Consider the following 1,153,433-nt stretch of genomic DNA (forward strand, 5'->3'; position numbering starts at 1 on the left):
GACTTGGGACGAGTGACTTCTCAAGACTTGGGACAAGAACTTCTGAAGGCTTGGGACAAGTGACTTCCCAAGGCTTGGGACAAGTGACTTCTCAGGACTTGGGACAAGTTACTTCTCAAGGCTTGGGACAAGTGACTTCTCAAGGCTTGGGACAAGTGACTTCTCAAGGCTTGGGACAAGTGACTTCTCAAGGCTTGGGACAAGTGACTTCTCAAGGCTTGAAACAAGTGACTTCTCAAGGCTTGGGACAAGTGACTTCTCAAGGCTTGGGACAAGTGACTTCTCAATTCTTGGGAGTCTGGTCCTGATAGGGATGGGACAGGTGAAATTTAGAACAAAAAAATTTCAAATTTTTCGAAAAATCATAAAACGCTGCAAACCTTCTGAAATGCGCACAAAACCAAAAAAATTCGGAAAATTCGGAAAAAAATTAAAAGTTGAAAATTTTCAAAAATTCTTAGTTTTGTGCGCTTTTTGGACGATTTGCAACGTTTTTCTATTTTTCGAAATTCTTCGAAAAAATTGAAATTTCTCAAAGGGGTACCCCTTTGAGAATTTTCAAAAAATTTCGAAATTTTAAAAAAATTAAAAACGGCTGCAAATGGCGTCAAACGCGAAGAAAACTAAATATTTTCGAAATTTTCAAAACAATTTTGAATTTAGCAAAGACCGGTGAGGCACAGCCCTAAACAAGCAGAGAAGACTTGGAACAAAAACTTCTCAAGACTTGGGACAAGAACTTCTCAAGACTTGGAACGAGTGACTTCTCAAGACTTGGGACGAGTGACTTCTCAAGTCTTGGGACAAGAAATTTTCAAGGCTTGGGACAAGTGACTTCTCAAGGCTTGGGAAAAGTGACTTCTCAAGGCTTGGGACAAGTGACTTCTCAAGGCTTGGGACAAGTGACTTCTCAAGGCTTGGGACAAGTGACTTCTCATGGCTTTGGACAAGTGACTTCTCAAGACTTGGGACAAGAACTTCTCAAGGCTTCGGAAAAGTGACTTCTCAAGGCTTGGGACAAGTGACTTCTCAAGGCTTGGGACAAGTGACTTCTCAAGGCTTGGGCAAGTGTCTTCTCAAGGCTTGGGACAAGTGACTTATCAAGGCTTTTGACAAGTGACTTCTCAAGGCTTGGGACAAGTGACTTCTCAAGGCTTGGGACAAGTGACTTCTCAAGGCTTGGGAGTCTGGTCCTGATAGGGATGGAACAGGTCAAATTTAGAACAAAAAAATTTCAAATTTTTCGATAAATCAAAAAACGCTGCAAACCTTCTGAAATGCGCACAAAACCAAAAAAATTCGGAAAAAAATTAAAAGTTGAAAATTATCAAAAATTCTTAGTTTTGTGCGCTTTTTGGACGATTTGCAACGTTTTTCTATTTTTCGAAATTTTTCGAAAAAATTGAAATTTCTCAAAGGGGTACCCCTTTGAGAATTTTCAAAAAATTTCGAAATTTTAAAAAAATTAAAAACGGCTGCAAATGGCGTGAAACGCGAAGAAAACTAAGTATTTTCGAAATTTTCGAAACAATTTTGAATTTAGCAAAGACGGGTGAGGCACAGCCCTAAACAAGAAGAGAAGACTTGGAACAAGAACTTCTCAAGACTTGGGACAAGAACTTCTCAAGACTTGGAACGAGTGACTTCTCAAGACTTGGGACGAGTGACCTCTCAAGACTTGGGACAAGAACCTCTCAAGGCTGCGGACAAGTGACTTCTCAAGGCTTGGGACAAGTGACTTCTCAATACTTGGGACAAGTGACTTCTCAAGGCTTGGGACAAGTGACTTCTCAAGGCTTGGGACAAGTGACTTCTCAAGGCTTGGGACATGTGACTTCTCAAGGCTTGGGACAAGTGACTTCTCAAGGCTTGGGACAAGTGACTTCTCAAGGCTTGGGACAAGTGACTTCTCAAGGCTTGGGGCAAGTGATTTCTCAAGGCTTGGGACTAGTGACTTCTCAAGGCTTGGGAGTCTGGTCCTGACAGGGATGGGACAGTTCAAATTTAGAACAAAAAAATTTCAAATTTTTCGAAAAATCAAAAAACGCTGCAAACCTTCTGAAATGCGCACAAAACCAAAAAAATTCGGAAAATTCGGAAAAAAATTAAAAGTTGAAAATTTTCAAAAATTCTTAGTTTTGTGCGCTTTTTGGACGATTTGCAACGTTTTTCTATTTTTCGAAATTTTTCGAAAAAATTGAAATTTCTCACAGGGGTACCCCTTTGAGAATTTTCAAAAAATTTCGAAATTTTAAAAAATTAAAAACGGCTGCAAATGGCGTGAAACGCGAAGAAAACTAAGTATTTTCGAAATTTTCGACACAATTTTGAATTTAGCAAAGACGGGTGAGGCACAGCCCTAAACAAGCAGAGAAGACTTGGAACAAGAACTTCTCAAGACATTTGACAAGAACTTCTCAAGACTTGGAACGAGAGACTTCTCAAGGCTTGGGACGAGTGACTTCTCAAGACTTGGGACAAGAACTTCTCAAGGCTTGGGACAAGTGACTTCTCAAGGCTTGGGACAAGTGACTTCTCAAGACTTGGGACAAGTGACTTTTCAAGGCTTGGGACAAGTGACTTCTCAAGGCTTGGGACAAGTGAATTCTCAAGGCTTGGGACATGTGACTTCTCAAGGCTTGTGACAAGTGACTTCTCAAGGCTTGGGACAAGTGACTTCTCAAAGCTTGGGACAAGTGACTTCTCAAGGCTTGGGAAAAGTGACTTCTCAAGGCTTGGGACAAGTGACTTCTCAAGGCTTGGGACAAGTGACTTCTCAAGGCTTGGGACAAGTGACTTCTCAAGGCGTGAGACAAGTGACTTCTCAAGGCTTGGGAGTCTGGTCCTGATAGGGATGGGACAGGTGAAATTTAGAACAAAAAATTTCAAATTTTTCGAAAAATCAAAAAACGCTGCAAACCTTCTGAAATGCGCACATAATTAAAAAAATTTGGAAAATTCGGAAAAAAATTAAAAGTTGAAAATTATCAAAAATTCTTAGTTTTGTGCGCTTTTTGGACGATTTGCAACAATTTTTTATTTTTCGAAATTTTTCGAAAAAATTGAAATTTCTCAAAGGGGTACCCCTTTGAGAATTTTCAAAAAATTTCGAAATTTTAAAAAAATTAAAAACGGCTGCAAATGGCGTGAAACGCGAAGAAAACTAAGTATTTTCGAAATTTTCGAAACAATTTTGAATTTAGCAAAGACGGGTGAGCCACAGCCCTAAACAAGCAGAGAAGACTTGGAACAAGAACTTCTCAAGACTTGGGACAAGAACTTCTGAATACTTGGAACGAGTGACTTCTCAAGACTTGGGACGAGTGACTTCTCAAGACTTGGGACAAGAACTTCTCAAGGCTTCGGACAAGTGACTTCTCAAGGCTTGGGACAAGTGACTTCTCAAGGCTTGGGACAAGTGACTTCTCAAGGCTTGGGACAAGTGACTTCTCAAGGCTTGGGACAAGTGACTTCTCAAGGGTTGGGACAAGTGATTTCTCAAGTCTTGGGACAAGTGACTTCTCAAGGCTTGGGACAAGTGACTTCTCAAGGCTTGGGACAAGTGACTTCTCAAGGCTTGGGACAAGTGACTTCTCAAGGCTTGGGACAAGTGACTTCTCAAGGCTTGGGACAAGTGACTTCTCAAGGCTTGGGGCAAGTGACTTCTCAAGGTTTGGGGCAAGTGACTTCTCAAGGTTTGGGGCAAGTGACTTCTCAAGGCTTGGGACAAGTGCCATCTCAAGCCTTGGGTAAAGTCACTTCTCAAGGTTTGGGACAAGTGACTACTCAAAGCTTGGGACAAGTGACTTCTCAAAGCTTGGGACAAGTGACTTCTCAAGGCTTGGGACAAGTGACTTCTCAAGGCTTGGGACAAGTGACTTCTCAAGGCTTGGGACAAGTGACTTCTCAAGGCTTGAAACAAGTGACTTCTCAAGGCTTGGGACAAGTGACTTCTCAAGGCTTGGGACAAGTGACTTCTCAATTCTTGGGAGTCTGGTCCTGATAGGGATGGGACAGGTGAAATTTAGAACAAAAAAATTTCAAATTTTTCGAAAAATCATAAAACGCTGCAAACCTTCTGAAATGCGCACAAAACCAAAAAAATTCGGAAAATTCGGAAAAAAATTAAAAGTTGAAAATTTTCAAAAATTCTTAGTTTTGTGCGCTTTTTGGACGATTTGCAACGTTTTTCTATTTTTCGAAATTCTTCGAAAAAATTGAAATTTCTCAAAGGGGTACCCCTTTGAGAATTTTCAAAAAATTTCGAAATTTTAAAAAAATTAAAAACGGCTGCAAATGGCGTCAAACGCGAAGAAAACTAAGTATTTTCGAAATTTTCAAAACAATTTTGAATTTAGCAAAGACCGGTGAGGCACAGCCCTAAACAAGCAGAGAAGACTTGGAACAAAAACTTCTCAAGACTTGGGACAAGAACTTCTCAAGACTTGGAACGAGTGACTTCTCAAGACTTGGGACGAGTGACTTCTCAAGTCTTGGGACAAGAAATTTTCAAGGCTTGGGACAAGTGACTTCTCAAGGCTTGGGAAAAGTGACTTCTCAAGGCTTGGGACAAGTGACTTCTCAAGGCTTGGGACAAGTGACTTCTCAAGGCTTGGGACAAGTGACTTCTCAAGGCTTTGGACAAGTGACTTCTCAAGACTTGGGACAAGAACTTCTCAAGGCTTCGGAAAAGTGACTTCTCAAGGCTTGGGACAAGTGACTTCTCAAGGCTTGGGACAAGTGACTTCTCAAGGCTTGGGAGTCTGGTCCTGATAGGGATGGAACAGGTCAAATTTAGAACAAAAAAATTTCAAATTTTTCGATAAATCAAAAAACGCTGCAAACCTTCTGAAATGCGCACAAAACCAAAAAAATTCGGAAAAAAATTAAAAGTTGAAAATTATCAAAAATTCTTAGTTTTGTGCGCTTTTTGGACGATTTGCAACGTTTTCCTATTTTTCGAAATTTTTCGAAAAAATTGAAATTTCTCAAAGGGGTACCCCTTTGAGAATTTTCGAAAAATTTCGAAATTTTAAAAAAATTAAAAACGGCTGCAAATGGCGTGAAACGCGAAGAAAACTAAGTATTTTCGAAATTTTCGAAACAATTTTGAATTTAGCAAAGACGGGTGAGCCACAGCCCTAAACAAGCAGAGAAGACTTGGAACAAGAACTTCTCAAGACTTGGGACAAGAACTTCTGAAGACTTGGAACGAGTGACTTCTCAAGACTTGGGACGAGTGACTTCTCAAGACTTGGGACAAGAACTTCTCAAGGCTTCGGACAAGTGACTTCTCAAGGCTTGGGACAAGTGACTTCTCAAGGCTTTGGACAAGTGACTTCTCAAGGCTTGGGACAAGTGACTTCTCAAGGCTTGGGACAAGTGACTTCTCAAGGGTTGGGACAAGTGATTTCTCAAGTCTTGGGACAAGTGACTTCTCAAGGCTTGGGACAAGTGACTTCTCAAGGCTTGGGACAAGTGACTTCTCAAGGCTTGGGACAAGTGACTTCTCAAGGCTTGGGACAAGTGACTTCTCAAGGCTTGGGACAAGTGACTTCTCAAGGCTTGGGGCAAGTGACTTCTCAAGGTTTGGGGCAAGTGACTTCTCAAGGTTTGGGGCAAGTGACTTCTCAAGGCTTGGGACAAGTGCCATCTCAAGCCTTGGGTAAAGTCACTTCTCAAGGTTTGGGACAAGTGACTACTCAAAGCTTGGGACAAGTGACTTCTCAAAGCTTGGGACAAGTGACTTCTCAAGGCTTGGGACAAGTGACTTCTCAAGGCTTGGGACAAGTGACTTCTCAAGGCTTGGGACAAGTGACTTCTCAAGGCTTGAAACAAGTGACTTCTCAAGGCTTGGGACAAGTGACTTCTCAAGGCTTGGGACAAGTGACTTCTCAATTCTTGGGAGTCTGGTCCTGATAGGGATGGGACAGGTGAAATTTAGAACAAAAAAATTTCAAATTTTTCGAAAAATCATAAAACGCTGCAAACCTTCTGAAATGCGCACAAAACCAAAAAAATTCGGAAAATTCGGAAAAAAATTAAAAGTTGAAAATTTTCAAAAATTCTTAGTTTTGTGCGCTTTTTGGACGATTTGCAACGTTTTTCTATTTTTCGAAATTCTTCGAAAAAATTGAAATTTCTCAAAGGGGTACCCCTTTGAGAATTTTCAAAAAATTTCGAAATTTTAAAAAAATTAAAAACGGCTGCAAATGGCGTCAAACGCGAAGAAAACTAAGTATTTTCGAAATTTTCAAAACAATTTTGAATTTAGCAAAGACCGGTGAGGCACAGCCCTAAACAAGCAGAGAAGACTTGGAACAAAAACTTCTCAAGACTTGGGACAAGAACTTCTCAAGACTTGGAACGAGTGACTTCTCAAGACTTGGGACGAGTGACTTCTCAAGTCTTGGGACAAGAAATTTTCAAGGCTTGGGACAAGTGACTTCTCAAGGCTTGGGAAAAGTGACTTCTCAAGGCTTGGGACAAGTGACTTCTCAAGGCTTGGGACAAGTGACTTCTCAAGGCTTGGGACAAGTGACTTCTCAAGGCTTTGGACAAGTGACTTCTCAAGACTTGGGACAAGAACTTCTCAAGGCTTGGGAAAAGTGACTTCTCAAGGCTTGGGACAAGTGACTTCTCAAGGCTTGGGACAAGTGACTTCTCAAGGCTTGGGACAAGTGACTTCTCAAGGCTTGGGACAAGTGATTTCTCAAGTCTTGGGACAAGTGACTTCTCAAGGCTTGGGACAAGTGACTTCTCAAGGCTTGGGACAAGTGACTTCTCAAGGCTTGGGACAAGTGACTTCTCAAGGCTTGGGACAAGTGACTTCTCAAGGCTTGGGACATGTGACTTCTCAAGGCTTGGGACAAGTGACTTCTCAAGGCTTGGGGCAAGTGACTTCTCAAGGTTTGGGGCAAGTGACTTCTCAAGGCTTGGGACAAGTGCCATCTCAAGCCTTGGGTAAAGTCACTTCTCAAGGTTTGGGACAAGTGACTACTCAAGGCTTGGGACAAGTGACTTCTCAAAGCTTGGGACAAGTGACTTCTCAAGGCTTGGGACAAGTGACTTCTCAAGACTTGGGACAAGTGACTACTCAAGGCTTGGGACAAGTGACTTCTCAAGGCTTGGGACAAGTGACTTCTCAAGGCTTGGGACAAGTGACTTCTCAAGGCTTGGGACAAGTGACTTCTCAAGGTTTGGGACAAGAACTTCTCAAGGCTTCGGACAAGTGACTTCTCAAGGCTTGGGACAAGTGACTTCTCAAGGCTTGGGACAAGTGACTTCTCAAGACTTGGGACAAGTGACTTCTCAAGGCTTGGGACAAGTGACTTCTCAAGGCTAGGGACAAGTGACTTCTCAAGGCTTGGGACAAGAGACTTCTCAAGGCTTGGGACAAGTGACTTCTCAAGGCTTGGGACAATTAAATTCTCAAGGCTTGGGAGTCTGGTCCTGATAGGGATGGGAAAGGTCAAATTTAGAACAAAAAATTTCAAATTTTTCGAAAAATCAAAAAACGCTGCAAACCTTCTGAAATGCGCAAAAAACCAAAAAAATTCGAAAAATTCGGAAAAAAATTAAAAGTTGAAAATTTTCAAAAATTCTTATTTTTGTGCGCTTTTTGGACGATTTGCAACGTTTTTCTATTTTTCGAAATTTTTCGAAAAAATTGAAATTTCTCAAAGGGGTACCCCTTTGAGAATTTTCAAAAATTTTCGAAATTTTAAAAATTTAAAAACGGCTGCAAATGGCGTGAAACGCGAAGAAAACTAAGTATTTTCGAAATTTTCGAAACAATTTTGAATTTAGCAAAGACGGGTGAGGCACAGCCCTAAACAAGCAGAGAAGACTTGGAACAAGAACTTCTCAAGACTTGGGACAAGAACTTCTCAAGACTTGGAACGAGAGACTTCTCAAGACTTGGGACGAGTGACTTCTCAAGACTTGGGACAAGAACTTCTCAAGGCTTGGGACAAGTGACTTCTCAAGGCTTGGGACAAGTGACTTCTCAGGACTTGGGACAAGTGACTTCTCAAGGCTTGGGACAAGTGATTTCTCAAGGCTTGGGACAAGTGACTTCTCAAGGGTTGGGACAAGTGACTTCTCAAGGCTTGGGACAAGAGACTTCTCAAGGCTTGGGACAAGTGACTTCTCAAGGCTTGGGACAAGTGACTTCTCAAAGCTTGGGACATGTGACTTCTCAAGGCTTGGGACAAGTGACTTCTCAAGACTTGGGACAAGTGACTACTCAAGGCTTGGGACAAGTGACTTCTCAAGGCTTGGGACAAGTGACTTCTCAAGGCTTGGGAAAAGTGACTTCTCAAGGCTTTAGACAAGTGACTTCTCAAGGCTTGCGACAAGTGACTTCTCAAGGCTTGGGACAAGAACTTCTCAAGGCTTCGGACAAGTGACTTCTCAAGGCTTGGGACAAGTGACTTCTCAAGGCTTGGGACAAGTGACTTCTCAATGCTTGGGACAAGTGACTTCTCAAGACTTGGAACAAGTGACTTCTCAAGGCTTGGGACAAGTGACTTCTCAATGCTTGGGACAAGTGACTTCTCAAGGCTTGGGACAAGAGACTTCTCAAGGCTTGGGACAAGTGACTTCTCTAGGCTTGGGACAATTAACTTCTCAAGGCTTGGGAGTCTGGTCCTGATAGGGATGGGAAAGGTCAAATTTAGAACAAATAAATTTCAAATTTTTCCAAAAATCAAAAAACGCTGCAAGTGCAACAAGCAGAGAAGATTTGGAACAAGAACTTCTCAAGACTTGGGACAAGAACTTCTCAAGTCTTGGAACGAGTGACTTCTCAAGACTTGGGACGAGTGACTTCTCAAGACTTGGGATAAGAACTTTTCAAAGCTTCGGACAAGTGACTTCTCAAGGCTTGGGACAAGTGACTTCTCAAGGCTTGGGACAAGTGACTTCTCAAGGCTTGGGACAAGTGACTTCTCAAGGCTTGGGACAAGTGACTTATCAAGGCTTGGGACAAGTGACTTCTCAAGGCTTGGGACAAGTGACTTCTCAAGGCTTGGGACAAGTGACTCCTCAAGGCTTGGGACAAGTGACTTCTCAAGGCTTGGGACAAGTGACTTCTCAAGGCTTGGACAAGTGACTTCTCAAGGCTTGGGACAAGTGACTTCTCAAGGCTTGGGACAAGTGACTTCTCAAGGCTTGGGATTAGTGACTTCTCAAGGCTTGGGAGTCTGGTCCTGATAGGGATGGGACAGGTCAAATTTAGAACAAAAAAATTTCAAATTTTTCGAAAAATCAAAAAACGCTGCAAACCTTCTGAAATGCGCACAAAACCAAAAAAATTCGGAAAATTCGGAAAAAAATTAAAAGTTGAAAATTATCAAAAATTCTTAGTTTTGTGCGCTTTTTGGACGATTTGCAACGTTTTTCTATTTTTCGAAATTTTTCGAAAAAATTGAAATTTCTCAAAGGGGTACCCCTTTGAGAATTTTCAAATAATTTCGAAATTTTAAAAAAATTAAAAACGGCTGCAAATGGCGTGAAACGCGAAGAAAACTAAGTATTTTCGAAATTTTCGAAACAATTTTGAATTTAGCAAAGGCGGGTGAGGCACAGCCCTAAACAAGCAGAGAAGACTTGGAACAAGAACTTCTCAAGACTTGGGACAAGAACTTCTCAAGACTTGGAACGAGTGACTTCTCAAGACTTGGGACGAGTGACTTCTCAAGACTTGGGACAAGAACTTTCAAAGCTTCGGACAAGTGACTTCTCAAGGCTTGGGACAAGTGACTTCTCAAGGCTTGGGACAAGTGACTTCTCAAGGCTTGGGAAAAGTGACTTCTCAAGGCTTGGGACAAGTGACTTATCAAGGCTTGGGACAAGTGACTTCTCATGGCTTGGGACAAGTGACTTCTCAAGGCTTGGGACAAGTGACTCCTCAAGGCTTGGGACAAGTGACTTCTCAAGGCTTGGGACAAGTGACTTCTCAAGGCTTGGGACAAGTGACTTCTCAAGGCTTGGGACAAGTGACTTCTCAAGGCTTGGGACAAGTGACTTCTCAGGGCTTGAGACAATTGACTTCTCAAGGCTTGGGACAAGTGACTTCTCAAGGCTTGGGACAAGTGACTTCTCATGGCTTGGGACAAGTGACTTCTCAAGGCTTGGGACAAGTGACTCCTCAAGGCTTGGGACAAGTGACTTCTCAAGGCTTGGGACAAGTGACTTCTCAAGGCTTGGGACAAGTGACTTCTCAAGGCTTGGGATTAGTGACTTCTCAAGGCTTGGGAGACTGGTCCTGATAGGGATGGGACAGGTCAAATTTAGAACAAAAAAATTTCAAATTTTTCGAAAAATCAAAAAACGCTGCAAAACTTCTGAAATGCGCACAAAACCAAAAAAATTCGGAAAATTCGGAAAAAAATTAAAAGTTGAAAATTATCAAAAATTCTTAGTTTTGTGCGCTTTTTGGACGATTTGCAACGTTTTTCTATTTTTCGAAATGTTTCGAAAAAATTGAAATTTCTCAAAGGGGTACCCCTTTGAGAATTTCCAAAAAATTTCGAAATTTTAAAAAAAATAAAAACGGCTGCAAATGACGTGAAACGCGAAGAAAGCTAAGTATTTTCGAAATTTTCAAAAGAATTTTGAATTTAGCAAAGACGGGTGAGGCACAGCCCTAAACAAGCAGAGAAGACTTGGAACAAGAACTTCTCAAGACATGGGACAAGAACTTCTCAAGACTTGGAACGAGTGACTTCTCAAGACTTGGGACGAGTGACTTCTCAAGACTTGGGACAAGAACTTCTCAAGGCTTCGGACAAGTGACTTCTCAAGGCTTGGGACAAGTGACTTCTCAAGACTGGGGACAAGTGACTTCTCAAGGCTTGGGACAAGTGACTTCTCAAGGCTTGGGACAAGTGACTTCTCAAGGCTTGGGACAAGTGACTTCTCAAGGCTTGGGACAAGTGACTTCTCAGGGCTTGAGACAATTGACTTCTCAAGGCTTGGGACAAGTGACTTCTCAAGGCTTGGGACAAGTGACTTCTCATGGCTTGGGACAAGTGACTTCTCAAGGCTTGGGACAAGTGACTCCTCAAGGCTTGGGACAAGTGACTTCTCAAGGCTTGGGACAAGTGACTTCTCAAGGCTTGGGACAAGTGACTTCTCAAGGCTTGGGACAAGTGACTTCTCAAGGCTTGGGATTAGTGACTTCTCAAGGCTTGGGAGACTGGTCCTGATAGGGATGGGACAGGTCAAATTTAGAACAAAAAAATTTCAAATTTTTCGAAAAATCAGAAAACGCTGCAAAACTTCTGAAATGCGCACAAAACCAAAAAAATTCGGAAAATTCGGAAAAAAATTAAAAGTTGAAAATTATCAAAAATTCTTAGTTTTGTGCGCTTTTTGGACGATTTGCAACGTTTTTCTATTTTTCGAAATGTTTCGAAAAAATTAAAATTTCTCAAAGGGGTACCCCTTTGAGAATTTTCAAAAAATTTCGAAATTTTAAAAAAATTAAAAACGGCTGCAAATGGCGTGAAACGCGAAGAAAACTAAGTATTTTCGAAATTTTCGAAACAATTTTGAATTTAGCAAAGGCGGGTGAGGCACAGCCCTAAACAAGCAGAGAAGACTTGGAACAAGAACTTCTCAAGACTTGGGACAAGAACTTCTCAAGACTTGGAACGAGTGACTTCTCAAGACTTGGGACGAGTGACTTCTCAAGACTTGGGACAAGAACTTTCAAAGCTTCGGACAAGTGACTTCTCAAGGCTTGGGACAAGTGACTTCTCAAGGCTTGGGACAAGTGACTTCTCAAGGCTTGGGAAAAGTGACTTCTCAAGGCTTGGGACAAGTGACTTATCAAGGCTTGGGACAAGTGACTTCTCATGGCTTGGGACAAGTGACTTCTCAAGGCTTGGGACAAGTGACTCCTCAAGGCTTGGGACAAGTGACTTCTCAAGGCTTGGGACAAGTGACTTCTCAAGGCTTGGGACAAGTGACTTCTCAAGGCTTGGGACAAGTGACTTCTCAAGGCTTGGGACAAGTGACTTCTCAAGGCTTGGGATTAGTGACTTCTCAAGGCTTGGGAGTCTGGTCCTGATAGGGATGGGACAGGTCAAATTTAGAAGAAAAAAATTTCAAATTTTTCGAAAAATCAAAAAACGCTGCAAAACTTCTGAAATGCGCACAAAACCAAAAAATTCGGAAAATTCGGAAAAAAATTAAAAGTTGAAAATTATCAAAAATTCTTAGTTTTGTGAGCTTTTTGGACGATTTGCAACGTTTTTCTATTTTTCGAAATTTTTCGAAAAAATTGAAATTTCTCAAAGGGGTACCCCTTTGAGAATTTCCAAAAAATTTCGAAATTTTAAAAAAAATAAAAACGGCTGCAAATGACGTGAAACGCGAAGAAAGCTAAGTATTTTCGAAATTTTCAAAAGAATTTTGAATTTAGCAAAGACGGGTGAGGCACAGCCCTAAACAAGCAGAGAAGACTTGGAACAAGAACTTCTCAAGACATGGGACAAGAACTTCTCAAGACTTGGAACGAGTGACTTCTCAAGACTTGGGACGAGTGACTTCTCAAGACTTGGGACAAGAACTTCTCAAGGCTTCGGACAAGTGACTTCTCAAGGCTTGGGACAAGTGACTTCTCAAGACTGGGGACAAGTGACTTCTCAAGGCTTGGGACAAGTGACTTCTCAAGGCTTGGGACAAGTGACTTCTCAAGGCTTGGGACAAGTGACTTCTCAAGGCTTGGGACAAGTGACTTCTCAGGGCTTGAGACAATTGACTTCTCAAGGCTTGGGACAAGTGACTTCTCAAGGCTTGGGACAAGTGACTTCTCATGGCTTGGGACAAGTGACTTCTCAAGGCTTGGGACAAGTGACTCCTCAAGGCTTGGGACAAGTGACTTCTCAAGGCTTGGGACAAGTGACTTCTCAAGGCTTGGGACAAGTGACTTCTCAAGGCTTGGGACAAGTGACTTCTCAAGGCTTGGGATTAGTGACTTCTCAAGGCTTGGGAGACTGGTCCTGATAGGGATGGGACAGGTCAAATTTAGAACAAAAAAATTTCAAATTTTTCGAAAAATCAAAAAACGCTGCAAAACTTCTGAAATGCGCACAAAACCAAAAAAATTCGGAAAATTCGGAAAAAAATTAAAAGTTGAAAATTATCAAAAATTCTTAGTTTTGAGCGCTTTTTGGACGATTTGCAACGTTTTTCTATTTTTCGAAATGTTTCGAAAAAATTGAAATTTCTCAAAGGGGTACCCCTTTGAGAATTTCCAAAAAATTTCGAAATTTTAAAAAAAATAAAAACGGCTGCAAATGACGTGAAACGCGAAGAAAGCTAAGTATTTTCGAAATTTTCAAAAGAATTTTGAATTTAGCAAAGACGGGTGAGGCACAGCCCTAAACAAGCAGAGAAGACTTGGAACAAGAACTTCTCAAGACATGGGACAAGAACTTCTCAAGACTTGGAACGAGTGACTTCTCAAGACTTGGGACGAGTGACTTCTCAAGACTTGGGACAAGAACTTCTCAAGGCTTCGGACAAGTGACTTCTCAAGGCTTGGGACAAGTGACTTCTCAAGACTGGGGACAAGTGACTTCTCAAGGCTTGGGACAAGTGACTTCTCAAGGCTTGGGACAAGTGACTTCTCAAGGCTTGGGACAAGTGACTTCTCAAGGCTTGGGACAAGTGACTTCTCAGGGCTTGAGACAATTGACTTCTCAAGGCTTGGGACAAGTGACTTCTCAAGGCTTGGGACAAGTGACTTCTCATGGCTTGGGACAAGTGACTTCTCAAGGCTTGGGACAAGTGACTCCTCAAGGCTTGGGACAAGTGACTTCTCAAGGCTTGGGACAAGTGACTTCTCAAGGCTTGGACAAGTGACTTCTCAAGGCTTGGGACAAGTGACTTCTCAAGGCTTGGGATTAGTGACTTCTCAAGGCTTGGGAGACTGGTCCTGATAGGGATGGGACAGGTCAAATTTAGAACAAAAAAATTTCAAATTTTTCGAAAAATCAAAAAACGCTGCAAAACTTCTGAAATGCGCACAAAACCAAAAAATTCGGAAAATTCGGAAAAAAATTAAAAGTTGAAAATTATCAAAAATTCTTAGTTTTGTGCGCTTTTTGGACGATTTGCAACGTTTTTCTATTTTTCGAAATGTTTCGAAAAAATTGAAATTTCTCAAAGGGGTACCCCTTTGAGAATTTTCAAAAAATTTCGAAATTTTAAAAAAATTAAAAACGGCTGCAAATGGCGTGAAACGCGAAGAAAACTAAGTATTTTCGAAATTTTCGAAACAATTTTGAATTTAGCAAAGACGGGTGAGGCACAGCCCTAAACAAGCAGAGAAGACTTGGAACCAGAACTTCTCAAGACTTGGGACAAGAACTTCTCAAGACTTGGAACGAGTGACTTCTCAAGACTTGGGACGAGTGACCTCTCAAGACTTGGGACAAGAACCTCTCAAGGCTGCGGACAAGTGACTTCTCAAGGCTTGGGACAAGTGACTTCTCAATACTTGGGACAAGTGAGTTCTCAAGGCTTGGGACAAGTGACTTCTCAAGGCTTGGGACAAATGACTTCTCAAGGCTTGGGACAAGTGACTTCTCAAGGCTTGGGAAAAGTGACTTCTCAAGGCTTGGGACAAGTGACTTCTCAAGGCTTGGGACATGTGACTTCTCAAGGCTTGGGACAAGTGCCTTCTCAAGGCTTGGGACAAGTGACTTCTCAAGGCTTGGGACAAGTGACTTCTCAAGGCTTGGGGCAAGTGATTTCTCAAGGCTTGGGACTAGTGACTTCTCAAGGCTTGGGAGTCTGGTCCTGATAGGGATGGGACAGTTCAAATTTAGAACAAAAAAATTTCAAATTTTTCGAAAAATCAAAAAACGCTGCAAACCTTCTGAAATGCGCACAAAACCAAAAAAATTCGGAAAATTCGGAAAAAAATTAAAAGTTGAAAATTTTCAAAAATTCTTAGTTTTGTGCGCTTTTTGGACGATTTGCAACGTTTTTCTATTTTTCGAAATTTTTCGAAAAAATTGAAATTTCTCAAAGGGGTACCCCTTTGAGAATTTTCAAAAAATTTCGAAATTTTAAAAAAATTAAAAACGGCTGCAAATGGCGTGAAACGCGAAGTAAACTAAGTATTTTCGAAATATTCGAAACAATTTTGAATTTAGCAAAGACGGGTGAGGCACAGAACTAAACAAGCAGAGAAGACTTGGAACAAGAACTTCTCAAGACTTTTGACAAGAACTTCTCAAGACTTGGAACGAGAGACTTCTCAAGGCTTGGGACGAGTGACTTCTCAAGACTTGGGACAAGAACTTCTCAAGGCTTGGGACAAGTGACTTCTCAAGGCTTGGGACAAGTGACTTCTCAAGACTTGGGACAAGTGACTTTTCAAGGCTTGGGACAAGTGCCTTCTCAAGGCTTGGGACAAGTGAATTCTCAAGGCTTGGGACATGTGACTTCTCAAGGCTTGTGACAAGTGACTTCTCAAGGCTTGGGAGTCTGGTCCTGATAGGGATGGGAAAGGTCAAATTTAGAACAAAAAATTTCAAATTTTTCGAAAAATCAAAAAACGCTGCAAACCTTCTGAAATGCGCAAAAAACCAAAAAAATTCGAAAAATTCGGAAAAAAATTAAAAGTTGAAAATTTTCAAAAATTCATAGTTTTGTGCGCTTTTTGGACGATTTGCAACGTTTTTCTATTTTTCGAAATTTTTCGAAAAAATTGAAATTTCTCAAAGGGGTACCCCTTTGAGAATTTTCAAAAAATTTCGAAATTTTAAAAATTTAAAAACGGCTGCAAATGGCGTGAAACGCGAAGAAAACTAAGTATTTTCGAAATTTTCGAAACAATTTTGAATTTAGCAAAGACGGGTGAGGCACAGCCCTAAACAAGCAGAGAAGACTTGGAACAAGAACTTCTCAAGACTTGGGACAAGAACTTCTCAAGACTTGGAACGAGAGACTTCTCAAGACTTGGGACGAGTGACTTCTCAAGACTTGGGACAAGAACTTCTCAAGGCTTGGGACAAGTGACTTCTCAAGGCTTGGGACAAGTGACTTCTCAGGACTTGAGACAAGTGACTTCTCAAGGCTTGGGACAAGTGATTTCTCAAGGCTTGGGACAAGTGACTTCTCAAGGGTTGGGACAAGTGACTTCTCAAGGCTTGGGACAAGTGACTTCTCAAGGCTTGGGACAAGTGACTTCTCAAAGCTTGGGACATGTGACTTCTCAAGGCTTGGGACAAGTGACTTCTCAAGACTTGGGACAAGTGACTACTCAAGGCTTGGGACAAGTGACTTCTCAAGGCTTGGGACAAGTGACTTCTCAAGGCTTGGGAAAAGTGACTTCTCAAGGCTTTAGACAAGTGACTTCTCAAGGCTTGCGACAAGTGACTTCTCAAGGCTTGGGACAAGAACTTCTCAAGGCTTCGGACAAGTGACTTCTCAAGGCTTGGGACAAGTGACTTCTCAAGGCTTGGGACAAGTGACTTCTCAATGCTTGGGACAAGTGACTTCTCAAGACTTGGAACAAGTGACTTCTCAAGGCTTGGGACAAGTGACTTCTCAATGCTTGGGACAAGTGACTTCTCAAGGCTTGGGACAAGAGACTTCTCAAGGCTTGGGACAAGTGACTTCTCTAGGCTTGGGACAATTAACTTCTCAAGGCTTGGGAGTCTGGTCCTGATAGGGATGGGAAAGGTCAAATTTAGAACAAATAAATTTCAAATTTTTCCAAAAATCAAAAAACGCTGCAAGTGCAACAAGCAGAGAAGATTTGGAACAAGAACTTCTCAAGACTTGGGACAAGAACTTCTCAAGACTTGGAACGAGTGACTTCTCAAGACTTGGGACGAGTGACTTCTCAAGACTTGGGACAAGAACTTTTCAAAGCTTCGGACAAGTGACTTCTCAAGGCTTGGGACAAGTGACTTCTCAAGGCTTGGGACAAGTGACTTCTCAAGGCTTGGGACAAGTGACTTCTCAAGGCTTGGGTCAAGTGACTTATCAAGGCTTGGGACAAGTGACTTCTCAAGGCTTGGGACAAGTGACTTCTCAAGGCTTGGGACAAGTGACTCCTCAAGGCTTGGGACAAGTGACTTCTCAAGGCTTGGGACAAGTGACTTCTCAAGGCTTGGACAAGTGACTTCTCAAGGCTTGGGACAAGTGACTTCTCAAGGCTTGGGACAAGTGACTTCTCAAGGCTTGGGATTAGTGACTTCTCAAGGCTTGGGAGTCTGGTCCTGATAGGGATGGGACAGGTCAAATTTAGAACAAAAAAATTTCAAATTTTTCGAAAAATCAAAAAACGCTGCAAACCTTCTGAAATGCGCACAAAACCAAAAAAATTCGGAAAATTCGGAAAAAAATTAAAAGTTGAAAATTATCAAAAATTCTTAGTTTTGTGCGCTTTTTGGACGATTTGCAACGTTTTTCTATTTTTCGAAATTTTTCGAAAAAATTGAAATTTCTCAAAGGGGTACCCCTTTGAGAATTTTCAAATAATTTCGAAATTTTAAAAAAATTAAAAACGGCTGCAAATGGCGTGAAACGCGAAGAAAACTAAGTATTTTCGAAATTTTCGAAACAATTTTGAATTTAGCAAAGGCGGGTGAGGCACAGCCCTAAACAAGCAGAGAAGACTTGGAACAAGAACTTCTCAAGACTTGGGACAAGAACTTCTCAAGACTTGGAACGAGTGACTTCTCAAGACTTGGGACGAGTGACTTCTCAAGACTTGGGACAAGAACTTCTCAAGGCTTCGGACAAGTTACTTCTCAAGGCTTGGGACAAGTGACTTCTCAAGACTGGGGACAAGTGACTTCTCAAGGCTTGGGACAAGTGACTTCTCAAGGCTTGGGACAAGTGACTTCTCAAGGCTTGGGACAAGTAACTTCTCAAGGCTTGGGACAAGTGACTTCTCAGGGCTTGAGACAATTGACTTCTCAAGGCTTGGGACAAGTGACTTCTCAAGGCTTGGGACAAGTGACTTCTCATGGCTTGGGACAAGTGACTTCTCAAGGCTTGGGACAAGTGACTCCTCAAGGCTTGGGACAAGTGACTTCTCAAGGCTTGGGACAAGTGACTTCTCAAGGCTTGGGACAAGTGACTTCTCAAGGCTTGGGACAAGTGACTTCTCAAGGCTTGGGATTAGTGACTTCTCAAGGCTTGGGAGACTGGTCCTGATAGGGATGGGACAGGTCAAATTTAGAACAAAAAAATTTCAAATTTTTCGAAAAATCAAAAAACGCTGCAAAACTTCTGAAATGCGCACAAAACCAAAAAAATTCGGAAAATTCGGAAAAAAATTAAAAATTGAAAATTATCAAAAATTCTTAGTTTTGTGCGCTTTTTGGACGATTTGCAACGTTTTTCTATTTTTCGAAATGTTTCGAAAAAATTGAAATTTCTCAAAGGGGTACCCCTATGAGAATTTTCAAAAAATTTCGAAATTTTAAAAAAATTAAAAACGGCTGCAAATGGCGTGAAACGCGAAGAAAACTAAGTATTTTCGAAATTTTCGAAACTATTTTGAATTTAGCAAAGACCGGTGAGGCACAGCCCTAAACAAGCAGAGAAGACTTGGAACAAGAACTTCTCAAGGCTTGGGACAAGAACTTCTCAAGACTTGGAACGAGTGACTTCTCAAGACTTGGGACGAGTGACTTCTCAAGTCTTGGGACAAGAACTTTTCAAGGCTTGGGACAAGTGACTTCTCAAGGCTTGGGAAAAGTGACTTCTCAAGGCTTGGGACAAGTGACTTCTCAAGGCTTGGGACAAGTGACTTCTCAAGGCTTGGGACAAGTGACTTCTCAAGGCTTTGGACAAGTGACTTCTCAAGACTTGGGACAAGAATTTCTCAAGGCTTCGGACAAGTGACTTCTCAAGGCTTTGGACAAGTGACTTCTCAAGACTTGGGACAAGAACTTCTCAAGGCTTCGGAAAAGTGACTTCTCAAGGCTTGGGACAAGTGACTTCTCAAGGCTTGGGACAAGTGACTTCTCAAGGCTTGGGCAAGTGACTTCTCAAGGCTTGGGACAAGTGACTTATCAAGGCTTTTGACAAGTGACTTCTCAAGGCTTGGGACAAGTGACTTCTCAAGGCTTGGGACAAGTGACTTCTCAAGGCTTGGGAGTCTGGTCCTGATAGGGATGGGACAGGTCAAATTTAGAACAAAAAAATTTCAAATTTTTCGATAAATCAAAAAACGCTGCAAACCTTTTGAAATGCGCACAAAACCAAAAAAATTCGGAAAATTCGGAAAAAAATTAAAAGTTGAAAATTATCAAAAATTCTTAGTTTTGTGCGCTTTTTGGACGATTTGCAACGTTTTTCTATTTTTCGAAATTTTTCGAAAAAATTGAAATTTCTCAAAGGGGTACCCCTTTGAGAATTTTCAAAAAATTTCGAAATTTTAAAAAAATTAAAAACGGCTGCAAATGGCGTGAAACGCGAAGAAAACTAAGTATTTTCGAAATTTTCGAAACAATTTTGAATTTAGCAAAGACGGGTGAGGCACAGCCCTAAACAAGCAGAGAAGACTTGGAACCAGAACTTCTCAAGACTTGGGACAAGAACTTCTCAAGACTTGGAACGAGTGACTTCTCAAGACTTGGGACGAGTGACCTCTCAAGACTTGGGACAAGAACCTCTCAAGGCTGCGGACAAGTGACTTCTCAAGGCTTGGGACAAGTGACTTCTCAATACTTGGGACAAGTGAGTTCTCAAGGCTTGGGACAAGTGACTTCTCAGGGCTTGGGACAAATGACTTCTCAAGGCTTGGGACAAGTGACTTCTCAAGGCTTGGGACAAGTGACTTCTCAAGGCTTGGGACAAGTGACTTCTCAAGGCTTGGGACATGTGACTTCTCAAGGCTTGGGACAAGTGACTTCTCAAGGCTTGGGACAAGTGACTTCTCAAGACTTGGGACAAGTGACTTCTCAAGGCTTGGGGCAAGTGATTTCTCAAGGCTTGGGACTAGTGACTTCTCAAGGCTTGGGAGTCTGGTCCTGATAGGGATGGGACAGTTCAAATTTAGAACAATAAAATTTCAAATTTTTCGAAAAATCAAAAAACGCTGCAAACCTTCTGAAATGCGCACAAAACCAAAAAAATTCGGAAAATTCGGAAAAAAATTAAAAGTTGAAAATTTTCAAAAATTCTTAGTTTTGTGCGCTTTTTGGACGATTTGCAACGTTTTTCTATTTTTCGAAATTTTTCGAAAAAATTGAAATTTCTCAAAGGGGTACCCCCTTTGAGAATTTTCAAAAAATTTCGAAATTTTAAAAAAATTAAAAACGGCTGCAAATGGCGTGAAACGCGAAGTAAACTAAGTATTTTCGAAATATTCGAAACAATTTTGAATTTAGCAAAGACGGGTGAGGCACAGAACTAAACAAGCAGAGAAGACTTGGAACAAGAACTTCTCAAGACTTTTGACAAGAACTTCTCAAGACTTGGAACGAGAGACTTCTCAAGGCTTGGGACGAGTGACTTCTCAAGACTTGGGACAAGAACTTCTCAAGGCTTGGGACAAGTGACTTCTCAAGGCTTGGGACAAGTGACTTCTCAAGACTTGGGACAAGTGACTTTTCAAGGCTTGGGACAAGTGCCTTCTCAAGGCTTGGGACAAGTGAATTCTCAAGGCTTGGGACATGTGACTTCTCAAGGCTTGTGACAAGTGACTTCTCAAGGCTTGGGACAAGTGACTTCTCAAAGCTTGGGACAAGTGACTTCTCAAGGCTTGGGACAAGTGACTTCTCAAGGCTTGGGACAAGTGACTTCTCAAGGCTTGGGACAAGTGACTTCTCAAGGCTTGGGACAAGTGACTTCTCAAGGCGTGAGACAAGTGACTTCTCAAGGCTTGGGAGTCTGGTCCTGATAGGGATGGGACAGGTGAAATTTAGAACAAAAAAATTTCAAATTTTTCGAAAAATCAAAAAACGCTGCGAACCTTCTGAAATGCGCACATAATTAAAAAAAATTGGAAAATTCGGAAAAAAATTAAAAGTTGAAAATTATCAAAAATTCTTAGTTTTGTGCGCTTTTTGGACGATTTGCAACAATTTTTTATTTTTCGAAATTTTTCGAAAAAATTGAAATTTCTCAAAGGGGTACCCCTTTGAGAATTTTCAAAAAATTTCGAAATTTTAAAAAAATTAAAAACGGCTGCAAATGGCGTGAAACGCGAAGAAAACTAAGTATTTTCGAAATTTTCGAAACAATTTTGAATTTAGCAAAGACGGGTGAGCCACAGCCCTAAACAAGCAGAGAAGACTTGGAACAAGAACTTCTCAAGACTTGGGACAAGAACTTCTGAAGACTTGGAACGAGTGACTTCTCAAGACTTGGGACGAGTGACTTCTCAAGACTTGGGACAAGAACTTCTCAAGGCTTCGGACAAGTGACTTCTCAAGGCTTGGGACAAGTGACTTCTCAAGGCTTGGGACAAGTGACTTCTCAAGGCTTGGGACAAGTGACTTCTCAAGGCTTGGGACAAGTGACTTCTCAAGGCTTGGGACAAGTGATTTCTCAAGGCTTGGGACAAGTGACTTCTCAAGGCTTGGGACAAGTGACTTCTCAAGGCTTGGGACAAGTGACTTCTCAAGGCTTGGGACAAGTGACTTCTCAAGGCTTGGGACAAGTGACTTCTCAAGGCTTGGGACAAGTGACTTCTCAAGGCTTGGGGCAAGTGACTTCTCAAGGTTTGGGGCAAGTAACTTCTCAAGGCTTGGGACAAGTGACTTCTCAAGTCTTGGGACAAGTGACTTCTCAAGTCTTGGGACAAGTGACTTCTCAAGGCTTGGGACTAGTGACTTCTCAAGGTTTGGGGCAAGTGACTTCTCAAGGCTTGGGACAAGTGACTTCTCAAGACTTGGGACAAGTGACTTCTCAAGGCTTGGGACAAGTGACTTCTCAAGACTTGGGACAAGTGACTTCTCAAGGCTTGGGACAAGTACTTCTCAATGCTTCGGACAAGTGACTTCTCAAGGCTTGGGACAAGTGACTTCTGAAGGATTGGGACAAGTGACTTCTCAAGTCTTGGGACAAGTGACTTCTCAAGGCTTTTGGCAATTGACTTCTCAAGGCTTGGGGCAAGTGACTTCTCAAAGCTAGGGACACGCACATCACAAGACTTTTGATAAGTGACTTCTCACGACTTGGAACAAATGATTTCTCAAGTCTTGGGACACGCACTTCTCAATACTGGGGACAAGTGACTTCTCAAGGCTTGGGAAAAGTGACTTCTCGAGGCTTGGGACAAGTGACTTCTCAAGTATTGAGAAGTGCGTGTTCCAAGTCTTGAGAAGTCACTTGTTCTAAGCCTTGAGAAGTCACTTGTCCCATGCCTTGATAAGTCACTTGTCCCAAGCCTTGAGAAGTCACTTTTCCCAAGCCTTGAGAAGTCACTTGTCCCTTGCCTTGAGAAGTCACTTGTCCCAAGCCTTGAGAAGTCACTTTTCCCAAGCCTTGAGAAGTCACTTGTCCCAAGCCTTGAGAAGTCACTTGTCCTAAGCCTTTAGAAGTCACTTGTCCCAATTCTTGAGAAGTGCGTGTCCCAAGTCTTGAGAAACCACTTGTTCCTATTCTTGAAAAGTGCTCGTCCCAAGTCTTGAGAAGTGCGTGACCCAAGTGTTCAGAAGTGCGTTTCCCAAGTTTTGATAAGTCACTTTTCCCAAGTCTAGAGAAGTCGCTTGTCCCAAGTCATGAGCACTCACTTGTTCAAAGTTTTGAGAAGTGCTTGTTCCAAGTCTTGAGAAGTCACTTGTCCCATGTCTTGAGAAGTGCGTGTCCGAAGTCTTGAGAAGTGCGTGTCCGAAGTTTTGAGAAGTCACTTGTCCCAAGTCTTGAGAATTAATTTTTCCCAAGTTTTGAGAAGTGCGTTTCCCAAGTCTTTAGAAGTGCGTGTCCCAAGTTTTGAGAAGTCTTTTGTCCGAAGTCTTGAGAAGTCGCTTGTCCCAAGTCTTTAGAAGTCACTTGTTCCAATTCTTGAGTAGTGCGTGTCCCAAGTCTTGAGAAGTCACTTGTCCCAAGTCTTGAGAAGTCACTTGTCCCAAGTCTTGAGAAGTTACTTGTCCCAAGTCTTGAGAATTCACTTTTTCCAAGTCTTGAGAAGTGCATGTCCCAAGTCTTAAGAAGTCACTTGTAAAAAGTCTTGAGAAGTGCGTGTCTCAAGTCTTGAGAAGTGCTTGTCCCAAGTCTTGAGAAGTCACTTGTCCCAAGTCTTGACAAGTCGCTTGTCCCAAGTCTTGAGAAGTGCGTGTCCCAAGTCTTCAGAAGTCACTTGTCCCAAGTCTTGACATTTCTCTTTTCCCAAGTCTTGAGAAGTCACTTGTCCCAAGTCTTGAGAAGTCAGTTTTCCCAAGTCTTGAGAAGTCACTTGTCCCAAATCTTGAAAAATCTCTTGTCAAAACCAGAGAATTGTGAGACACAGAGTCAAGCAAATACTCGGTGAATCAAAGAAATATCAGGCGGAAACGAGTGAGGCAGAGACCGAGTCAAACAGACACTGGGTGTAGCACAAACCTTATCGAGCAGGGACAGGTGATTCACAGTCCGTGTCACGCGGAGACCGGGTGAATCTGAGACGGAGTCAAGGAGACACATGGTTAATCACACACCGTATTAAGCAGACACCGTTTGAAGCGCAGTCCGAGTCCAGCTTAGACTGTGTGAATTAGATAGTGGCAGAGACAGGGTCCGACAGACACTACGTCTAATTGGGATGGGTTAGGTCAAATTTAGAAAGAAATATATTCCAATTATTGAATTTTTCTAAAAATCGAAAAATGCTGCAAATTGTCTTAAAAGCGCACCAATCCAAAAAATTTTCAAATATTCATAGTTTTGTGGGCTTCTTGGACATTTTGCTAAATTTGTGATTTTTTCGAAAACTTTTAAAATTTTTTAAAATGGTTATAAGTGTCATGAAAAGCGAAGATAACTAAACATTTTCGATATTTTCCAAAAAAAAAATTGAATTCGGAATTTTTCAAAAAATTTTAGTTTTGTGCGTTTTATGTTGATTTTCCTACATTTTTGATTTTCTGAGAAATTTGAAATTGTTTTAAAAATTCCCCCCACCCGAACTCTGTCAGAACCGGTGTCTGTAAGACAGTCTCTGCCGCACCCTCTTTGTTACGGACCCGTTCTCTACCGGGAGGTTCTTACTATATATGCAAGTATTTTTGAGTTGATTTTTCGTCTTATTGTGGGTCACCCAGGCCTTTCGAATGTGTATGTTTACTAAGTATCCTGGGCTCTGCACTAGTGCGGAGAGAATTTCACAACAACTTGGGTTGTTTTATTGTTTTCATAGATTTTTATTTATTGCATTTTTAAATGCTTGTTATAATCGAGCAGCGCAGCTAGGTTAACATAAAGCCACAGTTCTCTGGTGTTCAACAGGCACTTGTACAAGAATTAGAGATAGCAAACCCCTCTTCGCGAAGTTCATCAAGTTGAGTAACATAATGTTCTGCGCTCGTTAATGGGGTATAAACTGTATGCCACTCGGTGCCAGCCACGATAAAGTGCTTGTCGTCATGAGTCTTATTAACAAACCGATAGCCAGAGTCGCCCAGTCGATCTCGAGATGTTGCTGTCTGCAGTGTTCGCCACAGCGAGTCTCCTGGTTTCAACGGCTTTGCCTTACCAATCATTCCTACCGGTACGTGGTCTTCTATTTCACTCTCATCTGAGAATTAAAACGATTTAGTGCAATGTGCGTCTTTGAACACTAGTCGTAGGGTGTTCTATGCTAGGCATTTTTTAAAACAGAAAAAGGGTGAATTAGAGTTTGAAATATTAATTACGGCAGTTTTGTTTTAATTTTTTATATTTTACGAGTTTTCTCAGGCCTGGCAAAATTGCTCATTGTTTGTACCGCCTAGTTTTCAAATGACACTAAAAATAATGATGAAATTTATTTAATTGTGACAAACGTGTGAATATTCCAATTGGGAAATTTTATCTAAGTATGTGGCTCTGCTGTGATCTGCTGGGTGGTTGGTTTATCAATTAAACGCTTGCTATGCAACGAAAAGCTGATAGAAACAAATTGATCTACACTGTAAAACACCGGTTATGGTCGCATTGAAGCCGTCCCAGAGACTGAGAAAGGGAGAAATTTGAATTGTGAGTTGTTTAACGGCGCTTTCAGGAGCTGACTATGTAGCGTCGAGTGATCTAATTTAAAGAATTATCCCGGTATTTGCTTGGAGGGGCAGAGGAAAACCACGAAATTATTCAGTTGTTATATGCTATCTTCGAGCTGAGGTTTTGAATCCGGAAACTCTCCAATAGGAAGCAGGAGTTTTAACAAATAGACCGCCTCGTTCCTTGTAGAGAATTTGAGACACACAAAAAAAAAAATATTTCACAGCCTGCATCCATTCTTATGTATAATAAAGGATTTAAATCTGATTATGATTCTTCTGTAACACAAACTGTATGCGTTTATGCAACAACGCTTTTTCGATTTTTAGTTACGGTTAACCAGTAGTGAACATCGGTTAGGTGTTGGAAGAAAACTATGGGTACTTAAGTAGCCCTAGGAAGATTAATAAGTTTTAAGTAATATAAAAATGATAGAAAATTATTCTCTCGGCGAAACCATACCATTTGTATATAAGAACCATTGAAACAAATATAATAAACTTGTCTATCTTTAACTTTTACAGAAACGGAAAATTGAAACAGATTCTAGATTAAACTATTTAATTAATAATGCGAATTTCTTACTATAAAAATATCTGATTTCGTCGTCGTCAACCAATTTGTCATCAAGCAATTTGTCGTCAAAAAATTACGTCATCAACGCTTCATAACAAAGAAATCAAAAAATATCAAGCCAGTCGCATTATCACTATAAGTAACAAATAAAGATAAGCGAAGGGAGATTTACATTGATAAACACAGAAAAACGTATTCAACAAGAACAGAACAGCAGAAGAAAACAAACGAAGACTTGAAAGGGTGGGGTTGGACGTCAAGTATTTTAACCACTATTCGGGGGTTGTTTAGTTTCTTACTCGAGGGTTAAAACACTTGAATGAGACACTAAACTAACCCTTCCGAAGGGGGGTTAGTTTAGTGTCTTACTCAAGAATTTAAAACGCAACCCCCCCCAAAGGGGGTTGGTCAAGTGTTTAAACTCCTCCATTCGGGGGGTTAGTTTAGCTTCTTACTCAAGGGTTAAACCACTTGAATGAGACACTAAACTAACCCCCCGAAGGGGAGTTAGTTTAGCGTGTTACTTAAGATTTCAATTGTTTAACCCTCAATTCGGGGCGGTTAGTTTAGTTTCTTACACAAGGTTGGTGGCGTTTTACAAACTTGACCAACCCTCCCTAGGAGCTCCGAAAGGAGCGCCCTGCTCTAGTAAAAGAAAATGGTGCAATTATAAATTTTATAATAATCATTGTTTGCATTTCCTTTTATATTGTTGACGCAAATTTTATTATTCCGGTATCCGATACTGGTTCGCAACCAGTGAGTGTTGCGATGATCTGTGATTGAGCTTCACGTCATTTCCGAGTTCCCCTCAGCTGTGTTTTAAGTTTCTGCTGTGTGTTAGCAATGTAACCCGACTTTAATTCATAACATTTAGTCTAAGAATTTTTACAAAGAGAGGAGAGTAACAGGTGTGAAGATTATGTGGCAATAAACTAAACAGATTCCCACCCTATTTATTTAAGTTTAATTTTATTATTGTCCTCCTATTTACGCCAGTCTTCCTTCAGACTTTTGTTATCAAAATTCTACGTACATTTGTCATCTCTCCCATGCGTACTACACGTCCCGTCCATATAATCCTCCACTAACTGATCGTCTTATTGAATTTGATAAAGAGTACAAATTATGGAAGTCCTCATTCTAGCATCTTCTTATACTTCCTATTCCTCTGGCCGAAATATTCTCATACACCTTCAATACCGGGGAGCCCAGGGCAGAACGGGGAACTTAATCTTTGGAAGCATGTGGGACAATAATAAAGATAAACACATGGAGGAACCCTGTGTGTATTTATTGTATATTTGAGATTTATAATGATTTATTAGTTTAGTCCTAAGTGTTACAGTTTTTAAATATTAATTTCTTTAAGAATGTGACTTGCCCCATTTTGCCCTGTACCCGGGGTAAGACGGGTATGGTTGATAAATGTTTGAAAATTTGCAACACACAGATTATCTAATAATTATAACGCAGGATATAAAAATTATTTAGTATACAATGTAAAATGACGAAACTTTACACATTTGAAATCTACTTAGGCCTAATGCAGACTGCACACATGCGCACCTCTTCATCATGGTGACTACCAACACCTGCACATGAGTTAGTGACCCATTTCAAGCAAAACGTATACCGGATCCACCCTTCAATAGACATCGCCACATCACAGACACTTATCATTTGATCTTCTTCTCTGGGTACCCCATTCTGCCCTGCCCCATCCTGCCCCGAGAACACTCTTTCAAAATGACATCATGAAAATAAGTAAAAATATTGTGTTTAAGACTTTCAAGAAAACACATTGTAACATGCATCACTTAACAAAGTGGATATGAACAATGAATAGGTCTTACCTTCATTGGAAGTTGAGAAAAATTTCTAAAATGTAATAGCAAAATCCAGCATGGGTGATTATTTCAGAAACCGTAACCACAAAATGGCGCTGACTGATATGACATGACCTTGTGCTGTATGCTGATGGTATTTCACCCGGTCCCGATAGATCACAACGCATTGCAGACAAAGTAAAGCCGATACCCCGTTCTGCCCCATGGCCCCATTCTGCCCTGGTCTCCCCTTCGGCCTGGCATGGAGAACCCCGGGTCAGCTTAATTTGTTTAACAACGTCTTTCATTGCATTTTATTCTTTTGCAGAAATTCGTCGAAAACGTATGGAATGGAGCAACGTCCAGGTTCTCGAATCTGTACCACCTGCCAGGCTTCATAAACGGAAATGTCATTGACGGTGTAAATGTTGTGCATTATGGCGTTGGAAATTGGACTGATATTGTCTCTGGGTTGGGGTTCCTTCCCCAGGGGAACCTTAACGCTAGTGCAGTTATTGACATAAAAGGAATAAGTAAGATCAGACACCCCTATCAAATTGGAGCGTCTCTACAGATCGGAGGTGCAGTCATACCTGTAGAGGGCAGCAGTAGCAACAGATCTGTGGTTATTGGAGACGCAGGATCAAGAGGTAGTGATTTTATTGGTAATGCCACAGGAATAATAGTAAGTACCGATGATTTGGATGAAAATGGTTTCTTAAACGGCACGTGGGGCTACATGCCACTGAGAACAGAATCAATTCAAAGTCATACTGGAAGTGCATTGGTGAAAGTAACGGGGTCTGGAGGTGAAAAACAACAAGTCGTTATACCTGTAGTTAGACCCGTTATACCTACCATTGTTGGCAATGACTCTGGAAGCACACAGGTGCAGAGGCTAACAGTTTTGAATATCCTACAATCCAACTTAATCAACGTTTTGAGCTTCCTGCTACAGACTTCGCCCATAATATCGAACGCTAAAATGCTAGCTGTCGTTGAGACGCTGCATAACAAACTACTTTCGGCACAACTCAACGTCGATTTCATCCTGCCACAGTTGGAACAGCTGATGAGTTTGTCTCTCCTAGAACAACTGGAAATTGTACTCAAATCTTTCATATCTATCGTTGAACCAGATTTTGGTTTTCAACTTCAGTATCTGATAAATTACTTGAAAGAGCCCAAGGTTGCAGATTTAATATTCACTCATCAGATTCCTAACCTTACAGGAGGTATTGACCAGAGTTGGGCACTTCCTTGGGTACTGGCTCCTCCATCATATAACCCAGCAGACGCAAATAGCTTTATGAATAACGCTTTAGGGCAGTTGCTGATACATACTATCAAATCCTCAGACAAGAACGCCATCAAATATAATATATACCTGATTCTGACAACCGTTCCACTCGGTCTTGAACCAAGGACTGTAAGACAGATCCGAAATCTTGCTTCGATACTGTACGCGTTGAATAGCAATATATGGGAAATGATCTCGCAGCAGCTACCAAGCATACCCACCACCAATGTGTACGACGGTTTGAAGGCCTTCCTACAACTGGTCATCAACATTCAGGGTGTACCGCAGCAGGTTACTTTTATCATTAAGAACATAATCCACGCCATTCCTGATACAACAGCAGTTACAACAAAAGTGACACAAATTCCCACACGTGTCACCCTCTTTCCCCAACCTGAAAATTCTCATCCAATCTATCCTCAGCCACAAGACCCATCTAAATCACAATATAAATCTCAACGCCCGCCGGAACCTACAAAACTTCCGTATTCATCACATCAACTTGAACCTCAAAATCATCAACCCGAATTTCCATCACAAAATAAGTCTGAAAATGAACTACAATCTCAACCAAATTATCCACCCCATCAACCCAAACCTCAAAACCAATTTCATTCTCAATATCCACATCAAAATGAATTCTATCAACCCCAGACTAAAACTCCTCTTCCTCAAAATCCACAACAACCGGAAACAGAACATAAGTCTCAACCTCAATATGGAAAATTACAACAGCCTCAACAAACAACAAGACAATCTGAACCTCAACCATCGGCTCAATACCAATCTCAATCACCACTTCCACCATATCAATTAGAACCTCAGAATGCAACACAGCCTGGAATTCAACATCAACCTCTGTATCCACCACATGAAACTGAACTTCAGCGTCAAAATCAGTCACAATCCCTGCCTCAATATGCACTACCACAAGAACCTGAGTCTCAATCGACTCAGATTCCACTAATTAAATCACAATCTCAACCTCAACACCCACCATATCGAACACAGCCTCAACCTCAATCCCAACCCCTTAATGCAACACGACAGGAAATTCAACACCAACCACCTCAGTATACATTACATGCAATTGAACTTCAGAGTCAAAATCAGTCACAACTCCAGCCTCAATATACAATAACACTAGAACCTGAGTCTCAATCGACTCAGATTCCACTAATTAAATCACAATCTCAACCTCAACACCCACCATATCGAACACAGCTTCAACCTCAATCCCAACCCCTTAATGCAACACGACAGGAAATTCAACATCAACCACCTCAGTATACATTACATGCAATTGAACTTCAGAGTCAAAATCAGTCACAACTCCAGCCTCAATATACACTACCACTAGAACCTGAGTCTCAACCGACTCAGCTTCCACTAAATAAATCACAATCTCAACCTCAACACCCACCATATCGAACACAGCCTCAACCTCAATCCCAACCCCTTAATGCAACACGACAGGAAATTCAACATCAACCACCTCAGTATACATTACATGCAATTGAACTTCAGAGTCAAAATCAGTCACAACTCCAGCCTCAATATACACTACCACTAGAACCTGAGTCTCAACCGACTCAGCTTCCACTAAATAAATCAAAATCTCAACCTCAACACCCACCGTATCAAACACAGCCTCAACCTCAATCCCAACCCCTTAATGCAACACGACAGGAAATTCAACATCAATCACCTCAGTATCCACTACATGAAATTGAAACAAAGCGTCAAAACCAGTCACAATCCCGGCCTCAATATGCACTACCACAAGAACCTGAGTCTCAACCGACTCAGCTTCCACTAAATAAATCACAATCTCAACCTCAACACCCACCGTATCAAACACAGCCTCAACCTCAATCCCTACTCCTTAATGCAACACGACAGGAAATTCAACATCAACCACCTCAGTATTCATTACATGCAATTGAACTTCAGAGTCAAAATCAGTCACAACTCCAGCCTCAATATACACTACCACTAGAACCTGAGTCTCAACCGACTCAGCTTCCACTAAATAAATCACAATCTCAACCTCAACACCCACCGTATCAAACACAACCTCAACCTCAATCCCAACCACTGAATTCAACACGACAGGAAATTCAACGTCAACCACCTCAGTATCCACTACATGAAATCGAAACAAAGCGTCAAAATCAGTCACAATCCCGTCCTCAATATGCACTACCACAAGAAACTGAGTCTCAATCGACTCAGCTTCCACTAATTAAATCACAATCTCAACCTCAACACCCACCGTATCAAACACAGCCTCAACCTCAATCCCAACCACTGAATTCAACACGACAGGAAATTCAACGTCAACCACCTCAGTATCCACTACATGAAATCGAAACAAAGCGTCAAAATCAGTCACAATCCCGTCCTCAATATGCACTACCACAAGAACCTGAGTCTCAACCGACTCAGCTTCCACTAAATAAATCACAATCTCAACCTCAACACCCACCGTATCAAACACAGCCTCAACCTCAATCCCAACCCCTTAATGCAACACGACAGGAAATTCAACATCAACCACCTCAGTATACATTACATGCAATTGAACTTCAGAGTCAAAATCAGTCACAACTCCAGCCTCAATATACACTACCACAAGAAACTGAGTCTCAATCGACTCAGATTCCACTAATTAAATCACAATCTCAACCTCAACACCCACCGTATCAAACACAACCTCAACCTCAATCTCAACCCCTTAACGCAACACGACAGGAAATTCAACATCAACCACCTCAGTATACATTACATGCAATTGAACTTCAGAGTCAAAATCAATCACAACCCCAGCCTCAATATGTACTTCCACAAGAATCTAAGCCTCAATCGACTCAGCTTCCACTAATTAAATCACAATCTCAACCTCAACACCCACCGTATCAAACACAGCCTCAACCTCAATCCCAACCACTGAATTCAACACGACAGGAAATCCAACGTCAACCACCTCAGTATCCACTACATGAAATCGAAACAAAGCGTCAAAATCAGTCACAATCCCGTCCTCAATATGCACTACCACAAGAAACTGAGTCTCAATCGACTCAGCTTCCACTAATTAAATCACAATCTCAACCTCAACACCCACCGTATCAAACACAGCCTCAACCTCAATCCCAACCACTGAATTCAACACGACAGGAAATTCAACGTCAACCACCTCAGTATCCACTACATGAAATTGAACTTCAGAGTCAAAACCAGTCACAACTTCAATCTCAATCTGAGTTCCAGCCTCCTCCTCCGTATCTACAACAATCTGAACCCCAACAGCCATCTCAATACCAACCCCAAACACAACCTCAACTTCCACCACATAAGACGGACCCTCAATATGCAACTCGTCAACCTGAACATCAACATCAACATTCACCACATGAAACTGAACCTCAAAGTCAAAACCAATCCCAACCTCAACATCAAGAACCACCGCAACCACAACAATCTGTACTTCAAACACTGCCTCAACCACCATCTCAGTCTCAACATTTAACACAACCGGAATCCGAACCTCATTATTCACCACGTAAACCAGAAATTCAACGTCAAACGGAACCCCAGAATGCAACGAAAACTCAATATCGACCACAAGATTCGATAAATGATTCGGAATCTCAAGGTGAACCCCAACTTCAACACGGAACACAAGCGGAACCTCAGCATGGAACACCATCAACAACTTCAATGAGTACCTTCTTTCCAGTCGATGGAATACTCGACGCTCCGTCCGAAAGAGACCTTCAAAACCCGACAGAACTCCTGCCTTTCTGCTCAGGATATGAAGGATGTCCATCCATAGACAAAATCCATTATCTGTTTAGCAAGAAAAGTGTCACAGAGTTCATACTGAATTTGAACATAAATGTTTCAATGTACCCCAATAAGGCCTCACTTCTTTTGTATATTTTTCAGCGTATTTTATCACAAGTTCAGCTTCAAACTGATGAAGTAACGGCTATTAAACATTACATAAGATATTTGACCACTGAAATGGACACAAGGACTATTGAGGGGCTTAGACAAGGCCGTTTTTCTACTAATGTTACGGACATATTGACCCAGTGCATCGACAAGTCTTTATATTGCATCGTATTGAAAGAAATCAGAACAATTTTGCACAATTCATCTTCTTATTGTTTCCTACAAGACAGAGCTTATAACCCTGCCGTCTATCCGACAAAAGAGGCTTATCTGCAGTCTATTCTTGAAACATTGGTTTCCAGAAATGTTCTCTCAGTAAAGGACTTGACTTATGTTGACCTGTACTTACAATACGTTAAAACACGGCAGCAGCCTTCAATTGTAGTTTCTGGTGATAAACTGTCCGACATTTTGAAATATCTCATTCAACCATCAGATACGGAGGAGCAGAAACTATTTGAAATTCTGACTAACTGGCTTTCAATAGCAAATATCAAGGAGATTTTAAGTAATTATAAAGTTGATTTATCCATATCTGCTGGACAGCTACTGAAATCGATGCTTAAATATGCCCTCAGCCACCCCCAGGTTACGCAAAACCAACAGTTGCGTCAAATTATACAACATTCTGTTTCTAAAATATCTCCCAGCAGCATAGGAATAAATATGGAAGATTTTGGAGGACCCCTTGATGCTCAGACAACGCGACAGGCTGATATAGTGGCACATACAGAAGAAGAAACATGGTCGCCAGTGACATATAAGCAAACTATTGACCTGAATGACGTCTTGAGGGCTGTGGACAAGGACAGGCTAGGTGAATTGGGGGTACAGCAGCTTATAGAATATTTTGCAAAAGAATTCAACACAGACATCCTGATCCAAGGCTTCCAGTTCTGGAAGTATAATACTAAAGGAACATGGCTGAAGGAGCTCTTGAATTATATACTGAACAAAACAGAAGTCAGCCCAAGTTCAAGGGCTCTCCTTTCACGTGTTATTCCTCTGATCCGTACGACTGGAGTTGGAGGTGAAGCACTTGAATACATTAGCTAAGTGTTGTGGTTATCCTAAGTATTGTATTATGCAGCAGCTAATGGAAAATGTAAATGTTAGTTTAAGCAATCAATAAAGGAAATAAAAAGAATTGAATACTCGACCGCCTTTGAATTTGTATTCTTCATCACGATAACCGAGAACTGCAGCGCTTATTAAACTGAAGGCCGCGGATCGATACCAGTCCGAGAAGTAGTACTTAGAATAATGTTATTTAAGTAGTAATGTTTGTTATAATGGCAATCACGTTTTCGTAACAAAAATTATATCTACATTCCTACTAAACTTTAGTCCAAAGACTTGAAAAGGAGAAACTTCTTGCGATAACTATTTGTAGATGAGAAAGTAATATTAAAACTAACACGAATATTATGAAAATATGATGTGAACGACCATCACCCACTCAAAAAGGACCCTGCTTTATGGAGGTATTCGATGTAGGCTTTACGTTTCTTCGAAATCAAATCATTTCGTTAAAGGTATAAGATTAAAGAGTATTGTAAAACTATTTATGTGTTCGTCCTGATTGTCAAATACATGTTATTCTATACTGGCACTCTGCCAATGACTTTAAAGTGTGGCAACGTTAAATATGTGTAAAGACAGTGACAAATAAAAATTCAACCGCGAATAAATTAAAGAGATTCAAAGAATGCTTGCTACTACACAGAATCTTTTGTCTTCCAATCTGCTGTGTAGAAACGTAAACATTAAAACATAAAAGAATTATAACATTGCCTGCTGTTCTCCATGGACATTAAATATGGTTCGTTACGTTGAGGGAAGGACACATTTTATGGGTGTTTGAGAACGGGGTGCTTGGTCTAAGAGAAAGGAAGTGACAGGAGACTGAAGAAAACTGCATAATAAGGAGCTGCATAGTTTACATTCTTCAACAAATATTATTGGGGTGATAAAATAAAGATAGCTGAAATGGGCAGGACACATAGGGAAATTAATAATGCGTACAGAATTATGATGTGGAAGCGTGAAGGAAACCTATTTGGAAAATTAAGGCATCCTTGTGTGAACTTGCCTCTTACTAATGTACCAAGGCGCGCTAGTACCAATGCAAAGTCACTTGCAGCTTGCGAACGTGAATGGAATTATTATCTGCTGTATCTTATAGAAAGATCCTCTTTTCGGGAAGCTTGGGTGAAAACCCCCGCGTTCGATACGGTCACGTGGTACAGAGCAGACCTCGTAAGTATTGGTAAGAGTGTCATACAGCCCAGTAAGTGGTTCAGGGTTCATACACGTCGTGCCACTGCCAAACTACGAACGGAGGCTTCGAGTGAAGGTTGCCCCCACTCCGTTATTGTGATTGGCTGTTGTGTCTCAGCGAAGGTCAAGCTTTATAAGAAAACAAATTAACTAAATTTGTTAATAAGCAAAGGACATAATTTTATAATGCATATGCTTCAGGACTGATAAAGCATTATGAGTATCTGTGCGGGGAATTAATTTGGAATTAGCAAAGTACTACTGAAAACCGTTCCTGTAACTTTTTGTTATATGGCCTTCTGGTTTATTCCACCTTGAAGACTATCAAATATCGAAGTGCTCATCATGTAGAGCATTATACAGAGTGTAACTTAGAGCTCAGACACAAATCAAAGGGTGATTTACATACAAGACAATTAATGAAGCGGCCGTAGAATGTACCGACCTGTCGTTACATCAGCTACCACAGTCTCGAATGTGTGGAGCTTTATCTCAGCCTCAGTAGGGCGGAGCTTAAATACAGAAATTTTAACTACCGATGTAAGATAATAGAACAATGTGCTATAAAACAGTACGCACATTAACGTTTATTATATAAGTATCATGGCATAAGTATAAGTATCCTGTCACCTGCTCTAGGTATAATCAGTAATTTCAACCTTCGCAGCAGACAATTGACTACATGCCTGCGTATTATCCCAAGTTTTAATCGTTTGTAAGACTTGAGGTTCTTACAGCGGTATGAAGATTTCTGTCTTCTGTGTTGTTGCGTTGTGTAGTCTGGTCGATGTTAACCAACGTTTCAGAGGTCATACTGCCTCCGTCATCAGGGCGATGAGTATGAAGATTTGAGTCTTCTGGTTTGTTGCGCTGTGTAGTCTGGTCGATGTTAACCAACGTTTCAGAGGTCATACTGCCTCCGTTGTCAGGGCGATCGCCCTGAAAACGGAGGCAGTATGACCTCTGAAACGTTGGTTAACATCGAAAAGACTACACAGCGCAACAACCCAGAAGTCTCAAATCTTTTAATGTCAGAGTCACGTCAATGTATGTCCAAGTGTTTGGAGGATAGAGACATTTTAATTTTTCGAGATTATACGAAAAGGCAAATATCTCCCGATCTGTAGGAATCTGAGAGACAAAACTTATGTCACTTTGAGGGAACGTATATGTCATCGTCATGTCAGAGTCACGTCAATGTATGTCCAAGGGTTTGGAGGATACAGACATTTCAATTTTTCGAGATTATTCGAAAGTCAATTTTTGAAAAGGCAAATATCTCCCGATCTGTAGGAATCTGAGAGACAAAACTTATGTCACTTTGAGGGAACGTATATGTCATCGTCATGTCAGAGTCACGTCAATGTATGTCCAAGGGTTTGGAGGATAGAGACATTTTAATTTTTCGAGATTATTCGAAAGTCAATTTTAGAAAAGGCAAATATCTCCCGATCTGTAGGAATCTGAGAGACAAAACTTATGTCACGTTGAGGGAACGTATATGTCAACTTCATGTCAGAGTCACGTCAATGTATGTCCAAGGGTTTGGAGGATAGAGACATTTCAATTTTTCGAGATTATTCGAAAGTCAATTTTTGAAAAGGCAAATATCTCCCGATCTGTAGGAATCTGAGAGACAAAACTTATGTCACTTTGAGGGAACGTATATGTCAACTTCATGTCAGAGTCACGTCAATGTATGTCCAAGGGTTTGGAGGATAGAGACATTCTAATTTTTCGAGATTATTAGAAAGCCAATTTTTGAAAAGGCAAATATCTCCCGATCTGTAGGAATCTCAGAGACAAAAATTATGTCACTCTGAGGGAACGTATATGTCATCGGCATTTCATAGTCACGTCAATGTATGTCCAAGGGTTTGGAGGATAGAGACATTTAAATGTTTCGAGATTATTCGAAAGTCAATTTTTCAAAAGGCAAATATCTCCCGATCTGTAGGAATCTGAGAGACAAAACTTTTGTCACTTTGAGGGAACGTATATGTCATCGTCATGTCAGAGTCACGTCAATGTATGTCAAAGGGTTTGGAGGATAGAGACATTTTAACTTTTCGAGATTATTAGAAAGCCAATTTTTGAAAAGGCAAATATCTCCCGATCTGTAGGAATCTGAGAGACAAAACTTATGTCACATTGAGGGAACGTATATGTCAACTTCATGTCAGTGTCACGTCAATATATGTCCAAGGGTTTGGAGGATAGAGACATTTCAATTTTTCGAGATTATTCGAAAGTCAATTTTTGAAAAGGCAAATATCTCCCGATCTGTAGGAATCTGAGAGACAAAACTTATGTCACTTTGAGGGAACGTATATGTCAACTTCATGTCAGAGTCACGTAAATGTATGTCCAAGGGTTTGAAAGATAGAGACATTTAAATTTTTCGAGATTATTCGAAAGCCAATTTTTGAAAAGGCAAATATCTCCCGATCTGTAGGAATCTGAGAGACAACACTTATGTCACTTTGAGGTAACGTAAATATCATCGTCATGTCAGAGTCACGTCAATGTAAGTCATTGGTGTACTTACTTCTTAAAGTGACGGAATAGAAATTTTGAGTGATTAATAATTTTAAAATTAACCATATCGAGCTCAAGGTGCCCTCACATGCGCACGTCATACGACTGCACTGCGCAGGTGCCTCACTAACCTAACCTAACCCAAACCAACCAAAACGGTCTAATCCGGATCAGTGCAAAATAGTTTCCTGCGCACGAATTTTGGAAAAAACCAATGGATGCTCAGAAATTATTGAAATTTTGTATGGACGTCATGCCACAGGTACGTTAATGATATTCATACTCTATTATGTCTTATTGCTTTTTAGAAATTCGCACGAAGGCATCAAATTCGTGAGGTGGAGGATGCGCAAAGTGGGCCACGACCACTTATCAATAATGATATTACGCGCTCACACAATCCCCATATAACACAAATAGTGCTTATATGCGTGTAATACATCATAACACGCCTAAAATTACATAATGTTTCCACAAGAATTATTTCTTGCAAAATTGATGCAGTGTAGATGTTGACGCAAATACGTAGCAGATTCATGAGTAACGATGAACCAATCTAACTCACTAAAAATAAGTATCATGTAACGAAAGAATTGGAATAAACATACGTGAATGATAGTACGTCATTAATTAATATAAATCGCCTCACAAAAAATTGAATATAAATGTCTGGTACATTAATTGCAATGCTTGGTGGGCGCGGAATTCGTAGCGCACGTCAAACTTGTGGTAACATATTGGTGTCCTATGTCAAATGTCAAAAAAATATATCGAAAATATTGCCTCACATTTACTCGAGGACACGACGTACAAACACAAAGACGCAGTCTACCGGAAAAATACGGAACCAACGATATGACGTGCCATCTGTGAAGATTTCAATGGAAAGAAATCAATACTTTCGAATGGCATCGAGGACCAATCAGAAGTCAGTCAGTATAGATTTTGTCTTGGAACAGTCGGCTGGTCCCGGTTGAATACTCTCCATTAAACTACGGTTGGAATTATTTGATTTCGGTCGCTCAGTATCAACGTAACTTTGTGCTCTACAAAAAGAGTTCTTCGGGACCATTAACAAGATTAATTACCACCGTTCAATCACGTATTAACGGGTGCTACATGCAGTGAATCTCAGTGTAAGGATGTCTTCTCCGTGACGTGTGAGAATAGAAACAAGTGAACACCAATCCAACATAACATGCAAGAATATGTGCGGTTCGCCACATTGAGATATACGACTTCAGTGAAAGGACATTTGCATGCCATGTGTACTCAGTAGAGACGTTTGTATGCGTTAGTAACACGTAAATCATATACAGATATCGCGTATGTGCAGAAGCTGGACCAATGTATTTTGAGAACATTTATTCTTTGTAACGATACTGTAGTAATTACATGTAGTGTAATATAAAATCAAATAAAAATTTAATAAATTATTCTTCGTGTAACAACATATATAATTCCACAATGAAATACTCAATAGCATCATATTTAAGTGATAAGTCATTGGTGTATTTTGCAATTACTGAAAGTATGTGTCCAATCAAATATCCTTGTAAAAAAATTTAATTAGGTATGAAAGTGAAGCCCAGAATATAATATACTTCTTAAAGTGACGGAACCGAAATTTTGAGTGATTAATAATTTACAATTAACCATATCGAGCTCAAGGTGCCCTCACATGCGCACGTCATACGACTGCACTGCGCAACAACGTCTGCGCAGGTGCCTCACTAACCTAACCTAACCCAAACCAACCAAAACGGTGTAATCCGGATCAGTGCAAAATAGTTTCCTGCGCACGAATTTTGGAAAAAACCAATGGATGCTCAGAAATTATTGAAGTTTTGTATGGACGTCATGCCACAGGTAAGTTAATGATATTCATACTCTATTATGTCTTATTGCTTTTTAGAAATTCGCACGAAGCCATCAAAGTCGTGAGGTGGAGGATGCGCAAAGTCGGCCACGACCACTTATCAATAATGATATTACGCGCTCACACAATCCCCATATAACACAAATAGTGCTTATATGCGTGTAATACATCATAATAAGTCTAAAATTACATAATGTTTCCACAAGAATTATTTCTTGCAAAATTGATGCAGTGTAGATGTTGACGCAAATACGTAGCAAATTCATGAGTAACGATGACCCAATCTAACTCACTATAAATAAGTATCATATAACGATAGAATTGGAATAAACATACGTGAATGATAGTACTTCATTAATTAATATAAATCGCCTCACAAAAAATTGAATACAAATCTCTGGTACATTAATTGCAATGCTTGGTGGGCGCGGAACTCTTGACGCACGTCAAACTTATGGTAACATATTGGTGTCCTATGTCAAATGTCAAAAAAATACATCGAAAATATTACCTTACATTTACTCGAGGACACGACGTACAAACACAAAGACGCAGTCTACCGGAGAAATACGGAACCAACGATATGACGTGCCATCTGTGAAGACTTCAATGCAAAGAAATCAATACTTTCGAATGGCATCGAGGACCAATCAGAAGTCAGACAGTACAGATTTTGTCTTGGAACAGTCGGCTGGTCCCGGTTGAATACTCTCCATTAAACTACGGTTGGAATTATTTGATTTCGGTCGCTCAGTATCAACGTAACTTTGTGCTCTAGAAATACAGTTCTTCGGGACCATTAACAAGATTAATTACCACCGTTCAATCACGTATTAACGGGTGCTACATGCAGTGAATCTCAGTGTAAGGATGTCTTCTCCGTGACGTGTGAGAATAGAAACATGTGAACACCAATTCAACATAACATGCAAGAATATGTGAGGTTCGCCACATTGAGATATACGACTTCAGTGAAAGGACATTTGCATGCCATGTGTACTCAGTAAAGACGTTTGTACGAGTTAGTAACACGTAAATCATATACAGGTATCGCGTATGTGCAGAAGCTGGACCTATGTAATTTGAGAACATTTATTCTTTATAACGATACCGTAGTAATTACATATAGTGTAATATAAAATTAAATAAATATTTAATAAATTATTCTTCGTGTGACAACATATATACTTCCACAATGAAATATTCAATAGCATCATATTTAAGTGATAAGTCATTGGTGTATTTTGCAATTACTGAAAGTATGTGTCCAATCAAATATCCTTGTAAAAAAATTTAATTAGGTATGAAAGTGAAGCCCAGAATATAATATACTTCTTAAAGTGACGGAACCGAAATTTTGAGTGATTAATAATTTACAATTAACCATATCGAACTCAAGGTGCCCTCACATGCGCACGTCATACGACTGCACTGCGCAACAACGTCAGCGCAGGTGCCTCACTAACCTAACCTAACCTAACCTAACCTAACCCAAACCAACCAAAACGGTGTGATCCGTATCAGTGCAAAATAGTTTCCTGCGCACGAATTTTGGAAAAAACCAATGGATGCTCAGAAATTATTGAAATTTTGTATGGACGTCATGCCACAGGTAAGTTAATGATATTCATACTGTATTATGTCTTATTGCTTTTTAGAAATTCGCACGAAGCCATCAAAGTCTGAGGTGGAGGATGCGCAAAGTCGGCCACGACCACTTAACAATAATGATATTACGCGCTCACACAATCCCCATATAACACAAATAGTGCTTATATGCGTGTAATACATCATAACAAGTCTAAAATTACATAATGTTTCCACAAGAATTATTTTTTGCAAAATTGATGCAGTGTAGATGTTGACGCAAATACGTAGCAGATTCATGAGTAACGATGACCCAATCTAACTCACTATAAATAAGTATCATGTAACGAAAGAATTGGAATAAACATACGTGAATGTTAGTACTTCATTAATTAATATAAATCGCCTCACAAAAAATTGAATACAAATCTCTGGTACATTAATTGCAATGCTTGGTGGGCGCGGAATTCTTGACGCACGTCAAACTTATGGTAACATATTGGTGTCCTATGTCAAATGTCAAAAAAATACATCGAAAATATTACCTTACATTTACTCGAGGACACGACGTACAAACACAAAGACGCAGTCTACCGGAGAAATACGGAACCAACGATATGACGTGCCATCTGTGAAGACTTCAATGCAAAGAAATCAATACTTTCGAATGGCATCGAGGACCAATCAGAAGTCAGACAGTACAGATTTTGTCTTGGAACAGTCGGCTGGTCCCGGTTGAATACTCTCCATTAAACTACGGTTGGAATTATTTGATTTCGGTCGCTCAGTATCAACGTAACTTTGTGCTCTAGAAATACAGTTCTTCGGGACCATTAACAAGATTAATTACCACCGTTCAATCACGTATTAACGGGTGCTACATGCAGTGAATCTCAGTGTAAGGATGTCTTCTCCGTGACGTGTGAGAATAGAAACATGTGAACACCAATTCAACATAACATGCAAGAATATGTGAGGTTCGCCACATTGAGATATACGACTTCAGTGAAAGGACATTTGCATGCCATGTGTACTCAGTAAAGACGTTTGTACGAGTTAGTAACACGTAAATCATATACAGGTATCGCGTATGTGCAGAAGCTGGACCTATGTAATTTGAGAACATTTATTCTTTATAACGATACCGTAGTAATTACATATAGTGTAATATAAAATTAAATAAATATTTAACAAATTATTCTTCGTGTGACAACATATATACTTCCACAATGAAATATTCAATAGCATCATATTTAAGTGATAAGTCATTGGTGTACTTGCAATTACTGAAAGTATGTGTCCAATCAAATATCCTTGTAAAAAAATTTAATTAGGTATGAAAGTGAAGCCCAGAATATAATATACTTCTTAAAGTGACGGAACCGAAATTTTGAGTGATTAATAATTTACAATTAACCATATCGAGCTCAAGGTGCCCTCACATGCGCACGTCATACGACTGCACTGCGCAACAACGTCTGCGCAGGTGCCTCACTAACCTAACCTAACCTAACCTAACCTAACCCAAACCAACCAAAACGGTGTGATCCGTATCAGTGCAAAATAGTTTCCTGAGCACGAATTTTGGAAAAAACCAATGGATGCTCAGAAATTATTGAAATTTTGTATGGACGTCATGCCACAGGTAAGTTAATGATATTCATACTCTATTATGTCTTATTGCTTTTTAGAAATTCGCACGAAGCCATCAAAGTCGTGAGGTGGAGGGTGCGCAAAGTCGGCCACGACCACTTATCAATAATGATATTACGCGCTCACACAATCCCCATATAACACAAATAGTGCTTATATGCGTGTAATACATCATAACAAGTCTAAAATTACATAATGTTTCCACAAGAATTATTTCTTGCAAAATTGATGCAGTGTAGATGTTGACGCAAATACGTAGCAGATTCATGAGTAACGATGACCCAATCTAACTCACTATAAATAAGTATCATGTAACGAAAGAATTGGAATAAACATACGTGAATGTTAGTACTTCATTAATTAATATAAATCGCCTCACAAAAAATTGAATACAAATCTCTGGTACATTAATTGCAATGCTTGGTGGGCGCGGAATTCTTGACGCACGTCAAACTTATGGTAACATATTGGTGTCCTATGTCAAATGTCAAAAAAATACATCGAAAATATTACCTTACATTTACTCGAGGACACGACGTACAAACACAAAGACGCAGTCTACCGGAGAAATACGGAACCAACGATATGACGTGCCATCTGTGAAGACTTCAATGGAAAGAAATCAATAATTTCGAATGGCATCGAGGACCAATCAGAAGTCAGTCAGTACAGATTTTTTCTTGGAACAGTCGGCTGGTCCCGGTTGAATACTCTCCATTAAACTACGGTTGGAATTATTTGATTTCGGTCGCTCAGTATCAACGTAACTTTGTGCTCTAGAAATACAGTTCTTCGGGACCATTAACAAGATTAATTACCACCGTTCAATCACGTATTAACGGGTGCTACATGCAGTGAATCTCAGTGTAAGGATGTCTTCTCCGTGACGTGTGAGAATAGAAACATGTGAACACCAATTCAACATAACATGCAAGAATATGTGAGGTTCGCCACATTGAGATATACGACTTCAGTGAAAGGACATTTGCATGCCATGTGTACTCAGTAAAGACGTTTGTACGAGTTAGTAACACGTAAATCATATACAGGTATCGCGTATGTGCAGAAGCTGGACCTATGTAATTTGAGAACATTTATTCTTTATAACGATACCGTAGTAATTACATATAGTGTAATATAAAATTAAATAAATATTTAACAAATTATTCTTCGTGTGACAACATATATACTTCCACAATGAAATATTCAATAGCATCATATTTAAGTGATAAGTCATTGGTGTACTTGCAATTACTGAAAGTATGTGTCCAATCAAATATCCTTGTAAAAAAATTTAATTAGGTATGAAAGTGAAGCCCAGAATATAATATACTTCTTAAAGTGACGGGACCGAAATTTTGAGTGATTAATAATTTACAATTAACCATATCGAGCTCAAGGTCCCCTCACATGCGCACGTCATACGACTGCACTGCGCAACAACGTCTGCGCAGGTGCCTCACTAACCTAACCTAACCTAACCTAACCTAACCCAAACCAACCAAAACGGTGTAATCCGGATCAGTGCAAAATAGTTTCCTGCGCACGAATTTTGGAAAAAACCAATGGATGCTCAGAAATTATTGAAATTTTGTATGGACGTCATGCCGCAGGTAAGTTAATGATATTCATACTCTATTATGTCTTATTGCTTTTTAGAAATTCGCACGAAGCCATCAAAGTCGTGAGGTGGAGGGTGCGCAAAGTCGGCCACGACCACTTATCAATAATGATATTACGCGCTCACACAATCCCCATATAACACAAATAGTGCTTATATGCGTGTAATACATCATAACAAGTCTAAAATTACATAATGTTTCCACAAGAATTATTTCTTACAAAATTGATGCAGTGTAGATGTTGACGCAAATACGTAGCAGATTCATGAGTAACGATGACCCAATCTAACTCACTATAAATAAGTATCATGTAACGAAAGAATTGGAATAAACATACGTGAATGTTAGTACTTCATTAATTAATATAAATCGCCTCACAAAAAATTGAATACAAATCTCTGGTACATTAATTGCAATGCTTGGTGGGCGCGGAATTCTTGACGCACGTCAAACTTATGGTAACATATTGGTGTCCTATGTCAAATGTCAAAAAAATACATCGAAAATATTACCTTACATTTACTCGAGGACACGACGTACAAACACAAAGACGCAGTCTACCGGAGAAATACGGAACCAACGATATGACGTGCCATCTGTGAAGACTTCAATGGAAAGAAATCAATAATTTCGAATGGCATCGAGGACCAATCAGAAGTCAGTCAGTACAGATTTTTTCTTGGAACAGTCGGCTGGTCCCGGTTGAATACTCTCCATTAAACTACGGTTGGAATTATTTGATTTCGGTCGCTCAGTATCAACGTAACTTTGTGCTCTAGAAATACAGTTCTTCGGGACCATTAACAAGATTAATTACCACCGTTCAATCACGTATTAACGGGTGCTACATGCAGTGAATCTCAGTGTAAGGATGTCTTCTCCGTGACGTGTGAGAATAGAAACATGTGAACACCAATTCAACATAACATGCAAGAATATGTGAGGTTCGCCACATTGAGATATACGACTTCAGTGAAAGGACATTTGCATGCCATGTGTACTCAGTAAAGACGTTTGTACGAGTTAGTAACACGTAAATCATATACAGGTATCGCGTATGTGCAGAAGCTGGACCTATGTAATTTGAGAACATTTATTCTTTATAACGATACCGTAGTAATTACATATAGTGTAATATAAAATTAAATAAATATTTAACAAATTATTCTTCGTGTGACAACATATATACTTCCACAATGAAATATTCAATAGCATCATATTTAAGTGATAAGTCATTGGTGTACTTGCAATTACTGAAAGTATGTGTCCAATCAAATATCCTTGTAAAAAAATTTAATTAGGTATGAAAGTGAAGCCCAGAATATAATATACTTCTTAAAGTGACGGGACCGAAATTTTGAGTGATTAATAATTTACAATTAACCATATCGAGCTCAAGGTCCCCTCACATGCGCACGTCATACGACTGCACTGCGCAACAACGTCTGCGCAGGTGCCTCACTAACCTAACCTAACCTAACCTAACCTAACCCAAACCAACCAAAACGGTGTAATCCGGATCAGTGCAAAATAGTTTCCTGCGCACGAATTTTGGAAAAAACCAATGGATGCTCAGAAATTATTGAAATTTTGTATGGACGTCATGCCGCAGGTAAGTTAATGATATTCATACTCTATTATGTCTTATTGCTTTTTAGAAATTCGCACGAAGCCATCAAAGTCGTGAGGTGGAGGGTGCGCAAAGTCGGCCACGACCACTTATCAATAATGATATTACGCGCTCACACAATCCCCATATAACACAAATAGTGCTTATATGCGTGTAATACATCATAACAAGTCTAAAATTACATAATGTTTCCACAAGAATTATTTCTTACAAAATTGATGCAGTGTAGATGTTGACGCAAATACGTAGCAGATTCATGAGTAACGATGACCCAATCTAACTCACTATAAATAAGTATCATGTAACGAAAGAATTGGAATAAACATACGTGAATGTTAGTACTTCATTAATTAATATAAATCGCCTCACAAAAAATTGAATACAAATCTCTGGTACATTAATTGCAATGCTTGGTGGGCGCGGAATTCTTGACGCACGTCAAACTTATGGTAACATATTGGTGTCCTATGTCAAATGTCAAAAAAATACATCGAAAATATTACCTTACATTTACTCGAGGACACGACGTACAAACACAAAGACGCAGTCTACCGGAGAAATACGGAACCAACGATATGACGTGCCATCTGTGAAGACTTCAATGCAAAGAAATCAATACTTTCGAATGGCATCGAGGACCAATCAGAAGTCAGACAGTACAGATTTTGTCTTGGAACAGTCGGCTGGTCCCGGTTGAATACTCTCCATTAAACTACGGTTGGAATTATTTGATTTCGGTCGCTCAGTATCAACGTAACTTTGTGCTCTAGAAATACAGTTCTTCGGGACCATTAACAAGATTAATTACCACCGTTCAATCACGTATTAACGGGTGCTACACGCAGTGAATCTCAGTGTAAGGATGTCTTCTCCGTGACGTGTGAGAATAGAAACATGTGAACACCAATTCAACATAACATGCAAGAATATGTGAGGTTCGCCACATTGAGATATACGACTTCAGTGAAAGGACATTTGCATGCCATGTGTACTCAGTAAAGACGTTTGTACGAGTTAGTAACACGTAAATCATATACAGGTATCGCGTATGTGCAGAAGCTGGACCTATGTAATTTGAGAACATTTATTCTTTATAACGATACCGTAGTAATTACATATAGTGTAATATAAAATTAAATAAATATTTAACAAATTATTCTTCGTGTGACAACATATATACTTCCACAATGAAATATTCAATAGCATCATATTTAAGTGATAAGTCATTGGTGTACTTGCAATTACTGAAAGTATGTGTCCAATCAAATATCCTTGTAAAAAAATTTAATTAGGTATGAAAGTGAAGCCCAGAATATAATATACTTCTTAAAGTGACGGAACCGAAATTTTGAGTGATTAATAATTTACAATTAACCATATCGAGCTCAAGGTGCCCTCACATGCGCACGTCATACGACTGCACTGCGCAACAACGTCTGCGCAGGTGCCTCACTAACCTAACCTAACCTAACCTAACCTAACCCAAACCAACCAAAACGGTGTAATCCGGATCAGTGCAAAATAGATTCCTGCGCACGAATTTTGGAAAAAACCAATGGATGCTCAGAAATTATTGAAATTTTGTATGGACGTCATGCCACAGGTAAGTTAATGATATTCATACTCTATTATGTCTTATTGCTTTTTAGAAATTCGCACGAAGCCATCAAAGTCGTGAGGTGGAGGGTGCGCAAAGTCGGCCACGACCACTTATCAATAATGATATTACGCGCTCACACAATCCCCATATAACACAAATAGTGCTTATATGCGTGTAATACATCATAACAAGTCTAAAATTACATAAAGTTTCCACAAGAATTATTTCTTGCAAAATTGATGCAGTGTAGATGTTGACGCAAATACGTAGCAGATTCATGAGTAACGATGACCCAATCTAACTTACTATAAATAAGTATCATGTAACGAAAGAATTGGAATAAACATACGTGAATGTTAGTACTTCATTAATTAATATAAATCGCCTCACAAAAAATTGAATACAAATCTCTGGTACATTAATTGCAATGCTTGATGGGCGCGGAATTCTTGACGCACGTCAAACTTACGGTAACATATTGGTGTCCTATGTCAAATGTCAAAAAAATACATCGAAAATATTACCTTACATTTACTCGAGGACACGACGTACAAACACAAAGACGCAGTCTACCGGAGAAATACGGAACCAACGATATGACGTGCCATCTGTGAAGACTTCAATGCAAAGAAATCAATACTTTCGAATGGCATCGAGGACCAATCAGAAGTCAGACAGTACAGATTTTGTCTTGGAACAGTCGGCTGGTCCCGGTTGAATACTCTCCATTAAACTACGGTTGGAATTATTTGATTTCGGTCGCTCAGTATCAACGTAACTTTGTGCTCTACAAATACAGTTCTTCGGGACCATTAACAAGATTAATTACCACCGTTCAATCACGTATTAACGGGTGCTACATGCAGTGAATCTCAGTGTAAGGATGTCTTCTCCGTGACGTGTGAGAATAGAAACATGTGAACACCAATTCAACATAACATGCAAGAATATGTGAGGTTCGCCACATTGAGATATACGACTTCAGTGAAAGGACATTTGCATGCCATGTGTACTCAGTAAAGACGTTTGTACGAGTTAGTAACACGTAAATCATATACAGGTATCGCGTATGTGCAGAAGCTGGACCTATGTAATTTGAGAACATTTATTCTTTATAACGATACCGTAGTAATTACATATAGTGTAATATAAAATTAAATAAATATTTAACAAATTATTCTTCGTGTGACAACATATATACTTCCACAATGAAATATTCAATAGCATCATATTTAAGTGATAAGTCATTGGTGTACTTGCAATTACTGAAAGTATGTGTCCAATCAAATATCCTTGTAAAAAAATTTAATTAGGTATGAAAGTGAAGCCCAGAATATAATATACTTCTTAAAGTGACGGAACCGAAATTTTGAGTGATTAATAATTTACAATTAACCATATCGAGCTCAAGGTGCCCTCACATGCGCACGTCATACGACTGCACTGCGCAACAACGTCTGCGCAGGTGCCTCACTAACCTAACCTAACCTAACCTAACCTAACCCAAACCAACCAAAACGGTGTAATCCGGATCAGTGCAAAATAGTTTCCTGCGCACGAATTTTGGAAAAAACCAATGGATGCTCAGAAATTATTGAAATTTTGTATGGACGTCATGCCACAGGTAAGTTAATGATATTCATACTCTATTATGTCTTATTGCTTTTTAGAAATTCGCACGAAGCCATCAAAGTCGTGAGGTGGAGGGTGCGCAAAGTCGGCCACGACCACTTATCAATAATGATATTACGCGCTCACACAATCCCCATATAACACAAATAGTGCTTATATGCGTGTAATACATCATAACAAGTCTAAAATTACATAATGTTTCCACAAGAATTATTTCTTGCAAAATTGATGCAGTGTAGATGTTGACGCAAATACGTAGCAGATTCATGAGTAACGATGACCCAATCTAACTTACTATAAATAAGTATCATGTAACGAAAGAATTGGAATAAACATACGTGAATGCTAGTACTTCATTAATTAATATAAATCGCCTCACAAAAAATTGAATACAAATCTCTGGTACATTAATTGCAATGCTTGGTGGGCGCGGAATTCTTGACGCACGTCAAACTTATGGTAACATATTGGTGTCCTATGTCAAATGTCAAAAAATACATCGAAAATATTACCTTACATTTACTCGAGGACACGACGTACAAACACAAAGACGCAGTCTACCGGAGAAATACGGAACCAACGATATGACGTGCCATCTGTGAAGACTTCAATGCAAAGAAATCAATACTTTCGAATGGCATCGAGGACCAATCAGAAGTCAGACAGTACAGATTTTGTCTTGGAACAGTCGGCTGGTCCCGGTTGAATACTCTCCATTAAACTACGGTTGGAATTATTTGATTTCGGTCGCTCAGTATCAACGTAACTTTGTGCTCTACAAATACAGTTCTTCGGGACCATTAACAAGATTAATTACCACCGTTCAATCACGTATTAACGGGTGCTACATGCAGTGAATCTCAGTGTAAGGATGTCTTCTCCGTGACGTGTGAGAATAGAAACATGTGAACACCAATTCAACATAACATGCAAGAATATGTGAGGTTCGCCACATTGAGATATACGACTTCAGTGAAAGGACATTTGCATGCCATGTGTACTCAGTAAAGACGTTTGTACGAGTTAGTAACACGTAAATCATATACAGGTATCGCGTATGTGCAGAAGCTGGACCTATGTAATTTGAGAACATTTATTCTTTATAACGATACCGTAGTAATTGCATATAGTGTAATATAAAATTAAATAAATATTTAACAAATTATTCTTCGTGTGACAACATATATACTTCCACAATGAAATATTCAATAGCATCATATTTAAGTGATAAGTCATTGGTGTACTTGCAATTACTGAAAGTATGTGTCCAATCAAATATCCTTGTAAAAAAATTTAATTAGGTATGAAAGTGAAGCCCAGAATATAATATACTTCTTAAAGTGACGGAACCGAAATTTTGAGTGATTAATAATTTACAATTAACCATATCGAGCTCAAGGTGCCCTCACATGCGCACGTCATACGACTGCACTGCGCAACAACGTCTGCGCAGGTGCCTCACTAACCTAACCTAACCTAACCTAACCTAACCCAAACCAACCAAAACGGTGTAATCCGGATCAGTGCAAAATAGTTTCCTGCGCACGAATTTTGGAAAAAACCAATGGATGCTCAGAAATTATTGAAATTTTGTATGGACGTCATGCCACAGGTAAGTTAATGATATTCATACTCTATTATGTCTTATTGCTTTTTAGAAATTCGCACGAAGCCATCAAAGTCGTGAGGTGGAGGGTGCGCAAAGTCGGCCACGACCACTTATCAATAATGATATTACGCGCTCACACAATCCCCATATAACACAAATAGTGCTTATATGCGTGTAATACATCATAATAAGTCTAAAATTACATAATGTTTCCACAAGAATTATTTCTTGCAAAATTGATGCAGTGTAGATGTTGACGCAAATACGTAGCAGATTCATGAGTAACGATGACCCAATCTAACTCACTATAAATAAGTATCATGTAACGAAAGAATTGGAATAAACATACGTGAATGTTAGTACTTCATTAATTAATATAAATCGCCTCACAAAAAATTGAATACAAATCTCTGGTACATTAATTGCAATGCTTGGTGGGCGCGGAATTCTTGACGCACGTCAAACTTATGGTAACATATTGGTGTCCTATGTCAAATGTCAAAAAAATACATCGAAAATATTACCTTACATTTAGCCGAGGACACGACGTACAAACACAAAGACGCAGTCTACCGGAGAAATACGGAACCAACGATATGACGTGCCATCTGTGAAGACTTCAATGCAAAGAAATCAATACTTTCGAATGGCATCGAGGACCAATCAGAAGTCAGACAGTACAGATTTTGTCTTGGAACAGTCGGCTGGTCCCGGTTGAATACTCTCCATTAAACTACGGTTGGAATTATTTGATTTCGGTCGCTCAGTATCAACGTAACTTTGTGCTCTAGAAATACAGTTCTTCGGGACCATTAACAAGATTAATTACCACCGTTCAATCACGTATTAACGGGTGCTACATGCAGTGAATCTCAGTGTAAGGATGTCTTCTCCGTGACGTGTGAGAATAGAAACATGTGAACACCAATTCAACATAACATGCAAGAATATGTGAGGTTCGCCACATTGAGATATACGACTTCAGTGAAAGGACATTTGCATGCCATGTGTACTCAGTAAAGACGTTTGTACGAGTTAGTAACACGTAAATCATATACAGGTATCGCGTATGTGCAGAAGCTGGACCTATGTAATTTGAGAACATTTATTCTTTATAACGATACCGTAGTAATTACATATAGTGTAATATAAAATTAAATAAATATTTAATAAATTATTCTTCGTGTGACAACATATATACTTCCACAATGAAATATTCAATAGCATCATATTTAAGTGATAAGTCATTGGTGTACTTGCAATTACTGAAAGTATGTGTCCAATCAAATATCCTTGTAAAAAAATTTAATTAGGTATGAAAGTGAAGCCCAGAATATAATATACTTCTTAAAGTGACGGAACCGAAATTTTGAGTGATTAATAATTTACAATTAACCATATCGAGCTCAAGGTGCCCTCACATACGCACGTCATACGACTGCACTTCGCAACAACGTCTGCGCAGGTGCCTCACTAACCTAACCTAACCTAACCTAACCTAACCCAAACCAACCAAAACGGTGTAATCCGGATCAGTGCAAAATAGTTTCCTGCGCACGAATTTTGGAAAAAACCAATGGATGCTCAGAAATTATTGAAATTTTGTATGGACGTCATGCCACAGGTAAGTTAATGATATTCATACTCTATTATGTCTTATTGCTTTTTAGAAATTCGCACGAAGCCATCAAAGTCGTGAGGTGGAGGGTGCGCAAAGTCGGCCACGACCACTTATCAATAATGATATTACGCGCTCACACAATCCCCATATAACACAAATAGTGCTTATATGCGTGTAATACATCATAACAAGTCTAAAATTACATAATGTTTCCACAAGAATTATTTCTTGCAAAATTGATGCAGTGTAGATGTTGACGCAAATACGTAGCAGATTCATGAGTAACGATGACCCAATCTAACTCACTATAAATAAGTATCATGTAACGAAAGAATTGGAATAAACATACGTGAATGATAGTACGTCATTAATTAATATAAATCGCCTCACAAAAAACTGAATATAAATCTTTGTTACATTAATTGCAATGCTTGGTGGGCGCGGAATTCGTGGCGCACGTCAAACTTATGGTAACATTGGTGTCCTATGTCAAATGTCAAAAAAATACATCGAAAATATTACCTTACATTTACTCGAGGACACGACGTACAAACACAAAGACGCAGTCTACCGGAGAAATACGGAACCAACGATATGACGTGCCATCTGTGAAGATTTCAATGGAAAGAAATCAATACTTTCGAATGGCATCGAGGACCAATCAGAAGTCAGTCAGTACAGATTTTGTCTTGGAACAGTCTGCTGGTCCCGGTTGAATACTCTCCATTAAACTACGGTTGGAATTATTTGATTTCGGTCGCTCAGTATCAACGTAACTTTGTGCTCTAGAAATACAGTTCTTCGGGACCATTAACAAGATTAATTACCACCGTTCAATCACGTATTAACGGGTGCTACATGCAGTGAATCTCAGTGTAAGGATGTCTTCTCCGTGACGTGTGAGAATAGAAACAAGTGAACACCAATTCAACATAACATGCAAGAATATGTGAGGTTCGCCACATTGAGATATACGACATCAGTGAAAGGACATTTGCATGCCATGATTACTCAGAAAAGACGTTTGTACGAGTTAGTAACACGTAAATCATATACAGATATCGCGTATGTGCAGAAGCTGGACCTATGTAATTTGAGAACATTTATTCTTTATAACGATACCGTAGTAATTACATATAGTGTAATATAAAATTAAATAAATATTTAATAAATTATTCTTCGTGTGACAACATATATACTTCCAAAATGAAATATTCAATAGCATCATATTTAAGTGATAAGTCATTGGTGTACTTGCAATTACTGAAAGTATGTGTCCAATCAAATATCCTTGTAAAAAAATTTAATTAGGTATGAAAGTGAAGCCCAGAATATAATATACTTCTTAAAGTGACGGAACCGAAATTTTGAGTGATTAATAATTTACAATTAACCATATCGAGCTCAAGGTGCCCTCACATGCGCACGTCATACGACTGCACTGCGCAACAACGTCTGCGCAGGTGCCTCACTAACCTAACCTAACCTAACCTAACCTAACCCAAACCAACCAAAACGGTGTGATCCGTATCAGTGCAAAATAGTTTCCTGCGCACGAATTTTGGAAAAAACCAATGGATGCTCAGAAATTATTGAAATTTTGTATGGACGTCATGCCACAGGTAAGTTAATGATATTCATACTCTATTATGTCTTATTGCTTTTTAGAAATTCGCACGAAGCCATCAAAGTCGTGAGGTGGAGGGTGCGCAAAGTCGGCCACGACCACTTATCAATAATGATATTACGCGCTCACACAATCCCCATATAACACAAATAGTGCTTATATGCGTGTAATACATCATAACAAGTCTAAAATTACATAATGTTTCCACAAGAATTATTTCTTGCAAAATTGATGCAGTGTAGATGTTGACGCAAATACGTAGCAGATTCATGAGTAACGATGACCCAATCTAACTCACTATAAATAAGTATCATGTAACGAAAGAATTTGAATAAACATACGTGAATGTTAGTACTTCATTAATTAATATAAATCGCCTCACAAAAAATTGAATACAAATCTCTGGTACATTAATTGCAATGCTTGGTGGGCGCGGAATTCTTGACGCACGTCAAACTTAAGGTAACATATTGGTGTCCTATGTCAAATGTCAAAAAATACATCGAAAATATTACCTTACATTTACTCGAGGACACGACGTACAAACACAAAGACGCAGTCTACCGGAGAAATACGGAACCAACGATATGACGTGCCATCTGTGAAGACTTCAATGCAAAGAAATCAATACTTTCGGATGGCATCGAGGACCAATCAGAAGTCAGACAGTACAGATTTTGTCTTGGAACAGTCGGCTGGTCCCGGTTGAATACTCTCCATTAAACTACGGTTGGAATTATTTGATTTCGGTCGCTCAGTATCAACGTAACTTTGTGCTCTAGAAATACAGTTCTTCGGGACCATTAACAAGATTAATTACCACCGTTCAATCACGTATTAACGGGTGCTACATGCAGTGAATCTCAGTGTAAGGATGTCTTCTCCGTGACGTGTGAGAATAGAAACATGTGAACACCAATTCAACATAACATGCAAGAATATGTGAGGTTCGCCACATTGAGATATACGACTTCAGTGAAAGGACATTTGCATGCCATGTGTACTCAGTAAAGACGTTTGTACGAGTTAGTAACACGTAAATCATATACAGGTATCGCGTATGTGCAGAAGCTGGACCTATGTAATTTGAGAACATTTATTCTTTATAACGATACCGTAGTAATTACATATAGTGTAATATAAAATTAAATAAATATTTAACAAATTATTCTTCGTGTGACAACATATATACTTCCACAATGAAATATTCAATAGCATCATATTTAAGTGATAAGTCATTGGTGTACTTGCAATTACTGAAAGTATGTGTCCAATCAAATATCCTTGTAAAAAATTTAATTAGGTATGAAAGTGAAGCCCAGAATATAATATACTTCTTAAAGTGACGGAACCGAAATTTTGAGTGATTAATAATTTACAATTAACCATATCGAGCTCAAGGTGCCCTCACATGCGCACGTCATACGACTGCACTGCGCAACAACGTCTGCGCAGGTGCCTCACTAACCTAACCTAACCTAACCTAACCTAACCCAAACCAACCAAAACGGTGTAATCCGGATCAGTGCAAAATAGTTTCCTGTGCACGAATTTTGGAAAAAACCAATGGATGCTCAGAAATTATTGAAATTTTGTATGTACGTCATGCCACAGGTAAGTTAATGATATTCATACTCTATTATGTCTTATTGCTTTTTAGAAATTCGCACGAAGCCATCAAAGTCGTGAGGTGGAGGGTGCGCAAAGTCGGCCACGACCACTTATCAATAATGATATTACGCGCTCACACAATCCCCATATAACACAAATAGTGCTTATATGCGTGTAATACATCATAACAAGTCTAAAATTACATAATGTTTCCACAAGAATTATTTCTTGCAAAATTGATGCAGTGTAGATGTTGACGCAAATACGTAGCAGATTCATGAGTAACGATGACCCAATCTAACTCACTATAAATAAGTATCATGTAACGAAAGAATTGGAATAAACATACGTGAATGATAGTACGTCATTAATTAATATAAATCGCCTCACAAAAAACTGAATATAAATCTTTGTTACATTAATTGCAATGCTTGGTGGGCGCGGAATTCGTGGCGCACGTCAAACTTATGGTAACATATTGGTGTCCTATGTCAAATGTCAAAAAAATACATCGAAAATATTACCTTACATTTACTCGAGGACACAACGTACAAACACAAAGACGCAGTCTACCGGAGAAATACGGAACCAACGATATGACGTGCCATCTGTGAAAACTTCAATGGAAAGAAATCAATACTTTCGAATGGCATCGAGGACCAATCAGAAGTCAGTCAGTACAGATTTTGTCTTGGAACAGTCGGCTGGTCCCGGTTGAATACTCTCCATTAAACTACGGTTGGAATTATTTGATTTCGGTCGCTCAGTATCAACGTAACTTTGTGCTCTAGAAATACAGTTCTTCGGGACCATTAACAAGATTAATTACCACCGTTCAATCACGTATTAACGGGTGCTACATGCAGTGAATCTCAATGTAATTATGTCTTCTCCGTGACGTGTGAGAATAGAAACATGTGAACACCAATTCAACATAACATGCAAGAATATGTGAGGTTCGCCACATTGAGATATACGACTTCAGTGAAAGGACATTTGCATGCCATGTGTACTCAGTAAAGACGTTTGTACGAGTTAGTAACACGTAAATCATATACAGGTATCGCGTATGTGCAGAAGCTGGACCTATGTAATTTGAGAACATTTATTCTTTATAACGATACCGTAGTAATTACATATAGTGTAATATAAAATTAAATAAATATTTAACAAATTATTCTTCGTGTGACAACATATATACTTCCACAATGAAATATTCAATAGCATCATATTTAAGTGATAAGTCATTGGTGTACTTGCAATTACTGAAAGTATGTGTCCAATCAAATATCCTTGTAAAAAAATTTAATTAGGTATGAAAGTGAAGCCCAGAATATAATATACTTCTTAAAGTGACGGAACCGAAATTTTGAGTGATTAATAATTTACAATTAACCATATCGAGCTCAAGGTGCCCTCACATGCGCACGTCATACGACTGCACTGCGCAACAACGTCTGCGCAGGTGCCTCACTAACCAAACCTAACCTAACCTAACCTAACCCAAAACAACCAAAACGGTGTAATCCGGATCAGTGCAAAATAGTTTCCTGCGCACGAATTTTGGAAAAAACCAATGGATGCTCAGAAATTATTGAAATTTTGTATGGACGTCATGCCACAGGTAAGTTAATGATATTCATACTCTATTATGTCTTATTGCTTTTTAGAAATTCGCACGAAGCCATCAAAGTCGTGAGGTGGGGGATGCGCAAAGTGAGCCACGACCACTTATCAATAATGATATTACGCGCTCACACAATCCCCATATAACACAAATAGTGCTTATATAAGTGTAATACATAAAAACACGTCTAAAATTAGATAATGTTTCCACAAGAATTATTTCTTGCAAAATTGATGCAGTGTAGATGTTGACGCAAATACGTAGCAGATTCATGCGTAACGATGACACAATCTAACTCACTATAAATAAGTATCATGTAACGAAGGAATTGGAATAACATACGTGAATGATAGTACGTCATTAATTAATATAAATCGCCTTACAAAAAATTGAATATAAATCTCTGGTACATTAATTGCAATGCTTGGTGGGCGCGGAATTCGTGGCGCACGTCAAACTTGTGGTAACATATTGGTGTCCTATGTCAAATGTCAAAAAAATATATCGAAAATATTACCTTACATTTACTCGAGGACACGACGTACAAACACAAAGACGCAGTCTATCGGAGAAATACGGAACCAATGATATGAAGTGCCATCTGTGATGACTTCAATGGAAAGAAAGAAATACTTTCGAATGGCATCGAGGACCAATCAGAAGTCAGTCAGTACAGATTTTGTCTTGGAACAGTCGGCTGGTCCCGGTTGAATACTCTCCATTAAACTACGGTTGGAATTATTTGATTTCGGTCGCTCAGTATCAACGTAACTTTGTGCTCTAGAAATACAGTTCTTCGGGACCATTAACAAGATTAATTACCACCGTTCAATCACGTATTAACGGGTGCTACATGCAGTGAATCTTAGTGTGAGGATGTTTTCTCCGTAACGTGTGAGATTAGAAACAAGTGAACACCAATTCAACATAACATGCAAGAATATGTGAGGTTCGCCACATTGAGATATACGACTTCAGTGAAAGGACATTTGCATGCCATGTGTACTCAGTAAAGACGTTTGTACGCGTTAGTAACACGTAAATCATATACAGATATCGCGTATGTGCAGAAGCTCGACCTACGTATTTTGAGAACATTTATTCTTTATAACGATACTGTAGTAATTACATGTAGTGTAATATAAAATTAAATAAATATTTAATAAATTATTCTTCGTGTGACAACGTATATACTTCCACAATGAAATATTCAATAGCATCATATTTAAGTGATAAGTCATTGGTGTACTTGCAATTACTGAAAGTATGTGTCCAATCAAATATCCTTGTAAAAAAATTTAATTAGGTATGAAAGTGAAGCCCAGAATATAATATACTTCTTAAAGTGACGGAATCGAAATTTTGAGTGATTAATAATTTACAATTAACCACATCGAGCTCAAGGTGCCCTCACCTGCGCACGTCATACGACTGCACTGCGCAACAACGTCTGCGCAGGTGCCTCACTAACTTAACCTAACCTAACCCAAACCAACCAAAACGGTGTAATCCGGATCAGTGCAAAATAGTTTCCTGCGCACGAATTTTGGAAAAAACGAATGGATGCTCAGAAATTATTGAAATTTTGTATGGACGTCATGCCACAGGTAAGTTAATGATATTCATACTCTATTATGTCTTATTGCTTTTTAGAAATTCGCACGAAGCCATCAAAGTCGTGAGGTGGGGGATGCGCAAAGTGAGCCACGACCACTTATCAATAATGATATTACGCGCTCAAACAATCCCCATATAACACAAATAGTGCTTATATGCGTGTAATGCATCATAACACGTCTAAAATTACATAATGTTTACACAAGAATTATTTCTTGCAAAATTGATGCAGTGTAGATGTTGACGCAAATACGTAGCAGATTCATGAGTAACGATGAACCAATCTAACTCACTATAAATAAGTATCATGTAACGAAAGAATTGGAATAAACATACGTGAATGATAGTACGTCATTAATTAATATAAATCGCCTCACAAAAAATTGAATATAAATCTCTGGTACATTAATTGCAATGCTTGGTGGGCGCGGAATTCGTGGCGCACGTCAAACTTGTGGTAACACATTGGTGTCCTATGTCAAATGTCAAAAAAATATATCGAAAATATTACCTTACATTTACTCGAGGACACGACGTACAAACACAAAGACGCAGTCTATCGGAGAAATACGGAACCAAAGATATGACGTGCCATCTGTGATGACCTCAATGGAAAGAAATCAATACTTTCAAATAGCATCGAGGACCAATCAGAAGTCATTCAGTACTGATTCTGTCTTGGAACAGTCGGCTGGTCCCGGTTGAATACTCTCCATTAAACTACAGTTCGAATTATTTGATTTCGGTCGGTCAGTATCAACGTAACTTTGTGCTCTAGAAATAGAGTTCTTCGGGACCATTAACAAGATTAATTACCACCGTTCAATCACGTATTTACAGGTGCTACGTACAGTGAATCTCAGTGTAAGGATGTCTTTTCGGTGACGTGTGAGAATAGAAACAAGTGAAGACCAATTCAACATAACATGCAAGAATATGTGCGGTTCGGCACATTGAGACATACGACTTCAGTGAAAGGACATTTGCATGCCATGTGTGCTCAGTAATTCAAATTAATCCGAAGTACCCTAAAATAAAGAAACTATACACTACATAACCTAACCCAACCTAACCTAACCCAAACTAACCTAACCTAATCCATCCTAACATAACCTAACCCAACCTAACGTAATCTAACCCATCACAATTAAGGCACTGAGTATATATTGCGACCTATACATGACATTGACTCATCCATGATTTCTAAATGTTGTCTGCAATGTCACTCATATCCGTACATTTCTCTATGTATATGCGTGAGAAAATTCTACTACGCATGACCTTTAAAAAGTTTGAGGCCTCTTATTCTCAAACAGTTTGTTTGATCTTGTCGTGGCCTTGCCATGTCCTTGATCCATCCGAGACCTCCTTTTAACATGATATAATCAACCGGGTATTTACGGTTTGGGTGAAAAACGCGTGAAACGATATGACCTTGAAAATTTTAATGACCCGTATCTGGCAAACTATTGGGCCGATCTTCTGATGACTTTCTTATGACCTTGAGCTTTATGTGACCTTATTTTGACAGGAGTAAGATCAAGCAGGAATTTACGGTTTGGCCTAAATACGCGTCAAACCATATGACCTTGAGAATTTTAAAGACCCGTATCTCGCAAACTATTGGGAAGATCTTGGTGTGACTTCCAAATGACCACCTATACGTGCCTTCATATTGACACGATTGTGGTTAACATGGTTTTCACCGTTTGGCAGAAATAAGTGTGCAAAGATATGACCTTGAGAATTTCAAAGACCAATATCTGGGAAACTACTTGGCCGATCTTGTTGAGACTACCATATGACCTTTTCCTATACCTGACTTCATTTTTACATGAGTATGGTCAACCACGTATTCACCGTTTGGCAGAAATAATCGTGAATAGATATGATCTTGAAAAATCCAATCACCGATATCTTGGAAACTACTGGGCCGATCTTGTTGTGACTACCATATGACCTTTTCCTTTACCTGACCTCACCTTGACATAAGTACGGTCAACCACGTATTCACCGTTTGGCATAAATAATCGTGAAAAGACATAACCTTGAGGATTTCAAAGACCAATATCTGGGAAACTACTTGGCCGATCTCGTTGAGACTACCATATGACCTTTTCCTATACCTGACCTCATTTTGACATGAGTATGATCAACCACGTATTCAACGTTTGGCAGAAATAATCGTAAAGATATATGACCTTGAGAATTTCAATGCCAATATCTGGAAAACTAGTGGGCCGATTTTGTCGTCGCTTGCGTATGAATTTGACCTTTATGTGACCTCATTTTGACATGAGTATGGTCAACCACGTATTCACCGTTTTCCAGAAATAATCGGGAAACGATATGACCTTGAGATTTTCAAAGACCAATATCTGGGAAACAAATGGGCCGATCTTGTTGTGACTACCATGTGAGCTTTTCCTTTACCTGACCTCATTTTGACATGAGTGTGGTCAACCACATATTTACCGTTTGGTAGATATAATCGTGAAAATATATGACCTTGATAAATTCAAACACCGATATCTGGGAAACTACTGGGCCGATCTTCTTGTGACTACCACATGACCTTTTTCTATACCTGACCTCATTTTGGCATGAGTATGGTCAACCATTGTCAATATTGATTACTTTTTGTTTTGACGAAAATATCACCGTATTAATCCGCATTCAAGCATTATCATTATTATTGACCATTATTAAATACATATGTTTGGAAACAAATTGTCTTGGACATTATTTCAGCGTATGGAGGTCATTTCCAAAAGACCACGTGCGTGATTTATCCTAAGCAGATCACGTGGTGCTGTTAAGGTGGTGAAAACTATTTGGCTTAGACAAGTTAGTGAACGATAGGTCCCTATAAATCTCATCCTCAAGCAGTTGTACACATCTGCTTTTCAGTCCCAATGTCAGAAAACCGACTTAGGTTACACTAGGTTGGCTGCAACCGTATTTAACGTCAGGGTCCTGGAGTTTGTGATGGAAAACAAATTGGTAGCACTGCAACTTATTCTGATAATGATACAGTTATGTGACAATCACCGAAACTAAAATCCTCCTCCAGCTGTGCCGTTTCCCGTTCCTACATCACCTCCCGCATGGCCGTCGAGACCCTCAGCCTGTGGGCTGTTCTTGAAGATGGTCTGAGCAAACAATTCACTGGAAATTAATCTTCTAAAGCTGCCATCAAAAACACAGTTTCTACTAACTTCTGCGTTGAACGCTCACAATGTTACCTTTTCCAATCTAAAATTTTCTAGATATCAATTACCGCATGCTCGTAACATAACCTGTGTTACTGAAGTTATGGCTATACTTTCTTGAACTTGGCACTAGATGGGGGTAAGTAGTAAACTTAGGGTACAAACCGATGTGTCATTCTATGTCACGAAACATAGTTCTCTTGCGTATCAGAAAACATTTTGTTAACTCCGTCAGCTTTTGGTAGGAGTTACCTCTCACCATTAGTAACTACTACTTTTAACTTATCAACAGCGTTCAGTCACGAACTACGATGCGTCTTACTGACCACCAATTGAAGTGATACGTACGATCCGTAACAATAAAATTTGATCCTGATATCGAAAAATTATTCGAGTAGGAGCAGAGGCAAATATCTCAATAATGGCTGATTTCGTTTAAAAGAATCATTACTAAGTAATATTACATGAACCTGCCTGCAGTTATAAGCGATTTTAACAAATCACCACGAAGTTTCAATAAATTGCGCTAATTAAGAATCCTGTGCCCGCGAGTCGACAAGGACCGGCCACTGAGGCCTGAGGTCTGAAAAAAAGGTTAAGAGCCCCTGCCTTTGGGTCATGACAAACTGCTATTTACATGAATGATACTTCGTCTACGTCGAGACGCAGTAGTTGGGGCTGCAGTTGTTGGGGTTGTCGCGGTTCCAATTTACGCGCCTACCGAAGACGCTGTCGTCGAACCCCTATCACAAGCTTCAGCCAACTCCGCCAGCAACTGTCACAGAACACAACATCGATTACCCTCCTTGACAAGCTGCTGGGATTCTTGGATGGCGAATGAGACCAATCATCATACAATAACTACGGAAAAAGTGTTAATCGAACCCTCAACGACAATATTTGTTAGTCTAAGACCGTGGTTCGGTTCCTACTAAAGGAAGTGTTTACTCGCCGCCACTGTAGGTATATAGGCCTAGCGATGGCCCAATAAGTCCTACAAAGTGTATAAAAAGTTATTTCAGAAGGTTATTCCGAATTGAAACATGCCAGGCAGTCTACAATCCGTGAACGCTGAAGAACCTATTAACCTTACTGAATAAACCACACAGCGTGCAGAATACCGAGAACCAGACATTAATGAGATTAATTACATTAATTTACATTGAATTACCTTCGAGCACGATATACATCTTACTTATCTCGTCCATCAAATACCAAGAATTAAAAATTATATAGGCAGATACATATGTGGTCACACGCGAGCTTTCTGCACTAAAATAATTTCTCAAAAACGTTCAAAATCAAAAGCTTATAACAGTTTTAATTAACTTCGTATTCAGAAAGTCCGAGTTTCGTATTTATGCCCGGGAGTCGGCCGTCCTGAGCTCTTTCTTGGACATACTTGTCTCTGTGAATAATACCAGAATACTTCAAAATAGATGAGCGTCGTTAAATAACCATAGGTATTTACTAAACTTACCGCGGTCAGAACTAGCAGCAGGATCGCTAGATAAGTTGAGGGCCTCATGATGACTTTGAGGAGAGACAGAGACGAATGATTGCGTTGTGCTTAAATTCAGACATTCACAAAAAAATATTCTACAACAAAACAGTCACGTGTATGAAGGACTGAGGAAAAAAAAAAGAAAATAAAGTAAGCTCTGGTGTTAATCGGACCGTAAGCAATTGAAACAATTCGACGGATTTTTTTTCTTTTCTTAAATTAGAAATTAGATGATTAGCCTCATTAAAATACCATGGGTTAACCATTAATCTTGAGAGCCTTGCATAAAATTAATCACTAAATATTAAAGAACAATGTGCCCTTCCTACTCTCAGATCAACATGAACATGGCATCAGTAGCAACAGATACATAATATTATTGAATGATAGTGATTCTGCATAGAAAAAATTATTACGAGAAATTTTAAATTATCGCCGTGACCAACCATTGCCTTCGCCAGCTTCATTATATTTATTGTGGTACTGATTATTTACAGGTTGCAGTGCTCAGCATCCTAGTATTTCTGGTAATGTTTGACTGGGTTTCATGTGGTGTGTTCGGTGCAGTCAGCAAATGCCTCACCTTCACTGGTCTTGTACTAATTACATGCCTTAGCTTTCAAGCACTGGCCTGCTCTCCAAGTGACAAAGAACAGAATAGCAAAACCTCGGGTGCAGTTTTAGTAATCTCTGTAACGCTGTTTGGAGCCAATTTTGGTTCAGACTTCGTTTGTAACATTCTTACTCAAAGAACTCTACATTCCACGCTAGAGTTTTTTGGTCCATTGTCGTGGTACCGTATCTCTTTGTTCTCAGTGGACAGTTGCGCTCACATTAACCCTTTAGCTCGAAAAGTTGGACTCACTGACAACCTGCACTGTCTTCTGACAATATTTCCGTTCTCTCAAGAAGCGCCCGACCATTAGCGTCAATGGAAGAATCCTCGTCACTAGCTCAATGGCGCTCTCTGGTTTACTAAGGCCAGATGTTTGCCTGCCAGTGGCTTCACCTGTTAAGAAAAGTCTGGTTGCGTTTTCAAGGTTAAAGGATGCAGTACAAGTTTACTTCGTAGTTCTCAACAGAGCGTTGTTAACACGTTCTCAAATATTCAGAATTTTTTTTTTATTTCTGTTGTTGTTGTTGTGTGCATTAAATGCTCACTGAAATCTGGCAAACATCATTCTCAAATTGTGTGAGAATAATGCAACACCAAACCACAAAAATTCTAACCTGAGAAACTGGAAGGCTTCCTAATTTCCTCAGTTCCTCCAAGCAAGTTCTAGAACAGTAACTTAAAATTTTTGTGTACATCAGAGCACTATTTTAAGAAATCACTTCTAACAGCAAACTGATCATTTTTTATGCACATGAACACGTGCGCAGACATATGGCAAATTTGCATCATTGGTTTATGTAAAAGGAAGGGTCTGAGACATTCAAAGTCTAATTATGAATTTGACTCTATATAAAAACAGTAATTTTTTAAAAAGTAACCAATAAAATTAAATATATTTAGATTTGTCTGTGCACGTGTCCATGTGCATAAAAATCATCAGTCCTCTGTTAGGAGTGGATTCTCAAAAGAGTGCAATGAAGAACCCAAAAACTCAAGGGCAACTCTTAAGGGCAATGTAAGAAGAAGCTCTAAAAATATAGCAGGTCAGTGGTTTAAATTGTACCTTCATGAAACAAGGCAACAAGTAGAAACAAAATCACCAGATACAAATAATAGCACATATTCAAATTGGGGCTTTATATAACATGGAGTTCCTCTGCTTTTCCTCATTAACTCCCAGTCTGAACTCACACTTTTACGGATGATACTAATATATTTATTTCGCAACCAGAAACCGATTTTCCAAATTTTCATGAATGATGTTTTTTGCTAACCTGAACAAATGGATTAAAGCCAAGAAATTCACAATTAATTATGACAAAATGAATTTCATTAAATTCTGTATTAGTAACTAAAATTGTGTTAATGTAGTTTGCAGGGTATGTGGATAAAACAACTGAAGAATTAGAAACAGCTTGATTTCTTGGCCTACAAATTGACAATAACTTAAATTTGAAAACACACATTCAATACATTATCCCTAAACTAAGCTCAACATGTTTCGCTATGAGCAACTTTAAAGTTTGTCTACTTAGCTTACTTCCATTAATCATGTCATAAGGCAGTGAATGTTTGATTTTATTATGATCATCTGTAGTTGACAACCTAGAAAATTTTAAACCAAACCCAAATATCCACAATATAAGACACAGATATAACATTCATGTGCCAAACACTAACCTTGGTAAATATCAAAAAAGGATTTTACTATACTAGAATTAAGTTATTCAATTATCTTCCCCTGACTATAAATAGTCTGAAAGAAAGTTAAGCCATCACTAAAAGAATACTTCCTATCCCACTCCTACTCCATACAAGAATTTACCTTAACCAACAATTCTCAGCTATTATAAATACATGTAAGCCATAGTGGGTATGCTTTCTTGGGTAATTATTTTTGTGGAAATAATGTAATTGAATGTAAATTACTGTCATAACTATGTAATTTAAGTTTCTATTAGAAACAAGTATTGTATCTGTGCTTGAACATGTTCTTGGACATCCCATTATCAACCCAGATTTTATTGAGACATTTATCATTGTTAATTTCCTGCTCATGTTGATCTGAGTAGGAAGGGCTTATCAAAATCGAAAAAACACATATTTCTTAACATTTAGTGATTAATTTAACCCCAAAGTAAGCAAGGCTATTAAGATTAATGGCTAATCCATGGTATTTTATAGAGTAAACATAACCTTTAACCTATGTAAAGAACAAAATCTACGCATTTTGTTTTATTTGCTTATGGACTGATAAACACTAGACCTTACTTTATTTCACTTCTCTTCTCGATCCTTCATACACGTGTCTGTTTGGTTGTAGAATATTTTTTGATTATGTCTGATTATGATGCAGAATTTTAGCACATAAAATAAGTAGCTGAGGATATAAAAAACTGGTCGTGATCTATTTTGAAGTGTTATTCTGGTATTATTCACAGAGACAAGTATGTCCAAGAAAGAGCTGAGGACGGCATAAATACTAAATTGTGATTGCCTTATGTTAATTTAAATTGGTTTACTAATTTAACTGTTTTGATTCTGAACGATTTTTAATATGAAATATTTTCGGTTTATCCCTTCTCGAGCTACAAGCGAACATATACACTATCAATTAATTACTGCTGGCGATGAGTAACTACAGCACACAGTAAACGTATCAAAACAATTATTGGCATGCATCTAGAAATATAGCATTGACATTGGCTGTGCTGCCATCTGTTCTCAGAGTACAACTACGGCAGTTCTCTGAATGAACACCAGGTGTCAGAACTTCTCGGTGGTCTGCACGCAGTGGGGTTTGATCAATGGGGTTATTAGCTTCTTTTGGAACAGTAATTTTAGACATTTTTAAGTCTTGGACAATGGACAGGACCATCGCTAGGCATCTACCTACATTGGACAACTTGGGCATATATCTTTGCCTCGTGTAAGATTCAAATCCACGATCCCAGTGTTTGAGAAGTCCAAGTCAATAAATATATTATATATATACCACAAAACAAGGCATGGGGCATAGTTCCGAGAAAGTATTCTAATATTAATACTCAATGAATCAGTATTCTTTACTGAATTGATATAGAAAATCCCTTAAGGAAGTAGATACAACGAGAAATTGTTGCAAAAATGACCTCCTATCCGTGGGTACCTGATTTCTGGAAGTGGTACACTTGAATTAGGACATGGCATTCCAGGGTGGAATTCTTGTGCCTCTAAAGGGAATAATACAGGGCAAGTTCAAGCCAAGTCGCTGTAGTTGGTTCCGCGCAACAACACATTCCGAATTCGGACATGGAAACAACTGCCCTGGAGGAAATTAGAAAGAAAGAGTGGCAGTCGACTCCTGAGATTCCAGCGGTGAGGGGTTCTGAAGATACCATGCCGCCAGGTTGTGTCATATGCCTTCTTCAGGTCGAAGAAGACAGCAACAAGGTGCTGGCGTAGAAGAAAAGTATTTGCTATGTTGAATTCCAGGTTCGCCAAGTGGTCAAGGGTGGATCTTGAAATCCACATTGCAGTTTCGGCTCTCCAACACCCAGAGAAGACGATAGTTTACAATGCGCTCTGTTGTCTTGCGCAGGCACATAGTGAGGCTGATTGGCCTGTAACTACTTGCAGGCAGTCTCTGCCTGGTTTCCAACTAGCTTTTCTCCAGGCATCTGGTACTTAGCTCTCTATCCATATTCGATTGAACATGGACTGAAGAATCTTCATGCCTGAGGATGGAAGGTGAGAGAGTGTTTAGTTATGGACCAAAGGATGTGTTGCCACAATGTTCGTCCATACTAAATGTGGTGTTAGGTTATGTTAGGTTAGTTTAGGTTGGGTTAGTTTAGGTTATGTTAGTTTAGATTAGGTTAATTTAAGTTAGTTTAGCTTAGGTTAGTTTAGGCTGGGTTAGTTTAGGTTATGTTATGTTAGGTAAGGAAACACGAGGTGTAAAATTAAGGGCCAATGTTTCTGCGCTGTTCTTAGTAGCTCTAGAACAAATATCATAGTTGTTAGAACTACAGGACTCGGGACTTGACACTGGAAGTTACAAGGAAGATATTTACACTTGATGCCAGTACTTTAAGTACAAGCATGAAGCATGAAAATGACATCGTCTTACTTGTTATGTTCAAGTATCTCATCTATTTGCACGATTTACGGAAATAATCACATACTTGAATAAATACAGAGAAATTTTTTAATATTAGAAATTTTAAAAGGACACAATGATATGAATATAAATATGTACATATGATGCTAAGCAATAATGAATTATTAAATGAAAAACTGATATATTTAGTTTTGGGCACTTTTTTTTGTAATGTGCAAACTATTCTTTCAGCACTCTTTAAAAGAGTCTCAATAAATTTATTATTTTCTCTTATAATCCATCTTGTTACGTTTCAGCCACGATGCAGTCTTCCTTACGTGCCGTGTAGCCACTCACACAATGCACTCGGTCGAAACAACTGTTCCGTCTAGTTTGCGTTCCTCAAGCAACGTCACATTTAACAGCCCAACTCCTGTAAAGTATGTACAACGGAGTTTGTGGGTGGAGAGGGATTACGAGGGGGCACATTCACGTGACTCTCGGTATGAAGGGGGGAAAAAAAATGTAAGATATACATACACATCCAAAACTTGTTTCTAGAAACGGTGCTTTGCTGTACAGTCCGCAGTACTGATTAGTAATGTACACTTTATATACTTATTAATATGAAAGAACAATTGGATGATGCGAGAAGATTTTTTTTTCCTAAGTCGTGCATGCTACTATCCACAATCCATAATCCATACAATATAAAAATTAATTAAACATTTTTCATGAAACTTAAATAACATCAATGAATAATAGAATTAGAATGTTTTATGGGGCAAGGAGACAAAATTGTTTTAAAATATCCTGTGGGAGGGAGGTTGAATCATACTGAACCTGATTATGTTTCGGTAGCTACATCGTATCTAATTCTCTGAATATTGTGTAGATATGGTTTTATACATGTACAGGGACAAAGATTTTAGTTTCCTTTTTTTTTTTCTTTTTTTACGACTGGGTTAAATTTTATGATTAACACAGCTTATAGTTTTAAAAAGTTCAAAAACATCAACCGGTCACCGGATGTTCTATCCGCGTCCCGGTCAACGTCGTCCGTCTTATGCCTCGGGCATGTACAAATAATAAATAAAAATTATAATAAAAAAAAAACTACCATCTGAGAACAAAGACTATCTCTGGAATTCTACATAATAGGCCAGACCATCCAAGTTATGGACAAAATAGTACACACATCGTAGCAAAATCCATAAATATGCTTACAAATACATTTGGATGATTTTTTTTTGGGGGGGAAAAAGAAAAAATAATATGGAAAAAAAAACAAAACTGAGGATTGATTTGGTAATATGAGATCGCAAATACTGCATGTATAATTGGCTATGGGTGCCGCGCATCGCTCTCGCTGTATCCACGTCACTCCGTCTCCCAAGTTCTCCGTTACAAGAAGAACTGGCAAATAATGTCACAAAACAATATTAACGCAACCAGAACATGAGTTATGCCCTACTTGGAGAGTTTACTGGTGAGTATCGACTAGACAATTTCTTCAAGAAGACTAGCAGGATTTAGAAGAAAAAGAAAGCGACTGCGACAAGTCTAAAAAGGAAAGAGAGATCATTTAACGACAACAAAATTTCTTTATAATACACGACTAATAATACCTGATAATGCCAAAATGGAAAAATTTTGTTTCGTTAACGTAATACCAACAACAAACATGGAACTAACTATTCATTGAAAAAATTGCGATCAAGAAAATATATTTATTTTATTACAGATCGAGGGTCTGTAAACCACGTAAACAAACTTAATATAAGCCAGGATACAATTTCACTGAATCTCGGGGAAGCTCGACTGCGATCTGGATATATTTAATGCTAATACGTAATATATTTCACGACAATACTTCTTACGAAGCTGGTCTCTCTTTGTGACCAATACTGTCATGTACGTCGAGGGTTAATCGGCATAGGCGGATGAACGGTTGCTTGATCTGCCCTCTATTTACAAAAGTATTTCCCATTTTGTGTAAATTTGCATGTACAGAAAATGAAATAACTGAACGACATATTTTACGTTTAAACGAGAAGCGTTCTGTGAAATAAAGTGTGATTTCAAAGGCTAGCGCGTTTCATTTTTAAAAAATTTCTGGATGAATTGATCCAAATCACACGTACGATGAGGTCTGATAAGCGAAAGTACATTCTCATACTCGTAAGCTCTGTATCACATTTAAAAAATTTGCTTGGCAAATGGCCGTCGTTATAATTAATTAATTTTTGGCTAGTAGTAATAGCGTAACATGGTAACAGTCTTTTTTTTTTTAACTATGTCATTAATTTATTAATAAGAGTCACAAATTTGTACTCTTACGTAATTAAGAATCAAAAATCGAAAAAATCTTAAATAGATGAAATAACATCACTCGTACTAAGTCCGTTAAGCAATGACAAACAGAAACATTAAAAATCACAATAATTAACACAACTATGATGTATCAACTTTGATGATTGCACTTTTTCAGGGAGACTCGAGCGGGCGCCGTCTCCGTCTCCCTCCGTTTCTCAAACGACAGTTCGCGGAGATTCGTTGTCCTTCTCACCTGGTGATAAAATTTGAAACTTGGTAAACATAAAGAACATTTGAACATTATCTGATACGTGGCTTCTCGTAAGCCTGGAAACATTTTAGAATAATCTTAGCAGCCCACAAACAGATTAGAGCAGCAAAAATTCTGATTCAGTTACGTGGTCCCTCTAGAGCAACATCATTCTGTTTTTCACATAACGTGCGCGATGGTTCTACTCAGCTTTACTGAATACAGCAGACAGAATCCGCGGCTATAGTACGTCAGTCTTGGAACCAAGCGTTTAGTTCACGGCAGGTGGGAAACTGTTAATATTCCCACCTCTCCTCCCTGTCCTCCGTCTTAATTCTCTTGTCAATCACAGCGTCTCTTTCCGGCGGTGGCCTCTTCCCACTTGCCATGTCCCATTCCCCTTCCTTCCTTTCCTCCTCAACAGGGGATCCTCTCCCCTCTTCATCCTCATCCTCCTGTTTAATAAACTTATGTCTCACTTCTACAGACCCTTCCACTTCTGTCACCTCACCATCTGCTTCCTCCTCAGCGTCTTCTCCTTCCTCCAATCTTTCTTCTTCTTCCTCCTGAGGAGATGAAGGTTCTGACTTAGCACTTCCTCTGTCTTCATCACGTTCAGTTGACGCGGGCTGTGTCCGTCGGTCCTCGACAGGAACAGCATCTGACGAAGCGTCACTGCATCGATCATCATAAGGATCGAGAACTGGCGTTGGCTCCACGTGGACCGTTTCCTCATCCGTGGCACTCAGCTTCATGCCGTAGTCATCCGCAGCCGTTGCCTGCATCACGCACACGCCATTGATAATCACCTCCTTGTCACCTCTGCTACCAGCAGGTTTGTCTTTCCCAGTTTCTGTCGCGACAGCCTCCTGCCATTCAGGATTAACCCACTGAGGCGCGGCTGGTTTGCGCCTCGACGACCGTCCTGTTGCGGCAGGAACCACCGACGTTTCCTTCTTCACCGTGGCTGAGGCCGGAGTCTCCCGCAGGCTCGATGCCGAGAGATTAGAATCTTCGCTACCCATGTTGCTGTCAGCATCCTCCTCGTCTTCATAATCCGCAGGCTCTCGCTTCAGCCCCCCCATGCTTAGGTCAAGCCCACTGAACTGCTCCTTAGGGTCACATTCAGCTGTTGGAAGTAGGCCTCTACCGATCAGTGCAGCTAAGTTTGCGTTTGCAGCAAAATAAGGAGGGTAGGGAAGAGGGACGGAACCGAGACCCATGCGCTCTTTCTGTAGTTCTAACAAGCGCTGGTTGAGAAGGAGACGGAACTGAACAGGGTCAAAAGATTGCTGTCCACCATTGGAAGGATCATTGGTACGTGGCGGTGGCAATATCGCAGCGCCTTCTGGTGCCAGACCATGAGGCACCTGCTGTTTCAGTCGCATCCGATGGTTGTGGAACCAGTTGGTGATGGTACGTGAAGAGAGTGCCAGTTCAGAACTGAGAAATTCAATGGTAGCCACATTAGGATAGGAGTCCAAAGCAAACGCAAGCCGAAGAGCCTCCTTCTGCTCTTCAGAGAAGAGGACTCGCTGTTTCTTGGCAGAAGGAGGTCCGGGCCCGGGGCTCGGGCTGTGGTAGAATTCTGAAGTGTCGTTGGAAGATGTGTCGCTGCTGTTGTCAGCTCCGCCGCCGCCGCCGCCGCCGAGACCGCCGCCATGACCGCTGCTACGGCGCCTCTTGTTTGCCTCCCGCCGCTCATTCTTGAGTGCCTGCAGTCGATCGACGTTGTGCGCGTCACTCAACCAGAGCTGCATACGAATGAAAGGTTCACGTCCCTTGATGCTCAGCATGTGCCATGGCTTTGGCTTCGACAACAGCTCGCTCACAGAACCCTGTGAAAGACCCAGCACTGCCTCTCCGAAGATCTGAAATAAGGACGGTCCATCATTTATTGCCAGTATTCATGAATTCTTAGACAGAAACTTACACTCCTTTAGAAAGGAATTACGTCTAAACTGTTAATAACATTTTAAATACTCTGAATATTGTTTGATATTATTTGACGGCACAAATTTGTGAAATGAAAATATTCTTCAAAAAAAAATACACAAGTACTGCAACACACAGAATGAAAAAATTCTTCTCATTCAGTTGTTTTAGACTTCTCATGCGTAACTTTTTGAAATAAAAGAATTAGACTTATTTTTGTTTTGTTTTTTTCAGACGTTGCCTCCGTCATCAGGCAAGAAACAAGGAGGTCGACAAAACACTTGTTTGTCTGAGCCCGTTAAATAAATAAAGCTAGTTCTCATTAATGGGCTCGGTAACTCTTTCTCATTGCCTCCTTCTGCCCTGAAGCTGATGATAGAGCGAGCCTCCGGAGTGTCGTAGACGTATCTCAGGTACAGACAATTGACGGCTTCTAATTAACATCTTTAGAATAAGAGACTCACTGTCACAAAAGCGCAACAGAAGTAACATTTATTGTGACTGCGTTGCGCTACAGCTCAGATAGTTGGTTACTGACTTCCCACTGTGGAGGCCCAGGTTTGTACCCTGGACAGTCCATGTGGGATTTGAGGTGAAGAAACTGGCACTGGAGCAAGTATCTCTCCAAATCCTTACTTTTCCCATCAGTAGCATTCCACTCACTTGTTTCATCTGGGGAATGGACAGTGGCCCAGTTGCGCAGAGACATGGTCTCGCCCCATTGGAGCAATGAGAAACAGATAAAGAAAGACAATTTGGTGATGCGCTTTTGGTTTAGATGTCGAGTTTGAATACTATAATCATACTTTCTGTCCAATATTGTTGGCAAGAAGAGCTTCCTTGATCTTCGTCGTGATGACCTGCGTATCGAGGTCCTGTGTCAGTGCCGCCATCTCATAAACACTGGGCGTCATATGCTGCTGCAACGCGCGCAGAGCCGATGACTGTTGCTGATGATGATGATGGTGGTGGTGTGATGGATGAAGGTTAGAGTGAGATGCCTGATGGGACTGTTGGGACTTTTTAAGATCGGAAGTCGATAAAGATCCTATGGAGTGATGGCCTGGTGGAGTGACCATCAGGGGAGGAGGGGGTGGTTGGGGCACTGAAGGTGGTTGTTGAGGGTGTGGGGGAATAAGTTGCAGGGAAGGAGGCAGAATGGAGCCCTGGTTGTCACCAGAGAGAATTTTGTTTGACACGCCATCGGAGAGCTTCGAAGAGGGCAGCTGTGGTTTGCCAAGCGATGAACAAGCTGTAAATTAAAGAAAAACTCTTAATCCTCCTTACTGTAATAATCGTTAGTCTATTTTTTTTACATTCAATTATTTAACTTTCCTTAATGCCTCACTGATCCTTACTCTATCCAAACTATCAAACGCTCGCTGATAATCTATGAATAGAAGATGTAGAACTTTTCCATAATTTGGGATAAGGTGAAGATATGGTCACGACTCCCCATCCAGTCCTCCGCTGTCCATTAATTTCACCTATGTTGGATAATCGCTGCCGTTTTACTGTTTTAACTTCAGCTTCTCTACCAATTTTTGCGTTAAAATCGCCCAAGATAAGTAACGTATCGTGTCCATTTATATTTTCATTTAATGAGTCCAGCTTATCGTAAAATTTGTCTTTGTCTACCTCTTCTGCGTCCTCAGTAGGTGCATAGGCAAATATAATGGAGATATTATGAAATTTTCCTTTAAGTCTTCTTTTACACGATCGTTCACTGACTGGTGTAAATTCCATCAATTACTCTCTAACTTCTTTACTTATCATGAAACCTGTACCCCTTTGCCCTCTAGTTCCCGCTCCGCTAAACATCACCGCGAAATCCTTCTTATCTATCCTGCTGCTCCCTGGTCATCTTATTTCCTGCAGCGGAATTCATCTGCAATTTCTGACAGTTTGCCAACTTGTAGCATTGTTTGCACATTCCACGTCGCCATTCTCAAATCATTTGCCTTAATTCGTAGCTTAGTTCGTCGTCGTCTTTCATACCTATTCCGAGGCCTATTATCGGGTTTCCGGATTATGAAATGTTTCCCGGGTATCAGGTCGTCAGCCTAATGCCCCAACCTCCAACCTGGAGGACCAGTGGGCTGCTCTTTGTCTGGTCCCTGCCCTTCGACCCTACCAGGAGGTTGTAGAAAGTTATTGAAAGAAAATATTTTTCAGAATTCTCTGCTGCGATATTTTAATAACATAATACAATCTTTCTAAGACAGGTTATAGGTACCTTTGCTAATTTAAATATTTTGAATTTTAGTAAATATTGTTCCTACACTAAAATACAAGGTTGGTTCCTATTGAGCACAAAATATGAAAACGATAATGCATTTTGAACATGAAAATTTTGTAGTCCTTTTCTGACTACAAATGGTTCCCTCAAATGCAATCCTATAGACGGCTACTGTTTGATATGTCACGCGTAAAGACAACTCAGGTCTATGAGCTCTCTCACATTCATCAGAGACGTTGCTTTCTGCTGGCAGTTTATGCACATGACACATGTTTCCCCCCCGACTTAATGGTACCTGCACGTTGTCGTGGTAGTGGAGTACCTCAATGACCCCAAGAGCTACTGGTAGGGCCTCCCTAGCCAGATTGGTCGAGGGGGAGAGGTCAGACTAAGACAGCTACCCTGGTCCTCTAGGTTGTTCGCAAGGCTAACAACCTTGCACCATAAAAAGGAAGATGTTTCGAAACCTCGATCAAAGCCTCGGACAGACGGACCTAACAGAGGACCAAACGGAAGAGGAGAATTGAGGAGGCCATGGACCGAATACGGACCGGAGAGCCATAGAAGAAGAAGAAGAAGATATGTTTTTTCCAAATCGCTGATGACATTTCTCATCCCAGCATTAAGCTCACTTTAGAGCTCTTGTCTGCAGGTCATCACATATATCCTGAGAGGAGACAAAATTATCCATGCACAGTTCATAGTCAACCCCTCCCACTGTTCTAGTGAGAATTTTGCGTCACTTTCACTGTCAGATACGACTTCTTCATCAGAGTCGGTCTTCAGCTCCTGTTCAATTTCTGTTACATCCTTCAAAATTTGTGCCATTATGAAAGAATAAATTATGTTTTGATGAGAAAAATGTATTTTTTCTTCACTAATTCCCACTAACATAACTACGATACTGATGTCAGATTCTGCGTCTGCCACCTTCCAAATACACTCGCCACCTCGTCCCATCACCACCGGCGAGTTACGAAGACTAAATGTGGCAAAATACAAATGTATGACACAGGCCATTTTCTGTAATATTGCTGTGGCGTAATCACCCCTGACTCACCCTTCATCCCCCTCACCACCACTTCAGGACATGAACAAAGTATTTTTTTTATTTTTACGCTCTTAATAAGCTTTTTCGCTTTCATGGAGACGCCAATCTGAAGACTTTGAATAAATGAAACCAGGAATAAATCTGAAGTATAAGAAAGGATGTCATTTAACTGGTACCAGTTTTTGAGAAACACTGACATAAAAAAAATTAAAATATCGATGACGGTCTTTTGGATCGTAACATCCTAAGAACTTGTAAGCAGATACAAAAAGTCCACACTACATTAAAACTCTGAAGTACAAGAGTGACATCTTCATCGCCACGACAACTTCGAATCTCAAAAACAAAAATCATCAATTGTTATTTAAATTTGAATCAAAGATAATGAAAAAAGTTGTTATTCAAATTTTTTGAGCTGTTGTCTCAGAAGTTGTTTAAGAACTCACGAGGTCCACCCGCATAACTGCCGGTCCTCATCAGCTTCTCGGGTGCAATCTTGTATTGGCTGGCCACCAGTTTGTGGACCGCGTTGTCGTCTTCCAGGAACATCTTCATGCGGATGAACGGCTCCCTCCCTTTCTGCGTGAGCATGTGCCACGGCTTCGGTCTTGCAAGCAGATCCGACACGCTGCCTTGCGACAAACCCAGTACAGATTCACCGAACAAACGCTGGCTTATGGAATATTGACTTAGCGACTCCTTAACCTGAGGGAGATAAAAAGGTTTAAATAATACGAATACAAAGTATGTGCGGTATAGTCTCATAAATCGGAACTTAAGCTAGATGTATAGTCAACATTTTAAGTGTGCGCTAGAAGTAAGAGAGAAATTAAAATTACGTTTAAACTTGACACCAAATTTTAATGATATTAAACCTCAGAGACATTCAAGGCAAAATTTGATTTTGTTCCAAACATTTATGGGATTTTTAAAAAAAGATTAAATTTCTTTGTCAGCCGACAGCAGTTACGCGGTTTCTTAATTTTGACCTGATTCCTCTCGTTACACTAACGCACACTTAAAAGTGGTAAGAGACGTATGTAACGTGATTAAAGCACCTTTCTCAGACTGTTGTTGAGCAGGGCTGGTCTTTGGGGTAGTCGACTACGCCGACCACCCTGGGAGCCCGCTGTCTGGGGGTACCAAATCAGTCTTATAAAACAACTCAGTTTAACTCTTAATTATTTGTATTATTAATTTCAGGTACAAATGTATATATGCCATGTGCAGATAAAATATCATATAACAAATCAAAGTACTTAAAAAAAATTGTATAAATTTGAGTTTTAAGAAATGTGTAATTGTCTTAGTACAGGTACTTTTACGACACGACCTGCGGCTCTATTTTGGCAATTTCAAAAATGCAATTTGGTACAAATTCAAATCAAAGAACATTAGTAACAGCAAAAGTTCTGTCCTGAAGAAAATATTTCAAGGAACGGATATGAGATTTGAGGTCCTTCTGGCGGTGAAGATGTCAAATGTGATCCGCTGGATGTGACGTTCCCCAAAGGCCCGTCACCGGATATTCACAGACGACAATCACATACTTATTGTACCGGTTCTGATACTGCGATGGAGAACGCGACGGGAAACAACTCCATTATAATTCCATATTACAATCAAACATGGCAGAAACAAACGATCGTACGACTCAAATCGCTATGCCGATAGATAGATAGATAGATGAAGATAGAGGTAGAATGTTCCTCCGAAACATTGGTATCAACACGTGCATGGACACAGCATTAAAACTCAGAGGACTAACACTGCGATGAGAATCTCAAATCTCATAACATTGATGGTAGAAAATTAAAAAATAAATACAGTCCGTCATGCAAAACAGTAAAATATAGTGGTGCATCGAATGTTTACGTCTTAAATCCTGCACAAATGTCTATAATTTTTTTTTAAAAAAAAATGTTACATATCACATATAAACTACAGGACACAAGCGACGGAAAGTTGTTTTTTGTTCGCAGTTCCATGCAAATTGAAAGAGGCTTCACCGGAGAACCACAATTTGTGGAGAATACCTTCCTCGCCTCTCGACCAAGTGGCAAAATGCAACCTCTGTCTCCTGCGATGATCGGCAAGCTTATGCATCTTGTTAATTTTGTATAGAAACACGCGGATCCAAGTACAGGTTTTCACAGCGGTGAGTGTGAAGATTTCTGTCTTCTGGGTTGTTGCGCTGCGTAGTCTGGTCGATGTTTACTGACATCGACCAGACTACGCAGGGCAACAACCCAGAAGACAGAAATCTTCAAACTTTCTGGACATTATCCACTGTCTCGATTTTTTGTTAAAAACACAAAATTTCAGAGACTGGAATCTGTCTCACCTGAGAACAGAAAAATGGCCAATGACCAAATATTTTATTTTTTTAAAAATAAATTCTGTACACGAAAAAATTTCCACTGAATTTCTACTTAACTTTTACTTACGTTTGATTTGTAATGTTTCAGTCTGAAGTGTTTAAGATAAACAATTCATATTTTTTTGCATTCACCGGCTTATCGCTTGCCTCTACTCGGTAATCTTTGTACGACGAAGCTGATTGCATGTGCAATTTTGTGAAATTTTTTATCATGAAATGTTAAGTAAGCGGTATGGAATTCTGCCCCATTCGAGCACAATCGTGCATTATTTTATAAAGTAAAGCAATCGCATTACATGTCAATGTTGGCAGTTAGGGGAAAGGACGTACAGTGTGTCCACAAAGTCCCTTCAGGGTTTTGAAAAATTGTGGCGGACAAACAAATTGAGCTAGCCACATGCGGTTTGGGGCAGATTACAGTGAAACTCTTGAAGATGGTGCTCCACCTCTTTGGGGTCTGCTGGCACGCACGTACCTAGACAGGACATTTCCAGGAAGATGGATCGGCAGAGACGGTCCAAAGCCTTGGCGTCTACGTTCACCAGACATAACAGCACTGGATTTTTTCCTGTGGGGTTATGTCAAGAGCAATGTGTTCCGAACACCAGTTAATGGACTTGAAGAACTGAAGACCCATATCAGGAATGCGACCTCGGCTATTCCAGCGGACATGTTCCACAGAACATGGCAAGAGCTCGAATATCGTCTGGACGTCTCCGTGCTACCAAGGGAGCCCACATCGAGGTCTACTGACGTCAGTAAAAAACTTTCAGAGTTTCACTGTAATATGCTGCAAACCGCGTGTAGCTAGCTCAATTTGTTTGCCCGCCACAATTTTTCAAAACCAAAAAGGGAATTTATGGACACACTGTATAGCTCCCACTGATTCCAAACCTCACCAATACATGGGAAAGTGCTCAGCAGCTCCTAATGTTTCGAAACCTCAGCAATAGATGGGAGTAAGTGCTCAGCAGCTCCTACTGATTCCAAACCTCACCAATAGATGGGAGTAAGTGGTCAGCAGCACACGTTATTTTATACGTTTCTGACTTCTCGAGACTTGGAGCGCTCCTGAAGATCAAATTCTTCATTAAAAACTTACCTTAATTAGGGATATCAAGAAGAAACTGTCTATTGTATTGTGTAGAGGTTAAGAAAGGGTTTAAAATTCTGGTGCCTGATCGAGGAGGACACTAACCTTCTTGACAATATCCTCTGTATTCAGATTGTTAAACATGTCAAATTGCTGCTGTGTGATAGGTGGGAGAACAGCCTTGAGTGGGCGTTGCGACGGGCTGTGATGTGTCGGCGTGCTCGGTTGTGAGATGAGTGAATTTGTAATGGACGCCATGCGTTGCAGTGGACTTGCAGCGGCGGCTCCGCTGGAAAAGTCGTCGCCTGGCGTCATCGCGGGGGGCAGGATGGAGTTACTCAGTGGGCTGCTCGCACTGCTGCCTGTCGTCTGCTGCTGGGATCCACTCCCTGGGACCACCCCTGATCGGTAAAACAGTACAGGTCAGGTATTTCATTGCCGTCTTCTCGCTCTGATTATTCCGCGAAACCAAAATATCGTCAGCATTTTTAATAGAGAGTTACAGGGATGACTGTGGATAATAGGAATGACGTCCGCACTTCGCGGAATAAATGCCCACGGGGGGGGGGGGGGGGGGGGGACATCATCTCGGCTTATTTACTTGATCTGTATAGAATAAATTCCTTAAATCTCATTTTGACAGCATTTTATGTTAAAAACTTCAAAATTATAGTGAACATGACGCAGAATATAATATTCTGATACATAAATAACGTTAAAAATAAATACGCAGATTCTGAAATTTTTTAAATGCTTTTGGGGGGGGGGGATAATTTTTAAATTACTCACCAAATACAAAGGGTATGAAAGTTATGAGAAATTCTGTGTCAAATGAGGCGGAGACAGATCTACATCCACGTCTTAAGCGGCCCACCCACGTACGAGTTTGGCTCCGATGGAACCCGAGCCGAGCCGGACTCGTACGTGGATGGGCCGCTCTTTTATTGAGATTCAAGCCCACATACGTAACCGTTTAAAACCATCAGCACCAAAGCTACGAAATTGTTTAGGAAATTAAACTATTCACTTGAAACAAACGGAACTATAGTCACAGCACAGTTTATTAATTTCCACAGTACATATGCTCTATCTGTCAAAAAAAAAAATTAAACTGAAATCACGAAAGAAAATATTTTATTTTAATTATTGGAGATGTCCGCCGCGTTCCTCTTCAATTTATTACGTGATATTACACGTGCCAAGTGAACGAAGGTTTCTGTTCACGTAACAGACAGGAAGAGAAATTCTTTTTGGGGTTCTCGTTTCCGTACCTGGCTCGGTCTTTGGCCTGACAAGAGAGAACGCGCTACCGGCGTGCCTTAGGACATCGGCGACGGACTCCATCATGCTAGACTCCTTCTTGCAATCAACCCCCTCCATCAAGAGTTCATTTCCACCCCCGTTAGGCAGCTTTCCAGCATCCTTGCGGTCTTTAGGCAGTGACAGGTCCTGAGCGACCCCGTTGAGTTGTGCATGTTGATGCTGTTGTTGACTCAGAGCCTGCTGCTGCAGAGCCAGAAGACCTGGAAGACCTGGCAAATAACCAACATCTCATATAGAAATATCTTTATTCCATGGGTACGTTTCAGACTAGAGAATTATTATCGTCAAATTAATTTTGTTTCCGCTCTAATACACTAATGGAATGTGGTTTCTTGTCATCTGACGGGCCCTTGTGAAATACTTTCTCAGTTTCAATCTGATCCACAATGCGTACGTAGTTAATTGTAAGTACTGTTTTCTATGACTATTTCAAATAAGAGAAATTTCATTTTTTTAGTATGGCATCCCTGTGTGTTACGTTAATTCAATTTCACGCACTTGCAGTTCGCAGTTTAATCTTCTGAACGACAGAAAATAATGTGTGGACGATACAGACATTTAATTAGTTATAAATTACGTTTTATATGTTGTTGTTCTTTTGTATAATTCACGAAATGCGTTGAGTGCTGTAACTTAAGAGGTTGTGTTCCTTGGACGTGAAAAAAGAAAATACGTAAGAGTAGCCAGATCGGGGCGTCTCTGATAAGTGTTCTTCCGGCTGCAGGACTGACAGAATCCCTGGTGTCTGGTCTTTTACAGGTTAACACGGTCGGACTCACTGAGTTGCATTACAACTTCTTAACTGTTTTAAATATTTTAAAACAAAACATCGTAACTAATTTTAAAGTTTAATTTTATAATTATCTGAAATAACACTGGGAGAATAGATAAGTAATTATCTCAGGGCAATGAATTCAAATGTGTATTTGAACCTGGTAACAGCCACATTTGGCTGAAAAATGTAGTTCGAAAGAATAAACTGTGAGCTGTAAACGTATGAAAGTGACTAACGAGAATCAACAAGAATCAGTAAGAATTTCACGACTTTTTCAGTAATAAGATTGTTTTTCTACTTTTCGGATGCATTATGGCCAACTTTGTTTTATTTATTTCATAATATTAAAGTTTCACTCAATAATTAAGTCAGCCCTAACGCCAAGAAAATGTCGACGTACATCCTAACTGAAGAGAGGTTACGCTGTAAATACATGACAGAACTAACACAAGTTATTTTCGTAATTTTTTTTTTACACATTAACACGAAATATTGTTATTAGAATCACTACATCTATTATTAATACGCAAAATTAATTATCTATTTACTAAATTTTCATGTTGTGATGAGTTAGAAATAAACAATTTACGACTTCATAAAATAAGAATCTGACGTAAACCACGCTTCTTGGTCCAAATATGAAGGAGAGTAATAATATTTTGTTCTTTGCAGTCTTTATTAACAAAATACGGTAAACCTTTCAGTCCTAGGGAGAAATTCTATTGCTCTAAAAGCCCACGTAAATCCAAATTCATACTAAAGAGTTGGTGCTGATGGTCTTGGTTCCACAGTTTGAGACTCGTTTATAACATGGATGTCCGTAAAGCATTTTTCATTATCGCTGAATTTTGACCTCAGCATCAGTTCGAGTTTCAGTGTTGAAGGAACCATATTTCACACTAAGACGCAAACGATCATAAACCGAACAATTGAGCACATTACGTGCCTGTGTACGGGTTCATATGGGAAACCAAAAAAAAAAAAAAACTTTTAAAATTTGTAGAATGCTAGAAAAGAAACAAAACTGTTCGATATATATCGTATATCCAAGTACATATCATCGATGTGCACGGCAACCACTTATATTAATTTTGGAAATTGCCTGGCTTCACGGCTCCACGTGTCAAAAACGCGTAAGGGTCGTGAAGGCATACGCGTAGAAATTCAGTTTTGCATTTCGACAACAAATCTTAAAATGAAAATGCTCTTCAGTACCTGTGGGTAGGAGGCTATGTGGTCGCCATCATCGTTCTGAGCATAAGAACAAAAATATCTGCCCCTGACAGGAACTGAAACGCAGTCTTCCAGCACATAGCCACTCACCTCGCTAACTGCGATGTCCAAAATCAGGGTGAAGACACCATTTTCCCTCACCGTCTTCATCAAAGAGATCTGATTTTCGTAATTAATAAAATTAAAGATCACGCGGTCTCGGTGGCTTACCTGGAAGTCCTGCTGCACTGCCGACAGTGGGACAGGAGGATACGGAGTTGAGTTTGGCCAACTCCCGATGGTAAGCGTCTAGAGCCATTCTTATTTCGTCCTGGGTTCGATCCATAGGCCCGCCGCCACCGGCACTGAAGAAATGTGGGAAAAGCAGGCTACATCAACAAACGTAAGTGCTGTTCTCGGTACTCAGCAAATCAGCGTAAAATTAGAAATAAATCCGATTTTGGAAGGAACTACAGTTGTGATCTAGAAGATACCAACACTGACCTTTCGTCGTAGATCAAAACAAGTCCATATTTAGAAGAATTTAGACTTTCTTTAAATATTAGGGAAGATGTGCAAGGCATTATAATTTGAGCATGTTTAACCTAAAAAAATTCATCGTATTGTACAGGCTGTTCAATGAAAAAATAATGATTTTAGTGGCCAAGAAATTCTTTCAAATATCCATTAAATTATAAACCTGTATTTTTCTCTTAAATTTACAAGTCCTGTCTTCTGTTAAGGTTTTCATATTAGCCTACAAGCGCCATATACCCTAATTTCAAGGAGCAAAATCTTTCGTGAGATGCTGAAAGCGTTTCGACTGGCCAAAACATTTGCCACCTTTTATGAAATCTAAAGCTTTGTTACTGTGTTCACAAGAACCTGTGACTGTACCCTGTTCTGAGGTAGGTAAGTCCAGTGCACATCCTTAGATCTGATTTAAGATTGATTTTAACCAGGGCTTAACATTCTGAAAGAAGGAAAATAAAAAGTCTTACTTGGGTTGTTAAGAGTTCGTTGCGTGCTGGTGTTTCTTATGTTGAGCGCTGTATAAGATTTCTCGCGATTTTAATTCCATAACCTTGTAACGCGTGTTGTGAATTGTACGTCATTAAAGACGAAGAACGATGGGTAAATTCAACTTGCAAAATTTTCTCGACACCCCACCCCCCCACTGGGATTAGGCTAATACTTTTCACAAAGTAATACAGGTAAACCTCGATTTACGACGGGGATGCTTTCCTGGACGAACCGGCGTAAATTGAAGCGGCGTAAATCGAGGTTTACCTGTATTTTCATATTAAGATGCTGTATTTGTTTCTTACATGCACAATGCGTGTTATATGACCTGCCCACCCCATCTACCTTGATCTGATCCTAATGACCTTTGGTACAGGGTACAAACTGTGATAATGTAACTCTCAATGGCCTTTCAACTAAATGATGCTAAAATACGAATTTTTGAGACCTGATCCCTCAACTTGTTCCTTTGAAGCTTCTGTTGAATTGAATAATTAATAAGAAAGCTGTATGACTGAGAGGTGGGAGGGGCTTACCTTGGGAAGTGTTCGCGAGGCCCCCTCATGGAATCTTCCATGCGGCGACCCATCAGCTTGGCAAGCTCTTCCTGATAGATTCGTACTACCTTCTCCTGGGGGATATCATCATTTTCGTACTTCTTCAGTCGCCGGTTCTGAGAATTATCCTTACCCAAGGGTGAAGGGCACTGGAACAATGTCGTTGCATGTAATAAGGACCAGTGCAATACACTAAATTAGTATACGTATTAAAAATTAGAATGGCAGATCGGACATAGCTATGAATACTGCAAACTAGATCAATGCAGTAGAGTCCTGCTTAAGAAGTTGACAGTCGCTCAGCTGGTCACTGAATTTTATGGAACCAAAAGGTTCTTTTAACCGTGTGCATCTTGATTTCTTTTGAGTCGGACAAATCTCATCCACTCCCTCTCACCCAACTACATTAAAATTCATGTTAATATTATCCTCCCATCTACGTCTAGATCTTCCAACTGTGTCTTCTCCCTTCGCTTCATGGACCAAAGTTTCGTATATATTTCCTATGTCTCTCAATTTTGTACACCCAGAAATGAAGACACATCTGAATTCGAAACTGTGCTAGATCCGATTATTTTACAATTTCTGCAGTCACAGAATATCGAACTCACATAAACTGTTTTTATCTGAGTATGTAGCATATCACCATAACATTACACATAAAATAGATTACGGTTTCCGGTTCTAATTCAGTCACTATCACGAAAGCATCCTCTAAAAAGGTTGTATATGAACCGATTTATAAAAATGTTCCGCAAGACGAAACTTCAGTACTTTAAAATATTGTCCTTATTCCATAAAATTCGTGAAACGAGTTGTTGGTAGTGCTGAAGACAGGCATGTAAATTACCAAGACACGATGTCCTCCGAAGGCACGTAGCTCATATTTAATATAAGTTAATTTATGTAATAACTCTATCCATGAGTAAATGAAGGGACAGACAGACAGACAGACAGACAGACACATGGATCTCGGTAACGAGTTCCATAATTAAGCATTTCCGTTAACTACTTACAGTGCAAAACACACCAACAAATTTTACCTACTATGAAGTATATGGTATTTATCAATTTTAATCTAGACCGGAATTGATGTGACTGTACTTAATTTCGTACAATCAGTGTCTTGTATGCTCAATTCACGTGAAACCTAAATATAAGACACAGTACCCAAATGGTATAATCACTGCGTTCGTACGAAACTCTTGAAATAAACTTTTACTGTATACTGTATCCACCACATCAGTGACACGAGAACAAACTGAAGTTAAGGAAATCAAAATCTTAAGAAACTGAAATTATTTTTAACTAACCAACTGTCTGGCAGCAAAAGGTTACGACGCCTCTAACACGAAAGTCTTCAATTATATACGATTCTTATATATCTTCTTCCATGTTTCATCCTCACAAACTACTTATCTACGAATCATCTCTCGATGTCATCGTATCGTCTCCTTATTTGTCCTCAAATTGATCATTTCCCTAAACGTTTCTACACTAAAATCCCAACCTAGGCACATCTCATGAATTCACTATTTTAAGAATACTGGCTGACTGAAAGTTAGTTCCTGCTTAAGCAATATCCTTAACTGCTTACGTTCAAACAGTGCCCTGAGAACTTCGCTTTGAAACACTTGCCACTTAACAGTCTGAGAGAGATTATAATTCATACTAATTCAAAGTAACTGGCAAAATTACTTTGTGCAGGCCAACATCCTGATCTACAGGGTTTTGTGTCGCGAGCAACACCAGACATTTCCATAATCCGTTCTGCCGCTGTTCGTATTCGCTAGGCGGGTGTCGTATCTCACCTGTCCTTGGTGCGGAGATTTGCTGTCATTACTGTGGCTGTCCTCCACCTGAGTCTTCATCATATGACTGGCTTCGTTCAGGATGTGTGCTATCCTCTCTTCTGTCATGTTGTCGCCATCGCCTCGGGCGAAAGCTGGAATACCCGTGTCTTTTCCTACAAACATCACTACAATGTTACAGCCAAGATAGGCTTCACGTCCTGCGTCTTCCGGGAGAGGATATCGTCTATTCAGAATAATTGAATCAGTCATTGCAGTAACTAAGACATGGCTTTAGATAAGTTATGTCCGCAGAGCGTGTTCGATGGAACCTCTGCTCGGGGGACGTTTCTAACTTACAAATTACATCAACGTTTTTATTCTGTGACTCCCACACTGTGGCAAAGTAACATTTTGTTGAGATGCAACGTAATTAAAGTGACTTCAGAAATCGTGACGTGTTTCCGATTCCAGAATTTCTGTCTGTTGTATTTTTATACAGTTTAATTACAGTTGATCCACAAATAATCAATTTAATCGTATATTCACACTTCATTGTGTGCATATTTTACTTCAGAAAATAGCACACTTTGAAAGCGAATATAATTAAATTACTGTCTCCTTAAATTTTAACTCCAATGACTAATTCAACCAACAAGTAAATACTATTCCATGCAAAATAAAAGTTAGATGTGATTTTGAGTTTTAAACTCGTACTAATCGTTGACCATAATTCATTTGCCACAAAACACTATCATCACATTTATCAGCGCACAATATCACCGCTTCAATCAACTCATGCGACCGGAAAACAGAATAAATATTTCATATAGAAATGCTATACACCGAGCTTATATTTTCTAGCAATAATTTGTGACAATGAAACTTCTTTCCTATGTTCATATAACAAATATGCAGGAGAAAACATGTCATAAAAATACATATTATTATCTGTATTACCTTGTGCCCTACATACGCAATTGAAAACACGTGAGACGCTAATGAGATGATAATAAAGCATTAGCTGTATGTGTGTTTAATTATCTAATTTACGTAAATCAATAACATTTACTTTAATTTCAATAAGGCAGCTTGTAAGTTAACCACAAACCTATCTGACCAGGGATATTATTAAAAATATAATGAGAAAATTGTAATAAAGACCTAGTTCCGGTCAGAACTCATGATCTACCTTCCAAATGAACACTCCTTTAGTTCGACAAATCACATATTGTTTCTCTTACATTAAGGTAATGCGAGCTATACAACACAGCAATAAAATTCAATTTATTTTATGTGTTAGCGTGCTGAGAGCCTGAAAGCTGTTTAGTCACATGATCGAACATATTTTACTACTTGTAACTAGCATAAACATGTTACAGGTTACTGGGCCAATTTTATTTTTGAGTAAAATATAAGCCTGGTATGGAAATTCTGGTACAGATATGACATTAAATTTGTCGCACATAACCTCGAAATTTCGCACAGTAGCCATGTTTGTAATTATCATGGGTCTATTCTCAGACATTAGTTCAGGACAGTATGTCGAGTGGCGCTACCGTAGCGTCTACTTAACAAGTTCGTCCGTCCGCCATTTTGTTAATACTGACTAGGAAATGAAAATGTACGAGGTTGGGGTGGCTTCCAATAACATAATATTCATACCAAATTTCGTAAAAATCGGTAACTTTTTTTTTGGTTGGGGGGGGGGGGGGTAGAACTTAAAAATGGGACACACACAGAGAGCGCTGTGGCATCATAACCCTACATTCTCTTTATTCGGAAAGGAAAATAAACTGAAAACGATCCAAAATTAATTCCAAGTTGTAACCAGAAACTGCCCAGATGAGCGCCGAAGCAGTGCACACTTTAACAAAGCTGAAAGTAAAAATGAATATCGAAACAGTTAAAAAAAAATTGTTCCCGTAGTCAGACAACAGTTCAAGCGATAGGAATCGCTGCTAGGTATACAACCCGTACAGCACGTGAATCGAGCGGGACAGCGCCAAGTTCAGGCGGAGCCGAGTTCACCTGCTTTTCTCACGAATTACCTTAACAATTGTCTGCGGGCACAATATGTATATCAAAATCATAACTTTTAAAAACTCGAATCAAACACTAATTAAAAAGTTTTACCTGCAACACACTCGACGGATGAAAATAATGGGAGAAAAAAAAAACATAGTATCAAATCATTCAAACTAGAGACAAAAAGTCATTTCACCCCCTTTTATTGGACCTCAGAGAATTTGTAATATAAGTTGGTTACATAATTATTATCGTAACCAACTCCGTTCTCAAACGGTGGCATTGCCTTTTTATACGGTTGGTTCACTTAGGAGAGTTTGCGTGTTACTCAACATATGGATCGCATGCAGAAGGGATCGAAACTTTCGCTCTTTGTTTTTTAATTCTAGACGATAAGAATCTCGTTTTCTACGAAACGAGTTCTGGAGTGAGGGACATGGTTTATTATCCCCCTCGCATAATTTAATGGATCTTGCATGCGATATTAGACCTTATTGACTGGTAGGTATATTATTGGCGTTACTAAGCAACGCACTGGAGGAACAATACTCTCTGGCACATCTGTCTTTATGGTCGAATGTGCGTGTTGAAGAGGAAAGTAACAGATGGGAAGTTAAACACGTTCAAATGTCTCCTCTGTACGTATTTACAGCAAACAGCGGGAGAATTACTACAGACTTCAAAAACTAATCGTCATTACAGAGAAATATTAATTTTTTTTTTTCCTTAGAACGTTAAAATCAAGGATTAAACTACTACTACGAAGTCAGAGAAATATCTACAGAAATATCATTTTAATCTACGAGAGCTTGATTAACAATTTCATATGAAAATTTCACCAATTAAAACAAAGTTACGTCTTTTTTTTAAAAGGAAAATATCCATTCCGCTGTAAAATCATTATTAGGGTTTCTACTGAAAAATAAGTCTCAAGCGGGACGTGGTATTATGACGCTGATAGTATCAACATAAAATAAATGGTATCAACGAACACGTTTTCGCCCGTAGTGATTAGCGCCGGCGACTGTGAAATGCCATTTATGAATCGATGGACAGTAATCGACACGGATTGTATTCGCTTCAATGTTCCCCGTGGTCTCTGGCGTGTACGATTTCATGTAATTGCAGTTATTTTCCTGGCAACAAGCACTTGCGAGAATATATTTTCCCATTACAACAGACTGTCTATCCTCCATCGCGGACATTAATCCGTTCCAGGAAGAGAGACGCAGGTTGTGAGGCAAATACGATGACGTCTACTTATCTCGATTTCGTCACCAGACGTCGTTTTATGTAAAGCAGAATCAAATGACGTTCTACAGAAATCAGCAGAATTGAGGCAATAATCCAAAAATAACACACAATATCTGATTTACCAGCTCAGAGAAAATTGTTTTACTAAGATGCTAGGATTTCTACGAGTGCAAATTAGTCATACTATATAAATATATATATATATATATATTTATATATATGGATGTCTGCCATACGTAGCACATCGTAAATATAGCTAAAAAAAATGCGTTAAACTTCTATCTTTAAAGACCACACGAATATGTGTATTCATATTTTCAAAACACAAATACAAACGTGTTTCTTAATAAAATGCTATTTAACGACGCTGTAAAAAAGATCAGTTGAATAATAAAATGACTAGTGAACACTGGATGGGAACGAATATGGAAGGAAGCGGTCGTGGCTGAACATAATGAGAAAATCCACAAAATGCCTCAGTCAGGTTACAGGACTCCGGGTGGAAATCTAGAGCCGGAATACGAAGCAGGAGTGCTAACCACTCGGCCGTGACGTCAGCTAATTATGAAGGGTAACCGGTCTTTAACGAGTAGGGTCCCAACTGACAGGTAGTTTACAAATCCATCACACAGCAGGTTAGCACTGTAATAAGTCGCCCGCTTTGTATTCCATATTCCAGAGATGGCCTATGTGGTTCGAATCTCGACTGGAGTACTGATTATATAGTTGAGAGGTCCTCGTTAGTTCGTATGGGCGAAGACCGGACATTTCCCTGAAACAGGCATTCTTTCCAGCTGATTGTTCACATGAGTAAAGTTCTATTTAAATAGCTTTTACAGTTGACGCGGTGTGTTTAAAAAGACCGAGTCCACATGACGGTTCCCAAGTATAAACAGTCTGCAACTACAAATTTCACAGCGTTCTGTAGTATAATGACGACATGAATTTTAAAGGAAAAATGATGTTAGCATCTTTCGTCTGTCGGTTTTGTCTTAGACTAGCTCAGAAGTTTTAATTCTCGAAAAGGCGCAAATATTTTATGACTTCTAAGATAAAGATACAGATTCATTTCACCGCCTACTGTAAAATTACAAAATTTATAACAGGACAGAATGCTGCGTCCAAACGAGATATCTCGTGTTTATCACTGAAAAGATTAATCAGTCTGTGAATTTAAAGTCGACGAAAGACATTTTGCGCCCTGATTACATCACGCCACACACAAATATTTCGTTTCGTCAAAGAGGACGTTTCACAGCTGAAACTGCATTAGATTGTTTGAATGGAGAGGAATAATTCTGTGGTCGTTTGTTCCAGTTGGCGTCTTTACGAAATGCTGGTGCGGACAGAAGCGACGCCGACGTTCGTTATAGGAGGCGTTGGAACCGAGGGAGATTAGTGACTGCAGAGGGCGGTCAGTTCAGGAGGCCAGGTCAAGACAGGAGGGGTCCAGATCTAATCCCCTCCTGTTGGATTGCAGAATAGAGGTCCGGGGGAGGGGGGGCGGGAGAGAACCTCAACTTGCAAGTTGGACCTCTCAGTAAGAGAGAGGAAGGGCCTTAGGTCAAAGTGTGGCCGCCTGGGGGAGGGGATGGGAGGCCGGGTGCTCCTAGGGTCACTGCTAGTTCATTAATTATTCCCACTTAGAAAGCCATTAGGGCGCAGTCGTTCATAGCGGTGGCCAAGCTAACATGGATGTAGCGCGCAAATTATAACAAGTGTGTCGTGTTGGACTGTGGCATAATGGCCGGATGTAGCCTACACTCACTTGTCTTCACATTACAATAAGCGTGATCTCACAACAGATCTTTATTACTCTTTCATGAAATGAACGCACAAGGAAGAGGTCATATCTGTTCGCATTCTAACTCCAATTATCAGAGTCCTTCTTGAGACGCCGCCACCAGACACAACTCCTAGCCAGAAGAACCCAATCCACAACTTACCACTCAATTAATTTTAATATCTACTTCCGTAATCTACCACCAGCTGGCCTCTCTTCCCTTCACGTTTTTCGACTAAAATTTTGAACGCATTTCCAATTCTTCTACCCGTTCTGCATACCCTGCCCATCCAACCCTCTTAGATTTGTTGACTCTAATAATAGGCTTACTTGTCCAAAACTTATCAACAGCGTCTTTCAATGAACAACAAATAATATACTATCTTTGCCGACAACAAAATGTGTAGTAACTGTTGAGAGTGTAGGTTGATTTGTGGTTCTGGCACTGTTCATTACATGAGCCAATAAGAAGTTTGTATCTGAGATAAATATTAAGACCAAGGGAATGTAAAATCACAAAGAACGCATTTGGAAATATGCGTATTCTAGACGAAAGTCCAATATTTGTTGCCCAAAACAGAGCGATATTCATAAAGAGTTTAACGAAATTTGATCTATTAATGTCTAAAAAATAAATCAGGAACAGGCAGAAGGGTAGATCACCAATACGAAATCTTCGGAATCCTGTTTAATATTATGAACACGAAACCATTTATCACCATCTTTGGATAAAATTGTAAGAAACAGTTTCTGTGCTCAAGGCCCGGATCATTAAGGCGTGGATGAGGCGTGAAGGTGGCGCTCCACTCACCTTTGTTTCTAAATGGATGTGAGTGACTTAAGTCGCTTTGTGCCAAGGGGGTGAATTGATCGGTAAGAGACTGAGTGGACGCCAGATAACATCTTAACTTCCTGAGCTAAAAGGGGCAATCACAGTTAAGTGTTACCGTCAGCCGCCAAGTGCAAAATCCTTACTTCCACGTTTTAAACTTTTGAGTACATTTACATGAACACCGAAAAGGAACACAGTGAGAATAAAATTATATTTTTCAATTTAATGTTAATTGCATTTATGCTTGTAAATATACGTTCACAAACTTTGTTCCTACAGTAAAGATGCAACCTATAATAACCTACAGAGTAATCTCCTTAGTTCTATCAAGTACCGTGGACCCTTGTCGAAACCTGGCATTCCTGTGGGCCTCATAAATGGTTATAATCCTTAATAATCAAAGGATTGTGCCTGTTACACGATTCATGGCTATAAAGTAAGTTTCGATGCGTACATAACCTCAATATCAAACAGTCGGCGTTTTAATTAGGTCCACAAATCACGAGTTACTATATTTACTTACAATTCGCCATTGATCGTGAAGCAGAGCTTTGGTGTTCAAACACTTCTAAGTGTGTTCTGCGCACGTGCTCTGTGATGATGGCACAATAGCGTGACGGACGGTGGGTCAGACCCCACGCCGCTTTGTAATTAGTTGCACACAGCGTTTAACGAGACCTGGACAATCACGTGCGATTCGAGAAGCAGGTACCTTGCTTGCCTTGTGAGACAGCAGTCGCTGATTTTGGTGCTAACACAGACCTCTTTAATCGACAGGTAGGTATCAACACAGTCATTGCAATCCCCGATTTGCTGAGACAATAAGGTTCATGTAACTCCTCACATAAATCAGAGTTCAGACCGTAACCAATACCACACAAATCCCATATACTTACAATCTATTTTATAAAATACATTTTAATATTATCCTCTCTACTACGCTCAGGTTTCCCAATCTCTTTCTTCCTTTCACATTTCGTGATTACAATTTCTTTATTTATTTATTTAGTGTTCTGTCTGACGACAGGTCCATATGAACAGGATCCTTCCATCCTTTTCTCGGACTGGGACCTGTTCATATACGTTCTTGGCAGATGATCCAGAAGTGGTTTGCCATTGCCTTCTTCTGTGTGTAAATGGAGTAATTGTTGGGATGCCACGGAGGAAAACTCCGTGTTGCCTAGACCACGGCCTTGCACAACACAAGTTATAAATTCGGGCACCGCCGGGAATCGAACCCGAGACCCCAGGATTACAAGGCCAGCGTTCTATCCGCTAGACCACTACAATTAACGTAACATTATTATTGGCGAGGAAGATTGGAAAATGAATTGGATCTAAAGAAATAATCAAAGCATGTTATGAATTATAACACATACTCTAGCATCCCTCTTTCCAGGCTATGAACGAGATATCTCTTCTGCTCTGTTTGTCTTGTGTTTTGACATCACTGGAACGAACGTGTTCTTACGCCTATTAACTCATGCTAACCACTCGTGGCTTTTCGAAAACAGATATTAAACATTGCCACGCAAACATACTAACAGACGAAGGGTTTCTTCGAAAGAAAATCAGCATGACAATTGTTAAACCAGCCTCAAAATTTGACATAAACATAAATAAACAGCCGATGGAAATTAATATCGAGTGTAGCCCTAGAGAAAATATCGACTGTTAAAAACTCCCTTCGCTACACAAACAATGCACCCAGTGTTGCGAGGAATTAAGATTCATTTTTGATTATTTCCAGCGCAGAATTCCCACTGACAATGTCCCAAAACCCCAAGACACTTCCTCGTACCCATTCAGCTTCCCTGTGCTGTTTGAAGTAAACATTAACAGGAGAATCGCTCCCCGCCCTCATACCAGGCACCAAGCAGAGCGAAACTTGGTTATAAATCCAGCCAAACAGAGAAAATGCCCTTTTCCATACAGAAACGATATAATATACCAGAGGCATAGGCATTCCACTGCCTGTCTGATTCTACACCGCCTTGTTCAGTATTTGCGCAATACTCATGGGAAATCTAGAACAATCAGTTTATTATGTATACATCTACATGAACCGACGTCTTCTTTCTTTCCCCCCACGCCCCACCCCCCAACTTCTGTCTGCCCCGTTCCCTCACATTCGCCACGCTCTCTTGATATTTTTATAAGCTCTGCATGCGGATGAAATTACTCACAATTAAGCAACAACCCATAGCATGGGCTGGCTTAGTCTAACAGCACCACAGACTTGCGGTGATTACAATGTTTCGAAACCAAAGAAGACCTCACACAATGTGATTATATTCTCTTTGCAATATAACTGCGCTGCGGATTATTTAGAGAAGCTGTTATCACATTAGTTCTTGTACCCGTGGGACGAATACAAGAACTGCCGGTGATCCATAACTGGGAAAGCTGTGGCCTCATATTAAAAATTAAAGGCACGTAAACATATTTGTTAGGATCGCGTTAAATTTCTTACATAATTATTATTATTATTGTCCTTATATTTCTTAAGATAATTGTTTATTTAATATTAATATTATTAATAAATATTAATTTTCTTTATGTATTTTATACGTCTCGGTGCAAATTTTTTTTTATAGTTTTATTCCTGAAATTTGAAATTAAAATGTAAAATTTGTCATTCATCTCGCTTAAACATAAAATAAAATTGAGTACAATTTGACGTCTTCACAGCGATGAGTCTGAAGATGGCGGTCTTCTGGTTTGTAACGCCGTGTAGCCTGGTAGAAGTTTATCGACGTTTCAGAGGTGCTTGCTGCCTCCGTCATCAGGGTGATGATCGATCTCTGAAACGTTGATAAACTTCTACCAGACTTCTAGGCGCTACAACCCAGAAGAAGGCCATCTGAAAATAATAAAAATAATCACCTGGGTATTGTCTTAAGGTAGGCCCCGACCGCTTCCTTCCACATCCATATTTATTCATTAGTAACTAGCTATCATTAGCCGATTTTCAATCTGAACTACTGACAGCGTCGTTAAACAAACCACATACAAATAAATATTTGAATTAATTAATTAATTAATAAAGACATTATCGAAGTACTAAATATGATTTAGTCACACTTTGGCTTTTTAATTCTGGCTCTTAACACCTGTAGAGTGCGCTACAGTGGCGTACCTATCATCTTTTCAATTTAAGAAATTAAAAAAAACAGAGGCTCCAATTTATTACACAGACTCATAATTCGTACTTTTCGCCAAATATTCTCAGGCTGACCAAACCAAGCAAGGTACGATCGGAGAGAAGTGAGAAATGCTTACAAAATTTTGCCCTGTAAGTCTCGAAGGACGTGATCTGCGAAATGCAGACATACACGGGTGGGCGGCGACGGGGTACAGGACACGAAGTCTTCCGTCCGGGAAATGAATCAAGAAGGAAACTTTTCATCGGACAACGGACAAACAGAAGTGCGGGTACACAGCATCAAAATTCCACCACTCTCTACGCCCGATTTGAATGAATTTATCAAATTACACAACCAACTTGGTATCTAAGAACTATCATATTAGCGGCAGGCTTTATAATGGTTTGTGTTTGTACAGTATTATAGCAGGGCGTGTTGTGAAATATCTGTGATAATACGACGCTTATCATAACGCGCCGAATTTTGATTCTTAAAAAAAATTGAGTTTTCGTCGGGGTATATAAACCAAAGAGACGTGTGATGGTACGAGGAATTTAAGAGCCTCTACCACAGACAAACGACGTTTCACAAAGAAATTACTGGTTGCATAACTCCACTGGTGTAAAGCCGGGTTATGGATGCTGATGAAGAGGGCCTCCATTTTAGCACTTCCCGTTTTCATAATAGTACGAATCTGAGTTTCTATGGTCCTAAGTGGTAAAGTGATGATGAATTTGTCAGTTTCTCTGCCTGCTTCATGTTGCCCTGAGCGACTACAGGGACCGGCCAGCTATCAGCAAAGAGAAATATTTCCACGCGACTGAGAACCAACTTTTTTTTTCAACTCTCCCGCCCTCCCACCTTCCAAACCGAAATAAAAAAAAATACAACAAAAGAATGAAATATCAACCGGAACTATCATACAGCCCAAGCGTGCAGAAATTAAGGGGCGAAGCAATTAAAAAATAAATTAGACCTCGAATTCGCCCCGATTCATTTGAATAAGAGCTATCTTTTTTCTCTTCTGTTTCAACGTCCCTTTTCTGTGCCGATGCTTTGGCTCTTTTATGTTTAACCCCCCCCCCCTCTCTCTTTACTGCCCTACATCATCGTATCTGCTTCACCCTTTCCTTCATCCTCTGCGAACTTCACCTTCTCTCGCCTGATAAGCCGAAGATAACGCCATGCGTGTTTCTACTGTTTCCACAAACCAAGTCACGGTGCTGAACAGATTATATAGACCCTATTACTCGTGATAGTTATCTGGTGTGTATAATATTATAACCAAGCAACAGGAAATAGTTCGGAATAAAGATGAATGATCAATAAAGGCAAATAGATTATTACGTCAATACACAGGCGTGTATAACTGGTACACCGTCTACTGGACACACACATCACTCCTGGTAATAACAGGACTGGAATGGTGTAATCTACCGGAATACACACACGCGTTCTTTCCAAACTCTGAATTATTAATAAAATATTACGTGAGTTATCTCAATAAGCCAGGTTCAATTTTCAAATTGTACAAATCACGTGAACTCAAAAGTAATCTTTAGGCACCGTTTCTTTTTCTTTCGCGCAGCCGCCATGTTGCCATTTAACATTTTTCAAAGAATTATTTGTACCATAGTTTTGTATTTTTCAATATCATAATTCACTGCGTGGCCCTATTCCAAGTGGCGCTAGTGTCGACCTCACCTCACGAGTTCGTTAGACCGCCATGTTGGTACTACCGATTATTAAAATTGGAAAGTATTCCCCCAATGGAATAAAGTCCATACCGAATTTCATCCGAATCCGTCAAACGATTCTCGAGTTGAATCACGTGGGTGGACAGACAGACGGACGGGCACACAGAGACATGACCAGCCCTACATGCGTTCATTTTATGCGCGTATGCAAAGAACTCCCTCATTTTCTGTTCTTAATCCTGTGAAGCCGAAACTTATCCAAAAAATGTTTCATAATTTAGTCCGTATATAGCCACGGTCGTCTAGCGGTTAGAACGCTCGCCTTGTAATCCTGGGGTCTCGGGTTCGATTCCCGACGATGCCCGAATTTATAACTTGTGTTGGGCAAGGCCGTGGTCTAGGCAACACGGAGTTTTCCTCCGGGGGCTTCCCCGGTTTCTCCGTGGCATCCCATTCACACACAGAAGAAGGCAATGGCAAACCACTTCTGGATCATCTGCCAAGAACGTATATGAACAGGTCCCAGTCCGAGAAAACGATGGAAGGATCCTGTTCATATGGACCTGTCGTCAGACAGAACACTAAATGATAAAATAAAATAATTTAGTCCGTACCGCAAAGGAAACACCACACTTCACCGTTACGAAGATCAACTGATTAATGACGGTGAGCGAAATAAAACTTAATAAAGATTAAGAGTTACTGACTTAAGAAGAAAGTGGGACATATGGTTAGCACTGGGCTTTATAATTAATAACTGATTCAAATAAATGGGTCCTATAACATTTTAAAAATAACAGCGCGCAGAAATTTCCAGCGTATCTGCACTGTTAACAAATAATAACTCTTTATTGGTAGGTACTTGTTTAATCTGGTTACTTTCGATTGCTCGCAAGAATTCTTGCGGTCGAGATTTCACCTTGAAACAAAATGAAACGGTTCTGTGTGGGACTTAACAAGCATTTTGAAGTTCAGCAGCTACATCAACGTCGTGGTAAACATTCATCTCACGTTTAAACAAATGACTAAGCTTACAGTATTACACTGGAAAATCTGCTGTATATCACTAATGATGCGTAGACTATGGTCAGTAAATATCCATGAGCACGGTCTCCTCAGTATTACATTGAATGTCTACGAACTAAACTATCCAAGTTCGATTCTATGCAAGATCATTAATTATTTTTTCTATCACCACGTTCAGACCCTTCTGGTAACCACCCAGACTCTTATATAATAGACTTCGGTGGCAAAATGGCTCACATGTCATCTCCAAAGAAGGCAGTGGCAACCCCTAACATCTTCACGAGTTGATTGTAGGACCCACGAGTCAGAACACATGTCCTGTCTGTCATCTAATTGAATAGCAATGTCCTACTTGGAGTATAAAACTATTTTAAAATTTTACTCCCTTACAAGTCTTCAGAGAAACGAATTCTGAAAGCGTGCCAATTTGATGACGGTTCATCTTGACAGCATAATTATCACGAATTATATTTTCTTTTCTCCCTCGCTCAAAAGTCAAAAAAAAAAAAAAAAAAAAATACAAAGCGTAAATGATTTCTATACTCCTCAACCTCCCACACAGAATTGAAATGAATAATAAAAAATAAAACCCTTCTTCCTGCCTTGTCATTCGTTTCCACGTCTATAAATGCAGATTTCATTTATAGCAGGGACCTACGACGACGAGAAAACAAAAGACTATGCCTTTTATTTTTAAAACTGAAATAATACGAACGGCGTTTGGGGTAAGCAACGAATACAGACAAGGATCGCAATTGTTTTTCGGAGCAGCGGCCATGTCATGCGATAGCCCGCTAGAGTTCAGTTTCTTCTTTGCCGGATATGACATCTTATTTGCGTGATTTCTTCTTTGTAATTCAAATGAAATACAGACAACAACTAATCTCTTATCGGTGTTCACTCAAGGTTCGGTCCTTATCGTCATCCTCTTCCTATTGTTTGTAAATACAAGGTTCTTCGAAACTTCTACAGCCATGGAGATGTGGTTAAATTAGAACAGGAAATATATCACGTAAGATAGTGGCGAAGGTTCGGTACAGTCATGTAAAAAAAAAAAAAATCAGACTACGTGATTGACACTTCTAAATTAATCCCATATGATGTAATGGCATAAATTTTGCAAATTTTGGGATTTCAAAATTTCTGTCTGGTAACACTGGCTACGTACAAGGTTGATTCGGCGTCACCATCACCAAAGCCCACCAGAGAGCACCTCAGTCAGACGCACTTACCCACAACTTGTCTAAAATTAACTTAAATATTATATTCCTTAATTATTCTGTCTTCCACCTGATCGACTTTCAAGGAGATTTCTGTCTTCTGGGTTGTTGCTCTGTGTAGTCTGGTCGATGTTAACCGACGTTTCAGAGGTCATACTGCCTCCGTCATCAGGGCGATGAGTATGAAGATTTCTGTCTTCTGGGTTGTTGCTCTGTGTAGTCTGGTCGATGTTAACCGACGTTTCAGAGGTCATACTGCCTCCGTCATCAGGGCGATGAGTATGAAGATTTCTGTCTTCTGGGTTGTTGCTCTGTGTAGTCTGGTCGATGTTAACCGACGTTTCAGAGGTCATACTGCCTCCGTCATAAGGGCGATGAGTATGAAGATTTCTGTCTTCTGGGTTGTTGCGCTGTGTAGTCTGGTCGATGTTAACCGACGTTTCAGAGGTCATACTGCCTCCGTCATCAGGGCGATGAGTATGAAGATTTCTGTCTTCTGGGTTGTTGCGCTGTGTAGTCTGGTCGATGTTAACCGACGTTTCAGAGGTCATACTGCCTCCGTCATCAGGGCGATGAGTATGAAGATTTCTGTCTTCTGGGTTGTTGCGCTGTGTAGTCTGGTCGATGTTAACCGACGTTTCAGAGGTCATACTGCCTCCGTCATCAGGGCGATGAGTATGAAGATTTCTGTCTTCTGGGTAGTTGCGCTGTGTAGTCTGGTCGATGTTAACCGACGTTTCAGAGGTCATACTGCCTCCGTCATCAGGGCGATGAGTATGAAGATTTCTGTCTTCTGGGTTGTTGCTCTGTGTAGTCTGGTCGATGTTAACCGACGTTTCAGAGGTCATACTGCCTCCGTCATCAGGGCGATGAGTATGAAGATTTCTGTCTTCTGGGTTGTTGCTCTGTGTAGTCTGGTCGATGTTAACCGACGTTTCAGAGGTCATACTGCCTCCGTCATCAGGGCGATGAGTATGAAGATTTCTGTCTTCTGGGTTGTTGCGCTGTGTAGTCTGGTCGATGTTAACCGACGTTTCAGAGGTCATACTGCCTCCGTCATAAGGGCGATGAGTATGAAGATTTCTGTCTTCTGGGTTGTTGCGCTGTGTAGTCTGGTCGATGTTAACCGACGTTTCAGAGGTCATACTGCCTCCGTCATCAGGGCGATGAGTATGAAGATTTCTGTCTTCTGGGTTGTTGCGCTGTGTAGTCTGGTTGATGTTAGCCAACGTTTCAGAGGTCATACTGCTTCCGTCATCAGGGCGATGAAGATTTCTGTCTTCTGGGTTGTTGCTCTGTGTAGTCTGGTCGATGTTAACCGACGTTTCAGAGGTCATACTGCCTCCGTCATCAGGGCGATGAGTATGAAGATTTCTGTCTTCTGGGTTGTTGCGCTGTGTAGTCTGGTCGATGTTAACCGACGTTTCAGAGGTCATACTACCTCCATCATAAGGGCGATGAGTATGAAGATTTCTGTCTTCTGGGTTGTTGCGCTGTGTAGTCTGGTCGATGTTAACCGACGTTTCAGAGGTCATACTGCCTCCGTCATCAGGGCGATGAGTATGAAGATTTCTGTCTTCTGGGTTGTTGCGCTGTGTAGTCTGGTAGATGTTTATCAACGTTTCGGAGGTCATACTGCTTCCGTCATCAGGGCAGTGAGTATGAAGATTTCTGTCTTCTGGGTTGTTGCTCTGTGTAGTCTGGTCGATGTTAACCGACGTTTCAGAGGTCATACTGCCTCCGTCATCAGGGCGATGAGTATGAAGATTTCTGTCTTCTGGGTTGTTGCGCCGTGTAGTCTGGTCGATGTTAACCGACGTTTCAGAGGTCATACTGCCTCCGTCATCAGGGCGATGAGTATGAAGATTTCTGTCTTCTGGGTTGTTGCGCTGTGTACTCTGGTTGATGTTAGCCAACGTTTCAGAGGTCATACTGCTTCCGTCATCAGGGCGATGAAGATTTCTGTCTTCTGGGTTGTTGCTCTGTGTAGTCTGGTCGATGTTAACCGACGTTTCAGAGGTCATACTGCCTCCGTCATCAGGGCGATGAGTATGAAGATTTCTGTCTTCTGGGTTGTTGCGCTGTGTAGTCTGGTCGATGTTAACCGACGTTTCAGAGGCCATACTGCCTCCGTCATCAGGGCGATGAGTATGAAGATTTCTGTCTTCTGGGTTGTTGCGCCGTGTAGTCTGGTCGATGTTAACCGACGTTTCAGAGGTCATACTGCCTCCATCATAAGGGCGATGAAGACTTGACTTTCAAGACTTTTCCAGATCAGAATATACAGACCTTCAGCTCTTGTTCTGAATTATATCATATCCCCACTTAGTTACTTGTCCTAACATTCGATAATTGACTTATCCATGATACATAAATAAAAATTACTTCTTGTAAGACTTTGTTAAGATATAATTCTACATCGAAGTCTTGGTTCTAGTTGGAAGTCCCAAAAAAAAAGGATTTTCCTAATCTGTACTGTTACTCTGTACAGATTCAATAGCTTACAAAATTACTATATTTTATTGGTACAATTAAAATGGCGTCATCCTGCTTTTCAAATTTGCTTTTCGGGGCGTGACAAGGAGCTGAGACAAAGGCCCCTCACTCGTACCACATGAACAACGATACTTCGGTTCTCGATCAGAGAATTTGACGTGGGGTTCAAATCTTTATTAGAGACCACCGTTTATTGTGGTATCAGCCAAGTTTCAGGTAACAGATGTGCTGCTTCGTTAGGGCTAACGCACATTTCATGGAGCAGAGATGGATAAACAATTTTAGACCGACAATTATCAGCTTAAAACCGAGTCTCACTTAAAATAAACCGAGATCGAACCGGAGTATCCGTGGTGAGAGACCAGCGCCTAGTCGCCTAAGATACAGTACAAGCTTACACCTCTGTTAAACAGAGCATCGTTAAACAGCATACTGCTAACGGATACTCAATTTGAGATTTCTTTTCCCCATATTTAAAAAACCACTAAATGACATCAAATGATCGTGGGAAATAAGAATAATTAACTTCTGTAAGGACACGCACATGAGAACGACACAAAACCCTCGGAGTTAAGAGAAGTCGATACCAAACTAATTATCGAAAGACGTTAATTCCTTCATCCTGTCATTGTTACGTCATCTAACAATAGTGCGCGCGCATTGCCCTATTATAATTTGGTTTACAGAGAAAATATAATTATAGGAAAAAAAAATCTCAGAAACAATGAAATAATCTGGCTTCGGAATTATGTTTGATGGGAAAATGACCTCCGCGAAGTTGACACGGCATGTGAGCGTAAGGTCAATGCCCCGTAACGTACACTTTTTAATGATACATATGTCATTATCATCGGGGTTTTTTTTTCTTCTGAGCTCCATGAGCAATATTGTGTCATTCACATCAGAATTGTAACTTCCTTCCGTTACCAGTCTACAGGGTGACGAGAAAAGTAACACCACAGTTTCACAACTACCTTAATTGGCCGTGATTTTAGACTTACGATATAATAAAGTCCGTTCGTGTGTACCCCCACATTTATTTGCAAACAAAATTACTATTTAAGAAACCTGATACTACAGACGACCACACATTAGGACATTTTTAAATTTATAACTTGTGTTGGGCAAGGCCGTGGTCTAGGCAACACGGAGTTTTCCTCCGTGGCATCCCAACAAATACTCCATTCACACACAGAAGAAGGCAATGGCAAACCACTTCTGGATCATCTGCCAAGAACGTATATGAACAGGTCCCAGTCCGAGAAAAGGATGGAAGGATCCTGTTCATATGGACCTCTCGTCAGACAGAACACTAAATAAATAATAAAAAAATAAATAATAATACTAACATGGCGGACGTTCAAATTTTTGAAAGTGAACTACTTGCTGTCCAATAACGAAACCTGAAAAAAAAAAATATAGAAAAAATACGCAACTTGTAACAAGTTTATTTCTCTTTGAAACGTAGAACAAGAGCATTTAGATATGTTTTCTGCTTGATGGTGGTAACTAACGAACCATTTGGATATAGGCACGTAAAAGTCCGTACCAAAACATAATGAACATCCCCACAAATTCCACAAAGTGAACTATGACTCATGCCCGACAAATTTAAGTTGGTCAGAATTTCTATGAATGCAAATTACGCTCACATTATGAATCACTTACCTCGACATATTGAACTTAGAAACATCTGACGGGAAGCTTCTGTCACAAAACAAGACCAAAATCTCTAATCTTATGACTGTCCCATAGTTCTTATCGTTCGGCAAAACATTTTTTCTCATGCTTTTGTTACATTTCTGGAGACTAAATGATGGAAACAGGTCTGCTGTAATATCGCTCAGCCCGGCTTCTCTCTCGTGATACCTTTCATTTTATGAGATTAAAATACTAGTAACGGCGAAGTTAGGTGATCACAGTGGACACTCGGTGAATCCAGAAAACATTCCCGTCGAACTCGTTTACAACAGGGGTGTGTGTAGAGCTCTGTCTTGCTGGCAGAATGAGTCACGAAGATAATTTATTGAAAGAATAAGACGTAGCCAGATTTCTCTAACCTCAGCTCTCACCCAGTGTCGTAAAAGCGTACTGGTTCATCTGCGTCACCTTATATGGAAAAGAAACACTGTAAAAATTCTGTACTTCAATGAAAATAAAAGTTTTTAAAACTGGGGTGAACTTTGCGGTCCACCTTCACACTAACTCGGTCATTATGATGAGGTTCATCGCTTTCGAAATGTGATTACCTTCCGAGATGGCTTAGCGCAATATAACAATGTCACTTAGTGCTGCAAACTTAATTAACGGCTTCCCGACGTGTAAAATTAAGGCCACCCATGGGTAACTTCAATCCCAGCCCGTTCTACGTAGCCGACCACGAAATAAAACACACAGATCCTTCGGCCCATGGCTCTAAGAATGAGGACGTTCAGTAAAACGCTGTAAACGAATGGAACTTTGTTTTATTAAGTTCACCGAGAACATTGCAACTAAACAGATATAATGCAGAACAAACGAGCTCATTATAACCACAAGACGTGACGCAATTTAGGGTTCCGGAGGATTACATGACTCTTGGACCTGCCACGACACCAGTTTCAAATTATTCATCAGTGATCGTCATCAAACCAAACGTTTCGTGTCGTTATTTTCAATTGTGCGTGTTTTTTGTACGGTGTTGTGGTGGGACTGACTGTTTATTTTGCTGTTCACAAGCCCCAGTTGGCAATGCAGCAGATAGACGCCCTAGTCATACTTGGCCCTTCACCAAGAAATGAGTCGAACACATTTTTAAACCCTGAAGGAACTTACAATATGGAGAGAGAAACCAAAAAAACAACCAATGTTAAACGATACTGCAATGTTTATTCCATAACGACACGCAGATCTGTAAAAAGATATCTTTCTCTAAGACGATAAAAGTAACAGTCATAATGGCGAGTCCTGTGATAGTAATAAGACCAAAGACTTTGATGGCGACTGAACGCAAAAAAAAAAAGTCCTCCGGCCCTGATGATGCAGGCAAAGGCTAATTAACTATCTCACTCCACGAGCTAAATCCTTCTCGAAATGCTGATAGCTGCTTAGCTGATCAAGAAATTCCCCGTCAGCGTTTTGTGGGACCAGAAAATTCATTGCCTTCTTCACAAAATCCCGCCATTGGACCTTGCCCTGAGAAAGTGATTTCAGTGAATATCCTCTCTCTACTTCTTTAAGACCTATTTTAATATTATTCTGTCACGTACGTCCAGGTCTTCCAAGTGGCTTCATCCCTTCAGGCTTTTCAACCAACACTTTGTACTCATTTCTCGTTTCCCACATGCGCGCTACAGTATTTGGAGAAGATTACAAATTATGGGTCACCTCATTAAGAAGTTTTCTCCATCCTCCTGTCATTTTATCTCTCTCTGGTCCAAACATTCTACTCCACATTCTGATACCACTATAAATATGGGATACTAAGTTTCACAACCGTAAATAATCACGGGTAATCATCACAAGGCTTATCGCCCGAAAAAATAGCAATTAGTCCAAAAGAGGACACGTTGCTCCACCCAAAACACTTGAAACTATCCTACATTCTGTTAAATGTTCGGAACATCACTCGGCAGATAACACATCACTGTAAAACCAACGAAAATTAACATGGAAATAATCATTAAATTTTATTTACGTAGCTTATAAATGTATTTGGAATTAAGATTAAAAAAAAACTCGATTTTTTTAATTCCTAGCTACTTCAAAAGTGAAAACAAAATTGACGCCCACAAGCGTTTGTCATTTGGAGAATGGTAACTGAGGTAAAATAATACAACTACTGTTTTCTTGTAGCGAGAATAAGTTATAAATTGTACCAACTGAAGTCACGAGGAATATCAGTGTGAAAAATTAAAATTAAACTCAAAATATAACGGCTACATGCTGTTCCGATTTGCAAAGTCGATGAAAGAATGGTAAAATAAGTAGGTAAAGTTGATTTTCATTTCGTAGAAAATATCAAAACTTTTCCTCTCAAAGCGAAACTTTCTTCGCCAATTTCAAGACACTTTATAAAACTGGCTTAACGATAACTTAACCAACTGATCTATGAAGTATAGGGGTAACCCTTTATAAACACAACTCCCAGTCTGCATTACGATCGCACGTCAGAACTGAATTTTAACAATCCTTCTAATATGGGTTTCAAATGTTTTCCAAATAGGCCTACTCTTCTGCGACTTTTAAACCCTCACTAGACTACGTCAATCTATGGAGCCCATATTTTGAATACCGTGTTCAGAAAGCACGCCACCCGGCTCCTCTCCTGAGCCAGTTTAATCCAGTCCATATTTCTACAAGTTGTTTTCATTAATATCCATTTTAATATTATGCCCCATACCTCCCTGTGTCTTCTACACTAGGGATAATTATTTTTGAATCAATTTGTAGCGCGCAATGACACTTTAACACTTTGACAACAGTTCAGCAAGGTCACGTTTAAAAATGTATCCCACGAGTTTGTATGCCAACATCGAGAAAAAAATCTGTAATATTTTTCAGAACCAACATTTATGTTTAAGAAGATACAAATTAAGAGCGTCCAGCTGGAGGGGGGAGGGGGGGGGCATCTTCCCCAAGACCTTGTTATTCAGAAAGTACCACACTGAGTCGACCTTCTATAACATGAGTTCCAAGTCTGTCTGAAGCCAGCTCAGAAAGCAAGGTTATACCAGCCGGGCGGTGATTTGCGGAGTTAACATCCATGTTATTTCTGAGACGTGACTAAGGTAGGGAGGTTGGACGAATGGAATACAAACAGATATGTAATTTATTTTAAAGAATAAAAAAAAGAAGGATGATGAAAACGAAGGCTGGGTATGTAAATCTGTGACAGCAGAAACCCATGTCAACACTCCATCACCATGTCAACGCTAAAGACACTACCCGATGCAAAAATCCGCGGCAAACTCTAAAATTAGAACGTGCCTTTCTGGCAAGGCGTATAATTGAAGTAGAGATTTATGTTAATGATGGTCGATCCTATTCTATGATGCACCACATTATCGTACGGGCTTAGAAATGGTATAACCTAAAATCAGCACAGAACTTGAACAAACACGCAAGTGATAATTTAAAACACAAAGAAATTCATCGTTAATGAGCCCTAACGTTCGTCACCGTCACCATAAAATTCGATATCTCGATCGCATTGTTCGATTTATATGCACCATACGACCCTATCACGTAGCGACCTCAGGATCATTTTACCTGCAGTTCAGTTTGTTTCTTTTAATAAATACAGAAGGTATGAAAATCATTTTAAAACTCACGTTATAAGATTCGAGTGCGCATGTACAATGTATCCTGCTTCAAAAAACTTCCGCTAATACACACTGAATTATCACAGCGCCTCCAGCGTTTGTAGTTCAAGAACTGGTGGTCAGAATTACATTCATTATTGCTTATTAGAGAAAAATCCTTTCGCTAAAGAGAGAGAGAAAGTTCGGCTGTGATAATTAACCTTAAAGACCTGCCAATACTCAGAATTATGTAATAAGTGAACTGGAAACGGTTAATATAATTAAGGCACAACAAACAACGAAGATATTTTCCGAAAACTTCTGTGTGTGTGTGTATCAGAGGAACACGCGCCTGTAATGCCATTTTCAAACGAGTATTAGAATCATTAGCCACTGGCTGGTGCGTGTGGTTAAAACTGAAATTCTGATTTTCCTAGTACAAGTGTTATCTCGCTACATGAAGCAGCATCTCTCTTGACAAGCCGACAGTAGCTCAGGTGATTAACAAATTTCCCCTCCCCCCCCCTTTAATGACAACGCTCATTACAATGTTCACAACAGTCAGCCACTGGACCATATACAAATTCAGATAGATCCAGTCCACTCCCTCTCATTTCTTTATTATTATACCTAATTATCTTTCAAGGTTTACAGACTATATGTTTGTATATATTTTGCATATCCCCTACACATGCTCAATTTCTCGTACATGTCACCCCCTTTTTGCTTTGATCATAGTAACATTAGGCCTTTGTTGAGTACGTGAACATTATAATTGCGTAAAGTTTTCTAATCCCTGCCACTTACCCTCTTTAAACAGTTCTATTCAGCACCCTGTCCTCGGACACTGTCATCACGTTCTTCCCTCAAAGTAACACAGAAGTCTCACATCCATAAAGGACTCGTTTCTCGTAGTCTGTTCCCACGTTCAGGTTTCGTAACAGAGTAAACCTAATTAAAATTATTCTGCCTAGAAGGCTCTCTTCTTTAGCGCCGTTTACTCTTAAGAAATTTACTATATTATCAGAGGTCGACTCATCGCCCTGATGATGGAGGCAGCAGGGACCTCTGAAACGTCGGTAGACTACACGGCGCTACAACCCAGAAGACAGTCATCTTCATTCTCACTGCCGTGAGAACCTCAGATCCTATTTATTCTGCCGACTTTTTATTTTGGACAGACGTCACCGTTTGGGACCAGCTTTCAGTTCTCCCCATCAGGGAGACGCCGTCCGTCCTGTCAGTGTGAAGTGTCTCGGGTGAGTTCCTTCCAAAGGCTTTGTGACTTACCGCCTCTTAAGAAAACCGCCCCATTAGAGTCTACATTATAGATAATGGTGAGTCGCAGATGGACAGGCACGTGCGCTCTTTAATACGGCATCGAAGAGGCCAGTTCCTCTTAAGTATAAACAATATGGCGTCAATATTTCATGAAGCAGATCTACCTCTCATATATATATTCTACAATAAGTTTATAGATTTTTTTCTATATTTCCGTAGTCATTTATTTTATTTTATTTATTTGTAGTGTTCTGTCTGACGACAGGTCCATATGAACAGGATCCTTCCATCCTTTTCTCGGACTGGGACCTGTTCATATACGTTCTTGGCAGATGATCCAGAAGTGGTTTGCCATTGCCTTCTTCTGTGTGTGAATGGAGTAATTGTTGGGATGCCACGGAGGAAAACTCCGTGTTGCCTAGACCACGGCCTTGCCCAACACAAGTTATAAATTCGGGCACCGCCGGGAATCGAACCCGAGACCCCCAGGATTACAAGGCCAAGGCAATAATAATCTAAGTAACGCGTTATCGTAAAACAAACAGGACTTACTAATATCTCAAGTGAATTAACAAAAGTGAGTTATAAAAGAATAAAATAAGGGAATAATAAAAAAAATACCTCGGATACTAAAAGAAATTAGTGGCTATATGTCTATGACGCATCAAAAACCAGGCTAATGGCGGACGATCAAAGTTCATTATGTTTCTGATGATCATATTTTCTATTTAAAGAATACTTCATTAGAGACAATTACGAATCTCTATGTCCGTACCGTAGACAATTCGAAGCTGTTACGTGTCTCGTAATCACGTAAGGAGGTTCGCAAATTTTACGTTCTCCTTCTCCCAAAGTCCCTCCGTTAAAGGCATTACAATAAAACAGATCACTGATCACTGTCATGTTTACTTTTTCCATTTGACACTTCAAGGCTCGTTTTGATTAGCAAATTCGAAAGCAGTTAAATTTATTTGCAATGGTGGTACGTCTTCCTAATGAAATGAAACTTATTGAACGATCAATATATTTTATTTATTTTTCTACGTGTTCGCTAGAAAGACGCAGAAATTCGCATATCAGCTTCTCTATATCCGTCCGTCTGTCTGTCCGAATATAAGACTCGAGACCCGATGAACGGAGTTTCATGATATTTTATATTGGTGAGTAAAATATGTCTGCGCATTCCAATTTTGGTCTAAATCGGGTAACAATAACGATAATTTTTCATGACGACTGCACTCGTTTCTGCGATAGACTAGCTGAATTATCACAACGAAAAGAATTTCCAACAAAACTTATGTCCTATACGTTTTTTCTTTTCGAGATAATTAAACAGGAGGTAGTTTTTGGTGTCCAATGTTTCGTAACTCCTTGACCTTTGGATTGAGTTTTGTCAAATTCCATTTTGAAGGTATATTTCATAATTGTTTACTTTAGATTGTGACCAATTAGCATAAATCTGACTACAATAACAAGTAATGTAGACCTTCGAATGTTTGTACCTTTCAGATTCAGTGAATTCAAGCCCTTATCTCTTCAGATACATACGTTCAAGTATTAATTTCCAGAATCCATACCTGTACGAGAAAAAATACAAGGCTATATTTTGATTTATTCCTTAAAATTCAGAAATGGAAGTGATGGGAGATTTTCCAAGTAACTAAGGGTCCATATATCTTTTTTTTTTTTTTTTGGTATGGATGGAAACACAGTAAACATGAAAGGTGAATAGCATTACATCACGACCGTTGCAAATCGCAGGTTGAGTATAACGTTGTTGAAATTATAAAACAGTTATGAAATATTCGCAAGAACCCCGGAAAACTAAACTCACGTTCAACATCAAGAAAGAATATATCAGTATTTAATAAATTACGATGCATGTATAAACTCTAAGACAGATATTTTATGAATTTGTACATACACAATCAAAACTAGTAATCAGGAGATCCACAGCTTGCGCTGTCAATCAGAAAATAATTGGGCGAACAAATCAATGAGGATGACGTAGGCAGGGTGAGGGGGACACGAGAGATGCGTAAAAAAATTTTGTTTGAAAATCTGCAGGGAACAGAACGCTCGGAGGACCTATGTGTAAATGGGGATAACATTAATACGAACCTTACGAAAACTCGGTTTGGGTGTGCGATTTCTTGACTACCTGAGGGTACTATTTGCCTCTTAATGACTCTTCGACGAAGATAATTATCTGGTGATTTACATACACACGTCAAATTTAAATATATCACGACACGTTCTGGTGTCAGTGTGAGAACAGCTTAAATATTACGCGTTCATTACAAATTTGTTAAGTCTGAAACAAGCCGAAAACTTCGACAATCTGAACTTTACCAATTAAAACTGCGTTAAAATTACAAGCCTGATTTAAGTCTACTATATGTCTTCGTGTTTTTGTTTTTTCGTTTGTGTAAAAGAGCAAAGAGAAGTATTGGATGGGAACCAAAATAAAAAATAAAAATATATTAAGTTGAAAGGAAGAAATGTCTAACCCAGAACAATCTAAATCGATAACCATTAATTAAAGCTTTCCTCACAGCCAGCCTTCAGGTCTAATCCTTAACGTTTGAAATATCTTTTGAAACGATGCCACGAACATTCTGTTCAAAATATATTGATTAAGAGAGATGAAAGTCATACGAGTTATTTAAACCTTGTTTTCAGGCCTGTCGACTTACATTCCTCCCAATTTCAATTAAGGAGCCAAAAATAACCATGGATACAAGAGATCTTCGCGTGAAGTGACGAAAATTTGCGGGCCTTGTAATAACCTAGATAAAAAATTTCAACAACAGAAGCGAGGCACTGTGCCTACAGGAAAATACGCCGTTTGTATGTTACTTTCATTATTTATACGCCGCTGTATCAACTGTTGGAAACATAATACCCTTAACACGTTCGGTCAGGGTTCGAACCGGCTTCCTCCCAGAAGGAATTACTTAATTTGATAAGTCACCGAGCCTTTCGTGTTCTACTGTTTAGCCATTTGAAATTAGCAAAAATAATTAATTTTATAAATAATTACTTTATTGTTCCATCTACATCGAGGTCTAACCAAGTCCGCTTTCCCCTACAGATTTTCCGATCAAGATATTGCAAAGAATTTCTCATCCCTCTCATGTCTGCAACATCCCCCACCCATCCGACACAAATCATCATTATCATCACGTTTGTGCCGTGGACGACTTCAAAAAGCCACCAGATATCGCGAGCTGCACTCATAGGCGTTTCACGAGTCACAATTCATCAACAGAATACAAAAAAAAAAAAAAAAATTATACATCATCAGCATATTAAGGAGTAATTTTAAGGTACCATCGGGGTGTGTTTGTTACAGAAACTATAATCAAGTCACTTTTAATGACTCACTTCAGCGAACGTGAGGAAATTCTTTCGTTATGTTTCACAAAGAACTATTTCCATCTCTCTAATAATAGTACGCTGGCCTGTAGGCAAATTAAAGCAACCTTCTTTGCAGTTAATTATGACTATAATTATGCTTACGTCATTCATAAATCCAGTTTATTATATTTAAAGCAACTTCAAAATATAATTCACCTATGGAAAAAAATCCATTATTTGCACAGTTTTTAAATAGTCTGTACCAAAATATTCAATTCGCTTATTTATTATGATAATATTATGAATTTATAATCTTGTTCACTCATACTTATAATATGGATGTTCGTCTTTAGAAATGTCCTGCTGGTTTTAACTTACGTGCACAGTGAAAGAACTGTAAGAAATTAACCTGGAAATGAGAGCAAATACGTAACTTTGGTTCCAGGAAGACATGTAATGAGTGGGCTTACCTTTCTTCGGGATCAGTGACTTGAGGAGTAGGACCGCGTTCTCGTCGCACGCCCACGCGTGCATCTTCCGGTAGCTGTCTCGCCCTTTCTCCGTCAGCTTGTCCCAAGGCTTCGGTTTGGACAACAACTCGGAGACGGTGCCTTGTGAGAGTCCGAGAACGTATTTCGCGAACAATCTCTGGCCAATGTTATTTATGGACAAGAGTTCGCGTACCCTCCTCGATATGTGCAGTGTGTCCAGATTTTGCGTCGAGTATTTGTCCATGTTGTACCTCAACATCTCCTGCAATCTCGCTTCCATTGGATCTCCTTTCGGGATCAACGACTCGCCTAATCGTCCTACCATCACACCACCCGGAGTCATTGGTCCACCGTCTTCCGAGAAACGAAAAGGACTTCGAGGATCGTCGAACCTAAAAGGACTTTTCATACTATCGTCGTTTCTAAGGAAACTGAGTCCTGCGGCCACGCTAACTGGGGTGCTAGTCGGGGGCGGTGGGATCACATTATTGTTACTAGAACTCACACTGGACAGTAAGTGGCTGGTGCTGTTACACAACGCACTGGCGGCCGATATTGAGGAAGACGCATCCTCGGGAGGTGTCTTCGGGTTCCCGTTCATGAGGTGGTGATGGAGAGCGACGCCATTGTCGCCTACTGAAGATAACGTCGTCGTTGTCGTGGTGATCGCTGACGGGGACGATACTGCAGTCGTCGTGTTCACTAACGACAGTGACGTGGGCGATGACGTACAAGCGAACGACGGGGTAGCGGAAGAAGGCGGTGAGTTGTGCGGGGATGTCGAACCTTCAGGCTTGATGATGTCTGCAGACGGCGGTGGCTGGTGGGTGGAGTTAGGGGTTGCTGGAGACGACTGATGGGCATCTGTTGGCGAGTGCATACTTAGTTGTTGTTGCTGCTGGTGCTGAGCGGAAGATATGGCCGCCGCGTGGCTCTGACTCAGAATTGTCCTTTCCAGAGACCGTCGCCAATTGGCAACGATCTCTTCGCCAAGGAAAGATCCGAAAGTCTCCACGTTTTGTAGTGGGGGTGGGAAAAGCATTGCCGATGGAGGGACGGAAGGTGGCGGTGGTGGGGGTGGAGGAGGCGGTGGGGGCGGCGGTGGTACTGTCGAGGAATGCTCCAGGGAGTGGTTTGATAGCGGAAGATGAGCAGGATGGGACGCTGGAGGAGGTTGGTGAGCGGAGTCGTGCACCAGATTATGTGACGTCGTAGTTGGGGTCGTGGTTGTACTGGAGTTACCTGGAAAAACACGGAGGGAGGAGATCTGTACTGCGCTGAAGATGCTCTCAGAGTAATCTTAAATTTCGACATCAAAAGGGAAATCACCGTTATTTATATCGACACGTAATGTCAGCTTTGCATCATACTGTGACGTGTTTACTAGTCACCTACGATGTTACGAAAGACGGGTAAGGCCTGTACTCCGTATGACTTCGTAATGCATTGGGGTATACAATGATGTGTAGTATTCTCTGCAGAAGGAACCAACGATAACAGATCTATCAGACTAAGACAACACAAAACTACACACATAAATATTTAATAAACTTAAATCCTTGAACTAGAAGAAAGCTTTTCATGAATTTTATTAAAATTATATTTAGGGGCGAAAGTATTTATGAAATGTTTTGCAGATTGGAAAATGCAAAAGACAGTCTGAAGTTAACCCAAGCTACAGTACGCGACTGTAATCTTGAGACTTGCAAGGAATGCAGGAAGTCAGAAGCGTTAAAGGCTTCGTCACCCCTGCAAAGTCTCAAGATTACAGTCGCGAACTATACATAAGAAGGTGTCATGGCGCCCCACCGCAACAGAGTAGCAGGAAGGGCAGTCATTTTAAAGATGGCGAATTGATTGAATACCTGACTGCATAAGTGGAACATAAGACAGATTGATCATACGTTCAAGGAAGTCTGATACAAAACCGATGATCGTTGCTTATTAAATTTTGCTGGAGTTTAATCCAACGTACACTGGTGAGTTTTACACGGGCCAGTCTGCGTTTGTAACATTTGAAAAATAAAATGTATACTCTGTAGGTCTGTACAGCAGAGTGTAACCTCGAAGAAAATATAACAGTGACAGGTCGATAAGAACAGCTAACTGATAAAACAACGTTATAGATTTCACTGCCCATTAAACTCCGAAAGTGCGATTACATTTCCGCTGACTGAACCACAAGCAAACTATCTCACCTTTAGTTTTAGTAGGTCAAAGTCCGGTTCAGAGAGTAGTAATAATTGTTTTGCTCTGTACTGTCCATTATCACCAAATAAAGGCAGGAACTGAATAATTGAATAAAAATTTTCTTGGATATTATCCATCGTCTAGTAAATATAAAACGTAAAAAACGACGTTTCGGAGATGGGACTCTACTCTCCGGAGATAGGGATTAGCTCTTATCTAGTGGGCCCAACTGTGTAGGAACCTGAAGACGGAGATAGAGTCCCATCTCCGAAACGTCGTTTTTTTACGTTTTATATTTACTAGACGATGGATAATATCAAAGAAAATTTTTATTCAATTGACTCTTCACCATCGTCAAGAAGTTTTGGATTTGAGGAACTGAATAGTTCAGTATCATAATATCCTCACGTGCTTTTAAGAAATATATCAGAGCTTTCGTATCGGCCAGAATAACACAGCACCAAAGTCCGCGAGTGACTGATATCAGACATAATGCATAAGCTACAACCCGTATAATTAAGTTTCTTTCGAACTTCTGAATATGATGGTTCCTACCTAAAATTCTGCTATTTATTCAATTTCCCCCGGTGTTCACCAGGAGTGGAACGGTCGAGTGCGGCACATGAAACCAGTTTCGTACAGCCCTGGATTCGCATTACAAGTAATTTCTGCACTAAACCCCCTCCCCCCTTCCCTGTCACCTTAGATCGAAACATTGTTAGTGCTTGGCAGCCATTTTATAATAAGGTATGCAGCCAAAGCTGAATTTACATCAACAGCTGTACTCCTTATTTCCACGTGTCGCTCACGATGAAAACGCGGTGGGCGATCAGCTGTTTGGAAATAACTAAGCAATTGGCGGACGGAAGATCACGAACAGGCCAACTGTAGCTATTATAATTCGACGTCTGTACAAACATCTAAACAGTGCGCCTCAGTTCAGCAGTTCCCCGATAAACACGTTCATTTTTATATTTCGGAAAACAAAAGAATATCGCTTAAAATTGTGACAAAGTTGGTAGGGACAGAATCTATGCTCGGCGAGAGAAACAGTGCATTGGTACAGTTAGCCACGACATTAAGAAAATGCCAAGTAAATTCCCTTCGCATGCATGATGACTTTTCAAAATGCACCATTTTTAAGAAAGAGTACCAAAACAAATAAAGTTATTTAAATTTATTTTTAGCTATTTTTATCAGAGGCATCGTTTCTTGACGTATTCAAGGTTAAACATAATTTTTTTTAAAAAAATAATTTTTCTTACGATAATTTCATTACAAATTTCGAATTTTAAAGAATGTACCATAAAAACTACTTTTTGTATTTTAACTTCAAAAAGATTGCTGTCTTCTGCCTCTATCACCAAGACGACGAGTCTCACTCACTGAACTGATGATGGAGGCAGCAAGTACCTCCGAAACGTCGTTAAACTTCTACCAGAATACACGGCGCTACAACCTAGAAGACAGCCATCTTAGTTAAAGATGGCTGTCTTGCCATATAGTCTGATAGAGGTTCACAGACGTTTCAGAGGTGCTTGCTGCTTCCATAATCAGGGTAATGTCTACCAGACTAGAGGGTGCAGTACCCCAGAGGACAACCATCGTAATGAAATATTGTGTTTTTAGAAAAGAAAGAAAATTAAGAGTTCTTTTATATTTTATTTAAAATGTATTGCAGAACATGTGTGAAACAACTTCATTCTATGACGTCATATGGAGTTATACTATTCGTGATTTATAACCGTACACATCCTTGATATTTAGAGCGATACTTAAACTAATCTTCTTACGCTACGACGTAAGAAAATGAAAGACACAGAAGTCTGAGGCCTCTACGTTTGAATCGAAATCATAAAAAAAATCATAACACACGTAAAGACGAACGAACAACATTAGCCAATTGTTTTAGAGACATGGAACGACTAGGGATCGAATCATACGAAGAAGAAATGAAGTAACATGCAAATACAAGAACACTACTCATCTTAGAACATGGAGTGAGAAGGCTAAGGCTAACACTTATAATGCGTACACTATTTTAAGATTTGTACTTGTTGCTATTGTAGGGTGGAATTTTATACACCGAAGGGATATGAACCAAAGCTAATCGACCTGATCCTACATACGAGAAGGACGTACATTAAACTCTGTTGAAGTATATACAACTATCGATAAGTATCGACTACTGTCGACACACAGAACATCACGCATCGAAACAAAAGCATTTGTACAAAAACGTCAACCCTGAAGATGAAGTCAATTTGCATGTTGTGTGTTTGTGACACAGAAATGAAGGGATTTAGACTTGGCCCTTTTTTTTATGAACGAAAAATATAACGTAGTAAATCGTAGAACAAGTACCACTTCAATCTTAATCATTTAAAAGTTTGAATTATTTGCTGTTACCAAGAAGGGCACATGTAGCAAAGGAAAATACAACGCAAAATGTTTTGTAAATAAAACTGGGGTCTACGAGACAATCAGACATACGATAAAACAGACGTCACATCATCGGAAGGAGAACGGGGTGTGTAAAGTATAAGGATCAAGGTTATAAATCATACATTAAAACATTCACTGTAAAAATTAGGAGGTTAACACAACATCAAACATATACAGGCGAAAATTAACTAAGCAAACAAAACAATATAATACCACAGCCCAAAACTTAAAATGAACTTAGGCACTCACGTAAGCAGTAAACTCTACATTACACATAATGACTAAGGGAATATAAAAATAATTTGATACTTAATAATTTTAAAATAAGAACCGGTTTCCAATCAGCTGACAATGTGATTCAGCACTTAAAATTATATTAGGTAATTCAACTCTTTTTTTAATTAGTGTGCTATTAAAGTACCACATTTATATTTGTATTAAAATACAAATGTAAATATACCTCAGTAAAAATTACGTAAAAATAAAAATTCAGGAATATCGCGTCGACGAATGAATCAGACATTTTGAAAAAAAAAGACATTATTCCGTTTTTGGCTAAGATTAATTAAGAACGCCTTCGTATACCACGCAGATAGCGGGTATCAATGCACGCAGGGCTACTCAATGTTAGTCAGCTGACACGACGTTTCTAATGTGAATTGATGCTCGTGACACCTGGCGGATGTGAGCTCAAAGTTACATTCTGGCCATGTTCTTACTTGGTTTTTAAACACAAGTATTCTAGCAACAATACACTCGCGCACTGGAGGACATTTGACCTTCAAATGTTGGCAACGCACGTTATTTTTACACTGCTCAAGACTTATTTGGGACCAGTACTTTAAAAATGTGAGACATCTGTCGTTTGGTGTCACATATTCCAGACAAAGTCAAAAATATTTATGATTAAATATCAGCGTGACCTGAATATAACGGGAAATTATGAAGAAAAACTCTGAGGTTTGTTTCAGATATTCAGACAATGTTCAAATTATTGATTTGCAGCTAAAACACTGAAACTTTATACAATATAATACATAATAAAAGTAAATTACGACGAACTTGAAGTATTAAAAAGAGACAAAGATGTTTGCGATACAAAATATTACGATTAACTGTTACAAGTTCTGTTGTTATAATTAGGGCAGTATTGTAAGAGATAAAGTTTAATAATGGATAGATTGTAAAAATTACGTAATAAAATTATTAATTTAAGCTGTTACATAATAGATATCTTTAAAGAAAGGGTCTTATTCCAGAATTTTCAAAAAAAAATTCTTTTGAATACCAGTGGACATAAAATGTTATTACGAATCGAGCCAATTAACGTACGACTTGCCATGATGTGCTAGGTTACATATATATATATATATATATATATGGTATAAATGATCTCGGAAGTTCATGGAAACTGAAGATTTTGCAGTAAGGTACTTTTAAAAATGACTGATTCAAATATTTTAATATAAATGAAATGAGATTCTGGTTCAAGTTCAGTGACGGAAAATATTAGAACAATCTCTAGCTTAAAAACATAACGCAAAATATTTACGAATGTCAAGTTCGTAAATACAACACGAAATACTAAAATAATCTTTGGATCATAAAGAAATAAAAACACGTGCTCTCTGTCGGGAATATCGGGCAATGGACTTCAAGATTCGCCCACTTACCGATGTAGGCCGATTGGTAACGATGTCTGTCTAGCTGACAGACATCTGGAGGTTCACGGACAATACAAAAAGGCCATCACTAGAGCCAGACACGTTCAGAAAGTTTCTTTTTTCAGCCAATCACTGGCCTACAATTCGATTCCCTGGGTGGTTTCGACCCCCAAAAGTCTTTCTAAACATATTTTATCCTTCCGATATGGAATTTAATTACGAACTGTAAAATAGCCGAGAAATTTATGCTGTTACCTTGGAGATCAACTGCAGCTTTAAGAGCGACGTTCTCTGCTTGCTGCAGAACTTTTGTCCTCTCCAGGAGCAGCATCTCCAGAGATTTGCTGGTTTCTCCCGAAGGACCTCCTACTCCTGGACCAATAGACGGGAACTCGATACTGCGTAGTATGCTGGAAAACACATCAAACCCCTTGTTAATGCCTCACAGAATAAGCACGGAATGGAAAAATAAATCTCTTCATCGTAAGATTCGGGTTCCGTCCACCTTAATGGCGACAATCTCTCTAACGGGACGGTAAAACGAGCTGATTTCGGTAGACCTGCTCCAAACACGACTCCGAAGAACCTCGTAGACCCGTCGTAACTCGTACCATTGTTTGTAATCTTCCTGTAAACCCATACAATGGGAATATAATTCATGGCGACCCTACACAAAGCGTATATCAACAAGTAGAAGCATTGCCTTCTTCAGTTCTAGGTACTGAACACCTTCGAATATACCATAAACTGTAAATATATTTCTTAACACTTGCATTATACTCTAAACCAAAATTAGTTTGGAAGAGACCTCTGGGGAGACCTAGACGTAGATGGTAGGATAATCTCAGGCGGGATCTATGGGAGATAGGAGTTGAAGGAGACTGGATTTTGTTGGCCCATGACAGGGTCCGGTGGAGGGCTTTGGTTAATTCGGTGATGAACCTTCGGGTTCGGTAAACCATCTGGTTGGTTGGGTCCACTATTTGGGAAGCCTGAGGGGAAGAGACCGCTGGGGAGACCTAGACGTAGATGGGAGGATAATCTCAGGCGGGATCTATGGGAGATAGGAGTTGAAGGAGACTGGATTTTGTTGGCCCAGGACAGGGTCCGGTGGAGGGCTTTGGTTAATTCGGTGATGAACCTTCGGGTTCGGTAAGCCATCTAGTTAGTTAGTTAGTTAGTTAGCCGAGCAATTCATTTCGAATAGGCTTATGTTGAAATATTCCTCCTCTTAACAATAACATCGTATTATTAGCACTATTATTCTAAAATCCTGTTATGTCTGTATGTTGATATGGACCAGCAAACAGATCAGTGATGATAGACGAGCAGAAATAATTCCAAAACATAAACAGATGAAAAATATAATAAATTTTTATCTAAACAGGATTTCGGCTCAGATGGGTAATAGGAGTAATAAGATACCTTCCCGATCCCCTCCCCTTACCATTTCCAGGATGTTAGAATGGGAAGAGTTCGATGAATCACGTAATAATAAAATACATATGACAAAACTTGACTTCCTTCACTATTTTAAAATACTGTCCAGTCAGCCTTTATGCACCTCACGTGACATGTAAATCAAACTGAACATCACATGTATAAACCTAAAACCTGATAGTTGCTAACTACACATCACCCCACAGAGTATCGGGTAACACGCAAAGTGATGGAATGTTTCCAACAGGAAGTTACAACTCTTTCATCCATCCCTTTGTTAAGAAATATAATGTCATTATTCAGCAAATCCTGTTGATTTTACACAATTCAATCAGTGAATCAACGTAATGTACAGTTAAATATTTAGAAAAGGGGATTTTATTTGAATGAATATATCATATTTCTTTTCGTAATAATTGAGATACAATATACTTTTAGGATTCTATTTCTCTTTTACTTAAAACAACAAATACAGTACTGTTTATATAATATTCTGAAGGCACAATAATATAATTCAAATAAATCCTGATCAGCTCGTTATTTATGTACGTACTGATTCAGAAAGCCAAGTGGCCAATAACAGAGTCGTCACGGGCACAGTGAGAGACACGGAATAAAAGTTGACAGTGGAACCAGGGTTCCGGAGAATCTGACGTAAATACGCCTCTGTAATGTAATGTAATAATTCTTGTATAAGATAAGTACTTGTGATATTCTAAAAAGTTTTTACCAGCACAAAATTATCTACTCTACGACGCACTTCTTCTACAAGCGATTCACAGCTCAGCTGTTTCCGCAATAACGAAATCGAATTGTTGACGGCAACAACAATGGGGAGTAGATGACGTTTCCTAGGTAACAACAATGCCGAGTAAACGCGACGTTTCCTAGGTAACAACAATGGGGAGTAAGCAGATGACAACAATTAGTTTCTTAGGTAAAGGAGTAAAGCACTGTTATGCACGCAGGAGTTCATATAAAAGCTGTCCATTGTTGTCGGTCCATATTTACACATTGTTGGTATGGATCTTTCACATTTTTGTTACGCCTTTTTCCCAAATGACCCTTCCGTCATTTACGTCGAAAAAGAACGACAGATAAGTAGCTCAACCACTATCACAATAATTCTTTACTATCAGTGTGCTACGTCAACAGCCAGTAGCCCAATTACAGATATCAATAACAATAATATACTGTCGATCAAATCGTACAATAAACAAATTACATCAGGTAAAAGCCGTTCCACTGATCAGCAAATTCTGTATAGTAAATGGATCTCGACGCTCATAATGCAGTTATCGTACGCAAATAACATTGTCTTACTGGACATTACTCCTTAACTTTCTAAAACCTACAACACCAATGTGACGGATCGTCCTCCGCCATAAAGCCATAACCCATGATAACATGAGATGCCTGATAACGTCATTCCTAATGATCGCAACATCGCCAGTGGACGGACGTTCACGAAATCTATGATTTACTTTTCGTGAATGTCGTCAAAGTGGCAGCCCTGGTTTATTATAAGTTCCAAAAGTACGTATATGCGCTATATATATATATATATATATAATATTACAAAGAATATCCAGTATAATGATATCTGACAAGTCAGAAGTACCACATTATGGGCTGAGATACTGGGATTCGTCCTCTGTCCAGTGGATAATGGGAATTCATTCGATGCATATACAAGAGCGGATGTATGTTTCGTTGAGCAGAATTCGCTAGGTAACATCCAGTTTCATCTGTACTGCTCCCCCAGTATTGTGAGGGTGATTAAGTCGAGAAGAGTGAGATGGGCGGGACATGTAGCGCGCATGGATGGGACAAGAGGTGTGCACCGGGTACTGGTTGGGAAGCCTGAAGGGAAGAGACCGCTGGGGAGACCTAGACGTAGATGGGAGGATAATCTCAGGCGGGATCTATTGGAGATAGGAGTTGAAGGAGACAGGATTTTGTTGGCCCAGGACAGGGTCTGGTGGAGGGCTTTGGTTAATTCGGTGATGAACCTTTGTGTTCGCTAAGCCATCTGGTTGGTTGGGTCCACTATTTGGGAAGCCTGAGGGGAAGAGACCGCTGGGGAGACCTAGACGTAGATGGGAGGATAATCTCAGGCGGGATCTATGGGAGATAGGAGTTGAAGGAAACTGGATTTTGTTGGCCCAGGACAGGGTCCGGTGGAGGGCTTTGGTTAATTCGGTGATGAACCTTCGGGTTCGGTAAGCCATCTAGTTAGTTAGTTAGTTAACATCCAGTTTCATAGAATGTTAGTTAAAACCGTCCATACAGCGTCGCTGTATATCAAAGAAAAGTGACGAGAGAATCAAATAGCTCGTTACACGTACTTACACTCGTCTCGTTCGTTTGTTTGTATGTTTGCTTTTGGGATGAAACTCGGGGAAGTATCCCGAAACGCCTTCTGCGCGTCCTTACTGACCTGAGCTCCCTCTTGACGTCATCGTAGTCCCTCTGAGCATCGAGACGTGCCTCGAGACGAGCGATGTGCTGTCGTTTGTGGTCCAGCTGTTCATCCAGCCTCGCGATTTGACCCGAAGAAGTCTCTTGGAGTTTGGTGATGCTCGCCTGCAGCCTCTGAACTTCTTCAACCATCTGCGAGATCTGCAAGAAACAAAAACCTTCATGACCTGGTCGTCCGAGCCAACTAACCTTGTGAAAAATACACAGCTTGCATCGGTCGTGTAAGAGCTCTGTGGTGAATATCCTCCTTGAGGAGCTCATCTAATCAAGAAATTCTCCGGCTATTATAGGTCTTGAAGGTTCATTACCGTTTAACATGAGTCCGCTAATGGACCCTGTCCCAAAACAGTTGAAAAACGTCCAAAGGCTAACCCGGGATAAAGAGATGACACTTCAAATGTGGGTACAATCTAAAACGATCTGTATAAAACTATTAATTTAAGATTAATTTTAATATTATACTCCCGTGAACCCCTAGTATATTCTAATAGTCATTTCCCTTCAAGTTTTTTCCGATTACAGGTTCGAATGCATTTCACATCACTCATGCGTGCTACATGCCCGGAAAATCTCATTCTCATTGATTTTGTTTCCCCACTAATATCTTATTAGTTATGAAGTTCTCAATTTGGCCAACGCAATTTCGCCCGTCCATTACTTTCTGTACCAGAAAACTATCGGATTTCTGACATCTTCTATTACGGAACTAATTGCCGACTATTTTAAGGTAACGATTTCAACGTCTCGACGTGCCGAGTTCGCAGCTAGAATGCTGACCATTGCAGTCCGTATTAAGTAGACCCAATACGAACTGAAGCACGGCGAAGTATAACATTTTATAATGTTTACCCTGATTCTGAATTTCCTCCTGTCGCTTATTTGCAGATATGGAAGAAACTTTTGAGCGTCTCTGATGAATAACTTCCAGAAAGAATGATAAGGGATCCAGCAACAACGAAGAATTAGCAGATGCGTCATTTTTCTTGAAGACATAAAATAACCCCTGCAGACATTACGCGTAATGTGGATATAATAAAAGCTTCTTTGGAGGAGGGGATGGGGCGGGGGGGGGGGGTCCTCTAAACCTTCGTCCGACTCTGTTCGAGGAAGTACACTTGTACTCACTGACTTCACTCTAATTAAGAAACAACCTAACGACACTTTCATGCAAATGTTTTTCAAACTCCTCCCAGCACACAACAGCGGTAAAGTAAGTCACATTTTCATTTCTGCCCCTCCTTCCTCGAAACTAAACAAATTACCATTATATTCCATATCGTGCATCCACCCCTAGAGACGCATAAACATGGCTCGGAGAAACGTCATCACCTACGCCTTTTCTCTCCCTAAGACTGTATCTTCATTTCTGTTATAATAACGTCGAGTACCTGAAACCTCCGACAGTTAAGTGAAGATTATTTGAAGATGGATAAAGTATATCTGCATGGCAACTATAAGTTTACAAGTAGCCAATCTGAAATTCAAAGCGAACTACGTGAACCAGGGTCCTTCTTGAAAACATGGCACTTTTTCACCTAATAAAAATATTCCATTCGTTGACGGGACCTAAACATTCATTAAAGTGTTCATAACGGCCGTTCACTGCATCTTATCCTGACGCAGTAGAATCCAGGCCACACATTCTATTGCTTTAAGAGTCATTATAATAGACTATCAGCCCGTTCTGGGTTCAATACACTGTTTTCGAGGGCGACAAATTTTTTTATTCCTTGTGGATAATGATTAAATATTTTTAAATCAATTTTGCCTTTTTAAATATTCTATATATTTTCTCTGTGCCATCCAATTGTGTCCTTTGTTGCTAATATGTACAAATCGATTCTGATTTCATAATTCATTGTCTTATATAAACAGGTACCATTTTAATATATGTACATCTCCCAAATGATCATCCCTTTCATACTTTTAAAACTTGCATTTTACGTATATCTAGTCGGTCACAGGTGTACTACATGCCACGCCAATCTCACCTTCCATGACCTCAGCACCATAAAAAATAATAACAAATTACGAAGCAAGCAAGGAATTTCTTCGCATTAAATTGAAAAATCTTTAAACATCATCATCACCGTAAATATTATGGACCTTTTACCTGTATCATTTCCGATGATCATTCATCTCCTAAAGGGTCTTCCTTGTTCTAATTTTCCTTTGAGCGTAGCCCAAATTTTAACATTTGTTCTTCAGAGCGTTCATACCCCATATGTTTAATAAGAAGTCTGCACAAAATTCAAGTGTCCATCTGTGACAGAGCCAGTATCTTCAGAATGTAAGATTTTTAACCAGCATCACTACCCAACCTCGGGCTTCGCTTCAGAACCATCCACTGCATCCTGTTATCCAATGCTGTGCAACAGTCCTGTCGGATTCGTGAATTAAAATACGTCAGACATTCAAACCAATACCACGACGGTCTTAACAAAATCAAACATCTACAATTGTGGTATCTTCGCGGTGGAAGCCGAACCGGGAACACCAGAAGACTTCAACGTTACCGTCAAAGCAAGAAGCAAAGTTCCGGGAACGTAATTCCTGAATATGGACAAACAATGACGAAACCGAACGAGAATTACGCAAAAAAAAAATCGTGTTAATATTTCACAGAAGACCACGCCGCTAAATCTAAATGTCTGAAAGCAACACTTTTTTCCCTCATTTTATATTATTCCTCCTCTCTCCCCACCCTTAAAAACAACAAAAAACCTTCCCCATATCGTTCGCCTTAGGAGAACTACGAATTGCTGTACATTCAGTGACAGTTTTGTATCGGAAGTGGATAGAGAGCAGCACTTTTGTTCCAGATGAGAAACAGAGTAAGAGAGAGAGAGAGAGAGAGAGAGAGAGAGAGACGCATTAAAAAGAGTAAGAGGGACGACTGCCACGACGGTGGCGCCGCGACGCGCATGCAATGACCGATAAAACGCTGGTGCTGCTACTGCGGCCAAAATCCGAACGAACGAAGCTATAAGCCTTATTTCTATAACGAGTCATGCATTACTCACCCTCTTTATACATGCGAGAATGAGACGGAGAAAGAATGAGATAGCAAAAGGATACATTTTTGCATCCATTCTCCACAATATCTCTGAAACCCATAGCAAATGAACGATCTATTCCATAGAATGAGGCAGGAGAGAATCCGTAAGCCACGAACATACAAAAAAACCCGGAGAATGTTACATATATACACTATAGCTGTAAGGCCGGATAAAAACGATATGGCTATTGAGCCTGAAGGCACGGATAGGAAACAGAAAGGAAAGGCTGGGATGGTAAAGAGGAGGGGGTGGAGGAAATTTTGCAAATGGAACAGATTTTGAACGTCAAACTCAACCTCTCACACTCGTCCGCCTCCTCTCCTTCTCGCCCCTTCTTCTCCAACCTCCGAAAAACCCCTTTACCCCCACCCACCATCTACCCAAACGTTCGCTCTTTTTTTTTTGTATTATTTTCACCCACTGGACAAAATCACTCATTTTCTTCTCTCATACCTCTTTTGCACAGCCCTATCACACTCTTCCTCTATGGCAAATCGGTATACTTCAACCCCTTTCCTCCCTTACACCGTTCATCTCACCCCCGCTTCATCCCTTCAGCAGCAGCAGCAGCATCCCCCTGACAGTACAAAGTTCCTCTAGACTAGTACGTCACAGATGAGTTTTTGTTTGGTTGGATTCTGACAAATATATATATAGATATAGATATAATGTATATTCATCTAAGAACGTTCGCCGTGAGATGTTTTTGGCGGATGGTTCCTGCCCAATTTCCACTCTTTTTGGACATCGGAAAAGAATCTCACTGTGACCTTCGAATATCTGAATTAAGACAAGAAACATATAGTGTTGCTAATAAGCAAAGTTGATCACAAAGACGTTTTCGTGTACCATGACCAAGTTAAATTTCTTTTGAATCAAATCCTCTCCTGTATCCACCCCCATATTTTAAAAGAAGTCAGAATTTTTCAAGTCACATTTCGTTAGAATCTAGGAATTCAACTTATTCTGCGTCCTCTGTAAGAAACAAGTCCCTGACTCATTTAAACATCTCACGAATCAAAATGTCTACATGTTTCATAACATTACGGTCAGAATGCTGTTTAAGACAAACTATTGCAGACGTATTTTTTTGCCCGAGAGACCACCGCTCGTGAGTGATCTCTGGTGTTAACTGCCCAATTTCAGATGATAATTAGAGGTCTTAAGTCCTTCGCCAATGTCACAAATTATCTATCACCCCAATGCGTAGTAAACTTTTACACAACTCCATTCGTCCCTCCACCCCCTTGGTTCCTTCATAGGCCTTCGTTGAAAGATAGTCTAAGTCTCTGCTCTGAAGTAGCCCGAAGGATCATTGCCCTTTATACAGAAGCCACCATTGGACCCTATCCTGAATCAATTTAATCCCTTTCGTATCAACCTTTCATTTCACTACGATCCACCGTCTACTAACGTTATCACCTAGTTGTCAAAAGCAATGTCCTCCCTTCAAGTGGGCCCACGTTTCACTGCAACTACACACAATCATAAAACTACAGATGTCTTATGAAACCGCAATACATAGGCCGATTAAAATCCATTCCTTAAAAATTAAATAAAATAATACACATACAAATTGAAACCATATAGTGTAAACCCTTAGATGGTTTATCCCAGTTCCTCTAATGTCGAGAAATATTTTGTGTCCTTTTATAAATGTATATCACGTAATGGAGTTTAAAATTCGGTCTTAAACATGTTCTCTGATGTATAAAGTGTATTCAATACCGGAGACAGGACCGTCCAATCGCACAACACTTCCTCGATGTGTAATTATTCAGATACGTGAAATACGCCAAGAAATATTCTTAGTCATGAAAACAGGATCAGATCCTCGCATTCTGTAGCTTTCGAATCGATAGGAAACGACATTCAGTTAGTTATCTACTATTAAATTTCCTAACGGGCACAAATAAGACGCGGAAACCTATTGACGGATGCACATAAACCTAGCAGCCTCATAACTCAGACTTTTAATGCAGGTTCTTGAAAAACAGATTATTTATTATTTTAATTTCTTCCAGTTAAGCAGAAATTATAACAGTATGATACGAATTATTTACTGGTTATGTAAACAAAACAGGCACTGGGTTATTAGAATATTTAACAGCCTCAAGAGGGGCCAAAGCCAACCACCACTGACGTGCTGAAATGTATCTCACGCACTAATCTTCTCTCGCTGCGTTAGTATACGTAAAATAATGCGTATTTTAATAGTGTTTACTAACGAGTTGTAACACTTGCTTCAAGATCCTAGACTCAAACTTGAAGACCAAGTGAAGACACTTCACAGACGACAACAGCAGTAATCCACGTCCGGGAGGATACGACGAAACTGGATAAGTTCGGCCTGTGATCCATTCGTCACACATCTTCGTAAATGCCGTCAAAACCTTCGAAATTCAGTCCGCGAAGTCAGTAAATTTCATGCTGGTGGTAGTCAGTACTTATCCTCTTTTCCCAGTTCCGTTTACATTGTCCGTCTAGTGATCGTTCCTCTCGTCTTGAAACGAGACCAAACAGCGCAAAATGTAAACCAAGTTTATGACAGCTCAGTTCACACTGCAGTGCGATAAAGCTACTGATAAACTCGGAGAAACATGGGAGGGAAAAGTCGTGGGTATAATCCTCAAATCTGTCTGCAGGAACTGAGGAAGACCACGAAAAACCACTTCAGGATAGCCGGTCCCTGGGCCAAGATTCAAATGAAGCACATCTAAAATTCGATTAAAATATCTTTTCGCTATGCTAACCCGCTCGGTACAAATGCAGTGGCAGATTTTTCTGGGTACTTTTTGGATACTCCCAATAACCTCTGTTACCACGTTGTTTCACTTGTGTTGAAGATGTATTATGGGGTTTCAGAGGCGATGGTGAGAACATTTGGTTTTACTTGAATGACTCAGTCTAAGACAGAAAACAATTTATCTGAATTCGAATTAGCCGTATGGAGGCGTACAGGCCGAGACAACGGAAAATGGTGTTCATATCAGTCGATTCCCCTTGCTTTTAAATCACTTTTAACCTACGTAACGTAGAAGGGAGGATATTATTAAAAATGATCTCGAAACAAAAAGGTTGTGAGGATATTGAGTGGATGCAAGTGGCTCAGGATCGTTACAGGCTCTTGTGAACTAAACTGATCTCCTCAATAAAATAGGCCCTAACCTCCCACTCCTCCGTCCTCACAGCCTCATTTGTTGGAATGAGGTTTCGTCACTCGTAAGCCACATTGTTCTATCGTCAAGTTGGTTAACTCAATCATTTGAGTGACTTCATGACTGAAATGTTTTCATTACAGTGTAAACCGAGCTTAAAACTTTTCAAGAGAAGATTAACCATTCGCGCAAAAAGGAGGGAAAAAAAGTGAAATTCAACCTTGTCAAAACCAACACATCGACAGGGTTTCAAAACCGCGGTATCCTCTTTAAATGTAAAGGGACGAGAAATGGATAACTCTTTTTTATTTCGTAAAAATTGTTACCCAACTTTTATATAACGGAGGAAACTTCAGAAACTTATTTTCTTAACACTGATACACGTTATTTTACTAAAATTAATAATTACTAAACTGAAGAAAATCATTGCCACCTCTTTCAAATAGTCCGCTTTACAAAGGACGTTCCATGAACTGGGCACAAACGAGGAGTTTCCAGCTCCAGGACTGTGTCCACAACGACGGCCGATTCTGTCCTCAGAGCGTATTTCTTGCGTACAAACGAGATCACCCACAATAGCGCACGGCGTTACAACTCTATACATAACCTGGACATTTACTAACCTGCGTGGTGGTGAATTTCTTAGTTTCTTAAGCGCCTGATTCATCTACCAACACCGTATTTAAAATTAAAATCTTACAGACGCCTTCTTTCGTGAGCGACAGTGAGGGGGGTGTCGTTTTAGAAAAAATAAATAAATTTTGTGGGATATGACGTTTTGACGGCGATGAGTCACGTTTCAGAGGTCTTTGCTCCCTTACGATCCGCCCTGATGATGGAGGCGGCAAGGACCTCTGAAACGTCGGTAAACTTCTACCAGACTACACGGCGCAATAACCCAGAAGACAGCCATCTTCAAGAAATCAATTAGCAATAATTATCCAACTCCATAAAGCAGAGTCCCTTTGGGGACGTGACATTTGCGCGACTTCTTTTTAAAAAAAAATTCTTACTTTTTAACTTAAAAGGTCATTAAAATCCATTTCACTCCCCCACAACAGACGAATTTAAAATCCATTTTAATATTATGTTCCCATCTGCGCCTAGCTATCCCAATTAACAATAACTACATTTTATTACGTACAAGTAACTTTATATGACATAAACGTCGTTTTCCTCATCAGAGAAATTTTTGAAGAGAAAGTTCTCTCTGCGGTCAGCGTCATGTGCTTCGCAGAGGGGTTGGGGGGAGGAGTGATAGCGCGGCCTTGACTTAATTATTAGCTTGGGGCAAGGATTAGGAAGGGCAACATGAATCCCATACATTCCGTGAACAAATTCATACAGCAACAAACAGTGAGCTCAGCGGTCAGTCTGATTATGTTCCTCCGACGGCGTGTTATTTGTGAGAAGTCCGACCAGACCACCGTTCAGTTTAATAACTATGAACAGTATCGGTTGGAGGGGGGGGGGGGTTGTCAGCTTCCGAGAACTCGATAATCTAGAACCCCGGGCTTGGCTAACCGATCAACAAGGTGCTGCCTCCTTTAACTGTGGCTCCCTCGATAGCAGAAGGCAACATCACTAGCGACGACTGTCAGCTGTTTTAAGAACTGAAGATGGCACACACTTACATTTCGAGGTTCCGTCCAATCACTTTACGTTACGAAATACTTCTTCCCCTTAAGAAGAAATGAAGTATTCGAGGAACATTTAAATGTTCGTTTACTTTAACGGCCACTGAACGGGTCACGTTTTAGGTTGAAGACCTAAATTAAGTGTAACCGGTTCTACAGTCATTCGAGTTATGTATATAAAACCAGACGTAACTCCTTCATACAAATGCTTTATTCCAGATGTTTTCTGATTCATGAACAAATAATTATCTCGCAATTCGACGTTACTTAATCTAAGCAGTTGAAAAAAAAAATTCTAAACAACAGAAATCAATCTTCCAACACTAATGGTTGTTCACTCGCTGTATTACATCTAACGATACCTTCTTCATTTAATTTTCTGAACGTATGAGTAGTGGTTTATTTAAAAAAAATGTAACACAGACCTAAGACACATTCACCATAGGTTTTTCTGTAACTCCCTTTATTGACGAATAAACTAAGCAAAAATACTTAAACATGGTCCCTTCGGAACAAGCAACGATTTAAAATAAAATCAAAGCATATAAAATATTGTCTGTATCTCCCGGCTAACAGTAAAATTTTTTAAACAAAATTTAATCCTCGCCCGAACTAAAACACAGCGACAGAGTACTTACAGTACACAGCTGGACACTTCGATTTCGCGGACTGAATTCTTGGAGCAGACAGACTTTGAGTCTGAGTAAACTCAGCCTCTGTTGGCATGCATATGGTAACAGGACATTTATAAGAGTTACAGTAACCACCCATGGTTTCAGTTTTCTGGCTCCAGCATGGTAGAAGTGGGTAGTGCTATATGTTCCCCTCCCTCTACACCCCTCTTTAGTCAGTAGCAAGGAATAAATCGATACGGGACTTAGCGTATCTGTCTAATTGTCAGTAGCAAGCGCGAGCAAGAACCTCGACGGGTAGAGATGGAGCCATAGAGCTTAATCACTCCCCCCCTTTCTCCACTACACCCCTCCTCAACCCCTTTCCTCCTCCCTAGGTTTCCAACTAGCCTTCCGTCCTCAATAATCAATAATTATACTCAAATAAAGAGGAATAAGGAGAGATGGATGGGTGGGAGAGAGATGATGAGAATTAGACACAGAGAGACAGAACCGAAAGGAGACGAATACGGCGTCGGCTGGAGCAGGAGTAGCGGCGAGAAACTAAATACATGGTACAGTCTGTGACTCTAAGCAAGTGGTACTCATTAGCTGATTATGTGATTCGACTCGGTCAGAGCATCGGCGAGACGGTTTGATAAGCGAGGGGGACTACTACGTCACTATACGACCTTTATCAGAAAGAAAGATGACGACTCAGGAGGATTTGGGACTACCAGAGATCTCTGTAACAACTTTTGCTTTGTTCTGACTCAGCTCGGTCCAACACGCAGCTGGCAGAATGATGAGGCCCCAGCGAAGGGACTGCAGACAGTCAAAAGATTCTTGTTATAGTCATTATACTTCGATGTGTCGTACAAAAACAAATAACACGTTAAAGGGTAGAACGTATCTACGTCCCGAGTTCAAGTCCAACGCGGTATATAGTTCATAAGACGTACGTCTAATCTCTCATCAGCTTTCATAATATCTTACGTTCCATCGGCCACACCAACTTAAGTCCTTTGTCTCGTATTATCTAATGTCCCATCTCTCGTGTTGTCTTACGTCCAATTTCATAAAATCTTACGTGTTCTACCTCTCGTATCATATCGCATCGCATTTTATGCTATCCTACACTCCATTTCTCATAGAATCTTACATTCAGTATCTCATTATATCTTACGTCCAATCGCTCACAATACGTTTCATAATTGTCGTTTCATATTTCATACTGTCTTATGCTTCATAAAGTGAAACACTCGCTCTGATATCATTCACTGCAATGTTTCTGATATTAGTCCAGAATGCCCAATGTATCAGTTTACTACGCCTATACTAAATAAACGTGCCCTATTTTATGTAGAGTAACAACTTTTAAATTACGTAATTTTTTCAGTCTCCTATCTGTTTTCTCATTTACGAACATTCTCCTCAGCATATGATTGTCAGACACCCTCAATTTGTTGTCTTTTTCTGCTGTACGAGACTGAATATAACATCTAAATATAACAGAAGATAAAATCTAGTTTCATATAATTTAATATTTTTCTCGGATAGGATAAGGCCTATCCCTTATTTGTCCAACTTTTGGTTATAATAAAGCGAGAATCCCGAAACAAACGGTTGAGGTCATTTCTAAAGATTCTGTGGGTATTTCAGCATTAATACCGAAGCATTGTCACCCAAGACTGGTCCTGGGACTGAGACCTGAAATCCTAAATATGACAGTATTACACAAAATTTACGAAATCAAATTAAAATTGATAAGTGTGAGGTTTATCGTTGTTGGTATGGACCTTGTCTTACCTTGTGAGATAAGAGGTTCTCAAGGCGGGGAGTTAAAAATAGCTGTCTTTTGGTTGTTGCGCCGTGTGGTCTGATAGAAACTTCCATCGAAACACAACTAAGTAATTTGGAAAGAACGAATTTTGGAGGTGTAATCATTAAACATGGCGTGGAGAAAATACCACTGTACCATTTAAACTACAGTCCCTCACGTGCTTTGGCACAAATATTAAATCGGATTCTGTCCTGTGACATTCGAGTCAACGTTAACTTCGTTGCTAGGCCGCTACTCAGTTGCCCAAAAGGAGTTCAGGTGCGAATAAGTTGTATTCACGAACAGAATGTGTGTTCATCCTCGAAAGTTACTTCGCGTCGAGAATTCTAGGAATGCGTATCCTAACAAATGGAGTACAAGAAACAAATGGTAACAAAATTTCGAGGCACAGGAAATGTTTATCTGTGACAAAACGGTTGAAATTACGGTCTTAACGATTTGAAACAGTACATCAGACGCAGAAACGAATTCAATATTGCCATTGGCTTAGTCGTTTTGTGCGCCAAAGGGTTGACGTGTGGTAGTTTAGAGTTACATTTAAAAGGAACACTTGTATTTAGATTACTTTTGGATAGAACTTGTTTAATTTTTTGACAGTCGCAAAATAACCTGTACAAGTGAGTCAACTTTAAATCAATCATTTGGCTGTAGGCTATAAACATGACATCACCGCTGTTCCAAAATTCCGATTCATTTCCTACGATTTATAAACTGACTGATATTTTCAGTGGATTTCTTCAGTATCTCCAGGCAAGTTCTTTGAAAAAAGCCACGAAAACTTCGTCCTTCCTAATTCTCCGTATGTAACTAACCACAAAATGAATTCGTTGCCACTTCACCTCCATAGTCGAAGCACCATTTTTTACAACTCAATAACTGAACATCACCCCTAAAACATTCCACCGAGCAAACTAATGCTAATGGTAGGTAATACTCCAGCACTGTATTCGTAATTACATCCTCAGGTCCTTCGTGGTTCTACTCAATCTTCGAGATAGATTCGACAGATTACTTTCAGATCCCTACTTGTTCACCCACGATTCATGAACTTGTCTCTATCTCATACGACGCTACATAACCTATGCAATCGAGAAAGGCGTCGGTACGGTGGGCAGAAAAGTTTGTGAGAGAGGGAAAGAGATGGGAATAGGACCTTCAGTGCAGCCGCACTGAAACAGATGCTGGGGTGAAGTACCCGTACCCTTGACAGGGCTGGAGCCATGCAAAGTAGTTGAAAACTTCTAGTCGTAGGTACACTTGACATTTCTTGTAATTAGGACAATGTAGCTAGACAGAAGAGATCAAAACCAAATAAGCTGTTCAATCTGTTTTTTTTAAACATTGCTAACAAGACACAAGGTGTTCTCTGAGGAATTGAAAGTTCTTCAGCTGATTAGTAGCTTCTGTTATGAAGCTTATGGAACCACCAATGTCGTCACAAATCCCTGCCAATGAACCCTATCTTAAAACAAATTAATACAGGTCTCATCTTCGAAAAATTAAGATTCATGTTAATGACACACTTTTATCCACACGTATTTGTCTAAAGTTTAGAACCAAAATGTTTTATGCATTACCGAGTATCGTATCAAGCTTTAACCCTGAAGATGGAGGCAACATATTTATCCTCGACGATTATAATCAACTAGCAAGACTACTCATAAGAACGCTCTCAATATGTTCACTGTCAGCTCCAGACACCTAAAACCCCTTATATTTAGGGTATACATTTATTTATTTTCCCCATCTGTTGACATAATCACCCAAACTAATAATTAATCTCGTCCTTCATGTGTTTTTTTCAATGATCCTGTTACATAATCCCTTTTTGGTCCCAAATATTCTCCTAGGAAATTTAAAGGAATATTAATAAAAAAAATCACCTATTACTTGTAATCGTTATTAAGTCTTAGAAAATATTTACGTAAGATTATTAACGGGGAGACTAGTCCGAGACACGGTCGGTCACAGCCACACAAAATAATTTCTTTTCCCAAAACCGTGATCTAACTACAAAGAACAAACGTCCTTCAGAAGTTAATTGAGCTCAGCATTTTATGAAAACAAAAGGTTTATTACTGCATTCAAAATACTCTGAATCCCAAACTCAAGTCAGCTGAATCCAATCAACATTCTCAATTCTTATTCCTTCAACACTGATCTTAATATTACATTAAAATTAACTTTAACGTATTCTAAACCGTCTTTTCCTTTCAGTTCCTCCGAAATAAATTTTGTATGTATTTCTTATGTCTCCTATGCGTGATAATGTTCGGTTCATGTCACCCCCCCTGACCTGTGACCTTCCTGTTAACATATGACAAAGAGCAAAGTTCTTAATTTCGCTTTTTATCCACTATTTCGTCTTTCTTAGATCAAAATATCCTGAAAATCTGTTCTTCTCCTCGCTTGACAGACAAAGTTTTACACCCGCGTAACATAACATGAGAATATATTTTAATATTTACGTTCTTCGGTCGGTAACGGGAAGATGAAATATTTTTTGAATAAACATACGACACGGAGCATACAATTCTAGGCGATTCTTTATTTTAATTCACTTCTTAGCAAGACCAAAATCAAGATCTCGCCTCGTCTTTTTCTCAAACACATTTCCAACATTCCTCTCGTCCTCTATTCTATCTTTTAACCAGACTTTACCGTCTATCTGACCAGCCATTCATTCCCTATTATGTAGATATATTATTTTTATCGAGGAATGAGACGGCGATATAAAAAACGTTACTTATGGAAGGGAATGAGTGGGGGGGGGGGGGGGTGGAGATACAGTGGCAAGTACCGGTCACCTCGCAGTTGCTTTGGCTGCATTTCGTTACGATAAATCGATTGTAGATAATCAATAACCATTTATCTTGCGGCGTATAAGCCATTGATCATCGGCAAAAGAGAAGAGGATATAGACCTCAGTCCCTTGCTATATAATATATAAGGGGGTGTTAGTAGTGGACATACAAATTATTAATACGCTGCAACACAATTGGGGATTAATTTCTAGGAGTTCTTTACAGAGTCCCGTATTCTTTTTACTTTGAATTTTCTTAAATATCCATTACACCACGAAGTAATGTGTCAGTCGGCAAGAGAATTTTAAAGCCACGGCGTCAAATACGCACAGACACACAGTTATGTTGTCTTCAGTCATAAAAATATCTCACCCGATTCCGTATTTAATGTAATAATCGCGGAATTGTCCGCCCTCTAAAACAATTACATTTATAGAAAGTGTACAAGTAAGAAGGGCATATGTCAAAGAAAAATAATCCATCACGTGGGCTATTAGAAGATAAAGAAACCATGGTAACGGGATTCAGGTACGTGAATGTTATTAACTGTGTCTCGGAAAACGGTGTTATTCGGTTTCTCTGAAACATTATAAACTGATTTTCGTACTTTTCCTGGTTCTGCTGTTCCAAAATTGGTATTTTATCTTCTTTTTTTTGGGTGGGGGGTTGTATGAGTGCTGTTAATAGTGACCGATTTGATATAATATGGATTTCTGATGACCATGTTTGACTCGTTCATTTCCACTTTATTTTTGCTAATTAGCGAAAAACAGTATGATTCTAAATTATTTAAGTATCCTTATTTTGCTACCTTTTTCAACATCAATGGTCTTTGATATATCGATATATATTCCACAGCGTTTAATACGTATATTTTAAGTTTAGTGTTTAATATTTTGTCTTCTTATAATTGCATTTAATATCGCCAAGAACAAAATAATATGAGTGAAACTTATGACGACCGAATGCAATCTGGACATCTCCAAAAAAAGCACAGACATCAGAGAAATAAAGTATTTAATTCAATAAACAACATCACTGTTATAACAATACTTAAAAGGTGTAATCCGCACGGAGCTGCTACATAGACAGGCGTCCATACTGTAATGAATGCGTAATAAAATTATATTTATACACGGGACGATTAATGTAGAATAAGATACTACCCCACCAAGTGAATGTTTCTATTTAGGCTGTAACATAGTCAGGAGTAAAGTTTTTCACAATGACGAATTAATCGATTCTCATACAATATCAACTACTGGTGTTCACTAACGATCGAACGGTAAAGTATCTGGTCCTGTTCTGTGTCGAAGTACACGACACGCCTGTCAGGATCCGATAACCTAAAGGATATGATATGGGAGACACATTTTGGTGAGAAAAACGACTGAGAAGCGAATGAGAATATGGGAGAATAATATTAAAATGAATTTCACGGAAACTAATTGTGACGACGTAACTTCAGCACCTGTTACAGGAATTTTTACAGTTAGTTCGAAGCACATACAACTGTAAAGAGACTCTGTCATGACCGAAACTCAAATCGTGTACCTCCTGAATGCAATTCAGACATGAGTTACTCATCTTTCTACGGATATAGGAACCTGGATGTAAGTCTGCAGGCAATGACCGTGTTCAATGGGTTATCAAACTGTTACCATCTGCTGAAAATGAGGATGAACGGTCCGATCGAAGGTTTTTGCAACCGAGAGAAGGTTAAATTGAAAGGAAACTGCTAATTTGATGTAAGATTATTATAAAGGTAAATCCGTTAGAGAATTAGATTAGAGGAACATATTGTTATCAGATTTGAACCACTATATCTGAAGAAGAATTTATCCACGTTTTTGTCCTATAGGGAAAGGGAGATTCCTATTTAAAAACGAAAGATAAAATGAGTCTCTCTACAGGTCGTTAGTTTATCAGACTGAAAGCTACCATCTTCATATTTATTGTTAAATATCCTCACAGACTAATCTGGAGTCTTCTGAATATAGATCTAATTCCAGTTGATGAAACTTCACGAATAATTAGAATTAATACAGGGGAAAAAACGTGACAATATATGTTTTCAATAAAATTATCAAACACCTAATTGTTCAGACCAGAAATGGCTGGTGTTTAAACTCGAGAAACATGGAAAGGGTTAACTTATACTCTTTCCTCTAACTAAGAAGTAAGCATGAAGGGGCATGTAGCACGCATACGAAGAACAAGGAATCCATATATTTTTTGTAAAAAAAATATCAATAAAATAAACGACTTAAGATGAGAAAATAATATTAAAATGAATCTTAGTGAATAGACTATGTTGGACTGAGTTGTCTTAGGACATGATCCATTGATGAAATTTTGTGATAATGACGAACCACACCATTAAATTTCCGGGGCATATCGATAACTATCGACTGTCTGCCGAAAGTTCTGTGCAGTGCAGACATAACATAATCATCGCACTGTCGTCGGTCGACGGGTTTTAAACTCGGAGATCCCGGTTCGATCCCAGAGCAATCCGTGTCTGTGTTGATGTGAACAGCGCGGAGGTGGGGCTCCCTTTATTTCTTGGAGTAAGCCATACGCCAGTATTTCTCAACATTATCTTGAACGAGGAATTTGTTCAGCCTTTGACCAAAGAAGCTATGCGCACCCAATCTCAGCTACCACGTCCGAATAATGGTACATGAACTACGAAAGAAAAATACTTACAAAAATAAACAGACAGATCAGAAAAGGTTAACACTTTTATTCGTCATCAGCAACGGTTAAACCTAGTGGTTTGTTCCGATCTCATGTAATCGTATACACAAATAGAACTGGTACGTCCAGCTTTTCCTCGGTCATAATTTTTCTTATGGTTTTTAAATATCACTGACAATAAAACACGTCAGATTTTATTTAATTTTCACCTACATAAATAAAGTAAGACGTAATTTCTTATATATTTAGTAAGAAGCAACGAATAATTATTATTTTAAATACTTTTTACCTCCTTAATGTGAAGAGTGTTTTTTTATATTATACTCTTCCGAAATCCGCTTAATCTTAAGAGCGTGGAATAACTGAACAGTAGGCAACCTGTACATCGCGGCAAAGGGCACTTATCCGAAGTCTCTGACTAATAAATAGAATGACGAGACCGCATTGCAACAAGTTCCGTTGAACAAATAGTTCCGATTCTCGCCTTGGTTGGGTTACACCAAACTAATTAAACTCTGACTTGAAACTATACTTTGGTTAGAAAATCAGCAGATATGATCCTTGTGCTTTTAACCAAATAATTTCACTATTACTCGTCAAAATAAGTCACTTATTGTGATGGTTAACGCACTCTTTGTTAAAGGGACATTAATTTTCCACCTCAGTTTTCTAAAATTTGATAAACAAGCACGGAATTGCAGATTCCAAAGATTTTTTATTTCTCATAAGGACGTAATAACTCAATGTCCAACTTAAATGCGACCTATAATATAATTATGGATAACATACATGTGTGTGCCCTTTATATTATGGCAAAGAAAATATAAAATAATACGGTACTGAAAATTCTGATAAATTAAATGCTGGTCGGCGGTAGAGGAGACAAGAAAAGCATATAGAAAATTTATCAGGATACTCTATTCGAAAAATCATTTGAAAGACCAAGAAACAAATGGAAGGATAACATTAAGATTGGTCACATTGAGGATGGCAGGTGAATGGGATTAGCTCAGAAATGCATTCAATGGTTCCGCTTTGGTGTTCGCGACTACGAGATGAAATAAGTTCTTTCGTGACAGACACATCTGTTATGAACTACGTAGCCTTGAACTTGCAACAGTCAGCAAGCCACCGAACTTCTATTGAGCATAACAAATTCTTCTGATGACTTGATGCTTAATTTATAAAAAAAAATGATGGAACAGGAAATACGTATTATTTCGAAAAGGAGGAACGTGGTTGAAAAAAGGGTTTCTTAACCATAAATTACCCATACAAAACGCGTTTAACAAAACTGTATGCTATTTAACAGGCTCCTTGAGAGACACCTGGATCCGGTTTGAATTACTAGAAACATTTCTTTTCGGCGTTTCGTTTCGCCCTCCTCCTTCCTCTGCCCCGTCATTCTATTGTTATTACACAAGACCAAAAACCATACACAATTCCTATTTATTTTATAATTTAATCTATCTCTTTTCTTTTCTGATCACTGATGTGATTTATATCTTATTATTACCAGTAGCATTATTTATTATCATTCGTCTCGTTCTTAACTTCTCTCCCGTCATGGAACACTGCACACATGTTCTATTCCTTTGTGCTCAGCACACACACACACAGGAATATCAACCGAACAGTAGTTAGGTGATTTGGCAGTAGTTATACCGGGTGTTTCATAAACGTAATTACAATTATAAATAATAAGCCAACCAGTGCCCTTATTGCCTTACTCCATTTGCACATAAATAAATAAATAAATCTGATAAAAATGTACGCTAAAATAATATATAGAAATTGTATTTAAGTTATTATTGATTTGAATCTTTATATAATTATATACACCTGAAGATAGTTCTTTTAGGAACTGAAACATGTCGTGAAACATGAAAAATGATGGTCTAATGTAAATCGAATATTTCGATAAAGAACATCGTTTAATATTTTAAATATCTTAAATGTTAACTATTGTAATATTTTAATATTTAATAAGAATTATTGTGATTAGACGGACAAGATTTAATTTATATTTATTATATCAAAATATGACGCAACTTTACCATCTCACAACCAAGATATATCAGAATAACTGAATATGTTAAAATAAGTTTTTTTCATTCAGCAACTGAAAATTATTCAAGCGCTCAACAAATTCCTTGCTGATGTGAAACACGAAGGATATTCATAGAGGTCATAACAAAAGTCATACGTTGAGGCATCTTCATCTAGTTCACGTACTTTTAAAGTATTTCACTAAGAACTGCTTTAATATCGTCGTCTGATCTACACGTTCCAGAAAGTGATTTATTTTCATACAAATATTTTACGCGCATTTATTGGTTCCACCGAAGTACTAAGAGTTCCAGTCGACGGATCAATCTCGATCTGATTAACCTATCGATATCAGTTCTACGAGAAGAGTGCAGACTTTGAATGTCTTCGTCGCTGTTGGTCTTATGGGCAGTGACGCCCTGTGGACTTGCAGGTAGGCACCCAACTACACAGGTCCTCGCTGTGTCAACCCAGAATTTTCCACAATTCCTCGCTGCTGTGACCCTCCCAAGCCCAAACATTTCCATCAACACTCTGCAAAACACAATATGTACTACTCGTCATTAAATTACCCTTGTATCTAGAAACTTTACAGACCGCAATGACCAAGCTCACAGTTCTTTTACAACCCAAACCCAAACCGAGCCCTCGTTTTGCCATTGTTCATAAGTTCACTGGGCCAAGCCGCTTCAAGTTTCTTTCCAATCTATTAAAATGAGACACATGGGTAAAACTACCATAAACTTGTTCTACCTGCAAACATTTATTTGCCGGAGGATGGCAGGACGTAAACAGCAAAGATTCTAAGTTCTTAAAGACACGACACTTCAATATACCCTGACGTGAGATACTTGTATCCGTCTCGTGCTCTGGAATTTTTTTTAAATATTATACATGCGCTCTGTTCCTGGAGTCGGGCATTTGAATTTAAACTCTTTATTATTTGGTAACAGTAGTCGAAACATCAACACTGTTATGTCATTTCAGTTCTCTGGACTACGAGTATTTGTCTCACTTACGATATTTAAAAACGTGCAAAAGAAATATTTTACATGAAATCTGATAATTGGTTACCTGTAAATAGTATATGATGAGCGCCGTTGGACAGCAAAATAATCAATAAGTAAATAATAATTAACCCCAATTAAATTAAGCACTTAACAAAACAATCCATGGAGATTATCTACAATTTAAATTGTATATTTTTAAGTTGACTAAAAATATTATTTCACAGTCAGCTGATCATTGGAGAAATTAGACGAATCGGCGAATGAAATGTCTAAATTCTTTAAGTATTCCACAAGGCAGCTGTTCGCATTGGAAAACAATTTCCTGAAACTGCTAACAATTATATACGACGTCATTAATACGCAAGGTCAATTAACCGTATACGAAATCGATAAAGCCAGACGGTGGGGGCCAGAAAGAAATACGAAGCAACTGTAAACCAAGCTGTTTTATGGTCCTAAAGCGACTACTAAGATTATGCAGCGTGGGAGACGACTGAATGATGAATTCGCAAGCAATCTGGAAGGAAACGGTCGCGGTCTACTGCAATAGACACGCCTGTATTTTTCATAGATGATGACAGGGAAAAATCATTAGCTAACTCTGGCAAGAGAAGTTTCAGTCTCAACACCAAAGACACTATCCTGAGCCAGTTTCATCCACTCCAACCCTTCATCCCATCTCTTATCATCCAATCAGGATCTGATGAGACACTTCAACGCCAACCACGGAATCTCGTTGACAGTAAATCTTGAAGGTATGTAAAGGACCTTCCCGGATGCACACTTCACTACTGGCCAGCAGCCCCCTAGATTCCCCTAAATTGAGTGTCATAGTCTTATCCTAGTACATTGGATGCAATCACACAATATAAAATAATAATGTGCAGATTATCAGAAATTCGACTTCTTTTTCAGTACTGAAGCTCTTTGGAAACGGACCGCAGAGGGAACCTTTCCCTCTGTCCCCCCCCCCCCCCTGGAAACCTTCCTGCGTGACGTCACACGACACGGTACCGCCATTACACGGTTACGTCTGACTCCAATCCTCTTAATTGTAATCAGTGTCCCCAAAGTCCTATTATTTTATACACAAGCCGCTAGCTACAGCATTGAGTTTCGATTGTAATGCTACACTCGGATTCTGGCTTTAGCGGAAAATACCTACGAAATTAAGATTACAGAAAGAGGCTCTCGGTGGCAGAGTTGGGAATATCCTCTGACTCTAATGGATTTTTTACATTTTTTCACCCCTTTCATCTGTTTATCCGAACAAAGCGACCAAAATCCACGTGTTCGCTTCGTACGAGTCTCAAAAAAATAAGCTAATTTTACCCGTTCACGAGAAATCTCAATTACAAACTCCAACTCTTTAAGCACAGATTCAATGTCTTCGGTAATCTCTCGACAGTTAATATCAACTTTTGGCGACTTGAACACATCAAAAACTAGTCAAAGGTTAATACGGCGAGACTCGACAGTGACAGTGGATGGTTTTAATCATCGGAATAACGTGGTTAAACACCCAGTAGTAATTCCAGAGATAGGAGTAAGGAATCTTAGCTGTTCCAGCAGTTTCGTCTCCCACACACAAGTTACTGACTGTAAGAGACTGGCTATCCTGACCGAGGAATCTCGCGATTTTCCTCAGTCTGTCCAGGTAAATGCTGGGATAGTATCTTACCCAAACTTACGCCACGATCCCTTCCTTCCATATTCCTTCCTTATTAATCACCTTACGATTCTACGTTAACAGCCCGAGTTACTGACTACGTAGTGAAATAAACCACATCAATTTCATCTGGAAGTAAGAATTTGGAAAATGTTACTAAACGTCTGTATTTCATTCATACTGGCCTGCCATTTGACGGTATATGGAATACGCAGTTGATAGATAAAAGTCTCAAATAAAAACTTTAATTCTATGGAACAGGTCGTTCTTGAGAAGCTTACTGTCGTTCATCTAGTCAAGAAATTCTGCGCCTTCTACAGAACCAATACGATTAAGAGACCTTTGGTTAAAGACCGATTATTCACCTGCCATTTTATAAATTACTGTTTCATTTCGCAAGGAAAATACAACTCACTTATAATAACAAAATATCCTGGAGATTTAGTTTTAATGTCAGTCGACAGAGCGTTTAACAGTTTTGGCATGGAGACATGTTCGATAAAATGAATTTATTCCTGTATAATTAGTTAGAGATGAAATAACTGAGCGTTGTTACAGTAACGTGATTGGAAAGCGATTCTGTTAAAATTACGCACGTAATTGCATACACTGGTCGTATCACGTCTCGCAAACTGTTCAGAAATATTTAGTCTCCAATTTACGTCGTACAATTATTGGTTTGTCATGCACATGGAAGGTTGATTCCAGTTGCCGAATTGAGAGAGAGAAGGGGGGGATAAAGAGAGAAGGGGTAACAAAGAGAATTCTTTTTTAACGTAAGCTTGTACATTAGTATGACTGAAATTGTAATAGAGGCTTTACGGCCCCAGGAGAACGATAAGGCATGGCAAGCTATTACAGTGTGATAAGAATTGAATAAATCTAATGGCGCCTCTGTTATATAAAATACTGGAATATTGTCATATTGTGTTTGGTAAACTCATAGTTTATAATAGGTGGGTCGTATGAAAGGAGTATGCACAGTGAACTGTAGCGGGGAAGAGGGGGGTATCTGCTGTAAAATATAACAGAGAGAGAGAGAGAGAGAGAGAGACGCTCTGCAGTGTTTGATCTGTTGGGAATTTTTATGGCACAGAAATGGGTAATATATTTCTCAAGTGATTTAGACTACAAAGTGTATACAGTGCCCTCACCCACAAAGTAAACATAAAAAAGGCTCTTTTATCAGTTATCACTGGTGATTTCTTCGTAATAATTCTTATAAAGCTACTTCCTTGTGTACTAATCACGCTGAGATTTCTTTGTTAAGGTTCCTGGAAATTTACTGTCCCCGATAATAAAGGCCTAAGTCTAAATATATAAAACATGGCGACGTATAACGAACAACAGAGCAACCGAAATGTTTTAATGAAGAGATGGCAGAGCTCATATAAGACCAGACACTGATAAAATTAGAAGAGAAGGGTTATTTTTTAAACAGCGACGCTTAGAATGTCCACAAAGTCTGAGATGAGTGAGACATGTAACACGCATGGACAGATAAGAAACTGGCATAACGCGCTGGTTTCGAAATGCCAAGGCAAAGGACCACTTGGAAGATCTATTCTTAAATTGTGGGTGATAGTCTGTTAAAAATGATGTGAAATAAACAGGGTGCAGGCTGGATTAATCTGGCTAAGATGATGACCCTTGGGGGGTTTAATAAAATATGGGGAATTTCTTGACACCAGAGACATCTAAATTTATGTTCTGTTATTATCGTTATGAGCGATGGAAAAATGTAGTTTTACGCTTGTAGAACAAGAATTTTTAATCAACTTGTAAGATAAAATATGTATACATTTGGAGGTTATGTACGGCGGACAACATCCCTACACAAGTTCTTTGTCTCAACAGCGAATTCTGTTTAAAATATGAATAATATGTTATCTCCTGAAATTTGATTATATGCAATATGCAAGCATAAGAACAAATGTTAGGTTAGTAACAATACAGAAATTGGGGGGCGGATGTACTGACGGCCGGAAACGAGATAAATCCTACGGGACAATTACCTATACTTTTCTTTAAGATACTGAGGGAAGAGATGGCTGTTTAGCTCCTAACAGCCTCAGAAACCAAAAATCTACTTACAATTTTCTGTCATTACTGCAGAATTTCTGTCCATCCAACCATCTACGTAGCCAAAGACCGGTTGTGGACATACGTCGAGATGCAAGCCAAGTGCTGCCTCTGGTGGGGGGACTGGGGAGTTGATATTAGTCACAACTCACTTGACAGGGAAATGACGAATACTGGACACCTCAACTGCCTAATCCCACACCGCACGGAGGTTATAGTCAAAAATGGAATTTAAATGTGTGCAACTTGTCTATAAGAAACACTGCATAACGTAGTACTTCATAAATAATAGTTTACACTGAAGCAAATGTTTTTTTATGTCTAGTTAACTAGACTAGACTAGTTAATTACCACTACACAATTATAAATATTTAACAACGTTGCATGTATCGATACTTATAGTGTCACCACAAGGTCGTCGTTGCATTGTTTCGATTTTAATATGAAACCAAAATCAAATCATCAATTTTGTACAAACACTTCTTCGTATAAAAAATTTACACTTGTCAAAATATATATTTCGTTAAGAGATACTAAAACTTTTATTTAAAACATCTTCGATACGGTAAGTATTTAAATGTATGAAAGGGAAAAACAATTTCTTCCTTCAAGAAGTGTGAATTGTGTTCAAACAGCTGATTACATCTGTATAAATCGTTGAGGCAAACGAGTTCAAACTATTTAAGAGATATCTCCTTTCAAGGTTAAACAATTTCTATGAAATGTACACGTAGCGAAGAAATTCCGTTGAGTTTGTCAGAATTTGAACTTTAACCTTTATGAATGATTGGGGATTCCCCACATAGTAACCTTCAAACGCAGAAACGCGAGTGCCTATCCACGATGTCCAATGTTAATCGAATTTGTATCGAGTAGAGAAATTTTAGTAGAATTCCCCCCCAACATAATATTTCATAAGATGATATAGTTGCGTCATATTGTGAAATTTAATTAATTATTCGGTTTTTGTCCGTCTAATCACAAGTCATATTTAAAATTTACAATTAAGATAATTAAAATATCATTTGATGTTCCTCATCGAACAATCGATTTACAATTGGAACATCCAATCGATTGTTCGATGAGGAACATAAAATTATATTTTAATTATCTTAATTGTAAATTTTAAATATGAACTGTGATTAGACGGACAAAAACCGAATAATAATATTTCATGAAAATTCGTACAGAAGTTCTCGAATTGTTACGCGTGGGTAGAAGGACAGACATCGCGAAGGAGTTCAAATTATTTTGCAAGTTTTAGTTACGAATACGAGCAAAGACAATCCTAATATTCCGATATTAGATTTGCAATATCAAGACAGAATAAGAACTTAATACGGCAGATGAGACATTTGAAGAATACGTGTACTCCAAATTGAAAAATAGTTCTCCGTTCTCGTTTCGGCCAAAGATTGAACAACGCGAGTATTGCATTATTATTATTACTGATCTACTGTCCTTGTTACTTAAGCACTGTCGGACTTCCTCCTACTGACTGTCTGTCTGCTCAGCTTGAGTGACCACCGATGCAGTGCGTGGTTGTCGATTGGGTCCAATCATCTCGGTTATTTCGTTATTTAATCTATTCACCGGTTCGTCACCCTCCAATAATTCGTATAACGAACACCCTAAAAATCTTCCATGTTTCATTTTCAGTCTGCTTATCCAACTTTATCCTCAAATAAACATGACAATTCAGAAATAACAATACCGATGCTCATGACGAGAAGAATAATGAATAAAAATAGAGAAACATGTAACTGGAATACTGAGATACTGTCAGAATTACAAGCCACACAAAGCCTCTGGTAAATTGGCAAATTCTCTGTCATTACTTTAGCGGATTATAATATATATTCAGGTAGAATTAAAGATAGGGAAACCGTGGTCTTGAACGTTCTTCACGAGGCAAGGAACCTTACAAATATATCCTTCCTCATCCAAGAATTACGCTTTCAAAACCTGTACCGTTTTGAGGAAAAAATTATTTTTTTTTTGAATGGAAACTCGCAGATTCTTTTTGGTCTAACAGTTTCTCTCTTTCCTATTGGTTCAATTTGTAGGCTACATTTTCGACTCCTTTCATCGTCCATTCCTGTGATGTGTGAATGCTTGTCATTTTTTCTGTCAAACTATGTATTTAGGTGCAATTTTTTAACATCTGTATTTTATATCTGGTTCTCAGGCGCGCTCATTCGTATGTGTGTGTGTGTGCATGCCTAGTGATAATGATTTCAAAATCATCAACTCTACTTATTTTATGCACATGAAATAAAAACGTATTCAAGTATTATCGGTATCGTCTTGTTAGTATGAATGTCACTATCTACGTAGTTAACAAAGGAGACTTGATCCATTATAATATAGTTCATTAGTATTTTTGTTCTAGTATATTCTCCTTGGGATTTCATATATTTCATCTTATATTTAAATTATAAGTAATTATTACCTTACAGTTCACTAATATCCATCTGTAATTCGCTAATTCATTCTGTGCTTTTGTAAAATTACTTTGTCTTCCCCATTAGTGGGCAATTTTCTTTCTGAAAACTTATGGCCACTCTGCCCAGCCCTGCCGTCAATATCGATACATCGAAGAATACAAGAAACATAGAGTGATCATTTACTGATCTCTCCTCTTTTGTCCGTACGTATTTCAGGGTCTTCATAAGGGTGTCTGGAAATACCTTTTAGTCACAGTATCCCGAATTTCACTCGTCTTACTGCCAGAGGATTTCTCATAATCCAAAAATACAATATGTGTTGGCAACTTACATTCTCTTCTTTATCGACAAAAAAAATATTCGTAGATGGCTGTCTTCTGACTTATTGCGCCGTGTCGTCTGGTAGAAGTTTACCAACGTCTCAGAGGTCCTTGCTGCCTCCATCATCAGGACGAAGAGTAACCAGAGTACACGCAGAAGACAGTCATCTTCGTACTCAACGCCGTGAAAACTTCAGATCCTACTTTGAAAAAAAATATTCTTCAAAATAAACTCAAAGTGCTGACATTCCATCAATAAGGCTGTGGAGTAAAGCTCCACGGATTCTAAACCTCGCTCTTGATAGCGACGGGTAGCTGGCTTCAAGCTTCGGCCGTTTTGTCCCTGCTAATTCGATTACAGGCTCAGGGAATCAAAATTCGGCCCACCAAACAGACAGCTCCTGTCCTATATCCTAGGCTGAGGTTCTGGTAATCCTTATTAAAACAAGTCCTACCACTCCTTACTAGGTATATACTCGTAAGGCCTCTGTTTGCACAGAACAAGGCAGGAGAACGCTTGCAAAATGCCATGTCCAGAGCGGAATTTGAACCCGCGACCCCCTGGTGTTTAATCAGCGTGACTACAGACTATAATATTGTACTGTAGAGTAATGCTCAGTTCAATATCAACTCGCAAATATGTTTGGGAAAACGATCCAACTACGGCCTACAAGATGTCCACGTGACGTGGTTTACTTGTGAAGTGCTTAATTACGATCTGATTAATGCAAACTCTCTGGCCTACTCAGAATGTTGTCAACTATAATAAACGCTGATCTTGGAGTTACTATGAGGCTAAATTGCTACTTGGAGACGGTAATTCTCACAAAAAAAATGTAGTGACGTTACTCGTCTTAGTTTCTAAACTATACCAAAACAACGTGTTATAGCTAAGAACTGCTAACATTATAGAATGAGCGTCTTTAATACAAGCAGTCACTGTCCACAGAATTTAGGAACATCGCGGTATCAGAATAGATCAATTTCTGATTAAAAACATAATATTAATAATTAATAATTCAGAAAACGAAAACCTCTGTACAAGAAAAATTACAGACAACGACAGATTCTCATGAAGTGGTTTTAACAGCGCAAATTTCTATGGTCATACTAGTGCCGAGGTTAAAGATCTAACTAACTAACTAGATGGCTTACCGAACCCGAAGGTTCATCACCGAATTAACCAAAGCCCTCCACCGGTCCCTGTCCTGGGCCAACAATATCCAGTTTCCTTCAACTCCTATCTCCCATAGATCCCGCCTGAGATTATCCTCCCATCTACGTCTAGGTCTCCCCAGAGGTCTCTTCCCCTCAGGCTTCCCAAATAGTGGACCCAACCAACCAGATGGCTTACGGAACCCGAAGGTTCATCACCGAATTAACCAAAGCCCTCCACCGGACCCTGTCCTGGGCCAACAAAATCCAGTCTCCTTCAACTCCTATCTCCCGTAAATCCCGCCTGAGATTATCCTCCCATCTACGTCTAGGTCTCCCCAGAGGTCTCTTCCCCTCAGGCTTCCCAAATAGTGGACCCAACCAACTAGATGGCTTACCGAACCCGAAGGTTCATCACCGAATTAACCAAAGCCCTCCACCGGACCCTGTCCTGGGCCAACAAAATCCAGTTTCCTTCAACTCCTATCTCCCATAGATCCCGCCTGAGATTATCCTCCCATCTACGTCTAGGTCTCCCCAGCGGTCTCTTTCCTTCAGGTGGTTAAGGATCAGTAGAAGCAAAAACTATCTCCTCCCCCAAGCGCCTACATGGCGTGTAGCGTTACCATGCTTTAAACTTTTGTTACAGTGTAAAGACAAAATAATACGAAACTCATACAAAATTTCAATCCAAGAACATCGGAAAGTGCAATCTTTAGAGTAAACTGACGTCCAAAAAGTGTTCTTCACGCAACATCACGCAGATCCGAGTTCACTGCGACGCAGTTGTGAGTTCCGATAATTATCTTCGTCACTGTTGCATTAATGTGATATTGGTTTTCAGATTCAAAGCACACCACAGTAAAATCACAAACTTCTATTACATTAGGCAAGTTTAAAAACTGTGTGGGCGTGAACAAAACATATTTTTAGCCCTAACGTAAAAAAATGCAGTTTGACTTTCAAAACGAACATTGCTCATGTAGAATCAGACTTTATTCTTATGTTCAAAATTTTTAACGTTCGCGTGGGAAAAAATGGCAGCCGAACTCTGACATCAAATGTTTCCTGTCCCACGCTAATTCTCTTTGAAACTAAGCATTATTTTTTATTGTCTCTATGAGTAATCGACATTCATAAACGATCATCATTAACTGTAAAAAGTGAAATCATATTTTACCTAAATATCTCCCGTGTTTGCGTAATTATAGCCAAATTTCCGTGTTTATTTTTTTTTATATACTGAACCCCTTACGACCTTAAACAAGGAAAGAAGATGACGTTCCAGGAATTAAAGCGAGAAGCCGAGAATAGGGACAACTGGAGAGCTTTTTTTGGGCAGAGCAATGGACCTGTCGTAAGACAGAACACTTAATAATAACTGAATCCCTTAGCACAACAAATCAAATACCAATCACTTCAGTTAAGAATCGCAAGAGAACTGATAAAGTTTACTTCATTGCCGGTAGATGTCACCTCTTTCAACGCCCACGTACATTTCACGGTATTTTACTTTTGAAACAGACGTCATCCCTTTCATTTTGTAATCTCTTTGTAGCATATTTGGTAAAGTCTGGTTTTGTTCTTACGTACACAAGTGATAGGGCTCTACCGCTGTATTTGTAAGAGACTTTAAAACTTAAGTATTTCACTCTATCCCTTTCCGTCTTCGTCTGTTAACCAACATCCATTTCTTCTTCTCCTTCTTCCAGATGGTAGACTTGTGAGGGGGGGGAGAGAACGTTGGGAAGACTTGGCGAAGAGAAACTTCTTGCTAATTGCAGTAATTAAGATGGCTGACTTGTGCGAGTCAATAGATGGATGGCTGGATCCAATTGCTGAACTAAGCAACACGAAGGAAAAATGACAGATGCAAACAACTGAAACGTATTAGACCAGTTTTTTTTAAGTCTTATTTGAAACAGATGATGAAGAAATAGGAACGGTACCTAAAAACGACAGATGTTTAGGATTTATGATTTAAGCCAAATACATATAAAATGTTCACAGAGCAAATACCTTATAAGTAAATTTCAAGGCCTCTTTGATACGGTCATAGCTGGGAGTTGACTGTCTATATCTTTGCCTGTTTAAAGGTTTATTTTAAAAAGATGACACTCTCGTGTTTCTTACGATGTATATTAATTACCAAATAATTTTAAACCATACGTGATAATGGCTTTGTTTTACATATTGAAGAAAATAATGTCTCGTCTGTTCTCTCTTCAACGTTTCGTAAGAAAAGTTCTATGATTCACTCCAATAAACACATTTTTAATGTCTCAGTTATATAGAACAGTGGTATTCAATCTGGGGTACGCGTACTCCCGGGGGTACGCGAAGACATCTTAGGGGGTACGTTAAATTTTAAAAAAAAAAAATTTTATGATAAACACTGAATAATCAGTAATGTAATTTATTTAATTTATTTTAAATGTAGATTATATACTGCGTATAATTTGAATTATACACCAACAACTTTGAGGGTACAAAGTTGAAGAGAAATTATATCTGGGGGTACGCGAAGACATCTTAAGGGGCACGTTAAATTTAAAAAAAAAATATATTATTTTATGATAAACACTGAATAATCAGTAATGTAATTTATTTAATTTATTTTATATGTAGATTATATACTATGTATATAACTTGAATTATACAAAAACAACTTTGGGGGGTACAAAGTTGAAGAGAAATTATATCTGGGGGTACGCGAACAAAAAAAGGTTGAATACCACTGGCCTAGACTACATAGAAAATAATGAGCTGTATCATTATTTGAGTCCTGAATTAAAGAAACTATGTAACTATAATTTAACTTGCCGATGTATTTACTACACTCGAAAATATTAAAAAAAATTCTGTCTTTAATATCGTGAAACGAAACAATGCAAAAGGATCTTAAGAGAGTTAGTACATTCTTTAACTTTTAACGTGGTGGTTAACTGTTCATATTTTAAAGAAAAAACTAAAAAGAATGTTACAAAGCGATAAAGGAACTAATCTATCTTCATGCTTCGGGGAATACGTTTTATAATGTTCACTGTGTGTGAGTGTGTTTTGCCTCTGCGCACAGCATTTATCCAAGGGAGAAACAGTCGAATAACTTAGCTTCTAAGCTTAATATTACAAGTGTAACTTAGAGTAACGCAGGCGAGTTGGAAAGATAATATTAAAACAGACCGAAAAGAAGTACGATGGGAGGGACTGGACTAATCTAGTTTGGATATAGCGTTGAATCCGAAATAATACGATTAGTAACGCTTGAAATTAGAGAGAATGTGAGAAGAAACTGTCGTGGCCTATTCTAAGACAGGCACAAAATCACGACATTTGAAAATAAACACAAAAAACTGAAACCATGACAAATTGGCAAGAAAATTAGGAAAAAAATTAAGACACTTTGCCATTTCTGTGATAAGACACACTGAAATTCCTTCCCCATTCGTTTAAATTCAGAACAAGAATGGAAATTATCATCCGTGCTACGGACTACGTTATACATATTAGAAGTACTAAAAACTACCGAGTGGTGCAAGCACTTACAAAGTTTACCATTCTGCAATCTAGCGACATTACTGACAACTTTTAGACCTCGGAGAGCGAAAGCGGACATGCACATCAAATTGAATTTTGTATTATGTAGAGTTATCTTAATCCTGTATATTGTCTTTCCGTCGTGTATTTACACAAGGGCTGGTTCGACGTCTGCGTTTTGGTTCAGTACAAGTTAAAATCAACTCTGCTGTGATTTCACGGGGTAAATATGTGAAATCAGCACGAATATGACCACACACATCCATGCAAAGCCAAGGTTAGAAACTGGTGGAGCTATAAGTCCACTTTCCTACGCCTTCGTGGCGTTGTGTTTAATTAAACACAGGGATAACTTTTCCTTTACTTGTGCTGATATAAGATTAATTTTACTTAATTACTGTCAGTCGCGTGACGTTCATTCGGAAGATCAACACATCAAACCCTGGGCTCGGTTATCCTACCTGACGCCTCTGATAGTTCTCTCCCCAGCAACGAGCCCGTAAAGACCTCTCCCTTGACGGTGCCATGGTCTCCTTCTCGTAATCTCGTCTCTCCATGGCACCCAGTGAACTACACGAAACGCGATCCACTGCCAACTTCACGCATGCGCACTACAGACATCGTGTACTACGGATATTCAATCAAGTTCAATCACTGAGGACATTTCCGTCAATCATATAGAGATTGGATAATAGGCGAGACTGCTAGATCACAAGAAATGCTTGCCTATTGTGTACTACGCCCCAGTCAATACTCTTTAAATCAACTCTCGTCTTCATTTCCTGTTGAAATTACAGAACGAACTCGCTGATAGCTTGGTAAAAGTAAACTGACTGGCTACGGGTTTTTACGACCGAGGTTTGGATTCCAACAGAGACGTCACAATCACAACGGGTCGCAGAACTTTCTACGTGTAAAATGGCGCCACAGAACGTGAATCTAACCTCTTACTATCTGGTGCCGAGGTTAACACTTCTCACGCTGTGTACGAGGAAGCTTCTTAAAAAGCTCTGTTTCATCTGGTTTCATTGCGGTCAATGAGATAAACGAAAATAAACACACCACGCCATCTACTGACAGTTAAAGTAGATTTTAAACAGTAGGAATTAAAGGATAATACCACGAAAACATTAAATATTAGAAAAAGCTTCATTAAGCTTGGAAATAAAGCCATTCTGGCGTAGTGCGATGCTTAGAAACAGGGTAACTTCACCTGAGCGCAGAGATATAATTATTTTGTTAGCACAATGAAATTCACAGGAACCGAATTTCGGTGGCTAAACTGATTGGAGAAACATAAAGTCCTAAGAAAAGAATTTAAACCTATGTAAGGCCAATATCAAGTTGACAGCAATCCTACTTCGTATTCAGGAGGTCATGGGGTTCGAATCTGAAGCCACAGACCAATTATCCTGAATGTCGTTGCTTGTGGCTTTCCTCTCGGCGAGAGCTAGGATAGTACCGAACACAGACCATATTTTTTTTTTTTCAGACGTATCAACAACAAACATCTTACTATTCAGTTTCATGCACGATTTAATATGTATTCTACGTAGTTAAAGAAAGTAATTAACAAACAGGAAAATTATGGAAACATAAACGCTGTATAACACTGCAGTTGATACAGCGCTGATAAGTAATCAGCTAAACGACTCGACGTAATAATAATTAAATTCTATCATTAGTGTGCTGCAGAATCAGTCAAAAGTTAATAATAAAAATACAGAGAATATGGAAAATGAAAGCAAAATTAATCCCAAATAATTATAGGAGCAACTGGAACTGTCTCCAAGTCACTCAGAAAATATTTGGCCAACATCCCGGGCGAACATAAAATCAGGGAACTGCAGAAAACTGCCATTTTAGGATTTTCATACATCATTCGAAAGACGCTGTCGTAATTAATACAGCCATCCCTCACAATAAACTGTGTAATACATGTAACATATATTAAAACAAAATGTATTTCAGAAATAGCTTCTGCACTCTGTACCTCAGGGGCAATGTTTGTCTCGAGTACATACAAGTAAACACCCTATAAAGTGGTAGATATATGGAATAATAATAATGTCATTTGACGGTCTTAACAGTGAATAATTTGATGTAGTATGCTCGTAACTGATTCAGCATTTTTGTATATTTATAGAATATGATAATTTTCGTTGGTACAATTCTATTTATTGTCTCAGAAATTTAATTTTTTACAACTTCGAAAGTGTGACGAGGACAATCCGTTCAGTTTCTTAATATGACGTCAGAATAAATACTACTGCCGTGGGGATTACAAGCCAGCACTGGACGCGACGTAACTTCCGAATACACTGTTGTTTATCTTCGATATTAACGAAACTAATTCGGTCCAGAGTTCACTGATCACAACAGACAGCTTCTTTCGTGTGTAAGAATTTCGCGAAAGGTCGTCGCGAGGCATATCTATATGGAAGCATTTTTAAAATCACTCACTCCAACCAGAACGCATTTCCTGTCATCGATAACCTTCCAATCAGAGGCTATCATGACCAATACCAGATGGACGATGAATGGGTCTGGAGCTTTCTTCATCACTATAAAGATAGCCTCCGGGCATCTTACTGACGTACACATGCGACGTCACACCAAAATATTATCCCTATCTCCATGTTGAAGCGGTTCCCTTGAAAGGCTGACAGTCACTCAGTCATACAAAATAAAAATTGCCAATTACAGTACAATTGTAATGTTCGTTACCGCCTTCACAAAAGTCCGTCACCGGATGCTACTCCATCCAGTCCCAACACTCATACACTGCTTCTCGTTTACTGACTAAAAATGAGTACGCACTTCTCAGTCCCATGCGTGCTACATAATTCGTCCATCATCAATCTACTCTTGATTAGAAAGTTTTTTCAAACGCAGTTTATCTCAGAAAATATCTGGATTCACGAATAATGAAACAATTTCAAACTCTGCCACTAAACAGCGAATAACTCGTAAGATTTGAGGTTTTCACAGCGGTGAGTATAAAGATTTGTCATATTCATCGCCCTGATGATGGAGGCAGTATGACCTCTGAAACGTTGGCTAACATCGACCAGACTACACAGCGCAACAACCCAGAAGACGGAAATATTCATCGCCCTGATGATGGAGGCAGTATGACCTCTGAAACGTTGGTTAACATCGACCAGACTACACAGCGCAACAACCCAGAACACAGAAATCTTCATACTCATCGCCCTGATGATGGAGGCAGTATGACCTCTGAAACGTTGGTTAACATCGACCAGACTACACAGCGCAACAACCCAGAAGACAGAAATCTTCATACTCATCGCCCTGATGACGGAGGCAGTATGACCTCTGAAACGTTGGTTAACATCGACCAGACTACATAGCGCAACAACCCAGAAGACAGAAATCTTCATACTCATCGCCCTGATGACGGAGGCAGTATGACCTCTGAAACGTTGGTAAACATCTACCAGACTACACAGCGCAACAACCCAGAAGACAGAAATCTTCATACTCTGATGACGGAGGCAGCATGACCTCTGAAACGTTGGTTAACATCGACCAGACTATACAGCGCAACAACCCAGAAGACAGAAATCTTCATAGTCTGATGACGGAGGCAGTATGACCTCTGAAACGTTGGTTAACATCGACCAGACTACATAGCGCAACAACCCAGAAGACAGAAATCTTCATACTCATCGCCCTGATGACGGAGGCAGTATGACCTCTGAAACGTTGGTAAACATCTACCAGACTACACAGCGCAACAACCCAGAAGACAGAAATCTTCATACTCTGATGACGGAGGCAGCATGACCTCTGAAACGTTGGTTAACATCGACCAGACTATACAGCGCAACAACCCAGAAGACAGAAATCTTCATAGTCTGATGACGGAGGCAGTATGACCTCTGAAACGTTGGTTAACATCGACCAGACTACATAGCGCAACAACCCAGAAGACAGAAATCTTCATACTCATCGCCCTGATGACGGAGGCAGTATGACCTCTGAAACGTTGGTAAACATCTACCAGACTACACAGCGCAACAACCCAGAAGACAGAAATCTTCATACTCTGATGACGGAGGCAGCATGACCTCTGAAACGTTGGTTAACATCGACCAGACTACACAGCGCAACAACCCATAAGACGGAAATCTTCATCGCCCTGATGACGGAGGCAGTATGACCTCTGAAACGTTGGTTAACATCGACCAGACTACACAGCGCAACAACCCTGAAGACAGAAATCTTCAGCGAATAACTCACTTATGTGGCCTATAGTCAGGTCTGTAAGGCGCCAAGTGGTTTTACGATACGATTAGCTGGGTTTGAGGACACATGAATACAGAATTATAATGGAGGAAACCCTTGGAAATATTCCACTTGTGTGTGGGAGGTGGACAAATCTTTTGGGTTCTTCAACCAGAAAACTAATTAGTCGACAAAAATAATTTAAAAAAAGACATCCTGATGAAGACAGTCACAAAACAGATAAATCGTCTATAGCCTACATAAAATAGAACTTGGTTTTGTTACTAGATTTTCAGATCGCACTCCCCACTAGACGAGACTGGTGACGTAGAGGGGCAAAGTCTTCAAGAGACACCGCTCGAGTCAGTCAGACCCACGATGTGTGCGTTTCCCTTTGATTCTACCAACACCCAACTTCCTCCAGCTCCCTTCCGTCTTTCTAACATCCCCCTTGTCTCACTCAGCATCCTCCTTCCCCCTCTTCCTCCCCTTTCAACTTCCTCCCTCTATAATACGTACATAAAGCATTTCATTGATAACTCACCCCCACCACGAAACAGCCGACAAACAAAACCGGCCATTCAAATGAACAACACACATCTAAAATTTGAAGCTGAGAGTGAGAAATGTACGCAGTCAAAGACATAAGCGTACTAAGTATGTAAACAGGACAATCTTTTGCCTTGGTCTCGTAAAGAACAGAAATGACACGTCTAAGGATCCGCTAACACTGTCTGCGGGAAAATGTCTCAGTTACCAGAACCCTGTTCACCGTCAGCGTCACCCTGAATACGTGATACGCGATCCAAAGTGGGTTGCGACATGCATTATATTCAAGTACCAACAAAACTCTTTTTCCAATTTAATTCAATGTCTTAAAACTTTTCGGCACGAAAATCAAACACATAATATTTTTAAAACCTTGGTTCCTCTCTCTAAGTAAAAATATCGATGACTTATTACAAAGAACATCCGTTAGACTATAGCCTATGGTTAGTAAAATAGTTGTGTACGAAAACTGAATTCGTAAGATATAAAGAAAATGTATAACAAGAAAGTGTCTTTCTGCTGAAAATCATAGCATGCAAAGGGCTTCTGAATTTTGACGTCCACAATCTTATCCTATTAAATAAGTGTTAAAACACTCATCATCAAAGCAGAGCATTTTGGAGTTACGATGATGGAAAACTGTAGGATGTCTCACACTCCCCAAAAATTTATACTTTACACAATTTCCTACAGTGGACTGTCCAGGAGATAAGAGATTATGATGTCGCGTCCAACATTCAGCAGAGCCAAGGCCTCTTAACCAGATCGGAATAATTTCTAAAATCTTAAGAACGTATCGAAATAAGCCACACATCTCTGACACAAAGTATTCCACCATACAAATATCACGCTCATGTTATAATGATAAAAATTGTTGCTGTTTTTAGTTTTTATTGAAAAAAATGAACCAATGTAAACTACAAATTCTTCGAATATCCAGCTACCACGAGCTCGCAATAAATGGTGCTGACTAACGTCCCTCACACTTCAGAAGTTCAAACAACCGCCATTTTGGCATTACTGACGTCGAAGTGTTATATCAAGATGGTAATCTCCAACGCCACTCTGCATTAAAAGAGTTGTTCTAGTCGATTAATGTTTTCTTTTAAGATGCAAAATAAATGATAAACCTATTTCTGTACACTGTGAGCTCCACGGGCCGGCCTATCAAGAGGTGGATAACAGTGGGCAGTTCAAGCTGCCTTTACCTCAGGTACCTATTGGGTAGAAGGCTACGTCTCCAACCTAGACACGAACAGCTTGTCTATCGTAAATGCAGGCATGGGACACAATATTCAAAGAAAGTATCTCGTTGCTAGGAGACACACTGATTCAAATTTCTGCGACGGGACAAAATGCTGTTCCCTCCTGAGTATTTTAGATGAATTTGGTTGTTGTTGAATTCTTCATGAAGCAGTATCAGTCATGTGACCATATAACGTTGAACGATGTATGGTACAATTATCATGGATGAGGTTGTAACCTATTTTAACGTACCATCCCTGGTGGACCACAGTAAAGGCACCAAAACCCTGACAAGATTCAAACCGAGTACTTTAAAAATAAAATTCGGATGCAATAGCACGCTGTCGATTGGAATATTACAGCACTGGTCATGAAATGGTCAAACTGAAACAATCCCAGGAGCTAAAATCGGTCGGAACTTGAAGGCTCTATATAGCACTTGGCTTAAGAGTGCGCGCAGTTGTCGGCAGACACAAGAACAGCTTTAATGATTCAAACGACGTGGTGGGTTGTGGGTCGTCAGCCCCTCGAACTGACTGAACACAAAAAGTAAGTGTTCGGATTTGTAGCATATCGAAAAGTGAACCTGTTTTTCTTTGTTAAAATCTTCCCCTCGCCTCCCCCAACCCCAAGTCTACGAAAATAAAAAAAACGAAGATGTTCTAAATATATATATAACCCCCCTCCCCCTCCAACTCAATCCGGAATTCGTCACAAGGCGAGTGCCGTCGCTAAGACAGTATCATTCTGTAGTGTCTAGCGGCTGATTCTAGTTTAAAATATGACACACAATACAAAATGTATGTCTCGTAAAGATACAATCAAATGCTAATTTATGTCTTCCTGTTCCAAGGTCTAATTTGTTTGTCACAAACTGATTATTAACAAGATGGCGCACTTTAAAGCAGTAGAACCTTGATTACATCTCTCATTAAAGCAGTTGTAAAATATCGTCCATTATCACGACTGAGTTGTCTTCAGACATTGCGTTATTAATTTCTTAATTATTATAACTGCAGATGATTCCTTGCGTTATTGTGCATTCTTTGTGCGATGTGAATGAAATGAAATAGAGCCGGTTATGTCTGTCCGCACGATTCAATTCGATAACAGCTACGTAGATGGATACAGACGAAATTTAGTATGGATATTATTCCGTAACTTCAATAAATTCAATCTTGAATTACTGAAGTTCGACACAATTAACACGTATACCTAATGTAAGAGTTCGTATGCCCTTAATTAATTACAAAGGATTTTAGAATAGGATTCACTAATTCTCGTTCATAATATCTTCTTACGTTTCGAATACAGCAATTTCTCGCTGTTTCTATGTATTTATTTTATGATGCTATATCAGTTCCAGATTTTATGCAGCATAGAATGCAATGTTCATTTCCAGATATTTGTAAGCAGACGTAACCTACAGTAGATTATTGGATTTTCTGGGAGGTACTGAGAAGAATAACGTAAAACATCAATCACAGGAGATGATTCACAGATGTTAATTGAACCGGAAACATCTTGATTTCTGAATACGACAGATTCCTTAAATTTATGGTATCTCAGGCGCTTAAAATGAAGTTATTTTATGTTATTCTACTATAAATATTCTTGCTTACTTCTACATAGGATTTCTTTTCAGGATTTCCGTATGAGTTGACCAAGAATAACTACAACGGATAGTAACACCAACTGCGGTGGTTACTTCAGAGTAATTTGCTTACGTGAAAAAAAATATGATATAGGTTGTTTCGAAGTTTAGACCATATATTCTAATATTATAACAACAAAACTGACCAGCAACTTTCTTCACGTCATTACCGCAATCATCAATCAAAATAAACCAGAAATAAAACCCCGAGAAGTCTTTCGAAGGACAGTAAGAGAAAGTCATAGGGTGACACTTTAATTGGAGGAGAGAGGGAGGAATCCCTTTCTTAAAAGATTCCCAGGCTTCACCCGTTGGTCCTTCTGGCAAGGTTAGTATGAAACTGCTGCTAAGAAGTAGTAGCTTTGGACGGCGAAATTTTTATTTGGAAACGACAAGAAATTTGGTGGACTTCGACCAAGGCGTCATTTAGAGGTTACATGAACAGCAAAGAGTAATATTATGGAATTTGAGAAACATCGCAGTATTACCACAAACGCGCAGGGAAATCAGGAGAGGTAACTCACTCTCTCTCTCATCCGAGTTGGCCGGTCGTAGGAGATCATTATTTAAGAAGTTCTTACCGCAAAGAAAACACAGCTCGTCTCCATTAAAAAGATCAGGTGATTAATATTTTTATAAGTAAATACTCAGCGCTTATTCTGAGAATAACATGAAATAAATGCAGAGTTGTAAACTGTTCTTTAAAGAGTTTGGAAACCCAAAACACATAAGAATACCCTCGACGCGTCACTGCATTCGAACTTAAACTAATTTATTAGGTATTTTTACGCTTCTGAAAGCTGATTGGTTCGTGTTTTGAACAGGCAGACTTTAAATAATATGCGAAGGACTTGATATGGACTATCTCAAAGTTCCACTCAGGCACTTGCCTTACAGGTTTCGCGAAATAAAAGTCCTCTGCAGATTTAGTGTCCCGACCGATAATCGAACAGGGAACTTCCCGAATAAAAACAGCAACTCTTATAACTTCAGAAAACTTTCTCGGTGGTTTACAATTTTATGGCCTCGAAGCAATCGTGCAGATGACTTATCTGCAAAGCACTTACAACTTATAAAATAAAACATCAGCTGTTGAGAAGTGCTATCAGAATCCCGCAAGACTAAAAGTGCATCGGTAAACGGCATGTGTGTGTATTGGCTATAAACATTTCACTATTCAGATACTTTGCATTTTAAAAACTATGTTTCGTTGCGTTTTAAACTTTCCACTGATAATTACAATACAAGAGCTGGTTGCATATACACGAAATTAGGTGACAAACTCTCTCACCGACATATTGACAAACCATTGATTGCTTTTCTACAGCTTCGAAACACAAAACTTCACATTAAAATCACGGAAAATTTGATTTTCTGAATGTTAAGACACCAGTTGTAGATTATGTTACGACGTTTCGGGAGTTTTAAGATAACTGTCAGTGATGTCCATGATAAATATCCTGTCTTATAAACACACACTGATTATTTGCCGTGAACTTAAATTCATGCATTCATGGATGTGTGAATGTAATTCTGAATTAGTGTTGGATGTCCTCCCTTACCTTAATGGGGTGAGAATGTTTCTCCCTTGACTCACGGTGCATATAATACTTAACGACTCTTACCTGAAACAAAAGAAATAAAGTAAATTAAGATTCCTTCCTCAATTTAACATTTTTAAGTTATTACAGTTGATACATCGTCGTTACACAACCAATTAACTATACGCTTATTATTATTTAGTGTTCTGTCTGACGACAGGTCCATATGAACAGGATCCTTCCATCCTTTTCTCGGACTGGGACCTGTTCATATACGTTCTTGGCAGATGATCCAGAAGTGGTTTGCCATTGCCTTCTTCTGTGTGTGAATGGAGTAATTGTTGGGATGCCACGGAGGAAAACTCCGTGTTGCCTAGACCACGGCCTTGCCCAACACAAGTTATAAATTCGGGCACCGCCGGGAATTGAACCCGAGACCCCAGGATTACAAGGCCAGCGTTCCAACCGCTAGACCACCGTGGCCATCATTTATTTATTTAGTGTTCTGTCTAACGATAGGTCCATATGAACAGGATCCTTCCATCCTTTTCTCGGACTGGGACCTGTTCATATACGTTCTTGGCAGATGATCCAGAAGTGGTTTGCCATTGCCTTCTTCTGTGTGTGAATGGAGTAATTGTTGGGATGCCACGGAGGAAAACTCCGTGTTGCCTAGACCACGGCCTTGCCCAACACAAGTTATAAATTCGGGTACCGCCGGGAATCGAACCCGAGACCCTAGGATTACAAGGCCAGCGTTCTAATCGCTAGACAAATTATAAAACAGGTTCTGAAAGGAATTACAACTCGTACTGTATTTGAAGCACAAATATAAAAAAATGTATTATCAGGTGTTAAGTTATCAAACATGACCTTCAAGGTTTGTTCCCCCCACAATGTCTGGAATTTTTAACCTGCAATAAAGTTTCATATAACACTGATAAATTTGTTGATACAACAAATATGGTAGTTACCACCTTAAAAGGAAATAAATCTTACACTGTAGTTGTGATATCATGTTTAGCACAAAATGGCTTAAAAGTGTAGCGCATTTGTCATTTTACGTAAAAGCTCGAATTTGACACTCGAAGTAATCTTTAAGACAACTTCAGTTTCTTCACTGAGTATCGAACCCAGGTCTCGTTTGTATTTTCTTCCTGGATGACTAAAATATGTTTTGAAAATCACGTTCTTGAGTACTGACAGAGCATTCTCTTTTCTTTCCGCTACAGAACAGATCCGTCTCGGGAGTCCGGTCAACAGACCATATGTTGCGTTTGGGGGGCAGCGGGGGGGGGGGGGAGAGACAGATCACACAGAGTGGTGTCAGACTGGGAGCGCTCTAGAGACTGTCGTTCATCGCGACGCCGAACTCAAGGACCGCCTTCCTCCTCATCAAAGGCTTTTCCTAGCTTCTACAGACCATTCCGAGTACTTGAGGCATGAGGGTACACCACACATCGCGATGCTATTAACTTGGTTGTTCTATAGAAATAAATGATGAGTTGAAAAGATGAACAGACACGTCATAATTATTACTTTGGAGCGTCTAACAAAAGCAGGTTTACTTTGAATTCCTGCGTAACGTCATACCTCGAAAATCAAACATCGTTTTATATCTCAATGACAAATGAGAAGAAGGTTTTAGAACAAAATTTTTCACCAGCAGTCTTACAATTTTGGTAGCTAAGAAGTAAAACATGCCTTTAAAATTTCTGTACGACAACAAAATACTTTAGCCTCTGCTGTTCCAGTATTAGACTCATACTAATTTATACACCGATGTGTTCAGACTGAGGAGAATTATGGGTCCAACTTGAGAAAAAAACACAACAAACGTTTATTCCAATTCTTGGTCAATCAATGTGACGTCTTCCCTTAGGAAGGCAACGAGTACATACATCAAGGAGATACTGAGGAAGACCTTTAAAACGTTGACAAATTACGTTTTGTAATACACGTAACGGTCAACATGTTGACAGAACATAACTTGTTTCTTACTTTCAGAGACAATCATAAATATTTGCTTGAAAATAAAGTGTTCAGAAAAGTATTTGGGCCTAAGAAGGATGATTATATAAGCAATTTATATTAAACACTGGTGACGAGAAACTTTGTGATTTATATAGGTCACATATTATGGTTAGGATACTTAAATACAGGTGGCTGAGATGTGTCCGGTGTGTAGGTGAAATGGAACAAACGATGAACCAGATTTTGGTGGAAGGAATCTCTTGGAAGACAGACAAGAGGTGGGATAATGATAAGACGAATTCTACGAAAGTGGACAGTGACAGTGAACTGACTCAAAATCGTGACCAATGGAGCGCGGTGTTGAACCTTCAGGTCTGTACTGTAACAACGGTAATTAATTAGTAACACAACGTAACAGACTGGAAATAACCTATGAACTTACTGTAGCAGGGGATTGCTCATTCATTCTTTCAGAAATGAATAATGTTTTCGAATTGATGAGTAGCGTATAAGTCGAGATTATCTTTGTTTCGATATTTATCGCCAGCGAGACTCTCTGAGAGCTCTGGTGTCTCGCCTGGCTGTCTAGTATTGATGAAAAACATAAGGTTTCTCAAGCCCTTATTTTTAACGCTGGTGCCACCGTGAGGAACTTCGTCTTCCCCCAAAAAGGAACACCGTGTCCATATTTCTTTTCACTTGGTCATAAAATCAGGGTTGGTAGGGTTTCCAATGAAGAGTGTTCTTGAGGCATTAAAAGAAGGAATAAACAGACAACTGTGGAGAATTTGTTGAACATAAGAAGGTGACTGGAACACAACAAGAGGGCGGGAAACATTGCACAGTGAGGAACATCGTCATTTGTACCGTTCACAGAATAATAATTACAAGATTGATCAAATCAATCAGGAAATGAAGGGCAGAGGGGTTAAGACCAATTGGGAGACGAAAAGACAGATGGGAGAAGAGGATAATATTAAGACAGATCTCAAGGACACTGGGTGTCAGGATGTGAGAGTTTGGGTTCCATCAAGTACCCTCTTGGACCAAGTTAGTTGACCTTGGAAAAGATATCACTAAGATGTAAGAAAGCTAGGTTCTCCGAAACGTCTGTAAACCAGCCCATCACAAGACGGTGTCATCAACGAAGAATCTTTCAGCTTCTTGGGTGTTCTTTGCATTGATGGCCTATTAGAATAGATCTGTGTTGTTTTGAAATAATTGACTGCCTTCTGCCGCGTTGTATGGCTGTTTAAAAGTGGGTCGGAGCCCTAAAATTGCTGGACAGCCCTGAAATAATAGTGAATAGCAGCTGTTCTCGGCCTTTGGTCTTCTGAGAACACCCTCTGAATCACTACTGGAAGTCGAGGGCCCCCTAAGCCATTTTTACGATTTCTACCTCGAAATAACACACAAAAAGTACACAACAAACATATTCACAAACGAAAAAATGTACAAAAATTGATATTTTAATTTTAATAGGATGGTTGTTGCTGAATCTAAGCGACTGGGTTCTCGATATTCAGTTTTATCTGTGAGAGATGAATTCTGAGGTCAGATTCTACATTTATTAACCTGTTTCTGAATTTATTTTAGCAAGTACATTAGAGCCGAGAAAGATTTTTTTTTTCCAAAAATACATTGTGGGGAATAAATGGGGTTTCGAGGCCTCATTTGACAATAATTCGTAACACAACACGCATTGGGGATGCTGATTGTGTTCTGAACCTGAACACGTGAAACTCATCGATAAATATTCAACATCGTATTTGCGAGATTTAGCTTTCTTTTGAATGACATCACTTTCTTTTGAGCTCGACCCACCTTCGTCGACGTCTTAAGTGTTTTTCCCCCTCTTAAGTTTACCACAAATCTATTTATTCACAACGTACTGTCATGGAGCACACGTTTGGTAACGAACTCAGACCTTATTTATACACACTGCACGTAAGGGCCATCATTGCACAATCTGTACTTTTCCCACTGCTCTGCAAGTTACTCAACAGATCAACGCACTACGTTTCTGGGTCTTTCTCGTAAGACGATCTACCTCATACTGGAAAAGTCGCGAGACGACTCGAACTATCTGGAAGTTTCGAAGCCTCCTTAGTCACTCTTATCACAACCAGATGGTACTTGCTCTGCTCCCACGATGTACCAAATGCGATTTTAAATCCCGTTTTAAAATTTTCAGTTTCAGATTTTTTCTCTTTTACGCGTAAATACTTTATTAGTTTACTGGTAAAAATAGTGGCATTTCCTAAACCGTCGCGGGGCCCCAGGAGTCCGAGGCCCACAGTTTAATAACCGCTGTTCTAGACTGTTTAATGTAATGCCACAGATATTCGGACTTCATGGAACAATCACCAATTGCAATAAAAATCATCCTCGGCTGATACAACGTAATTTTATGACCTACGAAACATTTCTTCAGCCTTGAAAAGTTGGCTACCAGCTGCTGTCAGTCAGACTGGAGTTGCGTGTGCCTCTTAACGTTTCACGGACGCCTGCCAGGCTTTGACCCTCGCTGATACGAACAGCCATTAAAGCGATAAGTGCGGCAAGGTAAGTTAAAGTGAGGTAAGTTAGAACGTGTTACGCTTCGCTTCAAGACGGCGTGTAGGAAAAGTGGCGCGTTCTTGGCCCCGACAATACAAAGAGGAGAGTGTAGAGTAGTATGTAGGGTTTGCGGTTTTCACAGCGGTGAGTATGAAGATTTCCGTCTTCTGGGTTGTTGCGCTGTGTAGTCTGATCGATGTTTACCAACGTTTGAGAGGTCATACTGTCTCCGTCATCAGGGTGATGAGTATGAAGATTTCCGTCTTCTGGGTTGTTGCGCTGTGTAGTCTGATCGATGTTTACCAACGTTTCGGAGGTCATACTGCCTCCATCATCAGAGTATGAAGATTTCTGTCTTCTGGGTTGTTGCGCCGTGTAGTCTGGTCGATGTTTACCGACGTTTCGGAGGTCATACTGCCTCCGTCGTCAGAGAATGAAGATTTCTGTCTTCTGGGTTGTTGCGCTGTGTAGTCTGGTCGATGTTTACCAACGTTTCGGAGGTCATACTGCCTCCGTCATCAGGGCGATGAGTATGAAGATTTCTCTCTTCTGGGTTTTTGCACTGTGTACTCTGGTCGATGTTTACCAACGTTTCGGAGGTCATACTTCCTCCGTCATCAGGGCGGTGAGTATGAAGATTTCCGTCTTCTGGGTTGTTGCGCTGTGTAGTCTGGTCGATGTTTACCAACGTTTCGGAGGTCATACTTCCTCCATCATCAAGGCGGTGAGTATGAAGATTTCCGTCTTCTGGGTTGTTGCGCTGTGTAGTCTGGTCGATGTTTACCAACGTTTCGGAGGTCATACTTCCTCCATCATCAGGGCGGTGAGTATGAAGATTTCCGTCTTCTGGGTTGTTGCGCTGTGTAGTATGGTCGATGTTTACCAACGTTTCGGAGGTCATACTGCCTCCATCATCAGGGCGATATTCATCGCCCTGATGACGGAGGCAGTATGACCTCTGAAACGCTGGTTAACATCGACCAGACTACACAGCGCAACAACCTAGAAGACGGAAATCTGTAGAATAGTACCTTCACGCTTTACCTCCGGTTCGCAACTGAGGCGTTCTAGACGCCGAGAGGGCGCTGTGCTCACACGAGGAACACATTCCTTTCATGCATCTCAGTCGCTGACTTCATTTCCAGTCATCTGAAATGTTGCGTGGTGCACAAAGGTGTCCAGGTAACCCGGAGTTGAAGTTCCAGTCACGAAACTTCAACTGAACATGTTCCTTAGCACTGCCAGAGTCCCGAGAACGAATCTCGACAAAAAGGTACACATCCCGACTGAGTACTTGCGTGGTCTTCCACAGTCCCTCCAGAAAAATGCTAATCCAGAACTCTCAACAGGATACGACCACTTGTAAACCCCTTCCAAACGCCTTGTTTACAGTAGTTCTGACACTCGATAATCCAAGAATCGATTACTTTTCATTGGTCTCGGAATTTCACGGAGATCAACACCAGGTTCCGGCAGCTGTGACCTACTGAACGAGGTTCGGAATTTATGATGTACCTATAGAAGAATCTTTAGCAAAATATTTCAGGATCCGTTTCTATGGAACAACTGCTTCAGGAATTCTTAATACGACTGCCTGTAGAATCATGCAAAATGACAGAGACGTTTTTGCAACATGGCATTCCGCATGAAATTGCATAACAATTCTGCATCATCATTCAGCAAAATGCCAATCACCGACGCCTACCTTGAAACAATGTTAAGTGCACTGTGTAATTTAAGTATTGGAGCGAGGTATTTGAGTCATGAGGCCATGCAGTCTTGTAGGCGATCATCAGCATTTCGGAGGAACATGTCGTCTACGTCGTCATGGTAGAAGTGGACAGAGAGAAGAATCCACAATTTCACAGCCGTAAAATACTGCTCATGAAATTTACTGTGAAAATGTAGGAAAATACTAAATAGATCCTTACAGTTCAGTCATATTAAAACGTGTTTCGCATGGCGATATTTTAAGGACCTTGTAGATCAATATCTGAAGGTTTGGGGTTTTTCAATACAACAGATTCCCCTCCCCTTCTATTCCCCCTCATTCGTCCTCTTTAATTATATATCGGCTCATTATAAGATATGATACAACATTCAAGGAAAAAAAAAATATTATTCTCTCCTTAAACAAAACTAAGATATTCCCGCTAGGCCAACTATAATCATTTAAAGAGCGACACTGGAGTCTATATCTTCGTCTCTTCTCTATCTGAGACGAAACAACTTAGAATAATGAGGAGCTTCAGACATCTCTCCGAACTGCGTATTGCATGGCTACGGTTGATCGAAGTCATTAAGATGCTGTGGTCCATATACAAAAATCATTCGACGGGAGAAAAACACCTTTCATTTTCACAGCTCCTCGCAATAATATTCATTACTTTCCATTTCAATATACCTGCCCCTGATTGGCTGTTAATTTTATAAAGAGGAATCAACTGAACATCACCATAGTTTGAAGCAAAGCTTATAAAACTTTTCATATCTCACAACACACTACAAACAGTTTATTCAAAAATGATTTTCCAACGGGAAAGTTTATAAGCCATCAAATGCTAGGATAACTGTGAACTATTTAAGGTAAAAAGTATAAGGAACGTAAAGTATTTCACATTTAGATGGAGATATTATAGAAACCAATTCAGTCATGTTAGTCGACCTCAGTGCCGACAATCGACTCTTTCCATCTATTACCAGGTCCTCCGGAGTGGTCTCTTCCCGTCAGATTTCTCGCTCAAAATGTTGTACGTATGTTTTGTCTCCCCGCGTGGGTGCTACATATCTCGCCAATTTCATTCTCCCTCATTTTATAACCTTGGTAATATAGTGAACAGTACAAATTACGGAGCTCCTCAATATACAATTTTAGATCCAAATATTGTCCTCAGTACCCGGTTGTCAAACCATAAATCGAAGTCTTATCCTCAATATTAATATAACAATAAAAATATTAATAATGAAGACCATATATTTTGAGTCACATTGACTGCGTCCACTCTTCCACATCTTATTCACTTAAGACCTATTTTAATATTATCACACCGGACACGCCAAAATATTATACGTAATCTCTTCATTTCAGGTTCCCAATACAATTCCGTTTGAACGTCTCCCTAGCGTGTTACATGCATCGCCCATCTGATCCTACCTTCTTCGACTACAAAGTTTAAAACTTACTAAGCTCCCCCTCGTGTATTTTTCTCCAACCTACGGTCATTTCACCTCGGTTATTAGGCACAGAGAACAGGAATGCGACGTTGCAAAATAAAAACAAAATATTACGAAATAATTCACCTCGAAATTTACGTAGCCTTGGAAACAGTCAGTGCGGTAATATAATAAATTCGCTAAAATAAACTCCAGGGAAGAATGTCTTCATGAAGTTAACAGTCGGTCAGCTAGTCAAAAGATTCCCTTCTCATATGGAATCCGAACGTTTGCCACTCACAAAAGCCGGTCATTAGACCGTATACAAAGGCAGGCGAATCCACCGACCAGTAGACCGTACACAAAGCTAGGTGAATCCAGTAAACACGCAATATTTCTTCAAGCTACATTTAATATTTTTCTCTCAACTCCGACTAGGTCTCGCAAACTCGCCCTTTCCTTCGGGCTCAAGTTACTTCAAACAAAAGCGCGAAAACCGGATATGATCATAATCACCGCGGTTTTACTTCCTTTGACATCGTCTGAACCGAAAAATTTGGATTTGATCCATTTCTTCAGCGGTGTTCGAAGGTTCTTTCGAAACTTCGACTCCAATTTTGTCCTACATCGTCCAGTCGCGTGTTCATTGGCGGTTGAATTACCAACATTCCTGGTTGTGTTCGAGACACATCTCAGCTGCAGACCGAGAATCCTAACCAAGACAGTCCGTGAGTTTCCACAGATCATCCAGGAAAGTTCTGGAATAGGCCCCGACCACTTCGTTCTACATTATTTCATTTTCATCCACGATTCGCAGCATTGTAAATTGGAAAACCTTCATAAGGTAATCACTAATATACATCTATTGTAGTTATTAAATATGGAGTAAGTTTCTTACATTATCATTCCCCATTATATCCAGTGATGTCATAGAAATGAAGTCTGATTTGCGTGTGGTTTGCAACGAATTAAAATACTTTTAGTTAACTAACGTTACTTGTAAAATGTATATTTAACAAGGCGGAAAACCCTAGTTTCGAATTATATAAAACAAGAGACAAAACCATCGGGTAAGAAAATGTTTGTACAACAAAAGCAATCATTAAATAAATGAATGATTGGCCCTGTGGAGTAGATTTCCAAAAACGAAAATCGAATCGGCCGTTCCACACACTTACAGACAATCACTGGAATCGTTAATTTTTACCGGAAAAACTTAATTATTTTTGGACTAATCCTAGAAGTCGGATTTACAATAATTTCATTAGCACACGGTCAGATACATTTTAAATTAGGTCACAAAGTCACTCAGTTGGTATCAAATTAAGGTGATAATTGCTCGCCCTATTAGAGAACGGGCGTTCGACACAGACAGACAGACAGACGGACTACAGGTAAAATTTTTCCCTTAAGGAACAGATGAGTGTCAGTTCTTAAAAGAAAAATCTGCTGTCAAGCAAACGAACACACACTCATCAGCACTGCGAGCCAGAATCGAAACAGATAACCACAATAAGATCTTCCAAATTCCTCCATTTTGAATAATATAGTCCCCTTATAGATGAACAGAGCAGGTGCACAGAGCTTCTGTATTCTTGTATGGGACAAAGTCCAACAGAAACAAAACCCTGAAATTATAACTAATCGAGTAGAAAGATAAATTTGTAAATGTCATCACTACCGTATAAATAAAACATTCACCCAGATTTCACCGGATGCCAAGTGCCCTTGTCAAAGGATTAAAACCGCAAAGAACAAAAGTCCTGCTGAAATATCTGAGCGATGTCTCACAGCCTTCTAACAAAGAGTTACCCATAGCAGGCAACAAAGTCAAATTTCATGGAGAATTCTGTATCTTCAAGATGGAACGTACAAGTTCACCGACGATTCAGAACTGCCTCCATCACTGCCTTGATAATGGGTGCGGTAATCACCTCCGAAACGTCGGCTAACATGCAGCAGACTACGCTATGTAAAATCCCAAGGGGTTGTTATCTTTTACTCGCCATGAGAACCTGAAAATTCACGTTCGTGCGTTGACCTTGAACTTAATAAATGTTTGTAAAGTGTTTGTTGCAATTATAAATCATTATCGATGGAAAAACTTAACGTGTACGTGTTCCAACGTTAACAAAAGACATATTGTCTGTGATGACTTGCGCGACTTTGAGTTCTGACTAACTAACTAACTACCTCTCTGTTAAGAGAATCCGAAGGTTCAACAACGCAACTGACTTCGGAACATTAAAACATACGAACCAATAATTTAGTCAACCTTCCGTCTATAAGGATATGAAACTGTATCTCTTTGCCCAATGAAATAACAGAGACTGACGGTGTCTGAAAAACGTGCAGAGAATTTTTGGATTCAGGAACGAGAAATTACAGAATACGAATGAAATGATATATTGACGAGTCGAATTATTAATACTCTTCGCCAGACGAAGAGTTGTGACACACATGTGATAACAAATTTAAACATGATTTTAATCGAAAAATTGTTAAGGGAAGAGGTCACTTAGGACGGATGATAATATCGATATTAACATCAATTTTTTGATAGCTATCTGAGAACAGTGTCCCGTAGCGGGATTATGTGAAGAGTGTAATATAAATTAGCGTTTCGCACAAAAGTGTAAAACTTCTGGTGAAGTATAAATTTTTTTAAAGAAATCCCCCCACAATGCAGTCAGCGATTTCGCTGATGGGCCACTGCAAACAGTCTGGAGGGCCAGTCCAATGAGCTTAACATCCCCAGAACCTATTTTACTCGATGTAATAGTCCGTCATCAGACTACAGAATACACGGCAACGTCGGCAGGCCATAATGTACCAGCTGAAACAGCTTCTCTCGGCCCCCCCCCCCCGCCCAACCCCCTGCATCTGGCAAGCGGATGACAAGCGCCTCAGTGCTTTACTTGGTGTTCGCAATAATTTTAAAACTGGCACCGAAATGTGTGTTGCTCGTTGTAAGAGGACTCGGTGATTCCTCACTGGGTACTAAGCGTGGTGATGAAGTCATCGGTAATCGACAGCAATGAATGAGGGAATCATCTGATGGCGACAAGGGGGGGGGGGGGGTACATCAGTGTCGGCTGTAGCAACCACGACACATGGCTGCAGCCGCGGACAGCGTGTTTAACAAATACGTCTCACAATTCAAGGTTACAAAGCATTGAAGTTCATTCTTCGCGGCTGGATATGCCTTCCTGTCCCCTGGTTGCATTTTTTTAATTTATATATATATATATAAAATGAAACCACGAGCTGAAGTATTTTGTACAAATTCTAATGCAAGTTACAAATCATCCTTAAAAAAGCTTAAATACTAATTCATACGTGTATGTAACCAAAACTCAACGAGAGGGAGACTTTGTTGGAAATCTGTCGGTCGCTCAGCTGACCAATAACTTTCACACATTTGGAAGAAAGGTAAATTTCTATACCGTGTTGGGCAAGGCCGTGGTCTAGGCAACACGGAGTTTTCCTCCGTGGCATCCCAACAATTACTCCATTCACACACAGAAGAAGGCAATGGCAAACCACTTCTGGATCATCTGCCAAGAACGTATATGAACAGGTCCGAGTCCGAGAAAAGGATCGAAGGATCCTGTTCATATGGACCTGTCGTCAGACAGAACACTAAATAAATAAATAAAAAGCCTATTTACAAGAATACACGTCTCCAACTTTACAGGATCCATGCGAATCCAGTCTACATCCTCACACACAATTTATTTGAGATAAATTTTTATATTATCCTATAATATACGGTAGATTTACCAAATGGTCCCTGCCCTACAGATTTTTTAACAAAATTCTGTCTGTATATTCACTTCAATAATTCATTGTTCATTCCCACCCATTTTATCCACCTTGATTAGATCACCTTAAAACACGTGTTACTTGTTGAAGACTGTTATAAAGTTAAGCCATCACGTTTTTCTTCTATGCTACTGTTATTTCTCCTCTCTCAGGTCCAAATATTCCTACTGAGCGAAATCTACCCAAACTCCCCGTCAATGCTTATATTCGTGTTGTGAGACAAGACCAAAATTCAAAGAAAATAAACATTCAAACTGTTACACACACACACATATATATAACAAAACACACTGAAAACGTCCATGCAGTAAGAATCGAAAATAAAAATCAGTACGGGACCACACAGAAACAAAATACATTACAGAAGAAGCGATGTCACTCAGCAGTGATTTCGCCATCCCTTTGTCTGGAAGGATTTTAAAAAATGTCAAGGAATCCATCCAATTACGTAATGGATTTATACTTCTAACTGAAATGCTTTTAATTTGCTAAAGAATCAGCTGAAGATGTCTACCCCCTCAATCGTAAAGGTGCCTTCCACTTGCTCTGGACGTATATATATATATATATATATAAATATATATATAAAATGATCTATTTTCCGACAAGCAACGTTTTGTCTTTGGATTCATTTCAGAGACAGAACACTCCTTTCTCTTCCTTCTACGGAATTGAATGTTTTGACAGACCTGCACAAACAGGAAGTATGGCAGTGTTACAAATCCCAGATATTTGGAAACTGAATTTTTCTAAGGATTCAAATTATCACATACGCCATCGCGGATAACTGTTAACGGCGAATTGTAAACAAGAGTACCTAAATATGACGTATCATTAATTTCTGTCTTAAACACACATGTTTAATCATGTTGGGAACAGCTTAAATTAGATTCGTAGACTAGCTTTAGCATTGCACAATGTAACATAAATAAGGAACATAACATATCCTCTGAAGCCTGTTGCTTCACTAGCCCGTAAATCCGAGGAGCATAATATTAGGAATTTTATGGACATAACAAACAACCTTAAACATTAATGTACCCGTCTTTTGTTTTTTATCCATAATCCATTTCCAAGATTCCAAACAAATAACTACTTTGCTGCATGAAGCACATAGTAAATAGTAAATGACGTCACACTGCTATCAACAGGCGTATAAAATTGAGCATATTATACAATGAAAACACGTTCTGCTAATGAATACGCCATGTTTGCACTGAACAGAAATGGCGAGAATATCGGCCTAGCAACAACGATGACCTTGAATCGAGTGTCAGGAAGGAGGTTACAAGAGTCTATTACACGGAAGGTAAAGGATCTAGTGGCTATTGCTGTCAGGGACCGAAAATCAAACGTGGAAACATGCCACTGTGTACCGTTAGCTAATACTGGTTGACTCCGGTGCTGTCGTAACCAGTAACTGGCATTGAGTATGATTCTCGAGGTACTCCCACATCACTGACGTAAATTTTCATTAAAATCATTAATCTAAAACTTTCTTGCAACTCTACCGGTGTAGCTGTCGTCATCCCTGACTTGTACACTCGGAATATCCTTCGTCGATGTATCAGCTGGGAAATCGCCTATGTTCTTGAAGATTTATCTTGATTTTCCACAGTTCTTGCTTTAAAAACATTGGCTGTCAATACGTCATCGTTTGTCGTTTCTGTTATTATTTCCAGGAACACGTTTAGATTAGTGTCTTAAAATTGGCCGACGACAGATTCTTTCCACATCCTTCCCAACTCAAGTCCACCGTTCAACCAAAGTTTCGTCAAACAAATAACAAGTTACTTTGCTCCTAACGTAAGTAGGCCCACTTATAAAAGTATTTAAAGAATTAACTCGATTTGTGCCATAAATATTTGTGGAAACACATCTTCTTTTGTCTTGAGGCATAATACTTTCCGTTCTTTGTCACCCAAAACCATTATGACTTCAAGCAAGACTATCAGACAAGCTGAAAGTCGAATATCGGACGCCTCTGTAAAAAAAAATACAGGTTTTAGAGTGCATAGACCTACGAAGGTAAAAAGAACTGACAAATCCATGTTCAAACACTGAAGAGTGGGGGACAGGGGGTGATAGGTGTTCTGCGAAACAATAGAATGAAGATAAGAGTAATCATTGTACTAGGGTCAAATGTTATACCATTATTTCAATGGCCAACTGAAACTATAATCCTATTTGTGACTAAAAATTCTGCATTCGGTTTACACTTGAAACAATTCACTTTCTGTTAATGCATACCACAACTCTTGAAAAGTAATCATCATCATCATCAACATCATCATTCTAATGACGTGTTACGAAATAGAATTTCTACAAATCTCCATCTCCGCTGGGTAAGAACTGATCAAAACTCAGTCAAAAACGCACATGTTATTAGTTACAACCCGAAATCGGGTACCGCCTTTGTTTCAACGTGGTTCTACAGTTCTTCAAGAACCAAGGCCGTCTCCTTACGGAAGTTATCGAAACCGTGTATTTCGAAAGTTGATAGGAATCCTTGGCTGGGCTATCGGCCCGTCGTCACAAGGACTCTATCTATACATTACAGCAAACACAGAGGCCTCAAGTTGGATACGACCCAATTATCATAGTACCCAAGCCGTCAAGATCCCAACAATTAATCTACTGTGATTGGCACAGGTCGTTCTTATAAGTAACAGAGAAAAAGAAACTAGTATTCTGTAGGAACAACTACAAATAGTCATAAAAGAAATTTTTCTTAGAAACACGAGTTTATGGAAGATTCCAAGTATTTATTGCGGGGCACAAAAACAATTACGTATTCCCACACAAGCCTCAGAGAAACCCGAAAGAAAAGATCTAACAAGGAACTAACTAAGATAGAAGAAGATCATTTTTACAAATGAAAAGCAATCTTTTGTGAAACTTTGATTTACTAATAAATTAAAACTGAACAATTTAATGAAGACACAGTTATTAATAAAACCTAATCTAACAGCAACACTTTTATACTAAGCGACGTGTGGTAAGACCTATTTATTTATTTTATTTATTTATTGTTCTGTCTGCCGACAGGTCCATATGAACAGGATCCTTCCATCCTTTTCTCGGACTGGGACCTGTTCATATACGTTCTTGGCAGATGATCCAGAAGTGGTTTGCCATTGCCTTCTTCTGTGTGTGAATGCAGTAATTGTTGGGATGCCACGGAGGAAAACTCCGTGTTGCCTAGACCACGGCCTTGCCCAACACAAGTTATAAATTCGGGCACCACCGGGAATCGAACCCTAGACCCCCAGGATTACAAGGCCAGCGTTCTAACCGCTAGACCACCGTGGCTTTAACTAACAACTAGCAGTAACAAATTTCAGGTTTTCACTGCAACATACATACAAAATAATTTTTTTATTTTTTTTATTTTTTAGTTCATATAAGACGTAAGACGTTTCAATACTCCAGTACAGTTTATGGACACTTTCGGTAATTGTTTTACGTCAACGGAAATAAAAGATTGTCATAAACGTAGTCTTACCTTCCTTCCCTTATTTCAATACAAGATTTATAATACATTTCCCATTCTGATTATCATATAAAACCCATCAATACACTCTGTGAACAAAATGCAGAGTTATGGAATGTTAAAGCAGATGGAGTATATAGTTACTTACGTCTTCTGTTTAAGACGATGACATTTGAGGAATTAATATTCTTGTAGACTTTACAGTCGTTTAGGTTTTGAAATAATGGTTAAACCCTGAGGATGGAGGCTACATGTACCTTCTACAAGACCTACAGTCTCGATGGCCAAGATCGAAATTTTCTCGCCGTGAGAACTTAGAAATTTTAAGACACTTTTAACTGAGTTAAGCACAACTCAAATGTAAAATTGAGTCTGCAGATCTTAGCACTGAGCAGCTTATCTGTAGCGACGGTGGCCACCATATTTATTGAGTTTCCGAAAAGTTGGAATCGACATCAGCTCTCGAGGAACCTGAGTCCTCCACGTGAGATTTTTGTTCCTAGACGAAAGGTGTGTCAGCGTTATAAAACCAGCCACCACTCCTTCCTTTACAACCTTCACCGATTCACGGGAGAGTCTTCAATTAGCGTAACCATAAACGCAACATACCGAACGAGTTACCTCAGCGGTAAAGCGACTGACATTTTGAATCGGATAACATTTCGAAGGTTTTGCTCAGTATCTTCATAACAGACACAACATCTGTGATGCGTTACATTAAAATAAACATTAATTTAATTTCTGAAAATATCTTGAAAGAAAATTAACATTACGGACGAGAATATGCAACTTTGAGGTGGTAAATTTAAGTGCATTTAATTAACTCATGTCTCCCGTCTAGATATTAATGTAAATTAAATTTAAATACATTAATAGTCTTATACTATAACTAATCGTGTGACGAATGTACTGTCTATCGAGTAATAACAATAGACTCTGAGGTTAGAGACTTACGGTAAGTTCCTTTAAAAATTTCCTTAAAATAAAGTTAATCAAAATGTCACTAGATAACCTAATTATCTTTGAATATAAGCCTAAATGTCCTATTTAGAGCTTCATCGCGGTCTGTGAAATTAAATACAGCATTCACGAAAAAGTTCATCTGTAGGTTTAAATAACGTGAACTGTAAAATTAGAGTAAAAAAAAATTAATTAAAATCAAGGTACCCCTGCAAAACATAACGCACATCTACTAAATCAAATTTGGAATTAGTCGGTCACGTAGTTCAGGCACTGTTATTGGCCCACGGATGTGTAACAATCCAACAGGTGGTTTTCGATTATTTCCGAACAAATTACGTCTTATTGTTTGCACATTTACGTCTGCTGTTCAAACAAATGTTTGTCCCATTATTATCAAATCCTACTTTGTCAAGAAAATTGTTATTCATATTAATCTTGATGGAGTTCAATCCGATGAAACATCCCATCTGAACGCGGCCATGTTACAAATGAAACTCATTTATCCGGTTATTTAATAAGTAGTAGACTGGCCTATTAATAGCTAACAATAGTATCATTAAAACTTTGTAAGGAAAGGCCTGTTATAACACAGCGAATACCTTAACTCATTTGTCAAAACATCAGCCTTCGAAGTAGCAAAACCATCTATTTTGAGACGATGACAGTAATAAAAATATCGAAACACATTCACAAGGCTGAAACACGTCTGACTTGTATTCGAGAGATACCCAGTTCGAATCTCAGTCGTATCTCCGCCTAACATAACAGATTATCTCATATAGGGACAATACAGAATGATTCTACAGTCCTTGTGCACGAACGCTGGGAGGGATTTTTAAATCACTTAGCACTTCCAAAACTTATTATTCTTACAAGGGCACAAAGGACTTAGAATCATCCCCTATTTTTAAATATATCACAGTTATTATTATTATTTTTTAGTGTTCTGTCTGACGACAGGTCCATATGAACAGGATCCTTCCATCCTTTTCTCGGACTGGGACCTGTTCATATACGTTCTTGGCAGATGATCCAGAAGTGGTTTGCCATTGCCTTCTTCTGTGTGTGAATGGAGTAATTGTTGGGATACCACGGAGGAAAACTCCGTGTTGCCTAGACCACGGCCTTGCCCAACACAATTCTTACAATTCGATGCTACAGCCTATAACTTCCAGCAGTTGATTAAGTTTAATTAAACAGCTTAAGGATTAAGTCTTTAAGCCAAGTGGTAACTATAACTGTTTCAAAAATCAATGAATTTTAATTTTGTATTAATGTGTTTCGTTTTGTTTTTTTATTGCAAACGTGGATTATTACGTTAAACAGCGTTCCCCATATGATCTTCGTAATAGTAAAGTGTTTTGTTTTCTTCGCGGTACGGAATGAATTTATTAAATATTACTCATACGAATTCAGCTTAAAATGATTAATCAGTCCTCTACCTTTGCAATTCATTTCACGTTACGCAACTTCTGTAGTTGATATAACGTGTCTAAGTAGCACACGAAACAATAATCTATATAACAATTAATAACAGCTTTGGTAAGCGGCGTACGAGGGAATGCGAAAACGTGTAAAATTGACTGAAAAGTGGTGGAAATAATTTGGGGGGGGAGCAACTGATTCATCCCTCTAAGCAATCAGGCATCACGTTCAGAGCGGCTGGATACAATTACACCTCGCTACGGAACACACATGAATACTACAATAGGCTCTACTATTACTACAGTGGCGTGTCAACCTGGTGTCGCGTGACGACTTTCTTCGGGAACTTTCCTTACTATGCAGACGTCAAAAGCGACGTGCTGACTGCTTTAACTCAAACCCACTCAAACTTCAACACCATGCTTTATGTCTCGTTTAACGTTCTTGTTTGATGTAGTAACGAACGTAAATAACAATATTATAACTTGATTTACTAGGAAATATAAATTATGACATTTAAGGCCCTCAGAAATAATTATTATAGGCTATAGAGACCGTTCAAGAAATATAAAAGCAGAATTATTGAAGGAGATAAACCGAACAAAAAGTTTTCTACGCCTTCAAGGTCGATCAATGGCCACATTATCTCCGACGATTCAGTTCCACGCACCCGCTGAAGAACGAGGTACGTGGGTCCATCCACAGTCAGTCTGGACATGACGGGATTCAAACCTCGGTCGTCCACCCAAAATCCATCTACACATATGCACAATATAGTCGCTCAATGTATTACATAACATACATGGGTTTGCTTTTGTAGTAATTTACAAAAATGTGTCAAATATCTGACTCCTATTTAAGGCAACCCTATTCTATGATATCCTCATTCAAAAATATTTAATTACTTGTACAACAGAATGTGGCCCAGATGTTAGTAACGCAAAACAGAAAGACAACTTTAATATTATAACTTTGACAGTAAAAATACTAAATTGTACGTCGGTGAATTTGAGCATAAAAAATAAGCAACATGAACATAAGTAGTAGAAGCTGTGATACATTGATCTGGAACAGAGTTATACAAATATTTAACTAACTAAATGAATATGGTTCGTCAGAAGCTGATAGTTGTTGAGGTGGTCGAAATTCTGACCAAAAGATGTATAGGAATCTACTCAAGTTCTTAAGTTACTTTATAACTGGCATATATCTGATAAAATGTTGTTAAACAAGCCAAGAAGTAACTGTAATAGACCAACATACATAATTCGTCAACGTTCAGGAAGAAACAGGGATTAATATCACTCCTTTGGTATAAATGTCTTTGTTATTTATAGTGATTAGGCAGTCTGGAAGACGCACTAGAAAACTGATTTAAAAAAGAAAAGGTATGCACAGAGGACGAAGGGGGAAGGGTGAGAAGGAAAAGCGACAGGTCCCGTTACCAGAAGCAAGGGAACTGGACACGCGAACAGCTCTGGGCTACCCAAGTCAATAAACGTAGTCACATCTCAGGACTGGCCAAGGACTGCAGTTAAACTAACAATACAACCTGTTTAGGCAGTCTGTCGCAGAAGCGACTTCAACTGTCACGTAATGCGAAGATTCGCTGTACGAATTAGTAAATACCGGAATAATATTTCGTTATTGGAGACAAGGTTTACAATCAGTAACACCACAATATACACTAGAAGCCCGGGACATTCAAGTCTTATTTATTTATTCATGGTATATTTAACGACGCTAGAGCAGGGTTAGCTCAGTCAGTATAGCGACTAGCTACGTTCCGGACGACTGGGGTTTGATTCTCGACGGGGGCAGAGGATTTTTCCTCTAACCTCTACATCCAGACTGGCTCTGGGGCCCACCAATGGGTACCAGGATCATTTCCCGTGAAAAAAAACCTGTCACGATAGCCAGTATCCTGGCTCGGATTTGAACCTGTGACCTCCCGAGACGAGTTACAAATAATACAGAGTTCAGAAAACACCAACAGTATTTTAAGGTGCACGAATTGGTACCAGAAAAAAAATTTGAGATTTTTAATGTGAAATTTTATTTTAAATACACATTAGTTGTTCAAATTTTAAGAACGCAAGTAACTCAGCCTATTTAATTTGTTTAGACAACACGCACTGCGACACTGTCGAAGAAGTTGCCTAGTTATACTAGATGTCTGCCGAGCTGCATACACAACTTGTTGTCATGCGACACTCCTGATACTTAGGCAACACTTCAGCCTGTTTCGACAGCCCATCTCGCCTACGACCTGACGACAAACAGGGCGTTGCCTTGCGGTTTTAATTCCACGCAAGTTTAGCGGATTCAATCAAGTGTAATCCTCTCCGTTCAGTTTCTTCGACAGCAAACCATTCAGTCATTTAAATGAAGGGTCTATAGTTCTTCTGAAGTGTCCTCATTTGTATCTAGCACGGTGTAGCCCGTTCTTGAACTCAGGAATCGAATTTCCTAAGCTGGAATTCACTCAAGTCGTACTTAGAATTCGCGTTTCCTTGTCACGAGTCTGTTTGGCAGCGGCGATAAGCAATCCAGATTTCATAACACTGCCACAGCGGAGGCCACTGACTGAATCCATCCCCAATACCAGGGCAATTTTGTACCTTGAGTATAGTAACCAAATAAAACTATGAATCAGCGTTTGGGGTCATTTTTCAATTCAAATATTCCTTGAAAGCAGAGCACAGACTCCGGGCACTTATCTCATACAACACCAAAAGCGTACCATAAAGATTTCAGCACGTATTAGGTTTGATTTTTGTTTGACAATGAATAAAAAATATACTTTACATACCCCCACACGGAGTACACGTACTCCGGTTCGGAACATCTAATATAGAGAGGGCGTGATTAATGTCACAGAGAGACAGAAACTGTTTCTTTATCTTCTGATGGCGTCTTAAATGCAAAAATGCTCCAAGGAAACAACACACATCGAGGGGACACGTTTTCACTTCAATTGTCACGCATGAAGACTGGCGATTTCGTTGTTTTACTCAGGCACATCAGACTGACCACTTACGTTATGGCTCAGTCATGGCTGGAAGACCCGGGTTCAATTTATGTTGAGGACACGTTGTCCCCTTTCCCAGACCATTCAGATCGAATGTGAGGTCCGTCAGGACTCTAGAGAGGCTCCCGGGGGTACGCGGAGACATCTTAGGGGGTACGTGAAATTAAAAAAAAAATTATGATAAACACTGAATAATCAGTAATGTAATTTAATTTATTTATTTTAGATGTAGATTATATACTATGTATAACTTGAATTATACACCAACAACTTTGGGGGTACAAAGTTGAAGAGAAATTATATCTGGGGGTATTTTATTATTTAGTGTTCTGTCTGATGACAGGTCCATATGAACAGGATCCTTCCATCCTTTTCTCGGACTGGGACCTGTTCATATACGTTCTTGGCAGATGATCCAGAAGTGGTTTGCCATTGCCTTCTTCTGTGTGTGAATGGAGTAATTGTTGGGATGCCACGGAGAAACCGAGGAAGCCCCCGGAGGAAAACTCCGTGATGCCTAGACCACGGCCTTGCCCAACACAAGTTATAAATTCGGGCACTGCCGGGAATCGAACCCGAGACCCCAGGATTACAAACGCGAAGAAAAAAGGTTGAATACCACTGATCTAGAAGAAGGCGTGGATTTATAGACCTACAACGACTCCTGCGTGTTGTGCCGATTAACTAGGCTAAGCTTAGGAAAAACTTAACTTTCATCTTTCACTACGTTTATTTATTGGTCTTGAAGGCAACGTAGCGTTGAATTACCAAAGACGAGCCCAAATGTAGGAACAAGACTGTACGTGGTACGGGAGTCGGAACACATCACATGTAAAGCTCATTAGAAATCGCGTGTCTTCTAGAACGAAATACGAACCTGTGTTTCTGACCCTAAAAGTCTGTCCTGAGGGGGGGGAGAGGATGCCTCTGAAGAAGACCTTAACGGAAGTAATAAGCCAGCGGTTTATTTCCCCCAATCGTTTATTGGGCGATCCAGTTATTCCTTCACCAGAGTCTTCCCTCCCGCCCTGGAAACGTAGTTCTGTTGCCCCAGACAACAAACGCCTACACTACGTCGAGAATCATGACATTAACATTGGCCTTTGATCGCCTTGTTCTTCTAGGGCCATTGAAGCGTGTGAGACGAGACTGTGGGTGACCGAGGGGGCGGTCAAGTGGTGGTGTGCCGAAGGGGGAACCACAGTTTCGCGGGGAAACTCTGTCTGCCCCTACTGTCCGCCGCGGCCACCTACACCACCGCTAAGCGAGCCGACCGGAGAGAACGGGGAGTTGGGGGGAGGGGGGGGAAGCCACACGACGCCAGCCCCCCCCCCCCCAACCCCCGACGACGAGAGGACAGAACATGTGTGAAGACACGCAGACAATCCACAGTCACGGTTTATACCACAGGTGTCTTTTCTGTTTGAAACTGATACTCAAATACTTGCACCTACCGTAGGATAATAACGTGGAGTTACCATTTAAATAAAATGAAATAATAATTCTGTTTCACTTACAAAGTGTCACTTGAAATTGGCACCCTACGGAAAGAGATCAATCTAATTAGGTTAGTCCTTCGATAGTTTCTGAAGAAGATTGTTAAAGAAGGTGGTTGTGTTATATTTCGCTTGTGAATCAGATAATTTCTATGTTCCTCTGTTTCCCGTGACGAATGTTAAAATAAGTCAAGATTATTTACTGATGTTGCTTCGTAAGATTTGTATTGTTTCGTCTGGTAATGAAACTGAGTTGTTAACAATTCAGTACGAAACTCAGTGATTCAGTGTACTTGCAGAGTAGTTAATAGTTATTCAAATTGCAATGTTATTGTTATTTAACTAAAAAAACTGATTACCGCTGCCCAAAATTTTAGTTATTGCATTTACAACGCGCCGGTTAAATCCACTTCGGACTTTCACAGACAGTTTTTTTAGTAAACTTTAAATCAAAAGTAAAATCATTTAAATGTGCGATGTGAAGCATTGAACTGATTTTAGTGAAAATACAGTATATTCAAATAAAGTAATGTCGCCTGTCGGATTTCCCATACTCTGTGCATTACCTCTGTATGTTTGCCTAATTTTGTACCCTGCAGATGAACTCAGAGGTTTCACCGTCTGTCGCGGGCCTGGCAACGTGATTTTAACCGACTTAATATTCCATGCGTTAAGCTCACTGTAATTAAACGTATTGTTTCAAATCCTAATTAAGAAACGTGTTTTAGACACTGTGTTATTAGTCAAGGAGCTAAGTTTGGCTGAGTGGAGTATGTCGGCTATTAACAACATCGTGAGTCGTCACTCGATCTGGGTGATTCAGTGACTTGAATCACTGAACTGATTCACTTCTATCTGCTCTGTTGACTAAGATGAATCGGCTGTAGTAGCCTTCGAGTGACTATTCTCGTTCGTCCTAGGCCACTGAGACGCATTTTTAACAACTATTTAAGTTGATTTTCATCTCCTAGGTCCAGTTCTCAGAACCACAGAACAGCAATGCCATATGTAAACTTCTTTATATATACATTAATTAATAATTAATAAATGTGACAAGGATATAGAAGGAAGTGGGAATGGCATAATTTCACGTACTGTAACGGCGGGACTGAGGAAAGCCACGGAAAATCAGATTAATCGGCCTTTGTGACTTTCCGAATATAAAGTATACCATATCTTTGCCTTTTTGCTGAAGACATCGTGGTGGTCTGGTCATGATATCTAAGGAATCCCACCGCCTGTCTGAGATTATAGGAACTAGGGCTTGAAAAGAGAAGAGGAAGAAAACTATTAATCGAATCATTAATCATTCCCATGCTACATACGATTACCTCTTAGAAACACTACCCATTCAAGTCTTTATTATTTCGTGTTTCAGATAATCAGTAAAAGAAATTTCCCCGCCATCTATTAACATCTAAAGGTAACTATTCGTGGCTTTTCATAAGCATATCATGCGGGAAAAGGTTTAAAAAATGAAGACATTTCGCAACTTGTGTTTTGATGACTAGTGAACGTGGGGCCCTATCTTAATACCAGCACAAGACAGGTTCATTCAACTCGTACACGCGCTTAATGATGTATCCGACCACGGTAGCTCCATCTCAGTCTCTTCTGACAGGAGTGGATGTCAGTAATAAAGACAGAAGTGTTGCCATGTCAACAGCAGTCCATGGTTTCATTAAAGTTTCCTTCTTTTACCATGCATTCAACATAACGTCACCTCGAACATGATCATTGGCACGAACATACATCATCCTGTTCTGACACCCCCGTTTCTCCACCTTAAAAAAAATGTTTTTCATCCGGTCACGTCTATAATTTTTCTTAATTCCAAGTTTAACTGTCATTTTGGTATTGGCACCAACAAAATTTTATAAAATTCAATATTTTACACATTTAATACGCTACAAATACAATTACGCTTGTAGCACAGAAATGAAAACGCAATTATATTATAAACAAAACAACGCGAAATAAATTCCCCGAAGAATATTCTGGTCCCAAACGCGATCTCATTCGTCCCTTCGCTCCCTGCAAAAATCTGAACTGATCCGGGAATCTACTTTGATGAATCGCGTGGATAGCAAATGAGAGAAAACACGAAGGAAGGGAGGGAGGGGAATGGAGGGGAGGGGATATCTCATGTGAATATAGGCAACCGGTTCAACCTGCCTCTACCGCTGTTTGATTCTCCTGATGATCCCTCTACGAAGCCAGAGGAAGACTTGTAGAGCTCAGGGAAAAAAAAAAAAAAAAAAAAAAAGTAGCTCACCCTCCAGTCCACCCTCTCACCCCCCGATTTCTCCATACATCCAGCAGTAAGAGAAGGAAACTGGGCAAGTGAACAGAAAGCCACAATATTGGTCTCTATATATAGTTATAGGCCTTATACACACATAGTTACTAATAACGGTTGTATTGATCCTCAAAGTGAAACGATGCCTGGTGCAGTTGCTTACTTGCCTTTCGCCGTCTACCCCTCTCTCTCTCTCACTGTATGTTGCTTCTCCTAGTGCCACGCTGAAGGAAGTGGAGTGGTCATTCCACGTTACTTCAACTGAAGTCACGAACCGTCTCCTCGCGGATACTTGAATTCAAAAACTGGCATTCAAATTACGTGTTACAAGCGAAGAACGATGCCTTGCGTCCTGTCGCGCCGTGTAGTCAGGTATAAAAGTTTACCGACGTTTCAGAGAGCCATGAATCACCTCTGAAACGTCGGTAAACTTTTCTACCTGACTACAAGGCGCGACAACCTAAAAGACTCCCACCGCTATAAGAACCCGTCATTTCATTGAACACTGACGTGGTACCTCGAATTATCAGACCTCGTACGATATGGCCTTAAATATCTCAATTATACAAATAAAATGTGTAATTAAATGTCATTATCACACAACGATATTTAAATTTACCCCAGTTAGGTTATGTTTTCCTAAAAAAAAATTACCTTATTTAAATATCAAAACTTTTCAAATAAGCCTATATAACCATTACAAATTTTAGCTCACGTGACTTAATACTGCTAATTTTGCTGAGAAGTACGCACTGACGCCATGTTGATGTAGTTGACGTCAGAGATGCAACTACCTGCACGGAGATGTCTCCAACGGTATGATGTTCAAATCGTGTTCCACGAGAATCGGTCTGTTAATGTGTATCAATTAACTGCTTAAGTGTAAATAAATAGATAGACAGACATATTGTCCGTCGGAACTAGCAGAAATTTGTCTCGAGCTTCATCTGCGCAGGCGCACAACCGTTCTAATAACGTTACAGAAACATCAGTTGACTCCCAGTTCTCCACTAATATTCTAGTTCTCTTGTGTTTTGTCTCATTCCTGTACTTCGTAATTAAGAAAGAATTTAGTCAATTAATCGGGTCACGTGTAATACTCATAATATCAGTTATAATACAGGCTGCTCCAAAAGTGTGGGCATTTTTATTAGGAGGCAATGTTTTTAGGACAGCATTCAGAATGACGGCACTGTTTCAAGGTCGAATAATTCTCCGCTTAGACGGACTGTGACGGTGTTTCAAAAATGAATCTTCGTCTTCCAAACATCAAAGTGTTTTCTGCTAACAGAACGAAAGTAACCGTAGTGTGAGAGAGCAGATTTAAGATAAACATATAAATGACAAATAAATGATTATTTATAAGATGAAAAAGGTGTAGCAGGCTACTATTAAATATTGTTACTTTGCGGGGGGAGGGGAGAATGACATTCTGAAGTTTACAAACATCTATGGGGCGAGAAATATTAACACGTCTTTAAGAACAGGTTACAACAAACAGGCAATTTTAACGTGGATTACGGAGTTGTGGGTTTTGATGCTGTGTAGTCTTGTAGGTGGTTACAAACGTTTGGGAGGAACATTCGCGATTGAAGTACATATTCAAAATCCATCGCCACAAACCATCTTCATCGCCGTGTGAACCTAGAATCTCAACTAATTTTAATTTTCGACAAAAATACAACTTTTTCTTTTAATAGTACAGGAGCTACTACAGTTTTCAAAATCGCGAGACGACAACAACACATGACAAGTTCTGCCGGTCACAAAGTCAACTCAGTCTCTCGGATTCTGGGTTCGAGGCACATTCTGGCTCAAAACACGGTGCAAGACATAAACAGTGAAAGAAGAAATGCCTACAAAAGTTAAGGGAAAACATCACATCAGCATATATTTGTCATATTGAGAATATAAATTGATTTTTTTTTCTTTTTTCGAGGGGGGGAGGTGATTCTCTACAAAAACAATTCGCGTCTAATAACACCATCAACGATGAAGGGGGCATTAATATATTCAGTAAGAATTTTTACACATTTTTTAAACTCTATCCGAAATATAAAACGGTAAGACAGGCATCTGCCAAACCCCCTCTCCCTGAGCTGCTTAGGTAACAGGGACTCAAAGACACGGAAGGGGTTGGGGGGGGGGGTCCTTGGTGCCCGAGGGCATACGGTCAGTGATCCCCGGGAAATTAAATATATGTTGTTAAAAACTAATTTTAATGTTACTCTCATTTCTCGATCGTTAAAGTGTAATCTTTTCATGATTATCAAACGCCGTTCAAATTTTTGCGTCCCTCAAATAACGAACTACTTACATATGAATAAAAAAACAACAAGTATAAAAATTATTCATAAAAATGTTCCCAAGAGATCGTCATTTAACCCTGAGTCACTTACACACAGTTAACACACACATGATCTGTTCCTTCACGATCTATTTTAATATTATACTCATAGCCACAACGAAATCTCATAAATTATGTATTCCTCATTTCCTTCAAGCGTGAAACATACCCGAACCATCTTAGAATTAATTTTAATAGGAACAGGCGGGAGACCTAATTGTGATATAAAGCAAAGAGTAATCCTTTGGCATCTTCTTTCTCTGTGTTTTGCATGCTAGGTCGGAATGCTAACCTTCAAAGAGCGAAACAAGGATCCAGTCGCGTATTCACACACCACCTGTTTCGCCCAGAATGTTGCGTGGAAACTAATTGGCATTCTCTTTGCGCGACCAAACACAATGTTCCAGCGGCTTCTCGTCTTTATTGTAACAAGACTTTCAGTTGTTTCCGGGTCTATAAACTCCTCGTTTCACAAAAGTCATACAGAGTAATAATACTAATGTACCATAATTCGTAATGACGACTGATGCCAGCATGTTCTTTACTTAAGTTTTAAGTCACACTTTTTTGAGATGTATGTTTCTCCAGAGTTGCAACTGCATATAGAATAACCATAAACGTAAAGCAGATATCGAAGAAGAACTTTGAATAACAAAATTTTATCATACTGGGTGAAATGGTAACTCGCTATCTAATTCTGTTGGTAGATGAGCCTGACAGAAGAACGTATTCCCACATAATTGCTCTCATAAAGGAAAGACAAAATCGATCTGTTTTCAAACACACACGGAATTTTTAAAAACCTTTTGACTGAGAACATGGAGGATTCAAATCATTTACGACAACTAAAAACCGCCCTGTCTTCTTCCTACGTCTGTGCCGATAGTATTCATTGGTAATAAAACTCAGGAATATGGGTAGATCGCCGAATTAGGATTCCTGAGGGAACAAAGCTTAAATATTGTCTGTCAGTCTGACGGTAAACACTGATACAGTCTTAAAATTAAATTTTATGTTCATTCCTCTCGTTTGTTCACCCCTGAATCCCTTACATTAGGGGAGGGATAGAAGATGCTAGGGACAATCCTGGGTCAGGACAAGGAAGAACTTTAACCGTGATAATGATGGTGAACTGACTAGATTAATCACGAATAAGTTTTGGCCTTGTCAGAGAACTTTTGTCTTGTTACGAATATTTAAAGTGAGCGTAATTCAGTAACAACAGGAAAAATGTGAATCAGAGTTCAATACAAATGTAAAAATTGCGTACTGACAAATAGGAAGGGACAAGAATGTTAAATCTGTTCCACCAAGACCGAGAGACAAAAACAGAGAAAAATATACCAGACTTTAAAGAAAATTGGTTATAACTTGTTCAGAGACCGTAAATTACAGAATCCCTAAAATTATTTTATCTAAAATCAACTGGGATAAATACTGTGAGCTGGTAAGTATAATTACTAGTCGAAACGACAATAATTCCACATCCAGATCACACAGTGACCACCGAGCATTCTCGAAATGTTTTTTGAATGCTGGACTGGGATAAGAACCACGGGTTTCTTAAAGTAGAATCCTGACAAAGTTATCAGGGAACACAAAGCAAAGGATTGAGGTCCTCCGCTCTACGAAGGACATGAAGGTAAAATGTAATAAACTGAAGGTTTTCTCGGCAGACAATTTTATTGTGTCCTAGTGTTCACAAGCTTTTACTGCATGAGACGAGGTTCGACGGGAGACAATCACAGAAGTGATACTGTGGGTGGATATAAGTACGCATGGGGGAGATCAAAAACTCATGTAAAATTTTTGTCGGAAACCCAGAAGATAAGAGAACACTTCGGAGATGATAGGATAATATTAAAAGTGGTCTTAAAGAAACTGGGTGGGGATAAAGTCCAGTGGTGGGCTCTTGTGACTGCGGTAATGAGCCTTGCGGCTTCATAACATTTAGCAGTTGAGTGACAGCTTTTGAAGACGGATTCTGGTCCGCTGAGTTGGTGTAACAAAACGTAGTCTTGGTTAATTGATTTATATGGACACGACAAAGGTGAAGTCCTGGCTACGTTGGTGGGCTTCCGACTTTTGTCCACGTTTGTTCTGGTTGCACTGTCTCCAGGTTGTGCAAACAAGAGGCGATGGCGATCAGTCATTAACGGAGTCCTGCTTTTGGGGGCTGGAAGGAGAACCGACAGTTTCCACGCCAGCAGACATTCTGGTAGCTATGCAGCCGCCTGGTGGCTGGACGATTGGTTATAGATAATGACGACAAGGAAGACGGGAGAAGACGGGGACAGAGGAGAGGGAGGGGGGTCTTCTGTGCCGCTAACAGCAAGAATGATCTAACGGAATGATTTTGGTCACCAAATGCCCCACCTAACATTTATTTTTTGTGTTTCGTATGATTTTAGATGTAAGTGCGATTATTTTCTCAAACTACTGCGTTGTTTTCTTTGTGGTATGGACTAAATTCTAAAATATTGTTTACACGAGCTTCGGATTCAGACTATTATTAATGGACTCGCTCAGACTTGCAAAGAAAGTCCTGGGCTCGAATTATAAGAATGAATATAATGAATCATCACCGACCCAATGAAAGTGTTAATTTTGTGCGATGTAATGTCCCTTAAGCGTTTCTTTAACTAGAAAATTAAAACATATAAAATTATAATTTCCCTCTTCCTACACACAGCTGTGGATTCTATAATCTTGAATGTACTCAACGTTCAACTTTTGAACTGCAAAGAAACATATTCTGACTTTTTATGCAAGAATTATGAAGAATCAATACAAGTTCAATGTACTTTATACTTCCAGTAATACATTACTTGGCGTAAAAACAAATTACTTATGTAAAATAAACATAATTAAGTGCTCACAATTATAATAATATTGGCATTTAGTCTAGGCCAGTGTTATTCAACCTTTTTTGTTCGCGTACACCCCAGATATAATTTCTCTTCAACTTTGTACCCCCAAAGTTGTTGGTGTATAATTCAAGTTATATACATAGTATATAATCTACATCTAAAATAAATTAAATAAATTACATTACTGATTATTCAGTGTTTATAATAAAATAATATATAGTTTTTTTTTTAAATTTCACGTGCCCCCTAAGATGTCTTCGCGTACCCCCGGTCCTCTACTGTCGAAATTGTTAAGTACAGCGTCTGACTTTATCGACAGCAATTTGGCACGTGTCATAAAAGTAATGCAACCCAAATGAACGGGTTAACCTACAGCTGGAGAAATACGCCGATGAGTTGAATATCCCGGCCAGGAATAAGAGCAACCCGCATTACTGTAGGCCTATCATTATCTTTAGGCCTTTTTGAAGGCGTCTCTTTGTCCAGAAACATAACGTGATGTAATATCGAGGGTCGCCTGTATACGACGTACTGTAAAAAATAATTAATATGAGGCAGGCAGGTGTGGGACGTTTTCGAACGAGCAGAAAATCCGACAAGTCCCTCCCAGTCGCTCACTGTTCAACGCTGCAGACACTAAGCTATGCAATACGAAGACGAAGAACCGAACTTCGCATGTCTCCCTAATCACTTTTAAAGTTGTCTTTTTGTTCAATCGCTGTATAAACTCTCTTTAATCTTCGTTCGAGGAAATAAAGTGGGGGGAAAAAGTTGAATTGCCACATGGAGGAAAGTTTTCCGAACCAGAAGGAATGTTGTAATGAGAGCCATATGTTCAGGGCAGGAATCGCTTATGGGTCAAGGTCAAACCACATCAGTGCGTTGGCTTTTGGTGAAGGGAATGCTAAAATGTTTCAAGATCATCATTTAAGGAATGAAACTTTTAGCTTCTTCAAATATGCGATGTTCTCGTTCGGCATCCTTTACTTAATCGCTGATGGAACCTGTGTCTATCTCTTCACACTCAAGGCTTGTTGAGCGCTGGTTTTACCGAGAGAGGACAATAATCTTATTCTCCTTCACCTCTCCCGACTTCTTAGCCATTTTCGGTTCTCCTTCTTTCAACTTCTCTGTCGTCATCTTCCTGTATTTCTCACCGCACCTTCTCATCATCTCCTTCAAATCCCATTCTTTAACATTCTTCATCAGCAGTCATGAGAATGTTTGAGTCTACGACATTGGAATTTACAAAGAAATGGACAACATTTCTTAATAAGGAGCTTCATAATTTATACATGTCTAAATGTTAACACGGTTATAATACTGAGAAAAAGATGGACGGGGAATACAGCACGCATGAAAGAGATAGAAAAACAACAACTTTAAATCTAAAAGCCTAAAATTAAGAAAACCGTCTTCTGGGTTGTTGCGCCGTGTAGTCTGGTAGAAGTTTACAGACGTTTCAGAGGCTTGCCTTCATAATCAGGTCGATAATCGGGGCCTTTACTATCGCCCTGAAGATGGAGGTATCTGGAACGTCTGTGAACGTCTATAAGACTACACGGCGCAACAACCCAGAAGTCAGCCATCATCACGCTCATCGCCTTGAGAACCTAAAATCTCACTGAAGGCAAAACATCACTTGAGAGACCTAAGCGAAGACAGGATAATATTAAAAATGATATTAAACAATAGTGTGTGAGGATATAGACTGGATTCGTCTGGCTCAGGAAAGGATAAATTGGCTGACATTTGTAAACACGATGACGTGGCTGAGAGATGCACACAAGGCGGGAATTCTAGCTGACAGACATCAGCTTCTTGAGGGCCTCCGTGGAACTAGTCTGAGTCGCTGGTGGGAGCGGCTCACAAGTGGGGATAAAATCCACATTGCAGCCAAGGTGGTTAGGGGGCCAAGAGAATCATTTCAAACTAAACAAACAAATTCTTAGTATTTATAGCAATTACGAAAAGTGTGAGGTTCGTATTCAGACTTCAAACCAGATATCGCTGTACCATATTCGGGCATTCCTTTCGATTCTTTTTTCAAAACTTAACACAACTCATACAGCGCCCCCCAAAACTGTCCCCCAGGTCATAAGTTCTCATTACATTTGCTATTAACAAACGCTTCAAATAAAAACAATACAACATTTTAGAATAAGAATGTCTGATCCTGGAGCCCAGTGGAACTTCGGTTCGAGTCTCAGCCGTAACATTGGCTGTCCTGATTTCTACTTACTTAATTCTCATCAGTCCCTTCGGGCAAACATCAGAATGAATTCTTAAAATAGGTCACGGCCGATATATTTTCCATTCGTTCCACTTGTCTAAAACAATTTTCCCATCTCATTCGATACTAAATAAAATCATCACTTTATGTTTTCCTAAAATAGCGTAAGAACTTATAAACAGTACTTCTGACGTCCGACATCAAAATCATTGCGCGCGACATTGTGAAAAAAAAATGTTTTTGGTGAAAGTCGCTAAATATCGGTCTCCGGTGGTGATGTTAAAAGATAAAAAAAAAACAATTTCTTGTAGCAGTTTCCTTCGCGAGAAGCTAGCAGCAGCTCATCTGGTCTAGAAACGTTCCACTACTTATGAAATCTGAAGGCGCATTACAAGAGTTCGCCACTGCACCTTGTCCACGCCCTGTTCTTTTGAGTTATTCTTGACTTATATCTACGATTTCCTCTAAAGCCAAGATTATTATTGTTGTTATTGTTAACTTACAATCCGGTTGGCAGGGAGAATGATTCCCGATAGGAGAGGAAACTGAAAAACTTTGTCTTCCACACCGCGTGCAGACCGACCCACGGGCCACACACACACACACACTAAAAGTACTTTAACGGGTTGGAGGGGAGGCCAAGTGGCCACCTGACCTCTTTCTTCTACGCATTTCCGAGGTAAAGAATATTATACCTCCATTTCCCCAAACATCTTCATCGCATGGTGAAATTTAAATATTATTATTATTATTGAGATGGTAAAGTTGCGTCATATTGTGATATAAAGAACATCATTTAATATTTTAAATATTTTAAATGTTAATTATTGTAATATTTTAATATTTAATAAGAATTTATTGTGATTAGACGGACAAGATTAAACAATATATAATTATTATTATTATTAATATTATTATTATTTATTTCGCTGTTATGCAACGCACTAAAATAAAGAATTTTATTGTTATTATTACTATTATTTATTAATTCCATTGCTGGCCAGTCGCCTGCAAGACAGTCAAAGAATTGCTCAAGTCCTTACATGGATTATTAAAGAAAGAATTTGCAATATCGCGGCTATAACATTGTAAGGAAGAAAGCGGCTTCCTTGGGGTTTGAACCCTGTCTGTGAGATACGAAATGCACATAATATTTACGAATGCCAAGTTACGTACGCCGTCGGTCTTCTGGGTTGCACACGGCGTTTCAAGCCAGAATTCCAAAACAGACACACTTAGATTTTCTTCCTATACTACGCGATAATCCATTCTTACCCTAAGATTCCGAGTGGGGTGGGATATTGTAATGTAGGGGGTTGAAGTAAGGGAGGAATAAGGGTAGTGAGCTACCGCATAGCAACGCCTGACGTAAATATCAATCTATAGGACAACGTAGCCGATAGTCCTCTCCTTATTACTAACTTCACTGAGCAGAGTCCTTCTACAGAAGCCGACAGAAGAAATTCCTCGGCCACTCAGAAATCATTGCGATATAATGTTTTTAACACCGACTCCTTTCGTATCGTCCCCAATGTATAACAAGAATCAAATGGCACTTAAAGAATGTGGAACGAGTGTTTGTGGTGTATCAGATCATCTCAAGGCCTCAGAAAATTGAATAACTATCCATGAACAGGTTGGAATTTGAATCCAAGATCTTCGTATGAGAACAGTACATAGCGCAACGTGACTGGCTGGAAATTTTCATAACTAGTTAAATTAGTAACAAAGTAAAATAGCTTTATAAAGCTGTTTCACTGGCTCAGCTAGTGAAAAAGGTCTCAGCCTCTTACAGAACACGATGTTTCATTGCAGTGTACACAGGAGAGAGTCAACGGCCCCTGTACGTAAAGTGATGATTCTAGGCCACCCCCCCCCCCCACCCCGGATGCTAAGATCCGTTTTAATATCTTTCGAGGCTTATTTGTATTTGAGTTGTTTGGCTCTTACATGCCCCTTCTCCCCGCAGAAACCCTCGGTTATGGCGTTCTAAAGAATCAGTCCAAAGTCCGAGGATCTGCAATATTTCGTAATTTGTCTCGGCGTTTGTAAGCCACACATACACAGTCTGTAAATAAAGACATCTTAAAGGTCTCAAAATTATTCAGTTTTGTTATAAATTTTAAGATTCTGAGCATTTCTTTAATTCGTTTTGGACTAAATTATTCCCCAAATACGCCTTTGAATCCCAAACGCGGCAATTAACTTTCACACGAGTTTAAAGCAATTACAAAAACCTTGGGTCTCTCTGACATGTGTCACATGTCACACTAATTGCATAACTGACTTAAGTAACTCGTTATTTAATTCACTGTTGTTTCGTCCGTCTTAAATAACTCCCTGAGTCGCTGATAGTTGTTCGGCTACTCACGAATTCCCGTCTTAAATGGAACCCGGAGTTAGAAAAGTGCACGTGTCGAAAATTTAGAAATTCACCCGAGCCCGAACCCGCAGTTTATGTTACCCGACCACCACATAAGCCCGAATCCCTGTTATCGCAGCCCGAATGAAGCCTGAGTCATTTACAATCTACCCTCATCTATTATCTACTTATTAATAATTACTGTCTACGCCAGTAATCCTTGAATAAATTATTTAAAGATACTCTAAAAAAAATTCTGAATATTTTGGCTTTTGGGGAATGTTATAAAGATTTCGGTTGAAACGTTTTTACGTTGTTATCTCGACGGACGGAGGCAGCTACGAAAATCCCCGAGAAAATCAAGTCGATTGGATTTTTCTTTTTCCGGAGCCCGGCTGTGTCACGAGCATAAGACGAGCTCGTAACCTTTTCTTTGTGGACCGAGAAAGCCCGAAATATTGTGTATAATGTTTGATTGTCATCATGTGAACCAGGCCCTGACCCGAATATAATCCGAGTTACAAGGTCCCAGGGCCCTGTAGACTTGTAACCGGATGTTCATTGCCGTGTTCACAACAGCCTGTCATTGAACGCTATGCGGAGACAATTAAGCAAAGTCTAGTACTGCTCTAAGATAAATTTTAACATCACCTTCTTGTTGTTCAAGACCTAAATAGTTTCTGCCCTTCGTGGGGCAAAGACCACTCTCGAATCAAATCAGTTTCATTTCTATTTTCTAGGCAATTGGACGACCGACTAGACGACGTAATGAATAAAGCATCAACATGTATTATACTACCATTGTTTCGTTATTTAACAACGCCGTTTCAACTACTGAGGTCTAAAGCGGGAAGCAAAAGTGTTGTTACAAAGAACGGATTACTGCCTACTCTTTCCTCTCTCTCTCCTCCCCCCCCCCCCCCCACTGACACCCAAAACACACAATTTTAGTTCAAAATATTTATCTTTCTCGTATGTTCTTGACATATAATGCATGTCGTCTTTAAAAATGACGTAACATTAATTCATATTATTCCGGGTAGATCGAAGCACAGATTACCCGTTGTTAAGATTACAAAGGGCTTCTTTTTACCTCTCAAAAGCAGACAGTCAGCCAGAAAGCACGGGGAGGGAATCCTGTAGGCTCTAATCATAAAAAAAGCGCTACCCGGTGATGCATTCTACCGGAACAAACCGAATCTGCGGGTTTTCGAAAGCGAAATGTTGCGAGCTCCATGAGCTGAGCCTTAATGGCAGAATACCATTATTAATAATGACTGGGAAATATCAGCTCTGTAAAGTGCGTTTGGAAATACAGCAGAAGCCGTCGATCTCCCTTATTTTACAGGAGAGAGTTAGGGGGGGAGGACTCTGTGGGATAAAAGAGAAGGGATGTGATATAACCGAACCACCGCACACCGCTCAAAAGAGGTTGGAGATGGACAGACAGTCAGACTTTACGTAGTAGCTAGCTTCTACGTTTTTACGTGTGCACGAAAATGTACACAGCGTAACAGACGCACGTCCCTCAGTCCTACATATCGTGGTAATCCAGCGTACCGTTAATTGCTGGCTTGGCCCCGACAGACTTTCTATGACGTCACCAGCGTCCATGAGCTAGGCGTTAGACGTTTCGATATCCGATCCCTAACCGCGCAGCAAATCCATTTTAACTACCATCAACAAGGACAGTCCTTAAGACACTGACAGTCGCTCAGCTGACTAAGAAATTCCACACCATTTATGGAACACGAAGATTCATTATCGACAACAGCCAGACACTCTGGACTCTACCCTGGCTCAATTATTCTTCAGCTTTATACGAATTAAGTCCTCTGGCCTGATAGAATTCATAATTAGTTCAGAGAACTATGAATCTTTTGGTATGATTTAATCGGGACATGGGCCATTGCAAAACCCCTACTTACACAGGCCAATACAACATACAAGTGTAGCAGGAAAAATTAGTGCCTTGACTGGATTCGAATAAAAGACTCCAGAGTCTGAACAGTCTAATACGACGCATACCTTACAATTTTAATATTATCATCCCATCTACGCCTACGTCTTGAAAGTGGTCTCTTCTCTTACGATGTACCGACTAAAATTCTGCATTTATTTATAATCTCCCAGTGACTAGAAACAAAAATATCATCTAACAGACTTACGTTAATACAATGAAGAAACCACATGTTATTCAGATAGAAAAGTGTACAATCTTACGTTCGTTTCAAAAGGACAATGAAAGTTTTTCGTTTTTAAACTGCACAAAAATATTTCAGGATACGAGAGCTGGCAGAAACTTCTAACGAAAGCCTCCTACTTCGTTAGACACAAATCACACAAGACCACTTTAAAGTGTGATAACGAAACTGCTACTGGACAGAGCCTTATTTCTTGACCAAGTCCCGGCGATAAGTGTCAACACGCCAAAACATTCAATCGTAGTCTGATTAACTTTGTAAAAGAAAATTTGCCACTGTTACATCGACGAGATCAGTTTATAACACGCTGTAATAAAAGTTTTACATGCCACGTTACAATAAATCACAAGTTTCGTTGGCGCAGCAAAACTATTTCGCTTCACCGCCATGTTAGAATTATATTAATAATAAAAATTCCCATGACAAAACATTTATATTTAAAGCATCGAACACTGTACGAAATTTCAAGACCCTACCTAATGTGCTCTACTCGCGACTTCGCACGGCGCCCATGTTTGTAGTGACGAAGATAGGAAGTTGAAAAATCAAAGATGGGGTCTGCATTTATGGTGTAGGCTACGTGTAGGAGAATCGAGAAGTTTTAGACTGTGGGTTTTCTCGGTTATGACAACATTCACCCACGTAGAGCTTGCAGTGTTTTGGAGAAAATGGTTTGGTCCATCTCTCAAAGTACACACTGAATATGGTAGCAGCATGTTCCTCGAAACGCTGAAACCACCTTCACGGGGTCAAAACCCAAAAAAACAATAAGCTAGAGTTAAAACAGTGGTTCGTAATATATAATTATGTACAGACGGACAGACACACGCAGTTAATGTCTCGCAAAAGTAACTCAGCTTCCTCGGTCAGGTTATATTTTCGCTCGTCACGTGCTTTTTTATGTTGTTAATTCGGATCCTGAACAATAAATAGAACAGGAAGGTACAATGTATTGTAACGTATAAGCAGTGATCAAATCCCCACGCCAAACGACGTGTCTCTACTCGTGGATTTCAAATATGCCTACCCGCCCGAGAACTTACATCTATACCCAGTTCTACCAACTTCGGCGTGTGTCCTTTTGTATCCGTGGTTTTAAATTGCGTAAAACAATTATAGAAATAAAGTAAATCTACATTTTCTGAGGACACAGCTGTTAGCAGCATGAGAAATAAGTCTTCAGGCTTCCACACGAACATTCTAAAGCGTCCTTTTCTAACGCTTTTTAAAATTGTACGTCAAATCCATTTATGTGCAAGTTCAAGGCACGTGTTACCACCTGTCGCTTTGTCCCTAACCTCCAGTTTCCCCGTGAAGCCTTGGTATTGCCAAAAGAGACGTAACTCCTGAGGTTGTTGATAAGTCGCTGTAGTGTAACGGTCTCATGTTCGTAAATAGTTTTAAACTTAATCTGTAGACACACACAAACAAGCTGTCAGCTGATAGGTCTCGCAGACCGGAAATCGGAAAGACCAGTTCCTGAGAGATACATTTCCTTTTCCCTTGTTTTCGTTCAACTGAACTCCGGTCTTAGCGTTGGACTACGTACGAACAGTTACGTTGGCATCTTGATATCCGATGTGAATGTCTCTTATAACATGGCGGTGCTGCGTAGTTACTAAGCAAATCTCGCCTTTCCTAAGTCTGGCGATGGACTAAAATACAGTTTATGGACGTAAGACACAAACTACGCTCATATGGTTACGCATTCATACATAGACACTTATATTCTTACAATCATGGAAATTTTAAAATTACGTGGCATGATTATACTACATTTAAATGCACCGAAATTTTGAGAAAAAAAATTTAGAAACACTGAATGTACCTAAGAATGCAGTCCCTTTGTTCTCAAACACCCTGGTCCTAGCTCTGAAGCTTATTTCAGAGGGAGATACACCACAGTTATAATACTTGCACCTGTGAAGTTGAGTGTGTAGTCGAGCGAAACACTTGCATTGTCTAGTTTCCGCGTGCCCACCCCCTGTTTTATAAAACCGTTGCGACTTACGAATGTCCCAGACTTTAGTTGCATTTCGATCAAGATGGTCACTCATAAGCTGATTCCGATGTTCAAAGCCATAATTGGAGGCCAAATCTATTCTCACATTTAGAATACTTTTGTGCGAAATTATTTACATATTTACGTAAAATTACATACTCATACACAGGTCCCATATTATATTAATTCACATTCGTATAAATGCGGATAGGAAGCCCGGAAAGGTAAATGTGGACAACTGATGGGATAAACGAGTTCAGCCTATTTATAAGACATACACGATACAGTATTGAAATAAACTGGACACACGGTTTTTGTCATGAAGACGGTCGCTAAAAGATTTCGAACTGCAGCAAATGAACATCGACACCTGTGCAAGACGGAAATAAAAAAACGTATGAAATATGCAAGTACTCCAAGATGGAGTACACCTTTCACCTACAAACTCTGTTATTCGTTTCGCTACGGTAGAATTCTCGTGACTTTTTTGAAGGTTTAAGAAAGGCTTAGGCAGTATATTCTGGTGGGAAAAATTAAAATTAAGGACTGTTATCACACATATCTCTACGTTTGAGTGTTCTGTAATGGTAGAAATATATCCTGCCCTATAGCACACACTATAAAAACAAAACAAGTTGGGAAATGTATGCACGTCCTAACGATTCTGTCATTTTCATTAGAGTGTGACCTTCGTCAATAGCCGGCGAACACCTCGGTTGGGGATTCCCCCAAGAAGGAATTCACAGGGTGGGGATTCTAATCTTCCCATCTGATTCGATGGGTCGCTGAGGAATTTGAACATCAACCACTTCCTGAAGAAACTGTTCGTAACACTTCCGCCTTAGTTTCGAGAGGCTAAGCCGTGTGACGACACGAAAAGTCTTTATATGATATCAGAATCACACGCTACTGACAAACAATGTGGCTATATCTCTTTCTCGCGTAATTTATATTATGAAATTAGGTTACGTATCACATTTTACCTTCCTGTATTCACTCATTCGTCTCCATATTTTAAAATGAACGCTACTGACATTCTGAGAAATTTCTTAGAAGCATATACATCGAACTCAATCAATGTCCATGATACAGGAACATAATTTATTCTGATGTGCCAACTTACATTTTTCAGCGTCGGTGTCATTCATAACGACCAGTTCTCACAATCACTTACCTGAAATAGAAAATAATAGCAAATGTTAATAACAGGCTTAAATATAGGTAAATAAATCGCGAAACTGTTCCAAACCAGCCAAGGTCACGTCCTTCATCAGTACCACAAAACACATGCAAATTCCAACGAAAGCTGCTTAAGAATCTAAATGGTACAAAGTTTCAGTCCTCGGGAGGTCCTGGCTTTAGTCATCACGCGATGACAGTCTCTCCTGATACATTTTTCGTGTTTTTAATCAATACCTCCGCATTAACTAAGGAACAGTGCTTAAAACAAATGTTGTGCGCTAGTTTCCACATCCTTCCAAATTCTTCATTTATAATGAACAAACCATTCCATGCAGTATTGCATACACAGTTTAAAAAGCATCATTAAACAATCAATAAACACAGGTATGAGTGAATGAAGGGATGGATTTTCAAAATCTTCTAAGGAACAAGAATAATGTTATATGGTCTGAGTTCATTCATAGGAGTTTAATGATATTTCATCAACTACTGAAGTTATTTAATATCTAACAAGATTAGATGTACGTCACGTATGATTTATTGGAGAACGAGGAAGTTGTTAAGGCGCATTTCAAGGTGTTGTTCAGATGTTCTACAAAGACTGGGGGGACACAACAAAGACCTATGATAATTATATATTAGATCATTTATCTGCGGGTGAAACACGAATAGCTACCTGCATGGAGCAAAGTCTTTCGTGACATTCATGTTATTCGTTGGGTTGAGTGCCCAAGCTTTAAACTCATTTGACCCTTTGAATCCGTGTTTACGTCATTAAAATAAGGAAAGAATGTTTATAATAATATAAATTTAATCGGTTTAATGATTTCATTAACTTCTAACAAAATCTGTGATGTGTCAATCAAATTTTCACTTGGATACATCTGACAGGAAGTTTACAAACCGCGGACCTAACATTTTTAAATATTTCTCCGGGAAATCAAAATGTTTATAAGAGTTTGTAGCTCCGAGAACCTAACCTATCCCCGCCAGCCGGCTCAGCGCAATGAGAGCCGAAATACTTACTTTCGAGTAAACCTACCGTGTGCCAGGTGTATGATAATCAAAGAATCATTGACGAGAAACGCAATTTAACTTAGAGGACGAAGCACTTATCAACTAGCCTGCTCCTGCCAGTGGCTAAGTCACACACTTAATGCAGTTAATGCTGAAAGCTTTGTTTTTTTAGTTACACAGGCCTGTACAGACAAGACATTTGCAACAAGAAACAAAAACAAAAGAGAGATACAAAATGTCGCACTTCCAAAAATGTACCGTTAATATATAACAATCATAAACTTTACTTTAAATGAAGATAAGCAACAAGGAAATAAATATATATAAAATTATAAATATTTTTTGTTTAAATCTTGTCAGTCTAATCACAATAAAATTCCTATTAAATATTAAAATATCAGTGATGTTCTAATGTAAATCGAACATTTCGATAGAGAACATAATTTTAATATATTTTAAGTATTTAAATGTTAATTATGGAAATATTTTAATATTTAATAGGAATTTTATTGTGATTAGACTGACAAGATTTAAACAAGAAATATATATTTATCACAATATGACGCAACTTTATCATCTCAAAAATTATAAATGTAATGCAGGTGTTTGGAAACAAATTACGACAGCAAAGAAAGGATGAATTAAAATTAAAGAATGAAGAAGTTGATTGATTAAGAACTTCGAAATGCATTCTACGCGATTTTATATATAACTGAATTTCTAATATTTATACTACATTACTGGAAACACAAATATGAAGTTTCAAACTCTACCACGATTCAAATATATGGACGCGAAAGAGGCCCATTTTATATGACCAACTCGTTGTACGACGATAAAAGCTATCTGGGACCAGGTGTCATGAGTTCGATTATCAGCTTCGAGTATAAAGCGATTATTGGACCAATACGGACAAAAATTAACTCACTATGAAAGACCCTCTTATTATATATAAAATCCGTCGTGTAGTTTCGGATATGAGTCACATGTACGTAAAGACAAGACAGGGATTATTCCTTCATTTTATGAAATTCGTTCATAAAACGCATATAAACTTAAAATTATATCGAAATGAGTGCAGATCGTTAAATCTTCTTAAGCTGTAAACATTTCTTAGATTGACTGAGTGTAAAAACGCCAATTACTTACGTTTACATCGTGGAAACTGGGACGCGAGAGAATTAAAACATAAAATGCCTGCTTCAGGCCGCCTTACAACGTTGCATTTGTCTCCGTTTCTCCTAAAGCGTTATTTTTTTGTAATACACGAAAGTCCGTTAGATTGCATTCACTAAAACCAAACAAATGCAATTTAAAGAGGAGTGGGCTCAGTAGTAATAGAAGCAAACCTGCCATGGTCTTTGTTCTAATTACATATGTAAGGTAAAATATATTCAAGTGTCGCCACCACCGGAAACAGCAGTAACGCAAAAACTAGAAAAGTCCATCACTATAGTCTGTTTCCATCCAACCATGACACACAAATACACACAGACAGTCTCTACTGATGCCACCATGACGTATCGAGATTGAAAGTTAACACACCAAAGCAACGTATTTCTAAGTTCAGTGACAACTGTAAAGTTTCCATTGTCTTGTATGTTGTAATGCAAGGAAACATAACTTTCCGGAGGTTAGGAGCTGCAAGGCTCCCCTGTTCTTGTACCCTGTTAGATGAAAACGAACGGTCATAAGGTCCGAAAACACACCTTGCAATTTGCAGAGTTCTAGGAGTACACAGTTTCTTAAACGGAACGTTTTCCATCAAACGCGAATGAGTTTTGGACGCTTCTGCGCATGTACTGTCACGTGCCCTCGTGAGCCAATCAGATTCAGTCACCTGCTGTACGCTCGCTCGGACAGTTGTGCTGTTCGTGTCAAATGTGAATACGATGAAGGAGACGCATTTTAAACTAAACAAAGCTTCATAATTTGTATGCTTTCAAAAAATATCATGGCAATAAAATCAAGGAGACAGCGCATACAGAACGCATGGGAAAAGATTATAAATTTATACAAAATTTTGTTCGAAAAACCTGCAAGTAAAAAACAAACACTTTGGAAACCTAGGCAGAGATAAGAAAAAAATATTATAATAAATAAATGAGGTATAATGTATTCATTTTATCGAGTGTAGGGTTGAGTGTAAGGCTGTTGTGAATACGTTAATGAACATTCGGGATGCATAAAAGGCAGGATATCTATGGAAACCTGCAAGCACAATAATGGTATAAGATGACTAATCGAGTTGTATAAATTTTAAAATCAGGACAGTTTAAAATTAGATCATGGAAACAAAGTGTTCGGAAAGGGTTTCTTAGGCATACAGAGCACGTGTTATATTACAGACACAATTAATAAATGACATATTTTGTTGAAGAAATACAAGTAAAATTACAGAAATAAATTTGTTGATTGGTTGACGTCAGTGGAAATGGCAGAGAGCCACATCATGTTTCTATAAATAAAAACAAAGTGCAACAAAGAACGGATACACGCACACGCAAGAGTAGGATCAAATGCGTGAAGAACTGAGTCATTCTTTTAAGGAGTCTGCCAAGTTCTGCGACCGCTGAAGAAATCGAGAATAACATGACAGAGGGACAGAGGGCGATTGAGTACCGCGGTTTATAAAGCCCATCCAATTCCAGGACCGTTCAGCCGTTCAGCTGTTCGACTGCGTTGCCTTTAGAAACGGAGGACGTCGTTTGGTTAGCTCTGAACATTCCCGGCCGACTCATTCGAGAACATGTTACGTTCACAGCAAAATATCAAACTCCGGGGTGTAAAGTCCATCTTTAGAAGCTGACAGTCGCTTAGTTGGGTAAGATATTCTGCGTCTTTGCAAAACCCGGACCTACTCCGAAACAGTCCAATCTATTTCGCATCTTATGTAGTGTCGAAAGAGATGAATTGATTTGATTAGATTCTTGGTTAAATTTCACGACATTTTCATGTCAAATATTTAAAACAATGGACTGAAAGAACGTCTAATAAGAGCTGGAAAGAATGCGGATGAAGCAGTGTTACCATTTATCAGCATTTGTCTGGAGAGAATGAAAAAAAAACTTAAAACTTTCAGTACAGACGATCTCCTTGGCCGAAAATTGAACTCCGGGCCTCCAGGACAACTGTCAAGATACGAATAGCGTATGGCAAACCATATTGAATAAACAAGTTCATTTAAAATGCAGATAGGAGGTCCAGCGATTCAACGAAATGAACCAATACTTTACATTTTATAATCGATGTAATATTATTTGATTCAGAAACATTGGCCAAAAGATCTGAATTACTTCTGGGGTCAAAATTTGCCTCTTCATGATTCAATCTACATATTTTAGTCATTTCGTAGGTAAAAACATATAGGTTACCACCCATACAACTTAACAAAAGGACGTATTTTGTTGGTAAATAAAACTCAGAATATAAATGGTTAATATAATATCTATTACGGGCAGGTAGAGATGTTTGCGTAGAAAAGGATCACGTAACTTTTGTCTAAATAACGTTTATTACACAGGTGATGTAGATGGAAATTAGGAGTAAGAACATTTTACTAAAGTTTTACAATGTATTAATCCAACCGTAGCCTACGTATAAAAACTGTAATTGCAGAAAATATCTCTTTATATCCACGCTCAAGACAGAGGTCAGACACAATTATGAAACACCTTAAATCTATTACAGATTAAATTTCCATAAACAAAAGAAATATTAGGTAGGATTTGAGATTATCTTGAGGGTGAGTCTTAAGATGGCTATCTTCTGGGTTGTTGCAACGTGTAGTCTGGTAGAAGTTTACCAAAATTTCAGAGGTCCTTACCGCCTCCATCATTAGGACACTTATTATCCTGACGATGGATGCAGAAATGAACTCTGAAATTTTGGTAAACTTCTAACAGATTACACGGCACTATAACCCACAAAGACATCCATATTCAGAAAATATTAAATTTAAAAAGTATTAGTTATGACAAAAATGTTAGCCCTAATACATTAATATCCTGGAGCATTAAAACCAACAGAAGCGAGGTCTCCTGTGTATATAGAGTAACATCTCATCTGATTTCCAACGTCTGAAGACCATGGGAATTCACAGATAAACAGAAGTGAAGACAATCCGGCGGAATGACAATATAATCAACACCTTCCCTGATATATAGCAACACAAATAACCTCCAGACATGCTGCACAGAAGATAATTTTAGGAAGAAATAACTAGGCACTTATCTACAGGTGGATAAGATACCAAGTAGAATATGATATTTCAAGCGGCTTACAAAGCTTCGTTTAGCTCGAAGGCCAACGGGTGTCTGTAGCAGGTAAATGCGTGGTAATGCAAAATATGAGCTGATGAAAACAAGGGAATTGGATTTGTGAAACACTTCTGCTACGCAGATGGGGAATCTGTTGTCTCGCCACTCCTTTACCACATCCGAATTAAAGACCGAGCTATCATGGAATTCTACCACAGACAATGCGATTGTTTGTGAAGTAGGCAAGCCTTCTCTGCAGACTGGTAAAATATCATACGATGAGCAGGTGATTATTCGTATTCATAAATTGTCAAATCCGAACCTCAAAACCACAGATATTTGTCAATTAAATGATCAATTTTGAACAATTTTCGTATATCCTATAAGAAACTACGTTCTGATAATATGCAATAGCAAAGCAAATTACGAAATTAAAGCTTAACTTAACAGTTCTGATGCACTTTCTCCAAGCTGGGCGAAGGTGAACGGATCGCTAAAACAGAATTTGGTCAAAAACAGTCCAACGGTATTCGAGTTATATGACACAGGACAAAAATATATTTTATACAATTACCTCGAGAAAAATTGACGGAGAAAGTTTACTGGACATGAAATATATGTTTCGTGTTTCTTTACGACTTCGTTTCAAATATTTCTTTCTCCGATAATAGCGAGTTGCGAGTTCGAGGTACGTCTACCCACGCCCTCAGATCTTCATACAAAGTGACCAATACAACTGACCAACTGTAACACAAATTGGAGATTATACATAAAACGCAGTGAAACTATCTAATACGAAATTTTATAAAAATCCATTCCGCGGTCTTCGAGTTGTTACACGCGGACAGATATACCAAAAACAGACGCATTTTTAATTTTTTTATTGCGAATGCGTGTGGAAAGATCATTTTGTGACACTTGCTAATTATTATTAGAATGATTAAATACAGGAGAATCGGTCGCAAGACTGTGGATTAGATTGAATATAATATTAAAATAGATATTAAAGAAACGGGTTGTATTCAACTGGCTCTTGTTAGGATGCAGTGAAGACTGGCTTTCACACAAGCAGGGCATAAATATTTTGACCAGCTGAGCGACTACCAGTATTTCAAGAAAAAAACCTGCATCACCGTCACACAGATTAACTAACCGCTAACGTACGATCCGACTATGACCTGAGTTTTCGCCAGCTGCTCGAACCTGTTGCACGGTCCTGGAGACGGTGTTTTACAGGGAAGTATGACGACGCCTGAACCACGATAAGACGAAGCTGGTAACTGTTATATCTTTTGGGTGAAGCTCTCTGTCGTTTAGTTCGTCTCAAAGATTAAAGTGTACTAAAACTATTCTTTTAGCTTCATTTTCTGTGTTTGTGCGAAATTCTGTCTCCTCTGCGGAGAGAACACTGACTAGTGAAATGACGTTTTCAGGGTGGTGAAGATATTCTGACGGTGTTGGAATCTACCTATAGATTCACATGGCGTTATAACCCAGAAGTCCAACAGGGTGCTGATGTGCTGATGAGAACATTTGGACCTAAGAGTAAGGAAGTAACGGGATTATGGGTAAAATTAACGCCTTCATGATCTGAAAGTCCACTCTTCACCGGATGATATTAGACTAAATCGAACAAGGATGAGAATCAAAGGACATGTAGAACGAATTACAGAGACTAGAACCATAAACACAATTGTATTTATAAAATCCGAAGAGACAGCATCACTAGAGATACCCCGCCGAGGAGGAGGGGGCTATAAGACAATATTAAAACGAATCTTAAGGAAGCAAAGTGTGGGGATGTTGTTCAAAGTAAGATCCGGTGACAGGCCTCTGTGATTACGGTAATGAACTTTGGGATTCTTTGACTAAGTGCGCGACTGTCAATTTCGCGAGATGGACTTCGTTCGGTGGCGGTAAGTTATGATTATGCAATCTTCTTCTGAGAGCATTATCACACAGAATGATGACGTCAGCTTGATCCAGTACAATCAAGACGCATTAGTTCGTTCAAATATCTAGTGTCAATTGTGGTCGGGTTGTTAAACGCTGAGTACATACAGACTATGTTGTAATAAAAAGATGATAATGATGATGATGATGATGATGATGATGATGATATGTACGAGCTATAAAACCTTAACAAGGCATTCTCTCCCGATGAGTTGTATTAGTTTTAAACCCCTCATTATCACTTTTACGCATAAGTGGCGTAGGACGTATATTTATACTTGAGATTTAATGTTTAAAATATAGGGAATTCGGTTTACGTACAGCAGCGAACAAACATTTTCACGAAATTCAAAACACTTCCGTGAAATTCACGACTAGAACATCGATATACACACAATATTAAGTATCACAACAATTACTGAACTTTTTTCAGCACAACGACATTATTTCCTTACTTAAACAGATCAAAATATGAAAATATAAAGCACAGCAGACGAGAAGGTCTCGTTGGTTTTGGAACTAATTTCACACCTCGTGTCACAGAGCACGGAAATGAATTCACAGTAACCTCACCTAGTTCAATCCACCTCCAGTCTTCACAATATCTTTTCATTAGAATGCCATTCTTTCAATTTCTAGATCTTCCAACTTTCCACTTTCCACAAAGATTCTATGTGCATTCCTTATCTCCCTTCAAAATCTGGTATAAAATTTCAGCATAATTACGAATGCTTAAGCAAGAAAATTTGTTCCTTTTAGGAATACTGTAATTAACTCTATGAAGCAGAGTCCTTCTTGAGAAGCTGACAGTGGCTAAAGTAGTCAAGAAATTTCTCGCCTTGTGAGAGAGTCACAGGTGATAATCCAGTCGACGCACCAGAAATGCGATAACAGGATGGCTCAGAACTTTTGGTCTGCGAAGTTCGTTTAGAGCGCTGTAGCTCTCATGGACCCATATGTAGGTCCGTGGTCTGGCGCCAGAAACAATGAAAAAGGGTGTAGCATGCAATACAGCGAAGAATGTCTTGTTGATAGTGGATGAACGTTCATTTACAGCCAATAGCAAACCGTGACTCCTTCTACAAACAAATTACTTCATACAAGAGTGACGTAATGCGACAGTTCTTGGATTACGAAAACAATTAAGAATAATACGTTTAAGGATGCGAATGATTATTACAAACTCTTCACAGTCCTAATATACTTCTACAAGGGTCCCTGAAGGAGAACAAATCTCTCTAAGGCGTGTGAATTATCGTGATGAGATGTTTCTATGCCAGACAAGTTATGAGAATTAAACTGCATTTTACGAGGCGACATATTTCGGTCACGAAAACAAATACAAGTCTAATTACCTGGATTATTCACTGAGAATTTAATTTCAAGGAATTCGACTTACAGAATTAAGGATTAATTAGGCAATTCAATGACGTTCTTTCAACTCTGTAAGTTATGTTCTCGGCGCTCGATAAAAAGGGCTTAAGTTAACATAAATTCTATTTAACATAAGCCCTTTTTGCCGAAAGGAATGTTACGGGTTTCTATGAGATGGTATAGAATCATCAATAGTTAGTGGATACGAATTCGGAAGGTGACGGTCACGGTTCATTTCTTTGTATTATACCAGCCTTTGACTGTAGGGCATGATAAAAACTACGAAAATTCTCAGTCACTGTAGCCAAAATACTTGTAGAATGGTTCTGGTAAACCAACCAGCGGAGGACGTAAATGAATGATAAATACTAGACAGACAGACAGACAGAAATAAAGAAAGAAAACTAGATAAAACGAAAGGCAAAGAAGAAAAACAGAAATGCAAGGAGATCAAAAGAGCTTAGTGTTTTTTAAATTATGTATAAAATTAAGTACGTGTCACGCTTAGACGAAGCTGTTTATTTGTCAGTAATTAAGTCAGAGTAACAGCTAATGATGAAAACAATGACATAAAGAAACTTCACAGAATGTACTGATAACAAATGTGTGTTAACGTGATTGAAACAGATATAAATACAAGAGCTGAACACGTAACATGTCTATGCAAGAACATAAAATGCATAAGTACAGCGGAACCTGACATGAAACATACATGCGCGTGTGAATAGTCAGATGAATTTGGAGAGGCCTCGAATATATGAATAAGATTAAAGTTGCTGAATATACGATAAAAGGACAGATTTCTGGGATGACTGCTATGAACCATGTAATTTCATCACGAGGAATTTGCCAAAGAATTGACTAAATATCAGTTACTCACTAAAGACACTGTGCAATGGATTATAAACAGTAAGAAAACTATATTTTAAACAAATTATAACTTCTTATTTATTTTTAAAAAAAGGTTAGGTTCTTCTGTTTATTTCTAACAGTGACTAATATACTGAGTTTATCTATCGCGTTCGCTTAGTGTTCGGTACAGCCTCGTTCAGTTTTAATCGGGTCCTTAAAACACTTCATTGGTTTTAGAATGCAGTATCGAAAAAGTTGAACATTTTTCTACCCAGTTCTTAACAACTCGAAATCCTAAATTAGTAATAGTCCCCATTGGTCATTTCCTTCGTTTGCAAGTCACTTTGGACACCAGATGCTAGAATGTTTAATTTTCCAAATGCTGCAGCTTTCAGTAGAAATTATGAAGGATGTTACAAAGGAAACGAAGACAAACGCCAAGAGGTAAAGAAAAGGAAGACATTCCTTGCTGAATTTAAAACCGCATTTTCCACTAAAATAACATAAAAGGCGGACAAATATTAACATTTCGGGCAGGATTCGAACATGGCACCCAGGAAGGGGGTTTAATAATAATAAGAAGTAATATGAAGCTAAGCAGAAAGTTGGATGGCTGTGATGTTAATAAACAGTTCATCCGCGGATATTAAATGGTCATATAATCATGAAATATAATCATTGTAAAAACAATAACATCATAATATATGTACTAAATCATTTGAAAATGTTTACAAGTTAAAAAAAGATCGTGTGGGAGTAACAATAACAAATACAGATGAGGTTGCTGTTGAAATTAGCAAAAAAAAAAAAAATTACCCTCTATAAATGCATGTTATTATTGAGTTAAAGAACTGTAATGACCCCGTCTACTTTTCAAAACAGTGAAGATCAACGCATATGAAACAATAATTACAGAAATTTCAGAATCCGTACAAGACGTGGGACAAACATACATTATTTGTACTTGTTAATAATTTCAAATATACGAGGCTACGAGCTAAGAAGGGTAAAACATTAAGTACGTGCAGAATTTTGGTGGGGAAACCGCTGTAAAATGTAACCTGTAAGACGGACGAGGACCTAGGATACCACTCACGGAAGTATTCTGTGACGGTGGGCGGTGGATCAACCTCTGGTATTGGCGCATGAAGTGAATCTTCGAATTATATTACCAGGCACTAATCGTAACTTGGCATTAGGCCTGATTTCTAGGCGTAGAAATATTTTTAACTACGTCACCTTCAAATACTGGCTCCTACATTCCGTATGAAGAAGACATAATTATCATAACAGATCCCGTAGAAACCGAGGTGTTTGACGACGTCATATCTGATAAACAGCGTAAGCGATCTTTGGAAATTTTCTCGTATTACCAAAGATGGTGAAGGGGAGAGTATTTCTTTGCAGAGATTTTTTGGCCCACCAATGTAGAGGACTGCAGACTGGGGTCGTTTTGTTTCAATGCCTGTCAAATGGACGACGATGATAATGAGGTATGTCACAACTCCTCTTTGGCACAACCGCCCAATTGCAAGTTGTGCGGGAAATTAACTGGTGATTTGTAATTTGAAGGAAAGCATCCATGCGACGGATAATTTTCAAGTAATATTTTTTACACAGTTGATAAATGCAACATGACAATTATCCATCCTCCCACTCAAAAGAAAATACATTCAGGAGTGATTCTAGATAATAAAATATCTGAAGACGTCATGAGTTTCAGTTACTTGAGCTGTGATGCAAACAACGATACCAACATAAAACTGAACATTTTTCAGCTGTAACACGTTATTTTAACTCTAAAGTTAACCTAAGTAAAATTTAGAGAGCAATAACCATGCCTACACTTCTGTACGAAAGCGAAAATTTGACGCTTACAGAACAATAAACGAGATGACTGAACGTCAGAAATTAGTATTCCTCTGAAAGGTCGCTTGGATTCAAAACGATATATCGTAAATGTAACGAGGATATCAGAGAAAAATTGGAAGCAGGATATATGAAAACGAGGGCAAAAACTGTCAAAATTTGTGGTTGGAACATTCGAAATCGAGAGCAAAACCTTTGAACTGGAAGGCAGAATACACCAAGGTGCAAATGACGGAGGAAAAGTTTTAAGTCTTGAAACTGGAGATAATTATTTATATTTATACTTCGGAAAACTATTACCGAGCTACGCCTGACTCTCAGTCCATTCTTCAATTCGTTAAGTTGCAAATATCAAACATTACATATATCTTCGTGAAGAACTGCACGAATAAACATTATATCATGGGTAGTAACCTCATTTTAACTTTTTAAGTTCCAATCGTAGCCAATACCAACTTAATAACAGTGTGAAATTATGAAGTAAGGAAACAGTGGCTCTTTCCAACCTGTTCTTTTGGAATTGTGTGTCGCTCTCTAGGATATACGTAGACATAATACAACTTTAATTAAAATATTTGTATAAATATTTAGGGCAGATGACTTGCCCAGTCACTATCACTTTGACACGTGACTTTCAAATGCTTAGATTGTATAATATATATATATATTCTTCAATCCCCGATTTACGATCATAATTCTAATTCCTTTGATGAAAAATGTCCTTAAACCTAATAACTCGTGAAACGAAAGTTAAGTTCCAATTAATTTCAATGAAAAAAATTCACCTCTTTCCGATTCCCCCCCCCCCCCCCCCCGAAAGAAAATCATCCAACATTTCTCCCACATATATTAGAATATTATACAATCGTAAAAAAAAGTCTTAATTTTTATGATAGTGTAGTATATTTGCGTCATATTGTGAATTAGGTTAATATTTTAATATTTTCCGTCAAATCACAATTTTAATAAGATAATAAAATATAAAATATTTAAAATATCATTTCACGTTCCGCATCGAATGATCCAATTTGTAAATTGGATCATTCGATGCGGAACGTGAAATAATATTTTAAATATTTTATATTTTATTATCTTATTAAAATTGTGATTTGACGGAAAATATTAAAATATTAAGATAGTTATTCTGTATTTAACACTGTAAGGAATTACTGAAGTGTTAAAGTAGACGTTCACATTGTATAGCAGTTACTGTAATTACACCATAAACGACAGAACCTACAAATTCTTACGCGTTTGTTACTTACAGTCGGTCCTTGGACCAAGGTTGGTTATTTCCTGTACCGAAAATAATTTTCGTAAATTGAAGATAGGCGTACTGATATTAGAAGTGGCGCAGAAACTGACAGTGTCTAATCTGCTAGATCCCAAACAACAACAAAAAATTTCAACTGACAGCTATTCTTGGAAAATCCGTCAATGTCATTAGGCTACACGCATGCCATATGTTCAGATCCTTCAGTTCAACAACCCGTTATTTCCTTCAGAGATCAGCGGAACAGTTTTTAACATTAATATCTATACAGTGCTTTGCTAAGTATCAATTTCTAACTTTCTATCGGTTGTATCTGCGGAGATGCTGAATCACTGGTTGTAGACTGTTTATATACCGGAAGACCTCCAGAGAGGCCTTGCTGCTGTGGGTCACTGACGGCTGAACGTTGCGAGATATGATTCGGTATAATTTACACACACAACAAATACATGTGCGTTGTTAAACACCGTCGTGTCAACTGTACAGGTTATTGAGCGTCGTGTTAGGAAGAAGGATTATTATGCTGGTGGTGAAGATTAGAAATAGTGCGAAATATCTCATTCGAGTGCAGCTGGGATTTAGAACGTTTTTTGTCTATGCAGCTCACATTGCCGAAACATTAGAACCGCTGACATAAACCAGAATCCATTCTTCTGAGAGCCATGGAAAGACCTTTTTTTTTTTAAAAAAAAACATGACTTTGTCTTCAACTGTGTCTCAGAAAAATGTAGGTAACAAAGGAGTTCAGTTTTACCCCAAACAAAAGTGATTCTTCACGAGGATAATTTTACAAAATACAGCAAAATATAATTATTTTCTTTAACACGGCAACCCACGCCTTCCAAGTCAGCTAAAATCCACTGGCCTGGGGGAACGGAGTAAAATCATGAACACTCCAGTGAAGACAGCTGGTATTACATCCTAGATTGACTGATTCTTAGGTTATTTAAAGACGCTGTTTTAGTTTTATCAGTTTAGAGACCTGCATCTTTGCATCTTCCAGCGTGAAGCGGGCAATGATGGTTAGAACGCTTTGTGCTGGACCGACAATTTCCCTTCTCAACCTTATCTCATCCCAATTATAAGACTCAATAACGTGGAAACATCTTCTGGTGATGAACTTTGTATTTCAAAGGATTTCCTCTTAATTTAACACGGTTCATGTAAGCTCATTCGGCTTTTCAAATAATATTTATTTACGGATTATCATTTCTCATCTCCTTATACTTTCTCATAGTCTATTTCAAGTTTCATAAAATAAAAACTCACACAGTATACATTTAATAGCAGGCTATGTGTAACACGAGAAGCGTCACTTATCTTTCTGGCAGGGTTCTGTGTCAGAGGAACAGAATGGAATGGATCTCTCTCTCTGTCTCTCTTATTCTGAACAGTCAGACTGGCAGAGGGACGAACGAATAGGTTAAGCTGTGAGTTATTAGCAAAGCAGCTGGTGGACACTCCAACTGAGCTGCAGTAATTGCGTGTTGCGATACGGATTATTATTAAGCAAATTATAACTTCACGTTGGCGCACCAAACTTAAAAGGTGTTCGTCGAATCGTTTAAACGATGAGAACATAACCTAAAAAAAAATAAACTATGCTAAGGAACTACAAGTATATAAACAGAGGCTGTTAGAATATCATCAAGCAAGCCGTGTGTTTATTATCTCCAGAATTAAATTACTAGCTCCTCCAGTTCTTACTATTGTCTGTTTTATGGCTGCAACTTAACTTCTATCTCATCAACAGCCAGTCTTTAAGAGCCGTGGAAATTACGAATATTGGCAAAATATTCATTTAATAGCACAGACGTAAAATAACTTATTCTAAAAAGTAAGCGACTAACATAAGACCATGTTCTTCGTAATTTACAAAGAATAAAGTTTTTTTTTCCCCCTTCGTTCTAAAATTGCATACGTCATAGGAGCGAGGAGATCGTTGATCAGTGATCGCGGGGTCAAATACGCCTTTAGGATGGATGTTTTTTCAACATTTTGGTGTTGTCTGTACGCAGCTCAGATAGTAAAGATCTTAACTATGGGATGAATATCCGAGGTTCGATTCTAGGTTTGGGCAGGGCTTGTGTCACGTCCGTACACATTCTCGTAGTCAATGGTTTCGGGGTGTCAAACTGACAGCTTTCTCTCCCAGCTGGCGCCGAGATTAAGAATACGTTGAACTTTATCTCCGTCACAAATGTCGCCGTGGTTAAGCACTGAAAAGTTTACCTTTTTCGGTCTGCAGAAAATGCCATAACAGCAGTGCATTGAAATCTCTCAACAGTAACTATGGGTGAATTAGACTAATGCCTGAAGGAGAGAGGACAGCAAAGAACTGAGAACGTGTATAAAGATGTCCACGTGTTGGTGATTTTACACCACCCAGCTCGATAAAAATGCGAGGGAATTTTTTGAATACCATAATTACCAATTAGCCACTTTAGGTGCGGAATAACGGAAAGGCAAAGCATCAGACGACGACGTATTCGTTCAACTGAAATACCGTCACTCTGAACTTTCGCGGAAGCCTCAGTGCATCACCACAACCAAGAAGAGTTTCTTTCCTGTACCGCAGAAGTGTATACCTTCAGATTTATGCCCTGATGCCCCGAATGGAGCATCAGGGCTCCAGAACACCGAGCTAATGACCTCGTTACTTTCACCATTACCTTTAACGTCTACCGTCAGGTAGATAATTGTTTTATTACATTTCTTCTCGGTTTATTTAAAGACACTTTCGTCTGCTAAGATCGTGTGACGACGGGGAATGACAGGAATATTGGTGAATAATGAATTGGAATGCATGTGCACGGAAATGGTCGTGGTATAAATTGAGGCACTGTAGCGTTATTCGCCTGGAGGTACTGAGTAAAATAATAAAAATCTCCATCAGGACAGGCTGTCTCCGACCCGAAACACGAGACGCCCCGAAAATGTAGCACGAGCGACAAGCAACCTAAAGGGACGATGGGTAGGATTTGGTGACGTCAGGCCCTACGCCTAACAAAAATTTTGAGTTACATTCACAAGAAGGTCTCTCTTTACGCGACACAAACCGTGAGAAATGAATACGACGAATGGCTCACAAAAACCCATAAACTTATTGCAAATGTTTCAAAATATACTTCAGCGAAATTCACAGCCATCGTTAGTAACAATCCAGTGTACCGAACACCTAAGAACATTGAATGCCAAACTAAAAAAACTACATGGAGCTAGACGTCCTCTCGCCCTTACGTCCTGAAGACGCGGTATTTAATTAATCATTGGCTAACCTTTGTTAGCCTATCCCGCACCGCGTATATTGGATGTCTATCACGAATCCTAAGGTTCTATCATTAATGTTCTTCAGTCTCACAGAAGAAATGTCAGGATTTTAATTTACCTAAAAACAGACTCAAACAATTTCCCTTTGTTTTCTCTCTCAAGCAGTTTTCATTATAATCTTTAAACTTAAACATGACGTAAAATAATCCAAGAAAGAATATGTCTGTTTTCTGGGTCGTTGCGACGTGTAGTCTGGTAGAAATTTGCCGACGTTTCAGAAGTTCTTCCAGCCTCCACCATCGCCCTGATGATGGAGCCAGCAAGGACCCAGAAGACAGTCATATTCAGACTCACCGCCGTCAAAAATCTCAAGTCCTACAAGGTAACCATACGTATCTTTAATCCATTCGATTTAAGAAATGAATCGGTTAAGAAATGTTGAGTGTTATTACCACGTCACGCAATGTACATAACATGTAGTTGCATTTTCTAATGATTAATCAATCAGACTGGAGCATTTCATAATTCCATTCCCCAGGTGGAAGGTAATTTCTGAATGCCACCTTATGAAATATGAGGGGAAACTGGCAGTTAACATCTTTCGTCATATTGAACGTAACCATGGACTAATGAAGGCTACAACCTGTAATAAGGGATACGAAATGACGGCGAAATCGTGACAGAGAGGGATTTCATTGGACCAGAAACGCCAAGATTCATTATCTTCCAGCTATGTCGCCATTTTATTTCTAAAAGTCAGTAAAAATATTTCGTGAGGAGATATTAACTGTGGAGAAAGGTATTCTGAACAATTAGTCCCATAATAAAACGTAACTTTAATCCATAAACGTGGTTTATTTAAGAGCGAAGATTTTTTTATGCTCGGAAAAAAATTTCGTGAAAATCCATCCATTGGTTCAAACTTTATTCAGGGTTGGAACACACGGAAACAATATTTTACTGCTTCTAAAAAATAAACGTGTGCCATAAACAGGTTCCTAAGGAGAGTAGTGACGTGCAGTTTTCTGTGCATGTGAGGTGTTTCTCAGTCCGTCACTTGACTCAAGAACTAACCGATTTTTGATAGTCCTGAAGCAAATTCAGTCGTATATTGTGACTCCTACCTCCTGACAGCGAAGATGTTTTTCACCGACCCACGTACAAAATCAAACAAAATACTCTATTCAGGACAGCCCTTCTTGAATTGCTGAAAAACCTACAGCCTTTTATGAATCATAAAGAGTCCGCCACTGGTTTCTATTCTGAGCCAGTTCAACCCAGTCCTTTGGCTCACATACTTTTATTTACATAATTAGTCACTTTCTGTTTCCAGAAGTCAAACCACTTCAACCAAACTAGCAATATCTGGGCGTAGTTAAATATAGGTCTACCAATCACGACAGAGACGTCTGTTCACAAAATTTGGAGTTTCTTGCTCAAATTCGGGACACGCAGGTACTAAAAGTCTGTTCACCTCTCCGTACAAACTTATATTTCGTCTAAGCTTGACTTAACGCGTAATAATTCGTGACAGTAAAGCTGGAACATTTTCGGGACAGGTGTGAATTGCTAGTGATTGATGGTTTATCTCGTTCTACCCACAAGCTACCCCGGATTCTGATGAAACAAGTTCGCCGATATTATAGATCAAGAGTTAGGTCCATCTATTTCTAGATCTTGGCATGCAGCTCTACCACATGAACAGGGGTGTACAACCTCTCCTATGTTTTCAGCGCTGCAAACTTGAGATGACTTTCTCAAGTCACAGATTTGTAAAGAATGATGGTAAAACTCCTTATGTGAAAGATAAATAGATGCCTTAAGCGAGAGTACAGTCCGAGATTCCACTGTTTTAGCAACGATCATTATCAGTAAGACTGTGGCTTACACAGATGAGTACTGAGGTTCACGTATGGGCCGAATTTATCCTGAAGATAACAGACTCGGGAAGCCATGACCGATATTGGAAAGGCAGTTAAGAGAAAACATCTAACCCTCCCACATGAAACACATTTCTGCCCCGGGGTTAAAGGATCGCATTGTCTTAACAATAAAACTACCTGAAAGAACTAGAGAAATAATAGCACGTATACTTATAGAATCGTCGTGTATGTCTGTCTGTCCACCTTAACCATTCCCATGGGGCAGAGTCCTTCATTTAATAAGCTAATAGTCGTTCAAATGATGAAGAAATTAGCCTTTCTATATAACCCTAAGGTTTTATACAGTTTTAAAATATCCCTCTTAATATTTTGTTAATTCATGCGTAAATCTCTCAAATGACATTCTTCCTCCAGGTTTTCCGACTAAATCTTTGTATGCAACTCAGTTCTGCATGCTAAATTCCCTGTCCATAGAATTTTCATTCAATTTATGGCACTGATAACATCTGGTCGAAAGCTTAAATTATAAATTTCATCATTATTCAAATTTTCCGACCTCCTGTATCTGTCAACACCGATAATATTTAAGCCAATAGAAAATGCGTACGATCACCAAAAATTCTAACTGCAGAAACATGAACGCCACAATCTTTTTGAAATATTCCACATTAATTTCACGGTATGTAGCAAACGTTTTCGAAAGGTCTGTAGTTCATTCACTGAAACCAACGCTCTCTCTTTCACATCAAAACTTATTTATAGCTTATTGATTTATAATGAACGCCGTGACTGGCTGGAAATCGTAATCTGCATTCAATTTCAAAGTAAGAAGCAAAGACAAGCAGGAAAGTGTCTCTAGACCAGAAGGGACCCCGTGTTTTTGCGTTCTTCCTTACAACTGGTGATTTCTTGCTTCTGTGACGATATTTGTAGTGATCAGGAAAGAGGAAAGCGGCTTACAGTACTTATAACTGGGGACGGTGTGCACAGAAATGAGGACAAAGTCGATATATATTACACGGAGCTGTGATCCAATACAAGGAAAACATACGATATGAAAGGAAATCATAGTACGAGAAAATTCAAAACAGCGTTCCGGACAAATGAAAAATCATCACTGACGTCTTACGTCACACATGAACAACAGAGGCTTTTTCAGTTCAAAATTCAAGCTGTGGCGCCCGTGTCTTGTACTGACGTTCATATTTCTACGAACCATTTTAAAGATATCTTTCGAATAATCGTCAAGAAAATTCTTAAAAATCCCTAAACAAGAAAAGAATAGATCTCAGAGACGAAATTTCAACCCGGAACATCCCAGATACGAACCAGCCACCGCCAAGTTCCAGCCTTACTCAAAGGTCGTAATATAGAAGGCACTGGATTAAGATTTAAGAAGATTCTTACATTATTTAACAACATTGGACGTTGTTCTTGGTCGGATAAGATACTCTGAACTGTAAAGAACTTTAAAGAGTTGTCGTCGATAACTACAACGCACAAATAGAAACTGAGAAAAACCATCAGACAGGACAGAACGTATTGCAGCCGAGGTTAGAAGCAGTTACCTCTAGATTACATCATCGCTCGGTCAGAATAAATGATACTGCAGGTGAAGACTGTGGTATATTTCAGAATACGTAGTGGAATGTATCCGACAGGAATAGAGAACCGCTATCAGAGGTTACCAGTTCGAATCTTATTTTAGAGGATTCTCATGGTGGTCCTTAACTTTCTCGACGAGTACTCCTGTTGTGAGTTGTGAATTACCATAAAACAGGTAATGGCTTTTTCCTTCTGATACTTGAATTAGGTCAGTATTTCTTATGGACCTGCAGCTTACAAAATTGAAAAATGTGGTTATGCCAGTAACTAAATAAATAAATTCTTACAACTCAGAAAAATCTATCCTGGGTTTCGGTTCAAAATGCTCTGATGTAAATTAATTTTTCCCTGCGATATTAAAAAATACCCCCGTATCGAATTATCAGGCGTTTATATGTGGTACTTATGGTTGCGTTTATGTGAAACGTCCTGTAATTGTAATCTTAAAATGAGAGAACGTTTTTTATAACAACGAAACCCTACGATGAATGTGAAAACAATTTTTTTTTCAAACAGTTCTATACGTAACATTGGTGGATGCCTTTTCTAACATGGTATTTCGCTGCCTCAAGACAACAGGTGGAATTGAAGCCAGTGTAAAAAGTAATTTTCAGACGTACACCTGTTCTTCAAATAGACAACAGAACTCCTCTTCGGCAAAGAAACTGAGGGGAAAAGACAAGCAGACATAGGAAAAAGTCTCATGAGGGGAGTCTTAATTATTACAACATTAGAAGCATATATCTGGAGACAGGGAAGATAAAAGATGGCATTAACTACATACGCGATCGACAGGATCAATGGATTGTATTCAGTCGGCAAAGATATTCAACACGTTTATGGAAACAAAAAGGTTCTGTCGTAACCGCGTTCACATAACTGAGCACTAAAATTTATTTTGGGGCCAACTAATTTCAGTGCACATATTCATACGCTTTTAGGAATCCTGTCTTAATTTGGGTCTCTCCAAATGCCCCCCCCCCCCTCCGGCCTTGTACAATAGCGTAATTTTTTTCCCCTGGTGAGTGTTTATTTTCCGAAATTGGTTTTCCTTTTTTGTTTGAATTATTTTAAATTTTCCTTTAGATACATAATATTTCGTTTGTGTTTTTCTCGTTTGATCTCGTGATACTCAAACTACTGAACGTGAACATTACTTTAAAAGTCCCTTCATGTTATTGGTCATATTCCAGAGTCATTGACTGCTACACGGATAACCATCGTTTTATAACATTTTATTGGAGGGGTCTTTTCATTTATTCTTTAATATTTTCCGTATAACTTATTTCTATAAAATAAATCAAATCATATTTCTCAACCTCATCTTTCATCGATTACCCCTTTCTTAAGTGTAATCGTCTCTTCATCGTCATCTTCAACTTTTGTGTACAATTCTCGTTACTAACACGCGTGTTATGTGTACAGCCCATCTCAGAACCGTAGATATACTCGCCGTGATAATATTTTGGGGTGAACAGTACAAAATTGCCACGCTCCTACTTGTGTAAAAAAACAAATTCCCTTATTTATTCCTGTCTCTTAGGACCACGCAATTTCTCTGACGAGACGAAAACCAAAGACGTACGCTATTATTCTGATCGAAATTTACCTGCAGCTCGCAAAGTCACTTCTGAATAGGCGTTCAATAATCCAGGTGCAGTGATTCCAAGCATTTCGTAATCTTTACTTTTGGGTGAGAGATTTTTTTTTTTATTTCCCGAGAATCGCGTGCGTCTTTGAGCTCGGACGTCTCCAGGGATGGCGGAAGTCGCGTCGCGTGTTCCGCGACCACAGTATTACCCACAATCCTCTACTAACGCGACACTCAGTACTACAACGGCACAAAGTACATGTGTTCTCTTGTCGTAATTCACACGCGTGTTGTGTCAGTAACTGAATTTCACTTGCAGAGAAGTCGTTCCCGACCTCTTCTGATTCACTGACCGGTAAAACAGGAGTTTATTATTCCACAGGACGGTATCCTACGTGTCTCACGCTGAACAATAGCCTATAAAGAACAGCGTACACGTCTAATTGCTGTTAATAGAATGTTTAAAATGCTTGTTTACTGTATACGGTACAAATTAACATCCTGATGTGACGTCATAACCATATACTAAACATTCACAATTAAACCATCATCGCCTATGCAAAAATCTGTCATCAGAAATCTCTCACACTAAATGATATTCTACCCTGACGATGGAAACAGCATGGTTCTCCGAAACTCTTGCATCTACCGACGAGTCTGCATGGTCTTGTAATGGTCTGGTTTCCAGTGAAGGAAGTTCTAATGCGTGATCAACAGGAATGTTCAATATCTCAGAATTAATTCTGATATCAAGTGTTGATCCGTAGACCTAGTACGAGGTAACAGGACGGGTTCAGACACGTCCTGGCTCCCCTGTATAGTGGGTACAAAGTTGACAGCAACTCTCGAATTACTAATGTCGTGATCACGAATTGGTGGGGCTTTAACATCACGGTCCCCATACGCCTTCGAAGTATGTTGCATGGACTCACAGATTGATTTGGTTGGTCAGATGGCCGATTCGCTGATTAATTTGTTGGCTACTTCATTAATTAGTGACATATTACAGAACGTCTTTCTGGGTTTCCGTCTGTTACAACACGTGACGTCATAAATATGGAAAAAATTAAATAAATGTGTGAGATAAATCTAAATATTCCGTGACCAACTCTCAGACTGGAAATCCAACTCCAATATTCGATTCAAGGGCCAACAGGATACAATATGAAGGAAGGCCCCACACAGTCAATAAAGGAATACCGAGCATTAATAAATTACAGATACCGGTAACATGAGTCTCATTTAGAGCAAATTCTTTCTATGTTTATACACAATATTTACGGTATGTAGGACATAAATGCTATTTAGGAAAAGTTTCAACTACTTTCAAATGACACAGAAACGGCAGGGAGATCATTTTATTTTCGTATACATCGTTAAACACTAAGTTATTCAGAGCAGAAGCGAGAATATAATTGTAGCATAAAACGCGTTATACGAATTTCCAAACTAAAACTGAACGTATAAAAAAGAGAACCGGTTCATTTTTGTCAAAAACTCAGCAAAATCTACTTCATGAGAAAAATATCTTCGCCACTCGACGAATTTGAATGCAGTTACGGAGCTATGCCTAGCGTGGAAAAGGATTTTATGAAAATTATTATTTAAAAGCATTGGCCATCTACGGGCTATGAATGTAACGATAAACATGTCGGTGGTTCAAATAAAACAACTAATAAAATATAATATATGGAAGAACAAATTATATATATATATATATATATCCTACATTTATAGCTTATATTTTAAACGTTGATTTTTAATATTCAAAAGCATTCACCTATGAAACTCAAAAATAAGCAAGCTATACTATAACTCAAATAATTAAGAAACTCGGACACAGTAGCAGATTCGTGATGGAATGCAGGTATTCCCTTTGTGTCACTAATGCACTGAGAAGCTGAATTCCTGACGAGAGTAAAGTAACATATGCAATATAAGTTGAAAAGCGGCATAATGATTCGCGGCGAGGTGTAACACGCGTGGACAAAGGAACATGTACTCTGACCCCGAGAGATTAGGAGACGTCATTATTACAAGGCAGGGCCAAACGGTATAAACAAACAGAGCGGCTCCTAAGATGGGGAGGTACAACTGAGTCTCGGCGAGCTTCCAGATGCGAAACCATCCGTAGTTATGCAAAACTCCACCAGATGTCGTGAACTGAATATTACATACGGATGTTGTACAAAAAGGACGTATTAAGAGACCTTGTAGAGTTAATTATTTGAAATAACTAGACCGAGGTAAAATGATTTTATATGAAAATAATTAGAGAAGAATTATCCTGCAGTTGACGGGAAAACATTTGTCTGATGAAAAGGAATTAGCCAGAAGATAACGGAATTTGCATAATGAGGCTTCATAATTTGTAGGCATACTCTACAAAATATTATATGGTTATTAGATGCGTAGAATACTCAGTAACCATAACCTAACCAAACCTAACTAAACCAAACCTAACCTAACCTAACTAAACCAAACCAAACCTAACATAACATAACCTAACATAACCATAACCTAACCTAACTAAACCAAACCTAACATAACCTAAACTAACATAACATAATCTAACCATAACCTAACCTAACCTAACTAAACCAAACCTAACATAACCTAAACTAACATAACATAATCTAACCATAACCAAACCTAACTAAACCAAACCTAACCTAACCTAACTAAACCAAACCTAACATAACCTAACCTAACCTAACATAACCTAACATAACCATAACCTAACCTAACCTAACTAAACCAAACCTAACATAACCTAAACTAACATAACCTAACCTAACTAAACCAAACCTAACTAAACCAAACATAACATAACCTAACCTAACTTTTACGGAGGTGGTTTTTTACACTCACCTCTTTTTCTTTTGCGGCCAGCTCAACTTCCAAGCTGGAGCGAGAGATGATGTCCATTGTGTTTTGCTCCATATCAACCCCGCCGCCCCCGGGGGGCTTATTGCCTCCCCCACCTTTGCCTTCAACCAACTGCAGGTTCTGGTTTGCCGTTGCCAACTGCTCCTTCAACGCGCTGACTTCCTTCTCTGCCAATGTCGCGCGCTGCAACAAACAAAACCAATTGTAACAAAGCAAAACAACAACAAAAAAAGGAAGAATATATTAATAAAACATTTGAAAATGCGAGACAGCACACAAAAATTATATAAACATAAATGAGGGAAAATTTGAAGCAGTATTACAAACAGAAGGTGAACTTCTTGTGTCGAAGAAACAATCGGTCAATCATTTGAGTTCAGTTCTCCTCACGGGGGACTTTGATCGTCCAGCACTCGGTTTTTGCGGAGCTCACAGCCTAACATAACTATCTCAAAAGCGTTATTTTCTGACTTTGGTCTTGTGACTGAAAACCTACCCTTCTCTAATCTCATTTATAACTGTACTGTCTCAATTACATCCAGCGTCAACCATGCTAACCTATTTTTCACAATTTTTCTTACTTTGTCCTATGTATACGTCCCTGACCCTCCCAAATTTCTTATCCCAACATCTTTTTCGCTTCGATTCGATGCACCATATTTACCAATTGGTCAAATGATTTACCGCAACATCGCCGGCATATTTGTCCAAGAATCACTCTACGAAAGGAAAGGCGTTTCTAGAATTCCAAGCCGGGCATAATGAAATATTTTAGAAAAAATAAATTGTAAGACAGGTAAATTCTTAAATAAATCACTTCAAAGAGTTCACTTACGGGCGACAAAGATGGAAACCATAAGACGAGTGCAACCAGGAAAGCTTGGTTGAATATCTTATTCGAAAATCTAAATAATGGTCAAACCTAACCTAACCTAACAGCGATCTCATTTATTACCACATACCAACATACATTTTCCATGACTCAGATTCGATTTTTACTTAGCGAAATTAAAAACAATGACCGTACAGATACACTGCTTAATTATAGGGAAGCTTGACTGAACTGTATGTTATGAAGTCAAACGGTTCGTTGCTATCTTCTTGAGTGGCGAGAGACTGCTGGTTTCTGAGGAAGAACACGGCTCCATGGAAGAAGGAAGTAATGGCTCGTTGATAATCACGTGATTAATTAACTACGTAACTCCGAGGTAGCGAAGCCCGACAATTAGACACGATCTTGAGCCAGTTCTATCAACGTATAATCCTCATTACCCATGCCCTAACATCCAACTTAATGTTATCTTCCCATCTTCTTCTTAGTCTTCCAACTGACCATTTTCCACTACGTTTTCATATCAAAATTCTGTGTGTACTCTTTATTTCCTGATTTACATAAGGTCATGGGCTCCTTGACATTAAAAGGTGATTTTTATGGTTGTTTAACAGCAAATTCATCGCTATGTATTATAGTAGTTGAAATTTCTCACGTATTTAAATTGGGACAAGCCTTGTTAGTTCAAACTTCCTATTTATTATTTTAATTTTGGTGGCAACACAGTCTATTTCCTTGACTACACGAAATTTGTTTTAGTTGAGAAACGGATTTCAATCATAAAGCCAGTTTCGAATCCAACTGTACACGGCGCAATCCCTTGCTTTCAATTTGCATCGCTTTCGAGGAGGTGTCACACGATCTAACACAAACAATGTTCATTCAAATACATGATGCAACTATCGAGAAAATACTAACTGGGTATCTGGATTTCCAAGTATTAGTACATACGCCAACGAACGTACATAAATAGGCTTCCTACAGACTTCATTAACTCAATACATGGAGAATTTGCAAAGCTATCGCAGCAAGGCGTAAGCAAAATAAATGTTTGGTGCATGAGTATAAAGGGGTTGAATACTAGAAAGGGTTGGAGAGAAGGCGATGTGATGGCGGTACGGTACAGGGAATGTTGATGCTAGAGTAAGGGAATTAGACAGGAGAAGAACAGAGATGAAGGAGGGGACCGAATATCTGTAGCTCGGTACTGATGCTCTGTGCTAGCGGTAACTGTTAGCTCTAGCCAGACAGAGAATTTGTGAAATTGAAGCGTTTGGACGCCTGAGATAATATGGCTCGACGCAATAATCCCTTCTACCCATTTGCTTAGCTTCAGCCAATAGGATGTGAGTGAGACAGTGAATGTGTGTGTGTGTTGATGATGATGATTCTAGTCGCAAGGCTTGCTGGATAGTGACTGTATCTCCCTCTGACACGTAGACTGTGTGTGTGTGTGTGTGTGTGGAGAGAGATGGAGGTGGTCTGGAATTAGAGAGAGAGAGACACTTTGAGCAGGGGTGGGGTAAGAGATGTCCTCACCAATATTCTGTTGGTACAGATATTTGGTGGCAATGCCAGTTATTATACTCTGCTCATCCCATACACGTTATCACTTCATTACACTTAAGCCGTCATTGCTGAGCTTGGTAGCCGATAGTTCGGTGGCAGGGTCACTCGTACGTTGTCTTGATCTTCTGGAGCGTTCAAAGAAAACGCCATGAAGACGCATTCTTAATCTTGGTACTACATGGAAGTGACTGATCACCTTAAAGCTCCGTCTGCTTTACTCCAGGGAAATTTAAGGTGCAAAAATTATAAGAGGAACCTGACCTGGCGAACAACCAAGTCCGTGTCGATTCTCAGAAACATCTATGTCAATTTCAGTGTCTCGTACAGGATTTTCTAACAATTTCTCTGACTTTATCATGATTTTCACAATGTGATGAGTATTTTAATGTATTTGTTCTTGATTTTTTAACGATATTTTCCATAATTCAGATTGAAAAGCGTAGAATTATAGAATTATTAACGAAGTGGTTGTGGCCTAATTCAAGATGTTCCAAAAATTTGCTTATCCAGATTGAAAAAAAAAAATTACGAGGAATTTAAGAGAACAGCTGGTCTCCGGGAACGAGTTTAGTCGGACACACGTGTTGTAATGTTTGTTCTAATGACAATATTACGTGTAGGTGGTGTCTTACACCATCACGAGACCACATCGTGGAATTGTTGCAAAAAAAAAAAAAAGTAGTATTTCCTCGACTTTAAGACGCATTTTTTCACATTTTAATATTTCTGAAATTGGGGTGCGACTTAATTTTTATGGCGTCTGAGAATCGATACAGAGTAATTTATTTTCTGAAAACCTATTACTAAATCGATTGCATTTTAAAATAGACGTAATACGGTACGTGTCGAAATATTCAGTTCTGTTTAAATCCTGACAGAAATGACTAACATGCATACAAACCTAGACACATATCAAGGGTAACTGGTTAAACATTTATCTTAGCGAAAATACGTTTAAAACAAGATTTTTATAAGATCATTTAGCCTAAATGCATTTTAGTTGTTATTGCATCGTAAGACAAATCGATACGACATTTTGGAACAGTCTGTAGGAGTGCATTGTCCTGTATAAATTGCCCTCAAACAAACAACGATGACTTCATGCAGAAAACGGTTACAAATTCGAAATCATTTCTATAATACCCTGAAACTCAGAAAAGAATTGTCACTCTGAAAGCCCAGCAACCACCATTGTTAAATACAATTCCGTTACCCACAAATTATATGGACTGATGAATTTGAAAATCAGGCTACCAACTAATAGGACATTTTAATTGGTGCAATTTTACGTAAAATCAAACAAATACCAACGTTACTGAATGACTTTGTAGTCTGACTACGCACCGCATTCAAGTATTGTTGAGAGTGACGTCACAATAGACAGCTCAATCATTTACGCAACATTCATTCAAGGGGGGGTCATTAAACTTCCATACAAAATCATTTTTAAATTTAATGCTAAGTCAGTGGTAACTTAATTTTGGTTACACAATGGATGTAACAGGCTCATAACATACATGTAAGTTTCTTTTATTTGTCATGATTGTGTTTGTAACAAACAGCAGAAAGTATACATGTAGCTTTGGATAACAATGGTAACAATCGAATCCTCAGAATATTATTAGCAATGCATTCAACTATTTCCGACAATACGTAATGCACATGATCATAATGCCATCGGCTACATGAATCAGTTCGCTTGGATAGCTTTTACATTGTAACTGCTTCGCGTTGCTACTCAAAGGTAATACATTTTCGGGTTAACGAATGGCTTTCGGAACTAAGCATACAGCTTGTAGTACTTTGTTGCAATCCAAATAATTCCTCATCAATACGACGAAATTATTGGCACTGTCACGTGATTTATTAACCTTCAGAGTGTACTGTAGACATTCTGACGTGGTATGCAACTCAGAGACGCCTTCCGCTTTGTTGTATAATCCTCTTTCCACACGCAAGGAAACACGGTTTTACTCAGGCAGTTGGACACTGTTCTCGTTGCGAAACTGAAATTAATAGTGCGCGAAATAGCAATGAAACAAGCACATCATTATACCCTGGTTCAAAGTTCATCTTCATCTCTGAAACAGCTCTTGGTAGATACGGTCGTGTGTTCGTCTCGTCTACCAATAACAGTTAAATCAGTAGACGAATTTTCACGAAATTTGGTATGAACGTCAGGCTATTAGAGACCCCCCCCCTAGTCTTCTTCCTAACACAAATACAAACGAAGTCTCTGCTCGGAGACAGATGTCCCTTCTTCAGCTGTTTCTCAGTGTCTGGTACAACAGATGGGGCAGCATCCTAATTTAGTCCGCGGGCGATTCGTAGCAAAATTATTGTCGACTGAACATTTACAAAGATCTTACCATACCAGGCGACATAACATATATAGTTGAGAAAATGTCATTAAATAATAGAAAAAGAATGGATACTGAAAATTAAAATTAAAATTAAACTAAACTTTTGCCAGTTGTTTAACAGATGAAACTATAGCAACAGCGATGCTGGATAATGACTAAAAAAGTGACACAGAGTTACCAGAATCAGTTATGTGACTGTCAGATGTTCTGTCAAGAAAATAACATCTGTAACATTTCATTTTAAACCTTTGAACCTCGTCTAAATAATATTTTAGAATTCAGTCCGTACCGCAAAGAAAACACTTCACCATTACGAAGATCAGATGGCAAACGATGTTTAAACAAATAATCTCCGTCTGCAATGAGAATCATACGAAAACCCATAAATACAAAATGAGTTCCTGATTTCTGACATAGAGTTACGACAAGGCCCCAAAAGAGTTAATTCACTCGTCTTGAACCTGGGACTGGCTTACAGCTGACTGCAAGACTTTGATGAGCTCATACAAAACCTAAAAGTCCCATTTCGTTGAAAAGTACAAACCACATATTTATTTCCCCCCCCTTCTATGTCTTAATTTGAGGTTTTTGGGGTGGAGGATAGCTGGTATATGCGTGACGACGTAATTTACAACGTTCCTTCATCTAAAACGAGGATGAAGTCATATGATTGACAATATTTTCGGGGGTGGGGAGGGGGGGGGGTAGTCCAGAAACAGCCATTTTACAGAAATACGACCGCAGTTTGATTTGTGACGACATGGCCGTTTCGCAGCAAGATGCCTGGTACTTGTTAAAGGTGATATTTGCAATAAAACGTATCACAAAACTTGACGTGTTTTATATACACTAGTGATGGTATGGAATATTAAAGAGTTATGTGTTTCTTCTACATTTCTTTTGTGAGCATGCATTTCTCACTTCATCTCGTGATGTCTTCGTCTTCTTAGGTGATCTCGTGGAATGTCAGTGTCGGATTTAGGTTCTGAAAAGTTCACAGCAGAACAACTTTCGTATACCAATATCAAACAAGTTGAATAGATTGTACTGTTAGTACAGAGGACTCAGGACCACTACACTGACCAGTCTATTTTCCCTTTCGTATTTTCCCAACTCCAAATTCTGCGTCCAGGAATGATAATTCATACTTTATAAAGGTTCATTTTCGTGTCTCGGCCACTACTGATAAAATAACACCGATTCATTTCGTATGAAAAAATGTTACCTAAGATGTCCGTTAAATTATTCCCTGATTGTTTCGTCTTTAATACGATAAATCCTCTTATAGCCCGCGGAATCTCACTGCTCAAATACATATCGTCTAGGTGAAACTTCAAGTTCTGACGGCGACGTGTACAGAGTTGACTGTCTTCTGGAGTGTTACGCCGTATACTCTGGTAGATACTGACAGAAGTTTGAGAGAAACATACTGCCTCCATCATCAGATCGTCCTGATGATGGAGGTCAATATCTATCAGACTAGTCAATACTAGACAATGCTTACCACATTCTATAACTATACATTTCGTAAAGGGTTATTATCATAACAGAGACAAATTCTATACACGTGACATTTGCAAGAGATTGAGACGTTCTCTTGTGATTTTTCAGGTCATATTTTGAAGATATCTTCTGCTTAGCAATCCTTTAAAGTCCACGAAGTTTAAGTCTGTTACGAAAGTCCCGAATTTTAGGTAAGGCACGTTAAATCCACCACTGACTACCGCGAGATGTGTAGGCTACATGTGAATATATATGGTTTATATATGTTACTACCATATACACTTTGAAGTCCTGCTTTCTGGCTTCTGCGAGCAATGTAGTCTAACACCGCCAGTGTGTGAGTGAGAGGGGGGGCCAAGGAGAAAACCACAAGCCATTAAAAACGGATGGAAAACAACCGGAAGTATTTGTCGTAAATCATCGTTTAGATGGCACCACAGGCATTCACATCCTTCAAAATGGCTGGCCGACACATCATTTCGCGTTTTTTCCCCTTCCTTCCCTTTTTTATTCTTACTCACACTCCCTGTTCCTCCATATCTTCTGCTGTATATATTTTTATGACGAAAGCGAATAGTCAAATTCATTACATTAGTGCCAAAGAAAAGATCTACTTATAGATTCCTTTCACTGTCATAAATTCAAAAAAAGTTCTAACCCTTCCGACTATCACAGAAAGCAACATGAAAAGAACGTGGGTCCCGTTTTGCAAGCGTACCAACACTAAAAAATATAAATTACACAAAAATGGGCCATCACTGACAAACGTATGGCAGGACAGATGTTGCTTCTTTGTTACACGTCCTGGGTATCGAAACTGGGACGACGCTCCACGTTAAAATGGACGTTCTTGCCCACCAGACACACTGGCTCCTGCACCTATGCGTGGAGCTGAGTCTCTCCTGAGAATACGACAGTCGCGCAGCTGTTCAAGGAACACTCCGTCCGGATGTTCGTCACTTTTCCCTCGGCTATATCGTGACTCACTTTAATAAGCCCACACCGTCACATCATTTTATTTTGAGGACCATTTTAATATTATCCCCCATCATATATCACGCTTGTTACATGAAATCGTCTTTAACCGTTTGGTCGCAGTAGTGTCTGAAAAAGAACAAACTACAAATGTCGAAGCTCTTGGGTAATTTCACAGTATTTCTGTTCCTCAACTTCTCTTAGGTCAAAATATACGCGGGGAAAATCATTATTAAAACAGAGCCGGGTTGAACTAGAGGGAGTTTCGAATGTGCTTAATTCTTTTAACAGCGTTCACTGTGTGTACAACATATACTTTAACGATGAACAGCTTTGCATTTTTTCAACAGATTATTTTAGGGTTTCGTATGTTTCTCGGAATAAACAGCGATTATTTCCCTAAACATCATTAATCAACTGTTAATTGTAATGGAGATGTATTGAGTTTTCTTTGGGGTAGGAAGTGAATTTTTAAATATTTAAATGACGTCCTTACTTCAAAGGGTTAAACCACTCTTAAGTATCTTAGAATGTAACCATAGCACTGGCTGAACAGTGTTCTGAAAATCTTAACGTGTTTTGGATAACGTAGTGTTTTATTTCTTACTTAACCAGTGGTTCCTAACCCGCTCGTCTTCTGAACTATAATTCCAACACCACCTTCTTTCTGTCTAAATATTTACTTTATCTTAGGATTTTACCAGTAGGTAAATTAAACCTGACTTGTACCAGGAAGGTGTCGTCACAGTAGGCCTAAAATTTCAACCCACATCCCTGCATATTTAACCAGTCGAGGCGACAAAATCTTTGTAATGAAGACCACGCGATAATATTAAAAAGTGCAATGAAATATAGCAAGAAGTTATAGGAATAACCTGACACAGACTTTTCTTAAAATGCTTCAATATAGATATTGAAGATTAATAATAAGCTACAGCCTACAATTTAATGACACACCTCCTTTTCCCGAATACATTTGATTTGACCGACATAACCTCATAATTTCACATCGTTAACATGTTTATATCTATTGGTAAAAAGAAAAAGGCTTCGTGCAGATTATATTGAATATTTTTGTATAATTTTGCACAAAATTTCATATGCGTAACTCCAATAGCTCATTAAGTTACAGCCATTAAACCAAAAGTTAACTGAAGATATTTCGCGATATTGCTATTTTACAATCAGCATAAAACACAAAATGTCAGGGTCACTCCCACTTGCACAAATTTCGCAATGTCGTCGTGTTGGCATTACTAGTATTGGGAAATCGACAAATGCGAAGATGCCTCTAGTGATACGAAGTTCGTACCAAGTTTTATAAATTTACGTCATCGGCTCGAAATTTTTATGATGGACAAACAAATATTATGCTATCATAAATCTGTTTTTTCTCAAATACATTTTTTTTTAAAAAAAAAACTGACAAACATCACAAAGTTTTATTTCAATTTCTCAACGGCTAATACGAGCTACCTCATTCCATTCTTCTACACTAATTCCTAAGCTATTATAAACGCCTTCTCAAAACGAGCCACTGCATGATGAACTCTGTTTTAGTCGATTAATACGTCAATGAAAAATTTTTGGAAATTCAATAACAATCATCACGGTGATGAGACAGGTTCAATGTTCCTCCAAATGACCAGATATAACAAAAAAAAATGACTCTGTGACTGCGTTCAACAAATTGAAAGTAATTATCTTCAACAGTGACAGATGACTACATTTATGTGAACTTTTGTTTCTGATGTTCGACTGTTTTCTTGTCTTCTCCCCCCTACGTCATAGTTGTCCGACGTAAATCTTATTCTTTAATGACGCAATAAATATAAGCATATTAACTAATTATGTTAAATACGGGAAGGAAAAATAATTTAGAATGAACGACCAAAAAATATAAGCAGACGAATGATAAATTGTTGTTAATAATAAAAAGTAACATCAAAGTGGGAAGGATGTTATTAAATTACTATAAATTTTAAATGTAATTTGTAAAAAAACAAAGAATATTTACTGATCTGTTATTAAAGTTTTTTGCTTTGATTTTGCGAATTATTTGGCGGGTGTTACGTTCTTCTGCACTGTGTTTATAACCCAGTGGTCCGCAGGGCGTTGCCGGTTCGAACACTATAACAGCGTACTTGCAGTGTACATTTAATTACAACCCCACGTAGAGGACATATGCATAGGATAAATGTCTCCACCAGCAGATAGAGCGATGTGACACACCCTGTATCATTGGGAAATAAATCTTACATCTGTCAACTTATATTATTACTTCTTACGCTCTCATGTTAAAACTTTAATTTGAATTATCAGCATCGATGATTGTGGCGTATTTTCGAATTTGCCACAATGTAAGGAATTTAATTTCAATATCGTATATAAATATGTGTATGATTGTCGGTATTAATTATATTTGTAGCCCTTTGTTTGTGATGTCCAGTTGCAAACAGACGGTAAACCGGTCCGTGGCATCTGACTGCTGATTTGTTGATCAGTGAATCAGAAAATGTTTAGAACCGCTGTCCGAGAGTCCTCTTGTCACGTCCCACACATGATAATTCCTGCGTCCTTAATTCATTTGAACACTCTAACCGAATGACTGGTGCATGGACCTTGTATATAGGCTATTAAAATAATGACGTCATATGCTACGGGTTTTTTTCTCCCTAAAACAATAATTTATTTAATGAAATGACTGACTTGCTAAAGGCGAACCATATCCCAACAGAGAACACACAAATTGACAGAGTGGCTAAATTATAGCTCGTTAAATGTTTGAGCACTGTATAATAACGTATCTTATTTCATTACCGGAACTTTAATGTATATTTCTGGGCATGATGTCACCGACCGGTGTGTGAGAAAGTTCTCTGGGATTAACATCTGTCTCTGTACTTACAGTGTATAGAAAGAACGAACTTGTAAAGAAATCGATTATTGACACGCGACTAAAAACGAATTTTAAAACACATTCGATTATTGATAGACGACAATATAATAAAATCGATTCACTCTTTTCTAGAAACAAAGGTCTATTAAATTCTGTTCTTCGAGGACGGTAAGCAACAAAATTTTGTGATTGTTTATGTGTTGTTATTAGGTTAGTAGTCGAAAAATAAGTTTACAGCTCTTTCAACAGTAAAATACACTAAAAGACTGGTTTGTAGTAAACGTTTCTGGGCCGTACTTAGAGGGATAGTTGTGGGCTTCACCAACGTACCCTGAAATTACGATATCCACTTATTTTGACGACTTACATAGAAATAATTTTCAACCGTGAAACTCCTCTGAACTGTACATTAGTTACTACGTAAACACAAAATACGATAATTCTGCTAAACTAAACATAGGAACATTTGTTGATAAAGTGGCCACAATTCATGATAATTTGTACGTAAAATATATCGCAGTCTAACTTAATTTATTTTCAAACCGTGCCTAAAAATTTAAAACTGATACACTATTCGTAGGATATCTGACCACAAAAGTATAATAAATGTTAAGAATACTGAGTTTTCGTGAAGACATCGTGCATATTTGGACTACTTCACAAATCATTCTCCCTCCATAAAAATTCCTAAACCTCTGTAGCCAATCTGATAGGTTACATACAGGCCTACTAAATCCATAAAACTCTGAAAGCAGATATACAACAGCACAGAAGAACATGTGTCAATAATAACACACATTAACTTCTGTTCCCATTTCAACCATCACCATGATACAAAATAGTCTCACAAGAGTGCAGCACAAGAGAAAAGGTGACAACCCTCCGCCATATTGAAAATGCAATAACCATCTAAACAGTATATTCGCTGACGACAATGGTAAACACATACTCTGAACAAAGTAAAGTTAATATGAAGTTTTTTTCTACGCAACTTATTAGTGACATTTTAAAAATGTCATTCAGAATTAATGACTCACAATTCCAGGAGTAACAAATCCACTATACACAGTTTTGCCGTGTTTCACAGAATGACAGGTGGTTACAAAATTTCTTCTACTGTAGAAACCAAATGCTGACTACTTTAACCGTAAAACTTCGCCACTATCTTCAGTTACTTTGCAGTTGAATAAACTAATATATTTCCATTTACAGTAAGGTGTTCCAAGCGATATTTTACTACGAAACTTTTACAACAAAGACCTTGTTCCCCCCAGTGAGACGTTTACTCCAATTCGTCTGATTTAAACACTTCAACCGGTATTAGATTTTCTTCAGGCCCACTGCCACAAATATATTTCTTATACTAGCTCATTTTGACATGAATCAGTTCTCATGTAGTGGTTTGACAATTGTTACATTCTGTAACCTACGTATGTCTCTCAAAGTTTATAAAAGAACTGAAACTGTTTGATTTTATAAAATATGTTATGAGATGATAATGTTGCGTCATATTGTGATAAACATATATTTGTTTAAATCTTGTCAGTCTGATCACAATAAAATTCCCATTAAATATTAAAATATTACTATAATTAACATTTAAATATTTAAAATATATTAAAATGATGTTCTCTATCGAAATGTTCGATTTACATTAGAACATTCACTTTTTACACGACATGTTTCAGTTCTAAAAGAACCATCTTCAGGTGTATAAAATTATATAAACTTAAATATAATTTCTTAAATGCATTTTAATATATTTTAAATATTTAAATGTTAATTATAGTAATATTTTAATATTTAATAGGAATTTTATTGTGATCAGACTGACAAGATTTAAACAAAAAAAATATGTTATCTTAAAAATTGATCCGAAGGTTTAAAAAGACATAAATAAAGATAGAAATATCCTGTAGAGACAAAGAAACGTGAAATTTCTCTAATTTAATTTAAATGATAGAAACAAAAACATTTTATTCTCAGCAAACTCCCCGAATCTGCTAAATCCCGGGAATTAACCGAATGTACAGCAAGGAGGCCTAAACGTTTATATGTGGTGAAGTTATAAGATTTATAGTAAAAAAATTTGTCACATCCTGGAGTATGTGAATAACGTCTGTAATTTTTTCTCTACAATAAAAATATCCCAAAAATCGAATAAAATTTTGCAAAATTTCCATAGATTTTTATGTTTAACATAGTCGCATTACAGAAGCCAAGTAGAGGATAGCTCTCACCGGAAGAGGTGCAGAAAACCTTTACCCTCTACGAAATATGTACATGATGAACTTGGTTTCTGCTGTGAAGGCAATACCTTCTGATAAACCTACGATATGTAACCGCTTTCCTTGTGCTGCACTGTACCGCTGTAATCGATGTGGAATCAATTGATATTTCTCGATCCTTCAATTCGTTCCAAGCGAAAACGAAAACTGAAAAGTAAAAAAGATAAATAATATTAAGTGTTTTTTTTTAAAAAAATACAACATATACGGTAAACATTGAAGATAGTTGCACCCTTAAATTTCCCCAGTTCGCTTGTCAATCAATGTACGAAACTGATTGATTGACTCTGTTATTATGTGATGAATGACTTTCAATACAACATGTTTTAAAACGAATTCCGTGTAGCTCATACCCTGAAAACACAACTTAAAAACATTCATAAGTGTACGTATAAATATGGCCGATTTATGTAGCACGTAGCCTAAAACGCGGGGTGGCAAAGAGCTGCTTCGACATCGCAGTTCCTTCTACCCCCTCCCCCCGCCAGGGAGGAAGCCCTGCTCAAAAAAGCTACTATACTAATTAGCTATCTCGAGTATGTTTGTATATTGATTAAACAAGCTTGACTCTGATTTTAAATAAGTTTTTTTTTTCGTGGGGCTTATAGATTGTGAATATGGTAGTAATTGCATCCTGAAAGACATCAAAATATCATTCAACCTTCTACTCAAGTTTGTTCCGTCCCTTCCTGTCACCATCCTTAACATCTTCCTCAAGTTCTCTTCATTTTTTTTATTTTATAAATTCCGGTGCTGAATTTAACCCAAGCAGTAATCAGTCTTATCACAGAATCGCTTGCTATCCAGTGGAATAAAATACAAGAACGATTCGTAGGCCTACGAGATTAATCTTAAGAAATATTTCGTCTTAAGATTATTTTAAGATCTGTGACTACAGTGACCGATTGAATGATAATATCGTGTCGGACATTCCACTGTGTGGTGAACAGGCGTATTTGATATAGACATAATCGACGTTTCGGAATACTCTCGATAATCCAGTCTGCAGATGAATAGTTGTCAGTACACAACGGATTTCTTGTTACAATTATTATTATTTTAAAACCAGGAGCTCTCCGTTAGTGTACTAGCCTAGTGTTGAAAAGAAGTCATATCCTGTCAGCTCTTCAAATAAAATATCTGTCAATACGACGACAACCAGTCTCCTGAAGTCGGAACCAAAGCCAAGTCAAGAAACTTCGTGTAATTTCTATAAAATGCAGTGTCCAGCGCATTACTAATATAATATCGTCTTTATTAAAGTTATTCAGTACGCTGACGTAGTGGTCTGAAGTTTTCACGGCGAATAAGTATAATTAATTCTTCTGGGACTCAACTACCTGACACAGCCGGTAGGCCGACAAGAATTCGTTACGGTCAACTGGTGTTTGGAAGTCATCCGATTCAAATTTACCGGCTATACCAAAGTGATTTCACCATTTCATTCAAAGACATAAAACTGAGAGCAGAACACACAAATCAATCGATCACAATATTAATATTAATTCATTAGCCTACTTTTTAAATTACGTCATTTTACGTCGCTGTTTTAAAACTAAATTAATAACAGTTATGTTATAGTTTGTACAAAACGTCACCAGAATATTACCAATGGCCCATTAATTATCGTATTCAAATATAAAATAAAATATAAACTTCTTGCGTTAAGCATGTCCTTTTTTTAATTTTCAAAATATTACCTCAACAAAAGCTGTATGTTTTTTTTTCCAAAGACGTATAAAGACGTATAAATATTGAGGGCCCTACATAAAATTTCATTATTGTCATTCCTACCTCAGAAGTTCGCAAGGTAGGCAAATTGATATCACTGACGATTGGAAATTAAGAAGTACAAAGCTGGAGTGGACTCTGGCGACATACAAAGGACCAACTTCACTCACATCTCAGTAGATGTTTCAGTGAGAGTCTGAAGCAGCCATTTCTCTTACAAACACGTCACAGTTTAACAGTGACTGAGGTTCGCTTCTCGTCTCGATGAACAATCCCTTATCAACACTGTACCAGCACGACGCGAATGAAGACTATTTTAAACCGGAATAATTCTGTCACGAATGGAAATCAGTGGGGTAAAATATTTATGCAACACGCAGTACATGCTCAGGACATGATTGAATGGCAGAGTCTCCTTGCAAAACCCCGTCATACGTAATTGAACCTTAACAACACTGTGATTATCCATAACAACCACATGTCATTCTGCTTCTCTGTAAGATGATTTTAGAATGATGTATCGAGTACTGAGGTTAAGATGAACAAATGAACCTGTCACTACAAGGAGCGGCTTCAAGCTTCAGCGTAACGAAGAATATCCACGAATGAGCTAATCCAGCATCCAGGGCAGCAGATAAGGGGAGGAATGGCGATCCTTATCTTAAAAAGATGAAACGTTACGAGATGTTACATGTGACCTTGGGCTCTGATGGATTCGTTGGCGTCACGTAAATAAAGAGAAATTGACATACGTCCTGGAATGTCAGAAGTCTCTGTAGAAACATATGGTGGACCTTAGAAATGCTGGTACGAGATTTTTAGATGGAAATCATCAAGGCATTAGACCACTTAACAAAACGGGAACATGAAAATATGCGACTGAAAATATTTGTAACGGTGTTAAAAACAGGTTTCTCTGAATTTTAAAATACTTCTTGGGATAAACAATGTTGGAGTGTCTGCTACACGGATCACTTGAACTTTGTGTTAGATCTCCGATTTTGTGCATTACTTTAATTCAATACCTTTGCGTTTCGTAATGCTGTCTGTCAGCGGCTTCGTGTTCCGTCTGTTAATTTCATTAATACAAAAAGTGACTCATTCAGGCAAGGGAGAAAGGAGCGTCAAACATGAAAGAGATTAAGAGGAACCCTCGATCTGTCCTGGATAAGAACTGAAACGTGGGTTTCACGATTCGGAGTCTGTAATCACAAAACACAAGTGAGAATTTCCAAGGGCACGCAGACACGGGAAAGGGTAACAAGACAGTGGAAAAGAGAAGACGACGTTGCTGGTGGTACGCAATGAAACAATAGTCAGGCGAATTGCAAACAGAAACAGAAGATAAAAGATCTCAGATTCAAAGACATTGTTCCCCTTTGTTGTTAAATAAGAGGGTTTATAGTCAAGAGATAAAAAAAATTTCAATATCGACATGTCAGAGTTCGATTAACGTTACCGAAGTTCGTATTCCGAGTTGTAAAGTAATTTGGACTTGTAAATACATCTCACTCCAGCCCCGAAGATGTAGACAGTATTTTTCTCCGAAACACTGGTGTTTTCCTGGAAGTCCATACCGGAAGACCAACATCGACATCTTCAACGACGTGAGGACCTCAGATATTTAATAAATTTTGTCTCAAATACGAGACAGTGGTGAAATTCCACACCGTTTTATAATGTGTGAGAGTAAAATTAGGCGTGAGACGCAAAAACATTTGATTCGGAAAACATAAAGCAAGAGACCACCTGGGGTACACAGGATAATATTAAAATGGATGTTAAAGAAACAAGGTACGATAATATGCATTAGAATGAATTGGTTAAAGGTCCAATGGCGGGGTCTTGTAGACAGGGTAACTAATATCCTTATTGAAATATCTTTGACTAAGCAACTATGAGGTCACAGGCAACTTTAAGGGACTCCGAGTCACTATGGGAGTAAGAGAGTGCCGGGAGCAAGGAAATGCGACTAATTCAGACGTAAACTTTTGATTTCAATAAATAAATATCGATTGAATGTGAGAGAAGCCGAGTTGAACATAAAATAGGTGTAACGCCAATTAACCCTCTGACCACGGGCAGGTTTCTCGTAACTTCAGCAACTCTGACACGCCAGTAACTGACTATTATAAAGAGTAAGGGACTTCAGAACTTATGGAAGAATAGAATTGTAATTTGCAACTGACATTAATAATTCCCAGCAATCTATTGTGAGAAGTCTCTTTCATGTCTGAAATAATCGCAGTCTGGTACGTTACTCAGACTTAATTTCCGATTACATAAGCGTCTACTCTACCTGTTTAATCCGGTCTACCCCAGGCACAAGATAATTATTCACTTGGTCAAGGAATTCCAACCCTTTACGGATCCCGACGACTCGTACAAAAGCCCTTAGCAGTTCAGCCCCGTCGACATCTTAATTTCAGTATTACCTTTCCTAGATACTTTCTTCGTCGTCATTAATAGAACGAATTAAATGATTACCGGGGATTCTTCCTGTGGGTTTAGCGTAATGCTGACGTCCACCTAGTGTCGAGGTTAACAACGCGTGGAGCTATCCTCAAATCCCCTCCACACGTCTTCATATCCCTGTGATTAATTAAGCAAATTATCAACTTCGATTCCCACCTACTGTTAGGTTTTATAAATAAGATGTTAACTTGAGTTTTAAAACGAAATTTTTTATGTGTATTTCTTGTGTCCTACCGCTATTTCCGGATACTCAGAACGCTGATTTGTCACGTTCTTCAACTTTCTCTGGACGTATTGAGAAGATCCAATTGCAGACTTACGTCCTCTGCCTCTCCAGCTGCCAGATCAATTTTCTCAAAACAAGTCGCATGATCTCTGTTAAGCAGTGCCATTAATAATCTATTTCCTCTTCTCTTTGACTGTACTAATAATAATTACGATGACAAAGGCTTTATGGTTGACAGTGGCGCAGTGTTGCGGAGAAAAGGAGAATAAAGCGAAGGATGATGGTCGGATGGGCGAAGGTGGTGTGTGGAAAAGGAGAAGAGATGAAGCATTGGTTTTGCTGCTCTCTGTTGATAATCAGTAGAACTAGAGACATAGGAAGGAAGAGGATGTTAATTTGAACTTCGTTTTCGATATCGAAAGGATTCGTTCGTTTGGAACTAGAATTGGATGGTATGAGGTTTGAAACTAGAAGAGAAAGGCGGGGGGTGGGGGGTAAAAGTGGTTTACAGATCGAAAGGGAATAGCTAGGCTATCTGAAAAGCACGAGGGGTGGAGACGTTGAGCAAAGCATCACGATGGGTGAGGGGAGTACTAATTAGTTATCAAAGGGGTTTTCCTGGTTGGTGGCGCTGTCGTCAGAGGCTTCAGGGAATCTGAGGTCCTAGTTAACGTACAGTCAGGCCCAAAACGGAATAAACACCTTGTAACGAGAAGATTCAGGTCAATGTTACTGCAGACAGACTTGGAAGACGAAATGCTACTGGTTGATAATGATAACATAGCCTGTTCACATCTTTTTATAGCTGGATGAACAACCCTTCAATGCTCATCTCTCTTCATCCAGCATCTCTGCTGATAGAAGACCCAACAGTTTCATTATTACGTAGAAAAACAATACCTTCTCATCTCCATGTCGGGAATAACAGCGGAGGGATATTTACCCCATCGTAGCTCCACCTGGCTCAATCCCCGTGGCTATTAAGGCTACACCATATTACAGTGCCGTTTGGCAATATATTTTGATTTTTAATTCCGCGGTCGACAGGTCGTCTTGCGCCCTACGCCATATTGTAGGATGTATAACCGTGCCAGTGCAAGAACGATGCATGTGTCCTTGTATTTTCATGTTTACCTGCGTTATGCAAATAGAATAAAAAGTACAGATTTGTGCAGTCAACAACGTCTTTGTTAGCAGAGTGAGAAACAGAGAAATTGAAGGAATTAATAACGAATCAAGGAAACAGAGAGAGAAATGCGTAAAAAACGAAACAAAGAATAAAGAAAAAATAAGATAAGTAGGGAGAAAGGAGTGGCGACAGAAAGGAGGAAATTAAACAAAAATATAAAAGACAGGGATAATGTAACCAACAAGACAGATAAACAGACGAAAGGAAAGGAAGAAATAGAAAAACAATTAGAGAAGAGGAAAGACTGTGAATGGAGGAATGGACAATCAAAACAATGCACGTAGCCATAAAACAGTATGATAATGAACACGACAGATTTGCTCTGAACCTATTAACAAATAACTAACACATCACTTCTAGGTCTACGCTAAAACCATGGTTAACATCTAACTACGTGTCCACAGTACAGAGTAGCCCTAAATGTACACACCGAGTTATAATCTGAATGAACTTTGCTGATACCCTATAGTGTTTAAGCCGTTTGTTTATGTCCGAAATTGTACAGTACCGAGCAGTGAATATTAATCAACGAATACTACATTCGATCATCTGGAAACCCATAAAAGGTCAGAAAAGCGTTTGGGGCCAAAGTCTGAGCGGAGAGGGACGCATTTTTAAACCTCGTCGAAAAATTTCGCAAAAACACGATCCAAAATGCGGTGTTAAACTTTGAGATAAAATTGCGAGAGGTCGAAGTTATACACATCGTAAAATAATTGGCTTGCGACGCTGATGTGAATGAGATGTTTATACCTCGTATTTCAGGTGAAATAAGGCATTAAACTTGGTTGGTGCATTCATGGACAGTTTGTATTCAAGAACGAACAAGTTTTATAATTAATAAAGGTACTTAGTAACGTGCCTGAAGTGTCTGTCATTATAAGTATGATACGTATTAAATTAATTAAATTAACATATGCTATTTCATTCTGTGCATTTATACGTATATAATTTGTGATACAAGTAACATATAAAATTGATTACTGGCGCACTGTTGTGTTCATGAATAGTTTAAGACATGTCACCTGCAAGGACTCGCTAACAACGGCAAGCATTACTTAAACGACAATATTCGCCCTCCACGTTACATGATTTCTGTCTGACATACAGCGAGAGAGAGGCAGGGACCAAGAAGGAAACGCTGGGTGTACCGATTAGAAAATACCGTATCTACACAAAACAGTATCATAATATGTGTTGTTTATTGCAATGAGTACGGAACAGATCAGATACTAAAGCCATTGTTACACGTATCATCTAGATCTTCCGCCGTAAATGGTTTCAGTATAAATACAGAGGGGGTTGCAATAATGACTTCTGGGCTGTGGGGAATTTTAAAAAACTTTACATTCTTTTCCATCCTTCTTTCTCCTTTATTGTTTGTTACTTTTCTGGTTTATACACTTTTTTTCCGTATAGAAGGGTAGGAGGTGAATCTATCCCAAAAAATCTGCCTTAATACAATGGAATCCACCCATGTTATAAACAAGTTCCTTTCTCAACCCCCCACCCCATAAGTTTTTGTAAAAAAAAAAATTGTACAGCCACGATAAAGGTTATTTAAACGCCTAACGTACATTATCTGTCTATTGTAACTGAGACAGTTCGTTCACCAAGGACAAGTGTTATTGGGACGCGTAAGTTTGCCGACATATTTTGATTTGTATTCTACGCAAAGTATTACTAGTAAGACAAAATCAAGGAAGTTCAGATTGGTAAGGCACGTAGGATGCACAGGGAGGTGGCGAGACTTTCGTAAATATTTCAACCGGGAAAAGTTTAAGGGAACACAGGACTTGGCAATATCTATTTTCAGGCACAGATGGGAGAATAATATTAAAAAGTGTCTTGAGTTAACGCGAGTGTGCGGATGTGAAATGGATTTTAGTGGCTAAGGATAGGACCCGATGGTGGGTACTGTAAACAGAATAATTCTGTGAAGACGTGTCGGTGGATACCAACGTTTAAAAGGAACATACCACCTCCATTTTCAGGGCTTCCGTGATCTGAAGATGGAGGTGGTATATTTCTACAAAACGTTATCAAGCTCTAAGTCCATACATCGTCACAACCCATAAGAACAATTACAGTGTAATAAATATAAAAAGGATGATAACTGTTTGACCAGATGAACTACTATCAACGTTTCCACGGAGTTAATTAAATGAGAAAATATGTGTGAGTCCGTCTGTCCAAAAGGTGTTAGACGGCACAAATACAAAAGATTTAAGCAGCGAATTAGTGGAGACGCGAACCAAATCTGTGATTGAATGTCCACAAATTTCATCACAGATAAAACCTGCAGTTCGAGACAATTCTTAAAATTTTGTCTCCAGAAATTGTACAGAAAATATGTATTCGTCTGTACTTTATATATAAACAGACACACATATGTGCTGCTTGAAGTCTTTGACCGGGAGCCGTGCAAGTCTTGTTGACTCAAATCCTGATCATGCCACGATATTTAATAAAGTTTTTTCTGTGGATTCTTATAACCGTATCGTCCTGATCAAAGCATTCAATCTACGAGCACAAACACATTTACTATTACTGAGAAATGAGTCGGCACAGGCCATTTAGTTAGAACTAGAAGACGTCCAAGGCCTAACACTTGCATTCAAAACAACACATCATCTAATCAGTCTCCAGCAATTAAAACACGAACACCGGATGGTCAGAACGCTCCCACCAACACACCCCTCTTTCCTTCTCGCCCCCTACTTCGCTGCAACTTCCGTTTCCGGAACCTTCCAGTGCATTCACTTTGCCTCCAAACCGGCTTGCTCTAGAAGGGAAAATGAAACCGACGAGGGGCGACCATGGGGAGGGGAATTAGGGAGGGGGGGGGGTAAAGGCAATTCCCGCCACAGCAGGACAGACGCATAACATCACCATAAGAAGGGTCTGAAACACCACAAGAGCTGATCGGAAAACAAACGAAAGCCATGCTGTTGTTGAAGAAGAAATGTGGCCTTCCATGTCCGTACAAATTACGAAAAATTTAAAACAACGAACCTTCGGACTCCTTGAAACACGAAGACGTTCTTGATCAGCTGAGTGAGTAGAACTTGTCAAGAAGGACTATCCTACATGAGTTTAGTGGCTATTATATTCATATTCTGAAATATTCTGACACTCAAAACGTGTTGACTTGTCTCCATGAAATTCACAACATATCCCTTGCTTCGGCTGATAAATATGGTTATGCCAGTACACTCTTTCCATGTACATACGTCAAAACACCAAAGGAAAATCATGAAATAATTGGGGCGTGGATGTGGTGTTACGCACAATTTTATTACGTTTCCGAATGGTCAACTTCGAGCTTCAGATGTCTAATTGCCAGACGAAATGAAGTCTTTTAGTGATTAACCAACTTAGTAACTAATGCGATAGGCTGAATGATTAACTGACTGTCAATAACTGAACAAGTGGTTGGCTAATCGACTACTTCCTCGAAAATCCCTTTGTTCTTATGGAACACGAGTGTTCATAACCATCGTCACAAAAGCACGTTATTGGACCCTCTCCTGAGACATTTAATCCCTCAAAGCCCAATGGTAACTATACGTACACCTGTTCCTGGGTTTACCTGGACGCATGGGGGAGGTAAGAAATGCAATCAAAATTTTAGTTCGGAAATCTGAAAGGTTCACAGCTAACAACCTATTTTATAATGCAGCCCCCCCCCTTCTGCACTCACTTTGTAAACGTTTATTTATTGACTCTGGATAGTTGAAGGAAAAATTCTCGAATATCACTAGCAGAATTTCAACTCGTGCCGGTTACAACACAAAGTTCCCAAAATATGAACGAAAATGCCAAGGCAGAAACACAATAACGTTTGTTGAACAAGTACAACACAAGTACAACACACCAGCTTGGTGTGGAGGCATTACCTTAATATTCAGAGGCATAAATTTCATACGAATGTCAGTCATCTACATAAGCAAACACAGGAAGAAACCTATTAAATTTCGTTTGCCAATAAAATGAGCGAACATCCGAAGACACACAAAATGCGACCAGACGTGGCAACTTACAGGCAGGAAACCCCTTAATATGCAATCGACACCCGATGTCTAGCGCTCTAAAAATAAAACAGCCTTATGTCCCCCAACGAACGAACAAATTAGTGGCTGTGTCATGTGTGCCTAGAGGAACTGAGTAAAGCCACGAAAATCTTTATTATATCCGGTGTCATACACTCACATGTTACGAAAATATCAATTATTTTATTTTAATCCGTCTGATCACAATATAATTTTATTTAAAATTTCTTATAATTAAGATAATAAAATATCATTCATGTTCCTTATCGATTGATCGATTTACATTTCGGAACATTTACACAACATGTTTCAGTTTTTATAAAACCATCATCAGGTGTAAAATATATCTAAGAGCTTAAAACTCAATTATGATTTCTGTAGTTTTTTGGTGATGTTTCATTACATTTGTTTTTCCATATTTGGGCGAAGGTGTTGTTTTTCTTAAATGTTATTAGATGTACATATCGGCCTGTAAGTAAATGATTGAAAGAAACACTAAAGAATTTGAAAGAATTTATAGAATTATAGAGAATAAAATGCAAAATATATAAATTATAGTTAGAAAATATCAATATAAAAATAAATATAAAACATACCAAAGATGTAGGAGTGAGTGTCCCGATATGTCCAGAAGTAAATGTTCCGAAATGTAAATCGATCAATCGATAAGGAACATGAATGATATTTTATTATCTTAATTATAAGAAATTTAAATAAAATTATATTGTGATCAGAAGGATTAAAATAATTAATTGATATAATATTCACAATATGACGCAATTACACTATCTTATGAAAATATGTTAAGTATTTAAATTTTCAATTTGTGTTTAAAGAAACACTAAAATGACATGGATAATCTGTCACTTATTGTAAACATTACACACGTGTGTCAACTGAATTAAAGGACTTGCAGGTGATTCTCAATAAAAGTGTTCCGAAGGAAAAGAGTTCCTCGAATCTGTGAAAGAAAATTTTCCATCAAGTCTCCCATCCCGCCAGGGCTGGAAACTAAGAAGACAGGAAATATTATTTTTCCCTCCCACCACATCGAAGTAACGCGACAACTTTCACACACTGCGGGGGAGTGAACTCTCACTTATTACTTTAACGTACACAAATAATGCTTATATTTCTTTTACTATGTATTTATAAATATCTGTAAAATGTATATATGTTCAGAACTTCCCCGAAAACATTAAACTAAACCATTTCATCATCATTATTATTGGCTGTGCTCCGTATAAACGATATAGTTTAACGACATCCTCCTTCTGCTACCCGCGACACATGTGTGTTGTTATCAAGTATCCGGCCAGCGTCACATGTTCGTTCGTTCCGACTACGGTCTATACAAATGGGCTTTAATACAGGTATGTATTGTCAAAGTGGATTTATTAACGGGCTTCAAAGTGGTTATTACAGAACAGTTGACAGTCAATGTCATCTGAGAAAAATACACATATTTCCTGTAGTAAAAGATCCAAGTAGTATTATTTCTATCAAAATACAAGCACATTTTACGTGTGCAATGGATACGCGGTTCAAATCTCGTTCACGTTACCGATTATTCCGGGGACTGTCCGTGTTCTTTCTGTGTCTGTCCGGGTTAAGTCTACCGTAAAATATACTACGAACATTTTCTACTAAATTCTTATATAGCCTGTTCATAATTCACCAGATTCCCAACTAATTCCAACTAAATAAAGCCTTCGGTTAAAAGATCATCGTTTGATAACCTAATATGCACGATGGACTGGGAAGAATCTTACACAGATCCAAGCGCAAATACCCCAGAACGTAAGTAAATTGTAGGTAGAATAACAGTTTAGGCTACTACACGGTCAAGAGGAAAGAACAGAGGAGAGTTAACATGCGAAGTATCTAAATCCTCGGACATTCTCCAGCGCACAAGATTCCCAATTTCAAACAAATGACAACAGAACACGAGCTACTTATATTATGACATCTATCTTCAGCTTAGCCTGGGAATCAGATTCGAACCCAGCACTTTGAGTCAATTATAAATATCTGTAAGGAACCTGTTGATTATCTACGAATGAAGACATATTTTTCTGACCACTGTAAATAAATTCTATGTCACACAAAGAATATAAAGGAAGAAGAAAATAACATTAACAAGAAAGAAAGAAAGAAACAATCAAATAAAAATTGAAAAATATCAGGGCTGATTTACAGTCAATTTCACATAAACTATTCAAACAAAAAGATAGAAATCTTATGAGCAGCAGATAAAATAGTAGAGGGTCGGCCTCGTTTCAACTGGTTCAGGACATGGGCCTGTGACTAGCTGTTGTAATGCAAGTGGTTCAGGACATGGGCCTGTAACTAGCTGTTGTAATGCAAGTGGTTCAGGACATGGGCCTGTGACTAGCTGTTGTAATGCAAGTGGTTCAGGACATGGGCCTGTGACTAGCTGTTGTAATGCAAGTGGTTCAGGACATGGGCCTGTGACTGGCCGTTGTAATGTAAGTGGCTCAGGACATGGGCTTGTGACTGACCGTTGTAATGTAAGTGGTTCAGGACATGGGCCTGTAACTAGCTGTTGTAATGTAACTGGTTCAGGACATGGGCCTGTGTCTGGCTGTTGTAAAATAAGTGGTTCAGGACATGGGCCTGTAACTAGCTGTTGTAATGTAAGTGGTTCAGGACATGGGCCTGTGACTGACTGTTGTAAAATAAGTGGTTCAGGACATGGGCCTGTAACTAGCTGTTGTAATGTAAGTGGTTCAGGACATGGGCCTGTGTCTGGCTGTTGTAAAATAAGTGGTTCAGGACATGGGCCTGTAACTAGCTGTTGTAATGTAAGTGGTTCAGGACATGGGCCTGTGACTGACTGTTGTAATGTAACTGGTTCAGGACATGGGCCTGTGACTGGCTGTTGTAATGTAAGTGGTTCAGGACATGGGCCTGTGACTGACCGTTGTAATGTAACTGGTTCAGGACATGGGCCTGTGACTGGCTGTTGTAATGTAACTGGTTCAGGACATGGGCCTTTGACTGGCCGTTGTAATGTAAGTGGTTCAGGACATGGGCCAGTGACCGGCTGTTGTCAACACCACCAGGTTCAAAGTCTACTGGTAATATTTTACAAGTCGAGTAACTAGTGACTTTACAAGACAGATCCTATACTACGATACGTCTACTCGGTAGACAGATGTATTTTGTCTCTGCAATTCTCGGTACAGTTCTTGCTTTCAAACGTCATTAATCCAATGCACACACGCGGAGGAAATTTCATGAGAAAATACCGCAAAAACTCCCGATCAACTTATATTGTTTATAATAAAAAAAGATGTGACTTTAAACGTGGGTACAGCCTACAGACACATGACAAAGCTTGCACAAGTTTTCGTGACGTCATCATTCTATTTTGACGTCATGATACAGGATGAGAAGGAGCTGGATCAACATGTGAATGTGATACTCGTGTGAAGCTGGGCTGTCCCGTAGCGGTCTGCCAACTCTCTCGACTTTCATCTTCTCATGAGGAGGACCTGTTACAGGCTAACAATAACCAATCGATAGGAACGTCAGCAGAGCTTCGACTGTCTTTATTTTTCTTTCGTCCATTACTTTCTTTCTGTTTCTTTCCTTCTCATCTTCTGATTCCGACAGCGAATCGGTCCCTTCAGTTATGTTGTGAGTTTGTGGCTGCTTCTGCGGAGCGTCTTATGGTACCAATCTGGCGGATGCAGTTTGTTTGAATTGCCCCGTGCCTTTGCCTCAAGCTTATCAAATAGCCAGACGGAAGTTACGCATTTGTAACATGTTTATGTAACGACACGGTATCAGCTGAACAGCTCATCAGATGAGTGGGTACGATTAACTGGAAAATTTATACAGCAAGAGAAAATCTTCATTATACAAAAAGTAGAGATCCATATATTTTCCAATTAATTAATTAATCATCCTGTCAATCGACACTACAGAATCGGTGCTACAGACAGCGTCGTTAAATAAACACAGATCAAATAAATAAATAAATAAGAAAACAAATTTTGATGAACAATTTCTTTTCGCATTGTAATATGCTAGCGCCAAAGTTGTTCAAAGAGATTTTGGCGTTATTGCAACTTCCACAAGTCTCTTGCAGCATAAACACAAAAGAATGTTAAAAGTGTAAAATAAAACTACAGAGTTAATTTTCGGTAATCAGGAAGTTAAAATGGAAGTTAATTCTCTGATGCAGTTCTGTCTTCCAGAAATTCAATATGGACTACGCGGTCCGCGGGATGTTAGACATTCTGCCTGCAATGATGTACCAAACGATATTACGTAGTACAAAAGTTTCACCAGAATGCAAGACACAAATCATACAGAATTTTGGTCAAAAATCATTTGGGATGAGACTGAGAGACCTTGATGTAAATACGATAATATTAAAACGAATCTTTGGAACATTTTTCAAGACATAAACCTGTTTAGATTGGCACAGGTTAGTTCGAATAGCGAGATTTTGGTGGCAATACAATGAAAGTTCAGGGCCTATAAAAACGATGTATTTCTGATGAACCAACTAAGTGAAAAACCAGTGTCATGACCATGGAGTAGAAGGATGATGTGCTGCGGGCAGTGAACCTATGTCAACCAGTGGTACCTAAGTTCAGTTTTCAGGATTTGTATTATTCTTCTTACTTCAACCCTACAAATCAGAGGGGAAGTAATATATTTTTATTGTAATAAACCCACGTGGCCTCTGTACAGGCCCGAGAAAAGGACAAATAGTTTGCAAGAAACAGGCATTTAAATTGTATTCTACGGTGAATTTTTCAAAACTTCCAGGTAGAGTCTGTGCAGCTGAATAGAAAATTAGCCACGTGATGGACTACTCAACTGATAAAATAACTGAGGAACGAACTGATTAACAGACTAACTAACAGTCTATCTAGGATTTCAGGTTCTGATGGTAGCGAGTATGAAGATGACCGTCTTCTGGGTTGTAACTCGAAGACTCTTCACCGTAATGACAGAGGCATCAATTACCTCCGAAACGTCGGAAAACTTTTACCACACTACACGGCATAACAACTCAGATGACAACTAACTAAATGACTATTGACCGAGTGACTAATGAGGTAACTAGATGACTAGCTAGACTCGTGGTATGGTTTTTACCGAGCGACATACGATGATGCATCTAAAATATGAAGTCTATGTACTTATGAAAAACAAAGTTTCGTCACCGTTACAACAAAAGCGTAAATCCTATCCTCAAACAGTTCGATCATATTCAAACGTTCACAAAATATTTATCCGAGATCTGTACAAAAAAAAATCTTTGCATTTTCATCTCGGTCTCCTGAGTGGATTCTTCGTTTTAGGGTCTCAGTTAAAAATGTTGCAGGCTATCCCTACAGGTCCTCACTTCCTGCGGTCATTACTTCTTTTCCAGGGAAGGGCGTACCCAACCAAAGACGAAAACATCCATCGTAGGTCCACCACAATCAAGCACATGCACGACACTTACACTAATATAATTCTTCTGAGGTTCGCCACAGAACATCGGTGTCGCTTTATTCGAAATTAGTGTAATTACGATCAATAGATTCAATTACAGTCCTGCTTTAATTAAGGACCATTTGAATAAAAATTTCCTTGGATATTATCCATCGTCTAGTAAAATATAAAATATAATATTTTACTAGACGATGGATAATATCCAAGGAAATTTTTATTCAAATGACTCTTCACCATCGTAAAGAAGTTTTAGGTTTAACTAAGGACCTTTCTCACAGAGGCACTGCAAAATGGTGTCTTCAAAAGCGAAATATACGGTGTGTAATATTTACACTTACCGCTAGATGGATCTGCTGGTAATACAGTTAGATACATACAAATAAGACAATATCCCATTTCTTCTTCATTCCGTGTACAGACACGATGTTCACAATTATCGTTGTCCATAGCCGACGTCATAATGATGATGACTTGAATGACAGAACCAACACATCGTTCTCACAGACAAGAACACTAGTACAGATTTATTTTAAACTGGATCAAATGTTGCAAGCAGCTTGACACTGAGTCCTCACTCACTAATCAACAGTCAGACCCCCGTCCTATCCCATCCTTTCAATTCTACGAACTCTCGCATTTGTTCACTATCAAACCCACATCCTCCTATAGTCTCGACGTACTCAACTTCACTTCAACTATGTCCAACCAGAAGGCTTGAATTCTATTCCATCACGAGAAATGATTGGCTCTTTGGTTGTTATTTCAGACACACGTGAGGAACTCTTGACAACAGATCAGCAAAACCTGCACGGTTAAGACATTATATAGCACACACTCAAAGCAAACAATATTATATACCCCAACCGGGTTTAAAACCCGCAGCCCTTGAAGTCTGTGACATTACGCACACTCACAAAAGTCGATCAAAATTATATTAATTTAGACTGAAATTATCTTTTAAACTACCAAGTTTTTGAGTTATATTTAAAAATATTCGATGTTAATAGACACATAAATGCGATGTATTTAATCATTGTAATAAATATTTTGACAATCTGTATTCACTTTTCAATTTGATTCGGTATTTTCTTGTATCTTAAATATTAAAAATATTTAATCGATGAGAAATGTTCAAATTACGCACTGTTCTTGGGCTGTGTAGTGAATATGGAATGGAACATCACAGATGCGTGTAATTATTAATGTGGATGTTACACTACTAACCTATGTACAGACTATAGATTTAATTATTCGGAGAAAAGAAGAAGTCAAAAAACTCTTTTAAATGAAATATCCTTATTTTTATATAGTACTAAAATTTTTCATACAAATTTTTAAATATTCAAAATACAAAGCTCGTCAAAATAACAGCTTATTTAAAATTAAGTTCACAATTCCGACAAACCTCACCAAATCAGACCACAATACGTACAAAAGCAGAACAATCATCAGATTAAAAATCAACTAAATGTACAGCCCTTCTCAGCAACTGAAACTTGGACAAAGAACTATCCCAAAATAAATCTCATCTTTAACAGCTTCACCAGGCTAGACAAAGTTTTGATGCAGCCAATATAAGAATTCCGCCACTGGGCGCCATTCAGAGTTGGCGCACTCCACCCAACATCCATTTTAATATTATGCCAACATTTAAAAAGAAATTCATTATTCAACGCTTAATTTTCAGAGCAGTTTACGAGAATCGTCAACTTTCCCGGGTCCCGTGTCGTACAAAGACAATGTTCTGATCAGATCACGACAGCCTTAAAACTTGACAAAGAGACAGATTGAATCAGAAATGGGAGCATGGGAGAAAACGGGAAGTATTTTGTCCGTGAGCTGTCATGTCGAAATATTTACACAATCGCGTTGCAGCCTAGAATGCAAATCCCATCGTTTGTGAAACTAGGAAAATGTAATTCATTCTGGTATAACGTCACGTGTATAAATAAAACTGATCTCAAACAATTAAATGCGATATTTTTATTATTTTTGCGTAGACCGACAACATTGCAACTAAGATCTGATCGAAATTTCTCAAAGATTTTTAATTGTCAAATTGACGATAATGTGGTCTCTCGTAATAAAATCTTTTTTATGTCATACTTTTTTGTTTGCTAAACCACGAAAATTAAACTTCTTAGACACATCTAAAGCGTAACGTACTGTACTCTGCAGAGTGCAAAGACCACGCGGAGTTGAGAAGACTAGGAAATGCGATAGGGTTGCGAACTCTGTAAACTTGTACACTTAAAACAATAAACAATGGAAGCCCGTTTCCTACAACATCTCCAAATACAACACCAACTTCTTTATCAGTCTGTACTTCGAAGCCTGTCGCATTCAAGAGAATATTGACATCAACATGTAGACTAACACAGTAAAAAAAAAAAAAAATTAAAACATAACCTTCTACTACCACCATTCAAAATACAAGATTTATAAACACAGACGCCCTAAATTTCACACGAGGAGAAACGCTGGGGTGGGGGAACTGAAGTACGACATACTCTAAATGAAACGTACATAACTACTAGTTAACAGCCGATGTACAGAACCGTGTTTGGCTCATGGTACCTGGATAGTTTTAACTCCAGTTTAAATAATTTACAACACCCAAACACCCCCTCAGACTACTTGATCGAAAATTCGACACCAGAAATGCGTTCTGTCAATTCGGACTGAAAAAAAAAACCAGCTAACTCAACACGTATGGTTGATAACTGATAGATCAAACACGAACGGCAGTAACATGTATTACTAGGTCAGCATCCAACTATTTATACAGGGTGGTCTCCAATAACATAAGTGGTCATATCGGTAGTGGAGACCCGGACTCGGTTAAACCACTGCATAAAAAGTACAACATCACTTTTCGATTGTCAGCTTGGATAATATTTTTTCGATCTAAGCAGGATAAAGCAATCGAATGATGGTTAAAACTGATTAATAACAAGTTTAATGATCTGTAAATCCACGTAAGAATATTCTGAAACAGTAGATAAGCATCATGATAGCAAAGATACCGTAAGAGATCAGTTTTTTTAATAACCGATCACACCATTTATCATACCCTGGGTCGAGTACAAACTTTTTCGTGTTACGCACGACATAACTCGTTTAGAAGCACTGTCGATTTATTTTGTATTTGAAAATATGGAAGAAAAACGTGTCTGGCCAGAGCAAATGACAACGTGTGGTTATCCAACAATATAAATTGTACGTTACCACGAAAATAAGCAAAACAAAACACAGGTTACATTTAAAAAAGTCACACTTTTCTGAACCTCAGTTGCAATCATTTGCCTCCAGAGTGAACTACTGTGCACTGGCTGTCAGCGACCAGAACACCCACAGGCTCTGGTAATGAGATCTCTGGAACAATGTGCAAATGAAATAATGACTGATGATACGTGTGATCGACCTGTCTGTCCGGACTTGACAGAAGGGTTGGTTGGCTCCGGAGGTAGAAATGGTTTATAGGTAGGGGGGGATACAGGTGTTTCCGACTGACATAATGACAGCATTTCAATGTGTCACCTCATCGCATGAACGCGGTGGCCTTCCTATTCATCCATACAGGGACCAACACCTGCCAAATCATCACGTTTCCCCCCTCCCTCCCTCAGTTCATACATTTGTAATTATATAAAAAAAATACAGGATATACACGGCTATGACATCATCTCTGGCTAAACCCCGATTAGCACAACAAATAAAAATCACAATTTAGAGTTTCTGTGTTTCAACATGGCATTAACAGGCTTACTGCGACTTACGACGCACGTGTAAGGAGCGTCTTTTGACAGCCTGAACCAAACTGCGTGTTTCAAGGTCATATAAACCAGGTCCGTGAAGACAGCTCAGAACTTGCAGTGTAGCAAAGCTATAAATGCTGTACTGTTGACTTCTAGCCGCGTAGTAACGGAGTTGACGTAATTCCATGACCTTGAAACGTGGAATTTGGTGACGCCAACGTTAAAAGATCAAAATTGCATAAATTAAGATATTAAATTCGGGGTATATTTGGTGTCAATCAGCTAAGGATATTTCTAATTTCAATCTCCTACCTATACGCCAATAGAAATAACTATGAAATTGTGTCTGTCACCCAAAAGCGAAAGAAACAGATTGAGAATGATAGAAGACATGTACCATGAGCATGGGAAAATTGCACAATGAAAATCTTCAGAATATCTACACATTACATTCAATGGATCCCTAAGACAGTCAGATGACAACAGGACGTAGAAAAAGTAATAATAATAATAATAATAATACAATACATATTATTATGAGCCGGGATAGTGACTAGCTACGGGCTGGACGACCGGGGTTCGATCCCCGACGGGGGCAGAGGATTTTTCCTCTAGCCTCTGGGGCCCACCCAGCCTCCTCTACAATGGGTACCGAGGTCCTTTCCCGGGGGTAAAGCCGGCCGGGGGCGTGATGCTGACCACTCACCCCCATCTAGTGCCGAGGTCAAGGAAGAGAGAAGCTATACCTCCACTCACCCCAAACGCCTACATGGCGTATAGTGGGACAAACTTTACTTTTACAATTCATACTATTATATAAATTTCACATAATACAAACAAAGGGTTCACGTAAATTAAAGTCTATTCGTGACCTAATAAGCCTACTATCAGGGTAATCCGACTTTACTGAGACTCATGGTAGCTTATCGGAACTTCAGATAGTATTTTATAATTTGAAACGGTTGTCTGCTACAGGTTTCGTGGTTTTACTTAACAGATCCACATCAACGCAGGAATAATAACTTCAAATATGCTATGACCACTTCATCATTCATAATCACCCTCCCATTGGACACAAGGACCTACGTAACCTCGCATTTCAGATCGTCGTTACACAAACAATTGAAATGAATTATATAATACAACGTGATATCTTTGTTACGTGCGTATTAATAGCATTATTATTTTTCAGTGTTGAACTTAACAATATCCTCATCACTGACGCAGTCGGAGTAACCTAACCTTTGCTGATAAAAAGAACGAAAGAATAGGTTTAAATCGAATGGAGACATAAGATTCATTGTGCGTGTCTTCACCACAGCACGCCACGTGTGACACGACACGGCCCTTACCTGCCCTACAGACCACCAGTGCCCTAATGACACCCCCGCCCGGGACCTGCCCACATGCATTCATCACCACACAGACTACAATAGCTCGTATCTTGAATATAGGACAAAAAATATTGAAGAATGAACGAACACATATTATGTATATTTCTTTTTATACGTTTTGGAATATATGATGATTGGGGAAGTCTGTAGTGGTAGGAGGAGATCCACACTGTCCATTCATGCATTCGAAAGCGAACATAAAAAAGAACAAACACTGTACAGTCTTGGTTTATTATCATGTTGACATTTGAGAAATACTAAAAACACCAGTTAGGTTCTGGAACAAAAATGATTTATAAGATGGTAAAGTTGCGTCATATTGTGATATAACAAGTATATATTAAATCTTGTCCGTCTAATCACAATAAATTCTTATTAAATATTAAAATATTACAATAATTAACATTTAAAATATTAATATTAATTTAATGTCGTGAAACATGAAAAATGATGGTCTAATGTAAATCTAATATTTCGATAAAGAACATCATTTAATATTTTAAATATTTTAAAAATGATTTAATTTCTGGTTTATAAAACGACGCGTTATCAACTGCGTGTCTTCTGGATACGCGGTGTCGAATGACAGGATAATTGTGAATTATGAATCTTAATAAATGTTGAAGAAAAAGGTTGAGGACTGTTTTGAGGAATCGAACTATCTGCAAGAATTTGCTTTGAGGAAAATTTGAAAAACCAGGAAAAACATCAGTAAGGATTATTAATATTCGAGTCGCGATTCCTTCGAAAGAGTGATAACCACTCGCCCCCAAGGTCAGCAGAATATACGAGGAATATACAACAGTATTATAATCCAGAGCATATTTCGATTGTAAGAAATTATAGAAAATGAATTACAACGCGTAATTAGACCCGGAAGAATTCATCGTTTAAATTTGTTTGATGTATTCTGAGATGGCAGTTGCAATTTGGAATCAGGTACGGTAAAAACAAAGTTGAATATTTTATTCTTGGTGCAAAAGTTACGTTTTAGTAATTAGAGCTCTTATAAATACGATGTTCTACTTCAATACATGAATCATAAAAGTAATAACTTTGTAATTTTAACTGGGTCACTTTTTATATCTGTCTTACAAAAAATTTCCCGTTTTACTATCATTTATGACATATTACCAGTGTCGAAAACATTTACTTGCAAACGTAAATTATACATAATGATATGTTTTTCTTTATCATGGTATTACCTATACGCGCACATCAGCCCTATTTAGAAGAAGAGACGATAAAACAAAGCCAACACACCCTGCGCGCACACACACAAAAAAACCATAAGTTGCATGCATTAATCCGATGGTCATTCACACTCCCAGAATCCCTATGCAACTGACTTCACAGCGTTGTGATGGAAACGAACACAATGACAGGATTGTTTCCTTTTTGTTGTCAAGGCAACAAGTCTCCCCGCAACAGCGGCCTAACAATACAATAACTGTGCAGACAGCTGCTGGAAACTGAAAGTTAAGAACCACCCCTTTGCACCCTGCGTGATAACTGCGTGAGTGGGCCCAGAAGCCAACCTGAACGCATATCAGAACTTCAACAACTGCATCTGATGACGTGTTCATGCTCTCAGGAACGTCGGAATATCAATTACAGATTATCAAATTAGTTTCTTCGGGACATTTTATTTTCCACGGCAGAAACGGAAATTAAAATCGACATCATTCACAATATTTATCATGTTTTAATTCCAACAGCCCTTGCCAGAGAGGAGACACAACTTTAAAGACAATGTGAGCTTCAAGATGAACAAATGACATCCGGACGTTTTATCGACACCGCCACTGTCTCATGCACGAATTATAGAAATTGATTCTATTGGCCAGAGTCTATTAAAATGTTAAGAGTTGCACGGAACCCGAAGGCTCCTAAGTATGTTCACAACAGCCAGTCACTGGACCCTACACTGAGTCTTCTGAAGCCATTTCACGCCTACAAATTCTTTCTTTATGACCCATTTTAATATTATCCTCTCATACAGACTACGCAAGCGTACTCAAAGCGGCATGTATTCATTCATCTCACGGTTTTTGAAAATTTTTTTTGTAAGTTCTCGTCGTACTTCATGCGAGCTACACGTCTCGCCCACCTCAACTTAATTAATTTAATCTCCCTAATAATAGGCCTATTTGGTGAAGAGTACAAGTTATGAAGTTCCTTCTGACGTAATTTTCCCCGTATTCAGTTGTAAGTCTAATATTAAATATCTTCCTCATATGAATTCAATATTTTCCCCTTACGATAAGAGACCAAGGTTCAGCCGTTTAAAATTTTAAATGAGTTAATCATAGGACAGTAAATCAACAGAACAAATTAAATTAATGTTTGATTATGGCCGTCTTCTGGATTTTTGCGTCATGTATTCTCTTATAAGTTTATAGATGCTTCAGAAGTGATTTCTGCCTCCATCGTCAGGGCTATTTACTCTGTAACGTCGTTATACGTCTACCAGACTGCACTCCGTAACCGTCCAGAAGACAGCCATTATCATATTTGCCAACGTAAGAACCTGAAATCGCACAAATCAGTGTTTATTTGGAACTTCCTGCAGCGTTCGGACGCCACTTGTGTCCAATCCAAATTTCGTCGTATTTACGCGTCCAATTTGTCATCGTGAACCTCTAGCATTTTTCGAGCGGTCAAGTTACTGGCTCTGCCCTGAAACCGACAGCGATAACCGATGCACGGATCAACGTTTTACATGAATCTGTTGACATCTATGAAAAGCGTATTTAATCATCTACACAATTAACCTGTAAGGAGAAATACCAGGCTATAAATCAACTAATTTCAACCATTCCATCACCCAATAAATCAAACAAGATTGATTGAATGCCCTTTACATGTCATTCGACATTTAATTGAGCTCTTGGTCGACGTTAACGAACGGCATCCTAATAATAAGGGCAATCCGCGAGCCAGAGGACGGGATTCGATTCCCTGTGGGAACAAACACTCTCTCTTCGTCATCGTGTGTCCAGCGCTGGGGCCCAAAACACGATCCCAGGGGCAAATCTCACTGCCATCCAGTGTTGAGTTTAAAAATACGTGGAGTTTTACCTCCACTATCTTACAGATATTATAATACGGCGTTTAAACACACGGACAGTTTTGTATTTAATATAATCTATAACAGCGGTTTGCTACGAGTCTAACAATTAATAGAACCACAGTTAAGACAAACATCTAATCGTGTAGGGAGAATAACTGATAACCCTGTTTCATATTCCAGAGTATTTGGTTTCACATCCCGGCCTAGGAATCGGTCATCATACAAGTTTTTGGTGTTTTTTTTCTAAATAATTGCTTTGGTAACTATCTGCGTGGAATTGATTCCCTATTGAGAATCTTGCAGTCTCTAACATTGCTCGGTTTTCATTTAACTCAAACGCTTTGCCTTCATATGAGCCTCTAACCGCACTGTATCCTAAACCAGAAGGGGTGGGGGGTAAATTTGGTGGGTTGTTAAAAGACAGTCATCCGATAAATCAGTAAAATGTTTTAGGTCACTTTTGCTTTTCAGTGACTAATTTTGGAATAGACCATGAAGTTCACAGTCTGGCATAATGTATGCCCCACCTTGGTCTATTGGTTACACCCAAGTAAAGTGTCTCTCTTGCACACATTCGTATGTAGGCATGTGTGTCACTATGATGTACGCCCTATGGACAATATTTTCTGTCACTGTCTATACTAACCCAACACCTTCACCACAACCCACCAGTTTCATCACATACACTCTGACCTAAAAGTTTATACAAAGTCAAATGACAAGTAACAACATAACACAGATTTATTTCGATAACACATCGATCACGTATTTTATCAGAAACATTATGATAACCTATGTTTTACTTAGTTTCTTCACGAGTACTGGTAACAATTCACAAGACAGTCAAATAACAAGTAAGTATTATTTATATGAATCACACGACTCAACCTGTAATAAGTTACGTAACTTTTACCACTGATAATATTTTTCTTACCAGGGGTAAAGTTCCACTCACCGCCATTCTTAAAATCTGATTGGTCATCTTCTTGGCTAAATCTTCCTAGTTTACCGTTAAACTTCCCAACCATACTCAATTATATCCTGAAGATAAAAGAGATATTTTCCTCTGTAACGTTGGTAAAAATGTACAAGATCACACGACGTCACAATGTGAAATAAGCTTAAATATTTTTATATCTTCATTTCGTGTGTTGTATTTTATCATATTTTAATCCAGACATGCAAGAAATAATAGCAATGCAATGCCATAGTTACATGCGAATATTACACATTTAAAAACGCAAACAGGATATACAACGCGAGTTTGGGCACTGAACTGAAACACCAAAACACGTTCTTCGAAGATAAGAATCGACTGTGACAATGAGTTCGCAACCCACCTTAACTTTCACTTCTGTAAACAGCTCGTATCTGGACGGTTCACAAAATTCTCATACGCAGGTTGAAAACCTGGTTCTATATCTTACATAATAGCGATTACCTTAAGGTGTCTCAGTTGAAACCATTTAAGGGAATAAAATATAAAATTTCAGGCTTACTAACTACACAAAATTTATTACATGTAATGTATGAATCACATATACGTCGTATTCTGACCCCGGAAAAATTTTGGTTGTTTTAACGTAATAAAATCAAGAAGGGTAGTATGTGATGAGATTAGAAACGCGTACCAAATTTTAATCAGAAAACTTTAAGGCAGGGGTTCTCATCATTTTTCGCTGGCGTACCACTAATTCTAATTTAACACATTAAATGTACCACTGACCAAATGCGTTCAGGGAAAAACTTATTTATGTCAATATTAATTTTTAATTTTCTTACATAGTTCGCGTACCACTCAACATTGGCTCGCGTACCATCAGTGACAATCTGAGAAACTATTAGCTTCCGAAAAAAACTCTGTTCCATAGAGTTGTAAGAAAAAGGTTCTATTAACACTTTTGGATAGACGCATTTCGACGAGATCTTAATTATGAATAACAATTATTTCACGATAATATTCAATTCCGGGTTAATATAAAGTATAAAACGTAGTAGATTATAAGAAACACAGTGATTTTCGGCCGACAGAGGGCAGTGCAAATCCGCTGAGTATTTTTGGAACTGAAACGTGCGGACGGACAAATGAACACGACATCCAAACAATGGACCTTGCAACTAGCAGAAACGTCTGCAAAGGATACGTGTAAAAGATATACTTTACTACGGTCGTGTGATTTCGTTAGATTTTTCAAGACGTCTTCTTTCCTTCAATAGCTTCAATCGATACTGCGCGGCCATAACGAACTATGAATTAATAATTAAACTTTTTAGTGATCCATTACTGTGTATAATTTAAATCGAGTAAAAGATATTCCCGCTAAGGTACATTTTACCAGGTTTAAACACGTGGAATTTTTTGCAGTCACCACGTTTTTAGATGTCAAAACTTCAATAACTTTTCGCCCTAAAAATTAAGGTCTAACTCCAAACGTTATTTATCACCTTCGGACCGAAAAACCACGTACAGATTTTTCGTGACAAAGACTTATTTTACATTACACAAAAAATATTTCAACAAAAACTTAACAATGTTCGAAGATTTACTTTTATTAACTCACAACATTTCAGGACCCTACATTAAATGGCTATTCCTGTTACACCCACCTCAGATGTTCGCACATTTGTCATCATTGAATTATCGATGATTGGGTGTTGGGAAATTAAAACATCGGAATGATTTGGTGGCCTCTGGTGTCATGATATTTAACGAAAAATTCTATTAGATGTACGTCACTAGGGGGGACACACGGGTACAGGAATATAACGATGCCGTTAAGCCTATGAAATAAGGAACGTAACATTTAACCTGATTTGTGTGAATAACTGGGCTTTGTCACTCTTTCTAGCCTTGTGGTAGACATTTTGCAGACTGATAGTGTTTGTTCCTCATTACGTAACGCGAAGGGAACTTCATTAAACACGTTAAGAATATCATGTCGCCGCTGGTCGCCTTAATGACCTACCTTCCTTCCTCAACATGTCTGTACGATGGTGCCAAGAACCAGATAAAACCAGGGTCTCTACAGGCTTAAAATTATTAGTCCGTAATATTTATATTAATATTATTCCATCTATTCACCACTTTATAGGATATTTACTTCCATGTACCCGAGACAAACCTTGCCCCTGAGGTACATAGTGCAGCAGCTATTTCCGAAATACATTTTGTTTTTAATATATGTTACATGTATTATATAGTTTTATTGTGAGGGATGATGTATTATGTACCTAGAATCGCAGTTTATTTAAATTCTCTGATGTTGTCTTCGCCCCGGGATGTTGGCCAAATATTTTCTGAGTGACTTTGGCTGAGATACAAAGTATTGTAAGAATTTTTCATGGTTTTACTCAGTCCCTCCAGTCACATTCCACGATAGTACCTTAAATTCGGCTACAACCGTTTCCTTCCATATCCTTTCAAATCAATCAGTCTTTAAAAACCACACATGAACTTTAAAATTAAATTAAATCGATGCATGAGATTGTAAATGCATATACGAATTTGTTAAGAAATCGTGCAAGTTTTTGCTTACATTGCGGGGGAGGAGGGGATTTTTAAGCACGCGTGAGGTAACGTGTAATTACGTAGAACACAATCAGCAACTTTGAACGGAACCCACACAAGCAAATGTCTCTGTGAATTTCATGCGGATGTCCACAGGCAAATACCTCGTCATTAGTATGAAAGATTCGTACACAATCATTATTATGCTCTAGAAGCAATGGAGAAAAAAACTTGCTTGTATGCAGTTCTAACTGCCATCACAGCACAGGCACGGAAAGAGTATTTCGATATTCGCATACGGTATTATTTTTAGACACTTTAATCTCAAACACATAGCATGGAGTCGCAGGAAAACCACAAAAGATTATGGAAGAGCACGAACCATCTCTTATAAGACCCGCTGGCCAGGGGTGGTGAACAAGTTGCCTACAAGGAAGGGCGATCGGACTGTCGGGATTTGACATCCAACCATGTTATCATTCAGTGTTCTGTCTGACGACAGGTCCATATGAACAGGATCCTTCCATCCTTTTCTCGGACTGGGACCTGTTCATATACGTTCTTGGCAGATGATCCAGAAGTGGTTTGCCATTGCCTTCTTCTGTGTGTGAATGGAGTAATTGTTGGGATGCCACGGAGGAAAAGTCCGTGTTGCCTAGACCACGGCCTCGCCCAACACAAGTTATAAATTCGGGCACCGCCGGGAATAGAACCCGAGACCCCAGGATTACAAGGCCAGCGTTCTGACCGCTAGACCACCGTGGCTATTCCAACCATGTGCGGAATAAAATAATGATTCTTGTTTAACATGGCTCAGCTACTATTTCCTACATTTCAAATTTATTATTTCATTAAAATGTTATAATACTATATCATATTAGTTTGGAGTTGTTATAAAATTTTAAAATTATGTTTCTTCGTGAGGATATGAAACCCGGTCTCGTATTTACAGGAAGGATCAGAAAACGTTGAGACCATCACGAACTCATGATCTTATTCGAACTGAGTGGAGCAAAGTATCAGAGACATTTAAAAATATTACAAGGGATTCCATACTTGCAGCTTTATGCATAAGAGAGTAAGACAAGATAATGTAGAATATCATTCTATTTTCTTCCTGTTAATAAAAACTCTATTTCAACATTAGACATATTCAATAAAAAATAACTTTTTTAAAAAATCCGTAAGTGGGGGTATATTAAACTGAGGAATAATAAGGAATGGTTAGTAATGTCAGTTATGTTCCTATTGCTTATAATGTAAACATGTTACTATAAAATATGTTTTGCATGACGTCATTATATATCGTTAATTCAAGCAGGGTAAGTCCATATGCTATATAAAATTCGTACTTACTCTAGTACTCAATGTGGGATAACTTGGAATAGTTTTACACTCTCGCATTCATACAGCATACTTGTATTTCTTCATTAAAATGTATCTCCAATGTCAGCCCATTGTCAGATATTGTTTTATAATAATTATTTTGAAAACATGATTTTAAGGCAGTTAAGTAGTATTTTGCAAATAGAAGCAACACTTGTTTGCGCAATGAGAAATTATATTTTCCGACTGTTACAGTAAATGGTACTCTCTCTCTCTCTGCCATTTCTTAAGCCAGTGGTATCTATTAATGGTTTCACGCGAGAATGAGATGAAATTTAAAAGAAACAAAGAAATACTTGTTTTGAGGTAGTCCTGTTCGTAACACGTCATTAAGTTTATAATATTTGGATGGATGATAAGAAGTGTAAAAACATAATCAAAATATTATGTAAAAAGTTAATGAAGTTTGGAACAATAAAATTATACATGAACTCATTTACATTTAATGGCGATATTAAATCTACTGTTGAGACGTTGACCTTACAAGTGACGAAACATTTGCGCATTAAGACAGTCCGTGAGAAGGATGTCAACTAGGATTTCCAAATGCATGGAACCTGACCACTTCACTTTCTTGTTCAGACTTTCGAGTCAAACAGCTGAAGAACGCAAAGCGATAGAGGACAGTCACTGAGCGGTTTGTAGTTTCGATAATAATTCAGATAAGTAAAACATTTCTCGTTACGTAATTCGAAAGTTCCCTATCGCCACAGAAGCCCGCCCACCGGACTTTATACTAAACCAGTTCAGTCCACTTCGAATCTTTACATTGGACTAAATTTTAAAAATAAATTTTAACGTTTAACTGTCATAGACCTTGTCATGAAATTCGTGACTGTGGAAGAATACGTCGCCTTTTGGCAAAGGCCTTTTTATTTCACGTTCAACATTTCAGTACAGTACCATTCCTTACAAGCCTTCCAGATAGACTACTAATGAACATTCGATATAAACATATCACTTGAACTTTTTGTAATAATTTCATTTGAATTCTTTTACGTTAGCGTCAGTAAGGTAAGGCGAAGACAGCAAAGAACTTGACAAACTTCAAGTAAGGAAAGGTTAAGAACCGGTTAGCTTGTAAGTTGGGGTGTGGAGGGGGTGGGGTTTGCTGGGGCAGGTGACTCAGTATATATGCATATTAACGCAAAGGAGTGACACTCGCTGTTTCTCTCCAAGCTAGCACGGTTAAAACAATCTAGCTGCCAGTCAGCTGATAACTCCACCGACACGCCACGTAATCTACGTTCATGGAATCAAGACTCTGTCCGTTTAAGGCACAGGAAGGTTAAATAAAGTCACCGTTCTTGACAAAATATTTAGTAAAATAGGAGCTGCAGTGGTTAACTGTCTCACATTATTATGCTCGCTGTTCGTGTTGGAGATTTATATAAATCGATTTATTATATTTAACGATTATGTCCGAACGTTGGCGGTTTTTTAAAAAAAGAGACTATAGTAAAGAAATTTATACTTATTTTAAATAAAATTTGTTATGAAAGTAATGTCAATGCAGGTCATTCATACAGCATAATATAATTCATAAATGTAAACTGATCCAAAGGTCAGTCGGTTGGATCCTGGTTTCTCGATTCACAGACAAGGTTATTATTTTATTTATTTAGTGTTCTGTCTGACGACAGGTCCATATGAACAGGATCCTTCCATCCTTTTCTCGGACTGGGACCTGTTCCTATACGTTCTTGGCAGATGATCCAGAAGTGGTTTGCCATTGCCTTCTTCTGTGTGTGAATGGAGTAATTGTTGGGATGCCACGGAGGAAAACTCCGTGTTGCCTAGACCACGGCCTTGCCCAACACAAGTTATAAATTCGGGCACCGCCGGGAATCGAACCCGAGACCCCAGGATTACAAGGCCAGCGTTCTAACCGCTAGACCACCGTGGCGGCAGACCAGGTTAGGACGATTTAAAATGAGATTCGTGATGGACAAAAGTGGCGAACGAGGTGTTTGATAGCCCTGACCAAGCAGAACATTATCACAGCCTCGAGGTCCTGTATCAGGGGCTTCAAATCTGATCCAGCATTCGACTTCTCTCGATGCCAAGTTGGGACACGTGTTTTCTTTTAAAGTAAACTCTTCACAGGGCCACTGGTGCGTAGTTCTGAGATCGGAATATAACAATGACCATGGAAAAGAACCTGACATTAACGTGATAATGAAACTAAGAATAAAAACGCTTTTTAAAAATAGATGATAACAACATGGTGAAAGCCCGAATATATTTTCATTGTTCTGCCAACAGCTTGAGTGTCTAATTTTAAAAAGAAACTAACCTAACCTAACCTAACTTGCTCGTCTGAGTAATTAAGCTTGTGAAGAAACGTTATGCCTGCCGCGTTCACAAGATCCAGCCACTGGGCCTTACCTTGAATTAGTCGATCAGTGACCCATTTTAATATTATCCTCCTATTTATGTCTATGTATCTCAAGTAATGCTTTTCATTTAGATCTTCAGCCTAGTTGTGTGCATTATCATCTCCCATGCGCGCTACATGCCCCACCCCTCTCATCCTCTTTAATTAAAACACCACAATATTAACCTGTGAAAAGTAAAAATTATGAAGATCCACGGTGCATAATTGTCTCGCAAATATTCTCCAAAGCAGTAGTTAATTGATCTACACAAGAAATACAGGCAGAATAGCACAGCGGTGATCTTGTGAATTGAATTGTGATAGTATACAGTTTGAATCTAGATCAGAACACCATCGTTTCTCAGTTCTTTGAGGCAGATTCCGGGAAGAGTTCTTGAAACAGACTACGACCACTTCCTTTCCAACTTACGTTTTCCCGATCTCGTTCTGCACCACGAAACTGGTCACAAGAACCCCTGCGTCCTCGTAAGATAACTGGAAAACAGTCAACCCTCAACATGGCGTTCGGCGATACGCGATCCATTGATTGATTCCAGCCCATAACTGACTTAAAACACTGCGATAACTGTTGGATGTGGTTAGCAGCCCAGAGCGCGGAATACCCTACTTCAACTGCAGTCAATATTTAGACTGTTTAATGACTCACTGTTGTAACAACGAACCGATATTGTCGATAGATATCCATTAATGATGTAATGTTTCAGTGTGCGTTGTGACGTCAGAATTGGCGAGCGTCAGTACCTTGAGATGGGCATTTGTTTCATAAACCTGACGCTCTTAAAGGTTTAACACGAAAGGTTTGTCCAAAATTGCCTCTTTCTTCCACGATTTATTTTCACATGGCATTTCAAGACTTGCCTACCAATGGTTGATAGTTGCAACTGATTCTACCTCACAAGTTTTCACGGCCGCCATGTTGGTAAGGAAATTTGAAAGTACAGACGTGTAGAGGCCTGAAGTGTCATGATATATTCGTGTTCCTGTTTTTGTAATAAGTTTCCGCGTCTGATGGGAATCTATTCGTTACTTTATTTCAGTAATTTTGTCGATAATGAAGGTAGGTAAGTCAATCGTTAAACACGAAGCAAGGCGGTTTCCAAAAATCGCAATCTAAAATATAAGCATGTCAGGGTTTTTGTATGGGAAATTACCAACAATCAACGAAGCTGATTAAACTTTAGACTAAAAACCATATTGTAGGCTTCTTATGTACTAAGAGGGCTCAAGATAAATACATGAAAATTAGTTACTTTTTACGCAGTTTCAAATACCGAAGCTCTGAGCTGGCAAGCTCTTGGTTCAACATCTCACATTCAAATTCCAGTAAAATGTTTTGAGTTCGCAGAGAGCACAAGGCAGAAATGCATACAAAATTTCAGGCGGACAATCCGAACCTTGGCGTGAAATAATAACATTAGAATGGATCTTAAATAAATCGGATCTGTGTGGACTAAAACAGATGAGGACGGGACCCAAAGGTGATGATTTTGTGAGCACTGCAACGAACGTCCGTGTTCCATAAAAGTCGGGGGATTCCTAACTATGAACTTTTCAAGAAATAATCCTGTCGTCTGGTGTTCGCTTGTTAATTATTCCAAGCCTCAATTTATTTAACCCACGCATTATTTTGGACTGTTGAGAGTTTAATAAAATCTTTAAAAATCATTACGTTCCGAAGAAAAGGTCTCATTTCGTCATTAGAAAGAGAGTGGTCCATGCCCGCGGATCGGGAAGAGTACGATCTACAGGATAAAACATAACAGGTGCCTCTCTCTGTACCTGACGATGGAAGAAAATTAATCCTTCGAAACGCAGTGATTTTTAGGGCACTTTAAAAACTCTCAACAGGTTGTGGATAAAGTCCAGAATTCTTTGTAATATGTACCTAATACTATCGTCTTATAGCCTTGGATGGTATAATATATACTCATAATATAATAGCCAATGTCCGTCACTCTTGACTTTACAATCCAGAGGAGGCTGTGGTGGCGACTACGGTGGGGTCTGGCCGAGTCTGGAGTCAGGTTGACGTTCTTGTATTTGTGCCTTTGGCAGGAATCAGGTTTGAGTAGCCGTGAAGATGTCACAATTAATTTACTTCACAAAGGCATTTTATAAATTTTGAGCTTTCAATGTGATTTTCAAAAATAATACTGCAACGAACTGTAAGCTTATATTAGTATTGCGTAAAATAACAAAGGTTAATTCCCGTCAACTTTGACGGGTCATACTACGCTAGTAAGTGAACAATAAACTGGAAATGTCGTGGAAGGAAGCAGATATAAGTGGGGGAAACGAATTTGTGTGGAGGTGCTGAGGAAAACCACGAATAATTAAAGGAAAATAACAGGTCTCCGTGTTAAGAAATAAACTCAAGGCCTCCCGACTAACTATTCGACCGCGACGTTCGGGGAATATCTTACGGAATTGATAATAATAATGATAATACGACCAAAATAAGTGTCTAGAATACTTGTTTGGTTGAAAACGAATCCCACAGTGGGCAAAATGACTGAAGGAACAGTTTTTTCTTTTAAGATCGTGTTTTCAGATTATAATTCTGACTGTTTTAATATAATTCGCTGATAATGTAGTGGCTGTCTCCCACGTATCTGGTATTAAAATGTGCAGAATGTGGTCTGAGCTTCGGGGTAAAAACAGTGTCAGAAATCTTAAATCAATGACGTGGAAAATATTACCGATGCTTAGGACATTCTTGTTTTAGGTCAATAGTACAGAGACAAGGGGGGGGGGGGGGAACAGGATCCGATGCGCAATACTGTAAATTCGATATTGCATTCTGCAAACGCATATTATTCTGACTGTCGTCATCACAATGCGAGTTAGGCAATTGGTTAATGCAATCAAATTTTCAACGCGGCCCAACATTAATTGAATCTACTGCAATGGTATGGCATGTTTCCAAGTTAATGTTTTGGAAAATTCTAATAGTAAGCTTAGGATGTATCATTCTGTCAGTGAAAATTTACAATCTCATACGAAGTTTGGTCCTAGGCCTGTAACACCAAAATAATATTATTAACGATGGTACAAATCAGTCGAAGACAACAGATAATGCTGGGTCTACATGTTAGTCGTTAATCTAGACACAGCTTTCTAAAACGTATTATCAGAACCTGTCAGACACGAGTTAATCAGTGAACCGTGGTAATGGACTCATTACATCAGTAAATTCCGCTGCTTGAAGAGAAAATATAATACCGCATTCATACATAAGAACTTCAATCACAGAGAGTCATTAAACAGTCCACGGTTTCCTACACGGGCCTAGCATACGCTCATCCCACCTCTAAATTTGGGTCCATGGAGTCAAGAAACATTGAAAAATTGTGGTCCTCGTACAATTACAGACAGAAATAATACGACAACCGAACGCTGAGATAAACTGCAGTCTTAAATGGTTTAATCTCGTGTAAAAAGTATATAAAACATTTAGGTAAGTTTGTAACTAAATCTGTCCAGCTATACGCCATCAGGCGCTTGGGAGGAGAGCCTAAATAGCTCCTTCTCGTTCTAGACCTCGGCACTAGATGGGGGTGAGTGTTCAGCGTCACGCCTCGGCCGCGTTTCACATCCAGTTCCGAATGAACAGGAGGCTGGGTGGACCACAGAGCTGGTCTGAAAGCAAGGGTTAGAAGAAAAAAATGTATCCAGCCGGGTATCGAATCCTGTCAATCCACTCCGATTTTTATTTGGCAGATCACGTGTGATATCGATTGTGGTCTGATAGACGGTTAACGACGTTATGAAGGAACGTAACGCCTCCATCCTCAGTACCGCTTCAACGTTCAGAACAACACAAGATATGTGGAAGACATACTTAAGCATTTATGTTTTCCAAACTCTGAGCTACTTGTCACTATGTCAATTATTTTTCTGACAAGCGGCTTTGTTCTCAGTCTTCCAAAGGGTGATTTCGGTGAGATTCCTCCATAAAATTTATAGCACGTATTTTGTTTCACCCGAAAGAATGTGGCATATAAGTTAAGCCCCTCGTTTCCAAAGTATCTCGACTTGTGGGTAGCTTCGACGTTACAACTAGCATATTTAAAGCAGTGAGTCTATCAGCGGGAATTGTGGTAACATAAGTAGGCTTAGAAATAAATTACTAACCTGTGTAATCATTCATTTATACAGTTTTGCTATCCTCGCCATTTTGGCTAAAGAATTTGAAGGACCAAAAACTCGCATGTTCTTAGACAATACAAGCTTTATTATTTATTTAGTGTTCTGTCAGACGACAGGTCCATATGAACAGGATCCTTCCATCCTTTTCTCGGACTGGGACCTGTTCATATACGTTCTTGGCAGATGATCCAGAAGTGGTTTGCCATTGCCTTCTTCTGTGTGTGAATGGAATAATTGTTGGGATGCCACGGAGGAAAACTCCGTGTTGCCTAGACCACGGCCTTGCCCAACACAAGTTATAAATTCGGGCACCGCTGGGAATCGAACCCGAGACAAAGGCCAGCGTTCTAACCGCTAGACCACCGTGGCTTTGTTGCATGTCGATTTTAAATCAAAACCTGTCATCAATTCAAGATCTGTCACGTGAAACAAAGTTGGATATGGGATTCGATTCTTGTGATCTAACTCTTAAAGACTAACAAATATCCCTGTAGGTGGGGGTTGGCTGTTCGTGGTGCAAGGAAGACTCACAGATGCTAAGCGTTTTGCACCTAAAACCATTTGTCTGTCTTCACTCGCGTGTTTCGTATCTTGAGCATCAAATGAGAAAAATTACCATCACATAAACAACGCAGACCTGCGCTGTGTAATCACGTAAAAAAAACCTCCTTCCCCTCCCAGGTGCATCCTGACACAGTCCGACATCAGAATCCGTGTGAGTTTGCCCGGATATTATCGTGAGCAGTACGACTGTTCACACAACAGACAAGTCTCAGTGGGGGGGGGGAGGGGACAAGATTTGAGTTTTAGTGAAGGGCGGAGGTTACACACTCCACGCCCCCGACCGGCCCCCTGATGCAGTACGCTCCGCCCCTCAACTGTAATTCGACTCCGCCAAACTCCAGTAGTTGCATCTCATGAACTCCTCTCGTTCTACACAAACTATTCGGGCCGTATTGTAACTAGATCTTCACACTGCCTGTTGCTAACCCACCTGCCTGATCTGGTCCCGCCTACCACAAAAATGTCTCCGCCCACTTTGCTCTGTCACATTCCTTTGTTTTTTTTAATATTTATTGGCTTAGAGAGTTCCATGACTTTAAAAATTAAAGTTTGTGATTGATTGAGTGTGTGAATTTGCATGCAAGGAAAAGACAGTTCTTAAAGACGTTTTGTAACCTTCACTGCTGAAACAAACAAACAAACTGACACACATAGGACCTTTTGTAAACAGAAACGAGGGACCAAACTCAATAATGAAAACGTTTCCAGGTCTACCAACTTCTGTAACATTAAAACACTGTAAGAACACGCAGGCTGATTACTGTGGTTGTATGTCACAGGTAATTTCATCTTAAATTACCCACAATATTATTTAAAAAAGCTTCAAGACATATTTAAACACAACCAGACACAATTTATGAGCAATACATGCATGGTGGAAAACACGAAATGCGTAAACCTAGCAAGAGATAACTTCGGAAAATATTATTACGTTTAATCAATCACCAGTTCCTAGTGAAGTTGATGTTATGGCCCATATTACAGTTTCATAACCTGAATTAAGTCCCCACCTGTCGTGTGCAGTGACTTTAGACTTGAAGAGGACTTCAACTTTTTAAGCGACGAATTTACAAGAATTCCCCCCCTGTAACTCGACAGATTTCAGTCGCCAGCTCATATTTTAATGATATTTCTATTTTTTTTTTTTTAAAGTTACGAACAAGTTTGGGAACTTGATGTTAATAGCCAGTTCAACTTAAGACTTTTAAGAATAATTCTGTAATATTTCGGTGCAAAAACTTCGCTACGAGAATCTAAAATCTCACATGAAATATATTTGAAATTGAGTGTTTATAATTACTGTGTATTTTCACTGCAAATAAAATGTGTAGCCTACAATATAAGAAAACGTACTTCCGGTCTTAAAGCTAATGTGTACAATTTTAACTCACTGTCAATAACAGGAATCAGCATCCAAGTCACTACTAAACAGCCTCCATATTCCGTATCTAATTATATACAACGTGATCCTTGTTCGGAAGCTCTTCTCGGTTGGTTTAGAAATTTTACAACACTACTAAAATGCAAACACAAAGAAATAGAATTATTATTCTTCTCCGTGTTGTCGAGTTTTTTCTAAACTTGGTAGACGCCCTGTTTGGGGGATCAGATAATGGAATTTCCTTCGAGGGTTTATTATGAAAAAACAGCATTCGAGATATCGATCACAGTGTTCGGGCGATTCGAGACCGTGGCTAATTTGACACCCTCATTTATATTCACTTAACGTTAAATCATAAGACTTAATTGGATGTAAAAACAGCCCACACACAAATTCATGGGAGACGTGTTACCTATTTTCGTCTGTTTTTAATTATTTTCTTCGATATTTTAGTAAAAAAAAAAGTACTTCACGATACCTCAAATACCCTGTTTAGTAAGAAACAACAGCTCGTTTTAATCCTCTACCTGAACCTAAACGCATTTGTAAATACTTCACTTTCTGTTGAAAATAAATTCTCCTTCGTAACAAACCTATTTTGTTCGGAAGAGTTTAAAACACTCGGCGTTTTAACTTTCCTTTGTCTGAAGCCTGACGCCTGCACACAGGATGTCAGATAATGAGACAATGGCCCATATAGTAAAGTCACTGATGAGAGTCTCCCTGTTGCTACAGGCACTGAATGACTTTCGGGGAACATCTGCATTCCCCTCCCTCTCCTCTCTGTCCCGCCGCCCTTGTACACTCCAAACACATGGAGTTGAGAAAGTCACAACACATGGTAGTTTGTGTTTTCTCTCTCTCCTGAGCAGAATTTCAATTCAAGAACTCACAGTCCAGAAAAGTCACTCGAAACCTGGACAGCGAAGAGACTACGTCACAAAACTCTGATTACAGTTTGTTTATATTTGTTTAAATCTTGTCAGTCTAATTACAATAAAACTCCTATTAAATATTAAAACATTAAAATATTACTATAATTAACATTTAAATATTTAAAATATATTAAATGATGTTCTCTATCGAAATGTTCGATTTACATTAGATCGTACATTTCATTTAATATATTTTAAATATTTAAATGTTAATTATAGTAATATTTTAATATTTAATAGGAATTTTATTGTTATTAGACTGACAAGATTTAAACAAATATATATTTATCACAATATGACGCAACTTTATCATCTTATCATCTCTGATTACAGTGTTTAACGATGATGAATTCTCAGGAAACAAGTCTCTTAAAGTACCCGGTTTGAATCTCGTAAATCCTGACTAAATACGTTCCTGGTAGTCTTTTTTAACGAAAGAGAAATATTTCAACTTTGCTACTAAGAATCACTAAATGCGATCACTAATTATAAATGTTACAGAGAAACGAATATGTACCACGTCGATATTAAAACAAATGCGTCGAGTTTTAGCCTCTAAACACTCAGAAAAAATAACTATCTACTAGACTAAACACGGCTAGGTTACTGCGAAGTTACTTGGAACAATTTACAGAAGACGTATCATTGAATTGACTTCCATACAGTTCAGGATTATTTCATCAACTTAAGCCTATATTCATATACAAATATAATTTAGGCCAAAAAATTTTTTTTTGTAGGTCTATGGTAGGTTTCGAAGTATTTCGAAGAGTAGATTACAGCAAGGGTATTAATCTTCGGCAAGGCCATGAGACGGGGGCAACGTGACCATGTCATATCATATCACAAAAAGGGGTACCTGATATCAGAAAACACGTCAGTATTTGGCGATACCTGTGTCTGCTAGCAACTGTCCGGCTTAATTAAGAACCGAGACGCGTCCTATTGATAAACACGTGGACGTACGCATGCTATCGGCAAGAACAGATATTAAACAACCTGGCACTGAGAAATTACCGAAGAAACATAAGTTTCAAGTTTCTCGCTAACTATCGATTTTGTTAGAAAAAGTTTTTCATAATACGTGAACCTGCCGTCAGTACTAAGCCTGATTCGGCAGCATTTAAATAAACTGTAATGGGATCTCAGTAAATTGACCTCGTTCATAATCTCACCGTAATAAGGGTGATTGTGACCCAAGGGTTGAGAACCCACGCATAAAACACTTCACTACATAGTCATATATTTAACGTACACGACGTTTCGGAGTATGTTCTACTCCAGTTTTCAAGCGCGTTATTGTGCTGGCACACATTTATTATTATCCGAAGTTAACTGCTGGACCGCTGTAGTCTGTGACGACAACCAGGCACCTGATCACGAAAGTAAAGCCAACTTCCAGAGCATCGAGTCATATTTCCTTAAGATCCATTCTAATATTATCCTCCAATCTATGCGTAAGTCTCTCAAGTACTTTCCCTTAAAGTTTTCAAACCAAAATTCTGTAAACATTTCTCCATAACCTCATCCTCCTTCATTTAATCACAAGAATAATAATCTATTTATTTATTAATTAAAGTATTCAAATTATTGAGCTCCTCATTATGTAATCGTTTATACTCTCCTGTTACCATCTCTCTCTTTGATTCGAATATTAGCCTGTCCTCATAATTGTGTTCTTAAAAGCCCTGAGTACATTTTTTTCCCTTAATGTAAAATACCAAATTTGACGTCTACAAAAATGAACGGGAATGGATTAACTAGTTATGTCAAGCATAACAGCGGTGTAATGAGAACGGATATGCAGCATTGGAATCATGTTTTGTATTCAAGAATGTGTAATGAGCGAAGATTATGAAGGCTAAAAATTTGTTACAATATCTTAGGATAGTTTTTTGTAACTGCAGATGTACAAATAATACCCAACGAAGACGCTACTAAGTACAATGCAATATTCGTTAAGCACTGGCGTTGGTGTTTTATATTACATGGTTCGGTAGTTTTCGTTATCAAACAGGTTAGCTTGTGCCTAGATAAAAAATGTATTTAAGAACTGCAGATAAGTCTCGTATTTACGTTGGTAAGTGGGTTCAAATACAAAACAAGCAACTCTTATAGTTTGCGATTTATTATTATTATACTGGAATACTTTGTCTGAGCATTGCGGGTCCCAAATTATCGTTGGCTCGATCTATAGACATTCGGTAGGACTCCTTGGATGAGGGATCGGCCTTAGTCTAATACAAATTTTTCAAAAGTCTACTTCACAGATTAATTTTCAGTAGGTTTACATGTAAAAAACACATTTGGACGTAAGAGGGATAGAATAAATGAGGGAGGAAGCGTATTATTGCACGACAAGGATTTTACAGGCCACCTGGTGTTGACAGAATTGTGTTATCCAGAGGATTGGAATAGGCTGAGTGTGCGGATAAGGACAGAGGGGGTACCAGAGGGTAAAGACTGGGGAATTTTAATGGATAAAGAAGAAAGTTACTATGGAAGCTAGGAGAATACAAGATTGGACCCGTTCACGACGATGTCTGATGGTGGATTTTTGCATTAATGTTGATGAGGCTTCGGGTTCTTATATATGAGAGTCAACTTGTTTGGCTGACAGTGTACGGAGATTCCTGTTTCGGAAGAAAAATGCGAATATGTAGAAAAAAGTGAACTCGCAGGTCGTTTGCGTGTTCATATCAAGGAAAACAGTCTGATTCGAGTTAAAATAATCAAAACTTTACATTTCCTTCCTCAGGTACACCTAATACCAATTACAGACAGTCGTTCGGAAGCACATTACATCCGAATAAGTTACAGAATGTCGACCCGAAAATATCATCAACTTCATCTTATTGATAAGCAGGATTAAGATACGAGAAAATGTGACTTTCCGTCATGTTTATTACGCCTTTTAACTTTAAAGTATACGCCACTAGTGGCACAGCTGGAGACGCTGTTAGAAAATGTTTCCACCACAGTTCCATCAAACTAAGTACAAATTCCTGTTACAAAGAATTTCAAAGAATTCGTGCTATAATTTACTGGCTAGAATACAGGACGAACCTGTTTGTGTGAAAAATACATAAATGTTCCTAAAGTCGTCGTTCCTTCATTAGGATGCTCTAACCATTAGTGGAAGTATGACGTCCTTTACAATGGGAACCTATAGGCTGCCCCTAACCCAGGGCATCATCTTTCAGGGTTTATGATGACCCGAAAATGGATGGAGCCTTTCCACATAACCTTACCCGTTCCTTATGGCACACACGTGTGAGAGTGAATCTGCTAGGCATCGTATTTATGAAACTTAGACCTCTGTTGTTAATTTTAAAAATCTCCATATATTAGTATGCATATGTTTCCATGGCTACATATAATTTCTATTCCTGAAAAACCATAAATACCTACTTTACTTCAAGTTTTGGAAAACTGTGGATCATGTTTCTTTCACTGATACATAAGAACAAGTACATACAAGAAGAGAAAGTAATTATAATCGAGATATCTAGTGTACATCGTAGAACAGTCAAAATAAATTACACAGTTACAAAGACCTCCTGACCCCTGTACATATAAAAATAACAAAAGAACTCACAATATTAACCTATCTTAAATTTCTTAAATATTATTATATAATATATAATACTTTATTCGAGAGTTATCTCCGATACAAAGAAAGTGATCGAACAAATATCGATTTTATCAGGTCGATAACTGGGGTAAGATTTTAGGTCATCAGTACGAAGACCTCAAGGTTAAATCTGCTATGGGTGCGGATGTTTGTTCGTGCTTAGGTTTATCCAAGGCTACGTTTTCTTTCTTATTTTCTTTGTCAGAGGTTTCATGGAGGAGGTTAAATCTCGGGATTTACAGTCATTTCAATGTGAAATGATGAAAACATCAAGAGGTCTCTGTAAGTATGCTCAGGATCGCGACTGAGAATCGAAGGCGATACCTCCAGTATACGAATTCCCACATGAGACAACTTTACTTTGTCATCGTAAAAGGTTCTATACAGGGCAGATTCTTTGCTCTGAAGAAGGCATACTCGATAACTCTGACGAACACAGTATTAAACCTTCAGATATCTTGACCAGCTGACCGACTAATAGATTCTCAAGACGTATTCTGCTCCATGGAGTTAGTTGTGTGGAAAGCGTCACGGTTATCTAGATACGAATCCAAAAATAATAGCACACTCAAGGTAAAAGAGTTTCGAGCCAAGAGATGCAATATTTTTTTTTTAAACAAGCTCAGCTGTGTGATAATTCATGCCCAGAATATTCTGACGTGTAACCGAAGACACTCAGTGGGAAAGGCACTTAGAAAAACACACGGGGCTAAGAAATCTTTATACGTGGTTAACACCTCTCGTGGCGACGATTACACCATTTGTACTAACAAAAGGCCCAAATGATGGGACAGGATTTCGTAAGACATAGTCGTCCTGTTTAGGATTCTGCGTTTCTCTTCACAACCTGTAAGTTAAATACTCAAAATCTGGCAGAAAGAACCTCGATTTCTGGCAAGGTATTGAAGCCAATGTTCCGTACAAGACGCGAATAATCGGGTTTGTATGTCTCTGCGCCCCCCTTGCTGGTAAACCAACTGGTGGGTCCAATGTCGACTTCTGTAACGATTAGAAGCACTGCTTAAGAAAGAGGCCATAATTATTTCATAGCAATGAGAGCGACTTATACGGAGAATTTATAAGTTTTATGGATGACGTAAGCACACGGTGAGTAATCAGTGGCTACAGCTGTCCCGTCGATAATGATTGACTCATCATAGCAAGAACGAACTCGATCGCCGGTCACAATATCCAATGCGAAACAACTTCGTCTGGTAAGTAAAAAAATGATCGACTTCTCAGGCGGCACAGTGGTAATGTGGCAATCACACTGACCAGATATCGGGAGCACCTGGTATGGACTCCTGCAGGAAGGTGTTCAAGATCTTTGAGGCCACTGACAGGATAGATTTCGTATTCATTTAAATACGCGTTTCAAGCACAGTGTAGTATGAATTACGTACGATGAGAAAGGAAGTGGTCGTGGTATATTTTTAAGGTAGGCCCCTACTGTCCCATAAATTATTCTGAAGGTCGTTCAAGAGTTTCTGTGCCCGGAGCCGAAGTAAGGACTTCAGTAATAAGATACGAAAGTGTTGATCTCACAACGAAATTTGATAATTAAAAAATCTACCACACTGTAGGTTACCTCAACAAGAATTTCAGAATCGAAGAAGACTTAGCTCATCCACTTGATCAAAAGAGTCACTCTGGCGTCGATTCATGTTCCAGGTTTTCTAAACGTGGACCGCCTGTGACTACAACGGTAAAAAAATTTTAACACCCCTGTCTGGGATCAAATACCAGGTGTTATACGGTTCCAAGGGTATCTTCAACACATCTTTTGATTTCGAAATATGAACACCTAGATTTGCTTTGTGGACGAATTCAATAGCAACTTCAATCAGGCAACCAATACATAGCGCCGATGGGGCGATTTGTGGACAAGCTGAAATACCAAGACGACACGTGAGGCGTTTTATCTTTATGACTTTACAGATATTCTGTCTGCATCAGCCATTTCCAAGATCTGCTATTGCAAGAACACAATTTACATGTCGTAAAAATATGAAGAAGAAACTAGTGAAGTGTTACGTATGGAGCAGAGACTTGGACACTCAGGAAGAAGGAACAGAAATACCTGGAGAGTTTCGAAATGTGGTGTTGGAGAAGAATAGAGAAGATCAGGTGGACGGATCGAGTGACCAACGAAGAAGTATTGAGGAGAGTCAACGAGCAAAGATTACACGAAGGAAAGCTAACTGGCTGGGACATGTTATGAGAAGGAATGGGTTACTGAGTGATATCATCGAAGGCCAGGTTGAAGGAAAGCGAGGACTGGGAAGAAGATTGATACAGCTAACCGACGACCTTAAACAAGGAAAGAAGATGACGTTCCAGGAATTAAAGCGAGAAGCCGAGAATAGGGACAACTGGAGAGCTCTTTTTGGGCAGAGCAATGGACCTGTCGTAAGACAGAACACTTAATAATAAATAAAAATTCAATAAAGGGAGTGGTGCAAATATGGGAATAAAACACAAATACAGATTTAGATTCCAAAAGCTATCACCTCTCGTGTCAGAAAAGTGACGTAAAAATCTGCAACGCATGGGTATTCCGACTACCCAGGTTAACCCTTCACAGAATGCAAAACTGGATTCTTGCGTAAACTACATCAGATTCATTCAAATCCCCGACAGGCTACATGCCAACGTGAAAATTATTGAATGTAGTAAAATTTAAATCTGAAAGTTAGGAAACAGTTTCACTGTAGAGTTTGGCATGAAAACATCTTCTGAAGAAAATTCAAATCTCGCTAATCCAAACAAAATACTTCTTCCTTCGGAAATTGACAGTCACTCAACTGGTCAGGTAACTCTTCGCATTTAAAGGAACTGTAATGTTCATTGCTGCGTTTAAAAATCCAGCAACTGAACCATATCCAGAGATACTAAAATTCAGTCCACACGCCCAACCCTCTTTTATTAACACAATTCCATTTTATGTGGGTCACCAGCTTCTGACAACTGTTTCAATATTAACCCGCATCTACGTAGATTTATAGAACTATACCAATCTTTGAGGTTTTCCAAAAAAAAAAAAAAAAAAAAATTCATACGTATTTCTTATTTCCCCCCACGTGTGTGTTAAATGCCCAGCCCAATTGTTCACACTATTATTATAACCCACTTGAAGGGTAAAGCTTCTGGGTTGATGGGCCGCGCAGTCTGCTGGTCGTAAGCCAAAGCTGGGAGGAATACGCCGACTGAATCTTCCTACCTGTTAGTCTGAGGCACTGCAGTTTGGGGGAGATTGTGTACGAGTGAGAAACTAGACAAATAGTCAAAATACGAAGTCAATCACCGTGAAAACCTCAAATCCTATAAGTTATAAAACTGCTCATTAAGCATTTTCCCTGATCTTCCCTTCCGTCTTCTTTCTGAAGTCCAAATATTGTCATTGGCATTTCGTTCTCAGAGTAAATTAATGTTCTTTTTCATTCTCCTTTGAAGTGAAGACCGAGTTGGAAGTCGGTAGGTTCTCTGAAATTACCGATGACTATAAATCATCTTTTCTGGCAACTTCAAAATTGCAGAATACCAAAAGTGAAGTTACAAATGAAATAATTATCATTCTTCCAGATGACGCTTTAGAGTAACGACACCGGTTTGGTTTCGAACATTTTTACCCCGTCCATCTTCACGGAGATATCAATAAAGTGTCGTTATATACGAAAGACTCACGCCAAAGGCTTTCAGTTCTGTTCCAGTCTCGACGTCAGACAACTGCTTCAACAAATGATCAGAGAGGCTTTTAAAACAAAGATTTTGAACCGAAGTAAGTGATGAGTTGCAGTCAATTCTCCTCGTGATAAATTCACTTAGAAGACAACCAACTCGAAAAGCTGAACCGAATCAGAGGCAGTGTGGAATTGTTACAGTTCTCAATTCCACGGCACTACTCGACTAATTCCGGCAGACATAAACAACACTAGACAGTGTTAGTGTTAGTGTTAGTGTATATTTAGATCCTAGAAAGAAGTGACTCTCAATCTCCCGATGATGCGTGAGCCATTAATCTTGCTGTCGCAAATGATGTATCCTATTTTTGTTATAGAAATGGTTTCATTACAGTTCAAAACCATGCAGAGAAAAAAAAAACAGTCTAATATTCAAGCACACCTTCTTCATCTGTGTTCATCAAAATCGGAGAACTGACAATTAATTTACATTCACTTAACTGTTTAATTTAATATTCTGAAGTCTAAGCTCATAAAATATTTACAAATTTAGTTGTTACCTCAAAGAAAACACAACCGTGAACATTACGAAGATCAACTGGATAATGCTCTTTAAGAGAATAATCGATGTTTACTCTCATAATAACACGAAGCCCGTAAATACACTTCGTGGCCAAAAACTGAATGTTAAAGCAGATGGTGTAGATACAGACAAGTTCTACGAGTCTGTAAGAGATAAAAGTTTGTTATATTTGTTCAATTTCTATTCGGAGACGCTGATCCGCATTTTTTGGGATGGTGGAGGCTTTGGAATAGGCTGATCCCCCATCTATATCGTATCCGATAGACTGATTACTTCAGACTTGAGATATTTCCGAGTTGGAAGTAGCGAAACGGTATAATCCATATGGAGAAACACAGAATGAAATAAATATGATATAATGAAAATACACAGTGGTCAGTTTGTTCAGCAAAAATTTTGTCGGTCTTAAAGCCCCTTTCAGTCGAGTCTCTGATAGGTTAGTCCAATTTACAGGACACAGTACGTGCCTCGTACAATAACTGTGAAGCTACAAGACCATCTTGAAAGACTGCAAACAGAAATTAATACATTCTGTTTCCAGTCAAAACTTTTACAACCGAAAATTTGGTGAATAAATGACTTGTATTGCAGACATACAGAGTCTGACTCTAGGCTAAGACATCTTATATCCACAGACTGATATTCAGTACCGAGAAAGCCCCTTAAAAGACGACACAACCACTTTCCTTCCATCTCGCACGTGAGATCCTCAAGATGGCGAATATGTCGAATATGACACAGTTTACGTGCTTAGTAAAGTTTCGGAGTAATAAATTACTTAAACCGCGAAGAAGGTGATTAAATATTCCGCCGAAACACTGGTAATAACCTACATTACAATATGGCGTTCAACATTTCTCTTTAATTTTAAGCCTACAAGCATTCTTTGATATAATTCCAAACAAAGTAACCACACAGGTTGACATATCGTTGTCAAATAACTTACAAAGCAGTCAAACGTCAAAATCAACAATCTGAGAAAATATCACAAGGTTGCGGAGATAATATTAAAATGGACTTGGGGGGGTGGATTGATTGTGGAAATGCAAAATGAACTAAACTAGCCGATTATGGATTATGAAGGTGAGCCTGTGGTTGAGTAGGGTTGAATGTCAAGGTTCTCTGACAGTTGAGTGGTTATGACACCAAACACTTAAATTACCCCACTACATTCCAACAGCGACCCATCTCTGTACAAGCCAGCAGCCTGAGGAATTCTCGTCCCAGAAACCGTACGGACAGACAGACGCTAATACGCAGCGCTACAGAGTCTTATAGTTTTGGTTATTGATTTCTGCTAAGTTCGAACGCAAATTATTGATGAAGTTTTTTCTGTATCTCTGTCTCTCTCTTTAAACTTGTTATTTATCGGTTTTTTATGGACATCTGTTCTTCAGTCACTCATTAGGTTCCTCATGACGAAAGAGTTGAAGAGAAAAGTATTAATAAAGAATTAAATAAATCAATTTTCAAAAATAAGACTATTACGTGACGACAATTCTTAGAAATCAGTTCATTTCCTTTACGAATGGGTGACTTGTTATGAAGGAAATTCCGATGTTTCAGGTCAAAATAAATCTTAAACGTCATAGTAATTGAGATAACGGATTTCGACAGCCACAAACAGGACCATATGACGAAATTTTCTATGAGAGGTTAGTAAAAGAGGAGAGAGCTTGAAGCTAACCATCATCTCTACCTAACGCTGATCACAGTAATGCATGGACCCTTATATGTAGATAGTCAGTTGCTTAGTTACGCATCAGAGACAACTTTATCTACTGGGCTTCATTAACAACAAGGAATAGCTTATTACAAGAAAATGTTCTTAGACAGAGTCTACACTTTCCAGTGACCATATGAAACAGCGTTGTGTAATAAACACGCGATTGCTATGTTATGTTTATTGTGATGTAACCTATCGGTAAGAAATATCAACAACATCAGAATAATATAATGCAACACATACATATTGTAAAAGTGAATTAGAAATCAAATTTCTAACACCGTAAAGATAAAGTTGTCCCACGGTTAAATATGCCACGCTAAGAAGACGTAAGAAAGAGTTAATGTAAAACTCAACACATTCTTAATGTCGGCGATAAAGTTAATTGTTTAATATTGGACAATGTCATGACGTTTCGGGGGTTAGTTTTTCTCCCGTCTTCAGGTAATTAAAGAAAAATGACCGCTTTATGGTTTTCAGATTCGTACATGATTTTGGATTAAAAATTTGCCCAGACAATCGAAGAACCACGAAGCGCACGTCATTATTCTCACAGACACGCCCACTGCTGAATATTTAATCACCAAAAAAACAAGGTAACAATCCGTCAGATATACCTACGAGGCGGTGGTTCTGGTCAGATAAATATCTCTCTATTTAATTTAGAATCTTCATTTGTCTGGAAAAAAATAAATTCTACACAGCAAACAGTATTCCTATATATGCATATTTTCTACAGAAACATTAGAATGAAGGGCTTTTATTTCTAAATTCTACATGCTAGTGTTTCCTCTCTGCATTCTTAACGATTTTCCTCCATTCTACATACGTAAAGGTCGGATATCCTTTTTAATTCCTGTCCAATTAACAAGGGAGGGTTCTGTTTCAAAATACAAGCAGTACGTACACATATCTGTTCAATAATTATAACAGTCGAACTCATGTTTCAGTGTACATCTTGTAGGAACGGAGCCACGCTGTTTAAATGACCAGAAATTAACGAAAAGTAAAAGCGAAATACAAAACTGTACGTAACAGAAGATGGTAGTTTGAAACCACAATACACGTTACAAACATTTACCGGTCATTTTAATATAAATACACCACATCCTTGTGTCTGGGTTTCAAAAGATAGTAAGTATCACGCGTAGACATCAAATCATACTTTTTTTTAAATTAAAAACGATAATAATTTTAAAAATTTTCATAAAAGTATGACTGATGCATAATTTAAATACGTGGTAATGTCGATGTTTCAGAAACAATAATAACAAATAAAAATTATTTCTTGAAGAGATAAAGGTAGATCCAGTTCGGTGAATGCCAACCACCAATAAGTTCCTGATTAATGTCCTATTTAGAAATGCGAATATAAAACATTCTATAATTCTAATGCTGTTTTATATGGGAGTGAAAGTTGATACAAACACCGTCAGAGACGGACAGACATAGAGGCTATTCCGAAACTGATGCAGAACAAAATATTTGTACCTGAGAGATGTGGAAGTAATTCCTGGAACGACAAACGAGCTGATTTCAAGCAGTGCATCAGAAACGGCAATGGAACGCGGCTTCCAGAAATAATTGCTGGAAATGGTTTCGTCGTTTTGTGCATGAAGGAGTTCATGTGTTGAATTTTGAGTTGCGTTTTAAATGGAACACGCTGTATAAAGGTGTGGTTGCCTCTAGTGACATAACGATCACACCACGTTTGATGAAAATCCTCCAAATGATTCAAACGTCATTGTGGGGAGGAGACAAACACAATTACATAATTAAATCACGCCGAAAAACTTGGTTATAAAATAAAACGTGTTTTTATGCGATAATCACATTTTTTATCACTCATCTTTCTTTATGTTGATTCCTTCATTAAGATAATGTAAAGGAAAAAAAAATATGGCGACGACGCGAAGTATCATAATTTTATGACTGATTTAACTGTTGTAATCTGATGCCAATAAAATCTCTTAGTTTACCTAGCAGCCTATACTATGACGTTCAGTATGATCCTTCTGAACACTAAAATTCCCCACACCAGTGGCGTTATTTGTTTCTGCATTCGAGCAGTGTTAAGTACACGGTTTTAATGAGAATCACCCATCAGGCTCGTCAGTGTTAAGTAAATAAACAGAGCAAAACGTGCCGAACTACACTGCACTGGCTGATTTATTTAGAGCACGGAGCATCAGAACAGTCGAATGACTCAGAAAATGAAAAACGATGACATCTGCACAAGGAAGGTCCAGGCCGCTAGCCAATTGACAGCCCTAACGACCTGGCGGTCCCATCACCTGCAGCCAATAGGTTGGCTCGCGTGGTCCGCAGACCACATCCATCTTTCTTTACTCACTAAAACTTTCTCAGCCGCATGTCACGAAACGTCGGATTCATCCTTCATCACGGATCCTTTAAAAATGCTATCACAGCATTTGCCTGGACGTACTGAGAAAACCCACGAAAATGATTACACTCAGTCTCCGAGCAGACAACTGAACCCGTAACCTTTCCTATAAGAAAGGTGACTAACAAAAACCACGAAATAAGCTCAGCTTTAGCTCAATGATGCATTGCTTTCTTTACGTGCTGTACTATATCCTTGATTGAGTATTTATTTAATACGCCGCGTCTGTTTAGACAAGTGGTTTTAACTTTTCTGATTCACAGACTGATGAAACAGCAATCAGCTTGCCAAGGACCGGTACAAAATGTCTCCCACTGCATAGCATAAGTACACCTACTAGTAAACAAACAAGAGTTTTATTACAACGCCTAAACACGTTTATAAAAATCCACACCCTTATGAAGCATTAAAATCATAGACCACACTGAACACTACCCACTACAAAGTACACAGGAGGGAACACTCCCACATCGTCAGACCTGAGGATAGAGGAAGTGTGTTCTTCCGAAATGTTACGGCGTTACAACCCAGAAGAATATCAAAATCTACACCGCCGTGATAATCTCAAATCTCGAACGATATTCATGTATTAAAAGGAGACACATGTAAGAAAGACGAATATATACAATCCCTAAGCTAGGATATTCCGTGTCGCGGTTAGAACCGGGTCCCTTCGGTTACAAGCCATAAGCGTAAGGATACAAAATTCGGTCATATTTTTGGAACAAGGTTCAAGAATATCGCTAATATTACCCCCCCCCCCCCCTAACAAATCAGTAGGTAGAATACGATTTGTGTAAATTAGTGCCTAGTGGAAGTCCCTAATCGTGGAACGTTAATTATGACAGAAGGTTAATGATCTTAGTGTAAGAGATCAAATTCCACACTAATCCAAAACAGAAACTAAAATTTTACTTGCACGTATGCTAATCTTTGTGCTTAATTTCAACGTGAACATTTATAAAAAAAAATTACAGTAAAAAAAATGTTACTTTTAATGACGTCTGTTAACGGCCGGTTACCGTTGGGTATCGCCTCGTGGTATTCACTTGTCTGTCACAGTCGGAAACACGAAACGTCAGTCTGCTGTTGATTGGATTCGTGACGAGTAGTTCGCTCCTAATATCTCTGATCACGACCGTATTTTAATATATCATACAAACATAATGGTCCAGCTGTTAGAACGCTGGCCTTGTAATCCTGGGAATCTCGGGTTCGATTCCCGGCGGTGCCCGAATTTATAACTTGTGTTGGGCAAGGCCGTGGTCTAGGCAACAAGGAGGTTTCCTCCGGGGGCTTCCCCGGTTTCTCCGTGGCATCCCGACAGTTACTCCATTCACACACAGAAGAAGGCAATGGCAAACCACTTCTGGATCATCTGCCAAGAACGTATATGAACAGGTCCCAGTCCGAGAAAAGGATGGAAGGATCCTGTTCATATGGACCTGTCGTCAGACAGGACACTAAATAATAATAAGATGAGGTGGTCTAGCGGTTAGAACGCTGGCCTTGTAATCCTGGGGTCTCGGGTTCGATTCCCGGCGGTGCCCGAATTTATAACTTGTGTTGGGCAAGGCCGTGGTCTAGGCAACACGGAGGTTTCCTCCGGGGGCTTCCCCGGTTTCTCCGTGGCAACCCATTCACACACAGAAGAAGGCAATGGCAAACCACTTCTGGATCATCTGCCAAGAACGTATATGAACAGGTCCCAGTCTGAGAAAAGGCTGGAAGGATCCTGTTCATATGGACCTGTCGTCAGACAGAACACTAAATAAATAAAATATATCGTACAATAAAGACAATATCTGTAATAAATACACTATTTGTTACGACCTACAGTCAGTCAAGGACGAAAAAATGAGGAAAGCAGAACTTGTCAAAAAGTGTCAGCAAATCCGGTCAAATTAACTCGGCAATAAAACGGAGGAGGGTGAGAACGAACTTCACAGAAACTAGGTTAAAGAATGCTGAAAAAGGGAAAGCCTGCGGGGGAGGGAAGGGGAGGGAGGCTTGGTGAAGGGGACAAGAATGGGGGAGAAAAGTTTCTTTTGCCAAGAAAAACTTTTTCATGTCTACAGACGGGACATTCCATGCGCCTGCTCTACTGGAGAGAGGGTGGAACAAAGCGCGGGGGATGAAGTATAGAGGGGGTTGCGTTTTTCCAGCCTGCATTGTGCTGCCATCCAACGCCGGTATTTATAAACTACGCAGAAATGAGTTTTGATTCAGTTCGTTTGGCTGAAGAACTTCTTAATTCCCAAAGTTGTTACAGATTATTTTTCAAGAGTTGTACTACAAGCAGATCTACGAAAAGTCACACGTCCACGGGTCCACGTTCAGTTCCATCCGAGTTTAGATATCTTCTTCGGAATCAGGAATTGCATTACTCAAGCCCTGTATCGAAATCTGTATCACAGATTCTACCAATTCTTCTCACAGAATAACGCAGCTGAGATTTCGTCTCGACGAGAAGGGTAGCTTTTTTGCAAACCTATTAAGAAATACATTTTCTTACGCTGATTCACAAATCAATTATGATAGCGAAAAGATATAAATTGCCAAGTGCTAATCAAATCCCAGATGAAATGATCAAAGCAGAAGGAAAGAATATTACGTTCTGAGAACCACAAACTCATTAATTATGTTCTGAGCAAGGTAAATGCCACAGCAATAGAACAAATATATTATTGTAGGTACTTATAAGAAAAATGATAAAACTGACTGTAGTAATTACCGAAGTACGTCTCTGCTGTCGACTACATATAACACTACCTTCCGTCAAGTCTAACGTCATAACTCGCCTTAATTATTCGAGATTTTCAATGTGCAACCTCGAAACAGTCGATCGATTACTAATCAACTATTCTCAATTTGCCAGACAGTAAGGAAACGTATGATTCAGTTATGAGTGAAGTATTACATAACAATCACACCGAATTCGGTACGACAATAAGATTAATTACGTTAATCCCGCGTGTTAAATGACACTTATATTAAAGTCCATAGAGACTGATGTATTTCCAATTCATAACACTATAAAACAAGGAGCTGCTTTATCATCGTTACTTTTCAAGATAGCTTTAGAATATGTTCAAGTCTCGTCTCCCGACTATTGGACAAAATAATTATTCAAGTACAAAGGTAACCAATGAATCATTAAATAAAGTGTAATGTTCATATATTTTGGAACGACAATAACATGAACTTACGGGGAAGGCAAGATAAGGTCATAGGGGGTGGATGCTTAAACATTTTTCTTGGGAAACCTGAAGAAAAATGAAGATTCCGATACGTGTGTGAGGATAATATTAAAACGAACATAGGGAAACAAAGGTGAGAGGTTGTGGACTGACGCAATTGGACCGGGGTAGAAACCCATGGCAGGCTACTGTAAAGAACAGTAATAAACCTTAGCGTTCCATGAAAGAAGGAAATTTTATTGAGTACAGCTTCTCGAGAACGGCTCCACTACATGGATTTAGTTATTAGGTTGGTTAATAAATACTGGGTCCCTTATTACTGAATCTTTCATTAATTTCCAGAGCAGAGATGTCATTTCTGTATTATCCTCTTGCCTACACCCAGATGTCCTAATGTTCTTTCCTCGTTCGACTGAAGTTTTGGTTGTTTTTTATCTCGCCTTGCCTGCTACATGTCCCGCCAATCTAATTCTCCTTCCAATATTAATCCGAAACAATAATAAAACACAAGACATTTTTATTTCTGAGAACATTTCGTGAATAGCACGGTATTTCCGATCCGTCTTCACACCCCGCCGGGGGGAAATTCATCAAGCATCAGTTTGTAGCACTGTCTTTCGAAATTCTAACAACACTTGTGCAGCCATCCGGCGAAATTCAAGCCTCTTTACGCAATTTGTGAGATTTCTCTGTTGGCAACACCTGCTGCTGTTAAGAATACAGTCACGTGACGGACACTATGGTACACATCAGTTTGCGTAAGAACGTTCAGGAAGAAAGGCGACATCTATTTTTTCCTTTATACGTAACCCAGTGGTTTTTCTCGACGACTTTGGAGACCTACGGCGATGGCCGTTAAACTGGCATTGGATTAAAGACTACAAAATTACTGAACAACAGATGTAAGAAATATTGTACGAATTTATAAGTTCCCCCGTGCATGTTACATATGCCGGTATCCCATTAACTCCCATACGTCCCTTATTATTATGATGCCTAATATAAGTATTATTTTCATCATCAACGATAATACAATTATCAGTCGTTAGGTGAATATGTAATGAGCTCAAATGTTAAAATCCCTTCTTGAACAATTTTACGGCGGCTGTGAAGTGACACTACCCAGAAAATCCAAGTTCCGGGTCAGAGATGAAGCCGATGAGCTCTTGTCAGTCGTCGAATAACGAACGACAGGCAATCAGAGACGGTCTTTTCTGGGTTTAAACCCCAGACATGTGAGCTGATAAAAGCAAACAGCCCAAGCCATACCCCAAGGTCATGAATTGATATGAATTCCATGAAATACAGAGAGAGAGAGAGAGAGAGAACAATATTCATATCTCAACTCACCTCGTCAGAGACGGATTGCGCAAGAATTATTTGCAGCCAGTCTCGCACGTGGCTGATATTTTACTTAAAGAGGTAATCCGTTAAATACGTCTACTGATACGACTTCAAATGGTAGAATGATTTTTAACGATGCATTTTCAACCAACCAGGCCTAAATTAAAAAGTGGCAAATGGTACGAGGCAGTGATTCGAGCCTGGAAAAGGCTATTATTGTTCTGTTTGAAGGCATTATCCCAGAAATCTCAGCAGCGATAACGCCTTCGGGGTGGATATTCGAACCCGGTACTTCCAGAATATTAATCATAAATGCAAAAAACTTAAACTCGACGATTGATGAATTAAGAAGGCTATGGTAGCGTAGCATTTACCTGGAAAACAAGTTAGAAAATGTATGCATTTCGTAAAGAATCAGTGCGTTCGATAGATTATAAACATTGCATATCGAAACAGTGACGTCAGAGCTGTCTAGGGGTTCTGGGCGCCTGTCTCTATGGGTAATGACGTCATACAGGAGGATTCCCCACATGGTTGCGCGGCTGGCTGAAGATTCCAATCTCAGTCACTTCCGAAAGGACAAACGCATGTTGGGCATTACATAAAGTGCCATATTATCGATCCCGTGGCGTTAATCAAAACTTGAATGCGTAAACAATTCTCAGTACCACCAAATGAACTTTCATCAGGGGTATCGGTCCTGAAAGACAGGGTACGCGACGGTCACGTCTGTTTCACCCCACAGTGAACGTGAAATGTGTATACTGAGAGAGCAGAATAAGATTTCCTTGTACTAATCCCTCTGACACTCTACAACGCCCGCCCAGACAATAGTTCCTATAAACATTCACGGTCTGCTGGCTATAATAACTACATTCGCGTATTAATAAACACATACACTTACTCTGTAATGCTTACCATTTAGACTGTAACGAATATACTGGAGTATTCAAAACCCAGAACAAAAGAAAACCAACAAATGACAGAATATGGGAGAAAAAAAGCAGAATTATGTAACAGATATTAGAGAAGCAACGGAGATGTAATCATTTGAAACATATAGACGAAGGCCTCGGCTAGGTTCGAGACTCAATCCTAATAAAACACTATTTTAATTACAACTCATAAGATGGTAAAGTTGCGTCATATTGTGATATAATAAGTATATATTAAATTTTGTCCGTCTAATCACAATAATTCTTATTAAATATTAAAATATTACAATAATTAACATTTAAAATATTAAACGATGTTCTTTATCGAAATATTCGATTTACATTAGACCATCATTTTTCATGTTTCACGACATGTTTCAGTTCCTAAAAGAACCATCCTCAGGTGTATATAATTATATAAAGCTTCAAAACGATAAATAATTCAAATACAATTTTCATACATTATGCTATCGTACATTTTTATCATATTTTTACCAGATGTCAAACGATGTTCTTTTTCAGATTTTTATTCCATTTTTAATAACACACTCGATGTTGTTCTGTATATATACATCATGCTCAATGTGACTTTAGTGTGGGTGAACGTTTTGTTGTTTTTGTATCAGTCTGTAATGTTGTATAGGAGTTACATCTGTCTGGAAGTATTGCCGTGTTTTGACTAACTCGTAATGTACTCGTAAACTACGCTAGAAGTATTCTAATATCGGCCAGTGCATTCAGTAAACACTACGTACAAAATCCCAAACAGCACTGATGCAGGTACTCAGTTCTTGGTGTTCAAATGAACATTCTGTACTCGATATTCAGAAGTATGTATTAAAATGCGTTTGTTAATATCACAAAGCCCGTATCACCGACGAAACAATGATTAGGATTGTGTCGTGCACCTTGAGTGTGTTTCACAAGGTCAGACATTTAATCGTACTTTCAGTGCGTCGTAAAAGCCTCAGAGGAAGGAATGGGGCATGACAACGCACCTGTCCGCTTGGCACAGCTGTTACAGCAAAGTATTAACTGAACACGGTAATCCACGAGCGAAGACGATACCCCACCCACCGGATAAAACTTCCTGTGGCTAGTTCCTTTTTACAAAACTTAAAATAGCCCTTAGAAGGCAAACGATTTCACGCATCAGAAGTAACTTAACACATTTATGTGATCAACTCGCAGGTGATTACAAAAATTCATGGGGGTAGTGACGTGTTCAATGTCTGAGGTTTCGGGTTCTGACGGCGAAAAATATCGGTTGTTGCATGCGCTATGATCCACAGAGGACACTAGTCTCCCAAACGCTACAGCGAATTCGTTTGGAGAACCGGATGACAGCTGTTAATACAACGGAAACATGCCTCGGACAAGATTCAAACCGGGGAACGAAACATTTGCTCGGAATTAAGATCTTAGACCGGTTGGCCACTGTAATCAATGCAAGAACTGTTCGTTAAAATGAAACGTTTGTGTCTATAAGGAAAGCGAGACAAATCTGAACGTTGATACTGATGGTGGGTTTGCAAGACAGCAGAAATAATGCTGTTTGGTTGGAGGGGGTAGTTGTGAGGTATGGTTAAAAGGAGGAGAGAACTGGAGGGTGAGATAAAAAGAGACAGAGAAATGAAGAGGGTGTGTAAGGGGTAACTACGAATGATGGTTGCTTTGCTTGGTTCATCTAGACTGACGCCGGCCGGCATAACACAGTATTATTGATTAACTCCTTTCGTCTAACCTCCTCTTCTATACGTCAGCTCCCTCCTTTCGAATCCCTCCCTCCCCCGTTTTCAATGGTCAGCATCAAGCAGACATACAGGGGGAGAAAAGAAGTTCTCGGAATGTTTATTCATCGAGCTCTCTAAAATAATGCAAGATCACAGGCTGGTGTCCATACCGGTTACGTGGCCGGCACGAACCTGTTTGCCTAACAAAAGAACGTCCATTTCTTTAGAATAAATGTCAATGATTCTGCAAGAGCGTCATACACGAAGGAGACACGGAGAGTTAGTCGAAGTGGATTTTAGAAGTACAGATCTCAGAAACAGAAATTACACATATTCTACGAGAATCAGACTGTACCAAAGCCCTATTTTTTGTCAATTTCACTTTGTCACTTTCAGGGAGGTCAAGGCACTAATTTTTTTTTAAAAAAAATACTTAAAACAAACAGCCTTGGAGTAATTCAACTGTTTACTTTCGTCACAATATTAAGAATATAATATATTCGCGTTGAGCTATTTTTAATTATTTATTTCAACGCCATGCAGTGGTCGCTTTATGAATTTCATCGCTGCCAAGCTACGAAAGATAAGCGAATATAAACCGCATCTGAATTACGAAACCTATTACGATCGCCTAGCGACCAGACCAGTGGCAGAGAGAAAAGGATAACCCTGTATTAAAATTATGTTATAAACAACGCGGACGTAATTTCCTACTCTGCAGCAGTGGACAGAATTCGTTCAGAATCCTCTTACATCATAAATATATCAGGATCAATACAGTGATTCACACTTTTTGTATTGTGAAACATCAGCCGATCTATAAACGTAATCAGAAAGGCATTTGTTCCCATTTTAACTGTAAAATAATCTTAAAAACGTGCAATTTCCAACGTAAAACTGCCTTGAATATCTTAAAACCTTCATATAAACGGAAGACTACTGCCTTGTCATGACAAGTTCGTTTATTGGATATAGAAACAAAACACTAAGATTATTTGTAGACCAGATTAAATAAACTTCAATATGATTACATAGTCTGCGTTACAATTATATGCTAGGCTCCTCTAAGCATGTCAATGAACCTTAGGGTTCTATAAAACTGAGGAAAAATTTCTTGTTCAATTACGTGACTATCATATTCTCAAGAGGAATTCTGTTCTATGGCGACTTGAAAAATTTAGCAGACCTGATTTCTAAAACAAATAAAAATAAAAATTAAATTATTCCAATTGTAAATCGATTATTCGATATGGAACAAAGAATGATATTTTAATTATTTTAATTATCTTATTTTAAATACATTGTGATTTGACGGAATAACCAAAATAATTTAATTTTAATTTAATAAATCACAATATGACGCAACTACACTATTTTACAAATAAAAATGTTTATTTTACCAGGAACCCGCTATAAATATGAAGGAAACTAAAAAAAATTAACAAACTGGAGACAAGTTAATCACATCACATCTAAAATATCGTAATTTCTATCCAAAGTCCACTTATTTCGTCTACAATTTATATACAAACAAGTACCAAAGAAATTAAAAAATGAAATCTCCATTACATCGGATTTTTTTTTTCCGCTCGGACCATAAGCCATTCTTGCACCAATTTATTCCATGGCCGATGTATCGTAATATTTACATTGTACCGGATACGCAAATCGATCTGATCATTAACAACACATGTTATCGTTATTGGCCATGCACAGAGAACTTCATCTCCAACATTCATCCGACCAATGAATCTTTCTATAAATTCGTAAACGTAAAGTTTCTCATGACTCATAAGCTTAACGTCATTCAGATCTATCATTCTTCCGAAGATATAATTAGTTTGCAGAGCCTCTGACCACACAAATCGATCAGACATCGATGTTCTCGTTTGATGTCTTACATCGAAAAAGTTGCCCGGTTAAATGCGTCAAAGTATTGTCACTACTCAAAAGAAAATCTAAATTAATCAAAAACAAATAGAAGGCACCATTTTCATTATCTTTGAGGTAAACTAAAACGGGTTTCAATTTTTTATTTCCATCGTTTGTGTATGTGAGTGAGAGAGTGATTTACAGTACTTCCGTTCTACTTAAGAGAATCACTTAAGCCAACTTCGTTATCAATCAGCGTTCCGATAATGTACATTCTGGTTGCATATACCAAAGGGAATCGCTTGACGAACCAAATAACCAAACATAATTAAAAATTCATACGCAATACATTCGTAAATTTCCAAAAATTTCCAAAATATGTGCCTAAAATAGTGCGCCTACAGACGATGTCTGTAAAATTACTTAAGTTGTAGGCGTTAGATTTTCAGACCAACACATTTCCCTCAGACGATAAAGCTACCAAAATCACTCGACAGATTCCCTACGTCAACACGAAACGGAAGATGTGAGTTATAAAGATAGGCAACAGCTTAAGTGATCGAATGATCATCATGTCAAAAGGAGGAATGCAACAGATCTAGAGAAAATAAATAGAGACAGAGAAATGTTAACACGAAAGCAATAGCCTAATTAATTTATTTATTACAAAATTCAAAATATATTATCGATGCTCATAGCCGGGATATATCGATATTACAATACAGAAGTGCGTTACTATCGATATTTTTAAACGGACACACACAGAGACAGACTGCGGATATTATAAAAGTAACGCGTGATGTTTTTAGGGCCCTAATTAATTATGTGGTTTGGAATCCGACGCCAGTGCACGTGAAGGCAGCACTGTCGGGTTAATATAGTGCCAGTCCTCAGTTGAATAATTTACAGTTAGCAGTATGTTGCATCCCCCCCCCCCCCAAAAAAAAAACTGTTTTTAACTGTCTCCTATCTGCCGCGACCCGATAGATAGTTAATTTTGGTGACCTTCTACGAGAGCCCAAAATACCAAACCAGAAAGAGATGAAGCGAAATTGTCGTGAATATTCTTTCTGTCGCAATACTCCACGAACGTGTTATATGAATCTGGGATACAGGACAACTTGCTTCGCGTTTTGGTGATGGGATCTCTTATTGGTGGTCTCAGCGACTAATTCTCGATTTATTTATTTAGTGTTCTGTCTGACGACAGGTCCATATGAACAGGATCCTTCCATCCTTTTCTCGGACTGGGACCTGTTCATATACGTTCTTGGCAGATGATCCAGAAGTGGTTTGCCATTGCCTTCGTCTGTGTGTGAATGGAGTAATTGTTGGGATGCCACGGAGGAAAACTCCGTGTTGCCTAGACCACGGCCTTGCCCAACACAAGTTATAAATTCGGGCATCGCCGGGAATCGAACCCGAGACCCCAGAATTACAGGGCCAGCGTTCTAACCGCTAGACCACCGTGGTTAACTTAAAAGTTCTCTCTTATTTTCTCCTTACCACAGACGATCGTATGAAAATAACGTGTATAGTCAAGATGCAGCCTGGGAACCTGATATTCTCTCAGGTAAAATGCATAAATTTGTTCATATCAACGTCTCAACTTATACTGTTCACTTTCTGTGTGCAATGACTGGCCATGTGTAATCACACTAGGTTCGAATCCCGCTGGAGGCATACGTGTTTTTGATACGGTTGTCCTGCCTTCGTAAAGATCCAGTGCAAGGGGTCCTGGTACATTCACTCTAAATAACCAACTAACTCCATGGCGTAGCTGGTAAAGAATTTCTTCTTAATTTACAGAACTCAGCGGCTAATTCCATGTTCACGAAAACTCGCCAGTGGACCTGATTCAGATTAATCCATCCCACGCTCTATCTTATTTAAAATCCATTTTAATATTATACTTCCATCAACGCTTATGCCTCCTAAGTTCTCTCCTCCTTTCAGATTCACGGCCGAAACTTCTCTTCCGGTAGGTTTTTTTTACATCGTTTCCATGTCCCGTCAATGCCGTCCATCTTGATCTGATTTCCCTAATAATAACTGTTAAAGAGTGAAAATTACCAAGTTCTTCTGTTCTGAGTTTCCCCTTATAGATCCTCAGTTCCCTGTAATCAAACACTTACAGTCTTTCTTCCGAGAATATTAACTAAGGACTCCCAGACATAATGAATAAACATTCGCGGGCAGCCTACAAGGGGTGATCCTCCATCTTGGGGGTTGGGCGTGGGCCTAACAACCTGTTGCAAACCAGAAGGAAGGATACCACAAGGAAGACCCACATGTAAGTACGATCTTAGAGAAATAGGATGGGGTGGTATGGATTGGATTCATCTGGCTCAGAATAGGGACCAGTGGCAGGCTCTTGTGAGCACATTAATGAATCTTCGAGTTCCATAAAATGTTTGGAATGTCTTGAGTTCCTGGGTGACTATTGGCCTCTCAGAAAGATCTCAGTTTCATGGAGAAAGGAATTATTATTCGTGACAACTGAAACAATCACTATTTCATAGCAAACAAATTCGTAAATTACCTTTTAGTGCCTACTTAATTTGTCCTCAACACAGACCTAACTACATTCTGTACCTGATTTATGGCGTTTAATGGTCTGACCTAAACGGAGGTGATGATGAGGACACGACATTTCGTGGTCGGTTGCTACAACCCTCAGAATGCGTGAATGCGGAAGGACACATCAAGGTCTCATGCATAGTTTTAGGTACGGTGATTATGGCACCTTCTTAATTTTAATACGATATAAAAACGTTCAATTTTATAATTTAAATAAACAAAAGACGTTCGAACGTGCCAGTAGTAATACGATTTGTAAATTACTAACGTCACAGACAGTACTGTTTTACTTGTCTGTGGATTAGAACGGGTTGAAAAAGGCTGGTAATTACAAGACAGCATGTTTAGGAATAAGCAACTATGCTTAATAATTCACAGTTCATGATGATGATGATATAGGCACTACTTAGTAAGCACAAGTCAACTTAAGAGAACAGGTTCACAGGTTGGGCGATGTGTTCACTTCACAGCCTCCTGAATACACACCATACCAATGAAGACCAACTGCAAGGACACGTATCCTTCCAAAGCACAGCCTCAGCGTTAGGTTAGGTTAGGTTAGGTTAGGTTAGGTTAGGTTAGGTTAGGTTAGGTTAGCAAATCCTGGTTGTGTTTCAGGTGAAAAGGAATCTACTGTATAAGGATGCGGCAGCATGTAAGGATCGGCCAACAAGCTAGAATCTGTAGAAAATCACCCAAGCCTTCCAGCTTCAAGAACCAGACATAAAAGATACACGGTTTCCACAAAATACATGTACGACCATACGCATAATGCTAAGGCACATACATTCGAGAGACCCGACGTTCTATACCTACAGGCCCTATATTCGAACTATCGGTGACTCATTCCAAACAGAAATGCAGTGAAATATACTTTCATAGGAGTGGAGAAGAACATGATATACATTTTAGAATTTAAAAGACAGAGCACTTTCTATAAGGTATCGTTGAACGGGCTTTCATGAAATTTGGTGTGGTCATTATACCAATGTAAGCAACTCCAAACTCGTTTAATTTTTTTATATCAGTAATGGCAACATGTGAGGTGAGACAATGTTCATCTTTGATAACGTTATTACACAGAGTTGTAATCTATCGGTTGATATATTAATTAACCGTGCTGCCATCTATCGGTGACATTTAAAACGGTTAATACCGCCATCTATCAGCAGCCATGCGAACTACGCGTCTTCTGCAGTAGCGATGTGTCGATCGTATTGCCACCTGTCAGTGACTGTATGAACTATACGTGCTACCATCTATAATTGGCCATATGAACTATCTTATATCAAATTTATCGGAATTGGCGTGCATAACAACTCTGGAACTTTAGTGTACACATTTTAAATATTGTCTTCGTATTCCCGAACACATCTACATTTTTATTTAGGTTTGAAATGGAAATGTTTTGTGTTTCTCATATTCCACACGTGCGCTGCAAGTCCCGTTAATCTCATCAATATAATAATATTTTGTTAATATTATTAAAAATGAATTGGAAACGAAATGGACTATGCTTGCCATCTGATTTGAGATGCTGACAGCACTGTTAAATAAAAGATGAATAAATAATAATGATCTGTTTCGGAACTCGTTTGCTACAGATTGTAGTGTCGCTAGTGTGCACAGGGAAGGCGAAGACATCTGTCGGAGGAACGACCTGACCCAGCCTAACCAGTACAGTAAACGACTACGTACCGATGTTTGCATAACGTTTTGTTTAATGATGCATTCCACTTCACGCGAAGGCCAATTCGGTGATTGCTGTCGTTTCAGGAGCTCTCTGCATCAAGGTTATTCTGCATAAGGCGTAAGGGGAAAGAGTCAAGAATCAGACAATTTGGAGTGATAACAGCAGTGAACCTAAAAGAAGTGTTAAAACATTTCTAAGGGATGCTTCACTGGACGATTAGCGATACTGTTATAAAACCGACTGTGGCGGTTGAGTGCTTCAAATTTGGGGCCCACAAGTCGGTTATTTTCGTGGTTTTCCTTAATCTAATAAAAATCTCTCTCCTCACCTCCCCCACCTCATCAAACGCAACAACCCTGTAATTTCTCATTCGACACCACATGACATTAAGTACATGGCAAAATGTCATAAGCAAACAAACAACTACATTCCATGGATTGTGACCAAGCGTCAATAATTCTTTTGGCTACATTTCTGAAGTGGATAAGTTAATGAAGTTTTTGATTTGTCTACAAAACTTCAATACAAAAACAATGAGAGTGTAGGGGGATGTTTATTTTTCTGATCTGCGCCCGTGTTGGCAAAACAGCGAAGTGACTAAGTGCTAACGGAATGTACTAATGTCTTCTGAGAATAATCTGCGAAAATAATTTTAGTATCGACTGCTTCAATTTGAATTGGATGATGAGAAATATGGTCTGTCTAGGCAGCAAACAGAGGGAAATGGCAGAGTTTTTGGGATATTTTAAGACACTTTCCCTCCTTTATTAGAGAAGTGTACACAGGTTATGTGACTCGAGTAAATCTAATGGCCGACAGTGCAATCTTTCACTAAATTAAACGGACCAGAAAATACATGAAACTAGAAGGCAGGGCTGGGACTGGAGGAACCAAAAGTCCCCAAAAGAATTAAACCAAAATATGTACGCGTTTATGACAACTACAGGGTGTTTCTGAACCAGCGGTCCACGGATCGATGCTGAATCACAGCTTATTTCATCTGAGACTTGAGGCTCTCACAGCGCATTGGCGGACGGACGTCTGCTAAATTATTATGCGTCCTTTGAACGATGTGTATGAAATGAACGCGTATGGGGCTGGTCATGTCTGTCTGTCCGCATGATTCAATTCGAGAACGGCTTGACGTATTTAGATGAAATTTGGTACTGATGTCGTGCCATTGGAGACTACTCTAACATTGTACTTTAAAATTTAACGTAATCGGTAATAACAAAATGGCGGACTAACAAACTGTGAGGTAGCATCGACACTAGCGCCACTTGTAATGTGGTTAAACAGTGAATTATCGGAAAATAACAACACAACGGCTAAAAGAAAGATTTCGATTCTACAAGGCTTATAGAACATTTTAATACGTCACGATTTTTATAGTTGGAAAATAAATTTGACTAAATAAGATAAATGACGCAGTCTTGTATTAATAATTCAGAATCTGCAAAGAACGCACGTGTGTGTGTGTATTCCGGTGTGGATAACGCCATTCCAGTATTCTTTTATATTTGGCTGCGTAATTTGGCTAACAACGCAGTATCTTAGACTGTAATGCCAACTTAATTAATACTAGTTAGTTGATTAGTAAATACGTATAATGAAACACAGAGTCGGTTCTTGGCAAACAAAACTGCAGTTCCATCGGTCAGTAAATCAGAAAAGTTTGAAACCAACTCTGACAATCAAATTAACTAAACCAACTGTTCAGGTAGCCTAAGATGGCGTCTAGAACGCAGTCTTCTAACGTTGAAGCAATCGTTGCACACAGATGTCATTTAAGAAGTGTTATCTTCATTAGCAACTAACTCTGCCTTGTAGGATTTGAGGTTTCCACGGCGGTGAGACTGAAGACGGCTGTCTCCTGGGTTGTTTACCGACGTTTCAGAGGTCCTTACTGCCTCCATCATCAGGACGATTAGTGAAAGGTCAGTAAATTCTACCAGACCTCATGGCGCTACAACCCAGAAGACACCCATCTTCAAAAAAATCTATCTTTTAATAAGTTCATTTCCACAGATAAAATAAGATAAGTCACGTAAGAGTCCTGACTGTAAGGTTCATTGTGCAAAAAGGATTCTGAATATTGTCTATTTTTAATCGTCCGGCTAATATCTTGCCATACTGAAATTCTGCATGGCCACAGTAAGAATTATAACAACTTAATGAATAACTGCAACTATGAATGAACCTAATTAACGGCAGAGACTGAATAAAGTCATTAAATTATCTGTTCTTGCATCTATAATATAACAGACCACGCAGAGAACATAGACGCAAATTTGCGGTTAATATTAAAACGGATATTAAATAAAAATAACGTATGGACTGAATTCAGCTGTCTCAGGACACGGGTCAGTGGTGACATCTTGTGAAAACGGTAAAGAACTGACGGGTTTCGTAATAAACAACATCGTAGTAAGATCTGAGGTTTTCCGGGCGGTGAGTACGTAGATGTCTGTCTTCCGGGTTGTTGCAGAGTGTAGTCTGGTAGACGTTTACCTAAGTTTCAGAGGTGGGAGGAAAGGACCTCTGAAACGTTGGTAAACTTCTAACAGATTACACGGCGTAACAACCCAGAAGAAAAAATCTTGATTACCGTTTCTCGAGAAAGATTATGCATTTTTCACGGAATTAATTACTTAAATATATAAATAATTAAGATAAGACTTAAAGAATGATTTCAGTACAGACAACCTTAAGTGATAGTAAAACCGATTCTGTATTATCACCTTGGCACAGACGGATAGACTAACTTAAGACAAATCAGATAAAATCTAAGTGAATGCTAATATATAAACTCGTGTAACTTATAAAAACATACAAAAAATATGATAGTCTTCCGTCTGTCGTTAATAATTTCGTAATTTTTATGTTCTTCGTGAAAAGCTTGTAAACCATTCCTTATAAGTCTTTGAATTTTATACACAAGCCTATGCACAAAACAATAACTACAGTAAAGTATCAATTATCCCAAATAAGCGGGAGCGAAAAACAAAAATATTGGATAATAAAAAGGGTTAATATCAAATCAATTTATAACTCAATTTACAATATTATTAAATGACGAAGAAAATTCAATATGTTAAAGCAACTAAGTAGATAAAATATACAGGATGTGTGTTGGGGGGGGGGGGGAGTGTGATTCATTCCGCTGCGTGCTGAGGTGATAACAAGGAGCTTTTCGACACCGCACGTCGGATAAAATTGAATGTATATCGGATAAACTAAGGTCAGATAATCTGGATTATACTGTACATACTTTTAAAGAAAATTCAGATAAGAGAAAGGTTATTGGCCACAAAACAGTTTCATTACTCCGGGAACAACGTTACCAGATGTAATTTTAAAACAGTCTCCGATTACTTGAGAGATGCATAACAATTAATGCAACTAGAATAATGAAATATTTCGATGTTTCTATTTTCACACCTTTCAATAACATTCCCCTGCCTTTCAAGTATTATAAAATTAATCGGTGTAGCTTTCACTAATATGTAGATAACCTCGTTCTGACCCAAACAGCGCATGCACGAACAAATGCATTTCAACATTTACCCCTCTGTTGTACTCTGTGTCCAAGACTTGTGACCTTAAAATCCAATAAGACGTAAGTATTCCATCCACATTCTGGCATGACCGTCAAATTGTTTGATTTACGGAGGGTTGGTAAACTAGTCTCCTGTATGAGGAGTCCGTCCATTTTAAAAGCAATGCCTTGTATTTAGTACAGTACGTTGGCCGACAAAAGACTACATAACAGTGGGACAACAAACAACAAATAACTGTATGTTTCCAAATACACGATGTCGTGTGTAAAAAAGATGAACCTAACCTAACATAACCCTTGAAATTTTAATTTTCTTATCACTAAAATGTGATTAAATTCAAATAAATATACACGAATAACAATATTATTTTAAGGCTGTCTACTTTTACTGAGAGTAAACGTAGAGTAGTTAATACAAAAGCCAGAATTTTTGATCTTACATCAGTAGAAAGGATCGTATTCCAAAGTTGACAGACCATGATTCCATTTGATTCAGAGCCTAAATAATGAAGTTGGATTAGCATAAAATTACTTAATCGAAGGAAGAGTCATAATTCCTTCTTTTGAAATTTCCTCAACGTCACGTCCCGACCTAAGAAACTTAAGACTTGGATACACCTGGAGAACGGTGTCCTTAGATCCAAAAATATTATAACCATTTTGTTCTCTAACACCGCCAACGTGTGTTATTTTTTTAAAGTGACCGAGTTTTACATCCATACAAAACGACAGATAACATTATAGTAACTTACATCTCCGTTTTTAATACCAGACTAGAAAAACTCTACGAAGGAAATCTCACAAAGCAGCAAAGATGGAACGGGACACGAAGGAGAACAGATGACACCAACAAAGAAAATTATAAAAAAAATAACTTAATATTGTTCACCAAGAAACGTAATTTTAAAACAATCGTCCTGTACACAAATTTAACTCAAAATCCTATTAACACGTTAATCAATATAAAATTGTAGCCATAGCACAAAACGAAATTAAGATAAGTCTTCCTGATTAACATTACTTATATATCGTATATTTAAACTGACTACCTGCTTAGAAGAAAACGTTGGATGGCCAACAGCTGAAATATATTCAGATACTAAAAGACAACAAAACAAATTATGTATAACTTCTTCATATACTTTACTTCGCATATTAATAAAGTTATTAATAAAATTACATAAATAGCACGAAAAGTTTAAAATGCCATATTTTCATGTACGTAGTCTCTGACTGTTTTAAGTTACCAGCACGCAACAGAATATTTAATGAAAATCAAGCAGTTACTCAATGCATATTACGTATCTCAAATATCCATTACTCTTTCCACAATAGTCTGATCCAAGCTATCATATTTATGATTTTCTTTTAATAATATACCAACACTTACGCGTAGTAAGATTTCCCGACTAAATTCTTGCGTGTATTTATCATTTCCACATACGTATTGCATTCACAGCCCACATTATGACCCCCGACCTCTCAATAACTATTCTAGTTTACGTAATATTGCATGGAAACAAAAATTCTGTGAGACAATAAGAGGAAACTGATTTATATCATGTCCAATGTGCATTTATCAATATAATAAACCGACCTTCCCTTCCTAATAATATAACCCAATAACACAAAAAAGATCTTTTATTTTCCTATCTTTTTTTGTATTTATCACTGTGGACAATCAATAGCCCATGTACATTGTGAAAATGAATGGCGCGTGAATATTGTGGAGGACAAGGTTTAGTCTACCCACAACTACTCTCTCTCTCTCTCTCTCTTCAATAATAATAATAATAATAACAACAACAACAACAGGGATAATATCGTGACCAGGTTATGTATTGGTAACTGTCGTTGACAGGCAACGAATCCAGCCTTATATAGATGAGTAATCGTTTGTTTATCTCGACGAAGAGAAATCGATTCTTTCCAACGTACACACACAAAGAAAAATATGAACAGGAAGTATGCATTAAAGGCGGAAAAATAAAGTAGCCCATGAAAAGACTTTTTAAAATACTATGACTGGAGTTAATATTACCTACAACTCGAAATAAGTTAATCCAGGCTCAATTTACAGGTATATTGTGTATTTCACAGGAATGCAGAAGGTACTATTTGAGATCTGAGGTTGGCAGGATGGTAAAGGCGTTCGTTTGGTTTTGTAAGCTGATATCAGGCTTTGAGACTTTCGCGGCGAGTACAATCAATAGAATCTTCTCGGGCAATCAGCCGCGTCAACTGGTTACCGTAGTAAACCGACGTTTCGGGAACCAAGTCTGTCCCCATCATCAAGGTTCTGAACCCTGATGATGGGGGACAGACTTGGTTCCCGAAACGTCGGTTTACTACGGTATCCAGTTGACGCGGCTGATTGCCCGAGAAGATTTTATTGATAGAAGGCGTCAAAACCCAGTAGAACAACAAGGCACAGACATTGGAACCGTAAATTAGAGACGGGCAACCCCGTACGAGGTGTTTATGATCGCAAGAACATGGAAAAACGGATGCCAACCTAACCTCTTTCACGAAAGATTTCAGGAAAATAGGAATATTCCTGCCGTTCTAATAATTAAAGGAGCGAGCACCTCTGAAACGTCGATAAACTTCTATGAGACTACTCCGGGCAACAACCTAGAAGCCAGCCATCTTCATTCTCGTTTAACATTCAGACAGCTCCTGGTCTGTCTGTCTGTCTGTCTGTCCGGAAACGGGTTATCGTGACTGATGGGGGTGGAAGAGATTATTTTCGTCATTCCCCGCAGACAAACGCTGAAACAGAACCTTAAAATGTGTTCTGACTGCTCGTTTCCTTCCTCATGTGAACAAGTCAATAATTAGATCCATCCTGTCAATTTGTAGCTTATTCAGCGTCGTTTAAATATGCAGTAAACATTTTAACCGCGTAATAAATTCCAAAATTCTGGACTTCCGAGTAGTTGCATGACGGGAGAGGCAAATTAACGGGCCCACCAACCGTTATTCCTCAAACATCGTTCTTTCGACTTTTAATCTTTATCGGTAATTCGATTAGAATTTCGTTATGTTGAGGAATGGAGGCGTGTGTGTGTGGGGGGGGGGGGGGGAGGGGGTCTGAATGTAGAGCTCATCAATTTTTCAAAGCATACATGTACACTTGGCGAACCTTTATACACGCATGCACACACACACCATACCTATTCGATTCGATAATCGTTAATAAAGAAGCAAGGAACAGGATGTCTCTGTCTGAAGTTCTCTCGCACCAAAATTTCTCCCACATTTCTTTCCATTCGTCAAACATAAATTTTTTTTTTAAAAAAAAAGAGGATATTTTTTTCTCAGTGTCTCAATATTTCTTAATTTTGTTACAAATTCTTCAACAGTTCTTTCGAGTATCGACGTAAACAAGTCAATAACCCAGTCCCAACAACTGATCGAATGAAATGGCAACCCTGGAAAATGGTAGCTATAATCGCTGAAATCGAGTTATCATATCAACAATCGATTTATTTCAAAGAGTCTTATCTTTTGGAAACAGACAAGTAACCGCTTCGAAAATTCGTAAAGTAACTTCTTCTCTGTGCTTAATTATTAACTTCAGAATTATCAACAAAGGCCGAGGGTGACACTTAAAATCAGATAACCAAAACAAAATGGCTCCTTAGAATTAAATCTGAAGTATAGCTCTCTTACTCCAAATTAAAAAAAAAATATTTAAGTTTCAAAAATCAGCATTTAGAAATGGGAGCGATCAGAAATGCACACAAAAATTTAGTAAAAAAAAAAAAACTTGGAGGAAAGAGACCACTTGTGAGACCTAGATGTAGACGGTAGAACAATATTAAAAACAACGTAAGGATATAGTCTGGGTTGAACGGGATAGGGAAAGAGAACAGTGTGAACATGGCAATGAACTTTCGAGTTCGATAAAAGAAGGGAAAATTCTTAACAACCTCAGCAACTGTCAGCTTCTCAAGAAGATATCTCCATGGGGTTAGTTACAGCTAAGTAACGGGTGTTTCTAATAACAATTATGTAATGTCACTCGAATGAAAGAAGTGTGGTTCAACGCTGTAACCTCTCAGGAACCGATAAACGCAAATGTCTGAGGGTCGTGTCATCGTGACACCAAGACCAGACCCCAACTCTCTTTCTCTCTCTCTCTCTCTCTCTCTCTTCCTTGAAAACCGACTAGTTAACTGACATTCAGTCTCCCTGTGATTCATCTCAATCCAATTGTCATCACCAAATCGTGTTCCTCAAATAAACGACGATGTTTTATGTTACACTTTAACCACAGAAATTTTTGTGTAAGAAAGTTTTTTTATTTAGTTAACAAGCAGATATATATATATTTCATTGAATTACCTTGACATTAACTTTGAGGGCGAAGCTCTAATTTCGGAAGATTCTCAAATTCATCATTTGCATAGTCTCTTAGGTACAAATATTTTTATTAATGTTATTTTCGAATTTATATTACAGGATAAAATACGTGGCTGTGTTGTATAATCTATAAGGGGGGGGGAAACTAAAAGTTGATTCGACATGAATTAATTTTAAAATCAGTCTTCAGACAATTATCGTATAAAATAACAATAACACGAAAATCGATGATATTTGAAGAGATTAAAATCTCGAAATGATTGTCATTGCTTAGTTTGAAACATTCTTATCGCACTGTCTGCCCTTCAAATCATCAGCATTTAAAAATAATTTCGATAGTTTCTTTGTAAGGTTTGAAAAGCGGTTTCTTGCCCTGAAAACAGAGCACAAATTACGTGTGTTCTTAAACAACGTGTTCAGGAAAACGTTTCGGTCTACAGACACAACACAGAACCAAGGACATATCGAATTATTTAAATTTCTGTCAGTGGCGGATTTCGGTATTTGAAGTGTTCGATCTTCGGAGTGTTCCACCAGAGATTCATTTTGAATGACTCCTTGGTGTAGGCTAACACACAGCATATTTGGATCTGAAATGGACTGATTGGTACGCAAACACGTGACGCTGTACAGGCCTATTCTGTGTTTCAATAATCATTACGTGAACAGTACTCCTACCCTACAGCATAAACACGTTGAAATTTCAACGTGAGTGCCAGGTCGGCAGTTACGACAGATAATTTGTGAGATTCCTTTCGCCTTTCCTGCGAAAATACAGGTGTAGTGACTTAAAATAGACCACGACCGCATCTTTCAACAGCGAAGTATTAATCTAGCCTTATGGATCACAACTCTTGATGAGCTAATAATTGCTGGGCCAATAAATACATTCGTCGTGCTATAAATTCCGCTTTGTTTCCATAGGAATGAGACATTATAACCCGGAATTCAGAAATGTGCGCACTGTATGCGATTGTAAACACGGACAAAGTTAAACAAGATTAGGCAGTTACAGGAGGACAACGAAGGAAACAAATGCCACCCATTGAAAGCTACGTACAGATGGCGTGTGTATAAACGCGCATATACACATTATACACATGACTGTAGTCATCATCGAACGGAATATTGACTCATTACAATGAAAATGTACAATAAAAAGTGAAATGGACAACCTCCAATCCATTTCTATTCATTAGAAGGCGTGTACAGGTGTCACAAACACACACTAGCCATTCCTAGAGCCCCAGTATATATTAAGTTTACGACAAAACACTTCTCTAGCCACGCCGATTACAAATTACAACTTCCCTTTGACAGATACGTCGATTCCTAAAGTCAATATATCGATAATCGAAAGAAAACATGGTTGAAAATGGCGTTCGGTGCGAATTTGTCGTCTAAGAACAATACACGAGTGATATTTTCAGGTCCTCACGGCTGTGAGTAAGACGATGACTGACTTAAGGGTCGTTGTACCATGTGTCCTTGTAGAAGTTAAACGACGTTTCAGAGGTCCGATGTAAGTCTATCAGAATACACGGTGGACAACCATCTTGTAGGATCGTACTGATCAAAGTTACTGGACACGGGTTGTAATTACGTCAGAGGACAGTAGAACCTATATTAAATGAACCACAGCAAATTACATGTTAATTTTAATTTTTTTAAATAAAGAATGATATAATTTTTATGTGGTGTTGTTTAGAAGCGTATAGTAGATTTGATAGACGCAGTAAGAGGTTCTGAGAAGAAGCCAATGACTCTATTTTTCCTTCAAATGTTTACAGTCTAAGCTAACAAGCATTATAAGACAGAAATTATACAAATTTGTGATCCATTTCAATGCAAAAATGCCATTATCACGAAAATATAATATTCAAAAAGGCCTAACATCACTGTTCATATCGTCAACTTGCCTGTAATTGTTAACACAGCGTAAAATAATTATGTATAATATATATAGGATCTATTTCCCAAAATATTTACTCTGTCAAGTTACCGCCTCACAAGTTCTCACGGTCGCCATGTTGGTACCGTTTATGGTAGAAAATTAAGACACAGGAATGTGGAGCGGCTTGTAGTGGGCATGATTTTCGTACCAAGTTCAATTAAAATAATTTAACTATTTAATAATATCGTGGTAGGGGGTTACGAAAAGAACACGTCGCGTTGATAATTATGGCCACGGATCAAACCTAACATTTTCGCGTCACGCCCTCCAGAACACTCATTTAAATGCATTCTCTGGTTAAGCAAAGTAGCTTTCGCGTCTGACTCTCACAATTCTCAAAGTCCGTGGATCGAATTCCGAGACATACAAACACACAAATCATTTCCAACGGTGCAAATACTCCGTATATAATTTTGAACTACACTAAAATGTGATTTTCATCATAGACCGTTCCTCCTCTGGTGGGCAGATCATTCAAATAGGGCAATATCTTAGACAGGAGTCGTGTTTTCGAATTCCGCCCAGGGAATTTCCGTGACGCTTTGTGTTGTCCTGTGATGGGCCGATCCTTCATCCAAGGGTACCAACGTTTGTCGAAAATATTAGATTCATTATGTTGGACAGGCCAAGGCGCCTAAGCCATGAAATTGGAAAAGAAATTCTTATTACGGATACATCAGTCGGTATTACAGAACTCTACTAACCTTGGTGAAAGATTATAGAAGTTAAATCGACTATTTAACCGAGAAATTAATTTAATGACTGATTAAAATATTTGGTAATGAAACAGGCATTCGACTAACGAACCAATCAATCAATTAATCAACAATTTAACTGACGAACTCATTAATTAAGTAATGCAGAAATCAATATAGTGACGAGCCAACGTAGTAACCACGAAATAAACCCAATGAACTAAGAAATCAAGTAACAAACTAACAGAGAATTAAACCAAGCAAAGAGCATCGGGTAAGACTACTTCAAATGAAGTCGCAGATAGAAGAAGAAGAATAATAAATACATCAGACTAAATTTGTAGCAAAAAATATATGAAATATAACTCACAGAAGTATTATTTTTAACATCAGACAGATACAAAATGTTATTTCAAGGATGCTACTTAAGCTATTATAACAAAGTCAACTTACGTAGGCTACGTGACATTTTCAAATATTTTATAGAACGCGACGAAAACGTTTGTGAAACTAAAATAAATAATATAGTTCGGTTGGCAGTCCGCCTGCACAACAATTTTTTTTTATTACGGACTCAATGTTTCGACCTTAACTGGTCATCTTCGGGTGGCTTTTTTTTTTTAAAAAAAAGTTTTTGAAGCTACTGGATATGACTGCTAAATCGTAAACATATTTTCTGTTACGGACTTCAATAAGTGATGGACTGTGTCTTAATGAGATAACCTGAGGAGGACATTGGAAAATCAGTCCATCATAATACGGTGTCATAACCTAAAAATTGAAACATCGTAACTTGCCACTGCCATCACAGAAGGAACAGTAAAGACGATAAAATATCTCATTCCTTCTCATTTGTGGTCTTTAAACGTCTTACAATTTAACCACCATCAATAGACTTAAGACGATAAAAATAGAGCAGCTGACGGTACAGCGGCAAGGTTTTGAACACAGGACCGCTCGCACGACGAGCTCCCTCGTAATAGACATGGAGATCTTAAGTACGGGCCTATATACATAAAACAAATGAAAAATACAACTTGATTGAACTGCCACCTACCGATAATTTGTGGGAAACAAATAGCATTACATTTATTTTTAATGTGCAATTGTTTTCACTTACTCTGTCCAAACGGGGTAGAACTTAGAAAAACTTCTGTCGTACGAAATGTCACAAGAAAACCAGACGAAACTAGTAGAAAATTCCGAACTTAATGTTTACGAAGTGTATAAATCTAATTAAAACAAAGGAATTCGTAAGAGGAATTAGACATCGCGTTCTGATACGTAAGTATCAGAATTAAACAAGTTTTAACAAATCTTGTTCCATGTAAAGACAAAAATGGTAGTTTCAGTGACAATTCTGCCATCTGCCGTCCTACTTTGTTGCTTTTCATATTTCTGTCTAATAAATTTGATGTGGTTTATACGTGACACTGATTACGAAACTACACCTAATACCAAGTACTTAAGTCTTATCATTTGCATTCCATTTCATTTTTAGTCTCAGGAAAATGATTAACAATTTGTGAATTATTAATAACTGCATAGCTTATACTAAGATTCTCATTTTAATGACTACGGATCTACTGATAAGCAAATTGATACAAACATTTTTTTTGCAACAACAAATACACAGGGTAAATAATTTATTAATGAATTAATAGACTGTACTCCTATAAATGGTTCGTCCAATGCGCTTTCAATTACGATATTATGGATTGAAGATAGGCCTAAATTAAGAATTGTGTATTTTTAAAAGTTGCTGGCACAGAATCATGCAATATTCTTCTCTCGTGTTTGTCCCACGCCTCGCAACAGTTCCGTATTAATACACAGACTTATTTAAATATATCATCGCTAACTTTATAGTAAATGCAAAGAGTTCGACGGTAACCTCGATGCACGTCATAACAGGGAATCGACTGTATATTCTCTTAAAACAACGCCATATTCTAACAATATGTCTCAATCTAAAAATAAATTATAAACCAGCTGAAACATCCCGTCCTATTGCAGTACACCGCGGATAAGGTAATAATCTGACTTCATTTGTAAAGGCACAGTGGCCTATTTTAAAGAAATATTCACAGCGTATTCTTAATTCTGTATTCAGATACGTACCGATGCAAACAAACGATAAATTTTAGTAACGACATGTCCTGAACGTAAATGTTTTAAGTTTAAACGTAACATTTTTAATTTACAGCGTTTTTAGTGTAATATATTAATATTATTTCTATAAATTACAATTTCACGTACTGGTTTACAACCAACGAGTTTCGATTGTTAGTTAAAAATATCGACTACATTCGCCATGGCCTCTGAACGTGTCAAAAACTTATTTTTTTCGAATTCTAGATGACAACCTGCCATTGTTAACAATGGACAGTATTCTGTTCTACATTTCTTGTAAAAACACGTAATAATTTCATTCTGAAAGACACCTGGAAATAAATAATGTGTCAAACAAGTTTTTGATTTACTTCTATGACATCGAAGGAATCTTGTTGGTGAAGTTGAAGGTTTCGTCTTGATTGCCAGCTTAATTTTTGTAATAACAGACAATGGTGTTGGATGACATGTAGAAAAAACAGTATTCCCTAATAGAAGTCTAATGACCTATAACGTACAGGCTTAATGTAACAAAGGAAACAAGTAAAAATATATATATTTCCCGCAGACACTTGGCTGCAGCTGTGGCAAATGTCGATTGTCGGTTCCGTGGTTCACAACGCGAGCGGCTGTACAATGAACTAAAAAAATTACGTAAAATGTCCTAAATATCCCATATTCTTTACGTTTCCTTACGATATTAATTACTAATTACGAAATATATCTTAAAAAATTAATTAATTTAAAGTACAATGAATTTTGAAAAACAGGAAACGCAAAGAATTTATTTTTAATTTAAAAAAAAATGTGTTCACACAGATAACAAGTCAACCTGAGAATTCAGACTGCTTAATAATTAACTGAATTTCGTAGAGATAACTGGGAAAAAAAATATAGTATGTCTAACTTCAGCGTGTTTAGCTAACATTACAAAATATTATATTACACCAAGAAACTAGTCGCATTATTATAGTAAGAAAAATAGAAAAGTAATTTTCTAATTGAACCCGTAATGCATGATAATTAGCTTGAAAACAGTGGGAACATAAATGATGGTAATTGTTTTCAATTTTTCAGGTCAAATTTATAAAATAATGGCAGTGTTGTCCTCGACACGACATGTAGTCATCGGATTTCTTACACAATGTTCGTAATTTTCGTTTAAATACAAATATCATATCATTATTAAGTTTAAATAATCTTGTATTTAAGTATCTATGCATTTGTAACATTACGTAAAAAAAAACAGTGATTAGGGCACGCGGTATTGATCACTTTGTATATTACGTCGACCCGCGTATCAGTTAAGTTTAAAACAAAAACAAAAACGAAACGAAGTTCGCAACAAGGAGGAACGGACAAGCATTGCGAGTGGTAATTTCCGACATTACGAAACGACAAACCTTCTGTATTTCGTAAACGTATAAAAGTCTACTCAGCTTTCGATCAAGAAAGCTTACTGACAACTGACGTCAAAATAACACTCCCACAAGACCCCTGGCGTAGTTTCGTCATGATAAACGGAACCCAATTTATAAATCCATGACAATTACATAGCAAATAAGCGAAATTTTCGCAACGTCAAAATTTTTAAAATACTACTAATTCCCGTTAATATTTAAGAAGCTTAGTAATTTACTGAAGAAAATCAAATTCATGGTACGCCCTGTAACGTAACGTGGAGAAATCACTGTTAAAATATTTTAATTGTATCATTAAAAGTACGCGTCTATTACAATCGATCCTGAAGATGGTTTCAAAAATGGATGCATTAACACTGCGTTTCACGGAATGAACTGTCTTCTTGGTATAAATTTTGGATTTCATCTAATTCAAACGTTAATATATTTCATAAATGATACAAAAATCTCTTCTTCTTCTTTTCAAACACAGCATTTAAATAATATTTTTTTTTTTTACAATTTTTAAAATTAAATTTCACTTTCACACGTTTCTGTTTTACGTAACTAAATCCGACGTCAACCCTTGCTTTCCTCGAGCTGTTCAAAATTCTTCAGACATTTGACAACTTGTTAGCACGAATCGTGGGATCGAATCCAGCTCGGGACACGGAAATATGCCTGAGTTTCTGTATGTTGCTATGTGCAGAGGACTTCAATGGGTCACGACGCTTTTCAAAGGAGTTCTGGCAAATATGTTAACAATTCGTACCTTCAGAAATAAATTCTGATTCCGTAAATGTAAGAATACGTACTTTGGTTATGTAAAATGCGATAAAACAGTTTCAAATATTTGAGATGAAACAGTAACAACGATTAAATTTTAAACATTCAATCTCTCATTATTGTTTTCTTTTCGAAACGCCAACGACAAGAATGTCTTCAGAACTATATCAATATTCTTTACGTAAAGTCTCTAGCATAAACTCTGGTTGCGAAATCGATGGGTCGAATTGTTTCACATCGACGTAACAGTCGCAACTTGATTACACTTACGAAATGTTATCGATACTTGTAACTACGCAGAATTCTAAACGTACAACAAATGTTACGCGGCTGTTCGACTTTCTTGCTACGAATGCACAAAACAATAAACATTCATTTGCACAGCCATCTTCTCAATACCAAAACAAGCGAGGTACAGTTCCGAAATAATTTATTTGTTATTCATACTGCATAATTTATTGCAACACTAAAGCCTTAGAAAACGTTCTACTATAAATCACGATTCGTGTTCCTATGAAAATCATTTCTCCATTCCGCTCTTAATACGTGAAATTACGAGACATAAATACTAATCATATAACTGACAAACAAACAAAACAAACTTTCTGGTAATTGCATCGGAATTATCAAAGCACGTAACCCATTGTCATATAGCATTCTCAATTGTTCACTGTAACATTTTCCTCAGAATTGTTTTCAAACACTTATAATTTACGTTTCCTCAAAGTAAGAAACCATGTTTAGAATCCGCGAAAACAAATGACAAATCCATTGTTGTCTACATCCTGACGTTCAGCGTTTTAGGTAAATCGACGAGACAGTGACATTTTTAAAACTGAACAGTTTCCAACAATGAAACGTAATGAATTTACTATTTCATCACGAACTTATAAACTTTCAGGCATAATCAAATTATTTCTACAAGTTCCCTGTATCACCCATAAAAATTACTCGCACGCTCATCGTACGTCGAAAACGAATTCTGTAATGGCGTGTTACATTTCACGAATTAGACTCACACAAAAATCTAGTAGTTAATGAAATTAAATATGCAGTATCGAGGTATAATAAAGTTTTACGAAAACATTGACAAGCGAGGGGACTCCTAAGAACCTTTTCTATTCCAGAACATTCTGCGACACACGACGGACGCGGAGGGAGAGGCAATGGACGAACTCCTTTGTGCGAGGATTGTATTAAGCATCACCACCAATCAATAACGGAAATTACCAGCGTTTGCATGAGTCATCATTTAAAAAAAAACACAGTTAATCACTGATAGAAATCTGCATGCAAGGAAAACATTCTTCAGTCCACTACCATTTCAGTTCCATTGTTCTAAAACATCGCAAAATTTTTACTGAGAGACCGTTACCATTTGAATTAACACGACGTAGCGACGTAAAACTTTTCTCCGAAACTTTGAAATTCAAGGCGAAACGACGTCTTGAAGAACGTAAAATAACTGCTTAACAATTGAAAGTCGTATACTCTCTGTTATTACGACGATAAACACAAATCGGCGTGGAAGGAAACACGATTTTAATAAAGGACATCACAAAATACGCTAATGGCTAAAAATTGCTTACTTTGAAGAGTCAAGACACGGGATTATCAACCTTATTAACGAAGGCTTACCTGCTGCCAGAATTGAGCCAATAAGTAGATCCTTTCCTTCTTAAAAAGCCAGTCCATGGATTGCATTGCTTGGATGTCCATGTTTCACGGCTCCTACGACCTCGAAATCGAAGCCGATGTGACCACCGGGAGAAACTGTCTCTCGACACTTCTATCAACGGGAACTCGGCCACCACTTCATCTGCAATGGCGAACAACGGGCTTCATCCACACGGCAAACAACACAGCACACACAGAATTACCGCTAACCACCAACAAAGCCCAGTATCTAATTTAGTGAGACTATTAACAGAGTAAAAAACTGTGTTTTGAAAAAAAAAAACTTTTACGTCTAATAAATATTATAAACTTTCACAACAATTATTTTATAATTATTAATTGATTTTCGTATTAATTAGCCACTATATAACCCTATTTTAACTCTATAATACCCGAGACATGAACAGGCTATTATTAAATATTGAATTTCGTAACAATAATCTTCACTTTTAATTCTTCTCGTTGGTTTATCGGATCACAGTTCTCTTTTGTTCTGTGTCAAACACTTCTTGGCAAGTCCATCGTTTCAGGTTCGTTCACATGTTCGTCGTCTTGTAGAATAAAACAATTATTATAATAATATAAAAGGATGATGAAAGAGTTCCCTGACAAAACTCTCAGTTGTTCTTGTGTAACGTCCTCAGGATTCTACAGCGAAACCACAAACTATTTCGTTCAGGGAACCGATCACAGAACAACGCGAAACAAACAACAGATCACATCGCACTCCCCACGTAAAAACATTCAATCCATTATTTTTCTTAGAATATTCTCGTTTCTCTTTTTGTGCTGAGAATTACGTGTGTAGTTCGGCTGTCGGAACGAGACGTAGACACGCAAAGGACAGGATCCTTCGTCTCTCTTACAAGAGATAATTCTCTGTTCTGTACGCGTCTCTGTTAAACGACAATGAAATTCGATTTAAAACAAAGCTGTTTGCTAGCCAAATCTGTACAGCGTAACTTCCAAAACGCTAAATGTGTTTTCGACATGACGTCTGCAACAATGACTACTTTCTGAAAACTTTTGTTACGGTTCCTGGTGGGGGGGGGGGGGGGGGTTACACAGGCTATAAGAACGTTAAAGGGTTATTTCTTAAGAAAGATGTCTCCCCTCATAAACCAGACAACTAAGAGTCGCTATTTATAAATTGACACACGCGGACAGGCAGACGTTCATCTACACCACAGACACTACACCACGATCTTTAATGATTCCTGGAAAATGTTCGGGAAAATATCAAAGAACTAACCCAGTCTCAGTCTCTGAATCCACTTCCAACGAATACAATTTTCATTTTTTTCCCCCTACAAAATTCATGTTCCATAAAACAAAACCTTCGTCGATGCGATAAAAATCGATATTATTTCGATTTATTTTAAAATAACATTTCTATTATCGTCACGAAAAATAATAAACCGTCTTTATATCTACGTCACACTGTCTTCGACGGTTCGTCCCGTCAAGTAGCACTTCGTTTCTGTTTTGTTTTTAATTTTAAAACAATTCAACACATCACGGAAAACATCTCGAAGTCGAACAATCGAACTGTCAATAATTGCATTCCTACATAGAATATCTGAACGGATACGTAGGATAAGTTAACCGTATCACATCTGTTCGAGCTACAAATTCCAAAATCTGCAACATCAGCTGTCTTAAATCCTGCAAGCAATTTGCTGACGAGTTAGTGGACCCCGACATCCGACCATCCACTCTGCTGTTATCTGGCACCGAGAAGCGAGAACTTCGTGAGGATGTTTTCCCCACAGCTAGTGACGTCCACTTATCACCTTGTCACAAGTATATCGCCGCTTCAGATTCCGTCCAGACAGCTCTGTGTCGGATCAGAACACCACAGCACCTGACACTCCACGTAGCTTACGTACCTCCCGGCAGTCGACATCATATTCCCCGTCGGCGACATATCTCCCTGCAGACGACGATGAAGGCGTACAGATGTCACCAAAAATAGCCTCAGAAACAATAATCACTGATGCCATTATCACGAGAGTGACATTTCACTTTCCTTCGCAGTTTTGTTTTCTAAGTAGTTGCCTGCAGTTGTCCGCAGAGACACATAATACACTTCACCCCTACGTTTCTGAAGGTAAAGAATTCGGTACAGCTCCTGTGTTTACGATTCTGATATACAGAGTACCCCGTGACAGAAGGGCCTCTTAATTCAAACATGACGAGTATCCCATATTACACTTGTACACACGTGACGTCAAAAATATATCCTCGCCCACGTGTGCTAACGTGAGTACAGTCCTCCACGACCGCTCAGCACAAATCCCTCCCTCAGACTGACTGACATGTAGTCTCCCAGCTACGGCGCGCACAACCAAGTCGTGGGGGGACCCAGCGGTGAGGGGGGGGGCGCGAGAGAGGCCAGCACACAGAAGAAGAAGACAGAGAGCCCCCCCAATGTATTCAAGGGACAAATCCTTCAGCAGAAGCGGCAAGTTCCTCTCTCTCCTTGCCACTGCTCCGCCTTTTCCAAGAGGCTTGCTGTACAGAGCTGCCACCTTGCGGCCGAGAAAGGAAGCTTACCACCACAGTCGGAGACCCCAAAGCCTACGCCGCACGCGGGACCCAACCAATAACCTACCAAAAAGGACAGACTGGTATCAAAGGGGAGAGGAGGAGGGAAAGTGAGAGGTGGGGAAGAGATCAAAGAGGTAAGAGGGAGGGGAGACACACAACGGACAGTAGGAAGAAAATCGAACGATAGCGCAGGGCCACTTCAGTATTGTATGTTACGCGCATAGTTTTTCTGTTCCCTTCAATCTCCAAAACCCTTGTATGTCTTTTTATACCCCTTTCTCAGTTCACTCTCTCTTTCCGACACAAGGCACTACCTCGTTCCTCCTCCTCCCTCCGCCGTTCTCGTCGGGCAGGCGCATTGATGCGTGGGAGGGAACAGGGGGGGAAAAGTGTTGACCACCTCATGTGTGTTGTATGTGTGCATGGCCTGGCCCCACCGCCGACTGCCGGCTTTGGCGGGCGGTGAGCAACTTACCAGCCGGCAAAACCAACCAACTTCCCTCCCCGACGTGGCTCTCTGAACGTTCGCGGTAGATGCGGGCCCCATCGGCCGAGGATTCTACGTCGCCCCGCGCGCGCGGCTAGAAACCAAATTATACAACAATGAACAATCGACGCGAGGTGCTACGTTGGGTGGCCGTGGCGGAGGTGACTGCTGGACTGAACCTGAGACTTGGGAGGCGGGCAGGCGCCTTCAATACCACCCGCGGTGCACCACAGCCTAACGTGAGTTACAATCAGTATCTGCTGTCATGTAACTTGCATAGAACACTTTCCCGCGATTATTACGAAAAGATGCTCTTGAACAGAAGCCAACTGCTGGGGGGTTTGGGGGAGGGGGGTTCAGATTAAAATTGACTCATGTCCTGATTTTACGCCCTAACTTAATTCACGCAACAAAATAATTGTTTTAATCATACTTATTTGTACTTATTCGATATTACAACATTCTGAAATACGTGAAGATAATGACGAATTAATATCACGTGGTAACATTCAGATAGAACATAAAACTACGTTTAAATTTTATATTCATGAATATAAAGGACCTTAACGCGTCTAGGATTTCATTTCGGCAAAGGGTGTTTCGAAAAAGTAATTACGAAAAGTTATATCGTATTATACACAGCAAATTCTCAAATCAACTGATTTCTGATTGATGTTAAGCCAGTCTCGTCGATATAAAGTGTGTTTTCAAAGTAAACTGTTTGAATGAAAAGCGATATATGTCACGCATCGCAGCTATTTTAAGAGACATTTTAACCACACGATGCCTCTCAATTTGACCCTGGTCTGAAGGACACTTTTGCTACACGTTACCCAGCATTTCGTCTGCCATCATCAGGTGGCACTCATGTGTTGCTAGAAAGAACGCAGTGACTTAAGGCAATTTACAGTTCGACCCACGTCACTGTGAGCCTCTATTGGGCTGCAAAGTCTTCGCGTTCAACTGGATAAGAACAAGTACATCCATTCTGAGGGATTATATTCAGTGAAGCTTTAAATTAGATTCATGATGAAGGGAAACCAAATATGTGTACATTCTCTAGATCTGTTTCTGCTTACACTGAAGAATTAGTTTTAAATCACACATATATTATGTTCTCGGGGGATTTTCAGACCGGAACGCGTGTGATACAGAGCTCTGATTATTCTGAATTTATAAATGCGCTCTAACATACAACAAAGCTCTGTTATAGCCCAGGAAGATGCCTCAAACGATTGCCTTAACAAATAATGTTTCTTTTGTACCTAAATTGCGTTATGAATTTACGTATTTAAGTTCCTAGAAGCTCTTCAGAAAGATTTGAAACCATAAACGATCCTGACTAGATTTAAGAAAATACATGAACACGTCGAAATATAAAGTGTTAGGTTTTGGGAAATGAGAAGAAGTGTTATTAACTCGAATTGTATAAAATACACGACACAAAAATGTTTATGGTTTTGAAAATTCTGGAGAAGTTGATGAATTTATAGCGTGTGTGGTTATGTAGGATGGTTTTAGCTCTAGTCTATCAAGTGGCTTGGCCACTATTTATAAGCAGAAAATAAATTGGGCTTAGCGATCAGAAAACTTCGCGTCCATAACAAGAATCTGGCTTCGAATCTCTCAAATAAATGAAACCAAAACGTGAGGGATTTCTGAAGATTCTCTGCTTGTTTCTTCTTTCATTGACATGAATTCTGAGTAATATTCGTAACTGATAACTCATTATTAATATATCTACGTAATGTTAAAAGATTTTTTTATCTTTACACAAGGGTCCACGGTTTTCTTGGAATAATATCGAGAGATCAATACTCGGATGTTTTTACGCTGATTGCAGGTCATAGTTACGTAATTCTTGACTAATTCCAGTAGGGGAAAATGTAAGAGTGGGATAAATGCCTAAGTTAATATACAAAATTAAAAAAATTAGTTGATAGAATTCGAATTTTTAACGTTTAAAAACACTTAGTTTTCTATGCCATCTCCGACGTTTCGGGGGTGGGTGGAGGGGGGTGGATTAACCCGTAAATACGTCATTGTGATTTAACAACAAAAATAGTTTATAACCTGAACACTTCTTGTGGGGATGACATGGAATACAAACAGAATTATGCAGTTAAAGTATCTTGTAAAACGGTCACTTACACGAAAGAGAATGAAGCTGTAAGATAACATTAAGGTGGATGTTACTGAAACATATAGTGAGGCTTGAAACGTGGATATAAATGTGATTCAGTGATGTGGAATATCTGAGACACTCATTTCAGTAACTTTATTTAATTGTGTAAAAGCTGATCAAACTCCTTGCGAAAGGCACAGCCTTTTACGAAACCTCAGGAAAAGCACACAAAGCCAGCTCGTACAAACAAATAATTTGTTGAAGATGGCTATCTTCTGGGTTTTAGCGCCGTGTAGACTGGTAGAAGTTAACCGACGTTTCAGAGGTCCTTGCTACCTCCATCATCAGGACAAGCATCAACCCAGAAGACATCATTTTCCATTCTAGTCGCCGTGAGAACCTCAAATCTCACTCGATAAAGATTTATTCGCCAACCGAAAGTCTAAAAAACATCGTTTTTGTTGTGATTATTAACACTTAACCCGACATTAATTAGGAACATCGACTGAATATCAGTGACGTTAGATCTCCAAATAAAAGCTATGTGAAAATTGCAGTAATATTCTTTTATTATCAGTCTGCTTTATCCTGCTCATTTATCGCATTTAAACCATTCTTACTTTCCTTCACATGGACATTCAAAGGCCGACAACAGAAAATAGTTTACAAGCCGCTGTCACCAATGAAAGCAGTAAAATTGAACAAAGTTAGTTGATGCAAATAAACTTTTTGTATGTCTACTCGCCAGATCGCAAAATCAATTCGCCTCAGCTTAACTTGAGACAGCGCGTATGTATATGAATAGACTTACCAATCATTGTCTGTCCGGACACACAACTTATTCTTTTAATATTGAATAAAAATTTACTTGGATATTATCCAGCGTCTAGTAAATATAAAACGTAAAAAACGACGTTTCGGAGATGGGACTCTATCTCCGTCTTCAGGTTCCTACACAGTTGGGCCCACTAGATAGAGCTAATCCCTATCTCCGGAATTAATTCCCATCTCCGAAACGTCGTTTTTTAAGTTTTATATTTACTAGACGATGGATAATATCCAAGTAAATTTTTATTCAATTGACTCTTCACCATCGTCAAGAAGTTTTAGATTTGATATTCTTTTAATAGTCTTGTTTCCGGTTAGAAATGTCACTTACTGTTGAAAATATAAACATCAGAACCTGAATAATTCCAAATTTCTTTTTGCAACATTACTTAAAGTTACCTAGAAAATAATGAAACAGGTTTCATTCTTCTATTTTATCCTCAGAACTCATTTGTTTTAATTAAAACAAATCATTGCACTACATTTCCGTTTGCGATAATATTTAAAAGAACTTCATATATAATCAAAGCGGTTGTTAAATGTTGGTGATGAGCTGAAACATTTTAATGCTAATTACATATGTTCGCAGAACTTGTAATGAGTACTGCTGGAATATGCAAGGTGTTAACTAGCAGGCAATGCAGGTGCAAGTACTTTAAACAGCTCTCAGAATATCTTGGTGCAACCTGTTTGCCAGTAACATGCAGTTCAACCACAACGCGTAAAATATTCTTTCAAAAACCATAAAGTCGTGTTGTTCTATTTTGAGCTGAAATGCTGTTCTTATATTCTTATGTTCGTATATTTCTATTCAGCGCAAATGGGAGAGATAAGTGTCTATACAAAATGTTAGACGAAAGACCTAAAATAGATTTAGACGTACGTGAGAGAATAATAATAAAATGGATCTTGAAAATATTTCAGATTACTGAGTGGACTAAACTGGCTAAGGATAAGGTTAAATGGCGCGATCTAGGGAACACGGCAATGACAATTCGAGTTTTGTAAAAAAAGGAGACAATTTCTTAACCAGGTGGGAGATTATCAGCTTCTGGTTCATGTAGTTTCTTATATGTACACCAACAGACCCACGACGTAAACAATTTTAACATGAAGAAATATCACGAGAAATCTCCCTTTGCTTACACAGTCAGTCATTAATGATACAACGGACAATCACAGACTGTAATTCAGAACGAGATATTTCGTTCATATCACGGAGAGGTATAATGACTGAAATTATCAATATCTGTTCCTATTAATTAACCCATATTTCACTCAACCAAAACCAGAATTCTTTCCATTCACTATTTCTTAAGGAATTTATTAATTAATATGTAATTAAATGGGATGTAGAGGTTATGGTCCCTGTGTTCGGCACTTATTGGACAAAGTACTAGCCTCTAGAAACCGAGGTAATTAAAATTAAATAAACTGCTTTTTACAATCGGGATTGTGTTTAATCCTTCATATGCGGGTTTCCGTATACAAACCTCCTTGTGTTAATATATTTTCTTTGTAGAATAGCCAACATTTTTGTTGCTGAAAAGTCACAAATAGCTAGCTTTTGATGTTCAGACGTGACTGAAGAACTTTCTTTCGCGTATCTTTTTATGTAGACACCAAATGAACCACATGGGGCAGTCGTATAAACGAGTTATATCGTAAATATCATGTAAAGTGTTAATTTAAAAAGGTGGAAATTACAACAAAAGAATAGTTTAGTTAAGAAGTCTCTACACTTCCAATAAAAGTCGTATTTTGCATAAAACTGGGCATGAGATATAAACATATCTTGTGGCATATTAACCCTCTAAAGCCCAATGGTAACCATATTTTAATCTGCTTTTATAATCAATAACTTCTCCTTCTGTGTTTATGTTTTCAATTATTCTCGCTGTAAAAAGCGACTACTTTCTTAAATATCATCAACCACTTTATCTTTGCAACGGTGAAGTGATTTGTTTTCTTTGCGGTACGGACTGAATTCTATATTATTTAGACGAGCTTCGGTTTTAAATGGTTAATGTCTATAATACTTCGAATACGTAGCCTATAATACTGTAATACAATAGTTTACACATACCGTAATAGGCCTGTATATAATCGTAATATCATAATAATCGCAATACGGAAAATTAAAGTATAAATGCAGGCTATGTTAGGCTGAAGATCCTTTGTAGTGAGAGATATTATTATAGGCCAATAATAATAAAATAAAATCACTAAATTATTAATCATATGTTGAAATATAAGCCTGTTATAAAGTTTAATACAGAAAGTCTCTTATTCATCTCAGTATTTTCAAAACCTCATGTTAAATAGACGTACAAAACAGGCGTGCTAAGCGCTCATAATTGGTAGAAAATTTATAATTTAAATATTCTGATTTCACGTCATCGTACAGAGTAGGTTATGGAAACACTCTTTATTTCATTCGGAAGGTACCAGGTTTGAATCTCATATAGGTTACCGGCTATCGTAAGTTATGAGAATGTTCTCCGTCTTTCCAGACCAACAGCCTAATGGAATAAAAACCTTAAAAATACATCGTGATTGGGTCCTTCAGTTGTTTATCAATTGAAATAGACGTCTACGATACTTGTACCTGAAGTAGCATAGCTATTCCAGTCGCATTTATTGTTATTTAACAACGCTTCAAACAACTTACATTAGTAAGACTTGAGGTTCTCACAGCGGTGAGTATGAGCCTAATAGCATTAGATGATAGTACGAATAGTGAATGACAGATTTAAAAAACGTAGAAGGAATTGGTCGTGGCTTAATTTAAGGTACTATCCCTGCATGTGCTTGGAAGAACTGAAGAAAATCACGAAAAATCTTAGTCAGTGCACCACTTTAATACGAAGAATACCACAGAAAGAACAGATGTATCTGAGATGCAGAGTAAAGAACTATCTTATTGTCTCGGTTCTTCAAAGGAATTCCTAACATTATTGTAGTCTGATAACAATTCTTATCGAATTTAAAAGCAAACCTCTGAGGAATGTTACAACCTAAACTTTCTTGCAAAGTTTAAAAATAAACGGTCGAATCGATTGTCATTATCACAAGACATCGAGAGCCAGGTCAATGTATTTCACGTCTTCTGCTTTAGAATACACTTTAATAATATTATAGGTGATGTTTCTTGTGTGGATGGTTCACGAATTCTCGTTTTACATCGCGTAAAGAGCATTTTACCACAGCTATAAGGATGTAGTTAACTAACTTAAAAACTAGTGACTCCGTTCAGTAACTAACCAGAACATCACAGTTACACTTAGTTTCGTGCTGAACATTACCACCGTACTCCTCCCTTGACGTTGCGTGTTTAATGACGTCACTGACAATGTGGCCGGGAGGATGACCCAGCTTTGGGGTAGGACCAGTCCTCAGTAGTGGGGACCCAGAACGGTGATACAAACCCCAATTTTTTTTTAATTTCGCACGTGGATTAACTGTAATCATGACATCTGTTCAATTTAATATCGCATAAAGGCACCAGTTCTTACAACGTACATAAATATATCAAAACTTGCTAGTAACAATTACATAATTAGATCTTGTAGACTAGTACGATGTACGACGCACTTAATGCTCTATTACTGGCCCACAAAATTAAAGAAATTCTGATCTAAAGAACACAATAGGCATGCAAATGTCTCCTTCACCATCCGCTTGTTGTGTACCCCTGGTAATAGACTTCGTGTTATGAAACGTGTACATTTCCTACGACAACGGGCAGAAATTTCTGACATGTAATTGTTTTTCTTTTCTTAACTTCCAGTAGTCTTTAAATGTTTGTAACATTCTCCACATTCCGTCAGTGTGTTATTAATTAATTAATTACAAAAAGGAACACCAGTAAGGTAATCAATCCCACATTTAGTTATGTCTCCTGCAATAGATTTAATGTAAAACTTCAGGTTATGCCGTGATGACTGATAGCCAGTCTTACAGCGTCAATGCCTATACACTTTTCCCTCTTCGTTTACGACGTCGTATCAACTTCTGAAGCCATCGAATATCAAATGAGGTATGGTAGACTTATTGTGAATAATAAATAAGGTATAAATGTGATATAAATTAGTCATAATGGATGCTAATGCACTGTGATGGATTGAAAGAATCAATAGTAATCCCAGTTAGAATATTAGGTAACCGGCCGGGATTAGAACCGTGTACTTCTAGATTCAGCTGAATTATTGATGTGATAATGCGACAAGTCAGAGAGTGTTATTCTAACCGAGATATTCTGTAATTTTCCTCAGTTCCTTCAGGAGCAATCTATATAAATGAATATATTATAACAATTTTGTAGCATGTGTCCTCGTTAAACGTAAGAATTGAAAAAAAAAATAGAACTATTATATTAAATCATGAGATGCCGAGATCGCAAATGAAAACAATTTGAAGACATTTAAGTATCCCTTTTCTCGTCTTACGGCCCTTCGAATCTTTGGTTTTACAAACGAGCGTAAGACCCTGGAACGTCGATCTATACGTCGTTACTCTGAATGCAAGAAAATTGAGCTGTCAAGGGGTTTCTTTTCGTGATTCCCGCAGTTAAGCTGTCGTGCTCAGTGACAGTGTTTTGTCACTACGTTGCAACCATCAAATGACACGGTACGCGCACAACTGTCAACACGACATGGCTATTTCGCAGCGTCATATAAAATAATGCTGATATAGTTCAGCTTTGTTATCCTCCATCTCCACACACACCCCCCCCCCCCCCCCCCCCGTATCCACAAGGGTCCTGCATGGGATACGAAGTCTTTGTAACTTTACTCTGGATTTCTGTTCTTCAGAATGCGCGTTCGAGATGGGTTTACGATTAAATTACGCTACGAACATCGACATTACCGTAAATGCCCGAAGACGATATTGTATGAGATATGTATAAAAGATTGGAGAGCAACGACTCGACATTTTATCCCATATTTTAACAGATTTAATATTATTAAAATGTATTTTCGACCTAGACACACACTTTACCCTCTTTTAAAGCAGGTCCTCTAGTCAAAATACAGTCTTTACGTAGGCCTAAATCGTTAAATTATAATTTTCGGATGCACATTCTCTTAGCTTATGCCAATTTTAACATAATACCACATTTTAATTGCTGAAATAACTCAGATAATTAACTTTTACTTTTATCTCAAACATATGCCCGATAGCATAAGTTGTATAAGATATCAACAGATGAATTTTCTTCGTAGGAGAATAAAAATTTAATTCAAATCATGGGAACCTGTTCCTTGCGGACAACCAGAGCTCCTGGTTCCAGTTTGACGATTATATGACTGCCCGTTCCTTCAGCAGCCGTCATCAGATTGTATCATTCATGGTCACAACAGAATCGTGCGACGTCAAACCACGAATATCGGAGCCCAGGGGAGTGAAGACAGCTCAGAACTCGCAACGTAGCAAAATTAGCAACGCCGTGTTCATAAGAGCCCGTCACTGGTTTCTGTCTTGAGGTTTAGAAGACGGAGACTCGACGAAGATTCGAGTCGCAGAGCTGCCTGGCGGTGAGATGGGCCACTGAGTCACATTTACTGATGTGATTGAACGCTAATGCACTCTGTATGACTACTAGGCCTCACTATGCAGCTGAGTCAGCGAATTTCGAAACAGCTGCAGTAGTGTTTAATACGAAACTATGCAACTGGCCGTGACCTGATAATAGGACGGATAATTTTGTACGTGTAAGAAAATCAACAGGCTGTCACTGATTTCGCCTTACTTGTATCACGATATTTATCAACACATTCAATGTGAAGGGGATATTAACAAATACTAAGTCATGAGATGGTAAAGTTGCGTCATATTGTGATATAATAAATATATATATATATTAAATCTTGTCCGTCTAATCACAATAAATTCTTATTAAATATTAAAATATTACAATAATTAACATTTAAAATATTTAAAATATCAAATGATATTCTTTATCGAAATATTCAATGATGGTCTAATGTAAATCGAATATTTCGATAAAGAACATCATTTAATATTTTAAATGTTAATTGTAATATTTTAATATTTAATAAGAATTTATTGTGATTAGACGGACAAGATTTAATATATAAATACTAAGTCAACAAAGTACATAATTTCCACTCCCAGATAAATCACTATTATTATTTTTCAAATTATTAGTTCCAAGATAAGTCAGTATGAAATTTAAAAAAATGCTTATTATTTTGTTTAAAAATTGTGTATAATTCTGTCTGATTTTGGAAAGGACAAAATTCTATTTCGGCATATACAGACAAAACAATAATTTTTTCATATGTTTTGTGTATCATAAGACGTGGTTACTTACTTTACTGGAAGAACATAATTACTATAACATGAAGCCGAAATACTCACTAAAACATGTGGACTTACAAAGCAGTTTGTGACACGTTACTACATAACGAGGAATTTCACGATTATGTATCTAGTACTTTTATTCTTGTGATAATTAAATCAAGATGACTATGATGGGGTGAGCATGTAGCTAGGACTGTGAGAAGGGAATGCATGCGACCTACAGAATTTTGGCGAGGAAATTTTTAGGTAACGGAAAACCGATAAACCCAAAATAAAATATGAAGATAATATTAAGATGGATTGTAGGCAAGGGACGTTTTAGGACTGAAGATGAAATTAAAATAAATTAATTTGTCGAATTCGATAGTTGAATTTCAAACACTTTCTATGCGTTATTTTTTTTAACTGTGTTACTTAATTCAGGCATATTTGTTTTAGGTTATTTAACGACGCTAATATAAAAATATAATAAAGATATGTGGTCAAACGAGATGAGAGTATATCAATTAACTGGAGATAATTGAAACGAAGCGATTTTAATGTATTTATGAAGCTCGTCTATATTGACTGGGGAAAATAATGAACACTATAACCTGTTAAAATCGAAGACAGTGACTTCGAAACAAAAATGAGACGCACTGCGGATACTTTAACCTCCTCAGCGGTGATAAACCTTGCTTTATGTCTGGGAATTGTAGTTAAGAACTCCTTACAACCCCTGCAGACAACAAAGAACACGCGATTAACCGTTTGCCAACTGACAGTAATTACCATTTTAAGCTCGGAATACTCCTTAGAATTAAGTCTGCTGTTATCAGTCCAACACTACTGAACCATATGTCCCCTGACATAAGTCGTAAATATGATTATTGAATGATTTCCTTCAATTTTCTCAGTACCGCTCGAGTAAATGTATCGAACGTGTCATATCGAGATAGTTTCAAGTACAATTCCAGGTCACTGGGAATGATCCACTGAAAATGTTCAACCCTTTCGCTCAAATACACGCACGTACGCACATGTGCAGTGAGTAAAACTGAAATACTAAGATCTTCCCTGTCTTTGTGTTGTATATACGTCTATTAGCCTGGGGGTGCTCACAGGAGAGAACACTTCCCTTCCGTACTGTGAGCTCTGCATATCTTGCTGGCCACAGCACCTCCCCAGTTCTTTCAACGAACCCTTCTGCTTTCTCTCGCTCACCTACTAATTCCCATACATTACAGCGCCCTTCTGTATTTAGACTATCCAACAAACCATACCTCTCAAACACCCTAAAATTTTAACCCCTTCCTTTTCAATCCCCCCCCGCCCCTCTATTTAAAAAAAAACCTGTACAGTACACAAGTACTTCAATATACTCTTCCTGAAAACATTTATCCTGTAGGCATTCAATGTATTTAAACGTCTACAACGTTTTCTTTTTAAATAACTCTTAAAAGTCCTGTCTCATTTCTAGAAGATTAGAAATCAGTGGCTGAACACAGGACATCCAGGACTCGATTCCCGACATGGGATTTCTGACATTTCTCGTCCCCTTCAGAGAGGCGCTGCTGTCCGATCCAGACTCCCACCAACATGGCTACGGAGCGTACTCTTCCTGCGATAAAGGCGGTCAAATCGTGAAACTAAACATTCACATCTATTTGGTGCCGAGATTAAAAATGTTTGGAGCTTATTAATACGTCATCTCAACGTCTTTATGACGCTGTGACTTCTCAGCTTTGTATTTAGTGGGTCAAAACGATACCTGAACTAGCTCCAAGACGGTCCTTTTTTTTAGAAGGCGATAGCAGTTTATGTAGTCAAGAAATCTGTATGTTCGTAACAGTGTTGACAACATTTCGTCAGTGGACAATATTCTGTGTCAGATGAATTCAATCCGCAACTAAGACATTCTATTTTTAACCCTTTAAACTCATTAGGTGATTTACAATCAGTAGCAACAAATTTCGTAAGATTCTTACTATTCTTTCTTAAAGAACGTTAACCAATTCAGCTTTTCGACAGAGAAGTGTTGTCTTGCTTGTGGGATGGACTGAAGGCGAATATTATTCAGACGAGCTTTGGTTTAAAAGGAGTTCAGGTCCATTTTAAAATTATTCTACCACATACTACAATATATGAGATTTGAGGTTTTCACGGTAGCGAAAATTTCGATGTTCATCTTTCGGGTAGAAACTCCGTGTTACCCAGGACACCAACAATTCCCTTCAGATTTTTCGATAAAAGTTCTTCAGATCTGTGCCCATGCGTAGCCCAACGTTTGCCCAGTTCCACTGTGACACTAATCACATTACGAGACGAGCAACTAAAGATTATGAAGGTCCTCATTATGTAATTGTCTCTGTTTGAGAATTTAAGAAAATAGTTTATGTCTCTCGTTTAAAATATTTTACGATTTCGATGACCTTGCAAATCCGTCAGTCCGTCCGTCCAAGAATTGTTATATATTTCTTCAACAGCCTATGTTTTTGGTATAGACAGTCTAACAGGTAAACTCGATAAACCGTTTCGTCTATCGTACGTACCCGAACTAGGAATATATTTACATGTCGAATTCTACTCTGCCCTAACACCGAGGTACTCCTTTTTACTCCCTTGAGAGTCTGAACCCTTTCAGGCCCTCCGTTCTTTTACGGAAATTAAGCAGCATTTCAGTTGCGTCTAAGTTGGTCAACGTAAATATTACAAGAGGACAGTCTGAAGAAAGGAAGGAAGGAAGGAAAGAAAGAAAGAAGAGAAAGTAAGCAAAGATGGGAATAGTGAAAGGAAAGGGTGATAGAGATATTTGGTCCTGGTGCGTTAGAACAAGCTAGGAAATGTACGCATAGCATGGCGGGCTCGCTCTGTTAGTTCCTACAAATTACTTCACATGCAAATTCCTTCTGAAGAATGAGTTTACTTGAATGATCTGTTACGATTGTGGCAATTATATTTAACATTTACTTTTAATTTTCAGAATACTTTTCGAATCGACAAATATTTAGTGAGTTATGCTCGACACATGCGCAGAAACGAGTGGATTTCAGGAAATCGTTAGGTGTTGTCAGATTTTAACCAAACCTGGAATATGCCGACAAAATTTAATTGGTCTGTATCTGATGCCTCCAGGTACGATCAAAAATGACCTTCCTGGACTCCCTCCTCCCCATAGCAAGAGTGTACAATCTATTTCTAATGTAGGGGTCACTCATATGGTAGATTCATTACTCACAGTGTAGAGTAATTAGAAGAGGGAACATTTTAGTAGAACTCCACAAAAGTTTTTTTTTAGTTGTTGCAAGTGAACAGATAACAGACATGGCGAAGTTGATCAGTGCACTACTTTGTTAACTTATGTTATTAGCGTTTCGTAAGTAAGCCTCTGTAGAACTGAGTCAAACATGTGTAAAATCGATTTCTAGCCCAGCGTGAGAGTCTAGGTATTTTGGAATTGAAATAAAATCAAAATTGTTCTGGTTGACTGTGATATGCAGGAAATATCGATGTCAAACGTCAATGCCTTGACTGATGAAATGGGAGATGTGTCCTGTCACATGGGTAGTGTAATCATTCCACATCGTCTGCCCGAAATTACGTTGCTGTGGTTGAGAGACGAATGTTTGTAGACATGGACTCATGTTATATTTAGCACTATGTGGGGATGAATAACGCAGGAAATTTCTTTGTGTGTTATTCATCGCTTGCATGCTATGCACGAGGTATCTCGCTCAGCCTTACATTTGTACACTAACAAAACAAAGTTTTGTGACTAAAAATGCGAATATAAGGATTTGAAGACACTCACTAGCAGACAGTTTCGTGTTTTGGGATTGGAAATTTATACATAAGATGAACTCTAGGGTAGACATTACTGAAAATTGCTTCTGTAGGAGAAATGTTATGCTTACGTTCATAAATTTTGCAGTAGAATCTAAAATTTGCGTAGACATCATCACCATAGTATTGATTCAGGGTAGACGGTAACTATGCAACACTTGTACTGTATTATAGGCCATTCTTGACAGGTGCATGGAGTCCGAGTTTAATTTATTCTTAATATTAAAAATCCACACACCTTGCTGACATCTAACTGAAAAAAATTTATGAACTAACAGTAACAAAGCCTCTCTATTGAACACGATTCTGAGCCGTTTTGAACATTTGCCGCCACCCCCCCCCCCCCAAACATGCATTTCAATATAAGGTTTGACCTCTCATCTATTTAAAGTTTACCGAGTAGCTTTGGGTAGAGATAAATTAAAATCTTCAAGCTCCGGCCGCTTTAACTTTACAGATAAAGCAGCTGTTTATCACTGGATAAGAGGCTGGGTGGCTACATGAATGCCTCATCTCCATCTTAATGTAAAGTCTTGCTGCAATAATTTAAGTGGTTCAAACGTAAGAAGTACTGAATTCAAATAAACTCGAAGTTTACCCAGATTTAAACCCAGAACAACCGAAATTCGTTATAAATAAGAAATTTATTAGTAAATAGACAGCCATTCTTGTAGAGTACGTTTTATAAACTGTAGCTTATTGTAAATTTTAGTTATCACTGCTGTAATAGAGTGTCAACGGGAAATCTTGAAAAATAAAGAATGTAATTAGTAACCTAACGAAAACTAATGCAATCACATTTTCATCGAAACACTTATTCTTCAAAACGGGCAACGTCATTAAGACTAAAACTAAGTATGTGTCCAAATGAATGTTCGAATATGATAGATAAAGATGTCCCTGTGTCTAAGCAATACATCGTGAAAACATTTGGCGAAGTTGTTAACTTTGGTACGAGATGCCTAGTTCGTAGAGGTTTACCACCGGTTAAACAGCGGTATTACCCACTGGACAGGAGACTGGGTATACCACAACGTCGGTCTGGTTGCGGTGGCTAAGAGAAACGTCGCCTCCCCACTGAATCGAACCCCGGTACCCAGATGCAGAGGGACGAACCTGATATGCTGTTTACGTGAATTTACTGCTGTTCGAATGTGGTGACTCTCCCATCTTTTCGAAACTCTAGCAGGGGCATGAGTTTTTGAAGTAATGTTTACTTTTCACCGCAAGACACAATGCCCGTTAAACCATAATCGTTTCAATCCGTCTTTTGTGCCAAAGTATTGGCAGAGAGTTATCCTTACCAGTTAAAATAACTCGCTAGTAACGCGTTTGATGTCTCCTACGTGACCTGATACTATGCTCCTCGTATTAAAATAAGAATTCACCCTTTCCGGCCTTATGGCAGGGGTGTCCATGTCTTACGAAATGGCACGACTTGGGGGAATTTTCAGATGCGGAGAATACGAATATACTAAATGAGCAGCTAGGGACAACTGAGAATGGGCGGTTCCCCGTCTTGTGGTTTGACGAATGGCTAACAGACATTCATTTCAAGTTCTTCTATTTTAATAACTGTTTCGCTTGGAAAATAAATATTACGACGAGGAACTTTGTGTTTAAAAACAAGCCACTTAGAATTGTGACATCTAGAAGGCTGTGATAAGCTCAACATAAGTAGGATCAGGAGAACAGGAGATATATAAGAGATTTTGGAAAACAACAATTTGAAAGAAAGCGAGAAAACAGCATTAAGATAAATGGGTTATGAGGATTTTTGGTGGATTTAAGTGCGTAAGGATAGTGTCCAAGGCGGTTTTTGAACTCTTAGGCACTGTTATCTGACAGGTAAGACAGACAATCCTGTTTTAAGTAACACAAAACAATATTTTACGAATTACTTTGAATGATTATCAGAATACAGTCCTGTTGCGAGCTCTTAAGTGAAATTTATTGACGAACTGAGTGATCAGTATGTTATCAAGAAAATATCTTGCAGTTTATATCAACCGCGTCAACTTATTAAAAGTAAGTTTCTTCTCTTAACCAGAAGATTCTATTTAGTTACCACGTCGCAAAAGCTTCTAGTTATTTGTTGTCAATTTCTGTGATTAAGAAACAAAGTGTTAATAATAAATTTCTTAGAAAAGTTATTAAACACGTGAAGAACAGAGACCCACGTACACGCCTCCCCGTTACAAATGCGACGGGAAAAATGAGACATTCATATGTTAACTTCTAGCAGGTGGCCCGCCTGGGAGATGAGAATTGATATTTAGATTATTCAACCACGCTTTTTCAATTAAAGAGTTTAAACAGCATCTACTGGGAAGCAGACAAGGATTTGGAAAGACTGAGGGAAAATCCTCACTAATGTTATTCAAGAATCGTACGGGGTATAGACAGAACGCATGTTGAGTACGGAAATGGAATATTTGTTATACGATGGGGTGAGACTGTGTCCCTGTGTCCATTTCCCAGATGACACAGAGTAAATATGGATCAGCGGTGGAATGATACTGACAGCCGAAAATGGAACGACTCTCGGATAATAACCTCCGCGGTGAGAATCCGGCAACTCCAGATCTAGGACACGGCCAAAATGGTAAGATAATATTAAAACGAACGCTAGGATGTGAAGTGGACCAAAATGTTTCAGAATAACATCTAAAGGTGTACGGGCGAGTCGTTATGGTTACTTTTGGGCAACCCTGCTCCCTGGAGGCACCTAGAAACCCTTTAGTATATTAATATAAATCCGTACTTGTACGGTGTGTAAGAAGAAACGGACTTTTCCTTTAATAGACGGGGAGGGTACAAAACGTGCTCTGTGCCGACATCCGAGTACTGGGGACGATGGTCCTTGAGGCCTACATTTCAGTCAACAACAAAGAAACGGATCTGTGTCATAATATTACAAATTATATCACGCAGCAGGACTAATAATTTATAATTTTGTATCACCGAACTCATTACTAAACATGGAAGCAAGCTGTATGACTCTCAGGCCAGACTTTCGCTGTTAAATATTTTTTAACTTTGGCTGTAGAACATCGCGGGGAAGATTAGAAGAATAATTTGTAATATGAGAAATTTCAGACACTACATTACATCATTTTAGGTTCCTACACGTCAGTCGCTTTAAGAAAATTCGATGATTATATTAAGTAGCATATAACGCGCCTCTTTAAAACTCTATTTCAGTACCTTAGTATCAAAATAACCTGTCACAAACGAGTCTCCGGAAACCAAGAGGTAATGTTAAAAACAAGGCATATCATACGATAATCCAGTCGAGTTATTCATAGCAATATAATCTTAATAGCGTAAGTAAAATAAATTGTACCACCAAGTTTAAGTTACTTTTTTTGTTTTAACTGTTAGTAGATGTTTAATGTTTTGACAGCATCCAGCGCGGCTAGTCGAGATGTGTGACCGTGGCGTTCATAATTAGATGAAGCATCTCTCACAGTAATGGAAGCCAAACAGAAGTTCTTCTTAGTACAAATGCTTGTCAGAAGGATTGAATAACGTGGTGTCTGATAAGCTCAATTACATGATAAAAGTTGGCGATAATAATGAGCACCGAGTAGCCGTATTCTTGCTTACTCAGCGGTTAGTTCCGGTTTCGAATCACGAACTCGAAACTCTTGTCCTGACTGATGCCAGGGAAAGTACCTTACAACAGGCCACGACAGTTCCCCTTCATTATTAACTCATCACTCGAAGTCCGTCATTAAATACCGACAGTGAGTGGCCGCTTTCTGTACGCGGATGTCGAGACAAAAGTGTTTTGCCTCTGTCAGGAATGGAACCCAGATCTTCTAGCCCGTAGCCAGTCGCTATTTTCTGATGAACGTAGAGAATACCTAATAATTGTATAACATATAGGAATGTCGAAAGTTTAACCTGTCGATAATGACATTGATGATAATTATTAATAATAGGTCGAGACTTAAAACAAGTTTCGGGTTTTAATTCAAGGGTTACCACTACTTTGTATTCAAATGAGATAAGTTGCTATCAAAATGAGGTCGCTATCTCCCTACCGAATCCACTGGTTAAAAAGTAGGGTTGTAGGCTAACGGTATGAAAAATAAGTACTGTTGTTAATGCAAGGTTCTGGGACAACGGCTTTATTCCATTTCTCCGGTTGGTATTCATACTGACGGTCCTATAAGTGCACTACAAACCGTGCTCCTTACCTGTCCTCTCCCCTCCCCCACCGATTCTTACTTTATTTGAAATATAAATCGAAGTGACATTCAACACCTGGCAATGTAATTATGTCAAAGTGCTATGGGATGATTGATCAGGCTACAAGGAATAACAAAGCAGCAGATGAAGAGCACAGTAGGAGGAAAGCAGAGACGCCATACGGACTGATTGGTTAACATATCCACACGCAAGGCGTTAACACTAGTTACACACTTCCTGTTATACGTCCACATTATTTTTACAAAGTTCATAAAATTGACGTATAATCAGGAGACAATTTTTTTTTTGTCTGTCTGTCTAAATGTTTATTGCCTGAAACTCTTTAAGGACTTTATTTTTTTTATCGCAGTAGTATGTTATAAATACAGACCCAATAAGAACCAGAAAATTTTATTGAAAATTTTGACGGTATAATGTAATTTATTTCAACGAAATATTTTATGTCTCGAACTAGGTACCGAACTCCCGATGAGAATCCGAAGGGTCAACATCGCTAAAGCTTCAGTCACCAAACAGCTTCAAGGTCACCGAAAAATCTTTCAATGTTGCAACACAAAGAGTGGGGGTCCACGCGAATGAAGACAATTCAGAACTCGCAGCGTAGCAGAGCTAACAACGCTGTAATGGTGACTCGACACCGCGCAGTTCTTCCGTGACCTTGAAGCATGCAATTCAGTGACGAGTACTTTAATACCAGAACCAGTCGCGGTAATCGATCCTGAGGCAGTTCCATCCACCATCCTCATAACATATTTTCCTGAAATTTTCAATTTATTTTTGTTCACTTTCCATGAGCTTCGTAAACAATATGTAGTGTTGCTTCTCATAGTGAGCAGACGAGCATCTTACATCAACAGCTGTGAATGTACGAAGACAAATGACGGATACAAAACTTACATAACACTTTCACAAACTGTTTATACTCTATTGGAAAGTAGAAATCATCTTTCAAATCCAGATTATTAAAGTCTCTCAGTCCTTTGCCGGAGTAGCAAAAATTATGTTCCGGACCAATGTTGGGCCGAGATAAGACAACTGCAACAAAGGAAAAATAAATAAATAAAATTTTGTATTTTTTCCTCTGGGCTGTGTTTCGGGAGCTGTCTCTGCTCCCGTCTTCAGATGAAAATACCTATTCCATTGGGTACGATAGAACGGGCTAATCCCAGTCCCTGAATGATGGACCAGATACAGAAAAATTACAATACAGAATATAACGTACCATTGACAGAACCATTTCAAAAAAAAATTGTCCTAAAGGACACTCGTACTTTAAAAAAAGAGAAACTCAGATGTTGACCTCGGTCGGTATCCGTTCAATATTTGTAAAATGTCATTTTAGTCTGATTCCAACTGCTTTCAGATTCAAAACAAATGTGTTCCTAGTGGACAGTCATGTGTAAAACAATATGGATTTTATGTGGATATGGTAGGAACCACATGGAGTGAGTCAATGAGGCTTGCAACATTTGAAGGGGTCTGTGCCCCAGACCTGGAGATACGGTACAATGCTCCCAAGAGCTCGTTTATTGCATGTGGCCTTTAAATGAGTGCGTTTACTGTCTCCGTCATGTTAAAAATATTTACGACTGGCAGGATGGAAATCGGGCACACCGAACTTCGCGTTGAAGCAGTTTCTGACCGGCACTCTCAATGATGATATCTCAACACTTTCCATGACATGAACGAGATATATCTACCTGAGATTGATTTCCCCTACCCTATATAAACTTTATACGTGACACATGTAAAATACAGGCTTGTACAGTTTAGCGAAAAGTTATTAACCACGTGAAATTTCATACGGAGTTAAATAACAAACACAAATAATTCTTATTTTACTGATAAATAATTACAAACACGGCTGCAGTTCGAGAGTTCGATATTATATCGAAGAAATTCAACGAAGCCTGTTCGAAATCTGCCCTAAAGGAATTTACACTTACAAATAAATTTATCGTTTTATCACTACAATATTAATTTTTGTGTTCCTGCTAGCCTCATCTCCTAGCTTAAAATAGACTCTTCGTTGAATATCTTGTTTTCCATCTGTTACTTAGAACTACAGGCCTTACTCGCATTTGTTTGCAGAGGACAACAGGACATAGAAAGGTTCGGAATACATCGACGCATGGATATATTTTACGTCTCGGTGTTTATCTGCACGAGTTACAGCAATTAACAAAGCCAGATGCAATCCTATTAGATGTAAAGACCATTTTCAAACGCGTTTGTATTTTTCATCCATCACTAGTTTATATGTTTCTTTACTGTAGATACAAATTTGATGTTCAAGGAACTGATAAATTGTCTGTGACTAGACTAATGTGCCGAATTTTGGGCTACCCCTGTCAAGAGTAGAGATGTAAGACTTGAGGTTCTCACAGCGGTGAGTATGAAGATTTCCGTCTTCTGGGTTGTTGCGCTGTGTAGTCTGTTCGATGTTTACCAACGTTTCAGAGGTCATACTGCCTCCGTCATCAGGGCGATGAATATGACCTCTGAAACGTTGGTTAACATCGACCAGACTACACAGCGCAACAACCCAGAAGACGGAAATCTTCATACTCTGATGACAGAGGCAGTATGACCTCTGAAACGTTGGTTGACATCGACCAGATTACATAGCGCAACAACCCAGAAGACGGAAATCTTCAAGAGCAGAGATATTATACCGTATAGAGACGCGTAGTTTCGTTATTGTAATTTAGGTACGAATGTGTATAAACCATGCTGCAAAATATTTAAAAAAACAAACAAACTAATGCACTGATATGTGCCTACACAGTTTAATTATGTCACGCACATGTGGCACTAATGTTTCCTTCACGTGTTTATAAATTTTGATAGAGCTCGTAATTATGTGTCAGTCCCTTAAAAGTGTAACACATTTTTAAATAGATTTTTCGAAATATCAAGCCATGTTGCTTCACTTAAATAGGTAACTGTTGGAATACACTAGAATTTGTAAGGGGAGAATTCATAGCTGTAAATAGTCAATTTTAAATATTGTTTCTTAACTGCAGGACGCCTTTCCAGAAGATAGAAATGAAATAAGAAATATCTTCAAACCAAATAAATTTCTGCTAACACCTTATCGCGGTCAACGAGTCACCGTCAACCTCTGACACAGTCTTTCTAATTGCTGACCTCCGACATTAAGACATTAAGGCGGTTAACTGATATATTTTAATAAATCTATTACCGAAAGTACCAAAACAGAGACGGAGAGACACTAGACAGAACACAACTAAAAGACGAGAAACGAAAATTTCAATTAAAAATTATTTTATTCATCACTAAGAAAACATTTTTATCGCTCTCTTTATATTGACAAATATCGAACTCAGTCAAAATATCACATTGTCTTCCTATTAGTTTAACGAACGGGGAATATTTTCACGCTCGAATGTACTTAAACTTCCAAGACAATGTTAGGAACGACATGCCATTGTATCCTGTCCATGAGCAAGGATCAAACCTTGTCTCCTTGACTTACTGTCTTCACCCTCTGATTGCAGAAATTTTCCATATCATTATCCTACTTAAAGACGTCGTAAAACTTCTAGTCGTAACGCCAATTAGTTTATGACACAGTAAATTGCAGATTCACATAATGCCCGGGTCGGTGTACAAACTTTAACCATTATGTAAGAGTGGCTAACAGATTACAAAAGACGATTCCATTGCTAAATAAACAATATCCACATAATTGAAAGGAAATTTTGTAATATTCACTGGAGATATCCATAGTGACTTATGCCACTCTTTCTGTGTTACCGTTTATAGGCCCATAAACTTTTAGCGTCTTCAGAAAAATGCCTGAAGGTATTTCAAGAATTTTAAAGTCAGTTTATTCTTAACCTTTTACATTACGATAGTCCTTCTCTATAGAAATATAGTTTTATAATAGGGCGGTCTTCTATCGCCAAGACAGCTGATCAAATACAATAAAATCCTCACTAGTTAGATGGCCATGAAAATGCCGTGAGGCACGAAGCTCGAATGTTTCTGTGTTGAATTCCTGGCACAGGCGACAGATATATTGTGAATTCAAATGAGAAACGCACGCAAAATTATTTTCAGATAACGTGAAGCGAAGAGACCACGTGGGTCGTTAGTAATAATAATAATAATTATTTGAAAGCGCAGATTGACAGTGTGGGCTACAAGATGGTTTTGTGACCACTGTGTTTATTTCTGCTTTAGGATATGCAATCAGGATGGTTTAAGTAAAAGGATTGGATTTTAATGGGACACTCAGCTTCTGGTCTAAGGGGATGATGTTAATTTATTAAGTGAAAATTTAAAATTATAAAGTAAGACACAGAAGATATATTAGATATTAGTACGAAATGTCTAGCAGTAAATGTAGAACAAATTAAGTAGCTCTATAATATATATATTCATGTTTTATCACCATACTACGGGGTGAAATTATTATATAAAAATATTTAACAAATACTGTCTGCTTCTTCAGGTAGATGACAAATGCTTACCAAATTTTGGTTGGGAAACCTGAAGGGAAGAGATCTCCCGGAAGAACTAGGCGTGGATGGAAAATTAATTTTAATATTAATCTTATGGAAATAGGGTTAGAGAGATTGGCGGTTCTGGGTAGGGATCTATGGTGGGCTTTTGTGAAATCGGTAATGAGCCTTGGAGTTCATTAAGGAGAGACACTTTAGACTAGCTGAACGACTGCCAGTGCTTACAAGTGTTACTTAGGAAATGTTGCTGAACTGAAATAATGGTTTGAAAACCCAGATATCCGTATTAATAATATCTATACAAATAAAAATTATAAGCTTTCGTCTGTAACAAAATTTTATCTTGAATTTACTTTAACAATACTTCCACAACACGAAATTTTTTTGTCGACCAAATTATAAACACAATCAAAAGCTAACTGATGATAGCAAAATTTGTTAAACAACATTTTGCCGTGTAGCGTGATGACATAGAATTTTCAGGCACATACGAGTGCAATTAAGCATGCATCAAAATAAAAAAATCATTAAACTTGGCTTTATATAATACATAGGGTTCACCTAAATAATTACGGCAAGTCTTAAATTTGTTGGTGCCCTTATAGACTACATGTACTTTCATAATTCAGTTGCGGTGAAACACTTGTATGATATTAAAAGTTTATGATAAGATACAATCACACACAAACACGACGACGTAACACCATACGTCTGCAAGAAAGGCGAGCGTGATGTTCTATTTTTGAAACAAAACATCGCGTTACCAGCAAATATATATAGTCTAATTGAAAAGTGTCACAATGCTATTACTAGACCTGGTACGACACTTATGGAAAGTAATAGGTGAGAATAAGTTATTTAAAAAGCCACAACTGATTATGACCCATAAGCCAACTTATGAAATAACTCATACCAGAACTCAATTAAAAGTAAAGTAATTTAATATAAACTTAAGCGGTGACATTGCTAAAGGACCAAACACGATATTTGTAAAGCTATCGTTACTCGATTATCGAACTCTCGTTTTTGCAAACGGTAGGTGAAGCTGGTAAAAGTATGGACGAGGCTTTGAGAGGCTGATTAGTCAGAATCACACACTAGGGCCATAAGAATCCAATCTCATCTTCACATCCTATTTGTCCTGGTGACATCTAGGAGGCTATGCTGAGCTGGGAAAGCAGATAAGATGAAGAAACACAAGAATTTTGGTGAGGAAACCTCTGTCAAAACTGCCATTATTAAGATCAAGAAAGTCCTACAGGATTATATTAAAACGGGCCTCGCGTAAATGTTTTATGAGAAACGAAAGTTTGAGAAACTGGCGTCCAGTGGCGAGTTGCGGCGTTTGGGTGGAGTTGAACCCCCCAAATTCTGCTCCAATCGATTTCTCAGTCGGGGTGAGTGACGTCTCAAGACACTACTTTAAATATCAAACTGCAACTCCCAAAATAAAGTATTTCGTACATCAAAGACTCTGTTCAGATCTGAGGTTCTCACGACGATAGCAAGACGATTGTTATACCCTGAATGTAGAGGCGATACGTTCCTCCAAAACGCTGGTAACTACGTGGCATCACATCCCCAGAAGCTGCAATTGACAGTAGTTCTACTGTACGAATTTCATATTACAAGTTGGACGTAAAAGGAACATGGACACACAATGTACTTCCGAAACATAGATCCACATGCATTATTGTCTTGTTTTTACAGCGTTTAACTTTGTATGTACCACTGTTCTAACCCCTATTCATTTCATTACTTAAAGCTTTTGAATGTACCTGGGTATGTACACACAAGGAAATTGTTTGCTTAATGCTATCCTTATTGTTTCTTGAAGCCACCGCCGACTGGCCTCTGGAGTACTCACATACAGGCTTACATACCTTGAATCCTTAAAGCCTTCCAGCATTTCATCCGTTTGCTTAAGGTTTATTTACTAAAACAAGAGATCTCTGGCTATTTTTCTATCGTTTAGTTGTGGTAAAGTCGTGTTGAATATTACTGCATTCTGTCGGTCAAACGTTTTATCGTTCCATTAGTTTCTTTGTTGAACAGATTTGGCCGCTGTAAACAGAGGGTTGGACACCCATCACTTAGCACTGACCCATCTTCTTAGTTTGTTACTAATTTTCTTGGGAAAAGCTTGCTGTGTTTCTCATAAAATGTATGTGCTTTCTTTATATCAGATTTGTTAGTTTTCAATTAAGCTGTTACGACATACTTTGTCTGGATTTAACATTACTGCGCAGATATATGTCTAAACAGTTTCAGAGATTAATGTATGTGTTACCGGCAAACTATGAAATCCGGCAATGTATAGAATACCTAAAATCAGTAGGAAAAGTATGAAATTCAGGCATTCTATGGAATGCACAGGCATTTTATAAAATGCCTAGAACTTTTACGCAATGTATGAAATTAACAGTTTATTTTATAATTTGCCTAAGTATTCTATAGAATACCTAGGAATTTTATAAAATGCCTCAGATTCTTTAGGCAAAGCATATAACAAAGAAGTTTCTATAATTAGATTTATACAGTTTTATTTTATCTTTTATATTTGCAAAAACTTAATATAAAACAATTTTTTTTAATTCTCAAAACTTTTGTTATGTTCAGATTCAGTAACTTGGCGTTTTCGCGACTATCTTGCACAACCTCCATCTTGACATCTTAACCAATCGACTTTGATTAATTTTAATTTACACAACCGAACAATATTAACATTACGAATTATTCCATATTTTTCCTACTGACTTTAGGCAATCTATACATTGCCGGTAACATATATATAATACCTGCAGACCCTCGCTCATAGCGACTAGTGAATGTCAGTCACTTTATTCAGTTGCATGAATTTTTATTATAGACAAAATTTAGTAATTTTAATGAAACTTAGTTTCAGCATCTATACAACCTTGTACATCTGAGTCTGGATACAAAATTAATACCATTCAATATAGTCCACGATATTTAAGTTCATCATCAAGATGTCCAATAAGTGGGAAGTACATCGACCAGTTTCGGCCTCAGTCGCTTGAATAATCGCTCATGTCCCCCCCCCCCCATTTCGCAATAAGTTTTCATCGCCATATTTCATTTATGAGGTCTTTAATCTTCTGTCAACGCGGCGAGCATATTTTTTTGCCTGTGGTCCAAAACGTTTGTCAGTGCTATTTTGGTCCTTGGTTCGTCTAAACATCTTAGTTTTTCAAGGTCATCGTCCCCAGACAACTCAAGTGTCACAATCGCCACTCATAGAGTAAAAATTCACGTTTTTGACAAATCAAATATCTTCTTGCATTTCACAAATTCGAAATTTAGAAGAAATGGGACAGATCTTTTACGGTCTGCGTGGATTTCCAAAGTTCTTCGTAAACTGTAAAACTGAAATCTCTTCTGTGTTATTCTGATTCGGCTTCAAGGAATTATAACAGTTGTGATTTGAAAGGGAAAATATTTCCCTCCAGGGTCTCGCCATGATTATAGAGGCAGCAAGCACCTCTGAAACGTCGGTAAACTTCTTTCAGACAACACGGTAGAGCAACCCAGTACACAGGCAGCTTCATATTCGCAGTCGTGACAGTCTAAATCCCCATCCAGAATGAAGATTTGATCTCAGGACCTCTTGCATTGAACGCATCACCGAGCTGTCTGTTTGTCTATTCATGCAACGAACGTGGAGTTCTCATAAAATAAATATTTAGTATAGAAGTAATTACATTTCAGTATTTTTAACCCCTGCTTTTCTTCATTTCATCTCCTCCTTAAAAAGCTCCACCCCCCCCCCCCCTTTCTCTAAAATTCTATTATGTATCAACTCTTTTCGCCATCCAAACAATTCACCACAAGCTTAAATAAACGCTACTTAGAACAGGGAGAAAGAAACCTCAGTGGTCAGTCCAATTTAACACCGCTCAATTGCAAGAAGGGCACATGTGGCATTTTCACGACACGACAATAGTTTCAAGAAGGTAGGCTACCAGCAGTTTCTTTCTCAAGAATATTATTTAGACCATTATCGCTTAGTTCATTACCGTGTTTAAAATAAACCGTCCTTAGCCGGTTTAATCCAGCCTGCCCCCTTAAATATCATTCTTTTCACATATCTTTAAACATTGTCCTTCCAACTATACGCAGGTTTCCAAGCTACTGACGTATTACTGAAATATTGAACGAATTCCCATGTATGCTACATACGCCGCCCATCTCATGTTCCTTGATTTATATATGGAAAGTACACATTATAAAACTCCTCAAAGTGCAAATATCTCCCTGTTTAGCTTGGTTCTTCGCCTTTAGATTCAAATGACCTTCTGTCCTCACGCTCTGCCCAGAAACGTCCTCAGTTTACCCACGGTTTTATTCGATGGTAATTATCCAAAGAATCACAGAACTTTTACAGACATTCAACATTTTAATTTCATGAAACCTTGCGTAATTCAAAGAGTTCAAGACTAATAAAAGAAACTCTTTTGTCAGTTCTTTACAGGCGTCTCAGAGAAATATGGACAACGGGTCTAGACTTTTGAAGGCGATGAATTGTGTTCTGTACTGCGACGCCGTGTATTAAAATGTCTTATAGGCAGTTTAAAACAAACTTAAGAACATAATAATTTGTACCCCCTACGAAACCGAACGTAGTGTATAAACACTGCAAACTGAAAAGAGACCTACGTGAATGCACGTAATCGAATATCGCTGATGACTTAACATTTCTACTTCTTCTCAGGAAGATCCACGTTTTGCCATTGTTTTCTTCAGTCATTTCAGGCAAATATTTACATAACATAAAATAAGCCACGAACACTGTAATTTTAGTTACCGAATGCCATGAAATATGAAGCCCCTGTCGCCAAACGTCGTGACGACATTAGACAGCGATGAGAACTTTTTGCTTACTAAGTGACATATTTGAGATTTCAAATACATACTTTGATTATTCTACGGATTGAAATAATCTTCTGTTGGTTATAGCCAACATTAATTTCATAAAATATTTTTATTTCACGTAAAATTTTATCTTGGAACTTTGGAGGTGAGAGACAATTAGAAATGTTTCGGAGTAAGTAAGAAATAATACTAAAATGGACTATGAAGAAATGCGACGTAGACGTGTAGAAATCGATCCAACTGCCCAAGGACAATTTTCAGTAGTCAAATCGTGTTAAAATAAAAATAACCTTCGGGGTTCTACATAATATGGGTGACTTGTTAACCAGATGAGAGACCACCGGCTTCTCAAGTATTCTGCTTCATGAAGTCAGTCTGATATATTGATGACATTAACTTAAATTCATCTGTTTTGCTAATTTACAGCCAACAGACGAGGAACCCAATGAAAACTTGCGTAAACATAAATTAGCAAACCACATTTTGTTTCAAATTTTTATCCGTTCTATAAGTAATTGTTATGAGCTTTGACTCTGTCCAATGTTGGTCTTTCCTGAAAGCAAGCTTCTGGTACACGTAAATTTATTTATTTATTTAACGACGTTCTCAGCGTCAGATGAGAGGCCGACAGCGGGCAATGAATTGGATAGGATATGGAAGGAATCGGTACTGACCCAATTTAATGTAGTATCTATGCATTTGCCTATCACTAACAACCTCAGTCAGAACAGCTGGTCTCCGGACCTAGATTTGAATCCGGGGACTCCCAAATACGAAGAAGGAAGCTAACCACTCGACCACTACCTTCGGTCTGATGCATGTAAAGATTATATTAAAATAAGAGTCTTTATGAGAAGCATCTTATTTTAATTAGGCTGATAATCTTGGTAGTAATTAATTTCATTAATTTTATTCTTGGATGTAGAATGCCATTGATGTTAAATTCGCCATTTAGATATAATCCTGAGCCAGTTGCGTTCACCTCCATTTCTTACAACCTATGTCATTAATATCCATATTAATGCAAAAATGTCATTCCATTTTCGGTCTTGCATAAACTCGTCTTCAAAAAGATTTCCTCGCCGAAATTTTGTGTGCTCTCCTTACACCCTCTGTCTATCAACAACCAGAACCGAAGCCCCGCGGTTAGTATGCTAACAACACCAGGATAACTTTAGCCAATAAACCACAAAGTTCCTAAACTGATTAGTCCTTTTTATGGCGTCAAATATGTCCTTCAACACTTCGTTCTAAAAACACGTGTAATTTTTGTTCTCGCGTCAAAGTAGAGACCATATTTGACACATCCTTATCTCTGTTGTTGTGGGGGGCATGCGATATGAAAAAGCTTTGAGCCGAATGATAGTAATCATTTCCATAATTTGTTTCCTCTCGTAATTTCATAACGAACCCAATTTTCTCTCTCGTTCAACTGCAGTAACCTCACCAGCCATTTTCAGTTCGTCTCGCGTCTTGAACCGTTACATCAAGCTTTATTTAGAACATGACTACCACCGCCATTATTTTAAGCTACATGTATCATAATCAGTTTAAACAACTACACTTACTTTAAAAACAGTCACTACACTGTTACCTCGAATAGTATTAACACTGATTTAAAGCAGATAAAATTATTTTCGCGGGCCTTTGCGTAAATCTTAATATTAGTTGTGACTCTGCTAATTCGACGTCTTGATCACTCGTTCCTGTTGATCCTAGACACGTTTTGGATTCTCGCCAAATGCTTCAAAACGTATTTGTTTTGGATTATGTTACTTTGCAATGCTTACGTAACCTATTCAATTTCACTTCAAGGCATTTTACGGCACTTAAAGTAGACTTTAAGACCACGTAATGTGAAAATGTTTCAAACTAAAGTCGCGTAAGGAAGATAATTGACGTAATATATTATTAATAATTCAGGATTTGTAAGGAATACGACTTTCCAGTTTTATTATTAATAATGATATTTAATTTCGCTATTCATCATAATTTGTGTTGGGCAAGGTCGTGGTCTAGGCAACACGGAGTTTTCCTCCGTGGCATCCCAACAATTACTCCATTCACACACAGAAGAAGGCAATGGCAAACCACTTCTGGATCATCTGCCAAGAACGTATATGAACAGGTCCCAGTCCGAGAAAAGGATGGAAGGATCCTGTTCATATGGACCTGTCGTCAGACAGAACACTAAATAATAATAAGATGAGGTGGTCTAGCGGTTAGAACGCTGGCCTTGTAATCCTGGGGTCTCGGGTTCGATTCCCGGCGGTGCCCGAATTTATAACTTGTGTTGGGCAAGGCCGTGGTCTAGGCAACACGGAGTTTTCCTCCGGGGGCTTCCCCGGTTTCTCCGTGGCATCCCAACAATTACTCCATTCACACACAGAAGAAGGCAATGGCAAACCACTTCTGGATCATCTGCCAAGAACGTATATGAACAGGTCCCAGTCCGAGAAAAGGATGGAAGGATCCTGTTCATATGGACCTGTCGTCAGACAGAACACTAATAATAATAATAATAATTCATCATATACTTCACCGCGATTCGCGTTCGATGAATAGCAAGCCTAGGGCTATATGAAGGAAGTTCGGGGTTTTACTCTGATACTTCAAAGAGTAACGTGTACGGTCTGTTGAGACTGAGCCATAAGAGTCGAAGAACATGGTAGCATAACCAATATATTCCCTAAATAGGAGATCAGCTCATAGCATTGTTACCATCTTTCAGAAATCAAAGCAGAGAAATCCAATGGCATTACTGATTTTTAGCGTAATGTCGCAAGGAATCAAATTCTCAAGCAACTGACTTATTTTTTGATAAATGTTTTTTGAGAGTAATGATATACGTGGTTACTAATTCCTCGTGCAATAAGTAATAACAATATGGCGCAGGTACGAACTTGTTAAATGAAAGCAGCATTTGCACGATTTAATTCAGGGATTTGAGAGCTACTCAGTTTGATTTTGGGCAATTGTTTTGTTGAACATAAACCAACTAAGGTGGTCATGGGAAAAAATCTACATTTAATACTTAAAGTTTCCTTTCATGGCGGTAACTAATGGGTTGCTGGGTACAAAACTGTATATTATGACTGATAATAAACGTGACTGTAAATGATGTGCGACTGTCAACTCTACAACTAGTCAATACACAGAGTGATAGTGCAAATGTTGGAGGTCACAGCTGACGCACTTAAATTAGCAAAAATTTGTACTTCAGAAATTCGTTCTTCCCCGCAACGACGACGAATTTACGACGATGATAATAATAATCTGCGAAACATGAAATTGCAAAAAAAAAAAATTAAGGATATCTGAGTAGGATTCAGTCCTATGATTGGTTGCTTACAAGTTCAAATTAATGCTAAGCATAAGATAAATTGCACTTTAGTATTGGATTATAAGCTGGCATTGGTTTAACATCATTAATAACAGAATATTTGTAGGGACGGAAATCCCCGCAATAGGGAAGTAGGCTTTAAGAGTAATACTTAGAGATCTTTCTTCTAGAAAATAAGATAAGTATTTAAATTTCGAAATGAAGTGTGCAAACGCGATTACCCTTATCATGTTTAACACAAGAGAAGTGATTTTTCGCATTCATCTGTGATGGTAGCCTAGACATCTCTTTTCTCTGCTTTATGTTAGGATAGGTTAGGTTAGGTTAGGTTAGGTTAGGTTAGGTTAGGCTCAGTCGGCTGAGGTTACGATGTGTTAAGTTAGGTTAGGTTAGGTTAGGCTCAGTCGGCTGAGGTTACGATGTGTTAGGTTAGGTTAGGCTCAGTCGGCTAAGGTTACGATGTGTTGTGTTAGGTTAGGTTAGGTTAGGTTAGGCTCAGTCGGCTGAGGTTACGATGTGTTAGGTTAGGTTAGGCTCAGTCGGCTAAGGTTACGATGTGTTAGGTTAGGTTAGGTTAGGCTCAGTCGGTTGAGGTTACGATGTGTTAGGTTAGGTTAGGTTATCTCAAGTCATTCAAAGATTTTGTCGTCCGTGAAGGCAAAATGACGACTGAGTTGGAATCCATTGTCCAGCTGGGTATCCTCCGATGTGACATAAGCCTGTTTTGCTTCCAGAAGAGAGTGAAATATTTAGTATTGTGTTAGAGACTTCGGGGTTTGTGGAGGGGGGAAGTTACCAGTATTATGCTATGTAACTGCATGGCTGTGTTTTCAAATATGCATCGCTGGACATGGGTAGAGCTACAGTCTGCCCACGTTAATACAAATGAGAAATGATATTAGGTCCACATCTAAATGAAAAGGTACGCTGCGGAGGGGTAGCAGGTAGGCAGCCCTCTTCTGCTGTAGTATATTGAGCTGATGTGTGCGTAGGTAAAGTCTGAAATCATATATCGCACAATACAGAAAACTTGCTCTTACCTGCTACTACAAAACCGGACCACACCTCTCATATTGTAATTCCGTATGCATCAAGTCACTTTTTATTTCTAGTAGTGGTTAGAACGGGGGAGGATGTTTGGTTTCCATTCTAAAACAAATATTTCAACTGAATCTACATCGCTAACTGGTAGACAACTATAAAGCCTTGATAAGGAAATAGAAATCAACAGCTATTTTATTTTTCAATTGTCTGCTAAATATATTAGTATAGGAACACGAATATTACGAAAGCTTTGCTTCAGACTGGCTGTTACGTGTGCCTGTAAAATAAGTTGCATTATTGAGTAGGTTAGTTAATTAAAATTGCCTATTTTCCAGACTTATTCTGAATAAAATTCCGGTATCTTTTCTGCAATTAAAGAAATTTAAAATATATATTCATTAATTTTAAGAAATAATGAAAGTCTTTTTATCCGAAATTTCTACAAGTACTTAATTCTAACGTAAGAAGATAAGTAGAAAATAAGGAAAATATTATTATAATTTCTGACTAAATAATTACCCACACGAGTTGGGTACATACAAATATGTAGTAAATTTCCAAAAAATCACCCTTCTTGTTATTGAATATTTTCCAGAGACAAAAATTTCCCCATTCCATCATACTGAAACGACGTTTATTGATCTGTAAGTCATTCTTGCACCGCTGGCCTCCATGTCTGGTGATCATTTAAGATGCAATTTTGCACTGTTATTTCTTGTTTTGTATGGTTACGAAATTTAATCTCTTACTCCATGAGTAGAGAGATTTTGGTTTCTACAGAATGCTAAGAATATTATTTTTACTTTAGATGATGCACAGAAATATTGCAGAAGACTGTGTAATGGGAATATTTATAATTCCCTACTGTCTAGAATTATTAGAGAAATTTAATAATCCAGCCTGTGTGGATGGCTTCTGTAGGTCTGTATCTAAGCATTATAAAACGAAGCTATTCCAGCGGGGAGATATTATGAACAAATGCCACAACACCAAAAGACTGTCATGGGTTCGAGTCCCGGTTAGAACACATTCCTAGTTCGGGAACTAATCACGATAGAAGACTGGCGCTGGAAACAAAAGAGATTGTTTTGGTAATGAGGTTACAAGAGCAAGGATCACAAACCCGGAACCTGCCCAGTGCTCATATATCGGCGAAGATCAGGACCAATTCCTTCCCGAAATATTCAAAGATACGTATCAGGACCGTGATAACCTTTTGATCAATAAACACTGATATGACATGTGAGCATTTGTCGAATGTTCACGCAGTAACACCGCCGGTGATCTGCTAATATCTTAATAGTTCTTTTACGTACAACGAATTTCGTTAGGTTGTAATTAGCAGTTACTGTGGTCTATTTCTTTCACATCTGTAAACGTCTGCTAAAGTGTTACTCTTTATGACGATCTGTGCAGTTCCTTAACCTGCTTTAAAGATTGTGAAGTGACAAGACTTGCAATAAAATTCCGGATTAATTACTTCCGTATTCGTATTAGAATGTACAGACCTCAGTAGGAATGAAACGTCTATGAGAAGTGTTCTCTAAGAAACGCTAGGTTTAATAAATAACCGTTCCACTTTCAACTCTGAAGAATTCAATTTGTATTGCAGATTTAATATTGGCTACATACTTTTCCATTTTGTGGTCTTGAGGAATTCAGGAGTACGTAACAGGTTGAGAATGCTACGGATTTAGTAAAAGGAGAACCTGAATTTATATTTCAATACCTTTCAGGCTATAATTTATTCCTTAGGACACGGTTAAAGATCTTGGTGTATAGTCTAGAGTGACTTTATATGATTCTTCTTCTTAATTAGCAGGCTTTTATAAACACGGTAATGAACATTAGGGTTCTGTAATTACATAAGGTGTCTTAAACTTCTGAGTGAGTATCAGTTCCTCAAGAGGAACTAGGCTCCATGGAGTTACTTGTTCATTGACGTTATTACCCACCTGAGGGCATGGCCTCGTTCGAGGAAAAGCCTTCGAGACCCTTATAAATAAATCTGCAATACCCATCGAATGGGAGATAAGAACAAAACAGATATCCTTATAAATATGACAACGTAAAACAAAAACATATGCGCATCAAAGGGTTTCAAACAAGGGCCTGCAACTCTAGAGCGGCCCGAGACTCTTGGCACAGTAGATCACGCGCTGAAGAGCGTAGCTAACTAACTACCTAACTAATTCCATCGAGCAGAGGCCTTCTTAGGATACTGAAACAGTCCAGATATTTCAAGACTTTTTATTGAAACCCAAGGCTCTTTACTGTGTTCGAACACGCCATGAGACCGTAATCTGAGCCAGTTGAATCCAGCTCACACCCTCTCACACAATATTTATTTAAAATATGTTTTATGTTCTGTAGCTTTCTACTCTTAGATCTCTCAAGATGTTCCATCCTTCCATATTTTATTTAATTTCTCACGGTTCTGTCATGCATTCTACATGACCTGTCACTGAGTTACCTCTGATCACTCTAATAATATTTAACGAAAATCACAAGTTATGAAGGTACTAATCATCTTTCTAATTCTTATCTCTTGGGTCCAAATACTATCTTCAGCGTTTTTGTTCTCGTATACCCAAGAGCTATGTTCCTTCTTCATTGTGAATTACTACGAAGTTTAACATCTGAACGAAACAAATCGTAAAATTATTTGATAATTTTAATCTTCGTGTTTTTGGATAGGATAGAAATAGAATAATCTGCATGGCAGAAATTCATTATACTTTTTATAAGGACGAAAGAGAAACGAAGCTCAACTTCAACACACAGCTGATAAGACTTTCAGTCGAATTTAATTTAGCGTATAGTAGGCGTGGTGAATGGAGACTCACAGCATAATGAGTTCTACAAAATTAAAGCTACATTGAACTGTTACTTACAAGACGATGGCGAAGAGGAGGGGGTTGAGAAGAGGGGAGGGAAAGGAGTTGTTTATTTATTTATTTATACACACGAGGAACTATTTTAAGTAAGACACCACCACCCGAAGCCACGAACTGCCAAACGAGAAGAATCATTTCTACACTCGCCCGTATCTCGATACTAGTCGACACGTAGTGAGATGACGCAGATGCAACGTTATTCCCATTAGCAACTTCTCCTGCTGTTAAGCTTGAACTGCTAACGGATAAATTACTCTGATTAAAAGTGTGATTAAAGAATTAAGTTATGAGGTCCCTTAGTCGCTGCGGCAAATGGAAGGACACAACTGAAATCTACAAAACGAATTTCGATTAATAAAAAGAAGGATCACATCTGACTGTAGTCTATCTTCCAATTGGCCAACAAACTGAGGAAATGATCACGTAATTGAAATAATAAAAAGTAACTGCCTGATTGCCACGGTGGTGGTCTAGCGGTTAGAACGCTGGCCTTGTAATCCTGGGGTCTCGGGTTCGATTCCCGGCGGTGCCCGAATTTATAACTTGTGTTGGGCAAGGCCGTGGTCTAGGCAACACGGAGTTTTCCTCCGTGGCATCCCAACAATTACTCCATTCACACACAGAAGAAGGCAATGGCAAATCACTTCTGGATCATCTGCCAAGAACGTATATGAACAGGTCCCAGTCCGAGAAAAGGATGGAAGGATCCTGTTCATATGGACCTGTCGTCAGACAGAACACTAAATAATAATAAGATGAGGTGGTCTAGCGGTTAGAACGCTGGCCTTGTAATCCTGGGGTCTCGGGTTCGATTCCCGGCGGTGCCCGAATTTATAACTTGTGTTGGGCAAGGCCGTGGTCTAGGCAACACGGAGTTTTCCTCCGTGGCATCCCAACAATTACTCCATTCACACACAGAAGAAGGCAATGGCAAATCACTTCTGGATCATCTGTCAAGAACGTATATGAACAGGTCCCAGTCCGAGAAAAGGATGGAAGGATCCTGTTCATATGGACCTGTCGTCAGACAGAACACTAAATAATAATAAGATGAGGTGGTCTAGCGGTTAGAACGCTGGCCTTGTAATCCTGGGGTCTCGGGTTCGATTCCCGGCGGTGCCCGAATTTATAACTTGTGTTGGGCAAGGCCGTGGTCTAGGCAACACGGAGTTTTCCTCCGTGGCATCCCAACAATTACTCCATTCACACACAGAAGAAGGCAATGGCAAACCACTTCTGGATCATCTGCCAAGAACGTATATGAACAGGTCCCAGTCCGAGAAAAGGATGGAAGGATCCTGTTCATATGGACCTGTCGTCAGACAGAACACTAAATAAATAATAATAATAACCGCCTGATTAAATAGGTAACTAAGGAATTAGCGTACAATTTAACACTTGTTACAACATACTGAGTGACTAATATTAACTAACTGATTGAAAGAAAGCTTACTATGAAGATAAGAAACGAAATACGTTAACATGTACGTATATAATTACTTAAACATTTGTAAAACTAGGAAATTTGTGAATTCTAAAATCAACTAATTACAACAAGACTGGAGACAAACATTCCTAAAGGATCGAAACCATGAATTTTATATTTCCTCACGTCTAATTTTGTTCCTTCATCTGTCTGACGAATTGTTACTTCCATAGGTTTATTTTAGTTTCATACAAGAGTGTCATGCAGCAATCCAACGTAAGTTCTGCATGCTACACGTCTTTTTAATCTTTAATGAAACTTCTAACAAACCAACGCAGTAACATAAATAGAGGAGCAGACTTTGGAGTGAGAAAATATAAAATTCATGGTTTAGCTCCTTCAATACCATTCCGTCTACAACCTGCTTCATCTGGTTTTCATTTATTCACTTTAAAGTTCTAAAATTCATCGATTTATTAGGATAATTAAATAAAGGAGAATAAGTTTTTGTGAGATATGTAGCACGCATGGCTAATACGAGGTCTGCATAGAGAAACTTGTCGTAAAACTTGAAGAATAGAGAACACTAGGGAGCCCTGGGAGTAAATTCAAGCGACTTTTAAGTAAATCTTGAAGAAACAAGACTTAGAAAATGTAGAGCTTATGAAAAAAATTAGAAATTTATGAAAAAATTTGTTGAACAAACTTATAGTGACGAGACCACTTTAATACACGTGATAAGACAACAGGCCCATTAAAATGTACCCCAGAGGAATAGGCTTGCGTTGAGGTGCGATTGGTTTCAGCTGGCGTAAATGCGTCTACATGACTTGCTGTTTCGACCACGATAACAAACTTTCGGAATTCATAAAAACAGAAGAGAAGATATTTACTGACAGGCTTTCACTCACAGTCTTCTAAGACATGAGAAACATGTTGCCGCCTTTTTATTTCAACCCTGAAGATGAAAATAGAATGTTCCTCTGTAATTCTGGTGTAGAACCTCAAGATAAACCAAAACAACACTGGGAATTACATCGCCTACTTCAATTCTGACTGTCATTTAGTAAATGTGGGTTTAAGATGTCAGGTGCAAAGCTTCTAAACCGAGTTCTCACATAAGGAAACACGTATCTGGAAACTGTAGGAGGGAACTGTGAATGTTTTCTTATTGACGATGTAATAAATAAAACGTCTCAGAGCGGGTGGTCATGCTTTGTTTGCTACGTCACGGATCTGTAAGTAATAGAATTAATTATAAGGGTAATATTAATTGCAACCGGATGTGGCTCCATCGTCTGTCGGCAGTAGGCTATAACAGTATCGCAGTGGGCTCACTGAACCGTACGTTATTAAGGAATAGGTGGCCAACTAGCTACACGACCGTGGAAAGGAGGCAATGCACGTCGCCTGGGAAGACGAACGTCCGATCCAGCCTGCAATTCGACCTGAAAACAAGAGTTTCTCACTGCGTTGTTCTAATTCTGGCTTACCACGGCGTAAGATGGCATGAATTGGGAACCTCTTATTTATTTTTGGCGTCTGCTTCAAGCCACGTGTGTGCATACGTATATTTCGTAAGTCTTTAACTTTTTCGTTGTAACAGAATTATATTTTATTCTGCAAATAAATATGTTCAATACAGTACAGGCCTGATGATGGCTAGACAGCAACCGAAACATCTGGTCTTAGTCCAAACAACAAGATAAACATTTGACATTAACTAAAATGTGCAAGGTGGAAAAGGCATTTTTTAAGGAATGTCGATGTATCAAAAATACTAAACTAATAAATTAGTAACATGCCAGAACTGACCCTAAAACACGCTCCAGAGAATCAAAAAGTGCCAGGTTGAGCTGATCCCCGACGGATCAACGTCTTCGCAGAGTTTCGTTATAATCAGTCAACTTGTCCAAAACTTAAAAGAGAACACACAAACACACAGCTTGATATCACAACCCTATTCCCCCCCTTATGAAAGGAAAGTAGGCCAAACTTTAGCTTCGAGCAGCTCTTTGCTTTGTCTAACTTGTTCCGCCTATGACAAATAACACCAGCAGGTGACATGACCACCGTTAAACAACTCATCCATCAATAGAATCAATTTTGTAAAAAAAATAATGACGTTACTTCGACATAACCCGACAGACTTAATTGCTACCTGACGTTTTTAAAAGTTTGTAACTGTTCTGTCAGCCTTTGAACGATTTATGAACCCACATAGGCTAATGCATGTGTAGTAAAATTGTATTTCTGTACATTTCTTTTAACTGCTTTGCTATCGTCGGTAAAAGCAATTTATAAAACAGGAAAAACACATTTAACCTATGACTATTCAATATTCGAGCAGTGCAGACTTACTTACAAACCGCCACGTTAAACAGTTCCTTAAGTTCTTCCTTAATATCCATTTCATTACATTTTTATTTTCAATTATCATGCTACTAAAAGATAAATTCAAGGTTTACATGCGTCATGTTTGTGTTTTTGATTAAAATATATAATAAAATACAGGTCAATACACAAAACTTTATTAGGATGTTAAAAATTTAAAATTTAAATGTTAAAATTTTAAATTTTAAATTTGCGCTATTCATCTCTATAAGGATGTTACATTTGAGCGCTTTCATTCATTTTCCACAACATGTTTCGATGTAATACATCATGTTCAGGTGTTGTTGTTTAAAACTATTTTATATTTCAATGCATGCCTTTCAACAATTCATTATTGTAAGATGTGTTCCGCTGGTCTTTCCTAACATCCTAATAAAGTTTTGTGTATTGACCTGTATTTTATTATATATTTTAAAAGATAAATATTAAAATCTGGAATGACAAATGAAGAAATCTTAAGCGATACGCAGTTTTTGCAACAAAGTGATTGCAGCGAACACAAGATGGGGGATGTCGTATGTGTGCGTTAACATATGTCGTCTTTAAAACTGCTGGATCAAATCTAGTTACGTTTTGTAAGTGTTTGTAAGCGAATTTGATTTCTATGACAGTCACTTAAAGAACACTTTTCATATGAAATCCGAACTGTAGTTCACAGATATTCAATTATTTCCCTTGCACGGAAACAGACATACGCCAAATCCAACGATTTGATAGCTCTGAAATAATTGTAACACTTTACAATGATTAATTCTCCCCGCATCATAGCTTACAAAAAAGAAACCGGATGTAGCCATGATGAATTAACAAGACTGTACCTCGCTACGACCAATGGGCATCATACGATGGCCACGTGTTGATTACCACGGATCGCTGAAGATTAACACGTCCATAACACGCTAGCCTCCAATATGGCGGACAAAGTTCTAGATAATGAACTAATGAAAGACTATTACAGCTCTGTTTATATTTAACCTATAGTATAACGCTACACGGTGACTATTAACACTTGTCATATTGCCTCATAATAGATGTTAACCATTAACTAAAGGTTAAGATAAAATAAAATAGTCGAAACTAATAACGAAATTTTATTCTTTCTGTGTTGGTTGTTTATTTAAAGACTATTTTTTAATATAATATTTCGATAATATCTTACAACCAAGTATAGGACCTATTTGGTGATTTCTTTATCATTAATACAGAGGAGCTGAAGTCTGTCGGTCATTGAAATAGTTGGTTAATAAGTCAGCCGGTTGGTGAGTCAGTGACTGGTTACTTTTTGCTACAATTAAGTAACAGGCATGATAGATAAGTAACATTAAACGAATGGAAACAGCCAAGCAATACGGACAATAAGAAATGTACGTATACAACATAAGTGATGAACAACCACTACTAACATGGAACATGTTACGTATAGGCCTATGTACCTTTGAATATACATGACTGCCTATTTAACCATTCTGTATCATCCACATAGATTATTCAGAAATGAATGAGAAACGACAGGATAATTTCCGATGGCAATTTCGGTCATATCAAAAGAACATATAAATGACCTTGAACTCTTTAATATGTTATAATAACAATACATGAGGTCTTCATCAGGTAATTCACAGAGTAAAGAGGTTGAAGGGTGAGTTCCTATGGCGTTGAGTTTCAAGATGGATGTATTCTGATATGAGACAGTATGTACCACTGAAACGTCGGTAAACGTCTACCAGATTACATGGCACAACAACCCAGGTTACATTCCATTTCTTTTCAGTTCCAGTCTGATATTAATTCTTCATCCACTAATAGAAATAAAACTAAATCTATCTCTTCCATGTCAAAATCTTCTCTTCTTAATAAACAACCTCAAATAAAATAAACCGAAGATGTGTTATTCCAGGAGGGACTGAAGACAGGAATGTAATTTCTAAAAGAAAAACAGTTTCCAAGCCAAGCTTCTAAATTGACATCTCCAGGAATGAGATTCAATAACCAATATACCACGATGATAATATGTTACTAAGAATTGAATTCTCGAAAAAGTAGCTTCTCGTAACCCTTTATTTCTAAATCATATCTTAAACGGAACAATGTTTAACAAGAGAGTGCGCGAAAACTGTGACTGTTACTGAGGTATCATCAGTAAACAGACGCGTAACAAACTCTTGGCCTGCAATAATCATCATGAGATTATCAGGAGCAAATTCTAGCAAGCGTTACGATAAATAATTTGCACGCCCTGGTGGGTATCATCTGAAGTATGATGCACAATTACTCCATGATCGCCAGAGATTATAATATATATATATATATATATATATATATATATATATATATATCTCTTGAATAAGTATATTCATAAACACATCACACATAAAGAACTGATAAAATATTGTTCAGGGAGAAATACATTTTTCGCTAACGTTCTTTGTTTATATAATTAATTAAATAGTTTAAAAAAATTAAAATATATCAGATCTACAGCATGGTAAGTCTGTTGTACCTGATCAAAGAACCGCTACGTAGCATTGAAACACTTCCGCTATTTACAGATAAGAGCACCACGGTTGGCGATTTCTAGAATCTAAGGAACGAGTGTGCAGAAGTTATTAACCGCTGAGTAAAACAGCTAACAAAGACCAGGTATGAATTCAAGTGACAGCAAAGATTAGTAGTAAGACGTACATATGATTACGGTCCAACACCATCCACACACGCATTTTAAAATATCTTTGTAATAACGTCTGCTTTATTGCTCGTAGATTTTTGAATGACAGCGTCCTTTTACAACGAAGTTACTTGTATTATACACAAAACAAATTCAAATTGTTCACACACAATTAATCCAATATGCAAATTTGGAAATATTTATTGTATGGGTAAAAGATTCCGAGTAAATACTTCAAAATATGGCGAAGTTCAAATATTTGGGAACTAAGATAAGTAACCAAAAGTGAAATCCTGGAATATTTGATACCACCCAAGTATCTGTCTTCCCATCTAAATATAGGCCTAGAACAGTAAAGTTTTGTTTTGTATGGGTGCAAAACTTGGTACGTAACCCTAATAGAACAACACCTATTAAAGTGTCTGAAAACAGGTTGCTCAGGAGAATGTTAGGGCAAGAAGGAGTTATGAAGGAAATTAGAAATGTTTATAGAATTTTGGCTGGGAAGCATGAAGTGAGAAGACCACTCGGAAGGTATAGTTGTAGATCTGAGGATAATATTAAAATTATTAAAGAAATAGAGTAGGATGTTGCTCAGAATTTGGGCCGGTGGCCCGAGTGTTCTAAACACGGTAATAAGTTTTCGGGTTCCATGGAAGGCGGGTTGTTTCATGACTAGGTAAGCGATTATCAGTTTATCGAAAAGGACTCTGGTCCATGGAATTATTCATTGTAAGGTACTTAGGACACCCCTAGTTCAAGAAAGAAATCCATATGTAACGATAACATAATAATAATAATTCAGTTCATAATAATATTAATAACATAATGATACGTTAAAATAAATAAATGCTATGAATGTACGAAACATAACAAAACTTACTGAGAATACATGGTTATTATCATAAGTTGATATAATTGCGTCATATTGTGAATTAAAATTTAATTATTCGTGGTTTTTTCCGTCTAATCACAATTGTATATAAATAAAATTTATACATAAGATATTAAAATATCATTTACACATTTGGTACATCTTTTTACTACATGTTTCGGTTACATTGAACCATGTAGTAAAAAGATGTACCAAATATGTAAATGATATTTTAATATCTTATGTATAATTTTATTTATATACAATTGTGATTAGACAAAAAAAAAACACGAATAATTAAAGGTTATTATCATACTGTTTTTTAACTTTTCATACATAAAAATTAAAGAAATTTTACCCCGATTCCATGACTATGTGGCAAATTGTATGACCTTCATGTGTTTCGAGTTCCTGTACACGAATTGGCCTTAACGTCTTGTAAAGAAATAGCCCCTCGCAATTCTAATCCCCACCTTCTTTTGTCTTTGTACGGGGTTCTGGATAACAATAATTTCCTGTCTTCTTCTTATTCTTCTTCCATCCTCCATTCCTTCTTACACTGGCTCTCACACTTGCCTCGTCTCTTCTGCTATTAGTGAGTGAGAGAGAGAGAGACAGATTGCAAGGCCAGTCTATTGCCCATCTATAGCTGCCTGTAGTCGTTCTAATCGCCTAGCAGCTGTTCCTTCACCTCACGATAATTACAAGAATTATTCAAAAAATCAGTCAGGCAAAAAGAAACATGCCAACTTGTACGTATTATAGACAGACAGTCGACTTTACATCAGGAAACTTCGCCAGGGTATCTGAAAGATGGTACCTGTTTTCCTTCAATGCCACCACATGACTACAGATACAATTGAATGACTCCAGTAAGTGGCCGAGGGAGTGGTGGGACACCTAAAATGTTCCCGCACATCCTGACGATTATTATTATTATTATTATTATCCAGGCAGAAGAGTACCGATAAATGGTACATTAACATGTTGCAAATGGTGAAAATATTCTACAATCCACATATGTGGTGTTTTTAAAGAAATAACTTTAGTTTAATGTCTGCTTTTAAATTTAAATATATTTTATTAATGACCACCTATAAAATTTCAATACTAATTAAGATTATCACGTAACAGTTCTATTAATAATTGCCGATGGCGCATGATACTACCCGATACTCAATATAAGATGCTTTTAGGTTTATTTATCAATTCAAAAAAGTATGTAGGGCCCCAGAACTAACGTGAAAATTGTTACGCGCATGTGACGATATCGGTCAGAGTAAAATACGTGTCGTGGGCGTCTGTTCTATTGTATCAAAACTTACTGACGTCGACTGGGATCACAGAGATGGAGTAAGTTAATTGTAATCAGTCTCTGAAAGGACGACAAGAATGTCATACCTCCAGCACGTCCATTTTTTATCTAAGAAAACAACATTTCATAACAAAGTCTTCGAAAAACACGGATAAATTATGGGGAGGTACTCGGTTTGAGTCTTGGTTACGAAATGAGCGTTTGTACATGATATAATGTTTTCCTGTGATGATAATGATCTTCATTGAAGATGACTTATCACGTAAGTAATTAACAGTTTAACTTGAAAACGAAGTAACTGACTGTTTAATTAAATAATAATGTAAATAATCAAGTAATCAAATAGCTAACCACGTAATCCAATGGACCAGCGTCTTTCTTAAAAAGGTAAAGATATTTTTAGCCGTTTATGCAAACAGAATGTTCAGTAACTTGGTCATAAGAATCCGCGAATATTCACAGTCCTAAGTCAACTGTATCCAGACCATAACGTCACAACGAGTTTAGTTCAAACCCATGTAGATTTACAAGTAATTTTCGGAAGAAGAACTTTCACTTCGGAATTTTAAAAAAAAAATATGTCCTCTCTCGTAGGTACTAACATTCTCGTCAGAACTCCTATAGCGTGTATCAGAAGTAAGCATTTTTAGAAATATTTTCTGTCAGAGGCGGTTTTGAGTGCAGGGCGTAAGATCTCTAACACAAGCAGATATGAAATTAAAAGCAAGGTTACTGTAATTATGGATGAGTCTTATACGCCCTTTTCAGCATATAATCTCACGCGCGTCCCATATAAAGTCGACATGATTCCCGACGTTTCCGTATAACACTTAACACACAGAAAACGACTTTTTAACAGAATGCAGACAAGAAATCTTTCAAAAATAGGGCAAAATTAAAATATTTTGGAGCAAAACTATCAAATTAGAACGTGACGAAGATTACAGTAAAAGAAATTCCTGTAATTTATTTTATTTCAACACTAGCGTAATATATGACCAGTTAAAGTTGACGGAAATAAAACTTTCTGTGTTTCACATTAATACAATTTATTGCAGTAATATTGCTTAAAATCGCACTGAAAGTAAACCACTGCGAATTTCGCCATAAACTAAAATAAATATGAAAACATTTTCACGACGATTAAAGCAAGATTTCTGCTGAACGCACCGACAAAAATCCGATCTCCTGACTCCAGACTCCGCCAGACCCCACCTAAGTCCTCAGTTTAACTTCTCGCTAGCACAGTCGACAACGTCAGATATTTAATTTCAATTATTTTTCCAAGGGCGCATTTTTCGAATCAAACGTGAAGGACATTGGCTACTTTTTAGGACAACGCGACTTATTTAACGACGCTGTCAGAAGATCAGATTATGTAGAGTCGAAAAACAAACTAATTACTAGGTAATGAATTGAAAATGACGCGAGAGAAAGAAGTTGTGCCTTACTGAAGGAGTGCCAGTCCTGATAGTAGTTCTCCAGACCGAGAGTCGAACTGGGTAGGACAGAATAGGAGATTCCATGACCTCACTGCTGTATGGAGGGGTGTATGAAGATGACTATCGTCTGGGATGTTGCGACGTGTAGTCTGGTAGAAGTTTACGACCATGATGATGGAGGCAATAAAAACCTCTGAAACGTCGGTAAAGTTGCACTAGGCTACACGGCGCAAGATCCTAATAGACAGTAATTTTTAAAAGGGGTAAACTTTCGATCGCGAAATTCGGTCAGAGAATGCTTTTCACCATTCAACTCAAATTCATTTGTTTTTCGTGTTCTCTTTAAATTTATAAATACTTAAATATAAAAAATATATAATTTAGCCTACCCATTTTAGCTTTCTTTTGGATGGAATTGAGACAGTTCCTTCTCAGAGAGGAATTTTATTATTTGAAAAGGTTATCTGAGTTCTGTTCTGTGTGTAATGTCCTAATTGTAAGTAATGAGTAAATTTTTACAATATTATTTGCTTAGGGTCGTCTGTAATTGAAGAAAACTCGGCCACATTAGACAAAAACACCTTACATAATGTCTGTATCATTATACACAGTGGAATCCAAAAGTAGAATTCTTTGAGAGAAGTGGACATACGAGTGTTATTTTTTTTATGAATGGGGAAGCTTTGTGTTATAGCGAAAGTACTGCTGTGTTCATAACACTAGAAACATTACAATTCGAAACACAAAAAAGTGTAAAAATTTGTGGTTATGCTCTGAGAAGATAAAAGGTACCAGCTTTAAAAAATGACACTGAATCACAAAAGAATGTCTTTCGAACAGAGTCCACTGATAAACAGCTCCTTTGCATCGAGGACAAGTTATCATGTTACTCATGTATGCGTTATTGAACAACTAGGGCGAAGATCTGATGATACTCACAGTAACAGAAAGAAATCAGAATAACGGGAAGGCTTTTGTTTGGAAGTGCTTGAGATTAATGTCACAAGCAATACAGCTCAGGTATTAATCGTCGTTCGAGGATGACAGAATCCTCAGAGGAGTTCGAAGAATTAACTACGATTAAAATTTCGCACGGCCCAGCAACAAGGGAGGATTTACTTTTACGTGTGTGTGAAACCATGAAGGAACTTGAGGTACCCTGGACAAAATTAAAAAGATGATAACAGAGGTGGGGCGGCGCGAAACAGACAGAAAAAATCCTAGATTTTACACAGAACTTCACTACGTCATCCACCAACAGCCAGCCACTTTGTGGTAACACTTTGAATTTTAAACCTGTTATTAAACTTGTATTGTCGATTGCGAACTACATCCGACTTCATGGACTTTTAATCATAGTCAGTTCAAATTTTTTTTAGTCGTAGATCGATACTCAATATGTGGACGTCTTGTAAGTCCGATGGGTGGAGCTTGGAGCGGTGTTGAAATGATTTTTGGCTTTGAGGCTAAAAACACAAATGTTTATGACTGAGAAAGGTAAACGTATGGCTGACGTTAGTGATGAAAAGTGGCTTTGGTATTTCGCATTGCTACGTCAGTCACCATGACTTAAACGCCAAACTTGAAAGGGTAGAAAAGAAACTGAATTGTGTTGAGTTTGAGGTTGTCAAGAGTTTTTGAAATGAATGTCTTTGGCAAAGGTGTTTCTTTTGGACATTATCCGTAGTCTGCCTTAGAAGTATTAAAAATCTTAAAACCTTAGAAGTCTATGCGATTGGACGGATGAACATTCCTTCGTCTTTAGGTAAAAATGGCGATACACCTACTCTATTATTTCCGATATAAAAGAGGTATTTTCAGTCTGTAGAAAATGAGTACTGGCCTCTGGCAGGTACGTATATATGAGGACTTTATTAGCGAGAGATATTGTATAAGTTCTGTTGTTAAAACTGTAGGGACTGTCTGAGTAACAATAAGAGTTTTGAAAAAATTGGTTATGACTGCGTCTAATAAAAGCAGCAAACAAAAAATTAAAATAGGTCAAAAGTGGACAAATAAGAAACTGACTAATGATTATACCCTGAAGTAAAATTCTATGAACTAGTAGTTTACACATTTGATCTAATTCTTAGAAAAATTACAAGCAGTCATAGTCGTAAGACGTGATGAAGCAATGAAGAATATTGGCGATATTTCTTTACGTAGAAATTACATTTAATGCCTTTCGAAGACATTGATGGCACACTGGAGGGTGAGAAATTTCCAGAAGCCAAAACAAATTTCAAATCAGTTGGATAATGAAAACCTGCGTCATTTTTCTTCCTGTGATTTATTTAATAAGTCTGGATCACTCTGATTTCCCTTTCAAAGTGTCCACGCAGTAGCAATGATTAGTTTCGTGTATGAGAATTTTAAAATGAGATTAGATTTCTTTGGTGTCTGAACCAATTTTGGGTTGAAGTGAGTAGTGTTCTAGAAAAACTTAAACTTGAATTGTTTCGATTTCACTTTGACTCAGTTTTGCAGGAAGCTCAAATTGTCTCTTATGCTATTTTACCATTGTCCTGGTTTCTGGGTTACGCACCTTAGACCGAAATTTGAAAGGTGCGCTTGGTAGAACACATAAATAGGATTGTACACGTATGAAACAAAGCAAACGGAAATTACGTACAAGTCTCACACTATATGTGATGTTAACCTGCATTTGAAAAAGATTGGAATCAAATGTTAATTCTCTTATGGAGCAGAGGTAGGCCCACGTCTCACATCTCCAGGGAAGTTTATGGTATTTTTCCGTTTGTGTTGGCTACTCTATAGACACAATAGAATACCCTCTTCGCAAATTGTAACTTTCAATGTGGCCGGCCTGATACGAATGTTGATCATTCCTACACATGACAAAGAGAGGAAACTCACGTGTTGGATGCGGGCTACATCCTGAAGGGATGTGTACTGGCATGACACTGCAATCGGCACTTCTGGCTGGCATCTTAATCGGCAGCGACCACCTGTCGCCTTCACCTCTGACGTCGGACTAAGCCAAGTGACATTCCTTTTCTCTTGGGAAGTTAGCAGCGAGTGACCTGAGGAGTAAATGAAGTGGTTCGTCAGCGAAGATTACCTCTGTTCTGAAGGAACATGGCCGATGGTACCATCCAGCCATTGGACATACATTTTCAATCTATTTTACATCCTCAATGATGATCTTCTGGGTTGACAAACCCCGATATAGCGCTCTTGTATGTACTGATCCCTCGTATTGCGCCCACGAAAGCCTGGATGCTGAAATTCCCGAGGTAAATTACAAGGGAGTCCCCCCGGTAAAGCGCCTTCTTTGCCAATACATGTGGCAATACAAATGTACCGTTACGCACTATAATTAAATCCGATACAGTGCCATAATTTCTTTCTACAGGATATACACAGAGCTCCCAGGTACATTCAGGTGTATAAATACTAGACATCAAGATTTATTATACAGATACAATATCCCCTAAATCTAACAAGGCCTATTACTATCAAGTTAATACATGTTTATTTCAATATTGAAAACTTTAAGCGGTGTTGAAATAGAAGACACGTCATATTCACTACGTTATACATTAAGAATCAATTAACGAGGGCACGGATATTAATCAAACTGTTATAGAAGTTTTCCTCCTGTACGTAACTGAAATTCAAGTAATCATAATTAACTTAGCTACGTACAGTCTTCAAGAGCTTGTAATGCAATGTAATGTCTCATTTTCTTTAAAAAGCAAAATACAAAATCTGAAAGAAGACGTATGGAAACAGTAAACTCCCAACTGAGGTATATTGTATTATATTACATAATGTGTAAGAATTCAAATAAATGTTGCATACAACAAATCTAAGATCGAGTGGGTGGTAAGAGACGTGTGAATCATGAAATCCAAACAGAGGGGAGCTGAAAGTAATTTCATACATGTTATAAGAGTCCTATGAATCAAATTCAATAGTATCGCTAGACAACGCCACTATTATTAAAACGTGCAGCAGAGAGAGAAAATTTCAACAGGTTATTTTAAACTCAATAAAATTTTCTCGGGTTATCAGGGGCGTCAGGTGGTAAAAGGATGCAACCGACGATTCAGGGACCAGCTCTGTCCCCATCATCAGATTAAACCGTCGGTTGCATCGTCTAACCATCTGACGCGCCTGATAACCCGAGAAATTTTTTATTGAGTTACGTCGCAGTGAAAGCTTCAAATCGGGTTATATTAACGCTTCAAATTTAGAGTGCAGACCTGCTTCGAGTTTGATTCCATCATCATCAGAGCGAAGCATCTGGGTTCCACACTTGGTTTCCCTCTAAAACCTGTACTGCAATCGGAAGTCTTTAAAAAATAAATACCACCTAAATCCAACCAAAACTAATTTTTACAGGAAGATTTGGCACAGCTACAACGTGAGCTAGTCTTACCCAGTACAAATTCGGGTAGTAGAACTGCAATCCTGGTTGATTGGTCTTATTCCTTCAAGATAAACAGGTAGAAAGTGCTTTAAAATTGGCCACAGCCACTTCTTCTGAAACTCTTATACAGATTTATCTTCAAATATCATCCTGTCATATCACATTCAATGTTAAATTTCCCAGCAGTCAATTCTCTGACGCAAAAACTAAGAAATCAATTCGGCAAACTTGTAATCGCTATAACGATCAGGAAATTTTCAATATATTATAGCCCATGAAAGTTCGTTACCGTATACACAAAAGCGCGCCACTAGACGCTATCCTTATTCGAAATCTTACAACATATTTCCTTAAGATCAGTTTTAATATTATCCTGTCACCTACGATTACGTCCCAAAAGTAGATCCATCCCACTCAGTTTTCACGACTTAAAATATTCTCTTTAACCACGTCACTCCAGGTTACCAAACTCTGAACTTTTCAATTCTTTAAAACTGGTGCATCAAAATAGCAGCAGTGCCAAATGAAGGGGGAAAAGAACACTAATTAATGTGTCGGTGTTTTAATAAGTAGCCTTTATATTTTGTTAACGTTTTTTTATATAGCTTAGACTACGACAACGACGGATCACATGAAAACTTTACTTAAGTTTAAATTTGATGGCAATAAATAATGAACCATTTGTACGTTGGTGTGAGGACAGTAAATATACTTTAACACTTCACATAAACATGCTTTTATATATCATCGATTAAAATATGGCGACGATGCGAAAGCGTTGGATTATATTAGACAATTTAAACAGTAATAATTTATACTCCTACTCCAGTATTGTCAGGGCGATTAAGTCGAGAAGAATGAGATGGGCCGGGAATGTAGCGCGCATGGATGGGGCAAGAGGTGTGCACCGGGTATCGGTTAAGAAGCCTGAGGGGAAGAAACTTCTAGGGAGACCTAGACGTAGATGGGAGGATAATGTCAGGCGGGATCTATGGGAGATAGGAGTTGAAGGAGACTGGATTTTGTTGGCCCAGGACAGGGTCCGGTGGAGGGCTTTGGTTAATTCGGTGATGAACCTTCGGGTTCGGTAAGCCATCTGGTTGGTTGGGTCCACTATTTGGGAAGCCTGAGGGGAAGAGACCTCTGGGGAGACCTAGACGTAGATGGGAGGATAATCTCAGGCGGGATCTACGGAAGATAGGAGTTGAAGGAGACTGGATTTTGTTGGCCCAGGACAGGGTCCGGTGGAGGGCTTTGGTTAATTCGGTGATGAACCTTCGGGTTCGGTAAGCCATCTGGTTGGTTGGGTCCACTATTTGGGAAGCCTGAGGGGAAGAGACCTCTGGGGAGACCTAGACGTAGATGGGAGGATAATCTCAGGCGGGATTTATGGGAGATAGGAGTTGAAGGGGATTGGATTTTGTTGGCCCAGGACAGGAACTGGTGGAGGGCTTTGGTTAATTCGGTGATGAACCTTCGGGTTCCGTAAGCCATCTAGTTAGTTAGTTAGTAATTTATACTAATGAAAATTACTACAGAAATATCAGAAGACTAAATTACATAACTGTCAGAGTTTTGTTTCCGCTACCCTTATAACATAAACTAATGCATTTGCAGTGCTCATTACAGACTAGCTCCGAACTCATCATCCGAACGCACAATTGCCAGCGTTTCCCAATCTGAAGATGCCTTCCAACCTTTGACTACGGAGCGCCCACCTGTCACACCAGAGGGCAAGGGGTCTTTCATGCAATGTTGTGTTACAGCTCTGTCTGCAGTGCTGAAAACCTTACTTTAAAAACCTTGACTTTTATAGCAGCATTGAAAACAGAGTCTTTTATAGCAATGGCTGTACTTCCAAACAACAGCAGATGTTAGAAAGCCGTGTACTATATAACCTGTCTTCATTCATGTGGTCTACTAACATGTCCACAAACATGTGGTTTTTCGTACCATTTAACACAATGAAATTTACCCTGGAATTCAGAAACGCCCATAGGTCAGCGTACAATGAAATTCAAGGCATTTCGGAAAATTTGCTTTATGTTTTACTAAAGAAACAATAATGTGGGGAGGTACAACTGTTTTGTGAAGGCCCCTTTAGAAATAGGCAGCAGTTAGTCATCTGCTTCTCAAGAACTTTTGTTTTCAAATATAGATTTTTAAACAAATACACACAGACAGACGTTCATGTCTTGATCAGGTCACCTCATTTCCTTTGCCTCGTGGAATCTATGAGGCAGCTATGTTTTGGAAATGTAATATGTGATCATCTGTGATGTTACCGATGTTGAATCTCTGAATTCTGCTGGGACAAAGTTAGTTTTTGAAGAATTTGCAGAGGGAGGTACGTTGTACGTATTTTGTTGAATGGTATTTCTATCACAGGCTGAGACGCTATTACTGCAACATTTGCACTCCTAGTGACCGTCATTGGAGTTACTTCACTTATTCCACGCGCCATTAAATCATTTTTGAAGTTCTTCCGGTAGATTAAGTTCCATTTTTGCTCACAGTTTACTTTTATATAAACAAATATTTGAAAGACTTCAGATAATTCGTATTCATCCTAAACATAACAGTAAATTAGCATCTTGAGCACTTCCTCAGTCCTTAAAAATTCGTGACTGAAAATTGGTCCAATCTGTCCAGCTGTTAAATTAAAACGTTTCCCATACGAACTTATTACTGTTGTTCTTAATTGCTCTAATTACATTTGATGTGGCCTGCTGTAACCTGTAGACATACCAGCAGAATACAATGTCAGTGTTTCGAGTAAGGCATAAAAATACAGCACCGTAAGGTGGGCCAGTGATAACATTAAAGACATGTGGTGATTAGTGTCTAATCGCTAGTAATATATGGCACTGAGAGACGCGGTTACTTTTAATTCTGTTTCAAGAACATAATCCTCAGTTTGTGTTGTAAGTAATGTTTAAACAATTTAACCAAAATTCGTATTTATAAGTACTTAAGTCCATGAACCTGTCTGTTCCTGATATCAGGTCTCCTTACTAAGGAAGTTTCAGCCTCGTCTGATTGACACAACTCAAACTGGTTAACTCATGGAAACCCCAGAGTCAATATTAAACGAAGTGTGATTATATTTTTAGAAACTTACTGCTTATTAAAAGTAAGAGTGAGAAAAAGTTGATGAGGTGAAAATTTGAACCAAAGAGAGAGAAGAATTTTACATAACGAGGAGTTTAGAAATATTTGTAATCTTCACAAAATATTATACATCACGATGATAAAAGCAAGTAGGATGAGACATGTGGGACACGTAGCACGCACAGGGAAATTGATACGAAATTTTAGACAGAAAATCTAATGGGAAAATACAACTAAAGATATCTAGGCTTAAATGGAATAATAATATTACATTTATGTTAAATATATACTGTGAGAATTTAGACTGGATTTAACGGGACAAGGAAAATATCAAATGACTAGAATGTTGTGAACACGGTAATGAACCTTCGGGTTACATAAAAGGTGGGAAATTTCTTGATAACCTGAGAGATCATTAGCTTTTGAAGAAGGACACATCTCCACGGAATCAGGTAGGTTCATAAATAAATGGTTATTTTTATGTGTACTGAAAAATGAGTGGAAGAATGTGGTGAAATATTTTTGGTAAAACCAAATGTATATTGACTACAAATAGGCTATAGGAACTATTATATAATAAATTCAGGGAATGAACAATTTTTTTCGAAGTGTGAAGCAGGTATCGGGTAATTTTATGTGTCATTTGAACAACGTAACAGCTAATGGTAATGTAAAGTCTTCCAAAACAAAAGAAGTTACACTTCCACAATAATCTATAATCTTCCTCAAATAACCCTACCATAGACAAAGAATTTAAAGAACATGGTGCAGTTTAAGAGGCATGACGTCACCAGGACGGAACAAACAGAAAGTTGGCTTCACACTCTGTAAACATTGTAAGATACTATCAAGAGAATGGTTATTAAAATGCAAACCACGGTCTAATTTATACAGCGCGATCAAATGAGAAAAATGTTAATTCTAACTATTATTGTCTAGTAGTAAATTTTCAAAAATGTTTAAAAAAAGTGTAATTTTGTGTAGCGACGTTTCGGGGGGGGGGGGGGCGTGCAGAGTTCAACGAGAGCGTAATTATTTTTGGTTGAATTGTCTGTACTCAGAAACCTACACTCTCGACAAAGATACCTATAATATATTTAACCTTTTTTCCAGTAAACTATTTGTTTATATATAAGACATACTCCGGCATGGGTTTAAGCCTGCAATATAGTCTTTATGGCTCAGACGTTTCGGACCGTTGCTGCTCCAATGCAAACTTCTGTCTCCATGTTACATCCTCCGTTTTGCCTCGTAACTGGTCTGTACTTAAGCATCATATTTGGAATTCGAGTTTCCTTTATTAAACCCGCAGTCCTCGAGTAAATAAGACTCCATAGTCTTGAATAAATATATTACAGCCTATCTACCATCCGTCATACGTGATTCAAACTCGAAACATGGCAAATTAGAAAAATAAGATATACAGAGAAAGTTTTTAAATTCATTTGTTTTCTAGACTTTCGTATTTTGTGGTGATTTAATTACTGCCTACGCATGTAAGAAGTGTCATTTTTGTACAAATCATTTTGTTTACAATGCCTTTGATTCTTGAATACAATATCTTTACTTAGATACAGTTTATAGTTTAGATGCGTCATGTTTGTGTTTAAAATTCAAATATATATTTATTATTCAAGTCTATACACAAACTTTTAAATGTTGATGTTAAAATTTAAAATTAATATTAATATTTTGCGCTATTCATCGTTATCTCGATGTTACAATATTGCGCTTTATACTACTACATGTTTCAATGTCATAGCATCATCTTCAGGGTTTTTATCTTTAAAACTACTCTATATTTATTAATGCAAGCTTTTCATTGATTGTAGATTGTAGATTACTGTTGTGGGTGTTCCTTTGATCTTCTTATTATTTTGCATATTATTTTGCATATTATGTTAGTTGTTCATTATTCTGTGAAACAATTTATTAACATTTGAGTTATTAATATTATTTATATGAAAATGAGTTTGGATATTGTCATAAAAATAAAGCGCAATATTGTAACATCGAGATAACGATGAATAGCGCAAAATATTAATATTAATTTTAAATTTTAACATCAACATTTAAAAGTTTGTGTATAGACTTGAATAATAAATATATATTAGATACAGTTGTTATAAAATGAGGAAATAATTGTATGGCAATGTTGTCACCTCATTATCACCTCATGTTTAAAGTGGTCGTTTTTCAATAGACTTCCCCATCATAACTCTGCGTGCATTTTACTGTAAGAATAGTAGGTGTGTGATAAGTTTAAATCGAGAAATGTATCGTTATACATTATCAAAAGCTAAGTGATTAGAGGTATGTAATTTTTCTAAGCAGTATTTTCACAGACAAAAAAATTAGGTACTTCCCACATACACACGCACTCACGCACACAAAAGACAACTCAAAAAAATCATTATATCCTATAATTAACGTTTAGTTTTAAAATCTTGTTTGAATTTTAGTAATGACTCTCTGTCTCTCAGGTTCAGATCTTTAGTTGAGCATTGACGTAGTGTTTGAGGAGGGAAACCGAAGGCTGTGAGAACAATGAAATAAGATGCGTCCAGAGACAGAGAGAAACAAATAAAATATTTCATACATAAAATTATACGGGCTAGTTCCATCTGTCGACACCTGCTTCGTGCGCTGTATTTCAAAAAGCGAACTCCTCCTTCCCCTCCCCTCTCTATAGTTCCTCAAGGTATCTATTGTGTGTGTATGTGTATTTATTCCACCTGCCCGCATGAATACATTTTATTACCAATCCATCAAGGGCAGGAAAATTAAAGCTGTATATATATATCTGAAGGAAACGTTTCCCTGTCATTGTACCACTGCTCATGTGTAAAATTTCCCTCTCTTTCTAACGAGTTCCTGTGGACGGTTTGATGATTTATTAATGAATATATTCTAAAAAAGCAGGTGACATGACCGATTGTTCGATCTCATCTCGCAATACGTTATTTCGATTTAAGTAATGGCAGGATGTTTTCGGGTTAGGGGAGGGGAGAGAGGGAATTATAACGTCCATTTTCCTTCTGGTGTGGAAAATAATGAACATTTTAGGAATGATACAATCATTTTGTAATACTTTTCTGTATACATTTTTCACTAGTCTGTTGTGGATTTCAACTACGTCGATTTTAAACTAAACTGTCTTCACTTAGAAACCAGTCAAATGCCTAGTCAGAATTGAAATCCCTAGAATACGACCCAGATAACACCAATGATTTTTATTAAGTGTCAACATCAAGATAACTGTTCATGCAGAATTTGTTCGTGTTTTGTGACACAAAAGTTCATTATTTATCTCTAATTTTTATCTAGTTATTGTTATCAATACGAAATTTGAATGTAGATACTTACGGCCACTAAGATGTCTGATATCATCCAAATTCAACATAATTTGTAAATTTTTCGAAGACACATTACACCACATCAGGTATAAGTTTGAAAAGCAATATAATAATGCCGTGTTCCGGATTACGTTGATTCAGACATTTACCCTTTCTATATGTAACAAACCTTCGCGTGTTTCGTAGACGTGCACTACAAGTGAACAAAAGACCTCTTTAAAAGCTACCCCAGAAATGTGCGGAAACTCTTCTTTGAGATCAGTCTAAAACCTAATTACAGGAACATTTGTGACTGTACATTTAAACACAAGTTTCTTTTGAATGTCAATTAACTTCTCTCAATTTTTTTGTTAATAATAAGAGTTTATTAACAATTTAAAATCTTCTACCCCAAGTAAAAAGTAATTTCACTGTTACATGTTCGTGTCGTAAATGTTCAATTATGTCCAAAAGATTATATAATCATTTAGTTTGCAACTCTTCTTAGCGCAGACACTCCGAAAGACCTGTTTTGTTTAATACATTTTTTTCAGAAGCCAAGATAAATGTTATAATCGTACCTTGAAATAATATAATCAATTTACTTATCTTATTTAAAAATGAATACAGGGCAAGGTAAACTCTCGGGTAACATATAGCCACGTGATTATTGCTGGAAAGGATGGTAATTACTTAATAACAACATTTTTGAGCTCAGTGTGAAAACATAAATACAAAATTCTATTCATGTCGTTCGTCAAACATCTGCGGGTAGCAGCAGGTACTACTCATTCCGTCGCAATCCGCCTTCGAAATTCTTTAATTAATTACTTAATGTTTTTAAAAATTACACACTTCACAACGTCGTCTCTAACACAATTTTTATTCATTTGGAAAAACTTTCACAACAAGAGTTACATGGTAAATAATAAAGTGAAGTATAACAATGAATTCAGGTACAACATCTTTAAAAAAAACGCAGTAATTGTTTTCCGAACCATCCATCGTACTCCATATGTAAAAATAAATATTAGCACACTATCCCAATCTAGGGGGGTTTTGAGTCACATACAAGCCAATGAGAATGAACGTATGAGTAGACAAGAGTTTGGCCATAAGAATTTCATCTCCGACTTGATTGTTTTAGAACAATTTATATCTCATAAACGCAAACAAAACAAAGACCAATGGTGTCAGTGGATCAGTAAACTTGCATAAGAAGACCCTGATAGTTTTTTAATCCGTTTAATTTAATAATATTCGATATTATAGCCAATGTTCTCTATTCTTCTAAATGTTGTAGAATTTGAAAGTGGAACTTCTTTGATAATTTTTTTAGTGAACCTCATACGACCTGAGACCACATGCAACCAGGTCCACGAAACTATTTCTTAATTTGTTACTAATTACTACAAGTTAATTAATTCTCTTTATTCCGAAGGCTTGAAAAAATTGTGATTCATATCTCGTCTGTCGCTGTAAGTACAAAGGACGTGCGACCTATTTACTTAAAAACCTTAAAGTAAACTTCAAGTTTTTCAGGTAAAAAAATGTTTCAGATACAAGTTATTTCGGGATCAAATATAAAATAATACGTAATTCTAAAGTAATTTCTGCACATTTAAACAAATGTATTTGGTATTTATGAATAAACATTGTTAATAAAAGATAAAACTTGTTATTTGTTTTAAGAATAGTACCAGGTTTTTCCTGGTTCTTGAGTCAAACGGGAAAATATTCTTGGCTTGCGGGGGTACCAAGTTAGGGCACCTTCGAATAAACAGTATGTATAAGGCAAAGTATAAATTTGTTCCTGTGTCTAAGCACTGCGCCATGAAGGCGTATGGGGGAGTGGAGGGGACGCTGAGATCATGGTCTCCTCGTATGAGAATGGTCAGATTAAATCTTCCTGGGCCTTACCCCCGGAATTCAGTGCATAAATGAATACATAGGGTCCCAGATCCAGTCCGAAAGCAGTTATAAAAAAATCCCATTAGTAATCTGACGTCACCAGTGGTCATTATACATATTAATAGTTAATTAGTGATGCATCACTTTGGTTTGGAAAGAGTGCTGCAATGTCCTTGCACAAAACTGTACGTGTGTCCCGACAACCTTCTGGCTATTGTCAGCAAACAAGACGAGAACAGTTGGAGCGTAGACTAATAATGGCGCTCGGGCATCCTCTCAAGTAGTTGGGTTAGACATATACATCACTCGGTCTCTCTCACTCAATGTAATAATACGGTAAATAAAACAGAATTAATTTAATTTGGCGACGTGTCCAACTTATATATATCCTGTAGTTACGTTAGGTGAAATGAAACTGCTGTAGAACAGCAAAATGAACCTTATTGAAGAACGGAAATAGATCAGATAAAACATTCTTCTGTCTAATCACTTAAAAGTTACAACTTATGGAACTGAAATTTTACGTGCTGTTTCATGTTTCCGTCAAAGTTGGTCCCTCACTCTAACGGAAGAAGAGAATATTTTGATCTAACAGAGAAGTATAAACGGAAATTGATAACATAACTGTGTTTGTATACGTAGAAACCTTGCAGATAGGGCTGATCACTCATGCAAGGAGTTTTATCAATTTCCAAAAAAATAGATCAATCACAAACCTCCAAGAGAGATGAAAACGCAGACACTGCAAATGCGGGACAAATTCGAATGAAGAAAAAGAATTTACACTTTTCTGAACAGATTACATTTGTGAACCGAACGAAATACACGGACTAATGGTAAATGTTGTAGTTCTCTTTGCTTTTCTGTCATCATTTTTTCCTCTACGTTACAATTTCTCAGCACAAGACAGATAAGATAGGACGAAAGAAAAGATACATTAATTTGTATCTGCAGTAAATGAACAACTTAAAATTCTAAAAAAAGAAAGGAACTAATTTAACGCTGTGATGTTATACGCGGAGGTTAGGTTCATAATTGCAAGTACCAAAATTTCTTCATTGGCATACACCTGAGCATCAGTCATCTTCACATCTCTTTTATCCCTTGGCTCCATTTTAATATTATCATTCCCATCTTTAGATTAGACTTCCAAACTCGCCCATATCTATTAATTTCTTGTTTTCCCGCATCCAAAGTTTTCCTCCAGATCTCCTACATCCCAATTCCACCAGCCTCTCTCCGTCGTTCGAGAGTCTGATAGCTCAATTATTCCGGTGTGTACTTTTTTATGGTCAGATCCGTACCACTGTTCTACCTTGAACATCCCAAGTTGTGTCAGTCCTGATGTCTCGAACACGCATGACTCCACGCTCGAGTCGTAGGGGGTTTGAGTTAGGGGAGGAGTAGGGGGTTTGCAGGAACGGGGCAAATACAATAAACACAAGTTCCAAATTATATGATTTCCATTAGGTTAATTGTTGAAATTAAGGCTACCGAAGCGTTATAAGGGAGCCAGTGGCTAGATATAAAGGGAATGAATGTTGCAAGGTAAGATAACTGCTCTTGCATGATTTTCTTTCGGGCTTCCCAGTAATTGCATTAGTAGCAAAGAGTGTGCAGTGTGGGGAGATGGGAGCTGAAATACAAAATGAGAGAAAACTGAAGAAAATTGAATATTCTTTGCACAATGTTACGTTCCAGGGATGTTAAAGTAAGAATTATCCAGCTACGACGTAAATTTATCAGACTCATGTGTTCTGAAGTAGATAAATATGAAATCAATGCTGACTCCTATTCGAAGTCTTGAAAAAAATGTTGTGGTCACAAGATGTTTTTTTCCAGATAAAACAAACGAAGATAATTTTGGATCGTATTGTGTCTTGTAAATGGCTATCAATATTCGAAGGGACGAACAGCATTCGACATAAAATCACAGGGCGTTAAAACCCAGAAAAACACAATTCTAATTTTTATCATCGTGAAATTATCATCTGCATGAAGGTAAAGTTGCCTCTACGAAAAACCATAAAACAAAAATTAGGGTGGAGCTAGAAATCTAATTAGCTTCAAGTTCGGCACTAAATCAAGGCAAGTGGGTAGCTTCATGCTCCGACTGCTTTATCCCCTGTATCTGTTATGTATCTCAGAGTCTGTTTAAACGCAGTGGCAATGAGGAGAAAAATCAATGTCCTTCCTCAGAATCGAACCTCGGATGGATCAAAGGCATCTCAGTGGCTTCGGCTAATTGAATCCGTCTTTATTAAAGTAATTATTCGGTTTTGTCCGTCTAATCACAATTATATATAAAATTTACAAATAAGATAATTAAAATATCATTTTATGTTCCACATCGAATAATCGATTTACATTTATTACATGATATTTTAATTAACTTATTTGTAAATTTTAAATATAATTGTGATTAGACGGACAAAACGGAATAATTAATTTAATATTTGATTCACAATATGACGCAATTATACTATCTTATGAATCCGTCTGTTAGACTAATTAAGAAAAATAAATAAATAACTGGTATAACAACACCAGAGACTAAAAACGTAATAAGTCTTACAACACTTCAATCGCATTTCTTCATGAAGGGTTAATATTATGCCCAAATTTTATATTTTGAAGCCCACATTTTCCTACATGTGGAATCAGAATTACAATTGAGATTTTGCGCATTGTAAAATTGTCGGTAGATATAAAAGTTTCAAAGAAATATATTTTATCCATCTTCAGGGCTAGAAAATCAGACTTTCTCCATCTGTAGCCCTGAAGATGGAGACAGTATGTTTCTCTGAAACGTTAGCTTCTACCTACGAATACACTTGGCGCCAAACCACAAAATAACAACACAAAAATTAATTTTATTTAGAAAATTTTAGCGGACCACCAACTGTTTTAGCATTCCGTTAATTTACTTCGGTAATAAAAGGGATATAAAATGTGTCTAGGTCATGGGTATATTTTATACGCTTGACGTAAAATAGTTTAATATGAATTCTCAACTCTTCTGCAAGAAATTAATTCAGGTTACCAAAATCCTTAGCCACCATCTCCAGTGATAGAATCATGAAGTGGCCGTGCCAAATGTCTTACGACACAGTGGAAGACGACATCATCATATGAATCTCCCCTTTCCCCCGAAATAGGCATTTAAGTACCAAATATCCCTTTAATATCGAATATTTTTCCCACTGGTCTACTTCCGCGAAGAATGTTAATGATTTAAGATGATGGGCATCCTCGCCATAAAGACGTCGTTCAATGCAAATGGCGGTGCTCTATTCGAAGACATGCTAACGATCTTCTCAAAGTGGACCATATGACCTTCGTCCTTAAAGGGGAAGCCCTATTCTTTAATAGAAGATGATATTACAATGTCACGACAGATCTTGAATTCAGACTGCATTTCATATAAATCAAACACATAAAAAGTCTCATTTTCAAAATTTATTTCGGGGTAAGCTTTCAGGTTGTCACGGAGACGATTATGATTTTAATCTGGGTGGTTGCGTTTTCCGCCCTGATGATGGCGGTAGCAAGCACATCTGAGAAGTCGATAATCTTTTACGAGGCCACGCGGCGCAAGGACTCAGCAGGCGGCCATCTTTATATTTCGCAAACGTTTTTCATTTAAATACATCGCAAAGGTTCAGCCTTGAATCTATAAATTATCTTGTCTAATTTTTTTCACACATTAAGTAGATTATTTATATAGCGATGGTTAGTTCTCGTGTTGTTTAACGATAAATTATTGACCGTCAAATTATATAAGAAAAAAAAATTCGTGGATTATATTAAACTAATACAGTCATTTACGTGGTAATACTGATACAAATAATCAATACCTCATTCAGGTTAGTCGACGATCCAGCTGGGATTAATACAAGGTAAACCAGAATAAATGTCAGACTCGCGTTACATCAGCAGACATTCCCCGTAAGTCTGAAGAACCTGGACACTTAATTAAATACGACCTTGCCGTAATGAACCGTGCAACTGGATGTGCGTAAGTTCTAAATTTTAAGTTTACTTTCTTTTCTTTTCAGATGGCTGGAAACCTCGGTGCTTTTACTGCGACAGGAGAAAACAAGCGAACACTTGTTGTGACGCGCACAAACACAATGACAAGAATTATTCCATCACTAACGGCAGAGACTGAAAGGACTTAACTGCAGTGCACATATTATTAACATAGTTACATTGTAATTAGTTTAAAATGAACACTCTATTTATGCAATTAAACATAAAAATTTTCACTTCAAAGCTGACGATGTGTTTGTTTACTTATTTATTCAAAGGTTATATATCAATTAACGAAGAACATGTGATAGTAGAGAATTTAAAACACTATCCTGGGGGAACTGAAGAAATCTCGTTCAGAAGAAAACTTTCTAAAGAGATCTTATTACAAAACAGTAATATGTTTTATCACATTTACAAAACAAAAAAGGCCTCTTTTAACACGATTAAAAACCTTCATCTCCTAAAGACAATATAATTCATGGGCTTTGCTACAAGAAAATAGAACGATACACGAGATTCGGCCTTATAGATTATTCCCAAGATGACATTTCTAAGCTACCAATTCATCAAACTGAAATTTTACATGTAATGTAACCCATACAAACAAAACCAAGGACACCCTTTCTGAAGGAACTTACATTTATTATTTTAATATTTTCTTTTTTATTCTTATTCTTTGGTTATTCTCTTTCTCGGATCTTAAGAAGAAATAAGACGATATAACATATCGCCCATTTTTCTTCCCAGCATCCTTTTTATTTATCTCTTTCAGTGTGACTGCACTAAAGCCTGACTAGCATTGTATTGTACGGGTGTCGGCTAGAACGGCGAGGGTGTGAAGGGAGGGGGAGGATCTCGGACCTAATTCCACAAAGTGAATATAAATATTGCATTGTCTCACATTTATAATAGCAAAGCACATTTTCAGATCTTGGCTTTGGAAAAAAAACACATCCATATATACGCACAAAACAATTGTCTATGAGAGACCATTACTTACACGATTATTTGATGTAAGAAAATTTATATTAGAATCATTATTGACCTTCTGCAGGATATAAAATGTATTTAAGACACTAGAAATTTTATTTAAAAGCTAATAGTCGCTTATCTGGTCAAAAATTCCCTAGCCTGTTACGAGACTCAACTGCTCGGTATAGAGATTAGAAAAATAGGCCACTACATCATATCCAGAGCCAATGTAGTCCGCACCGTCAAATCAAAATTATCTCAGATCTGTTTTAATATTATCCTGTCACTTATACCTAGGTCCATACAAGTAAGTAACATACAACGTGAATAACAAGTACTATTCTACTTAGTGGGAACTGATTTTGGGTTACATATCTTAGACTTATTCTCTCAGAATACACCAGAACCATGAATTTCCATCCCGAACTGCACGCGTCTTGAGCTAGTAGATATGGCGTTCGTTTCTACCAGTAATATTGCGTCACAGGTTGGAGGATAAGAAGAAGATGAACACGTAGAAGGAACAGAGAAATAAGAAAAATGTTTTAAAAGCCTATAATTAAGATTCATTATAGTTCCTTTCCTTGATCTAAAAGACATAAAATAGTACATGGAAACAGTTCTCAGAAAGGGAATTTGGATTTAAAGATGAAACGAGTCTGTACACTTCCTTTAGATGTTTCATGATGAGAAGAAAGCTATAAAAACTTATAAATGTCAGGATTCCGTATATGTCACGTTCTTTAAAAATAGTGTCAAGACAATTAGAAAAATACAAGTCAGATTTAGAGGGAGTACAGGAGATTACATGGGAAAAAGTTGGAACTGAACCAGGGGGCGATTATCTATTTATCTGTGGTAATGCTCAATATCACTTATTGAAAGACTTTTGTACATAAGGAGATGATACCAGGAGTTAAGAAGAAGGAGAATACTAAGAGGCCATTGGTTTGATGTTTGGTATCACTGAATTTGCATGTACCGACCAATAATAATTACGATGATACAGAGAAACAGAACGTTATTGGATTACGTTCATAAACACCGCATTCCGAAGAGCAGAGTCATCTTTGAAGAGAAAGTGTATTTCATACAATTGCTAAGATGAAGGATCTCAGGAAGAATTCATTTTTGAAGTCAATCATCATCTGAAGCACACTCTTTCAAAATCCGCCAACCACGAACGTTGGCTGAAATATTAACGCTTTGTAATCCTGTCCGGGGGGGGGGGGGGTAAATGCTACGAATTACAGGCAGAACTGCCTTTATCTGAAAGATTTTCGTGGTTTTTCTCTGTCATTCCAGATAAATTCCACTATAACATACTCAGACAGGCCAAATTGTTTTTTTACAAAATTCTTTTAATTTCTTCTAATACGATCATAAACTTATATCAAAATTAAGTTTTCTCTGAAACTGATTCATTGTCGTTAAATTATCTACAACCAATCCGTCAATTCCGACGAAATTTCATAGCCAAAATGCTTCCATTTCATATTCCTTAAAACATTTTACATTCTCAGTATTTTCCAAACTTATTTCCTTACCCCACAATTAATAGATCCACACGCACGTTACTTCATAAATAGTGCACGAATCGCATTCTAGATTTCACCTAGTTCGAATCTCGGTTGCTTAGCAACAAATATCCAAGTACCTTATTCCATTTTGGAATCACGTGTTTTTCAACACTACATCAGTTAACCATAATCCCTAATGGCAATTTCGTTCTTATCTAAAATAAACCTGTCCAGAAATTATCATGTGTAATTATGGTGTTAGAAGACTTTAATGAAAATTATTTAAGTAAGACTTTTAAATATTCGTTATCAATATAAATTAAAACACTGTAATGCTCCTTTTAGGGCTATAATTAGGTCTTAACTCGTTTGTAAACTTTCTCAATTTGAACAAACTCTACAAAGATACGATAATTATAAAAAATTCTTTATACACTCATGTCAACAAACTACCTGGGGAGAGGTATTACATGTTAGAACGCACGTAGAAAACTGTCTAACGATGTTGTTTTGTGTAGTCTGAAGATCGCTCTAATTATGAAAGCCTTAATCACTTCTGAAACATCAATCAATTTATACTAGACTACACGGTGCAATATCCTATAAAACCGTGAGAACATGAGATTTTAACAAGTTTGAATACAAACTTCAGAATAGTACAACAGCAATTATAAAAAAAGGTTCCAAAACAATCATCATCAGCATCAGATAGGAGTCACAGAAACAGGAATTTGTTACCGCGTTCCGTTCTCGTAACAATAATTCTGTAGTCAGTTTCGAAATCATTCTGACATTTGAGCACACGTAATCATTTTCACAGGCAGCAAATTCCCTCTTCTGTTTCACCGTGCCCCTTCTCTCCAAACCTTGATCAATAATTAAAAAGAAAATTCTCCCACGACCTCGGTAATTTTCTATTACGTAATTTACATTGCGTGCAAGTAATTAAATTCAATTCTATGAGCTCTGTACAGAGCTGATCATGAGATAAATTCAAGACCTTCTCCGCTTAAAAGCAAATGTAGTTTACACTTCAAAATATCTGAATTCGTCATTTAAGACTTACTGCCAGCTAATCTTAAAAAGAGAGGTAATTTATCATTTAATGTTAAAGAAAGAACCACGGTACCTTAGTCTAATTGAAAAAAAGTAATTCCAGGAAAAAATTAGGACGCTGATGATAATTCTGAGTGCGTTGATCTACAAGTAAGAACATACATAATTAAAAATAAATAATTCTAAGTGTAGCTGTTAATTTCTGTGTGCAATATTCGCTATTCTACGACCCGGCATTTAGATAGTCTCGAAATAAAGGCACTTTATTTATATTTATACATATTTCGGCTATGGTAAAATTATCTACAGGCTTATAACCTCAATTTTTCGCACTCCACCTAAATTAATAATTTATGAACTATGAAAATGACACAAAAACTTATATTACATATCTTGCTCGAATGGCTCATTAATTGTTATTACTAAAACAACAGATTTCGAGTAGCCGCCATGTTTTTTATAAATTTCAGAAGAAATTACATTAACAACGACTGCGTATTTTTCAAGCTTTGTTATCCCATACTAATTGAGGAATAACTCGGTGTGTTAAACGGCTCTAGTGCCTTTCGCAACGCAGAAGTTTTCAGGACCGCCATGTTAGTAAATAAATATATATGAAAGTGGCATGATTTCTGTCAAGACTTCATAAGAAAATCTTCAATTTCTTTAAAAAATTGCTCGGAGTATCACGGACACAGATAAGATGAACTCATATCCAAAATTTTCCTTATAAAATCGGGATAAAATGGAGACTGAAACACTTTGATTTTTGTTCTAGGCTATTATGTAAAGTACAGATTATAACGAAATATTTTATTATTGTAACCTATGTAACGAAACAGAGAAATATTTGATTGTATTTTACAAGTTATTTATAAGTTCCCCCACTATTAATTGGTAAGTTAGTATATATTATTTAACGATTCTATTTAAATATAGAGCCGGGATAGCTCAGTCAGTATAGTGACTAGCTACGGGCTGGACGGCCGGGGTTCGATCCCCGACGGGGGCAGAGGATTTTTCCTCTAGCCTCTGCGTCCAGACCGGCTCTGGGGCCCACCCAGCCTCCTCTACAATGGGTACCGGGGACCTTTCCCGGGGGCAAAGCCGGCCGGGGCGTGATGCTGACCACTCACCCCCATCTAGTGCCGAGGTCAAGGAAGAGAGGAGCTATACCTCCACTCACCCCAAACGCCTACATGGCGTGTAGTGGGACAAACTTTACTTTTTTATTTAAATATAGAAGTTATTTAACGTTAGATTAAATAGTGGACGATAATGATCGATAAACTTCAAACGACTGGTGAGTGATCGATCTCGGTATGCCTGTTACAATACAGAATTTATTACTTATCTTTAGTGACTGAGTGCAAGAAATTCTTGCAAGAATCGGTAGGTATCGTAGACAAGGGAAGAAGGAATAATATAAAATACCCTTTTTTGGGGGGGGGGGGGGGGACTTGCGGAAAGAAATTCGTGAGAAATATGAGTCATTGACAGAATAATAGCAGAATGAATCTTACAGAAACAAGTTTTGAAGATATGAGCTGTTTGAATTTACCTGAGGCAAAGGTTCAATGTCAGTATTTTGGGGTGACACATATGAACCTTCAGCTTATATAACAGAATAAACTATAATCTACTAAACAACAAGGTTAACTTTGAAGTGCAAAATATGTTTACTGGGTCTGGTTAAAATAGTCTGCAATAATATTTCAAATATCGAACACAAGTCTGCTACAAACACTGTTAATGTAAACAGGCAGATACTGTGTAGAAATATCTGTTCAGATTCGTAGGAAAGAACAGGGCTACATATATATGTCTATTTACACACAATGGAATAATTTTAAACCTGTTTATCGCCTCTAACATCTCGTTGTTCGTGTAAGAGGGAACTATAAATTATGTGGTTTCACGTAAAGTAATCTATTCACGTAGGTTATAACAGGAGGTGTTGTGTCGTTCCTGCAATTTGCCTTTCACCAGAAGACATTGCTTCAACCGTATCTGTGAGCCTGGTGCAAGCCTGAACCAGAGATATACAATCTATGGCTCGAGAACCAAATGCAACACTTCCTGTATGTTTATATCTAACAACGTTGCAACAATTTTGGTATCATGACATAGAAAGTATTAAGCTCCTGTCCCCTTACGTTAGCTTCAGAGCTTAAGTTAAAAAACGAGAATTTGCACTGGCACAAATATTATTTTAACAATTAAATACGTACAAACAACCCAGGTAAGTACGCGAAGTTTTAAGTTAAAATATTCTGAACAACAAACGAGGCTTTCATAGATCCGAATTAAAAACGGTTATATGAAACACAATTTTAGTGCACCAACAAGAATCCAGAGATACAAATATAGTGTATTAATGAACTATTCGGGAAATTTTCGATAAATTATCCATGTATTTGTATGAAGTAATTTGTCACTTCATAACAGAAACCTGTCGTATATTAAGACAATAATATTTACATGTTACAGAAATGAAGATGCATAACTTGTGATAATATTAAAGGTGTATTTACGTTGACTCCCTTCTATTTTCTACAAGCAGATGTTGTTATACTCTTAAGGAAATGTGGATCGTCAGTATTAACGAGTCATATAGTGTACAGGTTTTTCCAATCACCCAATCTGTCCATGCTTGTGTTTGGTAGCGTGTGGACCGCAGCGGAAAAAGATGTCTAAAGAAACCTATCAGATTTTCTAAATTAAAATGCTGGCTTACATTAAGTTTACTCCGTCTCATCTTGTTATCGGTTAGTTAATTTACACTGTAAATAACAACGAAACGAGTTTAATAATCTGACAGCTCCATGGTAAAGTGTCTTAAATTTAATTTGTTGAAAATGAAATTTCACATTGCGGTCTACAGATTCTGAGGATTCACCTTTATCACAGAAGCATGTCACTGAACATAACATTAAGAACATTTCAAACCTTAAGAGACTACATTTTTCACAGGTCTATTAAAATTTAGACGTATCAAAATCTCTGCGAACTGCCTACTAAAATAGCTCAATCCGTCCGTAAGCATGTAACAAGAACTCGAAGACCGTTGCACGGATTTTCATGAAATTTGGTATTGGTGAATCTTACTGAAAATCTTCTATTTGAACAGAAAACCTGTTGGGTATAACCCCCCTTAAGAAAAGTTATTTGATCGAAAGGAATAATAAGGAAATGAAATATGGATTTTGTGTTCACTAATATTTTTCCGCGTGTCTTTGAGGTTTTGGCGTAATAAAACAGAAGTGACAATTATACTGTGTCGTCTCGTAACTCGTCAATCTTTGGCCTGATTTTGGTCAAATTATGTAGCCTATTGGAAATACTATCACGTCAGACCGACCTGTTTTACGGACTGCATAAGACAACATCATGAGTTATAATTCACGAATTAAGAATCTAGACGTAAGAGAAAAGCGAATGTAAAATAAACAGTACTATCGTAAATTGTTGTGTTTCCAACTGACGTATAGGTTTCATGATAGACCAATTCCCACTTAGTTCTGCAACAAGATTTGTTACGCATTTCCTGTTTTCCTATGAGAATTCCTTCTACACGCCCTGTCCATCCACCTGCCTTGGCTTAATCACACTAAACTAAGTCTATTTAAAACAATTTGTCTCAACAAAAGAAAATTGTCATTGTTTGTGAAACACGAATAATTATTGCCATGATCATCCATCCATCTGTGTCTTGGTCTCTGGACTGTTTTCTTCCCCATACTATGTAAGACTAGTAACAATATTGTATCTGTTCTCATTTATACTTGCTCTGTGTTATATCCATCTCATTGCTCCAGATTTCCTTAATAATACCTGGCGATGAGTATAATTATAGACACTTCTACGTATCCTAGTTAGGCCGTTTATAAAACGTCATGTTAAAATATCTCTCGTTGGCCAAAATATTTTCCTCAGAAATTCAATCATCCTAAGAATATCAAATTATAAAACTACCTATTATGTAGTCTACTTCATTCGTCTAATACGTCCCCCCCCCTCCTGTAGCTGTTAAGGAACTTTTACAGAGCCAATACGACAGAGAATCAGTCTTGAATACTCACTCGTTCAATTGCTTCTTCGTTATAAGTACGGTGTTAATTTACGTCATGACACTCTTAGATAATATCGTCTCTCGCATTTTTAATTAAGAATTACGCAGAATGCAAACATTCTAAATATGACCCAAGGCTATTCTTTCGTCATCTTGGGCTTTCAATTACATTTCCATTGTTTCTCTCATTGTATCAATCTCTTCTGTATCACAGTAAACCGGTTCAGCTTTTAGACATGCGACCGAATGACATGACCTAGTTTCATTTACAAATCTCCTGTCACACTGATGCAGTTAAAGAAATCTCACGAATTAAGTTTTCTTCAATAATACTTTATCCTCAAATGCTATTAATTATAAGGAATTTGATACAGAAACTGGGACACAGAGTGCGTCTTTCGTCAGAGAAGCAGAACGCGATATTTTGCGTGACTTCCGATTGTCATACGGATGATGAATACGTTTTAACTTACTCCGCCAGAGGCAACTTCTAGGTGCTGTTCCCATGTTTCTTGATAACGTTTTATTTGTATGGAGCGTTTCAGCTCGGCGACTAGCGTGTCTACTATACGGAATACCACATTAACAGTCTTATTATTCTACAGGCTGATTCAAAAGTTTCCATACATAGGGAAAATGGTCACTTTTTAAACAGCCTGTCACTTTATTCTCAAAACATGGTTGTCATTCCTTTGAAAACACACTCATGGTGAACTCGCTTTAACAAATCTCGTGTTATGCGCGTGATTCCTTTTCGAATGCGTTCCTTTAGGTGATTTCCCTATATATGGAGACTTTTGTATCACCCTGTATATAGACAAAGCGTGCTTAGAGTGATGACCTCCCGAGGTGTAATGCAAGGGTAAACACCCTTTTATAACACGCGTGCTGATTTATAAACACCAGGACACTTTAAAGAACGAAAGAAAATTATATAGATATTTTTATGTTGAAGGTTGCATTTTTATTCATATGATTTCAATAGACATCAATTGTGATTTGGGTTATTATTATTTAGTGTTCTGTCTGACGACAGGTCCATATGAACAGGATCCTTCCATCCTTTTCTCGGACTGGGACCTGTTCATATACGTTCTTGGCAGATGATCCAGAAGTGGTTTGCCATTGCCTTCTTCTGTGTGTGAATGGAGTAATTGTTGGGATGCCACGGAGAAACCGGGGAAGCTCCCGGAGGAAAACTCCGTGTTGCCAGACAAATTTCGGGGCGGTACCTTTAAACAGGCAATTAACGTCTCCTTTCGAGTCCTTTACTGATCACATTTTTCGGGTTATCGCCTCTTTTCATTCGGAGCTATGTGACTTATGCAGGTAAATTAATCAATTATTGATCAGCGTGAAGTGAGGCGTTCTTTGCATGTGTCCAAATTACTGAAATGAAGTGAGGTACATTCGTGGCCCGATTAAAGCTTCGAGATTGACCAAGTTTCTTTGAAAACGAAGTGTTTTTGAGAACGTGTTGATATAAGAGAAAGGGGGGTAACAGATATATGAAACCTGACCAATGAGAGAGACGATAAATTCACAATGTATATTAGTCGGAATATCTGAATGGAAGATGACACTTGAGAGAACTTAGCATAGATGGAAGGATAATATTAGAACGGATTTGGAAGAAAAATGTTAGGAATTACACATAATTTACCTGACTCATGACAGTGTACAGTGGCGGAACTTGCAAGTACGGCAAAGACGTTTCGGGGATAAATTTCCAAGAAACAGCCAGACCGCTTTATGAAACACGAAACAGACTGACAGACTACATACAAAATCTTAAAATGCGTAGTTTATTTCACCGCTGAGCACTTCCCGTTATACAACGCATAATTTTTTAAACATACGCGACGTTTCAGGAGCAGAAAATCGTAAGCTATTTCCTTAACATAACTCTGATTTCTATAGTTGAAGGAAAACATATTTAATAAACATAATTACCTACGTATTCACCCCCGTTATAACATAACTTAGTTTGTTCCTAGATTCTGACTTGTAAGTGGTTTACTATATTGTTCACACTACAATGTACGAACCTTTGCTGCGTGGAATATTAGCGCTAGATAAATTACTACCAATGGGGAGGGAGGAAAGGGTGAAAGTTCGAACGATAACACATCCCTATCCATAAAGCACAGCTGAAAACAATAACCTCACCCAACCCCTTACCAATCTCCTACTAAACCTCTCCTCCCTCCATCTATATAGCTAATGGAGCGGATATTTACCATTCCGATTCTGTAAGATACAATAAGACGATTTCAAAGGTTAGAATACACACTCACACAACCTGGAATCTATTATAATAGGGGCTAATTGGCAAACAATGTAGCATTCACTTACATGTTTGCTATTCAAGGAAAGCGTACTTTACTGCCTTATATAAGGGGGCGCTACTAGCAGGCACTGTCTTCGTCAGCCATGCATAATAGAAGGTAGGGGAGGGTCTATTAGAATATCCAGCAGCCTGATCAAATACGAGACTTGTAACGTGGAAGTTCTGTAGACAGAACGGGTCTACTGATCGCATGTTAGACACGTTTAATGTGTTTCTAAGGTATTCTTAGAGTTCTTCATCATTACCACTTTATTCGTATTTTTCAAGAGAAACAACCACTGTCTCCATTACATTCTCCCTCTTTATGTTCATTATCACTTTGTCCATCGTAAATATTATAACCAACTCCTCTTTCTTCATTACCAACATTTCTTCTTCATTATTATCATCATCATCATCATTATTCTCAATGTATTATTTTCAGTGATAAGCTACAAAATATCTTTCTGATTAATCACAATCTTTAACGATAACTAAACGTAACTAAACTTACTCTTTGTTTGCTCTAGCAGTCATTCTGAAAACTTCACAATAATAACATCTTAACGTCCACCAAGATCACCATAATTATTCTGATGCCATTTCTCATTATGTGATAGAAATGTAGAAACAAAAAGGCGATTTGTAAGACATCACAAAAATTTTCGTAAGATAAAATATATTTTATTCTTTTTATAAATTAATTTAAAATGTATTTAAATACCAGAAGAAATAAATAAAAATAAATAAATAAGAATTCACGGACAATTTACGACTTTACTATTAGAAAATTATATATTATTTTAATCATAATCTCTTTAAGTGAAAGAAATTAAATTTAAAATTTCTGAATTCAAGTTTACAATTTTATGTCGAAAGTATAGACATTAGAACTTTTATGTTTTTTTTTGTATATTCTTATAAATAAACTGTCCAGAATATAAACTTTTATAACCGCAATAACTTACATTATTAAAAACCACGTTATTATTTTGCCATAAGAATAGTTTAAGAATAAATCCGTGAACTGGCCAGTTCTGAGGCCTGGCTCGTCTGAAGTTTAACTGCAGTGTGTGGATGTTTCTCCCAAACACTCAGTTTCCTTGGGAAAAGCAACAGTAACTTCACAGTAATCACAGGCAACAAACCAGGATTACCCTTAGACGGATCCAATGAGCAGTAACTTCTGATAGACTCAACGGGAAACTCTCCCTTCTCGTTCACAACTAAAGCTTCTTTTCCAGCTCTCCTGGGCACATTGGCACCTCACCAGTAAAAGAAGCACACACACACAATTCCTTCGTCCACTTCCAATTTATCCCATCGTCCCTAACACGTACCGACGTTCAAGTCTTGGAAAACTACAGACAAATGTTATTACCTTAACAGCGTCTAGTTGTTCAGACAAATAAAGAATGGATGATAGCAGACTATTCTCCTGAATCGAAGATCTTCTTCGAAAACACAATTTTGAAAACTGTGCACGTAGCGCGTAAGGAAACTGGGGTATAATATTAAAATGGATCTATAGGAAATTGAAGCCACGGTGGTCTAGCGGCTAGAACGCTGGCCTTGTAATCCTGGGGGTCTCGGGTTCGATTCCCGGCCCTGCCCGAATTTATAACTTGTGTTGGGCAAGGCCGTGGTCTAGGCAACACGGAGTTTTCCTCCGTGGCATCCCAACAATTACTCCATTCACACACAGAAGAAGGCAATGACAAACCACTTCTGGATCATCTGCCAAGAACGTATATGAACAGTTCCCAGTCCGAGAAAAGGATGGAAGGATCCTGTTCATATGGACCTGTCCTCAGACAGAACATTAAATAAATAAAATAGGAAATTGGCAGTGGACTGAATTTGTATGGATCTGGGTATGGAACAGTAGCGGGCCTCGTATGAATGTTAATAAACTTTCGAGCTACAAGGAATTTATTGATCATCAGAGTGACCATTAACTTCACAACGAGGTCTTTGAATCATGGAGATTATTAAGTTATATTTACTGAACATGTAAAAAAAAACGTTCTAGGAAGAAAATATAATGTCTTTATGCCCTCATTCACGTGCGTCAACATATACGATGAAGCTAGCAAGAATTACAAATTAATAATCACAGTCACGGTTTATTGATACATTTTTGTAAATAATTCTCGCTATGATATTCGCACTATCGTGTACTTGTCAGTTATAACCTCAAAGTTTCGCACCATCGTTATGTTTGTAACTGTAAACATATTGGCTCAAATAATATTTTAATTATATTTGTAATTATGTTAAAGATCTATCTTCATATTCAATTTCAGATGACTAGCAAAATGAGTTCTATAGTCACCGCCATCAAACAGAAACATTTTGTATGGCCTAGTTTTACTGTTTAACAAAAAAACCTGTAGATTCTTGAAGTGACACTAGTGCTGTCTGGATCCTGAAGTATTAGTGTCAGTAGGGGAGAAAATCAAGAAGTGAGTGAACTTTAGTGACATACCGTTCGTACAAGTTCTCAAAAAAGTCTTTTCGTGAGCTCAAAAGTTATCGAACTGGTCCGCCAGCTGAACCCACTCCACGGTTCGTCTTAATAAGGACTTAAAAAATACATTAAACATAAGAATTTCTATTCCTAAGCGTTCTGTAGTGCCACAAATAACTCTAACCTCATCCTTCTTCATACACCCTGGACCAAAAAGTGATCAACTTCTTTCTAATATTCCAATGAGAGACCAAGTTTCACACCCATATCCCTTCGCTATTGTATCCGTTTATGTAACTTCATAGAGAACAGCTTGTCTTGAAAGCTAACAGTTGCTCAGATTTTCAAGAAACCAAATTGTTCATTACCGCGTTCATTCGATACTGTCATTTCTCCCTATCTTGAGCCAGTTGAAACTACTCACACCCACATCCATCTAATATTATCCTCTGTCTGCGTTTATGTCTCCCGAATGACATCCTCTCTTCAGCTTTTAAGAATAGTGTCGGATACATTTGGCTTCTGCCCCGATGTCAGCTGTATCAACTGACGGATCGGACATCTCTGAGGAGCACGTGTCTTGTGCTCAAGTGAGGAAGTACTCAAGACTGGCAATCGTGCAGTACAACAGTTTTTTAAACACTGAATTATTTTTGCCAAGGTTGGTGTACCTACGCTAATTATTCTTGGATGCTATCGATGAGTGAAGGGACAACGCACTACTTTCAAAGCGTGTGTAAACAAAGACAAGTGTTTGTTAACGTAGAATATTATTTATTTCAGGTTTACAGAACTCGGGGCAATGAAAAGATGGCGTTTTCTTTCATGCACTATTTCCTTTCGAAAATACATATAAAAAATAAAGAGGATGAGAATCTTCAAAGAAATAATAAATGAAAGAAAGAAATACAATTTTGATGAGCGTCAGAGTTGAGATACATAGAAAAAGCTTCTTGTTCTGCAGAAGACCACGCCACTTGGATACTGAACAATAACAGGACATTCCACCCTGAAGCTAGCAAGTCAGTCTTTGGTTTAGAGCAGAGGTGATGACCCTTGACATTACTGAAGACAGACGTACAGACATGCACAAGAGAGGGGGACAAAATTGTATTTTAGGGGTGACAAAATCCTTTACTTTCCTCCCTGGAAGAACATTTTAGACAGCATAGAAACGTAAAGTCGATGTATTTTAAACAGTTATCAATCATATATCGATAAATAAGTAAGAAACCTTTATGACAACAATTTTCCTTCTAAAATTTTTACAATCTAGTCATACATTTTTTGAGCATAATTCATACCAACTTCAATTGCGTTCTGTGTCTCAGGTGTGACACCAAAGTTTCGGGCTATGGTAATGCATGATATTAATATTATGTTCTTTGAAAATCTATTAACTGGTTAAAAACTTACTATGAGATACATACACATGGACAAGCAAAATAAAGTGTAACTTGGTAAAAGAAATAACTGTGGTATATAGAATATCTGTGATTACAGAGAATAATATATACTCGTAGTCCTGACGTAATTCATTTTCGGTAGTCATGTGAGTGAGGACGCAAGAATTAATATACAGATGTCGGCTATAATAAAACTGAAATTTGTGTTTCCTCCATCTTAAATTCCGAATAAGAAGGGCCTACAGATTATGAGTTATTCTTCCAATTTTTAAATTAGAAGCAGACATTCTAACAATTGTCTGAATAGGGTAAGTTACAGTCTACTTCCCAGTAGAAGGGTTGTGGTCATCCTTGTACACTAGTTCAACTAAAGGTAGATAGAACTGATTCATTATTACTCACGTTTAAAATGAAAGCCGAGAATTCGAGGAAGAGACAGTGCACGACAGACATCCTTCGTGGAGTGTCCAGTTCTCATAATAAATCGGTTTCTGTGCCAGCTGGAACATATGAAGGCAGAATGATTTTTATCAGAACACGATTTCGTATTAGTAACCTTTGCTCTGTACTGTATCGTTTGCTATTACAATATTAGAGACATGATTTCGTTAGCTGCTTAAAATATTGTGAAACCGAACGTGTAACTTCAGATTTCATTTTACGAAACAAAACCTGTTCTAATTAACATTAACACTTTACGTGTTTACGTACTTCCATAAAGTTACTAATCCTTAGTCTAAAATCTGAAGGCAAAGACAGGACAGATTTTAAATGTACATAGCGGGAAAAAGCAGTGTCAAGTCGACGTATATCGTAAGGAGCATCGGAGAGGATAAAATGTGTGTAATACAATTCTAATAGCCATCCTACTACCACCAAGATCTGCACCGGCGGCGGCTCCAGGCGGGCTCGCGCCTATCACGAATACATATCACGAACAGACCTGAGTTCGAGAGGGTGGAATACATTCTTTAAACATTAGCGATTTAGCTTTGCCATAAGGTATTAGAGATTCTGCCAGCATTATCCTGTGACCAGTAAAACGAACCTTAGGGCCTCAGAAGAGGCTTGAATTTCCTTGACCACCTGAGCGATTATTAATTCATAAAACGACATATCTACGCGGTTACTTAAATGAATTAACTGTTTACAGTCGGAGGAACCAAATCATGTTCACTCTGCTTTCGTCACGTGACTCACTGACTGCAGGATAAAACGTTAAATGACTTGCACCGCTGATATCATCAGCCTCCGAGGCATCTTGCCATTTAAGACAAAAATTTAACTTCTGTGAAACCTTCTACGTCGTTGTAACTGATGCACTGTTTGAATTTGGTAAGGAAGTAATTTAAACTGTTTTGTAAATCACAAATGACTGTATTGTGCCCTCACGTTTCTACCTCGAGTTTCACATCCCTGAGAGAAACGATATCTCATCAGCTTGGGAGCACACTCCTCCCCGCATCCAGGCACACAACCACTTTGGTCATAAGATGTCCACTTCAATTTTTTTTAAGTTGACGTCCATTCTTCTGGTTTGTATTTTTGTTGCCCCAAGCCATCATTAGTACAGGAGACAGTGATAAGTATGGAGCCTCTCCACTGCAATTGAATGGTACAGCCTTTTGTATCGTGGTGATTAATTGCAGCTGTCTTCAAGATGAAAATTCACCGATTTCTTTTATTCACAGAAAAGAGTTTTCTACTTTTATGAAATAACATGTTACGCAAATTGATAACAAACAAAACTTCATTTTACGAAACATCTAGACTCGTAACAGGAATACGTAATATAAAAAAATCGACTTATAAGAGTAGCAAATATCAATTTCTTGCAGGCTCGTGAATTTCCATCACCGCCACTTCAGTCTGTATGTCTGAGCGTAAGAAGAGAAATGATTATTTATTAGGGCCTAATAATTCGGAGATTAATTGCGATCTTAATGCAAGAATTCTCCGGCTATCTGATATGCTGAAAACAAGTGACCACATTTCACCTCATTCTACTATCAAAACGATCCCGTATTTGCACTGTTTCTGTATTCCACTGCGCTGAATTGGACATTATTTTTCTGCTGTTTAGTACGATGACTTGAACTGCACCTTATTAATTCCTTGAATATACAAACAAACCCTTTAGAATCAATTGAATAAAAATTTTCTTGGATATTATCCATCGTCTAGTAAATATAAAACGTAAAAAACGTAAAACGACGTTTCGGAGATGGGACTCTATCTCCGTCTTCAGGTTCTAACACAGTTGGGCCCACTAGATAGAGCTAATCCCTATCTCCGGACAAAGTAAAAAGTGAAAGTCCCAGAATAAAAAGGCATAACCACACCATCCATCCGTGAGACTTTCACTTTTTACTTTGTCTGGAGATAGGGATTAGCTCTATCTAGTGGACCCAACTGTGTAGGAACCTGAAGACGGAGATAGAGTCCCATCTCCGAAACGTCGTTTTACGTTTTATATTTACTAGACGATGGATAATATCCAAGAAAATTTTTATTCAACTGACTCTTCACCATCGTCAAGAAGTTTTAGATCTGATAAACCCTTTAGAAGTTCATAAAATTACGATCGATTATTATTTTCTCAATAGAAGGATCATCTACGGACTTGAGCTACCTGAATTTAGTTCGTAACTTAAATCCCATAAGTTTAAGGCACAATTTGATATTATTTCATGAGAGCCTAGATTTCTCAAGGTACCTCATCGCTTCATGATTTTAGCCCAAAAGTTCTCTCCCCGAGTACTCCTCACTGCACGATGGCCTCATGTGCTGAATGAACCAAGACTCATATATTATTGTCAGATGGTCTTTTAAATATTCCCTAAAATTTCTGTTCCTTCAAGATTTTATCACAATTTTCATCTCCCTAAACATTCCAAAGATTCCACCAAGGATAATGCGAAAACATGCAGTCTCCAGTGGCCAAAATCTGAGTTGAATGGACTGGACGGATATTTTCTGAAGATGATTACACCGAAGACAACAAAAACTGAAAGAGAAGTAGAACTTTGTAGAAATTATGAATATAAAAGCCACTCTGCTACAGAAATGCTGACACGGACAACAGTAAGAGTAGACCAGTGTGACGAGAGTTTAGTTTGAACTCACACACAGCGTTGCTTTGATCTGAATTGGAACTCTGAAAAGAAGGCTAAATGTTCTTATGACTAACATAAATTTATTTCGTGTCCAGCTAGGTTACTAAATGGCTTCTGGTTAGATGTAGCTCAACGACAGAGGACCTTCTTCGATAAACTCGTGATTTCTCAACTGATCAAGACATTTATTTTCAGTAAACAGGGGTATTTAATACATAAACGTGCAAGTTGAAGAGCCACACAGGATTTCTGTTAACTACATCACGGGTTACAAGACGATACAGCCAAAAAATACAGATAACAGAAGAGAAAATTAAACGCTTCAAATATAAATAAAATTGAATATTACCAAAACAACGTGATATAACACACATAAAAATTAGGACTATCTTTAAAGGGCGTAACGATAAGAACATGAAGTGTTACGTAGATTAGGTTTATTTGTGATATTCCAAAGAGTTTAAACGCAAAAAGACAATCAATATGTAATTATAATGCAAAAACGACATACGGTTCTGTAAAACTAATGATAGAATGAAGATTTCCGTCTTCTGGGTTGTTGCGCTGTGCAGTCTGGTCGATGTTAACCAACGTTTCAGAGGTCATACTGCCTCCGTCATCAGGGCGATGAGTATGAAGATTTCTGTCTTCTGGGTTGTTGCGCTGTGTAGTCTGGTTGATGTTAACCAACGTTTCAGAGGTCATACTGCCTCCGTCATCAGGGCGATGAGTATGAAGATTTCTGTCTTCTGGGTTGTTGCGCTGTGTAGTCTGGTCGATGTTAACCAACGTTTCAGAGGTCATACTGCCTCCGTCATCAGGGCGATGAATATGATCGCCCTGATGACGGAGGCAGTATGACCTCCGAAACGTTGGTTAACATCAACCAGAGTACAACAGCGCAACAACCCAGAAGACATAAATCTTCATCGCCCTGATGACGGAGGCAGTATGACCTCCGAAACTTTGGTAAACATCGACCAGACTACACAGCGCAACAACCCAGAAGACGGAAATCTTCGTACTCATCGCCCTGATGACGGAGGCAGTATGACCTCTGAAACGTTGGTTAACATCGACCAGACTACACAGCGCAACAACCCAGAAGACGGAAATCTTCATACTCACCGCTGTGAGAACCTCAAGTCTTACATAATGATAGAATGTACAAATTGTTTTATCTTCGAGGAATGTAAATAGATCGCTCAGTTCACGGCAAAGTAAGGCAGTAGGTTACTATTAAGGATCGAAGTGTAGAAATCGTTGCAAATGCGGGAATGGTAAAATTGAAAAAGCATGTCGTGCTTACTTTCGGAGGCCATATGACGCATAGGTTAGGATTTCAAATTGTCGTGATCCCCTCCAGACTGTTTTAAATACAGCATTTACTTTTCAGTTGATTAATAAGATATCTACACCGCAGTAAAGCACCAAGACAGGTGCAGACTAACAGCTTGAAAAGGAATCATTCAGCAAGGATATACGTGTAGATGTATCAATGGAAAAGTATCAGTGTACGCGGATTTTATCTGTCATATCATCAGCGTAAACTTAGTCTGTGTGTCCGTGTTCACAGAAATCCGTGTAAACTAAGGGCCAAAATTTACAAACGTAAGCCGTCAAGTAGGAATTTTCACGAATCTGGGTCTGCAATTCGTAATTCAGATAGAACTACACCACAGAAACTGGCCCGTTGTAGCGAGTGTAGACATAATGAGGGTTATGATCACCTACAGACATTCAGTTCAAATGGAAAAATGTTTGAAAGAACTCTATTAAACGCCGGTGTTGTATGTTCAGAATTGCTATATTTTATTTCAGAGCATTCGGAGTAGATTCTAGACCCTCGGGTTCTATGATTTTCCTCAGTGACTCCACGCAAATGCTAGGCTGGGACACGACAGCTTACTTCAACATCTTTTATAATGAGTCATTCACATGGAACCTGATTTATAACGTTGCGTAAGGCGTACGGCTGATGAAGGGTGGTCACGTCAAATTAGAAATAAAGCAACACTTAAGTGTACGAAAGAGAGATTATAGGTCCAACGTATAACTGCGCATTTGATATAGCATCGAAGAATAAACTGGGGATATATAAAAGAAATCAATGCGCTTCCGATGCCATATACAGCGATTCGACTAGTCGCATCAGTTGATATGGATTGATAAGTGATTAGGCAGACAGACGGCGTGTCAGAGACACGAAAGAAGGCAGGCAGCCCGCAACACACCGGCTCGTGTATAAACAGAAATATTGCATTAAATTCTCGTCGTGGTTTCAGAACTGCGGAGGCTTTGAACGGACAAGTGCAGGAGACCCGGACTGGACCCGACGAAGGGCGAGGGGTACCACAGAGTACACATCCGTGTCATACTGATGAGCCCTCATATTTCGTCCAGGATTTTCAAAAAAAGAACACTGCTTTTCGGGGCGAAGAGGGAGGGCGGTGAATTGAGAGAATGTGGAAAGGGGAGGGGGGGGGGGGAGTTCAGATCATGTGAACGCCGCCATTAAAAACGAAGCTAAAGTCACACACGCATCACAATAACGTATCATTTGCCTATTATAATATTTTCGCAGAAAAATTATATTTCTCCGTCCTCTTTGACTAACCTGATCACCAATTAATTTACCCCAACATTCTGATACTCAATCAGTACATCTGGTCTTGATAACTTAGACGCTTCACCGATGTTCGGTAATATTTCGGTAATGCAGCCTACTGTTTGTTTCTACCGAAACCACACAGGCTTACAGTGATAAGCATTAACTATACGTGAAATACGTCTTCCTTTTCCTGGCAAACGACACGCATTGATATTACCTCGTTCATTTCTTATAATTATATTTTCGTGAAAGTAACTTTAAATAAACCTTAATAGATTTTCCCCCGTATCTTTACTAAATTACTTTTCTTCTCTATAGATCGTCTGAACAACTATCAGTTTCTCGTAAAGAACCTTGTTCTATTTTTATAAGTTAGATTAGCCAATAAACGGACTGCAAAACGACGGCTTCATAGAGGAAAAATCTGGTTTAATGCTTCGATGAAAAATAGTAATTATATAAAACAAAAGGTTCGTTCAGATTGCGAAACAGTAGAATCCTATCCGTGTTCTGCAGGGACTACAATGCCACGCCACTGTTGAAGAGTTCTTCAACGACTTTCTGTTGAGGCTGCTCCTCTGGGAGTCTTTCTCTCCCCCCTACCGCCCCGGGTTAAATCAGCGTAGCGTCATTAACAAACACTCTTGACAAGGAAAGGTCGCCCGTTCGCTCCAAGTACAGCGCTTCTCTCCTGTTACAGTAGGAGTTCAATTAATCGATCAGTATCACCACGGCTAATGGCGTTGTAATGTCCTTCAGACGTAAGAGGCCCGAACCTACCGGCGAGTAGGATTCAAGTTCACCGCAAATAGTGCCAGTGGTTATCCAAAGTATTTTTTATGGCTTGACTGTGACAGGTAAGTGTCCTACACTCATTCAGTGGACCCAGGTTAATTAAAACTTTGTACCCCTTACTTCTCTCTGAAGTATCTCCACTAGAATGTTACAAACATTTTGAAACACATAAAGCCACGTTTTAAGTTCTAAAAGTGTTCAACAAATTTAAACCTTTAGGGACGAAGCTGTCTAAATAATATTTAAGAATCCAGTCTGTACCGCAAAGAAAACACGACGCTTCACAACTAAAATGATCAATTGATAAATATTGTTTAAGGAAATAATTTCTGTTTGCGGTGATAATCATACGAAATCCATAAATACAAAATTTATTTATTTATTTATTTATTAAAAGACCGGATGGTACATCTAGTTCCCACAGGATTTTAAATGATTAATATACACGGACTACGTAATATTTTGTGTCGTCTGTGTAAGTTGCTTGTGGAGTGACTGGTTATTAACCGAAGTACCGGGTTTGAATCAAGGAAGTTTCCTCTTGACCTCGGTATCGGCCCTGAATTTCATTAAGACCATTAAAGTGTTCCTAGCGTGAAACTGGCTGCTTAATTCCGCGCAATATCGAGAACAAAAATCTCCGAAAATTCACCTCCATTTTCAGTCAATCCTCTTCGTGGCGTCGTCTTTAAATCATCTCTTTTCTTTACACAGTGATATTTATCTAAAATGGCACGTGTTTTCAAATTTTAGTACATTTCACAATGTTCTGAACTTCTTCAGGAGCAGTGGAATGCCACACGCATGACAATTACCGGAACTGGTTGAACAGCCCCCCACCTCAAATCTGCTACATCGTTTGATATCTGGTAAAAATCTGATAAAAATGTACGCTAGCATAATATATGAAAATTGTATTTGAATTATTTATCGTTTTGAAGCTTTATATAATTATATACACCTGAGGATGATTCTTTTAGGAACTGAAACATGTCGTGAAACATGAAAAATGATGGTCTAATGTAAATCGAATATTTCGATAAAGAACATCATTTAATATTTTAAATATTTTAAATGTTAATTATTGTAATATTTTAATATTTAATAAGAATTTATTGTGATTAGACGGACAAGATTTAATATAATATAATATAACAGTTAAAAAGTTTAATTATACCTTAATTTGTTAAGAGTCTGTGTTTAAGGTCAATTTTGGGAGCCAGTTTTGTTAGGGCATTCTACAGAGTAGTAAATTGAATCCATCAGAAATCTGGGGTCCAACATTAATAAGGCAAAGCCGTTGAAACATTTCACTTCCTTCACGTTTTCGTACCGAGGTAAACGTATTTGCGCATGGACAATTACACAAATAGATGACACAAGACCAAAACAACGTGACTGGGTCTCTACGAGGCTGTCCGTCATTAGTAAAGAATGGGGCCATCTATATTGGACCCCTGGAGGGTGAGTCTCAACTGACGTAGATGAATCTACGAGTAGTATAGCAACGCAGCTACTTTGTAATTATGGCGTTCGACAGTATTCGGCGTGCACAGCATTGATGTCTATGATGCAATCAATCACTTAGAAAATTGGTAATTATATTTTTTTGTGTAAAAAAGAAATATAACAACAGGTTGCTAATTTCCTTTCTCTATACAGATAGACTCATTTAAGTTACATTAAATTAAGAACTGTCTGTTCCAGTCTCCTCTTGGAACTCATATGATAAAATTATTGTCCAAACTTCGGCAAATTAGTAGGATGGCATATAAAACTGGCTGATTCAATCCCGCCTGAAGGCATGGACAAATATGTGCATCCGCTTGTTTTATCGCCACATTTAAATACAACGTGTTTATCTCCAAACACGTCTTGAGCATATCAGCTGAGCGAGTTATATCTTACTTTGTATTCTGAAGGACCCGGAACCAATATGTCTATCAGTCAGGAGACCAGCCACAATAACTAGGGATTTAGTATTTTTTTATCAGTTCTTCTATCCAAATGCCAGAGAGTGTCTTGAAACAGGTCTCAATAGAAAATGGCAGTCTTCTGGGTTGATGGGCCGTGTAGTCTGACAGTTTACCAATGCTTTAGAAGTGTTTGATCCCTCCATCAACAGGGCTCTGACGATAGTGACAGAAATATTACCACTTCAGCTAAGCCATTCGTTTACGTTCTACGCTGAAAAGGCTATTTTGGGAAAAGGCACGCGTTTCACTCCACGAAAGATATCTTTATTTATTCTAATTTCGTGCAGACCAATTATTCACGAGCTGGAAGAATACAGCATTTTTTTTTCTCAGAGGATCGGTACTCTGTTCGCCTCACATTGAACAGCTTAAGTGTCAAACTTTAGTGATTATAAGCGCCTCTAAAAGCGTCTTCGTATCGAAGTGATTAAAATAGTAAAATATATCAAAAGTGGCTTCGTTAAGTCTGAGAAATCTAGAGGCCGATCCCAATATTATGTGCTCCTTCCCCACTTGATCGGCCACACCATTGAACGCAGAAAATCAGATTAATTGCGGACAAACTATCTAGTACTAAAAGGAAACAAAACAAATATTTTATTAAAAAGTATTAATATTTATATACAACGAAATGCTATGTAAAATTTGTGGACCAGCATCGGAGACATTTCTGGGGACGCTGCTTGAGAAATGTTTAGGAACGGTGATATTATATACATTTACAATGCCATTCTTACGAATTATGGTAATGAAACATTTTTCACGACCTCTTATAGGAGTGCTAAGGTAAAACTCCTGCGCCTCGGGCAGGAGACGTATCAGAGTCATGACATTTAACAAAATCCCAAGGAAGAATCATTCGTTTTGGGTCATTTAAAGTTACAGTTATCCAGCAGGGGGAAATGTCGTCCGCTGGACATGAGCTGAAACCTGTTCTCCAGGGCACGGTCTTCACCCCCAGAACAGGAGTCAGAAAAGCAATACAGTATCTTCTAAAAGGTCAGTTGTGCTTGATAGGGTGGCAGAAGGATTCATCGTAGGCTCCGAACACAGAGTTTAAACGTGTGGACAATTTTAAAGCTCGTCATCTGTACTCACAGTCATTAGGAGAAAGCATTGGCAATTATGTGCTTAAAATTACGTGGTTTTATTCTTCGCCATATATTAACTGGGGTCTTACAATCAAGTATGATAAGACAACTGTGTTATGTAATACACGTGGGGAAGACGATAATGGTGTACAATATTTTGTAGGAAAACCTAGGCTGAGAAAAGAGGATAATATTAAAATGGATGTTAAACAGGATGTATGGATGCCATTTGGATTTAACTGGATTAAGATCCGGTGGTGGTATCTTGTGAAAACGTCACCGAACACTTGAGATATACACTTGCAGATTTGAAGTTAAAATTAAAATTTATATTAAACACGGTGTGTAGTCGAGAACTAAATTTAATGTCTCAGGATATGGTCCAGTGGCAAAATTTTGTGATAAATGTTATGAAAATTACTGTTTTATAAACAGTGGGACATTTCTTGGCTAGCTCAATAACTATTACATTCTTCGGGAGGAATCTTTCTTGATACAAGTTACATCACAGGAAGGCGTCAGAAGGGAGACGGATGGACGATGTGTGACAACGTCTCATTTGTCCTCATGATCTGTGACTCAAAGTCATTTTAGCGTCCTTTATTAAGGGTTTGTATACACAGGTTTTTGTGCCAGAATTACGTCCTACAAGTCTGAAATAACCATATGACTAGAATAAGATTCCATTCTAACATTTTGAACTGGACACGATATATTATTTCCTAGTCTGCACTAACTCCACGAAGTAGATTGCCCCTCGAAGAACTGATAAAAGAAATCCTTGTCCTTGAAATCCAATTGTTCCTTACCACGTTCACAGAACCTCGCCAACTGACCATTCAGAGCCAGTTTAATCGGGCCGTACCTTCACATCCTTCATTCTGATCTTTCCCCGAGGTTATTTCACCTTCTGTTTCCCACGATCTAATTTTATATGCCTTTCATTCCTTCGTTATCTATTTCTCCCACGCGTGCTCTGTGTGTTCTTCTCATCTCAACGTTCTACCGTAATTGTGATTAAAATTATTTTATTTAATTTGTTATAATCAGGAAAATTTCTTTTGGCCCGACTTCAAAGTGTTAAACCCGAGACCTCGAAGACTGTACTTAAAATTTTTGGTGCTTGTAATAAGCAGGCCTTAACTGATACGTTTCGTTTACTTATTCAATTACGTATTTCAATGAAAATACTGTAATTATAAAAAAAAAACACAACATTAATTAAATTCTTGCCATTTTTATTTATTTCATTTAAAAATGAACACCGAACAACGAAATACAAGCACGTAATAAATTACTTTGTATGCGTAGAGTGGACAGTTCTCTCAACAAAATTGAAATAAAAATGGAAAGAACACCGAAGAAAACACACCTTCTTTCTGATTAACATAGTTAAGACAATTTATTATTTTTATTTTAAATTTCTAGAGACTTTGAAGTGCCGTATTTGTAAACAACATTCTACAAAAATATTAGAGAAAAGACAAACCCAGTCATAAAGGAATAAAAACGTACATATGCGTATATAAACAGACCGACGTAAGGTATATAATTTTCCCTCAACTGTGCGGGAGGGAAATTTACATAACCAACCGAAAGGTAAAGAGAAAATGCAAGAGAAAAAAAAATAAAAAAGAGGCGTGGAGGAAGTGGTCACGACGTTACACAATGCGAGAAAATGCAATTTTAATTATTTCATTACCAAAGCAGTACGACCGCCATCGCCGCGGAAAAGGCCCAGAGAGTCCTCTCAGTGGCCGGAGAAACAGAATGCGATGTTCTGTCTTCGTCTGCAAGAGCACGACGTGTTTGAAACAACCATCACTGCGGAAACCTTATTACTGCAAAGCAACAAATGTCGATCCTACGGAGAATTTGCACAATTCCGCTCAAGTTGCACCAGATTTAATTTATTAGATTGCTTTTAGAAAGATGTTACGTATGGTTACGAAGCGTGGTCGCCTGTCCAGAAGTCAGGAGCAGGACTAAAGCTTTCAAAACAAAAGACTACAAAAAAAAACAACAACAACTTAGTTTACTGTGGGATTTGAACTCCAAAAAGCAGGACAATACGTTCTGAGATATAACATTTGTAAATAACTGCACAGGACAGGGTCCTACCTTAGAAGGTCACAGTCGTTCAACTGCTCAAGAAAAGCCAGCCCGATGGTACATTACCACTGTCATAAGAGCTCGTGATTGAGTACTTTTCTGAGCCAGCTGAATCCAGTCCACATTCCCTGAAAGCATTCCCTAGGCCTCCCAAATATTCTATTTCGTTGAGGTTTGTCGATTAAAATATCTTAGGCCTTTTTATTGTTCATGTAACTGTCAATATATCTCTCTCTCTTACTACGTCATTCAATCACCGCAAATGTCTTGAACTGAGTACCCTAGCAAGCAGCATATATGTAAAACTATGATAGACTGGGTAACAAGAACTGATTACAGAATTTTGGTTGGGAAACATGCCGAAAAACCACCTATTGATGATCTGGGACAAAAAGGTGAAAAGATATCACCAGGGAATTGTGTCATCAATTCTGTAACTTTAAACTACCTCGAATATGAGGTCGTACAAGTCAGAGACGTAACAGAACAAATCTTGCAGGCGCCAAAACTTCAGTCGGGACAGCAGGTCTTTGAGCCGAGATCCAAACCAAGGACAACCCGATTACAAAACTGAAGCCACTGCTCAATACATTTAATGAAACACAAGGAAGAATAATTTATGTCGGTATTGCGTGTAAGCCTGGTATCTTTATAATGCTGATTATTAGCTTTGACGACAATAAAATTTATGACTATATTATACACAATGTACAATCTGTAATGCTGATTAGCTTTGTCAACAACAGTTTCGTTCCTCAAAGAAATCAACTTCTGATTGCGAGCGAACGCAGAGCTGCAAAATCTCAGGTATACGAGCACGTGGAAAACATACGGTGATCGAAGAGTCACGTAACACATTCCTAACACATGTTCTGTTTGTCAAAATATAATATTTATTAAACGTTGGAAAATTCCACCTCGTTCAGCGATACAATAGCACTCACTCTTTCCGTGTTTTATGCAACCCGGTAAAGAGTATCTGTAGTGACGTATAAATTCCACAGCTGAAGATTTTGTTTAAATTCTTACAATGTTTTGCACTGAAGAATGGTCAAATACATCCCTAAAATAATATAAATTAAGGTAAAATTACCATGCGCTTAAAGACCTCGACATAAACTCATATACTATTTTAAAGTATGAGGCCAGCTTCGCGCTGTGGCCGTTTTACTCTTGACACTTCCTGGACGTGAGGCTGGGAGGTCATGCTAAAGAAGGGGTTCTGAATGTGACGAAGATAAATATCCCTGTCCATCCCGGGATTCAACTTCTGTTGTCCTGACTGTAGGTAGTGACTCAAAACCTCAGATACTACGTGTAAGTAGTGAGTTTACCGATTCAACTGTCCATGCTCATACAACTTGAGAGTATATTTATGTTTTTTAAAAAGAATAGTATAGACATCACCAAGAGACAGGGTGTGTCTGGAATTTTGGTCTGAAATATCTCTAGACAGAAGAGACGCACTTATAACTGTGAAGAAATACAGACGAAGGAATAAACATTTCCGCAGGACGAGGTAAAGATGAATAGAATTTTTAAATAAAATAAAAAAGACTCACACGTGATTCCAGTAAGTAATTGTTTTTATTTGGATTGATAAGCCTGTCTTGATGTCGTCTCATCTAAACGAAATGGAAGGACTGTCTTTTATTATTTTGTTATAAATATTGCGAACTGAAACTCAGGGAAATTTGAACCACCTCTCAGTTGAAATTATATCATATACGGAATTCTGTAAAATGAAATTATGTCACAAAAGTGTTTTCGAACCGGCTACAGGAGTGTCACATTACAGCTACTAGTTTCGAAACATCTTGCAGGTCAGTGACCAGTGGCGACCTTTCGCGAAAACAGTAATGCGTCTCCGAATAGCATAAAAGGCGTGAGATTTCCCTACCAGTTTACTAACTATCAGCTTCTTAAAAAGGACTCTGCTCCATAGGATTAGAAAGTTTGTTTAATTTCAGTGTAAGACACAAAATCCAGAGACGTTTAAAATTATGTTATACTCGTATTTTTTTGGTAATTTAATTTCAAAATGTCTAATTTAATACATCTTAATAACAAAGTATCGGTGGACTATTGTGTCAAAAATACGCATATTTTTTAACGTGGAACCTTAGGGATTTTTCACTAAACGTAAGGGAGAATTATAGTATAATCGAGTCATTTGGCACACTTACTAATGTTAAAGTACATGGAGATTTTTGAAGGTTTTGCTACTGTTACACTAATCATTTAGAGCTAATAAACGTACGTATGTGTCACTCACAAAATAGCACAGCACTAAACTGATACAAATCTAATACGTCACAGCTTAAAACACTAACGAAGGCTAAAGAGGTATGTTATGCCATTAAACTATGTAACTAACTAACTAACTAGATGGTTTAAGGAACTCGAAGGTTCATCAACGATTTAACCAAAGCCTTCCATTTAACTATATAAATTTTATAAATTAACTTTGAATGATTCATCAGCTTAGTATTTATCACTGTCACCACATTTATATTTTACGATGTTCTAAAGACAAAATGTCCTTATAAGTCTATTACCAGACTCATCTGAGTAATCTATTCAAAACCCTATGTTGGCTTATTTAAAACGCCAACTAAATACATCAGACTACATAGCGTCGACGTCAGGATGACAGCAAAATGGTAAACCTGGAATGAAGTCGAAGAGGGAGTTGTTTATTTTAAGATATAAACCTGGAATTTGCCCGGAAAAAGTATAAAAAAAAACTTCATTCAGGATAGGTTGTCTCTGGGTCGAGATTTGAATCCTGTACCTTCCGAAATTTTATCAGGAGTGCCAACAACCGCGATGTATAATGTGATCCCTTCGACCACATAGAGTTTATGGTGTTAAAAGTGTATCGAAAGGGGGCGACGTTCTTGGTGTTCGTATCGTTTGCGAGGGCAACAGACACGTCCGATGGACGGACGGACGGACAGACTGACACATGCAGGTCGCTAATAGAAGTGAATTCGTCGGGAGGAAACGTAGACCGCTCCCAAGCACATTTGAGCAACGCTCGCTGAATACAATGCTCCGAATGTAATTTTCTAAAATGTCCAACGACCACCATCAGCGGTGTCTGAGCACCGCGAGTGTCCACCCCTAATTAAAAGCCGAACTTCTCATTTCATTCTGCCCCTTATTGTCTCTTTTAACTCTGCCAGCATAGTTTCGTTTAAAACGTCTGTAGAGCTATATTATATTCATGAAGGGTGAACACCCACGCTACAAAAAATAAAGCCTTGTGTTTACGGACAGAAAATAATTAGTCTAATGTAATAGTTCCCAGACTTTATTTCTGCCTCATATAATCTACAATTTTACTTTTATGCTATTTATTCTCACTAAAATTCTATACAGTAACAACCATATATTTGTTTTTATAAGGATCCGAATGCTGGACATCGAGGAACAAAAGTGATAAGAATATGGACAATATAAATTTGTTCCTCAGACTAGTCACAGAGTAGGGTATGATATGGATAAATAAATAAATAAATAATAAAAAAATTTGAGGACAAGGAATAGCAGGTATCTAGAAAAAAGCAGGAATTACCAAGTGAAATAGCTAGAATAGTTGATACGAATGTCTAAAAATCGAATATCGACGATTCTGTACGAAAGTAAGGAGGAGGGCAGAAAATTCCGGGGACATCTGCCACAAGAGAGTTTGGATTCTCGTAACCGGAGCATAGCAAGAGATTGCATTCGCCCGGAAAAAAAAAGACTTCTGAGAACTTATCATAATATTTATTTATGTGTCTTCCTTACAAACTTTTAAGGTAAGTGACGGATTCTTATGAAACGAATTTATTAAGTGGAACTGATGCTAACGACATTAATGTATTACTTTAAACCTCTGTTAGGTCCAAATATTCTACTCTGTGCTTTGTTTAAATACCCTCAGTCCATTTTCTTTCAATACAATAACAGATCATGTTTCACAAGTTTCATTTTCTTTTTTTAAGTTTTCCAAATATGAGTGAGAAAGCGGAACGTTCAGAAGTTCTGAATTTAATCTGTTCTTAATTTCATCAGAGATAAATTTCTAATGTCTTACGCAGTTAACTTTAGATATCCTGTTAAATCACAGGAAGTTAACATCTCGATAACGTATTTCGTGCTACATAGCCCTTGCTGTGGTCACACATAAACACAATATGTCTAGAAAGTATTTGTTGTGTAGCCAGACTGCTATAACCACTACACTTCCGATGTTACGATGCCCCTAGCAACAAGCTACACGGCAGCACTTCTAATTAGAAGCTAATGACACGAACAAAAGATGATTATTATTCCTTTTAATAGCAGCTGCTATCTAATGTGTCGTGACTATATGTCCCACGTCATAACATTCTATAAAAAAAAAGATTTTTACACTGGATTATTTATAGACGTAATTGTTCAGATGTAAAGTCTCTTTTGTGCAACATAGTATGGTTTGTCGCCTTGCTATAATACCACATGATTATTTATAACACTATTAATCTGCTAGATTCGTAATATGTGTCCTGGAACTGTACACCGCAGAGAGATTCAAAGAAAATTCCATCTGTTATCAGCTGTGGTTGCTAGACTATTTCCTGCTTGTCTTTTGAATTTGCTTACACGGGATGTTTGCAGATGTAAAGCTTCTATTTGATTTATTCTTTTGTCTCGAAAGTTAGGCAACATAGGTAGCTGTTAGGATGGTGCAATTGAACATAAAGAAATTCTGAGATTCTCAGTTATTCCAGGAATATAATGAAATGTCTGGAAATATCAATGAAAATCCCGTCTATTTTTAAAGCCTGTTTCAGAGTTCGGCGAACAGAACATACACTGAGAGTCAGTGCTTTATTACATCAACGTAAATAAATATTTGAAACATATATTAATTACGTGTAGCTCCTTGTAATAAACATTTGTGCTGATAGTAAACATTGAATGTGATAATAAAATACAATTGATCTAGAAGAGGATAACTTTCTGATAATTAATGGACATCTGACAAAGGATTGCATTTGAGTTTATATCGAGTATATACATGAAGATGGTTCATTGAAAACCGAAACATGTCGTGAAAAAGATGATGCTCTAGGTGTAAATCGAATATTTCGCTGGCCTTGTAATCCTGGGGTCTCGGGTTCGATTCCCGGCGGTGCCCGAATTTATAACTTGTGTTGGGTAAGGCCGTGGTCTAGGCAACACGGAGTTTTCCCCCGGGGGCTTCCCCGGTTTCTCCGTGGCATCCCAACAATTACGCCATTCACACACAGAAGAAGGCAATGGCAAACCACTTCTGGAACATCTGCCAAGAACGTATATGAACAGGTCCCAGTCCGAGAAAAGGATGGAAGGATCCTGTTCATATGGACCTGTCGTCAGACAGAACACTAAATATATATAAATAATAATCAAGCTATTAGTGGCTTTTACTTGGCACACCTTTGAAATAGAAGACACGTGTATTTATTTGTATTTATACTTATTAAAATTCCTCAACGAATCCTATTTGTTATATTCCTCGCAAAATGATACGCCATCGTTAACACAAGGGACAATTAAATATAATATAGAGCCGCTAAACGAACTTCTATTGACGAGAAGTCGAATTCCTTTGAAAAAAACCAGGTTATTTACTAAAACAAAGAAGATACGACAAAGTTCACACTTCTAGACACTGCTTCTTAAGGCACAGACTTCCAAACATGTCCAATTTTAAACTGAGTCATCAGCAATAGAAAACAGCTGAGTAGACCGAGGCGCAAAGGAGAATGAGATGATACACAGTTAAGTTCACATATCCCAATATAAACCCACAAGGGTTATATTGGGATCCGCGGCTCTCGCCCTATTGCGGTGGGTATATATTATTAATAGACTTGTATATGACACGGCACTTTGCTCCGTAGTAACGACATGATGCAAAAGAAAAGACGTGTAGAGTGCCTAATCACAAACAACAGAAACTGAAAGTGTTGAATATATTTATTTGAGTTTATTTTTACAGGAGAAACAGGTTATTTTCAAAAACTTGATTATCAAATAACGTTCAGTTCAGAATCTCTTATATTTTTTTTCCGTGTTGTTAACTAACATCTATGTGGCGTCTTGCCATAAGGGAAAGGCAGCTTGAGGGATCAACCTGGACAGGTAATGACCACACGTCTCTCTTTTGGGGAGTCTGACTCTAGTTTATAATGGGATAAAATTAATTCTTAATTCCTTGGGTAGAAAATGTTCTAAAGTTATAAAATTGTCGTATTTATTCTGAAGAGAGATCCAGAAGATTCTTTTAGAACAATTCCAAAATCTGCAGTTTTTCGTGCTGATTCTGAAATTATAAGAGTTTTATACCAATTCCAAAATTTAGAAGTTATCTGTACCGATCCCAGAGTCATAATATTTTAAAAACGATTCTAAATTTGAAAATTGTCGAACTGATTTAAAAATTAAGAAATTTTAAGTAAAAGAATTCACGAGGCTTCTTTATAGATCTGAGAAGCAAAACTTGCACGTTTTTACTTAATTTCACAGACGAGGTCTCTGCAAACATCACATCAGTGACGACTGATGTGTGTAAAATACTCGCCAAATACTTTCTGTGTGATGTCGATTGAAAATAGCAAGCAATGCCCGTCGATGCATGTGTGTGGAATGAAACGTGCAGATGTTCGGATCTCCGTGGCTTTAAAACAGACTGCAATACCGACATGTGTGCTTCGTGAGATGTGTGGCGCCTCAAGTTGGGAGGTCCTGTGTTTGTTTCAGCTGTATTCTAAGGAGATTCAGGTCCACTCTTCATAACTTTGTATCGCGAACCAAGGCAAGAGGATTGCAGAACAAGTGGTTTACCACTTTAAAGTAACTGTACAAATATAATCAGTGCAACACTTCTATTCCAAAAGTAGGATACCGAGTCTTATACCATACGAAACATGGGGTAAACAATCTAAATACCATTTCACGGCCTCTTAAGTCTGTTGATATGCTGTTAAGTAAATTGATGGGCGAACAGACACAACAGACCGGTAACCCTGTCGACATCTCTTTCCGGGATCCTCTTATTAAATAATATAATGACAATCGCTCTTAAAAGTGTCACAATTCCATTAACCAATGCTTGTATTGTTTACACTGTGCATGCCATGTTACCTGCCCAGCTAAATCTCCTAGCTCTTTAGAAACCACAATAATCCACGTATGACAGTTTACCATATCCAATTTATTTTTAATTTTAAAACAGTTCCAGTGGCTCGCTACACTGAAACGATATTTTCAAAATGTTAGACTCAATCGGACACTGGAACCATTTTCAAGTCAATTTTTTTAAACATATAATAATCTACAAGGATAATATTTATTAATAATTTTCTTTCAACGCTTGTATGCATCAATCTATCTACACAAATCTTTCTTTATTTCTTTCTTGGGTGAGAGTTCAGGTTCTAAAGGCGCCGAGTATGAAGATGAAATTTTTGCTGGGGCGTATCGCCGTGTAGCCAAGGAGACGTTTATAGACTTATGGGAGGTCCTTGCTGCCTCTATACGTAACACAGATGATGAAGGCAGCAAGCATCCCTGAAACGTCCGTACACTTCTACCAGATTACACATAACAACATCCCAGACAACATACATCTTCTTCCTTAGTAAGATTATTTGTGTTTTTGTTTGTTTCAATTTGAAGATGTCGGACTGTCTAAGACAGAGGACCTTAGCTCAGTCAGTAGTGATTGTGGTTCAACAAAATCGACTTTGAAGCTTATTTCTTAATTTCCTGGTTATCGTCGTCAGAGAATAATATAGCGTCGTTTAATAACCGTAATAATAATAGACAGAGTCCTCCGTGAGTAAACAATGTCCTCTTACGCACATAAAAAGCAGGGGAACCTAATTTTAAGGACTCTATTCTCGGGGACACAGCGCATGCGTCGATCACCACATGACGTAGAGAACGTGGCACACGAGCTACAAGTTGGGAACCTTTTAATGTGGAATCTGTGACACGGGCTGGACGTCGGTTGACACTCAGATTTTTAAAGTTCCCGACTCATCCCCTCCCCTCAAGTTGGAAGTGAACAATTTCTCAGAAGGGAAGAAATAGATTAACGTCGGAAGAAAAACAGTTTGCTCTTCTGTGTGAGACGCCGTTCGTCACTGGGGGTAATGTATAAAAATATTGTCATGAACGAAAATGGAATATATATATTTATGAAACGCCGGAAATATATAATTATAATCTGGATTTATTCTGTAGGCCTACTTCATTTTTCATTTCCCAAGTTCATATTCAAATGAAAATTAAAATAAAAGCCAAATAATAATAAACTAAAGAAATAAAGAGTGAAGGGAGATAAATAAAGAATGCGAGATAAATAGAAACATAAGCACTATGAAATTTTCTGGGTTGGCCAGCCTGATGACTATTTTGCATCTAGTAGCAGTTAAATTTTCGGATTTCATAAACATAATATATATTTTTTTTTAAAGTAATTAGCAATTGCTCTTCTGCACATTCTTACACTGGATCTTTGATGGATTTGGGCCACGTTTTGTTATTAAATCAGTTTTTGAGGATAGTCATTTTAAAGCAAAATTACATTTTATGTTCGCGTTGGCAAAGAAATCCTGCATTACAGACATTTACCGTTCACTTCCTAAGAACTTCAGATACAATGGAAGGCAGTTTTGAAAACATTGCCAGAAAAGAAGCCTGGTACAGTAGGGATACTTTGAGAACATCCCGTTGGAAGGCAGAAATTCGTTCCGATACATGGAACTGAAATACACGTCGACGTATGGTATTGTGCGAGGCTGAATATGCCGGTTTTGTCTTATTTAACGATGAACGTTCAACTATATACGTTATAGAGTGTAGAAGGGAAGAGGCCTATTTCAAAACCGAGATCTTTGGAATGCAGATCATGACACAGTGACCTTCGGTGTGATGAAGAAAGGGCTTGAACCTTAACACGAAGCATATGGATGTAGGGATTGAGAGACAAGGAGTACTCAGCATCCCTTCTTCGTATTCGGAAGGTTCAAGATTCAAACTTTCCCCAAAACACCGACTAAGCTGACTCAGTCTTTTCGTTACGTCTTCATGGAGTAGTGCTTAAGAACATGGACCGGCGTGTCCTTACTTAGTCGGCAGGTTCAGTCAAAGTTTTGGAGTATAAACAGAACATTAGCGATCGGAATGCTGTACCCCTGCTTTGTCGTCACCCACATCCAAGACTGTTAGACGACAAGGCACAAACAGACGGACAGACGGATGGACGGACGAAGAATCTTCAAAGAGTTATTTTTCTGTTTTAAAATAGTTCCCATCCAAGCTGCGAGCCAGAGGATTTTTCACACACACACACACCTGGCAGTATAGAAGGCCTACGAGCTTGATTGGGAATTGGGTCCATCTAAAAGTGGAGCGTGCACTGCCGTACATTCATGTTCAAAACATCTCAAACACTCCTTTCAAACAGAAGCATCAGCAGCGGGAGGTCGGTATTTAAAGATAGACTTCAGAGCGGTGAGACGACGTAAAAACAACCTCTCCTAATTGTCTGTCGTTGAGTGCTACAACGATTCATGTACTTAGATCACTGAACGAATTCAAAAACATTCCACACGCAAACCGAAGATAAAAAAATAAAATATTTTAAAAAAATGTTGTAGACTTTCTGGTTGTCTGTGTACATACAGAGTAGAATCATACGTTGAATTATAAGAAAAGTTATGATTTGATATTTTCACGGCGGTGAGTCCGAAGATGGATGTATTCTGGTTAACAGCGCCTTGTAGTCTGGTAGATGTCCACCAACGCTCCAGAGGCCGATGCTGCCTCCATCATCAAGGCGATAATGGTGGTAAACTTCTAAAATGCACACTCTAGGAGAGTCCATTTGTTATCAATTATGCCCAAACCGAATCTAACCCAAGCTTCTGTAAATCGCAAAGTAAATAATTTCGCTGGACATCACGTTGTAGTCGACGGCAGAATTGTTTATAAACCACTTCCCGTGAAGTGTCATTAGACATTTGTTGCCTTGTAATAGTCAGTGGCGTTTGTTTAAAACACGAGGTCTGGTCAATGGTGGTTATTCTACGGTATGAACTGCGTATACGTTAGAAGAATGTCTTCAGTTTAGCTAATATTAGCGAGCAGAAACATCAGAGTACTCTGACCAAGAACTATTTAATTAATAATTTCTTCGTTCGCTTTTAATAGGTGTCGCTTAGGCGCCAGTAACCGGTTTTATAGCGGATAGTGCGGAGTGTTCACAGCTATGACGTTATTAGCAAATATTTAACGCGTGAAGCGATCACTACGTGGCACCACTGTGGTAAGTAATAAAAAGGAGAATGTATGGCCAGAAAATTTCATTTTAAGAAAACCTTTGGTAGTAATTAATATTTTATATCTTCTTCTGTTATTTATACATTTATTCAGAAGCATATAAATTAAAAAATAAATACTACAAGTTGTGAAAAAACTTGCCACATAGTCAGGATTCCACAGCCCTAAGTAAAAGGAAACGGCTGTTATAAATGTAAACTAAAATACATATTTTATTCCAGTTTATTTAACAACGCTGTCAGTAACTCAGATATACAACGTCGAATGAAAGGATTAATAAATATGGAATTAGAACGGATGTTGAAGGAAGCGGTCGGAGCCCACTTTAAGGCATTATCCCGGCATTTACCTGGAGGGACTGAGGATAGCCAGTCTTTGAGATAAATCTCACCCTTACCGTCGTCGCCGAGTTTGAAAGAAGAGTAACCTACTCATCTGTCACCAGCGACGTTTCTTAATGACCAATTGATCCTTAGAATACTTAAGGATGCTTTTTAAACTGCAGACGTTTCGTAATTCGAATTGCAGTTAAAAGATTATCGTGACTGTGGACAGGTTAGGATCTGGAAAGACGTGGTTGCTGTTTATTTTAAGGAAATCTTCCCGTATTTGACCGGAGAGACTCGCTAAATTAAGGAAAATCGTGTCCAGGATAGTTTTTAACTCAGTCAGGATTAGAGCCAGATACCTCAAGAATACAAGTTTTAAGTGTTACCGCTAATGTAACCTGCTAGATTTTAAAGTGAATGAATGTGTTAGTGTTTTCCTTGATTTTCAGATATACGTACGCGGAGAAAAACGTATTTGATTACCGATATTTTGATAAAGTTTGGTATATCGTTGCTTAAAATAGGCCACGAGAGGTTCTTTCCAGTTGAAAATAATAGAAAATAGTTGTGAATCCTAATTAATATGGCTTGCTATAGTAAGAAAATTGTAATGACAGAAATAAAGAACTTCAGTTAATGAGAAATTTGAGAAAAGACAATCGAAGTCAGAATTAGCCATAGATTGTGGGTTAGGAATCGGCGTAGAGTACACTGCCATAACGTCCATGGAGAACTGAGGAAAACCACGAAAACACTGGAGTCAAGATTTCGAATCGGATAACCTACTCATAAATGATGTCAAAACAATTATGTCTAAAGGAAAATTGTTGAATTCATTTCTGGACAATGTGATGGTCTGGGCATACAGCATGCATGACAAAGATGAGAAACATGCTGAATTAATAATCTTAGTCTGGCAACATAAAAGCTGAGAAACTGCATAGAAGACCTAGGTCTATGTGGGAGGATAATATTAAAATGAATGTCAAATGATAATGTGGAGTACATCTGGCGTAAAGCAGGGACCGACAGAAGGCTGTTGTGAGAACGGTAATGAGTCTTTTGATTCCATAATAGGCGGTAAATTTACCAGGTAAGCTACTATCTTCTTCTCAAGAAGAACCGTGTTCCACGGATGTTTTAATGATCCACTAAAGGGTATTATTTTTGAGTCATCCTGCAGTTTGAAAGGCAAGCGATTCATACTGTTAAACATCCATATATATGTGTGTGTGTGTACACACTTCTGTTTATAAGATTATACATCGCAGCACAAAACATTTCAAAACAAATATGTAAAATATGTTACTGCGACAAAGTTTAAACACATCGGTCCTGAGAGCAATGCAAATAAATTTGCAAATACGCGTAAGGCTATGAGATCACTGTTAAGATTTAGTGTTGCGTCTTTGGTTGTAGCTTATTCGTGACATATGTTATGTTCCTTGCAAGAAGTTCAAGACCAGAGAGAGAGAGAGAGAGAGAGGTTGTGGGGGGGGGGGGAACACACCAGAAGGAATACGAGAGTACTTATAGGAAGAATAATAATCCCCGTTAGGTCCTTCTACCATCACAGACACTCAGAGCATGCAGTCATAAGTTAGAAACGTCTCGCGAATGAATGTTTTTACTCCGATATACCATTCGACCTATCATAATCACCCCTACGACGTCAACAGCGAAATATGTTCCTCACGTGACACATTCGTACACACGCACACACACACACAATTCCGTAAGTTACGAACGGGTTTGCATACCAAAACATCGTTTGTAAGCGTCCTGTTCATAACTGGGATCTCGATTCGCTATAGTCACAATGTTATAAATGTTGCTAGGTTTTGATGTAACCCACAATACTCTGTTTAACCGACAACAAAAGAGAAATGTATGTAATTCAAGGAATAAAACGAACCAGAAACACAAATTGAACAAGAAATTCTATTTGAACGTCTTCCTTGTTGGAAGTTGCGTTTATTGAGAAAACTAGGTTTGTAAGACTTGAGGTTCTCACAGCGGTGAGTATGAAGATTTCCGTCTTCTGGGTTGTTGCGCTGTGTAGTCTAGTTGATGTTAACCAACGTTTCAGAGGTCATATTGCCTCCGTCACCCTGATGACGGAGGCAGTATGACCTCTGAAACGTTGGTTAACATCGACCAGACTATACAGCGCAACAACCCAGAAGACAGAAATCTTCATAGTCTGATGACGGAGGCAGTATGACCTCTGAAACGTTGGTAAACATCTACCAGACTACACAGCGCAACAACCCAGAAGACAGAAATCTTCATAGTCTGATGACGGAGGCAGTATGACCTCTGAAACGTTGGTAAACATCTACCAGACTACACAGCGCAACAACCTAGTAGACAGAAATCTTCAAAACGAGGTTTGATTGGGTGACGACTAGATAAAGAATTTTCTACTGATACCGAACAGAACTTCTGGACATTTCCAAAGCCTTTAGGTGTGTATGGTTTTGTTTCTTCTGATGAACTTCAATACGTTTCTAGGAAATTATGAATCCAGTAACCATCTTTTCTTTCGTAAACATCCTTCCAACATGTGAGAACATTTAACAAAGCGATGCAGTGTTCATGTTGCTTCTCAGACTGCCGCAATCAACCGAAAGACCTTTTCCATTTGCTTCGATACGAGTGTTCCTTAGGGTCTCTCAGCTCGTACAGAAGCAGAGACCAGTAACTAAACTTTTATGACCAAATTATTTAAATGTTAAGGAAGGTAATAATTTCTTCCGTATGTTCGTGTATCGCGTAAATTTGGGATTTAATTCAGTGTCTATTTTTGTGGACACGTCTCCGGATTGGCGCTCTGATCAAATATTACCCAAAAAAAAATCGTCATCTTAATTTAAGATGTTGTAGTTGAGCTCCTGCATTTGTTGGTACTAAGTTTGAAAGACAATGCAAAAGAATCTTTACTTTTTCCGAGTGACGTCCTAGGGAATTAGGTTGAGATATGGATGGAAGTTCTCAGGATTGAGTCCAGTGGCTAACATAGCACCATCGGTGTTAAAAAATCGAGTCATGCTAAAGTGAATTTGTTTAATTCTACAAGGGAGATTTATTGTCGACTGTCAGTTGTTTAGGAAAACTAAAACATTTGCTTGGTGTTCATTTGAAGATACACGTTTATATATACAGACAGACAGGACCGACATATTACAGTTTATTTAATACGTTTTTGTAACGTACAAATAAGAATTAGAGCTTTAACCAATGGACTTAAGCCCTTGTTAATGTAAGAGCGATACTCTCGACGAAGAACAAGTATTGAGAGTGTACGCTCCAGTAGGCTACCAGCCTTGCATCCAATAGATAGCACCATCGCCGTGCTCACAGAAAATTAATACTTTGCCGTACTGTACTATGCATATTGCCGTTATCTCAAATTAAAACGAACTCATACCCCTGAAGTGCATCCCCCCACCCCCAAGCAGCTCCTTATACTTCCTACCCATTACCATATATCACATCTGGAGTACGAAAAGAGAACGAGAAAAATATATTTACTGCCAGGGATGGCCATAAAAATGAGGCTTCTACAATGTTTATATTCTAGTATCATCGTTACGTCTCAAAGTAATCTGTCTGTACACATTATAAGGCTGACTAGAATATCTGCGGATAAGAGGGAACAAGAAATGGGGGTAGGAGAAAAATACGTAATGTTTAACTTCACCAAATATCATTAGGCTCATCAAATACAAAAAAATAATTAGATTGGCGAGGCACGTAGCATGCACCACATTGACGAAATTCATGCCTGCGTACAAAATTCTAGTAGAATAATATGATCGAAGAAGACAATTTGCGAGACATAGGAGTAGATGGGGGAACATGATTTGGATAACAGGGAAATAGGTACTCACTGTCTCAATTTTAAGTTATTGAATGATACCATTTTAACCGTAAAAGTTAAATAAGTGTCATTCTGTGGGAATGATTACGAATGACCAACAGGAAAGTATCTGGAAGGAGGCTATAGAGCAGTGGTATTCAACCTGGGGTACGAAAAGACATCTTAGGGGGTACGTGAAATTTAAAAAAAATATATTATTTTATGATAAACACTGAATAATCAGTAATGTAATTTATTCAATTTATTTTAGATGTAGATTATATACTATGTATAACTTTAATTATACACCAACAACTTTGGGGGTACAAAGTTGAAGAGAAATTATATCTGGGGGTACGCGAACAAAAAAGATTGAATTCCACTGCTATAGAGGACTTTCCCAAGACTTAAGCATTTGTCTGGAGAGACAGAAGAACTCGTAACACACCTGACCCCTTGTCCTGGGGCCGAGAAACAATCCCAGGACCATGTATGTACAATGCATGAGTAATCATTCGGTCTAATAAGGATTCTTGAATAACAAACAGATCACTTGCGAGACAAAGAGGAATGAATTCTGTCTTGGGAACAAATTCTCCTTCAAGATCTTTAAAATATTTCAAGAATTGTGCCACCAACATTGTACAGCCCTGGATATACGTACATAAGAAAAATGGCTAGCAATTCCGCATATAGAATCTATGTTTTCTCTTTTAATGTTTAATTACTTTTAACACCCGTAGCTTTTACGTCATAGTTGTGGCGGGTTGCCTATTTCTGAGTGGGGATGGGGAGGGAATGGAAATATGTAGAACTCTCCCCCTTGTCTCTCTCGTACGAAAATCCCTATCATCCATATTTTCCTAATTCCTTTTCCTCGAAGTGTAAAATGTCCTCTTATTCCTACCGTGCGGCTGGCTCCCTTTTCATCTTCCCAATGATATAACTCGCAGATTCCATATCCACTCCCCAGTGCCCATTATCAACTTCTGAAATGAATTTGGTACACACACACACATAGAGAGAAGTCGCCATATTTTGACAAATGAAATTTTCGCGGCGGTGAAGATGCAGATAATGTGGGATTTTGTGGTTTTCACGGCGGTGAGTTCGAAGATGGCTGTCTTCTGGTTTGCACAGCGCCGTGTAGACTGGTTACTCATCGTCCTGATGATGGAGGCAGCAAAGACCTCTGAAACGTTTGTAAATTTCTACCAGACTACAAGCCACTACAACCCAGAAGACAGCCATCTTCATGTCCACGTTGGTCTTGACGATTCTGAGAAACATACCACCTCCATCTTCAGAGCAAGCTTCGGTTTTAAGTATGCTGTATCCGATATTTAGCCACAGAAGTGTAAATTCATCCTCTACCAATGTTAATTTAATCTGATCGTCAGTTTTTTCTAATGGTTTGACTTCCATTAAACGTTAAACGTTTCTTAATCTTATCCAAAGTGAATTCCTTAGACGACTGTTAGGACAACATGAACAGATGTTGAAAAATTCTATGCCTCGAGCAGGGTTTAAAAACCGCGATAAAAGTGTTTAGTCGATATAAGACAACGAAACAGACTTGAGTAGGTGAAACGGTTGGACAATTTTTACACAGCTGTGACCTTATCGGGCTTACAGCAAAGACTCTTATTCTATCCAATTTATTTATGAATTATTACTATCAGGGAAGGGTTGAATCTGTGTCTAATACCATATTTTATACGATACACTTGTAGTTTAAAGTAAATACGAGTTAGTAGACCACTGTCTGATAACTGCCATACAGTAGACTCCTTTCTCACTTTATGCTGGCTCTTATAATCCACATACCTACATAATAGCACAAGTTCCAATTCAAAATCGTAAATAATATTTACTATTCGTGTCATCTTAAAACTAATCTGAAACTTTATAGCGACAGAGTTCTGCTGAAACGAACTATGTAGTCCACGAAATTATCACCTCGAAAACGCGTAATTCGTTTTCTGACAGCCAGAAATCCGTTCAGCGTAAAACAATTTAACCGGAGAATGAAAATTTTCATACTTTCTTTGAAACAGTTGGATATCAAAATTCGAAAAAAATATTGTCGGAAGTGTTCCCACGAAGGCGGGCTTAATGTGTTCCTATATCATAACCATTATTTAAATAGGATAAAACCATTCCTTTATACCACACCATGGAAATACACCATAGCTGAATGGTGATAAGGCTTCACGCATTATTAAACTGTTCACTTAGTTTTCCGTCAGTGGTAGATTTCATATTCTAGCCTCTTTACCATCTGAATACAGTAGCGTCATAGTAGTATCTGTCTCTTTCGGAAATCAAACCCAGGTCGCCCAACCTGTAGCCAAAAACCTCATTCTAAACTATTTTGAGTCATGGAATAATATAATAACTGATTCCCCATTCTTTGGGAGCTGATAATCGCTTAGAAGGTTAAGAAATTTCTCGTTTTTGACGAAATTCGAATGTTTATTACCTTGTCCACAAGAGACCGCCACTGGCCCATATCCTGAGCTATATGAATCCAGTCTGCAACGTCATAATCCATTTCTTTAAGATTTATTTTAATATTATCTTCCCATCTGCGTCTAGGTTAACTACAACGTATCTGACCTCAGGGTCTTCCAACTAAAACTGTACACTTATTTCTTAATGGAAATCATGCATGCTACACGTCCTACACCTCTCAATCTTCTTAATTATAATATTCGAACAACATTTGATCGAAAGAAAAATGAAGAACTTTATTATGTCATATCTTCCATTCTCCTATCTCCTTTCGAACACATTAATCAATGCTGTTTTGTAATGTAAGAGACGAAGTTTAAAACCGATACAAAACAACAGATAGAATTAAAGGAGGCTTTTAGACAGACGTGAGACGGCACGAAAGATGGATAAAAGACATCATCATCGGTGTATGCATTGTATAAAATTTTTAGTGTACTTTTTAATCGTCCATCTTGAGGTAATCTTAGTCTCTAGTAAACAAAATTTCACCCGTTACTATCATGAACCGTAAAATCAAAAAAATATTTTTATTCAATATTAAACTTCTGATTATAAGTTTAAATTGAATTCAGCTGAATTGTATTCAATAGACCATCGCAAAAGTGAAGGAGATGGAAAATATTTCCCTGAAAGAAATCTTTGCTGACATACGTAAATATGAATAAAATTAGTGCAATGGTTCTGAAGTTAGTAGGACACGACCAATATGAAGAATTCTTTTTTGGGAGAGGGTGGGGGGGGGGGGGGAGGATGACAGACTATAAATTGAACCAAAAGTATATCGAGAGAAAAATACAAAATATTACCAGCTTAATTTTATCACCAGAATATTTTCACTCTACTTATAACGACTTCAACGTCCCAGGAGAAATATTTGCACATTTATGTGTCATCAATATTTCTTCTGCGTATGACAGAAAACATAAATGTCTGTATTGTCTGTTACTTCTCTGTGACATTATATCTCGCCCCCCAACTAACTGCACGTTACTGAAATCTTTTCAATTCCACTTTCGTCAACCCCTAACAAAAAAAAAAAAAAAAACATCTCGGTTTTTTTAAGTCTACCATTAAGCTTAATGATTATTGGTTGTTTTTCAACACTTTGTTGGAATTTAGGCTTACAACTAAGTGTGTGTATGTAAAGAGGGTGGAGTCTGGGGGTTGTGGGGTGAAACGAAATAGGCGCGAAAAAGACACAAGAGATATAATAAATAAATAGAAGAGAAAGCAAGATAAAAGATGTAAATTATAACGTCTTATGTCTGAAGAGAGTACAAGATAGGGGAGTGGGGGGTGGAAATAATGTTAAAATGGGAAACAGTAGTGTAGTAATATATATTTCTGTAGCGAGAAATGGCGGAATAAACCCCCTTCTTCTGTTCTTCGTATAAGAAGAGGAAGGCAGTCGAAGAGATATGGACTTATTCTGCAAGGAAAGCCCATCGTGGGAAAAGTTCCCATAGATTTGTACATGTGCTTCTTCTGGGACGAAATGGAAAGATGACATTCATTTTCTTTGTCCTATTTTTGTATTTTCTTTATTTTTCTGCACGAATAAATTATCGTGATGCTCTTCGTTCTAAACATACAAAAGACAACGGGAGAAAAATTTTAAAAAGTGTTTTTGGAGAGCTTTTTCTTTTGGAAGAAATATCGTTAGGAAAGGGGGGGGGGGGTGGTTGGGGGAGGTGACGTTTGGGGCAGAGGAAAAGTAGAATAAATGCGTGCGATGTGTGTGCTGTGGAGAGTTTGCGTCAAGTAAGCACACAGCTTAAGGGAAATGTTTGGTGAAAATTGGCGTAAAGATTTAACATCGAGAGTAGCAACGAGTCGAGGAGACTACGAAAGGGGTGCCTTTATTTTTAAGGGAAGGTTGAACAAAAGACGAAGAAATATGTGCCTGATATGCAAGTACAAGACACAAAACGACATTTACGTAAAAAAAGGAAATTGATGTTTCTATTACAGATTTCAAGATTTTAGTTTCCCAACTTTGCGCTCCAACTTTATCTTAATCGTGTGTTTGTACTTAATTAGCCGAAATTACTTATTATTTATTTATTTAGTGTTCTGTCTGACGACAGGTCCATATGAACGGGATCCTTCCATCCTTTTCTCGGACTGGGACCTGTTCATATACGTTCTTGGCAGATGATCCAGAAGTGGTTTGCCATTGCCTTCTTCTGTGTGTGAATGGAGTAATTGTTGGGATGCCACGGAGGAAAACTCCGTGTTGCCTAGACCACGGCCTTGCCCAACACAAGTTATAAATTCGGGCACCGCCGGGAATCGAACCCGAGACCCCAGGATTAAAATGCCAGCGTTCTAACCGCTAGACCATCGTGGCGGTCGAAATTACTTATTAATGTATAAATTACGTTTTGAGAAATTCATATAAAGTTTCAGTGGAAAACCTTCGACCAATTAGACCAATTGAGAGAACAGATGTGAGGATAATATTAAACTGAAATAGTGTAAACTGGATTACACTGGCAAAAGGTATTGTCCAGTGGCGAACTTTATAAATGCGGCGATAGAAATCTGATTTTCGTTAAATGCCAGGAATATCTTCACCAGTTCAGCTGTTATAAGCTTCGAAGAGACTTGAATATAGCACGATTTTCCACTGAGGTGAAGGTTTAAATCCTAGAGACGATTTTGATGGTTATTGGCCTACAGAAATCATTGAACACTTGTTGAAAATACAGCATACATGAAACTGGAATGTAGAGTATCAATTTTAAAAGTATAATTTTTACATTTACTTGGATTACCTTAAATCTGAAATAAAATGCAATCGATTTGCTGTGTCTGAGATTTTGAAGAGAGAGACAGTTACGTCTATAAAAAATGCCACACATCAACAAGAAACAAAATTAGTACTGAGTCTAAATAATCATTACGCCTATTTATGATTGCAGATATTCCGAGATCGATTTTCCAATCAGGATGCAGGAGGGATGTTTCTAAATCGGCCATTCCAGGATAGTCCCTACATCGCACCATCTTCATAATGATACGTCATCTGTCTCAGGAGGAACCACCGAAAACTGTGAACCGTGCAGCAACGGAACAAGCCACGTGACTTACAGAATACGAGTAATAATCTCCTTTGATTTTATTTTCATCTCAGAGTGTCTATTTCTCTTATATAGATCAGGAATAGTCAAATCTTGGAAAATGTTTGACAAGATTCATAAGACTCAAGATCTCAACGTCTTGGTCGATGTTAATATTGCTTCGTATTCCAAAAGTCATTGGTTTAGATCTTGGAGGGGAGACCGATTATCCTGTTAGACGATTCCTGTAATCTCGCTCAATTCTTCTAGTAAATATTTGGATACGACGACAAAGTATAAGTCTATAGTTCTCAGTTACGCAGTTAACAAATCATTGCTACTTATTTACAGATTTTCTGTGGCTATAATGTGAGCAGCTCAGAGTATGGCGTCGAATGATAAGATGATTGATAAGTATTGAATAGGCAAGGATATGGAAGGAAACGGTAGCAGCCTAATTTAAGGTAGTAACTAAGGTTTGGTTTTTGTGGTACGACAGTCCGTCTTCAGGTCGAGATGCGAGATAAATCGATGTTGAGCCAACAAAGAAATAGACATCAGCACCAAACGCGACACCAAACTACACAAACGTACATGGCACAGGCGGGACTCGAACACTCGATCGTCTGACGTGAGATGACGCGGCCTCTAGAAACGGTTTTGGAAAACCTAATCTTTCTTGACTTGAACTGCATAAGGAGATTCAGTAGATTCCGGTTAACCGGGCCATCGGTTAGTCGGGGTAGCAGTTTATTTGGGACAAATCTTAAAGAACAAACCTTTTTTAACTCTTTTACGCGGAACTTTCTCATAATTGTGGCAGCAGCTTAATTAGGGTCAAAGTGTTCTAGTCCCGATGTGTCCCAATTAACCGGACAAACGAATTTTAGTTCCTTGCGTACGATGGCTGGGGATCCCTGTGTTTCGTAAAGAAGCTATTCGATATTAGGACGGAACCAATCTAGGAGAGAGCGCGTTGGGTGTGTGGATGGGGTGAGTTGATCGGGCAAGGGTGCCAAGGGTAGTGGAGAGGGGTAGGGGGCGTATCTTGACGCCACGGCGCCGGACCGAGGCGTCGTGACGGGCGTCGACCACCAGAAAAATCGAACGTATAGAGAATGAGAGAGCGAACGCAAAAGGAAGGAATAAAAAAAGGGCGGACTGATAGCGGGACTGCACAAAAAGGGAGAACGGACGAAACCGAATGAACGGCAGGATCGGTTTTTTACTCTCTCTCTCTCTCATCAAATCGGTGATCGCCAATACTGGGAGTTGGATCGGCGCAGCAACGACCAATAGAGGGCGCCTGGCGTCCTGGGCGGGTGGAGACAGCGTCGATGCGTTCGATCACTGATAGGCTAGCTACTGGGGCGTCCGGGTGGGGTGCAATGGGGTTAACGAGCGAGAACACACCTATTTTTTTTTTCTAAAAAAAATACGAATTAAAATGCATTGGCTATTCTGAAGATAGAACACGGGGTCCGTGTGTTGTCACTTTTGAAAAATCTGACCCACTATTCAGATCAATCATATGTTCGCTTTTCGGTAAGATATTTTACGCACTTCGCTATGATCCTCAAGTTTTAAAAGTTGGCTATATACACAATGGAAACTGGATAGTTGATTCGGAAGTAACTATATGGACAAAGAAGTGGTCTGTGGGAGAAATAGACGAAGGAGAAAGGAGTAAAGAAAGATACAGATGGAAAGAATAAAAAAATACCGAGACTCAGAGGCTATTAAACTTTCTCTAACAACAAACGACAAGTTACTTCTGATGATGGTAAATCCTGACAGAATGACAAACAAAACCTGTTCTGGCAACCTAGTCACAGAGAGAAAACGCGTGCCGTCTTGATATCCGATTTAGTATGATGAAAATGTAGTGCAGAAGGTATCGATCTGTTGGTCAGGCGCTAAGCACGTTCATCTAATTCTTAAGCCGCCAAATTGAGTAAACTGTGTGCCTACAAACCTCTGGCCGCCTGTTAACACTGGCGTAGATAACAACAAAGGTTCGCCATAAAACATGCGAGTATCACCAGGTGGATAAATGTCTATTTCCTTCCGGTTCAATGTCGGACAGAATCATAGAGTCACGACGAGTTTAAAATTAATTTTACTTACGGAGATGTACAGAATCCTTCCACAGATGGAGTTTGTTTTGTTGTTGTATTTATCATAACGAATTAATCTGTAATTCGTTAATTACTTTCGTCCGCATGATAGCGATACATTCTGACAATTAGAGACTTTGAGAAAATGTATAGGGTACTTTACATGAAAGCGATCCTTTGTATAAATGGTAGGCATACATCAGAATGGATGCGATAGTTAATGTAGCGAATTAAACACCCCATAGAAAGGAACCTTCAGCCGATTTGGAATCCTCGAATAAGAATAAACCTGATGATATTTCACAAAACAAGAAACGCTTATTTTAAAAGATATAAAATAAATACTTATAAAAGAAAGGAGCAGAACATTCTGAAAGGATAAATCATGAGAGAATCCTAGAATTACGAAGCACGTAAAGCTGGAAAGAAAATAACCCGATAAAAGACGTGAAAATGGAATAATGTGGCGAGCTAAGTAGCGTCCAGGCGACATCCATGTGATTCGACGCATAGAGTGGCTTAATCGTGTTCGACTTAGCCTACATATCGATCGTACAAGGAAACAGCTTCCGTTTTAAAAGATGGCCCCCGTGTCCTCAATGTGGCAAACAAGCGACAGACATACGTAAAGTGGTTGATGGTGAACGGCCAACTTATTTCTCCGAGTTACCTTCCTTCCTGGGTACGGAGAACGGAACCATTAAATACATGGCCTTGATCGAATTCTTCGCTGTCAGCTTCTAAACTGGGACCTACTGTCAGCTTTAAATTGTTTATCGGGAAAGTCTTGGATATTATCACTGATAATTTTATACTGTGGCATAGCACAGTGACCTGCAAACCCGGCCCAGTAGTGCAGAAGACGTATTCAATGATTTAAAGACTTGGGTCATTTCTAAGACTCAGCGAATAGGGCAAAGAATGTTCCCCTTTATACTGCAGCAACGCGTTACAGACATCCGAGAAGAAAAAGTGGGATCTGGGTCTGAGATTATACCTGAATAAGAATGCGGTTTGTGTGGTAAAATTGTAAGGGTTTAGACCACGGCAGGAGATTAAAACCAGTGGTCTGTATCACGCTTCGGCCACTCTGTCCCATGATCGTGAGGTAGGTATCATCATTATTATCATCATCATCATCGGAGCTACAACAGAAAAGCCTTGGTCTACTACAGGGCATATCGCTGGCTCTCAAATACGTTTTTAAACTTATTAGACGGGAATCAGCCCTCGTAAGGCCTTTACCTACAAAGAATAAAACAGCAGAGAAGGAAGACGACACACATCTCTGCCTTCAGTTGGATTCGAATATGCGATTCCAAAGTACAACCGATCAAAAACCATGATTTTAATATCGAGGCCAATATGATCAGATTATTGATAAAGAATAGAAGCTAGGAGGAACCCATAACTTTCCTTTAAGGTGAAATTTTACTATTGTTTTAGAGAACCGGTTGTCAAATAAAATGAACTTCAATACCAGTGTTAATGTAAGACGTAATATTACGTCATGATACGGGAACCAGTGAAGAAGTTTGGCGGAATACGTACAGCATGACCAGAGATGGGAAATGAGACAAGTCGGAAAACCTAAACAGAAGAGACTGATTCAAAGGCAGGCTTTGATGAGAGGATAATATTAAAACAAATTCTAAAGCAATACGAACTGAGGTGATGGATTGAAATTAAATATCTCAGGATAAAGGCGCAATAGTTTGCTTTTGTAAACTCGATAATGAACATTCGGGTTCCATTAAAGGAGAGAATTCATTGATCAGCTGACAGAATAAAAACTTTAAAAGGAACCAACACACCGTTTACTCCAAATCATTAATTTAATAACAGGTTAAACGGAATAGTAGGTTTGTACAGCGCAACTGCATTTCAGCAGTGAAGGGATGGACGTGCGTAGGTTTAAGGGTGTCTGAAACCCCCTCCCCCCTCACAGTCATGTGAGGCCAAGGGAGAGGCGATGATCCAGAGAACGAAAGTAAGGAAGAGAGAGAGAGAGAGAAGGTAAGATACTCCAGGAAAGAGTACGAAGAGATAGGAAAAAAAAGAGACCTAGAATAAAAGTTTATAGCGTGATCTTCCCCAAGACGGCTAGAAGTTAAAAAGACGACCCATTCTCGCTCGCCGACGAAAAACAAACGCCTTCACCCCCTCACCCCTCACTCACCCTCGCAAAACCCTCACACCCCTTACATTCAAGGCAGCAGAGGTTAGGGTGTGGTCGCCGCTCTCTACCTGTGACTCTGACCTCGTAGAGGTCAATGCTTGGTCCCTTATGACACTATGTGCTCCTTGCTGCTTACTCGGCGTAACTTTAAAGCAGCTGTTACAAACTTTTGATCCAAGACGGGCCACGGGTTGTCTTCTCCTTGTACTAAAGAACTGCATCGACAGGTGGTGGCTGCATCCCTGCCCTGAACAACCGCGTAACATGACCAAGTTTCAGATAAAAGGTCAGACCTTACTTTAAGACCGACTCATATAATTTTCAACGATGACCCTCGTGAATATATAACGCGTAGCCGTGACCCTGTATAGATTTTGGAAAACGTGGGTGAGGAATGCGTTGTCGAGATTGGAACCAAACACAGACCTACAGCTTACACTTATTTGGTTTCGGACGAATTGTGGGATTTTTAACGACGTTATATAAACTGCGAATGTTATTTAGTATTGGATAACACGAAGGGAATGATTGAGTTGTGTTACTGTGAATATTAAGTAAGCGGCCGTGGCCTGATTTGACGTGTTACGTCGGCGTACAAAATGAATGAATGAGAGTGACCAGCTGTTGTCCTGGTCGAGACAAGAACCAGCTCGTAATTCTTCGGGTTTGATGGATCATAGATTTGTCTTGATGCCGTCAATGGGGTTGTTACAATGAATCATTCAATAAATTGAAACAAATTGAAGTAGATCTGACTAAAGATTCTCTTCACTGTAGTACCTGACGTAAAACGAGACTACTTCAGCAAACTTTTCAGGAACTTGGAATTAAATGCTGTAGGAAAATTGTACGCATAATTTAATTCGGGTTTAATTGAAAAAAATTTCTTAAATAAATTATAACATATAATAATTCAATAATAATAATAATAATAATAATAATAAGTCACTCAAAACATATTTGGTCTACATCCCAGGCGAACACGACATCAGGGAACTTCAGAAAATTTCCATTTTAGAATTTTCATAGATCATTCGAAAGACGCTGTCGTAAAATATATAGTCATCCCTCACAATACATATTAAAAACAAAATGTATTTCGGAAATAGCTGCTGCACTATGTTCTTCGGGGGCAAGGTTTGTCTCGGGTACATGGAAGTAAATACCCTATAAAGTGGTAGATATATGGAATAATAATAATGTGGGTTGAGGTGGATTAGACAATAAATGCATACAGAATTTTGGTGGTGAAACAGTCACTCTGTAGACTGAGAAATGAGGAACGATGAGGTATCTATGTTTTATACTAACCGAATCAATTAATATCAATATGAAAATAATAATAATTAACACATTGTTCAATTGAATTAGATAAATAATAGTTTCTGAGAGTTACATTCCGAATCCAATTAAATGCAATGAGGTTTGAATCCTGAAATTTTATATCATTGCTATCGCCTATTAGAACACTAATACACAACGCGCTGGTTACTAATAAACACAAAAAGATGCTTTTATAAAAGAGACAAATGCGATTACACATCTTCGAGTTAATTCTACTTGATCTCTAGTGATTCGCCCACACGTGTCATAAAATACAGGCCTAGTTCTGTCGTCGGCTAAATCAAACAGGAAATACCATATAACAATCGTGCAATGATATTTCCACGAAATGATTAAAACTTGTCTATAAATTAACCTCGTTTCACCCGACGATACGAAGTCGCCAGTTCACTGTGTCTCACTCTTTTGTTCTCAGAGACACCGACGATTTGAAAGAACCGCGTTCCTTATTCCGCTGAAGAGTCTAGACTCTAGAATGTTGAGACTTGCGCGGAGCACCGCCAACATTCTAGACTTTCACACCCACTCAGCAAAGTCGCGTCACTGCCGCAAAGAAAACACCACGGCCAGCCCTTGATTTCCAACGAGCAAGCTGGCTCAGTCGGTAACGCATCTAACTACTATTCGGGAGGTATCGGGCGTCGACGGTGATTGCCAGGGTGGTTTATCCTATTCCAAGCTCATTCTGACATACTTCGTCGCCAATCAACCACTGCAGTTAATACGGCGTCGTTGAATATCCTAATATCAGGGCTGAAGGGAAAGGATTACTCCAGTCTGAAGAACGGATACGTTCAAAATTAATTCCCTCTGGTCTTTATGTTCATGCGTTGCATGTTAACCAGCAGTAGAGATACTAAAATGCTGTCTGCGAACCTGCCGTGCGTAACATATTGACATGTGAGGTCTAAATTCACTCGTGAGACAGGTGAGAAACGCATTTTTTTAGTGTTCTGTCTGACGACAGGTCCATATGAACAGGATCCTTCCATCCTTTTCTCGGACTGGGACCTGTTCATATACGTTCTTGGCAGATGATCCAGAAGTGGTTTGCCATTGCCTTCTTCTGTGTGAATGGAGTAATTGTTGGGATGCCACGGAGGAAAACTCCGTGTTGCCTAGACCACGGCCTTGCCCAACACAAGTTATAAATTCGGGCACCGCCGGGAATCGAAACCGAGACCCCAGGATTACAAGGCCAGCGTTCTAACCGCTAGACCACCTCATCTTATTATTATTTAGTGTTCTGTCTGACGACAGGTCCATATGAACAGGATCCTTCCATCCTTTTCTCGGACTGGGACATGTTCATATACTTTCTTGGCAGATGATCCAGAAGTGGTTTGCCATTGCCTTCTTCTGTGTGTGAATGGAGTAATTGTTGGGATGCCACGGAGAAACCGGGGAAGCCCCCGGAGGAAAACTCCGTGTTGCCTAGACCACGGCCTTGCCCAACACAAGTTATAAATTCGGGCACCGCCGGGAATCGAACCCGAGACGCATGCAATTTTTTTTTGAAACCCTGAAGGAAAGGGACCACTTGGAAGACAAACGCGAAGATAGAAGGACAATGTTAAGAAAGGATCATAGTGAAGTAGTAAGTTCAGAACACGGAGGGGTTTTGTGTCGAAGGTAATGAACGACTATTGGCTCCCAGAAGAAAGGCTGTTTCATGCACTGAAATTTAGTGACGTAAGAAAGTATTTTCTTTTCGCTTGAAGATACTGAGGAAAAATTGGTAAGGGACCTCAGAATTCAGGCGAGATTCGAACAGGAGATCCACTGAATACAAATCAAGGTCCGAAGTGCTACACCCTGACAAGCGGAATATTAATTGTCTTACAAAACCGAATCTGAAAAATACCGTCTGGAGGTGGGGGAGGGGTATGTGTCCCTAGACTGACCTTATGAACCGGAGCGGATTATCGCTGCCAGGAAGCCGACAGACCTGACAGTGTTTTGTCGTGGCTATAAGGAAACGAGGGGAAGTGGTCGGACAGAGGAATGGAATGAGGAAGGGCAACAGAAGATGCTTGCCTGCGCTGTGGCTTCGGATCAATAAGTCCCCAAAAGCTAAACAAGTGAACAACATTTACCGCATTGCTACCTTGTACCACCGTCGTGGTCCATCGTTCTCTATCTCAGCCCTGCTTTATTATTAACCTTTGCTGACACAAAGCACAATTCTGGATCTCTTCAATTTGTTTGCATTAAGAAATGTTAAAGAATATTAAATCAAATCTAAAAGTTCGTGACGATGGTGAGTTATTTGAATAAAAATTTCATTGGGTATTTTCCATCGTCTAGTAAAACAATAAAATAGAAGACGACGTTTCGGAGATGAGGCTCTATCCCCACGGATGGATGGTGTGGTGATCTTATATTCAGGGACTTTCACTATTTACTTTCTCCGGAGATAGGAATTAGCCCTATCTATTGGGCCCAACAGAGTAGGTACCTGAAGACGGAGATAGAGCCCCATCTCCGAAACGTCGTTTTATATTTTATTGTTTTACTAGACGATGGAAAACATCCAACAAGTGGTTAAATGAGTGTTCCATACTTTTAGATATTTTCTTAAATGTGGGTCCACGACGCCTAATGGGGACTGAGTTTTGTCTGAATAACTTACAAGCAACTCCAAAAATGTATGAATATGAGCTCAGTAAGTTAGTGACAACCGGAAGACAGTTCGATTTCTGGAACATCCTCATGGTTACAGATCTGAATCAAACATTCGGCTGTTAAAACGAAGCACAGTTTCTAAACGCTCCGACGGTGGAGGGATTATGTTGTTTTTTTCTCCAGAAACGTTAAAATTTACTTACAAGTCAACATATCGAAACGACCCAGACGACCAATATCGATATCATTACCGGAGTGAGAAACTCAGATCACGTAAATCGATTTCTTCAGCGTATTATTCGGGATCTCTCGCATTTATTCGTTCCTTGTTCTAATGTTTCGCAACTGAAATTTATCCCGTCGCTTTATAAATTTATTCTAACAATCACGTTTTGTTATTCGTGCATCTTAGTTGTACTTACCATCTACTTTAAGGTCTTGCTTTTCCACATTTTCATACAACGTCCGTACAAACGTTAAATCAAAAGCTGAAGTTTATCCCATTACATAAAGACGTAATATTATTACGTTGGTGGTAACTGGACAGCCTCAAGCCGCGGTCGATTTACTGTCAGAGTCTGCAGAAAACGTCCCTTCCTCCCTTCACCATCCGGGAATAGAACCACGTCCAACCAAACCCACAGCCAGTCACTCACTGACTTCGCTGTTCTTATGTACAATATTTTCCACAGTTTAAATCCATTCGATCTCGCAACTTTTCCACCGAATCAGCCGTGGGTTAAACATAATCTGAAATTAATTCCTGATTCTTTCAACGGAGTAACGAAGACTAAGTTTTCACTGCGATGCTAATTTTCGAATGTCACTTACGTCACTCACTCGTTTAAGAACACGACTCCGTGCTGATCCATTCCGTGCACTGTTCCGGGGCTGTGACTCACTTAATCACTATGGAAACGCCATCATAGTTATCGCAATAAGCAAACCGCTGTTCAAATGCATCACTGGCACATGTCAAATGCTACTTTCATGGTTCGACGCCATTCGTCTATGTAGGAAGTAAGCATGTTCCTGACACAGTGAACACTTTCATATAAGAAAACGGATAACCACTGGAGAGGAGATTAGGTTGTAACATCCGTTCTTGGTAGTTCATGATAAGCTAAACATTAAATCAGACAAATAGTAGGTATCTAAACAGAATTTATCTTAGAATTCGGATTTATATTTGGCTTTCGACTTGTACCAATTTCTCACCCCGTCATTGACTTTCGAACGAATTTCCTCTCTCGATTTAAAAAAAGTAATCTTCCTTTTACTTTGCAAAATAAAATTGCCACTTGGACTTATTTCAATACTCAAAATTAATCGTGACCATCTTTTCTCAGGTCTTCCAATTCCTCTTTTTCTACGCTTGTAATAAAATTCGATATTCAAAAATTTTACATCTGACTGGTTTTTGCATTGTAATCTTCATTTCTCAGTATCCTTCATTACAACATGGTCTAGTATAGTTGTTCCTTAATTACTTCATCGTGTCATCTTCCCCATCTTGACGCACCCACGAGTGGCCTGAGAAATGTAATTTCTTGGGTTTCCAGTCCATTCATATATTTATTTATCAGTTTCTAGGTTTCAGATGCATACATAAATGTTAGTAGAGCTATTATTTTTTTAAATCTCAATGGAATCTTTCGTGACTTAAGTTTCCGAAAGCAATAACCCATTTTATCGGTTCAAATCGTACAATAATTGCATGCGTTTTCTAACCTCCTTCTAAATGGGTATGAACTTCCATAATATTTCGTATTGTATCCCACATTTGTGTTTGATAATGAATATTTTACTCCAGAATTAAATTCTAATTAGGCATAGGTTTGAAAATCGTGTAAATTCATCAAACAAATTTTAATTTAGAACTCGTATTATTGAAACGTTCCAAGTGACGCGAGAGACGAAACATTTTCATTCATTTTACGTAGACCTAATCCGTGCTGAGACAGAATACGTCAGCCGTCAGACGAGTAGATTAAAAAGGTGTCCTGAATATCGCCAATGATCTGGTGTTTTCGGACTACACAGAAGTACTATAATATTTTACTTTATGGGATGGCAAAACATGGTCCGCGATGAAACCTAGATGCTGTTAATAATACAGTCCTTTACGAATGTTTGCTTTCTCAAAGTCCTATAAAGTATTGAGCTGAACAAACAAATAAAATAAAATAAATATATAAGACTAGGTACCCAGATGTTACGCAATGTAGTGTGTAGTATTGAATACCTACGACAAACTAACATCGACGTCACGTTATTAGCAAAAATTTCTTCTTATTCGAGATGTTCCGGGCTGAAATCTTATCCCGGAGACCGTCCATCTTGGCAAAGGTTTTCTGTTGGCGTCCGGGGAAGAACCGAAAATTATGCCCTGACCGCTTAATTCCACATTCTTTCCAATTCATTAATCATCACATCATTCGACGTGTCAGTCACTGAAAGCTGTTTTAAATAAACAAGAAACAAACAAAGGGGAAACACTAAAAACTCTTCGAGAGAAGAAAATGGTGCATCTGGAAAATGTGTGTATTGGAGCACACCATTGCACCATTTGTTTCTTTTGGATACAGCCTTAATTACTTAGCATGTGTCTGCTGCAACAGCTGTTTTAAAACCTAGTGTTTATTGAGTAACTCGCCCATGGTTCACTCTTATCCCACGTTTAAGGCGAGCGATAGCTGACAAGATGCCTGTACGTACCAGGAATCATTATAAAGTCATGGCAATCTGACCATGGCAGGCAGTAACAATAGCAATGCATGATGGGACACGGAGCATTAATTGTCGCACGCACTCACACACACAAACACATTCATCACAGTAAAAGGACAGCGTGAGGGAAATCTTATCGTGATGAGCTCATTTTTTTCTACTGTTGATTATCTGCGACAGGGCAAGATGGCGAAAGACAGAACACACGAAGATCGAACGATATATTATAATTCATTCCTTTGAAGCTCGAAATTTATTTAAATAAAACTATGTTTTTACTCCGGAGCTAAATATTTCAGCTATCACAGCAAAGAAATCCAAACGCCTCTCCATTACACAGCTCAAATGGTTAATACTGTTTGGAAAAATAATCTCTGTTTAGTCTAAGAATCATACGAAATTCATAAATATACTCTGTAGGTAAAATACAGAGATACTGAATGACACAACAGGTAGTAGATTCTTATCGCTAGGTTTTAAAGAGTCAAGCACATTTAATACCAAGTAAATTATTTTATATACAATTGTCAAATATTAGCTAACTTCGTCAACGGATAAAGAACTGCATGGTGCCATTAGGCCATTCTTATTCTCTGAAGATTAGTATATATATAAAAAACTCTAATATTTCAGAAACGAGATTGGCCAGCCTCTGAATTCCAAAGTAAAACTAAATTTGGTGGAAAATATTATACAAAAAACGTATGTGCAGAGTAATTAATTAAAAATAACGTTACCGATAAGCTAAGAATAAAAAAACTTACTATACATTTTATAAAGTTTTCATGTATAAATTCTAGAAAATTAAACCGAAAGATATATTTTTTACAGCGTTCTAAAAATGTCACCACTGAACCCAATTCTGGGCCAGCTAAATTTTTTGGGGTTTTCTGATAAAATTATATATTTCGGTAAAATTTCAGGTTATCACGGCAGAGATTATCAGGATGTCTGCCTTCTGGAATGTTGCGTCACGGCGGTCAGTATTAATATCTGCTAAAGAGCGAGTTAAGTATTACGAATCTGTTATTGCAGCTTGCAACCAAATAATCTCCTCGGCATTTATTTCACTGGGAGTAAGATTCAAAAATGTCACGAGACTGTGAAAGTTTACGTCGACTTTTAATCGCATAAACATATTCTACGAAACGAATTATGCGAACCATTTTGTAGAAGAAGGGAGAGGATAGCTAGACACAAATAGTATCTTTCTGTGTTATGTAATCACTTGATTCCGTGTGGCGAGCCTACATACGTGACATACCATTCCTAATGGGTAAATTCTTCACGAAATGTATTCGGGCTCAAGGGTGCCTTCCTCTGGAAGATGAGATGAGGATATATAATTATTATTACGTTAAGCTTCATTTATGTCATGAAGCACATTTAGCCCTAATGTTCTTATTGTGTTTATTTTAGGAGAAACGGCGGTGAAGATTCATTATGTTTCACAGAAATACTCATCTTCTGAAGCGTTATAACTCTCAACTTCATTTAACTCGGATGAGTGTTAACTGTCGTCTTCTCAAACAAACTGATTTAATTTATAATAATTTTCTGCATGAGAACATAAATTTATTAGAAGGCAACGTTCTGCAATTTATGCATCGAATTATTTATTACACTGACCTACTTTCGTCAGACTTCTTCTAATCAGAGATGTAATTAACTGTCAGAGAGATGTGTCCATCTTTAGGGTTCAGAGTACCGAATATTATTTGGAAACTTATTACCGAATAACTAGTGTCTCGGATTGCTTCTGTCAATCTGTCTGTCCGCTAATATACGTGACTACAGTTCTGATAAACGTTGATTTAAGTTTGTCTTCACAAAATCGAAGCTCAGGGTTATCTTGTTTCACATAGAGAAAGTTAAATTATTTATTTATTTATTTATTATTAACTGTAAATGGGTTTTTACCCGGTGGCAGTATGTTCTTAAATCGGAATGAAAAATAGTGAATATTAATACAATAAATTTCACACCAAACATAATATTTAAAACAGTAGCTTGGGATGTATTATCAGCTTCATACTAACATATGACGTGAATGTTGGTCGGGTATCAAATACTATCCTGTCATTAGCACAAGAACCGTAATAAATAAGCAAGTCTGAAATATAAGCCAGGTACAGTTACTGAAATACAGTAACTAATGTTAAATTGAGGTCATCAGGGTTATGAATCACAGGTAGACACAAATGTTTAGGAGAAACATGCTGTCTTCATCTTCAGGGCTGAAGAAGGATTATCTGCTTACGAGTCCGCACGACGTCATAAACCAGAAGAACAATATATTTACTGTGACTAATGTTCTCATCTAAGGAGTATGATTGTAACATTAGAAGAAATAAAAGTTTTGTTGAACGGTTGTATTTGGTTTTTATTCGAGGGAAACAAAAATTCCTTCCAGTTTCATGTAATTATTATATTGCAATGCCACGAAATTGCGGTTAAAAGCCAGGCTGTACTCTACACGCCCAAAGTAAACATGCAAACATGTTCATATTCCAGACCGGACTCGTGTTGGAACAATTACAGTTATTTCTAGACATTTTTGCAATTACTTAGAGTTTTTTTAGACCTGCTGGTCACACAAGGACCCTTCTGCAATGGAGTGTGTTTGTCAATTATGTAGGAATCGACGCTATAAACGATGGTTCTTATCAGTGGTGCAGGACCTTTTTTTTAAAAAAAATAATATTAAATATGTAAACAGAATCCCCAGCTTTTAAAACCCCAAAGTTTAATTAATATTAAAATATATAATAAAATTCAGGTCAATACACAAAACAATACTTTATTTAGATGTTAACATTTAAATTTTAACATCTAAATAAAGTATTGTTTTGTGTATTGACCTGAATTTTATTATATATTTTAATCAAAAAACACAAACACGACGCATGTAAACCTTAAATTTAATTAATATATTCATTAACACCGTCGTCCCACCAGATCTTTGGCCACATTAATTTACACTCAATCTCCACCCCCCATGTTTCTATGACCAATTTAACGTCATCCTACCATCTCTATCTAGGTCTAGTAAGCTATCTATTTTTAAAATTTCTTAGCCTCTACCTGGAGACGTTGATCCAGCATAAACTCAATATTTAGTTTGACAGTGTCCAGGCTGAACAACCGGGGTTCTATTCCCGCTAGCAAAATATCCTACTATCAGTCTAAATTACAATAGATACTGAGGCTCTTTCTGTGGATAAAGTGGACGGAGCGTGACGCTGACCATTCGTCCGTACCCAAGGACAATTTTACATTTGTTTCGGATGGGATTTAGGTCGTCCATTACCCAACCACAAACCAGAAGCAGAAGACATTGTGCTTTCACGGGTATTTCAATAGCCCCAAAGATTACTCTGTTAAGTTGACTATCACTGGGATATAGAAATATGGTCATACTCTAGGCAGCAAAGTTAAAATCACAGTCCATTTCCGTGCCAATACACAAGTCATTTCCGCTAAAGGATGTACAAAGTGCAATAACATCTTTTTTCGTTAACATTACAACTTGGGTTAAATGATAACATTTAATTACTTGTAATAATAAGCAGAAAGAATAATTTTTCATTTTTATACTGAAATGCTATTATCCATAACGACCGGCACATTTTCATACCGCAAGCTTGCTTTTAATTGAATGGATTTTATCAGAATGAAGATAGTTTTGAAAGCTGTGGCCATCTATTCTATATCGTGACGTCTCAAAAATCAGGATATTCTTGTGAAATGTGGGTCAAATAATTAACTGCCTTGTTAATTAACTATGTGTTTAACAATACTAACCTAACCTAATAAAACTTTTGAGAATAAAAAAATGTCTAATATTAAGTTTTCGAAAATATAAAAGATAAAATAAGAATTTATAAATCGTGTTATAGAAACTTCTTTGTTATATAATTTACTTAAAGAATCTGGGGCATTTTATAAAATTCCTAGGTATTCTGTAGAATACCTAGGTAAAGTATAAAATAAACTGTTAATTTTTATTTTATAAAATGCCCTGGGCATTCCACAGAATGCCTGAATTTCATATTTTGCCTACTGACTTTAGGCATTCTATACATTGCCAGGTTTAATAGTTTTACATTACAAGACGTCAAAACCAGAGGACCATAATACAAATTTTCAACACCATGAAAATTTAAATTTCATACGCTTAGCCAAATCCAATTGACTACTACATATCATTACTATTATATAAGCACACGTAACTAACTTACAGTTCATAATAACGTGAATAAACCAGCAATTCAATCAATGAGGCGACAAAATTATGTGAAAAGTCCCTTATACAAATTATAAACGAGATTGCATCACAATATAAATGATCGACAGAAGCGTGTTGTAACAAATCCGAACGGTACGAGTGACCGGGGGTCCTTTCCCGGGGGTAAAGCCGGCCGGGGCGTGATGCTGACCACTCACCCCCATCTAGTGCCGAGGTCAAGGAAGAGAGGATCTATACCTCCACTCCCCCCAAACGCCTACATGGCGTATAGTGGGACAAACTTTACTTTACTTACGAGTGACATTAACCCTCAGACTCGTTTCTAAGACACGTTACTTTTACAAAAAAACTGTAATAAAATAAATAATTTGGACAGGAACAACTCGTAAAAAAACAAGATATTTGAACTATAACAATGACGTTCTATCACTTACCTAAAGACTATAAAACACAGGAGAAGAAGCTGAAATTTGTTATTGAGAGGATCGCACCGGAAATGTATTTCGACTTATCACTTGCTGGAATGGCTTGACTTTAAACATGTCATGTCCATTGGGTCCTGAGGATCTTTTACTGAGGTGAAGCGAGTGGAGCTTGAACCTAGTCATTCACTCCTATATAGTGAGTAACTTAAGAATTCATTGAACGTTACTTGCAACACCCCTACACAAATCTACAGAGCGAAACATTTACGTGTTACATACACTTTGTAGATTTCTATTATTAGAAAAGTAGAAGAACGTGTTTTAATCTAAATAACGTTTAATCGCGAACATCCGTCCGTCTAATTATCCAGGCTTTAGACTACCAAATAATAAAACATGTTTGGTGTCTAAATATCTTGTGAAAGTCTATGAAAATACTATATCTTGAATTGTTTTGTTTATTGTATACCTCAAATTCATTCTAATCTGTAAACCTATCCACATTTTGACAGAAAAATGTACTCATAAATCATCAGCGATATAATTTACTGGTACAATATTTTATTTTCCGTCTATACACAAACTTAAAATAATGTTGTTTAAAATTACTTAAAATTATAACATTCTCAGTAGATACTGCATCTTGTTACATTTTTTGTATCGACGACATGTTTCAATGTGTATTACATCATCATCATCAGGTCGATCAATTGTAATAAATTTTAAAAACTTCCTATGTCAATATCCAAAATCACGATTTGAAAATTAATTTTACAGATATAAAACATCCAAGCACAACCTCCAAACTTAAAGGAAGAGACAAAAACTTAAAATCAAACAAAGCAATATACGCAACGCAAGATGTACAACAGTTTTTAAAATTGATCGACCTGATGATGATGTATACACATTGAAACATGTCGTCGATACAAAAAATGTAACAAGATGCAGTATCTACTGAGAATGTTATAATTTTAAGTAATTTTAAACAACATTATTTTAAGTTTGTGTATAGACGGAAAATAAAAATATTGTATCAATAAAACACAAACATGACGCAATTAAGATATAAAATAATTTACTGGGTTTAAGTGAGAAGAGAAGCGGATATGTGAAATGTGAAATCGGAATCTAGGACACCGTGGAATAACACATGTAAACCCTTTCTTTTCTCACAACCGACACACTGTAACTCGAATGAAGATTCAAATCTTGTTCGTTGCATATAATTTACGTATTATTAAATTATTTCGCATTAAGTGAATAATCATGTTAGATGTGGGAGGAAGCTGTTGTGGATGGACGAACCGGGTTCAATTCCCGGGAAAGATATGAATTATATTCTCACTGCCACAGACAGACACGCTCTGAGGCTGACAGATCGGCCCCAAAGTAGTTCCTCCGCTGTTAAAGCAATCGCGATTTAGATATATTTTAAATATTCAGCAAGGACGGCGGTGAAACCTGCTTGATTGATGGTCAGACCATCAGCAACGACAAACATTCGCATAATGAGTTGCATTCGGACGGAAGATCAAAGCGTTCTAGGGCTGAGCCACGCAGAAGTGCACGTCTTGCCTGAATTGCTCTGATCTATTAAGCCATTAAAACACAGATAGGCTCACTTAGTTCGAACTACTAATGCACACACACACACACGAAGCTCGTAATAACGAATTTCGTTCCAACTAGTCTGTCGAATTTTGATTGACGATTCAAAGTTAATGGACATAGAAGTTGGAACATGAAACCAGTCATTTTAATTAGTAATTAGTCTCTCAGAAGCGGGCCGGCTATTAATTAAGTTATGCTATGGGCTTCTATTATATAGATCTACGTCTTCGTTTTCGTTATGCTTTTTATATTAATTCTACCGCCCGCTTCGACTCGCCCTTAGTATCTTTCTTACATTACAAAAGGAATATTAATTTTTATTATTGTAGTTACATTAAGCATGAATCTTGCCATTGTCTTCCATTTTTATTTCGAGTGGTAGCGGCCTTGCCAGTATGGTTTGCTGTAATTAGGTAATGACCGAACGGAAGCTAATTGTAGAGGCAGTAGGCGGACTATTACATGTCGTGAGAGGGCGTGCGCAGCTATCGAGACGATCGGCTGCACTACTTCGAACCAAAAGTGACGTATGTACACAATTCTTCTACAACAGTGGATTTTAGATCGCCCATGCAATGAGATTGTGCTCTGGCACCGATGGGTTTTTACGAGAAATCTCACTTGATACTGTATTCTTAAAACGTCCGCCAGTCTGCCTCTTTCAATTTCCTAGAATTTTTCTAGAGAAAGGGAGGAAAATTTCTAGAAAGATTTGGTTAAACGGTTAACGTAACCAAGTACTTCTAGATGTGTTACCGCCGAGCAAATGTGTTTTATGTGATCCTTCATTTATTTAACGCCGCTTTCGTAACTTCGTGTACTAAAATTCGATTCTTCAACTTAATAATCGAAACTTGAGCGTTACTGTATCATATTCGAGAGGTCTGTATTTAAAATCTCGGCCCCGAACACCGTTCATCCTGAGTTTTCCTCTAGCTTTTCTCAGTCTCTACACGTAAATACTGGTATAGAACCTTAATTAATCCATAACCGCTTCCTTTCAAATCATTTTCAATCCATAATTAACTATTCACATCATAGACGCTGTACTGTCGAATTTTAAAAAAAAAGGATCTTTAAAAATAATAATAAATACAACTGCACACTCTTAATAACACCCCAAAGTGCACGTTACAAAGAACGCAAGTTCAACGCAGACAACGAATTGGAGGACATTTTTCATCTTTTCAGCTCACAAGCAAGTACCAACTGCTGAAGGAATATTCTGTTTCGTGAAGTTAGAGGGGAAAAAAATTTGTCTGACTTCAAAACAAGGAAAATTCATATGCGTCCCACTCACACCAAATATTTGTGTCACTTAAATAATAATAATAATAATAATAATAACTGAATTTGTTGTTATCGGCTTTATCCAGCGTCTGTATTAAACCCTGCAAACTGAACATTACAACTTTTACAAAAATGGAGAAGAGTGGGTCTATTAGGAAGATGATGGTAGCTCAGCTAGTCAAGGAATTTAAGATCGTTTATGAAACAAGGGCATTTGCCATGTCCAAACGATTCCCCCAATGGGTCTTCCCCACACAGTCCCACAGTACGCAAGAGTTACGAATATCCCTGTGACGTATGCTGCCTGAGAAGTCACGTGTTCTAATACAAGCTGACCGAAAAATGTCGTGCTCGTTGTAATTTGATGTGAACTTAATTGGCAATACTTTATAACACTGGAAGTTATTATATCAAATAAATTAATAACAATATCACGAACAGCGGAGAATCGTAAAGAATCACAGACACGTAAGAAATCCCTTTGTAATAAATGCATGCGCCCAACGTCACCTGCCTACAAGGCAGCCTGCGTCGAAGGCATTTACTTAACAGTCACGTACAGTATTTATCTAAGATACATTTTAATGTAATCCTGCCATCTGCAGCATATTTTATGTCATAAAACATTTTCCGACAGAAGTTAAATAATTAAGAATCAACCATCAACATCAACATCTCTCACAAGCAACCATAACAACCTTACTATTCCTCATTCAGAGTTATATAACCTATAAAGCTGATACACCAATGTTAAACATATAAAAACCTTTGTAATAAAGTGACAAATATATATAAAACTTGTCACAGCACATAAGACTAAAGCAATGAAACTGATTGTACAGTTCCGGGCCCCCTTTAAAATTAATAGATGTCTGTCTAGCCAAGAAATTACCCAATTTTATGGAACCCCAAGATTTACTAACTTCGCCACAATGTCCTGGTATTGTATCACAACTCGAGTCGGTCCAATTGAGTTCACATCCTCAAATCCCATTCCTCTCACGTCAATTTAACTTTTATCGTCCATCTACTACTTCCAGAAGCTGGAAGACTTTGCGGAGTCCAGAATAAACTTATTAAATGATTTTCGCATTTAAATCATGCGTGCCACACTTTTTGACCACCCTGTTATCCTCAATTTAATCACCTCACAAACAAGAGTTGTTAAATATGTAATATTGCGTAAGTTATTATTATTTAATTTTATTTATGCGTATGTTATTTCTTCTGTCTTCGTTAAACATTCTACTCACTCTGTGTCTTTGTTCTGAAACACGCCTCAATCTGCAGTCTCTTTCCAGAGTGGAGTTCAAGGCTTCATTCGTGCATAAAAGAGAAATATTATATCGGTTTCAAAATCTGTGATGCAAAATTGCTTAATTAATTTCTGCCTTCCTCTTACTTTCAGCCAGCATGTTTCTGGACCAAAAAATATGTTACATTACATTACATATTCTTAAAATAACTTAAAAAAATTTACAGATTAATTTGTGTAAATGTATTATGCAAATATAGTAATGTATTTCACTAATTAATCAACTACCTGAAGGTTAAAATTATTTGTGCGTTAAAAGTTCGAATTCTGTGCAAGGAAACACGACTCTAAAATCTCCTGTTTACTACAATAAGGGCTTAAGTCAATGCAAATTACGTTTCAATTAAGGGCATCTTACGGATTACCAGAAAATTATTCTGTCGTTAAGACAGAGCTCAAGGGGGAGAGTGTGGCCTGTTGCTTTAATTTAGAGAGTTACACCCGTCTTGTACGCAGACGATGATGCATGCTTTGTACAGTCGGTCAGTCTGTTAGCAATTAACTTGTCTTCTTGCCCGTGACGAATCAGCGATAGTGGCATAAGCTGCCTCTCTCTCTGACATCAGTGACAATTCCTTCTCTTCAGCAGACTAAATCTGGCGCAATAAATCTATCAAGTGACCACGTGCGTCGTTAATTAATGCTATGATATCCCAGCGCAGGTGTAATTTAACTAGAACCTGTGTTTGAGATTTTCCTCAATGGCAGTAACAAACCAAAATAACATTCACCGAAAATTATGAACGCGTTAGTATCAGGGAAATGCTTGAAATATTCGGTATCCTATTTCAGAAAAGTAAAAATTAAAATACAGAAAATTATTATATTACTTTTTGTTTTATATGGGTGTAAAATTTTGTCTCCCGCCGTAAGGTTGACATATCTTCAACTTCTTACAAATGTAGAAAAGAAAAATTGCGTAATTAATAGTTTTATAAATTGATCTCTTTAACAACACATGGAGCAGATCAGAAGTTTTTGCAAAATATTAATTAAAATATATGAAAGGAAAAACACGCTGGAACGACGTAGGTGTAATTCGGAGGATAATATTAAAATTGTTTTTAAACAATTTGCGGGTGAGATTGTGAATTGGATTCAGCTGGCGCACGGTAATATCTAGTGTCTGGCTGTCATGTTTCGTAAAATATAGGACATTTCTGTTACCAGCTGTAAACCTAAAAATTTATCCTTGTAAATCTTAAAATAAAATATCTTTTTGTGTAATGCCGATACGGTATGTTTACACAACCATAATTATTAAATTTATATTATAATAAATTTCGATCGGCCACTAGATGTCTCGAATAATGTTCTGTATCATCACTAAATTTCGTAGCTAATTATTTTATAATTATCAATGTCTTGTGGTGACATTTCCTTCGAGTGATGAATTGTCTATGTTTACGGATTAATCGATATTTTGTTTTTGTTAAATTTAATGTCCACCTCTGTACTGCATTTATATTAGGCTTCTAATTTCCTCGCTGTCTTCGGTCTACAAATAACAGCGTAGTGGGCTCGAATCCCGGTCCTCATATTTCCGTGATCACCGTCTGCTGAACCCCAAGACTAGTGTTATTCAGTTAAGAAGACCTCTACAAGAGAACAGGGTAACACAGATTCTTTCTACAGGTATAATATTTTTTTCATTCATTTACATACTAACTGCATTAATTACACGGGAGGTTTGAGCAATTCTGTGCCACGAGTCATTTTAAAATTAATTCACGTACGTCCACCATTTAAAAATAATAAAAATAAAATATCTTCCATTAAAATTACAAATGTTTGTTGTGTTGTTCAAGTTTCTTTTCCATGGGGTAAGATAATTCTTTTCCTTTGGCTTCATTCGGGATATGGGACACATATTCTGAGAACCCCTGGTCAAAGTAACAGGTGTCTGGCCGAATTTTAACCCCCCCTTCACGTCCAGGATTATGATACACGACAATATTTTATTCTAATTGTCTCTTATGTTCAGTTACTTAAGTCTTATAACCACATAAGTTATTTGGCGTTGATAATAACGGGTGGGAATGAACAACGAAGAACATTTTTGCATTAACACTCCTTTACAATAAATACAAACATTCATTGACTGGACTTCGATCTTGGTTCACTCAGGACACAGAATGATGAGCAAATCTCAAAAGATCTCCTGATCGTATTGTCAGAACTGTGATAAAACAGCTCATCTCTGTGGAAAGTTTCAGGAAACTGCCTTCTTTTCAAAGGGAATTAATATACGCAACGATGCAAGTGAAAAAGAATACCGTTGTGTATAAGACCTCAAAAAAGAAATACCACAGACCCGTAATAAAGATCACCAATTTTGCCTTATGACGCAAGCAATACCCCACCTGTCCCCCCCCCCTTCCATAACATTTCAATGGTTCTAGTCGCTGATGCGAATAATAAACAGTCATCCACACACAAAAAAAAAGATAACGTTTGTACGAAATGAAAATTACGTAGGCTTGAAGCGGATATGGGGTTGTTGTGCTTCAATTGTCTCACAATTTAGGATCGTTGTTACATAGTTACATGTATATCATCAGGATGTCAGTCACTTATTTTTTTTTTTTGTTCAGTTTCCATCAATTGAATAGAAGAATGAAGAAAAACGAGCAAATAGCCATAATCATATGTAGCAAGACAGTTACACACAATGATCCAAACAATGAAATAATACATTTTTCCTTTTGTAGGTTGGGGTAAACTCCATGCCGAGACGCACAATACCAACTTCACCTTAATTGATTCAAAACATGTGACTTAAAGGACCAGAACTAGCTCATAATTCACTAAATTTACGTAAATTACCTTCCTCACAATTTTTTTTTCTAGAGACGTGGACGTAAGGATTTGACAATATTGCAGGTTCCTTTGTTATAGCGATGTTACAGGTTTAAAGAAAAGTGGTTTTATTTTCAAATAACGGAGGCAGTGGGAATCTGGACACTAACATGAGAGACTATCATACCAACCAATATAATCGTCATGAGGTATAGATTATATATAAAATCCTGTAAGATGACTGATCAAACACGTTCGTTTTATTTACATCAGAACATTCTTAACAAGTCGGTCCCGGTATTGCTAATATCTTCATTAATTTCTTAATGAAGTTTCGTTTTATGTGAGAACATCACACAATGATGAGCTTCACAATTCGATAGTATCGCTTAGCCTAAAATTAGTAGGGCGATTAAATCAAAGAGTATGAAATCGACAGTACGAACTTGGAACAAATGAGAAACCTATTTCTCGGAGCACTTGTAGAGGAGAGACCTTTCGGGAGACCCCTATGTAGATGGATTTTAAAAAAGAAATGGATCTCACAGAAACAGGTCTAATGTACGAGTCTGTGTACTGGATTTGATTGGCTCAGTACAGGCTTCAAAGACGATATTTTTTGTTCACGGTAAATACCTAGGTTAAGTTCGGAGGATAATATTAAAGTGGATTTTGGAAAAATATGTTTAGAAGTCTGGGAGTGGCTTCGAATTACGTAAAAGCGCGGAATTTATTGACCAGCCGAGAATTCTGAGTGGAGACTACGTATATATTATTATGAGCTACCTACTCTGTAGCAAGTGGTTATTAAATTCCGTAACGTGGGGCATAAAAGGATCTCGTGGCTGGCTTAACGATGTGGCTCCATCATTCCTCTCATTGGTAAGCTTGGGATATATCACGACTGAGTACCAGCGCATAGATTTAGTAATTGATCTTGGATTATTTCATTCAATTAAATTGTGATACAAAAATATATCGAGGATTCACATTCATAAATTTTCGTTTGTTTTGTAGTTCATTTTATAATACTGTATAAAATTCATAGGTTGCAAATCATAAAATTTGCTGTTTGGTTAATTGTACAAATAAAATAAGCTCCTTGGCCTATTTGAATTTAGCCCAGAACTTTAAAAGAGACAATAAAAATCATATACTCCATCCAGTAACTACAGCTTAGGTTCGAACCTAAATTTTCCGGATAGGAGGTCGGATACACACACGCCAAGCTGTTATAATATATGAATATCTTGTTTCACTTCTTTGATATTTTCAACATAAGCTACAAACACGTATATAAATTACAACTATAAGCAAAAGTTACGTATAAATTTATATAAATAACAACTGAAGGGCAATTTTAGGTACTGTCACCCTCACAGACAACTGGAACATCAACTAAAGTTACAAATATACTCACTTAAATGATTACTTCGAAGTTATTACTAAGGCAGATGTTGCAATCCTGCTGCACTCTACAGCCCGCAAAATAAAACATTAGTCTAGAGATCGAAACAAATGTTTGTCACAAATTTGTTGTTAGGGATCACGACAAATGTTTTTTTGTGACAATACAAGTAAAATACGATAATATGCAGCGGTGTTTTAACATCCAAACACCTACTAAAGGTGTGTGTATTTACATGCGTGTCACTGAGCTTTACATAAAGCAATTTCAGTTTCTGGCCCACATTCCTCATTCTGTAACGAAAGTTTGGTTTTCTACCGTCTTCCTCCCTTGAAACATTTCAACACATTAATTATTCAATATTCAATTATTTATGAATCCTGTACAGAACATCACACCACAGAAACCACGCGATATTCTGAGATGTGTCACTTAACTGAAACTTTACTGGTAACAGACATTCTAAAAAAATATGCAATTTTTTTAAATTAAAGTCTTTGCATAATTGCATAAACGAACACTGCAGCCGAGCGACTTTACATGTAATTATCGGCTTGATGGCTCTAACTAATGTACAATTAGGGTTACATATTGTTACATGTAATTCCTTATGGCGATCCTAAAAATACTGCCTAAAAACTGGAAATCAGTTTTCAAAGAGAATTATTGTATTTATGGTATATTTAAGTGTGTTTAGCGTGGAACGATAGGTTACCCAATTACCCTTTGAAGCCGAAGCTCGTCTTCATAATATTTACGAATCCAGACCGTACCGCGAAGAAAACACTTCACTTAAACATTAGAAGTCGAATCAGGCGGTACCACATAAGATTTAACATCCCGGTCAAAGCCTTAATAACGAAGCTGAAATTTCGCGGAACGAAGCATCATGGTACGATAAAGTACTATTCCTGTCAAGAGGGACTTAGAAAACCCACGATGAACATCGGTGAGGACACCCTGTCTCTGGGTCAAGATTTGAAGCCGGAACCCCAATAACATAGCGCAGGGGTTCCAACCGACAAACCAAGAATCCCTGTATAAAAATGATACATAATTAAATTTGTCATAAAAGTTATCCTGTGTTCCATCACATTTATCCTCAGTTGATGCATTGACGTGCATATTCAAAATAGTAATACCACAACAAATTCCCCTTACGACGTCCAGTTACTAACAAATTCTACCCTCCACTCTACACGGTTCCTACGCGGCGGAAAAAGGTGTTTCCAGAGATTAGTGTATAATCGCCTGTTCATTCCTTCCATCTAACCTTCTCAAAATTTCATTTTCTTTTCATTCTCTTGAATATACTTTGAAAGAACCTCCTGGCATTCCGAGTTACAAATCACATGTACAGTTTACGTAGATTAGGTCGTTTCAAAGAAATCGGCCACAGTCCGTGGTCCTGTGTAAGATTGCGGACAGAGACCAAGGCCCAAAGTTTGAGGACACGTTCACCTTCGTCGGCTGGCCGCTACTACGTATTTAATATATTTGTTGCTACTCTAAATATCTCGAGACCTCTCCTTCACCTACAGTGTTAAAAAGTAACCTTCAGTGGCGACATCGGACACACGGCTTGGGCAATCAGCAATGTCATCAACATTATTTTGCTCAAATTCATAAACAACCCAATAAAATCATAAAATCTGCAAAGAGTTACGTCTTTTAATTCTTGAAACAGGTAATATTACTCTTAAATATCTTAAATAAAAATATCTCGGGTTTTTTTATATTTTCCTCAGCTCTCCGCCACACGTTTTTCGGTTTGTGACCCAAATGGATAGAAGTAGATCTTAAATTTGGATCAGTAAATTACAACAGCAAAGGGAAAATTTCCCTTTTGTAAAAGTCACTAATCCTATTTGCGACAATGCTTCTGCAGATCCTGACTCCACGGACATCTCAGTCTTTTGATTACCTCTGCGGGGGTAATGAATGTGATTGAAGAATGACCTTTGTTTACTGAAGAGGTCATGAGGTGAATAATAAAAGGTCATGAGAAATACTACGTACGAGAAGCTGTCATTTTAGGGCTCTTGGGAATTTGAACAGAGACGTTATTTAAAAATTCTTCTGCAGCTGTTTTATTATTGCAATAATCCCGTTTTGAATTATCTATTGCAACTTGAAAATTGCCATAATTTTGTACCACGCTGTTCACTCAAACGAACGGAACACACGACAACCAGCACTCGAATTGAGACCGAGGCCAAATGAGTTCTCACACATTCAGTTATGTGAAAACTCTAAGGACCTATTGTATTGTGGACTACGTGAACATCTGAGTACGATATTAATCAGCGTCACATACACTGAGTCAGTTTGTAGTACGTCATTTGTGTTCGACATCACCTTGGTTAGATGCCCGAAGACTGGGCTATGAAACGTCTGTTTAATAGAATTTACCTCTAACATTGTTTTCTCAAAAATGTAGTTATGAAAAGATAAAATCTGTAAGGCACGAACTAACATTTATATCCAACATAGCTGACTGATGGATCTATAATATTACATAGCTTTTTATAAACAAGTTCTTCACCGTCCGAAATAAAATCAAAAATATGTTACTGTTCTGCGTCTTTGTTCTAACCCCAGTTGGTTTTCCTATTCTATTCATAGCCTATTATCCTGAAACAATAATTTTGTACCATTAAAATCATTCAGTAGTCCAATTCACTTCGTACGTTTGAAATATTCTGGAGATTTGTGGGCTCAGTGGAAAACATGCTCGTGGGACAGAATCCCCTGTAGTCAGAACAAAATTTTTTCTATAACTCTATATATGATTCATTACTATATTTTAAAAGTGTTGTATGTTTCATGACAGAATATTCAATCGTTCTTGCGACACACATAGACTTAGGAATGTAAAAATATATATAAAGATATTTAAGCTAACCAGGGGACAGCCTAGGGTAGGGCGAGTGATGTGTGACCGAGTTACAAAGGAAGGACCAGACACAAAACACCTCACGCTTCATGTCCATGAAATTGCGAACAAAAGGACGAACTCCATAGAGAGGTGATGACTGTTCCAGGGCAGGATATGGAGGCAGTAGGGTCCGTCCACAAACCTAAAGACATTGATTGAGCTGTTCAGAGTAAATTCCTATCAATCTAAGCAGCAGATACACACCTTGCTTGGTCTGTCCGTGAGTTAGTCAGCTGGGAAACAAGGGCTCCCCTTTGCTTGTGATTGATTGGTGGAGAACCGACGCTAGGGGTCACGGAAGGACTGCTCAAGACAGAGCTTCCCACCAGTAGCTGTGGCACAGTGACAAATCACTTCCATCTCGTCTTCTTCCTTAAACAACAACAACAAAAGCTTGTGTTACTATACAGAGACGTCACATGAGCGTAGCAGAGGCAAAAGTGTTTTCAAACACTAATCTCCCTCGATGAGACTAAAATTAAATATTAAGGTTTCTGAAGACGGTGTATTATTACAATGACAAATTATCCATAGTCATAATTAAAAACGACGTTTCGGGCACTTAAATCTGTCTCCGTCTTCCGGTAAAATCTACGCTCTTGGGCCCAAAAAGTGAGTAGCTACATTTTACCTAGAGGAAGAAGACAAATTCCGATCTCCGAAACGTCGCTTTTGAATAGAATTAATATAATTATTTTTTGTGTTCTAATTTATAATACAGTGTGTTACCTTACAATTGCAGGCTCACGCAGAAAAGTCTGATGGTCTAATGTAAATCGAATATTTCGATAAAGAACATCATTTAATATTTTAAATATTTTAAATGTTAATTATTGTAATATTTTAATATTTAATAAGAATTTATTGTGATTAGACGGACAAGATTTAAATAATATATATTTATTATATCACAATATGACGCAACTTTACCATCTCATGTACGAAACAGCAACTCAGGAATCACGACCGCCCTCATGCGTTCATTTTATACATTCCTTGTAACGAACGTGTAAGAACTATAATCCGCGTCAAATCTATTACATTTCAGTAGGAAACGTTTCATGGCTTTAACAATTCCACTTCTCCCCCTATCCAGGGCGCAAAAATTTTGTTATTGCGATCCGTCAGGGGTACTCTTAGCATAGTTTGTCAACACCTGCCAGAACCAGCCACAGATATGTCGTTTCGAATCCCACTGACTCCACTTCACAAAGGTCAAAACGTTAAAAACAGAAACATGAATTATTTGGTTGCAGCGTTCAATGTTATAGGAGGGTCAGTGTAACTGAGTGTGGAATTTGCTAGAATAAAACAGAAATCTCTTCAGGGTCGACCTCTCCGACCAACCAATCGAGTGGATTAATAAAGGAACTCAGTAATAAGCGTTGGTTTGAGGCCCAGTCTTTCAGAACAAAAATAAAGGTAAGAAAATAACCTTAAAACAAAAATTCCATCGCAGCGAAACAAAGTGATTTCTGACAAATACCTAAAGAAAGATAGTTTTTTGTTGTTCGTTTCTTAGTCTATTCCAGGATGCTTCTGAAGACGCTAAGGAGTATCACAGACAAGCAGGATAAATGCCCTCACGCCCTTGCTTCGATCCCGAAACATCTCTAATACGGAGAATGAAAGCCATCTGGCGATGGAGGGATGAATCATTCTCTCAGTGACGAAGTTATGTAAAATCTATTTACTTTCAGTCGAGTCGCTGCGATTATAAACATTTGACATACAAATTTTAAGGGACGAATCATGTTGCGCGTTGCAGAATGATTCTTCATTATAATTTCAATGTGTTTAAGAATCCACTACTTGTTTCGACTTTAAAAAATCATCTTCAGGAGATTTTTTAAGTGTTCGAGACTAATTGTTGTTGACTTCACCATGCAACCTTACGTTGAAAAGCCAAAAACAGGAAATGTGTATTCAAATTAGCAGTCGTATGTGTTAGTTTCGATCACTTGAAGGAATCCATTTGAAGTCGACCAATTAAGGCTGAGACCTGCAATGGATTCTATTTTCTATTGAAACTATAATCAAGAATTGTTTTGTACACGGACTGTCAGCGTAACGTTTGATATTTAACCTAAGGTATGTAGGAGGAAGTAATTACTTGTTTTAAGATAGGTTACTATCATATAATTTACTTCATGAGATTGAACAACTCTGCCTTATACCTCAGGAAACGGCGTCTCTGGACGACCGAATTCTAGGTCCACAGATAAAGTCCTTGATTAATACTGGGTCACAGAAAAGCGTAGGATGGATTCTCAGTCCACCAAATTCTTTTGTGCGAACCGAAAACATTTTTTAATACTCGTAGGATCCTGTGCAACAAAAAGGTACCTAATGCCTAAGTTTCATTTTCAATTTTTAGTGAATTGTTCTTACAAATAACAAACCGCTGTATCTGTTAAAGAATATTATTGAATGATGTGTGAAAATGTTTGCGGACAGTCAGTAGTATTTTCAATAAATTACCACGACTTTTTGACAAAACTATCCTCATTTGTAATCCGTCAGCCAGCGAGTATGATAAAAAATAAAAATGCGATCTCCGGTTTCAGAATTTTAACGCCCCTGCTCTAGAACCAATCTAAAGAGTCTCTCTACTTAGGACTTTGGGTTTCAAATCCGGCACGGTCACTATGACCTCAACAGCAAATCTTAGGAAGTATGACTTAAAACAGAAAATCTTAAGAAATATGACTGAAAACAGCAAATCTTAGGAAGTATGATTGAAAACAGCAAATCTTAGAAAGTATGATTGAAAACAGCAAATCTTAGGAAGTATGACTGAAAACAGCAAATCTTAGGAAGTATGACTGAAAACAGCAAATCTTAGGAAGTATGACTGAAAACAGCAAATCTTAGGAAGTATGACTGAAAACAGCAAATCTTAGGAAGTATGACTGAAAACAGCAAATCTTAGAAAGTATGATTGAAAACAGCAAATCTTAGGAAGTATGACTGAAAACAGCAAATCTTAGGAAATATGACTGAAAACAGCAAATCTTAGGAAGTATGACTGAAAACAGCAAATCTTAGGAAGTATGACTGAAAACAGCAAATCTTAGGAAGTATGACTGAAAACAGCAAATCTTAGGAAGTATGACTGAAAACAGCAAATCTTAGGAAGTATGACCTCAACAGCAAATCCTAGGAAGTATGACTGAAAACAGCAAATCTTAGGAAGTATGATTGAAAACAGAAAATCTTAGGAAGTATGACTGAAAACAGCAAATCTTAGGAAGTATGACTGAAAACAGCAAATCTTAGGAAGTATGACTGAAAACAGCAAATCTTAGGAAGTATGACTGAAAACAGCAAATCTTAGGAAATATGACTGAAAACAGCAATCAATTTGTTGCATGCTTCTGTCCTCACCGGATGTCAATAACTACTGCCTCTACTGAAACAATGAGGTTCTCACATGAATTTCTGAATCGATTTCTTACAAGGTAATAATTTTACAGTGTACCCCAGTTGTTCGGTTGGCAAAACACTGGACATGAGGAATCTCGCTTGGTTTGTCACGAAAACTGATGTCTCCTCGCCTTACACCGCCTTGCACCGAACGCTAAGATGTCAGCCATCTTGACTGCCCCCCAGCTGTTAGCATATTGCATTGTTAATTACTACTTTGTGATCGGGGCTGAAGATAATAGCTCGGCTTGGTCGCGCTCCGAGTGTGTGTAGTCTTACTCGTGACACGCACAGATAATGGAGTACACGTCTCTCCAAAGTTAACACCACCAGTCCTCTCACTTCCGGTTTACAATGACTTCAATGAGACCCCGAGTAACTGTAATGGGACAAATGATTATAGTGATCAATGTCTGTTCATCCAAATGTGTCGTCTGCGAAACGAACTAAGTGGGGTTTGTTGAAATTTATTTCTTGGGAAACTACAGAAATTAAACCATCAATTAACTGGACGTAAACTTCACAAAACAGGTGGTTAAAAATTCATCATGAATATGAAACATAAGATATAATGACCTACCAGTTGAGGCTTGTAAATTTTTCAGTTTTAAAGTGATGGAATTTGAAGTTTTAAAAGTCTACTTAAATAAAATAAAAAATAATTTCCGTCTGATTGGAAAACCACATTTATCTATGCAATATATAATAAGAAGATAAAACAGGAAATTATTGACACAAATACCGAAGTCATCACTTATATTGCCTTTTGAAAGGAGTGCAGATAAAATTGGTAAGACGAGACGTTACAAAAATTAATCAGTATAAACCAAGTGTTACACTCGACCTCAGATTTCTTGGTTTTACCGTTTTCCCCACTCAACCTTAATGCAAAATGCAAGCTATCATATTGTGTTCAATGACTTGAAACAGAGATTGATGGAATGGTAAAAGGTCTGGACATGCCAGAATATGAGGCACTTACTTACACTGTGACTGTACTGTTTCCATTTTCACAATGTTCGAGAAAGCATTACGTGATCCGCGCAACTGAATTTTTCGCAACAATACATTCATTTGTCTTTCACGATGACTGCTGTTGCCGCCTAGCGGAGGGAAATTGTTTCCTTGATTACGTGAACAGGTTAAGAAACATTTTTAATCTTAACTGATTTTAATTTAAAAACAAGATACAATTAGCATTATTTTACAACATGAATAAAGACATATTTGTATGTGTAAAAATCGAGAAAGTTAAGTTTGTAATATTTAATATTCTCCAGAATTTATGAATACAAATGGATCTATGACTGTTTCTTGTGGGGTCATGGAAATGAGTAGTCATATGTTTTTTAAGTGTACACAAATAGAAGTCTAAACCTCTCAAGAATCGTGTGTATTTCTACTTTGAAATAAAATATAATTTTGATTATTCTTACGTCCGGTTACATTATTATAATTTCTGCTAGTAAATTATAGATGTAATTGTTTTCGTATCATGCACATACCAATATTTCTTCTTTTATTCTGTAATTGCATACTTGAAAGTTCTGTGGCACGTAGGAAAACGAGGGAATGTTCTATCAAGCCCCCAACTTAAAGTTCACACACAACACATGTGACGTGGGGCCTCAGTAGGTTTTCACAGATGTGATGTCAAACTCTTAGGCAATGGCCAGAGACGAGCTCTCCATCAGCTGTGAGTCAGGGAGAAGGCCACGGTAGCTCTGCTTAAGACATCGGCGTGTTTCGATTCGGGCATACGTGTAGACGAAGGTGACTATTCTGAGATGTTACTCCGAGTTGTCTGCTAGACTGGCGATGATGATGGAATCAGCAAAGACTTGGCAACTTAAGATTTATGCCTAGTTAAATTTCTGATTTAAATTTGGAATGTGTCTCGAAGTGAAGTGTGTTCAAATGATAATAACTCTTTTGTGTATAGCTCACGCAAGGGCTCATAGACCCTCCCCTCGTCATGTGCCCCCAGTTTCTAGACTAATGTAACTGCATTCAAGAACGAGGACAATAGCATACTACAATGCACAAAAATCTAATTTAATGTACAATTTAATTGAAGTCCACTTCCGCGGTTGCTGTAATATCGACAGAGTCATGTCTTCATTCTAATAAACTCATGAGAAGGCGTACCATACCGTCGACCAAATTTCAGGATATCTGCAAGACATCAATAAACTTCGAGTACACCGCTCATAAATTCCTTAATAATATTTTAAATTCGGTTATTTATAGAACAAGGCGCATTAAAGTATAACAAAACACAACAACTTTCTCTTCACATTTGGCATTCGACATTTGTCCATTTCATGCGAACAGCATTATTATCCTTTTATATAGACTACTGACAGGACCCCTCAATCTTCGCTTCATGTCCTAACGGTACATCATAGTGGGCTTTCCCTTAAATTCATAAAATAATTAATGGTTGTACCTAACCACATAACTTATGTTTATAAAATTATATAAAAAGTTAGATTACTATGGATCATTTAACTGTCTCAGCTAACACAATACAAGCCTACCAACGAGAAAAGGCTTAAAAAAACATAGAACGCTGACATAGTGGTCGTTCAAAAGACGGATTAAATGAAAATAATATTCTAATATCCACATGTGAATTGCACTAATCAGCTTTTCAGTGTTTACGAGATGCTAAATTTAATATCACACAAAACAGACTTGTTATTAGTGTGATAAAACCAAGGAGAATGTGATTGGCGGGGCATATGACGTCTAAAATGTTATTCGGAAATACTAAAGTAAAGAGATCATTTCGGAGACATATTCAGATTCGAGGATAATATTAAAATGGCTGTTAAATAAATAGCGAAATGGGGACCACTGGCGTCCTAGAATCGTCTGGGACTTTTCACACCTCGTGGAGACACAGAGTTAGTCTTTTCTGTAACGACAAAAACTTAAGCTATTTAGACAATCAAGCCATTAATCGTGTATACAAATAGCAGGTCCATGCCTTTCGTACAAATGAACGTGTGTATGCTGCAGAATTGGAAAAAGAAATAAAGGAATATGAAATAAAAGACACGAATAAAGGGGCGGAGATGAAACAGGCCCGAAGTTGTGGAAAGTGCAAAATGTATCTCGTTTGTCTCTCCAATGCATCCATTGTCTGTCTCAAGCTCAGAGCAATAATTCAAAGGACACCTGAACAATTGGTAAACCCTCGAGAGCGTCTCTACTGCCTAATCAGGCAATACTGCCTAAGCCCAATCTACACGTTCCAGTCGCTTGAGGCAGATATACAACAAATTAAGACTTTGTTTTTAGGATTCATGACATTTGTGTCATTACAGGTCTATGCATTTAGAATACTTAGAAGGGTAGCTGATTACAAATTGGGTATTAATGACATAGGATATGAGAGCGCGAACTAGATTAGTCTGGTACAGGATAAGGTCCAGTGATGAGTAAGCTAAGAATCTGGAAGAACTTTGTATAAAGCCAACACACACACGTGACATTTTCGATTCCACCGAACACCACGTATGAGTTTTGCAGCCAGCCTTGAAATTTTCGAATTTATGTTTCTATAAATATGAATAATTACTGGCATCTGAACTTCAGGTATGCTTCTGGTATGTTCGCAAGGTAGAAGTTTACTGACGTTTCACGGACATGGCACCGATGACAGTGGCAATAAGCACCTCTGAAACATACCAGACTACACGATCAACAATCCAGGAGGCTGTAAATCTTCAATGTACAATTTTATGGACAAACTTTGCAGAAAATCTACAAAATCTTCATACCTTCAGTAAGTTCACATCGTGACAAGATCATGATGAAGATCTCTTTGAACACGTTTGCCTTCACGAAGCTTTTGAATGCTCTAAAAGGTGATTGAATTATATAAATGATACAGTAAAGTGTTTTTGAGAAACTACAAATTTAAACATTTCCTCCGCCACTATGCATGTAATCACAATTAAAAATATAATAATTTAATAGCGTAAGATAAGTTCTTCCTTCACACAATTACGCTCAATTTCATTAACATTTTAATTTAATATAATCCTCCCACCTACTCCTAGATCTCCCGAGTAACAACTTTTTCTAAAAGTTTTATCAACTAAATCTGGGTAAGCATTTCTCATGTCCCCCAGGACATGACACTGTTTTAAACCTCGTACTTGTGCCAAAGAATTATGATCTAAAATTCACAACCTCCTTTCTACTTTCCATCCCTTTTCTATACGCCCTTGGACGTGCCACGCAACTGAACATAGCCATCAACAGGTGGATGTGACAACCCTAAAGCCCGATGTTTTCCTGGGTAATGTCAATTTTTATGTAAGTGGCCTAGGGGGGGTGGAGAGGGGTACATAATCTCAGAAGTTTAGAAGCAAATCTGTTCCTTCCCCACTTTTCTGTACAATATTTCTCCCATTTTTACGGAGGCGTAGTTCTTTATTCATGCAAGGGATGAATTCTGACCTCTATTGATAGAACTAAACGATGGGGAAACACGTGCGGCAAAAACACATCAAAGGAAAGCTCTTTCTCCCTTTCTACAGAAAGAGATAAAAAAGTTAACCTCGTCTTCTCCCTTATATTTCTCCTCTCCCTAACGCAAGTTTAGAAGGGGTCAGTTGTATTTCTGATCTTTATGCAGCAAAACGTCAATACGTGCGGTCAAATCCGAGCAAAAGTATCAGTTACTTCGCATGCACAGGCCGGACGCCTCAGAGGGGGTTGATACTGCCCTTGTTCTGAGGTCGAAGCTTTTAGAACCTTCAACACTTGTCAGGTACGCCCTTTCTAAAAGAAGAGGGGAACGCTTTGGCGGGCAGGATCAATGGAAATGCTAAATACACACAGCAGACTGAAAGGTAAGACCCAGAATACTATATTTGTGAACTATGAATGAAAGAGTAGAATATGTCCACAGATATTTTTGGTGATATTAAACTCCGACATTTATAAATAAGGAATCTGGTATTATATTAAGGTGTGATCTGTAAATTACGTGTATTCGCCATATAAAGTACTCTGATAATAAAATTGTTGATACAGCACGATGATGATAAAAAATTCAACTGAATTATTATTTAATCTAAAACTTCTTGACGATGGTGAAGAGTCAATTGAATAAAAATTTACTTGGATATTATCCATCGTCTAGTAAATATAAAACGTAAAACGATGTTTCGGAGATGGGACTCTATCTCCGTCTTCAGGTTCCTACACAGTTGGGCCCACTAGATAGAGCTAATCCCTATCTCCGAAACGTCGTTTTACGTTTTATATTTACTAGAAGATGGATAATATCCAAGTAAATTTTTATACAATTGAATTATTATTGTTGTTTTGATACTGGCATGAGATTTGATTCAAGTAAAACCAAGAATATATCGTTCACTCCTAAGACGAGCAGTTTTTATTTTAGGAGGTCATTAGTTCAGTGTATTTTCGTTACAAATTATGTAACAGTCTCGTGTGATGTCCCCTAATGTGTTCAAAATCAAGATTTTCAATTCTACTGCAAGCTTTACTTTTCACCAGCATATTAACTAAATGTTTTCCACGAGGTATGAATATGCCGGCTTTGATTCTGTACATTACATCTTCCTTCTCCGCTCCTGAGAGTACTTTGGTTTTTTACAGTGCTCTCGTTCGTTCCTAAACTGAGCAGACCTCTGCTGTCTCGAACTCAATTATAAATACAGACTCCTCTAAACTGTAAATAATCAAGAAATAAATAAACCAACATCATCAATAAAACACGTAATACACCCTTAAAACAAACTAAATCCCAAATATCACTGGCACGTGACCTACCACATGTCAACTCACAGTGTCGCCACCTACTGAAAAAAACATTCAATTCCTATTATTAAATTCTGTTCGCTTGAGATGTGAATGAAAATGCCAGATATTTTTACGAAACTGCGAGACAATGCAGACCAAAGCTGCGACCGAATATACCCCTGAGATGTTTGTCTGAGGAGGCTGGAGACGTATGTAATGATGGCGAGCGATGTTTTGGCTAATCTTTTAGCTTAGTCCATTTAGAACGTGTCTGCATTCATTAGGGAGCTAGAACTGAATAGGAGGTTTAAATTAACAGTCCTATTTTTAACAGGGAAGTTCGTCCATATAAGGACAGCGGCTTCCAATTGTTTTGCATACAAAAGCACATCCCTTCAACTCATTTCTGTTTTGTCATTATTTTTGTTTGTTTGTAAATGCAGAAGTGAGTTCCCGTGAAAAAGAGGGAGAAAAAATGTTTTTTTTTTGAATTAAAAAACATAACAGAAAAAGAATAGTAATTGTTCACCCATCCGATGATGTTCTACTGTTATATTTTAACAAATTCACAATGTCCACAACAATACCTAACTTCCCCTCACTTCTTTCAACCCCTTATCCTGTCTCACCCTCTTCTGTTGAGGTCCTACATAAAGCAATTGTTCCTCTTTCAGCCCAAGCAGGCAAGGAGAGGATATGTACCCCACATTGTTGTCTGTTCCGGTCAATGCCCATCAATTCTACACTGCCTTAACATCCAGCTCGCCTCGGAGATGTATGCACGACTGTTTTAAGCGCTCTCATCTCTTCTAAAAATAATTTCATCATCATTTCCTTCTTTTAATAGTACCCTAACTTTTCACACTTCAAATCCGTCCCCATCATAATAACCACACACCTCTCTGGTTAGTATTTTCAGAATGAGACAGCGATGTAAAATGAGGAAGAATTTATTAGAGAGACATAAGAGTGGGAGAGACAGGAGATTCACCTTGGAAGTTGGAACTGATGTGTTTGATCGAAACATCACAAATTCGTCAACATTAGACGAGGATTATCATCAAAAACCGTAGTTATACATCCATCTATAAACGCAGCAGGTGTACAGTAATTTGTTATTATGTGGCCAAAACATCTCAGTAGTTTGCATGTTTCCACCCACATAAATTGCATCTAATCGAAGATATTATTAATTATTTTCCACACAACCTCTTCGGCACTAATGCTAATTTATTGCAAACACAAATGCATCTTGAGATTTTCACTGTTTTTATTGTCTCACAAATGTAAAATATCGTTATATAATATATAATTATATTTATTATTATTTTATTTAGTGTTCTGTCTGACGACAGGTCCATATGAACAGGATCCTTCCATCCTTTTCTCGGACTGGGACCTGTTCATATACGTTCTTGGCAGATGATCCAGAAGTGGTTTGCCATTGCCTTCTTCTGTGTGTGAATGGAGTAATTGTTGGGATGCCACGGAGGAAAACTCCGTGCTGCCTAGACCACGGCCTTGCCCAACACAAGTTATAAATTCGGGCACCGCCCGGAATCGAACCCGAGACCCCAGGATTACAAGGCCAGCGTTCTATCCGCTAGACCACCTCATCTTATTATTATTTAGTGTTCTGTCTGACGGCAGGTCCATATGAACAGGATCCTTCCATCCTTTTCTCGGACTGGGACCTGTTCATATACGTTCTTGGCAGATGATCCAGAAGTGGTTTGCCATTGCCTTCTTCTGTGTGTGAATGGAGTAATTGTTGGGATGCCACGGAGGAAAACTCCATGTTGCCTAGACCACGGCCTTGCCCAACACAAGTTATAAATTCGGGCACCGCCGGGAATCGAACCCAAGACCCCCAGGATTACAAGGCCAGCGTTCTAACAGCTAGACCACCGTGGTTAACTATAATTATATAAATTATTTGTAAATAATTAATTAATATATAATTATTAACAGTAACAGTTGTGTTAAATTAAAGCACTAGAGAAGGAATTTGGGAAACATTTTTAAAATATTAGTGCAAAGATAAGGAGATTCTGTTTTTAAACATCCACAACATACAACAGAGTTCACATTCCCGGCAGTAAGCGCAATTCTAAGACCCATCCAACGGGCCGAGGGGGATCCCAAGAACCATATTAACGCGGTATTGTTTAAAATGCATGGAACTTTATCTCCAAGCTCCTATACGCCCTCATGACGTCATTCTTAAGCTTGTCTTTATAAACTGTATCAACATTTGTCTCTTAACCGAGTTCCAGTCAAATCTCCGAGATCATCCCTGCGCTCTGTTTTACTTGGCACCACTGAAAAGGCTGTTATGAAACAAGTTCTGAAGTCATACGACGTCCATGTAGCAGCCTCACTGACTGTGCGACGGCTTACTTTATGACCGATAATCTGCTTTACTTTACTTTTTACTCAAGGAACATGTGGAGGTTTGTTAGAGGAACAAGGCGAGTGGCTTCAGCATTTTGGTACCGCCATGACGATGAAACAGGGCCGATGGCAGAATGTTATGCAATCCCACCACCCACCGTCGAAGAGGGGGGGGGGTAAAGGGATGGGGTAATAAAGAAAGAAAGGCAGCCAATATCGTTTTATATTTTTTTACGTCACAGGGTTTGAAATGAGGTGAGGTTGGTAATACTGGCTGGAATAGGATATGCAGAGGGGATGGGTTCTGATGAGAAGAGGGAATTTTTAATTTCGCATTATCCACTAGAATAACATCACAAACAAGGTGGTTACGTACACAAACTTCGTTTAACTACAAAAATTTCCCTTCCCCACTATCGTTTTCGTGATGGTGTACGCCTAACTCTTTCCAATATGTCTACCAGATCCTTGGTTTCCATCCTCAATAATACTAATAATAACATTAATAATAATAATGATGTCAGAATAATAATAACAGTACCAATTATAGCGAATGTGGAAAATGAAAGCAAAAGTAATCCCAATAATTATAGGAGTAACTGGAACTGTCTCCAAGTCACTCAGAAAATATTTGGCCAACATCCCGGGCGAACACGACATCAGGGAACTGCAGAAAACTGCCATTTTAGGATCTTCATACATCATTCGAAAGACGCTGTCGTAAAATATATAGCCATCTCTCACAATAAAACTATATAATACATGTAACACATATTAAAAACAAAATTTATTTCGGAAATAGCTTCTGCACTATGTACCTCAGAGGCAAGGTCTGTCTCGGGTACACAGATATTAATACCCTATAAAGTGACCAGTTTCTTTGTGCACTGAATCGATAAATACCGCTCGATCGAGCGCTCATTTCCAAATGACGATGCTCCACTAAAACTTTGCACAAATACCACTGTTGCACGTATAGTTATAGCTTGTAAAGCAAACATATTACCTAGGATGGCTGTCTTCCGGGTAGTTGCTCCCTGACAATGGAGGTAGCAAGGACCTCTGAAACGCTGTTAAAACTTCTACCAGATTACGCGGCGGAACCACCCCGAAGACAGCCACCTTCGGACCCCGCCGTGAAAACCTCAAATCCTACACTCAGTACCTACTTGAAACAAGGGATCAAAATTGAATCACTAACTAATATGTTAATAATATTTCTGATGAGAGAAAAAAAACCAAAGCTGATTGAACCCACGACCTTCTGTCAACACCGCGTGGGAGAGCTTTGTGTCAAACGAACGCGTTCACACGACATGCTCATCAGAGGAACGATTGGTGGCGGCAATGACCACTTTGCAGACAAGGTAAAGGCCATTTGGGGTCGCCACTGAGTGACCTGCGTGTAACCAGCCTACTTCCATGGGGTCAACTCACACCTCCCAACGACTTCTTTTAGAAGAGACGTGCATAGTCCCTCAGGATAGAAGTGTGTTACACAAGAACTGTTACTTTCTTATATGTGAAAAGACAAAATAGGAGTGGTGGAACTTTCACAACAAAATCCTTTCTTGTTTACTGGTTTCCAAAATGAAAAATATCCGAAAAAATACATGCCTAAAAGTGGCATGCTGAAGTTAACGTTAAAGACACAAAAACACAAAATAACTCCATATTATATACCATTTAGTAAAGATTTATTTGATGAAAATGTCCTGTTGCCTTTCGCAATGGTTCAAAATTCGATGCTAACATCAGCACGCTAACAACGTTTCACATTTTAATAATTTACACATCGAATATTAATTTTGACAATTTCCTTTTATTTACGTCTTTCAATGATTAGCTCTGCAACAATTTCCTAATTATCGGTTTTCTGCCATCGTGCTATTTCTTTATCCTCACTAAATATCCTCTTCTTATCACTATCGATTCAAATTCCAAGTTACAAGGCGCCATGTTATACATTTTTCCTCTAATATCTTATTATTTCATCTCGCTTAGATCCAAATATCGATGGATCGATGTTCACTAGTCGCAGTTTTCTATAAGGTGTCTACGAAGCATGGAAACTGTTTGAAAATTTTTACAGACCTAGCCCTCGTTCGCCTTAGAAGCCAGTATGGATGCGATAGCTAGTTCGAGTGTATCTGAACTGTGAAAAGTTTAAGCCTTCCATCCATTTCCTTCTTGCTGTCAGAGAGGCAGGAACTCTCGTTCTTTAAGTGCGTACCTAAATCACTGGATAGAATGGTTTTAAGTTTGAGAGACTGGGGTAGGGATACGGGAGGAGGAGGAGGAAAAGTTGCAACTCATAATATTTCAAGTTTTGACTCCGGGGATATAATGTATAACGTAAAAGAGAATCCTGATTATGTGTATGTGGACCGATACTTCTGGAATGTATGAGCTCCGCTAAACTCTTAGAAGTTTTGTGATAAAATACTTCGGCGCATTCCATTGGAATTTTGTTCGTCGTGGAACTGGGGAGCTGAAAAGAACTTCCCTTCACGGTACCACACGCGTTTAGTATCGTGTCAGTTAATCCGTAAATGTCTATCTGCCAGTGGTTTTTCTCTCACTGAATAAGACTTTTAATTTTTGGGATGAGAAATGAAAGGAATGATGGGAACTTTAGAACAACAAACGTTCATTTATGTTCCGTCTGTTTCTTTGTGTTTCCATAAAATAAATGCAATAAGCTAATTCAAAGCTTTACCTTATTTACTGATGCACAGTCAGAACCATATTTAAGCACTGAGGGAATCTAACCTGTACCAGAACCGTCGGTAGGACCGAATGTTGATAAAAGATAACCAGAATTATTCATGTAAGTACAGGAAAGAAAAAAAACCATGAACACCCATGAGAAATTTTTTACGTAATTAATTATTTTTCTGAGTAGACGATGTGCATTATATATATAGCTTCATCAACATTTCGAACTGAATATTTCTTACTTACTTCTTAGTGTCGTTTCCACATATTTAAATATTAAAAAAATTTAAATTAATGCTATATACAGTTATAACAACTTTATAATTGATTTTATTTTCGTTTCATGGACATTAGGATCAATTTCTTTACTGATTTACAGGATGCAGTAGAATTTATCCGCTCATAAAATAATTTAAATTTTAAGTTGTTATAGAACGTAACAATAATTCCTGTTGCAGTAACAGGTAAGTATTACCCAAAGAACAATTCACGATACAAATAGTGCAATTGTGTAACGTGTATCAAGGTGCAGTCTAGTTCCAATTGGAATTGGTGCATCGGCAAAGATTTGATTCTTATCTAAATACATTACGCGTTAAAGTGTAGTGGAGTCACATATAAATCTCTACACTGCTGAATTCAGCTCGGATTATTTCACTTGGTTTTCAGCTTATCACAAATGCTGAAGATTCTGGATAACACAGGAGACGTAACGAGTTAAACGCCTGTAAACTTCTACCAGACTATACGGCGCAACACTCCAGAAGACGGCCATCTTCAAACATAAAAGTTTCTTTTTTGAAATTACCGTATCACATGTATAGAAACAGATCAAAGGACTGAGGCGAGTTTTTAAAATGAGCTTATTTATTAAATATGGACATTTTTATGTCGACTTAAAAAGGCAGTCGATTCTTGTGTAGACAAAACTCAAATATTCTACGGAACTTGAAAACACGTTTCTGAAAATCCAGCTCCATAAGAATGTCTATCTATTTGAAATATACGATCCATGAGACCAGCAATTAGTTGGCAATAAAATCTTCCTCCTTTTTTCCAATCACAACAGCAAAAGAAAAGAAACATTTTATGTCCGTCACGCACTATCAAATTATTTCTGCTACAGAACAGATCAGGGGGGAATTCTACGAATTAAAAAACAACAACGGAGAACTGAAGCAGCTAACAACGTCATCAAAGCTGGTCTGGTATCTACACAGAAGTCTGTCACGTGACTGTATTGTCCCTTATGTAGATATTTAAGCACCTGCGACCCAAATTAATTTAAAAGACTCTGCCTGAAGTGGCCAGTTAAAAAATCCGCACAATGAGAGGGATGTAGCGATAACTATTTAAAATGTCAATTACTCATCACTCTTACGACAAATAGAAATTATATATTATCATCAAATCCACAAGAGAGTGCGTTTAGTGAACAAGATTTTCCTGTCATATTTTAGTGACAACTGAAAATATAATTTAACCAGCCACGAGCCCACAACGATGTTACCCAGTACAGACGCCATCTCAAATCACGAGTCTACATTAAAATTTAATTTTTGTAAAGTTGAACAGGGTTACTTTCGAATAATAAAATAAAACAAATTAAATATATTAGTGCTTGATTTATTATAAAATCGCGCTTCACTGATATAATTTAGCTCTATAAGCACAGGCAAAGGCCTCTACGTCATTAAATACGTGAAGTGAAAAAGAATTACAAACTCAAGGCAAAAATTCGGACATGTGTTATTTTGAAAAATATGCAGGTATCTATTATATACATTTATATCACTTTCACCGTCAGGTGTAAAGAACAGTTGTAAATTATCTCTCGATATTTCGAGTTAACTTAATAAAAACACGGTATTTGAATTAATATGACATATTTAAATTTATAAGTATCCCACACTGTCTTTGAAACAATAAAATCATAATTTATTAATATCATAAAATACATTATTTGGGTTCATTTATGCTGTTTCAAATCACGCACGTCTTATGCTCCAAACCGACAAATAGAAATGACATACAATTTTGTCCGCATTATGATGGCTAAAATTTCTAGAGCAAAGGACCACACAAAAATTTAGCCTACATCAGAGAATTTTGCGTAAGAATACAATACAACACTTTTATTCCACTTGTTCAATTTTATCAGTCTAATCACATAATTTACAGACCGATACAAAAACCACTGCAAAACGTTTCACCCACACAAGATCATGTTAAGCGCGACATTCATTACGAAACGACCTTGAATACGATATTAAAATACAATAGGTCTGGAAGAGGAAAACTTTCTGATATTTGATGGACATCTGACGAAGGATTGCATATAGGATATTACATTTGAGTTTATATGGATTATACACCTGAAGATGGTTCATTTAGAACCGAAACATGTATGTATAAAAGATGATGCTCTAATGAAAATCGAACATTTCGATAGAGAGCATCATTTTAATATATTTTAAATATTTAAATGTTAATTGTAATATTTTAATATTTTAATATTTAATAATAATATTTTATTGTGATTAGACTGATAAAATTGAACAAGTATATATTCAACACAATATGACGCAACATTATCATCTCACTTTTATTCCAGTTTCTTAATCTTTTAATACTGTTTCTTCGTTTTCCTCTTTCATCATATTTCTTCTACATCGACTGTCAACAAATTCCACTTACTATCGCATTGCGATTCTCATTTTTTTTAGTATCCGACATAATGTGGCTGAAAATGCGAACCCTTTTACTTGAACAAGCTCTCTCTTAGCAACCTCCCCTCCTTTCCGCCCCCGCCCCTCGATACACACCCCTCTCCTGCTCCCATAATGTTTTCCCCAACTTGATTTATTTTATTACTCCATAGCTGCGTTAATGTTTATTTCTCTAAATTACAAGAAAGGGTGCGCTCTTGTAGTTGTTCAGTCATAGCGTTTTACAGCGTATCTTGATTCTTACGGTGTTCATCCCTTAAAAATACTAAGCCACTCTTAGTCACGTGAGGACAATTCAGTCGTATTATCACATGAACGACAAAAAAAAAATTGACGGAAATTTCACGAAATACAAAATCTTGCCTACGTTATGGGTTAGGAGATTAGCACATGTGCCAGTAGGAGCCTCGTATCTTGTAAAAAATATTCTGACGCAAGAAGGAGCCATGTAAATTACAGGCCTGCAGGTGTTAGTTCTGACGACACGGTGAGTCCTGAGCTACAAGGCAGTCCCAGATAAAGACGATATGTTTAGTAACGGCAAGGGATGATATTCCAGTTTGAGGTCGAGTATAGTATTACCTCTTCGCAGTAAACAAATAAGGTCTCGAAATGCTAGAAAGGGCCACGGACCTCGGAGAAACCTCTGTTGTCCACAAAACAACAAAGAAGTCAATACTTCTAACGGTTAAGTTAATAATTAATTTAATTTGATCGAAATTTGGATTTAGTGGGAGTACAGGAGATGATATAAAGGAGACACAGAACTAGCAGACTACATTATAAATATTATACCATATTATACACTATTCTATAGAAAGAGAAGTGCTGATCACCACTTAGGGTTAGCCTTTTTCGTACCGAAGGTAAATCACATCAGCGTTTGGGGTTATAGAGATAACACTATTATATTTTCCTGAACGTGCATCCACAAACTAAGGACAAAAGTGACGACAGCTTTTACGAGGATCTAGATCGTTGTTTTCAATACATTTATCAAGTACGGCGTGGGCAGTTCCAAAGCTCAGGCGGCTAGCAGCTCCGTATTGTCTCGTACACAACGTGGGGGTTGGTGAGTATGAACATTTCCACGAAGACAATCTCATCCCATCGCAATAACAAGTATAAAAATAATTTCATTCAGAGATTTCAGTGCTAAGATAGAAGGACAGAAGATATTTTAAAACGACGTATTGTAATCAATAGTTTGCATAAAAAGTATCAACGTTTTTTCTGTTAGAGTGTTAAAGTCAAACACTTAGAACATTCAAATGTTTCGAGTACAATATTTACGCATTGCAAGTATACAACGTTCTTGTCTGTGTAAACAATGAAGATTCATTGAACATAACTTCCACATAATGACAAATAAACGCAGAAAATCAATAGATTCCAGTAAGAAGTTAAATTATACGCACACTCAATTCATGTATTGTCATTAGGAATTAAAATCTAAACCATAAGATAACTCAACAAACACTACGTTCATAAAGAAATTAATAGGTAAATTCTTTAAGCCAGGGTAGTACAACTGGCGGCCCGTGCCAACTTGTAATCCGGCCCGCGAAAATATTTGTTAATTTGTTACTAGTTGGTACAAACCCATATATTTTCTTCACTCTCAAGGATTTTTAAAAAATAATTGTGATTCTAATCTCATCTGCTGCTTTACGTACGAATGTCACATGTCGGTACGCGTTACCTGACGATGTGTTAGGATCAACCCTTCGTTTAGCAACAAAAAAAAAAATAAAAGTTGATATTCCGTCACTGGATAACAGAAATTCGATTTTACACAAAGGATAGGGCATTTATTGAGTAATTGAACAAATATTGCCCACTTAAAAATAATCCACTCCGCAGAATTAATTACTGTACCCAGAAATGAGATGTAATTCCAAGACGTTCACGTCGAATGCTTATCTTTACATATATTCTACATTAAGAATGGGGAATTACATACGTGAATAGATATTTTTCAATTACAGACATTAAACTGTGATAGGTTTACTTTTCCGTCTAAATAGTTTTTAGGCCAATTAGAAAACAAACGTTTCAAATTGTGTCTATTAGTTTTTAAATGTCTGTATATACTTTTATCTGTCTGTCCATCGTTGTGTCCGCCTGGAAGAAAGGTAAACTTGCTGAACGTATTTTCATGAAATTTGGTATCGGAAGGACATTACAATCTTAGTTCATACCGGACAGTAGTAACGCACTCTATGCATGCACATTTGCGCCGGCCAGAATTATTGTGTTGTGCGTACAATTCCTAAACTTTAGTTTTTTAAGAATACTTTTAAATCCCATTTAATTGTATTTGATCATACATTTTAATTAGGAAAGGATTCTGAAGGAGACAGTTGGTGTCTATTTTAAGATCTCGTCTCCGCCTGGTAAGACAGGAAAACAAAGAAAACTTGAAAAAGAATAATATATTAACTCGTCCGAGATTCGAACCGGGTGATTCTCTAAATGTTTGTTACAAAGAAATGGTTGTGATGTGAAGTGCAGGATTCACAACGTAAAACCTCTCCTACCTCCATGTCGACCCTCACCTTATAGTGGTGGGACCGCATAATTTTAGGCTCTACTTCTGGATTGGAAAAGAGACGAGCCCAGAACTCAAAGTTCAAGTAGCGAATGACCGGGATAACCGAATATACGACTGAACTATAAGTTGACTTAACGTTTTTCTGGTATTGGAACTTTAAGGTTCGACAACATTAATGCAAACACTAGCCAGTTATAACAACTGCTAGTTTGACTGACTTGTGTTGAGAACGAAGGACTCGCGACAGGATTTCCGTGCTTCAACACCTCTGTATTTAAATCCAGTGACATCTTCTACTGAGTCACTGGCAACTTGTTCTCGATTGCTTAGAAACACAGTCCTTAGCTTACGTTCCGCATTGGAAATGGGACCAAGTTCATTTGGGGTTCTCACTGCGGTCCGGACCAAATGTTTAAAGTTCATGACGGTGCTCTGATACGTCATTCGACAATTCAGGAACCACGGCGTCCTCGTGATCGGAAGATTTCTCTGTAAGATGGATGATTCTTGAGAGGACCAGGGTATACCATGAGGTTCATCCCTACAAGACTATCAAAACGATAGCAGCTTGGAATATCAACAAAGTTGAAGAGAAAAATAAGTTCACCAAATAGAAGAATTTGCCAACTTAAACTGATCATAATACTCAGGAATATATTAATTCTTATGAAAACACGATAATTAATATAAAATACTATACTTTTTTCCATATACCCTGCTTTTCTCTCAAGACTTCTAATAACGTCAAACCTTCATGGTTATGAGGTATATTAGCCCATCATCACTGTTAGGATACCTGTTACATAACCGATTATTAGAGTAAGATATTAAAATACTTTTACTGGGTCTTGAAATGTGTAGTATATCATATTCAACTTATTTCTAGACGTGTATGCATCTAACATTGCAAAATGCGCCCACTACATTAGACACTATGTCTGTCCGCATTTAACATGTCCAGGACCCATTAGACGTATTTTAATACAATTTGATATAGTAAAGCTGTAATTTGTCGAAACTTCCACTGAAATTGGCCAACGGACACTCTGCGTGCGGAAGTGGGGAGTCCCCGAGGGAATCCTGCGTGATGGCGTCATTACCTTGCCAGGAAATCCATCTACGCAAAGGTCTCTGACCCCAGAAAACTCTGACGTCACTGGTTGCATTTGCGGAGATCATGTTTTGACGGAATAAACACTTTTCAAAGTGCTTACGTTCCTAAAAGTTTGTCTTCAAGATTTAAAAATGTTGAGACAGTAACAGATCGCGGTAATGAAATCACTTTGTAGGTTTAAATTAAGGAAGACGGCTGTCTTATGGTTTGAAGCATCGTGTGGACTGGTAGAAGTTTCAGGTGTCTTTATTGCCTCCATCAGTTAAGATAGCTATCTTTGAAGACGTCAAATCCAACTTAAATTAAGGAAGTGGATGACTTTGACTGTAGACGGGGAAAAAAGCATGTAGGAAATATAATCATCAAACATGGGCAATTCTAATTCATTGTTCACAGCAGCAATTTTTTACGTTTCAAGTACCCAACATTTTCTCTTATCAGCTTCATGTTTCTTATTTTACAGGAACCAAAATAAATATTAAGTGTACTAAATTTTGTTGTTTATAGATGCGAAGTTTATTTCATAAAATAAACAAGTACAAGGATTGGATTAAACTAACTAAAGACAGAGTCAAGTGATAGTTTAATGTGAAAATGTAAATAAATAATTAAGTTTTTTAAAAATTGGGGGGATATATGAACCAAATTGTCAACTGTCAGTTTCTCAAGATTAGAATCTTGAAGTTATATGAAAAAGAAATTTTGACTTCCTTTTCATAAAGTATCTTAATTGGTACGTATAGCATAGGCTTACTAAATATATAGCTGTTTTAATCAGGACTCAGGATTAAAACAATATAAGGAACTGAATTACTGAAATGCATGAACAAACAAACTGAAATTGATCACTTGCCGAGTGTTGCTTTACCGATCTTATTGTAATAAACATTAGGTGTAGGGACACGCTAAACTATTTGCGCTGTAAGACGCGTGTAGTTGGCAGAAAAATTGTCGCCTTGACTTCTATTAATATAATTAACATTACCAACCTAACGGTAATGTAGAGAAGAAGTGATGTGATTTATGAACATAGGCTGGTAGCTTCCCACGTTTTGCTGAATGTAATGATGTATGAATGTCTACATTTTGTATGCCTCAACCTACGATTACAATTATTTTTCAGCTGTAGTCTCGTGAATGAAATTTAACTTTTGAATATATCAAAATGAACCAAAGTGTTTTAAGGTTGAGAAGAGAAAGTGATTAAATAAAAAACTGAAATTTTTAAAATGAGCTTCAGGGGGAATGTAAAACTACCTACTGACTAACCAATCATCTATCTAACTACATAACTAATTATTTATCGTAAAATTTGAGGTTTTCACAGCGGTGAGTATGCAGATTTCTGTCTTCTGGGTTGTTGAGCCGTCTGGTAGATGTCCACCAACGTTTCAGAGGACCTTGCCGCCTGCATCATCAGGGCGATGAATTCAATGCGTGCGTAATTCGCCGACTGTCATATTTGTTCATAATTAGCCCGCTTTTTGATTTATTTAACAACGCTTTATCAACGGTAGTGGTTTGATACCGGCGGCTGAAGACGTTTTCGGTGGAAGGAAGGTTCAAGTCATTACGTCAGAATTTGTCAGGAGCGATTAGGAGGCATCAGATACGTAAACCGGTTAGCTCCCGAATACGAAGCAAAGTCTCTACGATTTATTCCTCGTTTTCCGTCACCCTTCTCCCAACTTTACTCTTTTCTCAGTTCTGTCTTTATACATCTTTCTGCTTCAATTTATTCTTCTTCTCTCTTCTTTTTCTCTGCATGTACAATTGTTATGCCTCATGCTGGCAAAAACCTTTTATGGACCCCTACAAATAATCACCATTTGAACTGTAACAATATGCTTTGAATATCTGGGGCCTTGTGGATCTGAATATAAAGGCCATCGTATTTATCTGAATAAATATTTTCTAGTAACTGGTCTGTCCATCCTCCACATTTTTCTCACTAATCACATAATTACCTCAAACCCAGAATACTTTCTTTCTTCCCCAGGTTAGTCTGCAAAACACTTTAAACACAATTACAGATCCGGATAAAGTAATGCCTTTTGGTTATAGCCTGTAAGTACATATTATTGGAAGGATGGAGTAAAGAGATGTAGAGGGTGGGAGAATGGAAGAAATGGGGTGGCTCTCGGGGAGCTTAAAGAGGTAATACAAGGGTGCGGCAAGGCAATGGAGGGAACGAGTAAAAAAAGGGTTAAAATTAAGAGCACAGACAGGGGGGTGCAAAGAGGGTGGGTGTTAAGAGAGTGAGGGGGGAATGTAGCAATAGCCTGAGCAGCCATATTGTTTGAGGACAGTACATACCACGTCTTGCATCGTTGGGTGTGGTTGAACCAAAGGAATTCTTGTGATGTAATTTAAAAAAACCAAGGGGAGACTTTTAGCGGAAAATAAATTCGCTTGAAATGAAGTGCCTATCACAGTAACCCACTACAAAGCCAAACAGAAAGATGCAGCCGGATGATTTAGGCAAAACGACGAAGAAGCACACATTTGATACAAAAATGCATACAAAATTTTGGCCAGGAAACCTAAATTCAAGCGACCATTCTGGATACATATGGTGTTAAAGAATTAGGGTGTTACGGTCGGGCTGGATTCAAAATGGCTCAGAAATCTGTACAGTGGCGCTCCACAGTGGTTAGCGTTAGCTCAACATTTACGTATTTACATGCGATCGGTAATGGAACAATTTCATTTCTGTTTCGAGGTTAATCAAGGAAGATGTGACGGGTGGCCCATATAGTGCACTAAACCTTAAGGGAGAAATGTCTTTATGTGAAGAGCCAATATATTATTAAAATGGTTACTAAGGAGACGGAGTCCTCTGATTTGGACTTGAGTCATGTGACTCAGAATAGGATGCGGTGGCGATCTCGTGTGAACAAGGCAAAGATACTCGAAATTTCTTGGGCAACCAGAATTTTTCAATAAATTCAGTACGCTGTGAAGTTATTCTTAAAAGAAACAGGTTACAAAGTGGCACTTGTAAGGAATTTGACACGTCAGAAAAATTATGGAAACACTGGTACAGAATCTACAGAAACAAAACAATTTTGAAACCATTTAACGCCGAATTATTTACAAAAACGAGGAATTGGAAGGAACAGTCGTGATCTGTTTCAAATTACTATTAAATTTAGAGTGATTGAAGAAAAGCATACTTGTGTCCCGGCCGAGTTTCGCGTCAGACATCCCCTAATTGAAAAGCAGGAGTGGAAACATCTTCTGACTCAACAGGAATGGAATTTCACTGTTAATTATATTGATAAGTCAATTTTTTAAAGAGCCTTTGGAGTTGGAAGAATCCGCCAAAGACATATATTATTGCCGCGAGTTAAAAATCTGCTTTTGAACAATCACGTAAGAAAAATTTGTACCACGTTTTATTCAGTTACAGACGGAAGGACACAAAGAGGAAAACAAAGAGAAGAAAAACCGGTTGGTATACGAATTGTCTTCCGCAGTGATAAATGAGGGACTAGAATTGTAGAATCAGCACATAAATCTTCGATAACATCGATAAAAAACGATAGATCGATCAATTAATCGAACACGAATTGTCTTTGGAAGCAGAACGCGCCGTGTTGCACCTACGAAACATAAAGAATTAGACAAATTATTACTTGCAAAAAAGAAGGAATACTGGAAGCATTAACAGCCAAGACTAAGAAAAGAAGTTGAAGATGATACCTTCATACTACGTAGATGCCGACCTCTGAAACGTAGGTAAACTTGTAGCAGACTACACGGAGCTACAACCCAGAAGACATCCCATCTTCAGACTCACCTCCTCGATAACCCCAAATTCTACTTCGTTTCTTAACTTTTCGGTTTTATAATAAAAGGGGGAATTTCCTGACCAGTAGAACGACTATAATCTTCTAAAGAAGGATTCGATTTCATGAAATTGTTCACTTAAATAGTGTCCCTGTTCTCTTAAACAGAATTTATTTTTGTATGTGATAACATTAGTATTTCTAAACGTGTTACATAGACCACCACCACATGAATCAGTGTGTTTACATGTGTGATGGCAAAGGTACCACTGACATTGAGCAGAACTGTACACCATAACAGGTAAACTTACCCCATAGGCTCGCCAGCTAAGATGAGTGTCCAAAGTGATGGATGTTCTATGTCAAACTTGACCGACAGGTGGCAACATAAATACACCTCCTCCAACAGAGCGAGACGGACAACATCCACTGTTCTGCAGGGCCTCAGAATGTCCTCAGCTTTCTTAAAAGGAGTGTTCGTCTACCGTCTAAGCCTCATTAACTGGTCTCTTACTATCCGCATTTTATATCTCCTAATTTCATTATTTTGATTTCCTTCTTCCTTTCTGATTCCTTCTCTTAAAATTTCATCTATCGAGAACTCTCAGTCCGCACAAATCACACACAATCTCTATCTGTTACCATCTGTCGTTTATTGAACGAACTACTGGGCAGTTTTACTCTAAGAGTATGATAAGACGATGGGGTAAAACCACCCACGATGCTAGTTTTGGAAATGTAGTTTCGCGTTGACGAGGATCACTGAATAAAATGTCAAGCATTCGCGTGAAATCACTGAGCAAGTCTGAAATCTCTCGCGCATACAGACAGTCTAATGGACACTGGTCCTCCATGTGCTGTCCTAGCTTACAGAAACTTCCGGGTCAAACCTGGTTTTAAGCCGGTCGTCTTGACTGACGTCCTTCGACAGCAAGGGTTTAAAATACATTTACAAATAACAAATCGATTCAAATTATCAGTTTTACGTCCATTATCTGCTCACTTTTACCCCTTAACCCTTCCCACGTAATTTTTCTTTCAAAGAAACTTATTTTGTTCATATGTTTCCATGGTAACGTTAATAAATTAGCTTCATGTATTCATAATACGTAGAGAGTATTTTTTTTCACTAAACGTTGTTAAACTTCTACAAGATTACACGGAACTACAACCTAAAAGACAGCAATTTTCGTAATCACTTCCGTAAGAACATCAAATCCTACGTCACATTTATCTTATAAAATTTTATATTATGTTTCCACAGTGTATAAAATCCAAAAGTTTTCGAAAATAACCCTCAGCCTTCAGGGTAAAACCCAATCAAACAAAATTACCACAATTTTAGCTTGTTTGTATAAGGCCGAGGTTCGCGAGAAGCCTTAGTCCGCTCTTGCTGTAACCGTGCGATATATTTGTAGTAGCGGTGCCTTGACACATTCACCTGCAAGAGCACGGGTCACAAGGCGACGGTCAGCTGTGGACACACTTCATTGACCCTAAGCATCGAAGCCTGTTGGGACCGATGTCCAAATGTGAATACATCATCACCTCTTACGGCAAACAAGCTTGTATTACGAGTTTACAGCGAATACAGTTGGAAAGTCACACAGTCCCTCTCCTACCTAATAACCTGAAGATAATAAATACATATAGGATATTTATTAAGCCAGCGATTTCAAGTTATCGGTCGCGACCAGCGAAGGAATGTGTGGGACTTGCGGGTGACCTCCGTGGGTCAGCGTTGGAGTAAATGATTAGGGTGTGTTATATTTTGTAAAAACATCTTCCTCGAAAATAACATGTTTAGAAAGATAATATTTTTTCTTGCAAAATATCTGACAATAGCGATCTTAATCGACTGCTACTTCTGTCAGTGAGTCGTCGTCACTTGAACAAGCGATTAAAAATACCACAGATTAATTTATAATTAAGCGTTCTGTTTTGTATGGGTGTAAAAATTCGACTTTTACTCTGATGACAGAACAAAGCGAGGATGAATACGAAAAAGGATGCTGCAGGGCGATGAAAAACATAATATGTCGTCTCATAATTTGTACACTTCGTTCATTGCTTTAACAACGATTTTTTTAAAAAAAGGCGTAATATGTGAAAGAGGAAATACATACAAAATTTTGATTTGAAGCCATATTGGAAGCTAAGGTGACATTAAGACTCTAAGTAACTCAACTGATTCATTGCAAACATTAACCAATATTGATAACCATTATAAATATTTCGATTCTATAACAAAAGTCCATCTTATCATTTCTGTAACACGTCTCGAGTGTAGGAGGAACATTGAATGCCAGATAATTCCTTACGCAGCTAAAACAAGATTCAGTACACGAGTACAGGTTAATGATAATATGTAAGCATAGCTAATGATATCCAACACAGTTTGTTGTCTCGAAGGATAATGTTACCGATGCGTGATTGATGGATTGGATATTTTCTTGTGGTGATCATTTAATAAGTTGTCATAACCCACAAGGAAATAAAGACGCTATGAGAATGATTTAATGGCCACCCCTTAAGGTCTATTTTAAATTTATTCTTCGATTATTTACGCGGATTTCAACTACTATAGAAACATTTTTAATGTTGTGATGGATAATATCTAGTCTGATGCTTGACTATCTCAGGACTGAAACCTAAATTGGTGTTACGTTAAAAGGCAATGACCTGTCCGGATATTGAACCCAAGGCATCGTGTAGAGTCAACTTGAAATTCAAGTCTCTTTTTTTTAATAACATTGAACTGTGCTGCCATCTTACCAAATATTGTTGTGATGAAACGAGATGAAATATTACCTTAAGTTGCTTTTACTCCCAAAACTTGTTTCTTTGCTGGCTGAAACTGATGAAATCGTCAAGTACGAGATATCTGGCTTATCGCAATAATAGGCAGACAACAAAGGAAATACAGAAATGTAATATTTTTAAAACTTCTTAAAATAAATCTTGATGACAGGTTTTTTAAGATCAGGTTACGTTCTTACGTACAGCTAGTGATGTTACTATGGCAACTATTTATATTTACAACCTGAATTGCAACAATTTTTGCTCTCAGGAAGCAGTCTGAATGCTGTATTATTTCATATGCAGGGCAGGAATGTCATATGGCCCTTCCGTCTTCACGACAAAAGTGTATTACGTACTACTTAGGCTCATGCTTCAAAATTATTTAAGTGTAAATCGGCTGAAGACGATTGTACTCAAACAACAAGGAATTTGTTCTTTCGTGTTATAGATTTTGTTTCGTAAAATAATTCCCGCAGGGGACAGAATGACTAATAATGTTGTTTTAGCGGAGTTTAAGACGCATGGTGAATGATTTCAGGATTAATAATTGATCAACTGTAATATTTATTCGCTGTTGTTAGCACAACAAACAAAACAAAATCAAAATAAAATATTGCGAGAGTATAAAATAAATTTGAATATTACCTTAACTTCCTCATTAGAACAAACACTTTCTACACACATTAGAAAATCTGCCAAAACGTGATTTATGTACTGAAAACTGTCGTGTTGGTGTGTGGAGTGAACTGAGATGTGCCCTGTAGCTGCGATCTCAGGTAACAATTTGTTAATCCTTTAGCGGAGATAAGTGAGAAGATTGAAAATTTTATAAGTGGGATACTTCATACACTTTCTCGTTATGACTGATACTGTGACTAGATTTTATCTATTTTTATGAGGTATAAATATGAAAGCATGAACATGGTCACATTTGATAAATACTACACTCTTAGTAATGTTGAGCTGCAAGCAGTTTCATACATTTATGAACAGCGATGAGATGACTGAGGCTTAATTGTGCGTCTGTTATGAAAGTTCGGAACATTTGCATACAATACGTCGATAGAACAACATGAGAAGAACATGTCTAATTTAAAATCTTTGATAAATTCCCTTCAAGAAGATAAAATAATGACCAAGACCTCGACAAATAAACCTACGTATCTTTCTGTTCTGTAAGGGAGATCAAGAGGACAATGGTATCGGGACGGATCATAAAGATGGTGATGACGAGATTAAAGTTTCATCAATGACTTAAGCAAAGAACAGGCCTATCAAAGTTCAGTAATGAAACTGCGTTTTGCTCCACAACTTTGAAATGCAGACGATAGTTACTTAAAAACTGCTAGTTGTAAATTACTCATAATTTTTATGCGTACTTTGCCAGATGTGCATGAAATGAACGCATAGAAGACTGGACATGTTTTTGTGTCCGAATGATTCGAATACCGCTGGACGGATTTAGGTTAAATTTAATATGGACGTTATGCCATCGAGTGCTGCCCTAAAATCATATTGTTCAAGTTCACACAATCGGTAATACCAAAACAGGGGACGGACAAACTTGTGAGGTGGGATAGACACTAACGCTACCTGCAAAAGGGCCACGTAATTCAGGAAAGAAAAAAATTGACTATCAGAATTCGAACCTACGACCAGGTGCGTATGAGTCCAGTACCCTACGACATAACTAAAGCACCTTATGACAAGTCACTATTGATTTGAGGCAGTTTAAGGGAAGGCTATTTGTATAGTCTTAAACTAAAGTTTCGTAAATGAGATAAGTGACGTAACTTTTTATTAATAATTCAAAATTTGCATACAACGCGTGTGTTTACAAACTACACCTTTCTAAACTAGTTCCACCATGCCTGAAAGCTTGTTTTTCTAATATGAAATAACAGCATCTAAGTGTAGTGTTTAAACTGAGGATATTTACGCCAAGGAAAGAGAATATAACAAGGGAAGTGAGAAAATTACATAATGGGTAGCATCAATATATGTACTTTTCCTCATGTATTATGCATGTGATGGAGGGTGAGATTGGATGGGCATGTAGTACGTGCAGACAAAATTGCAGTCGGAAAAACTGAAAGAAAGAGATACTTTCAAGATCTAGTTGTAGATGAGAAAATTATAAATTAATCTTAAAGTGTAGTGTATAAGAGTGTTGACTGGACGATATCGAGACAGGAATATAAGCGGGTTATTATGATCTTCGTGTCAGGTAAGAGGTGGGGAATTCTTCAGTCACCTGAGCAACTATCAGTTTCTAAAGGTTTACCCGGTTTCATGGAGTTAGTTAGTTGGTTATCTAGTAATTTCAGTAAATTCCTGAAAATTCTTGTCTGATACGTTATTTCTAAAAATGGATGAAAGTTACAGGCCAACATTTCTACTTAGTTAGACGCATAGACTTTAATCATTTTGAAATTATGGAGGAGATCTGAAATTAAATATAAGACAATAGATGTATCTAATGATTTTGGCATAAATTAGTCGATTTTAAGCAGGCTAAGTCACATATTGCCGTAAATATGTGATTATGAAGCCACGTTACTATGTCAGCAAGTATTTAGTTTAAAAAACTTTTTGATATTTATATTCCAAGGTACTATTTAGACCAGTGTTCTGAAGCTTATTTTACCGTGGCACACCCTACTTCATGACGGCACACAACAAAATTTTCCCTAACGGAAAGTTCGTACGAAACTATATCCAGTCATAAATGTCTTATCTAAATGTACACCCTTGCCCTATAAGAATGCAGACATATGAGAACAAAACATAACACATGTTGGTTAAGAAATATAACAAACTGTCTTTTTCTAACTATAACGTGCAAATATAAAATATATAAATATACAAAGACGCACCAGTTGTTAAATACTGATTTAATTACCTCTATCACTTATAGTAAATAAACATTAGTATTCTGAATTGTTTGACTGTTGAAGTAAACTTTATAACACCTCAAATCCTATTTTTTGTGAATTCTTGTGTTTCTTAGTTCACGAAAGATACATGTGGTATCAATTGATACTTGCTGCTTAAAGTTTAATTATATTTCTTACCACATTTGTTTATAACTTGAATTAAGGCTGTAATTGTAATGCAACAGTTAAACAATAAATCATGTACCATGACAAAACTAACTCCCTGGTAGCAGAACCCTCAGCTCTAATACCAAAAGCCCGCCACCGGACACGATCCTGAGCCAACTCCATCCATTTGTCATCCTCACAAATCATCTCCCTAACATTCATATTGATTTATCTTCCCATCTCCTTCTTGGTCTGCCCAGTGGTCGTTTTCCAGAAGGATTCCCTACCAAAATTCTGTATCAACTCCTTACCTCCTCTATTGACTCCACTTTCCTGATTTATACACGAACCTAACAGGTACCTTATTTGGGAACATCATCTTTGACATAGAACCTTCTTACATTCACAATTATTCATTTATCCTAAAAGAAATTTTATTTAATGTTATTCCTCGTTTTGTACCTTTCTGGTTTGAAATATCAAGCAAGTGGTTTGACCCTGTCAAGAGGTCACCCAGCAACTGGAATCGCTGACCTTAAATGGGACCAGCTACTCGTTCCAGCCAGCATCTCCATCTGCTTGCAACACGACAGACCACCATAAGCATAAGCACAACGCAGGACCGACTCCTTCAAAGCAGGAGAAGAAAGTTTAATATTGCTGATACGAAAGCCAGCCATTGGACAAGATTTTGAGCCTGTACCATTCTCCTCCTATCCCAAAGACCTGTTTCCCTAAAGTTCATCTGAATATTATCTCCCAATTTTCTTTCCAGGTCTGTCAATTAACCGATTTCCAAACAGTTTCCCCACCAAAATTTTGCACATATTTTTATACATCGTCTAGTAAATATAAAACGTAAAACGACGTTTCGGAGATGGGACTCTATCTCCGTCTTCAGGTTCCTACACAGTTGGGCCCACTAGATAGAGCTGAACCTGAAGACGGAGATAGAGTCCCATCTCCGAAACGTCGTTTTACGTTTTATATTTACTAGACGATGGATAATATCCAAGGAAATTTTTATTCAATTGACTCTTCACCATCGTCAAGAAGTTTTAGATTTGATGTACATTTTTATACCTTGCCACGCTCTTCTGAGGTATTTATCAGCTATGCAGTTTAGCCTTAACTTTCCACGTTCCACCCATTTTCGTTCAAAATCATTTGTGTCCAAATACATGCAATTTAGCCTTTACATAAAAAAATAATAAAAATGTTTCGTAAAAATCACTGTTTGTAAAAGTTGTATTAACATCTTTTATAGTCGGAAAGTAAGCAGAATAATACTTTCTTAAACGTAATATCACAGAATTTCCGAAATATCACTTCCTGTCTTGATAGATGTGAACTGATTAATCAGCCGCTCTGCTTTCGTTACAGGTAGATTCGGTTACAAACTTAGGTATTATTTTAATGTTTTCATTTTAATTAAATAAATCTTAAAAATTCAACATAGTCACAATTTATACCAGCAGAAGTGATGCATATACTATGAGGCGTCTGATAATAGGATGAATAATGAACAACAATTTAGAAAGGATATGGAAGGAAGTGATAGCTGCTAATTCTAACGTGTGGAGAATTTGTCAGTCATGGATTATCGCATGTATATTGCAGAAAATAAGAAATGTTTGCAAAAAATTTTAATTTTAAAAATGTTATAATATGCTTTACAGCGTGTATATGCTAAGAAGTACGTTTGAAAAGTGACGTAAAATTTAGATTTTCTTTAAAGATATTTACTGGGGATAAACAACTTTTATGCATTAAAAATATAGTTCCAATACAAAATACCAATATAAATAAAAGTTAAATCTGAAAAAAAATGTTTATAATCGGCGTCTCTGCAAAATTCACAAAGAGACCACTCATATTCTGTATGACTGTACTATAAACACAATATTTATTCTTTGTGTACAAACAGTCCAATTCTGTTCCGCTATTATAGAGGCTGTCTAAGTTAGAAGTGTGTTCTAAATGAGACCTCAAATTTCTGTCTAATTACAACTTCTATCGATAGCAATCATAATCTTCATTGTCATGAAACATCGCTAGACAGCACAACTATTTGGCTGTTCGGTAAACCATATCGCCTCACTCTCTCCTTCTCCCACAATTATTGTTTCACACGCGAATATATTATCCATTCTTGATTATGTATTTCTGTCATATATTTTTCGTACAAATGCCTTTATAAAGAAGGGGAAGGAAAGATTACGACACATGAAGAATGCCACTAGTAATTATTATGCAAGTATATACAAGCATTTTTAATTAAAAAATATTCTTAGCCACCTGGCGGATGGTCACTGAAGCAAAGCATTCAAATTGTCTCTTTCTTCTATACAAATTCTTTACGTTTTAATTTTATAATTATAGACATTTTATGTCATTTCTCTGATTATTTACCTGGTACGTAATGTAGTAATAATCTTGTAGGAGGGCAGCGACTTGTCATGTGGTTTAGTATCTGTTACATTTCAAATTTTGACCATTAATATACATATTCATATTTAACAACTGGATAACTGTCCATCTCTGTTACACAGACAAAATTATAGGTGGATATTAACCACCCCATTATGTAAATAACATTATGACAGGATGTGATGACAAATATTCTGCCATTCTGTTAGTGCAAATAATTGTTATGTCTTATGTCCGTAATAACGTCGTAAATTGTATTTTAATATTGTGTAAACCATCGTTATTGTTGTATGTCTATGTAAAGATGGTTATATTTGATGTAATTAGTCGGCTAGTTACTTATTAGTGGATTTAGAGACGCTTCAACAACATTATTATTAAGTGTTATTTTTTCTTTGTTTAATCACCTGGAAATAAAGAGGCTATAGTTTACATGTGTGTGAGCTCGCCTTAATCATAAAAGTGCAATATTAAATCTAGGTTATACTCTGTCTACACAGAGAAGTGAGTAAACGGTCAATTCAACTAATTTAAAACGTGGGCTCTGACCTATAACAAGAAATACTGCTTATTTCAGACAATTTTAGTCACCCTGAAGTGGCAAGTACTTATAAGAAAAATGCTATTGACATTTTATATTACCTCGTAGACTAAGTCACCGAGATTAATATATTTAAAATTGATTCACAATACGTCATACAGCTAATTAATTAATCAAATGATATATTTAAGGCTAATATAATTAATCAATTACTAAATTTTGAACACAACTTTTATTACTCGAAGTTAAAGGGTAATTAATCATTACAGTTATAAGTTTAATTTCTGATTCTATGAAAATTTAAGAAGACGTAGATAATAATTTCAGGAAGCAGCCGCATTCCTAGTTAGGCACTCATTGTGTCATTGCATCGTCCCTCAAAGCACTCGCTGCTCTCACTTGAACCGAGACAATGGAACCGATGACCTCTTTGTCCTTAAAGTAACACTGTACTCAATTAACAAACAAAGCACAAGATTCTTGCCGACAATAAGTAACACGTATGAGATTCTGCCCTAGGAGTGAGGACCACCAAATGTAATACCGAGGAAAGAAGACAATAAAAAGTCTAAATAATCAGATAAATTTATTTAAAAGAAATGAGGACGTTCATAATAGCCTATAAAATTAATTAAAATTAATGTAACAAGGAAGCAGTTTCATAACGGTATATTCACTTCTTCTCGAAATAAAGATCATACCTGGTAAATGTGAGACATAAGTAACCTGGTAACTGTCTGGAGTTTACTGCTATGACCTAAATGTGAATCTTATTCAAATGCGATTCACCGATCACATTCAGACACGAAATATAACTCCAGCTTCTTCGGTTTTCTAATTCATTTTATATATAATGATTTTAGACGTGGTGCGTTATTATTATAACGCTGCACAGTTAACAGTAAAGGCCAACCAGACTATTATATTTTATGAATGTTATCATAAATACATTTCTGTTAAATAGAACGTAAAGATCGGACTTTTAAATAAGAAACACGAAATATTGATTGCAGTACCTTGAAAGTTAAGGCAAAATTAAGATAACATTAATATGGATGTTGTAAAAACCGTAATGGAATGGAATGATCTGAAACGGTGTCAAACGGCGTCCAGGTTTAAAGTATTCGACTACTATGTCTGAGTTCTCAGTGAAAATAATGCCATTATTTTTCCTGAATTATTGTCAACGTAGAATAATCCTTATGTGTTACAATGCAGCCCTACATGGGATTTGGCAAGGTAGATTTTCTTTGATACTAGGAATTGTATAAACTGTATGTAAGTTGACACAGCAACCAATCGAATTTGCCTTTTTTTTTAATATAACAAATCGGAGAGAAAATTATTTTAACACGAGATGTACAGAGAAGAATTCTATACGCATTTATGTATACCAGCTTAGTACTAATATAGTAATATAGTAATCTTCATTTATCAACCAAGAAGGTTGGTAAGCGTAATTTACAAATTGTATTTCCACCATTCAGACTGAAAATATATATCAAAAAAAATGTACACCCGCTCAAATAATTAATTAGTGGCATTTTCATACGACTTACTTTCAAGGACAAATTAACTCTTTAGAAGTTGCATTTCGTAAAATTAATATAGGCTATAATGTAGCCCTGGAGTTGTCTTAACCCACAACTAGTTCCAAAGAAATTATAATAGTAATCATCAGTAATCAAACTGACATCCTTTTGCAATAAACTCGAAATATGGTGTTATATTTGTTTCGTAATGAAAGACTAGACCTAGTATCCGTGACTTGGGAAAAACACGCAACGGGAAATTCCATCAGGCAGCCCATGTCAGCTGACGTAGGGCCACATCGCTGTTTCATCTACTTTTGATTGCGGTAGGAATCCAGTTTTTACAACGCACATAAGCTACAAGTCAGACAATGAGGTTCCCAAATAATGACCCAAAGTTCCAAAGAAACGGTTTAATGACCATGTCTAATATCAATAATGTCCTTCAATAAAAACAATTCATATTATCTGTAATATAACATCACGACAAAAGCCAGTTATGATTCTGCTGTACCACATTCTGGTGTGTTCAGTCAACATCACTTCCACGTACCAAAAAAAGGTTAGGTCCCACTTCTCACAAAAGTTTTGAAGCTTAAACACATGTCAATGTTTGTATTTGAACTGTATGTTTCGATTAGAAACTAATCATCATAAGATTCACTAGAACACCCAGTAGCAAACACGTCCTAACACATAAAAAACACAACATACGACAGATAATTGAAATATTACAACGCTTAGATTCTATCTAATAAATATCTATTAACATAATAATTAATATAATATAATATATTAAAGATTCTGATGAACACTACACACAATTCCAATTATTTAAGTTGGTTGCGCAGTGACTCAGGTAAAAATAATAAACTTGATAATAATCGAAATCCACAATCGAAATATGTACTTCAGAGGACACTTAGAATCTGTGTTAAAGGTGGGTGTTAAGCAATACATGATGTATGAAAGTGGCGATAACTTATCAATAGAAGTAAAAGCCAGTTACTAGTTATTATCATAGGAGAAGAAGGAGGAAGAACTTGGGTTCGAAATCGAGACTCGACTGTCTCTGCCTTAACACCAGGATTTACGAACCACAGCACTAAAGTAACTATATCTCTGTTAGTGCTATTTTCTTCTGTACACATTCCGTCTTATCGCTACAGTTCCACTAAACCGTTCAAGTAGGGAAGCGAAATATATTTGAATTTTATTACACCATTCCCTGTAATGTTACATATGTTAAGTGTGTAATCTCGCTCAATATATTTCTTTCATGAAACCAGCAAACGCAGGCATGGCAAAGAGCCTTGAATCAGTCGACGTGATGGAGTAATTAGTTGTGTGACGTCAGAACACGTCTCTGAGGATCGTCATGTTTATATGTCGGAGAAAACAAGGCTTTATCCGTAAAGTTCGCCACGTTTAACACAGAATAACTAACGCACCGAAGTGATTTACATCAAAGAGAATAGCTCAGTCGGTAAAGTGACTGGGCACAGAGTGACAGAGTTCGATTCCCGACAGGAACAGTAAGTTTCCTTTCCTCCGACTCAATCTATTACCGCTTGTAACTTTACCTCCATTTCCCCACACATCTTAATGACGTAGTTTACGGGAAAAAAGTCAGCGTTGCCACAAGTCAGTAAGCGACTCCATAATGCATGACCCTTCTCGACAATCTACAGAGTTCTCAGATTCCTGTTAAATTCCCCGCCTCTTACAGAACCCAAAATTTGATTACCGTGTAACGGAGAAAAAAAACCCGCTACTGAGCCAGTTGAATCCAATCCACATATTCATATAGTATTTTATGTGATACATTTTACTATTATCCTGGAGTCCAGGGCCATATAAAACCAACATTCTCTTCCTCTGAAGGGTTCTTTCTGGAATGTTGTAGACTTATGTATTTCTGTTCTATCCTACACGTGCTGTATGCACCGCCAATCACACTCTCCTTAATGCAACCATCATAGCAATGGTTGGCAAGGATTATAATTTTGTTAAGTTCTTCGTCGATTAATTATTCCTGTTTGGTAAATCATGTATCTTAGAATTTATTTGAACCACAGGAATATTACAATAAATCCAAAGACGCACCTGTAAAAGTACGGGAAATTTACTGGTTCCAATCGGGATCTTGAAACACCAAAACTGACAAGATGCATACAAAATTTTAATCGGGAAACCAGGAGGGAAGAGACAATTCGGGAGACCTTGGGAGAGGTAGGAGGTCATGACGGTGTCCACTGGCTGGTAATTTGAACACGGCAAACGAACCTTCAAGTCCCTTGAAAGATTTAGAATTTCCCAAGTCGCTGACAGAATATGAGCTTCTGGAGACCGACGATCCTCCACGGACTTACAGTAGTGGCTGTTAAACACTTTCTGTCACACGAACATTCAGCCACCTTACCGAAACTCTCAAAACTGATTCGTAGAAACAGAACTTAAGAACAATACGAAATATTTCTCTCAAAAGATAATTTTTAATTTTCATGTACAATTTCGTTTCAATTACTGTGATGTAACAGGAAATCCTTATTGCAGCCGAGGTTCAAACTGTATATCATTACCACAGCAGACAGCGGTTGTGACTCCATTTTAATTACGCCAATAAACGTAAAAAAAAAAATAAAAGAGACACGATTCTCAAGCTCAGTTTGTTTTAAAAAAAAGAAAACAATTGACAAAAATGTCATCTTCGTGTTATTCTCGGTTTCTTCCATCTGACACAACTCAGCCGATACAAATTCTAGCCACTTTCGTCTTCAGTATTAATGTGTTGTTATCATTACGGGACTTCCAGAGGGCTGGTTAATCTAGTAGGAACGGGCAGATGTTAGCCTGACTTCAATGATCGCTAAAATGACATCACGAACAGCAGGAAACCAACAAGGTCATCCACATCACATCACTTCCTTTAACTTGCATTAGCTAATGTAGCCAGAGTGTGTCTTTGTTTCTCTCTTCACACCAAGAGCGAATTCTCCTCATCACTTTAGAACCCTCGTATGTCTCTCTCTAGTTAATTGTTGCCGTCATATCAACTTTCAGCATCTAATATCACGAGGTACAGCAGTGGCCATAGTAATTATAAACACTGTCTCTTTGAAACCTTCAGACACTCTTCTAAATGGCTTGGATAAAATGTTCCTTGCAAATTCCTTAGTTCGTAGTTGTTTTGATGAGGTTCATAAAGGTTTGGCTAAAGTTTCGTTCTTCTAACATTTACAGTTACACTTTTGTTCTTGTATTTATACCACGTGGAAACTGCAGAGTACAAAGACGGACCGACAAAAGGCAAATCTCCCCCACAAATGGTTACAGAAAGTAATGTCAAAATATAACCGGGCCTATTACTTGTTCGTATGAACAGGTATATTCATAATACAGCAACTTTAGTTGTCATTATAAAGGATAACACACAATGAACATTTCTACTCTTAGAATTCTTCTTTCAACGTCTGTAGTATCTCGACCTCCAAATTTCTGACGGAAACACTGAATGGACTGAGTAACTCCACGGAGCAGAGCCTTGCTTGAGAAGGTGACAGTCATACCAACAGTCAATAAATTTCCCGTCTTCTACAGAATCCGAAAGTTATCTTATTCAGAATATCCCACCACTGATGTCCTCGTGTCAAGTGAGAAAAATCTCATCCACTAGCTCACACCATATTTGTCTGAGATCAATTTTAGTAATATCCTTCAATATACTCATCCCTTACTGTCAGAGATTAAACGTTAACCCACACACATACATAAAGGTAAAATAGAGAGGTTGAAAGACTGAAATAAAATCAGCAAATCTTTTCCATCACAACTTGGCCTATCGCACACTAAAGGCTTCATAGAAGAAAATAAAGTAATACCGGCCTAATTATTTAACACAAACCTTAAACGAAAAATTATCTGTTTTCAAAATTGTAATTGTTTCTATCTGCGGTAAAATACACAACCACGTAAATATAATATAACGCTCTAAAAAAATTGCGTTATCTGCAAAGTAAAACCACGCATTTAATAATTTATTTATTTATGAATAAACCTAAAAATTCGGCACAATTCCCCAATTCTCAATTTATAAAAAAGAATAATCTTAGCATAATTAACTTAAAAATGAATCAGTTAAAATGTCACCAGTGGTGATTTGTTTCCTTCACTGCTTATTTTATCTTACAGTTTCATGATACGGTAGACCGACTCTCGTCTGTAAAGACTCAAATCACCATAATAATAATAATAATAATAATAATAATAATAAGAAAATCTCCATTAAAATGATACAGGATTCAAGACTCACATCCTGTTTCTTGAACACAAAACTCGTTAAGCACACAAAATATGTATTGTCGTTTGTGTTTGAACTGGAAATTCTCAAAGTCAGACGCGGTAAGACAAATTTCTCGGAAATTAGTTCAAAAGTACGTCTGTGCGGGGGAGGGGGGGGAGAATCCGTGATTTCACACCTGTGGCCTGAGAACTTCATCCGGCTGACTAGAATTCATTAATCTGCCAACGTAAATTAAACTCATTTACAGGCATGTTCGCATACACAGCATTTTAATGGATGCATCTTTCCGCTGACCAAGTCCGTATTGGCCGGGGTTTTAACTGATCTTAATTTAAAATTATAGACGAATATTTAAGACTACGTTTTATTAATACCCTCAGGTGCTCTCATTAGTGGGTATAGGAAGCGGCGATCCCGGGGGATAGAAATTTGGAGGCCTGGTTATCCAGGTTGGGGGTTGGGCATGGGGTTTACAGCCCTATTCCAAAAAAAACCCAACTAATTGTACATTTTTTTATTATTAGTGTTCTGTCTGACGACAGGTCCACATGAACAGGATCCTTCCATCCTTTTCTCGGACTGGGACCTGTTCATATACGTTCTTGGCAGATGATCCAGAAGTGGTTTGCCATTGCCTTCTTCTGTGTGTCAATGGAGTAATTGTTGGGATGCCACGGAGGAAAACTCCGTGTTGCCTAGACCACGGCCTTGCCCAACACAAGTTATAAATCTGAGCACCACCGGGAATTGAACCCGAGACCCCAGGATTACAAGGCCAGCGTTCTAACCGCTAGACCACCGTGGCGGTATATTAATTGTACATAAACCTAAATAAGTCAAAGCCCTACAAAGGGCTATAGTGCCACAGAGTAATGGTGGTAGTAATACTAGATGTTTTCTTAATACTTTGTGCATTTATGATTTATATTTCGTAAGTAAATCCACTGAATTTGAACTTTAATTGCAAAAATGACAAACTTGCTGATAATCCCATGTTGAGACAGTATTTTTATTGAGAACACTGTAATGCTGTCCACTAAAACAGTCCTAACAATATATAAAATCATGCATTCAGACGAGACTGTTTACACTTGAAAAAAGAAAAACTCTTGGTGATAAGTGTATTTTCAAGTGTAAACAGTTTTGTTAGAAAGCATGATTCTATATATCAATACACTGCACGGTATGGAAGGTTTCAAGCCCTAACGAATTGTGACAAAACCATTCATAAAGTCGTCTTTGTCCAATATAGGCCCAATATTTAGTTCTCGGTAAGAAAGACTTCGACCAAAAAAAGACTTCAGCCCTCTTTACCGAGCACCACGATATAAAATAAGTCTGTGACTAAATTTTCCTCAGGTTCCCAGTCTCTGCTCTGGTTGCTGAACAACAACAAATAACCTGTTCCTTACAGTTCTTAAAATTATCAACACACAACACTTCCATTGCCTGCCAACCGTTTAATTCATAAAAAAATAACTGTGTAGAATCACGGCGGTAAACAATAGAAATTATGAGAGCGAAAAGTAGGCACGAAGCTAGCCACTCTCTTCCATCTAATGCCGAGTTTAAGAATGCGTGGAGTTATACCGTCACTCCCCCATACGTCTGCATGTCGTGGTGTTTATTTAAATGCCAGATACTTCACCGTCAAAGGACATTTGCATTAGTTAAACAAACGGTGGTTCACAAAATATAAATTCTATAACAAAACTAAAATTATTATTTTAATACAGAATTATTATATTGGATATTATATCGTACAGGTGTGGACTCTTATGTCGTATGTTAAGGAAAAGCATAGATTCATTATTTGTAGGATCTGAGGTTTCATGAGAGACTAATTTGGAAATGTCTTGTGTTCTTGATGTAGCGCCGTGTAGTCTCGTAGACTCAATCAACAAGACCACATGATAGAGACGGCAAATACCACTGAAACGTCGGACAAATTCTACCAGACTACACGGCGCTACAATCCAGAAGAAATCCATCTTCTTATTGATAGGATGTTGAAATTAAGAAGGATAAGATGGACGGAGCATGCAGCACTCACGACAGAGGTAACAAATGCATACAAAGCTTTGGTGGGAAAACTTGAATAGAGCACACTGTTTGGCAGACCTAGATTTAGATTGAAGGATAATATTAAAGTATATCTTGAAATTTGGTGTAAAATTCTGAATCGGTTTCAAGTTTCTCAGGATATGGTTTAATAGTACAGTTTTATGAACGCGGTGATGGAATTTGTTCACTGGCTGAGCGATTTTCAATTGCTCAAAATAAACTTTGTTACATGGAAATAGTGTAAATGCGAAACATGTATTTACATTTGAAACAGATAAGAATAAATAACATTAAAAAATCAACAACACCGTCAGTATAAGTTCTTTAACTTGCTTAAAAATATCCGACCAATAAAGAGTTATTATTTATTTATATTGGCAAATTCCTTGGATATATTCCCGCCATATTCGCAAATTGAGAACCACAGCGAATTAGAATCGATATCACTCATAACGAAATGTGTTTTTGAAACACAAATTTTTATTGAAAACAAGAGATTTATTTATAAATGCAACTGAATAAGGACGCGAGCCGTGTTAGTAAACATTGTGGTTTTCGCTTGAGTTCATCTCTGCAATGGGACGCAGTGACGCGTGGCTAAAGCGTTTACAGGAACGATCAAACAAATTTCTGGGGCGATTTTCTGGAACGAAACGGCAGCCATCACCATTTGCTATGATTAAGTAACGTTTGATTTTGAAAAAGACCATCAGAGACTGAAGCATTGAATTCAATTTGTTTTAGTTTATTTTGATGTTTCAATACTTTTGAGATTATTTATTTCGTTCGTCATTGTGCGTCGGTGTTTATTAAAGGTAATTATCAATTTTGTATTTGCAGATCTTATAGGAGTTAACAATGTATTTTAACTAAACATTAAGACTCCCTTATTCCGATAATAATGAACTCATTCAGCATCGCGAAATTTTTAAGAAACTTTATTTGTGACTTGTATATTTAAGTTTATCTTTCTTTATCACCACACTGCTTCAAACATTCTGTTGTAAAATACACTGTAAAAACGGTCTGTCATTGGATGTTTCAGCGATTCTACGTGTTATAACACACAGATTTCGAAATTGTCTTTTATAATAAAATATGATATTCGCGCAGATCTCATAAAATACACTATCTACAAATAGTTGACGACTAATGTATTTTGGTAATGCAATAATTTTATAAACTTCAATTTACCTTATAGTTTATTCATTCGGGATAATACGTAAATTGTCGTCATTTTGAATAGTTCTACTTCGGAATACTTCTGTTTGAAATTATATATACGTTACAGACTACTATTATTATGAAGATTTCTATCTTTTGGGTCGTTGCGCTGTGTAGTATGGTAGATGTTTACCAACGTTTCAGGGGTCATACTGTTTCCGTCATCAGGACGATGAATTCATCATCATCAGCGTGAATGTTTCCTTACATTCTGCAAAAATAGCCGAATTTAGCTGCTTAAGATAAGTAACGTTAACAAGCTTCTTCTGATCGTCCGAACACTAAAGTAATTCGTTCAAGACCTCAAGTCTTGGCGAAAGATAATCCTTTCAGTCATCGTAAAATAATCAAAGAAAAATGAAACAAAACGCAATGTGTATTGTGGCTTTGTGGGCTCTAATATCGTTTAGGCTTCTGTATGGTTATTAGTAGTTCTAAAGAACGTACGGCCTTCATCTTTAGGGTATACGTTAAGGAAGTTAAAGGCGATGTATTTCTTTAAAACTCTTGTAACCGCCTATAACACCACGAGGAATTACAAACGAAAATGTCTCGATACACATTTTGACACCTGAGGAAACCTTAAATCTCGAAAAAACATGTCAAATCTCAGGAAACTTGGCAAACACTAAAGTAGTGTCAATAGAAGCCATAGATTCTATATAAATTATAAAACGTCCGCCACTGGACAAGATCCTGTGCCAGTTTCATCCACTTCTCATAACTCGCCTAGCTCAGCGATATCATAGGGCCATAAGAAAAGATTGACAAATTATTTTATGTTATTTTTATTAATAATCATAAAGAAACTTAAATCAGTTGTTCAATACATTATTAGCAAATAAAGTAGCTCAATGGTTTCTTCACAAGCCGTTCATTAAGAAAAAATATCGACAGATACACGCTAATGATTCAAACAAGTAACGTATTGTGATGAGAACAGTACCACGCCTAAGAAGCTTCATATCAAAACATGAGATCAAATAGCTTAATTTTGCATGGTTTGGTGAAAAGGCTGTTGTTGCAATGTGATACGTAAGGAGGTGGGCGTGACAGAAAATAGGTCAATTTATTTCACAAGTGTCGCCTCTAAGAGCTGAGACGTTCATTTGACTCAGTTTTAAAGACAATAAATATCCTTCCTCAGCACTGCAGGAAATATCAAACTACATATTGAAGTGGGCAAAACGTCCTTAGAGAAATTAATTTCTGTATGAGGACAACGCACAATTCTGAATATCTACAACAGGAAAAGAATATTAGCGTATGTGATATCATGTGATGAAGTCCGACTTGCGTCATCTTGTTTAAGGACGCTGCACTGATAAATAATATAAATTAAAAACCAAGATAGACTACTTTTATTAGACGCAAGTAAGATTGGTTTATGAGGACAAAAACAGAAAAAATAATATAGGCGTGTTTGTTCATACCTTTTCAGCAAAATTAGAGACAAAATTATAAAATAATTATATAAGGTAAGTTATTCGAAGGTATGATGAAGTACAAACACGTAAAACCAGAACAACAAACTAAAATTACATTCACATAAAAATTAAGAGCAAATTAAATTCTGATTCTAATTTGTTCCATGAACTTCAGAATATTCTGTCCTCTCGTCTGCGAAAAAAGAAAACTGTAAGGTTAAAGTACAAATTAAATAATAATTTTACGTTTCATATTTAATGAGGCATTTAGCCCTGAAGGAATAAGATAATAGACTGAAGAGGAAGGACACTTACAAAATAATATAAATTATCGCATAATGAACGTCTTCATAATTTGTAATATATTATCCTCAAACATTAATACGACTGCATATATAATTAAAGACTTTCGGGAAGACATATAGAAGACGGGAAATACGTACAAAATTTTAATTTGGAAGATACCACTTGAAATATCTCATCGTGGATTAAGAGAGATACCTAAGGAAACGAGGTATATAATGAATTAAAATCGTTCAAGATTTTGCCCATTGGTGGGCTGTAGTGTACACTTAATCAACATCTGGCTCCCATAGGCGAGAAATTTCTGTACCAAGTGAGAGACTATTAGTTTCTAAAAAGAAAAATTGCTCCATGGAGTTAATATTGACTGGCGAGATTATGAAGAACCAAATATAGGACTTCAAGGTCGAGGGAACCGTAGTTTGTTTTAAATAATGAATGTAGCATTCGCTCGCAAGGTGTGGGGCAAAAGACCTTGAAAATACGTAGTCCGTCCCAAACACATGATCGTAAGTGGTAATCAGTGACGCAACCTTCTGTTCGATTCTAATTTAGAAATAATTCTTATTTGGTTCAGAACTGAATGTGACCATGTGCTCACCAGTTCATCCAGCGACTGAAAGTAACTTATCATCAGAAGTGAAGTTTATGTAACATAAGCAGCTCACAAATAACAAAAATAAACAGGCAACTTGTAACAGACTGCTGTTAGTAGGAGCTGCCAGTCGGGTTTGAAAATCGAACACAGCCACTTTGAAATATCACCTGACATAAACTACGTATTGGGTGCAAGAACATTAAATACGCCCTGATGATGGAAGCAGCAAGAACCTCTAACTACACGGCGCAACAAACCCGGATAGCAGCCATCATCGCCCTGATGACGGAGGCAGTATGACCTCCGAAACGTTGGTAAACATCTACCAGACTTCACAGCGCAACAACCCAGAAGACAGAAATCTTCATACTCATCGCCCTGATGATGGAGGCAGTAAGACCTCTGAAACGTTGGTAAACATCTACCAGACTACACAGCGCAATAACCCAGAAGACGGATATCTTCATACTCATCGCCCTGATGATGGAGGCAGTATTACCTCTGAAACGTTGGTTAACATCGACCAGACTACACAGCGCAACAACCCAGAAGACAGAAATCTTCATACTCTGATGACGGAGGCAGTATGACCTCTGAAACGTTGGTAAACATCGACCAGACTACACAGCGCAACAACCCAGAAGACAGAAATCTTCATACTCTGATGACGGAGGCAGTATGACCTCTGAAACGTTGGTTAACATCGACCAGACTACACAGGGCAATAACCCAGAAGACAGAAATCTTCATACTCTGATGACAGAGGCAGTATGACCTCTGAAACGTTGGTTAACATCAACCAGACTACACAGCGCAACAACCCAGAAGACGGATATCTTCATACTCATCGCCCTGATGACGGAGGCAGTATGACCTCTGAAACGTCGGTAAACTTCTACCAGACTACACAGCGCAAAAACCCAGAAGACAGAAATCTTCATACTCTGATGACAGAGGCAGTATGACCTCTGAAACGTTGGTTAACATCAACCAGACTACACAGCGCAACAACCCAGAAGACAGAAATCTTCATACTCTGATGACAGAGGCAGTATGACCTCTGAAACGTTGGTTTACATCGACCAGACTACACGGCGCAATAACCCAGAAGACAGAAATCTTCATCGCCCTGATGACGGAGGCAGTATGACCTCCGAAACGTTGGTAAACATCGACCAGACTACACAGCGCAACAACCCAGAAGACAGAAATCTTCATGAAACATGATCTTTTATTGTGGTAACATCAATGTATTCGCTGACAAATTACATGTTTCAAGGTCACAGGAAAATTCTAAAACGTTGCGACATGAACGGCAAAGATAAGACGAATGAAGACAACTCGTAACTCGCAGCGTTGCAGAGCTCCTCATTATGAACGTGTCCCCGTTCCTTTACTTTCTAATCATTTGGTCCAGCCTCCTCTGTTCTTCACTTAGCAGTGAAAACATTTTCATACCCACACAGAACAAGGCTCAAAATATAGATAAATGGAACAACACTAATTTGTGTTTATTTAACGACACTGTATTAACGATATATGCTATATATTTGATCTGCCAGTTTTAGGATTTGAAACGAACAGATTTTTGGGACAGCAACACGACAATCCTTTTCCGCGACAATAACCACGCAACCTTAGGAGGGCCACTCCACTCGTCATCAAATATTAACAATAATTCAATCATTAACACTTCCATTATAATTAAATAGCGGAAAACATTGCATGTGAGGCTCTGTGACTAGCTTCGTACGTAACATTGCCACGCGACGTATATTTCGTATCAATTATGCGAACGCTAAGGAGTGTTCCAATGATGACATCACGTTCTCGGTATGTCCCGTAGGTAAGTCACTTTGCTGTATGTGGGTCTTCCCTGTGGACGTCCTTGTGTACCATTCAACAGCAACTCATTATAGATTTATTCCTAAAGTCTGTTCTACATAAAACTGGTCTGAGTTGTATAACTTCCCTTCAGGTTTTCAGACTAAAATCTTGTGCGCATTTCTCATTTCCCAATGCTACAAGCCCCAACGTTTTGACTCTATTATGATGTTAAAATTGTGCCAAAATTGACGTTACGATTTAAAATATATCAGGTTTTAAGATCTGGCCGTGTATAAGATATTAAATAAAACCCGCGTATATGCAAAAAACACTCTCAACAAAAGTGTGTTTAACTAGTCACATATCAGAAAGCGTTGTTAATTCATGCGTTTGAAATCCATAACAAATTTCTCACCTTATTTCTTCCGCGTATCTTCTTGGATAATCCGTGCACATGTGATCTCGGACGAACTATTCTTGGCAACAGATTGGCATTGAAAGATGAAGATTTCTTTGCTCGAGGGAATGATTTAACGACATGGGAAGTGACTATTCCGTGGGTCTTCCTGCAAACTTCACCTTTCGCTGTTTGCGTCAGTATAAAAACCCACGAAACTATTAACCGATTTCTGCTCAGATGATAATGCAGAACACCAATGAAAATAAATGACACCTGAAACATATTCAAAATCAATAAATTCTGTCTTGAATGCCATAGTTCGTGTTACCAAACGTAGGTCCGTGAGGTTTCCTACAAAAACAGGCAATCAGTTGCTTAGAATGTCCCATTAAACGGGGAGAGATTTAATGTTAAATGCTGCCTCTGAAACGTCCAAGAATACGCGAAAAGATTACTTCTTTAAAAGCAGAATGGTATCTCAATCAATTTGACACATTAAGGAAAAAAAAATACTAGCATCTAACTACTTAAAAATTTATTTAGCGTATTAAATTTATTCATTTACAGTTTATTTAACGACGTTTTTCAGTAATTCAGAGGATGATAGCGAATAATGAATTGGAAAGGATGTGCAAGGAAAATGTCGTCTCCTTCTTTAAAACACGATTCCGGAATTTGCCTGATGTGACTGACGAAAATCACGAAAATTCTCAGTCAGGATAGCCGGTCTCCGAACAGATATGGTGAACTAAAACGGACATTTTTTTAAATATCGTAGTGAACGCAAGAAAGAGAGGTAGGGAGAGAAACTAAAGAAGGGAAGTGTTAAATGGAGAATAGAAACATAGAAAAAGGAAGATTTAGGAAATGATCATAAAAGAAAGAGAAGGAAAACGAAAGGAACAAAGAAGTAATGAGAGACGCAGGTGACGAGGAGGCAGCTAGAAGTAATCTTCATTACGAATTGGGTAAAACTCCTAGACAAGGAGAGAACAAAGAATTAAAAGGAGCAAGAGACCATGAACTCGGATTTAGGGCGTTTGAAATTCATTGAAGAAAAGTCTTACAAGGTGTTCACTTCACCATTACATGGTTCGGCATTACATTATCAAAGTTTGAAATAATACTGAACACAAGGAAATAAATCGTGCGCGTTCATATTTGGCTGTAATAGTGACAGATGAAAACACATCATAATTCCTCTTCATTACGTTTATTTTATAAATTAGCTGCGGGGAATCCCGAAGTTGACATGATTGACTATTTCCGTTAAGTCTGCGTTACGTCACCGCCACTACCTTGATGTCTACTACGCTTAATAACAAAGAACATCACAACTAATTTATTCTATTAGTGCTCGATTACTAAACAGTAACAGAGCGACACTTAATTCACCTAGAAATTTCTTGAAATACGAAACAATTCATTATTTTTATGTATCGTGCTTAACGAGACAAATATTACGAATGTATTCTGCGCTTACAAATATAGTTGATCGAAAACGTAGGACAGAAATAATGAAATTACATTTTTGTTATCAAAGAGACGTGATTTATCCCAGAAATCCGAAGTTACACACCGAATTATGGAAATTGAACAGTCGGAGGCCAAAAGGAAGAATTTTTCAAAATAACTTTTCCTGCTATTACATACTTGATCCTGATTTCCATTCACTGGATACACAGTTCAACTGATACAGTTTAAAATAGGCTAAACAATACAGAAAGTTACAGAATTCATTTCTTTATCGTACATTAAACCAATTTCTGCTTCGTATTCAGGAGTTCCCGCGTTCATATCACAGTACAAAGACCATCAAAATATACAAATTTTTAGTGGTTTTATTAATCTCTCCAAGCACATTTTTGGATAGTACTTCAAACTGGATCACAACAAATTCCTTCCATATTATTTCCAATGAAACAAATCATTGTTTCATTCGGCGACATAGAGTCTTTGCCACTGACAGCGTCTTTAATGAAATAAAAATATTTCGAGAAATTACATAAAGCTCCACAAGAGTTTCATATAAACTGGAGGTTCTAATAAACCGATTCAAATAAACTTTAATAGAAAACTTTTTTTGTTAATTCCATGTATGAAATTTGATTTAAATATTTTCAGATATCAGAATTAAGCACTATATATTAATAGTATTAAATTCTTACAAATAATTTATTACGTTTATAATAGGTACTGTATTGTCGTACGTGTAAATGTTCAATGATGTTATCAGATTGCTGATAAATTCTCAGGCAGATAAAAAAAGGAAATCTTTCCATATTCTGAAGCACAACAACTTGAAGATACTCTCTGAAGTGTAGGTAAAGCTCCCTGAGTGTTTCAGTAATATATTAAAATTTAATTCGGTGCAGAATTAGTCCCACATATTTCAATTTTCTTAATATACATTAAATCCGCTAAATATCTTATTAGAAATTAGCAAAGTCAAAATCATTTAAATATCACAGCGTTAACAATACGTAATTCCTACTTCAAATTTAGCAACTCTGGACTTTAATATAAGATTTTTTTGAGGGGGATAGTATAATTATCAGAATATACAGTGATTAATTCTCTAAAGATATCCAACTGATGATTTTAATCAAGACTCCTTGTGTTTAGAAACAAAAACTGAATTTCAGAAATTATTTAGATGAACTTTGCGCTTGAAGGAGTAATGTAGTAAACATTTAAAATAATTTATTTGTTCTGAGGTCTCTAAACCCATTAATTTCGTACGTGGACTTATTTAAGAATAATGCGTCCGACTGTTGAACCCAGTCCTCCCCTCCGCTGATGACAAAAGACGTAAATTACACGTGTGGAATTTGCGTCACACACCGCACACTGCGCCAGAAATATAGAATTACCCAGCAGTATCACGCATTGTGATGCAGTCCCGCCATGCCTCTTCATCCAACCAACTGTTCAAGTTCATGCGAAATGGAACTTTAATTGAAGAAAGACCGATTGGGCGGGGTGAACGCGTACGGCCATCGGAATGCGTGGCATTACCAACACAGAGCGCTATCTCTCTTTGTCTCTCGGTACTACACACGCGCATTGTGTAAAATTCCATATTTAACCCCGCGACTTCAAGTTTTGTGCAGAGCATCACACACAACACGTTCGTATTTAAAGACGTTGTACCAAATGTAGAAGATGAATCATATCAGAGGAACTTTATATTCAGAATTGGATGGAATAGGATACTAATTCCTTCTTCATAAGCTGATAGTAGTTAATATGGCTAATAAATTAAGAGCCTTTTAAGGAACCCGAATGTTCATCACCGGACTGTGACTTGATGCAGTTGAATCGTGTGGACACCTTCACATTCTACATTTGAATACTGGATGGTAAAGAGAGCTCAGGTCGACGTGTAGTGAAATGGAGAAAGGTGGGGAGGATACTTTCTGAGTTGCTGTTTCATGTGGTGAAAACTGTGCTCTCCTAACTCTGTTTATTTTCTCAAAAAAAATGTTTAAAATGTACGAGCTCTTTCTCGAACACCCTGTATTATTAGAAGCTCTTCCTAAATACGTCTAGCTTTACAAAGAAAATAAACGAATATGGAAAAGATTGATGATATTGACGAAAGACACTTCATGTTGAGCTGCCGTGTACAGTGCCACCAACACCATAATATGTCAAGGGTCAGATATAACAAGTCACTTACGTGTAAATGTTAAGTGAGTGTAGAAAAAGCTAAACAAACACAGCACTTGAATTCCTTCTGGCATACCTGATTATTTGCAAGTTTAATATCAAAGCAGGAACATTGACCACGGTATATTCTTTCCAGAAATACATAGAGCCTATTAACATAGGTATAGGTGAATTATTATACTTAATTACGCAACACGCCATGAAGACTTATGGTTGAACGTACGCACTTTTAATTAACGGTATCGTAAGGGGGAGGGTGGAGTAGCGTGTTTCACGCTCTGTCTGCTTTAACATTACAATAAACTCTCGAAAAAAAAATTTCTCTACAAATATTACTACTGTGAACGTTAGTTACAGACTGGCAATTTGTAATTTATTTGGTGAACGGGGTACAGATATTTACGACACAATCAGATCTACATAAAACATGAATTTATCAACAATTTTCATCGAATTTAAATACCCACTTTGAACTCGATATTTCTGATAAATATCGATTATCATTTATCATATTATTTCCGAAAATGTTCTCCTTCATAATAGTAAAATTACGGACATATTTTAGGGTACATTAAATACGTTTTCTTGTCGTTAATTACACAAATCATCATCCAATAATAACACAATAAATGATTTCAAGACTGATCTATTATTCAGACATTACAACTCCCATTATTAAAGCAACCAGCAACAGAATGAGGTAACCTCAAACAATGGTCAGACAGTTATATAACTGACCACTTTAGTTCCAGTTCTCTCCAGAAAGCAGCACAGTAGCGAGTGGAATGTCCGTCATGCCGCGGGGGAACACACACACACACACAATAGTTTTATGCACTATACCAACTTTAAGTTTAAACCGAAACTTAATTTAACTAACTCCCCTTTCTCCGCGCCCTCTGCCGCCACATTACAGTAGTATTTCAGCTCGCTACGATTAAGTTATTTATGTTTTTGGTCAACCCCGCGTTCTACCCCTCTCCTCACTTCGCTCTGGATTCAGTCAGAATGGACAATGCTGGTCTTCAAGGAGATCGAGTTATGGTGTAATTATTGTTGCCTACGCCACGTACAAATACAGAACAATACAATGCTATTTACTTTAGAATGTTAATTAGAATTTTTTTAAAAGAGGAACGGTTTCGAGGCAAACTGAGAGAGGCAAGAGGCAAGGGAGATGAGGTCAGAGTTGTAAGCTATGGAAATTGTCTTACGCAAAGTACAATGTGTCCCTATGGAGTTCTAAAACCCGTCTATTCACTGTTGTTCCTTTAGAGGGAGACTTTAGTTATAAAAAAATAGCAAGTAACCTCGGTAAATTGAAACTTCTTGTACAAGCAACTAGCCCCATGAAGGTAGAAGGTGGGTAAATGGAGATATTTCTCATATCAAGTAAGAAAATGTTTAATATGAGCATGTTTTTAGATTTGGTTCAGTTGAAATAACAAATTATTTAAAAAAAACCTACAATTAAGACTAACGTTAAAATAATGTTTTAAATTATTTTGTTTATATTCGGGATAATATTTTCTTTCCGAAATGAACTACCATGGACATCTTAAAGTTCGATAGAGAATTTTAGAAGACTACTTGAATAAGTCAAATGAAACCAACTTCAACCAAGAATTTAACAGCGTATAAATAAAAAAATAAACGAAGAAATAACATTTTCTAATAAGTAGCAGCTCTTATACTCCAAGGCTTCGAACAGAATTACCTAGAAATATATAGAAACACATCTACGTTTGAAATAACTCACAAATTTAAAATTCGCTACAAATTACGATGTAAATAACTGACAGAAACGAGGAGTAAAATTCAATTTAAATACGAACACATTCCAGAAGTCGTTGTTAAAACTGTGTTGATCCTGTCTTCTATGAACACGATGACAGTTAAGGATTTTAAACAATTTTATCCACTGTTTTGCATTATTTCGAGGCATAATCCTGTACTTTGAAGAGAAAATATAAGATGGGAGTAACTTAAAATGAAATGCTATGGTAAACATTTGGAACTGGGAGAGAGAGACTGAGAGAGAGGTAATTACCTTCAAAATGTAGGCTACATTTTAATATTATTTTTTCAGTGACTCTCATCAAGCAGTTATCAGAGTACGGATTTTATTCTACCTCAAAATTCCTATGACCTACAGACAGCAATTGTCTGAAGTGTGAACCTCAAAATATTCCTTACATGTTAAGTTCTTTATTGTTTTATGTTTGCCTCGATTCTTAGTTCACAGTATTAATTAAATGTTTCAGAATTAAAATTTTTGTCTGGAAACCCGAAAGGGACAGACCGCCAGAAAGGATTATTTAAAACTGGAAATTAAATGGAAATTGCGTGTGAATTGGGTTCAGCTGGCTCAGGATAGAGTACAGTGGCGGGCTGTTGTGAACCCGGTGATGGAATTTCGATTTACATAAAAGCAGAAACTTTCTCTTTATGTATAGGCTTTTATAACTTACGTAGGCCGATGTCCGCGATAAATCCTTTATAAGAAATTTCTTAAACTCCGTAAAAAATGTCAGGTTTGCGAGGTAGTATGACTTTAGACTTTGTTTTCTCGGTTGTTACCCTGTGGTTTTCTGCTTGTATAGGCTGAACAAACGTTTCGGAGGAACATGCCGCCTCAATTTCCAACGTTATCTTAAAAAAGTTGGTATAGAACCAGGAGTGCACAAGGCTCGAAAAACCAAACGACCACAATCTAAGTGAAGCTCAGTGTAATATCCATGTACATTAAGTTAGAAAGACGGACAAAATTAAAATTTTTGAATATGGAGGCAGAAAATTCTTCCGAAATGTTGGTATGTCATCGTAGCAAAATACGTAGGAGCTTCGATGACCATTTGAAACACACGTCTATGGCCAGCCAGCCTAGAAACGGGAAGGTAGGAGAAGAAACAATGCAGTAATGTGACTTATCCCCCCCTTGATCTTCCTATTTTACCTCCCCTCTTACTGTGACGCAACTTTGGGTCGAAGATATTTTGTGTCCAGTATGCGTAACTTGTGTTGGGCAAGGCCGTGGTCTAGGCAACACGGAGTTTTCCTCCGGGGGCTTCCCCGGTTTCTCCGTGGCATCCCAACAATTACTCCATTCACACACAGAAGAAGGCAATGGCAAACCACTTCTGGATCATCTGCCAAGAACGTATATGAACAGGTCCCAGTCCGAGAAAAGGATGGAAGGATCCTGTTCATATGGACCTGTCGTCAGACAGAACACTAAATAATAATAAGATGAGGTGGTCTAGCGGTTAGAACGCTGGCCTTGTAATCCTGGTGCCTCGGGTTCGATTCCCGGCGGTGCCCGAATTTATAACTTGTGTTGGGCAAGGCCGTGGTCTAGGCAAGACGGAGTTTTCCTCCGTGGCATCCCAACAATTACTCTATTCACACACAGAAGAAGGCAATGGCAAACCACTTCTGGATCATCTGCCAAGAACGTATATGAACAGGTCCCAGTCCGAGAAAAGGATGGAAGGATCCTGTTCATTTGGACCTGTCGTCAGACAGAACACTATAAAAAAAATGCGTACGAGTCCACACGGAGTTACATCTCACAAGATCAACATCGATAAAATGATATTCGATCCACAATTTTTAAAACACAGACATTCAGTACTAAGTTCAATGGACAATTATCGAGTTCTGAAGGTGGAATCGTAGGGAAATATCGACGTGTTTCAATACGTGCCCCGTGTGAATTCGTTTCAAAAGCTACGCGCAAAAGGACGCTTAGCTCATACGAGAAAATGAACAGAGCACTAACCACTGTGCTAACACGTATCATCAGCGGCGTGTTACAGAAGCTAACGAAAGTGAGAACCCGGTTAAGCACCTAGTATGTGTACATATAAGCACAGTTCTACAACACGCAATAAAGAACCCTGTATAAATTATCATAAGTTTGCATTATTACGGTATTATATTCTGCACTCTCATGATAATTAGTAATGAATAATCCACGGGATTTTTCCCCACACTCTCTTCATACAACGTCGCTTGCTTTTTTATACTTTTTTATTTTTTTGTGTGGTTGAACCGTGGAACGAGCGTTAGCCGGTCTTGTTAATCCACAAATTAATCACCAAACCTAATTACATGAAGTAGCACTGTATAGTTTATGCCGTTAAACTTGTTACACAAGACCACCTCCCTTCACAGACCGTGTAACGGTTGTACATGTTCGTCACAATGAAGGCACGATGTAACCCAGCAGACTCGGTCCACAGCCCAAGAGCGCCTGTGTAAGAGGTACCCGGTTCATATCTCAGAAGGGCTAACAAGCTATCTCGAATGAGGTTCTTCGTGTGAGTTCTGAGACAAATGATAGGTTAGTTAAGACATTCAAATAGAACATGGCTACCTCCTGTTTAATCCTTCCTCACAATCTTGAACTTCAATCGATAATATACAGAACAACCAATATATTACAGAAGGCTTCATTTATGCTTACATATGTAGCTGAATAAAAGATGAATATGTTTATACTTTTGTCTTGACTCTTAAATAACCAGATGATATTACAATAGCCTGAGAAGAATATCGGATCAGATAGGTAACTTCTCTTTAGAAGACTATTTCCGAATTATAACAGTTGTAGAATACTTTTATTTGCTAAGTAATTAAACGCGCACATTTCCAGTTATCCATGTCCTAGGTTTCAGCCTCGCTTACGTGGGCCTTGTGCCGCTTGGTCGCTGGGACCGTGGGTTCGAATCCCACTCAAGCCATGGATGTTTGTCTGCGTTTTTCTGTGTTGTGCTGTCCTGTGTACAGGTACAGGCCTTGCGACGGGCCGATCCCTCGTCCAAGGAGTCCTACCGAATGTCTATAGATCAAAGCCAACGAAAAGTTGGGACCCTCAGTGCTCAGGCACTTGAAGAACGTGTTGTCAAAATATCAAAGTTAAGTACACGTGAAATACAAAGAACCAATATGATCAATTTTAGACTTTGTAAGAAAGCTGTATTTACCACCAATATTAGTAAGCGTTATGAAAAACACACAATGGCATTTAATTTCTTGACAGGCTCAGGTGTTGTGGATTACCGATTTTATCCGTATTTATTCGTAATTCAGTCTTGTACAGTACTGACACAATGATACAATTTCAGAGGTAATTATTGTATACCAACCCACTAGCTCACAGTGAGGCAAAAGTAATTGGCGAATGTGTTGATATATATCTTTGTTTGAGTATTATTAACAGCAGCTTATATTTCTTTCTCTGAGAGCAGTAGCTACACGTTTTCTGTTGCAGAGGGAAAAAAAACATACTCATTTAACTAATTACAGAGTGTTAAAATACCAAATTTGTCACGGCACTCCATTAATTTTTTCAGTAATAACGTACAGTCGTGGAAAAAATAAAATTGAACTCATTGCATAATCAGAACGATGTCATTAAATGCCTGAAATTTTTCTTTCCTTGTTTCTCTCATCTTCTTTTATTCGTAGGTGTCGAGGTTTTTATGTATTCGTTTTTTGATCTATTTGGACAATGGTAGGGCTCCTTGGATGAGTGATCAGCCCGACGCAAGGCCTCTACTTATACAAACACAGAAAGACTCGGACAGACATCCACGCTTTGAGTGGGACCCAAACTCACGGTCCCAGCGCACGAGGTCCATGCCTCAGACCGCGTGGCCACTGAGGTCGGCAAATGCCTCAAATGAAATATAAAATTCACATATTTTAGATTCAGAAATTTTACCCTTACCAACTTATGGATAGTGCCTATTTATATGTTAAGGTATAGATGGGCCCGCACATTAAGCCCACGTAAATTTTATGGTATATAACGTCCAGGAAATTTTATAGCTTAAGCGGTTAATTATTCATGTTTTGTCACGTTTAATCGAATAACTGTTTAAGCGAAATTTAATGCAGTTATCAACCCATTAGTTTAAGCATGTATGTCATTCTGTCCGATAATATCAGGGCAGATTTCGACGAAACTCTGCATGATAAGACATATTCCCGCATTAAATTTTGTCGAGTCAATTTTATTTTGGTTAGTTTAGTTCTATTTAAGCTCCATTTTACATAAGGGCCCAAGAAACATTTGGTGGTTTGCATGTTTTACAGATTACGACAAAATGTGGTAATGAAGGAAAATTGTACGAATTATTCCTTTAGTACTGTGTATGTGAGTTTCATTTAGTTTAATTCAGTTCGAGGCTCACATATGTAAAATACTTAATTACAACTTAAGTAAGAGGAGCTTTAATGCACTCCACCGTCCCCGAAGGTTAGCATGGCTGACGTTCTAAGATTCTTTATTTATTCCCTGTCAATCAGTCTATCTGTTTTCTAATTGGGAAGCAATCTGTTATACCCTGCAAAGCAAAGCAAATTTAAATAAAATAACACGTTAACATTTCATAATGTTATGAGGTTCATGTTGCCTGTAGATTATTATTATTTAGTGTTCTGTCTGACGACAGGTCCATATGAACAGGATCCTTCCATCCTTTTCTCGGACTGGGACCTGTTCATATACGTTCTTGGCAGTTGATCCAGAAGTGGTTTGCCATTGCCTTCTTCTGTGTGTGAATGGAGTAATTGTTTGGATGCCACGGAGAAACCGGGGAAGCCCCCGGAGGAAAACTCCGTGTTGCCTAGATCTAGATTGTGAATTATTAATGTATCTTTCTGTGTGAATATATTTACAAATCTAACATGGAGTCCACATTTCCTATCCTTCTGCTTATAAGAATAAGAAGACTTCAGTTTGTATCATTTCCTCAAAATGTGTTCCGCCACAGAATACCTTTTCATACAACTTGTTCAGCTCTTGTTTAAATTTTGCTGCCTTAATATTTTTCACAAATTTATATTTTTATACACAACGTTATATAATATCCATTTACGAGTATAATTTCGAATCGTATTTGTCTGAAACATTGGCAATTTATTACAACTGCATAACACTTTGCTAATGTGTTATATTTTTCTATGAACTCTAATGCATAATAAAATAAAATAATAAGGTTGAAAATCATAATAAACTATACCATAAACACATTAACGCATAAACTCTGTAGGTCTATTCACGCACGCACGAACACACACATACTGTAATAATAATACACACTACGGTGTTCCGTAAAATATATTTTAGCTCAACACCCTTCTCTCTCATCCATCAAGAACATTTACGTAGCCAGTGGTTAGTACACCTACTTAATAGTCTGGAGGACCTGCGCTCTAATATCTGCCAGAAGATCGACTATCCTGTCTATGGTTTGCCGTGGTCTTCCTCCGTCCCTTTAGGGGAACGCGGATTACTGTCTCAAATTAAGCCATGATGACTCCGTTTTATATAATTTCAAATTAATTATTCATTAATAATCTTATCATTCAACGCTCTGTCTGAATTACTGATAACATCTTTAATAGATATCAATACCTGTCTAAATGGACCAAGGTAATCCATGAGAAATCTCAGTCGTATAGTCGGAATACAATCAAACAGACAATCGAATACTGGACCTCCGACAATAAAGCAAGAAAGTAGATCGATGCACTCAAAAGTACGATATCTCCCATGTTTACAATATACTGATGACGACGATACTACGCGTCTCTGTTACGCATAAAATAGTTTAAATAAAACATCACGCAATTCAAAACCTTGAAACTATTACGATAAGAATATCTAAAATTACGTAAGCTTTGACGTTTTCACAGCTGTGAGACCAAATATGGCTGCCTTCTGGTTTGTATCGCCGAGTAATCTGGTAGAAGTCCTTGCTGCCTCCATAATCGGGGCAATTCGCCCTGATGATGGACAAAAATGAACTAAAATTTAAGTTCTGCAGCAAGAGATGAATACGCATAAGAATGCGTGTCCTTACGACAGGGCACGCAATTGTTCAAGGTTTCGACACAGCAGGAAAACGGTAGCACTGGACGCAACCCGACGACCTGCTTGTTGCAAAAGCCAGGTCAACTTCGGGACTGGAATACATCTCATGTTTATGGCATGTTCTGGGCGGAAGGGTTACGTCATCTTTATCATGTATAGCTTGTCTCATTTAGGCAGATCTCTGTTGTGCGCTGTTTGGAGTAAGATTTTTCTTTGACGTGAAAGTAGAAATGGCTGCATACGAAGCGTCATTTTATTTGCATCAGCTACCTGAACCAGCGACCGACACCTGGTGTCACAGACTACTGAATCGTTAATGGAGATTTCTGCACTCTCTGGCTCGAGTATACAATGCGCAGCCCAGTTCACCTGTGACGCGCGGTAGAAAATAACAAGATTTTTCATCCATGTCTGCAGTACAAATTATTATTAAATTATATGCTTTCTTTTTAAAAAGTTCACAGCATAATATATAGATTGTTCGTGTGTCCGTCTGGCAGCACGTACGTTCCATATCAAAGCTATTTATACATTTATCTACCAAATTTGGTACCGGGAGTCTGTATGAAAAATTGTCGATCAAATTTCATATTTATAAAGCTCAGTATGGCCCATTAATGAGGCACTTTGCAACAGATACACAATTTTCTTAAGATATTATTATTTTAATCCTTTTAAAACGTAATAAAATATGTTCACAAAGCATATGTTATATTTTAATTCAAGAGTTTTAGTATAATCGCTAAATAAAGAATGATTTTTTTAAAAGTGAAACCAATTAATAATATACACATAGGCAAAGTAGGTAACTTATTAACGTTCCTAATAATTAGTTCTCATTAAATAAGAAACACGCTGTATTAATGATAAAAAATCAAGTCTGATATTTGTTGCAAACTACCCCTGTTTCTCCTACCTTCGACACCACCCAACCACCTATAAGGCTACTTGGCGACACAATTGAGAGAATTATAATCGACATATTTACCCTCGCAGTGAGAAATTCACATCTCAAACAGGACTAAAATAGCAGCTATGTTTTCATAATAGAACAAAACTTTTAGGTTTATGTTAAGACTCCTGATTAGCATCAATGAAATCTCTTTCCAAGCCAGGATCTCTGAAATAGGAGTGGAAACCCTTACTTTGTCGTTTAAGAGGAAACAGTATAAATCAGGTGAAGTTTCAACCCACAATGGATTCTAAATAAATACAGCAAATTTAGATTCTGCAATAATTTACAAACACTCTGCCTACAGTAAGTTCACAGCGTCCTCCATCCCTTCCTTACAGACGTAAAGGATAAAAAAAAAAGGCACCAGCGAAATTTCGACTACTACAATATTTTATCCCGCGTTGGCTTCCAGGCTCTAGCAACGAAATGCTAACGAAGGGAGAAAAATAATCGACTATCGTCACTGAATTAGCTACAATTAGTGGTATGGAATGAGAGAGGTTTTGCGGTGTGGAAAGGGAAAGGGGAAGGTTTTCGTGTGGTAAGATGTGTAAAACGGCTTAGGAAATTTATGTACTTTCACGTTACATTGGGTAACAAGAAAAAGTGGTCCTTCTGACTAAATGCAGAAGAATTAAATAACAAATTGTAATATTTGAGCTCTCTGTAGAGTAGTTTAATATTGAAACAGTAGCGTGTTTCACTTAGGGAATGTTTCGAAAGAAATTAACTAATATCATTATATTTTTATTGCATAAATTTTTAAATGAATTTTGTTTCTATGAGAGATGGTCCCTTCATAACTCAGCACTTCGCTGACAGTAGCATCGAAAAACACGATTATTAATGAATATTAAAGATTTGAAAGGAAAGGACAGTGGTCTAGTTTTAAGTGCTATATCGACAGTTTTCGTGGACGGACCAAGCTAAACCAGAAAATACTTTAATAAGTATAAAAGGTCTCCGGGTCGAGATTTGAACCAAGAACCTCCAGAGTATGAGGAATATATACTAACCACTTAACCACAACGTACAGTAACACCCAAATAACAGGCAGCAGGAAGACATCAACGTGTTCTTGAGGAAATAGGTGTGTAATTGGATATAACTAACAGACTAGAATCGAATGGATATTTTTATGAAAATATTTATTGAACATAGAATAAATAATAAGCTTCTATGTAATTATTGTGTTAATAATTTTTTTTACTTTAAGTTAGTAGGAAATCCCCAGTCACGATCTTGTCAAATTTTCAATATTATTCCAACCAGCGACCATTCTGTCATTTGTTTCACTTGGCTGTCAGCTGAAATGGATGTTCGTCGTCACAATTGCACCGGTATTTCCATCTCTTACTTAATGACAACAACAAAAAAAGAATAATTCTCTCGACCAGAAATGGAATGTCACACGTAATGCTTTCGATTGCAACAGAATTAGAAACGAATGAAACAGATATTAAGTTAACGTGACGGAACCATATATTGTCACATCATCACGGAAATTCGGCCAAGCATCTCCGTACTTTCTGTTGATGAACGCTACGTTTTTTTTTTTGATATCGTTTCATTTTATTCTACAGGATGTTTCAAGAACGAGATAAATCATGCGACGTGATATCACAACCTTAATCTTTCCATTTTTCTGTACGAGCAAGTTTCTTGCCACCATGAACCAGTTCTGAGAGTCAGACTTACGTGCTAATAAAAGGTTGTTCCTATCTGTGAAACATTAACAACATATTTAGTGCTTTGTACTTGAAGAAATCTTGGTTAGGTTAAAACATATCGTAGAAAATATTTCATAAAAGCATTTCCTTCTTAATAAAGTTGTGTAGATAATTTTATCGAGTGTGCAACGCTAAAATTCAGCCCTGAATACCACCATTGACACAAAGTATAATTCACAAGATAAGAAAGAAACACATCTGGTTCGAACTACGGTCTCATAAACACTGAATGGGCCTATGATTACGTTTTCTTTCACATATCACGAGAAACAATCAGCAATGACAAACTACCTTTAATTCCAGTATAAAAGTTCATCACTTGGAACTTGGAGAATATAAAAAATGTTGCTCAGCCTTTCTGCTGTGAATATGTCGTTAACCCTTTTTTGCTCCCCCCCCAACCCCCCCCCCCTACAGGGTTTCTTACCTGCGTGCGTGTTCCTCCGCTATTGTGTCTCTATAGCGAAATTAAGAATTTCAAGGAAATGATTATTATAAAGATGTCACACATGCATACCCGTTCCGTTCACCGCCTCCCAACTTTTACGTCGTAAAGACAAATTAGTGGAATTTCTTTCTCACGTTAGTGTACGTATCCTCTTAATTCTCTTTACACTTATTAATTGTAAAAATATAAGAATCTTCGACTATTATCATATGATTTATATCATCTCCCAGTACTTCGAGTTGATTCCAATGACGTTATAACAGACTGTGGGGTACATAATTACGTCACAGCCTTTGAATAACAACTGACTTATTATTAAGTGTCACAGAATTCCGAATAAGCAATGATTAGACTTCTAGAAAATAAAAATTACCCCCTGTTATTTTAATTTTCTGTAGGCGTACACATTTAAACAATGTCATTGTTTATCACTTCATTCCAAATCGAAATTCAATCTTGATCCGTGGAATAATTTTTGGAATTTAAATACGCACACCGACAAACATAATAATTTGAGAGAGAGACACGTGCGTAACGAATAACCAATAACATCTTAGCATTGTAACTGATATTCTTCGTGGTTTTACCCAGTTCCTGCAGTTCTGGTCAGGTAGAGGGACGGCTGATTATGTCTTCATCCATTCGCCACAACATAGGAAGTATATTTACGTAAACAAACATCAACAACTTTTTTTGAATAGGAAAACATTGCTTTCTGCTTAGGGTAAACATCTGCTACTGTAATATTTTGCTGGCATCAGACTTATAAAAATATCATACATGCACAAACACAGCTTACGGGACCACGAGCTTGGTCTAGTACATATAAAAGTATGGTAGTTCTGTGTTAAAAAAAAGGTAACAATATTTCTTTCCTGGTTTAAAAGTCTACTGTTTATATTGTTTAGACTCAACGTTATAATTCTGAATGAAGTTTTGAATATGTCATGTTTGAGATAAAATCGAAATAAAATAAGAGACAGAGAGAGAGAAACGCCATTTGCTTCGAATCCAATTTGATATACAGATAAAATACAGGCGAAAAACAGAGTAAAAATTCCATTACCATCAAAGGCAAAGAGGATTTTGCGTTTGCCTGTTTCCATGATGTCCCAGTGGGTTCAGGTAATCTTGACCGTCATAGCAACATTATTTCAGTTAATTATTGCGTACGCAGAGACATGAAAACTAGAGTTTACATCCTCTTCATGCATAATTATTGCCAACATCTGATACGAAACTGGTTCTATTATTATTTTTTTATTAAACAAAAACAAAACAAAACACATATGTCCAGCGTTCCATAACGATTCATATCCTGAAAGATGATTACTATTTTACTTCCAAGTGGATTCGACTACGCAACATGCGACAACAATGGCTCCGAGGATCATCACACACTGCCTAATCCATTATTATTTAGTGTTCTGTCTGACGACAGGTCCATATGAACAGGATCCTTCCATCCTTTTCTAGGACTGGGACCTGTTCATATACGTTCTTGGCAGATGATCCAGAAGTGGTTTGCCATTGCCTTCTTCTGTGTGTGAATGGAGTAATTGTTGGGATGCCACGGAGAAACCGGGGAAGCCCCCGGAGGAAAACTCCCGTGTTGCCTAGACCAGGGCCTTGCCCAATACAAGTTATAAATTCGGGTATCGCCGGGAATCGAACCCGAGACCCCAGGATTACAAGGCCAGCGTTCTAACCGCTAGACCATTTTAAAATGTGACAATAACTTTTACGAAAGTTTTGCTACACGTTTTAAACACGATCTCATTGAGATCTTTATACGTCACTGGCCTTGATGTTAATTTCTTACGTATACAAATTCATTTGCTGCACAGCTAATCGCGCTAATGCACTGCATAATGGACTGATAATAATATGTTTTATATTTCTTTAAATATTATCCATATGGATAGTTACAACAATATTTGCATGTCTAAAAATATCTACATTTATACCATGTACTACTTAATTAATTTCATTAGATCTAAGCTTCATGCATGTTTGTGTAACACTGAACCGATATAAACAAAACTTGCGTCCATCTGCTATCATTGCAAATCGAAAAAAAATGTACGGATATGAAATCCGTAGGGATTTTTCCAAATATTATAAGGTTGGTGAAACTGGTGAACTTATTAACGAGCCTTCGGTTTGAAAGCGAGTCTGAGATTTCTTTAATATTAGCGACTATCAGCTTTTCAACAAGGATTTTATTTTATATATATTGCAGTTTCCAAAATTAAACAGAAACCACCAGATAGACGCGTCATTTATTTATTATATTAATTTACAAAAGAACAGGAAGATGCCTGAGAAAACTCTGGTACTTGGTTCTTTAACAGAAACACGAGTTCTTATCGATTTACACTTTAACACATAACAGAAAATTATCTGATTTAAATTATGCAGTGCTAAAGTTACTTTTCGTTTCTAGGGAAATCCACACGTATTTTACCTGTTCCTGGATCAGAATTAAAATCCAGTGATCTTTATCTGGCCACTTTGGAGAATAATTGGATTAGGCAGTGTAAATTTTGTGTTGTCAAGACAATAGCTCTGTTCCCTAAGAAGTATGTGTGTGAAAAATGACTGTCACATATCATATTTTTAGTGTAGTGTAGTGTAATTACAATGCGATGCAGAAACCCTGAGTATACACAACAATCATTACGTTGACCATTCCATTAGTATTCATGTTTAAGAGTTGTAAGTTACTTTTGCCATGATATTATTGTCTTGAGGTCTCGAAGAAACGTATGAACGTACGACATTTTTGAAATTAAATACACACACACTGAAATTCGATAATCAAGAATGTAAAACAATTGACAAGTTGTAGCTTATTAACTTGGGATTATGGTGTCACAAAATGTATCTTACACACTCAATATTTTATATTTTTTAAAATATTTATTTTACATTCTGCCTTGCAACTGAGTTTAATCTCCTTCACCTGGGTTAGGTTAGGCTACGTATTTAGAATTCAAAACTTGCATGATTATCGGAATCAGTCCCGAGTTTGATGATAGCACACCTTACGAATGCAAGTGAGACGTGAAACCGCTGTAATAACCCGCCAAACAAATCACAGTCTAAAAATGTTTGTAATATAAAACACAGCGCACGTGGGCTTTAGGTCAGTATTTGGAAATGAATCAGATAGAATCTCAATTTTTTTTTTGACTGTGAAAGTCCATGATGAATAGTCCTTTAAAATATATCTATCTACATTTCGTTACCATTAAATGTCATCGATGTCAATAAATGATAGAAAATACCTAGGAAATCGATACATACACGTAAAATCGATTTTAAGTCACTAAATTACGAACGCAGAGAGGGTGTGACAGGTGGACGGAGAAAATTACATGACTGAAACTTAATAAGTGGTACGCTTCATTTAATATCCACGGTGGTCTAGCGGTTAGAAAGCTGGCCTTGTAATCCTGGGGTCTCGTGTTCGATTCCCGGCGGTGCCCGAATTTATAACTTGTGTTGGGCAAGGCCGTGGTCTAGGCAACACGGAGTTTTCCTCCGGGGGCTTCCCCGGTTTCTCCGTGGCATCCCAACAATTACTCCATTCACACACAGAAGAAGGCAATGGCAAACCACTTCTGGATCATCTGCCAAGAACGTATATGAACAGGTCCCAGTCCGAGAAAAGGATGGAAGGATCCTGTTCATATGGACCTATCGTCAGACAGAACACTTAAAAAAAACTTCATTTAATATCATTGAGTGATCAAATCAATTATATCATACATATAAAATTGTAGTCTGAAAACCTGAAGGTAAGCAGATCACTTGGAAGATCTAGCCGTAGATGGCACTGGATTAAACTGGCTTATTTTAATGTTAAATAAACTCAGTAACTAACCCTTCGGTTCTTGACGGACTAAGCTACTGTCAGCTATTTTTTAAAAAATAATGCTTCGTAGCGGGTATACGTATACATAAAGCAGTTATGGTTGTTAAGCCGCTGTTGCGCTAAAATGAAGTGCTTCTTCGGGTAACGGATTGTGAGGATGGGTGTAACTGCTGATACAAGGAACGAGAGGTGTCAGCTGAAGTGCAGAAGAGCTGGCAAGTGAAGAAAGGGAGGGGAAGGGGAGAAGAAGAACGGTTTTAATCTCATTAACTAATTATTTACAGAATGACGAGCACTTAATTGCAATACTTCACCGTTTAAACTGATGAGGTACAGACCCACAGCTCAGGTTCAAACTTCGTCGAACGGTGACAAAACTAACGCCTCGATTGTACCCCTAAGTGCCTTCCTATTCTCTGAAATTTCTACAGTAGATTTGTTAAATTGTATCTGAATAGAATTCGAAGAATACGTAAGAACTAAGGTCTACATTCCAGGATCTTAAGAGATGTTACAAGGAGTGCTTAAAATCGTAGAAGTAATTTGAAACTCACGGTAACCTAACCTTCGATCTCATAATGACAAATGTCTGTCTATGCAAGGCGAATAGAGGACGTGGAGTTAAGCCTCTATGCAATTTCGCCATTCCGGAGCAGATGCACGGTTTGACCCGCGCATGATGGCGAAGGAAAAAATAATTAATATTAATGTCTTCTGGGTTGTTACGCCGTGTAGTATGGTAGAAGTTTACCGACGTTTCAGAGGTACTTGCTGCCTCCATCATCAGGGCGATGACACACGAAACTGCAAGGTCCTCTGAAACGTCGATAAATCTCTATCAGACTGTAGCCTATATATAATACCTTCATGGCCTACGTCTTTATTATATTATAAATATACTCCGCGGAACAAACACAATTCCTAATTGAGCCTATTTCACAGGATCCATTTTTAATATTATCCTGATTCAAAAGCCTACACCTCTGATTAGGTAATTTTCCTTCAGGTCTCTCAGGTAACTACTATCTACATGTCCGACCCATCCAATCCAAGTGCCTGGTCCCGGAAAGTTCTATGAGGACAAAAAATCTCCCATATCCGAGTGATAACGAGATTCTGAATTAAAATATAATAAATCATCTAAGCTTTTACTCTCACCGACCCTTGTTTCGGTCCTGTGGTACGGGGAAAAGTAAAAGGCATCCTTAATTTTGACAAAGAAACGTCTTAGAAAACATTAATCTGCAAGACCTAGAAGCAGGTGGAAGGATTATATTAAACAATTAATTGTAAACTTGGTTTTGAGGATGTTTGGGCTTCTGACTCAGGATAGAACAGTGTAAACCTTTCTACTTTTGTACTCACGAACCTTCGGAATTTATTAAGAGACGCTTAGATGGCCTAACCTATGCGGAATTCATGTTTCAATTATACATCAGACGATGACGGAAGGAAAGAGAAAATTATAACGTCGAAGAATGAGATTCAGAATAAGATGACAGTTTCGACACTCCGTCTTTCTGCCCGACTGACTCTCACACGACATGCAACGTTTGCCCACGCTGCAAGTTCTTCCCAGGACGCGGCTGCTGAACTCAGTTAATAATGAGAACAATGCTGAGAGCGAGAGACCTACAAGTTACAGTGTCGGAGCAGCCGATAACAGCCCAGACAACTTGGCCTATTTGCGAAACATTAACCCTCTCCACGATTACTTCTATTCAAAGAAATAATATTATGTCCATTTTACTACATAGTAAAACAATTTCTACTGTTGAAAAAACTCTTGGTGATGGATTTAATTACTGAGAGGACCCGGGTTTAAGTATCGGCACGGAGATAGGGTATCCTAAGATGTTTACAGGAAAATTCCTAGATGATGTCTTAAATTAAACCACGGAAAATGTCATTTCCTCCCAAATACTTAAATCCAAATCATCATATTCTTCGGCGATACTTAAGTCTGATCAACTGAAGACGTCGTTAAATTAACTACAAATTTAAGCACGATAACAACTCTGCATGGTCGCCTGACGAAGGACGTAGAAACGGATATTTGAAATGAGCGTAGGTCTCTATTACGTTCTACTGATAAATATCGTAAACCAGACTTATTATTTAAGCTCAGATATGATAAACCGAAGTTCAGACAATGAAAACTGCTCACGGTTGCATGTGGTTGAACAATTTCATTTCAGGTTAGCTTCAAAGTAATCATTTGTGCAGGGTAATAACTGATATTAATTATATAATTAGGCTATCCTCACTTGCACCCACACAAACACTTTTGTTAGAAACAAAACTTTCCTTTTTCTTTCATCAAGATAAATTATAATGAATTTGAACAAAATTACTTTTAAAATGTGATTATTATCGACGACTGGTACTACCTCTTACATGTACCTTCCAGATAAGTCCCATACTTCTTGGCTATTCAACTCAGAAAGGCCAGGTCCCACGCCCCTCCACAACGACGGCGACGCAGTGACCGTGGTCACGTCTGTCAGCATCGGCTACGTTCTTCTTATCGTAAACGTAGAGTAAATATGTCCCTGTGTCTAAGCACCACAAAATGGGTGAAGGAATGAAAATTAACTTTCGCACCAGATGCAGGCGAGTGTTTGCATTTGCGCTCCGGTAGATTTATCCGGAGAATAAATTCAGGTACTCGTTAACTCAGAAGGCGAAGAGAAAATTCCCTGTTCATAGCTGATTAACGTATATACAATGCTCACCTCTAACCTCTAAAATTTGTTCTTCAAAGAAATTATCTTTCTTCTTTTCGTTGTCAGTCTAAGACCTGCCTCAGGTTCCCCTTCCTGGAGGACAGATCTCTGCGCTGTCCTTCCTTCGCCGCCACATTCCGAATCTAATATTTAAAACCCCTTAAAACTCGTTTCCATATCTAATCTTATTATGTTGAGTTCTCTGTTTATCTAAAACCATCTCTCTCATCTGTGTTGAAACAGACATAATTTCTGTAAAACTTTAATTAACTTCTATTTTGCGATTAGTTCTTATAAATGCTCTATTAGTAGCTTATATTCACACAGTCAAATTCGCGCAACATTCTACCTGTAATGTAATCATATTCGTATGTAATTTTATGTTAAAGTTACAGAAATGTTTCATCAGTCATTCTTTTTCTGTCATGAAAACAAAGAATATCATGATCACGCGTGGATAATTTAATGATTGTACTCTTTTGTCATTTGATTTATTGTAAATCGCTTTCTGTACCTATCGCCAGCACGCAAGAGTAACTTGCTGAACCTTGTTGTGTAAACGGCAACTCTCATAAAATATAACTCAGCTTCTGCTAGTGAAGATGTTTGAACCTACAACATGTCAACTAATGATTATTATTCCTTAAAGTCATCAGACAAAGCCAACTCGTACGACAGCCAAGTTGTTATTTCGAATTTACTAAAAAGTCAAGTATTTAACAGTTTTTAGATATCTACAATAACATGAATGTTGTTTCCAAGTGAAAAGAGCACCTCACCAAATACAGCGAGTTATGAAGATGACATTGCTTTAATTATGTGGTATCCGTACAGAATTTCAGTGAAACCAGTTTCGAAGAACAAACCATAGTTGGCAGTTCGCCACTGGGGTCGCTGTACAAGATGCACAGAGATTCTGATTAGCCCAAACTTCTCTCCCTCTTCCTTCTGAAGAACCAGCTGAATTTGTCTTCCTAGGTACAACTACTAGTATTTCCTTCTTCTATTCATTGATTTTGATTCAGTCAGGCAAAACATGGATTGTCCTCGTTCTCGCCTTTCCTCTGTGTGTGTGTGTGTGTGTGTGTGTGTGCTCTCCTCCACTCCTTTGCATCCAGAACAACCTCTCCAGCAATTCCTTAGACTCACATCGTCGGTTCCGTTGTAGGAATTTCCTACTGAGCTCCTCGCATTACAGACTCCAATCAGAACGCAAGAGTGGAATATACTGATCTACACGTATCGTCATTTAACGTGTCATAAATGCAAGGTTAAACAACTCTGCGTACGGAGAGGACGATAAATGAATATCAACTTACGACAGGGTAAACAGTGAAAGTAAATCTAAGCATGGGACGGAAAATAAACTTGAGCATGGGACACACAACGACGTTTCGATTTGGATAATTCAATGAATTATACGAAATTTAAAACGCCTCCGATAAATGTAGATTCTTTCTTAATTCTTCAAGACAAACGATGGGACAGTTGTCTTGTAACATCTCATGACCGCCTCCATATAAGTTATTTCTAATATACATTCCAGGACCATTCTATTATTCGATAGTAATCAAAGAATTAAGTGTCTATAAATTTATAAAACAGCCAGTGAATCTCTTTGCCTTAGCTTGAGTAGTTGTCACACGAAATAGGCCTTTGTGATTCAATCAAAACAATTAATAAAAAAAATTCTATTCCAGGAGTCTTGACGTCTCATTCTTAATTATTAACTTGAGGAATTTGGTTTTCTGTTTGTGTAATTTTCAGTCCCCAATGTTTTCATAGCCCATCACCTCCATTTTGTAGTGCAACTTTCTTAATATTATAGAACAAAGTTAATTTAAATTATTAACCGTATTTAACATATGAAATTTTATTCAGGCGAAAGTTTCGTAACAAAATATCGATCTAGGTCCTCGCTGGGTAGGTTATGCGTTCTTGGGCACGTGATCAAAAAGCTTAAAGATTTGAATTCTTCACAGTTCCTATTTAGTGAACATATGACGTGGCATCCGTGGCTAGATGTTAATTCAGAAAAAACTAAGTACATGTTAGTATCTCGTCATCAGAAGACAGGTGGGCAAAATTATCTTAGGGTAGCTAATAAGTCCTTTGAAAGGGTTACAAAGTTCAAATATCTGGGAACAAAAATAACAAATCAAAATGCTACTCGTGAGGAAGTTAGGAGGAGACTAAATTCCGGAAATGCTTGCTACTTCTCAGTCCAAAATATTTTGTCTTCCCGTCTGATTTCTAAGAACCTGAAAATTAAAGTATACAAAACAATAATCTTGCCTGTTGTTGGTCTCTCACTCAGAGGGAGGAACACAGATTGCAGGTGTTTGAGAATCGGGTGTTGAGGAGGATATTTGGGTCTAAGAGGGAAGACGATGGGGCGTAGAGAAAACTGCATAATGATGAGCTTAAAAATCTGTACTCCTCCCCCAATATTGTCAGGGTGATTAAGTCGAGAAGAATGAGATGGGCTGGGCATGTAGCGCGCATGGATGGGACAAGAGGTGTGCACCGGTTACTGGTTGGGAAACCTGAAGGGAAGAGACCGCTGGGGAGACCTAGACGTAGATGGGAGGATAATCTCAGGCGGGATCTATGGGAGATTGGAGTTGAAGGAGACTGGATTTTGTTGGCCCAGGACAGGGTCCGGTGGAGGGCTTTGGTTAATTCGGTGATGAACCTTCGGGTTCGGTAAGCCATCTGGTTAGTTAGTTAGTTAGTTATGACGTGGCATCCATTTCCTACAACGTATGCGGTAACGACAAACATTTTCTGCTTCTGAGAAACATTGATATATATAGCATCTAAACGTTTTTAATGAAAAAAGTAAACTTCTTATAGATGTAGGCCTAAATTTTAAAATCTTATTAATTGTGCTCAGGAACACACGACAATTAACAAAACAAAGCTTTTAAAACTAACAAACAAATCCTGTACAAGAAATTCATTTGTGTGGAAAAATTCAGCTATTATCCGTCTTCAGTTAAATACATACAGTTTTACTTAATAACCACGACATAATTTTTTTCTGTGGCGCTCGACAAAGATATGTAATGAAAAGTTTGCCAACTCGTGTGTACAGCAATGCAGTCACTTGTGGTTAGCTTTCAACTGAGTGTATTGAAACTCAGAGAAATAATTAATGTACAGAATCCATTTCCGACAAAGCGTATGGAGAAGACAGTCCTTCCATTTGGAATAGTAAAATGAGGCAGCTTATGTATACCTGGATTAGGACGACTAAAACCTGGCAGTAGGTTCTGGAGTCGAAGAGAAGACAATCCTTTCGAGGGATGAAAACTCGAGAAATTTTTATGCATGTCTAGATGCAACAAGATAGCAGTCCTGCTACTAACCTAACCCATCAAGAGGGTTCTAACATGCCATGCAGAAACTTCACTTAGTTACCGATTTATATCATGGAATACCCCGGCTTATGTTGGGGCCAGTTTGACTAATCCTGGGATCAGAACGAGCCAATAGGCCCAAAACTTGTAGATAATAATTTATATATTATTTGTTTATTTATTTGGTGTTCTGTCTGACGACAGGTCCATATGAACAGGATCCTTCCATCCTTTTCTCGGACTGGGACCTGTTCATATACGTTCTTGGCAGATGATCCAGAAGTGGTTTGCCATTGCCTTCTTCTGTGTGTGAATGGAGTAATTGTTGGGATGCCACGGAGGAAAACTCCGTGTTGCCTAGACCACGGCCTTGCCCAACACAAGTTATAAATTCGGGCACGACCGGGAATCGAACCCGAGACCCCAGGATTACAAGACCAGCAAGTATTGGTGTATGTGGAATTGAAGAGCTGGCTGTATTAATTGAATGAAGCTATACAGACAAATAAGATTAATTTCAAATCATACCATGTTAATTTGACTTTAGGTACTACTCTAACCAGACTTTATTTCTGGCATAAACTACTACGTATTGCTACTATGAAACAAGTAGTTTTGTAGTCGAGAGACTACCATCACTTGTGACTGAATGCATTCCTGTCTATGGCGCTAAGTGGCGTAGTAGAGCGATTTGTGATTGACATTCGAAGATTGCAGCTTCGTATTCGGGAGATCCCAGGTTAAATTTTTAACCCGAAAACTGACAACTCTGATTACGACTTTTTGTGGTTTTCCTCTGTCCCTGAAGGCAAATGCCGGGATACTAAGTTCCATTAAGCCAAATCTTTTCCAATTTTATTATTTTATTCATTATTTTTCCTGTCATTCGAGAGTGTACAATCTGGCTTATTGACAGCGTCGTAATTAAACAAAAGAAATGAACTCGTATGTCGCGAACGGAAATGTAAGTCACTTAATGACCGTTTTTACTTAGCAAATTCAGCCATGAGTGTCGAGAATGTTAGTTGCAGGTGAAAAGAACTTCACTGATTATTTCTTCATACTGTCTTCTTTTCTTTATTATTTTTACCATTTCCCGTCATGCCTTGCTTGAAACACTCAGTCATTCGCCCACAAACGAAAAGGTCTTCTCACGGAATGGTGAACACATAATGACATCTGGCGGTAGCCGCGCGTAACAATCCACTGGAAGTCGCGTCATATGTCATCTTCCCATTGTTAGCAGCCATAGACCTTGAACAGTCGTTTTTATTAGTTGGGCGTTACGGATTTATTTATTATATTTAGTTGTGTCATATTCGTTTTCTGACACGACAAAATAGGTAAAAATCATGTCCGTACTTGGTAATCACGGCACTGAGTTTCGTTACGTTCTGTCGCTCGCCTTGTTCGCTTGAAAGCTCGCCAGCCATTTTGTAGTTTGTTATTATTATGTCATTAAAGACAGCTTTCGGTGTGTTGTAATCATGGTACTTCCGTTTGGATTTCAGCATGGAAACAAAACAAAAATGGAGGCTCATTTCAAAATTAAATGTTTTAAAATTTGAGAAAGTAAGGATTCCCGAAACGTCTGCAATACACATTCTCCATCTTCAGGGTAAGACAAAATGGAGATTAGCAATGAGTCCCTCTGAAAGCCTGACATCTTCTGAAATATGTGTAGATTACTCTGATGGAAAACAAATATGAAATTTTGAAATCGATATTTTTTTAAAAGTATTTCTACGTAGATTCATCCGAAACAAAACTCTGAGAGTGTCACTACTGATTGGTGAAGTTGTAAAGTTCTAAGTACGCCACATTTTTGTCCTGTATCACTTTCAAAGCATAAAGATATTTTCTGCTCATCCTGTATATGTCGTGAAACAATTCCGACGCGTTCTTCATGGTTCGTTCTTCGACGTCTGCGAAAGGCCAATAATTTTATGTGTGCAGGGTTTAGGAGACTAACTGAGGATTTCCTGAATCTGTTATAGTCGGCTGGGGATCCCCCACAAACTCATTTCAGCGCAAATATCCACGTAGGACTTCATGTAAAACGTCATTTATCGTCGTCACATTTTAACCGAAAAGAAAATTTCACGAAATTCAAGTCGAGTTGTAACATGCGTATAGTCAGACGGACAGACAGATATTCTGAAGCGAATAGGCATATTTTTACGTATAAATATTTAAAAAAAGAACGGACCTTATGAATTAAAAAGGACACATTAGGGTGCATCAATGTAAGAAGACGAGGTGGGGTAGAAGTGTCCGAACAGGAAATACGAGATATTCACCAGCGGCCAAGGGGACAGGAAGGGACAAGTGTTTCCGGCGGAAGGAGCAGTCTGCCATTAATCCGAATATCCCCAAAACAAGAAAAAATTACCAAAATAATTCCTGAAGTCTCGGGAAGCATAGTGTTACAGCAACTGTTAAACAACATACCCCTCGTATGGATTGAGAAATTGGGAGATTACATCTTAAATAAAAATTAAATTAGTTAGAAATCAAATTACTGTACAGAAATGGTAACTTCGGGCCAATCCGAGATGAGATATCAGTAGGACGGGAACAAGTCATTTAGCTGGTTGATAGGTAGGGGGGGCGTGGAGGAAATGAAAACACGAAAAAAAAGGCTGGTTAGATAATTACGTGTAACAGAACAGTTGAAAAGGTTTTGAATTTCTTACAACGGAGAATATGAAAATGGCTGTCACTTGGCTATAACGCCGTGTCGACGGTAGAAGTTTATGATGATGAAGGCAGCTAGCACCTCTGAAACGTCGGTAAACTATCATACCTCACGGAGTTGCAACTCGTGAAAACAAAAAGATAATATTGAAATTGACCCTAAATGTGTTATGAAGATAAATGCATTAAATAGTCCTACAATTAATAAAATTGGAGCGAAAGATATTAAATTTTCCTGAATATAATATGCATTTGCAAGTATCCTCTTTGTTTTTAAATAAGACTACTTTCGTGGATTAGGTACCGAAACAATGATTAAACATAAGCAAACGGTAAAGATTAAAAGAATTCTATTCCCTATGATTACATTGGCTTAGTTTTTCAGAAGGTTGACAAATTTTAATTTATTTGCATAGTAAATGATCTACGTCTAATCAGAGCAACCAACCTTATAAAATTTAAGTTACATTTTCAAGTTTTGGCGTAGGAGTATTCATCTCCATCATTCCTCTCGACACTTTGCTCTTCAAAGTACATTAAACACAACTACTTGAAGCAAATTCATTAAACATGTCATTTAAGTTTCACGAAAAAGCACACCACTCTAGGTCCGGTGATTCAAATTTAACCACTGACCCACTACGTTGTAAATGTGCGAACCGTGACCAAATATGGAGACACTTGTTCCATAATTTCATTAATTGTCAACTCAATAACGAGTCCGTTAATGAAGAGGTTTTCTGAACATTTAAACAATGCTTTAACTTCGAAGTCATGAAAAGTAAGGGAATGCTTTTTCAGTCTTGTGCCCTGCAATTATATTGGAGGTGAACGAAATGTATTACGATTTCGTAGCATTTAAAGCCGAGAACTTCACTCAACTGGTTAAGGTTCGTACCCCAGTCAAGAATTTCTTTGCTAGGAGTGTCGAATTTTTGGTTTCATTTCCTACGACAAAGATGTTGAAACAGTTGTTTTGATATTAGAATCGATTGGCAACCGAGACTAGTGCATTTAGGGTTGAAAACATTAATAGTAAAGACATTATTATATCTACGTCCGTTTGTCCGCATGTAACAGCGAAGAAATTAAGGTTCGATTTACATTAATTTTGGCCTTAAAGTTTACAAGGAACTGAAACATGTCGTGAAACATGAAAAATGATGGTCTAATGTAAATCGAATATTTCGATAAAGAACATCATTTAATATTTTAAATATTTTAAATGTTAATTATTGTAATATTTTAATATTTAATAAGATTTATTGTGATTAGACGGAAAAGATTTAATAATATATATTTACAATGAATTTAATCGAGCTGTTTTGATTTTAATTTAGTTTCATCTGTTTACCTCTGTGGCTACGTACCTTTTACCTATATTCTGTAATTTTGGTCCCAAAATACATTTTTGAACACATCTCCTTAAGTTACCTTCACATGAGATAAATATGTCTCCAATATGCAGGTTTTCATAAAACACGGTTCACGCATTGCCCTCTTTTACACACACACACACACACCAATCTAGCTTGTTTATATAACACATATTAGTGACCAGACTACGGGCTAGAAGACAGGAGTTCGATTCCCAGCAAAGATAGAAATTCTCCTATTCGCCACCGCGTCCTAACTGAATCTGGAGCTACCGGCGACTTTCTCCGCTGAAGCAAAGCGGGCGGAGTGTGAACCTAACCACTCACTCCTATTCAGTGCAGCGGTTAAAAATACGTACCTCCACAACACCTACGTCTGAATGGAGTGGTGCTTAGTTAAGGATTACCAGGGACAATTTTAAATTTAATATTAAGTGTGCGCCGTGAGAATTCCTACTATTTGCGGTTGTCTGCTCGATTTACAATTCATGGGAAACAATTTCGTAGATAGCGAACAGAAGCCATGAATAAACAAGTAACCTTTTTAATAACATCCCCATACATTCTTGACCATACTTACTAGAAGTTATTTAAAATTCTTTACTCTATATAAGACATTTATTAACAAATTAAACAACAAAATTTTACGTAAATTGTTTGTAATATGAGATTTTCCTTCTACAAGCACGTCTGTTCATCTCTCAGTGCAGACTACGAAGTAATCAACCATCTTTATTCAATGATACACCAAAAACAAAATAAGGAACCTCCTTTTAAGTTACAGGAGATAAAAACTGCTATAAGTGACACATCAAGAAGATATATCAGTAGAAGTACATTAGCTCGGTCTGTTTCGGATTCCTCATCGAAAACAAAACCAAGTGATAAAATGTTATTATTCAGTACAAAGCCAATAATTCCCTCTTTAATAACAACAAAATGTAATGTACTGAAAGGGCAAGGAATCAAGAGAGTTGTGTCGTACACAACGCACATAAAACTTTAACTAGGTTGCTACATTATCTATAATTTATTTCTAAAACCTCGAACTAGCTGCCTGCAATAGAAACTAAGTATCGTATAAATTAAAAGATACACAACTCATAAGAGACAGTAAACCGTCTTCCTTCTTTCTTTCAAGTTTTTCTCGTGCAAGGCTAGCGGGAATCTTGAAAATGACAAAAGATTTTCCCATATTTATATCCTATTTTCCGCGGCGAAATACGCGGAACTCCTGAAGTGTCAAAGTTGGACTGCGACAAAGCACACAGTTTATCCCCTAAATCATCCTACTTTTCAAAGCACTGTGTATGTGTATGTAAATTGCGTGCTGGAAGATTTCATTTCGTTCTCTCGTTTTAAAATTAGACAGGAGGCCATTTCAAATGGAAACTACCTCCTTACAGCTTGATTGTGATCTGGAGCTCAGGCCCATAATTCATTAAGGGGAAAGAGGGGAAGACTGTGAAAATGCTTATTTTTAAATGAAAAATGCCTTCTAAAACCGAAAATTAACAACGTAATAACGTTGCTACTCTTTACAATAGACTGATAATAAGTTTCGCTTTGGTAATTTCGTGCTCATTATAACATGACGTCACGCAAAAAAAATTTGGTTTAATGTTATATAAATGCTTATAATGAATAAAATGCTTAGCAGGAAGAAATTTAAGAAAACTGCTGTATTGAAATAAAACCCTCATTTATCGAAATATGTACACGGTTCTTGGACATGAGAGAATAAATATGTTAAATCCTATCCAATAAGACCGACTATAAAATTCTACGATATAAAATTATCTCTAATATAATAAAATTGTCTAAAATGAAAATGGAAAGAAATTTATCAGAAAATCGCCTGATTCAGTCTTTATTTTTATTCATACATCTTTGATCTGTATTGTTCTAATTGTGGTTTATCTAATAAGCCCTAATATTCCGGTGGCAAATAGAAATGACAAAGCTTTACTGTTCACTAAATATGTGCAGAATACTTTAATGGATAAAGAGAGGAAGAAACAAAGAAGGTAAACAAAGTTTTCTCGGGCAATCAGCCGTTTAAATATAGAGATACGGAGACTGTCTTTGTCTGTGTCTTATCCTGATGAAGGCAGAGAGAGACAGAAGTCGAAACGCTGGGTTGTACAAATCCATACTGATATGGCTGATGCTCAGAAGAATTCATTGCACTGAGCCGCTCTGAAAACTTCAGTTGAACACAAGAGAAAACACGATGTTTAATAAGAGTGTGTCTTTCGCAAATGACACAAAACACTTACTGCAACGTTAAATGACTGTACTTGGTCCACAGATTGTACTTCTGGGTTTCGCATAATACTCAGAATGAACTATGACTGTTGCCTCAAAAAACAGAACCAACTTTTGGAGACGCGGGAGGTAGAACATTAATTTTTAAACACTACTTAGAACAGAGCGGTCCAAGTTTTTTTTATTTTCCTTGGACCAAGAATATATTTTCCGATGGGTCCAAAGGCTTTTTTTAAATTTAATGATCAGTTTTCATTATATTTCATTTTACTTATTAAAAAATGACAAATTCCCATAGTATATGCTAAAATATAAATCTTACTGAAATGTGCAAAACTAATTATATAGATGCAAATTATTTTAGATATGCTCCTCCAACAGCTTATATGGAAACAGTATGTACCTGGAAAACTTTCATTTTACGGTAGATTTCAAAAAGACTTTTCTTTAAATCCTTCGGAAAAAATAAAATAAACATTTTATTAACAGGTAACAAATTAAGAAATAATTTTACGAGACTGGTTACAAGTTCTCTCCGGCCGCATATGGCCTGTGGGTCACCAGTTGTACTACGCCAACTTGGAAAATTCAAACATTTTCTAGTCATGTAGGCATCTGTCCGATGTGTTGCACAGAAAATGGTCTACATAAGCAAATACAGAATGCATAAGCAAATATGTTGACAAACAGTCACTAACGTCTGACATGAGGCGGTCCTCTAACGAGAGATTTCGAGGTAGATTTAACAAAAATTAAGTTGTATAGTCTAAAAAATTTCTTAATATTTATAAAGGCCAATTACGTGCGTGTGTTTGTGTGTTTAGAGGTGCATAGTCTGTAGACTGGCTAAGAAATGTTACGTCTTTTAATGTAACCGTAGAGTTTAGTATTAACCGCTTGGCACTATACTGAATCCAGTCCAAACCACCAGATCCTATTTGCATAAGATCCATTTTAATACAATTCCCTGTTGTACGCTTAGATCTCCGAAAATAGAAGAATGGACCAAAACAGTAGGTAGATCCTCCTCAAATCACGATCTTTAATTAAGATAGTTCTGCTATTATTCTGTGCCTGCTTGTCACCTTTCTTCGCGTGCTACGTGACCAGCTCATCTCATCTTCCTTGATTTCATCACTCTAATGATATTTAGTGAAGTGTATGAATTATGAATTTCCTCTTTACGTTCGTGTACGTAAACTTACATAAAATATCTCGGATTAGAGAAACACACGATTTAGCGATTAAGAGTTTGCAGAATTAGCATCGTAAATTATCAATCCGCGATGCGTCATAAGAATTAGCTTAATGTGTGCGATATTCTTTTATGAGATCATTCGGTTTCATACAAAGGGGCAGATGCTGGGAGGACGCAGAGCGAGATTAATACCATGTAGAATTAAGATGGATGAGCCGTGGATAAACATTAAAACAAAAGACTGCTAGAGGGCGCCAGGTGATGATGAACAGCCAGACAGAGATAGAGATAAGAATTTGAAAACAAAAGAAACAGTATAATGAGGATAGGACACAGAGCAATGTTAAGGTCACCACTTTTATCCGTTATTTTCCTGCTAATTCCTGTTCGGTCATTAGTACATCTCTTGGGATTTATGCAGTAAACCCTTCTCGAATCCGCGTTGGTCGAACATAATTCTGTATGGGGTTAAAGAGTATACGGGAACTGAGACGGAGAAAATTAAAAGAATTATAAATCCGCTGTAATAATATTTGTTTAAAAATAAATTAATATATTATAATAATGTATAATAGGATAAGTATAAACATTAAAGCTTCATATTTAGGTGAATTAGACGTTAAAATAAAATATCTACGGAGATTCAGACCAAATATTTCTGTACTCATACCACAGCGGAACTCAGAACTTAATTTTTTCATCTAGTGTCAAACCTTACAACTTTTCCTTTCCTCCATTATCACTTTTAAATTTACGTTTTGATTCCATAATGCCGTCTAAGGGCAAAATCGTAATGAGAAAACCGCTGGTTACATGCAGTTTAAGAGCCAAAGACAATAGAGGAAGAAATCCTGAGAAGACAGCTGAGCGTAATATTTACAGAATATTTCTGTCTTCTCGGTTGTTTCGCTGTGTAGTCTGATCGATGATACCCAACGATTCAGAGGTCATACTGCCTCCATCATCAGGGCTGATATTCACATAGTTTCTTCACCGAAACGTAGGTATCTACCTACAAGTCCTCATGTCTTTAGAACCCAGAAGAACAACATATTTACAACCGTGAGAACATCAGATCTCAGAAGAGACCTCAAATCAATTCGAACCTACGAACAGGATTATTGAAGTTGCAAATGAAGGGTACAACACATTTATTTTATAGGTGAAACTCAAGAGGACTATGGGATTATTGAGGTAGTAAAAACCTGAACATGGACATCGAATGGGTGAAATATGAAATGTTTGTCGAAATTTGCAGAGGAATATGTTCGAAACTGGCGACATAGAAGGGACAGGAGAAAGTGGAGGGATAATATTGGAACGGGAAATAATAAAAACACTCTAAAAAATATTGAGTGCGAACGTGCGCAAAGACGAGCTTCGTACTCCAGGTATTGAATCCCCTTTTTGTTACCTGTAAGTTGGTAATAAACTGAAATAATTAGTTAGCAGTTCAGACGGTGTCGATTAGTAAATTAATTAGTTATTTCTTTACTCCGCCTTGAGCATTAAGTATGCGTTGCTTTAACCAAGAAAAAATGTTAATTAGTAATATAATTAACTATATTTACACTCGGTAAGTTAGCTGTTGAAATCCTAAAATGAAAATTATTGTATCATGTTGAATAAACTGAAAAAAAATCGACGAAAATATCTCAAACCAAGATATTCGACACACCGCATGATAACCTAACACAAAAGACCATGAATCACTACAGAGGACGTTCGTCTTATGCGAAAACTCTTACTTTCCTTGGAACAGTATCTTCTTGGTAGTAGTTTCAGGCTGAATCTTAAGAGGCCAAACTGACAGACTGCATTCAGAAGTGCAACTACAACTTTCCAGCATCTGCAGACGTTTTAACACAGCACAGTACCTCATTACTCACGGTATATACGTACATGGACAACATGGCAGAACACAATGGTAGAGGATCGCCTGTGGCGTCTCTCGTACAGACAGGCCTCTCGGTGTGGGCCTTCCGTACATAGTTGCGGGAAGTTCAGAGGCTTCATGTTCTGTGTTTTGGTGGACGATATATCGACCATTTGCGGGTGGGGGGGGGGGGAGCGGGGGGTAAAGACTGTGCAGATAGCAAGGTTAGGTTATGGAAAAAGACCATCAAATAATATGTAAGGGCAAGGGGGAGGAGTTAGGCAGTCCCGTACATGGGCATGGTTTATAGGGAACTCAACAAAGGACTGAAAAATGGCGAAGTATCGGTTGCTACTCCTATATTCTACACAATAAAGGCTTAAGGGTTGATGTTCAAACGAGTAGATATTAAAGGGTAGGAAGGATATTTCATATGTCTGTGTATGATAATATGTGCTACAGGGGATGAAACATCGCCAAGGTGGTGAGTTAAAAGGGTTGGTTTAATGCAGGGTAGGTTTACATTCCAGAAACTGTTCAAATCAATGAACTCCAACGTTTTGTAGGCGGAAATAATATCATTTACAAAACATGTATTGATAAACCCTACTCTTTCAAACCAGTGTCGAAATTTATTGATCAATAAAAAGTGTTTGATTAAATTATCATTTTTAAAAAATATATTATCTCCGTTTTGTGGTCTAGCTACTACAGATAATCACAATTATTTCTGATTCCGTTTTCTCTCGGATTTAAGATTCACAGATTACATTTTCGGTAAGATACACGAATAAAGTTTTGTTAAGTGATGATATATGAAAGTGAATGTTGGCCAAGAGACATACAAAAATTACAAACAGCGGAAATGTGATTTTTAAGATCTGTGAAGGGATGTACAAAATTGGACAAAATCAGGAATGAAAACACAAAAAAATAATTAGGAGTAGTTTCAATTAATTAAAGTATGAAAAGACACGAACAAGATTGGCTGGAACATGTAGAAAGGATGGAAGAACGAATACAGAAAAAGGCCCTTTTGTATAGACCCGAAGGAAGAAGCATCCCGGAAGACCAGGAAAAAGATGGATTTCATAGAAGCCGGAAGAGACTATCGGCCTAATCCGTAAATTGGAGAAGAAAAATAATAATAATAACACATTTTCGAGAACCTGGCGTCAGAACCTAACACTATTCTAGCTACTCAGTTTTGTAGCTGCCAAAACACTACGTTATTTCCTTATGCGATGTGTTTGATGCTCGTAATAAAATGTAAAATACCCTTTACTGTGCCCTGTAGTTCAATACTTTTCTCGATACAACCAACCTAGTAACATAAATTTTTACAAAAATTAATATTCGAATTTTACGAAAAGGTATCTTAAGAAGAGTTAAGTTTAAGTCGCTAGTGTCTTTTTTACCATCTGAAGATCGTATGTCCTCTATTTTGGTTCTATTGATGACAGGAAAATAAAAATTAAAAAAAGTAAGGTGATCTATGGTGGCACGACATTTGTAAAAATTTTCATGAAAAGTCTTTAGATGAAAAGTTGTTAGACAGACCGATGAAAACATAAGAATACATTCCCTTGCAATAAAAAACGAAGGCTAAAACAGAAAATTATGTTTTCACACAAAAACTTTGTACGAATTTAAAGTGGGTGACGGACTTTATGTGAACAAATATATTCAGCTGTTTGATACTTTCGACCTGTTCCCTCACGACCTATATCACCAACGCCATCAATTTCGAAGCTTAAGACTGATTAGCAAGTTATGCTGTCTAGCCACAAGCAGTAAGATAAGGAATGCAACACGCACATGTGCACTACCTGGGGAAGACGTGTATCATCGAACTTTATAATATGGATCGATCTCTGAAAAATACTGAAACTGTATCTGTCTTCGAGGCGCCCAGCTTTTTTCTAAAGATACGTAACAATTATGACTATTGTCACCAAGGGAAATAAATCCCGATTTTCTCTGATTATGAACAAAGATTAAGAACAGAAAGCATTCCTCGAAGTTTTAAAGTTAGACGATAAATAAATCCAAAATAATTTATAGATCGCGTCGCATGTACTGACAACGTGTTTTTTTTAAACACACATCCTGGGTAACCCCAACCCCCCCCCCAACTAAATTACAAAGAACTCGCTCCTCTGTGGGTCTGTAAGAAACAGCTGATTACCGAATGAGGAGATGAAATACCTTAAAAATACTTACACCTCATGTTTATTAAGTACGAGGAGATTTTTGTTACCAGGATTTAAAATGGCGTTGTGACTCTGGAACAACAGAAGGAATCCACCAACGGACGGTGTGCAAACTCTCTTTTCTGAGTTCGGAGTACCCGCAGGGATAACACAGCCACCACCGTCACCGCACCTCTACTACTGGTGCTGCCAAGATTACAGCTACTGTATTAAAATATTACAACTACTACCATATCAACAACATTTACAACAAACTTAAAGTTAAATTTGTTACTGTGTTTAATTAAGGACGACTAAGTGAATTCACAGGTTCGAAGCAGTTTTAATTTTAACGCTAAATCAAGGAGAATGATCAAATCTAGGCTTTGGGCGTCGTATCTCACGGGAAAGAGACCCCGGCTTCTATTATAAAAGAGACAGACTGAGCCTCGAAACAGTGACAGCACTGGATTGAACTGGCTCGGGTTCTCGTACGGTATCATGTTTTGTTATTAGCGGTGTTGGCCTTCTCAGGTGTCCTGATTCAATGTTTGGAACTTTTTATATTGCACGTAAGAAGTTACTTCCAGAGTTTAACAGTTACTCACATTTTTATACCCAAACTATTTAGTGTTGTTCCACTATTAGTTATAGCCCAACATTTCCCCGGATGAAATTTATGTATTTTGTCAAAGAAAGGTGGTTTAAATTAGAAAATATGCCGACAATTTAGAAAAATAATACATTTCGGATTTTGTCCGGGGAACAGACATATAAGTCCTCGATCCGAAGGCGAAGTTGCAAATTTACAAAAATTGAGTTTTTAATATTCTTTCTCTCAGGTAAAAATGAATTGCTTCACAAGCTGTGTGCAAGGCCTACTTTTGGCTAAGCAAAAATTACCACAGGACAACTCGTATTTTTGTTTGACAACCGAAAGTTTCTTTGACTATCCCTAAAAACTTCACGTTTTTTTTACAGATTCGCAACTTTGCTTTCAGATAATTTTCACAGGGTCCTGATAACAACACATGGTCGAATTCCCTCGTGAGTCTGTGGCTATCCAACAGCGAAGTTCAGTGACGGTTGAGATGGTGTGGTGGCCGCGCGTTTGTCAGCTGTTTTGTCTTGGTTAAGTTGGCACGGCGCGTCACGAAAAACACTCATTATTTCACTCGCATTTTCTCCTTCTGACCCGACTTCCTCTCCCCTTTTATCCATGTCCTGATTTTTACTGTCTTAATTTACCCAAGCCATGAACGATCCAAAAGTACAGGCTGTTCAAATTAAAACGTATTCTCTCATTAAACTACCGAGCACAGAATAATAAAATTTGTAGCTATTTGGTAAAAATCACTTAATATTTTATCTTGTTTGTCTGTAGCAGTATCAACTGCAGAGGGCATTTAACTTCGACTGTAGCTTATTCTTTTCTGGCATTTGTCCTCTTGGAAACAAATAATTTATGATGTAGCTTCGACCTGTAATTTAAAACTTCCAAATTTACTGTGCTACTCTGCTCAACACATAGATTTCCTTCCTTCACGTAGAGCCGCTACTAATTTACACCTTTAACATATAACAATAGCAGAATTTATAATAATTAAATACTTCCATTCAAGCAATTAAGCGTACGGAAGGGGTGTAGTTCGATTCTCGGCTAGGCACTGGCTACCCTCGTTGAGGTTATCCGTGGTTGAATTCTGACCCTGGAGTCAGGAGCAAACCGGAATTTCTTTCCCGTCTTAGAAGCAATAGGGAGGGATGAGTGTCCAATGCAGCAGGCTGTAGTGGAAGGAAACAATATTTATGGCGGCACTGAAAGACGTTTCGCACACATGTTTCGTGTTCCTGAGCATTAATTGCGCCCCCCCTCCCCCGAACACTGTCACAGTATCGGTGCCGGAAGGGTTGCGGGTCTGGAGCTTCCAGATTACATTGATCCAGTACACAGACACGCGCCTTTGTTTAAAGTTCCACAACGACTATTTATCATCCATCACATTTAAAATACTAACACCTAATAATGTTTCACTAATTTCATCTTAATTCTCCTTTCTATTCAACGTCATCGATTGTCCATCATCGAAAATATTGATTCATATAAAATCCCTGATTACATATAAAATTCCTTATCATTTATTTTCCTATGATCGCTACTAACAACTCTGTCCTGAACACTTTTCTTCTATAATTTGTTTACTTACTTCTTTCGGGCATTTGTATCGCTAAAATCATGTTCAAATTTCTTTTAACTTTAAATTTGACTTGCCTATGTATTAACATTTCTAAAGATTTTTTATTAACCTGTGGAAATTAATAGAATGCATATCCGTAAATGGTTATTTCTTGCATAATTACACTGAATATATTCAAATATTGTATTTGACCACAATCTCTGGCGAATCTTAAGCAGGAGCCGCACATCTGTCAATGTGGGGAAGGGCTCGTGAATTATGTAAGACACACCTGTATAAACGCATACAAAATTTTTGTCAGAAAACCTAGAAGAAAGAGGTAACTTGCGAGACCATGAATTTGATCAGGATATAAGTGAAAAGGATCTTACAGAAATATCATAGATCTAGATTTAGCTATCTCAGGGTACAGTGCAGGAATCCTTTGAACACATCAATGATCTTCAGACACCTACCATAAAATAGGGTAATTACCTGGCATTATGAACAAACATTAGCTTTTCGTATTCTGCTGAAATTAGCATCTTTATATTTTAATATTTTCAAGTGCAATTTCAAATCCTCATTTTTTCATGTTGCAGACTGATAGCAACATACCAGTACTTACATCTGCCTTAAGCATTCTAAGTTGTTTAAAATTTATATAACAGATCGGTCTAACATTCTGTTGTTGCATGACGCATTGAAACAACGACGCTGGAATGTATACCGCGGGAGATATCCTATAATACCTCCTACACTAATGAAGTTCATTACATAGAATATAATGACTATTTAGTGTACACGTCGTAAATGGAAAATGGGGCAGAAAATTAATGGACATTTTGTACGAAACGGTGAACACCCGTGTGTGGTTATAGTTGCCTCCCCCCCCCCATAAACCTCCCACCTCACCTCTCTTCATCCGACGATGTTTAAACTCTGTGGCTGTTTAGGGATTGTTCTTTTTATCAATGTGGACACCCCCACCACCCAGGGCAAGTGGACACTTGAAATCTTCCTGTTCATGGGTAATGCCTCTTTTTGTGTCGTCGGGAAAGAACTGGGAGTTTCGGGGTGGGGTAATCTGTCTGCTGTATTTTGTTAGCTACTGTAAATGAGACTGCGGACCGAACAGAAACATGCATATTCTAAAATACAACAGAAAGCTGAATGTGGGTAGGTACGAAAAGGGTGATAGCACGGGTCATAACCTAAGCTAGTTACCAGAAATGGACGTAGAAAGAGGTTTAGTGGGAGTTAGGAGATTTTTTTTTTTTGTAAAACATCGAGGCCGTGTGTACACGCATGGGATGTGACGTCACGAAGCATGACCAATTGAAATTGCTGTTGTCCAGTGATGGTGTTTTTCGCTTTACTTTTATTGTTTAGATTATTTACTTGTTTACCTAACACGGGAGAAGCTAACAGTATAATTTCATGTTGCTGCTGTTTTATGAAGAGACGTTTCGGCAAGCGGAAACAATAAATGTAGGTAAAACCTAAATTTGCTTAGCATTATAAAAAATATGGTCCATAAATTTAAAAAAAAAACATGTATCTTATAACGGAACCGACACATAGAATATAGATAAGTGCTTGAATTTCAAGACACAAAACGTTATTAGGCCGATTTAAGTTGAGGACATTTCCATCACGTGTACGCTAATATAAGCCACTATTCTGAAATAAATAAATTTTAAATCGAGTACGGGTTTCAGTCACGTAGCCATTAAAACGTAATAATATGAGTGAGGCATGTAGAACACAAGGGAATATACCATGTGGTGGACATAGGAGTAAATATACTGAAAAAATATTGAAAAAAGAGTCTTTAACAGATAAGGTTGAAAGGTGTGGACTGAATTTAGCTCCTAGAGGATAGGTACCAGTTGTGGGCTCTTATGAGCACAAGAACAAACCTTTGCTTTTCATAAAAGACGAAAAAATATTTGGCTACACATGTAAATTAACTTTTCAAGAATGATTCTGCTCCATGGAGTCAGAAATCTAAACGTATGGAAAAACAAAAGAAACTCTTGTGACGTAATTTGAAATAAATTTAAATTGTATAAAAATAAGCAAACTATAGACTGAGAATGAGCCTATAGGTTCAAATTATTCATACAATTGCATCAGTCTCTTGATGCACATCACAGTTTAATAAAGAGAGACATAAATATATCAGTGATTCCGAGTTCTGATTTAAATAAAATTGGGAATTTTCCACTCCATTCCCGCTTGTTCAGTTGATACACTGAAATTTCATTGCTCAAGTCCAGACTTCGTTAATGACGTTTCAAGTTTTATATAGAAAAAAAAAATTCCTCCATCCCACCAAATATTTCGTAGTCTGTTCTTCACGTTCTCAATGCCATTGAATAGTTCTTTACAGAAAGCTTTAGCGGCTCGTAAAGCCTAAAAGGGAAACACGTGAGATAATATTTCAATAATGTGGTTTGGTGGCGTTCCCCCTTCTGCGCACCGCCTACAGTTACACATCCGTTCCCATATGCACAAGTTTTTAAATACAAAACGTTCCAGGATTTGAAACTAAAAAGAAAAGAAAAGAAAAGAAAAGGACCTCATAAAAAGGCGTATTCGAATCGGTTCGATTTACGAAGCACAAACTTCTGAAGGTCGTTCGTGAAGAGACATTTTCAAAATAAGAATGTTTTCTAATATGAAAAAAGAATACAAGACATAACAACGAATTGTGAGATGAGGATTAATACCTCAACATCAAACTAAGAGTGACACAAGTCGCTTTCAAATGAATACACCACATCACCATTTCGACAGACGTAGAAGACTCTAACATTCAATTGCTAAAATATAAGTAGGAATTTTTAAGTCAACGATAAATTAATCTCTTACTGAGCCACACAGCTATATATTTTTTTTAGTGATAATTATTGCATTTCAAGACAAAAGGATCAGTTTTGACATCTTACTTCAGTATCCCCAAATTTCTTGAATGTGTACGTCATTTTTATTTATGTTTTGTAGAAAGTAAATGTCTAGTATATGAATTTATTCCTAGGAGAATCGGTCTAAGGTTGATGAGAAGATGATTTTGAATAAACTTAAAACACTTCTTATAGTTGAGTAGATTTTTATATAAATTTCAAACGAGTCAGAGGAAATGTTTACCATCCACTTTTTAAATTATCTTATTTTCTCCTTTCAAGGCAAGGAATTCAACTAAGAAACGTGATTACAGGATTCTTGTGTAAATATAAAAGTTTAATGCAAAATCAATATTTATATTTTTACGTTTACAACAGTGGAAAGAGCCCAACAGTCTGTAATATCGTTCTCAAATAAGCAATCCGTTCTTGGGTGAGAGTCACAAATGTTAACATTTTTCGTTAAGCATTGTAACGTTCAGTTACTAACAAGTCAAAACGGCTGCCTTCTGGGTTACTGGGTCATGCAGTCTGGTATAAATTTACCGACTGTTCAAAGGTGCTTGCTGCCTTCATTATCAGCGATTATAGATTAAAAAACCCTAATGATTAAAGCCCTAATCATGGGGACAGCAAGCATCTCTGAAACGTCGGTAATTTTCTTTGAAATCAGACATCTTGTTTCTTGTGTCTTGGATTATTTAACGAAGCTTTTCGAATAACAAAGACTATGAATGGTGAATTTGTAAGGAAGTATAAAAAAAGTAATTAACGTGCAAATATTAAAATATAATCACAACTTTTAAATGGAAATATTAAAGTAAAAAAACTTAGAAACTGAGTAGACATAAATTTACACCTGCGGTCATCCGAATACAAAATAAACTCCATATACTACAACGCAGTAATCTATGCTTCAAGAGAGGGTCTAGGTGCGTTAAGGTTTAGTCAGTATGTATTACAATTACCTTTAATGAGTCAAAAGTGTGTCAGTTAGTATATTATAACTTTTTTAAAAAAAGAAGCACTTGGAATCAGGATTGGTTTAAATCGATTCTGCATTAGACAGTTTTCCTACTCATCTCGGTAGATTCTGTAGCTTCCAACTCTTGTTTTCTCTTCACCTAGGTATTATATACGTAGAATACCTAGGAATTTTATAAAATGCCTCAGATTCTTTAGGCAAAGTATATAACAAAGAAGTTTCTATAATACGATTTATACAGTTTTATTTTATCTTTTATATTTGCAAAAACTTAATATAAAACAATTTTTTTTTAATTCTCAAAACTTTTGTTATGTTCAGATTCAGTAGCTTAGTGTTTTCGCTACTATCTTGCACAACCTCCATCTTGACAGCTTACCCAATCGAATTTGATTAATTTTAAATTACACAACCGAACAATATTAACATTACGAATTATTCCATACTTTTCCTACTGACTTTAGGCAATCTATACATTGCCTGCACAGATTAGACCCATAATATTTGATACCTATAACAGCTAATAAAATTTGAAAACCTTAATGGCTTACACATAAAATATACTTTCCACCACTTGCGCCATAATATATTTCTGTTCAAGCAATTTGTTACAAAACATTTTAATAGCTAGTAGTTACATTAATTATATTTTTCGACAAAATAAAATAAGGATAATTTCTCGCTGTGTCAAATCCACTTTTGAACATATAGGTCACTTTTGAATACAAAACTTTAAAAAATTCATCTCAAGCTCAACAGATACAAATTTACGTACAGGTAGCAGATGGATTGATTACCACTGTTAAAAAAAAAGGAACAGAAAAGGAAGATGTAGAAAAAGTCGACCATAATGGGTTTGGTTCCTGCCTTTGTCGGCGTGCGCTGAGATACGTGGGTCTAATGAGTTCAGTGCTTTATCTCCTGTGACTGCAAGTATTAGTAAATCGGCGACCAACCAGAAAACATCGGCTCTAACACCCCGACCACTGAGGACGAGTACCAACATCAGCCTATTACCCATCGTAATTATTTAACGTTACACCCTAAAATCGTCTGTATCCATGGCAGACCAGCGCATCACAAGTCGACCTCAGACTATTATTCTGTCATGTTGCCAACTCGTTCATGCCCTTCCGGAAGTCGGGACTGGTGTAAAACACATTGGAATGAAATGCAGAGGTACCAATCGTTAGAGGAGCTTCGTACTGCAATAAGTTAGGTTAAATACAATTAACATCACATTTTGTAACTTGTTTTCTATATTTCTCCAAAAGCTCTTTAGGGTTAAGACCTTCGACTCAAAGAACATTATTTTATTTCTCTATATAATTCCGTCACTTTCAAGTGCAGGAATGTATAACTCGCCATTGAGAGCTCATAATAAAGAATTCTTCGATCACTGCCCCTCGAAAGCGCCAAAATTTATTTGTATTCCTCAATTAAAACGAGGAACAATTTACGTAACATTCAAAATACAAGCATTATATTACAAAGGCAGTGAGCTGATCGTCCCACCATTTAGAAATTAATTTTACCGTACTCAACTTGGCCAAATCATGACTCGTGTTCCCGTGGCAAAAATGTAGTTCCTTCGATTAACTTTGTGAAGTCTGTGAATCGGTCCCTTTACACGCAAAAATACGGACTGAAAAAAAAAACACTCCGAATTTGGAGACCGGAATAAAATTGCACACAAAATATACAAATTTATGGATAATCCAAAGGCCGTACCTGATCATCCAAAACTTACATCACCAAAAATCAGTAATTTCTAGTTAAATTTAATATCCATGTCACCAACCCACATTAGTTTGGTTCGTTATAAGTTTTCGTTTACAGTTAAATTGTTGGAAATATGAAAAATACAGAATTTCGAACGTGGAGTCTGAAATGATACACAGCATCTAGAACAATAAAATAAAGAATAAATTAATTCACATCCAATAATCAAGGTTAAAGCTCTTCAAAGTTGCTACGACTTAATTGGAAACTTCGTTTCTTCAATATTACAAAAATTTCAATCCAACTTACATACGCAGTAATGTAATAGTCTTTTAAACGAGAAAATGTACAGTCTTTGATTATATTGGGATAGTCGTTCAACTGATATAGAAAGTTTGTGGAAGTCATAGGCTTATTACCATCTTAACAAGATCCCACCACAAAACATTACTCTGATTGGACAGAAGTCTCCTCTTCCAATATGTTTTGTCACCCCCCCCCCAACTCAACCGTGTACCACCTGTTCTGTATAAGGCTTCCAGAAACACAAAACCAACACACATTCACCCTGAAGATGGCTACTGTAATGTTTACCGAAACGATGAATACGCGGTTCAACCGAAAACCGAGGTCACACATTAAACTCGGGCTGCAAAAAACTTCAGTACAAGAACTCTAATATTTACTTACGATTTTAAACAATTTCAAAATGTCGAGGTCGTGTGGTTAACACTCCTCCCGCGTATAAGCGGGTAGTAAATATGAACTTGTTCAATAATTTCCCTGTACAAAGGACATGTGTCCTGCTTTGGCCTGCCTTAATGATAGAATTTAATTATGATGTTTCGTATGACAGGAACGCTAATTAGATCAACTGTCGTTCTGATGTAAATTGAAATATATAGCCTCTGTGGCAATGAATTCTCCTTCCTACGCGGTTACCACCTGCCATATGAAGACCTCATGGCGACCTACAGGTCCCAAAGAGATTTATTCTTGTGTATCAAATATCTATGGATTTGTATTATCTAACGCTCTCAAATATATATTTATTATTCAAGTCTATACACAAACTTTTAAATTGTTGATGTTAAAATTTAAAATTAATATTAATATTCTGCGCCATTCATCGTTATCTCAGAATATTAATATTAATTTTAAATTTTAACATCAACAATTTAAAAGTTTGTGTATAGACTTGAATAATAAATATATATTTGAATTTTAAACACAAACATGACGCATCTAAACTATATATCTAACGCTCTGTTTCGAAACTATTGTCTCAGAAACATAGGCGACAAAGATTTATTTTGTGGCGGAAAATATCTGCTTTAATTCTGGTAAACAATCTTTAAAACATACTGAATTTACGAAACAAAATATAGCTACTAACACGTCTGCCCACACACACACACGCAGTTAATCTGCGAGTGTGGGTGACGTCACAGAAAAAGAAGTACAGTATTTGGAACCAAAAACTTGGCAATGACAGCTCAGACTACAAAGAGTAACATCTCATCGTGTATTTTAATTACGTAAAATATTAATTTACAGTAACATCCATTTATCCGTACATACTTAAACTATACGTGCGCAGTTAACTTCACAGAAGTCACTATAACAAAGTTTAAAGGTGCCATAATCTTAATCGTTAAAAGATTAACTTTCATAATGAGTTATAAACAACATTAACAAAAATATTAAGATAGAATGATTTCCCATGCATTATTAAATAATTTAATGGAAATATAATAGCTATTTTACTGATTTATTATTCCGTAGTATAATATATTTGAAGGAAAATTGAGGCAGTTAGTTTACTGTCAGCTGACTTTAAATTTAAGTGACGAAAGATTATATCGCGAAACCGTTGGTTGCAACATTCAGCCAACAGATGGTACGGAAGTAATCTAAATCATTTATTTCTATCTGTGACTTCATCTGAGCGTGAGGTAGCTGGTCGTTCAACACATGTCACGAGATATTGAATCTTGCTTATCATTAGGCGAATAATGACGGATGTACATCGAGGCAAGTCTCTTTCAGTTTCAACTAATAATTTGACAGAGAAACCTGAATTTTTTGTAACGTAAAAGTGTTTTCTTTTTGTAAAGTGAAACAAAAGCATGTACCTTATCGATGAAGACGTTTCCTGAACTGGGCCAGCGGTTTAAAAACCGGTCCGTAACTTAATTTCTGACGCCTGCGTGTTTCAGTGTTAGGTACTGAACATTTGGGATGACAACCATTTTCTAATTTTGTTTTCTTTTACTGAACACACAGTCCATGAGATTTTAAATTTTCACAGAGTGTGTTCTCTTGAATGTGCAGTCTTGTAAGTTACCAAAGTTTCAGAAGAACGTATCATCATCACCTTCAGTGTAGACGTTTGAAGTCGACAATCAGAAGACTTAAATCGACAAATATTTTGCGTTCAATATTAGTTTATATTTATTTTTGTATCTTCCCTTCTGCAGTGTTTAATTATGTGATTTACCTGACACGAATCGAAGCCAGTTCCATCAACTTTCATCCTCAAAACCTGTCTCCTTAAAGGCCGATCCAAGTGTTACCCATCCACTTGCGTCTTCGTCTTTCAAGCAGCAGGTATTTCCAAAATATTCCTCCGACAGACTTCTGCAGCAAAATTATTCTTTGTCTATTTCAAGCTACACGCCCAGTCCATCGCATCCTCCTAGACTTCACCGCCATAACAACGCAACGTGATCACATAAGTCACAGAAATTCTTGTTCTGTAACATTCTAAATTTATAAAATACTAGATCTCCTTCTGCACAACACTTTAGGTCTTTCCTCGATTAGGAAAACATGTTTGTCACACTCAGGTATGTTTATGCAAACTAGTACCACTGCTGTGTTTTCCCTATCAAACGTCACAGTTTTGAACTTTAAACTCTGGGATTGGAAGGTCAAATCAAATGTATTTATGACAAGGACAAGACGTTAGCGAGAGAGAACAAGTTCTCATCCAGGAGTCTGGTTGGTGATGAAGATTTTATGGCTTCTCAGGGCAATATGTGATTTTCCCAGCCAGCAACTTGCCTGCAGTCATGATGATCGTTATTTTCTATCATAAAACGACGGAATAGCCGACCACACGAGACAAAGGAAGGAAAAAGTCAAATCAAGATCAAGGTAATCAAAGCAGTTAAAGTATGTGTAAAGGGAAACAAATTAGGAAAAGAAACAATGTGAAAATGCAGACCTAAGTCTTCCTTTCACAGACAGATATAATAATCTTATTCCGCTTTCAATCCAACGACTAGGAATTCTACAAACATTTATTCTTTCTCGTGGGGTGATAAATAATAATACATTTTCGTAAATCGTACGTAAATTCAAAAATTGTATCATATATTTCCGTGAGATGTTCCTAAACATATCGGAAACAACCATCGTATGTTTTAGGAAAATTCAGGGGAAAGGAGGGCCGAGTGACAGTGTTTGGAAGCAAGGTGCTAAGTAGAATATTTGAAGCGAGTGACACAGACACTTAACGATGAGCTACACTAAATACAGTATTAACAACGTAAACAAACGAAGAAAGATCACGTGGGTGAAGCACGCGATGTGGCGCTCTCAATTAGTCTTCCGAATGATTAAGACGAAGTCAACAAAACTTGGTTTTCGGTTTTATTTTGCGCTTTGTGTTTTCTTTGAAGTACGTAGAAGAAGGCACCAAAGTTCGCCTCAAATATTCTTCATATTTTTGTGAACTAAAATGATACAGAAGTCATGTCTCTGAGAGCACAGAGCATACGGAGAAACAAATTCTGCACGCAGGAAGCCACCAGGACAAGTGGTGAGTGAGGTTTGTTCGAGATCGTGAGTACACAGTCCTACATAACACTGCACAAAAAGTAAGCTTATTAATAACGGGGCATTTGGGGGGGGGATATTTATAGAATAATCTCACAAACTATGGAGGGCTTCTTCTCAAAACATGATTTTTGCAATTTCCCCATTAATTTTCGGGCTGTCTCAGCTTCACAAATCATTTTAATTGGAGGACCTGAAGGGAAGAGATCATTTGAGTGATCTAGGCGTAGACGGAATATAATATTAAAAACAACTTGAAGAAACAGAATGTGAGAATGTAGGCATGGATTCATATCGTTCAGTTTAGGGTCTTTTGGATGGATCTTATGAAGGTGGTAATGAACCTATGGGTTGTATAAATGAGGAGGAATTTCTTGAAAGGAATATGTTGAGTCAGTTTTTAGCAAGGACAACCAGATGTTTTTCTTTCGTGAAAACTATTCAAATAAATATATCTTAATGCAAAATTATCCAGTTTGTATAATCCTGAAAATTAAATTGAGTTAATTGTTTTTCTGGTCACCCCTAGAGAATCTCAACAAGTAACCCCGAGGGGCCATTCGGACAGTACCCCTGTTTGTGTGGCGAGTAGCAAACAGCTGACGGTCAAATTTCCTGCCCTTTGCAATGCTGTTGGTCCTCTATGACGTCACAAACGTTAACATCACCACCCCCATCCCAATTTTTGTACCCTTTGTGATGACATTTCTCCTCTCCTCATGTTCCTCTTGTTTGTTTCTACCTCGTTTTCTTTTTTTTTTTCGCCTGTCCTCTGGTTGTTGATCTCACATCCCTGTCTCCACTTCCTTCATGTCCCCTCTTGCGTAAAGTTGGATCTTGCTTTTATGTACGAATTCTGTTGTGTTGTCATCATCAACATGTCCTTCCGTACAAAATTAGAAAACAGTGTTGAGAGAACAGCGAACGTGGGGGGGAAGGGGGCAATGGAACACGTAAAATGGTCAGAGAGACTGTTAAGTCAAAAGTGGCCTCTCCGGTGTATGACGATGTCGGAATTTAACTTTATTTTCAGTTTGTCTCTTAGGACGGATAAAGAAGGACACGTCCTCTTTATATCCTTCTGTAGTACGTGCGTGTATAATTATTCGCTCCCAGTGTTTCCTCATGTGTCAGAAGCACGCAGTGTCCCACTGCTTCCTACATTAAGACCCCCCCCCCCCCGTCTTATGAGAGGATCATAAGAGAGATCCATCTCATTAGTTTACGAGCAGTCGTGTGTTAAGAAGAAGTGTGGAATTTTTATTACTCCTAGCTGTATGAAATGTAAATAACAAGAATCCATTGCCTCGTAATGAAAAGTGAAACACCAGAAATAGCGGTTACAACACCGAAATTAATTAACAAATATTCGAGGTCAGTGACCTTGACAACTAATCTCGCAAAGCTGTAGGAACACAAATATCTATAAGCCTATGGTCCTCAGCTAAGAAATCCCCCACCTACTGTGGACCTGTAGGTTTATTACTGTCTTCACAAGAGCCCGCCATCGGCCCTCGTCTGGACAGATAAATCTAAAACACACCCTCACGCTCCATTTATTTGTATAAGATATAATTTAGTTACATCCTCTTGTCTATGCTGAGGTCTCCTGAGTGGTTCATGTTATTAAGGAAGCTTCACGCCCATGAAAAACAACAGGCAAAATTATACTTCAGTATATATTTATTTATTATTTCAGTCTATACACAAACTTAATTTTAATTTTTAAATGTTGTTTTAATTTTAATTTTAATTTTAACAACAACATTTAAAAAATTAAAATTAAGTTTGTGTATAGACTGAAATAATAAATAAATAAATATATACTGAATTTCAACACAAACATGACGCATCTAAACTACAAAAATTATACTTGTATTTAGGTAAGATACGGGAAAATTAACTACTTTTAATTGGTAGCAAGTATTTCCAAAAATTGATACGCAGGAAACTTTTCGTTTAAGGTCTGCAAATTTTATTTTCTACGTTATTATTTTTGCCAAATATTTTAATCTTGCTGCAATTCTAAGGATTAGCCGTCGTGTATTTAAATTTGAAGCCTAAGAAATTCCATGAGAAACTGGCGGTTATTCACAGTCCGCGTCATTTATCTTGGCTGCTTATAGAAGGGGCAGCGGAGAGGGTGGCTAGTTTCGTAAGCTGTGCGCATGCGCTGCTCAGTAGCGCTGTCCACAATAACATTTCTACATTGTACGTACTGTATGAAAGGAGAGCATGGGTAACAATGGAGCGAAGACCACCGCGCATAATTTTATTTGGTGATTACTATCTGCTTTGCAGTCTCGTTGCACGAATCAGGCCGAAATTTGCAGAGCCAAAATAAGTATTTTGGAGTGAAGGCGCCATGGACAGTGACGCGAATAATACCAGGAGCTGGAACGACTAAATGGTAGTGCAAGATAAGAATAAGTCCATTTTGAAGCTTACATTTCGAAGAAGAAGGAAACAAGTGACACCATTTCCAGTCTTGTAACTGTCGCCCTGTTCTTTGTGTCGTAATAAGAAGATAAAAAACTGGACATGATCACAATTTACATCGACACAACTTATCTATAACATGCACTAGGTAGAATGTTAAGGTAACAAAAATATCAATTCGGCTTAGTAATATTATTAGCTCACAGAACATAAATAGGCTATGAAAACTTTTACACGACAATTTCAAGTCTTCAACCGCTTGTTTATTTTTCTGTCCATACAAACCACTTTCAATGGAGCTCATTTAATGGTATCAGCTCATGCTACATCTGTACTGCTTTTGACTTTACAGCGCATTAAAAATAATATGGAAATGAACACAAAAAAGAAGAGACGCAGAGAAAAATTCTTATAACAGCCAACAATTCTCAGTTGTGTTGCTTTTTATTGTAACCTTGCCATTATTCATCAGATCTAACCATGGCGTCTCTAAAATGACGTACTGCGGTAGCTGCATCCACTAAACCCGAAATAAATACAACATATAAAAAAAATCAGCTTTACTTAAAAAAAAAATATATAATAAAATAAAATGACAAAAAGATTCCTCTGCCATATAGATTATCGTTGTTTTTGATGGAGAATAATGTTATAGCTATACCATTTGGAACTACTTCCATACAGACAGAGAGAGAAAGGATTACTCTGTGTAGTAAATACCAATAAATGTCCCACACCAAAAGGTATAATAACAGTTAGTTTAGAGACGAAGAGAGAACCGAAGTTCTTCGACAATCCTATAACAGCAGCTGTCAGCCGAAGGAAGGCGGGTCGCACACAGCACGGGGCACGCGGAATGTCTTCCAGTTCTACGTATTTTTAACAGCGATGTATATCCAAAGCGACGACAAAGCTTGGACAGACACAACAAATCTGCATCAAAAATAATGTGAAAATATATGCCAAAGTTTCGGAGAGAAATAGTGCTTCCATCATCAAGCCTGAAGATACTGACAGTATTTTGTGCATATGCCTACAAATGTACACGGCTCTAGAACTTATAAAAATAATACCTTCATCGTAAGCAGGATGTTAATTACATTTTAAGATAAAACAAAATGGAAGGTACTGAGTGATTTTATAATGAGGCGTTAAAAGTTCGAATAAGAGTGGTTACAGAACTGTAAATTATATAAAAGGTCGGTCCGATTTAAATTATCATGGACGTAACTTGAAGGCGACGGAGGAAACTGCAAGTTAGCTCATGCAGTAGTTGGACAGAAGTGAACTAATTTAAATTCGACTTGAACTGAACCCCTTTCTTCCAGGTGAAAGTAGACATATTTTTTTATAATGTTACTTTTATGTCTTTAAAAAATTATGGCATCTACTCACTGTCAATTATAAATATAATGAACCACTAAAATTGATTATGTTACTATTATATTTTAATATCTTAGCAATAAAGAATATAAAAATATTTTATTGCTATTAAGATGTCTGTAAATTTCAGCTTTGAACAACAGCAATGCAATCTAATATATGAAGCGAATTTTTTTACCCTACAAAGTGCAAAGTTTGTCTAATTAATGTTTAAATATTCGACAAATAACTTCAGGAAAATACACTCTATCGCAGCTACAGATATTGATTTTTAATGATGTTAATAACAAGTTTGATGATCATTCTGAGAACCAAACACGTAAGTCCATTAAGACACTCCATTGGCAACATTCTGAACTTAAAGGCAAACTATACACAAAGTTTCCACGATCACATAAAATGTCAATAGACTATAACCTGCTCATTTATATGCACTTTTTATATTATTTAGTGTTCTGTCTGACGACAGGTCCATATGAACAGGATCCTTCCATCCTTTTCTCGGACTGGGACCTGTTCATATACGTTCTTGGCAGATGATCCAGAAGTGGTTTGCCATTGCCTTCTTCTGTGTGTGAATGGAGTAATTGTTGGGATGCCACGGGGAAACCGGGGAAGCCCCCGGAGGAAAACTCGTTATTGCCTAGACCACGGCCTTGCCCAACACAAGTTATAAATTCGGGCACCGCCTGGAATCGAACCCGAGACCCCAGGATTACAAGGCCAGCGTTCTAACCGCTAGACCACCGTGGCGGTATTTATCTGTACTTATGCATCAATAAATGTCTATTTTGTTTTCCCTGACCAGTCTACTTTTAATACGAGTCTAAGTGAAATAGATAAAAGAAATTGGTATCAGTGATAAGATACGAGAATACTAAAGTTCGTTACCACAAGCTAATTCCCGGAGACAGGCTGTCCTGAGTGAGGGTTTTCATGGTTTTACTTAGTCTCCCCAAACAAATTCCAGGCATATTACCCGGATTTAGTCCATGACCGCTACATTCCACTCCCTTTCCTATTCGTTGATCACTATCTCTTCTCATTAGACGCCAATTGACCTGAGCTACTGAAAATCTGCCGTCAAATTAAACATAAATAAATAACAGCAAATTTTAAATTTATGCTCGCCATGTCTCGGAATAAAGTCGACTCATATGAGCGGGCAACTATATTTTCAAGATCTTCCGATGAAAATAAACCAAGACACTCAGAAACTTTTTACGCCATTTTAATTTCTCAGATACTTTTATCCACCAAGGAGTTAATTTAGTTTAATAGGAATAAATATATTTGCTATGTGGATTCTTCTTCCTTGCAGTGTATATTATGAGTACGCATAACTTGAAGACAGGTGTACCTAAGTTTTAGTAACTCTTTCTTTTAAAATTTATTTATTTATTTATTATTATTCATAACTTGTGACTGTTAATACTTCCTATTGCGACATTAATAAACACGTATTTTGCCATAAATGAATTTTACTGATAAAATCTTAACTTTGCGTCCACATTAAAAAATTGGATTTAAAACATTGCTGGCTCTTGATATAAACTATTAGTTTAGCGTACAGATAAATATTCATTAACACTAAAATATATTTTTCACGACAGTTTTCCTCAAAATAAGGAGGGTTTGGTAAAGTTCAACAGCGAATACTTATATGTGACAGGCCGCCAGACCGTCAAGACTGGAGGAGTACAAAATAAAAGTTTTACCATGCTACACAACAACGGCCTAAAAATATTATTGAAATATCTTAACACTATGGTGCAATTATTGGACGATTGAATAACAAAAGCATTTCCGCAGGATCTAACTTCTAGATCGGGATCTGGCACTGACTGGATTTCCCCTTTTTGCCAAAAGAGAGCACAAATTCCCTGCCCCTGTTGAATACAATTCTGCGTGCGTCCAGTCTTGAGACAGAGGAGCACATTTTGTTCAGTTATTTATCCCTTTAAGGACCAATTTCCCGCAGCGAATTAATACAAGAGCCATAATATTATATCTGACCGCGTCTCTAACATGGCAAGGTCGCTAGTTGCTGTAGAACCGAGGAATGGCAAATGGCTGAACCCAAGAACCAGATCGCTTCATATAGTGTGACACAACTAAGTAACCAAGGAACCAATAATTAAGTAACTAAGGTTCTGAGTAAGTAAGGAGCTGAGTATCTAAGAAACAAAGGGAATAAGAAGGAATTACGTAACTAAGTAACCAACTGAGAAATAAAGTAACCAAATCAATTATTGAAAAACTAAGTAACTAAGAATCAAAGTAACCAAGGAACTATTATGATTTATTATTTTTATTTGTAGTGTTCTGTCTGCCGACAGGTCCATATGAACAGGATCCTTCCATCCTTTTCTCGGACTGGGACCTGTTCATATACGTTCTTGGCAGATGATCCAGAAGTGGTTTGCCATTGCCTTCTTCTGTGTGTGAATGGAGTAATTGTTGGGATGCCACAGAGGAAAACTCCGTGTTGCCTAGACCACGGCCTTGCCCAACACAAGTTATAAATTCGGGCACCGCCGGGAATCGAACCCGAGACCCCAGGATTACAAGGCCAGCGTTCTAACCGCTAGACCATCTAGAAAATGTAAACAGGATTTTGCTGTCTGGTTTTAATTTCTTACTTTATTTAATGACGCTTTGTAAAAAGCATTGTTTATGAGACTTGGGATAATGAGACGAGAGAAATTTATGAATTGGAAAAACTGAGAATGGTTTCCACCTTTATGATACGAGAGCTGTCTCAAAACCTTCCCTGCAAAGAGAAACCTCAGTCAGGAGAGCTAAAATCAGTGCCGAGATATCAACCTCGGACCTCAGGATTAAGAATCAGGTGTACTTACAACCTGAGAGTGATATTCGATTAGACACATATTGAAGGATAATATTCAAAATGCTTATGAATAACATTTTTTTGGAGAATGTGATATGGATTTAGCAGAGTTTACAGAGGGTCTAACTATAGGATTTTGTAATACTTAGGTTAAACAAGAAATATACTGATTAGCAACATTAATATAAAACACTCAAACAGGATTCTGCTATATGCATCTTTGGTTTCTAATAGAAAGTAGTCTAAATGACACGTGAGTGCTTTCTTGGCTCAACTTACCTAATCATGCCTTCTTTTCCTCCGTCTTTTAATACGTGGAATGAAGTTACTTGATATTTATTTTCATCGTAAGCAAAGTACAATTTAGTTCAGTTCCGTTTTTCTGGACGAAGGACAAACAACATACGCTGCACAGAGAGATTATAATACATAAATTCTGGATCACTTGAGTCGTTTTAATACGCAATAGTACCGATAATATTACAAGCGGATTCGATCATAAAACTTATTTGCATTGCCACAATGAAATGGAGTCGAAACATCAATAACACAATCGGAATCATGTACAAACTGACTGCCTAATCTCATAGAATCACGGCTTCGTAAATGAAACATCCATTTTAATGAATGTGCTGATATTTTAACTGCGTATGTTCTTAAAAAAAATTGAAAAATAAGTGAGCGCAGTCCATGAGACATGTATGACTTTAAGCACCAGGCGATCTAAGCATCGCTTATTAATTAATTTTAAAGGTGGGAGAAAAACTGCATTATCGAAATTTTCTGGAATATATTTAAGGGAAAATAAGTTTAAATCGAATAAATGAGGCATTCAGTGACTTTTTGGACAGTATTTGCGTATTTATATGCACTGGCTCTGATTTTTTGAGGTGCTTTCATTAATTTATTTGTTTAAAGATTATTTAATTTATCAATAAAGCACCACTCGCTTTTTTCAGATATTATCTACAACTATTTTTCGTAAATATACGCAAATCAGAATTCATAACAATTTCGTAAGTATAATGATTTTAACTCTTTTCCCACGCCGTTGTATTCTTTTTACAATTCAATATGATGGATGAATTTTTATGAAAATCCCAGTTTTTAATCACCAACAAGCGGGAGCAAATATTGCCTATTTAATATTTTTTTACGTACTATTAAGTCGAAAACGGTACAAAATACTAACTTCTTTATACAGACTCGTACTTGACAAGCTGACAGTTAGTCAGCTGGTTCAAAACTATCCTGTTTTTGCGGAACCCGTTCCCTGAACTGAGTGAGGGAAGATAAAATATTGGTAAAGTTTTCTAATTAGAAGATAGAAATACGACTCTGACCCAGGGGTACATGTAACCCCAGGGCGGTATGAGATATATACATACACGAATAAAACACGAATTAAATAACGTTTGTCTTAAATGAAAAATATTTTTAAGTCTGATACGCTATTGCAGGCAAAGATGCTGAAGCCATGAATATGAAGACTGTATGTTACTCCGAAACGTCGGTACCAATCAAAAATCTGCACGATGTCAAAATTCAGAACAATATCGTTATCCTTACCGCCTTCAGTACTCACACGATTACAAGGAATTTGATAATCCCTTTTGGAAAGGAAATCGTGGTGGCGCTTCGACTTAAAAGGTTAAGAAAATCTGAGTTCTAAGTCTGTAATTTAATTCTAAAGAGTTTTAAGGACAGTAGAACACTTAAAATTATTCATTGTCAGGACCTTTTCCATATTCTTTTAAACCCACGACGTTTCAGAGGCTAGTTCTGTCTCCGAAACGTCGTGGGTTTTAAAGAATATACGATGCAAAAGGTCCTGACAATGAATAATTCAAGGACTGTAATTTTGAATACATTGAAATAGAGTGACAGGTTTCACCAGGTAAACCTACGTGTAACGTAAGTTTATCGAATCAAATTAACGATAATGGAAGGACCTCAATTACATTTATAACAAAGTTATTGTTATTATTAAGTTTAATTCGGATACATGTGTATCTTATTATATCTTTACAGCCGATCTGTCATTGTAACTTGTAACATTAAATGTTGCTTTGTGAATGTGATTAGGCAGAAAAGTTGTGCAGCCCGATAACTGGTATGTTACTTGTAATCTGCTCCCCCCCTCCCCCCCCCCCCCCCGGCCAGACCGTTTTCTGTCTGCTGTCATCTTATTAAAAAGCTGTTTTCGATATATTTATACGCGACATAATTTTGATTCGCGTTTTCTGAAACAACTATGCACGCTAAGAATATTGCAATAACAGGACGGAGACACTTGATTAGGCTAATTCAAAACCACCAATGCGGATCTAAGAAATTTATTTTTATTAATAAACTAAGAATAATTTTTGTCAGTTCCAGAAATTCTTTCTGGTTATGAATGTCACATTAAAAATAATTTCTAAAATTCTTTTAAAAGGAAGAATTAACCATATCACGATCTTCCATTATGTTCTTAATGTTTCTGTGTTTCTAACCGATCGAGTCCCGTGGATTTAAATCTGTTTATGGTTGTCATAACAACGTGATATCTCCTAAACAGGACCAGCCTATTCATTAGAAATGCTGGTAAATTCATCTTTGGTGCAACAAAACAGTTGAATATCTTTTGCAAATGATCTAAAAACTGTCTAGATATTTGCAATGCGCTGTGAAACAACGAGACATCGATTTATGCGTACACCTGGAGTTTAGACAATACTTTCCATGACGTTACGTAAGAGGCATATCTATTAAACCAGTAGATTCCTTTAAAAACCTGGTGAATGATGGAACTATATAACCATGGCCGCGTAGACTTGTCGCTAAATGTCAACGTTTATGATAAACATGCTGTTTCCATCTTTAGTCCTGAAAATGGAGGCAGTATTTTTAACCGAAACACTGATACCTGCGATTTAACACGGCGCCAGAGCCCAGAACAACATCGTCCAGTAACGATTTACAGTATGCTGACACAGTAAGATTATAATTTTAAAACCTTTACCTTACTAAGAACAATGGACCTTACACTTTATCACCTAGACCTCTTATTAAATAATCTCATAGCAGCATAATTATATAAATATTTAAGGAGACACATCTCTTATAAACCAATTGAATTTATTAATACTGTAAAAATGGAGAACAGAGACAAGAATTTCTCAGACAGGTAAGTAGAACCACAAACACGTGTAGGATAACAACGAGCAATGTCTTACTTTCCGACCCACGACAGTAATTATTTTAAAAAATATTTAATTTGAATCCGTTATTCCTATTGATCCTCTGGGTTGTCATGCCAACGTTTCAGAGAAGCGTATGACCTCCATCTTCAAGACCACAACTAACATCTTCACAGCCTTGAGAAGTTAAAATTTGAGATTAAAATTTTCATTTTTAAAACTGTGTAAAAATATTTTTTATAGGAGACTCAAAATGCTGAGATAGACGCGTGGCTAGAAGTGTTATTCATCCCAATCTCCTATCGTTTCCTTCCCTTTTAAATGTAACACTTACCTTCTTTAAAGTTATGTGAGACAGAACTCTTAAATTAATTAAGTAATTTTCTGTACAATCTTCTGGTATTAGAACCTCTGCATTACAAGGATTAACCAATAGAATTGTAACAAATATTTATGTCCATTACCTTAATCATGTTTAAAAATACATAAAATCGTAATAATATCAATTCAAAAGGAGCAACTGAAGTTTAATTTTATTACACTTTTATCATCCACTGACATTTTAAACCACGATTAAATTTAAAATTTAATTTACACTTCCTCTACTAGGTTTTTCTTCTTTTTTACCAGCGAATGAACAAGCTAAGAAGGAAATGCCAATAATTGTGGATGTCCCTTCTGATTCCACAACTCTAACTCTCTTTCCCCCCCTCACTCATTCTATCGTACGAACTTCTGCAACTCCCTTTCAATTTTTTGTATCGCCCACAGAAACTGAACTCCTAGTAATTTTATTTGCAGTTTAAATATGGCAGTAAATTATCGTGCGTGTCCTGGAGACAAACGGAAATATGCATTGATTTCTCCCGCCCATTTTTTTATCTTCCCTTCATTAACTCCGTTCGCTTATTCATGTAATTATAGTTGTCTTTTGTCTAATCACAGAAGCCTGAGGACAGAAGTCCATAGTCGTAACAGACTGTAAGTACCCCATTCGTAAAAAATGAAGTTTCAAGCGGAGGCTTTCTACTTGAAAGCGGTTACAGAAATATTTAACTCAAATTTTTCATCAGTACTTCAGAAGAGTTCCATTCAAATTGTAGATTAACTAGATTACCGTAAATGTTATTCACCTGATTCCGTGGAAATTTTGGTTAAGAACAACGTTTAGCAAGCAATGTTTTTGTAGTCGGTAGTATTTCGGTTCGTATGGCCAATGTTATCAAGCATTCAGTCCCCTCTGCTGTATCAGATATTCAAACAACGATCTCACCATTCCTTTAAAAAATTAATTCTCGCAAATCAACTCTTTCACGACGCACTGCAGTGTTACCCCTTCCCTTCCACTCAACCCTACTGCTAACCAGGCCTTGATCCCTTCGGATATCGGAAAACATAAGTACTAAAATGAACCATGTAACCCAGGGTGGTCCAACCTTTTTCCTCGTTCGGGCCAGAATATTTATCCTGTTGGACCCAAGGGCCGAGAAACCCCTATTTTTACACTGTCGATATCTTTAATAATACTTATTTAGAAAAGACAAATTACCATTGCGTATGCTGAAATATAAATTTTATTTAAATGAGCACAAACTACTATAGATTTGTATATTATTTTAAATTTGCTCCTGCAACAGCTTGTAACTCTCACAATTTTTACCTGAAAAACTTACAAAAATTATTAGAATTCCGCTACTTTAACAGCTTGTATCTGATACAATAACAATTTATTCGAGCAAAACGTACATCTTACGCCTATAAAGTCAATGGCTTTAGTGAGAGCACTTAGCAGAATGTTCTTTTAGCAGTGACGGAATATCAACTTCGAAAAAAAAATGGGTTTGCACTAACTAGTAACAAATTAACAAATACTTTCGCGGGCCGAATCCGGCCCGCGGACCGCCAGTTTTACCACTCTGATGTAACCAATGAAAACCTTTTATTAAGTGAGCTGCAATAATAAAGCGATTCAGAGAATCCCTGTATTTTCAGCACATTTTCATCTTATTCTTTTCAAATGTTTTTAGATTAAATCTTTAATAATTAATACAAGGAATATATTCACCAAACTACAACAAAAAAACAATAAACAATGTCAATTTATCTAAATAAACTCAGTTAGTACAATGATTTAAGTTAATGTCTTAAGCTAATTTTATAATCCATATCTGCATTCATATGTGGCTGAAATCAAATCGTGAAAATTATTTTAACTTAGTTCGTTCTTGCTGGAAGAATTCTGGCTGTTCCAATAATTCCTTGTCCCCCCCCCCCCCTCGTACCCTTCCACACACCTCTTCTTTACTTCTCTCTAAGATTACTTCCATAACTCAATTTGAAGCCGATCTTATTTCGTCGTGTGTTTTTTTAATTACTCATTCCAACACTTTGGAAGCATTCAGACCCCCTTCTTTTTTGACTAATTTGATTTTATTATTAGATAGTCCATAAAGTACGCCGGCCTGGAGTACTGTGTCCATAATCGAAGGTTGAAAATCTAGCGAGAAAAGTTAAAAATAAGAAATAAAAATGTCAGGGAAAGGAAATATAAAATTAATAAAACAAAGAGAAGGATTGAGTTTAGACTTCGAATTCATAAGACATTCGAGAACTTACCCCATTTCCTCCCTTAACTTCTACCTTTTTTTAAAAAATAAACTCTGTATTATAAGATATCAACAAAGACTGTTGAAAATGTTCCAAGTTTTTAGAAATTAATTAATTTCTTTCTTTTGCGAGTGTATATAGGATACAAATGTTTGATAAATTATAAATGCCCCCGAATGGGGGACGTGGAACTGTTTAAAACAAATATTCAATTACAGTATTTCTTTTCCCATACGAATAAAAATTAATTATCAATTTTAAGATAAAGAAACAACGTGGTTATAAGAAGTAACAAAGATTTTCCCTCAAGCTTCAATTCTTGAAACCATTTTTGTGTAATAACTTATAACAGACTTCTTCCGGGTGTGAAAATTTATTGCAGAAGCGAGCATGAACTACAAAGTATTTTAAACCTATCATCTTCAATCAGAAACGGGTAACTTCTTACATCTACAAGCCGTAGGTCTAATTATATGGCACGATTAATGTTGTGGGAGAATACATATTATTATTTTAACTGCACGATCATCTGTACTTTTATAACGTCCGTCCATCCATAACACACTCTTCTATCTCCGAAGTAACCAACATTCGTCGAAGTTATGTAAAAATTCCGTGTTTGCAATGCCCAGTACCGTATTAATATTGCCATTTCTTTTTTAAAAATAAAAGTTACAATAATTACAAGCGTCTGAAAACAGTAAAATAATCGAATCTGAGAAGAACGATATACTAAGATGAGAAAATCTCGATATTACGTAACTAGACACTTCACGATTTACAAGTCTTGCCTCTATTGAGGTATCTGGGATGGTCTGCCCGTGTTGCTAGAATAAAGGAGACGAGAAATGCCTACAGAATTTTCGTGAAATATGAGTTGGCCGCTCGTTTGTTAGTCTGAAAAGCTACATTAACATCTTTAAGCATCCCGTCATCCACATTGGATTTACTTAGTTTACTACCATGCTTTGACATGAGCAGTCATACTGGAAAACGGTATACTATTCTTCCGTCATGAATACCATGAAATTTAAATTATCTCCTGGCACTTTTAAACATTTATATCCGAATCATATATCACAACTCTTTTGAGAACATTAAAATGATGAACATCCCTGGGACATATTTACATAAAAATGCTTAAATATGTCATTAACAGTTTCTGTTATGGCATAATAGTGTCATTTGTCTTGTACAATGTGAAGACACTCGCTATTTCATTTTTAACAATTTCCTGTTTTCAAATATTATTCACGCACTCACCCCTTCACTGTCTACACTTACGCTGACCTTTACCTTCTTAGACAAAGCGTGGCGTGTGTTGGAAACTGGGCGGGTTTTGTTCAGCTTATCAGCTTAATTTTTTACAAGTTTCTTAATTTTATCCTGTCCTGTGTGCGCTGTCTTACTCACGCGCGCGTGTGTGCGTGTACCAATGCTGTTAACGCGTATTAAGAAAGGTTTTATAGAGGAGGTTTCGTGGATGGAAGGCAGTTGGAACTAGCACAGAATCGCGCACATTTATTTAATCTTTGCTTATTCAACGACGCTGTCAGTAGCCAGAACAGCCGGTTTTGCGTTCCGAGATTTGATCCTGGGACTTTTCGGATATGGCGTCGGAATAATAAATAATCGTCAGTCTCACAACAGGATCCAGTTCACTGCTACGGTTAGCTAGGCCTATTAACTGTGTCGAAACCTTGATTCTGTTCACACAGTTTTATTTGGCTAATTAGTTAAAATGGAAATCCAGTTAAGTGTCTGACCTGAGATTTTAAATGTGCGTAATACTTGAATTTTAACTTTTTAAAGCAATGTACGTATCATGTTGCTTCGGTTTCCCTTAGGAAGCCCCCAAGAAATTCGAGATTACCGACTCTGTGGCCCCTGCCCGGGAACTACAACGTCGAAAGAAAATATCCTGTGGCGTGCTGATTTAAAGAATGTATGGAGCTTTGCCTTCACTCCTCAACACACATAAAGACGGCAGACCAATAACCTCAAAGCATATTCGTTCTGAATTTTATAAATTAAAACTTTCGATCTGTCCTGTTCGGTCAATAAGATTCACTCCTTGTCCCTGGCTAGTAACGAACACGCTGTTCCCCGCTTCAGGACTGACCTGACGGCGTACGCGGCTTCTAGATGGCAGTTCTTGAGTCAAGCTACAACAACGTGCTGATGGCAATACATTCCTGATGTTTCAGATCGTTTTAAATGCTAAAAAAAAGTCCACATCCTTTTCTCATTTCATAAGTTCGTGTGTATTCGACATTATATTCAGTTCCTTTCGTGAACAGGCTGGACCTCCTACCTGGACCCTGCTTTCCTCAGCCCCTCACCACCAAAACAAATTCCGCGGTTAGAGACTTCAGTGTCTCCTCAGTCAGGGGTCCCTGTTTCTTCGTACATCCTAAAGCATTTTGCTGCTGTTCGCTGGTTGAGGTTCGACCACTTCTCACGTGTGTACCCCCGAGATGGTGAGCGAAAGATGGACTCCTTTCGTAGCCAGTTTTCACTGTGGTGATAGATAAGATTCTTAACACAAGCGTATTCGTGTGAAACATCTCACCCAATGCCACAGAATTATTACGTGTAATACGGACATAATACTGCCAGGTTGTAACCCAACTTAGTAAAATTTTTAAACATAATGTGACAAGTAAATACTTCCAGTTCGTCATTATTTAACTTGCATTTAAACGAAGGTGTCACAGAAAACAGATTAACCATGCTTAACTGTAAATAGCCTTAAAATCACACAATGAAGGAAGATAACATTTAAGATGGATACAACTAAAAATGAAGAACTTAGTTTTAAGGGATGTATCCTGTTGTGTATGCATAATTAGGTTTACACTACGTCTACACAAGAATTTTGTAATGTATTTGCTCTACTAAAGCACGTAACGTACTTAAGACTCAGTCTATTACGAGGTGAAGTCAACGACAGAAAATATGTATACAACTTAAAGAGAATCAACTGAAGATGACCAATTAGAGTCGAAACATGTAGTGGATTCTTAATAAACACTGAAAATATAATCAAGAATTTCTGTGTAGACAGACTGTCAACCTAACGAAGAATTTAAGTAATGGAATGCAGTCTACAGTGAAGATGGAGATGACACGTTCGCTGGGTAGTGCATAGAAACTACGAGGTGTCAGAACCCAGAACACACAATTCACAATTTTACCGCCATGAGAATCTCAAATCTTTTGATGATTGTTAGTCTTCGACTAATGTTATGTTAAGTGTTATTACGCATTCGTCAGTAGTAACGATAAAGCTGAATTTGAGAAATACCTGCGTAAAGAATTTTAGAGGGAAAACCGCTAGGTAAGAAATCGCTTGGTAAAGCCTAAGAGAATACGGGATAATAATATTAAAATGGTTCTTAGAAAGAAAGCGGCAGTCTGAAGAGTGGGTCGGGATTGAACTGACTCAGAACAGAGTCCGGTGTCTGGCTTCATGAACACTTTGATGAACTGTCCGGCTCCTGAAGAATAGGTAAATGTTCGAATGAATTCCGTGACTGAGAACCGTTGATTCAGTCAAAGGCGCATATAAAGTACGGCCCCAACTGACTGCTACAAGAAGTAAGACGTAAACATGTGGCGTAGATCATAAACATGCTGTTCCTTTGTTTTCTAAAGAGGCTAGAGTGAAATGACTTTCTACAAGAACTACGTCCAACTAACCGGTAACCCTTGACCCAAAGATTCAACACTGAAACATGGCACTCCGTCCCATTATCACAACGTGTTCTACTAAGATCTATCCCAATGTTATCTTCACCATCAACTTCACTGTCTTCCAAGCAATCGCTTTCCAAGAGATTCTAAATGAAAATTATGTATACGATTCAATGTTCCTCCTCATATCCCGTCCACCACAGACTCCTGAGAGTCGCTGCCCTAACAACAGCATCAACCACTAAGCTCCTAATGTGATATCCTGCATTTATTAAACAATCCTTTAAGATTATAACAGCGGTCAAGATTTACATACTGATCTTCTGAGCAGTGATGCTGTGTGGACTTGTAAGTGGGCCTGAAGACGGAGACAGTTTGTTCCTCGGAAGCGAACAAGTCCACACGGCGTTAAAATCCATGAGACCGACATCGACGACTTTACCCCTTGGTTTAAAACCAAGTACTCGTTCAACATGGTTGTAATTTGTTGGTAAAATACCTATCACGAATGGTTGTAACAATTTGTACTTCTCCTTGTCATTTCCCTCTTTCGTACTCGCTTTTCTTACACCTTTATATTCGTCCACTCCATTAGCTTCACCCTGTCTTCTTTCGAATTCTGCTATTATATTTAAGAACTGCATTTCAAGTTATTCAGAGAGAGTAATATCTAACAAAACACTGGCCCGAGTAACATCTGTTTGAGCCGGTCTTCCAGTTCTGTAGCCAACAGTGGGCAAAGGTCCTCTAAGACGCGAAACCGACATCTTGGAGCGAGAGAAAGAGAGAGATAGAGATAGAGAGAAACAAGCGAGCAGAGACGACGCTACGGGGCTGCCACCGGTCGAGCCACGGCGACCAATTTGTAACCTCGTTGTCACCTTCCTTTGACAGGAGCAGTAAATACGAACCAGCCAACATTGTAAATCAAGCCACGGTCCCCCCCCCCCCGCGCCGCCGCCTTGAATACATACAACACTGGCTAAACCAGCAAATAAGCTAAAGCCACACACATGCATGAAGCATGTGCAAGAACATGTCGGAGGCGACTTACATGGCCCCACCATTGATAGGCTTTCCGCAACACAGCAGTTGTTTCAAGCAGTTTTATTGCGTCTCTAATGTAATCCGTGAAGTATTTAGCTTTGTTTTCTCCTGAGAACTTCGTTTTCAAACGCGGTGTTAGGCTTCCACAGTCTTTCTGCACAGAGAACTCAATAAAAGATTAAGTGATTAAACGACTATTTCAAAACAACCTCAAATGTACGATGTGTGGATTATTAGAAAGGCTACATTCCTAATATATCTGCCTCGATCTGTAATAAAGTTTTGAATATGAGAAAAACTAGAAATATATAAGCATCACAAATGAACCACAAACGAATCATAATAACACTATACTACATGAATTCATGGCTTAACACTGTCACGGAGGTATTTTCAACACTTGTCACAATAATTCCCGTTATATTCACAGTATTTCGAAGAATCTTCCAGCCTTATAAGAAATTTAGTTCAGTCTCTGACGTCTGACTCAGATAAAAGTATAAGACATATTGATAGATATTAATTAGAAGATCCATAAACAACTTTAACGTCACTTAGTATAGATTTTAATTCAGGTATAATTATTTATTTAAAACAAATACGTACTAAAGCAAAAGGTTTTACAAATCCGCTGCAAATAATCGATTATGACAGGATTCAGGGTTAAATTGCTTGCAACATGACAATTCCAGCGACAATGATAAAATATATTAATATACAGATACATGATTTGTGATACGAAGGACACTAAAATGTGTGTAAAACAAGAAAAATGTTCATATTTAATAACGTGATAACAATTATTATATTTTCGTATTGAAGTGAAACGAACGCTAAAAATAAAAAAAAACCCCACTAATATTGAAGTCAGTCAGCGGAAATTATACACTTAACATTAATAATAATGTACCTACATGACTGGATGAAATTAAAATTAAGTTACCTGATGAGCCTGAAAGAATAAATGTATCACCAGACCCTACTTGTTCAGCTGTATTAGAATTTTCCAACGTTTACGAAACTTAAATTTTCTTTTTTATGTTTACAAGAAGCTGTCACTAGACCATAATTCTGAAACAATTGCATTCAGTCTACAGCTTCATAGCAAATCCATTTTTAAAATAATATTCAATAAAACATTTTTTTCTAAAATAGGACGTTTCGGCTAAGCGAAATCTGAGAACAAGACGGCGCCAGTTTTGGAGAGGTTTCAGGACCACAGTATCCTCTTGTAATTTCAGAGGTGAGCTTCATCAGGCCACTGTCACGCCAAGGAACCAAGACTATCCATCCTTACAGCAAAGAATAAGATTAAAGGATTCTAACCTCGGTAGTGTTGGGTGGAGGAGGAAGGCAGGGCACCAGACACCTGGTTTGCGGTACTCCAAATGGAACAGACTTGGGGGGACAAACGAAGGAGACATTAATATATTACCACAACAAATTTCCCTCTGCTCCGGTAACTTTCATTTCCAGTTTTGTTCATTATTTCTTTGATCAGATTCTGCGTTTTCAAAGATATGGCGTGCAAGTCACAGATAAAATATAGTAGCCATATAAAATATACGATTAACTACTAAAAGCAAAATACACAAATCATTCTTTTTGTAATCCAGTGAGGGTTTTAAGTTTTTCAACCCATGTTGAGTTATATGCAATTGCTACAGAACAACATTTTATAAAATATAAATATCAGATATATTATTTATATTATGCAACGTGATATTTAACACCGTTAGGAAACGTTTAATTGTTATTTATTACATAATCTACGATTTCCAAGTCACTATTCAGGAATTAAATATACTAAATTGCTAAAACCATACTTCCTACCACATCGTTAAATCTGTCTATAATATTCGCGCTGACAACTAATATATTATTATGCATGAAATTACAGATAGAGGTCGAATGTAACGTAAATGGTAACTGTAATATTTGATCAATTTGGCTACAATAATAGAGCAGTAATGTTAGCTAAGACTATGGGGCACATATTCTGATAGTCGGCACAGCTGATAATGTGTCCAGTTCGTTACCGTGGTCACAGGGGCTCAGCACTGGGCCCTCTTATGAGCTAGTTGAATTCCTTATGATCTGGGTTTCGGCGTCGTGTGAAGTCGTCGGTATACACCAACGTTTTGGAGGAACATACAGTCTACCGTCTCCATCTTCAGCCCTAAGGATGGAGACAGTTTATTTTCCAAAACGTTGGCCTCTACCAGCGAGTCTACAAAACGCCATAACCAAGGATAACAACAAAATCATCCTAACCGCAGTGAAAACTTCAAACGTGACAAAGCTGAATTCAGTCCACAACATGTAATTTACATCTTTAAGAAATTTTTATATTACTGTTCAAGTATTTACGACGATGTCTCATAAAATTGTGTATTCTGCCCGGTTTTCCCGTATAAAATATTTGCATTTCGTGTCTCCCCATGACTGCTACAAAGTCGCTAATTTTGTCCTCCATCATACCAGCAATATTTGGCGAAGATTACAAATTTTGAAGTTCCTCATTATTAATCTTCTCCGCACTGCTGTTATTTTCTCTCTCAGGTCCAGATGTCCTCCTCAACATCTTTTTCTAGGCCACACTCAAACTAAGACTGAGTATTAATATCAAGGGTCAATTTCTGCAACTTCACTACAAAGTTCAAAAGTTTAATAAATACGTGGAATTCAGAGGAATATTTAAACCCAGCAGCGACAGAATATGTATGAGATGCTTCTGAAGGCCCTGTTTGTTGTTTCGCGGCATAAGAGGTGAGCTAATGACAAAAGCATCATTTTGGTGTTTATGTACCGATCCGTTACTGTTGATGCAGTTATCAGTTCTCACAAAAACCACACGATTACCTGCGTATTTGGTGATAATTTTCTGAAATCATTCTAATATTCTAATCCATGATTTGTTCCTTTCTCTCGCTTTATCGTTTTATTTGCTAATAATTTGTTATATTTCTTACTAGGAACCGCTTCATCTTTGTTGAAAACAGCGTCCCAGTAAAGTATTTGTCCTTCATTTCGTGAGAATTGTAAATATTTATACTTTAGTAGACAGTCTTAATACTATTATCTGCATCTCCTTCCTGTTTGTGGTTTACAGTTTCTTTCAATGACTCTTGCCTCTATTAGACCCTAAAGTACGTGGGACAGTCGTGAGATGTCGAGATGTTTCTCGTGTTTCTTTCAGATCTTGTATGCCTAATATCTGCCTCCCATTAACACGTCTTCTATTAATCGCCATCTATCCCTTTGTCTCAACACTTGAAACTTAATTTTAGCCCCGAAGATTTCTGTCTTCTGGGTTGTAGCACCGTGTGGTCTGGTAGAAGTTTACCTACGTCTCAGAGGTCCTTGCTCCCTACATAATTATCGTCGTGATGAGACAAGGTTCATATTGTTTAAATCGGTCACTTATGTGATAAACTGAAATTCCTTTTCTTGTACTGTACCCGGCAAATATTGACATGGTGGTGGATTTTACATAACAGAACCAAGCTTAAAATCAATTTGAAGTGTCAGACAATAAAAAAAAAGCTTGTGATCTGGTGGGGGTCTTGTCACAGTGGATAAATTTTCAGAATGTCGAGGGCCTCGTAAAGAATATATTACTGCCACATGCCTTGAGATTGGCTATGCATTTGTTTACTGTAAAAGCTGGTTCAGATAATTTATGTTTATGTGACTTTAGTTAAGATAGAGGAGAAAACAAAGGGAAACGCATGGCTACACGTCTTCAAAATTATTTAAAGACAAAAATTGTTTTCCTCTCTATTCATTGTGGGTGGGTAGAATGCTGTGGTGGGATGCTAACACAATGGTGGGTAAGAGCGGAAAGTTACGGATCGAAATAAATTACATGCCCCGTGTTAAACTGGTACTCATGCCGAGACCAACTTAAAATGACAAATCTATGCTCTCTCAAAAGGCTAAACTCACAAGAATATCGAGTACCTAATATTTCGTACGAAACTTTTTTTTTTTACTGAAATGTTTCGACGTAATCATTAATGGCATAATGTTTTCCGAAACGCTAAGTACTTTGCTTGATGCGTCGAGAAAATGTATTCCTGACCGAATTTACAAGTGTAGTAATAGTGAACAAATCGATCCATGTCCATCGCTAGAAAATCTTATGCGATTTAATGCATAAAGCGATCTATTTGACATCTGTAAGCCTTGTCATATCCGGTATCGCAGACAGACCTTTGGTCGTCATGATATTGCGAACGAGAGTCTATCAAATTTAAATGTCTTCAAGATTAAAACTCTGGTTTGTCAAGAACATTAAAAGGCACATTCTCGGTCTCTGGAAACTGAAGGAAATGGTTTGCGAAGTTATTGTCTCTTCCAAGGATAAGACTATGTAGCCTTCTCCACAGCTGGAGATCTAAATAAATTAATGCACGTGGACAGTCGCTGTTTTCAAAGAATTGAATTGCAAGATTGTTAGTGGATTACCTACGTATTTAACCATTCTCAATCACAACTGAGTGACAATGTTTTAGTCTACGTAATATGTAATAATGAGATATGTGAAAGATAAACAATCTCATTACTTCATCTCCTTTAATTTTAAGAAAATCTTGGTGATGAAGAAACACTTGCTGTTACATGCATTCGTATTTGTAAAGGATGTACAAAGCAGACCTGCATTTAAAAAATACGAACCAAATAATTCTGTCGTCTTAATTTTTAATATTCCGACTGGACTGTTTTCGATCAAGTAGCCTTTGCTCCCAGGAAACACAACCTGACCTTTCAACTCTACCTTGGTGCCCAGTATTTTCTGCGCATAGCAACTACTAAAATAATGCATTCTTGAAACTGCATGCAGTCTGAAGAAATCTATGGTACTAAATACGCTTTACTGCATTTTTAGATAATTTTTTTACGAATTTACGATGGGCCAATCCGCTGAACTTTTAAGCTCCGTAGTGTTGTACTTTATATTCTTGAAAAAAAATACATTATCTTCCAAAGAAAATAATTTCTTCAATTTATTATATATTTTTAGACGTTACAAGTCAAGCTTTTCTTTTGGGATTTGTTCTTAATTTAGGACTGCACAGATAAGTTATATACAACTATCGATTATAAAGATTTACATTGCAAAATAGGTTTCAATATATTTTGAACAAAAAAGCTTCATCTATAAAGTTAAGCATTGCTCGAGCATATATTTCATAGTTAAGGTATCCCTGCTGAGACATAGGAAGCCCCCTATAGTTCACACAAATATTAGACTTCTTGTTCTGCCCATTACAACACAATATATAGGAACTAACTCATTCAATAGGTATCTGGAATAGGATGCAATAAATAAAGAATGATTTTCTCAATATAATTACCACATGTTAATTAGACCATAAATAATACCCCACACTTTATACGAACAGCCCAACAGTATCCCGGTGCGTGATTGGCAATCATTTTGTAAAGCTTCTTCGTGTAAGATTGAGGTTAGCATTTGTGGTAGTCTTTGGCTGTAAGTATTCGTAAACTAAATTGGACGAAGGAAGAAAGAAATATTGACTACCCGTTAAAAAAAATTCCCGTAACACAAAAGCACGTATACATTCGATATTTTATTAGTAACAGAAAGATTTCATGAATTATTTTATAAATTACCAGGTGACGAATTTTATTAACCGGTTCTGACGTAAAAACACTTATTATATGTGTCAAAACATTTTGTATTTTAACGATAAATTCAAAATAAATCGCCGTACTCCTTAGGCAGACTTTGAACTTCAGCTATACATCACGCACACCTTACATGCACACCGAAACTGTCTCTATGTGTTACTTGTTTCAGATCTCAGATCATGTTAAGATTTTGTGGAAATTCGATTTGTTAAAGTCTTATTACGACTATGATTTTTACATGAACGACTAATCAGGTAACTCTATATTCGGTTACGCTCAGCGATGAGAATAAGTTTTGCTTTGTCACACGGACTGTTACTTCTAATGAAAGTGAAATGTCTCTATTCTGTTTTTCGGTTCTAAGCTGTAACGTACTTAGTTTTCTTCTATAACAGGGAAGCAAAACAAATTCGTGGATATCGGATTATAACTTAAAATCTAAAATTTTATTATTATTAAAATTTTCGTGATCCACAAACACAATCTGCCTCTTTTCCCGATTTTCTAATATTTATTTTTATTTGGTTGAGTTCTCCACACTGTGATCTGTGGCCGCCTAACACCAGGTTTTCGCGGGCATAGCCCTCAAATAGCTAGTTCTATTAACACTACTTATTTATTATACCTATTACTTATTACTACTGTACCTTCCCTACCAAATCCAATTTCAATTTCCTAATTTTACTCGACCATTTATATCGATCCTCACATAATAAAAATAGTAACCTCCTAAAATTGTGAAAAGTTAGCTTTATTTTATCACAGATATGAATTAAAATTGCATAGTCTAATACAAAAATGAATATTTCTGGATTGTTAAAAAAACAAATTGTCTGCGATAACAATGTTAAGTCTATATAAACTAAATGTTTTGAATATTACTTGTTACTTTGTCCACTTATAAAATAATATTTTAAACAAATATAAAGTCCAGCGTGTAACGCCTTTATTAAAAGGGAATTTAATTTGGCCACGTAATTTTTCACACTTATAAAGCCCAAAATTCTATTACATTGTATTAATATTCCTACCATTAATCCCGCCCCCCACACTCAAGCCAATAAAACCCGATACACGCCATCACACCCTCTTTTTTAAAAATATTTTTAACGTAGTATTATCCTAACACATGTGCAAAGACTACTCAGATTTTCCTTCTAAAATTTTATATGCTTTTTCTCATATTATTCTGTGTTGCTATGCCCCGTCCGTTCCAACGCCGCTGATTTAACAATTAAAAACAGTGGATTCCGGTTAACTGGGACACATCGGTACTAGAACACTTTGGCCCAATTAAGCGGATTCCCCGATTATGCGAAGTTCTACGTAAAAGAGTTAAGAAGGTGTGTTCTTTAAGATTTGTCCCAAATAAACGTCTGCCCAGATTAAACGGTGGCCAAATTAACCGGAATCCACTGTACATCAATTTTACATAGACCCAGGAAGCAGACATGAATCAGCAGCGATGTTTATGACAGTCAAGTTATAATAAGATGCTAAATAAAGGACGTGGACAATGGAACTGAAAATAAATACCGTGTAAAGGAAGAAGAGAGAATAAGATGGAAGAGGGCCAGAGTAATTTGGAAACAAGACGAGGGAGGTGGGAACAAATAACTTGGTAGTTTAAAGAATTGCATAAACCGAACGAGATTTCAGGTTACAAAGAACGATGATGTGGAAATAATGAAAATGTGAAAAACTTGAGATAAAGTAGTGACAAATGATGAATCAGGAAATTGAAATCAAACACCTAGAAGAAGTGTGCACCGGGTATTGGTTGGGAAGCCTGAGGGGAAGAGACTGCTGGGGAGACCTAGACGTAGATGGGAGGATAATCTCAGGCGGGATCTATGGGAGATAGGAGTTGAAGGAGACTGGATTTTGTTGGCCCAGGACAGGGTCCGGTGGAGGGCTTTGGTTAATTCGGTGATGAACCTTCGTGTTCCATAAGACATCTGGTTGGTTGGGTCCACTATTTGGGAAGCCTGAGGGGAAGAGACTGCTGGGGAGACCTAGACGTAGATGGGAGGATAATCTCAGGCGGGATCTATGGGAGATAGGAGTTGAAGGAGGCTGGATTTTGTTGGCCCAGGACAGGGTCTGGTGGAGGGCTTTGGTTAATTCGGTGATGAACCTTCGGGTTCCGTAAGCCATCTAGTTGGTTGGGTCCACTATTTGGGAAGCCTGAGGGGAAGAGACCGCTGGGGAGACCTAGACGTAGATGGGAGGATAATCTCAGGCGGTATCTATGGGAGATAGGAGTTAAAGGAGACTGGATTTTGTTGGCCCAGGACAGGGTCTGGTTAACTCAGTGATGAACCTTCGGGTTCTGTAAGTCATCTAGTTAGTTAGTTAGTGACAAATGATAATGATGAAAACAGTACACTGATGTAAATGTTGTTTTAGCGGGTATCAAATTAAAATTTTGTTTCTGAAAGATGGCATTTTCTCAAGTCTCACAGTTACAAGATAAAGAAAGAAAATGACAGATTACAGTGCAAGGTTTCATTCAGAAAGCACGCGATGGTCCAGCATCTTATTACGAGCCACCCTTCACCCCTGAGCCACTACTCATCTGTAAATAACAAATAAAAAATTGATACATCGATGCAACTAAAATTCGGATTACAACAACAACAACAAAAAACTCAAAATAACCGAGTTGAAAATAAAAACGAAACTTCTCTCTATAAAATACTATAAATCTCTTGCAAGCCAAAATAGAAGATCTCTTATACAATTTTTTAACGTCAATAGAGCAACCACGATGTAAAGGAAGGTTCTAGCCTATATATACTATTGAAGCAATATTTCTTCTCCGAGGTCTTTCCGCTCGCAGGCTGCGTGCCCAATCAGAAATTACTGGACATGGCACCCAGCATGGGGCAGTTTGTGAGAGGAAGAAAAATATCTGAGAGAAGATACCAAAACGAAGAGGAGAGGAATTCTGCCATCATCTCAGAGTGATTCAATGTTAGTTCCTTTATTCGTGACTGCCCCCTCCCCCCCCCCCCCCACACAAGCCAACAAGGACACAGTAGCCATACATCTTTTAAAATGTGTCTGTTTTGTACGACACGCTAAGTTTTCATCATCGGAATACTAGGCAGTACATAAATATTGCAACTGTACCAAATATATAGGCATTCTACTTTATTTTCCAACAAGCATTTTTAGCTACTTAAATACATGGGTACAGGGTTTGAGTCCCGCTAGGAGCATTTATGTTGTCAGGTGATGTTGTCCTGTCCTCAGCCACGCAGTCCTATTGTCTATAACATTATTTTTTAAATTCAAGAATATTGAAAGACACGTCAGTATTTTTGGTATCATCGTAACACAGCCTACAGGTCTCATGGGTAATGTTAAGACTCAGAGATTAAGCTAGTTTAATAAAAGAAATCGAGCTTAATGCCAACTAAGAATTCAATGGAAAATTTCCTCACTCGTTACAGTGTAAAATACAAGCTACTGTTAATGTTATGTATTCAATAGTTTTATTGAGCATAAATTCAGATTTCGGGGTCGAGCCGAGTCGAATGTTGGGAATTATTCAACGTTTCAGCAACCAATGCAGTTGCAATCTTCAGGGTGATTTTACACACTGAACTCCAACCGTGAAAACCTAAGCATTATTTTAATTACGGCATCACGACTTAAGCACGAAACAAATGAACATCAGACGAGACCTATATACAAGAAATAAAAGCTTTTTGTACGCACAGAAATTCAGCATCTGAATTTTCCGGATGAACGTACAGAGGCCTTCACTGGCTTATGTAAGTGCATACAAGCCACAAAGAAAAGTACATCTAATTTCAAAATACACTGATATTTTAACAACGTTTTCAAATTATACAAACAGTAATGCACCATCATATATGTGATTAAATCAATTACATAGGTGGACTGGGCATGTAGCGCGCATGGATTAGACGAGAAATACGTTCAGAATTTGGGTTAGAAAGCTTGGAAGGAAAGATAAAATCTCAGAAGACCTATGCGTAGATGGGATGACAATATTAAAGTGAACCTGAGGGGAATAGGTTTGGACAGTGTGGATTTTATTATTCTGGCTCAGTATAAAGATAAGTGGCTGACTTTTATGAACACGGTAATGAACTTTCGGATTCTATAAAAAAAGTAGAAACGTCTTGACTGACTAAGCTTAGTATCAGATTCTCAAGAAAGACAGTGGAATGTGTTAGTTTAACTCAATTACGTAGGTAACAGAATGAGAAAGAGTACTTTGAGAAGCTGACTCTCTCTCAGCTGGTTAGTAAACTTCCGAGACTTCGAAGCAGTCTTTAAGACATTTGGTAGAGTGTGTTGCAAGGGACATGAGTCAACTGCAGAGGAAGGCAGAGCGGCCAAAGTCACGCTTCGATTATAATTCACACCGGATGATGGACGGACGGACCATGTACACCTCAGACCGCGTTGCCACTGTCTTGAAATCAACTATTACTGAGCTCTTACACATTTGTTCATGGCCAAATTCTTCATACATTTATAATATCTGTGTTGTGTGCTTCGTTTTAAATTTATTAATTTAATTATATTACTTACTGAATAAATCTGTTAATTACGACAAGAAAGATAAACTTACTACTACTTAATACGCCACTGCTCTTGCTGAGCAATGAAGTAGTACAGCAACCACTGTTAAATACGTCTCAAAATAAGTCGCTTTTAGGTGTCGTCCTGAAGAAATTGACCTTGCTGTTTTAATATAACTTTTACACTGCTATTATACATATATACAAAAAAGTCATCACAATATCAGATTATAACAATTAATTACTTAGCATCACAAAATGAAAAATCCCGCGCTTTTGCCATGAGTTATTTTGAAATGCATTTAAAATTACGTTGAGAATAGACACACACATATATATATATATATATATATATATATATATATATATATATATATAACAGACTCAAATGAGTGACCCTAATGTTGTTCCACCTTACAATTTGCACAGTCGCCATTTCGGTATTTTTAATTAAAGAGAGAGTTAGCAATATCAAAATTGTGCATCACCACCGTCTGTTCTATAAAAATTCGATCAATATATATATATATATATATATAGTAAGAATCAAGGAGAAAGAGATAAGATGGACATGCAACACGCATGAGGAAATGAAATGTTTTTACAAAATTTGGTTGGGAAGTCTGAGGGAGGATAATATTAAAATGGATAATAGGAACATGAGATTGAAGAGGCTGGGTTTCGTTCATGACTCTGAGGATAGAGGCTAGATGCGTCCTCTTGTAAACAAGGTAAAGACCCTTAGGGCTTCATTTGTTTATTACCTGGTACCTAATTTGTAACAGACAGAAAGGGGGCGCATATTAAACACACATTACCTTATACAGTTACTTCAGAATTGTTTAAATTTAAAGATAAGGCTTCTGCTCTTACGTTACTAACCCATAGCACATAACACTAAAGAACGTATGTTCGAAATTCACTGCTTAGAGCAGTACTTAAGCCAGTAAGTAGGCCTAGTTGCTACCTGTCGTATGTCTTTTGATCAATCTCGCCTGGTTGTTGTTCTCCTGTTTCTCGCCTCACGCTGTGAAAACCTTATTGAAAAGAAGAGAGACCTCAGGAAGAAAGAAAGATTCGACATTGAAGGCAGAACTGCTTTTCAGATCCCCAGTCTGCACAATCCGATGAACTCTTGTCTGTTTCGACATTACGTATACACCAAACTTTCATATAAATAGTAAGAAATTAAGGTAAAGTATCAGCGACTGTAATTGAGAACCAATATTGATAATCTCTTACAAGAAACATTTTGATTTTTTATCTTCAACATTTTCATGAACAAGTTTTGAAACTTTCGTACATCCACCAGTTTTTATTACAGCAAATGTATGAATTGGTCTGGCACAAATTCAAAATTATCTTTATTTAACCTTACTTTCGAGGTCGCCACGGTGGTTTAGCGGTCAGAACACTAGCCTTGCAAGCCTGGGGTCCCGGGTTCAATTCCCGGTGGTGCTCAAATTTATAACTTGTGTTGGCCAAGGCCGTGGTCTAGGCATCAAGGAGTTTTCCTCCGGGGGCTTCCCCGGTTTCTCCGTGGCATCCCAACAATTACTCCACTCACACACAGAAGAAGGCAATGGCAAACCACTTCTGATCATCTCTGCCAAGAATGTATATATGTATGAGCAGGTCCCTGACAACCTGAAGAGGTTGGAAGGATCCTGTTCATAATATATGAACCTGTCGTCAGACAGAACACTACAAATAAAAAATAAAATAACTTTCGAGGTACGTAACAGTAATGTGAAAATTGATTAGATTATCGGCACAGTCAATTAATTAAAATCGATAAATATATTCACTGAAGAAATAAAATTGTGTAGTCTTATACAAGAAATTCAATCGTTCCGATTTTAACTTAAATTGAATAACAATTAACGAGTACTAATAAAGACATAGCCTCATTAATAAGAGAAACAGTTTTATTACGTAAATCACACTTATTTCTAATTCCTAAGAAAATTCATTTCAGTATCTTAACAAGTCGAATAATTGTACTTGCTGTTGAAATGTGCCACATTTTCACACGGTGAGTCCAGTAATGTACTGGCCACGCATACATTCACCTGTAATAACCCGAATTTAAAGTTCATTTCCCAACTATTGTTAGACACTTACTATTGCAACTTTGTACAATAGCTTTTGAATGCAGTCACATTTAAATAATGTTTTAATCTTATTTGCGTCCTAGATATTGAACAGAAAAGAATAGCTTGAATTATCTCTTACACACACGCCTCTATACGCTAAACTATCAACACAGACTGAGTTCTAATTACCCTACTAATTAATATAACACATGAGTATAACAGTCTTTTAAATTTTAACATCGCTGAAACATATGTTTATACTCTTGCTTTATTCCGAAACAGTGCAGTTCATATCGAATTATCATATTATTTATTTAAGATATATTTTAGAATCATTTTCTCCATTTAGCTATCATTGTTTTCTAAGAATTTATATGTCGTATTTTATAAAATTGCCTTCAAGATGTGATATACACTCCCGTTAATGTGGCATAATTAATATATTTTACCTCTAAACTAAGTAGATAGAAAATTTCTGGAAGAAGATTGCTGTGTACTGAGATGTACCGACGTTTCAGAGGTGCTTACTGAATCTATCATTAAGAAAGTAGATACCTCTGAAACTTAGATTAACTTGTATCAAATTACACGACGCGGTATCCCGCAAGACAGGCATCTTCACATCCGTCATGTGATCTCAAAGTCTAGAAACTGCGACATCAGATGTCGTTTTCTACGTTAGGTTCATTATTAGCGTTAAGGATGGCGAAGAAAGTTAAGAAAGTTTGAGGCAGCAGTTATAACCGTTCACGGATAATAATCTTAGCGTAACGACAGTTTTATTCGTAATTAAGATATTAGAAATCTCGAAGCAGTGGCTGTTCAATTGTTTGAGATTCGGCAGTGCGATGTATTAAACACACACAGATGCTCGACCTCTTTCTGAATGGACCTAACTTTAAATGGGTGATATATCATATGGACCTATTAACAGGAACATAATCCGAGAGAGATGAGAAGAAATTGCCTTTGGGATTTATTGGAACACGCAGCAAATACAAATGGATGACGTGACGAACACCGATACCCCCTCACAAGGGCAAGAAAAATAATACGTTCCTGCAGGTGATTCAAAAGCATCGTGTAATAAATATTCACGGCATCTCGAATCAATTGATTCACCGGCCATTTACACCACTTCAGACCAGAGGCTAAGTTAGGCAATTAAGGAAGCAATGAATATATCTGGTGCAATTTATAGTAGAGTGGGCCTTATGGTGATCAGAGATATATGAACTCTCTGCTAGTTAGTGATCATTATCCAGACTGTTACGTATCTTCTGTAGAAGAAATATATCTCATGAATATAACAACGTCTTTCTGAGATTTTTTATCTTAATTTAATATGTCTTAATTTTAATGCATTGGTTCTCCGTGATATTAATGTTAGCTGACAAATATTCTCCATTACATTTGTGCATTTTAAGGTTCCGAAAGACTGGATACTCAAGGCTTTAATGCAAGGCACAGGTTTACGTAATTTACTCTGGTGCAGTTTGCACCAGAGTAAAATTATTCCTGTGACACAGCACGGAAGTAAGATTACGAAAAGAGTAGTGGAGCTACAGCTCAGACATTCTAAATCAAAATGAATGGTCTAGCTTCACGCTTCGGCCGTCTTACTCTCTGGATGGACAAATCTCTGGACTGGACACAGTGGCAAGGACGAGAAAGGTCCTCGCAGTTGGAGTTTCGGTAGCCGGGCCATATTTTGTCTACGTCACTAACTTACTGGTAGAAGGAAAACAAAATCAAACCAAAAACATTACCGACTAAGATCTGAGACAGCGAGTTACAAAGTACTGCGGCTGGGAAATAATGTTTGTGGTATGGTTAGTATACGCATCCTTATCTGCTACCACAGACGCCCTCTGATATCCGTGCCTTCTACTTCTAACGGACGCGAAACTCACACATTCGTTCCGACTACCGTTAACTAAACACTTTCTGGCAGATGTATCACGACTCATAGTACACTCAGAATATTCATTTTGTTAAGTTATTTCAAGGTAAAAGCCACAGACTTTCACAGAACTTCCGTGTAACAGGCATACCAAATACTGTCGTGCAGTCAATAAATCATTTATGCTTTCGTCTGGTGACATTTCACAGCAATATAAGTTACTATAACGTATTCGTCAATGGGTTAACATCAACATTAATATTAGTTAATATGTTTATAACATAACACAACATGAATTATACACGTCTGGTTACAGTCATCACACAAAAATATTTCACTTCGTTTCCAACTAATTTTAATTTCCGTCAAAATTTATCGTTAAATAAGTAATATATTTTCAATCGTCGAAACCATACAGAATATTAAAAAACACTACACTAACTAGCACTAGTATTTTCACGAATAAAATTATTATTACGTACGTTGTTCAACGTCTTAGGTTTTAAAATACGACGTTTTAGAAAGTGGGCCTGGTTCCTTCATCATGTATAATCAGTGAGAAACTTTTTTATCCTTAGAACTTTTTTAAATTTCTCATGTTATCATGCGTTCTACATGTCCAATACATCTCATTATCTTCGACTGAAATTAAATTACTATGTATTTCCATGTGTTATTTATGATACATACCAATCCATAATCATTTCAGTGTCATATAAGCCCTTAACTTTAATATCACAATTAATAAATACAATTGACGTTAGGTTACAAGACACAAAGAGAATTTTGAGCCAATTCCAAGTTTTATATCAGACAGCACTTACTAAATCAAAGTCGTATACAATTCTAATAACTTTAATCTTCCATGTTTCCTCTCCCACATATTTTTGAATTGTAACAAGCAGTAATATGACATTTCAAAAATGGATTTTGGCGACGTAGGTTTCCTACAAGGAAACTACTCTGCTGTGGTTACGGAAGTTTTCGTTGTAGACACGGGATTGTCTTAACATTTCGTGTTCAAAGTGCGATAGATCACTTTCCCCCTCAGATCAACTAGTTCTCGTATAACAAGATCAAAAGTAAATTCTACGTCACATTGGCATGAGTATTTATGCACCAAATAATACAAATACGTATTTACAAGCACAAATAAGAAACTCTGTATTACGAAACCACGGACACATTAATTTCAAACGTGAGTTATACGGAACCATATGATTCAAAATTCACGTACAGATTGACTGAGCAATGGCGGACAACCGACAATAGGTGATTCTTTAGCGAGTGGTTTCGGCGTGGGAATGGACCCTTTACAGTAAGAATTTCATGTTACAAAGTGTTAATTTTGTTATAATAATCAAATCGGAGACGACGTGTCTGGTGATGTGTGTGTCATGGACAGGACAAGTGAGAATGCTTATAAATTTAGCCAGGAATTGAGAGAAAGTGACCATTTGGGAGATCAAAACCCAGGCCGGAAGTACGTATTAAGACGATCTTAAAGAAGTGTGAACGGGATTAATCAGGCGACATAAGATTCTTGTTATATTTTATTCAAAAAGTCGGAATTTATGTTACTTATGCACGTAGTTCATACCCCCAAAGTTTCTTTGAGACACTCTTGCATCTAGAACACTTTGAGTGTTCACGTAGGAAGGAGAAATGGGGTGTTCACATGAGGGGACAGTTAGAAGGATGATCTGCTGAAACTTGAGTCCTCTATATACTAAATGTGGACGAGACGAACACATTTCAAACCTTGACAGATAGTAATGTTTATGAGTAAGACTCTGGAAGTCGAGGTGAGAGGCGGGTCTCATGTGGTCGGACAGAAACGGAAATACACAGCGTCTCCTCTCAACCGACAACCTCTCAAATGTCTCCCAGACATTAATGGAATTGTATACATTATACCCATAACATTAACATTCCTGAATTGTACATACATAATCCTTTCTTTTGGTCAGAAAACTTGATATCAAGAGACCACTTTGGAGACACAGATGGCTGAATAATACTAAGAAGGATTTTTAAGAAAATGGGTGTAGAGGGTGAACTACATTTATCTGGTTAAGAATATACTACAGGCAACTCTCGGTTTACGAACATTCGCTATAAAGTCACAATTCATTCAAAATTTCTTAAATTCGCCAATAAATAGAGTTCCTTATGAAACTAAATGCCAAACGTGCAGTGAACATAATTGTATGATTTAATATAAATAAACTTTAAAAAAATATATTTACCACAATAATTATCAGAAAATTATTATATGATAATTATACTGAACTGTTCTTGGTTAATAAAACTAATCTAGAAAGTACAAAAATATTTGTTTACATGCCACGTCGCGTAGAATGTTTTCTAGTGGGAAAGAAATCGGTGATTCCATCTATTATAATATAATAGGATCATCACTTGCGATGTTTAGTACATGGTTTTAATGTTTTAAAATGGCTGCTAACGTATCGTAAAAGCTCAGGAATGCAAGATACACACAACGAACAAAAACGCATAGCGAACAACGTCTTAGAACGGAACTTGTTCGTAAACCGAGAGTTGCCTGTACTCAATGATAATCTCTCGTGAGCACTATACTAGATTTTCAGGTGTAAATAAAGGAGAAATTTATCGATTTATTGAAAATCTAAGCGAGTGTTAGCTTCTCAGGAAGGAATCTGTGCTTCAAACATTTAGTAGTTGATACGTCCATTATTTTATTTGCGAAGAGGTGTTGATGAACATCAGTCAAATATATTTCAGTTCTAATTCTTTAAGGAAATCAGTCTTAGTTCAGTTTATTCGAAACATAATATGTATCAGTTTAAACCATTTCTCCGTGGTTTCTCATGCAGTTACCTTGCTTTCATGTAGTGACTAAACAGAAGGAAGTTTCTCTGTGAAGTCTAAATGATTCAAGAGCAAGACGATTTCGCCTGTTTAATATCGTACTATGAACAAGAGCTGTTGACATTGAAGACGAAGCAAGTCAGAATGAAATAAAGAGGAGACAGGAGATTGATATGGCAGCTACTTACACACATATTAACAAGGAGTAAGTGAGTAAGTAAGTAAGTGAATGAGGAGGACGTCCTCGCCAGCCAGCAACCATGCGATCAGCCAGTGGCGGATCTGCGTCTAACTGGGCGGATTCATTCGGTCCCCGGTTTTGGCGTTTACGTATTTTAAAAAAAAAAAAAATTTCTATGTACAGACTATCAGAGATTATATATCTGATTATAAAATTTCCACTACATACTTAATTAAGCTTACATTAAATTTACCAGATGTTATCTTAAATATTCGCACAATTGCTACGTTAGAAAATGTTAAAATAGAATGATTTTGTAGAAGTTTAAATAGTTTTATGAAGGATCACCGGAACTTGAGGATTATTAATCATCCTCTAGTCCAAGAGCAATTCTGTTTGTGAGCTAGCAAGCAGAAATATTCATTATAAATACACACGACATATCAGCAATCCATAGTCGCCATTTTTCTACAGAGTGTAAGAATGTCTGCGAAAAACAAAATAGCTTCTGTCGACAACAAAATTTTAATACCTGCTTTGTTGGATATGAAGCATAAGTTTACAGACTTAGTTCATGGAGTTCAGTTGACACAAATAGTCCACCAACGTTTTATATTACAGAACATTCCTCATCAGAATTCCACTATTGTTATCTAATTTCTACCAGTTTAAATTCAATACTTTAAAAAAATGTAAACATAAAATTACATTTTATACAAATTTACTACAACCAGCATAAGTGGATTTAGTTGAGCTGGAAACTACTGCAGACAAAAAATTGTTTAATCTCTTCCTAAAATGAGATATTGCGAAATGTAATCTGGTAGATATTGACCGGCGTTTCGGTAAAGCTTACTGCCTCGGTCACCGCTATGATGATAGTTGGCGACAATACGACCCTTAGAAATGTCGGTCAATATCTACCAGACTGTACGACTCAATATTCCAAAAAAAATAACCATCCAAATAATCATCGCAGTGAGTTAACAAATATTTCAGGTCCTTCCGAAGATCTGTTGTCGTACAACATTTCAGGTAAAGACGCTGGTTCGCGAGCAGCCCTGTTATTATTAATAGTAGTAAGTTACAAAGATACAGCTAACTGACGACCTTAAACAAGGAAAGAAAATGAAGTTTCAGGAATTAAAACGAGAAGCTGAGAATAGCGAAAACTGGCGAACTCTTTTTGGGCAGAGCAATGGACCTGTCGTCAGACAGAACACTAAATAATAATAAGATGAGGTGGTCTAGCGGTTAGAACGCTGGCCTTGTAATCCTGGGGTCTCGGGTTCGATTCCCGGCGGTGCCCGAATTTATAACTTGTGTTGGGCAAGGCCGTGGTCTAGGCAACACGGAGTTTTCCTCCGGGGGCTTCCCCGGTTTCTCCGTGGCATCCCAACAATTACTCCATTCACACACAGAAGAAGGCAATGGCAAACCACTTCTGGATCATCTGCCAAGACCGTATATGAACAGGTCCCAGTCCGAGAAAAGGATGGAAGGATCCTGTTCATATGGACCTGTCGTCAGACAGAACACTAAATAAAAAAAGTTACAAAGTGCATATAAAAGAATGTTTTCTAGTGACTTAATTAATTCTGACAACAGGTCAGAAACCGAGTGTATTGATGGAGAAGATACAAACGAAAGGGCAAACTTACACAACGAGAGGCTTCATACTTTTTAAAAGTTTATGGAATTACTAGGATGATTAAAAGTCGTCATGAGATGGACACGTAGCACGCATGTACAAACCAAGAAACCGGAAGAAGACCGTGCCATTCTGGGCCTTTGCATTATTACGAGGTGCGATCGGAAAGTTTCAAGACTGTGTCAATAGCGGGCGAACCGGATGTAGTACGAGCTTCTGCCTTTAGGGGGTGCGGCCTACATTCATAGTGAATCAGTGTGCCAGCCGGCGTCATCGAATTAGCATTTGTTTCTTAGTTACGGGCGTTTTGGTAGTGCATTACACCGACCCTCCTGCGATTTCGGAATGGCGTGTGCATCAAATTTTGCCAAAGACTCGCCAAAACGGCTACGGAAACCTATGAAATGCTAAAGCAAGCATTTGGGGAGTCCGCAATGGGTCGTGCACAAACTTTTGTGTGGCATTCACGTTTTAAAAATGGCCGAACCTCTGTCGATGATGACGAGCGTTCTGGACGACCATCTTCGAGCACAACGCCCGAAAATGTTACGAAGATCGACGTCGTACCATCAACGACTTGTGCGACATTGTTGGGATAGGCTATGGGACCTGTCAGCTGATTCTAAAGGAAGAACTCCACATGCGACGCATCCTGTCTGAGGACCAGAAGCAGAATCGACTGACTTCTCGTTTGTCAGGAGCTCAAAGATCTTGCAAGAACCGACCCCAACTTCCTTTCTAAGCTCCGTGTGACTTCTTCCTCTTCCCAAAGATGAAAATTCAGCTAAAGGGAAGGAGATTTGAGACGATAGAAGAGATTCAGGCAGAATCGCAGATGGTGCTTGACAGGCTGACAAAGAAAGATTTCCAGGGATGCTTCCAGGCTTGGCAGCGGCGCTGGGATCGTTGTGTTCACTCCCAGGGGAACTACTTCGAGGGTGATGGATGAATTTAATACCTGAGATAAGTGTACGGGTTTTTATAGGCGGAGTCTAGAAACGTTCCGATCGCACCTCGTACATAAACCGCCACTGTACAACAGTTAGGCCAAGGCAACAAATACGTCGACATTGGACACATTTGAGTCCAAATTTCCTGCTTCATCCTTCATCCTTCCACTGTCTCCCAATCTATGTTACAAGTTAGTCAACTTAATGTTTTCTACCCCACCCCGCCGTCAGCTACTATGCCACTGGCCAACAGCCACTTCCCATCAGGGCGTCTCTCGGCTCGCATTAAGGCGAGTGGGAAGACTTGTCATAGCTAATACAAGCGTGATGTAAATTAGACGACGCCGAGGTATGGAACTTGGTGACACTTGCAGAACCAGCGACTTACATCAGAATGTTAGACAGAGAGAGAGAGAGAGACAACTAATAATATATGATAAGGCTTTCCCAGTGAAATATCACCTATATGGCGATGTCTTCTGCGTCAAAAAATTTCCCCATCAATTCATCAAAAACTCCTGAAGAATGACCAATTTTGTTGGAGAACATTTTCAAATATGGAGCGGGTTTCATATATGGTAAGATGTCAGAGGCATGCACTTCTTAATTGACGATCTAATGAATATAACTTTTTTTTATAAATTGCGACACTGTAAATAATTTTTAATAAATAATTATAAAACTTCCTGGCAGTCTTTTGATCATGGGGTCCACTAGCACAGTTTCTAACAGCCTATTATAATTTTTTTAGATCAGGCTATAAATATCCGCTTACTCGCCATATTTGTAATTGTTAGAAACAATTTCACACGAATGCTTTGATGAGTTGTTGCTTATCACCATCAAACCGTAAGATAAAGACTCGATAAATGTTCCGCCTTTGTTTTACAATATACAGGAAAATGTCTTAGAAATATTTATTTATTACGGTGATCTATTATTCTACCATATAGATTTCAGAACCCACACGTCTGTGACATTAATTTCATCCACAGCTCAGAACTTTGCACGACCACAATTTTAGTATTATTTATAGCAGAAAATTATAATGTAATAAACTGGATCAAAGTATATATTGGTTTGGGGAGGAGACATGATACAATGCAGTCTGTATAATCCATTAAAAAATAATGCCCGATGATAGACGGGACTGTTCAGTATTTACAGTCTCCTAATATTTCCCACGCACATGTCGAAATCTCCCCAAACACAGGGAGAAGTCGACATTTTGCTTCCATTTCTTTTTTTTGTTAATTGCACTGTTTCCCTTAAACTTACCTGCTTTATTATTGTAGTACAAATAAAACATACCTCCATGGATAATATATGAAAATTTCTGTTTTTAATTTTCAAAAAATATTCCTGAAGCCTAGAGTTTTTTCTTAAGGTGTCGAGATATCCCTAAATTACCCAATGATGAAGCGGATGTTGGAAGACGAATAGATTACATCCTTCTTTCACACTGTACAATGACGTAGAAGTTTAGCGACGTTTCAGAGGTGAGTGTGGTCAACTTCTATGAGACTACACAACATCCCATAAGACTGTCTTCTCCATACTCGACGACGTCAGAACCTGCAATCTCACACACACTCAAAAAAAAAACCTTTGTAAATGTTAGGTATGACAGTGATAATTGGCATAACGACAGTACAGTACGCAACAAAAGCCTATAGCACGAGCTGTGTGTCTTGGCAAACGAGCAGAAGCTATCAGGACACAAATGACAGGAAATAGAACAGGCTGTTGTAATCTCGCGCCAGCCGCCACACGATTACGACGGATGTTAAAAGGAAGTGAACTCCATTAATATTATCATCCTTCACGTCTCTCTCTCTCTCAGTACTTCCATTACATGCCATTTAACGACCTGAAAGCGACGGAACCATCAATAATTCACACCTATGAGCAAGTTATGCAGATCACCTCTCTGCCACTTCATATTCAGCTGAAGAACATCCAGTGTCATGAGAAACGTAATAAGACGATTGTGGATGGAGCGAGGGTTTGGTCTGCAAGGATGAACTGATGACTGGTTCTTAGTTTAACAACTCGGTATTAAATGATAATGTTTTTGGGGAAATTTTAGGTTCTCACGGAGGCGAATATGAAGATGGTTGTCTTCTGGGATGTTACGCCGTGAACTTTCGTAGAGGTTTACCGGCGTTCAAGAGGTGCGTGCTGCCCCCATCATCACTGACTACGGATATAGCAGGAATTAAATAAGTAATTGGTGTGTTTATGTGTCTGTTAGAAGTTAGATAAAACATATTCTTAGAAATAATTTCACGCCTGCTATACCATTTTGTTTAAACACACGAACAAGTGAGTGAAATGCATAAATAAGATGTCAGAACTTATAATTGAGATCGTTAGATACTGTACACTAGGAATATTAATCTCAGTATTTACTAAGGACTACTTGAAAAAAATACGTGACTCTTAACATGGGTGGACATGGCTTGAGCATAAGACACATTTTTCATTTCTCTGCTTCCGACAAGCACACAGATACGTGAATTTCATGTCAAACATTCCCACTTTATTTGATTGAGATATACAAGTCGCAACCAACAACTATTTGAAGTTAATTTTAAATAAAAATAATAATAATTACGACATTTATGGCCTCAAAATGTGTATAATTCGAGAAATAAGTCGGGAGACAAACCACACACAACAACAATTTTAAAAAATGTAAAAAAACTGAGTGGAACGCACCGTCAAAAGCACTACAGCAACAACAAAAATTGTGGTCAATATATTCAAATACACACCAAGTATTTGAAGGAACGTTATACTTAAAACAAAAATTGCTCATAAATTTAGCTCAAAACAATTCTGAATTTTAGTAAATATTACACTGTATAATACAGAAACAAAAATAAACGTCATTATTAAATATTACTAACGTACTTATGACTAGAAAAGACTAATGAAGGCGACTTTTAATGATCATTAAATTAACACTTCATAAGTTACAATTTCTCTGTTTGTAGTTACATTAACAGTTACACAACAGAATGAATAATATAATTTTCTGTTTAAAATTACCTTTCATTTGTTTAGCACGTAACAGTCCAAAGTAACATCATCAGTCAAAGATCTTTAAACCCATTAAACAAGTAGATATTCCTACATTCATATTATGAAATTCTTATAAATTAACACAATTAAGAGAATCCTATGAATGTACAGACAGACATGAAGCTGCGTGTAACAAACAAACTATTACTAATATGTAATACGGTTAATTGTGGCTGAAACAGGAATAAGTGATTGATTTACAATGCTTGCTCTAGCGTGCACGTGCTGAACACGTGTATCCCCCGCCCAGAAAGGCTTCACTATAGCTTGGCGGTGTAACTGATCATTGTGTGGCGATCATGATGACGCAAGATGCATTGAGGGTGTTGTCGTCACACAACAGGGGTGTTGTCCCCCATACGTTGACTGAACACAGACTCATACGTCGGTCAGGTAGATCACTGTTGTTACCCCCACCCAATAATTTAATGCTTTGGGCTTGGCGTGATGTATGCTTACACAAACAATGTTTAGAGTGTTCTCCATCAACACAATCATTGCTTTGTAAAACACGTCTTATTAATTTTACCATGAACCTTAGTTCTCTAATCTACGAAGTTGTATAACAAGCTATACGTTTATATGAGCATACAAAATTCAGTTTAGGAATACAACTTTGCGTAAATGCGTCAATTAACAAGCCATTTGTTATAGATTAATACTACCGCACAAAAAAAAAACATAATTTATAAAGTGAAACACTTTAACGAAGAAAAAATCAAGTTGGTTATTTTCATATACGGAATTAATACTGACAAAAGAATCATACCATAAAAGAGACGTGGAAAAGAGGACTGGAAATGTTGATAAATGGGGGGCGAAGGGTGGGAGAGTATATTTTTTCGAAGGTGTATGCCCTGCATATAACAACATAGTACCACAACTATTAATAAAGAATACGAGATTTTGAGGAACGACAATAAATATAAGTCAGAGTTATTTCTGTTTAGAACATCAATTGCATCATATGTAAGGTTTATTGAACATTCTGTGACCTTCAAATTAAATATGCCACTAAAAGTATTTTAATTTATTTTATGGAGAATCAACGTTGTGGTGAAATAAGTAGTTTACATTGAGAATGAGAGTAACATCAGATAAATAAAACCTAATTAATTAGATTTCATATTCATAAAAAATGTCTAATGTGACAAACTTACAAAGTATAATAATTTATTTAGAATATGACACTTCTTTCGTTTTGAGATCTTCTAAGTCTGTCCAGCTCTTGGAGTCACAAGCTGTTTTTTATATGCTTATTACATCAGCAATGTTGAATTAAAACATTCATTTTTGTTTCTGTTATAAAAAGTTTAATATTGATTAATATTGCAACATGTTTTGAGTTCCAATATGAGTGCAATTTTTCTTTAAGAATAACATATCATCTTAAGCACAAGGTCAGAGTTCCAACATTTGGGGGAATGTGGCAAATATATCGATAAGGGGTGACGAAAACATACTCACGTCCATGGGGCGAGTATTTGTAAGTGTTGTATTGTGCCGAACATTACGATGCTCTCCGTTCGTCTTAGTGCTCTGCAGACTTTTTTTATAAAAACAATGTTGAAAGACGGCGAAGTTGCTACTAAGTAACCGAAGTTTGAAGTTATTAAAACACGAAGTCCGTACATGACGAATTAATCAATTGAATTAAATGTTGTACTAAGACAGATCTAAGTACCAGTCAAATACTTTATCTGAAAATAAATTTGTCACGGGCTCATTTTAGAGCAAAATGAAATTTTATACTGAAAATTTCTAGTAGTTAAAACCATTTTAGAGAAAATTAGCAACGTCTCCCTGACAGAATCATTCAGGGGACAGTAGAAGTCCTAAGCTGTTTCTGAAGTTCCAGTTCTATAATTAGAGTGAGTCTTGAAGATACAGTTTTATAAGAAAAGTAAAATTTACCTTCATGTGGGAAGTGGCTCTTAACGTATATAAGAAAAGTAAGTCACAATGTATAAGTCGTACAAAATAAGGGAGTCTGGAATATTTAGTTACATTAAGAAAAATGAGTCTTGTAAGGAAAGTTTGAATCATGTAAGGAAAGTGAATCTTAAAGTTTGACTATCATTAGGAAAGCAAGTCTTAATATTTCAGTTCTTAAGGAAAGTAATCCTTAATGTATTGCGTCTGATTCCACTTCAGGTCCTTGCGTAATTTACTAAATTAATTGAATATCTTCAAACACACAAATCGAACTGTCTTTGAGGTTTGATAACGGTACATAATAAAAGAATTGCATAAATTACAATGAATAAATCTTTCTTTCCTTACGTTCTTCCGATTGGAATTAAGACGTTATTATAATCCACTGACTGTACTCCTGAATTCATGTCTAGTGTAAATGTTTTCAAGCGTCTATTTGCAAGCAATATAGTGACCAGTAAGTGGACCATAAAGGAACTGAGTGTAGTGGTAAACTGTGTTTTTAGTAATGCTGAACATCGCTAGTCTGAACACATTATACTTTGATGTCCAATAACCAAAAGCGAAATACTAGTCATACAGGCTAAATGTACTTTTATTTAGTTGTTTATGGCTTTTTTGAGTCGTAAATTTTTCCAACCTATACATTTAAATGCTATTATAATTTATATTTAAAACGTGTGTTTATTTTTCTAGATTTAAAAGGTATTATCCTATTCAGGATACTTAGAACACACCAATGAATCTTCAGTTTCCATAACGGGGGACTTTCGTGAACAACTGAGTAAAACCACGCGCATTTCGTTTATATTTTCCGGTACAAAATGAAAGGAAGAACTTAAGATAACATTAAGATACATGTCATAATACTCTAATTTTAGGTTCTCACGGTGGCGAATATAAAGACAGCTGTGTTCCGGGTTGTTGCGCCACTACTCATGGCCCCCGATGATGGAGGCAGTAGGAATCTCTGGAACGTCGATAAATTTCCAGTGGACTACACGGCGTTACAACCCAGAAGACAACCATCGTCTGACACGGGAAATATTCTACTCACGGCTAGAATTATACCCGATTCCATGTCGGATATCTTACCGCTGTGCCAACATAGTCGGAGTATTATTCTATTTAATGATACTTCCTTAGCTCTGTCGACTGCAAATCGATGAATTGTGTTCTGTTGTTATTTTAGTTTTATTAAACTACGTTTTCATTAGGTCAGACTACAAAGTGTCAAATGTTACGATGAGAAATAAATTAGAAAGGATATGAAATATAATTTACGGTACTATAATCACAATATCCTAGATTAAAAATACACGAAATCATCGGTCACAGGATAGCGAGTCTATTGGCCGAGACCCGAACCTTGAGATATCTGGACTTCCAATCAGGACTTCTAACGTCGTATAGTGGTTCAATCCGTAAAATGTTTTTCACGAGCCACCTTCATATTCTGTGAAGGTAATATTAACCCAAGTCTACTTCTTATTGATTCAACATTTTCACAGAAAAGAGTAAAACCTTCTAAGTTACTAAAACGAGATAGTAGAGAAGGTGGCATGACGTAATATCCTTTAATTCATTGATTCACAAAGGCCTGCAAATCTATGTCACTTATAATTTACAATCAGATGAGGGGAGTTTTCTAAGTTATGGCTTACATTACATCTGTTATTCAGGGCGGGAGTTGTACGTAAATCATTAAGGAAAGGTCCATTCAAATGTCTAAAGCAACGAACTAAAAGGATATCGGATGAAAATTGAATTCAATACGCTTAATTACGACAATACTTAAATCATTTGAATGTGACTGCTCGTGACAATAGGACGTTGTTGCTCTCATAAGCTTTAATAAGCCAAGTACAAAAAGACACAAAACAATGGTAACACTGAAGTGAAAACAGAATATTCAACAATAATATTTTATTTATATTTTAAATTGTAACAATTTTAAGGTGTTAACTAGAAAGTTGCAGCAGACGTAATTATGGCTTATCTTAGGGATCTTTCTACATTTCAATCCATTCTTATCAATCCAGATTGAAAACAACTATCATATCTGTAAAAAAAATGCCTGGCTACAGAAACTATGAAGATATTACAGACTAACTACATTAAGGTAACAAATAAGCCACTATCTTAATATCTGATACCTAGTTTAATATTTCTACAGTTACTTAGGTTTGCATCTGCTGTAAATAAACATCAGTATCAGTAAGATGGTAAAATTGCGTCATATTGTGATATAATAAGTATATATTAAATCTTGTCCGTCTAATCACAATAATTCTTAATAAATATTAAAATATTACAATAATTAACATTTTAAAATATTAAATGATGTTCTTTATCGAAATATTCGATTTACATTAGACCATCATTTTTCATGGTGATAGTCTAATGTAAATCGAATATTTCGATAAACAACATCATTTAATATTTTAAATATTTTAAAATGTTAATTATTGTAATATTTTAATATTTAATAAGAATTATTGTGATTAGACGGACAAGATTTAATATATACTTATCAGTAACAGTAATGAAAATGAAATCCTAAAAATGTCATAATTGGAATTTATTCCGGTCTATTCACAAAACGGTGGTAAGCAGAGAAAATGGCCTTGGAGAAGATGCGCTGGATTCCTGCATTACGCGGTCACAGCTGATCTGAACTTTTGCAACGACCAGTTACTTAAAAACCATGCAAGGTTGTTCGAGTTTCAATAATGTTACTTTGTTTTCCATTCCTTCGCTGTAACATCTATTTAACATTAAGAACTTTTAAACACAAGTGCCCCCCCCCCCCATAAAAGCAAAGATCATTAGACGGTCCAATAAATTCGGACAATCTCTCGAGTAAAAACGTTAAAAGAAACCAGTCGATTGTAATTTTATTGGAGAATGATCCATCTATACAACGCGGTCAGTTTTTTATGTGAACGCAAACTGATCGTTAAAATAAAGCAAAGCGTAGAGATAAAACAGGATTACAGGCGCAGGCCTCCCATGGGCAATATTGTCTTCAGCGAACCGTACCTAAGCGCCATTACTACATTTCTCCAATACAAGGTATAGACCTAATGATCAAACGTCTTGTAAGAACTGATCTCAAACCATTACATCAAAGACAATGTTACACGACGTGGGTTTTGCGCAACTATTTAACAACTTCTGTTCCTTCCCTTCATAAGGCTCAATTATGTTTATGTATTTTAACGTGATACAAAATTTGCCAGGCTCCTGGAATCTGCAATAAATTTAATCATCGTATTACTATAATTTCTTTTCAATTGAAATCCTCTGAATATTATATATTTGTATCTCAAAGACGAAGAACGTACCTAAACACATTCTGAACGTATATTTACGTACATAATATATCCTACATTCTGCTCCTACCATAATTTTCAAATAAATGTTCATGCATAATTTATATCAATAAATGAAAGCGTGAATTATAAAAAAATTAAAACTACTGCGACATTAGTTTGTTTCACAAGGGAAGAACCACTAATTTTCTCTGAGTAATGTAATTCTATCAAACCAATAAACATACATCGTATGTTCCCTCCGATTTTAAGAATGCGAAGTTTATCAGATTATATTTCTTACTGGCCCCAGGCCAGTTTATGATCAAAATGTTAGAAAGAGACACTTGGTAAGTGGCAGGAGCAGAACATAAACGTTCATGCAAATTAAGTCAGTTTCTGTACTTACTGAGTAACCAGAAACTTTTAACATCTTGGGAGATTTTAATGTGCTTAATAATGTTAGGCGACATACCATTATAGTTTCATTCTCATCTCGAATAGACTATGGGAAGACAGACCTCCTGAATGAGACAAATATTTCGTAGGTGTACCAAGCAACACATTGCTGAGGTATTCCAATAATTACTTAAATCTAGGTTATAAACTTTCAAATGAACAGTAACTTCACGTTTCGTAATAATTCATTTTCGTTCTCCCTAATAATCCTATTCCTTGGAGAATATTACAACCATCCGGTAAACAGAAAATTCACTGATTGAGCTATGCTGAAAATTCATTGTAAGTTATATACATGTCTAATAATTACTATTCATCAGCCATTTCACAAGAAAATATATATAGTTTAAATTTATTTTTCACTCAGTAATTAGACATTGAAGACATATTAAACATGTCTCCATACAAAACTTAGATATCCTGTATAGGATAACGCTGTGATTATTACCAGCCTTTAGATAAACATCTGTGTTTATATTATTTAAGACAATTAGTTTGGTATTAAGAATGAGGGTCTTCATACCGCATTTAACGAAAATTCGTAAGGTAGTGCCAATATTATTAAAGTTCCTAGCTGGACAACGGGACGAAATATCGTCCTGTTCGGAAAACAAAACAGACCTCAAAACGTGAAACAAAGAATCTGTTCATGTAATTTTTCGCTTATACTCCAAAAATCACTACAACATCGCAACTTGTTTATGAGAGTCGCCTACTCTCTAATGGAGCATCTGCGTTCCTTAGCAAAAACAGGGAAAAAATAAATGGTGTAAGAGTAATGTCGGGACGTGATCAGGCAACATGTAACACAACCCTCGTCCTCCCCCTCGGCACTTCGCTCTTTCATCAGGCCTGCCAATGGTACAAAGTGTGAGCAAAACGACTTCTTTATTGTACAAGTTATACACAGAAACACAGAAAGTCTCGTCAGTTTCGTATTACCAATACGATTATGGAATGAAGTACATTCGAGTATACTTGAAACGTAGTCAAGGTGATGGCAAAAATAATCAAATCCATTCTAAGGCGTAGAAAGTATTGTTTATAGTCTCTTCACAGAACCTGATTAAAGTGCCGATGACATGTCATAGGGTAAATTTAACAAATTAGTAACGAGTTTCCCGGTATTGTTTCAGGTAACTGGATATATTGTTGACGCCTGTAATTAATTTAAAACTATATAATTAAACAAAATCTAAAAGGATCTATCAATGGTGCTTTACATATAAAATTTCTGTTCTTATCGACTTGATCTATCGTTCAAAATTCGAAACCGAACACACTACATTTCAGGAGATGTCTCTGCTCAAAGGTTTGGATAATATTACGTGTTATGCTGGGTATGATCGGACCCAACAGAACAGAGAATTCGTTCTAAAATATCGAATAAAGTTTCACGTTCAGTAAAACAACAATACTGAATATGTTATTGAATAATAATTTCGGTTGCCGATTTCTGATAAGTTATTCTGGCCTGTAAACGAAATAATAACCAGAAATATTCGTAATTTAAATAATATTTTTAAATTTACAAAATAAAACATAAGAAATTTATCATCGTGTTCGAGTAGTTATCTCTCCCAGAGACCGGCTGTCCTGACTGGAATTTCCCTCGAGGCAAATGCTAAAATATACCTTCAAGCTGGACAACGACCACTTCCTTCCACGTCCTTTCAGATTCATTATTAATTAATCATAATATTATTCAATACCGTATAGTCTAAGCTACTAACAGTTTCGTTAAATAAATTAGAATTAGAAAGACAATAAAACAAGTTTTAATTCTGCTCTCCGCTCTAGGATAATCCTCACAGTAGCAATGGATACAACAGATCAGACATCAGGGTTTGAGTCTTGTTTGAGACACAAATCGTAGTCTGAACGTACGTACGTATGATTTGAGCCACCGGCCAAGGAACCTTGGAAGTTGCCCAAACAATTTATTACTTAAGACAGCAAAGAGCTTAATCCACGTAAACATTAGAAGATAACATGAAATAATAATCATAACAACAATAATAATTAAAACCTAATGGTAACTAACGCTTTCTGAAAATTATTATGTACCGGGACTCCGAAGTTAACACTAAAACCATTTTACACTGATGTGCTAGATATTTACCACATGGAAGAACGAAAAAATGTTTTAATATTAAGAATGTCCCTGGAGTACAGATTTTTTGAAACCACAACGCTGCTGAGCACATCCTTATTTTTCTTGAAACCGAAAATCCATTACAGTATTAACAAAATCCCAGTTCTGGAACTTATCCTAAGCTTCTTGAATGAATCGTCCGATTTACACAAGTCCCATTTTGATATCATCCTTTCACTACGTCTTACAAACGGGATCTTCCTCTCAGGTCTTCCACAGACACATAGTGTATACCCCGACAATTTCATACTGGGAATACTTGAAGAATAAACATTATGAACTTTCTTATTATATTCTGACTTTATTCCTCTGTTTCTTATCCATTCCTTGTCCCTAGTATTTTCCTCTGTGTTTTGTTCCCAAACACCGTGAACATATGTTTTCTCCTATAACACGTTCAAGGCTTCACAAACGTATAAAACATGTAAAATATTATTCCATGCCTTATAATATTTTATGCATAAATTTATGTGACATTAGGCCAAAATAATTGTTGTTAACATTCAATAGGTTAAATATTATCGCGTTAAATAACCCAGGCATAAATAGTGCGCTTACGAGGTAATATCTTTTTTTTATATTTTGACTATTACGTACTGCAAAACTCATGTTGTCTCCGACTAAAATAAACTTAAGACGAAATTAAGAACTATTTCTTTCGGCGCTAGAATAAGGGTTGTTATATAAGAGAAAAAATTCCGGTCTGATCACTTCATTACGTGACAAGATCCAATAATAAGAAAGAAGCTTTAGAAGTCCGTTACTAGGCTACGAAGCAAAGATCCGACATTCGTGCGCGGCGGATTACAAAGAAATACAACAGGTGTTGAACTCCCCCCAGGCATAATTCGTGTTTCTATACCTCGGATATGAATAGCAGCTATCACTAATCGATTCGAAACAAAATCTATTTCCTCCGTTCTGTCTACAATGCAACAAAATAAATTTGCTCTATAATTGAATATAAACTTGAAATATAAAGACAAACAGTCATCTAATTGTACGATATGTGAAACCAAATTGTGTTTGATGTAAGTTATTGGAAAAATAGTTTTTTCTCTCACAAAATATATGACAGTCGCTAGTACAATGAGATTTTAAAAGCAAGGACACTGCCTAAGACTTTGTGCCTCCCTCCGTTAAGACTATACCTCCCCCCCTCCAAATCGAACGTCAATCCTAAACACGCCAGTCCTCTTCACGAAACACACGGTTATGCAATTATTTTCCAAGGTACAAAGACATTTTCACGGGAATTCGAACCCAGGATAGTATTACGGCTTTGAGAACTTTGTTCCTGTAATCTCTTACCAGTTACAAAAACCATTCTTACTGGGACTCAAACCCTGGTCAGTTTTCCGAGAGTTGATCTTTGTTTGTGAAACATTCAAGTCGAAACAAGCAAATTTTGTCTTACGTATTTGTTCTTTTGTTCTTTGTTTCCAAGTTACCGGTACCATCCTCGCCGGTGATCAAACCCGGGACAGTTCTTTTCGGGATGTGGCCTTTCATTCTGTATTATTGTAACCGAAACACGCAATTTGCTTTTCGAACTATTCTTATATTGGGTTTAATTTCCGAGATACGAAAAACAAAATTTTACTGGGACTCGAAACTAGGACACATTTTTCGCTATTGCGGTCTTTCTTGTTACATTTTCCTTGCCGAAACAAACGATTACAGTCTTCACGCCTTGATTCAATAGTGTTTGGTGTTCCTAGCTGCAGAAGCAGCCCTCACCGGGACTAGAAATAAGGACACTTCCTGGAGTTATAATCTTTCAGAAACATCTTATTTTCTGGGCATAAGAATACTAAGCTAGGGGCATATTGGTGAAACCCTTCTCAAGTCTCGCCCATTTAAATATTTACTCTGAGAGATCAATTAACACGCACTCAACACCAAACAGGCTCACAGGATTAAATGCTTAATGCAATATAAATATAAATTTACCAACAACAGAAGAAAAAAACACCAGTTGTGTTACGAACACCATACGAAACAAAAGACAATAAAAGTGCGCATTGCAACGTTACCTTGACATCCGTTGTAACCAGCAGTCTGTTCGGCAGGTGTCAAACCCTCACTGAAATAAATGCAAAAAGGGCTTATGTTAGTAGCTGTAATATTCCCGTATACAGACATCAATCGACGTGGTTTAAAATTAACATTTCAGGGGTAAACATTACGTAATTTGTACATAACATAGACGTACATAGCGAAGTTCCCAACTGAGTGGCGTAAGTTTACCTACGTATTTTCCTGCAGTAACCCTTCCATCACCCTAAATGAGTGTGTACATAACTTTCTGCAGTGTAAGATCTCCTGTCCCTAACGAAAGACAATTTAAGCGAGACCAAATCGTACAGAATGCATTTGGACACTAATCCTAACGAGAACTCACTCTTCATTTGAAATTACTTCACTACAGTTTTTAAGTGTCTAATTATGAAGTCATTAGTACTTTGAGGAAGGCTTGTACTTTATTTAACAGAGCCGTAGGACCAGAATTCTCAACATGGCAGTCGGCCTTGACATTCGACTCGCAAAACTGCAGAACAGCCTAACGCAATGGATGTGCCTTTATGTGACTAAGCACGTGGTTGGGTAATTCGCAGTCTTCTTATAAAGATGCACAAACAACACTTATTGTTTATTAAGAAATGTTTGGCACATGCAGCCGTTCGTATTGTGTTAAATACACAAAATTGTATTCAAACACGAAAAAATCACACAGTCAACAGAAATGTTTACTCTTCGCCTTTATTTTTATAATCGAATTATCCTCAAGAAACACGAAAAGTGTGCACAGTATGAGATGAAACTTTTTATATCAATATATAAACTTAAAACGAAAATTACTGAAAAAAAATCAGTAATTCAGTTAAAAAGTTTATAACATAACACCTGATGATGGCTATATATAGCCGAAACATGTCGTAAATGTTCCACATGTAAATCGAGTACTCGATACGGAACGTAAAATGATATTTTAATCTTTTAATTATCTTATATTGTGATTGACGGCCAATTTTAATATATTTTTAATACTATTTATGAAGTTAGTTATAGTTTATCGTGTATTTAGACTGGACTCATTTTATTTACATGTTATGAAGGTTACACGTATGTTAAATCTGTTTTGTGCTTACGTAAAGAAATTTCAATATCTTTTATAAATACCGTAGGCCTAATTCACTTCGCCATCTTGTTAGAATGACTTATAAGTCACACTGTTGATTGCGACCTTCAAAAAGACGTGGATTTCGATGCACTAATGAGTCGGGAAAGCCATGATTACCACAGTATGGGTTTCCCTATTGTCTGCTAGGGATTTTCCCGACCACTTTTAGTTCATCATCGTTCAAACGTGTCACAAATAGTGCATGCAAGAAAAGTTCTTACGTCAGTGAATGCGTCTAATTGTCTGCATATAAATGCATTTTCTTCCTTGCTGAGCGATGCTATTTTCTTCTGCACAAAACAACAAAGGACTCCTACCAATACAAATTTTGTCTGCGTAGGTGTGACTGACAAAAACGACCGAGATTTAGTTCAGTATAACCCAATACGTTATTTTTCTTTTCATAAAATGATCTGAGGTGTAATAAAGTAGGCTGTTGAATGAGTCTGTATCCTTTATTCTTAAACAAAAGTGAGAACATAATGTAAGCTTTTTAATTCTAGTGTGTGAAGATTACAAACTGCTTAAAAACTTAGGCATATATTACAAGACAATATTAAAATGACCCCTAAGGAAAATGAATCTCGGCTGAGGGGAAAAGAGACTGGATTATACTGGCGCAAGATAGAATAACTTGGCAGGGTGCTATAAAATTTTAAGATTTAATAAAAAGAAGCATTTCTTAAACAGAGGTGACTCGTTTTAAGGATTCTACCCCATTGACATGGGTTAAGTATTATTTGATATGAATCCTAATGAAAAGATGAATCCTATATTTACTTTACCCTGAAGATGAAGGCGATACGTTCCTTTGAAACGTTGGTAACCACATACTATAAGGCGCCACAAATCATTTTAAAACGAAATTAAATTTTTATCTAAAATCACAAATGTATGAAGCTCCTCCGAAAAATCATATTTATTACGTCATACCCCTTCATCAAAATTCCACTTTTTTCTATACGACAGCAAAATTATAATTTTATACAAACTTATTTATATATTCCGATGTAAAAATATGTGACAAGAAAAAGATTCCAAACACGTTAAATCAGATAACATTTTTTTCCCGTTTCAGTGTTAACTCGTTTGTACTGTACTATATTGCGTGCATCTAACACCAGATAAGGGAGAAAATGTGAGATGGATCAGGAGACTATTTATACATAGTTTTTCGTTGACTCGTCACTGCAGAAAGTCACAGAATATTTTCAAAACAAACTATTTTCAAAGCAAAATTGTAGGTTTTAATATTATAAACAGAAAGTGGTGGGTTCCAATATTCCAATCACCTGCGAATTATCAATCGACTAAAGCCTTCTACTACCATATTTTACACTGTTACAGCCAGAAATATGTTTATGGACACAAACTGTATACAATAAATTCAAATGTAACAAAAATCCAAAATCGTTTGCAGTACGTTAGGTTTTTAAGTGTCTTTCTGGTCAATATGGAATACCAAATTATTAAGTACTTCACAATTTTAAGATCTGCCCTTCACATAGTAAACCTACTGTACAGGCGAATAATTGAATTGGTAGGCCATGCAGAGCGCAAGGGGAAAATAAACGCCCTAAGATGTTGTTTGGATTACGTAATTTAAGGAGACTACGTAATAATCCTAATAAAATATTTGATAAATTATCAAAATGGATCTAGGATCAAATTTCTGAAGTTCTGACCGAGACTGAACTTTTACAGTGTAATGGCCTATTTCAGAGGTGAGGATTTATTTTGCGGATTCTTAGTCCTTTAACTACTACGATTGCGTAAGAGATTTTTACAAAACAGCAACAAAATATTTGTCAAGATAAACAAAATCAAAGTTTCAAATTGCGTCTCTAAATTGATTTTAAGTCATAAAGAATCTTTCTATCCGGTTAATACAGCACTAACAAGCAACATGATTAGGCATATTAATAATAATTTATGTTCCTAATACGTTCGTTATTTTCTAATAATTACCAAGGAATTTGACTGAAAAAGAGGTAATTTTATCGTAATCTGGTTTGACCTGGTTTTATACCCACATCAAGAATCACGCAGCTGGACAAATGGTGGGAACCTTCTTAGCATCAAGAAATTCAAGACCAGAATGCTTACTTAATGACTTCCTTTTATTCACACCGGCTTCAAATCAGAGGTACTTCAAAATATTGTTTCAAATTAGCTGCCCATAATATCTGCTTTCTAAAATAAAATTACATCATTAATAATTTAAGTCATTCGGAGCTACAAAAGAACTATGTAATGTCATTAACCCTAACGTTGTGTATTCGGATGACATTCTAGTACAATATACCCTATTTAACTTTCAACATTTATTGCCACAAAAAATACACAAAGAAGCCAGTCAACGCTCAGTGGAGAAAGTCAGACTTTAAAGTCAAGTCACCGAATTTAATTGTATTAGTATGCTACTATAAATCGCATATCCTGTGTATTAGAAAACATTGATGAACAGGTAGAGAAATAGCCAACAGCATTGATCGAATACATAATTTGACTTTTCCCTCTTCTTACGTCCTTCATCCCAGCTACTTCTTTAGGCAGGTTCCGGGTACGAACGTATAACTTAAGGTCCCATACCTCAGAATGTATAAGCTCCCGACGTGCCTAATCCCACCTGAACAGTGTTAAATACAAACTTATGTTTCTCAGTCTTATCCCATCAAAAGTCATAAAACCTTATCTTTTATTACGAGCTTAACATATACATATATATCATATGTAATTAATAATATTAAACAAAAAATAAATTATCTTCTCAAAATCTTAATCGACTAAAAATGAAAGAATTTTAGCAACGTCTGAACAAGAATTTGTATTAAAAAAAATATTTTTTGTCCACTCACGTTAGCGTGAAAAATTTTCAGCAAATCCAAAAATGCTCTCAGTGTAGCTTCCGTCTTATCTGTGAACTTAAATATATTACCATCCTACAACATTGTCAATCAACTCGAAAGTTATTAAAATCCTTCTGCCTTTTCCACGAATCCACAAGTTTCACGAGCAGCCTGGTATCTTGTGAACGAGCCCATACCAAATCTTAGGGATTAACGGAATTCGCTTCAAACGACTGCCGTTAGTATGTAGACAGTTGAATCTTGAAAGCAATAAAATTTACAAATGAAAATGCAAAATTCTTTATCAAGCTACCATAATGGTATTTCTACTCTACTTGATACTGAAACCTTGTCTGGTGTACACTTCAAAGTGTTTTGAATAATTAAAATATATATTCAAGTAATAATTTAAAACGAATTCGTACAACTTTACAGTACAGTCAGGCTACCACGTATTAGGTATAACCTAGATCATTTTAAATAACCATTCATAAACCTTATCTCTCAGTAAATTCTTGTGATGTTTATATTCAATGTCCCCAACAACATACATGGTGATTTCTTCTTAAGAAAAATATTCACGTATTTTGAAGATTTTCAAAAAAAAAAAAAAATTAATGAGGAGATTCATATTTTGCGTAACCCGTTCCGGAACTCACACATTTTCTGAGCTTCTGAATTCTGAATGCTTCTAGATCATCCACATAGATTTCACAAAGCAGCTAAAAATATAAAACGGAGGTGTATACACTTACAACGCCATTTTTCTCTTCTATATACTGAATCATTTCTTTCTCGGAAATTCTTTGAAAGAACAGCGCAGTTTCTGAAAGAGGTCATTGACTTTTTCTGTATTAAAATTTATCCCATACGTTCAGTATGTATGATGCATGTCGAGATTTCATTGAAGTTTAATTTCAATGAAAGTGAGTGATTATAAAATAATCATCTTCTGATAAACTGATACGACATTATGAAATAAATTAGCCAGTAGTAATAGCATACAAACTAAGACAGGCAGAATAAATAACGGGATTGTAAATAATATCTAGTTTGATGGCAAGCGGTTATCTTGATTTCTATTAAAACCACATTCTCCAATCCGCATATAACATGAACTCAAGTCATGAAAGAGATATATCAAGTTAATGATTGTATTTTATTAGCATGGTTGAAAGTCCACGTCCTATGCTTGCCTATAGATTAGACAGCTAGTAGGAACTGGCAAATGTCCGATCTTTACACGCTACAGAAAATAGCAAATCCTGCTTACATTACAACAACATGACTGCTTATATGTTGTGCACAACTTTTATTACAAGAAATTCATATATAATATTCGTGTTAGAATACGTTTAAAGTTTATTTATGACAGAAAATTAATTAGTAGTCATACAAAAGCAAGATGCTTCTCGTTGTACGATGCCTCTAAAAACCTTCATGTATGCGGTAAACGTGATGACGCAATAAGACTGTTTCCTTATAAAATAAGCAAAGGAACAAATACATGCAACACTATACCGATACATGCCAAGTCACGGGACATTTTGTTATGGCCTAAGGCACGATTCACTGTCAACTTCAGCGGCTGAGGTACGCTAACTGTTATGTCGAACCATCTGACAAACGTACGATTCAGGAAGCAAGCATTCTTAAATGACCTAACATTTGATTCATACGGTTATCTAAATTTGCAGGAACACACAACATGGCTAAAAAATACAGAAAGTCATTGCTCTAACAAGGAAGTAAGGCTTCATAATTTACAGGGCGATCAAATCAAGAATTTTGAGATGGACTGAGAATATAGCAAGTATGGAATAACTTAGAAATGCACGCAAAAATTTTGGCCAAGGCATCTGAAGTAAAATATCACTTGTGACATATACTCTCAGATATGAACACAATATCAAAATATATATTGTATAAGTATGACTTTTGTAAACACGTTAATAAATTCAAAAATGTAATTAGAGACGGGGTTAACAATTCAGAGAACTGATTTAAATACAGGCCGGATTACAGACTATACTAAATGAGGGTTTCATAGTTTACCTAAGTGCCTAAAGTTTTAAACAAATTAAGACCTGATAATACTACTGCATGCATTCGCCAGATTTTGGCCTCTGACAAAGACCAGGGAATCCTCCTACAGATGTCTTCACGCAAGAATCCCACAGCCTTTGACATTTTTAGATGGCAGGGGGATTCACCACATACGCGCACAAAAAATCAGGTTGATCGCAGGAAAAGTGGTAGATATTTCTGTCCGGTTTTACGCGAAATTGCGAAGTTTCGTCAAGTTTTTCTTGCAGAAGTTCGCAGTACCAAATTTAATAAACACCCGTTCAGCCGTTCGCGAGATATTTCATGATTACAGACAGACGGACCAGCAAATCTTTTTGAATAAGCTCTCCACAGACCTACAATCCAGCCTAACAAGGCCAATATTACAATATTCCACGTTCTAATCGTTCATATTCATGTTTTCATTAGTCTCGAAGTCACATAACTTCTGTAGTTGATATACATCGTTAAATAGCCTTAGAATAAAAACATGACAATAAGGATTCGACAAATGTGCCAAACATGGTATTTTCTCTGTGCAAGACATTCGAAGGGGTCAGACATGTTCGCGAGGTTTGGTTCTGTGTCAGTCTGCTTGGTTGAGGCCGTGTTAATTGTCCAATCATTACGTTGCTTGTATTTTGTTTCAAGTATAAATACAGGTTGTCCCAAAAAGTGTATGCACATTTCGCATGTTTATAACGAATATAAAAACTAGAGGCAGATTAATGGTATTTTTTGCAGTGATTGTGTCAGCCTAAAACAAGATTGTGGAATGAAGTGTATATATATTTTTTTGGACATTCTATATAATAAAACAGAGTTTGATAAGAAACGGAGCCTACTTTTTGGTTCTCTATCAGGGTTCCAAAAAAAAATGTAAGTTTTTGTGAACCGTATTAAGAAGCTGAGTTTATGTGTGTGTGTTTGTTATGGACATGGCGAAGATGTGAAATTCTTGAGGAAATGCCATGGGCCCTATGGAACGAAAAATAATGTATGTTTGATTAAGTTCATACCTGAATTTTTATTAATTTTGTAGTATAACGTATGATTTCTTGTTTGATAGCGGTGTTGGGCACTTTGAGATAAATTCTTTTATAATCATTCGCTTCATATCTTGTTTTTTTTTAAATAAAATAAATGAAGAAATCACGATAATCTAGACGTGGGGCGTTCTTCGTTGAATGGCGTAACAGTGAGCTGACAGCAGAGCGAACATGTCGAGACCTCAAGGTGAAACAAGCAATCGATTGGAGAGCCCACAGACATTTAATGAGGTGGTTCGGCCTCGTGTTTTACTGCGCACTTCCCTATTTTTAAAAGTGAGTTAACCTCAATTAAACCAATAAATCTAGACTTGTCCACGTCCATCATCCCAAATCCGTCTTATTGATGTGCTGAAGAAGCTAAACCATGCCTCGTGATAGCGGCGAATATTCTGACGAGCTTAATGATTTATTTCCTTACTTAAAGATTACCCTACTATGCACTACATTTATCTCTTAGGACCACTGGCCTTACATCTAAGGCCCAGTTTTATTTGAACAGTCTAAAATAAATATTAGTCGCTTTTCAACAGCAGATATTATACATCACTATTGGAATATTGAAATAAGAATGTTTATTTAAGTACAAAGCTTAATGCATAGGTTTAAGGCAAATGTTTAAAAGCGAAAATATATCAGGAAGTCAGCACAAACGGCAATATTTCGCATTATATTCTGGAGGAATCCGGTTCGAGCGTCTGCTGAAGATCGACTACCATGTCTTTCCTCAGTCACTCCAGTAATTCAACCACACCCGCTCATAAATTTGTCCTTTCCAACTCAAGGTATTCATGATCAGTGTTTGATCTCAGTCAAACCTAATGATACAATGTGGTAACAACAGAAGAAGTGTCGTGTAGTCTGGTAGAAGTTTACCGACGTTTTAGTGGTGCTTGCTGCCATGATTGCACCTCTGAAACGTCGGTAAACTTCTACCATACTGCACGGTTCAACAACCCGGAACACAGCCATCTTCATACTCTACGCCGTGAGAACCTAAAATATTCCACAGCCTTCTCGCCATATGATCTCGGCTAATTAACTGCTGGAGCAGCCATTGGTATTCCTTAACTATAAACACCGAAAGCTCGCTGCCGTACTAACAAAATCTCACCTTCTTAATCAAGTTAAATCCATACCAAACACTCTCACTCCATTAGACTAAGATAAATTTAACACTTATATTCTTATTTATCTCCAGTTCTCTGAAATGGTCTCGTCCCGTGAAGTTTTGACCTTAATTCATTCATGCATTTATCGCAACACCGTGTTCCAAGTCTCCGTCATATGATTAGTCTAAAATGTTAGGCGAATCAAATTATAAAGCCGTTCATTAAGAAACATTAGTTATTTCCGATGTTACTTTCTATTTATCAGGTATGATTTCTCAGTAGTCTCTACTCGGATATTTAATTCATTCTATACGCTTTCCTCGGATTGAGAGACCACAGCACCGTAAAAAATAAAAAGATACAATTACAGTTATAGAAAAAAAACTATGATTAATGATTCTGGGTAGCGGCTACCAGAACTGAGAAAAACCTAGAAGATACAAGAAAGCAGAACGCCATGAAAACATTGAGTTCAACATTGTATATATATTGTAACACCAGCTGGTTGTATATGATACAAGAATCATAGTACAGCTCTACGAAGATTAAAAATTAATCGGCGAATTAAACAGGATGAGAGTGTAGTGCAACGAGAAAAACTCCTCACTGATGTCATCACCGGCTCTGGCTTGCACAGAAGGCCAAATGTCACTATCAGGCAGACAGTATAAAGTGTGTACTGGACCTCACGAGGCAGCAGATGGCTGGCTGAATGCCTCATAGGCGCCAATGAGTGACATCCATACGATGGTTTTATATGCGGTTAAGCAACACAGTTTAAACAAATCATCACTAGTTGAATACGCCCCTCTCTTTAATATTCTGACGTAATTATTTGTGATGTCATCATACCGGACATGACAGGATATAGCTAGATCTTCAATAATCATCACAATCTTCCAGCTTCTCCGTTCTCATTTCTTCTTCCTAATTGTTACTCTTTTATTAGTGACAAGTATGACATGATAATACCATACAACCATTCATAAAACTCTGACTTGGTATAGTGCATATAAAATAGCTTGGCTTCCTGTTTTTTATAGTTACAATTGTCTGGCAGACTAAAACTCAGCAGCACGCCGTAACCACACGTCGTCGAATGATTCACTTACTTATGATTACTAAAAGAGTAAAACGTAATTGGTATGTAAACTACTCAATAAAATTAACAAATATTATTCAGTGCAAATTCAAAATTAATTCTGTAACCGACTCCACAAACATACGATAATATACCTTGGACAGGGGATCGGCCCATCGCACGGCCTCTGCCCAGCCCACAGAACAACAGAACACAATTAAACTTAAACACACAAAATGAAGTTGTGATCAAAAACATTTTCTACAGCAATTAATTCAACAGATTAAAAGTGTGTGTCGGTATCCTTGGACGAATCTTAAGTTCGATCTGTATTTTACAATCACCCGCTCGGCACAGAAAATTAGAATCAACACACGTGATTTTTGTTTCCTATGGTGTCATCGGCCTGATCCACTATCTAAGGTATCCTATCACTTGTCTTAATGAATAATCAGATGTTCTCTACAATAAGCGTTTTAATGCAAATGGGATTGTATCTGGCTACGCGATGCAGACAAACATTTCACCGCATTAACGCGATATAACGCGGTAATCATTTTATCTTCCGCGCTTGGCGTATCTGAAGCTCGTGTATAAAGCACACGTGAAAAACTAAGTGTATGAGAAAGTAACGAGAGAAATAGATAATGGAATAATTTAAACATCTAATCTTTCCTCCACTCGTTTTGTCGAAACTTCTAATATTCTGGAACGAAATCCGGCAGACATCATGAGAGTCTTAACATAATCTATTGAAGTTAGTGAAGTGTTTGGCCACCCCTGAATCTAGCTTCTTTTGGTTTGCAAGATTGCCGACAGCGTGTGGCACAGTTTTCTAACACACTGACCTACTCGCAGATTTACGTAACTGTGGGGAGTTTGCCTCGGTTGGGACCCAAGACGATCACCTTCCCTTTCAAGGCGTTTAAACATTTTGAGGCTCTGGAGTATCAGAAAGGAGACCAGAAATAAGTCCAACGCAAGCGAGCTTTTAGGTTCTCATGGCGACGAGTATAAACGTGACAAAGATCTACACTAAACCAAATAAGACCTGTCGAATCATAACTTATGCGTTTTGTCGTAATATTCAGTTTTCTGGGGAGTTTATTTTAATTTGTATTTGAATTTCTTTAAGACCTAATCAATGATCCAAACATATGTTTTCTATCCGCCCCAGTTTAATTTTCAATTATCGATATTATAAACAATAAAAAAAGACTTTTTAAGCTCGGTACGATCAATCAAATATCTCAGGGAAACTTCACATGTCATCCTATCATCAAGACTACCAACATTACCGTGTTGTGGGGTGAGAATAAGACAAACGAAATCTGTAAAAATAAGGGAATCTCACTAAGGTTAATTTTTATGAACGTGGGAAGTAATCATATAGCCGAATGGTCAATTATCTCATTCTTATTTATTTACAAAAAAAAATTTAAAAAAATAATATGGAAAGCGAAAGAAATAATTGGGTTCGATGACTGTAACCCGACAAGTAAAACTTCAGATTTGAAACTAATACATTTACATATTTCGTATAAAGCATTTTGTTGATGTGAAATATCCATTCTCAGTGGTGGATTCGATTAGACGACATCTGTGTTTGTGTGGCCTTGACAATACGGTCGTCGTGACATGCAAATTAATGAACTAACTAACCGATGGATTAAACCAAATACCGACAGGAAGTAAGTAAGAACAGGAAATCTGAATATTAGAAGTTCTAGGAACCCGTCGTGCAGAGAATGACCCGAGGACCACAATTTGCACATCGTTGAGTTATAAACTGTAGCGGTGGTTATGCATTTGGGGCTAGAACAGACCGTGTAAGCGCCAATCACGTGCTGGCTGAGTGACGAACAAACACTTATTTACGCTACCAGAATACTCAAGTAGGAACAAGAGTAGGCAGTTGAATGGTTACAAGTGGTGACGTCCTGGTGACCATTCTACCAGTTTGACTACGTTTATAATTGTTTCGGTCTGCACAGAGAGGTGCAAGAACTGGGGAAGAATTAGACCCTGGAGCGGTTTGGGCAGCAGAGGTTCTTCTGCAGCAACATGCTTCATGTGCGTGACCTCAAACGGACATGAATATGGTCACTCATATTCCTACAGATCGGCAGATATATTCCTTTCAAAAAATAACTATCCAATGAACTTGAAAATTTAAAAGCCCCCAATTACGAAAACCCACCGACAGTTATTGTCGAGACCGTGATATGACGATGACCTGTTTGTGACCTCAAACTGACATGAGTATTTTTTTACAGGTTATTACATATAGGCAGAAATATGCGTTAGGAAAAGTGACTGCCCAATGGCCTTGAAATTTTCAAAGACCTCTACTCGCTTAACCCACGAACTGATATTGTCGTGACCTTCACATGACACTGACCTGTCTGTGACCTCAAACTAACATTAATATTGTCACTCACATTCCTGATCGGTAGAAATATTCGGTTTAAGAAATGACCTTCGAATGACCTTGAGAAATTTAACTGCCTAAATTCGGAAAACCCATGGACTGATGTTGTCTATACCATGATATGACAATGACCTGTCCGTGACCTCAAGCCGACGTTGAGTATTGTCACTGAGATTCCTACAGATGGGCAGAAATATGTCTTTGAAAAATTGACTTTCGAATGACCTTGAGAAATTTAAAAGCCCCTATTTGGAAAACCCACGTGACTCATATTGTCGTGACTATGACATGACGTTGGCGTGTGAGTGTCCCCAAACGGATATGAATATGGTTACTCAGTTCCCTACAGATCGGCAGAATTATGCCTTTGAAAAACTGACTTTCGAAACAGTCACACGGCGACCAGTGTTTACCCGACCTTGGTGTAGCTGAATAGGAGAAATGGCCTGCACTGTACAGTTTGGCCATATCCGAGTACAGTGACAAAAATTAAAGATAAACTGTGGATAGAAGTCTGTGAAGCTCTACTGCCAAACTCGAGCCAACTTTACGAAAAAAAGAAAGTGTCTGAATAATTTCTTTGGATACATACACAGGTCCTCATATAACTTGTGAAATTGGGCTTTCAACAATCTTTGACTTAAAAGTGGAGGGAACCAAAAATTTATTTCTACACTTAGCCCTTGATTTCACCGTCCGTGCAACCAGAATAATTGGTCGCGGTAGTTTTACCGCTGCGACAGAAAAACCTCTCGTGCGCGCTAGCCCTTAACCGCACAAATTGAAATAGTCACATAAAAATAACTCCTTTTGCAGAAACGAATAAAATTTAACAATTTTATTAGAACACATTCTCAAGGACGCACAGATTCTTCAAAGGAAACAAAGCTGTTATGAAATGAGAATATTTTAGGTCTTTTATTTAACGATGCTCTTTAAATTTATCTGGCGCTGCATTACAAATGCATGACGTGTTGGGGAGAGTGTGGCAGCGAGAGGTAATCGACTTTTTCAAGGCCATAAAATATTCCTGGGTAGACTGAATAAAACCGCGAAAACCTCAGTAAGGATAACTTATATCTTGGTTGATATTCATAGGAAATACTTCCCGAATGCGAGACTCCACACTGCATTATCGCAAATAGTAATAATCTACGCTAGATGTCCAAATCATCGCATATTTCTTGATTTGACTACCGTAACTGTGCCGTGGCGTTCTATAAGTTACGCTGTCCCTCAGTGTGACAGTCTACGTTTCTCGGTCACATCTCCCTGATGGTGGAGGCAGCAATAACCTCTGAAACGTTTGTAAACATCTACCATACTACACAGCGCAACAACCCAGAAGACAGAAATCTTCATACTCTGATGACGGAGGAAGTATGACCTCTGAAACGTAGGTAAACATCTACCAGACTACACAGCGCAACAACCTAGAAGACAGAAATCTTCATACTCTGATGACGGAGGCAGTATGACCTCTGAAACGTAGGTAAACATCTACCATACTACACAGCGCAACAACCCAGAAGACAGAAATCTTCATACTCTGATGACGGAGGCAGTATGACCTCTGAAACGTAGGTAAACATCTACCAGACTACACAGCGCAACAACCCAGAAGACAGAAATCTTCATACTCTGATGACGGAGGCAGTATGACCTCTGAAACGTCGGTAAATATCTACCATACTACACAGCGCAACAACCCAGAAGACAAGACCGCCGTGAAAACCTCAAATCCTACTACAAATTATGAAGTTCTTAATTGCTAATCATCCTGTTCTCAAACACCGTCAATCTACGTTCTTCACCCACAAATACAACCAAGTCTTACACCCATACAAGAACAGAAGACTACAATTTTGGTTTTATACTTCTCTATCATATATATAAAGTACCTAAGGAGGTTGAAATATGTGATCGTAGATGACGTTAAGGTAATAGGCCTATTCAAAAAACTGTTCAGAGAGACTTCACAAACTTCAGATTCGATCCCATTAACTAAGTCTACATGGTTACAGTAATTCATAGCTGTTAACAACTTCCGTGAATGTTGAACAGATCAAACCGCGGAAAGCAAAGCTTTTCTGGTGTTAACGAGTCATTATGACACTTATGCTTTCAAAACTTAGATTTACGTCTGTTGATGAAACCCCTCAGGGGCATCCTCCCCCTGCCCCCGCTTCCAACACCCGGTCATCAATGATGATGTGCTGCAGGAGTCGGTGTGCTTTGATGTCTCAGCGTCTTTGACTTACACTGAAGGAAAGCAAGAGGCCTTCTGGCTGGCTTGCCCTAATATTGGTATTTCGCGGGGCCATATAAAGCAAGATAGAGTAATGTGTTCCTATAGGCAGGAAACCAAGAATGCGGGCTCTTAACCAAAGGCCGGGCTTTTAGTTCGGTTGCCAGGAAGGGACATTCCATTGACGTGAGAGCATGGCAATCGCGCAGTGAGATTCCGAGGACAGCTCCAGTGATACACTGAAATGTGTGTGACAGACAAAGAAACAGTGAAACCAATTTTGTCACAAGAAATGCGTATTTTATCTGGTGACTAGCGTGGACAATCTGGTTACCCGCCAGGAGGACCTGTGTTCGAGACCACGTCACTATACGCTGTTTTACTGTAACAAGTTTCCTTGAGATCATTTCCGATCACGACTTGCTTTTAAAGCTGTAAAGTCACTCAGCTGGTCAATAGATGTCTTACCTTTAAGAAACCTGAAGGTTCATTATAGCGATCAAAAAAGCCCGTTCTTGGATCAAGTCCAGTTTAATAATAAAATTGATGTCGTATTTTTAACATTCGGTTCCATGTAATCCTGGGGTCTCGGGTTCGATTCCCGGCGGTGCCCGAATTTATAACTTGTGTTGGGCAAGGCCGTGGTCTAGGCAACACGGAGTTTTCCTCCGTGGCATCCCAACAATTACTCCATTCACACACAGAAGAAGGCAATGGCAAACCACTTCTGGATCATCTGCCAAGAACGTATATGAACAGGTCCCAGTCCGAGAAGAGAAAAGGATGGAAGGATCGTGTTCATATGGACCTGTCGTCAGACAGAACACTAAATAAATAATAAAAAATAAATTGTATATCTCTCTGTGCTAGTTTGACAACTTCTGTCCCCCCCCCCATCAGTTTACCTAAAGGGGGAGAAATTATTACGTTAAAATAAAGAATTAGGAATGTAGTTCACATGCCACTATGCGTGCTACATTTCCCACACGTCTCATTCTCCTCTATAATCCTAATAATAGTTAGTCGAGGGTTATAAAAAGTCCTTCGTCACTCTCAGGTTCAAATATTTTCCTCAGGACTCTATTATTACATAACTACCTTCAAATATCATTTCATAAGTAAATCTACAAATTCCATGTTATTCTGGTATCCAACCAAGTCTGAGGATTCTTATAAACACAAACGTTAAGATGCTTAATAAGACTCAAACGTTTAAAATTGACCTAAAAATTATTAATCATAATTACGGTACGTAAATTACATATTTCAAAATGCAGCTTATGTGAACAAGTGTGAGTACAGACAGTAAAAGTAGGTTTAATCAACTTAGCTTACTTTCAAACTTCAATAGCGCCATTAAACAACCTGAAAGCAAACCATCACAGCTAGACAAACAGTACAAACTATCACGCTCCTCTTCATGTAATTTTCTCTTTTTCCTTGCTACTTTAGCTTTCTCAAGTCCATATATTCTCATCAGTATTTCGTCTTAAAATTAGTAAAACCACGGGTCCTGTAATAAAGACGAGACATAGAGCACTCTTACTTCAAGTTGTCGAATGAAGCCACGTCCTCCCCCCCTCCAACCAATACTGTATACAAGACATTAGTTCCCAGCTACAACTGTAATGATTATTACAGCTCGCCTTCATGGCGTCTACACGTTCCGTGGCCATGATTGGAGCAGAGAAATACGACAAACAGTCCATCCAGGACCATGGGACTTCGTCCAACACATTTCTAATAAAGCGTATTTGGCAGTTGTGTTCGTAAATCGGATGTTACGATGTTTCGTTTGTTTTGACGGTAACCCGCGGCGTAAAACGGAACTCCTACGAACGAGTTAACTCGTTACAGTATCACTATTGTATGTGTACGTCTTCAGATATTCAACGACGTCATGTCGATTGCTGGTGTTATTTAGAATGTGAGAAGGTGACATGGTAATTTTTTATAATAAACACAAAGCACGAGTCATTGCAGAATACAAACAAAAGACGCAGTTAGCGCGCAGAACGATTGAAAGTCAATGAGTTAAGAAGACATTACGACACAAGAAGAAAAATGTTAATGTAAATATAAACAGGAAATTGTTGTACAAGGCTGATGGCACATTCATAATATAACCAATTAATAAATTAACCAATCCATCGGAACAGATTTCTTCAGAAACTGATAAAAATTATCGAAAAAATTTCCACCTTTCATGAATGTGGAAGGTTCCTTATCGTTTCACTAAAAGTCCGCCACTGGGCACATTTCTGAGACATTTGAATTCATCCCCATTTCTTTAATAACCATTTCAATATTATCTTCGCATCTGAGCCTAGGTCTCGCAAGTGGCCTTTTCCTTTGAGGCTTCCCGGATAAATTATTGAATTAATTTTTAAGTTTCCCCACCATATCATTACACATAATTTGTTAATTTATGTAATTATGTGGCCAGAACTTGTATCTGACTACATCCAAGAACCCCTGATGATAGTTAATACGTAGAAGTCCGAAACATATTTAGTGTTTTTAAGAAAGTTCAATAAATAACAAAGGAATAGATTTGTCCAGAGTTTTAAATTATCAGTAAAAAGTAAAGTAAAAATGTAAAGTAGTGTCCCTACTCGCCATGTAGGTCGCTTGGGGGGAGATCAGAGTACCTGCATACAAGAAAAATACTTAATGTTTTGTCTAGCTGTGAAATTAGATCTCTTATTCTGAGAGAAGAATACAGGATAATTGACAACTGTTTGGAAATAAAACACGCCCACAAATATCTGCTCTTGAGAAGAAAGATGTACGAATTAGGTTGTTATGTATCAAGAAACTTTGGGACTTATATAGGTTACTTTGTGTTGTTGGGTTGGTGAAATCAAGGAGATTACGATAGTCTGGTTATGTAGTTAGGATAGGAGATACTTGAAAATTTTAGTAAAAATACCTATTTTAAACGCCGAGTTTTTAATACCGGGAAGTAGATAGTAGGAGAACATGAAGTTGGATCACAGAGAGATCGTAGTTGATGAAGATTAAGGTAGACAGAACTGATTCAGGACAGCGTCCAGTGGCGTACTTTCTCATTAGCTTCGTGAGTTTAAGGTTCTCCATCACAGCGTTACTTGTAAACATTTGATAACATATACATGATGGTACAATATGTACTTACAGAGTTTAAACTCAAATTTATCTGCAACGAATTATTAAAATATGAAGAGACTTTGCTGACACACTGTATTCCTCAAGCCATTTGTTTGTCACTTGTTTTGTTAGCTTTCGTACAGTATCGAACAGCGGTTATTTATAATCTAAAAGTACATTGAAACATCTGCAAACCCAGAAATTGTACCAAGAGCGTTTCAGGCTTAGTTTGACGTCAAAGTTGGACCGGAAAGACAAAAATCTCAAACCTCGTCAACAAATTTTGTAGGAAGGGGTCAATTTTGGACTATTGCCCCCAAAGCGACAGCCCTTCACAGACCAATGATTAAAACCAATGTTCAAGAAACCTCGTCATTTAGGTGAAATAAAACACTGAAATTGGTGGGTAAATTTTGGACGAGACTGCACACGGAACACCACTACAACGGTGAGGAAATTCAGTACGTTTTGAGACATTATTTGAAATCGTACATGAACACTGTGCCTCGTAAGCTACATCAGACTTCGCAGTAAAAACAAACATAGAAATTGCGCTTTAGTCTGGCCGTTGGTGTTACTGTCAACGAAAACTTCAGTTCCACAAGTGGCGATAATAGCGAGGAATTAGTTAAGACACGCCAGTACGACTCATTCATGCGGCTGGCCTACCCCATTCATGTGTCACAAGTAGTTCCATCTTGTTACAATTCTGACACTACAAACACTTTTTTTCTCTGGTTTTCGGGTCAATCAAAGAACGTTAAGAGTTTGGACAGCGAAGTACATTGATGCACTAAATCTGTCCGTTTATCCGTCTGTCAGAACGTTCATCCTCACTCTGTCCTCTTGCAAAACATGCAGAATAAATATTTCTCTTCTGTTGAAGATAAAACCATTGACTTGTTGACGGGGGAGTCCTGAGAGGAAAATTACTTTACATCGCATTTCTTACAGCTATTATCCGTCTAATATACACGAAGTACAGGAATAAAGTTATGAGCCGGGATAGCTCAGTCAGTATAGTGACTAGCTACGGGCTGGACGACCGGGGTTCGATCCCCGACGGGGGCAGAGGATTTTTCCTCTAGCCTCTGCGTCCAGACCGGCTCTGGGGCGCACCCAGCCTCCTCTACAATGGGTACCGGGGTCCTTTCCCGGGGGTAAGGCCGGCCGGGGCGTGATGCTGACCACTCACCCCCATCTAGTGCCGAGGTCAAGGAAGAGAGGAGCTATACCACCACTCACCCCAAGCGCCTACATGGCGTATAGTGGGACAAACTTTACTTTACTTTACAGGAATAAAGTTATCCCTGAGCAGCATGCCATCAAGACGAGAGAGAGAGTTCAAGCAAATCTATGTGCCTTTTTTTTAATCTTGGCACCAGACGGAGGTTAGCGGTCAGTGTCATGCTCTGATCGTTTAACCACTAGGGGAAAGGTCCCCGATACCCATTGGGTAGGATCTAGCCCTTCTGCTTTTATGACAAGGCAGGGTCCTTGACTAAGGACCCTGCCTTGGGCGGTGTTAGAACCCTGAAGAATCACTTAACTGGCCGAGGTAATTTCAATGACTGGACAAGTCTACTCCATGTACCTCTTCATTTTCCTACCAATCCTTCTTCTTTGCACATACTGCTCTTTTAGGAAAATTAAAAATTGTACTCAATAAGACTCAGCACGTAGCCTGTCTAAGAACTCTGTGGGACTTCCCAAACACTGTACAGTGGCATTGCCGAAGTTAAGTGGTACCCAGAGCTAGATTCTGCTCATCCAGACACAAACATCTGGCTACAATATATTGCCGCTGCATTCCAGTAGATAAATTTTTATATCATCGGAAAAAAAAATTACTGTCCAACACGTTGTAGCGGCAGCGATCAAGACCTGTGATTTTGAAGTTCCTGGTTCAGATACCGGTCTGGAATTTTCTTCATTTCTCACACCAATGAACTATCATAAAAATAAGGATTGTATAAAATATTTACAACAAGGAATTAGGTTCAGATATATAACACGAGGCACAATTACGAATAAGCTCAGAAATGAAGTCAAACCGGATTATCTTAAAACAGTTTTATGATACTGACTGCCTATATATATCTTCCACAAAATCCCATCGACTGGGATTCCGACGTTCAGACCTCTCAAATGGGCAACAACAATTTTAAAGTCCCTTATAAACAAAGCACAGACCTCCATATAATATGTTCTGAGTGATTTGACACATTTACCTATTAAATATTTACTTATTTATTTGCTACAGTAAATTTTAATAATAACAGGTTTTACTTTGTTTTCGGTAAATATTTGACGGCGAACATAATATACAGTTTAATGTTGTCTCTCCGGTTTAAAAAATTAAGTATATATACATACTGGTTGGCGAGCTTTGTTGACAATGTATTATTGATGTGGCCGTCCAGTGACCCCTTCCCTCGTGTTCAAGCACCCCCTCGTAGTGCCATGTATCAATCTGTGAGCCGAGAGCTCAGCATGACCCGTGATTGCGTGGGGTCCTAAGGACACGTAGGAGCACAGAAGCCGAGACCGACTACGATGGCCACACGGTAGTTGAGAACGGAAACCGGACAGCTGGTCCCCTCCCACAGCTTTCTGACCAATGATAAACGGTAATGAGTAGGACTCAATTTTCTGTGGTGCCCGGTTCATAATCTAGACCAGGGGTGGCCAACCCAAATGATCTTTCGGGCCACTTTGGAAATGCATCATAACTCCGCGGGCCACATATAAAATTATATATCCCCATATTAGATTTAGATACACTATAGACATTTTTTTGGAGTGAAAAATTGAAACATAATGAGTTATTATTATTGTGTTTACTATTATTCTTACATGTAAACATAGATAATATAATAATAATGATACTAAGCGTACATTGTAAAGAAATATATAGCACTAAAAATTAAATATAGAAAATATATAAATATGAATGAAATAAAAATAATGAAATGAATATATGGATGCACAAATAATGTATTTTTTTTAATACATTGGTTTTCACTACTTTGGCCATTATAAAATAAATATATTTTGTAAAAGTGTGATGAATCTCGCGGGCCGGAAAAATGTTCAAGGCGGGCCACATGTGGCCCGCGGGTTGATCACCCCTGATCTAGACGAAGGACGCCTATACAAGACTGACTGCTACTCACAAAGAAGTCTCGGGTTCTGTGCCTGGTCAGTTCGTGAGGAATTTGCTGTGAAGTAGCAGGAACCTCTGTTCTACCTGACCAATGCTCCGAACACATACATTATCATCAGGAGCTGGTACGATAGGACCTAATAGGTCTCTTCTCGTCAAAGGGGACCCAGATTCACTTCAGTCATATTATTATTATTCTATCTATTCACCACTTTATAGGGTATTTACTTCTATGAACCAGATAGGTACGTATAGTGCAGCAGCTAATTCCGAAATACATTTTGTTTTTAATATGTGTTAAATGTATTATATAGTTTTATTGTTAGAGATGCCTACATATTTTACGACAGCGTCTTTCAAATAATGTATGATTATTATTATTATTATAAATAATTGAATTAACATCATCGTCGAATTATCTCAGTAAAAAAATGACTGGCTACAGACTGGACGACCATAGTTCGATCCACGAAAGGGGGAGAGGATTTTTAACTTTATTTTAATTTACTTTAATTACATTATCCACAGCAAATGAATTTGATTGATGGAAATTAAATGTACGAAAATCTTACAATAAATAGTAATAAATCTAGATACGTAAAAAGTAACTGTTTATTAAATTTATTGTACTGGTTCTATATAAAACACAAGTTCATTGCTTGTAATGGGATACTCATTTGACAACTTATGTTCTATAGAGCGGATAATTTTTGTCAGAAACATTTTTAAACTCAACACAGCAAGATGTACTTTGACTACGTTTCATGTTTCCACGGAGATTCTTTGGGATGATTATTGTGGAATAAAATAACATACGTTTGTATGCCATATTTTTGTTGAGATTAGTGTTTTAAATCCAAACACTTTTCGATTCCCGTTGAGTGTTTAGTGCACAGTGTGTTACAAGTTTTGTGCCGAACATAATTTATTAGTGCAGAACTAAGAGTAATGTAGTTTTGGTAGCCGGTGTACAAGGGGACCGCCATTATTGGTTGTACGTCGACGAAATTCGTCAGAATTAAAAGAAAACAGGAACACGTTTACTGAAATGAATAATAATCGCGGAATCGCTAGACAGTTACCAATAAATTCAATTCGTATAGTTGCAGGATAAACAACTGCAACATTTACGTCAAACACAGCATTTGATTTGCGAAATTGTGTGCAGTAAAGTATTTTCATATTCTGTTTCTAAACTCGGAACACAAAAAGTGATAGTGGAACCACGGTTCCGGAGAATTTGACGTAAATACGTCTATACGGAAAGGAAGTTTATATATTGTTTCCTAGGTAACAACAATGCTGAGTAAACAGATGAGGTTTCCTAAGTAACATAACAATGAAGTTACACTTTTTCGTTTCCCTTTTTCGTAACACTTTTTCGTAACACATTTTTTCCGAATAACACTGACCCTAAAATATAGACGTATTTACGTCAAACACAGCATTTGATTTGCGAAATTGTGTGCAGTAAAGTATGTTTATATTCTGTTTCTAAACTCGGAACACACAAAAAAAAACAGCACAGCTCATTGCAAGCAGTTTTCTTGAAACAATCGAATTGCAAGGATGTCTTTTTCCCAAGTGCAACGCATGCTCAGATTATACGAGTAGAATATCAAATGACAGGTTATTGACAAAATGGAAAGGATTTGGAACGAAGCAGTTGTAACTTAATTAGGTTCAGGCGCTTATATGTAGGGACAGAGATTGCTTCCAGCACGAGATTTGAACTTGAGACGTCCCACAGACTAAGCAGAATTGCTAACTACGTCCGTGGCATTCGACTGATTCGGTGTTAAAGTTTCACAGCCATATAAGACATAGAAATTATACTTTAAGTTCTAAATTTCATTTGCGATCTCGCATTTTACATTGCATCCAACGAATGCAAGTACGTAAACTTTAAAATTATTAATGAAACAACAATTTATCAAACGAAGAATGGAGATGCGATTCAGGGGGCTTGGTCGTTGTGTAACGTACCGGTCACTGTCTGAAGGTGGTGTGAGCCGAGTGTACCGCAGTGCATTATGGAGGCTGCGTGTCTTAGCACATATTAAAGTAAATGATCGCCTTATCCTCCCCGGGACGTAGCGCAATGGGAGTCGCCGAACCAGTATTTAAAACATGTGGCAGTGCGTATACCACTCCTGGTCCACGGCGGTGCTCATGCTAGAAGGACCTGTATCGGTAAATACATTAGCGTCCGTACGTAAATCATTCTACGGACAACTAGACTACATTCCAAAGAAACTGAAGCCATAAAATGTACATTTTCACAGACGTTTCATGTATTATCTTAGTAAGTGAGTATTTTATTGTCTCGCTCCAGAATTTTTCTAAGCTTTTAATAAAAACTATTGCAAATCCACTAGGTAAGTCACCCCTCCCCCAAAGTTATCTGTCCTGAAAATATATAGTGGCAGGTGGTGGAATTTTCTGGTACATATAACGACCCAGTAGAAGGAGTACTAGGTCGTGGGGAGCGAGAAAACAGTTGATTTCCATGTAGCAGCAGAGTTCGTGAAGGCATGGAAAGTATGAAGTGTTCTGCATGCGTGTGCCGACTGAGAGACGGGAGACCGCGACAACACGATCAAGTCACCTCATTTGTAGCGGTTCCTGGCGGGAGCCGGGAAGTGGTTGTTACGTTCAACTTCATCAGTGAACGCACTGTAGAAAAGTTATGCAACAATGTAAGAAGCCCTGCCGTGAATAGGACTATGGAAGAAGAATGGTCGGAGAAGTGTAATAAACGAAATGATAAGAAGAAAATTAAAATTTCAGTCGAAACGGAGGGGAGGAAGTTCACAATGCTGATTGAGAGAACATGAATTTGTAAAGGAGGACGAAATGTAAACGACGAATAATTCAATTCAATTCAATTCAAATATTTAAGTGCTTAACAACAGCCAAAAAGGCCAATAACAGCCAAGCACTAAACCAGAGAACAGGATAAAATATAATAAGTAATTAATTTATTTCAATAATAATAAAAGTAAAACGAAGAAATGAAACTAAATATATAAATGTACCATATTAATAATAATTCGATTCATTTATTGAATCATATTTCACAAATAAATGGGCTAAATACGATACCTAAGTAATATAATTCAATTTAATAATTCTAAATTAATAATAATAATAATTGAAATACAGAGAATATGGAAAGTGAGAGTACAACTAATCCCAAATAATTATAGGAGCAACTGGAACTGTCTCCAAGTCACTCAGAAAATATTTGGCCAACATCCCGGGCGAACACGACATCAGGGAACTGCAGAAGACTGCCATTTTAGGATCTTCATACATAATTCGAAAGACGCTGTCGTAAAATATATAGTCATCCCTCACAATAAACTGTGTAATACATGTAACATATATTAAAACAAAATGTATTTCAGAAATAGCTTCTGCACTCTGTACCTCAGGGGCAAGGTCTGTCTCGGGTACATAGAAGTAAATATCCTATAAAATGGCGAATAGGTGGAATGATGATGATGATGAAAACAAAACAGAATCATAAAAGGGCGCATTAAGAATGAAACTCGCAGTAGAAATCGCTCATGGTCTGGCCATGCCTCCCGAAAACACCGTAGCATCGTACCCCACCGGTTTACAACAGAAACAAACAGAGGCCGAGCCGAGCCTGTACTAATCACACACATACATTTGTGTCAAAAGCTACGAAATGCGTAAATATATCAAATAGGACAAAACCCACCCAACAAGATATCACATATCCAAACTGCGGAAATCGATCTTATTTCCCGAAGAAAACTTGCTCCGAATTAAACAACGTATAGCTACAAGATTTAACTCCCTGGGAGGGCCGACTGTGTCTATGAACTGACATATTTCATTATAAGGACCTAGTCTATATATGCCCTGTACAAAGTGGGGTTCCATATTCTTCTTTAGAAACATAAAATACTACCGAGCGGCATTAACAAATTTTAAGACGTAGTGTCAGTGGCGTTGCTAAGGCCTGTCGCCTTTGTAACTACCTGTAGCAGCATGACCCCTTTAGAGCAGTGGTATTCAACCTTTTTTGTTCGCGTTTCTCTTCAACTTTGTACCCCCAAAGTTGTCGGTATATAATTCAAGTTATACATAGTATATAATCTTAAATTGCGTTACTGATTATTCAGAGTTTATCATAAAATAATTTTTTTTTAAAAATTTCACGTACCCCCCAAGATGTCTTCTCTTACCCCCAGATATAATTTCTCTTCAACTTTGTACCCCCAAAGTTGTTGGTATATAATTCAAGTTATACATAGTATATAATCTTAAATAGCATTACTGATTATTCAGTGTTTATCAGAAAATAATATATTTTTTTAAATTTCACGTACCCCCCTAAGATGTCTTCGCGTACCCCACGTTGACCACTGCTTTAGAGAATGATAGTCTCTCACCTGGTTAAATAATTATCCGCATTTCATTCAACCAAAACTTTCATTGCGGTTTAAAAATAATAACCTAAGCTCGTTAAATCAAGTCCTCACAGCCATGATATTCTTTCGCAGCACAAAATATTATACTTTAGCTTACTTTATTACTCCTAAGTTTTTTATTCTGTTTTCTCCACAAAATCTTTGTATGCAATTCTCATATCTCTAAATCGTACACGACATAATTTTTTACTTGATCAAAACAGATAATATCGATGGGATTTATTTAAATAAGAATAAAAATAATGGAGATCCTCACTATGCAGTATCACCAGCGTCCTATCCCGTTCGTCATCTTTTGTCCATCTTTTCTCAGCACTCAACACCCTCAAACCGCCGATCCTTTCTCTAACGCGGGTTTTACACTCTGCAATAAAGCTGTAGAATTATACCATTAATGGACCTGGTACACAACTTTCCATCACCCAAATACAAGAACATTACCACTTGTCACTCGCCTTTCCGTAGTGACGAGTTAAAGAATGCGTGGATCTGTCCCTCCACTCCTAAATACACCCTCACTGTTTTACGAACAACATCGGCTTCATCTTTCCACTTCTTTGAGGGGAAAGGAAAACAAGACGCCTACGCGATACTGCCGTGTTAATCTGCTCCGAGTACATCGTGGAAGAGTAGCTTCTGTCTTTCACCCCACGACTGTCATCCGAAAACAGAGTAGTGTGCTAAGTTTGTTGTTGTCACAGTTTTGAAAGTCTACTGGGGAAGACGTATCGGGGAAGCAGACACAGACGTCCGTCGTCTCAAAATATAAAAGACCGTGCTATGAAAATGTGTGTTTATGTGTACGTGCTTGCGCGGGAACCAACCAAGAGGCACAGTAGATCTCTCAGCGGGGCGCCACTTAGCTGCCTCACAAACAAATCATCATGTGGAAAGAAGCAGTGATCATCGTAGATCCGCGGTCCCCTTACCCAGTGAGTGAGAGCGAGGGAGACTGTCGTTTTAGTTTTTACGAAGCATGATTTTATCTTTAACAGTAACTCTACAAATAATCATAGTTGGAAAAGAATATTTACTATCTGCATCCATTCGATAAATTAAAGACAAAAAAAGGTTGAAAATAAACAAGTCCCTTGTTAAATCAAATTACAGCCCGAAATGGTTACAACAGTTACAGTACCAAACCATCAAATGTTTTTTTTACCAAATTTTAGTTATGTTGTCACGATATAGGGTTTGAAACTTTTTCTTCGCGTCAGAGAAATATACAGTTCGAACCTCGGCGGCAGAATTTTTACAGTTTTGTCAAGATACTTCAGGATATCCTTCAGATTTGACTGCAAAGAAAGACAAGACTTTCGACCTGACACTTTTTCCAACAGCTTATAACCGCCATGTCTTAACATTCAATTCGACACTTAACAGTCATGACTGTGCCATAAGCGAAGAATTCAATCACCGGCTTTTCTCCGTCAAGATACGGGTTCGCTCCTAGAGCAGCCCATATGGTATGAAATATATCAGTAATAATTACCACTTCACCGATCCTCCATATTTACTTTGTATCGCAGCGGTTGGACAATGGTCCCTTTAGTGACAGCATTTCCGTTCATAGTCTAACCTCCCCCCCCCCACAGCCATCGTAATAACAACAAAGAAGATAAATCAAGTTGAAATAAGTTTTACGGAGATCCATCAGAAATGTTTGCCCAACCGCTTGGAGGTTGGGTTGGGTTGGGTTGGGTTAGGTTGGGTTAGGTTGGGTTAGGTTTGGTTGGGTTGGGTCGGGTTGGGTCGGGTTAGGTCGGGTCGGGTTGGGTCGGGTCGGGTCGGGTCGGGTCGGGTCGGGTCGGGTCGGGTCGGGTCAGGTCGGGTCAGGTTGGGTCAGGTTGGGTCAGGTTGGGTCAGGTTGGGTCAGGTTGGGTCAGGTTGGGTCAGGTTGGGTCAGGTTGGGTCAGGTTGGGTCAGGTTGGGTCAGGTTGGGTCAGGTTGGGTCAGGTTGGGTCAGGTTGGGTCAGGTTGGGTTAGGTTGGGTTAGGTTGGGTTAGGTTGGGTTAGGTTGGGTTAGGTTGGGTTGGGTTGGGTTGGGTTGGGTTGGGTTGGGTTGGGTTGGGTTGGGTTGGGTTGGGTTTGGTTTGGTTTGGTTTGGGTTGGGTTGGGTTGGGTTAGGTTAGGTTAGGTTAGATTGTTAGGTAACGTTTAACTGAATTAATAACTGCATCAAATACCGAACGAAAAATAATTTCCGCGATGCAACTAATTCCGTAGCATCAAAAAACCCTGGCGAATAAGAAATAGGTACCGAAAACTATCCACTGCCGTTGTCACGTCAGCCTACGAAATTGTATCTTTTTCCTATGCGTTAATTTGTTTCTCTGGAGCACCTGCCGACTAATTACGAATCCGTGATGCTGATTCACAAGCACTAGGCTCCATCTGATATCCCAGACTAGTTGAATTTCAGCAGAACATAACTCAAGTACCCTCTTTACCCCGCCACAGACTTTTCTTCGGAATTCCATGCATACCGCAGTCAGGACCCTGATGTACTGCTGACCTACAGTCCAGAAGAGAAGGGAATTGTGTAGTCGGAGGAGTGACAATACATGGACCGCTTATTTGTCGAGAGCCAAAGGACCTTTTGGCGTGGTTAACAGCACGTACGTCTTCGCCCTTAATCCCTTTGAGATCACATTGGTTTACAACAAAATGCGTCCTCATGTGAGTGATTAATTCAAGCACGTCCTTCTCTTAATTCACTTCTGTTCCATTCATATCTTGAACAGAACATACACGGCAACAGCGAAAACAAAAATAATGTACCAGTAACAAATATAAAGCGAATGTAAGTGTATTTCGTGACTCAAAACAATTTCGTATTTATTTATTTATTAACAATAAGTGTATTCTAGAGGTAAATTTAGATCATCAGTATCATTATTAGGCTTATATATATATATATATATATATATATATTACACCTGAAGGAAGGTTTTACTAAATTAAAATATATTAAATTTGTTGTCAAAATTACCTTAAGCATTTCAGTTATGTAAATTAAAATAAAATAATATTTTTGTTTTTGTGTTTGTTCTGAGTTATGCTAACAACAAAATTCTTCATTTGGTACATTATTTTATTTATTTAGTGTTCTGTCTGACGACAGGTCCATATGAACAGGATCCTTCCAACCTTTTCTCGGACTGGGACCTGTTCATATACGTTCTTGGCAGATGATCCAGAAGTGGTTTGCCATTGCCTTCTTCTGTGTGTGAATGGAGTAATTGTTCGGATGCCACGGAGAAACCGGGGAAGCCCCCGGAGGAAAACTCCGTGTTGCCTAGACCACGGCCTTGCCCAACACAAGTTATAAATTCGGGCACCGCCGGGAATCGAACCCGAGACCCCCAGGATTACAAGGCCAGCGTTACATGACGGGAAATATTTAAAAGTTTCAGATTGTTCCAAGACGATGATTAGCAAAACTGTTTAAACAATAATATTACAGAGATAATGACGCAGGCTTATATTTTTTGAACCAGATATAAAACATCGAAACTGATTATGGTCATGTATGGACTGAAATATATCTATTTGTGTATTAAATAAATACGTACGTTTTATTGTTACATTACAGGACTCGACTTCAAATTTCATCAACGCCATTAAATAGTTTCGGAGATGACATATGTCGACTGATACAAACCTCGCATTTCGTATTCTACATGTGCTTAGCGCAGGGGGCTAATGAATCAACTACAGCAGTTTCTTTCTTTCTTTCTTTCTTTCTTTCTTTTTTCATCGAAATAAAACAACATAATTTAGGAAAGAGATAATAAACCCACAATCATCATCCCACTAACATCTGAGTTGGGATTTTGCGAATTCTTTTTCTACGCAATAAATATCAAGAATAAAGGTATAAACCTGGTTAAAAAAATAAACTAGCGATGAAGGAGACCAAATGACAGTGTGTATGGAGAGAGAGAGAGAGAGAGACGGCTGAGGGCGGTGATGGCAGGTACAAATAGTTTTACGAGCGAAATACAAGTTTTCAGTTAAAAGATTTCAGTCAAGATGCACATAATGGATGGATGACAAGAATGACACAATGTCTCGTAAAAGTAAAATAAACACATAACGAAACCGCGGGCTGGTTCTCTACTGGAAAATGCGTAAAAGTACAGTCACGGCTTCTAAACGCGACTGCATCCAGCGTCTTCACGATGGCAAGATCAAGAAGAATGTGACGAGTTCGGCATTGCCTGTGGTTGAGATGAGTAGCTGAGAGCTCAGTAGCAGGTTCAAGGATAATATTAAAACGGATCTGAAGTAAACTGAATATAAGGATGCTAACTGTGATGAATTGTCCAAGGATCGTGTCCAGTGGGAAGTTTAATTCTTGCGGGAGTTGAACGTTCATTACTATATTTTCAGTCAGATGATTCGTTGCTTCATGATTCAGATATTTTACACCAGATATCGTGGTAAGCGTCAGAGTCTATAGAAATAAGTGCTGTTGGAATTCTATAAATCGACGTCCTCAGATGGCCAAGAAGAGACAGGGACCAGTTTTATCGACTGGGCACGACAGAGCACGTTTTTACCTGAGGACGGAGACAGATTCCAGTCTCCGAAACGTCGTGTTGTTTTTTTTAACAGAAAGTGAAGTCAATGAATAATGTACAGAAAGATAGTTGTTTTAAGAAATTTTCAGTCTTATATGTACCCGAAAGGTTAAATATCGTATCATGTTTATAACAACCCAGTAATGGAAAGTATTCTGAACCCATTGTACACTCTCACACCTTATCATGAAGACCCTTTTTAATATTATCTTTCTATCTAGGCTTAGAACACCGAGTATTCAATTTATCCGACCTAGATATTACATGCATTAATCAGCTACCTCGTAAGGCACGAATCACACGTCACATCCTCCACGAACTAACGATTATGTTAATATTCGGTGAAGAATAATTTAGGCTACGCTGATCTCCGTCCATTGAATCAAAAATGCATCAATTATATTGAGGTTACATGTTTCGAAATACAAGTGTCTTCAGGCCATTACACGTTTTACATCAGTTACTAGGTGTAATTAATTGATACATAAATCTTACACATAACTGTAAATTATTTTGCAAAGCCACGTTCTTACGATGTAATTTGGTCTGTTTGTAATTACTAAATGTCTGTTGTATTTGACTACCAAAAGTATAAAATTTACTATAATTACGTCATATTTTAACTTGTTATCCCAGCTATCATGGGTCTTCTCAAAGTGTAACTTTACCCATTCTCCTCTTACTTTCTGGGCATCAGATTTAAGTATTCGTCTAAGTACTTAATTCTCAAACATCCGCGATCTATGTTCCTCCCTTGTTTCAACAGAATAAATTTTACATCCACATAAAACAACAAGAAAATTATATTGATATTGAAATTAACCTAACATAACCTCACTATTCCACTACTCTAATCTCTGTCTAATGAGCATTTCTTAAGGACGTATGGGGGGGAGGACCGAAAGTAAAATCTTTTCAATTTTCGACATTAACGCTGTTTCATGCAACAACCCTTTAAACTCACAGGAAGAAACTTCGAAACGAGAGTAGATGGAATTCAATTAAGTTCTGGGTGCGAAGCTAAGTGCAGAAATAGGGACATCCCTGCCCAGGACTTAGCCAAAACATTTCAAGACTCTGTTCTGACGTCGTTCAGAAATCCTGAAACTATAATTATTAAAAAGTAAGAAGAATTCGTATTTGTAGAACGGGATTTCGATTCTCGGTATGGGCAGAAATTTTTATTATCGCCACTAATTTCAGGCCGGTTTGGGTCCCCAATGAGTAGCAGGGGCTGTTTCCCAAAGAGTGAAACTTCCGGGGTGTGAACATGTTTATTTACAGCCCCTAACCCGTCGTAGACTTGTCCACAGAATTTTAAGGGTCTGTGATCAACTTGAAATCAAGTCTATTATTAAGTACGCTGCTTAACATGCTTTATTAACACAATAAGTGCTTTAAAATCCGCTGTAAGTGAGTAAGCCTCTGTGTATCTGTCCTTAAAGCTGATGCCAGAGTCTACCGCGGTACTGAAACTGTTTGTACAAGCGGCAGGTTCTCTTTCAACTTGTCAAGTTGCTAGAAGGCAGGTAGTAAAATCTGTTAGAGATCTCCACTAGTGAGTGAAGCACAGGTCACAGGAACTCCTTTACAATTGTGTTTATCCACCACAATGCCAAATTTAGTATCGATTATATAACAATAGAAAAGGTTTATTGAATTTTTGGACTCTGTCCATCGTCCACGGTTAAAAAGAATAAGACGTCTCGAAAATCGAACAAACCCGAGTGTATCAAACCATCGTCAGAACCCTACAGAATTCAACAACAGAAAAATTACTACTATCCTAGAGAACAGCTGATCAGAGTATTTAAATATTACAATCAGAAACTTGTTATTGACAGAAATAATCTTCAACGTAAACGAAACAATGCGAACAATAAATACATGAAAGTAATAAAATTATCCACTAGTGGTTACGTTAATATACAGGGTGTGTGGGAAGTAAGTAGACATTAAATAATCGCTATATTATATATATATAGAGGTTATAACCATTTATCAATGCCTACTTACTTCCTACCCACCCTGTATTTAAAATATTGGGTTATAGCACTGCAATGTTATGTTGCTGTGACGTCGTCGTTGTTGGTGTGTTATGTCTTTCGCGTTCTGTTCCGGAGTGACATTCTGAGGATGTCTGTTTTCAGTCGAAACATGTATAGTTCATTAATGACGAACACCTGACAAATAATGAAAACTGTGTGTAAACATGACAGTGATATTGAGGGGTCTGATGGACAACGAGTTAAACTGAATGAACATCTAAGGAGGTAAAACCAAACAATTTATGGGCAAATGGCAGCCTTCATATAAAAGGGTGTTTAATAAAATATGAGAATAAAACTCGAAGGAGGTAGAGAAGGAATGGACAATGAAACAAAGCCAAATAGAAGAAAAAATAACACAATAATGAAAGCAGAAATAATTAACGAAATAAAGTGAAAAAATTCCTCCACTACAACTGCCCAAATACAACTCAATTTATCTACAACACTTTAAAAATGTAGTAGGACTGTGACAAATCTAACCTACAGAAAAATAAAAAAAAATATATCTCACTGGGCAACAAACATACCTAAACCAATGCCGGCAGGTTACACTTAAAGCAGTAATTTTTCGTTCAATTCCGTACTGGAAATTGGCCGAATACATGATCATAACGTGCTTTCCTGAACAGCGAATTTACGTTCTCTGGATGAGACACGTTTTTTACTCGTTGTTACAAAGACAACAGATGTTCTTCCAACTAGCAAATTCTCCAACTTCAAATTGCTTAAAACATAGCTGACGCAGTGGAAATAATCAAGATCAAAGTGTTTCCAATAATCTATTGTAAGACTTAAAGATAAATAGTACATTCTTGAGGCGAACAACAAGTTCATAGAAGAAGCCTTTTCGTGTAAAACAGACTTACGGCTATAGTTGAAAATGCATTGCGTTCTAGGTCGTCTATACAAAGCATACGAGTTTTATATGGATTAGAGGACCTAAAACTTTAGATCGAAGACAAAACCTAGATTCTTGTATCAATTAGAATGTATTTTGTTTTATACATCGGGAAACACAGAAACGTAACAAGTGCTGCCAACTTGGGGACTGACATTAAGAAGAAACTGGCACACTTAACCTCAACAGCTATATATTACTCCTGCCAACCACTGAAATAATTTACGTACATCGAAATGAGTTCGCAGACCGCAGTTTGAGAAATACTAACAAAAAACAAATAACTTAATCTTATTCTTCTGCCAGGCTTAACTGCCTCTATGTATTTGAATTCCCAGTTTCAAAAATGTTTCGGAAACAAGTTTGTCTATTTAAATTTCCCTAATTTTATTTGAATGTTGGACTTCCAAAATTTTTGTTTCAAATTTTATATTTTACGTTTAATTCCTTACTCTTAATAAAAAGACACAGATTAAGGGTTCCTCAGAAAGAGGGGAGGAGAAGAATATTTCGACCTAAGATGGTTGAAATAACAGTATAGATAACATTTCATAAATGAAGCTTCAAATTTGAATTATTCATTTAATATCATTGGACCGAAACATAGTTGGAATTATAATGTTATTAATAAATATTTTAAAATAGAGTGTGAAAATGTAGATTGATCTCAGCTGGCTTAAGAGAGAGCTTAACATCTGTTTTTAATAACATGATGAATATTCCTGTTCACGTAACGTTGGAATACTTATTGACAATTAGCGTGATCGACACAAAGAAGTCTGAGATGTCGAAACCATCGTTAAAAAAATAAATAAATTAGTTAACTCGAATATTCGGATATAGGGAAGCAACATATGTCACTTTTCAACTGCAGCAGTCGATAGGAGGAACGTTCAGTTATTCACTGCGGAATGTATCGAACTCTTTGTGGTCATGTTAAGAGTGCTTGGACCAATCGATCACAGAGATTAGTCTGCTCTTGGCTAAACAATGGGTGTTGCATTCTGTCGACCCCAACAGGAGATATATGGCACGGGTAGCACAAAGTCCTTCGTCCTGTGTGCGTAAGTGGAACAAGTGAATATTAGGCTAAATCTTAACACATAGAAATCTTACACAGAGCAAATACCGCGTAGAGAAGCTGGTAGTCGTTTAGCTAGTAAAGAAATTCCTGAGATTTAATTAAAATCGTAGGCAGATACAGCCTATCTTGAGCCAGTTAAATCCAATCGATATTCAACCCAGCTGCATAGGAAGGACACATTCTAAAATGTTACGTAGCTATGGAAGTTATCAAAACATTGATTTATACAAGATGGCGATCATGTTAATAAACATGTGTTTATAAATTATAGACTTTAAACAAACGATATTATTAAACATCGTAATAGCGGTTTCGAATCCCGTTTGATGTACCGGAATGTGTGTACCCTTTCTGATATGTTTTCATAAGCAGGTAGATGTTTTGTGACAAGCCGATTTGCCGGCCAGAAATCACATTCAATATCTAAAGGGTTCAAAGCCCTTGATATCAAGTCCATGACAGCTGAAGAATAAGCTATTTACAACATTGGACAAGGATATCGAAGCCGGGCTTCCGGGCTTTAACGACATGTGAATTTGCAGCTACATGCCAAAGTTTTGAACCATACTGCCTCCATCTTCAGGACTAAAAACTGTATAAGCCTACTTGCCTAACTTCAGCCCTGCAGATGAAGACAGTTCTTTTCCCCTAAAAGCTGGTATCTACCTTCAGATCTACACGGCGTTCCAACACAGAAGACCAACATTCACATCATCATCGCTTCTGATACCTCAAATCTTGTGGAGAGCTGACGTCAATTAATTGTATTAAATTTGTAAGATCAGATTTTTACGGCGATAGATTGTGATTTTTTAGATTGCGACGCAGTGTTGTATTTTGTGTGTTCTATTAGTCATCATCATCTCCATGGTTTATCCTATTATAGACTGTTCCGTCTCCAAGGAATTTTCTGTTCGAGTAAATAGGATACAGTACTCAAGAGTTAAAATTGGTCATTCCAACGTTTTCGTGAGCGGCCTTTGCCTTGTTTACCTTTAGGTTTGTATTTATACAGTTTTTAATTGAGATTAACATTTGTATATGCGTCTTAAGAAGATAAAGTACACCCTGGCAATGACGTGTGTATTTCTTTCGAGAACAGTTTCAAACAGTGCTATCGAAATTTCAACATCTGTAAATGGGGACCAATTCCCTACCGATATATCGTCCAAGACTTAATTAATTACAATAAAGTTATTCTTTGTTTTGTGCGCACAAAATAAACAAGGTAAACTTGGCCAAATGTTGGTACTGTATCTGGTGTTAAAATCTTTAATTGTTCTTGTATCTGTGACCTAGGTGAATTTCATGGGACCACAATCATGCTGTTGGCGGCTCTGGTTAATGGTTAATACTGTGGTGGAATGAGGGCTGTCGTTTCTCCTGTTCAATCTTCTTATAAAACTGCATTGAAATTTATTTATTAAATACGAGCCTTATTTTTGTTTCGTTCTTATATTTAACTTTCAGAACACAGAACCTCAGCTAAATTAACGCTGGATACCAAGATTATGACGTGTGTATCTTTGGCTACAAACGCGCTTTTGAATCAATTTGAGTCTCAGTTTGAAATAAATAACAGAGTTCCAAGTAATATGATCACTCCGTGTGAAGGTAATATGAGCGCAAGGCAGCCATCTTGGTGGTCACGACTGTGAGAATCTCAAGTCTTACCCAATACGAGCAGAGTTTATCACAGGTCTTTAACATTTATGACCGTAATAAGAACTTCAATTGATTCACTGATGTAGATTCTTTATATTTAGTAAATGATTTGCGATTTAAGGAAGACAATATTTTTAGCGTAGACATATTACGAAACATCAAAGAGAAGAAACATGTAAAATATGTTTGGTTTTCTTCTTTTATTGGGTAAATAAACTAGCGATAATTTGTGCTTGCATAACATTTCACCTTGCATAACATTGACGCGTGTTCCACGAGTAAGTGATTCATAAAGTAATTTTATAAGCGATATTCAGAGTCCCCATAGCTAGGAATAATATAAACATAATGACAGGGTAGTCTTTTTTATTGTTGACAATCCAAATGTAATTTTGTAGACATGTCACTGTTACTGCGAAATAGCTAAGGATCTTAGGTAGGTAACGTCTTGTCTCCATCCCTTTATCTAAACCAGAAGTCTGTTTTTTTTAAATGTGACCTTAACTGTGCTCATGTTTGCCCCATTTACTCTATGATAACTAACTAACTAACTAGATGGCTTACCGAACCCGAAGGTTCATCACCGAATTAACCAAAGCCCTCCACCGGACCATGTCCTGGGCCAACAAAATCCAGTTTCCTTCAACTCCTATCTCCCATAGATCCCGCCTGAGATTATCCTCCCATCTACGTCTAGGTCTCCCCAGCGGTCTCTTCCCTTCAGGTTTCCCAACCAGTACCCGGTGCACACCTCTTGTCCCATCCATGCGCGCTACATGTCCCGCCCATCTCACTCTTCTCGACTTAATCACCCTCACAATACTGGGGGAGCAGTACAGATGTTTAAGCTCGTCATTGTGCAGTTTTCTCCACGCCCCATCGTCTTCCCTCTTAGGCCCAAATATCCTCCTCAACACCCGATTCTCAAACACCTGCAATCTGTGTTCCTCCCTCTGAGTGAGGGACCATGTTTCGCACCCATACAAAACAACAGGCAAGATTATTGTTTTGTATACTTTAATTTTCAGGTTCTTAGAAATCAGACGGGAAGACAAAATATTTTGGACTGAGAAGTAGCAAGCATTTCCGGAATTTAGTCTCCTCCTAACTTCCTCACAAGTATCATTTTGATTTGTTATTGTTGTTCCCAAATATTTGATGGTGAGGTTACAAATCCCATCATTGGTTGGAGCTGCATACTCAGCCTAGTCTTCAACTCTGCAAGTACTCGCACTTGATTAGGGTATCCCAGAGGAAGAAACACGTAATAAATGACTTTCTAAACGTTGGAAGCGCCTCTGATATTTCGTTGCTAAAGACACATTAAAGGAACAAGCAAAATATTCCATTCGTTCGTAATCAAAAGTCCACCTGCGAGATGAAACACAATGCCCACGTTCGGCCTTTGAAGTAAAGAAGACGATGAATTTGTGGAAGTTAAATCTTTCCGAGACCCGACATTTCAGTTCATCACTCACAGCAATTAGCCATCAAAGGTTTTAACTTCAGGGTTGCACATGGCGAAAGGCGGTTTATCTAGAAGCATCTAACCTTTCGCGTGGTCCACAAGCGTCCGTCATTTGTCATCATGAAGTTAACTCACACCCTGACCTTCTTTCTCATAGCATCAGATACAGACAGAAGCGTAGGACGATGACAAAGAATGCTATATGCAAATTTAAATCCATAAATTACTTGTATTAATAAAAGATATAACAATGCCATTTTCTGTGACCTTAATCATTTATTTGTTTTATCTCATGTTAGAAATAGTCAACAATACATCAAAATCGGTAATGGTCTTCTGGGTTAAAAAGCAGTGTGCCTTCTATATCAGTGGTATTCAACCTTTTTTGTTCGCGTACCCCCAGATATAATTTCTCTTGCAACTTTGTACCCCCAAAGTTGTTGGTGTATAATTCAAATTATACATAGAATATAATCTACATCTAAAATAAGTTAAATAAATTACATTACTGATTATTCAGTCTTTATCATAAAATAATATATATATATTTTTTTTTAAATTTCACGTACCCCCCAAGATGTCTTCTCGTACCCCCAGATATAATTTCTCTTCAACTTTGTACCCCCAAAATTGTTGGCGTATAATTCAAATTATACATAGAATATAATCTACATCTAAAATAAGTTAAATAAATTACATTACTGATTATTCAGTCTTTATCATAAAATAATATATATATATATTTTTTTAAATTTCACGTACCCCCCAAGATGTCTTCTCGTACCCCCAGATATAATTTCTCTTCAACTTTGTACCCCCAAAATTGTTGGCGTATAATTCAAATTATACGTAGTATATAATCTACATCTAAAATAAATTAAATAAATTACATCACTGATTATTCAGTGTTTATCATAAAAGAATATATATATTTTTTTTAAAATTTCACTTACCCCCCAAGATGTCTTCTCGTACCCCCAGATATAATTTCTCTTCAACTTTGTACCCCCAAAGTTGTTGGCGTATAATTCAAGTTATACATAGTATATAATCTACATCTAAATTAAATTAAATAAATTACATTACTGATTATTCAGTTTTTATCATAAAATAATATATATATATATATATTTTAAATTTTACGTACCCCTTAAGATGTCTTCGCGTACCCCAGGTTGAATACCACTGTTCTAGATGGTTACCAACGTCTAGAAAAAACGTTTCACGATGTACATTACCACCGCGAGAACCTCCAATCAAAGAGCGTGACTTGCTTTGATCTGTTTGTAGTTTATTTAACGACGCTGTATGTAGTTCAGATGTTGTGATTACCAGCGGGATTGTCATCTTGTCCACCGCGTCCAGACCGAATGTCCAGTTGTTACTAAGAATTGTTCCTTTTAAGTAAAATAGCCGAATCATGAAGCTGTTTACTCAACTGCAGCTAATTTCAATGTTAAGAACGCGTGGATATTTACCTTCACTGACCCCCATATTATTTCTATACTGTACTGTGCTTACTTATGAAAAACTTCACCACACACATTTCCACCTGAACGTCTTTAGTTGTCATATTGAAATATTCTACCTTTGTCTGACGAAACAAAATACATATGAGATTTTAGTCATATAATGATAACGTTAAACTTGTTCTTAAAAATGAACAGGATACAGAAATTTCGTGTTTCGTAAGAGTCGAGGAATTTCTTTACTAGCCGAGAAAATATTAACTTTGTATTAGATATCTGTCTTCTGATTAAATAATATCTTACTCGGCCATGGACCGCATTAGACTATAAAGGGCTGTCTTGTAGAATTATCATAATGATCAAGATATTTCACTGCACCTGTCAAACCATCTAATAATGACCGACATATATCACGAGTGACTTCCGTATTGGAAAGATTTCTGTCCCCAGCCGAGCTCTTTTTTAGTCATTGTGCCCGCTAAGACCCCCTGAGAGGTGGGTGATTACGGAACATCACGTGATGACTGATGGACAAGAAACACATTACAGGGTACCGTTTATAAATCACGTGTTCGAGGTAAGACATCAACAGATGCTTTAGAACAAGAAGGAAATTTGACGTAGAATTTCTTACAGGCTAAAAGTCTATTTCTTCGTTTTATATCTACTATTAGGTAAGGAAATATTTTTTCAATCAGATATCTAGCTCTGTATATTAATTCGTTCACATATTATAATATTAAAATTAATTAATTTGTATGCCTATCCCTTTTTCCTTCTGTCGTTCTGTTTTATTTATTTTTATTCTCTTTATTTCCTTCCTTATCCATGCCCGACCTTCTAATTTTCATTTCGTTTACAGAAACAAATTAAATGCGAAAACGATCTTGAACGATCTGACTTAAGAATCGAAACAGGGACTGTGTGGGTGGATAGGTGGACCACATGGCCATACTCTAGTGACAATTTCGCCGAGACGTATTCTGCTTGTAAAGTTATTTACTGCACAACGGTAATCAATTCATGGGAGGGGTAAGAATTTGTTTGGCCACGGTTGTGCACAGACCCACATCGAGCCGCGTGCAATATCCTCTGCAATGAAGATTGCTTGCTGACTTATTGGTTGCAGCACCACGTAGTCTGATAGGATAGCAATCGCCTTGATGACGGAGGAAGGAAAGGGGACCTCTGAAACGTCGGTATAGATCTACCAGACTACAGGTCGCAAGGACCTAGCAGGCAGCCATCTTGATACCCGTTGCTGTGAGGAAGTGTACAAATTTACCTCTATTCTAGTTATCCGCGTTCCACTCTGAGATGAAATTACATTTTGCTATGTCTAATTCACAGCACCGACTCAGAACTCAAAAATTGTATTTACATGTTGACTGATTCGTTTATTATTCGACGATGTTGGTTCGAATAAGACTACGTCATAAATGTTACAACGTCGAATGTGACTGATTATCGTTAAAGGTGAACGTGTAAGGATTAGAAAAGTTTTTGACTGTGAGTTTTAAGCTACTACACCATCGTTTCTCTCGGGAGGTGCAGGAAGTCCGAGTTCAGCAAACTGGATGATACAATCGAATAGCGTAATGTCAAAACTAAATTTCATCTAAATCCGCCCAGAGGTTCTCCAGTTACATCACGTCGACGTAAACCCAGCCCAAGATTCCTGCTTCGCTCACGCTATAACGTGAAGAACACCTAAGAATTCCAAGCACTATGGGCTAAGTCGTCCGCACGGAGTCAAAACACTGACGTCCGTGTATTGAAAACGCATTGCATCCCTTCAATATAACTTTATGACCGAGAGTAATACCGAATTGCTAGCTAGTCGCCTTCTCCTCTCGGTTTTATTTTCATCTCATTTCTACTTTTCATTCTTCTTATTTCCGCAGCTGTAGAGCTAGCATAAGACTTAAATAAGATCTCTTGTTCTTCCCGTCTCTCTGTGTGGGCCGCATTCACCTAGGGTGGGCTGTCCCCCCTCCCCCAATATAATAGCGCTATTAGGGTGTCTGAGATTACAGGGCGGCATCGGATAAAGAAAGCCTCCCTCACCGCGACTGTTCGATACAAGAGCTGAACTAATAGGCCCGAGCCAGTGACGTGCCATAGGGAGGTTACCTGATTCAGCACGGGCTCGTGGTCTCACGGTGATAAACCAATATCACTCCTCAACAGACGTTCCGAATACATTCGACTCCACGTGCATTACACTTTAAACCGCACTCCTGCTTTCAATTCGGGGTCCAGGGTTCGAATCTCAGGCCCGGATATCCTAATCGACGCAGTTGCCCCAGCCTTCCCAGCTGTGATAGTCTTAAATAGACCATGACCGTGTCCTTTCATAATTTACATTCATAACTTTGGACGATATACGTATATCTTAAAGATTAATACAGTAATGATTTTCTGATTTTATACATTTGAATTTGAAGAACTTTGATTCAAATACACCGCCGAAGTTAAAAAAAAATAATTTAACACGAAGCGGTTTTTTCGATTTTAATGCGAAGCCGATACATTCTCCTTTACAAAGTGACCACTAATATAAGTTATGATGTTAGAACAGCGTCTTTAGATAACAAACGACATTTCTTTCACGGTATCAGGAAGACAGAATCAACGAACATATTCTTAACGTAGTAAAATAAATGTAAAAATAATCTTTTCATAACATTTTCAAAGTACAGGCAAACTCACGGACAGAAATTTTCGAGAGCACGGTAAGTTAATATCTGTAAACGAAGAAACAGTAAATATTTTTTTTGTAAATCAGCAGCCAATGAAGCATTTTCAATCTGGCTCATTACAAAAGCACATTCTACGCGCTTTAATTATGTAAATGATTATGAAATAAATCAATTTCAAAAGCACATTACAAACCGAACGGAGATCTAAAGCCTTGTCTGAGTATTAAGACGCTGGATTGTGTTGTAAAATCTAAAGAAGCCCGCATGACTTGTGAATAGCAAGTGAGAAGCAAGCCACTTGTTTGCTTGCCACGGTGGGTAGTCATTCTTAATGGCTTCGGACGTATTCCATCTTCAAGGACTATCAATCACTGAGGACAGTTGATTTCAATAGTCAATGCCACGACAGGTTCCTGGATAAACAGATGTACGTATTGGCATACCGTGCAGCTACGTCCTTGATACACACTTACTGCCTTTTATGGAATCCACTTACATTTCACGTTACATCGGGCATATTGTTTTGACTGCTTTCCGGGTTAAAGAAACGTCAGAACCAATAGAAGGGCATTCATGAAATATGCCATGCTTATTATGCCAAGGAATAGTCCTGTACCTCCGTCCAATCAATCTCTTCTCTCAGCAATACGAACATTAAAAAATAATTTTATTTTTTTTAATATTTTTAAATTTTACAAATTCACACTTTATTGCTTTACGATCCCTCTTAATATTAACCTAACATAAATGCTTAGTCCTACCAAGTGAATTCTTTTCTTCAGGTTTTTCACTCCAAACTTTGGTATGCATTTCTATTATCCTGTAAGAACACTTCCTGGTTTAATCGTCCTAACACAATTTTCGAACATTGACTAATCTCGGTAAAAGCCAGTCAGAAATCCGGAACTACACGTATAGATAAATAAATATGCTTGGTGATCAGTATAGATTATTGTAACTCGATGACCTTTGGAACCGACTTCAAGCTCGATACCATTAGGGTCGAAATCAAATAGCTGCAAGTGTTAACAACAAATTACTTGAAGACGGAAGTACAAATAAGACTCGAAACATAAATCACAAAGGCCTACATAAAACAACGGGCAATGCGGAGTGTGACTGTGACATGTGTAATTTTCGCATGAGGTAAGAAGAGACTGCGAAATTCGAGGTAGTCATTGAGACACAGAAAAGTAAGACAACGAAGTTTTTATGGTATCAGTACTTCTGGTCAGAGATTACAAGAGCAGGACGTTCCAGAACAAATTGAAGTCTTGAATATCTTCCAGTAAAAATGATATACAGGGTGATTCTAAAAGGACTTTAAAACTTTGAAAGTGTATAGAAATTTAATCAGAAAGCTTACAGAATCGGTTGAGGTGTCATTTTGTAGCCAACCAAATCAAGTTTATGTAACTGGAAGAATGTCATTCAGAAGTAAGCTAACTGCATTACAGATGGTCAGTCACTAAATTCTGAAGATAGATGCTTGTCACGTAACATCGCACAAGGACCTTATCTCCGATACAGTACTTGTGTGGCTTAAAAGAAGCCTGTTTCACGCGTACACGTCCTATGTAAGAATTTCCAAAGCGTCAGACTGATATTGTAAGTGTATTTGGTTGGAATTCTTGTCGGAGTCAGGCTGTCCTACGGAAGATATCATGGTTTTCCTAAGCCACTGCTGGAAAAATCGTTAAAATATACGATAACAGCTTTTTCTGACGTCTCGTGACCTCAGTAGTGTCGTCAAACAGCGAATACAGCCAAAAGCATTGTTTACTTTTACTGAAAGAAACCACTGAATTTAATATCCAGTTACGTCTAAATGTTTTCAATCGTCTCTTCTCCACAGTCTTTCCAACCAAAATTTTGTACCGATTTTTGGTATCTCCCTTAAGCAGTACACGCCACAGATATACGTACACACATTGCAGCCAAACCCCACCGGGGTCTGAAACAGGCCAACAGGCACATCCACTAGAAACACTAAATAACACCTTTCAACGCCCGGTCATAAGCCTGATCGCCTGTTTCTAATATGGTATTTATGTAACTTAACATAGCATAACGCACACTAGTTACAGGGCTAGCGGGCTAGGTTTTTTGCGAAAAGAGTATATTTAATACACAAGTTGTGGTTATTTGTATGAATAATTTCCATAGTGAATTTCATTAGGCTGTCTCCAATAGTAGATTAATTATCACAATCAGACGAAACGTTATTAAACATATGATTTATGCAGTTGACATTCTGTTGTTTCACGTTCAACAACAACTTAACTTTAACAGAAGTTCCAGCATCAGTCCCGTTTTCCAATTCCCGCACTATATGTATATACAGAATGGTCCTGAAATGTCTGTCCAAACTCTGGGAGTACGTTATACTAAATCTAAGGATGAAAAAAAGGACGTTTCGACAAATGTCCTGAAATGCTTCCCGTCTGAGTTATAGCCCTTAAAATCTGCACATCGGAGGAAGTGTATGACTTGATCTCCTTGAGAAACGACACAGAGATTGCAGCTTCATCTCATGGGCTACCAAACACGTAAACATATCCCCATATCCCATAGGAGATACCGATAACTAGCAGTACTAGTGCTCACTTGGTACCGAGATCATGAATCATCATTCGAACGCTGAGATGGCAGATATCCATTACACGTATGGACGAGCGAATGGGAATATTAGGAGAATCTTATCAGCAACGACGATGTCCAGCCAAGGACACATTCACATGCATCCATCGGCGTCTTGTAGACACAGGAAACTTTTCGTCTGTTACCTCTGATCGTGGATGGGGAGGGGGGGAAGGCAGGTTTGCTCGGAAGACCCGAAGTTGAAGAATAGGTGTTTGATATGACCTCGAGAGACCCGGAAATTTCGTCAAAACAGGTAACCACATTAGGAGGTGTTTAGCATCAGAGTGTATTGAGAGATTTTTTGGGATCGGTTTCTCTATCAATGTCACGTCCAGCGAGCAAAGGCCCTCTCGCAAGCTGATTACCCTCAACGAGCCCTATTTTTTGAATGGTATCTGCAGTAGTGCATTCCACATAATTTTAATCAGTTTGTACTTTTCACGGATTGAAGCAAAATTTTCACGAGAAGAAATTGAGAACCTTCATCACAACCATCAATTGGCAAATAAAAATCCGCATGCCACCTCCCAGTTACGGAATAAGCAGCAGTTAACTTTGAACGTCTGAGTCGGCATCATAAGAGATTATTCAATTGGGCCGGGTTGTCTGCCACCCAGGCTCAATAGTTGTATTTACACGAATTTTCTAGAAATAGGGTTACGTGCACTACTAGACTACGTTCCGCTGGAGACGCATCGTCAAATGTGGTTTATGCATGATGGAATTGCTCAAGACTCTCTTAACACAAGGTACCCTAGCCGTTCGATTGGTAGAAGACTAACAACCGCATGGCCTGCACGCTCTCCGGACCTCAGCCTTGTTGATATCTCAAACATCTAGTTTATAAAACAACATTTTCCAATGTAAAAGTTCTACGCGACCGTATTGTTGTTGTTTGTCGCACAATTAGAAATACTCAAGGAATTTTTGTGCACATTCCGTAAAAGATGCATAATAAGGAGTAATATGAACATTATTTTATTGATCAGAAGAGAAATTTGTACAAGAAATATGAACATATCGAAAAACGCTAACATAATCAAAAAATAACCAAACAATTAATTTTATAAGTATAACATGAAAATAAACACAATAACACTGCATTCGTTTGTCATATCCCCCGTGGGTAATGCACGTATTGCCTATAAATCCTACCAGATTTCACGCCCCTAAATATTAAAATATCATCATATTTTGTATTAAAACACTGGTCATTCGTAAGAGACACAGACATATTATCCTAACAGTTTTATGAGTAGATTAAATATAAGATATTCGTAATTAAATCGAAACCGTGTTTCATAAATGACAAATGTAAATATTCAGTATGTCAACGTTCGTAAAGATTCCGTGGGGGTTATAATAAACACAAATTTTCATTAATTTTAAATGTCTTATTTCCAATAAGTTAAACAGCATTATAAACACACGAACACACATTTCCCTGCTAAGAAAGTCTGACTAACCTTCTTATATTTTATTAACCCTTCACTTTAATTTCCATCACCTTCATTAAACTTGTAATTTTCGGGAGTGACGTCGGGATGACGTATAATAATAACAATTACAAGAAAAGGTTCATCACCACCACCGCCGCCGCCGCCAGGCGACGTTAGAACATCATACAAGGAGTTAAAACGACGCTCCTGCCGCTAACAAACTAATTACTATCAATCTCACAGCTTATAATGCACCTTTCACAACTGACTTTAAAGATTTCTTCGCCTCGGGCATTCAGCTGCTTGGCAGTACGCCTGTCTGCTTCCTTATGGTTCATCGTTTATGTGTATGTACGAGGAGTGAGGTGAGGTGAGGTGAGGGAGGAGAGGAGTGATTGTATATTAATTACCCATCCATCAAAATGGCTGACATCTTTCTTCCACCCCTCATTACCCCTTCTTACCCTCGACAGCAAACTTACCCCTTCGCCAAAAACCTTGCCGCAAGGTGAACCTTATCTCTCTGGATACATTCTTTCCTTATCTAGAATCAACCCCCTTCCCCCTCAAAAACTACCCCCTCTTCTACTCTTTAGTCGTATCCAAGAACCGCACTTAGTGTTTGCTGCAGAATTTTATAACAATTGACGAAGTTTTGGGTAGTGTTTTAGAAAGGATATTGGCCCTAGCTAATGGAGGTCATGTTTCTTGCTACAAAACTTCGCCTTGTAGCACTAAACACAATACAGTCTGATCATTAGCAACGCTGTAGTTAAATGAGATGACTGCTTAAAAGGAAACCAGAATTAATAGCCATGATGTACTCACAACAAAGCTTTCTTTCTAAAATACATGCAGATATAAGTAGTTACGGACACGTCGCGTGTGGAGGCCTGTGCTTATAAAGCACGTCCATTTTAGCTTAGGCCCCGGTGCCTCTACACAGGATTACTTAAAGACAACTCTCTCGTTCTTTCAGTGATTTAATGCAGGCAATGGAACTTATCTATTTGACGTTTTATGCATTTGGGGCTGTCTGAAAGAAAAATAAATGCATTGGACACAGGGCTTTTGAGAACCCGTCAATTGGTAACTGTTCGTGAAAATTCCCCGTATTTTATAGAACTTGAAGGATCATTACAGCAACTGAACTCCATCCTAAACTATTTTATACAAGAATCCAGTCCAAACGTTTTCCATCTACGCCAAGATAACCCAAGCGGTGCCTTTCCCGCAAATTCCCGAATAAATGCTCTAATTAATTTATCATTTCATCTACACTTTCTACATGTCCCGCCCATCATACCTTCCTTTATCTAACAAGATAAAAATAAACCTACTAAGTTCCTTCATTTGCTAAACATTTTGCCTTGTTTTAATTTATCTGAGTTAAATGTTTCCTTTTCAATGTAAACGCCTCTATATATCTCACTAACTGAGTTAATATTACGGGATTAATCCTCAATACTGATATTCCCTGTTTTTAATTAAATCCCTAAACACGAACGTGAACCAATTCAGTCTCTGCCAATTCCTTACAGATTATTCAAGACCAGTTTCAACATCGTCTAGTGGTCAGAACACTAGCCTTGTAATCCTGGGGTCCCGGGTTCAATTCCCGGTGGTGCTCAGATTTATAACTTGTGTTGGGCAAGGCCGTGGTCTAGGCAACACGGAGTTTTCCTCCGTGGCATCCCAACAATTACTCCATTCACACACAGAAGAAGGCAATGGCAAACCACTTCTGGATCATCTGCCAAGAACGTATATGAACAGGTCCCAGTCCGAGAAAAGGATGGAAGGATCCCGTTCATATGGACCTGTCGTCAGACAGAACACTAATAATAATAATAACTTCAGAGTATTATTTAGTTTCGGAAGTGATTTATTTTCCCCAGGGTGTCCAACAAAAATGCTGTATGTATTTCTTAGTTCTTAATTTGTGCCAAATGCGCGATTAATTATCTGCTCCATTATTTAATAATTCTAACAAAATTAGGGGAGGGGGGTTAGAATATAATTGGTAAAACTCATCATCGTATAATAATTCCATTCCATTTACACTTCAAGCGGCAATAAAATTTAAATTTCCATTATAACTTCCCTTTCAATTTGTCCTCAAGGAAGATTCAGCTGTTGCCTTGTAAGCAGGACGTAAGCATACAATCTGCTGTCATGTCCGTTTCATTTGAGACAGCAGCTTATCGACACTGCATTCATGACGTTAAACCCGGGCCATAAGGCAAACACACGAATCGACGTCCAATAAACCCGATAGACTGGTTAGGTTAATGACAGCCACTCACCTACCCAAAATTCCTGTAACTGTCTCAGTCAAATTATAACAGTACTTAATTAACTATAGGCCTTAAAAGCTATAACCTTACAAAGTGCGTTGTTAATGAAACAAATATAATGAAACGATGACATTTTACAGGTGGCAGCTTCTACCAGACTACAAAGCACAACGATCCTGAAGGAAACCACTTTTTTCTCGATATTTTCAAATGTAGTGCCATCTTTTGAGTTATAAAGTGTATATATCCATATTCCGAGGAACAGAATTTCTTCTCTGAAACTCAGTTATCGTCCTGCGTGTCTGTCTGTCTGTCGCAACAGGTATTGGTTGAGAAGCCTGAGGGGAAGAGACCGCTGGAAAGATCTAGACGTAGATGGGAGGATAATCTAAGACGAGAGATAGGAGTTGAAGGAGACTGGATTTTGTTGGCCCATGACAGGGTCCGGTGGAGGGCTTTGGTTAATTCGGTGATGAACCTTCGGGTTCGGTAAGCCATCTAGTTGGTTGGGTCCACTATTTGGGAAGCCTGAGGGGAAGAGACCTCTGGGGAGACCTAGACGTAGATGGGAGGATAATCTCAGGCGGGATCTATGGGAGACAGGAGTTGAAGGAGACTGGATTTTGTTGGCCCAGGACAGGGTCCGGTGGAGGGCTTTGGTTAATTCGGTGATGAACCTCCGGGTTCGGTAAGCCATCTCGTTAGTTAGTTAGTTAGTGTCTTTCTATCAGTTTCCATATTAAATTACGGATTCATTACTTACTTTATAGAGTCGAGTCCTTCCCTAGAAGCTAATAGTAACTCAGCCTTTTAAGGAATCTACAAAATATTAAGGAACCCAAAGGTTTATTACCGTGCTGACAAGTGCCCGCCACTGGTTCCTATCCTAAGCCAAATGCGGATTCCCTTATTACAGACATTAATTACGTAGTCTGATTGAAACATTGTGTCGTTTGCTAATATCGAATTTTGTGATGACTTTAATGTATTTTTGGGTTCCATATAAGTAAGTATCTTTCATACCAGCTGATTATCGATGACTCGAGACGGACAGTGTCACAGAGTTATAGTCCAATGAACCGGAAGGAATATTTCACTTCGAATAAATTAAACGCTGAAAGTGAATGTTAATAAACGGAACGCACAGTGCCTTTGCAAACTGTTTCATTCACAGTCATTCTACAATACGGAGTTTATTGATAGACTTCGAACCATTAACAACCACAACTACCATCTTTTATTGGTACCTGCCACAATTACTTGTGAATTCGCCAGTCATTATTCCATTGTGTCATAACTTGAAGTAACTACCAGTGGCTAGAAGCTTTTATCAGTTAACTTCCTCCAAGATTCAATTTTACATTACTTACACAATACATGAATATCGACATTATAAACCCATGTAACCATGAGATTTTAAAGAATTATCGAGGCAAAAATTATCCGACCACAATAATTTGCCCACAGTGTATAACTTCAGAACATTGTGTGTAAATAAAGACTCGTCATCGTGGGAAAGCTGTGTCTTCTGTTGTAAATAAAACTCGAAAAGACATCCTCTCTTCAGACCAAAGCATCACGAAGGACGATAATATATTTAAATGATGACAGTACAGAAAATAGAAGGAACACAAGCAGGCTAATGTGATGAACGATGACTTTATCCTGTGTGACAGAGGTGTCGAATCATCATGACTGACAATACATTCAAATTCTAATTTTCGAAGCCGTGGCTACCTGTTTTTGCTGAGGGGGAGTCTGTGAAGGGCCTTCAATGCTATTACAGCGCACTTAAAAACGTAGCTGTGGTGTGAGGTAGGAATCCCCTTAACGGAAGCCTGCATTTTAAACTATTACACTGTTAAAGTGCTGGAACACTAACGATTACTCGTTTATTATACAGTACAAAAGTCTAGTCCCCACCGTAATGACTTATGATTTCATTATCTCACGGAGACGCTGTTCTTGTGTGGCAGAAATCCTACGTTATTTAACAATACATTATAATTACTGATGGTGACTTGAATATGACTTAGAAGTGGTTGTGGCCTGTTTTAATTCACTGAAGGAGCAAGGGTAGTGACGAGTATTTCAGTGTCTGGTTTAGACATCAGGCTGAAGTCCAGAAAGATATTAAAACACAGGAATACAATTACTCCATTCACACACAGAAGAAGGCAATGGCAAACCACTTCTGGATCATCTGCCAAGAACGTATATGAACAGGTCCCAGTCCGAGAAAAGGATGGAAGGATTCTGTTCATATGGACCTGTCGTCAGACAGAACACTAAATAAATAAAAAAAACAGTTTGCAGGATCGTCACAAAACAGAGCCAATCACGGTCATACCTACATGACCTTTCCCAAAATGGTTAATACCGTCCGCTGTAATTGATTGGGGCTGATGAATGTAACTGAAAATTGAAATAAGCATAAATGATAATAAATAAATGAAGTATAAAGTTTGTCCCACTATACGCCATGTAGGCGTTTGGGGTGAGAGGAGGTATAGCTCCTCTCTTCCTTGACCTCGGCACTAGGTGGTGATGAGTGGTCAGCATCACGCCCCGGGTACTTTACCTCGGAGGAATGAATCACGATACCCTCTGTACAGGGGGTTGGGTGGGCCCCATAGCCGGTTAGGACTTAGTGACGAAGAGAAAAATCCCGTTCTACCTTGAATAGACACCCTATAGTTGAGCTCGTAACCTATTTGCTACCTTACAATTAGTTTTTACACGAGCTAATTGATTAAACAAGTTTAAAAATAAAAAAAACTACACTTGTAACGTTTAAACAAGGAGCTGAGTTTGTCTTATAGGTTATCTTGTTCATTTTTCACTGCAGTTTATTAAGACCCTTGTTGTAGCAGTGATTATCGGGTCTGAGTGGACCACTGCAGAAGATAAAAACAAAACATGGTCAAAAGCACATGCCCCACCGTGGTACAAGACAACTAATTTCAGCCGATAAGTCCAACTAGATAACCAGCGGTTTTCTGAGAGTGTCACCGTTGAACTTCGACGCGTACCACTACATTACACAAGGATATAACAGGACAAACTCCACCCTAAAATTTGGGGATGATTTTAAAAAGATCAGAAAGAAAACCGAGGACTTTATCGATAGTTTGAAGTCACTAAGTGACCATTAATGACTCAATGATCTCATTTAGCATCTATTAAAGTGCTATGGTGTGTTGTTAGTTAACAACGCTGTATCATCTGATCAGGTTAAATTAGATACGGTGGGATAATTTTGAAAAAGGTACAGATAGAAAAGCAGTGGAAAGAAAAATGGCCAATTTTAAATGTTACTAGCTTATGATAAAGGAATCTGAACATAGTTAAGTCATAAGATGGTAATGTTGCGTCATATTGTGATATAATAAGTATATATTAAATCTTGTCCGTCTAATCACAATAAATTCTTATTAAATATTAAAATATTACAATAATTAACATTTAAAATCGTTTATGGTTTTGAAGCTTTATATAATTATATACACCTGAGGATGGTTCTTTTAGGAACTTAAACATGTCGTGAAACATGAAAAATGATGGTCTAATGTAAATCGAATATTTCGATAAAGAACATCATTTAATATTTTAAATGTTAATTATTGTAATATTTTAATATTTAATAAGAATTATTGTGATTAGACGGACAAGATTTAATATATACTTATATAGTTAAGTCAGTTATTCATTTGTTTAATCTTCCATTTATTCTACATGTCCTCTCAATATATAGTTTTAGACAAACGTAAATAATATTAGAGAATTAAAATCATGACCAGTAGGTTGCAAAGTGTTGTACACAAAACGGTAGCTGTTTTCAAAAGCCAACAGCTTGGCTTTGACGACACCTCGGGACAGAAAAGTCAAACGTATCTTTTCTCTATCCTCGATGTGATAGAGGCGAAACGAAAGAGAGAAACTGTGTTGTTACGTGGTGTCAGGTTATAAGAATCATTTGTTACTGCCATCGCCAGTGTATCTCAAGCAGCGTCTGACACCCATCTACCTACGACCCGTGGTAAGCGGCAACACATATGGTCATGATTCAAAATCGATTTAACACGTACGGTGTAGGAAAGAATGACCATTGCAAAGAAGATAAGGAAAGCTGAGGTAGGCAAAGCCAAGAACGGCAATTGACAGGCTTACGATGTTTAACCCCGTCCATGATCTGATATAAACGAACCGATCGCTGTTAGATGGAAGCACTGTATTTCCAAAGTAACTTTTAAGTGTGAGCATAGTAAAACCACAATTAGTTAATTCAAGTTTTAATTAAGGAGGTTATGAACCTTCGGATTCTACAGAAAGACATTTCAGTCAGCTGATTAACTACGAACTGAGACTCTGAACACACTGTACCGTAAGATTTGGTCAGTACAGGCGGAGTACTGCAAGTTTCTATTTGAGCAATACTCGAGATGGGACAGGCTACGTTCAAAATTCTGCACGTAGGTCGTATAAATGTGAACGTAGAAAGTACAAGTTTGTTCTCGCGCGTGTGTGAGTATGTATGTAAGATCAAGACGGAGCCCTTCAGTGGATATAACTGACGGCGAAACATTGAACATTGAACATTACTGAAACTTGAGGTCTCTAGAGGCTTCAAGCCAATGTCGATTTCTTTTAAAAAAACTTCTATTTCCTTAAACGCTACTTCCTGGGATAGACGTACGGGAAAGGAAAATCAAAACCCTGCTTCTCCTTACAAAACCAACTAGATGGGAACGAGAGACATACCTTGGTGCAGAAGGATGCTTTCTGATGACATCAGCGGTGGCGAATACGGTCTGGAAGTGAGATCCTGCAAATGCGGAAATACAGTGTTATTACTTTCCCCCAAACAATGCACAATAATGCTAAGGTATTTTAATAACACCGTACTTTCTCGATTTTAAGACGAATTTTTTCACATTTTTAAAATGTATTAAATTGGAGTCCGTCTTACATTTGACGACGTTTAAAAATCGACATAGCTCGTTTTCTTCCTGAAAATCTATTACCTATTCAAGGGTGCGTCTTAAAATCGAGGGAATACAACAACAACAATAATAATAATAATAGCTGACAGATGTAATTAAGAAGGAAGCGGAGATGACCTTGAAATGCCAGGATCTTCTCATTGAAATACAGCGAATGTGGAAAATGAAAGCAAAATTAATCCCAATAATTATAGGAGCAACTGGAATTGTCTCCAAGTCACTCAGAAAATATTTGGCCAACATTCCGGGCGAACACGACATCAGGTAACTTCAGAAAACTGCAATTTTAGGATCTTCATACATCATTCGAAAGACGCTGTCGTAAAATATATAGTCATCCCTCACAATAAAACCATATAATACATGTAACACATATAAAAAACAAAATGTATTTGCACTATGTACCTCAGGGGCAAGGTTTGTCTCGGATACATAGAAGTAAGTATCCCATAACGTGGTGAATAGATGAGACGATAATTCAATTCATTTATAATATTAATAATAATAATAAATGTCTCTGCTGTATCATATTAAAACACACTGCTTTCATAATCCTTCAATTTTAGTGTTCTGATAAATTACTAATAGCGTCACTATAAAACACCTTCAACATCAATTACGACGGTCATGAATCTGCGATTTCTTAAGAGCATGAAATTATGACATTGCTGCTGGAATTGCACATTTTGTTTTATTGACTGTACTAGCTACTGTGAGGCTGCAACCTCTCATACGTACACAGTTCAGCTACTGTGCCTTTGTGCTCTCTTTCCGCAAGTCATCGTCGTTAGTTTAAGTCACCTACTGAACAAGCAGCACACTCTGGGGTCTTCAGTACTCGGCGGCCTAGACGGACGTCCAAAGTCGAGGACCGTGGGTTCCACATCGTTGGCAGCACTGATACCGGCCCGCGATTTTCTCAGTCACATTGATGTCAGTAGCGATCTTAATCATCTAATTGCGGTTCATTTGATGACGTTGTCAGTGGCTCAGAATACATAACATTGGATGATCAATGATTAAGTAATTAGGAAGGACTTGCAAGGAAGCTACAAAGCCTGATGTAAGGTATTATTCCGGAATCTGTCCGGAGGATTTAAAAAAAGACGGAACCATTTGTTGATAACTTATCTCTAGATTGAGCTTTGAACCACGTATTTTTCGAACACGAAGCAGAAGTGATAATTAATTCTATCATGAAGAAGGAAAGATGTGTTTGGATACATAAGGCAAAATGTAATACTTTTACTATTTAATAAGTGTTACAGCAAAATCTTTGTCGAAATGAAACTGTGAGTGAAGACACACAGAAGAAACTGATAAATGATAAATGAAAGAATAAGCAACTTATTCCAAGTCTGAATGTTTCTCACGATGATGCGTTGTAATATGATAAATTATTCTTTTGAACTTAGTCCATCGATTAAATTATAAAATATGAAGCTACTAAGATTCGAAGATCGATTCTTCTTCCATCTTCAGGTCATCTGAGGCTTTCTAAAGCTGGAGGACCAACAGATAAGCTTTCTGTCCTCTTATCCCTGCTTTATCTGAAGACCTGAAGATGGAAGCAGTAACGTGCTTCCGAAACGATATCGTTTTACAGTTTAGATGACTGGCAAAATCCCAAAGAAACATTTTATATATTATAACGCTAATTAATAAATATCATAGTGCATAAGAACTAATTCTGAAAATCCGCACTTGTAAGGGACGCAGACAGACAGAAAACCGGCCGAATATTTTGTTACTTAATAGTTACAGGTTCTTGACTGATCCATCATTGCGTTCTTGAAACTCGAACAGCGTCGTTAAATAATGTAATCTGTCGTGTAAGACAGAAATTATACCTGGCCGAATGAAAGATTTCCAATATATTTTAGCGCTCTCCAAAAACCAAACATCACTGAAAATTCGCTGAGAGATTTAGATGATGCCAGCCTATTACGCGTTCAGTTCGTGCATTCAGCGCAAGGCAAATGAATGCTTAGAAAGATTAGAATTGACAGTGTGATTCTTCTCCTAAATAAACGTGGGCGGTTGTAAACTTTGCAATAAAACTCAAGTAAGAGGAAAACCATCAGTACAATTAGTGGCCAATATACAGAAGAAGTTCAGACAATGCACGCAACATAACGTAGGAAGAACTTTGGTCGTGGCTGGACATTAAACGTAAAGTGTATCGATAAATCATAATTAAGATGGCAGCTCTGACCAAGCCACCACAACTACCAACATTTGCCGACCACAAAATAAAAAGCAAGGGAAAAGAGCGAACGAATTGTTCATTTCGGCCACTTCCGATATGTATGACGGAGTTAGTCTTCGTTAGCTGCGGTACTCCGTGCCAACAGAGTGGAAGGCCTCATATATCTTTATCATAAATCTATATAACGCAGCGCTTATGGGGTTCCACATCGAATGCTCTTACAGGACATAAAAGTACAACATTGGACCGTGTTTCTACAATCCACTGATCACGTGAACATAAATATTATTTGATTTCCTTCGCAGGGAAGCGAAGATGATCAGGTTGGCTCAAACGGAGAATGAACCCGTACCTTTAGTTAAATGGTTAGTGTCTCTGTCGAGGCATACAGCTATCTTTGTAACAAATTAGGAAATATAGGCTAAGCCCAGTATAACAATCACGGCGTGCCCTAAAGTGTGAGGCCTCTTACCTTTGCGAACGGCGCAAATGAAGTTAGAACTGTGAGGGGGTAATGACCTTTTGGAGGGCGTGGTGTCTGGAGCCCAGCTGGTTGGGCGTGACGTCATAACAGAGGATCCTTCCATGTGGTAGGGCGTCTGGGGGCTGATATTCCCCATGTAAACACGGTAAACAAAGCGGGATTTGACCGTGGTAACAAAGGCAGCCTCTGGATTTCACAACTAGTCACTTCTGCTCGCATGAGAATCATAAACGTCTTCTTCCAAACCACTCGTTATTCCTATACGATTTTAAACCAAAATTGGATTTATAATTTTAAGGATATCCATATGCGAAGATGATAATTGCCTTCTGGGATAATCTCGATCATCCATCATCCAGTTGTCACATTCTGACGGACTTGGAGAAGCTAATAGGCGTATTTTTGTCTAATGTGATTGCAAACGTGCCTAAGAATGTCATATATTAAGCGTACGCCATCGAAAGCGGTGCCACCTGGCAGCAACGAATTACAATTCCTTCCATGCAACTGAACAAACGATACATCTCTGTGTCTTAAGCAGTCGTAATGCTTCGTCTTAACCTCACAAATGAGGGGTACCATTTACCCGTTATCCTTGTCAAAATCAGACATCCTAAGGAATTAAATTCTGTAGCTTTGGCTTTTGACTGATACTCTGTCAGTATTTGGGATTATGTATCGAAATATTTCTGTTGTCATTCTTTAGTAAGCAGTTTAATAGTCAAAGTTGCTCTTATTTCAGAATCGATCCAAATATTCTGTTGCAAGAGACTGAGAAACGTGAGTTAAAAGCAAAGCGACTTAGTCATATTGAATGATACATGACAACCGCTTCTTTATACGAATACAAATTTCCATATCTGAACATCTCTTGAGTTCGGAAAAGGTCGTATTGCCTCATTGCAGTCTCGAAACACATCCTCCGGAGACCAAAATGTTTAACGAGTGGATGCTGGAAACAAAGAACGAATTGTGAAATGCACAAATCTCGGCCTCTCTCGTACGTAACGTCGCCCTCATAACATCTGACATCCAAGAAAAGATTCTTTCTTCCTACTCAGTATTCTCCCTACCTCCCCCTCCTCCCGGCCTGCTGTCTTCTTTTTGTATGAAAAGAAAAGGTCACAGTATCACGCAGTGGGTCACCAAAAGGATTCACGGTAAATTAGTAATTAGGTATTATTGCCTGTATCGAAATCCGTTGCCTTCATGGACAAACCCAATTCCTTTCGATTCCACTGACCACATAACATTTCACGGTCCATTGGCAGGACGGTCGTACCCTGAATGAAGCCAAATTGGGAGTTAAACACAGCACTGTAAGATTGTAACACAAATATATTCGAAGCAACAAACTACAACATGAGCTAACGTAAAAAATTAAAATAAGTTTTACTTCAAAAATTATTTTTACAGTACCAAAGAAACGAGTTCAGAGGTTCTCAGGGATGCGGGTTCTTGAGCCGCGAAGTCTGGTAGGAGTTTGCCGACGTTTCAGTAATAGGTAAACATAGTTACAGACGGACAAATAAAATACCACCAGTAAATCTTTTTGCCTTTAAATAAATCTGAATATATTTTGACACGTGAATAAATTTTAATATAATACATTTATGTTTTCATGCTCTGTAAATTAAAATCTCAAAGAACGGGACTCGATTTATATGCAATTATTGGTTTTATACGCGGAAATGTAGCCATAAAATTCAGATGGGTTATATTGGGCAACAAACCTTGAAATTTTCTGTCCAACAAACCCCATCTTGTAGATATTTATTCCGGCTAATGTTACCGTACCAATTTGGAAATACAGATTGTTATTCCGCAAGTCATTGTCACTCATAGTCAGGGTACAACAGAGAACCACCTTGAGAAATCAGGAAATAAATGTGCCAAGAACAGGATTACATATATCAACATCTCCAATTATATCAAAGAATATATTCCGTAAATATCACATGACTGTTTTACCCTTATTTTCAACAAGATTTTATCCAGTCGATGTTTACTACGAAACTAACGCGTGTGACGTATTTTTAACACACAAAAACCGGAAACCGATGCCCTCTTAAGACCGGAATACGTATCAAAGAAACGTCCGAAAGACTTTCGTATGTTTTGGTATTAAATTTTTTATCTGTTAACAAAAATAAGAAATATAGACGAGAGTAGTTGAAAAACTTGCAAGATTCTCCGTTCTTCTCTTCAGAAATTAGTCGTCCTATTCCTTGCAATCTTAAGGTCGATTGTTTACTTCCTGGTTTCCGGTGCCAACAAAACTTGGTACTGGCGTGAGGGATTAACGCTTGGGGTATATCACGGGAGGGATGTGTTCCTAGTGAAACAAGTTCAAGTATGTATGTAGCAAATGAATTCCTCGTCTCGTCTCCCCATGCTGAAATAGAATACAACCGTAGTCAGACAAATAAATTTCTCTGCTCCCTCCCCCCCCAACACGGACGTAAAAGGAACGTTAAATTTTCTCCTTGATAAATGTCTTGAAAGTAGAAACAATTTCGCTCTTATATATATATACATATTACAGGTTATTTATTTAAACAGAAGCAAGTCCCATTATCACTTAGATCAGGAAACACGTTATATAATTTTACCAAGGAAGTATAAATGAAAACACTCTGGGATTAACCAAGAGAATATATAAACAAGGACAGTTCAAGAAAATAAAATTTATAATGTATTCCTTCATGCCATTCTTTCCTTTTAAGTACCAGATATCATACAGAGATTTCATCTTAATTTACGGTATCAATTATGTGTATGCTGTCTCTGAAAAATTTTATGAATATAAATCTACTTTCTTAAGAAACAGTGGAAGAAGTTTCAATATGTCCGCTGTGATCTTCTTCAGAAATAAGAAACTGGGATTCAAAAGACCGTCAATTTCGTATTTTATTGTGACAATTTAAAACGCAAGTACATATTAACTTTTATTTAATAAAGTATGTGTTTTCTGCAACTTAAAATTGGTCTATCTTTCATAGTGAAATTTAAAAGAAAAATCTGGAAACGTATGAGGATGTTTCCTGTTCGTAAAATTTAGGTACAAAATTTAAGTTTTTATGTTACTATTAAACATTCAAGATATTAATTGAATAAAAATTTTCTTGGATATTATCCATCGTCTAGTAAATATAAAACGTAAAACGACGTTTCGGAGATGGGACTCTATCTCCGTCTTCAGGTTCCTACACAGTTGGGCCCACTAGATAGAGCTAATCCCTATCTCCGGTCCGGAGGAACCTGAAGACGGAGATAGAGTCCCATCTCCGAAACGTCGTTTTACGTTTTATATTTACTAGACGATGGATAATATCCAAGGAAATTTTTATTCAATTGACTCTTCACCATCGTCAAGAAATTTTAGATCTGATATTCAAGACATTAGCTATAATTGAATGACTTACTTTTGACCTAACTGTATGGAGGAGATATCTTTCTGTGAAAGGTCCGCTTGTGAGAAAATTTCTTTCCTTTCATGTTCACAAAAACCAGTCATAGGACAGTATCATGAGCTAGATAAACCCTTAGACGCACACCTTTGTTTTATTCATTTTAATATTGTCATATTATCAACATCGTGTAGCTACTTGAGATTTAATATTTCCATATCAAAATTTCGTTCTGTTTATTTGATGACAAAACATCCTATAATGTTTGCTACCAGGCAGAATCAGTTTATTCTCTTGGCAGGCCAAATGAATGGGTGAATTACTACACCGCGGAGTAATCGCTGGCATTGATAATGTTTATCAACAGTAGTGTTTCACAATGCGTAGAAGTATAAACTACAAGATGTGCAGGTCCATCAACGTGTAAAACTCTCCCTAACTTCCGCCGTGGCCCGTCACACTAACGTCAAGGTCACCTTTGTTGATAGGCCGCTACTCGCGTCAGCTGCGCAAGATCTATGCAGATGCGAGCAGAACGTGAGTTGATTCGCATTGAAATCGTTCGTTGCTTGTCCGTGAAGCATTTAACGATTCGTGCCCTGACGACAAAGTACACAATGAGACAACGATACACCGACTGATTACATAATTTCAGTACACGCAGCGCCTGTCTGTAACAAATGCTAATCGGGCGACAAAATGGCTGACGTTTCAGCTGTATCGATTTCAAGCAGTGCATCAGCTGGAACAATAGGACACGGCTGAAGGAATTCAATATTCAATATTGGTTTCGTCGTTCTGTGCGTGAAGGAGTTCTTGCGTATCAGTTAGGATTGCGTTTTAAATGGAACACACTGTATTCTCGCTTTTACCCTTAAATAGAATCGGAATCAATGCAAGTGTGCCTAAAAATTAAAATCTTAATTAGGTCTACTCGTTTAATTAGACAATTTTTTAAGATCAGAGCCACTGAGAAACTTGATGAATTTGGATTTTATACTTTGTTCTGAAGAGGATCACGATGAATGCACTCTTAATTCAATTCAATTTATGTATTAGTGTCCATGACAACAGCCAAACAAGGCCAATTTGAGTCAGGCACAATTATAGCAATCAATAACTATGGTACAATACATGGATGACATACAAGATAAAATAATATTAATAATAAATATAATTAAGAAGGAAGCGGAGATGACCTTGAAATGCCAGGATCTTCTCATTGAAATACAGCGAATGTGGAAAATGAAAGCAAAATTAATCCCAATAATTATAGGAGCAACTGGAACTGTCTCCAAGTCACTCAGAAAATATTTGGCCAACATTCCGGGCAAACACAAAATCAGGGAACTTAAAAAAACTGCAATTTTAGGATCTTCATACATCATTCGAAAGACGCTGTCGTAATTAATACAGCCATCCCTCACAATAAACTGTGTAATACATGTAACATATATTAAAAAACAAAATGTATTTCAGAAATAGCTTCTGCACTCTGTACCTCAGGGGCAAGGTTTGTCTCGGGTACATAGAAGTAAATATCCTATAAAATGGCGAATAGGTGGAATTATTATTATGATGATAATAATAATAATAATCGTTGTTGCTGTTATAAGGTTTGCAGTTACCCAGATGTCTTTGTGGACCGATAAAACGGGTTTTATTTTATAAATTTGGTCCCATACATCGAAATTTGTTTTGTTAAAACGAGCGAGCTCTTCTCCGATCAATTTACCTTACGATTTCTTCCTTCGGAGTTTACCGACGTTTCAGAGATACTTGCTGCAACCGTATATAAAACTTTGGTAAATTTCTATCAGACTACACAACACAACATCCAAGAATACATTCATCATCATCTTATTCGCTGCAGTCAAAATCTAAAATCTTACCTAACATACCTCTCGATGCTGCAGAACCTCAGCTGTTGATAAAGAGTCGTTAAATAGCAGAGTAGACAAAGAAAAATAATAAAGGACTAAGAGAATGCAGTTCTTCCATTTGTTGTGGCTCTGACAACACTTTTGAGATCTCTGGAGATAATCTGTTCATCCTCGGAACGGTGTATGTACGTACATGACTGAGGCGTATTTCCTGGCATCCTGCGAGCTTCAAATGTTAAACAAAGAGAACACAAAAGGGTCAAAACAGAAGTCAGAACGGTTATTGTTATACGCAAAACGAAAAGATGAATGCTATAAACGTTATGAAATGTAAACCATACAAAGTAGCGGAGGTTACCTAGACTCGTGGACTGTGCATTAATTATTTATTTTAACTGCACACGAGTTATGACCGCAAAGTGACCACTACTTGCTACACATTCAGAGTGGAGAAGCTGTAAATACAGAGCTCAGTCATCTCACCATGACTGACAGCCTCTCCGCTTTGAGCTACGAGTACACTGAACTGGTTCTGGACTAATTTCAACTGTATGAATTGTCAACTGTGTACAAAGAGTAGGTAAGTTAAACTAAACAAAGAAATGAATTTATTTCCTAATGGTTGCAAATGGATTCTGTAAGTTTTCAGTTTAGACATTTCTCCTGACAGAATTCCACCAGAGCCAGGTCCAGCACAACTACTGCTCTCAAAACTCCATTCTTTTTCCCCACATGAAACTCGAATTGCCTTCAACACAAACACAATACATATTTCATCTATCCAACCACCAATTTATCGATAACTAATTTTGTGACATTTTACGATGCTGAATTTTGGGGGTCATTTTCAAGTCAGTGGGACGACTAATTCTGTTTCACTTAATGATATCGCATAAACTTAAGAGGTTGCATTCATGTTTCTTACTGACACGAGTCCAAGGTTTAAGCAAGAATACACTAAATGAAGTCTTCTTGGGGAATCAACCGCGTCTGATGGTAGCAAAACACCGACGTTTCGACAACGGTCTCGGTGCTTATCATCAGGAAAGTGATATCTGCAGAGCCCAATTTATTGAAGAAATCATGAAAATTTATAAAAATAGCTATTAAATTATACTTAATATTAAAAAAGTTTCCCATATTAGTCAATAATTTTCTTCAATGCATCAGTCATTACTAAGATATTTAAAAACTTTTTATTGCTTGAGTATTCAGTACCAGGTTCAGTTTCTACTGTAAAGATTGTTCTCAGATGTTCATCAATATGAAGCGTCTTATTTCTTTATTTTCAGATATTATTTCAGCTGAAGAGTTGCTCACAGTGATAGGTATTGCTAAACATTAATGACATTAACAACATGTATATCATCAAAATCGAGTAACAGTATTTTATAACACAAAATATGGGCGCTGGCCGTACGGAACACGTGGGTATGACTAGGGTTAAGAACCTCCTCCTCTTAATCTTCCAACTCGTTTATTTTCCTCCAAAAACAAAAATGTACTGTCATTCCTTATTTCCATAATCTTTGCTGCGTGTCCCACTCAGATCACGGTCTGCGATTTGATTACTCGGTTAATATTTAGTGAGAAGCACAAAGCAGTTCCTCTTCATATAGATAGCTTCCGTCCTCCTCCCGACCCTTCATCTTTCCTAGATCCAAATAATCTCGACACTGTCAATTTACGTTCCTTTGAACGACCCAGACTTCCGTTTGTTGTAAGCCGCTAACTTCTGAGGGATTAAGCCTTGAATAAATTAGATTCATTCTAAACTGAGTTTTGAAATATTTTTATAACTACATGTGAAAAATATTACTTTTAACTTTATGATCTTTCACGAGACTCGAAAAGAGCATTATGGCGGCAAGGCAAAACTGTTTGTGAAATAATGGAATATGGCGGTATATGAGCGGAAAATTTACTTTGTATATGTGGCATTTTATAACACATTTGGATTGAAAATGAATCCTTCGGAAAAACATGTAATGTAGTAATAAGAAGTATGTTTAATACTTGTTATTATTTACAATACAGCACTGATAACCACATCTAAGTTAATGTAAACTTAAATTTAAAATTGTTACGTTCATCTCTGAAAAAAATATAAGTTTGTTCAACAATTAACAAATTTTAGGGAGTTATAAATGAAATCAGATGATACAGTAAGTTCAGGGAAGAACTTATACCACCTAATTTTCTTAAGATACTTCATTGTGCACAGAGGGGACATCACGAACTACAAACTATGACGAAATATAAGAGTTATCTTCAACAAACTGAAAGCGAAATATAAATTCCGCGCTGCCGCCATATTGTGTGGCATTCTAAAGTATATCTTAAGATGTGGTGAGTCCTTGTCGAAGATTCATTACCATTTAAAAATTTTACCAGACCTAATGTTCAACGTTAATACAAAGTTTAATAAAAACACAAGGCTATCTTTTCCTATAAAGCAAGGCAAGTAAGCTAATGAAAGAATTAACTTATTATTCCCAGGAAGAACGTATTATTTTATCATGTAAGAGACAGTGCTAACCGCATTCAGGTCAGGGGTCATTCGCCTGCTACTCCAGCTAGGCCTATTTGTTTTCCAGACGTTTCCTTGGCAAGAATAACAATTATTCTGACTAGTTTCTTTGTGTTCTTACAGAATTCAAACCTTAGTAAACCAAGCAAGTTCGCGTCTTAAGAATCCTTTTGTGCATACCAACGTTGTAATGTATTTCACTGAAACGATATACAACTGGTTATTACGTATCGGGGGTCGAACCTTTGACAGGTGGTTCAGGTGACAGAAGTGCAACGCTTAAATTAGAGAAGAACATGAAAGTAACATCTCTGAACTTCTGAACTTCCCATGTTTCTTCAGAAGCTCATATTTATGCAACATAGTAAACCTAATTTGCCTCAATGTCATAAGGTCACCTAATATCAGTCCACGCTATTAGTTCGCTGTGATTTCCACGGTCGGGTAAACACTGAGACAGGCAGACACTCGAAGGAATGACGATAAAGTCATAAATTATCGTGGTAGTAGTAGAAACTTACTAATTACTGGTTCGGTATAATTGCTATTCGTTTTGCCTTTCTGCAATCTTCAGTGGCTGGGATCCCCAGACGTAAATTTTTGCAAATGCTGAAGAACTTATACTTGTTAGTTCTACATAACATAAACGAGATGTCGTGAAGAGGCGACAACAGCCAGATGTTCTGAGAAGGAGATATTGTTCTGCATTCTGCATAGAATTCTGTGAGGTGAGGGCTTCTACGGGGGTGTACGACCGCTCATTCAACAACTGAATTTGCCTGATTTCTATAAAAATAAAAGCTTTGCAATAGGACTTAAGAAAACTGAAAAATTATTATATTTTCAGTCCTTTATAAGTTCGAATTTCCTTCGCAGCGTCGTATAAAAAATGAGAAATAAGTCTCATATTTTAATGTACTATTGATAATATCTGGATGCGAATCTGTGAAGTTAGTATTGTACTGTAATATGAATTATTTCAATGACATACACATAGAATATTTCAATATAAAAGTGTCCATGAGCTATCTAACATTAAACGAGTAACATAACTTCATAGGAAACTTTATACATTCATTCTACGAAAGTAAAGACTTAAATCTGCTTAAATTTGTCTCCATAAAACATGACTGAACTGTATTTGTACCTGATTCCAGTTAATTACAATCACATTCAGCAACAGAATAATACATCAAATCTAAAACTTCTTGACGATGGTGAAGAGTCAATTGAATAAAAATTTCCTTGGATATTATCCATCGTCTAGTAAATATAAAACGTAAAACGACGTTTCGGAGATGGGACTCTATCTCCGTCTTCAGGTTCCTACACAGTTGGGCCCACTAGATAGAGCTAATCCCTATCTCCGGAGATACGAGGCGCGTCCCAAAAGTAAGTTTCCCACTCGTCCCACAGCTAGCAAACCTTATATTGCGCGAAGCGACTGTGCGTACGTGATAGAGCAATGACGTAGCATGGCGCATGCACTAACGGTACTTCCCGCGTTCTCACAGTAGCATCGTTGCAGCTGTTGAAGATGGAGGTTCTTATTCCAGCTCCCGCCGACTGTGAAGTGCGGTCAGTGATAGCGCTAGGCCGCACACGGCTCGACGGACAGCAAGTCTCCTGCAGGAGTTCAGCTGGGAGGTGTTTAATCATTCACCCTACAGCCCGGACCTCGCTCCCAGTGATTTCCATCTTTTCCTACACCTCAAGAAATTCCTGTCCGGTCAGCGTCAGCGTTTTGAGAATGACAGAGAGGCGGAGATGGTTGTCACACAGTGGTTCCAATCCCAGGCGGCAGACTTCTACGACGCAGGTATTCAAAAGTTGGTCCCACGGTATGACAAATGTCTCAATTCCGGTGGCGAATATGTTGAAAAATAGCTGGACACTTGCTGTATCTGTTGCAATAAATATTTCCATGAAATTGTGTTTTGTTTCTGTAAACGGCCCCAGGGAAACTTACTTTGTGGACGAGCCTCGTATAATCCAAGGAAATTTTTATTCAATTAACAGAATAATACATTCGTTTTGCGTGCGTATGTGTGTGTAGACTCATTAGTAATTTTAGTATTTTATTACTCGGATCGAACACCTAGATGTCTTCCCTTCGTCCGCTCTATTTGTCCCCACTGGCACCACTGAAGAAGAATTCCTGGATAATAAACAAGGAGTACTTGAGTTGAAACACGCAGAAATTACGATGGTATTCGCAATCCTAGACAGATATCAGAAGTAATCTTTGGTATGATGCAAGTCAAAACTGATCCATGAAATACTTAATTACAGGGTACTACTGTATGAAGACGTGTAATCGAAATGATAATATTCTACATCAGAATAACCCAGGACTTTATAGACGTACGAACAATCCAACAATTCCCATTCTCCGACTGTAAGAACGTGTAGAGTGTTAATATTGTCACTTTACTTATCAATCATTTTCATAACTTTCAACTATGAAACTGTCATAAACAAGGAGTCGTATACGAAGAATTTATGCCGCCTAATTTCTTGTAAATCCTTCCTTAAATTTGGTGAGGCTAGCAACAAGTACAAAGTCGTAACTAAAATTACATTTGTGTAATTTGCACTACTAGGCCTTTAGGTATCAACAGCGTTATACCGCGTGTGCCAGTTATAACCCTGACGTTTGTGTAACTCTGAGGATCTTAAGGTAATAGGATATGAGTGCGTGGAATGGTTTCACGTGGCTAACTACAGCCACCTTTAGTCAGCTGTTGTCTAAATGGTTTTGAAAGTGAGCAAGAGTCTTTGACCAGCTGGTCAAATATTAGCTGCTCAAGAAGAATTTCGCTCCATGAATGTAATTAATAGGTAAGCTTATTTATTATCCATCCTCAGCTGGTTCACTAGTAATCATCGTCATTATCAAACCGCAATGTAAATGTAGATTTTCAGTAGGGAAAATCGAAATATGTCATCTTTAGCTTGAAGTTCAACCATACTATATTTATCAATCTAGTTATATTTTATTCTTTTATACACTGTTATTATTCCCTAATATAGTATTAACCCAAAAAAGAATTCTTTGTTGTATTTTTATAGCATTTATTATTTTTTTAGTTTACATTATATAAAAGAATTGGCCTTAAAAGAAACGACATATTTTCCGAAATATACCACAATATAAAATTCAGTAAAAATACACTAAGTGACGTTTGTGTCGCTCCCTGGTGTTCGCTCCAGATTTTATGAAAATACGTAAATTTTTGCAACTGCAAATGGGCTCAACAGACGCACGGCACAATTATACCATCATCAAAACATGAAAAAATAAATTTAAATCTTTATTCTAGTAACAAATTTGTTTACAGACTAATCATTCGCTTTAATACGACACTTGTCTACTTCATTCTACGAAATACCTCTTCAACCCCGCCCTGTTACAACACTACAGTGTAATATGGGGGCAGAAGCTGCTCATTGAAACTACCCCTGTTTAATCACACCCGTACCTCACCCTTCGACCTGGTCAGTATTTGTCCGGTCTACCACTCTCTCACACACATTCCATTATCATCACGTGACTCGTCTGGCACGAGATGGGGAAACCCCTCTGCGCCACTTCTAAAACCAAACATTGGTACAGCACAGATAATAATGTGGCCACAACGACCAAGGTCTCTATACGGTTTCCAACCATAAACCTCCTCACATTTCTTTATCATGAATACAGGATTTTATACGGGAAACTTCAGGGGTAAATTAGGTAAATTAATGTGACGGTATTGACTGAATTCAACCGGCTCAGAATAGAATCCAGTGCCGGCTTTTTTAACATTTCAATGAATTTTCGGGTTTCATAACACGAAATATTTTGACAAGTTAAATGAATCATCAGAACACATTTATATATTTTACCACTAAATAATCTCGCCTTTCACAAAAAAATATATACAATATATAAAATCACGACAGATCAATCACAAGGTATTAAACGACAAGATTTTACTGAATATTTTCAATAATTCGAATATTTATGATATCTTATTGAATATCAATATTATGCACAAATACATGCATGGTTGTGCAGTGACTTATTTACAAAAAATTTAACAAGCCTGATGACGGTTAGATTCTAATCGAAACACTTTGAGAAGAAAAAAATGCATCGGTGATGAACTTCCGAAAACATGATTAAATAGCGTAATGATTAGATTCAAATGACACAGGTGTGTGAAATGACGGTGACTGAACAGAACAAATGCAGTGAACACAAGGGAACGTCACGCTTGAAGATTTACCTATCATAGGTAACCAGCGCAATTCTGTCAAATCTGACCCAGAAATTAATTTGGCACTGAATATTTTAAAAATATCTCTGAGGTATTAAATGAGTAACTTTATTTATGGTCTTATTCGGGAGGTCCTGAGTTCAATTCTTCCATCACAGTTATCTTGCAATTTTACTCTATATACAGAGTTACCTAAACGTCTTTTTTAACAAATTAACCACGGCTACATTTGAAACCTCTCGTTTGTTTTATTATCTTAATATTTCTTTCTGATATTTATCTCATTTTCTTGTCTTTGTCTCACTACATTTTCCATATATCATGAACAGAACAGTGGTAGCTGGGAACAGAGAAGCGTGGACCTTAATACCGTATACATAAATGTTATTTCGGTTCAATAAATATGAATGTTCACTAATGCCTTGAAATGCTAAATCCTCCCTCATGCGGCCGGTCATCCTACAGTACGTTCAGGGAAGACAATCATTAGTTGTCCTTCTGACAGACAGTCCGAGCTGAACAGAGGAAAGACGAGATGATGCGAGAGACGTCCATTTATCATAGCAGCTCGCCATACTAAGCCTTAGCGTCGTGCCAACCTGCCGCTAGCCCCTCAGCGCCACGCCAAGTGGTGGACAAATGTATCAAAAATAGCTTGACACTTTAACGTTTGAAACAAGTTATCAAATCTTGATTTATTTATAGACGAAGCGATAAGGCCCCCCCCCCCGAATAGAAAGTAACAAACTACGATCACGAGATTAAATGGTGTCATGACCCAGGAATTCAAAATGCTAATTATTCTAAAGGTTTTAAGTTTTTATTCCATAAATACCATTATTTATTTGTATATTTTACTTTCCGGCTTATTTAATGGCCAATGCTCAGAAATCTTTTAGCAATTGTAACTCAAATAATTTCAATAAACAGCTTCATTAAATTAATTTAAAGCAAACGCACACAACGACAATAGTTCTCTTTAGTTTATCCCTCTGAAGCCCAGCGGTTACTATACGTATCTGCTGTTTTAACATTTAGCAACTCTGTAATTAGCTTTAAAAATGTATTTACGTATTCTGTACGATTTTCGCTTTAAACAGGGATTATTTTCCGAATGGTATTTGAAGTGTTGTATTTTCTTTGCGGTACGACCTAATTTTTTAAAAAAATATTATTTAGACTATATGCGTCTTCAAAGTGTTAACGGAGGCGAGATAAGTTGTAACAAGTAGTGGTAACGGAAGGGGTGGTTAGGATGAATATCGGATTAAATATTTTGAACTGGGAGAGGAACAAGGGAGGAAGAAAGGGGTGAGAAGAGGAAGTGGAGGGGATGGGAGAGAAATGCGGAAAAAATTAGAAACGATTATAAAGGCACAAAATAGAAAAAGGAAAGGTTGGACGTTTGAATAAATAATTTCTTCTTTGGATTTTAACGGACGTTTACATTAGTTTTACGATAAAACGTTTAACTATATGATTTATTTTATTCATCTATCATATTTTTAGAATAAACAAAGCAAATGGATAAACTATTGTTTTATATATCTTTAAACACATTCTCTATCACTTAGAGGGAGCAGAAGTAATGTAGTAATGTTGTGTCTCAGTAACCGAATCACACACATGTTCGAATAGTTCACTATTCGCTGGATGACCAAAGAGGAAATTACATAGAAATGAAAATCAAATGGCGGCCGCAGAATTTTTGGCACCCCTGTTTGTATTTTGAAGATCCTGGGTTCAAATCTCGGACAGGGGACCCGCTAGTGTCTCAGAGGTTTTGTAGTTTCCTACAGTCCCTCAAGGCAAGTCCCTTTAATCAGACCACTATCGCTTTCAGTCACATCCTTTCTAATTCATTATCAATTAATCATTCTACAATTCGACATTAAAATCTCTTACATACTGACAGCGACTTTAAATGAACAACAAATAAATAATTTAATAGAAATTTAACTTTCGATTACGAAACTGTCTACGTCATAACGATGGATCATATTAGATACACGCCCTCTGACAATAATTAAATAATGAAACACGTTTTTATTTAATTTGATTAACAGCATAGATTTCATTTCATTGTGTTCTTTTCTAGATTATTTTACGATTCCCCTATCCCACGTCTCCATTACCTCTTCATGACCTTGTTTTTAGGGTCAATCTGGTCACGCCCTTTACACTATCGCAACATACATTTTTAACCATTGTTGTAGGCCGTAGTCAATTGGGGGGAGGTTACAGGGAACCGACAACTTATTTTTAGGAAATGACGTGGCCTTCATAACGACCAACATACATTAATCCTGAAGAAGGCAACAGCAATATTAGTCGAAACTTTAAAAAAATTCAACAGCGGACACGGCTTATCCCGAAAATAAAATTAAAACATTAAATTCCCCGTGTAACTTACAAGCGCCTTGTTTTAAAAACTTGAAATCAAAATTTCTTCAAAATATTATTTTGGGATTCATCAGGATAATCTGGTTTCCATAAGTGCACTGTTTAGACAGATAGCAGCAAGGTGCAAAGTTCAGACAGGTTAACCTAACCTAAAAATCGCTAGTTCTACTTGAATGTCCTCCCGTTTCGTAAGCATAAACGCTGTAACTCACTTAGGTTTCAGCTGAATTTTTTAATATGGTTTATTCAGCAGAAACTAGATAATTTCAGTACATATTTCAGAAGTTTCCATACGGAAGTTACTGAAATAGAACCACGATAATTTATTTTGTTCATGAATAAGTCCATGCATATTTTCTTAAGGACAGATGTTTTAATTTTTACACCTGATTAGCAACGTCATCGACACATTTTCAACTGAAATAACATGCATAGTCACAGGAGTATCACAGCAAAGATTCTGATTATCGTACATTAAATTCATGATAGCACCACGAATATTAATTTCCTAAGAAATAGAATTTTTTCCTTATTTTCATACATTAATATTTGGTTTCCATTGATTGTAACATTTGCCTAGTTCATAGGGAAAACGTGACACAGGATGGAAGGGATCACACAGTGTTCTTCGCTGAAGCTAGTACCTGAGAAAAACCTAACAAGGGCGAGGTACGAATATTTTCGTTAATTTTCATGTTTTGGGGAAGAATGTAGTGGGCACTTTTGCCTTGAGAGAATGTACATACACAAGATTTCGTTACGTTTTGTCGTCAGGAATATGTAATCAGCAAGTTGTCATAATAAATAATCAGTTTCATTATTTCAGTAGAGTTAATTTTAGTAAAAAAAATATAAAACCTGGCGAAAACTGTAGATTTCGTTGGTGCAATATAAATTACATATGGTATGGAAATTGATTACCACGGACGGTAATAAAAGTAGGGGAATGGTTGAAATCTGAGTGCGTGTTTACTCGTTCCAGCCCAGGGTGTTAGCGCTCGCCAGCACGATCCACGCCCTACAGGTTGTCATTTGTCACCTGTTTCATCACATTCACGCAACGAGCATTAGTCACATATATATTCTGGCCCAGAGTCTGTGTTGCGAATTTAAAATAAAAATAGCTTCGAGCAAACAAATACAATGTCCTCGCCAGACTACAAATTAATCGACAACTTCAATAAAGTTAACTGTATATGAGAACATAAAATTATTCCCTTTCGGCAGACAAAATACAATTTTTCAGGCTATTTGGCTAATCACCGCTAACGACAGAACAGTAATCAGGGCTACACATTTTCACAGCGGTTCTTCAATAAGTGGACACAGATTACTTAATTTAGCCGACTCCAAATTGCAGTTCATTAAACAGTAACACAGCCCTAACAGAACCGGAAGGTTCAACACCGCTAATACAAAAATACGCCATTTGACAGGATCCACAGTCCATTTTTAAAACTCCCATCCTTATCGCCTGTCCTTCTAACACCCGTCTTGACATTATTTTACCGAATGTCGTGATCCAATGAGTAATATCCTTCTCCGATTTCGGTAAGTCTTGGGTTCGAATCTCTATTAACGAACCAGTTATCTTACTCGGAGATTACGTGGTATTCCCCAGTCTCTTAAATAAAATACTGAAATAGTAACTTAAAAAGGCGACAACCGCTTCCTACCACATCCTATCTAATCCATCATTCAAAATCATACTCACAATTAACGCTTTATAGTAAATTCACTTACAAATCTCCGTTAAATAACACAAAAATTGTTCTATCTGACAATCAATCAGTTTGTCTCAAACTTAAGAGTGATTTCTTTCGAAAAGAATTTACCACTAAAACTATGTATGAACTTTATATATTTATTTATTTTTCTTCCTAGCCGCATATAGTCCACTACAGTGCACGTGAGGTCCCATATGTCAGAAAGCTACGTGCTGCGTAAATTGTAAATCATCTTCTATCCTCAACAAACTTGGCTTCTCTCAGATATCCACTGTCAGAGATAATAATTAATAAATGCATATGGCTTTATTGTAGCGTATTTCTTGTGTCAGTATATCTTACTAGTAGAATCCTGTTTATAGAACGTCACTACAAAGACACCATTTACAAGCCAAGTGTACATGGTAGGATAATATTAAAATTAATCTTCAAGACCTTTATTCGAGATGGGAGTTAAGTGCCAGCTACTCAACCACAATTTCCGATGCTCCAACTAATTACAAAGGTCGCTTAACGTAATACAAGTTCACAGAATTAACAGAAACACTAAATTTTTTTTAAACAAGTTATATTTCATGTATGGGCCCTTTTTAACCTCAATTCTAACTACATTTTTTCAAAATTTCTTTTCCCATACTTTCTAAGATAAATACGTCCATTTAGGTCAAGTTTTATGTTATATTTTTTATAATTAACATCATCTCTAGATTTAATTATATCATTTTTGTACAATATTCCGATCGGTTATTTTTTTTGTGTTTAGTACTCGACTGTTCTAGTCCGCAACAGGCTCATAACATAGCAACGCGTAGCTTAAGTTTTCTCATTTTTAATTACAATATACTCTAGTTGACAGGCCAAATTATTCGCTAGGAGTTCGATGTCTCTGTTGGAACTTCGTTTCGCATTCTGTCCGCAGGAGACACGAGCTTCCACAGCGAACGAATGTTTCCAGACATGCATCATTTAGCAGTTACACCCATCGCTCTCATCGTCCGTACTCATTCAAATTTATGCCTCCGGAAATAATATCATGCAGACGGCGACATCGGTGTAAAACGACTATCAACCCATAGCAGCAGTTTTTTAAATTAAGCACATCAAAAATTATACCAGGGAGAATTTTATACAGAGACTTAAAACCGTACTTTCGTTCAATTTATGAAGCACAATTTTCTCCTGTGAACTGTGTTTTGATTCGTCCGTTATTTAACAAAGTTCTACGTCAGTATGAGATATTGACACCGAACCTTACTGTCGATATATTTACGCTCCAGACTCCGTGGTTTAAACGTCGCCAAGGAGACAAATTATCCCGAGAATTTTTGTGGTGTCCTTCAACTTGTAAACGTAAATTCTTGGATTCTGGACCTAACTTAAGTTATCTTAATTTCCAGCACGGAATAAAAGCATAAGAATGTTTTGCTAGTCAAGAGAACAAGTTGCAAGGAGCTCAGCAGATTAAGTAGTTGATTAGGAATACGTATGCATTTAAGCACAGAATTCCTGCGACAAACCCTAAGCATTATAGTTAAAATAGGCGATTTGCGAATCGTTTGGTCTCTAAAGTTAATTCTGTTGACACATTCCGGCGATAAGGAGGTGGTAAACAGTTTAGTCATGTAAAGTGTCTGATGGCTACCTGGTTGAACCGATTACTCGTTGTTGACAACACGGTCCACCAAATCATATCACAACTTTATTAGTAACTTAAATTTAAAAAAAAAGACTTTCTATTACACCAGAAGTTGGGAACAATATTTCTACAATGAATTTTCGGTCGACATAACCTTACCCATGATAATACGGTGCACCACGAAAAGGTGAGGATTGGCGTTGAGGTATACAAGTCGTTGCATTGTACATCCTGAGCTTGATATCCCAGCTAGTTTATTATGTTATGTGACATATTTATAGAGCTAACCGGCTCAAACTTGATACAACGAAATTTACCGACCATCGTATACTTATTCTCCTTTTACAAACGTAGATATAATCCTAAAACAGACTATGACTGTGTCCTTCGAAATGCATACCTACTGAAGATTTACTTCCCAATTTCCGTCGGATTTGCCTGAATATACCGTCTTAAGGACCTGTGGTTTGAACATGAATCAGCACGTACAGCCTTAATTCGTTTGGCGATTCCATCGATATCAAAACTTCTCTCTTTGCGAATGACGTCATTGACATAAGATTTATCTGAGTGTGACATCTGCGTCGGCTGAATGCCTGACGCACGTCTTGCTTAATGATTACGTCATCAACGAGGAATCCCCAAATAGATGAGAGGTTGGCTTTGGATTCCCCACCCATTCGCTTCTGAGCGCAGAAACGCGGATTTTCATGTCATATTCGATTGTTTCCAATATCGGAATGTGAAGACAAACTTTAGAAGGCGTCCCTTACATTCAATTTAATAGAGTCTTATTCAGGGATTATCGAGTGTTCACATACGGACAGACCGACGGACAGATAGGCTGATAGACACAAGATTTGAACGAGTCAAAGAAGTGAGTATTGCAATTAAAGGAAAATAAATAAAAGTAGATAGAACTACGTTCGAAAAGGATAGACAAAATCTGCTACAAACGGAAAGAAATTCAATGTTTAGCCAATTGGTGGTACGTTCTTCGCCTGGGGCACGGCGTCCAACAGCACCCAAATGGGTAAATCTGGCAAAGCACTGTGTCCGCTGGTCACTTAAGTGGCTTCATCTGAGACCGTCGGTCAATATTCTCCTTGTATTAGACCCTACGCTGTGCTAATAATGTTCGTGGTGGCAGAAGAGCCTTCACAGAACTGTTGCGTGCACCGTGGAAGAGTTGGTTAACTGGATTCGACAGTTTGGACAGTTGGAGAGTGACCACTGAAGCAGCGACGGGCAAACAGAACAAGACAAACAGCAGAACCTCAGTTAGGGGTCTGGAGAATCAAGGAGATGTGCAGCGCTGGAACGGATGATAACAGGTATGAATATTTTGAATTGTCCTTGCCACAAAGTAACTGACAGGCTAGATGACTAAATGACCAACCAAATGACTGTTTGGCTTCTTGAACGACCAACCGACTAATTAACCAACCATCCGACAAGCTAACCTACTAATTAACTAATCAACTCATTAGTTAACTAGTTAGATAAGTGGATTAAATTAATGCCTCAAAACCTTATACTTTATATGGATAATAAAACAAATAAGTAGGTAGCCAAATAATTACCCTGCTCCTGTACTAGGGACTCTCACGGAAAGTTGACAGGTGCTCAACATGTCAGGAAATTGTCTCTTCTTATACAACATAAAGTCTATTACCCTGTTCACAACATCCCCCTGTCTCACTTTCCCCAGAAAAATTGAAATCCAGTCCACAGCCTTATATCACGCTTATTTCATACAACGATAAACACTAATCTGTTATCAACGTTTCGGACTCCAGAGAAGGCTTTCTTCGACCGTCAGATGAATTCACACAAAATGATGTACGTATGTTACATGTCCGGTCAATCATACATACAATATAACGTGAGAGGTACACACAACGTAAATCTAACCTAAAAAGTATTTTCTAGAATCTTCTTTTACAAGAACTGGTTCTAGAACAAGTGTTCAGAGGTAGCAACGCTGAAAAGCTAAATTTCCCTGCGCCAAGCAATCCGGGCTCCGAGTGTTTGTGTGCAGACAATATGTGGCTTACCACGGAGCTAACCAAGCAATCACCTTCTAGTGGCCAGCGAGGAACAAGGTCCAACTTGAGAAATAACTTTGATCTAGTTTGCCGACTGTCAAACTCACACTTTGCTTTGAGACAGTGGGCTTCTAATACATTTTCTGAGAAGGGTGTGAGATAATTAACAAATCTGTAGGCTTATATGATCAATTTGTTGCGATTGCCAGTTTGTTTCGGTGATATGCATGACTGATGATAAATTATATTGATCCTTAATGTAAATCCATTCTAATATAAGATAATTATTTCAGAATTATTTGCCATTGTGGTTTGGAGTATCAACTTTCTAATATATTGTTCGACTGTTCAACCAGTAAAATATATCGGACCTACGCGAAGATATAAAATTCGGGAGGAGTACTCTTTGGGAAGCCTCCTATTAAGCCCCGAGGTTTACTAACATTTTTACAAGAGCCCGTCATCGGTCCTTCATAGTCCAAAATAAACGTGTAACATTTCATAACATACTTTTTAAGGGGACGGGAGAGATTTTAGTCTGACATCCAGCTCCATAGCTAAAGGACCGCGCCTTGTCGGTTATCCGAGATCCCTTATCAGATAAATCTGCAACCTCAGGACCGCCCTGCCATGAAGACAAGAGACCTATTTAACATGGTATCTATTATAAAGAATCGACAGCTAACAAAATCTTACATGGAAATAACGCCTGCATTGAAAATGAAGTTAGCCATTTACAGCAGAGGAATTATATTTCGAATGGCATATCAACGAATATGTAGATACAGGGGAATATTCACCCACCTGGTAGCCCGAGAAGAATTCATTAAGCTCAGAAGCCGTGGAAGTCTCAGACCATAAAATTATAATTCAATTTTCTGGGCATGTACCACGTACGGTAAAAATGGAAACTTTACACAAATTTTTGTTGGAAAAACCTGAAGAAAACATTTTCGAGATACCGGAGTTAATGTGCGGATAATATTAAAGTGGGTGTCAAAGAAATTATGTAAGAGGGGTATGGATTAAATTCATCTGACTCGGAATAAGATCCAGTGAACTAGCGCTGTAAACACGAAAATTCGCTTTCAAGTTTCATAAAGGCGGCAAATTTCTCGAATAGCTGAGCGACTACCAACTCCTCCGAGAGTTAGACATTTTTGTCGGTCCAAGAGCCAGAGGACACCGAGTATCGTGTGAGCTATTAATTTACGTCTGTCGGACTAGTGACCGCTACGCCAACTACAAGCCCCTATATCCACGTACGATCTCTGGCGTCTTCTTAACACAATACAGAGAACCAGTCCAAGACAGGTGGGGGGTCCAGTGGCTTGCAGTGTAAATACCGTGCCATAAATTCAGGTTTGACGCAATCATAATTGAACAAAGTGGGGTTCTTACTCGATACCCGTCCTTTTCCGTTTAATCAGTAGCAGTTTTGATTTATACAGAGACCCCCTAATGTGACTGTCTGATGTTGGATGGGTTTGCAAGCCGGGGCAAAGTTACTTCATAGACTATCGACTGACTGCAGAGTTTTCGGGCACAATAGGGGTGAGGGGGGGAGGGGGGGGGTTGAGGAGTTTATGATCTTTCACAGGTCCGTTCTATACACGTGCAGAGAGAACTGAAAAGGTGTTAAATCGCTTACCGCACAATCTAGAGAGTGTAGTGCCAAGTTAAAAAAGACACTTGCGCTTTGGAGCGCGGGTTTGATTCTCGCTTGTAACATGTGCCCTTATCTCTCTGTATTTCTGGTCGGGATGACGAACATATATAACATTTTCCTGGAAACGGAGTTCTGGTTCTACGGCCGCATTTGTTGAAAAAGTCAACATTAAGAGTGATGATTCAATTCATTTACTTATTTTAACGTACTGACTCAACAGCTACAGGAGTCAATAACAATAAACTCTACTACGACTCAAGACGATCGCTCGATACGATTATTCTACAAACAAAATTCAAAATATAAACTTCTCTGAAAAAAAAAAACGTCAGGAGAATATTTCGAATAAATCACTACACAACTAATTTTTGGAATCAATACAAACTATTATTCTTTATCGGGTATTTAGTTAGACATTTCGGGCCATTAAATTGACGTCCTTTATGTTCGCCTCAGACGATGAAACATCTACACTACTTCAAAAGGCCGGTGGCCTAAACACGACACAAAGCAATTATAAAAGCAAGATGAAAACGGAGAAATTATTCTTGAAATGAAACAGTAAAGCCGTAGTTAAATATCCTCGACCTTTTGTTCCTTAAACAATTCAACAACGACACTAAACTTCAACAAAAGATAATACAGCTACAAATATCTGCAGCACGAATTTTTCATTTATTTCATGTCGGCTTCTTTATTATCCTTTCTTTAAAAAAAAATATTCCATCTTTTATTTCATATTATGATCAATTCGTCGCTCATTTATTGTTTCACATCTTCTCGGCACGCATTCGACTACTCTTTCAGTTTTAATTTTATAAAAAAAAAATATATAGAAACATTAAATAATGTATTTACATTAGGGAACTGGTAAAGTCCATATTTATTACTGCTGAAGCTGAAGAGAATCCATTAAAGCTGAGACTAGCCTACTAATAAAAGTACCTCCCGATGCCGGTCTTCCTTTGCAAGGTCCTGACCAGAAGGTAATCTGTACTTAATGCAACAAGGAGTTATAATCAGCTACTGTTAAGATAAAGGTAAATTTGTACCTGTACTTAATTAAGCTCTACGCCATGAAGACGAATATGGTACTGGAGGTATAGATCTATGTATTCGTGACATTGGTAAGTAGTCAGTTGTACGCTCCGGCTGATTTATCCCCTATGAGGGAAACCCCAGTGCTCACTGGATAGGAGGCTGTTGGTGACAAAAAGACAAATTCCTGCTGATGTTAGGAGCTGTGTTTAAGCTAATTAAGCCCAAATAGCTCAGCAATGAGAATCTACATGTAAATTAACAATACGAATCAGCAAACAGAACCAAGATGTAAGATGATGATGTCCAGATAATTCTGCAATGAGAATCTGGTTAGAAATTGAGAATAAAACTCAGCTTTTAGGACCTGAATGTGAGCTGATGATGCCCAAATGACTCCCAGAGGCACATTCTCCATCAAAGGTGTCAATCGATTCGTCAGGAATTCGAGGCAATTATCAACAGTTAATCATAAGATAGTGTAATTGCGTCATATTGTGAATATTATATCAATTATTTATTTTAATCCGTCTGATCACAATATAATTTTATTTAAAATTTCTTATAATTAAGATAATAAAATATCATTCATGTTCCTTATCGATTGATCGATTTACATTTCGGAACATTTACACAACATGTTTCGGTTTTTATAAAACCATCATCAGGTGTAAAATATATCTAAGAGCTTAAAACTCAATTATGATTTCTGTAGTTTTTTGGTGATGTTTCATTACATTTGTTTTTCCCATATTTGGGCGAAGGTGTTGTTTTTCTTAAATGTTATTAGATGTACATATCGGCCAAAGATGTAGGAGTGAGTGTCCCGATATGTCCAGAAGTACTAGTGTCTTCGAATAGGTGTTGGTCAATATCGATCGATCAATCGATAAGGAACATGAATGATATTTTATTATCTTAATTATAAGAAATTTTAAATAAAATTATATTGTGATCAGACGGATTAAAATAAATAATCAACAGTTAATCGTTGTTCCAACGTGAAATGTCCGATCACCTGAACTCTGATCATTTGTGATTTAATTTTCAGACCAAACTGTAACCAGTACTGCCATCTATAGCATTACGCAAAGGTAGTAATCTGTTAGCACAACTTCAAACGCCAATACTCAGCTACGGTTGGACACAGGATTAATGTTGTTTTGCGTTGTTTGTTCGAAATCAATTCACCAATTACCCCTGACCTATGTCAGAACGTTTTTAAAATATGTCGCGTATATTGTTGTGCACACGGAATTTTCTCTCGGTTATTTTGGTTGGAAGTAATGAACAGTAAATAAATTAAAAGCAGAAAAGTTTATTCGAATTCAAACGACACAGCCTATTCTCCATAAGCGTTATTTGCTTAAGTGACTGACCTCGAGGTAAATTTACTATAGATAAAAATATATTGTTGCAAAGCCAACTGCACGACTTGTAGAGTGTATAAAAATCTCAATTACTCTTTCCTTATACCCTGTTAAATATTCACTACGTCAAAACGATTAGATTTCTCTAAGATTATTATGTGTTCATAATCATAATAGTAATAATCTTTTTCCGTAGGTAAAACTTACTTACTTACTTACTTTGATGACCCGTTCTTCAAGTTCCTGAGCACTGCGGGTCCCAACTTTTCGTTGGCTTTGATCTATGGACATTTTGGTAGGACTCCGTGGACGAGGGATCGGCCCGTCGCAAGGCCTCTACCTGTACACAGGACAGCACAACACGGACAAACATCCATGGCTTGAATGGGATTCGAACCCACGGTCCCAGCGACCAAGCGGCACGCTGTAGGTAAAACTGTATTTTAAATATTGTTTAGATGTTTAATTCTCTAAACGGTTAAATTTATAATTGTTTAAATTTATTTTCATTTATTCCCACCTGACGGCAGCCAAATACCTTTCTTTGTGAAGCAGACATGGGTTTAACCTGCCATAGGTCAGTGTTTCCCCGATTACCAATGCCAGCACGTAGTTCAACATACGTGAACGAGAGAGAGAGAGAACGTGCGGATGCTGCGGGCAGCTCCAGGGATCACTATTATCCCCCGATTACTGGTATCAGCACTTAGCCAAGTGCTACCTGTCTTACCGACTGCTACTGTTCTAACGTTACTACCCATTGGGAAAATGTCCGATCATATCTCTCAGAGATGCTGGATACAGCAGTCTTTGTTAAAGCTCTCTGTCGTTCAGCCAGTGAAGAAATTTCCCGTCTCCTATGGAAGCCTGAGGTTTATGACTGTGCTTAAAAATACGTCTTCGATTATACACTGAGTTTCACTACGAAGTTTCTACTTACATCCTAAGTCTGGTTATATTATTTAAATTATTTAACATATGCGTCCTCTCATATTGTAAGACATAAATGGTGTATCGGTGTATAAATGATACGGTGGTACATGAAGATACTAAACAAATCTTTCTTGTATCACGAAAACCTTACTTACAAGCGGCTTACAGCAAGAAACAATAGTTTTTCCTCTATTTACAACCCGAATATTCGAATCAGATTACTTCGATTTTAAATATAATACGGCAAATTCCTCTATTATCGAAGTATATACGAATCACTGCATTACGATTCTACGCTCGCACAAAACTAGACCATGTGCTGACTGGGATTTAATATGCATTATACACTGGAAAGGACTCGAAAAGCAAGTTAAATCTTAAATCTTGTTTAAAATAACCGAAACGTGAACCTCATAGCTCTTTAATAAAATACGTTGAAAAACCGTACGAATAACTTGTTCGGTTTCACTGTGCCCAAATATTAATAATTTAGCGCACAAATAATTGATGGCAATAAAAAATAACTTGTACGTCGCTTCAAAAAAATGTTCTAAATCCGCAGACGTAGACCAACCATGATAACGTATCTAATTCACTAGCTATAATTACATCCTTTGTTCACAATTTTCTTACAGAACAACATCGAAAACTATTACATTTTCAAATCGAATATCATAAATTTTTCCATATGAGCTACATCGCGTATGTAGTTCCAGTTTCAAGATGAAGTAATCGAATTCAAAATCAAGAAGTCAAAGCACATAGGCCATAAATTGCTTTCATGTTTCTATAGAAATCCCCCCCCCTTGCGTGATCTCATATATCTACTATAATCTTCATACATTTCCGTGTCCTGTTGTATTATTGGTAATTGCTGATTAGTGAGCGTCCGCGAGGGCTTGATCAAAGCCCCATATTTCTGTTAATGATAATATATTAATGTTATTACACACGCTATAGTAGCGACACTGGTGGGCCTTTGAGAAAACAAAGGAACGAAACGCAATGGCATGAGAGATTCAGAGAAGTACAGGGGGGACAGAGGAAAATGAGAGGGTGTAGAGAATTGAATGAGAGACGATTGGAAAATTCCATCATGAGTGTTAGTATCACTCAATTTTCATGATCATTATCATCGTGGGTAACTTCATGATATCTGAGTAACTGACACGAACAATGTACTGGCCTAAAGCTTGATCAGAGAGGTTAGTCATGCGCGCACTGACACGGGATCCAATGCATTTAATTACATGACATTGCAGGTAGAATGACAGTAACTGGAAGTGGCTTTATTGTGACAGAAATCTCGAATCGGAGACAGCGATTCCGACTGAGTATTTAGCGATTTCATACAGTTCTTTCTTTTCGGACATTTTTAAAATGTATCGCAGCCTGTTTCCCTCCAGTTTACAGTTCATAACTACATTACCACAACCCAGGACATCTAAAGAAATATCAATTTAAAATAAATGTTTAAATTTTGCTCAAAATGATGTGTCGGAAAACGAAATGTAATAAAAATGTTAAACATAATTTTATTTTTTGTCTGTAGAAATGCAAAATAACCTTATCGGGCATGAGACGAGGAAAGTAGTTTTGGTTTATTGGTTAAGATATGGGTTGAGGGGAAGGGTAACGGTACCAAAATTGGTCAAGAACCACAGACAACAGACCCTAAGCCTCGAAACATTCGAGCAAGGGTGTCCAGTGTAGTTTTATACTGTAAAAATGTTTCCTACTTTTTTATTTAGTGTTCTGTCTGAAGACAGGTCCATATGAACAGGATCCTTCCATCCTTTTCTCGGACTGGGACCTGTTCATATACGTTCTTGGCAGATGATCCAGAAGTGGTTTGCCGTTGCCTTCTTCTGTGTGTGAATGGAGTAATTGTTGGGATGCCACGGAGGAAAACTCCGTGTTGCCTAGACCACGGCCTTGCCCAACACAAGTTATAAATTCGAGCACCGCCGGGAATCGAACCCTACTTATCAATAGGGATTTTACTTGAGAGGAACGCGATTCAAATCCAGGCAAGAATCAGCGTTTAGGTTTTCCGTCGTTTCACTCAATCCCTTCGACCAACTCACGGTTTATATCTTAATCAGGCCACGACCGCTGATCAATCATCTTTCGACGAAGTTAAGAATACTTGTATATATACCTCCATGTCATTAACGCAATGGCGTGGTGTTTAAGAAAACAGAAACATCTGCTTTTACCTTGTAGGCCTACTTTTTACTTCCTAGGAGTCTACCTTACGATGCCTGTGTTTCCTCGTAACCAAACCAAATTTAAAGAAGTCAAATGTCCTAAAGAAAACTGGTCCTACACTTACCCGATTGTGAGACGCCAATCCGATGCGTCTTTAACCATTTTACGTATCTTTTATAATGAACCGAGAATCCTTCATTACTTACAAAGTTAAATACAACACACAAAAGAAAATAAAACAAATTACTGACTCCGAAACTCAAAGAGCGTCTTGTAACATAAATACTCGGTATAAACATGAATTTCTACGCTTTTGAACCTATAAACGCTACAAAATTTTCTTCGGTTATGATTTGCTGAAATTATTATGTTTCTTATGAGCTATAATGTAAGTCGTTCGCAGTGCCAATCACAATAATTATCTGATCATTACTGACGTAGAGATAAGTCGCTTCTACCTAAATCTAAACAAGTCTGCGATATCAGCGCGATCATTTTGTGAAAGCCATAAAATGTAAGCAGCTGACTCGTTCCGTAGGCCAGGATGAATAAAACAAATGTTTACAGTCCCACAGCCTGTAAATAAATTACTTTTCTTCTGGTGTGAAGAATTATTTCTTTTCTTATCTTAGACCACCGCCGCCTTTGTTCCTGTCTTTTGTCAGTTTCATTTCCCTATCTACTTCTCTCCTTTCTAGTGTACAATTTTGTATTAGACAAAGAATTCATAATAATTAAAAATATGGCACAAACATAGTTTATAGGTAGGTAAACATTATCGCTCAAAACACGTCATTACAAACAACTAGCAGATGGCTGTCTTCTTGGTTGTTTCGCCGTGTAGACTACTAGAAGTTTACCGACGTTCCAGAGGTCCCTACTGCCTCCATCATCGTGGCCATAAGTAAACTTCTACCAGCCATCTTCAGACTCACCACCGTGAAAACCTGAAGAACTTCTGCATATTTTCAAAAAATCTATCTAGGATTTCTCCAGAAGCTCTACAGCGTTTCTCCAGGAATTTTAAAACTCTTCTCAAGGACATCTACAGAACCTCTACATGACGTATGAAGCACTTCCCTAGGATTTCTCCAGGATTAATCCAGAATTTCTCCAGCAATTTTCCGTGATATATATACGTAAACCAGATACCCACGATAGGAATTCTCCATGAAAATACAGAACCATTTCTAAAACCTAAAAATTTAACTAAACTAACCTAACAAAATATAACCTAATGTGACCCTCCAAGACTTCTACACGATTTCTCCAGGAATTCTCCACGATTTCTCCAGCAATTCTCCATGACAAGGAAATTTCTGTATAATTTCTCCAGGACTTCTCCAACACTAATCTAGGACTCCTCCACGATTTCTATCGGAATTTTCCTGTAATTGTATAGGATTTTCCAGCACTTCTCCAGGACATCTCGACTACCACAAGATGAACACGATAGAAATTCTCCAAGACAAATCAACCCATCGTAAAACAACCTTATATAACCTACCCTTAACTTACATGACTTAACTAAGCCTAACCTAAATTAACCTAAACAAACCTAACCTAACCTAACCCAACTTAACTCAATCCGCAACCTAATTCAATGTAACTTATACCAATCAAACATAAACTAATCCAAAATAACCGACCCGCATAACATCAAACCCACCACAGTTTAAGGACTTCCAAATGACCTTCCAGGACTTATCCAGAATTTCTCCAGGACTTCTTCAGGATTTCTCCAACAATTCTCCATGACAAAAAAATTTCCTCATAACATCTCCAGGACTTCTCCGACACTAATCTAGGACTTTTCTATGATTAATCCGGGAATGTTCCTGGAATTCTCCAGGATTTTCCAGCACTTCTCCAGAACATCCCCACGACCACCCGATGAACACGATTGAAATTCTCCATGACAACACAACCCAAATCGACGATGGTAAATTTCTCCGAGATTGCATGTCTCAAAAACCAAAAATATGCCATCTTCATTCTTTCCCATGTGAGAACACAGATCTCACCTAGTAACATATTCAACATTATAATTAACATTGTGATCAGAATGATTTTAAATCTGACTACCTGCTTCAACTGAAGTAGCAAGACATTGAGACTAATATGTAGGCATATATAAGTCTTTTCTTTTCTCTGTGAAACCCTTTCACCATCTCATTTATTATCTACTTTCCTCTTTCATCCTATTTGCAATGTGCTTTGCCATATAACTCGACGGTCGTATGAAACATGGATGCTATTTGTTTTTACATTCATTTAAGAAACTGTTAGTAACAGAATACATCCGTTTTCTCTAATCTATACTTATAAAAGTGATTGTTACATTATTCCACCCGGAGGCTCACCTGTGCAAGTGGTAAAAGAATCATGACCGTCCTATGATTGCACGTATTACTCTCAATTCTCCTTTTTGCAATCCTTTTTATTGTTCAAAGCGTATGTTATAACTAAACTTTAATTGAACCTGTAATTGATCATGTTTGTAATAGAGAAAGTTATCAACGTTTTTATTTATGTTAAAAAACTAAAACGCTCTCGGTGGAAAAACGTAGCTGGTGACTTATGTTGCTGGAAAATAACGCAAACAAGCTACACTAAACGAAAATTGAAAACAATCATGCATAGATCTGTGTAATAAATGGGAAGGTTCTGCGCTATGTGCCACATTACATAAGGAAATAGCTTTCGAATCGTAGCGGCTTGCGAGCTTTATAAAATATAATGGGATTTCGAGTTTTCTCGGTTGTTCAATGACTATATATGTGCAAATTAAAATATATAAATATTTAAAATAACCGTCAATCACAATAAAATTTAAAGATTAAAAGATTTAAAATATCATATTATGTTCCCTATCGAGTACTCGATTTACATATGGAACTTACATATGTAAATATGTAAATCGAGTACTCGATAGGGAACATAATATGATATTTTAAATCTTTTAATCTTTAAATTTTATTGTGATATTTATATATTTTAATACTATTCACAATATGACGCATCTACAATACCTTATATATGTGCAGTCTTTACGAAGTTCCGAAGATCTATAATATATCAAAATTCAAAGCCGAAGGAGACAGTGTAGACCAGCAAATCACGACTAATATGCTTATAGCCCACCTATATACACCGCTCCATCAATCATAAAAGCTATCAAAAACAAAAATAACAAGAAATAAGAAAATAAAAGCTTTGCTTCAAAATGTTTACATATAATAGTGCCTTAATGTCAAAGAAATGACATAACTGTAGACCTACACAAACATTATTTTAAGAAGCGTAATTAATATCGGTTACCAAGGCTACAGAACACGAAAAATCGGACGTTTCCGCTGGAGTTTATTTAAAATGAAGTAAAGCATGAGGCCAGGTCAATAGAACCAACTCGGCGAAGAAGTACACCATTAGGTTACAAGTCTTTACTTTCTAAAATTATATTTACATTACGAAATATTTTGTAATGTCAGTTAAATAAAACCCATCTGATAAAGAACATTTGAGCCCACAAGCCTAAACACTGATGGGCCTATCTTCCTGTCACTTGTAACTAATAGGACAGCCCCCAATTTCAATAGACTTTCCACATCACTATGTAACATATTTTGCTCATTCTTGGCAAAAGTTAGGCAGAATGACTACACGAAGAAAGAACAGTTTATTTTTGTCTGTCCGCAACTTTAATTTTCTGAACTGTTGAATTCAATAAAACGTGATGTTGAGTGATCTACGTTAATATTTGCAGTGACTAAATTTTGGTTCTTGTCAGTCACAGATAATTAACGTCACTTAAAACATATACGAGACTACAACTTGCTTATCATATTACTACAATTAAATATAAAACTTTGTCAATTTCTCACTAAGGACTCAATTCAGAGAAAGTACCTAATAAAAGCAACTAAAATTGTAATTAAGACGTACACCTTTCTTTCTGATATTTAACGAAATAAAATTAAAATAATTTCTGAATCAAAGTAGCACAATAGCTGAAATTTCTCCCTACAATGTAACTTATTATTGGAAACTTGGTTTTCATTATGTCTCCGATTTTTTTACAATCACACATCTGAGTAGCAACTGATTTTCATACTTAATGTAACTCTTACTGAAACTTACTGAAAGTTAATGGTAGGATAAACAAATTTATAAAATCGCAAAGATCATATTTCGAAAAAATGTTTACTCCAAGTCGAAAACATCATTATTCTCTTGCTCGTAAAACAGACACAGATTCTGCCATTTTCAATAATTACCTGATACAGCAACTTAAGTGACAGCAATTGAATGTCTGAAAGGCAGAACGTTTCTCTTGCAGCTATTAATGTTCTGAAAAATATATTTGATCACTTGTAGTAGCTAATATTCGACTAGAACAAGAAACAGCCTTTAAAATATGAAGCCATATTAGTTAACCAACAGGTCACCTCGAATTGCATGCCGTCATGGATTTGGAAAACAACAGCTTCGTCAATTTAGTGACTGAATTACAAGGCAGATTAAACTTCCCTTGTACACTTCCCGGGACCAAACTGTGCGTTTCGCCTCTGTATATAGAATAGAAACACAAAGTGCACAGTGTACTTCAAATACATTACTAATACAGGAACTGAGACAGCGAGATATAAAGTATTTCATTTGGGAAACAATGAGAAGATAAAGTTGCGTCATATTGTGATAAATATATATTTGTTTAAATCTTGTCGGTCTAATCACAATAAAATTCCTATTAAATATTAAAATATTACTATAATTAACATTTAAATATTTAAAATATATTAAATGATGTTCTCTAACGAAATGTTCGATTTACATTAGATCATCACTTTTTTACACGACATGTTTCAGTTCTAAAAGAACCATCTTCAGGTGTATAAAATTATATAAACTTAAATATAATCTCTTAAATGCAACTTTTAGTCGGATGTTTATCAGATTTCAAATGATGTTTTCTTCCAGATTTTATTGTATTTTTAATATCGTATTCGAAGTTGTTCTGTATATGTACGTCGTGCTTAACATGATTTTGTGTGGGTGAACGTTTTGTTGTTGTTTTTGTATCATCCTGTAAAGTAAATAACAATGTTTGTAGAATGGACAGTACATACTTCATCTCCTACCTTCCTAACCCCTCACTTTTTTACTTGTAACAGACGTCGAACGCACAGGTACTCCCCGACTACTGTAAAGAGCTAGCCGTTAATCCTTTAAGCGATATCAGCCCTTGTTGCTCTAAGCTCAGGAAATTGGTACGAGGCTCGGTCCGCTAATCAAGGAAGACCAGTAGCTACAGGTAACAAGGTAGCAGGGGTTCCATATGCCAATTGGAATTTCATAACAAAAAAGAAAGCTGTAGGTGGGCATTTGCCCTCTCATCTGAAATCTGCCCGCTCCTTGCTTTCTTTCAACACGGCAATCAACGTATAGATAGCATGAGTGGGTACGGAGTGGTAATTGAACCGCAAGAGTGAGGCCGCCACTGAATTAAGAGAAGTTAATATTAATGGAAATATATTATACAGATCAAGGATGTCCAGGTGGTCGCTCATAGACCGATGGTCGAATAAAGGATTAATTATGTTCGATAGAGCGTTATTACTTTGTAGAAGTAGGTGTCCTCGAGGCGAAGCCAAGGATGTCCTCGTCACCTCTACTCGAATTCAAAAATGACAACAAGAATTCAATTTAATCTGATCGAAATTAATTGACAAATTGAAACACAGATAAGGGACAGGTGGTTTGATACCTTTCAGTAAGCAGAAATGCATTAAAATGTCCTGATCTACGTAAGATAGAAATCCAAAATTACATTTAATAACATATGAAAGAATATATTATTATTAGGTCTTATTTAATAATGATGATAATTATGTTCAAGCCACATACAAACTCTAACATAAGCACCAGACCATAAAAGACAAGGATAATTCTTTTAGGCAAAGACTCACAAACTTTGTGCTCGAGGAACTAGACGAATTTCTAAATTCATTTTGAAGAAATAATGCAGCTTTTCTTCAGTATAACCCGAAAATTAACCAATAAGTATCTCAAAACAAACGAATGAATATTAAAACGCTTTATATACCCAAGAACAAGACTAAACTTAAAATAAATTACTTTTGACAGTGGAAAAGGCAAAGATTATTATAGATAAGAAACCTATCGGGTGAAATAGACGTAAAGATGATGACATGAATTACCAACAAGAGAATCAAAACAAACGGAATGAAAGAATATAAGTAAAAAAAAAGTCGAAACTTGGCGCCAGTCGAGAAAAAATTGAGGAATTGCGGGGAAGGAAAGAGGTATTATAATCCGGTATTAGCAAATCAGAAGCCACATTACGTCTCATGACTATTACTGAATGTCAGAGATCATATTGCGAATGTCGGTAAACGTATACTTGAAAGAAAACTACTCAGAATGAAAATGGCTTATGTTCACCAAACGTATCCCTCATCTCAATGTAGAAATAAAATGAAAACGTATTACCAGTGCTGAACTTGTGTTTCCATTAATAAACATTACCGATAATTCCAAGGTAATGAGACTAAAGTTTGGTAGTGATAACAAGGAAACCAGTTAGAAAAATATTTCAAATACAGTACGATAATACATTGATCCACATCTAGTCTACTGTCATAATATTAAATTAATTATTCGGTTGTTGTCCGTCTAATCACAATTATATTTAAAATTTACAAATAAGATAATTAAAATATCATTTTATGTTTCACATCGAATAATCGATTTACATTTGGAACATTTTTGCAACATTGCAGTTTACCGTCTCTTAATATCGGACACACAACACATCAATTACAACCCGATATAAACATCCAAGTACAACCTCCAAAACAAAAAGAAGAGACAAACTTAAAATTAAATAAATTAAAATAATCAATAAACGCAACGCAAAATGTACTACAGTTTTTAAAATATATTAAAATTGATAGACCTGATGATGATGTGATACACATTGAAACATGTCGTCGATACAAAAAATGTAACAAGATACAGTGTCTACTGAGAATGTTATAATTTTAGATAATTTTAAACAACATTATTTTAAGTTTGTGTATAGACGGAAAATAAAAATATTGTATCAACATGTTTCGGTTTCATCGAACCATCTTCAGGTGTAAAATTATATCAACAAACTTAAAACTCAATTACAATTTCTGTTGTGTAGCTTTTTGGTGATGTTTTCTGGTGATGTTCATATCCAGATTGAGTTTTAAGTTTGTTGATATAATTTTACCCCTGAAGATGGTTCGATGAAACCGAAACATGTTGTAAAAATGTTCCAAATGTAAATCGATTATTCGATGTGGAACATAAAATGATATTTTAATTATCTTATTTGTAAATTTTAAATATAATTGTGATTAGACGGACAAAAACCGAATAATTAATTTAATATTTGATTCACAATATGACGCAATTATACAATCTTGTCATAATTTTACTGGCTAGATTGCACATAGTTGCTCGGCTTGTCAAGATATTCCCGATCATCTATAAAACCCAATAGTTAATTACAACCCTACTTTACAGCGACTCTGTTGCATCCACTTCACACCCTTACATTCCATTTTTACCCCTTTGAAGCTGAAGCTCGTCTAAATAACATAAATCAGTTCGTACCGCAAAAAAAACGAAATAGATTGATTAATGCTGTTTAGGTAAATAATCGATGTTCATTATGAGAATTATTCGAAACGTATAAACACAAAATGCGAAGTTACTAAGTGTTAAAATAGCTTATAAATATAAGTTACCACCAAATTTTAAATCCATAATATTTTAATCATAATATACTGGTATTTATTTTTATTATACGTTAACATATTTCGAGTGTTGCTGTTTCGAAATAATCGCGGAAGTAAATCTTTAGCCACGATCGTTTGTTTTTAAATATAGGAAATAAAATTAATGCAAATAATGAGCAGAAGGAAACAAAAGAAAACAAATTACTAATGTAAAAAAGCAGGAAACAAACACACGCAAGTAATAACTAGTCAGAATTTTGTATAGCAGTGAGACTCTGAATTTAACAGTGTATACCACGCAGAGTAACATTCATTTGTCTCATGATTCTCTAACGCACATATACAGCCTGTGTTCGTAAATAATAGAAAATGGTAAATAAACCTATAATAATAATGGTGACAGATAACAACAGAAACCATAATAAAATACGTATTATTTATTGTTACAAATGTATTAACTTCTTCATTTGCAGGACCTAAGCAGAAATAGGCTCACAAAATGTTCTAAGTAAAGAGGTGCAGCATACTTACTTCAACACTACCTTCCGACTAATTTTATATCTAAACTTTTAATCAACTCCAAATTATAGGCTGCCCACAAGCACAGCCAAAAAATATAGATTTAATTTTTATGTAAAACACGAAGACGTGAAATAAGCATTGTTTAAGATCATCAAATCCTGGGAAGAAATTCCTTTGAACTACAATGATAACTTAATATAGTAAGCAATAAGCCTATTCAAAATTCTTGTTCTTTTATGGACTTCAGAAACATTACCCTCTGGACATTATTTGGACAATTACATCAAGTCGGAAGAGCAGATCGGGACATGGGAAAGATAAGAAATGCATTACAGCACCTTTGACTGAAAACGTCAAATTAATAAACCACTTTACGAGACCATGATTTTGATAGGAGGATAATATTAACATGCATCTGAGGGTAATCGGTTGTGAACATATACAATGGACCAGAAAAGTGTGTGTAGTAGCCGACTGTTATGCACACTGTGACGAAAATTCTGTTTCTGTGGAAAGAGAAAAATTCTTTTGACCAACGAACGAATCTGCTGCATAACATTTAGACAAATTTGACATGTACGGCGAATGAAAGAAAAACAGAAACTTCTTACCGATTTTTTGTTAAATATATCCTGCTTTGATCTAACAAAACCACAATTCATTCGGGGAAACAGCTCAGTGTTACTGAATCGGTCTATTCAATGAATATAACTTGATTCCTACATAAGCCCTCGTAACGAAAATGCCAAAGTTACTTTAACCCATCGTTATCATTTGATCTCTTTCAAAAACCCCAGATATTTTATCAGTACCAGTATGTAATCCATTTATTTCAGATACATTCTTCATGTATTCATCTAATGATTAAATTTTTAAATCTGTGTATCATACGCCATTGTTTCACGTTGTTACAGTACAGAAGAGAGATCATACGCACACAGATGAAAACGAAAACAGAAAATCATATAAAAGGAAATACAACACAGAGCATAAAAAAGTCGGGTGGATATCGAAAGGGTAAGTTAGAGAAACGTACCATAAAATCGACTGACTGGATGTAATGTGTATGACTAGAGTCAGACTGAAAAAAAAAAAAATATATATATATAGAAGGATCGCTTAAGGGTTTAATTATACAAGCAAAACCTTTTAGAAGTAGCTCTAATACACGGCAGCTGACGAACACAAAGACAGGTACAGACACATCATAAAAACAGGAGACAAGGTACTAATAATAACAATGTCAGCAATGTATTACACATCCTGCAGAACACTGGGAAGGAAAATGCAACAAGTACAGTTAGAGAACTGGTATGTACCTACATGCAGAGCTGAGCTATTTACCAGCTCTATTAGAACACACAAAATTAGGCGACAAATGTATTCTTCAAATGCTAAACGGGAGTGAAAAGAAGTCTGGCGATCTTGGTGGCCGCGCTCTATAACCAACTCGCAGTGTCTGACCACACGAAAGTGGGAATTACAAGATTGAAGCCAGCTCTAGACACAATGTCCGTAAGCATTCATCTGTACTATCCTATACAATTATATAGGTTTGGCAAATTAACTGATTCGACACAGAATATTTTTTTAATAGTTAGAAGAAGGAAAAGAAGAAAATTGTTTCTTTATTGGTTTAAACAGTTTAATACCTTACCTTAACACAGTTTTAAGTTCCATACAGCTGACCGTTCCTTGAAAAATTAACAGTCACTCAGCTTGTGAAAAAATTCCTAACCTACTGAGTAACCCGAATTTACGTTAGTGTTCTGAGCCAGTTGATTTAACACCTTCCAAATCTATGAATTTAAAATCTTCCCATTGCGATCTCATCTTCCGTGATACCATCACCAATTGAATGGAAGGTATTCCTACTTCAGAAACTAGCAGTCGCTCAAATGACCAAGAAATTCCTTCTATTTTATTAAATTCAAACCTTACTAATAAATCCGGCCACTGCTCACTATCATTAGACAGGCAAATCAAACCCACATTGCCACACCCTATTTAGAAGTGGCTGCATTCATATTATAATTTCATCAAAGCCTAATTCTCCCATGTCGCATTCTTCTCGAATTCATTACCACTCCCACGCGTGCTACATGTTCCAGCCGTCAAAACCTCCTTCATTTAATCACCCTATTATGTCATGAAGAATAGAAATTGCTTTTAAATTAATTTTCTTAGCCTTTCAAGGCTTGAAAGTGTGACAAATTTCAAATATTTGGAAACAACAGTGACAAATCAAAATTATATTCATGACGAAGTTAGGAGGAGACTAAATTCTGGAAATTCTTGCCACTTCTCAGTTCAAAATACTTTGTCTTCACGTCTGATTTCTAAGAACCTGAAGATTAAAATATACAAAACAATAATTTTTCCTCTTGTTTCGAATGGGTGCGAAACATGGCCGAATACAAAATATATATAAATATGAAATGAATTAAATTTAAGTAAAACATATGATTAATTTTTATGAATAAATTCCTTATTCTTTTGTGTTTTCCTGAAAAAAAAATGTCTGAAATAAGTAATATTGTTCCGAAGTTTTCCATCTCGTCAATTGTGGGTGACAGTTTCGGAATTGTTTTACATTTTACTACGCGTTATTGTCGTCATCTGTTTCTTTTGTTGAAACCCGGAACAGTCTGCTCGATTTGCGATTGTCTGCCACAGACGACATTTGTCAAAACTTTTTATATGGGGGGGGAGGGGGGGGGTAAAAATAAAAGTTTTCCACAGACAGAGACAAACATTGCAATAATAGCTGAGGATACATATTTTATAATTCGTTGCGAAGCCAAACCCAATTTTCAACTTCTACATGTATCCCCGGAAAAATATCTAATCAGGAAAAGCAATCCGACGTCCTGACAATGACAGATACTCAACATCAGAACACTCTCCCGAATTACTTGGGAACTCTATCTGTTATGCAAGTTGATAATACATAATTCACAAACTGTTCTTATGAATAAGCATTGCTTTCCACGATCACTACTCTTTTCAGCATTACAGAAAACAAAGAAACAATTGTTATGTCTTCCTCTACGACAATGATTCCGAACGATTTCAGGGGATCAGTAAAACATCAGCAGTGGGATTATCTTTGAAAAATACACTGTCTCTCTCTAATTGCACTGTACAAATAAAAGCCTACAAAGCAAATTATTACTACTACGTCCAAAAGTTTACTTACAATATAAAAATTAACGCCTTTACGTGACATTAAAATCGAAAAAACTTCGTAATCACCCAACTTGACCTTCCGTAGCTAAAGAAGACGAACGATCACGTAAGAAATCATTTAAAATGTCAGGTATTACGACACCCAGAGATCTCGATTTCGTAGTGTCCCCCACCAAGTTTTGAAGTTGCAGAGACTGACTCTAAAACTACGTTTTATCTCACTTACCATTCCACCGGTGGCACCATTGAATTCTGCCAAAGAAAGACAGGATAAAAGAATAGTCCTGATAAGGTTCAACACAAAACTGTTTAGTCGCTAACAAAAATAAAACGATATTAGTTATAACATTTTTTGTGACTGTTGTAATATACAGGTTTAATGTACACATAAACAGTATTTCCTGACAAGTGCAAGGAAAGCCAATGGCCGACAGTGGTCCGCGGTATACCAGTTGAAAAACTATGCTGTATAATGATCTAAAATAAGTATTCAAAGGGCTATATTTAAAACAAAACAACTTAGCATAGCCAGGCATTTCCATTACCTTATAATAAGCCACTAATTTTTCCTTTCTAAATTGTAAAAATTAATGACCTATCTTAACATAATATTCTAAAACAATCAAACAATTGTGTATTTTATGAAATAAATTTTTTAAAAAAACCCACCGTAGTTCAGTTTAAGGAGACTTTAACAGTGAAAATGAGATTAGAAGTTAACTGCAATTGTGGAGAAATACCTACAGTCCACGACTGTAATCTTGAGACTTGAGGGGTGAAGGGGGAACGAGGAAAGATGGCGTCTGCCTTTAAGCTACGGACTTCCTGCATTCCTTGCAAGTCTCAAGATTACAGTCGTGAACTTATATAAAATTTCGTTTATTTACATTTGTGGTTTGTTTAATAACATCCTCAGTAGATTAGATTATAGAATAAATTAATGAATTTGAAAAAAAAAATTGAAATGAAGCGGTCGTGGTTTGATTTAATGTATTATTTCTGCATTTGTCAGAGACGAACAGAGGAAAACCACGGATAGCCGATCTCCGAGTTGAGATTTCAAACTGAGACCTTCGTCACAGGTAGCAGCAGTGACTTCGCTCGGCAATGACATCAGTTGTGACTATGCGTCTCACGAACAGGAAACCTAGCGAGGTCATATCTATGAGAATTAACATTTTAAAAACAATGAGAAGTACTGTCTGATCGGAATATGAAATTTAGCCAAAGGACGTCGATAAACTCATACCCGGAACATATTAGGAGATTAAGAACTAGAAATTCAGGTTAATTAGAGATACAGGATATCAAAAATGATAAACCAATACAAAGAGACAATGCCGTTAACTATAGGACAGACAAGGTAAATACAAAAATGTAAGATTTGAGGTTTTCACAGCGGTGAGTATGAAGATTTCCGTCAACTTATGTGATATCGACTATTCGATGGAAATCTTTTGTTCGTAAAGTGCCATAACATGAACTCGACGTAACTGTAGGCTGACGTAGTGTCAACAGCTCATCGCTCAATGGCATGTATACACCGACGGTTGAGACGGGGCGTGGGTGTTTTAAACGAATTCGTTTTATGACCCTAGCAACACATGGAACCGGGCTGGTGGGTGGGGTAGTGTAACATGTCATATACCTTCCTGCACCAACCCCGAAGTTATTTTGCCTCACACTCTTGTCTCTTTTCCAAGTCACGTCCACAATCCGTTACAGATATTTCCAAGCACGTCTCTACGTTACGCCCTCGGGTCAAGTCATAAACCATTACATTCTCGACACACATGCAATACCGACTTAAGTGTCTCTCACATGTCACGTGTCACATACGTATCGATTTCTCGTTTTTAGGTTTCTTCAAAATCCCTTGGACGAGTAACTTTTTTTTCCCTGCAGGGCGGATGCTGGACCTAACTGTAACTTCTATGTAGTGGTTACCCACAAGAAACTATAAAGTTTAGCACGTCGTGGTATGTTGAAGGCAGCGAGGACCTCTGAAACGTCCATAAACTTCTACCAGACTATACGGGTCTACAACCCAGAAGACTGCCATCTTTGCATAAACCGCCGTGAAAACCTCGGATCCAAACTATAACATTTATTTGTACCAAATATTTGGAAATTACATTAAAAATTTAATAATGTATTCATAAATATTGCAAGATCATATTATATTCGGCGAATGCTTGGCATAATTGATTTCAGTGTTTCTGCATATGTGAAATCGTAAATGTTAACAAAACCACGTTTTTCACGTTGTTTTATGTGACAGTCAAACATCATCTCTCGACCTAGAGTAAAACATGATTATTATTGCCATAGAATGAGAATGTTTCTGTGGAACTGTGGTCGATTACGTGCCCTTTGTTCATCCCTCAGATGATACATAAATGTGGGGCAGCGGTGGAATGTTATCGACAGTAGAAAACCCAAGAACGTAGAAAAATACCTGTCCCATTGACAGTTTGACAGCCCGCATCAGGTCCCAAATGAACTTATATAGGCACTATCCCGAGACGACGGGGTAAAAAGCCTGCTGCTAACCGCCTGAGCTATGGCACGACCAAGCAAAATTAAACATAGTTTGAGACCGTTTGAGAGTGAAATATCTGGACTGATTAGCCACGAAGAATCAAAGCGATCCAGACAATTATGTTATGAAGACCTCATAATTTTCAGTTTTTTGCCAAAAAATTATTAAGCTTATATATCGAGATCTGATACGAATATTATACCACTTACTTGTAGCCCCTGCGACCGTACGAACTTGAGGTTGAGAACGAAACGAAACTTCCAATTAACAAAGTCTATACAATTTCTTCCAAAATTACGAAACCTTCGTTAATGTAATGTTTTGTAGAATGTTGGCAACGCGCTGTCTACGTGTAGCTCCTTTTCGGAAGCGATAACTAAGTATCGCTGTAGATAAGACTGTAAAATTTTCTATAGAATTATCTTGGATGGTATGCATTACGTACACATTACGTAGAAATATTATTCAAAAGTTAACAGTTACAAACGTGGCGACGGAACAAACCACAGAGCTTGGGAATTATGAATATAAAAGTGTCACTAAAATATTAATTTATACTTATTACTTCCCTTATCATATGTGAAATATTGATAACAGACCGACGTAAACAATTTACTTTCCCACATATGGTTTGTGAATGTCAACTGGACAATTTCGCTCATACGCTAATTGGTCACCATTGGACATAAACGAATTCTTACCTCGTCAGAGCTACGCTGTAGCACTTCTGGTTCTTCAAAGAATTTTAACAGAGTTCGAGGCCCTGTCTCTTGAGTGGTTAGTACTTGGACAGCTTTAGATTCCTAGCACGAGACTGTCAATTATCAGTGACGATAACTTTTCTGACAGTGGTCAGACAAGGTGTAAAATGTCCATGCGACAAAAAGTTGTTATATAAAAATGACACCAAATCAAATCAGGAACTAATACTATTCAGGTAACAAGTCGTTGAATGACGAAAAACTTTTACACCTGTGGGGAGCTAGGTACCTAACGAAACTAAGTAACTAGCTAACTCACACAAAAGTAGAAATCGAAAGTTTAATACCAAAGTCCGCCAATGGACACAATTCTGAAACACTCCATCCACTTCCTGTCTTCTGCGTCTAGGACACCTGGCTCTTATGTGGTCTTTTAAGTGACCACTTCCAAAAATATTTAATAACCAGAATTCCGCATTCAATTCTTCTTTCTCTCATTCGACCTACTTGTTTACGCATTTTTAATCTCCTTTATTTTACTGTACTAACAGCGTATATGAGGAGAAGAAATCACATAATTTTTCCTTGTGCATTTTATTTAATTCCCGTCTGTCTTTAATTCAATAATTTTTACCAGTGAAGTATCGAGACACGAATTTGGCTGTGAGCATGAAATCGCGTTTCATCGCAGAATTTAGTGATTAGGAATTTAAACAGAACAATAACAATCACTTATTAGATCAACATCTTTCATTATGTCCGTTGACTTCTTGTGCTCACCCTAATTAAGAGAAATATCCTCTTTTGAGGTTTCCCAAAAATTCCTAATCTCTTTTGATGAAGGTTTATTGTTTTATATCTCTTTAGTCTTATAGTCTTCGAAAGCGAACACTTACAAAGTCGTGTCATACACATTCTTTCCTCTTAGGAGTATTTAGTGCTTAGTGTTTGCATCTTTGTCTCATTGCTTTATGATTCTTTTTCGTAATATTCTTATCTTCTCAAAGTCTCTCAGGAACCTGTCTTCGGAATCTATATTTCATCATAATTTCACATCCACAAAAACTGCCTGAATTGTCCACTGTGAAATAGCATAATATCGTTGATACTTTACGCGTTTTACTATGAACATTCACTGAATCACACAATATAAACTTTTGTTATAATATTAACCTCAATATCATTACTACATTAACATAAGTATGTCATCTTAGGGTCATAACATTTCCTGCATTTTTATATTATTAATTTAATAGTAGTCGAACCCAATATTATTCTCGGGTATTTCATATTTTCGAATCTTTTCGAAACATGTGTCAGGTGTAATTGTGGCACATTTTTACGTCGTGAAACACACACACACGTACAGGTCTCCTTGCCGAACATTCGGAAGCCTTATGGCACTGTAGCACCGAAGCAGGTCTATTGAGTTCTTGCAAGCATTAAGAACGATTACTGAACATATTGAAAAGCGCGGCCCGGTTCTTACTGTGGCGAGACTAATTTCGTTACGTTCCGACTGTGACCTGAGAAAGTATGGAGATTTAAAAATTACAAAGAAGAAAGAAATATTCCTCCTTCCACATCTTGTTTTACATTTCATTTCATTCTTCTCCCCATCATCCGGTTCTTTCTTTGGAGAACATGTCAACCCATGTTCTCATATTATCTTTTTATTGGCGTACATCTGGATTATCACGATTTGATTGGTTGTTTCAGTCTTAAAAATTTGAAAGCATTGTAAATGTTCTGCTATTTTATTTCGTAGAACAATGTTGTAGGTTATAGGAAATTCCTATGTAAATGGAGCAGTAGGATTGGTGCTGTTTGCTTATAAACAGCAAAACCCATCCGGCATGCTGTCCTACAGGCTTCATACGCTGACGGTATATGACCTTATCGTAAACTTATCTCATTCATTATACGGCCTACTTTAAAACAAAATACTATTCATAAGATAGTGTAGTTGCGTCATATTGTGATTTATTAAATTAAAATTAAATTATTTGGTTATTCCGTCAAATAACAATGTATTTAAAATAAGATAATTAAAATAATTAAAATATCATTCTGTGTTCCATATCGAATAATCGATTTACAATTAATTTAATATAATTTTACACCTGATGATGGTTTAATAAAACCGAAACAAGTTGTAACTGTTCCAATTGTAAATCGATTATTCGATATGGAACACAGAATTATATTTTAATTATTTTAATTATCTTATTTTAAATACATTGTTATTTGACGGAATAACCAAATAATTTAATTTTAAAATACTATTCCCTAAATACCTGAGAGCAGTTGCAGTAACTTATTAACAATGCTACATCAACTACAAACTTTATTAGAACTTTTATTTCGACGTTAATTTAAAAACGTTTATTAAAAATGTACTTTATGTGACGTAAAATGTTAGAATGAATTTGACTGAAGCATTGGATAATAAATGTGTAATTATTAGACTAGTTCAGTGGTCCCCAACGCGGTGCCCGCGGGTGCCATGGCGCCCGCCAAGGCTTCTTTGGGTGCCCGCGTTGTTACGGAAAGAGGTTATACTGATCAATGAAGGCCGTTCAACCATGAACATTATAAAATCAAAGCACTGATCTCGACTTACTGACGCCCAAATTGACGATCATTTGCGAGCAGCAACATCACCCTACACTCCCAAATTTGAAAAACTGGCCGATGAAATGCAGCGCCAAACATTACGCTAACTTCCCACTTGATTAATAATAATTGTACTTATAATAGTACGTATTTTTGATTGCGTGGTTTCTTGTATCATTAAACATCGTGTTGTTTTGTGTATTATTTGGTGTCCGTAACTTATTTGTCCAGAGAAAAGAAAATTTGGCTTTGTTAATTGGTTGGTGCCCGCCACGATCTCATAAACTCTCAAATGTGCCCGTACCACTGGACTAGTTCTTAGTATTAGCCTCAACATCTGAGCTAAAAATGTTTATGGCAGGTAAACTTCATAATTTCTTCCTTAACGCATACTTATATACGTATGAAATTCTTCTTTATTTGATTTATATATCAGAATTTAAGTTCAGGACTTAGAACCGCGTGATTATAGCTTTTTAATAAAAATAATGTTTTGACTAACAATTTCTTTGTCTCCCTTTTTCGTCTTTACATTATTTTGTACTAGGGTTTCTGCCTAACAAGACGGAATAATTAACGATACAGGAACATTTCAGTACTGCTCTCTTTGAAAATCTGTTTCTCGGAAATCCTTCGATTAGTTAAACATTTAAGATACTGGGGCAGATACACACATGGGAACGATTTTATTAGACAGCTAACTTTTCTTTCAAAACAAGGAAATTTCGGTACTCGAATTACGAATCTCAATAGAAATTCCCACGTTGTCACCGACACAACTATCAAGCTATTATTCATCAGACTTCAGAAAGGAGTCGAATTATTATTAATCCAAGTTCCGTGGCGAAAGATTCACAGTGATTCGTTTGTACTTCGAAAATTATAACGGTCTCTCATCATCTTACTGCCCTGAATGCTAAATAGAGGATCTGGAAAGAATGCAATTTCTTTAATATTGCTCTGGGGCGACATCGTGTTTTGTATCATTCCTCACCCTCCCCCCCCCCCCCGTACCAAAATGTCCCTGCCCTTCTGTTCTTTTCATTAATGTTCCTTTTCGTCCGTATGCAAAGTAGATTTTGTACGTTTCGCCTCTAGTACAGAACCTGTTGTGAGGGGTAGGAATAATCAATCGTTGGTACGAAGGGGTTCTGATACAACAGCACAAACCGGTCGTCATGGATGTATTTTTCTCAGCATCATTCCATATGCAAATCTAAAATCCTTTTGATTTTCAACTGTAGAGACACATAGGTATTGGTCTACCATTTCTCTTCATTCAATTTACCTTTCGTATGTATGATCTACATATGCATTATCCTTTAGTGCCTTGATTTACATTGGTATATATATTTCATTCTTGAGCAGGTCACTTCTTATAAGCTTTGAGTTATAAAAAGAATTACAACGAAGATTTCGAACCCAAAGGTACAGGACAAATAAGACAAAGGAAAAATTTGAGTTTTTTTTTACCACGTGAAATTGAAGAATTGGTTCTCAGATCTTTATCAGTTGGATTAGAAGAAGGGGAGATTTATTGTCCTTTCAATTCAGTGAGAGTAAGGAAACCTTAGTTAACGAGGGATTATAAGAAAATTTATTCGGATATGTTAATAAATGCGTGTTGTTAAATGCGTTCAGGGAGTAAGAACATGTAGTTGGATCGTTCGAAGGGTACAATTGCTCCTCTGAAGGCCAACGTTGCTTCATGAATGAACGTCTGTGACGACCTGCCAGCTGTCAGATATTCGAAGCAGAAATGAATAAGCTGACTGTCTTCTCTGTTTCTGCGCAGCGATAATCGCCATGATGATGGAGGCAGAAATTACCTCTGAAACGTCGTCGGCAGATTACACTGCTGAACAACCCAGAAGACAGACATCTTCACATTCGCCTCCGTGATAACCAAAAATCTCACCCAGAATTATGGTAGTTAAAAGCGTTACTAAAAATCTTAATATTTACGTCTCGAGCTAATGAACATTTTTCATGAACCTACCAAAGTACATACAAATATGAAAAAAAAATATTCTTGGTTATTTAACAACGCTATTTCCTTTGGAAAGTTCGTTTAATTTCTTATGGGAGGATGACTATAATTGAAAATGGCGGAAGGAAACGGCAGTGACCTGGAGGGCCTCAGGAAAATCATGGAACCCCAGAATCGGGCCCGGGCCACCAGAATAAGCTCGCAAATTACACATTATTTTCGTATTGAGTTACATTTTGCCATAAATAAAATCCTTTTCCTTTCTCTGTGTCTGTTACAACGGTGTAATGAAGACATTCCGGATGTTTTAAACACGATGACAACTTTCGGGCTCCATAAGATGTGGGACGTTTATGAGCAACTGTTATCATCCCAAGGACATACTGATATACATACCAAGTAAATGCATTTAAAGATTTTTCCTCCATTTTAAGTCTGATATGACGTTAAAACAGAGGTAGAAATGAAAATCTACTACACATTAAATTGTATTTCGTATTTGCTGAGTACAAAGTCAATTATGTCTCAGGTACATTATCGCATTTATTTAGGTCTATCGGCAATGTGGTTCCTTCCACGTGGGTCCAACAGCACTCTGCAGATCAGATCATTTGCAATGTGTCAGATGATCTCCCTAATGTCTTCATGAGGTCTACAGAATTAATATTATTCACCCTGTAAGAGTTATTAAATTTATTAATGTGAATTATTTACTAATATATAATTTGTCTATTTAGTAATCTGTTACATCCACTCAGATATTTTATAAAAATAAATAGATTTACTCTTATGGACATGCCCCTAAACCAAATTCAGGAGCAAAGTATAATATAACAATTTCTTTAAAACAATTTCTTTAAAACGTAAGTATCTGAGAACAACAACAAACAGTGATAAGGTTTGTGACGAAAAAAGGTGAATAAGATTTAGAAATGCCTGCCAAATAAAACAGTGTTTCAAAACTGTTAAAATCCCCTCAGAATAAAAAAAGGAACTCTAATCTTGCCTGTTCTGCTGTATGAGTACAAACACTGACTCCTGATTTTAGCAAAGATTGCAGATGTTATAAAATTTTCTGGGGGCAATCAGCAGCGTCAATGCCGAGTCATATGCAATGGTTCGGAGACTATCTCTGTCTCCTTCATCAGGGTGACATTCGTGCGCCGAGAAACTTTTAAGTCTTACAAGAATAAAGAGTACAGACATTCAGAAATAAAGTATTCAGGAATGAGAAAGACTTATTCTTTAAACCCGTTAAATCACAACTGCCTTGTGCTAAGTTAGTGAAATTTTGAAATATTGCTGTGGACTGGGCGAGGTTGTAATAGGGGAAACAGAAATGGAATAACGAAAAGGAGAAAGTAAAATGATTCTTCGCAATATATATTCTTCGCAAGACCTTTTGATTCACAAACCATAACATAAAATGAAAAGAAAAGTTACTTTATTTTCCAAGATGGATTACCACGAGTCGTAACCCAACCTTAAGTGTCGTTAGTGTCCCGCTCACTTCCAAAGTTCGCACGATCGTCATGTTGGTATTATTGATCACAGGAAATTAAAAAAGTACAACGGTCGGATGGGTTGTGGTAGCTCGGTGTTCGTATTTTAAGAAATATCCGTCATTTGGTACAAGAAATATTGAGAAAGCATGTGGACATGACGAAAGTAGGGCAAAGCCCACCAAAATAAGCAAACAGCGCGACCTTAAAAACTTACCATTGCAAAAATCATGTCAAAGACAGAAATATCTCATTTGACAGGGAAAACATTGAGATGATAAAGTTGCGTCATATTGTGATAAATATATATTTGTTTAAATCTAGTCAGTCTAATCACAATAAAATTCCTAACAAATATTAAAATATTATCATAATTAACATTTAAATATTTAAAAATATATTAAATGATATTCTCTATCGAACATTTCGATAGATAATATCATTTAATATATTTTTAAATATTTAAATGTTAATTATGATAATATTTTAATATTTAATAGGAATTTTATTGTGATTAGATAAACAAATTAAACAAGGGAAAACATTGTCTGTCGGCAATTTTTATTAACGAAGTAAGGAATCACTGGATGATACGCGTGTTCGAGATATAAAAGATAATAAATATGCAAGTTACATAACACAGAAGAATAAAACATTTCACAGAGCACCAAATGGAAACCATGAACACACCAGACATACGATAATTTAAACGAATTTATAAATTATCTTGGAAAGTTCTACTTCTTCTTCGTAATAAAATAAAATGACAGAAATGGTTAAATATTAAACATAAATACACAGAAAATAAAATAAAAATTATACGGAGCATAACGCTTGAAGAACTGTATCACAATTAAGAATAAAAATAATTTTACACCTATAAATATACTCAAAAACTTAATTGAAAGCAATAATGTCATTATAATCAACATCGGAATTTATATGAAAATAATAAAGAATAAAATTTTGCAATATTATGCAGACCTGTGGGACTTCAATCTGGATTTCCCTTGAGATTCCGACTAATTAAGTCTACCGAAGATGAATGTCGAAACAGGGTGCTGAGTGCACGTACACAATAAGCATTAGTTATGTTTAATAAGGATTAATCTCTTGTTTATATTCCTTATGTTTCCTCCTCCCACCACACTCCTACATAAATTCCAGTAAGAGAATGCCTCGCTTGTTGTCAATAACATTGAATGGAAATCACATAAAACACTTCGTTGTTTTTCCAATAGAAGTTCACACAAACCTCTCTGTCTCTGTCTAGCATGCATTCAGTTGGCAGACCCTTTCTCTCATTCTCTCATTCTCTCATTCTACTTCGTCTTATTCCATTTCATATCTTCGGTGATGACTATGGGAATAAAGCGAATGCTTTGACAGAGAGCGAGTTTAAGAGCAAGGTATTCACACACACAGCAGTCCAGCCAGCGGACCTGTGGGCAGACTCAGTTGTCGTGAAATGAATTCTTGATATGCATATATTTAAATCTGGATATCTAGTTCCGACACTGTTTTTTCAGTACCCACACATTCTCAGTGTAAAACTAGCATAAAGACTATATGATACAGTTCATCTCATTTAAACTCAAAATTAAATTAATATAACTCAATGCACAAGACTTCTCACTGAGGATGTGGTAAGCTTGCCAAATAAATTGTATGTCTTTTATGGAAACGAAATTTTCATTATCATGTTGGACCCAATTCTGAGACGGATCAATCCAGTCCACACCACGACATTGTTTCTCCTCAATTTTAATATTATCCCGTCTACTACTCGTGAAGCTGTTTATTCCTTTCAGGTTTCCAAATTCAATCCTGGTATACATTTCGTATATTTTCTTGTGTGTGATATATATTCCGTTTATTCAATACTCCTTTATTTCGTCTTTCCAATGATAGTAGTCTCTGAAGAAAACAACGTCCTTACATTTCAAGCAGTCCTATCGTTTCTAGTAGTGGTAAAATAGGTACGATATGAGTATAATGTAACTTTTAGTGATCAGCAAATAGGGTTAACAGAAAGCTATGTACTGTAATTTAAAACAATCTGTTACGTCTCACCAGCTGCTCAAAAACCAGTGTAAAATGTCTTTTGAAATCAAAATGGTATTAAAATTGGTCAAAATACAATGTGTTTGACTATCTGGATATTATTTTGATAGTCCTGGTGTGGGCTGACACAAGACGAATTAATAAACATCATATTATACTTAAAATGAAGTTCCTACCTTTGTTCTGCATTCTCCTTCAATGCCACTGTTAACAGGCTTTCTAGAACAATGGGTCCACCTTACAGTCACAAATACACACGCTTAATTCTACTTTTAAGTTATAAACACTGCACATAATAACAAAAATTCGTGTAATAGAAGTATTGTCATCACACACGTTTATCCACAAGCGTATCACACTGCTTATTTCAAGCCGAACACTTTATATGTCGTAAGACAAAATCACAACATGGCCACGCGTTCTCTATCAACTCTTTCCAGGGACAAGAAATGTGCGATCACTGTCCTTTCTAGCAATGAATGATGGGTAATCGAGGAAAACACGTGGTGGGTGGGGGCTTTGGTTCTTCGATTTGCCATACCACGGCACTGATGGAGCTAGCTTACAGTGCAACTACGTAAATCAAGACGCGTTGACTATTCGTAGTAGGTTAAGGATTTCACTTTCAGGGGTGCTATATGGAAATCCTAACATATTCTATTAAAGAAAACTGACAGAAATTTTGACATAAGACAGTATTATATATTTGGATGAAATTTAATTATAAAACCGACCTGTACATATTTCTAAGAAGACTTTAAAAACTGATAAGGAATACTTCTCGTTTTAAATAGGTCTTCAGAAGGTCTACACAGTGAACCAATTTTTATGGTCTAATTGTATAATTTTCAGGAAGTAAAGAGGCCTATGGAAATTTTATTTCTATGTAAGGATTTTGTTAAAAACGTGATGAATATTACGTATAGTAAGAAATTATGGAGCGATGATGCAGGCTGTGGGTGAAATTTTGTGAGCACTGCAATGAACAGAGCGTAATTTATTTTACGATGGCTTATGATAACGAGCATAACCAAGGTCCATTGTCCCTGAACCAGAGACTGAGAATATCTGTCCAACTGGCCTCCATAGTAGGAGTATGTCTATCCATATTTCTTCTGAGGACGGAAACATTTACGTATTTTAAAATAATTTGAAGAAACTTAAATATATTAACAGTGCCCAGAATATTAACCATGTTGACTGCTTTCATGAATCTATGCGCTCCGTAAACGGCGAGGAACTACATAGCAAACGGAGACATTAGCTTCTCAAGAAGGACTTTGCATAATTATTTATACCTTAATCCCGTAAATAACAATTTCCTCCCCTGTTTAATGGGACAGAGTTCTGAAATACTCGTTTACCCGTTTAATGTAACGCGGAATTTAGCACACTATGGAGCCTATTATAAATTTTTACTGCCGCGTTCAAATGTGTTGCTATTGTATAGTTTCTCAGACAATACATCTGTGATTCATGTCTCTGCAAAAGCGTTTTAAACATGTTCACTCTTGCCGTTTCAATGGTAATTTACGTAATGATGGATGATGGGATTTCTCGACATGTTTACTTTAATGGATGCATCATGTGTCTGAATATCACATATGCATAAGATAAGAGGCTGGAAACGTAAAAGTGTGGGCAAATTCAAATAGCACGCAGAATGTAAATGACTTCGATTACCAATGAAATTATGAGAAACTTGAAGTACTGAATGTTGAATTATTTCTATTCAATCTACTGCCAAAGCCAGTATGTCTACGTTCATTTTTTTAAAAATCACTACCTCTTAGTCCGAGTGGTTTGTATCTAAGTATTTGCTTTAGAATTGTAGTTTACTTTATTCTGTATCTGTCGTGTAACTGATTCGCTTGGTACTAATTAATTCATCTGCTCGTATTTAAAAAAAATTAATCTCATAATTTAGGTAAACGTACCATACAAGTAAAGATCGAAACTTCATTTCTAGGCGTGGAAGTACCTGGACGGGGAATCCCTAGGGTACTGTGGTTTCCGTTACCGCTGTTAACTCGGTTTTCAAGGTTGCGTGGAGAATCCCCCAGCCAACTGCACTACCACGTGTGGGAACACTCAGTAATGACGTCATCACCCTGTCAGACAGGCATCAGACGCCTCGCCCAAGAGAAGGCCCTAGATCTGTTCACAATGGTCAAAAGTCAATTTCTGCGCTGACAGGCAAGAATTGGAACTCAGAGATGCTTCTTGTATTTTATCACGTAATCTATCTCAGTTGTTAATAAGACTTGTTATGTGAGGACGACGCTGAATAACGCATTCTGAAGAATAAGCAAAATGCATTTACCTCAACTGGCGGTGATAACCACGAAACTACAATCTTACTGACGATAATAATAGATTTTAAAGTTAATAGTAACAAGAGGTAGTCAATTTACAATACGTAGGTATTAATCACACGTGCACTACAAATTCAGACTGTGTTAGAAGTTACAATGATTAAAACTTGAAGGATGATCAGATATTGACCACAATTTAAGATAATTATGAACCCCAGAACACAATACGAACTAGAATGTAGTTCAGCAAGGAGAAGAAGTTACTTATCAGCATTTTTAAAATTCCCCCCCAAAGAAATTAATATATCCACAAAGAACAGACATTGGTAATCATTCTAAAAATCTTCTTAATTGAAGTTAAACACGTAAATAGACCCAAAGTTATTTTGTTAAAATAGGCTGCGTATTAAGGCTGAACCGAGTCAGCTGCATCGAGTCCAGACCCTACACGATTAATTTTAATATTATATCCCCATCTGTTCCTAGGTCTCAGAAGTGGTTTTATCCCTCACCCAACTACAGAATTTAAAAAGTCGTCCTATCAATACTGGAGATGCGTCATCAATGTAGCTGGTGACAATATTAACAGACGGATGGTTGGATAGTCTTTGCTCTCATAAAATCAAATTTGCATACGAAAGCCAGCAGCTTTTGTGCTGAGAGCTACGCAGTTTAAAACGAAAGCAGGTTTCTTTAAGGGTCGAAATTGCTATGAGACGGTTTTGAGATGTTATTGAACAATACCCCAGTTCATACAAACAAGTTTTTCTTTTTTCTCTCCCTGTCCTGTTCTTCTATTATTCTTTACGATCATAATTTGCATTTGCTTCGCTTTCAATTTTTACTCACGCATTACTTGTTCGATCTCACAGTCTGTGGTGCATATTTATTGGGTAAAAATAATAACACAAAAAAAAAATTCGTAATTCTTTTCTATCGTCAGTCATTCTTTGCATTCTTAATCCGAGGAGACGTAACGACTGATCGAGTCTAAGTTACCGATACGACAGTATGAATATTGTGACCTATGAGATGGATTTAAATTTTATATCTTACGTTGACCCTGAATACATAAGGGAAGACGTTAAATTTCATGGTGGCAGTGTCAATTTCTAACTAACTAGTCGGTAGACATGGAACTTTCCTGCTACGTTGCGCCGTGTAGTTTTTCAATGACACTACTTTGCAAAACGCAGTCATTTTAACACATTTCTTATCTCCTTCTTTTTATATAAATATCCTCATAGATTTCACAATCCTAAGAATAACAGTTCAATTATATAAATCAGAACATTCGTTTCTGTACCTATTACTAAAAAAATATATTGACCAATAAACAGTAAGAAATCACAGAAGGAAGTCTTTGAAAATTTTGTATAGGCCTACTCGAAACTTAATTAAATTTTTCAGTCTTTATTTCCTTAGGAGTCTAACTAACCCGTGAAAGAACAATTATAACCAACCTAAAAGACAAATGCTTAACCTCAAAGCAAAAATTTCCTCCTTCACGAATTCCTAGTGTACGTCAAATTCTTCGTAACTGAAATGTAATATTCGTTATGAGCAAGACTGTACTTGACCATAAGTGATGTGCTACCACGGAGAGTAACAGGCAACATCGCTAGATACACAATCGCATTACAGTCATATAAATACATTCATTGAGTCGAATAAAGGTTTAGACTCGAAACAGGGGACCACCCACCTTACAAGACGGGTCTGTCTGTCTGTCATTGCTAGCTGGAACAATGTTGTCGAAGCTACTGTTTCAGATAAACGCATAGCCTCTGCTCCTAACATTTATCATATTCCATCCATCCGTACCGTCGATTAAAAAATATATCACTGTGTGAATGTGTCATAAAGAAACAACAAATGTGTACTGTATTTTGGTAAAGAAGCATCTTGCTTAATAAATTCTTTTCAGGCTAGCAGCCGTGTGCCCTGAGGACGAGGACAAAGATGGTTCTTGAAACTTTGGTGATTTCTTCATTAAGCCACCTTAACACGGCTCTCAAGCCAAGGTGGTTTAGTGGTTAGAACGCTGGCCTTGTAATCCTGGGTCTCGGGTTCGATTCCCGGCGGTGCCCGAATTTATAACTTGTGTTGGGCAAGGCCGTGGTCTAGGCAACACGGAGTTTTCCTCCGTGGCATCCCAACAATTACTCCATTCACACACAGAAGAAGGCAATGGCAAACCACTTCTGGATCATCTGCTAAGAACGTATATGAACAGGTCCCAGTCCGAGAAAAGGATGGTAGGATCCTGTTCATATGGACCTGCCATCAGAGAGAACACTAAATAATAATAAGATGAGGTGGTCTAGCGGTTAGAACGCTGGCCTTGTAATCCTGGGGTCTAGGGTTCGATTCCCGGCGGTGCCCGAATTTATAACTTGTGTTGGGCAAGGCCGTGGTCTAGGCAACACGGAGTTTTCCTCCGTGGCATCCCAACAATTACTCCATTCACACACAGAAGAAGGCAATGGCAAACCACTTCTGGATCATCTGCCAAGAACGTATATGAACAGGTCCCAGTCCGAGAAAAGGATGGAAGGATCCTGTTCATATGGACCTGTCGTCAGACAGAACACTAAATAATAATAATAATAAATAATAACACGGCTGGTAGCCCGAGAAGAATTTGTTATACTTATTCGCCGTGATCATACAAAAGTAACCTGTCTGATTTATTTATTATTTACAGATTCGTTTCCAACTGCAGTAATTACACAGTGAAAAGGCAACTTACGAATCATGACGTGTGTGTATGCATCGCCCACGTGAAGGTATTACCCCGGAATTTTCTGTGGGAAATGAAAATTACGTCAAAAATACTCAGTAAGTGTAACCCTTATGAAGGCCGATGCTTCAACACAAAATGGAAGGAAAGAAACCAGGAGAGATAAAGTCTCCTAGAATAAGATCATAAAAGGCGTTTACTTTGAAGACTGAGAATTAATTACAGAAATAATATTAAAAGGAGTTGTACCAAATATACAGACTGATTCACAGATTCAGAAGTGATCATGAATTGAAACAGGACACAAAGACCACTCCGTATGAGCTAATTATAACAATGATTAAAATATAAGAACTATAATTAATTATATTATTTATTTTTAACTCGTAAGATGGATAGAACATGCAACACTTAGAAAGAAACTGATAATTTCATATAAATCTTACGTAAAAAGTATAAAGGAAAGAAACTGTTTGAAAGACTTAGGCGTAGATGTGAAGATAATATTAAAATAGATCTTAGATAAACATTATGTAAAGCTACAGAACGGATTAAAAGGTTTGCTTTGGTGAATACAATTTTATTAGAGCATTTGTTGATCAACTTAGCAACATAAAAAGTTTCTGTAAACTATCTGTACAACGGAAAAACTTGAGGTTGTTATGAATTTTTAACCGGAGCAGTACGGGCAGGGAGTCGTTGAGACAAGCATAATAGTACATATCAAAAGTTATCTAAATCCGTGAATCGACCTGATTAATAAAGCTTGTGGCTGCCGAATGGATAAGACTTTCAATTGTGTTTTCACCGCGTACATCAAACGCGAAGAACTCGTCAGTTGAACCAACTACAAGATAAAACCACAAAACCTGGCCTTAATGTGCTAGCAGTTTCTTACCGGACTATTCATGATGTACGCGGTCAGCTGTTAGACTGTCTTTTGTGTTGGCGACAGTTTTACACGGCGTAATGTCTGAAGATTTTATCCGTGGTTGTCTCTTTTTGAAGTGAGGCCGTCTCTTGGCTGGGGCTACTTTTCAAACGCCTTCTTCATGTCAAACAGCGACAGAGAACAATTGGCGGCTTAAGGTTTTTTTCGTTTCATTTTGCACTCCATCAACTGTCCACGAGTTCCAGATTTATAGCTGTTTGCATCACATACCATTTACTGTTACAATCTTCTGAAATTATAGAGTAATATTTGCGTTGTCACTATGCAGTCCTTTAAAAATCTTCCCAAGTTCATGACATACCGTGCAAGATAAGTGGACATAACAAAGTAATAATTGAATATATATGATATTAAAATGGAGTTTTAAGAAGTAGATATGAAGGTGTAAAATATATTAAAATTGTCCGTCAATCACAATAAAGTAATATAAGTTAATTAAATGGTTAAAATATTATCCTTTGTTCCGTATCGAGTACTCGATTTACATATGGAACATTCTCGACATGTTTCGGCTTTCATAGAGCCGTCATCAGGTGTATGTTATAAACTCTTAATTCAATTACTAATTTTTAATTTTCTTATCATTTCTTCGTTTTTTTTTTGTATCAAATTATTTGATGTGTTATATATCATTGATGCAATCGTATTGTCGGAGTGATGTTAATGCTGCGTATATTGGTCAGAGAAGTAATATCGAATTTGTAAGAGGAGAGATCAGAAGTACATCGTATCGGAGCGAGGTTGGTTATTGACTGACATATTATATTTTAATACTATTTTTAAATAAAATTACAATATGACGCACCTACAATATCTTATAAATGAAGGTGTAAGTTGGATTAATCTGGATCAAATTTGGTTCAATGGCGAGGATAATGTGAGCATAGTAATGAATCTTTGGGTAACCCCCCCCCCCCAAAAAAAAGTTTTTTTTGGCGTACTGTAAATATAAGATTCTCAAGAAGGAATTTACTCCATGGAGTTTCTTGCATAGACCTAAATTGCAAATCCATTAAGTGGAATAAAATCTTCATTATTTATTAAATAGGATTTGAGGTTCTCACGGAGGAGAGCACAAAGATGGCTGTCTTCTGTAGTCTGGTAGAAGTTTACCGCAGTTTCAGAGGTCCCTGCTGCCTTTATCATCAGGGCGATGAATACATGGTGCTACAACCCGTCTTTACGTATTGATTCTTTTGTTATTTAACGACAGATCTCAGTTGCGTAATTTATGTTATTTGACATCGAAGGATAGGCTGAATGTTGCATTTGAAGGATCTGAAAAGGAAGTGGTCGTGGCCTACTTTAAGTTATGCCGACAGTGTCTCGAGAAACTAGGCAATCTCGATAAAAGTTTTTCTTATACAATATAAAATCAATGTTTGGTTTTGACTATGAATGTTTAAGATAAATTAAGAACCATTCACCAATCACTCTATGAAGAGGAGTCAAAAGTATTTGGAAAAAGTTCAATTCTATGAAGAAAGAGAATTCAGGCAGGGAAATATGAACAGGGACAAATTTATAGGCTGAAGGACTGAGGTTCTATTTCCGGCAGAAGTAAAGATTTCTGCAGACCGTTTCCGGGTCCACCCAGCCTCCTATTCGATTTGTAAAGCCCCAAGGTTAAAAAGGATGGGGCTTGAAGTCTCCAAGCAGTACCTACGTCAAAAACGAGTAGATCAATGACTGAATCCCCACGACGTGGTTCTTAACATTCACCATTTACATTCTATTAGTTATAATGCAATAGACTTTTTAATTTTAGTGGCATCTTATATTATGCAAAATAATAGATTTTAAGAAAGTCGAATAGCGAAGATTTCTTCTAATGAATGTTAATTCATCCTCAACATAAATTTTTATTTACGTTTGGTCAATAAAATCGACATTCATTTCTTTAATAAAAATTTCTTTGCTATCTAATTTTGTTAACAGATGTGTTACGATCAAGTGTTCCTTGTTACGTTTGCAAAATATACGCACATTATTTACATTTATTGAGTTTTTTGTTGTGAGAAGCCATGCTATCCTATATTATGGAAAACAGAATACACTACAGCCCACTTAAAAAAATTATCGGAAGTATGAATCAAAATTAAGTTTTACTAACTCTTTCAAACAAAGGTTTCATATTTTCAGGCTCCAACTTACACCAAATACTATTAAGGTTATCAAATCAAATATGATTAGACATGAGGCAAATGGAACTTGAGAGACGAAAATGATGTTGTTGAAGAAATGTCAACGAGTGTGATCACTTCAGAAACCTAGGAGAAGATGAAAGGTTAATATTAAAACCTAAGTATAAAAGAAACATTGCGTGAGTTGGATTGAGCTAGCTAAGATAGTCAGGCGGCGAAATGTTATGAGCAAGTTGATGAACAGTCTGGTGAGATCAACTGGACCAGCTGAGTATCAACTTTCCATGTAAGACCTTGGACTAATGATTTATTAGTTAGTTATGTGTGTTATCTTTTCCATAGAATGAAGAACGTAGACTAACGAATTGTCTATAGGCTAATGTGCCGATCCCTCACAAGAGAATTAATTTATTTCCTTGAATCCTTGTTTACCGGAGGTTACATCATCTGCCGTAGCTAAACTGACTGGTCTTAAGCATTACAAATCGAAACGAAGTTTCTAAGTAAATGAGTAAGCTCGGCTTAATACGTACGAAATCACGTTTCTACTCCGCGTCCTGTCAGTGGATTAATCACCTGTTTCAAACGTCTCAGTGAATTCACGGACCAGCAGCAATGAATCCTGCATGAATATTCATTTGAACCGTACGTCCGGTGATCCAGACCGACGAAGACCCACACACACGAGCTTTTGGCACTACAAAGCAATTAGAAGGCAACTTACGTGTTTTGTGTGCATTGAGTTAGTAGCGGTGGTGGGACATGATCAAAGAAACTGAAGCTAATCGAAATAAGCCAAGATTCGGTCCGTAACACGAAGAAGTATAACATTTCACCATTACAAAGATTAGAAGGTTGGTGCTATTTAAGGAAATAATCTCTGTGGATTTTGAGAAAAACAGGAAACCTACAAATATACGCTGCGACCAAAACGCAGAGTTATGAATGTTAAAGAATTTTGTAAATATAGTTTATCTCTGGGGTTTAAAAGGTTAAGAGTCATTGATAGCTGATACAGGCTCTGGTAAAGTCGCAGAATTGGGCGCTGAATAGAAGTCCACAGTAGGAGACTCAGAACCAATTGTCTACTCAGACAAATATTATTGTCATTAAATCTATTCACTATTTTACCTTTCACGTGAGGTACATAGCCTAGCAGATATTTCTGAAATACATTTTGTTTTCTAAAACGTGTTGCATGCATTAAACAGATTTAGCGTGAGGCATTATATATTATTATAATTGCGATGAAGTAAGATTATATTTCTGTGGAATTGATTCGCCAAAAGACGCCTTTACCATTCCCAAGGTAAGCAGCGGTGGAATTATACTGATATGGGAGAATCGAAAGGCGTGAGAAGAATCTTGTCTCAGTGGCCACTTTGTCCACATGGACTGACGTGGGAGGAATTCTGGACCTCGGCGGTGGAAAGCCAGCAACTAACCGCCTTAGCTATAACACGGCCTTGATCAGAGGATTGTGATAATTGTCATTTCACATTCGCACAACTGTGAATAATCACGTCTCGAGGTAGAGACAGGTAAAATATAAACTTATCGGAAAAGTTATTTTCATCGGCCACAGTGATTGGAAATTGTGTTCCAGCGATAGCTTCTTCCTATACTCCCTCTTTAAAATCGTGTTCTGCTCCGAATATTCTCGAAAGTTTCATTAGGCCTGTTAGTTTTTCTCTCCTGACGAGCTGAATAAACAGCTCATTAAATGAGGTTCAGCTATAAACTTATGCGTTTATTGCACCAATTTAATACTGAGAACAAGAGTGACTTCCAAATATTACTTTTAATTGCCTTTAGATTTCTAAATGCACCGTATGTTGACTATAAATCAAAGTGGCTTTGGACACATTCAAGTCTGTAAAAATAAATACAAGATTTGTCATTTCACATTGGAGTGGTAAAATGATTCAGATAGTCTAGAAACATCAGCAATAAATTTGTATAAATTGGGTGGGAAAACCTCTTTAGGAGAAACCACCTAGAAAACAAAACGAGCTAAAAATTGGACTAAAGTGGCTCAGAATCGTCTGTAATAGGAGAGGATTTTAGATTGTAGGTTCTCAAGGCTGTGAAGATGTGGATTTTATTCTTCTGCAATGTGTGATATTGTCTTGTCGACGGTTCACAATGTTTCGGAGGATATTTCAACCTCCATCTTCAGGGTGAAAATAGAACACGTTCCTCCGAAACGTCCGCAACCATCAGAAACTGCTCACGGTGTCACAACGGATAACAAGATTAATACCTGGTTATAAAGAATCGGTTGACATAAAATTTGTGAATATTTAATTGGAAATATGTGGAACTAAGAGTTACTTGTCTGCGTTAATGTATTATCACGAGGATGGTGGAGAATTATAAAAAGTATAATGCATGACAGGGACTGTCAACTCTTCAAACGATCACTTGAACTATCAACGTAAATATAACTCAGTTTTCAATATTTTGAATAGTTTATGTTTCAAATGAGCTCGGACTTGTAATTTTTTTTATAATTTATTATTAAAATATTAAATTATACGTGCTTCGGGGATCAGGCTGTCACATGGATTATACCTTCACAGGACAACACAAGAATTAACCGAACAGGATTTGAACGAGACAACAGTGTAGTCGATAAGTCGCGCCTTGTTCCGCGTAGCCACTGCCAGTATAAAATTATATGGAGCAATTTTTAGGAGCTGGTAGTCGCTCGGGTGATATATAAATTTCCTATATTTTACGTACCTCAATTTTCTGCGTACTGCAGTGCTGAGAAAGTAAGCTACTAGACGCTCTAACATGACACATAAGTGCATTCCGCACCCTCACAGATTATTTCTTTAATATCCGTGTACACACTTTAATACCTAGTGGTAATTATGTGTCCCACCTGCTTTAAAAATCATACAATCTGCATTTTGTATTTATGGATTTCGTATGATTCTCGCTGTCAATCAACATTAACCAACTCATATTTCTAATGGTAAACTGTTCTGTTTTCTTTTAGGTACGGACTGAATCCTTAAATATTATTGTACGAGCTGACTTCAAAGAGTTTAAAAGTGTCCACTGATTATTTCTAGGTCTTCTAAATCGTATTTCTTCCTCAAATCTAATCTCTTTTCTTTCGACTTCCTTACCAACATTTTGTAGGCATAAGCATTTCTTACTTCTCCCATAGGCATGCATGCTGCATGTCTCGCCCATTACATAATTATTCACTTTAATGCAGTAATAGTACGTGGTAAAGATTAAACATTACGAAGCATGTTAGATGTTCGGTCTTGGCACTTAAAATATTAATGCATGCAAATAGACTTATTTACGTATGTCATATACACCTGTTTCTCTGCTGATTGCAACTGCCATTTTATAACTGCGCTGTATAATAATAAATGATTTGGCCAATCTATGACATTTTGATTGCAAGCGTGGCGAAGGGAAATTTTAGAAAACGGAACATTGCCAGTTGACGAAAATAAAGCTGGTTTTCTAGACTGGCGACGCAGATTTTAAAAATTCGATTAATTTATAGCTGTATAAAGGTGATTCACAACGGTGAACGTTTAACTTTAGAACGGATATGTGCCAAAAGTTTCAATTTTATAGCCACTAGGTTTAAGAATGTAGTCTCAGCCCAATATAAGTCCTTAGTGTTTTTGTGTTCGTATACCTGTTTCCAACCTTTCAGTTGTTCATAATTCTGTCTTTAATGTTGCTAGTTCCGGAGGTTTCTTATTTATTGTCGACCTTGTGAGAACCATGTTATTCTTACACATTACATTATACCAGAACTAGTTCATTAAATTTGTTTTAAATTTTAAAACAGTTGAATTCACACGCTGGGCGGGAACGATATTTTGTGTTGGGCGAAATCCAGCATAAGAATGACTTAAAAATAAATCAAAAAGCAGCAATTTAAGTCTGTCGTGATCAAACACAGCAGGAGACGAGGAAGAGTTAAAATACGGGAATATAAACAGGAACACACAGGAAGCTACTTACGTCTTGTTTAATGTTTTAATACACATCTCGTATTATACGAGATTTGACAAAATTTATTTAATAGGCTAATGTTGCAGTTCGTGATGGACGAACTACTACTAGAGCAGTCTTTTGGGAACTGTTCGGTTTTCCCCTATTAATAATAATCATCCCACCACTGCTCCGTTCTCATATATCACAGCTCCATGATGTGTAATAGCCGTAACCAGGCCGCTTTCAGTCTCAAGTTAGGAGTTTCATCTCTGACCTGGTTCTTGGCCGATATCGAAAGGTTCCGGAAGAATTGTTTTCATAACAAGAATGGAGAGTCACTGAAAGTTTAGACCTAGTCCAGTACGGGCGACACAGAAGTTTAAGTTAGATTCTGTGCTATGTCATGTCCCCTATTAGCGTCTGAGAATTCATTTATCGCTAACACAAGTCTTCTGTTGATAGACCCAATCAAGATTAATGACACAACTCTTCGTGGAACAATAAATTTTGGTACTGATTAAAATATTAACCTTTCGAAGTCGAAGCTCGTCTGAATATCTATACAGTATTTAAGAATGTGGTCTGTACTTATAAAAAACTTTACCATTAAAAAATCAATTTATTAACGCTATTTTAATGAACTAATCACCGTTTATTCCAAGAATTATAAAAACAAAATGCAGTTATTGATTGCTAAATGAGTTGTTAAATTTTATTACAACTGAGCGTTAAAGTGTTTCACAGTAGATATCTAAATATTACAACAATTTCGTCAAGGAACATAAAAATAGGCTTGTGTTGCCTAACGCTAGTAGAACGGGTGTCGTTGTCTTCAAAATATGCAAATGTAATTTTAAGGCCTTCGTAGGAACAGTTCTTAGGATTCGCTCATAAAGAAACATGCAGATAAATACGTACAAACACACAAATCGATATAATACATAGCAGTCGTAAAATAATTCAGTGTTCATTTTGTCACTATTTTTTCGTGTTAGGACATCGCTCAGTAGTAGAATAAACAATTGAAATTATTTCCTTGTGTGGTCGTCATGGAAGTACAAAACGAAAGTTACCAGATGAATTTAGTTGGTAATAATGAACTATAGATTAAAATTAAAATTAAAAATATATTTTGTCCTTCTGGGTCAGTACGACTGAACTGAATATGTTAATATTTAAGTTTTGTGTCAGAGAAAAAAGTTTTATGATTTATATCTGGTTCGAATGTCAGCCCGAAGACAGAATTACCTGAGTTCGTCTGTTGTTTTACTCAGCCTCTCCAAGCAAATACTGGCCGACGGCATGTCCTTTACAATTTATTATTAATATTAATTTTTACATTCGACTCTATTTAACCAGTCAAATAGTAACCCTTTAAAGCTGAACTAAATATAAATCTTCAAATTTCAATCCCCAGAATTCTGACATTCGCCAAATTCCACAACAATTTTTCGTAAAAGCCCTGATTCAAAATCATACAAAAGTTTTTGTTTTGACGATTTGAAGCCAAAACAGAGAAAGAGAGAGAGAGTTAGACGAGCAGATAAATGAGCAGTGGATCCAGAAAGATCGTTTGATCATTACCATTATCATTATCATCATTACTTCTGTTGAACAAAATTATATTCTCCATTTTTCTTTAATTAGGCCTACTACGTAGCGTTCGTTCCAATAATCGTTACTCATAATGCCAACGTAATCAGGGACTGTTAGTAAAATATCCCTCCGTAAAAGATATTTCTTATTCCACACAGTCATTAAATCTTACACAAATGTAGCACAGCGAATAATTTACTATAGGTTAGATATGCAAATAACGGTATTAAAATGACGTCCATTTCGTATATAATGCGATTAACTTAATACTTTAGACGAATTTCCCGTGTTATAAAAGTAACTAAATATCAGATCGGTGTCTTATTTTTTAAACGACATGTAGGACAATATTCAGTTCCTTAAGACCCATAATATAGAATTATGAGAGGTAAAGAAACATGTTCACACCGCCTTCTTTCCACCCACGCCTATGTTTATTACGTTATAACTTGTTTGATATCAGTAATTTCCATCCGTCATCGATTGTGAGTGCCATTAAAACACTTCTTTTTTTACAGAACCGAGAAGTAATTTTTTATAGCAGGTCACATGTAATGTCATGAAAATGAACTACGCATAACTCGGCTACCTGTTATGTGATACGGTGGAGAGAACCCTTAATTTAGCCATGGCAGCAGAAGGGAGGCCGACAGGGTGAACAAAAATAAACATGTAGGGTCTATCGATCAATGCTGCTAAAAGGAAACGAGTAATGGAAACAATCTCCATTCGTGTTGCAGATTTCAGATAAACAACGTTTGTGCTTAAGAAAGAGTCGTGCACATTTAGTGTCAAGTTAAAATTATTCATTAACTATAATGACAAAATTATCCGCGTTTTAGTCGTAATCGTTAAAATGTTTCGTTATTTTTTAAAGATCTAACAACACACAAAATCTGAGAGTGTTAAAAATGCTTAATCTAAAACTTCTTGACGATGGTGAAGAGTCAATTGAATAATTTTTTTGGATATTATCCATCGTCTAGTAAATATAAAACGTAAAACGACGTTTCGGACATGGGACTCTATCTCCGTCTTCAGGTTCCTACACAGTTGGGCCCACTAGATAGAGCTAATCCCCATCTCCGAAACGTCGTTTTACGTTTTATATTTACTAGACGATGGATAATATCCAAAAATTTTATTCAATAAAAATGCTTATTTAAAATTCTTCCATCCTTCTAGGACCTTCAACTAGCCCACCAAAATTCTGTAAGCATTTCTTGTCTGCTCCATCAACGCCCCCAGATTCCCTCTTACTTTCAATGTTTACAGGTTTAACTTTGTATATGTTTCTCATCTCTTCAGTGCGTGTAATGCCACGCCAATAACATCCTCCATTGTTTGATCGTCTTAACACTTATTGGTGGAGAGTATAAACAAAATTAAGATCTTCATTATGTACTTTTTCCATCTTTATTTTATATCAATGGTCCAAACACTGTTGTCAAAACCCCATTCCAAAACACCTTCAACAAATGTTCTTTCCTCAATGCGAGATCCTTAGTTTTACAAATGTACTATAACACAACTGATGAAATTATAATTGTTCATACTTTCATCTGTACTTTTTATAAAGGACCTTTTTTTAGCTGAATAATAAAAGATGGTAAAGTTGCGTCATATTGTGATAAAATAAATTATTTAAATCTTGTCCGTCTAATCACAATAAATTCTTATTAAATATTAAAATATTACAATAATTAACATTTAAAATATTTAAATATTAAATGATGTTCTTTATCGAAATATTCGATTCACATTAGGAACTGAAACATGTCGTGAAAAATGATGGTCTAATGTAAATCGAATATTTCGATAAAGAACATCATTTAATATTTAAATATTTTAAATGTTAATTATTGTGATATTTTAATATTTAATAAGACTTTATTGTGATTAGACGGACAATATTTAAATAATTTAAATAATTGAATAATAGAAGTAATTCTCTAAATTTTATTTATGATATATATAAGAAATTTTTGATTTTCAATTATTTGGAAATTACGATGTATATAACAATAACAGTTGCGTAAATAATACTTTGGGTAAAATTTTTATAACCACGCCCAAGTAAAAATATGCATTCTTCCTAAATAGCATCAAAAATCCTTTAACAAATGCATGCATCTCCGTGAAATCGTGTATACATGAATAACACCATAATAACATAGTCTGAACATACTGTACAAGAGTTAAAGCTTCATTACGTTATGAAAATGCATGTCGGGATCGATCAACATTATTATTACGAAGTATCACGAAACTCCTGCTCTCGTAGTCTCTCACATGTTTCTTCAAGAGTCCGCTGTTAATTTGCATTAGTAACACTTGCAGTCGCTATAAATACATAAAACATGATTGATACGAATAAACTGTGTGAGAAACGACTATTATCTATAAAAAGATTAAACCAAAACACATTACATTTGACGTTGGAACTTTTTTGTAGGCATAAATAGAATCTGTCAACATGCATCAACAGATCATGACGCAGCACGTGAAAGTGTGACGTACAAGGGTTTACGTTAATTTATTAACCCCTTTAACTTGAGAGACCTGGCATAGCTTGGAGAATGATATTAAGATCGATATAACAGCAATAATGATGAAGGGGTGGACTGAATTAATCTGGCTCGAAATAAGAACCAATGGCGGACTCATCTGAGCACGATTAAGGAAATTTTGGCTTCATAAATACAGGGAATTAGTTTAAATTTAGACGATGTATTAGCTTGTAAAGAAGGACAGAGTTCAGCTGTTAGGTTATTTTAAGACCTGCAGAATTTTATATATTGTCTGATGACATGAAGGGATGATTTTGTAAGATGATACGACGTGAAAGTGTGCTGATTCTGTCGTCACAAATTTAAATTTTCTGGTCAGAAATTAATCCGGAGGAGATGAAATCACTATAAAACCAACAGAATACTAAGTCAGCATCCGGGGTTGGACCAGGAAGACTCCTGACTTGACTTCAGTCACTAAACCGCTGATACAGATTAGATCGATTTCGTAGTAATAAGGGGTACTTGTAACCTACAAACCAATCAAACTAGTGGCAGTTTACATTTTTTCCACCTCGAGATATGACGAAAATGTTCCTGAATCGAGAAGAATTGGGGAGGAAAATGTTTTGGAAAGTATATAGTATTGTTCAAAATGTACCACGTAAAATTATGAAAATCTCTAATAACCTTCATCATTGAACAGTCGAGTGTACTTTTTTTTATAAGCTAACGTAGCATTACGATGTTCTTTTTATGGGTTTTTGTGCCGTGTATACTCGTCGGTGAATGCCCTCATTTTGGAGAAACACAGACCTGCTGTATCAATCTTCAGGACTAATTGCTTTTCGCTTCTTGAATTTCAGCCCTGTAGATGGAGGCAGTGCGTTTAGGCGAAACATTGACACCTACCTACGAGTCTACACGGAATCAAAACCCAGCAGAAGAACGTATCATCCTCAAGCCGTTAATACCTTAAATTTCATAGAACATTATGGCTTTGCTAAAACCAATATTTTAGTCCTTCAAAACAATAAATTATAGAAATGGTTGGTATTGACATAGTACCAGCAGAGGTCACTCGATTTTTATACATTTTAATTTGTTACCATTAATATCAGCATACCTACAATGCGAACACACTGTGGTGATAGAGGGGACAATTAATATTAAGTTTTGTAAATTTAAGAGGATAAAATTTCCTTCAAGACTGATTCAAATTTCTATGATGGGAATTTTTTTGCAGAATATAAAAGGCAATTGATACGATGGTAGGGAAAAGTCTGTATTGCGGATTTCCCTTTAATTGTTGTAATAAATGAAAAAATAATATGTTAGAGTACATCATAAACCCCACCTAAAATATTATGATAATTATTTTTTACGTTAACATAAACAAATACAGCGACCGATCAAAATTTTCTGATTACATCCGACATATTTAACGTAATTTTTAATTAGTATTACATTACATTATGCATATAAATAAATCACTAGATTGATTAATAATTAGTTATTTTCCATGCTATATTTATAATGTGCTCAGAATAATACGACAGATAGTAGGCATCATTAACTTCTTCTCAGAAATTCTTGTTCTTATTTACGTGAGCTACTGGATAGCAGTGAAAATCCGTTTTATTTAGAAGGCTCTCAACTGCCATGCACCTTAATGCAGGCAACAAAAGATACGAAGGTCAAATGTATATTTAACCACTTAATTCTCCAGTATCACTCACCCCCAGTCTAGCGATATGTATTAATACGAACAGAAATAGCTCGCACGTTCGAAAAAGAGTAGAGGGAAATGAGGTCAATTTATAGCTAACAACTCGCCAGTTACGATAATAGAACACGACCGACAATAGTAAGGGGAGTGTATTATTTTTAAGTACGTTCTTCGTAAACCGACGCTATTACAATTGTTGATAAGGATATTAGTGGTTCTAATAATATAACTGTTACGCACGTCAGCGTCACATTTAAAATATCACTTATAAAAAATAAGAATGTGAAAAGGCCGTATAGTTTATGAGATATGTAACAGGCCTACTGTGGCTTATCAGAAATACGTATAACATTCATATTCTAAAACAATTAATTTTCAAGTTTAGATCTTGGCACTGAAATGCAGTGGTAGAATTATAATAAATATTTGTTTTAAACACAAGATCTTTTATTTTATTTTTGTTGCCTTATCCCCTTTTTGAAATGTAAATATTGCGTTACGTTTTATAATGTTCGCTTATTTTATAAATCAATGATAATATTTATTTTTCACTGCAAATTCTTTTCGATGAGTTTTATTTTATTTTGAATGAAACCCACACCTTATTTTATGGACAGTACAGACTGATCCAAAGTGTTGTTTCCACTGTCTCAGAATTCTCTTTTTAGCATTAGGCCTAACTGAATTAACTGTGGCGTGTAATAACTGAGATCGATTTCTCGACGTGATAATATTTCTGCAGCCAGTATTTAAGGTTCATGATAGTACCTATGCATAATATTACAGTATTCCTACTTAATTAAATTAATACATCATTACAAAAAATACGTGTGGCTTAATAATACATTAGAAATAAAGCCAATAATTAATAGAAGCTTCTGTTATACTGTTGGTAATACAGCACACTGTACTTTTAACTGTGTAGGACTCCTTGGACGAGTGATCATCCTGTCTCGAAGCCTTTACCGATAGAGGATAGCACAACACAAACAAGTAATGACTTAAGAATTCCAGCGACCACGGTCCACGTAACAGACAACACGGCCACTGTGACCGGCAATAATAATAAAGTCAATCAGAAAATATTTGGCCAACATCCCGGGCTAACATTACATTAAGGAACTCCAAAAAACCACCATTCTAGGTACATAACGCATCATTCGAAAGACGCTCATGTAAAATATATAATAACTAGAGCAGAGCGCTCCTTTCGGAGCTCCTCGGGGGGTTGGTTGCGTTTTAAAATCTTGAGTAGGACACTAAATTAGTTTAGTGTCTTACTCAAGTCATTTGTTTACTCGGCGTTGTTGTGTTGGTACAGCAATGCCGAGTAAACAAATATAACGTAACATTGTTTGATGACGTCTTTTTTGACGACAAATTGGTTGACAACGACGAAATCACAAATTTTTATAGTAGATTTTTATAGTAGATATCTCACACGACATCTGTATAATGCATGTAATACATATTTAGAAATAAAATGTATTTCAAAAAATAGCTGCTGTACTATGTATTATACCTTAGAGCAGAGATTCTCAACCTTTTTCGCTGGCGTATCACTAATTATAATTTAACACATTAAATGTACCACTAACCAAATGCGTTCACGGAAACAATTTATGATAATATTATTTTTTTTAATTTTCTTACTTAGTTAGCTTACCACTCGACATTGGCTCGCGTACCATAGGTTGAGAAATGAGCGTTACAAGCAAGGTTTGTCTCTAAATACCCTGCAAAATGGTGAATAGATGAAATAATAATAGTCACAATAATATTAATAATAATTTTCTTACGGAAGATTAGCTAAGCGATAACGCTTCTAACCAATTCGCGGTCTGAACTTCAGATGTTCTTAACGAAGTAATTGAGTCTTGGCGACTGTCGGAGAAGGACCTTCATCTAGGCCTGATCACTTGCGTTCACACCCACCTTGCTTCACCGTACATTGAAGGCATCACTATACGACCTCTTCAGTCTACATGGCATTGCTAAACAAACTATCTACCATACAAGAAAGTTTCAGAAAGAAGTCTTTGTTGATGTCCGGGTCTTTCATTCTACTGCATTTCGCTTCAATGATTTGTGTGTCCCATTGTCAAAAATGCTATGGTCACTAAATAATAGGAACCAAAATTCATGAAGCAAACTTCTTCGCGAGGAGACACTGTCTCCCTGCTTTTTAAATAATATCCCCGTCTTATATAATTCATACTGTCTAGTTTTTGATGTTGATGGTTACTTTGTGATATGTGAAATGACTGACATTTCCCGTATTTTATGTAATTCTGAAGTCTGAGAAATTTTAGAAACGTTGTAAGCATTGTATTGAAAAGAGGAAAATTACGTACAGAAATAAGATACGTACAGCTGTTGTGTTATTATTTTGTCTAAACGTACAATAAAATTATATTTAATTACGTTTAGTGATATATTTTCATTTTTGTTCTGTAGAATTAATATATAGCCACGGTGGTCTAGCGGTTAGAACGCTGGCCTTGTAATCCTGGGGGTCTCGGGTTCGATTCCCGGCGGTGCCCGAATTTATAACTTGTGTTGGGCAAGGCCGTGGTCTAGGCAACACGCAGTTTTCCTCCGTGGCATCCCAACAATTACTCCATTCACACACAGAAGAAGGCAATGGCAAACCACTTCTGGATCATCTGCCAAGAACGTATATGAACAGGTCCCAGTCCGAGAAAAGGATGGAAGGATCCTGTTCATATGGACCTGTCGTCAGACAGAACACTAAACAAAAACAGAATTAATATTTTAAGGAAATTAATTTGCACATCGTGGCTTCTTGAGACACTACATAAATAAGGAAGACTATCTAATTTATTGTTTGATTTTCTATAGTGTATGTGCCGTCAATGCCTGTACTGCACATTATAGTCTACTGAAATCCTTCGCTAGAAGTCGTAAGGTATTGAAACTTAGCTTGGTATTATTTCCGAACGACACAATACATGAACACGAATGTCCAGTTCCTGGAGACCCTCGGCATAACAACACGCGGTTAGTGGTATTCCTTAGTCATCACGTCCCATCCATCTGCATTATTTTGTCGCCATCTGTTTCCCTGGAATTCAAATTCGTGTTCATTATAATAAATACGAGGCGAGACGAAAGTGCATGTAGGCGTTGGATACATGGAAGAAGGGATGGAAATAAATATGGAAAAGATAAGTCACGACAATACACAGCACAAAACTTAACATTTTTCTTTGGTTTTTCTGGACATTTCGACAGCAGATGGAACGTAATGATGTGAAATTATTATTAGTGTTCAAGGAATTTTTGTCACAGTCATTGCTTGTTGCATTTTCCTCCCTCTTACCGTTCAACTTGAAAGTCATTATGGCGATAGAAAAAAATCAAATGGACAGAAACACAATGAGAACCAGGCGACTCAATCATTAGACCATACACGAGCAAAGTGATGACGCAAGTCAGCTTTGTGACAACTGCCACTTTGACTATAGTATATTCAGGATGTGTATGAACAGACGAGAAAGCAGGTCTGAGCGCGGTTCACAATACGTGTTTTTCATCCTCCTTAGCACTGTGAGCCTATACGTTCATATTTAAAATGCCGTTGTGTCACTGTGAACTGCGCAAGCAACTTGACCGTCATTGTTTCTCGTCTATCTACTTCCGCTCCATACACATCCTGAACAGAGTTTAGTTAGTTCTCATAGAGACACATAATTGTCTTCGGGCGAGTTCAGTAGACCAGTTGTCAACCTCTCATGTTTTCAGAAGAGTGCATATTATGCAGGGATCAAAATTTTCAACAGTCTACCATCAAATCTCACAAGTCTTGTAAATAAGAAGAAGCAATTTAAACTAGAGACGTCCTCTTGTTGAAGCGTCACATCAGGGGAAATTAGAAGCAAAACGTCATAATCTCGGCTGTAGATGGAGAAGGATAATCATATTTCCACTGGCTATAAAATGGATGTGCCTCAGAAACGTCGGATCACAGAGTTGTTCGTCCAGTAAAATTAATTCCGGTCATCCAGAGCTTTGGGTAGGTGTCTTATTGACCGAGCCATCGTCGCTCATATCAAAGATCCTGTTCTTCTTCGGCTTTTAGGGTTTATAACCTCCGACAAGTTCCATTTCAGTTGTTACTTCTGAATCCTTTCACGTATCTGATATGTTTCTCTGGATGGGAGATCGGCAAGTCCCAAGGCACAAAAGAAAAACGCGCAGACATCCATGTTTCGAGCGGATTCGAACCCGTGATTTCTGTGTTTAAGCGGCCTAAGACCACTCACTCCGTGGACCGCAAACCGATGTCTTAACAGAGATATTGCCTAACTTATATTTTAATCATTCTGTACATCTTTATGTGACAGAGTGCGGTATAATTCAAAGAAAACTCTGGGACCGTCAAAACTGACGCAGAACGGGGGCAGAGGAAGAGAAGTGAAGGTCTTGTAAGTTACGGCACATTACAGAAGAACCGACCATGTGCAGAGTAGAATAGAAAAAAACAAGAAAGAAAATTTCTTATGGAGAGAAAAAGGGCTAATTATCAAACAAATTGGTTTCACTATGAACATAAGCCTAAATAGGATAAAATGCATTCTCAGTTTACTTTATCAACGCAGACTACGAGAACGGAGAGATGAATGCCATATAACCGAAGGTTATATTAATTCGGGGAACGTAGGTAGTCCAAATGCCATAAAAGTCTATGAACTACACCAAATAAATACATTAACAGTTATGTGTGAAAAAATTATACATATATATTCTAGTGATTATGTCCTGTACATTAATTAATTAATTAAATTAACAGAGAAATTAAGAGTAGAGTATTCAAGAAGTAAGCAATTTTCCTGCCTAAAAACTTAAGACCACAATATAAAAAAATTATTAATATTTACCTAAATTTTTATCTGTTGTTTTATTTTGTCTATCACACTAAGTGAAGAACATAGCCATAGATTAAAGATATCTGAGAACAAAGCGCTGAAAACAATATACTGGGATACTTCAAGTTCCTGAGCATCTGCGGGTCCCAACTTTTCGTTAGCTCGATCTATAGACAATTCGGTAGGACTCCTTGGACGAGGGATCGGCCCGTCGCAAGGCCTCTACCTGTACACAGGACAGCACAACACAGAAAAACGCGGACAAACATCGATGTCTTGAGTGGGAATCAAACCCACGGTCCCAGCGACCAAGCGGCACAAGGCTCACGCCTCAGACCGCGGCCACTACGTACCCCGAAAACAATATAACAACATAAAAGATAAAAATAAATAATGAGGTTCTTCATACTTTGAACTCTTCACTAATAATTATTCTGAAGATCGAACCAAGGATGACACGACAGTAAAACATGCATATGCCAAAAATATTTTAGACGATAAACCTTAGAGAAAAGGACCACTCTCAGACCTAATATAATATTAAAATAGTTCTTAAATTAATAGGGTGTAAGGATGTGTAATAGATTCAGCTATCTCAGGATAACGAACACTAGATTTCGATAAAATCAGGGAACATTTTAGCGAGATTAACAACTATAAGTTTACAGAGTACCTCGCATCATGAAGCTAATTTTGTTTCAAAGGAGTTCAAATTAACAAAAATTATTTCCGTTTTCGGAACCACTGATCTAACCGGAAATGACGTGAGTAAAGTACAGATTTGGTTGACGGGCTGTTGGTTTGTCCTTCATTCTCCCTGATACAAGACGCCCTATCCACGAATGCGTTTAGCTTACAATCAACGGCACAGTTTACAAGAAGGAAAGAAAATTATGACACAAGAATTAAGACGAACAATTCGAAGAAAACGAAAGGAACTTGGTTAAAGGGTTGGGTGGTTACGGAAAGGCGAGGGGGAAAGGATGACTTGGGATGAGGGGGGAAGGAAAAATAAATTATTATTTGACTGTAAAAGAACATCTGCTTCTGATGGGTGGACTAAAAAATCGTGACAAGTTAGTCAGTGAGTTTTGTGGCTTGGCGCATCCATGTTGTGATGACTCCCCGATGCGATGGTCTCTCTCTCTCTCTCTCTCTCTCTCTCTTGAAGCCATTAAACTGCTAGCCCACTCACTATGAAACCAAACAACTTATCTCACAAAGACATCACACTTACAAACTACTTCATTACTCACAAATCTAGTATTTTATAAGGAATTTTATCTTTTAGCGATATTTAAAATCGCGTGTTCTTCGTTATCCTAAACCTGAGACATGTTTCATGACGTATTCTGTAAATGCAGAAGTCTTACAAAGGCTTAGTCTTATATCTAGAGAGTATTATACCCTGTTTGAACAATATTTAGAAAGTCTCTAGAATTAGTGGTGGTCACACTTCAGATCTGGTTCTAGAGACGCATTACCAGGGATAGGAGTACAAATTTAAGAACAGCACAGCCCTAAGAATATTAAATATCAGAAATAGAGGAGATTTATTGCTAGTTTAAAGAAACATCTTATTTTTCCAGATTATTTGCATTTTTACAATCAAAACAAAGCTATTATATTATAAAACATCAATAATAAAGGTTAAATTGTATCCAACAACATTGAAATGGCCTATTACGACATCTTCATCAGTACTTTTAGTAGGGCATCTCCCGGATTTTAAGACGTTATTGACTGTAAGACGAAACCTTGACTCAGTAATGGATTGTCACGGGAAAAATACATATATCACAATAGGAATTGTCAATATCCACACATAAAACTCCTTGTAATAGTCTTTCGGAATCTTCCCTCTTACTATTCGTTGCTTCTCGAGACATGAAGATTTTTCATATGCTTTAGCCATACCATGTCATTTTTCGACATCGATTCTTCGACGCCGTCAATTGTAAGACAAACCCCGATTTCAGAAATTTTAAAATGTTGAAAAAAACCCGTCTTAAAATCCGCTAAATGCGATATAGGCCTATAACACAACTTTCCTGTTCATATAAGTGTGAATGTTTTAATATTTTATGTAAATATGATACGTTATGTTGCATAAAATATCTAGTTACATATATAAAACAAGTCTGACGATGGCTTACAGTACATATCAAACCATAAGTTTCAATACTGGCGTTTTATAATATAATAAGTCGTCTTTTACTGTACACATAAAAAATGTAGAGTCCATATTTTTCGTCTGAACTGAGGTGTTCTAAATGAACTGAAGCATAAATTATAATTGATGCAATTAAAATCATACGTATGCAGGATTTGAGATTTTCACGGCGGTGAGTTTGAAGATGGCTGTCTTCTGGGTTATCGCGCCGTGTAGTCTGGTAGACGTTTACTGACGTTTCAGAGGTCCTTGCAGCCTCCAACATCAAGACGATGAATGCATAAGACAGCTATCTTCATACGCATGTAGCCAATAACATTTAATATTGCTAGACTCACTTTTGATTTTAAAGTACTTTAAATCCAGTAATGGATAAATACTTTCTTAAGACAAAGATAATCTACTAGCTTAGCTTAAGTGACGTATTAGGGACGAACTCTGGTGAAACGCTTCAGAGGCAGTGGTTGTCTTGGATGAAATAATGTGTGTGTCATTTTCATTTTCTCTGAGTTAATGAAGGATAATCCTTTCAATATTTCCCCACAGCCCATTAAAGGTTGTCTTCGATCAGATGATTATATCTTCCGCAGTTGATACAGCATCGTTAAAAAATTAGGAATAAGAAACACGGAGATTTATACTTTAAGAAATTGGGCAAAGTTTACTGCTATAGTTGGTATTAATCTACCGTAGATCATTTTGAAAAACGCTTCGTTTGGCTTCAGATATCTGTCCGCCTGTCGCATATAACAACTCCATAACAACTGAACGGATTTCCATTAAAATTAATATCTGGGGACTTCAATTGTGATTAGTCGACACATTTAAATTTTGTTTAAAATCGGATAACAATAACTGGAACTATAAACGAAGACCTAGGACAAGATTTCCTTATCGTAATTCGTAAGCAATTTCCGAGCAAAAGAAGATTTCAAATAATAGCCTCAGAGGGAAAATGAAACAGACATTTTATGTCGACTGCACAAATCGAGAACCTTTGGCCTGACATGCTATTTACAAGATACAATCGAATATTAGAATTCAGAAATATAATACGCTACAATTGTTACGTTATGCTTCCTAACTTGTTTTTTAGTATAATGAATAAGATACTTTACACAGACAGGTGATGCTTTGGACAAGCAGAGGGGTTAGGAGGATCTTGCAGCAAAGTATCTGTTTTACCAGAGGGCTAGAGGGACCATAGGTTCATTATTCGCTTTTAAAATCAGGATTCGAATATTTAAGCACACGCCAACTGAAGACATGGAAGGTCTAGAAGTATGCTATGAAGGAATATAATTATTTCGTATTTAAGCGTCAAATTTTTGGAAGATTAACTTATAGTTGAGGGTACTTGAAATTAGTATAACACTATGAAAAAATGGAAGAATAACAGAATAATGAAGTAAACTGTGTAATGAATATCCTCACAACTTGTTACCTTCAAGAGGTATGATAAAGGTGATTAAAGCAATGGCTAAGCAATGGCTAAGCAATGGGCGAGTTATGCAGCACGCATATCTGGGGGAGATGACAAATGCGTAATTCTACGAAGTTTAATGTGTCTGTGTAACTTGATGGAAAGGTATAACTTGGGATACCCAGGAGTCAAAGACAGGACAATGTTAAATACAGTGTATAAAGAAGTGGATAGGATTCAGGTGGCACAGAGTAAGGCTTTCTGCAAACACAGCAATGAACCTTCTGGTTCCATAAAAGTGGGTCAGGTAAGCTCAGCTGGAAGACAGGGCCCTTTGGAAACTCAAAAAGGACTGCTCTCAAATTAAAATAAGAATAGATTACAGTGTAAAATAAAACTAATAATAGGTTAAAACATATTTATTAGAAATGTTTCGTGAAGCTGGATGTAGAAAAAGAATATTAATAATTCGTATGAGAATTGCAGCTCGAGAAGACATTACTGTAAACACGCAGTGTGACTTTTTTACATGATTTGAGGAAATAGTTTTGGCTTTGGGAATAGTTTCCAATTCTTAAGAAATTAAAGTCGAAATTACTAGTTTCGTTGTGCTCAGCCGGTCAAGTAACTCACTGAATTGCCGTGTTCACTTGGCCTTGTCTTTAGTAAGAAGGCAAACAAAGGGAGCTCATATCGATTCAGTACACACAAAATTACATTTTTTAAATTTCAATTTATTTATTTGTGTTTAACCTTATTGCACTGACAGATTTCAAAATTGAAATACCAGCATTTTTCATGATTATATGAACGTAACCAAAAACGTACTCTGTTCTGTTTCGTCACTAACAGGATTCATCACAATAAAAATATGAAAAATCGCCGAGTACACATACATGTCGTACGCCTATACAAGTTTTCGAAAATTTCTTTGTAATTAAATTACTCAACATCATTACGAGTTAACATTTGTATTATTGCTCTTGGTGTTTATTTATTGGCTACAAAAATGATTCTATTTACATAAATCCCTTACAGATCTCGAAATTCAATCGTGAATCTTAAAACCTGAGGTGGGGGGTGGCTAGGAATAAAATTAGTGACGGAAATCAATTTAGATTTTGACAGCGAGAATCACGAATTATTTTTTGTTTAGATTTCACATTCTATCTATAGCTGGAAATTTCACGACATAGAGTCTTGAGGTATGTATGTTCTTCGCACTTCAATCTCCTTGCATATTCGCAGCCTGTTGAGGGTACAAAGTGTAGTCATGGGTAATGAGTTTAAAATTGAGATTGACAGCTTCCCCGCCTCCTCAAGTCGTGATCTGACGATTTTCCTTAATAATACAATCGATTCAAATGTAAAATGGTAGTTCGTCTCTTTAATGTTCTTGTGGTGATGCTGGAAATTTCATCTTTCTTTTATACGCGCTAAGTTTGTATTAACCTCGCCACCAGCCTTGGCTAACGTTAATAATCCCTAGAGGTCAATTCCACGTAGGGTCACGATTATCATCGTCTCATTGCAACAGGAATGGTGTACATTATCTAAACATAAATTAAAGTGAGATGCTAATTTCAGTGAAGCAAAATGGTGAACCAAACCACAAATCTATCCTGATGAAGGCAATAAATGCTTAGAGAAGCAGAACTTGGGACCATATCCTGAGTAAATTAAATTCAGTGTTTGTTTCAATATTCATCTCTGCCTGTTGCTTTATTGAGTATGGGACTTAGTTTCTAAGAAAACAGAGCTAGGCGCTGAGAACAAATACGCATGTAGCAGACGAGAATTTCACATAAAATTTTAGCCGTGTTGTATCACAGTGAAATGAATGCTTCTGTGAATGTTCTGTGCGACCCCAGACACAAGCAGCCCTCTTTTCAGTTTTAAAACCGTGTGAAAACAACCAGGTTCAGTCGAATACAAATAATAATTTGCTCCATGCTCACTGTGAACGTCATGACGCGCCTCAATGCGATGCCATTAATCAGGTGCCAATCACTACCCCTCCTGCTCAAATTTAACCCTTCAATTTTAATTTCGACAACTCCTCCCCACGTAAAAGACAAGGGCTTGAGACCTGTGTAGGGAAACTGTCGCTCCACTGTAATTTATTCTGTGCGTGTTCCTTACCTGAATGGGTGAACTCTTTGTCCCATTCTAAATCACAACCTAACGGTCTCCTTTTTAAGAACCACTGACTCATAATTAATTTAAAGGAACTTATGCCACCAGCCATAGCTAGTTTCAATATTCCGGAACTGTGAGGGCAGTTTTAAGCAATTCTTGAAATCTAGATGCCATAAAACATCTCAATAAATATGTATACAATATATAACACTGAGGTAAATATTGGGACCTAAGGGGGTTGAAGTGAAAAAATGTCGGAGAAAACTGAAAATCGAGGAGGTTCATAATTTGTGCAATTCAACAAATATTATTACTATAATGAGATCGAGAAAATGAGATGGGCGGGACATGTATCACGCGTAACGTGGACGAGAATATTTTTCAAACTCTTGGTTGGAAAGTTTGAAGTGAACGTATCAATCGGAAATTGTAGGCACAGCATGGGAGAATAATATTAAAAAGGATCTTAGAATGGGCTGAGATCACATGGACAACTTACACCTTGCTCAGGATAGGAAATTATGTCGGGCTCATTTGAATACGAAATTAAAACTTTTAGTTACTTAGAAGGCAGGGTAGTTCTTGACGAACTAAAATTATCAGTTTTCTTCGTTCTATTAATCTTAGTGATCGACCATTACATGTTTCCATCTTGCTATCGTGTCATGACGACTCTAACCACAAATTCTATACCGACGACAGAAAAATGGGTTTGGAATGTTGAACTACTGAATGTGTGGAGCCTACTGTAAGTTTCTATCTCGACATTTATGAATAGAGACTGAATAAAATAAATACAATATAATTAAGCTCTCTTTAGAGACTGAAGGAGGAGACGTCCTGATAAGGTAGCATGAGTGTTAACACCAGAGACTGTTCAGTATCTCCCAGGATTTCTTCATCTCTTTACTAATGCAGATAGATCATAAAACTGTTAGCATAACTTTAATGACAACATGCTTATCACTGCAGTTGCATCTGTGACAAAGGCCACGCCTTGACTCCCACGGGCGTTGCAAGAAACGACTTCTCGAAACATCGGGCAGCGCCTCGTTTTGGACAAGACCCGTCCACTGGATGCCGTTAAAGCTTGCATTCAACACAAATTAACCAGGTGTTACAACCTTCATGACCTAAACAGAAGACATAGAAAAATCTCCCCTAGTTCTTCTCATCTGTAACACTTAATTTACATGTTTGTAGTAGCCTTATGCATATAATCCACTGGCTTATATGCATACATAAAAATACATCGTTGTATGAAATGAAAATAAAAAAGACTGCATAGAAAAAGGGTGATAGATACAAAAGGTGAATCACAAAAACCAAAGGGGGTTGAATTTTATAAGTAGACCTTCGTGGGGTGATGTGTCCTCTTGTGTTATGGATTCCGATAGATATCTCGCCTTTAAATAAAAGGAGATCTGTAAGCAATCAGAATACGACACAGAACGTATGAAAATGTTAGCGGTGTTTTTCAGTTTTTGTTGTATATCCCTTCAGTTTTTCTAGGCCCCCCTTTTCCTAACGCTTAGATTCTTACATAAGTGACTGCCGAACGCGCATGTGTACTCCTTTACTGTAATGTAATCTATGGAGTTGAAAGAGCGAAAAGATAAAAGACTAGCTTTATTATTCGTACCTATGGGAACATTGATATGTTCGCCTGTATACATAAGCCTATGTGTGTGTGAACACATGTTAAGTGTACTGCATTAAAGGCACAAAATGTATCATACACTTTGAAGATCTTTGCGGATACAGCGTTAACTTATTAACTAATCTAAATAAACGTGGGATTTATATAGAGACACATTTTAAGTACACCTGCTCCTTAATATCAACATGTGTGTCATGCTCGATGGTCGCCCAGAACGTAAATTATTAACATTGAATCTTTGGACCCATTCTGAAATATTTTCTTCTAAATTTAAAAGTTTATGAACTGTCAGTTTTCCATAAATTTCACAAGTGTGCACCATTTCCAACGACAGAAATCCATTCAGAGCTGTTAAAAATACCGCAGTGCGATGACTACACAAATTAAAATGGAAATCGACTAGCAGCAAACGAGGGAAACTTCATATAATTTACTCACACGTTATGTTTTGTAGAGCTGCCAACATCACTTTGATGAACGCTAAAATTGACCTTATTTTGTTACAGTCCCTCATTGTGCAGTGAGAAAATTAACTATATTTTATTATCCTAAAGCCTTCACAGTGAATTGCGTGTCCTATAAATATAAAAACACTGCAGTGGAACATTACATATTTATGCGTCCCTTGCACGGAACATATAAAGCTAATGGATAATGAAACTAATTTTTTTTTTTTTGGGGGGGGAGATATTTACACTAAAATTTTCAGCTGATTTATTTTACGCTCGTATAAGGCAATCGTAAGAGACTTTACACGAAGCGTTAATAAACTATGTAAAATACAATTTATTGTGTAAGGAGCAAAATGTAAATATCCCCCTGATTTTAATTTATCAACAGGCAATGAAGACGTATGGGGAGTGAAGTTACAGCTTCATGGGTCCATCATCACGGTGTTAGTTAAGGCGAGTGACAAACTTCTCGCTCTGGTCGCTACTGTAAACTACAGCCAGTTTCTAGACCATGATTTGTGTTTTGCTATGCAAGGCAGACGATCGTCAGAAACCCCACTGTTATTTTACAGATCTGCTTCTTAAAAAGTAGAGAACAGACAGCTCACGATGTGACCTGGTTTGTTCTAGCACGTACTTCCTGCAATTCGGTTTATTGCAGTCACAATATTGTACTTATCCGACAGATCGTAAAATCGATATCTCGTTGAATTAAAACATGCGAATACAAAATTACCTTTCCTCCTTTCCTCTTCGGGATTGTTACGGAATTATTTCCTGAAGCACCACAACACATACAATATGTCGGTACCATGATAAATGGATATAAGACCAAAATATGACAGCTGTTCCGACCTACATTTTACGTTACGTGTAATTTAGCAAAAAAAACTGTTCACGAGTAAATTGTTTAACATATTTTTATATATTTTTGGAAGAGTGAACGAACTTTTGAAGGTGTTCTGACGACACTGAAGATGGCCATGTTATTCATCAGGGTTTTTACACCGTAGGCAGATATCAACGTTTCGGAGAAACATATTGTCTCCTTTTTCAGGGTTAAAAATAGAAACTTCAACTCTTCATCACAGCACAGGTGAAAAATATAAATATACATTTATAAAAATTTTAACGAGTACCTGCTTCTCGTTTTAACACATATTAATTATTTTACAGACATAAAAAAGCATTCTCTTGACATTATGAAGCGGGTCCCTGAATTCTTAACCTTACTCTAGAACCTTGAACAAAGAAATAATCAGGTACAATGGTGGCTGCGTCATACTGTTGGAAATAAATCACCAATCAGAGTGTGCGTGAATCATTCTGCGTGGAATATGCAAATCTCGGGCTTTCCTTCTTTACACATGCGTACATTACTTCAGGAAAGTGATACCCCAGCACAGAGATTCTTATCGATGTTTTCCCGTGGGCTGGATTGGTCTGATCTCACACGGAACAGGGTTAACCAGTCGAAGAAACACAGAATGTCTCTCTACATCTGCACAAAACGTCGATATTACAGGCGCCGACTAACCGACTGGAGAATTATCAATCATGTGTTTTCACTTCACGGACTCTTCAACATCGAATAATACGTGAATGAAAGGATGTGAAACGAAGTGGTCGTAGATTATCTTAAGGTACTATCCCAGTATGTTTTTGGGGAAAAGAGGAAAATCTTGTAAGACCTCGTTCATGATCGTCGGATTCTGGGCTAAAGTTCGAAGCCGACAATTCTGGAACGGGAAACAAGGCTGTCAAAAGACACCGAATTGTTCAGTAGTTTAAATACAGACCTACAAAATCTCGTGAAATTTGGTACGTTCTCCTTCTGTGCATTTTGAAACACCTTGTTATCTATGGAGTAAACACTGCGCTTTTACGAGTTTTTAAGTCGGAAAAGTGACACTAAGACGTTTAAAATATGTGTTAGAAGATTACGTGGTGAACAATTTTAAATAAACACATTTTATTAATATATTCTTCTAAACAAATTAAAAGTCATTGTGAAAATTGTGCGTAATAAATAGAAATTTTAATCGTTCAGGACTATCAAATATGGCCACATATGACCAATATTTCCTATTGTTCAACCCTTACTGTGGAATGATCGATATTCGCGTCTATTATTTTTGAATCAGCTCACCATATGGAAATGTATCCTATGGTTGAAGACTCTTTTGCATGGGAAGGATGAATGTTCTTTGGCAGTGGCGGGGAGAGAATGAAGAACATACATTGAGTCATTTGCTTTGTCTTCCTGGCTGTTTCTGTCTGTTGTGTATTGGGGGACACTTATCTGGTTTGTCCTCTTCCGTTCCTTATCAGAACGAATGAAGCCTCTACACCAAAATTCCTCACATATGCAAAGATGTGTTAACGCCTGGTGTGGCAATTTCGCAACCAGAATTCACATACTCGAAACGTCAAATTGACTCACAGTTCCTTTAAAATATTTTTGCTGGTTTTTATTCAACGAAATGCTTTTATGTTGGTATATTTCTATTTTAATAGAAGCGACAAATTTCTAGCAAATTAATCTCAAGGTCCCTAATGAAAACAAAAAGTCAAGATATTCCCTGTCTTAACTTTGTTTACATTTCTCCGCCACTGATCCTTATTCCTAGGCGGATGAATTCAGTCCAAATTCTCATACTCGTTTTTAAGATCCATTTTAATATTATTCTCCCATCCACATGTAATATTCACCGAGTGCAACGCAGGTTTCATTATCCGCCTGCCACTACTACAGATTCCAAAATACTTTGAGTAGGAGTTGTTCTTGACGACTCTGGCGAAAGCTGATGTTACACTGAAATGGTAGCAGAATGCTCAAGGCCACGTGTTCTCCCTCCTCCAGCAACGCAACTGACCTTATCAACTCTCAATCTGTGGACATTAGAACTCACCTCCCTTAGCGTTAAACGACAAAAATTTTGAAAGCATTTCTCACATTTCATTATATATTTGATTTAGCAACAGTAATAACTTAATAATTATTGAACAGTACAAACAATGAAGATTCTCATTAATAAAATTTAACGATGGGCCAAGTTTTTACCACTGACGTGTCCAAATACACCAAATAAATACATACAGGAACATCTAATACTACTAAAGAGATATCACGTGCGTGCCTTGAAGGGATTAAGGGAAAATCTTTTGTCTTTTCAAAATGCCTTTGGTTGCAATAAATAAAACTTTAATATTATTTCTTTTCTACAAGAGAAATAAACGTCCTATTATCATATGCCGAAAAATTATGAATTGGGAGGTTGATCCAATATGGAAGAGATAGACGGAATAAGTAGCAGGCATTAGCGATAAAATAAGATAATTTTTTTATTTTTCATTAGTAAGTAGAATAACCAATTTAAGAGACTTTGGCACTCACGGGGATATATTAAGAAAAATGTTCTAAAATAAAAACTGGATTAAACTGGCTTACTTTAAAATCCATTCTAAGCTTCTGCGATTATCAGCATTGTGAAGAATTTCAGGTTCTCATGGCAGCGAGTATGAAGAGTTGTAACAGCTTGTAGGCTTGTAGAAGTTTACCGACGTTTCAGAGGTCCTTTCTGCCTCTATCATCAGGGTACAACTTAGAAGACAGCCATCTTCATAATCGCCACCACGAGAACCTCAAATCTCCTCATTTGTAGAATAACCAAAACTTGCCCACATTTTAGGGACAAATAATTCCCCATATATTTCGCTTTCAAAAAATACATTGACGTGCACTTAAAATCACTTTTCCATTGTCGTTTCAAACAGCACATGTAAATTGTCTCATAAAATATGTGCATGAGAATATCTGTAAAACAGCTACACCCCGGAGCGTTACATAATCAGCTGTGCCAAAAGTAATAAAATGTGAGCAGGCAAACTATCTTGGAGGGGGGGAGGTTGAGGTCTGCCCCTCCCATACTGGTTTTCACTGCTCTGACACTTTTCATGGATCCATATGGCCCGAGATTTGCGTTTGGTACAGACTCCAAACTTCGTGTCGCCGTCCCAGCTAGCATTTTGCGTCACACCTCAATACGAAACTTTAAGGGAAATAAGACGGAAACAGAATTATACTAGCCGTCACAAAATTTGCTTGCTTCAAGGTCACCCGAGATTGTAAGTGGACAGTACAACGTTCTGACTTTGTTTCGCTGGAAGTTCTGAACTGCGTGGACTCCGTTGTACGAGTTGAGAGTTTGTATGATTTTTCTGTGACCTTGACGCATACAATTTGATGACGGCTACTGCATTTTCCAGTGATTGAGATTAGCTCATTCTAAGAAACCCCACAAAGCAGTTTCCCTCCCCCTTCAAAACACCCAACCTCGAGACGTTGTGTAACTTAATAATATCAGACAATGTACAAAATCCAAAAACCCAGCAATCCAGATAATAATATTTTATCATATTATTACAATATATTACTCTTCCAAGAACCTTTCTAACCTGATATTTTGCTGTGAATAAATTGAATAACTTCATGCATCAGAGTCCTCTTTCGGAAGTTGACAATCGTTCAGCTGTTCAGGGAATTATCCGCCTTTTACGGAGACTAAAATTCCATTGCTGTGTTCTCACTGGTCCTTTTAATAAATTAAAAAGACCCAGTCTGCAACTTCCAAACCTGTTTAATAAAACCTATTTTAATATCATCCTCTCGTGTAGGGCTACGTCCTTCATATTTTCTCTTTATTTTAGGTTTATGGACCGAAATTTTGTGTGTGTGTGTGTGTGTTTTATTCCTCATGAACGCTACATATTCTACCAATCTATCACCGATGATTTAATCTCACTAATAATATTTGGTGAATTGTACAAATTATGTATTTCTTATTTATGGATTTTTTTCAGTCTTGTGAACTGTAATGAGATTTTAAGGATATATATTAAATAAAGATACTAGGCCTGCTTATAATGTACGTTGCTTTATGAAAATAAGAGAGTTAATTTCATATTCATATAAAAAATTATACAATTGTAATTATATATACCTTCGTATTAATGCTCTTAATGAAGTCGAAAGGAACATAAGCTTAGTACTTGCAAACTTAACAGCAACAAAGAGACTTATTAAATTACTATATCATGTGAAATAAATCTAAATTAATATGTCAAAGAAGTCAATTCTTTCTGTCTTTCAGATGTCTTTACAAGCCTACTTATTTATTTTGTAACAAAAATTATTTATTATGTCCCTGGTTGGCAATTGACTATTTTATTTCTTTCTTTGTACGTAGTCATAAAATAATTTACTTTTCTATACCATTTGTAGTCGCGTTGGATTGTGGGAAATATATTTCACCTTCTCGTAATAATGTCCATGTGTGTAACACACGAAGGATGAACAAAATATCTGCAACAAATGCTTGAATTAAGATAACTTATATCACTTTATGTACGAGTGAATGAAATTTACATGTAGCATGAGATGCATACGCAACTTTTTCTAGAGGTCGAGAAATGAACACAAGAGGAATTGAAAAAAGTGTCTTGAGACCATGTCCCACAGTCATAAAGGAGACTAGGGGGGAGGAGTGAGACAATATGTCAAGCAGCGAATAGGGTCGCTTACAGATTAACATGCAAGACTTAGCTAAAAGAAGGCTTCGAGCTATAATCATATACATATCGATTATGCATATATTATAATCTTATCAATGTTTAAAAACTTGTCTTGGGTTATTTACTTATGCAGGACTTATGAGCGGTATGGTTTATAGTAGGTTGGGGAGACTTCAAGAGATCGTAATTTTATTTTCACATGAATCTGTGTACAGTCCCGTTTCAAAAAAGCAGCTGCTAAAGTAACCATTTTTAACTAAGTCCAAAGTCGTCAAAAGATACGCGTTCTAGTCTACAGGTTTAATTTTTGGCTACAATTAAAGTAATAAATAAAACATCAGGAAGACGATAGTGGATTATAGGGATGGAAATTAAAATAAGTAAAATTATGGAACACGGAACACACTGTATAAAAATTACGAACGAACATTGTTTCATATTCTGAAATTGGATGCTCCATAACAGGACGCAAACAGAATCTGATCAGAATTATAAGAATCAATTTGAAAAAAAATAAGAAAATAAATTATGGATTACTACAGCACAAAAATTTAATCTGTAACGCATAAAAAAGATAAATTCATAAAAATAAAGGTACTATCATATGATAACGTTGTCTGTAACTCCTTTGATAAGAGATATTAAAAGTGTCCTTGTTGATTTCAGTTTGCGTAACAAAGTAAACTGTATTATGAAGCTGATGAACACATATTCCTCAATTCAACAACAATTTTATTGAGAAACTGGTAGTCGCTCAGCTATTTAACGAAATTTTCACATTTTCGACATCACAGTGTTCATTACCTTATTCATAGAAGCCCTGCACGTAAGAATCATAAGCGGTCTTCAGAAAGCAAATATGGCGGTGGAAATATTTCAATTCAATTTATAATCAGATCTGAAACATGAATATTACATTGCAAATAGATTTTATATTTCCGTTAGCTTAGGTAGGACCTGTATTTGTCACACACTACGTTCTGAAACTGACTGTACTTCAATTGATCCGGTTTGATTATTGTTTGTTGTGATCGAAACCTGAACCTTTATAATACAAATTGGAAGGGAACACAGTAATTTTTATTCTGAACTCCACGTGTGATATTAATAGAGAGAAAGGTTAGACAAACAATATGTCAGTATAATAACAGGCATTCACATTAAAACAAAATGAATTAAGACTGATGAGTTAATGTAGACCTATAGGTTATTAAATAGAGCACCTAACTTACTTCATAAAATTGACAATGTCAAATATAACTTATACTTTAAAAGTCAACGGTTGTCACAGTAATTCAGAACGTCATCATTAAAATACATACGGTGGGTTCCACAACAAATCGATTAATCGAACCCCTGTGTCGACGTATTTGTTAATAACGTATTACATTCTCTTATCTCTGAGGCTTAGAAACTGAAAGGTGGTGGATGATCGATTTATCTTGGGCCGAATTACGCACTTGGATAATTACACTCCAATTAAGTCCGAATTGAGTTACAGCTGCCACAGAGGATTAAGTCAGACGTGGGGTCGGAACCAATGCATTCCTAAGTTCTGCACAATAAAGGCCCAAAGTTTTATGCCAAAAGAGGAACCCACATCACGGATTGGTGGGACGTCCAAGGCCCATTAGGAATCGAGTAATATCGATCGTCACTTCACCGAATTTCACTGCCCGTGACAAATTGAAGAAAGAACATTATTCATGTGTAACACGTAACTTCTGCATCTAAATAACAACTCCATTTTCCAAAATAAGGATAGTAAATTATTTATTCATGTAGAGAGATATAAAATTTTCGTCTACAAGTCTCAAGGGAAATGATAATTCGGCGAACCTAGGCTCAGATGTGAGCATAATATTAAAAACAATTTTACAAATATGAATAAATTTAGTCTACCTTACGTTAGGGTCCAATTACAGGCTTTTGAAAAGAAGATGTAAACTTCACGTTTCCATAAATAACGAGGCTAAGACCTTTTCTAGACAGGCCCAAATGTACGGAGTTAATTATTTACAAATGAATTCCAAATATCGCTCGGAAAATATTCAAACAATAACATTCTTCACATAAAAGCATTCGTGTACCCATTATTATAGGAGCAGAGTATATCTACTAACAGCCATTTTCTCGAACTGTTTCACAAGGTTTTATAGCCCAGATAACATAAAGTCGTGTTCCAATGGCCTCATTTGCAAGATTATAGTCATATTTTATTACTGAACGCATGAAAAGTCAAAACAACCCGTTTTCCGTTTTATCAGGCTTGCATGTAACTTTGACAGTTTTCAATTTACTGACCCTAATTTCTTCTAACAAGACAAACAGCTTTGCTAGCTTGTTGATTTTTCGACCGTAGTGATAATTATTCTTCGTAGTGTGTCACGTATTTTGAAATTCAACGCGGCCAGCAACCAGGTTACAGAATAATTCAAAACACACAAGTTCAGATTGGCGCCAGAATCTCTTTCTCATACCGGGAATACGTTGTGCGTTGTCCACTGTCTAAGACGTGTCTATAATATACGAAGTTTCGCGAATTTACTTCCGTCACCATTACACTGACAGGTTCCATCTTTCCGATGATAACAGATGATTTCAGGCAAAGTCAATACGTAAAGACAACTTTCTGCTGAATATATCGATATTTTTTAATAAGAATTCAATTACATTAGGTCACTTATGTTTAAAGAAGATTCAGTCTAAAAAATAACAATAAATATGTCTTTAAAATGACAATGAAATCACCTGTTCAGAGCCAAATCCAGAAATGTCGTATCTGTCAAATGCAGGCCAGATAATGATAAATGTGAAATATAACACTGATGTAATGAATCAGTCATTATTACAGAAATTAAGAACAACACAGAAGTTTATTAAATCTACGAACTTGCTAATTGGTTATGTCACAACTTTGCATTTTCGAAATCTGGATAAATTAAAATCACCAAATACATTTTTTATTACAATATTACAATATTATAATATTAATATGATATAGAGGTGGTGTTTATAAAGTTTTTAATTTGCCATCATATCAATTTGTTTATTTCTTGTTTTACAACGCTTCGGCAGGAAAACAATTTTGAAGCTCTGTGAAATAAATATTATTCTCACGTTTAATTTAAAATATCTGTAATTTAACGTATTTTTATTTAATATAAATATATCGTGGGATACGATAAGATTTAAAAATGAGTATTTCTTGTGTTATCCTTTCTCTTTCAGGTCTTTTAACGTTTTGGACTGGACAAATAATTTTAGTCTTGAACGTTCTCAAAGTTTGGAACTGACACCAGTACAAAGGTCGGTTTGACTACAGACCCTGGATTGTAAGGGCTTAACACACAATCCGTGTGCTCGATTAATACTGGAGACAGAGGACAGCATGAGCCCTAATTAACGCCACTTACACTGTTCGACCTTCAGTGTCCCATCCATCGAGTTTATACTGTAATAATCACACCTCGCGCCCCGAGAGTCTAAACCTCTGAGCCAGGCCGCAGTTTGTCAAGTGGCCACAACCTCTCTCCCCCCCACAGCGCGATTGAAGCGGTTACTGACCACGCTTCAAGTTTTCCCCTTTCCCAAACCCTCGACATCAACATCGTTCCACTTTATAGGAAGAGACGTTGTAAGGAACAGGACGCCGATCTGTGCAATGAAGTCTGTTCGGGCTATCAGCTGTGTCAGCATCGAATGAGGTCCTAACGTTTCGCAGACTTCCTCTCCCTCTATTATAAATCATTAACGACGTCAAAATTCTTTTAGAACATAACCTAACATTTGTTTGAAAAACTTCCTCGACCTGAACATTACCAGAAAAATGTTCCGCCAAAACACGAAACTATCATCAAAGTTTGAGAGACTCTGAGACGACACCCCCACATCCATCACCTCTGTTTTTACCAGGTTTTTGTCAGTCACTTTCAATGAATAACAGAGCAGTACAGTGACTACAACCCACATAATACCAAATATATTATTTTTTAATTCCTTATCATCTATTCATGCTACTTCATGCGAGTGTCTGTGAAGTTGTCTTCTAATCTCTTGCTTTATTTAACGACGTTGTTACCACCTCAGACTCCTTAGCTTCTAGTGATGGAATAACTAATGAATAATGAATTGGACGAGATATGGATTGAAACGAGGTATAATGCTGGAATTCGCTCTGGAGGGACTGAGAAATACTACGAAATCTTCTATCAGGATAGCCGGTCCTGGACCGAGATTTTAAGCCGATATCTCCCGAATTCGAAGCAGGGGTCATAGCCACTCGACAGCGATATTAATTTTAAAGAAGGACGGGTCAAGATAGACGACATTTTTTAAAATTATATTCCAAATTGCAAAAAAAAAATCTACTTGATATCGTCACAAATATCAGGACTTTTAATATGTGTAGAAGATTAACTGTGGTTGATATGAAGACGTGTTAATCTTTACAGCAGGTGGCATAGTACAAAGAGTTACTGCTCTCTTAAGTACATTTAAATATGTGAACTAATAGACCATCCAGTAATGAGATACTTTGCTTCTGTAAGACACAAGAAAGCACAGAGAAAATTATTACAGGATAAAGACAAAGCACAAAGAACTGGAAAGAAAGTCTGGGAGTGGAAAACGAGATGAAGGGAAGGAGTGACTCTCAGCAGCCCTGGGAGTGGCTTCTTCTTGATGGATTAGTCCCTAATGCAAGTCTGATCAGAAAAGTAATCAATAATACTATACTGCTCCATTCAGCCAGATTCTTTCCAGTCACCTCCTACTGACAGCTTATCATTATAATCGTATTAGAACCAGATATTGCTCGAGGGAGGGGAAAAATATTGGCTACAATTCCTGACGGAGACTCAGAAACAGCTGAAGAATATACACGGCAAGGAAATGGTACACAATACCAAATATGATACGTGGAGGAGTTAGAGTATCAATTTATCAAACCCAGACAATGGTTACTGTCGTCGGACTTTCCTGAGGAGAAACACAAACCTAAGTTTATTTGCTTATAAAAGACCGGATCGCTGCTAGCATAAAACAAGAGAAAGTGTGCATTATCTATTGGTACGGCAAATTTGCTTTCCATCTTTGAAAGCCCTTAAAATGTTCGCTTGATTTACTAACAGATTACAGGAAAAAAAAATTCAATTTTTTTATAACATTAATAATTTAATAAGAGCAAAAAAAATGGCTTTTCTCAACGATAGTTGTAATTTGTAGCATTTAAAGAGTTTATGTTGACCATAACTTCATTTATGTCAAAATATATTAAACATTCCATGTCTTGGGTTATTCTGTAGTAATTAAAAATATCTAAAATCTTTTTTTAGCGTCAAAACATAGCTTGAAATTTGCAGATTTAATAAAATAAATACATCATATAAACTACTCATTAAAGTAATAATCCAGATATTTTTAAAGCAGGCCTATCGTGATTAGACTCCCCGCTGCCAATGATAAACCTTCCATTCCAAACAAATTGGTGTACTTAATGACTCATTCATTATATAATTGTTGACTGACACTAATTATATTCTACATCATTCTTCATTTAATCTATGGTTTGAGGGATAATTGGAATATTTAAATACAAGGCGGCTGAATCAGCTGGAAGGAATACGGATTTTTTTGTTTTCCAACACGTTTAAACCGGATCTGTGCTCCACACAGCTTCTATCGAATGAGTACAAGGGACAAGACAGTCGGAGCGTGAAGATGCCACACACCCCCATCTTGAGCACAGAACTTTATCTCTACACCATAGATTCTGAGGCTTAAACTTGAGACAGCGAAACAGGAATGTGTTCTAATTTAGAGCAAATTTCTGAAGTTTCAGATATTATATTGGTCCTGAGACCTTTCAATGAGTTTTCGACATTCACTGTTTTGTAATGAACCTTCGGGTTTTATAAAAGACCTGTTTCGCCAGTAACTATCAGCTACTCAAGAAAGATTTTCCGCTGTTAAATGTAATATGAACAAAGCGCGTTACTGGAATATGAATTGAATTCAGCTGGCCCAGGACAGTTTCAGTGGAGTTAGTCTGTTGTTCAGGACTTCATAAGTTGAGCGGATCATTTGCTTAATTACAGCCTCTGAAATATCCTGAAGAACGGATGGAACGACGAAGGATACAACTTAAAAATGTCGATTAAACATTTATGCCCGTAACGGGGTTCAAATCAGCTACCTCGTGGTTGTGAGTCGCAAGGCCACGTGCGCCTTTGGACTTACTACGTTGAATGACTGCATCATCAGATGACTCATGACTGGGGTATATTTTTGACGAATTTTATACCAAATTAAAAACCGTTGAAGCAGTCTTTATGCTAAAACACCAAACGTTGAAGAATTTGAGGACGTAGATTGAGAGTTCCATGCTGTCTTAACCTTGCCACTAGATGAACTCACGCTACGACCGCTCTGCCCTCTGGGAACAGGTCTCGATATCTACTGGGTAAGAGGCCGGACATATTGACGATTAAAACGCAAGTCCCTGCTTTGCCGGGGAACGAACCGAAGTCCTTCAACTTTACAAAATCATTTTAATGACTGAGACATCCGACTCTGATTAGTCCAATCTGCTAATTAGGATATAAACTGTGTTGTGAGATTTAATGGCATTTTCATTTAACAAAATGTATTGTGGTTACTTTAATTTTTGTCGGCTGTACAAATAGGTTAGGAAGGAAAATCTGTTTAAAACCGTAATACCTAACGATCATTAAGGAAACACGTCTGTATACATGCGAAAAGATTGACTACGTAGCATCAATCAGTAATGATTCTTGGTGCGTCTAACGATCGAAGAAATCAGTGGATAGGCGGGCAGGCAATTGGGCGTGTTGTTAGTCTGGTATAGCCTAACAAAGTTGGTAATCAGGCTGGCCACATAATGAATGGCGAGGAATGAACTCACTTCGCTCCTTAATGAATGAGGGGCATATGTATATTCGCTTTTCTTCCTCAATATTTGAATGTTTGCTTTTGTGGTGCTACACATTAAACAATCATTGCTTGCTTCATAAAAATAAAGTTATTACATTGTTTAAAACATACGTGCAGCAAACATTTTTATTTAATAAATGCGGACTGATTTAGCATCGATTCAATCGTAAAATAATGAAATAAATACGATTTTATACTCTGTTACAGTCCACTACAAGTCAGGATATTATTAAAAAGTATATTCTCAAGATTTTAATTGGATTAAAATGATTCAGAATAGGATCGAGAGCACGATATTTGCAGTAATCGATCAAGATCTATAACAGGAACAAACTATAAACTGTTAAACAACTCTGGAGTTACTTATTTAACAGTTATTTAACATTTAATAATCAGGCACATATAGTCGTTATACTTTAACAGTCTTCCTGATAATTCTATGAATTTATTAATTTTCCAAAATAAAATGAACAGTCAGACTTATCAAGTACACCGCGCTCTATGATTGTCACGCGTTGAACATTCAGCTTCGTAATACATTAAATCTCAGTTCTGTGTTTTAAGGGCAACTCTGCAACTGTTATTAAAGAAACTCAAAACATATTCAAATGTACTTCAGTTCAGAAATTAACCTTGATCGAATAACTCTGATTCTGTGTAAGCTAAACTGAGTCGGACCTGAAAAGCTACCATTCGCTCAGCTGGTCAAGAAATTCACTCACAATCTATTTGTCCAACATTCTTGAATCCTTTAAGTTCTGAGCATCTCATCTTGGAAGACTCGATTATTCTAATAAAATTTAGTGAATAAATAATTTTGTAATTTTATCAATTCTCCTTTTAGGTCCAAATTTTTTATCCATGAAAGCAGATAATATTGTTATATTACGTATTTTAATATTTAGATACCTAGAAGACGATACATAATTTAATGACAGTAAACTTTTAATTTATTTCTGAATGCAATTGAGATTTGTTATTGTCGATTCCAGTATTCAACATTTACGAAACTGTCGATGTATTTATAATCTACCTTTACGTTTTTCAGTTTGATGTTGATATATGAACACCACTTTAGTTTCTCTGTATTTACTTTTATACCACCTCGTTATTTTTATACAGATTAATTTATTTATTTCTAATGACTCGACAGCCATACTTCATATTTACAGTTGTACGTAATAAGAGTATGAGCCGGGATAGCTCAGTCAGTATAGTGACTAGCTACGGGCTGGACGACCGGGGTTCGATCCCCGACGGGGGCAGAGGATTTTTCCTCTAGCCTCTGCGTCCAGACCGGCTCTGGGGCCCACCCAGCCTCCTCTACAATGGGTACCGGGATCCTTTCCCGGGGGTAAAGCCGGCCGGGGCGTGATGCTGACCACTCACCCCCATCTAGTGCCGAGGTCAAGGAAGAGAGGAGCTATACCTCCTCTCACCCCAAACGCCTAGATGGCGTATAGTGGGACAAACTTTACTTTTACGTAATAAGAGTGCACAATACTATTTCATTAATTAAAATTTTACAGCTTCAATTTGAGTTATGATATCGATAACAGTCTTGAACATTGTTTAATTTTTATGCTGTTATCTTTCATTTGTTATATAAATTACCCAAATATGTGTTGTACATTCTTGGAATTAACAATTATGAGACTATCTAATCTTATATTTATTAATACAATTTAGGTCTGACTAACTTGGAATTTAAAAAAACTTTACATTAAAATATATTCATCAACACGTATAATGTGAGCCATTTGCAATTACATGACTACAATTGTTTTTAAACAAAATTAAGTCGTGAAACGTTTGATTTAAAATATAACTACAAATGTGTTAATATTGGTTATTGGGTTAATAGTCACAGAGATTTCTTTTTAATGACACTTTCCCGTCCTATATGACTTTTTGAAACATTTTATTATATGTTTTCCTATTGGATTATTAACATCAGCCGTCCTTTAGGACGTATGAATGATACAGGTGTTTTGGTGATCAGTTTATTAAAAGCCAGTTCCCGATTTTTGATCGATATTTTCTTAAAAGAGAACTGTACCTAACAAATTAAAAATTTTATTCCAGTTTTAGACTATACATTGCACTGCATCTTAACTTGTTATATTACCATTATTTCTTTTCTTAGTAAAACGGAAAAAGCTTTCATAAAAAGTGATATCACACACGTAATACATATAGAAACTTCCTATTTCATGCACTGAAGTACGAGTAACTTTACAAAATTTCTTAAATATGTAAGCAATATCAGGGTTACGATGTCACGTGGTGATAATTCCTTTTAATACATCTTTTGTCTGTTAAACCGTATTCAGAACTATGAGAAACACAAGAAAATAGGCAGATTCTGTGTAAGAGAGAATAAATTACAATTATCATAAATGGGTTTTTTAAAAATAATTTCTACGTGGCCATGCGCGTGTTTCCTAGAGTAAAAAAAAATCTGGATCATTTTTCTCGAAGCTGATGTAGTAAGGTCGAGGACACTTGCAACGTGATTACGCCGGCAAACGAATCAGTAATTTCTTGTCCCTAGTCGAGATCCATAAGTCTTGAAAACGCAAGCCAAGACTGGTAATGGGTTCATATTAAGCCATCAAGTGCAGGTGTAAGTAGCTCACGATGAAGTTTGGTAGTAAATTCTGGGAACCAGACACGCGCAAGTCACAGAAGTGTGTTCAAAAGAAGTTAAGCAGACGTCTGCATAGGTCCCTACAGAACAGCTTATTTCTTTGATTTCACTTTCCGACATTCAAAATTTGAAACATATAATTTAGTATATGTCTTTAACCATGAAGATGGAGGTGGTATATCCTTCCAAAACTCTGTTATACAACCAAAATATTAAGAGCCTCTAAAATTTATAAAACCACCATGTTCATTCCATAGACCCAATATAATTTTTTTTATAACTACACATTAGCCTTCAATTCAATTCAATTCAATTCATTTATTTGTTTGTCAACAGCGAGAAGCCAATAACAGGCAAATACTGATAATATATGCAAAATAATAATAAACGTAATAATTAAAAATATTACAAATACAAAAAACAAACAGATTAACTAAATATATAAATGTATCATATTAAATATAAGAACCAAATACAGACAATCACAAAATAAAAACAATATTATATAAAAAGATAAATAAATTAAAAAAATATAAGTAAAATCAAATAATCTACCTAGGTATATACTTATATAAATGTAAAACGCTAATGAAATACAAGGAACAAAATGATAGGAAGAATTAGACTGAAAACAAGTAACCAAGTTAGATAATAGTAGTAATAATATTATTAATAAGGCTGTGAAGGGAGATTAAAATAGTATGGACACTGAAGTCTAGCTGTGAGTGCGAAATAATCCTGTAGGAAGCCTTTCCTCCAGAGAAATGTGGACATAGTCGCATTTAAATCTAACCATCACACTGTATAGAAGTGATTCGGGATGAATGTTAGTTTGATTTCACACAGGGGTGGAGGGTGGGTGGGTAAGTGGGAGGGGTTGCTCCACCATCAGTGGGTTGCTTCCCCCCTCAAGCTTGAGTCGAGTTCTGTAATTATAATCACATTATTGTTCTAGGTACGCAGGAGGGGGGGGGGCACAAGGCTGTCTCTTTTATGCCTAATCAATTTTGTTTTCAAAACATGCCATTGGATATAACACAGCTTCTCTCCCATTTTTTCCTTTGGGGTCTGTTGCGTGGATGTACACGTAATGCTCGTGGCCTCAACACAGTGATAGATGATTTTTGTACACATAATAAAGAATTGCTCTTTCCTAATGGCTGAAAATCCTATAATGCAAGCCAGAGCTACGCTGCTGTTATGTAACTTAATGATTTCGTATTTATTTTCATGACAGATATTTATGATTTTGTAGTTGTACGTAAAAAGCAATGTTAGAGGAACACAATGTGGTTACGTTATAGAGGAAACTTTGATTTCGGGAATTTTGAAGGTTAATCTGTTCGTTACGTATTTAACCATTTCCAAGTCACGTACGAAATAAATAGTTTAACCCTTCTGATCTAAACGTATTCGGAGGTTTAAGAAAAAAAAAATATGAACAAACCAAGAAAGATCGAAATAAAAATTAAACGTATTTGGGAAATATAGGCCTCCATGTTGGAGTTCATCTACAGATCAACATCATCTCTTAGCAGTCAAGGTTATCAGGCCACTGTTTAACCAGTGTTTTATACAAAATATGTAAAATTAACGCGTTATAGATTCTAAACCAGCGTTTCTCAACTTATGATACGCGAGCCGATGTTGAGTGGTATGCGAACTACGTAAGAAAATCAAAAAGATAACATTAACATGAATACGTTTTCCCTGGACGAATTTGGTTAGTTGTGCATTTAATTTGTTAAATTAGAATTAGTGGTACGCCAGCGAAAAAGGGCGAGAATCCCTGTTCTAAACTAATAGAATTTATTATTATCCTGGTCGCCTTCATTTTGTAAATATTGATTTATTCTCAAGGTAAAACTTGCAAAAGACAACCTGTTGGCTGGTCTAATCGCCTGTGTGTCTGTTCACACAAAATAACTTGAGAACTGCTGAACGGATTTTTAATAAATTTGATATTGCGATGTTTTACTAGAATTTGTTGAAATTTCTATACACACTTAAACTCAGACAAAAAATAAAAAAAAAAACAGAATGTTAAGACACAAATGATGTGATCACCTAGAACGGAGATCGATTCTTATTTACGGGAGCGAAAAATGTTTGCAATAAAATTTATAAATAAAATGTAATCAGACATTTCATTATCAATACATTTTTTTCTGTAAGTCTTTGTGTTTTCAGAATAATTTACTTAAATATAATTTAGGATTCACGAACTGAAAATCTGGAGGCAAAAGAGAGACACATTTTCTAACTTATTTGTGCGTAGGTCGTACACCTCATCACTTTCCGGTACTTCAGACTTTACTTCAGGAAATAAATCAGAACTTTTTCTCCGGACAGAATCTCGGATTTGACTTTTGTGCAGCCTTCAACCACGAGGACACCAACATCGCCTTCGACTTTCTGCATTTTCCTACCCCCCTCTCGACATCATCCAACTAATCATCGCTAAATAGCCTACGTTGGTAGAAAAGAGTCGTTAAATGAATTACGGACATCGGCGTGTGAAACCGATTACCTAGTCTAAGAGTACATGGTTCTATACATTTACGCCAATTATGACCTGGTAATTTACCCCAAAAATCACACTTTTAAATAGCTCATGATTGCAATGTAGCCTTAAGGATGCAAAAATATTAGAAATTACTTACATAATTCATAATAATTTGAACTTAATTCGACTTTCACGTGAGATTATTCAAAAAAAATATCTCAACTTATTAAGTTATTTTAGTATTCTTTACGATATCCTTCAGAAATGCATTAAACCTTACGTTCACGTGAGCAATTAGAATATCTGTCAAAAGAGATGTGCCTGGTTTATAATTTGCTTCAAACGTTTATGAATGCCCCGGGCTGATATCAGGAAAAAAAAACAATTAGGACTACAAAATTCCCACGCTCTCGTTGTATACGTCACTTGCATTACATAATAGTCTTAGTCAATTTTAAAGACTCAGGTGATTGTAACAGGTGGAAAACTTTAAATATAGCTTCGTCAACGTCACGCCGGTTAAAGTTGTTAAATAAATGATAAAGCTCATTTATCAAAACGCTCCATGAAATCTTTTATATATTTGTCTCTTAAGGTGCCTTATATCAGACTGCACACGACCCATACAATAAGCTAATACTATATAAGCTGATCGAGAAATTACTATCATTTTTACAGAAGCTGAATTTTCACTATCTTGTTCTCAACAGACTATACTCGTAAATGGTCCTTGTCCTAAACCAGACGAATCCATTTTTCGTCTTCACATTTTATTAATTTAATATTAATTTTGTTGCTATTATGCCTTCCTTATATTTAGATGATTAGCAACAGTTCAAGGATCAAAATTGATATCTTCCCTTCTTGTTTCCACAATTTTCAGATGTTATATGTTTCTCACATGTCCACTGCTAGATACTTATTGTTATTATTATTATTATTACCTTTATAAATGAATTGAATTATTCATTTATTTTTTCTGTTTGTGAGTGATTGATTGAGGCAGCACACTGATAATAAATAATTTATCTATATTATTGTTATTATTATTATTGCCGTGGTCTAGGTAACACGGAGATTTCCGCCGTGGCATCCCAACAATTACTCCATTCACACACAGAAGAAGGCAATGGCAAACCACTTCTGGATCATCTGCCAAGAACGTATATGAACAGGTCCCAGTCCGAGAAGAGAAAAGGATGGAAGGATCCTGTTCATATGGACCTGTCGTCAGACAAAACACTAAATAATAATAAGATGAGGTGGTCTAGCGGTTAGAACGCTGGCCTTGTAATCCTGGGGTCTCGGGTTCGATTCCCGGCGGTGCCCGGATTTATAACTTGTGTTGGGCAAGGCCGTGGTCTAGGCAACACGGAGTTTTCCTCCGTGGCATCCCAACAATTACTCCATTCACACACAGAAGAAGGCAATGGCAAACCACTTCTGGATCATCTGCCAAGAACGTATATGAACAGGTCCCAGTCCGAGAAAAGGATGAAAGGATCCTGTTCATATGGACCTGTCGTCAGACAGGACACTAAATAAATAAATATCATTGTTTGCCTGTTATTGGCTTCTTGCTGTTGGTAAACACTTAAATAAATGAATTGAATTGAATTGTTACTACTACTTCAGGAAAGTTGTATTTATGAGCACAAACAGTTTAGAGCAGAAGTCTTAACCTCACAGGAACTAAGAAAATAATCGTAAAACGCAACTTGGTAGAACACGTGGTGAATGGGTTCAAGCCGGTTTTTTCCCCCAAAGCCCAAACAACACGTCGAGTCACTATCTCAATTTCTAGACAGTGCACAGCTATACGCCGTTAAATGTTCACCAGTAATTAGCCTCAGCGTTGAAGGAAAAAGAATTAATTCCTTTGAACGAACCACATCCAAACATAATCAATCATTTTTCCTTGGCCAGGTTCAAGAAAAGAAATGTGAATTCTTTTGGGATTGGCTGTGATACAGAAAGTTTCTACCATTGACAATGGTCACTGGCTCGTTGTCAGCTTTTGGTGTTTCATGATGACGTCGTATTGGGTGAGAAGTAAAAAACCACAAAATATGCGCTAATAGATACTAGTAAGGATGATAAAGTTGCGTCATATTGTAATAAATATATATTTGTTTAAATCTTGTCAGTCTAATCACAATAAAATTCCTAACAAATATTAAAATATTACCATAATTGACATTTAAATATTTAAAATATATTAAATAATATTCTCTATCGAAATGTTCGATTTACATTAGAACATCACTTTTTACACGACATGTTTCAGTTCTAAAAGAATCATCTTCAGGTGTATAAAATTATATAAACTTAAACTTAAATATAATTTCTTAAATGCAACTTTTAGTCAGATGTTTATCAGATTTCAAACGATGTTTTCTTTCACATTTAATTGTATTTTTTTTAAATATCGTATTCGAAGTTGTTCTGTATGTACGTCGTGCTCAACATGATTTTGTGTGGGTGAACGTTTTGTTGTTGTTTGTTTTTGTATCATCCAGAAATGAAGTTGTGGAGGAGTTACGTCCGTCTGGAAGTATTGCCGTGGTCTTGTCACCAGATCATAGGGCGAAAAAATTATATAACAAATACTTTAAAATTGTTACGAATTTCAGACCTCTGGAAACAAATCTAACAAATCAAAATTCCATCCACGAAGAAATAAAGAACAGACCAAATTCTTGGAATGTCTGATACAACGCATTTCAGTATCTTTTGTCTTCCCGTCTTGTATCTTGAATATTAAAGTACGTAACACTATAAATTTACCTTCTATTTTGTATGGTTGTGAAACCTGGTCTTTCACGTTAAGCTATGTAGACGTTCGAAGATATTTGAGTAAAATATTTGAAACTAAGAGGAATGAAGTGACAACAGGCTGGAGAAGAATTCATAATGAAGAGCTCCATAGTTTGACAGTCAAAATAGGAAGACGCCTCTCGGAAGACCTAGGTGTAGACGGGAGGACTATGGATGTTATGGTAATAGTGTCGACTGCATTTACCTGGTTCATAACAGAGACCGGTGACTGACTCTATTGGTCACCGTAATAAACCTTCGTGTTCCATTAAATGTGATAAATTTCTTGACTAACTGAGCACGCCATTGGTTTCTGAAGAAGGACTCTGTTACATAAAGTTACAATTATTAGCCAGAACATCTAACAGTTCTGTAATGAAACAAGTAATGTTCAAATTCTCTCCTTTACGTACAATTCCGACCGGGTCTATCTGCCTTTATCCTCATGTTCTACGTTTCTTAGATCAATATCAACGTTATTCTTGCATCACTTTCATAGTCCTGGAAGTAAAAATCTAAGAGAAATTTGTCCTTTCTCTATCGAGCGGGTGACTTACATTTCTACTCAACCTGTACCTGATGTTGATGCTGGCGTGGATGTTGGTAGAGGGCCCTAGTTTAATACAATACCTAGTTATGACTACACGATTTTTCACATCCTCTCGCTGCCCCCCTCCCTCCCCCACCCTTGTACCCTGTTAAGTGCATGAATTAGTTATAACAGTAGCGACCAGTGACCAAATAACACAGACTGACGTTCGAGCAACCATCTTCTCGAATGAAAAGGACAAATCATTAAATAGGATTTGATAAAAGACAGATTTAAACTGGATAAAGACGCGATTGAAGTTGGAAGTGGGAGTACAAATAAAAGATGGTTAAAAAAAAGAATACTAGATGTTGAATAAAAGTAAACGGTGGTGACTTGGCAGAAATTATTGTAGTATCTATTGAAAAATGGAGGGAGGAACTCAGGAACACACCTACGCGATACGACGTGGCAGCGGGCAAAATAACAACACAAATAAATTCGTGACAATTCGGTAATGAATTTTGACTGTGTTGTGAGAAGTTAGTTCTATAATTCGGTCACAGCAGTCGCTCGGAGAGACGGAGAAGAGACGCGAAACGATTTATGATAGTTTGTAACTTATCGTAAGAGGAAACAATGTTTTTGTCAATATACAAATTCCACTATTGTGGGATATTTTGTCGAATAACGTGACATTCATCTGTGAGTGAGCATTTTTCACTTCAGAAATTACTGATTTGCTGGACGTCGATGTTGAAATTCATTGACATCTTCATGGGTTATAAGCCATGTGAAAATAACTAGTTCCATACACATACGACTGGTGCACAGAGAAGTCAAAAGTATTTTTCTACCTGAAGAACAACAAGTCTTACACAACGTTCCAATCTAACATTTGATTTTCTCTTAATCAAGCTCACACTTCTATAGATTAGTAGATTGCGTGAATATATTACTAAAATTCACGACATTTGTTTAAAACATTTTTCAGTATACCTTCCTGGTTGTAACGCCGGATTGGGGTGGTACACACACGGTACGACAAACCAAAATATCAGCACTGACATTTTTACAGTCGCGAGAACATCAAATCTCATATTTTCCTGTATGGTCAATATTTATCTAAACGCAGGTTAAGTTATTCCTGACTTCTTGATATTGATATTAACTTTGCAGCAACGGATTAACAACTGAAAAAAAATTAACGTAATAGAAAGTAGTAAATAGATTTGAAGGGAACGTTTTGTGAAATATGTGTAGTCCATTTTAATTACGCCATTTAGTATTGTTTAATTATAAGTAAGAAAATTTTCACAATATAGTGCAGGTATTTGATGCAAGAAAATAGTTCTTACCTCGCATCACGTTCTTTGGACTCAATGATAACAAACAACTGCTAAACTGCGAACTTATCCAGAACACCAATTCCTGCTTTATACTCAGGACAGTTCTCGACTTTACACATGCAGTCAAATGCTGGGACAATAGATTCAATGTAGGTCACCACCGCTGTCTTCCTCACGCTTCTAAATTAAATATTCATAATCATACTCTAATTTGATTTCCATAAACTCAGAATTTGATAAAATGCAATACAATTCATCACTTAACATGAGCATTCATTTGATGTGTATGATAAAACGTCGTCAAACAAACCAAGATACCAAACGCAGAGGTGAAATTGTTATAACTCCTGCTTCGTATCCCAAAGGCTTCTGCTTCAAATCTCGGCCCGTAGACCGGTTATTCTGACTGAGATATGTTCTGAGTTGTTCCATCTAAATACTAAAATAATATCTTGAATTAGACCTCTATCGATACTTTTCACATCCGTTCCAATACTTTTTTCATTAATAATCCTATCATCGACGCTAGAGTCTGAGTTAATTCAGCATCGTTAAAGAAACAACAAACAAAAGCCTAGGATCAGTCTAAATAAAGCCCTCGTAGAGAGAGATATATTTATCAATTATAAACAATTGTGTTGCGTTGTGTGGTGTTGCAAAGGTGTTGCTAGGAGCCGTAATAGAATGATTTGACAGAAAATAATTCACAAAGGAATACAATCCTGTCCCTGTTTTTTTTTTCCCAACAAGGTGACTTGTGACAAAATCTTATTTTAAAAACAGCACCGCTGACAAATGAACTGTTTATATAAATCTTAAGCTTTGTTGTCATTCCCCTCAAATTATTTTTTTTTTATAATAATAATTCCTTCCTAGGCGGTGTTAACATTGTCAGGTTCGTATAATAATGCCTGTATCCTGTTTGCTTTGCAGACGAGACATCTGTTCCAAGGTGGCTGCATTTCTGTCTTAACACAGTCAGCTTCCTTTCCACACGTCACGTCAAAACAAGATAGCGCTGGAGCCCGATACGGACCAGTGTCTCCATTATAGTAAGTTTCCTAACTTCATTAAGACAAGAGATAAAATTTAATGTGTAGGCGATCAAAACATTGCAAGAAGTCACAGAAAACAAAGTTTCTAAACCCCCAGCGGATACTGAACCCCATTTCCAGTGTATAAACGAGGTCCTTCTGTCAATAATAAACTGTAAAAACATCACATTCGGCCCTTTATATTTAAAAATATTTTTGAAACAATCCAGCCGCATTTGGAAATAACTTGGTAGATTCGCACACACGTTGAAAGGCCTGGGACGACACAAATACTATCTTTTTTTACAAAACGAAAGTTATTTTAATGATGAAATGAATATATTAACGCATGTCACAACCAAGTTTCCTAAGATTAATCTTAATGTTATCCTTGCAGCCTCCTTTTCGAATCTCTAATCAAACATTTTCTAACATGTGTCCCAATAAAAATTCTTTATTTATACCTGTGCTCTTGAATCCAACTACAGTCCCAGCCAAAAAATGCCTACTTAATTTGACAACTCTGATATTATCACGTGATATAAACTACAAAGTCCTTTCTCAGATAATATTATAAACACTTTTTATTTTACCCCTATCAGATCAAAATATTTTCTTGATCAATCTGTATTAAAATACTATTAAATTACGCTCTTTGCACAGTGCAAATGTTGAATTAATTTAAAAGCACGTATACACGTAAGGACTTTCCAGGCACGGGGTATAATTTTACAATGCAGTTACCATGGACCCCACATTGCATACTGTACAAAATCAAATTAAAAACCAGTTTCAATTGCCTCGTGTAACAAAACCAATGAGCACATCCTCAGTTAATATTTATTCCGAGAAGTGATTTAATGCGTCACACGTCTGAACCTGGGATTCCCCCACCGACCTTCGACCAATAATTATTAAACACCATTACGTCACTCGTCGTCTGTCGGAATGTCGGTCGCTTCCTTAAAATAAAACGAGAAAGAAAAAAAAATATATACGAAATAATTAAAAACTTAAAATAGTAAGAATAATTAAGCAATTAATTTGGAGTTTTAATTATTCCTCCCTCTCAGCGCTGACTACTCCCACTTTGAACTCGTTTTCTGTCTGGAAAGTTCTTTGCAGGGATTTATCTCTGTTCCTTATCGCACTTCCTTTCCGAATAATTCACCTGTCTTAACATTTCAAGCAGAACAGTCGAATAACCGTCCATCCAACAGACACAGAGCGCACAGGAGTCAGGAAATTAACAGCTTAAGTCACATTTACGACTGTGACAATGCTCATGTGAATAAATGAAAAAAAGTGGGGACAAATCTGGGTTAACATTTTTATAGAAGACTGTTTAAAGACGGCTTATATGTGCACATTATACAACACCTGAAGATGAAGGAAACAGTTACCTTCAAAGCTATGGTAACCACCTAAAAGAACATAAGGCATCTTAACCCAGAGGACTATAGTCCTACCGGTGAATAATTTTAATCAATTAATTCAAGCGGACCTTTCCAAACAAGCTACATACCCAGCCCATCGTAGCCTCTGATACTTCTCTAAGACCTACCAGATTCACTAAGTTGGTTTGATTTTGCTGTTTATAAATGTGCTTTCACGAAAGAATATTATAATATTTATAGAAATAACTTGCTCATTAATAACAAATAAATATGAATAGTTTAAATCACGAATAATAATTATTTTTAGTGTGTATGATAATAAGCAGTATTAATGGTACATGTGATTTTAACAGAATATTAATCGTGTTTAGATGAAACAAAATTTTACGCCAAGCATTTTGCATCTCAGTTTTAAGCACGCTGGCCTCCATAATGTTTCGTTCTGTCGATTTTTCAAACAGTGCAATCTAGTGGAATGCAGCCACAATTACGTAGCAGCAAATAACCATTGAAACTCGCTCTGCAGGGAGAAATTTAACGTTCCATGATATCAAGATCTGTAAGCATTTACACAGATGAGTTCCAGGAATCTCTTGTATTTTTTTTGCCAGATTTTAATCATTTGTACAACAAGGAATTCTTTTATTCTTACACTCTCTTTTAATTAATTCATCCTTTCGTTTAATCGTTAAATATGTTATTCTTTATGAAAAATTGTAGCATGTGTGCATTGTTCTAGAAACCATCTGCATAAACGCTCTCAACTTTGTCTTTCTTTAACACGAAATAAGATTTGTGGATGAATCCTGTCCAAATTTCTATAATTTATTTAAAGGTTATCCTTTCTAATTTTTGTTTGTACAGAATTGCTCATAATTAAATAAACAATTTGAAATAACTGAAATTTTATTTATTTATTTATTTTTTATTTTCAGAAATAAGGCAGGGGCTTGAAAAAATTATAACGAATGGCTACACAGCCCAGTAACGTGCCGAAATTGTCGAATTGTTATTTCAAAACAATTGCTCAATTCCACTGACGTAGAGAATATTTCGCACGAACGTTGTTAACAAGAATTCCAGCGAATACATCGTGAAAAACACCTAGAATTCTCCAGCGCTTTTCTCCAGGTGACAAATTACTCGTCATTCGTTACTTTATTAACAAAACCACAGCTACTTTATAAGGGCATACTCGAGAGAAGCTTATTGTAGTTCAGCTGGTCAGGAAGTTTCACGTGTTTAATGGAAGACGACAGGGCATTACCTCCCTATACAAAACCCTTATTTTAAGGTCGCCAAATCAATCCAAACCCTCACACTTCCTTCAAGTGTCATTTTTTGACATCACATCTACTACTAGTTCTCCCAAGTGGTCCCTTTCCTTCAGTTCTGACTAACATTATGTATGACTTATTTGCGTCCCTCGTATGTGTTGCGTCCATCTGAGGCCATTCATCTTAATTTGATCTTCGTAATAATATCATATGAAGACCGCTGACTGTGAGGTACTTTACTTATCTTAAAACTTCGTAAACACACTGTACTTTGCTATTATGGTCAAGTTAGTCTTTTTTCAAAAAAAATCACTTTTTGAAAGATTTATTAATAACGAAGTTATATGCTAATGTTTAGAAATTAATTAACATTCAGAGAGCATATGTAATTATATTGTTGCATAGAAATATGTATGTCAGGACGACAATTTGCGGGACCACTAAAAACTTAAACCATTTTTGCTGTTGTAAGGAGTTCAAAGTTTCGTCTCCTACTCTTTACTCCCACCGTTAAGTCTATCTTCATCTCGACGTTTCTGGCTTTACCGAGTCCTGTTGCTCGCTTCCCATCAACTCTTGAGTTCCCCCCTCGTCCTCGGACTTTCAGCAGTATTATATGCAAATTGATTTCAAACGTGTTGCTTTTTAATTATTTGTGATGTCCCACACCGCACGGACTCGTCACTTGTTAAACTAATTTCTATATGTGATAAACATTAACGACGTTCCTGAGGAACGTTCTGTAGAGTCAACGTGACTGAAAGTAGTGACGTACCGATTTTTACGAATTGTCATCGGTTCGTGTTGATATAAAAGCGTTACGTATCCAAGACAGGTTTTAACAATGTTGTTCTGCAATTTGCATGGGATGTAAATCTTATCACTCACCCAAACAGCGAGCAACTTTGTTTTCTGATTCTAACGGGGCTTCTTATAACGTTGAATAACGTTTATAAAATCACGGTTCACTCTACGGAAACTGTAAGACGTTAGGTAACGCTGGTGTGTAACTTCTTCAAACGCCAATAACTCGAGACCTATATAAGATACATGATGTTTACTTTATTCTATAATGCGTATTTTAAACATTGATGAAATAATTACCCAAATCATGTAATAACTATACCCTCGTTCCTTAACTTCAATCGCTTGCCACGTCTAAAGCGTAAGAGTTAGATCGGGACATATTGCGAGTTAAATACGTAAATAAATACGAGCTTTTCAAATTTGCAAACAGATTTCAGCTAACTCTTACGGTTTAGGAGTTATGGCCATTTATTTGGTAACAAAGAACGGTTCTAGAGTCAGTGTGTTGAGTACATGACGCAACACAGATAAGCTATCGGCGTATGACGTCACGTATAGATAAGATATAAAGTTATACATTAATGTGTAAATAAAATTTTATTTAGTACAAATATACTTCCTACAGTTAAACGTTATTCAACGTTAACTAGGGAACCGTGGTTCCACTGTCAATTATTTTGCTCTCTGTGGACCATTTGTTTGGTTATTTAACTTTAAGATATGAAAAACAAGTAGGCCTACATTTTAATTAAATTGTTATAAATTTACATTTTAAACTGTTACATAAAAAAACTCAGTAATATTATTATCCTGATCGCGGTAAATTTTTCAACTATCAGAGGATTAGTTATTATTTCAATTGTTATTATATCTGTTCTGATTGTAACAAAAGGAATCAGTCTGAGTATCCATAATTATTTTCATGAGATTTTTTTATTCTTTCTAAATTTATGACGAATTACAGTTGCAAAAGCTTTGTGTATTACTACGAATTAGTTCCGACTGATGATTTCAGTGAGTTTATATCGGAGGACGGGATGAGACGAATGAAACTAGCAAATAATCGTGTCCAGTGGCGGTCTCTGGCGTTGTCGGTGTCAAACTTCGTGTTCTGCCACCCACTACCGTAGTGACTCCTGTTTGTGTGGAACGCCACACTAACACTGCCCATTCGCTCGCCTTTACCTTGTTACAGAAATCACTGAACCTTCACAATTACGTCATAGAATTCCTTCCTGCCTCCATTTTTTATATTTCACTTTTAACTCCTTCCTTCGTTGTTTCTTTTTCTTTGCTTAACGAATAATCTTAATATCAAATGTTCAGCCATTCTAACAAAAGCTCAGGCAGTTCTGCGGGCTAGCTGGTCAGTCAACAATAATCTCTCAGTCTACTCTGTGTGGGCCAACAACCACTGATTTGTGGTAATTTTTCTAAAACAACATAGGCTGATCGCCTGTGGGCTGTTCAAGAACATCGTTATGAAGTGAGAAACGAACCGGATGTTTGGACGGACGGTAATTACCATACTCCGTAATCATTTCCTGAAATCACTAAAATTATTATTACGTGTAAAAAAAACACAAAGGAAAGGAGACGTTAAATTAATTACAGATATATCATTCAAGGAGACTTGGCTTGGCGATATGAATTCAATTGTTTTGACATAATGTAACCTTGAATGACGATGTTTTTTTCTGTTACTCGCTTCTCACTGTGACGACATCCCAATTCTTTACGTAACTTGTCATGATTCCCTTCAACCAGCTAAACAAAAGATTTTGAACGAGAACTAAGAACCATAAATTCCACTGCGTACATAATATTTAAATGAGCGATAAACTTATGACATCCTTGAAGATGTCTGACTTGTGGATTGTAGCGCCGTGTAGTTAGTAGTAGAAGTTTACCATCACCCTGATAATGCAGACAGCAAGTGCCTCTCAAACGTTTGTGAATTACTACCAGGCTGAACTGTATTGGCTCCAGAAACCATTTTCCAGGTTATAACTAATTTATATTTTACATCGAGTGTTATCAGGCGTTCATTTTTGTGTTCAGCGAAAAAGCAGGAGAATAACTTAGCTGGGTTGTAAAGAGTGTTAACTGCACCGCGGATACTTAAGTCCCAATTTCCTGTAAGGCCTTGGATTTGCTTGAAGTTACTGTGAGAACGGTTTCTTGCAATATTTTTAGTATTAAAATAAACTGCACGTATTTGTAAACAGTATTATCGAAAATTAGCAAATATTAATAATATACCATTTTTGCCTTAGATGGTACCACCAATTTTTAACTGTCGCTACAAAAATAAAATGATACTTGTTCAGATACATAAGGAATTTTCCACCTTGCTTAATCTATGAAAGCTCCTTGAGCCAGATTTAAAAGCTTCTTACCTGATCCGTCACTTCGCTGGTCAAAGAGTGAATATAGTTTTGTTTCGTACTGCATTTCCATCTCTGAAACACAAAATGAGGACATCATGTTTGTTAGCGGTGAGAACACAATAGCGCTAAATAAACGTTTGATTTTATTTTGAATAAGAAAAAGAAGAATATTCTGCCGATTATGATGATTATGCAATACAAAGAAAAATAAAATGACGAGGTGAAAGAAATTTAAGCATGCAAATATATTTAATTGGTAGCAGAAATATATATTTCTTTCTTCAATTTGTCACTTACTTCCAGACATGTATCATACTACTTCGACATTTAGACTTTTACATTTCGCAGTGGTCTTCAGGTACACGTAAACCGCACTACAAAAATAATAATATAAATCTTTGATTTAATCCTAAATTCAGTGGTAGTCCTAAGTAAAATTTACACAGCAAAATTGTGCTAGAGAATTATTAAATTAAGAAACTGATTTGAGGCTTTCACGAGGGTGAGTGTGAAGATGGCTTGTTTCCGGGTTTTATCACCGTGTAGTCTGGTAAAAGTTCACCAACGTTTCAGAGGTCTTTGCTACCTCCATCATCAGGGCTATAAAACAACTTAATTCAAGCATGCCATGTACTAATTATCTACCTCGAATGTGCAAGATGGCTTATTAAGAAACAATTACGGCTCTAATTCGATAATATCAACCACTACACTACATTGACTAGAGAATTTCAATAGAGTGTCTCAGTATCTCCAAAAATTCAGGTGTAGAAATTTAAACCCTTTAAAACACAGTGATAATTACATGTACCATCCACTACCATATTTAGTAATTATTTGTTTTACCAGCATAGGGCGGTGAGTAAGATTCTCATAATCATCAGAGATTATTTGTATAAACAACATTAACGTAATACGTAACATAATCTTTGCAAGCGTGTAGATTTTCCTTTGAGGAGTAAACAGAAATTTTAAAAATGATTTTAAATGACCGCCCGACTTCAAAACATGAAACAGGTCAGAATTTTTCTTTCTCAAATTATTCAAATTTCAGCATATTTTATCATTCTGTAATAATATTCGAAGACAAACAGCTTCTGCATTGAGTTCAGTGTCTTTAAATAACCTACGTTCCAAACGATCAGCCAAGTTATGTTGAAATTCTTGTGGTCTTTAGTACTAGAGGCAGTTTAGCTCGAGTGGTGTCATTTTGAAGCAGGAAAACTGGCTGATTTTACGCCGTGAATTCGTATTTAAAGTCAAAATAAAAGGTAAGTGACTATCAATTCTCTTTTTACTTATCTTCTCCATCTTTTATCTTCTCTTATCTCTTCAGTCGTCTGTCTCTTATTCAGATAATAAAATTCACATTAAATAATAATAAAATTTTAATCTGATCTCGCAGTTCTGCAGACTTCACATATAAATATTGAAATTTTGTTTAAAACCGGCGTTCCGATACGCGAAAACACTTAAGAGAAGGTAAGCGAAGATTTAGTTCTTATGTGCTGCCTTGTTACACTTTTAAATTAATTGTGTAAAGTAAGACTTTCCCATCATTCTTGACGGATAATTTTCCACTGCACATTCCTAGAGGAATACGGAAGTAGATCCTGAAGCCAACCTTCCACCCACATTTAGTGCGGAGTTTATGAACGTGTGGAGCCTTCCATCCACGTACCCAAGATGACTTTACGGTATTGTGCTGTTGTCCAGAGAGAGAAACATATAAGACAAAACTGTGAACAGACAATAGCTTTATTTGTCTGTTTGCATGGTTTAATTTTCAGGCAGACTTTCTTACAAATTAATACCGGAATTCTTATTAATATAGAGGTATGAGGTGAATAAATATAAAGCAACCTCAGAGTGTCTTAACGTAGACTATAAATTAATAAAATTACACAATTAACAAGTCCAACTCTTTATAAATATCCAGGGAAGACTAAAGGAAATGTGTGTCTCATCCACATGGAAAGAACAATTCCCCACGAACCCTGGACTTCAGGGTCGTTTTTGAAAATTTTCACAGATGGTTAAGAAATTTTCCATCAATTATAAAACTCAATAATTCACACTAAACCTCTACTGGACTTAACCTGAACTAGCTGAATCCAATTTATATCGCATTTCTGCTATAATTAAAACCACAAAATGTCCTATGCTACTGTTGAGACCCAACGCGTAATCCGCTTTCTTCAAGCATGTGGATTATCCTATCTTCGAAGTGTATCTTGATTTTCCTCAGCCGATTAACATATAAACCTTGAAAAGTATACCTCTGACGGATTTTTCTATCTAGTAACCTTCAGTTCAACATGCATAATCATCTGATATCTCAATTAATGCAAAATACCCAAAAGAACTTGAAAATGTGTTGTGAAATAAAATGAGTCTAGAAAAAAATCATAGTTAAATACGCACACATGCGTGTTATGACGCGTAGATTTGTTAAATTTTAGTAAAAATACTAAAATTTGTAGTCATTTAACATGCAAGGTAAAATCCTCACGCTGCAACTTTCTTAAGCATCCACACCATTAACGTCTTTAAATAAAGATTTCTGTCTTCTGGGTTGTTGCGCTGTGTAGTCTGGTCGATGTTTACCAACGTTTCAGAGGTCATACTGCCTCCGTCATCAGAGTATGAAGATTTCTGTCTTCTGGGTTGTTGCGCTGTGTAGTCTGGTAGATGTTTACCAACGTTTCAGAGGTCATGCTGCCTCCGATCGCCCTGATGACGGAGGCAGCATTACATCTGAAACGTCGGTAGAGAAGACAGAAATCTTCACACTCACAGCCGTGAAAATCTCAAATCCTACGTCTTTAAATAACATGGATTAAAACTTTCTGTAATTAGGAGGTAGCAATTTAAGACAATAGTTGTTATATTAATTATTTGGTTTCGTAATTTAAATAACGATGGACGCTATTAAATAAATGCAACCATAACAATAAGACTCTGTAAGAACATCCGTGGGATACATTGATGTAAAACCATCATCATTTGTATACAGCGCATGTAATTAACAGCATTCTGAGTTAATGGTTAATGCAGTACGTGGTTCACAGGACATCTTGTTTCCGGAACTGTCTAGAAGCTGACGGATGGACGGCGGATAAGACATTCTTACAAGGATATAAAGAGTTGGCCATCACTTGTTTCTGTAACAGCTTTCACAGTTATCAATTATTCATGCGCAATTTCTATGAGACGCAGAATAAGCCCAGCGTGGGTCATGGGCTCCTTGTTTCATTTTGACTTCTTATCTGAAGTAATTATTAAAACTACGCGTTTTTGATTATCTTCTGATCAGATAATGTCGGTGTATAACGGTCGTGGTGTTATTCACAGAATCTAGAGGCATCTGTTGACGCAGTCAGGCAACATTTCCTGTGAACCTAACCTAACCTGCCTGCTTCCTTCTTTCACATTATCGCCTTTCTGACTGCCTAATCTCTTCCCACAGTTAACACACAAAGTCAGTGGTATTGCAGTCCGGTACTTCTCAATGGATTCTGAGGACTAGACTGTCACATGGCTCGCTTTAGCAGATCATAGCTTATCGCTGAATCAAAATGGTTGAGATAGCGACAACCAGCGGTCTTAGTTAAACATTCTGGCCCATATGTTATCTCAGACTTAATTTTTGGCCCCGGAGTGTATAAAATATAAACAAGTAAAAATACTCTTTATCACATACAGAGCAGGTAATTGACTTCTGCTTACTTAAGCATTGATTCCTTTGTCACTTTTTATTTTATAAATACTTTTTTAAAGTTATTTTCTTGTCATCTCAGAAGGGCTTAAATGGGCATCGGAATGAAAGTTGTGAATCTATGAAACATTTTGTATGTGTTACCAATTACGGGTATGGCGACAAAGCGCATCTTTAATGATAAGCCTATGTCTGGAAAACTGAATAACCTATAATATGCACAAATACAAATGATGCATATATTGATCAATAAATTTTATGATCAAATAAGAATTATTGTAAGGTTTTCACAGCAATGAGTATGAAGATTTCTGTCTTCTGGGTTCCTGCGCTGTGTAGTCTGGTCGATGTTAACCAACGTTTCAGAGGTCATACTGCCTCCGTCATCAGAGTATGAAGATTTCTGTCTTCTGGGTTGTTGCGCTGTGTAGTCTGGTCGATGTTAACCAACGTTTTGGAGGTCATACTGCCTCCATCATCAGGGCGATGAGTATGAAGATTTCTGTCTTCTGGGTTGTTGCGCTGTGGTGTCTGGTCGATATTAACCAACGTTTCAGAGGTCATACTGCCTCCATCATCAGGGCGATGAGTATGAAGATTTCTGTCTTCTGGGTTGTTGCGCTGTGTAGTCTGGTCGATGTTAACCAACGTTTCAGAGGTCATACTGCCTCCGTCATCAGGGCGATGAGTATGAAGATTTCTGTCTTCTGGGTTGTTGCGCTGTGTAGTCTGGTCGATGTTTACCAACGTTTCAGAGGTCATACTGCCTCCGTCATCAGGGCGATGAGTATGAAGATTTCTGTCTTCTGGGTTGTTGCGCTGTGTAGTCTGGTCGATGTTAACCAACGTTTCAGAGGTCATACTGCCTCCGTCATCAGGGCGATGAGTATGAAGATTTCTGTCTTCTGGGTTGTTGCGCTGTGTAGTCTGGTCGATGTTTACCAACGTTTCAGAGGTCATACTGCCTCCGTCATCAGGGCGATGAGTATGAAGATTTCTGTCTTCTGGGTTGTTGCGCTGTGTAGTCTGGTCGATGTTTACCAACGTTTCAGAGGTCATACTGCCTCCGTCATCAGGGCGATGAGTATGAAGATTTCTGTCTTCTGGGTTGTTGCGCTGTGTAGTCTGGTCGATGTTTACCAACGTTTCAGAGGTCATACTGCCTCCGTCATCAGGGCGATGAGTATGAAGATTTCTGTCTTCTGGGTTGTTGCGCTGTGTAGTCTGGTCGATGTTAACCAACGTTTCAGAGGTCATACTGCCTCCGTCATCAGGGCGATGAGTATGAAGATTTCTGTCTTCTGGGTTGTTGCGCTGTGTAGTCTGGTCGATGTTTACCAACGTTTCAGAGGTCATACTGCCTCCGTCATCAGGGCGATGAGTATGAAGATTTCTGTCTTCTGGGTTGTTGCGCTGTGTAGTCTGGTCGATGTTAACCAACGTTTCAGAGGTCATACTGCCTCCGTCATCAGGGCGATGAGTATGAAGATTTCTGTCTTCTGGGTTGTTGCGCTGTGTAGTCTGGTCGATGTTTACCAACGTTTCAGAGGTCATACTGCCTCCGTCATCAGGGCGATGAGTATGAAGATTTCTGTCTTCTGGGTTGTTGCGCTGTGTAGTCTGGTAGAAGTTTACCAACGTTTCAGAGGTCATACTGCCTCCGTCATCAGGGCGATGAGTATGAAGATTTCTGTCTTCTGGGTTGTTGCGCTGTGTAGTCTGGTCGATGTTTACCAACGTTTCAGAGGTCATACTGCCTCCGTCATCAGGGCGATGAGTATGAAGATTTCTGTCTTCTGGGTTGTTGCGCTGTGTAGTCTGGTCGATGTTAACCAACGTTTCAGAGGTCATACTGCCTCCGTCATCAGGGCGATGAGTATGAAGATTTCTGTCTTCTGGGTTGTTGCGCTGTGTAGTCTGGTCGATGTTTACCAACGTTTCAGAGGTCATACTGCCTCCGTCATCAGGGCGATGAGTATGAAGATTTCTGTCTTCTGGGTTGTTGCGCTGTGTAGTCTGGTAGAAGTTTACCGATGTTTCAGAGGACCTCGCTGCCTCCATTGTCAGGACGATAATAAATGTTCGGCGACTATAAAGTCGGGTAATATATTGTTCTCAGTTACTTCGCCAGATGGTCGAATGTTCTACCTTGTTAGTACTCCTGCCATTAGTCAGTTTTTAGAAATACTTTTAAAGGAGATAAAAGGAGGGCGAAAACCACAGATAAAAGGATAAATGAGGTTAAAGAATGGAAATTTGAAACAAATTATTCCTGTTTAACTTCAACAGGATTTTACATTTAACATGTAAAATGTAGTTTAACGCTATATTAATATGGCTGTTCTGGGTCCGCGGACCACATGTTAAAGACATAATTCGAGCGAGATTCAAGGACGGAATGACACTGTCCCTTAAGTCTGTTCGGCACAAGAATTATCATGGAGTATCGCAGAGCATGCTGGGAGCCCGAAAGACACAAGCTCGGCTAGGACATCACGGTCCCCGAAGACTAAATCATCGGTAAAGATGGCTACCGTACGACGTCCGCGCAAATGCGTCGTCACTGGAATGGAGTGGAGAGGTAGACGGGACGGGCGAAGACAGAAAGAGACTGATGGGTTTGATCTTAACCTAATGAAATCTGTTTTCGTCGTTTCGTGGCGACTGTTGGTGTGTCAGCCATTTGCAGCTAGCGGATACAGCCTTCAGTGCTAAAGTGTCTTACAGGTGATGTATTTATAAGCCGGTAATGCAGGCTTCTGCAGCGTTTACCAGTTTACGAAAAATGTGGCAGGCTATAAGCTCGGTTGAAGTTCAAATAATTCGAGGACTGTGACGTCTGAGAATAGCATTCGGGGGAGGGGGAATTTGGCTATGAACCTTACATAGAAGGCGAATAATTTCTTGTCTAACTGAGAGTGCCCGCCAGGATCCAAAAGAGGAATCTACACTTTTGAAACCGTCTTCCTACACTGAGACAGCCAGCGAACTGCCTGTCAGCTCTTCCACGTTTGCGAAACTTTACACTTACTCCGTGAGGCAAAGACTTTAATTATAAGCTAATAGTTCCTCAGTTGGTAAAGAAATTTGCCGCTCCTTATAGAACCACAAAGGATTATTTCTCTACTCACAAGATCCCGCTACAGTTTTCCACCCTGTTTCTTAAAACCATTTCAATAATATCTTCTCATCTATTTAGCTACTCCAGTTATTCTGTTTCCCTTCAGTTTAAAACGTGTAGATATCCCATAGGTCGATGCGTATTAGATATGTCGGCTAGTAGATCCTCCTTATATCGATCGCTTTAATAACAGTCCTAATTGATGAAGAATACAAATTATTAAGAATCTAAACCTGGCTGTCTTCTGGGTGCAGAGCCGTGAAGTCTTTTAAAGTTTACCATCGTTTCAGGGGTTCTCGGTGTCTTCATCATCAGGACGATGAAAATGATGATGGAGGCAGGAAGTCCCTCCGAAAAGTTGGTAACCTTTAAAAGACTTAACGACACTACGACCCACACGACATCTTCATATTCGCCGTCGTGAAATCATATGTGAAATCATCCAACCTTACAGTCTTCTAAAAATAAATCTTATTCTCAGCACTTTTATGTCGATCTATCGATCCACAGGCAAGCTACGCGGAACTAGTCTGCAAGACTTTATGTCGTGTGACATGAGTCACTTTTGCCGACAAGAATCTGACGGTTTTCCCTGTTTGATCCTTTTCCTTTACTCTGTCATCATCCATTAGCCGGCCTGGGAACCAGCGAACGAACGATGGCTTTGCTACACTCAGGGATTAGGGCTTTCAATAATGCATGGCATCATGCCGGAGCAACGTAGCGTCGTGGCTGGAGGTGGGTGGCTACTGCTAATGTTTGCGATGATGTGAGAAATGCAGAGAGGGAACTCGGTATTGCTTAAATTAAATCTTACATTTCGTGAAAAGACCCGCAGGAAATTGGACCTGAGTCTGGGGCTGGGGTTGGATGTGTCCAAGACATTCAACACGACCTGCAGAATTGGCTGACAGTCACTGACGTCGGAAGGCAGAATTGTTAAGGAATGAGAGATGGATATAGGCGAATGCGACTTGAAACAGAAAGGCTATAAAGAAAGGCTCGAAAAAGGAAAAGAGGAGTTCAGGAACATGAGATAGGAAGACTCCAAGGAATAACACAGAGCATAAAGGCGAAAACAAGCGATCTTTGAAGGCAACCAGAGATGGGTTAATCATGGTACGATGGCGAAGACGTGGGATAAGGACAGTGGATGAATCGAGAATCGGAAGATGTCACTGACGTTAACGTACATACAGGAAGGCGCAGACGGAATGTTGGAGACAGTAGAAAGCAGATTTATGAAGTAATTGCTGTGAAGTTTCAGGGAAAATAATGGAAAAGATAGTAGTCGAAATAGTTCGAAACCCTGTTGAAGACATCAAAGACTGTAGGACAAATACTGAGAAAATCGCTATTATCATCATCTTCTTATATTTAATCCTGGTTTATGTATATGACCTGTCGCAGTTTGCTATCCCTGATACTTCCTTCTGCACAACAGTAATTTACGAATAAGGCGTCAAAGACGGAGGGTACAAATATCATACGAAGCAACGCCAGGACCACAATCCGAATCAATGAGCGAACTAAGACCGAAATATAAGAAAAGAATAGATACGTTTCAGCAGAGGAATTGCACCGAAGACAGAGTAAGGAGAGCGGCTAATAAAGAAAGTGTAATAACAAATATTGTTAAGATATCAGCAGGTCTACAACGTCGATGGAAAATAGGTTACCGAAAATGCATTTTAATTGGAAGGGACACAGACAGGAATCTTGTTTCGTTTGTCTGTTGATGAAGTGTGCGTATGTTAACTATTAAATCCGGCAATGTATAAAATGCCTAAAGTCATTAGGCAAAATATGAAATTCAGGCATTCTATGGAATGCCTAGGCATTTTATAAAATGCCTGGAAATTTAGGCAATGTATGAAAGTAAGAGTTTTGTTTATACTTTGCCTAGGTATTCTATAGAATACCTAGGAATTTTATAAAATGCCATAGATTCATTGGGCAAAGCATATAACAAAGAAGTTTCTATAACACGATTAATTAATTTTTATTTTAACTTTTATATTTGCAAAAGATTAATATAAAACAAATTTTTTAATTCTCAAAATTTATGTTATGTTCAGATTCAGTAACTTGGCGTTTTCGCGACTATCTTGCACAACCTCCATCTTGACAGCTTACCCAATCGACTTTGATTAATTTTAAATTACACAACCGAACAATATTAACATTACGAATTATTCCATACTTTTCCTACTGACTTTAGGCATTCTATACATTGCCGGATTTCATAGTTTGCCGGTAACATACATACTGTATGGCGAGGTAGTACCGGCAACGCTCACAGCAGGGTGATAGCGCCACGGGTTTACAAAAGTTGGTGTCTTTGCTTCTCTTACGCGTAACTACAGTCCGCACTTTCATTTTTTTTTTTTTTTGTGATTTTAACACTACTTTAAGAAGCAACAGGTGGGTTTCCTCTGTTGGTGCAAAGGGGACGAGAAACAGAGATCCGTTCCAGAAATGTTTTTCTCCTCTTTTTTAACGTAGTCTAAGGGGTTTTTCTTCTGGTGAAAGGCAAAGCCATGAAGAAAAGCGATGGATTGAGTCTGGTAGGTTCACTGCTCCATTGGGAATTCTTCTCCACCTTCCTCGTCCTTTCTCTCTCTCTTTCTTTTCCCCTCCCCCTATAAATATTCTTTTCCGATCACTGGAGTTAGTCTGCTTTGAGCCTTCGTCTCCCTCTTCTGTCCAGGAGTTCCTAAATCGATAGCACCCCCAACCCCCTGAACCCCCAACCCTGGCACTACCACAGCGAACGCCGACTGAGACCAACATAAAGCCAATCGAGAGATTCAACAGGTGGAATTTTGACGTCACGAACCAATACTGTTTATCCTATCTCTTTTATCGCCCACCCGTTAACGACATAAAGTGAAAAATTGGCTGCTGAATTTGTGATTTATTGGACTGGCTTTAAAAGCGAATGGTAAAAAAGAACTGCGATTCAAACAGAAAAGGGGAAACACTTGTGGCTGGAGAAAAGCACTGAAGTCAGAACGAAGGTCCCGCAGTTGAATCCGGACGTCGGTATTTTTTCCCAGTAAGCTTATTCTTCATTAGTTTAGGTTGGGTTAGGTTAGGTCAGGGTGGTTTTAGGTTATTATTATTATTATTTTAGTGTCCTGTCTGACGACAGGTCCATATGAACAGGATCCTTCCATCCTTTCCTTTTCTCGGACTGGGACCTCTTCATATACGTTCTTGTCAGATGATCCAGAAGTGGTTTGCCATTGCCTTCTTCTGTGTGTGAATGGGATGCCACGGAGAAACCGGGGAAGCCCCGGAGGTAAACTCCGTGTTTCCTAGACCACGGCCTTGCCCAACACAAGTTGTAAATTCGGGCACCGCCGGGAATCGAACCCGAGACTCCAGGATTACAAGGCCAGCGTACCAACCGCTAGACCACCGTGGCGGTCGGTTTTAGGTTAGGGTAACCTAAATTTGATTAGGTTATTACAGGTAAGATCATGTTAGGTTACGTAAATCCAGGTTCAAAGAAAGACATTTAGTGACCTAGCTTATGTGAAACGTTAATGATTTTTGGTGTAGAATGGATTGTCTGGATATAGACCATAGATAATGGTTTGCTGAAAATCGAGAAAAAGGCCTGTCTCAACCTGTTGAATGACGGAGTTTAATCAAGAAAAGCCTTAAGATCTGGAGTTTGTACCCCATAAACATTGGCGATTTTCAAAATTTTTTATTTCGTCTTAACAAAATACTACCATCTTAATTTAAACAGAGTAAGTGAATTAAGAATTTAATAGTCAATGAGTGTTGAAGTGATAGATCTGGCTTACACGGACCACCCATTTATTTAAGATTCCTACTTCCGCCTTTATCTGCTATCTTCTTATTTTCGTATTAAAATGATGTACGCATGCGTGTTATATGTCCAACCAGTCTTATCCTTAAAAACTTGATCAATTTAATAACAGGTCTATTAAAAAAGAACAGCTACAAATTATGAAGATGTTTACTCACCTGATCAATTAAACTAGTTAATTAGCCTCCTACATAGGGTATATCAATCAGCATATATTTAGTAATTACGTAAATGATATATAGCTCCTGTATCAAGTTAAAACATGAAATATCCTATATCAAGATTAAGACAGAAAAGTGTGATTCCAGTTGGAATGTGCAAGAAATATGTGACTTCATACGATTCGCAATCGAAATTAAGCCAGGACATACACAGCCAGGATTCCGATGACAACTCTTAAAGTGCGACGTACACACTTCTGAGTTGTTGCCTACGGCCTATGTAAACGGTGTCGTAGGGGCATTGAAGTCATCTCAAGAGACATGCCTTGTAAAAGTAGGAACAACCGCGTAACATGTTAATTAAAACCCATGAGAAGGTTTACAACAGTTAGAGTAACGACACGCATCGTGGACCCAAAGAGCCGGACGTCCTGGTGTTCCGTTCCACCCGTGGCGTCTGCTCGCAAAGCAGCGAACTCCATTGCTCCTTGTATAATCTTTCAGCACACACGGGTCCATCCACGGGAAGATCGGAAATTGCCAATCGTCGCCCTCTGATCGCTTTAACATTTTATATCAAGCGGGTCCCTTGTACTCGCTGCATCTTGCCTCCTCAAGGTAGACATGAGAGCAGGACTCCAACTTGGGACTTGGTCGTGGGGGTAACATCTCGTTAACCTACAAGAGTTATTTAATCCAACAGAAGACCTTGGACTTCAACAGCTCTTTGACATTACCTAAACGGAGGAAGACGGTATAAAAGGTGTTTAACCTAACCTAACCTAACCTAACCTAACGTAACCGAACATGCACTTAACTGCGCCATTACAACACGCAACGAGTTTGAAGCCCTTGAAATAACATTTGCGAAAGAGTTGGAACATCGACGCCGAGCATCACTACACCATCTAATGACGCAAAAGACACCGCAGATGTATATAGACGTCACTTACGACAAGAGTAGAAAAGCGACACCGGGCGTCGAGACGCCTTTCGTCACGACGTCATCAGACCCAGAATTGTGACTCGAACAATTTGGATAACATTATCTACAACTTTAGCAAACCGACGCCTGGCGTCGCGACGCCGAAAGTTGCGACGCCCTATCATGGCGCCAATGTAATCGGAAATGAATTTAAATACCACTGCTGACGAAGTTAGAAAACCGACGCCTGGCGTTGCGACGCCATTCGCCGTCACCCCAGTTGAAGAGCACCTCCCTTGGTATAACATTAGGCACAATGATATAAAATCGACGCCGTCAGTAACGAAGTTCTTGAAGGACGAAGTTCTAACGAAGACGCCAACCTAATCTAACCTAACCTAACTTAACCTAACCTAACCTAACCTAACCTAACCTAACCTAACCTAACGTAACCGAACATGCACATAACTGCGCCATTACAACACGCAATGAGTTTGAAGCCCTTGAAATAACATTTGCGAAATAATTGGAACATCAACCGAGCATCACTACACCATCTAATGACGCAAAAGACACCGCAGATGTATATAGACGTCACTTACGACAAGAGTAGAAAAGCGACGCCGGGCGTCGCGACGCCTTTCGTCACGACGTCATCAGACCCAGCAATGTGACTCGAACGATTTGGATAACATTATCTACAACTTTAGCAAACCGACGCCTGGCGTCGCGACGCCATAAGTTGCGACGCCCTATCATGGCGCCAATGTTATCGGAATGAATTTAAATACAACTGCTGACGAAGTTAGAAAACCGACGCCTGGCGTCGCGACGCCATTCGCCGTCACCCCAGTTCAAGACCACCTCCCTTGGTAAAACGTTGGCCACGATGATATAAAATCGACGCCGTCAGTAACGAAGTTCTTGAAGGACGAAGTTCTAACGAAGACGCCAACCTACCCTAACCTAACTTAACCTAACCTAACCTAACCTAACCTCACCTAACCTAACCTAACCTAACCTAACCTAACCTAACCTAACGTAACCGAACATGCACTTAACTGCGCCATTACAACACGCAACGAGTTTGAAGCCCTTGAAATAACATTTGCGAAAGAGTTGGAACATCGACGCCGAGCATCACTACACCATCTAATGACAAAAGACACCGCAGGTGTATATAGACGTCACTTACGACAAGAGTAGAAAAGCGACGCCGGGCGTCGAGACGCCTTTCGTCACGACGTCATCAGACCCAGCAATGTGACTCGAACGATTTGGATAACATTATCTACAACTTTAGCAAACCGACGCCTGGCGTCGCGACGCCGAAAATTGCGACGCCCTATCATGGCGCCAATGTTATCGGAAATGAATTTAAATACCACGGCTGACGAAGTTAGAAAACCGACGCCTAGCGTCGCGACGCCATTTGCCGTCACCCCAGTTGAAGAGCACCTCCCTTGGTATAACGTTGGGCACAATGATATAAAATCGACGCCGTCAGTAACGAAGTTCTTGAAGGACGAAGTTCTAACGAAGACGCCAACCTAATCTAACCTAACCTAACTTAACCTAACCTAACCTAACCTAACCTAACCTAACCTAACCTAACCTAACCTAACGTAACCGAACATGCACATAACTGCGCCATTACAACACGCAACGAGTTTGAAGCCCTTGAAATAACATTTGCGAAATAATTGGAACATCAACCGAGCATCACTACACCATCTAATGACGCAAAAGACACCGCAGATGTATATAGACGTCACTTACGACAAGAGTAGAAAAGCGACGCCGGGCGTCGCGACGCCTTTCGTCACGACGTCATCAGACCCAGCAATGTGACTCGAACGATTTGGATAACATTATCTACAACTTTAGCAAACCGACGCCTGGCGTCGCGACGCCATAAGTTGCGACGCCCTATCATGGCGCCAATGTTATCGGAGATGAATTTAAATACCACTGCTGACGAAGTTAGAAAACCGACGCCTGGCGTCGCGACGCCATTCGCCGTCACCCCAGTTCAAGACCACCTCCCTTGGTAAAACGTTGGCCACGATGATATAAAATCGACGCCGTCAGTAACGAAGTTCTTGAAGGACAAAGTGTTAACGAAGACGCCAACCTAACCTAACCTAACCTAACCTAACCTAACTTAAGAACAAAGTTATTAAAGTATTACGTCTAGGAACACGTAACAACGAGTATAGAAGATTATTATTTATTTATTTAGTATTCTGTCTGACGACAGGTCCATATGAACAGGATCCTTCTATCCTTTTCTCGGACTGGGACCTGTTCATATACGTTCTTGGCAGATGATCCAGAAGTGGTTTGCCATTGCCTTCTTCTGTGTGTGAATGGAGTAATTGTTGGGATGCCACGGAGAAACCGGGGAAGTCCCCGGAGGAAAACTCCGTGTTGCCTAGACCACGGTCTTGCCCAACACAAGTTATAAATCCGGGTACCGCCGGGAATCGAACCCGAGACCCCTGGATTACAAGGCCAGCGTTCCAACCGCTAGACCATTGAAAATATTAAATTCTGTACCAAAACCTATGACTTATTGTACCATTTTCTTTGGCTGTATATATACATATTTGATGATATGAATAATCGCGTTCTAACTTAAGACTTCGTGTCACAGAATGGATTTCTCGCATGATAATTACAATCGGAATATGAAAGTCTGTGTGAAATGTTTAATAACAATGAATGTGTACTTACTCGTGTCTTATGACTAGACTTGAAATGGCAGTGATGAAATATCTTGTAAGCGAAAGAACGGGTAGAAAATGAGATAATGGCCCCAAGATCCGTTTGAAAGTCATGTAGGAAGAAACATTATGACCCATTAATAAACAGTGTTAATTTCTGACGAGAAAAACATGCAACAATTCTTTATTCTCGTCTTATGAAGGAAGTTTAAGCAGTAAACGATATATACTCGAAAACTAACGAGAATCGAGATTCGTTAACACGATAAGAAGTTTGTGAGAACGTAAACTCAACTTCTTATAATAATTAGAATAAAAGATTGCTCCAGAACAATAATGAGCGGAAGACAAAGGTGTATATACATGTAGTTAATGTTGTAACCGATGAGAAAATGTACAATATACTTGCGAATGGAGTCTTTTACAGGTGCTAATGATTGTTTCAAGATTCGTGTTGTTGCCTTGGTGACAGGACAATGGCGAGAATTGCGCAGTGGAGCGTGCGCACATGTATGAGCCCATTGCATACGGATGGATAAATCTGATGAAAACAAGTCATTCAGGACGTGATTCGACTAAGTCACAATGCAATAACGTTGCAGGAATTAACAGTTTGGCCAACTTAAACTCTTCTTCTGAATGTCTACTATTCACTATGGAGAAGTACTTCTATTTGGAGATCGCATGTTTTTGAAACGCCTTCTTTAACATATTTTATTCCTTGCTGTCAAAAAAGCTAAGTGATATAACTAACCAAGGGAATAAATGCAATACTTATTAAACTTGAATTTTATAATTTTTAAGGCCGTTCAACACAAGAGTTACACTATATTAACATCATTCATAAGCCTAGACGAAAATATAATAATATTGAATGGATCTTAAAGTCCTATGAACTGTATTTAACTCGCTTGATCTGTGAATATGGCAATGAACCGAGTTCAATGAAAGACGAAGATTTTCCTACAGAGTGAGAATGTCCCTTAAAATAGCAAGTGATTCCAGCAGCCCACCCTATCGAAAACTGGAAAAAGATATTTTCATCTACCGCAGCATACATTGACGTAAATGTTTATTTATTGGTTCGTATTGTCTTCTCACGCTGGCCTTGTAATCCTGGGGTCTCGGGTTCGATTCCCGGCGGTGCCCGAATTTATAACTTGTGTTGGGCAAGGCCGTGGTCTAGGCAACAAGGAGTTTTCCTCCGGGGGCTTCCCCGGTTTCTCCGTGGCATCCCAACAATTACTCCATTCACACACAGAAGAAGGCAATGGCAAACCACTTCTGGATCATCTGCCAAGAACGTATATGAACAGGTCCCAGTCCGAGAAAAGGATGGAAGGATTCTGTTCATATGGACCTGTCGTCAGACAGAACACTACAAATAAAAAAAATTGTCTTCTCAGCGGTACTAACAGCATCCGTTTTGTTTCTACGGCCTTAGATATCTTAGATGCAAATAATAACCGGTATGGTATCAGGAATAAATCGAAGTGTGGAGTCATAATTGTTTTCCGAAGGGTAACGATGCTTTTTTCGGTATTCGTGATGAAAACATAACGTAACAGGAACAATATCTTAAAAACTATGACTACTGAATTATTAGTTGGCTTCAGATAGTAATAAAGGCAGAACCTGTAATGGCCAGTGCTAGCCGAAATGACGCTCGGTGTAGAAGTTATCATCGCATCCATTCATGTCTGTGTCAATTTCGTAACTGGGTCCAGTTGCTTAGGCAATTAGATTATTTGCGCACTTGTCAGAAAATACAGGAACGTGATCGAGAATTTTGGATAGCTAACTAAGGAGGTAATCGTGGTTAATTTTAAATTGGTGGTGTAGCGGACAAAAACATGGGCCTGCGGTTGAAGTGAATGTCGGTACATTCCCACAAATCCTTAACTACGAGATACTATTTTTCTATAATCTCGTTAAACACTTCCTTCGAGATGATTCTTCAGTGTAAGTGCACTGACTCCTCAACGTTAGGAATCTACGCATTTATTTACTGTGACGAGTACTCCATAGAGAAGGTTCCAGTTCCTACATTAATGAACAGTATTACGTATGTTGTAGTTCACTTAGACACGAGCAGCGTTCCTAGACTTCTGTCAGTCGACGTTGTCCATACGGAGATTTTCACGAAAACTTTTAACACGGATTTAATTTTTGGCACAGCAAATGAAGACACCAGACATCAGAGTTTTGTCAATATCTGTCGACCTAGTCGTTTATTTGCCTATTTAATAACTCCTAAAATATTTACGGCACAGAAAATTTAAGCACCCGTCTTATAGCCAGTACACATTTTTCCTACCCCAAGTCTTATGAGTTTAGATCCAATGGAAGAAATATTCTACAGCTGAAACTACGTTATTAAATAATCTTTATTTTATCGTTGTTATTCACGGAGTCCCCAATATATTTAAACAGAAATTATGTCATTATTTTACAAATTTTACAAGTATTATGTCTTTGATAGAACAGATTTTTGGAACATACGTTAAATTAAATGCAAAATCAAACTAATGACGTTCATTTGGACAAGGGATACCGCAATATATTTTAATACAATACTGAAATGTGTTCCACAAAACTATAACTCCAACTTGTATTTTTACAGAGACGTGGAACTTTGTCTGTTAGTGTAAGTGTCTTCGTGAACAAACTGTCGAGGAGAACATTTGGACCCCCAGAGAGAGGAAGTAACTTTAGAAATGAAATATACAAGATCTGGTAGAAAAACTCCAACGAAAAAGTTAATTTTCGAGTTGTATGTATAGATTGGTGAATAATATTAAAACAGATCAAACAAACAGTGTTTTTAGAACGTTATCTGGATTAAAATCGCTTGGGATAAAGTATAATACTACTTTTGTAACACGGTAACAAACGGTTGTATTTTACATAACAGAGAAGTTCTTAGCAAGTTAAATAACTCTCAGATAATCTAAAAATATCCAGTATCAATGCATCAGCTAAGCTGATACATGAAACAAAATACAACAGACTGTGAATTACGTATCATGATCCACTTTTGTCCTAAAATCTTAATTTGGAGGGCAACGTTTCGTCACAGTGAAAGGGCATTTCTGTTGATGAGGTAGCAGATTGGGAGATGCGAACTACAAACTAATAAGAAAAAGAAAAGAATTTAAATGCAGATAATGAATCTTGCAGATATAAAGTGTTACAATGATAAAGAATAGAGTGCACTACCGTACTGCGTTAAGGCGAGCACCGGGTGTGGGGGAGAAACCGGATGTTCATGGGTAAGTGACCTTTCGTGTGGGAAATCTCTTTCTTTCAAAACAATGCTCTACATATTATCTTCCTTACTTTGGCCGTCAAACCTCTCATCGAGCTAAGTTCACTACTTGTTAAATTACTGTGCAGTTAACGTCTAAGTGGAGGTGATTCTGAATCAGTTTTCACATTAACCGCATAATTATAACGCTTATCATCATCAGTATTATGATTTAAATTATTGGTCTGTTACTGTTACAACTACTTACTGTTTCTTACACATTTCCTCCCAGCATTTCTACTGTCTCCTTATTATCCTCATTTGTGTCTCCTTTAAAGTTCATCATCCGTTGTTTACTCTGCATTTAATTAATTTTTATTCTAACAGTGTCTAATGATGATCATTTCCTAATTCCACAGAATTTATAGAATATATTTCGTTTATATTAAGCTCATCTCTCTCAAATTCCGGGATCAGCCTGAATATACATATTTTCTTACCGAATTTATAACTTGTGTTGGGCAAGGCCGTGATCTAGGCAACACGGAGTTTTCCTCCGGGGGCTTCCCCGGTTTCTCCGTGGCATCCCAACAATTACTCCATTCACACACAGAAGAAGGCAATGGCAAAACACTTCTGGATCATCTGCCAAGAACGTATATGAACAGGTCCCAGTCCGAGAAAAGGATGGAAGGATCCCGTTCATATGGACCTGTCGTCAGACAGAACACTAAATAATAATAAGATGAGGTGGTCTAGCGGTTAGAACGCTGGTCTTGTAATCCTGGGGTCTCGGGTTCGATTCCCGGCGGTGCCCGAATTTATAACTTGTGTTGGGCAAGGCCGTGGTCTAGGCAACACGGAGTTTTCCTCCGTGGCATCCCAACAATTACTCCATTCACACACAGAAGAAGGCAATGGCAAACCACTTCTGGATCATCTGCCAAGAACGTATATGAACAGGTCCCAGTCCGAGAAAAGGATGGAAGGATCCTGTTCATATGGACCTGTCGTCAGACAGAACACTAAATAATAAAATAAAAATAGTGTTACGGTCTATAATTCGCAGATTTTTACCGTAATGCACCCTATTCGTTTCTGGCATTTGATTTGGCCCGGGGACCTTAAGAGATGCGTAGCAGGATATTTCAATCAAGAATAAGAAGATGTCGAAAATAAATTCACTGTCAAAAACAAGGCAGAACTACATTAAAGCAGCTGTTCGCGTCGCTCATACTAGACGCGATCTCTACAGCACCTTACAAATTCATTGGTGCATGCAAAGAGAGATGACGATGCTGGCAGTTATAATGCTTTATTTCGTCTGGCTGAGGCAAGGTTCCTATCTGCAGCTAATGACACCTGACCAAAAGATTACTGATGATGGTTCACGTTCTGCCCTTGACATTTCCCCCATCCTTCTGTTCTTTCACTCATTTGACTTGATTCAAAGCATCCAGAATTGACGCTACCTACCGCAGTACGTCACATGTGTTTGTATCAAGACGAAATAGCTCTGAATACCATAACACAAAAGACAGAGAAAAACACAGGAATTAAATATGCCACCACTGTAACAGATTTTAATACTTTTTCAGCAATTATTAGCTTTGTAAGACTCATTGTTTTATAAGTTAATATGAACTGTAGCCACGGTATTCTAGCGGTTAGAAAGCTGGCCTTGTAATCCTGGGGTCTCGGGTTCGATTCCCGGCGGTGCCCGAATTTATAACTTGTGTTGGGCAAGGCCGTGGTCTAGGCAACACGGAGTTTTACTCCGGGGGCTTCCCCGGTTTCTCCGTGGCATCCCAACAATTACTCCATTCACACACAGAAGAAGGCAATGGCAAACCACTTCTGGATCATCTGCCAAGAACGTATATGAACAGGTCCCAGTCCGAGAAAAGGATGGAAGGATCCTGTTCATATGGACCTGTCGTCAGAGAGAACACTAAATAAATAATAAATAAATAATGAACTGTAACGTGCCATAGGTCCTACTTCAAGGGCAGACATCTTATGTGCGTCAAGGCATTAGCGAATTTGTTTCTCAACACAATACAGCCTAGTAGACGTACAGCAAGCTAAGAATTCGTCAAGTATACCATGAGAAAACAGGAGTGATAAGAATACAAACTAAATTTTTATTGAAACATCTGACAGATACGAGCGCAGATGGTAGGATAATAATATTAAAATGTATCTGAAAGAAATAGATTGTAATGGTACGTAATAAATTAACAACTATCAGGAAAGGGTTCGATGGGGTAATGTTAAGGAAGTTAAATGAACATTCTGTCAGGTATTGATAACCACACGCTGGTCCTTTAAGCTGAACGCGTGCAGATCCAACTACATTTAAAATTTGTATCTTAATTGCGTCATGTTTGTGTTGAATCAATAAATATATTTATTTTTCCAGGCTATACACAAACTTATTTTAAATAATGGTGTTAAAATATTATAACATTTACAGTATAAATACATCTAAATACAAACACCAAATCATTATAAAGACAGAAAATCTACAAACATAATAAAAGATCAATAAATGCAATGCACCGAAATGTATAATAGTTTTAAAATAGTATAAATTGATAAACCTAAAGATGATGTCATAAAACATCGAAACATGTCGTTCATAAATAAAAGCGCTGAATAATGTAATATCGTATTAAGATAAAAGAGCGCCATAAATATAACATAACACAATTTATACTGTAAATGTTATAATATTTTAACAACATTATTTTAAATAAGTTTGTGTATAGACTCGAAAAATAAATATATATATATTTAAAATATCGTCTCCAGATGGTTGAGTGTTGCCAAATTACGTTTAGAGCAAGTTCACTCACCCGCAGGAAAACACCTCTGTCTCGTTACTTCTATAAGAATTATTGTAAGTTAAGAAACACTTATTAAGTAACACATTAATTATATTCCCCACCAAATATGATTATAGTAACCAAATAAATGAGTGTGAGATAAGGGAGACCCGTAGGAGGCGTAGGGAAGATGACAGATACCGAAATTTAATCCGAAAAAAGTAATTTAAAATTTAAACTTAACGTATGGTTGTAGTTCCATCCATTTCCGGCAGGTGTAGAAATGTTTCTGTTCCTCAGCGCGTCCTGATCTGCTGTGCGGGCCATCCAATCTCCTGGGGCAAAGCTACCGACGGGTGGAAATTATCACGTATTTCTATGTAGCGCTAAGATAACGATTGCGTGGCGCTATACCTCCACGCCCTCACAAGTCTTCACATCGTGGAGATTTTTATCTTTGCTTGTGCTATGAGTTTGGATACGAATTCACTTGTAGACATGTAATCAGTTCAGGGAAACGTATCGGCGGTAGAGAGGATGAACACAATCAATCACTTAGCACGGCGAGGAATTTACCTCAGGATGATTTTATCAAACATTCCTGCGGTGTTACCACAAGCCGAGGTAAAGGCCCGGAAGCTGCCCTCGTCCTCCGCTTCATCAAGCGACCGGAATGCCGGAGAGAGGAAACTGCTGGCTCCCACTCCCTCAATTGTAAACCTGAATCCGTTCAATCTTCCAGCCTGTTAAACACGGCAGCTAGGTATCGGGAGGAGCAGAATCCCCTCTTCGAAAGTGTTTGTTAAAGCTAATGATGCTGGTTACTATCTCTATTAGAAACGATTGAAATGTAGCAACCAATATGTTACTTTGTCTGTCACATTTTCCCTCTGTTACAGTACGTTGTCTTCAGACGGCGTGTTTAACAGCGAAAGAGTTAACAGTACCACAACACGTTTAATGTAAAACGTATTAAAGATACAGAGCAGTGAATTTTAAATGCAAATAATTATCTTTATATATTATCCGATGACGTCGTGCTTAACTAAGCTAACGGTAGCTGTGTTGGACAACAGAATCACGAAAGTACGGTGTTTATAAAAGCCCTCGTTACGTTTTTACTTAAAATCAAGTGATTTTTGCCTAAAATCTGTACATAATCATACCTTAACAGTTTTAATTTTAAACTCCTGATATATAATATGTATCTCAACAGTTTTAAAATTCGCAATACTGAATTAGTCATGAAACTAAATCTAGCTAAGTCTGAGGAATTCACTCCACGAAAGATTTTTCTACTATCCTAGCCGTGTTTTCATTTTATACCATGTCGAAGCAGGTAAATTTACGATACGTAACCTTAGCATTTGGCACATCACAGACAGGAACAAAGAATACCACTCACTTCAGAAGATTTTATTTTCCAATCTCTTCTCAAAATAAATGTCACAATACTAGGAAGATCACCAAATTTTTCGTTTTGCTGAAAGTCTGCCGGATACACATTGTATAAAGAACTACGCTTATAAATATTTTACGTTCTTCATTAATCTACATATTATCCGTTCTATATTACTCCACAGCCATTTTGTGATTATAAATCTTGATAGTAAACGCATTATTATAGTAATGTACGTTTCAGCGTTTGTGTTAAGAACAGCGGAGGTGGTCATGTTATTTGTCGAAACATTTTGCTTGTGATATAAAGACACAACAATTACTCCATTCACACACAGAAGAAGGCAATGGCAAACCACTTCTGGATCATCTGCCAAGAACGTATATGAACAGGTCCCAGTCCGAGAAAAGGATGGAAGGATCCTGTTCATATGGACCTGTCCTCAGACAGAACACTAAAAAAAAAAAAAAGTCTATGGGTGTGAAATTTGGTAGGCGTTTGAGAACAAGTTGCTTAGGAGTATACACGGACATAAGATAAAAAAGTTACAAAATAATGGAGAAAATTATACAGTCTGGATTTTACTATCCAACCTAAAATCCCAGGAATAATTAAATGCGGAAGGAATAGATGAGAGATTGGTGGAACATGTAGCACTTATGGGGGACAATTTACACAAACGCCCCGTGGTCAACGTTTCGGGGGAATGTTCCTTTTCCATCTTTACGGCGAAGTCCAATTCGCGTCTACCTTCACACCGAAGGTAGAAGCGGTACGTTCTTGTGAACCACTGATAAGTACCCACAAGTCAACAAGACGTCACAACTAGAACAGCAATAAACACCTTTACCACCGCGAGAATATCAAATTTCGGACAAGTTAACACAGCATTTCTTGACAAAACACAACACTCGTGTCCAGGGGTAGAAGGACACATTAAAATATTGAAAGGGCCTTACAGAAATAACCTTCGAGGATCTGACATGCCTTCAGCAGCCCTTCGATAGACACAAATGACACGATTTTGTAGTGAAAAATCTTCTGGAGCAGAGACAGGAACAAATTTTTTACCATCTATTGCTCAAGGATTAAGTCGAGAAGAATGAGATTGGCTGGACATATAGCGAGCGTTGATGGGATAAGCGGTGTGCACCGGGTATTGGTTGGGAAGCCTGAGCGGAAGAGGCCGCTGGGGAGACCTAGACGTAGATGGGAGGATAATCTCAGGCGGGATCTATGGGAGATAGGAGTTGAAGGAGACTGGATTTTGTTGGCCCAGGACAGGGTCCGGTGGAGGGCTTTGGTTAATTCGGTGATGAACCTTCGGGTTCCGTAAGCCATCTGGTTGGTTGGGTCCACTATTTGGGAAGCCTGAGGGGAAGAGACCTCTGGGGAGACCTAGACGTAGATGGGAGGATAACCTCAGGCGGGATCTATGGGAGATAGGAGTTGAAGGATACTGGATTTTGTTGGCCCAGGACAGGGTCCGGTGGAGGGCTTTGGTTAATTCGGTGATGAACCTGCGGGTTCGGTAAGCCATCTGGTTGGTTGGGTCCACTATTTGGGAAGCCTAAGGGGAAGAGACCGCTGGGGAGACCTAGACGTAGATGGGAGGATAATTTCAGGCGGGATCTATGGGAGATAGGAGTTGAAGGAAACTGGATTTTGTTGGCCCAGGACAGGGTCCGGTGGAGGGCATTTGTTAATTCGGTGATGAACCTTCAGGTTCGGTAAGCCATCTAGTTAGTTAGTTATTGTTCAAGGAAGTTTTTCTCATCGCAGTTCTTAAATTCCAAGGAACAGAACCAAGATATCCTCAGGGTATATCGAGCTCTTCTCGACGTTAAACAATGTACCGTAACAGAAGGACGTGGCGGTATAAAGGTTAATTCTTGATTTTCAACTATTGTTCCTGTTGCCATGACAACTGGCAGAGTCACAGCAATGTTATTTCTCAACTACGGTGGCAACGACGACACCACTCTACAATCAAATTGCGAACATATTTATTTGACGTCTGTCCTCTGCTATGTTCCAGCTAGCTGTTTCCAGTTTCCAGTAGTACCAGAAGCAAGTTTCATTAATTGAAGATCGCACTGCCGGAAAATTACAACCTTACCCCTCCCAGCAGACCGACCGAAGCCAAGTTGTTGCTGCTTTCTGCTGGCTGGTTTGTCTGCTACGAAGAGCATCTACCAGGGGTGCACTAATGAAAAGTCCCGCCCCATGTTCTCTTACTCCTTATTCGAAACTAACCCTCCTCCCATCAACCCCTTGTACGAGCCTACCCAACCCCCAGTACCACCCACCGTCTATATGTATATAACCCCCTTCCACCTTATTTCTTAACCAACTACCCCAAATACTGTACCCAGCATCCACTCCTTCCCATGTACCCACGGCAGACATCAACCCCATTCACGCTCGCCCCCATATTATCCTCCAACTCCACGCCATTTTACTTCTGTAATTTTAGTTCTATACTTTAAGACGTATCTATATGTTACACAGACTTTACACATACATACTTATATCCACACAGTTTGCCCTCTCATCCATTTACCTCCTTCCTTCCCCTTCTAAGTTCCTCTTACTTCCCTGAAATGAAATTAAGTGAAGACAAGCATTTTAACAGCAGTTTGTGTCTATGCACACGAATTTTAATACGTACTGGATATTATGCAGACTATGTTTTGCCAACGATTTCCCCAAGTACGCCTTGATCAAGCCGTCTTTAGAAGCCATAATTCCTTGAACGTCCCGTATTTTACTATTTCAAAATGTTCACAGCGCTACAAGTCCATCTGGGTCTGTAATCATTTGCAGCTCTGAATATGGAACAAAGATGAAACGCCATTCTTTGCTATTAATTTCACGAGGTTCATTATGCAACCTGAGATGTGTGGATGAACGATGTTACATATGATACTTTTCATAAACAACATTTCTAGGTGAACGGCTATTTCATAAACAAATGTAGGTCTATTAAATTTAGGCCCAATTCACTTAGGTAAGGCGATTGGTACCTGGAGAATCAGAATGTAACCTAAAGTATTACATCTTCTTTGCACGATGTGTATGAATGAATGCATACAGGGATGGTCATGTCTGTCTGACCGTCCGTAAACAATATTCAAATCGATAACCGCTGGATGGGTTTCGATGAAATTTGGTACTGACGTTATGCCACTGGGGAATGCCATAATATCACACTTTTCAATCCTCTACAATCTTTAATACCAACATTGTGGTCGAACAAACTTGTGGGGATGACACTAGTCGAAACACATCTGAATAATAGTCAAGTATTAAGTCCGTACCGCAAAGAAAACACGATAATTTACCATTAAAACAGTCTGACGCTGTGTAAGGCAAATTTCTGTTTATAGTGAGAATCATACATAACACAAATGTACAAAATTAAGATTTATTGATTGTTGGAGCCAGTGAAACATATTTTCCCATTGGTCTTTAAAGAATTATATAATGTTCGTCCAGTAGTATTGTATGGGTGTTGCAAGAGACTAATGAACGCAGAATTCAAGTTTATGAAATGAGGTTCTTGAGATATGAAGTTACTTTACAAGCGGCTAATCGAACAGATAAATATAAGAACAACGTTAAAAAATTTTAACTTAAAAAGCAGACGGTGTAAGACAACTGAATTCATAACACTCAAATATGGGAAGTATAAAAGATATAATATTAGTGTATAAACCGAAATAATAAGGGATCTAGAAGACCTCTAAAGATATGGAAAGAATGGTTATCAAATATGGAGTCAGAACAGGTCAAGAGAATTTGCTAATCAGCGACGCTGGAGAAGGAGGTTAAAGAAGAAACTGATAGTCGCTCAACTATTCAGAAATTCCCTGCCTTTCACGGACCACAAAATTTAATTTTCGTGGTCACAGGATTCCGCCGTCGGATCATGTCATAATTCGATAGAATTTTATTTAAACCTGCTCACATCTCAGAAGTGTTTTATTCTTTCCCAGTTTTCTGACTGTCCGTTCAATAAATATGCAGTCAACCAACCTGGAAATGAGCTACATCTTGGTGATATGGGACCCATTCGACGTGGAAGATGATTTGATTTCACATTAGTGCAACAGCGATCTACGTTATGTGGTGTGATGGGCGACTATGGAATTCTGGCGTACCCCAAAGAGTACCATTTCAAATCTTGTTGATAATAAGAGAACAGAGATCCCTCACGCTGAAAGATGTTGCGTAGTGATATGAAAATTTTGGTGTCAGAAAATGATGCAAGTGAGCGAGAATCTCAGCTCCGTTCTTAAAAATAAAGAGGAAATGATACGCCCTGAAGCCATTTTAATTTTCGAGAGATCGCCTCAGCTAATACGAAAAGAGACATTTCCTACAACTCTGCATCAAAAACTTTCTTCCGCCTTCTTTCTTCTCGTCCCTAAAATCTTGCTTCATTCCTCTTTCAACTTCGCAGGCAATAGGCAAAGTAGCGATATCCATCTCAGGTTAACCAACACGAAATTTCCTCGTTAACTTACGTCAAGATTTAATAATAAAGAAAATTAAAACGCTGCTTAATTTATTTGTACAATTACTTAATGGCAATTTGTACAATTACATCTCCATCTCAAGTTGAAAATGGTATTTTCAACAATTTGGTTGAATCTGTGGCTATCTATCCATCGTTATGAAGACCAGGTTAATGAGATTTTGTGATTTCTGGAAGCTATTGAAACAGAAATCCCATAACCCGTAGAAAAAGCGAGTAAACTTGCCTCGTGTGACCTCAGACTTGCGTAAGCACAAGGGGTCAGGAGAAAAGGAGAAGTAGGTGATCTGAACCCACTTAATTAAAACAAACAAACAAACAAAACACAAATAAATAAAGGAACAAGTACACATAAGTTGGATTATTAACAATTTGAATCCGAGGCTTGTCCAAATAATGTTTAAGAATTCATCCGTACCGCAAAGAAAACACAACACACCACCATTAAAATAATCAAGTGGTTGATGATGTTTAAGAATATAATCCACGTTTACACTGGTAATTATACGAAATCCGTAAATATGAAACAAATAATTATTGATAAATGATTTCTATATTTACCATTGGCTTTAAAGGGTTAAACTATATCAAAGGATCAAGAAAATAAATATGAAATATAAAAATAACTAATCGTATAATGACGAAACACAGCAAAAATAAGAGACTAAAATGTAATTAAAATTAATGAGTATAAACCATCATACCAAAAGCAGGTCTGAAATATGTTAGGACTGCTGAGGCCTGGGTACTGAAAGTAGAATGATGTTTCTACAGTGTGCTATATTTATAATTAATCGTATGTAAATCTTTCAGGTCGGTGTTAATTGAGAAATCTTATAATTGATCTGAATTTTAGAAATTTTACTACAAACCTCAAATACAAAAGTTTCTGATTATTATACACACGGAAATATATATATATATATAAAAAAAAACTTATAGTCCGTTAACAGCTTTGACATTATAGTCCAGTTTCAATCCATAGGCTTTCAGAAGTAAACACATTAGAAAGGTAAAAGCCACTAAGCCACTGTCAATGAGACCCGGAAACTCGATATTCTGTTTGAACTTATTCAAAGTGTTCAAGACATGTCTCCCAGAATAAAAAGTATCATATTGGAGACGTATCCCCAGGCTACTTATAAACCTTAAGTAACAAAAAGAAACTACAAGTGCCTACTGGAGTGTGTTGTAAGGAACTTTGAACCCTAGGGCTAAATAGAGGTCAATATTTCTAAAAGCACGGTATCATGAAATGTACAGGAGATGGAGGAGATCCTATATTATAAACCACCTTTCAACCTAATTGGAAAGTTTAATTTTCTGCATTACGGGAGAAGACGAAGACAAGACGAGGGAATGTACGTTTATAACTAATATCCCTCAACATCTACCATAAGATCTTACCTATAGTGGAATATCTGGGAACTTCATTCTGTAACTTAACAAGATGGTTTCAAGAGAAATGTAGTTCTATAGTAATGTGTCTATTCTATCATTTTACGCCCATAAACCTCTATAGCTCTTTCGTATATTGCTTGCTCGTCAGGTAATGTGACTGAAGTATAATACGGCCCAGCAGTGTGACCAAAATACGTTGCTGAAAAGTCCCTGCATTACACGGTAGTCGACGTTGGAGTGGTGGATGTAAGGGTTCTCAAGAATTGTGCTACATTTTCTACTGATATAAGAAGGACTAGGACATACGTTAAAATATCTGAGAGGAGAAAAGAATGTTATCCAGGGTTTTAAAATGTGAAATCAGTTCTATGTTTGGTTACAATCGGGCACGAATGACGTGATGAAGACTTATTTTACGTTTTTGCTCGCAGAAGTGGTTGAGAGGGGAAACACCGCCCTGGAAATGATCTGCTATTCGCAAAGGTAAAATTCTCGCTACGCTATGCGTGCGTTTCCTAAGTTCCTATTTTATACAAATTCTAGGACTGCGAGTATAAAAAAACGAAATTATAAACTAATTGAGAAAGTCAGTAACTATATATATATTTTGGACTTGATATATTTAAACGGAATTAATTAAGAATATTCAGGTTTAATTAAATAAATTTCAACATTTCTGTGGCAAATTTAATGAAACACCTTACAAAGAAAATGAAGGAGACTGCTAAAATGCTACAAAGTAATGGCTTTACCAAAATTGATGTAATAGCCAATAGAAGAAATAAAATATTTTAAAACAATCCGGCACAAAAAGAGTTGATACGTTACTAAAGCAAAATTAAGAACAGTTACACCGTGTTAGAAGAACGTAAACCGTTAGAGACCAGGAAAAAACCCTACTCGTCTAAACACGAGTAATTGGACGGCTGTTAAAGAGACTCCTTTCTGACAAGACGTAGAGGCTGGAACAGGGAATTTGTTGGCCTAAGGTTGAAACCAAGGAGAGGAAGAAAATTTTACAGACCAGAACGTGGGAAACGCAAGTGAAACGACGTCCTAAAGAAATATCACGAGCTGTAAGATAACTGACTATATCAGAAAATGAGAGATGAAATTCCAAATAAAACAGTTGTCAACAGAAAGAATGTGTACGCAATTTTAAGAATATTTAGAAAAAGAACATTCGTTAGAACGTGATACACATAGGTCTACCTTAAAGGCCGGAACTAAAAGGAAAAAGGCGTTAGAAGAAGGCCTATTAATGATCAAAGAACTACTATTCTGAATAAAGTCCATGGTGGGAACAGCGTAAGGCTGCAATCCACGACGCTGACAGTCATCAATATAATTATTTCAGTCATAGAAAAACAGAGGTCCTGCAGTTTCGACAAGTAGAAATATCAGCAACAGCGAAAATTCCGTCCGTCCTACCGTATCGACCAATTGGAGCGACGTAGAAAAATAGTAGCTGTCCACAAACACATTTCCTGTTGGACAGACGCCCAAGGAAATTATTTATTTTCCAAATTGAATGCCTTGATGATGGAGGTACTACACCCATCTGAAACGTATGTCAATATCTACCAAATTACAAGGCGTAACGTTGAAAAAAAAACATTGAGAACATGAAACCTCACTCAAAAGTCATTTTACTATATTATAGACATAAGATTCACACGGAGCTTGTTTCTACGTTGATAGACTAATATGTATTTAACGCTGATTACCAAACGTTACTTAGCGTCAGATATGTTGGTTTTCCACTGCGTATGACAAAATAGAAATTTAAGGGAATAATAGTTTATAATCTGTTTCAATCTGAAGAATTTGGGATTCCAACGTTTCGGAGATACTTGATGCCTCCATCATCAGGACCCATAAGACAGGCATCTGCTTTCTCTTTTAGTTTATTACTCAAAATCTTCATCTGGGAGGACTGAGTAAAACTGTTAAAAATTTCGTGGAAGAATAATCATCCCGGCCAATATTCGATTGCAGTTTGCTTGTAATATCAGTAAATCGATTACTTCCGGAGACCAGCTACTCACTAAACGGTGAAAAGGGAGAATGGCATTACTGCAAAATATACAAGAACATTTATTCAATTATCTTACTTTAATTTGTATGAATACAAACAATAACATTGTCATTAAAAATAAGTAACTGGATAATCGTGACTTAGCCGTCAAGGTCGTGAACATTGGGATTGGGGGTTCGAATCCCGCTCAATGTAAATTTACACGCGTCATTATGTTTATGTTGTCCTGTGTTAGTACAGGCCTTACGACGGAATAGTCACTCGTCCAATGAGTCCTACCAAAGGTCTAAACAACTTAATAAAACTCCCATTTGTGACTTCCAAGTTCTTTCAAGTACTGAAAAGCAACGGTATAAGCAAGGAAGTAAATTAGCTCAATATATATTCATGAAACACGATCTCAAAAATGTTTTAAAGCAGTCCTTACCTAACTGCTTACACGAAGGCCACGTGGAGGACTTCACATTCACTTACAGTGCGCTCTAAGTTACCGGAACAGCCCTGTTAGCTTTGCTACGCTGCGATTTCTGAGTTGTCTTCAATCTCCTGGGCTCCGACGTTAGCATTGCAACGTTTTAAGATTTTGGTGTGACCTTGACGTACGCAATTTGGTGTAACTACTGTATAAAAAATAAAATAAAGTCAGAAAAAGGAAACGCAAAACTCGGTCTGCCCTACTACCTTCAAGTAAGTCTACTTTTATTATTGGTATTTCGGATGTGACGCTGCTCACTAGAGCGAAACGTCACAGAAGTAATGTCATTCCCTGTACGCAGTGTCTAAGAGAACTGGCGGTAATAGAGATGTAATCCATTGTAAAGGCTCCTGGCGCTGCGACTTGATAGGCTGTGGGGTGTCGTCGGCTGAAATGGAAGATGTTGCCTCGAGGCTGGGCGCGAGACTGTGACGTCATTCCTAACTACAACGACGGTGAGAGTGGTGGTGCACGTCGAATGTGAGACACACGACGGATATGGTCTACGAACTCTTCACGTGCCGCCTGGTGACGGACAAAACCAATTGTATGAAAGGGCAAGTATTTTTTTTTTTTTACAGATGACTTCAATTACTTCAGGCAACCCGCGTTTGGTATAGCAACTATTGGAGAGTTCTTTTCACCTAATATTCTTACAGTGATTAAATGAAGTAACATGGGTTAGGAGCGGCATGTAGCGCACACGATGAAACAAGAAATGTTACAGAATATTAGTTTCGAAATATCACCACATAAGCAAACCAGACGTAACGATAATAATAAAGAAGGATTTTAGAAAATCACATTTCGAAAAATGTTGATAAGGATTGAATTGACTCGTGGTAACGGAGAGACGCCTCCGGCTTTCATAAATATTTTCTTCTGTATCAATTCTTACCCTTATTTGATTGAATTTTATTCCGCATCTTATATTTTGTGGTATCGTATCTAGAAAATTCGGCTATGGAAGGAGAGAACCGAAATAAGAAAACAAACTAGAGCGAGGATTAAATCTAGAAACACTAGAACATAAAATGGGATACATGACATTCTAAGCTATTCGCCATTTAAATAGAATTCGTCATGAGAGAGAACAGGTCAGTTTTAGGCCCAATGCATGCTCGGGTAGTTTAATTACAAGCCTAGCGCGGGACGGGTAGAGGGTTATTATGGGGGAGGGGGGGAGGTCTCTGTAGTAGTTGATGTCATCGTGTCCTGAGCAGCCGACGTGTAGGATGGGAGGGAGGGGGTGAATTTTGTACGACGAACATAGGAAGAGAGTCCCACTAAACTGAAACCATGCTACAATGACTTTGTTAATTCGTGTGTTAAGTTCGCTTCACCTAACATCATGCACCCTTCACCCTTCTCTTTCTACGGGGAAGGGGTTGAGGGTGAGTCGTATATCCCACCCCCTTGGAGTCCTCTCAGCCTGCTATCTGTGCCCAAAACGAAAACTTTGTATGTGTGTAACCCTTCCACATGCACTATATAAACTCACTTGCAAGCGGATAATAGGAATGGAGCTGATGCAATCCTTCTACCCCCACCCCTCAGCGTCCTATGCAAAAATCTAACCACAATTTCAGTACATCACCCTTCACCATACCCACCCCAACTACAACTTCAGAGTCAAATGTTAGTGTTGTGGAAACAAACGACAGAAAAACGATGATATGTGAAGGCAGAGGTTGACACTATCAGACATTCTGAAGTGACACATCCCCTCTGCCACAAAACCCTTGTGAAATTCTACCCTCTCCTGTACACATGTTTTGTCTACAACATATTAAACGTTCTTCTGTAAAATTCCCTTTAAAATCTAATATTTTTAATATCAAATGATTAAAAAATATTGAAAAAAAATATGCATGAGATTTGTTTTATTTATAGCAGTTAAGATTTTAAGCTTTGGTCTTTTTGGGTTGCAGTAACGTGTAGAGTTGTAAGTAGATACAAACGTTTCAGAGGGACATGCTGCCTTCATCTGAAAATGGCACGTACCTTAAAAAGTCCGCACGCCCTCAGAACTCAGAATACCAACATCGACACATTACGAGCTCTGATGATAGTTTGTTACAGTGAACAAGAATATTTTTTTCTTTTGAACTATCGTGATAGTGTTTCGCAAATTGGGGGCCGCAGTGGCCCACTCTAGCCATGGATGTCTGTCCGCGTTTTTCTGTGTTGTGCTGTACAGGTAGAGGCCTTGCGACGGCCCGATCCCTCGTCCAAGGAGTCCTACCGAATGTCTATAGATCAAGCCAGTGCTCAGGAACTTGAAGAACCGGTCGTTCCCCGTATCCCGGTATCCCAGGGTTCGTGTTTCGGATTACGTCAAATCTTTTCACAAATAGATCCTTCAAATAATATTTTATAGCACATGTCACGTATGGAATGCAATGGCAATCTTTTAACTATGTCGTGTTATGAAACTTGTTAATGGACACAGAAAAATTTGGCATCCATTCATCAGCTGTTGTTCACTTTCTCATGCTCAAGGAACACCCGATAAGATCAAATGTTAACAAGCCTATATCATATGCTTAAAATATTGTTTTAAGATGGATATTACGCAGATATATTTTATTGGTGGAGAATGCACGTCGACCAACTTTACAAAAAAGATGGCTACTCCGATTGTCACAAAACAGTCTCTTCTTTACATTACGTCTACGTTTCCATCTACCGCTACAGTTGTTTGCTACAATTTGGACTTTCAGTTGATTAGGCCGTCTCTTTGCACTTTGCCGACTTCTTTAAATGGGAAGGGTGAATCGTATATTTTCAACTAACTTCTTACAAATCTTTTCTTTTTTAAAGCAAATTGACAATTCTAAGCACGACACTCGGAAATCACTGCTTAAGAGGCCAAAGATTTGGCGTAAAAAAACGAATTATCGTGAAGGGAGAAAGAAATCGCGGTCGGGGACTTCAGAAATTCGTTTCCCTTCCCAATTGAAATGCACAAGGGAGAAAATTCCCGGCAATCGGGAACGGAAAGATGGTTAAGAGGGGGTGAGGAGGAGGGCGGAGTTTGGAGAGAGATAGCGAAGAATAAAATTGGAGTGTATCTGAGCAATAGAAACGGGGGTTAAAAGCAGATACCTCGGAGAACTTAAGGGGGGGGGGGGGGAAACGAGAAAAAGAAAAATGCGAAGAAGAGACATTTTTCCGCATGGTTTGTCAATTGCTTTCCGGACAATCCAAATTGGTTTCTTTTACATTCACTTGTCACAGCTCGGCTTCCTTTTGAAGGAAAGAGGGGAAGACAGAGTGGTACTCCATGAGGACAGACTGAGTGCTGTATAAGATGCAAATCACGATCCGAAAATTGGGTGTGCTGACTGAAAATTTCCGCGGTTTTTCCTCAATCCCTCCATGTACAACAATATCATAAATTAATCCACGACCTCTTCTATATATTTTCGAATTAATTATTAATCATATATATTTATTTATATAATCAGCGTCTTAAAATAGGCCACAGTTTCAACATGAGACTCAAATTCGAGCTTACATCTGAAGAATATATTCGAACACGGCCGGTTTCTTGGCTGTCTAATGACGCATTGTCAACTAACTATCTGCGGAGTGTTCTTGAGAAGCTAACAGTTTCTCAGCAGGCAAAAATAATTCATGCCGTTTCCGGTACCCGGAAGTTTCATTACCGTGTTCACTACGGCCCACCGCTCGGGCCCGCACGTGTTCTGAGACATCTTACTCCGGTGAAGAGCCTCACAGTTCTATCCTATTTGTTTAAACCCATTTTAAAATATTAGGTCTTCTACGAGGTTACTACCCGTCAGGTTTTCACAGTAAATCTTTGAATGCATTTCCATATTAACATGCGTGCTACATGTTCATCACTGGATTCTACTCTGATCCAAATAAATGCAGTCTAGGCTCTGACAAATATTTTATGAAGCATTTCCATAACAACGAAATGGTATAATTACATATGAGACGTTAACTTAAATGCATGTTTTAATTACTTCAATTCTAAATAAGTATTCAGTGTCCTCTACTATTACCTTAAAAACACTAGGATTTTCGGATATTTGTTGCTATCACCTGAGCGATTTAAATTTGATCTGAAATTATTCTCCCCTTTGGCTGCGAACCTGTCGTAAAAATTCTGCTCTGCAGAGATCTGATAAATATGTAGAGACAGAGGAGTGTGCAACAGTTGTGTGGGCCTGCGTAACATGGGAAATTAGCAGGCATTAAACATATATCTTTCTTAAAAATTTAGTTGAAATATTCAAGAAAAGTGAACAACTGATAACCCTGGGGCAGATTTTAAGTAAATATCAAATGCTACTAATCTTCGGAAAGTAAGAGCGTGGACTGGGGTGAATTTGGCTCAAAATCAGACAAATGGCTTTTTTGTGAACGCGGTAATTAAATTTCGGGTTTTAAAGCTGAGCAGTCTGTTTCCAGGTAAGCGACAGTTAGCTTTACATAAAACCTCTGGTCATAATGATAGCTGATTACTATGTAACATATTTATATAAAATTAATTACTGTTACTTCAATGGGCTATATTTCATAGCTTCTTACAAGCGAAATAAAAATTGGCTCTAATTTGCCTCATTTATCGTCAGCATACTACCACTCCAATTTATAGAAGGTAAAAGAGTGAAACAGCTGTAGAAAAAAATGAGAGCGAGAGAGAGGGAGAGAGAGTGAGAGAGAGACGAACAGAGCTATAGGGAAAATGGGATGAAGTATTGGCAATAGTGGGAGAGGCACAAAGCGAGCCGAAACTGGGGAAATGCACCGCTGCGTTTAGGAACGATAGGAATTTCAGCGGAAGAGCCACCTGTTGGCTTCATTTCACATTCCCCTCTGCCTTCATCGGTTCTGTTCTGCATTTTAAACCTATATTTTTTAAATATCAGATTTCAGTTTTATTAGAAACATGAAACTTGACATCTATTCTTGCTTGTTATTATCGTAAAACGTCTCTAAAAATCGTACACAAACGTTCAAGGTTGTGACGGATTGTATGTACCTCCTTTATGTTAGACTAGCCGGAAGACACATGGGGAAAACATTCTTTGAAGGATATTTTTTTTGCAAAGCAGATACTTGATTTTCCAGTTTTGTAGTGTTGAAATAAATGACACACAAAGGATTGAGACAAACACGATGGTTGTGTATCCGGGTCAAAACACCTGTTATGGAATGTCTACGAATATAAACTGGTTAAACACCTTATTTACAAAAGCACTTCAGTAAGAATTTAATCCAGTCCTCTGGCTACCTCAACGAGACGGCTTAACATCTAAGGTTCTGTCCTTTCCTTTTAACATGAAGAAGGAAGAAGAACCAGCTTACGAAACGTTTTATTTCTTTTTGTAATTTAAACCAAGACAAAGTACAGAGAAATGCACATTATTTTACAGAATTCAATCCATCTAGGCCCTGACTCCGTTTAACAGTCTTCGTATGCCCACAAACGGAAGCTAGAAACAAATTGAAGGTGTCTGAGAAAGGAAGTTAAAATTACGCAAGGAGGAGCTTCATAATTTGTAATATTCTTCACACATTCACAAAGCCCTGAAGCTAATATGGTTGACAAATAAAATGCGTCAACATTTGGTCGGAAAACCCTACGAGAAGAGATAACATTAGAGACCTAGTCATAAATAAGATGTAATATTAAAGTAGATTCTAAACAATTATAATCGGTTAAAATATATAATAAAATTCAGGTCAATACACAAAACTTTATTTAGATGTTAAAATTTAAAATTTAAATGTTAAAATTTAAAATTTTAAATTTGCGCCATTCATCACTATAGGGATGTTACAGTAGAGCGCTTTCATTCACTTCACAACATGTTTCGATGTAATACATCATCTTCAGGTGTTGTCTTTTAAAACTATTTTATATTATAATGCATGTCTGTCTAGAACGGACAGTCAACCCGAGCAGACGTGATACACCACACAACACGACTTATGAATAATCAAAACAAACATAAAATGCGTAAAACGGGAGGATCAGCGGAACACATGCTACAATAATGAAAAAACGGACGAATATAAAGACAGACATGCATTATAATATAAAATAGTTTTAAAAGACAACACCTGAAGATGATGTATTACATCGAAACATGTTGTGAAGTGAATGAAAGCGCTCTATTGTAACATCCCTATAGTGATGAATGGCGCAAATTTAAAATTTAAAATTTTAACATTTAAATTTTAAATTTTAACATCTAAATAAAGTTTTGTGTATTGACCTGAATTTTATTATATATTTTAATCATAAAACACAAACATGACGCATGTAAACCTTAAAATTATAATCGGATAAATGCTTCAGATTACTGACTGCGTGACTATCAGCTTTTATAGAATTATTTTTCTGCTCAAAAGTATAAATTTACCATTATACACGCAAAATATATTTAATAAAAAAAAGTAATTAAATAAGCGAACAATATAATAATGAGGCCACGTATATTTCACTTGCAAACTTTTCCATCATAAACGAAGTTATTTAAATATCGACGAGTCTGTCTCTTATTCCAGAAGTAACTGGTTAGAATACTGATATTATGCATGAGTGTAAGTTAGGATACCTCAGTAATTGAATGACCACGGACTGGATGGCAGGGGTTTGATTCCAGCAGCGTCAATTTTCTTTTCATTGCCTCAAAACGTTCTAGCCTGAATCTGGGTGCCTTCTATTTAATGTTTACCGAGCTAAGGAGTCCGGACCACTCATCTCTATCGAGTGTCGGCGTTAAGAACGTAAGCCTTCAATGTGTTGAGCTGAGATACATTAAAATTTATCTTAGTAAGGGGATTGCGTTATTTTTACCCGAAATTTCAGTTATATTGTAGCTAGTTCTGGACACTTAAGTGGTTAATAGGAATCCTGTCTTTAATACGTGAATACACAGACAAAAACGGGGGGGAAATAAAAGCAACGTTTCCAACCTATCTTCTCAATCTGTTGTTTCTTCATACAGACACGTTTTGTGAGTAACAAATAAGTGCCCAAGGCAATCACTTCGCCGCCAATATGCGCTCACGATGCGTTTTTCATTCTTGTAAAAGGAATCTCACAAAACGGGGTGGGAATTTTCCAAAGATGTTAGCTGCAGAATTGAACAGTTTTCAGTGGGAGGCTGGGAAGAATGAAGATGTAAGATGAGATGGGTGAGAATATTTGAATATGCCTTAGGCGGTAAGCACTTTGAATGGAAATATCAAACATTTCTAGCAATATGATACGTCATATGTGCTAGGAATATTGCTTTAGGTCTGAAAGCAAGATAACGAGAAATAGTTTATTGGGAACTGTAAGCAGCAGTTGGGACATGACGCAGATACAATATCCATTCAGGATCTGAAATACTTGTCCCACAGAGACTTACAAAATTCTTGTGGGTTTATTTCAATATAATCTGCGGAAAGTATAGAATTAATTGTTTTGTGTCTTACAGTTTAAAATTAATATCAAGATTGCAAATTCTGTGATGCTATTGATATCAAGAAATTTTAATAAATTGGAGAGATGGCTGTGTTCTGGTTCGTAGTGCAGTCTCGTAGAAGTTTACCGACGTCTCAGGGGTTCTTGCTGTCTCCATCATCACGGTAACAATGGACGGAACAAGCACTTCTGAAACGTCGGAAAAGGTCTACCAGACTACACGGTGCTACAGCCCAGAAGATAGACATCTGCATGCTCGCCGCCGTTAGAACCTAAACCAGCACATGAAGATGACAAATTATGATCGAAACATGTACTGGATTCTTAATAAACCTTGATACTGCATTCAAGAGTTACTGTGTAAACAGACTGCCAACCTAACATAGTAGTATATTCAGCTCAAAATACGTAATATTCTCTTTATATTTCTAAAATGCTAAAAGTTAAAATACAGGCTTAGTTTATGATAAGCACAGACAAACATGAAATTCGGTTCCCCCTAAGGGAACGACTGAGGATATATGAGGACGAATCAGTGTGTAAAACATTTGGATAGATGAAGTAACGGGAGAGATGTATGGGGTACGACTTAGAATAAGTGGCAAGCTTAAAGGAGAAATGAAGGAATTACGTCATAAATTATAATGGTAATAGATAATGTCTTGGGACATGTTGACGCAGGTGAGAGGTTAGAATATGTTTCAAAATAAACATAACGTGAAATATTGGAATTTTGTGTTCAGGTAGGTTTTAACTTCTCTGTCAAAACTGTTAAAAACTTCGACCACTCTCAAATTTATACGAGGACTTCCTAACCTCCAGAGGCATTCATCCTGAAGATCGCAACTGAATATTTGCGAAAACGTTAGAAAATCTTCAAAATTCGACGTGAGTTTTCCCTAAAGCTGAACATCAGATGTGAAGCCCTAAATACTAGAACTTCAATAGTACGTTCCTGCCTCAGAGGAACCAATGCCTCTTTATTACAAAGATAAGTTTGTTAATGCTGTTTAGGACAATAACAGCTGTTTATTCAGAGACGTCCAACACCATAAATACAGTGTGGAAAAATAAAAAGTTGCTAAATGTCAATTCAAGTGGTATACACTTTCATAATTTAGCTTAAATAGCTAAGTAGGAAAAATTGAATACGTGAGAAAGGATTATGTTAAACAGATAAATCTTCTTCGCATTTGTAAAACTGATGGGCTTAATACAGAACATTGACGTCGAGGCCAGTAGCGACGCCTAGCGAGAGTTCAAGAACTGTGGCGAAAACTGAAAATAAAGATAAAAGCAGATAAACAAACGACAGGTGAAGAGTCAGTAAACATTCGTCAAAGGAAGACGCATCAAACAATGAAAGCCAAATTTTTACAACCCAAACGCATCAGGACACCCTCCAGTAAGAAAAAAGAGCTCTCTTAGACCTTCCCGTCTTCTGCTTCTGGTGAACTACAAAGAAACGTGTTCCACAAATCTGCCTAATCTCAAAAATGCTCCAAACTTTAAAACTGTGTGATATTGACAGCGCTACTGATATAAGATCGCTCATGACCTGTATCCATATAAGACGTTTGCACTTCATATGGTCCTGTCCTAGGGACATTTTTGTTTCAAGCAAGAAAGGGAACAATTTAAATCCATTAGAAACATTTACAAGAAAACACGCACAAAGGCTGTTCCTGCCACGTGACATAAATCATTCGTATAACGATAATGAATTTGAAGAGAGAAACGATTGTAATTCAGGGCTAAAATCTTCCAGCTAATGGCCGAAAGCTTTCGGCGTTCTCACCGAACAGCGAAGATATAGCTCCAGTAGCTGATACAGAACAGTACGAAAAACAACCGATTTCTTTTACGCTTTACTTCAGAGTAGGAAAGACGTGAATGGTATTAGGCAGGCACAGAACACATTCCGCGAAGAAGCTTATCCGTCCATTGGACCGAAAGAAGGACTTTTGCCGATTTTTAGTATTACCAAACCCATAAACGCTGGTTTTATGGACTCTGTGACTTTTGGTACTACTGATGTGGTTTGGTCTTCTGGATAAGCTCACAGGGAGTTTCATAAACTACTGACACACTGACAGAAAATCATACAATGATTGAAGGAACGTATTTGCATATCATTTTGTTTCGACACGGAGACTGGCTGTACTGACTCGAGTTCTTTCCCGATTTTGTGCAGTCCCTCCAGACAAAGTACAGAATAGTACCATAAATTACACGGCAAACGCTTTCCTTCATACATCTTCCAATTTATTACTTGAAGATTTCTGTCTTCTGGGTTGTTGCGCTGTGTAGTCTGGTCGATGTTAACCAACGTTTCAGAGGTCATACTGCCTCCGTCATCAGGGCGATGAGTATGAAGACTTCTGTCTTCTGGGTTGTTGCGCTGTGTAGTCTGGTCGATGTTAACCAACGTTTCAGAGGTCATACTGCCTCCGTCATCAGGGCGATGACGCCCTGATGACGGAGGCAGTATGACCTCTGAAACGTTGGTTAACATCGACCAGACTACACAGCGCAACAACCCAGAAGACAGAAATCTTCATATTCACCGCTGTGAGAACCTCAAGTCTTACAATTTATTACTTATTAACCATTTGACTTCGTAACGTCTCAATTATATATTTTAATTAGTCATAAATAAATAAATAAAATGACTATGCTTTTGTGTTTATCTGATGGATTCGATAGTCTATATGTTGTGCTAGACATCGAATCCATCAGATAAACACAAAAGCATAGTCATTTTATTTATTTATTTATGACTAATTAAAATATATAATTTTCGTGTTCAATCTGAACCGATCAGTGCTTGGAGTGACATTTTGCCATTTACATGACGTAACAACTGAACACAGCCAATGGCCAGAAGGTTTAAGCAGAGTTCGGTTTCGGGTCGCTACGAATGTTGAGATCTCATCACTGATCCATATCCTCAGCCGGTTGAATCCAATCAACTTCCTCACACTCTTGTATCCCTATATGTCGGTATGTTTCTAATGTAAACGTTCTTTTTATATGCCACTATTACGAATTAGGTTTGGTAGTTTCTTTGTAACACTTCATTATAATATTATACGTCAATATATGCCAAGGTCTTCTAAGTAAAAAGTAAAAAAAAGTAAAGTTTGTCCCACTATACGCCATGTAGGCGTTTGCGGTGAGTGGAGGTATAGCTCCTCTCTTCCTTGACCTCAGCACTAGATGGGGGTGAGTGGTCAGCATCACGCCCCGGCCGGCTTTACCCCCCGGGAAAGGACCCCCGGTACCCATTGTAGAGGAGGCTGGGTGGGCCCCAGAGCCGGTCTGGACGCAGAGGCTAGAGGAAAAATCCTCTGCCCCTGTCGGGGATCGAACCCCGGCTGTCCAGCCCGTAGCTAGTCACTATACTGACTGAGCTATCCCGGCTCAAGGTCTTCTAAGTGGTCTTCTAAGTGGTTTTTTCTATTTAGTTACGCAGCCAAACCTCTATTTGTTAGATAGGCGTACTTAATGCGTGCTACATGTCTTGCTTATTTCATTCACTTTTATTTAAACAAATATTAGGTGAAAGGCAAGATTTATTAAGCCCTTTGTTACACAGTTTTCTGCATCAAAGAGTTACATAATTTCTTCAGGTTAAAATGTAACAACAGTGACATAATTAACTGTGACAGCGACAAGACTGGAAGATCACCTAAATAAGATCAACACATATTTAATATATTTGTTTGATCTTGTCAGTCTAAACACGATAAAATTCTATTAAATATTAAAATATTAAAATATTGCTATAATTGAGTTTAATTTTATATAATTTATACACCTGAAGATGGTTCATATAGAACTGAAACATGTCGTGTAAAATATGATGTTCTAATTGTAAATCGAACATTTCGATAGAGAACATTATTTTAATATATTTTAAATATTTAAATGTTAATTATAGCAATATTTTAATATTTAATAGAATTTTATTGTGATTAGACTTACAAGATTAAAGAAATATATATTTATCGCAATATGACGCAACTATATCATCTCACATATTTAATAGTCAAAGAAATTTGCACCGTTTCACCAAATTTCTCACTAAAAGTGTTGACTGTCTGAAGCACCTTGTGGCCAAATGCACAGCCTTTTCACCCAGCAGGGCTTAGACTACAACCTGTTTTATTGTTTGGAAATGACAGGCGTCTTCGTGCTTTGATGCAGGGGACATGAAAGGTTCTCTTATGGCTAGACCAATACTCATTGCCTGCCTCGGCAGAGAGGGTGGCAGATACCCGAACATCAGGACGCCGTAAAACACGAATAAGAAAAGGGACATACAGAAAAGTAGTACGTTCATGCACTCTGATGGCGACAGGAAGTATCTTCTGTGAGAAAGACGCCTTCTTCCAGAAGATCACGAAACGAAATTGCAGAACTTGCCTGCGTGCTGCAGAGAATGGACAAATAGAGTTACATCTAAAAATTATCGACTATCGATTGCACGGATCGACTCGATTCCCGGCAGAGACTTTGGTTTCTCTCCATCGCGAGCGATCGACTTTAGGACCCAGACTAATCATTTTGCCACGTGGCGAGGCAAAGAAGAACTATGGTAAAGTATTTGATTATTACTGACTTCCAGTAATATGAATATCGACTGTCGTATATTACGTTTAACACTTATAACCACAAAGTCTCGCGTCGTCGCCATGTTTGTAATTCTTAACACACGATTTGGTTCTAATGTTCCACAGACAGACGGACTTAACACCTTTCCTTACGATATAGAGGAAGATTACATAGTGGTAGGAATAACATGTTTATTACAACCGCAATCAGAATTAATACAATAGAATAATGTAAACACAATATTGAATCAAAACAAAAAGTGTTTCAAGAATTTCATGTATTCCCACAACCATCAGTTCTCCCTCCCCCTCTCACCCTTTTGTGAGTAGGAAATGACGACTCACTGACGTTTTTCAGAAGTAGGGTACGGGTTAGGCTGAACAGCACCTTTGTTTGGGCCAATCGAGAGTTGGTTAACACGAAACAAGTTGCCCTTCTTCACGTGGGTGGGCTATCAAAGGACCATTATACAAACACTGCCATGTCCTCCTTGTGTCTGGAGACAAGCGAGGGGATTGGAGAATATTCTGGGAGGCCATGTGTGCGATCCAGACATTTAAGGAACATCCTGACTCAAGATCAATCAGTGGCGTGCAAACAGCTAGTCACTTCTTACCAGAGTCCAAAAATTTCTCTTAAAGCGATTAAATGCAAAGTTTAAAAAGAGAACCTCATTTTAGACTGGAATACGCAATAACTAAACAACTTATTAACTAACGAAGTAACTAAATGCTACACTTTTTTCTGAAATGTTGATAATCATTTAGGTAATCAAGACATTTCCCGTTCATAAAATCATGTGTACAGAAGAGCCCGCAACTGACCTCTAAAATTAACCTAATCAATTCAATCCAGTTTCTCTACCACAGGCCAATCTGTGAATTCGTTTCATCTCCTCAGGTTTACTATTTAAAACGCAGTCAACATTCTCATCCACCTAATGCGTGCTACGTGTTCAGCATGCTTCCAGTTTTAATTATCGTAACACTCTTAAATAAAGATTATGAGTTCTTATACTCCACATGCTGAGACAGCTTTCTCCATCCTCCTACAACTGCCTTTCTCAGAAAGGATTAACCTCCTCGCCACATTGCTCTCAGACATTTCCTGTGTATTTTCTTTGCTTGGGGTGAGAAATATTTTCCAAGTACTGTTACAATTTTGTGTATTTTAATATATGAATTTCAGACAGCAGAAGTGACTTTTTATAAATGGTAATTAGCCTATAAATACAATAACTTTAAACTAAAACTGTTCCCGGTAATCAATTAGGCACCGCTTCTTCAATATGTATTGAGGAGTAGAGAAATGTCTCCACAAACTATTGACCTCGATTCTAGATAGAGGCAAGTGGACTGTACCCATTATATAGAAGACTAAGTAGAACCTAAAGACGGTTTACAAGCTAAAATTAATTCTTCTTCTGCCGAGAATCGAACTCCGGCCATTAAAATCGTAACCTAATAATTATATCGTACAACCTCACGGGCTCCCATACAGATTAATACAGAAGGGTGTGAACCAAGGAAGGTATTTTATAACCTCAACTCAGCATTACAACGATTAACTAACTAACCAGATGACTTACCGAACCCGAAAGTTCATCACCGAATTAACCAAAGCCCTGTCCTGGGCCAACAAAATCCAGTCTCCTTCAACTCCTATCTCCCATAGATCCCGCCTGAGATTATCCTCCCATCTACGTCTAGGTCTCCCCAGAGGTCTCTTCCCCTCAGGCTTCCCAAATAGTGGACCCAACCAACCAGATGGCTTATGAAACCCGAAGGTTCATCACCGAATTAACCAAAGCCCTGTCCTGGGCCAACAAAATCCAGTCTCCTTCAACTCCTATCTCCCATAGATCCCGCCTGAGATTATCTTCCCATCTACGTCTAGGTCTCCCCAGAGGTCTCTTCCCCTCAGGCTTCCCAAATAGTGGACCCAACCAACTAGATGGCTTATGAAACCCGAAGGTTCATCACCGAATTAACCAACGCCCTCCACCGGACCCTGTCCTGGGCCAACAAAATCCAGTCTCCTTCAACTCCTATCTCCCATAGATCCCGCCTGAGATTATCCTCCCATCTACGTCTAGGTCTCCCCAGAGGTCTCTTCCCCTCAGGCTTCCCAAATAGTGGACCCAACCAACCAGATGGCTTATGAAACCCGAAGGTTCATCACCGAATTAACCAAAGCCCTGTCCTGGGCCAACAAAATCCAGTCTCCTTCAACTCCTATCTCCCATAGATCCCGCCTGAGATTATCTTCCCATCTACGTCTAGGTCTCCCCAGAGGTCTCTTCCCCTCAGGCTTCCCAAATAGTGGACCCAACCAACTAGATGGCTTATGAAACCCGAAGGTTCATCACCGAATTAACCAAAGCCCTGTCCTGGACCAACAAAATCCAGTCTCCTTTAACTCCTATCTCCCATAGATACCGCCTGAGATTATCCTTCCATCTACGTCTAGGTCTCCCCAGCGGTTTTCCCCCTCAGGCCTGAGCATATTTTTTGTAACAACGCAGATTTTTACGGTGAAAGGTTGTGAGCCTCACGCCGAACCCCCATGCTGTAGGTCCACCCATCATCGGCTGTCCGCAACTGCTTATTCAATGTATTCGCAGCTAACGTCTATAACTGGAGGCTGTTCCTCCATCCGCAACCTGAGGACGTACCATGCCGTGATGACGGAACCACCAAACATGGCCGATATAACAAAACATTAACCTAAGAGTGATACGCCACTGGACACGAGAATGCCAGACGGAACATGTGTAGACTGTGTCAAGGAAAAGTAAGGGGAGCTTCTGCCTCTGACGACGACTAGCTGACAGGGTCTGGTGGTCACGTAGACGATGAACCATTTTAGAAGTCCATCGACAGACGTAACTCTTGTGGACGAACTTCGGGAGGTTTGCATGTGAGGTTTTTATAATGCTAAATGACCCGTCCATTTCATATTCCTTGATTTGAACACCCTAATAATATACGACAAATTTGTTTTCTCAAAATATGTTACTAGATTGATCGAATTAAAGATAATGAAATGGATGGGACACTCAGCTCCAATAGGGAGATGAGAAATAATTTTACTTAGTCGGAAACCCTGAAATAAAAAGACCACTTGTGAGACCTAAATATTTGCTGAATAAAGATAAATATTACAATATTTTTAAGTAGAAAAAAAATGGTGTTGGCTGGATTCATCTTGTGATGGGTTAGTATGATTTACGCACTGAATTTACAGGCAACACAGAAGATAAAAATGTCCTGAACAGCTAACACACTATCAGCTTCTAAAGCTAAAATTTCATACTCAGTTTCAATGAGACCAGCCAGCACAAATTACATAATTTTCATTTGAATTTATCATCATGCTCTGAGGTCCTCCAGTTGTAGAACTTTCCAAGGTGTTGCCTGTTCCCATATTGTTCTGTAACCCAAGTATCTCAGCTTCTTGCCGCTTATTGGCATCATTATATCCCGGTTTTATGTGTGTCTTTGCTCTATTATCAGTATATTTTCCAGCTATTCCTACTACCCTCGTTCTTATGTTCCAACATCCGACAGACATTGTGTGGTGCCTAATCTGAACCTGACTGAAAGATTCCATCCTTCAAATATTGCCAGACTCATTCACATGTAATATTTCAGAAATTGAATTAAATGGACCATACAAAATGAAATAAATATGAAAGTGAAGTGCAAAGTTAAAATATTTTAAAGAGCCTGATACGTTTAAGGTAATTCCGGATTCATATGAACAAGTTAGTCACTATGTTGTGGACACGCCGATTAAATGTTCAGGGATTAGTAGCTGCGAATGACAGCTGACAAATGACAATTTCAGCGGGGAATCAGACCAGTATGAAGTGTAATGTAAAAGCTGTCTGACACGAACCAATTTAGAGTCAAGTGGGAAATAAATTTCTGCAAAATAATCACTTCATTATGAACAGCGCCGTATTATTTTATACGCTAAATCCACATTGCAAAAATTACAGCAATTTTTTAAAAATTAATTTGACGTTTTTAAGTTTTTAAACCACTATCACTTCAAAATATACCCTCACTCCAATGAATTTGGAAGTAAACATCATCAGAAGTTACACAACAACAGTAATTAAGTTTTAGTTTATAAGATTATAATTTTTAACTTTTAACTTTACACCTGAAGATGGTTCAATGTAATTGAAACATGTAGTAAAAAGTTGTACCAAATATATAAATGATATTTTAATATCTTATGTATAATTTTATTTATATACAATTGTGATTAGACGGAAAAAAAAACACGAATAATTGTAGAAAGACGTTAAAATTTAACTTATAAATTTATCGTAAATCATACATAGATGACACAGCCTGTTAATTACCGGCATAATCTGAGCCACATGCAGCGAGAGACATTTAATTTCCTAATTTACTCACGTGCTCTAAGAAACAACACGAGAATCTGACGTGTTCGTGGCAAATTATAAGTGCGTTGCTGGTAGACGCGATAACAACCTTTAATTTTGAACAGTGTAACACTGGAATTAACTGGCCAGTAATATGATCAATTCTTATCGGGGTACGAGCAGTGCGAGGTGTTCGAAAGACGTAGTCCTCTTAACTACCCTGAGGAAGAAAACGAAGATGGTTCTCGAAACGTTGGTGTTTCCTCCATCCAAACACGTGAGACGGCTAGTAGCCCGAGAAGAATTCATTGTACTTAGTCGCCGTGAAATCGTCAGGTCATACATGGCCAATAGTGATTTGCGGGGATTAACATTTCTATCGTAAGTCGACATTTGGAAACTTTATCACATATTACGAGGTGGTGGTGGTTTTGTATCTGACAGAAGTGATTAGGCAGATTAGAAGCCTATATGTTGTTCCTGAGAAACCAAAAAGCAGAGAACACACAACACCCCACGGTCTTCCTTAATGGGGTGGGTTCTGCTATACATTATAGTTTATCATACGAGAGCTTATTAAGCTGATAAATCTTACGAGAGTCGGAGAGAAAAAATATATATAGGAAGAGGGTGAGAGACTCAGAAGAGGGAAGAGGGGAAAAGAAAACATAACACATGAGAAACCGAATAAAGTAAGTGCATATGCAGGAGAGTGAGAATATATTTTTCGGAATACGTTCAAATCATGTGCATAATACAGGGATGAATAAGACTCCCTTTTGCTCGCAAGATATTCCATTTATCCACCAATGCTGAGGTAGTTGGATAGCGAGTATAAACCATAAGCACCAGAAATTGACATAAATATGTAATGCAGGATTCAACAGCCATTTTGACAAATTTATAAGATGAAATATTCACGACGAAACAACTGAACACGTGTTTACAGTATTCGTCTACAAAAATTTATGCCAACAGATACATAAATGTAGCTAAACAAATCCAATAAACAATTAGTGAGATACCGCGGTAAAAGCATGTCCCTGAAACGGGTATAAGAGAGCATAGTCATCACGGCATCCTGGGCCAGAGGTATTACCATTGCCATTATAGGAACATTACATATCATTCGAAAGACGATCATGTAAAATATATAATAATGCTTCAAGCGAAATATGTTCAACGCATTAAAAAATGCATTTCATAAATAACTGCTGAACTATGTACCTCAGGAGCATGGTTTGTCTCGGGTACATAGAAGTAACTATCCAGTAACATGGTAAATACATGGAATAATAAAAATAATAATTTAATAAAAAACTGTATAACAAATTCCCCAATCTGTCTGCTAATTACATATATATTTTATAGGAACGTGCTCCAGAATTACATATTTCTGTCCACGTCTCTGCAGGTCGGATTCTTGTGTCATACACACACACAAAATTGTTGTGATCTCTGTGGACGAGACATCAGATTGTCTCTAGAGGACTAGCTACCCCTGGTGACAGACAACCCTCCCAGCAGCAGAGGGGCTGCTGTAACGTTGTGCAGATGGCTCGCATCAATAACTAATATTTATTGCCAGATGCTGCTGGTAGCTTTGGTCCAAATGGGAGAGACGTAACTACAAGGTGAACGAGAAAACACCTCAACTATATCCTGGTTCCCAGGCAACAGATACAGGCGTCAAACAGGATAAGGTGTTATTACTACTTCAGACAATTAAATACAAATGCACAGTTAAACACCATGACAAATTTATATGGGAGAATGAAGGTACAGCTCCACACATTTTTAATATTCTAGCTACATGGAGGGAACCGAGCTGATTCTATAAAATAAGATATTCTGACTTAATTTTAGTGGGTATGGCCGACTTTAAAGTAAAGTATACTCAAATTATGACTTTATACACATCATCTCGGTCATTTAAGGAAACGGTGATGGAAAACGCGCCCCGAACGTCACAAAATGTATTCTCTTCCGTTAGTTTGGAATTTAATACTTCTCGTCTGAATGTTTAATATTTTTAGCATCATGTTTGTGAACAAATTCAGACTACGACAAATTTTTAATGTGTTTCTAATATTCTAATATCGGCACCCGTTTTACTTTTCCCCTTATACGTAGATAAATGTCTAACTGGTATCAAATTGCAAGGCGTTTCTTAGATAGATAAGAAGATGACGTTAGAATATCCTACATCGCCTAGTGTCTGCGACTACCTAGAGAGCTTTTTCATTGAGTAGTGGATAATATTCTTAATCATTATTCGATAGAGAATCAAGTTATGCTATGACAGATGAACTACATCACACAACCGATTTAAGAAATACAAAACTACGAAGGAAGAGAGAGAGAAAGCAAGAGACGGAAATATCGAGAAACCCGAATATAAACAAAAAGTCAAAATAAAACAGAGCTTTCCTGATAGTTTCGAAAGAACAGTGGCGCCTTCCCAATTATTATATCCTACGAAGTTCTTTTTTCTGCGAGGGGTCGGAGGAGTGGTTCTTGAAGGGTTTGCTTCTGTGAACTGAAAAGAACCAGTGAAGACAGGAAGATAATCCTTTAAAAGAAAAAGAAAACTTTCACTGTTCTATTTAATATTCCCATGGACATGGAGAAATTCTTTAAATTCTTATGGATATAACAGTACAGCGTTATTTTACTAATTAAGTAGCTATATTAACAAAAATATACTACCTTTGGCCCTATGAATGGTTTTGTAGAAAACTGGTTTTACTTTGAAACAGCGTTTAGCAACCGTACAAAGAGAAATAATAAATATTTATTTGTATTTTATTCATCCATAACTCATAAACTAATATATATAAAATGAGAAATGCATAAAAATCTAGTTTGGAAAACCTCAAACGAAGAGTCCAATACGGATGTTTCAGCGTAGATGGAAAGATTATCTTAAAATTAAAATTATATGACAAGGGTGCTAGGATGCAGACTGGATTAAAGTGGCTCAGGATATTGTCCAGAGCATTGTGAATACAGTGATGAACGTTCAGTTTTCATAAAATCTTTGTAGTTTCTTAACTACCCGTTGCGTGTACACGCTTCAAAAGAGACACTATACATTATAAAGTTGGGTAATTAGACTACTTTCATACGACATGGTAGGTTTTAGTGCCTCAACAATCACAGAGTTAGATGACTGAATACTGAACCGATATTAATAATATATAATTTTTTAGTAACATAACGCATACTTTTAAATTTATTCCCAAACTCTAGATTTCTTATATGGCAGGTTTGCTGGAACTGAATTGGTAAATTATGTTATCAATTAAGCCAAGAGTTTGTATACATTTTACTTAATGGTTAATTCCAGGGTCATATAGTGATTATTCCTTAGCCATATAATTACACAGTGCCAAATTATATGGCAAGGTTATTAAGATTAGTGAATGGGGAATAATTTAGATAAAAGTGGACACAATTTCTGCTTCTGGGGTCGAATCATTGTTCTGAATATTTCTAAATAAAATAGCATCTCTTTCGACAAAGCCTAGTCACCAAACACAGAGGAATTAGGCTCACAGCGTAAATGAAATGGAGTGTGTACCACATTAAACACATCCCAACAGCCTTCTGAAAGGGAAATCTCTGTGTGTTAAGCTAAACACAACTCCTTGTTTCTGTTCTCCATACGTTTTGGAGTACCAGGCGAAGCGGATTCCCACGTACAGCTACTCCAGAGGATTTATCCTTAATTTTAAACAGCGTTCACTCTCCTCCTACTCCTCACCACTCTTGCAGCCATTTTGAGTTCCACCTCCCGTATAATTATATGGGGTCATTTATTTTCATTCGTGCACTTAAAACGATGGTAAGCTATTTCATGGCTTTGGGGATAAGGTTAGTCCACCCTGAGCAATGTCGAGGAAACTTTCAGTATCCTTGATTGTTACCACACTGTATAGACTGAAATATGTTACAAAAAGTCTCACTTGTCCGACAGATGTATCACAAATCTCATGTACAAAGATCTGATGAAATAGGGGCAAGGTAATAGTAAGTGATACCCCCATCTGTTTCACAGAAGATTGAACTTTTCGATGCTGAGGCCTCACTGTTCAAACTGCGTCCTACTGCAGAACCAAGAGACAACATTAATAATAACTGTGGTATAGGGAGTTTCTTGAGAAACTAACAGATGTTCAACTAATCAAGGAATTTATCACTTTTCATCAAACCCGAAGAATATTCAGTGTTAAAAATACTCCATTACTGGATCTTATCATGAGGGAGTAGTATGCAGTCCACAAATCGATACTCTGTTTTAAGCTTAATTTTAATATGAGCCTCCCATATATATAGGTCTGCCAAGTAGTTTCAGCCTGTGAGGTTATCCGATTAAAATTTCTTGTGCATCTCTCACCTTCCTCTTAAGTAAAACACGTTCCGAAAATCTTATTTCCTTTCGTTTACCAATATTAATTACAGTAAATAAAGTGTAATAATTATGAACCTCTTTAACGTGTCACCTTATCCATACTCAACTTGTTACTTCCTAGGTCGAAATATTTCTTTTCCCCAGCAATTTATTCCTTAAAACTCTCAGTCTACGTTCTCGCCTCAGAGACAGAAAGAGACAGACCAAATTTCACGTGAGTGTGGAAGAACACGTTAAACTTGATCGGTTATTCATATATTCAATTACCAAGTTCCTTCAATATTTTAAATGACATACAAATTAACAAGTTTATTGTTTTGTAAAATGAGGAAATGTAATAGCATTCCGTGCGAAGGGGCCTGGTACGTATAAGCTAACATCAAACGTTACGCCACGAGAGATAGAAAAGCCATGTAGCTAGCATAACTTATTAGCCAGGTTTATGCTGTGTTTTATCCCGAGGAGAGCAATTCTTCCAGTTAATCATCATTAAATAACAGCAACATACATGACATTATATATGAGTAGCTAAGGTATATAAAACGAATAAAATATCCTATCCCAGCTAATTTCATCCGTTAGGTATTGTACATTGCAATTATGCACTATAAATCCCATAGGCACGAACCTAAGTTAACTTCTCCATGGTAACACTGGAATTGTCAGACTAAATTTCCCCGTTCTTTATTTACAGGCCAGTGGTTTTAAAGTTGTCTCTGATATATGACTCACAATTCAACGAGGAGAATGGAAATTAGGATTAAATGGGTTTACATTCCTAAAACACCTTTAACTGTAGAAGCTCCAAATATTTATTTTTCACCATACACTGTATATAAATAATACCTTTATGATTTACAATCAATTACTGACACGTGTTAGTGGTTGTAATTGGTTTTTTAATAAAACGCAGAAAAAGAAATATCCTCAATTTCTGATACTACAAAACATTCAGAGAAGGATTATTAATTATACTCGCTGAAAAAATATTTTAAGTTACCTTTCACTTAAATTGGGTCCAACTGGTTTATTATTCGGTTATTAATGACGTCGTTTCAATGAGATGGAAAAATAATAAAGAAACTTTTGTGGGGACCGAATAAAGCGACGTAGAACACTCAATGATTAGGCTGTATAAGGTAACATGACTCCGAGGCACAAACCCGAAACCTCTTGAATACAAATCAGTCGGATTTGTCGTTTCATACTGACACGCGACAAGATACCAAGTGGTTCCGGTACGTGAAGGTGATTCTTCACATTCTATTACGAAATGTGAATTATTGCAAAATAATTGTGCTTTAAAACAACACTTTACAGTACTTCGTTCATGCCACTTAATTGTAGTATATATGAGTGTATTATAATAAAATAAATAGGCGGTGAATATGTATTTTACGTACAAGTTCCAACAGAACAGTCAAGACTATCTGGCTGACTGACTGACTGACTGACTGGTTAGTTGCAATCCGGGTTGTAAGAAATTACGTTTTCAGAAACGTAGGTCTATTTTAAAGGGCTTCTAATCATTCTCCACTACAGAGAATAGAACATTATACTATCCATGATGTGTTTCTATGCAGTTCCCTCGAAAACATGCTCTTTTATCCATCAATATATTGTGTTTCCACGTTTTTATCAGTTTTTCTCCCGTATATTATTTACATATTACTAACGCCGAAGCAGCTCCTGAAATGCCACAACTGCAGTTACTTGCGAAACAAGAATACGACACTAAAATTTTGGGCAGAAAGTAAAAAAATATTCATCCCACTGTAGAATAAAATATCTACTTTTGTCTTCACTGGAACTTTGTAAAAAAAACAGTTTACGAATTACACAGTGACGGTGTATTATTTACAGCAAATATTCAATAATTTATCAAAGATAAAAGCTGTGTAGATTTACTTTCAGACAGCCTCTAGTATATTTTGTCCCACTTACTGTGGGTAATTTAGTTTTTTCTCAGGATAAAATACGTAACTTTTTCATGGGAAACGTTTCGAATATAAAGCCAGATTATTCTAAGCCCACAAGCATCAGTGAAATGAACACCACAAAGCCACAGGCACAAAGATTACTATCATTCAGGATAATTCGAATATTGTGTATAAGAGTGGCGGGGGTGTTATAAACCACAGTATAATTCAGCAGAATCGCGTTAGATCCGACAACAACACATCAGCGAACCAACGACATTCATAAGCGTATCATTGTAGAGGTGTGATTTTAAGGGTCCTTCGCCCCTAATGAATATACCACCACTCTGACATGGTCTGTCTCTCTCGTACTCTCTTTTCGTCCCTCAAACTCATTCATACACGAAGCACAACACAAGCATAATCAATGAGCTTTTCACTAATTCAGAATCTCGTCAAGCGAGTTGAGTTAACCTCGCTAGCTTCATAGTCCGGCGGCAGCTAACTCACTCTGACCCCACATTGCAATGCGAACATGACGAGTTTTGTGCTGATGTTGTTTTAGGGCTGTAGCGATTGAAGTGTTGGGAAAAGTCAACTGCTCTGTTATAATGAATCTGAACAAGTCAATAAAATACTGTATACGTCATAAAATGGTAGAGATATCCACACATTGTGTATTATGGTACTCAAACGCGAGGTGCCGCACAGCTAATGGGACTCAACACTGTTAAATTCCCGTAATAAAACCACCTTCTTTCATGCAATACGGTAATAAAGCACGTTTAATTCTTTTCCTTCTATTAAACACTCCCCTTACTGTTTTCATTCACATATCAAGACACTTAGTCATTCATACAATTCAGTAACTTCATGTTTTTAGGTTAGATTAGGTTAGGATCGATACGTAGAAGGATGACGACACAAAAAATGTGTACAGAATTTTTCTTAAGGAACTACGATCATTGAGAAGACTGATATTGGCAAGAATACGTTTCAAGGAACATAGTGTGATATGTAGAGTGGATTCAGCTGGCTCAGGACTGGTTGTAGGAGGAGCGGGTTTTTGTAAGCACCAGAAACCACCCAAGTGAATAGAAAAAATGGCGTCCCTTAAAAAAAGTTTTTTGATATGAAAACTGTAAGCCATTACATAATTTTATCAACTGGCTATCATCCAGTAGGTTTCCCTATCAAAATTCTGCCAGTACTTCATACGACTGTTATGGTGGCTTCACAACCATCTCACTGTAGCCTCATTCACAGGCCCGTTCTACCGGTGTCAGGTCATCTGAGCAAAAACCGAAAATTTTGGAACAATTCCTGCAGTTCAGTGGCTAAAACCCAATGTTCGGTGTTACTGCTTAAGTGAAGTATTTAAACTAATGTGACTTAACTCTTAGGATCTGAGGTGCCCTGAACATTTTTGTGGTTATCGTGTGACAGAAGACAGGCATCTCTCGAAAACGACCTTGTTCTCACCGTAAGCCATTGCCGAGTGCTTTAGACGTCTGCTTCGTACTTCGGAGGTCACAGGATTGATCTCGGCCCGAAGTCCAGCTAATCTAACTCAGATTTTTCGTGGTTTTACTCATCCGCCCTATAAAAATTAATATATATTGCCGTCAATTGACCACAAACACTTTCTTTCAGACACTTTAATATTCAGTAAACATATCTTACAACGCTACATAGTCTGAACTACTGGCAAGATCCTTAAATAAAGAAAATTACTAAATAAATAAACTCCCGCGTCTATTTGCATTCTCTCTTTTGACATAGATCTAAGAGATGGGATCATATGTTGTTGTTTCGTTGGCTATCTAACGACATTATATCAGCTGCAGACGTTACATAATATAAAGTGTTTCGAGAGAAACAGGCAAGATGGACTGAAACCGCCCGGAAATAAATATATAGCTAGGTGAAATATATTTTATGTAATATTTTATCGTAATGTAATCCCTGCTTCTTTAAATTTAACATAACAAAAAGTAGCTTACAAAGCAAACAATTTTCATTTATGTGAATCAACAGACACTTAACAAATAAATGCATATTTAAAATATTCCATCTTGATCCTTTATGACATCGGAACAAATGGGTCATAAACCATCTTCATAACAGATTATTAATATTATAATACTGTATGCCTCTTTGGGGAGAACATTTCAGATGACCACGATATTACAACCGAGGTAAATTTGAACCGATATGGATATAAATCATTTTTGCCGCAAAAGGTATTTTGAAATTGATTTCAAAACATTTTATCCCTTTCTGTACGTGCACATGTAACATTCCAGAATACAGACAAAAAAATTAAAAAAAAAGAAAAGAGTCCTGCAGGCATACAGAATAATCCCACCTCCACCCCTCGCATTCCTGAGCCCACTACAAATCCAAAATGACTCCCCAAACACTTCACACCACTTCAAAATATCGTTTCATCCGTAGCCCTTCCCCCGCCACGATTTTTTCTCTTTGTCTAACCCCCTCATTGCTGTGTGTGGTAATTATACCCTCCCAAAAACACGGTTGGCGCTGCTGCTCTGTTTCAACAAGCCTCCACGTTATCACCACCCTCAATCATTGGCATCTCGACATGCCATTGACACACAGAGTAAATGCTTTAAAACCACTTGCCCCGAACTCACTCGCACAATTGAACAATGATACAGGATGGACCAAGAAATGCTGCCTCGGCTTTATTGAAACAAAGGGAAATTAATCAGGGAATGTTCACTGCACGATGATTGCGTTGAAACGGAAAACACTTAACAATATACAGCTGAAGTATAAAACAAAGATGAAAAATCCATAAAAGTAACTTATGGACATTCATTCAGAATTATTTATCCTTAATATGATTACAAATATTAACTTCACCAACAATTTTTGTTCTGATCGGATATCATAATTAAAATTATACATAAAAATATCTTCTGTTTGTTTAGTTTTTTTATTTTAATCACATGTGGCGTGTCATGTGTGTGTTACCACAGACACTGCGTACGGCGGCAGTAAAGAACATTTACTAAATAAGTCCCATATATTTAAATTACACAACATTTTGTAATATTCGGTAAACACAAGACATCAAAACTACGAATGTTACGAAACTGCTTTCTTACTCTGCGTCAGGAGAAAGCAATTTGAAGTAGAATTATGGAGTTATGGATAGCAACGAAAAAAATATTCAAGAAATTACTTGTTCGTTGCCGATCGTGGGGGATTTCTGGTTCATGTTCCTAGTCTATCATTTTAAGCAGACCGAGGAACGTCACTCTTCAGAGGATATTTTTTATAAAGAAAGTCTTATTAAAATTTACCCTTCACTTAATACACAGATCTGTAATCTATGAAATTTTGCCTCCACGCCCTCATAACTTGTCACGTTATCACAAGCGAAACTTCAGCTTCATGACATCATTTAATGACTGACAATATCCTAACGTAAAAAAATTACGCCTTAAAACACATAACTTACTCCATAAAGTTGAGTCCTTCTTGAGAAGCTAACATTTCACTCAGCTATATAAGAAATTCCCCGCCTTTCATGGAAATACAAGGTTCATTGTCGTGCTCACAAAAGCCCGGAAACAGATCAGTACCCAGAGCCAGATAAATCCAAATCAAACCTGAATTTCTGCTTCCCTAGGATACATTTAATAAATATCCCCTCAAATACAAGTCTTCCGTGTGGTCTCAAAGCCTTGGGTTTTTAAATTAATTTTTGTATGCATTTTCCAGTTCCCCGTTCTCACTACCTGCATCCACCAAAGCAGTTTTTCACTCACTGTCATCCTGTACCATTCTCGCATCCCATCATGCCTCACAATGTACGGATAGGCATAATAGTCTATTAGCCCGGTATCATTGTGTCCGATCCAGAGGCCAATAATCTCCTAATAAGTGGTTCCTCGTCATTACAAGAGAGCTTATTGTAAATATATCACGGCCCTTTCAACCAATCAAAAACTTTACTTTTCCTTTCTGTGGGTTTGATTTCCGAGTATAATTTGTATTTGGCCTAATGGACATGATCCATGTGGTTCAATTGCTGGTCACTTTACACAAGCTGCACATCGCGTCATCAACATGGCCACCAGGCGCACAATGTAAATTACTCTGTACGTGTGAACAGAATCTTTAGCAATTTCGAAAACAGAGCTTTGTAAGTACGACTGTCTTGACAGAACAAATTCAGTTCATTTATTTATTCTTAGTGTGCTGTATCAACATCCAGAATCCACGGGGAAGTTGTTCGTAATTATAATGTACTCAGTCTTAGCAGCATTGTCATGTTGACTTGGATTATTAAACTTTGTTTATTCACTTTCGATGGCTAAAAAAATGTATGTACCTGCAGAAACGGTACATATCGCATTATTATTGTTAATTTCGGTTCATGTTTTACATTGAATTTCATGTATTTGGAACTCTGTAAAGAACAGAACAAAACTGTAATTTTATTTAAAAATTAAAGCTGTCCTGTGAAATGACACGTGTCCTGTAGAAAAGAGTCTTTTTAAATGGCAGGTAGAATTTTTACCAGTCCTTATTCTAAGAAAAATAACAATATAAGTGGGATTTTTATTACTGCTGACATTAAAACCAGCTCGAAAATTACAGCCTTCTGGGATATTGCAAAGTGTAGCCTCGTAGAAATTTACATACGTTTCAGAGGAGTTGACTGACTCCATCATCAGGGCGATGAGTCCCTGATATAAAAAGAAGTAGGTACCTCTAAAACTTTGGTCAACATACAGTAGATTACAAGGCGCAATATTACAGAATGACTTTTATCTTCATACTCACTGCCACGAGAACCTCAAACCTCGCCTAAAATCAGCCTAATTAACACTTTCACACTCATTAAATTTCTTTAATTTCTCATGCGAAATTAACACGTTTACTACTATTTACGGCGTAGTTTTTTGTAAGTTACGTTAGTATATAAAACAATTTCGACGTAAAACAGATATTTAGTATTTATTTTCTTGTAAACTATGCACCTCATATTTTGTCTTTCAGAAATACATGTTGTGACTTGTAAGAATAAATAAACAGCATATGAGTTGTTACATTTCCGAGCGGTATATGTGGTAAATCGAAAAACAGTTTTCAATATGTTTAAGCCCCATTTGTGTCACATGTTTTTGAAAGCCTTAAACTAAAATAATTTAATGAAATTCTATTATTATTTGTTACTTTTCCCTTTTTATATCTCACCGACGTTAATCTCTAAATCAGAGTTAAATCATTTCCAACAAATAACATAAATAAATTAATTTCATAATATAAATGTCATATTAAAACATCCAGTAGGTAAAGCTGTTTGCCAAGAATACATCTTTATAGCCGTAATGGTTCTCGAAAAGGTAAAAGTATCCACTTTGTATTTGAAATATAACGAGTGAAATTGAAGTGTTTCAAATTTCACGATAATATAATTCAACATCCTCTGTACAACTGACATTTCCACATTGACAAAACAGCTCTACAATTAATTTGTAAAAGGAAATGCTTCCCGGTTTACGAGCCTCCGGTAGCTTGTCGATTGTCGTAACTGGCTACGTGTCGGGGTCAGATAGCTGACCAGCGCGAACCGAGGGCTGTATACTTCCAAGCACCAGCTACATTTCAGGGTGTCATTATTAGCGAGAGAGAGATATCCTATTTTCAATTGACGTGTAGAATTTTGACAGGCTTGCCCATACACTGTTACACTGTTTCATGTAACCAATCTAGTCAAGAGGTACACAGCAGCTCTGATGATTGTTGTGGTGACCCGTTGTGATCATGACAAGTGGATGGGACATCTGATGATGTGCTGTGTTTTATTGGCACACGTAAATATTACCTTTTTTGTGGAGGAGGGGGACGATTTCACGTTTACCACCCACATAATTGTACTGTACATATAACACAGGACACAAATTATAGAGTTACAATGAGCTGTTCTTTTGCTTTTATTATCAGTGGTGCTGACAAGTCCAGTAAAAGCAGTACTGTATTTTACCTAATACTACTTCAGGTATCATCGATACAAAATCCTTCTAAATTTTACTGGGTGTTAATTATGCTATCATTACCATAGAATGATTTTGTTATATTAATTGGAGTAACTGTTTCAATATGTTATAATTGTTAATACAAGTACCAGAAGGAAACATCAGTACTTAGTACTTATAGAATAGTCAGTAAAATGTATTCTTGGATAAAATAAATATGGTGGAATGTACAACGAAATCATAACACAGTTTAATTAAATGCGATGAATCACTTGAAAAAATCTAAACCGTATACAGTTTATGTGGTAATAATTTTAACAAATGCAAACAATACAATTGTGATTAGACGGAAAAAACACGAATAATTAAATTTTAATTCACAATATGACGCAATTATATCAACAAATGCAAACGAGTTACACAGTGAAATTAGGAGAAGAATAAATTACTTAAATACTTATTTTATTTATTTAAAAAACTTTTGCCCCGTACTTTTTCCAAAATTATGAAGATTGGGAAACACGAAACAATAATTTTGATAATTATTTGTTATATCTGTAAGAAACTGCCTGTTATTCTGACAGCAAACGTAAATTACAGGTTTTATACAAATTTCCTATCGCTTCTGGACACAGAATAGAAAGACCTTCTGTTTCTTGGACCAGGAAGAAAACCTTTTTGTGTCTTAAATGATAAAAGCAAACAATTAATCGCCATTTATCCCTGTAACGCCACTGACCATTAACCTACTAGTTCATCATTGAACAGTTCAAATTAACTGAAGAGGTTTCAGTGCGTGGTTAAATCCAAGCTAATAACTATAATCTACTGGACTGAGAGTAAAGCTTATGGACAGACTGGAGCCTTACCGCACAGCGTCACATGGCAACATGATCTGCATTGCACATTGATTCTCTGATATCAGTGATTTGTGGAAGGCAGATAGGTAACAGCCCATATAGAAAAAGGACAGACGGCCCATATGCATATATAGCGGCGTGGTGTGGCAGGATAGGGGTGTGGGCAGGAGATGTATGATAGTGTGTCAGCTGTCAAGTGGTGAAGTGTTAAATCGTGTGTCAATAACAGGACAATCATACGCGTTACCGCACCAATAGCATCCAGCCAACTACGAGTGCATCCACTGTGAGTCCACTGCTTATCGCAAAGGGTGACCAAACAAGAACAGTTCTGTCACGAGACTGCCATTAACATTCTGTGTCAAAATGCTCAGTTACGCGATGAAAATTTAGTCCATCGTGGAATTTACTTTTCAGACCGAAAACATTCAAACATCGTCAGCGAACATTCCCATTGCCTTATTATTTTGAAGTTAGGCCTACATTTAATTTGTGAATAATAAATTAAAAATATTAAAGCGTATTAAATCGTGTTAAGCCTATGTCTTATGTACATTCTACATACTGCATAGTTCTAACTACGTAAACATCGTTGTTAATGAAACAAGATTTTCTTACTGCTAATAATAAGGTCGAAGGTTCCATAGGCGATGAAAATATCGATATTGTTTTTCTGGGTCGTGACGCCTTATATATTATAGTAGAAAATAAATATAATATACAACCAGTGAGAAGCATTAGTAAGAGTTTGTTAAACATGTTTGATAAAACATATCATTTAATTATTTTAACGTCTAGAACTTCAGACAAGTAGGGGGTAGTGGCCTATTCGTCCGCGTCTGGGAAATGGCTTACTTTAGGCTACGTTCGCTTTGTGGTGAAGGTGACACTAATGGACGATTAAGTATTCGCCCGTGAACACCCCTGGGATACAGAGGCACTTCTGCAGCGAAGCGTAGGAAATGCTACACTACGCTACACTAGGCCGCACTAGGCTGTGTCCCACTGTCTCCAGGCAATACGGAGCTACACTGCATGCAGACATCGAGCGATCGGAAGCCCTGGCTGTCCAGTTTATGCTCGTGAATTAGGGAATTGATGTCTGCCTGCCCCTGCTTACTAGATCAAACTACAATGATACACGATTGTCTCAAGCATGTCTGGCATGTCTGATGAGACGATATCGAGGCTTAACTCACATCTCAGACAAGTCACACTGCCACAAGATGCAGCTTCGACTAATCTGTCATCGTACGATGGGGCTTCTGGGTGTCGAGTTTTCCTTATTGATGCTTTCTTACGCGGTCAGCTACAAACTCAGATTGTTTTGCGAAGTTTCGCTTTAACGGCGATGCGGTATACAGATCATCTCGTGTACATAATTTTTTCCCAGAAGATCAGAAAAGCGACGATTGTACTGATTATTTCAGGTGTAGTGTTTCTATATAAATCATATCGAAAACAATTAAATGCAACTTATTTTAATCCACCAGTGATTCATGATTTGCTTTCTGCGTGATTCGATGATCATCATCATCATTTCACTGACTGTTGAGATTATTCAGCATCTAAAGAGTAATCAGAACGATTACGAATAGGAATTGATTAATAAAAGAAAAATAGATTGAAAATTGGTAGTTATACTTTGAGTTATTACCGCCACGTTAACCCACTCGATCTTGCCTTCGTACTGTGTTGTTCATGGATAAACAATTGTTTATGACCTCTGCCTAAACCTAAGGTAAGTGTAATCGCTGGTCTTTGTTTTCTTATCTGCAAAGAAAAACTAATATACGTAAAAAGACTAGTCTATGAATTTTATTCAAAATTGAGAAAGACTGCCATCTAATTGTGCGGAAGCCAAACCAATAATGTACGCATGAGAGACGCCGAACGCAGTTTAACATAACTGCATGTAGTTTGACTTTTCTGCTTAAAATATACGATAGAACTTCCTATATTATAAAATGTCTAAAAATTAAAAATATACGCAGTGATAAATTATATCGGTTGTCCTAGGAAAAGACTGCCTCGACTGTCGTCGGGAATAGCAGTCAATCTACATGAAGTCTCCGAAACAATGTGACGTACAGTGTCTTCAAATTATGCCAATTTTTTAAACTGCGATAAAATGTAATATTTATTTCTTTACAGTTAACCTGACAGTAATGATCAATTTCGAGGCGTAATGTTTCGAAAAAAAGATATGAATTTTATTTCCTCGTTTTGTCAGTGGATGCCTCCAGAGATCATAAACGGGACAATTTCTATCGTAATTCTACACGCGCATTCTTGAGCAGCATTTTGAAATTAAGTTCTTTCGAATTAACTAAAGGAAGGTTTCATCATGCCAAAGTTTTTCACAGTAGTTGCATTAGCACTGTTATGATATCTAGCTAAGACATTTCCCATTATTATCTAAAATTACGAAATAGAAAAATTCTAAAATTTTACAATTTATATGTCATTAATTTTAATCCCAGAATTTCAATTTTCAACTATCCTAGCACAGTGTCATAACAAAAAGGAAGATACTTTTGAAAGCATGATTGCGAAAACTATGTCCACATGTATACGGAAAATATGATATAATTTTAGCCGAGTCCTACATTATATTAACCACAGAAATGGTTCTCGATACCAGACGAATTATTAAAGGAAGAAGCTCAGGTTATTATCTATTAAGCCATTTAAATGTACTCTGCGTAGTGTTTATCACAGAGATTATGAAATGACTGTCAACAGATCAGAAACACTCCTGGTATTTACACTATCGTACGTCAATCAATAATACGTCGGTCAATTGTATGTGTAGGATCGACGTAAATTTGGTCCAAAATCTTCTTTAATTTACATAATTTGATAAATAAAATATTTGCTTGATTAACGTTGTGTCGATTTTTTTAATAACCAAAACTCCTTTCGGAACTATGTTATCCTATGTGTGCATGCGAATATTTTGTTTCGGTTTAAGGTAAAGAATTCACCCTTTCATTTTGTACTTCGCATTCACCAGTGTTTTAATTCGCATGTGATGTTTCGGAGGTATAAAATGAACAGCACCAAATGCGAGCGCTATTAATGTTTGAACGACCATTGTTTCGCTAATAAGAAATTTCACATGTAATTAATCATGCATATGCTTTTAAAAATCCGCGTTTCAATTTCATCATTGAAATGCCAAATCCTACACACGCTCCCAAGAACGCATCCCGTACAGAAACAATGGCAGTCATTGGGAGCGTATTGTGCGTGACTGAGTGAGTGATCACATGATCTCTTGTTGTGTGTGTGTGTCCGGTTGTGCAACTACCCCTGGCAAGCAGGCATCCCAACTAACACCATGTGCAAAGTGCATATTATTCTGGGCGGCACGTCGAATTACACGCCTTATTCGCTCCTTCATGCACCGAGTTGCATGTGGCTTCAACACGTTTCGATGCTGATACACTGTGCGTGACGTATATTATTATCGATACAAATACGCATAGTGTACCCAGGGGCGAACAAAACAATACAGATATCAGGGACATGACGAGTTACCACCAGCAAGACACTATAGGAAGAAACTATCACATCTAATTTTCTTAATATGTTGGTAAGATAACAAGAACTACAAAGTACAAATTTTTAGATTGAATTTTGAATGCATTTGTATTGTTTGTGTTATGCAATCCCGCACAACGATAATTTCACACATCTGCACGTATTCTAACTGGTGACATTCCTGGGGCAAGCGAGCTGGAAAAACACTTATTTTCCCCCGTTATTCCACGCATACCTTTATTTCTGAACGTGATTGTAATCCATTTCAATGTTTTTACAAAAGCTGTATTAAGTGAAACAAGCAACCGCCTGTTAGTCGGTTAATGCACGGCATACATTGCACTGGCGTTGTATTTCCGTACTAAACGCTTGGAATGAGACGAGCAAAAGGGACTTAAACAGGCTGTGCGGGAGTGCATAAGAAACACATTGTAAGGTGTTAAAAATTAACTCTGTGTGCGTGTGTCTATTATACATTTTTCAAACTACATGAAGCCGGAAAACATTTGGAACTTATTGCTGAGAGGAAAACGAAGAATACGTGTTAGTTCCGTAAAAATGGTGTTACAAGCGTGGCACATAACTTAAACATTAAGCCTCAAACAGAATCTCAACAAGCGGAGAACGTATTGGTGCAAAGACGAAGGTTTTGTTAGTAAGTATGAGGAACATTTTATTAACCTGTCTGTAGCAAACAAGAAATAAATTGTGGTAATTTATACTTACATTTATAGACAATGAAAAGGACTGGATTCCTGTTAATTTTTTATAGAACTATCACCACGGCTTCCTAAATCAAGCAGTTATAAAATAATTTCTGTACTTCTTCATATACTAACTAACTAACTAGATGGCTTACCGAACCCGAAGGTTCATCACCGAATTAACCAAAGCCCTCCACCGGACCCTGTCCTGGGCCAACAAAATCCAGTCTCCTTCAACTCCTATCTCCCACAGATCCCGCCTGAGATTATCCTCCCATCTACGTCTAGGTCTCCCCAGCGGTCTCTTCCCCTCAGGCTTCACAAATAGTGGACCCAACCAACCAGATGGCTTACGGAACCCGAAGGTTCATCACCGAATTAACCAAAGCCCTCCACCGGACCCTGTCCTGGGCCAACAAAATCCAGTCTCCTTCACTCCTATCTCCCAAAGATCCCACCCGACATTATCCTCCCATCTACGTCTAGGTCTCCCCAGAGGTCTCTTCCCTTCAGGTTTCCCAACCAGTACCCGGTGCTCACCTCTTGTCCCATCCATGAGCGCTACATGCCCAACCCATCTCATTCTTCTCGATCTGAGAAGTAGCAAGCATTTCCGGAATTTAGTCTCCTCCTAACTTCCTCACGAGTATCATTTTGATTTGTTATTTTTGTTCCCAGATATTTAAACTATGTTACACTTTCAAAGGACTTATTAGCTACCCTAAGATAATTTTGCCCGCCTGTCTTCTGATGACGAGATACTAACATGTACTTAGTTTTTTCTGAATTTATTTCTAGCCCCACCTGTCTACTAGCCTCTAGTAAAACTTCTGCGTTCCTCTTTATTGTATTCATATCGTCCCCCAATAAATTAACATCATCAGCAAATGCCAACAGCTGATGTGTCCCGTTCAATTGCAAACCCTCCTGCCTATCTTGGACATTCCTGATGGCGTATTCTAGCACGAAGTTAAATAGCAGGGGATACAAAGCATCTCCTTATTTTAGACCATTCTTGATGAAGAATGACTCAGATATTTCTTCATATACACAACGCCATTTATATTTCAAACCCTTCGATGTTTTCAATTCAGCTGTCCCTTTGCTGTGAGAACGCGTTTCTCTTCAAATTAATAAACATGCAAAAACTTGGTTTGCGTAATATCCTTTACTGACTTTTTGGCATTCGGCTTAATCCCCTAAACTGCGCTACCGAGTAATATGCTTAAATGCCGCGTGTCACGTTATGGCGCTGTTGTCCTCGAAAGAAACAGACAGACGAAATTACGGTACGAATACGCGGTGGATTATTTATTTCCGTGTATAAAATTTCCAATAAATGTGAATTTTATTACATTTTAGAAAATGTTGACCCGTTCTCTTATTAAATATACACTGGCGATTTCAAGTCCGATATTCAAGTATTCTGTTTTAAACATGTAGGCCACTTACACTGTGAATCATTTTTGATGTAGGCCGAAACTTACCAGTTTCTTTAAAACACCAAGAAATCATAACAGAGGGGTCTTTTCTCTTTCTGAGCAAGATACTTGTATGATGTTGGTCAGATGAGATATTTTCAGTTTTAAATTAAGAATCTGTTACGATGTAGACCAGAATTTTCGAGCAAGATAACGAAATATTTGGTTCCTAAATTCCGGGAATTATACTTGGCATACAAAAAAATGACGATCACCAATTATAAGTCAGTGAATTATGTTCGACTTAAACCTCCATTTGCATTAATCAACATAACCAATTACAATGTACTATGACGACTTCATTAATGTTACTGGAAAATATATTAGCGTTTCAATGATATGGAACAGATGTTGGATATAACATTACGTAGGTGATATCGTGAGTAAATGAATGCTTCGCCTTGTACTTTCATTTAATTTCAATTTAAGTATTTTTTTAACGGAGTCTCACAGTACTTAGGCCTGCATATAAGCATGTAATGGGTTTTACTGCAATAACTAAAATTAGATCAGTCAATAATTATTAGAAAACTGATATTTTTTTTTACAAAATATCGTGAAATAAAATCTACAAATAAATGTTAATATAACACAGAGATTCTAATTTTCCGTAAAAATATTCCGACGTTTCGGGATGATATAAAACATGATCAACCATGATTTTATGGTGTAGAATTTTAAATTAAAGTTTTGTTTAGAAGAAATAATGTCATGTTATTTAGAACATAAATAACTCATAAACATGATATAATATTACATGAATATCGCCGTATGTCTATTATAATTAACAAGAACGTTCATAATTGAAATTTAGAACTGTGGAATGGACGAATATCAAATGTAAGGCAATGAACACCGCAAAGGGGATGTTCTGTGGCACAAACTATATGAAGCTGTATCAAAGAAAACATGACTAACAGTGCACATACGATAAGTTTATATGCCTTACGCATATGGCTACATTCTCACGCAAAATCCTAAGGATTCATTACAATATTATCCCCCCAGTTAATCTTAGGTCTCTCAATTGGTCTATCCTTTTACATTTTTCGACAGAAATTACACGCTTCTTACTATGTGCCCCCTCCTATATCACAGCCATAAAAACACGCAGAGAAACATACAAATTGCAAACCTCGTCACTATACACCATCCACCAGCCTTTTGTTTCGTATTCCCTCTTTATTCCAAATATTGTCCTCAGTTCTCCGTTCGCAAAACCCCTCAGTATCCTGTCTCTTAAATTTATCAAGAACACTGCTGACTTACGTAGTACAGTATTTAAACCGTTCACATGGTTTCGTCACAACGCAATTACAACTGTATTAAATAATATAAGCCTTGTGAAGGAAGACAACATGGAAGGTGTATATTTACTCTATAAACTGTGGTCTGCGTACTGGCGGACAAATTCTGTCTGCTCTCCATGACACTTAATTTACATTTTAAAATAAACTGTAAAACATTGCTAATGACGTGTATGAAACCATTAACTATGTAGGATTTGAGGTTTTCACAGCGGCGAGTCTGAAGATGGCTGTCTTCTGAGTTGTTGCGCCGACGTTTCAGAGATCCTTGCTGCCTCCATCATCAGAGTAATCTACCATTCTACACGGCGCAACAACCCAGAAGACAGCCATCTTTAAATAATTAACTGTTCATGTCACGTATCGTTCAAGAAGTCAGTGCCTCACCACATACTAAAAGTTGACAATAAAAAATATTATAAAACAAATACGGTATAATACAAATATTTTCATTAAAATTCCTTAATATTCTTCAGAGATTTTTGAGGAATCTGATACTATTTTATTACCACACGACCTAATTTCTAGACCATTCTTCGCTACTGGTAAAGGTAAAGAAAATCTAAAACTTCTTGACGATGGTGAAGATTCAATTGAATAAAATTTTTCTTGGATATTATCCATCGTCTAGTAAATATAAAACGTAAAACGACGTTTCGGAGATGGGACTCTATCTCCGTCTTCAGGTTCCTACTCAGTTGGGCCCACCGGACCGGAGATAGGGATTAGCTCTATCTAGTGGGCCCAACTGTATAGGAACCTGAAGACGGAGATAGAGTCCCATCTCCGAAACGTCGTTTTACGTTTTATATTTACTAGACGATGGATAATATCCAAGAAAAATTTTATTCAAAGGTAAAGAAGTTCTATTCCTTCCTATTACATCATTGTCAGTTGACAGGGTGTGAGGACGCTGGGGTAGAGGCGTGGTGGTACATGAGCTCCGATCCCAAAACGTTATAACGTTTGTGGATCATCCAGAGCGCTCATAACTTTTTCTATGCTGCGTCTGCGGTTTCAACATCCATCCAACTAGGATTCATAAAATGTTTCATCTGTAAATGAATTTCTCGATAAAGCTGGTCGGCATCTTTGTGACTGTTGGTTGGCGGTTTGCCTTTGATACGCTGGAGGTCAGCGAACCGTTAGATTTAACTCTGGCGTTTGTTGATTGTGTGGCTACTGTGGGGTGATTATAAAGCTTCTTTACAGCCTCACCAAGAACTCATGGGAAAGACATGTTAACTGCGATTCCTGTGCAGTATAAACAAAGAACGCGCGTTTTCCGATGTTCATTATTTTACTTTACTATCACGATATTTGATTACGTCACAAAAAACTTCACGACACGAGCCAAGAGACGTAAAACCCACAGGAGATTTTAGGATTTCACTGCTCTGAAGATGTCAAGAATGACATTCCAGGTTGTGACGTGGTATAGAGTTGTAGGTAATTACCGAAATTTTTGAAGAAAGGGCCTACTGTCTCCATCCTCAACCCTGAAGATGGATACGGTATATTTCTCCGAAACGTTAGTGTCTACCTTCAGGACTACATAGAGAAAGAATGTATTTATCCTAAATGTTAGTATCTACCTGCAACCTCGAACAACATAACATAAAATAATCCAGTCCACATCTTCACAACTTCGCTGTCCGAGATACATTTCTACATTACCTAAAGTCACCCTTTACAAGAATTAACCAATAATTCCACAAGAGAGACCAAGTTTAAGAAACATGTGAGGTATGTCACAGAATATTACTGACACATTCATCTGTGGATTCAAGCTTTCCGATGTTGAAAAGATCAACGGCAGATGTCACATCCTTAGAAAGAATATGGAATGATTCTGTGACAGGCAGGTTTATGAAGCAAGTCACTACCTTGTAATTACCAAGTCTAGGCAGGTTCTTGTTATTAATTAAAAAAACTGCTTCCTATTCATACACTTCTCGCCCCCTCTTCCTTCCTCGCTCATTTATTGCTTCTCTCTCGTTCTTACTCACTTTCCACCCCCATCCCCAATTTCCTTCCTACGGGTCTGTCCCAAAGTATAAAAACGCAGGTAAAATTTTAAAAATTGTAACTAAAAAAATAATAATTTTTTTAGTTACATCTGTCTGTCGATGTCAGACAATACAGATATTTGCAGATTTTTATAATGGCACGAAACTTGGTTCCCGCCCTTGAGAAAAGAAAACACATTACGAATCATTAAATCCGAAAGTTAAAGAGAGTTATTTTCACATAAAGACAAAAAATAACGAAGTAATTACACATATCTTAGTATTAACAGTTTACAAAGGTCATTTTATATTATTTTTCCCTCTAAACTTAGGCATACAAAGTATTCCATCCCCACTATATTTCCTAATATCGAAATATTTGAATATGCAAATTGGATTGCATATCTTTTGAGTGTCAACCTATGGCAAGAATTGCTAAATATTATCAAGCGCATTAAGCTCAGCTGACTCAGAAATAAACAGAAGTATTCCATTCAATGATTCTTGTCAATACAGCAATAAAGGCCACGAAGGCTGAGAAATTTTGAAGTAGGTGAGCTACTGTTAACTTTCCATTAATACTTTTGCTCTGCGAAGGTTAATATCAACCTGCAAGGTGGATGTGTTCTAGGCGGATTATTTAATGTACTGGCATTATATAAATACTCTTAAATGTTAAATCATTAATACTATTATTACAAATCATCATCACAGGTATCATTACTCTGAGAGTTTCCTTCTTATTCAGAAGTATGCAGGCCTAGTTGTGATTCTAGAGAAAATCTTGTATGTATTTCTCACTTGAAAAATAAAGTATAGACACACGTAATTTTTTAAAACGTATGAGGGTAATTTTATTCTTCCACTAATTCAAACAGAATACACTTTAAAAGCTTAGTTTAGCTTTTAAGATACTTCACACAAATTCTACCAACAGTTGTAATCCGTCATAACGCGAATTAAGAAAAAGTCTGTATAACCAAAGATGTACTTGTTTTTTACAGATACATTTCGCGATCTTCCTAAGTCTCACATTCCTGAAGGTAAACTGGGAGCTTTCGACCAAATCAGAGTGGACGGAGGTGATTCGCCGACAAGAATTAAGACAATTTGATTCATCCCTCGAGTTACAAATACTGAAAAAAGGTAGCAAATACACAACCTTTATTGTTACACAAAAAAAGTACTAGAAACGCGTACACTATAATAATATTTACAAATAATTTTCTTAAGGTGAGGTGTAAAATTTCACCAATCAGATTATTTTACACTGGAGTAGCTTCTTCATCACGAAAAGTTGAATAAAACATGGGCACAGTACAACTCACACGCTACACGAGAGCACAAGAAAAGTGTTGTTTTAATTCATTTATAAATTATTAATTCACTACTAAAGTCAGACGGTCGTAAGCACAACAAATTTATACTGAGACAGGAACAAAGTTGGAAATGACATAAACATGAGCAAGGACACGTGCATATTTTAACAAAGGACACTTCTGCTGAAGAAATATTTTTTATCTTTCTTTTGATTAGTTTTACAAAGACAAAGTTATGGTATCACAAGGTCCGTGAGCCTCTTCCCTCCAATAATATTTGAACTAACAGACGGGTCTTTGTATAAAATTGGTGCGAACAGTAAGCACCAGAGACCACTACAACTTTGTTTGTGTTTTGTTTCCTGCTATCAGTAATATAAAAACGTCGGTAATGCATCAGATACGAGCGATACAAGGGTTACCCACTGACATATTTTGTGATAATACGAGGTGCGATCGGAAAGTTTCAAGACTGCGCGTATAAAAACCCGTACACTTATCTCAGGTATTAAATTCATCCATCACCCTCGAAGTAGTTCCCCTGGGAGTGAACACAACGATCCCAGCGCCGCTGCCAAGCCTGGAAGCATCCCTGGAAATCTTTCTTTGTCAGCCTGTCAAGCACCATCTGCGATTCTGCCTGAAGCTCTTCTATCGTCTCAAATCTCCTTCCCTTTAGCTGAATTTTCATCTTTGGGAAGAGGAAGAAGTCACACGGAGCTAAGGAGGGTGCGGGATGACGGCTATGGTGTTTGAGGCCAAAAACTGCGGAACTGATTTCCAGGAATGCTTCCAGGCTTGGCAGCGGCGCTGGGATCGTTGTGTTCACTCCCAGGGGAACTACTTCGAGGGTGATGGATGAATTTAATACCTGAGATAAGTGTACGGGTTTTTATACGCGCAGTCTGGAAACCTTCCGATCGCACCTCGTACATCTCGGATAAATAAGCAACTTTTGTTAACTTTTTGTAGGACGTTAAATATCAACGCTGAAGGTAATGAAGAAATGTACCTTAAGCTGCTTCCAGAACCTCTAGTCTTTACACGGATAGGGCCGATAAGAAAAGGTTATTGACGAGTTGTTAGATTAAAACACACCTCAGTTTTCTACCTGGATTCACGATTTCGGTCACGTGACTGACCTCCGTTGTAAAGCAAACAAATGAGACTCATTTCTGCAATATTTCGCCTCTTCTCCTTTCACACTGCTTCTCCCATCCCACTCTTTCCACATTTTTAAAAATCATCTGTCCTTCTCTTCCTCTGTGTGTGTGTACGCCTTCTTTATTCATTTTCTTCATCCCAAATTACTTTTCCCCGAGTCAAATTAACAAATGGAAGTGTACGTATTTCTGCGTTGTAAGCTACAGTTAGTGAAATTACTGATATAATAATGTAGGCTAACTGAAAAATAGTTTGTAATTAGAAATATTCTGAACATAATTGCAAAAAACACACACAGAAGGGAAGGAAAATGAGATATGGTCCATATGGGATTGCACAAACCTTAGTGGTTGTCAAAATGTTTCTTTTTCAGTGTCCCCCCGCCCCCCGGGCAGAACTATTTCAGTTATTTTTTGTTACGCATTCCATAAACACTTAAAAATAAAATATCTTTGTGCTCTGTGTGATACTATAAGGCACGAAAGATTTATCACTGTCGTGTAGTAAATACATAAAATTATTTGTGGTTACATTACGCTAAGTGAGTGGCATTTCGTACGCACTTAATACGAAACATAATTTAAGCTTTACTGTAAACAAAATAATTAGAACAACTTTCTTACACACTACATTTCATACATTCCATTTTACAAAATTCACGTTAGGCGTAAAACATGTTTGTTTTTCTTTTTTAACGAAAACCCAACACTGGTCTCTGTACATCGCTCTCACAACAATAAGCATTTCGCACCGTGAAAACTTTCCATTGTTTATTATTATTATCATTTAGTGTTCTGTCTGACGACAGGTCCATATGAACAGGATCCTTCCATCCTTTTCTCGGACTGGGACCTGTTCATATACGTTCTTGGCAGATGATCCAGAAGTAGTTTGCCATTGCCTTCTTCTGTGTGTGAATGGGATCCCACGGAGAAACCGGGGAAGCCCCCGGAGGAAAACTCCGTGTTGCCTAGACCACGGCCTTGCCCAACACAAGTTATAAATTCGGGCACCGCCGGGAATCGAACCCGAGACCCTCAGGATTACAAGGCCAGCGTTCTAACAGCTAGACCACCAAAAGATAATTGTGGTAAAAGAGTTCAATCTATATCAGAGACATGTCCTATATAATATTTAATTATATAATTATACATTTATTGCTACAAAAATTTCAAGTATATTGCTAACTTTTCGCGTACAAGACCAATGCCAATAACGTATAATAAAATCACAAGCAATGCATTTGGAAAATATGTATAGGTCTTCTCCTAGCTTAAGAACACTATTATACTTGTTTAATTGTTGGGTTGAGAGGTGTAAAATTGTCAGTGTAATCCATTTAGCGTGAATTACATGCTACATGTAATGGCAATTATGTAATGATTTCCAAAATATTTAGGGAGCTCGGCCTTCTGGCAAAGATAGACTGAAAAGAATTTTAAGTAAATTCTATCCGCAAGTTGAGTTCCAACCTCAAAGAAAATACAACGAATACCCATTACACTGATAAATTGGTTTGTGCTGCTTAGGAAAAATAATTTTTTCTTTCTTATTTTGAGAATCATACGAAATTATGTTAGTAATATACACAATAGGCCCAGCAAATCTAATGAAATTAATCTGTCCTGAGACATGTATCTAACGTATTGTGTTCAGCTTATGAAACTATGAAGAACCAGGACCTAACAAGAATGAAATTAAATTAAGAAATATTACACTAAATAAAAAAAATTTGTAATGCTGAAAGCGAATATTATATGAAGTTTAAAACCTCGATCCTTAAGCTGATAATGATAGATGATATAGTTTATTCAGTATTGAAGACAGATAGTGTTGTTTTGTGATCATTCCATTAATCATAAAGTTTATTTATTTTATATTTTTCTCACACTCTTTTAAAATATAGTGACATTACATCCGGAATCCTCGGGATGAGAAAAGTTTGTTCTGTCTCGGCCATTGAAGAACTGCGTATGCAGAATAATAAATACGTGAAAGAAACACGAAGATAAAAGCTAGAAAAGAAGATTATGGATTAGTTACGTAACTGGAAGATGGAAAGAGAAGTAGCATCTTAAGAGTGAGATTGAAAATGACCAATTCGTGTAGAGAACGCATGAACTAGCCTAATAACCGAGTATCAGAAAGAAATGGAGCGGGGAAAGTGGTGATAAAAGAAAGGCGAAAGTAATGTAAGAGAGAGAGAGAGAAAGTAGAGAGGATATTGAACTGCGGAGGGCAGTTTGACCGACATAACTTGCAATCTGCTAGACAGATATGGCTGCTGGCCGCGCAGGGATACAACTGTCCGCGTCATTCGAACGTTTGGGAAAACTTCCAAGACGTTCTAGACTGTTCTCACCGCATTCACACATCGATTAGCACCGACGTTTCGGATTACACTGCGGGATCCACTTCCAGTACAGAGTATCGAGCATACAGTTGAACCGAAACGTCTGAAAAAAAAACTCGTGAAGGAATACAATGAAGGAAAAGTACGAGATGTTTGATAGGTCGTAAATCACTCATCGATACTATACTAAGTGTAGTTTTTATTTAGTGGCAAATCAGGTCAAAGAATATTTATGAACGATTACCTGAAAAAGACCGAGATACAAAAACGTGTGAGTTGATAAATTTTCTCAATGGGTGTAATGTTTAAATTTGTAAAGTAGTATGCAGATTTGATGAACACACTATAACGTTCTCGCATTCCTTTTAACTCACAGACCAGTGAGTATAACAGACTTGCATTACACCGCGGATGTCGGAGGGACGGCTTCAAAACCCGCGTTGTAGTGAAAATAACATAACAGTTTTGGGGGCATGATGACACCCACTGTATAATAAGGCTCTGTTTCATTTACATTGATCTTTCTAAGACAAATTCATTCAAGTAGGCTACGATTATAATACAATTTTTAATATTTTATGTCTCAAGAGAACATACATTTGTAAATAAGCTTGTTACGTTAAAATTGTTATTCATAAGATGAAGGGAAACATCCAGTTAATTAATTCAGGCAACTACTTAAAATATTCATAATAACATTTCCCTTAAGGCACAGAAATATTCTCATCTGGAAGAGAATAACTGCGTTCAAATACTACTTTTCTGAGAATAAAGAAAAACAAATTAAGTTAAATTGCTGCATTAATGTAACAAGTGCATTTTCCTCTATTAAATTAACCACAGAGAAATCACCACACTTTTCTACCACAAAGATCAATTGATTAATGCTGTTTAACAAAAGGTTTAGATAGTTAAAGCAGGTGGTACATATAGTTACCACCGAGCTGTAAAGGTTTAACACAGGCTCCGAAGGACGTAAGCCAGTATCAGATCATTTACAGACTCTGGTGGTTTTCTGAGCCTACTTTATCGATTGTTATGCTTACGTCATCGCCTAAGTGCCTCCCCTTCTAATAGCAACACAAATGGATTTTCATAAAGCTTGGCGTGAACGTAATCCTCTAATCCAGACGACGCACAACTTTTAAAACTTTTGATTTCCTTCCGTCAATATTATAAACATCTTATCCGTGTGCACTTCTGAGGTGGGTGAGACGTAATGCCACATCATAGGCCTATTGGACCATGTCATTAAGTGTACTTAAAGATGTTAAGAAAGTCAAATTTTTGAGAAAAGGGTTTAAAGAAACCGTCAAGATTATTACAAAAATTTAAAGATTACCTAAGCTAATCAGGTATCATTTTATCTGTTTATGAATACTGTTTAGTTTTTATGCAGAATTTTCAATACTTTCCGCAGAAACTAATTAAACCGATTGTAATAAAAATGCATGTCAGATAAAACAATTAATAACCTGCGCATTTTACACATGGAAGAAAGGCATCTATTATAATATATGTTAATGTTATGTTACGTTTATATTATTTCTTAAACTTATGTCACAAGAATTTGATATAATGTTTAAGGTGCATAATTCATCGCAAAATAAAGTTTTTATTTTTAGTGTTCTGTCTGACGACAGGTCCATATGAACAGGATCCTTCCATCCTTTCCTCGGACTGGGACCTGTTCATATACGTTCTTGGCAGATGATCCAGAAGTGGTTTGCCATTGCCTTCTTCTGTGTGTGAATGGAGTAATTGTTGGGATGACACGGAGGAAAACTCCGTGTTGCCTAGACCACGGCCTTGCCCAACACAAGTTATAAATTCGGGCACCGCCGGGAATCGAAGTAGATATATCAAATTAAGAATATAAGTATTAAAACCCAGAAAGAAATTAGCGTGTCGTGAAACACATGGGAGAGATAAGGAATTCATATATAATTTTGGTCGGAACATTTAAAGGAAAGATACAGCAAGAGATAAATAGTGTCAGATGAAAGGATAACATTGTTTCTAGACGGGTATGAAGAAATTAGAATATGGAATTAATTCAGCTGTTTCATAACGCGGCATTTTGTGAACACGTTGACGAACTTTCGATTTCTGCAAACGGCCTGGAACTTATTGACTATCTGAGCGACTACTAGCTTCTCAAGGACAACTGTTCTCTGTGAAATTAGTTGGCAATAAATCAAACATTAAAAAATACAAGAAGTTTCAGGAATTGTATGCATTTTCTACTTTTCTGCCTCACGAATGTTTCTGCTGGAATAATGGACGTCTTCCCTCCCAGGTTCCACCACGCAATGTCTTCGCCACGTCGTCAGACTACGCCATAGCTTTCCCTGTTCCCACATTGAAGCTATTGGGGCACGGGACTGCTGGTCTCTGTCCCAACATAAAAAGCTCTCCTTTTTTAATACCCAGCCAGGGATTCATTCCGTTCCATGGGGGAGGACTTAGTGGTCCAGTCGATGGAAGCCAATATAAGGAAAAGGATTCTTGTTGCCAGTGACCACAGACCACACATGTTATGATTCTGTACTTAAATGTTTCGTAAAATGGAAACCGCGACCCACGGAAGACTCGTGCTGGTTCTGCAGCGAATTTTTAAACTTAAAGTGTCTGCTAATAATTCTAAGACAATAACTGATTAGCTCGAAGAAGCAGATTCTTTCTGTCATTGTGCTGGCCAAGAAACTAATTGGAACTTAAGATTCCATTACCGTAATTATTAGAGTAAGCCACTGGATCTTATCATGATCCTTAATAAATCCAGATTATTCTTGGTATATTACTTCTTTAGGATCCTTTTTAATATTATATTTCTATCCATACTTACGCCTCCCAAGTAATTTATTCTCATCATGCATTCCGACAGAAATGTTAACCTCGTGCATGAGCGTTCAAGAAATAAATGTGACCCAAAACTTTTTATTTACGATGGAGATGGCTGCTTATTGTGAACCGTTCATTGGCTTTGAGTGGATCCATGCGTCATCGGCTTAATCACGACTAAAACCAATAAGGACATTTAGTGACAGATTTTCATGCTATGAACGGTGCGTCGCTGATGTCAAATCGTCCAATATTTTTAGATTCTGTATTGAGAACTGTTAGAAAATTGAATAATGATGAGCTTCACTACCTGTAATCCTCACCTGACATCGTCAGGGTGATTAAATCGAGGAAGATTAGGTGGGTGGGGGAATGCAGCACGCAAGGGGGAGGAGACAGGAATCGATGGAGAGAACTCGATGCAGCTGGCTCAGGATAAGAGTTCGGTGGCGGGATTTTGTGAAAGCGGGGATGAGCCTTAGGGTTCCGTGAAGAAAGTGGGCTATTGTTTGACAAGCTGAGTATACATACAATCGACTTTCCTTATAATTTCCTGCGCCATGGAGTGAATAAGTTGAGAACTGGTATGATGGCATTTTAACCTCATGTGTTGTATCGAAATAAATGCCTGAGGGCACAGAATGTATATTTTCACAGTACTTTTGGAGAACTGAAAAAATATCATTCCGATATCTAGAAATATTTTGGTTTTATAATGCATTATAAATGTACGTTTTAAAGGTATATATATATATATATATATATATATATATATATATATATATATACCGTTTGTGTAAACAATATTATTAATTCAGAAATATTAAATCTTTTGAAACCATAAAATTCACTACTATAAAGACTAGTAACATTGTTTTTAGAACAGAATTTTTATTATAAATTTGATAAAGGTTTATTTGAATGTCATGTAAAAGTAGTGTGTCTGAAAAGGAAATTTAACACGATATTTTACTATTACAAAATGTTAATTCTGAACTACTCCATATAGACCACAGGTATGCTACACTGGCCTAATAAATCTGCAACAAACTTGAGAAGTGCGTATACTGGACGAACGTTACACGTCCACAAAGGTTCATTTGATATAGCTGCAACACATCGTATTATGGTTTGAAATCTTTTCGGAATTAGGAGAGGCGTTGAAGCATCCTTGACACAGGTACTGAGGTGTCTGAATGTCTATAGGGCATACCAGTGCATAGTTAATACGTTCACATATCATGTACCAGCTTCAGGTATCTTTAATGCATACAATGTTCATTACATTACGTTGCAAAACGTTGTTGATATACAAAGGGTATTTGGTTACACTCCTCTTCCCATTTTGGTCGATTGTTAGCTGGCCAGTTCTGGTGTGCCACAGGAAGCAGACACACACACATCCACTATAATTCTCAACACACAGGGTTTTAAATCGGATTATCAACCAATATGATACCTGCACCGTCGTTCCAAACACATTATAGACATAAAGTACCATGGAGTCTCCGAAGTGTTCCGACAACACTGCAGAGAGAACATAGTTTTAGTTACCCTGACCCCTGCCAACTTATACAACACGCAAGTCCGAAACTTATAACGTAAGAGTATAGATAAAATTACCCAATTACCGTCATCCATTTCTCCCTCATTTTCTATCCTTCACTCCTCTGTTTCCCAATCTTCGCTCCCAATATCAACCAAAAATGTCCTTTTCACTACCCACTAGAAATATGTACATATAGTCCGAACACAATTAACTTCATGAATTGTTTCGAAAAACTTATTTTAACTGTACGTAGACCTAACTCTTATATATCGTTCTTTAAGTCTGGGTAACTTAGTTGTAAAGTTAGTAACTATGGATTAGCGACAAGGCTTCGATTCCCGCCAGGGGCCGAAATTTATTAATTTTTTACAATGGCATCCAGATGATATTGGGGGTCGGTAAAGGCATCCTATCCCATATAAACTCACCCGTGGTGAAATTTTACAAATTTTTACGACAACGTACCTTTACTTAATAAAAAATTGACTGGCGACGCGCGCTATTTGAATCATTCGTCTTGCATAAAACGTATTGGCAGGCAAAGCCACGATTTGAAGTGATTCTTTATATATCCAACCTCATACCAGAGTTATTCCTAGCAAGTAAGTCACTTATCTTGTCAAACAATTCCCTGTTTCGTATGAAATCCGTAAAAATTAACCACACTAATTTTATATCCGTTATGTGAAGAGTAGACATTATAAAGCTCCTAATTAACACATTTTGGAACAACTAAATGAAATTGAACATGAATACTGAATGAGGTCACGGATTTACAACAGATTTAAACAATTCATACAGAATCGTTAAATTCATTAATGAAGAACTCGATGTTCTTTATAGAGGAATATCTCTGTCTCTGGATACAGATTGATCCACCAGCTTGCGTATGTTTCGAGTGTAGAAGACATAAGTGGCTGTAACCTGCTGCAGGCGACCACCAAGCGAACATCGTCCGATGTCCATCCGCCGATACAAAACAGGAGTAGTGGTGTTGGGGATATTTTGAAAGCTTATTTCTTGGTTGCCCATCCCCCCAAATCAATCAGGAACTAATGAAAGTCCGTGGTATAGAAGGAAGGGCACTCTAACACACACTGGCCAAGTTTTATGTCAGCTTCTAATGCTACTTTGTGAGCCTGCAAGTGCACTTTCCCCACTCGGCTGTCTTCTAACGCAATGACCACTGAGAACCCGCTGTTTTCTCACGAGAAGGTCCTCTGAGCTCACGGGCACCAAAATAATTCTTTTCCTTAGTAATCACACACCAAATAAATGAAGACAAAACTGACATTGCCTTTACGCCTGTATCGTGGAAAGTATTAATTAACTCCGCTGCTCCTAGAGCAATTAATAATTTTTAAATCCTGTGAAGTACATTCAGGAATTAGCGTTTACTCCGCAAACAACTATTAATATATGGTATCTTGTAACAGTTACAATTTCTTTAAAATTATAACAGTACATTTAAGCACGTAAATAAAAAGGTTTTATGACTACATAAGTTTCATACAAAAGAATTTTAAAAATTGGAATATAATACAATAAATAAAATATATCATCGTTAAAGGTAATTTAAAATCTAAACATCTTCCTACTCCTAACGTCACGAATTTAGAATAGAGGAATCATATTATTCTAAAACTCACATAAACTTAATATCTGAGCACCAAAATCTTGTCTTATTCTTAAAGATGACGAACAGCCAAAATACGAGTATGCAGTTTTCATTGACCTGAATGATTAATACTTGGGTAAGATGGTTATGGAATAAAGATATTGAAGAGGCTATAAGGAATAAACAACAGGCATATGAACAAAATTAAGAAACCAAGAAAAATTATGAAACAAAAGAAATATTTCAAAACAGAAAGCACGAAAAATGCACCAGGAATCATGAGATAGATTTATAATTATAATACAAAATTATGTTTATGGAAGATAAAAGATAGATTGGAAAGATATCAAGCATTTAATACAACAGAAAGAGATGCAGCTAGGATAACTTTCATGAAAGAAAAGAGTGGATAGAACATTATAAACCTTTGAAACTATACAATTAGAGGATAATTAACAAGACAGAACAGTTGATGTAATAACCTTAATAGAACTAGAGAAGGCTTTAAAGAACTCTAAAACAGAGAGGCACCTAGGGTAGATGGCTTACCAGTAGAACTGCTCAAATATGAACGAATATTACTGAAATCCCGCTTATCATATTCGTTAAACATGTTTTTGGAAAAGAAGAATTTCCACGGAATGGTTCTCAGTTTTCAAAAAAGGCGACAGAAATAAATATGATAATTAGAGGTATAAGTTTACTAAACACCACTTACAAAATTTATCCACATATTATAAATTCTAAAATAAAAAATATGCATTAAGCGTTTCTAACAGAAGAACAAAGCTCTTTTCAAGCAGGTAAATCCTGTTTAGATAATATTTTTACATCAAAACATATAACAGAAAGTTGTCGAGACTTTAACTTAGAGATTTCCTTGACATTTGAGGTCTTCGAAAAATCATTCTATCGTGTGAACCGCCCTGAGTTAAGGGACACACTTTTAAAAGGAAGATGTCCACAGCATTTGATTAAAGTAGTACAAAGTCTATAAACTGATACAAAAATTGTTATCGATATGAATGAAAGAATGACATAGGAATTTAAAATAAATAGTGGACTTAAACAGGGATGTAATCTCTCCTAGATTTTATTTAAAAGATATTTACACGACATTATACAAGAGTATAAAAAGAGAGAGGAGACAGTTAATAAGTAAATAAATGCAGGAAAGTTATTGAAGATGCTGCTATTTGCGTAATGTGGTTTTAATATTTGATAAGGAAGAGACCAACGTTTGATCTAAGTAAAATTAGCAAAGGGTATAACATGAAAAAATAAACTTAATTATAACATCATAGCACTGCCAAGAACTGTGAGTGATATCTGATCACTTAGCGGACTAACTGAAATTACAAGAACGTAGTTCACAGAGCGCCGAGTCTCTAAACTTCTCGTGATACCACGACAGTACATCCGGCCGATATCAGTGATAGCAAACTGCTCACTGCCTGTATCATCATCCTTGCCGTAAGGTTATAAAGCTTTAGTACCCAGCGGGAGGCGCTGCTAATCCTCGTATTGGTTGCTTATTGGCTACGGAGAAGGGTAACGCATCACATGTGCTGGTCCATCCCTCTGTTAGGTCAATGCCAGCCTGTTCTTCTGAATCCGGTCCCCGTCCACAGACGACAGAAAAAGATATGACACGATGTTGTATTAATATTTACAAAAGTAACGTTAAACTAGTTTCAAAACGAACTGAAATCGGAAATGGCACGACGAGGAACTTCATACATCGCTCAAGCAAAAGAGATTCAGGGTTGGTGAAAAGAATAATGATGGATGGTATGATATCCTAGGGACGTATATCAGGTGATGGGATGGGGTACACGTAATTTGTTTCTTTGAAAACTCCGTGGAAAACGGCCATTTTGAATGCAAGACGGAGGTCAAATAATAATAATATAAACATGAACGTTTGGGAGGTAGGTTCAACTCGACGATGTTAAATCTTTGATATATGCAAATCACAGCAATAGATAGATGGCTGGATTTATTTCGAAGTGGCAGCAACTTTCGGAAAAACCTACGGAGTAAAGATTCTTTTACTAGAGTGATATTTTCTGCATCTGAATTGGGAGATTTCTCTATACGCCTTTTATAAAATTCATGTCAACATCTGCGATGTATTTGCAACCGCGTAGTATAATCAGCAGAAATCATCTCTGCATTTCTTTGACACCTACAACAACAGACATTATCTGAAACTAAAACAGACGGTTGGGCACTTAGAAAGCAACAAGTCGTCGTAAGGTAAGGATTTCGATCACGAGGTTTCAGTGTTTAAGCTGTTGAATGCAGCGTGCGTGGCCACCCTCAGTGGCTAACTTCAGTTTTATAGGACGACTGCACGCAGAAAGCTGCATTATACATTTCAGCATTAGAAATAATACTGTCGTCGTCAGAGGCAAGTTGCTGAAGGAAATGGTTGGGAGTTACACAAATGTCGAACTGCTACTCCTCCCCTAATGAATGTACGGGCAGGAGAAAACCTATAAATGATTCCTGTGTGTATTGGGCCTACTTTTGTTCCAAGCAGAGTCCATGTTGCGGGGGGGGGGGGGGGGGGGATCGAAGCAGGGGGTCCAGAATGCTTCTCTTGGAAGTTGCGGATTTCGTAACGGGTGTTAGTGCAGAAAATTGTCAAGAACCCAGATTCGTTTTTGTATTTTAAACTTTGCTTACAGTATATCAAATCTAAAACTTCTTGACGATGGTGAAGAGTCAATTGAATAAATTTTTTTTTGTGGATATTATCCATCGTCTAGTAAATATAAAACGTAAAAACGACGTTTCGGAGATGGGACTCTATCTCCGTCTTCAGGTTCCTACTCAGTTGGGCCCACTAGATAGAGCTAATCCCTATCTCCGGACAGTACTTAGTCAATGCCCAGATTTTTGAGGTGAGAGAATATGTCATTAGGGTCAAATTCCTTGTCTGCTCTTACATCAGCTCGTACATTCATTTTAGAAACTGTGGATCATGATGAACATGTACAACAGATTTGGATGCCTATTGGGTTGGATTCTTCGGTTATTTAACAAAGCTTAGATCATACAGCATCAATGATAAGGAACAATATGAACTTGAAGTGATGCGGTCGGCAACAGTTGAGGTTAGTCTTAAGGTACTATAACAGCACTGGCCTTCAGGGACTGAGAAACATTACGAGGGTTTAATCAGACTAGGCATAAAGCGGTCATAACCTGTTCTTAAGTTTATATTCGGCTATTTTAATGTTGGAACTGATTACCAAAACAGCTGATGATTGACCGACTTTGACATGATACAGAGAGCAAAGCGGACATTACGCAGTCAGTATAGAGAACTTTCAGTACACAACCAGGACAACCAAGAAAGAACATGGTTAACTGTTTTCATGACACATGATTCCCTCTGAAAGTTGACTACTCTCTCATTCTGTAAATAAATTACCATCGCTGATGGAACTCAAATGTTCACTATCGCATTTAGCCCAAAACTGGATCCAGTCTTAGTTTCATTAAGTTCATACCCTCATACGACTAACATTTTAATATTATCTTCTGATATGTAACTACCTGGTACACCGCTAACAAAAGCCTGTTTTAAAATACACGGGGAAAGCTATTGTTACTGATAAGGCTGCGAGCATTAACCTCTATATGATAAGACCACAAAGATTAGTCCAAAAAATTACATCATCATGATTTTTCAAAACTTTTGAAATTTAAGAATGCAATTGGTGGATCTCCACATCTTCGCCTCCGGTCCCCTTCGCGACGCACGAGGCTAATGCAAAGTTGTCATCTCATGGATGAACTGAAGTACGGACGGACAGATCCGAGCCACCCCGTTGTCCGGTCACATCTGCATTGCTGATTATTACCTGGTCCCTAGTAATGACAGTCGCAACAGCAAACATGCATCAGACTACAAGGAAGTCACATGAAAATCGCTCATTACATTTCTCCTTTCTCCTTCCCCCAGAACCACATCTCTACGTCATTCCGTTTTCCCTTGTATTAACAAAGCTACGAAGAGGACCAGGGTCGTTTATCAACATGTCCGTGTGTAACCCTGATGGCTCGCGACTTATGGCACAGTGATGTCATAAATTGACGGTATTTTACTTACTGGCTTACCTCAGTCCTTAAATTAGACCACGAGTACTTCCTACGATAATCTTTCCAGGTCATGATTTATTAATCATCTAATCATTCAACGCCACACAGTTTGAGTTATTGACAGCGTCATTAAATAAACGATAATGTATAAATAAATTCACAAAATCATCTCTTCACAAAAGTAAATTGTTCCTGCTGACACAAAATCTAAAAGAGTGCAGTTTTGGACGTTGCGCTGAGCAGTCTGTAAGACGTTTACCGACGTTTCAGAGGAGCTTGCTGTCTCCATCATCAGGGAGATGACGGAGACAGCAAGGACCACTGAAATGTCAGTAAACTTCCACCACATAACAAGGCGCTATTACCCAAGAGATAAACATCTTCAAACACGTGATATCTTCATCATTTTCTAATCTGCACAGCAACTAACCACCTGGTACCAACAGGCCTAGTTCTCTAAATAAAAGTTACTGTTCAATTCTCCTAAATTGCTTTAAAATGTATAAAAATATGGTCTTTTTGTCATAACTGTTGTAAGAGACATTGTTTTCTATGCTGTTTCTTATGGAATTCCTAATGATAACCAGTCTTCTCGCTGAGATTAGAACCAGTGACTCCAGAATGCGACGTCGGGTCTCGAAACACCTCTTCATGCGGTGACTAGAATTTTCAAGATCTCTGGGTTTGATACCGTCCCGTGTAACTTCTATGTCGAATCCTTTTGAAATGAGATGAGAGACGAAAGACGATGAGTGTAATCCAAACGCCGTACCCCCATATCCGTTCAGATATCTAATCAGGGCAGGGTCTCGTTATATAGGAAATCAGGCCGTAGAGTTGAGCAATTTCACAGTATGCTAAAAGGACACACGTACCTTCAAATATCTAGTCATATACTAAGAAAGTTACCACACTGAATCCTAAAGAAACTGAATGGAGACTTCATTCAGCTATTACCCTTCACTTTAAGTAAGTTCTTCATACAGCAAAGTCATCATTTACTATCAAAACTGGGTTAAAATATATCCAATGTTATTATTACTTAGTGTTCTGTCTGACGACAGGTCCATATGAAAAGGATCCTTCCATCCTTTTCTCGGACTGGGACCTGTTCATATACGTTCTTGGCAGATGATCCAGAAGTGGTTTGCCATTGCCTTCTTCTGTGTGTCAATGGAGTAATTGTTGGGATGCCACGGAGAAACCGGGGAAGCCCCCGGAGGAAAACTCCGTGTTGCCTAGACCACGGCCTTGCCCAACACAAGTTATAAATTCGGGCACCGCCGGGAATCGAACCCGGGACCCCAGGATTACAAGGCCAGTGTTCTAACCGCTAGACCACCGTGGCGGCTATATCCTATGTACAAACATTTATTTTGTTTATGGTCTGATACATACCTAATACGTGTGTAACCATGGGTAATATTAGTTATTAATGTACAGTATCCTACATGTTAAACAGGTTTACAAAATAAATATTATTATTTTATATAACGATATTGATTTTGCAGGATTTAAAATACACAGTAAACAACGGTTTGGAAATATCTCGGAATATAAGTAGCCTTTCTGGTAGAGGACCATAACAACGTGAGGTAAGGTTCTTGAATAAATTGGAGAAGAATAATTTCTGGAGATGTCTATCGTAATTATTAATGCTATTCACTTTAAAAACCGTTTAAATTCTTAACCACTCAAACATCAGAACATATAAAAATGACAATAAATTTGCTAGCGTTTTATATGGGGATTACTAGAAGCGTTTTAAAATCTAGTTTTCAGGAAAAAATGTTGGCGTAACTTAATGAAAATTATCACAAAAAGACAATTTTTGTAGTTTGTAAGGATTAACTTGTATCTTCATGACAATAAAATTGTTTTGTGGGTAATTCATATTAGCTTAAGAAGCAGCTACACTGCGGGGAGGGGGGACGTTAGAGAAACATATAAGATTTGCATTTCAAGACTGAGGAAAATCTGGGCGACAGATTGTGAGGAGAGTAGGTGGATGGATCTGACCAAGGAAAGTATCTAGCGTCATGATTAGATCGCGGCTTATTTAACCTTTGGATTATAATACTAAAAAGTTAAATATCTGAGAAATATTTATGAAATTTTAATGCCGTCCTCGCATATCCTTTCTATTCAAAATTTCCGCTGTCATGTTTATAATTTCAAATTATATTAATATAGGTTATTAATACCTGTTACAGTGACCATTAGCTCTGCAGTATTACTCTTAAGAGGCAAACATTACTAAACTTAATTTACAAAAATTTCTTCCAATTCATTTGTTTTCTTCAGTGCACATCCAGACGCTATGAATTCCAGTCTATCGAGTTATGTAATCCTTAATGTACTGGAAAATAACAGAGCTATCTGGCCCGTTTGATAGTACTTCCGAGCAGAAGTAATCGAATTGAAATTTGAACTGCAAAGCGGGTTATCTGAAGGGGCAAGTTTCTAATGTAGGATATCTATCTGAGGGTTTTTCTTGCTTTCCTTAGTTACTCAAGGTCATTCAGTCATTTTATCTCTACCAGTTAGACGGAAATTACTTCAGCTGATAATTCAGCATCGTTAAGTAATCGACAAATGAAAACAGCTGTCCAGCTATACGCTATGTAGGCGCTTCCGGGGAGAATGGGGTATAGCTCCTACTCATTCTTAACGTCGGCACTAGATGGGGTGAGTGGTCTGCGTCACGCCCCGGCCGAGCTTCAACCTCGGGAAAGGACCCCGGCACCCATTAGATAGGAGGCTGGGTGGTCCCTAGTGCCTATCTGGACGCATAGTCTAGAGGAAAAATTCTTTGCCTTCGTCCGATGTCAGTCACTACATCGACTGTGCTACCCCGGCTCCCAATCTACAAAATGACCAAAAATTATTTACATTAGATTGTCATATCAATAAAATTTATTAGTTTTGTAAAATAAATGTTTAATGAAAATGTTAACATCTATTATTTCGGAAACTACGCACTGTAACCAAAATGATCAGGATTTATCTTGGTTCTGATGTTATGAATCCGCAAGATTTTGTAGGATTCACTAGGTGGGGGACCAGCCCATCACAATGCGTCTCTCTAAACGACAAAATACAACACATGTAAACGTGAATATACGTCAATCACTAGAATAAAATTCTAAACCAAAGGTCAGTTGATCGAGCGGTCCAGGACAGTACGTTCAATGGGCAGCAGGGCCATTGTAATCGGCTTTAACATTTCTATTAAACGCTAATAGAATTAAACCTAATAAGCGGTCGCTGTACTGTACATATCTCACTATAGCACGCAGGTAGAGCCAAAGTATGGGAACATTGGAATGAAAGGAGATTGGACGATATTTTCCCCTTCCAGACCTCTGCATTTCAACTCCCCAAAACTCTCAAATTTTATTGCCAACTGAACGAAGAAACTTCCCGCCACATTTGCTCTTGGGAATGGTCTTCCACTCATCTTCAGGCGGAAAGTTTTGGGGATCACGAAGTGAGAGAGACGATGAAGGCAGAATTCCATACGCTCCTTGTAACAACAGATCGCAGTTCAATAAGTTCGTTTATTGTCCGTTTCGCTCTTAATGTACTCCGCGACTAATCCAGTAGTGCGCCCTCCTACAAAAGCAGATTCTAATGCTCGTTCCTGAAACCTGGACTCCTTCCAAAAGACATGAAGAAGGCTGCATATTTTGTTTATTAAACGAAATACTTCGTTTTGGAGGAGTGGCCTAACGGGGAAGTAACTACATTTAGCTTTTAATAACTCAAATTTTGTAATTCCAAGGAGCAGTGTTCTTCTAAACAAGTTCTATATATAGTAGATTAATCGCTCAAGAAATTCCGATCTCTCTTAAAACTCAGAGGCTCATTAAGATGCTCACAATAGCTCGCAATTTGAACCTAGCTTGAGACAAGTGAATGCAGTCCACATGGATACGCCCTGTTTCTTTAAGGTTAATTTTGATATAATTAACCGTCTACGCTCAGATGCCAAAATTTGTACCTTTCCTGCATGTTTCCCTACTAAATGTTTTAATTTCAATCACCACCATGCGTACTACATGTCCCGCCATCTCATGCTCCTTCATTTGACGACTATAATAATCTAACATTTATAGTCAGCAGACGAGAAATTTAAATATTCTTAAATGAAGGGCAACCAAAATTCCCCGAATTTAATATATTCCTGGTTTAATTATTTATTTACAATTAGATTTGTCTGCATTTTTCTACACTATAGGAAACAAATTGCCACAACTTGGATCATACTTGTAATAAAATTCAACAGTTCTTATGAACTCTTGAGTTTTTCAGTGAGGAAAATATGAATTGTAATCTCTTTGGTAACCGAATTCTGAACTACACATCGTCAGAGCCCAGGAGATGACAATCGAAACCAGTAAGGGTCTATTAATCATGACGCGTTAATAAACGTGTCATATATTAATAAAGTATGCGTATATTTTTCATTCCATAATACGGACAGGATTTGTAGCACGCACAGGGTACGTAAGAAACAATATACTATACTATACCAGTTCCCATTGGTCAGCGCGAAACAAAGTAACGAACGGGCCACAAGTAAAACCATGCAACTACCTGCCAGTTTCCCATCAGCGAGAGTTCAACGAAGAATCGGTGTTAACCAGCAGCCCTGAGGATGACAGCAAAGATTGTCCTCGAAACGTTGACAGAAGATATGGTTTAGAGCCTTTCATCAAATTCAGTCGCCGCGAAAGCTTCTCTTTATACATTAGAAATACTATACTTTAACAATTTTAGCAGGAAAAATCTAGCCACATAATTGACGATAATATTAAAATGTATCTTAAACAAGTAGGGTGTTAGGCTGTAGACCGGCTTTCCTGAAAAGATTAATGAACCTTCACCTTCCATAAAATTCTAGAAACGTTTGACAAGCTGGGACTCTACGAGATCTTGGATGAGTGTTATCTTAGGCACTTATTTTTAAATTGTATTTGGTATCATTTCCAAACTGATACATCGTCGATCAGTCATATTATTCTTACAAATCAATTAAATCAGCAAAGATTTATATTACAATTTTTTTCACTAAATCAGTAATAAATTTTGTACTCTTAGCGCGAATACTTCAATAGTTTTCTATTTTATTTCAAAATATTTTATTACTCCAACATATTTTTGTTATTTGTAACACGGCGAATATTAAATTTTCATCGCGTGTTAGTGTCAACACCTCGCATTAATGTACACTTAAAATTTTGATCTGGAGTAGGTTTAAGTACGTATTGGAAGTAAAGACTTGGCACTTGATTTCATGTACGCGATGTCGAGAGTTATCTCAATATGTGAGCAACACATTTTCGTCGCGAAGGAGACATCTAGCTTAACACATTATGGGGCAGCTGCCAGAAGATAAGTCATTCCAGGAACTGCAACTTTTGTGGGAACATCTCTCTCTTTTTTATGATAGTATTAGATCAAACTCACTACAGTGTCTCCCTCCGCCGGGAACTTCGAGAGTTACTGCCGTTCCTTGTGTGGCGAGATGATACAACATGCAGTAAAATATAAACTAAACATGTTGTAATACTTTAATGAGTCGTAATATTTTCTGCGATAGGTCTGACCTACAGCTACCAGAACAGGGTCCATTAGTCTGTTTTGATGGCATCTGTCGCAAACTGCACTAGGCGTACAACCGATCAATTTATATAAAAGTGCTATTCGCTTGGTTTTATCAGAGTTATTAATTTAATGGAAAAAGGGGTTTACTACATAAATCGGACGTGAGGAGTTAATTATCTTCGTGATCTCATTCTTCTTTAGCTCAGACTAATTCGAAGGAAAAAGTCCTTTGGAAGCTAATAGTTCTCTTAGTTGAACAAGAAATTCTTCACCGTCTGTAGAACCCAATGGTTCATTACCGTGTACACAAAATCCCGTCATAATAACCTTTATTATACTTTCGTCTTTCTCTCCTACGTCATCATCCTCTTTTTTTTTTAATCATCGTCATGTTCTTTCTCCTTATTCCCCTACGTTTTCAACTTTACCATCGTCTTCAGCTACTTCTGTCAAGGACAGACCGAGACTGTGCCGGAGAACTGCTAATTTATAGCGAGACTGCAGCAGACCTCCGGAGACTGTGGCTTCAGCTGTTCGCGTTGCTCGTAAAACCGTCCACACTTACGCAGAACTTGACGGAAAACGATTAGTATGGGAGCACCGCACAGAAAAAGAACTCAGCAAATTTCCGTCTAAAAAGAAATCTGCTTCAACAGTACATTTCAGTTGTAAAATACACGCCTGATCTCCATTGCTTACAAAAATTATATTAACTATTGACAGATGGTGACACTTTTTTTCATCACTCTTCTGAATCAGAAGTAAATCCCATGGCAGCAAAGCTAGTTCTGAACGACATATCTCGTGCGTAGGCTGAAGGCGAAAGACCAGAACTTAGAATCAGGGCCACGAACCTCCAGTATGCAATTCAGACACTCATTTGGTAGGTAATTGACCTCTGCAGAACATTATACCAAAATGCCTGTTAACGGTTGGCTGCTAAGGTAATGGTCACACGGAGCATTAGTTTACCCATCTCCGAATTAACCTGACGTAATGCGTTACGTAAGAGGAACTTCAGTCGGTGTGTCTGTACCGTTGAAGAAGGGAATATAAACTTATATAAAAAATGAAATCACTTTGAAAAAATTTCATACTTGAACTTTGTAATTTTTTGTGTTACTCTTTTTTGAAGTACAGAAATCTACAGCGCACGTCAAGAATAACGGGGCCACAACTCAGGGAAACGAATTTTACAGCGAATCATTTTGAAGTTTCTGTATTGGACGCACAAAAGAATAGAATCTTTTAAGGACGTAACCGATATCTAGCGAATGAGCACAAAACTATAGATATGGCCATGTTATTATGATATTAAAGGACAATTCGGCTTCTGTATAATGCCATAAAACATTTTCCTCTCTAAATTTCTTTTAGTTTGAACTCTAAAATTCTAGTTGTACAGCATTGCAATGCAGAGTAATGATTGCTTATAGGTTGGAAAAACGCATATCGTTCAAAACGCAGAATTTAACGAGTTCTCTTCCACATGTCACGCTTAAGTTTTGTCTATTCGTGGTTCTTAACCGACGTTTCGCTGAACTAAGACAGGGCAACGGCTTAATTTTTGTCGACTGGTGAATTTTATATTTATCTGTCAATTATTACATAAAAATAATAATTTAAAAATATCTTTCCTAATTTTACTTTTCCTTTCAACGATTGAATAATTTACATTGAACATTACTATCACTTTTGTAGAGTGTCACTAGACAGGGAATAAGTGAGTTAAGATTATTTATTTCCTTCATATCTCAAGTATAATTTTGTGATCGTAAACTTTCATCTTTTTACTCTGGTGAATTAATCTTAATTTCGAAAGTTCAATACGGGTCATTATAATGTCTCTTCAGTTTTAGTTAACTGCATATTGTAATAAATACGTTTGGAAGTACCAGTAATATTATACTTTATACAATATTATTTCAACTCCACAGGTTTTTTTTTCGTTTAATCAGAGAATGTTAAGGACCACGACTTTTACGATGATCCATTTAAGACAAATTTTATAGAATTTCTTTAAGAATTATGTTCAAAGAAAGAGTTCAGATAAAATTAGATCTAGTATACTTTTATTCGGACGCCTAATATAAAATGTTATATAAGACATATCAGATCTGAGAATCAAATTTGTTGACTGGTGAACAACCACAAGTTTCACAGCTGTGCAAAATTTCATAGAAATCAATTTTTCCTTCATTATCAGTTCGTGTCTATATTCTAAGATCAAGGCAAGGAGCGGAACGCGAGCTGTGTCTGCAACGACTATAAAGTGGCCGGTTTATTTATTCTTCTCGTGGTTTAATTTTATAGGTACCACTCTGTGAGTCGTAACCTATAAAAGCCTCCGTTCCCTCTAGTCGGAACAGAATGTCCCAGTCAGTAGTCTATAGGCGGATATAATCAAACGGACTGTTCCTGGAAATGTGTGAGTTATCTGAAGAGTGAAAACACAGAACGTTTATCAACATGATCTGTTCTTCTTAAGAACTTCTGTTACTTTAAAAGATGTTACCGCGTGCTGATCGTTTCTCCAGCTATTCTAAAATCTAACAGCGCAAGGAAAAGTACATTTCTATTCGTTAAACTAAGTACAAGAACTGCCAAAACTCTTAGAAATCTCACAGATATAAGAAATGCTTTTAATAACTTGGACAAAACTATTGCAGACAGGGCATGTTTCAATTTAGAGACTTTTTAGCAGTACCTGATTAAATGTTGAACTGTAAGTTGATGGAGAAATTTAATTTAACCAGTATATCTCACCTTCCCGACCTCATGACAAGGTCATCGTATCCCCCCCCCCCCCCCGATTTAATTACCGTTATAATATTTCGAGAACAGCACAAATGAAATCTTCTTGCTATAAAATTTAATCCATCCTTCAAACCTTGCATACTACAAGGTATAGAGAGTAACTACCACACGTCGTTGAAGTTCACAGGCCAAGAAGACGCAACCAGTTCTCGCCGTAGACCAACAACGGCTATCAGGCCAATGGGCGCGGAAGCTGAGTATTAATACACCAACTCCTGTGTAATTAACGTCCAGTGAGGTCTTACACAAGTATGGTTTTGTAAAGTACATACCTTCTAAGCTCTGTAGAAAACCATAGTCTTTTAAGTTGTATTATATGAATTAATCTGTTGTTTTGTATGGGTGCGAAACATGGTCTCTCACTCAGAGGGAGGAACACAGATTGCAGGTGTTTAAGGATTTTTGATCTACGAGAGAAGACGATGGGTTCTGGAAAAAACTACATAATGATGAGCTTAAAAATCTACTCCTCCCCCGGTATTGTCAGGGTGATTAAGTCGAGAAGAATGAGGTGGGCTGGGCATGTAGCGCGCATGGATGGTACAAGAGGTGTGTACCGGGTACTGGTTGAGAAGCCTGAGGGGAAGAGACATCTGGGGAGACCTAGACGTAGATGGGAGGATAATCTCAGGCGGGATCTACGGGAGATAGGAGTTGAAGGAGACTGGATTTTGTTGGCCCAGGACAGGGCTTTGGTTAATTTGGTGATGAACCTTCTGGTTTGGTAAGCCATCTGGTTGGTTAGTTAGTTAGTTAGTTATATGAATTAATTTGTTTTACCACTGATGATGACCTCTTGAGGTCAAAACGCGTTTGGCGTTAGATTCCTTTCAATTGTAAACAGTTGTTTGTATTGAATGATTTTATGAACCCATCCGTTGAATCTGACTTTGAATCTATGGTCAAATTCCGGGTGTTCACGCTTACAGTTAAGGGAAATGTTTCACACCAATAACAACTCTTAAAATTATATTTTATTTTGTAATTGTTTGGTTTTGGATAGAGACGGGAGGTCAGGAGATTCTGAGATTCTGAACCGAACGGCAACAAGTTTTCCCAGAATTCCACAGCAGTTAAGATCCGTGCACGCAATTACAGCCTTTTCGCTGCCGGTACAATCAAAAGAGAGACTGAATCTCTATCGGAGGCTGGCATCGGTCCCATCACGCACTACGTCATCCGCTCTGCGATATGAGGGCAGGGGGACCAACAATCCGACTTGTAAAACAGCTTAGAGTGGTGTTGTAACAGACATGACCACATTAAACCACTGACTGAATTCAACTCTAGTCAAGTAAATACCTGAAAAATTCTGATAAATTAAACAAATATCACAAAAGGAACATTGTTTATAATCTCATATATGGTGGCAGTGTTTATTTTTGATTTATTTAACAAAGCTTTCGACAGCCTGACTTTTAACAAAATTCTAGGCTAGTTTTACTCTAAGATGTAATTTCTTTCTCTTATTCTGTTTTCCAAGTTGTCGTTTTCCATTACTACGTATCCTTATCAAACTTGCCATGTATTTCTTGTCTCCACGTTCTAGTTATAATCTAACCTCCTAGATTTTACTATTGTAGCATTGCTAGGTAGTCTGTGAAAATTTAATGGTAGAGTAAACAATAATATTAAAACAGATCTTAGGGAGATAAAATGAGAGGGCATTACCAGTGCCTGGTACTTTTCAATACGGTAAGAAACCTTCTGGTTTCTTAACAAGCGGACAATTCTTTGAGTAAACGAGACGCGATCGAGTTCCAACGAGTAGGTTTTGGAAGAGACGAAATTCTTTGGTACCGAAGTCATCAAATGAATCCACAGAAAGTAGCTCAAGATAGGAGATCCACCTTTTTTATACGCTTGACAAATACCATACTGACTGCCAAGGGACTTAACCAAAACGAGTTGACAAATCAGCGTTCGACCTCTTGAAATAACGTAACCAAGAAAAAGAAATTTTTATCCTACAATCCTAGATTGGAACTAGGGGCTTCACGAATGATCAGAGCTGTCTAGGTCGCCACTTGTCACTGAAATGCTACAGTTAGTCCTTATTTGAACCGCCAGGATGAGTCATTAACCCCTGTCAGCTGTTACGTCACGTGAGCTAGTGTCTCAGTGCCTTGAGCATGAATGCAACACAGCTGTCCCACATCTTGACGCTACGCTCAGTAAAATTCAATTCTACTTCGCTTTTACATTAAGACATTTTTTTTCTTGAACGAAACTTCTTCATACATACTAGTAGTAATTTAATTTGGGACAGATTTCCGTCGGAAATTGGTTGTAACCGCTTTTTTCATCAGTAAGAAAAACATTTAAAGTGGTTTTGTTTGTAACGCAGATAGTAAAAATTGGTCTGTTTCTAATAGAAAGCCTCAGATTCCAACGATAGCTACATGGAAGATTTAGAGAGGCCCATAAGATGAGAGGTAAAATTATTTAATGTTGTTAAAATAATAAATTATAATTTGATTATATAAGCTGAGTAAAGCCAAAAAAAAATTGATAAAAATTAGGTATCGTACAAATAAAACCATTCGTTTCGACTATATTATATATCAGAGGTTCCCAAAGTGTGGGGCGCGCCCCCCTGGGAGGGCGAGAGTGATGTTCTGTGGGGCGAGAGAGATTTTCTGGGGGGGGGGGGTGTTGTTTGTATGAAAAACGTTTTTAGCGAAATATGGAGAAATATTTTTAAACATCCTTTGCTTGGTTGAGGCAGTTTAGTTGTCTTACAGTGCTGTACACTCATAGCTAAATTTAAAGTCAAATCTGTTTGCTTGCACTTGTTCTGGAAGGGGGTCGAAAGGTATAAAAGTTTGGAAACCTCTGTTATACGTGTTTAAGTAACTGACTCCATGGGATAGAATTCTTCTAGACAAGATCATAGTCACTCAGCTGATTATGAAATTAGTCGCCTTTTATAAAGAGTGAATGTTTAAATGAATCCTCTGCCTAACCTCTCACTCCGACATGAAATGTAATAATTTCGTTCCATGTAGCCTATGTCTTGAAATTAATAGCTTTCCTGTCAAAGTTTTGAACGCATTTATAATCTCCCCTTGCGTACTACGTGTCCAACCCATCAAACCCAGCCTGATTTCATCTTCAGTTGCAAATTTCTTCCGAGGCCTTAAACGAAGTAATCTTAGATACTTAAGTAATGAAAATTGACTAATAATTTTATTTCAAAACATAATTATCCTTCTATCAATATTATAAATTTATTTTAGCTGATAAAAAATTTCAATGATAATAATTCTCCTAATTTGTATTAACTTATTAACCGAATTAGTTACGATTATAATCTTTGAGAATGCAATAGGCCGGACAATTACCACCCGTTGGGGCGAAGACAAATTCAGAGAAATGAGATGATACCACAACAGGTACGAAAATGTACATGTGAAAATAATATAAATAAATAAGACAACGAATTGATTGCTGAAGCCTGGAGGGATTTTAAACAGCGAAGGCGGTCTCTTGTGAACACGGTATTGAACCGGTGGGTTCCACAGAATGAGGGATATATCTAGACCACCTGCGCGACCATCAGCTTCTCAAAAAATACCTCGTGAAGTTAGTTATAACGCTTCACAAGCCACCAGTCGATCGACAGACCACACGGATTTCTCTCATGAACCAGCTTCAGTAATTGAGCCACCATTGGGAGTGAGCCTATCCGTTTGATCTGAGTCAGTCGGTTGATCATCATCATGTGGGCTGTCTATTTAAACCGTCCGAGAGATTCCTCCCTCTTCCCAAGTGGTTCCTTGTTAAAAAGAACTTGGGTCATTTCCTTCAATAAACTCAATAGCCCTCTAGTATATAGGAGTTTACATGTCATTCTGACAACAAATCACGACTCCCTTATCATCAGAGATTTGTTGTTTGGTAGCAAAAATATCCTTCGAGTGAAGAGTGACGAGGAATTGTGGAATCATAAAATAACACGGAATCACATAGGATTTATTTGGCAGAAAACTACGTCTTCAAGTTAGATGTAGCTTATAATTAGAAATATTTTCGTAAACGTGTTTGTTGCCACTGAAATATTTCTTTACTGCTCGATCCTATTAATATTATTTATTTGGATTCTTTCATGTCCTGTATCATATTCGGAGGTTAGGTTATCACATGTGGAATTAGAGTGATTATGAGGAAAATAAGTGAAATACAAACCTTTGAGCCGACGAGACTATCCAAGATTCAGGATGGAACGCAGAAAGACGAACTGTGAATAGCAGGTTTATAAACCGAGCGAAAAGAAAAATTATAATTCTGAATTGTTCGAGAAAAAATAAAGGGCAGTGGCCCTTTTATTAGAATATCCTACAATTTTTAAGAATATCACAATAAAGCGGAAATACAGATTGTCCACAAGCAGGAATCGAAACGGGTACCTCCAGAATGCAAAACAAGCTGAAATGTTCGAAACAGTTACCTAGTTAATAAGACGAAGTGGCCGTGCCCTGTTAAATTTATCTACTAAAGTCGACTCTTGATGGGATTGAAATCAATCCAAGTGAGTATCAAGCATCAGCTGATTCTTGAAGCGTCTTATGATCCTAAGGATGGCTTTCGATTCACTTGAGAGCATTCCCAGTTCCCTCTTCTGACTCACCTAATCACTTCTCATTCAAAGCTATTGTGTGTAATATCTGCACCTGACACAGCGTCATCTACCGGTTACTTGCCACCTACGAGATACTTCGTTCAAAACCATTTGTCCTTGCAAACTCGGGTTATTTAGCGTTTGAGGTCTGTGAAACCAACGTCTCGGTTCTAAAACTTCTTGACGATGGTGAAGAGTCAATTGAATAAAAATTTCCTTGGATATTATCCATCGTCTAGTAAATATAAAACGTAAAACGACGTTTCGGAGATGAGATAGGGATTAGCTCTATCTAGTGGGCCCAACTGTGTAGGAACCTGAAGACGGAGATAGAGTCTCATCTCCGAAACGTCGTTTTACGTTTTATATTTACTAGACGATGGATAATATCCAAGTAAATTTTTATTCAATCAACGTCTCGGTGTTTACAGGTAATTATTCCTCGTTCTTAAACAAAAGATATTATAAGTTACCATTAAAATTTACGTATAAATAAATAATTTATTTAAACAAGCAACATGACTCAGGTAAACAGAATCAGCCACATAATATTGTAGCACATGTTCATCCAGACAAAGATGGCTGCCCTCTGGGATGTCGTGTCGTGTTATGTAACAGGTTCTAACTGATGTTTCGAATGCGTTTAATGCCTCCATCATCAGAGAGATTATGATGGAAGCAGGATGCTCCTCAGTTCAGTCTCTTATAATTGTTGAGTTACGAAAAATAACGTTACTTATTACTCTAAATTATCCATACGGTGTGATGCAATTAATAGTTTAAAAATACAAAGTCAAAGTCGTCAGACGTCGAGACACGTAGTTGCTTGATGTCGTTTGAACGTGGCATACGAACGTTCTACTTCTGCAGATTACGTGCTATTTTAAATACGTGACCATAAATTCACACTAATCTATCGTGGTTCACAGATCGAACACGTTATAACTCACCGCATTTAATCTATAAATTAACTTTTATTCGTGCTTCATGAGTTCTTTTGATTCAAAATCCATTCTAAAATCTTCAGACATCTCACAGGATTGCTTTCACACTGCATAAAACCATACAAGGTCCTCTAACCATGTGAAACCGAAAGATACACCTTGTGGGCAAACCACGCAGTTATTAAATGTTAATAAAGGTGGTACATATACTTACCACAAAGTTTGAAAAGGCTGGGGATGGTTTTTTTATTGCAGAACGTGATTATGTAATATGGTTACACGCCGAACTATTAATTTTGAAGAACTATTATTGACACGATAGTCTGAAAGGCACTGTACGTACCATGAATCAGATGAGCCATCTACCCCCATCTCACTTTTCTTCCAATAATATAAATCAATGGATGGATGAGGAGGTAGAATTGGTTGATAAAAAAGGCAAGACGGAAGTGGGGAAATTTTTTTTTTAAAGCGGGGGAGAGAGAGAATGTGGGTTCGAATGGTGAGTTGTGGGGGTGTAAAGTGACAGGGCGGGGGAGAGAAGAAGGGTGTAAAAATAAGGGATATCTATGGCTTTATTGAGGGCCCATAGCTTTTCCAAGTCAGATAGTCAGCCAATGTCAGACGATGTGGAACTGACGTGCGTGTTTTTTCTCGGAAACAGTGGATTACTTAATGATGTTGTACGAACCACAGAGTTCTGGGGTCTAATGGGGCGAGGTAATGATTGTGTACATTAACAGAACGGTGGCCTTGGCCTACTTTATTCGTTTTCAAGGTTACAAGAAAGTTCAACCCCCAGTGAGCACTGTTGACGAGGCCTGAAATAAAAGTCAAACCATTTTCGGGGACGTTTCGGTGTTTGACAAGGTTCATAGTTAGACACAATACGTTTGACAGGTTAGTGGAACAGAGCATCATTATTTTAAAATTCGACTTCTCAGTTGGCTGAAAAATGAGGTCTGCCATCGCAACTATCAATAAATGTAAATTAATAATTGTATGGTATAATAATTAATTTCTGTGCATAGCTTTAACTAGTTTTTATTCATCTACGTAAAATTTGTCGGGTGTCATGTTAGAGTTTTACGCCCTTCCGGTTGTAATTTCTAACTAACTGTAAAAGTGGTCCATCTATCAATACAAATTCATTTGTGACATCCAAAAAACGGTCACACGTCTATAAACAAACTGTTAAATATTTTTGGATGTGGAATACAAACAAGTAATCGTTACCAAATTGCAAGCTTCAAGGCCAAGAAATGATCTTCCCCTGCGTCCCCAAAATACAGCTGTTAATAAACAGCACAGCGTTGCCAGTTTTGCTACGGTGCTATTGCTAACCTGTGTTCGTTCGCCTGGGTCCATCTGTTGCAACGTTGTACGGTTTCTCTGTGACCTTGAAGCATACAATTTTGGTGACGGTTACTTCCGTGTATTTTTTTTAAAATATTCTACGAGAAGATGACCCTATAAGAATTTTATTAGATCTAATTTCACACAACTTTCTGAACCCGATTAAATGACAATGGGAAAGATCACATTTGACACGTTCGCATTGTCGCCATATTTGTATTTATGGTTGTAGGAATATATAATGTGCAAAAGTGTAATGGTCTGACGACTTAACGCTTATGATTTGTGTTTGGAAGCTGCTTGGTTTCGTGTCATATCTACAGATTTATAAAAATAATACAAGCATGTCATGTTCCTCCAGAAACACACCACATGTAACATTGTCCCTAGTATAAAAAAAATCGTCTAATAAAACCAACTGTTCCAGATGCAGAAGCGATAAAGGCGATGTCTGTGTGTTATGGTAGCTAATTTGAGCCTCTATTAACGATCATCTTCACTCAATGTGGGCTCCACTCCCCTCCCCTCCTCATTCTTACGATTTCCTTTTTGTTCAGTTCGTTCTCTTTTTAAACTGTGAAGCTGTCCTGCCATGTCATAGCGTGAGTAATGTCTTCCTGTACAAATCCATCTTACTAACACGAGGCTTGTCCATATCACGGATTACACGATGGTCTCTACTGGATCGTCTGTCCCCCGGAACCCTTCCACTATTTCCAACCAGTAATTATTTTTAATTAAAAATAGCTTAAATTCGACTGAATAATTTCATTGCCACATAATACAATTTTTTTTTATAATTGACAAATTAAATAGGTCGTTATTTTTTTAGATTAGTTTACAGCAAGGTTCATCAATTCATGTATATTTTATGATGAATGAGCTATATTTCAAAAAGAGACAGAAATGTTAGAACATGCCACAGTTGACTTGGATACGTAATTTTTTTTGTGGTTCTAAATATCTTTCTAATCTGCGTAAAATTCGACCAGTTAACAACAGCTAATAAGAAACTCCTTCCTTTAATTTTATTATCTGAATTTAACCAAACGTAATAAGAATACGAAGAGGCAATATTTACACATCAAAATTAATATTATAGACCTATATCTTATAAAGTGGAATTCATTAAAAATTAATTATTTCAACACTAAATTCATAGTGTTATTAGTGTCAGTAGGATTATTTCAAGTTTCCAAGAACTATAAGTTACATAACAACGCAGGTTTGATTCTTAATAAAATGGATTTGATGATATAGAGCAAACTATTGATTATGATATTAAGCAATAACAGATTTGTTTGAAGATAAACACGAACGTATTAAGGTGTGCTACGTGAACTATTTACTTAATCAAGCAATCAACTTAATTTCCCACGTGATTTCCTATCGCGGGCTTCATACAATTTAAAATCACATTTCCGAAACATAAAAACTAGGCATATAATCATAATTATAAATATGTTGTTTAGATTTCACATTAAATTATAGATAATAAATAATAACACGCCACGGTGGTCTAGCGGTTAGAACGCTGGCCCTGTAATCCTGGGGTCTCGGGTTCGATTCCCGACGGTGCCCGAATTTATAACTTGTGTTGGGCAAGGCCGTGGTCTAGGCAACACGGAGTTTTCCTCCGGGGGCTTCCCCGGTTTCTCCGTGGCTTCCCAACAATTACTCCATTCACACACAGAAGAAGGCAATGGCAAACCACTTCTGGATAATCTGCCAAGAACGTATATGAACAGGTCCCAGTCCGAGAAAAGGATGGAAGGATCCTGTTCATATGGACCTGTCGTCAGATAGAACACTAAATACAATAAATAAATAATAAATAATAGTAAAATTAGCTCTTGCATAAGAGCTGAGTTCCTGTAAAAGAATTGTTACATTGAAATCAGAAAGAAGTTACATTACAGGATGGAAATGTCTACCGTGGTCTGTATTCCCAAACTAAACACCAAGCCTTGGAGATGTGTGTGGGAGTGGAGGTTACCTGCAAAACCGACTAAAATATAATTACGTAGACAACATCCAGTACCGCTGAAATAAACTGCGAGAAATCTTAGAAAGAGATCGCACGTTCTAATTCTACCAGTGGCCTCACATAAAAAATGAAAGTCGTGAAATTGTATGTTATCATATATTCTTTTAGCATAATACAACACTACACTACTACATTTGCTAACTGCATATGTATCGCTATTATTTAGCTTACAACACGGACAGGGGTTTAAATTCTTTTAAACCGAGACATGGAAAAGTGAAGTGATTTCATAACACTGAATGTAATGAATAAACAGTCACCGAGTAAGCGAAGGGAGAAGAACGTTTTCATCATCTGAGCAACTGTCAGCTTTTCAACAAAAAAACGTGCACGAACGAATTAGTGTTCCTTGTCGTTCTACACTGATCTCGGAGTAGACGTCATTTCTGACTAACTGAAGACGTTTTGAACCAGACGGGATAGAGCAAACACATCGCCTCCGGGCACGAGGAATTATATTCTTTCCCTGTTTTAAGCCTGACTTCAATTTCCATCTGTCTTCATCAATATAATAATTACCACTCTCTTCCTCCCTCCCTCCCTCCTTTGTTTATCTCTCACTTTTCTAGTATCACGTCCCTCCCTTCTTCCATTCCCTCATTTTATCTACCGCGAGAATCAGTGACGGGGCTTGATGTTTCACTATGACGATTTTTCAACTATTTATAATGCAAGTGTAATGAATTCTTTGGCAAGATCAAAAGAAGAAAAGTGATTTCGGAAGGAGGATGGGAAGAAACAAACAGTGTAAGGGGAAGGAATATGAATAGGGGGAGAATTGTAGGGGTTTGAGAGGAAGAAAATTACGTTTCGCGGCACGAAAATCCGTGTAATCAATTATTGGTCTCCTTTTTATATCCAAGTGCATTCTTTTCCTTCTCTTTTCAGTTTAGAAATGAAAGGACCATGTATAACTACTGTTTCAGACGCGACTATAACCTTCTATAATGACAGAGACGTTAGCAAAGATTTTCTCTTGGTGTTATTTATTGTACACTAACACAATTGAGCTAATTGTTTGGTTACGTTTCGAAAAATACACAATAATTTCTCATTCTCGTCTACCACTTCGATTAAAATTGTTGTGTTCGATGTATATCATATTTCATAGCATTATTTTGATTCTACCGGTCAGTGTGACCACGTAATCTGGTGCGCGGGCCTTGTGCGCTTTAACTCTAGATTTTCGAAAGATATTTTATAAAAAAAAAATCTTTGCACCTGAGAAATTAAAGTTTTTAAGAGAGAGATTCTAAGCTTCGAAAAAATAATAGTAGTAATAATAACTATAATAATGTTTAAACAACACATGCAGGTTGTATGAAGACTTAACAAGAGTGTGTAGTTAACTGCAAAATATTTGGAAATTAAAGGCGAATCATTTAAAACTTGGAGACGTACAAAGCTTGCGCTACCTAATTTAACAACACGAAACTGCTTACTAAATCCTTCAGTCAGATAAAAACCCGAGTGTTGAAACTTTGCATATCGGAGGGTGAGATATTAAAATACCGAGGCCATATTAAGACTAAGCCTGAGGAAACTTCTCTCTATAACAAATGACAACGTAATAATACTTTTCCCTTTAATGATGCAGGAGCCTATTATATTCATACATTCTACTAATACTGTCATGAAAAATTGAATATACTTAGAGTTTCGGTTTATTTTCCTTTTTTTTATACAGCCATTTTGATTTTTTCAGTGCTACATTTTCCTCTCGTAAGCGAGCGAACACCGAGAGATATCGCAGGAGAGTTGTCTTCTCCTCTTTCGGCGCATATATATATATGGCCTTACACACAATAAAAAAGTTTAAATTAAATCTGATTTGAAACAAAGAAGTAAAAAAATCATAATTAAAGCGTCAGTCTTCCAAGTCAACCATGTGGATGTAATACTGCAGAAAGAGAATCACAAGCCGAATGATTTCCCCTTGGTTTTTTGAACAACGGAATTTCATAAATGTATAAAATGTATACTTTGTATCACCATATACAGCGTGTTCATAAAGCTTTTCACACTTTGCTGTCGTCACAAATTCATGTTGCGGTGACACCCTACGATTGTAAACTACACGCAACCACTTAGTCTACATTTTATCTTTAGAGTAAACAAATATACACACACCTGAAGATGGTTCATCTAAGAACCGAAACATGTAGTGAGAAAGTGATGTTCCAAATGTAAATTGAATGTTTCGATAAGGAGCATCACATGGTATTTTAATTATCTTAATTTTAAATTTTAAATTGTGATTAGACGGACAAGATTAATTAATTAAATAAATATACGGAAAGCTGCTAGTGTCCCATTCCACTACTGAAAAAAACACAAATTAATAAAATTGCCGAAGTTTCGGAGAAACACACTGTGTGCATCTTCAGGGCTGAAGTGGCGATGCTGGGAAGTGGAAGGTTTTGCACAGAGTTGGAGGAAAAGATGGCTGAGGAATCGAGCCAATCAGAGACGATGTCCACTCCCTGAGCCTTTTCCCCTGTCCACTTAACAGCATCGCCACATCAGCCCTGAAGATGGAGACAGTATATGTATCCGAAACATTCGCGTGTACCGACGAGTCTACACGGCGCCAAAACCCAGAATAACGTCATCATTCTTACCGCCGTGAAAACACCAAATCTCACAAACAAATTCTCTTTCCTTGGTGCGGGGTTGAAAATTTAATGTTTTCTCTGTTGATAAAATGTTCCTGACATTTGCAAGCCTGAAATGCCCCCGACTCACAAAAGATCACTGTTTCAAAATATTCTCAGCCGGTTGAACCCAGTCCACATTCTCACTCTTTATTAATCTTTCATCTTTTTCCATCTGTAACTAGGTCTTCCTTGTTGTATCTAGTGTAGACGTTTCCCAAATAAAACTGCACACGAATTTATCTCTTTTTCCGACACGTAGTGTACACTTCCTATTCATCTAACAATCTTATTGCATCTATTGACTTCTGGGATGTTCCACCGTGCAGAGTGGTAGAAGTTAACTGACGTTTCAGAAGTGTTTACCGCCACCATCATCATGGCGATTATTTACTGCAACATCCCAAGAGACAGTACAGCCACCACCATCTCAAGATGGTACTTAATGGCCTATCATTGGTTTCTCAATTTCCTCTTGACAATCACCATTCCAAGATTGCTACACACTCATCTATCACCGCTGGAAAATGTACTCGATAACCCTAAACAAGCAGCACATTATCTCACCCTCTGTACTAAGTTACGGCCATTAGTTTGATCCGGTACTTGGCTGGTCTCTCAGCAGAGACAATTTGTAGTTTATATTTTTACTTATATCGAAGCATTACGACACCGCGTTGTAGAGAACGTGTAGCATAATTAGTTACTTAGCTACCTGGTGTAGATGACTGTCTTCTGGGTTGTAGTGCTGTGTAGTCTGGTAAAAGTTTACCAACGTTTCAGAAGTCCTTGCTGCCTCCATCATCAGAACGATGAGTCACGTCTGAGACGTTGACAAACGTCTACCAGACTACAAGGCAATACATCCCAGAAGACATCTTCATTTTAATAACGCGTATAGCATAAAGTATTTGTGAAAAAAAGTAATAAATCAGAATTGCTTTCAGGAGCAAATTATGTAGATTAATTTCGGGAAATTTCGCCTTATCGTCTGTTACTTAAACGAGATGCAAGGGTGTACTCTTTAGAGTACACAGGAATTCCAAAATCTTTCTTCACGTCACATCATTTGTTGTTTGATCAACCTAACCTTGCTTCGCCGATAACGAAGTATCAATAGAACTCTAGATCTACATAACTTTTCGGTTCGACTATAATTTCAGGTTTCATTAATTTGTAAATGAAGTTACATGACAGAGAATATGAAATGCTACAACTGCATAAAACGCAACACTTGTAGCCAAAGTAATTGTTATGAATAAAGTATAGCATAGATTTCCACTGTTACAACAATATATTCAAGTGATTATTTTGTCTACCATTGTTTCGACAATGTGTTCCGACAATGACACCTGTTCAGCGGGTTGTCTAGCTCCTAGCATAACCGGAGCAGCAGACAGACAGACAGACAGACAGGCATGGACAAAGCCATATACTGTTCTTCGTCACGTCAGAGTGTGTTAAACGCTTATAAATGTAAAGATCAAAATTTATAGAGCTATAGTTTTAGCTACGGGTTGTTATGGGTTTGAAATTTGGTGTCTTACAATAATATTGAATTACACAAATTAAGGGTCTTTAAGAAGTTTGCTGAGGACAATATTTTGACTATGAAGAAACGAGTTAACAGGCTGGATAACTGTGTTACATGCTTTATAATGTGTAATTTTCACCAGTTATTAAGGCCATAGCGGAAAATGAGAGGGGTATCATACACGGGGAAAAGAGAAATGAATACAAAGTTTAAGTCGGAAAGGCCGAAGGGTCAAAGCCACATCGAGCACTTAGGTGTAAATTGAAAATTTAAATTAAAATGTACCTTGAACGAAGAAGTTTGGACAGAATCTATGTAGCTAAGGATAGGGATCAGTGGCGGGCTCTTGTGGACGCGATAACAAACTTCTCGCTTCCATAAAAGTCGTCTAACTTCATGACGTGATGAGCAACTATTAGCTTTGCAAGAAGCACAATGTTTCATGGAGTCGGTTGAAAAGTACAGAATTTCAGGCAGGAAACCAATCTGTGAGTCCAAGAGATTCCGAACTGCTGGGAAGATACAGGGGAAATTCTTTCAGTATGAAAATGGTAGAACAATGGTAGATTGACAATTGGTGACGACCACTATAATTTAGATTAATATGCAAAGAGTAAAATTAGCTTATTAAGTCCTGTAAATTATAAGTCTTTGAAGCCTCACCACAGAGACTGAGGATTTGATGGAATGTATTTTTGGCAGTTCTTAAGAAAACTTCCGTTGTCTATGAGAAATGTCACACTTACTGCTTAGATCTCGAATAAATCAGAGTGGATTGAGATATACGTTTCAATTCCCATAACTCACAAACAAAGTAGTAACACACTGTATATGGAACAAAGAATGTGTACAAGCATGCTGTAGAAAAGGGGTAGGCGATTCGCGGCGCGAAATGAGAATGTAAAAGTGTAAAAAGAATACAAAAATATGAGTTAGGGTGGCGGAGATTAAGAGGGGGTGAGACAGAAGACTGGAATGGGTGGGAATGAGGTTGACCGATGGCTGTCGACAAGGGGTTGTCAAATTATTTACCCAAGAAAGCACAAAGGATGTTAGTTACACTATTTCCACTGGCTGCGGTATGAACACTACGTCGTATCTGAAAATGTGATCCGTGGAAAAAGATAAAATCTCTGCGAAGCAATACGTTCAATAAAACGTAATTTTTTTAAAATAATAACACGTGCAATTCGAAACAGAAAATGAAGCAGAATTTACAGTTAGTTATTTCTGTTAAAAATTAACACTAAATTGTAAAAAAATAACAATTGTAATTGAAAAATGACGTAATCATAAATCGTAAAAACTGTGAAATATTCCTGACACACCCGGTAGTGTAGCCGCAGTGATTTAGCGCCATTGGGTGCGATCAGTTCTCTTCACCCCCTCAAAATCTATTCCTCACAGAAAACGATAACCCATCCTGATGGCAACCTTCAATCTTTTCACCTGTTCTTCAAATAAACGCTTTCAAGGAGGTTTCTTTGCAAGAATTCTGTATGAATTTGATGTTTCTCTCTTCCTGCTCACACGTCCATCTTATCTTAAGTCTCCACAATCTCACTGTCGCCTTCAAATGGCTCTATTCGTAAATCGTGTTGTCTCAACCTTCTGATCATATAACAAAACTGCAATAAATTGTTTTATGTATCTATAACTTCAGTATAAAATGCGCTGTCTTGATAGTTTTCTAACTGAATAATAACAAGCTTTTCGAGAAATTTAATAGTGGAACCCATTTATTTTTGCTATGCTGTGTACTGATAACAGGTTTTCTTACGTTCAGAAAGCCTCGTCTCTTATCTATTACATAAACAGAGTGTTCTGTGACTTTATGCCAATATTTAAAAATCCTGTTCGCAAAATTTTATAAATAAGGGTCCGATTCTTAATGGTTATGGAGCTATGGAAATTTTAAATGCACATGATTGACGTTGTATGAAAATAAGGAAGATAGCTGTCTTCTGGATTGTAGCACGGTGTAATGTGGCAGGAGTTTAAGAACGTTTCAGAGGTCCTTGCTACCTTCATCATCAGGGTTGTGATTAGCCTAGACTCCACGGCGTTACAAATAAGAGGACAGCCATCTTCGGGCTCATCGGCGCGAAAACCTCAAATCCTACTTCGTATCATCATGACGTGGCATTTCCATATTTCAGTGGGAACATAATGCAGTGTCTTAATTACTAGTTTCCTGACATATGGATTCACAGTGTTGGTACACATAATTGGACACCGCGGTCACCGGATCTCATCCCGCTAGATGTGCGGGCTTTACGTGAAAAAAACATGGCGAATGTACGCAACGTGGATACATGAGAATTAGTTCAGGGATTTTTTTTATGTTTAAGACACAAAAGTAACGTTGGAGTTCTTCGTACGGATAGGCCTAGAAGTTACCTAGTTAAATAAGTCGGCACTTGTGTCCAAGTTGACGAGTGTCGTTTTAAACTGTCCAACGAAAGAGAACAGTTTTCTCCTGACAGCAACCACCAAAACTCCAGTTCCTTTGTGTACGCTGCCCTACAAATTCCAAATGGGCACGTGTTCTATGCCTACATTGCACTGGCCCATTGCTTGATGTGGTTTTTGTAAATACTTTTTACTCGTTTTCCTAACTCGTCTTTCCCTCGCTTGAATTTTACACAACCAGAAAAACAACATGCAGAACTGAACTGACCTGTATATAGTCCCTGCAAGCTAGACAGCCAGAGAAGCAAGACCATTGTGGTGTGTTGCAAGCACTGTAGAACCAGCCTGCGGTATAGACTGCACCGCAAAACATCCACGAGACAAACCCTTCCCCCTCCTCCGCCCTCTCAGACTTCACGAAAGCATCAACACAACAATGTTCTATAAAAGCCCCTGCTAATTCGCCACAAGCATTGAAAGAAAAGAGTAGAAACTCCATTTTTGCAGAGGAAAGCTAGGAAAAAATAAGAGAGGAAGTCGGTATCTTTCAAGGGTTCAACAATTTATGGATAAAAAGTTTTAGTCTCTTATTTTCGAGAGGCTAGAATTAGGTTCTGTTGTACAGACTTCCGTCTGTTTGCTTAAGTACGCTGACCACAATGTCAAGCCTTTTAAAACGATAAGACAAAGGACAGAGAAATAAGGAAACCGCATTTGTTATCCGAACACGAGCTGCAGTGCAAGTACTTGGTGTTATTCTGCGAAGTTCCTACCTGGTGAGCAGGTGAGTCATGTTAGTTATCCTTTTTGCCACCAGAAAACAGTGCGGGGAAAAGGGGAAATTTTAAGAACAGTGCACACGGGAAGGAGAATAAAACTGAGGAAAGGAAGAGCGAACTGACTTTCAAATATCATTCTCTCATATTTTCAATGTGTCACTGGACGAAAGAAACCATAACTCGTAAAGTATTCTGGCCGTCAAAACTACTGGAAAACAGTCTATTGGAAGATCAAGAATAGAAAGGAATATAATACCTAATATGGTTCTTAATTAGATTTTCAAGATTAGGTACTATATGAGTAAAGTAAATCTGTCCCACTATACGCCATGTAGGCGTTTGAGGGGAGAGGGAGTATAGCTCCTACTAATTCTTGACCTCGGCACTAGATGGGGGTGAGTGGTCAGCATCACGCCCCGGCCGGCTTTACCCCCCTGAAAGGACCCCGGTACCCATTGTAGAGGAGACTCGGTGGGCCCCAGAGGTTAGAGGAAAAATCCTCTGCCCCCGTCGGGGATCGAACCCCGGTAGAGTAATATTAAGTAGAGAAATCTTAAGGTAAATACCGCGTTTGAGACTTAGACGTACATTGGTGGATATTATTAAAATGTATAAAAAAAGATTAGTATATTATGGGTTTTATTGGACAAGGGCCACTTGTGGTCTTTAGTAAATAGTCTAATTAAACTTTTAGGCTCATAACAGGCTGAGACATTGTTTGTCAGATGAGCGACAGTCATATTCTCAAGAAAGACTCCGTTTCGTTGAGAACATACAGATAAGCAGTAACCTGGCATTACTTGACTGCTACTTATATTGTAACTGAGTAGAAATTTATTTGAAAACGTCCATTCTAAGAACCTGTCGGCTAATTTCTTTCTGCTTTGGAACTATGAAAATACCTGCCCTCATTTGCACCAACAAATATAACATAAGTTCATGAAATCGGTAAGTTCTTAACTTTATTGTCAATATAAGTCATAGTCGCAAAGATAATTTTAGTTAACCTCAATCCTGAGAAAGGTAACGTAAACTATATGGACATTCTCCATTTACAACTTCCGATATCTTCCAAAAGGTGACACGCAAAGAAACGCAATATGTGATACAATTTTTGTTGTGAGATGGTATACAAATTTGAACTGTAAGAAAGAGTTATAGTTCAGTACCAGACGAAAGTTTACGAAAGGCCGTGTTTTATTTTATTTTAATGGACATAAAATCATGACGGACTCCATAAAAAATAAGCCAATTTCGTAACAATAAAGAACGTATTTATTTTGACTAAAATCTGAAAGAAATATTATTTTCTGTTTTTTTTACTTCCTACCGTATAGAAAAACAAAATAAATTACATTTAGGTTGTTATAAGACTTTCATATTCTTCATATTTATGATAATTCTTAACAAGCTCAGTGTGTAAGTAATTTAAAGTCATACAATTGAAACTACTTACGCATTTTTGAACATTCACATAAGAATTTGGTAGTGAATACCGCACAGCTTACATATAAGAGAGATCTTTTAAGTTTGGACCAGTTGTTAAAAAAAAGTGTGAAAATAAAAATTATTATACCTGCATTTATTCATAGAATGTAGTGCAGATTTTATAATTGTCACACAGAAACGTAATATGATTTACTAGTTAAGATTTTTACAAGAATATTTTAGGAAACAACCCTTGGGTGGAGTAATCCTTATGAATTTTGTAATATGTCAACCCAGTCTGTCTTTTCTGGTGCCAACAGAATCACGTACTGTTTATAAATTCAATTGTATGACAGTGTCCTGAAAAGTCCAAGTAGCCATAAGCCCAGTCGTCAACTTCTGCACCAACATTGCAGTCTCGTCTCACATTTATCCTGCGAGGTCCCTCATTCTAACGAAATAATTAGAGTTACAAACGAAACCATTAATGTATAAAGGGATATGAGATTTTTGTACAGGACACGGGGTCCTGGAAATGTAAGAGAAGGGGTGAGAGTAGGGGGTTAAAAGTGAGTACGAGGGGTTTTTTCCTCTACACACGAATATATATATATATATATATATATATATATATATATATGGAGAGAGAGAGAGAGAGAGAGAGAAGAGAAGAAAAGATAATTTTGTTTTTACTTGTATACGTAATTACAGAGGATGCCGAAATATAACGCACCCCCTTCCAACCTAACCCACCCCTCTCCCCCACACAAAACCCAACATACGAGTTACAACAACGACGTGCTTTTTCAAATTAAATCAAAATACACGTGAGGGGTGTCCGGTGTGTTCCATGTGTGAACCTTACATACTACATGATGGTGATTACAACACGGCGGTGTGTCGGAGGGGGTGTGTGTGTGTAGATACCTTTTTTTTTATATATAAGCAAGTCCACGTACCCTACGTGGTCTGGGCTTGTAATACCGACGGACGTATATACGTTGTGTGGCAGACAAGGGAAATTGCAATTAGCACCGCTGTAAACCTAACAGTGTTTAAAAACAAGACTGCATAACATACCTAACATAACCACACATTACTACAGGCGTGCGAAAAATATAAAAGAGCTCGTAACAGTTTTTTCATTGCAATTTCATCTCTTTTGACACATTTCTTATTTCTTCTATTTCGGCCATATTTTATCCTTCACGCAGATTACAATCCAATGTGCAGGAATTCGTAAATGGGAACTAGACAAGACGGGTTTCTAGACCTGAGGAGCCCTAAATAATTCGCTGGTAGTGACACGTCACCATCAACTTAGAGCAAACCCATGTATAGGCTGAGAAATTACGGACGAATCAGTCCAATGGATATCTCATAACGCGGAATCAGAAACTAACAGAGTACCGAAACGACCCTTGGATATGGAGGAAATACAAGGAATCGAAACAGCACAAATGAGACTTTTACTCAGATTTAAAGCAGTAACTCCAAGAGACGAACAGCAAAATGTCAACACGCTGAACTCATTCAAGTGTTTACAAACCGACAGATGACATTTAGGAAAATCAAGTGAAATAGAAAAATTATTTCACCGGATGTCACACTAGACTATCAGGTAGGGATTTCGAGTAAGTCGGGATTCAGGGATATTTTTAGAAGCTTCAGATCTTATTTAATTAGCCTAAACCTTTCAAGGAATAAAAAAAAAGACTATTGACGAGAAGAAATCATGTTAACTACCAGCACTACTGGCATGAATTTTGTAGCAACACTTAAAATATAACGCAACTCTCACTTGGAGTCCATATCTCTTCAACGTAAGACGTCCGTTAAAAGCTTAACATCTGGGTGAAAGGTTAGATTGGAGGCGCCACTACGCACTGATGTTCGCCTCACGTTGGCACACAAAAAATAAAAAAAACATTGATAATCTTCTGGGTTTTAGCTCCTCCATCTTCAGAGCAACCGCCCTGATGATGGAGGCAGCAGGTACCTCTCTGAAACGTCAGTAAACTTCTACCAGACTACGTGGCGATACGACCCAGAAGACAGCCATCTTCTCTGGTATAGTTTGTAGTAGTATACAAAATATTAAATTCACACACGGCATTTAAAATGTCTAAAATAAATTTCCCGCTACATTTGAAACAAACAACAAAATCCAATGTCGAAGTGATCTCGGTGTAGTGTAACTTACGTAAGATTCAACTGTTCGCCGTCTGTCGAACTCCGATTTCCGAAATGGCGAGTCATGAAAAATGTCAAATGCAAAATATTTTTCTTCTTGAGGGACAGCCCTGGGAAAATTGTGGGTAATTTTATATTTTGAAAAATAGGCACACTGGCGTCTGAAAACCTAACACATCGGCGCATTTTTCTCAGGGACTTAGAGAACTTAGTAAAATCTAGAAACAAATTCCTCTCGCATAGAAAACCCAGGAAAAATTAAGAAATTATTTATTTTTCTTAGATTACACATAGAGGTGTGCATAAATTTTCACAACGGTGTGCAGTAGAAAAATTGGTAAATACGAAAAATATCACTGTTGGACAGGCAACACCGGACCAATTACTGATTTTTCTATTATGTAATTTGGGCAAAGAAGTTTTGAAGAAACTTTGCAATGGTACGTTCACCCAAACGGAATATCGTAAAAGAATGTTAAATTCAAAAGATAACATTAAATAATTTATTGCAAAAATGAGTAACAGACTTGTCCAAAAAGTATAAAACATATTTCTCGAAATGGAACATGAACTAAAAGTTGTATGCAACAAACATATTTCCTTTCGGAAAGACAATCTTGGGAAAGTGATTGACTTATACAATCACAGAATAAAATATCATTGAGTGATGAGTTGTAAAATTATACGTATGAAGTTCAGAATTACGACTCCAAATCCTATGTTTTATTGTAGCACAGACTTGAGTCGGTGATTCACAGCCATATGATGTGACTTCTTCAGAGAGAGAACCACGTAAATGTCACTTCGCGACTCTGTCCTCGAAGGTACATTATCCGCCATTTCAAATTTGAACATTCGGAACACGGAAAACGACTTCTGATTGTCTAATGCAGGCGAAATGTTCCACTCATTCCCCCTTCTGACCTGGTAAATCGACGTCATCATCTGTACCTTAACCATTTCTTGTCTTCGCTGAAGATGAGTGATGTTACTCACGACTAAGACAGTTCGGTTTTCTCTGACCCAGACGTACGTACTTACAACCCTGGGGACTAAACGTAAAGTATTTCTTGACAGAAAAAACCATTAGACGTTTAAAAACGGCTGTCTGCTAGGGTTTTGCGCCTTTTAGGATGGCAGAAGTTAACCGACGTTTCGGAGGTGCTTGTTTCCGCCATCATCAGCGATGAATACAGACACCTCTGCTCAGAAGGAAATATATTTGCCTGCCACACATCGGCTGCATGTCCTCTCGAAGTTTACGTTTACACGGAGCGTTACTTTAGTTTGAAATCCGGCAACCGATACAAGATATCCCAATTGGAGATACAAACGCGGTAAAACTAGTCGCGTTTTATGTTTACAAAATTAGTCATGTGTGTGTCAAGACATTGGAACTTCGTAGAGACAAAGTAACACACAATTTCACAAGTTACAAAGATTTTAAATTGAACAAACTTCGGGAAAATGTTTTATTTAACCTATTAATGATGCTCAGCACAGGGGTTGGAGGGGTGACATTTTAGCTGTGCCCCCCCCCACCCTCCCGCGACGTTCCAGTAAAAGCATTACTCTTCGTAATGTGCAATGCATCTCGAAGAATTCCCAGGTCTTGTTTTCATAATTTTCATCTCTCTTTTTGAGTTTCTGCCTCCCATTCTATTAATTAGACGATATATTGGCTGACATCACTGCAATATAGCAGAGACACATCCCTAAGGAGGCACCGAGAGGGGATGCAACCCTCAACACACGCACACAAAGGTTTTTTTTTGTTTAGTTTTTTACGCTAAATAATTCGTGTGTCCGGGTTTTAAGGGTCCATACGGACTACTGTGAAGAGACAGAAGGGGGCGGGGGGTGGGGGTGCTGTTGGGTGGCTGACTGGATGGATGGAGAAACAGGACTAGAAGTATGGAGACAAGAGAGACGGAGAGGGAGGTGAATTAAGGGAAGTATTAAATAATTTTTCATGTCCGTTTGTTTTTTTAAGGGGAAAATAGGTCTACGGTTGCTGGGATCCGCATAAAGGGAGATACAGAACTGGAGATGGAGGAAACGAAGGGGTCGGGGGGGGGGGGGGATTGCTTGATGTGCAATGTCGTTCGCGGCGTTGAAATTTTAATTCATTTTCTCCTCATTTCATTGCTACCTTTTCCTGCTGTCCTCTGCTTATATATATATATATATATATTTCCTTTCCTCCGCCTCTTCACGTACTGTGCTTTCTTCTCTTCACTTTTATCAATACAGCCAGCTGAATATGTTTCAACCCCCCCATCAGTTCAAAACCGCCCCTTTTTAAACGCATTGAATGTGGCACTTAAGACGTTCTTGACTTCAGACGCGCAGATCATGATCACTTGAAAATTATAACTTGTTTTCCATATCCGCAAAAAATCTTTAATATTCATTCATTTCTGTCTCCCCCTTCGTCCTCCTCCTTTCCCCCCAGTTTAATTTCTTATTTTGTTCTATGTCCCACTACTTGCCATTTCGTTTAAAAAAATTCTCGTGCCTGATTAAGCTACGTCGTGTATCCTCCCCCACATTTCTTTATATCTTACTTCGGTTATATATAAACTTCAAGAATAAAGGAAAAAATACAGTAAAATATTCATAAATATCGAATTAGTCTGCTCCATCGAGAATTCTTCATATATAGCCTACTAGTAAAAAACATATTTCCTTCTGAATAGCAAAGACAAGAAATATTCTTTGCTGTGTATTCGTGTATCTCTCGAATTGCTAATTCTAGTTCACACGCTTCCCGTAATGGAGCACTGCGAATACACTTATCAAAATATGAAACATATTTAATTAAAGAATGGACGTTACTCCTCCACAACTTCATTTCTGGTATGTTTCAAAATTAAATTATCAATATATTATTTTATTTTCTATTTCTAATTTATTAATATTCATTTCGTCTTTGTATTATTTACTTTACAGGATGATACAAAAACAACAACAAAACGTTCACCCACACAAAATCATGTTAAGCACGACGTACATACAGAACAAATTCGAATACGATATTAAAAATAAAATACAATAAAATCTGGAAGAAAACATCATTTGAAATCTGATAAACATCTGACTAAAAGTTGCATTTAAGAAATTATATTTAAGTTTAAGTTTATATAATTTTATACACCTGAAGATGGTTCTTTTAGAACTGAAACATGTCGTGTAAAAAGTGATGATCTAATGTAAATCGAACATTTCGATAGAGAACATCATTTAATATATTTTAAATATTTAAATGTTAATTATAGTAATATTTTAATATTTAATAGAAATTTTATTGTGATTAGACTGACAAGATTTAAACAAATTAAACAAAGAATGGAAACTTAAAACTTCGTAAAATTGTACTTACTTCTCAGACGTTGGTGGGAAATTTCTGAAAAGAAAAGATAATTATTATTAATTATTTATTCCAGAGGATAATTGGTTTATATGGCATGATAATATTAAAATGAAGTTTTTAAAACGAGAACATGGGCGTGTTAGACTGGATTCTAAAGGCTTTCGATATTTTTCAGTTCCGGAAATCAAATGATATCCAGGAACTGTATTGAAATATAACATCAATAAACATTTCAATATAGTTTGTTTCAATCTTTGATTATCCTTATTTTGATTGTATTTCATTATAAACACTATAAACTCTTCATATGACAGCTCACGGGAGAAACTCTTGAGACTTCACAAGTGACAGGCTTATCAAACCAGAGTTCATCCCAAGGGTCGGCCTACAATGAATGCAATTAAAATAAAATAATTCGAAATGTGAGTGTGAATCACATCAATAAACCTTATCACCTTATCTTGGTTCAGAAAATGAAACTTATAATTTCATTTTACGCCCGAGTTGTTGCAATGTTTGAAATTTACTGTCTGAGATTAGATATAAAAACATTTGTAAGAGAAAAGGGGTGTGGGAGTTTTAGTGTAGTTGAAGTATTCGATAGTAGCAACGAACTGTATTTTTTTTTTAAAAAAATAACTAATCCTTATCTCCCAGCTTCTACATAGCAGCTGATACTACAGATTACAAAAGATCAGGCCAATATAAACTTCCCATCCATTTCCATGTTCAATCAAAACAGAAAATAAAACCTTGGCATTATTATATATATATGCCTATCTCTCTCAAAAACCTAAATATTCCAATATAAATCTCCAGGAAACAAGACTACGAGACAAGAGGGAAGTGTTTCGAGGGTTAAAAGCTGTCATCCCAAGCCATAGGCCTAAAGCTTGACGTCAAAAGTCTTTCTGTGTTCAAAAGCTAGGTTCATCACTGACGGCAGAAGAGACGACACAGAGGAATTCGAAAATCTAACCCCTCGCTTGCCTCTGATATCCTTCAACAATCTCGTCAGTTCTCTTAAAACTCGCCACCACCACCACCACCACCAACCCCTCTCTTCCCATCAAAGCTTCTCTCGTCTCTAGCTCGAGGTGGAAGCTTCGTCAATAATAATCAAATCTATTGATAATTATTCCGTTGCCAAGGCAACGCTCATGCATGACGCGTCCTCTACGACACGAAGTGACAACAATTAGTATAAATTAGAAGAGGGATGTTTCTGCTTGGTGATGATTGTGACTACACGCGTAGTATGTGTCTGAAAGATTGATATTCTAACACCACCAGATCCACACGTACTTCAGCGAACCGATGTTTGAAACCTGATCCACGTCCTAAGTACACAGCGCTAGAGAATTTTAAAATTTATTTATAAACATCTTTGTGTCACATTAACATGAAAATTCAGACGATTATAAACAAACTGGCAAACTTTAAATTCTTTAAGAAGACAACGAATATTTTTGTAGGGTACACAAAGGGTCTGGTATTAGAATATTGAAGTTCAAAATTACTAATAACAAAACTGGTCTTTGAAAACGATTCTGAACCCTTTTAATCCATACTTAATTTTCACAACCTTGTTCATCTTATAGTAATATCTTTGACTGTAAACAAAATATATTGTATAAGACGGAAACTCTAACTTTTATATAACCCATGTATCTGCTTCATGGTCTTCCAAGTGGGCGTCTTCTATTACGTTTCTCATATACATCTTACTGCAGTCTCATAGATTTTACTTCCCTAACAATTCTAGGCGAACTGCGTTAATCACAAATTCCTTTCGCAAGTTTTATCCTAAATTTCTCGTTTACGTCATATTTCTTAGATCTCAAAAAAATTAGAACTACTTGTTTCTAAAAACTTTTAATGTATGTTACTCAACGTGAGATAATCACGACTGACAAGCGCACAGATTTTAATTACTACAATTATTATTTCGCAACCTGGAATGTGAAACTACTCTTTAAGGGCAAAATAAATAATTTATCTCAAAGTATCGGAGTACATTTCACTACTCGAAACGTCATTACCAGAATCTGTCTCGATCTGGTACAGTCAGCAGCACACAAGAAAGTCACGAAGGTAGTTCTTATGTTAAACATTTCTAAAACCGGATCTGATCTAAACATTACTGGTATGGTGGAATTCTGAATTATTAATAAAAGATTTGGGCAATTATCTAACCTAGACAACTTTAGTTTCAAATGACACAGATGACATTGTCGATTCTAAAGAGTCCTGACAATGATTTATTAAGATTTATGTCTTCTGGGTTATTGCGCTGTGTAGTCTGGTAGATGTTAACCAACGTTTCAGAGGTCATACTGTAGGCAGTATGACCTCTGAAACGTTGGTTAACATCTACCAGACTACACAGGGCAACAAACCAGAAGACATAAATCTTCATACTCTGATGACGGAGGCAGTATGACCTCTGAAACGTTGGTAAACATCGACCAGACTACGCAGCTTAACAACCCAGAAGACAGAAATCTTCATACTCTGATGACGGAGGCAGTATGACCTCTGAAACGTTGATAAACATCTACCAGACTACACAGCGCAACAACCCAGAAGACAGAAATCTTCATACTCATCGCCCTGATGATGGAGGCAGTATGACCTCAGAAACGTTGGTAAACATCTACCAGACTACACAGCGCAACAACCCAGAAGACAGAAATCTTCATACTCATCGCCCTGATGACGGAGGCAGTATGACCTCTGAAACGTTGGTTAACATCTACCAGACTACACAGCGCAACAACCCAGAAGACAGAAATCTTCATACTCACCGCTGTGAAAACCTAAAATCTTACAATGGTTTATTACAATCTGGATTGCTGAGTTTATGGACTTTGTCCATCGCCTGGTATTCTAAAGACACGTTACGTTTCAAAACCCGGATCTGTCTCCGCATTTGGGTGTAAGAAAGAGATATTCTGTTGGGTCCTTTAGAAAGAGCTAACCTCAAAAACGGGCCATCTGTCTTCAGACACTGTATTCTCTAAGTATTTTTGTTCAGAAACGTCAGTTCTTAGTTCGGTACAAGAAGAGAATTAAACTACAACAAATATCTGTGTAATTTGAAACCGGAGTTTTTAAAGTCAAGAAGGCCTAAAGCAGCTAGGCACTTAACCACAACTAAGAAAACATAAACGAGACATGAATATGTAGGGGGACATGGAGGTAGATCCTAGCACTGAACGCTTATGAGTGGATAAAGAAACATCAAGGTTACCATTGGAGACTGAAAATTGAGTTGGCCACAGAGCCTTGTTTAATGGAGTTGGTTGTAGTGCTAATTGCTAAAGCTTAGGTTGGTTTAAACCGTAATTAGTATCCGTCCTTATGAAGTAATACGTTATAAAATGCTAACATTAAACCTAACAAAATATGAATTATAAAATGCTTAAACACGCAAAATATTATGTGTATAATATAAAATATAACACAGAACTTGTTTCTTTTGTTAACAATCCTTCTTCAGTACGGTATTAATCTAACGGAGTACGAAAAAATTCTTACTTGACTGGTACATGGTAAATATAAGACTATAAATTCAATTAGTTTATTCCAATTTATTTCATGGAAGTTCATATACAGCAAACAAGACGACCTGAAATTTAAAAAAAAGTTAGTCAAATAACTGAACGGTATACGTAACATCACACTTTTAATTTATGAGAATTCTGTACAAATTTTTTATTCGCTAAGCCACTTCCAGGGATTGAAAAATGTCCTCAGACAGAGGCACGGTATTACTTCAAAAGATATTACCACTATTATCCCTGTTATTCATTCCACGATAACAAAGAACTGAATTCTCGAAAAACCACCATAAAAGAGGAGAGAGAAAAATCCCGGATTTTTATCTTTCTTATTCTACACACACAAATTAAATTTCATCTCCCCACCAACTTCAGAGAAAACTCTTGAGTTTTCCTGCGTATCAGATGTGCAAGCATTTCCTTTCGGGCTAGCTTTCCCGAGCAGCATCAATATCCAACAATAATTCATTGATGACTTAATTTAAAGTTACCATGACGACAAGTTTTCAATATTCCGCGCGTACCACTTGCTTCCACAGTGTTCTGCTTAAGATCAAGTACACTGCCTAATCACAATTGTATTATTCTTCACACTGAATAAATATATAATAGATTAATGAAACATTTCCCGTATTAAGTATACTAGCCAATTACAGGCAAACACAGAAATAAAAACCAATATTGTTACAAAAAGAAAAACATGCAAGAAAACACTATAATTAAAAGGGCTAAATAATATGCAATAGCAAAATACACTCTTTGATAAAGATGCCAATGCTCTTACAGACTGCAGTGGCAGCAGATAATAATAATAATAATATTTGGCCATCCCGGGCGAACACAGAAAACCGTCATTCTAGGAACATCATAAATTATTCGAAAGACGCTGGCACAAAATAAAATTATATACTATATGTACCGTGCCACGGTGGTCTAGCGGTCAGAACGCTGGCCTTGTAATCCTGGGGTCTCGGGTTCGATTCTCGGCGGTGCCCGAATTTATAACTTGTGTTGGGCAAGGCCGTGGTCTAGGCAACACAGAGTTTTCCTCCGTGGCATCCCAACAATTACTCCATTCACACACAGAAGAAGGCAATGGCAAACCACTTATGGATCATCTGCCAGGAACGTATATGAACAGGTCCCAGTCCGAGAAAAGGATGGAAGGATCCTGTTCATCTGTCGTCAGACAGAACACTAAATAATAATAATAATAATAATACATGTAGAACTTGCTAAAAACAATATGTATCCCGGAAATAGCTGCTGCCCTATGTACCTTAGGGACAAGGTCTGTCTCGAGTACATGAAAGTACACACCCCATAAAGTGGTGAATAGATGGGATAATATTAATAATAATAACAATTCGCGGCTCTGCAATCCTTATAAGATGTTGTCTGCTTCAGATATGGGAGGTTTCCTGAGCCTTATAGACATTTGGTACGACTCCTTGGACGAGGGTTACGCCCTTCTCAAGAAGACCTCTACCTACAGAGAATAGTACGCGACAGAAGGATGAGGACGAATTTATATGCCTTGAATGTGATTCAAACTCATGGTCTCAGTGTTTAATCGATCGAGGTTCACGATCAAGATTGCACGATTGTAATCTGTAATAATACTATTATATCCCCGCTAAAATAATGAGGAGATGGTTTGACTACCTTGTACAAATTACGTCTTTGTTCTCAGCATTCGCTTGGGGTATTTCAATTATAGGCCTATATTCTATCAACGATCACTTTCACAGCAAATCATAGTTTCATATCATCAATCTTAAACAATCAAATTCACAGAAGTTTGTATCAGACACCTGCCACGTGTTTATACCCTGTTAACAAGGGGATGGGAAAGTGTGTACCAAATTAAATATTTCTTTCAGCTGATAAAGGTAATGGACCTTAGGGTTCCGTAGTAGACAGCAAATTTCCTGATCAGCTGAAATTCTTTTCTATACAGTCAGCTTCTTGTTTAACGACCGAACGTCATAATAATGTAATCAGCAAAACTGCTTTGAATTTGAGACGTCTCTGTTTCAAATCTCGGCCCGGATACTGATTTTTATGACTGAAAATGTTTGTGGTTTTTCATGATTTATCCAGAAAAATAAGGGGAAATGATACTTAAAATACTTTTCGACCTCTGACCAATTCCGTGGAGCAGAATTTTTTTCACATATCTCGGTCTGCTAATAAATTATCTTGTGTTCTGTTGAACCCAGTTGTTCACAAGTGGTTTATATCTAAAGTAAGATAAGTACAGTGAAAATTGTCTTATCTTCATTACTTAACATTAATGTATATTGAGTTTTCCGTTAGGTCGTCGTCGTATTTCAAGTTCTGCCGACAGTCCATTGTAAAATTATGTCCGGATATTATTGGAATGTTAACATTCCTACTGCAGTATTTATGCTGTGTTCTATTAATTTTGTGCAAAAGGCATGGCTTGCTAAGTAAAAATCTTATCATGTATGTTTGTTAAGGATTTAATTTTAAACTTGTACTATAGGATGTTAAAAATTTGTGAGATCCAGAAGGCGGAAACCTGAAGATATGGAGACAGATTTTGAAACAGTTCTAAATGGTGATGTTGGTTTAATTGCAGTGTTTCACGAATAGTCTTTTAATTTTATATAAATTTTAAACGAGAAAATTATTTTGTAACGTAGAACCAAGAGGACAACTGAATTGACTTTCTTACCTTCCAAATCTGTTCTTGAAGATTTTTGAACTCATCTTTGAAATTTTGAACATAAACAGTAATACAGACTGAATGGAACATCAGCTCGTGTCGTAAGAAATGGAGTCGTGAAAATTGTGCCAGAATTAAAAAGGGCACAACTTTTTATGACCAAACTGCATTATTGATTCCAAAAAAAATTTAAAGAAATGACACACGACACATCCTGTTTTATTGTAATTTGATTCATGCCCATCTTTCTGCGTGCATCAAAGCTCCTGTATCAACTGATAGTGCTTACGTTACGTCACCATAGTCTCTATACTATCCATAACAAAACCAAGATGGGGTTGTGCGAAATTGTGAGCTGAGACCTACAATAACGCCCCTGTTAAACAGAATATCGAAGTGCTGTCAGGTTATAGACAAAAAAACTAATTTTCTTAAGATATTTTTTTGAAGACTGTAAAAAAAAATCAGGCCGATTTTGTGTGGTACATCGATCACAAACAGACACGAAAATTTAAATTTGCTTTACACGATAACCATTGCAGAAACGGTGATAATATGATAATTTGAGGTTAGTCCTGTATCTTATAAATGTCAAATATTACATTTACGCCTACTAGTGAAAATGATGCATATATAAATGGAGCACCAGATTGTATAATTATTAATTAATGATTGCTGCAAATTTTCGCCATATTGTCTGTAGCGTGTATAGAAAAGTTGGCTTCATAATTTCATCCCAAAACATATTTTCCTCTCTATTCTGCCTCTTATCATACGAACATATTCCCTTCGAAGACTTCAAACATTTTAATATATGGGTAAATCGACTTATTCTCTTTTATGAAATACTTTTCCAATTGTCTATTTATTCCTTGCCATTCCATACTTTATCTCAATGTTGCAGGGGATTTTTCAGTAATTCTGCATTTTGTTTTTTTTTGTGCAGTCATTTCTTTCTGCTGTAAATTCCTCTTTATAGAAAAAACTTTTTCTATTTCTCTCTTTCAACCCTCATGAAATCTCAGACCGCAACCTTGATATCGCAGAATTAACAAATCTAAACACCCATTAATGCTACAGACCTCGTTAATAATAAATCTTAATCGTATATTTTTCTAATTCCAGATTTTATAAAATAGTCTATATCAATTTCTACTTACAGCTTAAAACTTGGCGAGAACTACCATAGCTCTATGTTTCTGAGTATTGGTAACACATTTAAACGCTGCCTGCATGATATATGACTTGCATTCGCTGCTTCGTTTAATCTAGGATTCAGATGTTTAATGAAAAGAAAAATTATTCGTGATTTCAGCAACAAAAATTTTTGTTATAGAAAGATACCACCGTGGAAGAAAGCACCACATCAGTTTAAGAGTATGGCCAATTTTTACTTCAATCTGAAATCAACACAGTTTGCAAACGAGTTCTTTACGATTTCATAAGCCTACATCTTATTGGCAAATATGCTATTTTGTTTCTGTAGCATATATTTTACTGGAAAAATTACAGTTCCTTTCCTCATATTATTGTAAAATTCGTAATCTCACGGATTTAAAGACGTGCATGTTAGCCAACTGAATCAGTTGAACTTCCCTGCATCAATGATCTTCTTTATTTATGTTATTGTTACTTTTCGTTTAGCCTAATATTACTTATAAGAACTATACTAAATAAGCATTGCATACCAGTAAAATCACGTTAACGTTCTTCATACTTTGACAAAATATGTTTAAATTATGAAAATAGATTATTATTATTTAAAATTTAAGAATCTTTTTCAGTAACAGAAAGAAAAATAAATTAACATCAACAATCAGAGCAATTTCGTTGCAGGTTCATTACGAACAAATATATTCTGGCAAAAATATTTACACAACCTAAGTCTTTCCTTTATATTTCGTAAAATATTCTAAACATCAAAACATGTAAATGAAGCCTTAGACCTTGATTAGAGCCAGATATTGTCATAAATGTGTTTACGCCTAAGAATCAGTAACATATTAAATTTTTTTGCACGACAGACAGACAGACACAGGCGAGACCATAAAGTGTTTTTCACTTACGCGAAAAAAAAAAATCTAAAAACTAAAATGCCATAACTGAAGTTAGTGTTGGTGAAATTGTTTAGAATGGAGAAATATTTTGTGCACACGGAAATAAAAAAAGAACGAGTCATAGAGGGCAGAGGGTCTTGAAAATGTATTCAACTGGCAGCTTCTCAAGAGAGTCACTTCTTCGTGGAGTCACTTAATATTGATGTGTGGGTTTCAAGTGGGGAAAATATAACACAAAGACACGTCTTCGAAAGGAGATTCCAATGGATTTTCTTGGAACCATGAGGATCAGCTTCTGTAGAACTGTCGAAAGAAATTGTTTATCCGTCGATTAGACAGTGTGACGGGACCAGTACAGCCATCTCTCGCCCTCCTCTCCAAGTTGCTACACGAGATAAATATTCACGACTTATTATGTGGAGACTACACCTCGCGAGCTGAAGCAAGCGTCCGGGGTTGGTGAGGGGGAAGGGAGTAGTGACGACAGAGAAATTTGCATTTGAGACTGCTACCGACGAAAATTTCAATATTTAATATTGAACTCTGCCAAAAGGGATGTGTTTTAGGCTTGAAATCTGCGATGAAATTTTGAAACTGCGAAGAGAAAATGAGATGTCAATTTACTCGGAGATCTGAAATTGCAGAATTATGCTAATCACAATGTATCGTGATATGCATATTTTTAATTATTAATATCTGTATTATATGAAAAAGCTCTTAGAGGCTAGATGCAAAATCAAAATTCTCATCCCTTTTATTGATTAACAAGTCATCACATTCAAGCCCTCAAGCAGACAAAAGAACTTGAAGTTAGCACAGTTTTGTCTAAACAGAAAGAGTCTATAAAATTTTTTGTCTGTGAATTTTAATGCGTTTTAAATTATAGTCATGGAGAAGACATCAAATTCCATATCCGCACTAAAAAAGACTCAAAATTTAGAAACAAATCCTTTTTGAAGGATTTGAAAATCTTCCTTTCTCATAACAAAATACGCGAATATTTTTAATTCCGTATAAAAATAAACTGTCGTCAATTTGGCTAGCTAACGTAACTCCATGGAGCAGTATGTTTCTTGAGAAGCCGATGGCCACTAAACTGGCAAATTAATTTCCGGCATTTATAAACCTCAGATCCTACTTTAGTTTAGGACAGGAAAACTTTTTATTTGTGGGTTAATAAAATAAAACACTTGACTCAGGCTGATTAAATAAAAACGACAGAGGGATAATTGTAAAACAAAAATATGGTAAATTAATCTTCGGTTTCAGCTATTCAATGAGATAAACCCTACAGAGTAACACAAACGCACAACTAAATCGGAATACTTCGTAAAGGAACATACTAACCCAACTGTCAGGATACACGTAACCATTACCCTGGTTTAAGATACAAGCAAACTTAACGAACTATATATTAGCCACACCCATTATTTATAGAAACCTAATTATCGTATTTACTACTCTAAAATCCTAAACAAATCAGTGCTATAATTTTAAAAGTAATATGAAAATTAAAAAATCGTAGTCTAAAGAAATATGTCTGTGTTTACACCAGAGAGGCTGTCAGAATAAATATTTTAGTCAGTTGATACACATTAAGATATTAGATTTCATAAGAATTTTAAAACTTCCACAGCCATTACACATTAGCCTATTGATGGACATACAATTAAATATGTAGTCTTACATACTGCACTTTAATCACGTAATTCATCACAGTTACATTTATTACGAAATCAAAATTAATTCTAAACCACTTTAGTCAACCTGACCAAAGTAACATGTAGGAGTATTATGTGTACATAATATCTTATGCAGATTAAGTACACTTAACAGGAACTGTTGTGTATTGTAAATGTAGAAGACAAACATTACCCTTCTTTACGGCCGATTTAGTCCGAAACATGTCTGGTATTAAAGTCATTTGAATGTAATACTTTAATTATATGTTACATTTGGATTGTGTAATGTGAATTAGTAAACAAGTGTTTTTCATTGCAAGTCACAGATCTAACGCGTTTTATCCCATATTGAAAGAAATCTCATAAACTTCCGTGCCTACTGTCTTGAATCGCAGTCGTGAAATTTTGGGTTCTATCTATGGTCGAATTCCGTTTAAAATGATTGAGATTTCCGTGATTTTCCTCGATTTCTTCAGGCACGCGAATAGCAACTGCGACATTAACACAGAGAGACTGAGGACAACAACGAAAACATGCATCTTTCCGGGACTCGAACAGTGTAACAAGTCCGATGGAGTCATGTCTGACGCACTTTCACACTTAAACCAATATTTGTTTGGCATAATCTGGGACCCAGACGCAATATTTTAGCGCAGATGAATGCAGCAAGTAGCTGATTGTAGTCGTCTGTCGTCTCCCTCCGCCTGCGATACCGGAAGGATGTCATCTTCTGGAGACGCCAAGCCAAAATGGCAGGAGCAAACGGAAGGAAATTACAGACTAAGGATCGGGTTTCTATTCCCACGTCTCTCGTTCTTTTGCTCGCCCTCACTCCGACAACTTTCCCATTCGTATCAACCCCAGCGCAGAAGTCAGAAGCGACTCCAATAGATGCTTGATACGAGATAAGGTCACACAGAAGCTTCTATCGTTTCAGGTTATATTCGTTCTGGAAACACTGGGCCAGGCTCTTGTTTACGCTCAAGGCACTTTGAAACAATAATTTATGGAAAGAATACAAGACATGTTTCTTTCAGACATTACATGGCAAAGAAATCTGGGGCGACGTATTAAAGTATGCAATTTCTGTGTGAAATTTCTATTACTACACATTCCGATGCCGACACAGTGGCCGCTTAGTCGCTGGGACCGTGGGTTCGAATCCCACTCAAGCCATGGATGTCTGTGTTGTGCTGTCCTTTTTACAGATAGAGGCCTTCCGACGGGTCGACCACTCGTCCAAGGAGTCCTACCGACTTTCTAATAGATCAAAGCCAATGAAAGTTGAGACCCGCAGATGCTCAAGGCACTGATGAACAGGTCGCCTAGGTATGCTAAGTAAGTAAGTACATATTCCGATCCCATTAAATGCTTAAGATACCACTTCAAAGTTTACCCCCTTCACCCTGTGAATAATGTGAATAATTCATAATAAAATATAAATATATTTGGTACTGTATTTATAGGTGTCTTTATGTTGTACAGCTATAAGAAATCACATGTCTAGTTCCAGTTGTTCATTAGTTATTTTCAGATACAGACAAGTAAAGACCTCTCGCAACGTTTTACTCAACAAAGATTACAGTTGTACCAAAAACAACATTTTAGGATCATAAAATGAGTGACGCTCCTATATCTCAAGTTCGATAGGCAGCCATATTAGCAATAATAAACGACAAGACGTACTTACTTTTCACGATGTTCAAACCGAGTTTAATAAGAATTCGTTAATTACTTCAAGAGATTTTTACATACTAAGTACATTGCAATTACAAAAGTTATCAGGATTATCCTCAGGACCTCAGTGTTTCATATATTCTCATGCACAGTGAATGTATCTACGCCCATGTTTTTATAACACCTGCAGTCGATATAGCAACGTTAAAATACAATTACGTAACCGAACTGTTATCAGCACAAGAATTAGTTAAGTATGCACTTTGCAGTTGGGCTTAAGAAAGTGATACTAAGATAGAAATTAAAAAAAATTTCTTTCTAGGAATGAAAATTACTAATTTGCTGGAATTTCGAGAGAAACTTAACTGCCAGTAGACCTATTCCATTTACGAAGAAATAAAAACATTCCAAACAGAAGCAGTTACAGAATTTACGTTCAAATGTCGCGGATGAATACATTTAAAAAAGTACCTCGTATTGGAAGAAAGCAAACGGTCACCGTAACATGGCGACGGTTATAATAACACGTACATTAGTGAATATTATAATATAAGCCTCAAAATTCCATAACTACAGAAAATAATCACTAACAAACACTGCTTATTATACAAACTTTTTCGTAGACGTCATCGAAAAATTAAAAGGGTTTCTGAATGTTCTCATGTCTCAATCTTTATCAACATATTATATGCCTGGTTTAATTTCACGGAGATTATGTTATTTCAAAATTCTTACCAAATAAAAATTATTAATTCTAAATCGTATTTTATACCGCCATCATATGAGACCTACACATCTTAACAGCTGACTACTTTTTTTAACGACACATCGGCTGTGACCATATTAACCCTTGAAGTACTCGTATAGAATTACAGGTGAGTGGTTAACGTAACAGCACGCATGGTCGTCGTAACATCATATAATTTCATTACTGATACAACTGATGTTTACATATTAGTTTTGAAACTAAGAAATATATACGCATGTCATAAGAAATAAAAAACGTTTTGTTATTACTCGATATTTTCGAATTGGTTGATAGAAGATTCAGTCCCTCGTTCTTTGGATATTCCCCAAGCTCTGTTCCTCACAGCCAATACTTTTGTCAGAACACGATGCTACACGAAAAAAGAAGAAATTGTCACTTCCAATTTGCGCGACACAGCTCCCCAAAAGGACACCGAATTGAAGTCGAAAGAAACGACGAGCAAAATAAAAAAGTGACGCCAATGCATCGCTGTCACGTCGTACTGCCTAATCATAAAACAATAAATTAATTATTTCGCCAATATCAGGGTAAGAAGACATATCTAAATCCAAAAATTACAAAAAAAAAATAATTATGCTTTACACAGAATGCACAACTTGAAATGAAACCCAATAATCACACACTATTATACAAGAATTAATGATAAGCAGGCCCAACCCTAGATAAACACTATCTCTTAGTGTCCCCCCGTGAAATTCGAGTCAAGTTTACCCTGGTTGTTAGGCCGCTGGTCACTCCATTTGAGCAGCGTAAACAAATCACATCCTTACGCATGAATTTTTATGAATTCCACCAAAGTAATTTGAGACGTGCTCTCAAAAGCTCGTACTTATGGCCCTAGCTGTATCAAATTAAAACTATAAATGCTCGCCTTCCATGTAGTTAACATGCATTTGTCTCTTGATGTCAATATAATAAATTTTTTAAATTAACTGAATATATTTCGCTGAGTTGGTCAGAAAATTAACAATTATTTTATGTAACCCAAATTTATACAGTCGTGATCAAAATATCTGCCACGAGACCGTACTGGGCTACACTCTATTATTTTAAACTGACTTTTGGTATTAAGCCTCTGAATTTAAATGGGGAACGATTTCTTTCTTAAATAGGACTATTATAATAGTTGTCTTCTGGACTATAGTGTCGCGTAGTCTGGTAGACGTTTACCAATGTTTCGGAGTCCTTGCTGCCTCCGTCATCAGGGCGATATATTTATCTTCATACCTTGTCTGATTTCTTCCCTTCCCCTTAGAATTTATTCCAAGACCTGCCTAATTGTAGGAGCTATCTAGCGTCAATATTTATAATTTGGGAAAGTTACATAAATATAAAAAAGCATTCTGTTAAATATACATGTACTGAAATGTTTTTCTAGATCTCCCAAGTGGTCTTTCAAGTTCAAGTGTTATTACTAAAGTCGTATTAGCATTTTACATCTTCTCCATGCATTCATATCCAAAATTAAAAAGTTACAGATCTTACCAACAAAATTTATATCCAGTGCCTATTTATAATGCGTATGAATACATGGGCCTATAGGCCTACATTTCTAAGAGAATTACAGCTCCTATAGGAAGAATGCTTGTAAACCAGAGGGCAAAATCTGAGTTGAAGTGACAGATTTTTTTGCGGATTATGAACACAGTTTTATATCATGGGAAAAAGGGGGTTGAAATATACGCCGTCATATTTGTAACCAGCTTACAGAGAGAATGAAAGCCAAGAAATTCTTTGCCGATTACAGAAAATAAAATGTTGTCTGCTAAAATGGGATGGGACCGATAAGGTAATAGCGGTGGACCATAGATGGTTTAAATAATGTATTCACTGGACAACTCTGAAATAGGGAAAGAGAAGACAATATACAAGCAGCCCACTTAAGGGAACTTCTAAATTAATTAAATGAAGGGACATGAATCGAATTGAAAACAATAGGAAAGTTCACAAGAAGATTTCTGTCTTTTGGGTTGTTCCGCCGTGTAATCTGGTAGAAGAGGTCCTTGCTGCCTCCATCATCAGAGCGATGAGTCATTCGCAGCTAACCTCTACACCTGGAGTTTGTTCCTCTATCCGCAATATGAGGGCGCAAAATTCCGATGACGTACTAAATAGGTCTACATATTTTATATGAAATCTATGTTTTACTAAGGGCAAAAAGAAACCTTTGAAGATGGCCTATAATGGTCGAAATATTTAGCGAGATAAATTAGATACAAGGTGTTGATAGTAAAATGTATATCTCATGGTTTGTCACCTCAGTGCATTAACTCTAGTACACGAGACACGAACAAGTTTTGTGACAGACATACAAAACTGCTTCTCAGCTAACCAAATATATACGTTCTACTGAGAACCAGATTACAATACAACTGACTTGGAATAACTGATAAAATGGCATTGGGCGAAAGATTGGTTTTGTAGTAGACCTCAAGGCTTTCTCAACAAACCATTCTGTAGAGGACCAAGTTGTACAACAGCAGTACATGACAGGTCCAGAATCATAAGTGCATAATATTTACTGTTTTTTTTAGCCCAAACATAATCGGCATTACCAGTAGCAACATTCTTCTGGCAATATCATGTCCAGATGATTATCAATGATGGCGCATACAGGGCGGTTCGTGGTACAGTCTTTGACGTCTAACAAGAAGTCGTAATGGACACAATCTAATATTTAATGGCGGTTATTAGGACTTGAGAAATAACACGTGATGTCCTAACAGAATATTGTTTTGTAAAAGTACATAAAGTGTACCCACAAGGGTAAGGCCTAAAACGAACTACAATGCACTAAGCAGGCAAGATATTTCCATCAAAATTCTACGCAAACTACTGGTATGAGATACGTGGTACTTTACCATCAGTGATCTGTAGCTGATGAACAAACTCTCTTCAGAGGAACTGGAAACGTTGCCTGTTATATGAAATGAATATACTGATATATGAAACTTCCGACGAATTTATTTCTCGATCTGGTGGTATGTGCCCGCAACTCAATCTAAGCCAAGTTCAGTGGCGTTAATTACTGATGTTTGCTTAAATTCTAAGGCTTTCTTAATTTTTTTCGCACTTATAAGCACTTTAATACAGAAACTCATACCGAATTCGTCAAAAACGTATACATAACAACAACACATGAAACTGAATATACGAATAAAACTGAAAACCAAAATCAGGAACAAATTTTTGATATAATTATGAAAGTAAATCATTATAATTAAACTCATATTTCAAAACATCTAGGAATAACAGTAAAAAATAGAAATGAAGTTTACGATAAAATCACGTAAATAAATTCTGTCATCTCGCCTTTTCCAAAAAAAACAAAAAAAAAAAAACACTGGGGATCAGATTATACAAAAATGGGACCAAGCCTATACGATACTCCAGTTGTAAGACAGAACTCAGTTTGTGATTGTCTGCTTATGATGCTAGAATCTTCTCAGTGGCTACCTAGATAGCATGACATTCCTTCATATAAGCAAACGTAATATTAGGGTTACGTATAAAAACCTTGTCTGTCAAGTCGTGTTTCAATTTCATTTTCGTCATGTTATGACGAATGTCCAAAAATCTCTAGCCCACCCGGGTGCAATCTCGCTGTATCCTATAATGACAGCGAGAGAGAAATCGAGTGAAGAGGAGTGGGGGGGGGGGCAAGGAATGAAGAACAAATGAAAGAGAGAAAATTGTGACGTGGAAAGAGAATGAAGAAATAGAGAAAATCCACACGCCATCGTCATAAGCAACTCGAAATGACTGGTCACTTTTTTTAATTACAGACATCTATCATGAGTGTGTCAGTATGGCTGACGTCAGATCGATCTTCTTCTGTTCTCGTGACGTCACGAAAACGCCCGGTAGCAGTCTATTATTACAGTTACCGATATCACGGTCAGCCTTGTCCTTCCCCTTGTACGGCTCTGCACAAGATATTGTACACTCTTTCCAGCATTAACCTCCTCTTCCTCACAAACGCCAACTAGGGAACTGTCAATTTTTTAAAAAAAAAATCTGCGTAGGTTGGCCTGTGGATAACATGTTCGTTATCAGTTACCTTGACAATGATAAATTGTGGAAAACATTTTTTGCACTCTCGGTTGTTGGGTGTTTGGACTTTTTACAAAACGTTTGGTAATTTCTCTTATTTTTACCCACCTTACAACACAGGACATTATGAACTTTCAAGGAAGGTTGGTTTTCACTGACAAGGCTATGCTGATTACTTTCGTGGCCCTGTTCTTGGACCAGTGATGACGTTAGCAGTAGGCAGATTTGATAGACAAGGAAATAGTTCGTATTTCTCCCGCACGGGGCTTCTGGAGTGGGTGGTTCTGAATTTGGTTTGATGTTTCTTTAATTCAAATTTTTAAGTTTGCCGTAGTCTTGACATCCAAATGCCATCTCATAATTTGTACTGTTAATCTAATAAAATCTCCCGTTGACATAATCTCAACCCAGGTGCTTATAAACTGTGTTTCATCTGACCTAGTTTATCCAGGGATTGAAATGAACTCATTCTAACGGACGCCATACAGAATTGTCCTTACCTCTCACCTCACCTGAAGACGAGAAAAGATTCAGTCCTCGAAACGTTGTGTAATATTATAACATAAGACAATGGACAATGTCTAAAAATCGAAGAGTCCAGACTGTGTTATACCATCGTCATTTCTGAACTTTTAAATTAAAACTGTTTATGTATTGTTTCGTAGAACACAGGTGTTACGTGAATAAATCTTAAATTATGGGTTTTAAAGTGAAGTATTTCGACAATAATTGTGTCAAGGAAATCTTAGAAAGAAAGATGAATGTTAAAAATTTAAAAAAAAAATATTGTCGTCAAAATTGCCAACCTAGGTATTAATCCCACCAATTCAGGGACTACGTCTTTTCAAATGGTATTTGTATTGTCAATTTTAAGAGCGCATAATATGTAGTTCTCGTATTATATATATTTATATAATATTTTACTCTGTCCAGCCTTTAAATTACAAACAGAATGAAGTATATGTGTGAATCTTCATGGAAACGGAATTAGTAATTTTCGAATTGCATTCTGAAGATAACTTAATGATAAATCGTGAAGGAATCTATCCGTTCCTTGGTCTACCTTCACCTCAAACCCACCCTTCCCTCCCCGTCCTCTACAGCTATCAGTGGACGTCCAATCAATGCAATCTTGTATGACAGAGTGGCGAATTGCATGTTAGGTTAAAACGAAACTATAATGATAAAAAATAAAGAGACGAGAACGCGTTACGAAAATTGGAAAAGGGAGAGAGACCGTCTGGTGATCAAAGAGAGAAATGAGAAGGGTGAGGAAAGGAAGAGACGAGATAGTTCGTAGACCTATTTGTTTGTGACGAAGATCAGCGTATTAGCAATTCAGCGATGAGACGAATCAGTATGGATTGGGGCTTCCCGCTTTGGACGTCGCATAACAGAACTTCAGTCATCAGGGTGTTTCTTATACCAAGGCGGCGGCCCGTCTGAGAGCGTCTTTACAGTGACCGAAATAACTGAATTAAAACATTTTCCTGGCCACAGCAGCACAAGTTCTTAAAAGATTTTCGTGGTCACATTCGCGAACCCAAAATAATTAACTAACTAACTAGATGGCTTACCGAACCCGAAGGTTCATCACCAAATTAACCAAAGCCCTCCACCAGACCCTGTCCTGGGCCAACAAAATTCAGTCTCCTTCAACTCCTATCTCCCATCTCCCATAGATCCTGCCTGAGATTATCCTCCCATCTACGTCTAGGTCTCCCCAGCGGTCTCTTCCCCTCAGGCTTCCCAAATAGTGGACCCAACCAACCAGATGGCTTACGGAACCCGAAGGTTCATCACCGAATTAACCAAAGCCCTCCACCGGACCCTGTCCTGGGCCAACAAAATCCAGTCTCCTTCAACTCCTATCTCCCATAGATCCTGCCTGAGATTATCCTCCCATCTACGTCTAGGTCTCCCCAGCGGTCTCTTCCCCTCAGGCTTCCCAAATAGTGGACCCAACCAACCAGATGGCTTACGGAACCCGAAGGTTCATCACCGAATTAACCAAAGCCCTCCACCGGACCCTGTCCTGGGCCAACAAAATCCAGTGTCCTTCAACTCCTATCTCCCATAGATCCCGCCTGAGATTATCCTCCCATCTACGTCTAGGTCTCCCCAGATGTCTCTTCCCCTCAGGCTTCCCAACCAGTACCCGGTGCACACCTCTTGTCCCATCCATGCGCGCTACATGCCCAGCCTATCTCATTCTTCTCGAAGTAACAAATCTGTTATCACATCCGTGAATATCAGTGTGGCTTAGTCGTGATTATTGCAAAATAAATGCCTTGATAACGTTCAATTTTATTTTTGTCCTCGAGTATTCGCGTCTGCAAAGCTTGTCGAAAGAGATATTCTTTTGATATTCGACGCAGTTTTTCCCCGAAAGCCGAAGTTATATAGTCAATTTTAAAGGAAATTCTATACTGCAAAATATATGGTTAGAAGAGATGAGGTTGATTATAACTTTTAAATATTCCAATATAATAGATTCTTACTAAGATATAATAAAAATCGTCTGTTTCATACCTTAATTAAGTTTACATTACTCTTCTAAAGCAAGAAGAGATAATGTTTAAAGCTTCATGACACCCGCCTTCCCAAATTAAGATTTTAACAACACATTAATACGACATCGTAACATCTTATTTGCATAAACCTATTTAACCTGTTTAAAAACTGGAAAACAACGTATTCCTGATGATTCCAAATTAATGTCTGAAAACAAATATAATACAACTACCAAGCATACTTAAAATTAACTCCATGGGCAGAGCATTTATTGAGATGTTGACAGTTGTTCACCTGTCCAAGAAGGGACCTTCTTTCACAAAACCCGAAGCTCTATTTTCGTGTCGTAACCTGTCCCGAACAATCTCAATTCAATGCACTTTTTCTTTGTGTTATATTTTAATACTGACGTCCAATCTACAAAGAGATTTTTCAAGCTGTCTGTTTCGACGTCGAAAATAGTCGCTTCTGAACAAATTTACAGACACAATATAATTCAAGCCAGAATTTACTTTAAAATTTACAAACAAACAAAAAAATAATGTGGTATCAATTACTTTACTCGTTTGTTAGATACTTTTTCACCCCGATGTGTAACCAATCAGTATACTAAAATATTCAAATCAATTATTCTGAACAAACAAGGCAAGATGAAATTATATCGTAGATAAAATACGAGATATTTTAGAAGCAGATAACAAATTGCCAGTCATAGGTCACTATCTCTGCTACTGATCTCGAAGACTGAAATAATATAACCGTGACTTATTTGCATATTCTGAAATTGGTTGCTAAACAATGCGTGTCCCACCAGTAGGCGCTGTACAATAGAAGGACTTGGAGCTCCCGCCCAACAGGCACCCCCCCCCCCCCGCCCCTGGCCGTCGGGCTGCAGGAGATGCAGATAGATAAGTTCAACCAATCTCCGTTCAATACCCCCAAGCCTTTCAAGGCGGCGAACAATGCTGATAGCTGCTAATCAAGTCAGTACGCGCTGCTACCGTGTGATGCACTAAAATGACTCATTGACTCTTGGAAAGAAATCAAACAATAAGGAACATTCAGAATATACAGCATTGAAAATACGAACGGATATGAAGTGGCGATATGACAGGTGTGTAACACAGAAGCTGAGAAAAAGACGACGAATATTATAATCTGAAATGGTGAAACAATATATACATAAAATATCAGGGAACGCAATGGGAAGAAGCCATTGGGATAAATTTATTTAAATAAACGAATAAAATAAAAAAGATTCTTAAATAAATGCTCCATAATTGGGAATAATATTTTTACAAAGGCTGTCCTAGGTGAGATAATCTCAACACATTAAGAGTAGTCGATAATGAGGCGTATTTAAGGGTCTAAAGGATCATATTTGTTAGTAGTAATAATTTACAAAGGAGGCGTGCCTTTAATATGCATCAAATCAAATTTGAGTTATAGTCAACACAATGCAATATTTCGTCATATTGCGAATTTTTATTTTATTGTATTTTTTTCATAAAGAAAATACCTGTTTCATTAAAATATATTATGTGCACTTGCAAAAGAGATATAGCGCAAATAAATAAAACCTGTCTTAATTGGCGCTAGTGTTGCATGTAAAAGATGACGGTAAAATCTAAGGTAGTAAACAGACTGTCATAAATACGATCTCATAAAGACCAAAATCCCTTAACAGCAACATCATTGCAACGGTTATAAGAACAGACATTTATGAATATTATCCCAGAAGGCTCAAAATCCCTCTACAACAGAAAATGGTCACCAACCAAATAAACAAGCCAACGCTTACTTATTACACACGCAAAGTTTTTCGTCTTACATGCTGGTAAAGACTTTAAATACATTTCTCATCTCCTCAATGTGTGGGATCATAACATACTAAGCCCTTGTTTTCGTCACCGTAATAAAATTAAGTGAAAACTACACAAATTATCAAGATTATTATTGCACACAAGACCCTAGATTTCAAGTTAAGAGGATGAGGAATGAAACGAAACCTAACCCAACCCAACCCAACCTAACCTAACCTAACCTAACCTAACCTAACCTAACCTAACCCAACCCAACCCAACCTAACCTAACTTAACCTAACCTAACCTAACCTAACCTAACCCAACCCAACCCAACCTAACCTAACCTAACCTAACCTAACCTAACCCAACCCAACCCAACCTAACCTAACCTAAACTAACCTAACCCAATTTTATGTTTTATTTCATGTTCGCTTTAGATCGCAGAAGAAATATTTAAACGTGTGCTGGTGTCAATGAAAACATTCGAATAACGTAGTTACCGTTCACGTAGTTGTTATTTCTTATTATTGTTCTCTTTAAACAGCAGATGATTGAAATGAATTTGAACTGGCTTCAACACTAGTCAAAGTTTAACTGTGGTTAATAAATCGAAGTTCAGCGTAACTAACCAAAATTCCACTCAAGAAAAAATTAATTAATTAATAAATTAATTCGGTTAATTCTTGCTTTCATTACAGTTTATCACTTTTCATCTTGTCGTCTCCTATTTAAGAACCCAAAGCTTAAAACATACAAATCTGTAACTGTCTTTATGTATGGCGTAAAATTCATCCTCTTATGTAGGACAAAATTATTGATTCAGGTTATTTGAGAACATATTTGAAGCCAAAAAACACAAAACACAGGAACATAAAAGAAATTAAAATGACTGTCTTCTAAGATGTTGCTCTGTGTAGTCTGATAGAAATTGACCGACGTTTCAGAGGTGTTTATAGTCTAATGATGGAGCCAGAAACATCTGTGAAACATCGGTAAATTCCTAAGAGACTGCATGGCGCAAACATCCCAGAAGACAGTCATATTCACAATAGACGCCGTGAAAACCTGAAATCTCACCTAGAAAAATACTTAATGTGAAGGTTCAGTCAACAAGTATGACCAGCATGATCAAATCAGAGGAAGAAATATTCATGATTTGCGAATGAGGGAGATGGGAACATTTTGGATTGTGTTATTTTAGTTTAAAACACTGAAGAGAAGATTCTCTTCAAAATACAAAGGTGTGAAGATGTCGATTGGATTCGACTGGCTCAGGTTATGGTTCAGTGATGGGGGTCTTGTGAACACAGTACTGACTCCCCGGGTTCCGTCAATTGGAATAATTTTTCGACCAGCTGAGAGACATCGGATTCTCTTACATGGAGTTAGTTAACTATTTAAGAGATATTCATGAACCAGATAACACGGCAGACACCTGAATGGATGTGGTACTAAATCCACGCATTGGCACGAATCCTGCTGTCTTGTAACAATATCTTCCAATCATTCATATATTATAGTAATAGAATAAACATTTGAGTAGTGACGCGCCCTGACCGATATTGACCGAGAAACACACCCACATATGTACTGATCCTCGTACAGTAGCCATTATATGACCCATTGTGCCTTGACTCGACCGCTCCCATAAGGCTTTGTGTCCTTCTGACAGCATGAGTGATGCAAGGTTGCCTAGGACAAACGCCTGCCTGCCTGTACACTAGATCTTAACGACACATTGTTCTTAGAGTACTTCTTCGAATGATGATTTGCAGTTCAAATTCGGCTCTGTGTGTGTCCAGTATTAGGGAACAATTACAAATAGAAGCAAAGAACGTGAAATGTTTGTTATTCACTGTAGAAATATTTTCATCACTTTTAAAATGAGAATAAAAATATTTTAAGTCAAACAATAACTTTATCAGTTTTTTTTAAAAAAAAAACTGGTATATGAAACGCGGTTTCTTATTTTTAGTAAAGAAAATTACATGAAAACAAAGAGATCAAGAAAATAATTGCACTAAAGAATAATAAAGCACTTAAGCAGTTTTCCATATTACTTAAAAATAATCTTCGTGACTTTAACAGGTCACGTGTTATTACGGTACAAAAGTATACGATTTTATGATTCCCTTCGAATGTAATTAGCAAGATGAGACAACAAATAACATAATATTTTAAGGGAAATCTTTTTACTTGGAAGACTCAGAACGATAACATTAAGATAGAACTCTGAGAAAAAAGATTGTGGGGAAGTTCAGGTTTGTGCCCAGTCGATGAATATGGCATCAGTGGCGTTGATCATTTGCGTTCTACTACCTGAATGTTAATCACTTAACTTCCGTTATATATGAAGTAAAAATAAGGATTTTGAAATGGCGTTGAGAAAGATCCTTGGCCATTTCAAATATATTTCATGGAGAGATTGTGGAAATCGCAAGAAACATTTGACGATAGCATTTCATGGCCGTAAATTAAAGTTATTAAGCCTACTTGAACCTATATAAGTCAGGCGCGCTACCGCGGTGGTATCATCTCTGTGTGAATGAGGCGTGTCTTTGAAGTGTACAGCTAATTGCAATTAAAGTTAAATGCACACTTGTAAGTAATGACTGACCGCGGTTATTAAATCTCTAGGAGCTGCACCGAGAACTAGAACTTAGAAAGGTAAGAACTAGGGGCCTGACACGTACAATGTATTTAGATTCAAGAATACACTACATGAGATATTATTAAAAGCAGACACTAGTGCAAAGTAAACTCTCTTAAAAAATTACGCTGGACTTAGTAGGCTCCCCTCTGCTGTCTTACCACACTTATCGAGGTGAAGTGTAGTGTGATATTAACACAACAACTAGTGAATGTAAGTGGTGTTAAGCAGTGCAGTTTTCATATGAGAAATAACTCTTTACCACTCCATCGGCCTTCAGTATTTTATTACAAAATACGATAAAAAAATTCATTAGAAAACGGTTTTGTAATTCGATACAAATGCATTTAGAGATATCATATGTAGGCCTATACATACAAGCATGCATCCATGAATGTTTAACATTGCCAATATAGTCTTAAAAATGATTTCCACTATTAACATACAATGTTTTAGGTTCGTATTTGTTTGTAACATTTAATTCACTTTTATACGTCCCAGGTAATTTCCTTTATAAAAACGTGAATTTTCCCTTATCCATTTGATCTACAATCATAATTAAGATGTCTCACTCAAACACTTTTTTTTTTTTTTTTTACTACGTAAACGAACAACCCTGACCTCAAAACGTTCTCAGATTCAATCCTAAATAAAAGATAAGAACAAAAATCTTTGTCGTGATCACACAGATTAATAAAATGCTTGAACCCGATAGTGGTCTTATACCAACTCGTATGTTTTCCTTTTAGTATCAGCGGCTAGACGGCTAATCATTTCACTGTTTCTCCATACTTAACCACAACCGCCCCACGGGGTGCGCGATAGCACTAAAAGACAGCACAGTATCATACCCTGGGTTCTAAGTTACAGGCTCATCTCTGACCCGAAACTTGGCCGATCTAGGAGTGAAGTCAGTTCGGTTTATTTTTATTTCTTGCTGTAACACGAGTTATTATCAAAAACTTCAATATCTGTTATTGTCTGTAAATTTTTTTTTTAGTTCATACCCGCACAATTTCAGAAAAAGTTTCAACACTTAGTTTTAATTGTTAAGCAACTATTTATAAATTTGCTTGTTTATTTTAACACTCCTGATATGATGTTCTGGTTTAGATTAACAGGCTAGAAGGATAAAGAAAAATCATGAAGACTACTATATAGGTAGCCACACCCTGCTAATAATTCAAATGGGATTCTTGTATAACCATGAAACTGCGAATGGATTTTGTTACAAAGATAAAACGCTCTCTTAATTTTACCACATTCATTTTGTTTTAATACATGATTTTCTGAGTAAAGACTTCAATAATAATTTTCTTCGTATTCTGCACTGAAATGAAACATTATGTCATAAATCCTTTAATGGAGAAAAATATGTAGTATAACGTATAACGTTTTACAACAACCTGATGAAGATTTTGTGTGTAGGTAGCTTCAAAGAACATTGCAGTTTTGTAGAGAAAAACTTCAATAAACAAGACAAAAAAATTAATCGTGTGCTCTTACCCTTAATTTTGATTTTTTTTACACTAACTGCTTTTATAGAAATTTACCTTTAACATAACCTGTAAACAACCCCTCTTGAATCCACCGCCTTTTATCCGCCATATTCTCCAGAGGGAAACAGGGTTTCGAAGCCATATGAAATAAATAAAAGAGTCATATTAACAAACTGAAAACCACCAGCAATTTCGCTAGTTTGAAATGTATTCGAAGGGAGTTACCACGTTTTCACTTAACACAAAAATATCCTTTGATCTTTTTTTTTAATTTCTCTTTAAAAAGCAAAAAAAAGAAAATAATATTCAGCTCGATGGAACACGTGCTCAAGTTTCCCCTTTCTTTTCCTATGACATTTTTTTAATTTCTGATCTTTGAAAATACTCTTCTCTCGTCATGGTTCTTTCCATTTTTTAAATCACTCTCTAAAACGCAACGTTACGGAAATCATAGTGCATCATTATATACCTGTAATGTCAAATCTTTTGGTGGCGGTGTCTTTATATTTTGGAGAAAAAAAAATTATGTGTACGTATGTACAAAGTAAACGAACCCCATTAATTTGTTCCCCTTCAAGGGGTACGTATAGGTTTCGCATGCAGAGATGAGTGTATTGATTTTTTGTAAATTTTAATTACTGCAGTTATGAAGTAGAAAAGAAAGTTCTCTTAAAAGAATAATTCTGGTTAGATCACATTAAAAATCATGAATTCGGGACATGTGAAAGACAGGTTCGTTATTAAGTATATTAATGCCAAATGCAGTAATTGCGCTTTTTCTATCAAAATTAATTAAGGATTTTGTAAATAGCGCCGAAACCATATTTATTTATTTTAGAACTTATCTTTAACGTGTTTTCTAATCAAAGTATCATATCCTGATTACAAATGCACTCATCAGGCGCCTGCATACAAAAAAAAGTCTGCGAAGATTCTGATTTTCAGTTTATGCATCAGTGTATTAAGTTAAATGACAATCGCTAGACCGCAAACGTCCGACATAAACGCCCAAGCCACGAAATAGATTTAAATAAAATTCGGTTTTTAAACTCCACAGTAAAAATATGCTGTGCACTAAATTTTTGACGTTCTCCATCAGACATTACTCACATTTTCATGAAAAATAATAATTTTGTCTCTAAAATCGCTTTATATGCAACAAATGGGTTCATAACACAAAATATAAATCTCATTAAAGCGATTAAATTTTATGTGAAATATTATTTACAATATCTATATATTTAACAAAATAAATACAAGAAATAGTTTCTTTCTTTCTGCAATATAAAAATTGATGCTTAAATATATCAACATCAAATTCTTATCCGCGATAAATGAAATTAAACACGGAAGAAATTCAAAAATAACACACTGAAATAGTCACTTATTTTCATGACAATTCGAAATGAAAATTATTATTAAATTTTTCATAACTGCTGTATTTCGCAACGGATCACTAAACAAAGACAGATGGGAACATCTGAGAAACAAAGAAATCAGAATATGTAGTACGTTCGTTTTCATAAAACAATGAATATGTTTGAAGTGAGTGGAATAGTGACAAATAGACACCCCCCCCCATATACTTCAAGTCTTACAACCTAACACAACATTTTTTAAACACTAAGTCCATACCCAGACGTAGAAAGGTTTCCAATAGGAATTTTTGGATAAACTTAATAAATCAACTTGATAATAACAATACCATTGGTTGTCAAGTTGCTGAACTGCCATTGCAAATATATCTTCTCTGGAGTATAACCCTCGTATTATTCAACAAAACAGACTATTCTGTATTAACTGAAACCGAAGCATGGAGAGGACAGAATATTGATGGTAAGGATACTGACTAAATTCCATTCATTCACACAACTACAACCGACAGACCTACAGCAAAAGCTTTATTTTCTTATGTGGAAGATCATTGATTGTCCCTTGATGAGGTATACTTATTGTTTGGTAAAACTGAAAGCAGAAAATAGTAGAAAGGGAAAGACAGTTATCAGCTAAGGAATTAACCACTGCGGTAACCATGAACAATTTTTAAGTTCGGAATTTCTGCTTTAAACATATGTGATTACCTTCGACTTAAAGTGACGGAAGCAAACGGAACATTTGACATACATAAGAAACTTATGCATTATAATTAATTCACGTAATTTTTCTGTATTTAATTTTCTCTTCATGTTCTCAGATTCTTTTAACATCAGTTCCCATTCTGAACATCGTTCACGTTCAAATGCGCCCCCATCCACTTGTTTTTATGTGGTCAGATGCACGTCTTATAGTCTTTTATGTCAAAGTCCTGTTTTACACGAACAAGTTACCGTAGCATTAAAAAAAAACAGGAATAGTTGAAGCAGAAACGTCTACACTTACACATAACGAAATCCACATTTTAAATTGCGTCAGATACAAAATTTTTAAAAACGTCGAAATTATTTTCCAACCTTTCTGTTTGCAGAAAAAGAAACAAAAATGATATAAATATATATCAATTTAAAAACCTTTGTTTTGAAAATATAAAATACAAAACCTCGAAGGATTTAAAAAGTAGAAAATCTCATATATATAACAATACATATTCGAATTTCTTTATCAGCTGCAACATCACCAGCATCTCACGGCATATGATAAGACATATTTTTCTGACGCATTTATGCTACTTATTTACATACGTCATTCACCATAAGTGGTTTTAAAAATGTCCCTTCTTCTCTATAAATCTTTAATTTTTCGCGTTATTATTGAACATTCTGCCATCTCTTGAGAATTTTAACAACTTTCATCCCACCAATTGAATGAGTTTTAATTTGCACAATAAAACAAATATTTTCTTGTTAAAATCCATCACGGAGGGGTTTAAGAAATGAGTCACATCTGAATCGTCAATGTGAGCGATGTGTGACCTGGTGAGAAGGACGCTCAGCCAGGAGTATAGTAGCACAACCACGCCATCTGTGACAGGCTTCTGATTTATTAACGTGCATTCGTAACGCATCATTAATTATCTGACATTGTAATGCGAGCAGTAACTGGATCGTACGTATTTTATTGCTGAAAATGTTTTTAACTGCCATTAATTTATTTACAATTAGTCTATGTTTCCGTTTAATGTGCTGTGTTCTTTTTGTAACAAAATTCTCTTCAATTCCTTCATTGCAATAAACAAAATTTCACACAATGATAGGCAGTTACTGCATATGAGACAACTAACCATTTCTGTGGTGATGAAGAGAAATACTGGTCTGTCTGGTCTGCATTTATTTGATGTGTCTGAACGCGGATAAAAGAAATATTCCGACATTTCTCAGCAGACAAAGTGAAATGTTTGTTTTAGCACAAAGAGTGCGCGGAGAGTGATATTAGGCCTGACTTGAAAAAAACAAACATGAGATAGTTTTCTGATGATGCGAGTTTAACTGTGTTACAGGCAGAAACGACTTACGTTTCTCCATATACACCGTGGTTCTCACACTTCGTTGTTAAATTTTATTGATTATAAGAGAAGAATTCAATAATAATAACATTATACTGGGGTGTGTTGCCGTAGGATTAACTTTTTATGTTATCAGCAGTGTTTATGAAAGAAACTATCTTTTTATGCCTTATTATTTTGTTTAATAAGTGCTTCGGGCTCACAAATCCATCTTCATATACCAATTACCAGCACGGTAATAATAAAGTCCACTAACCAAATTTATTCATCGATCTCTCATTTTAAATATAACTTTTTAACCACAAATACAAATATTAGAGATTTTTGCCGTGGTCACATTAAAATAGTTTTGCTAATAATTACAAATACCCAACACCGAGTTTTAGGTTTGTAAAACATAATATTAATATTTTATTAACAGAATTGAAACAAACAGTGTGGTACAATCTATGTAGTTTTAAGATTCAGTGAGACAAGTTAGAATTTACCAGCAGGGTAATTTACATGTCATAATAAACTGAATACTAAGTCATGAAGAGAGATTTTGTTGTGTAAAGACGGTTAATAGTAACATATAATTTCAGCACGTTACATATAAAGTCATCGCTATTCTTTGAAATGTCTTTACCGTTGATAAAAACAATTCTCCATGTACCTTCTAATCTGAAATAAATTATTACGTGGGCTGTGTGTTACGAACGAAAGCAAAGGTAAGTGTGGCTTAAAATCTCTAACACAAAAAAGGGATATTGCAGAGACAGGAAATAAGATAGTTCTAAATGTTGCCTAATGGCAAAATCACTTATAAACAAAAACATTTTGCCAAACGGCATCATTATTTAGAATGTAAGGATTACGGGAATCACAGAACACACACATTAGTAATTGTAAATCGGCCTCAGTTACAAAGATTATAATGAGACTGAGTAACAGAAAAGAAAACATAACAAAAAGTTACATAACATCTAAAAAAACATACTTTTAAATCAGTATCATAAACCAGAATACTCTTGTGCTCTATAATTTACAGCACTGTAAAGCAAACACATTCTGCTTGCGTCATTCTGTACTACTAGTAAATAATATATATTGATATTTCCGTTAAGTTTAGGAAACTTATGAAATCAGTTTCTGCCATCAAAACAGCCCAATAAAACAGCAGAATGACGTTTCCTTCTGGAGCGAAAGATAAATTTATGTTCGTCTCTCTAATCGACTCAACAGAATTAGTTCTGGAGACATCAGTTGCGGGCCAGAGGCGTTGCATGTTCATTATTGGAGAGTTATGTCCTGTGGGACAGAACGGGAAGGATTCCCGTGTCAGACCGTAAAGGATTAAAGTATGGATTAAGTGAGTGTCATTCGAACTGCAGATTGAAGAGCGAGGGAGGATCTCAGAGAAAGTGAAGTTGCAACAAAGCCACGAGAGCATACACTAGTAGCATTACGAAAGAGTATAAATATCCAGAGTTAGAGACGCCAATGAGAAAATAGTAAAGACAGCTTTCCGGTGTCCGACGATAATTGCTTCGTTCCTTTCACATGTAGGAAGGGTTGAATTCGAGGGATCGGAAAGGAGGAATCGGGCCCACTGTTCACTGTAACGACTTAGACTACATTATTCCTCAGCATCAACCACGATTATGACTTTTAACGAACTGTAGCTACTGACAGAACTCTACTGCAAAAGTTGAAGTTTTGTTTTGTGGTCTAGCGGTTAGAACGCTGGCCTTGTAATCCTGGGGTGTCGGGTTCAATTCCCGGTGGTGCTCAGATTTATAACTTGTGTTGGGCAAGGCCGTGGTCTAGGCAACACGGAGTTTTCCTCCGGGGGCTTCCCCGGTTTCTCCGTGGCATCCCAACAATTACTCCATTCACACACAGAAGAAGGCAATGGCAAACCACGTCTGGATCATCTGCCAAGAACGTATATGAACAGGTTCCAGTCCGAGAAAAGGATGGAAGGATCCTGTTCATATGGACCTGTCGTCAGACAGAACACTAAATAAATAAAACTAAGGTTGCTTAGCCTGTTATTAATATAAATGTGACTGTTGAGATACAATCTCAAGAAATTTTTAAGTGTAACAGTAAAAATGTTAAATGTTTTTATTGTTTAAATTTATAAAATTAAAGTAAATGATGTCTTAAGACTACTTTTTCTGTTATTTATCGATTCCGGAAGACTATGTTCCTTCCGGATTTTTGTTCATTGGATACTGACACAATGTTTAAGCCCTCCTACATATTGGAAACAGCATATTTGATGTTCTGTTTTCAATGTATTATCAGCGACTGTTCCCGGTTGTTTCTGCATTACACTGTGCAATCAAGTAAACTGTGTCCTGTAACCATCAACGTCCAACTTTTATCAGCCCCTTCACCTCAGAATACACTAAAATTTAGACAATTAAAAATTATTTATTTATTTATTTTTCATAATCAACGTTTTAGGTCTCACAGAAACTTCTCCTCCTACAAGGAGATTTTCAATTTTCAGTTAGACTAGTGATTAATGCCAATGATTGGTGCTAGATGGCTCGAATTCAATCCCAAGTTATACGTAAACTCTGACTTTGTATTGGATAGTCGAAAAATATTAAATTAATTTATTATTACGAGGAATGAAAGCGGAATATATGGACGGCTAACTTAAAGGAAGCAATTATCATTTCTGGAATCCGTAAAAATTTTCCACTTTTGTGTAAAACATAGTTCAATTTTGTTCCAATATAAGAAACTCCATGGAAAGATCTATTCTTTATAAAGTCATAATTGTACCTCCCTCTTATGGAACTCAAGTTTCATTAGCGCTTTCACAAAATCTCTCCAGTTTAACCTACCCTGGGCTTGTCCAATCCGACACCTGCGTGATAGGACTGATGATACCCATAAAGTATCTGAATCAGGGCTGACCAAAATGAGTCCGAGTCTGAAAAACCTAGATCTCATTAATATCCTGTGTTCAGGAGGTGGAGTTAATTACTGACAAATGTTTGTGACGTGGGTAGTACGCCGATGTTGTCTTCCTAGGGGAGAACAACGTCCGATGGATTTCAGTTAAGCCTCGTAGTCATCTGATAAGAGATTGCAAGACCAGTAGCTGCTGGATGCCTAGTTTTATCCCCCGAAGTAGGCCCACGACCTAAACCCTATTAGCCCGAAACTTATTTAGTAACAGACTGAGCAGTGGAGACAGTGAATCCGATCTGATGGCGGAGTAAGCTTTAATTATGAACCGAACATAACCTAACAATAACGCAGTTGGGGGAGCTGATGGAGAAACCGTATTTAACAGTGTCTCTGTTACAGACACAAATAATTGTTATTTAACACTGTAGTGTGGGATGATTGCTCAGCAGTAAAGGATTCTGGGGTACAGAAATTTGTTCCATTTTTGTCGATAAACGTCCCCGTGCTCATAGTCTTAGACTGTTCAGGCAGGGGGATCGTAGTACTGAATTCTGTTCACGTCACGCATGGACCATTCCCGATGAGAGTACAGGCATACCTCGGAGATATTGCGGGTTCGATTCCAGACCACCGCAATAAAGAGAGTCACACAAATGTTTTGGTTACCCAGTGCATATAAAAGTTATGTTTACACTATATTATAGTCTATTAAGTGTGCAATAGCATTATGTCTAAAAAAAACAATGCGAGAATTACCAAAATGTGACACAGAGACACGAAGTGAGCACGTGCTGTTGGAAAAATGGCGCCGATAGACTTGCTCGACACCAGGGTTGCCACAAACTTTCAAATTATAAAAAAAACGCAATATATGCGAAACGCGATAAAGAAAAACGCAATAAAACGAGGTATTCCTGCACAATTTTTCGTAAACCCTGACACCCATCACAAGTTGGTAAACCAGAAAGCTGGGTAGGAACAACTCATTTTGTAAATAATTAGGTTTGTCTGAAATCACAAGACATGAGTGAAGAGAAATGTATTCTTTTGTTTATTACATTCACTTATTTTCGTGATAAAGGAATTTTCTTTAAGAAAGTTTCTTATTTGCTCACTCAGTCAAACAGTTCACTGCCTTTTATGTAACTGAAACTTTCGTTACAGTGGCTCTCCTGAGCCGAATCTAATCCACAATACATTCGCATCCAATTCTAATCCACAATATTATTATTCTAATATCCGCTTTTATATTGTCCCCCAATGTAAGCCTAGGCGGTCACCTTGATGACTTCTGATCAAAATTGTAGGTTGACATCTAATCTCTCACATACCTGCTACATGTTTCTCCTACCTCATCCTTCTTGATTTCGTCACCCTAGGAACTTATCATGAGTACACATTATATATCTTATCATTTAATTGTCATTATTTTTCTGTTTACTTCATGTTTTATTTATTATTTATTTATTTAGTGTTCTGTCTGACGACAGGTCCATATGAAGACGATCCTTCCATCCTTTTCTCGGACTGGGACCTGTTCATATACGTTCTTGGCAGATGATCCAGAAGTGGTTTGCCATTGCCTTCTTCTGTGTGAGTGTGAATGGAGTAATTGTTGGGATGCCACGGAGAAACCGGGGAAGCCCCCGGAGGAAAACTCCGTGTTGCCTAGACCACGGCCTTGTCCAACACAAGTTATAAATTCGGGCACCGCCGGGAATCGAACCCGAGACCCCCAGGATTACAAGGCCAGCGTTCTAACCGCTAGACCACCTCATCTTATTATTATTTAGTGTTCTGTCTGACGACACGTCCATATGAACAGGATCCTTCCATCCTTTTCTCGGACTAGGACCTGTTCATATACGTTCTTGGCAGATGATCCAGAAGTGGTTTGCCATTGCCTTCTTCTGTGTGTGAATGGAGTAATTGTTAGGATGCCACGGAGGAAAACTCCGTGTTGCCTAGACCACGGCCTTGCCCAACACAAGTTATAAATTCGGGCACCGCCGGGAATCGAACCCGAGACCCCAGGATTACAAGGCCAGCGTTCTATCACGTCTAAATAATCTAAGCGCTTTGTTTTGAGCCTGCTTTTATGATAGAAAGATGGTCGACGTTTCGTATAGCACAGTCATTTTTAACTAGCTACATCTACAAGAGGGACGAAAACTTAGAAGGAAATTACTCACGCTATAAAGCATAAGCAAATAGAATCACCACATGATTGGAAAATATGGAATGGCGTACCATAATACTGAAAACAAGGATCAACTGAGGTTAAGAGATCTGTTTAGCTAACCAGCTCGCGATCTGTGCCCGTGTAATGACCAATGCGCCAGTGTCAAATGGAGTCAATATGCTTTAGCAACGCCAGTGACAAAATCGTGTATGAATGAACGAACGGACGGACAGACGGACGGAACTGTTGTGTGTTCGTTCAATTTCAAATCTCCTGAAATAGTAATGACGTTACTCCATTACGATGTGGCCTATATTTCAGTTAATTTCAGCTCCGAATCTGACATACAGTCTGTTCAATAACCACGTTACCATGTAAATAATTTCGTGAGTCCAGAAACGATTAAACAGTAACACTATTTAAAACACACTGCGAATTCCTGCTAAAAAAAGAAAGGTAAGCCATTTTCGTGACGCCTAACGGAGAGGAGCCTTCACGTAAGTTTTTGTAAAACACTTTTGAACGTAAAAAAATATTGTGTCTGAATTTGAGGTTTCCTGTGTATTTTAAATTTAAATTAGAATATTCAAGGAGAGCCTTTCTCAAACGGTGCAGCGTGGCATTTTTGATACAAAAATATTTTTTAAAAAAAATTTAAGTCTCACAACCATTCAAAAGTGTCTTAAAATTATATTCTGGTATGTTTTAAAGCTTACGTGTCAAGACTAGTTAGAGAAAGACATAGTTTCTGCAACCGGCGGTAGCAAATATTTCCAGAGTTTAAAGTGCCAATATTTTCGTCATAAATATCATTGCCGCAGTTGACATTTGCATTCGAATACTATGCAAGAAATATTATCTGACGTCATAAATCTACCTTACGTTTCTGATATGTTTTTGTACTCTTCTTACGTCTGGCAATGTTTATAACAAACATTCTTGTTTTTGTCCTTTTATTCATACGTAATCCCACCCCCTCAAAATCTAACCGCAACAAATGACGAAAAATTATGAACCCCACAGTCAGAATAGAATAAATTCGCACGAAGTTATTGATAATATTAAAAATGAAACAAAGAATATTAACAACTGTGATACCCTGTGGTATAACAGAACTAATACTTAATGTGTTAGAAGTGAATGAATTTCTTTCATTGATCCTCTGAAACTCCGAATAAAACCATAACAGGAAGGCCAATGTTCCTAAACGACGTATGTCGAATAATGTATGATACGATTGAAAGAAACTTCAGTGATTCAAAAACCAAATCACAACGCTATATGTGACACAATGCTTTACGATATTACTGATGTACAAGATGCAACTACTTAAGAATTTTAATCCTGGGCGTATCCGAAAGACGTCATATGAGAAGAAGAATAATTCCATCTCTGAGGGCCACTGAACTTACATTCCCCGATAGGACAACTTAATACTTTATTTAGAAATGTATCCGAACACTACTGTATTACCACTTCGCAGATCCGAAAGATATTTTCATCATTAACATGAGACAGCGTCTCGGGACGCAAGGACGTAAGGAGAGGGGGGGGGATGATGACGTTAACATCGGTCGACCTTTTTCATTTCGAAACGCTACATTTGAATCCCACGAAATACCAAGAAAAGAAATAACAAAAAAACAAGGCAAAATAATGTAAGATAGGGGCGAGGAGGTTATTTTTTATAAGAGAAACGCGCATACATTTTCCTCCTGTACTAATCATATTTCTCAAGACATAATCATCATCCATATTACTGTCGCCAATGGTAGAATATTTTTTAACACGCGAAGAAAATTCCATTATCCTTTAACCACGCTTGGTAATGGATGGTATTTCATTCCTTACACTTAGAAGTTGTGTCTATGCACTGTTGTAATGCGGTTATATCTTGCCTTTCTACAACTTACGTCCATGTATATACAGGCTGAAACGAAATTCGCGCACAGGCTCACCACGACGCCATTTCTTTTTAGAAAAAAAAAACAAGTCGAAAATTTTATACGAACTAAGTGCTCCTTCAGGTGTCCCCACAGGAATAATTCCGTCGGTGTTAGGTCCGGCGTCCGAGGAGGTCATACTGTCGGTCCTCCACTTCCGCTGCACTTTCAGTACGTATATGTCTCGTTCAAACACCGCCGGACAACTTCCCCATAGTGCGCTTGATCTCCGTCGTGCTGAAACCACAATCTCTGCCTCACAGCTAGAAGCACATTTAAGCAGCCCCGTAGAGCAGATTCCAGAAAATCAGCCTTCCAGGTGGCAGGTAGGAGTCAATGAAAATGTCCCCGGTGATACCAGCTCAAGCCCTGACGATGAATCGGACTTTATCCCAAGTATGCGGTTACCATGAGGATTATCGAGTGCACATGCGTCGTATGGCCACAGAATATTATTAAAAAATACGTCGTCCGTAGCGTCTTGATATCGTAGCCGTTCGCAAAATTTCATCCGTAGAGGACGATCATCTGGAAACAGATGTTCGCTACGCTAGTAACGGTACGGATGCAATTTCTCGTCATGAAGACTTCGAGGACCCTCGGTTGGGACAATTCCGATCCTCGTGCGATGTCGCGTGATCTTCTCCACGGGTCACGTTCTACAGCTGCAAATATGACATCTTCATTTGTTGGTGTCCGTACTGTCAGAAGGCGACCTGCGTTAGGTGTTACACGCCCTGTCTAACGGAGACGCTGCTCCGGTCGTCGAAATACATCCGCGTCTGGATGACGTCGACCATGATAACGTAGCCCGTATTCCCGTGCGGAAATACCAGCTCGGCCATTACAGGAACCGAGGGTGCGTATTCCATGATCGTTCGGTCGCAACTGAGCTCCGCTGTGCACGGTCTTAAGGACGGCCAACAACGCGCTTTACGTAACGTCTTGACAAACTATACTACTGAGAAGTGTGTGTACCCCATTCGATGGTGACGTTTATCTTAAAAGCCGAGTGTCTCAGGACGTATGTTGAGTAACATTTCGACTTTTTAATTAACGAATCACACTATAGAAAGATCTTACTCGAATTTTGTTTCATCCTGTACATTGCTTTCATATCCCTGTCTCTGTCTTCCTTTAAAATCTACTACTCTGTATTACCATTTGGCGATAAGGTTGCTTGCATTTGAATAATACAAAAAGCCACAGAAATGCAAATGTGAGAAACAGAAAAATACGCAGGTTACTTAAGAAGAAAGGATGACAATAAGTAGGATTGTTTGATTTGTTTCAGGGGATCGGAAGACTTGCTACGTGCAACGGAGTAGTACAGTAGGGTTCTTTTTACGTGTCCACTCAACACGAGAATGATAGGGCATAATGGCATAAGGCACCGGAGAACGATGAGTATAGTTGATATGTAGACGCTGACTGTAGACAAGATTAGTGAGTGTGGCCACCGCACGAGCCCTCAAACATACATTTCAATGCTAAAAATAATTTTCTGAAATGTCTTTTATTACTGTCGTCACATTTCTCTGAAAATATTCAAGTAAATCAACATTTGACTTTACAAAGAACACTGCGTTTTCTGGACCTTAAACATTTCCACAAGAGAACAAATTAGATGAGTAAACCGGATATTCCAAGACTCGAATTTTATCCTTAGTAAAATATATTTTGTATGTTATGAGAAGGCGTATTTTTATAATGCACTGTCCACTTATTCCACAAAATATTTTTTTTAAAAAATGCGCTCCATTAGAGAGTTAAAAACCTTCAGCAGAGTGATTGGCTGTCAAAAAGAGCAGGTCGGCACTGGATTGACCTTTGCCTATGACATTGCCGCCTTCCAAGGTCTCCAGTACTCTAGACCTCTTCCATTGGTGATTGGGGTGTTCCGTTTATTAGTCTTATTGAATATCCAAGTATCATCACTAGTCGCTGTGTTACCAAATGCTCGAGTTCTTCCAATATTCTTAATTTTGTATCTAAGGAAATGTAATTTTTTTTACTGAAATAGTAAAACACCTATAACCACAGAATACACTAAATCCTCACCATTGTCACGTGATACAACACGCGTCAACTCTCTGGTGTTTTACAAATTCACGAACAAAGGCGTCACTCAGTCACTTGACTTATTTAATCACAAGACCACATGTGTTGCCATCAGAAGCAAACGAGGTGTTGGAATCGAGAGCGCAGAGTGGAGGCCTCGTCAGTCCGTCATATCGGATATTCCGCGTTGTTCTTTCCGCTAGCTGTAAACCCGGCCATTCTTCTCCCTGTCCTTGTGTCTCTCACACCCTCCTCAATCTTCATCTTTGTGCTCGGTGTGAAATTTTCAATATACGATGAAGGAACAGCAGTAAGACGAACGGAACTCTCGGCAACTGTACGATATTGTGTACATATTAAACGTAATAAAGTCTGCTTCCCTCTGCCGCTGTTCAACAAGCATCACAGGGTGCTTTCTTGGGCCCTAAGTTACTTTATACACAACAGGGGTGTCCAATTACCTCACATAAATTCCTACCCGCCATCCCTAACTAACTAACCAGATGGCTTATGGAACACGAAAGTTCATCACCGAATTAACCAAAGCCCTGTCCTGGGTCAACAAAATTCAGTCTCCTTCAACTCCTATCTCCCATAGATCCCGCCTGAGATTATCCTCCCATCTACGTCTAGGTCTCCCCAGAGGTCTCTTCCCCTCAGGCTTCCCAAATAGTGGACCCAACCAACCAGATGGCTTACGGAACTCGAAGGTTCATCACCGAATTAACGAAAGCCCTCCACGGGACATTGTCTTGGTGCACCAAAATCCAGTCTCCTTCAGCTACTATCTCCCGCCTGATATCCTCCCATCTACGTCTAGGTCTCCCCAGCGGTCTCTACCTCTCAGGCTTCCCAACCATTACCTGGTGCACACCTCTTGTCCCATCTATGCGCGCTACATGCCCCACCAATCTCATTCTTCTCGTCTTAATCACCCTAACAATACTTGGGGAGGTGTACAAATTTTTAAGCTCGTCATTATGTAGTTTTTTTCCAGAACCCATCGTCTTCTCTCGTAGGTCAAAAATCCTTAAAAACCTGCAATCTGTTTTCCTCTCTCGGAGTGAGAGACCATGTTTCGCACCCATATCAAACAACAGGCAAAATTATTGTTTTGTATATTTTAATTTCACCCGCCATCCCAACTAATAATTATAGTCGTGAAATTACAGATATATTAATACTTTCCTCTTGTATCTTTCCTTTATAAAAGTTTTACGTGAGATATTTTGTGGTGGGGGTTAAGAGGTTTTCGATCTATGCTCAAACTTCAGCCTGGAGAACTATTTGTTGCCTGATATCCGTGACGAGGAATGTATTCAGGTTTGTGAGGAATCAGTTTACAAAGTGGCCGAATGGAAAATCAAGAATGAGGTTGGAGGATAAAATGAGGATCAATTTCTAGACAGGAAAATGATTATGATTGTTTCCGATAGGGGAATTTCATACTAGCGGTGCCAAATATTTGTCTTATACTATCAGATTTTAAACTTATTTAATATATTCTCTCTCACACCGAATTTTTACCCGAAATATCAGAGAATATTCAAATATTGAATTAGTTACATTTTAGGTTTCTGTAGAATTCAAATATTAAGAGAACTGTGATGATAATTAGTGCTGATATACAACGCAAACATTAATGCCTTAGACAGGATTAGAACAGGCGACAGTGGTTTCGAACGTAAAACTTCAACGCCGATCTTAAATTTCATCAAAATGTTCTTCGCTATTTAATCACTTACAACGAAATAAATGACCAAATGTACCCTTTACACGAAACGTACAATTCAACGCAACTGCTACCAATGACAGAAGAGTGTTCTCAATACTTGGCCACTTTACTCTAATTTAAATCCACTCATTATATTCTGAATCCATAACAAATATCCTCCCATTTTCGCCTATGTTTTCAGCGGAAATTTTCAAAAAGGTTTCCCATAAAATATTTCATACATTTACTTCAATCCATTAGAACTAAATGTTTCTAATTATTTTAATGTCAATCACTTATAATTTATACCATTTCTTAAAATACACAACGTCACAACCGTACAAAACAAAAGGTTGAATGTTTGTTTAAAAATCTGAATTTTTCATCTTCTCTTTCAGATACACACACACACAAGAGAGAGAAATGAAATATTTTAGTGGAAAATTAGAACGAAAGATATTTCGAAATTATTTAGTTATAATAGAAATTTATATAAAAATAATATTGAAATTGATCTTAATTGACAGATAATGAACTGGTTCCAATTACCCCCAAGACAAAACCTGAAGGCGTGCACATGTATATATCATAATCAATTTTCAAATTCTTTAAAATGTGGGTATTTCTTTACCAGTTGAGTAATTCTACGCTCTAGAAGAATGACTCTACACCATAAAGTTATTCATATAATTTAAATTCATAAATCATATAAAAAGAAGACAATATTCCAGTTCATTAAAAGTAGGAATTAAGCCTTAAAAAGTGTTATGATTTCACAAATTGTTGGACAACCCTGAAGGACAAACCCGCCACTGCTGCTCCAACAGAAGTAACTTCAGACTTACTTTAAGTAGCGGCGTGTACGCCGATGTCTTGTGTATTTGTCATAGAACGTCTTCATCCCCAGAATTCTCGTCTTTTGAAGTTGAATCGCTGCTAGTGGTCGTACTTGCATCACAAACCTTACAGCCTCTCGCTGCATTCAACAAATAAACGGCTTAAGTCCCAGAGCTTAATTTTAGCTAACAAAGTAATGCCAATCACACTAGCTGTGTGGAGAGATACAGAATCATAATGTACCTACACGTAAGAAATATCTGAGGACGTATCGAAATTTGTATGTCCTGGAAAGACTCTAACAGAAAATTATGTTAATTGTTAATTTAGGAGAATAATAAATTGTAATTCTGCTTTTTATTAGTCGGTTCAAAACATTTATCACCTCGAATAATATTCAAAATTCTGGTGATAACAATATAAAAGACCACAATTTTGTAAGTTATTATGCGTTATTTTTACGACGTGCAGAGCTAGAACGCATTATGGAGTGGTCGTGTCTGTCCGTCCGTGTGACCAGTCGATTTAACAAGAGCAACACTGGATGGATTTGGATAAAATTTGGTGTGGAAATCGTGCTATTCTACACGACTTCAAAATCGTAACTTAGAATATCCTACGAGTTGTGAGGCAGATGTCGAGGTGCTGCGATCTGGTAGCTAAAGTGGGAATTGTTGAACAAGGCAAATTTAATAGCTCTTAATGCACGTTGCAAGAGCCACGGTGGTCTAGCGGTTAGAACGCTGGCCTTGTAATCCTAGGGTCTCGGGTTCGATTCCTGGCGGTGCCCGAATTTATAACTTGTGTTGGGCAAGGCCGTGGTCTAGGCAACACGGAGTTTTCCTCCGTGGCATCCCAACAATTACTCCATTCACACACAGAAGAAGGCAATGGCAAACCACTTCTGGATCATCTGCCAAGAACGTATATGAACAGGTCCCAGTCCGAGAAAAGGATGGAAGGATCCTGTTCATATGGACCTGTCGTCAGACAGAACACTAAATAAATAATAAATGCACGTTACATAGAATACATAGCGTATGTCGTGAGCTTGTTTCGTATTTTGAAAATAAAATACTCAGAAAATAGGTATCTCTGACAATGACGAAATAAAGTGAGCAGTTCAGGATATTAGAAAACGTCATTTAAACAGGTTGTCTGGTAATAATAAGACATCGAAATGTGGAAGGCTACGTTGGGCTTTGTGTGTGGACATTATAATAGAGAAACTAACAAAGACTTTTGTTAACAAATGCTCTTGAGAAATTGATAAGGAGACGGCAAAATAACATCAAGATTACTTTGATGGAGACTGATTATGAGGATGGAATATGGGTTAAACTACCTTCGGATCGTGTCCGATGGCAGGCTATGTCATTAGCGCTGTTGAACCTTCAGCTTTAGTGTTAGTTAATACACTAATGGAAGCGAAACGAACTTGACGTAACTCAGAGTAATAAGCTTTACCAGAATCGAACAGATAACACTGCATCTCAGTGACTTATTGCTTAAGCAAGGGGCTTTGTCTGTTTAAACTGAAGGATACGTAATAATTAAACAGTACACGGTTATAAACACCAGAACATTGTAAAATAAAATATGCAACACTAAAGTAGCAGACTGAGCAACCATGGGCCATATAATGTACGTATCTTTGGCATTAATTAATCCAGATTGTGCAAATAGGAAAAATCAGTTGTAAAAATACAACAATTACAAAAATTTTGTATTATTAGAAATAAGGACGTAAATGTAATATGTACCACATAAAAAAACAAAATGGTATGCTGCGATTAAGGATCAAATTATTATCGCTAATAGGCGAGATGTATTAGTGAATAATAAATAAAAAAAGATGGTATGATTTACATGGAAATCTCATTAGACAGCCCTACAATGAGAAAAATTAATAGCCGGTAAACTCGACAAAATAATTGTTATAAAATTGTAGAGAACGGATAAATTGATAAAAATGTACTTAATTATCAACAGAAATAATCCCAACTACATTGTTACGTCTCCGTGTCTGTGCTAGAGAAATGCATTTACTGTATCCTTGATAAAATTCTGTAAACCATAAATGGCTAGCCAGATTAAAAAAAAAAGAATTTGATGTTGAAACTATTTAAAAAAATAATACGTTAATTAAGCAGTAAAACCTTTTACAAAATGTTTGCTAATAGTATAAGTGTATTAAAATCAGTACGTAGCGATGGGTTGGACATGTAATGTCAGCAGGAAATGCTATTAAAATTCGTTTTAAAATTAACTTGTCTAATTTGAAGGAAATAACAGGTTATTGTTTACATAATCCAAGATATTAAAAAACTGATGTTTACTGAAACCGTGAAAAGATATTTTCAGTTCTTCTGCACAAAAATAATATTAACTAAATTCTTTTTGCATTTGTTCATTTAATTAATAAGAAATAAAATATAATATTTAATTATATAAAACATAATGAAACAGTTCTAAACTTCTTACAGACAATCTTCTAATCACAAATATTATAAATATAATTCACAAAAACATTTGTTCTTATATCACGCTTTAAATTTTTAAAAATAATACTAACAGAGCATTCCATTTTTCGACAGTCCTTAAAATAAAGTGAACTGATATAATTAAAGTCCTTAAATCTAATTTATAGCTTTACCTCGTAATAAAGATTACTAAACATCTGGAAGGAAAATTATAATTATTAATATACAGTTAATAAATTTAGATCATAGAAATTTAATTTTGTAACATCGCCTTTACGTTAAATTTTTGTCGTAAAGCAGTATATATATATATATATATATATATATATATATTAAATAGTTTCCATTGTGAGTGCAGGTCGTTTTTTATTTTATATAAACTGTGTCTGTCGCTTAGAAACTACACCAGAAGTTTGTAAAGCCGGGGAATGAACCAGAGAAAGCAAGAGTCATTTAAAACTTCACACTTAATCCTTGGCTAAGCATATAATGTTTATTATATTTCGTAGAAACTTGCGTTACATGAATAAATGTATCAAATAAAATCTGTAAATATTAATTAAACATTTCATTTATTTATGAGGCAGATGTCGAAAATTAATCGGATCAGTCTGGCACACAAGCAGTAACAGCTACGTTCTGGAAAATTCATCTGCATGGCTAACGAACCATATTTATGTAGGACTTGAAGTTTTCACGGCGGTGAGTCTGAAGATGTCTGTCTTCTGGGTTGTTGCGCCTTGTAGTCTGGTCGATGTTAACCAACGTTTCAGAGGTTATACTGCCTCCGTCATCAGAGTATGAAGATTTCTGTCTTCTGGGTTGTTGCGCTGTGTAGTCTGGTCGATGTTTACCAACGTTTCAGAGGTCATACTGCCTCCATCATCAGGGCGATGAGTATGAAGATTTCTGTCTTCTGGGTTGTTGCGCTGTGTAGTCTGGTCGATGTTTACCAACGTTTCAGAGGTCATACTGCCTCCATCATCAGGGCGATGAGTATGAAGATTTCTGTCTTCTGGGTTGTTGCGCTGTGTAGTCTGGTCGATGTTTACCAACGTTTCAGAGGTCATACTGCCTCCGTCATCAGAGTATGAAGATTTCTGTCTTCTGGGTTGTTGCGCTGTGTAGTCTGGTCGATGTTAACCAACGTTTCAGAGGTCATACTGCCTCCGTCATCAGAGTATGAAGATTTCTGTCTTCTGGGTTGTTGCGCTGTGTAGTCTGGTCGATGTTTACCAACGTTTCAGAGGTCATACTGCCTCCGTCATCAGAGTATGAAGATGTCTGTCTTCTGGGTTGTTGCGCCGTGTAGTCTGGTAGCAGATTACCGACGTTCATCGCACTGATGATGGAGGCAGCAAGGGCCATGTTAGATTGGTAAACAGCTACCAGACTACACGGTGCAACAACCCAGAAGACAGCAATTTTCGAAACATATTTAGGTTATATTTAAAAATCATTGTAACATATTATACTATTATTGACAAAAAAAAATGTTCTTTTGGCAGCTTTCTGTGTAGAATCGCCGAAGAATTTGTATTTTGCTTTCAGTTTCGGGGGCTCTATCAGCACGCATAACATTTCCGGTAGCACGTTTTACGTCGATCAATCTGAGCCTCACTGATGGAAATGCCATATTCCATTTATCATCTCAGAGCGAACAGAATCTTACCACCAAGTCTTCTCTCGAAGTCTGTCGCTTTGTGTTATAGGAAATATGGAGATAGCAATCTTATAATATACACACACAGAACAAGTTGGATGATCTCTTCCTATTCCACTCCTCCCCCTCCCTTCTACCCCCGCAACCATCAAAACTACCCCCTTGCTCCTTTGTCACGCTCCTTTCATTTCACTCCTCCCCCTCACCCCCTGCTACAACCCTTCGTCCTACGTATAACTCATAACCAATCCATTCCTATACAGACAGAAAATCAAGACTCTTCTTACTTGTATGGTAATTATAACTTAAAAATATCATGCAAAAGTGATACACAGTTCATCCACCTTGAAAGTATTGCGTTTTATCTAAATTTCAATAACCACAACTGTCAGTAGCCCCAGGTTATACGCACGACGAGTTTCAACTAGGATATGACAATATTCAGATGAATATTATAGTCAATGTATTCAAAAACTGATATAAAACTGCAAATACAAATATCTTTATTCGAGCAAGCTCTAAGGCAAACTTCCTTTTGTTTAAAATGAGGTGATGTATGGTAAGTTAAGGTAATGTGTGATAAAGCAATGCATAAGAAAATAAAGAAATCAGAGTAAAGCAAAGCACAGTTAAGTAAAAATTTAATAGTCCTTAACTACGTTCGAGGCCGTGCATTACAATGAGGTCAAGGGTTACCGTTACACCCGACAAGCATTTAACCGGACGCTGGATAGGCCCCAGTCGGAGCTCGAGTTATTTACAAGCCTTTTCGATGACGTCAGTGCAACCCAGGCTTCGAATTCCGAAAAGTTATTCTTCCATATCTCGGCCTGGAGGCCGGCTATACAGACCAAAGTTTTCGTGATTTTCCTCACTCCCTTAAGATAAGGGGTATAGACTGTTATCACTCATTTTAATGCGAATTCATTATTTACAATTATCATAACTTCTGATGCGATATAATTTAGGCACTTTATAAAGCTTGTTTAAACAAACAAGCGATAAAATCCTGAACAGAAATCAGAAGGAATATAAATGCCCGTTGGGAATGCGTGTAGATTTATTTGTTCCCTCGTAAGGTGGTGCTTCATATTGGCCCATGGCAGAGGACTTCTCCTCTAGCCTCTGCGTCCAGACCTGCTCTAGGTCCCACCCAGACTCAGATCCAATATGTACCGGGGTTCTTTCCCACGCGGGGATAAAACGCGGCCGGGGCATGACGCTGACCACTCACCCCTATCTAGTGCCGAGGCTAAGAATTAGTAGGAGCCTAAAATTCGTATAGCGCGAATTATTTTATTTACACTAAAAATGTCGTATTTTTATTCCTACTATTTTTACTTACTTTCATGGCCTGGTATCTCTCTTACGCGTCTCAGAACAATGCAATCAGTTTCAACCCCCCCGAACCCTATCCAGCATCAGTTTCTCAGTAAGAACAAAGGTAGTTCCAGATGCCACTCTTCCTCTCAAAGTACGCTGAAACGATTAGCCGTTACAGATTTCTTCTCTGAAAATCGCCTCGTTCTTTTATACTCGCCATCTCCTTTCCTTTTCGAATGATTTGGATTTTATCGCTCTTTGGAAAAGGCCTCTTTACAGCCGCCCCTCCCTCCACCGCCCTTCCCGTCGTCAGTGAGCGTTCTCCAGGAAGGACTCCGACTTGGCGGTCGTTTTAATGCCGTTCCAGGCCATTTGTACGTTTGTTGCTTCATTTTCCGTCCCTTCTCCTCCCCCCTTCACAACCCCTTTCCCAGTTCACTCTGGCTTCATTATGGTTCCCATATCCAAACAGCCGGATGTATTTCTTCTTTCTACCAAACGATTGTTTTAAATCCACGAAACGCACGTGACGTCAACGATTTTCGATGTATAATTACAGTTTCTAACAACACGCGGCAGATTCCTTGATACGCTGATTGTCCCTAAACTGGTCAGGAAGTGTGCGTAAGTTAAATAGCCGTGTTCATAAAATCCCGCCGTTGAGATATGACATCCTGTGTCCCCTCTCAGAGCCTCTATCCTTGTTATTCGCTCCGAGCATGTCATCTACATTGATATGACCACACAATCTCGAAGATTCCTGCATATATCCTCATTCTTCACTACACTCGGAGTTTAATATTATCCACGTTTCCACAAAATACTCTTTCTTAAAACTATAATATTCTCCTCAGTACTTTGTTGCGATAGACACAGTACTTTCAAGTAAAATAATAATAAATTGAAAGATGAATTAGGGATAACATGGAAGAATCCAGTCGAAGTTACATTTTTTTAACTACGAGAAAGCAAAAGGCTGTTAATCATTTTGGCCACTTTCGAACCCGAGACATTTCGAATAGCCTGAAGGAATGCTAACCAATACACGACAGCGTCTCTTTTATCATTAGAAATGAACGGATGATTATTTACAGCTTCGAGTGAGATGTGGTATTATGGCTGGGAAAACAACCCGTTGAAATTCAATAGAAAAATCTATTTCTTATTTTCATTCGTTTGACAGAAGAACTTGTTGAATCATTCCTTCCAGCGCCATTACTGAGACCTTTGTCACTCGTGTATAACCTACACACACATGCAGCCATAAACTATATCCCATTATATGTATCTATGTATACACATATATTAAAATTTCACTTAGGATCTGACGATGGTCACGGACAGATTCGTCAGCGAAACACATTCATGAGAAACTGTTACTTTCAAGCTGTGCTAAGGTTCTTGGTAAAATAAAGTAGATCAGCAATGAGTAATGTTACACTAGGCTTCCCTAATCATATGTCCAGCCGATTCTAGCCTCTTATATTTCATTAGGATACCTGAACAAAAAACAGAATTCTTTGCTACGTAATAAATCATACTAAAGTATTTACTTCTGATAGTCCAGTTGTTGTCCTTAACACACGGGGTTCATATATCTCTAATTTACATCTTTTTATCTCACCTGTCCTTAAAGTAAAGAGGATAAGTTTCATGCACACAGATAAATCTAAAAATAAGTACATTTTATGTATCCTCCAGTTAAAAGTTCAAATAGCAAATGGGATATAAACAAAACTTAAAGAAAGTATTTAGAATTTCTGTATTAGTACTGTACACGGCATAACTTTTACCGCAAATCTTAATTTAAAAGCTTCTAAAGAACGAAGTTGATGTTGAATGATGCTTAGACAATTCCTCCATCACAGAAAACACAATGCTTCTCCATTACGAAGATCAATATGTTAATACAACGTAGGGAATTGACTACTGACAGCTGCCAAGGTAGTATTAAACCAATACAATATTTGAGACGTACGTACGTACAGTTACAACCGTGCTTTAAAGATTAACTAAACTTCTGCAATAGCATAATCGACATACGTATGTTACGTAATCCAGATTACAAACTACCAATTTCCGTCCTATTACATAACATCCTATAGACTGAAAACAGGGTAGGAGAAGTGGAAAGAGAGTGATGAGAAGGTTAACAGAGCAAGCGTACTGTTTGTCTCATGCCATTAGGAGTAAGGAAGCTTTTTCTGTATCTGCTGAAACACGGCTTCCTCTTTCCTGCGTTAGCTCGTTCCTTTCACTCCGCCGAAGAACAAGGGACGATTCCGAAAGGAACACGCCCCTCTTTAGATCTACCTAAACCTATACATAACAAACCAACATCAGCAGACACCATTCTGCCCCTTGCTTGCGATCTAACCCCATTTTACCTCGACGAAATACTCGTGCAAGAAAGTCTAGCGAACACCAACCGCAGAGAGTTAGTTGGACCTTTCCAAAGAAGCCACCACAACCAAGAATATTATACGCTTATGACTTGTAACCCACAGGACAAATCCACAGTTATTATATATCAATTCCTTAAATCCCAGTGGTAAATATATGTACCACTTGATTTAAAAATTAATAATTCTGCAAACTTAATCGATTTCATGTGATTCGCAGAGTTAAACAGCAATTTTTTCCTCTAACAACATCAAACAACTCATCTTTGTAATGGTAAAGTATCGTGTTTTCTTTGCGGTAAGTGCTGAATCATGAAATATTATCATGACGAACTTTGGCTTCAAATAGATAAATTTAGTAGGTGGCATTTTCTACTCATCCCGTATGATGGGGGCTTGACCAGGGTGAAAGGAGCAAATTTATATAGAAATAACCAAATACTTAACTATAACGAGCAAGGTCCTCTTTGAAATATTTATAATCAATCCAGTTCGGACCTCAAAGAAAACACGCCACATTTTTACCAGAAAGATAAACTGGTTAATGATGCTTAACGAAATATTTTTGTCTATGTATGGCGGTAACGTCGAACGAATAATTTCGGATACAATTTCATACGCAGCTGACAACACAGATTTTAGCGTTCTTTTCGTAAATGTGTAAAACATTGACAATGCCTCACTGATTCTTAAAATTCCTTCAGTCCAAGGAGACAGTAGTATGATATTAAAATTGTGGGAAGATGTAATATGACTAAGTAAAACGGATTTTACAGGTTTTGAGTTGTGTCTTCCTGGTGGAGATTGGTATTGTATTAATACGCTCTGAATGTGTTGCTGTGGGCTTATTCGTAGTAGGTCGTCACGTTGAAGACATGGCGTTGTCTTTGCGATGTTACGGTCTTAAACACATGGAGTCTGAAGAAGGAAGTTAGAAATGAATGAAGCCGGAGGTAGACAAAGAATGTTAAGAAGATAAATATAACTGTGTTAAAGTAAACTGTTAGTTAGAAGTCAATATATTTATTCGGGTAGTAATGCAGGAGAAACCCATCTTATATAAAGATATATAAATATCTGCATGCATATAGCTAGGCTGAGAGTCATTTTTCTTCTGAAAAGAACAAGGAGACATAATAGTCAATCGATATATCGAAATAATAATCATTCTCTTCAACATCTCAATCATACCTCTCATCCCATCACGTTCCCCTTTAGCCGTGAACATCCCTTATTCTTCTGCATGGCTAAGCCACAACAGATGTCGATTCTTTTTCGTATTCCATTAGCTTCTCTCTCTCTTTTTATCCACTCCTTGCGTCCCTCACTTTCCTGCCATTTGAGTATTGGAAAGCAATAGGAAATGCATCATTCTCCCTGTATCTGTGAAACATCGGTTCTCTTCAGAAGACTTAACTATTGCTAGCATCAGAAAACTGTGGTTAGGAGTGGAAGCTGCTTAAAGGAGCTCGGATGAATACTTCAAAGGAAAGAGTCAATATATTTTGAAGAAAAGAGAATGAGTTACCAACATACAAAACACAGCCTCAATCAAACTGAAACAATAGAGGTGGAGTATTAATTCATCGTTCTTCATTTAAAGAGTACATTTCAGTTTCAAAAATAAAATATTATTATTATATTTGAAAGTAAAAATCAAATTAAATTTAACCTTATATTTGTGCTATTTTGGAAACATTCGAAAAGTGAACGACACAAAATTACAAAATGTTTGTACGCATATATATATATATCTGTGTGTGTGTGTGTGTGAGAGAGAGAGAGAGAGAGAGAGAGAGTATTAATTACATATATAAGGCCTAACTGTCACAAATTTTGAAGTAAATATTCGAAAGGTGTAGAACTCGTACGATGGCTTAAAATAGACAATTTACATCACGTAACTGAGCATCAAGCTCTGCGCAGATGCCCCATCAAACTAACCTAACTAACGCAAATCAACCCAACAGGGGTATTCTGCGTCAGCTGAACATGGAGGCCAGAGCACAAATTTTCGAAATAGACCATGGAACGTCGGAAATTGTTGAAATTTTGTATGGACGTCGTGCCACATGTAAGTAATAAAAATTCATACTCTCTCTTGTAACAAAACTTGTAATATATTCATAGGAAGGAATCAAATTCGCGAGGTGGATAAAACACGTAAACGGCCAACATCAACAATATCCGACTATATCAAGGAGATATACACCCGATATATGTTAAAATAAAATTTTAACATGCGTATTTATAAACTATCAAGAGTAAGATGAACACAAATTTCATTATAAAACCACAATTGCAAAAAGACAAAGTTACGTGAAACAATTGCGTTGCGAGGTCCATAATTAGGCAACCAATATAAAATTTTTGAAGTATAAAGTTATGGTAGTGACTCAAATACAGGATTGTTCTATAATTCTCAATTATTTTAGTGTAACCTGTAGAAACATCTAACGTTCTGTGTCAGTAATTCTCTAACAGTCGGTACTAATGACTGAACAAATCGTTATGACATTGGACATTATAGAGTATCTGAGATAAATCTGATACACAATACGTTTCGATATTTCTCTGTACTCCAGTTTGCAGGCGACTGTTTGCCATTTCACTGTCGTACAAAATCCGATATAGTATTGGCATAAATCTGAATAGGTTAAACGGTAGCACAGTCAAGTATCGAACCGCGCACCTCTCGAACAAAAAAAAAACATACATATGTACATTACACGCACGGACGAAACTTTGTGATATGTTGCTGATTAGATAATACAGAACTGTGAGTCTGTACTCATTTTTCCACAACATTTCAGACGCCAGGCAAAGCCTAAAACGGGAATCGTACTCGGCACGTCTAGTCAGAAACGTCGAATCTGTCTGCGCTACTGACCGCGATTTGCTGGCATCCACTTGATAATTTTCACGCCGCGTTTCTTCTGTCTGCGAAACAAAATTTTTCTTTTATAGGAACTGACATCAGATATAATAAAATATGACAGACATAATTTGTGTTTGAAAGGAGATTTGAAGTGCTGTCTTTAAGATTATTTTCGCTTTGTTCTCAAGTTCCCTCGCTCAAAAGTGCCATAACATATTATCAGCTTGTCAAATAATGAAACATGGAAGATTAATTGTGTAACACTCATCGAAATGTAACGACTCAGAGAAGAAGAACAAAGGAAAGATGGAAATAAAATAAAAAGAAGAACAGATATAGGAGTATTTAGGAAGGAACATTCATCAATGTCAGATGTCAAGATGAAATACTTGCAGTTTTGTGAGGACAGCAGCAACAAATGCACTGATGTGGCCTGGTTCTCGTTTTATACAAGCCAGTACGACGCCAATATCAACATTCTCACTGAGATTAGTTACCCGTTTATCATGCATAATAGTCGAAATTATTAGATCATTTTGACATGTGGTGTCAATATTTTATCACTGTGCTTAAAATGTTCTTACCCGTAACGATGGAAAATGGACGATGTGTTATGCTAGTTTCGTATAGTCTGTTTGAGTTCTCTTGATGATTCTTCAATTACTATACTTCCATTTCCTATGTTTTAAGTCCATGAATTAGGAAACAAATCAAACATGAAGTAGTTTCGCAACTTCCTGTTCGCGTTACAAGATAGATGATGGAAAGATAAAATAACCCATATTCTGCTCTTAACCTATTCCAGAATAAAATTTAGATTTGTTACTGTTGTTCCTAGACAACTCAGCCTTGTAAAAATTTCTGTCGAATAATTAGCAACATTAGTTTGTAAAATTTTCTCACGACGAAAATTTTATTAAGACAGCCCGATTGGAATAAACTACATGAAAGATCGACGATTAGATTGAATTATAATATTAAACAGTATTTTAAAGAAACAGAACCTTACAGTGTTGATAGAATTAAAAGGTCACTGGTTTAAGACCTATTTACGTTTTATTTCAAGCATGCCAATCAGTCTTTGGGTTCCAAAAGTGGCAGGCAGTGTCTTGACTATATGAGAGTCTTTTTGTGTGTTTGTGACTTATCTGCATATTGAATTTAACACGTGTTACTGTTCTGGTTCATAAAGAAGGAGGAAGTTGGTAAACATTTTCGATATCACGAGTATATAACGAGAAACTTAATCAGTTACACTGGTCACATAGTGTTGTGAGGACAGTGAAATATAGGGAGCTATAAAGGGGTCAGAATATGGCCACTGTAATGGGCACAAGAAATGTATACAGAACTTTAGTATGACACCTTTTGGAAAGTCGCGAAGGAGATAGAATGATGGCAACTGATTATATACCACTTTAACGATAACGAAGTTCTGAGCATAAGCTGCAATATCCCCAATTTTAACGCCTTAAGTTAAGACACTAAGGTGGGGGGGGGGGGGTAACGTCAAACAAGTTAAGTAAAGAGCAAAATACAATTATTGAATCTCTCGGAGGGAACCAATCTACGGTTCCATTAAATCCATCAAAATATCATTTTGTTACCCAACAAAGAAGGCAAATGTTTAATTTTAATAGTTTTAGGGAGCTCTGAGCCTTTAGGGAAAAAAAAAATAGCGAACTTCTCCTTTAAGGTCCAAAGAACATATAATTTTGAACTCGAAATTCAGTGCTAACTCACTGTACACGGTTTCGTAATTATCTGTTGAAAATGTATCATCAACGGTTCGGGGTCTATTTAACACTTTCCATAGATGCTGCAAGTATGCAGGCAGTGGGGTAAGATTTTGCCAGAAAGAAAATTGTAAAATGCTATTCGTTCGGGTAGCCTTCTTCCTGGTGACGGGGGGTTAATAACTGGCTCAGTCACTCCAGTGGGGCAAGGAGTGGGATTCTCATAACTCCTACCTAAAACAGCAGCTAAATGACCGATCTGTTTATGGTGTGGACTTAATTCCATCTAGAAGACTTAATAAAATATTATACGCCAAACCCTTATGAAAAAGGTGGAAGGAATTTTTTTTTAAGTTTTACCCCAGGAGAGATTTTTACACTCATACGAGCTGTTTCCATAGCAAACTGACATGAGAAGGGTGTGAGGTCGACAGAGGGGTGTTCACAAGATATAATGGATGACTCCTAAGGGTGGAAACACGGGGCACCGATAGTGACCCCCACTGCACGTCTGACAACTCGTAAAAAGAATCCAGAAGTCAAGGGTTGCTAGACGTTACGTAGGGGTGGCAGAATCTGTTTCAAATCACTTATCCTGTACGGAGGTGTATAACTGACTTTAGTAATCGATAATGGACTAACCAAAATAGAGGCAAGATTTGCTTATGAAAACGAAGTTTCGTAACAGATGAAGGTAAAGTGAATGAATAGGATTTGAGGTCTTCACGGCGGTGAGTCTGAAGATGGATGTATTCTGGGTTGTTGCGCCGTGTAGTCTGGTTGAAGTTTATCGACGTTTCAGAGGCCCTTGCTTTCTCCATCATCAAAGATCATCCTGATAATGGAGGGAGAAATTACCTCTAATACGTCGGCAAACTTCAACCAGACTACACCGCGCAACAACCCAGAAGACAACCATCTTTATAGTCGCTGCCAAGACAAACCTAAAATCTCATTATTTTGGTCGCTAAACTGAAGTGTAGAGAAATTTTCGGAAAAATAGGCTTGGTTTCGACTGGCTCTGGTGATCGTATAAATATATGGCGCATTGTGATGGTTACTCAGCAAAAGTTACTTTGAAATCGAAATAGGAGAAAAGTATGCGAAAAATGTAATTAAATATTCATAATTATTCATACATTATACGGGCCATGTTTGATCCACGCGGAATAAAATCATGTTAGCGCTATATATTTTTATCTTGAACAATTTATAATGAATTTAATAACAATGTTTAAAATTGCCTTTTTGGATTAAAGCTGCAGTTATGGCCACCATGTTATGCACTATCCTTACGTATTTCGAACAAATGAACGTACAAGCTACAAGCAAACTGGGGTACAGTCGTCTCTGTTATTGTCAATAAAATATTTTCACCCTGAGATTCTTAATGACTTCATTTACGCCAAAATTTATTATAATTTTAAAAGCAATTAATAATTGTAAAATTTCTAGAGATTGTTACTCAGGCATGTCTTGAATGTCTGTTAAATATTATAAAAAATTAAAGAAGGAGTTTCTGCGAACGAGTTACAGCGTTTATAGCTTTCAAAAGTTTACCGGTCACGCTCAATTGCTATTCGTACATTCAGCAAATACGTGAACGAAAGCGAAAATATTTTAACCACATTAAAATGAATATTCGTTATACTGTGTATCAAATTTAAAAGATTTTTCTCTCTGGTTTAGATTGTAATTTGATGACAGTTTTATGAGTGTATTCTTTTTAAGTCTCCATTAAACAAACATGCCTTCTGGGGTACCAATTACATTTGAAACACTATTAACTACGACACTAGACAAAATGTATCCTGCACAAATGTGTAATATTAAACCAAATACCATTTATTAATAATTAGCAATTCATTACTAATATGACGGTACGCCTGTGGCAATTATTTTATGGAGGTAAGTTTTGTAGAATGATGAAATCGTGTTTACCTTGAACAAGTTGAAACAATTTTTGTTGAGCCAGGAAATGAACAACGCCAATACATCCACGCCACTAATTATTACTTAGGACAGAGCCTACAACTCTACTATGACGTAACAGGTTCAAAGTCGATTGGAGCCTAAGAATAATATATGTCTGAAAAGTTTAATATGAGAAATACAATACATTATAATGAGACACGTCATTACGATAGTGAACTCAAGAATCTTACGACGGGTTGACAGTGTAGTTATCACTGAAACGTCGTGGAAGTGTGAAGTCCTCTATTAAGATAAATCCTAGATAGATAATTTTGGTGGATGGGAAGTTAATGGAACTGATTTTAATCATGTCAAATATTTGGGTATTTACTGCTACGAATGTATGACAATTAATGAAATGCAAAGTGCCTTAACGCGATCACCTTTACTTAAATATTTGTGGACAAAATCATTCACTGTTTCATTCGCGACATCTGAAAATATGGAAAAATAAATGAATAAAGGTCAGAAAATAATAGAAGACAGCAATTTTCAGACTAGCCGATGTGAAAACCTCAAATCCTACACAGAGAATAATATTTGAGAAAAGAAAATCTTTTCTTGCCTGACTCTATATGGAAGAAAGCATTTAAGACAGATTCTGAGCCCTTCTGAGGCCTCTGTAGCTTGTCGTAATTCCAGATGCCAAAACAGAAGAGGTCAGTGGAAAAATAAAGATAGTCGCGAATCGCAGGGCATTACACACTTTTTGTAGTGTCAAAAAATACACCACCCGTCATCTTAATGATTTTGTCATCATCAAACCTAACTTTTTCCCTCATTTACTAAAAAAAAAAATTCTATCTCTTTTCTTTGCTCTTTCCTACCTTCGTCCTCAGCTCAAGTTCCTTCAAATGCTGTGTTAGCATCACATTAATTGGAAACGAAAGAAACAGAATGAATTTCATTCGTTAAACAAGTCAAATATTTGCAATAAAACCATTCATACTTAATAATGATAATTGCTTATCTTTTCTTATATGTTCATAGCTTTCCATTTAATTGGATATCAAATTAATAAATTAAGAGTATACACACTAGGTGTAAAATCACATTTGATCCTTTTAGTTGACATAATTATCAGTTCTTACATTTAAAAATTTCTCATATTCTCAAAAAATCGATTTTGAATAAACAAGCCTGATACGAAGACACGGTTTGTCTCAACTAAATCGATAACTTAAATAAATAAATCCGATTTTCCAATGAGAATGCAACAGCTGCATGACGTCATATTGTAAGTTAGTCCTCTAAGTCAGGGGTTCTCACTCATTTTCGCTGGCGTACCACTAATTATAAGTTAGCACATTAAATGTACCACTAACCAAATGCGTTCAGGGAAAACTTATTTATGTTAATATCTTCTTTTGATTTTCTTACTTAGTTTGCGTACCACCAGTGGTAAGCTTACCATAGGTTGAGAAACGCCGCTGTTATCGAAAAAAAGACGTGTTATCCAAATAAAATAGGTGTGCACCATTAAAATATTGTTTGTATTGTCTATTTCTCATTTCTGCTGCTAAATTCGGAGGATAAATTTTGTTCCCAACACTATGAGGTAACCAAACTGAGAAACTATCTCCATGGCACAGAGCCCTTGAGAATCTAACAGTGCAGTTAGTCAAGAAATTCCCCTCTTCTTATGGAAGTCGAAGGTTTTCCATCGTATTCAAAAGGGTCTGCTGTCGGCGGTCCAAATCCTGAACCAAATACATCTATTACCCTTCTACGCCTCAGTCTTTGGAGTGGACTCTTCAACGCAAGTTTACCAACCAAAATTTTGTATGCATTTCTCATACCTTACAGCAGTGTATCTAAGCAAACTTATTTTAAGGCGCTTAAGTAATCAAGAAGCTCCTGTTTTAAGTAACTCCACATTCTCAGATGTAAGCCACTGGACAATCCCGTCATATACACAAACAAACCAACCAACTAACTCGACAGAACAGGGTCCTTCTTAAGAACTGTATCAAATTTTACAAGATAAATTCTAATATTTTTTTCCCATGTACGTCAAATTCTGGCAAGTAATTCTTACACATTGTGGTCTTCTTAGCTGTGGCACAATTAAGACCACAATTTATAATCATATAGCCGTATACACATCAGATCTGCAAGAGATTTCTTCCTTTCGAGTTCATCATCAATATTTAATATGCATCTCTTGTGTTTCCGCGTATTTTAGACGTCACGCCCGTTTCAGATTCTTTCATTTCATAAACTCAAAAAAATTCAACAACGTAATGGAGTACACGTAAAGTGGCTGGCTACGAGATGAACGACCAGAGTTTGATTCTGAATAAGGACAAAAAAATATCTTTACGCCATCGCGTCCTGATTTATTCTGCGGTCCACCCAGCTTCCTAGAGCGGACAGATTGCGATACTAACCAGTCACGTCCATCTTGTTAAAAAGCATCCTCACTGCTAAACACGACGTTATGATTATTAATATATAATTAAGCACAGTGATAGCTTTAATTATAACTTATTTAATATGATACGTTGGTTATTTGTATGACTGAGGTTTTAGAATGTTTATAACCAGCCTGCAAGCAGCACAACTTCTGAAACAAATTTTAAATTCAAATAAAATTGAATTGTATCAAAACTGCCCCTATATGTGGATCTCGTCTCCTCAATCAACGAGAAAATCTTTACTAACAAATTCAATAGAATTGCTCACAATTGACGACTTCCTAATATAGCCTCTTCAGTTTTCTTCTCCCTTCCACCAGTGAACCGTATCATCGGGTTCCTCGCTTGGAAAGGTACTTGAAGCTCGGATATTTCAATGTGATGCATGCTTACGCGGCTGTAAGTTCAGAAGGGAGTCGATGTTCTGATTGGAAGAATTGAAAAAAAATAATATCAGCTTTGCTTGGAAAATGGGTATTACACAAGGGGAGTGTTAGTGAGTTGCTGGTCTTAATAGAGGAGTAACGAAATGCCCTAATTGGTCTCTTCAAAACCTCCAACTCGCTTGCTCTAACAAATCACGATTGACTCGGTATAAGCAGGAATACGGATAAGAAGTAAAATGCCAGGAGGCCAGTATTTGGCCCGAAGCAAACATCAACATTTCAGCGTCTAGTATGTGACGAGGTTCAATTTATTACACCAAAGTTGGGAATTGTCTGTTTTCTGAGGTGCGTTATGCATACACAGATATCTTAAGGTAATTCTTCAATAAAATGGTTGTCTTTAGAGATAAGCTTATTTTAAATTAAATAAATAACAGAATGCCAACAGGAATTTTAGGGACCTACAGAAATGCTGCTCAATCTCATGATTTGCTGGTTGAGGAATACTGGAAACTTTCACAAAATTTTACTTAGCTGTTAGAAAGTGTTATATTTCCGGACTTTTCGGGAGCCTAACATTTTCTCCGGGGTTCTTCCTTCGCACTTATGTGTCATCACGTGATAGTCCAGATAACATATCAAAAATGACGTTAGTGTTGCTACCATCTGAGGAGTTCAAGTTACAGAAAAGTTAATTATTAAGAATTAAAATACGAAGTTTTATTAATTTCCAACACCATGCCCCTCGTAGATACTAAATTTGACGAAAATCGACAAATTTCTTAAATGTTTCCTGACAAGGAGTCGCAGATACTAACAAACACACATGCATTATGATACTACAAGTTTATACACCCCTGTATTTAACTTGTGCAATTGGAAGGCGTGGTTAAGTTTCTCTACGTATTTAACCAAAAGGCGTATAGAGGGCCATGAAGTTAAGCTCCACATATACTAGACAATCATAACGACTGGTACATCCAGAAAAAGAGCCACAGGTACGTATGGAAAAGTACGAGGTGCGATCGGAAAGTTTCAAGACTGTGTCAATAGCGGGCGAACCGGATGTAGTACGAGCTTCTGCCTTTAGGGGGTGCGGCCTACATTCATAGTGAATCAGTGTGCCAGCCGGCATCATCGAATTAGTATTTGTTTCTTAGTTACGGGCGTTTTGGTAGTGCATTACACCGACCCTCCTGCAGTTTTTGGCCTCAAACACCATGGCCGTCATCTCGCACCCTCCTTATTCGCCGTGTGACTTCTTCCTCTTCCCAAAGATGAAAATTCAGCTAAAGGGAAGGAGATTTGAGACGATAGAAGAGATTCAGGCAGAATCGCAAATGGTGCTTGACAGGCTGACAAAGAAAGATTTCCAGGGATGCTTCCAGGCTTGGCAGCGGCGCTGGGATCGTTGTGTTCACTCCCAGGGGAACTACTTCGAGGGTGATGGATGAATTTAATACCTGAGATAAGTGTACGGGTTTTTATAGGCGCAGTCTTGAAACTTTCCGATCGCACCTCGTATGCTACAAACGAAGTGGCTTTGCTTGTAAAATCTGCATATGAAATGTGTAATTACATGTGACAATCTGAGTCAAAGACCCACGGTTTTCGGAAGACCATTTCTGAGCGGTACTTGAAAATCACTGCATGAACCTGTGAACTCCGTGTGACAATGTTGATTTAATGGTACCGTACCATACTCAATGCGAACTCTATAGAGTCAGAGCCTGGAGGCTGAGCTCAATGGGTTCAATTGTTTCGTTCTCTTTCTGTAACACTTCTCAGCAACGTCATTATTTTCAAGTGACGTGAAGCTAATGATATGAGACCTGGAGAAGTTTTCTGTCGTTCTGACGACTACACATACGTTATATTTCGGAATGGGTAGGATTTTAAAGGCTGCTTTGAGCGCCCCAAAAACAGCAAACACGACGGCTGGCTTCCATTAATGGCAACCTCTTGACTGGAGCAAACGTTAATATCAAAATATAATTTCGTGGTTTTCCTCAGTCTTAACTGCTGCGATGCTATCGGGCTTCTCAAAACTTATACATAGAAGTGCAATGAAATCAAGGACGGGAGATGAGTTGGACGTGTAGCACGTTTAGGAAAAATGTGAATTTTATAAATTTTTGGTCAGGACGCATAAAGAGAAGAGACAACGTGTAAGTCCTAGGGGTAGATGGTGGGATATTATTAAAATTGATGTGAAATAACTGAGGTATAAAACCGAGGACTGCGTTAAAATGGTTCAGAGTGGAATCAATGGCGACCTGAATACATCAATGAAACATCGGGTTCTTCGTGCCTTCAGTGGGGGGGGGGGGGGGGTAATTTTTGACCAGGCTTAGAGCTATCAATTTTCTGTGGGCCATATCTTAAGTTACACTTGTTGCAAATGAGACTCTAGTCTTGAAGAGTATTTTAAATTCCAAGGTTTAAAGAATTCACGTGGAAACATTTTGCACGCTGGTAAGGACTGTACATTTCTAGTATTTTTCTACTTTATCTGGTGAGACTTAAGGTTCTCAGGACGGTTAAGATGTCCATTTTAATTGTTTATTTTAACCGTCTAATCACAATAAAATATTTTATTAAATATTAAAATATTATTGCTATAATTAACATTTAATATTTAAAATATTGTAAATCGAACATTTCGATAGAAAGAGCATCATTTTAATATATATTTTAATATATTTTAAATATTTTAAATATTAAATGTTAATTGTAGTAATAATATTTTAATATTTAATAAAATATTTTATTGTGATTATACGGTTAAAATAAACAATTATAATCATCACAATATGACGCAACATTATCATCTCATGTTCATTTTGGTCTTCTGGCTAGCGGCGTAGTGTGTACTTGTAGTTGGGAGCATACCGTAGCACACTGTGTTACTCGAAAAACAGTAATTTAACTTAAATACGATCGTTTCTTCGTGGCCCAACGACGCAGTTATAATGCAACCGAAGTTTCAGTTATGGAGACGGTTATCTACTTGTTGCACAGATGAGATGTTTCACTGTTGCTTAAAACTGGTTTTTCATGGGCGACGCCAATTTGTAATTGAGAAACGAAGGTCTTAGTGAACGCTAGATTTTCGTTTTTAAAAATAATCATACTTTTGCTGCAGGGTGGATCTTAGCGTCGGGGAACACCCACATCGGACATGCAGGCAAGACAGGTAGAGGGTATGAGATGGATTGAAATAAAAGAAAACAAATGAGAAGAGAATTGAAGTGATGTCTCTCATTATTTTTCTGAGGCTGCTGCAGCAACCCTCGAGGCAGTGGACACACGACCAACTAAATACCAGGTAGAGACAAAGGAATAGAGATTCTTTCTTTCTTTCATTCTCTTCAGGAGTGACAGTGTGTCTGCAAATTTTTTTCTTTAAAATACAAATTATGATTTTAGAGCATCTACATGACTTCTGGATGTTGTGTGACACTAATGGAATGTCAACATACACAGATAGAATTGCCTGTGGTAATACGTCCCTCAGTTCTGAAGCACTTTCTGTCAGCAAAGCTCATTGATTTAAAAAGCTTTTCAGTTGGAAAACCCGAAGTCTGCTTTCACCACAAGGCAGTAGCATTTTCTTTGGACAGTGTCCGTTGCCTGAATAAAATAAAGTTCAAAGGTACGCTATAAATGCAGAGGATATATTTCACAAATATTTCTTTTCTCTACGTAACTTATTGATTACGATGTTTATTTATAGCTGATGTAATTCTTTCAAGGGGACAATAAAAACTATCTTTATAATATTATTATATTGATATCTTTAAGCACATTTTTTAAGAATTAAACATTGGGCCTGTTAAATACTAAGCTAAGTTTGCATGACTTGAGGTTCTCACAGCGGTGAGTATGAAGATTTCCGTCTTCTGGGTTATTGCGCTGTGTAGTCTGGTCGATGCTAACCAACGTTTCAGAGGTCATACTGCCTCCGTCATCAGGGCGATGAGTATGAAGATTTCTGTCTTCTGGGTTGTTGCCCTGTGTAGTCTGGTAGATGTTAACCAACGTTTCAGAGGTCATACTGCCTCCGTCATCAGAGTATGAAGATTTCCGTCTTCTGGGTTGTTGCGCTGTGTAGTCTGGTCGATGTTTACCAACGTTTCAGAGGTCATACTGCCTCCGTCATCAGAGTATGAAGATTTACGTCTTCTGGGTTGTAGTCTGGTCTGATGACGGAGGCAGTATGACCTCTGAAACGTTGGTTAACATCGACCAGACTACACAGCCCAACAACCCAGAAGACAGGAATCTTCATACTCATCGCCCTGATGACGGAGGCAGTATGACCTCTTAAACGTTGGTAAACATCGACCAGACTATATCAGCGCAACAACGCAGAAGACAGAACTCTTCATATTAAGAATCGCCCTGATGACGGAGGAAGTATGACCTCTGAAACGTTGGTTAACATCGACCAGACTACACAGCGCAACAACCCAGAAGACAGAAATCTTCATACTCATCGCCCTGATGATGGAGGCAGTATGACCTCAGAAACGTTGGTTAACATCGACCAGACTACACAGCGCAACAACCCAGAACACGGAAATCTTAAGCTAAGTTTAATATTGCAGCTCTATTTAGTAACATTAAAAGTGTAACCTCCCTCTTTTAAAACCTGTATTAGATATGAAGATGACTTGTCTTCTTGTTTGTAGCGCTGTGTAGTCTGGTAAAATTTTACCGATGTTTCAGGGTTGCTTTCTGCACCCATCATCAGGGATATGGTAATGAAGCGATAAGTAAACCGCAAAGAATTAGTTATTTACTCGTAATCCTGATGATGGAATCAGCAAGGATCTCTGAAACGTCGGTAAGCATCTACGAGACTGCACAGTACTACAACCAAAAAGACAGCCATCTTCATACTCGCCGAAGTGTAAACGTAAAGTCCTACTTGAATTAACCTTCACGTGATCAGATGTTAGGTTATCTGTTCGATTTACACTAATTAAAATTAAGCTCGGTAGGCGACAACTAACGCTTTCACTCATCCCCAAATATCACTGAAATTCCATAATTAGTCTCGGAGATAAAACATACGGACGGATGGACAGACACCATATTATAAAAATGATATTATTGCCCATAAATGTATCTAATGGTTTGTGATTTAATATCCGGCCTTATATAAAGTCATGTTAAGAGTATGATCATTTTCATTACGAAATAAAGCGAAACGGGAATTTCTTTTTTCTCAGGTCAGTTTTATGTTTGAAGCTGATTACGTTCCAACTGTTTTAACGACCAGCAAATCTTCATTTTACATGTATGAGCTTCGTATGATTCTCAGCACAAACTCGGATTATTTCCTTAAACAGCATTAACCATCTGATCTTTGTAATGGTGATGAGTTGTGTTTTCTTTGAGGTACGGAATGGATTTTTAAATACTATTTGCAAGACCTTCGGTTTCATACGGCTATCTTGACAAATTTTTCTTGGTTTTCCTCTACCTTTAAGCAGATACTGAGATTTCGACTGTTTAGTTTGGACCTTCTTCATCGTCTGATGTTAGAACGAGCTAATCCAAATTAATGAACCAGTGATTAGGGATCTAAGGGTCTCCAAAGAGTGTGTGTTCTCTTCACTACACTTTAAGTCGAGGACATATCGAGTTCTCGAAACGTTGGGTGTTTTACAACATCTGAAGCGTGGACAAAGTCCAAAATATCCAACATCTCAAATTCTATTACACAACCCTCATGATGTTGTCTCCCAAGTTGCAAGTTGCTACTGCAAGTTTCTCATGCGGTCCTTCTTATACAAATTCATCAAATTCTTTACTGCGGAGGCCAGTAAATTACTTACATAACCTTCAAAATTATTGTTTCAACATTCAGTAATAACAAAACAAGAATTCCACCGTCTTTTTTATCAAGTTCTCACTACGTATCACCCTAAAAACTTTTCTATTTTTATATTCTTATCGGACGGACGAACGGGCACCGCCTGAGAACCTTCTATCAATTAGATGTAATTTTCCCTTTGTTTCTACTCCTTTGTAAGTCTCTACGCAGTTTCAAAGTTGCAAACTTGTTGACAATTTTTTCTTTTACTCGTCCTGACGACGGATGTAGGCATAATAACTAATAAATAAGACATTAAATCACTGAAGTAAAGTCTGAAAACCGGGAAATGGGGGCATCGAATGCCATAATGAAAACCGAATACACAGAATCGATATAATCTGAAAAGAAACACCAAGGATAAAAAGTGAGGGGTGAGGAGTGAGATAAAGACAGTATACAAAGAAAAAGAAAATATGGATGAGTTGAGTTGGGGTGGGGTGGGGGGTGGGGGGTGAGAGTAGAATGAACAGTTGAGAGGAAAGCAGAACGAACGATACCAGACTTGAGCTGTACTTACAGCTGCAAGGCAATCCTGAAAATTAAAACCATGAAAAATTCAATGGCAGTTGGGCATATTTTCGTTCGTTTGCTGATTCGAGAAGCGAAAGAAAGTGACACCAAACTACAACAAAAACTCAGCCGCCTCCCCCCCTCACACCCCATTTCTTTATCATCATCCCTTTCAAACATTCCCACTCATACAAAGAGACAAAACACATGGAGGCACGGATATTCAATTCGTGTTTACAAACAAGGAGGGTGATAAGTTTTTAGGGGTATTAATTCATCTACTTAAGACTCGATGCTGCGATTTTTCTGTTTATTCTTACTGAATCATGTTGCCTACCTAGTTGAAAGAATCACATTCTAAATTAACTGCACGATAAGGAAACTCTTCACATGCTCTTGAACCAGATTACTCATTACAGTATTAACAAAAGCCCGGTACTGAACGCTATTCTTCACACGATTAATTAATTAAAGCAGTAGCCTATTATCCTCGTTTCTGGGACTTTGTCTCCTAAGCGTACGCTTCCCAACGGAATTTTTGACTGAAATCTTATTTATAAGAAAAAATCGTTTTATTTTAAACAGTCTAGGACAATTTTACTTACCATTTAATTACATAAAGCAAGGCATGCCGATTAAAGCAGATGCGTTACATTTCAAAGGTTTCATAGTAAGCATGTATGGAAGTAAATTTTATATTTAAACACAAGAGTAATAATTCCCAATGATTTTTCTTCCAGCATTAAGAAGACTTGAAAGTTTCCAAGATAAAAACGTGGGGTGGAAGGAGAAACATGAGAGGGGGGGATGGAAATTATGAATGCTTAAGATGGAAGAAAAATACTTGGACCTAACTTCTTTTTTTTGCCATCGATTCATCTGGCTAATGGATCCGTTCTATGTGACTGTCATATTTCTCTTTATTTATTTCTTTTTGTTTTTTATCTTTGCGAAATGAATAATCTGGACTCATTTCGGAAATGAGATGCCGTTGAACGATAAGGCTTTCTTCATAGCAACTTCTCCTGATTCAGTTAAAATAAAAGTGGAATTTTCCTCGTGACGACTGGTAACATGTCTCTGCCTCACATCGTACTCTAACCTGTAATTACTACCAGCAGATTCCCATTTACTTCATTATAATACGACTACTCAGGTCAATCAATTTATGTGGCAACAGTATCCAACAATTTAAATTATACATATCAACATTATAATTAATTTATATTTTCTGGAAGATTAGTTTTCCATGAATTCGCGGAACTAGTTTCGCGTTTGTGAACAGCCTGGTAACCGAATTACGGCAGGATTCGAACCCTTGCATCCATGCACCCACGACCATAATTTCGAGCATCAATAAACCTGTGGGATATTGAGAATTTTTATTTAAACTGAGTATTCACAGGTGTGACAAAAGTAGGGTAGATTTGCTTTAAACAATTTTAAAAGAATTTCTGTAATAAAATAATACTTATCATTTAAAAATATTGATGCCTGATGGTGGTGTATATCTATGAAATAATACTGAAAGCGGTTAGCAACATTATTAATGCAGGTATATTACAAATTGTTTTGCGAAATTAATAGAGAATATATGGAGAGCATATTCGTGTTTGACAACGACAAAGATTCCTGGTGGTTTATCTGTACTTCACTGAAATCATGAATTAAGTACCACACAAGTACTCAAGTTTGAAGTGAAGGAACAAAATATGATAAGAGACGTCTGATAATCTGATATTTCTACAGATCTCATCGATTTCAAACGCGAAGTTACACGGTCGATTAAAATGTATCGTAATGTGGTGACTAGTTCGTGGGTCGTCCTTTAATTGCCTATAGGAGAGAGGGACTCGCCCTGGGTTCGTTCTTTGTCTAATGGTATTAGGGTACCCGAAACTGAAAAAAGAAGTCAGCTGCCAAGAACTGTAACATAATCCTGTTTTGCTGTCAATGTTTGTTGGATATTGCAGGAGGTACTCACTTCTCTCCAGACATTTGGGTAAAGTGGTGAACCTATCTTGCCTTTTGAATTCATACATTGTTCATGACGATATTCCATGATGCTGCATGTGCCATCGCTACTGTAACCTTTAACCTAAGTTATCCCACTCTGTCTGCTTCGTACGTTTTATCTTTTTATAAGAAAGGAATATGAAAGAGAGGAGATGGCAGCGAAGGAGGTGGGGGGGGGCAGAAATAAGTTTAATAGTCATGACCGAAGACGATACTTCTGATGCGAGCTAGAAAAGAACACTTACATTTTTTCGTCTGTGTGCGCTTTTTTATTCAGTTTCTTTTCTGGAGGTATTCTAAATTTAAATATGCGAGTAGACGCCATCGTCTAACGTAACCTATAAGATATTCGCCCGCTGTTCCCGTATTCCTCCATATACGATTCCTTAATGCGTTTTATAGCCATAATGCACAGCGAAGTACAGTAACTTCTTTATAAAATATGTACGCGATGGAAATGTGTCAGCTTTCGTAAATAAGTTCCCGAAGATGATAACGTCTCTTTCTTCGAAACTTAACAATCTTCCGTACGAGTTTATCTTCAGGTATTTGTCGTCACAGAAGTTAGCACTTTCAACAGCAAATTTACTTCGTATATTTAGCTTTGTTTTCCCCTTCCAGTTTAAAATTATATGATGAGCTAATCAAAAGCACGATAATTCCAGGGATCGATAAAGCGATTAGCAGAAGTAATTTTAAAGAAGTTGAAGTGGACTGAAACTATCCTTAGATATTATTCAAACACACACGAACTTATGAGAACGGGGAACACAAACGAATTGTGTAGAAGAGAAATCTTATTTGAGAATAGTGTGACGCAAATTTAAGTTTATCGTAAATGTCAAACGGACATTGGACTATATTGGGCTGAAAGCTTATATTGTTTCATCTGCGAACAATATGTCTCTGGCAAAGATGGAAATGCAAAGGTGGTTAGCCTAAACTACCTCAAATGAGAGAGAAATCTTGAAACAGCTAAGGAGAAAAATTAAGAAATACAGATATAATCAAAAGTATAAAAATGTCCGTGTCTTGAAAAAGCTGAGGATAACAGCAAATTCTTGTCTGTGCTATAGGCAACGTTGAACATCTTAGCATCTGTAGCTTGTAAAATGTACGTGATCACCACAGCCATTTTCACGAATTTTTTATGTCTGCCATGGTTATACTAAGAATTCGCACGTAATATTGTCTTAAATAAATATAAAATATTCACACAGAAGTATCTGTCGTATTCACGACATTTATAGAATTAACAAAATGTCTAAAATCTATGGACCCATTACAATAATGTGTAATAATCAATCATTACGATCATAGACGTTGAAAAATCGTAAATAAAACGTATAAATAAATTTTATAAAAATATAAGCATACTCATGAGAGAAACGTTTATGGAAAATAATATTTCGAAAGGCCAACGTCTGAAGAATTTACAATAAATTTGGATGTTTATAAAGTCAGATATTAACTTATATTTGAGTAATTATTAACTAATTTAACTGAGCCATTCAACAATTTATCTGATCATTTATGAAATAATTATGTGCACAAAAATTAATTTATCCACCGATGTACATTGATTATTTGTTTGTCGATTCATTCATGCACTTACGCTATATTAATTTATGTACGTGTTTCCTACGTGTTCTTCGTTCCACGCAAACATCGCCAAATGTCCAAATGAAAACGAGGGTACAAGACGGCCTTGCTGCCTGAGCTACATTTTCCCCCCCAGCCTCGAATTCTGGGGAGTCATTATTCTACCTCTCTATATCTTCTCTTCTTCAGAGGGCGCTGCGTTTCGCTGTCAGTCGCCCTCTCTAGGGGTAACACGCATGTCGCAGTCAGCGAAGGATGGAAGAGCTATGGAATAAACAACATATTGCTTGGCCCGGAAAATGAATTATAAACAAAGAATCGGACTATCGCTCTCTTATCCTGTGCTGTCTAATCGGAAACATAATTTGCATTCCTAGTACGTCTTAAAATTTGATTTGTTTCGAGTAGTGACATGTTTCTTCCTCCGTCAGAGAACAGAGAGCCTTTTTACAATTAATTTACCAAATTCCCCATGGAAGCGTTGAATAAAACCACAAAACCCAAATCTATAACAAGATCTAATGAAAAATCATCTACTGTACCATCAAAATATAGTGTGTGGCACAAATATGCATATTTCATGTGAGATTTCAGGTTCTCAAGGCGACAAGTATATAAATGACTCTTCTGCCTGTAGCCACGTACAAACCGACTGACGTTTAAGAGAACTTTATTACTTCCATCATCAGGACACTCATCGCCCTGATGATGGAAACAATGAAGAGCATCTCTGAAACGTCGACAATTTCACGAAACATCCCCGAAGGCAGCCATCTTCCTGAGCTCTTTCATGTCAGGCTGACCAAGATAGCAACTTTCAAAGCTGGTCAGTTAGTTATAGGTATAATATATGTACCTGTGATTATTTCCGTCAACAAGATATATTTTGGCTACGTATAACTTCTGATTATGAAAAAATAAATATTTATGTGCGCAGCAAATGACGAAGACGAAAGAGGTCTTCTACATCGAGAAAAAACACGTGCGTGTTGTAGGGTAACCTCCATATTCGTACACTTGTTTTATTGCCTTGATTAGACAGTCTAGTGCGACGCTGGGGAGAAAAAGACTGTTCAATAGCGAGAAGAGCGAGTTGTTCTCCAGGCACACATCGGAGACTGAGGCCTCGACTTCCTCATTTATACCCCCCCTCCCCCCAACCCTAATCTTTCCTCCTGCTGAATCCACCCTGAGACTGCTACATTGTTTATAGCTACATTTGATTTGTCGTATTCAACGACGCACTGTCTGATGAGACGAACAATAAGTTCTGGAATAAACATAGAGAATATTACATTCTTTAAATCAAAACCATGTCAATAGTAGAAAATTTAAAAAAAAATTGCATCATTTGATATCCAATTTTTCATGCAAAACGAAACTAAATATATCTATATTACGGGCGATAACAATTCATTTGTTTTAAATCTTACTTTCAACACTAATGTCGCATCCACCTCATTAAGTTATATATAAACACAAAGCTTATATTATTTATGAAAAAATGTAAAATAATTAATGAACTGAAGTGTCCTGTAGTGTCATAATCCTCATACTTATTGATTCTCACGTCACTCGAATTGATGAAAGCTAAAATCTCATTTCAGACGGTTTATCCTTCGTCATATATGAGCCGGGATAGCTCAGTCAGTATAGTGACTAGCTACGGGCTGGACGACCGGGATTCGATCCCCGATGGGGGCAGGATTTTTCCTCTAGCCTCTGCGTCCAGACCGGCTCTGGGGCCCACCCAGCCTCCTCTACAATGGGTACCGTGGTCCTTTCCCGGGGGTAAAGCCGGCCGGGGCGTGATGCTGACCACTCACCCCCATCTAGTGCCGAGGTCAAGGAAGAGAGGAGCTATACCTCCTCTCACCCTAAACGCCTACATGGCGTATAGTGGGACAAACTTTACTTTTTACTTTTTATCCTTCGTCATATATTAATGTCCTGTGCTTTTAGCCTTTTAGAGAAAGTCGATGTTTGAGCTACAGTCCACGACTGTAATCTTGAGATTTGAAAGGAATACAGTAAGTTCTCCTCACCACGCAAAGTCTCAAGATTACAGTCGTGGACTGTATATGCGGATTATTATACTTATGCTTGGACATATATTTACAGTCGATAATAATAAAATTTAATTTGAGAGCCAGTTATAATTTCTCCTGCAACAGTTTAATTAAAATTCGTTAAAACATGTCTGAAAAAATTTGTTAATTACTTAATGATCTGAAGGACAAACACGTCCTTTCCATACATGTTATTGATAACTTTTCCTGCTTAGAGCTCATATAAAGTAAGTATATATTAAAAAAATTACTGACTGCATGATCACGTTGTACACATAATTATCAATATACCAAAAATTAAATTGTTTTTTCTTAACGAGTCATTTCCATCTGGAATAAATACAGTGCGTTCACTGACAAAGTTGAACGCAGCTGCCACTTCCCGGCTTCAGGTAGGAAATGCTTGAAAAGAGACAAGTTGATTTTATTGTAAAAATGAAGCGATATCTGATTCATATCGGAAAAAAATTATAGCGCTTGGCGGTGAGACATGCAGTTCCAGCCGGAAGTCGGAAAGAGACAGTTGCTTTCAACTTTACCTTTGTATATAAGCATTGACTTTGTCAGGAACGCAAGAATAATTCCTGTTAAGTATTAAGTGCGTCATGATAAGCGTTATCTAACCTTCTTCAATGGTCTCCTCATCTGTAGTAAACGGACTCAAATGAAAATGTGAATCCAAGGGAATAAATTTCCCTTTTTCTATTGTTTGATTGTGACAGATAATAAACGTGACGTACCAACTAAAAATATAACAGACATACGTGGACCTGAAAACACACGCAGTGGCTAAATTTGTTAACATTCGTAGTTTTTTATGTATGAAGAAAGAAACACAGTTTTAGCCCGGCAATATTCCTACAAAGGGATCGTGTACACAAGGGAGCAACGTATGTTGTTTCCCGCCCAGAAGATGACGATACGACATATTTGTCCCTAGGGACGCTGCATGCTGCCTTGTACCCATAAGTGCCTGCTACATCGCCAAACAGCTCCTGAGGGCGCCCTACAGAGGTGTGCCTCCTGGTGGAGAGTAAAGGAAACACAATGCAATTGATAGCTCGGAAGACGAAAGAGAGAGGACACACGACAGAATAAAACAAATGACGCAGTGGATATATGAATTATTTAACTTTTATCTAATAAACAAAAAAATTGAACAATAATCCCACCTTCAAATAAACACTTACTCGCACTTTCAATATGATTGCATAACTAATATTTAAAAAGTTGTCAGTGGAACCACGGCACCACGGAATTTGACGTAAATACGTCTATACGGAAAGGAAGTTTATATTTTGGCTTTATTCTAAATATTTCCTTTATACATGCTTTACAATTGAGTAAAGTTTGATTAAGACATTGCTTTATCAACTTGAATTAGTTACGCTTAAGATGGGTCTGTGGTAGCTGAATGTAATGTAAAGTAATGTAAGGTAAGGTAAGGTAAGGTAAGGTAAGGTAATGTAATGTTTTATAGGTAACAACAATGCCGAGTAAACAGATGACGTTTCCTAGGTAACATAACAATGCAGTTACACTTTTTCGTTTCCCTTTTTCGTTATATTTTTGCCGAATGACACTGACCCTAAAATATAGACGTATTTACGTCAAAAAGCTACTGAATTACAAAAGAAAGAAATGTATATGCAAACAAAGGAGAAAACAAAAGAAAATATAAGGACATTGCGAAGGAGAGATAAAAGAATGAAAGTAACAAAGAAAAACAAATAAATAAATATAAAGTAAGAAGGAAAGAAAGAGAAAGGTAAGAATAAAAGACACGGATTAGAAGGAGAATGAAACTAAAAGGTGATGTGAACTTCTTTTAGTCTGCTGCAAGATAAATCTAACGTCACGTGGCCAAATGTAAGAACACTTGTTACCACAGACAATATGGACCTACAGTTTCATCAGTACACAGCTAATGCCACAGTGTTAATGAAGATTGTTTACAGACCCATTCATTGGTTTGAGTAATCCGATGACATACCGTAGGGGGCACATCGCGTTGAACGGACGGACGGACGGACGGACAGTGTCTGGACCACCACGACGCCTTGTGGCATGATGAGCGCATGTGTGTGTGTGTGGAACAGCGGTACGAATATCAGTACTGGATGTTGCTGTGTGGTTTGTATGGATCACGGTTTGGTTTGCGCGCCATTATAAGCCGTCCCTGTATGACGCCTGACGCCGCGACGTCTCTCACTACAACCATTCGCCTATTCAAATAGACCTCCAATACAATGGGTTCACGCTGTCTGATGCTCACTCGTAAGCTAGGAATTGTTTCAAACATTTTAAGTTCAAATTTTTACTCTAGTCACTATATTCATACATGAATCCATTTTGGATGTATCTGTTCTTTGATCTAACAGCATATCTTCTTCTACGTGACGTATAATTCCAGAAAAGTGTCATTATTCTATTAAATTACATCGTCTGCAGGGCCTTCCTTACACAGACGCTTGTCTCAAAGTTTTGAATAATTTGTAGTTTCTATCAGGATCAATTTCATTAAGAATTTTAAAAATACAAAGAATGATCAGTTTTGGGGTTATACTGTAATTATAATGCTATGGTTAAATATTTAATTTTCAATTTTTTCCACTTTCAAGTGATTGGCGATTATTACACTGTCGTCTTTTATTATAATTTAAATTAAATTTGCCTTTGGTCTGAAGATAACCCACAACTCCTCCAGTAATAAACCATAGGACAAAGCTCAATGCAATGACAATTAGTAACTCAAAGGCTTTGATAGATGCAATTTCATAAACGTAGTGCATTTCTTATATATTGAATTTAAATTGTGTGCATGTATGTTCGCTTATAGCTCGAGAACGGATAAACCACTTGCTCCACGGGACAACGAACATATTTTAATAATGTCAGTACTCTAAAGAGAATAAACAGAACTGTTTTATGTTCATTTGTATACTTAATATCTAAAAGTATTTATCATACTTCGATTATATTATGTCTTTCGGAAGGGCGTTTTATTTAACACTCTACAAAGAGTTTAATGTTTATCTGTCAGACAAATTTAATCTCTACATTACACAAACCTCAATCAAATACGAGCTGTATCGAATGACACAAAAATAACTTAACGTGTAGAAAGTGCGTACATATTAAAACTATAGAGCTCATTATGACCTGTGACTTGTATTTGAAGATTGTTTCTATTTGGAGAATGTTTAATTGCAATGACAAGCAATTAAAAATAATTTTGTGACTCTGGTGTAAATAGTAATGCAAAAATTAATTTCTGTCTCTAACTCAACGGATCTATTGGAAATCATTCGATTTTCTTTCTATTGAAGAAAAAGAAACATTGTTACGAATTTTTGTAATAACTCTTCTTAATAATTTAATTTTTATTATCAAGAAACTGGAAGTTAATTTATTCAGTATAAAAGACGATAGTAAGGAGACATTTAAAAGTAAATGCAGCATACTGTTGTGGCAGACAAGTCAAGGGAATGTTTTATAGAATTTTAAATCACTATTAGTACACATTTATTAATATAAAGATTAAATGAATTTTAAAAATTCCGATAAATTATGTGCACCAACCATCCTAATCAACTAAGAAGAACGCATTTTGAATTTGTATCTTAATTGCGTCATGTTTGTGTTATATCAATACATATATTTATTTTTCCAGTCTATACACAAAATTATTTTAAAACAAGTTTTGTGTATAGACTGGAAAAATAAATATATGCATTTTGAAATTGTAGTCAATCACTCCCACTATTTAAAAGACAATCCAAATGCAATTCCATTGTACCTAGGCTGGAACAGACAAGAAATGTAGAGAAAATTTAGATGGGGAAACCTCTTGATAAACGGCTATTTAGAAGACCGAGAAGAAAAATTGGTTAAAACGTAAAGATAATTCTTATGGGAATTTGTACTGAGGATGGCACTTGCAAATGGCTCTATGCCTTGTCTAATGACGTATTTCTTACCATCAGTTTCTAATTTCGTGTTCTTCGAGCAGAGAATTAGTAACCTAATTAGTTAATTCGTTAATACGATAGTTTGCAAGTTAATTCTTTTATTGAGTAGCTAGTTTATTAATCTGACAATGTGTTGTTAGCTAAATATTTGGCTGGTTAATCACTCATCTCTTAGTATTTAACTGAGTACGTTCCTAGTCAATTATTTCATTATTCATATTCTTAGGCATTTATTGTACCCGGCAATAGTTGTAAAAATGTCTGAGGAAGACAGGGGCTGGGTATTCCTAACGACTTTCCAGTAACTGATGTATGAATAAGATTAAAGCCCTGGTGAACTAATGGTCCCTAACGACCTACATTCGAATGTATGGGATAATTTACTTCAGAGATACAGCTCACCTGAAGTAAAGTAATTCAGTTTCGTAGCAACCATTTTATATTAGGCTTCGAGAATCTCAAAAACTCATCAGATTACCAACAGTCGCATCCCTTATTCAATGTTTTATCTTATATTGCGTTATATTGCGTATAGGCATTCTCGTTGTTAAAGTTTTATTTACATGTCAATCTGCTGATTTATAATAAATTATTATTGGTGTAACACTGTGCTATTTCTTCATTCTGACAAAGGTGATACTCCCTCATGTACATAAGAATGTTCGAGTTTTGAAGGTTCATTGCCGTGTTCAAGAGAACTAACCGTGGTACGTATCCTGAGTCAGAAGTTTAGTTTGTCCCACTATACGCCATGTAGGCGTTTGGGGTGGGAGGAGGTATAGCTCCTCTCTTCCTTGACCTCGGCACTAGATGGGGGTGAGTGGTCAGCATCACGCCCCGGCCGGCTTTACCCCCGGGAAAGGACCCCGGTACCCATTGTAGAGGAGGCTGGGTGGGCCCCAGAGCCGGTCTGGACGCAGAGGCTAGAGGAAAAATCCTCTGCCCCCGTCGGGGATCGAACCCCGGTCGTCCAGCCCGCCTGAGTCAGAAGAGTAATAGCATTATTCTACGTAATATAATCTCCTAAAACATGTATTTTACCTGTTTAAATTGTGAATTGCTTGTATTAAAGTTAAATATTAAATAAAAAATAATTTTTATATTGAACAGTGAGCTCTCAATATAATTCTAAAATGTTTCATTGTGCTGTGAGTTCAACTGTACTGGTACCTTACAGAGGGGTTTGGGGGAACTGTAATGTGAATATCGAAATGGTGTCAACACCTGTCAACAATTGCACTGTGGTTTTGTTGGTTAACCCAGCAGCCCCATTGTGTATTCTCCGCGTACAATCATGCTTAAGCCTCACTCTGTGCTGTATTTACCCTCCCACCGCCACCCTATTGCAATATGGGCAGGGTTGAAGTCAGGGGACGAAAACTCTTTTAAAATCTATTGTAATGACAGTCACATAAGTAACTATGGAAACAGGACTGTATAGGTGGACATACTGACGAACAATTAAAACCACTTTCTAACATTTATCAATTTTGATTTAGTTTTTCTTTCGAAGTACAATAAAATATATACTTTCTAAATTAAGAGCGATACGGACACCACATCCTGATATAAATACGAGCGTATTATCAGAATGTTCTGTCTTCTCTGGCTTAAGGCTGCTTTGATATTTACAATAGAATAACAGTTAAAATACAATAAACACCTGTTGAACATTTCGACTAGCTGACTAAGTCTTTAACTTATTTCCCACATCTACATAAAATAAATGCAAATAGGGATATTTCAAAATATGTATTTCAAAAATGTCTCAAGACTTCCACATAGGGTACTAAACCTCATACGCAAAGTCCTAGTTAAAACGTACTTACCAGTTGTTATCAAATGCACGTAACACGTGTGGTCTTCAAAATATTGCATTTTACTTCACGATACCTCCTAGGTCCATAGAAGTTTTATATTTCTCACAGTTTTATTCCCAGACATTACACTATAACACTGCAATGGGAACTGCCTTCGAAGGCATAAAATTCATACCAAGATCTACGAAGTTCACTAAATTTGTTTCTATTCTATCGAAGAATGAAACAGAATCAAAAGAGAGACGGGTGTATACAACAGTTAGATAATAGTGTCTTTAGAAAGATAAATAATTAAAAAAATATAATAATTTCGATACTTCGTCTCAAATCATAGGAAGAATTATAACAACCCCATGATTAACTGAGTGAAATATTTTAAAATACTAAATAATCACACTTTACAAAACCAATATAATTCGCATAGGAAAATATCTATTGAATTATTATACGACTTGTGGACCAAGTACCTATTATTTTGGTTTTCGAGTTCCTCGTAACAATAGAAAAATATTCTATGGAATTCTAATTGATTTTTCAATTACTTGTCTAGTTTAAGTTAAGAAAACTCCATCTTAGTATTTATGTTGTGCTTGGCTGGTCTTCCCTTCATTACGTAGTTTATAAAATTTTCTCCTTCGTCATAGTATGACGTCAGTGTTATGTGATACGCACTACTATTATAGTAGGCCTATTAATTAAGGCTCTGACCGGCGTAGTGTCACAGGCCCTTCCGGGTTTCCCTTTACACCACCGCAGAGTTTCGCTGCTTTGGCTCACAGACACAGATGCAAATTCAGCAATACAAATATCACATAAGCTACAAAACACATACTATTCATTATTATATTGCTATGAGAGCATCTGCGTACAAGTATTGCTTTTTCGAGATTATCACATTTAATGATATTCAGTGACAGTTCATCATTGTCAAACAAAATTTTGCGCCATAAAGTGGGCAGACAACAAACTATCTAATCTAATCACAAACGTTGGTGATTGATTCTATTTCAAGTGACTTAAAAAGTGATAGTGGAACCACGGTTCCGGAGAATTTGACGTAAATACGTCTATACGGAAAGGAATTTTATATATTGTTTCCTAGGTAACAACAATGCTGAGTAAACAGATGAGGTTTCCTAAGTAAAATAACAATGAAGTTACACTTTTTCGTTTCCCTTTTTCGTAACAATTTTTCGTAACACTTTTTTGCCGAATAACACTGACCCTAAAATATAGACGTATTTACGTCAAAAAGACCAAGCCCTGTTGCCTTATTTACTCGAGGTACATGTAACTTTGTGGAAAGGTACAACATATTAAATAAATTGTAAGTATTTCAAAGAATTTTTGGAGTAGCAAACAAAGAAGTTCATCGACACAGTAATTCTTAGTGTTAAGAAATTATGTCGAAAATTACATACGTCATGGATCATTTGAAACAACTCAGAAGATGATGAGATGGTAAAGTTGCTTCATATTGTGATATAATAAATATATATTATTTAAATCTTGTCCGTCTAATCACAATAAATTCTTATTAAATATTAAAATATTACAATAATTAACATTTAAAATATTTAAAATATTAATGATGTTCTTTATCGAAATATTCGATTTACATTAGATGTAAATAAATTCTTATTAAATATTAAAATATTACAATAATTAACATTTAAAATATTTAAAATATTAATGATGTTCTTTATCGAAATATTCGATTTACATTAGATGTAAATAAATTCTTATTAAATATTAAAATATTACAATAATTAACATTTAAAATATTTAAAATATTAATGATGTTCTTTATCGAAATATTCGATTTACATTAGATGTAAATAAATTCTTATTAAATATTAAAATATTACAATAATTAACATTTAAAATATTTAAAATATTAATGATGTTCTTTATCGAAATATTCGATTTACATCTAATGTATCATCATTAATATTTTAAATATTTTAAATGTTAATTATTGTAATATTTTAATATTTAATAAGAATTTATTGTGATTAGACGGACAAGATTTAAATAATATATATTCAGAAGATGATGTATATAATTCCAAACGAACTGTATTATAACAAAGTCTTCCAGGTATTTTAAATGTGCCTATATATATATATATATATATTGCTGGAAGAGGTAAGAACGAATGAACTTTGAACACTAGAGTCTAAGAAACAGATAAAAAAAATTGTTCCATAAAGACCTTCGACGAACAATTTAATTAAGATCTGCGATGACAAATAATATTAAAAGACAAAAGAAGAACAAAAGAACCCCATTCATTGCACAATGAAAAGAAATAAGAGAGAACAAATGTAAAAAGGAGCACTGACAACGGAGACGAGATGCAGGAAACTAGAGACAACATGGCGACGAGCCGCAAAAATTAGCTTGTAATGAAAAGGAGTCCAGCGGAGGCAGGATGTGAAATCAAATAGAACACCAGTGGATGACATAAAAAGAGCAGAAATTAAAAAGGAAGGAAACCCTGAAATAAGAAAAGAATGAGATGTATAATTGAAATAATATTAATGTGAACTGCCCCCGTTGGGAATAAAATGAAGACAATAAAATTATAAAGGTACATCTTACTTGAAGCTTTGAACTTCATGAAACGGAATGAATATAACGCAGATATCGTCAATTCTTCTGGCGTCGAAAGTGAGAAGAAAAGTTTTTTTGTGATCATTTACCAACTATTTCCAAAATTCGTCTTAAGTTTAAGTCTCACAGATGTGACACAATGAGACTACAAAGACCAGAATCTAAAATTAATATCTACGATTTTAATTTCTATTCTGCAAACTTTAAAACTGTGTTTAAGCAAGCTAATTCCGACAGCTTTATTAGATATCAGAATTTAATATGATGAAGAATTGCCTTAATATTTCACTTCTGGTCTCCAATGTTTACCGTGACAATAAGTTCGGTGATTCTACATCAGAAATTAATAAATAAGGGAAAAGTGAAAAATCTTTTTTTTTTGTGACATGGCATAAAAATGTAAGAGAGATGTCAGAGAGGACAGAAAAATGTCAACAACATGAAAAGACAATCACGTAAATGACACGAATAGGAAAGACAAGAGTTAAAAGAGAGAACGAATGTGAGGACAGCGACGAAGGAGAAAAAAGTAATTAACTCCAAGGAATAATTAACGGCAAAGAATAAACTCTAGAGGGGTGGCGTGGCGGAGGACGGGTGCTGTCCTCTGGTATAGATTCACTCAAACATTTCACCATCATCCTTATTAGCAATCAGAAGGAAACAGGACGACAACGGATGTCTACAGGAGTGACTGGAAGGGCAGACAGTATTTCATGCAAGAGGTCATGGGTAGAAGGGGACAGGAAATCGACTAGACAATGAAGACGTATAAGCGGTGTGTCATTTCACGAGGTTTGTGTAAATACGAATGGAGCGACGACCCTTCCCGCCCCAAAAACTTCTTCACAATCCACTTGTCCCACTACTTGCTTGCCTGAATGCCTCCCACCCCCCCAACCCACCGCCTCTCTGGAACAGCTTCCAGTTCAAGAACATTTTAATTAATAGTGGCGTTCCTCCTTCTTCCACTTCTATAGATAGATTTCTCATAATTATTCTTATTGATGTCCTCTTTTCATTCTTTCTTTTGTACATCTCGGAGAAGACACAACGGGGCCGGTAAACAAGGAAGTAGGCGTGTGATAAATGAGCAAAGGGGTTAATTTAGACTCAATAAAACACCGGTGGTAATTTGTAGAAGGTGTTGATACGCTGAAGTTTGACACTTCAGGAAACAAAACCAGACTGAAAGCGTCAAACTGAAACGAATGGCTATGCTGTACATGTTGCATAAATCAAGCGGAAATTATCCATTGACTGGGATTGCTGTCACATTCTATAACTCGTCGACAATTTGAGGAAAGACTCGGGAGCCTCCGACTGAGATGTTGGATGTCTTCTGTCATCGCTGGTTTTGTCTTCTTTTAACATCCGGAGCGACGTCATAATTCAATAGTTCATCAAGTCATAATTCTTATACCACTCGATATAAGAGAGGGTGTAGCTCATACACTTTCTTGACTTTAGCAGTAGATGGGGTAAGTGGCCAGCGTCACGCCAGGGCCATACTTTACCCCCCAGAAACGGACTCACTGTACTCAGAGAAGTGGGTGGACCTCAGAGCCGGTCTGGACTCTAAGACTAGAAGAAATTTTCCGGGAGACAGGTCATATATTAGCATGGCGATAGAATCAGCTGGGTGGGACACGTAAGACGCTTGGAAGGGATAAGAGATATACACAACATTTTAGTCTAAAAGAAAGATATCACTTGAGAGACCTAGTAGTAGATGGGAGAAAAACATTAAATTGGGATATCAGTGTGGTTTCTGAGATATTTTATTTTCTAACTTTCGTGAGTACGATAATGATCTGAGTACCTTAATAAACGGTAAATTTCTGAACCAAATGTATGAAAATTACCTTTCCAAAAATGACTGTTCTCCCTGAAGTTCAGAGCTCGCGTGGTATAAATTATTTCTACTAGTAGTTGAACATTGCGCAACGGTAGTCAAAGTTATACATTATGGGTGCCTTTATCCCAAATGCACAGAAGAAAATACAAAGTATTTCAACACCTGTGTTTCTACCGTCTCTCTGTCCGACACCTGACGACCGCTTTCATTAACTCAGAACAGCGGCCTTAAGTATTCAGGTGTTGATATTTGTAGAAAAAATTCTTAATATATTTCTCAGTAATAAGTGTAGACTGCCAGACAGACGGTTTTATTACCGGAGAAGATTTCACTTGTATCCATCTCATCCCCAACTTAATCAATGTTGAATATAAGACGAATAGTATCTACACCAGAACCGACACTAAAAGCAATTAAATTATGCAAGTCACTTGCCAGCGCAAATTTTGGATTGCGCTAATTTCGAACCACATCTACAGTACAGTAGTGAGGGGGGGGGGGTCGGAGAGAGGGGAGGAGAAGAAACGAAATTGCTCTTAATACAACGGGAGGAGATGAAGGTGAACTTGAGTCACAAAATTGGTCTAACAAGACGTCAAAATTGTAGCGAAATCTAGTCCCTATGCCAACCACACCAGGCAGTCAGTCAAATTCGTCGACACAGTTCACAGTTCCTGAGGCTCACCCAAACGATCAGCACAGTGTACTTACTGGTAGGACACACATAAGAACACGTATTTTAAAATAACTTTTATCGCACCGTGAAATTCCAGGCGGTGTTGCCTAATTTAGATCTATATGTCACTCACGAAGTCCTGTGAACTGCAAAATTAAAAGCCAAATCTGTTCTGAAACCCTATCTAAATGCTTAAGAAAATTTTTAATGATCTTTATAAGTAGCAATTAACGCCATGATAGCAATATCATGCGACTTACATGGCTTGTGGCTGGACAATTTTAATTTTACTTTATTTCTCGCTTATTCCCTCGCATTGACCTTAATTTTATCACCATAAAACATTTGTTGAAGGGTAGAAATTATAAAACTCCGCAAATAAAACTGGTTCTGCCCTGTTACATCTTCTCTTAGATCCATATATTTTTCTCAGCTCTTGGGTCTCAAACACCAGTATCTGTATTATACTTCTGAAGTCAGAAACTGTGTTTAAGACGACAGGTAAAATTATAAATGCAAAATAAATTAATTCCGTTCGGGCTGCAGAGGATGGATGCTGTTTGACGGAGACGTGACAGCGATGCTACAATATCCGAGAGCCTTTGCTGCCATCAAGAGACTGATTTTCTACTGTGATAGCGTCGAGAAATGCGTGTATATACAGCACTTACCTCCCCACCCCAAACACTATACACTTCTACTCCCGATGTTCTGAATCTTGAATGTTTCATCAAGGCTTCTGTAATTGGAAGGATTAAATTCCTCAAACTCCCTGACCGACAGTCCGACCAGCGAACCAACCCTGGAGGGAGTTCCAGAATGGCTCAGGGGTGAACGCGAGATGCATTCAGGAAGTGGGGTACGGGGAAAACTATCAAACATTTAAAAACATTGACTCGTTCACCTAGGTTATATAATATAAGATACATGATATTCATAGTTAGGAATGGTCGACTTGCATACACCGGTAGTATACAAGAGTAAAGCCTGAAATTGTTCAAGACATGTCCAGCTCTCCAGATCTCCGATAGCCATAAATATTATAATGGTATTTACCGTGCGGAGAAGATTAATTAATTGTCCAAATTCCTATAAAAAGACGCTCAAAAACTTGCCCAAAGTCCCTTAAATGTGTCCGAAAAGTTTCTACCTTCTCTCCCTTAATTAAACCAATTTATCTTCATGTAACATCAAGTGGTTTATTATGCAATTATTTAAGAACGTAACGTGGAGTTTTTATCATCTATAGTGAATTACGTCGCACGAATAGGCCTTTATAATAAAAATGAACTTCGTCAATTTTATGTACGTGCTATAAAAAGGTGTACGAATCATCCATACACGGTAATAACAATTGAATGACAGAGAAATTATGCAATGCATATGCCAAAACATTTGAAACTTCGTCATTCTGGCGATGAACTGCGCAAACATAATTGGTCTCATGAAGATTATGATACTCTATGAAAGCGAAATTTGGAAGCTGTGGCGTCATAAAGCAGGATATTAGCTGCTGACACAGAATTATTAAAATAAACTACAGAACTATGAAACATAAAAGTAATTTTACAAAGGCTCAAAATTTAATATTAAGAAAAAAATCTCCATTCATATGGAAACAATTTTTTTCAACACATTTCCATCTCATTCTCAGTCTTCCAAGTAAACGTTTTCCAAGAGATTCCCCATCTGTCATTTTTATACAGTGGAACCTCGATATAAAGCGGGTTTCGGGGAACAGCTTCAGTACCCGCGTTATATGTGAAACATGTAAAACGTATATAATCGTATTTGGGGACATGATCATAGCCGCGGTATATCGAGGTACCACTGTACTTCAATTTCTTCATCAGAAACTTAGGTAAGAATTAAAAATAATGGTTTTAGAGCACAATAAAATTGACGTACGAAATGCGATAATCGAGGAATGTTTTGTTCTATGACAACGAAACAGATTTCGATATTCTTCATCAACTACCGATTTTTCAACTTAAGGCCCATCACTGTGCAGACCAGTGGCCTGCCACCTTTTCAGGTATAATCCGAACGTCAAGCTGAAGGAGAAGCTTTGACGTATAGCATGAGATTTGTACCATAAACACGTGACGTTCTCGAGGTCTGCAATAGTAAAATTATAAGCTTCACTACACTCACGCGGGATTCGGTTGTGTTAAAGTGATGCAAGGAACCACTTGCTTAACTGAAACAAAATTTAACTTCAAAGGTCGTGATTTCTTCAGTTTAAACCATACGATATGAAGGGATACAACTACATACGTACGCTTTTATATACGTCCGAGTGTTGGACGATATCGGGAGATCAAATTAATTAATTTTAATTTTACACAGTACAAGAGGCATACATTTCCTGGATTTGTCGCCCGATTCAGAATTATGGATCTTGGATCGTAGAAAATATAGGCAGAGATAAATACACAATAAATGTATTTGAGTACTCTATACAGTGATATGTGGCCGCCCAACACCAGGTTTTCGCAATCACATTCCTTAAATAAAATAGTATTAAAGTATATTAAAATTGTCGGAGCTCCGATACGATGTACTTCTGATCTCTCCTCTTACAAATTCGATATTACTTCTCTGACCAATATACGCAGCATTAACATCACTCCGACAATACGATTACATCAATGTTATATAACACAACAATAAATGTTGATACAATGAAAAACGAAGAAATGATAAGAAAATTAAAAAATAAAAAATTAGTAATTGAATTAAGAGTTTATAACATACACCTGATGACGGCTCTATGAAAGCCGAAACATGTCGAGAATGTTCCATATGTAAATCGAGTACTCGATACGGAATAAAGAATAATATTTTAACCATTTAATTATCTTATATTACTTTATTGTGATTGACGAACAATTTTAATATATTTTAATACTATTTTTAAATAAAATCACAATATGACGCACCTACAATATATTCCTTAAATAGTTAGTTCGATCAGAACTACTTTTTTACTACAACTATTCCTTAAAACTACTATACAGTATTACCGTGCCTTCTATCCCAGTTACAGTTCTAAATTCCTAATTTTGCTCTGTCTTTTGAATTTCATTTTCTACAGGAAATCTCCTACATTCCAGACGCCCATATACTTCGTACAACTTATAATTGAAAAAGAAATTGCTTGAACATTTGGACGAAATTCCTTAGAATCGAACCCGTAAGCTGCTTCATGAAACGTAGGGTAGATCTTGTGAGTGTCGTTAGACAAGAAATCGGAAAAATAATGCTCCATTCAACCGTCAACAGAGATAAACCTCGATCCACTTTCGCGATAACCGAAATCAAATTTCTGATTCCACTGTGTTTCGACGACGTATCCCACACGAATGGACAGATGACGGATTTATATCACTTAATTGTAAGACATCTATCTGCCTGCAAAGATATTCCCCATGTGAAATAATTAAGGAGGAATTTTAAAATGCTCACACATTTTAAAAACTGTGCTTTGAGGTTTTGCTACGTTAATTTGCTTTTAAATTTTAATTAAACGTATCGCAGATAGGAATTTATCGGTGATGAACATTAACAATACTGATGCACTCAGTCATCAAGACCGTTGTTAAAAAATAATTAGCTGATCGACAGTGGGATGTGATTATTATCACTTTCGATTTCCTTAATCACGTGACATACAAAAAGAAATTATACAGTCACAAATTCTATTGAAGTCAAGAATATGAAAAATGATTATTTTTCGATTTTCATTTTATAGATGTGTAATATAGTCTCTTGTTTTGAAGATAAGACGTATTACGAGTGTTTTCAAAATAAGCGCTCAAGAATATATTTGGGAGTCAGATTGGCGCAGACAGTGACCAATATATAATATAACCTAAAAAGGACGTGGTTTGTATCAGTCACTTAATGTTGATGGGATACTGAAATCAGTCTAAGTGTACGCTGTTGTGGGTTGGACGTGTACGGCGGATGGCGTCCATAAGCAAAGTCACAAAGAATTCTGGAGACGAGACTTCCTGGGAAACGGCCATGTGGAAAATCAAAAAGGAGATTGAAGAATAGCTTTTCCATGGAAATAAGTTCGGAGTGTTGGAAGTGAACAGAACTGGCTGGCGGGAAAATGGTATTAACAGCACCGAAAAATGAGTTCATCTATGCGACAGTCAATAATCATGACGTTTAATGAGATCTGTATATTATTTAGCGTTGTATTATTCTTTGTACGACAAACGACTTTCAGTAAACATAAAATTTCGATTTGGGCCCCAAAGCAAGTCAAGAGAGAACCGAAACCACACAAAATTAAATTCCGTTGTAACTTCTGTAGTCAAAACTTCATTCCAGTATTACGTTCTATTGAAATTGAGATCAAAATTATAATTACATGGGAAAAAAGAGCACCTTATTACCAGCCGCTGTTTCACTAAGGTGAACGTATCAATAAGATTCATAAAAACAAGACGAATTACAAATCATTCCCCACTTGTGTCATTTTTGCTCTGAAGAGCCGCTGCCCGTATAACACACATGTGGAGTGATTGCATGTATTGATAAGGAACATTTAAAAATCATCCATGACAAATTACACCAGTCTGTACCATGTATGTGGGTCTGCATATGCAGATATAGAGGTGTTCATGATATCAGAAATATCTACATATGCGTGCCAGGATGTGTGTACTATATGGGCCTAAAATACTGAACACGATATCGCTGAGATCTCAGACGTCAAAATGACGAGAACGCACTATTCCGATTTACCTGCAGGATCTGCGTGGACCCCACATTCTTACACAATTATTTGCTCAGAACAGTCTCAGACATCAGCCTATGCAAAATGTATTATATTTTCATTTCAAATAGTAAAAGCATGTAATTTTGGTACATGCTGAAAAGTGAACGAAAAAGGATTTTTATCATGTATCATTTGAGGTTATCACAGCGGTGAGTATGAAGATTTCTGTCTTGTGCCATGTAATACGGTAGATGTTTACCAACGTTTAGTAGGTCATACTGTCTCCGTCATCAGGGCGATGAATGAGCCAATACCAACCAATCAACCAAAATGCTAACTAAGGGTGGAGTCCTGCGCGAGTGCAAGACATGGTCCCTTAGCTTAGGTACCAAAATTCCTACTTAAGAAACGCATTGCAAGAAATGATAAACAGAGGCTTAATATTAAACGGGATTTGCTTAAGCTAACCGGGGTTTTGTTGTGGCGGGAGCCCCGACTGTTCAAACTATGGTCTTTATTGCTGATGGGAGGTTATCCCGTCAAGCAATTTTCCCAAAGTAATTTGGTTGTTTGGTTCTCTGGGGTTTTAACCCAAAGGGGATGGGGTCGTTTCGGCTGAAGGTCTCTGCGACTTGGGGGGATCACTTCAGATGAGGGCCTCCTCGATTGGGGTAGCGGGCAGTGCCCCTCTAGAATTATACCCTGGCATTTATCTTACAACTGAGGAAAATCACGGAAAACCTCAGTCAGGTTAGCCGAATGGTCAGACCTAAACGTACATAACTTAAACTAACAAAACTTTACGAATACTAACTTAAACTAAACCAACATAAACGAACCTAACCTAACATGACCTAACCTAAACTAACATAATCAAACCTAACCCAATCAAACCTAACTCAAATAGCCCCATTTTTGGAATGTTATTACCCAGACTTAGGTATAAAGTTAATCTATACTTTGCTTCAAAATAACATAATGGTTGTCACACAGATTAATACGGTTAGGTAGATATAAGCGTGAGAATAATGTTCTTGAAGTGTGCTCGAAAAATTTAAAAGTCTATATTCCTCAAAATATTGGACTAATATTGTCGTGATAATGATGTGACGTTGACCTATCCATGACCTCAAACTGACATGAATATGTCCACTCAGTTTTATACAATTCGAAAATTCTAAGGGCCTATATTCCCCAAATTTTTGGACTGATCTTATCGTCATCTTGATGAGATGTTGACCTACACATGTCCTCAAACTAACATAAATATGGTCACCCAGGCTTCCATAGATCGGCATAAATATGCGTTTCAAAATATGACCTTGAGAAATTTTAAGCTTTTATTCGGAAAACCCACGGACTGATATTTTGGTGATTATGCCATGACGCTCTCATGTGAGTGACCTCATTGAATGACCTTCAGAAAATTAAAAGCTTCCATTCTGCAAACCAATGGACTGATATTGTCGTGACTATGACATGAAACTGATATGTGTGTGCCCTCTAACCGACATGAATATCGTCACTCAGATACTTGCAGATCGGCAGAAATATGCTTATGAAAAATGACTAAATGTACAATACATTAATTTTTTAAAACAGTCTCCCTGCTTATTTATTTTCGAGTTATCGCATTTCTCTATAAATAAGTACGGTAGTCACCATAAGAATTATATATAAATTTTGAAGTTCTCACATCAGGGTTCTGATGACGGAGACATAGAGGGCCTCTAGAACGTTGGTGAAATTCTACCAGATTACGACCTATAAGACAGATACCTTTATATGCATTAAGAGATTTCGTGTTCAGTTTTCAGCTGACAATAATTATTTAGGCTCTATAAATTTTGGAACCCAATTGTGGGACACCTGAAAAAAATAGTGGAACTGAACTTCCGGGGGAAGAATATAAGATTTAAAATTAAATATGATTTGTGATTACAATAGATTATGATATTTTTGTTTAACCAGCAGGATAATGCTGAAACCCACACTTGTTTTGTAATCTCATAAACTGTAAGAAGTAATAAGGCAGCCATACAGCCTATATGAATCAGTTCAATAGCCACTATCTGACTCATGATGACCTAAGTGTCTCAACATTCAGCGACTTGTAGATAATAAAATCTTTTACCAACACGTTCTGTTGGCAGCTCTGTGGGTCAATATTTACTATAAAAAACAAAATATGTTGCAGAAACTAAAAATAAAAAAGCACCATGTGCTACGGTGTATGTAGTTACCACGATATTCAAAATAGTTAAACAATTTGCTTACTTACATACTTCCCAAAGTTTCTTAATGCCAGTAAGAATATAGACTCCTCTGAAAGCAAGAAAAAACATTTTTAAACGATATTTAACACAAACGGTACTGAGCAATATAAACTATTAGAAATATGTGCAGAGGAATGAAGTTTACGGAAAAAAATATCAGCATGTTTAAAAATTATCTAGATCTCGAAACGAAGACACAATTTTAAAATCATTTCAGGAATAAAATATGAACCTGCTGTAAAACGGCGTATATCGCAATGCAGGGATTGATATTAACTGTGAAAGATAAGTAAACAAAAACATCAATTACATTAAAATTATTTTAAACGAAATATTAGTCAGCATTTTTTAATTTTTGAAGTGAGATTTTTGTTTTTTACTTTTTTTGTTATATTCACCTGACAGACAAAAAATGTAACTAGGTTATAGCGAAAAAAAAACAACAGCAATTAACAGCAGAAAGGAAATTAAAAAAAGCAATCCAGATTATGGTTCCAACGCTGTTTGGGAGCAAGCTAATGGAACAGAGATAAATAATGTTATCTATAGGGCTTCCTGAACTTTTCAGCGATCCACAAGTTTTAAAATACGTACAGACATTCAGGCTAATTCAATTCTACATGGGCACCCTGTATGTGTGCTAGCAAACTGCATGGAAGCCGGATTTTCGTCAGAGCATGGATTAAGACTCACAGTGATTATTTTCAAACCTCTCCCCTCACCCCCCAACTTCATATTCCTAAAAAACAAACACCAAAGCTCATCACCTTTTCCTCCTTTTAAAACTTTTCTCCATGTACAAAGTGGAAAAGGGATATGTATATAAAACAAAATAGGGTTATTAAAAAATAAAAACCGACAAAGGCAGAGGTACAATTAGATTAATTTCATTACGTAGATGGATGGATTTAATATGAGAACGTCAAGCCATAGGGCACGTGTTACTACGGTGGTTTGTAGCTATAAGCTCTGATATGGTAATTAATGGATAGGCTACCAGGGAGATATTTCCGTAGTTGGCTGTAATCAAAAGCACATAGTCCCACATATCATGGGGATTTCTCTTTGTACTGGAAGTGGGAGAGAGAGAGAGAGAGAGAGAGAGAGAGAGACAGAGAGAGAGAGAGACGTTAGAAAACTCTATCAAACGCAGCCAAGATCTTTTTAACGAAACTAGGTCTTCGAGCTAAATCACTAGATGCTATCGCAGTAAGTGTGTCTAGTTTTATGATCGCCTTGGCTGTTTCGGAAGTTTGGTTTCAGGGAAGATATTGGCGGGTTGCGTCTTGTAATTGTTTCCCTGAATGGTGACGATCAAGATCACGGTAAATTTGAGATTTTTAAATTACCGGGACGGCTGCCAGAATAATCGATGGTGATGATAACACTGAAGTCTTCCACTTCTGTTTCGAGATTTGATCAGGGTAATTAATAACTTGCTCAAAGTCCAAAACGCGTTACACTTCCTCGCAACGTATATTATATGTATTTCATGAGACAAATTATTTTATTTTATTGTCGTTCTGCGACCTGTTAATAAATGATTCCTTTATTTACAATATGAAATGTAAATTTTACAATATACAGTAAAATCTGAATCCTTAAATATTGTTCAGACGTTCTACACTGTACCATATCCTCAAGCTGAAAAAGCTGAGAAGACAAGTGAGACAATACTGACACAAGATAAATCACATTTTGTAAAATTAAAATTCCGACTAAGAAGTAGCAAGCCCTTGCTCAATTTCTCTCTTACGCCTCGCTTCTTTTCTACTTCCGAATGCCTTACCTTTTCTTCAACCTACCATTAACGGAAGGACGAGCAGGTTCTACCTGGGAACCTTCACAGCCAAAAATTTCTCTTTTTTTACCATACAATACGACGTCTATCACTACTCCCTCACTCTCTCCACTTTTTCTTCATTTGCATTTGTTTTTAATCAAAGGGTTAACTTCATACTTGAACATCGTCTAATTTTAATCGTAATTAAATATAAAATCAAAGACAAAATAACAAAGTTAAAATCCGACATTAACAAAATGCAAGGAAAAATTGAAATAACATTTAAAAAGTGTAGTACGTTTCAGTTCAAATGCCTTACAAACAACCACGCCTATGTTTTTGTTAAAGTCATTTAAAAAATATCAATAGGGAAGTATTTTTATTTATGGAAGAAATCGTGGCCTATTTAAATGCACTTGCTCAGTATTTTCCTGAAGAGACTTCAGTCACGATAATCGGCTTCTGGGACAGTAATCAAAATCTCGACTTCCTTCATAACGAGAAGAAACCCTAACCACTTGGATCCAACTACTTTTCGAACAAACATGATTCACCCCCCCCTGATTTTCCCACAAAACCTGGAGCCAATACCGCATGTGTTTACCAATTCCATTTCCAAAGCCCTGTCAAATCTCTTTCCGCATCCCGAACAGCTCCTTGCCGTGAGAAAAGAAATTCCTTCCTTCAAAAAACAAACCACCCCTTTCTCGATTACACTGTCTACACCCACTTGTGATCTTATAAATATTTATACCCTCTGCCTGCCACAAGGATGTGGTGTTCGGGATGTCGTGATCCTATTGATTGGAACGACTTCCACCTCTCCCCCTCTCTTCTGCACAACCGCACGATCATCCTCAAGCTAACATGAACGCGTAATGACAATGCCACTGTTCCAGACTGTCTCCAGAGCCCTGCACACGGGAAATAAATACAAAAGGAAAGAAGGCAATGTAGTACAAGTGAAAACAAGACTAAAGTCTCGTACGTATGATCTATTTTAACACTTTTTTTATAAGGAAATGTCGTTCTTAATGGAGACAGACGTTTGCCTAAAATGTCCAAAAGTCTGCACGAGAAAAGGCACTAATGTCTTCGTGCTCTGCTCACGCTGAAAACAAAGAATAATCACGGTTCTAATAGTTGAAAATACGTAAACAGGTTCGAGTCTCCAAACTGTCGTTACATTTACGTGGATGATATTTACAGTAACTCTTTCTTACAAATACAGTCCTGTCGTGTGATATATTCTTTATCAGCTAGGATCATTCAGAATACAAAGGGGCAAAGATTGTATGTGTGTAATTTGATAAGGAATACAGCTTTCAAGTTTTTAGTAAAACAACAAAAATATTTGTATTTTACCACTTTTCCCATGTGTTAGTCATTTCTAATAACCAAATGACGGACAGCTTTATGAAACTTGCTATAAAAGTCTTAGGTCTAGAGGTCACTCCACTTTTGTGTCTTTCAATTATTCAACGCCCTTTTTATGAACTCTAAAATCATGCTAACTTCTGAGGTCGGAACGACACTTAATTCATAATCCTGACTCATTTTGTATGATTATAGGTATCAGAATAAACGCACCTCTTGTCAATATATTGCTATAAAATATAACGAAGCAAAACTGTTGTAGCGAACATTCTATGTTTAATGTCCAGTTCTTTGGATCTAGACTTGTGAAATTTTGTTTTTGTTTATTTAATGTTTATTCTGAAACTCTGTCAGTGTTTCAGAGAACATAGCACCAAATTATGGGATGAGTTCTATTTTAGAATTTATCTTGAGTAACCTCGGGAAACCACTAAATAACTTTAACGAGACCTTAACCAACTGAATACTAAGCCTACGTGCTAATAACTCGGCCATCTCATGGAGACAGATCACATATCATAGCCAAGGAAGCCAACATAAAAATCTCCACTGCTCCAAACAATATTAAATATGTTGTGATGATAACAAATTATTGTCCCTGAAACATGTTTCACAGTCGAATTTCGCAACATGTTTTCAGTTTTTATATATCTAAGGGAAAAATAATCTACTGAATTTTGATCATAAAATACGAAAAGGAAGTACAATTTGGGAGATGGATTTAAATAAATTCAACCTAAGTAGCATTTGAAGGTATGGAACGAAAGCAACTGGTTTATTATGAGGGTCACCGGAGGTCTCTTGTCAGCATGTTAATAAACCACCGACTTCCAAATAAATTAGAGAGTTTCCTAACAACTTGAGTTTCTATCAGTTTGTTACGAAGGACTCTGTTTCATTGCGTTGGTAAGTAAATCATTTTCTGGAGCAAGGGATTAATACATAAATCATTCTTCTCATTAGAGTACAGAGCCAAAACAATGACACGCATGTGTAATTCTTTTAAAAATTTGCAAAGTAATTATTTCATCTGCTATCTGCTATTTGTCACAGTTTCCTGCTAATTGGTATTGAAACAGCGGTCATAATACACACGGCGTCCTTACCATATTTTATAATCTACGTAAAAATATCAGGTTCATGACATGCAATGTGTATTTCGTGCATTGGTGGTTTGTTTTGTTTTACCCGACTAGTCTACAAAGATTTAATAGCTGAACATCACCATGCGCTTGGGGATGAAAATTCTCACGTGATATCTCACTGAGCATGTTATAGTTTTCAGCTGGTGACACTGAGTAACAGGTTATGACAGCAGGGAAAGAGTCAAATGTGGAAATACCAGTAATTTATTCACAGCTCTCCGAATTACAACACTTAATTTCCTAAATAATTAAGTTATCATTTAATAAGTAACAAGCACTCTTGTAATAGAAAACTATAAGATGGTAAAGTTGCGTCATATTGTGATATAATAAGTATATATTATCGAATATTTCGATAAAGAACATCATTTAATATTTTAAATATTTTAAATGTTAATTATTGTAATATTTTAATATTTAATAAGAATTATTGTGATTAGACGGACAAGATTTAATATATAGAAAACTATACTTAAACATGACAAATAATAAGCAGACTCTGAGTAAGCATGTGATTTAGAGCAAGCTGGTCTCCGTCTTCCATTTAATTATTGTTATTCCGAATAATCGATCTCAGATATTACCCCACGAAATCGATTTATGCTTCTAGTTTTGTCCATTTGAGTTCAGATTTGACTATCCTGACTTGTATAAATCTCAAAATTCCTCATCAGTCACAAATCGGACTGACGTAGTGACTCGAGAAGGCACTGGTAAAATCTTCAGCAAAGTGCGCCATAAAACACAGGGGAAGAAAATGTGATAGAAGCCTATATATCAGTAGCTAAACGCAGCGGCATATCTGTATAAGGAATGCAACTAACTCAGACGGACAAACCGGGCTCGTATAGACAAATGGTTCCATGGGTGTGGTGAGTTAACATAAATTAATGATTGTCATACAACCCTACTTCCCTGGATGCCTATAGATCACGCCCCAAGATGTCACACTATTATAATAAAAAATATAACCTCGTAACCTCTGGCGAACTCTTGACCTAGGGATTAGGTGTGCTAATGAACTCATCACCCAATGCCTTTCTTATAGATATGAGCTTTTTTTCTATCTCTCTCCTTATGCGTCAGAGATGATGCTACTACAACCAATGTGAAGGAAAGGATGAGCCTAAGTTAAAGTCGTGAAAGTGTGTGTTGTGAAAATTACGTATTACCTTCTGTTAGCCTAATTCAATTTTGAATGATACAAACATTTAAATTCGTTACTAAACTTATAATTTAACTGTTGTGTACGGTCTGTCGTCCTAAGGGAAGACATTAGATCGAATGTGCTTCTATTTACAAACAATGTGAGAATATCTGGACTTAAGAGAGAGTAAGAAATAGTAAAATAAAAATTATAATAATCCATAACACCAGCATTCTAATTTTCGTATTTATCTGTCTGGAATTTCATAATCAATTCTGAACAGGGTATCCGTAGCTTGCAGTAGGACCGACCTTGCCAAAGTTCTGTACCTACACAAGGTAATACACAGTTTAAGATTACACACGCTTTAAAACACATTTCTTACAGTTTCATTACTGGCATTCTTGATTGTCACGCAATGTGTTTTTTTTCAGGTGGTTATTATGAATCATTGATAACCGTTTACAGGTCCACACGGCGTCACAAAGCAGAAGACCAACGTCAACGTCAACAACACCCCCAGAAACTTAGATATCAGGCTTAAAATTTATACCTTTTGATTTAATATTGTTATGGCTGTCTTAACAGCGATAATCAGATGGATTAGACATATAGCACGCATGCGGTGGATGTGACTCTGAGTATTATTAATTGTCTAGAGCAGGGGTCCTTTTTCGCTGGCGTACCACTAATTCTAATTTAAGACATTAAAGGTCCCACTGACCAAATGCGTTCACGGAAAACTTGATGCCTGCCCCCAGTGGCGTAACTAACGTTTCGCGGTCACCACATGTGTATGTAATTAAATGAGAAATAATTTCTCTCTTTAACTGCATTTACCGAAAGAAAATCTATATAAAATATACTGAAAGGTATGTGCAAAATAAGACTCAAGTCGTGAATAGTTCAATAACTACTCAAACACGGAAAGTAAAGTATACATATCTACATGACCATTTTATTTTGCACAAAAAGCACATTTTTGGATATATAACAGACCAATTGCGAAGGTTATGCTTCTTTAGCCAAACACAACTTTAGTGTGCCAGGTTCCATTTCAGTTAATTTCAGGTTTGATTGATTTTCTTACTCAGTTCGCGTACCACTCAACATTGACATCAGTACCATCAGTGGTACGCGTACCATAGGTTGAGAAACGCTGGTCTATATAAAACACGCGCCGTTTCTGAAAATCTTCCTGCCACTTCAGGTCGCGAAAGGAATCACAGTGGTTTCTAAAATGACGTGTCGGTGTATAATGTTTAAAATCGTACGCCACTAATCTATAAAATGGTATTTTAGATAATGTCCATCGTACCTCCCCTTTTACCTCAAGACGGAAGACTATCGAACATCCGAAACGTAATTTTACTGTAGTATAGACCAATGGTATTCAACCTTTTTTGTTCACGTACCCCCAGGTATAATTTATCTTCAACTTTGTAGCCCCAAATTTGTTGGTGTATAATCCAAGTTATACATAGTATATAATCTACATCTAAAATAAATTAAATAAATTACATTACTGATTATTCGGTGTTTATCATAAAATAATATATATTTTTTTAAATTTCACGTACCCCCTAAGATGTCTTCGCGTACCCCCAGATATAATTTCTCTTTCAACTTTGTACCCCCAAAGTTGTTGGTGTATAATTCAAGTTATACATAGTATATAATCTACATCTAAAATAAATTAAATAAATTACATTATTGATTATTCGGTGTTTATCATAAAATACCCCCAAAGATGTCTTTGCGTACCCCAGGTTGAATACCAAAGGTATAGACGTTTTAAAAGTCAAAAATACCATATTTACAGATTATAAAGCAGCATTATCATAAACATTCAGACTTCAATTACACGCCACTGGCTAACCTAAATAGTGAGAAAAGTTCACAAAGTTACACCGAATGCCAGTGTAAATAAATGCAGGATTATCCACTGATTTAACATAAGATATCCTACTAGTAGAAATTTTCACCCAAGTATCTGATATTTGTACAGAACTGTACTTAAGTTAAATGTCTTAATCCTAAACCCTCTATCTCATCCAGAATAAACAGGAATACATAATACGGAGGAGGGGTAGAGGAGGCTTGCAAAGCCAACAGAGGTGGGAGATGCTGGTAGTTTCATAAGATCAATATCTTTGATGGGTGTAAGGATACGTATATTTATTACTTATTAAAATCTATCTAGTGGTGTAACAGAAGGCGAAGGAGGGTGGTTGAGGGAAGCAGAGGGGTGTAGGGAAGGGGATAGCTAGCTTCAGTGCAGGAGAGAATCCATCATGAAAGGGAATCTCTAACGACGACTCTACGTACGCACAGCGGCCATGTTGAATGGCATTCTAAAGTGCAGAGACACCAACGGCGATCTTTAGAAACACATAGACGTATGTACTCCAGCGTCAGTATCAGACCTGCAGAATTAAGTGCATAAAGACAACCCATAAATACAACTGCAGACTCAGTTTATAATTTTAAAGCATTATCATTACATCCTCTAGCACGTGCTTAATGCATTATCCATCCTTATAATAAACATTATTGCAACAATCATTGCGAGGCAGTTAACAATATACAGGATAAATTAGCTCTCTTCAGCAGAACACATTCTGAGAAGCTAAATAGTCATATAGCTAGCCATTAAATCACAAACCGTTTATGGAACCAGCAGAACAATTACTGTGTTCACAATAGCTCACCACAGTGGACCCTATCGTCAGTAATCTGAATTCAGTCCATAACTTCCACGTTTTTGAGAGATCAGTCTCAATATTAACCTCTAATCTACGTCTAGCTACATTAAATGGTGTCTTTCAAGCTTCAATTCAAACTTTTGCATGTGTTTCTTACATCTTACCTTACTTAGTATAACCACCCTCTTCCTTGCCTCATTTCCGTTAAACCCCACGGCTCGGAGGCCATCAGACCTTGCTCATGCATGACGTACATTTTAAAACGCATCACAACAACCAAATACTGCGACATGAAAATAAAATCAGAAGCAGGTACAACCCTGTGCAACAGACTCTCCCAGTATCCCCAGAAGTACGTGATTAAATACCACCCTGGTTGCTAGGCCGCTCCTCAGACCAGTAGCGCATTAGCTGTGTAGTACAAACATAGTGTATTCGTCAAACAATAAACAAACCGCATCCTGCCTAGAAAACACTGAGTAAGAAAACAATACACGGGCTGGTAACAGTTGTGGGACACGAGAAGCGTCTATTTGTGACAGCTTTTCATTTAACGTCAAAAGAAGCTTAAATTAAGTCGGTACGGATTTGAAGCAGTACATCAGATGAAATAACGTAATATCACTGCAAAAAATTCAATATTACTGATGGTTTCATCGTCTTGTGCGTGAAGCGGTTTATGTGCTATACAGATAGTGTTGAATTTTAAATGGAACATTCTGTAGGGTATATATAATGAATAAATTAATTGTCTTTCTTCTAGAAATTACAAATTCTGGATCGTGACCCTGTGGTCCTTTCACATTGTGCATTACAACATTATAAAGTCTATAGTTTAGATGCGTCATGTTTGTGTTTACAATTCATATATATATATTTATTCTTCAAGTCTATACACAAACCATTTTAAATATTGATGTTAAAAATTAAAATTGATATAAATATTCTGCGCTATTCATCGTTTCCTCGATGTTAAAATATTGCGCTATATATTACAACATGTTTCGATGTCTTAGCATCATCTTCAGGTTTTTATTTTTAGTCTATGAACTGACATTCACCTTATCAGACGGGGACACACTGCACATCAAACTCCTGAATAATGAACAAATAACATAATACGCCACATAATATGCAAAAGAATCAGAAGATCAAAGGCACACCCACAACAGTAACCTACAATTAGTGAAAAGCGTGCATTAAAAAATATAGAATAGTTTTAAAAATAAAAACCTGAAGATGATGCTAAGACATCGAAACATGTTGTAATATATAGCGCAATATTGTAACATCGAGGAAACGATGAATAGCGCAGAATATTTATATCAATTTTAATTTTTAACATCAATATTTAAAATGGTTTGTGTATAGACTTGAAGAATAAATATATATATGAATTATCAAGTCCTTTCATAAAACGGCATGTTATGATGTAATATTTTGTAAATTCCTTGGAATTAACCATACACGAAACTAACTATCTGGTAGCAGAACTACGCGCACCCCATCTTTGGACGCGACCCTGAGCCAGCTCTATCCTCTTACCATGCGTTAAAGATCCATATTTCCTCTCTAAGAGATCTCCCCGCCTTTATCTGTAAGAATTTCACTCCTTGTCTAGTGAATGCACAGTTCTGGACTTGTAATTAATTTTCGTTCCATCTGAAATACCGCCAATGACACTGCAACCTCTGGAGCGACACAGTGACTCTGATAATTGACAGCGAAGGTTACCAGTAAGATGCAGAAGATGTTAGATAACTTAATAGTTTCATTGCGTCTCTCACTTCACATTGCGAATTTATTTTAATTAAAAGTTACTGTAAAATCTGTATTAGTTATTCTGCCGTGTAGCCCTTGCTGGATCCAACTTCAGGGCTATCGCCATGATGATATAGACAGCAGGGACCTCTGAAACGTCGGTAAAATTCTACCAGACACGGCGCAACAACCCAGAAGACAGCCATCTTCATACTCTTATTTATATAGGACATATGTACGATGTCAGGTGTCTTTGTATCTAATTATTATTTCAGTCTTTTACTCAGATATACATTTCTGTCGATAATCTCGCGGTTAGTTCTCTCATAGTTAACATATGCATTATTTTCGATTTTCAATCTCTGACTGACCGTTGTGGTAGACCAAAGTTGTTGCTAGAACAGTTATTTATTTTGAGATAAAATGTTTTTCAACAGAAGTCTTTTGTAAAATGAGTGACGCGCTCTATTTTACATTACATAAACCATTGACCTTGAACCTAATTTAATTACTGTGCACCTATTGAGAGGTGATTAGAATTTCATTACATTTGATTACTTTAAATGTGCAAACTTACTTACTTAAATCACATATAAAATATATATCAGAAATTATCTTCCCTTTTATAAAGATCTATTTGTTTTACCTTTCGGTTGCTTTGTGCAGTTACACTTTAATTTTTGATGAATATTATGTGCTCAATAACATTAAATTTAATTTTTTTTAAAAAATCCTACTTAATTTATCAGAAGAAATTACTATTTAAACAGGTAGGTAACAATGAATTGTCTTAAACAATAGACAACAATGGTCAGTTCCGTTATGTTGCAGTTAAAAACGTAAGAATTAAATCAGTACACTGAAAATATAATCTACTATAAAAATTTGTGATTTGTCGTCGTAGTCAAACAATGTTACGTTCTATTTGTTTACTCGGCATTGTTGTACCAAACACAACAATGCCGAATAAACAAATGACTTGAGTAAGACACTAAATATTTTAAAACGCAACCAACTCCTCCGAAGGGGGGTTGGTTGCGTTTAAAAAACTTGACCAACTTGGTTTAGTTTCTTACTCAAGATTTTAAAACGTTTTAAAGCGTTTTAAAAACTTGACTAACCCCCCGAGAAGCTCCGAAAGGAGCGATCTACTCTAGTATAATAAAATACGTGGCATATTTTAATTACTTTGGCTAAGATACAATCACGAAAAATACAATACTAGAGTAATAATTACTAATCAAAACTTACTCTGAAATATACCATAATTACTACAAAAAGAACCATAACTAAAACAATACTGTCATTCAACATACTTATAATGATACCATTATTTTGCGTTGTGAATATGTTTCAGATTAATATTCATTCTCATCAATGTGCATAATGCAAATCCATACGCAGGTGTCTCCGGCTCTAAATTCTTATAAGCACGCGCCTAATACTAATAAATTACATAAAATTTTCTTCAATACATTTATATATAAAATATTTAATTTCAAACTCTGGAACAAGTCTCACTTTGGTTTGCAGAGATTTCAGGATAAATATCAAACTGAATATTTTAAAACATTGGTAAGCCTATATGTACTAAATACATTTCTACAATGAGACTGAAATCCACGATTATCTTTGTATGAAATTATATGACAATCAATCAATTTCAATTTATTCTATAATAAATATTTGCTTGTTACAGAACAATGTTGTTGTTATAATTGAAGTCTCGTCTTTAAATCTGACCTATAATTCGATTTTGACGTTGCTAGTTACAACACCGGGGTCATTTTGTATTGTACTATTCAATAATTCAAGTTATCTTAAAATTAGAAGGAGTTTTTGGCGTGGTTGCTGTGTTGTATAGGTGAAGCCGGGCCCATAGAAAGCTGGCGTTGTGTTATGGAGAGATGGCCCATGAATAAGTGACGAATTTCACCTCTTCGCATCCTCGCTGCAGTGTTCTCTATACCGCCCTAGGATGCTACGATATTCAGATCCAAATGAGATGTTTCCCACCCCCTTCCACCTCCTTCCTCCCCCGACCACAATCGAAACCACGTTCGTCGTACACGGAAGAAAATTTACTATGGTTTCCCAGTTATCTTAATTCGGATCACTGGACCTGATACCTTTGTCGTGTTCCCTGTAGATTAGGCTGGTTTTCAATTCTCATTTTAAAAAGCCTTTCAAACAATACAGCTGATTTTAATAACAACAGATACTTTGATTACCTGCTTATCTTTCGTCAAATGTTTTAATTAAGTTATTTAAATATATATTGTGAAAAATTATGGTCTAATGTAAATCGAATATTTTGATAAAGAACATCATTTAATATTTTAAATATTTTAAATGTTAATTAATGTAATATTTTAATATTTAATAAGAATTTATTGTGATTAGACGGACAAGATTTAAACAATATATATTTATTATATCACAATATGACGCAACTTTACCATCTCATAAGTTATTTAAATAAATTATTTCTTTAAAAAATTACAATTTTCTGCATCAACCATATTGTGTGATAAATTAATTTATTGAAGACTAAATTTTTTAGGGCCCTTTTGGTCTACTTATCGCCTGTGACATTATTAACACATAACATGCCATGTCACATGCATGTTCGCAGAAACAGAGAATAAATTGTTGAAGAGTAAGAGAAATTAACTTAATATTCTGTCAGAGTAGAGAGCTCGTCGTAATGTTTAAGTGATGTTGGTAGACTCGTATACATACGTCACACAACGTAACAACTGTAGGTAGCTGAAAACACAAGACAACATACTACCCCCTAAGCTAACACTGTCGGCGACATCTATATCACGTCAAGGAAATTATCATTATTATCTTTATTATTATTATTATTATTGTTATTATATAAACAGAAAGGGAAATGTAACCATCCTTGTTACATATGAATATATGTAATGTATTTTTGTTTACTTTGTTGTTTCATACAATTTTCACTTGGTAACGTATTTATGTGAAAGAGTGGTTTATGTTTGTTCAAAATTAGCATTTGCATTCAAAGTATGTGTAGTTCTGGCCTACGTTTCTTAAGGAATTAACAATATTATTAAATTTTTTTGCACTTTTCGGTCTAGTGAGAAATTGTAATCAACTTGAAACATGCGAACAAACACAATCACAAATAATCAGTTCTGGTGAAAGAAGGTAACAGGTGTATCCAAAATATGATTACTGCTTCAAAGCCTATAGCTTGTATAATGTCAAATTAAATTAATGAAACACTTAAGTCCGCCTTCATATCATGTCTAAAAATATAATAATTATTTTGAACAAATAATAGCTAAATAATTTTTATTACTGAGGGCTTATATAAAATTGTTCTAATTCCAGAAAACTGCAGGTATTATACCCATCTGCAACAGCACTGGTGAATTTTTCCTTGATCCGGAGCTGTGAAAGATTCCAAAAATAGACTAAAGCCATATCGTCCTGATATTTCGTGTGCTAAAACGTCCTCGATAGGTACGCAATTTCTTTAGAATAATTTATGGTCGAATTCGTGTAAATGTGACGGTCTTGCGAAGTCTGAAGGCTTAGGTATGTTTCGGCAGGGATAAGTAATGAACTGTTGTAGCCAAGCGTAGGCAAGAAACAAACCTTATTTCACAATAGGTTGACAAGATTAGCGACACATCAACGCTGCCCATCACAGCTGACCACAAATCTCTACCCTCGCTTCTGTAACCGGATCTCTGTTCATATCTGCTTATGGTGCATTCAAGTGGCGGTCAACATTTTACAGTCGCCTGACTCGCATTGTGTTTTAAAATTCCAAATATTAAAATTCATTTTAAATAAATCCCGTATAGAATTAATGCCATGTAAAAATGAATCAGCTGCATTTAGTAAAGTCCTTCTTTGAAAGCTGACAGTCGCTTGACTGGTTAATAAATTGACCATATTTTGTGGAAAAGAATTCTTCACTACAGTGTTCATAAGAGATCGCATTATAGCCTATGCTGAGCTAGATGAATCCAGTCTACACCAAGACACCATATTTCTTTAAGATACATCACAATATAATCCGCTCACCCAACACTAGGTCTCCAACGGGGTTTCATTCCTTTAGGTTTTCCGACCCGAGTTTTATCAAAGTAAAATACGGCAAATACAGCCAATATTTATTGTCAAGAAATTTTGAGATGTTATATAATAACTTTATTCTAAATAGACTCATTGAATAACTATATACGTATTTCATGCACTTTAAATGATTAGAGACATATTTATCATATCATTTCTACCCAATATTAAATGCAGACTAACTAACTAACTAACTAACTAACTAACTAACTAGATGGCTTACCGAACCCGAAGGTTCATCACCGAATTAACCAAAGCCCTCCATCGGACCCTGTCCTGGACCAACAAAATCCAGTCTCCTTCGACTCCTATCTCCCATAGATCCCGCCTGAAATTATCCTCTCATCTACGTCTAGGTCTCCCCAGCGGTCTCTTCCCCTCAGGCTTCCCAAATAGTGGACCCAACCAACCAGATGGCTTACGGAACCCAAAGGTTCATCACCGAATTAACCAAAGCCCTCCACCGGACCCTGTCCTGGACCAACAAAATCCAATCTCCTTCAACTCCTATCTCCCATAAGTGCAGACTAATTATATAAAAAAAAATTAAATTTGAGAAAAGACGTATTTTATGTAGCCGCGTTTTGGTTCTTCCGTTCAGGTCTCATTTTCAAGCTGTCAACATTTTAAAGTAATTTCTAAAACAGTTACATAAATATCATTCTGTTGCGATGCGAATACAAGCCGGGTTACATAGGTCACTTTCTCGCCGACTGAATTTGTCTCTGTTGCTTCTCTACGAGACTCTTTTGAAAATCTCGTCTCTTTCGCTCATTTACTCAACACATTTCCCACGTCTTTGTTAGCAAGGTTGTCTCGTGTGCGAACACACACACACACACACACAGACACACACAGACACAGACGTGGCTACAACAGTAAAGGAAAGCGAATAACATTCAAAATTCCTCTTTGACTTAGGGACTCAAAAACAGAGCGAGCTTTTGCTCTCTCTCTCTCTCTCTCTCTCTCTCTCGCTCTTTGTCTATATATATATATATATATATGTGTGTGTGTATGTATATATACATATGCACCGAATGAAGTATATACATGCCTGGTATATGTATTTTATTTATGTTTATTATAAAACCTTCTAAACATTTCCCTTTGTGAATTATTATATACAAAGACTCGGAAACAAAACAGCTAATTTGCATTTTGTGGAAATTGTAGATGTACCGCCTACCCCCTTTGCCTCAACCCCAACCCATCCAATCCCCAATTTCAGACACTGAAGTACTTCTGTATGCTCCTAACTTTCTGTCCCCTGCTCGCCTCTTAACTCGTTCACACATTCGAATGTGAAGTAACGACACATCTAAATTATTCAGTCCAAGGAACAGAATGCAGGTGTGAGAGAATTACTTCAAACATGCGATTTATAATGCAAAGTTCTAAAAATTAGAGGATTTTATGTTGTTTTATAATGTGTCCTTTATACACAAAATAGCTTTTCGACAAAGTTACAATGTAAATGGCGCAAAAAGTAATCTTTTTGCAAATTTTAAGACAAAATTTATTTTCGATATTAACTGGAATAAACAAGTCGCAATTTGTAGACCCCTTTCTTACGGATGATTAATAAACGAAAATTAAGAGGAGTATTTTCTGATTACATTCGAGAGAAATAACGCATACTATAATATCACTTCCTTCCTGATTGGCTGTCAATGGAAATCGCTCTGAGGCGCCAGTGTTCTATCTAATCACTACGCAAGCGTGCAGGTAAGTCAGAGAAAATAATTAAATAAACTATATCAATTGCCTCCTCAACTAGAAGAGAAAAGCACTATTAAATCCTACATGTCTCTAATAGTCACACAGAACCTCTGTAATTAAACATCGTCCATAAATAATCTAAGAAGCAAATGATAGGATTAAATAGTCTCAGAAGTAATGAAATGCAAGGGAAACAATTCCTTCTGTTCTTAATTTGCTTTGAGAACTGGTCACATATTTATTATTCCTTTGCACCCATAGCGCATAGAAGGGACAACATTTGAAAAATGTATTCCTAATATTTTAAGCCTCTCCGAGCAAGAAATGATTTTATCATTAAATCGGTACTTACTGGCAATGTGATGAAACCGCAAAACATTTCATTCATTATTACACTATTAGAAATATATAGGAAATGGACCATGAGGAAATTACGTTTTATTTAAGAACAAAATTAAACTGGGAACCGGTCGGTTTTCTGAAGTTTTGAATTTTAGCCTTTAAAGACGCTAATAAATTTCCACGTGCGACAAGAATAAGTATCAAGTACAATACTGATCTAAGAAGACTGTGGGTCATGCCAATTGTTAGCCAACCGCAGAAGGGATTGGTATTGTTGTCAATAACGCATACCATAACATAATCCCTCAACGTTACGGCTATAATAATTTAACGCGGTTTAATAATACGGCCATAATTATTTAATGAGATAAACATACTGCTGTAAACATCTCGTGCGTCTGAAAACAAATTACCGAAGTTATCATGGCAACTGTTACAATAATTTAAACATGAAACAAACACATTCATAAACAGTGTCCCATAAGGTCAAAAATCCCGTGACACCGTCAACATGGCAACATTTATAAATGTATGCAGAAGTCAAATTTGGACATAAAAATTCTCCTATTAGGCTTGATATAATATTTAACGTTTATCAAACACAAAACAGCTCGAATAAAAATTCTAGACAGTATATAACATTACAAGTTTTCTCCATTATTTACAGCTGTATCGCCGCGTATAGATCGCTTTGTGCATTATACTGCTGCCGAGCAACGCCACTGCGATGAATATCGGTTTGTGAAGTACGAGGTAAGATCATTGAATAGAAGGAGTTATACCTACGTTTTATGTGGTGTTTACATCAGTGACATTGACAGTTAAAGAAATAAAATGAAGTCTCGTCATTGACGTGTTAAAAGATTCGGAAATGCAGTAAGAGAATTTCAAGGACAGTGAGGCGCGTAACATATTTTGGGTACACGAGTAGTCTTCCAGATGCAGGACTTTACACTCCTGCACTTAATTTTTGTATTATATGTGACAGTATTAGAACAAATAGGTATTCTCAAACAGAAGTTTGTAATTTAATGGTAATGTAGCATTCCTCTCAAATTTTGTGAAAGTTGAGAATTCGATTCATAACCCGAGGTAAATTTTTATTATTTTTCATTGGTTCTTCCACAGACTCTCCTGGAAATTTATAAAAAAAATAGTTCCTGCTTTTCAGTAAAACAACATTCAAATTCGATTCTATATTACATTGTAGTTGATAAATCGTCGTAAATAGAGTAAAAAAATATCGAAATCTAAACTCAACTTTTATAATAAGTCTTCAAAAGATTAAGAATAATTTTAAATTTAAGGTACGTAATCTCTTATTAAGATAAAGTAAACCGATTTCAAAATAATGTTCTATAATTTTGTGATTTGGTGGAGTAAAAATGGAGAGATACACTAAGTGATTAATGCCAGGGGGGGTGAAGATTGGGTGCCATTGGGGTGCAAGATTATTGCTCATAACGTGAAGGAAGTGTCCACTGGGGTTGCACAAGGCACACATTTAAGTTTGTGCCTGCTGTTATAATTCGGTTACAAGTGGAGGGCGATCCGTTTTGGCAACAGAAGTGAAGCCACATCAGTTGGAACTGAAAGCCAGTGTCATTGGAGTGAAGAAACGGAATCATCCTTCTTGGAGAACGACATGAATGTTTTATGTTCCTCAAGAATAACATGCCAATTTAACCAAATTAATGTGCGTTATAATCAATTAAATGGTTCTTACGTGTTTGCCTAACTAAAAACAGAAAAATCAAAAATAAGCAAAATCATTTGAGAGGAAATGTTCAATAATAGTGGTACAAGAAAAGACAGGTAGCAGATTTTAACCTATTACAATTTCGTGAAAATACAGGCAACTCTCTGTTTACGAAATTTCGATTTACGAACATTCGCTCTAACGAATGTCACAATTCATTCAAATTTTCTTAAAGTCGCCAATAGATAGAGTTCCTTATAAAAAAAAAGCCAAACATATAGTGAACTTAATTGTAAGATTAAAGTAAATAAACTTTTAAAAAATGTATTTAATGCAATAATTATCAGAAAATTAATATATGATAATTATACTGAAATGTTCTTGGTTAATAAAACTAATCTAGCCAGTGAAAAGTATTTTACGTAAATGAATAGATAAAAAGACTTTTTATGTCTGAAGAAATTCTTTTAATTTTTCCGACGTCCTTCACGAGTCTCGATCTGAGCGCCTTTTGCAGCCCTGCTGACATCTAGATGGCAGTCTTTCTGCCCCATTTTCAAAGAATCATGTCCCGACTAAATGTTGTTGCAACAGCAGCTGGTCCTTCTCACAGATTCTTTCTGAATAGACAACGTCTTTCTCGAATTCCATTGGCGTCTGATCTGGACTTCTTAGACGCTAGGTTATCGATCAATTTCTTCCAATGCATCGGCTGTGTCCCGTCCAGTTGAGAAATAAAGCTTCCTACTTTCTGAACGTCAGTAAACCGGTGACAGATTGATGTCGAACTTATAGGATTTCTTCCCTACGAACGTCGAAATATCGGCTGAAAGACCACAATTGACTCGACAAATGGCCTCTGTGTCGTGCGCGCTCCATAAATATTGTTAATACCGAAGAAAACTTCATAGTTTAAAAGTGTTTAGTTGCACGATATTAGCACTAAATTTCACTTGAATTAGTCAATCATTGTCCTTATATCCAACAAGAAGATTCACGAGTTGGTTGATCAATATGGACTGCACACGTGGCATGAGAGAGAACTGAAGTCCACAGAAATGTTTTATCTGCTAACATGATGGGTATAGACCACTTGGGAGACATAGGTCTAGATGTGAGGATAATATTAAAGTTAACATTGGAGAAACAGTGTCTGATGGTACAGACTTCATTCATCTGGCGAAGGTAGGATCCAGAGGAGAGTTATCATGAACACGGTATTGAAACTTTTAGTTGTACAGTAAGCCGAGAATTTCTTGAATACCTTAACATTGGCTTCTAAAGGATTTTATTCCATGGATTTGCAGCAAAGTAATATTTATTTAAGTATAAAATTAAGCAATAAATTTCCTATTTTTAATCATCGACCGAAATTTATCTGGCACACTGGTTTCGGTTTCAATATGGCTAACCTTGATCCTTGCAGTCCTTCAACAGCCGTTAGTGTCTTTTGAAACACTAATATTGAGACTGCGACGAACAGGAAGAATGTTACTACAGCGATTAATTTAATGGCGAAGAAGACAGATCGAATCGTCTAGCTATTTCTCGAGAAAAATAGGATGATACAAAAAGAATGTAAGCGTCTTTAAACCTTGTGGTATAGAGCTTCACAAGGACCTCATCTTCATTGTCTCTGTCCTGGCATATGGCATCCATTTTCTGTTCCATACCACACGGTCCCGACATCTGTTGTGTGGTCAACTACGCCACCTCGACAATTCCTCAAGTCAACGTAGACGGAGAGGAAAAGCCTCGATTGTTTCTTTGACTTGATTAATCGGTGGCTTTCGTATAAAAAAAACAGAAGATGGGTCCAATCTCTGTGTCTTCGCTTATGGTCTCTATAGAGAATAAATAACCCCTCCTAACAACAGACTCCCTTTCCTTTTACAATTGATTGAGTGATTACAATGAAGGCTCTGATCTTATTCTGTTGCTCTACACATTTACCTGATCAAGTATGCAAGATACTTGTTAAAAGATCCGTAGTTTTAGTATCTGTGGTGAGACCAGCCGTAGAAGGATACAGCTGTGATCCTCAAATATATATATAGACTACATAGTCACACTGTATAACCTTAGGACTTATTTTAATATTATCCCATAACACACACTGAGATCTCTTAACAATTAGAAGCCGAAGATAGAAATAGAAAGTTAGAAAGGATAGTAAAAGAGTAGGAGCAAAGAGAAAATTGTAAGGGAGAAGAGATAACATTTTCGGGGTGAGAAAGAGAATTTTATAATTCGATGGTTCACAGTCAATGCTCACTTGTCCTATTCGTAAGGATAAAATAAGAATTAAGACGCTAAGTCGATAAGTATTGAGACCTTTATAACATATTTGAAGCCGTAGCTCGTCTAAATAATATTTCAGAATTTAGTCCGTACCGCAAAGAAAACACATAACTTCAGCATTTCTAAGACCAGTCGATTAATACTGTTTAAGTAAATAATCTCTGCACTGAGAATCATACGAAAAACGTAATTTTAAGATAAAGATTTACTAAATGTTGAAGAAAATAGGACGTAGAGTTACTCTTGTATCGCCTTACCGTCTGAGAGCTACACATATCCTGAATTAGGAGTCTGACTCTGAGTGCCTGCTCAGTATGTCTCAAATTTCTTGCTCCAGACATTATCGAAACTGATAGACATGGCGCATTATTTCTTAGTATTGAGGCATGAAGGCGAACTGCCACCATCACAAAAACAAAACAAGAAAAAGTGAAAAGCGCACAAGTGACGGAGAAAAATCAGATGTGACGTGCCAGTGAGGGAAATCGTCTCTGATTCTTCTTACGCAAAGACAAGAAATAAAGTCTCAAAAGGATTGATGGTTTCAAGGGAGGAAGTAGGAATTGGTAAGAAAGGAGGGGGTGAATTTCGAGCCCAAGAATAGGAAAATTAAGACGAGTTGAAGAGGACGACAGAACACAGAAACAGACGACCACTCAAACGAATTCTGTAGTGATGAGTCCTGTAACCGGGGATCGACTCCGGTCAGAAAAAAAAATTAGAGAAATTTTACAAAATTCGTCTTTTCCTGTGAATCACTGTCTTCTAAGTTCGTAAACTATGTCATAAGTGTAAAATATATTCTTGAGAATCAAATGGTCCAGCCGAAGCTGTAATGTGTTTAGACTGTGTTCGGAAAGTATTCGGTTCGATCCTCGCGCATCAAAGCAAATGTTACGGCTGTATACTGAAACAGGCCAAGATTCTTCGTCCCGTCCAGAGTAATAAAATAAAACGTAACTAGTAAATTTTAGAGGATACTATTAATATAATAATAAATTTCTTAAAAAAAATCCCTCAATGGGTTTTCGAGTTCAAACATGAAGACGGACTACTTAATCTCAACATGATGCATTGGTTTTATTCGTTTACAACAGATACCGTGGCCATAGTGAACACGGGATAATTTACAGACACTGCTTACGTCTGGGGCTTTTACTCGAAACATGTTTGATGTAGTTTATTGAGCGTACCAGAATGTAGAGAATATAGTATTTATGGTTGCTTGCAGCGTAATATACCTTATCCACTCGCCCTGATGATGGTGGCAGAAAACACCTATGAAACGTTGATAAGCGTCTACCAAACTACATGAGCAACATCTTTGAAGAGAGCCATCTTCATCATATCTACTATTCAAGATCATCATTATCAATTTTTCAGCAACCACCAGACATAAGAGCTCTTAATAAGAAGCTGATAGCCACACACCTAATCAAAAAATCTCAACGAAATTTATAAAAACCTGTATTTTACTGCCGGGTTTATATAATCCCGCCACTAGACCAAATCGTGAGCCAGATAAATCCAGTCCACACCATAACATACAATTTCTGTAAGACGCATTTTAATATTATTTTCCCCTCGACGAATATGTCTAATAAGTAGATTCTTTAATTCGCCTTTCCAAATAAAATGTGTTATGAAATTGCTATCTGTGTCATATGTGTGTCACGTGGCCCGCTGTTCTGATCGTCCTTCGTTTAATGTGTCGTTCTTCCTGAAGTGTCGAGGAATTCTTATGAAGTTTATCAACACACAATTTTATCTATCATGCTGTCAGTTCTTTCCCGAAATATATGTTGGTACACACAATACATGGACATCAGGACCGTTGCGAGGTGAACTGCCTTCAACACTGACAAATGAGAGATTCAAAGTTTTAAAGAACGCATTTAAAATCTGAAGTCCAATACAATTTATTCTCCAAAATAAGAAAGCAATTCTAAAAAAATGAGAGACTTCGCTCTGTGCCAGATCTGATTAATGTGCTAGCAGCATAACACAACATTCCTTGATATTAATGTATTTCAGTCCATTAGGACCAGAAAATTTATGTAGTCCCGTACTCCGTTAAAGAGATCAGCGTCTCCTCGTGTGGACACAGATTGAAAAGTTTATCCCGACCACAAAAGAACTACGAAGATGACAGGGTAAAGTGTTGCTATTGTAGTCGATTAAGTGTAGTTGGATTGTTTTTAATGGTTGACCACTTCCTGGGAAAAAAGAGTGGTTCAGCGGTAAGTGATCTTCCGATGAAAGGAAACAGGACAAAAGATGATGTAAAGAAATAACAGAGCAAGGAAAGAAAGGGGAGAAGAAGTAGATTGTCGGAATTCAAACGCAAGTGAGGGGAGGGAGGAATAAGGAGATAATGAAAATAATGTGGAACCTTTGTGGTTTCCGTTGTAAATGACCTATTTTAACAGGGTGATTAAATATTTGTTACTGGTCCCCATCCTTTTATAAGCCTATGTGGGGTTATGTGCACGTGTGCACGTGCGCCTATTACCGTTTATGAGCTATAAAGCAAAGCGATGTGCATTAAATTGAGTTATGATGTCTCCTTTGATTGGCAGTGTAAACATATGTGCTTTTACTCAGCACGAAATACACATTACTCATTGCAGATATGTATACGCGCACGCACAAACACACACACATCCGCTCATCGCCTCGTACCTCCAAACATGACGCGGAGGCGCCTTCTCTAAGGGAAAACCTATCATTTCGTTAACCGTTCCATCTGATAATACTATTTTCTAATACTTCACTTTATACCTGAAAACCGTCAAGTATTGTAGACCAGTAGTATTCAACCATTTTTTGTTCGCGTACCCCCAGATATAATTTCTCTTACAACTTTGTACCCCCAAAGTTGTTGGTGTATAATTCAAGTTATAAATAGTATATAATCTACATCTAAAATAAATTAAATAAATTACTTGACTGATTATTCAGTGTTTATCATGAAATAATATATATATATATATATATTTTAAATTTCACGTACCCACTAAGATGTCTTCGCGTACCCCCAGATATAATTTCTCTTCAACTTTGTACCCCCAAAGTTGTTGGTGTATAATTCAAGTTATACATAGTATATAATCTACATCTAAAATAAATTAAATAAATTACATTACTGATTATTCAGTGTTTATTATAAAATAATATATTTTTTTTTTAAATTTCACGTACCCATTAAGATGTCTTCGCGTACCCCTGGGTGTAAGCGTACCCCAGGTTGAATATCACTGTTGTAGACTAACTATACAGACTGTCTCAAAAAGATGTACCCACATTATAATAAGGAATATTAACCTTCTTATCGATCTAAGTGTGTTGTGTTTTCGGAAGATACAAACGATTTTCATTAATTAAATTATGCGTGAGGATAACAATTTGAGTACGTCTCTAACATTTATGACACTTAAAGTGTTAAATCTGAAATCATAATTTGTAATCAATTACTTGAAATGAGAGTAATCATAAACAGAATTTTCGCTGTAACGTCTACAGGAGTGGAAAGACAAATACAGATTCAGGAAAGTAGGTCTGCTGTCGTCAGACCCGGCTAATATGCAGCTGAATTATTGTACTTCTCCTACAAGACAGGATAAATGTCTTACGATTTCTTACTACGTTGATGTCTATTGCCTTCATGAAAGAGCGGAGAGGGGGGTGTATAGGATGTGATCAGGAGGCAATGTCAACTTCCTTCTTCCACTACCAGAAGAAGAAGAAGAAGAAGAAGGGTACTTCCTGAAGGAGATCTGGTGCTCCTCTTGGAAGCCAGATTTATAGGTCCCATCTCGCACTTAATCTTACTTGTAATACTCTCCCTGTGACCGAATAACGCCTCCGTCCCAACCCGTACGAAAGTTACGTCACTTCATAAGACAGACAATAGCAGGAAAAAGGATGAAGCCCTTCATGATCCAGCAAGGATTAGTTAACGACAGTCTGAAAGTGATTTGTCTTGAAGTTAATGTGACTCTTTCTAAGCACCTTATGGGTTAGTGGCAACTATATATACCACCTTCTTCAATATTTATATATCAGCATATCGTTCCATTTGATACAAATAATAAAGTTCAAAACATTTTCCTGAAGATCTTTCTTGTACCTACACTGTAACGGAGATGTGTGTTTTCTTGGAGGTGAGAAGAGTGTCTTAAAATAACATTTAGAATAGTTTAACATTATGCACTGGACACGTATCAGAACCGTTTAGTCTTTGTTGTACAGAACAAGTTTCGACCAGAAAATGGTTAATCATCACCTACAATTCTAAACCTAAAATAAATTCTTGTATCAAATATTTATACATAAAAAACATGATACAGAAGATAAATTAAAGTACACTACACTTGTAAATGCTCGTAAGTTAATATAATGCAGTTAAATCGATTGAATAAATTTTAAACGTAATTTAAATGAGACTATTGTACTTATAATTTTATTGAAACTCTGATTCATATTTTGAAACACACTGTGCAGGACTTAGCTGTCCGCTTCCATTTCGGAATTCCTGAAACCGATACCCGCTCAACAGTCTTCTTGACTCTTGACCAAAAATGTCCACTACACTCGCAACAAGACGTGACAAGACAGGACCAAGTATAATACAAGAAATTGGAGATACAGAGTGGAGGGTGGATGGAACAGGAACAAGAAAATAGAATAAAATAAAAAAACTTCGACTGGTCAAGAAATTCGCTGAATGCGGACCGAAGAAGGAAGGTAACACACAATGTATCTTATTGGAATTCCAAATTGACATCATGTTTGTTCAGCCAGGCCACCCAGAAATGCAGCATGCCTAATCTCTCACTGCAGTGGACACAACTTACTGCCAAAAATTGTTTTACAACCAAAAGTTTAGAAAAACAAAATAACCAAAAATAAATAAAAAAACGTAATTAAACATTTTTCATAATACGTAAACAATTAATAACCTTAGGGCGATAGACAAACATTTTCGAATTTTCTAAGAGATACCAAACCCCTTAATACTAGCTTTCAAATTTGAAATTTGTCCAAAGCTCACGTTATCTGGCTTCATAACAATCTGCCTTGATTTCAAATTAAAACATTTTTTTAGGTCAGATTAAAAATTTTCTGTATATCCAACTCCCAAATAGAATTATAACTGTTACTCTGATTATCCATTAATTAAACTTATTATTTATATTATGGTGAATGGGGATGTACGACCGTCTTTGTACATAGTTAGATAAAATGTACTCCTGAGATAATTATTTTACAGTTAGTAAGATAATACAGATATAGTTAATAGTTAATAACATAATTCTGTACCCCGAATCAAGATTAATAATATACAAATATCATAAATGTTGCTGTTTTAGTTTGCCCTTGGTTGTAGAAGTAGAGTCGGTATTGATATTGATGATAATGATGATAATCATTATAGCCGGCAGTTTACAACCCTTTCTTATTTACGGACCGATAGAACAGCAGGTCCTGTGTCCTATCTGTCGTATAATACTAGCACGTAGAAACAAGAGTGTTCCCAATTCAAAAAGTAAAGTTTCTTTATTATTATTATTAGTGTTCTGTCTGACGAAAGGTCCATATGAACAGGATCCTTCCATCCTTTTCTCGGACTGGGACCTGTTCATATACGTTCTTGGCAGATGATCCAGAAGTGGTTTGCCATTGCCTTCTTCTGTGTGTGAATGGAGTAATTGTTGGGATGCCACGGAGAAACCGGGGAAGCCCCCGGAGGAAAACTCCGTGTTGCCTAGACCACGGCCTTGCCCAACACAAGTTATAAATTCGGGCACCGCCGGGAATCGTACCCGAGACCCCAGGATTACAAGGCCAGCGTTGTGACCGCTAGACCACAGTGGGAAATAAAGTTTCTATGCGGTATAATATCAACGGATCTTCATAACACTGGACATTCTCAACATAAAATTATAGCCAAGGTATAACGTCAGTGTGCATATAATGGAAATAAAATTAATAGTAATTAATGCCAGAAAATTAATAAATGTTAAACTATATGAACTCATATAAACAATCAGACTTCAAATGTTTTATAACACTGTCAACTTCAGAAGCAGACAGCGCAGCCAAAAGCAATATTGTGTAATATGTATTAAATTGGAATTAAAATATTAAGCTTTTCTTTAAATATTTTAATTCAACTTTAGAACTTTTCGGTTCCATAACAAATTAGTAATCATTTTATAATAAAGTAAACATATTTTTAATCCTCGTAAAGCCACAAACATTTCCAAAATTGTTTAGGTCGAGTTTTAAGAAAATTATCAACATATCTTATTCACCATCACGTAACAGATTTAATAATGATCTTTACAAGTGCACTAAAACTTAAAACATAAATTTCATGTAACATATACATTTGCCTTATTGCAACGGAAGTAATAAACTTCTTATTAATATGAACGTATCTGTAATTAGGTTTCTGATTTTTGATACAGCACACTAATAACAAAATACTGAACTTAATTGAACTTAATTTAATTGAATTTAATAGGGACATACAGGCGTATATACCATGATGCTTAGAACTTGAGGATCGGCGTAAGTTAAGTTACGATGAACCGATGGAAATGAGAAAAAATTGTGCCCTCGGTTTTCTGAACAGGGGCCGAGTATTGAAGTAGGGTTCATTTGTACAGTAACTGGTAGCAAGACAGACCACGTGGGAGACGGCTATAAAAGTTCGCTGCCGATAGATTTAAAAACACAGAAAATCTTTTTCTGTGGTATTTATTCCGTTTTTTATATTGCTCGCATTCAACGCAAGCTGAGACTGGGCAGTACGATGGAACTTAAACAGAACTAAGAATAACAAAACGCAATAGAATTTCGGAAATTTCTAATACAGTAACGGAATTCGTGTTATTGCGTGTCTAATAACGGCACGTGCACAGATCGTCTTGTCAGCCACAAAGTACAATCTGAATACCCCAGTTTCCGAGATATATTAAAATAAGGGCCTGCGTCTAATAAATCGCTACGAATGTGCAATATGAATCGGCAATTTTGTTAATGATAACAGCACAAGAAATGTTAAGGCAGGTGTTCTCGGATCAAGACACACGCGTTATTTCGAGGCCGCGTTGAGAATAACCCACTGTCTTCCAAAGAACGGGAGAGAAAGCGTTGTAATACAGGAAGTTTCTTCTAATACGTTCTACATTCTGTTCCCTACTTTACCATATTCTGTTCCCTCCCATTATATCCCATATTCCCCTCTTGTCCTCTTCTATTATATTCTGATTTATATTACTGAATTTTCTGTTGTGACCTATTTTACTAGATTACAATCTATTGAAATTTGTTCTACTCTTTTATTCTGTTCAGTAGAAGTCTATTTTTCTAGTACATTAGCTTTGATTATAGTGTTATGTTCTATTCCACTCTGTATTTTGCAATGTAATTATAATTATGTTGTGACGTAATCATTCTCTTCCGTACAATTTTATCATGTTCCATTCTATATTTCTGCTTAAGTGTTCTGTTTTAGTGTACTCTAAGCGTTAAGTTCACAGAAATGTATTAAATCATTCGTGTCGCTGACAGCTCATGAAATATTAATTACAGTTTAAGACTTCTGAAGAATGCTGAGAGTTTTTACCTTATATTATCAGGGCTTTGTATGGTTGTGATTGTATTTATTTATTGCATCTATTTCTGGAATATAAATTGTTAAGTAGACATATATAACTCAGCACACATCATTTATATTATAATATTTCTAAATATACACAGCTAAAAATTCATAAAATAAATGCAGCTAAAGATATATAATAAAACTCAAGCAATATCTGTTGTTCTTATACACTTGTCCTCCGCGGTTTTATTCAGTGCAGCATACCAACTACAACACTGACATTCAAATAAACCCATAGCTTGTACATAGCAAAGAAGCTGCTTTTAAAGAAGTAGGATGTCGTCTGTGTTTATGGGGCTCAAACTATTAAAATGGCAGTCTTTCTGAACACGATGACAGCCTACTTCCACAATAAATGACACAAAAGCCTCAATCACCTAAGGTTCCCTACGAATAATATTACCACGCGAATTTAAGAGAATATTCACGGTATAACAAACGAATTAAGTGGCAAGGCCTGAAGTTTAATAGAATAATTTTGCGCATCGAGTCCTCCGGTTATTATAGACTGCCACATGTTCCACTTATGTTCCAAAACTATCGGTTTTACTCTTGGCTTGGCGCATAACTAAGCGGTTGACTCAAACTGTTTAGAAACTGAAAGACAATAGTCCCACATCGACAGAAAATGGTTTGGTTTCTAGCTTCACTTATATAGACTAGGAACTGATGGTTATATTGCTACACCAGAGACATATTATAACATAACCTTAAGAGACTAGTACATTGACACAGAGAAGCAAGAACCAGTGGTTGATGAATCGAGATCTTAAATACTCCAACCCCTCCCCGTGTCTGTATATATATATATATATATATATATATATATATATATATATATATATATATGCATACACACCAACTCATCATCTGAAACAGATTTCTGGAAGTACCATTTCAGTTTGGGTGTTTATGTAGACACGTGAAACGATGTCTAAGAAATGTGACTTTTGTACTTCGAGTCTCGATGTGGCGACGGAATTGCTGGCTGCGGTTAAAGCCAGTATCTGCTGCATTTAAGAAGGAAATAGTGTAGCTTCTATATCAAAATTAACTGATAACATTAACACAGTTCATGAAAGCATAGTTTTCGATTTATTACTTTCAGGGTTTCGATGCAGTACACTTTCGCGGGGGTTTAAATTTAAGGTTGTAACTAAAGTAGACGTTGGGCAGTGGTTTTTAACCGGTGCGCCACGAGCTTTTTTCAAGTGTGCAGCGAGAGGCTTTAAACAGAAGATTTATTATATCAAATTAAATATACAGTTTAAAAACAAAATAATTATTAACATCACATTATTGTACTTATTGAGTTTATTTTAGATACAATTTAATCTTCATCATCTTTATGTTTTACGATAATTTTACAAATTTCATAATGAATGACATTACTTAAAAATTTGTTTATTCTTATTATAATTTTTATTTCTGTAATCTAATTCCAATGCGCCACTAAAGATTATCGCAAGTGTCCCACGAATAAATTAATTTCGTGGTTCTTGTTCCATGAGACGCTGGTCAAGGAATACGCGACCGTCATTTTCCAGGGGTAGATGATAAAAAACAAGAAACATTCGGTCAGGATTGCACGTATCAAAGCTGAGGAAATTTAAGACTTAACGTGCGATGATAAACGTTACAAATTGTAGAAAAATCTTGATATATTCGGGACGCTTAAACGGAAATTACATGCATAAAAAACTATAAAAATAATGATTTAATTTCTACAAGACTACACGGTACAACAACCCAGCAGAGTCACCGCCATGAAAACCTCAAATCCCACAAACAATTATTTTTTTAATTTAAAATCTGTAATGATTCTGTCTACGTCCCAGAACACCAAGAAAAAAATTTACGCAGATAAGGATGATTTAGCGCTTGTTTATATGTACGTGAAATATGAGACATCGTAGGCCAATGTGTTTGGAAGTGAAGTGCTCAGGAAATATTTCTACCAAGAAGGATAACAGTAATTAGACAAATTCTGACATTTCTCAAGTAGCATCTTCGTAATTTTTACAATTCACCTAATGTGTTAGTTGATTACGATTATGACCTAATGTGTTACGACAGTGATATCTAGAATGCTACAATGTTAGGAACATAGATTATAGGATCGGATATGCATACGAAACCTCCATGAGGAGACCTCTCTCCGGCCACTTCGAGGATCGATGCGTTGATAACATTAAGAAGGATGTTAAAGGAACACCATGTGAGGCATATAACCGACTTAGAACCGTGTCTACGTCGCGGGTTTACGGACCTGCACAAGACAAGCATTTAGATATGACAACTTTCTCGTCTTGATATCCATGTTTCGGAGTTCGATCCACGGACCCATCCCGTATTATGAGAGCCATGCGTTAAGCCAACACGAAACTCATTTGTCTATCATGACGTCTGATAGCAAAGGCAAGATGAACGATCTCTCAGCCTGCTGAACTCCTTCCTCTTGGTCTGACTGACTGGAAGTTTGTTTGGGGGGAAGGGAAGGGGGTGTTCTGGAACAATGCGAAGTCATTTTACGCTTAACTTGCCATATTATTACCACGACATACATATCTATCTTTGCAGTGCTCTACGTATAATTTAGCATCGAAGTGTCTAGGAGAGTCTGTCAGAGTCTCTTCGTTGTGTGTGTGTTCGCCTTGTCTTACGTCTATCTGCCACTGTCTTGTCCTATTACTTGTCAGTAAGTTCCCCCATCCTTAGACTTACAATAGGTACATATATATATATATATATGCTCTACTAACTCTTCACTACGCCAGCCTTCATCTTATTCACCCCCACCCCCTGATGCTGTCTTGATTATGTAACGATACTGATATCTAGTTAAACATCTCCCCACCTCGTCTTTACCTCCAACTACAATTTGACCGACAACCTACGTTTTGGAACGTGAAGCGTATAGCAAAACTTCATCACTTTGTTTTCGAACTGAACGTCCCTGTCGCTTCGACTTGATTTAAAAGCTAATAGTTGCTCAGATGGTGACTGTATTAGCTGCCGTATGTATGACAGCAGAAGTTTCATTCTGTATTCGCCAGAGCCCGCTGATGGTCCATATTCTGTGCCACTGAAATTTATCACACAGCCTCACTGTACTACTTGATGATCCATCTTAATATTATCCTCCTATATACGTTTAGATTTTCAGTGTAGTACACCGACCAAATTTTTATAAATTTTTTTCATCATCTGCTTGTGTTAAATACGGTTCGCCTGCTTTTACCCTCACAATATTCGGTAAATAGTACAAATTTTGAAGCTCTTTACTGTAAAATTTGAAGAGACATGCGGAGAAAACTGTGTTGTTAAATCTGTTTCTTCAGGTGTCTTTAAAAATCTTATACAAATGCAGGATTCTTTTTATATTTCTAAACAGCCATTAATGATAAAATATGTATAACATATTAACATAATAACATTTTTCTGCATTATTTTTATTGTAGTTCGGCTAGTATTCTCCGTAACTAACGAAACAACAAACACTTTGAAATGATCGATCGGATTGTTGGATGGTGAGTAAGAAAACTTGAACCAAATAGGAAGATGGTCTGGGCATGTAGCACATAAGTGAAAATGGGAATTGTACACACAATTTAGTAGGAAAATGTTAAAATAGAGGGCGTATGGGTAACTGATTGGATTAATTTGGCTCATGATTGGTTCTAGTTGCGGTCTCTTGAAAACACGTTAATGAATCAATTGAATAAAAATTTCCTTGGATATTATCCATCGTCTAGTAAATATAAAACGTAAAACGACGTTTCGGAGATGGGACTCTATCTCCGTCTTCAGGTTCCTATACAGTTGGGCCCACTAGATAGAGCTAATCCCTATCTCCGGAGATTAGAGTCCCATCTCCGAAACGTCGTTTTACGTTTTATATTTACTAGACGATGGATAATATCCAAGTAAATTTTTATTCAATTGACTCTTCACCATCGTCAAGAAGTTTTAGATTTGATATACGGTAATGAATGTTTGAGTTCAATAAAAAAAAATTCTTTTATACTTCCATATCAGGCAAGTCCCCAAGTAACTCATATCCTGCATCCCTTCCAGCTGTCAGCCCCTTTTCTTATACTGCAGCAAACTAACCACTAACGAGATCCACTTAGTTGCCTATCCAAAGAACATCCATGGTTCTTTTATCTTAGGTTAGAGCGGACGGATCGTGAAGCTGATCACTATTTCAAACACAGTTCCAGGTGTGTGTTTACTCTACGAGTCAATGATGCAACCTTTGAGTACAGGAAAATCAAAGTAGGATTTCGGGCTCTCAAGGCACTGAGTATGAACATGGCTGTCTCCTGGATCGCAGCTACCGTGTATCCTGGTAAAAGTGTACCGACGTTTCAGAGATCTTCGCTACCTCCATAATCAAGGCGATGATGAGAAATTATTAACGAAATGTCGGTAAACTTCTACCAGACTACACGGCGTTATAATACAAAAGACAGGAATTTTCATGCAAAATAATTTACCCCTTATCAAAAAATGGATTCGAAGCCTTACAATGATCTCTACAACCTTCGTTACTGTATGCTTAAACACGTATATATTCGTGCCACAATTTTTTTTTAAAATTTCGATCCTCTGTTTCATGATTTTGTCTTCCGGTTATTATAATGACCGTCACTCAACTACCCACATCCATTCCCTGTATTTGATAAAGCTGTGATGTGGGAATCGCCTTTGACTTTACACATTGCTTACGCTGAGAAGCATTCTTCCCATTTAGACCACTATTACCGGACGGACACGCCTATAAATCAAAACCTCGATCCTTTGCCCTCTAGCCCTTAACCTGGAAGCCACAAAGCTTGCCTCAGAAGCAAGCCAAACCGTCCGAACCACGATGAATAAGTAATCGAACAATTCAGCAGGAGTGGAAAGCCGCATATTCTTAGCTAATATACGGTACGGCTTTTGGGTACGATCGGGCTCCTCAACTTCGTACAGAATTCTACGAAAATCCAAAATTACAAATATATACGTTTATATCTGCATAGAAATGCGTACATTGGATTATTTCAAAAATAATTCTCAGTGTGATATTTGGAGCAAAGGAGAATAAGTCACCTCATGATATACTGATAAACTTGAACCCAGATATCACTTCCCAAAACTCGACAGGAGCTGTTACAATACAAGAGAATTCAGTTTATTTTTATTTTGTTCATAAAGCGATAGTTGACTCCTATTGGTAAAAAGTTGTAGCGCTTAGCGATGAGTCATGCAGTTCCACCCGGGAGCCGGAAAGTGACAGTTGTGTTAAACTTTAAATAAACTCACTGCAGTACACAAGACAGATTTCGTGATTTAAACACGTCACCTAGTGCTGCTAGGATTGAGATATCTTGAAGCATATGTTTCATTAACATACAGCTACGACATGAGAGTTAAAGAATTCATAGAGAAATCTAAGTGAGCAAATTCTTTGAAATCGTTCACATGAAAAAACGAGGGTAGCCGGAGAATAAGAAGACAAATCCTGTGGAAGTGAATTATAATGATTATAAGTGGGCAGAAATACTTTAATATTAGCAATGCATAACATTACATTTCACTTCAAATATGTCTTACATGATACGTTTGGTAGATCTTAGTTATCTCTATATAGCCTTCTTCAAAGGTAAAGCGACAAGGACTTCAAACTGACCACTCACATTCATCTAGAACCTAGATGAAGCTCTATGTGGTGCCTGGGGACAGGGTTACTTATATTCTAGGTAGACGTAAATTTTCTGAAAGTCAAAATAAGACATAGTCTTAGTAGTTGATGAGCCCGACGGTAATTCTCCTCTGGCCGGGTATGTTTATGCAGACTTATAGTAGCCTCATTTATAAATTATTTCCGTCCAAATCTTCTCTTTAAAAACATTGACAGGAGGAAATTGTATGCACTGCATTCCAGCCGGAGCAACAACACACCACAAGGGGAAACATCTGGTAATGAATGTGTGGTCAATGTACAAGTTTCATTCCAACCCTCTTCCTTCTTCGACCTCGTGAATATTTGAACCCATAGAAAGATCTTAGCTCGTCTGTTCGTGACTATCTTAATAATGCTGTATCGACTGCTGAGGTTAATTAGCGCCGAATATGGGTATAGAATGACCGTACAAAGTAAATTGGAGGAATTTGTGAAGAAAGTGGTCGATTAATTAGATGAGTTTGTTACAGGAGTGATGTGTCTTACTTTAAGATACTGTGCCCTCAGAAATGATACCTCAAGTTTAAGATCTGGTTCGTATCGTCTGAATAGCAGCCAGCAGGTCAGCATGGAACACACAGCGAGGTCAGGTAGTTACACGTTTTAATTGATAAGGATTTAGAAAGATTAATTTAGACAAATCCAAGGCTAGAGATAACTACGATAAAGTGTATGGGAACACTATTTAACAACGAATATCAGCATGTATTTTATGTAGTTGTTAGTTTTGTGGTGACAACACTGACTTTGTGCTATCACCACACGAACACTTTTACCAAATCTAGCCACTGGATATAAACATCTGACAGGTCCATCTGCTACCCATTCTCAAAAGCAACTTTCCCAAGAATCATCTTAATATTATCGCTTCGTCTCCTTCCCGATCTTCCAAGTGGTCATTTGCCAGTAGGTTTCTGCGTTGAAATTGGGTACGCATTTCATGTCAACTGCTTTCTAGCTGCTTACATAAGCCACCATAGCCTAATATAATTTTTAATACTAACAACACTTTCAATTCTGTGTAAGTAACATTTGTATTTTGGGATGTTGTGGATTGTAGTCTAGTAGAAATTAGCCTAGGTTTCAGAGACGATTTTTACATCCATCATCAGAGCGAATCGCAACTCTTTCCTAAGTTCAAATATTCTATCTCACCATTTTGTTCCGAAATACCTTTGCCATATGCTGTTTCTTTAAGGTGAAAGATTTAGTTTCAGTCCATAAAATCAAAATTATAGACTTAATTGTGAATGTATTTTTTATTCAAGTTCTGAGTTTGGAGATAAAAATATAAATTTTTAACTAATAAAGAATTCAAGTAATACTCTAATTTAGTACTTCGTAATGAATATCATTCTGATTAATATTTCACGCAAGGACACATTCAAGAAATCTCATATAATTGTTTATCAATCAAACCTCTTCGGATTTCGTGAGTCATCATGTTGCAGGCCTACCGGCAGATTTGTATCTTACCCTTCCACTATAAACATTACCGTCTCTCTTGTGGTTGTGAAAGACTACTGGGCGTAGGGAGAACGGAAGATGCTGGACCACTGGTTAATTGGAAAGTGGTCAGCTGTGGTACATTACGGATTGACTGGCAACTGCCGGTCTCATGTGTGTAAAGCTGACGCAATGGACGAGGGTCGAGAGTGTCTCGAAATTTCTCGTTCTGAGTGCCAGAATAACGAATTATATCGGCAAGATAAGTAAGAATTTAACCACATACATTGTCTATGAAAGTAGTACTTAACTGAATGAAAGAAATAGCTATAAAAATTACACAATACAAACGTGCACAGTAGTAACAAGAGAACAGAAACAGGCCTGTATTATAAAATTTATGTAGATTTAGGCAACATCCTACATGCAATTAAAGTAACAAGATATATTTACAAATGCTGTACCCCTGATATAAGAAAAAATATTAAATGTGACACAAAAGTCAGTTATACATTGTGTCGATATTCCTGTATTTCACTGGAAACGTTCCGAAGAATCTTAATCAGTGAATCATTTAAAAATTAAAAAAAAAACATCCAGATTTTATATTAATATAAATTTAGTGAGAATAGCGGTGGGAATTGTGAGAATTGTACTGCATTTTCTGCGGTCCTTATAAGTTAATACGAAAACAAATTAAGAGTTCAGAAATACACGTTATCTCACGCTAAAAAAATACGCTTATATTTTTAAAGGTCTTTGATCTACTGTTATATTTGTATTAAAGCAAACTAGGACTGTAATAACGCGTGCACAGTACAAGCAATTTATAACAAGTCCACTTACCTATTTCATTTGGGTGAAATCAGAATAAAAAATACAATGGACGAGAATGCAAACTGTGTATTTGGGTACGGATTACACATTTTCATTTTTCAATACGTTTTGTAGCATATTTCGATTAGGATCGATAACTGTCTGTGCAATGTGCAGTTTAATTTGCTAGTTTCATTGTTTTGGGGATTGGCTATATTATGCCCTACAGAAATATATGTTTACTATTCATCCAGCTATACACCCACTCACCCACATATTTTTCCTTTCAGCCAATCATATAATCACATACGTTCCCACTCACCCAACCCCCATCAGAAATTCACCCATGTATCCATTCACTAACATAACCTAACCTAACCTAATTCATCGAACCATCTACCCAGACATCTATTTGTCATACATTTACAATTCTTTACTTCCATCTAAAATTCATTATTGCTGTTTGTGAAATACGAAACTTTATTAAATTTTGTGTTCATAACCGTATTTGTATTCTTTGTTACAGAGGATATTAATTTTTAATCCCAACTAATGTTTCTTACGAGAAATTTGCTCTTGAATTTTCTTTTAGAGTAGCCGATCCCTTAAGCTATCCTAACACAAAGACACACACAAATATTACATAAATGCATACATTCAGAAAATACAATGGCTAACAAATTTTCCGCATGAAATCCAACTGAATCTCACTCCATGCCCTATACATTCTCTTAAATATAACCTCCCTACACTCACTCCTGTTTCCATCCCCAACCCTTACACACCAGTAGTTCCTGCTAGTACCACTAAACTGCCTTTTTCTTTTCATCATCAAATAAATTTTGTTTACATTACTAATTACATCTTCGTCATTGAATGAATCTTAATTATTTGTAATTTGCCGGAAAGGAAAATGCAATTATTCTAGAAGGGTTAAAAGCAATGCGCATCAGACCAACTGAGCAAATGTTTAAAGCCCTCATCCTCCAACCAACTGGTTCTCTGCCATGTAAAGCTACATTAACGTTTGTATAAAGTTCTAATTTTCCGACGCAATCATCTGCACAATGCATTGTGAACAGCTCAAGCTAATCTCCCCGACCATACACACGTCTTCAAATACCAGTAAACTCCCACTTAACAGCAGGTTCAACACTAAACAAATCTTTACCCGCATCACGGATTAGACTCTCGGCTTGTTCCAATTCTTACAGAGGCGGATCTTAAATACACTTCCTTCAATTTTTTTAAACACGTCCTTACTTCGACTTCAACAATAAACATAGCAAAACAAACCAAAACGGCAGAAGTTCACGTGGTAGTCAGTAGACGGCAGTAGCGTCTTTACATTCCACGGAGCAGAATTATTAAACCCGAAAGTGAACGAACTTACTAACAAGAACCCTAATATGGACTAACCTGAGTTCAAAGTTTTCGCGGCGGTGAACACGAATATGGCTGTCTTCTGGGTTGTACCGTCGTGCAGTCTGGTGGAAGTTTACCAAAGTTTACCAAAGTTTTAGGGGTCCCTGCTGCCTCCATTATCAGGGCGACAAGTGACATAGACATCTTCGTACTAACCGCCGTGAGAATTTTACAGGGTATTCTATATGCAGTCATTTATATGTTGACATAAACCACATCTGGAGAAGATTGATTTTATACGATCCTATAAACTGATCTTCAGCGCATGATAACGGAACTGAGGCTTCCAATCCAGATCGGAAAATTAGTTTTATTGAAGTTTTCCTGTGTTGTCACGTGATGATAGTGGAGGTGTAAACGTCCAATCAGCAGTGAGTGGCGCGGGAGTTTCTAAATAACGATTCAGAAATCCTCTGAGGCGCTGTTCTGAATCGGCCCCAAGAATAATTTCTTCGCATGAGGAACCGTGTTCTTGCTAATTACGTATTCTGCCAGACGTGTTTATTACTTCCAGATGCATCACTCAACTTTCTGGGAGCTTCATTACTTTTATATCGGAAGGGGAAAAAATACATAAAGTATTAATACGTCTCTGAATACGTAATGAAAAGCATTGTTTTTTAACCACTGCTATGTGACACATACTAGGTTACTTCATAAAACATACAAAACTTCTGTTTCGTTTAGGTGTGAAATTTGATTTCTCATACTAAGATAAAAGCGCTGAGATTATCTGGGCCGAAGTAATAAAATTATATAACGAAAAGCATTATAATTTATATTATGTCTACTGGAAGCTTAAATAAAGGCGAATGATACGGGGAGGATATAACGCAATTAGACAGATGAAAATGCTTGCAAAATTTTAGTAATAAATCTAAAAAAAACACAGGAAAAAATTAATTTAAAATAAATATGAAGTGAGTGTATGAATTGGATATACATTCCTCAGGATCGAGTCCAATGGTGGGCTTTTATGAATACGGCATAAATATAAAATATTTTCGTGCTAATTCACGGAATTACTGTAGTTCATTGAGTGACTCCACTATACAGGATCGTCCTTCAGCAACGCAAGACAAATAATTCTCCTTAGGCTATTAGTCGACCTTGTTTTTTTTTAATTTATGGGATGCAATTACAGTTTCAGTCTGCGTCCTGTATCATACATCTTCTCTCTTCAAAAGAATAAACATTCATGTCACGAGAGAGTTTCGAACCCCTTACCCTAATATTGATCGATCTAGGACAGGTCGTAGCCACATGTATAGACGATGGACTTCTGGATTGTGGTAAATATAAGGTCATTAAACAGAAGGCAAGACGCACAGAGTTAAGAGTGAAAAGTTCTAATCAAGATAACCCCAGAAATAACAAGAAAAATTTGTCTGTGGTATGAACGCGAACAAGGCGAAGTATTTCAGCAAGAGTTGAATATATACGCTATTTTATTCACGAATGGTCAGGAAAACTTACGTGACATTGTAATGCTTAGAACTTTAGACTTGAAGGAATGGTACATTTGGGCCCTTAACCAAACACACACACACACACGCACGCACGTTCAGTAGCAAATCCAGGATTTAGCGCATGTTTCAATGCCCTGGATACACAATCTTATATCATAGTGGCTGCTAGACGACGTCATTTTCCCAACACATTGTGGATGAAAGTGACAAAGAAACGAACATAAAAACTGAAATATTGCGAAAATTACAACGAAAGAAAAAATAAGCAGAAAGGAAGAGAAAAAGTGGATAATGGAAAGGAGTATCTGGACCGACTTGCAGCAGGAAAGAGGTCTTATAGAACCTACGCAAATGAAACACATAAATTTCTGACGCGAAATGAAAGCAAAATGGAAGGAATGAGAGAAGAGGAGGAAGGTAGTGGTACAAATATCAATGCCATCTCGTAGCAAAAGAATAAAGTTTTTCATCATCTGAAGAAAATAAAACTTGTGCTATTTTTATAAAGTAATGATAATGATTAAAGATGACCAGTTATGGTTTCGATTATTCCGACTAACACGTCCAATTAAACAATGGGAGAGTAAACAGTCACGTGGATTATGTCATACTCTAGTTTCATTGGAAGTTACTGTACAATCAGTGTGTATGCCTTCACATAAAACTGTAAGACATTTTTTATTTCGAATTTCTTCCATTTTATTCCTCTCAACCCCTGTCTTCTCCCACTCCTCTTTTTCTCCATTTGTTCGGGAGAAATTGGAATAAGAGGAGATATTTTTCTCTGGGTCTTACAGCAAGGAGCAATATTCTTTTTTTTTTTTTTTCGATTACAAAATACCAAGCAAAATGTTCCTGTATGTTTCATCCACGATTAAGCTTCGTCACTTATACGAATGATGTACTTTTTATTCAAAACGTTTTGGTAAGAATAATTTGATAGGAAGCCTTTCATGTCACCACAGTGTTACAGGTGGGTCAGTAGGCGATCTGATCTCAAACGTTTCTTCTCCCGAACAAATATTTATTATTCTGACAAGTTTCTAAAGCAATCTTATTTGAAGTGGCACAGTTAAAGTTTCAATTATTCAAATTTTTAATATTATTATCGACAAGCGTAAATGCAGCAAGATTCATCAATTACCAAGCTACCTGCCTTTGCCAACTATTTATTCTTATAAATCGTAATCGAAATATGTGTTTTACAATATTTAAAAATGTAGAACACACCGCCTGATAGGCGTTTTATAAAAATATAACTCAAATTTCACTGGTAAACAACGAGAGAGTTTCGGAATTTTACCTTCTAGCAAATATTCCAAGATGAGAAAAATCATTGATTTTTTATGAGAACACACGGCTTCGAGTAGAATCGGTGTTCAACTGCAAATCGATACGAGACGCAGGAAAGTGTCCAAACAACGTATGATGTTGCCTAATGGGGGAGTATTAAGGTCATTTAATATTTATGCACACCAAGATACAAGATTCTTTCGTGAGATAATTTATATTAAACTGAAATATAACAAAGCAATAAATATCTACATACTTTCTAGTCTTTCCTAGGTTCGCATTTTTCTAAGCAATCACATAGAATTACGTATCTTTCTGAAGGGTAGTCTATCCTCTGCACGTGTTCCACACGTGTTACTGTGACACAATTCATCCCTCAGATCAGTACACTTATCACCTCATAGCCCCTACTTTGCATTTTACTGACCAACCCGCACTACACTACCCAGCATATCATAAGTTTTCCCTCATCCTCTACCAGGCTTATCACTAGACAGTCGTTTGCAAAGAATTATGAATATCATGGGTTTTCTGTTGCACAGTTAACGCTAGGGAAAAGAACGGAGTATATGAACCATACGTGAACTTTGTAATGGTGGGCTATACTGTATCTGTCAACCTAACATTCTCATAACTTAAATGTAGCAAATTTAAAAAAAAGATAAAGAATATTCTCATAGCGTAAAAATCGGTGACTTTCACTCTGTTACTGATCCTGGATTTTCATTTCCAGAATTCTATCCTATATGCAGCGTCAGCAGATTGAATTAGATGTTTGTTGTATCAAATCACGGCTTCGGACATTTCCGAAAGACATCAGTGGCGTCACAGTCCGAGGACTCCCCACACATTAAATTAAGTGGGCAGAAAAGGATGTCGATTCTCGCACAAAGTGTCAGATTTTAACCAAATTAGGGTGTGTCAATAAATTTTAGTTACACTTTGCAATGTCAAGTTTCATGAAAATCTGTTCAGCTGTTGTGGAGTCGTTAGGTTCGGATAGACAGGCACATGGAGAGTCTCTCACGTACAATTTTGAAGCTTCTACTCGTTTAATTTTAATAGTTTAGTTTAGAATATATTACCAGAATTTACTGTTTTATAAGTTTTTTCGCTTAGTACATAAGGTTAATTCTCTCAGGGACTCCCGAGGTACCTGAGCTACCCAGTGCCTGGGGGTATAGCTGGGCCACCCTGTCTCCAGGGTATATAAATTCGGGGACCTGGCCTTCCAGGTTGGGGTTTGGACGTGGGGCCGACAACCTCACCCTGGAAAGAGCAATTCTGTTGAGAATTCCAGAAGTGTGATTTGGGGCGGTCAAGGCCTGTAATAGGCTGTAGAACCCGTGATGATGACACAAGGTTAACAACTATCAGCATACTACCACGCTTCCCCTACATCGTTCATATATTTCGAGTTAATTTGGAATGGGACACGTAAAATTTGTCAAAAACTTTTGTTCCTTTGTGTCGTTACATTCTTGATCACGCTTTGATGTAATAAATATTGTACACACACGAATATATGTAGAGTTATGTAAAGTTGTATGTTTAGTTTTCTTAAGTTTGGTTACTAATGCATTTATACATGAAATAAAGTATCTTCAAAATCAAATATAAATAAATAACTTCATTGAATCAACCGGATAAAATATATACTCCTGATAACAGGTCACCTTCCAAAATCCTATCTACTTGTCTGTTCTGTCGCCTCGTCCACACAGCTTATGAAATCCAAAGTTCAATTACCTTTTTCACAAGAGCCCAAAATTGGACCACACCCTGATCACCTCACCCTTACATCGTAAATATTTAAAATCTGTTTTGAATTTATCCTACAATACTGCATAGGCCTCGTCTCTAAACTTTTTTTTAAAAAAAATTAATGAATGCTAAATGACCCGCCCACCCCACAATCGTTAATTTGATCACCATAATAATATTTGGTGAAGAGTACAGATTATGAAGTTCCTGTGACAAATAGCTTTAGCAGTACGTTGTCAAGCCGCGGCCACTTTAGACAGGTTGAAGTTTCGCCAACATCCCCACTCCCGCCCCCACCACTGCCGCCCCCCGTATATCACGTGGCTTGTTCTCCAGTACACGATTTTTACTATCACGCAATTTTTTGTGTCCTTACTGCATCCCAATTTATTCCACACATCGCCGAATACGTGCCAGATCACGCATCCCAAAGCCCTATTACATTACTACTCCGGTCTCTGTAACACGGACCATGTGTTCAAGATGATAAGATACGTCACCTAGCCAGAATAAAAAAGTGTCAACCAAAGCGGAACATGGCGGCTCTCTACAGAACAGCGACCTACAGGCTCTTCGAAAATTTTAGCAAGTTAACTTCAGTCATTTATGTATCTCCATCTAAGGCTGAGAGGAAGAACGCATGGAACTTTACCTCCTCATTATCATACTCCATACGTCTTCAGGGATAACTTCACCTTAAACCTTCAACTATCACCGCGTTCTATAAACTTTCCCAAGGACTCATGGATTTTGTTTCTGAAAATAAGATTGTTAGGCATCGTAAACTGGGAAGGATCGGTTGCGAAGTGGTCGTAGCCAATTTATTTCAAATAACTCTTGACGTCTGTCTGATGTAATATTCTACAACTTTGGATAATGACATCTGAGGTCCATCCGAGATATGTGCCGTGTGTTTACAAGTCACTCTCGTTACAGCTGTTCGACCTTGTTCTTATGTTTTACTGCATCTGCTTTATTTATTTTTTATTTATTTAGTGTTCTGTCTGACGACAGGTCCATATGAACAGGATCCTTCCATCCTTTTCTCGGACTGGGACCTGTTCATATACGTTCTTGGCAGATGATCCAGAAGCGGTTTGCCATTGCCTTCTTCTGTGTGTGAATGGAATAACTGTTGGGATGCCACGGAGGAAAACTCCGTGTTGCCTAGACCACGGCCTTGCCCAACACAAGTTATAAATTCGGGCACCGCCGGGAATCGAACTCGAGACCCCAGGATTACAAGGCCAGCGTTCTATCCGCTAGACCACCTCATCTTATTATTATTTAGTGTTCTGTCTGACAACAGGTCCATTTTACTGTCATGTAAACCCGGCTGTTGAAAGATATATTTATGTTTGCGTTAACTTTATTTTTTATTTGGTCTCAGACCTTAATCGACAGTTAGAATGAGTTATCGATGACTCAGGTAAATCAACATAAACATTCAAACTTTCGATTTTGATAAATAAGGAACAAACCAGAGTCATTCTTTCTACTAACGACGTCATGGCTGAGTGGAGCTGTACCTCCAGTAGCCATACTTCCGAACTGCACGGTGCTAATTTAAGCACCATGAACATATTATCCCTTTTCTTAGAATTATGCTGTTGTCATCAACGAAAGGACGCAGAACGAAAGGACGCGATCGCCATCGGTACCTTAGGTCACTTATACACTAAATGTTGCAAGTATCGTTATCACCACCGTGTAATAAGTACAGGAGCTCCCATCAATTAGCAAGTTGGCATCATTTGTTGCAGGACCGTGATGTTGGGTGACTGATAATTCCAGTCTCTCTCTCTCTCTCTCTCTCTCTCTCTCTCTTTCTCTTTCCAACCTGCACCCAAACTCGACCGGACAACCATCCATCTCCTGAACCTGCCTACGCATTACCGTGTATACGAAGAATGAATGACACATACATTCTGAGTACCAACGAAACGGGGGCATTTCTGCACTACTTTGCCTCTCACTCACGAATATATGCGACTTGTCCTTACTTGCGAATTTAAGCGAAGTTCTTGATGTCATTATTCTTGGTTTTGGCGCTGAGTAGATCCGTTGGTAGATACCAGTGTTTCAGATAAACTACCGTTTCCATCTTCAGGAATAAAATAGCGAGACTCAGGAAATTACAGCTTGACCGGCGAGTATACACGGCCTCAAAACAAAGAACACGATAATCATGATCATTATCCCCAGAGCCGTGAGAACCCCAAATCTTAAACGAAATTGGTTAGAGAAAGATTTTTTGATCCTAAGTGAGATGGAATTTGAATTGAAGGATAAAATGTAAAAAAAGAATACGTGATACATACAACAAAGCTTCTTTTGTCACGAAATTTTCCGTCTTTTGCAAAAACCTGAAGTTTCTTTGCCGTATTGACGGTAAACCGGAAAATACAGAAACTAGGTGAGAGGGAGTGGACAGGGCGTTCTTTGACGGACTTTTGTGAAAGTGATAATAAGCCTTCCGTTTTCATACAAGAATAAAATTCTTAAGTAATTAAACTACTACGATTCTAAGTACAACTGTATTATACAGGTTTAATTTAGTTAAAACACAGCTACTCGACTAGTTCTTTTGTCGTGAGCAAATATTTTCTTCAATCCACTAGAGAAACGTTCTTATTGCGTTATGTTTCCACCGTATTTACAAAATAATCCTCAAGATTTACTTCCAGTGTTATAATTTTTCACAGCTGATATACGGTATATTCCTTTTCAAACTGTGAGATTTTGCTCTAGATTATGTACATATTTAACATTAGTTTTTGGAATTCTTCCTATTAAATTTTGGGTATCAGATATATCAAGTGAAATTAAAGGTTTAATGTATATGATTTCTAACTCGCGTGATTTGTTCACATTACTAGACAAGAGAGCCAACGAAAAACATTTATTTCGCCTATCACGTTTCATGGACTAAGTAAACATTTTTAACTTAAGATTCTTTGCATATAATTAAACTGCATTTAATCCGCAGGTAAGAAAAACTCGAAATAATACATGATCGTCATATTTTCTTCCTTTAATTAAAGAGTTTTCCCAAATGAAATTTTGCTATATTCTATCGGTCATTTATCTCACGTTCATTACTTTCTGGGACAAACGAGTTTTCGACACAGGATAATTATATTCCTTACTATTACGTATTGAAGGCCAAGTGCCTCTGTTGTTGCTTACAGCACAGCTCTACAGGTTGGCCGGTTCCATTCGACAGTCACTTAGCATTCAAGATGGCGACAGTAAGGATCCCAGTCTGCAATAAAGCCTACATCCACAAGATGTAATCACATAGGAACACGTTCTACTCTTGTACTGAATAGCAATAAAAGCCTGACATTTTCTGTACTGTGAATGTTAACAGATATAATTATACTGAATAAGACACAAATTTCATTGAATAAAATGCTAATGAGCAGTAAAAACATTATAAATCAAAAAATTTAATTGTATTTCGCGCTAATCAATCACAGCGTCAACGTTACTTGAGGCTGAAAAGTTTGGTTCGAATCCTATATGATGTTTTGTTGTGTCCGGCATTTTCTGCGTTTGGTTGTCTGCTGAAAGAGGCCTTTCGATGGATCAATCCCCCGCCGAAGGAGATTAGACGACTGTCTTAATATCAATATTGAGTTTCGCAGTCGAGAGAGACTATGGGGCCTGAACAATTAAGACGAAAAATAATTAATGAGAAAGATATAAATTATGAGTTGAATACCATGAACACATTATTTTGTGCTTTGAGGAAATTTTATGACTATCAATTTCGTTTCTCAAACGCAGTGTTCCGTTACAGGGTACAATTAATTTTGCGAAATAACTTAACACAGGCCTAAATGTTGACTTGCTATAATTTAATATCATTCGAACATTTTATTTAAAGATAAAGCGTGTGTTCCAGTATATTTCGGCATCAAAAAACCTCCGAAGTTTACATATCGTTGAAAGAAAGCAGAGGTTTATCAGTTGCAGTAAAAGTGAAAGGACTAGAAGGGAAACGTTTCTAGCCTAATTGAAGTTATTACCGATGAATTTGCCTGAAGGGACTCAGTAAATACCAATATATATTAATCAGGTTAGTCGTTGCACAGCTGAAATTTGAACGGAATACTTCACTCTGCTTTGGGAGTAATGCATGAGTTTGTTTCACTTTTCCACGTTTATAATTATTGAACTAGGACGGAAATTTTTTGTGAATTGAGTATGGATAGTGTTCACTAGTTGTCTGAGCAAAGAAAATTATTTACATGAATTTCTGAAATGAAGTTCGAGTCTTTTGTTTCGATTATTCTTTCCTTTGTCTCAATCGATGTCATAACGATAAAAGTGCTAGCTTATTAAAAACAGGCACAATTTTAATAAACCTATCACTCAAAATGACTACTGAAATTAAGAGACTAGACGCATGCCATGAACGGTACGCTAGAGTCAGAGCTTGTCAAATGCTGACTAATTTCATGGCTGATAATTAAGAAATTGGTCGATCAATCTTTACGTAAATTACTGTAGGTTTTGTGGGTTCGTATTTGAATGACGTCAAATTTTCTGTTTCCCACACTGAACTACGATGAATTTACATTTCTTTTTCTACGTAGTAATAAAATATAATCATTCTCAACTTGTGTGGACAACATTTTACAATTCTGCTTCAAAAATAATATAATAACTTTTTAACTAATTATTATTTCAGTGAAACAGTGTTAACATAACGTTGTTCGTCAATTATAGTAGTGTTGTGGGCTCCGATGTATTGTTAAACGTTTTCGATTGTTTGTTTATGTGGTAATAAAAAGTCTGTCTGGAGACTGTCTAATGCTGGTTCTTGTAAAGAGTACAAGTGGACAAATGTCTAGAAGGAAATGAGATAAATTATTTCACCACATTAACATCAAAAATCCTGAAGGGCATAAGAACTTGGACTACGAATTAAGTACTGAAGATTCACATTTTTCCAGAGCTTGATGTCTAAGCAATAAACTATCCAAATTTATTTATTTTTATTATGACAATTAATTTGTATATAATGGAATTTTTTTAATTAACCAATTATAAGAATAGAAATACAAATTTCACTGCGTTTCGGAGTCAGGTTATAGTTTCGTCTTGAGGTAAAAAATTTAAATAGCCAACTCTGTGGAACCCATCACACAGAGCTGATCTTCATCAGTGTGGGATTACAAACAGTAAAAACTGTAATGTTGTGTAAAAAAACAATTACTTCTGCACCTGGCATGTTGTAGAATATAATCGAAGCAGCCTTACCAGCCACACCTTTGACAGATTATTGCCCATGAAGAAATGATTGCAATTCCTTTTTAAAGCTTATCCATTTTGTTTGCATCTATGGTCATTGATGAAGACTGGCTTTGTGGTACGGGCACCACAAAGTAGGTGCCATTTTTAGTTTCGTGCCTGAAGTGAGAGACATAGCACGCTCCAAAAATAGTCTGTTTTTGGACTATTTTTAATGTGTGTCATATTTGGTGTAATTTAAATAATATAAAAAGGATAATTTATATATATATATTTAGATCAAATGTGCTGTCTCACGTACTAAATTAGGGAGACTATTTCAAAACGTGGTTGTCTATTGGCCATTTACCTAACTTGTGACCTGTACTGTACCTGAACGAGTCGAAGCATCCTGTTGTATACGTTGCAGTGCTATTGCCATACGGGAAACGTCCGATGGCCATAAAGTCAAAAGGTCATTACGGGGCTTCAACTGCAATTACTTATTGGCAGTTCAATTTAAATGCAGCGCTGAATTTCCACACCTGCCACATGACCGGCAGCGAAACAGCTGACATCGCCGTAATATCTGCTAATTCTGCTATGTTTATTCTGTTTGGTGGTACGATCCCGCGTTTTATTTTACTTCTTAACTTACGTGTTAGCTGTTTCTGCCTGTTCCGTTCCAGTTTCGATTTTGACGGATTCCATATATGGAGGATCAGACAATATCAAGTTAAAAGCAGTACACCCTGGACGCATAATGCGGGCGAAATTCAAAATCACTGTTCCAGTGCACGTCAAACCTCAATTTGCGTCCATCTAACAAAGAAACCGCAAGTAAGCAAATGCAAATATTCTAACAAAATATCTCAGGAATGTCCGGTCTACGTATTTCAAGCAGGAATTTGATAAGTGTGCAATTTAGGGCATGAAATGACAGGGAACTTTGCGATTTGAACACGTCATCTAATACTGTTGAAATAGGAGAACGCAAACAGAATTTTGATGGGGAATCCTAGCTTTTAGATTTGGACAAGTCACATACTTTCGTTAAAATAGGAGAACCTATACAGTTGCGATGGAGACAAGAAATTTTGGTGGGGAAACCTACTGGAGAAATCAGTGAAAGAACGAATACAAGAACATAATGGCAGCATCAATGTGAATATTAGAGAAGATATCTGGGAGAAGGAGGTGGAATTAGTCCAAGGACCACATAAAATACATAGTTCTGGTGCAAGCTATATTGAGCCTTCGGAGTTATTTAATTAGTAAGATAATCAATTAGGTACTAAATTAGTTTGTGAGCAAGTCAGTTTGTAACCAAATGTCTTCGGTTCAAACATGTCCGTGAATATGACAAAAATCTCTGTGAATTACCTATATTGGTAAGAGAAATAGGACACAGAAGGGCAATAGCCATCTCTAAGTGTACGTTTACAGTCCTTGAGTAACAGACAGCCCTTCAACATCGCAATAAATTTCCCGCTTTTGGTAGACTCTGAATTTTCATTATTATTGTTCACAAGAACTCACCACAAGCCTCTCACCTGAGCTAAATGAATCTAGGGCACAGATGAAAATCATATTTAGTTTTTGATTCATTTTACTTTTACTATACCATCTACGACTTTGTCTTATTTCCTTCTTGCCTTGACAATTTGCGACTAAATTTCTCCACACTTTTCACACTACGTGCTGCATGGACTGCCCAACTAATTATGAAGCACCTTTTTATGCAATTTTTTTCGTTCAGAATAACTCCGTCTTGTATCAATGTGTTACGCTGTAATTTAAGTGTACAGGACCGCTTTTAATGTGGCAGTGAGCGTACCCCGTCAACCCTTCAGCCCCAGTGTTCTGTGCAAACATTCATATTGACAATATTTATGTTCTGATATTCTCAAGTAGACGGGTAATAATGACAGGGAGAAGCAATGGATTTGCATATGATTAAAAACTTTTTATATACCCGATTCTACTTTCCTTCCATAAATCTCCCCCCTCCATGTTTAGTGCACGGGCTAAATATTACTCACGGCTACAATTCCTGAAATATCTCCTCAGTGGCTACTATTTGAGCTGCAAATCTCGGCTCGAAACAATCTCATTCTACCATCGAGAAAAAATGAAATAAGAAATACGTGAGGCATATCATTATGACTACAGATTGTTCTGTAATGTAATGTACTTAATTCTGGGGTCAGATTCTCGCTATCAGCATGAGACAAACAGACGCGACACGAAATATAAACAAATATAACCAAGCGAAAACACTGGAATACACAAATAAAGTTCGTATCGTGCTTAAGATTAGAAACAAAGAGTCCTTGCATTTAGAATCCGATAACTTAAGTAGCCGAGAGAAAAAATTTCAAGCTCATTACTGATAAAATTAAGCAGGGAATTATATGAGTACTTTGTAGTCCTGGCTTAATATGATTAGGGTTTATCAAAATCTAGGCGGTTGATGCTGTTGGGTGAAGAATGTATATAGAACCTTTAGGAGATCAGTAAGCAGTACAAGTTTTACTTGAAAAACCTTCAATGAAAATATTTGGGACAAATAAGCGTAGGCTTGAAGTTAATACAAAACGTATTTTAAATACAGATAAGTTACAAGATGTGAAATTGTGCATAGGATTAAAGTGAATTTCTCCTGGAAGCCACGCCACATCGATGCTCTGACACTCCCAGTCGTGAACACTACGGAGATTGTGACAGTTCGAACCTCTGAGGAGGAAAAGCCCTCAGTATTCAGTGTATTATCCTGTATTTTTGTACGGTGATAATTCTTCTAAACACAGTTAATATGTAATAGCAATATTATTGAACGTGAACAGTTACAACCCCAGCATCATAGAACAGAGTAGTTAATTTTAATGCTGGTAGTAATTCGTCTTGTTGACAAATTTTCTTTCCTTCTATGGAATAAAGGTAAAAAATTGTGTTGATCCCAAACCAGTTTATTACAATCAAAAACCTGACACCTTATTTCTACCAGATTCACCATAATTTTGTCTTCTAATCTCCACCTAGGTCTACAAAGTGGTCTCTTCGTTAGACGTTTTCGAGTTAAAATCTTCCATAAATTTCGTACCTGCCCGTGCGTACTTAACTCCCCTAAAAACTTAACGGTACTTTATTTGATTAACGTTATTATTACATCAAGTTTTTCCGAGTCTATCCAGCTAAAGTTTTAAATATTAATTCTTATTCGTAAATCACACATAGCCAAAGACGGTTTATTTTAATATTTTCACTACCTTGTCCAGTCCTCTGTCTGTCTTTCGGAAAGGAATCCACAGTAGGCCAATTGGCAATTTCTTGGTGGGAGGAGGAGTTTGGATCGCTAGTGATATCACACCTTGACGTCTAACAACTGAAAGGGCGAAGAAGGATTTATATCGTCTCGTTTTTCTTCATGCGAGGGCGAAAGCAATTTAAAACAAAAAGGAAGACTTCCAACACGCTAAGCATCAATCCATCATCGAGATCATGATTTAACTTAGGCAGCGCTTGTAATGCATCTGACACAAACAGAGCTAGGAATCTGGCAGCCATTAACCACCTTAGAGCCTAGATCTTATCTGTCCAACAGCTTGCACTTTGCTGGGATTATTTCCTTGTTAACATGACCTAAGCATCATCCTGCGTTGAGTTCTGATATAAACAGGACTTAATTTGGAACAACACACTACGATAACACAGCACCTAATCGTGCCGGCATGGGACTCTGGTCCACACGTTGTACTCCACAGATTCACCAAAAACCAATTAAATAGGAAGGAGATGGCTGTTTTCTGGGTTGTTACGTCGTGTAGTCTGGTAGAAGTTTACAGACGTTTCAGTGGTCCTTGCTTCCTCCGTCCTCTGAAACGTCGATAAACTTCTACCAGACGGCACAACAACCCAGAAAACAGCCATCTTCAGACTCACCGCCGTGGAAACAGCAAATCCTACACCAATTAAATGCTTTGCTATTTAATGATGCTTATTCAGCTGCATATGATATGTCTACTTATGGAAAAAGAATTTAAAAAAGATTTCAAAGAAGAAGTCGTTGGCAGTTTTAACCCACTGGACGCAAAGAGAAACATTAAAAAAAAAGATTCAGGATAGCCGACGTCCGCCCGAGATGCGAACCAGTAACCTTTAGAATGTGAGGCCTGACCACAATACAATAGGAAAGCAATATGCCTAAGCCAAATAGCTTCAAAAAGGCAAAGATTATTTTATAATTATACAAAACTATTTAAAATAAACAGAGTTGCTTTTTTAGTTATTTTATTTGGGCCAGGGACAAAGTTCAAGAAGAGAACTTAGTTTGAACATGTTTGAGAACAGGGTGATTTGAGAAAATGAGGGTAAGAGAAGGGATAAAGTACAGAGAGTGTTGCATGTTGACGACAATTATTGTTCACTCACAATACGGGGAGGTTAGAAACAAAAGAAAATTCTCCGAAATCACAAAGAAAAGAATTTGGACAATCTTGGCATAGAAGGCAAGATAATACTAACATGTACCTTAAATAAAAACGATGTAAGGTTCATGACTGTATTCAGCTCACTCTGTATGGTGTCCAGTGGTGAATTATTGTGAAAACTGCAAAGAATGTTTGGTACCAAAAATGTGAAGTTTTTCATGAAAAGCTACGCGATTATGAACATCTCAAGTGGGGCTTTGCTGCACGAAGCTGGTCGTATTTTAGCAATATTCTTTCGTAAAACGCATTACGTTTTACAATACTACAATACCAAGATATTTTACATCAAATAAGAATTTGTCAGTTTTGTAAGTTCAGTGACGTAATATTAAAAAGTTCCTTAGGCCTATAATGCTTTAAACAGAGATACGACATAGCCTGGCAGTTACGTCGCCATACGAACATTGACAGGTAGAAATATGGTTTCCCGTCTTCATTACTTCTTCTTTCAAGATCCGCTTGGCCTTTAGACGCCACCGGAGAAAATTGATGTAACTATGCTGAGAAGCGATCACTCAAAACCATCGCCCAACACAGAGACGCAAATACGTCATTAGTTTCGTAAGCACTCGCTGTGTTATTAGGGTTCCGAAGGATATCGTATTTAACCTATCACTACATATAATTCATGAAGTTTCAATTATTTATCACTTACAGTTAACAATACATATTATTTCGCAGGGAATATTTATATTTTCTTCAATATCTTAGCCAAATTTTCATAATTTTTAAAAAGCAGAAACTCTGGAAAATAACTTCAGCTAAAAGCAATTTTTGTGTCAAGTTCAACAAATAAGTAGGTCTACTGTCACTTTTTCTTTACCGAAAACTAATAAAATGGCTGTGGTATTGACACGTCATAAACGTACCTATTAATTATGTATAAAACTTTATTTTATATATCACAACATACAAACATGACGGCTGTGGGTAACTAAGAGAGTGATGTTGAGTTTTTAATATTGCATAACCTAACCGTTACGCTCTGAAAAAGTAAGTTGAACTAGAAATAAAAAAAATTACACTACAATTGAATAAAATTTTTGGATATTATCCATCGTCTAGTAAATATAAAACGTAAAACGACGTTTCGGAGATGGGACTCTATCTCCGTCTTCAGGTTCCTACACAGTTGGGCCCACTAGATAGAGCTAATCCCTATCTCCGGACGAATATCCAAAAATTTTATTCAATTGACTCTTCACCATCGTCAAGAAGTTTTAGATTTGAAATTACACTACGTCTCAGAATCATACGTTTTGAGAGCCCTCTTGTGATCAATTAAAATAGTGAGAGTTTGTAAATGAGTTGGTTAACAATGAAAAATACTCACGCGTCCTAACGAGACGTAACCTATTATTTCAAATCAGCATACACTCCACTTGCAAAGCATTTGTCCAAATCTGTCAGCTAACTCATTATAGACCAATACAAACCGAGTTTATGTTACATAAGACAATGGACAGAGTAAAGCTGGTTCTTAAAAAGGGACCGAAAAGTGAGAATATCAGTCAACAAAGTAGTAACTGAACCTAATCCTTCGGACAACTGGAACAGTTTTTAGAGTGGAAAAAGCTAAACCGAAATTATTGGACCAAACCGAACACCACTGACGACGAGATACGTTACGAGAACTGCGTACTGACGTAAGTGATACGATGGGAATAAAGAAAGCCTAGTTAAATGTGAAGATGCGATATCCCATCTACTGTTAAACGACAGTCAAATGTCAGGGCCAAAGAATCAAAGGGCACCAGCTTCTGTGTTGCTCAACGCAGCGTGCGGGTGAAGAACTGATAGTGCGCGCATGACTGTCATATCTACAGGCCTAAACTTAGTCACCGGTTCTGAACAGGTGGCGCCACAATTATATTTTCTAACACATCGTTCGTTTTAAGTCGAGAAGAATGAGATGGACGAGGCATGTGGCACGCATGGATGAGACAAGAGGTGTGCACCGGGTATTGGTTGGGGAGCCCGAGGGGTAGAGACCGCTGGGGAGACCTAGACGTAGATGGGAGGATAATCTCAGGCGGGATCTATGGGAGATAGGAGTTGAAGGAGACTGGATTTTGTTGACCCAGGACAGGGTCCGGTGGAGGGCTTTGGTTAATTCGGTGATGAACCTTAAGGATCTGTAAGCCATCTGGTTGGTTGGGTCCACTATTTGGGAAGCCTGAGGGGAAGAAACCTATGGGGAGACCTAGACGTAGATGGGAGGATATCAGGCGGGAGATAGGAGCTGAAGGAGACTAGATTTTGGTGCACCAGGACAAGGTCCCGTGGAGGGCATTGGTGAATTCGGTGATGAACCTTAAGGATCTGTAAGATATCTAGTTAGTTTAATACATGTTTCTTCCTTATCAGAATAAGTCGTAAGAGCTACGTCGTCTTGAACTGCGTATTCGATAGTTATGAATGACACATGTTTATATTTACTACGTCTCTCTGCTTCTGTCTTCTTCCCAACCAATCACAAATGTCGATTACATTTGTAAAAGAAGTGAATTTCAGTTTGGTATGTATCGAAGCACTATTAAATTATCAGTACAACGGAACTCAAATCAAATACTACAGAGATTATAGAAACGAAAATTAGACATATTCATCATTCATTATTTATCGTCGATGTTATTAATTGTATTTTAAGCGTCTCTCAATACTATGTATATATCTTCAAATATATAAAAATTCTATATGAACCTGTTTGCTGAAGTTAATGCAGTCGGAGAACTTAACAATATCAGATAAAAGTCACGTAAACTGTCCAAGACACCACTAAAAGGGTTAGTCTAAAATTAGACGCACAGAAATCTAGGAATATCTTCATGTCTGGTCATCAGAATGTAGGACACAACGACAACACGTGTATACAGAGAGAAGCAAATCTTTTTGAAAACGTTCCAATTTTAAAATACGTAGTTGGCTCAGCAGTAACAAATGAAAACTGCATTCTTGTGACCTAGTAATACCAGGCGCATGTCTAAAGTTCACGGCCTACGACTCAAAAGAATTAAGAAACCTAAAGGTACAACGGCATTACATTCACATTCATAGTTCCGGACCTTGACGGAAATGGGAATTTTACGTTCTCTGAAAAGTCTGAAAGCTAATCACAAGAACACAATAACATTATCCGAACATAGAAATAAGGTTTTATACAAACTGCTCTAAAAACCTGAAGATTAATAAGCCTCATCGCTCAGAATGTATACAGATTGAATAGCGAGATCCACTTGTTGGAGAAATATTGTACAGTGTTTCAAAACAAGATTGGACCAGCTTCTGTCCAACTGAAATTTCATTTCGGTTGATACATTAGAGTACTGCATTACCGCCTTCTTCATGATATTCATAAATAAATAAAAACTATAACGCCCCTGTTACAAACTAAACTAGAAAAAATCACCCTTCTTGTCCGGAGGTTTTCCCGGCCGGATGTTCAATGCAAAACGTAAGCTTTCGGGAGCTAATCGTTTCCAACCAATATGGCCACCAGAACCTCCTCCTCGTCATCTCCTTTCCTCAATCACATGTTCCTCTCACACTGTCCACCAGTCAGTATCGTCGAATTTATTTTCTTTCTTATCTAAGGCGAGCCAGTCGAATGCCCCCACGACCCCAGAAAGACCTATCATCCCATACGGCTGGGTCTCCCAAGTTTCCCCTTTCCTTCAGGCTGCATATTAACATCTTACATGGGTCTCTCTTCTTTTCCATCCGTGTTAAATATCAGAGGCCTTCTTGAGCAGCTACTAGGCTCTCAACTGACATAAAACTTCCCCACAGTTCATCCCAACGTTCATTCCCATGTACACAACAGCCTCTCACTAGGCTTTGTCCGGAACCATTTTAGTCCAATCTTAATCCTCAAGCCTTATTTCTTTAACATCCATTTTAAAACTAGCCTCCCATCTACTACATTTTGCAAGTGGACCCCCACACTTCGATTTTCCGACTACGATATATATTCATTAAAATATAATATAATTTTGAAAGGAATTACATGAAATTCAAGGTAATACTTATCAACCTCACATTCCTACAATTGCATACGAAAGTCGCTTAAATCCTTGAAGCTTTTTGAAGCTATTTATAATTTAAATTCCAGACATATTTATACTACCTAAGTCAAATTTATTACGATAATAAAATCAAGGAGGCTGTGATGGGCGAGGCATGTTGCACGAATGGGAGAGATCATAAATAAGCACACATTTTGGTAGGAAATCCTGAAAGAAAGAGACCTCTCTGAAGGTAAAGACGTAGATGAAAACAAAGGATTTTAAAGAAGAAAGGTGTGAGGGTGTGAACGGGATTAGTCTGGCTGAAGACGAGGACCGATGTGAACACGACAATGAATTTACGAATCCCGTAAAAGACGGGGGATTCGATCAGCTGAGCGACTGTCAACTATTAAAAAATAATATTCTTCAGTTACAGTTCGATAACTAGAACAGAGCAAATTTGTGATTTAAAGCTTCGTTTATAGACTACTCTTTCATTCCTCCTCCTTCCTAATACCTTCTTTCGATGCCAGACATGTATTCCACACGTAGACAACCATTCATTGAATAAAATTGATCTTATTCGACTGCAGTAACATGTTTGAACCAAACTAATCATCACCAGGCCCTTTATCTGTATGACTCAGCTATAAAATCCGTCTAAATATTAATTCGACCAGTGGATATGTTACCTTCTTCAGTTATTGACTCGTTCCTTGTACGTGTCTTTTCTTATTTCGCCTTTGTTTACGTGTCTTTTTCCTTCATTCCTTTACTCTCGCACATAAACATTATCGTCCAGTACCTTACTGTGTATATGAAGGCAAACATTGTCACTGCTGAACTGTGACATGGGAAATGATGATCCAGACTTGCTTACAAGATTCTTACGCCACTTTAACTGCATCTTTGAGGAAGTATTTTACGACTCAGACCAGCAGCGAAGAGGGGAACTTGCTGAACGTGTGAACGACCTTACCGCAGGTGATAGCAGCAACGTGTTAACATGTCCGCGCGTCTGTCTGTCTGTCTGACTTCTCCTGCTTCTCCGCTGACACACAGAGTTTGTATTTTATTTTATTTTAAAAGAAATAACGTGGTCAGTAGTACGAAGCTGTCCCAGCCTCAGGCTCACAGAATATTTCACGACCCAACAGCCTTGTTTTGTGAAAATAAAACCTTAAACTACAGTGACAAGATCTTTAATTTAGAAACATTTAAGATCAATATTATATCCTATGTGAAACACGCCTTAATATGTCTTTCCCAATTAACTATTCCATAGAAACGAATCATTTTGGAGTATATCAAATTTAAAATTTATTGACGATGGTGAAGAGTCAATTGAATAAAAATTTCCTTGGATATTATCCATCGTCTAATAAATATAAAACATAAAACGACGTTTCGGAGATGGGACTCTATCTCCGTCTTCAGGTTCCTACACAGTTGGGCCCACTAGATAGAGCTAATCCCTATCTCCGGACCTAGATTAGCTCTATCTAGTGGGCCCAACTGTGTAGGAACCTGAAGACGGAGATAGAGTCCCATCTCCGAAACGTCGTTTTACGTTTTATATTTACTAGACGATGGATAATATCCAAGGAAATTTTTATTCAATTGACCATTTTTGAGTAGCTTATTTCCCTGAATCTTATATAGCCCTAAGGTTCATTTCCCTGCTCCTATTTACGACAACTCGCCAACGATCACTATCATCAGCCAGATAAATCCAATCCACAGCCTATTTTCGTACTATTCATAATAACGTTATCCTTCCATTTACGACCACGTCTTTCAAATAATCTCTTTCCTTCGGGATTTTTAACCGAAATGTTCCACGCATTTCCATTCGCTATGTTAAAAATACAATAGAAAGCAAAGCTTTTCATTTTTTTCCTTAATAACTTTTGCATTTTTTAGATTTTTCTCGTTTAATTAAGACTCTTCCGTAAATAACAACATTTTATACTCGTATATAACAATACGGTCACAATACAACTTTCATAATTTGAAATTCGCCCACGGCTTTTCATGTAATTGGCATTATCAGATGACTGGTACAAGACTTGTTCCTGTTACTTCCAGGTCACTCTAGGGCAGCGTTTCTCAATCTATGGTACGCGTACCATTGGTGATACGCGAGCCTATGTTAAGTGATAAGCGAACTAAGCAAGAAAATCAAAATATATTACTAACATAAATAAGTTTTCCCTGAACGCATTTGGTCAGTGGTAAATTTAATGTATTAAATTAAAATTAGTGGTACGCTGTAAGCAAAACTATCCTGAGGTAAAACTATCTTATGAGATAAAATGATTCAAAATATGCCTGTTGCTAAAAAATTTTTATTTGTTTAATTATTTTAAACTTGAAATGCAAAGAGTAGGCGTATGTACTGCTGGCCATATATAGCACAAAAATTTGTCAAATTTACGTTAAATTAGCTTTATTATACCTGTATGACATATGAAGAAGAGAAGTTATATTAATTTTATGGCATAATATTTGGTACCAGAAAATGGTTAACTATCTGCCAAAGAACCATATTAATGTTATCCTCCCACCTCATTGACGATGTCTCAAGTAACCGCTTCCAAAGAGGCTCCCTCTCAAAATTTTGTGTGCATTTACCTTCCCCTCTTAGCAATTTGCCCAGCTTGCTACAATCTCCTGGATTTCACTATCATAACAATACTTGATAACCTATGTAGACCTAAGCCTAATATCCTAAATTTCTCGCTTATCATCCGTACTTGCAGATATTTTAACACTTTAAAGTAAACTGATAAGTTTATACACCACTTGCTTAATTGTTCAATGTTTCTTCCATGGTTCTCAGTGCGTAGGGACGACATTTCCTTAATCAACTTTAAAAACGTTATTTTTCTAAAGGTGAAATTTTTGGTTTTTTTGCAACAAGGACTGAATTCTTAAATGCTATTTAGAAGAGCTGTGGCTTAAGAGGATTAATACGTTCTTTCCTTAAATAAAGAGATTAGATTTTACACCCTTCAAAATTGAATGAAGTCACTTCTTTTTCAGCTGAGGAGAAACCAAATTAATAAATCATATTGATCTTCGTGTTTGCTTTCATAACCTCTTAAGAAAAGCATTTGAAGCCAAAAGGCTGAGGTCACTTCCACAACAGTAACTGATTCAAGTTTAGTTATATTTGGTTAGAATATCAGCCTGAATTCAGGTATTTTGGTTTAGGTTTCGTATAGTTTTTTGAGCCCCCCAAAAAAGATTTAGAATTTTTCCTGGCCGGTTCCTCTCGCCTCATAATTCATAATTCCCAGTGTACACTAACACACATTTCTGTTATATTAAAAGACGAAACACATTTTCAGAGACGTCCCATAACAGTGCTGTTGCCAGCAGCGTAGCCTTACTTCCACGTGTCAGGTGTTGACACGTTGTGTTCGAGGTAATTATTTTTATACAAATTGGAATTCGGTTTCGAGTTCTGAATTATAACCGCACAAACACAAAACAACAAATGTTAGGTAGCATCTTCGTCCAATAAATGTAACCAGAACATTCGTAGCTATGGAAACGGTGACAGATAAATGGCTCCATTTACATTTATCATCGGGTAAACATGGTTCACTACAAGAATAGATTTCTTCGAACCCGTCGTTGCATAAAAACATGTTAGTCTGAAGGTAATAATGTAAATTTAAATTTGGGAGCCACTCGGTTTAATAGTAGCTGGATTATCGATATCCTGACTGATATTATCGTTATTTTCCTCAGTTCTTTCAGACGAATGCGAGAAATTCACCCTGAAATAGGTCGCAACCTTCTCCTTCTAAGCGGAAATTATCAGCATTTCTGAAAACACACGCTGATATCCGCGGCCTGGGCGGGATTCAAACTCACGGCCCGAGTATGCAGAGTCATAATATCATGAGATTCGAAATGCGTGGAAACAAGGACTCGAAATTCATTATTAATAAGAAAAGGGTCCTAATTTATTCATTCTCGAAATTGAAAAGAATATGACATTCAATACTTCACCAAAGACGTATAAGATATGAACAAAGATTAAGAAGTAATCTCTTCGTTTTTGTATTTGCACAGCCTTCCTTAATTACCAGGTTTTTGTTAAAGAAGAATTTAACAGATCCTGTCTCCCTGTTCATTTCGTGAGCCAGCAATCCAAAAATTAGTCATCGACATGGACAATGGCACGTGACTGAATTTCTACACATCCTAGTAAGTTAATTTAATTTGTCGGGCGGTCAGGTACCTTATCAGATATAAATTTTCTCTCTTCTATAAAATCTATTAAAACCTACTATAGCATTCTTAAACTTTATTAACGCAATTAATGTCGATTCTTAAACACATATTCCAAAAATAAACATTTTGCTGCTGTAATAAAATATTTCTTCCCCTGTAAAATAAAATGTATCAAATTATATTACTGTGGGATACTTACGATACATGCAGACACGTGTTCCAGCTTACACATTTTCATCAGAAATGCCACCTGTCGGAAAGAAAAAATACTATTATTACTTTACTGTCATACCTCAACTAAAATTAGTTAGGAAGAAACTTAAAATGTTACTCTGTCTCCGAGTTCGTAATTTATAGCATATAATGTATCTGTAAGTACATTTATCAACTAATTTTAGTAGCAAGTTGCACGTTCCTAGTTCAATTTGTTTATTACTTACAGGCAATCGTACATGTGCTGTGTACACTTTGTCATCCTACAACAAAATAATTTTAAAAGTTGCGTATCACTTTCAAATCTTTAATTAAGAACACGCTTAACAAGCCCTTTAATAGTATGACGTACTTTACAGTTTTTAGAACATTTTTGTACTATAATATTTAAGTTCTATCACCAATATCATTACCATACCCACTCACAGCTTTATATTTACACATTTTTTTGTAATACTTTACAGTTCTGCCCCCAGTATCACTGTAAGTTCCTATATAATGTAGTATTTATATTTTAATCTGAATACGTTTGGGGGTATAAACTACGAAATTAATATGAAACAGTAGAAACAACTCTTTGGCGAGACGTGTCTCAAAATACACAACACAAACCAAGGAGCATATATTAATTCCCAATTGTGTCGCATCTACCAAAAAAATTTCTCGAAGCCTCCATATTGGTATTACTGACGACAGGAAATTAATATAATTGCATTTGCACCAACCGAGTGGGATATAATTTTTTATATAAAATTTGATTAAAATTTACTGCTAGAAAAAATTGTTTAGAAAGAACACACATATGTACATGATAATATAAGCCTAGGCCTATGTGTAGTTATAAAGTTAAGCTGATAAGTGATCCTCCTCTTAAGAAATGTCGTTAGCAGGAAACATGAACTGGAAATTTTAAAATCGTCAGAAAAATATAAACTAAATATTTCACAGTAATTTGTAAAATATATTTATTTTGAAGAAGCGTTGTTTATAATTAAATATAATATTTAATCACAACAATTAATTTCATACTGACAGACTGTTAACTTTAGTGTCTTTTCCGTGTCTGACATTATGTTGTACTTCTACATAAATATAAAGAGCGTTTGAAAATGTTACAGAAATTATTTAACTATAACTAACTAGATGCTGCCTCACCCACTAATTAATTAACTAATTAACCAGATGACCAATTACATAACAGAAATATGCATCGACCACAAAATATTCCACTCTTTTGGGACAATCAGCCGTTTGTAAGGTTGAACCAAATTGTTTAAAAATACTGATTCACTGCCTCAACAGACTAAAGTATGTCGAGCTAGTTACTGGAAATGTTGTCTGCGTTTAATTTTAAGTTAGCTTCGTATTCTAAAAAGTATGTTTAATAACTTCTCTTATATCAGCTTTGCTCTAAATGACTAATATATTACCCCCTTGAAAACTACAAGAACCACAAAAAAATAACGTATAAAAGAGTAATGTAATGAACTTATATGTTAATTTTGTGTTTTCGTTTGAAAAATCGCCACAAAGTGAATCAGTCAACTAAAAAATAAGGTAGATGCGTTTGTAGTTCGTTCCTAGAAAGAAGAATATAAAAAATCAAATGCTGTTTTAAATCTAATTTTAACGGCGGAAACCTAGGGGCTTTTAGCAATCTAGTTTTGACTTCCAACGCTTACTGAGGAGTTCAAGCGAAGAGTTAGCTGGCCGGAACTGGCTTCAAGCTCAGCAATTTCGGAAGGTTCAAACAGAAACTTCAGATGAACGTATGTCACTATGGTCAATGTACCCTGGGCGATTTTATAGTAATGTACAAGCTCATGCTTTGGTAAATTATGCAGATAAAGATAAAATTATCACGTTCCTTCGTTATATGTATTTTCCTCACTCGCAAATGAGTTATCAGAAGCTACGTACATTTTATCGTAAAATAATCATCTCATCTTACAAAAGCAAAATTCATTCTTTGTGTTTCGAACACAGAGCTTGTTCTTTTAAATTTCTTGTAACAAATTTAGAAAATTTCCTCCGGCAATGGAGCACATTTTTTCGGACATTCACCTCCATCTAATAAAGTACATAGTTCGTAAAATTTTGCCAACGCTGGATTATTCACATAATTCGCATGGCGATTAAGCACGACGTGAGGCAGCATTTCGTGATTTAATCTGATTATTAAGAAGACTCGAGGTCCGAAAGACGTGTGACCTACATCTCAATATATTTTATTGTCAGAAACGTATTAATGAGGAGGTCATTTTAAATTTGCATGTCCATATTCGTATCTACCTGGACTAATGTGTCTTGTAATCATTATTTATATTCTTCTTCTTCTTAGTCAAATTTTGTAGAATTTGCTGTTGATTATAATTTTTTTTTGGGGGGGGGAAGTTGGCTAATAATTTTTTCTTAATTGCAGGATTACTGTTACTTGTTATTCATTCTATGTGGCATTGAAGGTTTTCACGGCGGTGAGTGAAGATGTCTGTCTTCTGGTTTGTTACGCCGTGTAGTCTGGTAGAAGTTCACCGACGTTTCAGAGGTCCTTGCTGCCTCAATCATCATAACGCCCTGATAATGGAAGCAGCAAGGATCTCTGAAACGTCGGTGAACTTCTACGAGACTATATTCCGCAACAACCCAGAAGACAGCTATCTTCGTATTCATTCCAGTTTGGTAATTGTGTGCGGAATTAACAATAAAACAGCAATAGTTCTAGCGATATAAGTAGCTTCACAATCAACAACGGAAGTATTACTATTATTAGCAGTAGTAGTATTATAGAAACCGTCATCAAATTAAATGCTTAAAGATCACAATAGAGTCGTACAACTTTTCAACAGGAACAGTAGAGACGAGGCGAATAAAGACAGCTTAAAACTCACCGCGTAGCAAATCTAGCAATGCTTTACTGTCGACTAGGGACGAACGGTAAGGAAGGTGAAGTCCTTCCGTGGTCTTGGTGACGGTTGCTATGGTATTTGTAAAATAATAGCAGTAAGCTCGAACGTGGCAATAACAATAGAAGCAGCGATGTTAATAGGATTAATACGTGAAACAGCAGCATTATAATCATGGTATTTACTTATAATACACTGAGAAATACAATGAAGGACTTAGAATAAATTGTCACCACATCGGGAGTCGAACCGGTGATTTACGAAATATAATACAAATGACTTGTGATAACGTTGCCACGTTCTGTAGGTTCAAGCCGTGTTGTCCTGTGATAGGCTGCAAGTTATCTCTGCGGAATTTCTTACTTCGCTGTTAAAATTGTACACGATATTAAGAGTGAAACGTAGAGACGTAACTACGTCATTGACAGAAGGCGTCATGGTTGATGGCAGCAATACAACAGGAAGTGAGTCATCATGGTGGAGACATCTGTCTGCGAGACTTTGTCCTGTTAATAAACATTTATTCCCATTTGGTCACTTTAGGAAATGTCATATTGATGACAACCCATTGCACTAAACAGCAGTCTTGTCCAACATCTAAATATATGCTAGTGATGTGACTACAGAACGAAATTGTAGCGTTTTGAAGAGGTCATGGTACTCTGAGAATCCCGTTATTAATTGGACTCAAAGGGGGGAAAAAATAACAGGGGAATGTTATGTAAAGTAACACTGAGTTACATGACGTCAGCCCTTCATTTAATATTCAGATGACAGAATGGAGGTTTAGATGGGCGAGGCATGTAGCATGTGCTGTAGATGAGAGGTGTGTCCAATATTCTTACCTGAAAATCTCAGTCACATGTAGCCTGACTTGGGCGTAAACAGAAGGACTATAAGTTACTAAAATGATTCTTAATCAAATAATTAAATGAAGATTTATCCTGAAACTAAATTGGCAAACTATAGTTTCATAAAGGTAGAGTATTTATAGTTCAGATTAGAGCCTATTTAATACCTACAACATGGAGCTCGAATCTTTGTAGAACAGCATTTCTTTTGCCCTATCTCTACGCAAACGTTTCCTTTCACAAATATACTGCCAATATTTGCATGTAGCGCCCCACCATGGGGGAATCATTTATGGACAGATTCTCGTCTTGCAACGATAAATACATATTTTTAAAAGTATGGTACTTTAAGCCTTCTCGAAGGTATCACCACCTTGTCGAAGGCAATCTGCCGGGTGAGGAGGCTTGCGTGCTCAAATGACCCTTAGGGCTATGCCGGCCTGAGCTTCGGCTCATGGTAGGGTCACCCAAGCCGGACAGGTCTAAGGAGATGCGCTAGACTAAGAGTGATACCCTGGTCCTCCAGGTTGGGGGTTGGGTGTAGGGCTAACAACCTTTCACCTTTAAAAAAAATATGTGTTACGAAAAAATCAACCAAGCCTCGGATCAGGACGGACTCTTTGGCACGACCACGGCAATTGAAAAAGGACATGAGATTTGGTACCTGGAACATTAGGAGCCTCTATAGGGCTGGGGCACTGAAATCAGTGTGTAGGGAATTAGGGAATTATAAGTTAGACTTAGTGGCAGTGCAGGAAGTGCGATGGGAGGGGGAGGGCACGATCCCAGTGGACAATTTTACATTTTTCTATGGAAAGGGGAATGACAATCATCAGCTAGGGACGGGTTTTTTTGTTCATAGCAGAATTAGGGCAGCAGTTAAGAGAGTAGAATTTGTTAGTGACAGGTTGTCTTACGTAATTTTGGAAGGACGTTGGTGCGACATCATTGTCCTTAATGTTCATGCCCCAACTGAAGACAAAAGCGATGATATCAAGGATAGCTTTTATGAAGAATTGGAATCAGTATTTGATACATTTGGCAAGTATCACATGAAAATTCTGCTAGGAGATTTCAATGCAAAAATTGGGAGGGAGGATGTCTTCAAACCCACAATAGGCAGCGAGAGTCTCCATGCACTTAGTAATGATAATGGCGTCAGAGCAGTGACCTTCGCTACGTCAAAAGATTTAATTGTAAAAAGTACAAAATTTCCACACCGTGATGTTCATAAATACACTTGGACTTCCCCAGATGGCAGAACACACAATCAAATAGATCATGTTTTAGTAGATAAGAGAAGGCAGACAAATGTAATTGATGTGAGATCATTCAGAGGAGCAGATTGCGACACTGATCATTATCTGGTGGTAGCAAAAGTGAGGGAGCGGCTTTCAGTAAGTAGACGAACTAAACAAAATTTTGACACAGAAAGATTTGATTTGAAAAAATTAAGTGAGGGAGAGGCAAAGGAACAATATCAAGTTGAAATTTCGAATAGGTTTCAAATTTTAGAGACAAATGAGGATAATGAAAGTGTGGACATCAACAGGGAGTGGGAAAATGTCAGAAACTGCATCAAAATTTCAGCAAAAGAGAAACTAGGATACTACAGGAGAAAGCAAAATAAACCGTGGTTTGATGAAGAATGTTCAAAATTAATAGATCGAAGGAAGCAAACAAAATTTCAATGGTTGCAGGACCCAAACAAAACAAATGCGGATAATCTATGTAACGTGAGACGTGAGGCTAGTAGAACCTTTAGGACTAAGAAAAGGGAATACCTGAAGGGCAAAATTGCTGAACTTGAGACAAATAATAAGGAAAAAAACATCAGAGACCTGTACAGAGGCATTAATAACTTTAAGAAAGGATATCAACCCCAGACTAATTTGGTAAAGGATGATAGTGGCAATTTGCTTGCAGATCCAATAAAAATTGTGAATAGGTGGAAAAATTTCTTTAGCGAGCTCTTAAATGTTCATAATACTGGTGATATTAGACAGATTAAAATGCATACAGCTGAACTGTTGGTGCCAGAACCTAGCTTAGATGAAGTGGAACTAGCCATTGGGAAGTTGAAAAGTTATAAATCTCCAGGAATTGATCAGATTCCGGCCGAATTAATTAAAGCAGGTGGCAAAGGGTTGCATATGAGGATCCATAAGCTTATTCAGTTAATTTGGGATAAGGAAGAGATGCCACATCAATGGAAGGAATCCATAATTATTCCTATTTATAAGAAGGGGGACAAGACTGAGTGTGGTAATTACCGAGGAATATCGCTGCTATCAACCTCATACAAAATTCTATCCAACATTCTTTTGGCAAGATTAACCCCATATGCGAATGAAACTATTGGGGATCATCAGTGTGGGTTCAGACGAAACAGATCAACGATTGATCAGATCTTTTGCATTCGTCAGATACTAGAGAAAAAATGGGAGTTCGGTGGGACTGTACATCAGTTATTTATAGATTTCAAAAAAGCCTATGACTCTGTGAAGAGAGAAGTGCTATATAATATTCTTATTGAATTTGGTATACCAAAGAAGCTAGTGGGTCTAATAAAAATGTGCTTAAATGAAACCTGCAGCAAAATTCGAGTAGGTAAATATGTATCTGAGACATTCCTCATCAAGAACGGTCTAAAACAAGGAGATGCTTTGTCTCCCTTGCTCTTTAACTTTGCGCTAGAATACGCCATCAGGAAGGTCCAAGGTAGGCAGGAGGGTTTGCAATTGAACGGGACACATCAGCTATTGGCATATGCTGATGATGTTAATTTATTGGGGGACGATATAAATACAATAAAGAGGAACGCAGAAGTTTTACTAGAGGCTGGTAGACAAGTGGGGCTGGAAGTAAATTCAGAAAAAACTAAGTACATGTTAGTATCTCGTCATCAGAAGACAGGCGGGCAAAATTATCTTAGGGTAGCTAATAAATCCTTTGAAAGGGTTACAAAGTTCAAATATTTGGGAACAACAATAACAAATCAAAATGATACTTGTGAGGAAGTTAGGAGGAGACTAAATTCCGGAAATGCTTGCTACTTCTCAGTCCGAAATGTTTTGTCTTCCCGTCTGATTTCTAAGAACCTGAAAATTAAGGTATACAAAACAATAATCTTGCCTGTTGTTTTGTATGGGTGCGAAGCATGGTCTCTCGCTCAGAGGGAGGAACACAGATTGCAGGTGTTTGAGAATCGGGTGTTGAGGAGGATATTTGGGCCTAAGAGGGAAGACGATGGGGCGTGGAGAAAACTGCACAATGACGAGCTTAAAAATCTGTACTGCTCCCCCAGTATTGTGAGGGTGATTAAGTCGAGAAGAGTGAGATGGGCGGGACATGTAGCGCGCATGGATGGGACAAGAGGTGTGCACCGGGTACTGGTTGGGAAACCTGAAGGGAAGAGACCGCTGGGGAGACCTAGACGTAGATGGGAGGATAATCTCAGGCGGGATCTATGGGAGATAGGAGTTGAAGGAAACTGGATTTTGTTGGCCCAGGACAGGGTCCGGTGGAGGGCTTTGGTTAATTCGGTGATGAACCTTCGGGTTCGGTAAGCCATCTAGTTAGTTAGTTATGGTACTTTAAGCGGTTGAAACAGGAAACTAACTTTAGTCCTTAAGAATTTACGATCATTTAGAGTCGCTGGTAAAACTTGGTCCCCTGCCCTCGTCCGTGTTCAGTGCCAGATAAATATTTTAAAAGAATTTCATTTCTTCTCTAAATCTATTCAGCTTCTGAGACGTTGAAAGAAAATAAATCCCCGTCTTTTCTAAAACTGTTAATAACAACTATTTGTGTTTTTCCAACAACGAAAATTATATATTAACAAACAAACACAGTATAAGGAGAATAATTATATTTTAAGACAGTAACCAAATTTCTAATAACTGATTTTTACAAATAAAATTCTGATAGTCCTACACGTACGGATAAAATAAATCAATAAAAGTTAAAACACGATCGTGGAAGATTTATTTGCAGAAGCAACAAAATTGTAACTGCAATATTGTCAAATTTTGAATAATAACGTATGCAAAATATTATCAAAAGTGAAGCTTTGTGTAACTATGATAATAGCAGGCCGATATGTGTTAAGCTTTTGTCTTGTTATAAATATTTCTCACCAAAATCACTTACCTACGTGTAAAGATGACTCCATTTTTCAAATTCATTTGTACGATGAGACAGTCTATCAAGTCAGATTCATGAAGCTCCTTGGAAATTGGCCCATACGTAAGGAAATTGATGGTTACCCTATCCTATATAATACATCACTTGTTTCCCTGGTGACCATAAACAATTCAGAGCTAATCTACATGTCTCATCGAAAAGCTAATTCAGTAAGGAGACCTACCGTACATACGCATATCCTGCATAAACTTCTTCAAACTTCGTATCATACCAGGAGATGATTGCATTATTATTCAGGTGGATATGTAACGTCGTGTTACACTTTTACAGAAAATCGATTCAAATACTTCACTTTGAAATTAATTAGGCGTTCTTTCTCTTGTTCAGTGTTCTCTGTTTCTCATTATCTGTTCTGGTTAATTATGACTATAACCTCTTTTTACGATGCATAAAGCGATCTATGTTTACTGCATTTTCGTTGCTTGGCAACCTGTTAATTCACTTTCTAATAAAATATTTATCTATTGAGTAAACCGAATGAAATATATTTCATGTCTCTTTTGACGCATATTTAAAAATTTACAAGCCCGTGTAACTCACACACACACATACCTCAGTGATAATCTAAACCTAAGGTTCAGCACAAAAAAAACCCAACGACGTTCAGTGGACACGAATAAACAGCCAATTTCATAGACCACCCAATCTCAAAACCCAATTTCCTAACATCCATCTTAATGTTATTGTTTCACCCATTATTGGTTTCAAAAGAAAATATAATTCTTTATAAACTAAGGGTTTCTCAGCCGGTTAGATCCCTTACTGAGCCAGTAGGTTCTCAAGAACCAGCCAGTGGGCCCTATCTCGTACCAGTTTAATCTACTGTACAGATTCATATCTATTTCTTCAAGGTGTTGGGCAAGGCCGTGGTCTAGGCAACACGGAGTTTTCCTCCGGGGGCTTCCCCGGTTTCTCCGTGGCATCCCAACAATTACTCCATTCACACACAGAAGAAGGCAATGGCAAACCACTTCTGGATCATCTGCCAAGAACGTATATGAACAGGTCCCAGGCCGAGAAAAGGATGGAAGGATCCTGTTCATATGGACCTGTCGTCAGACAGAACACTAAATAATAATAACATTAGGTGGTCTAGCGGTTAGAACGCTGGCCTTGTAATCCTGGGGTCTCGGGTTCGATTCCCGGCGGTGCCCGAATTTATAACTTGTGTTGGGCAAGGCCGTGGTCTAGGCAACACGGAGTTTTCCTCCGGGGGCTTCCCCGGTTTCTCCGTGGCATCCCAACAATTACTCCATTCACACACAGAAGAAGGCAATGGCAAACCACTTCTGGATCATCTGCCAAGAACGTATATGAACAGGTCCCAGTCCGAGAAAAGGATGGAAGGATCCTGTTCATATGGACCTGTCGTCAGACAGAACACTGATAATAATAAATAATAATGGTATAATATTAACCTCTCATCTATTGCCATGTGCATTCATGTTCTGTGTTCATCTCTCTTGTGCATGCTACATGCCTTAGAAACCACATCGTTTTTGACTACACAACTCTAATAATATCTGGCGATGTTTCCAAATTTCGAAGCCACTCATTATTATGATGATAGTCCATTCACTATTAATAACAGTCGGTATTAGAAGCCTGTATTTCAGATCGCTCGGATTTGCTGCAGCTAAATTGGAGGCAGGTAAGTCAAGGTGGAGGGAATACATAATAATGTAGGTTTTAAAGGAGGTCGTGGTTTTCCGTGGCCAAATGATGGGTTGCATGTTCACCATGTTCAATAATAATAACAGAAGTATGCCGACTACTGTGATACGTACAGCCTAACACCACGTCTTTACTTCCCATCCATTTCTTTACCCCCTCCTACATTACTTATTTTGTTTCTTATTCTGTTCCTCTGATCGATCGAGGAATGTCATTTCCTATCATTAAATTCTGCTCCCAAAAGAAATATTAGTCACGCACACTCTGTCCCTCAATTTGTCGACAATCTCCTTCAAATTCTAACGTTCGAACATTTCTTCCTCATACACCAAAGTTTAGTTACAGATTGAAAAGTTCCTGAGAGGCCCAAACTTATATAGGGACTGCTTAGTCCAAAGCTTCTGTAATAATCGCAATTTCGGAAGAATTAAGAAAAATTTAAACGTGAATTATAACTTGGCGTCTCGTCCTACGAAAGAGTAATTCAGATGACTCAGAACAAGGTGCTGATGAGAACATATGCACCTAATCGATAAGAAGTAACTACAGGTTGGATGTATGTAAATAAAAACCATAATATTATAGTTTTTACGAATCAGACCTTATGACCTGTTCTAGTTCATAATCAGGCCTACTTTTGAAATTATTAATATGTTTCAGACATCTAACAGGCCTTTTTTTGGATATGGGATTAGCCCGACGCAAGTCATCTTCTACAATAGCATTAAGATAAATAAAGTAAAGTGGATTAGGTTTGTGGGACGTGGGGAAGATTAAAAACACATACATAACTCTACACAGAAAATCTAACTGGAAGGGTCAATTGTAAGTCTATGACAAAAAAGAGTGGATCATATTAAAATAAATCTTGGTGAAAACGGGTTTTGAGAATGTGGACTGGACTTGAACAGGTTCTGATTTAAATACTGAAATTTACGTCAGGGTAACATGAAGGCAGGGAATTTATATAAATTTAAATGGGAGAACTGGGAAGGATGCCTCTTTCAAAATACAAAAATTTCACAATTCACTTGCCAAGAGTAAATAAATCGAAGAAAAATTGTTCAGACATAACAGTAGAAATTACTTTACAGTGCACGACTTTTGGTAATGAAATACGGAAAACTCTTGGTCGGTTAAACAAGATAAGCTGCATTCCATTGTTTGGTTTTTTGTCTTATTTAACAACACCATATCATCTGTATACATTATACAGCTTTGTGGTGATTTACGGATTGTGAATTCTGAAATGTACGAAAGAGGGCGATGAAAAATTAGTATCTCAATGATTTCATCCAGCGATCATGAAGAAAACCACGATAAAACTCTGCCAAGCTTGACGCTTTCATTTCTTAGTTTAAAACCGTGACCTCACGAAAGTGAAAGGATGTTAGTAAACTAGCTAGTTACATCCTCATAGTCCATTTACCTTGCATTAATCATTCTCTCACTTCTTTTGGAGACTGGTTGATATTCGCATCTTATAAAGCGTGTCGTGACGTGACTGTCAAATTGTCAGTAGTCTTGCTATTCACTCGCGAAATTTTGGGTTACAATCCGGGCCAGCAACCCGTTATCTTGAGATTTCTGTAGTTTTTCTTAGCCCCCTGACAAAGGAGTCCGGAACAGGGCCTTAAACACACTATTACATTCTTTCCGATTCATCGTTTGCAGATTACTGTACCATTTGAGGCTATGTAAACTACGAGGACACCATTGGCCTCATGTCTCCTAAATAACAGGGCACTCGCTGATTTCATAAAAATTTGCCATCCTGTTACAGAACTCCAGAACTCCGGGGTTCAGTGTCGTTTTCATAAGAAGCAGCTACTGGACGCAATCCTCAATTAATTGTGTACAGTCTACACCTTCATATCATGTTTATTATATTATAATGGTGTCATTCCATCTATGCCTAGATCTTCCAAGTTGTGTCTTCCTTTCAGGGTTTACGACTAAACTTTTTCACGTGTTTTTCGCATGTAAACTACGCATCGCTCATGTTATTCCACTGTTGGTTTATTAAATACAGCAAGTAGATAATGTACAGGTCACCAAGTGTTAACATAATAATTTGTTGTTCGTATGAAAAACATTTTTAACGAAATATGGAGAAACATTTTTAATATCCTTCGCTTGATTGAGGCAGTTCAGCAGTGGCAGCCACCAAAACAAAGTATCGTTCTACGATGAACCTGGAAAACGACCTTAGAGCGGTCATTTCAAAACTCCAACCTCGGTATGATAAGTTATGTTTACAGAAGCAACCACATCCATCCTATTAATCCAGGTATGAAGCGTATATTTTATTACAGTTATTTTAAATTAAACGCATTTAATAATATATACTAATTTTTTTTAAAAAATGTATACTCATAGCTAAATTTTATGTTAAATCTGTTTGCTTGCACTTGTTCTGGAAGGGGGCGTGAAATTTATTAAATGTTTTAAGGGGGGCGGAAGGTATAAAAGTTTTGGAGCCTCTGGTCTAGGGTAAAATGGAGTGGGCAGATATTATAATGTCGGTGGGAAATTTAATGGAAAACTAAATGAAAATATTTATCTAAGAGAAGTATGGTATCTTAAATATCGAGATATCGACATATTACATTCATCTGTCAGTACTGATGTCAGTCTTGGGATAGACTGCTGATATTCATAACGAAATTCTAATCTCAGAATAACAAGTACTATTTCGGCTACTGTAACGTTTTGAAAAGGGTTTTTTTCTTAGAAAGTTTCAAACACAGCACAGTACAAAAGTCATTAAGACTATATCCACAGATCATTTCTCCTCCTGCATTTCTTACAATGTAACTGCAGTCTACTGAAATAATTAACATTTTGCATATTGTAACCTTACGAGTATTCGAGTGAAAAATTTACTTCAGTGACACTGCACAGGGATCAACTTATCCTTACTGGGATACTGGGAACGACCCGTTCTTCAAGTGCCTGAGCACTGGCTTGATGTATAAACATTCGCTAGGACTCCTTGGACGAGGGATCGGCCCGTCGCAAGGCCTCTACCTGTACACAGGACAGCACAACACAGAAAAACGCGGACAGACATCGATGGCATGAGTGAGATTCGAACCCACGGTCCCAGTGACCGCGCGGCCACTACGGACCCCCACTTATCCTTAATCTCCTGCAAAGCAACAGAAGAGTTTTTGCAATTTTTGCACAACAAAACTAATTATGATCGTCTAACATGAAGACCACAGAGGTCGTAGGAACAGTATCGGTGCGCAAATGGCCTACAAAATTATCTTGTAAAGAATAAAGTATTAATGTATTATTCACATGCAATATTGCGATAGATAGATTATAAATGTATGAACGGTCTTAAATGAGTTACATTGACTGCATCATTACTGAGAATCCGAATTCCTGCACGGAAAGTTCCAGTTCTTAAGAAGAAAATAAATTGTGGGGAAGGAGGCCGAGACTAGAAGCTTTCATGATCGAAGACGAGGGTGTGGGGGGGGGGGACGGGGGTGGCCACAGAGAAAGCATGTATGGATGTCGATTGACAGAACAAATTGCCATTTCAGCAGTAGAAAAATATATTGCTGGTCATTACAATTTATCAGAAAAGCGTATTGCTTGCTGAATAGCCGAAATACTGTGTCTCTACCTGGTACGGACCTAACGCCGCATGAAACCAGCATTAGTGAACACTCCTGCTGCTAACTAACCTACACTAGAATCAATGCGTCAGGATTGCGCAGACCTTGCACACACGCATTAGACCATCCACACTTAAATCTCTACGCGTGAGAATAACCTGGTTAAATCGAAAAATGTGGTTCACAGTAAAACTTGTCTAAACGAATAGTTTATATTCAATAAAAATTTACTTGGATATTATCCATCGTCTAGTAAATATAAAACGTAAAACGACGTTTCGGAGATGGGACTCTATCTCCGTCTTCAGGTTGTTTTACCTTTTATATTTACTAGACGATGGATAATATCCAAGTAAATTTTTATTCAATTGACTCTTCACCATCGTCAAGAAGTTTTAGATTTTAATATTTTATATCTTGTATACCTTTTGTTAGCCATAACAAAACCTTCAATCTTAAGACTCCCATTTTTCTGTAACATTAAATTTCTTTATGGTACAGGTATTTTTTTAAAGTTAGCAACTTCTCAGCTAGTAAATAATTTCCCCCTCTTATGGAATTCTAAAGTTCATTACCGTGTTCACGAATCACGATACTAAACCTTAACATAAGCCAGTTAAATCAAGTCCACAAATTCATATCAAATTTCCCTGAAACATATTTTAATATTATACTCCAATCTAAGTCTTGCGTTTTTTAAATAGTCTCTTTCGTTGAGCATCTCCAACGAAGACGTGATATATATTTATAAAATTATCCAATTTTAATTATGCTTATTATTGTAAATTAGAACGTTAAAAATAGCGGAATGGACTACTTTCAACAAGTGGCCTGAACTCTTTGTTTGGTAATCAGTAAGAGTTAAATATTACATTTCATTTAAGCCTTTATTACTGCAAACCAAAACTTCTTCCTGTGTTATTTAACTACGCTGTATCGCCTTCAATTTTATATTAGAGTGCATGAAGTTGGGAATTGTTATATATAATGACTGGCCTAATCTTACACCTGGAAGAAGGATATATGACCAAATTTAGTCATATATTATTTGAAATTGACTGATTTAATGTGTGATATTTCCTTTTATTTAGCTCGAATTATTTATGAATAAAGACCAGAGGTGACGCGGCTGGGATTATATAACAGGTTTGAGGGTTGAACACTGTCCCTCCGCAAAAGACGACTCTAGGAAAATAGCAATTGTAAATTAATTGGCACTAATTAAAATATGTTAGTTCATTTTGTTGTCATACTTCGCCAAAAATCAACTGTCAGCGGTTTCTGTTTATTATTGATAAGATTTGCTGCGTAATTATTAAAACTTCAGAATTGTTAAAAGTCACTTGTTACTCATTTCAGAGGCAGAGGACGTATTTTTGCATAAGCATTGGACAATCTTTCGCAGACTGAAAGCAAGTTCTTACAAAATCATGTCGAACGGAAAATAACCACTTGTCTCATTATGTTTTGCAGAGACACGTCACGTTGCCATCTAATTATATCCAGTCCCGCTAGTAATTGATGATTTTGTATCAGATACTCCACTCTAAACTTTCTTTAATAAAAGTTCTTCGTTTCAAGAAACCATGAACTGAAATTAAAGGAAATTCATCCGAAGGGAGACAAAATTTCAAAGATAAAAATTATACTTCCTATAACATAATTTCCACGCAATTAACCACCTTAAAAATCAGAATAATCTTGAATCTTCTTTTTCCTGAAAAAAAAGTCCTCTTGAATAAAGAAACGGTTGGAATCACATTTATGGTTCCAGCAGAAGAAATAGTAATAAAAAGACTCTAATAAAAATTAGAAATCTGGAAGACATATTCTTTCTCCTTCCGACTTGGTGTTCATCCGAACCCTCGCCCCGTTCCATCTAGTGGTATCCACGTCTCATTTGACAGGTCCTCTTCCTTGTTCCAGTCCTTCACCCTCCCTATCCTCGTCTAGTCTTCTTTTAATTGAAACGATGGAGGATACGCCATAAACGAATGAACATCACAACGCAATGAATCAGACCAGTATTTTCGTTACTTTACACTTTTTAATATTATACCGGTCAACGTTTTGCAATTTTCAAGCGCATACACTGATTAACTACACGTGTGATAACATTTATCGAGAACCTGACAGTCGCACAGCCACTCAAGAAATTCAAAAACCTTTTTCGGGGGCGAAAGACTCATTATTATGTTTACAAAAATCCGCAACTGTGCCCTTTTTCTGAGACAGCTAAAACCATTCCACACACACACACACACACACACACACACATCCTGTGTCTTTAAGATTTACAAATTACCATCTATCTCTTGATCTCGCCCGAATGTGCGCCCTTTTAGCCCGAATGTGCGCCCTTTTCAAAGCATACACGGGGGGCCGGGCTTGGAAAATGATAGAGGATAGATTATTAAAGCCATGCTACCTGGGCAGGGACGATCATACTCGGAAAATTAGGACTAGGAAACAAAGAACGGATGTAGGCAAATATTCCTTTGTAAATAGGACCATAAGAAGCTGGAACCAATTACCTCCAGGCGTGCTAGAGTCTTTCCCCTGTAAATTAGGCACCTTTAGAAAGAGGGTCAGAAAAGTAGTTACAAGCTAAGGGTTATTAAGTTGGGAATAAATGGTGATAAGTGAAGTGAAGTGTCTTAGTCTCCAAGTGATGAAGGGCTGTAGTTCTTTGGGATAAAATTTTCATGTACTGAGAGCGGACTTTATATTCCACTCTTAAGTATTGTGATTAATTAGTGGATGTGTGTTTTTTTTATTGTGTCAGATGTTTTATTTTGAGTGTGGTATGTTGTATTGTTGTGTCTCATTGTATTGTTGTGTGAGTGCATCAGTTCATGACGTTTGTAATACATTACAGTTATTGTCTTATGTCTAGGTGGTATTAAGTTCTTTTTTTTAAGTTAAGTACTTGAGGTTGGATGGTTTTGTAATTTATGAGTTGGTTGATTTTGAGTGGGATGTGTTGTTTTTGTTGTGTCCTTTTTTATTGTTTTGTTCTGTCTCTGTGTTGATGTATCTCATTGTATGTTGTGTCTTATGGTTTTTGTTGTGTCCTTTGTTTATTGTTTTGTTGTGTCTCATTGTGTTGATGTATCCCATTGTTTGTGTGTCATATTGTTTTTGTTGTGTCCTTTTGTTTATTGTTTTGTTCTGTCTCTGTGTTGATGTATCTCATTGTTTATTGTGTCTTATTGTTTTTGTTGTGTCCTTTGTTTATTGTTTTGTTGTGTCTCATTGTGTTGATGTATCCCATTGTTTGGGTGTCATATTGTTTTTGTTGTGTCCTTTTGTTTATTGTTTTGTTCTGTCTCTGTGTTGATGTATCTCATTGTTTATTGTGTCTTATTGTTTTTGTTGTGTCCTTTTGTTTATTGTTTTGTTCTGTCTCATTGTGTTGATGTATCTCATTGTTCTGTTCTGTCTCATTGTTTTGTATGTTATTGTAGGACACTGCCACCGGGTATAAACCCATTTGCAGTCAATAATAAATAATAATAATAATAATCGCTTTCATTTAAGTTTCCAGACTCAAATCTTATACACATTTTTCATTAGCATTTTACATTTTCTTTACCTGAGGTCTCAGTATTCCCCTCAAAACTTTGACCTCAAGCACCAAAAATGTTCTTCTTTGACTTGGAGACATCAGGGTTCACACCCATATAAATCAACAGTAAAAATGACGTCTTATATATTTGAAGATATTTAATTGGATTTGAGCGAATGCTACCAAAATGTGTTCTGCTGTTATTCTTCGTGAAAATAACAACGACTCCTTATTGTCATTCCCATGTGTTTGTATTAGCCAAATTTTCGAAGAATTTATTAAACACAAAGTTTCGAGCCAATTTTTTATCAGACTTTTCGAGCCATTATAATAAATTCTTCACCAGATGCCTTTTTTTTGATAAATAGACTTTTAAACTCTGCTAGATCAGAATTCTGATCGGCATTCAGTACCACATTTCTCTCTATGAAGCTCAGATCTGATAGTAATAAACTAACCTCCAATAGATCTTCACGTGTCTCCTTTTACATGCCAAATAAATCACTGTTTACGAAACTTATGGTATATAAAACACATTACTCGTCATCACTCGCCCATTTGACTTCACAGCTTTAAATGGGCTTTGTTAAAGTGCATTTTCTGATATCCTTACTCACCTGGGCTCCACTGTTCGTGTTGCAAAGTTACGCTATTTGTAAGTGACCTTCAATCAAGAAATTTTCTGAGCTCTACTATATACTAGCCGGCAACAAATCGCATGTTTCAAGGTAACAGAGGAAATCGTACAACGTTGCAACACGAACAGCTGACCCCAGATAATTGAAGTTAGCTCAGAAATTGCAGCGTAGCGTTAACTTAGCGCCGCGTGGAAAAGGGGACGAGACGGGAGTAAAGTCCATCCTTGGCTTTGAAGCAAAGGAACTCGGCGGCGACTACTCAGAGCTAATAATGAGTACACCTCTCTTTAAACAGACGCTTCCCGCAGACAGCCATCGGTGTTCAAGAGGTGTCAGTCACGTTGGGCTAGATCTTTCGTGTTGTCGAAGAGTCGGACTGATACAGTTTACGGAATCTATCACTTATATGAATAATTCTACATCCTCTTGAACCGAAGATCTGACGTTCAGAATTATTAATTCATTAATTTGGCGTTTATTGGTGCAGAATAAAAAGTGATAGATGCCTTGTTTACATTGAGACTCGTGTTTAATCCATCGATTCAAAGTGAGCTTGAAGGAACAAACTGAAGAAGAAATAAGGGCACGAGGGAAAAAAGTAGGGGGGATGGGTGACGGATCTTATTGTAATTAGTCGTCAGAGGTCTCTAGTGCTACCACCCTCCCATTCTCATTTCTGAAATCCCCTTCTCCCGCCTGTGCCCTCTGCCTTCCAATCTAATTTCGTAGTCATTCTCCGTATGCTCACTTTTTTAAACGCTACCCATTCCTCCATCTCTTTCTGTATTTGATTTGACTGCTTGCAGTCCTCCAATCTCCTTACTAAAGCATTGCATTAGCAGGTCTGTACTCAAGCTGCCTAATCAGATATATATATACCTGTTACAGTAGTAGGGGCGAATCGGTACGTTTGACTCCGTTAGACGTAGAAGGAAATCGATAGTACACTAGGTTCCTGTGTATAAATACTATTTCCCAGAGGCAGTGATTTGTATCTCTCTGCCTAAGTCGGTAATGTCTTTAGATTACACAGAATATGAGTATATTAATCTGCCCTGACGTAGTCGAAACGCTAAGGTGGTCCCGGGTATTGATTTTACCAGCTTAATAACAAATCCAATATCTGCATCTCTTACAGACCCAAGTCATAAGTAGAAAGCCTCACAGAAGAAAAAATTTGTCTCACTTCTTCTCCTTCTTATTTTCCACAAAATTATCTTCTCTTATGTTCTATCATTTCTCCTTCGTTCCCCTTTTATTTAATTAAATCATTCTATTCTCGTGTTCTTCGTTTCTCTTATCTATTTCCATATTTCTATTTGGCTTCTCTGCCCTTTAATCTCACATTGCATCTACCTGTTCCTTCACACCTCCCCCTTTTAACTAATCTTTTATATTTTCCTTTCTATCTCATAATTAACACAATTGTGAGATCATAATCCGATAACGATAAACAATTTTCTGACTTTGTTTATTCGAAAGGCGGGAATGAAGTAATCCACCAAAAGTTTCAGTCAACCAGTAAAGTTTCGAACCGAGTACAACCAGAATACGAGTTTAGATCCACGCCTCTTCACCAATTCACTCGACGGTACAGATGAGACGACATGAAATAACTGAAATGAAGGTCTGGCCTGCGCAGTGTTTAGATTAGACATCGGAGGCTGTCACCCTGTAGCCCGCTCATCAGCCAAGGGTCGCAACGTCTGAGACAAGGATTCGAATGGCAGCAGCCCCCCTGAAGAACGACAGGGCACAGAATTGAAGGTGACAACCGAGAAATAAGTTTCTGGTTGTACCATCCCGACTATTTCACTTTTTTGTTACTCTCTCGCATAGGTTATACGTCTATCAGAAAAGTCAAGACTAGCTACGCCTTTACGGTGAAAATACAAGTTTTATGATGTGCTGTAGAAGCTTCTGTTAATTTGAACCATGACTTAAACTTCATGAACTTCATAATGGTAACCGCAGAATTATTCCCGCGGTACAGGATTATTTATTTTCCTTCCTTACTCCCTGATTCTTATTCGGAATTTCATTGTTATTCTTTTTTCGAATTTCAACCTAGCAGTAGCGATTTAGGGGGTTTCTAGATGTTCCTCAGTTCCTACAGTTTCAACCCTGGGACAGTGCCTTAAAATAGATCACAACCCACACCTACATTTTTTTTAAATCAAACACAACTATCTTAACTCCTACGCTACGCAACTTAAGCTTTTTAAAACACTCCACAAACATTCTAAGATTGAATCGACACCCTCTTTTCAGTTTCACGATCAAGTTCAGTTTAACAAACCTACTTATTACATTCGTGTTTCATTTCAAATAATGCAAACGAAGGAAATTCCAAACAGTAAACGGACGGTGGCCTGTATTAATCGTTACGTCATCCATCTCAAAACGTCTTGATCACATCCAAACAGCAGAAAATCCAGAATTCTTAACGCTCTTCAATGTATGTCATTTTTATGTCTCTCTTTCATCCTTGGTTCCTTTACTTGTCTTTACATTTCTTCCTCGCTTTATATCTCATTACTTTTCTTTTCTGTTTTCTTATTCAACTTTTATTGAGAATTACCCAATGAATGTTTGACGCGAATGTCAAATTGGCTTTACATTAATTCATTTCTTGTTTGGTGACAAATCCATTAACCGTATAACTCAAATCTAATCCAAGTGATTTTATTAGCAGTTTTTATATTGGAGGGGTTGTACCCTATGCTTGTGAGAATAAGAAGTAAATTACAATACAATTATGACCAAAAGCATTAAATCCATCTGAACGTGGATGGCATTAAAAGAAGTCGACCTTGAGTCAGTTAATGTTTTCAGAAACTACGTCTCTAATTCGTTCTGCATGCACCGTCCATTTAATTAATTAATTACTACCTATTCCATATCAATATAATCAATACGATACCGTTATTAATTGCTAGTTCAAGACCTGTAGTACCTGGATGCTCAAGTGTTTCCACTCGATGTCACTTAATTCTCTGTTAGTTTTAAATATTACATTTAGCATCCTCCATTTATGTCAGTTTTCTACCTTCGTAGTCTGAGAGTAGGTGATACACAGACAAAACAGCTAAAAAAAACTTCAGTCTCATTTGTTAAAGAGAACATCGGAATACCAAATACGAAGAAAGCACAAGTCTGCAAAGTCATTTAACTTGCACTAGTGACTTAAGTAATCTTAAGTTAATGTCTTCACAGAGCAAATAAAACTTGATAACAACAGTGACGAGTATAAAATGTAAAGGTCCTCATTAAGTAGTTTTCACCACTATCTTATTACGTAATGTTTCAACACTCTCTGCTCATATAACCTCCTTTTTTTCCTTTTCACAATGAGACACTCAGTTTCACTTCCACATAAAACAGAAGGCTTAATTATAGTTTAATATATTCTGACACTAGGAAAACCTTAGTCTAGAAATAAAGGGAGATGGAACTAAGTGTGTCTTCATGTCCTGTCACTACACAAGAAGAAAATAACAACGCAAAAGCAGATAATGAATTCTTTGAAAATATGGCAAAGTTAAAGTTGGTCTACTTAGAAACGACTAAACAACTGTAAATAATATTCATCATAAAATTACGAGCAGATTAAGTTAAAGGAGTATTTAATAACTAAGTTCAGAGTCTTTAATTTCCCAGTGTCTAACAAGGAATCTGGATATTAAAATATCTACTGAGGAACCTAAGGGAAAGGAATTAACAAGATTATATTATCACAAGCTTTATAATTTGAACTCTACTCCTCGTATTATTTTAGTGTTGTGAAATGAAGGCGTGTGATCTAACCTGGACACTTACCGCGTAAGAATAAATGAGATCTGTAAAAAATTTTTGGCAGAAAATGGTGAAAGGAAGATATCATTTGGAAAATGAAGGAATAATTTTAAAATAAGTCTTGAATAAATAGATGTATTGGTATGGCCTGGATTAGACTCGCACGGAAAATGGTCCATTAGACGGATTTTGTTTATATAAATAGGGACTTTCGGGTTCTGTTCAACTGCGGATTCTTGACCAGCCAAATAACAATAAACTTTCAAGTTACAATCCTGCACCGTCTAGCTAATTACTTTGAGAGATGGCGGAAGACAGAACACGAAGAAAAGTTAAAGTCTGTACGTTCATTTCATGACCAGGCATAAGTTAAGTTATTCTAAGTTAATATCTTCTCTGAACAAGCAGAACCATGCAGAACTTTCCTCTTTTAAATACGGAATCTGTTAATTATTTTCTGAAGTTAAGGAGGTCGTCTGCTGTTTATCGATTAAGAGAATAGACCAAACTAACGCAAACGATTTAAACAAGCAAAGTGAAGTGTTCCGGTAGAACGGAGTCTGTGGTCTTGTTGCAGGAAATGGACTGGTAGGGTACGGGCAGTATTCTGTCTTGGTTAATTCGCTTTCGAAGTCGCTACTCACCCCTCACTTAACCTCTCCCAGCCGATTCCAACTTCTATGGCTGTATGTGCAATCTGTAAGGCAAGAGCGTTTTAAGACCGCATCGCCTTAATTTTCGACATTTTCTTCTGATGTCGTAAATTACGTCACATGAAGGAGTAGCAACCTAATTTCTGTTCGCACACAAACTGTCTAGTTCGTTGGAATACTTCCATTGGGCACTGTGGAAATAAATAAGACGCGTGTCGTTCGTTAATGTCTTTAATTTATGACTGCGTTGCGTCTGATGATATCAAGTAGAGTACAGTGTGACACGGTAAGACGTTTATGAACACCAAATCGGAGGAAAGTTGAAGAAACGTGTTCGAAGTTTTCACAGAATTCGTAATCAAAACTAAAAAAAAACCTATGACATTCTTCAGTGGTTACATTCAGGTATTCGAACCTAGCTCTTTCACCATGAGAGTCACACTTATTTTCTCTATGCTGAAAGGGAAAATACAGAGAACATCACAATTTTTTCATTAAGATTACTCTTTTGTATTCGTGGGGTACCAGGTTTAAATCTCAGTTTGGAGACCTGTTATTCTGACAGGTTCTTAGTTGTTTTTCTCAGTCCGTGCAGGAAAATTATTATAAAAAATTAAAGAATAACATGGAATTTAATTGTATTAATTTTCAGTTCATGTAAGATAGTCATCATACCATTTGACTCTATTAATTAACGCACTGGAAAAGGTGTTGTTAAATAACTCAGGAATCATTCAAGAAGACGATGAACGTATTTAATTAACTGCGATAATCAATATCGCTACGTAAACTGCAAATTTTCTACAACATTAAATAAAAATATTTTGTTTCTAAAAATTTAAGTAGGATGAAATGAGTCTGTCTATTAAAGTGTTGTGCATTCGATTTTTGAGAGCATGAGGAGAACCACGAATCCTATGCTATTACGACAGACGGTTTCTCGTCATTCAAAACACAGAAATATATATAAATTGAGTTTATTTCGGCTGTAAAATTTGTTGTACGTGTAAATGCTACGGTAAATAAGGAACGAATTGCAGTGATCTCGCAGAAGTACTGGTATTGATGACTGGATATTCTAACTGAAGTTTAAGTATCCTGAAACAAGCCACAAAATATCCTGCGAAATTCTATTACATTTATTATTACTTTCGATGTTATACTTGTTGTCCCACGAAAGGTCTTCTAAACTTCTGATAGTTATTCATTGGCTTACTACGAGTGAGAAATATCATATTAACAAGGGTCGAAATCTACGCCGTTAACGTAGTTATCTGTTCGCATTATCCGTCCGTCCTTGTGTCCTCCGCCGACCTTTTACGTCACTCGTACGTGTGGTGCGGTCTTATCGACCCTGAGGGACGTTCAACAGCAGAATGTTACCTGCATTTCGTACAGGACGAGCTGTCTATTCGTTGCTCTCAAGGTCAGATTAAACATGTGGCTGTAACACGCCTCGTTTCGGTCTTCAATTCGCAAATATCAGCGCGATGGAAATAGTTGGATTGGTCGTGGAGGTCTACTCGCTTGGACACCTCGTTCGCCATACATCAAAGTTTACAGCGCATCATTAACGGTGCTGCCCTCATACGGAAAGGAAAGCATGACATTTTAAAATGTAGTCATTGTCGCTTGTGCGTAGCCAATGCAGCGGATCACTACAAAGATCAAGCCACTTAAGGTAAGTCACAACACATATATAATACCCTAGCATATTAGTTTATTCGATTAAAGCTTTTGAATATTATCTGCAAATTTCTTAAACTCTGATAAATTTTCATCTATAACGACTGTAATTTCTAAGAGTTCGATACATACTGATATAAAATGTTAATGCAACGCGATAATATCCACATCTGGCATAGAATCATTAGATAACTCACAATTAAATAAACATTTATTATTCACCATTCATAATAGATCACAATAATCTCCGTAAGTTTCCTATAAAATACAATGAAGCCATTGAAATAGTCTTGGACGTCTCAGGCCTGGATCCTGGAGCAACTACATTTCGGAAAATTCACTTTGAGAAACTACAGCGAAAGTTACGATGCTACAGGGTGATTCAAAATATTTGCTGTATCGAACGGTTACGAAATATATTTCGGAATTTGTTTTTGCGTTACGTCCTTCTGTCATGAATGTTCATCTTGGTTAAGACATATTCGTCTAGCCCACTGATTAACACAGACGACATTATCAAATAACACAAAGAAGTAGCTGATAATCTTAAGCTAATTTCTTTATCTTGCCCGTCACGCTTTGTATCTGTTCATTATTAACGTCAAATGCCCCTGAAATCTCATTCTTCCACAGAAAAACTCAGTCCTTAGACCATCTTTGGGCGGATACTTTAACTATTCAAATGTATTTCAAGAAACGAAATTCGAAAATCCCCTATTGGCTCTTCCTTTCTCCTGTCTGCAAGTAACAGTACCAGAAATAGGAGCGGTATGAATGTAATTTGATATTACAGAAACTTGTATTTGGATTTATTTTGTTTTATTTATAAAATTACCAGGATTTACTAACTTCAAGGCCTGCTACAGTTAAGGACGCAAACTGACCTTTACGTAAATACGTTCAGTAGTTCAACAGACTGATTAAAGTTTAATTACACTATCTATGGCCTGTAATTTTCATTAATTCAAAGGCTAAAATAAACTTTCTTAGCGGAACCTACTAAATAGTTCACCTGAGCGAAATTTTTTTGTTTAAAAATAAAGAATGTATTATTACAAAACGTCTAATAGAATAAACACGCTATGTCTCACAATATTTGCATAAAACACCACGGATTAAAAAAGTGTCTTAATAGCAGTATCTCCGAAGTTTGCGTCGTTGCAAGATTTGACAGAAATCCTATATTACGACGTTCGTTTCCACCATTTGATGATGGCTTTCAAAGGTAAAGCGAACCGGTTGATTTTGTGGTCCATCGTAACTAAGAATCGAACACGGTCCTGTCTCTAGGCAATGACAGTTCCCCATATGGTCAAGAAATTCCCTATATTTTATGGAACCCATAAATTTAATACCGTATTTACAAAAGCCCGCCAACTGACTCTCTATTGAAGCAGAATAATCCAGCCATCGTCCTAACAGATTATATATTTAACATCCAATTTAATATTATTCTCCCACCTCTCCCGTCACACATCCCAGCTAATCTTTTCTCGTCATCCCGTGCATTCTACGTTGCCTGCCCTCACAATCCTTCTCGATTCGATCACTTTAATAAAGTAATCAAATAACAAAAATTACGAAGCTTCTAATTCTGTCATATTAATTTCCTCAATTAAAAAGCCATACTTTTAAAGCCGCCCCTCAGTAGCACAGTTTTTTCTTTGAATTTGCTACTTTGTACCTTGCGCCCTTAACGCACTCAGGAAGATGACACTCATTGGCTGTCCTTCCATCGCGTCCCTATCTACCATCCAGATGTTTCCAATTAACTTGGAAACACTTTGCTCTGTTGCTACTCGTATGTTAGTGCGATGGGACGGAGTTAAGAAAACAGGATAATAAAGAAAAGACGTATCGCTGCAGTTTGATAGTGAGAGTCGTGTCCTCTTCAATCCCACTACTGTTCCTTGCGTTATACACTCTTCCAAACAGCAGCTCCATTAAATGCCGGTAAACAAATGAATTAGATCAAAAATCAAACCATTTGGCGTGAGGTAACTTTATTCCGGATCGTGAATAAATTAAATGTAATGGCTCTAAATAAAACTTTCAGCATATAAAGATTATACAAATAGGAATTTAATAATGTCTTACTTCAACCCCTGTATTCTTAATTTTTTTTAAAGAAATTAATAATAAAATTTAAATTGCATCAAAAAATACTACCAGTCAATACAGGCACCCAGTTGCACACTAAAACTTTAGAGTGACTCGTAGATACAAAGAAATCTGTCCAATGGAATGGCTGCACCAGCTAACCAATTCATGCGCGAAGTATTTCTTTGTAAGTCCAGTCAAGAAATTTCCTGAACCCAAATGTTAATTTCGTTCTTCTTATTATATCAAATTCTTAGACTTGAATTCAGTCTACACTCACACACAATTTCTCCAAGATCCGTCAATGACGTTCTACCACTCACGCCCAGACTTTCTATTTGGAGCGTCTTTTCTCATGGATCCTCTGACCATATTTTACGTGCCTATTTCGCAGCGTGTTAAATATTTCGCCGATCTCATACTTTAATTTGATTTCTCCAGTAATGTGTCGAATAATATAAATTATGGTTCGTAATTAAGAATTTTTTCTATTCTCCTATTCTAACAAACTGTCTTTACTTACGACAACTATTTTAATAAAAACTACGTCATACGTTGATATAATTGCGTCATATTGTGAATTAAAATTTAATTATTCGTGTTTTTTCCGTCTGATCACAATTGTATATAAATAAAATTATACATAAGATATTAAAATATCATTTACACAACAACAGTAATTAAGTTTTAGTTTATAAGATTATAATTTTTAACTTTTAACTTTACACCTGAAGATGGTTCAATGTAACCGAAACATGTAGTAAAAAGTTGTACCAAATATGTAAATGATATTTTAATATCTTATGTATAATTTTATTTATATACAATTGTGATTAGACGGAAAAAACACGAATAATTAGAAACTACGTCCTTAGAAATCGTCATTTTAACCTGTATTACAGAACATCTTTATATAACTTAAGGAAACTGATACTAGTTAGAAATACTTTCATGTACACAACACGTTAGCCTTTACAATATATTGAGCTAAATGTTTCGACATAGATGCGTCATATCAAGGTCCAATTGTATTAGTCTACTAAAAGTAAAATGCAGTTATACAGTAACATTCCAGAACTCTCTCTCTCTCTCTCTCTCTCTATATATATATATATATATATATATATACACATGTTTTGTTTCATAATATTCGCAGCTTTGTTAACTTTAAAATTACAATACCTTTAATTCGGGACCTAATCGTAACTGACCTTGTACAACGTCAATCCCCTATCTATAATCTCTCGGAGAGACTCAATTTCACACCCCTACAAAACAAACGCCATCTAACATGATAATATGGAATCAAACGTAGTAGATCGAACACGACAGCCACTTCGCCACTGCTAAGTTATAAAGCATTGCATGAAGGAAGGCAGGGCTGCCATGGAATATTAGTCTATTCCGGAGTTTATGAGGTGGTTGTCAACCTTTGTAATCCATCAGAGGGATTTGTTGATAAGACGTGAGTAAGGGCTCAGCCATCTTTCTGAGCTTTTCACGTTAGGATCAGACAAACGTACAGTACTTACGTCTTGCCCTCTGTATCGGTAAATATCGACCCAGGGTATCCAGGAAGACAAATTCACCTGAACACATTTAGTCACTAGACAAGTACGGTCTGATAATAAGCTCTTTAAGACAGCCAGATGTCAACATAAAATTCCCGGTAATGATAGTGTCACTTCACGTACCTACACGTATATGTGTGTATAATATTAAAATGTATGTCAGAGAAATAGTGTGTCAGAGGGCGGATTAAATTCATCTGCCTCCGTATGAGGTTTAATGACAGGATCTTGTAAACAAGGTGATGAACTGTCAAATTATACAGATAAATGCCGGGAGATGTTTTCGAACATGTGACAAACTGGCATCGTGTCTATGCGCCATTGTACCATCTGTCTCAGCGGAGAATTGACTCCACTTTTAAACAGAAGTGTCCATCGGCGTAGTCGGACAGCTGTTCTGATGCCCGGTAAAGTCAGTTCTCCATTAGCTTTCTAGTGCTTCGTCTCACTCTTGTATTTTTCGTAATTCACAGTTAAATAAAATTTAGTACTTTATTCGGGTCACTGGTAGCAGATCCATGTTGTCAAATATAAGCTCCAACAGTCGAAACATTTGTAGCAAGGGGTAGGCAATGTTATTAGGACAAGATTCCGAATGACGTCATGGCTCAGACAGGGTGGTCCAACATTCTTTCCGTCGGACCCAAAAGTCAAGAAACAGCTTGTGGTACATTTTCTTAAAACTGATAGGAATTTTACTTATCTCTAAGAAACCTTATTCAGAAATGACAAATTACGATAACATTTGTTTAAAAACAAATGTCATTAAAATATTGACAAATCGCTATACAGATGCAGATTACTTTAAATTTTGTCGTCAAGAATTTTTATCCGACATAATTTTCCACAAAAGACATTTCACGGTTAAGATTTGAAAGCGTAGCACTTGACGTAAAGCAGAAGACGAGACAAAATCCACGATTTTTATCAGATATTTCGTAATAAAGAAAAAAATTAACTTATATCTAGTAAGTAATTAAAAAATAATTTCGCGAAATGGGTAATAAGTGGGCCGGAAGTGGCTCTCGGTCCAACATTTGCACACGATCAACTACGTAGTCAGTCAGTAACAAAATCAGCCAGGAGTTTAGGTTGCCGATAACGACCTTGGACCACAGCAAATATTTACGGGTTTAAATTCCTATAGAATCATCTTTGTAAAATGTCTTCTTCCGTTGTCACGTGATTTTGTAGACTGTCATTTATTATTATTTATTTAGTGTTCTGTCTGACGACAGGTCCATATGAACAGGATCCTTCCATCCTTTTCTCTTCTCGGACTGGGACCTGTTCATATACGTTCTTGGCAGATGATCCAGAAGTGGTTTGCCATTGCCTTCTTCTGTGTGTGAATGGAGTAATTGTTGGGATGCCACGGAGGAAAACTCCGTGTTGCCTAGACCACGGCCTTGCCCAACACAAGTTATAAATTCGGGCACCGCCGGGAATCGAACCCGATACCCTCAGGATTACAAGGCCAGCGTTCTAACCGCTAGACCACCGTGGCTCTCAGACTGTCATAAGGTAGGGTAAATAGGACGCCGACACCCATAGAACCTATAGAACCCATAGAACTGTGGCGAGGAACAGATTAATGAACGCCGAGTTCTTTTAACTGATTCAAAATTTGCATATCGTCATCTGTGAGAGAGATCGCTGCATTTTAAACATCTACATAATGCAGTAGCTCAAGCCGAACGCGTCCGACCTTTCACTTGTTTCAGGTAAGAAATGCAGTGACCTGTAACAACTTTTCATTTTTATTCAACGGCTCTCTGAATTGTTTCGAGGGGGAATTAATTTTCTATGTGAGTAAAAATGTTTCCTATTACCATAATTAATGAGACGTACCAAAAAGCATTCGCTTGTGTTAATTTTCATTAAAAACAGTCAAAAACTTTTCACTTTGAGTCTTATTTGTAACCAGCATTCATAATCTAGACATGATTGTATTTACAATAAGTAAGTTTCGGATTTTCCTTTTCTTGAAATTTTTATCACGTAATTCTTTTAGCAAGGTAAACACTGAGTGATGAGATTTAAATAATGAAACGGGTAGAAACTTCCTAAATGAAAGAACTGTCTCGTAAACAAGTGTTTGGTGCAAATTTATGTTTTTCTTAAAGGTATTCATACACAATTAAAAAATAATTTCTGAACTACTTTTATAAATCAAAACATCATCCACTTCTAAATCCGCAATTGTAACGCAAAGTTAAATTTTCTCGAGACCGGATGATCCCAGGATCTCGTTTCGGACGTGGTTACGGAGATAAAAATCACTCCCTCTACCAGGATCCAAATCTTAGTCAACCAGCTCGCAAGCCGGTCACTTCAACAAATATAAGATCGTAATAAATAGTAAACGGAGAAAAAATGTCATTAAATTGCCGAAGACTGAGACCGAAGCCACGGTCTTCCTGTTAGATAGACGATTACAATGGTCAGGATTAAGTTCATACAGTTTATTTTCCCATCTCCTATCCAAGATTAAAATAGCAAACATGGAACCATTAAGTCATTTGTTGCTTTGTAAGGATACGAAACTTGGTCTCTGTCTTACAATGATTAATTTTTAGTTCTGTGTTTATTCTCGCCGAAAGGATATATTTTGTATCATCAAAGCTACCGCGGCGTGTAAAACTGAAATCTCCCATAACTAAGAAATGAACGTATTTAGCTAGAGGCAGAAAGTAGTAATTCTAAGATTCTCCGCTCGAGGCCACCACTGTATGGACCTGTCGGAGAGACGTGTTGCTGTTGGTCGAAGGGATACCAGCAAAGCACAGTTGCTCTTATTGTACGTAGTCCATAATTTGTCGACTGATACTGTATTGAGGAGGTAAGATTGAGAAATAACAACTGGTTTTCTGTCTTTTATATAATTTCCTAACTAAGCAGTTATGGGCAGATTCATTGATAAAGTTGAACGAAACAGTAATTTTCCTAGTCCCGGCTGTGACTGTATGACTCACCGTCATATACCTGCCTACAAATTACATGCGAATCACATGTGGAGAAGGTTTATTAAAATTTACGAGATAATGATAAGGTGAATCTTATGGGGCGCATTTTACAAAGACAGAAAGTGGACCATTTGAAGCAATAAATCGCAAAAAGTTATTTTTGTCACTTATATCTAGTACTTCGCGTACCCCGGGGGTACGCGAAGACATCTTAGGGGGTACGTGAAATTTAAAAGATTCATATATTATTTTATGATAAACACTGAATAATCAGTAATGTAATTTATTTAATTTATTTTAGATGTAGATTATATACTATGTATAACTTGATTTATACACCAACAACTTTGGGGATACAAAGTTGAAGAGAAGTTATATCTGGGGGTACGCGAACAAAAAAGATTGAATACCACTGATCTATATAACATACTGCATATTGTTACACCCCTGTGCACAAAACGTAAAACACAACATGACGTCACAACTAAGAAGACCGCGTTGTCATGTTTATCGCCGTCAGAACCTAACAGCTTCAGATGGCAATGTAAACACCTAAAATATTAAAACACGAACATACATAACGGATAATGTGAGTCCGAAACTTACTCCTTCATTGAAAAACCCGGATGGTTTTATACTTTGTCACAGTTATTTGTCTTTATCACGCGTTTGGTAGAAAACGGAGCTAATTATGTGGTCACCAGGCTAAAGTTTGGACAATCCTGATTTTTGATATCATAACTAACACAAGATAAAGTAAGAGAATACTGTAATTAAACCATCTTACCTTCCATATTCTGCTTCAGTGCCTTTGTATGGGGTAACGTCATATAGCTCCACTTTATAGTTAAACACACACACACGGAAATCTGTTTCCATTTTACAATCACAGCACATTTTAAAACACTCCCGAAAACAAAATAATACACCACACACGTTCTTATACACAACAGATATAGTACGTAAGATTTACTTCATTCTAAGCTCTTTACCTGATGCAAAAACATGTCTAATTATAAATCAAACGACAAAATGGCCGCGATTTCACTCTAACCGAACAACAAGCATTGCGGACTGCACACAGTCAATTATTTATAGCAGTGAATGATGGGTAATCGTGGAAGACAGGTGGCGGAGGGAGGAGGTTAGACTGTCACACGACTCTGATACAGCCAGCTAATCACTACACCCCATCTGTTAGGAAAAAAGAGAATTAGAGACAAGTATTTTTCCATAGAGTTAGATTGACCTTCGGAAGGAAACAGTGAATCATCAGACATTTTAATGCGAGTTTACTGTTTCATTGCAAAGCACCTACATTACGGCAAGAGTTTAGCTGCTCCAACTGAACTGCAAGGCATGACGCTCGGAATATACAGGCTCTGATTTCTGTTATTTCTCGGACCCTCCAGCGTAATTTTAGGACAGAGACCACTTTTACCGTGACATCGTGTTGATAGACATTGGTAATAGGCTACTGAAAGGAGTTTACTTGTTGTTGAAAATGTTAATATGAAATATAGTAGTTTACAATAAGAGAATTAAAGAAAGTTTTAGCAGACGTAGAAATAGTGGCTTTCATATACAAGATATGCGACACTTTGCCATTATTCCGATGAGTCACAGATCGCTTCACCTTGTTTATCTTGGAATATTTATCACGTCAGAAAATGTTTCAAATTAAATTCGTTGACTTAAACGAGTTTTTAACAAGGTCTGCAGTTTATGAAATGACTATTTTTTTTTTTAATTATGAACCCATTTTCGATTAAACTAATTGTGAGTTACTACATGCAAAGGACTTGGATTCATGTCGACAAATAAATATTTCCACGTGAAGTAATTATAAAATGTAATTTAAATTGGATCAGTACCTTCAGAAATAAAACATACAGAGGAGCAGACAGACGGACTGACAAACATAACCACACTTTAGTTTGGTTGGTTGATAAACTTCGTAAACCTAGACAGACAGTGGTCTCGGGTTCGATTCCAGGCGGTACCCGAATTTATAACTTGTGTTGGGCAAGGCCGTGGTCTAGGCAACACGCAGTTTTCCTCCGTGGCATCCCAACAATTACTCCATTCACACACAGAAGAAGGCAATGGCAAACCACTTCTGGATCATCTGCCAAGAACGTATATGAACAGGTCCCAGTCCGAGAAAAGGATGGAAGGATCCTGTTCATATGGACCTGTCGTCACACAGAACACTAAATAAATAAAATAATAATAATAATAATAATAATAGAGTATATATCTATCACATTTCTTTCTTCATTATAGTATTTACTTGTATTCAAAGACCTTGCACACACTTGGTGATATTTTAGGATCTTAAGGCGGCTAGTACGAAGACAACTGTCTTCTGAGATGTTGCGCAGCGTAGTCTGAAACGTCGGTGTATTTATATTAGACTACATGGGGCAATATCCCATAAGAGTCGTTTTATTTGCATAACTGCTGTTGATTTAAATTTTTAAAATTATTTTACCTGTACTCTTAAGTTTTATTACAGAAAGGGCTCCGAATCTGGAAGATTATAAATCTGAACTTTTTTGGAATTTCCTTTGAAAATATATTATTTTCTTACACCGCAATATATACCCTTTCTTCAAAGGAATTTTATTTCTTGTTTTTTTGTAAAAGTTTATCAACTGTCGTTGTATAAGGAGCACTAAACGAAAGTTACGGGCCTACTCGTGGTAATAAAATACGAAACAATCTTTGCCTCAAGGATGCAAACATAAAAACGTCGCGTATCTTTGTATGGGAAGAACTGAAACATTCGAACTCTTTCATACCAACTTCTTAGACTTATTTTTTACATGTGTATGTTAGTAAGAATTTCATTTACATCTGATGTCTCAATGTTACCGGAATATCCTGTAATATGAAGTTATAATGATGTCCGGAAGGTAGCAGACAATTTTATACGGTTAGTGGCAGTCAGGAATGTATTTTTGTAAATTAATTATTATTTGCCTCCAGGTGTTAGTAAAAGGGAAACGTCAGAAGGCATGGACAAAGGAAGTGATGGAATTTTATTTTAATTACAAACAAAGTTTAAGTCTGGTTCGTTTCAAGTAAAAATCTTACAAAAAGATGTAGAATTTCCTTATGTGCAAGACAATTCTAAAAATTCTTAATTCTAATATTTCAAGTACATAGCTGTTTCTGTCGTAAAACAAGAGTGACGGTTAAATAATATGCATGAGTCTTATATGAGAGGATAATTTTAAAATAGATTTTAAACAAACACGGTGAAATTCCTTATATTGCAGTCACATTAGCCAGAATTTATTAGCGGCCTAAAGTCAGTACAGTACATTTCGGTCTCCATAAGAGGCGCGGAATATCAACTCCTGGCCTTGTAATCCTGGGGTCTCGGGTTCGATTCCCGGCGGTACCCGAATTTATAACTTGTGTTGGGCAAGGCTGTGGTCTAGGCAACACGGAGTTTTCCTCCGGGGGCTTCCCCGGTTTCTCCGTGGCAACCCAACAATTACTCCATTCACACACAGAAGAAGGCAATGGCAAACCACTTCTGGATCATCTGCCAAAAACGTATATGAACAGGTCCCAGTCCGAGAAAAGGATCGAAGGATCCTGTTCATATGGACCTGTCGTCAGACAGAACACTAAATAAATAAATAAATAATTGCAGGTATTCTACAGTGATGAACAGATGCAATACTAAAAACCTTTAATAAAGGTATCGTGCTATGTAATTTAATGCAATAATATTAAAAACTAATATCGTACATCTACACAGACTATTTATTCTAGTGTATTTGTAGTCACTTTCTCACTATATGTTTTGATAGTCGTAAACCATCCTCGGTTGTTATAAAAAGGCTTTTACTGAATTGTGTAGGACATCTATTATGGTTAATGACTTATTGTGTTAACATTAGTATAACTTTTAGTTAAAAACATGAAATTTTTAACTTCAAAATGACAAATTAATTTAAATTATAAAATACGTTAAAAATTAACACTTTTGCGTTTAAGACTGTACGTATCCTTATTGTCTATATTATATATAAAATCTTTAAAACGTTATGTTTATAGCCGTAACATTAATTATAGGATAACTTCTATATATTATCGTCATAATATTGTGTTTAATATATAATGATTCATATAGGATATTTATTTACGACCTGAAGATGGTCGTCGACGACCGAAACATGTAGTTTGAAAGTGGTAAATAAGGCACAGGATGTAGACGGACAATATTTACGTTTAATATTGGGGTAGATATAATAAATGTCTGGAGATGTAAAGCATCAAAAGATGAAGACGGAGAATATATTCCAAGTGACCGATTGACTGAAAATAATTAAAAAAAAAACATTACTTCAGAATCACCACACAACATATTTTTAGGGGGAAATTATTAAAAAATGTATTTTGTAATATTTCGAGTCTGGTTTTCTGAACGAAGCAAAAAGAAACAACGTAAGTATCAATCAATCAATCAATCAATCACGCCAAGCAGAGACAAGACTTTCACCGCCCCCTGACCCAATTAATCTATGACTACCTTTGAGTGAAGTCTAATCCATCGCCTTCCTTGAGTGACCAAAGAAACGTAATTATTAAACAAGGAAGTCTGATGTCTTTGGAAATGTAATTCAAGTTTATTGTTAATAAATTAAAGCACTTTTTATCTTATATATAATGAAATAAACGGCAAGGTTAGGAATAATAAATCCAGTATAGACTAGCCACAACATTAATTCTGTTACGTCTGTCCGGTGGGCGTGACCCTGGTGTTAATAATATTCCACAGAGATCAACATTCGGTGGGCTCCTCGAATGTCCACCCACGTCACATTTACATCAGTTGTTATGCTTTCTACATAATAAAATAAACCAAGCCTTGAACTAAATGGGGGTTAAACTGGCCTTGGCATTAACGTCGGATTAATCGACAGAACTTGATGGCCTGATGTAAAATGAGAGAACGAATATGTAGTAAATAAATGGAGGAATTATAACTGACGTCATGGTTCTAATCGTCGATTGCGTAATGTCACTTTCGGTAAAAGACATCTTGAATTTCATGTTTATATGAAACGTGTTTATTTGATTAGTGGGCTGACAGGATAATTTGTATCTTTTAATTCAGTGATGCTGAATATCTCGGTCTTGCGTTTAGCACTCTTGCATCATATTTTGGAGGTCCCGTATTCGAATGTCGGCTTACCTCAATCATCTATTTTCGTGATTTTTCTCAGCTCCTTTCATAACTGGCTGAAAATCTGTAAAAGTCGCGTTTGTTGTGGTTAATTTATATACTCTCTCTCTCTATAGTTCAGGCTACGCAGTACTAATATGGCGACCTTACGATTGATTGACGTGGGAAAAATATTAGCAGTAAAGTCTCTTGTCGCCCAATCAATCATCTATTTCTCCGTCCAAAAACTCTCTCATTTGCAAATTTAATTAAGTAACCTAACCATCGCCCACTCCAATACTAAATCACTCATTCTCCCACCTAGTTACTTGCCCTCCTCATGGCCTGCTGACACAGTGGCCGCTTAGTCGCTGGGACCGTGGGTTCGAATCCCACTCAAGCCATGGATGTTTGTCCGCGTTTTTCTGTGTCGTGCTGTCCTGTGTACAGGTAGAGGCCTTGCGACGGGCCGATCCCTCGTCCAAGGAGTCCTACCGAATGTCTATAGATCAAGCCAGTGCTCAGTCACTTGAAGATCGGGTCGTCTAAGTATCTTAAGTAAGTAAGTAGGTAAGTAAGTACCCATGGCCTACTTTCCCATTCAGTCACTCATAAAAACACACAATTAAACATTAATTATTGCAAACCATTTCTCGCCCAATCACAAACTCGCCCACGAATCACTCATTCGCCCACTCACGTCATCACTCGCTCCAACATCCGATAAGTCACTCGCTTACTCACATGTATTTCTTTTTAAATTTGTGCCCACTCATTTCTATTGCGATACTTTGGCTGTAAATCAAACGCCACCTCCCGGTTTCAGTCATCAACAACGCAGAACTCCTGAGCCACAAAGCGATGTCGGAAGTTTCTGCTAACTTCACACACCGCTCAAGTCTGTCTAATTAAGGGCGCAACCCAACAGCGGCCGTGTAACAAAGATTGACGTAAAACAATGTTAACAATTCCGTTTTCCCTTTTTGCGAGTTCTTCACTCTTGTTGTGTGCATGGTTGCATACGCTTTTCATTATTCATATTATAGCCACTGATGTAAAATAATTAGCACAGTAGAACAGACAGTTCTTGAGCGAGACACACAAGGTTTTACCTGACTTTAGTTTGCCGAACAAACACCGATCTCCGAAAACATAGAATAAATTCTACCGTAATTCAAGCACTGACACTGGACGTTTCCAGATTTTAATATTTTCTGTAAAGTAACTTTTACCTGTTGTATTAAGGTAGTATATTTGCGTCATATTGTGAATTAGGTTAATATCTTAATATTTTCCGTCAAATCACAATTTTAATAAGATAATAAAATATAAAATATTTAAAATATCATTTCACGTTCCGTATCGAATGATCGATTTACAAATTGGAACGTAATTCGAGTTTTAAATTTACCAATCTAATTTATACCTGAGGACGGTTAAATATAACCGAAACATGTAAAAATAAGTAGGAGACGTTCCAATTTGTAAATCGATCATTCGATGCGGAACGTGAAATGATATTTTAAATATTTTATTATCTTATTAAAATTGTGATTTGACGGAAAATATTAAAATATTAACTGTTGTATTAAGCAAGTAGGAAGCAACCCTTCGGGTAGAACAATGATTGTGGGTGTTTTAGAATAGGATTTGAGAAAGTACATGGAAATACAGAACACAAGTAAGAGGTTAAAGGTGAAAGTTACATGATTAAGAGCTTCATAATTGATAAATCAAAGCTGTCCCACTATACACCATGTATGTCGTTTGGGGGGAGAGGCGGTTAGCTCCTATTCATTCTTGATCTCGGCACTAGATGGGGGTGAATGGTCAACGTCACGCCTCGGGAAAGGACCCCGGTACCCATTGGATAGGAGGCTGGGTGGGACGCAGAGGCTAGAGGTAAAATTCTCTGACCCCGTCAAGATTGATGTTTCGCAAAATATGATGAGTACAGCAAATGAAAATGCCATGAGATTAGTACTCACGAAATAATAAAAGAGGAGTCTAATTAATAAAAACGTCTGATTAGCAGGGTAAACAATTAGTTAAGATCACTCTCGTTTCAATGCCATTGTTTTGGAACCAGATAATTGTCAATTCAAGTCGTTTACGTCTCTCAACTTTTCTGGGAAAGTTTTCCCGCAATGCGTTCGCGTGGAAATCTTGTCGTTGGTTTCAGGTACATTCAAATTGTGTTATGGAGAACTAGTCCACGAGTTAAATACTTAACCTACAAGATTATACATCATGGCGGAAAAGCGAACGTGTTTCTCCGAAAATCAAGGGGTCTTTGAGTAGGGTATGGGGTTACAGGAAAAGGAAACTCGGTGTGGGGGGGGGGGCCTGGGGGGGAGTTCGAATAGGAAGTTTCAGGTGGAAAAACAGAAATGTACGAATGAACAAGAGACAGACGTTACGTCACAATGTGGGCTAACCGGGCTAAGCATCATTAGTCGGTATTTGCTTCCCTCATTTGTACGTACAAGAACATCACCCCACCCTCCCCATTTCGCTCCTTTCCTTTCTAACCCCCACTACGTACCTCAACCAATGCTCATCAGTGAAGTCTACTGTTTTGCATAGGTCAACGCAAACTGCATGTACCCAGCAGCATATCTAAGCGCTGACTGGGCTGTAACTCCTTAGAACAAGTCAAAGTTTCGCAGAAATATACTGCCTCCATCTTCAGGGATATTTGTTTACATACTCCGTATAAAATTCTTGTTACATTTTAACATTAGAAAAATGGTGACGGTAAGAATATATTAATTGAATAAAAATTTTCTTAGATATTATCCATCGTCTAGTAAATATAAAACGTAAAACGACGTTTCGGAGATGGGACTCTATCTCCGTCTTCAGGTTCCTACTCAGTTGGGCCCACTAGATAGAGCTAATCCCTATCTCCGGACCTCTTTGATATTATCCATCGTCTAGTAAATATAAAACGTAAAACGACGTTTCGGAGATGGGACTCTATCTCCGTCTTCAGGTTCCTACACAGTTGGGCCCACTATATAGAGCTAATCCCTATCTCCGTAGTGGGCCCAACTGTGTAGGAACCTGAAGACGGAGATAGAGTCCCATCTCCGAAACGTCGTTTTACGTTTTATATTTACTAGACGATGGATAATATCAAAGAGGTCCGGAGATAGGGATTAGCTCTATCTAGTGGGCCCAACTGTGTAGGAACCTGGAGACGGAGATAGAGTCCCATCTCCGAAACGTCGTTTTACGTTTTATATTTACTAGACGATGGATAATATCCAAGAAAATTTTTATTCAATTGACTCTTCACCATCGTCAAGAAGTTTTAGATTTGATAAAGAATATATTAGATTATTTGTGACAAATTTGAAAAAATTTTAATCTGTACCAGTGTAATTTTTTTGTGTAGGCAGAGGCCTATTTGACTAACTAAAAGTCGTGACAAATGCATAACGATTCATTGCTCCAGAATTTATTTTAATTCCAACAGCCAAGAGGGTCTAATACGTGAATGAATGACCAACAATAATAATAATAATAATAATATAGGCTAAAAATTGTAATATGTAGAACCATATAATATTAGTTTAGTCTTTGTAGTAGAATGGTCTTGTGTTCTGTGTAATAAAAGCGTGTATTATAAGAAAAAATATATTTTGAAAGGTCCTATCATGGCAATTTTGCCAATACTTTGTAAATATTAGCAGTCGATAGATTCACGTTCATTTTATAAAGAAGTTCAGCACAATTTTGTGTAGGTTTTGTAGAGTCGAGGACAAAACTGTTGTGATTTTGCCCCACGCAAGCAACACGAGCAGTGAAGGACACAGTTAGTGTCCTTCGAGTCTCGCCATACTTACGAATCGCTGCAATAAGCTTTATTCTAAGCTCCTTTCGTCCGCTCCTCTGGAGACAGTATTCACGCAAAATTTATTTTCTATATTATCCGATAAATAATGTCAATTCATACTGAAATTAACAACGGAAATACTTGCAATCATTGTATTCATGATCTTATTATGTATCGTTTTGTTTTTAAAAATGTAAGTCTTAAATATAATATTAATCGTTATTTATATGGGCATGTGAGCAGTGCGCTAAGACATAGTCCTTCAGCCAGATGCGTCTTTGCTGCAAATGACGTATGTAAATTTTTGGACGTATTTAGCTTAAACATTGTCTCCTTTGAGGGTATTTTATCAATAAGGGAAATGACCTAGATAGGTTGTCTAGATTGATTATCTAGCTTCGTTATTTGTTTTTTGTTTAATTTTATAGTTTTGATGCGTCATGTTTGTGTTTAATATTCACATATATATTTATTATTCAAGTCATATACACAAACTTTTAAATTATTGATGTTAAAATTTAATAAATTTTAAATATAGAAACCTGAAGATGATGCTATGACATCGAAACATGTAGAAATATTAAAGCGCAACATTGTAACATCGAGATAACGATGAATGGCGCAGAATATCAATTTTAAATTTTAAATTTTAACATCAATAATTTAAAAGTTTGTGTATATGACTTGAATAATAAATATATTTTTGTTTAATGTTTGATTTCATTTTATTCCTTATATTTTATTAGCGTTTTATATTTATATTAGTGTTTACCTAGGTAGATTATTTGCTTTTTATCTAATTTGTATCTTTTTGTTGTACTTTTCTATTAGCGTTTGCCTGTCATAGGCTCTTTGCTGTTGGCAAACACTGTAATAAAGGAATTGAATTGAATTAACTTTAGAATCTCGTGGTGACGGCAGATCGTAGATTGAGGTATCTGCGAGATGGTGCTTAATATAATGAGGATAAAAACATTCTACTAAGGGGAAAGTAGGACGAGAATAGAGAAATTAAATTACATAATTCGTATTCTTTGTTATTTTTAAAGTGATTAAGTAGAAGAGGATAAGTCAAGATAAGTTAGCATATGTAGCACGAATGAAGATGTTGGATAATTATGGAGTGAGAGTGCGAAGACGGTTGAGCTGGTTCAAAATCGACTTGCGTTACGTACTTTTGTGAACACGGCAATGAACCTTCGTTTTGTATTAAAGACAGGAAGTATCTTGACTTCAGAAGATGTTCGTTACAGGTAACTGTACATCCTGTGGGAGGAGGTCTTTACAGTAACCAACTGCGTACAGCAGAGTCCTTCTTAAGATGCTGAAGGTCGTTGATCTGTTGAAGAAATTTCACCCCTATTATGGCATCCAAATTTCATCTCCGTGTACCTCACAGCCAGATCTTTAGCCAGTTTAATCCAGTCCATACTTGGTCTCTGATATGAACTTACCTTCAGATTATCGGACCAAATTTTTTTGGAATAAACCGCGCCTGAAGAGAACTGCAAATACTGGGTGTTTATCAAGGGTTTTAAACTCTTCGCCACAAGTTTAACAGGCGGGACCTATAGTTGTAAATTTTCTTGTATGTTTACTACTGAATATTCATACCGTTCACTCCTGCTGCTTCAAGCTTCCTTCATTCATCTAACAATGTGGAGCAGATTCAACAGAGCCTCTCTTCACCCCTCTACATCTTCCCATCCCACCAACCCTACCTCTTTTCACAACCCCACCTATCTCTTTGCTCATCTGACGGTGTTTGTTTTAAAAGTTGGCACTCCTGAAAATCTCTCTTCCTTGTCTTACAATCTCTTTTCTCTCTCATGCAGTGATTGGTTTAGTGGAGAATTTTGTAATTGGACGAACGACCTCCCTGTGCCAGTTGGTGGTTGTTGGTGGACTGAATCTAAGTTAGTTTACAAACACTGCCTAATCATCATGTTAATACATAAATTATATAACACTTCTGTTTCAAATTAATTTTCCTGGTCTCCACAATTTCATTCAATAGCAACATTAATTTCAAAATTCGTAAGTTATGTTCATGGGTAACAGGATACGTATTGATGAAAATGTAACACAAATGGTAGGCCATATAACGTTGGCCGGATTGGAATTTTCAACCGAAGAATTCGCCAGGCCCAGTACAATAAACACGCTTAATAGCACGGTGCACGCTGGGAGCGTAGAGAAGTTGTTGAGGGCGTCACTTGGCGTCGTATTTGTGAATGAAATTCTGTGGACGCTTGGACATATAAAATATGAAGCATACGAGATTGAATAAGCTATGATTTATAAACTGTGTGTACGATTCTCACTGCATTGTTACGAAGACCAATTCAAACAGGGTGCGATAATAGGACACACATCGCAGAGATAAAAACTGCTTAAAAGATATTTAGAAATCCTCAAGTTAAGAAACTGCGAGGAAGTCCTTGGAGTAGATGCAGAGATAAAATGAGGCTATTCAAAAGTTATGAATATTCTACCAGGTTTCGGCGTATTTTCCGGACAGCGAAACAAGAAAAATATATTTTACATAAAGTCAAAATAAAAATAAATCGATTGCAATTATTAGCTGTATCATGCAGAATTTGTTACGAATAAATAAATGCTGAGTGGTCTCAGATGTAATGATTAGGCAGTTCGGTAGATCACAAAGTGGGACAACATCTAGCAAAGTGCTTGATTAATTGTGGCTTATAGGATTTGCACAGGACTCCGCGCCATTGGATAGAAAACATCGCTAACAACTCTCTCGAATTGATTTTGAAACATTAAGATAATGGATTATATTGATTGCAAACGCATTAATTAAGGCCTAAAAAGTTTGTCCCTTTCCTTGGCGAACTGTTTGTACAAACAGTATTAAATAAATAAAAGACATTTTTCTTACGATCCGACAATTCTTCTCGGAGATCTAAAACAAGTTACTCCAGTTTATAGATGTTCAAAGCAATTTCTGTCTCAGGCGTATATAAATTGATATTCATTTTCAAATTATTTGTTTCCTTCTGTGTAGACTAATTATAACAAAACACTGAACCAAAGCGCACAAACAGGAGATTCACAATTGGATCTATTCTTAATATAAAATTGTTTCTGTCATCAAATATAAATGGTTAAGATTATTGGTACATGTAACATTTTTTTTGTAGTGTTCTGTCTGACGACAGGTCCATATATTATGAACAGGATCCTTCCAACATCTTCAGGTTGTCAGGGACCTGCTTATACATATATACATTCTTGGCAGAGATGATCAGAAGTGGTTTGCCATTGCCTTCTTCTGTGTGTGAATGAAGTAATTGTTGGGATGCCACGGAGAAACCGGGGAAGCCCCCGGAGGAAAACTCCGTGATGCCTAGACCACGGCCTTGCCCAACACAAGTTATAAATTTGAGCACCACCGGGAATTGAACCCGGGACCCCATGGTATTCAATTCTGAGTCCCGTCTGTGGTCCTTGAAGTATCCAACCAATTATATGGACTCTCCACCATATTGATCATTTCCGTTTGTAACGAATTGGTTTCTTATAGTAACAAAGAAAGTTAAACGTTTTCATTTAAACAAAGCAAATAGTGAGAAGACGTTTAGAGATTTGTGCAGACTTGTTATTATGAAATAAATTATTTATTAGTGTCACGGGGTTCGAAATAATTAATAGAACAGGCATTAGACTTAAAATCATGATATAACTGGCTCACAAACGTCAATATACCTGATCTTAAGATGGAGATTCAAATGAAAATCTTCGAATCATTTATATTATTTAGAGAGTGGCCTTGATTGGATCTAGCTTGGTTATTTGTTTTAATTATTTTTTGTTTTTATTTTGTTCCTTGTATTTTATTAGTGTTTACTTTTTTACTTATTAATTATTTTGTAATAAATTAATTTTGTATAATTTTGTATATTTATATATTCAGTTTTTTGTTTGGTTGTAATTGTATTGTAAGGTTTGTATTTTGTTAGTGCTTGGCTGTTATAGGCGTTTAGGCTGTTGTCAAGCACTTTAATAAATGAATTGAATTGAATTGAATATTATCATATTTTTCACATTACAAAACAAGGCTTTACATAGGCCGTTTTAAACATTTTGAAATTCAAGGACTGTATCAAGCTGTTGTCGTGTAATTGATATCATCGGCTCCATAAAGTGTTTCAAATGACTTGGGCCAGTCTTCCACTGAGGAGACGAGCGATCGGAACTCCGAACATAACGTAGCGTATTATAGCGTTACGCCACAAAATTTGGTCTCTAGTGTGAACCTCTCCCTGTCTACAGGTTCCGGTAGAAGACTCGCATCGTGGAACATTTTAACTTTCCTTTTCATTCTCGTAGACGTACGATAAAAAAAAAATTAGAACAATACAATAAAGGAATGAACAGTGAAGAGACAAATTGAATGATAAAGCGAAGTACCAAAAGGAAGGTTATGGATGTGTGGTAAAACGTAATCTGTGTGGTAAGATGGGAGGAATATGGGCCTGTGGAAATGTGCAGACATGATGCAAGTTGAAATGCTCTTAATGGCTACACCGTGCACGTCTTAAACTATTAAAGCGATTATAATAAATAATAATAATTTAGTGTTCTGTCTGACGACAGGTCCATATGAACAGGATCCTTCCATCCTTTTCTCGGACTGGGACCTGTTCATATACGTTCTTGGCAGATGATCCAGAAGTGGTTTGCCATTGCCTTCTTCTGTGTGTGAATGGAGTAATTGTTGGGATGCCACGGAGGAAAACTCCGTATTGCCTAGACTACGGCCTTGCCCAACAGAAGTTATAAATTCGGGCACCGCCGGGAATCGAACCCGAGACCCCCAGGATTACAAGGACAGCGTTCTAACCGACATGAATCTCTATTTGATATCACACATTCAAACCATTTAAAAGAAATAAATATTACGATCAAACTACATTAGCGTGATGCATTTTACGATTCCAAAATAATAGATATTTTAAGTCTCAGCACTATAAATACGAGTTGATTTGTTTCTGACATGGTGAAATTTAAATTTCTACCATTATTTATTTTTATTTCCCTGAAAAATCACTTTGGTAAGAATTCAATATAACCACTCAGTCGGTAAAGGAATTTCCTGCTTTTGAAAAACCGAGAATTTTATTTCTAATGAAGTCAATGCTTAAACGTTATTCAACTTTTTATCGTAACATTAAAGTTTGCATAGCAATGAGTATTTAAGGATCTGTTAACACGATGGAACACACCAAACACTATCTTATTTTAATGTTACAAGTTCATTATGTCCAGCAGGCCTATTGTTTGTCAGGAAAAACTCCAAGTGTCATGACAGGCATACGCAAGTAGTTTTTCGATAGTTCTTTTGGAACAAACATTTAACTATTTTAAAACCTAAAAACCGAAATGTGTTTACTCTTTAAGACAACTGTCTTCTGGGATGTTTCGATTGTAGAATTATAAAATTTTACCGACGTTTCAGAGGTACTTACAGCCTCAAAAATCAAGCCGATGTGTGATGATGGAGGCAGTAAACACGCACTGAAACGTCCGTAAACATCCACAGGACTACACGGCTCTAAATTAATATTATCTGCCGTGAAATCACAGAATATTTACTTTTTATAGATTTTTATGGGATTTGACGTTGTCACGGTGGTGAAGATAACAGTTGTGGCCTTTGTGGAGTGGGATACCGTGAATACCCTGAAGGTTGAGGATCTATGATCCTTTAAAACGTTGTTATCCACCTAATTGACTACGCGGCTTCAAACCTTCAGCCCTGCAGTCGACATCTTAACCTCTGAGAGAACATCAAACTTTGAAAGGATGCTATTGGAACCTGTCCTGGCCCAGCTGAATCCAAATCCACGCTGTCGAAACCCATTTATTTAAGATTAGGTTTTAATATTATTCCAAAACTACACCAATAATTTTCAAGAGGTTTCTTTCATTGAGTTATCAGAAACGTTATTTTGTATGAATTTAATTTTTCCAAAATGCTTGCTAAACGTCCGGCCCATCTCGTCCTCCTCTAGTCATATATCGTCTCCACAACGAGCCTAACGTCATTTTCTTCGGGGTTTCAAAAGGATGGGTGTACAGTGGCTTAAAATGTGACAGGACCACTTACGAGCTCATTTTCTTAAAGCTATAAAAATGTCTTGATTATTGGGTTATTTTAAAGAAGATTTTCAACTCATATGTTAATATTCTGGAATGGTTTTATGACTCCGTGTTTGATTTCTTTTATAAGAAACAGGTGTACTTACGAATAGATTTTAACGTTATGTGACACTAAATAACTCGTGAACATGATACCGCGTCGTTAAATAACCTTCAACCCAACTTTATCAACATAATTCAGCCATATTAATGTCTAATTACCTGCAAATGATAATGACAGATTGTGTTTATATGGTTTCTTTAACTTGTAGTGTCTTACAATCAATAGATATTTATTTCAGTAAGAAAATTTTGAGGCTCGTGTTTTATTATGTTTCTTCCAACGTAGTAAAAACATCTGAAAGCAGCCTCTGTATGAGAAATACAGCGATCGAAATAACAGATTCCCTTTGAATTTCATTGTATCGGCAGGAAGTGGGCGTTTTTAAAGAAAGAATAATAAAAAAGAAGGGGTTTTTCACTTCTCCTCCTTCCCGTCATCTTTTTTCATTGAATGATTGCTATGGGTTATTAGTTAGTGCGTCGTATGTCATTTGCTCCCATTAAAGACAGTTGACAACCGGAAAGCGAAAGAACCTCACAATAGGGTTTACACAATGAAAATAACATCAGAGGATAGGACAGACATAAATAGGGGTCAATACAATAGGAAGGAGTAAATTTCGACTGTTACCTACGTGTGGGAAAATTTGCTTACTGGTAATTCATCACAAAAGCTAATGTTACATATTATTTCTGTTTCAGTTTCTTTGTATTGTAAGTTCGCTCCTTGTCCTATTCATTTTTCTGGTCATCAGTGAAGGATCATATGTTCCGATGACGTCACGAGTCAGGTCTCAGTTATAATCACAGTGTTTGGAAACAATAGAACGACTAAATGGTGTGATCGTGGTATTTTCTTGAAGAAACAAATGATATTTGGATAAACATCTGCCACGCTGTCTTTCTCTCACGGTTACATGAAATAACACAAGAGATAATGCAGATAGGACTGTCAGTTCATCAACAGTTGTATAGGAATTTTGTCGTCACTAAGTAAAGAAAAGACAGATTAAAATAATATGTAATCTCTTGAGATTTTCGAAATTATATTTTTGATCTGTTTCTTTGTTACTACAGCATATGGACAAAACAAAGCTTGTGTGTGTGTGTTTGTATGATTGTGGGTTTTTATTAAATACAATTTATATTAAGTCATCCCTTACAAAATAACCCTTGTTGTTAACAGAGCATGCTAATTTTTAAATATAACTACTACTACTACTACCATTACTGCTACTCACATCTCTGAAATACGTAAAGGTGAAACTACAACTTAAAACTAAATTAACAAAAATATTAATTAATTATTTTTTATTATTTTTTGATTAATTATTTCTCTATTTATCTCTCTTCATCTTTTCCTCACATCCTTTATTTTTTTTAAAAAAAAATATTTTGTAGCCACCTTCAATAGAAAATATTATTTTACTTTCGTAATTGTCTAACAAAATCTTCACTAATTTAGGGTTTTTAAGTTCAAGGAATGTGAAGGGGATAAATCACACGAGACATGTTTACTCGATAGCCAATTCTGAAAACGGAACGAAGTTACACAAAAGTAAATTAATTGTAATTAATTATTCACAGACTACAACAGTATTTTCTACCTGTCCTTCACACTTTAGCGTAAGCGTTAATGTCTGTCTCATTTTTACAACATTGTCCTTGGATTACATTATTAAAATGAATCCTTGCTATTGTCTCGAGATCATTGCTAGATTTTTATTCCCTTAGTTGGCCTGTACCGTCATCGTCCGTGATTTGACATAAGAAGCACCTCGGGAACTTTAGTGCTCTTTAAAGAGTACACCTCCAAAATTGTATTAATTTAGCCACGAACTTTGTGATGACACAGCGCTGATAAATGACTGTCGTTTTATTAATGAATTTTCTTTATTTTTTAATAATTATAATATCCCCCCATCCATTCTGTCTAAAATTCCAAGCTTAATTAATAAAATATAATTTATATAACTGTTAAAATCATGATAACGACCTCTCTTTCAAAATTCAGTTACATTAATTAATTACTTAGGTTTGGAGAAAATCCAGTTTAAGTATAGTACATGCTTTGTGACACATTCAAAGTTAAGTACATGATTATGAAAATACGATGTAAAAAACTGAAAATTTGCCTGCAAATTTACGCTCCGTAAATTTATGTACTGCCAAATATGAGCTTGAACGTTCTTTTCGTTTCATTAAAATGAATTTGGCGTTTCTTTAGTGACTCAGCTTGTCAAAAATTTCCCGTCTGTTACAAAATCCAAAGGGAGTTTGCTGTTGGACTCAGTCATGATTCAGTCCGATCCAGTCCAAACAATCTTCGCCTTCGCCTGCGAAATTGTCTCGTCCCATTACGTTTCTCGACAAAAGTCTTGTGTGCATTTGTCATTTCCCATTCGTGGTACATGCTCCACCCTTTTAATTCTTATCGATTTTATTGTCAGATACACACGACCTCTTTATTGAGCGTTAATTTTATAAAGAATATCGAAACAGAAGGCTTACAAAACACGGGTGTATGACTGCGCTGTATTTCAGGGTGTCAGACATTTGTATATCCCGAGGTAGACCTGAACTATTACTAATAGTAGCAACTAACATTGTGGCTTTCACAGAGTAAAACAATAGCTCTGAGCTATTATGAATCATATGGGTTAATTAGCCATCCAATTAGTCCCACAAGTGTTTACATCTACTGTGAAAATATTGATTGTAAATTGGTGTAGAACGAAGCACAACCTTCCTGCAGATACAACACGCAGCTGTAACTTGTTACTGTTTCCTCTGAAATTCTGCGTTTGGATTTATTGTCTACGCAGATGCGTTTCCTTCTCTAAATCTTGATACAACGCAATTCTGTTAGAACGATCACACGTTGTAAACATCTTCTTATATTTTTTGCAAAACATGGGACAAATTATATGCTATTTCCGTCTGTCTATATTGCATAGGCCTAGGACGTACACGGGGGCCGCCATGTTAGCACTAGTGTTGACCTCACTACAAATATAGGACTTCTAGTGTTCTTTTCGTATTTGTTACCACAATTAGTGTCAGGCATATCTAGTCTTTAGTAGATGTACTGGAAATCACAATCTTTCCATATTTGTAAGGGTCTTATATTTTTCCTCTGTGTTTAATTCGTGTAGAATTTGCGAACAAAGTCTTGCATTTAATAATTTGTTTCTTCGCTGTAACATTGCCGGCGCAGTCAAATACAGAGACGGTTCTAGAATGACTGTTTCCGGGATTAAAGAAGGTAGATCGTGTCGCTAAACATCCATCGAATGCAAATGTTAATAATACGTAGGATTTTGCCTTTATATCACAATTTCGTCTTCATGATTCAGTGATTAGGCACAGACAGAGATTTACCTTCTAAAATGTACCCTTAATAAAACGTCATTTCACATTTTATCAAGTAGAAAATTTGCTTTAATGACAAAGTTAGCCGACGTAATAGTTTTTACAAGAGTTTTCCTTGTATCCAAGGACAGGTAAAGTACAATTATTATGATTTCTCTACACAATTAACGAGAAAGAAGTTTTTTAAACTCGTCATCGATCAACTCACATTGTAAAATTCATATCAATATCATTTGTTTTCCACATAGCTAAAAGCTATTTTTATTTATCGTGTATTTAAATACGTTATGACAACTGTAGGATTTCATAACTTTACTGCTTCTATGTGTAGACTGTGTTATTCAAGTGACACGAGATTAATTGTAGCAGCAACTAAGAAGACCATGGCCTGTAGTAGCTCTGTGTATCGCTGAAGCTGAATTAGGAAGTCGAAACTGTAATGTGTTCAGATAGATTTTCTAATTCTTGCTGAATAATAAGTAAATTCATTTCATAAACTGCTATACAAAATAATTGCCAAAATTATTGTTTTGTGTGTTTTGATTTCATAGTACTGGAATATGGACAGGATTATAATGGTTTCAAAATTGAAAAGTAGACAAGCATATATTTTTAAAATTTATTTTTTAATTTCGCCCACTTTTGACATGTGATTATAAATTTTCACATATTATTGAATGATTAAATTTATTAAATTTCAACGTCATTGAATTTTATATTTTGTTGGTGAATAATAATAATAATTTAATGAGAATTTCTTTAGATTATGTGTTAGTGTTTTCTGGTTAAGATCCTGAGTGGAACTCAACAGGCCATAACAAATTGTATTTATGTAATATAATTGAACCAGCAACGTCGTTCCCTTGTTTAATGTTTACATACGTTTACTAGCCCATGTGGTGTTATATAATGAGCCGTGGGTTCGATCCCTGAAAATACTACGAGCCACGTGTTTGTAGAGTTCAGGCTATCATAACCTAACCACAAACACGAATAATATGAAAATGATAAGGGGATGAAGCGGGGAACGGAAAGTTACACCGATTGCTTGTTGTAATAATTGAGTTAACTGAATCGCCCAACGGTGGAGCTTTAGTAAGTAGCCCACAGCGTTCTGTTAAATCGTGGGAAATAACATTAAAATTATACACCGGGTTTCCTTGTGGGCGAAAATTATAAAAAAAAATTACAATCAATCTTTGGTTTGAAAAGTGAAAAAAAAAAATATTATGTAACTGTTATGAATTAATGGATAAATTCATGTATGTTCACATATATCATAGAAGCAGTTTCAAATATTGACATTAATAACAATATTTGAAAAATACGGGGGTGAGTGAGTTTACATTTCAGATATGGACATCGTGACACGTTCTATAAATATCTTTACTGAAAATTATAAATTACAAAATTAAATCTGACGAGTGGGCCTTTCTTACCCGGACATTGAAACCGTGGGTTCGAATTCCATTCGAGGCATGGATGATAATTCGCGTGTTGTCCTGTATAGTTAGAGGCTTCGAGGTGGGCTGATCCCTCGTCTAAGACGTCCTTGCAAATGTATAAACGGATTAAGGATCCTCCCACGTATGAGTAGCCCAAGGCCCATTAAGGACAAGGACTGTAGTACAAAGAAAAATGTAATTAACCCCATGGAACAGAATCATTAAGAAAAAGCTAGTAGTACGCACTTCTAGTCAATAAATTGTTCATCTTCTATGGGAATCCATGGTTCATTACAGTTCCATGGGTCAGTGTCCTGAGCCATATGAATCCAATTCACGCCCTACAATTAATTATAACCCAGAACTTTAAAACAGTTAAGCTTATAGTGTAATATAGATAGTTCCAAAATAATAACACAAGAATATACCAAATATGACCTTGAAAACAAAATTTTATGCTTAAAAAATACTTTTACTCTGTACCATTAATAGGATTTGTTCTAACACGACTCTAATGAATAAATTTTAATGTTAGATTTGGTTGCAACAGTATTTATTTTTATTTTAATGCATTATAGAGTTACCATTTCCGTATTAGTGTTACGGTGGACTGCCTTTGGAGCTTAATTACCGTAAAAGCGACCTTTAGTTACCCGTTAATAATGTGGGGACTTCCTGTAGCTATTTTAATTATTACCAACTTACTGACTCAATTAGTCTCGTAATTTGTGCACATACTCACTCTTCATGCTAAAGTATCAGGAAGGACAAAATTTACTATTTTATTAATTAGTAACCACGCCACGAAGGTTAATGTAGAATCTGACGTAAGGCACCACTTATTCTTAACCTTACCACCAGATGGAAGTGAGTGGTCTGATTGAGGTCCTCTGGGTAATCATTCCGCGGTTTGGACCGAATAGCATAGCCGGTCCAGTGACAGTTTCGTAAAAGAGGAAAAGAATTCTGAATCTGCCTGGGATCAAAGTCCAGACCATGTCCAATCAGGCTGTTGACTGAACAATTCTCTGAGCAGAGATGTCTCAGCTAACCTGCCTCGAAAAATAACTTGCCCGATTACCCACAATTCAGCCTCTTCTCTTGGTCAAGTTGGTAATGTTTTTCTGATGATCCCTCCTTGTCATCATTAACAAGTACATTTTTCTTACCGAAACAAAAAAGTAAAAACAAACAAAGAAGAGTAGATAGAAATGATTCTTTTTCCAGTCTTTCTATTTTATTGTCATTCCTTTATTTTTTGTATTTCCTTTTAATGTCTCTGTCTGATTTATAGATTAAAGAATGAGCATCTTGGACTTTTAGTACGTGAAACAGCTGCGAGAACAGACCGAAATAATAAATGAGAAAGTTTGGATTACTTTGAGACGTGTTGCTAATGGATGTGAACAATAAATCCATAAACACTTCTGCCACATGGTTGGATGATGCTGTTATATCGTCAGCAAGACCACTGTACGCTACAAGGCAGCTTCACAGCGCGCAGAACTCATGTTATATGCTTTGAACACTTTCAACGCTACGCACGAGATATCTAGTTAAAGAAGCTTTGCGTTTTGTTACCCATATTTATTAGATGAATGTTCTTGCACCTGCCAGCAATTGGACCTAACTAATTCCGAGTTTTCCAAAATAAATATGTACGTTATATGCTCTTATTTATTATATTACTTCATATAATATACATTGTTTCGTTATATATTATTATGGAAGTATAATATTTCTTTTTATGAAAAGCAGCTTGAGTAGGATTATAAGTGAAGCTATTTCAATTTCTAAACGCTTTGTCGTAAAGGAGTATAGTTACGTGAAGAAACGTTCTGCGAACTTTTAAACACTTAAGTGAAGTTTCTTAGATATACGCTTCGGTCGCCTTTATCCACTGCATAAACGTATTAGGCAAGACAAGTATTTTTCTTTCTTCGTTTGGAAGAGAAGCCAAACTAAATGAATAATACAGGATGGTTGGTATGTGGATAGGTAGATAAGCAGGTGGACAGATGCTTAGATAGGCAGGTGGATGAACAGATGAAAGTAGGGAACTACAGAAATATAAATACTGAAATAAAACAGGAAGAATGTAAACTAAAGAACGGGTGTCGAAAATCCTCTAATGATATAATGTCTCTATCTATTTATTATTTTAGTGTTCTGTCTGACGACAGGTCCATATGAACAGGATCCTTCCATCCTTTTCTGGGACTGGGACCTGTTCATATACGTTCTAAGCAGATGATCCAGAAGTGGTTTGCCATTGCCTTCTTCTGTGTGTGAATGGGGTAATTGTTGGGATGCCACGGAGGAAAACTCCGTGTTGCCTAGGCCACGGCCTTGCCCAACACAAGTTATAAATTCGGGCACCGCCGGGAATCGAACCCGAGACCCCAGGATTATAAGTATCTATCTATTCAAAGAAAATTTTGGATCATTTAAAGAATGTTAATACAGTCTAACTGACGTCATGCATATCGTACGATGCATTTACAATTTTTTTTAGGGCGAGTAACGTAGCCTATAAAACAAAATTCTCTTTGAAAGAAACTTCATCACAGTTAGGTCGCTGATTAGGAGAATAATCGTCATTAATTCTGAGAACATACACTGTCTATAGGTTAACGTGATTGTCACTACCGTGCTTTTACATGTTATAACATGTCTGATACTCGACAACTGATCAAATATGTCAGTATGATTTTATATTCAATTTATTTCCTGTAGGCAAACACTGACAAAGTGCCTTAAAATACGCACATTTAATTTTATCACGTCTTCGTTTCATTATTCAAAAGAACTCTGCCATTCGACGCTACATGAAATTATTATTGAAGTTTAAAAAGAATCTTTAAATATAAAAATATTCAGTACGTACTGGGTTTACTTTCAGGGTAATGTTACGCGTTTTAATATCATCAAAATGGGAGACGGCTATACTTGCTAATGACCTGCAAAGATTAAACCGAAGGGTGTCTGAATCGTTCCATAAGACAACCTGTCATAGGGATATAAAGCATTGAGTTCCAGATGGGTTAAAATATGGGTCTACTTGGAAGCTGGGTGTCTTCTCCCCATCCCCGTACCACATTCACCTTGTTTCATCCGCCAGTCAAACGACAGGCTTCCCTTTTACGAATTCTATTCTCACCAAGCTATCGGAGGTATTATCCATGCACGATTCGACGCAGGTGGACAGAAGAAATCTTAACCGTCTTCCTTCGATGAATCGAACAATCGTAGGGGTGGCATCAAAGGAGTCTCACTGAATGCGTCACGTTCCCACACACATTCTTTGAATAGAGAACATTCATTATTTCCACTCATATGGAGCTGAATACGATCGGCCTCAAAACGTCTATAGGTTTATATTTAAATACTTTAAAAAAAGGAATTTCCCGCTTCATCTTTTGTATAAATCTTCAACCATGATTTGTCTTCGCAGGTTTCTAAGCTTCTCTCTTTTTAATTTCGATTATTTCTCTTTGTAAAGCTTGTGGTATCTTTATTCTAATTCCTTGCATTGAAATGCACAAGACTTCCATTACTCTGTCACTGCATATTTCCAATCCGTGATCTTCCGTATCAGACAATACGGATAAAATGAGGAGCGGATTTCTAAAGCCCTTCATTCGGGTCGTGTTTCTGAAATGCCCAAATACTGGTATGAAGATGGCCACTTGTGAATAGAGGACTTTGATCTACCCCGATCTTCATGCATAAGAATATCAAATTTCCAGGGTTTAGAAACATTCAAAGACCGTTGCTAGCTGTTTACATGTTTTGCGTGGGTTATCTCTCTAAGAAGCTCCTTTTCTTCGGGGTCACAGGTTTCCCTCCGTTACGAAACCAGAAATGTTATTGCCGAGTTAACAGGGACACGCCAATGGAAACTGTGCATAGCCCCTTAAATTCAGCCTCTCATATTTAAGAGTAATTTTAATAATAACCTCTCGTTTACGCATGTATTTCCAAAGAGGTGTATTATCTTGAGTCTTTTAAACTAAAATTTTGTATAAATTTCTTATCTCTCATGTAGGTTTTTCTCGCCCTTCTGGATCCAGTGTCCCTAGCGAAATGTCACGTGACATATATTTCAAGACGAAAAGTTACTCTGTTGTTATTTAAAATATAATTTTTATTCAGTTTTTCTAAGTTATTTTGAAGCCTCAATTCATTTGTTGCTTTTATATAATTTTTTGTATTGATCTAATTATACGAAGCTTAATAATTTGAGCTGTGATGTTTCCTGGACGACTTTCTTACAAATCTGAAGTCGTTCAAAGGTGACTGATTTTACACCCTCCCTTACAAACTGAAATACAGATCAAAGAACGCAAGAACGGATCGCTTCTCTCTTCCATTCAGTATTTTTATTTCCAGCGGGACTTTATTGGTTTCCCTCTAAGAGATGTTTCCTCTTCAATGACCTTTTATATTTCTGGTCTTTCTACCTTACCTAAGTGGTTGACGTGGATTCTGTCATGAAGGATATGGGTGGGTCTTATCAAGTAAAACTAAAGCCTGTATAAGATACTAATTTCAATTAATTCAGCTTCAAGAGTTTTCAAACGGTCCCAAAGCCGAACCACACTGATCCAATCTGCACTAACACTCTTAATATTATTCTCCAATTCAGCTTATATCTTTGAGATATTCTCTTCCTCGCAGGCTTCCCAACTAAAATTCTGGATACGTTTTACATTCTCCCCATGTGTGCTACATGTCCCGCCCATTTCATCCTCCTTGTTATGGTCACTGAAGAACGGCCTAATTCCGAGGCCCAGTGTAAGCCTAGCGGTTCGTATTATGCTAGCCGTTTCACGGTTATGAATTGTCAGTCATCACCCAGTTAGCATGTTTAATAATCACCCATTGTCGGCTGTCCTTCACTGGCTCTCAACCTGAAATCTGAGATCTCTTTATGCATTGCTGACAAAGAACTCGCTTAAGAAGTGTGATGATTGATCACTTCAAAGCTCAACATTGTCCAAGATTCTGAACCACCCGGTTCAAATCTCCAGAAACTATCGCCTAGATCAGTGATCTGCAGCCTTTTATCTTTACCCCAGACACACACTAAAATACGAAAGACACGTGACGGCACACCACAAAATTGTGTATGTTTTATAACCGTTGTAGTGTATGGTGGTCATTTGCTGTTAAGGGATTTTGAGTTTAATGAGATAATATTGTAACCGATAGCATAGTAATGCTGTTAAAATTAGTCCTATTATGTACATTTACTACAACTAAGCACAATTATATTAATCTCCATATAAGAAAATATATGAGATTCTGGTTACATGAAATCGTATATAACTTATTCTTTAATAGACCAAAGATATGTAATGATATTAACGTTTTTATACAACATTATTAATTTCAAATTCTACGTCCTGCTTCGTTAAAACTGGACTGAAACGAAAAATTTTGCACTTATCCATGGACAACTATGGACCATAATGTGCTTATAAAAATCATAGAAAATATATTTACGTGCTAACGCTCCTCAACGTTTCTAATTAAGCAATGATAAGCAACTATTTTAATTTTTCACACGCTAAATTATTACACTTTTCAACAGAATAATTTTTTTTTTAAATTTTCTTTTCGAATCTTGACGGGAAATTTTCTAGTCGTAAACATACGTCACAGCCAACTTAACTTTCGGCAACATACAAGCTTCTTGAACACGTGCAACCGAAACAGCATCATTAAATAAACAAGAAACAAACTTCCTAATTTTAGATACAGAATTATCGTATCGCACCTCATTCGCAATGTAAAAGCCCCTAGTAGCTGACATGGTATCATGAAAAAATGAAACATACAACATAAGTTTGCATTTCTGTAGCTGCAGTATCAGTCTACACTGCAGTTCCTTCTTTGCTTGAAACATCTGAACAAAAAACCCGGCGAAGACTGACACAGCCACTCCAGACCAACCTCTTGATTTCTAAAGAAAGCTCGGTCATTCGTCGGTAGTTTATTTCTAACAAAGTGTTAAGCACATCGCGACCCCAAACAGGATTTGTTCTTTCATTTCGGATCTAAAATCGATGAAACGTAAGATCCTTCGAACAGCACAGGGCAGGGCTACCTACAGTTAGCGAGAGAGGATAAAAGCGGAATCTCTGTCACCCAATAAGTCCTCAGCTTACTTCACAGTCACTTACTTTCACGCTTGGTTCGTATGAAAGAGGATTAAGGGATAACCGGAGAAAAATACTCGAAAAGGAAATGCGAATCAATACAATTAAATAAAAATGTTCTGATTGTATGCCTTACGCTCCAAGGCGTGTGTATCTGCACGGCTATTAAACAAAAGATTAAAGGTTAGGCGTACTCCAGTGTGGAGTACATGTATCTTCCGAAAATTTTTACGTATCCCACTGGTCACAATTATCATTAATTGATGACAAAGAACTTGTAATGGGGTAATCAGAATTATTACTTCTTTATATAATTAAATGTGTAACCTCACATATGTATATTTTATGTAAAAAAATTTATGAAATACAGAGAACTTTTTCACCTCAAAAATATTATTTATTTATCACTTCATTACTTTAAATTATTGTCATTTATACAACGTAATTCAAAATCTTTAATGTTTTTAAATAAAATTAAAGTTCTTTAAATTATAAACATTAATCAGAAAACTAAGTAGGACTTGAGTAATTCACGGCGGTGATTCGGAAGATGACTGTTTTCTGGATTGATGCGATGTGTAGTCTGGTAGAAGTTTATCGACGTTTCAGAGGTCCTTGCTGACTCCATCAACCCGTCGATGATTACGTCGCTAAACTTTTACCAGACTACACGGGGCAACGACCCAGAAGACATCCATCTTCAATTATAAAACTATTTAAATGCGTAATTACGAGTATGTACTTTCGTCAGCAACTGATTGGAAAGCAAATGATACCAGTACGCAGTTAAATAATTGCCTCCGAGACACATGTTACCCTGACAAATGCATTCACACTGTAGCCTGTTAGTGTCGGACAGTGTCTTTATTTGTATTCTGTTAAATATTTACGTATAAAATTTGCAGACAAAAGTTGTTTACCTTAATAAGACATACCATAATTTATATTTATATCATATCGTTATGCACGTTAACAGAACGTCAGCAACACAACGCTTACATTAGAATACTGACATATTAAATTTAATTGTTTACTGTATGTTCTTTAAAAAAATTGTCAGAAGAAAATGACTGTGTAATTTCGCTTTTTACGCCTGTACCTGCTTACTTTAATTATAATTAATATCAGTAGCTTAAACAAATAATCCCTATTAGATGTACAACAGAAAGACCATGTAAGAACAATTTAATTTATAATTTATAACTTGTGTTGGGCAAGGCCGTGGTCTAGGCAACACGGAGTTTTCCTCCGGGGGCTTCCCCGGTTTCTCCGTGGCGTCCCAACAATTACTCCATTCACACACATAAGAAGGCAATGGCAAACCACTTCTGGATCATCTGCCAAGAACGTATATGAACAGGTCCCAGTCCGAGAAAAGGATGGAAGGATCCTGTTCATATGGACCTGTCGTCAGACAGAACGCTACAAATAAAAAATATATAGCTGTTTAATATTTATTTCTCAGAAGACTTTGCACAAAACCCCAAGTAAACAGTTAGACCTGTAAAGTGAGATATTAAATTCGACAGCCTACATTATTCAATGATCGATCTACAATAGCATTACACTGATAACAGTGTACAGCAACGGGCATGAGTAACTGACTCCAAAGAGTTTCATACACATTCATGGGCTTGCTGAAATATGAACACAGAGCATCCAAAGCGAATTCTTAATACGAATATAGCTGACGTCCGAGTCGGAATCCTAACCAGGGACATCCTAAACACTGTGCAGGGAAACTACCTATTGCACCAAGAAACTCGCTGTGTGTCCTTTTGATAACATATTCTGAAAAATTAAAATAATTTAGAGTTGTTTTTAAAGGTTAATTTGTTTATTCCTAGGTAATAATTTTGACACTTGAATCAAACCGTGGTGGTTACAGCGTCTTTCTTGGGAAGTTTGACTTTATGCGAGTGTGTGTGTGTGTGTGAGACCCTCATTTTTAACCAGAACTTGGAGAAGACGGAAGCCGATTCCTTCCCAGTCTTTGACCTTGCTACAGAAGCCAACTACCATAACACGCATCTGAATTGTTAAAGTGACCTATGTCTAAATTATGCATTAAATTAGCGGTGTAATGTTAACTGCGAAATTATTATATTTTCTGACCTTGTAAGCGAGAAAGGAATTAACATTTCTACGACTGAGCTGTTATTAAAATCTGTTTATAAATATTTAGCCATTTTAATTTGTTTAATTAACATGTGAAAAACGTGGAACAATACCCGAAATATTTTTTATTTTATTTCAGTGGATGTATGCAGCGTTGGATGAGGTGGATACTTGATCATAGTCATGGGTGGAGACGTAATGGAAGGAAGCGGTCGTGGCGTATTTCATTGTACCAAGGTAGGCATACTGTCACATGTAATAACAGAGGAAATCTGCAAATCTTTTATTACGTTCTACCTACTCAAGTTATATTAGTACAGATATGCGTTACTTTTAATAATAATCTGTTATGTCCTCCGATCAGAGCAATTGTTCACTACCTGATAGTAGTTTGACAGTTGAAGAAATTCTCTCATTTATAGAACAAGAATGTTCATAAATGTTTTCACAAAAGCCCGAAACTGATATTTTCATTTTGACAGTTGAATTCAGTCTAGACCCTCACATCATATTCCTTCAAGATTCATCTCAGATATAGCTTTCCATCTACTTCAAGATGTCCGAAGTAAAAGTCATGTTTACGTTTTAAGTTATAAAGCATAAGTTATGAAGCTGATTATTATTTAATTTCCAATGTAATCTTTCTGGTCCAAATATTCTTTCCAATCCTCCGAAACTTTCTCAGTTTATAGTCTTAGATATTAATACTTTTTTAAGTTATGTTATTTAAATTACTGTATCAGATACTATTAAAGTTTAGATTTAATTTGATTAAAGTTAATAAAATACATAACAGCAGTGTGGAATGAATGTGTAAAATGTAAGAAAATTAAAAGTCCATATCGAAAGTCGTGCCTGATCAAATTTTATTTAAAAAAATTGGGCGTCTAGCCAAGATTATATCAGCCTTAAAGATGGAGGCACTGAGTTCTTCCGAAACATAGCTTTCTCTCTATAAGTATGTCTACATGGCGTTACTATCCAGAAGACACGGAAACTATCATTCTTATTTTATTACGTGTAATATACTAAAGAACAGTGCCAAAATTTCATGGAATGATCTAATTAACACTGAAATTTTAGTTTTAAACTATAGTCCAGTCATTAGGTAAAAATATATTTTGTTACCTTACGAAAAACTTTGTCTGTGATATTCTTTTGCAGAAAAAAAACATTAAAAATTATTCTTTCAGATTAAATGAAGTTGTAAATCAGTTTATTTTGTTCGTTACAACATGTCAGTGAAATTATATCACTTCTTAGAAGATGGATCATTATTCTTAATGCACATTGAACGGATGCCAACAGACACTTAAATCATTGTTCCACTGAATCACTCGGCGCGCAGTTACTACTGAGTCTCCTCCGCACCAAGTCCGTTAAGTAAATATTTTCCTTCACTATGAATCATTAATCAGTATCTAGCAACTGGAAATTAACGAACCAACCCCTCTCTCTTCTCCAGCATCCCCTACTTTCCACCCTTTCTACTTCTATCACGACTTGCTTTCCTTTACATAAACTTACAGGTAGTTAGCTGATGCTTTGGTTGGTACAACATATTACGTCATAGCTACTAGTCGTAGATTGGAGGCTGAAACAATAACATTTAAACTCAACAATAACCACCCCAGGGTTTGATTTATACGGTGTGGTTCATGTTAGTGCTACTGAAGTAGTGGGCGAGACGAAAAATGTTGCTGCCTTGTTCTGATAATACAGTGGGTACAGTGGTTTATACAGTTTATACAGTGTTTGGAAAATCTGTCTAGTTCTCCACATGATACGCTAGAGTAGATAAACTGAAGTAAGTATTTCAGTTCGCTCAATTTGGTAACTGCTTCAGCTTTCTCGTAGAGTCAACTTAGTTCATAAAACGAAACTTTTGGCATCATCATACACTGTGGCCAACTATTCTGAAAATAAAAATTACGCTAGTCTCCGACACTTCAATTAATGATTAACTATGATATTAAATAAAATAATTATTATATTTGTTTACCGTCAAATCACAATAAAATAGTAAGATAAGATAATTAAAATGATTAAAATATCATCTTATGTTCCATATCGAGCATTCGATTTACATCGGAACTTTCACCAATAAACATAAACAATCAATATAACTTACCGGGTATATACAAATTAAAATGTAAAGATTGTCCATTAACTTATATAGGTCAAACTGGACGCACTTTTACACATAGATACAAAGAACACATTGCAGCCATAAAACACAATAAAGACAATTCCGCATACACAAAGCATATTCTAAATACAGGACATGCATATAATACAATAAATGAAATAATGGACATTATAAAAATAGTAAAAAACAAAACACACAGAGATACAATAGAAAAATATCACATACAACAAACTTATAAACAAAACATCTGCCTAAAAGACAATAACATTTTTCTTAATAACCCCATTTTTAATGCACTCCAGTACCTTGACCCCAACCCTGACAAACCACCTTTCACCCACTTACACCGCAGTCAATAACGAACCTTGTTCCGAGATGGTAACACTTCTGGATCTCTCCTCTGAACACATCTGAACCGATTGCTATTTCATATATGGTATGTTTATTTGCTATTATATATTATTTTAGTTCATTTTGTTTTCTATATTCAATCATTTTTCATTAATGTTTTCGAATCCTTTACGTCACAGACTGGTAAAACATCAAAACACCACCTCAACAATAATGTTATATTAATAATATCTAAACACAACTTCCAAAAAATATACTGAGAAAGATGATAAAAGTATAAAATTGTAAAACTATAAATAATTGTAATTTGAGTTTAAAAGTTTATAATTTACACCTGATGACGGTTTGATAAACCGAAACATGTTGTGAATGTTCCGATGTAAATCGAATGCTCGATATGGAACATAAGATGATATTTTAATCATTTTAATTATCTTATCTTACTATTTTATTGTGATTTGACGGTAAACAAATATAATAATTATTTTAATTAATATCACAATATGACGCAACTATACTATCTTATGATATTAAAGCCAAAATGATACAGAGTTTTGATAAACCTTATTAAAAATGAGCGAATCTCTTAAACATATAGGTTCTATTATTATTATTACAACTATTCACCACTTTATAAGATATTTACTTCTATGTACCCGAGACAAACTTTGCCCCTGAGGTGCATAGTGCAGCAGCTATTTCCGAAATACATTTTGGTCTTCGTCTTATGTTCATTCTTCGTTCTGTCCCTAGAAATACATTTTATACGCTCTTATCTCTTAACACGAGTATTTTAATTTAATTACCTTTCCCTCTCGCGCCTTCTTCATTTACTTTTATCAGTATCATCCATTCTCTTCTTTCTCTTTTTAATTTCATGAATTTAACTTTCTGTCTCTTCTTGTCATTAATCTCTGTTGTAAAATAAGAATAAAGTCCGTTATTATTCACAAGAATCTTATTTGCAATTTCAATTTGCATTTCCAGTAACATTCCAAATAGTTTCAAGGTCAGAATTCAAAATGTCGTAGAGTATGAGGGCGGGGCAAGTTTTGATAAAATGACATAAAAGTCTCATATCTGCTCTTATTTCTATTCGCACAGAAACACGTAAGTTTCCTGATTCGAGTGGATTAGAATATTTTTGGTTCTGCATTAACTCGTGTACAACTTCTCTGTGTGACCTATGTTCATTACAGACGCAGTCTCATCGATGCTAAATCTTATCCCACACACTTTGACAGCTGAACCTTAACCTCAACCTCTTAAAAATTGCAGTCCACTTGTTTCTGTACTTGTAGGGGTCTGTCTCCACACCAAACCTTTCTTCCACACACGCTGCATTGCTAATTTGTTGGCTTATATTATGCCTATGTTGTGGGTTCAGAGTATCAACAAATGCTATTTTATAAACAATTTATAGTAAGTTCAAAGTCTGTAAATTACTTTCTCTTTGAATAATTTTTTTTTTCGATATTATCCATCGTCTAGTAAATATAAAACGTAAAACGACGTTTCGGAGATAGGAAAATATTTATTCAATTGACTCTTCACCATCGTCAAGAAGTTTTAGATTTGATATACTTTCTCTTTGCCTTCCAATAAGTTGTTGAAGACAAACTAATAAGGTAATGCATGAACGGTTTCTTCTGAAGCATTTTGGTTTCAGATATTTTCCAGAGGAAATTTACTAATAAGCTCAGTCACTATAGGTTAGATTGCGGGCCGTATTTTGAACCGGAAACCTCCCGAATACGAAACAGCGAAATAGCGTTTCGGCTGCTATAAAATTTGCTGTCTAATTTTGTGCAAAATTAACAATCAAAAACTGATTTGTGGATTTCCTTTAGGGTGTCACACACATATCTCCAATTTCTGATGGTTTAATCCTTCGTTCTTTGTTCGTTTTGGTGCAGTTTTAACAGTTAAGCGCCGACGAGGGATAGGCATTCGGAGAACTTGGCTTCTGGTAGCAAACAGAATGAGGTTTAAAGTAGATTCGGTGATAACAAGTAGACGGAAAATGGGAAATAAGAAGGGTTAGAGATGTAGAGAGAGAACTTGTGTGTATGTGTGCGGGTGCGGGTGCGGGCTGGGGCAAAGGAAGGATAACCTAGGTCTTGACAGACTTTGACAGACGGAAATACAGGAATGTCATTGGCCACGGAGGAGCGAAGCCTTCAAGAAAGCAGTCTGCCGAGGGACCACCTGCTAAGGCACTAATATGCGGTCTCGTTCATAAAATAAAACTGTTCTAGATGACCGACTGCACCAAACAGCGTTAAACGTAGATCCAAAGGCAAGTTAATGTATTGATCATGGTTTTATTTTAAGCAATAATTTTAAAACAATAAATTAATTTCGTGGAGCAAATTTTATCTTCACAAGAAGATAACTTATGAGTTACACAAAAATTGTCGGTTTTCTATGAAGCAGAATTGCACGGAACTTCGCTTCTTAGCCCTGCTTCGTATTCGGCAGTTCTGGGTTCAGATCTCGGTTTGAAGAGCGACAATCCTAGATACGGTTTTTCGTTGTTTTCTTCCATCCCTCCAGGCAAATCGCGGGATAGTGCCTAAAATAATTCTAATGTTCCTTCCTTCCATATCCTTCCCAATTAATTATCTATTCATCATCATATCGTTCGATGAATATGTCCTGATCTACTAAAACCACCGACAAATTAGTAAATAAATACATAATAAAAAATCATCTACCATTGGCGTATCCTGAATAACTTGAATACAATCGCAATCTCACACACTCCGATTTTAATATTATCCTCCCATCTATGCTTATGTCATTCAAGAGTCTTCATCTCTTCAGTTCTACCGACAAAACTTGTGCGTTTATTATCTGCCCCTGTTGACAGATATTTAAGGAAAATACACGTATGACATCTCAAAATATCTTAAGAAATATTCTTTATTAGGTACTGGACCAAATAGACATTCTACACGATAGTGATAATGATGACAACAAATACATTATACTGAACTTGACATTGGTAATTGTGATTACTAAATCGCTTATTACTGAGTTCGTCATCTTCAAAACTTATATTGGAAATGGGAAAAACATATGAAAATTTTGTCGAGAAATGTCAAAGGCAGGAACCACGTTGGTGACCTAGCAATTATGAGAAGATAGTTTTCATTGGATCTGAAGTAATAGGGCGTGATGTGTGGTGGACTCAACTGGATCCTACAGAATCCTATGGCATACTCTGCCATCATAGCTATGAACTCTCGTCTGCATAAGAGGTGGAGGGAATTTCTTGGCTATCAGAGCAACTTTGAGCTTCATTAAAATTGCAATTATGATAGTTTTCCGAAGAAAAGGCTATAAAATTACAAACATCAGATAGTAGATCACGAACATTGAGTCCAAATGCATAAGAAAAGGTTATTAAAAAATGAATCAACAGCGTTCTTGGCTTGTAAAGGAATGAAATGTAAAAAAAAGAGGATAATTTAAAATTTTCCACAATTAAAAGAAAACTCTTTCAGTAGTGTCGAGAAAATCTCGTCGTAAAAACATCCTTTACGTTTCTCCGTGTTTGGTTTGACCAGATGGTCCAGCCAACACAAAGCGGCTTCACGAAAGTGAGGAGGGGTCTCATAGCTTCAAGTGGGACGAAAGGGGCATTTTCCCCGAACAGCACACTTCATGACACGCCGTAAGAGGTCCGGCATATGCACGCTCAGAACTCCATCATCGTATCGGTCTCTGACACGAACAGGTCATTTTGATTTTCATCTGACGTGATTTAAAGTTTAAAAGCCAGAACGTCTTAAAACAATTCTGCGTGCGACTTGACTAAACCTTTACAATCTAGATTTATTTGATATCTGAGATCAGTGAAAATGCCAAGAAATGACGTTTTTTAACAGTATAAAATATACGTTGTTATTTGATAAGGTATTGTAGATGCGTCATATTGTGAATTAATAGTATTAAAATATTTAAATATTTAAAAATAACCGTCAATCACAATAAAATTAAAAGATTAAAAGATTAAAATATCATATTATGTTCCCTATCGAGTATGTATCCATATGTAAATCGAGTACTCGATAGGGAACATAATATGATATTTTAATCTTTTAATTTTATTGTGATTGACGGTTATTTTTAAATATTTAAATATTTTAATACTGTTGTTATTTGAGTAAAATTAAACGTAAAAAGTGCAACCAGCAGCTTCGTGAATGGGGTTAATAGAATTGGCAGTTATTACAATAATAAAATGCATTACAAACATAAATTTATAAAGCAACATGTCCCTTGAACCATAATTATGTTGAATAGATTTGTTTTCACTGCCTTAGGTATATTACTAAAATGTTATATTACAGGATTTGGCCTTATTTCTGTATTCAGGCGACTGATTATCAGCATACTATTTTTCAGTTTCTGTTGCCAATTTTATTGCCAGTAGTCAGGATAAATCTCGTAACCCTTTAAAACACTTCTCTGTCTACAATTTTTCATCGAATTTCTTAGTATATTACAGTCAAATGCGAAGATAGATATTTATTATTTCCTTTACCTTCCATCGTGCCTCGACTGATTAAAAAGTGTTACGTCTTTTATGGAATCGGATGGCTTAATACTGTTGTCACGACAACTCGAATGCTACTGTAGACTTCCTAAAGCGTTTGAAACTGGGTCATAATCACACATCCTAACACTCTAACGTATAGTTTGATACTATTAAAATGTCCACGTCTCGACATCCTCAATGGTTATTTCATTGCAGATTGCCTTCTTGATTTCATCACAGTTTTATCTCCCTTCAGTTCATGGTAAATGTACTTCGAAGTTAATGCTGCCCGACTAAATATAAGGGGCAAGATCCTTCTTCAGAAGCTCAGATGGACAAAAAAATTCCCGCTTTCATTGAAACCTCGGTTTTATTGCTGTGGTCTTCAAGTCACGCCATTGGTTGCTCGCCAGAGCCACATAAATTCAGTCCACACTCTCCCATCCATTCCTTTAATACCTGTTTTTATATTATCCTGACATCTACTCCTACATCATCGAAGCTGTCTCTTCTTTTCTGTACTAATTCCTCAGCTACTTTATACTTGCTACCTGTCCAGCCCATCACCTCATCCTTAATTTCATTACCCTAATAATACTTGGTGGACGGTAAACACTACAAGTTAATAATCTTATTTATTTATAGTTTATTTAAAGAAGCGTGGTTAAGATGCAGTTGTCTGCAGCCTCCGTTTACTTTCACCTTCTTAGTCTGCAGTTAGACGGTGTAACTCCGAACGTCGTAAACGAGTACTTTGCACTTTTGCTTCGTATTCCGGATGTCCTTGGTTCAAGTCCCAGGCAGTAAGATATTTTTGTTAATTTTTCTCAATAACTGCAGCCAAATGTTGGAATAGTGCAGTAACATATTTTGTCACTAAAGCTTCCTTTCATATTATTTATAATTTATTTTTAATCCTACATTCGACGTTATTTAGTATGAGCTACTGAACTAAGTAACTAACTAGATGGCTTACCGAACCCGAAGGTTCATCACCGAATTAACCAAAGCCCTCCACCGGTCCCTGTCCTGGGCCAACAAAATCCAGTCTTCTTCAACTCCTATCTCCCATAGATCCCGCCTGAGATTATCCTCTCATCTACGTCTAGGTCTCCCCAAAGGTCTCTTCCCCTCAGGCTTCCCAAATAGTGGACCCAACTAACTAGATGGCTTACCGAACCCGAAGGTTCATCACCGAATTAACCAAAGCCCTCCACCGGACCCTGTCCTGGGCCAACAAAATCCAGTCTCCTTCGACTCCTATCTCCCATAGATCCCGCCTGAGATTATCCTTCCATCTACGTCTAGGTCTCCCCAGAGGTCTCTTCCCCTCAGGCTTCCCAAATAGTGGACCCAACCAACCAGATGGCTTATGGAACCCGAAGGTTCATCACCTAATTAACCAAAGCCCTCCACCGGACCCTGTCCTGGGCCAACAAAATCCAGTCTCCTTCAACTCCTATCTCCCATAGATCCCGCCTGAGATTATCCTCCCATCTACGTCTAGGTCTCCCCAGCGGTCTCTTCATGAGCTACTAAAAGCGTCGTTAAATAAACAACAAGTAAATTAAACTTATGCAGTAATTAACATTCACCACGATTTATAAAGGCTATATGTAGATATAGTGAACCAAACGAAAGAACTTTTTGAAAGTGGGATAAATGCCAAGAACTTTATTTATTTTGGCTGTTTGACAGAAGCATTTCTTGTGATTCGATTTCTCGTTAGGAATGTGACAACGGGAGGAAAACCAAATTATATTTCAGCAACTGAAACGTCTTACAATGACGCCATAACAAGCTAATTTAAAAAAGGAATCTAGCCGATAAGTAATATTCAAAGTGAAAACACATTAGCACAGGAAATGGATATTTTCGTGTTCTTCATTCTACTGGAAGGAAATGTGATTAACAACCCATCAAAGTTTTTAGTGATAACATTTGAGGCATAAACGGCATTAGATAAAAGTTTTGTGAAGTCCTGGATCAGGTTTTAGCAGAAGCACGATATTTCAGACCGTCTTACATTACTGAACTTCCTGCTTTCGAGTTGCAGATAGAAACTGAAAGTTACTAAGAATAATGGTCGTTATATATCAGCAACACATTTTTCAGCTTCGTACGTCGTTACAGAGTAGTACCTTAGCTTTTTTTGTGTTTCAACAGACAGAAGCAGAAGTGGTCACTCACGCAAACAACTGAACTGAAAATTTGTCTACCATAGAGACTACAAATTTCAGAAAGAGATTATTTACTATAGCAGTGTTTTATACTTCTAGTAGAGTCTCTTTTTAAAAAAGTCTCTTATTCTGGATGGTAATTTCTGTGTTATCAAGACTTGTCACCTTTCAATTTGTAGTATCTAACACTGCATGTTAAATCACTTATTTACTCTGTCGAAAGATGTACTATAGAAATACTTTTATTGGTGCATAAATGAAAATTAAAAAGCAACTCTTGTTAATCTCCTTCAATTAAATTCGTGTCTACAAACTCACTAGTCTTGAAGGTTCGACATCTCTACCACCAACGTACACCATTAAATAGAGTTTGCTCCAACAAAGTGGAATCCAAATATTCCATCTCTTAACAAGTATCCTAATATCATTCTCCTACATCGTTCTCGGTCTTCTAATCGGCCAATTTCCATTAGGTTTCACCACAAAAATTATATCTTTCCATCATAACTTCAGGGCCAGTGCAGGTCAGTTTGTTTTATTTAATTAACTCAATAAAATTAGGTGTTATGTATAAATCACGAAGTTCCTCGTTGCATAATATCCTATTTTACCGTACTAATTCTTCCTTGTGACGGTTATGATCTCTTAACGACTTCTTTAAAAAAGTATACTTTAGTTTCCTTCCTCAAAGTAAGAAACCATCTTGGATTGGATGCTCCTGACAACACTAAAAACAATCTCGGATATTCGAAAATACTGAAAATAAAAGTGCGTATGATAGGACTCGCTTGTATTCGAGACATGACTTTAAAAGAAGTAATGTCTCTGGCTACTGTAGCCAAACAGGAAGGAGTATTTCTTATAGGCGTTAGGATTCAGGGTTGAAACACAATCAGAATTTGTCAACTGCCTACATTTAATAGTGCATGTGATTTTGATAGATATTCTCAATCACCCAGCTATTATTCCCATCTAAAGTTGTTCCACATGGTCAGGATTTCCAAATAAAAGTTTCATCCCCCATAAATGATATTAATAACTGATGAGAATAAACGTTATAAAATTCGTCATTATGCAATTGTTATTAATTCTTTGTTAATTACTGTCATTTACATTAAGTTGTATCTTATCCCCTCTCATATTCTCCTGGACATTGACTAAGAGTACACGTGGGTGTATAACAGTGTTTCGGTGACACTTACTGAATTCTAGCCCTGAAGATGGATAGTATCGACATCTTCACAGCAGTGGCTAACTCAGATCTCTTAAGTACTTTTCGAATTAACTCGGTTTGTGTTGTTCTTTTAGTCAGGGGAAGATTCCAAATTTTACATCCATACAGAGCAACTTCAACTGAAACAGATGATAAAATGTCGTTAAATAAATCATGAATCATTCAAACCCGCTGAATGACAACTTCTGTGCTTTAGTTCATTACCTGACTTGACTCGAAATGTTGCCAGATAATGTTCACATCAATCTCCTGTTCCATAAACAAATATTATTAAGGAAAAGTAAACATTAAAATAAGAAGTTTTTGATAGATTTTTTTTATACCTGTTAAATCGTAAATGTGACATTAAAGATACTCTTGCACACAGATGGGCCAACATAAACCTCACCCCTTACACCACCTACCCCAACATCATCTTCAATTCCTCATCTCCCGCTCCGTACAATTTTCAATTCCAATCTAGTCCATATTATCATTTTCCTTGGGAATGAAAAACATCTCTAGTAATTTTGGTCACTTATTTTCCCATTAGTTGAAGAAATACGATCGTTAAATATCTCATCACAAAATATAGCCTATGGACACAAAGCAAAGTGGATGGTTTTTTTCCTGCTTTGATGTTACAAAGATCTACTTTGTAGCTGTGTTTTAATCGCGAACAAAATCAAATGAGTCATTAAAATCCAATAAGCGATAGAATTTACGTTAATGTTAAAAAATTGAAACTTACTTACATCCTTAAATTACTTGAGTTTTAACAACAGCGACCGAGTTATTTTGTGGGGGCACGCGAGTGAGTCTCATCCCGTACAGAGTTTTGGCAATTATCGTAGAGAAATTTGCATAATGAGGCCCTTCAAAAATGTTCTCTTAAACCAGAGTCACTAACTAAATAAACAACTCTCTGACACAGGATCTATTTTAAGAAATAAATTCACTCAGTCATCAAGAACATCGTGACAGTCATGAGAGGGACACATATACACACTGGGTGGAAATTTTGACATTCTAGTAATTTCGGTGTCGAATATAAATTAAGATCCACCTTGTCGTCTTCTTATCTTAATCCTGTTATTTTTTCTCTCATAATTTTTAGGTCTCGGAGTAAGGAATCCATAGAAATTTACAGGTGAATTAATAATTTTGTGTTCGATAACACACACAAAGTTAAGATCCTGAAATTTGCGTATATACAAGATACTGGACTAGAGGAAAAACTATATTAAATTAACTGCATAGCTTACTCCGTTAACAATATTCTTTCTCAGCTGTTCATAAATGTTCCGTCGTTTATGGAACCCAAAGTTTCATCAAAATGTTTACAAGAAGACACTATTTGAACTTAAGACGTTGTTTTACGAGGCGCGTCCTCAAAGTAAGTTTCCCACTCGTCCCACAGCTAGCAAACCTTATATTGAGCGAAGCGACTGTGCGTACGTGATAGAGCAATGACGTAGCATGGCGCATGCACTAACGGAACTTCCTGCGTTCTCACATTAGCATCATTGCAGCTGTTGAAGATGGAGGTTCTTATTCCAGCTCCCGCCGACTGTGAAGTGCGGTCAGTGATAACGCTAGGCCGCACACGGCTCGACGGACAGCAAGTCTCCTGCAGGAGTTCAGCTGGGAGGTGTTTAATCATTCACCCTACAGCCCGGACCTCGCTCCCAGTGATTTCCATCTTTTCCTACACCTCAAGAAATTCCTGTCCGGTCAGCGTCAGCGTTTTGAGAATGACAGAGAGGCGGAGATGGTTGTCACACAGTGGTTCCAATCCCAGGCGGCAGACTTCTACGACACAGGTATTCAAAAGTTGGTCCCACGGTATGACAAATGTCTCAATTCCGGTGGCGAATATGTTGAAAAATAGCTGGACACTTGCTGTATCTGTTGCAATAAATATTTCCATGAAATTGTGTTTTGTTTCTGTAAACGGCCCCAGGGAAACTTACTTTGAGGACGCGCCTCGTAGATGGTAGCATAATATTTATGTTTATTTATCGAAGACCTCCTTACATTCCAATCTGCTCCCCGTTGAAGACGTGTGATCGTCGGAGCTAGAAACCGATCCAGCAGTTTACGTAACCTAAAAAAGGGCATTTTTCCCTCTCTGTCTCCAAATTTCCTCTTCTGTGGTACACCTCACGCATTGGATTATATCTGATTTATGAGCGGAATTGCTACTGTATAAAAAAGGATCTCCATTCCTTTGAGGATTTAAGTAAGAAAGAAGGATACCGAAAGAAAAGTTTTGAGGATTTGGTGACGTACAGGGACGGGGCGGGGGTTTAGAATGAGAAGGGGACTTTAACGGCGGGGGTGGTATGAGGAAGCAAACGATGAATAGGCGAGCAAAAAATTATTATAAAGGGTTTGTAGTGTGAAAAGAAGATATTGATACTTGAGAGAGGAAGGACGTTTAGTTGCCACCTGCTCATCCATAGATTCGCTAGACATTTTGGATTTATCATAGTGACACTTCAACATACTCCTTCGTTCAGCCTACTTCTTTTTATCATTTGGTTGCTTTCTTTGAGACATCAATTCATAAAAATACCCATTGAAGGTTTGTACAGGGAAAATTCAGTTAAGAGTTTAAATCTAGGTGACCTAGAATGTCTAGAATAGTCTAAGGCTCTAACCTTGGCCTGCAAATACATAAAATTCTTCCTTCATCGCCTGAATTTTCATGATATGTACTGATGTAAGTGACTCAGAATACGGGATTTTAACGAAATAAATGAACCGTCGGTTTTAATATAAGCAGAATACTCCTCAACAACTGATTACCTTCAAAAGAAAGATGTTGTACGCGGAGATAATTTCGCCGAGTGTGTTTAACAACAAATCTCTGGCTGGTTACCTACTATCATGATTTTCCTCACTTTCGTCATAAAAGTGGCAGGACACAAACCTCAGACAGAACTCTACCTCTCCTCTTGTGCATTCCTACCACTTCACTACTGAAATTCCAGTTTTATTTGAAGCAGCGTTGTTTAAATAATCTAATAATCAGCCGTATTAAAGTTATATCCTTTGATGATTATAATAAAGTTCGTGGGCACGTTCAGAATTCAATTCTTAGTCTGACAGTTCGTGTTTTTACTCCGTCACTAGCCTCAAAATGGCTCTCCCTATAAATTGTTTATTTTACCGTGAGTACAATTGACCGCATCTTAAATTATATTACTAATCTATATTGAGTTTAAAGTTTTAGACTACGTCCTTTACTTACACACACAAAACAAGTTTTCCATGCTGCTTAGGTATAAAAACACATTTGCATTTACTGCCTACAAGTATTTAATTCTTTATGTAAATCAAAACTCTTTCGATCGAAGGGATATCAGTTGAACAGGCTTTATTTTTTTATTTGTAGTGTTCTGTCTGACGACAGGTCCATATGAACAGGATCCTTCCATCCTTTTCTCTTGTCGGACTGGGACCTGTTCATATACGTTCTTGGCAGATGATCCAGAAGTGGTTTGCCATTGCCTTCTTCTGTGTGTGAATGGAGTAATTGTCGGGATGCCACGGAGAAACCGGGGAAGCCCCCGGAGGAAAACTCCGTGTTGCCTAGACCACGGCCTTGTCCAACACAAGTTATAAATTCGGGCACAGCCGGGAATCGAACCCGAGACCCCAGGATTACAAGGCCAGCGTTCTAACCGCTAGACCACCGTGGCGGTTGAACAGGCTTAAACAGAATAAATAAAAACTTACGAAATGTGTCATGAACCACACAGATATCTTTGCCTGGAAATACCAAATGCATTAGAAAAGAAAATTTGACCGAGAACACTCTCATATTGTGGTCGAAATGCAGTAATTCGAAGCCACGCCTATAAGAAAACGTTTCGTAAATAATAGGAAATTTAGAGGATAAATAATATAATCAAGGAAATAAGATAAATAAATCTAGCAAAACGTTTGATTATTGTAATACTGTGACTGAGAAAACCCAAGGGTAAACGCAGTTAAGCTGGAGAGAGGGCTAAGAAATCGCCCATTGTACTTCAAACGAAACAATCTACTAAGCTTCGGTGGTGAAAAAATGATATAAAAAGAAAACTATTTTTGTAAATATGTTGGGATAGGTCACGAAATAAATTCTATCTTCCAAAAACCTCGTGTTAAAATAAATTTACTTAAAATTATTTATTAGGGACTATATATTTCAATACAGCTTAAGGGCTTAAAATATTCGGTTGCTAACAATTCTGAGGTGAGCTGATTTTGTGCACCGCCTTCAATAAATTCATATTTTCCTTACATATTTAGTGATCTCTGTGTTTCTCAATCACAGTATCTGTTAAGCAGATCTTAAAGTGACGAGGCGAAGAAAATTAAAAGTCATTTAACTCATACGTATAAGTATATGATCACCTTAAAGTACTTCTTAAATTATTTAGACTTTCAACATTTTTGACTTTGCATTTTTATTTATTGTTTCCATGTAGTAATCTAATTTATCAGACGCCCAAAGAAATTTTTTTAAAACACCTTTCCTTTATCACTGTCGACACAATCGCTAACATTTTACAGATATTTTGCAGAAACCAAACACTTTATCAAAATCAGTCCTACACAGAATAATAAATTGTATTGACATATACATACAAAAGGCTGCTACACTAGATAATTTGTCATAACTGTATTAAAAATCCTGTCACTGGACCCTATTCTAAAGCATATGAACCCAGTCCACATCCTATTTCTTTAATACACGTTTTCAATCCTACCTGTGACCTGTGACTACGAATTGAAGAAGGATTATTATTACAAGAGCGATAAGTTCACACTGTATATTACCAGTGTCATCTCAAACCATCCTTTCCAAAGGGCCATCAGTTGTAGTCGTACAGACGAGCGAAACAAACACAAGACTCACTGAATACATGTAAACAATTCCAGGTGCCTGAGATTGTGCATTCGTGTATTCATATCGGAGTTGCTACATTACCTCATAAATCTCTCCCGTCACCCCTCTGTAACTTAACCCCCAGGTGCGATGGTTGTCCCCAATGCATCATGGAGACGCTTACGGAAAGCTAGCTAGGTCACAGACGCTGAGCTACGTCCAGCATAATAATAATTAAGATGGAGTCATATGATAAATTGAACCCCTACTTCAAATTCACTATTAACGATAAATCATTAATACTGAAACCAGGTCTCTGTGGCTTCATCTCGGAGCTAACTGCAGCGACATTATTTTTACACTCCCATCGTTATGGTATCTAATGGCTAGTGTCTTATTGAACTTACAAGAATGATAGTAGCTTTTAACAGGGAGCCCGTTTTATCGATTGGAAAATAAAAGTTCTTCAAAACACGGACAAATCAGTCATTTCGTGCGCTGTTAACATGAGAGCAAGAATACAGTGTCGTGTTTTACCGTCCGTCGGCATGTTTAAATCTTAGACTACTGAAAGGCTGTCCATGGTATTTTGTATGCGGTTGTCTGCACTAACAGATGTCGGCGGAATTAATATTTGTTTCGCCTGGGAAAATATTAATACCAATGTAAGCAGTAACTCACTGAAAGAAACATTTTTACGTATTATAAAATACAGATCTTATTAAGATATATAAAATATTTTACTAACACTTTTCGATATTAAACTAAATACAAAGAAAGGAATTATTAGTTATAGGCAGTGAAACGCTTCGCACTAATGAATTATTTTCTGTAACGTAAAGGCCTGACTACTGGAGTTAATTCGTTCACTTTTTATTGTTAAATAAAATAAACAAATACAGCTCACAAATTACATAATTTTTCGTCTCCTTCTTTAGTTCATATATTATTTTCAGACGTTTCTCTCACAGGGTGAGAGACCATGATTCATTCCCATACAACGGAATATATTAAAGCATATTTCTGGATATTTTATTGACTAGAAAGTAAAATATGCAAGAAGGAAATTGTAAAGTTTTATAGCCTATTAAATGTGGCAAAATGATTTGGTCTGTAACATTTTATGCACAAAATTAATGTTACAGAATGTTAAAACTGCGTACAAAATTCGAAGTTAATAACCATGCAAATCATTAAAACTTAAAACAGTAAATTTTCCACCTCACATTTTTCCTAAATATTCCATTGAAATATTCTACTACCGATATCTCCACGTTTGTTCAAGTGTACCTACATAATGAGCTTGCCTTATAAGATGGTAAGTAACATCAGCAGTGACTGAGCGACATTAAATATTCCACTGCCAAAAGGAACAAAATTTGGAAGCATCGCATGGTAGGCTGAGAGGCGGACATTCAAACCGGCTCTTCGCTCTCAACCTTGGAATCTATGTCAAGGCATTAATTTCTTAACAAATATAAGAAAGGTTTGGGTTAGTCATCTGGAACCAATATTCCAGATGGGGTATCATGGAAGTGGTATCAGATAACGAAATATAAAAATAAAATAATCTGTTTGAGATGAAAGATTAGAACGGCAGAAATAAGCTCTTAGGGAGAAAAGAAAACCATTTCTTTACTCTCTTCACAGTCTTTTAATCCATGAAATCGAAACTCTTACGGGTGTTACTTCATAAGTACCAACTCTCCTTTCCCTGTCTCCAGTGGGTAAAAATATGGGTTGAACCATCTGGACAATTCTTTTCTTTTGTGAACGTTACACATAGACAGCTATCGTTTGTTATAGGTTTTAACAGTATCGGTTATGTCTCTCCTTCTCTGGCATCTTCTTTCTTTGTGTCACCACACAAAAGTAACAACGTTTCCATCTAAAAAAGTCCACCCACGTAAATCTTGTCAAATATCTTCGGAAATCCCTGGCTTCGTCTCTACTTGTCTGAAGCTGAAAGCAATCTTATAAACTTCCAAGTGTCTGGAGCAGAGATAAAAGTATTGCTTTAGAAACGGATTGAAATTCTTTCTGTTGTTGGCTTATCTTCCGTTTTAAATTGGATAGAATGTCTGACATTGTCATGAAATATATCTTACAATAGACACTAACTCTATACATTATAGAAATACTTCAAATTGTTTAAGCATCTAAATAGCTGAAATCGTATATTAAAGTTTAGGGTTATAAGAATTACAACCATAAAATTCAATAACATTTTCAGCTATTCATTACATTGTGAATATTACACATTTACATAAACTAGCATTCAAAAATATCTCCATAAATTATTTTTTGATTCCGATAAATAAATGTTTTTAAACTTAAGCTCTCGTTATTATGTTTACAGAGAACAAAGGAAACAAAATAAATCATAAAAGTTTTGCTGGAAACCCTCGTGGAATGTAAAATGCATATAAAATTTTACCCTGAAGAAGAAAGTGGAAGAGACCACTCGAGAGACATGGGCGTTAATTTATGGAAGACAACGTATTAAAATATATGCAATTGAAATATTGTGTTGTTGCGAACTGGATAGAACTGGCTGAAAATAGCGACCAGTGATAGAATTTTTAAAGAAGGCGATTTATGTTATATAAAAAAAGGAGAATTATTTGCATAAATCAGCTTCTAGACACGAAATTGGACGATATCGTGGAAAAAAACCCCAATATTACGCTACTTTTATTAATTTCAATTCACAGGGGATATTTATTTACCTGCCAGTTCGAATTCATCTGCATCAAATACACTTTAGAGAAGAGAAATGCTGTCATAACCTCACCTCAAGTTTTTTGTATCACCGATTTCCAAACATAAGTTGCAAATCTCCATAGCGCATAATAACACACCTTACAGAGTTACGCCTCTCATGTCAAAACCACAGAATATTACCAATAACAAAACTAATTTCATTTCAGAAAAGAAAAGACGAAAGAATCAATCGCCCACCGCCACAGACGCCTTTCTAAGAGCGAAGGCGTGGATTTCTTCGGAGAGATCGCCCGTACAAGTGATGTCTATACGCAACGCCTCGTGTGGTAGGTAATTACAAGCGAGGCTCATTCTGAATTCCAGTTGTTTTTATTATGAATACATTCGACAGCAGCAAAGTTTGTTGTATCCATCTTTGAACTTTAATGATCACCTTTCTGATGTGCCATTAGGAAATGTTCTTAGGCTGTAGTGTTACAATGAGATATTGCTATTTAAGGGCTGTCCATTGTTTTAACCGTTAGATTAACACGCAAGATTAAATATGCCCTATTTCTCAGAAGACTGTGATTACTTTAATGTCTGGTTTACACAGTACTCATAATATTTGGACCTGTTTTCAAGATAAGGTATACCTTGACGGAGAACTTGGGTGGGGGTGTTAGAGAATCTTCTTCCATCTAGCCCCGTTAATTTAATCATTTTCAATAAAAAATACGTCTACCATGGTGGTCTAGCGGTTAGAACGCTGGCCTTGTAATCCTGGGGTATCGGGTTCGATTTCCGGCGGTGCCCGAATTTATAACTTGTGTTGGGCAAGGCCGTGGTCTAGGCAACACGGAGTTTTTCTCCGGGGGCTTCCCCGGTTTCTCCGTGTCATCCCAACAATTACTCCATTCACACACAGAAGAAGGCAATGGCAAACCACTTCTGGATCATCTGCCAAGAACGTATATGAACAGGTCCCAGTCCGAGAAAAGGATGGAAGGATCCTGTTCATATGGACCTGTCGTCAGACAGAACACTAAATAAATAAATAAATAAAAATGTCATTTTAGCATACGTGTATAAACAAATGTCCTGTTATATTTGTGTAGTCGTAATGGAATATAATTGTATTCGAAAGGTATCAGATTCGAAAATCGTGATACATATTTTACCCCGTTTCTCCATGCTAAGGCTGTGGTAGTATTTTGAAATAAGGTGCGACAATGAGCTTCAAAATTAATTAAAAGATTACGTTTTGAGAAGCTGTATGATCCTGGATGGTCTGAAGAGTTTAGGACAGCTGTTCATCTGGTCGATTCTCAAAACCGAAATTTTAAAAATAAGAAACGAAATAGTTAATCACGGTGATGTTTCTTGAAATTTGTGTTGTCTTTCTCCAACAAATTACTAGCAGCAATTCCAACATCTGGTTTAGTGCAGAACTTGTATGAGGCACATTTTTGAAATAGATTGTTTAATGTTAATTTCTCGAAAACCCAAACAACTGTAGACCAAGATGCAATATCATAGGAAAGTATCTGTATAATTCTTCAAAACATGTGGCTTATTATACCACTATTTTAATGTGAGACATGGCCTCCAACGTATTTCGGCAGTTGGCTTTGCTCCTACCTGCCTGTGATTGGTAGTCCTGTATACTGTCAGGGTTTTTTTATTATTATTTCTCATTTTAAGACTATGCTGACGGTTGAAATCTAACCCGTGATCTTTTCAGCGTCTTATGTGATGTTCATATAAATGGATTTTAAGTCTCCCATCTTCAGAAGGAGTTGTTCACCAAAAATTACATAACACTGTCTTGTTACCCCTCCACATCTTGCGTTTAACCTATAAATATTCTTAATTTACAACCATTAGACAATTTCACGAAGAATTTAGATGATAAAATAAATAAAGAGTATATACTAATATAAATCCTCTATTTAAGAACTCAGTTACAGTACGCGTTTAAACGTATTTGCAGTTATTAAAAATTTGAAATAATAAAAACTTTTTGAAATATGAATTATGTATAAAACACTACACAGAAGTAAATTCACAAAGATTTCTTTACACCACGTCCATAGGATGTGATAGAAAATTGTGCACATCAGTTCTGATAGATGGTAGCACTAATAGTTCGAATGACCATTGTTAGAGAGCAGCATGGGTTAAGACATCAGAAGTCACAGCGGAACGCAAAAGCGAGACTGATTTTCTCGTGTCACTAGTTTGAGCATCAGTCAGATTAGTTTCACTCGTTACAGGGAATTAAAGACTACTCTTTTGGACTATATTCCAATTGCATATATAATATATATACCAAATTTAATAGAAATCCGTTCGTCAGTTCTTGAGTCATACGACACATCACAAGTTTAAGCGTCAGTCACGTCGTTGGAACCGATTGTAGAAAATTAAGACAAATTTGAGTAGCCTCCAATAGCACGCACTTCATACCAAATTCAGACTTCGTAGTGACGGACGGGTGATGACGTCATCAGTGGTAGCAGAGGATCTTGGGTAATAACGTCGAAGTGGAGATTTATAGTTCCACTTCACAAATTTGAGTACTCGTTACGTTAGTATAACCAACTATAGGAAATTAAGTATGACTTAAATCTTGGCTTCAATTGTATATTATTCATGTCACGTTTAAAAGAAATCCATTTAGCAGTTCTCGATTTATTTTATCACACAATATGTAGTTCGTAAGACCACTGACAGGGGGGAATAAGTTATCGGCTGAAAGACGAGATAGATGGACAGAAAATGATCGTAATTTCTGTTCGAATACGTAAATCAGACCCATCTTAATTATATTATCAACCACAACGCCTTACAATTTTTTCGATGGTTCAGTTATGATCGCATGTTTTAGTACAGATCACCTGAGGTTCATCCCACGATGGGTGAGAGAAATAGCTTAAGGTGAAGGGATAGATATGATAGAACAGTAGCATGTGATTGATATGCTAATAAAATAAACATTGCGCCAACGACTGTCAAAGCTGATTGCAAAAATTATTGGCAAGTAAGAAGATACATTATTCCTGTTGTATGTTATTCAATAGACAATACATGATGACTAGAATATGGGCTTGTCTATCGAGATTCGATTTCAGGCAGGGACGAAATATGTTTTCTCTTACCGCCATAACGGCTTTGGGGCTCACCCACCCACCCCATTAGGTAGATACCACGTGCCCTTTTCCAAGAACAAAGTGCCGAGGTCAAGAATAAATGGAGTTATGCCTCCATTCCACATTATTCCTCGTCGAGTTGCGTTTAATAAGCAGCAAGAACAAATTTAATTTAAATGCAATATGGGTTCCACAGAAATTTTGCGCATTTGTGAATACTGTTTTAAATATATCCAGATTACACGGGGAAGCATGACATTTGTTGGAACAGCCCTCTCTCTTTCCGTTGGTCACTGTTTGTTAGAAGGTAATTACAGGGTGATAGTGGATGTCGACACGTCAAAAATAATATCTAGAAGCCAACCGCCGAAAGTGAGTTAATTCCTAAACATTGGTCTGTTTGTATTTATAATTATTTTGAATAAAAATTTTCTTGGATATTATCCATCGTCTAGTAAATATAAAACGTAAAAAAGACATTTCGGAGATGGGACTCTATCTGATAGGGATTAGCTCTATCTAGTGGGCCCAACTGTGTAGAAACCTAAAGACGGAGATAGAGTCCCATCTCCGAAACGTCGTTTTACGTTTTATATTTACTAGACGATGGATAATATCCAAGAAAATTTTTATTCAATTGACTCTTCACCATCGTCAAGAAGTTTTAGATTTGATATAATTATTTTGTTTATTTCTCGTGAATTATGTTCGTATAGACAGCATTTGACAAAGAGACTCATGGTTTCACACCAGCAGTATTAATCACGTGCATGTCGTAGTAGCAGAGTGAATGGGTCTTTATTTACCCTAATATTCAAATTCTGTATGATAATGAACATCATTGCAGAGCAGCGTGATTTAAGAGTGCATGATGGATAGAACGTACAGATAGGATGAAGGAGGAAAGGACTATGATAAAGCAATGTCTTGTATTCTGATACTGAGAAGACCAAAACAGAGATGGAAGGATGTTATTTAGATGGTACGCATAAATGTTGGTTGTGGGTGTTGGAGTCAGATGGTCAGATTGTGTTCAATTGCGTAATTTTGTATTAGCGACGTTAAAACTTCGGGTTGTTATTAGAGAATTAAATAGCTTTAAATGCATTGGATAACATTCAGATATTACGTTTAGCTTAGCTACGTGTTACAAGGATTGTTATTAATTCGAATCAAGTTAGTAATATAAGACATTGGTTTGTATGTACCCTGTTAACAAAACGATATTCAGATAAATATTGCAAAACGATTTGTACATCCCTAGATTACAGGATGAGGTAATGGAAACTGTGTGTCCGAAAGAGATGGGGATATGACAATCATCGGTTCCGTAGAACATCAAGTTCAAACTTCATTCGTTTTCATTACGCAATGCATAATGCCCAGTGCGCAAGAGTGGCATATGTCCCCTGATTCCACGTTTATTTTAACCAATACAATATCGTCCATTTACGTCAAGTTCTTAGGTCGATCATGAAATTTGTTTACAATAAAAAAGTGCACACATTACACTGCGTGGTAAAATAGACGGTAGTGATAATCAGGGATGTAAAGTACGATCAATCATTTGTATTAAAATATTTCGTTTCGATTCCTCGCCTCTGTCAAAGTGTGTGTTAATGTGTTGGCAGTACACTCCATATTATTCTTGCTGCAGAATCGTTAGATGAGTTTTAACTGAGATGGTTTGTATTTTTACGAAGAGATTAATGTGCAGACTGAAATACCGACATCGTAGAGTCGCTACGCGTTATTATGCTAAAAGGTAACATATAAAATATTTTACGTTAATATTTGAATAAAAACAAATTATTTTTAATTTTTCTCGAGAAAAGAAATTCGGATTGCTTCTCAAGTCCTGATAATGATGACAGTAATGATCTAGTTTGCGTATTATAGGACATTTTTCCAACCACATCAGTCGTATTGCATCCAACTTCAGAACGATTGTAAATGATTTGTTGTAAATAATTTGGAAAGATAGGATATTTTCCAGTTTTAAGGTGTAGAATGAAATTTAATTACGAAAGGCCGGTTTCCTAGCCGACAATAAAGCTCGAAACTTCGTGAATTCGAAGGAGGGGTTGTAATCACTCGACCGAGAAGTTTTTTTAGATAGGAAGGAATCATAACACTATCCCAAATATACAGTGAATTAAATCTTGGAATAACATTAGAACTTTAATCTGGATATAAATCTGAGGCTGTAATTCAACAATTATGAAGTACCACACCGTCTATATTATTATTATATGAAAACTAATCCTAATTTAAGCTGACGAAATTTAATTTAATCTAATTATTTATTTTAATCCGTCTGATCACAATATAATTTTATTTAAAACTTCTTATAATTAAGATAATAAAATATCATTCATGTTCCTTATCGATTAATCGATTTACATTTCGGAACATTTACACAACATGTTTCAGTTTTCATAAAACCATCATCAGGTGTAAAATATATCTAAGAGCTTAAAACTCAATTATGATTTCTGTAGTTTTTTCGTGATGTTTCATTACGTTTGTTTTTCCATTTTTGGGCGAAGGTGTTGTTTTTCTTAAATGTTATTAGATGTACATATCGGCCTGTAAGTAAATGATTGAAAGAAACACTAAAGAATTTGAAAGAATTTATAAAATTATAGAGAATAAAATGCAAAATATATAAATTATAGATAGAAAATATCAATATAAAAATAAATAAATATAAAACATACCAAAGATGTAGGAGTGAGTGTCCCGATATGTCCAGAAGTATTAGTGTCTTCGAACAGGTGTGGGTCAATACTGACTGTGGTTGCTTGTGGAAGGAGTAAGTGAAAGGTGGCTGTCGGGGTTGGGGTTAATGATCTGTAGAGCATTGAGATGGGGTTATTAAGGTATATGTTATTATCATTTAGACAAATGTTTTGTTTAAATGTTTGTTGTATGTAATATTTTTCTATTGTATCTCTATGTCCATTGTTTCTGTTAAAATTATATTGTGATCAGACGGATTAAAATAAATAATTGATATAATATTCACAATATGACGCAATTACACTATCTTATGAATTTAATTTAAACCAAATAAATTAATAATTTACTTCTCGTTGTAGAAGTGTGTGTAAGGTAATTCGTAAGTTACGTGGTGGTATGGAAAAGCGCTGAATGTCACTCTTGCACAACGTTGTGATGTAACATATTCTGTTTGCCGGTTTTCGGTTGGCAACTTAATGATACTTTTGGGCTGATGGGGGTCAGTTGGTTTGTTCCTAAAAGAATAGAAGGAAGGCCCCGTGTGGGAGGGGGACACAGTACGTTAACGCAGGGGGAGGGTAGAGATAGAATTTTCTGATCACCAAATCACATGACTGTCTTAACGTCCGATGTTTTGACGTCAAAGAAAGCATGATGAAGAAGACAAGGGCAGTTTGGTCGGTACACTATATACTCGTGAGTGTGAGTGAGTGAGAAGCTGAAACAAAAATAAAAACCCGAAACGAATGGCTTAATTGAACTTTTGGCTTAGAATTCTTAGGTTTTAGACTCCATCGCCAGTTCGCGCAATCTGGATGTTGCTAGCAAGACTAGTTCACACAGAGCGACGCTTCATATCCGTATGATGAATGCGTTTTGCAGAAAACTGGAACAGCATTTCGTATTGAAAGATGAATAACACGTAAAGGAAATTATAAAACATAATCAAAACTGAAGAGGGGATTTAGGAAGAACTTAAAAAAGACGAGCTTATTAGTGACAAAGATGGTTATCTTATGGGTTGTTGTTTTACCATCGTTTCAATGGTTTCATGGCTATGTTATCATCACAGTGATAATGGAGGTTGCAAGAACCACTGACGGATTTCTACAAGACTACACGTTGCATCAACCCAGAGGACAGAAATATTTATACTCACTGTCATGAGAACGTGAAACGTCACTGATGAGTTATAAGCTAAAATCTTGGTTACGGAACAAGTCAACAAAGCTAAACTTTGATGATGATAATGATTTTAACCCACTGGAGAATCGTTTGCATCTAACCGACCACTCGGTAAGGCGCCAAAATACAGAAGAACATTATCTGAAATATACTTTATACAGTAAACTTGAGACACTAATAGTCGGTCAGATAGTAATAGAATTTCCTACATCTCATGAAATTCTCAAGTTCATTATCGTGTTTCTATATTGAGCCAGATTAATCCAGTCCATATCATCACACTGTATCGAAAACTTTACCGCGCCACCCCAACATGCGTCTTATGAAAATGGCATCGATTGGATTCAGCTGGCTCAGGAAGAAGACCAAAGTCGAACCCCTGTGAACGCGGTAATAAATATACGGATTCCACAAAGTTCAGACATTTCTTGACTAACTCATGGACTGTTAATTTCTCAAGGACTCTGTTCCAGTTACTTATAATCACGGCGTAGATGCCTGGTTATTATTTTATTTATTTAGTGTTCTGTCTGACGACAGGTCCATATAAACAGGATCCTTCCATCCTTTTCTCGGACTGGGACCTGTTCATATACGTTCTTGGCAGATGATCCAGAAGTGGTTTGCCATTGCCTTCTTCTGTGTGTGAATGGAGTAATTGTTGGGATGCCACGGAGAAACCGGGGAAGAAGCCCCCGGAGGAAACCTCCGCGTTGCCTAGACCACGGCCTTGCCCAACACAAGTTATAAATTCGGGCACCGCCGGGAATCGAACCCGAGACCCCAGGATTACAAGACCAGCGTTCTAACCGATAGATCATCGTGGCGGCTTAATGCCCGGTTAACCGCAGTTAATAAGCAGTATTATTGTGATTGTTAATTACTTGTTATGTCCAGCTGCGTTCCCTTGGATCTGAATATTCTACAGGTGACCGAACGGTGGAACTGCGCGCGCTTTGTGGGCTGGGTGTTGTGAATTAGCCTTTCATTGGCTTCATTTACCTTCTCGCGAATATATCCACTGCACGTCGTTTCTTGCGACTAGTGACAGATACCTGATTCAAAATGTTCATTCTCTTGTAGCTGTGTTATTACAAAATGCCGTCAGGCGAATGATAATTATACCATGCGGTAGGGCTTCGTATCTTCTCATAATTTGATGCAACACAGACTCAGAGAGAGAGAGAGAGGGGGTGGGAGAGATCGTTTTGACGTGGTGAAGTGAATGAATTGAACAACAAAAGCAAGTCTGCCGGCTATAAAATTTCTCATCAGAGACTGCTCTTGATATGTTTTAATTTTCATTTAATATTTAAATCGTGTATCAAGCATACAGGTATGTTTTAATTTAATTCTTTATCAGTTCATGTATTTTCTTTCGATGGTAGTCTGCAGTGAAATATCAGATAGAAAGAAAAGTCTGTCTTATGTCTTTTATCTTTGAAAGTTATATCTACACTTTTGTAAAGCTTATTTATTAATTTTCATTAGTGGCTCTTTTAGATAATGCTGTAAGTTACAAAACTAAAAGAATATTCATCTTTTAATGTTTAAAAGTGGTTAATATGTTTTTAAAGCGGAATCGTAAAAATAAAATTCGACACAGTGTAATTTGTCATCGGTGGCGTTGAGACTCTGGTTCGGGCCATCAAATAGTCAGTGACCATTTGCTCTCAGCTCCTGACATTACGTAGCATCAGATAGGATACTTTAGGATAAAAAGTAATAGTTGTTGTAGGATTTGAGGTTTTCACGGTGGTGAGTCTGAAGATTTCCGTCTTCTGGGTTGTTGCGCTGTGTAGTCTGGTCGATGTTAACCAACGTTTCAGAGGTCATACTGCCTCCGTCATCAGAGTATGAAGATTTCTGTCTTCTGGGTTGTTGCGATGTGTAGTCTGGTCGATGTTAACCAACGTTTCAGAGGTCATACTGCCTCCGTCATCAGAGTATGAAGATTTCTGTCTTCTGGGTTGTTGCGATGTGTAGTCTGGTCGATGTTAACCAACGTTTCAGAGGTCATACTGCCTCCGTCATCAGAGTATGAAGATTTATGTCTTCTGGGTTGTTGCGATGTGTAGTCTGGTCGATGTTAACCAACGTTTCAGAGGTCATACTGCCTCCGTCATCAGGGTGATTAAAAATATGAAGATTTATGTCTTCTGGGTTGTTGCGCTGTGTAGTCTGGTCGATGTTAACCAACGTTTCGGAGGTCATACTGCCTCCATTATCAGGGCGATGAGTATGAAGATTTCTGTCTTCTGGGTTGTTGCGCTGTGTAGTCTGGTCGATGTTAACCAATGTTTCAGAGGTCATACTGCCTCCGTCATCAGGGCGATGAGTATGAAGATTTCTGTGTTCTGGGTTGTTGCGCTGTGTAGACTGGTCGATGTTAGCCAACGTTTCAGAGGTCATACTGCCTCCGTCATCAGGGCGATGAGTATGAAGATTTCTGTCTTCTGGGTTGTTGCCTGTGTAGTCTGGTCGATGTTAACCAACGTTTCAGAGGTCATACTGCCTCCGTCATCAGGGCGATGAGTATGAAGATTTCTGTCTTCTGGGTTGTTGCCTGTGTAGTCTGGTCGATGTTAACCAACGTTTCGGAGGTCATACTGCCTCTGTCATCAGGGCGATGAGTCTGAAGATTTCTGTCTTCTGGGTTGTTGCCTGTGCATGGCAAGTATTTTAACATTTAACTGGAGGAACAGAATAAACTCTCGAAGAACTTGCACAGAAGAAGCCGTCATGTAGTCGGGATTCTAACCTGATACCTGCAATATACAAGTCAGATGATTCTTTTGATCTACGATGCTGTTGGAACTCAATAGTTTTGCAGGGGATCAGGAAGGAGAATTAAAATGGTATAAATAGATATGGCACGGAGTCCTGTCGCGGTAGGTCTGTGTATTAGTTAATTATCTGCAAGCCCCCTTTGTGCGCCTTCGGTGTAATACACACCAAAAGGAGTAGATGAAGAAAAGAGAAATAAATATACGGGCTGGGCCTTTTTAAAGAAACTTCAATCACTTCGCTGCGTTGTTTTAAGCTCGTGACAGCGTCTTATTACTGCGGTGTTCCTCGTGAGTGGCTGTACAGGGATGTCCACATAGATTGAAATCGAACGTAAGAATTGAATTATAGCATTTTTTTACGCCACTTTTCAAGTTGAGTGAACAGATTGTGTGAAAAGTTACGTGCAGAAAAAACCAAGAATTTAACAGAAAACAACGCGACGCTACACTCCAGATCTTATTTCGCGTTTTACTTCTCTCCTTATTTAGCTCTATTCTACATTTTGCTTTCATATTTCTTTTTTTATTTTATTTTTCTATCTGTCTTAATTTCTTCCATGTCCATAGGCTGTAGTTCTTGAAATGTTATTTGTAACATTTTATATCGTCGGTATTAAGCAACAACCGAATTCTTTCCAAGATTTAAATTAATTTCGTAATATTTCAAATTGTCTGTTTTATACATTTTTGTAGGAAGTGTTAAAAAAGAGTAAGTAATAAGGTACTGTTTCCAGCATTTCGGTTGGCATGTTTAAATCTCTGAGAGTTTAATGAATTTATATGATATTTTAGGGGTAATTTAGTCTGATTTTCTATCTTTCTCTTGTTTCACACGAATCTTCAACCGAGGTTGATCTAATTTGTTCTAAAGACTAATTTTTTTTAAAAGTGTTATACATGAAAACAATAAAATGTTGCTTTACATATTTAAACGCTATATCTACTAATTTATCGACTCAAAAGAAACGCACAACATCAAAAAATTATCACTGCCTCCCGCGAAAAATTCTAAGTCAGGCCTCAAGCATTCTGTGTCTCTACACGTTCTGTCATGAACATTCCAAACCATCCGAGGCTTCTGTATTCTTTTAGTCCCTGTATACAACATACTTAAAACTCGTAAATCACACCACACCCCTTGTCACCCTTAAAAATACACACACCAAATTTCACCCTTTCCAACAATAAACTCATGGCAACAATCTACCGCGTACCATACTTCCAAACACTTCTCTCGCTTTTATTTACTATCTTTTATTTTTATGTAAATCGTGAAAAAGCATGGGGGGGGAGGGGGACGTTGTCTAGCGAGAGAAATAATAGTTGGACGTGTAACTCCTTCCCTTATCTTCATTTGTTCGCTCTTCGTGTTTTGTTTCTACTAGATGGATGTAGATGATGGCGCTGCCATCTTCCATATTTACAGCGAGGTTTTACCTTGCCAATATATCACCGTATCTACCAAAAAATACAGATGTCAAGCAAAGAAAAACTGGGATCACAGACACCTCGGATGAAGAAGACAGGGAGGGTGAATTTCAACCTTTGCCTTCTTTCGACAACATAGTGAACCCTGCTAGAAATGTGGAATGCATTTCTTGATTTATAAAAGGACTATTTGTGGACCGGGTTTTAAAATGAATTGCATGAAATTGTGGAAATTATGCTACGAAAGCAGGAGAATATTTTAATGTTGACTGCCGTCTGTATTAGTTCTATAGTCTTTACAACTCAATGAGTTGAACCCTTTTATAATGCAGACGTTTTATAAATACTAATTTACACAAACTTTTAAAGATTGAATAAAAAATACTGAAGTAAGCGGGATATATAACACGAAGGGAGAAATGAAAAATGCTTAAATAAATTTTAGTCTCAAACTCTGAAGGGAAACGAACGCTTGATAGAACTAGACGTAGATGGGAGGAGTAAGATTGGTGAATGGATTAAAGTGGATTAGACTTAATCCAGTGGCTGGCTTTTGTGATCACACTGACGAAACGTTAGGTTCCATAAAAAATATTCTTCTGTTAGCTGTGCGACTATCAGCTTCTTAGCCCAACCCGTTGATTTTGTGACGCAAGCATGACAGGGCCTGCACCCATGTGGAATACCGACATCCAAACCCTCATTTGGGGAGTTTTTTCGCAACAAAATTTTCGTTCAGACGGACAGACATACGTCCAGTTAAAATTATCCTTCCGTTTACGAATTCTTGAGTAGTCGTTCTTTATTACGACTGAGAATAGCCATGTTCTTTCGTTCTAAAATAATTGCATATTCACTTAAAATTTGTTTCTGTTTGTTACATAGTCCCTTATTTCGTTCTGACTGCAAACAGCTTTTGAATTATGAAATATTTTTAAAAAATTATATGACTCCAAATTAGGAATCAAGTAATCACAATGCTAGTAACCAAACAAATAAGTACCTCAATGAAATAACCAAATTGAAACGTTGATAGTTGTTTATCTCGTAAAGATATTCACTTACTTTTATGGAACATAAAGTTTATTACCATGCTAACAAAAGCCCACCTCTTGTAAATATCCTGAGCCAATTTAATGTAGTACACACTTTACAACATAATATTTTAAGAACAATTACTTTATTATTTTTCAATGTTTATTTACTTTTACGTTTTTTTTGTTTTTTTTTCTCATCCCTCACATTTCATTAAGTTCTCTGACACAGGCAGTGATATTTCTGATACATTATTGAAATCTAGAAAGTTTTCCTACTATCATATTTTAGGAACTGATGTGATCATATTCGTCATAAGTTGTGAAATAAAGAATTTTTCCACAGGCAGTAGATTTCCTATTTGTGTATATGTGACAGTCCATTGCCTGCTCTCAATTAAAGACAGGTCAGTGGTAAAAAATTCGGTCAACACCCTTACTTCCATAGGTATTCGAATCTGCAACCCTTTACAATCGTAGACCCGTCACGTTATCACTGCCTTGATATTTTCGAAAGTGACATCTGTGTTGGCGCTGACGATCTGATGTGCCGTTGAAATTCGATTTAAGTCGCTGTTGCTCTAATGAACTGGAGACACATTGGGAGCGGTTTTATCGACACTCAAAAACGTTCTCGGATCCCGGGACACAATCTTCAAATAATGAAAATATGTAAATGAGTGGAAGGGAAATACAAGAGCAATGACGCCGTTGTGCTATGCAACCACCCAAACACCACCGCTATACATTATATAGACATCAACTCTCGATTGTCATATTGCATTCTATGCAGTAACACTGGAGTTCAATACGTGGTCCGCAAACCATGATAAATTCTGAGAAAGTAGTATTAAAACGAGTATCAAGTACTCTAGTCACCGATGCTCATTTCGGGTTCCGAATGATTTCAACGCTACAATTAGATGTATTAAATATAACTTATTATGCAAAATTTCCTTAAAAGTAATAATTATGTATAGAGTTTTATTTATTCTAGCTATGTTCGTATGTTACATATTTCTAAGGAATTGCTCTAAAGTAAGGAATTACATAATTAGGAGCTTCTTATGTGTATATAATCTTAAAAGAGGTTGAGATAAGCGTACATGTAGCACGCAAGGTAGAACAGAAGCTCTTACTAAATTGTAGTCGAAAAATCGGAAGACTTGAGATTTAGTGGGGGTATAATATTAAAATGGGTTATAAATAAATGGGATTAGAAATCTTTAACCCAATTGATGGTCAATGTTAGTCTCTTTTGATACTGAATTTTCGGTTTCCATATAAGGTGAGAAATTTATTGACAAGTACGTCAATATTTGCTTCTGAAAACAACTAATCTCCGTACAGTTTGTTCATAATTCCTCTAGAGTTAAATAGTTTTCAATGATCTATCGACAAAAAAAATTAAGATTATCTCAGGTCTTTATTCAATAGGTTTTTCTATATCAGGAGTCCGTGTGATTCTTATTAATATTGATGCTGGTTCTTTGTTATGTTAATACATTTTGTTGCAACTATGTTTATTTTCGAAGATTTCTTTGTTGGCTCTAGAATAATTATTAGGTTATTTTTTAAAGTATTGGAATGTAAATTTTTCCCAAATAAATCCACACAAACAAAACAAAAATTTCTAGACTTTTCTTGTGCCTGTAAATTTCTATAACAGAGTGTACCGTTACCTTCTTTCTGTATCTGACTGTACACCCCTTATTCTATTAAAATTGTCGGGAATAAAGCCATAAAATAGGCCTATATTGCGTCATATGACGGCCAGCTAAGATAGTGCTCCCCCCCACCACGGTCAAAATAGTTCGCTATTTCTTTATTAAAATGTTCCGAACGTAAGCTCGAAATGTCCCATCGGGTGGAACGTGGAATGCTCTTTTCATTTTATAATATGGGGTGCAGAGTTCTAGGGAGGTGCTGAGCGCTCAATTGTTATGACCGTTATCGCGTCAATAGACGGACAGGACAATTGTGTGAAATACAGCGCGCGTGTTGTGAATTACAACTAAATGTGTGAGCGAGGAATTGGCTGAATGTTGGCATTTGACTTGTTAGGTTTCATATCTTGTACAGTCGAGTGGATGTGGGTTATAAATTCCGCAGCTTCTAGTAATTCATTCGCACAACGCCATTTCATTAAACTCGAAATTCTCGGGGGAAAATATCTGAAATAGGTCATCACACAGTTATGAAACATTTGTGGCATTACATTTTGAGAGACTCTGGAATAAAAATATTTTTCAAGTAATAACCAAGTGTATTATAAATAAAATAAGAATAATTAACTAGTAAATATTTTTTATTCGTTTATGATCATTATTCGTAAAGTTTACGATACTGAAAGAATATTAAAGTAAATGTATCACAAAAATTAATTCCTTGTTGACACACAATTAATTCTTATTTCTATAAATTCGAAGAACCAAATCAGTTCAGATTGTGGAATGTCAGTTATCGGTTTATTGGAAAAAGAAAATTCTACAATTAATACCATAATACATCCGGCAATTACTCACACAAAAACTCAAAGCTCTAAATTTGTTAATTTCGTTTGTCTACTAGACATTGAGATCCTTGGATGGCCAGATTTTGAAATAAATGATAAATATAGTCTGTTTCGGACACTAGCCACATAATGTCAGTGAGTAGTTGACAAATATAACAAATAACCAGATTTTTAAAACTGTACAATTTTCTACAGAAATAATATTTAATAAATATAATTATATAGAAAGTCTACCTCACTTTAAAATATAATTTACTTGAATCTCAGGGATTCTTATCTGTTAACGGTCAGCAATGGCAAACCCATTTAGCAAAATTAGCAGTTTCGTAAGTCTGATAGAAAAAAATTATCTTACAAACATCAGAGCAACATTAGATTTAAAATGAATAACCGTGGACCCAATAGTTTTATATCCGTTCATTCACAATTTTCACTGGCTTACGGATTTCTATGTATAGAAAAATTAAAGTAATTCGATCAACATCCATTTTGTTCTACAGTGGCTGCAAATACGAATTGATTATGTCGACACTTCAAGAAATTAATTTGGTTTTAAAGTATGAATATAAATATCATAAAGAAATAACAGATGCTCCATTAAATGCCAGTAAGAAGTTTGGCCCAGAAATGCATACAGAGGAAATTAATTAGACCCATATATTCACGACTCGCCATCAAACTACAGGAAGAAATCATTTATAATGACAGCTAATAAGTACTTTTGAACTTTGTCAAACTGAGCAACGGTATTAAATCAAAATATCACTTACAAATTAATTAGGATAAAATTAAATTCTGGGGATGTTTGCTACAACGCATTTCAGAATATACTATTTTTCCGTTTGTTGCCAAAGATGTAAAGATAAAAATATTCAATAACAATAATTTTACTTATGTCCCCTGTGTGTGTGTGATAACTGGTCTCATAAAGAACGAGAAACATAGAATAAGGGTGTTTGAGAAGAAGGTTCTGAGGAAAATCTTGGAACTGATAAGAATAAAGTGGTAGATTTAGAAAACCTCAATATGTACAGGTCCATAATTTGTTCTCTTTAACAGATATTATTTGGGTCATAAATATATGGGTGGGATATGTAACGCGTATGAATAAAATATACAAAATTATTTGTAGGAAAACTTGCAGGGAAGAACTAGACGTAGATGGAAGGAAAGAATGAATGTGTATCTCAAGAAATAAGTATTGGAAAATGTTATTTGGTTTAGGATGGAGACTGATTGTGAACACTGTGATATATTTTAAGATAAAACAAGAAGTGAGGAACATCTTGAGTAGCTGAATGACTATCAGTTTCTAGAGATGGACTGTGCTCCATGGAATTATTTTAGTTTGAATCAATGGCCTATTTCGAATTGATTTTTTTTTTAGACTTTTAAGAAATTTGCAGTTTTGGAAATATTCGTGCGCAACAGATGACGGAGGCAGTATGACCTCTAAAACGTTGGTTAACATCGACCAGACTACACAGCGCAACAACCCAGAAGACAGAAATCTTCATACTCATCGCCCTGATGACGGAGGCAGTATGACCTCCGAAACGTTGGTTAACATCGACCAGACTACACAGCGCAACAACCCAGAAGACAGAAATCTTCATACTCATCGCCCTGATGACGGAGGCAGTATGACCTCTGAAACGTTGATAAACATCGACCAGACTACACAGCGCAACAACCCAGAAGACAGAAATCTTCATACTCATCGCCCTGATGACGGAGACAGTATGACCTCTGAAACGTTGGTTAACATCGACCAGACTACACAGCGCAACAACCCAGAAGACGGATATCTTCATACTCATCGCCCTGATGATGGAGGCAGTATGACCTCTGAAACGTTAGTAAACATCGACCAGACTACACAGCGCAACAACCCAGAAGACGGAAATCTTCATACTCATCGCCCTGATGACGGAGGCAGTATGACCTCTGAAACGTTGGTTAACATCGACCAGACTACACAGCGCAACAACCCAGAAGACGGATATCTTCATACTCACCGCTGTGAGAACCTCAAGTCTTACAGAACTAAAGAACATTGTTATTCTGGAAGAATATTGTGAAGGAAATTGACGTGGATGATAAATACAAATGATTCGCTATAGGAAATGAAAATGGGAGGGGTTTCACCACCAGGGAGTTCCCATAATTTGGATATGAAATTTCCCTTGTGGTTAAAATTGACTGCTACGCTCTGTTTATGGGAGCGCAACATGCCGAGCCCTGAGTACAGCAGCGACTGCGAGACATAATATCTGTGTATTTTCCCCTCTTCCTTCCCTCCTCACATCTTGAAGATCTTACCGTCCTCCACCCCAAGTATAAGGGATGATGCACTGTCCTTTCTACTACCTGTTGGCAGTGTCACCCCCAGAAGATGCGACCATAAAGCACGCAGAATGATGGGTAGCTACGTCGTGGCTTAACGTGCAGTATTTTTGTGTGGCATCATAACCTACTGAGAGTCTCAGTGGGAAGCTTCGACTTCTCTTCCAGTGGACCATATCCCCATTCAGATTTCACAGAAATATTTCTGAGATCGAAATTTGTCTATTTTTTATGCATTCACGCAAATATGTACTCAGGAAAGCCTCAAGGAAAAGGACCTCTTGGATGACATAAACACTAGTGGAATTATATTATTAAAAAACTTTATGTAAAACTGGATGTAGAAACAAAGTGATGAGAATAATTTCAGTACTAATAAAACAAGGACGTAACAGATCAATGTAGAAAATTACAAGCCCACACGACGTCACATTCCAGAACACCACGATCGACATAGGGGAGACTGTGGATGAATGTTACAATTTTACTATTATATGTTTAACTGTATGTTGAACCTCTTGGCACAATAATACACTAAATTTTATGCAATGTTTAACGGAAGAATTGATATTAACAAATAACAATAAATTAAAAGTTATTATCTTTGACAACCTGCTGAGAGTCTGGAATGGTTGTCTTCCGCTTATAAAACAAAATATTGTTTGGTTTTGTCTCCTTTTATTTCCAACACGTTGTCCATGATGAACATAGAACGTCTGTCAGTGGTTTTACTACAAAATTTATTAATTTTATAGTGACAAAATATAAAATGTTTGTCAATTTTCAGTTATTCACCAATAGTATCTGAAACTTTTGGCTCACAATTTTGACATTTAGATTAAAGCAAACCTTTAAGATTCACACAACCATACTTTCACATATTCAGGAAACTAAATAGAAATTTTCCGGGGCAATAAGCATCCCCAAACCCTTTGTGAAATCCAGTATCATGCAGACATCTTTAATAAATAGCCGTATTTTACAGATGGCGTATTTTATATAATAAATACACAAATAATAACAAACTTTATACCTGTATCATCTGTATAGACCAGACATTTTAACTGTTACGTGTTCGAACCGAAAAAAGTAATGCGCCGGGCAACGGAACAATAATGTACTTTCTAGGCCCTAGAATCTAGGGCCTACGCTAAGAAGTACTGTGACATCATACATGAGGTTCACAGACATGCCGCCTTGATTGCATAAGTGAACTAAGAAAGCAATACTTTTGTTCTTTCGCTAGTAGCTACTGGAATGCAGCAATGAAAATCTAAATAATGTTAAAACCAGCAGCCGCCTCCCTTACATAATTTCTGCATTTCAGCAAATATTTTTAAAGTGATTAAAACAGGGATGATGATATTCGGGGGGTGGGGTGCGAAATTCGAACAATATTTTAATATTTAACCTCAAGTGTGCAGACGACTGAGGAATCTGTACGTAGGCGAGAGGACAAACAAAAATATGCCGTGTGTTGGCGTTGGTTGGATTAGCTGGTTCAGGATCAGGCCCAGTGGTGAGCTCTTTTAAATACGACTAATTCTGGCAAATTTCATAACAGCAACGACTTTCGTGGTCTGTTAATTGAGTACAAATTTTTTAGGGACCGTTGTCATAAGCAGGTTCATCTGAATGAGATTTTAATTTATAATAAATAAAGATAAAATAATTGAAGGATTCAAGGGCTCAATGAACGAATTTGAAAAGTGTTCAGTAGTTGACGACTAAATATGAATGCCCATCTGTCAAAACGTAAGCCAAGCGAAACAGTAACACTGAGGGTATTCTATAGATTGCAATAACTAATTACTGTGTCTGCTTTCTTGGTGAAAACAGTTGAAGCATCTCAATTTCTCTTCAAAGTTTGTAGCGAGCGAAGATTATTGGCAATGATTCAGTCAGCCAGTCAGCTCACTTGGTCCCTGAGTTTGAGAAAGTGGAAAGTAAGACAGAGCGTATAATGCAGAATAAATTAATGCATAATGCGACAACATATTTTAATATTCTGCTCCTTTTAAGAGCATAGTATTTTTGGGATAGTGAAGCCAAAGAGTTAGTGATCAAATTTTGCTAAGTCTGGAAATCTAGGAACGTATAAATAATTTTCGTAGTAAATCCTGTTTAATAACGGCTGCATTGATCAGTCTACAAGCAGAAGTTTATGAAAATGGGAAATATAAAGAAACTGACCCACGGCTGTGTATAGTGGGAGACTTTTACATTAGCGATATTTCACTTTTTATTATTCTTGAAGAGAATAAATTATATTTCAATTCTGTGATAATGTGGTGTAATTTAACAAAATATGTTCTTTTAATTGCATTTTAGTCACACAACAGGGCACACTAAATCTATTGTTCGTTTATATAATTACGTTTTAACAACTCCGTAAACCACATAGTTTCGAATTAAAGGAAAATTTTGAACTGTTTAAGACACTAAAAATTATTTGTCTTGAGCGACTGAAGGTGCCTCAACAAAACTGGACTCCGTAGAGAATACAGAAGTTTCAGAGTGTGCCACTTTCGGTGGCTGAAATGTCAAGTAGTTCATGTGGGCACTCATGGACAATCCGCAGATACACGCGATAAGCAGACGAACTTGTAGGACGTGTCCATCGCAATTAACAAACTAACATGGTATTCAAAAATCGATAAGTTTTCAACAAGTCATCATCGGAACCTAGTAAACATTTAACAATCATCATATCGCCAACAAATATAATCTAATAGTCGGCAATGTAATAATTATCTTCATTTCATCATTAATGTCAAATAATTAAATTTTAATAACCACTACTACTAATAATATTGTCAAATTATCAGCAACATAAAATCATCAACTTCTAACAAACATCGTCAAATAATTGTCATTAACATCATCACCGCCAAATCATCACCATCATCGAAGTAAATAATTTAAATCGGATCATCATCACTAATTATAATTTAATGATCACAATTATTACCAATATCAATAATCATAATAGACACAACATAATTGACGTTTATTAAAGCTCTTCATGATATAATTATCACTTCATGACCAGAATAATATTAGAATATAATAGGAATAATCATAATTATCATATTTAAATAATAAATATAGTTATTACTATTAAAGATAAATTGTCTTCAAATCATTATTTAATAATAATTCCTATTGTCGTAATCGAATAATAAAATTTATTATCTAATCATCATTTAATAATAGTAACTATTATCGCTGTTTCAGCGGTCCTTATACTTCTACCAGTTCTACATGACACAACATCCCAAAAGAGTTATCTTCATAACTGCCGTTCTGTGAACCTGAAATCTCACCTAACATCGTAATCATAATTATACCCATTATTATAACTAAATTATAAACGTACTATGTCCATCCTCAAACAGTTCGTGTGAGAGCTGATACAAGGCGGCACGAATAGTTCATACCACAACTGAAATATGGTAGGACCATCTCTTTAGCTGTAATACGCTAGTGACGGACAGAACGTGGCCATAATATTTTCTTCATTTGAACACCTGAGAGCTTCAGTAAGTGCACTTACTGTCAGTCTCTAGACCCATGGCAAATCGGTTCAGAATTTGAGAACAAATGAACGCAGCGACATCGTATTGAGGAATGCATTGACTGCTTGCTGAGTTTAATCTACAGACACGTGAATTATTTCTTTGTTGCACGTTTGTATGGTATAGCTCATAATTGACATTAATACAAAGTCATATTCTTTTCCGAATTTTATTGCAATATTTACAGATATAAGAACTGTTTATTTTCATTTTCACAAGAAATTACTAAAGTTATATAGAATTAGTTGATTCTTCGTAACGAAACATCTAATCTGTAACGTACAAAGAGTTCAGTATTTATCTAGAACGTGATAAATATTTACAAATTGGCACCTCATATTTTATTATTGTTTAACTGCATGTGTCAACTGCGGCTCGAGATATTGTAGTTTCTTGAGACATACGAGGACTGTAGGTAGTCGTAATTTATCTTTAATAATTTTCCAAACATGAACCCTTGGGGTACTTCGGAATGTTCTGAATCTCAAATATATCATCCGTGGTCTAAGACTGTGCTCGAGCTCTGACACGCTCACACGCACGCACGAACACGCATGCACAGTACTTTCAGACGTTAAAACCGACCGTCGAGTGGTTAACATTCCTACTTCGTGTTCGGGAGGTCCCAGGTTCAAAGCTCAGCTTGGAGATCGCCTATCCTTAATGGGGCTTAAACTCAGTTCCTCAGATGGTTCATCAAATGAGACCAAAATCGCTTCCTTCCACGTTCTTTCCAATTCACTATTATCCTCTCATTCGGCGTTATATAGTCCGACCCACTGAAAAGGATTCGTTAAATAAATAAATAAAATCAGACGTTCGTGAAATGAGGAACTTAAGAGTATTTCTTTAAATTAATCTACATATTGACGTTTCTTTCTGAGTTAATAATGATTATAGTCTTTCAGTGCATAATAAGTAAGCATCTTTAAAATTAGACGTTACGTGAGTCAGTATTTTAGTCTACATTAACTTTAAAGAATTCTGCATAAATTTCTTCTGCATTACAAGAAAACATCAAAGTTGTACCGCAGCGCAATGCCACTGACTGCAACATTGTTTGATTTTCTTGGTTGTTTACTTCTCCGAATGATTCGGATCCTCGTAACGATCTCCTCCTCGTCTTAATTAACGCACGAATGGATTAACTACTCTTTAAAGTTATACAAAACTTTAACATTAACTGCCGAAACTTCGGTCGTTGCCTCAGACCTAGTTTAGGTTATAGCGCTTAGTAAGCTGAGACCTGGAGCGAGTTCTTCCAATACGTTTCCATACCTCGGTCCCTTGTATCGATGTAAGCATAGAGAGATCACTCCTGGTCGCCCAAGCTAACTTAAATTTCAAGTAATTCAGTAGTGTCTCAAAATAGCTTTAACTTTATTTACATTCTGAATTTCACATATAATTCACCGTGTTTCCACATACGATGCAGTATTTATAAAGTCATTACAACGCTACCAACGAAATTTCGACACAATTTGCTTTGGGTTTCATTAAGTGTTAGGTACTCTGTAATTTTTCATATACGTACGTAGAAAAATCAATTATTCCACTTGAAATAAGTTTATCAGAAATTCATCCACTATTGCAAAATTTTGTAAAATTTCAATGATTTTAAACCATTAATTTAATTTTTTTTTAAATTGTTCTGACTTATATTCATTCATATATTTTCTATCGCGCGTTTATTATATTGACTTCTGATACGAAAAAATAAGATTCGAACTGGGGAAAAAGTGAAAAAAGAATAGTCGCACGTTTGCATTTTTTTCATCTCAGCAGTGGAGACAGATTTATATGTGCTTCAAAATTTTATCTTTATTTGGAAGGCAGAAGAGGACTTTATAAAACACGTTCTAAGAACGAAGGTATAATGGACCGAAGAAACGTCAGTCCATGGGTTGTAGCCAGTTTGTTTTCCAAGTTCATCACAGCTATCGGAAGACAGAAATAATAACAGTATATAATCATGTCTTTTAGGACCCCACCTTAAAATGTATTTACAATAATTTCCCTGAATTTTAACGTCCTCTGAGAAGATTATATTTTATAATGCCATTCACTTTAAATATAGGACTAACAAAAATTAAAATGTGCTATAAATTTTAGTCGGAAGTATGGAAACATATTTTTTATTGTTATTTTATTGCATTATATGTATATGGTTTTTTTAATGACACTGTCAGTATTTCAGAAAATGCTGTCTTAAATTATAGGAATATTAATTAATAATGAACTGAAAAGGATGTGGAAGGTATTATACAGGCATTTGCTTGCAAATATTGAAGAAATTCTCGAGAAGCCTCAGTAATTTGAACCTAACAGATTATTATCATAATATTAAATTCATCGAAGACGAAATTGTTAGGACAAACAGAACGCGTGGAAGAGATAAGATAGCACAGATTTATTCTCGGTAAATCAGAAGGAATAAAACCACATGCTGGATGTAGCTGCAGATATATCAATAATATTAATTATAATATTTAATCAGATATAATTGCATTCAAATGGTTAAGGATTGAGAGCTCAATGACTCTAATTAACACAAGAATGAACCTTCAGTTGAGATAAAAGCATTGCGTTAAGTTACATGATTAATTCGTTAGTATCTGATAACTGGGGTTTTTGATATGATTCATTAAATGTTCTGAAATGAGTCTACGTTAAATGATAACATTGTTTCGTGAAATCGAACGGCAGTATTACGCACAATGTTAGATTCTGGTAGAAAAGAATATCACAAAGGCCTTCCTCACACACACACACACACGTCATCTCCAGCCCTTCACAGATAAAAAGTAAAAAAACTATGACATGGGTTGCATTAATAAGTATTCAAAAAAGGTTCAAAATATATTACAAATACTTCTACCTATCCGTTTTTGTTGGAAAAGCTTTGAAATGGTTTAATTTATACGTGATGGTACTGGTGGTAGATTTTCTATGCTGTAGGAGGGTATGTTGGTGCTGCTCTCGACGGGAGGCCGGAGAAGCTAACAGACAAGTGAACGTCAGTTAGTGAGATCAGATTCTGTAACTGCAGGCAAAAGAGAGGAAGGAATAAAAAAGAACGGGCCCACAGCTGTCAAACTGTCAGACGAAAAGCATCGAAAAATATGCTTTATTCCTCTCCAAACCCTCATCATCTTCACTAATTTAAAATTTCAATGTTCAAATAAGAAAACTACGGTAAAAAAAACATTGGGGTTATAGGGGAATTGTTAGGAAATATGACATTTAACCGTGAATAATTTCTGGTAACGTCACTTGTGAATTCTCTTCTAACTAGAAACTGGATTTAACATGGTTTGGATGGATCAATTTAGTAACTTGAATGTCATCCAATGTACAGTGTGGTCAATGTCAGTTGTTCTGTGTACATCGGCTAAGAACTTAATTTCCTTAAACACTTGTGTTAAGCTTTTAGCTCCTGAAAAGCGTAGTTATATTAACTACAAATACATAAATTGAGTTCACTCAACAATATAAAGTACCTAAAATCCCATTTTTTAATATCGATTTTGTCAGTATCCTTCAATCTACATCTAGGTCGTTCGATTGATTGTTTCCTTCGGGATTTCTGTCTAAACGTGTTCCTGTAGGAGCCTACGTACTTCTCCATGTATACGAAATATCAAGTCCGATCCAACAGATGAGCTAACCGAGATATATCAATATTTATTGATAAAATTTATGAAACAATAGCAGTTAAAACGATTTTGACTGTCAATTAGAACTGTGTCTGCAGTAATAACAGTAGTCTCACATATTTTCCAACCCACAGTGCAATAAATTCCACTCCTACGTAATTTATATCGACGTTCGTGGGCGGTTTGTACAGAGAACTGCAGTGGAGAGTCTGCACATTTACAAACTCGACACATAAATCTTTAAAAGCAGGAATCAGAGTGCAAAACATTTTCAGATCTCCAAACGGAACATAAATAGTTATGATACGCTGTCCCGCTGTGATCATCTGCCAACATGTCTGGCTGCTGTCTCACCTATCTGTAATACTCACTCTTCTAGTTCACTTTAAGTGGGAGTTACCTGCAGTTTCAACCGCGACAGTCACGTCCATTTAAAAATGGGAACTTGTGTTTATTACATCTTTGCTGCCAAAGCGAGTGGCTTCTTCGCGATATCCATGAAACATACGGGTTTTTCTTGGACAGTCTGTTGCCAAAATGAAAGTTCAACAACGTTTAGAAAACTCAATCCATCAAGATTAAAAAGTCTCCACCGCATGACTCTGTTTCGATAGCTGTCGGAAATATCTTCATCACTTCATTATTCACAAACTTCTTAAGAAAGACCCTGCATTGTGAAGATACGTATATTTAAACATTTGAGTGGATTTACTGAGGAAAACTACGATAGATGAAAGTATCCGGTCTCCCGAGCGAGACACTAACACACAACCTTCATAATAGTAGACGTGCTTATTTAACGACGTTTTATAGTGATACAGATTACACATTTTCAAATTACAGGATAATTGTGAATGTTTAATTCCAAGATACGCGTAACAAAGTTATTGTGAATTATTATAAGATCAAAACCGAGCGTATGTGGAAAACTACGATGAAGCCAGGTTGAAACCACGGACCGAGTGTTAGCTCAATGCCGTTCCTGAAGACAGGCTATAGCTAGCAACAAGTAGAACACTGATGTGAATAAGAAAGTTTATCTTGTGTCTGGAGCTGGGTTCCACTTTAACTAAACTACGGCTGGATCACCGGGGTTCTTATCTCGTCGCGGACCTTATATGTTCCTTTTCTACCTAGCAGTATTCCCGTCTAATAAATTTAAACTCTCAACTGCATCCACTGACCATATTAAGAATGCGTGGAGCTATACCTCCACTGTGCTTTCGTCTTCATAGATTGATTCTTAATAAGTAATCACGGACAGTTTTATATTTACTTTATTTCTCTGACTTAATCATATCTTTAAGTTACAGGGGAGTGTGTGTGAGTAGTCAGCTTTAAGCTCCGGACGTTTTAACTCCGGAGAGTATCCGATACATTTTAATACGAATGTAAGTGAGTTATATTGGCGTTTCGAGTGGAGAACACATAAATTCGTGTTCCTGCCGGATATCAAACCCTAAATGTAAGAAGTCGCCTTACCACCTGAGCTGCCGTTCTTTACAAACCTTCCGTGCTCGATGAAATAGGGCTGACGTTCCTTCACGTTAATCTGCGTGTCTAAAGCAGCCTGGTCGCGACACAATTATTGAAGGACAGATAACTTATATCAGGGACATAAGACATTGTCTGAGTGTAGTTATATCATCGATCTCAGCACAAAGCCCATTAAAACAGCTGACAGGAGGGATTAACTACAGCAGAGAGCCTACTGTAATGTTTCTCCGCCAGGCGGCAGCACAAGTCTACATGTGAATTGATATGACAGACAAGTAGACAGTCAGGACAACGTATCAAAATATCAAAGAAAGTGGAGCTCAACATATGGTGTCTTGAAAGCGATATACTAGTATAACATGACTAAGAACTTCAGTGACAATGTTGAATTGTATGAAGCGGGTTCATGGATCGAGACTCAGTATGTTCAATGCATATCAAATAAACTGACAGTAATAATTTTAACAGACATCGTAACATCATATTATATAGGCAAAAATATAAAACGAAACGCAAAACTCAGACATAGAGAGCGTTTTAAAAAAAGTGATGTGAAGGATATATCGGCCTGGGATAGAAGAAATAGCTAGATACTGGAGAAAATTACACAACAGGAGCTTTATAATTTATGGAAAAATTAATTTAATATTTAATATTTTCCGTCAAATTACAATTTTAATAAGATAATAAAATATAAAATATTTAAAATATCATTTCACGTTCCGCATCGAATGATCGATTTACAAATTGGAACGTCTCTTACGACATGTTTCGGTTATATTTAACCGTCCTCGATCATTCGATGCGGAACGTGAAATGATATTTTAAATATTTTATATTTTATTATCTTATTAAAATTGTAATTTGACGGAAAATATTAAACATTAGCCTAATTCACAACATGACGCAAATATACTACCTTAGGAAAAATTAATATGAAAGTTTCATAGCACTCATGTAGGTATACGAATTTGATATAAAATTCTAATCAAGAAACATTAAGGCAAGACACCACTTGGAAAATCTAGGCTTATACGGGAAGATAATATTAAAGTGGGTCTGAAAGAAATATGTCCATATGTGGACTAGATTCAACTGACTAAAGATAGGACTAAGTGGCAGGCTACTTTGAAATCGTAAATGAACTCGACGTTTCCATAAAAAAGGGAATTACTTCAATAACTAATGATTTATTAGTTTATCAAGACTGAATTTGATATTTACGGTTCTAACCAATTAATCTTTGTAATAGATGCTTATAATGTAATATCTCTGGTTCTCATTGCGGTAAAGATATCGATAATTTTCTTCTGACAGATACATGCAAATCCACACAGCGTTACAATCCAGCACACCAACATCCACGATACGTGTTTTTGTTTTCTTTTGCTTAGGGCCTGAATTTTTAAGTATTACTTAATTAAACTTCAGCTTGAAAGTGTTATAATCAATACATCAAAGTTTTCCCTGTATTTAAGTCACACATCATGAGAAATTATTGGGATCATTGATATAAATCTCTAATTCTAAACTTCAATACCAGACAGGGGCGAACTCCGGGAAAAAAACCTCAGTAGCTTCTGGATAGAGGATTGGCCAAATTCCGGATACTTTCTGAACAAGAGGTAGACGGGGGTATGACTCTGCCGGGAACCGAACTTCGATCGCCCAGGTATACCTGTCCAATTCTATTATTATTATGTATTATCAGTGTTTGCCTTCCATTGGCTCCTCGCTGTTGGCAAACACTTCAATAAATTAATTTAATCAAAAATATATTGGACTGACGTCTCAGGTTGCTGAATTAAATCACCGAACCACTATTTCACTACTTTTCGATCGTATATTTTGAGGCAGGTACAGGGTACCAGTACCACTTGCAAGTACAATTGGTGCATTTGTAACAGTGTGCACATATCGATTTCTATAAGTCGATTACAATCTACAGGGTGGGTGGGAAGTAAGTAGGCATTAAATAATCTTTATACATTTGAAATATAGAGGTAATAACCATTTCTCAATGCCTACTTACTTCCAACCCACCCTGTATTACTGAACTTCTTAAACACCTTTTCCACCAACAGACATGAAGCTACTAATTAATACGCTAATTTCGATGAAGTTCTTCTGGGATGGAACTCTGTATGAAATCGTTTATAAATACCAACATTTCCGAGGGTTTTTCTTAAATGTTTGTATTTACCCTCAAGTCCAAACGGTGTTACTATCCAGAAGACTGACATCAACACATTCCCTGCCCTTAGTGCAAGGCCCAGCGGTTTCTTGTCAATAGGAGGTGTCCTCAGAGGTTTCCTTAAACTTACGGTAAGATAATATGTAAGCTATTAAGTACAGAACACAAATTCAGGTTTAATCAGTATTTTTCGTCTATCTACAATGCTCTTAGACGATATAAATCTAGAAACACTTTCGATACATTTATTTAATTACTAACTGACTTATCTACTTAATTGTTCGGCTAGAGTGGTAGACGATTTATTAAATTTATTGCATTCGAGATACAATCCGAATTCGTGGGCACCCTGTTTGGAAGTCAACATAAGAACGCGTTGTTTCAGAATTGTTTATGGTAGCGACATAGCACGTAAGCTAAGTTTTAAGTTAAACAGGGCTTTTGTAAACGTTGGTACTCGTTTACGTAACCTATGTATGACACTCATGTACATATTTTTGGATTAAAACGTTCTAAAATTTCTATTATTCTATTAAGATATATTTATCGTATATAAATATATTTTGACAAATAATATGTTGGTAGAAGCTTTAAAATCTTTGATCAGAAATCTGGAATAACCGTAAATTGTTTCCCGAAATAAGTTTCTAATGTGGGTTAATTGAAATAATATTTACATTTACGAATAGACCTATAAAATAAACCATGATTTTTGATTGGTATTTAAGAATTCCTACAAGCTGAACACAAAAATTTTATTAAAATATCCTCCTAAATTCAAAAAGTAAAATCTGAGAATGATATATCAGTAAGTGAAAAGCAGTTTTTATGAATCTTTATAAAAGGAAGAAGAAATATTAATGTGTTTATTTCGAAATCTTGGGAGTCCTTTTAACACATTTTATTTTCTTTCAGAATATAATTCATCTTTGCAGAAATTAAATAAAAGGCACTGAAGTGAGTATAGAAGCTAATTATAATACACCTTCAATTTGATAAAAGGAGAAATTACATATATAATTGCTATGTTATAATGAACTGATTATTTGACAATGTCTACGGAATGTCATCATGTAAAATCCCTTTGATTAGAAAGTCAATTATTCCCCAATTTGTTTTTTAGTCTATTTTTTCAACTTCAGTTGCCAGTTTCTCCTTGTTTTTATGTGTTAAAAGGCATCGGGTTAAGAATTGTTTCAATTTGCATGCATTTATGGTAATGATGTAAACAGAGAAAGAATTCTGCAGGGGAAGACGTGGAAGGGGGGGAAATATTAAACAAAAGGTTTCTGCGAAGACATTCATTTTCTGTCAGTCGTGTCTTAAAACTACGAATATAAATCGACATTAAGATTAAAAAATTCTCATTTTGACGTTTAGTTGCTGAAGAAATTCTTATTGTAATGTATGAATATTAAGTAACGCAAATAAGACTTTATTTTTATTCTCATCTAAATCATAACTCTTCATGTGTGTCCTGTTCTTCATTTCGGCCTTCCTATCGCTTCGTACTAAACTGCCAAACGGAATAATTAATGTATTCACAACACGGAAACAGGAAACTTCAAAGATACGTACAAGAATGTTGGTATTTTAATGTGTTAAAATGTAGTCAACAAATGTAGACGACTCGAATTTCAAGGCAATATCAGTACATTACTTTGAAAGACATTTTATTCATTTATTTTAGTATTCAGAGATGGCTACAATTCTTTCACTATAATAAAGTTCCCGGTTCCTTCATCGGAGTTCAACCTCGTTAGACAATCTTACAGCTTCAGTTGAAAGCATCTCCCACTGGCCAACTTAAAGAATACAACAACAGAGCCACGGTCTAGCACACTGTTAACACCTTGCAATACGTGATTTATTTAATATAAATCACGTTCAGTTGATATTCAAACAAACTGCGGCAAGCTGAACAGTTTTAATTTATTGTGTATTTATCCACGTACAAATCTAAAGCTGACTGTTCACCGGTGAGATACGCGTTGAATGCCGGGTAACGTATATTAAATTCGTTGTGGAGGATGTAGCACTGGAGTAAGATTTCCTCCCACTTTATTCAGATTCCCCTGCCAACAATCATTAAAACATTGCTCAGTACACATGTGTCTTCGCCCCTTGAGGTGGGCAACAACTTGACAAAGCAGCAGGTCATCATACTACGTGTATATTAGATTAAACTTCTTTATTCGTATATATATATTTATTTTGTACAGTCTATACACAAACGTTTGAAGTTTATTGGTGTTGTAAAAATTATATAATATTAAACATTAATTCCACAGATAAATATAACATTTGACTACAATAAACAACTTACCATGAAAAACGGAAAACTACAAACAGAACTACGGATCATTATAATATATTGCATCAAATATCTAATAGTTTTTAAAATATTTTAAATTGATAAAAACCTGAAGACGACGGTATTACCCGTCGAAACATGTCGTTTTAATAAAAGCGCTAAAAATATATAATGTAAAATCGTATGTACGATTAAGAGCGCTAATATAATATTTTACACAATAAAATGTTTTAATATTATATAATTTTTACAACACCAATAAACTTCAAACGTTTGTGTATAGACTGTACAAAATAAATATATTTAATCAAACACAAACATGACGCATATAAGATACAAATTCTTTATTCGTGTTAAAATACTTCATAAACATTTTAAATACTAGCAGAAGACTTTCACTGATAAGTAGCCTGAAGTGATATCAAATCACAATGTACATAGTTAGTAACGAGACTTAACTTGTAAACGGAAAATATTTAGATACGAAATGACAGATCCTTGAAATCTGTCCAACTGGATACAGCATCAACGAGAAGTTTTCTGTATGACCTCTGACACATCCGATCCTTCAGATGCTTAGTGGGGGTCAGGAACTATAAATCAGTTATTAAACTTATGATCGATTTGTGTTCATAACTTCCTCTAGCAGCCCTGCAATATTCCCAGTGCGTCGATTTGGTTAAATTTACATTTGATTCTTAATTAACCGCGTCACGTGTTAACCAGGGTCTATTTCTTTTATACAAAAATTAAAAATATATTTTAAAAAATCTGTTGTGAACTTCAGGATGTTAGAAATAAATGCAACAATGAAATATTATAAACAATATTCAGCTTTTGATAAAATCTGACGTTTACGACAATAGAACGTTATTGTTATACCTTGGATTCCTTTAAAACAATTGTTGGTATGTACTGCAGCAAGGTTTATGTAAAATTCTCTCTGTTTCACCAAATCTTTAAAAAGTTAAGTAATATACATCTGTAAATAAATTTACATATTTCCTACTAATTGCATCCTTTTCCTTCATTTGTTAATTATTCGGAAAAGTAACGTTTCCCAACCAACGTGGTTAATCGAGAGTCTACTGTAATTCCGAAGATCCTCACAGCCTTACAAATAATAATTAAAACTGTTCATAAATGGGGAAAATTAAAAATGTAGGTAGTCCCGTCCACATTGCGTAGACTGAGCTTAAGAGAGTTTCATCTAGAAAAGTGGCGCACTGTGTGCTTCCCTGTTTATAATTACTAACATATTAAAACGTTTCATACACAATTTGTAGACTTTCACGTTATTTTATCACAAAAGTTTACGTACGGTTCATTAATTATCGGCCCTAAAATAAAATATATTATCGTATTTCCCTTTCTCAAAAATGTTTTAAACATATATGGTATTAATACAATTTATGAGCCGGGATAGCTCAGTCAGTATAGTGACTAGCTACGGGCTGGACGACCGGGGTTCGATCCCCGACGGGGGCAGAGGATTTTTCCTCTAGCCTCTGCGTCCAGACCGGCTCTGGGGCCCACCCAGCCTCCTCTACAATGGGTACCGGGGTCCTTTCCCGGGGGTAAAGCCGGCCGGGGCGTGATGCTGACCACTCACCCCCATCTAGTGCCGAGGTCAAGGAAGAGAGGAGCTATACCTCCACTCACCCCAAACGCCTACATGGCGTATAGTGGGACAAACTTTACTTTACTTATTAATACAATTTAATTAAATTAAATATTCTCTTATTACAAAAAAATATGGCCACGGGCAATATTCTTGATGACAAGAAATTAAGAAATATAAAGTCCAATTTGTCTCTCGAATTTTGATTTCCATTCCGAGTTGCATTAAAAATTTATCAGTTAGTTTAAATTTATTAAAAAGATACAGACACATATACGTGATGTTACATATCTCTCCTTAACACGTACAAGACCTGAGACAGGGTGACATATATCACTTTGGTACGCAAGTTGAGTCTGTTATCCGCATGATCACCTGCCGAGGACCTCCATGCTTGGACTCAGGGCTCCCTTCCTTCACCTATTAATATTCAATTTTATCTATGGAAGTCTTTTCCATCCAACAGCAAGACAAACACAAACATTCAAAAGCTCAGAGAAGGATACAAAGCGCTTGATAATATATTAAGACTGGATGTTCCACTGACATTAAATAGTTCATAACGTGTCACTGACAACCAGCTTTGTCATTCTTGATTTGTACCAACACAACAAAATGGATGGTTAAAGATTATGCTTTATTATCGTTGTTTGTTTTATTCTTGTTCAATTTTTTGAAATATCTAATGTGCGGCGAAAACATGTAACTAATTTAAAGGAAGAACAGAAGCATCTGACTTTCGTTCGTGAACTTACAACATTCGTGACACTGCTCCGGCCAAGAAAACTGCAACATTACTGCACTTGCATTAGGAATTGCTTTGACTACACAAGAAATCAGCCGTATTTAACATTTGCTCTGCTTAATTATTTTTCTTAGCTATAAAAAGCGGATGTTTTCATTATAAAACAACCTTCAGTAATGAATCCACATTACTAAGTAAGTAATTTAACCACTAACAAAGTAACAAAATTTGTAACCAAACAGCCATTAAAGGTATCCATAGCCAAAGGAGGGAATGCTGGGACAATGTGCATATATATATATTTATCGTTTTTAATAATATTACTGGGATACTGGGAACGACCCGTTCTTCAAGTGCCTGAGCACTGCGGGTCCCAACTTTTCGTTGACTCGATCTATAGATATTCGGTAGGACTCCTTGGACGAGTTAATGATATTACAATCGGCTAATTACAATAATTTATTAGGTAATTAAATATATATTAATAAGCTTAAAATTAGTACAAGTTATGATGCTCATTTTCCTTCTGTCACCTTTCACACGAATGGAATTTTAGCTCTCTTTACACAAAACATCTCTCTTCCTTACTTATGCATTTTAGAATTGTTATTATAGTACACTCTGGGAAGCTAAGATGTGTGGAATAAAAATAAATTTAGGAATACCTCTTGGGAGAACGTCACTTAACAAGTCGTGAATAAGAAGGAAAAATAACATAAAATCAGATCTTGTAAAAGAAGGTTTTATGGGTGAGACTGTATGTGTCTAGAAGATGGCTACCTTCTGGATTTTAGCAACGTGTACTCTGAAAGAATTCTAACAAAGCTTCAGAGGTCTTTGCTGCCTCCATCTTCAGGGCGATGAGACCTCTGAAATGCTGGTAAATTTCCTTGAAACTATTCGGGGCTACAACCCAGAAAACAGACATCTTCTTACTGACCTCCGCGAGATCCACAAATCCGGTGGGGGAGCCTTGGTTTTATCAGTGTGGACTCTGCAGTTTCTGTTACAATCCACGCTACAGTAGCTTAGTCGAAACTGTTGCCATTGGCTGTAAATTTGGCTCGGGTTACAGAAGATAGAAACTCAAGCCAATGTTTATTGGTGCAGTATATCTTATAAAACGACCTCAAAGAAGGAGGACACAGTGGCTGACAGAATATTATATTGGATTTCATAAAATTAGTTTATAACATGTAAGATGATTTTAAATGGATCAGAACACGTCCCAGAGGCGTTCTGTATTGTTGACGGTGTCAAATAGTCGAGTTCTAACAGTTTCTTATATTTCTTCTTCAAATTGTCGTCTATAGTCTGTAGTCTGTTAAAATTTACAATAATAAAAAAAATAGTTACGTAGAAATATATTTAAAATCACTTCAACACAGATTTATTGTTCCGAATGTGTTGCAATACCGAAAACTGAAGCTAAGCTATATAATATAATATACCAACATTCAAACAGAGTGTACAGATATTTAAAACATCTCATGTACAAAAAATAAAAAGAGAATAAGATAGCCCCAGAACAAATATAATATAGGCACAAAGCATTGTAACTTGTATGGTCCTTCATGCATCACGGCTTAGAGAATACCAGCAAGCATTGCCCTGTCTATCAGATATAAGTCAGTGGTTTATGGTACCGCCCCACGGGAAACCAAACCCTGCCACCCACAGAACCTGTAACACAGTAGCTGATACATTGTCCTCCACCTGCTATTCTTTACTCTACATCAGAAGCTGTTTCTCATCCCACATCGACTTACAGACAGTCAGACTTGATATGATCGGATTCTCATCGGCACCTTAAGCCCTCGTTACAGCTAAAGTGGCTTAACTCTGCTACCATGACCTCGCTGTTCTTCAAATATTCCCACGTTCCCTTCTCTGTCTTAACGTATTACGTCAGAGTTTTGAGCGCTCGTGTGTGTACGTGCCTTAATTTTTAGCATGAGTATTCTTATTCGTCCATTAAACATGTTCCGGAAGCTTGCTCCGTCATTTTCTTGGTCTACCGATGTGTTTTCTTCCTTCTGATCTGCAATATTTTATTTAGCGGACGTTCCGGTATCTTTCTGTCTGCAGATTTAATCCAGTACTGTTCGTGTTTATTGTCTCTTGGAGTGAATATGAAGATTTTCAAAACTTCGTGATTTTGCATTAGGTCTCATCATTTGCATGATTTCCGTGACCGGGGAAATTTCATTTACGCTGATTTCATTCTGATTCTATCCTCTTCCATCAAAATCAATGTTTGTGAACAACACAATAAGACAGCAACTGCCAGGACAATTAAACATTAGGAATAAAAAGAACATTTTATAAAATAACGTAAAACTTTCATTAGATATTTATTACTTTTGATCGATATGAACAAAAATTAAATTCACTAGATTACTTTCAGTATAATCCATTCTAGAAAATTTCATAAACGTCATTTTATATTATAGAACGACGACGTTGATAAACAGACATATATCTTATTCAAATTGTACTTTTATTTTATTTAATATTAGAAAATATAATAACACACGTAATCGCGACTGTCATAAGCTTACAATATAACACATTCAACTCAAAATAAGAAACAAAAAATATATTGATTTAAAATTAATATCCATTTAATAGATAGCAAAATTCTTAGCTATGCTTACTTTGAGTGTATTAGGAAGACTTTGTTTAGCTAAAATTTCACTGCCTATATTTAAATACTACTCTTTTCTGTGTGTTATTTTAATTGGTGATCTAGTCTTGGAATGCCACACTTAAAAGTACCCTTCAGCGTGATTTGTGTTCAAATATTTACGTAAATAAACTTTAAACGAAATATCTGTTAGTAATGAAATGTGTTGTGTTGTAATAATCTTTAAATTAAACTATGTTTATTCCCTCAAACGCTGTTTCTCTAAAGATAAGAGAAATCTTTTAAGACGGTAACCCAGAACTTAGCAGTTTAGTAAGACTCATTAGCAGCAGGCTGAGTACATCTCATCAATTCAGGGCGAATAAAATTAAAATGCCCTGCCAGGGGTACACTCGCAGGTGTTCCGGAAGACTGAGAGATTGTGGTAACAAGGATTGTACTGACTAGTAAAACAGTGTTATAAGCAGCAACCAGCAGACTTGCGTAAATGAAGATTAGCCTTTAAACTTTGGTTTGTTGTTGAGTCGAAATGTTTGTTGATGGACTGACTTCATTGCCTGCCTTAATCTTAAAGGGAAGTTAAGTTTTGGAATGTTGTCTTACCGGATCATCCTTCCCTCTTCTTTAAAACAAAGTAGTGGGACCAAGGAACAGGAAGGATTCTACTAAGAAGCAAAGTGTTGGTTTTGCCTGACGTGGAGGTTCTGATGCTTTAAGACGGAACAAAGATATTAATTTAAATTACAGTCATACGAATTAACGATGACTCTAGACAACATTGGCATCGAGAATTTGATTAATAGATTCTTTGTCTCCTTCGACGTTTGGTTTTTATTTCCATTACCATTACAAAGAATAAATTATATTATTGGAGAGTCAAGAGAATTGTTTAAATTTTATCTGCTGTTGGATGACAAGACATTGCTCCTATCTGATATTCTGGAGCACCAAATGAATTCAGACAAGGACTAGTGTTTCTTATCGATATATATCGTGCGTAGCGCTTATGGACTGTGGATATTATTCAGCGTTAAATTATACCATAAGAGCATTACGCACCGAGGTGAGGGCTGGAATATAATTTGGAGAACGAGGTTGAAGCCTGGTTCGAGGCAAGGTTTTGCTTGGACGAATTAAGAATAACTATTAATAGCGTCAATTAGGATGGCCAGTATCCCAGCTGTTACTCTATTCTTTAAGGATATTTGGTAGACTGGGTCACAGTGACTTAGTAATATCACAGTTAAGTGTCATAAAACTGAATCCAGGACTGTGAACTTCTGCACAAATGAACGTAAAATCGCCTTGAAGTTTTTTATTCTCTTACGAACAAAAATTAGATCTCTTTCTTTTACGATCTGTTCCCGAAAATTAAAATAATAAAACAGCATAATACTGCAAGGTACTAATTTTCTGCCATTTTATCTGCTTCAAAATCGTTTTGTTTCTTTGAATATTTTAAGACACATTTGTTGGCCTACATTGTACCAGGTGATGTAAGTTAGGGCAATAAGAAATGACGATTTGGAAAAGGATGTGTTCAACCTTAAGGTACTGTAGTGAATGAAATTTCTAAATCTTTCGTAATTTCGTAACTCTCATTAAAATTATTTATTCCTATGAGATATTTTACCAGTCTTTACGTAAACTTTTAAAATCCGAACTCTATGCAATGACCAGTCAATAGAATCTAATTTATTTAAATATTCCGATATCCAGCAATCTAAGATGGCCACAAGCCGATCTGTTTTGTATGGTGGCGAGATGACTGCTTAAGCTGGCGTCGTCCCGTGGCTAAGTAACTACGTTAAGTAGCTTTTGTCGGTGTGAGTAGTGAAAACGTTATTTTTTACGTGTCTGTACATTGATCGTAGCAGAATTGGATAGGGAAGATATCGTTACTCAGCGTAAAAATCTTAAACAAAAGTTAATCTGTACGGTAATCAAAACTGCAGTCATACACAAAATGATTGCCTAACAACAGAAACCAGAAAATAATATTAACAAATAAATATTAAATCCGTAAAATTAGGTGTGTAATCTCATCAACATATATTTTATTGATAAAAATGATGAAATTATAGACTGTCAAAACTGTATTCACTACAGTACTATCCTCAACGTCGGTCTGGAGGGACTGAACAAAACTATAAATCAGCAGTCAGGATAAACTGACCCTGTAGAATTCGAGAGCGTCTCCTTGTATTTCGGTTGATACAACTAAATAGAAAAACGTAGCCATGTGCTTCGAGCCGCTATATTCAAGGCAAAATCGAGCAATTTGGGGTATGGGTAACGTCATGCAACTGTTTTTGGGTGTCAGTCACGGAAGGTCTCTACAGGCCGAAATATTGTCTTGAAATGTAACACGACCCGTTCGCCCATAACAACATTTCCGTATAATACGTCGTAATATAACTTATGAAGTTGATTCACAGTCGTCAAATAACTAGTAAATTTAATTAGCTTGGAATTATGCTTATTTCTCAGTGGAGTAAACAGATCTCATTATATACTGAGATTGTAAATCACTCTCACACTGTTGTATAGTTTTGTTCAGAACAAATTTAACTCTTTTAATTATACCTAAGATCTGTGGTCTTATTTGGTATATTACAAGATCGTTGAAGCTAATATTCACAGGTTCTCAAGCGAATCATTAAAAGAGACTTTGAAGTTAGCAATATTAAATACAATAAAATTAGCATAGAGCTTACAGAATTTGCAGACGTTTGTAAGATTATATCGTGTAAAAATCCTTGTGATAGACTATAGTAATGATTATTCCAGAATTATTATCTGCGAACCGCAAATATTTCGCTACATCTCCCTCGTAATGGCTAAAGTCTTAAGCCAAGAGAGTCTTTATAAAATAGAATTTTAATAGTCATGTGATACTTATTACCGTGAAAAAAACTCAACATCGTAAATTGCGTTTTACTAATTTCACTTTAAATTTAGGAGATTTTGTGGCTAACATTTTGAAATTATTAAACACAAGGACTAAAAAAACATTATACTCACGTTTTATGTGCAATAGCTTCGAAAACCTGTAAACTTTTATAAAAAGAGAGAATTTTTTTCAGAATTACGAGTGAACGTGTTATGCTTATTTTCGTTTTGTTAGAATGATTGCAGTGTCTGTGTGACTTGACGGACAACCTATAAGCATAACAGTCGAACAGATTTGTATCAGTCGTACATAATATAAATAATCTATTTGACCGGTTTTATGCACAACGTACTGTGACACAAGAACAAACTGGTAAATAAATAGATTTTCCTTCGTTATTATAACCCTCTCTTGAGCTGGTTACGGAAGAATGCTCAGGAACAATATATATCAGTTTTATGTGGGGCGAAAATTTGTTACGAACATTTACCAAATAGTGAATTGTTCGCTCGAAAATTTGCTGTTTCGTAGAGTGGGAAACTCCACAACAGACTAGATTTTTCTGTAAAGAACTTTCGGGCTGTGCATGGAATGTCTTTCAACATTGTTTACAATGTTCAATGAACAATGTTTGATCAGTTACGTTCTGTCGTCTTAATCTGTTCTCATCTTTACATGCACTTATGTACTACGAGAACACGGGAAAATGTACCCTTGGAGTGAAAATGAACACGTATTCATTTACGTGATTGCAATATCACACTGTAATTCTTACATTTAAGACTATTCATCAAAGCCTGACTTTCGTCTGTTGCCTGGAAAAGGAAGCAATCAGCAAGCAACTCTGACACGTCAGAAAATTTCTACCAAGTTACACGGCCCGGCGACGCAGAAGACAGCCCTCATAATCGCCGTCATGACGATCTGAAATGTCACTGAACGTAGTGACTGGCAACGGGCTGATGTGATCTCATATAGGAGGAAAAACGTCTACCTCGTCCCCACTAAAGACTGGCCTGGAGCCAGGCAAGCGGTTGAAACCGAGAGCGATTTTAACAGGGGAGGGGATAAAGCTTCCGGAACGTGAAGCTATCAACTTACCTTAATCTGATGTCGAGTTTACTAAAACAGATCACAGATACACCGCAAGAGAAGAACACGGTAATAAATATAGCAAAATAACAACAGATTACCATAAAAATATATAAGTGTAGAGAACATTAATACACAGAGGAAAATCGCTATTAAATATATTACCATCATTGTAACAGTTATTTAATTAATTTGAGTTAATTGTATTAAAAGAAAAAAAAATAACTAGAATGATAACACGAAGTACTACTTTGTTAACATGCAGCTACATGAAATAAAAAAAAATTGGTAAAAAGGATTCGATCCTGGTACCCTACCAATACTAAACACAAGCATATTCACACTGAGCTAACACGCCTTGCTAAAAGCTGATGCGATTTATAACACTTAAGCAGGACTTTAAACCTACATGATTTATCTGGAAAGTAAATCTGTCATAAGATAACTGGCATAATATTTTATTAACAATTCAAAATATGCAAAGAATGCATGTTTGTATTTCGGTAAGGAATACAACTTACCTGTATTGTTACCGCTACGGACATGAGCTGCATCAGAGACTGGTCGTGCAAAGTTGGTCAACCCTTTCGTTGGCGTTCACTTAAATAGCCATATCCTTGTGCATACATTGTGTACGAACAATCTATTATGAACCACTATATATTAATTTCTAGCCGCACCACAAGATCATGTATTGTGTCCTAGTATAAGATTAGGATAAGGAATTCATTGGCACGCCTGAGCCGCTGTTACTATCATAACCCCGCCTCCCCGCGCGTCCTTATTCCATGAAGCAATACTCGTCCTAATTTCTCTCTTTTGATAACAGATGGGAGTGTAGGGTTAAGCTCCTCCATTAGTGATCTATGACAAACCAGAGACTAATCCTTCCCCCCACTCCATCACTTGTTTTTCACCGATTACCCATAATTCATTGTCATAAAACTGACTGTCTGTTCAGGCAGAGTTTGTGAATTCGAGGCCATATTGTTACGTGATTTGCAGTGACACATTTTTTAGTTGGATAAAGAGCTTAGAATAAAGTAAATGCTACATAAGGAACCTGTTGTGTAGATTAACGTGTGTTGTGACAGTGTTGTGCAGTGTTTGAAATTGAGTGTAGTGATTGTAACCTTAAAGCGGAATTCTGTTTCTGTTTGATTATGAACTGACGCCATTGTATCAACGTTTAGGCATTCCACAGACTTCTACATTGATGCTGAATGCAGAATATGAAACGGTAAGATATGTCTGTTGTCTTTAGGCGTTCTTTACGCACTAGCCTTTGCAAAGAACTTCTTATGGACTCTTTCTTATCTGCATGTCTGTCACTTTTTCACACAGTAGTCTCACCGGTTAAAATCAATGCAATAATGGCCTAGGGATAAAATCATTCCAGCAGTGACATACGTGATGTTGTGTGAAGAAAATCTCTGGAATTTCAGTTTACTCCGAAAGAATATAATTTTCCAATTTTCTTGAATTAGAATGCACTGTTCGTTAATTTTTCTTGTGTAACTTAGCCACCCCACGTCGGAGCTGTATTTTAACAGTGTCTCGAGGGACACATAATCCATCTTCAATTCATGAAATATATAACACACAAATATGTGAAAATGACTTAACTAGATACTTATATTTTGCAGCAAGTTTTACTTTCGACTGTTTTCATTTTCTATGTATATCAACCAAACTATGTATAGAAAACTTTGTAAAGAACTTCTAACAATTACGTTCCTTAAAAAACTTTAGTCTATATTGTGCAGGAAGGGAGAATTTTACATTAATAATTATACAATTCACCATCCCAGTGCCTCGATTAAGCTAACTTAAGCAGATATAAACTCAATTATTTACAATGTGGCCATGTTGGTAACTGTGTCTTAAATAGGCCACAACCACTTCCTTGTTTATTTTTCCCATTTCATGTTTTATGGTAATGACTTCATTTGACGTGTCTTTCTTGTGCAGTTGAGAACCCAGGCCCTCCCACAATTCCTCTGGTGTAAGATACATACATTGTTAACATGCTCAGGAGCAGTTTAAACCATGCGAGGGATAAAATATTTGACTTCCGCTCAGAGCAGGGAAAGTATTTATAAATTGCCTAACAGGTATGTCCTTCAGCTTCGCAGCTGCAGCGTCCGACTTATGTGCGCAGTGGATTTTCACCTTCTGCGCATACAAGGTCACTTGTCTGTGCACGTCGTAGTTCGTTTCTTCAGCTTATTATTTAACCTCCATTCGTGTCTTCTACGTCCTTGCTTCCTGTCCTTCTCCAACTTCTATTTTTACTTATCCATCTTCGTATTTCTTTCGTTTTCTGCTTTCTATTTCTCTTCGTTTATTATCTGCTTTATATTATTTTCGTCAATCTACTTTCCCCCATCTAATTCAGTGTCCTAACACGTACAATTGTTAATTCAGGTTGTAAAGAGGTTTGTACTTAGAAACCGTAAACGGCCCCAGTCTGTAAGGTCAAAGAGGACGGAGAAATATAATTTTTCTGCGAAAATATTATAATAGGCAAATGATACGTTATTGTGATGCGTGTGTGACTTTAGCTTCGTTTTTAATGGCGGCGTTCACATGATCTGAACTCCCCCCCCCTCCCCTTTCCACATTCTCTCAATTCACCGCCCTCCCTCTTCGCCCCGAAAAGCAGTGTTCTTTTTTTGAAAATCCTGGACGAAATATGAGGGCTCATCAGTATGACACGGATGTGTACTCTGTGGTACCCCTCGCCCTTCGTCGGGTCCAGTCCGGGTCTCCTGCACTTGTCCGTTCAAAGCCTCCGCAGTTCTGAAACCACGACGAGAATTTAATGCAATATTTCTGTTTATACACGAGCCGGTGTGTTGCGGGCTGCCTGCCTTCTTTCGTGTCACTGACACGCCGTCTGTCTGCCTAATCACTTATAAATCCATATCAACTGATGCGACTAGTCGAATCGCTGTATATGGCATCGGAAGCGCATTGATTCTTTTATATATCCGCAGTTTATTCAGCGATGTTTTATCAACTGCGCGGTTATATGTTGTTCATAAATCAGACTGTGTTCACATTCCTTGCGTTTCAGATACAGCTGGTGAGACCTGATACTATATACAATCTGTGAAACAATATTCAGTCGCTTAAATTTCGATTTCGGATTTCATTTCATCAAAAAATTTCTTCCAAGAATTTTGCATATTCAGTACAATTAAAGTTACTTCGTTTTCTCTTCCGACAAACGCTCTGCTTGTTACTTTCATGTTTCACCGCCATGCCTTCAAAGATCCGGGTGTTTTTATGACTGGAACTAAATTAAAAAATAAGTCTAAGGTAGATATCAAAGCGCGGTTGCTGACTTTTGTTAAAATTAAAACTTACTTAATACTTGTGAAAATGGCTGTCTTCTGGGATGTTGCACCGTGTAGTCTGGTAGAAGCTTACAGACGTTTCAGGGGTTCAGAGATGCTTGCTGCTTCAATCTTCAGGGTAACGAATGAAAGCTTGGAATCCCCGAATATAGCAAATAGTAGCCTCCTCAGAGATGTTTACTAGGTGATATTTAAGATTATTACGTCAACGAATGTGAAGATGACAGTTTCATGGCATGTTGAATCGCCACGAGTTGTTGCCCTGATGACGGAGGCATCACGGACGTATGAAACATCGGTAAACTTTTTCTAGACAACGCTGATCAACACCCTGAGAGACAATGATATTCACGATCGTTGTCGTGAGAACCTGAAATCTCACCTAATAATTTTTGTAAACCCTTATATTTATTTCGAAGTCTAATACCTGAATAATTTATGTTTATGATAACCATAAACTACTATGAATTAGGCGTAATTTCCTGTTCTTAAATCCCCTAGACGTATTTAGTCTGTGATTTCACGGGAAAGCTGTGGGTCTCTATGTATCTTCAACACAGTAGCGTACATACCAGTACCTGAATTACTTTTTATTTGCTTCATTCTGTACGCTGTAGATGATAGAACCCATTGCTTTTGGTAATCGTCTTTGTCGCAAAAAATAATTTAAACATTTTTTTATTCCAATGTTTCCATGGAGATCTAGAAGCATAACACGCAATAAAGTTTGCAGAAACATCATTTGTGTTCCTTCGGTCAGTTGTTTTGGTGGTGACCCCTATCTTAAACAACACATTTCCAAATTAAATTTGCTGTGATGTTTCTTCAACGTATTTTTGTTTTGTTTAAGATTATTTTGCCGAAGAATCTCTTATTAATGTAAATTAATTTTATTGTATAACTGTAGCTTAATTTGCATGCCCTGTCTGTGACCCCGGAAAAGAAATTATGCTTTCTTTAAATTCTGACAGTTCTTCAGCAATTGAAATATCTTACATACATTTCAGTCTTTTTATGTTATTGCCGCTGATTTCCATATATTTTATTTAAACGATAATCTGTTGTTTCACATTCATTACAGATTAAGTTTAATTTACGAGTCAACAGTTCCTGCAAGAATCTCCAATCTCTTGTACGTGTCTAAAATACAGCTCGGTTTAAAAGCCAGAAACAAACGCCAGGGCAACACAGTTTAGAGATTTCTGTATCTGAGAGTCATTTATATTCTCCCATTTAGAAGCTTGTACTTAATTTATTGCTGCTGTATCTTCTTCCTTGGATAGGAGGATAATGTTTAATTGTATCTTTAGGAAATAGCGTGGGTGGGCTTTGGTTCGATTAATATGACTCAAGACATGGACAAGCCTTGGATTTTAATAAAAGATAGGGAAATTATTGAGAGCTTAACGGTATTAGCTTTATAAGATTTGAGATTTTCACAGCGGTGACTATGAAGATTTCTGTCTTCTGGGCGATGTTTCATCGCCCTGATGACAGAGGCAGTATGACCTCTGAAACGTTGGCTAACATCGACCAGACTACACAGCGCAACAACCCAGAAGACAAAAATCTTCATGCTAAGAATCGCCCTGATGACGGAGGCAGTATGACCTCTGAAACGTTGGTAAATATCTACCAGACTACAGAGCGCTACAACCCAGAAGACAGAAATCTTCATACTCATCGCCCTGATGACGGAGGCAGTATGATCTCTGAAACGTTGGTTAGCATCGACCAGACTACACAGCGCAACAACCCAGAAGACAGAAATCTTCATACTCATCGCCCTGATGACGGAGGCAGTATGATCTCTGAAACGTTGGTTAATATCGACCATACTACACAGCGCAACAACCCAGAAGACAGAAATCTTCATACTCATCGCCCTGATGACGGAGGCAGTATGACCTCTGAAACGTTGGTTAACATCAACCAGACTGCACAGCGCAACAACCCAGAAGACAGAAATCTTCATACTCATCGCCCTGATGACGGAGGCAGTATGACCTCTGAAACGTTGGTTAACATCGACCATACTACACAGCGCAACAACCCAGAAGACAGAAATCTTCATACTCATCGCCCTGATGACGGAGGCAGTATGACCTCTGAAACGTTGGTTAACATCGACCATACTGCACAGCGCAACAACCCAGAAGACAGAAATCTTCATACTCATCGCCCTGATGACGGAGGCAGTATGACCTCTGAAACGTTGGTTAACATCAACCAGACTACACAGCGCAACAACCCAGAAGACAGAAATCTTCATACTCATCGCCCTGATGACGGAGGCAGTATGACCTCTGAAACATTGGTAAACATCTACCAGACTACACAGCGCAACAACCCAGAAGACAGAAATCTTCATACTCATCGCCCTGATGACGGAGGCAGTATGATCTCTGAAACGTTGGTTAATATCGACCATACTACACAGCGCAACAACCCAGAAGACAGAAATCTTCATACTCATCGCCCTGATGACGGAGGCAGTATGACCTCTGAAACGTTGGTTAACATCGACCAGACTACACAGCGCAACAACCCAGAAGACAGAAATCTTCATACTCATCGCCCTGATGACGGAGGCAGTATGACCTCAGAAACGTTGGTTAACATCGACCAGACTACACAGCGCAACAACCCAGAAGACAGAAATCTTCATACTCATCGCCCTGATGACGGAGGCAGTATGACCTCTGAAACGTTGGTTAACATCAACCAGACTGCACAGCGCAACAACCCAGAAGACAGAAATCTTCAGCTATTAGCTTCTCAACAACTACATGTTTTCTTGGAGCATGTTAGAATATTTCTTGAAAAGTTTAAGATTGCTGACCTAGTCATGAAATCTCCGCCTTTATTTGAACAGTACAATTTATTACCGTTTTGATAAATTCTAGTCCACATCCTCATTACATTTGTGTTTGAGAATACATTTAAATATCATCCACGTCGAGGTTACCCAAGTGGCCTCAGCCCTTCTGTTTAAAAAAAGTGATGCATGCTTTTCCCACTTAATCCACTTGGTTTACCATCTCATCCTCCTTGGTCTAACGAACATATTAATATTTTGTGAAAACCAAGTGTTACCCATTTTTCTATGATCCCAGTCCCTCTTCAATCACTTCATGATTCATTCTCGTAATAATATGTTTCGCAAGTAAAATTATATATTCTTCCGGGCTTTTTGTCCTTTGTGGTAATTTTACAACCTCATATATTTTCGGACCTTAATCTCAATTGGGTACTGGCTCTCACGCAGTATAACTAGATAACGCATTTCATTAGCTGCTAAATAAGAGTCGAATTATTTAAATACTATACCTGTTTATAGTAATAATAATTTCAAGTCACAGTCAAATTCGATTAAGAAAATGAGTGCATTGCATTTAGAATATTAATAACAGTAGTTCAAATAATCAGTCAGTATATTTATCAATGAAATATTTTTATCGTATCGTCTAGAAGTCCAGGGCACTGAATGTTTGTGATCGCCAGTGGCTTTTCCCCCGCATTGACAGGGTCTCTTCTCATCGTAGAAGCTTACCTACCGCCTGTCGGGTCCATCCAGCCTCCTGTCCCACTGACAGAGAAGACGCTTACTCCTGAAACGTACGGCTAGCCACTCATCTCGACCTCGTGTTAATGTTAAGGATGCATGGAGCTTTTTTTAAAAAGTCACATAAGTTATGGGATCGTTTCTGTCCGTCGGGTACAACATCTCAAGATCAACCACTGCAAGGTTACCACTATACTCGATGTCTGCATTAATAGCATGGTGCCTTGGTGCACAGATATTTTAGATTTACGTAATAATTCTGGATTATATCGGTCAGAACTTTAAAGGCCAAAATATCGTATTCTGAGTTATTCACCTTAGGTCTATCGAAAAGTTTTTGGAACTTCATTTGTACAAAGTTAAGATCAATCAGTCAAGTAACACTTTAATTAGCCGAAAAAATAACGAAGTAACTTAAGTCGATGCTACAAATTTGTTACAAAATAATCTATTAACTAGTAAAATATTCTCTACCTATGGACCCTGAACGTAAACCACCTGATCCAGCACTCAGAGAATTTAATTCAACTTACACTCTCAAATCCTGGGTTTTATTATGAAGTGTTTTATTATCGTTCCATTTACTCCTGAAATTACTAGACAGTCTCGTTCTTTTTGATTTTCTGACCGAAAAGTACGTAAATTTTATCTTTTAGATATGTTCAACATTTTCCAACTTTGCCATCTTCCCACACTTTATAACAGTAATAATTAATATCTGGCTAAGAGTTCTAAGTTTAAAACATGAAGCTCTTCACTGCAATTTGTCTGATCCCCTGTTCCTAGAACCTCCAGTCTGTGCCATTGAATTATTGCGTATGACAAAGTTTCACACATATTTAAAAAATATAAAAATTATCTTTCTTATATTGTTTTCATTAGATTTTTAAAAGATAGAATGATACAAAATGTCGAAATGACTGGCTTCTAGGAAGCTGTGCTGTGTAGTCAATGACGGTGATCTTCGTACTTTTACCATGGAAACACGAAACCTCAATTCACAAGACAAATATTCAGAACTGAATGAAAGAAAATCCTTCCCCAGTTTTAATATTCTCTTAAGTTCACAAATTTATTATTTGAAATATTTGCACCTTAACGCAGTTTCTATAGATTTGTTAGAAATCGTTGCATTAAGATTTTATTATAATTTTATAATAATATATATAATTTTTATTTATATTATTTTATTACAGTAATTGTTGGTTTAATATCATATTAAGCAAATCTTGTCTTGTGTTTCTATTGCAACCTAATCTTTAATTGTATCATTCCGCTTAATTAGTGAGCGTTAATGATTAGGCAGTTCAACCGTAGGTCTCGCTGTCTCGTGCCGAGTGTGTGGCTTTCTCTATCATACCCTCATCCTTTCTCCCACACATATACCAGTAGTCCCCACAAAAAAATGTAAATTGATGATTTCATTACCTAGTATAATTCGCTATGCGGATCGCATATACTGGATACAGAATAAAAAAAAACAGCGTTGACAGACACACATATCAACAGTAGCAGAGAATGTGTTTTTCGTACCTTTAAGCCTGTACTTAGTTTTACGTATATGTGTATGTGAGATACTGGGTGGGGGGGGGGGAACAGTCTTTCTGTTTTTTGTATGTGAGAGATAATGACTTAATTAATTTTGACGAATAGCTGTACATGGCTGCTCACCAAGTAATGTGTAATGGTGGTTGGATTATGAACCCTTGTCGTAGCTCTATTCTCTCTTCCCATTTTTACCAAATCCTCCCCTCCCACCAAATATATACAACCCAAACCATCATCCCCCTTCAACCCTTTTCGTCTCGTTGCGGTAATAGGACAGTAACATTAACGTCAAAGAAAAATGTGATTGGGTAGGTGCACGTTGTATGAATGTAATGTTTCTCGTGTCGTCCCTACAGTTTCGCTACGCCGTCACAGAACCAAAGGAGACTTCCTGGTCCCTCGAGTAACATACTAAAGTTTCTGTCGGACGTGTAAAACAATTGAAGGAAAGGGACATCTGATTTCGAATGTAAATTGAAAAATATTACCGGCATGTAAAAACAAATTAAGTGTAAGAGGTGTAAGGATTAATAAACACAGTTGTACGATGTAATAAATGAGAGAGGTCATAGACTATAGAAAGACTATGGACAGGGATTTGGAAACTGAGAGGGACCAGGAATTGAGAAATAAATACGCCGTCTACTTAAGGGGCCGGAGTTATTTAAACATGCAAGCTTACTATTAATTTTTTTTTACAAACGTAAAAGTTGAAGGTAAAATGGCTGTGCATAAGTGAAAGTTTAACATGCGAGAAAATAATATCTGTTACACAAATGCCTGAGATTTCGATATTGTGACCTTGTCTGGTGTTGTAGGCAGTTAGCAACATTTTTAAGGAAATTCGGTGAGGTACTTCACAAGGAGTAAAACATAGAACGCAGAAGACCACAATAGACATGCAATTTATACGTATAGTTCTTATAAAAATGTAGAATATCCCTTTAAATTTGAATGTAAATAGAATAATACTAGTAAGACAATATTAAGTAGAACTTACGAGAAAATACAGCGTAAATTAATTCTTACGTTGTAATGCATTGCAGTATGTCGTTGTATCGTAAAAGTAACTCGGTAAACTGAGCAGCATCTCAGGACCTGATCTGAGTCCAGCTAATCGTCTTATCCAGTGGTCTGTTTCCTCTGTGGCCAAGCGGTCGGATCTTGAAGCTGAGGGCAGAATACTACTTAGTCGTGAAGTTAATAATGCTTGTAATTACCAACGTAGTCCGTCATGAGTCTTCATGGCTTGATACTTAATCACAGGTAAACGTTTAGCTTCTACCGTATGTAGTACGAAGACCATAGACAAGTATCAGGATAGGAAATTTGATGTTCTTGCGGTGGCGAACAGGTCGGCGTTGATGTCTTAGGTGGTGACGCCGTGTGGACTTGAGAAACAGGGTGCTTCTTACAAAATATTGGTTTCCGTCTGAATGAAGCTGGTACCCAGGACACGATTATCGACTTCTTGGAATCGATCAGAAAATAAATTCTTGTACAGCCGAATAAATGTCAAACTTTGTGCAGGTGAGAAGTGAATTGGACGCAATGTAGAATCTTTTGAGATTGCATTCATCCGGTTAGCATGTCCCCCGCACATATTTCGTTTTTGCAGGACACGATCGTCTCATTATTCCCATGATTCTTTTCGCGTCTTGGGTTTCCGAAACAAAAGACAACAAAAGCTTCGCTATCGCCCGGTTTATTTTCCCTCGTGCTGTTGCTCCCAGCTCTCTCCCTTTTTCGGTTTTTATTTATTCGAATGTTTGTCACGTGTCTGACATTTCAGACTGTCCATCTCTCGGTCCTTACATCACGCAGGTAGACACAGAGACACAGCTGTGCCATGATTAAGACATTGTCCTTCTTCGGCAGATAGGGAAACTTTTTACACATTCATCTTCTTTTCTTAGTTCTAATGCAGTCTGGGAAGTTTTTCGTATCAACCTATTGTCTTAGTACAGGCACTGTGTTGTCAAAAAGGGACCACTTGTTCATTGCCGTATTAGATGATGACCGCTCATTTGGAAATCTGTTTTCTGAAATAACAGGATATAATTGGATTTACTCTGCCTCTTTCTTAAATAAAATCTTCTCGGGCAATCAGCCGCGTTAACTGGTTACCGTAGTAAACCGACGTTTCGAGAACCAACTCTGTCCCATCATCAGGGTTCTGATCTGACTGGATACCTCGGAAGTTGTTGTTCTTTCTCCACATGTTTTTAATTCCACATCAGAGTGAGCTGGTTTACTCCACTCACGTACATAGAGTTTTTAAATGATTTTTTTCCTATTTTTCTTACTTTATTAGCCGTGATATGTATTTGTTTCATCAATAGGC

At 37.4% G+C, this 1,153,433-nt stretch overlaps 3 protein-coding genes and 6 long non-coding RNA genes across 23 annotated transcripts in view; 5 read left to right on the plus strand and 4 right to left on the minus strand.

Moving 5' to 3' along the window:
• Positions 1 to 24,585: 24,585 nt before the first annotated feature.
• LOC110841026 (uncharacterized) lies at positions 24,586 to 33,989 on the plus strand. Its single transcript, XM_087357905.1, has 2 exons — positions 24,586 to 24,679; positions 27,901 to 33,989. Exons 1-2 carry the CDS (start codon positions 24,605 to 24,607, stop codon positions 33,886 to 33,888), a joined length of 6,063 nt encoding a protein of 2,020 aa, XP_087214031.1. The 5' UTR covers positions 24,586 to 24,604; the 3' UTR covers positions 33,889 to 33,989.
• LOC147875027 (uncharacterized) lies at positions 24,623 to 63,733 on the minus strand. The gene is made up of 3 exons (XR_015537599.1): positions 63,349 to 63,733; positions 62,017 to 62,117; positions 24,623 to 24,706 (listed from the first exon to the last, which is right to left on the minus strand). It is a non-coding gene; the product is annotated as an uncharacterized LOC147875027 (long non-coding RNA).
• Positions 63,734 to 67,063: 3,330 nt separating this feature from the next.
• On the plus strand, positions 67,064 to 69,634 carry LOC147875028 (uncharacterized). Its single transcript, XR_015537612.1, has 2 exons — positions 67,064 to 68,026; positions 68,696 to 69,634. It is a non-coding gene; the product is annotated as an uncharacterized LOC147875028 (long non-coding RNA).
• Positions 68,469 to 367,112, minus strand: ct (homeobox protein, cut). Of its 12 annotated transcripts, none has more exons than XM_087357925.1 (14): positions 367,094 to 367,112; positions 317,038 to 317,218; positions 224,995 to 225,195; positions 122,398 to 122,579; positions 118,773 to 118,927; positions 112,198 to 113,460; positions 86,344 to 86,498; positions 84,512 to 84,681; positions 83,184 to 83,341; positions 80,914 to 81,174; positions 79,748 to 80,043; positions 76,616 to 76,874; positions 73,686 to 74,131; positions 68,469 to 72,815 (listed from the first exon to the last, which is right to left on the minus strand). In XM_087357925.1, exons 2-14 carry the CDS (start codon positions 317,116 to 317,118, stop codon positions 71,241 to 71,243), a joined length of 5,202 nt encoding a protein of 1,733 aa, XP_087214051.1. In that variant the 5' UTR covers positions 317,119 to 317,218; positions 367,094 to 367,112; the 3' UTR covers positions 68,469 to 71,240. The 12 variants fall into 12 exon arrangements, with proteins under 12 accessions (XP_087214051.1, XP_087214086.1, XP_087214056.1 ...); XM_087357960.1 differs by lacking the exon at positions 367,094 to 367,112 and adding an exon at positions 318,966 to 319,402 and having other exon boundaries at positions 112,198 to 113,082; XM_087357930.1 differs by lacking the exon at positions 367,094 to 367,112 and adding an exon at positions 318,966 to 319,402 and having other exon boundaries at positions 83,184 to 83,317.
• LOC110828392 (uncharacterized) lies at positions 319,820 to 440,031 on the plus strand. Of its 3 annotated transcripts, XR_015537611.1 has the most exons (3): positions 319,820 to 320,352; positions 426,528 to 426,705; positions 439,080 to 440,031. It is a non-coding gene; the product is annotated as an uncharacterized LOC110828392 (long non-coding RNA). The 3 variants fall into 3 exon arrangements; XR_015537609.1 differs by lacking the exon at positions 439,080 to 440,031 and having other exon boundaries at positions 426,528 to 428,027; XR_002542657.2 differs by lacking the exons at positions 426,528 to 426,705; positions 439,080 to 440,031 and adding an exon at positions 381,028 to 381,249 and having other exon boundaries at positions 319,877 to 320,352.
• On the minus strand, positions 367,180 to 703,860 carry LOC147875029 (uncharacterized). Its single transcript, XR_002542653.2, has 6 exons — positions 703,612 to 703,860; positions 650,462 to 650,525; positions 598,653 to 598,702; positions 453,903 to 454,070; positions 395,232 to 395,329; positions 367,180 to 367,260 (listed from the first exon to the last, which is right to left on the minus strand). It is a non-coding gene; the product is annotated as an uncharacterized LOC147875029 (long non-coding RNA).
• Positions 703,861 to 763,430: 59,570 nt separating this feature from the next.
• LOC110828391 (uncharacterized) lies at positions 763,431 to 1,034,584 on the minus strand. Its single transcript, XR_015537615.1, has 5 exons — positions 1,034,473 to 1,034,584; positions 1,026,553 to 1,026,603; positions 966,656 to 966,699; positions 879,312 to 879,335; positions 763,431 to 763,494 (listed from the first exon to the last, which is right to left on the minus strand). It is a non-coding gene; the product is annotated as an uncharacterized LOC110828391 (long non-coding RNA).
• A 15,199-nt stretch (positions 1,034,585 to 1,049,783) lies between these two features.
• Positions 1,049,784 to 1,119,472, plus strand: LOC110828390 (uncharacterized). 2 transcript variants are annotated; one of them, XR_015537614.1, is made up of 4 exons: positions 1,049,784 to 1,050,167; positions 1,085,302 to 1,085,399; positions 1,103,414 to 1,103,533; positions 1,119,419 to 1,119,472. It is a non-coding gene; the product is annotated as an uncharacterized LOC110828390 (long non-coding RNA). The 2 variants fall into 2 exon arrangements; XR_002542649.2 differs by lacking the exon at positions 1,119,419 to 1,119,472 and having other exon boundaries at positions 1,103,414 to 1,103,750.
• Positions 1,119,473 to 1,143,588: 24,116 nt separating this feature from the next.
• mbo (Nuclear pore complex protein Nup88) overlaps positions 1,143,589 to 1,153,433 on the plus strand; it is a 622,627-nt gene continuing 612,782 nt past the window's right edge. Inside the window, exon 1 of the mRNA XM_087358015.1 lies at positions 1,143,589 to 1,143,854. The gene's annotated coding sequence lies outside the window, so the exon portion shown is untranslated. The remainder of the gene's footprint in view (positions 1,143,855 to 1,153,433) is intronic.

This window comes from Zootermopsis nevadensis, unplaced genomic scaffold, assembly GCF_977971745.1.
Source record: "Zootermopsis nevadensis isolate Lab colony 2312 unplaced genomic scaffold, Znev_1.0 Znev_ptg000002l, whole genome shotgun sequence".
NCBI classification, from domain to species: domain Eukaryota; kingdom Metazoa; phylum Arthropoda; class Insecta; order Blattodea; family Termopsidae; genus Zootermopsis; species Zootermopsis nevadensis.

Excerpts from the sequence above, each read along its gene's own strand:
- LOC110841026 (XM_087357905.1), top strand. The coding sequence starts at position 24,605 with ATGTTGCTGTCTGCAGTGTTCGCCACAGCGAGTCTCCTGGTTTCAACG. Across the intron at positions 24,680-27,900 it reads CTTACCAATCATTCCTACCG|AAATTCGTCGAAAACGTATG; the intron begins GTACGTGGTCTT and ends ATTCTTTTGCAG.
- ct (XM_087357925.1), bottom strand. The coding sequence starts at position 317,118 with ATGGACATCCAAGCAATGCAATCCATGGACTGGCTTTTTAAGAAGGAA. Across the intron at positions 84,682-86,343 it reads AATCTCCGCACCAAGGACAG|TGCCCTTCACCCTTGGGTAA; the intron begins GTGAGATACGAC and ends ACATTGTTCCAG. Across the intron at positions 81,175-83,183 it reads CAGTGCAGCAGGACTTCCAG|GTCTTCCAGGTCTTCTGGCT; the intron begins GTAAGCCACCGA and ends GTTATTTGCCAG.